General features: G+C 38.6%; 6 protein-coding genes and 2 long non-coding RNA genes across 21 annotated transcripts; 3 read left to right on the forward strand and 5 right to left on the reverse strand.

Annotated features, from left to right (window-relative positions):
- Positions 1-2,102: 2,102 nt before the first annotated feature.
- LOC102088214 (uncharacterized) lies at positions 2,103-34,265 on the reverse strand. Of its 4 annotated transcripts, XR_010472262.1 has the most exons (9): positions 34,140-34,265; positions 32,174-32,266; positions 24,712-24,759; positions 19,566-19,668; positions 10,730-10,815; positions 9,942-10,026; positions 8,877-9,001; positions 6,361-7,381; positions 2,103-4,519 (listed from the first exon to the last, which is right to left on the reverse strand). It is a non-coding gene; the product is annotated as an uncharacterized LOC102088214 (long non-coding RNA). The 4 variants fall into 4 exon arrangements; XR_010472261.1 differs by lacking the exon at positions 2,103-4,519 and having other exon boundaries at positions 4,541-7,381; positions 19,566-24,264; XR_010472260.1 differs by lacking the exons at positions 2,103-4,519; positions 34,140-34,265 and adding an exon at positions 32,681-33,541 and having other exon boundaries at positions 4,541-7,381.
- Positions 33,656-36,132, forward strand: HAND2 (heart and neural crest derivatives expressed 2). The gene is made up of 2 exons (XM_005510909.3): positions 33,656-34,244; positions 35,286-36,132. Exons 1-2 carry the CDS (start codon positions 33,690-33,692, stop codon positions 35,382-35,384), a joined length of 654 nt encoding a protein of 217 aa, XP_005510966.2. The 5' UTR covers positions 33,656-33,689; the 3' UTR covers positions 35,385-36,132.
- Positions 36,133-116,751: 80,619 nt separating this feature from the next.
- Positions 116,752-124,773, forward strand: SCRG1 (stimulator of chondrogenesis 1). 2 transcript variants are annotated; one of them, XM_005510907.3, is made up of 3 exons: positions 116,752-116,953; positions 121,602-121,852; positions 123,349-124,773. In XM_005510907.3, exons 2-3 carry the CDS (start codon positions 121,617-121,619, stop codon positions 123,401-123,403), a joined length of 291 nt encoding a protein of 96 aa, XP_005510964.1. In that variant the 5' UTR covers positions 116,752-116,953; positions 121,602-121,616; the 3' UTR covers positions 123,404-124,773. The 2 variants fall into 2 exon arrangements, with proteins under 2 accessions (XP_005510964.1, XP_064917410.1); XM_065061338.1 differs by lacking the exon at positions 116,752-116,953 and adding an exon at positions 120,981-121,329.
- Positions 124,774-126,794: 2,021 nt separating this feature from the next.
- SAP30 (Sin3A associated protein 30) lies at positions 126,795-134,162 on the reverse strand. Its single transcript, XM_065061336.1, has 4 exons — positions 133,481-134,162; positions 131,939-132,061; positions 129,195-129,293; positions 126,795-127,129 (listed from the first exon to the last, which is right to left on the reverse strand). The coding sequence occupies exons 1-4, from the start codon at positions 133,787-133,789 to the stop codon at positions 127,007-127,009; spliced, it is 654 nt and encodes a 217-aa protein (XP_064917408.1). The 5' UTR covers positions 133,790-134,162; the 3' UTR covers positions 126,795-127,006.
- Positions 134,163-148,502: 14,340 nt separating this feature from the next.
- On the forward strand, positions 148,503-150,882 carry HMGB2 (high mobility group box 2). The gene is made up of 5 exons (XM_065061337.1): positions 148,503-148,706; positions 149,179-149,349; positions 149,492-149,637; positions 149,718-149,892; positions 150,351-150,882. The coding sequence occupies exons 2-5, from the start codon at positions 149,200-149,202 to the stop codon at positions 150,501-150,503; spliced, it is 624 nt and encodes a 207-aa protein (XP_064917409.1). The 5' UTR covers positions 148,503-148,706; positions 149,179-149,199; the 3' UTR covers positions 150,504-150,882.
- Positions 150,883-160,138: 9,256 nt separating this feature from the next.
- Positions 160,139-244,594, reverse strand: GALNT7 (polypeptide N-acetylgalactosaminyltransferase 7). 4 transcript variants are annotated; one of them, XM_065061333.1, is made up of 13 exons: positions 243,015-244,594; positions 242,753-242,884; positions 200,240-200,697; positions 184,520-184,686; positions 178,416-178,546; positions 178,061-178,140; positions 176,169-176,351; positions 173,057-173,174; positions 170,998-171,120; positions 168,763-168,981; positions 166,481-166,579; positions 165,024-165,152; positions 160,139-162,376 (listed from the first exon to the last, which is right to left on the reverse strand). In XM_065061333.1, the coding sequence occupies exons 3-13, from the start codon at positions 200,671-200,673 to the stop codon at positions 162,239-162,241; spliced, it is 1,821 nt and encodes a 606-aa protein (XP_064917405.1). In that variant the 5' UTR covers positions 200,674-200,697; positions 242,753-242,884; positions 243,015-244,594; the 3' UTR covers positions 160,139-162,238. The 4 variants fall into 4 exon arrangements, with proteins under 4 accessions (XP_064917405.1, XP_064917404.1, XP_064917403.1 ...); XM_065061332.1 differs by lacking the exons at positions 242,753-242,884; positions 243,015-244,594 and adding exons at positions 225,554-225,735; positions 231,732-232,198; XM_065061331.1 differs by lacking the exons at positions 176,169-176,351; positions 242,753-242,884; positions 243,015-244,594 and adding exons at positions 176,520-176,702; positions 231,732-232,204.
- A 9,375-nt stretch (positions 244,595-253,969) lies between these two features.
- On the reverse strand, positions 253,970-711,656 carry GALNTL6 (polypeptide N-acetylgalactosaminyltransferase like 6). Of its 2 annotated transcripts, XM_065061334.1 has the most exons (12): positions 710,887-711,656; positions 549,558-549,666; positions 524,279-524,417; positions 508,124-508,290; positions 345,895-346,080; positions 340,513-340,696; positions 307,484-307,601; positions 297,569-297,676; positions 285,823-286,044; positions 278,049-278,165; positions 270,751-270,900; positions 253,970-264,833 (listed from the first exon to the last, which is right to left on the reverse strand). In XM_065061334.1, the coding sequence occupies exons 1-12, from the start codon at positions 711,022-711,024 to the stop codon at positions 264,666-264,668; spliced, it is 1,806 nt and encodes a 601-aa protein (XP_064917406.1). In that variant the 5' UTR covers positions 711,025-711,656; the 3' UTR covers positions 253,970-264,665. The 2 variants fall into 2 exon arrangements, with proteins under 2 accessions (XP_064917406.1, XP_064917407.1); XM_065061335.1 differs by lacking the exon at positions 345,895-346,080.
- A 69,590-nt stretch (positions 711,657-781,246) lies between these two features.
- Positions 781,247-1,091,619, reverse strand: LOC110365038 (uncharacterized). 6 transcript variants are annotated; one of them, XR_010472266.1, is made up of 11 exons: positions 1,091,454-1,091,619; positions 980,269-980,361; positions 843,060-843,142; positions 840,084-840,129; positions 837,901-837,974; positions 836,209-836,284; positions 834,834-835,045; positions 801,808-801,947; positions 800,960-801,083; positions 784,894-800,872; positions 781,247-783,599 (listed from the first exon to the last, which is right to left on the reverse strand). It is a non-coding gene; the product is annotated as an uncharacterized LOC110365038 (long non-coding RNA). The 6 variants fall into 6 exon arrangements; XR_010472265.1 differs by lacking the exon at positions 781,247-783,599 and adding an exon at positions 1,085,709-1,085,831 and having other exon boundaries at positions 792,006-800,872; positions 1,091,454-1,091,611; XR_010472268.1 differs by lacking the exon at positions 784,894-800,872 and having other exon boundaries at positions 1,091,454-1,091,610.
- Between the last annotated feature and the right edge of the window lie 61,814 nt (positions 1,091,620-1,153,433).

Below are 1,153,433 nucleotides of genomic sequence, written 5' to 3' on the forward strand. Positions count from 1 at the left end.
TCTCCTCAGATGTGGGTTCCCCACTCAAATGCCCCCTAACTTAAGCTAACGATGGCTGTTTGCCCTCTGCCTGCTCTTCTGGACAAAGCAACCAGAGACGGCTACTCAAGAACCAGACATCAGCCTTTCCCCCTGTCTAGGAGACACCAGCATATGTATGATACAGGAGGGGAAGAGACATCTGAATGAGATCAATAGCTGTGAGCACCTCTTCTCCTTCCCATTCTGATATCCCTGTCCTGCTTTAGACTTTCAGGTTTGGTAATGCTGCTGGGACTGTGCTGTTGTCCCCTGAGCCCTGTACTCTTGCAGTAGTGACAAGGTTAATCCCCCAGTCTGGCAAAGACACAGAAATATCCTAGATGGAGTGGAGATGAGTCTGCATGCACCCAAAAAGAATGAAGTCAGACAGGCTGCTATGCGGCTGTTGGAGAGACAACAGGAGCTGATAGAAGGCAGGACTCGTACATGGGAACAGGATTAACATGAGTGCCAGAGGACACCCCTGCCTTGCTTCTGAAGACTAAAGGTGCACAAAAGTAAACATGTTTCATCTCTACATTCTCCCCTCTGCTTTGTAATTTTTCTTGATTATTCCATTACATTCCCAGTTATTTGTCATTCCTGGTATTCTTTCTCCTACATGGCTTTCTTGGACAAATCCTAACCTGAAACTCAGATCCAATCTCTCCATCTTTCCTTGTGAGTGCTTAAAGCTTTCTCCAAAACTCCTGACCTTATCTCCCTCCATACAGTAATTCACACTGAAAATTATTGTGGTTACCCTGTCTAGTCACCAGCTCTTCTAAATTGGACAGGATCATCTGTAAAGTATTTTCTAGGTTAGGTTTCCAGCATCAGGGGGAGTTGGAATAGATGACCTTTAAATGTCCCTTCCAACCCAAAATATTCTATGATTTGACAGCATCCAGCCATGGCTTAGAACACAGTTTCTTGACAACAGCCTGCTAATAACCCACCTCCGCTCTTGACTTAAAAAGTTAAGATTCAGTTGTTAAGATTTCTTCTCTGCACACTTAAGGATTAATTATTGCCAATGGGCTATAAAAATATTAGCCACAGAGGAGGTATTCTAAATTGTTTGCTTTTGATGTCAGTTAATGATTTAATTTTTTCAAGGGTTTATGAGAAATGGACTGCTTATTCTGGAACAAGTATATAAAGTGATTTGCCTCTATGTGGAACACACAGAAAGAAAAGGCTTTTCACATAGCCCAAGTACAAACATGCCTAACCTACATTTGGTGCCTCTCTTGCTTGTTCTTCCTGTGTAAGACTTTGTGTGGTGTTACCTACTCTTATTTTTAATATTTTAAATTTTTTTTTTAAGAAAAGCAACTGAGGAACGTAGACACATTCACAACTAAAACAACCTCTTTTTATTCTCGACTGTTTTAACCCTGTCCTCTGAAAACAGCCCCTTGAGCCAAAGTTTATAGTCAATCACCAAAAAAAGTGGGGGGTCCATTACCTTCCCCTTCTAATTGTAGGGCAGAGGCCTTTAACTTTCCATGAGGCTTTAGTAAGAATTTCTTCTGGGCAGAATTTCCTTGAACCTGGTAATCAAGACCACAGGATATGTGTTAATTGTCTTTGACATGGAGAATTATCTGCATTTACCCAAGCTAATAACATCACCCCAGACACACTGGTTTTTAAACACATGGTTTGAAATCATCTACAAATTAAATTACTGTTCAAATAATGTGAAGATTGACAAACACTAGAAAAGCTAAAAGAAGTGAAGAGAAATATGCAACTTTGTCCTTAATTCACCCTGTTTGAATTCTATTCCCTGCAAGGCTAACATGGCTTGGGAAATCACTTGTGTTTATAGTTCCTGTTCTACTAAGGCACAATTGCACTGATTAAACATCAAGTTGCAGTCTTAATTTTGAATGGCTTGCTTCTCTCAACTACAGTCAATAACTTTAATGATATGTACAGAATTTTCATTTCCCTGAACACATGTTTTCTCAGTGTCTAGCTGTATAAAATGCTAAAAGAAAAAGAATAGAAAAGAAACATCTTGTGAAAAAGTAAGGGTAGAAATGACTGGGTATAGTCATCATACAGTCATGGTTCTGAACCAAAGTATCTGTAAGCATTTTTAGAGCTTTAACATTTTTAAGTGTTTGTATAACTTCTACTATGAAAAAATGTCATAGTTGGGAAATGTTAACTAGAAATTAGTAAGTAATAGGTAAAACAATTTTACAAAGTTTCATTTAATTTTCTCTTTATAATTTATCCACAAAACAATATGAGATTGATTTAAACAATATTCATTGCTCAGAATTACTTAATTCATATTTTCTTAAAATTCATAACTGATTTTCTTTACCCATTACTTAGCAGGTTTTCTGCATGTAGCATTTAAAAGACAAAATTGGAAGCTGGTGTAGTTAGGCATCAATCATATTTCCATGACTAAGCTATATAATTTGATAATAATAACACCTTTTAGTTTTCTAATTTATTCTATTTATTTAATAAGGACATCTATTTGTCTTTGCTCCATCTCCTCATTCCTATCCAAATCTTAAATCTTATCTTACACTATTCTTATAGTGCATATGTATGAATGTTCCATATTTTATACTGTAATAAAGGCTTCACTTAGTAGCACTATGTTTTATTTGTTAAGTAGTAATAATACATCCTGATAAGGTGATTAAGATTCTCAAACTTAGTTTGCCCTGACCTAATTTTCACATTCAGATCTCAAAAGTTGTGAACATGAAATAATTCTCACTTTAAAAAGCTGTCTTTCAGCAAATGTTCTTGTTCTTTATTATATTATCAGTGTGGAGACTCTGTAATTGGTCTGTGTATCTCTATAGTCACAGATTGCATCCAGAGTTAATTGAAGGAGAGTTAAAAGGCTTTATATTTATTCTTGCAAATATCAAAGCAAATAATCAAGGAAGAAAATTGCAATAATAGTTAGACCTTGCTAATAATTATGGTGTTGCGTTGCCCGTCTCTTTTCCTCTGCTCTAAAACAACGGGAGGAAGGTCAGTACACATTGTTGTATCTTCCTTCCTACAGTAATTCTGTGTCTACTACAGAGTTGTATCATTTCACTGTGAATGGTGGCAGCTGAAAGCCTAATGAGCAGACATCAAATGCATATTGCAGATGCCAGTATGAAGATAACAGACCAACATGAAGCTGAAAACAACAGGACAGTGAATTCAAGGAGAGAGGTTTAGAAGTGAAGTAATACTTCTGAGGGATGTTTTTTAATCAGCAAGTACTGCTATGACCAAAAATAAGTTGATCGTAAGGTAAGAATGTAAGATTTTTTTAGGCACAAATTTGGAGTGTAAATAGGAAAGCATGTAAATGCCTCTTAAACTACATCAGGCTCTGCTGGGTTCCTGCACTTGGGATAATCAGCCCCACCAGGTGCTGGCTTGCCTGGAGACCCCTAAGCCCTGGCAGGGATGGGTCCGTCCTGCCCCAAGAGCTCTCCAGCTGTAGCTGAGGTCCGTGTTCTGCTGCTTCCTCATGTTTAATTCATATCAAAAGCAGACAGACAGCCCTGATATGCCTGCCGGGGTCATTGGTAGAGCTGGCTGGGAAAGGTGGTGGCAGCACCCACTTGAGAGAAGGAAGGGCAGGGGGAACAAAAACAGACTAACACACTTTGCCTTCAGTCGCCTTCTTCCCCCGCTTTTTTCTTCCCCTCTCATGATGGAGCTCCCTGACCTGACAGCTCCTCGCTTCGTTGCCTTCAGATGTCTCTAAACTTTCCTTTGAAGCTGTGAGAATCGTGCCATGAATCACAGGAGTGATGAGGCACGAGTGCAGACCGACAGAACAAGAAGTCAGGCTGCCAGGCCTGAGCAACAAAAGGCTCTCCGAGGTCAAAGAGGTGGGTATGCTTTTCAGCAAGGTAAAACTAATGGGTGAAACCTTCAATTAAAAGCAGAGATAGTCGTCTGGATCGCAGTGCTTAGGGTAGTAATCATCTCTCACATTATTGACCCCTGTGCCTTCAAGACTTTTAGGCTTTGGTGCCTGAAGTGACCCCAGTAGAAGGTGACACAGTCTTCACCCCCTGCCAGAAGACCAGGCATTATGGGTTTTGTTTGGCCAGCTTCCCATTCAGCCATAATCCTGGCTTTATTTATTATACTTCCTTGAATCTGGTAGATGCAAATAAGATATTATTTTAGAAATGGTCCCAGATCCATCTACATCTTGCAGCTTTCGCTATTTCAGCACATAGCCTTGAAAGGTATGGGGGCTCTACCTGTTCATTTTTATGTACAGTAGTGCATGACTGTGCACTGTGGTGACGGTAGTTATAACTTGAGAACTAAATATCTTGAAGACAGTGGAAGCACTTAAGAGGCACAGTGAGTGGCACCAAGCGAACAAGCATCTGCAGAGAAGATCCTTATGTGTAAAGTTGTGAGAACACACTTCAGACTTCCATTAACAATTAGATCTCTTCATTTGTATCATCAAAGTTGAAGGATAAAGCAACTGAAACAAAAACAAGCAATGTTTACATTTTACCAGTGTTTTATATTCAATTAAACATCTTTGCTGCTATTTACATAGTTGAATGGCACTACATTTACACCATGCAATTTCATGTTATTTCTATGTAAATATTTATTTAAAGCCAGATGTAAGTTCAAATTAGTTGTGAAAGAAACACTAAAATAAAATAAACTTCCATTTGGGGGTGATCACAAATTACTCTAAAACTGAAGAGCAAGCTTGTTAAAATACAAAGTGAAAAGCAAACAATGTTAAATCAAGCTGAATAAACGAGGAAAAATAACACAGAAGGATGCCTTTAAAAAGGTTTACCTTATTGCAGTAGATTCTGAAGATTACAGGTAAATTAAAATTAAATGGGAGTTTTAATTTAAGCAGCCTGAAGTGACACAGCGGTTTAAAATAAAAGCTTGTTGCACATATATGAGTTCTAAAATTCCTGTAGTGCAACTGAAAGCAGAATTTACCCCTTCTTCCTCTAATTCTAGTTAAATCGTAAACAGTAATTTCATTCTTCCATCCTGTTTCCTCCTTGAAATTCACTGCCAAAGCACACACTCCCTCAAATGCTGCCAAATTCGACATCAATTAAAAGTAAACTTTAGCAGAAAGAATGGAAAAGCGCTATCTCAAAACAACTAGCTCATAGGGTTTCTTCACTCTTGTTTGTCTGACATCATGCTTCTCTCTCAGATGCAATCTTGTCCCTAATTTAGACTGAAAAATCCTTAGTAGTAATCACATTTTTATTCTTTCTACATTTTTTCCATTCCACAGATGATGTTATGTACAAATAATTAGCCAATCTTTAAAACTGTACATTTCCAAGTTCCACACAAGTCTTGGGGAGCTGCAGGTGTCGAGGAACAAAATCTGAGCATAAAAAAGATCTTCAGTTCGAGCTTTTTAGGGGGTATATTTTCAAACCACTTTATTTGGAAGATTTTATTAATTACATGGTAGCTGGATGTTCATTTCCATGTGTCCCTGACTTTCAGAATTCCTGTGGTTGGATAACAGTACCCACAAAATAGTTATCAATAGCTTGTTTTGCAAACAGAAAGGTAGATCAGTTGGAGTTCTGAGAGATCTATCCAGGGACTGATTCTTGTCAATGTCTACATGAATGATCCAAATCATATGCTATAGAATATACATAAATTTCGTGCATAAATTTTATATATAAAAGACAACATCAAGCTAGCAAGAATTCCATGTAGGTGGAAGGGAAAGCCTGGAAATCAAATTTATCTCAATAAAATGGAGAAATGGGTAAGTGGAAAACAGAGACTTATTGCACTTTCTGGAGTAATGTACTGCAAAATAAAACTGAGACATCCCAGCTTGGGTTAACTATTTGGTGGTAAAATTATCATTTGAAAAAAACAAAAACAAAAAAAACACCACACACACGCCAGCTAGCAGGAGATATTAACAGACATACAGGCTATAAGTGAGGTAAGCCTTCAATTCCACTCAACGCAGGAGAAGTCTAGTTTTCCTACTGTGTCCAGTCTTAGCCACACAATTTCAATAAAGGTACAGCTGAATTAAAGAGACAGCAAGACACATTAAACATTTAAGAAATACACTACATATTAAAAAAAAAAAAAAAGTTTTCTGGTGTAGAGAAAAGAATGCTGAAGAGGAAAATACTAACTAAATATGTAGAAGTCAGCTACAAAGAAGAAAAGAATAAACCACACTCCATGTTGACAGTATCTGTAAGATGCACTGAGCTTCAGTAGCAGTGGCAGAAGAGTTGGCAAAGATTCAGGAACAACTTTTGTCAGTGAGAAAGAAATACTGAAATAAATCACCTGGAGAAGAAAGGAACCTTCTCTGGAAATCTGTGAAAACACAAACTTCTGCCAGGTATGCTTGTCTTGACAGATGATCACACCTTGCAGCAAAAGGTGAAATATATGCCTCTTCAGATACCATCCAGCCTTCTGTTTTCTCTGGCTTCTTTTAGTCTTTACAGTGTAAGCTGGGAAATCTTGACAAATTAACTTTAATATTGACAGCCTTGGAGTCTAATCTTTCTGAAAACACTTTGGCTTTGTTTATTTGAAAATAGGAGGGCTGTTTTGTCATGTCAACAGCCTACTCATTATATTCATACTGAAGAAAAATAAGTTAGTGGTCGTTTTCTGTTTATGCAACCATCCATCCAACACAATTCTTTGGCTACCTTTCAGTCCCTTTATTAGGATGAATTTTGACCAGGCCCTCTGCACAGGGTCAGCCCCTGCTCAGATGAATGTTCTCCAGCAAGGCAAGTTACTTGATTTCATTTTATTATTAGGGTGCACTCTCCCGAAGGTGAGGGGTTAATGATGGGCACCAAATTATACAGAAATTTCTTCAAGGAAGAGATTCATCTTAAACCCACAGCTACAGAAAAGAACGACAATGATTGATCTTCTCACAACTAAGCAGCGTCGGCAAAGTTACAAACATATATTGTTTTTACTCTTCTGGGAGTTATTTATTGAGCAAAGGGAGGGTGGATAGCACTTCCTTTGAAGTCAAACATCTTGCTTGGATAAGGAGATATGTTGCATGAAATGAAAGTAATAAAAGGACAAAATGCTTTATTAAATCTTCTTTATCACAATATTGTGTTCCAATAGCATGATCTAATTAAAGACGTATATGAACTTCTTTTCATCTGAGGATTAGTTCAGAGGCCTTCATTTATTCTGAAACAAGCACACTGCTGAAAACTTTCCAAGATTTCCAGTGATGTATTCTTTCCATTTTCTCTAATAGGTGTTGATGCTTTAACTACCTCTTCAGGATTTGTTGTGGAGAGAAAAAAAATAAAGACGGCACCTACTGAAAGGAAGAGACAAATTATTTCTTTATTATCAAAGTAACAAGAATATATTGGTTAGTCATTTAATATAACAAAACTTCATAAATTCTATAGACATAACACTGGAGAGCTCTTAGAGTGTATCTTATTGCTTACAAGTAGTTCAATTCCGTTCTTTTCTTCACATACAAGAGGTGTAATATCAGATGTTTTAAAGAAACTTTACACCAAATATCTTTAGGAAAATCGAGTTCCCATGCATTTTCCTTAAGGTTACCATGACTCCCAAATAAGGCGGGTAGAGGGTGTTACTAATTTTCCTTAGGATGGTGCTAGAGGAAAACCTTTTGTGGGCTACAGCCACTACCTTTCTCCTGAAACACTCCACTAATTTTCCCCCAATACTTGCAGTTGACTTAGTCGTGCAATAATATTTACATTGAAAAGATATTGGTTTACTTATGAGATCTATTTCAACAAAGTTTGTTTCCATATCCTGTTAAATGTGGTTCTGCCATGTTTGGTATAAAATCAAACAAATAAATCTGGTATCTCTTATTCAGTAAAAGTTAATTGTATAAACAAACACATTTGTTTGTTTAGGTGTACTGCATTTCATACCTCTGATATTAAAAACAGGATGACAAATAAAACCAGCCATTACTACCTACATCTCAGTATCTTTTCTGCAATGTAACTGTAAGGCTTGCATGAGAATCATGAGTATGTATTTTAAGGTTTGAAGAGTTTTTGCAAAATGTTTTGTATTACTCAGAATTTAATTGAACTAGACCTAGAGGAGATTGCTCCCAGTCTGGAAACTAACATTGAATCAAAGGGGTATTTCTCTTTTTTCTTCATTTATTTTATTCTTAAATTATTGTCTTCCATATCATGCACGTAGTTCCTTCCTTCTTAATTCGTAACTGCTTTTGCCTTGGTTGCTGTATTCAACAGTCTATTTATCTGTATTCAACACTATTTATCCATATGAAGATTCTTCATTGAGAACATAACTTGAGTGCGGTTTTTGTTTACTTATGCTCTCAAATATACTCCCAATTCCCCTTGTAGCCCTTACCACCTGTCATCAATCCTGCCTTAAATCCTTTATTCTTCCTTTGTAATCATGTTATGAAGCGACTGTAATTTTAAAAACTTTGCCATACACAAGTACTTTTGTTCTTATTGATATTAAATATCCAAGACCTCTGTTCCTCCTGCTAAGCCCTTTCAGTGGATTCCTTATGACTGTATATTGTACTCCTTCTTACAGTCAAACAGAGCTCAGATTTGACAAATTTAGGACCTCATCCAGGACCATCTGTTTCATCATGCCTTTTATCAACCCTTATTAAGCCATTATTTTAAAACAGAAAATGAGGATGCATTATTAACTTCTGTAGTCTGGAGGAAGACAAAGCCATTTTCTGCTTGAAGTGGTATAACATACCCATGTTCTCAGACAATTTGAGCCATTACAAATAGCTTTTAAACAATGCAAATTAAGCTTACCTACAGAATATGTAAAGCAAAACAACTTGGAGGAAAAACAGATGAAACAGGCTGTTGAAGTCAAAGGAGGGGATACATTTTTTGGGACTCCTGTTGTACCTAATTTTATATAGTTCTTCTGATAACTGAAAAAAAAAAAAAAAAGTCCAGCAATATTTAGATTAACACTGAAATGAACTGGCAGATTTAACCAATCATAGAGCAGAAAGTTACAGCATTAGCAGTTCCACACTGTTAACTCCTAAGCAGGTGAAATTCCAATAAGTCACAGTAAGAACTATTGCAAAAATCAAGTTCACTGCCATTTTTGCCAAACAACCGGAAGCTCCAATATCTTTCTTTTAGACACAGAATCACATCTTGTATCCACATTAAAGTTACATTTTTATGTTTCATTTCTTTTCCTGTGCCTATTATCCTATGTATGTTCTTGATTTAAACATACACTCTTGTTCTTAATTAATCTCTCAGTGGTTCCTGAAGCATATACCAAGGTCCCTCTGTGAACTTCTGCAGAAGGCCACTTCCAAGTATTACATATATAAATGGATTTTTGGCCATCCAGACGGATCATGCAATCAGACATTGAAGGATACTGTACTATGTACAGCAATCCTGTCTGTGCCACATCCTACCAAGCTGCTATGCCCTAATCCAACTGGCCTGATGACCCATCTAGATTTCAACAGAATTGTCTATGTATTTAGTTCTGCAAGCATTTAACTGTCTTCAAATATTAAAAAACTGTAAGCCTCAGTCGGTGAAATGTTTAACAGTTACTAACAGATAAAGAGTTCCCAATTAGTACTGATATCCATCAGAATAGCAGGTTCAAAGACACTGAATAACCTTGGTACATTTGAACTGTAATATGAGAACAGCTGTTCCAGGAAAAACATGGCATGTCTTGCCAGTAGAACTGCTCATCATACATTTATTACAGCCAGTACCAAATTTACATTGCACTTCACAGATATATGAAGAAAAGCAGTTAATGTCCCAACTATTCCAACTGTTGAGAAGTGGAAAAATATCTTTTGTTGGGGAAGAAGCAAATAAACTCACCCACTTCTGATGATGGTATAATGAAAGACATAAAAGCAGCAATAGATTGAGCAGCACATTCGCAAGTCCTGAGCTAAGATCAATGCTGGAGAACAGACCAAAAAGAGATACCTTTGAGGACATTGATAACATTAGCAGCATCTACAACAAACCAGAGTAACTCAGACAGTGATTAAAGCTCAGGAAAAGAAAATAACCAATGTTTCTAGTTGCTAGTACACTGGCATTGGATCTTCATCCTTGGGTGTACAAGAGATGAAGGAGAGAGTAGTCAAGCTCATAGCTAGTCTAGAAGTAAACATATGCATTTGCACATGTTCTTGCACAATCCGCTCTCAACACATACCTGGAATACCACTTATTATATATATGGCAAAAGTAAGAAATCTGTATAGATGGAAATATATCACATTTCTAAAGCTGGAGTATATTTTTTCATCAGGCCACCTGAAAAAGACAATGCAGGTTCTCCAAGATCTTAAACTGTTTTGAGGAAAAGAGTTCCCCTATGGTCTAAGCAGTGTTCATTTCTCTTTCAATGAAAGGAAGGTAGGCTAGCTTGCCCAGAAACAGGCTAATCCTGTAGTATGCCTTAGACCTGAATACATTTTCTTCCTCCCTGGATGCTTTTGTTTTTCCAGGAGAAAAGTGTTGGCCATTATGGCACTACCAAGCTTTTGAATTGCCCTCCATCTTCCTTGTATGCTCTCCTCCCAAGAAACTAGTAGCCAAGAAAGTGGAAAAGCAGGGCAGCTCCCCAGCATTCAGCAAAGAAAAGGGAAAACAACCTTGAATTTCCAGGGGACCCTGTTCAAAAGGCTTGGTGCACATCACCTTCTGGTCATCAGTGGCTGTTGAAGCAGGTTCACAATGCCTAAGAAATTAAGGTGAAACACTATGACACTGTATTATTCTATTTTGGACAAACAGAATTCTATTTCTACAAAAATAAATGTTTAATTTAGACCATCCTTTACAGAAAAAAAAAAAAAAAAGTCCTATTACAAATGAAGTCTCTTCCCATTTTAAAACCAACCTTCATATTAACAAATGAGTTTTTGCTTCACAGAAATTTTCCTTTTAAAGTTGTTTTATCCTGCATCATTTATTGTGTTCTTTGATCTTGGGCTGTAACTTTAAATCTATGTCATCTTCCTTGTGCTGTTTAGATAAGCATGGCCTAATAACTTCACAGTTTTATCTTTAGTAACACAGATAACTATCGCACATTCAGCTTGCTGTTCAGTTTTGAATAACCACAAGACACTATTTTTAAAACTTCATAAAAGCCCTGCAAATACCTGAAAGCACTTAAAGGATAATACTAGTGCCTATCACTATGACTATAAAAAAGGCCTATAAACTAATGTGATACATCTTTTGGTTTATTATTTCAAAAACAGATATCAAAGAAAATATCATTACTTCATCAGGTCGCAGCTATTAAATAATTCTGCATTTCTCATGCATACAAATCTCAGATTTTATTAGTCAGACTTTTAGTGACAAATTAGGTCCCTCCAGTGTTCATACATATTACTTCTAAAAACATTTTGACTTGTAAATCTCTTTACAGACAGTAACAAAAATATGAGCAGGACAACTAATATACAGCAAGGTAATTTTAAAATAATGAAGTATTAAGAAGACTTGAATGCTTTATAGAAATTAAGTTAGAGAGGTTATGAGTAAACTACTGAATGAAGATGAAGCACCAGTAGACTTATTACTACAGGCTTCTAAAGACACAAGATTTCACACAGAGGGGAATTGTTGGTGGTTTTAATACCTAAGGTTTTCTGACACTAATGCACTTCATTAATGCCTAAGAATTAAAAAAAAAAAAAAAAAAAAAAGATTAATCAAGGGTTAGGTTCTAAATTATAGGTTGGAAGATTTTGCAGAATGGGGTTTCCACACTTTCATGCCCTACTCTAAAAATGTATAATGCATAAGCTCTTATATATATTTTAAAAACACTCCATGGCACAAAGGAAGAAAAAATTTGTTATATTATCAGTTAGAATCTTTTGTTCTGAGCTTTTTCAAAGAAGCTTCTGTGAATGAACTGATTCAGTTAGTTCAAATAAAATATGGTTAAGTTCATATTTTCCCTAGCATCATTAATCATTCTTCCTGTTGCAAGTGATCAAAAATATAGTGTGAATAGTTAGATATCATGTCTCTCTGTAATTCTTTCTTTTAATAGGGCCCAATATACCAATTCTGATATACATTTGCTCAGGTGACAGCTTAGCTTGAGGAATATATTGTGTAAAATTGAGATAACACCACAGCAAGTTGAACTGGGAATAATTCACTGCTTGCTTTCACAGTGAAGGAAATGTTCTGTTGTAATAAATTACCTTTCTACTAGCAGTAAGGCAGATAAAATGTGAACATATATACAACACTCATAACACTTTGAGAGTTACCCATTTTCTTATGTTATAAGAATTGAAAAGCTGGTACAATGGAAATGAATACCTTTGTTTAAACCTCAGTCCCAGCCTTCATTTGACAAACTGAACAATAATGGTGTTTTCTGGTACCCGCTAAGTTGTTACATGATGCAAAGTCTGTGCAGTCTCTGTTCTCTAGAGTTTTCAGGACCCAACTAGACAAAGCCCTGAGCATCCTGTTCTGGCCCCTTAACTCACCCTTTTTTGAGACAGAATTTGGGCTAGAGGCCTCCAGAAGTTTCTTCAGCCTTGATCATTCAGTGATTGCAGATGACTGCAGATAGTAGTAATCAATGACAGCTCAGATTTTCAGTGATCATGAAGAAATTTCGAGTTGTTTCATACAATTTTGAAATTAAGAGTATGGACCATTCACTGATGTGGAAAGCTGTGAGACAGGTCACTTGTTTCACAGTTTTTTCCATCTCATGCCAGAAGCTCACTTGTATGTGAAGGAAGACACTATAAAACTCTGGAAAAGATTAGCCTTGCAAGTATCTGTCTGTCTTTCGGCTTACTATGACCCAACACTCTACAATTTTTTACTTTCACACCGTGGTAGGACACTGAAGTTCCCATTTTTAAACTATAAACTATAGACTGGCTTTGTAGAACTGTTGTGTGATTTTGGAGCGGAGAATAACCGAGGAATGAGAGAAGACCAGTTAGCAATTAATTTTTATTGTTGTTACTGATAAATATTTGGCTGCAAAAGCACATACCACATGATGAAAAAATCTTACAGAAGGTAAGATTATTTGGATCTGTCAATCTGTAGCTAAGTGGTTTTCTCAATTCTTTTAGCCTCAGATTTATAGTTAACATTGTGTCATACTATTTCTGTGTACAAGACTGCATCAAAACTATTGGCATGTTTTTCATATCAATGACAGAAAAAATGAGTAAATAGAAACATTTCTTTAGTTAGTCAAATATGGATTTTAAATTTTGCTCAGCTTCCACTAAGATTAAGAAATGCTGCTCGACCGTATTTTGAGGAAGCTCACTCGAAAAAAAAAAGCATAACAGAAATGTACCATAATAAAAACATATATTAACCCATTATTATCCACTTGCACACACACATGTGCACACACTTTCCATAATTTTACCATAATCTTGATTATTTCCCTGTGTTTTAACTAAGCTATGTTTGTTGTAATGAAAGGTGATATATTCATACAAGATGCAGGCCCTTGGTTATGGTTTGCATAACACACAAGAGCAGAAAAGCATGGTTTTCAAAACACTCATAACAAGTCAGAAATCTAGTCTTCTCTGAGAGTCACTGAGGCCTGGGACACTTAGAATCTTCTGATAACTTCACTCTATATGTGCTTAGACATCCAGAAAGGCAACAGGACTAACAGCTAAAATTACCCTCTTTTAATTTTTCTTTTGCACCTAAATCTGTATCTAGGGATTTTCACACACACACGCACACGCACACACACAATTACATGTAGAAATGAATTAAAATATATGTTTGAATAGACTCATTTTCCTCACTTACATTGAAATACCACTGTGGTTATTTGACAGCTTTCAGGAAAGCCACATATATCTAGTGTCCACATAGCAATTAATATATTTGCCTTTCCTCCCAGTGTTACTGATTGTTCCTTGGGCTTAACCTTAGACAGTGACTTAGTTAAACGCTATATTGAATTTCACCATTTCCATTTGAACTACCTTTCTGGTAGTTCACTGAAGGGTTTATAGTTATCATGAGTGACCAAAGTACTTGGATGTGTGTACTTAGGTCAGCGTACAGGCCTATACATGTGGGATGGGGGTGAAATCTTTTAAAATAAAACAGCTGCAGAAGAAATGGTCAAGCCATTGAAGGCAATATGATAGCTGCTATTAAATCCCACTTTGAGAAGCTTCCTTTAGCTTTGATGATTTTTTTTTGTCTCAAAAGTTGCTATCAATTTTTCGCTGACCTCAGCTCAACCTCACAAAATCAACCTAACTTCTAGTCTGTTCACATTTTTCTTGTGTGAGGACAAAAAAAAAAGAGAATAAAAATAGTGAATTGCATTAAAACAGAAAGTGACCAAAAGTTGGGATGCTTTGGGTTTAACAAAATTCTGTGAATTTGTTTTGCTTTTGCAAAGCCACTACCCGGAGGTGGCTCAGATCAGGATCTCTTTTTGTCTGAAGTTCAGGGAGGTATGAATAAGTAGTTTGAGACTTCGTCTTTAATTGTAACCAAATGAGAGACTGAAGATTGCCATAAAGCTGTTCTCAGCTTTTCAGGGGCTGTTGCTGTCCTTGGAATAAAAATTATTTACATAGTGCCTACTCAACATAAAGTCTGAATGGCTCATATATTTATTTATGTTAATAGCATCTTTATTGGGCATCTTTGTTATTGTTAATTTATATATCCCTATCTAGGTGGGAAATGAAGGCATAGAACGGTACAGAGCAAGATGAGCTCTGCATTGTCTGGATTTGCAACGCCTGTCTGATAGTGGAACCTGGCAGCATGAATCAGAAACTGAACATCTTTTTCTCAGTGTGTGTAGCACCTTGCAATGAGCTCAGCAGAATCACCATGCCAAGCAGCAAATTTATTGTGACCCTCATGCCAAACACATCTTAAAATATCACCCCTCCTCAAGACTTAAGCATTTGGCCATTACAGAGCTCCCATATTTCAGCCTGGGAAATCTGTGCAGCGTATGTGCACTCCGCCCCACACTTCAGGAAGCAACACGTCCTGCTGCACATGCAGCATTTCATTGCTCTGCATATTCACAATAAATTTAACTTACAGAACCTTTACTGTGCATGTTCCCAGTGGCTGGGCAGCACATGGGCAATAGGCCCATTAGACAATTCCCAGAAGAGTAAACCTTACCGCGTAGGCATGTGGTGACTTTGTCACATGTGCACAATAAATATGATGTTCTCTAAAAGTGTTGGCCTGAGTATGAGGGTTCATGCAGTCTTGTGGTTACCACCAGGCTGTATACAACCTGCTTGTAGAGCAGCCTGAGTAGAGAATCTGACCTGCCACAGCTCCCAAACAGCCTGAAATCTTAACAAATACATAGATTTTTCAGTGGCTGCCCAAACAATGCTTCTAGGCTGAAAAAGATAATGTGTTCAGGAAATACAGCTGTTTGGTAGCCTTAAGTCTATGAAGTCTAAGTTTATGAAGGTATCCCTGAAGCTCATGGTCTCATTTTGAATGTCAGCACCTGCACCTCTTTCCTCATCCTGGAAGAAGTAACACTTTCCTTTCCATGGTCCAAACCCCACCACAGGTACTGAAGGAGCCTGTTTCTTTCCTAGCCTGTGTGACGTTTCTGAAAAATATGTGACTTTATGAAGTTAGGGGAGGGATTGGCAACCATTGCATTGAAATCAATATCTATGATACTTGCCCAGAGCTCTGAAAACTTACAAACTAAGAACAATTTCGAAGTTGATTACTACATGGAATACCTGGCTTGAGGACTTAGGCACATGTATTTTGGCTTGTCCAAAATAACACACCTTGCCTAAAATGACAGAGACCCTCTAGAGCAGAACTGGAGTGCCCCAGCCTACTAATGTTGTTGTCCCATCATGAATGCAACAGGTGACTCATGATTTTCTAGTCAAGCCTATCAACACAGTCAGAGTGACAGGGGTGTTCTCAGGAACACTGCTTTCCAGCCTGCTCTCTTCTCAGAGGCACACAGCCCACAGCACCACATGCAGCAGCGTGCAATATTGAGCGATGGGATATAGTCAGTGACTTGGTGTCTATGTCATCCTGTCTCCTGTGTGCATTAAACTGTTTGGTGGCTAGGAGATTTTTAATACTATTTTTGTTTCTAAAATGGCCTCTGTCTCTTTCACAGAATAACTTTCTCATGGTGACAGAAATTAGCATCCCAGGGGAAGGACTGGACTTGCCAGTCAGGCTGCCTGTTCTAGAGTTAGAATCAATGTTTTTATGTGCCATTGAATATCCCAATGAGACTTTGTGCCACTCCACAGGAAGCCAGTAGAGACTGTGCAAGGTGGGTAGGAAGTACTGTTGCCTGGTGAGGAAACCTGCTACGGTGCTTGGTTACCGGTCTGAAGCTCCTTACACGTTCACATCTCCCTGCCTAGCTGCATGGTATTGTTTTGGTTTGTATGGCAAATAGCAAAGATGTGTATAGTAGAAGTTGGACCACTCTAAATCAATGTGAGGCAACTGCAAGGACTATGAGATGCTATTACATGCTGTTACAGCTATATGAAAGCGTCAAGGAAAAGACAAAAATGTTAATAGCACATCTTCATATTTTATTTTATTTTTCATTGTAATCTATTATTTATTTTTTTTAGTTCCAGTTCTTTAACAAAGCCTTCCAAAAATATGTAGTCCCTAATTTCATCACAATACAATTTTGTGTTACATGCATGTTTTTGACAAATTTTTTTGAGTAGCTCTGCATACTACACCATTGTACAAAATCTCCAGCAGAGAACAGAAGAAATGAGCTAATGTGAGGCCAGGTTCTGTTCTCAAATACACTCTGGCTCCATCTGAGTTTGGTGGTATTTAAGAATGTGACATGAGGGTAAAACAAAACACCTATGAGCAAGCTTTCTGATTAGCCATATTAGTTTATGAGGCACCGGCAAGTTTCCAGGGTTGTCATGCCAATTTTTATGACAAATTTTTCACTGAAGGTCTTCAGTAGGAAGACATCTTACATGAGCACTCATTTTTATGGCTCTGGGACCCCTCAGAGCCCCCAGCAGCAAGCCCCCAGGATTGCAGAGAGGGATCACAAGAAAAGTAGCAGTGGTGACCTTGTGATTCTGTCATTGATCTGACTTTAGGTCATCATCAAAAAACAGAAGCCAGACTCTGCATGCATGGTTCTCAGGTTAGGAATGGTCTGCGGTGTCACAGAAGGTCGTAAGTGACCTTATTAAAGCAATCATAGGATTGACTTAGTTTACAGCCAGGACCAACCAGACATTGAATAGGAAATGCCACAAAGTGTCTTCCACTCAGCCAGAACACGAATAATCATGGGAGGGCATAGAAGAGTGACTCAGCACCCCATGAGCAGGCATGAGCAGGTTTGCCCTGTACAATCATACTGGGCATCTCCTATGGCAAGAGCTGCTTGAGCCTTACCTTTCAGCTCTTCAGTCACTTATCTTACTTCTGCCAGTTTTTACACTATGTCCTCTTCTCCTAATCCAGAAATTATCCTCTTTTTTTTGCCCTTTTCCTGTAATACTTTTACCTCTATTTTCTTCATTTTGCTCTTCTTTTTTCGCTCGTCTCTCTCTATTCTTACTTCCCTGTTCAATTTTTGACTCGGTTTCTTTCTCTGACTCTCCCTTCAAAGTCTGTAATCTTGTAATCTCACTCCCACTCTCTTTTTTTTTGTTCTTTTTAGGTCACTCTTTCATTATAAGTTTGTTTTTCACCAAATTCTTTAATTTCTCTTCTATATCTTTAGCTCACATTCCTTTAAATCCTAAACCATTGCACTCTGCACAGTTCCAAATGTAACCTCCTTCTTTACTGTCATGGTATCCACTCATCTGATGCTGTCTCATAACCTGCTCTGCTTCTCCATCCCCTCCGTTCTTAAAGTAAAGCAAGTGGCATACCATGACAAATTTCCATACAAAACTTCAAAGTTGCTACCCAATCCTCTGTAGTTTTCTTCTTAACCCCCCTCATCAGGAAAAATTTATCTGTTGCCTACATCTTCTCACCAGCTGGACAAAGACTCTTATTTCTCAAGAGGGCTAAGATGAAAACAGTTTTGGTTCTGACAATTCATCAGGAGCTCTATCCCTTCTCCAGGTTTTTGATTACCACATATATTCTCCATCAGAAATTTATTCATGCTGGAATAATCATTCTGTTGCAGTATCAACTCTAGTTATAGAACAGGGAATATCAATACAGTTCTGACGAGATTATATAAGTTCAGGAAAACACAATTTTGGAGAACAAATCAGCTTGCAAGAAATGGTCTGTGAACTTATTCCATATCTGTAGCTTTTCAACTGCATATATTTCCATCGACGATAAGAAAAACACCTGTTCATCCACCTAGTGTTTTGGAGTCCATCCCTCAATGAAATTGTGTAAAGTGTTGGTTCTTATTCTTAAAACTTTCTACAGCTAGCAATGTGATATGAATCCACGGAACTGTTGCAAGAACCCAAGTAGCTGACTCTGTCCTGACAGATTTTCAATCGCAATCCTTACTTCTTAAAAACTTTCTGTATATTTGATGTGTTTGGTAGTCTCCCTCAAAAGCTTTCAAGAACATTCTACTGTGTTTTGTAGCTGAATATTGTTTACCTAACTGTACCACTTTCAACCACAAAACTTTTCCCTGCATCTCTTCAAGTATCAAATAATCACCTTGAACTTCCTTACATCTTCTGTAAAGCTAGCAATATGGACACAAATTACTCATCTTTCCTAGACTTCTTGTAATCTGCCAAGAAATTATTAGATGTGAAAGGAAGCCCTTGTTCCTTGCACAACTATTGGTTGATCATTTTTCTGGGAGAGAGCACTCCAGCAGAGTGCAATCTCTGTACTTCTCTCAGATCAAAACCTGATCAAGAATGAAACTCCGCAGTCCTTTTTGCAAAGAATGACCATTTTGTACACTTAGACTGCTTGTTAGAAACATGAGGAGAAGCTTCTCCCAGATAGAAGATACACCTGCTTACAGTTGGATGTTAATTTTGTGTTTATGCTGCATAAAAATGTGAAGATGAGTAATACAAACACACATGAATTATACTTTTCTTCCTCTACTATGAAGAAGGTTAAAGTGTAATTGGATAATGATGTCATAGTGACCATAAAGATGATGTAAGGCATGTTTTGTGTCTAAAGATATATGTCATTAATAACTGCAGAAATTGCTTCCAGTAGGAGGATTAAGTACATGCTAGACTATCAAGGAGGCAGTTACCTAGCTGCAGATCAAAAATTGGTCTTGAGTTACAAATAACAGTTTTCCACTTTCAAATTTATATCTTCTCTTTAGTACACACACACACACACACCCACACACACACACCCATGCAATGGCAGACAAATTGTGCACAGGGAATAACAAGACTGTGAAATTTGGGGGAAAACAGGGAGAGGCCAGTACTAGGCTGGGATGCCTACCTGGGTCTCCTGTTGTTTGCTGGCCAGATTTCTCAGAGCAGGTGCTTCAGCAGAGAGGAAGACTGGACTCATTGGCAAAGGCTTTGTTCCCTGCTGAAGAAGCCTGTACACATTTCATTATAGTAAATCCACCCAATAGACTTAAGATAAGTTGGTAGGGACTTGGACTGCTAACATAAAAATGAAAGGCTCCATTCTCTATTCATGGTCTCATAAACTATTAACTCCCACTTAATTTGCTCCATTAGATTCCCACTGTAAGGTCGTCGGTTTCCTTTTCTTCACTTTATTCTGTTGTTTGTGCAGGATACCATTTCAGATGTGTAGTATTTTAAGCTGAAAAGTCTCTTCCACTGGAAATTTAAGTAGATTTGACTGCATGAAAATATCTTACAGCATGCATGTCTTGCCTGATACAAGGGAGTGCAGTTTCTGTCTGAGTCCAAGCTATTAATAATGATTTGTATGGAGACTAAGTAACAGAAAAAATATTTAGGAAAAGATTTCTTAGTTCTTATAAGATTGATTTTTTGGTAGGCAACTTTCTTAGTTTATGAAGTAATTTAGAAAGTACTATGCTGTAAATTACAAAGTACGGTACATAGCACTCAGGCTAAGGGCAGTTTTGTTATTATGACTGCCTGAGATCTGATAAACTATTATATCTGCCTTTATAAACACTTTATTAAATATCACACTATCACAAACCCAAGAATGTTGTATAAAAGAAACTTGAGCAATTCAACATCCACTTTTTGTTATAAAAAAAGAAATATTCTCTTGATTAGTTTCTATGAAGCATAATATCTGTAAAATAAACAAGATAATCCTTGTGTAAACAGCACAGGGTATGTAGAGCACAGAAATGGATAGAGGCATAAAGAACATTCTTGGCTCTAAAACTTGAAAGCAAATTTCCGCTTCATTTAATCTAGTTTAATAATAGTTTTAATTGCAGTGATTTAAAGTCACCAAAAAACCCCACTTTTTTCTAGCTTTTTTTTTTTTTTTTTTCTTTTATTGTATCTGTACTCCCAGGTAGCATCCACTGGACTCTAATGAGTCTTTGTGTTCATGTGCCCCTTCAGACCTATCTCTAGATTTCAATAGTGGAATTCTGCCTGGCAACTATCGTTCTGTTCTTCATATATCAAGGAAACAAAATGTGGTTCATCTGTCCTCAAACTAAGAGTCTAACCTATAGTCCACTGGCAACACTCCTTTCCCCATACAAGAAAAGCAACTGGTGTTTCATGGCCATGACCATAAGAAATACAGATTTGTCTCATAATCATCTGTTTCCCTTCTATAAGCATTTCCTTCAAGTCAGATGTAATGAATGGACTTTATTTTTCTCATTATTTTAATCCCCAGTTTTGAAGGCACAAATAGTTTACATTTCTACAGTGACCGACGTCTGAAGCACTCCATGTGAACATTACTTAGTGAAACTCCATGTGGCCAGCTGGAATAAAGACACCTGCTTTCACAAAGACTATGATCCATGAGAATCCCAAGGAAGGAGAATCAGACATTTTGCAAGAGTTGGATAGATCTCAAATATTACTAATCCAGCCAGATCCCAATGTTTCTTTTGAACTGCAACACCGGTTAACATGGTTAAGATGCAAATACTGAAAGGAATTGCTAACACTTATTTTTTTCAAATTCCTATGTATATGTATACATATATGTGTATGTGCATGTGCATATGTGTGTTTATCAACCTTTACAGGATATAAACAATATTAGAATTTAAAGTCTAATTTGTCTAATTTATAACTCCATGGCATCCATCCCACAAAGAGTAAATTTCCGTTTGACAGCAACTCTGGGAAGCTGTGGCTACAATCAGTACTTAAAATGGCCTGGAGGTCTTCCAGACCACTGGAAGAGAACCTGTCTCCAAACTCCTCTACCTACAATCCAAAGAAAGGACCAATTCTTTCCAGTAAAGTGTTTGAACATATTATTGATATCCTCTTAGGCATCAAGGTGGGGGTTTTTTACTTAATTTGCACTACAGTCATGTTTCGTCTATGTTTCCATTTATACATCTTTTCTGAAACTACCATATTTACCTAGTGTCAGATTTATAAGGAGTCAGAATATAAAAAGGACTTTAACTTCCATTATTTACTTATGGGTACCACCATACATGCTCCTAGGTCATGTAATGCTTTCTTAGTCATGTGCCATCTCCACATAGTTTAGGGCAATGTCCTCCCATGGATTATCTTCCATTTTTCTTTATTCCCATGTCAGCAGGATCAATATTTCCCATTTGCAACTTTTTTTTCTATTTAGAGTCAGCCTGACAGGCAAAATAACAAAATGTCCCATGGACATACCACAGTGTTCAGTGCAACTCCACCTTTCGTATTGATTGCGCTTATGTCATTGGCACAGCAATCAATGTTTGATATGGTAGTCAATACATGTAATTACTCCAACAGGCACACACAACTTAGCTCGAATATAAGAGAAAGTAAAACGAGTATTGAAGTTTTTCCTGAAGGATTTTTAAGGGGTGCTCAAAAGGGAGAAGATTTCTATCTCCTGAATTTGCAGAGGTGTTTCTAACCCACGATGCCTTTAAACAGGATAAGAGTATAGTATCTGAAATGCAGGCAGCTGGGACTCCATTCACCTCAGCTGCAGTACTGTGTCAGTGAGCTGATAACAGACAGACATTAAAAAGCCCATCGCAATCACAAACTCATCTCTTTGGGAGCTGTCTTGGTGAGATGAGGGTGATGCCTGGTATGCAGGGCCTAATGGTCAGAGCGCAGCACACAATAGGAATTCCATTACCTACAAGGTATTAGAAAAGTGTTCCCAGCTGAAAGCCTTTATCCAGTTCCAATTGTTGGTTGAACAACAACAACATTAAGGGTAGCATTGTTACATTTGCTACTGTGTCAAACAATGCAATGACTGTTCAGAATCACAATTTGTTTCTCGAGTAGCTGAATTTACTGTGGGAGTAGAGCAGCATTTTACATCTAGAAATCTGCATTCCTTAAAGCAGATGTTTTTAATTTTAATAACATCAGCCTATAGAAGTGAGTATCTGAAATATTCTGATTGCTGTGTGCATGTTGCTGTTTAGGAGTAACACTCCGTCTTGGTGGGTTTGCAGAAAAATTCAGGAGCCACCAGGAGAAATAAGCTGCTACTAACGGTGCTACCAAGAATAATGTTGCTTTTTTTTTCCTTTGAAAATCACTTTAGAATGCCCTCCTGTGCAGAAGTATGTCATTTTCTGCACTGTAGATACACCACATTATAGACCCGTAGACCCATACTTGGAAAATTGCACATGTAAAATTGTCTGTGGTGTGTGCCTTTACGTTTCCACACATGCAGCCCAGATGTGTTGCATGCACATATCATGCAAAATGGGCATGTACTGTTTTTGCAAGTGAGGACATATCTTTATGAATAGTACATGAACAGAGTCAAGGGAAGCCCTGCACAGGCTCTGGTGTATGCAGGGCAGAGTTCCAGGTCTCCAGGTAAGCAAAGATGTATGTATATCCAGCACTTTGCCCACTAGTCTCTCCGTACTGCAGACTGTAGTGTTGAGGTCCTTGAATTGGCTGTAAAACAGTGCTTGCAGTGCCTTACTGCAATAGCATAGAGCTCAGCAAAGGCTCCTTTGCTCAGTGAGAAACAGTAAAACCAGCCTGCACTGTGCTCTGCCTTCCCATGCAAGACTGCTAATGATCTATGAGCTAGCTCAAGTATGTACAAACTGTTTCCACTAACAGTGGGCACAAGTAAAACTTGAATTCATACAAATAGGTGCCACTCCGATGAGCAGTCTTGTTGGCTTAAATAGCACAACTTGTACTGATGAGGTCTGTGTCTGTGAAGTTTTGTGATCTTTCTTTTTCCCATGGATGTATTTTGTAGATGTGGTTCAATACATTATTAGGACTGACATAGTTGAACTGTAGATCATTCTACAAACTTTCTTAATAAAACTAAGGCTCTGAAATCACTTACCTGTTCTATTCTAAAAATTAAAAATAAAATAAAATAAAATAAAATAAAAATAAAAAAACATGGGAGAAAGGCAACGTGCCTTTCATCTAGCAATATATATAAGACAATTTTTAACTGAAAGGTCTTTTATTTGGAAGAATATTTTTAGCTGCATACGCTACCTCTGCTTTCTGATTTTATAGCTGCTAGACAGACTTCCCAGTGACCAGTCGCTTAAAAAGCCATGCTGCATGTGTGTGTGCTGAGATAGGAAAAGTACTGCACTGCAAGATTATGTGCGAAGCAACTTTTTCATGCCCTGGACTTCCAAATCACTGCAGCCCAGCAGCAAACCACTGGACCTACCAGCTATTCCCTGCTCTCTAGGTGACCTAAACCCAGATTTGGGCACTCAGGGTAAGCAATATCAGAACTTGATAATAAGAAAGAACCAAAACAAGGCATGGAGACAGATAACAAAACATTCTTAGCACGTTAGATGCAAACATTCTTGCATTGAATAAAACAGTTGTAGGATGTGTGAATGCTGGTTTACAATGCCTCATGACTCTGAAAAAAAAAAAAAAAAAAAACAAACCACATATTTGCCATGAATCAGATTTTTTTAAGTATTGAGATGTAGAGCTGTGTATTTTCGTTTCCAAAAGAATCCGGGGTTTAAATCCTCAAAGAGATTTATGTGATGAACCTGCAATTATTTCAAGGAGCATTAGACCCTTTGCCACTATGAAATCCTTCCCTCAAAGCAGCTATCTTTATTTTAGTATGCGAAAATCTCCAAAAAAATGGCCCTGTGAAGCTAAAGTCGTAATTTAGCTCCACGGGTAGTTGGACAATCTTAAACGTTAATAATTTTGGAGTAACTAGAAAGAAAATAGCCTAATGTGCTCATTATGGAAGGTGGAGCATTACTTCTGACAAAGTTTTGCATATCAGTAAACTGTAAGAGGGTAGTGCCAGTGGCATCACAAATAATTGAAGCATATTCTTGTAGTGGTCAGATGTGAATTCTCCCATGGAAGTCACAGGAGTTTCATCATTCACCTGCGGAGGACAGAGCTGGGTCCCACCGATCCAGGAGGGCTGGGAGGTGGGATGAGGGTATTTTTTTCTATGTAGGTATCTTTAAATGTACCTGTGAAATAGCTGAGTCGTAAACCCGTTGTATCCTTGTGTTTTGCTGCTGGAGAGAAACGATAAAAAGAGATTTATTGTCATATTCCCCTTTTGTGTTGTACTGTTCCCCTCTATCATAAAATATTCTCGCCGGTTTACAGCAAAGCAAATATAGCAGTTTAGTTCATAAGCGCCAAAATTTCCTTCTGTTACACCCCGGCTTTCAAACGTAATTGAATTAGTTCCTATTTTCTTTGATACTAGCGAGCGGATTGCTGCCCCGAGCCGCAGTAACGAGGCTTATCGAGACCTGATGTGTGCAGAGGGGTCGTTATCCAGAGACCGAAATGGACCCGCACCAGCCCGCAAGTCTGTAGGAACCCGTCCAAGCGGTTTTAACTTTTATTCTTCCTGCCGAGGGTTTAAAGCGGCTTTGTACAACAGTCAAACAAGAATAAGCAGCTGTGGAAAATATAACAAATCATAAGAGCGGTTTAACAGAGAGAGGGGGAGCGAAGCTGGCGAAGAGAACCCAGGCGCTTTCAGAGCCTTGCGTGGGGACAGGCGTCACGTCTGTCTGATTCCTGACCCCGGTTTAAGAAACAAGGGGGGAACTCGGGAGAAGTCTCCTGTGCTGGAAAACTCGTGTTTTCAGAGCACGGTTGCAAAAGAAAAAAAAAAAAAAAAAAAGACTCAGGTAGCATTTGGGACTGGGTGATGCTGCTTTTGATTTCTTTTTTTTTTTTTTTTTTTTCCCGAAAGTCACTTGCTAAGTGATTCTTCCTGGCGGTCCCGCTCAACCCCCGGGCCCGGCAAAGGTGTCTGCGGGGCTGCTCGGGGAGAAGAGGGAGGACACAGGGGGAGCTGGCCCCAGTGGGCAGGTAGCCACCAACCAGGCCGTAATTACAAAGCAAACAAGGGTGAAATATTGGATCGGCCTTTGCCGTGACAAGATCTGCGCTTTTTGCCGCCAATTTGTTTGTGGAGCTGTATTTAAAGGCGCTTGATTGAGGAAACGTTGAAAATAGCAGTTAGGGTTTCCCTAATGAGACCTCTAGAGGAAAGCAGTGGCATTCAGGGGGCTCCAGGAGGAGGAGGGGAAGCGTTTAACCCTTTCCAGCCGCCCCCAGCCCGGCGGGGATCCTGCCGGGCGCGGCACCGGCCGCAGGGCGCCCCCGGGACCGCTGGGAGGATCGGGGCCGCCCTTCCCTGGGAGACGCGGGGCGCAGCGGGGGCCGGCCCGCCTTCTCCTCCTCGGCCTGTAGCATTTCGACCCCCGGCCAGCGGGAGGGGTGGCGGCGGGCCTCACAGTGCCGGGGCAGGGGCGAGCATCCCTGGCCTCTCCCGACGGGGGCGGCTGGTGTCTCTGGGCGTGCGCCCCGACGGGACCACGGCGTCGGGGCTCTGCCTCCCCGCCGCCCCTTGGTCTACTGGGTCGAATCGCCGGGTGGCTACGGGCTAATGCTCCAACACAGCAAGTGAAAGGCGGACGGGAAAAAAAAAAAAAAAGGCCCTTAGAAATGCTGAAAAGATCGAGAATGTAGTGAACAAGTAACAAGATGTGTCACCTTAATACGCCCTGCGCTGGGGCCTTGCGACACTCCCTCCCATGTATTCCTTGCTCCGTTTTCTCTTCCTGTGTGAGCCTGCCCCGACACTCATTCTCGCAACCTCACATAACGCTCGAGTGCTCAATTAGCACCTGTCTGAATCCCATATTAAATGTAAATGAGATCTTTGGTAAGACGCATGTTGGTAATATTTTGAAAGGTGCTAATGCCCATAAGGGAGTGCGGATTGCAGTCCTCTTTCAGGTTCCTCGAAGCACCAGCACTTGAACGGTATTGAAATCCCCCCGCTCTCGGTTTTATAAATCAACTTTAGTTCCGAAAACCGGGGCTCACTTTCGCAATGAACTGCTTGCAGACTGGAGGGCCCTCGGATCTTACCTACGGCATGTCTGCTCGCTGCTCTCCCTGACCACCTCACCATCCTCTGCACACACAACACCGTCAGCGCTCTTGAACATGTATGTGTATAGGTATAAGTATGTATATACCTGGTCGGAGATCAAACAAATCTTTTGGGGAATACCTAATAAAAATGGATAATTGTCTCTTCTTAGAGGGAAGAAAAATAAAAAGCAGAAAAACAAAGTGTTGATTTAGTAAAATATGTTCTGCACGGTGATGTAAAATATTTATTTTTGTTGTCTCATTTACATCCAACATTTTGGCCACGGATCCATTTTTCTGCAGCTCTGAGGAGGTACAAGACACTAAGTTCTCAATTTCCAGGCTCCTTCTGTTAGTTTCCTGAAAAGACTTTTTTTTCTTCTTCTTCTTTTCAGCTAAAGTAAAGCAAATAAGAATTTTGCATATCCAGGGATCAGTTGTATCATTTGTAAGAATAAATTACAGTACAGTCGCATTTCTAGTAAAGCCTCCTGCCTTCTGTTTATGTTATGCCATTTCTGTTTGTAATTATTTTTATTTTAATTTTATGTCATTTTTAACAGAAGCCAGACCGGTTTTCCCTCCGTGTTTTGTACACAATGCTCTCTTTCTCGATAAGATGTTCTTTCCTATCTTTTCGTTTTTTCTTTTAAAAATGTTTATAGTTCCCCACGAGTAATTCTCCAATATTTCTCTCTTGTATTTTAAGGACTTGTCCCTGTCTTGCTTTATTTGTTTGTGTGAAATTTAGTTTGAAAGGAGATCAGAGAGAGCAGGAGTGGTTTGTAATAAGAGAATGACCAAGTGACCTAAAGGCTGATTATATGTCATTAACTGGAGACTTGGTGTATCCAAATTACCAAAAAGACCTCACTCAGCCAGATCAATTACACCGAGATACGCATATAGGAATTGCGGTCCAGGCTGATGCTTCTAACAAGTGTGCAGCCGACATTTCCAGGAGTCAGCTGCTGAGTTTTGAGATGAACCCATGTGCTTCGGCCGGTCCCGGGCAAGCGGGGTGCGGTGCAGCAGGTAGACGGCGCGGGGGCACCGACAGGACGACACCCACATTTTGGGGCTTGCAGTTAGGGCAAAATTGCACTTAATTGTCACTGATCCAGAGGGACTTTTTTTTTTTTTTTAAGCCAAGTGAAGTTGCCTTTGATCTGTGAACGCTGCTTAAACCCTAGCCTTGTTAAACGGAGACTTTCCATTAAGAATGACAACAGAACTGTTGATTTTTGTTAGCCTAAACCCAAAACGATGCCAGCCTAACCACTGCTTCCTCCAACGGCTGAATATCAGATGCTGGAGGACAAAATATTTATTAATGGAGGCAATTACATTCGCGAGCTATTTCATCACCACCGACCTCAAGAGCGGTTTAAGACGCTCTTTCCAAGGAAGGTAAAGAACATTACATGAAACAAACAAATACATGTCTGTATACATACATGTGCGTGTTTATATATATATATATATATCGGATAATATATGACAAATCAAATAAAGAGAGACACATTCTGAGCTCACTGGAGAATTTTATACGGTCTTTATTGTTGTTCTTCGGAAAAATAAGGGGTCTTGGTTGGAGTTCGTTGTGTTTTTTCTTTTATTTCTATGATTCCTGTCTAGGGTCTAAATGAAACTCTGGAACCTCAGTCACAAATACAACCAATCCTCGAATAATTGCTTACACATGCAGTGGTAAAATGCGAGAGTCCCGCACTTACCGCCAATCATTGCGACTTAAAAAAAAAAAAAAAAAGGTCAGTGTCTTGGTTTTTTCTCGTCCCTGCTCTTTTATTTTCTTCCTTTTTTTTTTTTTTTTTTTTTGTATAGACAACGGCTGCGAGGTTATCGTGCCCTGAAATATGTGGGCGTTCATTACTGATAACAGTAACGTAAACCAGGGTTCCTCCACCTCCAATGGCAGCAATTAATTCGGGCCTGCTGGGCCCGATTCTGCCCTCTGCCCTGGACGTTGAAATCCAAATTGTGTGAGCGTAACGGAGAGTATAAGTAGGCCCATTAGGCACAAGTCCTTTTCATTAACCCGCACTGACAGGTTGACCTTCAAATGATATTTCTACGGTGCCTCTTTACAAAATACCGTTTTCTTGCGGGTTTACGTTCCTCTGCGAACTCCTAAGCGACGGCCCAGGGACAGGATGCGTCACGTCCCTGGGAGACGGGATGCTTCGGTGTCCCCAAATCCCTCCGAGAAAGATACCCCCTTCTGATACGTTTGGTCCCGGGTCAGTGACATCATGCACTCTATAAATTCAAACGCTTCTCGACTTTTCAAGCCGTGCACCAGGCGTTTGAGCGACGTGGTAGGCAGGCGGGTGGTAGGAGAAAGGAGAGGCACCCTGCAGACCTGACCCCCGGCAGTTTGGGAGTTGTCGGAGAGGAAAGCCGTCGGGGGAGTATGTCTTGCCAGAGCTGCGCCTCAGATGCAGGGGACGGGGTGTTCTTGGGGTGATTTTGTGGGTCTGACTGTTTCCTTTAATGAAAACTATAAAGTTGAAGAGAGGATCCGGCGCTGCTGCGAGAACCGGGGAACGCGTACCGGGCTCGGTACCGGGCACCGCAGCGCTGGTGCGGGGCCCGCCGCTCCCTCCGCTCCCCTGCCCAGGGCAGCTTCGTGACCCCTAAAATCGCCCCGCCGATATCAGGCGCTCCTCGACAAGAAGGTGCAGAAAAGGAGCAGAAAAGGAGCAAACGAATAAGAGACTCGCCGACGCGCTTTTATGCCCCTGGCCTGCTCATTAAAACGGCCGGCCCGGTGTGCCTGCGGCTCTCCCAGGCAGCTAGCCCGAGAGTCCCCAGCAGATGTGGCTTTCCGACCACCCAGCGTCGGCAATGTCTTTTCCGTTTCCATACGGTTTCGTCTGATTCGGATAAATTAGCTTAATTTGCAGTTTACCTTAATTCACACAAACCCGTGCTGGGAAAGGGAGGGAGGTAGGAGCACGGCTCTATTGTTTTGTTATCCCACCCTACCCTTAGCCCGGAGGAGAGAAGTGACCTGGCGATAAGCGGTCCGGCTGCGGCTGAGCGCCGGGACAGGGCAGCGGGTGGCCCCAGCGGCGCGCCCGCGACTGGCCCCGCTGAGCGGGCGCCCTGCCCGCCCCACCCCCGCTGCCTCCCGCCGCCACCCCGCTCCTTGGGCTCCAAAGACAGCCCCTTCCTCCTGCTCAGCGCCGTGGAGGGCTATCGTGCTGGAGAGGCAAAAACTGCGAGGCAAAAACAACGATATAGCCCCTCGCACGCGCCCCCCAACAAAATAAAATTTAAGAAAAAAAAAAAAGTTGGAGGTTGAGGTAGAAAGGGAAAACCAGCCTCGGCAATGTCGCCAACAAAATTTCTTAATTACAGCGAGCTAGGAAAGTCCTGTCTGGCAGCAGAGCCCAGATAAGTCGCCACCTAACATGCAACCATTTTGGCAAGGAACTAAGTGACATAAGGTTGTAGCTTTTTTCCTTCATTTCTGTTACTTTTTTTTTTCTCTTTTAAGCAAATGATTTGTGCACCAAAAAAAAAAAAAATCTAATCAAATCAACAACTGGAAGATGAGAGAAAACCTAGTGCATTTTAGCGAACTCTAAGCCTCCTCTTAGGAAAGGTACTTTGAGCTGCAGCGGTTTCCAACACATTGATCAAACAGAAAAGACTAGCCCCTGGCTGGCAGCCTAAGTAGTTAAAAGCTGAGGGAGGACACAAGAGCTGTATTTTCACTAAAATTCGCTTTATAAAACACATAAACAGCTGCTGGGGGACAGGAGGAAAAAAATATATATAAGATCCTGCTAGGTGCTTTATCTAGAGACCCTCTTTCTCCAAAGCTAATTAAGCAATAATGATGCTAGCTTTGGAGACTGGTGTTCTGATCGATATCTCCTGTATCTTTTATTACTTTTTCTCTGCCTTATGTTTTCCGTTTCCTTCATCATTGGAGATGTTATCGGAGTGACCATAGTGGCTTGCCACAGCGACTGTCACAGTTGCAGTCCAGCCTGCAGTATATTGGAAAGCTCAAATAAGGAGCGTGCAAAGAAACAGAACCCTGTTTGCAAGCCAATATACCTTTCCGGCCTTGACAATGCTCGCTTCTTCTTCATATCAAGGACAATATAGCAGCAAAATAAAACAGGAGAACAGCCGCAAAAACTGGATATATGTCCACCCTGCGTCCTGCAGACATTGCGTCCCGAGCGGCAGGGGCACACTGCCCGGCCGCTGCAGGGCTCTGCCCGCATTGTGTGCCCACGGCGTTTCTTAGATTTAAAATTCCTCACTGGAGACCCGTTATTTCCTTTGGTTAATACAATATGTACGTGTGTGCGTGTGCATATGTAGATACAGATATCCATCAGTCATTTTAGTTACAAGCATGTGTGTGTATGTATAAGATGTACGTGTATAGACATCAGTTCTACATCTGGACTAGCTTTTCACTTTCGTACTCAGTTTACACCCAGAAGCACACACATATGCGTATATGCTTATATAAATATGCGTCTGCGTTCCCGTTCTCTGTGTACGTCCCCTCGCCGGATCCAGTTCTGCACTCCCCGTCCTGCCGGGACGCGGGGCCGGCGTCCAGCTTCGGCTTCGGTATTTCCCCACCGAGGCCAGCTCCCCGGTACCTCAGTGAACTGTTCCTTGGCGGGCGGCCTCATCCGCGCAGACGGACACTTCCCTGCAGAGCTTTCCCTGCCGAGAGCCCGCAGACCCACCCGCTAAGCGCCCGGGCCCCAGCGACCCTCCGTCTCCCGGCGGCACCTTCCGGGGTGAGCGGGGCAGCAATCCCTTCTTCGCAGCGGGACCGCTCGGGCTCAGCTCGCCTCCTCTCCGCAGGCGCTGAGTTGATTCTCCTCAGAGCGGCATTTTCGTCCTCTTTCCCCCCCAACCCTTCCTCCCAAGGCATCCCCACCGGCTCTTCAGTGTGTCCGGAGAGCGCTTGAGCTGCTGCAGAAATTAAACTTGCGGTTCTTCCTGCCTCAATTCACAGACTCCTCCGTCTCTATCTTTCTCTTAATTTATGACCTCTCAGCTCCTGTTGACACAGTTTTCCACACTGCCTATATTGTAGGACTGCATTGTAATATACGCCGAATCAGCCTAGCCATCAGCCAGCACGCATAAGGGTGGGTATTTGATATTTCGCAGCTATTTAGTAATGCTCGGCTCCATTTGAAGATGACGACAATTCGTCTCGCCTCCAAGTTATCTATGAATTACAACCTGAGATACATTTACCCTTTGCAATGTCTTCAAGCTTACCAAAGCAAAACACCTAAATAGCGACGGGAGATTTCCTCCTGGCCTGGCCGTTAAAACAAACATTTAACTATTCCCTTTCGATAACTAAACCTGCTTTCCGCAGATGCTGATACTTTTTTGTTGTTGTTTTGTTTTTATTGCAGAAGCAGGAATGCAGAGAAATATTTATATATTTGTTAGTAAAAGCTAGAAAATAAGCTCTGAACATGCTGTAAAAAATATTCGGTTACTTACCGATCAGACCAGTTAAACAAGCATGAAACTGATTTCAGGAGCATAACTGAGTCGAGTGAATACTGGTCGAGGTGCGTAGGCGCAGGCAGCAAGCTGGAAGAGAATCAGTTAGAGTCGGGTTTATTGTTAGTGTTTCAAAGCAACTCTTTCTGGAAGAAAATACCGTCCCTGGTCAAACCTTGAGCTCTCGGGTCCCTCGGCAAGTCAGCAGCGGCGAAGCCGGAGCCAGCCTAACTGGGATCGCAAGCCCGGTGATAAACAAGGCAGAAAAACTTCGTCTCCATCCTCATGGAAACTAGTGATCTCTTTGTGTATATTAAAACAGCAATAAAAGTATAAGCCGGAGCGCTGCTGGGGCATGTCTGTCGCACCGGGCAAGCGGTAAAGTGCCCTCCGAATTTTGTTCCTCTATCGCACCGGCATAAAGCACTTTGTAAAAGCAACCTCGGAGGGTATCAAGCTCTCACATAGATTTTTGCCAAGAAATTCCTTGGATCCATACTGTACCTGGTTTGAGATTATCCGATATTTAAGTTTTAATGAGATTGTTGGATTTTTGTTTGTTAGGTTTTTTTTTTTTTTTTAATGCAGATTTTACAGTGAGGCATCTGCTAAACACTTGCATTAACCTCTGCCTCCATGATAATTTTTCCCCCCTTGTTTTAATTACATTATGGATGCGGAGGGACAGCCAATCCTAAAAGAGGAGCTCGGCAATTAGCAAGGCGAACATCAAAAAGTTTTACTGCGGAGGGCGGCGGACCCCGCCCCCGCCGCCAGCCATTGGCGGCCGCCGCTTCTGACGACATATATTAACCCGAGCGGCCCTAAACATGTAGCTGTACATGGAGATCGTGCCGGGGAGCCCTGCCAGTGCCCCGCACCGCGCCGAGCCCCACCGCCGCCTGCCGCCGCCTGCCGCCGCTCCTGGCCGAGCGGCGCGGATGCCCCAGAGGAAAGCCGGGGCGCTGACCCCCGTGGCGCGGCGGGCAGGGATGCTTGCGCCCTCCCAGCACTGACGGCCCCCGCCGCGCAGGGCAGAGGGGAGCGCCACCCGCCCGCCCCGAGCCGGGGCCGCATGGAGGGGGGCCGCGTGTAAGTACCACCCGTCCGGGCCGCGGCGGACTTGGCGAGAGCGGAGGGAAGCAAGAGACGAGGAAGATCCCGGGCTGAGAAGCCAAGCCATTTTGTTTTGGTCGACTGCTCTCCATAGCGGTTTTTTTTTTCCTGTGCGCGCTTCCTCGAAGACCCGGCCCCGGGCGAGGAGGAGGAGGAGGTGGAGGCACAACGCATGAGCGGCGGCTGCGGCGGCTGGGGAGGGGGGATCTCTCGGGCACCCGCGGGGACTCTGCAGCAGCGCCCTATGGAGATGCAGAGGGCAGCGGGGCACTGCTGAGGGGTGAGCCGTGGGGAGAATCTCCCGCCGGTGCGGCGGGGGGTGGGGGCGGGTGGGGAGGGGAAACCGTTGTTTTGGGGCTCGGGGGGCGGGGGGGGGGGGGTGCGCTAGGGAGCGGGGATGAGTCTAGTGGGCGGCTTTCCCCACCACCCGGTGGTGCACCATGAGGGCTACCCTTTCGCCGCCGCCGCCGCTGCCGCCGCCGCTGCCGCCACCCGCTGCGGCCACGAGGAGAACCCCTACTTCCACGGCTGGCTCATCAGCAGCCACCCGGAGATGTCCCCCCCCGACTACAGCATGGCTCTGTCCTACAGCCCCGAGTACGCCAACGGGGCGCCGGGTATGGACCACTCCCATTACGGGGGGGTGCCGCCCGGGAACGGCCCGCCCGGGCTCGGGGGACCCCGGCCGGTGAAGCGCAGGGGCACGGCGAACCGCAAGGAGCGGCGCAGGACTCAGAGCATCAACAGCGCCTTCGCGGAGTTGCGGGAATGCATCCCCAACGTTCCCGCCGACACCAAGCTCTCCAAGATCAAAACCCTCCGCCTGGCCACCAGCTACATCGCCTACCTCATGGACCTGCTGGCGAAGGATGACCAGAACGGGGAGGCGGAGGCCTTCAAGGCAGAGATCAAGAAGACAGACGTGAAGGAGGAGAAGAGGAAGAAAGAGCTGGTCAGTGCTCCGGGAAGCGACGGGACGGGGCGGGACGGGACAGGACAGGGCGGAGGGGGCCACAGAGGGGAGGCTGCTCGGCCGCCCGCCTGCGCCCCATCCCCGCACACCCGGCGCTCGGCTGGGTCGGGTCGCCGGCTGATGGCCACAGGGGACATCTCGGTCCCACCCGTCCTTGGACATACCTGAGGGCCGAGAGTGGGACAGGGTACAGCCCCAGGCAGTAGACGCAGCGTGCCCGGATCCGGCCAGGCGGCTGCGAGCAGTCGCGGGGGAAACGCCGTGACAGTAGGGCCCCCGCGGGGGTCCGTTCCCGGGCTTGGGGTTGTCTCGGATCGCAGACTGTGATCCCGCCAGAAACAAGCCTCGCCTCTTTTAATTAAGGGTAAAGGCGCGGTTACCTGCTAAACCCAGCCGGGCTTTAAACCATCGGCAATTAATAGGTTCGCAGCGCGGGACTTTCCTGCCCGTGCGCTCTGCGCTTGAACTTTTTTGACTTTTAACGGGAAGAGTCAGCTTTGACGAGGCAGCGCAAGCCCAAATTCGTGTAGGCCTCTTCGACGCTCTTCAGGCGATATTGTCGCTGATTTCGGTGGCCGCAGGCCCGATGTTTTGGCCCCGTACGTGCCTGTGCCCATCTCCTTCCCGGAGCCCGGGAGGGGATGGCTTAGCGCGGATCTTATGATAATCCCTATCTCCCCTTAGATGGCTGGCGCCGCTCGGCCTCCAGCCCGCTCCCCGTGCCTCTGAGCCCCGGGTCCGGTTGTGGAAGGGCAGCGATGGTGGTGCGGAGCGGGGGTCGGTACAACTCTCACGGGCGGCGGCTTCGCCCGCGGCGAGAACCCGCGGAGGCCGCCCCGCTTTGTCTCCTGCAGCCCGGAGGCCTCGGCAGGAGCCCATGTCTCCTCGTAGTTTTCGGTCTCACAGGGAAGGGCAGAGGCGACCTACAAAGGCGAGGAATATCTCTAATGTTTTTTTTTCCTCCCCTCCCTTGTTTTTTTTCTATCTCTTTTTCTGTCCTTTCTCATTCTGCCTCTTCAGAACGAAATCTTGAAAAGCACAGTTAGCGGCAACGATAAGAAAACCAAAGGGAGGACTGGCTGGCCGCAGCATGTCTGGGCTTTGGAGCTCAAGCAATGAGCACGGCAGGACTGGAGGAGCCGTCCTCTTAGTCTCGGTAGCGAGCTCTCCTCTGAGGACTCATTGTATTTGGAATCGTCCAGTTTATTTATGTGCAATTTCTTCCCCAACCCCCCAAAATGTGGATATTTGAAGGAGAGGGAAAAAGCATTCCATATATGAAGAGGAAACTCCAGCTTGGTAAGGGGTAATGTCTCTAATAGTTTCGTGAATGTTATTTGCTATGTATAAAACACACGGGGAAAACAGAACCATAGAAAAGGAAAAGAAAAAAAAAATCCCTCCCTGGCATTAGTGTGTATGTGAAGTGTATCTTTAATACTTGGCCTTTTGGATATAAATATTCATGGGATTATAAAGTTATATTTCAACAGAAGCAGTTGCACCAATGTTTCGGTTGACTCGGTATTTAGTGTCGTAATTTCGTTGTGGTCGTTCAGTATTTGAAGATGTTTTCAACAGTTATTGGTTATGTGCACTTCCGTCCGTAAGGGAAAAAGTGGAATCGAATTAATATTGAAGGTGTAAACGTTGTAAGTACTCAATAAACCACTGTGTGTGTTTTTTACAAAACAAAAGAAAACGGAAAAAAAAAAACAAACAGAAAAAAATGAAAAAAAAAAAAGAAAAAGAAAACCTAAATCTTTTTATGTTTTATACCTCAAAATGTTTTGAATAACAGCGTTGTTTATGGCTTTTTTTCATAATATTTAAAATATTCGGAAGTAAACTAAATTATAAAGATGGCTCCTAAGTTTATTTTTAAACAAGTGACTGAGCGAAAGGAGGGGTAGAGGGAGGGATCTCGCCAGCCCCGTGAGTGTTGAACAGAAACCAGGAGTTCAGCTGAATAGGAATTCCTTGTGGTGGTGTTCTCCATGTAGGAGACCGACTGCTAATGGGAAACGGACAAGGGTGCAAACCCCGAGTGGATCAGAAATCGTAGGGATGCGCGGTTTTCTTGCCGCCGAAGCCCGGGCGGTAGCGGTGCCAGGCGCTGGCGGGAGCCGAACCCGGAGCGGGGCCGGGCGGCGGGGGTGGCCCTGCGAGGGCAGCTTCCCTGGAGGGATGCTGGAGGCAGGCGAGGGAGGCCGGAGAGCTTTGCTCGGAGTGATTATGTAGCAGGTAATTTTACGTCAAGGAATAAAGAGCGAACAAGGAAAGGGATTTGCGGGGCGTGGGGGATATGCAAGATTTACAATGAGCTATGGTGAACTCAATATTAACTTTGTGGTTCCCAAAACTCTCCTGGGTTGCACGTTTCCAGTCCTCCACAGCCAGCATTATTTTTTTAAAAACTTTTTTTTTTTTTTTCCAACTGCAGAATGCACCAGCCCGAGCTCTGAGTCTTCTTAATACGTTCATCTGCTTCCCCAGTATGGTCTCTCTTTCCTTATATCTGCGCAGTTATCTCTCGCTCCGTCTGCCGACTCCTTTACCAGGGTCCCGGTGCCAGACCGGTGGCTTTTTTGCTCCCTGGTGACGGGGCGAGCTGCAGACATTAAGCACTGGGAAATCCATGGCATCCCTCTATATCGTAGGCAGACAAGGGAAAAAAAAATCAAGCTTTTTACATAAAGAATCTGCTCCACGTATTTTTGGCAAATACCGGTTAAGCGCAAGGTTTTCCACATTTTCCATAACAAAACTCTGGCTCATATTTTAAACCCTTATTTAAATAATATAAACTTAAACCAAGCTGGGTCTCTCTCCAGGTGTAGAGCTGCATACCTGCTTACCTTCCCCTGCCGCCGCGCCTGAGGAAGTGGCTCCCGACGAGACCCGGCACTAAGCGTAGGTAGATGTGCAATTGCCCATAAAAAGATAAGGGTGCCCCTACGACGTTTCGCCGCCCCCGCTGACAGTGGGGAGGTTGCAGGGTTACAACAACCAGACAAAAGTGGTGTGCCCTCCCTCCAGTCGGGTCAGGCAGCCCTGCTCTGCTCTCCGGCGTGGGTCTGTGTTTACAGACACTTGCCTTTGTTTATAACACTAGAAGTATCTCTCCCCTTGTTTGCTTTTCCTTGCCTGCTTGCCCAGCTGATAAACTGGAGCATCTCGCACTCCCTCCCCGCCCAAACTTTTTTTTTTTTTTTAAGGGACGGAAAAAAAAAAGGGGAGGGGGGGCGGACACGAGCAATGGCTGTAAGGGCTGCGATCCCGGGAAGTCTCCGTGCAGATGTTGTGTCTTCCCTTGACCAAGTCGCTGGGCTGCAGCTCCCCCGGGGGATGCGCGGTGGAGCCGGGGTGCGGAGCCAGCCTCCGGTCCCTGGCCCCGCCGCCTGGAGAATCGCCTCTCCGATATTTCCCCATCAATAATTTTTCTTTTTTGAAACGTTAGTTTCTTAGAATCGTGAGTTCCTCTGAATCCGCTAAGGATGATCTCTTTTAATTGCTCGCTAATGAGGATGTTGCTGTTTTCTCAGCAGCAGTCATTCCCACAGCTAAATCACAAGAACCCTAGACAGGCCGGAGCCGACAAAAATGTAGGTTTTGACGTTAAAAGCTAAATGGGGAAGCAGAAGGTAAATTGATGGTAGACGGGGATGTCAGCGCCTTGGCCCCAGCTCTCCGCCAGCAGAGCCGAGGCCTGATAACAGCGGAGCGCTGCGCCAGCGCCCTGCCCGCAGCCGGGGGCATCACCGCCCCGGTGTCCTGCCCGGTAATTTCTCGAGGCCAAAGCATTTTGGGGAGCTTTTTTTTCAGAGGCGAAAGGCACATAGGAGGAGGAATGGCAGCCTGTCACCTCTGTCTGTAGCATTTCTCTGCGCTGTGCGAGTGAGAGGAAGAAGGAGAGGAGAGCACAGGGGGCCGGTGTAGTGCTGCCTGGTAGTTGAAGCCATGTCCCCACAGACGGACTCATGACCCAAATTTACTAATATTTTAGCCTGTCCCCTTTTTTCATGGCGTGGAGAGTGAGACTCTCTGCGCTGCCTCAAGAGAAAATAACATTTTTTTTTCTTCTCCTTGAAGAGAAACAGCAACTCCTCCGGGTGACACTCTGTCTCCCCTGCCCTCTCAGGAAGTGTCCCCTCGGCTCCCCAGGGTGCAGGCCCGGCTGCATGCCCGAAACACGGCAGCCGCTCCCCCGCAGAGAAGTAGGCAAGGACCTCCCCGGCTGCGGCGTGTCCCCCGAGGGTGCCCGGTTTAGGCAAAACCAATGTGGTATTTTAGAGCTCGTCGCGGTTTTGGGGACCTCGGAGGCAGTGAGGAGCCGCCGGCGGTGAGACCAGGCAGCCGCTAGCAGTGTTAGATTTTGGGGGGCTCCCTGCAACGTGAAGGACCCCGGCGGAATCCCCAGTCCTGCTCTTGGGGTTGTTTTACAGGCCGTCGTTGCTGTCGGACGTGCATGGCATGCCTGCATTCCTGCAAGCAGAGAAGATAGACCGTGGTAGGGCTTTTTTGTTCGTTTTGGTTTGTGATACGGGCTTCTTTTCACCCCCTCATTCCCAGGAGCTCTTCTCTGCATCAAAAGATTATGGCAATAATTAGTGCTAATTTGCTATCGTTGTCAAAGACGTGTAACAGGGCCTCTCCGTCCAATCCGCAGACACCCCTAGAACAAGAGCCGATACATCCGCGGGCAACTGTAAGGATATAAACACGGCCACGGGATGCCATGGAGACAACGTGAGCTTGAAAGGTGGGCGGGGAGCGGGCGGAGAAGGTTAATAATAAAACCTCTAAGCAAAATATACTCCTTTTGCGCTTGGAAACCTAACCTTAATCCTCCCTTTTCACACATACTCGCCTAGCGACTCACAAATACACCCAGAAGAAACCTCCAAGTAGCGATGGGAAGGAAATGCATTCCGTCTGCCTGCAGACATAATCCCCTCTGCTGTAACGAGGGGCTTATCAATGTTTTATACTCTTTTAATTTGGGATTATATATTTTTTTTTTGCGGGCCCTGAAATATATGCCTTTGCCAGGGACCTCCGATCTTTTCTATTTCTAATTGGCCAATTACTGTTCAGCTGTTTCAACTCGTCCCATACAATGGAGATTAAAGCAGAGTTGTTATCTGAATTATACATTCACATAAATTCTAGCAAAGCCGGGCTATGCGCCTCTCTGGGAATCTTTGTGGCCTCCTCTCCCCCTTACAAACCAGCGTGGTGTGTGTCTCCCTCTTCCCCAGCTTCCCCCCGAACACCCAGTTTCCTCTAGAAATGTTGCTTTGATGATCCGATTGTAGAGCATTGATTACAAATTTATTCTCAGACACTATATAAGTCTTTATATCTGCTATTAGAGACATCTGGGAATGATTAGAGCTCTCCCTCCCCCGGCTCTGCTCCCTCTATCTTGCAGCGAGGAGCTAGAGACATGTTGACGTCAGATCAGACGGCTAGGAGCCATCCTGCTCTCTACTTGGGTGTAATCACGGCGGCGCTTTCCAAGCTCCGGCCGCGGCCGCCAGCTGGGATGCGGGTGCAGCGGGACGCGGCGCTCCCGCCTCCGGGCTCCTCGGCACCGCTCGGTTTCGAGCCCCTGGAGCCTCCGGCTCTTCTGGAGTTTGCCGCCGAGGCTGTTTGTTTATTTGTCTGTTTGTGACTTGGAGAAAGAAAAAGCGGTGTGTTCCGCTGGAGGTGCTTCTCCCCACAGCCCTCGCCCAGCCCCCGGCCCAGCACTTGCCTTATCAGCCCGATTTCTCCCGGCACATTCTCTCACGGCGCTGTCTTCCAAAATAAATACCGAGCCAGGCAGATTTCCACCTTATGTCTTGGCATGGAGAAATTAGCCAAGCAAAGTGCAAGTTTTACGTGCGGGCAATGGCAGGCGCGCTGACACCCCGCTATCCAAAGTAGTAGTCAGGTTTACAACGAGCCGGGAGAGCTGGAGGTTGCTGAGAAAACAAGACGATTCTCTACCCAAACGGCAGTGCTGCTGGCGAGGAGGTGGCTGTGCACCTGCTATTAAACCCTAATGAATCGCCTCTAATCGAGAGCTGGGGCTGACTGACGGTAACGCTGAACAGCCAGCATGGTAGCTGTGGCTCTGCAGGATCCAAAACTACGTTTTCCAGGCTTATTTTCGCAAACATTTTACTTTATGAATTTGTACGCTCCGTACCACTCCTTTTCTTTTCTTTTCTTTTCTTTTCTTTTCTTTTCTTTTCTTTTCTTTTCTTTTCTTTTCTTTTCTTTTCTTTTCTTTTCTTTCCTTTTCTTTCCTTTTCTTTCCTTTTCTTTCCTTTTCTTTCCTTTTCTTTTCTTTCCCAAGGAGATTAAAAAAAATAATTGAATAAATACAACTTGAGCCTCTGCTAGCTGTTCGCAGTCTTGGGCGGCTGACACTTGTCCAGCTGTACGTTGCAATCAGTGCTACCACCAGGAAGCGGGGGGGATGGATGAGAAAACAGTTGATCTCGTCTCCAGAGGAAGAACATAATGTTAGCTTATTTGTCTGAAGGATTAAATTTTTGGGGCTAAATATGCTTGCCAGGTGGAGGAAAAAATAAAATAGCTCCGCGTGACCCTAAAAATATATTTTAAAATGCGCTAAAAACAACCGCTTCCATTTCTTTGTTTCAGTAGAATAAAATAAACGCTCTAAGGTGCCGCAACGCTCCGCTGTCTCTGTCTGTAGCCTCGAAAGAAAAAGAAACATTTCCTTTCTGAATCAGTGGAAACGGTGTGCTGTGTGCTCGGCTTCCCAGCACAGCCACCGACCCCTGGTCTCGGGTAGGGGGGTGGGAGTGAAGAACAAATAAAGGAAAAGTAAAGGGGGGGGGGGGGGGGAGAAAGGCACACAAAAATAACAAAAAACAAACTAAAAAAATTATCACTGCTCGTGAAACAAACTGGAACAGAAAAAAAAAAAAAACTAGCAAATGCCATCCCTGGGCTTTATGGGAGAGCTCTGACTGGTGAGTGACTGCTCTTTTGCAGGCCTGAGGTTGTCGCCCGGGCACCTCTCCCGCGGGGAGCTCCCGGCCCTGAAGCTGGAGCCACCTCCCCGGGGGAGGAGGCCGATCGGCCCTCGTAGCGGCTGGACCGAGGAGCGGGCCGCATCCGTCGGCCCTGCCCGGGGAAGGCGCAGGGGTCTGCAGCCCCGCCGGCCTGGGGGCTAGGTACGGCTGCAGCCCTGAGCGAGGCTTTGGGAACAGCAGTAATGTATTAGTGAAACAATGGAGATGAGCGCGCCCGCATCTCGGAAACGTTTGTTTGCTAACCGTGAGGCTTTTCAAAGTAGGAACGAGCCCCTGCGTTGCCCAAAGTACTGGGGAAGAAAATGTAAGATTATATTTTAATGTGTAGCAGTAGAGTCGTTTTCCCGGCCACGTATATTGAACAAACATGTGGGGATAATAGAGAGTACGATTCTCCTATAGGGGTCTCTATTTGCATGCCATACGTGGCTATAGGCTGAAACAGCTGTGTATAATGAACTTTTTAAAAAGCTAAATAGGCATTCAAAGCCGTAGCAGTTTTCTAAAACCGGCCTAAAATACAATGAAGTATCCTGCCAGAAAATACAGCAGGCTAAATATTATAATAATAATAATAATAATAATAATAATAATAATAATAATAATAATAATAATAATAATAATAATAATAATAATAATAATAATAATAATAATAATAATAATAATAATAATACCAGCTTCCTCCCTCACCCCAGTCAAGCTGCAATCCTCCGCGGGTTTTCTGGGACCCTTCCCCGCAGGAAGACCCCGGCAGCTGGTGGGGGTGTGGGGGTACGAGGATGCTCGGGGGTCGGGCAGCGGCGCAGGGTCGGACCCAGAGAGCTAGCAGGGGCGATCCCAGGCGCACGGTCCGGCCTTGACTGCCTCTCTCACAAATCTGGTTTTCATAGAGCCTAGCAGTAATTACCTAAAGCCATAACTGTCTCCGAAATTATTCATTAAAGTCATTCTCGGGAATCTCGCATCGCTAGCGCTTACATTTATGGCCTTTGCGCCATCCTAGCATGACATCGCCTCTCTCCCTGCTTCCTCGGCGGCCGTGCGATTCACGCTGCGGCAGAGAAGGGGGAGAGGGGGAGAGTGCTTTCTCTTGCCGTCCCCTCGGTGTGTTTGTTTGCTGGGGATTCAGGTTGCTTTCCCCCTTTTGGCGACAGAGCGCGATGCAACCCGGCAGACACCCTGGGAGCGAGGAGGGTATTTTGGGGAGTTGCAGTGTTGTGCGGAAGATCATGTCTGTGCCCTGTGGTGCTGTCAGCGGTGACAGATCCCAGATGCAGCCGCTACTGTATGGCAGATTGAGTTTCTCAGTAGAAAACTCTCTCCCTCCCTCCCAAACGTCTTCAAAAACCTTCTCCAGATACTGCGGGTCACTTCGGCTCAAACGGGGAGAGAAAGGAGGGGAAAAAAAGGCTTTCCTTCTCCCCCTCCCTCTCTCTTCCTCCCGCCGAATCTCTCTGGGGTGCGGTGGGGGCCATGACCGGGCCCTTCCCCACCCAGGGGACCCAGGTCTTCCCTCTCGCCCCCGGCCCCCTGCGAACAAGCCGCCGAGCACGGAGAGCCTGGTCCAGGTAAGCGGGGGGCGGCGGGGAGCGGGACCGGGGCTGTCCCCGGAGCCCGTCCCCCTTCCCCGGTCGGGTCTCGCTGCCTGGAGGGGGTTGCCTGGAGTTGGGCGGCAAAAGGTTCCCCTTACCCCAGGCTGGGGGGGCGAAGGGGAATGTGAGGACGAAGTGGCCTCGCCCTGTCCGCAGCAAGAGGCAGCACCCGGAACCGGGCCGGTCCAAAGTCCGGCCGGGCTCGGGCTACTAGAGCCAACAGAGTGGAGGTGAATTCGGGGGCTTTAAAGGGAGACGGGGACGAGAAGGCGAGCGGGCGGAGAAGGTGAAGGGCAGCCGGCGGGCGCTGAACGCACACCCGGCTGGGCCTCCGGGAGCGGGGAAAACGGGGCGGTTGCGGACCTGGGGGCTCTGCTCCCATCACTGGCACCGGAATGTGGCGGAGATCAGGAGCTCCCCCCACACCCCTCCCCCCAGCTCTTCCTCAGCCCTGCAAGTAAACGGCAAGAGAGACGGAGTTTAACAGCGTCGGGAAACTCATCCCCCTCTTCGAGACATACAACGTGTATCGACACTCCTGTCCTTCCTCCACCACCCCCGGGAAATATTTGCGCCCCTCGAATCAGAGGCCAAGGGGCTGAGCTGTCTCCTCCTGGAGCCCTTCTCCCCCCTCGGCTCAAGTGGGTGATGCTCAAGGGTTTGTTGCGTGCTGTGGCTGTTTTGCCTTCTCTTCCCCTCCTTAGAGAAGCAATGCACAAGTAATCTGCCTAGCGCCAGCGAGGTCTCCCACCAGCGGATGAGCCTCACAAACCCTTAGCACGGCTCCGTGGGAGCTGCTGCTCCCGACGGGTGGTTCGGCGTGACAGCCCTGGGGGGGGGGGGGGTGACCCTCGTGAGGAGCGCCCCGAATCTCACCTTCCATCACTTCCCTCTGAATGGATACAACCTGATTTTGCTTATGCCTCTTGGAAACGGTTCCTACTAACCCCGCTCTCGGTCTTTCCTTCCCCAGATGAATTGAAAGGCTTTAATTCAACCGCTCGCCCAGCCCCCTCCCCCCTCTCTCTCTTTTTTTTTTTTTTTTTTTTTTTTTTAAGGCAGCTCTTGCCTTTAGCAGAAGTATAATTGTGACCCTGCCTGATCCACAGAGCCTCCTGTTGGGAGCAGTTAGCTGTGGTTGCATTAGGCCAAAGGACCTCCCAAGTGGCGGTGGCCTGGGTGTCATAGGAAGGGACTCTGCACATTGTCCATTCTTTGCCATCAAAGTCCCAGGCACCGTGGAGCCAACAGTTTGGTGGAGCAGGAAAATAGTAAACAACACTCCCCACTTCTTTCCCAATCCAGCAGCCCCGCGATCTTCCTGGGACGCAGAAAATGGAACAAACTTTTTCATAACTTCAGCTCTACGGTGTGATTTACATTTCCGGCTGCCCTGTCAGATGGCCAGTAGTTTACAGCCTGATAAAAAACACTTCTACAACACCAGAACATGTTTTAGTGGTGTCTTACTATGCAAAAATATTTTAAAATAGGAAAAAGGCAAGAAAATAAGTTCCATTCTCTGTCTTTTTCCACCATGGCTTTCTGAAGAAACAAATGGGTTGAAATTGCAGCGTAGGCAAAAGCAAAAAAAAAAAAAAAAAAAGATACAGGCTGAAGAAAACTGGAGTGAAATCAATCCTTGACTTTTGTTTATATGAGGTATATTGTATGTCCACGTTTCTCCTATTTCTTCAAGGCTTTCACTTAATGGATACTTCTACTTTCATGCTTTCGGGCCAAATGCTGCTTGTCTTGCCCCGGGGAATGCTTTCATTTCGGCATGTATCTATTGTGTTTAAACAACTTTTTATTCAACAAATCATTTCTTCTCCGGAGCCTAAAATCGAATAGGTCTGGTAGCGTTTATGAAAGAGGAAGCATCTTTTATTCAGTTCTAATTTCTCTAATATGATATGGAAAACTTTTCAAAATACCGGAGTAATAGCGTTATCCTTTCTTGAGAAGCATCCAGTTTGTTCCAGCCAGGCTTCTCCGCTGGAGCATGGCAGGACGGGTCTGGAAAATAATGTACAACATCCCCATCCTGGTAGAGATTATAAAGTTCACTAAATTACAAATATGTGATTTTGGCAAATGGTTAGGTAGTAAAATGGTCAAACAATTAAAAAAAAGAAAAATAAATAAACTACATGTAGCAATTGCTGCTTTCATGACTTCGGTAATTATTTACACCTGAATCATAGTTTACTTCAGCCACCGTTTCAAAAGTAAACCTTTAAAGAATTTAATTATTTCCAGTTTGCTGCAATAGAGATAAAAAAAAAAAAAATGTTTAGTGAGCAAATGCTGTCTCCCGAGCTCTCATAAAAGCCTTTGCGTGTATGTCCATCCCGGAGATACAAGCAGCCCCTACGCGTCCACCCCGCCACACATGGGCGTGCACCGTCATCTGTACGTGCATTTACAACCTCATGAGAGGGTGCTGAGGGTGCTCACATGGGAGGATCCCGCTGCATGTATATATGTATATATATATGTATATATATATGTATACATATATGCGCCTGTGCGTGTGTTCAGTGGAAACACAATGTTGAAGTATTTGTGTGATGTGTGGATTCCCTGCCTCCTTCCTTCAGCTCTATAATAGCTCTGTTATTTTTACTAAACGATCAGGATGGCTCTGCGTGACCTCTCGTCATTTAAAACCATTTTCTATCATTGCACGTGTGCCGGGGGGTGGAGGTGGGGAGGGGGGAGGAATCGACAAGTCATTGAGAATAACCGGGAAAGCCTGTGATGTATAGCACGTTTTATCTTTATTTAGGCAACATGTCGTTCGCAGGATGGCCTGGGTTTCCATGCGCAGTAGGGGCATGAAGCACATCCATCCTCTGGAGAAGCACAGGGTCGGGGAGCTCCTGCGGCTGGAGGGAAGCAGGGCAGGCGCAGGGCAACCTCTCCTTCCCCTTCTGCCATTTTCTGCCTGTCAATTCGGCACTTGCTGGGGAAAAAAAAGAGTCGCCGCTACAGGAGCTCCCCGGTGGGCGTAGGGAGCACCCCCGTGTCCCTGCCGGAGCCCGCCTTGCCGTGGGCACTGCAGTGCGCTGCAAGCGGCAAGTTCTTCCAGTATTTCATTGCTCCCTCTCCTTAAATCGCCCTCAGCCCTTGCGCCGGATCTACCTCGGCATCCTTTGAGCAGCACCCTTGTGTGGGCTGTATACCGGGGTCGGGCTGGGATTTAAATGGCTCTGAAACAGCCGGTTTGGCTTCAGGAAACGGGCTCGGGCTTGACTCGGGAGGAGGGGGGGCGTGGGTGGGTGTGGAGAGAGAAGAGAAGAGAAGAGAAGAGAAGAGAAGAGAAGAGAAGAGAAGAGAAGAGAAGAGAAGAGAAGAGAAGAGAAGAGAAGAGAAGAGAAGAGAAGAGAAGAGAAGAGAAGAGAAGAGAAGAGAAGAGAAGAGAAGAGAAGAGAAGAGAAGAGAAGAGAAGAGAAGAGAAGAGAAGAGAAGAGCAGTGATTTGATTTGGGCAGTAGCCTTCCGCATGCAGGGTGTGCACCCTCGCTGAGCACCGTGGACGGCCCGCGCATTCTCCGCGGACCCCTTGGCCCCAGCGGAGGGAAGGGGTGGCTGGAGAGCCCGGGTCTGCCAGCCTCGGGTCACCCTTTTCTCTGCCCAGCCGGTGCCTGGCGCGACGGGCGTCTGCGCTCGCCGAGCGGGGGAGTGCCAAAGAAAAAAGAAAAAAATATCCTCAGACATATCTTTTTTTTTTTTTTTTTTTTTAACTTTCTGGATCTTATTTAAACCTACCAGTAACCTAAAATCACTAGATCTGTAAGGGTTTTATACGCACCCCCTCTCCATGACCCTTAGTAACACCTCACTGGTGCGTTAGGCGCTAGCTATAGGAATATTTGGATATATGAATGTATGTGGGGGCATGGATAAGAAATCTTCATTGCCTTGGGTTAGGGGCTCAGTCCTCAGGGTTTTTTAGTCACTGGCTCCCGCTCTGTGAAACAGCTGTTAGAAATAACGTTTCCTGACGGACAATGATGTCGGAGGTTTTTTATCTCTTTCCCCTCTCCCTTGGCTGAGGGAAGAGAATATCATGCTGGGTACACAGAGGCGAGGAGGCACATTAACTGTAACTCATTTTCTAGAGGTAAATCACCTCAAGAGTGTGCTTAGCCACACTTCAGTTCTGATGGCCGATCGTCGCAATAGGTGTCTATACTGTTATATTTATTACGTCATTTAAAATGCCATTACTCACGCGCCTTTCTTATTTTTTAAAACAAAGGTATATTTTTGATCTGTCGAGCCATAAGAGGACAAATACTAACGTAATATTAAAAGAGTATAGTTCATTAAAGACGGTCAGCAATAGTTCCCACTACAGCGCCTCACTAAAAGCTACAAGAAAAGAGAGAATGAAACATAATAAGGTCATATACTATATTCTGAATTAATCGAAGCCGTATAAGCACAGACAGTGTTTAAAACTTCAACATTTCTCTGTTATTTCTTTTGCACGTGTATGGCTTAAAATAGACAAAGTGGTCATTTAGTTTGATTGTACATATATAGAGTCATACGTATATACCATTCTCCTCAAAGAGATCTTTGGCACCTGTTGTAAGCTTCAAAACAGGAGATCACACTGTAAATGCTTTCTGCATATTTTTTAATGATAAACAGACAAAATAGCTACAGGAAAGCTTTACTAAGGAAACGCCCTACGAAGATACCCTCGAGGTTGAATTATTCTTCAGTTGGGATGAAAAAGGTGTCGGATTCGCCCCATGTTTCCTAAGCGGACACTTCCGAGCAGACCTCTGGCAATTTTTGCATTATTTACTTAAATTCAGTGGAGACTAGTTTACTGCTTGCCGTTATTTTTACTTGCAGAATAGCAGGACAGAAAGATCGGGGCAAAGCGTGGTAAAATTAGAAGGATTTGCAGGGAGAGTCAGGAAAATATCGTTTTCTCTTTCGCCAAAGCAAAGACTACTTGGGGGTTTCTTTCCTCGGGTTATGTGCATGCACCCCACGAAGCCCCTGCCTGGTGCTCAGCAGGGCTGCCCCCGCAGCCGGTGCCCGGTGCCGGCGGAGCCCCCGCACACCACCCGAGTGCAGGGGCGGCGCGTCCCCCCCAGACCCCGGCCGGCGGCGCGTAATGGACGGGGGGGACGAAGCAGGCGTAATTGTTTTCTCGACAGATGTTGTCCTGGTATTTAAAGGACTAAATCCCAACTTCCAGGCACACAGCTGGGGTATGTTGTATCCTATCAATTAATAACAAGGAGGCATTCTGGAAAGACTCATAAGGATATTTATTTTAAAATGTGTGCTGAAAAGATATATGCCGGGGGAAAGGGGGACAGGGTTGGGCGTCTCGAGTTTTGTTTCTAAGCCAAAATGGCACAATTCGAGCTGTGAACAAATGGTTTCCAGAGAATAGTTCTTTTCTCTTTCTTTTCCCTGCAAGAAGTTTGTTTGAAGTTCCCGAAGTTTTAAATGTTAAATAATATTAATACAAAAAAAACCAAAAAAATACTTCGGGGCTTCTTCTTGTAATTTTGAAGAGCTGGCATGTGTGGTTTATTTCTCTTTTTTTCTTTCTCCCTTTCTCTCTTTCCTTTTCTCTCCCTTTCTCTTTTTCTTGCACTCTCATTTTTCCTTATTTCTCTCTTTGTCCCTTTCTTTCTTGTTTTTGGAAACTCCTTTCAAATGGACTGTGTTCGGGATAAGGTTGTGCGTAAAATAAATAACACAATAAATAAAGCAGGCTCCTGTTATGACAAGTTCCAAGCCAGGAAAAAAAAAAAAAATACGAGTGCAAAAAAAAAAAAAAAAAGCCCTAGAGGGAGGAAAAAAAAAAAAAAAAGGTTTAATAACAGAAACTGTCAGTTGTGGAGGAGTGGGGCAGCGGCGCAGGTCTCACCTCTCCACCAGCACCACCGCGGCGGAGTTGCCGGCGCCCCAGGCACGCCGGAGGACGGGGTGGAAGCGGCTCCCGGGAAGGAGGGCTTGCGGGATCACCCTGCAGGGTTTGTCACCGTCAAAGCCTCTGGAGAGACGGCAGCACTGGGAATCGGCATCTCGGCAGGGTGGTACTGTTGCCTTCCCGTCGCTTTTCTTACTTTCATCTCTGCCAGCGCCTTAAACTGTTGCGAAAACAACGAGGGATCTCGTCAGCTTTCTGTGAGGGCTGGACGCTTCCTGGCACCTTTAACTGGGAGTTCTCCAGGCTCCGGGGTGTGTGCCTGCGGCTCCTGCCCGCCTGGGGCTGGTCTCTGCCTGGCGCCCTCGTTACCCCCGGCCAGCATCTCTCTCTAACCAAAGAACAACGCCATCCTGCTTTTTTTCTGGGCGTATTTTTCTCCAGAAATCGAGAGGGGAAAAAGAAAAAAAGTGGTGGTGGGCAATTGTGCAGAGTCCAAGTCTGAAGACGGTTTGTTTCTCCGCAGAACCTGGGAGGGGTTTAACTCCGGCCCGTGGGGGAGAGAGGATCGCCAGCTGAGAGTGGGGCAGCTCGGCCTCCCTGGGGAGGGCCGGGGGCAGGCCCAGCAGCCCCTCCGGGGAGCCGGGCTGGCAGCAGTTCCCCCGGTCGGCGGGAGCCCCCCGCTCCCCTAATCGCTTGCATGTGGCTGCGCCCCGAGCAGCCCCGCTCCGAGCCGTGGCAAATACCGTAACAACTCGCGTGTCGTAAATTACAGAGACCTCACCCTGGCAGGGAGATGCCGGGGAGGCGTCCAGTTTGTCTGCAGCCCTGGAAAGCACGGGAGGAACCGGGTTTGCTGCTTCCCTGATTTCCCTTTACCCTGTCTCCCTCTCAGCCGCCTCCTCCACGGAGGGTGATATTGCGAAGACTGACACGTTTCGGTGGAAGGGAGCCTTTTTGTCTTCCTTCCTCCCCCGTTGTTTTTTTATTTTTAAGCTGTTAACTCCCGTTTATGATCGAAACGTTACTCTGTGCGTTTTGTTTCGTTCTGGCTGCCATTGGTTGGCCTGGGTTTAATCAGAGGGAAAAAATGCTCGCCACAAATGTAGCTATTGTTTGGCTGGAGGGACGGGGACAGGAGGAGGAAAGCAGAGATGACTGGAGACGGTGGCTGACAGTGACGGTGGGACCAGCCACCCGCCTCCCGGATCCCTGGTTCTGTGTTCAAGCTTTTCCCAAAACCGAGCTCCCTCTTTCCCCAGCCTACTTACAGTGATGTGCAAGGGAGCTGGGGGCATGTTATCTCAGGAACATAACACTAATAAATGTGCTTATATGTTGGACATTCCCTCTGCCTGTTTTATAGGGTTTCGCTGGTGATGCTTAATGGGCTGGGTCACCGAGACTGATGCTAGCGAGGTTATTTGGATTAAGTAACCTAATGAATCGTGTGGCCATTAACGGGCTTTGAAAGAGGGTAGTTTTCCCTGTAACCTGGTCTTCTGCCTCTTAACACAGGCAATTATTTTTAACTGTTCTTCAAATCACAGGTCGGAGGGGGGGCTTTGAAAGAAAAAAAAAAGGCGCACTCTCTGATTATCAGAAATGGATTTATTCACAGGAGGACCTTGTCTTTTTGATCTCGGGTTCCTCGGAACAGCTGGTCCAGCCTGACACAGTGTCTGCTGCCGCCCTGCCCGGCTGGTGAGAGCGCAGCGGTCGGCTGAGGAGCCGCCGCCCGTGCCTTTCCCGCCGCTTGTCGCGGGCACAGCTCGGGGCGCGGCTCCGTGAGTACTCGAGGATTTTTATTTTTCCCCAGAGGAGTGTTTTCTCTTTGTGCTTTTTTCCCAAGCCAGGTAAGCGATGCGACGCTCTAGCTGCCAACCCCGCACCGCTCCCCCACCCTCGAGGCGCACCGGGAAGACTTTGGAGTCTCCTTTCTGGCTTCTCCGCCCCGCACTCCAGCACCGCCACCGGGCCCGATGCGACACGACCCGGGGGCGGCGCTGGGAGGACGTTCAGGCCGGTCAGGCGGCACTGGAGCTTGCCCGCTCACCCCGGGGCAGCCGTGCACAGGAGGAGGGCAGGTTGGCAGGAGCGAGCTCTTGCGCCATCCACCGTCCTCTCCGACGGGGAGAAACCAAATGTTTTCTTTCTTTCCTTCTTTCCTTTTTTTTTTTTTTTTTCCCCCCCAGGCTTTAATATTACGCCGGGGGATATTTTTGTAAACCCAGTTGCTTGCCCCGTCTGGGGAGAAGGAAGCATCTGAATGTGGCCACAGTTTACAGATCATAATGCTTCCTGGGGGAAGCCGTGCCAGCGGTGTGAATCCCTTCTTCAATTAGAATAAGTGTGAACGGCCGATTTAATTTGATCACATCTGAAATATTTGTCCTATGTTTATTTTTCGGACCGTTCACACTTAAAAAAAAAAAAAAAAAAAAAAAGCGGCAAGAGGGTGTTGGGAAAAGAGACCGCAAACTTCTGGCCAGGTGCCTCTGGGAGCACGACGGTGCCTCCGCCGCGCAGCTGTCTGGGAGGGGGTCCCCGGGAAGGACCAGAGCTGCAGGGCCGCAGCAGCTGGAGGCAGAGCAAGGCCCGATCTCCGCAAAATAAGCTGGGAAGCCCCGTCCCGGCGGGGCCAAGGCCCCTTCGTCAGAGCTGTCACCGAGCTATTTGACGCTGGCAGGGTGACAGGGCGAGCGAGCTGGTGGCAAAACGCGATGCCGTGTTTTCTAGCTATAAAAGTTCATGATCAAACGGAGAGAGAAACCGCACCTGTCGGGCTGCCTGACCTGCGGCTGCCGGGAAGGGTCTGCTCCTCGGGGGGGCCCGGCGGCGGGAGCAGCGCAAGGTGTTCGTCTGCAGAGGGAAGGAAAGCTCCATCCCGCCTGACTTGGAAAGCCTCCACTTTCCCACAGCTTTTTCAATCCCAAATACTTTTCACACCCTGTTAAGAGTTAATACCACCGAAACCGCTAAACGCTTCCATGCCTGTAGGTACGCGCCGCCGGGGCCTGCGCCTGCCGGCCGCCAGTCCCCGGGGACAGGCCGGACCGCAGCGGCAGGGAGAGCCGCCAGATCCACGGAAAGGGCTCGTTTCCCTGGTGGAAATTCCTTAGATGCTTCCTTCTTAGGCTAACACATCGGGCCTGTTTTCTTTTCAGGGACTTTGGAGTGCAGGGGAAGGGAAGGATTCCCGGGATACCTTTTCGGGAAAAGCTGGGGGATACTTGCCAGAGCCGCTCCAGCTTCCTGGGTAATGTTTGAGATGCCAGTCCCTCGACGTGGAGAGTGAGCTCGGGGTCAGCTATGCGCTCCGGGCTCTGCAGCCGGCACCGCCGGGCGGCAGAGAAGGCTCTTGGGGGAGGGAGAGATAAAAAGCAGGCAAGATCTTGCCTGTAGCAGGCAGATTTTTTATTTTAGGTGGGGGGTGTTTTCGGGTTGAGCTTCGCACCTTTCAGCCAGCTGTCGCCGGCAGCCGATACCTCTCTGCCCCGGTACCGAGCCGGCCGCCGGTGTCGTTACGGCAGGCCGGGGCAAGCAGCCACTCTGCCCCGGCACAGCAAAAATGCAACCAGGCCAGGACCTGACCTCGCCTTTGATTTGTCCCCAGCGACGCCACTCTCTCCGCAAGGCCAAGGGTAGGGAGAGGACTCCTCTTTCCCGAGGCTCCCAGAGACGGTGCCCGTGTCACAAAGAAGAACCGATCAGGGAAGCATTTTCTGTCCTCTTTTCCACTGAAGTAATCTCTAGGAAATTCAGGGTGACATTTCTTGCCACTCCATTCCAAACCTGCAAACACCGACCTCAGCAAAACCGACCGACTGGGGTCTCCCCGTCTTGCAGCAAGAGCACTCATCTCCAAGAAGCACAAAATTAATCCAGAAGGCCTGATCCTGCAATATCTGATGGGCCGGCCATCTGTGCTCAGCCTTTGAGGCACTGGGACTTGTAGGTTTGCCTTCAGAGCAGGTGTGGCCCCCTCAAAACAAGGGACCTGACTCTGGAGCAAAGCAAGCGCATCTCCGGAGCCCAGCTCTGCCGTGCTCCCTTCCAGCCCTCTCTGCCCCGCGGGTACACACAGCGATGAGTCTCCCCTTGCACCCCGCAGCTCGCCAGCAGTCCTTTTGCAGTAACTCCGGGGAAGGCCGAAACACCAGGTCGGTGGGCATTAAGTGTGAGGGATGCAGCTTTAGGTACTCTGTCCCCACTCACCCAGTGACTGCTCTTAGCTTTGTAAACGTTTCAGCGTCCTTGTTTTCTCCCCGTTCGAAACCCTTTAAAACCTTGTGACGAGGAAGAGAAATCCGTCAGTAACATGCATTATCTCGGATGCCCTATTGCCCCGATGTGTCTTTTCCCGTCGCAGTCGAGAAATGCACCGTGGGCCGGGTGTGATGTTGTGCCGCACGGAGGGAAACTGCAGGTGCCGAGGACCAGGCTGCGGAGATCTCCGAGAGAGGCTTGTTCCCAGGCAGGGGACGCAGACGTGTCCCCGGCTGCCTTGTCCCTGCCCGAGGCGCACACAGACCCCGCGCAGGCCCAGGTTGACTGCAGTGTCTCCCTGCCGTTCCTGGGGGCCAGCCCGGCGGCGCTGTCCTAGCCCGGCCCGGCCTCACCCGGGTTACATCCCACGGGCCGGGCCCTCAAAGCGACACGCGAATCTCTGTGTATGGCCGGGGGGGCACATCGATTGTGTCCGGGACTTGTCGACAACTATAACTTTCCATTGAATTTGCAAGCACTCAGGTCGCGTTTCCCCAGCCGGATGTCCCACGATCGGGGCTCTCGCCCAGCCCGGAGGGCAGACGCATTTGTTGAGAGGGTAACCTCCTCCCGCACCCTCCCCAGGCGTCATCAGGACCCTAAAGCCTGCCCAAAGTGAGGGACTTGTGCTGAGGGTGCTACACCAACCAGGCAGAGGTCCTCACTGCTCAGTTATAACTACGGAGGGTCTCCTCTCCCATCCAGGTGCAGGCAGGAGCCCTGAGAGTAGGTGTAAACCCTGTGCGCATTTCACCTCGGTGATATAATTTATTCAAATGGACTTTTAAGTCGAGAGCCAGCAGAATCTTCATGGAAAGGATGGTCTCGTCAGACACCAGGTGAGGGTGAGGAAACATGGACCTGAGCATGAGAAACCACCACTGCAGATGGGTAGGCAAGGCGGGCCCTTACAAACAGGTATGATCAATGGAGAGCTGTCACTGCTTATTGCCCGCAGCCGCAAACTCTCCGTCTTCCGCCGGGCAGATAGCAGGCGGCAACAGCGAGCTGCAGCTGTTTGCAGGCCTCAGTACCTCGGTTTCCTCACTACACCGCCGGGTTGCCCCCGCGCCTCCCCGCAGCCGTGCACCCCAGTTTCACAGGAGGAAAATACTAAAACCGTGGCGTTCGCAAAGGTAGCTTTAGGTGTTTGAGGGGGGTTGTTGTTGTTGGGACTGTGTGTTTTTGGTTTTGTTGTTTTGGTGTGCTGCCACTCGTATTGCCGCGGTGCAGGCGGCGGGGGAATCACCCAGCCCTAGGGGATGCTCGAGTTGAAACCCAAATATCGGTCCCTCCCCACAGGTCTGAGAAGAGCAGGGGTGGGATCAAACATCCACAAACCCCCTCACCCCAGGTGCTTCCGCGGGTGGCGCAGCTGCGCGGCTGCTCCCGCGTGTGCGCGGCGGGTCGGTGTGGGCTTGGCGCGGCGTGAGGAGGCATCAAGTCTGACTGGGGAACCTCAGCCCGTGCTGGACACGCCGAAGCACACAGGTGCGTGTATCTGCATAAACATCTATGCCTACGTGTGTATAAACACATGCGCATGTATTATTAATATGTAAAATGAATACAATCGAAATATGTTATATTATTTTGGTTACCTTAGTAAATAATAGTTAGTCCCGTTGTTTCTCTTTTGTTTCATGCATTTGAAGAAATAAAAACTGAAGAATATGTGAATATCCATTTTACATATTAAATATGTATTATACAAGCATACTATATATAACATATCAACATGAATGCATAAACGCACATGTGAATTTTACTGAAATGCTCTGGCTCGACGATACGGTAGGATGGCATATGTGATATGATCCAGTGTCCCTTTGGATATAAAGTTCCCGGCCGGGTTTGGCAGGATCTGCTTCCTAGGAGTAGCAGCGGTAGCAAGCCCCTCGCTTCCGCCCCATCCCCGTGGGCTCTGGCCGCCGCGTCCCCAGCTCGATCCGGATGCGGCCCGTGAGAAAGCGACGTGATTTTCCCGCCGTTGCCCTGTGCTGGGGCGAGGTGGAGCAGTGAGACTTAAGTGCCTTATCTGATAGCGAAGTATCTCCGGCTGTTCCCTGCAGAAATGAGTCTTATTTATCAGAGGAGGCAAGGAGTGCCTGGAGTTAGCAGCAGATATCCTCCCTCCTACCCCCCACCAAGAAGGAAAAAAAAAAAAAAAGTTAGAAGGAGAGATATCACTGCTGGCAGTAAGCAAACGGGATTAAATATATTCTTGGAGAACTGTGTGGAGACGAGGCTGGTTTTCGTTTGTGCTTCTTTTCGCAAAGGTTTCCCAAATGCCTCAAGTTGTACGATGGCAGCTCAAAACTGCCCTTCGAAAAATTCACGTGGCACAGACCAGAGCTTTTAAACACCTCCTTATGAAATAGCAGGCATTTCCCCAACTTCTCGTTATTTTATATTTTATTTTTTTAATTCCTACTATAACTTCAGGCCGCGTGGTACATGGAAGACGGATAAATGCATGCATCCGTCCCTCCTCTAATAATCTCCAAGTCACCGTGTAACATTTCAGAACAGTGATTTCAGACCTGAATCCGTCACTTAGCTAAAAGAAAGAAAAATAAACAGAGCACCGCTACTAATAATAACAACGAAAGGAAAAAGGGAAAGAGAAAGCTCTCACCGTTTTGGTTAATGTTTTTCCCATCGGTTTCTTGCACGAAGAGCCGAGAGCGGGCACAGAGCAAGGCAGAGAGAGCTGCTGAGCTCCTGAAGCCAGGGAGCTACAAGCTACAAGCTCCCAGCCGTGACTGAAGGAGCTCGTCTTTCCTGCGGAGGAGGTGGGGGTTGCTTTTCAGGGCAGGTACGCGGCCAGGCAGGCGGCCAGATCGGTTCCCCGCAGGGCACGGCTGCCGGCCCCTCCGCGGGGCAGCGCCTCGGGCAGGCCCTGGGCTGCGCCTCTCGGCAGAGCAGGAGTTTCGGGCGGGGGAGGAAACCCGCGCTTGCAGCGGGGAAGACGGAAAGCTCCTAGTTAATAATAATAAAATTAAAAAAAAAAAAAAAAAAAAAGAGAGAGAGAGAGGAAAAAAAGGAAAAGGTAAATTAGAAAAGGAAAGAAAAAGAAAAATTAAAAATAAGATGAAGACAAAAAGAAAATTATAGAAGGAAGAAAATTAAAAAGAAGAAAGAAAAAGAAAAAAAAAAAGAGCAAGAAAAAGAGTAAGGAATGAAAGAAAAAGGGAAAAATGAAAAAAATGCCATGTGTGCTTGGGGTTGCAGGAGCAGCGCTGGAGCCAGGGCCAAGGCTGGATCCTCACCCAGGGATGGGTAACGCCAGCCCCGCACATTCAAGCTGCACTATGCGGTGAGACTTGTTGTGTGGGGCTGGCACCGTCCACCCCAGGGTGAAGATCTGGCCTCACGCCTTCTCATGAACCAAACCTGACATCAAAGGACATGTGATAGACAATGTGGAGCACACATGGGAGGTTTGCAAGACATTTTCTGTCAAAATGTGTTTCCTGGTGTTTTTCTGTCCTACTAGACCTAGCCCCCTGCATCCTCGCAGGACAATAGAGAAGCAGCAGCGAGCTATGGACTTGTAGATATCGGTTGTGCATACATGTGACTTCTCGAAGCTAGCCCGGGGAGCTGCTAGTTTCCTTTCTTCCTTTGTGGTATGCAGTGAATTGCAACAAGTTAATAGCCATTGTCATCCAGGGGTGTTTTTAATTATCTTTTTGGGCCTTTGCAGATTTAACTCATCTTCTGCCATTTTGCTGTACAAGCTGGGCACAAATCCAACATCCATGCTCAAGCTTAGCCCTCACAATCAATATCTCACCTGCTTTGCATCTACCCCACTAGCCAACTCCTAGTTCAGCCAAATACAGCAACTGTCTCTACCTCAAGTTCAAGGACTTGATGGATATTCCTTTACCCCTGCTTAGCAAGAGCATATGGCCTCACATGATCTGCTAGGGTCTGGAGGCATAGCAGTACCCAAAATGGGTTGTAATGGGAAATGGAGGAGGATTTTAGGGTTCTGGACTGGTGAGGAGATGGGAAATGAAATTAAGACCATTTGGCTCTGCATGAGTATTCAAGAAAACACTCTTTTAAACATCTTAGGTAGTGATTTAAATAAAGTTGGAATTTGGGATGGAACCAGGAATTTGTAGCACATTGTAATGATGATTTGTTTCTGCTGTTTTTAGTTTGTTTTTTGTTTTGGTTTGTTTTCATACATTCACCTTGTGGTGTTTTGAGAGGTTATAAAAAAAGAGCAATAGGTGTGTGTGTATCAATTAATATACTACTGTATGCTACATATTTATATGTGTACTCATTTCTCATTGCCATAACGTATTTAGAGAATTCAGAGTTTTTGCAGAGATTCCATAACACAGCATATAGAGTCACTGCAATACTACATACCATCTGCACCTAGGAAGCTCCTATTACTTAACTGGGATGCAAGTCCAGCTCATGAACAGACCAACATTTGGGGTTAGGTGGAAATCTGGTGTTTAAATGCAGACTATCTTTTTCATATCATCATGTCTCTTCCAAGTAACTGCCCTGACATCAGGGAAGCCTTTGAGATGTCTGAAGTTCTGCTCCGCACATGCACTGAAACCTTTCAGTCTTGACAGGGCTAAATCCATATCTCGCACCTAATCCCATCCGGATTTGCAGAAAAAGCATTATCCCTTCCTGGAGGAGCCTGCCCTGGTAGTGCACATGTAGTACACACTCACACAAACGGGGTCTGTGTGAAAAACGGTGGCACCAGAGCATGGCAGGGAAATGCCAGCAGTGAGACAGTGCAGTCAGCAGTATGGAGCTCACAGAATATCAGGCACTCAAAAGACAGGGAGCAGACAGATCCTTATTTCCCTTGAAGCTGTGTTAGTCTGCATGGCACAAATAATGATTCATTCCCTCTTCCCTTCTCCCTTGCTTGTGCCAACACAGGAACAGTTTCTACCCAGACACCGGTGTACTGTTACAGAGGGTAAGAAGTAGAAGTTTAACCTGGGTAAGGAACTGAATTGATGTTCCCTGAGCCTCTGGGAATGTTCTACTAACCATCAGCCACCGATTTCTATAAAAAAATAATGGATTTTTTGGTTTCTGATAGAAAATATTTATTCTCCACCCCTACAATGGAGGAGAGGACTAGAAGCCAGGTCCCTGGCAGATATAGGCAGTGCTGATCTGCTCACGGGGAGGTGCTAGGAGATTTTGTTCCCTTGGGAAAAAGGGTGTGAGGGTTTTTCTTTCTCTGATATGTATGTCTGTCTTGAAGTTGTCAGTGAAGGGGCTTTGGAAAATGTCCAAACCAGACTGCCCTGTTGAAGTTGTGTGAAATGGCAATGGACTTTTTGATGCTGCGTAAAGACAGTGAGTAGCTGTGCCCATGTGGCTGGAAAGCAAGAAACACGTCTTCAAAGGCACCAGCACAGGATGCTACTGGTGTGGGGCATCGCTGGCATGAGCCAGCTGCAGCTGGAGTCTGCAGGAGTGCACACACTCCAGACACCCATTCTTCTTGAAGACAGATGCTGCATGTTGTGTGCAGCCACCTCCTCCACTACCCACCTGTGCTGCCATGCCCTCGCTGGGGCTCCTTGCCACTTGTTCAGAGCTCACTTTGCCCTTAGTATCTGAAAAATGAAGCCGTTGAAGTTCCGCTTGGCCTCACACACAGATTTTGTGCAGCCAGGCCAAATCACCACAGGTGAGGGGACCTTTACATGCACATCTGTGTTGGTTAATGTAAAAGAACAGAAAGGTCCAACCTACTAATTGTTGAGGCTGCTTGAATAAGGAGTAGAGCATAGGGTCCAAAAAGCACAACTTTTGAGAGATCTGAACCAAGTCTTCCTTCTGTACATGTCAGTAGAGCCTGTCAAAGAGATTTGTTCCAATAATATTTTAAGAGCCCAGGGATGGTGTTGAAATGGAAAACCTAGCTACCTACGCTAGCAGTCAAATCAATGTTTCCTAGAACTCTTACAACTGATCAAGACAGCAGGTTTTGAGGAGGTACAATTTCTGGTAAAGAAAGGAAGTGAGGAAGTATGGTTCATGTGCCCAAGGCCTTAACCTCCCCCTATCCCACACCCATAAAATTAACCACATAATTTATAATCATTCATGGGAGTTGGAATTGTCTTGACTTTTAAGAGACTTTTCTCATTAGACAACCCTTTATTCATTGTAAAGCATATTATTGATCTTAATACACAGAAAATGACATAGCTAGCAACTCAGAATGTCTGTGCCATTTTTGCTAAACAATGAGAACTGATGAGGTTTGGCAGGACATTAAAATATTTAACACTATAGCTTTGAGAAAGCTTTTATGTGTCTGTACTAATAGGAAAACCTTTTAACATGAAAAATGTTTTTCTCTGCTCCGCTAAAATCTCCAGTAACGGCTGATTCTATTTGCATTAAACCCGATGGGAGGTTTGTTACTGACTTCAAAGTCAATTCCAAGAGGAATTTCAGTTTGGAAAATCATCACTAGAAAAGAAGTCTCAGCCTTTTAGTCGCATGGCTAGTGCCATTTAAATTAGCATTTCATTACACACCCTGACACTTCAGAAAGCATCTGGGGAAAGCGCATTTGGCTTTGCCTAGAGAAGTTGCACATTAATGGCCTGAACGTGGTGGAAATGCCAACTTCTATATCATCATGTTGTCTGAAGCATGTGAGATGGACCAGGTACTGCTCCTAGCAGAGCCACAGGCCCTGTAAGAGTCTACTTTTGAGACACTTTAAAATTTTTTTTCTTTTATTTTAACTGCCCAGATCTATGTTCTCACTATCCAAACATGACTTGCAGGGCTGAGTTCTGGTACCTTGGCTGAGTCTCTGTCTTTGTAGTGTCACACGCAGGGTGCAGAGCTCGAGGGAAGTAGTACAGGAGGCAGCAGAAACCAGACCATTGCTACACAGAGCATCACAAGATAGGCAACAGGTAGCCATGGCAGGGAAAGCATATCTGGTTAGATTCCTTGACTCAGCAAGGAGTATTTGCTAGCTGGCTAATCTGCTGATTTCCCTTGTGAGCTGCTTAAGGGCTGCACCAGCATCCTGGCAAACTGGGGCCATTGGCACATTAGGGCTGCAAGGACATCTCCAGGCACTCCTCCATCCCGTGAGCCTGAGCGCTGCCTGGGGCTGGTGCACACCAGCCCTGAGCCCTGCAGCGTGTGTTTCCTCTGGCTATGCATCTTCACATTTAAGATGGAGGGAAATAAGTTAACTTGGTAACCTAAAAGAAGTTTGTGATGAAAATGAGGTTGTAAAGTTAATGCTTGTCTTCGTTCTTTCAGTATTGAGCTCACGTGAGGGCACTCTGATCCTTTAGGCACCTGGAACACAAAGGTCCTTCATGCCTGTGTTTCTCAGAAGAGCTCTAAGGGCAGAGATCAAGGGCCCATTGAGGCCCCTTGGACCTTTTTTAACATTGGACAAAGGCTTGTACACTTTATTTTAACTATGGAGTTCCTCCCCAGATTTTCTTGAGGTAGGCAATTTAATCATGAGCATCACATTATTTATGAAGATCAGATTTGCTTTATCATTTGCAGTCTTCCTGTTACCTCCAGAAGGACAGCACCTCTATAAATGCCAGCAGGAAAAGAACAAAATGTAAAATTGGTATCCTATAATCATATTATTTATGAATCAATTTATTCCTATACACAACAAGCTCAAATGCTGGGATCTTTTAATAGCTTTTTCCATCCTTTGTTTGGATGTGGTTTTCCTGATGTATCCTAGTAACATGTTTAGTTAATTTATATTGTGTGTATGTGTAGACAGATATACAGACATCCATATGTATGCACACACATAGTCCTCATTAAATAAGTGTTAAACCTCCCACAGCAGAGTTGGGTTTGGAGGGCAGTAGGGCTGCAGACTAGAAGTCTGTTCCCTTTGCAGAGGGGTACCGCAGACACTGCTCCAAAGAGGCACACACAGTCTCCGGTGGGGACCTGGAGCCCCTGTGCCTCTTGTGTGAAGGTTGCTCTGATGTGTGCATCCCAGGCAGGACTAAAATCCCAGTTTCTCACTCTGAGCGAAGCACCATGCTCACAAACCCTGCAGAGGGGATGGGTTTGTCACCCCGCGGCTCACTTGCACATGCAGAGTCTGGAGCATTCAACCAGTCCCCTGATAGCAGAGGGGTTGCTTACACGTATATCAATGGTGTGAGGACTTGATCCTGCAGTTGTTAAGAGTATCTCAGCTGTTGCAAGACAAACTCCAAACCCAGGAACATTTGGTGGATGATGAAGAAAGGAGTGATTTCACATATCGCACAGTAAACCACAAATACAATCTACTTGTCTGCTGCTAGAAGACTCTCTCTTGAAGGGCTCAATCCTGGCCATGTCTGTCTTTATTTAAAAAAGCAAGAGCTGGCTCCTAGGCTACAATACGCAGTCTTGGAAAAGCCACACTCTCCTTATATATTTTTTTTTTTTTTTTTTTTTTTTTTTTCTCAGGCCCACAAGTGATTTGAATGAATTTTGCATTGTTGTATCTACTCTATAGCAAAAAGTCTCTTTGAGGAGGATTCTGCAGACCTAAGGACTGAGAAATCAGGACTGGGAGCTAAGGAAAGGACATGAATAATTTCCTTTGTAGCCGGTTTAGAAAAAGCCAGCTGCTTTCTACAGTCATGCCAGAACTAAGAGGAGATGTTCTGAGGTTAAGACACACACGGGATAATTTTCATACCAAATGTGAAAAATGATAAATTGTTTCAACATATAGTAACTTGCCATAAAAATGTGATATGTGTTCCCTTCCAGCCTTAAAAGGAGACTTTATAAACTCTACCATCTTTGATTTGTTAAGACAACTTTATATTTATTTTTTTTAATTCATAACTTTGTAAGAAAACATAATGAAACCCTTGATGTTTTTACGATCTTGATTAGCACTTCATTGTATAAGTATTTGGTTATTGAAACATACACTAAATATTACACTGTAAAATCTGTTGGGACTTATTAAATATCTTTTGAAATTAATAGATAAAAAAGACAGGATTGCAAAAATGGTATTGATTTTTATTTTATTTCATTTAATAAAAAAGTCACTTAACTGCACAGTTCTTTTCTTTGTTTTCTCACTTATTGTGTATATATTTGAAGAAAAATATCTGTTACATATAAACTATCTAACACCAAAAAGTGATGTCGTTATTAATAAGTTACCGAGAAAAATAAACCAGATTGTACTTCAACTTCCATCACTCCTGGTGAGTGATTCTTCTGCAATAAACATAGCTCTAACACATGTAAACAACACAGGAAATTAATAACAAAATTATTTGGATTTATTTCAGATGCTGCATACTTCATGTAAATATATGTGGCTTTCAATTTCAATGATTTTCCAGTAAGTAATAAACTTTGCTCATTAACCTCATCTTAAACTAAACATTTATTACTTTATAAGTGTTATTTCAACTAAATCAAGTGAATGTTCTTGATAAATTAATGCAACAGATCTGTTCAACCAGAGTAGCAGGATGGCTCCTTTTAAGTTAGGAAAACTCTCAGTTTCTACTTAAACTTCAAGGGAATAAGATTTTTAATGTGAAAAATGTTGATAATATCTTTTTAAAAGTAATTTACCTTTGCCTCATAAGCTCAATGGTAAAACATGGGAAAAATACCATCAGTTGGATAAAGTAACATATATCTGCTCCATTAACCTTGGGTTAGTATTTTTTCACAGAACTGGCTTGGTGGGGTTTGGTTTTGTTTTGTTTTTTCTCAACCAGCCATGATTAATCAATATTTTCCTGGAGTGATGAGTGGTAAATAGAATTCTTTTAAGTGTACAATTTTAAGAATACAAGGACAAAAAATATTTTGCATTTTCTGTACCAACAGGAAAAACGTATATTAAGAAACATTCTGCTCTCGTGATTGTCAGGATACATGTTTGATTTCTAAAAAGTTGTTGGCACTGGCCCCTGTGGAGACTTTGGACCCTTAGAAAACCCACTCCGAGAGGTATGTGTGTGCAGCTCGCGATGTATAAAAAGCCCTGCCATGATGTAAAGGTTTGGTGTGGGACACAACAGCAGCTTCGTCATCCTTCCTTACTTGAGAAACCACAAGTAAACTCCTGGGGGTCAACCAGGGGAACCAGCCTCATCTCAACCCAAACTTCTCATGTTGGAGCTGAATTTGGAGAAGTCCACTGAGCCACTGCTGCATGTCCTTGGAGCTGATGTCATCTTCCTTTCCACCCAAGAGCCAGGAGGAGGTGGGCAGTGATGGTGGCATGGCATGGACTTCTCTGCATTTCGGGAGCTGCCAGTACACACGGGGTTTGCTGGCTCTGGGGTCCATGGGAGATCTCTTGTTGCTCTGACTTTGTCAGATATCAGCACACAGCTTAGCATTTAACATGACTTCTAGGCTCCTGGATTTTCTCTCTTAATGAGGCACAGGCTTTCCTTGGGGGACAGTGAATCATCACATTTCTCTAGCACAAGCTCGCAACCAGCAGCACTTATTTTAGGGACTGCATTGGCCCAGAGTCTGTGTGAGGCAACTTTAGCTCTGATTACAGGATATAAGCAGTACAATCTATTAACTCAGATATAAGTATTTTGAGGTTTTATTTTATTTTATTTTGTTTGGTTCAATTGGATTTGCTTCAGACGTGACTCATTGCCACTTCCTGCATCTCTATGATGGTTCCTGCAGGACCCTCAGACGTGGAGCACGGCTTGCACCCACTTCAAACACAATGCAAATGCTCATGTATATTTTTCATACTGAGACTTCATCTAAATCAAACATGGCATGCCAGAGGGTATGCAGTACACATCCTTGGTTCCTCTAGTACACTGAAAAGAAAACTACAAAGGGAAATAAAAAAAAAAAAAGAGAGGAAGAAAAAACCTCTGGATATATAAAGGAAGAAGTCAAATTCCAAAAGCTCACAGGAAGGTAAATTTTCCAGGCACAAGAAAAGCGACATTATCCAAACCTTAACACAGCATGGAAATGTGATGAAGAGTGGGGCTGTTATTTTCAGTGAGGCCATAGACATATATGTAAATACAATCAAATTGGGAACACATTCTAGGGATTAAAGAGATCTGCGTAGCACTAGAAGAAAGAAGCTGCAGATGTAACTGCTAACAACAAAAGAAAGGAGTTCTGGCCAAAGTTCAAGATTTTCTTGCACCCAAGCTCATTGTTGCAAACGAATCTGGACACAGTAAATAATTTGTAGTGACTTGTAGATCCAACTTCTTTTTGTTGTTGTTCATGAACTAGCTACCATGTACCAACATGCTGACTTTTACAAATCAGTTCCTTCAGAGCCATTCAGCAAACACATAAGGCAGATGTATTTCCATCTAGGCAGTGTCACTGGTTTATTAAACCATGCTGCTACAGTGGCTGTAATATGGGCAATGACTGAAAAGTGGTCATGACAGAAGATGACCTAAAAGTTCAGAGCCCTGATCAGCAGATTTCCAGCAGCACAGAGGCACAAACTCCCATGAAGCTGATCTTCAAGCTTCAAAGAGGTCCCAGGCATCATGATGAGCCTCTCTTGAGGAAGAAGAGGGACCAGATGGAGAAGATGCCTTGGTGGCGCAGTGGCCTGGGAAACAAGACCCATCAGGATAGTCCAATACTTATTTTAATTTTTTGGTGTCTGCAGCCAGAGCTCACTGGCTATCTTAGCAGCAGGTGTTAAACAAAACATTAAAACTAGGCTGCATAATTAGGAAATTCTGCTGGGTCAAGACAAGCACTGAACCAATGATAAATAAGTCACCCCATGTTCCGCACATAGTTGAGAGCATCCCAAACACATGAGAAGAGTGCCCAGCCAAAATTAACCTGTAAATAAGACCCGTCTTGATAAGTCTCTCACTGATCACCTGAGAAATATCAAAAGTATTTTCAACTTTATAAATGAAACATTTATAATGAAACATTCTTGTCTGTATGTTGTGAAGACCAGGAAGCCTAATGGATTAAGGAAGCACATAGAAATATTGTATTCAGTGTCCAGACAAACTTCACAGGTCTCCACAGCAAATGCTGCACTTTCACAGCTTAAAACTGCTAAAAAATAAGAACGCCGATGAAGATGAAAGTCCTCTATATTACTGCCTGCAACAAGGAGGTCTGTGTCTCATGTTATTCAGTGATCCTGAAGGACAGAAAGAGCTACCATATAATCTCAGTGGGAGACAGAGGAACAAGTATCTTCTGTCCATCATTATTTTTAAGCGACTAGCAGCAGCAGACCTTCTAGATCTGTGAGAAAATGAGCTATGGAGTGGTGAGAAAGTGGAATTTCTCATTCTCAATATCATTTTCTGTGCTGATGCCACAGCCAAGCAAGGCCATGTGGGGGGCCTGCCCTGTGCCAGTCAGTCACCCTGAGAGCCTGGCCATGAGTTGTTGCTTCAGCCCTAAGAGGTCACCACAGCTGAGACCTGGGTCTGCAAAACCACTGCCCCATGGACCCAGGTAACTGCTCTGCTCTCTCTTGTTCTCTGCAAGCCACTGTGTCATCTCAGATTGAGCCCAAACCACAAGCCCAAGCTCTCATCTCCTTTATGCTGGGGATGGTAGTGGGTTAAACAATGGAAAAGTAGGATTATTTATTCTATTTATTACTCACTTCCCACTTTGGCACACAATACTTTTATTTTTGTAAGATCCTGTTCTGTCGAACAAAAAAGGGGCAGACAAAGGAATCAATTTTATATGTAGATTTGCATCATCCTTTTTAATCTTAAAGTATACATTCAAGTATTTCTATTAATGATCCAGGATGTTAAATGGTTTTTAATATCTTATTATAAAAGCTTTTCAGTTTGCTTTTAACAAAAGGAAAAGTTGGTTTAACATCTGAAGCCTGAAAAACTGCCAACTCTAAAAGAACATCACTCCTTTTTTTTTTTTTTAATTAGTTGAAATGCTTCTGAATTCCCAACATAGCTATTGGGATCCAAGGTTATGATCTAACAGAAAAGATATGTTCATTTAATTAAAGTAGCCTTTTACGTTTTTTAGAGAAAGTTGCATTTAAATCATTCATATTGCTGTTTATGAGCTTTGGGAGGACAAGAGGCTCTGGGGATTGCTAATGACATACAGATAGCCATATATTCCTCTCACCTCTGTTGTTTTCCCTGGGACTGATTCTTCATTGTTTGTTCCATATGCAAAGTAATAATAATGTATGTCTCTTTTATGGAGCTTTTAAGTGTTAGATTGAAAAGCATTTAATGTTTATGCTGCAGATGGGAAATGAAGGCACAGGAGATGAGCTGATTTGCCCCATGGGGTCACAATGCAGATTAGTGGCAAAGGTTGTCCCTGAGCAGCACCCTCCTGAGTGACCCATGCCGGGTGTAAAACACAACCATCTGAAACTGCTGACCCCTCTGCAGCCCATTGCTGCTGCAGATGCAAAGGAGAAACACATCCCTTGATTTCAGTGATTTATACCTCATTGAGAAGCAAGTCCCAGAGCACTGTCAACTTGACTGAAAAAGAGCAATGAGAGATCATCATCTAATTGATATTTAATAAGAGATCAGTTTGGAAGTTTCATCCCAACCTCAGGCTGACAAATGTCTTCAGAGCAACGCTCTGGTCATCTTTGAGAACTGTATATTTCAGCCCCAGCATGCTGGCCAGCCACGCAGCCCTATAAGCACCCATTGCTCTTACGTGGGGCTCATTTTTTGCATACTATGTTCTCAAAGTAAATGGAAATCTGAATAGAAAAGCCAAAGCTACACAACAACATGAAGAAATTCATACAAAGAGATCTTTGGCTCTCATCCGACAAATGGTGAAACAGTTTGATTTTCTTCTCTTCCTCAAAAGTTAAACCATGCTGACCTCCCTCAGAGCCACAGATGTACTTACGAGGTCTAGCTCCGTGACTAATTACCAGAATGTTGTCCATGACGGAGCCTATTTTTAAATAACTTCCCTTCCATCTTTGAAATCAAAGAGAGAGTGTGTGATGTAAAGAACAGCATAGGTCCAGATAAAGTTTTAAAACTATAAGAGAGGAAGTAAAGAACAAGTAAAGGAAGAGAAGGATGGTTGAGTGGCCAAGATAAGGCTCATAAATTCCCCATGTTTAAGGGCACAGAAGTCTCATCAGAGCATCAACTCCACACATATCACAGGCCTCTAAATTTTACCCAGTCAGGCCTGCAATGAACTCAGATTGGCTAAAGCATAATTGGTATTGGCGCCTGCTTTATTTTGTCATAGCCTCAGTGAAAGGCTAACCAAATCCTCACTGCAATGAAAGAAAACTTTCAGGAATGGGGGTGGAAACACAAAACAAAAAATGGTTTCATTGGAACTGTCTGGGATGAAGAACACGTCAGGGTCAAAGCTGGAAGATCAAAGGTTGTGTCTATAGTATCTTGTTCACTAAAGGCTTGAGCCAACCTCACTGATGACACGGTGGTGGGACCACTGGAGAAACCTTATCTTCTGTACTGATGCAGGTAGCCCAGCTCAGCTGGCCCATGGAGGCAGCACGGATGCATCTGATGCAAATCTCCTGTGCAGGGGGACCAAAGTTCGGGCTGTGCACAGCACCCACAGGAACTGAACTCCCTGTCCTCCTCCTGCCTGAGCTGCCCTACCACCCCCGGGAAGCATCACTCCTCAAAAAAGACTGGGTTTGTTACAGAACTATCTTTTTTTTTGTCTGTGGGGCAGCCCAAATGTCACATCTTCAAACGGCAGTAGTTCTTTTTGTGTTTCCATGCCCTGGTAAAGTACAGTGTTGAGAAGAAAAAACAAACCCAAGGCAGAAGCCTCCCTACACCCATTGTTCCTCTCCTCAACTGATACCACTGCAAGTTTGCAGGAACGAAGCAAGGAATGTATGAGATGGAGACAAAATGGCAAGAGAAGACTGCAAAATAAGACACCTCTTGATCATAAGCAGGTTTGCTTTCTCTTGACAGGCTCTCCTTCTAGTCTAAATACAGCACCTGGTGCAAGCCTGGCGTGCAGATGGCCCCGCCGTGGTGTGCACAGCCCTCCAAATCTGGCAAGCAGCTGTTTTGCTTTCTTTTTGCCAGGCTGCCAACTCAGGATTGTTTTTACTTTTCTTTCCCCTTTTCTGCTCCCTCTGTACTCAGCATTACCCTCCGCGATGTAAATTGGAAGAGCAGATGTATAATCTGGGAAATTTTCCACATCCATCTTTTAAAGAGGAAAGTGGATAAGCTAACTCAGCTATTTAAGGCCCCAGTTCGGAAAAAGCACTTTAAGCACATGCTTAAGTCCTGTTGATTTAGGAAAGGGAAAAAAGGCTAGTGATTTCATAGGTCTTAAACACATGCTTATGTGTCCTTCCTGAAGAGCAATACGCACCTGAACAGTGGCCTAATTATGCCAGTAGAGAAGGCACAAAAATGAGTGTTCACTGTAAAACACACAAGCCGAGTAATGCCCCAGTTCAGCTTTTTACAATGACCAGTTTCATTGATTTTAAAGGTCAAAGAAATGTGCTGACTCTAAAGTCCCATTAGGATCAGGGCGCTCAAATCATGGCAAATATTTAAATACTAGTCGCTCCTAAATCCTCCAAGCTCCTCCACTACCAGTAAACTGCTGCAGCCCTTATTCCTCAACAAAAAACATTGACAGCATTACCTGAACAGCCACATTTGGATTTTAGGAAGGAGAAAGTGAAAACAGCTAACTCTTGCTCTCTAAGAATGGTTTCCACCAGATATTGAGGTTACATGTTTTCACCGGCTGCTGCAATATCACAGAGCAATATGGTAGAGCATAGGCTATACTGCTGGTCAGTTAATCACGCCTGGACATGAGCCTCAAATCAGTGTGAGCTGCTCCCTGGCACGACCAAGGAAGCTGTGTGCAAGGCCATGGTTGTACCTCTCACACATGGGTTTTGCACTTTGTTTTCTGCTGCTCTCTCCCTCCCAGCACCTACATACAGCTTTGCCCACTCCTCGCCCTTAACTCCTTCCCACATCAAAACCTGTTGTTATTGCTTCTCTGCCGAGATGGAGAACACAGAAAAGGGGAGGGACCCTTTTGGGCCACAGTCCTCCAGAGGGCACCCCAAGGAGCTAGGCTGGCCTTTCTGTCCCTGGATGTCGGTGGTCATGGCTTATCTCATCTCGTCTCGTCTCGTCTCGTCTCGTCTCATCTCATCTCATCTCATCTCATCTCATCTCATCTCATCTCATCTCATCTCATCTCATCTCATCTCATCTCATCTCATCTCATCTCAATCTCATCTCATCATCATCTTGTCCTGCTCAACAAACTTATTTTCGTTCTATGACAAGGCTACCCATCTAGCTGACTAAGGGAAGCCTGTTGATGTGATCTTTTTGGATTTCAGTAAAACCTTTGATACTGTCTCTCACAGTACCCTCCTGGACAAGATGTCCAGCATACAGGTGGGTAAACACACAATGCAGAGAGTGAGCAACTGGCTGATGGGCCAGGCTCAAAGGGTTCTAATAAACAGGGTGATGTCGGACTGGTGACCAGTCACTAGTGGGATTCCGCGAGGATCCATCTTTGGACCAGAACTCTTCAATGTCTTCATAAATTACTTAGACTCAGGACTGGAGGGACTAGTTAGTCAGTTTGGTGATAACACAAAATTGGGAGGAGCTGTCAACACACTTGAGGGCAGAGAGGCCCTGCAGAGAGATCTAGACAAATTGGAGAACTGGGCAATCACAAAGCACAAGAAATTCAACAAGACCAAGTGCCGGATTTTGCATCTGGGACACGGCAACCCTGGCTGTACATACAGACTGGGGGACAAGATGTTGGAAAGCAGCTCTGCGGAGAAGGATCTGGGGGTTGACAGTAAGTTGAACATGAGCCAGCAGTGTGCCCTGGCAGCAAAGAGGGACAACCATGTCCTGTGGTGTATCAAGCACAACATTGCCAGCCGGGTGAGGGAGGTGATTGTCCCGCTCTGCTCTGCACTGGTGTGGCCTCACCTGCAGCACTGTGAAGGGTAGACACTGATCTCTTCTCTGTGGCGACCAATGGCATAACCTGAGGGAATCGAAGGTGTAGGTTGGACATTAGGAAAAGTTTCTTCACCTGGAGGGTGCTGGATCACTGAACAGGCTTCCCAGGGAGGTGTCACAGCCCCAGGCTTGACAGTGTTCAAGAACAGACTGGACAATGCCCTCAAACACATGGTGTGAACTGTGGGATTGTCATATGCAGGGACAGGAGTTGGACTCGATGATTCTTGTGGGTCCATTCCAACTCAGGACGTTCTATGATTCTGTGATCAATGATTAAAAGCCCTTTGCAGGTTATCTTGCCTGGAAATACCTTCCAGTGCCCCAGTGTGAATGAAAAGTGAATAAACTTCCCCAATCCAAGGACCTGCCATTGTTGTTACTACATCCCTGTCACTGGTTGTCCCCTTTGGTCCCCATATCTTTTGCGACCTGAGCTCCAAGGCCCAATCTCCCCATGACACAACATGAGCCTGGCATCTGCACCAGCTGCTTTTAATGAAACAGGCAGAAGTCTCATCTGGGTGCTGTTGACATGGTCTTCCAAAATGCCTGACAAGCAAAGAAAAAAAGTGAAGCATAGATAGCTCCTGGGGCTAATGAGCAGTCATCACAGCCATCTTCAGAGTTGTTCTTCTAGGGTAGAAGACTTCCAGCCTTTACAACTGCCATGCCACAGGTCAACAAGTACAGAGACACAAATATAGAAATTTGGCTTTTCTCAGAAGCCTGCTAGCCCATGATTTCTGCCAAATGGTTGCTGTGCAGGTCTCTGACTTTGGACTTGCTTTATACTGTCTTTCAGAAAGATCTGAGGAGACAGGATAGCTGGAGGGCTGAGGCTTGCCTCCGCACTCTTAGTGCACGGAAGTTAGATATCAACAGGCACAAGTCAGACCAAGGAAGGAATAAGAAATTGGGCTGGAGAAATTAATGAGGAAGCAGTTTTACTTGTCTTTTCCTTTAATCATGGCTTGTAGCAGATTAGTAGTGATCAGCTTTTGTTGCAGCTGCCTATACTGTACTTGACCTATGCAGAAAAAAATAATTTGGTCCCCAAGCCTGGAATTCAGGCACTCTTGCCTAGTTCTGATTTCTCCTAAATAATTTTAATTAAACAAGGAAAAAAAAGTGAACTGACAGTTATGAATAATGAAGTGAAAATGGGCTATGAATACAATAAGAACTAATTAAACAGTGAGGGTAAGACCATGTTGATTTATTTCCCCCTTTTTCTTTCTTTTTTTTTTTTTTTGACAGACTTTTAAATGAAATACATGTGCATTAGGCCTAAGGAGGGATTTAAATCTGCTGCACACACTTTCCTTCAGAGCACAACGCATGACAGATGTTAGTCACATCGCTCGATGCACTGCTGCACTAGGCTTTAGGCACTAGTGAACAGAGCAGTGTGGGAACCCGTGTGGGAGAGCATAGGAAATGATGCTGTAAAAGGACATTTTACCTTCTGTTATCAATGTGCTTGCACAAGTGTACACTGAACCTGTGGCACAGCAGGTACTGTAAAGCCAAATCATTCCCAAATGCTAAGATGCATCAGCCTGTTCTAATAAAAGTATCTGTATTTCCCCAGCATGTTACTACTGAAGATGTGCAAATAACAATAGCAATATATTGCACCACAATGAAAATTAAATCACCAGTAAGGGACCATCCCACAGACCACCTGCAGATTATATATCATCTTGTTTCGGCAAAGCTGGAGCAGGGGGGAAAGAGGTTTATTTTATTCCACAGAAATTGACTGCAGCAAGCTGTAAATGATACAGGCAATATTCACTCCCTGCTCCCACAGAGAGGAGCAAGGGCCAGCTACAGAAAATTAGAAGGCTTTACTGAAGACCTTCCTGGCTGAATTCCTCCACAGGCTCCTTACTGCTGGTTTTGAGGTAAAGAACAGCCGAAGCGCTGAAAAAGGTGGCCCATACAGTTGCTGACCAAGTAGCCTCTGCCTACCCTTGCACTGCACCGTCCATCCCGTCCTTTCATTAGCATTCATAGACTCCTACCCACAGGGAAATGGGTGGCTGAAGATTCCCAAAATATTATGGAGAACTGGCTGCCTGCCTCGCAGCTTGAGCCCAACTCCAGGTTTCCCAGGTTCTGTAAAACCCCTCCAATTCACTTGCCCTGCATTTGCTCCTTGTCCACTCTGTCTTTGACTTCATTATCTCCAACAGAAAACATCACTGAGCTGGCAGGTCTGTTAGCACCCAAACAAACCATATTTTTCCAATTGTCTTACAGAGCAGATTGCGTGATGCACTTGCTGTGGAGACTGTCAGAGCCACAGCAGTATATCTGAGAAGGAATCACTTCATACATTCCTTGCTTCTTACACATTTCCCTAAACAAGCGCCAGGGAGAGTGGAGACAGAGGTAGGTGGGTCTTTGACCTGAGCCACCATGGCAAGACCAGGGGGCTACATCTGATGCCTGGGAAACCCCTTTGAGCCTGTGCCCTAGTGTTCTTGCCCTGCCTTTTGCTTACAGGGACTCACGTCCACGCACAAGCCTTTGAAGACTCTTTAATGACCTGTGTTCAGAGACCTGCAAACCAGTTTGGCACATCTATGCAAAAAATATGGTTTTCCTCAAAATGGAAAGGCTGTATTTTCACAGAGCTCACTTACACGTAGAAAGTCTCATTTATGAATCTACTACAGGCATTGAAAATGTGCCCTTCTTGTGAATAAAGTCCCAACTGTCTACTAACAGTGCTAACACACTGACATCATTCTGCAAACATTTTCACGTAATACAGTCTCTGACAAGCTTTGTTTCCACCCGGGTCAAATTACTTGGAAAAATCACACTTTTCGCATTAAAGAATCATTTTGTCTTTAGGCAGTTTCCAAGGTACTCCACCCCACCAGCTTCCAGTTGGAGCTGGCTCACTTGGCCAGATCTGACGTCCAGAACACAGGCAGTCCTCAGTGCTGGGGGTAGGTGGGAGCTGGGCAGATGCACTCAGTACAGATACTAACCAAGACTAAGTAGTTTCAGCTCTGACTGTAGTCTCCAGCCAACAGAGCTTAGAAAGCTCTGTGCCTCGATGGACAACTAATTTGTGGTGATTTACAAAGCAACACTTTTACTCCCTTCATTTACTCAGAGATTTAAATTCAGGTGAGTTTTGCACAGGGGTCATTTGAATAACTAAAAGAATCCTAAGCTACCAAATAAGGTCCATATTTGCTAATACAGTCTGGATGCTTTGTATTTTCTAATAGCACAAATCCAGTTTGCAGAGGCCACAAATAAACTGGGAGGAACAATATTTCCTACAGAAAAAAGTGTCACAAATCTCAGTGGACTAGCAGCAGAGATTTGCTGAGTGCTTTGAAGATGAAGAGTGAAGTAATTGCTAACTGTTGTCATGTTAATCATCCTCAGGCATATTTTCAGAAAGGGTGAAACCTTTCTTCGGTGGTTGTGGGTCAGACTGCAGATTAGCCTGCAAAATGGAGCTACAAGAACAAATCAGTTTATTTGTGTATATGCCTACTTGACAGTAGCTGGAAATTCATAGGTGGAAATTAAGGCCCAATTTTCATTTTCACCAAGTCTATGCAAATTTTGGGAAGGAAACTAAAACAAAAACACAAAAAAACCACACAAAATAATCCCTATGACTAAGAAATTAGTCCTTGCACGTTATCTTCTACATAGGAAAAAAACTGGTTTTAAGAATTCTGGCTTGATTATTTTTAGTATGGGTAATGACCTCAATGCCACTTCCTCTACAAAATTTGTACTCTGGCACCTTTCTACTTGATTCACTTCCTGAATTACTGAATGACACTAAAGTGTTTTGTAAGTGAAAAGGCAAAGTTCAAGTACTATTCATGTGCAAACTTGTGACTTTCAAAAAAGCTATAAATGTTGACTCTTCAGACTCACTGAAATGTATTTTGCTCCTGGAAATAATTTGCTTCTGTTAGCTGTTATCATCTCAATGGTTGTGTTTTGTGTGGGGTTTTTTGTTTGTCTGTTTTAAACTCTGAAAAATAATTAGTATTTTTCTAGTGGTTTTGCCAGTTTTAAAAAAATAATTTATTTTTATTGAAAACAGGTAGTTTTGTTATCCCCGTTCTACAGGTGAGGAAAATATAGCACAGATAGAGTGAAGTGGTTGTGCATGGGACTGATAGTAAGGCAAGGACAGCACCTACAGCTTCAGAGGCTCAGTACAGTGTTTCAATATAAACTGAGCAAAGTTATTATGCCAAATATTTTTATAGGCTAGATGACAAAGTGAAGGAAGTTGCGATCCCTCATAAAGTTATTTCTTTAGTCCATACATCCTATGAAATGTGGAAGAAATGCCAGCTCAATATTAATTTCTTCAAACAAGAAAAATATTACTGCCATGATACTGTATGCAATTTAATATTTTTTTTTTCATTGTCTCCATTTCTTTCTGCACATTATTTGTATTTGCGTCCCTGCTAGTATACTCATCATCTAAATATCCTCCTGGGGGATAGGTATGTACTTTTTCCTTTGATGGTACCAATGTTTAGAAGTGAGAATATTCACATGCTCCTCTGTCTAATAAATTATCATTCAAAGGTAGTTTCATTAACTACTATAACAAAACTTGCTGAATTTCATTAAAACTTGCCTTTGAAGATGGTTGCAGTGGTTGCTGCACAAACACATAACACAAACGTTTTCTATCCTACTTGTCTTAAAGAGAACCAGAAGTCACAAGGAAGGGATGAACAAAATAGATACTGCATAGAAATACAGGGGGAAGGACCAGAACCATTCTTAATTTATTTGTAATGAAAATTCAAGATATTGTTTTAAATTGTTTGGGTTACATAGAGGCAGGCAGGTGGGAAGAGGAGGAGAGCGGGAGGTGAGAGAGAAGAAGGAAGGAAGGTCAGAAGTGAGGAAAGAGAGAAGGAGGAAGGAAGGAAAAGGGAGAGAGAAAGGGAAGGAGGGAATAGTTAAAGGTTAGCCCTTAAGTCTGATCAAAGGACTGTCTTTCTAGGCACTGAAGCAGAGATCTAAAGAGGCCTGAGGAATGTGAATTTGCTGTTGTGTTAAATGGCTTCCAGAACTGACCCTTGTCCAGCAGCTTCAAGCATGGGCAGAGCAGGTGTGCAACTCCCTGTACACATCTATGGAAACGGGACCTAAGAACTTTATGTTTAAAGTGAAAAGGCTAGGGAAAAGTACCTTTGGGCTGTCTAGCTCTCTTGCTGTTGATGGGCACTCAGTCTTGCATTTTCAGTCTATATCCAGTCTTGCACTGAATAATCACATTGCTTTATAGACAATCACAGATATTCACATGGAGATTTGCTAGCATACATTGGAAAAAGTCTTCAGCTAAATTCTGTTCAGTCTGAGCAACTGTTTCAGGCTTCAGTTCCCCCAGGACTTCACACCCCTCAGAGTTATCATAAGCATTTATGTTCAGCACAGTGAGCCAGGAAAAAAAATTGTATCTAGATAACTGATTAAGGTAATCCATTAAGGGTCCTTCTAAACTTCTTTGGGTGGAAATCTGTGTGGTCTATTTCGTATGGCTGCTTTTGGGTGAAATTAGTCACCCCTTAAAAGTGCTTATTTCATTCCAATTGCTCTAAAGGGACTCTAAAAGAGTAAGTCAGATTTAGAAATTTACATTATAAATGTCTATGGCTGAATCATGGTCTCAACATAGGTACCAAAGGTTGTGCTGGTAATATATTTTCTTGACAAAGGTGAGGAGATGGTAGTCTCTTGGAGGTCCTGAGCACTTATGCTCACCCTGAGCACACTTATCATCCACTGAAATCAGTGAGTTTGGCTCAGAAACGGCCAGGAGTAGTCACAGCAGCTTGCTTTTTCCTAACTCCCCATCAGAGCACTTAGTCTGGAACTGGATGATGCAGTGCCTGGTCCACCTGCAACCTGAGAGGGCTGACCCTCTTACAAGGATACCCAAAACACCAGGCTAACAGGACATTCCCATCCAACTCTCAGCTGAAGCTCGGCTGTTCTACAGTTAGAGACACAAAACTCCTTCCACAAACAGACAGGAGTGTGCTGGCATCAGCAGGTTGATGGTAACCAAGGGGAAACAGAGGAGTCCCTCTTTCTCAGTCAGGTGCCTATCTAATGTCAAATTAATCCCTATTCACTGTCACAGGGGCAAGGGATAAGGGGTAAATTCCGAGTCTTCCTTATTTCAGTCAGTCCCGGATTACACCATGCTTGGTAAGATGAACCTTGCCTGAGTGTGCCCTCAGAAGACACTAGAACTTACTTGGCAGGTAAAGGCATCTCCTCACATCTCTACTACAATCCTTCCACTGTTTTAAAAAGAAACAGAAATCCTTTCCCAATAAAGAGCCACAGAACGGTGTGCAACATGATGTGGTCCCGTGTGAGCAGGATTTCCTGCCTGAGATCTGAACATTGCTCAAGAATTATTTAGCCTAATTTTCCTTCTAGCATGTAATGTGAAATTTTCCAGTTGTTATTACTTACAAATAAGTATCATGACTAACTTGACAAATAATTCCAGATTTGAATACCTCTGCTGGAATCTTCATTTAAAGACTACATCATTCTGGACTAGTTGTTGTGCAAAGCAAAGGAGAACAGCTTCTTTGGCAACAGACAGAAAGAAGCTCTTAGTTCTCATTAAGAAACAAAACATATTTCTTCTATACCTGTGGTCTCAAATTCTGTTACATACATGGATGAAAATTTACTCTCGCAGAGATCACTGGGAATTCCAGTTGCCAATGTCAGCGGGCTGAGAATTAATATAAGGTGAAAATTAAATCTAAATTATCAGTGGTGTGAAGCAAGTCTGAGATTTCTCTTTGAACAGAGAATTTCCTGAAGAGAATTCTCTTAATCTTCATTTAACTATGTATATCAATAATGGATATGAGACTAGCAGACTGGTCCCATGATACTGAATAAATTACTACCCACTGGATCATAAATCAAGTGTTTGCATAATATGGCTCTTTACAAATCAAGTCTCAGTCCAGAAACTGTTTTCTGCCAATTCAGTCCTCGCAGTTAAGCGAATACTTGGAAAACACACAAGATTTCATCTATTAATCAGTTTCTTTTAAAACAGCTGTTTGTATCTGTAGTAGAAAGAAAGATGCAAAATGTTCTTGGAATGTATCCAAAATATGAAAATTATCATGGTAACAGTGGGAACAGCATAAAATCTCATGGAGGGGATCCAGCTTCCTTTTCATTTGCTCTCAGGACAGGGATGCCAATGAAACAGAGTCTCCCAGAAAGACATTTTGATAGCTCAAGGCAGGAGCACCTTTTCAAGGCCAAGGGATGGCTGCACAGGGAGCAGCCAGCACACCTGGTGACTCATTCCCAGCTCTGTTCCCACATCTGAACAGAGTCCCGTGAGTCGGTCTCCCTTTCTAGACGGGCACAAGTAACATGTGCTGGCTCCCTCAAATGCTGGTTTAATGGAAGGATTTGCTGTGAAGAGAAGGTCTGTGCTCAGAGACTTAAGCTCCTAATATTCATACTCCTGAGGCAGGTTGCACCAGTGCTTACTCCAAAGACAGCACCAACCTGACCTTACCCAAGTGTACCCATCAGGAGATAGGGGGTGACTCTGGAGAGTTTCCATCTTTCCTTACACACAGCACAGGAGTTTCACCCTGCTGAGATAAACGACTATGGGCCAGAGTCTGCCTGAAGTTACGGCAGGACAAGCCCCGGTGTCATGCAGCAGGCAGCTCACCCCCGTGTCACGGGGAACTCTGGCTTGAAGGTCCAAGCCTGGTGCTGTTACAGCTGAACATCACATACTGGCTCCTTCACCTACTCCACTCCAACCTGAGGCAAGGGGATGCACAACCCTAGCCAGAGTGTTGGAGCACGCAGCATTTTCACCCATGTAAATGGCACTGTAAGGACCAAACAAAAGAGTCAGCTCACTTGGAAGCTGTGCCTCTGACCTCACTCCAAACAGATATGTAGAACCATAATATTATACTTAGAAATAGATTTGCGTTTCCGCAGTTAATTTTAGCAGCAATAAACTGAGAGGCATGAAAGCTGGAATCGACCACCATTCGCATTTCCAAAAGAAACATCTTAAAATACATTATGATCAAAATAAAGCAGACAAAGTTACTAGTAAGGTTTCCAAGAGTAGGTGGCTTATTTTGAAGTTCTGTTCATGTTTTTAATTTTGTTTTGATGCCAGCCTGTGAAGCAAAAATATTCCAAGAGATATCATAAAGGTACATACTCAAAGGAAGAATAAATCCATTATTCATCTATTGCAATGCATTTGGCCACAAGGAAGCAACAGCAACGGAGAACAGAAAGTTGTTGACGTGTGTGGAAGATGGAGATCGTTTTGTGGAACATAGTGCAAAGTTTAGTGCTCTCTAAAAAAAAAAAAAGAAAGAAAGAGTGCTGGGTTGTGGGAGAAGAAAACTAGCTACCCAGAAGACAGAGGAAGCCCCACAGTCACAGCAACATTAGCCTGTGTTAACCCATTCAAGTTAACCAGTGTGCCATCATGTATATGGGCAGGAGGCACAAGATATTTACTTCTAACACCTGCAAAACTCTTTCCTTCTCCTCTGTAACAACCATTACAAAAAAAAAAACAAAACCAAAAAACCCCACAAACAACAAAAAGAAAAACACAAAACAAACAAAAAATAACAAATAAATAAACCCTGCAACTATAAGGTACTAGAGGAAGAGAATATTCTTAATTTTTTTATTCTCTTCACCAGCAGGTGATCATCACATACAAGTCCCAGAGCAGCCCAGGAAGTGACCCACACCTTGCACTAGCATCAGCCATCCCTGTCAGTATAACTCAGGAGAAAAAAAGAGCTGCAAAGCTAAGGCTAAAAACAAAACACACAAGCAGGTTACAGGAGTCCTGTTGAGAAACATTCAATATCACAAGGCTCTTGGGAAAAGAGCAACTGCCAATACTTGAATAATACTGTTACTATTTGCAATTCTTACATCTCAGCTATGTTTTTAGTTTTAAGAATAAAGAATTAATCTGCTTAAGTAGGAATTTAAATCCAGGATTGCTGGATTATTGACCTCCATTTTTATAAGCTTTCACAAAAATAAAAGGAATGTCCAGGTCCTTGGAGTCTAATGAGGGCAAAAACATAGAGAAGTGAAAGTTCACATTTTGTTGAATGGCTATATCTTGTTTGTCTTATTTTTTTATATATGTATATAAATTTAATAAATTACATATATGTGTGATTTGTCTACAGTTACGTCAACATATTTTATAGCAACATTTAAGAAAATAGTTATGTTATATCCATAAAACTTTCTTATATACAATTTGTTGGTTGTAATTCAAGGCCACGTTCAATAATTATGTCAGTCCTGCATGAATGTCACCCTGCAAAACAAACTCTACTTTTCTGGCTCACACATATGGTACTTCAGACACAATGAACTAACAAATGAGCTAACAAAATTTGTCCAAATCTGATTCTGCTGTTCCTGTTTTAGATACCACTGATCTCCAACAGCAGCTCTAGCAGAATGACATGACAGCAGGAGATCTGTAGGAGAGCACAGATGCTCAGTCTCTGTTGGGGAAGCACCTCCGGCTCCCAGCAGAGGTGCTGGTAGGCTCTTGCTGCCAGCTGAGAACAGCCAGATTGCCGAGGGAGTCCTTCTACCCACATATCCTGGAGGGAGTACCTGGGTCGAAACAACAGGAGGGTTCAAGAAGGTGTGGGGGGTTCTGACCCCTACACTGAAATGAGTATGTGCAAACCTTTCTGCAGATACCAAGCCTCAAGCTGTGGCCAGCTATAACAAAGTCCCTCCAGGCTGAAGGCTTGTGCTTTTGGGAAAGCAAAGAGTGTTCCAGTGCAGATACAACACCTCCCATGGTGCATACTTGCACCACTGATCCCAACACAGAGCTCTCCAAAGACCTTCCTTCCCCGAAATGTAGTTCAAGATGACCCATTTCAGCTGTGCCCTGACAGTGATCAAGTGCATACATCTAAAACCACTGAACATCAGGTGTCAAAAAGAGCTTTAATTTCTGAAATAGTTATTGATTAAATTTAATACGGGGTTGATAAAATTATTATGTTGACACAACATTTGACCACTATCTGACTCTTCAGGTTGCAACTCATCAACTGCGTCTCAAGACCATGTGGTGGCAGCTCCAATCCATCAAGTTTTCTATAGCTTTGGAGCGGCAGTTCCGGAGCCTGGGGCTAGCATCACAGGTATTAGGTGATGTTTTCCTGCTGCAGCCTTACTGCAGGAGTCATCTTAACATTCTGGGAAGCAGGTCTAAAAGGATTGTTTTACAGGCACGGGGGAAAGGACTGCAGTAGAAGTGACAGAGGGACTTTCAGAGGTTGTTCTGGAGCTGGGAAAGTGCATAAAAGGGTCCAAACCTGTCACTTAGGAATTAGAATAACTCCTTTGCTCTCCAGTGCCCTGGATGGATCAGCATTTGTTTGTCCAGCGTGCCTGCCAAATGGGCATCTGAATTAGTTAACCGAAGAATTGTAGTAGTAATACTGATGTTAAAATGATCACTGAAAGTTCATTTCCAGGAGTGTTTTTTGAGGTGGATCAGTTTCTGACTTCCAATGCATTGTGATATAAATCTCAATACTCAGCTGTGTTGTTGCCAATCTACATTAGTGTAACAGAGCAAGATTTGGTCTGGTTATAGCCTGATGAGCAGTAATCACAACCTTCTGCTCCCAAACCACAGGCCTCTTACCACTTGAGCTAAACAAAAATTTTCACTCATTTTGATTAATGTAGGGTTCTTGTTCAGGGCTAATTTAGACCATGCAAAGCTGAGAAGCTTCTAACCTAACCTTTCAAACACACCTGGGGGAGGACTTTTGGAGGGCAGTCATCCAGTTTACTTCTAGTTACCATAATTCCATAGAAATTTTATGTCCTTTCACATACAGAAAATGAAGAATTGCAAAAATTAGGTTATAGAGGTATTTATCCTAGCAAAATAAAAAATAAATCCTTCAGCATTTCAAGTTTTCTGCTTGAATAGGAATGGCAGGTTTTGGTGGTTTTTTTTTCTTGGTTGGTGTGTTGGAGTTTTTTAATGACAGTTCATATGTGCCATGCATTTGAGTTTTGGAAAGCAGGGCACTATGTTTCAGACTTGAACCACATTTTTTTCTCCAGTAATTGTCAATCTTCGGTAAACCTGAGTCCAAATTTCAAGCTCATTAAAAAAAGCTGAACCTAAGTGGAGTTTTGTCTGGCTTTACGTTTCATCATAAAAACATGGCACATCGTTACTGAGAAGTACTTGGTGAACCAGCTATTAGAAGGTAAAGTTTTTTCTAGTGGTCACAGAAGTAATGTTCTGCTCAGCAGGGATTAAAACTGTACTGTTTTCTTCTTAAAAATATTTGTTCTTAGAAAACTTCAAATTACCAATATTTATTGTCAAAAATCTGTATTTTTTTTCTAGTCCTAGTATCTGAGGATATGGCCTTTTCTAAGCTGATACTTGCCGTACAGGTTTCCTCCATCACTTTCAAGATCACACATCCAACTGATAGGCAGGATTCGAATGCCTGTCTCCTCTGACCTGCATCTGGCATCTCTGGATGGGCATGGCAGTGCCTCTGCAGCAATAGCTGCATTTTCCAAATTCTCTCAAGATCAAGATCTTGCTATTTGTATCTGGCACCCTTAGATTCTTCCTAATGAAAATTGCCAGAAATGTGCTCTGGCATGAATTAGGACATTAACACCCTCCCGAGCCACAAATATTTTATTTTTCTCACTTCTGCACAAAAATTAAGTATTTGTTTTTCTGGTTTGCATTCAAATTTTTTTTTTTTTTGTATTTGAAAGGCCAAGGGAGATTTTTCAAAATATTTTAGGATGTCAAGACAAACAATTCCCTTAATTAATCCAATTTATTCAGATCAGTGAAAGGTGTAGAAATCAAATATTTGACAAGCTTTGGAGTCACACGTGTCCCTCTTCAGTACCAGTAAGACAGTACAAACACATCAAAGGGTAATCAGACCATATCACTGAAGAAGCAGCCATCTGTGAAGAGAAAGGATGCATCCTGCACCTTACACGCACATTTATAAAGTCCTCCATAAGGGACATGAAAAAAAGAGTGGGTTTAAGCCTTCCTATCCCCGTTAACATGCATTAACACTGCTACAAAAGTGGAATATATCTTTGTCAAAGGGAATAACACTGACATTTGCCTTGTAAGACTGAAGGAGAGAGATCACTAACTCTTTTCCAAGTAATTTTCCTTAAGAATGGTTACCCAAGACCAAGCTCTTGCAGGATTGACTTTTGCAGCACTTCCTAGGCTGTGGTATAGCTATACCTCATCCATACCACAGGCCAGTCCATAATGTGGCCTGTGCTACAGCTCCTGGGCTGGAGGGGGAGGCAAAGATACTAGAACACAGAGATAGGGGAAGCAGGACTGTACATGGTCCCCATTTAAGTCCATGAACCAAGGTCCATGCCATGCTGCTTGGGCATGCAATCAGACCCCACAGCCTTGCATGTTTACCCTTTGGTGCCTGAAACAGTCCTGAAACAGCCCAGTGTGTCACCCTCAAACTAAATTCACAAATTCACTATTTTAAGTTACTCTCCTCACACTTACACCTCTCCTTGTGGGGATCATGGGGGAGGCAAGTGGCTTCTGAACACTTGCTAAATGTGACTTGGTGTTTGGACACAAATCAGCCGTGGCTGACTCCGGTCTATATGACACAATTATCTACAGTTTGCAATAGTGTCAGATAGAAACCTCCTGTGGTTCTGCAGGAACATAAACCACTTCTGTTTCTTCCTCCTCTTTTCATCACAAGTACTATAAAATACAACTAAATGACTGAAATAACAAAATCACTCTACTTGTTTTTTATTCCTAGAATATAGAAAATTTATTTCTAAGTAAGAGCATTATTTGGTTACTGCTGATGCTCTAAACCTGGCATCCCAGAAACAGAAACCTTAGTCTTGTTCTGGTTTAAAGTTGGTTTCTGGGACTTGTTTACTAGTTCCTCAGGCTGTGGTGTGTGACTTTTCATCAAGAAGATGAAGATGTCATCCATAGAGCGTCTGCACTGTTGGTATAGTAATAAGTTTGCTTAAAGAACATTACATTCTGCATTGGTCATAAAGATTTAATCAGCTAATGAAAGAAATGGGGCTATAACTGCAGCCTAGGTAAACTGATTAATGTTCTGCCCATTTTGCTGGGCCTGTGTAGCAGGGAAGTGTTGCACAGAGGACACTTCCAACTATTCCCTCTGTACTTTAATAATAAATGAAATAATTCAGGACAATGTCAACATAAAATCATATTCATAAAAAAAAATAGTGTTGAAAAAAAATGTGTTGTGCTGTGATTGTCCAACTAAAAAGTACACGATTTAACAAAAGAAGGTCAGTCTACCAAGGCAATTGTTATAGCTTCTATTATTTACATAAATATTTATTTCCCTCCCTAGTGACCTAAGCAAAAGCCTCTTCTAGTCTCCAGAGCACAAGATATGTCTCAAAAAAAACCCCAAAACTGTTACTGCAATGGAGAAGTAGAAGTTAGAAAAACAGTACAGACCGAATTTGTGATTTGTACCACGGTAGTGAGAATGAAGAATGGGACCAAGAAGTCCCATATAAAAGGGGAGGTTAAATTAGATGTCCCAAGTTATCTCTTCAACATGCTGCTCACCACCTCATAAATATGTAACCCAGTTTCCATAGTGCATTCCATGTGTACCCAATGTTAGTACCTCCTGGGCCTTCTTATTTTTCTGCGTTGAAGGCTGAGGTTGTGTAAGAAAAGAAGGCAATGCTGCCCAACAAGTTCTTCACTCATATTATTGATAATGCCACTTTCTACCTTAAGTCTCCAAGTGGTAGCCTACTAGCCCAGTTTATTTAAAGCAGAAAATTCAAGGTGCTCTGGTTTTTGCACCTTGGTCTGAGCTTCCTTACGCAGCTTCCTTAAGGCAGCTAAATGCTTCCTTCCTTAAGGCAGCTAACTGGCTCCACCATCCCCTCACAGGTAGCATCAAGCTGTCACATCAGAAGGCAAGGAGAAAAACGGGAAATCCTACTGACATTTCAATTTCATCAGCTTTTGCCAGCACTGATCCTGGATAAGAAGCAAATCCATGCTTCACAGCCCTTTATAACAAGGTTACAGAAATTCTGTGACCTCCTGAAAGCAACTCATTCTCCATGTTGTGCCTGCCCAGAGCACATGGAAATTTTGCAACAGTGATGAAAGAAAGAAATGAACCATCATGCATAAATAATGCTACACCTACCTTCTAAAGTCACTATGGCTCCTGAATCTCTGAAGTTCTAAAGTTCCGTCACTTTATAAAAGATTGAGGCAAACTTAACCACAATTTCATTTTTAATTTCTCCCTTTTGTACTGTTTACCAAAGAAAAATATTTAAATCTTATGGGTCTGATATCGGTCTTTAGCTCAGATTTATTTGGCCATTGTTCTTGATTTCCATGTCAGACTGCTGAAATCTGGTTTGAGGGGAAGAGAAGAGGAGACAAAGCACGGCAGAAAACCTGACAGGCATAAATTTTGCTTTCCAGCATGTCTGTACTTGCAATCAGCAGCCCAAAACGTTCTGCTATGATCATCAAGAGATGATTCCTATCAATCAGTTTTTAAACACTGCCTGTTAGGTTCTCTTGTTGAGGATGTAACTGAATCTACAATTCCCTGAAGGCTATTTTTATTCCATTTTGCAGCCAAAGGAGAAATAAGGGAAGTTCTTTTGCTTTCCAATACATTAAATGGTGTGGATCAAAGGGATTATTACCACGGCCTAAAAAGTGTTGTGTTTTTTGTTGGGTTTTTTTTTTTTTTTTAGAGCTATAATAGAATTTATACTGCTTTTTTTTCCATGGAATTATTTAAGACATAAATCAAGTCATATAGTATTGATTGTAGAATATAATTGTAGATGTCACCCCTTGGAATAAAGAGACTTGATTTTGAAGTGTTTTATCTTCTGATGCTGTAGGATTTCATACATTCAATAGAACATATGAGAAATGCATTATATTATTATCTGAGTCCAGATTTTTTCCAGACGACAGGCGCTACTTTTATGATGCCCTGAATGGAATGACAAGGTAAATTGCCCTGATTTATACCCCATTACAACCAGTGATACTGCTGTCACGACCGCTGCTCTTTCTCATTACACAACATCATGCACTCCCTTGCCCAGCAATGAAATAAGTTGCAGCGTTCCCAAATACCAGCAACACAGGTTGATTCCCATCATGTGTCTTGCTCGCTCACCCTGGGAACTTTTCCATTTTAGACTTCAGTCTACAGCTCCTCTTACGGATGGTTTCCATTCCGTTGCCTTATCTAGGGTATACATGGTATCCCATTCTTCATTTTAGATGTACTGTTTGGAAACAAGCACCAAAACAATAAATCATGGGTCTAGGTTATTTTTAGGCCACATTTCTGAATTGACATTGAGACTATTTCTGAAGAACCTGCACAAGGAACTTATTGTGTGCATACACAAATAAATGACACAATTCAATGGTTTAATACTATCTGCCAAGTTAAACTACTGCAGAGCAGCTGTGTACATTTAAAATGATCCCTGGCACTTCTGAAGCATTCATAAATCAGCAGTAACATACTTTCTTCCAATTAGGAGGGTTAAAGGAAAAAAATCAGAAATTAATGTGTCTAGGACATAAATGACATCTCTATACACTTATGAATGTGAATCTGAAAAATAAAAGAAAGAAATGCTCTTTACATTATTAGGATTGTAATAATTCTTAAATGCCCATTTTTGTAAGTGTTTCAGTTGTTGTCCAAAGTATTGTTGTAAGGAGTCTTGCTTGAAGCCAGTCAGTGATGCTAACTCAAATCCACTGAAGAAATGAAAGACAGTCATCAATCAGACTACAAAAGTACCTCACCGATTCCTCAGACTACGGCTCCCTCCACTAAGAGTAACATGAGATGTAGACCCCATATGGGTAGTCACAAATAATCTTCTAGAACTCACTCTGAAAGCAAGTATTTTAGCTGATTATCACTCTAAAGAACCGCATTGCATAGTTTCACTATCTAATCAACAGGAACCACCACGCTATTGCTCAATGACTGTGAGCCCTTGGTTCTTGCGCTCTGCTACAACAAACATGGTACAAAGGAGATAACAGGTATCACTGTCGTTACCATCTATGGCAGTCTCTTCTGTTTGTGCATCTTCTCCCTTGCAACTTCTTGCCATCTCATCATGTTCCACTTTCCTACATCTTTTCATAATAGAGTTAGTTACTCTCTTGCTGTAGCTGAATCTTCATCCCAACCATATCCATATTTGGCATAGTTTGTTTGTCCCTGTGAATAAATACATTAAAAAGTATGTTTTCCTCTAGTTTAGATTAGTGCATTGATTTTTTTTTTTTTTTTTAAAGCTCACCAGGACAACAGTTTTGTACAGGAATCAACACCCACCTGACCAAGTCACTTCCCTTTGTTCTCCAGCAGATTTCTCAACTATACTTCAGAAAGCTCTACCCAATGCAACTTTGTTTTGTTCCTTTCTTCATTGAATGGTGTCTTAACCAGCTTCCGATGGTGCCAGTGCTGCAGGACACACACAGTTTTTGCATGTGAATTTGAGAAACACGTAGGTTGGAAGGGACCTCAGGCAGTCACCTAGAGCACCCTCCTGCTCAAAGAAGGTTGTTAGAGCAGTCAGCAACTTGTCTGGTCACATTTTCAGTATGTTCAAAGATGGGGATTGCACAACCTCTCTGGACAATCTGCTCCAGGTTCTGATGAGTCTCAGTGAGAAAAAGCTTTTTTCCTTATAGGGAGTTGGGATTTCCCTTTTTCCAGCCTGCGCCTATTGCCTGTTGTCCTTCGGCTGCACACACCTGAGAAGATGGCTTAATCTTCTCTTTGCCTTCCCATTAGGAAGCGATTCCTAGTAGTGGTCAGTACAAGAATGTATTTCATTGTTGTCATTTATTTACTCATAAACTACTATTTCCATTTGATACTTCCTAAGGTCTCTAACTGGTGCTCTCCACACTCCAGAAGAGTGATACCTCTTTTCACTCTGTGCTCTCACAGACTGAAGGACTAACGTGCGCCTAATTGCCAGTGTGTCTGGAGCACGCTTGAATCTGCTTCTTGTTAACTAGACCATCATTGCACATTTGAAAGACAGAAGCTATGTTAAAGTGTGTCCTCTTGTTTTAAGCTTATAGTAATCCATGCCATTTTTGTGGTAAACCAAGTGTGGAATGGATAAGATTTGGACGACTGGGAGACAAGTGTGAGTCAATGCCGCTGTATATTGACATAATGAGTTCATAACATCATTTAGCTGTAACTCTTAAACTAGCGCATAAAAGTTTCAGCATGGTATGATGTTAATTTAATTAGAAATAAAAGGCTGGCTTTAATGCAGATTTGTGAAATGTTTTGCAAAAATGCCATATCACTTGATTCTTCCATGGAGTTATTTCCTTTGCCAGCTGTTTCTGGTGACAACGATCTGTTTGACAATTCAAACAAGGACACTTTAGGCCTGGAGAACTCCAGGAACTGAACGAGGAGACATGGAGACATTTCCAACTAATGGTGTAACCTTTCTGGAAGGTTGACAAGCATTCGGGAGTGCTATAATGTGCTTTGCAGGTTCTTCACAGCTCACACTCATTTGACAACAAAGATGAGGAGTTCCTGTTCTTCAGGTGAAAGGTGATTTATATATACAAAGTGTGGGCAAACAGGCATTATAAGCACACTCTCCAGGGGGTGAGTCAGGTATGTCACACCAGCCAGCTGGGAATAGGGCTAACAGACCTAGGGGTTGAGATGTGTCCCTCAGGGCTTCTGTGTGGAGGATGCTGCATGTTAAAGGAAACAGTTTTCCATGACTAAGGCTTTCCCACATTGGTGTCCTAAAAAGCCTCTGCAGGAGAAGCCAGAGGATCTCTTTCTTCCATGGCTATGGGGAAAACCCAGTCATCGCCTGACCTGATAACTGATGTGAAAATGGTCACCATCATCTTTCCTTGATTTTTCCACTCCCCTTGGAGCTACTAAGGAGAACTGATCTGTTTTCCAGGGGACGCATCCTGTGACCAACACTCCAAACCAGATAGTGATGGGAAAGATAAGGTGGTTTGTAAATTCCCAGTGACAGAAAATTAAGTAGACCAAGCGTACCGCTATTACATAAATGTTGGAGAGTCCTGGGCCAAGAATTGGACTTAGACACCTCAGTTGCCATTGCTATGTTCCCTTCTCAGCTGCTGCTTGCCCAGAAGCAAGTATAATGCATCAGCACCTCCATAATTTACTAGGCCAGGTCTGGACAGCACTGAACTGTTTTGCTTTGCCATGGATAAACAGGTCTTTACAAAACTGATCCCATCTCTTGCTGAGTTCTCGCCAAAATATCACTGAGAAAGCAGACCAGTTCAGGAAATGGCAGGCAAAACAGAGTTCAGCTGATACATTGCTGCGTAAGTCCAAAACTGTGATTCTGCAACCTTTACTCAGCTGAGTCCTGCAGCATCAAGCTCAACTGTCTCCTTGCTTTTATTTTTATTTTAACAATTGCCTGGCAGCTACATCTGCCGGGATTGCAAAAGAGCTCAGCTCACCCACTAACCAGAGGGAGAAACTAGCATGCCTACCCAGAGTGCCTGGAGGAGATGCTGCAGGAGTTTCCCCACAAATACACCTCATCCCATTGCCAGGCTCTGATTCCTCACATGCAGCAGTGAAAACCGCCCCAATGGTGCTTTCAGTTACCTACCAGAAGAGTGCTCTTTGGTGTTTTGGGAGGAAAAGAGACTCTTCACCCTTCTTGTTGGAGATGTCCCTTGAACCACACATAGATGTCACACAGAGATGGGCCTCCCCCATGTCCTGCAGAGATGACCAGATTTAACATAACCAGTGCCCTTTACCTGTCACAGAGCAGGGTTGCTCTGCACAATTTTGGTGGCAGGGGCTTCCTTCTGGGGGAATCCTGGTTTTCTCTGCACAATCTGGGAAGACAGAGAGGCTGGCAGAGAGTTCCAGAGACCAGGCACTTAAACACCCATCAGCCAGGTCCTCTTCTGGCCCTAACACTCAGGAATCAAATTCCCTCTTGTGAACAAAGAAAACTCAGTTTAATGTGATGAAATGTTTTATACTTTCCAGTAACTAAATGAGTCGGAAATTGAATATTTTCCATTCTGGGAAGTTAAGGAATTGTTATTAGTAAATGCAAGTAATGCTGCAGAGTTCAAATTTCTGAGGAAGTCTGTGTTTATTTTAGGGAAGATAGTAGGGCTGATCTGTTTTCTAGATTTTCATGCCCCTGATGAAGTAATATTTTGCAAATGTTGTTTACAGTTTCAGTCTTACAAAGCTATATTATGTATATATGTATCTGTGTGTATACATATATCTCCTTAACTAGACATTCTAGACGTTATATAAGGATGCCATATTGCATGTGAAGTTTAAAATGCTTTTGCAGAATATACATCTTACTTTGCCTGTAAATATCTGACAGAAATAAGAGATTTGTATGATTATTTTTATTATTATTCTTTACTGTCACATCTAGCAGGTTTAAATGCCAGAGTTTCAGTTAAAGCACAAAATATGTAGAAACTCCCACCTAAAGCGTAATATGATGAACTTGAAATGCTTTCAAACAATCATAATCCACCCACTTAAAAAAATATGCACTTCATAGCTGTAGAGTACACATCTAGATGGAAGGAAAATTCCACTGAGTATTTTATCAGCTGGCTGCCATTCTCTGTACGTGAGCCAATAAAAATGGAGAATTTTATTGGGAAGCAATAGTTTCCTCTATATCAACTCTTGCAAGCACTATTGCATCAAATCCCAAGTGTGTTCACAGAAACAAAACACCCTTTTAAATGTTTTCCCAAGATATGATGCAGCCATTCTGTCTATCATGTGGACTCCACTATTTTAACCAAAAAAGTTCAAATCAGATTGTCAGAGGCTTGAGGTGCAGATAGCACAGCCATGCAAAGGGTCTACAGGCTTGGTAAGGTTTTACTTCATAATTTTGGGGGTTTTTAATTTCGAGAGGTCAAAATAGGGGGCTATCTTGACTGTGATGTAACACAGCTCTAAAAGGTAATGGCAGGAAGACCAAAATTTTATTGAACAGCTCTGGTTACAGAGGGCAGGGATGTGAAAAGCCTTTTCAACACAGGAAGCCGTAGTCACTCCCTTGACCAGAGGCAACACTTTAAACCAAATTAAACAGAAGTCAGGTGACTAGAAGAGCACCTGCATATTCCCAAGACCGTTCAGCTATTGGTCTCTGGGACCTGACCATCTGAACCAAAATGTAAGTCAAACTGTTCTTTACAACCTTAGAAAGCATTAGAACTACCCCCCCCCCACCATTTATACCTTACTGCAAAGCTTTGCTGATATGCTGAATTTAAATAATCTCTCATTTTGTAGCTGGCTGAGATGGGTAACAGGCCATCTCTTCAACTTCAGTCTCAACCTGGCTACAATGAATAAATTCATGCTTTGTTTATATTTTTTCATTCATACAAAACTGTGCCATCTGTGTAGCAACCCAAAGCCTTAGGGAACCTTTAATAATATTTAAAAGCAAACATTCTTTTGCCATCAGCGTCGGTCTATGTTACTACTTTTTGTTCAGCTGGTTAGTCAGAACTGAAGGTGAGCCAAGAGATAAAAATCAGGGATAATACCTTAACAATGCCCCCAAATATTTCAGCTTTAGATAAAATGACAGATAATTGGAGCACATGGGAGAAACTTGTTCCCCTCTGGTGGCTGGCAGTACATCGGCTCCATTAGCTCTCAGGGGCCCTAAAATAAATGTGCATCCCAACATAGAGGTAACGTTTGTACCTGGAAACAAATGGGTGGTAGCCATGTGGGAAGTGTGCCATACTTTCTGGATCTCCTCCTTCTAGCTCTGAAACCAGGAGTCTGGTGGAGGACAAAACCTCTGCTGACTGAAGCTGATCAAACCCATGGAAACCATGGAATCACTCCAATCAGTTGCCACACAAATGTCAGATTATCTCACCTGAAATTCAGCTCTTGCTACTGCTCTAACTACAGACCACCAAATTGTCCATCAGAAAACAAACCAAAACCTTGACCTGGTTACTGAGCTACATGTCAGTGCTCATTTGCGGACGTGGTAGAAAGGCATACTACATTCTAACAGGAACACGGAAAAATAGGCTCCCAGACCCAGGCATTTGCACTTGCTTTGAGTAACCTTCCTAAACTCCAGTTAGCATTCTTTCTTGAAAGTCCATAGAGACAATGACATAAACTTTTTATAATATCCACGGCCAAATATCCATGTCCATCAGAGACAAACTCAAAAACCAGGAAAATGCACAGCAGGAAAACAGGTCCTTCTTTGCCTTTTGATCAAAAGCTTTTAATCCAACTCAGCTGAGCATCAATAAGTGAACACTGATCATATCGGGAAAAAAGAAACAGCTGTTGACACCAATAGCAACACTCCTGCTGTGTCATCTCACTTAATGATTCTCTATTTTTGCACTGGATATTTACCTCCTTGAAGTGGAGTCCCATCCACCAGTGGTATATCTTCCTTCTTCCCTCTTGCAGACTCAATATATACCATAGTACTCATTAATCAAAGCAAAGCTTTCTCCCTTTTGTCTGCAGCTGGCATTTCTGCATAACATAAAATGAAATAAATCATACAGCGGCCCCAAAATCAAGATCCCAGCAGTGAATACTTAGTTTTCTCAAGGGTACCTAGCCTGACACTGGAGACAGGGAGATGGAGTCCTGTCACTGAACCTCTGATCTGTCTTTACAGCAAAGGTCCCCAGTCCATCTCAAAGGTGATTTCAAGAATGGTGGCTCCGGCTTAGCTTGGTGGACTTTGAGGCTCTATTTCATGGTGAAATAGGTCATCAGGAGCACAGGGAGCCACAGTACTGTCTCTGCATCGATGACTGTAGGTCACTGCAGTGCCTGGTAGGACGGATCGAACAGTGGGTGATGTGCTTGAGAAAAGAGGGAGGAAGAAGAGGCGATGCTATGAACGCTGCGTTCGGGTATTGCTTTCTCTTGCTTTCATTAAGCTGAACCAAATTTAGAAACAGAGTGTTCTGGGGGAAAAAAGAAAAAAAAAAGGTTTCTGTAGAAAAATGCTGAAACGATATATTCTGACTTTTCAAGTTTTCCCTTCATGTTCTTGACTGACAATGTTGCTGTGAATTTAACCTGAAGTCCAAGACAGTTTCAGTCAATTCAAACCTACATTTCAGGCAACTGAGATACCTAACACATGACAATGCAAGACTGCTGACCATTTTTCCCACCAGAATAGTGGGAGCTCTCATATGTCACTGAGAGCTTAGAGTATAACAAATTTCTTTTTGTTTTATGCAATTTCCTTTAGTGCTCAGTGAATTACCCTGTCACACATTCAGTAACTTGTTTTCACATTGCTACGAGCAATTTTGCTGGATGAAATTAATGTTGTAAAGTGTATTCTCAGTTTTTATTGAGCTCTCTTGGCCGAAGAAAGATCAATATTTAATAGGAAGACAAGAGAGGGAATGCAACCAGAAAGGTTTCTCTTTTCTGTCTAGTATCTGAAAAAAAATTAAAATATTTCATGAACAACAGACCAGCTGGCTGCTGGTACCCGTTGCAGTCTCAAAAGTACCAAGCTTCTGATGCTTTGAAGTCAACAGAGCTGTGCACAGGCAGTACTATAAAAAGAAGAAAACAACCAGAAAGAAATTTAAAGGCCACGTATACTGTTTAATTGACATGACTTTGGAGACGCCTATGTAAGCAAAGTAATTAAAATCCAGGCAGCAGGGAGAACAGGAAGAAAACTGAGAAGCAGTAATTAATTAAAAATATTATTAAGTTTCTCTCTGCAAATTCTGTAATTTTCAGAACACAGCAGAAGCTAAAAGTAACATCTTTCACCTTCAAGATGCTGATCTCTGCAGGATATAGACATGTACCCAATACAGTATGTATAATAGATGAATAAAAGAAACAATTGTTTTGGCTTCAGCGTGGTGGTGAACTTTGATGGCATCCTAGTAAAACACATAACATTTATTGCCATGATAAACTGCTCTTGAGGGAGCGATTTCCCTGCCCTCCCAGCTGGAGCTGTCGTACTGCAATGACAGAGTGGGTAAGGAAGGGACGGAACAATAGCAAAGTCAAGGAGCTGGAGCCTGACCTTAACAGAGTGGGTGGTATTTGCTGCAGTCCAGAAAAGCAAATAACTCACTCAAAGGTGATAGATTTTACTGGGGAGTGGAAATAACAAAGCTGAGAAATAAAGTGGAGCAAACATGGTATGAAAGCATATTAAAGTAACTGAAGGAGGGGATTTACTTGTCAATAGATTCAGCTATTAAGGAAAACAAGAGAGAGGGAGGAAAAAGCAAAAGAGGGGTGAGAGAAGAGAAGAGAGAGGGATAGGAAAAGAAAAAATAAAGAAGAAAAAGGAAAGAATATAGAGGAAACAGAAAATAATAAAAAAAGAAAAATTAAGAAGACAGAGAAAAAAGAGAAAATATAAAGGAAAAAATAAAAGGAGAAAACAGAAGAAAGGAAAAAGTGAAAAGGAAAAAGAAAAAAGAAAAAGAAAAGAGAAAAAATAAGAAAGGAAAAAGTAAAAAAGGGAAAGGAAAAAAGAAAAAATAAGAAAAATAAAAGAGAACACAGAAAAAATCAAAATGCAAAAAGGAAAAAGCAAAAAGCAAACAAAAAAAAGAAAAAAAGAAAAAAGAAAAAAAAAAGGAAAAAGGAAAAGGAAAAGGAAGAAAAAAGCAAGCCTCACAACTGTGAGGTGTTCATGATTAAATGCATCACTCAGTGACATGTCCAAAACACACCAATCCACTTCATGGAACACCTCACCTGATGGCAAGGGTGTAATTGAGTAGCTGGTACTGAAAAATTTGTTTCTGTGTTCTCTTTTTGAGACCAGGGACTGCGGAGACCTACAGGCAGGAGAAATGTCCTTCTTGGTCACTATCCCTTGTCATGAACTAGCAGAAGAAAAGCCCACCTTTCCAAAACAGATGGAACTTTTAACTCTGTGTGTGTGTGCGTGTGTGTACATTTTAACCTTTCTTGCCCATTGCGCTACTTTCTGTAAAGCCTGAGAATGAGAAAGGCCAGAGACCTACTCACTGGTCTAAAAAATTAGGAGTTGCTTTGGTACCAGTGACTTTAATCCAGTTGCATTTGCTGTGTGCAGACAAAACATGACACCATTCACGGTATGTATGTTGGGAACTTGAAAAGGGTTGGTTTCCAAAGCTGAAATAAATCAATGGTGTGACTGACTAAAAGTGGTATTGTATAAGGAAATTTTATTTACTCAGCAAAACACCACAGATCAGTAGGAAGTGTTCTAGCTGAAAGGAGACACATAAACTGCAATAAACTAAAGATATGCACACAGAATGAAAGAAAAGGTGAAAAAAAATCAGTGTATTCAAGTGACAAGTTTCTATGTCTCTCAGCTGATTTAAAAAGGAGAGTAAAGAAAATTATTAAATATCCATTGTGTCTTCTGCAGGTGCTTTTTTCCAAAATGTATAATAAAAGACTCTCAGTCTGAGGTGCTTTTATGGCTCCTGTTCATGTTGCATTAAAGTGCTTCAAAACAGTAAGGTATTTAATTTTACAGTGTACTTTTGAGAAGCAGATGTCTCTTTTGCCTTCATGTTACAGACGCAAAACAGGTACAGAAATATTTCAAGTCAATGTCAGATGGTATACATACAGAGCAGAGCAAGATGAATCTGGAAAATTCTGAGTGAAAGTGTGAGTTGTTGGTCACCCTTTCTCCAAGAATTATGCCCACTGCCCCTTTGAAACCATAGGATAAAAAGAACAGCATTATTATCGTTATTTTCATTATTATTATTACTGCTACTAATACTGTTTTATGAAGCTGTTGCAGGAGACTACAAACATCCCAAAGACTTTACAGACTATCAGATAGGAAAGATCTGCTGAATAAGACATCGGCAAGGCAAGGTAATTTATAATTTCTTCATGTACTGTGGTACAGGTCAAAAGTAAAGTGGGGTTTGACTGGAGAACATTAGAAGTAGTGTTATACACTGTGACTGGCAAACTGGCAGCATGGCATCATCTTCAGACTGTTCCTTACTTGGGGTGATGGAAACCGAGAGCTGTGCTGATGGTCACTGGAGGGATCGTCAGATTAGATGTCTCTAAGCACGTCGAGGAGTTTTTACTTCTTTCTTTTCTAGGTGGAGAGGTAGAACAGGATAATTACTCTTAAAGTCACACTAAATTATAAGTGAATGGACAGCTCTATTGTATAACAATGCCATGACTATTATTTTGCTTTCCTTAAAGCATTGTCTCTCAAAAAGCCCAGTGGCAGCCAGCATCTCTCTCATCCCATGTCCTGCTTCACGGCCTCCTCTTCCTCTTCAGGCCCCAAAGCACAGAGGAAGATCTTAGCTGCCAGGATGTCCCAGAGGGGGCTGCAGCATCACCATCACCAGCCTCTGCTGCTGGTTTCTGGAGCTGGTCTCCACTTCCCCTCCAGCAGACCTGACCCAAATTCCTTGTCCTCTAAGAGGAAAAGGTTGCTGGTGTTTGTGACGGGGGTAGAGGATTTGGGGAAGCCCAGTGGAGGCCAAGGTAAGCACACCTGATAGGTGCTGCTCCCCAGGATGCCAGGAGACTCGTGGCAAGACTGTTTCTCACACCCCCATCCTCATCCTCCTTTTCCCTTGCCTGCCAGCTTCAAGAATCACACTTCTCAGAGTATCATCCTTTATTTTTAATGAAATTACCCTGCTGGTCAGCAGCAGGCTACTCATCCTCCACTTGAAAACATAGTAGGGTATAAACAACCTCTTACAGAGAAGGAAAAAGAGGAGAGATTGGTAGAAAAGTACAAAGAAGTAGGTGGCATGATCAGCTTTTTGCACATCTAAGAGGAGCATGATTTCCAGCTGCAGTGAGACAGCAGCTTCTTTGCATCTCTAGGTCATGTTACTGCAACTCACACTGCAGAAGCTATGCTAGCGGGCTGTCCACTTGTACAAAATAGACACCCACCAGGCACAGAGCTCCTGGAAGAGCTCTTCCCCTTTGATCCCAGCCCCAAATTGTATGTTGCACTACACAACACAGCTCTGTAAACCCTGTTACTCAAATCAGCAGTTTTTCTGTCCAATTTACTAACTGCATTGGTTTTTCCTGCTTTATTTTAAATATATGTATGTGTATATATATATATATATATATATATATTTACCTGAGTGGCCTTCATTAATTCATTAATTCATTCATTAATGAATACTTTATGTCTTGCAACTCCCGCAGGGTTGACAATTTGCAAGAAAAATAACAGTCAAAGTATCCCATGGAATACTTCAAAGTTATTTGCAAAACTGTGAGTGTGCCAATTGTTCAAACTGAGCTTTTCTAATCCTTTCATCTGTGGTGAAACCAAACCTATGGCCAGCTTGAGTCATGCTGTGTAGCTGTGACTGCTTAGGCAAGTCATATAATACCATCTTCCCCAGCAAGAAAGCACTTCCCTTTGGAAGAGAGACATAAATCTCGCTGGAGAATGGATTTCAGACCTCTGGGCTGCTGGATCGCCTGGATGTTTGCTGAAAGCAGACGTTAAGTGAAGAGCCTGCATTTAGGAACAGTACGGCAGGCTGTGGCACTTCTTCCTCCCCTCCCGCTCAGCTCACTCCAGGTATTGCCCAGACTGGGTGACACTGACTGTCTCAGGGAGCTTGTCCCCTCTGACCTGGGTCAGCGGAGATGCTGCAGGCTGCTGGTCCCTCAGCAGGACACCCTGGAGCAGAGGGTCCCATGGAGGTGTCCCAAAGACACAGTCCCTCTTCCCCTTGCAGCAAACAACCCATCTTGCAGGGGAAGGTTAGGTTAAGCAAGAGAGTTTTCCCTTCCCAGTGAAGGTACTAGGGAGGGACACCTGAGAGCTGTATATATTTTTCTGTCAGAACCACTATGCTGCAGCCAGTTTACTTTTAATATTATTTGCTTGCACGTATTCAATATGTTATTGCAAGTGCCACAGTGAGACTGTGATAGAAGGTATGTATAAACCAAAATACATAAAATAAGTAATTATTCATAATTCAATATGACATCCTTCCTTTAATTTAAACCTAATCAGGGAATAAGAAACTAAAACCAGCTGTAAGCTTTCACATTATATCTCTCTGGGGAAACGTACATAAAGTTAGGATTTGTTTTCACCCAACGGAAATTTTGAAATTTCACACAGCCACTTGTTTTGTTCAAGCTCCTTCTTTGTTATATTTTCCATAACAGAATTCACAATCTCAACAAAATACAAAGCAATTCCACTGCATTTTCCTTGGGCAACTCTGTTGCCCTACCTTTTCCTGCTCAAAACATGAAAAGATTAAACACGTAAGTGTTTCTAGTAATCTGGCTATCTCAGCCATAAATTCAACAGGCAGGAAGGATTTTTTTTTATCAGTAAAATATGCCTGGAAACTGCACGCAGCCCAGCAAGATGAGCACGTTTCATTTTTTTACCATTCATATGGTAAATAAGCTTTTAGCAAACCACATCCAAAGGCCTTTTAAAGCTCTCTTCTCGGTATATATTAATCCTGGCCAAGAGCATAGAACTAAAATGCACGGTGAGCTCAGAGGCGAATACTTCCAACGATTAAAATGTTCCACTGAGCATTCCAGTATGGAGATGCCGGTGGAGGGCACGAGGGAACGCGAGCACAAAAGGACATGGCCCCTGGACCGTGGCTGTTCAACAAAACCTCAGCTATTAAAGGGAGCGGGGACAGACCCAATGACAAGCAGAAGCCTGTATTCTCTGCATCCAGCAGGAACAAAATAATCCGATTATGGCCTTCAGTCTCTCTGAAAGTTGGTCGCTAATTAAAGTTTTGAGAAAAATGCTCTGCTGCTGAAGCTCGCTCAAATAAAACACACAGTATTTGTGAACAGAGATGTCTTATGAGTCCAAAGTTAATGCTAGCAACTGCCCCTTAATCTGTACTTAATAATCATCTGGCAGAGTGAAAGACTGACCCAAGGCAAAGTTTAACAATCAAACTGGCAATTAGAGCCACTGGTAACAATTCATTTTTTTCTGCAAATGTGATTTCTATGATGGGAAGTGCTACTATTAAATTTCCAGACATTTATCACTACATTTAAAAAAATGAGACATTATCAACCATAAATACCATGTGAGACTGTATCCAGTGTTAAATCAGGAACATTGTCAAGATCTTGCAGAAAAAGGAAATAAATACTGTGGCATTTGGCTATGGTCACAGCCGTGAGTGCTTTCCTCTTCACATATAGGAGGAACTTAAGGAAAAAAACACTGTAAATTTTCCCTCACAGCAAAAGACTTTGAGCTTGCCATTGTAGAGGAAAAAAACCCCACAACGCTACTGACAAACATCTCCTCTTGAGAGCCCTTTGCCTTCAGTGGCGCTGCCCAGAGGACAGAAACTGGTCTTGCCAGCCTAATTCCCCAAAGTGTGTGAGCACTTGCCTAAATTGAAACAAGCGGTTTCAGTGGGACTATTCACAGCACATAAAACAGGTACCAAGTGTCGTTCTCCGTGGTGTGGAAGCCCAGGAGTGTGACATCTAACACCTTCAGCGCTATCAAAATTGTTGTCTCTCAAGGCAGGGGGAACTCTGCAGACAGTGACTTTCAGGGGTGCCCCAAACAAGGCTGCTTGCTGTGCCTCCATAGGCAATAGCTGTTCAGAGTTGCAGCTGGATTATACCAAGCCTTTCCACTTCTGACACACTCAGGAGAGAGAGCAAGGGATGGAGATGTCCCTCATGCCTGATGGGGCTCACAGCAGTGCCACAGGCAGCCCCCATCCCTCTATGTGATTGTGATGAAATCCTCCCGTAAGCCACTGGAGCAGCATCATGTACCTCTTATTATAAACCTGTAATGGTAATGTTGGAATTAAAGTGTTGACGTGCTTTTTATGAGGACAAAATTGTGCTTGCTGGTACAAGAGAGCTGTGGAAAACAGAGGGAAAAAGGCAATAAAAGGAAAACAAGAGAAATAAGACAGCTTTTAACAATTTCCCCAGTCAATATTGTAAGTTTTAAACATGTGCATCATAAAACTGGCAAATTTTTCTTTCACATTTTTGGAACCTCCTATGGATTTTTTTTTCAGCAATTACATGTTTAATTTCAAAGGAAAAGGAAAAGGAAAAGGAAAGGGAGAAACGTCAAAAGTAGACACTCTAAAGCATATTTTAACAGACCATTAATATATGCCTCAGTTACTTAGAGAACCCTTGAACTTGAGGCAAGAATTAATAACCTACTAAAATGCACATTGTCATGTCTTAAAGATATAATCTTCAATAATTATTTTGCTAGTTAGCAAAGACAAAGGCACTTAGCAAATACAGAGTATAAATGCATTTCTTATATGGTAGTGCATATGTTGAAAAATAGTTCTAGCCTATATAAACAAAATAAATTATGATTAAATTAATTTGATGGCCTCTCTAGGTTCCAGACTTGCTTTTAAGAAAAATACACACACATATACAGCTACATATACATTTCTTAAGACAAGCATAATCTTGTGTACAATACACTAACATTTATAAGACTTTTAAAATCATAATTGACAAACAGAGATAGTTGTCCTTACAAATCCTAAAATTCATGTACCTAATGTTTAAATCAGGACAAGCGAAATATGGTTCAAGAACAAATACAGGTCCATGTAATTCTTAAAATTACTTTTATCTGTTATCCTGACATTCCCTCTTGTGTGGGCGATTATTTTGTTTGTGTTTGTGTTTTCTTTTTTTGCCTTTTTTTTTAAAGCCTGGAAACTGCCACAGAAAAGTCTGGCAGTTATAACCTCCAGCTAACTACTAGCAAATGCTAACATGCTGTAAAGTGGAACATTTATACAAGATCCATCTGGTGCATACAAGTAGGAATCCAAGATTTAAAGCCATTACACTGTGCATGTGCATTTACACCTTCACCAAAGTTGGCAAAAAGAGTAGCTTTTACCCCATGACTCCAGTAGTAAAAGGAAGGGTGTGAAACGTGTGCTGACCTATGCTCCTCCGTCCAATTGTAGTTATTATATACTGCACTTTGGCATGTTACATCCCAGGCTTCATGCCAGGAGTAAATTAGTCCAGTCCTGAACTTGCCTATCAGAAATTAAACAGTACAAGAGTGAAACATGCCTATAAAGTATTAGAGTAGCTGAGCATTTTCTTTTGATCAATCTTACAGCTTTAAAAGGGCACTCCACCGGGTCTGGTAAAACAAGCAATACTCCCATCAAACGGATGTCTCAGCTGACTCTTTTTGCCATAACTGAACAGTAAGGACAGAAAAATAATTTTGAGCTTTTTCATCATTCTTCATGAAGTTTAGGCTTGCTTAACCATACACCTAATGTTTTTGTGTTCTTCTGGTTGATACATTCCCATCACCTCAGGCAGAGTGAACCTGGTTTGTCAGCAAGACTTTATTAACATACAGGAGGCACCTGTGGAAATACGTCGATATGAAAACAAGACATGCACGAACTAATGACAAGCATACTGCTCATTATGATTAAAAACAAAAACAAAAACAAAACAAAACAAAACACCAAAAAAAAAGGTAAAGGGTATATTTACACTACCAGTCAAATTCAGATTTTTGCTAGGAAGCAAATCCCGGTGCTTAAGCCTTAAGGCATTCATCAATGCCCTCTGCCGTCCGTCTTGAGGAATTTCAGTGAATATTGGCTGCTTCTCCCTAAAAGAACCACCACCTCAGAAAGCCGTTTAGGAAAACTCAGATTTCTCGTTTCGTGTGCACTTCCCCACTCGCAAGACCCAGCAAAGCTGTAGCTCTGGCTTTTAGGATCAGGGGATGATTTCTGGCTGTACCCCAAAAATACGAGCCCGTTTCTCCGCCAGCACGGTTCCTTCCTCAGGCTGGTCATTTAGACACCAGGTGGCACCAAATAACAAGTTTCAATAGAGTTGTGGCCTTTATTAGGAAAAAAAAAATGGTGAAAAGGTCTTGTAGAAATGTATGATGATGATGTGAAAAACAAAACCAAAAACCAACCAACCAACCAACCAGAAAAATACAATACAGAGATCAGCATGAATCTGGGGTGAGTTCGCCAAGGTGATGCCTCCACCTAGACAGAGATGGGAAGAGGCAGCGGGGCAGCCCAGGCTTTACCTGACCCTGCAGATGCTCACCCTGGAACCCGACAGCAGCAACTATCTCAGTAACTTCCAAGAAACGCGTATCTGAAGGGGACAAGCACTTTGGGAAATGGTAACAGACCAGCCATTAGCCCCTCTAATTAACTGCTATGAAGTCACCAGGGTTTTGAGTGGGGCTCTCCTTGTTACCAACATTGGTTAATGCTGCTCAATCTGATAGTAACACACCAGTGAGAGCAAAGGCAGTACTTTGGGGGAGGAGATAATATGTTTTTAGACTATGTAAGCACAGATGGGACATGCTACACAACCAACGGACACGGTATCTAGCTATGCATTTTGTTCAGCCTGCTTTGCAATGGCCTAACTGCCAAATCTTGCATGCTCAGCACAAAACTTCATCGTATGTTACTGTGCTGGGATGAGATAGAAACGGTAGTGCTTTTTTCCTGCAGAATATTGCTCAGACCAACAGCACAAAATCAAATAACACGCCAGTATAAAGGAGGATGAACTAGCTGGTTTGCTTTTATCAGTGTTTCCATACTCTATTATAATTTTGAAAGTGTTCTAACTGTACCTGGTATGAAGACATTGCACCATAGTGTTTCACAGGATCAAAAAATTATTGAAACTGGTTTTTGGAAGTCACAGACTGCAGTTGTCCTGCTCAAAACAGGACTACCTTAAGCTAGACCTGGCAGTTCACTGTCTTTTCCTGTGACAATTTAGAAAACTCTAAGGTGAAAATCCCAGAGTATCTCTGGCCAGTGTGTTCCAGTTCTCAGACACTCCCATAATGAAGAATATTTTCTTTATATGCAGTCAGTTTTGCTTGTTGCAACTTGCCATGCACTTTTTACTACACACTTCTGGGAAGACCATGGCTCTATCTCCTTGATGTTCCTCCCCACCTCTGCGGGGTTCCCCCAAAGCCTTCTCCTCCTGATGCTGAGCAAACCCAGCCTCTCCTCACACATCACCTGCTCCAGCCCCCAAACCACCCTAGCTGCTCCTCAGTGGCCTCTCTCCAGTTTGCTACCTTTTCCATGGACTGTGGAGCCCAAATCTAGGTGTAGTACTCCAGGTGCAGCCTCACAAGCACTAGGAAGGGAATAATCTCTTGCTCCTGTAGCTCAGCAGGTGTCAGGCCTTCACCAGCACCGGGGCACAGACCATCCAACGTGGTCTGGCAGCACCCATGTGTTCTCTGCTGCTAAGCTGCCTGGGACTGATCTGTCCTCAGCCTCCTCTGGTGTGTGATGTTACTCCAGCTTGGAGGTCACATTGAACAGCTGTTCATGTCTCCGGTGGATCACCTGGACCCTCAGAAAACGTTTCTGGTTTGACAAAATAAAAAGTAACTGGATTAGGAAAAAAATCAAACAACTAGGATAAATGCAGAACAGTTCTACCTATTAGGTAGCCATAAATATCTATATTGATTGCAGTGAAGTTATTTCAAATTTTCATTGCTATAGCCACAGTATCACAGTATGTTTGGGATTGGAAGGGACCTCAGAAGGTCATCTAGTCCAATCCCCCTGCCAGAGCAGGAACGCCTAGATGAGGTCACACAGAAACATGTCCAGATGGGTTTGGAATGTCTCCAGGGAAGGAGACTCCACAACCTCCCTGGGCAGCCTGTTCCAGTGCTCTGTCACCCTCACTGAGAAGAAGTTTCTTCTCAAATTTAAGCGGAACCTCTTGTGTTCCAGCTTGATCCCATTACCCCTTCTCCTATCATTGTTTGCCACCAAGAAGAGCCTGGCTCCATCCTCATGGCACTCACATTTTATATACTTATAGACACTAATAAGATCCCCCCTTAGTCTCCTCTTCTCCAAACTAAAGAGACCCAGCTCCCTCAGCCTTTCTTCATGAGGGAGATGCTCCACTCCCTTAATCATCTTTGTTGCCCTACGCTGGACTCTCTCCAGCAGTTCCCTGTCCTTCTTGAACTGAGGGGTAACGAAGTTTTTCTTATTGGAATTTTTGGTGTGTGCGAGAGCACACCTGAAGACCACCATGTAAGTGATTGATAAGCTGCAGTACTGCTTTAAGCGGATTTCCAAAGTAAGTGAAAAAGAATCCTAATTACACAAAGTTAATACAGTTATTTGAATAATTGTCTTTTACATGCCACAGGTGTTCAGTCTGATGCCAATTATTTAATTTTGTTTCCTTTCTGGGATACGAAGAGGAGTGATCAGAATTTATATATTTATAACTTGCTAATGGAAATAGGCTGCTCCTAAACTCACAAGCAGAAACTTGATCCCGAAGCTTCCTCAGATTTTGACCATAAAATAAGTTCAAGCCGTTATTAAAGATTGTCTACCAGATACCCCAGCTAGAGGGTCCCTCCCTGTCGGGGGGTAGATGCCACCCATGGGTACCAGGTCTCACAGGCTGCACAACCCCAGAGCCTCGGGGCAGAGCAACAGGACACACCAAAGTTCTCCGCAGCTGCACAACGAGAGGCTGGATAAAACATACCATATTATCCACAAAAATACATATGTTTGCACTGTATACGCACGGTGTAATACCTAGAAAACTAACCCTAGAGACAGGCTCACAACTATCACAATGTAATTTCTCCATTGAACAGCACATTTGGGGGTGTGATTAACACAGAATAAGCAAAAAAACCAGCACAAAGCCACAGACATCTCCCCCTGTGTGATCAGCTAGAAGAGCTGTACACAAGTTGGGCTTTAACTAATAAAAATAATTTTAGAGGAGAATTCATTTTGGAAAAAGGAATATAGCCTGCTCAAGAATTATCAAGAAGAAAAGCCACTTCTGCATTTTAATACTTACCACTGCGTTTTGGAGCTGAAGTTGTCCAAAGTTAATTATATAAACATCACTGCTTTCTGATACTGTAACGAGCTGCATTTTCCGTGCAACGTGTTTCATGCAATGCCTCTTCTTTCTGATTTACACTGCTGGGGTACCATTCAAATCGGAGGTGGAGACTGTGTCTGTCAGATTCTCTGTATGCTAAACATCTTCAGACCTTCAACTGGCCCATGAACCTTTTAAAATATCTGCTATCATAATGAGTAATCAGGCTGATGTCTTGAATTTTGTGTTCTTAAATGGCAGAACTAGTGTCTTTCCTAAATTCAGTAGCATTAGGGGTGCTGTCTCTCTCCACCGCTGAAGAGATAAAGTGTGTTGCTGAAACTTCCTTCCTCTAAGTAGAGGTTTGGGAAAGACAGAAGGGGTGATGTAATTTTGCAAACTTCAGACTCAATTTCTGCATGTGAGGATTACTGTTCAGGGTGATGATGGCTATAAGGAACTGACTACCAGTTTCAGTAAATTATAACTTTTACATTTTCTTCTGTGCTAGTTGTGTTGTTCGCTGAAAAAGGTTTAAATGATCTCTTATATTTTTAAGAATTCCTTATTAGCCAAATCTCCCACTTACGTGTTCTGAAACTGACTGTGTCACCAACAAATTCTGCTCTTCTTCCATCCACACATAGTTCCATAAAGACAAATTAAAATAAGCAAAAATTACTTAAGTGAGTAAAATGTTTTAAGATTGGACACCAGTTGCACAATATGGAGAACTGGGAAGCAGAGTCCTCTGTTAAAATGTCTAGACCATATTCCTACAAAGCATTTCTCATTCAAGAAAGTCATATAAAGAACTTTTCTTAGAGAACTACTCACATGAACAATGTGATAAGACCACGTTCTTGTGTATTATGTGAACTTAGATACTTTCAGAGTTATAAATCCCATGACAATGACACAGTGTTTGCCTGCTAGAATTATAAATTATTTTTAAAAATATATACTTTCAATTCTACAGAATTTTGTAATAATTTCTCATTTTTCTTTTTAACCAAAGCTTCCTATTTTTCAAAAGAGATTGATGCTTAATAATGTATGCATTAAACTAGAAGGTTGTATGCCTGAAAAAAATACATCAGAGCTTTTGTGGCACCATTTTATCATTAGAATATAAGTTGCAAATTTAAGCAATAATGAGCCAGAATTACAAAGGCACTTTATCAATCTGAAATGATGATCCAAAACTTGCTTTATCTGAAGCCCGGCATTTCTCCCAGTGCTCATCCTCAGGGCTCAGTCCAGCTGGCGTCCTCCAGAACACCAAACAAAATGCAGGCAGTGGCAAGAGGAACAGCATTTTCATGCAACAGCTCACCCACAGTGACCACAAAGATCAACCTGGGTGGTTGAGATGTCCAACTGAGATGTCCAAACTGTAGTAATAGAGACAAGTTTTTCTCTCCTCTTTCCCTTCCACAGAAAAGTAATTACGCAAAATAGAACAGCTGCCAATCATCCTACGCAAACTATAGCCTACTGCTTAGAGTACAGCCTTAAGCTACAGAGAAGGAAATTGCCTCTCTTATCGTGGTAAAGTTGGCTAACTGTTGGACTACTTTATGTTTCCCTCCCAGCTCAAGGAAAGAGAGGAGCAGATTCTTGCTTTCTTTCCAAGTGAGAGAATTTAGGTATCTGCCTCCAAAAAATACTGGTTTACAAGAACTCTTAAAAGCCCTGGCACATTGAATTTGTAAAGTCTCACATAATTGATACAGCCACAGACTTTAGATCTTCCCAAATGGTATTGTATTTCTCTGCTTGTCTTCTTTATCTGTCTTTTAATCTCGTGCAGGAAAGCCTTCCCCATCCATCTGGAAATAACATTACCCATTATGAGTTAATCTTTCTGCACAAAACCTTTGTGTTAAAAATCTTATTTGTCAGGGAAAGTCATCAAGGAAAAAAGTTCCTAGCGGATCCTGTCTCCTCCTCCCATACAAGTCTTGCATACTTTTAAGGATGCTTATAAGCCAAGGACAGATTTGCCAGGGAGCTGGTACAGGAAACTTTATCTCACTCCTCTGTTAGCCACCCTGAGCAGAACCAAACCTTAAGGTTTAAGTTTAAGAAGAATCCCAGTCATCAAGCAGACAGTGCCAAAGCGATCTATAAATGACATGTACCCTCTTCAAGGCATAAACTGGGAAAATAAAAACCTAAAGCAATATGTGATGCCTATCAAAGTGACCTTTTAAAGAAAAAAAACATTACCTACCTAGTTATAAAACGTGACTAGTCAGAGATAAATTGTGGTCATGGGAAGGCTGATTTATTTCACTTCAGAGTCCACCTTTGCTTTGTTGCTATGGTGTGCTGTCAACAGCATTCATGCTTTTACAGTTTAAATGCTTTGCGGGTGGTGGTGGTGTCTGAGCTTTACATGTGATAGGACAGTGACAGAAATGGAATAGTAAAAAAATAAGAAAAAGAAGCAAATCAGTTTTCACATCAAATTAGGCTCATTGTCAAGTAATGTTAGAGCAGAAATGAGTCGTATCCAAAAGGAGAATTTACCAAGTCATTAATTACAGGAGATGTACAATGGAGAAGGGAAGCAAAGAAAAGGACATTACAGTAAACACTGCAGGAGCATTCAAACCAAAAGAGTGTCTTCACACTTTTCAGTAAATCCAGCTTTATAGTATACAATTAACAATGAATTGTATTCTTATTGGATAACCAAAAGCACTCAAGAACTGGCAGAATGAGGACTAGGATTAAAGTAAGCCTTCCTATGTTTATTCAGTTGGTGAGAAAGCAAACCCAAGATATTTAATGCAAACAGCTTTCAAGCATGAAACTCTTGAACTCTTCATGACGAATTTGTAAATGGTGAATATTCACCACCTAGAAGTCAATTTGCTGCTTTGCATGCCAGTTATTTCCAAGCACAGATTTGTCAAACTGTACAAACTCTTTTAGTGACTGTGCTCAGGCAGTTCATCATGTTTCAGTGCATAAAGATCATCCCTGAATTGTGTATGCTAGTGTGCTGGTACTGACAAGACCAATCTGGTAAAACTGACTCAGAATTAATGAAGTTCAACAGTGAGTAACAGCATTGGCAAGAGAGGTTAAATGTAATTACAACTCAAGGAACCATTATTACTTTAGTTGTGAATCCCAGGGAGACAGTCCCACTACAGAACAACAGAAGAGACAAAACTATGTAGGAAACACAGAACTGGTTAACCTTTTGAACCAGTTAACCAGCTCTCTCTCTTTAAAGAGCATGACTCAAGAAATGTGAAGAATGTGCACACTTTTGTTGTCACCTTACCAGACAGAAAGGTTTGTCTACAAGTGTTTCCAAACTATTAAAAAAGAAACCATAAACCAAGAAAGTCCCACAGAATATTAATCATTGAGTGGGAACTCTGTTGTAAACGTATGTCATACAGGCAATTACACTTTTACGCTGTGATATATAAACAAAAGCCCAGATGGAACAGTTTCTACATCTTACTCCCATGAAGCTGAATATCTTGCATATATGGTGATGAAATTTCTTAAGGAGAAAGACATGTCCTGATTAATTTGGTGGTGACAGGCATAGGGCAATATATATATAATATTAATTTTATATAAACATTTACATAAATATACACAGCATTCTCTGGTCAAATTATTTTTGTATTTTCCATGTGTTGGGTATATCTTAAGCTTAATGAGTGTCAGGGTTGCTGAAGACAGCAGTAAATTGCTTCACAGCTTTTGCTTTATGTAAAATTCTCCTTTTTCTTCAGATACTTACTGTCAAAACACGTTGAACTCTGCTAGATCTAAATTGAAGAGTTGCATATTGTTTACCTAACACTCAACTGCAGGTCTTGCTAATACAATCAGGGGTCTGTGCAAAGATTATAAAGTAATAATTCAGTTCCGGGTACTCTGAACATTAAGCTTTTAGTCTCCATTATAGCAGGGGAAGTCTAGAAAGTGTATTTTTGACTATCCTTTGGATGAAGTTCTCAGTCATTCCAACGATCCAAGGAAGACTATATAAGAAGTAGTTGAAGGCCTACAGATACACACATATACCTCATAAAAGATACCTTGTAAAGATGTACTGTGTTCTTATCAAACCTTGGAAATCAGAGATACACTGTAAGACTTGACATATTCAATTTAAATGCAAACGTAAAAGGTCTGGAAACTGTTTACAGTAATGACAATAAGCCTACAATGATGAAGTAGTCACCTAAGTACCCTTGAAGGAGTCACCAAAACTGTTTCTCACAGAAAATAGAAGTACAAATATACTCTTTATTGACTTAAGGATCACCAAAAAAGGCATATGAAGACATCAGTGTATGAATCGGGTTTTTTTCAGTTTAACTAGAGTTTACAAATATTGAAGAAATAAAATAGTATCAGAAAAGTAGTGGTCTTGACCGTAGTGACCTGGGAGAACAATGTGAATGGTATTAATTGTATTATAAGTTGTATATCTCAGCAAGAGAATAATCATCATCCCTGCTCAACTTCTATTCAGCAATAAAGATTGATAAGCTGAGTTCCACATTTCCACAAATAACATTCTTTTATGGATTTTTCCAGGTTATGATGATATTCAACAAAAACAGTAAATGGTCTTCCTTTGTAGTTAAGGCTGATTAAAAATTAGCTGCACTGACCTGTGTTACAAATAAGAGCATATTATTCATATCTCGTGAGTGCCAAGACTAACACCCTTCAAAAAAAAAAAGGTTTCAGCTGTGATTTGTAGTTTTGCTACCCAAAAGTCTAGGGAGCAGTCTTTCTAAATGGCAGTTATATGACTGCAATCTGTAGCCTGTACACATAAGACACTGATGTTTTGACTTGACATTTTGAGTCCTGAATAAAAGTCTGGATTCAAAGGCAATTTTAGTAAAATTCCCCTTTATTCCTTATGGTAGAGGAGCCCAGACAGTATTTTGTCTAGGACCTTCAGCATATTTAAGACATCAGGAAAGCTTTGCATAGAGAAGGCCCGAGATGGAATGTGGAGATCTTCCTCTCTCCATCCTCTAATAGAGCCACATCTGCTTAAGAGCCAAGGATCTATCTTTTTTAGGTATATTTCAGTGGGCTTCTGTATGTATGTATCCATCTGCAGAATGCAGTATCCTGCCAATAGCAGTAATGTTTGGTTGAAACTTCTGTAAATGCCTTATGTGGGGCTTCATTTGGGGTACATATGTGAGTGTAGCTAACAAGTCTCAAGAGTCTTCATCTCAGAAAATATGAAATAATCTAAGCACACAGCTATGAGCACCATTAGCTCCATTAACACTGGTGGATTTGCTAGCCATTTTGTGTTATCACTAAAGCTGGTGACATGTGGTATCAGCAGCTGCAGGAATCATAAAGACCTGATACAGACAGTAGCAGTTCTGCTCGGGAGTTACAAGCCTTTACAGATACAAAACCTTTGTAGATTAACTTGAAATTACCAAAGGACCATGTAATAGATGCTGAAGGTAGCGGTTCCTTTGATGAGAGAGTCTGAATGGATAACTTTGCAAAAATGGGATGAGTACTTAAGAACTGTAACCATTAATCTGTGTTACGTATTACAAAAACAAATCCTTTCCCTCTCAATAAGCATCTAAAATGACCTCATTATTGTCAACCAACACATGAAAAGGCAATGGCAAAAGCCCTTTCAGCTTTTATATGCCCAAAACTATTTCTGGGAGGTAAGGCCTGAGGAAGAACACCACTGTGAGATGAACTGTGACTAAGTGGATGAGGGTGATTCAGCTTCTATCACAGCACTTTAGCTTCCAGGAGGTTTTTGGACAAAAAAATTCCCTCATTAGAGGCTGTTAAAGAAACTAAGTTGTCCATTCATATTTGAAGTTCAGAAACAGCAGTCACTTGCCACCAGGCAGGGAGGTTGCTCTTCTCACAGGGCGTCTGGGCTGTGGCCTGACAAAGAGTGACAGGGACCGATGAGAAGTCTACAAACAAAAGATTTGCTTTGTCAAACCACAATTACATAAACTTAGTCATAACAGCACATTCAGTAGAGGCGATTACAGTTCTGGAGCTTATGCTGAACTTTTAACTGACTTCCACTTGAGCAGTGGGCTGAAATCACAGAGCAGCTGAGGGTGGAAGGCACCTCTGCAGACTACCCAAGTCCAAACCACCTGCTCAAGCAAGGTCAGCTATAGCAGGTTGCCCAGGACCGCATTCAGCTGGATATTTAACATTTCTAAGGAGATCTCCACAGCTTCTGTGGCCACTGCATGTTAAACTTTGACCTTTCTCACAGGTAAAAAGGTTATTTGAATTTTGAAATGGAATCTCCTGTGTTCCAGATGGTGCCCATTGCCTCTTGTCCTGTCACTGGGCACCACTGAGAAGAGGCTGAATCCATCCTCTTTACCCAGTCCTCACCAGGTATGATAGATAGATAAATGATAGATAGATAAATGATGATAGATAGATAGATAGATAGATAGATAGATAGATAGATAGATAGATAAAGATCTCCTCTGAGTCTTCCTTCTCCAGGCTGAAGAGCCACAACTCTCCCAGTTTCTCCTTGTCCAGTTCCTTAATCACCTTTGTGGCTCTTCTCTGAACTCACTCCGGTTTGTTCGCATTTCTCTTGTACTTGATCACTCAGACCTAGATATAGCCCTCCAGGTGTGTCTCACCAGTGAAAAGCAGAGGGGAAGAATCACCTTCCTCAACTTGCTGGCAACACTCTTTCCAATGCAGGCCAGGATGCTGTTGGTCTTCCTTGCTGCCGGAGTACATTGCTATCTCATGTTCAACCTGGTGGCCACCAAGATCCTCAAGTCCTACTCTCCAAAGCTGCTTTCCAACCAGCTGGTCCCCAGCCTGTCCTAGCACATCGGTTGTTCTTCAGGAGGTGCAGGACTTTGCATTTACTTTTGTTGAATGTCATGGTATTCCTGACAACCTGTTCCTCTGGGACCTTTGAGTAGCAGCCTAACCATTAGGTGAATGGTCCCCTCCCTCCACTCCTGCTTCATTTGCAAGCTTCCTGAGGTTGCCACCACTTCCTCACTCAACTGTGGGTTGCCACCTCCCTCTTCTGTTGTTCCTTGTTTAAAGCTCTCCTCACTAGGTTGGCCAGCCTGCTGACAAAGATGCTTTTGCCCTGCACAGTCACACTTAGAATCATAGAACCGTTTTAGTTGGAAGAGATCCTCAAGATCGAGTCCATCCATTAACCTAACACTGGCACTAAACCATGTCCCTGAGAACCTCATCTACATGTCTTTTAAGCACCTCCAGGGATCATGACTCAAACACTTCCCTGGGCAGCCTGTTCCAATGCCTGACAAGCCTTTCCATTAAAATTTTTTTCCTAATACCCAATCTCAACCTCCCCTGGTGCAACTTAAGCAATAGAACGAGAGGAAATGGCCTCGTTACTTGGGAGAAGAGACCAATACCCTCCATGCTACAACCTCCTTTCAGGTAGTTGTAGAGAGCGATATGGTCTCCCCTTAGCCTCCTTTTCTCCAGGCTAAACAGCCCCAGCTCCCTCAGCCTCCCCTTATAATACCTGTGCTACCAGACCGTTCACCAACCTCATTACCCTTCTCTGAGGGCAACTTGCTACTTTCCGTGTCTCTGCTGGTTGTATTGTTGGTGACCACATGGGTGAGCAGCAGGGGTAAAAGTCTGAGGGTGGGTCAGGCCTTCACAGTCTCTCTGCAATGCTCCAGATCTGAGCCCCCAGCAAGCAGCCTTGTCAGAGCTGTCCTGTTACAGGCAAAAGGCAGTGGCATGGTCAAAAACAGTGCAGTATCTGCAATGCTTTTAGTGGTGATGATTAAGGAAAACTAAGTCAGACCTTATAATTAGCATAAGTTTGTGGAGGTTTTTGTTTTGCCTTTTCATATTTTTTCTTTAACTACAGAGAAATTACCACAGGTGATAGACACAAAGGTATCCCTTGGTTTCTCTATTGGACTCCTGGCACCAACCAGCTTCAGCAGCTGCAGAATGCTCCACACCCTGAAGGCTGGGTGCCTTTGAGTATCAACAGCTAATTCCTAGCAAAATATAAAAAAGCCCAACCAAAGAAAAACACAAAACCAAACACAAACAAACAAGACTAAAACCACAACACCAAAACATTTTGAATCAACAAAGAATCGAATCAGGCATGTACTTCTAGGTATCAGGCAAGCAGTATCTGTGATGGCTGGTAACTTGGAATAGTTTCCCACCTTAGAGTAATTTTTCAATAAGACATTCACATTGCCAGCCTGAGACACCAGATTTCATACATACACACATACAACATTAACTCATTTGAACTGCCTGGAATTGACAGTTCATAGCATCAGCAAGTTCTGAATATTTTGCATCCTCTCTGCCTTCACAGAAAAGTAGCAACAGCCTGAGTATGCCAATAGATCATTGATCTGAGGAAATATACTAAAAGATTATTTTGATTAGCCCAGCACTTTTTTGTCATATATTTTAACAAAGCAGAGATTGCAGCCTGCAAACAAAGTTGAGAGAACTAACTGCAAAACCAGGAAACAAAAAATCAGACAGAGAGAGAGAGAGGGGAAGCAGAGGGGCTCTGGGGCTCCACAGAGAACAGTCACTGGACGTAAATCAGCACCCAACAACAATGGGAAAAACAAAAAAACAAACAAATACAACAACAAAATAAATGTTGCATGAACAAGAACTACTGCACCCACAATTTCTTCAGAAGAAACAATGAACAGTGTTCCAGAGAACTCAGATGAATCCCCCAGGCTAATGCAGGTACAAGGTACAAAGCAAATCATCAGATGCGGGAATTGCAAAGGCAATTGTAGAGTATTTAACAGTACAGACATTTTCTAAAAACACTCATCAACAGAAAAAGGGACAAAAAATTATAATTTCGCAAAGTAAAAGCACAAAAGACTGCTTTCAAATACTTTTTCTGACTGACATTATAGCAAATGTTGAGTGATAGAAAGCATGACATAAGGGGTGCAATGCAAGTTATATTTGTTTTGCACGTGCAAATATTTTTTAAATGAGCATGTGAGATTTTTATCTTCATTTAAAAATGCATTGTGCTGAAAACTGACTACAAGGCACCCTACCTACTGTGAGCCTGTAACAAATGATGACAGCAGCTAATGTCTTAGTTGTGCTGGCACTGTCATTATTACTAGCATTAAGTCTCCAAAGTCTTTATGTATCCCTACAATACTTAACATTCCTTTACAGTCTTCAAGTGTAGGTTTTGGATTGCATCATCTGCCAAAATGATGTTTTCAGTTTCCTTATAGATCTCCTCATATAAGCTGTTATGTATTAATGAGCTGGCATACTTACAGGCTGAGTGGTATCTTTTAAGATCTAATCTGAGTGGAGGTATTTCTCACTGTCAGCCTGCTAAGAGCTCAATGTTAATATCAAGGATACAATAAGATGCAAATCTATTTTTATTTACAGAAAAAAAAAAAATAAACCTTTTTGTTAAACCTGTGTGGGTCATTCTAAAAATGCAAAGCACAGTTAAAATGTTGAGTATGTTAAAAAAAAAAAAAGTTATTTTTCCAGGGTATGTTACACAAATATAGTGTAGAGTAATGCCGTATGCCAGAGGCAGCCATGCTTCTGCAGTGGAATTTCAGTGCTGCCTTTTTTTCTTCCTTCTCACCCTACCATGAGCCATTCTCCTTTGAAAACTACTTCTCTCCTATGGATTACTGCTGCTACCTTGTCACTACCACCTCCTGTCTCCATCTGCCACTGACTCCTCATGGGCCATCACTTCTTGTCAGCTCCAACAGCTCCAGCCTGAGGGGGGAAAATAAAAGTCTAAAGCAGATCTACCTAATACTACCATACCTCTTCAGACAGGAACAGGAATACTTACACATCTAAAAAACAGTCTCTAAATATAAGGAATTGAACGCGATTCATGATTACCAGATCTACACAGATGAAGCAGAATGAAAAAGCAAGATTTCCATATAGTTCTCCTGCAGCACCCAGATGCCATGGTGGAGAACAAAAAGCCCCTGCAATTCTCAGCACCCCTCTGTGAGGGCTGGCACCCCACCAGCCTGTGCCAGACACCGGCTGCCGAGCTCGCTGGGGACACAGCGCTGGAGGAAAGAGACACAAGGAAACCAAAAATAAAGAAAGGGCCACTGGGGCTGGAGACAGAGGGTGAGGTAGAGTCAGTATAGAAAGGGATATTCAGTATAGAAAGAGATATTGAGGGCAAGAGGCTAGGGGCAGAGTAGAGAAAGGGGAAAGGAAGTAAGATGTGGAATTGCTGCTTCGCACTTTGCTTTCTCACATTGCAGGCACTCCTGCCCTTCAATGCATTTTCCTATAAACTCCCTCGCTTTTCACACCTTAAAGACATGTTCCTACAGCAGCCTTCTCCTACCTCCTCTTGAATTGCATTTCCCTATCAAAATTCCTTAAAACTTTTGATTCCTTCAAGTCCCAGTTTGCTTCCCAGTCTCTACTCTGAATCAGCATCATGAAGGAGAAAATTTCCTCCTGTTCCTGAATGTTTCCAGTGACTGAAAACATAATACATGAAGTTATGGAGGGAGAGGAAAAAAAAATCACCAGCAACACACCAGCATTGTTAGAACTGGCTTTTCTCAAATTGCAGCAGGACATTTGCTGAAGAAAACTATCCCTCACACATTTCACTTCATAAACAAAACTGTCACTTCACTATACTACCGTCCAAACAGGGCTCTCCCAATATGTTCTGGAAACACAGGTACTCCCTGGAGAATACAAGAGAACCTAAATGGGCAGCAAGGGAATAAACCTACTACACTTTTATTATATCTTCTGATTAAACCTTCAAATTATTCATACCAAAACTTATTTGCTGTTAACTGAAAAAGGATCCAAATTCAGAGCATCAGCACAATATGATCTCATTCCCTCCTCTAAGTTTTATCCCTGCTTACAGCCAGGATCCTTCTGATTTCCATGCGCACCAGGCTCCCAGTCTCCTCCCGCAGCAGAGTGCTGCCCTGGAATGCTGAGTTACCCCAGAGGCATTAGGATAATCTTGTTTAAGGCACAGACTGCTGTGGCAAGGATCCACGCTGGAAAATAATTTCTGTAGAAGAGCAGAGCCTGTGCCAGGCATTTTGTCACCCTGAAAAGGCAAGGATGTCCTGTTCTGACAGCAGCTGCCTGTAGCTACGTCCTCCCTCCCCTTTTAAGTTGCCATGCCCATAACAGCAGCAGGAAAAAAAAACATCCTGCCTGACTTTTCTAATCTGAAACAGAGGTAGAGGTACAACTGTGCATCCTGCTCTCTGCTGCCCCAGCTGCCCTTTTCCAGGAGAGAGGGGGGGCTACCCTGCTGGATAGGGCCATCATGAGTATGTAGGTGAGCTCAGTTTCAAGAGGTTTGCTTATAAGCATCTGTGCCCCCTGCCTACTCTCCTTGCTGAGGCAGCAGAAGATGTGACATGCACCTCTTCAGACACCTAAGTTTACTTCTGGTATATTGGCCTGAATGATAAATCAAACCGGACAAGCACCAAGACACCCAACTGCAAATTGAGGCAAATGAGCAGAGGCACTTTTTTGCACTCCTAACAAACCTCTGTACTGTAATAGAAGCACCCCAACAGATAAATACTTACAAAGCAACACCAGAATCAAAACCATACAGACCAGCAAGCGTAAAAATTGCAGTTCAACAGCTAAGATGCAACCATATTTCTCTATCCAATTAGCAAAATAGAATGGCCATAACAGAATGAGGTCACACGCTTTACCCCCACAACTATTTACTCATTAATATATAATACTTCAATTCAATTTAAGAACCCCATTATGTGTTTTTGTGATACCCAATCATTTTATTAGCTGTATTAGTCTAAAATAACTTCATCTGAAATACTGTCCAATGTAGTGCTTTAGGTCTTGATTAAATGTTTGGTCACTAAGGAACACAATGCATGGCATCATTGTATGCTGTATTAGCAGTTGGTTAAAAGTAATTACAGTTTCTTTATTATTTTTGTTTAAAAAAAAAAATGGAAGAATCCCAAAATCAGGAATTAAAGGATTGCAGGAAATTTTTGGTAAGGTCTGTTCTTCCCATACAAAGCAGAATAAGGCATCTGTCCAGCAACCACGTTCTTCTGCCTGTGCAACACTGTCGGCTCACTCCTTCCCACTCCCCACAGCCTGCTCATGCTCTGCAGCAAGACAGAGTTATTCCACGGCGTGTTTCCTCTTCCTCCATTCTGGATGTTATGCTTTGCTCTCTGAGGTTGTTCTCCTCACTGAATCCTGGATGAACTTATCATTTCCTGCTGAAAAGATGGGCTCATTTTTTCTGCCCTGGTCTAGGTTGGCAGTGACTGAAAGAGACAGCTCTAGAAGCCCATCCTCTGGCCCCTCACTGGAGAAGAGAGCAGTCAGTCACAGGCAGAAGTCAGGACAAACAAAGGGCTGTTTGTAGAGCACCTCCCGTCATCCCTCCCTCTTTCTTGTCCCAGCAAGCTCTCACTCTCTCTGGGTACATCTAAAAAGGCAGAGCTGTCAAGAAAGTGAAAGGGAGCGAAGCAGAAGAGAAAGGTATGTCTTGCTCTGGAAATTATCCTTGCACACTTGTTCTGTTGATGCTAGTTACAGAGTATAGAATTAGAAATATATACGGGATTGTGCAGGACAAGATTTGGAAGATGCAGATACATCACATGCAAGTGACCTTATTCAAGACATACACTCACACCATCCAGCTAAAGATAATCATTTTACTATCTTGCTCTTCGTCAACGTTGGATGCTACATATTAACATCTGAAGTCACTAAACATACTATATATTGCCTTCCAGTGCTTGATAATATCACAAAATTGGAAAGAAGTGTGTTCACAATTAATTGCTGTCTTCAAGAAAACCAAATAGGTCTTAATGAGAACTCAGTTTCTGGGAAGAATCATGGTATTGATGGTAATTACAAAGCAGTTAATTCACTGAACTCATTCTCAGTGGACTAGCTGCTGTCCTTACAATACACCAACTGTTCAGGCAAAATAGATTTGAATGGATTTTTTTTTTTGTATGGAAAAAACCTTATTCGTAATAATATCAGTTATGCAGCTCTTGTGTAATGATTTCTTATGAATGCACTGATAAACCTAACTATTACACACTAACACAACTAAGCATTCTACAGGTGTTTCCAAAACAGAAACTTGACAAACAAACAATAAAATACATTTTATTTTGAATAGTTCTTGAACTCAATGCGTATTAAGCAGCAAATATATATCAAACTTGTTTCCTTTTAAGTGCAACTTAACCCAGCACATGCCACTGGGACAGAAAGCAAAAGATCATACAACCAAAGTGTATCATTTAATGTATTCCTTGTTTTCAAGATTAGGCAATTGGACATGAGGCCTGCTTAATTACCCTGAATGATGTATTAAATGGTTGATAGACCAAATTGTAAATATTTAATCTTTTCCCAAACATGCAGGATCTCTAGAGGTGCTGAAATACACATTTCATGCAATTTCTCAGTTTTCTCTATTTCTATCCCCTATTTCTAACACCTGAACTTCTACTAATATCACGTGACCTTTAAAGGGCATCACTTCTCATGAAATATTACCCTGTTGTTCTCCGTCAACGAGACTGAAATTTGGAGTTTTCTTTTTGGTCTTTTCTGACTGCCTCTGCATTTAGCAGATCCAAAGACTATATGGTGCCAAATTGCCTGGCAGGATAGTTGAAAAACCCTCAGCTGAATGAGCAGGGACAGCACTGACCCCAGACTCACTGTGCATATTCCCAAACCAACCATTTTCCTTTACATAGAACTCCAGATTATTTCAAAGCATTTGTTATGCCAGCTCCACTTGGTCTCAAACTTTACTTATATCATGTCAAAGAAGCCACAGTGATTCATTGAAAAAACACCATGCAAATGCAAAAAGCTCATTTAAACTATTTTTAGATGAGTTTAGTCCCGCTAGAATTTGAAATTATATGATTTCTATAGAGCAACCTGGTCAGACTTAGCATGGTTGGCATTGTTACCTTTTTAGAAGGTTTTATAAAATAATGTAAGAGGGTGCTTATTCACAATGGGTTGAGTCACCTTAGTGATCAGAAAAATTAATCACATTTCCCTGATTTGTTTTATGAGAAAAGACTCTTTCATTAGTATGTAAAAGCAAAGAAGGTCTTTGACATGTATTTTGAAATAAACATGCATATACTAGGCTCTGTTCTTTACCTAGGCAATCAGTGACACACCATCATCTGTGCAACCTTATTCAGGAAAAGAAGTTGCAGCAGTTTGTCAGAAAAAGACACTGTATCTGAGAGGTTTACTGAATTGATCAGCATCAATACTGTACAGGGAGCTGATGAGACACTTCAGGTCCTTGGCAATCTTTCATCTGCAAATAGGGAACATCCTCTCACAGGAAAGGAATAACCTTTTGAAGAAAGGTCTTTTGACCAAAAGTTTCCTTTTGGTTACGATCTAGGGAAAAAACAACCACCACCACCACCACCACCACCACACAAACAAGCAAAAAAATTCCAACAAAAAACCCAAAATATTTAAGCAGAAATAAAATTATAGTAAAATAAATATTTTTCTTACTGAATAATAACAATGCTGAGCATTGTAAGATGCATAACTGACCTGTCAGTGAAGCTGTCTATGCATAGTTCATCAGCATATTGACTTTGCTAATATTGATTTTGGCAGTCGTCTACGTAAGGCTTCTCAATTATGCATTATAGCAATATCCTGCTACATTTCAAGGCAAGTAGTGAGTTAGTTACCTCAAATAGTAGGTTGCAACTTTTGAATCCAGCAGTTTGACAGTCTATAGAGAATCTGCCCTTTCTCAGGACAGAATTAGTTCCTATGAATTTTGAGCAGACAGGCAGCTGGCAACAGATTCAAATGAGCATTCTGGCTGAAGTCCAGGTATGGAAAGATCACACAAATTATTAGGAATTTAAAAAAAAGTACACAAGAGTAAGATATGATGAATGCCCGATCCTCACAGGCAGAAATTACAGAATAATCCAGTCACAGGAAACAAAGGCATAAAGCCCCTGTTTCCTAAATGTCTCTTTCATGGAAATTTTCTTCCATTAAATACACAAATAATTAAGCTTAATTATATGAACAAAAGAATGTTAAATTGTATTTCTTGACATTGGTATTTATCAAGGTATGGTATAAACAAACCTGTTCTCTTTGAGCATTAGACTTCTCTGAGCAGAACCCTCATAACTGCAGCGTTTATACTCCTACAAAATAAAGCCATTATTATAATAACACAGATTCTTTACTTTAGTCTAAAAAACAACAGCGGGTAAAGTTGGAACAATGTTTGCTTCATTTGAGAAGTAGTTCTGAGGTGTAAAACGAATGAAGACAGTATGTTATTCAATATTGCACTCTAAGGTAATTAAAAAATAGATCCCCAAGGCTCCATTACTAGTAGTTTATATGAGTCTCCTGCTCAAAAGTTCACATACAAGTTCATTGAAAATAAGAGGAATCATTCAATGAATTTTCCATCTCCAATAGGAGTTTAAAAATACACAAGAGCTTATTTTCACTTCAGTCATGTTCTTTGATATAATGTCCACATTTTAATAGTTTATTTAGCTACTGGTATTCAAAAAACAAATTTGCACTAAATCTTATAGAAAAATATAATCAAAGAGCATCAATATGTAGTACTTTACCCCTAATATGGATCCAAATCCCCAGATTTTCTTATAGTCTCTGGTATGTCATTCATTGGTTGAAAAAATGGAAAATCAGAAAGATAGCTATGGTGGTGACATAACTATCCAGGAAAAATTACTACAAAATACAGTAAACTTATACATTTAGTAGCTTACTGTTCATTTCTCAATGGTGACCTCAAGAGTTTTACAAAGTAATCCAAGTAGGACTCTATTAGTTGGCTTCCATAGCTGGCATGCTGTTTTTGGTGTTTTTTTTTTTTTCTTATCGAGGTAATAGCTCTGCCACCCAAACGTGGCTTTGATCAGACATTGCCTTATGCCTAGTTAATTTTGGGTTAGTCTAGAGCCCTCTATTCTGGAGCCGCACAAGACTAGAACCAGCCCATGGCAATGTGGTGTCAGGAGACTGAATCTAAAGTGCTAACACGATGAAGGGCAGCAAAGTCTTCCTCAAGAGGCACTCAGGAAGAGCTCACTGGGTAGAGCTGGCCATTGCTTTAAGTTAGTTTTCAGTGCAGAATTCCTATTTAAATTCAATAAGGTATCAGACCCCCTCCATTCAAGCATGAGAAAGGTGAAAAACACTCTCTCACCTAATATCAATAAAGTCTAGGTTGAAATATTGTTCAAAATGCTAATTTAAAAGTAAATGCAAGTTCAAGGGTCTTATCCAAAGTTTTGTGGCATGGTCAGTCACTGTGCAAAGCAGCGCCGAATAGCAGAGCTAGCATCAAATGCAGATGACAGAAAGCCTAGTTACCAGTGGCAGAGGCTTGCAAGGATTTGTCCCATATTTTAGAAAGCAGCATCAATTAAACCATAATGACCTCCTGTAGCAAGACTAGGCTAAGCAGTCTGCAGTTCTAAAAAAAAAAAATTAGAAAAGAGAAAATTGTTAGCAGTGCTGTATTGCAGTATCACACCAGAGCCGGCTCTCCTGACAGGGGCACCTGGCAGCACCGCTGAGAGCTGCAGCCTCCTTTGCTGTTTAATGCTTCAGTTTCTCGAGCACTCCATTACAGAGGATTCAATCAGCAGTTTTTCCACAACTTCGATGGGAAAAAATACTATTAATTTTGTGTGACTCCTGTTTTGACAGGCAAAATGGCCAGGAAGGCAAGGAAACACACCTGGACATTCTGCCCCGGTTTGGTAGCAATCGATACATTCACTTACACCACAGAGAGAACATTGCCAGCTCAAAGCAATTTTCTCAAGGTGAGAGGCCAAAGAAACAACTAAATTGCCAGCAACAGAAGCCTCAATTCGCACTGAAAGGATTCCCAAGGTTGTGCAGAAAGTAATGAATATAAATTCTGCTACAATATTATTTACCTCCTAGGAGAAAACACTCTTCAGCACTCAGGCTCAAACCTCCAAAAGTTCACAGGAAAGAAAAATGCAAGCCAGAAAGAAAATTGAGGAAAAAGATCTGTTGAATGGCTATAGCTGTGTCACGTACCTCATTCTTCTTTAAAACTCTGCTGCAGGAAGCTTCGCAAAAAATGAAGATGGTCTCGGTGCTGCTTCTGCTGAGCACCCTCCTGGGTGCCCCCGCGATGCCTTCCCGGCGTCCCTCATGTTACAAGAGGGCCCTCAAAGGCCACAACTGTCACAACATCCCTGAAGGCACCGAGAACCTTCGACTAATCGATGAAGGTTTGCAAGACCACTTTTGGGAAGGGAAGGGCTGCGAGGTGATCTGTTACTGCAGCTGGAATGAATTGCTCTGCTGCCCCAAGTAAGACCTGCTCCTTTCATACACACTTGTACACTTCTGTACGAGCATCCATTATAGTTCCATTGTTTTACAGTTTCCACTGCAGGAAATAAGCTATCATTTTAAAATAAATGCATCACTTCAGATGGTTTGAAACTATATCGAGATATAGCAGATTACCTGATCTGCTGCCAGTTTTCAGCTTTTGTTTTTCAGGGACTCACCTAGGACATGCACAGCATGTTTTGCAAACCTGCATATCCTATTACAGGGGAATTCAGCATTTAAATCACCCAACTTTTAATTTAGATTAAGTGTGAGAACTACATCAAATCCTTATTCACAGCAATGAAGATGTTTTCAGGACCATAAAAAAACCCATTTGATTTCTGTTCCACAGTAAAGAACCGTATTGCTATTCTAAGGCATACGCAAATATGTCAGTTGAATAAATGATTCTGTAAAAACAGCTGTTTAAAGTAGGAAAGTAAACGGGAGAAACAGAGTTCACAAACGCCTGCAAGGGAGGGAAAAGATTTAGCCCTAGAATACTGACACATCTCTAGCTCGCTGGCACTGCTGACAAAGCTGAACAGTGAAGTTCTCACTGAACATCATTTTTTTTGTTTTGTTGTTTTACAGAAAGAATGTACATACCAACAAAATTAATACTGAGTTACTAAACCCTACAAGTCCATATGGATTTGAAGTAATAAAATGTATTAAGAGGTACTATTTAATTCAGCTTTCCAGTGAAATCTTTAATTCAGGAAATTTAGATTAAAAATATCAACATTTCAAAACTTACTAATACTTCAGGGACACCAAAATGTCATGGTATTATGCAGGCAAGCAAAACCGACTTTTTATGCATCCTTGTCTTACCACCCAGGTTTCTCAAGCCACCTAAAATCCAATAAAAGGCAACTTTTTGTAATCCCCATAGGGCACTAGATTTGAACCAAGTGGGAATGACTTCTAAAGCTAGAAACCTCACATTCAAACTGAGAGCAGGGTTTAAATAGGTGATATTTCACTCTCCCTAAAACCAGATACGATATACTCACCCCGAAGCACACTTTGGGTTTCCAGCTTCAACCTCTCAGCAGCCTAAGAAAGCCTCCTTGATACAAATACGTAAGGAGGTCTTCCTGTAACTGTCTTCAGGTACAGAAGACCAACTTTGCAGGTCTGCTCTCAGGACGAATTGCACTAAACAGTGCCAGGCACATACCGAAGCTCTTTATTTTTAAAAGATGATGTATTTGGTAAGTTTACTTTCTCCAAGCTAAAATAGGGGAGTGAAGTCCTAGCACTTCAGTCAGAGGCAGAAATGCAGTATCTTCATCCAGACCTGCTGTTGCATTTGAATTGCTGGAAAGGCACCCCTCAAACACAGTAATCCCACATTTATCCCACCATAAGCTAAAAAAAATGCACAATTGGAAATGCATGCCATGATAAAGTTCTGATAAACCAATGATCTAATTATTTGAATATCTGGTTGTATCTTTCAGGGATATTTTCTTTGGACCAAAGATATCTTTTGTGATCTCCTGCAACAGTCAGTGATGGACAGCAAGTCTGTGAAGACAACAGACATCATTTTACAATAATGTAATAATACTTTCAAGGAAGAAAACAAAACCACTACCAACTGAAAATCCCACCTTCCTTTCTGACCACAATACAGTGCCTCTTTTTATAATGTAGAAAAAAAATTCCTTTCTGTATGTTTTTAGTCTCGAATATGTGAGTTCTCCTTTCAAATTTGGTAGCTGACTTAATTTGCATAATGGTGTAAAAGACTGTACAAGCTTTTGATGCATCTCCCAGCAAAAAGCCTAACCCTTGCTACTCAGCACATTCTCAGCTAGTTTGGACAAAGAAACTTCAAGCCTAAGCCTTCACATCATTAGGAATGTGACTCTCTTAGCAAACTACCACTGTGCAGCTTCTTATTGCTCTATTGCCATCACACAGTTAATGCTGTTTAGAGCTGAAGCTACTCAGTCCCTGGCACTCCTGCTGACAGGCTCCCACATTAAGATGCCCGTAGGCATCTTAAAATACATGCACATGCAAAAGGCAAACTCCCATCATTTGTATTTTAAAATCTACCGGAAAAAGTCAAAACTCCCATTAGTACTAACACACACTTAAGTCTTAATTATGTCTAACTGGTCATCTGTATTAACTATGGAATTTGTAAAAACCTTAAATTGCTTAACACTGAACATTTAAAACACTAGAACAGATACAATAGTGTATATATATATTAGGGAAGACATCTAAAGAGGATGCGACTGATGCCAGGTCTGTTAAGGCAACATAAAAATCTGCACATAGGCAGCTTTTTCATCAAGCCTTGTTGGAAATACAGTACCCCAGAATGAAGTCAAAATGTTGGGATTATTTTTAGGCTAGCTCTGTAAGGAAATAGCTAGTGAAGTAAAGACAAAGAGGTATCTCAAAATATTAGAAGTAATCATCTTAATGTTTAAGACTTATCATGATCTAGGCTATATATATACACAGGCACCTCTCAATACTGATTGCAGTACAACAACAACAAAAAAAAAGCCAAAAATATATATGTCCCTTTGTAAGTTAAAGAAAAGTCATCTAACAAACCAGGCTTACAAACAGTAAGCCTGGCTTATTGCCTTACTTTTAAAGACTCTTTTAGCTAGCAAGTCAGTCACATGGAAGGTGTGTAGTACCGAAGCAACTATTTAGTCTTCCACTCAGAAATTGTCCTGTTCATCTAATTATCTTAACACCATTACATCACAAAAATTGCTACCACCAGCTTCCCAGACGTTTCACAGGCAGTACAAAATATCACCATAATTGTTTTTCTTCCTCTGTTAGTAATTGAGGGTTGGCTACTGGGGGAAAGGGGTGATTATACATAGCTAATAATAAATGTTTCAAGTAAATCTGTGTGTACTATTTTTGCCAAGTAATTCTTAGGCTACTGACTGTTAAACAAACAATTTGTGTCACCAGGCTTTTTAAGCCTGGTTTGTGTAATTATTCCTGAGTCATTCGGGCTTCCTACCAAATCACCAATTAAGGGTAAAAAAACTCCATAAATCTGGCAACCCACAGTCAAAATATCCAAAGTCAGCACTCTGCTAAGAAAACATATGGTATCAGCTCTGGTGCAAAATCTTCTATAAGCTTCTTGCAGTAACAAGGGCACATAACTTCTGTTAGTTATGCCATCCAGTTTCTACATGAATCATGGTGCATTTGCCTGGCATTCACAGCTTTCCAAAACAGCAGTAGCAACAAATTTAAGGTGGATGCAAATTTGGGTAGTAAAGTTAGTAGGTGGTTTTCAGTTATGTTCCTTCTACCACTCCTGGCTAAGAAAAATCTATAACACACTAGAGAAAAACTTTGCCACTTTCCACATGCAGCAGGACAGGGTCATTTAGGCTACTACTTTAAGACTGATTTCCCATAGAAACTTGCTTGTGTTTCTCTCCCTGCTCTCCTCCTCTCCCAAAGCTGCTTCTGCAGGTCCTACCAGGCCTCGATGAGAACATTCAGCCCAGCCACACACTCAAGAGACAAAAACTTTATCCTTTGGATGCCCTATCCACAGCCAGGTTCCCTGGCTGAATTTGTGCAAAGGATACTTAGCAAACAACTAGGCACTAACATTCTCTTCAAAGGAACACCCATTTAGCTGCCACTAGCTAGATATCACTGACTGTCTTGAACTCAGGCCAACGCCACAGGACTTTATTGCAGAAATACATCAGACACTGCAAGTGAGAGAAATCAGGCCACTGATTGCTACTGGGGAGGCAGCCAGTTTAAGGTTAGAGTTTATCATCATTCAGTTCTATGAAAGTATCACAGATCAAAAAAGCAAAGCGGAGCATCTTTGTTGCAGTGATACCAGCGAAGTAGCAGCCTTCAAAAAAATTTCACAAGATTAACATTGAGTAGATTAGACCACAGAAATACGGCCTTCTCATTTTTCCCAAATTAAGAAAAACCTTTTAAACATCTGATAAGGTTAGGAGTTGTAACAGATGCTAACTGAACAAGCTGAAGTCATGTCCCCCTCTGCTTTAAGATGAGAACTCCTCTTCTCTCTCCACCTTTTCTTCAGCTGACACGCACAGCTTAACGCGGAAAGAACTCATATTTCGTACACCACAACATTTAGACTGGAACAACAGTTAAACAACAGTACGCAAAGTCATTCATAATATTATCTTAATCAAACTTTACTAAGACATTCAATTAAAAGCAAAAGTATTGCTGGATATTTTTCTCATATGTTACCACAAGGTTTGGTTTGGTTGTTCTATTTATTTATTTTTAAACAGGCCTGAGCTAAGGCATGCAATGAAAAAAACCCAGTATGCCTATGAGGAGATACCATACTGACCCAGCACAGACTCTGGCTTCTATACCCCAATTAATTCCTTAGCCACAGTCTATGCAGATGAATGGAAAACTCAGCAGCTAAAGGATTTCTCACCGAGTGGAAGGATTTCTCAGCACAGTAAGCTGCAGCAGTCCTTTCATCTCTACTTATAGCTTTGAAATTAGAGAGCTGCATTTTTTTTTTTTGCCATTTTAATATAGAAGCAAGAAGGCCTCAGTGCTTCTCGGTACTTGGAAGCACATATCCCAGCAATGACAAGATGAGTAAACAAATCAGAAAAGCCCCCATCAATTCTTGTCTCTGAAAGGGAGTAAGAAAATGTTTTTCAGCCACTTCTGCCCAACTAACTGGAACTGTCATGTAGAGCCTTTTACCTTAGGAAAAAGAACCTATTGCCAAGTCTGCTGTCATAATGACAACTTGATGTACATTCATAAATATATCCTTGGCACACTTTAACTGAAAAATATTTTAATAATATTACATAATTAGTCAAAGTTTAGCTATTAGGTACAAGTAACTCACTAAATAAGTTACAGACACAGCCACTTAAGCAACAATATTAGTGATATTTATTTAAAATAATTTTGCTGAGGAAATTTGTTTTGTAAGAGATGGTTTTCAAACAAATCAGCAAGATTATGAAAAATAAAAGAGACAAACTCTCTGGGGAAAAAAATTACAAAGAAAGCTTTTGCATATCAACAAAAACCCTCAGTCTTTTGATTTGCAGCCTGAGCCTCAGTCCCAAACTTTTCAGTCTAATGAACCCCACTATCCATCTTTAGGTCTGGTTTGTTCTTGTCGTTCTTCACCGAGTAGATGAAATATGTTAAGGTGTCCTTCTCATTCACTGGAATTGTCCTAAAATGGCAGCCAATTATCTATAATGGAAGAATACAAGGAAATTATATAACCACTCTTATATGCAAAAACTAAGATTCAGATTTAAACTGACCACATTAAACAAACTTTAGAAGCTTGATCAAGAAGCTTACAAAAGAAACTAAAACCCACCCCTCTTCAAAAGTCTTTCATAGTCATAAAGAAGGGTAGAACAAGAACCATTTTATTGAGAACTATGAAGCAAATACAGCGGATTGTACCCTAATTTCCTAAATAAAAAGCCTAGAAAATTTTCAGGGGGACAAGGGGAAGAGTTCTCAAAACAAGCATAGGTGTATTGTTACACCTGTGTGGTCACAGCCTGACTATAAGGCAATGACTATAGAACATCAACAGAGCAACAGCGCAGAAATGAGAGGCTACTGCTCATCATTCAGGTTGGGGGGGAATGTGTATCTGTATCAAATCACATACAGAAACATTTAAGACAATACAAGATTCTTCAAGAATTATAACTGAACGTTCAGCTCTTTGAAACAGAGCTATCAATGATGAAAATTCACCATGCTGTAACCACTAAAATACAACAATCTCTAAACATTTCTTGAGTCACTTGGGTCATTCTGGAAGTCTTTTCCTTCATCAAAATAAACACCAACTTTAAAAGAAAGCACTCAAAATATTTTACCTGCCCAAGCCTATTCTCTGACTTTTTGCAGAATACTTTGGTAGTTTAAAATTAGGAAGAGGAAGAAAAATAGGACTGCTCATTTTACTGCTACAGAGTATAAATGTTTAGCATAATTAGCAAGTTAGAAAGCTTTCAAAACCCATCCTTGAAAAATTCACAGAGAAACAGTTTGACAGAATCCTTTAAAGTAGACTTCTAAGTAACAGCAAGAAGAATGTCTCTTGTACATTAGGACAGGTTACTAGGAATCACATCTGCTGTAAACTAAGTTCTGCAGCACTGGCTCACAAATACCTGCAGGTCAAACCAAGCATGTGACAGAAGCTTTGCCTATTCACATCAAGCAGCATTAAGAAGCATAGTGCAAACAGCTCCTGAGATGTACCTAAAATACTAATTTTGCAGAAAACAAAAAAACAAACAAACAAAAAGCTTGTGCTTTTTCAAATCACAGTCCTGCTAATTCAAGAGCTGGCTCCACCTCACCTCACATACACAAAACAGAAAACTGATTTTAAATTCTTACTCATAGCGGCAGCAGCACTATTCTTTTATAGCTGAGCCTTGAAACTCCCACACATTTAAAAGCCTTGCCTTTAATCCACACAGATTGAGAGACCAACAAAATGTCTGCACCAAAGTACAACTGAGCATTATCACTGCACAAAAGTGAAAAACCAGTAGCTGTATCTCCCTGTTAAGAGATCACCGGTTCTCCCACATATTTACATCAGCACGTTCTAACTGCATCTTTGCAGTGCAGAATAATTCCTTTAAAATCACACTCATGTGAAGCAAAGATGCTTACACACTGCTGTTCTCACACACAGCTTCAGCACTTTTAGAAATACTGATGAGAAAAAAAACCCTAATTTCATTAAGAAGTTTGATTTTTCTGGTGGCAGATCCCAGTAGTTTTACTGAACAGAACTAATTATCAACAGAAGCCTGTTTTGCATGTTCCCATACTTTACATATACAGAAGCATATCCTTTACAACAACTAGCTTTTTAAAGCACAGTCTCAACCTTGCTACAAGTACACCACGACCTTTCAGTTTCTAGTTCTTTTTAGCACGACACTTAGGGTGGGACTGATGTGGAGACTATAAATCCATGATTCTACGATATTCAGGGACACACAGATCATCTTACTGTTCCAGATCAACGCTTTGTATTTTTAAGCAGCATATACTCCTTTCAGAATTTGAGTCCCTCCTGTGGAAAGAACTTTTACTTTTGATTTACTTGGCTCAGGAGCTGAGGCCAATGAAGGAAGCTAGATAAGCAGTTCCCTTTTGTTCTCCTAAAATCCACATTACATATGCTCTTTATGCAAGGATCACATTGTACAGAAAACTACACACCATAGCAAGTTGCATTTTCTATTATGGAACAAATACTCATACTTACTTCAACAAGTTGTGCTTTGTTAAGTCCTGGTCTGGTTTGTAGCTTGAAGTGTCTTTTGTACCTTCGAAGTGTGTTTACTTGTAACTGATACAAATCAACCTAGAAGAAAGGAGGGAAAATGGAAGGAAAACAATCTAATGTAACTAAAAAGGATTCCATGTAACTAGAAAGGATTCAGTCTTCACTAGTTTACCTCTCAAAAACGTTTTGGAATATCAGAGTGTAAACCATCAGCTCAGCAGATCTCATTTTGACAAAAAAAAAACTCTACCTTGCACCTTCCAGCAGAAAGGAAAACAACTTGGCTCAGTTTAAGAGCACTTAATTGTTATCGAGCACAGCTCTGCCTCCCTTTAGTTGTGGACAATATCTGGAACTCATTATTGTACTTTAATCATTTCTGGGTTGTTTGTTCCTCAGTTCAAGCATGATAACACAAAGCCCAGTAACAACTTTCATAGAATATCTATGAAGATGCAGATTCAAAGAGGCCCCTATATTGTGATTTCGGTCAAATTTTACACAAGTTACAAGCAACATAGAGCACATCTGCAGCGCAAGAGAGCACATAGTAAAACCAGGAAAAAGTCTAGAGTGCAAAGCCTTCTTGGCTTGAGGAGAGAGAAGGAAACAGCTGCCCTTGTTCTCCAAACACATCCCTGCTACATAAGCACAGTGCAGGAGTTACGTGCACAGGCTAGTTGTCCAAAACTATTTTTCAGGGCGGGCTGACAGTTTAGAGAATTGCACAAGGTCTTCTGAGGGACAGAGATACACAACCATAACCCTGTACTCCCTCAGTTCTGAGTACCATGAACTCTGATCAATAGTGACTTCTCCCAGCAACAGCTTGCCCTCCCACCCTCCCTGACAATGTCAAAGAGCTGAATCAGACAACTGAGTGGGAAAGCAAGCTGAGAAAGCAGGCTGAATGAGAAATTCTGCTAGATCAGTTGCAATTACAGCAGTATTCTCCAAACTCACTGCATTGAAGATTGATTAAGGCATTCACTTCCACTTTAAATTCATTTAGTGGCCTCAGCTATAGAATATTTAAATGTCAGTGCTACTGCACACTTGGTAACTTGGCCAAACCTGATGTGCTGTCACCTTGCATGATAGAGGCTGGGTATTCTTTAGTACTCTGAAGTGTACAAAGCACAAATCCAAATTCCCAAGTCACAGTGGAGACTCTACACCCTAGATCATCATGTAGAGGAGTAGCAGTAGCTTTCCAGCAAGTCCCAGAAGCTACCAGTACTGCAGAAGCCTCTTCTCCTCCCATAGGAATCACTTCTGACAGGTAATAATGGTTATGACTGAGATGGAAAGAGGAGGGCCTTGCAAGTCTTCAGAAGAAGGATTTTTTTTTTTCCTTAGTAAACTGGATAGCTATTGAAAATAAAGAAGGTCAAGGGCCAACAGGTATCTAAGATATATAGTAATCACATGGGATGAACATATCACCATTGTCCAAATGGCCAGCCGAAACTCCTGAAAACTACTTCCCAGACAGTTTTCTTTCCTGTAGTAGTACCATTGAAAAAAAGCTTGCTTTCTTGTTCTAGAGATATCCATTGATTGTGACATATTTTATAAGTTTTTGCATAAGAAAACAGAACAGTCTTGCAGAAGAGCTGCAATTACCACTGTGCCAGGCAGCTACCTGAAGCCACGCAGGAAATGAGCTTTAGACAGAACCTTCAAATAAGTGATCCCAGATATTTAACAAACAACACAGCCCAGCAAACTACTCCAAATCCTCTAAAATCCTCTTAGCTAGAGCCTTCCGACCAGAGCCACGTGCCTTTAGGCACAGATTCTCATATGAAGTTTCATCACTTATGCTGCTGATATCTGCAGATGCTGGCCATAAGGATGTCACTAAATTAACACAGAGCAGTTTCTGAGGAACGCTTTAAAAATCCCTCTTAAGGGGGAGATCAGGCAGGCATGACAGCCTCTGCTCAAAATTAACACATTGAACAGCACCTGCTAAGCCAGGCTGTAGCAGAAATAACCAACAGCAGGAATAAAAGAGAGCCTCAAGTGCAGTCTCTCCCACTATACTATGAAAAAGGTTGAAAGCTGTAGTTCACTTTTACAATGGATGAGGTTTCACTCGTCTGCAGTGGAGAAAACAGGCTGGAAAAACACCATCCTTCTCCACTCTTTCCAGTACAGGTCCCTGAAAGTCTCTACCCCCGACAAAGGGTAAAAACAAAGAGCTACTATCATTAAACTTTCTGTGTTTAATGTGACTAAGGCAATGAAGTAACTGCAAGAGCACACATTTCACACAGAAGGAAAGGATTGGAAGGATGGGGCAGTGAAGCATTTATATCCCAAGCCCCCTGTGCAATTTCTTTCAACTTGGCAACTCCTGCAGAAAACAGATTTTGCTGATAGGTAGCAATATACCACTTCTAGCAGAACACTGGAAAGGAAGCACTAAGAAGGAGAAAGTTGAAAATAGCAGTTTTCTGAGAGAACTAGCAGACACTTAAAAATTATCTAGAGAGTTTTGTTCATTGTACTCTGCACAATTAATCCAGAAAATACACCACAAAATTCAATTAGTTTTTGTTAAGAACTGAGTGAATCAGAACCCTTCCCTTTCGCACATACCCCAAAATACTGAGAGCTGTAAGAGTGGGAAAGTGGTATGTGTGCAGCCTGGGCAGTCATTAACAACAAGCTTAGCACAACAATTAGAAAAAAAAAAAACAAAACAAACCAGCTACCTCTGGAGTGTCGATGTCTTGCACTGGTGAGTCACCATCATCATCGCTGCCTTTCCTCTTTCTTCTATTTCTCACACTCTGAATTAGGTTTTTGTGGAAGTCACAAATATATAGATGTCTTGCCTAGAAGAATAATACTGTGTCTTTCAATCAAATCCATGCAAGTATCTAGCAGACTTTATAAATGCACGTACAGAGACAACCCCCCCTGCAGCCACATTAACCGAGTTGAGGAAGCTTTTCTGCCAGATTTCTTCTAAATAAAGAATGCGTTGTGCTACAGATCACTGCCACCGGCTCGGCGCAGAGGACGCTTCAGTGCTGCGATCGACCGATTCAGTAGTAACAGGCTACAGAGACACACGAGTCCAACCCTCCCTCCAGCCGTTCGGAGATCGGAAAACAATCTTTCAGTTGTTCTTTCGAGGGCAAAAAGATGGCCCTCATTTCCCAGATATATCCCCACCCCCGCCCCCTTGGTTTATTCCACTACCTAGGCGAGGCCAAGCAACACACTTTTATCTTTCTTTTTAAAAAAGTTTCCCTTTGTACGAGCTGCACGCTTTGGCAGAACTCTTCGGCACGTACCAACCCCGATTTTCAGAGCTACGTGCTTTAAGGACAACGAAAGCAGGGAGCCGCATTTAGGGACCACGCCTGCAGGGGGAAGGGACCCCCGGGCCGGGGAATGTGGGGGTTCCCTGGGGGCACCCGGGGCTCCGGCCGAGGCGCGGAGCATTTCAAGCGCATTTTAAGCTGCTTTGCCCCCACGCTGGGAAATTTTCACGCAGTACCGGGCAAGAGCAAGCACTCCTCCGAAACGCTCGGGCGTTTCATCCAGCGAGAAGGCGTCCGAAGGGGAACCGGCAGCCGCCCCATTCGCCGGGGCTCCACTCCCCCTGCCCGGCCGTGCCGAGCCGAGCAGCGCGGCGCCTGATGGCTGCCGGGCGGATGGCGAGGGGAGACGTGCAACATTGCAACACGAGGCGGAGCAGCCGAGCGCTGCCCTCGCCAGGAACACACAAACTAGCGCGCCGGGAGCCATCCAAGCTCCGCTCCGGGAGAAGCGGCGCTTCCCCGCCACACGTCTTCCCCCTCCAGCAACACGGGGGGACACGCAGCTGCCGCTCCCGGCTCTTGGTGGGGTGAAAGGGAACCCCAGATGGAGGCAGGAGAGGCGTGTGCTTCCCCTCCACCCTCTCCCGCAGAGGGAAAGCGCTTTCAGGCCGTGCTGCTGCAGCGGCAGCCAAACTCCACCGTGCTACTGAGAAAGGGGGGTAAGGGGGAAACAACACTTCCTCGACTCAAAATAAAAACCCAAACCGCCCCCCCCAACCAACAAACCAAAACTTTATTAAAAGCCCCAGAACCAACCAAGCCATTGGGACAACCGGCTCGCAGCGAGCAGGGCTGGGGCCGAACACGCCGCCGCTGCCCAGGCACGCACCGCCGGGACCCGCCGGCCGCTTTGTCTGCCCGCCCCGCCAGCGGCGGTGGGGGGTGGCGGTGGCCCCGTGTGTGTCCTCCCCTCCCCGGACTTACGCTCTTGTCCAGCTCGATCTTCACCTTCTTCTGCGAGATGCTCTTCTGGATGCGCTTGCTGAAGCTGGCGTTGCCGGCGGCGCGGCCGCACCGCTCCCCCTCCTCCCGCAGGCAGCACAGCTGCCCAGCCCCGGGGCCGCCCGCACCCCCGGCAGCCACCGAGCCAGCGGCGGAGGCCAGAGCCAGCCCTGGCGGCGCTGGCGGCGGCGGCACCTCCACGGCGGAGCCCGCATTGCTCACCACCGCGGCGGTGGCGGCGGCCGGGTCCGCCCCGCGCTGGGTCACCTCCTCGGGGGCGAAGCCGTTCATGCCCGGCACCACCTCCGCGGGTGGCGGGGAGCCCGGGGGAGGGCGGCGGGATCCCGCCACGCACCAAACTTCCCCAGCGAGACGCCGCGGCCCGGCGGGGCGCTCCCCTGCTCCCTGCCCGCCTCCTCGCCGCGGCGGCACCGGGACGCAAGCCCGCGCTCAAGGGCGGCCAGCCCGCCCGCTGCGGGAAGGACTGTCCCCGCCGGCTGCGGCTGCCCGAACCCCGCGGCTACCGGAGCAGCAGCAGCGCCCCGCGGATCGCCCCACTTCCTCCTTCCCCCCCTGTCATGTGGAGACTCTTCAGCTGTTTCCTATGTAACAACAGCAACCAACCTGCCCGCCGCCCCGCCCCGCCCGGCCGCGCATGCCAGCTCCCCCGCCGCGGGGCGCCACGGGAAATGCGGTTCCTCCGCCGCCCACCCCTTCCCGGCCGGCGCGGCGGGAAAACTACAGCTCCCGAGGTGCAGCGCGGCGGCGGGAGCGCGGGCGGGGTTCGGTGTGCGGCTTTGCGGTGCACCGGCGGCCATGCTGTCCCGCCGTGGCGGCGGGAGCAGGCCCTGCTCTGTTCCGCCGCCGGGACGAGCGGGCCGCCCTGCGCTGCGCTCCGTTTTCCCCGCCGCCGGGAGGCCGGGCCCGCACACTTTTAAAAGGCCCCGTTCACTCCCCTCCCGGTTCCCTCTCGTCGCTCCTCCCCGGCGGCTCCCACGCTGCCTCCTACCCGCCCGCCTGCCCGCCGTGTTAATCCTCCCCCGCCCTGTACTTTTCTCGCTGTACTGTTCCAGCCTGAGACGCACGTCTCGGGCTACTCGTTTAAGATTTTCTACTAGTTGTTTGTTTCCCCCCCACCCCCTTCTGTATTCTGCTCCGGTCCTGCCCCTCGCAGCTTCCCTTCTCTCCCGCTCTTCCTCAGCCGTGGCTAGAGAGCGAGGGCGGTCGCTGTCCCGGGCGGCGAGACGGCGCTCCCCGGGTGCTACAGCGCTGCCTCCGGCTGCGGATCTCCGGACCGAGAACAACCGAAGCTCCGTCCTTTGTTAAAGCTGCTTTTAAAACACACTTATCAGCGGGTCGTCCTGCGTTCTTTTAGTAAAGGTCTTTGAAGACAAAGACGCCTTGCAGTGCTAGTTTCCAGTTTTGTTATTTAAAAGGGCTTGTTAAGGAAGGAGACTTGAACAACAAAAAAGACCGAGAGTGCAGAACTATATTCGCTAGTGGTTATCCGAGATCTTGCTGTGCACATGACTAGCTAAAGTAGATACTGTGAAAATACTTGATAAAAGCAAGTACTTTTAGTTCTGAGACTACAAAACTACGTAAGAGCTGCATTGGCATTAAACCATTTAACAATTCAGCCCTTGACAGCAGAGCGGCAGAAACAGAAAGCTCTGACCTACTATTTTCCTTTAACCACATTCAAAGCACGTGCAATGAAGGGTGAGGTTTTTGCTTTCGTTTTGAACTGCCGCGAATATTCCTTTAAATCTCAGAAACAGCATCCGAGTCGACCGTACTCAAAGCATAATGTGTTAACCACTGAAATATTTGACCGTATCGCTTGCCGTGCATTTCCAGCTTGCAGAAGGAGAGGAGTATCAGGGAGGCTGGTGAATGATTCGAGGAGACACATCCTGCGTAAGCCAAAGTTCTGCATAAGCCAGGGAACATGATTATAGCGCAGTTCGGTTTGCGCTGCAGATGGCTTTTTAATCGGATTGCATAACCTGGTATTAGAGAATAAGGGTCAGTCCCACTTCACGCTCCCTACAGCCGCAGTTGAATGAAGGATGCAGTAACTGAAGCTAGACTGAACGTAAAGTCACGGACTGCAGTTACCTAGAAAGCACGTTTCAGTGATTAGAGGGGTGAACTGGATAAGAGTTGGGAAAAAATACCAAACCCTGCATTGTTATCAGCCAAGCTGAAGACTGTGTGGAATGCCTGGGTTTAATTCTACGCTCTGCTGCTGTGCAATCTCAGACAACAGATGTTTAACTCACTTTTTGAGTTTCTTGCGATTTCACACTTTCAAAATAATGTTAAAGTAAAACAAACAAAACCACAATGATAGCAGGCCTTAAAGAAGAACATGGGAAGCACAAGTGGAAAAAAGTGGGATGAGGGTGAGTTCCAGGAATTCTTCAGTGGAAATCTGGGTCACAAATAGCATTTTCTAGACTCTTAGGCTATGTATTTTGAGGTCCCTTTTATTTCTTCAGATGGCTTTGGCCTGACTGTGAGCATAAAATTTATGAATCTGGGTCCAGCTGCTGTGATTTGGTACAATGGAAAGATCTTTTGTACATTTTAAATATGTTTCTGATCCTCTTTGTACAGATCGTGAGCTGTTAAAAGCCCGATTATGTTACCCAGCCATGCTTGCCAATATGTTAATTTCTAAGCAGAATTTCAAGTAGAGTAGTATCATAGTTTCATGATTAGATCATGATAAGACAGTATTGGGGCTGAGAAAGACAGTTCTGCTGCTGTCATAAGCTGCTCATTTTCACACCTGTGCCCTGTCCTTCTTTGCGCCTGTGAAAGCATTTCTGTGGCTGCATGGCAAACAGGATGGGGTTACAACTAGACCAATGACAAGAAAATCAGTGAAGTTTAACCCTGATTTGCTTTACCAGTCAGCTGTGTGATGTTCCAGCACACAGGAAGGTCCAGTGGAAGGGCAGGACCGTGTGACCAGTGCAGGGGGATGACCACCTGGTTTGGTATGAACACCTGCTCATAGCAACAAAGAAATCATGTCACTTTTAATCTTGTATCATATGTGAGATAAAAAAAATACAAAGCACTGCAGCTACACGGGCTTTTCAGGCGGTATGAAGCTTACTGCAAGATGGATTTGCAAACTTTCACAAAGCTTGGGACCTAGGAAATAAAAAACAACAACAACAAAAACTCATTGTAGAGGGATTCTGCTAGATGGTATGTCATCTAAAATTATGATTTTATAGCATAAGCTTCAGTAGTGGTTAGTAGAAGTATTCACATATAACTAAAGCAGATTTTAACAGAAAAACAGATGGTATTGCAACAATATACTGATCGGAGTAAAACTTCAGAAATTAAATCAGTTCAAAGGAAAAGTCAGCTCCAAACCAGTAACTCTTTGCATGAGACTTCGCCAGCACTTATGGGCCATGCACACAAGCAGATCTGAATTATTTGGAAGGCAGCAGTAATCTACATCCATCACGGGTGCCAAAAGCACAGCATGGGTGACTGGTAAGTGGCACGCAGAAGGAGCAGGAGCTACAGCATCTTGACAAGTGTGCCTGAATTCGCAGCTCCTGGGCTCTGCAATCAGCGGGACTCAGTGGCCTCTCCCAGTGCAGGTGGGAGCTGAGCAGCTTGTGCCTCTCTGAGATGCCGTATGTCCCAGCTCCCATTAGCTTTTGACTGATGTGTTTTGTAATTTGAGGGAAAAAAAAAGATAACTGGATGCATCACCTTGGTTATATTGCAAGCATACTGTAAATGTGTTATTAGTAGTTAATCCTAGAAAGAAAATGTGGCTTGTAACTGTGTATATATTTTCATGTGATGAGGTTCAACTGGGCATAATTATTCTCTTCCCCAACAGGTACCATTCACCTGAAGTGTACATGTACATTAGTGCACTTGTGTGCAGTACCTGAAATGATCCTGCTGGCCAATGGAACAATAAGGAAAACTATGGGTATGCATTTTTCACAGGAAATACACATTTTCTTTGTTTTGGATTGCAACTATTTACATGAAAAGTAGATTAAAACACTTTAAAAATTCCACAAATTCCAGCACATGCCTTGGTTGTTTTGATAAGAGAAACCTACTCAATAGGCATTCACTGGCTATGACACAGAACAGTGACCAAATCTCTCCTTCCTTATCAGAAACAAGCTCCATTCTTTTAATTGCTCTCTCTCTGATTTTTTAATCTCTGATTTTCCCTTCCCATTCCAACACCAACTAACTGTGCTACTGCCTCTTGCTCTGCCTCCAGTTTATTGTCCAAACGTGTTAAAGCATAGAGTCCAAAGCACAGGAATACTGGGAGTTACCTACAAACTGTATGTATGTATGTATGTATGTATTTATTTATTTATTTATTACTTCTTTATATGTTTACATTAAGATAGTTAAGTAACTTTGGATAGTTAATTGTATGACAAACCTCAATTTCTATTAGCACACATAGAGCTTATTGTATATGATTCAAATAATACAGTAAGATAAAAAGTCATACCTTTAACCAAAATAGTGATATTGGTGCAAAACGGGTATTTCCAGGTCTTTGAGTAATCCAGCTGAGGCCAAGGTTCCCTTTTTAAGTGTTCTGCCTCGTACAGTGGAAACTCAGGGTGTATGAAAGAGCTTATGTAACACAGGCTTTTATTAAAAAAGATTTAAAGCGGTAAACAGTGTCCAAAAATAAACATTGTATTTTAAGAATAATCTAGGTGTTACAGGATTAAAACTGATAAGCCTGTGTACTGTAAAAGCTTTAAAGATTTGTAATACATGCCCCTTCATGGTTTGTGCCAATTCACTTTCGTAATAAGCCATTAGTTAAAGGAGGCATCAAAGGACCTTCTGTTAGAGGGCTTCATTCGTACGTGCAAAAATCCAGAAATGTTGGTACAGAAACTGTAGATGCCCTTGTTGAATGTACGTGACTAATTGTTGGAGGATTTAAACAATGAAGTACGATACCGACTCATGGTTGATAAAGCAACAGTAAATGCAGTGTAAGGGAGATACCTCAAACACGACAACTGCATGGAAGCGAACAGAGAAGCCAATCTCCAGCTTTGCACTGAGGTGCTATTGCGGTGTAACCCCAGCCTGCAATCACAGCCACGACGGCCACTCGTTCACCTCCCCCATCTCCAAGTAGAGGAGAGAATTGAAAGGGAAGGGAGAAAGTTCTGGGCTGAGATAAAAACAGTTTAAAATAACAAAATCATACTAATGTACTACTACTAATACATATAAAATGGAAAACAAACAAACAAACATGATATTCAGTGCAGTTCCTCACGAACTCCGTCTGCACTGAGCAGCCAGTCCTGGGAAGAGAAAGAGCACCCTGGTCCCAATCTCCCTGATCCCGGGGAGAGAGCGAAAAATACCCAAAAGGCAGAAAGGCCCAAAGAAAACTGCAAAAAGGCAGAATGGCGAAAGGTCGAAATAACTCCCCAAAGGAACTCAAATGAAACAGAGCAGAACCAGAACAGATCTGCTGAGCTGGAAAATCCAACTCTTATTAAATACAAAGTATGACACTAATGGTATGGAATATTCTTATGGATCAGCCTGTATGTCAGTCAAGGTCTGTCTGCCCAGAAAGACCTCAGTCTCCCAGACAATGGCTATGATATCAGCAAGTTCTTACATTCTCTTCATTCCAACTCAAAACCACTGGGAAGTTAGTTGAAGAAAAACATTGTCCTGGGGTGTTATATTATTCTTCTCCTAGATGTCATCCTTGTGGGTCCCCTCCAACTCAGGACATTCTTTGATTCTCAAACGAAATCCAAATGACGACTGTACTAGCTGCAAAAAAAGGAATTTCCAACTGCATGACAAAAATTAACTCAATTTCAGTTAAACCAGCACAGGTGCCGAGTAGGTTTCAACGCCACTTCTCCTCACAAGACCCCATTCAGCCACATTAGAGTCGCACATCCATCTGCTTGCTTCAGAGTCACTGCTTCACCAATCATTTCTCCATCCAAGTTGCCTGGATTAATATTTTGTCTCATATTCTATTAGATCTCACCATCAGAAAGAGACCAAACAAAATCACCATTAGTGCTTTTCTGAAATGTAATGCAACTATCTGGAGCATACAGTGAAAAAGTATCACCCCCAGAGGTTTTGTTTAATAACGCAATACAAATTTAGTTGTAGTGTATTGCTTAAGAGTTACTTTTTAATCTCTCAAAAAGAAACAAAAAGCTTGCTCAGCTATTTTATTTTATTTTATTTTACTATTATTAGTAAGAGAAACATTGTCATATCTTTTCAGCAAATTTTGCTGGTCTCAAATGCACTCTTCATGCCACCAAAAGCACTGTATACTCTTTGCTACAGTCCTAGATCTTGTGAACCACTGTTTTCTGCTTATAGGAATACAGATTTGACACTGTATTTAACCCCTTGCTTTTTTGCGTACTACACCATCTTTGCAGTTTTGTCAGAGGATTCGACAAACTACAGTGCTCCTTTACACCATCATGTCCTCTTCTGATATAGATTCATTTTACAGAAAGAAAAATGGGAAACGTCTGTAGCTCAGACACCTCTTTCAGTGCCCCTGTCTTTGCAGGACAGTTACAAGCATCTCGAGGTCTGACTTTGCTCTTGTTGAAGTTAACAGCAGGTTTTAAGTGCCCCTTAGGAGAGAATGAACGCTTATCCTCCAGCGAACTCAAGTATAATGATAGTTTTGAACTGCAGTTGGTTTTTGCGCATGTTACTTGACAGTAAACCCTTACATGTGAAATACTATGGAAAAAGGATCAGATAAAATGTTTTGCAATTTTTTTTCCAAAAATGGCCATCAGCCAGAATGTACCAGGTTTCCTACTTTTGGATAGTACCTACTGCTATCATTCATTCAATATAAAGCAGCAGATCAAAAGCATTGCTTCTTCATTAGCTATTGGAATTCATCTTTAATGCTCCTCAAACCTCAACTCCCTCACTTGAAAGATATCGTTAGAGTCTCAGCCTTCATACTGATAAAGCTTCTAGCCTTTCCAGTCCTAAAGGTAAGTTTGAAATCCAGTCAATAACATATCCTAAAGCACAGAACACAAAAAGAGACCCCCACCCTCCAGTTTCAACATTATGGTTTTTAAACAGATATGATTTTAGAAGTTTTTTTAATCCAAGTGTTTGGTTGTTAATATTTGTTAATATTATAAACACCTCAGATGAGACCTGATTCTGCTATTAGAGCTATCTACAGGCACTACAAGATCTTTACCTCTCTCCAGAAGTGACTGCTGGAGCAGGATTTTACATGATCTTGTAAATTATTTCAGAATTAGGAAAATAATCGTACAGATCTTTCACCTCTTAAACAACTTTAACTTCTTTGATTATTTGTGTTTCTAGTTATATCATGAAAGTCTGTTCCAAAATTAAGTATATCTTTACAAATAATTTTTTAACTACTGGAAAAGGAGAATGGGAGTTTTATGCTTTTAATATCTGTACATATTACAACAATTTAACAACACATACATAATCATAATTAGTATAAAATGTAGTGACATAAAAATCACACAGCATGATACAGCCTACAAACTAGCGTGCATTCATCAAGATGATCTCTCTCTTAAAGGTTCATGTTGGAGTTTACAGGCTTTAAGGTTTCTCTTTTCCAGCTTCTAAAAACTGGCAAAGACATGCTTTGGGCTGCACTTTAGTTTCCCGTTAGCTTTGAATAAACCGGCCTTTCTTTGACATGGAGCAACTTCACTTAAGATTTCATTGTTTGTTTCTTCAAATGCATGACTCTGCTGCTCCCCATTTCTTTTTCATTGTAGTAGGCATTTATCACTGCCAGTGCTTAGGGAGAATTTCTACTTAACTTCACACATAGTCACACTAAAAGATGAGGATTCATCATAGGCCCAAGGGTTTATCATCAAACTTCCTTAAGATTTTTTTTTTCCCACACAAGATTTGGGTCCATGGAGTAGAAGAATTAGCTTATGACTGGTATTATAGACAGACAAAATTTCTAATAGCATAAGGTCCCTGAAACAACCTTCCTTGTTACTGTAAAACATGTAACAATATAGAGTAAGGTATACAATAGGATCCTCTAGAGAAACTGTACATTTATATGATCAGTTGCTGGAAAATCCCACAGGACCCATGACTAAAAATGAGACTGATGAACCAACAGTTTCAAAATTTCCTGAGTATTTTCTTTCTAGTCTCAGATTACCTGTGTATGATAATCTCTGCGACACATATGACAGCACTATTTGCCAGAAAGAAGAGGAGAAATTAATTATTCTGCTAGGACAACATCTACATTAGCAACAGCACAGGGTATACTCCATGTAACCAAAACCTGAGACCCATTTAAGTTTAATAAGATCCACTGAAATTACTTTAAGTTTTTCCACTACCTGGACCCAAAGCCAATGTGTTTATGAGTGTGATGGTGCTTATGAGGAACCAGGCTGGTATCAGCCAAACATGCTGCTCTCTCCTGGCTGTGAGAGACAGGAGGGTATGATTCCTCCTTCCTCTTGCAGCCCATGGCACGCAGCCTTGTCAATTCACCCGATTCTTTCTCTTTCCTAAAAGACTTCAGAGCTGCAATTGCATAGGAAACAGTTTCGACTGCCAGGCTCAGCTTGTTTTTAAATTTCTAGCCCACACGACCGCAAAGAAAACAGTCCCTCAGAACGCACAAGGTACGAACGGAACGTTCTGGTTTGTTCTGTAGAAGTTTAAACATGTGTAAGTCAACATGGGTTGACACGTACTTCATTTTGCAGCAGGGAGCACCAGCAGCTAACTTCACACAGGGGCTTGGGCAATTCGGGAGATGGGCAGTGACCACAGCGTCCTTCACATCTGCTCTGTGGATGTCACACCTCCAGGGCCACCCACAGTCCCACCCTTTGTGTTACTGCTTAGAAGAAGAAGGAAAAAAAAAAATCTTGGGACTATGTTCTCCAGTTGCCAAATGATGCAATGTTTTTGTTAGTGATTAGATTTTATTTCTTAAGAGTAAGTTGTGTATACATTTCAGATGAAGTACCGATGTTTAGCAAGGCTGGAAGAGTCTGGAGGGGCAAAGGAACAGAAACTTTTCTTACCCTTTTAAACCAATTTTGTAGTGTAAATTACAGCTATCCAAATTTTAAAGCCCGCTGTCAAGGGTTTTGATTGCGGGGTGACAATAAAACCATGGCAGATGTATTGTTAACCCCCTCTCCCCCCCTCTTCCCCATTTATCCCCTCCCTCCCCACTTCCCACCAAGGACAGGCGATCAGGAGGGAAAGAAGGACAGAGAGAGTTGGAAAAATTAAAAATGTTTTAATAATGCTACTAATAAGAATAGAGAAAATAATACAAAATATACAAAACCAATCTTGAAAGTCTCAGCTACTGCAGAGCTGGCATTCGAAATCCTGGATTGGACTCTGCAGCCAAACGGAGCTGGATTCAGTCTGTCACTAGGCCTCAGTTCGCAGGGACGACTAGCAAGGTCCTCTCCTAATGTCGACCATAAGCAAAAGGGAAAAAGGGCTGAGATCCTCGTGATCTCCCACTTTTATATGAAGTATTCATGTGAATGGGACGTTATACTCAGTTGGTCAGTTTCTTGGTCACCTGTTTCTCGTTGCCCCTCTCACAAGATGCGAATCTGTCCTTATCAATAACCTCGCATTCCATTGCTATGTTTACCAGGAAAATGCAGCTAATATGAAGCCTTTAGCTGACAGGCAGATTCACTAAAAGAGAAACCTGTTTTTAACAAAACCAGGACACCGCCCTACACTGCCTGTGAAACTATACAATGATGAACAAAGGCGAATTACTGCTTTCTTTTCATACCTGTTAAAAAGGGATTAATGATATAGCAAAACATAAAGGAAGTCTATTAAGATTCCTAGGGGAAAACTGCTACTTGAGTATTACTTTGAACATAAAATAGAAAATGAAAGTGACGTCCTGGAATAGAAAAGTAAAAATATATTTAATCCAAAAAAGAGCTTGTAAACCCAATGTAAGCAAAGGTCTTGTCAAATTAAGACTGAAAAAGTTCAGTTAATAGTTGTTATGACCAGGACGAGCTGGTGTTCCTAATACTATCTGCATTGGTACCACAAGAGATTTGTTGTACTTATTTCCTATAATATGACTGCTGCAGTTCAGCCTCTGCTTCACAGCTGTCCTAGGTAGTGCCTAACGTACCCTGCCTTTGTTTTAGGTATTTGGTACACCGCACAAAGTCAAAACCAGTTCCTTAGCTTTCAGACTACACCAGCCCACTGTAACATGGCTGTTGTTTGCCTATGAGCTGCTTAACTGGTTATGCAGGCTTTACAATAGCACATATAGTAAAACTGTGATGTTTAAAGGATAACTAATATTTAATTTTTATAAAATACACATTATTTTCATGTTATACAACAACAGAAAAAAATGGGAAAAGCTCTACTATATTATCTTAAATGCAATTCTTTAAGATATTGACAGAAATATCAGTTTTGTGAACTTTCGGGCAGCTGCAGTTCTATACGTTTTCATCAAATTATAAAGTTACTGCTTATAACTGGAACACAACAGTAAAATAAGTTTTGTTTTGAATTAGGTAAGCAGTAGTATAGGTAGTTCTGGTTTTTGCTTTTCATCCTAAAGGTCCTACCATATATCTATTATGAGATGCTCACATGAAATAGGCCAAAAACCAGAGCTGCTGTCTGTAGACTTCATAACTCTCATTAAAATGAGTTTTAAAACAGTGACCCATTTAAATCCCTTTTGTGTATTGGAGTAAAAGCTAAATTTGCTTTTTCATTCAACGTCTTACATTACTGTTAGTGAGGTTAGGTGACATTAAAATCGAGAGCATCTGTAACTCACTTTTGTTATTCATCCAGTAATCACTGACTTCTCAGGCCCATAATGGAGACCTTTTCAGTACTAATCAATCAAGAACAGTCACTTTCCAAAGCAGAATTTTATTGCCATTAAGGCTACATTAAAACATATTCTGTACAGGAATTTGGGTAGTAGTAGAGTCTCTGGGGAGAGACAGTAGAGCTTCTTCATCCATCTGACTGAATTAAAACCAACAGTATCACGACATAACGCACAGCTAGAATGAAAGTTTGGTCAGAGTTAAGGGCATCCAACTGTAGCTTGCAATTTCCTCAGCAGAACAGTATCTGCTGCAATGGATCTGTTGATGGGAACATTAATTAAAGTGAAAGATCTTTGTTACTTTCTTCCCTTGCTTTGTCCACACTGACACCAATATCCAGAAAAGCTGCAGAAGCTGCCCACAGAATCTGGGAGATACAGTATGACATAAAGTGTTATCACTCCGATCACACATTTTTGTTGTCTGTAACACACTTTTCTTTAAATCCATTTATCATCTTTGTAACCTGGTCTCACCCACCTGGTCTTTTCCTTTTATCCGGTGTTTCCAGTCACTACATTGCTTATATCTCCTCCACATGCAGTTTACTGAAGATTAAGTGAAGTTAACAATAGCACCCAAAATTGTAATTGTGAGGCAGATTAGAAACTCAAAAGGGCCTGAAGCCAGGGAGCTGTAAAACTTCACAGTAATTTAATGAGCCCAATTATTCAAGCAGAAGTAAGCTTCAAGTCCTGGAGTTTGTGCTTCTTCCCCACAACTGTCATCCACATGTGGTTAATAAATTAACCATGCAGACCCACCAAAGTCAATACTGCATACATCACTGCTTTAGAAGAGTAACAGTGACTGAATCTCTTGAGACAGAATTTGTGGTTTTGTCTGAAAAGGAAGAGTGTGATGTAATGAAAGAACAGTGACAGCTTATTGTGGAACCAGGCGTGCAGGGAAGTGCTTTTCCAGGCGCGGGGGTGCTGGGAGGAAGGCACGGCTTTGGGACTGACAAGTTTCTAACATCAGCATTCTTGCATGGAGCTTTCGGCATCGGCACTGCTGTGGAAAGCTTCCAGGATCATGTTCAAGCGTGGAAAATTTTCAATACTGCCTTCCTTGTTGGAGGACACGCAGATGTTAAAGACTACAACTGTTTGGTTTCTTATGCTGCCGTATGTTGCATGACATAACCCTGTATGTATCTATTTAATTGTACAAAACCTTTCTTTTTCAGAGAAGAGAATCTAGAAAAGGATTATCTTTAAAATAACAAAGAACCTGATTTCTTTCTAAAAACATTTGATTAAATCATTTGAAAAGCAGGTCTCATTTTTTCCCATAGCAGTAATTACACTTTCTCACCCTACCTGCTTTTCCACACTAATTTTCTTCATATTCTTAGAGCAGATATGAAAACAGCAGAGGAAGCCTCTCTCCAATTGTATCCCATAATTTCCAAAGACTGTTCCAAAGTAAGTTTTTCCATGAACTCACTATATTAATGTTAAAAGGAAGAGTAAAAATGTTAATAATAAACTTATATAAAGCATGTGCGGGGATTTTGTGGGTTTCTTTGTTTTGTTTGTTTGGGTTTATATTTTTTGTTTGTTTGTTTTACCCTCAAGAGCTGACAGAGAAGGGATTTGGAAGAGTAAAATGAGCAAAATTCTTCTGTCCTTTCACCTGTTACAAATTTCTGGTGCCTGTAGCAATCCTGATAACTCTTCAGTGGCAAATTCCCAGAGGTCAAGACTTGCTATTTTAGAAGCTCTAACATTGAGAAAACTCTGTTTCCCGAAAACTAGTGGACCATTTAATTGTTCTTTCACCTGCACTGGTGAGGATTCAGAAGTAAAACTGATTTTGATGAAGTTAGCCTACCATTTTTATATGCTGTCAACAATGCAGAAGGTATCTATGAATCTGTTCTTGTTTGAATGGTGCGATATTAAAAGCTCTAGATAAGTCTGGTGGACAAAGAATGGTTTTACACCAGAGATACTAATGGCTGTACTATGATTTGTACACTACAAACGAGTATTCTGAGATTCCACCATCTGTTACAGAACTACTTTATCAACTAGAAAACACTCTGCAAGAAACTGTCATATTATACAGATGGGTTACCACAAAGTGCCCATCTGGAAGCTTGATTCACCAAACAAAATAGTGCTTTCCAGCTAATACTTCGGGTAAAGGCATTTTCAAAGCTACAGAACTCACAAAGTTGCTCGGCCTTCACACAATTCAGTACCACAAAAGGGAGAACATTAATTTGCTACGAAGCAGTGGAACAGTTTATAGTAATAAATACTGGAACACGTGATACCCCTGTGCAAATGTTTATTTTACAAGATAAGTGTAAGCTTTGTTTGCAGGTTAAACACTATCAAAAGGAATAACCACAGAAGTTAGCCAATGTAAGAACTCAAATAACTGGCCTCTGACAGGTATTGACATCTGCAAAGGGAATACATACCTCTGCATCAGTGTCAATTTACCTCCCAATTACCCTCTCTTCAAAGAAGATTTTGAATAACTTTTTCCAGTTTACATTATGTCTTTTAGGGCAACAGTTTGAGCAAACATGTAAAGCTTAATATGAAACAGGAATGAAGGAGGCATTTTCTCCCCATATTAGTGAACTGTTCAGCGTGAGTAAGTTGCTGTTGGAAGGAAAAAAAAATAATCAAATGAGCTTGAAGGACTGGACCTGGTAAGTGCTGCTTATTAAATGGTCCTTACACTGAGCAGATCTGGAATGGGAGAGACTCTGGAGATCAAGATATTACCCCCACCTCACACCTGCAATGTCCATACTTTCAGAGAGTTTAGGGATTCTTGCTGCTGTTTTTTTAAGGCTTGCTTTTTTTTTTCTTTTAATTAACCATTGAGCGGGGTTGACATGATTAGAACTCTGCTGAGGGCACGGCATGTTCAGTAAACAAAGTTATAACGTTATAACTTGCTTTTCACCACTGCTATAAGCTACACCTGAAAAAAACGAGTGTTAGAAACTGCCTAGATTAGTAATAATTACCTGAACTATTGTTTATGAGAGAACTGGATGAAAGTGATTAGAAGAAAAACCATCATCAACAAAACCCACATCGTGTAGACTTGGGGCAAATCATAATAAAAGAGACTAAATGACTGTATGGAAACTCCGGGTTTATCCCCAGACCAAAAGGGTCAGATTCACCACTGCTGGTTCACTCGAAAGCATTGACGCCAACCACAGGCGTCACATTTTGGACTGAGTTTTGCCCCCGCGTTTCCCACTGCTGCGGTTTTCACTTTGCAGAGAGAAAAAAAACCCGCAGAGAGGCGACACTTTCCCTTCCCAGCGCCGGTGTTTTTACTGCGGCGTCAGAGGAAAACCAGCCACAGGCTTTCCCTTCGAACCCTGCCAGCCCGAGGAGGAACTAGCCGCTCCCCCCAGGCCCAGCCCGTCAGCGGCGCCCCGGGCCGTCCCCCGCGGTGCAGGAACCAGGCCGTTAGCCCGCAGATCCCCAGGAGCGGGCCGCGCCCGGGCGGCGAACCGGAGTTAAGGCCCAGCTTTACAGCCGGCGTTAGCCCGCCGCCCCCACAGGCAGGGAGGAACGGTCGCGCTCACCGCCGCGGCCCAGCCCTGGCTGCTCCCCCGGGCAGGAGGGAGGTAGCGCCGAGGGGGCGCCCCGCGCGCGCACACACACGTTCCAGCAGCCGCGACCGCGGCAGCTGCCTTCCCTTGCAAGGCCGCCACCATCACTCTCCCGCAGCTCCCCTCATTTTGCCCACCCCATCACTTTCCTGGCTCCCTTTGTATTTTTAAACCACGCTACAGCATCCCGCTCCGCCCAATCAAAACGCGCGCAGTCCTCGGCGGCCAATGGCGGGCATCCCCGCGGTTTTTTAAACCGTCCCTCTCGTCCAATGGCCGCCCGGCGCGCTTAGTTCCGCCCTCTCCACTATCCTCACCCCAACCGGTTCCAACGAGTATGAGCGCTAACGACCCCCTCACGCTCGACCTAGCCGAGGAGCGGCTCGGCCACTGACGTAGAACCGCAGCTAGCGAATCCGCGGCGACAACGGCCCTAGGGGGCAGGGCTGCAGGCAGTTTGAACGGGCGCGGCGACCAATCCGCTACGGCGGGGGGCGGGCCCCCGGGCGCCGCGGGTCAAGTTGCTGTGGCGGGTAGGGCTGTGGAAAACAAGAGGCTGTAAGTGCGCCGCCGGGAAACCATTTGGCAGCAGCCGCGGAGGGAGCAGAGCCCCGCGCCGCCGCCCGCTCCACTCAGCCAGGCAAGCGCCCGCGCAGCCTCCGCGCCGGAGGCCGCAGGGTAGCGGGAGGGCGCCGAGGGGGTGGGAGAGCGGGGAGGAGCGGGCGCCGCCGCCGGCGGTCCTGGGCGCGCAGGGAGCGCGCGGGGTTCCCGGGGCGGGCGTGCGGCGCGCCCAGGGCTGAGGGGGAACTCCCGCCGGGCGGGTGGGGCCGCCCGCGGGGGGAGGGCGGCGGGCGGCCCCGCCACGGAGGGCTGGGGCGCGGGTGGCGGCGCTGCACCGGTCGGCGGCCGCGGCGGGCGAGTGGAGGCGCCTGGCGGCGGGAGGTGCCGCGGGGCGAGGGAGGGGCCGGTGGCCGCGGGGGGGCGTGTTCGGGCGGGAAGGCGCCAGCGAGCGAGAGGCGGGAGCGGCCTGAGGCGCGGCCCCGCCCGGCCCTGGCTCCGCTCCGCGCTGCGGGCCCCGCCCTCACGCCGCGTCCCACCGCCCCCCCGCGCAGGGACCCGCCGCCGACCTCACCATGGGCAAAGGCGACCCCAACAAGCCGCGGGGCAAGATGTCCTCGTACGCATACTTCGTGCAGACCTGCCGCGAGGAGCACAAGAAGAAGCACCCGGACTCGTCCGTCAACTTCGCGGAGTTCTCGCGGAAGTGCTCGGAGCGGTGGAAGGTGAGCGGGGCCGGGCCGTGCTGAGCTGAGCTGAGCCCCGCCGGGCCGGCCCCCACCTGCGAGCTGCTGCTGAGACGTTAGTGGGTCACCGGCCGCTTTGTCTGATCCAGACCCTTCTCCTTTCTCCTCCGTGTGTCTGCAGACAATGTCTAGCAAGGAGAAAGGGAAGTTTGAAGAAATGGCTAAAGGAGACAAAGCTCGTTATGACAGGGAGATGAAAAACTATGTTCCTCCTAAAGGCGAGAAGAAGGGGAAGAAGAAGGACCCCAATGCTCCTAAAAGACCACCGTAAGTGTTCCTGTGACCAAAAAAAAAGCATTGGTTCCAACAGTCTGACACTTAAGTTTAATCACTATCTCTCATTTTAGATCTGCATTCTTCCTTTTCTGTTCTGAACACCGTCCAAAAATAAAAAATGATCATCCTGGCTTGTCTATTGGAGATACAGCAAAGAAATTAGGAGAAATGTGGTCTGAACAGTCGGCCAAAGATAAACAGCCATATGAACAGAAGGCTGCAAAACTAAAGGAGAAATACGAAAAGGTACAGTGAGAGTGATGAAATGGCTAAAGTTGTAGAGGTCACTGTAAACATGTGACTTCTGTTCTGCACCTAAACCACAGATGGTTCATAATTCTTTGTCAGGCTTCAGAATGCATGGGAAAATGTGGTGTGGGAGGTATCTGGAACCCTACAGGGAAATGAATGCAGTTTTTACACATCTAGAGGTTTTACCAGTAAGATGCTTTAGTTCCAGAAAGTGGGTCACCTGCTTGCAAAAATACAGAGTCATACTCCACAGCACTGCAGTCATAAAACTCTTAAAACTAGATCATGTGTTCTCTTGCCAAAAGGTGTAAGCATGGAAGTCTCAAGGCTGAAACTCTGCTTTTCCGCACACATTGTATTTGGTCTGCACATTATAGTATGAAGTTATTGAAGCAGTACAAATTTGTCTTCTGAGTTACATTGCTAGAAACTAAGCATCATTTTTCTTGCAGGATATTGCAGCATATCGTGCCAAGAGCAAGAGTGATGCAGGAAAAAAGGGCCCAGGTAGGCCTGCAGGATCTAAGAAGAAAGCAGAACCAGAAGAGGAAGAGGAGGAGGAAGAAGATGAGGAAGAGGAGGAAGAAGATGAGGATGAGGAATAAGTGAATGTCCTACTGTAAAGATTTACGCTCAAGACCCAATGTTTTGCTAAGAATGTGAACTCAAGTGCAGCTCATTGTTAGCTTCAGTATAAAAATCTGTACAGAATTGTGTATAGGTAATGTGGTTCTATGTAGGGAGACCTCTATTTTTAATGTAAGTAGTAGCTGATGGCTGCTACAGTTTGGTTTAAAAAGAAGAAAAAGTTGTGGAATGTTTCTTCGTATTTAATGGTTTTGTTGAAATTCAGTGACTGATAGCCAGGTGTTTCTTTATAGCTAAGTAAAACAAAGGAGGTAGCTTAATAGCTGATCTTATATTTTGTAGTATATTGCATTGTATTACTTTTTTAACAGTTTTGTAATAAAATGTTGTACATGATTCTTGTTGTATTGTTGATGTTTCTGAGAGGCTGTGAGTACTCATGGAACGCTGAAGCCCTATGCAGGATAAGGCTTTGCATTGTTCTTGGGCTACTGCTGTTGCCCCAGAACTGACAGGTCTTGAGGTGTTAACTCCTGAAGTTTATATTAGATTTGAAACTTTTTTTTTCTCTTTAACCATAATTTTATGTCCCACACACACTACCCTCAGGGGTAATTGATATCAGTTTTCTTTGCGTCACCTTCTGAGTGAAAAAAGTATCTCTATAATTAAAGTACCTGACTTACTGCTATTCCTGGATTGTTTTCCTGCTCCAGCTGAACTACTGAACAGAGGTCTTAAAAGTTTTGTCTTGGTATATTAGCTGATAATGAGTGAACCTTAGGAACTCGGTCTCTCAGAGCTCCGGGTCACTGGCCTTTTCTGCTGTCTGTATCAGGACAGGAAAGTTGGCTATAAGACAGATGTTAGAGGTATGTCTTCCCAGATGTTCCCTACTCCTTCCCTCCCCTCCTGGCCCCACTTTAGTGCCTTCTCATAAAACACACAGCTTGCAGAACAGCATGAAAAACGTTGGAATGTTATCTCCACACGTGCCAATAGATTGCTGTAGAAGAGAGGCATTTGTGAAGAACATGTGCTCCTGAGACGTTCTTGTTCATGATGGTAACAGTATCACCAGTTGCACTATTTCTTGGTTTTCATTTTTTTACTCAACCATTAGTATATTTTCAAGTCTAAATCTGGATAGCTAACAATATTTGCAAGGGGGAAATTTGAAATGTTACAGCTAAACTAATAGCTTGTTTCATTTGTTGAGATAAATACTAGGCAATAGCTTTTACAAGTCTTTGAAAAGCCAGCACTGAAAAACACTTCTTAATGTCAAAAATATTAAGTATTATAAAGTGCAGGCTTCCAACTTCATTTTTAAACTCCTCCTATTGTCCACCAACTTCTGAAATACATTTGCGTACAGACATTGTATATGTGTAAGATAAAGAGTGATTTCAGCACTGTAATCATGGTAAGTGTCACTGTGGTGCACTTTCTGAAAAAAGTCTTAAAAAAACCTCTCTATGTTCCTGAAAGTATGGAAATAAGGTAGCCGTAAATACAATTCAAACATTTGCAGATTAGCTGGTACTAATCTTTGAAGGCCTTAGAAACACAAAATTGTTTTTTCCTCCCCATGCTGCCCGAGATACACCAGGACCAGAAGGATTAGCTGCTGTTTGACGTGTTGGACCTGCGGGAGATACTCAGCACTGGTGGATCCATGGCTCCGTTCTGCAAGCTCAGGTTTTGGGAAGCTGCAGGTGGAAACTGGAAGTGAGAGCCAATTGTTCTCTGGCACATCCAGTGCTCAAGAACATTTTATCTGGTAGAGAGTTTGGAGTCCTAGAGCACCTTTGTCCTTAACTCAAAAACTCCGCCAACTGGAGGCAGCTCCCTGTCATGGTGTGCAGTCGAGACGATGCTGATCTCACTCATTTCCAGCATATTCTGTTCAGATTTATCTGTAGAAACGCACTACCACCTCCCCTCAAGTTCTCAGACTCTCCCTGAACAGAACTGTGATGCTTCAAGAAGTCTCTCTGATTAGACTGAAATAATCTGCAATGGAGCAGTAGCATCAGAGTAAATTGACTAGTTTGATTATTTGAAATGTTTTTGACTTCTGCTCAAGTGCTTTTAAATTGAAATGAAATATAATCCTTCAGGTGTCCTAGAAAGCTGCATGGGTTACAGAATATCAAATATTGTGTTAGAATAAGGGCGCATCTTGAGGTAATTAAGAATAAAGGAGCTCTTCCAATATTTTCCTTAGTGAAGTAAAATGGCTTTTGGGTGTCTATTTCATTTAGCATTAATTGGCTAATTTAGCTTCAGCCCAACTTCTGCACAAATCAGTGCAGAACTACCTAATGTTGCCACTTTGTTGTTCCATGTCCTAACAATGCTCTATAAAGTCACCTGTAGGTTACTTTTGTTTATGAGCTCATTTACAAAAAATACCCTGACTGCTGGAGAGATCTTTATTGCAAAAATAGTCTGTTGTGCGGCTCTACTGGCCTGACCCACATCATTATAGAGATCATTTTGTGTGCATACCCTGTCAGCATGAGCTGCAGCCAGCCCCGGCAAAGCTCCACATCAGGCTGATCTATCAGCTGAGAATGATGTCATGACTAAAGATAATTAGTAATCTTTTTAAATAATATTTTGTCCTTTCGATAAGAAGGACGTCGAATATAGATTAAAGGCAAATGGAAAGAAGCATGTGGAAATTACTACTTTCAAATTAAGATTTAAAAACTATGGTATGTCAGGTCAGGGGTTCAGATAATGCCCATATGTGAGCCCTGAAAGAAGCTGCGCTGGAAAGGACTAGTAAGTGATCAAAGTCTAACGGGAACGTTCAGAAAAGATAAGGCTGCAGAAGAAAAGCCAAATTAGTTTTTCACATCCGTGTTCAAGATGGACAATCTTATGAAATGACTCACTGGAAACTTTTCACTGGAGGTGAACTGGGAGGTCTGTCTCAAATCAAAGCTAAAAGGGATGCCCCAAATGGTTGCAGGCACCAGGGAGGCTGCTCACATTGCACTAGAGGTCCAGCACGAAGGCATACCACCCACTAAAGCAGGCCAAAAGACCACCAAAAATAAGGCTGAGGTGGACAAAGAGCAGGTATGAGAGAACAGCAAATGTAGGAAAGCAGTCTTTAAAAAGTTATTTCTAAACCAGTAAACCAGAAGAAACCTGCACCTTGACAGGCCAGACACAGCAATGTGTGGCAGGTAAAAAGAGCATCAGAATAACTTGAAAAAACAGATGGATTAATAACAACTTTCAAACACATCAGAACCAGAAGGCCTGCCAAGCTGTCCTAGGGACAGTAGATTCTCAAGATATAGTAGCAATGACTAGAGAAGATTTCAGGAAAATAAAATGTCAGGGGTTTTTTTGTTTTTTTTTTTTTTTTTAAACCTTGTAGAAGAGCTCTACGAAGTTTTCATGACAGAACTTTTTAATGGGAGAGGCATGGTGGAGCATCTGTCTCAAATCCAAGTGTAAAAGGTTTTGAAACAAAATGACAGGACAGATGGTATTCATCCAAGAGTTCTAAGGAAACTCAAGGATGAAATGGCTGAACTATGAACCGTACTTTAAATTTTTTCACTTAAAATTGCCTTAGTGCTAGAGGAATGGAAGGTCACCAATATGATGCTAATTTTTAGAAAGCATTCTGTGGAGACAGAGGAAACTTCAGACCAGTAATGTCCATATGGCAAGCTGGTAGGAGCTACAGTACAGCCAAGAGTTGCTGGACAAATGGCTAAATAGGACTCGTGATTTCACAAGAGGAAATCCTGTTCCACAGACCCGTAAATATTCTTTGAAGAAATGAGTGAACATGATGGTAAAGGACATCAGGCAGTTCTGATCTACTTGAGTTTGGTCTGGTTTACTTCTCATAAAAGAAAAAAGTCCTCATTGAAGACCTTGCATGAATCAATAGCTGGTTAACAATACAGGAACAAAATACGAGTTAGTCATCAGTGTCACCAGTGGAGGAAAATCACCTATGAAAACCAACACATTACATTTGGAGATGGGATTAAGGACTACTGGTTGTTCAATATATACATAAGTGACCTGGAAAAAAGTGGTACTGCAAAAAAGATGAGAGCTAAGAGCGAAGAATTGCAAAGCCAGTCTGCCACCCGAAGTGACAGGATAATTAAACCAGCAGGTGAAATACAGCATTAATACAAAGTGTATTACGTGTTAATATTTGCTCACCCAACACATGTGAAGGGGAAAAAGCAGGCCTACCATTTATGTCATGGGTAATGTGAGTGGACAATAAACTACATTACATTAGTCGGGAGGAGATACTGGAGCTATAACAGATAATTCTGTGAAGATGCAATAGATGTTTGCTAGTAAAGCAAATAACATGTAGGCATTATTATGTAAAGAGTTAAGAACAAAGCAAATATTTAGTATTAATATTTCTTTACTGTCTTCCTAAAGGAATATGAAGTTTCCTTTTTCTTAGATCAACTTTGAACCAAGCCTGTTCACAAAGCTGGTCTTATCCCAAGCAAAACCTATGGGCTGAAGAGCTGTAAATATGCCTCTTTTGTGTGGTGTTTGTTTTTTGCATGTTTTCAAAAGGAAAACCTAGATTACAACAGGTACAGACCTGGGAACTGACTGCAGTATATACAGGCTTTAGAATTCAAATTACACAAAAAAAATTGCAAACGGGTGTGGAGAGAAAACCAGAAAAAGTTGAATAGGAGTTTTATCTTTGATTAGCTAATGATCTGTTGAACTGTTTCTTACCAGTATATCACAGACATCTGGTATATAACACTGCTACATAATCGAGTACATATTGCTCAGTGATGGATTATTTGCTGTGGTGGTGGCTGTCACTGATCCTGCATCGCTTGCCTTACCATCCCTAGCATGTATTTATTTTTCTGTTTGTTTTCTCATTTTGGCTTGTATTTCTTTCCACATCTTGAAATATATAAGTGTTTTGCCAGCAATGCCTGTATTTCCAAAATTGCTGGGCCTCTCGTGTGAGCTGCATCACAGCCCCGGCTGCTTTTCCGTGATCCCATTGAATCCAATGTCAAGAATCCCGTAACGGAGCCCAGATGTTGAGCTCGCTGCTCTATTCTCCAACGCACGCAGCCCTTGAGGGACACATTAACTGTGCTAACTGCACGATGTGCACAAGATTCAGACCTTCCCAGTAAAAAAGCTGACCACCCATGCGAATTTCTCTTCATCAGTGCAATTAAGTAATTGTCACAGGCCAGTACCAATTAGTGAGTGAACCTGCACGCTGCTCCAGCTACCCTGGTATCAACTCTTCCCTCTAGCCTCAGTGTTGGAGAGGCTTTTGATGTTCCAAAACTGGAGTCAACCACCAGAAAAATCTTTACAGCCAATAAATCCAGTGCTCCACCTATTTTCAATGTTTCCCGGCCTAAACATCTAACAGTGAAGTTTGTACCCATAAATCAGTTCTCCAGCAGAGCTGAAGGGATGATGTTTGTGTGGGCGAGACCACATGCTTCTAAAAGGTCCTCTGAAAAATGTGTTGTGATTATGTTATTGTCAATGCTGGCACCTCGAAGCCAGCTCCTGGCTGGCTGGACCCAGCACTGACCTAGCACTAACTACTCCTTCATTAATTAAGACCTTTAACAAGCCTTCGTAATTCCCCTATATGCAACTGATTAGTCTCAGCAGAAGAGTGAACTGCAGAGCCAGCGTGCCTCTTCAGAAACCTTGAAACTTTTTGTGTTATCAGATGTGACTGGAGACCAAAGTCTGTCTAGATTCAAACAGTGGTTGCACAAATTCTGGACTATTAAGTAGAAAACAGAGTCTCTAGCTCAGTAAGTGCTTGAAGCAGGGACAATATTAGACAAGTGGAAGATGTGCCAGGGGAGGTTTAGGTTGGACATTAGGAAAAGGTTCTTCCCCCAGAGGGTGGTGGAGCACTGGAACAGGCTCCCCAGGGAGGTGTCACGGCCCCAAGCCTGACAGTGTTCAAGAAAAGACTGGACAACACCCTTGGACACATGGTGTGAACTGTGGGGTTGTCATATGCAGGGACAGGAGCTGGACTTAATGATCCTTGTGGGTCCTTTCCAACTCATGACATTCTATGATTCTAAGTATCCTTGCCCCATCCTTTCACTTTGCCCTGTGGCTCCCTTATGACATTGATCCTACTGATCACAGAGGGAGACAGGCTATTCTGCTAGCTGGACTTTTAGTCTCATCTTGCACACATTTTTTAAGTTCTTATGTTAAGCTCAATTCTTATCCTAAGTCAGAATATTTTTCAACTTTGTCCATCAGAGACAAAGGGTTCTGGTACTTCTGAAGCATGGACTCCATTCCTCTCATGATTATCACATGGAAGATAACGAGATACCGTAACTGGAAAAAAAAAAGGCAAAAAAAAAACCAAAAAAAAAAGCAGGAGTGGTTCCTGTCTCCAGTCAAACATTATCCCCAATAGCTTAGTATCAACTGGTAACCAGACCACACTTTGCTATAGAGCTACAGAACTGTTTTCCTCAGCAAAACCCCACACCATCTTACCTTCACTCGTGGGTAGCAGGACAGGCAGCTTTCCCTTCCATCACCAGGTCGATTAGCTGTGTCTTTGGAGATTACTTGGCATCCTCAGGACAGATAGGACTTCACGGCATTCCTCAGTGCAACTGAAAGAAAAGTATGACTTGAAGCGCTTCCAGAGCTTGGCGTGATTTTCTCCTGGTCAGCTCTCCCCAAATCTCCCTCCTTATGAGCCCACAAGAATCCTCCAGAAGGCCTCTACTTTCATCCAGTTCTACTTTTGTTCATAGTTTCTGCTGCCTCAGAAATAAAAATAAGAAAATTGCAATTGTATCTGCCTGTTGGACAACCACGATGGCCTCGAAAACTCTGGCAAGAAGAGGGTGTAGCTGTCCTGCAAGCTCAGGCTAGCGAGGGGTCCATTGCCAGGTAGGGCTTGGGGTCTCCTGAACGTACCGCAGAATAACATGGCGCTTCTGCAGTGGGCTTTGGGGATGACATCCCTGGCTGTGTGGAAGCATGCTGCCTTCCTGACTGAGACACACTGCCACCAGCAGCCCTTTCCAGGAAACTATATATCTCCATTCATTTTCTCTTCTCCTTTCAGGACTCCCAGAATGCTCGGCCAGAGGTCTGCTGTTGCCATCATGGGCATCTCAACCATTAGAGTTTGTTTCGTTTTGAGTATGAGTCAGTGCTATGCTCCTCCTCCTGCTTTTCTGCCCCTTTTCTTGTGCAGGAGATGCACAAGAACCATCACCGAGCTGTTTAACTGGCAGCCCACCAGAGGCAGTTCTGCTTCCACATGGAATTATGGCATTCACGAGAAACCCACCAGGCCCTCAGCCCCACTCTACCTGCACTCCAGCTGGGGCATGGTTCTTGTCCCTAAAGCAACTGCGTTTCTTTCCAGCGAAGTATGTTAGTGAGAAAAAGAAGGGATCTAACATCCAACTATACCTTTTCTTCTTGATGTCTGAACAGCTCTAACTCCTCCTTACAGGCTTTGACCATTGTCACCTTCATCAACCTGTTAACTGAAGAAACATGCATTTTTCATCAGTCAGTTAAGATCCATCAGACATGCTGCTACCCTCCTGAAGAAGCACCATCCACACTGCTGTTCAGAACAGCCACAGAACCGTGCAACACAATTGTGCAGACAGATATTTGTTCCATTTACCGGGACCCACATTATACGGTAACGAATAATATTTATTTCTCAGTATAAAGAACAGACTATGTTTTTAAGATTTAAAAAACCAAGGTCACTAACAATTAACTGGGTTACTGAGATACATAATCCACACAAACCTCTTCCCACTTTTGCTGTGCTCTGTACCAGTTACCGCAGCCGAGGGCGTGATGAGCGAGGCAGCACACACCAGTGCACACACTTGGGCCAGCAGCCTGTAAACGAAGACGACCAGAGGCTCCCTGCGGTGGAAGGAGGGAAAAAAAGGCTTCAGGGGCCACTCACATGTAGTTTTTTTTTTTTCCAAGCCCAAAGGGAGGCAAACTCACCTTAATTGTTCGATAGTCTAACACTTTTTCACCCTAGACTCATTCTACATAAGAGTTCTCCTATACAGTGCCAGCCAAGCTACACAACTTACTGCTTCAACACTACAGGAGTTCAGAGGAGGCTTGTAAGAGAAGTCAAGTCAACGACCAGCAGACTAAATGCTGGCAACCACTTCTGATGTTCCCAGAAAGTAAATATTACCCTGGAAGATAACCACTGACACTTTTCAAAGATTACTCTCATAAATGTAAGCAAGATACAATTTCAGAACACAGCAAGACCTAGTATTTCCATGCCTTTTATAGCAAGGTGAACAACAACCAGCAACAGAAACATCACTAATTTGTTTTTCCTCAGATGTTTCTTTTCACCTATTAGAGTCAATGGATCTAAGCTCACCAGCAGGGAACAAACAATAAATGCTTTTACAAAAAATAGTTTGTGTTCAATGGTGTAGATAATTTCTTCTGCATGCTCTGAAATTCCCCTCCTTATTCCTGTGCCTCCATGGATCTCACACAATTTGATCTTTTTTAACCTAAAAGGAAAATCATGTTTGATATACAGCAAAATCTACCACAGCATCTTTTGTGTTTTTATAGACAGTGGTGTGTTTTCCCTTTTCTTGTGGAAAGTCTCACAGATCAGAAATAAGCATAACATTTTTACATCCATGGAATAATGTAATAAATAGTTCTCAGGCTTCTTGGTCTAGTTTCAGACCAGTAAGTCATTAACTTTTGCCTTTAGGGACTGCAATTTGAAGGCAGATGGTATGGAAGAAGCAGATAGTAGTAAAGGAGATTGACTGGCATTAGGGAAAGAGAATGAACTGATCCTAGGATGACACCAATGGGGGCAGCGTCTTTGGTACAGCCCAAAGGGTACTGTTGGTTCTCCTGGTGCTAGGATCTCTGATGATGAAGCAATATGTCCCCCCTCCTTCCCATCAGTCCCCGTTTCTGTACATAAAAGGGAATTCCCTGCATGAACTGGCTGCTGCTTTACCCCCAGGGTTTCGCCACAGGAGCCCCTCGAAATCTGAATACACAAAAGTGCACTGACAGATACGGCTGGGAAACAAGAATCCCATCTGTAAAAAAGTGCTGTAGATTTCAGCACTCCGGTTTGCTCTTAGGCCAGAACTTGTGTCTTCCATGTCCCAATTTAATTGCATACTCTTTTGCTATGAAACCATCTCAGGGAAAACAAAATAACAACAAAAGTTTGACTGAAATATTTTTGTCGCTGGAAACGAACAGACTAAGATAAAATATACAGTCAAACCACCACCAACTAGTCCCGACCTTTAGTTCTACTTTAGAAATCCTTCTCAAGTTAAATTTCTGTGAGCATATTAGATCTACCTAATTAGATCAATGCAGGTAATACAAAAATCCACGTGTCCACGTGGCAACTCTCCGTGGGAACTGCATTTTTCATTTCACTAGAAATAACCTGAGTCCCCACAGATGGCAACAAAAGGTATCTAGATAAAAAGTAAAATAAAACACTCTTAATATTTGTGAGTCTGTAACATTTAGGTTGTCTAGATTTTGAGATAGGGTGTTTCTATAAAGATAATAATTCATTTTTACTCTGTAAAAGTATAGTAAACCCAAAAATTCAAATATTTTATTTATTTCACCTAAAAAACAAGCAACCCATAAGTATGATATACATAGGTTTCCCAGATTTATCCCTAATAAATTTTTTAAAAGATTTATACAATTTCTACAGAAACATACAGTGTATCAAAATCTGCATAAATCAAATTTATAAAATATGTAGAAATGCATAGTGATATTATCATCAACTTACAAAGCAAGAATATGGGAATTATTCTTTTTCAAGCTGGCTATAGTAGGAAAAAGTCATTACAGCAACAGCTTCTTACGATCTCATGTTTTGTAAGGTTTCAGTCTCACATACAGATTCATATTCACATACAGCATCAGCTTTCAATGAATTGCACAGAATACCCATTTAGAATGCACACCCACACAATTTATGTGCCACCATTCTTTCTCTTATGCATAGTCATATGATTAAATTAATCTACCCAACACACAAAAATGGAGTCAGTTTTCGTACACACAAGGAACAAGTACCAGCACACACCCTTATTTTCCTTTTTTTTTCCAGTTTCTCCCTCCTTTATTTTCAATTTTTCATATCTCTGAAAGAACAGAGGAGTTTAAAGAAACTAGGAAAGATCTTAAACTAAAGAACGGTGCCCACAGCCCTATAAAGATCAAATTCTGTCACCAAACATGATACATAACCCTCGTTAATATAAATGGAAGCTGCATGCAATGCTATTCTAGATTTCTGGGAAGTATTTAGTCATATTTAATAGTGTGACATGTTATAGGCATAACTCCTATGAAATCAATACACTGATGTCAACATTTAACAGTCACAAAATCCGGAATAATGAAGTGAGGATACGTCATTTCTCCTCCACCTCTCTGATCATTCAGAATAAATATTTTATTTATACTCCTAAGGGAGTTTGCATCAACTCTTTTCCAGAACATTTTTAGAAACTACTTCTTCACATTCTATTCTGTACACTATAGCACCAAGCAGTTGCATTTTGTGTTTGTAATCCATCAGGAAAAGTTTCCAATGACAAAAATAGGAAGAAAATTAGTATGAATAAATGTGGTTTCAGGGTTTCCACTTCTCTTTTCAAATCTAAATCTGGGATCCAAACTAGTTGACAGATGTCCTTGTAAAGAATTACACAGATGTGTTGAGTCTGGATATTTTTCCTAATTAGAAGTTTTAGTCCACCTCTAAGTGATTTCCATTTAAAATAACAATATAAATGAAGCATTGGATTCTTCGTCAGTTTTACATAATTGTGCAGCTTTATTTATTTATTTATTTATATTATTTTAATGTAAGGCATGGTTTAAACACGCAAGTTAGCGCTTATAAATTCTTAACTGGAATCGCGAGGACGCGTACTTCCCAAATGTACCACATGAGCACGGAACTCGATGCTACGCTCTTCCTCGCACCATATGAAGCGTCCAGTTGAAGTAGAGCAGCCAAAGTGGCAATAGAAATTTGTCTTCGGTAACACAATAATTACACAGGGTGTTACGGTTGGTCCCTACCCCTGGTGACAGCGCAGAAAAATCCACTGTATGATTTCCAACAAGTGATTTTCTTGTGAAAGAGAGAAATGAAAGAGGCACTAAATATGTTGAAATTCACCTTCCAAAAAAGCAGCATGACTGTGAGAGAAGGCCACCCTGGCTAATAACCTGTGGCAGTGCTTAGTAAGATGTAAAATTAAATAAAAATATACAACAGGTTGATAATCACCAAGTTCTATGAAAATCTGGTTACTCCAACCTTTTCAAGTGTGTGTAAAAAAACTGCCTTCAGACCCCTGAGTGTAATCCCAAAGAAGACGACAACGCTTCTAACTATGTTCCTATGAAACATAGCTAACAGCACATTAATTTATCAACATCTTAAAACAAAAAGATGTAAACATCTACAGAGTTTAAGGTAAAGCAGTTTTGTAAACATTAACTGCAGATGATAATGTTATTGGAATAATCACAGTTCCTCTCTGTCCTTCATCCAAGCCAGGAGGCTCGCAGCTGTACAAAGTTAATAATTGCAGCAGTTTTCAGGCTATTTTCAGTCCTGTACAAATTAATGTGTCAGTAGGTATGTTTTGTCTGTCTACACACTAAGGATGTTGTTCATTTCCCATTTTTGCGTTGCTTTACTGGAGTCACACTCTGAAATGAAAACTTGATGGAGGACTTCGGAGCGATCCAAGCACTTCCCTGATGGAATGTGAGTAAATCTGTGCAGGTTCTGGAAAACAAAACCATCAGGAACATGTTTTTGGTTTTTTTTAACATTTTCTTCACAACTGCAATATAGTTATTTATAAAACCACGTTTCAGGGTCCCAGAACAGATCAGTTCTATACGCATTTTACTATCTGTTAAACCTAGACTTTCACAGCCTTCATAAAATATGAAACGTTTGATACATGTAGGTCCACTTGAGATGCCTCCTCTTTCTCTTAGGCAACAAACTCCTAAGAAAATGAGCAAAACTATGTCTAAAATGCTTCCAGCCTTTTCACCCATCCTGTAACCAAACCAAAAGATTAGCTCTTGAGGAAAGCTCTATGAGAACTGACTTCACTGGCAGATGTTCCTTTGGTTAGCTCTCACATAAAGCAACTGTACAATACCAACATCAACCACACTGGGCAAAGTAAAGCACTAACTTTGCTCCCTGTTTGGCTGGTAGAAGGAAGACAGTACACGAGCAAGTCTGGCCTCTGGAGCAACAGGAGGTTGCCTGAGAAACTGCAGACCTATTTTGCCTCACACATTCAGGCCAAGACTCGCACATTTGGCTCCTTCCACACCCCATGTGCTGCCATGCCCAAGCCTCACGCATTCCCAAAGCGGCCCGTGGCTCCCCTCCTGCATGCTGAACGCCTGCATCAGATGCAGCCCTGACTCGCTGACCAGTTGCATCTACCATGGTGAACCTGCCGGGCTCCACAGCCCGGCCCCACGTGCCCAGCTCCCTCCGGCACAGGGACCCTCTCCATCACCCTGTCACTCCCACACCTGTGTGCACATCCAAATACTGGTTCAGCTCGGTACCTGCTCCTGCCCTCCGGCCAGACAAACAGGTCCTCTACTTGGAGAGGTAAATGGATGCCTGTACAAAACTGATAAGCAGACCACCGCCAGCCCCATTCTCCATGGTGCTTATGGGCACCAAAGCCCTACTGCTGCTCAAGGCTTCAGCAGCACAGATGTTATGTGCACCAAACTGGCACAGAAATGTTAATTCCAAAAACAATCAGCCAACCAAACAGATAAAATCTCCTGGAAGCTTTCATTCACGAGGCCACAACATTTTTCAACAGTTCATAAGCATTTCTTTCCCTACACCCTCCTTGTTAGAAGGAACGGCCATACCCTCTGCACTGCACAGGAAAGTGTGCCAAATTCCTACTATCTGCTCAATTACACATCCTTGGTGGTCCTTTCACTCTTACCCCTCCTTTGTGTTTTACTTCTGGAAGCCAGTCAGTGTTTTGTTCTACAGCCCAGACTGTGCCTACTGAGCTTCCTTATAACTTGCAGTAATAAGCAAACAATTACACAACTTGGTACCACTGTGGAGGAAATGGATCTTGCGTAAAAGAAATGCTTCACAAACAGCCAAGGAACATGCTGGGACATACTAGAATGGCTGGAGAGTTAGCAAGTGCTATATATTATTCCAATGTTAAAACAGAAGTCAGCAGGCACTGAAACACTGCTTAGTGATTTTTAAATTTCAGGTTTAAAGACTTGTCTGTCTACATGACGCAAGAAAGCTGAGTGGAAACAGCACTGTGGTGCCTGAGATTTCCTAGCCCCATGCAAATACCAGAAAAAGTGGGGTGGCTTAAAGGAAAACACATTTCACTGCGCTCAACAGTGTCTACATCTTTCAGACAAACAAGATCCAGATAACCAGCTGACGAATTAATAAATATGCCATACGCTGGACAGACTGAAGAAAAATCGACACAGAAGAGTTTCTTAGACACAGAACCAAGTAATGTGTGGCTATATCCAAGGAAAACGTCACCTTTAGACTGTTCAGTCTCAATTTTTAAGAGACAAACAGAAATATAACCTTAGACATTTAAAAAAATAACACTTTCAGAACCAGAATTAATAGAGGACTTACAGATGTAGTGACTAAACATACATGTGAGGGCTGCTACAGTCTATCAGCCAACATTCCAAGGCCTCATTAAAAATTCATAAATTTTGCAAGAGCATTATAATGGTGCCACACCCAGGACTGACAACCGAGCACGTCATTAGAGAACAGCTAATGAACGGGAAAAAGACATACTGACGAAGACAACACAAAAATGCAAAGGGTAATGATATGTTCATCTATTCCTATGTAGTCTTACAAAGATCTGTCTTTAAACAGAGTGATACTTCAATTTGGACCTTCCAAAATAAGATATAATATTAACCCTAGCTGCTAAATGCACCCCAGCATTAAGTAATCTTCTCACAGTGTACATTAGATAAAGAAACTTTGGTAGAAAGCATACAAGCAGAGAGGGTGATGGCACTAAAAGCTTTTAGAAGCTCTGTCACTGGTAGCAGACATCCTGTTTGCATCCCCCGAGACAAGTGCTGACTCCTAACACACCTGTGGCAGCATGTGCAGCCTCATGAGATTCTGCTTAAAGATTCTGCTCCAGAAGACAGCAACTAGAACTGCTAGCAAAAGCATCCTTCCCTAGAGGAAATTTGCCCAGCAAGCACGGATTTCCAAGAATGTGCAATTACCAACTTACTCTGTTCAGTCACCTTGTCATAGATCTTTATTTTCAGATACACATAAAATAATCTTTAAAAGGTGCCAAAAACCAGGATGCAAATTATAATTTCTTTTCTGCTGTATGTTTGTTGCATACCTTGAAGTATTGCCAATCCTTGTATTCATTCTGATTACAGTGTGTAATCATTATTTTGGATCCATCTGGTCCTTTAGTCAAGCACTGATCATACTGCATGAGTTGATTAGCTTCATTGATTCGGAAAAGCTAGCAGAAAAAAAAAAGCCACCTTTTTAACAGTTGACTCAAAATAACTACGATTTTAGAAACATTGAAATTACCAATGAAAATGCATAATTCAAAATGTTCTCTGGTGTTATTACACCTATCTTTCAGGGAGGCTCTTTATTTTACATGATCCAACACATTCTTAATAGCACAACTCTCAATTTCATGGATAACTTTACTGTAGGATTTAGAAGGCCAAGGAACATAGCTAGTAAGACAAAAAAAAAAAAAAAAAAGTAAAATAAAGGGATCTCTATTTGGGAGACTTCTGAAAATGTCTGATTAAAGCCTTTGTATGATTTGATGGCCAAATAATCCCTTGTCTTTCTAAAGGCAAGCCCTTGGTCCTGGACAGTAAATTCATGAGAAGACAATAAAACTTCAACATTTTACCCATGGAGAAAATCAAACTAATGTATCTAGATACAAAACAATTATCCTAGGTACTTCTTATGAAATAAGTGTTACAGGGTTTTGGGGGGTAACACATACAGAAAGAGTAGTTCGGGGAACTTTTTCATCAAATATAAAACTAAAAGAAACATTTCCACAGGTTACTAAGAGCTAACCCAAATATGATATTTAAAAACATCATCCTGCATGTGATTTCATGGCTGCCATGACAAAAATTGACTGGTTCAAGTCTACATCAGCAGAATAAGGACTTTAAATGATGAAAGTTTTCCAATCAAAAAAGGAGATGTAAATACAGAACAGCATGTTTGTGTGGTAGTGTGGGTAGGTTTGTGAAGATACAGGTTAAACACAATTGCAGCTTGGATTGCAACAATCTATTAGTAATTATGTTCTGCCAATTATTCTGTAAATGAAGCAGAGACAAATTTGTATTCAATTTCTTGTTTCCTGTGGTGGAAGATAAGTTACTGCACAAAAGTGTTTTATACTTCCATTAGAGCAAAACAACTTTGGTAAATAATTGAGCCAAAGTGAGTAAGGGGGTTGTTTCCAGAACAATTAATTATTAAGAAAAATGATTAATCAGCAGCAATGCAAAGTGCTGCAGTTGTTCCAATGCAGCGATATGGTCACTTTAAGACACAGTTCTTGCTTCCTCATGTACCTGCTTCACTGAAGACGTGATTATGAATTTACCTTCAATTTTGTATCATTTGTATTTGAATTCATATTTTCAGGTTCCCATATTTTAGCAATGCTTAGGGAAAATCCCTGCCTCTTATCTTTGTAGCTGGCACCTAAGTGATTTTACATACAGGCTTAACAGAAAACCAGCCTGTTATCACCCACAGCAAGCAATTCTCCTTCAGAGTTGCCTGCAAGCTCCTTACCTGATTTCCTCCCATTCTGTGGCATGGCCCAAGCTCAACGAAACCACCATTGGTGTGTCCCATGCTGTCGATGCAGTAAGAGGTTTCAAAGCCTCTAATCTGGAAAAGTGGTTTTGCACTCTAAGTTAGTCTCAAGGAAAAGATATGCATGAAGGAGTTCAGAAAATTCCCACTTACCTTTCAAAACCAGAAACAAATATCTGACAGAGAGATATGAGACAAACCTGCATATGAAATTTAAATACTGATATTAACTGTTCTGGGAAATGAAGCTTCAAGCTGCCCATGCTAATTTGAGGGCTCATACCTGAGTTAGAGAACACTGATAAAGCTAGAGTTGCAAAGCTCAGTTCCAAATTAATGACACTGAAATGTAGGACTTTCAAGTATTTTAATTTATTCAATCTACTACCAAAGCACGTTCAGTCTCTCATGTCTGCATAAATAAAGCAGGAGCTCAGCTAAGTTGCTCTCATCCTGTGGATGAGAGAAGCGGCATGCAGAGCAGTTTCATGCAGCTGCTGTTCACTGCAGCCAGGCACAGCCCTCCAAACCAGCTGCCCAGCACCACCTTCTGCAGCAGCAATTACACAGAACAAATGAGAGCTACAATTGATGAGGGGCAGGCACAGGGATAAGGAACAGAAGTCCTGTCGGAAAGCATGTCTCAACTGCTGATTATCCCATTCCTGTCTCCAAAGGGCCAGAAAACAGCTTTACAAAGACTATGACACAAATAACATTCTTTCCAGACCTATTTTCTTTGCCAGAGTCTTTTTCTTCTTCGTGATGGTAGAAGAAAGTTGGAGGACTAAGCTTAGACCTGGCTTCCTGAGAGAGTGTTAAGGAAGATGAATCCCACAGTCATTCCTGCCAGCTTGGAAATGCAATTAGTGTGGTGTTACAAATAGGTGGGGAAAAAATTTCTCAGATGCAGGATAACTAGCAGCCAGTGAAGAAGAACTGACAAAACTTCAGAGAAGTCTCTGAACTTCCAACTTTCCTGTTGCTTCACCTGAGCCACTCACTTTTATCAGGGATGCTTTCCCACAAGGTGGCCATTATTATTTTATTACCTTCAGATACTTTCACATCAGTGAATAGTGATACACAACGTGCCTTCCTAATCCTTTATGTGGATTCAAAAGGAAGTCTAAGGCTAATGTAGTAACTGATGCTTTGTGCTAGCTTTTAGATAAGAACATATATGTAGCATTGTTTACCTGGTCGCTCAGATACAAGCCTACTTGTAACCCCTTTTACCATGCGCACACTCTATATCACTAATGCCTCAGAGAAGTTACAGATTACATTTTCTTGGCCATAGGAATCAGCACAGATCTGTACTTTCTAAGGCTCTTTTGAAGTCAGAAAAATGGGTCCATCATATTTTGGGACAAAAGGTTGTTAAATTTGGTGGGACACAGGAGTTCTCTGTTGCTAGCAAGATGATTTTCTGAGATTCTGCCTCCACAATCTGCGAAAGTGAAATTAATAGGAGCAGTAGGGCAAGGCTGTTACTAATGGAAAGAGCCAAAACCAAAAAAACCCGAACCAAAACAAAAAGGCAGGCAGGAGACCTGCAGTAAGAGCTCCTCAAGGTGTGGGCTCAATGGAAGAGTGAAACAGGCAGGGTTCAGAGAAGTGTCCTGTGCCTGCCTGGTGACATGCTGTCTGTCTCTGTCAACTGTGCAGAAACACTGAATTTGTAACCACAGTCTTAGGTTAGCAAAGTCATATTCATATACACTTAACTCTGGAAATGACCCTTAAGGAATCATATAAAATTATTACATGCAGATAACGAATCTACTGAGGCTGTAACTGCATAAGAGCATCCCAGGCTAGCAAACGTAGGCAGAATATACTCCACCCAGAGTTCATGATCTATTCTGTAGGCCTTCACAGAAGATTTTCACCTATTAATCTTCACCAATACTTCTACGCACATAGGGTTCACATTTTTCTTTTAAAAAACCTCTAAATTCCAATTATGGAAAAAAGAGCTGTATACAGATCTGAAGACAGGGCTAGAGATAAAATAATCCTTAAAAGAACTACAGAGCTAATTTAAAAAAATAAATGCACCTCTTAAAGAATATATAATTTTTTTCCTAGGGGTATATCTCTTTAGCTCTCTGGCTAGAATCGTGTAACTTAGTACAGCAGTAATCAAAGAGCCTGTTCTCAGATTGATGTCAAGAAACAAACTCTTCCTTTCAAATTGCCATTTTTTTTAAAAAAAGCTCCTAAAATAAATACAGGTTATGTGTTGTACTTACCTCTCCCCAGTCCACGTTTTTAGGTGGTAAAGGATAATATGAAGTTATATCATATGCTATCTCTTCCATAAACCACTTAAAGCTTTTGCAGTTGTGATCTTCACGGAATTTTTTCAGCTCAGATATATCTCCATAGGGTAGCGCTTTTGTCTCTGGGCGACTGGCATAAAAATAATCTTTGTATTCATCCCACCACACTTCTACAACTCTGACATAGTTCTGTGAAGAACAAGGAAATTGCTGCCACCTCAAAGTACACACAACAGGTCAGACACAACTGCATGTTAATTCCAGAAATTTAAAGGATTTCTCATCTCAAAATCTCACAGCATGAAATTATTATATAGCGCTAATAGTTTGCCACCTTCAGCAGATTACAGAAGACACACGCATACTATTTTCAAATGACAGTTTAGGACTGAAGCCAGTAAAATAAACTGGCTTGCTTAATGAGAATACAAAGTCTTTTTATAAGTTTAGAGAACGTTTATTTAAAAATAAAGACTCTTCAGTTACGGGTGCAATAAAGCATTGCAATCATTTGCTGCATACCAGAATTGCAATTCAGAGTTTGTATTCACGTTCTACAGTTTTAATACAGAGAACGATATGCATTAATCCACTATGGGTGAAATAATTAAGTCTTAGATAGGTCAGATATGACACACCAAGGAGATTTTATCTTCTTAAGTAAAGGAGTTTGCTGCTGCTTGGAGAAGGGGAAAAAATGGATAACTCGTCTGGTAAACAAGCCTCTCCCTCAAATCTTTCTTCTTAGTCTCTGTGATGGCTCTTATCTCTATATTACCTGTACATGTTCTAGGTGCATACCTTGCTTTGCACAATTCTTCTAGCATTCATGACCTGGTGTTAAAACAGTCTTAGTAGATCTGACTTAAGGCACAAATTACTGTTTCACTTTAATCAACATCCAGCATAAATTGAACAAAGTTCTAATAAAAGCACATTTACTATGGGGAAAGGAAGGTGCTTGAAGAGGGAGAAAGCTATTCTGCCTCCTACCTTGCACAGAGAAGCAACTTAATATTTACGAACACTCAGTAGTGTTTTGATGTATTCAGTAACCAGACTAGCAGGGTCACCTAAGGTGTTCAGATATACAGTAAATATTTTTGATCAGCTTTTCAGAAAAGTGAAATGGTTTTTATAATTTCAGACAAGGCAAACAGCTTGCCCGCACTGAGCCATGGAGCTACCATTTGCTATCCTGTCCCCGCTCCCAACTATGCCCATTTTCCCCTACCCTCCCTTGTACTAGTCCTAGTGTTTGTTTGATCAAAATGTTAATCAATTCATATTACTAATAGAGGACTTGGTGTTTTTTGAGGTGACAGGTTAGTTTTGCACCTTCAAGCTAGGCTGAGAGATTCCCTTTTCAATAGAACCAGCTGCTAGCTTGGCTCAGGCTATACTCTGTCACCCTACTGGTAGTCATTGTCACAGGTAACATCTAGAAAGATGGCTCTGGGATCGGAATTTACAAAGAACTGGGTCTTAGGGAACGGCATTTACCAATGCCAAAACAATGCACAAGAGGAAGCTTAAATCAGGAAATAGGAAACTTTAACAGGAGGGTTGTCTCTCTTCCTGCTGGTAGGTGAAAATTAACATGAAATGGTTTTGCTGGATTCAAATTGTCTCTTCAGATGTATAGAGCTGGCTTACGCTTTTCTTAATGTGAGGTGTACTTTCAATATCATGGCTTGGGCAACGCTTCTGAGCCTGCAAGGTGCATGTAGAGTTACCAGCCTTCCCAATGATGTGCAGCCTACACCATTTTCCCAGGCGTCATTCACTGCTCCTTAATTAACAAAAGCAGACACGAAAATCTGGGAGATGACAGCAGTTACTAACTCAGCCTGGGATCACACCCTACCAAGACAAAGTGGGCTTTCAGACCCATTATTGTACTTCAGTTGGGCACAGCACAGCAAAAGCTTAAGGTGCTGAGAGTAAGTAATAGGAAATGCGATTTGTACCTCAAAGATGAAGAGGGGTGTAGCAAGAAGACAGGTTCCAGGAATCTCTACTTACAGTAACAGTGGGATTGGCACAAAGATTTCCCTCCTGTGGGGATGATGACCTTAGCTTTAGACACTAGACAGCTTTGGATGAAGTGCTCTCTAAATTGCTACTGATAATTTAAACAGACTTATCTGAAACTGTTGTTTTCTAAAATAAAAAACCACCTTCAAGGTTGCAGCAAAACGGTACCTTTAAAGTAGGAGAAGACCCCACGTACACAGGGGGTGGATTTCCTTGCCAACCCTGGAGACGATAGATGTGCCCCACACGAGAACAGGGAACAAACAACAGTTTCCCCCCACACTGCCAAATCTGCAAGTTCAATCAGAGATGCAGATATTAATATATACACACAGGAATTTAAGACACACAAACAGATAATACATTATGGAAGAAACGTCAACTAATTTTCTTACTATATCAACTGTGTGATATACTTAAATATTTTTGCTTCAGCTGTAAGCATAAACATAATAGGTCTCTGAAATGAAAGGCTGCATTGAGTATATCTTCAACTCAGCCATGAAATTACTCAACTAAATTACTTTTTTAAAAAGCTTTTTTGAAAGTTTTCCATCTCATTCCATTGCTATTTTAAAGCAACAGTTAATGAATGAGTGCACAAAATCTGGAACTGGGTAGTTTTGATAATGACAGAATTAATAAGATTTTGATTTTATTAAAGCAATTCACATACCATCACTAAGATGGGTTTTGGTTAGATGCCCATCACATTTAAGTTTTTCTTAATAAAGACTAGCAGGAGATAAGGATGTCTTTGGTAACCCATTGCTCCAAGTACAAACAGATTTTTCTTCAACTACAGTAGCTGAAAATAAAAAATGGGTAAAACATATTACCATTCTGAAATTCCCTCCCTCCCACACGTGCTTGGATAATCCATTTATGGGGAAAAGAAAACATATGTAAATAATGCTAATTTAGTTGCTTATGGTTTTGATAAGTTTGAAATGTAGCATCAAATCGAAATTCAAACTAACTCCATGGATGCTGCAAACTGGTCCAAATTCCAGATTAAAAATACGACTTAACAGTATTAGGAAAAATAGGCAGAATAGTTTATTTCCTCCATTTCATCATATTAATTTTCTTATGTTTAATCAAAAACCTCCTCAGATATGCAAGGCCATTATATTTGTTATCTCAGAGTCAGCATGCAAGACTGATAAACGTTATCTAGTTGTTCCAAACGCTGGTTGTGATCTACCTAAAACCAATCTAGAGGTGTCTACATAATCAGCACTTCAGTTACAAAACTACTGTATGTAATTTCAATCATGATTTAGCTCTACACAAGCTGGAGAATTAGAAGGATAAAGACCCTGTATGTGTAACATCCTCAAAAACTACCTTTTGCATATGGATTTACAGCTGAGCAAGTGCATGCAGAGCTTTCCTCAAAGCCTTAAAGAGCAAGAGTAGCTGGGGAGCTCTGAATGTGCTTTTAGTAAAATTCAGCTACAATTTCACAGATCACAACTAAGGATATTAGATGTCTCCAGTTTTGTTTGAAAACTGGGACAGATTCCTGCTGTCTGCCACTTGTGCCGTTGCAAATACTGAAGCTACAAGAAGCTAATGATTATCATCCTATGTTTCCTGCTAACTGAAGGGCATACATATGCCTAGGAGTGAAAATAAAAATCTTCTGCAGTGATTATGAACTCTGCAGTTAGCATTTCAATTATGAAGATTTTTCCTGTACAGAAGTTCTCAAAATTCTGAAAAATATATGAGAACATTTTTCACCCATAAAAATGGTAGGGAGGAGGAAGCCAGGACAGATTACTTTGTGTTGCAGCATTATATACTTTACATGCATCTATACATAAACTGAGTGGTACTTGTGCTCTATAATCACTTTCATTAAAAACAACATTTTTCTATATTCACCATGGGAGCACTCAGTTGTCCCCATCGAATTTGCCAGTCTGGTTTCAGATGAGATATTTAGGGTTGCGTGTGATCCCAAACCATTAAGAAAGAACAGATTACTCAGCATTTGGGTCTCAGCACTAAGTCACTTCTCTGAACACTTTTGCCCTGAAGCTCACAAGGAAACACGGAGGAAACCCGCCTCTGTCATGTTCCTCACAAGAAAACCTACTGGGCTTGGCGAGGCAGAGGTGGTGCAAATCAGAGGTAAGTCTGCCTGAACTTCAAACAGAAGTATTTTCAGAAAAAAAAGATCTACTAAACTGAATTAGTTTTCAATTTTTGGTGTTACCTTGTAAGAAATTTCAAAATTTTCACCACCCCAAATTTGAAGCCCAGGGTCATAGAGACCTAGTTCAAAGAAGAAATCGCGTTCAATGGCAAACAATCCACCAGCCATTGCAGGGGACCTGAAAGAGGAAAACAGTGTAACTCCTTCTGCCAAAAGGATATAACAACACTTGGAGAAAGCATTATTTAAGGAAGCAATTCGCTGTTAACATACCATAAAGATTAGATAAATGGCAATACACTGAAAAATTATCAAGCTTTGTCATCAGCTTCCAGTGATTTTCTGTAATGGCATTGGTGCAATCTCTAGTGAAGCCACAGATTATTTGTTTTTAATTATACAAAATTTTGGTTGGAATTATACATTCAGCCAGCCAGTGTGCTTCTATTAAAATAAAAAAGGTAAGAATCACTGTGGAAGATATTTCCCTCTTGAAAGTCATTCAAGTTTCTGAGATAACAGATAAGACTGTATAGCAGACTTAAAGCTCACGCTCTGAGGAGCTGCCACATTGAAACTTACTGTCCATTACACAAGCAATGTTTTTTTTTTTTTCAGCTAAACAATACCTTTCTATCTTCTCCCTCTGGGTCTTTTTCTACCACTGCCACGTGAGACACTTTTCATTACTCTCAGTGAAATTTTTAAGAGGGCCTGGATTGAGTTGTACAAGGTTTCCATTTTCGGTTTAGCTTATTTTTTAATGGCTTTGTAAATCCCTCCATGTACGCCAGGGTTCAATTAGCAAGTTTTAATGTGCCTAAAAGACATTGTGGTTTGGATTAGAGCATTTTTGCTGAATGGCTCTAACCAAAATTCTTTGGTTGCTTGCTCACACTGAAATAGACAGTAGGACATGTTACGCCACTTCCAGCGCATTTAACAAGCATTTTCTCACCTGACAATCAATAAATATATAAAAATCTTAATGGATAAAAGCTGGAGTCCCCACTACATTGGTAATTTTTTAAAAAGCTGGTAAGGAAAAACTGAATTCTTTTTGACTTTAGATGATCTGCAGCACTGAAAGGAGGAGGATCCAAAAGTCCAGATTACTCTGTTGAGCCAAGTAAAACACAAATAAAATAATCCTTCGTGACCAAATTATTGAGAGATGGGTCATTCCTAGCACTATTCAGTCTCTTCATTCCATTAGATTTTTACCTTAGTGGCGCTCCTTTTAACAGCAATGATTACACATTTCCCTTCTGCTTAAGAAAAAGCAACCCGCCGGGTTTATCAGCTGAGTTATGTATAATGGTTATCAGGTTAGTTGCTCTCCAGATCACCTCATCAGATGCTGAGTTACTGCTAAACATCCCCTTCTGCTTGTCTGCCTGCCGTATTTTCCTCCAACACTGCTTTCGTATCACAGGGGCTCAAAGGGTAGGGAGGCAGCGAGCAGGGCAGGGAGAGGCGTGTTGCACAGCACAAGCCCTGGGGCTTTCCTGCGTTTTTCGTTTTCCTCAGCACCGTAAAGCCTTGGCAAGTGCTGAGGCCTCAGATGCTGAAGTTGCAGTCTTGGCCTCCAGTATGCTGTCAAGTGTGTTAAAGAACACAGTAAAACGCACATAAGCTCAAGCAGTGTATTTTATAGGACATGAAGAAGTAAGCATGATACTCCTGAAAGAAGGATTCAGTCCTGAGGCAATTCTCATGTTACAAAAAGTTTGTTTCTGCGCTTTAAGCTGTTGAGGGTTTTTTTTGTTTGTTTGTTTTCTTTTTAAACTAGGCAATCCTGGCTATGGTGTCAGCAAGACTTTTACTTGGTCGTACTTGCCTTGGTATTGCTGCAGAATACTTACAGTCTGGACATAAACAGACGCAGAGAACGTCTCTTTTTAGAATAAGCGCTGTAACTCTGAAAGTATTATTAAAAATAAAGTCATCTTTTAAACCATTCCGAGAACATGTGTTCTGTATTTCTGGGAACGGTCTGAAGGATTTTAAGACCTGTTTGGATGGTAAACACAGAACACATCAGTGCTGGTCGAAAGAGTTTATCCCCCTCTAAGCGAATATTAAAGTTTCAATGTGGACAGCCTTGTCAGAAAATACTATTATTTATACTGTATACAAAACAGATCAAAGCTTCATAACTTCCTTGCATGTGTTGCCATTTTAGCAGAGAACAATCATGGGTGAGGACAGGGAATTACCAACATCAGTTCTTACAATGTTTAAATCATATATACAAGCAATAGAAGACATTAGATTCTGAAGGTGTGAGGATTGTTTTCAAATGTAGTAACACAATTAGTTAAGTGTGAAGGGAAAAGTAATAAAAAACCAGCAGAACCACAGTCTCCCAGTCTTGAAAAGCCATCCCGAAACCCTAGTTTCCAAGCTAGGGTTTCCAGCCAGTTTCTGTTTGCTGGGAAAAAAAAAAACATATCCCCCTACAAAGTGTAAGAAAAAGGTGGGACTTCTGTGAAAGTTATTGGAGTTTTCCCAGAAAATAAGGTTGTAGGATTTTTTTTCTCTCTTTTTTTTTTTTTTTTTGTGTGTGTTAACATTATTTGTACTAAGTGAAAATCCCCGAACATACCCAGACCTTAGGAAATATCTAGCCAACAGTCTTAAAGTGTATGCTTCTTTGTCAGATGTGATCTATTACGAAGTGAGTGGGAGAAATATGACAAAAAGGATTTTTTTGATGCACATGCATAATCCACGAGCTGTATGCATGCATCAAGCCATGACAGCAGGCTACAGATTTTATGCATTACCAGCTATTTTATAAATAATCACGTCATGCTCGTTATTTCAAATCAAACAGTTAAAAAAGCACTCTTGTTTCCAACCACTTTTTAAAAAATATCATAGCTAAATAAAGTTTTCCCAGGAAACAAAGTCATAGAACATTTTGCCAAATGAAACCCCGTCATTCTAATGTGCACCCTATTAACCACACAGAGCAGGAATGGAGAGGCAACACAAAGTAGCAAAGGTATTTTGAGCAAATAGTCAGCTGTAGCAAACAGCTCTGACTGAACAAAGCAGCTGGCGTGGTTAGAGATAGGAAGATTTTCAGGCTAGAAGTACATGCAAGTCTTAGTGGATCAATAGTGACTCCAGAAGAAAAGAAACGGGTAAGTGATTTAGTGATTACCGATACGGTTCAGTTTTTGTCTTTCTGCTTTCCTTCTCTCGCTTGGTCAAGGGAACCCTCTTCCATAGCATACTCCAATCCCACGCGCCTCTAGCAAACCCATCTTCGTCACCACCCCCTTGCGGCACAATCTTATAAGTGTTGCCATCTATGACATCTATAAGCGGCACAGTGCATGTGGTTCTGCGGGGCGGCGGGTGGATGGTGGCGGGGAAGATGCGGTTATGGGCACGGACCCGCGTGGCACACGTGCACCGATCGTAGTTCATGGGAAAACAGGGAGGAGGGAAAAAGGAGAGGGTTTAGACAATTATTCATTATGATTCACAGTATGTAAACAGCTCTCTTTACCGATAAGGCTCAGTTTTATGTTTTCGTTTGGACTTTTCCTTCTGGCTTAACGGAATTCGTTTCCATAGCAAACTCCAGTCCCAGGCCCCTCTGGCAAAACCATCTTCATCCCCACCTTGCTGTGGCTCAATGGAATAATCACTCCCATCTATGTAATCTATTAGAGGTACAGTACATGTGGTTCTGAAACATTTATAGAAGGGAAAGAAAGAGCAAAATATAATTTGAGAAAAGTAATCTGTCTAATCTGAAATTTACACCATTAATCATTAATCTTATAGAGCAGCTTATACCAAAAGTCACTTGTAAATATATTAAAAAATGAAACCTCAGTAGAAGAAAAAAGAGATAGTCCTTTGTGTTGTATTAACATGTTCTGAAAACTGAAAAGTTAGGTCTAAAATGCTAATATATCAGTTAATTTATCAATAATTTTTCCTTTCTGTATGTTTATTGACATCAATATTCTAATAAAACACTGCTGGAAGCAACAGAGGAGCCTTTAACAGTCTAGGGATTTCACAGTATCATTATTTCCCTTGATTTCTATTCGTGTCAGATCTCAGCTGTCAACAAGTATGATAAGCTCTTACACTTTTACTAGTGTAAACATGAATTTTTCACTATTCTGCCCCATTCAACTGCCTTGCAGATCCAGCCTCACAGGGTAAAAAAACAAAGCCAAAACACTGGTGCTCCTAGCAGCAGCCTTCAACAGAATTTTTCCTTTTTGATTTGCAACGTGCCCCTCATTGTGAGCTACTGCATAGAACATCCGCTAAGGAAGACATTATCTTGCTGTTCCCCTTGAATTTTTCAAATAAACTTTACAGTGACCAAACCTGGAGTGCTTTCAACTCTTTAAGTTAGATTCTATGAGACAGATCAACAAGTTGGGGGTGGTGGGGGGAAAGAACCGCTAAGGCTGTTCTCTTCTGCAGACGGTGCTGGAGGATGCCCCTGAAGCTGCCTCCTCTCACCTGCCCTTCTTGTGTGAAACAGTAACACACACGCAATGGAAGCACACAAGCATTTCCACCTTCTGCCTAGTATCCTGGCCCAAATACAGCCTTGAAGCTGAGTTACAGCCTTTAAAATACACAAAACCACCTCTTCAAGAAAGTTCTGCTAGCACGACAGGTTAACAAATAGTTTTTAGGATTAAGCAGTTATTTTATGGGATTAAAGAGTTTGAACAAACACATAGTTTCCTAAAGACACACACCCCCCTGACCACACAAGCTAAGAGCGGGGTAGCACACAGCAACAACAGCATTTCAACGGCTGGAAGAAACGAAGCAAAATATTCACTATGTCTATTAAAACAAACTATCTAGAGATTTATTTGCCTGACTATTTTTCTTCCTCCTTACATAGCTTTTATGTTGGGAGATAATAAAATCATGATACAGCAAATATTGATATAGATACATATAGATGTAGATATAAAACATACTGACTACGGTTTGAAAAATGGAGATTGTTACTGTGACTTTTTCTTCTTAAGAGGCCAGACACTGAAAATAACAGGAGAACATTACCTGTCCTTAGCTATAGGAGCTATAAGTGGCGCATACCAATTAATTCCCACCTCACAATGGGCATCAAGGTAAACCAAGACCTTCAAAAGAAAAAAGTGAAGTCATTTGTATTTCGGTATACAAGATCATAATGATTTAATTGTGCTTATTGACACTGAAATACTTTCATACTATAAACAATAAATGAAGCTTAAATAAATTTTATAGATATATACATATATATATATATATATAAAATACATCAAACAATAATACAATACTACAAAGCTATGTGTCTCTTTGAACACAGATCCACCACCATCTCTCCCCCCCCAAAAAAAAACAAAGACAGACTTGTGTGTGAACTGGCTCCTACCTGCCCAAGTTTAGCCTTCTGGGCTCCGATGCTCCTGGCTTGGATTAAACCTTCTCTCCTCTCATTTCGAAACACCTTTACAAGGCCGTTCCACTGCTTAATATACTCATCCAGCCTCTCTTTCAAGTGTGCTATCAAATGACAAAGAAAAAAAAATATTTTGGTGAGATTTAATAATAACCTTTTTTGTACTCTCAATACAACCCAAATCCAACTCTACTTGAAAATATCTACAGATATTTAAGAGAATCTTGAATCCAACTGCTCATACTATGGCTCACAAACACTAAACCTGAAGAGATGAAGACTTGGAGCTCTCAGACGTCATGGCACCGGTTTGCCTCTGGCACATATTCAGAAAAAGCAGCTGCAGTGGTTGGCCACACCACAGGGGAGCTGGGTGGGCAATTCCCAGTCACTTTGGTATATCGCGTAGCAGCTCTCAGGTCTTCACCTGTATTTCAACAGGGCAGAGAAGTTTCTACACTTCAGCACATGGTCTTTCCTCATCAGACCATGCCACATGTACAGTCAAAGGCATCACTTTTCAGCTAAACATTTCTCTTCACTTGCTTTCTGCCTCACAAAATCTGCTGTAAGTCTATTAAATCTGGAAACCTGAGACAGAAATCCATCATACTCAAATTATTGCCCTCCCTCATCGACACCTGCTCCTTCTGGGGGCTGGGGTGGTCTTATGCTAACATTCTAGTAAAATTTATAATAAGAATAACTGGAGGGCCAGAAGTGCAGTGAATGAGCTGTGGGTCATCATAATGATGAGACAGGAAACCTCTAGCCAAAGGGACTATTCAGCAAATGGACAACCAACCACATTAAAATTAAGATGGCCTGTGATTAAATGGTTACAGATTTGTATTTGCACACTGGTCTTTGCCAAACTGATCTGGAAACCACATTCCTACCACACAGTTTGAAAAAAGGATCCTAGCGTTGCATAATATTTTTGCAGAGATGATTCTGTTGAGAAAACTCAGAAAGGCAGAAAGGTGGCAGTCAGGTGCTTGCCATTTGAGCTTATGCTGATTTAATCACCGGTGTTCATTTAAAATCTATTTTTGTACTGAAAGGCTCAAAAGAATTGCTTACAGCTACAGTTTCTCTCAGCTGGAAATCAAAATAAACCACCTAAGCTACAGCCGAGCGCATCCAGGCACCGGTTTGCACCAGCTCCGAGGGGCTGCTAGATGCCATCCACGCCTGTGCTAACCTCATGGGACAGGGGACGTGTGGAGGTGGAAGGAGAAGGATGCCCCTTTCAGCAGCAACAAGCCATCAGGTTGCTTCAGCAGCAATGATTTCTGCATCCTCAATGAAAATGATTGAAGTCTGAAGCTTGTCGCAACTTAGGTTTCAGTATGTTTTATATTCTTGTCAACAATATTAAAAAAAATTTTCTAGTTGAAGTAAAAGCTACATATAAATAACTGAAATGAAAATGGTGTTTTTTGGAAGTGACGTTTGCAAATTTGAAAATTCAGCAATTCTACCACAGACCAATCTTCTGAAACCACTCTTCTAATACTCTTTCTATTCCCTCTCTTCACGTTTATAAAATAATAGTTTTTCCTCAGCTAGAAGTTTTATGTATCCTCTTCCCCTTTCCCACACATTTACAATTTCTTTTGCAAATCGTTGTGCATTAGGAAAACTTCAAGGATACATAAATATCAAACTGAAGAAAGAACAACTTTATCACATATGCTATATAGAATAATGTGCCATGTAATATATATAGAATATATGGTATGATAGCTGTGATATAAATTTTTATAGGATAAAATCAACCAAGTTAGGAGGTCGTACTGAAGTGGCGCTAAGACAACCTTTATAGCACACCATTATTCATTCTGTGAATTCCAAGTATATGTTACTGAAGGACTGTCAGGAATGTTTGAAAGATTTAAAACCTGAAATTATTTCCAGCTCTCCTGCCTATGGAGCCAAATGTTTTAGTTATCAAATGCTCAACTATGTAGAGCTCACAGTGAGCTGCAAAAACCTGTCATAGTGATTGTGTAAAGCTTTTCTACAGTACAAGTCCCAGGACTTTGCAGTACATTATCTGAAACCATGCCAGGGTTAGCAGCAAGTTCTGATTCCCATAGGAAAACTGAATTTTCCCTCCTTCCCACACTACAAAGCCTGCATGACAGTAGTGTATAAAATCCTGATACTTTTACAGTTAGAAATACTGTTTGGCCAGCATTAAATTCTGTTCACCTAGAAAGTGTATTTATGGTATCTGTCAACAGCCTTACAGTATTCTGGGTTTCTTTTTAAAAAAATGTGTATTTTACCTTTCAAAATATTATAACCATCAATCTGGTCTTCTTTTGTCTGGGTTCTTCGTTCATGTCTCAGTGCATAATTAAAGCATGAACCAATGTTTTTTAAAAACATGTCCTTTCCCCAGTGGACCTTACGCATTGCAGAACACAAGGTGGGGGAGGAAGAGGAAAACAGTTTTTTCCCCTTGACTCGTGGTTGTCAGTTTGAGAACTAGAAAAATGGTATTAGAAGTCCACCCAACAGCAGCTGCCTCTGAGTCCCCTTTACTATAACACCACTAGCATGGGGCACTCAGCTCTAACACAAGCACTGATTAAAGCTTTGGTGTCCCCACTGCAAGCACTGTCAAACAAGTTAATAAAAATACTGTTACCTGCCTATGCTCATTGCTTCCTCCCTGGTTATCTTATGGGATGCTGTATCAGGGGGAAATATAGATAGCGATAAAGAAAAAAATAAGTAAATGCAAAAAGTAGACAAACCTTTGAATACTACTGTGAACACTGGTATTTACCTCGCAGTCACTCTTTGCAAGTGCATGGGCTACAGATGTGAACTGCACCAGCTGAGACACTGACCTCTGTGCTTCAAAAAGAAATAAAGCTGGTACCTAAATCCATAACAAGTAGTCATTGAAAACCTATATACACAACTGTAATTGTAGGGACCTTCAGAAAATCTAGTGTTATGAATGCTCATCACCCTTACAGAATGGCTGGATCCTCCCTACAGCTAGTACTTACAGTAAAATAAACTGTTTTACCAAGACACACAAGAAAAACTGGGAATCCCCCCCTCCACATGCAGCAGCGTGCCCCACTGACACTGTAGTAGATGCTGCTGCAACACTTCTTGGACTCAAACAGGCATTAATACAGAGGTCTCCATTGAAAATATTGGAACTAGGATCATTCAACCAGCTTAGTGTCATGTTCTTGTTTACTGTTCCCTTTGTGCTTTGACAAAGGAAAAAAATGCCTGAGGAGAATTCAGCACATCTCCCCACACAGTTCTGCACAGTCAAACCTGCTGTTTGCAGAAGAGATTAAGGAAGGAAGAGTGTTATTCAGCAAAAAAGAGTGCTCCCAACTGACTTTATACAAAGAAGTAAAATGACAATAACATCTTCCAAGCACTGTAACTGTTCCTCCCTGTAAGGCATAACATATATAAGCTTCTCTGCAGCTGTAACCCCCTTCTGATGAAAGAGGATTTCCGTAAAGAAGGACAAGCAGGGCTCTTTTTGAGCCAGTTTGCAACTGCTACGCTGTATTTTAATTTCATATTGCTGGAGAAGGCTGCAGCTAAGAAAAAAGGACAGCCACGCCAAGCATGAGCAAACATCTACTTAGCCCAGCATGTCTGTCCCTTAACACTGGTCTCAAAGAGCGTAGATGCTCTTTGCCAGATGGAAAGGCAGATACGAAGCATGCAGTCTGAAAGCTGGTGGTCAAGGAGAAAAATCGTGTATCTGTGCTGTCAGCACCACTTCTCTTCTGGCTGAAAAAGCAAGAAGCCACCAGCAGCTATGCTATGATTAAGAGTGTATGTGTTTTGCAGCTCTCCTGACAACTGGAGATCTCTTCAGGTGGCTTTGCACACTCTGCAGCCCCTACCAGTTCATACCTCTCTCTGGGGAGAAAAAGGTGGAGCAAGATTCTTCTCTCTCTGACATTTTTCATCTAGAATGCAATTTGAATTATTGAAATTAAGTTAATTATCTTTACCAAGTAATAGCCTAAAGCATTTTGAAGAATTATTATAGCCAAAAAGTACACTTGCAGCAAGGTGCTCAGAGCCATTCCAGTCTGTGCTTGTTTTCCAGTCGTATACATGTGAAAACTGGGTCTTGAGCTTGCTTTACTGAATTTTCTGATTCGTGAAAGTTATTTGGGAAGATGAAGTATGGGAAATATAGAGACAAAGGTCTGCTGGATGTTAGGTCCAGACTAGCTGTATCTGCTAACCATCCATATACGGGCAGAGAGCATAAGTGAAGTTCTGTATTTCAAAACAGATTTCTTGAAAAATAGTGCCTTTATTTAACAATGGTCGTACACTGAAAAACTGTAGTATGAGTTGTTATGCCAGACAAATTCATTCCATTCATTAAATATACATAGCATAGAGTCACCTACAACTCATATGAAACCCAAGTACTGAGTCCAGTCACTAGTAAAAGAAATTGGTAGTTTTTTCTAGAGACCATCAGTGTTATAGTGATTTTATACAGCTAACTCAGTCCTTGAATAGCTCTGAAGGAAAACTGTGATCTCAGCTGAAAAGGAAAAGCACAGCACGTTGTCTGCTGACCGAATTATTAATACTATATCCCGCAGGAGAGAAGATATTTTTGTTTTATAGCATGTGTGCATATCTAAGCCAAATTCTCAAAAGCTGTAAAAGGATACAGGAGACTATAATGCAGTATTCAGAATTTTTATTAGACTAAACCAGATGTAGTCAAGTTTACAATGCAAGTAACTTTTCCTATCCTGTAAAAACAAAGAGAAAATGATACCTGCCTACTGGTATGATGTAAAAATTAACATACAATGATTACTTTAAGTAGTGACTTAAAAAGGCAACCTTGACTATGTGATGAGTTTGACTGAAAATTTTGTAGTGGGTATACCTGCAGAAAACAACTCCTGAGAGGCTGGAACTGGGAGAAGCCCAGATCACTTGAAATGGAGAGTTTCAGAACAGAGTCATCTGCTTTCCATGCCACTACCCAACTCAGCTATTATAAAAACATGAGGAGGGTAAAGTGAATGTATCCTATGCTGCTGACTACTGACTAGTTCAAACTTGCCCAGGCTCCTAAAAGCCACCATTGTCGCCATCTAGAAGAGACTGTCATCCTGCACGCTCAAAGTTATGTTTCTATTTATGTGTCTACTGTTTTTCTCTGTCAACTTCTATTCAAAAACTATACTGCAATAAAATATCGCAGAACTTGCAGCTTTGATGCATTATTTTGAAATTTGTTTAAAGTTTAAAACAAGACGGATTTCCTCTATATCAGTCATATTGTATCTCTGGCATACCACTTTCAGTTCTTCTCTGTATTCAGCCTTGATTTGCACTAACATGGAAGACACCACCATTAAAGGGAAAAAGTCGGTGTATGTTTCTAAAAATCACACCTAAGTACACACATCCTGATTATAAATCAGGATGCAAATGTATATTACAAAGGAAGAGGAAAAACTCTGGACTTCTGAAAATGTTGATATGCAGGACTCAAAGACAGGCAGAAATTAGAACACACTTAAATTCTCCCACCACTAAGAAACAATGAACACCTTCAAGTGACATTTAATTAAAAAAGAATATTGGAAATGAAAAAGAGATTGAAAATTAATCAGAATAATTCCATAGCCTTAGATATATATTTTATTATAGTGGGAAAAAATAAAAAAGAAAGGAATGTGGATTCCTATAAAGAATAAAGAAAAATTATTCCTAAAAGGCTTAACTCAAACTCCTTTCTCTTAAAAATACTCATTTACACAAGAGCTAAGAGAGATAGGAGCCATCCCTGCTTTCTACTATATACTACTCCATAAGTGCGGACAAGAGCTGATCACAAATCCTGTTATTCCAAACAGCTGAATACACATAAGGATTGCCTCCTTTACGAAAGCAATTAATTGGAAAAGAGCTTTCCATTCACTGAAAACTAAAGGACTGTGAAGAAGCAACTTACTTTTCTTGCAGAGTCAACTGTTTTTAAAACAAATGAAGTTTCCTTTTCTACAAGTAGTGCGTTAATATTCCAAATATACCTTTGTTGCTAAAATCATCAATCAGCACAATTTCTGCCAAGTATTTCCTCGGTGTTCTCTTAATGACACTGTGGACTGTCCTCATGAGCGTGGACCATCCTTCATTATGGAAGACAATGACAACACTGGAGGTGAGCAGGTTTTCATCATAATGCCAGTATTTGCATCTGTAAAAAGATTTGATTTTATTAGTTTTCACATTATGATTTACGGAACTGCTTAACAATATCTTTGCGCAAATGAAATGTTCACTGGTGGCTATTGTTCAGATTAAAGAGAAACAGGATATAAAGTGTAGTATAGAGCTTCAGTGCATCCCTGAGGTATGGGGCCCAAAGAGCAGCTCGCTTGCAGACAGTGAGCCCCTTCTCATCCTGAAAGAGAGAGCATGAAGCTGGTGACTGACGACTCCTGCCTCAAGAGACAGAAACTTTTTCCCACACAGGCAGACTGCATCGCACAGACCCCACTGAGAGACATCCCTGCCACTACCACCCTGCTGTTTGTATGGCCAGTAGAGAACTGGGGAAGAAGAGCCCCAAACAGCATCTGCCAAGATGAGGGTCCTCTCCAAACCATCAGATATCATGGTATGGGATGGACTGTGCATTTGGCTAATCTACTACAGTTATTTTTTTTTTTTCTTAAGCCTCTTTAAATCAGATTTACCCCGTAGAAGGGCTGTCTGTGAAGTGTTTCTGTTGGCTTACACAGTCCACATACAGAAACTGCGTAATTAGCAAACTTTAAAACACAGTTGTGACAAGGCAACGTTTGTTAATTTCTGCCCTTTGACAACAAAATATATTTAAACATAATAATTTGCTAGAAGTACAGCAGCACCATGTGAAATGCCCATGCCAGCTGCTTTGCATAAAATTGTCTCCATTTGCAAAAACTGACAGAAAAGCATAGCTACTCATGGGGAAAACGTAATCCCATGGCAAACAAGATGTGATCTTTACTATTTATTATTCAAGGTTAAACTTCCAGGTGTAACACGCTAACGTAGCTAAAAAAAAAAGTCACCAAACCCATTCAGGGTTTCATCTTGGCATGGCACGAAAAGCACTCCTGTATCCATTTAAAACATTTTGCGTTTCAATTTCACTGCAGACGTGGACTTGGGTCTTTTTTCCTGAGGGATTACAGATGATTTAGAAACAAGCAATATGAGTAATCCAGTCCACATTTACCAATATTTATTCATCACATTTATCAACAATGCATTTCATTTGCAACTGTAAAGTCCATTCCCCAACAGCATCCCTAAATGAGACTGTTCACAGTCTCTCTAATTACAACCAGTTCAGGTATTTCCTGGAAGTCTCCCTACCATACCACTAGCCCCTTTTCCAACTATAATAATGCAATTCCTATCACCAAACCCAGAGACACAGCACTTTTAATATAAACAGGCAAAAGTCTTCCCTTTTTCATTTTTTGGCAAGTAAAGTCTCTACTAGAGAGAATGTGACTTTTCAAAGACAACTATCACGTATTAAGAAATTGTGCTTGACAAATATAAACTTTTAAACTTGGGGACAAACAAACTTCCACAGTTATATTCCTCTATATAAAATAAAAGGCTCAAATGCACAGAAGCATTCCTGTGTTTGAAAAGAAACTTCCTTAATAATCAGAAATCACCAGAGTTTCTGAAACTAAATTGAGTTAAACATGGAAAGAATTCTCATAACAGATCTAACAGGTATTTAAAGAGTATTACTTTGGTGAGGAAGGACGTATTTCACTTATTTTCAGGGAACAGTATCAATATATATTTCTCACCCACCAGAAAAAAAGAAATAAAATGGTAGAAGCATAGTATTAATTTTAGTCCTGTGGGAAAAGCAAATTACAGAATCAAAGCAGCCTGTAACTAAGTCTGATCTAATAAGGCATGTCTTCTCTTAGGCATAGTAAGTAACCTCTGAAACAGCACGATCTCTATGAGTACGGTTTACTGACTAAAATCCTCCAGCTTGATTATTTTCATGCCCGAAGTAGCTGCAGCTAATAATATTTATAAGCTACGAATACACAAGTGCTAGACCGACTGTTCAAAGTGCACAGCTCAGGCCGATGCCTTCCTTCTACAGATCCCTCTCAAAAGACTTCAGCTGATTACAGGTTGCAATAACTCCATTTGTAGCATAAGCTTTTAAGCTGTCGACAACTTATTTAGCCATTGCAGAGATAAAATGGATATGCTAAAATGGATGTGCATTAAGATTAATAACAGAACTGTGTTGCTTTACACATGCATTCACACGGATTAATTCTGGTGATAGTTGCGTTAAAATCGAGGAAAATGAGGTGTTAAACATTCAAAATTGGCGTGCCAGCTGAATGCCATTCAAGAGCTTCAAGTAAAAAAGGCAGTGGAAATTACTAGCACCTTTTGCCTCAGTTTCTGACACAGGCTGCGCTGTGCCGCTGATCCGTAACTTCGGCAGTTTGCCTAGGAAACTTTTTTGCTCTCCAATTAAAAAGACAGACAGCTACAACATTCCAGACTGCCTTCAAGGACAAACGAAACAAAGCAAACACTGCAAAACCCCTAAAAATATTTTGGTCGCTTATTTCTCCCACTTCCTGCAGTACAGGTAAGTCATATTTAGGAAGAAAATGGTGAAGAGCCTAAAAATGAAACACAGTAAGTAATTTAACACAATTTTTAAAAGCCAAAGCTATTATAAGAGCCTGAATTGAACAACACATCTGTGAGCAATTTATAAGCATTTTTTGATCTGTATTTAATACATTTTAAAAATATAAACCCAGAGGTCTAGACAGGCTTTTTGCTACCTATCCAGCTTAATCTCCTGAAATCTGTCATCACATTTTACTTTTTAAACTTGAAAAATTATGTGTTGCTAAATGTGCCATTTGCAAGCCATAAAAGCATTACATTTATACTCCTAGTAAGATCATACTTTTAGATTTTCCAGAGGCTTTATTTCACTTATTGGACAGTCCACAGACTGAGTCATCAAGCCCATAAAGCTGCAACAGACTGCAGTACCTCCAATGCACAATCTTGTCTCTCATCCTGCATTTAGAACTAGAGGTTTGAAACATGGTAGGTTTTTAGATGCAAAAAACCTAAGAAATATTTTAACCTCTGCAGCAGTTTTATTTTTTCCAAGAAATGCAAATGTTGCTCAAGTATTTGAGCGACGGAACTCTCGTTTCCTTGCATCCACAGGGAAGGAAGCAAGACGAGCCTTTCTTCAGTGGAGCAGCACTGACATCCAGTGGTGGGCAACCCAAATACCAGGAAATCATAAACGCATTTTCCTTGTGTTTGAAGCTGGATTTTACGGCACTAGTTTCCCTGTAAATTTTGGGCACCAGCAAAAGAAAATAAAAAGCCTGAATTTCCAGATTCGTGCTTCAGTTTTAGAAGATAGGGTCAAGTAGATGTGGGTGTCCAGGAAAAGCTGCACTCTGTTGAAAACTGGCATGGGCGGATTCAAAATACAGATGGGTCTGTGATAAAGAGGACTAACATACATTTCAACCTCCAGCTGCCAGCCCTAGGTGCTGTCCTGCCCACATACAGTAGCACAGTGAGCAGCTGTGCTCATATGCTGTGAACCAAATTAAGTAAACAAACTCAAAAAAAATTTATTCTTATTGGCAGAGCTGAGAAGATGGCACATTGCAGCAGATACACGGGAATGTGAAGGTAGCATCCTTGCCTCTAGAGACTTCACATCACTTTTCCTGAGCCCTGTGAAGATTTACTATCCATGGCAAGAAGGAGCAGGTGAGCACAGCTCTGAAGGGCTAGGTGAAAGGAAGAAACACCTTCAGGTCAGTCCATGAATAAAAACCTCCCATCCCCAAATCAGCACCGGTAATACTAAGCAAAACCATGGACTGACTCAACACTAGAGCAAGAACAAACCTTTTGAAAAATAAAGTAGTGATCTGATGGAGAAACAGTTTCTTCTGTTAGCCTGCATACTTAAGATGCGATTTAGTCCTACTCCCTCTCCACCCCTGGGAGGGAACAGCACTGATGGAGACTGTGCCACACCAAGACCACTGTCCCTCCATCACAAAGCTGTGCATCAGCCACAGCAAGCGAGCAACATTTTACAGGTGACCCTTCTGCACCACAAGCTAGACATCCGGGCTGGAACACTCCTTGGCTTGAGGAAGTTTCTGCTCTTACAGCTTTGTATGCTATTTGTTGGCTTGCTCTTACTCGTGTCCCCTAGCTCCACAAATGTGATGGTGGATGCATGCTCCAAGGACTGGGTGACCCCACAGCCTCCCTGTTACCCACCACCACTGCTGCAGACACAGTCATATGTCCTCAGGCTGAAAAAAGTCCAGACTAGAGGCTGCTTCTCCTGGAAGAGTAATCCAGCCATCAGGCCAAAACACAAGTGAACAAGGAGAGCACCTGAACAGCAATTTAAGGGTGAGCCCCAATCACATAGATACTTAAGAGGGCAACTTGAGATCTTGAGCCAACAGAACTGCTTCTTGTGTCATCCTGAACTCCCAACATCCCTATCACACCAGCACCTAAGCTTCAGAGAAAAATAAGAGATATCATGGCTGGAATCAACTCCCTGTCCTGATACTATCTTCCTCAGGTCAACTATCTAACTAGCACCTGCGCTTACCAAAGGCACACAAGTCCCCGCCCTGGATTTTAAAGCACTGTACTTGTGTGCTCAGACCAAAAATGTAGCAGCAGAGTTCTCTGAGCAGGCAGCTGCAATCACATCCCAGCTCCTGAAAACCTTGGGTCAGCTGTTCCAAGCTGAGAGCCCTGAATCAATATAAAGCTGAAAGTCTCAATTTAGCATTTATCTGGAAATTGTAATTGGCATTAAAAAGTGGAATCCCTCTTCCCCCTTAATATAAAACTGTTCACAATTTTTAATTGTATTTTAAGTTTTATTTAATGTTTAAAGTGGTATGAGATTCATAGTGATATAAATTATCATCTACTGATAACTGATTTATAATGCATCTATTTTTTCCTCACTCTTTGAGAGGGTCTAGCATGAGCAGAGCCCAGGAAGAAGTTAGGAGCTCTGTTGTCATTTGCAGCTTCCTTTTCTTGTAAGCCCTGTTTCTTATCTTTTAAGGAGACAGTCATTCAGCAGACAGCACGCTGTTTACATACTTTAATTCTGAATTCAGGGCTGCTTTAAATCATCAGCTTATTATGACTACCACAGTAAACTGCATCAACCTCCTAGGAAGATGGATTAGAGGTTTTTTTTTCACAAAAGACTTTCAAATAGTTTGCTCATGTGTACAGTTGACACCAACCACCAGGGTCCCAGCTGAGACCGACTGCTTGATGCCTGCAAGTCAGAGTGATCATTGCCTAAATCTAAGGGAGACGGAGACAGAATACAGAGCTAGGCATTGCTTTGTTAAGATACAACTAAGTAAATCTGATGTTAATACTGGATTTGTTACCTGTGAAGCCTTACAGGGTATTTTTACGCATCATCAACATCAATATAAGATTATAGTGGTCAACTTACAAAACAGGTGTTCTGGAAGAGAAGTAAACGGATAACCCCCAAGAAGGACAGTTTGTTCAGCTAAGACTGTGGGTTTTTTGTTTGTTTTTTTGTTTGGTTTGGTTACTTCCTCCTTCAGCAGACAGCAGCAAAACCCCTACCACACAATACCTAACAGCTTATACCTACACTGAAACAGAATTTTCAACTACAATAGCTACATGCTTTACTGATTTCCATTCCTGAAGGAGCCTGCAAAGCTATGTGACTAAATTTCGTTAATGCTCCCAGAAGCACAAGCTACATATCCTACCATACCTCTAAAAGTGCCATGACATAAATTCAGGGCAAGATTTGTACAGAGACCCAACATTAGAGCTAACAGGAAAATTAAAGAAATAAACTTTGCATTTTTTTTAAACACAAGATTCTTGTCTGTATGTTTGTAAGAAGTTAGAATTCGCTGTATATGGCAATTCTCATAATTTCTCCATCAAGGTGGGCACTATTTTGGGAAGTTGGGGCTCGATGCATTTGCCTATGTACAGCTCAAAAGAGTCCACCTGTATATAATTTTAGATTTATTAAATGCTGATAGGTTTTACCTAATATAATAAACAAAATACTAGAAAGAAGCTTGGGGCAGTGGGCTCAGTCACACAGAAATGCTTTATTTCCACTATGCCTCCCTTGCTCATCAGATAATATACCTTGAACTTCCTGCCCATGCTCAGTTGGACTGAATCAGAATTTACATCATGCAAGTTTATTTAAATGCTCTACCACAGTAAGTTCTGGTTAGCAGGAACAAGACAAAGCATAAGAAGTTACTTTAATTTGTAGCAGAAGTTAATTTAATCTACATTCAGATTGCAATTTATTTGACAGAACACCTCCTCCACTTGTCCCAAAATTTCTAGGATGAAGACGGCACCTGTGGGGTTACACAGGCAGCTGCATGAAACCTCTCAGGCTCTTCTCTGCCCCCTCCTCTACAAGTCAGGGTTTAAGAATTTAAATATACTCCAGGCACTGCACTACACATCTTTGTCGAATCAGAGGTCCTGTTAAGAGCTTGGTCTTCTCATTTCAGATGAACACACACAGGTAAGTAAATCCCAACTACAGATAACACATCTGATGCCTCTGTCAACTTCTTTGCACTCTCCAGGTGAACTGTGATATTTGTCTGTTGAAACTTAAAATTCAAAATGCTAGCAGCCAACGCTAAAGAGACACAGGATCCATCTTCACTGTAGTTTTCAATATTGGGACCTGAAATGTTAGCAGAAAATGCTTTGTTTTGCTTTAAGTATAAGGCCTGGAATTCAAATCTTTCCTGACCACAAGGAGATGCTCTGTGAATACATGGCTAATTACATTTTAAATGCTTTTTTTCCTCCAGGAGTCTTGCCAGCAGTAAGGCAGCTGATAACCTGCAGTGGTAAGCCAGCCCTCCCCATTATATTTGACCACTGTAATTCACCCGATTCTCAACCCCAGCTCTCAGTGAGGCACACAAAGATCTATGTGCATACTATAAAATTAGTTTTCTTGGTTACAGAACAGTTCCAGTGTACTATGTGGCAGCTGAATAAAAGATTTTCCCAAGGTACCATGTGAAATGAAACCAAGTCCCTAAAGCTCCATTTCCAATGACACAGATACTAACAGTAATTACTGAAAGCTTATTTTGTGTAACAGTATCAAATATGTAATTTGCACAGTGCTATAATTAAGAAACTAATCACATTCCTGAAGAAAGCAGGCTCCACTCCAGAGCTTTTCTATTCAATCTCCTTGGCTACTGGACAGCTAACTATTTACTGTAAGAGAACAAATTAAACTAATGTTATTTGCCCAGAGTAAAAAGACCATCCATTTCTAATGTGCAGCCAAGATTCATCAACCTTATTTCATACATTGAATAATTGTTTATAACTGAAGATTTTGGTATTTTTTTCAACTCAAGCCCAGCACTAAAAGATTTCTGTACAGTTTGACACTTTTAACAGCATTTGGACCAACTGAAGGGTTCAAGTTGTCACCATCAACTATGACAGGAAAAATATCTCTACTAACATCTCTGCTTTACTAACACACAGCTCTCCGTGTTTGCATTCTTAACTAAAGTCAGAAATCTTTATTTTTGGCAAGAATTGTTTCCTCTGCTTGTACTAAAAATAACAAAAAAATAGAACAAACGCCCTTCAAAACTACATGTATGATTTTTTAAAACAAGCCAATTGTCATTTCCTTTTGATTTGTTTTATAAAATGTCATGAGCTGCAAAAACAGTTATCCAGAAATACATTTCTGTACACAAGGAGCATTGTACTCAGGCAAGGAAGAGTTACTTTCTCAGGTTTTTCAACAAAAGCTTGTTGCCAGTTGTTCTGCTTGAAGTAAAAAAAAGTAACCCCTGACAACAGATCCAATTATTCAAGTACAAATTTGTTGGCCCAGGGGGCATGCTCTGTAACAGTAATAACGTCATGAAAAAGGACAAGTCAAACTACATAATCCACGGAAGGAAAAAACACTTAAAAATATTTATTTTGCCATGATCAGACTGACAGATGTGTGTGGGTGATGCAGCTGAAATTCTGGCTCATGCTGGTGAACAGACAGCAGTTATCTATTGTCATATTGAAAAAAACAATCCAGCAATAGATTAATTTGTCTTGTGCCATAAACATTCACAAAGAGTCATGATGCTTCCTCTCCCAGTCAAACTACTCAGGATAAAATTCCTGCAACATTTATCAAAAGAAGCTGTCAAAAAAAAAAAAATCTATCTTAAATAGAGTCATAAGACTAAAACCCTCTGGGTCAGTAAGAATAATTTGTAAGCAAGTCTTCCATGGGTTGGATAACAACAGCATATCAAGCCTGAGCAAAGCATGTTGAGCACTGATCCTTTCTTACAGCCAACACAATTAATTACCCTGGCACGAAATCTGATCAACAGTATGAACATCCCTGGCTTAAGGGCTCTGCAGTAATATACATTAGTTAATAGGACACACAGGGAATTTCACAGAACACTTATAATATACTTTAAAAGAATGCTTCTTGCATAAATTTCAACCCAAAGTGCAATAAATATGACCCAAACCCAGCAAAATAAAACAATGGAAACAGCAGATATAGATGCGAATGTTCTACTGTGAAAGTCAGCTTCATGAAGAAAAACTTGCATTGCTTCTTATCATTTTTGAGATAAACTACAAAGAGACTGCTGCAACTAATGCGTTGTAGATATGTATTTTTTTAGAAACACTGAATAAAGATTCTTTGGAACAACTCACATTGCCTTGGTCTTGTATAACCAGGTGCAGCTCTTGGAATGAACCATACACCAGACAGCCACAGTTCTCAGAGCGCCACACCTGCACTCATCAGTGGTTTTGACCATTGGGCAGTTTTCTCCTCCTTTTTGACTCTTCCATAAAGAAACCATCATGTAAATGTTTCCTAACATCTGCCATGAGAAGTTCACGATTTCAGGTGTTACAACTTTGCCACAAAGAGACCAAGAATGGCTTCTTTCAGGACAAGCTCCCCAAGACACAGGAACAGCCCATTCCCACGTGCAGGAAGTCAAAGAGACATGGCAGAAAGCCCACCCGGCTGTATCAGGAACTCCTGATGGAGCTCCAATGCAGAAAGGAAGAGTAGGTAAGGCAAATGCATGGATGGCTACCTAGGAGTACAGAAATACTGCCTGAGCACATGCAGAGAATTAAATTATGTGCCATGCCTGGAAATGTTCAAGGCCAGACTGAACATGGCTCTGAGCAACCTGATCTAGTTGCAGATGTCCCTGCTCATTGCAGGGGGCTGGACTAGGTGACATTTGAAGGTCCCTTCCAAGGTCCCAGCATGGTTTGAATTCAGTAGTACCCCATTACATTTTTGGAATAGATTAACTTTCTCTAAAATAATCCAGAACTAGATTACTAGAGCTTAAATGTGCCAGGGATCTTCTAGCATGAAGACAAGGGAAAGCCATCGATCCAGCCATGCAGAAGCACCAGCTGTCCAAGCAGGACTTGGACAGAACCACATGTATGGAGGCACATGTATGGAGGAATTGGAGCACCTGAGAGGACAGGAGACTTCCACTGCCTCAGGGGACACAGTAAATACAAACTGTGCTCCACAGACTGCCACTTCAGGCATCACTAGTCAGTTTCTAGCAGGCAGGACATCAGAGAACCCACCAGAGATGCAGCACGTTGTGAGTCCTCAGCACGATGTGGAGCTCAGCTGAAGACATACCTGTGTAGGAGCCACGCTTTAATTGTGGCCACAAAACACTGAAGTTCTAATGCCAAAGGAATGGTGTCCTAGTAACACCTCCCTTTGAAAAGGGGACTTATAAATGAGTTGGCTTATTGAAAAGATAAACTAAGGGTAAAAAGCCTTCAGGTAGCACAGAGCTTTTTCAAAGACACCATATTAGGAGCTGAGAGTGTTTATTGTTAATCATAAAAAAAGCCTAGAGAGAAACTAGGGAAAACCAGCATGATTAAAAAACAAATGCTATTAGCAGTAAGGCAGACATTCTTTGAATGCACAGGATGGTGTCCGAACAAGGAAAACAGAAATGAGCACTAATGTAGGCAAACTGAATGTAAACAGTAAGACTGGTTTAAATAAATAAACAAATAAATAAATAAATAAATAAATAAATAAATAAATTGAGAAATAGCTTACTGAAGCATAAAAGCTGCTATTGAAATATTTTTTTCAAACACCACAAATAGGATTCCTGCCAGAAAGTCTGTTGGGCTGACAGACGATCAAAATGAAAAGAGACCACTTCAGAAGCAGGAAAGCTAAATTAAGTATTTCCGTTGAACTCTCAAGCAGTGACCAACGCCAGACACCCAGGGAACAGAACAAAACCAGAGCAAGGACACAGAGATGCCTCCCACTACATGTTCCTACCTCCAGCTACGTAGAGCTTAGGGTCTTTGTAATTCAGAGATAATAGATTTCTACATTATAGCTTCTACTGGATTTTTCTACCATGAATAGCCTAATTGCTTTTTTCTTTTTTCTTTTTTTTTTTTAAAGCCCAATACTTACAAGAGAATGCAATGTAAATTGACATACTAGTGTGATGTACAACTGTTACTGACACCAGCCTTGTTATCAAACAAACAGGAGGAAAACACGACAGCAATTTTTATAAAAGGGCCCCAGGGAGCTAAAGAATTGCTGACCACCAAGTATGACCTCTGTGTTGAAAAGAAGCTAGTAATAAATAATAAAATTAGTAAACCACAGACACAGCTTTTCCAGAAAAAAGCCATGTTGCAGAAACATCATCTTTTGAAGAAATAAACTGTGTGGCTGCGGGTGAGCCCATTAATAGAGTAACTGAATTCTGAAAGCCTTTGATGAGGTTCTTTGCTTTCTTTACTGTAAAAAGTTCCTCATCAAAGTATGGCAGGCTAAGACGGAAGATCTCTCAGACTAATAACTGCTACAGCGTAAAAACTGTCTTTACGTTCCCATTTTTTTAAGGGAGTTTGTGACTGCAGCATTCTAAGTATCTGTGCTGGGAGCCAAGCCGTCCACCTCCTCTCCCAGGTCATGACTGAACAATAAAAATTTTATTGGTAGTTGCAATTAAAATGACTATAAAGAGCTGCAGAATAATTCAAGGACACTACTGAGGAAATGAGCTGGCAGGAGAGCTCACTGCAAATGCAAATGAATTTATATGGAGTGTTAGACCACTCTTAGCAGGTCTACGCAGTGATAGACCCTAAATCTCACATTACCACTCAAAAAAAAAAAAAATCTTGGAATCAAACATGGATAGCTTTTTGAGTCTTTTATCTCAGAGTTAACAAAAGGGCAAACAGAATGGCAGGAATAACAAGAAAGTAATTTGAAACATTTATATAGCAGGTTGATGTAGGTATCTCTGATATTGCCGTATTGCAGGATGGCAGAGTAACAGAGATACTTGACAGCATCCGGGAGGATGTTCTTCAGCCTGGAAAAAGTCACTGATTCAGGATGTCATTAATTCAAAGAGTATAAATGCATTTAGAAGACAAGCCTGTGCACAGAATAAGGTCTATGAAGCATGACAATCCTGTTGCAATTTTTGGCTCACATGTCCCAGCCCACTGGTTGCCAGGAATGAAACTTAGTCCCTCCTTGTATGTTTTCTCCCAAGCACGTGTTACTGAGCTAGAGCTAAGACTGTCAAGAAAAATGATCTGTGGTCAGACCCAGTATAGCTGTACTTTTAAAATTTCATTTCTTTTTAAAATACTCTGGACAAGTGGCTCACTATGCTGGAAAAACAACCCAGTTCTTGCTCTCCCTAGCAGCAAGTCTCTTCAGTTATGACTTTATGACTTTTTCTTAAGAGGACACACCTTGTTGCCTGACAGCATTCATCCTCAAACTTAGGTCAATTTTTCATTTCCCTAGCGTGGCGTGTTTATCTTGAATCCAAGATCATCCAGAAGCCTTATAAGTCTATACATACTTCGGCCCTACCTCTGTGCAGACTCTTGATCGCAAAAAAGGGAAATAAGAAAATTGAGGGAGCAATCATATTAATATCCTTCCCTAAAGCTAACATTAGTTTTATCGTGGGTCTGCTAGGAGGCAAACAACATGTAAAATTCAATATAAATAACTGCCCTTAAAAGTAAAAGGCTGACACTATCAGGACAATTAAAAAACATCAAAAAATTATAAAAATCACCCAAGTTTTAAGAAAAAATTTTCTTCCATCAGTTGTACAGAGGTTTTGGGCAGGGCCTGCTATACCTACTGTATTTCTTTAACTAGAAATGTGGTGGAAAGCAGGTGTTGCTCCATTTAAACCCAGGTTATGTCTCCCTTGACTGTCCTGCAGAGTCCTGAAAGGCTGTAGTGAGATGATGGCATCTTTGAAATTTTTTTACACTGATTTTTACGTATCTCCATACATTCCTGATTTTCTTTAGCCAAACCTATGACTTGCTGTATGCCAACAGAAGTGCTTGGCTTCAATCTTGAAACAGATTGGGTAAAATCCATGAGGTGAGAGTATCCAGTACTGGCAAAACCAAAATAATCTGATGTACCTAACAAACAATTTCAGCATGCCATCCAACACTATTCCTCTCTACAGGGTGCAGCAAGAGTTAAGGCTTTTTACGGCAGCTGAGACTGCCCAGAATCACCAGCAAATTTCCTACTGACTCAATAAGGGCAGCTGGTAAATCATTTTCGAAACATGTTCGGCTCCAAAGTCAAAACTAAACATAGCAGAATTTAATCCCCCTTTATTAGCATTTCTTCCCTCTTCCCGCTCCAGCAGGGACAAGTCCTAAGGCTATGTGGCTTTTAAGCTGAGGGAGACAGTTTTTGCAGCACTACTCCACTCCCGCTAGCACTGCCTGGGAAAGCATTTTGGCATCTTTCACTGAACAAACCTCACTCCTTAGGGTGATACTTAAAAATTTTGATGCCTAAAGGAGAAGGCTGAAGTGAGGACTACCTGGATTTGAATGTCTATGAATGAGTAATCCAGTTTTTGCCTGACAGATCTTCGATTATCAATGCCGAGATACCATTAACCAAAAAAATAATTAAAAAAAATTATAATGCACTTTGGTAGGATTAAACTGGATGTCGACCAGCCTTAGCAACCAAAATGGCTTCTGGACTTATAAAACAGATCAGTGGGAGGAAATTAAGGAAAATAAACAGTGTATCCACAACAGGCTATCTGCTACCTTTTGCTGCATTTCTCACCAGTATTGGGGGATGAGCAGAAAAGTGCGTATGTTGATACCTGAAAACACAGCAATATCAGCCAATTTTACATTGCTTCCCCTCTCTTCTGCCATTCCCAGGAGACACATGGAAGCTATAAACCTTTAACTTATTTAGAGCAATTGTATGCACCCTAAGTATTTGCTACATTAAAAAATTGGTATAGAGTTGTCTGAAAGATGCCTTTTGTTCACATTGCGTTTCATGCTGTTTTGTTTGCTTGCTCAGAATATATTAAATAATAAAACCTAACTTTGATATGGGCTGCCAGTTTTGAGCTCCACGGAAGATTTATCTGCAAGTGTGCTTGCAGGCAACTGTTTCTAAAATTAATCTTTTCTGCTCTGATCATGGCTGTCCCTCCTATTCCTCAAAGTATGCCAAGTATTTAATTCTTCCTTGGCAATTTCTATTTATTACTTCTGTTCTGAAGGAGAGTACAGACAAACTCTGAGATCATGCCGGAAACACTTCAGGAAGCTGTAGGTGTGGAACTCTGTAGCAGACAGGTATGTTCCCTGGTGCCCTCCACCTTGGGGAAAAATAGAGGGGAGGGAGTAGTCGAGCTCTGCTGCCAAAGATATGACTGGTAGCCTGGGCAGAAGCAGCCCAGTCCCACCTTCAGCTGATGTGCTGCCATTTCTGCTTCGCTGTCCTTGCAGAGCGAGGAGAGAAGGGTGCTTCCACCTCCTTCCCTCACATCTCCTCAGGGAGAGCAGAGCTCTGCTAACATGAACTCCTGCCATCGGCTCCCCTCTGCTCAGTTCATCACAGCATGGGGAAATGCTTTTTTCCTCTGTGTTTCCTTAGTCCTGTTGCCTCCTACAAAGGGGGCCCCAGTGGCTGCAAATGCCTCAGCAGAAGCAGCAGTGCCTAGGAAATAACCTCCCTAAAAGAAAACGCCGACCTACACAAGTTACCCAGATCGTTTCTTCCCCTTCAGAAAGATCTCCTCAGCACAGAGATCCAACTGCTGACCTCAGCGAAGAAAGAAAACTCAAGTGAACCCCAGGACGGGCGGTGCTTCCTCATCACCGGCAGTGGATGGGCACGGCACTCTCCTCTGACTGCCGGCAAGTGGAAACCTTCAGTAAATCACCCAAAGAACACGGCACAAAGGAAGGGAAACACTGCACTCTGTGCACTTCATCCGCTTTCAGTGAGCACACACCAGGTAGTAAATCCAAGCAGCTGTACAGCTCATGCAGAGGCATGAGTCAGAGTCACAGCTGGCCAGTTCTCTCCTGCCTTACAAAATGGAAAAACACCCACTATAAAAGGCCACAGCAGAGCCCCAGTAACCAGCCAGTGACCAAACAGATCAGCTGCCACAGCTGGAAACATAAAATCCAGAGGCTGGCACCTCATCCAGGTATTAGCATAGCTCCATTGCTAGGGATGAAGGAGAAAACAGGCAAGTACTTCATATTGTCACATTTAAATTCAAGTACTCTGCCTTGCAAACGCAAAAACAACAACAAAAAACCCCCAACAACAGCAACAAAGTAACACAACCAAAAAAAACCCTACCGATCAGTCAGTTTGCTCAGAAATTCATCCTTCACTGTTATTCAACAAGGAAAATTATATCAAATGCAGATTAGCCTGAGGGTAAATTTGGCTCCATATTTGCCAAAGGTCAGAAGAGACTGTGTAAACCTGGTAGTAATCACTGAGTAAACGTTCATAACTTCTCAGAACGTCCCCACACCAAAGCAAACATTTTCCCAGCAAGGAAAAAAAAAAAAAAAAAAAAAAAAAAAGGAGTTGGTCTGTTTTCTTTTGTTTGTTTTGTTTTTTCCTAAGACTGCTTCCTTCTTTATAAGAAATGTGGTGAGGAACTGTTACAAGACTACTCTTCTATTAGCTCCAAACCCCAGACAACATTATGGCAGATCTATACTTCACGCAGGTGATTAAGTAGAATTGTTTAAAGCCAACAATATTGCTTTGTTTCTGTTCTCCTTTTTTTTTTTTTTTAAAGATTTTTAAAGCATTAGAGTGAAACCAAACCAGAATAAACTAGCTGTAGTATAGGAGCTTCTGCATGACATGATAAAGAAAATAATTCTTTCTTAAAAACAAATATTAGTAAGTTATGTATTAAGAAAATTTGACTATGAACACTGTGGCTGAACACCGAACATGCCAGTACATGCAATTAGACACTAAAATGGATGACTTCAGAGATAAACCAATATAGACTAAATATTCATGGAAGAAATAACCGGAACAGCATTAAGAATAATACAGAGAAACATTTAGCATAGTGCAACACTCTTGCCTGTCAGGACATGAAGCCTTAATTATTTGGCCTAATTAATAATAATATTTTAAGCATTGATTAGGATATATGGAAAGAAAATAATTAAATCCTGTAAAAAAAAAGCTAAAAGAAAACAAAAAGTTTGCTTACTCTTCTTGACGCAAGTCATTAACGCTCCGATCTAGTGAGATCATATCACTTGCCACCATATTAAACCCAAACTCTTTAATGCTGGCTTGAATGGATTCTTTGTAATCTGGTCCTAAAACATATGGTTTCGCTTCCTCTCCAGGGCCACCAACAACTCCATGAGGCTCAGGCTCTTTGGGTTCAAAATTACCAAGGACTCCAGGTCGTAAAACGGGATCTCGGTATACAAATGTCTGAGGCTTAAATGTGAGATACTGCCTCTGGATGATGTTTTGCTGTTTGTTATCACCACCACCATGATGATTTAGTTCATTTTTGGCCTTATTTTTCCTTCGAATGGATTCCAAGTCTACTTCCACACCTTCAACATGAGGCCAAGGTACCACAGGTTTGAACTTCTCATTTCCTAGTCCATGGTCTCCTTTGTTTGGCATGGGTCTGTTGGCTTCCTTGTCATCCTATATGTACACACAGAGAAACAGCAGGAGATAAATTGATGACCCTTTATTTATTTGAATCTAGTACTTTAACGCATTGAGAGGTGGTACTAAATATATGTTAAGCAAGAAGGGAGAAGTCTCTGTTAGGGGGCTGAATCAACACATTTTACTAAAACAACTGGCTGCTGGAGGACATCACCAGTTGGCATCCACACTTACCTTGGTGAATGGGTCCTGGAAATGGCCTAACGCCCAAAGCATCCCCAAAGACCAAATAGCCACATAGGACACGTTAACTTGCACATAGCTCAAGCTAAATACCAAACCAACGTGCCCCAGTAGAGAGCACTGACAGAGCATTTTAGGCAGGAGAGGGTGGTATAGAGGCAGAGGATGCTGTGCTCTGTAGCACAATGTTGTCTGCCTCCATACCAATCCACATCTAATCCTCAGCCTTCACCCCTCCCAGACTTGCTCTCACCAAGTATTGCTCCGTGTGCTGCAACAGCAGCTCTGTTTTTAGGGCCATAAGGTAAGTCGAAGGCATCTCAAAAATGAGATGCAGCCTTGATCTGAACTGCTGCATGGCCAGACAGGCCTGGGGAAGCAGTGCTGGAGCAGAATAGAGCTGTCACAGTCACTGGCACCAGTACCTCCTGCATCCTTCTTCAAAACAACTTTACCATTTTACAGCACTCCTCCCGGCCTCCCCACCAAAGAGATGTGAAGTTCTCACTGAGAAGAAAGGCTGGGATTTTGAAACTGTTTGGTATTTTCAGTGATCAGCGAGGTTGGTGGGGTTAGAGCAAGGCTGGGTGATTTTGGAAGAAACTGGACAGAAAGGCTCTGAAGTGTCTGAGTGTGAAGCCTGCAGAGCACAACAGCCCCACCCATGAATGCTCCTCAAAACACACAGTCACTGCTTTTTCCAATACTACTATCCAAGAGAACAACAGAGAAACATTGTGGAAGATTAGACTTTCTTCTAAAATTATCTATTTGTAAACAAGACATATGTTTAGACCTCATTGAAATCTGCAGAGAACACCACACACATTAGCCATATCTTGCTATCTATTCATAAATACAGAAACAAACAGCTGAGATCAGAAGGATGTCACATCTTAAAACTTGCTGGAGGCAGGGATAGCTTCACAGTTAGACCAGGTTTCTCAGAGGCTTGTCCTGTCACACCCTAAAAACATCCGGCTTCTCTGGACAACCTGTTCCAGGTGCCTGACCAATCTTACATTAGAGGTATTTTTCTTCATACCTCAGTAGAAGGTTTTTTGTTTGTTGTTGTTTTCATTGTTTTTTTGGTTGTGTTTTTTTTTTTTTTTTTTCCCAGTGTGCACCCCGAGAAGATTTTATTTCCATTTTCTCTGTAACCTCACTTTTTGAGGGTATAAAGAGGCAACTAAATTCCCCACTAGACTTCTCTCCAGCCAAACCAAGCTGAGCTCCTCTACCTTTTCCATGACTCTGTCATGTGCTGTAGCCCTCTAACCTCCTTAGCAGGTCTTTGCTAGGTCCTCTCCATCTGTTCACATCTCTCCTGTGCTGGGCAGCACAGGAGGACAAACCAGACATGGTGCTCCAGACACAGGCTTGTTAATGCCACGTGTCGGGAAACAAACTACATCCCTTTGCTAAGCTCCTCCTAGTCTAACCCAGTATGCAGTTCGCCTTTACTGCAGCAGGGGCACAATGCTGACTCACATCCATGTTTAACTATACAGCACAATTCTTACTACTACATTAGAGCATTTTTCTCACGTATCATTCTGCATAATAAAACTTCAGATATTAAGAAAAATCCAGCATAAAAATAGGCATAAGTTAATGTAACAACAGGAGTCAGACTGGTTCCAATTCATAATAGAGTTTATTCAGTAAACTTTCTAAACTCCCTGCTTGCTTGAGTTTAAACAGGGAAGACGTACAAAATGCAGAAGCATTATGTTATTCTGTTTTTCCATCACTGTTTTCTGAGGAACTCAAAAGCCAATGTGAGAAAGGGAAGGATAAGGGCATGTGAAAATGCACATTTCATAAGGAGGCAGAGGGCTGCCATGATCTAAATAAAGGCCTGAGAGGACCTTTGAGAAGAGCATCATCTTACACGCACCCTAGAAATCAAACGGAAGGCTCTGCCACTCGATTGTCAGAACACTGCTGAGCACTCAGCTCTTACCAACTTGCATCTAATTCCTGCTCAAAGTGTGTAGGCAGCTATAAAAGCCAAGAAAATGCTGTGCATCATCAGGAAGGATGCTTAAAGAGAGCATCATTTTCACTGCATAAAATGTTAAGGCATTACTTCTGGTCTCCACATCTCAAAAGGAGATAGAGAAAATACAGAGTAGGGCAACCAGAACAAAGGAGGAGGTAGACAGGTGCCTTGAGATGAAAAACCAGAAAGGCTGGTCTTTTGATCTTAAGAATCTGCAGTTTGGAGATCTGACAGCTGAGGGGCATACAAATGAAGTTTAGAATATCATGAAGGTGATGGATGAATTGAATGGAAAACTATGGTTTACCCTAAGTACAAGAACTGGAGGCATTTGGCAAAATCGATAGGAGATAAATGTTCTTTGCGCAGTGATCTCCCGGAATATGCTGCACAGGAGGCTGTGGAGAGAGATAGTACCAACAGCTGAACAATGTATGAGACAATGTGATGGAGGAGAGGTCCATAAGGGGACCATAAAAAGGGCTGGGCAAGGAGGCACTTTCTAAAAACTCTGATTCAACAGCTGTGGATGCTGGCGGAGTCCAAATGGAAAGGAACACAGAAAGCAGACAGGTTTAGATGCACGTCCTGCTGCCACTTCCAGACACCATCCTGGATAACTAGTCCCAGGCAGGAATTTCTTATGCACCAGTCCGTATGAAATTAAACATCCTTTCATCCCATTTCCACCATCTAAGCTTTCACTAAGCCAGTTCTCCAACAGAAACATAACACTCGTCAAAGTAATTCATTTATTTTGCTGTTGTCAGAGCTATGACTTATCTTGTATTACATTTAGCCTCATTTTAACTGTTACGCACAATCTGCATTATAATGCATTTATTTACTGTTCCCTTCCAGACACTAAATGTATTCCATTTTTGCAGGCCTGCAAAAACATTAGATAAAAGAAGAAAATGATTCAAACACACAGACACACTCATTAACCTCTTCCCTCCAATTTCTCTGTACCTAGGACAAATATGAGGGAAGGCATCTGCCGTGGGTTAAACCCTGCAGGCATCTCAGCCCCACGCAGCTGCTCGCTCCTCCCTCCCCACCCAAGTCACAAATCTAATGCGCAGGATCATATGGGATGCTATGAAGAAAATTAGCTCTGTCTCAGCACTTTACAGGCATTTAAAAAAAAAAAAAAAAAAAAGCAACTAACAGTGTTTAAGTGTGTGGTACAGTCCACAGCTCCTCGAGGTTATTCACTTCTCCAGATATAACAGAGTCAAAGGTTTTCCAAATACTGTCTGGAAAAAAGCAAAGTCAAACCACAATCACAGAACTATTTTGGTCATCACATAAGCCACGGCACCTTAGTTAGGAACTTCTAGCACTTCTTTTATGAATGATGACTTCCCTTCTCCTTTTTAAAAAGTTATTTAGTGACACATTAAAAACATTAAACTAAAATTTTAATCAGTGTGCCTCACTGGTAAAAATTTTGGCTCAGGTAAAAATGTAAAACCAAACTTCTGAAAGATTCATACAACAGTCAAACTGAAAGGTGTATATATATATATATATATATATAAAAGAAGGTTGTTGTTGTTTGTTTTTTAAGTGGAAAAATAATATTGTCCTAAAATTACTTGAAAAAGCTTTGAGAGAGTCCAAATCAAGGGAAGGCAAGGAGAAGGGAGGGCTCGGAGGAAGTGAGCATGACATACATCTAAAAATGAGGGAAGAAAATAGAAAGTCTGAATTCTCTCACATCTGAAGACAAACAACAAAATCTCATTACATCTTTATAAAGGACGTATACTAAGATGTTTACATACAGTAATATAGAAAAATGTTTATTCCACAGATCATTGTTTTTTTTCTATAGTGCTAAATCTAGGATCTCCTGCCAGCTTTTCCAGCTCCAGCTCAGCGCATACTGCTTCATTTTTTACATATTCTTTTCACTCCTTAGGGGAATATGTATGAGTCACTGCAATGGGTGTTTCGGAAACAGTGGTATGATATAAATACAGTCAATCCATGACTTCTATTAAAAAAATGAGGTATTTGGTGTAAGGGCTTTTGTTTTTGCAAATTAAGTTCTTCCTTTTTGCAAAAGAGAGGAATGCAATTGAAGGTATAGGGAACAACTGTGTCCCTTTGGAAACACGCTTCTAAATTATACAATATAAAATGAAAAACTGGGAGAGGTCTTTGTAGGGCTGCAAGACTGGTCAACTGGCAGGAGGGCTGGAGTTGTAGCTGGTAATAAAAATGAAATTTCAAAGTTGCATAATTTGCTTTTCCTCAGTCAACCAGTTCAAGACTGGCAACTCCCTATGAAATAATGTCTGAAACACAAAATGATGTTGAAAAAGTGGATTTGCTTCATTTCCAGAATGGAATATGATCATACTGAAAAAAGATTATTAATTCAAAGCAACATCTATAAAAGCAACTTCCTCATCTAGGCAAAAATCAGTGATGCACAAAAAATTAAGAAGGGAACAATTAAGTAGAATCCAGTAGTATTTTCATTATCCAAGGACGCAAAAGGAAATTAAGAAAAAAAACTTACACTCTCACAATATCCATGTACATACCTAGTTGATACCAAGCATTGCAATATTCTGGCATTCCTCATGAGAAAAACTATAAAAGCTGATACAGTTTAATATTTTAGTAACCTAGAAGGCCAATCCCTATGTACTTCTATTTTCTCCAGTCCAGCTTTTACCTTCCTTAAATCTTGGCTGCACTCACCATGAAAGGCAAATACAACAGATGTTCTTCTGCCATAAGGAAGGGCTCAAGGACTTTTAACTGAGGACCAATCAATACCTCTCAGAGCTCCCCTGATGCAAGTTCCTCCTCTATGCAAAAAAGCAGCGTTTTGGCTAGAGCCACTGTTGCAGATACTCTGACAGAGACCACACAACTATCAGTTTAGCAAGGATTTCAACATATTTAAAGTGTTTTTCTTTGTTTACCTTAATGCAGTCACAATCTGAGTTTATCTGAGAAAAAAAGTCACTCAAGAGAAATTACATAGACCCTACCATTTTCAACTGAATAAACAGGATTGGGCTGTTTTAATTTATTTGGTTACTTTTTTTCCCTAACAAAAACAAACAAACAAAACCCACAAAAAAAAAAAAGGCAAAACAAAAAAAAGGACTACAAGCTGGACTATACTCATGCTGCGGAGATACAAATTAATGCCTTTCCTCAGCCAAGCTTCTAGCACAATTTTGCTCTACCAGCAAATAAGAGAGGAAAAAAAACACTCACCACTGCGTATTTTGGTTTGCTTTGAATCATTATGTCTGGGTCTTTCTTACTAGCTTACAGTTCAGGGCATAGACGGAAAAAATAAAGTTCAACATTGAATCACTTGGTCCTACAACTATTTTTGTGCCACATGATAGAAAAAGACTTCACAAGACTCTTATGACCAAAAAAGTTGCAGACTTTTCAGTGTACAGGACAAAAGGAAAATCAACACATCCAACAACATATTTCTGAATGGATTTCCCTCTGAATACCCACAGACTTCAGAATAAATAAAATACGGAATGATTCCCACAACACAGTTGGCTGACTGTCAAAGGGACCCCATGAGACTGTACACCTTCCATTTCCACCATCCACGTTAAGTTCCATCCAAGCAACCAGAAGTTCTACCTACTGCGTGACTAGCTGCAGAGGGAAAAATAAAACCAAAAGCACACACAACGGAAAAACACAGCTTCTCAAACAAGGATAAACAGCTATGGCACAACTGCCATCACTTTGGAAAAATCAATAAATAATAAAAAAGCGCTTTGTAATCATCACTATTTTTTGCACAAAACCCATCTGTTTTAAGCACCACACGCAGCACTGCCTTCAAGTCATATTTTGCAAAACTTTCCATCAAACAATTTCATCACACGGCAACCACATTGACTCAAATTAGGGCAGAAGTTGGACCAGAATAATTCTTTTGTTGACTATGAGCAGTGACACTCAAGTCACCTGGCTTGGAAAGGGCTTTTGCTGTCACAGTGCCTGGGCAAAACTGGCTCTTTTGCTTTGGCATCTCCTCGTGGTGCATTTCAGGGCCACTCCAAAGGTGATGAAGTGCACACTCCATCCAGTGCTCAGTAGCTTCTACAGTGACTTTTAAAATTTGTGTAAACTTAGAACAGAGCAGTTAGGAGAATCGTAGAAACACAGAAATACAATTTTACGCTAAATCAGATAAAGCTTTTGAAGTCTAAAAATATATGCTAGTAAAAATAACATTGCTAAATCACTGTAATTGCATGCTTTGTGCAACTCTAGTGAAAAAACCCATACTGTTGATGGCAGCACTTCCAGGAAAATATAAGTCCGTAAGTTATGTTCTTATGTCCATAGTTGCCACCAGTTTTCACAGATATACTGAAAACATGAAAGTCCATTTTGCAACCAGTGCCATCTCTCCACAGTAGATTTTTGCCTCATTAAGTAGTCTAGGGGAAACAAAGTGTACTTACACAAGACCTATATCATACCTATTGGTGCTAGAACTGTGTTAGTTATGTTATACCAACATGGAATAAGTTTTGGTATACAGAACTTGCTGGACTACAGTTTTGTATTACAAATGCTTTACTGTGACAGCATCTCCAAAGAGCAAGTAATTGTGCCAGAGAACAACCCCCTTGGTCAACTTTTTGTAGCGTTCTACATAAGACTTGGTCAGAAGCCGCTTATGAGCCACAAAGAAAACTCCCAAAAAAGTTTAAGAAAACCTTGATGATATTAAAAAAATCATTACATTATAAGCATATTTTTAATATATGTTCTATTAATTAAAAGAAATATGGAACTCTGAAGTGTAACTGAGGCGCAAGGCCCACAGCAGCTTTGGAGAAATGTGTATTCAGCAACAGTTTTATACTATTGTGTATTGTACTCCCACCTGCATCCAAAGAATGAAAAATAAAATGGCTTTTAAAAAAATTATTTTTTTTAAAGAGCAAAGACATTTCCCCCTTCACCTGCTTCTTAGATTTCACAGCTTTTATCAAGCTGATTGATACATGATGCATTAGTCCCTGCCCTGCAGCATCTTCTATCCAGCTTTTACCCCCTGTCTCTCAATTCCCAAGGAGCTCCTTGAGAAGGAACTGTTTTGCCAAGGATTAATACTTGGAATAAAACTGCTGGTCAGCAGCATTGAGGAAAATCCCTTTTTCCACTCAATTCCTTATGACTTATCTGCTGCAGTAGAACAGGACAATCACTAGTATTAATACTTCCACAGTTACAGAATTACCTATTCATTTTTAATAGATACCAGCAGACTACAGTAATTAATATTGACTCGGGCCACTGAAAAAAAAAATAATAATGAAGTAGCAGTATCTTTGAGCCTCAAAACTACCTGAGTTAGCTGAGGCAAAACAACTTAAGGGAGTAAAATCAACAATTTTCTCCTCTCTTATGGCTGACATTCCTGGTGTTTGAGAGCATTGCTTATGGAAAAGCAAGCAGCATGTTCAAAAATAAAAAGGGCACATAATAAAGGAGAGGAATTGTTAGTAAAAATGTGAATTTGGCAAAAGTTCTATGTTCTGCTATTGTGAAGGAGTTTACAGAATTTAGCGTTTGAGTTCTGAGTGACTTGTATTAATCTGTATCACCGATTCCAAAAAAAAAGGTAAAAATTTTTTGTTACCTAGTAATGAGTCTAAAAACTAACAATATTCACAAACATCAGAGGTCATCTCTGTAGGTGTTAGAACCTGTGAGTGGAAGAAAGGGCTCAGTTTCTCAACTATTTTTCAAATGGTTGCTGTAAGAGTTCCCTGGGCAAAAAGACCAACTAGCTCTTCCTGTCTCCTTGGATTTTTGTGAAGACACTGTCTACTTTCTCACAGCAGAAGCACACATCTAGGACAGTGACTTAAGGCTATTGCTTGAATATTGCCATGGTTTAAAGTCAACATCAAGGTCACTGCATGTAAAGTCACATTAAGCTGTGGAATCCCTCAGGTAACAAATCATACGGACATTGCCTCTGTCCTCTTTTTTTTGTGTGGTATATCTGTAAATGTAAGTAACTCTGAGATTCAAATTCCTGACAATGAAAGAATACTTATTTTCAGTTGAAATAACTTGATTGCCCAGCTATTTGTCTAACAGGGTGGAACACCATAAATCCTGAGTTTTACCTGTTTACCTGCAGAGTACCTTGTTTAAAGATCTATATCTGCATTTAGATAAGTCAGTAAGATACCCATCTAAGCATTCCATTTAAATGAAATGGTTCTGCTGCAATACTAAATTCCCCTTGCAAGTGAAAGCTAATGATGCTGCTGTCATCCCCTTTGGTCGTGCACCTACACTCCTTTTTCTGATGTCCCTGCTCCCCTACAACCTCCTGCTGTACCCGTCCCTCCTCTTAGAGGAGTCTGGATTTTCTGTAAATGTAATGGTCACACTCATATACATCTGGTCCAGACTAAGTGACTTCTTTACTTAGCATCGTTCAGCCACCTTCATCAAAAACAGAGACTATCAGGAGACCTGGCGAGAGCACTTAATCCCAGACACATTCTCTTTTTGGGGATGCCACTGGCCACCCAAAACTTGCAAATTTCTCTCTGTCTCTCTCACCTTCAGTGAGATTTAAGAGTACAAAAAGGACAGTGAGAACATGGCCTGTGCTTGACCTGTCTCACATGGTGCCTCCTTAGGAGAGATGCTGTACCTGAATTCCTGTGCAACAGGCAGTTTCACAATTAGGCTCTGCCTGACAGAAAGCAAATAAAAATAAAGAAACTGAGTGCTTCACAACACATTACTGTCAAAAATAGCAGTCTTCTATTGTCCTTGCTTTTACTGGTCCTCTGTGTATGGGGAATACCAAACCAGCTGTTAAACCTTCCAACTTGCCTTCCTTGTTGCCTGAGATTCAACTCACACTCAGCTTTTACACATCACATCCTTCCATTCCTGGTAGTGTCATAGTCTGTTGTCCCATACTGTCCCTGATCCTATCTGTAGTTCAATAGTCACGCTGTGTTGAAGAAATCTTCCCAGAGATCCACTTTCTCTCAAAGCCTCCACTTAAAGAGATGCCCGAGAGCTTTGTGGAGATAACAACAAGCAATGCACCTTTCCTTGCAGCTCCGTAGAGTAAGTACCATGTAATCTGGGATAGCAGCTAAGCAGATCTAAAATAGAAAGACTCAGATAAATACCTGAATAAACAGGTATTATAGAAATCTCTGCTTAACTTTGTATCGTAAGACTAGTTTTAAAGCAAGCCAAACAGCCTCTTAACCTTAAGATTATAATCATTTTCAAGCAACACAAATATTCTTAAACTGAATCATAAATGAAGCTCCTGTATTACCTAAGGTGATGTTGTATTTTAGTCATCCATGTTCTAGAAATGGAAAGATGTGGGCACTGGTAGCCTGTGTAATGAAAAAACACAGCCCACATTTGTAGCTGCTTACTGCAGAGTCATAAAGTTGTTAGAGGACACTGGATAAGACAAAAGTATGATCCAGAGGCTCCTAGATCCTCTCCCTTAAAGAGAGCACATCAAAGATGACAGAAAGGCTTTTAAACAGAAGAGCAAGAATCTATTACAAGTTCATTCGAACTAGAATAATGAACATTTTCAGTAGAAGAAAGACAAAGTGATCGAGTGGGACAAAACAGAAATCAAAGAGCATAAAAGCAAGTATCTCCCTACATACTGCATCTTATCAGGTATGGTGTTGCTTCTTGTTAATTAACTGGCTTTCTCTGTTGCATCAAACTGCAATTTCTCCGGTTTCTGGGGACCAGAGACCAGAAGAGACCACACATTTTCCCTGCCTGCCAAAAAGGTTGCCTGCACTGATCCTGCCCCACTCTTCTTAATGGAATGTCAGACAAACTGACAAAACACCAATACGGTATATCATACAAAGTAAGATAGTTTAGGTTAAGTACTTAAGGCTGGTGTAATCAACCAGCTGACCTAGAGACTGACTATGCTTCAGCTCTAGGAGTCTGCTATCAACTGCTTTTCAAATGCCCATAAACTTCCTTCTTTCTCTCCACAACGGACAATTTTCTATGTACTGCAGCCTACATTATCATTAGCATGTATTTAGCATATTTCAACTGCAAACTTCTGTAGAGCATCATCCACAGTAATTCATTCTCAAACAGAGACTGCAGTGACTCAGACCTTCAAACCAACAAAGAAGCACCTGTTCAGTATGTTTACCCTCGAATACACCATACGGGTTGCTATACCATAGATGAGACTCCCCACAAATTAAAAATAAGTAAGTTTGTATGGTGGTTGACTCACTCCATGCTAAATTCATCCATTTTAAATATTTTATTGTAATTTATTCAGAATACTGTTATGATAACAGCCGAGCCCCATGAAGAGGCTGAAGAGCAAGGAGAGCACCAAGCCCTGGGGCACAGTTATCATTCTGCAGCTATCATTCTGTAGCATATCATGCTACAGCACCAGGCAGAACAACTGTCCCAGGTAAGCAAAGCCCACCAGACACTGACCCCCGTCTTTCCATAACAAAGTCTAGTTTCTTGTCTTCAGAGTGGAGACTTCAAGGACACAACTGATTTTGGTTTACGTTCTGTTCCTGAAGCAACTCTCCACCTGAAGTCTTAGGACACGGGTGTCAAACTGTAACTACTCCTACATTTATACAGTCCTAAAATCACATTCAGCCCTTTGAAGAAAACCACGAGGCTGATGTGGCCCCTGGTGAAAATGAGTTTGACATCCGTCTTAGGAGATATCAAGTTGCATCCACTCACAGGGAGGACACCACTTGTTGTCCAGAAAGTTACACCTTGATTTCTCTTGAGAAACTTAATAAAAATAATTCTTTTTCAGCTTTGTAGCCTTGAGGCAAACCATGGGGTACCTTGCTGTGTGAGAGGTTCAGCAAGGTGACTTGTTCCTTAAGCAAATGTGCCAGCTGCTCTAGGTGTCACAGGAGGAGCAAAACAATAGATGAACTAACGCATTTCTAAACAAAAAGTGCAACAAACTGGCTTCTAGGGACACAGCCAACCCCAGAAAAATGTTTAAGCAGATGAAGGCTGCGGGAAGTCTCCAAATGCTCAGAATTCTGGCTGGCTATAATCAATATTATCATCTCTAATTTCTGTAAACACAGGGCTTTATGTATTTTGTTCAAATGCAACCTTCTGTTCTCCTTTTAATGTCTCTCAAATCTCCAGTTTCGCTTACAGCACTTCGATTAAGATGGTGCCATTGCTTACCCTATTGTAGAGGGGCAGAAGGCAGAGGCAAAAATTTTTTCCAGCTCTTTCTTCTAGACAAAAGCTGAGTACCAGGAAACCCCTTTCAAAAAATGGATTGTAGGAAAGGATAGCAGAAAATACAAGATTTTTTTCCCCTGTCTCCCTCCTCCAAGTGACTACGAGTACCACATTTGCACATGGTTACATGGTTTGAAGCAATGCTACACATTCAATTAGATCTTGAAAACAGTGCTGAATGGTTCACACCACACATCTAGAAAACAGTAAAATCATCAACAAAAAAAACCAAAACATAACTCTGCTGTTCACCTTGCACACAAGGACTTCAAAGTACTAGATGCTTTTCTTCATCTTCCCTAAGGTTTTCCTAAAAGACAAGCATTTGGATCATGTAAGTCAAAACCAGCAAATGAGAATGAAGATAAAGGCATTTATTATCCCACATTTACAATAAAATTAATCAGAAGCACACTTGGGCTATAATAAATTGCTTCATAATAATTTGGATAACCAACACCTTGCTGGCCTATGAAGTTTTTCCACAGGGTATAAAGAAAAAGAGGAGCATACCATAGACAACTGTCTGCAATTTTTCCTCTCTGGAGGCATTTTATAAATGCTTGACTGGAAGAATTATGAGTATTAAGAACAAAATGGACAATTGCTTATGACATCATCTCCATCAGAGCTGACTGCAAGTTGCAAAAGGACCTCCCTCCAGATAGCAGGTTTTTATCTATGACTCTTGGACCATTTCTTCCCTTTTTCAGAAGAAAAAAAAAAGCATTGATTTTTCACCTGCACTTTACTATCTTTCTCTGTATTGCCAATTAGAGGAGAGTAGAATAGCAGATATTTTGTTAGTGAAGTAGATGAGTAAAACAGTATTCACACAGGAAAGCAGGTCCCATTTCTCAGCTTAAATGACCTCCTTCCCTTACAGATTTGAGACTATGCAACTTTAACAATTAATAAAAATTAAGAACAAATGATTCTGAATACCTGAAAACATAGTAGTTTATTGATGTCTTGTCAATTTAGTATATGCTAATCCATGTATTTCAACTATTTCTACAGTAATATTCTACTGCTGTCACAGGCACAAGCTTTCAAGTGCTTGGCAAACAATTCCAACAGCTTTTGCAATCAAATAGATGACAAAAACAATCATAGGAATTAATTATTCCAGTGCAATATTGCCATAATCCAGAACAGTATCATTTCTATCACTAAGACCTCTCCGGTACTTTCTCATTACACTCCTGCACTCCGCAATCTTCAGCTGCACTTTCTTGTCATCCATGCCCAGCTGCTGGTCTCATCCCATCCTACACCAACACTGAAGGCCCCACTACAATTGCTAGATCTTTCTTCTACAGCTGTCAACGGTTCAGCAATGACAAGCCATCTCTTTCCCACCCAGAAAACCTATTTCATCCCCCCCACTCTAAGAAAATTGTGACCTCTAAGGTGAAAGCCTGAAAACACAGCATCGCTCAAGAGGGTCACTACAAGATTTGTTCTCGTCACTACATTTCAACATTATATGAAGCTCATGACCTTTCTATTGAGTCACTGCTCCTTCCATATTCTGTCTCACTCCAGGAATATCCTTCGTTTTTTGCATATGTTTGAGCAAGATCTTAAAAATAGAGCTCATGTTTATTCATGTGGACATTAGAGATTCTTAAGGACTTCTTAGATGTCCTCTGTCCAGCTTAATTTCCTTCCACAATGGAGGGATTATTCTCCTTTTCTTATGTAGTAATGTTACACAGTAGACTACAAGGGGCCAAGGTTTTTCATTTTGTGAAGACCAAGACCCTTTCAAATGTTCTCTGTAGGCTGAAAAAAATAGATGAAGCTGTTTCTTTTGGACTTAAACAACCAAAATTTAAGTAATGACATTTTAAGCTACAGAAATAAGCAGGTACAAAAAGCACATATGCTTGAATTTAAAAAGACACTGAAGTGTTAGAATTTATAAGCCGTAACTTTTCTATAATATCCAACTTCTATGATTTCTCTCTCCAGAGGGAAAAGGCCTCAGAAAGAAACACAAGCTACCATCAATCCTCATGTTCTAAGCGGCTGAGGACAGCTTTTCTGGCCCTCCAGACATCAGCTATAACACTGCAGTGGTTAAAACCCACAGAGGAACTTCATCCTCATTTCTCAATCACCTGAGTCAGATGGATATTTAAAAATCATGCATTTTTTGGTTTATATACCTCAGTGAGTAAACGACATTTACAATACAATAAATCCATCACTGATGGACACGCTTGATCAAGGGATGAAGGTTGCTGTGCTATATCTTGTCTGCCTCAATTTTTAAAGACACATATGTCAACCTCATTTCATATTTCTTGCTATTAAGAAGCAAAATGCATTATTAGATTTTCATTTATCTTGAAATAGTTACCATTCTCAATCTTTACAACAGCCTATTTATGGTTTTTTTTTAAAATTGCATTTCACAATTTGATCAACCCTACCATTCTGAAAGCTTTTTCAAAGAAAAAGCTTTGGCCAGCTGAAGTCAAAAGCTGCATTGTATGAAAATTACGCATACAGTCTAAAATCAGTTTCTGAAAGTTTCATCTGAACTCCCAAATGATTTCAGGAATTCAAAGTGTTCACGTAATTGCCTTGTATACTGCTTGACCAGATAAGCGAAGGGAAATTACTCATTATGATCAACTGTGTTCTCAGTCTCATCTTTCCTTGACCCTTCATTCCCATGTTTTTCCTATGTAGGATATTGAAGATAATCTGTATGGTATTTGTCAATAAATTATATTCTAGTGAATTGTTGAGGTAAACTAAGTGCTTATCTATACTAAATACTTAAATAAATAAATGGATCAACACAATACATGCATTTAAAGCATAAGGAGGACAAACGATCTGCAACAATACTAAATTAGTAAGAACCAATTTGTTGCACAAACAAATCAATCTTGGTAAAATTGACTGTTCTTTTTTTAGACAAACACAGCTAATGACATTGCTTATTTTGCTGTGAAGTAAACACAATGAATATCAAAACCTATGTCATAGCTCTGCTTTAGAAGCCACATCATGCACAACGTGCACAGGCAGGTTCTTTGCATCCTTTAGACAGCAAGAATATAAACCACAAACTTCTTCAGACAGACTCCACTGAACCTGTCTGCTTTCCACTATCCTTCCAACCTTGCACTTCACTCTGTACTCTCCATGCAATATCTTTTATTTCAACTATGGAAGTCACCACAGTCACACTGAGACCACAAGACCGAGGAAAGATGCAGACATGCTGCACCAGGGCTTCAAGAAATGGACTGCCTTCACATTTATTTTGTTAATGCAGATGACCCAGGGTGGTGCCAGCAATCTAAACCTGAAGCTGCACAAGACTAGCATTTGAAACATTACTCTCAAAGCTGACTTTGGAAACCAACATCCTACTTTCTCTTAACAAGGCACCAAGGATCAGCCTGTAGCCCTGAACAACTTTCAAGGGACCCATCTACATCTGTAGATTCATAAAGAGAGTTTTCACATGACCTTTGTATTTCCAGCTCAGGTGCACTCTGGCCAGCATTTCTGACCACACATCCACAGAAGATGCAATGAACATCATCCTCACATGTGCACTGATTCCTTCACAATCGGACTGCAGCATTCTACTGTTTAAATTACTTGTCACACAGCACACACAAAGAAAGATGCACAAAGATCCTTCTTGCTCGCAAGGGATGGAAGTCAGTGCCCTCAACACCACGTCTAACAGCAGGATACTCCCCATCCAAACAGCACAGCGAGAGGCATTTGTCTGAGGCACCGTAATCTTTTTAATAAATATTTGCTCTTGCTACACATTTTTGTTATAAAATCAGAAGTCTTGACAATTCAGACTCTCCGTGTAAATAACCAGAATGGAATTTTGGTTAAAAACTGACCTCAAAACAACAGCAAGCCTTTCCTCATATTATACTCACCCCAGTAATTCCCAGCTAGAGCTGCTTCCACAAGCACAAAGCATATGCGGGCCTGGTAGGCTTCAAACAGGGCTGCTAATAGCTACATTTATGAAAACTGTGCCCTTTGCTTACTGCATCTAAGGCAGAAAAGATATTAGCAAAGCACACTTGTGATCTATCCAGTTCATTAAATGGGTGTTTAAATCAGAACACAATTCGCTGAATCAAGACCTTTGTGTGCTAGCCTTGCACTTTAACTTCTAACAAAGACAATTTTGTCAAAGCCTGTCAGAAAACTAATTTCAAAAGCCCTTTGCATTCCCCGAGAAAGAGAGTCTGTTGCCTCTAACAGGGCAAAATCCAGCCAGCAGCTGGAGAGGCAAGAGCAGTCAGGCTGTTCATACTTGTGTCTGAGTGGGGAGAGACAGTGCCTCCCAAGAGGAAGAACTGCAAGAGAAGAAAGATATCAGTATTTCAACCTGATAGAAGGAGAAGCTGCACGCATGAGCCACCAAATACCAAAGAAGGATCAACTGACAGATGTACGAGGACAGGACAGTAAACAATATACACTCTTTTTTACTGTATATCAGAACAGAATCAGCAAAACAAACCCAGAAATCTCTAAGGAAGATACTCTAATCAAAATACAAAAGAAATAAAATGCACTGTGTTTTGCAGGTTATTGAAAAGGTAGCAAAACTATTATATCGAAAGTGGTACAGAAAAGCAAGATAGAAGAGCCTTTTCTGTAAGAGACAATACATTCATATTGGTTGTCAACCAAGACAATATTATTGCCGTCATTAATCAGCCACCTTTTGGGATAAGATGCTTTCATTTTCAAAAGTTTTGCACACAAGTGACAACAGCACAAAATAAAAAGGTATACGCTCCGTTTAAAACTGTCGTATGTGAGTTACTCAAATCAACATTTTCTTAATACATTACTTTATCATATAATGGAGTCTTGGACAGACCTTTTATGTTAAGATAGAGAAAAACAGACTAAGTCACTAGCCCACTAAACAGTTCCAGTAAAACAAAACAAACAACAAAAATACACAACCACACAAAAACCAATCCAAAAGCCCACATTTTTTTTTTCTTAAATTACAGTTAAACAGTTTTACAGTTTAATGTGTCATGACGAAACTGATGGAATATCCAACTGGCTATAAAAAAAACCAAAACAACTTGCACCACGAGGACAGCCAAACAATGGGACAAGTTAGGCAGCGCGGTTGTACCATCTCCCCCTTTGGAGGTTTTCAAGGCCCAACTGCACAAAGCCCCAGGCAGTCTGTCTGATCCCATAGCTGAACCTGCTCTGAGCAGGAGGGTGGACTAGGGAGCTCCTGAGGTCCCTTCCAGCTTGAATTATGCTACAATCTTATGCAAAAAAATTCAGATAGCCCTTCTGACATCATTAAAGCTGGAATTTTTCACTTTTCAACTCACTTTATTTAAAAAATATAAAAGCTTAAAAATAAGCTACTATTCAGCTTTCCATTTTTAGTAATTTCAACAGAACATGAACAGCAGAAACTCCATGCATTTCTTTAGCAAATAGTAGCTGAAAGCTACAACCAACAAAAGTCACTTCAGACATAATATTTTACCTGGAAACAGAATGTTTTCCTTTTTTTGGTATATCAGTTTCAGTTCTGTAATTCTTGACAGTATGACACAACTGTAGATTTGTAAGGGAAGTCAGATTTATATAAGATGTGGCAAAACCCGATCATCACTTGCCTACTTTTCCTACTGAGTAAAGGGACTCAAGTCTGACTTCCCTGTTTTATTTAAAAAGCAAAGTTTGGAAGACTTCTGAATGTCAACACTATGATGCACTACATTGACATTTATCTTCCCAAGATTGCAGATATACAGTAAAACCTGAGGGTGCTATTTTTCATCTCTGCCACAAGGTGAACTGCGGAATACCAAGAATACAAACCAAGATGCACCTAGCTCTTGCAGAACAAATTAATGAAAACTATCTTTTTTAGCTGATGCAGACGAGCTGCCTTTATGGTTTCGTTTTTGCTCATCTGCTGTGGATTTAAAACTCTGTTTGACAGGTGCTGGATTTTTCAGGCTGCTGTTCCAGAGTAGGATGGATACATTTCTACAATCATTTTACTTTTCCACTACACATTTTTCTCCTGCCTGTGTGCCAACACAGGCACCTTTACACCCACACGCTGAGCTGGATATCAAGGACTCCCTGAAGCAGGCTGTGCGGACAAGCCAACAAATCTGGCATCCGTAAGCCAGGTGAACACCAGTGCTGAGCTATTTCAGAGCAGGAGTGTGGAAGAAAAAAAAATAAGTAAATTAAAAAAGCAAGCTGCTGGAAGCAAGGGGTAGCTGAGAAGCAGAGGAGAACGCCCTGGTAGCAACACACAGAGAATATAGCTGCCTCCTCAGACTGTTAAAACCATTGCTTGTGAACAGGCACACACAGGAGAGAGAGAACAAGTACCTGCAGGCTGGTGGGGAAGCAGCTGCCTGGCTCAGAAGAGGGTTTGTTCCTCTTGTGTCTTTAAAACATAACAACCCAAGCAAACAAACAAAAAAACTCATCAGCAACAAAAAGCTCAAAAGGCTCTAAACCTTTCTTCTTCCTTGGAGGAGACCCACTTGCTGTGCTGAGAAAGCAGAGGCATAGAGGCAGCACACTTATATCCCTCTGGAATTTAGGGCCAGATACGATGCGCTAAGAGCACCAGAAAAATATGCAGGCATGCCCCGTCGTGTGGTCTTCTGAGTCATCACACCCAGACCCCATCTCAGAAGTAATCAAAGTGTTTCAGTGCAGGGAATGCCTGTAACAGTAAGCCAGGCTTAGTTTTGGACGGTTGGGGCAAGGGTTGCTTTTCCCCCTCCCAGGACACCCCAGAGTGCTCTTCCAGTGTTTTCCATGGTAAATGGTAATGCGGGAACACTGTTGTGCTCTAAACAAAACCATATTTATGTTAAAAATTCTTAGAAGTGTCAATCTCCCTTTATTCTTCTAAATCAAAACAGAGATACAAAAAAAAAAAATAAAAATAAAAGAAAATATCCCTTACTACAGATTAAGGAGATAGCTGCACGTTCTTAAATTCTGGGAGGAGAGGGAAGATGTGCATAACCAGAAGTTGCCCTGCACAAGGTTAGGGCACTTTTCCCTTTTCAGGAAAGCTCCAAGCCTCAATAGAGCTTCCATCAAAAATATATATAAATGGTGATTTTTTTCACAGCATGATGATTTGAACACTATTTCTAGATCTCCAGTACTACCCCTTCCTTAGAAAAGGCACCCAAATGTCAGGCAGAACTCCCTTCCACATAAGTATTTTCTCATTCTTATATCCAATCTTTTATGTCACTACAGCTAGATAAGAAAGGGTATTAGAGAATGTGCTAGTCTACTGCTGGCCACATTTCTTCAGTCTACAGACAAAACAGATGAAAATAAGAAACTGAAACTTTAAAACAAAAATGTATGAAGGGAAAGGAACATCACAGAGGTTAACATGCATTGGCATAAAACCAGCACTGTTTATAAAATATTTGAGCTGCCATAATTGGTCTTTCCCACTATTTGAACTTTCTTTGAGTCCTATAGCTGATACACTATGAAAACAGTTAAGCAACATTAAGGCCTGACAAAATGAACAAAGATTTACATGTGGGGGAGAAAATGGACTTCCCACAGGGAAGTTGTTGGGTTTTGGTGCTAAGACCATGAATAGATCTAAGTATACACTGCTGGAAGGTTTCAATCTGTAATGCCAAAGTGACTTACAGAAAGTCAGCTACATACAGCTACATTTAATGGGTTTCGCTATGAAACACTGATACTGTATCTGAAACCTTAACTTCCTCATCACTAAAACTCTGCTTCAAAATAAATGCCTATGCATTTTAGTAAATATGTAAAAAGTATATTGCTCTGGACCTTTGAATTCTCAGGTTTGAGAAAGAAAAAAGATGATAAAATACAATTTCTGATATGTAAAAGCATTCTCACTTATGAACATTTTAAGGCAGAGTCAAGATTATTCAGTTAAGCTATTAAAATATATTTTTAAAGCACCAGGCTAAAAAGAATAATGAATTCTGCTTGCAACATTATGCCATTGGTAACACTAAGTAGTACATCACGGTTGTTACATAAACCAAATTAATAGATAAAAGTTCTGCCTGTTCCTTAGAAATTAACAGCTGTGAACCATTCCTGAAAATCAGGATTGCTAGGATTAGACTACAAACTGTATTTTGACAAGTTATCAGTACAGACTAAATTCTTGCAAATATCGTGCAAGATAAAACTGGTTCAAAAACCTGTTCAAGCTGCCTCCTCTTTGCATCAACGCTAACTGGCCAAGTCTATCAGTGAAAACTTTGGTGCTTAGTGTTTAAGGCTGCGAAGACTTATTTAATCATAGACATGAACCGTAAAATTTAAAATGAAACAGGTTTTTTTTCCCATAAAATCCTTACCGTTTTATATCCTGTAACAAACCTGTTGGAGGATAAATTGCCCAACCTATTACAGAGGATAAAGTCAAAGATGAAGTCTGATCATTTATCTTTCCTTACTCCCAGATATCCATTTCACTTAATATCTTACTGCAACACAAGAAAATTCTTAAGCTGTTGAACAGTGGGGTCATGGGAATAAGCCTAATTAACTCCCCAAATTCCCATAAAGAATGAACAAGGAAAAAAACTGACTGGGGGAAAAAAAAATAATTAAGTGAGGTATTCATCCTTCAGAAGAGGATGAGATTGGAATAGGAAGCCAGAATAATAAACACCAATGCATCTCCTTACACAAACACAGACTTCTGCTGGCTGCAGTCAATGATCAAGTCTTCATCTAAGGATCCAATCGTACCTTTGTCACCTGATGCAAACATACAGGACTCTTTTAAAGAGTCAATTTTTAAAAGAAAAAGATAGTTTCTACATATTAAGATCAGAAAATCAGTGTCTTGCATGCCTAGCTGTAAACCTGGTAGCCTCTCTGTTCTCAGCTTAACAGCAAAAACATAACGAGGTACCTCTGATCACCTGCAGTCCCTGTGCAGATTTCACCACACACATGTATTCAAGTCAGCTTGGGTTTAGAAGTTACACACCCCTGGGAAATATTGTGAAAACAAACACCTCCAAAAGAGGCACAAAGCATCTCTCACGTCTCTCAACCACAAGATCTATGCATACAGGAGTCAGAGAAAGGAGACACAGGACAGATGAAACATGCTCAAGGACAGCAGATTTCAGAGAATTCTAATTATTTTTAAAGTAGGCCAACCCCCAGGACATATCCATTTCATCCAGAAAAATTAATCCAGCCTGCTCCCTGCCATCCTCTTTTCCCAAGGCCCCTCAGGCATACACAAAGATTAAAGGCTACATGAACTATCCTGGCAGTCTGCTCCCTTTTATCGCAATAGCTTGACAACTCCCCTGTCATCACCAGCCTTGGTAGAAGATAATAACAGGAGCAAAGCTTGGTAACTCCCCAAGAGGTGACTGACGTGACTATTCATAGAAAAGGCAAGTCTGCTCTCTAATACTGTGTATCTCATAGAGACTCCACAGCTTTTGTTTATCTATCATGATGGTATCCACAGGTTGAATTCCTTCTCACTGCTCAGTACATACTCAGGGCTCTCAGCATACTTTGCCAAAGCTGGACCAGAGTAACTATTTGGCCCAGGTTTGACATTGAAGTCTTCTCCTAGCCTTGATTCCAGCGCCACGGATATCTGCACTCCTGCAGGATGTTTTTTCTGCTGGTGACCCTGATGGAAGAACCCACGCCTGGACCTGCTCAAATTGCTTCACAGCCTCACCATCAAGTCAACACTTCTTGGCCTTCCTTAGCCCAATATTTCTTGTACTGTTAACATAACTAAAAAATAACCAAGCCTTCAAGATACACACTTTAGATCAGTATTAGAAAACACAGAGAGGGACACAAGACACAAGGAGTCTTCAACTCTTAGACGCCAAGATCACACAAATGCATCCCAGAAACTAATCTGCAGTCTTACTTGAGGGTTCAAATACCTCCAGAGAGAGTACTCAAAACCACTTTACACGCTCAGTAAATCTCATGCCATAGGAGTACTTTACATTGAGCAGAATATCAGCATTTGGAGCTAAGGATCTCAAAAAAGTGATACGAGAGGCAGCAGGAGATTCTTCTCCATCACCAGCAGGATCTGAGGCACAGGAAACCCACACACTGTCCTTCTGGCCTTGAGAGCTGCTGAATAAAAACTCTGATCAGAGGCAGATGAGACACTAAAAGCTCATCTTCTATCAAAAGAAGCAAACAACATAAAACACCACCTCCCACCCGTTTCCACCTCTGCAGATTACAGAGATATTGTTTTTAATATAATCACTAGTGAAGGTCTTGGTTCTGTGCAGGAAGAAGATACTTCATAGATGGGAGGTAAAAAGGGCAAAAAAATGTGGAAGCGAGAAAAAACCCCATATTTCATTGCTGCTGTTTAAAGCTTCTGAGAGGCTTTGGCATGTTAGAATAACACTGTGTGAGATGGATTAGCAGAGTCAGGACAGGTGAAGCAGTCTAAGGTGCCTGATAAATGCATGGCTTACAGAAGACATATATTACCAGTCTGAAAGAGCTGACTTCAAGGCCTCATTTAAGCAAGGGTGTAGCAAATCTTGATTCAAGACTAAAGCACACAGAGAACAACTCATTTCCCCTGAAGAACACCTTATCTCTATATTGTCTTTCTTGGTCTTCCTTCCTCAACAGGAGAAACAGAAAACTCAGGACAATACCATCCATGATGCTTTCAAGAGGTAGTTTGGTTACTTTTTTGGTTTTGCTTCAAAATGTTATTAAAGATGAGGCATTTTCTACAGCCAGCTTAAAACAATAAATATCTCTTCCTTTGACATATCTGGAATGCTTATTAACTATCTCAAAACAAAGACATTGCTTAAATAGCTCAGCTCCATAAAGGCAGGGGTTCAGAAACAAAATGTGGTGTTGCTGTGCTTCAGCTCTACTGAAATGCTACTCATCCTTAAACGGGAAATCTTTTACTACAGATTAAAAACAAACCAAATTTTAATCCCCAACTGTAGCAAAAATGTTCAAATATGAAAAAAACTATATTTAATTTCATTTAAAAATCTCATATTTTCTCTAAAGTATGTTATTTGACTTAATACTTTCTGTCTTATTAAAAAGATCAACTATATTCACTCAAGTCAGAACAGTTCTTTCTGAGCCATTTTCATTGCCAGTTTTTTAGAAGACAACAAAATAAGTAAGAAACTCTGTGGGCTGAGCACCATCTGCTTACGCTTTTATTTCATTAACAGTTATATTTTGAGACCTTCAACTGTAAAGAAAGTTTTCCAAGTGTAAACAGCATGTAAACTCATATACTGTTTTTACCTTACACATTCCTACAATTCTATGCTGCTGTTGAGGGGTTTACTGCACACCAGTGCCGACTGCTGCTATTTGCAACTGAGCATTCCACAAGGAAATTGAAAGAAAGCAAATGGTAGCTTAGGAAAGCCAGAGCAGTAGTAACAAACATTACTGGAGTCAGCAGAATGAAGGATGCAAGAAGAGGTGGTGAGAAACTTAAGAGAAATACAGACCACCGTGGAACAACAAACAATTAGCATTTATAATACGGAAAAAAAGAAAAGACAACTTGTTCTGCAAGTTGCAAGAGGCATGCTTAGCTCCTGCTTCATACAGTCCTTTTTTAAAGCATCATCACTATGAGAAGTAGCCATTTTTATTTTAGGAGTAACATACGTACGTAGCCTGGTAAGAAAAACACTTTTATTCCCACATGAGAAGTCAATGGGTTTTCAGAAAATAGGACTTCTGTGCTAGAAAATGCATCCCTAGGAAAGCACCAACCTATTTCAATAAAAAAAGAACTCATTAGGTTCTTGGTTTGTTTTTTAAATTTCAGAGCTACCAAGTAAAATGATACATCCAATGAATAAGCAAGCATGTCAAACCTGTTTATTCCCCAGCAGCAGGAACTAAATAAGAATGTTTATTTGAAAAACAAAGACAGATTATAAGTGTTACCCTTCTCTTCCATATCTTCTTAAAATGATTAATAACAAAACACCCCTTTTCCACAAAAGCACATACTTTCCCAGCAAGCTCCTTCAAGGAGGAGACTACAATTAAACTGATAAATGGCAATCTAGAAATCTGCTATAAAACACAAGCTTAAGCTTTTGTTTAAGTTTACAGAAATCTACACTTTTTTTTTTTTTTCCCCAGCACCTGTATTAGTTGAAAGGCCAAAACGCCCAAAAATCCAAGCCTGAACAGCATCACAGGTTGCAAAGATACACATGGTGCTGGCTGCTTATTTCTCCTCTTTGTTGGACCACTCTGGCAACATGTTTCTTTCTGAACACATAACCCCGGCATTCCGATAAGTCATGGGGGGAAAACCTCACTCATCCAAACAGCATCTAAATCTAGAGCACTGCAGGGCGGAGGTGGACTGCTACAGGCAGATTTGAGCAAGATAAGTTCTCTTTAATTCACAAAAAGATTAAAGAAAACTGATGGAGGAGGCAGCCTTTTAAGCAGCATGTTGCTATTTTTAAACTAATAGTTCGCAGTAGATGTTTGTTTTCCATATTACAGAGGAAATTTAGTAATTAAATGTAACTGTTACCAGACTTGGAATCCTTCTCTCAGATTATATGGCCTAGTTTCTGTAAAAAGCATTCTCTCTCCACCCCCGAAGGTAGAAGTCAAACCTATTAATGTAACAGCTTATCCTGCCCTATTTCCACTTGGCAGTCTCCTGTAATGCTGATTTAATATCTGACAAAAATAGGACAAAGATACTGTCATTTTTCATTAGGGAACGTCAGCTCAATAAAAGCAATTTTAATTCTGCAGAGCTTGGGTTAGGGAAGGTGCACGCTGCTTGGCCATGTGGCAAAAAAATAATGTATGTATTTCTGGATATGCTGTGCCTCCTCTCAAGGGTGGCATCCTGATCACCCACTGAGCCTTTTCCAATAACTAAATTTACTAGCACCTGAACTTCTACTACTTCAGCTTAGCCATCATCTCTTAATTCACCACTTTTAAAATAGAGAGTTAACTATTACCTCGATTTTTATTTTAAATAGAACTTTATTACATGCTATTTTTAATGCCCCATTGTTTGGCCACTAAGCAGTACAAATTACCACATCTGTTACTTTTTTTTTTAAACAAATGACAACCTAACAGACCCATTGTGTTGATCCTTCCTGATTTTTGTGGTCTTACTCATGGTTTCTCCATTAGGTACTGCAACAGGGGAAGAGTTTTACCTGTGCAATCTCCAAAACAGACACAATTACCAAAATTTTTATTGCATAATCTTACCTGAGAGTGCAGAGTCACCTTTCATCCTATGCTGAGGATCCTGCCAAAGGTTCTCTGGATGCCCTATATGCCTTTCTCCTGGAATGGGATTCTTGAAAAGCAAACGCCAGCCTCAACTTAAGATCTTTGATTTTTCAGCTGTTCAGTTCTTTTACATTACTCATGAATGGTAACACTCGGGGCTAGAATAAGACACAAGGAGTCTTGTCACATAAATATAAAACAGTGTGAAACTGCTCTCTCTAGAGGAGTAGACATTTACATAATTAACAGTCTTGAGACAATAATGAGTTGTTTACCTAATTTATTACAAGGGATTTTAATGACAAAAGAGTTCAAGAAAGTTTTAACACCATCTACGTATGTACACAAAAATTGTAGGAATTTTGTATGGTGGGTTTTTTTTTTTCCTTTTTTTCCTCATTTCTTCACATTATTTGCTTTGTGGTCATTTATTCTGCAGTATATCTGGAAGCATTTGTCAAAAGATATCACTTTTCATACGACGGGGATTGGGGTTTTTACACTCTCCCAAGGGTGACAGATTTTTACAAGCTTTTTCAAAGCCAGTTTAGATGAAAGCCCACATTAAAAGAAATTAGCATTTAATATCTCAAAACATTTTGCCTATTACTGTCACTATCAACACTAAAGATTACTGTAATAAACAGAGGGGAAAAAAAATAAAGTGATGCTTACTTCCTACAACAGCAATACTTCAGCTACAGCAAGCTCATTGCCTCGCTGTGCACAGATTTCAAACCAAACTTGTTGAACTTGAAAAATTTGCCAAGGTGTTAATTTCTGCTGACTGTCACACAAGAAGCAGTGACTTATGACAGCTTTGACTATAGAAGGCAGCATGCCTGTGCTTAACTCTGCACCTATAGGGAGCTTTTCAGACCCAGATGACGAATGATTGCATTGAGCTTTCAGGTAATGTCAGAGTGTCAGAACTGATGTGGCACTCGAGTTAGGTCTCACCCAATTATAGAACGGCAAACCAGTAAAAAAGTGACCAACATATAGATAACTACACAAAGCAACTGCAGAGTGAGAGAGATGGAGATTATTTTGCTGTTTGATCACCTGTGCACCACAATGAGTCACATTTTTACCAAACTCAGCCAACTTCAATCCCTTTGCTACTGAACACGACCCTCCCTGTTACATCAGATTTATCACCTTATTTCAACTCCCGCCTTTCCTCCAGTGAAGAAAAACTCTCAGTTTCTCTCCTAAGCACATTTGCTGTTTCTCCTTAAGAGAAAGTGGAGGATTTCCAATGGGACTTCCACCACAAAGAAGCTAATTTAAACCACAATAACATTTCAAGTTCAGTCTGCAACTTGTCATTAAGTTCTCAGTGACAGTCCAGCCAAGGCATACAGGACATTTGTGGTCCTTCAAGTGGGGAAAGAGGGGTGTCACCAGAAAGCTCAGAAAAATGTCCATTCAGCTTTGTTTTCTTTTTTTCCTCTACCACCTCCAGCTCCACATCATAAATTCTCTACCCTGCAGTGACCAGGTGGGAACCGTAACATCTAAACTTGGTGGCTGGCAGGGGCCCACAGCCCCAGGTGCAATCCCATCACCTGGTTTCCTAAATCAGAGGGATGTGCCAGAATCACCACCTGCACCAGGGCCCTCAGCAGTCTCCCCCCTTCCGGACCCGAGGGGAACTGCTCCAACCTCACCGTGGCTCAGCTGCTGTGGCATCTGGCAGCAAGGACAGGTAACTGTCCTGGCAGGGTGATGAGGCTGTGAGTGTCTAAGGGTGGGAGACTGTGACCTGAAAAGCTTTTGTTAAGTTACAGTGCACCAAGAGGATATATGGTGTAGGTGATGTGCACGCTTTTAGGGGTAGTAGGAGGAAGGGGACAGTTGTCCAATTATTTATACACACGAAAAAACACCTGGGAGCCCAGTCCAGAAAGTCTGAGAACTTTTGATAGATACTTCCTAAACAAAAGCTGACTTAAGAACATATCACTTACGGACACAGAAAATTAAACGCCTTCAGTAAGTGACAAGTTAAAGGCAGCCCATCGGTGGCTCAGGTCTGGTGGCTATGCCTTAGCTAAAGGTGGGAAATACCACAAGTATTGCAACGCTTCAAATCTGAAGCAGCAGGTTCCCAAGGAGCCTATCCCAAGATTTCAGAAAGTTATCCTCACTGCAAATGAGAAGAGGGAAGAACGGGGAATTTATTTTGTGGATTTTGCAATCATCTCACCACCACAATTCTGACCCATGCAAGGTCAGCCACACACTTCCAGAAAATGTTTTACCACCTTCCTAGGCTCCAGAAGGGGAAAAGTAACATGCTGGACACTTTTTTTTTTTTTTTGTCTTTTATATGGATAAATGAATACAGTCATTTTTATCAGCTTCTCAGAATGCTACAGTGAAGGTTAGAGGAACTATGAGACCACTGATCATACTACTACCATACAGTCTATGAGCATGTAAAGTCGTACTTTGAGCTTTGCCTCAGGCAGCCGAAACAGGTCTTTCAAAAAAGAAACAAACCCCCAAAATATCAACCTCAATTATACCTAACTTTCAAAGCTTATGAATACTGATGTGGTCACTTCAAAACTTTGATCAATTCGATTAGATTTGGAAAGTTAAAGGTGACCTATACTACATTTACTCCTCCAAATACACTGTTTTCAGCTTTTCAGTAATGAATCTTTCTTTACTGTTTCAGTCCATTGGCTCTGCCTGCTATACTACCCACTCCTCAATGACACCAGCTTTTAAGGCTGTACCTCTGAGGCTGATCATTAGCAACACATCTAGCAGGAGACCAACAAGTACCATAGCTGGGATCCTTACAGCAATCTTCTGACAATGAATAGCCAGCTCATTTCCTTCTAGCTGCAAAACTGATCTCTTGATCCATAAGAACTGAAGTTATTGGAAAACACTCAAAATACCGCACAAAATCAAATATTTTTATTGTTTCTATTTGGTTTAGATTGGAAACTAAAAGGTCTTTAGGATAAGGATTATTTTGTTCTGTTGGATATTTCTGGTAATGCAGAAAAATAAACACTTTACTTCTCCCTCTGGATCCTACAAGCACTTTTTCCTCAAATGGTGTCTCACAGAATCAAGGCTCCACAGTCAGGTTACATGGGGAAGAGCTTTGTCCCCCCAACTTCTGAATATGCTTTCAGCAAACAAACATATCTGTAGTAGTCTTCTATAAGAGAGAAATGTCTTATCTCCAACTGTCTGTATTACTGTTATTACCACTGTGTTCTCTCATTTCCTTCCTAAACAGCCACTTCTTCACATTCACTTTTTCTTTGAAAACTCTCTGTACATTAATCATCCTGCCTCTCAAAAAGATCTCTGAAATCTTTTAAAATCAGTAGAAAAATCATATTCTCTCTTCAAATACTGTGTTATATTTTCTTATAAAGGTACATAGTCATAACACTACTACAAGATCTTCAGTATTATCTATTCTTGTCTGCTGCTGTAAGCATGGAAAGATTCAAGGTTATAAACATAAAAAGAACAATAAAGCAGAACTTTTAATCTTTGCTTCTTTAATGCCTCAGTGTTATTAAAAAGTGCCCAGGGTTACAGTGCAGAGAGAGAAAGGGTACTGCCTGAGATCAGCTATAAAAAGTTAAATTCTATTTTAAGCTAGTACTATCTGAGGAGGAATTTTACATTTGTTGGCTAGAGTTTTTGGCATAAGCAAAGGGACAAGGCTGCTGTATAAGAAGAAGAATTACTCTGTTAGCTTAGTGTTTAGCTTAACAAACTTTCCGGCAGCTAACAGAGCAAACATACACTTCTGTATGACTGAACAAAGTGCGCACCAGTGCATTCCAGAGAAGTGGTTATGATTAAAGTCCTAGTTCCAACATGCCAAAACTGTACTGAGGCACAGCCTGTTTGCAGGTGTGGCAGGGAGCATGCCCCGAGACAGAAGCCCACCTCACAGGGTCAGCGTTATCTCACTCAGTAGGAGAAAGGACACGCAGGCCCTCACCTTCAGATGAATTCCCGGGCACTGCCAGCTCTCCAGAAGCACACCAGAGCACTGCTGTAGCAAGTCTGCTCACTAGTTTCCATCACCCGAGCAGCTTCTGAGGAGGAAAGCAGTCCAACCCAAAGCAGAAGTTTAATAATAACAGTATCGTTTCCCAGAAAGCGATGAAGAAGCATGTGTTATCCACTCTCATATATATATCACAATAAACAAACAGCTGATCTAGCTAATGAACCAGATACTCTGTTTAGATTTAATCTTTGACAGTGTTTACTCAATATAATTCTATTTGTTCCCAACAAAGACAGAATTATTTCCTGAAGTGGCTGTTATGGATATTTCTTCCTCCAGACAAGGCAGGGGTAATCTAGACAGAATGCTGCTTTATCAGGGGCTGGACTGTAAAAACCTGACTCCTTTTATCGCCATGCACACCAGCTAGAAACCATTTCCAAATTGGACCTCGCATGCAACTGCAGGTGGATACAAGGGTTCAGCTCACAAGTCTCCAAGGGAAAGACTTCAGGCTTGTGAGAACAAATAGTGTGATTCATTACAACACCTGCATAAACTGGTAGAGCACACACACTGTAGGACTGCAATATTTCAGTTGTCACCCCAGAATAATCAGCTGAAGATTGTCACTGCCCTGCACACCAATACAACCATAACTGGTTTTTATTTTGAAGGATGTCACTTTACAGGTACGTTACCCTTTCCTAAGCAGGAAGGGTTCAACTGGTTTTGACTTACTGCCTGATGTTTTCTCGGGAGGTATGCAAATAAAGCTCCTAAAGACTTTTCTGCACACAGAAAAGCCCACGTTGTGTCCAAAAAAAACCAGATTACACAAACTTGACTGCTTAATAAAGTGCATATCTCAAAAAGAACTGTTATGGCCTATTATCTCAGCAGTAACTGCCAAGATACAGGAAGCTGTAACAGCTTCAGAAGACGGAGCATCTGCTGAAGGAGTCTAAAGTAATTTCTAGTTTTCAAAAGCAAGAATTTCGTCAGCTCACTTGCCTTCCACAAGTATTCAAAGCAGCCCACTAGAGAGGACCAAGATCATTAGTGAACACATCATGAAAGATCACTTTTTAAGATAATCACTGTAAAATGTTATGACTTTACCAAGATTAAAATAATCCTGACTAATCTTACTTCAAGCAGATCCCCTTAAGTCCAGTTACATTCCACAGCTCTAAAACATCTGGGCAAAAGGGAAAAAGCACTTTCACTCCTTCTGAGACCTTGGTGTCAATGAATCAGATTAGTCTCACCTGATGTGTCTAATGTAAGGCCATGGCAAGGCTCACTCCCCAGATTTTTTTGCCCGACCTCTCAAAGCATTTCTAAAGGTTATTGTTGCTTTCAGCCCAAGCACTGCCAACCCCATGCTCCTCAGGTAACCTCACCATCTTGGGGTGAGAAATCTGCACCACCTGCATGATCACTCCAATGTCTTTTGGCTTCCCATGTTGCTCTTCTTAAATTACCTGATCCGCTGCCTCTCCTTGGCAAAACCTGCCGTTTGGGTAGAAAAACGTCAGGAAGCTGATGCACAGCAGTGGGGTGAGTGGGAGAGGGGAACACCTGCACCCTTAGTTGAAGCACTGGGGGAGACCTTTACAGGATACTTACGCAGATTACACCTGGGTCATTATTTTAAGGATGGAAAAGCCCTCAAAGAAGACACTGATATACGCGGTCCGGGTACCCAGGGCATCGGCCTCGGCGGGGCACCACACGCCCCACTGCGCCAGAGGCGGCCACCGGCGGAGCGCTGCCGGCCCGACCCCGGCGGGCGGGCCAGGGGGTTGTGGCGGCCCCGCACCGGGTGGGGCGGACCGGACACCCTCCGGGCTCAGCCACCGGGGCCCAGCGGAGCGCGGCGTACCGGGGCCCTGCCGCGGTCGGGGCTGCCCCACAGCGGGCCACGGCGCGGCGCCGCTCGGGCAGGAACGCCGGATCCGGGGGACGGCCGTGGACGGCCCCGCCGCTCCGAGCTCCCCTCTCAGGCCTGCAGGCGCCGCAGGCCGCAGCCCGGGCAGCCGCCCCCTGCCCGCCCGCCCGCAGCCGCCGCCGGTCACATCCCGGGCGGCGGCCCCGCCACCCGCTCCGTCCCGCCCGCTCCGCCGCCCAGCGCGGCCGCACACTCACCCACGTCCGTCCCGGGGGAGCCGGCTCCTCGGCGCGGGGCGACAGCGAGGACCAGAGCAGCAGCAGCCCCAAGAAGCTGCCCGCCAGCAGCACAGCGCGCAGCAGGAAGCCCAGCTTCAGCCGCATCCTCCCGCCGCCGCGCACGCAGCGCCCGGCCCCGCGCACCGGCGGGCTTCCGCCCCCCGCCCGGCGCGGCACGGCACGGCACGGCACGGCCCCGCCGCCGCCGCCTCCTCCTCCTCTCCCCCTCCTCCCCCGGCCGCCGCTGCTCTCCGGCAGCCGCCCGCCTGCGGAGGCTTTCCTGCCGCTGCACGCACAAACTTTCTTTCTCTTTTTTTTTCTTTTCCCTTTTTCTTATTTTCCTCCCCCGTAGGCTCCCCCGCCGCGGGCTGCCGCGCCCGCCTGCCTCCCCGCCGGGGTGATGCGGAGCAGGAAGTAGCCGCCGCGGGAGCCGCCGTTCCACGTGGCCACCCCGCACCGGGGCGGCGGCGCCTCGCACCGGGCGGGGGCTCCCGCTGCACCTGCTCCAGCTCCGGGTGCGGCTGGGGTTCAGCGCGGCCGCAGCCCGCCTGGGAAACGGGAGGGAATGGAATGACTGGAGTAGGGATTTGGCTTTTCTCAGCTGGGTGGGCAGCTCCGCTCGGGGCACCGACTTGTGAAAACGAAGGTGCAAGTGCCTAACTTCAGTGATTGCCGTAGGAGTAGGGTAACACAGGCCTATTAATTATTGTATGCAGCCTGGGCAGAGTAATGCTGAAAAGTCAACAGATTTTTCCTGAGGATAGCAGATTAAGTATGAGATTACAGAGATGTTATCAGCCCTTATCTTGCATGTATTTTGTTACTAATTTTCTGCACTAAAAGTTAGGCATCCTATTTCCTCCTTTGAAGGAGACTCACACATGCACTCACACACAAACCTGATTACGTGAGCTCCTCACAAAGCAGAGTGATGCAAGAACAATAATTCCAATGTAATACTTTTGCGTTTGTGGTGTACTCAGTACTATCCGCTTGCTCTGACATTTTTTCAGTTCTATTTCTTGTGTGCACTGGGAGGATATCAGGTGCAAGGATCCTGAACATTAACTTTCAATGATAAACACTGTAGAAATGAAACAGGATATTACACTGTGACCAGGATCACTTTGGAGGAAAAGAAAACCCCACACCTAAGTGACCTTTGCAGTTGGACACACCTAGACACAGCAGGCTTTATTTATTCACATAACTCATACAAGAGCTCCAGCACCATGTGATTTTTTTCCCCTCATTCTCTAAGATCATGGTATGAGACACAGACAAATACAACATTTGAAGTGTGGGCAGCAGCTCTCATCCTTAGAAGTGTTTGCACAGCCCTGTGCCTTCCACGGGTCCCCAGGAGTGTTTTCTCCTAAGCCCCCTCCCTGTTTGCAGTTGCAGTAACCACACAAACATCCCAACACAAAGGTTTATGTGATTGTTTTCAGGTAGATAATGGCACCTGCACAGGGCTGGAAGGGATTTGGGTTTTTTTGCTGGGAAAGGCACATAGCTGAGGTGCCTGAGTTGAATAGATCTCTTGGCTCACTGAACCCAGTAGGAAAAGGCAGGTTGGGGGCTACAAACTGTTATGCTTTGTCGGCTGTCAGAGGTACAGAAATGTTCCCCCCAACTCTTCTTTTACTGCTTTCCAGAGACTTTACTGCAGCCAAAGGTGCTCTTTTCTCATGTTGTTTTATGTTCCATTTTTGGGATCCCTTTTTACTGTTCTGTGCTGGTGCTCTGAGCATACTCAAGAAGAGTCAAAACAAAAAAAGTGTCACTCTCAGCACTGCAGGGAGGGTACTGTAAAACTGGCCACAGACTTGTGATATGATACTACTCTGCTGCTGCTTGTCAAAGCTGTGAATGACAGGGACACAGCCCTCTCCATGCCAGTCAATAATACATGAGTTCTCATTTGTAAGGCTGTCTCCCAAAACTTTTTTTTTTTTTCATGGAGGCTTGCGATCTGCAAACACTCATGGGTGCACGATGATTGTCACAGACAGCTGCACACTTTAAAGTGACCACAAGTTTTGTTGTGTTTTGTGTTTAGAAAACCAGAAGTCTCACCGTCAGTCAATTCCCCCATTAGCTGTCCGAGTACAGCGGCGTCTGTACTGGGCATCTTATGATAAAAACGCTGCCTTTCCCCCTGAAAGAGACGTTGTTGATGCCCACTGGGAGGCACTGCGGGCCAATGGACAGGGTGTTCGTGCCAGTCAGCCCCTTTCTCCCCTGGAACTGCCATTGACAGGAGATTGGAGATGGCATCACGTTTCTGTTTTACTATTACACCTGCTTGCCCTGGTCCCTCCACGGCAGGGAGCATCATCCACCTTTTTTCCTCATGCACAGGCCATACAGTCTGATTCCAGAAGTATCAGGTTAATACTGACCTTGGAAGTAGGGTTTTTTTCCAGTTTTATCCTCATTAAGGACACACTGAAGTTTCAAATTATGCACTTACAGTTTTTCCTATGTAGTAAAGTGCCTAAAAATACCTGCAGAACATATTTTCACTCTTGCTGAATTTGTACTGGCTAAAACAGAAACTTCAAATTAAAGTTGGCTTTGGATTGTCTCCAGTAACATTCAAAACCACTTCAAAAAGTCTTTTATGACCTGGAAATGGATAAAGAGAGAGTTAAACACATTTTTTCAGCTCTCTCATTTACAAAATACCATATAAACCCTTACGCTTTTATTACCCAGCCAGTACTAAAGCAAGACACAATCCTGATGGTTATTAGGGAGTTAATCAACCTCTGTTAGACTGATATTCTGTCATTCAAGCATTTCTAGCAGACTGGCAACTGTCATAATGTTTGTGGATGTGTCTGCTGCTTGCTGCACCGAAATAATATGTTCACTTCTCCATATGCCTCCAAATAAATATCTGATGGTGTTTAAGTCATTACAAAACCTTGCCACTCTTGAACCAGAGACCTACAATGACCTGGAGGTGAAGTATCCGATTACCAATCCCCTAAGCCATGCAGTTGCCTTATTGCTGGGGATTTGGGATGGCATCTGGAGCAGGGTCACTAGCCAACATCAAACTCTCATGCAGTTGCTCGTATTGGAGAAGCATCAGGATCTGGATATGTCTCTCAACTCTTGTCCTGAATATCTGGCCACAATAAAACACTCTGCTTGTTCATTAACAGAGTGTTTGAAAGGAAATACATATAAACTTTTGTACTTATAAAGATGAAAACCATGTGGTACAAAGTTCTATAATACAAAAAGCAGCTGTAAAGGCTTTGCTGCAACTAAAGACCCCCCATTTTGATCATCTGTGGGTTTTTTTCCAACAACACACAGGTCTCCTTTGTATAATCTGCAAGTCAGAGACCAACTTCCCTTTCTGCTGAGTGCAGTGAGCACAGTGTTTTGTTTTGATGTAAATAGGTTCTTTGAAATTAGCAATGGATTGTAGACACCAAACAATTTCACTTTCCTTAGAAGTCTCTGAAATTAACTACCAACACTTCACTTAGTGCAGTTTTTCACTATATGATATATTCTGTGCTTCATGTAAGAGCAAACTTGGTTGTGCTTTGATTAAAGAAGGAAGTGCTGGATCATGCCAGCTGGTGGACAGTACCTTTCTTTACTAAACTGTATGCCCTCAACACAAGAAATTCTTCTGCTCCAGCAAAAACTTCCAGCTTGATGCAATACTTTTTCCCATCCCTTCTGACCTTCCCTACGCCGCTGTCAGCATTTCTCAGGTTATTTGCATTTAAGTGGGTAGCTCTGAACAAAGCTTATGAAGTTTTCCATATTGCTACTTTGGATTGAAGGTGAGCTGGCCATTGACATTTATGGAAGACTCAGGTAGTGTATTAGCACTACAGCAGATCTGTTAGTGCTGCAGACTGAAATCCTTGGCTGTCTAGGGGGGAATCCAAGACACTCCATCCAGTGTTTTGCATCTGAGAATGTAGAAGTTGAAGGTGTGGCTGGAGAAGCCTGGCCAGATCTACGTTAACTTCTGTTAAACATGGTCATACTTCCTCCTGACGCTGCCCTCAGTGGTGAGGGAGTTGCGGAGACATTCTGGATTAATGAGGTGGTCGCTGCTTGGAATAATCCAGAAGGGCAGAATTTGGCATAAAATACAACGGAGGTCAAGCTATACACTAAACATCTATAATTATGTATATTTAACCTCAGAGCTGCTAAAAAGGAACTGAAGTACAGGTTTTTACATTATTCTTAATTTCTGTGATTGCTTTAGATGTGCTTTAAACATACTTTAGACAAAGAAGTGGCTCTCAGTAATACTTAGCACATGCTTTTGCAAATGAGACTGAGATGTGCTTTATCTTCATTGTTTCATGTTCATGATCTCTAGTCTTTAGTACCATTCTTCCTGTCGTTCTCATTTATCCTTCTTTTTTTTTTTTCTTTCTTTTTTTTTTTTTTTTTTTTAAGCCAGAGGTTTAGCAATGCATGTCCTACCGAAAATTATCCTTCGGTATTTCAGTATTTGAACGCATGCTTTTGGTAGAGTGCAGTTCGCCTCCTTTGCTTTTCCTGTCACTTTTATGAAGAACATGTTATGAAGTTCCTGTCATTCTGTTTAGCCCCCGTACTCCTGTCATGCCTACTCAGTTTTCTTCCTCCAATATCACCTCTATCTCCTCTTTTCCCACACAACAACAGTAAGCGGGCTCATTATTTTGTACTGGTTCTGGATTCTACCTATGTCCTGAAAACTGAAATGTAAAAAAACCCACCAAAACCAACTATTATTTTTCAGCTGCAGTTCCTGGTATTGAGTAGCAATCAATGTTTATGAATGATGTTGTATTATTATTACTGCTTTTTTTCTAAAGAAATTTAACCTCTTTCAGATTTGCAAGTCCTCAAAATACCCACACTATGATGAGTGTTGACAATCCTTGACAGATTTAGATCTCATTAAAATAGTGGATGGGATGGTCTGTTACATGGGTGTTTCATTTCAAAAAGAATCGGAATGATTCTAACCATGGTTTTGCCATTTTAAAAGTAAAAGCAATATATATAAATTCTAAATGGCGCTTTTTTTTTTTTTTTTTTCCTTTTTAAAGAAACTCTCACCTGTATTTTGAGCCAGATGTAAATGAAAATAGTCGGATATCTAAGATCCGGAAAAAGATCCTTTTCCAAAGTGTCATATTTCTGAGCACTTTAAACAGACATTAACTCACATCATTTCCTGAATCTAGGGCAGGGAAAATTGAAACAGGTTCCTGCAGTTTCTGTTATGCTGAAAAAATGGTGTAAACACCCACATTTCAGATGCTGATTTACTTTTCAAAAAAAACTTTAAAAACATAGGAAATTAGAGGAGTTAATTCAATGAAATTGTCAGTATGAACAAGATCCACAGTGCATTTGAAGTACAAAATGAAACATGTTACAACTATAAATTAATTAGATTTTCATATTTCTGTGGCCTTACTATTTAGTGATAAACTGTTGATAAACTAACAAATAACTGGTAACTTGGATATTATTGATTCAGTGTCATACCTGAATCATCAGCTGTAAATCTTCACGAAGTTTTACAGCTTTTTCTTCAGGATGTACTCTGTTATGTTGTTCAAAATTAAACAAAACGTAACCACTGAAGATACTAAACATTTATAAAGCATTGGGTAAGCTAAAGGAAGTCAACATGTCAAATCAGAACAAGATAAAGCCCTTGGAAACTTCATAGACAAATTCAAAAGTTTAAAAAAAAAAAAAAAACAAAAAAAGACAATTTAAAGTTCTTCTGTAGAAAAGCATGGAGGTGCAACTGTTACTAGTCCCTGAAACAAGTGTCTTTTGTTGTTCCTTAATTTAGTCACAGAGTAAGTGAGCAAAGGACTATTTCAGAAAGTGTAGTGTGTCTCATTTTACATAAATATGTAAAATATGTAAATAATTACTGTAAAAGTAGATAGGGTTTATACATTAATGTTGAGATAATAGAAACTGAGTAACATCACAGAGATAAGTTAGACTCTGATTTTCAGACTGGGGTCCCTGGATGCCTGGGGAACAGGGAAGGTCTCTGCCACAAAAAAATGACAGCAAGACTATTGCCATTAGTCATGCAAAGTTTGTGGTACAGAGCCTGCATCACAAACTGGTAACTGGAAGGTGAGAGTCTTAGTAGCAATGAATTGCAAAAGCAGTGCTAGACAGCTCTGAGCTTTCTGGCTTCTTTGCAGATTCTGCAAGCTGTAGGTTTGATATTAGCAGCGGTTGAGAACAAACGCCAGGGTGCTGAGCAGCCTCTTTTCTTACCAAGCTGCTGTTTGGAGAGACATTCTTAAACAGTAGATTATTCTATTATGTATCATCTGACACCAAGTTGTATTGATTAGTAATTGAATGAAATGATTCTGTTATAAAAGGCATTTTTTGTGGAAATTGCTGTGGAATTGCAGGCAATAGTAGCTGTTGGATCATAACACTGCACACATTCAAGTCTATATTTACTAAATATAACCATAATCAAATAGATTTCGTAAGAGCTTTAGTACAACATACAGATGCATCATTTTGTGGAAGTTTCTCCCTTTTCTTATGTCCAAGGTTACATATAGATATCCTTACTTGATACAAATTAAACAATTTCCAATTTATCCAGTTTTAGCTCAGGTATCAATATAGATAATACTTTCTTTTTTTTTTTTTTTTTTGAGTATGTTTTCCATTCTTTTCCCAAACTGAAAGCTAAACAGAACAAAACAAAAAAACCACAACAAAACAAACCAAACATAAAAACTGCACAACCAACTTGAGAGAAAAAAATCCTAGACCTGTCAAAAAGGCTTTGAAATAAAGGTGAACTATAATAAAGTCATAATCTTGGCAAGCTGAACGCCATTGCTTTTTAGTCACCTGTGACAAGTAATAGTGACAATGGCAGGAACTCATCCATCTTCAAACACTGCGGTTTTCCGTATCTCTCAATTCACTGCCATTCAACCCCCCTTTTTAATGTATAACTGCAATGGCTTAAAAACTAGCTGGCTGAGTATTCCAATCAAACCAAAAATTTGCTAAAATTCCCAGGTGCATGCAATTAGCACGAAGATGATCTCTAGATTGCACTTTTATTTTAATGCTGGCTTAACTAAATATTTGTTCTGAGTAGTCTGATCAACTCAGGGACATCCTGTAGAAGTCAGTTGGAGTTTACAGAGGAAGTAGGAAAAGACTAGAGTTCTGTCCTCTAAAAAAAAAAAAATCAATTTATTTCACTAGTTGCAAGTTGAAAAGCATACTTACAGAGCAGAAGACTCTTTCAATTAACGTTATTTCAAATTAAACTGAAAAATCACTCATTTATTTTTATTCATATTCACTGACCCTTTGAGGAATGAAAGCTGCTCCTGCAAGCCTTAGGCCAAAGTGAAGTTTATTCCATTCCCCATTTACTATCAACAACTTTGACATATTTGTATATAACTAAAAATGAACACGGCATCTGTGTAATTAATTGATTTTTCCTGCCCTTCCCCCCCTTAAATGGTGCTTTGGGACAAAGTAGAAGTGACATATTCCGTTAAAGCATAGTGATCCACAGCCAGGCTTTTGTAGACTCTTAGCTAAACTGCTTGAAAAATCTGGTTAACTTCTTACTAACCTACAAGATAAAACATGTTTTCAATACATTTCAGATTTAAACAAGCAGACTTATAATATGAATAAAAATTAACAGTTTGCCTTTGTTTCAGGCTTACAACCAAACACGCTCATCCAACCTGCCCTGCTAAGCCTTTGGTGTCAGGGTTGATTAACAGAAAGAAGGAGACATGGGCACTGTTCCTCACAACATTTAGGTCAGCTCTTATATTCCTGGCCTGTATCTAGGCCATGTCTAATTAATCCCAGAATATTCCATTGCTGCTGGATTACTCCTGTCAGCTTCTCCCACAGAAACCTGGCAGCAAAGATTTTTACCTTAGGTGAGGAATTTCCTTTTTCTAAAGGCAAAGGGGAGTGGTTTTTTCATAGTCTAACTATATAATGTTTATGCAACAATGTATAGATCCCTTAGGATATAAAGTATTTAGTAGGGGTGAATACCTTCACTTGAAATTAGTAAAATGTTGCCACTGATTTAAATAGAGCCAAGATTTCAACCTTGATTGTTTCTATGATAAAATTTCCCAGCCATGGCCTTTTCAACTCTAAATTTGATGCCACTATTCAAAAGAATCACATATTTTTTTTCTTTTTTACTAAGCCAAATGTGAATATGAGGAGTTTTATTAAACTAAGATCAGAAAATACAGGACATCTGAGAAGAGAAACAAAATAAGAATTCCACCTAAAACCCTGTTGCAGATCAGGAGAAGTTAAGCGCCTAAATTTTATCTGTGCACTTTAAACTGCAGTCTACAGTCTTCTGTGGTCCTTGCTAGAATTATTATACAGAAACAGTCTGCAAAAACACCCATCAGCTTGGGGAGGTTCTTAAATCAAGACAAGCTGCCAGTGTCGAGCAATAGATAAACAACTGGTGATCACTAAAAAATATCCCAACACACTTACTGAACTAAGGGTACACTGCATCCATGTCCTGTGTGTCACAACAATGACGCAAAGAATCACAGTACTGAAAATAGAGCATTAATTAGCAATGCTAAATTCATCTGCAGTTATGCAAGGTGCTGAGTGTCTCAAGCAGTACCATGTCTGCATCCTGAGGGCAAAGTATTGTGACTTTTAAAATCAATGCTATATAAACATGCACTCTTCTAGTATGCACAAAGCCAGAAGATTTTTTTTTTTCTTTTTCTTTTTTTTTACCTGACGATAAAGTACTGGAAGAAAAGACAACTTACTACTTGCAGGACAAGATATACCTGTTATTTGAGATCTATTAAAATGCACTTAAAACACAGACCAAGAACAGCACAAACATTTTTGTAGTGGGTGAGGTATGGTTTTTAATCCCACCCTCAGTTTTTCAAATTATGTCCTTACAATCTCCTTTAATTAAACATCAAAAGGATTTTCACTGTGTCTGGTTCAGCACAAACCTCATTTAAATGCTCCTACTGATACCTTCAGCATTATATAATATTACAAATGCAAATAAGATGCAGATTTTTCACATACTTGTTTTCCTTTCCTATGTGAGTTGATTACTAGAGCAAGAAATGCTATTCATAAATGCTTGATACCAACACATTAAAAAATCCATATTGAAAAACTTCTAATTTCATTTGAGCAATAGTCAAATCAGTATCAACCATGAGTTTTGCCTGAATTAAGATTTACCTGCCCTTCAAATGTGTGGTTGTAGGTCAGCTGATCCTTGCATTGACATGCCTCGCATCTACATAGTGTTTGACAAGTCATCTTATGTTTTAGCTCACATTAGAAGCAGAAAGGCAGATTTTCTCAGGTGTATGATGAGTGCACCTGCAGCAGAAGTACATATAGATGTATTGTATTTCACTGCTAATGCTGTGAAAGGGCCAAATCACACTATCCTGTTACATTTGGTAATAAAATTGCATAATTTTGACATCGATAAAAAATGCACACAGGCTGGTGATGTGCTATTAATAATGTTCTAAGTTAGTATAAGCCATCACAATTCACATTATTCTTCCACCAAGGTCCCCTACTGTGATACTGGACTTCACCACGGGAGAGAGACTCTCACCTTTTTCATCATGGCCCACGTTTCTGGCTGTATCTTAGAGTCCTACATGCACATGTGGCAATGGTGTGCACTAAGGCAGGTGGGCTCTGCCTGGATTTAGGTCATGCAGCTCAGTCCAGAGCTGACAGATGAACTAGACTTGTACAAGTGTTCCTGACAGTGATGGGCTTCCTGATGCTATGCATTAAGATACCAAAATAGGCTTGATGGTGTGGAACAGAGTACAGTTACTGAGGGATTGCAGCATATTTGCCCTTGTGCTTTAGGGATGTTACCCCTTCTCATGCTTCATCATTCAGTTCAAACAGTGTACAGACTGTGGTTTGGTGGCAGGAGCAATATGAAAACAGCAAAACGCCCTCTAACCTTGTCATTCCCCATCATGCACAATGCCCAGCAGGCTACTAAATTTTCACCACTTTTTTCTGACCAGCCTGTCAAATTCATCAGCCTCAACTGAGCAGGTTGTAGACTATTAGTGAAAGTTGCAGCTGTTGGAGTTATCTATAGTCTTCACGATATCAGCGTGATGAGAGAGAGGTAGGTGGGCACTGGAGATGGGAGTTGTGTGGGTTATACAGGCTCTAAACTTTGCGTATTATTGCCCTGTACACAGCAGAAAAACACAAAGTTGTTATTAAGACTTAAGTTTAATAGTCACATTAACTTGAAAATTCCCTACATTTGAGAATCTGGATTTTAGACTCTGTTAGGCATAATTTTATTTGTAATACCTACAGAAGCTAATTAAACAAGTAGTTATGGCTTTACAATCTGGATAGAGATGCACTATTGACTTAGGCAGGAGTGATCAAATAACTTTGCACTCCCTGAAAGAGTAAGTGCATATAGTACAAGTGAAATGCATGCAATTTTCTTAAAAAGGGCTCTTGAATTTTTATGAGTGGCTGCATAACTCCAATTGTCATTGAAAAATTTAAATAGTTCATTGTATGCCTCCCAGAAATTGCTTCATCTGATAACGGTATCCTCTCTGATCATCCAAAGATTTCACCAAATCCTTTCTTTCCTGCTACTGCCCTTTTGTTAGTCTGTCATTCTCCCCCCTCCCTCAAAAAAAAAAATAAAAAGGAAAGAAAAAAAAAGTTTCATAGGGTATAAGTTCCTCATCAGGCTCCAACCTTGACAGCAGGATTTCCGGTTTCCTGGTCAATTATCTGAGTACAGTTAAAGGATTCTCTCAATTCAATTATCCACAATAATCTCCATTATGAAGGCAAGTGTTTCACCCCACCCCCACGGTCCATGGAGAGGACCATCAGCATCTATGTTCACTACATAGACTGAGAAAAAAACAGACCTTTTTGAAGCTTCTGGTGTTGCAGCTTTCTCCCTGCTACTTGCAGGTGTGGAAGAAGCTTCTCTCACAGTGATCAAACAAGCCTCCAGCACTTTGGGGTAACATCAATCTGCCGCTGATGAATCCTGAGACCTGACATAAAAGGCAGAAAATAGGCTGATGCATTCAGAGAATGGCTCTCACGGTTCAAGAACTTCTGACATGAAAAGTCCTTAGCAAATACTTGCACCCTGCCCAAGTTTATGACTTTGAGGTTCCTTACCTCTGCACAACAGCACATGCCTTCATTACAACAGTCCTTGTATTAAACGTGCCGCACCTGGACTCTTAAGAAGTGGCAGAAATCAAGCTGACAAATTTTCACGTAGTTGTCTGAACACACCCAACTTTCCACTATGTACAGGCTCAGTGGTTCTGGAGGTGATCATCCTGATGAGTTTTGTACCAAGATAGAAAAGATGGTGTTTGTTTTGTTTCTTTTGACATCATAAATATCTGGTGTCCATTGCTTTTTATCCCAGATCTGAAGTACTGTCCTATCTGACTTTCTAAATAAAGTTAGATTGCTAAGGAACAGCATTATGTAGATGGATCTGTCCAGAAATGCTTAGCAGATGCATCTGGTTTTCTTCATTCTCCTGTGATGTCATATTTCAAATTCAATATATTATTTTATGTATCCTGCTGACAGTGTTTATTTTTATGACCATGAAACTCTCAGTTCTTGTCTATTCTTCCTCAAATCTGACAGTGCCCTGAACATGGCACTGGGTCACTGAAGCAATGAAAATGAAATAAGAGTCATCTTAGAAATGAGTCTGCTTAATGTCAGGACAAATATTTTGTTGTCTTCTGCGTTTTAGATTTCAGTATGGAAAATGTGAAAAGATCTTAGGAGCTCTGCAGCATAGCAAGGGAGTACAAAGTTTGGGTACTGTTGTGCTGACTTGGTTAAGCTCTTTATTTACCTTTCTCTGCTGGCTTTTTGCTTTGCTTTGTGCACTGTGTGTTGTGTATCTTTGTCCCATGTTTGCTCGGTGCTGAGCACAGATTTGTTCGTAGAATGCCTACAGGATGGTGCACATACTTACAGTCTCTTAATCCTGGAAAAAGTTGGGACCTCCAGTGCACACACATTCACATACAACCTGCTTACCTGAGAGTTTCAGTATGTTTTCAATACATACAAAAACCTTGCAGGAATTTCAAAATGTGTATCTGCCCTAATTAGAGTCAGTATCATTTGCGTGCCAGAGCTTTCCTCATCACCTTCAACTGCCTCTCTTTCTCAGTTTTAACCTTCACATCATCCTGCTTCTTTAAGGACACTTTTGAAAATGAACTTCACGCTCACTTTCCATCTCTGAAGCAGTAATGAATCCTGTGACAATTTTTGGTTTCAACAAACCAGCTTGCGTAGCAAGTCACAGCTTCCATTACTGTTAAATTGCTTAATTCCCTAAGACTCCTTAGGCTGAAATACCTTCATCTCTGAAAATATAAGTACCTTTTGTGCATCAAATACTATATACTATTTTTTCCTAGTTGTATTTTAATAAGCTTGCATGACTACTTTTACCCAATCATTCCTAAGATTTGCAGGCCAAGATGCTGAATATGTATAAATCATGCAGCTCCAAATACATCAAAGAAACTATATTGTCCCAGGATTTGGCTTCCTCCTTCCCGTTTTACTAGACTTTTCTTCAGCTAATCTTGCAAATGCCTTCACCACATCCACTTCCTACTGTACCCCTCTCAATCCCTTTCAATTACCTCCTTCTTAACATATAACCCCTCTGTAATTCTTTCCTTTTAAATCCTTTTAAATCCTATTTTTTCCTTCTTCTTCTTTTTTTTTTTTTTTCTTTTAAATTAGCTAATTGTTAGAAGCATCTATAACTCCTTGAAATTATACTTCTGAATGCATTGTGGTATGTTGACTCTAAGGGCTAAAGTTCCTAAGCAGCTTTCAGAATAATGAGATTTGTGTGCATGACTCCCTTGCACTGTTTTTAAAGACTTACTCTTTAGAGTTAAAAGTTTTTTTAAAAAATCAGTTTCTTTGTGTTGCTGCATTGTAAATACAATGTTCTGAGCATGCATCCTTTACAGCACAGTTACTCTTTTCAAAGACACTTGCTGTGCTTGAAGAGCTTGTGAACATCTACCCTTAACATGCAACCTTATAACCTAGGGGTGTGTCATCGGTGAGAGCAGCCGATACTCTCTGCAGTTTTTGTCCAGTTTGCCTCAAGTCTGCACTTAGCATTTGTATATATATGATATTTGCACTAGGCATGCCTTTAACAGGTAATGCAGTCTCTTGGTTTGCATGACCAACATTTCCACTGATAAGTGGAAGCAACTTGTAGATACCTTTTGTAAAGCGTGAGTGGCTGTAACTTGGAGATACGCAGAGTTTCAGTCAAATCCAAACTGGTAGAATCACATGCCACATCTTTCAAGTCAGCAGTGCCTCAAGTGTTAATCTAAAACACCTGTGTTTTGCAGGCTGGCTTGGTTGCCACAATTGTTCCCAACACGTCACAGTCTGTTAGACTTTGTATTATTATTTCACATCAAGCTTCATGACAAGGAAGGCTGCCTAGCATCTAATTATTGCCTGCAGTATGCTTGACCTGGTAATTCGGGTTGAGGTTGCTGAGCCGGAGCCTGGATGCCTTTGTTCACTTCCCCACTGCTGCTGCAGCACACGTGTCTGAGCTGGCTGTGCCAGACAAGGTGGGCTGGCCTCACTCGTCGTGCTGGTTGCTCCTGGAGTATTTGCATTGTCTGAGGTTACCCCGGCATACCTGCTGCTGTGGGTGCTCTCCCTGCGTGCTATGGCTGACCATCAATCTGAAACCCAAGGTCACTCTCCAGTGTGAATGAGGATGTTGTATTGTTGCTTTTTTTTGTCCTTCACCCACATCCCCCAGCACAACTAAACCAACTCTCATCTTGCTATTTTCCTCAGAGGTAATAAAAGTAGGTGCTGAAGCCTTTTGCATCCCAAAAAAGCACGTAATTCTACCCCTTCCTCCACAAACCACATTTTAAATTCCAACTTTTTGCCTTATTGGAAGTTTTTTAGTTAACCAGCTGAGTCTGTTACCAATGAGCTACATGAAACAAATAACTGGAGAATAGGAACGCTATGCAAGTCTCCTGTGAGGGAAGAAAAACTATCTAGTACACATCTATGTTTTCACACACGGCCTTAATTGCCCTCCCCTTTCCTCAGGGATGATGGCATAGTGACTTTATGATGACCCTGTTTTCACAAAGTTACACACATACCTAAACCATCATTGGAGAACCAAGGTACTGAGGCATGTGCTAGGTCTGTGCTTTATGTGTTTTCACATTGCCTGAAGCTGTGTAAGTGTATTGGCTTTTCCATAATTAAGATGGCAATAACCACTGTCGGGATTTAACTGTTCCCTGAAGAAAAAATATTAAACTATTAGCTGCAGACTTCTTAAAGATCCTGGAAAATGCTAAGGTTACGAGAGTAACATGCACTACAGATAGACATGAAAAGCTGAATGACAGGTAGGAAGACAAAGCATAAAGTTAAGACTGTTGAGTATTTCCACATGTTAAGGTGTTTAGAAGGCTTCATTCTTGCTCTATTTCTTCCTTGTAACAACTGCATTTTTATAATTATTTTTAATCTTTAAATTCTTAGTAATACAACTTCAACACCAGGTGTGTTCTGTAGGTATTTTAAAGTGCTTTTGTTTTTAAGAAAAGGTTTCCTGCATTCAGAATCACCTACATGCTTAGCATGCACTAGAAGTAAAGGAGGCTGCAGTGCTGAGGATGTGGCTGAATCCGCAATACACATTCCCATCCAGCACCTTGTAGTTTATCCTCTTTAAATACAGAAGGATGGGGAGGTGTCTTTTTTTTTCCCTTCATTTTGCTGCCCAGTGAGGTTACTTGGCATAGGATCTTTAGGAGAGGCAAAAGAAAGGAAACCAGAGCAAGGCTTTTGTTCCTAGGCTAATGCAGCATTTCAGGTCAGTGAGCCAGGCTGCGCTTGCTGCTCTGCATTCAGCCTCTTCTCTGTATTAACCCCAGCATTCTTATTCACCTTTGAGGGGAAAAATGCTTTTCTTTCAAAATATTTATTATTGGACATTCAATTATAGTTAATACAGGTTTAAGGAAGCATTACACAAAAACTTTAGCAGTCAAGAGTGAACTCTGGAAGTCATATACAGCCTTAAGCATGACAGGGTGCATCAAAAATTGTAATTCTTTAAAAAGCTTGCCAACCATAGGATGATCCTGCCTGGATCCAGTAAATGGACGCAACAGTTCCCACAAATTCAGCCTGCCATAATCAGTAGAACTAAACTGTCTCTGACAACCCCAGACATGGTACTGTAACCAGAACCCCCAAAAGCAGCGTTTTACATCTGCTCTGCCAAGTGCTGGAGGGAGAGAGTGCAGAAAAGAAGCCAAAGGAAAGAGATTTTTCTCCTTTTTGATGCCAATTCTTGCAACTCTGAGGCTTTTTCCATAAGGCCTAAGTACCTGCAGCTTTATGAATAACTTCTAGCCATGACAACTAAAGAAAAATGCAACCTTCCCACACTTGCTCCCCGAGCTGTATCACCCTCCTCTCCCCACAAAACCCACTGAGAGCTCAAGTACCCCTAAAGTCAATGCAAATACATTAAGAATATGAGGTGAGCTGGTGGATTTTGGATGCTTGCCAGTGGCAAACTGTTTTGTCCTTCCAGCTTCAGAGTTGTGCCTCTTCCTCTTTCTTTGAGGATAAAACTTCCCAGGCTTTCTAAAGGTCTCTGGTGACCTTTTCTGGACTCAGCTGGCTTTGCTCAGCAGGAGGATTTCTGTTGCTATGGCAGTGGGAGACAGGGCCCCTGCTCCAGTAAGAAGGTTTGGGGCATTTCTTCTAAGTTATCACCACCACATGTAAGACAGCAATTAAGTGAAGCCTTCAGGTATCACAAGGATTTATATGTGCTGCCTAGGTTATCTGACATGGCATTTTTCACTTGCAGACAGGTAGCTAGGTGGTTCAGGGAACAAATAACTTTTTTTTTTGTGAATTTGATAACTCGAAGGTCCATTTTAGGAGCTCTTCAGTGCTTAATTAACTTGATTGTGTCCTGAGAGCGCATGCTTCAGCATGGTGGGTGATGGTGTACGCTGCAAGGGGAGTCACAACAGCCTTCCCACTGGGGAGGTGGGGACATTCTCCTGCTCCGGCCATCTCCAGAGCAGACACCACACCTCTGGGAAGCCTTGGCACCTGAACTTGAGTTTCAGTCAGCTCCCACTTTGCTTCTCTGCTGGGCTGATGCGGTATCTCGTGGCCCTTCCAAAAGCAGTGGGTGTTAACATTTCCTTCCCTGTTACGCACATCATGTTCTTCATTTTTGAAAGACAGGAGAAATCCTTAATTATTTAAAACCACCTAGGAAACTTTACCTTTTAGGAAAGTTGCCTGTGCAGGCAGCAAGGTCCCCCTTGCCTCAGCCGTTCAGTCAAAATAACATTTTTCTGCTTGCACAAACCAAACATTACTGTCACTTTTTTTGTTTGTGTGACACCAAACCATGTAACACTTCTTCTCATTCTCCACCAGCTCCATCCTGTTGGAGAGAAGTAAGCCCCAATAGGTAGTCTCCTTGTATACGGTATTTCTTTATGAACTAGTGACCTCCTTGCCCCTACCACGTGAGCAGCTGCAGATTCATAAACCATCCAGCACTACAGAGCCCAAGTGCCTCTGCTGGAGTTTGGCTTTGCTTACAAGAATGTCTCCATGTGAGTAAGCTTGTATTTGGACCTCATGCACAGCTGTTGCCATTACAATCAATAAAGCTTCAAGAGAGGCTTGCAATAAAGTTTTGGGACCAGATGCACTCTAAGGACAGCAGGACCAAAGTCTCTTGCACAACTTCACTCTGCTCATACAACATGGAGAGACCACAGGACTGCAGGCACCTGCCCAAGGGCTCTTCCCCTCCATTCTTACACACCGTCACTACCATCCCTCACTTGTCATTGCCTCTACGTGATATTCAGAAAAACAGATAGCATGGAGAGGTTTATTCCTCCAGCTGCTCAATGAGAACCTCTTTTTGAGAGCCAGGGAGAAACAGAAGCACTGAAATCCATTCTCAGTGAAAATGTTCCAAAACCACTAAACTATCAAAGGCAAAGAGGTTAGATTTTCTACCTTGCTTAAAAAGCAGAACACTTATGAGCTTATGTTAACCCTCTCCAGAAAAGCAAATAAAGACTATGATCTGTTTAAGAAAATCTAAAAAAATCCACAAGAAGCTAAACATGCCTTACACGCCACATGCTATAAAAACTCAGATGTAAATAGCTAATGCTTTTGGAAGACTATAAATTCAAAGATAGCAGCCAAATCTAGTCCTTTTACTTAAAGAAAATTACTTAGCACACAAATGAAAACCTTAGTGAAAAACAAAGCTGTAAGCTTTAAATGTATACACATACTGAAAAGAAAAAGTCTTAAACTGTTGTTAAATTGTCTGTAAATTGCTGCTTTTCTGGGTAAATATTTTGTGATATACTGTTGTCTCTTCATCTAAAATGCAAACTGTTTTCTTTATTACTGATATAACACTCACACTTTTTTTTAAAAAAATGAGCTGCAAACATTTCGCAAACACTGTGCTCAGATACCAAGTAAAGACTACTGTAGCAGGTAAATAATAGAAAAGATATTAGTTCATCTTGCTTCAAAGATGCACTTTAAAAGGGAAATATTTTACTCTAAATTTACCTTGATGGAAACTCTGAGGGGGTCTGAAAATGTTATAGACCTTATTAATGGCTAGACTTTCCTTAATTTCACCACATATGCATTGACAAGCCTATTCTAAGAATCACCACAGCTTCCACCTTTTGGGAGTAAGCTAGGTGAAGATTATCTCAGTAATGGGTCAGACGAAAGACTCGCGAAAGTGAAAGATTTTTTGCAAGAAACAGAAGTTCAGCAACATCCCCTTTACCAAAAGTAGCTGGCACAAAGGACATGAAATTTTTGGGTTTTGCTTTTCATTTACAGGAAGTTGGAATGTTGTAGCTCCTAAGCCAACATGTGCTCTTCTATACTTTGCATTTCTTAATCAAAAAGCTATGTCAGAAAGAAGGAAGAGGCAGAACTTCGTACTCAAAGCTTTTAACAAAGTACTGAACTCTCTTCTAATTACACACACAAAAATAAAGTTACATAAGTAATGTTTGCTAACCTGCCACACGGCATCACATTTCACTAGATATGCTGCCAGGTAATACACATAAAGCTACCTTTTTTCCATCCTTAGCTCTCCTAGGCCATGCCATGTCACCTGTCAGCCTAAGGGACTGCTGATATTACCTATACAGAAAAAAATATATAAAAAAAATACAAATAGAGTCTTCATAGCAGAAATGGCAATGAGCACAGTAGGGACACAAACAGCACTGGGACGGCTGGCAGACAGGTGGGACGGGATGCAATGATGTTTTGCCTTTGCTCAGCAAGGTGCACAGTGCACTATCAGCCTTGCCAAATGGCCGGTGTGCAGATATGGCAGGCTGTAATTTATTGAGCTAGAGCCTTGAAAAGCAGGTTAGAGCTCCTAGAAGGTCAGGGCCACAGATCTTAGTTTTGGAGCATGCTGTTGAAAAGAAATAAACTAAAACTAGCAAATGTAGCCTGTAATGTATTTTTATAGTCCTGTGTCTACGGTTATTCAAGACTCGCATACCAATCATCTAGTGTCCTTTGTTGGTAACACATTCCTAAGCTTTTAGCAGCAAAGAAATCCACATTCTCACTGAATTACATTGCAATTTTGTCTTCCAACTCACCCCTATCTCCCAACCTTTTCCTCTTCATCCCAGCTGCTATTTCAGAAACAGTTAAAATAGAGAGTTCTTGCTCTCAAGTCTAAGCAACAACTGCAACTGACTTTGTAAACTCCCTTATGGTATGGACACTTGACTTGCCAACATCAAATAGTTCAGTTACTGACCTGATTTTAGGTTGGCATGGTCTCCTTTCAGTTGTGTCCCCAAGTGCTTGGAGAGTCAGGTTCATATCTTCTCACAAGGCTGCAAATGCAGGTTTCTTGGCATGAAAATGGTGGAACCACAGCTGGTCACTAATCACAAGGTACAAACAGGTGCTCCTGAAGCAAAATAGCTCAAAAAAACCCCTGAGTGTGAACCTGTAAAGGCTTTATGTACTCTTTGGTATGGTCTGTTGCTGTGTGGGATTGGTGAGGAGCTAAAAGAAACAGGATTGTGCAGGTGACAGCAGTTCTCCCTAACGAAAGCCTCCTGTCCTGGTAGTGCTGCTGCTGCCAGCATGGACCCTCCTGGGTCACCTGAAGGGTGTGAGGTAGCCTAAGGAGGTACTCAGGGGGGATGCCCACCAGTCACTGGCTTCCTGCTCTCAATTTGGGTTCTGGAAAGCACTGAGGAGATGAGGATAACCAAGTAATTCAGATATAGCATCTATCTGCTCATAGTTTAGGCAGTAGCTACTGAGCCAACCCCTTGGCAAATGGCTGTGAGTTGCTGGCTTGAAGAAACCACTGCTGTGGCTAGTCTCCTGGCTGTGCTTCCTCAGCTATTCCTACTTGTCTGTCTGTTGGCAGCTACTTTTTCTTCTACCCGTCAGTTTTACTTCCCCCTGCCAGAATGAAAGTTTACCCTGGCATTTCCTTGAAGTAGAAGCTTATTAGTTCTAAATCAGGAGACATATTTAACAGTGGTGAAGGTCACTTAAGAATCACTTAGGCAGAGAAAATAAAGAAAAATACTGATTTTTTTTCCCCACTTGTCTCAAAACAAAAAAAGAGCCTACCTAGATTAAGCCAAATACAAACACCCCACTCACACCCTCTTCTACTTCCCAAGGCCTCCAGCTGAAGAGGTCACCACAGTCCCCGTTCAAAACCAAGGATGCTACCCTGCCACTGAGCAGGAGTGCACAGCTGGATCACCTTCCCATCCAGCTGCAGAGCTCATAGCATCTCCAATTGTGCAGACTGGTGACATCTCCAACTGGCACAGGGGGAGAAGCAGGGATATAAATGCCACCATCAAGCTGACAGGGAGCTACTCCATGGAGTTGCTGCACAAGCTGGTAGCATCACCCGCTTTTCATGGTAAAAATTCAGGCTGTGGGCAGCTGCACTCTGCAAGTGCTTCTGAGGGACTGCTGCTAACACGAGGCTGCATCTGAAGGCTGAGATCTTGTAGCTGCCGCTGACCTCCCCTGTGGGAACAGCCTCCCTCCTGCACAAGGGGCTGCCCAGCCAAGAGATCACAAACTGCCTTTCCCCATCTGTAGGCATCACAGTGCACCGAGGGAGGCGAGGAGGTGGGATCCATGCTCTTCTCCTTCCAGGCTAGCAGGAATATGCATGGCAACATCTCAGACTTGAAGTAACAGAATAGTCAAAGCAGAAGCCTACTCAGCCTCCTCATCCCTCTTCCCATGCTGAAATGCTGCATTCTGGGCTGATAAACATGCACCAGTAACTGCTGTATAACTCCTGTCCACTTGTCCCTGCAAACAGGGACAAGCCACTCATTTCAGAAGAAGATAAAGTCCTTTCTTTTCTCCCTGCTTCAAGTCTTATTACTCTCCTGATCTGTCCTTAACTGCAAAAGCTCTTTAAAGCTTTTTCCTGAAGGTTTGCACCTGTTGTTATCAGAGTTAATTAGATAATTGATATACAATTCACATAAGGCTCTGGTTTCCTCAGGCTGTGAACTTTAGATGCTGCAAACGGCAGAATCCTCTTTTTTTTTTTAAAAAAAAACAAACCAACAACTGTGTTTAACTTTAGGTTGAATTAAAACTAATGCCTAATTGTTTTTGATGTATCTAAATCACTTTATTGTTCTTTCAATAATAATTTTTCTTCGTTCCTAGTTGTTCCCTTGTTAAGGGTAGTGCCTGTAACACTAACAACTCCAGCCTCATTAGGGATTTAATAGAAGGTTTTGTTATTAATAAAATCCCCTTCACTTGTATTTTGTTTTGTTGTTGTAATCACCATTTCAGTTTGTCATCATTCTGGAATGATATTTACCAAGGTTGCTCAGTAGAACTGACTGTAAGGAATCAGTCCCAAACACTGTGTGTGGAAAGTTTAGGTCACAAATAACAGTTTATATATTTTTCTTTTTCCTTTTTTTCATTTAGGGATGCCTTCAGCTTGCATTTGACACAGCACAATTTTAAGCTTTCTAGATGAGGAACAGTCATGTGTTTTTAGTACGTGCTTATAGTTTTCTTATTTTTACTATTTTTAAGGTTCAAAGGTCTTCAGAAACAATGTTCACTTTAACCATTCCCTCAGAAAGCTGCCTGGATAAATAAAAATTAGACTGTGTCCAGTTAAATCCTACCACAACTCTGCCACATGCAGTGGATGTCAGGGATGAATTTAACCAACTAATTTAGATTAGAAAGCTTTATGGTAGAGGTACAGACTAAAAGCTAAAGCATATGGGTATACATAAAATTCAGTTACAGGGCTTAAAGAGATGCAAGTCAAAAATAGAAAAATAATTCCTTTAAAGATAAATAAAATAATAGGTAATAAGGACCTCTTCCTTCTCTAGTCTTTGAAGACGATTGATTGGCTATTGCCAATAACTCCTGCATTGCAGCTACCCACTTTCAGTAGGCTAATCCTGCTTAGGAAGATGATGTATTGTATAATACATGTTATCAACTGTAGATGGAAGAACCATCAGTGGTGCTGGGAATTTCTAGGTCATTTGGTTGACTAGGGTATTTTGGTGTGGAAGGGGACAAATAATCTCTGCTTACATGGCTTTTTACTAGAATCAAGTCCTTACTGACTTTTTCGATGCTTCTTTACCACTTGAGGACTCATGTGTGTACAACTGTTTGTCCTCACTTCTGTATTTGCCTCTTATTTAAGTGGCCATTAGAGAGATGAGCTTTGATATTGCCAGAGCTAACAGTTCTCTGTGTTAGAGAAGACGACTTTGGTTTCTCCTTCTGTTGCTACGACACAGCCGGTGTGGCCGGGGGCTGTGGGGACTGTGAGCAGCCGTATGGCCCGGGGCAGCCCTGCAGCTGGCTGGGCTTGTCTGTCCTTTACCCACTCAACACAGCGAGTTATTTTAGCGGCAGTAGATGTACAACAAATTGAAACATTAATGTGATAGCTTCTGAGAGGTATTTATTCATTCAGATCATGGTATTTTTTTTTTAAATTGTACTTCAGCAATCTTTTACTTTGTATTCTGTCACGTAATACATCCAAATATAAATAGGACAGGTGTACAATTTTTATTCCATAGATCAGCTTCTTAATTACAGTCTAGTAATTTACAGGCATGTGCTCTCTGTAAAACCTTTAAGCATGTCTTGAAAACATTATTTTAATGCATCAGTAAGTTGGTCAAAGCTTCTACAGCTGTTGTTTAATAAGATCTAAGCCAACTATCTCAGACTAGTCAGCACAGAAGTGTATGTTTTCCTTTTACTTATTAGAATGTATGTATTACTAATTATAATCTATTGTATAATACTTCAAATGCACACATCTGAAAATATTTTCCCCATTTTTTCAGAGAGCTATATTTACTAAATTACAATAACCAAAGAATTTGACCTTAACACTCAGAAAATTAGACAACTCCATCTAACTTGTTCATTGAGTTTTACTGGCCACCTACCAGCCCAGCTCATCAGTGGCTGCCTTGCCTACTAGCACATTGGATGGGAATTACACAAAGTTGTCTCCAGCCCTCCTTGGCCCTTTAAAAATAGTTTATAATAGCTGAATTGCCAGGGAATGTTTTGCCCTGAACGTTGTTTAACAGCGATTGAAGGCTGTAATTCCAGACTCTCAGAAAAGTGAGAGAAATGGATATTTTGCAGGATACCCGCAGGAAAGGGTGTTTATTCACAGAGATGCCTGGAAAACACTCTGACCATCAGAAAGGCTAGTTGATAAACAGAAGCATCTCAGTGGCTCAGAAGGGACCACAAATTTCTTTTTGCCACCTGATGCTTGGCAAATCGTGTGTTTATGCGGGCTGAACTGCTGTGAAGCGTTAAGAGATGTGCAACGGACCAGATCATCTGAAGACCTGATCAGTACCGAGCTGCTTTGGCCAACAGAGTTTGAGGTGGAAAACTACAGGTCAGGCCAAAGTCAGAAGGCATGTGCCCCTTGTAGGGATAGCAACTGTGGAGAAAACCTCCCAACCATGAAGATGAGGTTTGTATAGCCACAGGGCAGACTTGTGTGGAAAACTGGCATCAGAGTCCTGATGAAGAATGATTATCCTTCCAGGTGTGGATTACCATGATACATTTAGACGTAGAGCAGTACCTGCAATTTGGAGACTGATATGACAGTAATAAAAGAAAAAAAACTTTTTTTGGGGTCTTATTTTTCTTCTATATGAAATCCTTCTTCCTTGGTTGGCAATCTTTTTAATGGTGCATTTGTATGACCTTCACACTGGTACTCTGATTTCCTAGGAACCTGTTTAGTGGAGGGACAGAGTGCAGTTTCTATCCATGTGTTCTGGTTACAAGCAAATTACTCCAGAGGTGTATAAAAACTAATAGGAAACAAATGAAAGGGTTCTCTGCTAACAGGAAAGAAAAGGTGATGTTTTACTGCCATCTCTGCAAATGCAGCTTTGACAATGAGAATCATGGGGACATCTTTTTATAGCTATTAACTTTGCTGACAGATTGTAGAATAAACTGGAGCCCTGTGCAGCTGAAAGCAAAAGCTGCTGCAAGTTGGACAATTTATTTTTTTGGGGATTTTGCAAAGAAATTCCTTCTGACTCTCTGCAGCTTGACTAGAAGTTAACCTGCATCATGCATTTATCAAAGCCTATACATCCATTTCAGAATTGAAACAATGCCTTCAGTTAAAGTTGTTATAATCCCTTGGTTGCTTATACAAACCACATTTTAATGTAATTCTAACTAAGTTTCCTGTATCTACATTAGCTCAATAATGATAATCACAAGTTAAAACCTGCTTATCAAGGTGAAGTTCATTTGCTTCTAAACATTTGTAAGAAGTGTATCCACTGAATAAGATGCTTCTGTTCATAGACATTCCCCTCTCTGGGTAGCACTGGATTTTGAAGATGGGTGAGAAAGTACATCAACAATGACATTTTCTCCATCAAAGATGTTTGTCTATCTGTACTATGAGCTATAACTCTTCCACAGACAAAACTTGTAGTGAGACTGACCCACAAGGACAGAACTTCTCCTTTCTCCTCAGGTGCCTTTCTCCTCCCTACCCCTCTGCTAGCACAAGCTGCAGCAAGCAAAGGGCTTGTGGTTTTGCCAAGTGAAGATTAAAGCAGCTTCAGTCACTCATATCTTGAGGATGGGATCTGCAACAGCAGAAACACCTCTCAGCACAAACCAGAAGAGAGGGAAGAGAAAGGACCAGTGTTCTGGCAGGATCCTGCAGATAGGAAGCCAGCAGAAGGGAAGAAAGGCCAAACTGGAAAAAAGGATAAAGAAAATAACCGAAATGCATAAAAAGAGGTGAACGCTGAAAGGAATCAAGAAGGCAGAGCTATGATGCTCTTTTTTTAAGAGCTGTATTTGCTGTTGGAAGATAAACACACATTGTCTTGATCCTCATAGGGAGCAGGCAGAGCTACTTTCTACTGATCTGGATTGACATTTCCTGGAAAATTTAGGTGAACACTTCTCCTCTTTCAAAAAGCCTGAGGTACAGGGAAATATTAATCTGAGGTAAAATAGCAACTATAATGTTTTGCTTCTACACACTATCCACGAAGTATTCTCAGGAACATAGCTTTGCTGGAAAACTCAGCGCTGGCTTGGTGTCCAGCAAAGCTTTGCTCTAATTACACTCACAATCAATACATTTCAGATTATGCAGTTCTCTTTATTCTAAATTTAAGTGCTTTGCAGGAGAGGGTGGAACTGATTGCCTCTCAATTCCTGAGTAATTGTGATGGAAATAAACATGCAAACCCTGGTATAAAGAGGTATCCAAAATTATCAGTGGCTGACCTTTGTAGGTCATGCTTCCTTCATATCCAGAAATAAACCTGATTCCTGCCCCTTCCCTTTTCCCACCTATTTCCTCCTTTCTTTCTCAATTAAACTGCCATCTCCTAATCTCACCATTTGGCCTTTCACCTCTGTGAAAGCTCATGACTCCTGATCTTCTTAATCTAGGATCATTACCATCAATCACTTTTAGGCAAGGAAAACCTTTTTTCACAGAGAGATGCCAGGGGCCTACTGATCTTTTAGGCTGATAATATTGGTTTAGTTTTGGTGCCAGTTGAGCTTTTTGACTAAACTATGCCTAGTGGTGTTTTGTGCCAATTAGATGCTCCAAGCTGATCAACAGAAATTTGCTTGGGCTGCAATTCCTTCCAGCTTGAGTCATTAAACTGGGAGAGGTGAAGGATTAACTTAATTAAATCAACTAATACTTTGACAAAGCATTAGGGATATTGCGAAGGTTAATACAGGCTAAGGTTAATGAGGACCATTTTCCTTTTCTATGTCTTAATGTCTTTTAGATACCATCACTCACCAGACTTCCTTGCTGCAGCTCCCCTCACCTCCCTTATGCTCTCTGTGATATGTCTCAATGCCCCATGCATCTGCTTCTCAAAAATGGGTCATCGTCACTTTTTCTGCATTTTCTGTGGAGTACGCAGTCCTGATTATTCCCTGGAGCTGGGCATCTACCACAATGGCCACACAAAAGAAGGAGGTTTCTCTTAGTGTATAATTAATCTGCTTGACAGTGCTGTGGACAACTTTAGGTAACCACAAGTTCTTGCTGTTTTAACCCATGTCCTCTTTGTTCCCTTGTTGTCTGCACTGTCTTCTTAATGACCACTGAAGCACCTACCGCACTACCAGTTCCTGTAAAAAAAAAAAAGGCAAAAATAACAGGAACTTTATAAATAGCTAAGACTCTTAAGGCATGACTACAATGTTTGAGTGCAATTTTTTCAGGAACTGTTCTTAGAAAGTGATGTGATTTTTTTTTCTGGCACCATGCTGTCCACCCACTGTGCCAAATGATAGCACATCATTTTCAGAAGTCCTGCTTCAGGGGTAGTACCACTGATATTAATCATACCGAAAGAACAGAAAGCCACTGCACACAGCAAATGTATTTTCTGAATGCTGTTGAAGCCTTCAGGAAATGTGATGCATTTTTTTATCATCTCTAGCTAAACAATCTCACTGTTTGTTTTTACACGTTTCTTAGATTTTTTTTGAGGCTTTTTTTTTCCTCTCTGTTTAGATTTTCTTCAGTCCAGTGCATTCAGAATTACAACAAGGAAATACAAGATTTCAGGAGACCTCAAAACAGATTCATGTATTACCTGTGGTTAAAAAAACCCTCATCAGCAACTAACTGTACAAATTCACTAAAATTTGATTTTTTTAAAGAGTAAGAATCTTATCTAGAAAGCACTACGCAATAAAGATTTACTAAACCATATTACTTATTAATGCAAAATTTTCTGGGCAATGGATACTATTTTAGGACAAGAAGTTTAACAAAATCTCTTAGAACACTAGACACAATAGCCAGTTTTTGGTTTGAGGATTTTTGTTACCTTTTGGCTTATTCCTGATCACTTTTTAGAGGTCTTTCAAAATTTTACTTCAGACTTATCTTATGTAAAAGCTCTTTTGGACCCTTGTGTTGTTGCTAAGAGGATATATAGACCAGATTTGGAAGGGAGTTTAATTAATTAATGAACTTTCTATGCCTAATAGCAGTTATAAAAATCTACTTCTGATCAGCTTTTTTGTTTTCAAGGGTTTTGAAATGGTTTCCCTAACAACCTTGTGAATTAAAAAACAAAAATAAATCCATTATCATACTATTTTTTTAATGTACATCTTGTGTTCTCTTGAAAAATGCTGGGCTAACAGCATTAAAGATTGATGCTCTTTAAACAGAAAATGGATCCATGGCTGGCGACAGCCACACTGAAAGCCTCCCAGTACTGCCTGCTGAAAATGTGCCATCTCCAATCTGTCTGGGTAGGTTAAAAAGGTCCCACTCACTCAGTCCCTTGCAGAAGTTATCAGTAAAAATGTAAATGAATTCTGAGGATGATTTTTTTTTTTTTTTTAACAAAAGTGACATCTTACAGAGGTGCAAACTATCAAATCAATTTGGTTAAGCTATTTATATATGTTTCTTCTATGATCATCTGTGGCATCTGATTTCACTGAGGTCATGGAGACGTGGATGCCTGGCAAACTGCCAGTAACTGGAGATTGTTAAGTGCTTGTCAGCTTCCTTTCCAGCTTAGTCTAACTTTATCACAAAGAAGACCTAGGTTCAGCAGCTACAGACCATTTATTCATAAACTGATAACACCCAGGAAGTATGCATTAAAATATCCATAATGTTGCAGAAACATTTGTTCTAAAGCAATCTCATTTTTCTGAAATAAGACTGTGCCCAATGAAAAGTGAAGCCTTGCCATGCCTCTGCAACAAGGCTGTTCCTTTCACATGTGAAATGCTTTGTTTCCCAGCTTCCCCTCCCTCCTTTAAGACCTCTCCCCCAGGTCTTCTCTTTAGTTTAGATTTTGGAATATATGCAGGGAAACTCATACGATTTTAGTGTTTTAATTGCACTAGGTGTTGATTCCGGGTTTTCCAGATGCTCCCTCCTGTGGCAGTAGTTTGCTGGTCACTAAGAAGAGTCAGACAACCTTAAATGGAATAGGTTTAGGGTAGGTGCTGATAAACTCTCTTAAGATACAAAAATCTCGTTTTCAGGCATGCTGATTAAAGCCCACTGAGCCATAAAATAACTAATTGGAAAAACCTGAAGCAAGTCATCAGTTGGGACACATTAACATAGCTCCACTGAAATGATAAGTCCACATCTGTTAATGCTACCTGTGTACTAGATTCAAAATATGTTCAGAACTACCTGGTATTTAAAAAAAAAAAAAATCTGTGAGGAAACTTCATAGCCTTTTAGAGAAATGTATATTCAAGCTAAGTGCTCCTGGTGAAATATAAGAGGAAGCTCCACCTGTCCATCCTACCAAGTTTTTCAGGTGTTTCTTGGCTGGAAAAGATATGGTTGTAGGAAGACTTAAAGAAGTTTCAAATGTTAAATTAGTCATGGAATACTGTTATCAGTGGAAAGCTTTGGAGAACACCCAAGACAGAATTCAATTTAGAGGTAGGGATGATCATTTATTATTAATGAAACTTTCTGTTGAAGGAGTCCTGTGCTTAGCAAGTCAAAACCATTTTGTGAATCCATCATCTCAAACACTACAGGTGCAGAGCTCTGAACTACACTGTCCCTAGGGCCACCCTATATCCATAGTAGCAGGACTGCAGTTGGCTGTGGGGAAGTTGCATGGTAGCTTTTTGTCTCAGTTTTTAAAAAAAGATAAAATTGCTTAAGCTGAAAACAGTGAGATAATAATCTTCACCATCAGTCTAATGTGTCCTATTTTTTTTTTCTGTGCAGTTCTGGTTATACTAAATATTTGTAAGATCAGTCCATTCAGTGAAAACAAACCTCTCTCCTCCATCTACCTCTTTCCACTGGTCACATGTACATATGTACACACACACAGATATGCATACGTGTGTATTTCTATGCTGCATTCTGGCAAGTTCTTATTAAACTTTCCTCAAGATATGGACTTTCATTTAACCTTTATATTTCCAGATTGATCCAACAGTTGCTCACTGTTGACCCACAACAAACTAGAATACATTTTTCCTATGTTTTACCTATAAAACGCTCTCCATCATCTTTGCCAAGTCTTGGGAAACGGGGGAGGTGCCTGAGGATTGGAGGAAAGCAAATGCCACTCCAGTCTTCAAAAAGGGCAAGAAGGAGGACCCGGGTAATTATAGACCGGTCAGCCTCACCTCTGTCCCTGGGAAAGTAATGGAACAGCTTATCCTTGGTGCCATCTCAAGGCATATCAAGGATAAGAGGGTTATTAGGGGCAGTCAGCATGGCTTTACCAAGGGTAAGTCATGCTTGACCAACCTCATAGCCTTTTATGAGAATGTAACAAGGTGGATGGATGATGGCAGAGCGGTGGATGTGGTCTACCTTGACTTCAGCAAAGCCTTTGACACAGTCTCCCACAGCATCCTCACAGCTAAGTTGAGGAGGTGTGGTCTAGACAATAGAGTAGTGAGGTGGGTTGCAAACTGGCTTAAGGAGAGAAGCCAGAGAGTGGTAGTCAATGGTGCGGAGTCTAGCTGGAGGCCAGTATCTAGTGGAGTACCTCAGGGGTCAGTACTGGGGCCAATATTATTCAATATATTCATTAACGATTTGGACGAGGGAATTGAGTGTACTATCAGCAAGTTTGCTGATGACACTAAGCTGGGAGGTGTGGCTGACACGCCAGAAGGCTGTGCTGCCATCCAGCGGGACCTGGACAGGCTGGAGAGTTGGGCGGGGAATAACCTAATGAAATTTAACAAGGGAAAGTGTAGAGTCCTGCATCTGGGCAGGAACAACCCCAGGTTCCAGTATAGGTTGGGAGACTACATATTAGAGAGCAGTGTAGAGGAAAGGGACCTGGGGGTCCTGGTGGACAACAGGATGATCATAAGCCAGCACTGTGCCCTTGTGGCCAGGAAGGCCAATGGCATCCTGGGGTGTATTACAAGGGGGGTGGTTAGTAGATCGAGAGGTCCTCCTTCCCCTCTACTCTGCTCTGGTGAGACCACATCTGGAATATTGTGTCCAGTTCTGGGCCCCTCAGTTCAAGAAGGACAGGGAACTGCTGGAGAGGGTCCAGCGTAGGGCAACGAAGATGATTAAGAGAGTGGAGCACCTCCCTTATGAAGAAAGGCTGAGGGAGCTGGGTCTCTTCAGTTTGGAGAAGAGGAGACTAAGGGGGGACCTCATTAATGTTTATAAATATATAAAGGGTGAGTGCCATGAGGATGGAGCCAGGCTCTTCTCAGTGGCAAACAATGATAGGACAAGGGGTAATGGGATCAAGCTGGAACACAAGAGGTTCCGCTTAAATTTGAGAAAAAACTTCTTCTCAGTGAGGGTGACAGAGCACTGGAACAGGCTGCCCAGGGAGGTTGTGGAGTCTTCTTCTCTGGAGACATTCAAAACCCGCCTGGACATGTTCCTGTGCGACCTCACCTAGGCGTTCCTGCTCCAGCAGGGGGATTGGACTAGATGATCTTTTGAGGTCCCTTCCAATCCCAAACATACTGTGATACTGTGAAAACCTAAAAACATTAGGTAGATTGTATTTTTTCCTAGAACATCTGAATATTAGTTATGTGGATTGTTTTCTGACAAGGACTGCTAGATCTTACAATTAGTGTCCAGCTATGAATAAGGAGGTTTCCCTTGGCAGTGTAAGATGCTGTACAGCATTTCACAATGAGGGATATAAAAGGCATAGAAGTTCTTTGCCTTAACAGCAGCCTGCTTCCCATTAGCCATTGCAAAATGAGACCACTGAGATGCAGTCAAACACTGAAGGATATAACCCTACCAATATGTGCATAACATAAAATGCTTAGCTAGTTTAGCAGTTCTCCTTTGCCTCTAGTTTGGGCGTGCAGTGTTGCTTCCAGGACTTTGACAGTTGGGGGCCACTTACAATCAGCATCTTGAGGGCTGCATTTACATTTTAGGCAGCCATTTTCTTCTTTTTTTCAAATCCTCTTTCCTCATGTTCAGGCTGCAAATAAATGATGCTACAAGCACTGCACCTGGGAAGGCTGACAGTCTGCAGTGCCTGCTCTGGTTCTATGTACTGGCAGCTAAAAAAATCTGAAGTATCCTCATGCAGTAGCCTTACTGCATCTGTTCCTGAGCGCACCATATCTTCAAATTAAATTTAAACAATACCTAAACCAGCTCACTTAATTTAATACCATAGAAGGAGAAGCCTAACTCTACTGTTACAATTCTTTCAGATTATTTGAAAGATCTCTTTACTAACTTGCAGCAATTTTTCAATGTACGGATGCATTTCACAATTTTCCAAGTGCATGCATTCTGAATGCTACAGGATCTTATTTCCCTCCTAAAAAGTTCCTATGACCTTACAATTTTAGATCTTAATCTACAACTACAAGGTTCTGCCATAAAACAGCACATAGTTACGGGTACTAGAACCATCCTCTGGATGCAATCAATGCTCTTTGTGCATAAACACAGCCTAAGGAGGAATAAACAAAACACAGCCACCCTACTCCCTCAAAACAGGGTAGATTGCACATCATGATTTTGGTTAGTCAGCCACCTCTCCAGCAATCAGAATAAGCAACTTAATTACATATGATATTTTGGGAACCTGAAAGTACTGTTACAGCCACTGCTTAGAGGATATGATCTATCTGCATCTATGGTGCTTTCATCTGTCAATTCATCTTTCAATTAAAAGCAGGCCACATGTTTACTTGATACAAACTTCTACTTGCTCTTACCTTGAAAAAAATCTCAAAACGGTAGGTTCTGTTCCACACGAGTATTAACTGATTTCTGCTAAGAAGAACCATAGGCCCCCTGAACAAGTTTGAGAGGCCTCTCATGACAGCAGCATGATGGGTCTGAGGGACACCATGGGTTGCAACAATCATTAGCACGAATTGTGCCTGTGCCTAAAGTACCAAAATATTGTAATATTTAACTTGTTTGCACTTCTTGTTTCGTCTGTCACGAGATCTACAATGCCATTCACTTGCTAATTTTGGAAAGTTCTAGTGATTTCCATCACAGATTTCAAAAACTTCAAAACCACCCAACTATTTTCATGTCAATTTTTCTCTCCACTCTTATCTGTCAAGAGCACTGCAAGATCTTTTAAGCTGCACTGCAGGGAGTCAACACACTTTTAGGTGATGACAGTGTACGTTAATTTGACTAACCTAGTTCAGCGTGCAGTATGCAATTATTTCCTACTCTCCTGATTTTTTTTTTCTCTCCAGCCTACATTTAATTTATACTTTGGTAAGGATTCTACCTTTAGAAAAGATAGCTAGTCCACAAGCCCTACATTATGCTGCAGCTGCCGCTATTATATTTGTCACTGAAAAAAGAAATCTCACCTTGTGTGACAATGGGATTTGAATCACAATTACTAAATATATATCAGATATAGAAATTTGATTGCTTTTCTTTTTTTCCTGAAGGGGGGAAATGTGAGAGCAAAACCTTACAGTTTATTTCATGCTTCACTACAGTGTAATTCTAGACCCTAAGATTTCTACCATTTCTACTTCGGTAATGAATGGAATGCAAAAGGGAGGTATTTAAAATTAATTGCAGCAGTTCTGAGGGTTAAACCTGCTTAACCCAACCTTTTATTAAAAGAATGTCAACAGAGCATATATCTTGTCTAGGGAGTGCTGGGACATCATTATTCTTCTACCAGCATGTTTAGTTCTTAAACCTGGGATTTCTTCAGGTTCCTGTAGCCATCATGCACACCATATACCCATCCCAAATTATAGTGTCTGTTCTGAGCTACTCACTACAGCAGGATTTGACCTGAGAAACTCTAGAGTTTTGTTTTTCTTTATTAACTTAGAGTACTTTTTAAACAGTTTTTAAACATGTTTTTTTTTTTCCCTTGACCGGCAAGGGAATTTTCAGCCTGAAGTTCTCAGCAACATTCGGTGAGGCTCTTGGCCAAATTCTTCAGATGCTGTACATCCACAAGGACAGCCTGCTGGCTCTTGCTGTGGCATTTTCTTAATCCTCAGAACAGAATTCCTGGATCTAGGAAATTTAATTCCTGACTCCTTCGACCCAGATGCTGACCAAAATGTGTTCTGCAGTCTGTATGTAATTGGGTGTGTTAATTTTTTTTTTTCTTTCTAGGAACTGGCCTTGCTGTTAAATTTTTCTAAAACAGTCATATTAGTATGTTCAAAAATCCACTGTTGAGTTTCAGATAAAGGATCACATCTGTTCATGAAAATCTTCTTCTCGGCTGGGTTGCAATCTATGCAGCTGCCGCTTACTGGATGGAACAAAGTTTTGTCCTACAGGAATGAGAAAAAAATAGAATTAAGTAGCGAATGCCAAGTCATCAGAAGTGTTCTTATTTTATAGAGTATGGATTAACACAGCCCTGTCTGAGAAGATTTTGTGGTCTCTGTGCACTAACCTTGTGTAATAACCACAGCTATTATAAGGAAGCTGTAGAGAATTGAGTGATTTTTTTTTCCCCTTGGGTTATTATCCTTCATGAAATTAGGAATTCAAGAAAGAATGAGGTGACATCTTCTGGTCTTTAACTACAGCCACGTAATATAATAAATAATACAAATATATAAGCATAATGATATATCATAAACATAATACAATAAATAGAATAATACAATATAATAAAATATAATTTAAAAGATAATGTCTTTTAATAACCTCTGCACCTCATGTGCTTGCCTGGACCCCATCTATATGTCTGAACCTGAGAAGTGTTGGTTTTGGTTTGGTTTGGCATTTTTTGGATTTGTTTTTGATAGCTTCTATCGTGCTTCTAGGCAGGAGGATCTGCAACAATCTGGCTGGAAAAAGGATACTCTTAAACTTGAGAAAGATGTTAAAAATGAATCATTAACTGAAGTGGTGGGATGGACAGATCAAGCCAGGACTGATTATGTCAGTTCTCACCCCATGAAATGCAGACTTAGCCTATGGCTTTGGCTCTCTCCTAATAAGAAGGAAACCCTAACACTGTTTTATCTCCCTAAGGAGATTTTGGGAGGATAAGCATTGATTAAGTTTCTTTAAAAAGGTTATTTATTATTATTAGTTTTATTAATTTTTGCTTTGCAAAACTGGAGTGAATTGAAAGTAACCTGTGAATCTTTGTAAAGCAGAAACTACCCAGACGAGCAACTGGTATTTGTGGGTTGAATAGTTTCAATGTATGTAGTTCATGTAGGTGAGTGTTGGAGAGACAGATGTGGGAGTGATTAGATGGTCTGAAAGTTTCCAGGGACTATACGCTTACTGTGTCTGTTGAAATAAATTTCAGATTGCTCCTGGTAAACCACATTCAGGCTTTTCTCCTCTGTGTCAAACGTGCCCTGCCAGTATTTTAATACTAATCCAGGATAAGCCTCCTTGCCCAGTTTGTGAGAGGGGAAAAAAACCCCAACAAACTACTTGTCAAATTGCAATTGATTAAAAACCCAGAAAAGTGCTCTGGGTGCTGAGCAACAATCATACAGAAACTTCAAATAAAAATACCCCACATTTGAAAAATGTTTGAAGACAAACCCAAATATAATATAATAAAGAATCAATAGCTTTTTAAAAGCACTTTTGAAAAAGAAATCATGTGCCTTGGCTGAGGGTGATGGTGTTACACCTGCCTTTCACAAACCAGGTTTTCACCTCCAGCAACTGTCCTTTCCCCAAAACAGCGGGTAAACACACCCACACACAAGACTGTAATTCAGAGAGATGCCATCAAAACCAACAGTGCTAAACCACATGGGCTGAGGTATTCTTGCTCTATGAGGTGAGCAAGCTGGATAACTCATCTTGCAAGAAGGGTCTAACTGTACCTTGTACAAAGGGCTGTCATGGCCTTGCTAGGAGGTGGGCTTGCAAGAACTCCCAAGCACCCTACAAGGTGGTAGAGGCACCCATTTGCAACTTGCCAGCTCCTCCTGTCCTTCTGTGAGAGACTGATGGAACGGCACTGCCTGAAATCAGGACACAGTGACTGTGCCATGGCCACCCCGCCTGCTGTGGGACCTTGAAGGAAGGTGGCATCTGGCTTCACTTCTGTCATAGTGGGGCATGAGGGTCAGCCAAGCTACTAGGAAGCTGAAGCTGGAGTATAAGAAGCTTTAATAGGATAGCTGGTACCAGAAGAAAGGAAACTGCTTCAGTACAAAAAGCGTACTATGAAAAACACTCCAGCCTTTCCAATGAAAGCTGACAGTCTTTCTTCTCACAGAAATATCCAGGGGATGCAATTTTTGAGTGAAGCATTGTTAGTGCTTTCTTTTAGAAAGTCTAGTTATTAGGAAAGAAGAGTGCCTTTTAAGAACAGGGACATAGTGTCGCTCTGGAAAAACTTCTGGCTGACTTAACCATACACAAAGGCCTATTAACTTATCTTCTCAAGCTTACACTGACCTAAGGTCAAAGCCTGCTGCTCTTATGGATTTCAATGGAAACAGGCTCAGGACTTTAAGCAGTAACGGTTCTGTGCATCCCAGAGAAGAACTTTCCAAAAGAAATATATAAATTCCTCTTTACACAGATATTAAAAAGCCACAAGAGCTCTTGTAGAGACTTGTCTAACATCTGAAAACAGCAGACCAATTCCTCTTCTTCTGTATGAAGGCAAGTCTGAAGATTATTTGCAGAAGGAGAAACTTCTCCATAAGATAATGGGCCTCAACAGTTCAGGGGGTTGGTAATGAGACACAGAGTCTTTCATTTCTTCTAGGTCACTGCTGTAACTATGGCCAAGGTCAATAGCAACTGGAAGTCATTATCAGCTGGTGGCTGCAGTAGTTTATCTGAAATTAGTTGGTAGCCCCAGTGCAGTTTCAGCAGGACAGATGTCCATATGATAAAAGCTGCTATCACAATGACACGTCTTCGCTTGTCTGAGGAAATAATCTATGTACCTATTGTGTGAAGAGTGAACTTACTCTTATAGTTTGTCCCCGAAGCTGTCAGGAGAGTCTGAGCAAACCACGCTGTTCTGGGCATGGTTTTTAACGTTGTCAGTCTAGCACCTATCATAATCACTAGGCTCAGGGTAGAATTATAGTATAATGAAATCAATTTTGCACAATTGTTTCTTTCTAAAGACCTACTAAATCAGACCCCTCTTGGATACTTGTGCTCTACAAATAGCACTAATGGGACTAGAGCACATAAACTGAATCATACTTTATCAGAACCAATGTATTACCTACTAAGCCAGCATGATGCTACGTTGAAAACCAGAGGTGTATTTCTTCACCAGGAGGAATGGAAAACTGTAGGCACTGTTAATTTTTAGCTCTGGCATGCTCAGGAATCTAGGAGTCAACGAAATGGCTTTATCTTAGGAAGTCGCTATTCTCCAAAATCTCTAATAATTTGAGATTACTTACATTTATCTATGCCATTTCTCACATTGCTCCTGTCATTGATGTCATAGCCCCATTAAGGTGTCAGGATTAGTTTTTTTCCAGTATTTAACTCACTTTATTCTTTTTCTAACCCACAGTAGTGTTTATGGTATTACTTGGATTCATTCTACTCCACTACTTCTTACAGAGATTTCTCAAAGTTATACTTGGCTGGTTTGGATTGGTTCTAAAAAAAATTCAATTATTTATTATCACAGACTTAATAGTCTTTCAAATAGTTGCTCAGATGTATAATAGTTTAACATGTAGCCATATATGTGAGTAGTGGTATGGAGATAAGAATAGTTCTTTGACAGATGTTTATTAGTTATAGTTTTGGTTTCATTCATCTGAAAATAATCCAGTTTGCATGCACCGACACTGCACTCAAATAAGAAAAAGTGCAGGTAATGGGGATAAGCTAGAAATCGTTTCAGAAGGGCACTCCTTGCCCAGTGTAAAATATTCATGTATTCTACTTGCCACTAACATATTTAAGCTGTTTTTATTTGCCAGTATCCAAATACTGTTTTTTAGGGTTTCTATGCTATAAGAATACGGAATTTAAAACAGTGCCTGGCTTCAAACTGTATTTGCAGCACTTCACAGCCCTACTTCTTACCAGTGACTTGAGGATGCAAATTATCATGAGAAGAGACTCACCCATAAAAGCATAAAAACCACTTATCTTCTAGTTTTATAAGAACAGTATGACAGCATGCTAAGAAACACTTCATATTAAGCATCTTATAAGATACTGACAAACAAGGTCATTTTTCCTAAAACATGCGGAGAATTATTGGCAGGATGCATACGTGACCATTAGGAAACTTCAGCATCTCTAAGTGGTGCAGAGAACAGAACAGAGTTGCTGACCTGCTCTCTGTTTTTTAAAAGGAGGCATTTCTTGCTTAACCAGACTATTACTCTGATTTATTTTGGGTGCAATTTTAGTAGCATATCATCCTCTACGTAAAAGGCTCTAGTACAGATGGAGTTAAACCGATGTAACGTACTTTTCTTGTACATTTTTTTCTGGCGCGGTGGGGGAACACTATAATACCTACTGCCAAGATGCTTTCAAAAATACATAAGGATTATATAATTAGGATTTTGGAGGTATAGCTGTACCTCCAAAAATCTCTAAGGTAAGTCTGCCCTGTATCTGAAAAAACAGACTGTGTGAAACAATAAAAAACTATTTACTGTGTAGCCAAATTAAAGCTAAGCCTCAAGAAAAACATGTATACATAATTCTATTATTTCAATGCAGTTTCTTGATTTGAAGGTTTATGCAAACTATTCGGTTTGCTGTCAGGTTGGTATTATAGTTAAGGCTTTGTCAGTACTTCCATCATAACAAAATTTTGTGGTGTTTCTTGCTGAGATGAAAACGCCTGCCTTGCATTGAGAATTTTTATACAAGCCCTGTCAGCCTTCCAGAAATGAAAAATGAAGCTGTGCAGCAGATTTAATAGAACTCGCACTTTTTTTCAGTTATCTGCTGTATTCTCTCCACATCAAAGGTGATGAGCCTTATACAGGGCAGCTCCAGAACTGCATTTTGTCTTATGAACTGGCTACATTAAGCACCAACGAAGTGCTAAAGGTATGAACGCTTCTTTCTTGCAGCAAGAGTAGGCAAAAAGATAAATCAGAAGAGTTTTGAAGCAAGAAGGTATTATTATGGCATCATAAAGCCAGATAGGCAGCAATACAGCCTGACAATTCATGTCCCCTAAATATCTGGTCCACACAATCTAATTTTTATTACAGGTAATACCTCAGCTTCAAGGGGATTACAGTTCAGAAAAACCATGTGGTGGATCTCCAGTTGCAATATAAGTAGGCAAAAAAGGCACAGGGTAATAAGTAGGCACTCAGGAAAAAGGGTCAGGGCAAATCTATTTTTAATGGTTCTGAATTAGTTTTCTGCTATATATAATTTCAAACTAAAAAGCAGTATTGAGGTTTATCTGTTGAAGTCAAATTCCTGGCACTTTTGCCTCATCTTAAGCAAGGTGGTGGGCAGGGCACAGTGGTCACAGAAAAGTGAAGGATGCGTGAGAGGAAGCCTCAGCACTTCAGAGATAGATATGTGCCTATCCTGCATGGAATACATATTTTATTAGTGAAATCTTTGATCAAGGCAACTTGCTGATTAACCTTTTAAAAAATCTAACAACAACAACTTGGTAGCATTACCAAAACTTTCTGCCCTACATGAGGCTCTGACGGTTTCTATTAATAGCTTGACCTCCTGTTTTCAGTGATTTATAAAAATAGGCTAAAACTTAGCTGATCAAAGTACTGTCCAAGCTGCTTATGTTTAGTTTATATACTCCTGCCTTCTTTGGGCCTACGGCAGTGCTTTTAATGTTAGTGAGGTTTGGTTTTTGTTTGTTTGTTTTTAGGGAGATTTTTCTGCCAGTTGTAATCTTTGAAGTACAGTAAAATAACAGTATTTAATTCAGGAGCAACATTTCTTGCTGCTGTCACATTGCATGAAAGTATTTCCAACAGTGCCTCTGTTAAAATGACACAAGCATCTTGAAGTGCCAGAATGGTAAAACACCTTTCAGGGAACAGATCCAACACAGACACTCTCTGAGCTGGATCAGATCCATTTTCATTTAAATTTGACCTAAATAGCTGAACACTCAAAAGGAACATACTCTAGAGAGATTACCACAACGTTACATTAGAATAAGGCGGGATAAAACTTCTCTGATGGGAAAACACAAGCTGGCACTAAATTGAATAGAGGTTCAAGACAAAGTGGACCTCTGAGATGCCCCAGAGTGACTCCAACCTTCCTATAGCTCCAGTGCTGGTTTCCCTTCATCCCATGACAGTCGTACAGCGTGACAGGGCTGCTGTGGGAAATGGCATCGAAGCAGAACTTCCTGGTGTGAAGTGGCTCCCCGGGGCGGATGTCTTCTCTCCAACCAAAGGTGAAGAGCTAGGAAAACAATCAGGCAATAAAATGATGCATTACTAGTGGAAAACATTTAAAACCACACACAAAGCTTGACGCATGTTTCCCTACTCTACACATCCCAGCTGCTGGTTAAACAAGATCCTGCATGTGTACAATTCAGTGATGCCAACTGCCTTAATTAAAGTGCATCACCAGCGATGTGGAACACACCCTGGGAAAGCACAATCCCTATGGCAGGGAAGAAAAACATCTCTGGCGACACAGTTCTGCAGAGAGGACAGGGGATGCACTGTCCTAAAGCCTTCAGTTACCCCAGTTAAAGCAGCACTTGTATGCACTAGGACTACGGCTACGTAGGGCTCAGAAATCCTCTGCTAGTCACTTTTCTCTAGCTCTCATTCGGGTCTGCAGAAGCTAGCGAGAGAGATCTTCCCATCACAGTATCTTTCCCATGTTTAATGAACAGTTTCCTTCTGTTTATATGTGACACTGTTAGCATATCCTCTCTCAACTGTCTTTTTTTTCCCCACAGACAACACACATGAAACAATCTTCATCTTTCTACTGCAAAATCTGTGAGCAGCTTGTTAAAGGCCTTTTTCTTACTGTCTGAGAGGAACTGTGGATGCTCACAGTTAACAGAGAAATCCTTCTCAATCAGGCACCAGCTGCCTGAAATGATGCTGTGACACTGCAGTCTTTCAGTCATCAGATCAAGGTGGCAGGTCTGACAGCACCAAATTTAAAGACGCAGAGTGCATTTTCCTTTCCCATGGACCAATCCTTGCAGAAACAGGTTGCAGGTTGTAAATTGCTACCCAGAAGCCCTGCTGAAAGCTGTGACGATTTATTTATTTATTTTTTTTCCCAGTGTCAGTGCTATTCTTTGGCTTTCTCCATGACTTTTCATTTTCCACAGTGTAAATAGAAACATAACACTGAGGAAGTGAAGCACTCTTTAAATGAGAAAACTTTGCTAGTGGCAACTGTTTACCTGTGACAGACAGTTCATGGGGAACTGCACTCAGGCTGCTTAATGGGAGCAGCAGCTCCAAATGCCGTGCTCTGATCACCTCCAGCACCGCAGCCACCTCATCTTGGGGTCATTTTGGTCCTACCACCCTACTCCCCATGGTGAGAACATTCCCTGATAGAACCAGTACCTACAAAGATAAACTGAAGCTTGGTGGTGTATGGGTCTGATCCTGAATACTTCGGTTGCATTTCCCAGATTTTAACCTTTTCATTGCAATAGCTATTTTCTTTCCATGATCTTCAGAAGAGATACAACTTTTAAAAACACTCATCTTCAATGCTGTACCAGCCTCCAAATGCCACATTTGAGAGGTGCTACTGTTTCCCTCGGCCTGCAGGCACAAAATACAAGCATGTATCTGAATATTTGCCTTTTTTTTTTTTTTCTGTGTCTCGCTGTAAGCCCTTGTTTCTCTCTGTTAGCTGCTGTCACTCCCTATTTACTTCTGTATTACAGCATTTTCTCAGTCTGCCCCTGTGTCCTGATTATTTCTTCTTTTCCCGAGAGTGCACTTTTCATTTATCTGCAGTAAAATGCAGTGGACAGCTTTAACTTTATTTTCAAACCATTTCCTGCTTTTTAAAAGGTTAAGTCTTTTTCCACTCTTTTTCATGTTTCTTGGAAACAGAACCATGGACTTCCTACAAAGATAACATCATTTCAAAAGCAACATGAGAAGTAAGATTTGGTACAGAAAAAAGTTATGCTGCTGCTTTTTTAGAAAAAGAGAAGCCTGAGATTATTTTCTTTTAAGGAAAATACCAACAAAAGCCATTTTCTTTCTCTTACCCTTACCTATCTCCAGCTGAGCAATAAAGCTAGAGCTCAAAGTGATGAATAACAAATATGTAGAAGAACGGCGTGGAACAGTGGCTCTGTGATATTCTCACTCTCATCACTGCTACAAGAGAGAGATCCTCTTGCAGGACCTTCCTCATCTTTCCCAGTGGGTGGGTCTCCAAATTTCTCATTCCTTGCATGACTGGTGAGCGAAGGGGCCAATTCCTGCTGCTCGCTGGACCTTAGCCTAAGGACTCCTGCCCCACTGAATGCATCAGTACACCAAAAAGAGCGCAAGATGGCTTTTAAATCAGATAATACTGATCCAGGGAATCCCTTTGCCCTTTCCATTCCTGTGTGGCTTCTGAAGATGGCCAGGGCTGTGTCCTGTTTGACATTCAAGATGTGGTTACAGATGGATGATTTTATTCTCTTTCACCGAAAACCAGGATCTGTGTAATACTAGATCTCGACATTTAGACTAGCACAGCTTCTTTTTCCTCCTTCTTAGCCTCCAGTTTTGTAAAACAGTTTCATTTTTAAGCCAACAAATACATCTTTGCCCTAGTGATACCATTGTAAAATCAACCTGTTGGTTCAGAAGCACAGTTTTAGGACTAGGAGTGAAAACAGAATAAAATTGTTCAGAAAAAAGGTTATACTTCTCTATACACCCAATTAATATTAAAATCTGGTACTTACAGATAAAATTTGAAGGCCTACAGTCCTACTAATCTCATTGTTATATGCTATCCTCCATTGTATAGCACATTCTTTCTAGTTAACATTAAATCTGGCCAATGTAAAAATTCTGTCCTCTGCATAATGTGCAACAATGCTACATGCTATTAGAATTCCTGAGTACATAATGCTTCCAGATACAAGATTAAACAAACAGCAGGCTGGTTCTTCACCTACAACCTGTGGGGCTGCTGTTCCTTGCTGGACCCAAGAAACCCTCTGTCCTGGCTCAGCAGATGCTCATTCTCCTCCTCTACCTTCTCTCATAGCACAAAGCCCATAAAACATGGTCCTGTCTCCTGCATTTGCAACCAAGCAACCCCTCAGCCCTCATGCTTTACCTTTCCATGCAGCCTAGCCCTGTCATGCAGTAACTGGGGAAAATAAATTTTTCTACCTTCATTTCTAATTAGTCTGAAAAATGATTTCCTGGTACAGCCATTGGGTTGGGACCATCTACAGGACAAAGGCCTTTTTGACATCATTAATGCTTTCCAGCCTGACCATGTTGTTCAGTTACTCACTGCCAGGCTGGGGTCTGTCAGCTGGCATTGTGCTTTGATTACAGCATCAGACTTGAGTGGACACGTGCCCCACACAGAGATGAAATGTCACATTCAGAAGTGGGATCTGACTTGAACTATACCTCCAAGTTGAGAAGAAAGAGCTGGGCAGGCTGAATGGCTATTTGCTGGGCTGTGTTAGGGATGATGCCTGTCCACCTACTGCCTGCCCAGGCTGGGCGGAGTTGAAAAGAGGGAGTGGATGGCTGTCATTTTGCTTTGCTGCCAGTTGATCAGCCCAGCAGAGTCCCAGTTTCCCCAGAAGCCAGAAGTTAGCTCTGGAAAGACAGAGGCGGAAGAACACCATGCTGCGACATCCTCCTGCCCCTTTCTTTCCCCCTCTCTTTTTTAATTCTGGGGAAGTTTCCAGAAACCACAGCAACATTCATCCTCACTTCCCACCCTTCTCCTGTTCACCGGAAAGCCTGCAACTGCCCCATGAACCTTTTGTCTGCTGCTTGACCACGGGGACTTGTACAGCCCTGGGCTGGAAAGTCTCCTTCTTCTCCTGGGGGCTGCTAAACAGCTGTGCACCCCCAGCACGGCTGCTGAGACTGTCAGCTTTTAATTTCTGCCCTTGTAATGTGACATGAATCAAGTGGCACAAAGGATTATATCTCTTACCTAGCACCAGCACTGACATCTGCTGTACTGAGCACATCAAGCTACTATGTTTTGCCACTGAACTCCCGGTAAATTCATACCAGAATTTACAAGACCATCTCCAGTGTCAATCCACGCTATTTGAATTATTATAATAAAATGTTTAGCGTTTTCATTAATACTGATAGTTTCTAGTAGCATATGTTGAAATCATGTAGGCAAAAAACTCAAGAAGATATAAACAATAAAGAGGAGCTCTCTAAGGGTTGGTCAGGTTTCAGCAGTTGTTCCCAAACAGTCTTTAACAAAGTTAATCTTCACAGCCTACCATGCTGTAAGTGGATGATCACATCCCTTCTCCTTGGGAGATGTTTCATTAGACTGTGGTCTTACATGTGCTACAGATAATGTTCCTGACAGGGCAGCCTTTGGGATTGAGTGGAGAGAGTGGTTTGAGTGGAGAGAATGGCTTGCTCTCCAAGCGAGACAACGAATTTCCATCAAAATATACCAACCTAAAACATGGTTTTGTGGGATTTTTTTTTTTTTTCACTTCTAGAAACTGCCACTGACATAAAGAAGGATTTTGCTTGCCGAACTGGAACTTCTTCCTGGGAGGCTACAGGTGTTGGCTATGGCTGGAGTAGTGGAAGCCCAGGTGCCAACACAGTGTACATGGTGCCTCCACTGCAAGCAGAGGGAAATCTCAACAAAAAGGGGGAGAAGGATGCTATCATGTTTCTGAAAAAATCACCCAAGCCATGAATCACCAAAATGTTTTGACCTTCTAAAATTAAATTTTTTCAGAATTTCTTTTCTAGAGGATAACTGAAAGTTCTCCTCTGGATGAAATATCTTGCATATACCATAATTTCCTATGGGATAGAAATTCTGAGTTTAAGCCAGGACTACTACCTCATTTGTTTAATCTTTTAGTTTATAAGATACTGTAATTCTGTCAAATGGTATTTTCAAAAATCTGTACCTTGCACAAACACACCCTTGAAATCTACCATCCAGATGAATGTGTCTCATACCAGGAGTCTGAATACTTGAGTAAAATTACTTTCTCTTTGTTTCTAACCTATTTCAGAAACCTACAGGGCATTACCACTACTAAAATTATGCAAATGAAAAGTTGCCCAGTAATACAGCAGTAGACATTAGGCCAGGTCCCTATCTGGTAAGGTAAGACACAAAAACCACCTTTCCTCTAAAAAGAGGTTTTAGAAAATGAAGTTCCTTTCTAGGAGAATATGAAGTTACATTTATTTATTACAATACCTGCTTATAATAATAAATGTAATTATATTACATATATTATTTAGATATAAAAAGAAATTAGAATTTTATTCATTACCCTATCATCTAAAGATTATTTAACATTTCTCGCATGATTTCTAGGATTTTGATTGACAGGTGGATAAACCATCGGTAACTGTGCTCCTACCAGTGGGAAGAACAACGTTTGAATGCAGTGCTGGCTCCCGGGAACACCTCCTCCCCCAAATAAACAAACAACAAACGAATGGAAACAAAAGGAACACGTTGCTCTGGGGGTTAAGTATCGCGATAGTCGCCGGCTGACGCAGCTGCGGCCGGGGCACCGCGCGCTCCGCCGGTGCAGCGCTGCCCCCTGCTGGCCGCCTTTCCCCCCCGCGGCAGCCGCAGGAGCGAGGCCCGGCAAGGAGCACCATTCATTCCCACCAGCCCTGAGAAATCCCTGAGCTGTTCGGCAAACCGGCGGAAAGGGCTTGGCTGGGGTCTCGGCTGAGCTCGCCCAGAGCCACCGCTCCGCTCCGGTGGGAGCGGGGGTTCCCGGACTGTGCTTCCCGGGCGTTCCTACAGGGACAAGGGGCGCGCTTTCCCCACCAGCCCGGCAGAAGGAACTCACGCTTGTCCCTGGAGCACACGTTGAGCATGGACGTGCTTTAGGCTTCCTGGTTCTGCGCCCTGAGGAGCTGGCTGGTTGAACTCCTTTTGTGCTAGCTTAACCATGCTGTAATTAAGTCCCTTTTCATCATTAATGCAGAATGAGACCTTTAGATCGGGTCTGATCCCAAACATTGCAATGCACGGGAGTGCACTGAAACATGGATTCCTCCCCAACCTCCCTCTCCCGTTATGTCACTTCACCCTCCTCACAAGAACTTACTCCTTTTTTAAGCCTCTTTTTTTTTTTTTTTCTTTTTTTCTGCTTTGCCTGCCTTTTTTTTTTCTTCTCTCACCTTTTAATCAAGTTTTTCCCCCCTCCTTTCTTTTTCCTCATCTGTGACAGCTTCAGGACTCCCTTCCTTCTAAAGAAAGGTTTGGAGCTTTTCAAGGCTGCAGATTTTAAAGCCAGAGAGACCACTGTGATGATCCGGTCTGGACCACATAACCTCTTTCACTTACTGGATGTCTTTCATAAACAAAACCTGATGATATTTATCTAGTTTTGGCATCCTATCACTGTGCTTCATGTTTGGTAGCTATGTGAATAAGCTTTCTTTCAGCAACTTTCTTTTTCCCATGTTGGCATTTACCTAGATTGTGATCATCCTTCAGTTTCTCCCTTTCATTCACTTGCACCTCTCTCCCTGCATTTCTCAGTATCCTTAGAGAATGATTTTTGACCTCAGCACTTCAAATACCCCTCAGAACTCCTGTCTCCTGAGCATTTAAGCTTTTACAAAATGCCATGTTCAACTGCCAGGTCAATTTTTCTCCTCAGCTTTGGGGATTTTTTCTAATCTGGGACCTTGCCCTATGAAAGGCACATTCACCAAAATTGCTAATAAATGGTTAGGTTGCACTTGTCATCTGGATTCTCTTTGCTCATGCTGGCCAGACCCACAGCCTGTGGGTCATGATCCCTTTTCCTAAGGCATTCACAGCCACAATGAGTACAAATCAGAGCGCTTTTCCTCTGTACTCCCAAGAGCTCATATTTTTCTACCTCACCAACCTAGATAAAAGCTTTTTTTTGTGTCTTTATCATCCCTTGTCTTTGTGAAACTCTTTCTTTCTAGCTTTTACCTACTTGTCTTGTGTATACTTCATATTATTTTAAAATATAACAGCTTACTGAGATGGAAGCACAGAAGCAGACAACCACTAGAGCTTTACAAACTCAAGTACTATATTTAAAATATTTTCAGGTAACGGAACCAAAATCAACATATTTTCATGACACAGCAGGGTATAATGGGGCACTCAAAACCTCTTTTGTCAATACAATACCTTTTGGAAATTAAGAAGAATATACAGTCCAGGGGGTGGCTGGAATTTCTAAGATTACATTAAAGAGCACTTTGTAAAAGCCATTAAGGTCAGCAGTCACCCACAAATTATTTCTACACCCTGCTTTGTCTTAGGGAAAGGAGAAGCATTCAGAGAAATATTTAGAAACTGGAAAAGAGAGGCAACAAGTCTACACTGCATTTCTCTTTCCATCGATAAAATACCTGTTCGTGTGACCATGTCCGTTCCGAGCCGTCCTTCACGCAGATGTCCAGCCTCAGCTCAGTCCCCGTGGCTCCGTGTTTACTGTCCACACAGAGGTTGGCTGCCACATTTCGGATCTGCAAAAGCGAGCAGCAACGCTTCATGCTAAACCAAGCTGCAGAATAGAGCTTCCAACTTCAGGGGCTTAGAAGTTTAGCTCTCTAAGTCAGAAACTGAAAGGCTTGAGATTGACCATTAGTTACACAAAACTGGTAGAACTTACTTTTTACAGGATAGAGAGCCATGTCCTGCAGTGAATTATTCTTTCTGTGAGAAACTTTAGAAGCAGCAAAGTTTGAAATATTCTATTTAACAAATGAAAGGCAGATCTGTATGAAATATATTCACACAAAGAAACTAAAAGGAAAAAAGTCTGAGAAGTTCAAAGCTTGGTCTGACTGCTTCCCTCCCACTAGAGCAAGAGATCAACTGTATTAAGACAAAATTATTTCCGTATCAGTCTCTCACAGGCGTTGGAGCAATATTTCTTGAAAACTCAGGCACACCCTGTTCCACTTTGTTCTTACTTTGACACAATAACACTGTTGTGGAGCAGGTCATACACTATGGCTCAAAGTGCATAAATGAAAAAGCACTTAACAAATTTGTACTGAAACTGTGCTTACCCATGGAGGTTCCTTGTGCTGTCTGCATGCCTTCTGCAAACACTCTGCAGTGTAACTTACTCTTAAAAGGAAAATCTAATTTTTGAGACTAAAGCAACTAAGTAATAATTAATCTGTGTGTGTGATGTACCACTGCTGCCATGTATATTTTTCTGGAAGATTAGATTGAAAAGGACTAAGTTGCCCACTGCCACCAAACCCAGGAAAATACCAAATTTATTTTGCAAATACATGCACAGTTCCCCTTGAATACCTTAGTTTGGCTACTTAAAAATCCTTTAGATACCTCCAGAATGAGGAGGATTTGGGTAATCAAAGTCTACATACGTGCATGGAGATGAGCACAAATTCTATAACACCTAGAAAGCATGAGCACGTTTTGACATTCTGGCCACTACTTTTATCCATATTTTTTAAAAAAAGAAAAGCTACATGTCAAATGGAAATACAGTCGACGTCCCCCCCAGCCCCTGGCCCCGGCAAATATTTTAGAAATCACTAATGCACAAAAACAAAGGCTGGAAAACTTGTCATCACAGAACAAAACATCATAAGGGGAGGCAATCCTCATGCTTGTAAGGCACATGGGAGAGCTACTCCACTCTTTTTCTCATTCTGGAGGACTGATATTGAGTCTATTCACCATGTTTTAAGAAAGATTTAGACAGATGAAGAAAATGCAAAGAATGTCACCTTCATGAAAGGTTTTAGGAGCTGAATTTTTCAGCCAATAAAAGAGCAGATTGGGCAAATAATGGGAGCATTGGTTTGAGTGATTGGCTCCAAGAACCTTTGAGCCTTTGCTGGTGCTCAGAGAAGTATTCTTCTAAAACTTGGACAAGCCCAGTTCTAGGGTACTTTTTTCTTATTTCAATACAGTAAAAATTGCTATAGATGAGGTAAAATATTAGCATTTATTCATATAGATAACCAGATGCAGAAACCCAGCGCTGAGCCCCACAGTAGAAAGGATCACCCAGCAAAAGAGAGAGGAAAGAATGAGGGGAGTAGTTTTTAATTTTATATTTTTAAAGTTTCCTGTGAAATACCTACTTCAGATATAATTTTTTTGAGAGTGTTCAATCATTTCTCAGTGCACTTAAATTCACATTGTATAAATAAAGATTACTGGCCTAATAGAAAATTAAATGTTACATCAGTTCTGTTCTTAGAGCACCCGAGCTAATTAAAATGAAGCTTCTAACAACTGGAATTAATAATTGGGGTATATTTATGCGGTTCAGAATTATAAAATGACAGTGAATACACCCCACATCTAATGAATGCTTATTGGATTGAAGGGCTTTCATAATTTTGTCTTGATGACATCGCTCCATCCTGTTCTCAGTCATTTGAACTATGCATTTCTGGGAAAGATTTGAGCTGAAGCTACATTCAGTTCCTTCACTGCTGGAATCTGCCTCCCTTGATTTTTATTTCCTCTCCCCTCTGCTCCCGAAATGTTTCCTTGAGGTAGTTTTTCCTCTGATTTGCTGCAGCTTACATGTTAGCTCATCCTTTTTTTGTTGTTGTTTTGTTTTATCCTTCCTTTCAACTGCAGAGGGGTCGTGGTTTGTTTTTCATTTTCTTTTTGTAATACAGGCATTTCCGTCAAGTCTATGCTTTTGTTTTCTGGTGTTGCTGTGTGGCCTTGGCAGTTGCTGGAAATTGAGCTGAGCCATTGTGCTGCAGCCAGAACCATGGGGAATGTTCTGCTGAGCACCAGCACCATGCAGCCTGCAAATCTCCTCAGATGCTTTCATAGAAGAAGAAGGAAAACAGAAGCACAGCAAGGAGAGGCTTTTTTTCTCATTTATACATCAATATGCATTTGAACTGCCTTGTCTCTAGTCACTCACACAAAGGATTTTGAATTTTTAATGTTATGATGTACAACTAGCAAAGAAATAGCTGGTACTCCTAACACGCTCACATTTCCAACATTTGTATTTGTGCAATTGTAGAGACTGGTGATGGACAGGAGACAGATTTTATCACCCATGCAGGTAGGGTATTGATTGCTACACACAATGATTTTTTGCTCAAGCTTAAATGCTGTCATTTGTAGAAACAGATAAGCATATGTGAAAAACACGCTTTCAGGGACTAACAAGTATGGACTAACAAGAATGGTTAGCAGTGACCTTGAAGGCTGGTTTAGTGTTCAAGAAATTCCAAAAAATATCACGGGACACTACATATAAGTCATTATGCATATTTAACTCTTGAAATGCCATCCTAACATGTTGGGATGTAGATACTAAGACTGTGGACCTTGTAGCCTGTAACAGAGAGCGGATACGGCATAAAAGCACAGAGAACACAAACTCTAAGGGGTCTGTTTTCTCCCTGTTCTACACTAAAGGTGTCCAAGCAAGGACATGCAGGCTTCTCAGTGCTGCAGCAACGCTTGCGAACAAAAACATGTCACCTGAGAGGGATTTCTGCTGGTGTAGTGTCTAACTTCTGTGCTTTAAATGAGGCAGCAAGCCATAAGGAGAAATCACTGGGTAAGCCAAGACACAGTAATCCTTGAGTTTTACAAAAAGCAGTTAACTTATGTTAAAACTACAGCTTGCTTCCTTTAAGTTAGCCAGCCCGTGTTAAAAAGGCTTTACTCCAGAGCAGGCCAGACCTTGAGAAAGAAGTAGCTTAGCTTCCAGCTAACTTGACCTCTGGCTAAATTAATGTTGGAGTTTTGGAGAAATCCAGCAGTTACATGATTCAATAGGCTCTCCATTGGAGAGGCAGATTGAGATACTGTAGCACTACAATCTCAAAAGTATCTTATTTGTCATTAGTACACAAGCATGGAATGGAAACCGGAAAGCAACGGATGTGTTCATTACCATGATAACCTTCTGAGGAAAACAAAGGGTTGCAGGCCATTGATACAGCCTGCTAGGATGAATTTTGAGATTTTTGAACATTGTGGTGGGAGCTGTGTAATGACATACTTGCATGCTCCATGCTAAATGGAAAAAAGTGAAGACCATGTCCCCCCACACTCCTACATTTCAGGCTGAACAATAATTACAGAGGAGAATTAGAGCTTCCCAGGGTCCGGTGGTTATCTTGATCGATTGTCTTAGATAATTCTAAAACTCTCCAACTTTGTTCAAAGGCAAATGAGTTCCAGCGAGATTTGCTGTTGAGGTAGTGGGCGATGTCCTGGCTCCAGCAGCCTTGCCCTGCCTGCGCCAGAGCCAGGTTGTCACCCAGGGTCACTTCAGCCTGCCTGGGGCGGAGGGGGTCAGAGAGGGAGAGACACCCCAGGGGTCCTGGGAGCTGCCCTGCTTGCTCATCACAGCACGAAACTGTCCACACCAAAAGACAACTTTATGTTCATTATGGTCATCTGCTAGAAAAATGAATGTGAGGAGAGTGCTGGGACAATCCTGAGGGTGCTCCAGTAGAGCAAGAAGAGAGGCATCTTGGTGCTACCAGTTTATATAACACTTTCCATACATCTGATTTAATGCCTCAAATAAGAAAGTGGCTCTAGCTCTTAGAAGGTATTAACAATGTCCCTTTATGTCGCTTTTTTCATTTGAGCAGTACTAAAACTAAGCTTCAGTGCACTGCTTACATTCTCAGATAACCCTGGGGCCATCAACGTCTTACAGATCAAATATGGAAAAATGAGCCACCTTTTCTGTCAACTGATACATAGTAATTTATAAGTATTTATCCTTTGTGTGAGCCATGAAAAGGAAAAGCTGAAGTTAAAAGAAGTCAAGCGCTGCCAAAGACCTCACTGCAGAAACAGGGGACTCTGTCATTCAGTATGGCACTGATCCTGATGAAAGAACTTTAACAGCCCAGCTGTGCAGCGATTGGTCTGTGCAGGGTAGGGAATAGCTGGTTATATCGCTCTTGTACAACAGACGTGTGACACTTGGTGGGCTGAGATTGAGTCATTAAGAGTATGAGAATGAAACTTAAAAAAATAAGTAATCAAAAGAGAAGTTAGTGAGTTCTTAGGCTTTAATCCTTTTTCAAATATGCTGCTTGCCTTCATGGATGACATTTTCATGTCAATGCAGTAAAACAATTCTGTAAAATCCATGAGTTGGGGACTGAGAAAGAAGTATTTTCAGGTCCTACAGCTTAGCATTACTGTAGTGACTGAGAGACTTGCTGTGTATTAAATCACTGAATAAGTTCATGTAACAGCAAAGGAAACCAAGCTTAAATATTTCCATTTTGAGTAAACCAATTTTTTTTTTTTCATATCACCATGACTATAGGATTAATGAAGTCTTAACTAAGTGACAATGGCTGACATTATATGATTGATTTACTGTAAAATGTGTTTTCAAAGATATTGGTGGAGATGCGATATCTGCATAATATATTAATACTGGATCACAACTTGTAGATTCATGAGGACTTCCTAAGTAAACATCTGGTGTCCAAATTTCATCTAATGTAGCTATTGTTTTAACTTCCTTCAGCATGATGTCAAATACACATTATAAATAAATTATTCCATCTTAAAAAGAGAATGAGATGGGTATTACTGTTTTTCAACTGCTAGCATACTTTCCAATATATTTAGAGGGATAAGAACAAAGGCTAATTGAAAACTTTCCTTTTTTTCCATGGTGGCAGAAGAAAGAGTACAGTTATCTCACCCAGACACAGAACCGACAGTTTCAGTACCTGAATCTGTCGGGATTTGTTGTTACATTGCTTTACTGCACATATTTCAGATGGTACAAGGCAGAAGAGAATATCAAGCGGATGTCCTACAAAGGACAAAAGGCACAAACAAGAAGAGGAGATACAGCCATGACAAGTGTAGCAAAGAATATTGGTTTTTGTTTTGCAAATTTCCTTCTTTTCCATCATGAACGGATTTTGTCAAGAAATCTAAGAGTCTGATTTTAAATAAATGTGTTTGTAAAAAAAATGAGGAGTTGTGCAGAGGCTGTTTATGAGATGTCTGCTTTCATACCACATGCTTTTACTCGCTAGATATCAAAATACGTGAGCCAAAAATTGCCTGAGTACCTCTTTGTTTATTCATTCTCAGACTGCCGTAGACAAGCAGATGAAAAGTCTTTCCAAGTGGAAGTAGAGAGGGTACGAAGTGACAGACAGTCTTGGCACAGGCTTTTGGTGTGTATAATCAGCAAGGTTTCTAGAGCTGCTTGATTCTTACAAAGCAATAACACACAGCCTGTTTTCCTCTTTCAGCTTCTAATTATGACAGCCACTGACCTTCAAGTTTGTTCAAGTTCTTTGCAAGTGCCAACAAATTAATTAAAACTTCACAGGAGTATGACAGTCTCAGGAAGAAACAGAGTAGTAGGGCTGAAACTTCTCTTGCTATTCTAGAGAAAGTGCATTTTAGAGCAAATGGAAAGCCTTTGGTCTTCACACCTTTCCTAAGAACTTAATAAGTGCATTTGAGGTACAGATTCGATACCACTGCTATTACTATTTGATTTACTTTTAAAAATTCTTGCTTTTATGCAATGAGTATATTAATATTGTTGTGAAAAGAATGAATACCTTAATCACAATCTCATCCGTTTAGAACGTCTGATTGAGTTAAGGATTGTTCAGGTTGCCAGAGCAGTTACACATCCCATGAGCACAGTCCTCCAAGGATGTGATGTATACACGTGGAAGATGATGAAGAAAGACCACACCAGCAGTCAACAGCACCCCAGTCCAGCCTGACTCCTACTGATAAACTCTTTACCTCTTGGTATACATTAATCCCTTAAAATGTGAGCAGCAGTATCAAAGATAAAGGAAACATTAACAAAGGAATTAAGTATTGCCAAGAAGTAGCAAAGAGTATGACACATATAAATTGAAGTTCCTTTGAACATCTGTAACTGGTAGCTTACAAAGAAGAATTAAGGACTGTTAGTACCACACAAAGTTATTTTTAAATTTTTGCAATGAGGTAATTTGCCTTTTCAAAAAGAAATTCTGGAGAATAGTAGAGGTACTTCTGTTTAGCAATCCCCTGCATGGTCCTGCCTTGACCACTGGGGATATGCAGAGGTGTGAATAAAACATTTGGTAAGACTTCTCAAAGTTTCAACTTCATCCTTTGGTTTCAAATATAAAAGGTATTGTCTGAGAGCCCCAAGAACATCTCCAGCAAAATCAGAGGCAGCCAGAACTCACAGTACAGATATTCCTATGTTTTTTTAAAAAGTAGCACAACACACTGAAAGAGCAAAGCCTTCTTTATAAATCTTACTAAATTGAGAGGAAAAAGCCCTGTGTGTGCCACCTTTCGATGGAGTGAATCCGCTGTAGTTCCCAGAGGTAAAAGGCTACTGCAATTTTTCAGTTCAGCTACAGAAGTAATTTCCTGTCTCTGCACTCTTTGTGTTTTCATTTCTTCTACACAAAACTGTCAAAGCAAGGTGTGCTACAGCTCTGTTCTTCAGAGAGGTCTGAAGGCAGAACATCTTTGATCACAGGTGGAGAGTTTCAGCAGGCTGTTTGCTTGCCCCCTGCTCTGGAATGCTGCTCAGATACTGGGGCTTCTCTTTGGCAGCCTCTCTCTCCGCTCACCCCCCAAATGAGAAATTGCCATTGTCTGCTGCTGGCACTTGGTCATGAGAGCACTTTCAGAGTGCAAACCACAAGCTGAGCAAAACCAGTCTTTCAAAAAGAAAAGCATCCAGGCTTTGCTTGTCACACTTCCACATGTGAGCAAACCAGAGCAAACTTAACTCCACCTCCATTTAAGAATAGAAGGAGGTATGCCTATATAAAAATAGCAGTGTTGACTTCAGATCTCCTTTTTACTAAGGTGATTCTCAGCATTTAAAATCATCTTGTGACATGCAATAACGAGTGATACCTACTCTTTTCCACATTCTTGTCCTCATTGTGCATGCATCTTATGGCCCATACACACAAAATCATAATGAATTATAAAAGGAACAGCAATAGTTCTAAGCCATTATGGTTTCTCATTTTAATGGCTAGTCCAAGGATTGTTCCAATCACTGTGAATGTCTTTAATAACACCACTTATCATAGGAGCTAAATCTCATTTCATAATTTTAATTTCCTGTAATGCTAAAATGTTAGACTAATGTAAATTTAATCTCATTTGTGTATTCCTCACCTCTCCCCAGGCAGCAGGTGGAGGCTCCACAGGGGGGTAATATTTGGGGACATCCCAAGCCACTGCAGCCATGAACCACTTGAAATCTTTACATTTAAGGTGCTTGCGAAGTTCCTTCTGGGCAGAAATATCACCAGTTGAAAGATGTCTGTATTCAGGCCGTCGCTGGTAAATGTACTCTGCAAACTCATCCATCCATGTCTCTGCCACGCGCTTCAGGTTCTGTGCAGCAGAAAAAAGCAAACATGAATTTCTTCATTCTTTGAGTGAATGATGTTTCTAATGGGGAGAATTAAACAAACAAGCAAAAAAAATCAGCAGTCCACAGAACTTATAAGCTTAGCTATCTAATTTCTTAGTCCTAAAACATGGAAAAATACCAGTAAATGTATGCTATCTTCTTTACAGCGTTGAGCAATCACTAGAGTATTAAGTACTCTGCTTTCCTGCTGACTCTCTAAGATACGGTCTTCTATATCTCTTGAATACTTTACTTTCCTTCATGTTCTTTATGCATCTTGACATGGGTTTTTGATTAATGATGGGATGTTGAACAGAAACTTTTTTCAGCTGCTCACATTGGTACCTGTGGTTTTTTCCTGTTATTATAGTTCAGAACCTACTAACATGCATGAATGGTTCAAATTATTCCTTCTGATGTATTTCACCTTGCATTTGAAAGGCATCTGAATTTTCAGCTGTCATCATACTGCTTAGTCACCTAGCAATTCCTACCTAAATCTTAGGGTCAAGTCTTACACGAGAATGTATGGGGCAAACAATCTTGACCTTGCTCTACACCATGTCACAGATGGTTTTGCACCAGCTTTGGACTGGAAGCTCTGCTGCGATGGTGTGCTGGTAAGTCTGTGCAAAAACACAGCACATAAAGCTGAAGTGGGGCTGAGCTGAGGCAGAGCAGCTCATGGGGTAGGGATGGCAATTTGTGGCTTTCTGCACTCATCCTATAGACACATCTAAGACTATTTCTGTTCCATGAAACCCAGTTCTGGCTTATGTCCCACAAAGTTGATTTTTGTTGGCATTTTACAGGAAACAGAATTACCTATTTTGTTGCACAATAATTTATTCACATTATTGTTAATTAATTAAATCAGTTGACTCAAATTATAAAATAAAAAAAGACTTGTAAGGAAAAATCCAAAGTAGATGAGACTGAAGAGTTGTATTTTATTGTTATTTAGTTTCATGGAGTCTAAGTAGTCAAGAAGCAAATTTTTCTGTATTTTTGTTTGTTTTTAAAATTCCTTCTGCAACTTAATTTGCACAAATTTATATGCAGATGTCATAGTGGATGACATCTTAGGCTTAGCCTATTCTGCATTATCCACAGCTGCCCAATAACCTCTTATCCCATGAACAAAGCAACATCTCACTGGATGACACTGAGACACTAGGGTGTTCTTAGTGCTTTCTTTGTAAAAACAAGATCATCAAGTTTTGTAACAGTCTTTTTATAGAACACTAACTGCAAAATGCTGATATTTCCCCTGTAATAAGCTGGAGGACAATATACATGTGATTATCATCAACATAAGGTAATGTAACATTCTCTGCATCTAAGTAAGCCTGATTCATACTCTGATTTGCTTTCACGATTCATTTGAAAATTCCTTTCCTGAATTTTATTAATCCATGCCAACTAAATGTCTCTGAACTAATAAGGCTTATCTGAATACAAAGGAAGCAAGACAAAGAACAAAGTACTTTTAGCTGACACTGCAAGATAAGTTTCTATGTGCAAGATAAGACACTGCAATATAAATTTCTCTCTGTGAAGAAAATATGTTTAAACCTGCAGGTATAAAGCAAGTAAATTTAAAGCAGTATAAGAAGTCACAAAACTTATACCCCTATTCAAAACTGGCTTGTGCTCCACGTAAGATTGACTTTTGTTGTAATAGTCTGAAAACTTAAACTACTTTACAAGAAATAAGAACTCAGAAATACAGGAACTGGGTAGGACAAGGAAAACCAGAACAAATTCAAGAACAACATCTAAATGACAATCCCACCTTTCTGGCAGAAACCCTGTAACACAGATATCTCCTGAAAAGTAAAAATACTGTGTGATGAGACTTTGTAGATAAGGCAAAAATATGACTAAGCACATTAAATAATGAAAACAGGTGTGATCTTTCTAGCATATCTTCCACTGTAATGCTGTACACCTCACTTAAGACAACGCAAATGCAATTTAAGACTCTTCTAGAAAATATCATACTATTTTTTTACAATCACTTTATCTGATAGTGCTATTTTCATATTTAAAAAACGTACTGTAAAAATAAGCATACAGTGAAAGTACCATAAAAAAATTATCTTAGGAAAGTAAAATTCAGAGTAACTCTAGCAGTGACTTATCCCATCAATATAAGGAGTAGGCTCTGCTGGAGTTTTCTCTTTAGTTATCTGGCTGTATTAAGAGAACTGCATTCTGCTTTTGATGATTATAACTGAATAAAACAGTAATCCAACAAAAATACTGATACTATACATGGTCACTAGCTCAATCATCAGCTAAAAATTCTTTTATTTTTTTTTTTTTCCCAATAAGTTCTTTATCACTGTTTGGGTTTTGTGTGCACATGTGCATGTAAACTCACTAAAACACTGCATTAAAATAAAAAATCAGTTCTTCCTACCATTCCTCAAGTACCAAGTAAGACACTTTAGACAAATCTATTTAAAAGTTTGTTCTCCAGTTCTTCCAAGACCATTCTCTCCACCATATACTAAAAAATCATCCTAAACCTTGCCAGATCCTGTAATAAAACTCTATATTATCTTTGCTGTCATAAAACTGAACCCTTATGAGGCAGCCCCCTGAATTTCAGTAAGTTCTTGTTTAAAAATATAAACTCTTGATTTGCTAGCTCTAAATCTCCAGACCTTTTATGAACATGACTGCAAGGAACCCTGTCCTGGCGTAGTGGGAAGCTCTTTCTGAAGTGGCCTGTTACTAGAACAAGCCCTCAGCATCCAAACACTTTAGTTTTAAAGAGGTTGTTGACTTTAGTTGGCATGAGTTTCTTATCCTTATTGTCACTATGCAAGCTCAATATCCACAACACTTCCTTTTAACATAAACGTGTCCAGGCTAGTAGTAAAACTTCAATTGCAGTTAATCCCCCTACTTGAATTGAATGCATTCAGTTAGGGCTGATGTTCTGAAAGCTAGCCTGGTGCAACCTCAAACAATAAAGGCATGCAGCATTTGCATTCCTATTTTGAACACGCTAACCTAACACGTTCCTGGAGCAAAAGTTCAGGCTGTCCAAGATCAGTGAGGTCAGGTAAGCCGAAGATCCCAGTCCTGTGGCTGTCCAATGTCACGAGAAGTTGCCCTATCTGAAGAACCTCCTAGGAACATAACTCTTCTCTGCAAATTATGTCAGTGAGCTGCTGCTCTTTTAGTCACCTTGTCACAACAGAAATGTAGATGAGCACAACCACAATGAGAGCACTCACCTTTAAACACTTTAAGGCCTACTGATCAAGCAACTTACTGTGAGGTGAGGATGTGATTGCAAGTCCTTTATGAGTCTCCAAGAGTTGCCCTTCCCACAATCTAGGTGAACGTCTGACATGGTGGAGAAGGGAGTACAGTCACTCCCTCCTTGCCTGAGCCTTAGGCAAGGCTAGACACAAACTGGGCATGCAAGATATTAAGCCTCATTACTGGGAATGATTACGAATAGCTATCAAATCTTGACAGACCCTAACTATAAAACAGGTGCTAAGCGGTTCAATTTGTTGGGACTTTACTGTGTGTGTATGTACTGCCACAGAATTTACAGGTTAAAGAAGTTTAAGAGCCTACTAGATTAGGTGTCATTTTGTGAACATCTTATAGCATAATTTAAGCACTCCAGTCTCACAGTGAAGCTAAACTACAAAGAATTTAGAACAAACAAAATAAGAGTTAGATTTGAATCTTCTTGATTTCTATCTCTGCTACTCTTTATGCAATCTTGTAAAGAATACTCCTTTAAATCCCAGTTTCTCTAATGACATAAAATATTTTTATCAATAAGAAGAATCAGTTTTGGGATAACTTTGTTGTAGATCACACTTGCTTGGATTCAATCTAACCATCTAATCTAAATGCAAACGGAAAGGAAAAATGAAACGTGTTTCCACAACTGAGAACTGCTGTAGCTTAGCTTGGTTGTCAAATTCATTGCAAGGTTACATATGTCCACATTGGTTAAGCTAGTATTTTAATAGGAAAAAAAGGAAAAAAATAAATAAGAGCAATTAAATGAAGATCAATTCAATTAATCAGTTACATGAACTGACACATAAAGTAAGGAAGTCACAGGGACTCTAGATGGACATTTGAGGAGTTTCTCAGGACCTATCCATGACAGTTCAATGATAGTTTGTTCTCTCTTGTCATTTGCAGTAAAAAAAAGTTCTATACGATAATAAATAAGGCCCAATGATATTTCAGTAGATGCGTATTTCTATATGTAAGGTGACAGCTGTCACCAAGCTTGTGACAGCTGTCACCAAGAAGCTGTGAGATACGTACAAAAGTGATGGCAACTGCTCTAAGACTGACTCATCAGCCGCCATCGGTTGCCCACCTACACATTCTTGATGTAATTAAGTTTTGTGTAACAGTTACAATTTTACTCTCAGGTAAATCCTTTACTGTTGGGCTTTGGACAAGTTTTCTTTACGTTTGTATGAACTCACACATTTAAGACTATGACTGTGTTCTGTATTTTCACTCAGCAATAGTTTACAAGACACTAAGTTACAATGTCACTGATACCTACACTTCAAGAAAGAGTTTAAATCAACTTAACTGGAGAAAGAGAGAGATAAATGAGGACTTCTCCATTTGAAAAAAAAAGAAATTTTTCATGGACCATTTTGTCCTTTTCACTTTCTTCAGTGAGTGGCTAAGATATATCTTTCTAGTCAAATGACTGTTCCTTCTTTTTAAGTGTGTAAGATCATCTGTCTTTTTCAAGAGATGTGATATTACTCAAATAAATGCAGTGAGAAGAAAGTAGATGCTGGCCATGAGAATGGAAAAGTGGAGTAAAGCAGGGACACGTGAAAGGACAGATTCATAAATATGCCCTCTAGGCAAGGTTTAACTAGATTTGCCCCTAATAGGAGATGGGTAGTTCCACATTTCATGCCTGCGGCTGGTGTGCTGGCTTGCAATGCCAGCACTGATCAGAGGGCAACCTTGCTGCAGCTGTTTCTCGCTGCAAACCCGCACAACTCCATCCTCTGGTTGCATCTCATATAAAAATGTAATTACTGTTTTCAGTTTCTCCAGATGTTCTAAAGTGCATTTTTGTTATCCGGTGGCACTAAAGCAGAACAATGGTTTTATTATTTGTTTCATTTCACCTGCATAACCTTTTTTCTTTTTCTTTTCCCCTGCTTTTGTGCCTGTCTCAGTGTTTGCATGAAACCAACCCTGACCCCAACCCACAGACTTTACTTTTGTGAATATTAAACTACTATTGGAACATTTGGATTCTGTAATGAGTTCCTGTTGTCCTACATCTAACCTGAACATTTTAAGGAGCTGGATGTCACCAGCTAGTGTAGCCTTATTTGTCATGATAGTAATCAAAAATCACTTTCAATTACACCAATGAAATACAAATCACCACAGCATGTCTGAGGCCTGACTGTATTTCAGTTGTGAAATGTTAAGAGAGAATATGACTGTTTATTTGCTAAAAATAACAGAATAGTCTCTGAACAACTGACATATTAATCTCTTTTCCTTCCTAGAAAAATTCCAGTAGGTTTATTTTCACTCCACCTACATCATCTTCCTAACTTAAATGCTTTTTATTATTTGTTTTGTGAAGCACACTGTTGTTGCTACTTCAGAAGGGGTGCCCTGTTTACTTCTGGAAGCAGCTGTATTTCATTTGGCTGGAAATAATATAATATATAGTTTGGTTTACATAAAATGCATTTAAAAAAATGCATTGGGATCCATCCAGCCAAGACAACTAAACTTTATGTTCCTCTGGAATATGGGTAGCATAATGACACAATAAATCATCACAGAAGAGAACAAAGTGTGACTGGAGGAGCCTGTCCCACAAGTACAGATTAATATGACAGAGCCAGCAAGGTACAATCCTCCAAAGCACTCACAAGGAGAAAAATGGCACCCTCAGTTTTATGCAAAGGTCCTTCCATCAGTGTTAGAACACAATCATTTCTCAGTTCTGTGTATTTCTACAGTGAAAGCATGGTAAAACATTTCCTGGACATTAATTACAGCTTTGTGATGTTCAGATCTCAATATTTAACCTGCCCACAAATCCAAGTGGGGGGTTTCATCCCTTTCCACTTCTTGCCTACCTCCCTTTTAACTTAGGCAGTGCTAGTGTTTGTCAATCTTTCCCCCTCTTGGGTATCTTTTTTTGATCATTTAACTGTGTTTAAAACTTAACCGTGTTTCATTCCAGCAATGGTTTGCATTTGTGTAAAAAACCCCGACCAAATAAAGAGATGTCTGCAGGCATAAAATAAATGCTTCTCCATGGAAGACAGTATGCTAACTACGTGACAGAGCTGGTGCTGTATATAAATAACTCTCATGAGAGCTAGCACAGCTGGCAGACAAGCAAGAGACTATTTATTCTCATCCTGCAGCCTGCAAATACCTAGAACTGAAATTCCACAGATGTCATCTGAAAACAGCCAGGGATTTAATTCTCGCTATAAAGGTTTGCATCTCCATCGCAAAAAAAAAATATTAAGATCTACACATTGGAAAAAAATGAAAAAAAGCACCAAAACTCCATCCCACTGAGTAAAGGCTGCATCTCCCCTCAGCGGCTCTCTCGGGGGCAGCGCTGGGCAGGGTGCCTGTGAGGATGCTGCCCGCCCCAGCTCTGAGGCTGCAGGTCCCTGTAGGGAGGCTGTTGGGAGCTGCCGAAAGCTGAGTGACAGAGGAAAGACATTTCTGCAGGTATGCTGACTGCCACTGTGCTCACCTGACAGACCCACACAGACCACAGCCCATCCCTGCAGCCAAGCCTGAGAGAGAGTTCAGAGGTTTGATTCCAAATACATTTCTTTAGCCATGTAACTTGGGTTCTGGTGCTAGTCTACTGAACAAATCCTGGAAAGTAGCTACCACCACTTTGATGCTGTTATTTTCCAGAAACATCTAGCTCTCCACCTCATTTATATTCCTTTCAGATAGTTAAGCTGCCTGTCCTGCTGCATTTATTAACGTAAAAGCAAAATGTTTACTCAGATTGGAGAAAATACAAAAAAATAGCATTTTAAAAATTTACTTTGACTTTCTTGTATTCAAGGATTAGAAGATATTAAAATTTTTATTTGGTAAGAGCTTTGTTTGAGACCTTGCTTTAATTAATTTTCATGATGAATTTATAAATCTGTCAAATGCAAAAAAGTTAGAAAGAAAACTTAAAAGCTGTATTGTATAATCATCATCATTATCACACATTATAGCTGTGCTGTTGCAAGAAGGTGATTCTTCTTGCTTGATTCCTAATAATTTGCTTATTCTAAGCTGATGTTTTAGCTGCTTACTGTGTCTACTGAATCAGGACTGACATTGTGCTGCTGTCTTTTGCTACAGAGGTGATTGCACAAGTGCCAGCAGTGCTCCCTTGGTAGCATGGCACACCTATCAGTTTGCATTCCAGTCATGAGAAAACACAGCATCACCTAACTGATAGAACCATAGAATAGTTTGGGTTAGTAGGGACCTTCAAAGGTCATTCAGTCCAACCTCCCTGCAATGAACAGGGGCAACTTCAACTAGATCAGGTTGCTCAGAGCCCCGTCCAGTCTGGCCTTGAATGTCTACAGGGATGGGGCATCTACCACCTCTTTGGGTAACCTGTGCCAGTGTTTCACCACCCTCGTTGTAAAAAATTTCTTCCTCATGTCTAGCCTGAATCTCCCTTCTTTTACTTTAAGGTCATTCCCTCTTGTTTAAAACCATTACCCTTTATGATTCTTCTTGGTTATTTAACTTGCCTGGAAACTGAAAACATTCATGGGCTGCTTTAAGAAAGCCCCAAACATTATTTGCAGCTGGTGAAAAAAAAAAAGTCATAATATTAAAGGAAGCTCTGTCAAAAATGCAAACATGGTCATACCACCAGAGGTATTACTACAGAAATATTCTTTAAAGATCCCTTTTCAAAGCCACACAAAAAGGCTGAGCAAATGGTTCAGGTGGGAATCTGAACCCACCTTTATCAGCTGAACTCCTGACCCCAAACTCGTGCAAGTTCCAATTCAGCAACACTGTGTAATGAGGCAAATGTCATCGTGCTCGTGCCTGCTGGCTCAGAGGATCACTGTGCTCTGGGATCCCTTGTCCTGGCGTGCAACTTAGGGGTAGGATTCACCACGCTGCTGGGTTAGCATCCAAACTGGAACTTCAGTGGGATTTCCCTTCCCTTCAGAAGGCCTAATGCTCTAATGTTCTGGAGTTAGTGCTAAAAAGCTGAGTAAAATACCTGTAAATGAAAAAAATTTCTGTAGATATGCTTTGAAATTCTGAGTTTATCTCTGCATATCCTATGGAAAACTGAGCTTCTATTGATACATTTCTTATGTCTTTTAGAGAATCATGAATAGAAAAAAAATCCCTCTAATAGGAAGCTAAATAAACTGGGATACAACTATAAGAAATTGCAAATAATATTTTAAAATCTTATTTCAAAGGCAACTGGCTAAAAGAAAATGGGTTAGCTAGAACTGTTAAAAATGATACAGTAGCCAAGAATACCACAAAGCAACTAAAATAATCCAGTAAAACAATTCAGAAGTTTTTAACAGGGAAACATCTTGCATAGGTTTGGGGATTCGCTCTCTATATGCTTTACCTGTAACAAACAGGCAAAATTAGTGATTAGTCACTAGTTTTGCACAGAGATTAATAGGTTTTGAATGAATAAGTAATTATGTGGTGCTTCCACATTATAATGTAGAATCAGTGTTGACATCTGTATGCCCATTAATCTTGCTTTACGTGCAATTACCTGTAAATTGGGACACTGAAAGCATCTGGCAAGCAGCAACATCTTAAGACATCTCCAAATAAAAATATTCAGCTTTTTAGCTGCATTTGTTCATCAAAGTCTGTTTTACGAATCTACTATGCATGTTTACAGCTTGCTTTACTTTTGTTCTGTACCACCAAACAGTTTTACTGACAGAACATTTCATATGTGGATGCTTTTCAATTTATGAGGTGTGTGTCAGCAAAAATATGCAGAGACTTTGCAGGTCTTGAGTGACAGATAAGAAGGGCAAAGAAAATTTATGTCATGACACATACTGTTGTGTGGTACACTAATGGTTATTTAGTGATGGGGATGCAGGATAGAGTTTTTGACAAGTCTCTGGTTTAATAAAGCATATGTGATCCTCACGACAGGTCACAGCTCTCTAAAAAGATACCTAGACTGGCCAGGCATTACATTGCTGACATTGTCTGTGGAAACTTGCTGCTAAAAGACAGAGAGGTGAAATGACTTTAAGCATTATTTGTTCAGGGCAAACATAAGCTGAACAAGCTCAAAAGGAAACCCATGGCAGGGTCTGCGTTACACCTGAGTTTGTCTAGAAGCTCCATTCTCTTCCTAACTCAGATCCCATATGCCTTGTGCTGCTGCTGTGGGGTAGCATTGGAAAATTTGTCATTCTTGAAACACACAAGAGGAAGTTCTCCCTTGATTAATGAAGGGGCTCTTGCAACCACTTACACAATCCCAGTTGGGCTTCCTAGGGCTTATTCGTTTGTGAACTGTATCTCCAGCATCCTCCTTTACATAGCAGAAGATGGAAAAGTTTTTAGTAAAAACCTTAGTGGAAACTACTTAGTAGTGAAAAGTACTGGCTTTTGGCGCAGGGGTCATAATACTTCCAGATATTCTTGAGTGTGTTATTCATTATATTATCGAACTAGAGGAAAGTTTTGGATAAAATGCTATAATCTTCGCATGATATAGTATATTATTTGGATGATCATGCAAAAACAGCTGAAATATTCAGGCCACTTCTGTGCATACTCCCCTAGTATTATCTCGGCTAACAGCTCCATTTGGGGCAGTTTATTTGGAAACACAAGCGGTCTGTATCAAAGATGATACACACTGAAGATTAGTATCTCCTTGCTTTTCCTTTTCTGGCTTGGATGAAAGAGAATATTTTTAGGCTTAAAATTACACACAATTTGACAGGTCAGGGACCAAACTCTCTTCCTTGGCTAGTTATTGAGATAGCCCTAAACACTAAAATGTACAGAAGATCTTGTGCTCTTGGCAGCCTTGATGCAACATATCCTAACATCAATGTTTGGATTTAGAATATTGTACTGGAAAGAAGCTAGGAACCTGAGAATTCAAGTTTTCTTTCAGTGATATGCCAGAAATTTACCTAAATTTACCTGTTTTGGACTCCCCACAACACAGAAGAAACGATCCATCATTTGAATAGGAAGGATGAGACCCACCCTAACAGCACATTAGATCTTTTCCCACAAAATACAGGGCACTCAGTCTGTGCATGGGGATAGAGTTTGTTTTTATAACTGGGAATGTTTTTTTGGTAGTATTTAATGAGCAGTTTATAAATTAAGCCGTTTATTTCAGCCAGTGCAAAAATCTGGATGGGGAAACTCTGAGACTACATATTGGGGGAAGATTTTAATCTCACAATTTAGTCAATACACTTCTTGTCACCACCACTAACCCCATTGCTGTATTTTGTGTCTCACTGTCTGCACAGATGATCTTTTAAGGCAAATCTTTCTTTCTGTCTAGCCAGCTGTCGGGCAGACAGCACAGGCGGCCTCTTTCCTCTGCTGCAGTTGCTACAGCAAGCCTTGTCCTGCGGTGCTGAAACCAAGAATATCTCCCCCTTAGAGCAAGAAATTTATTCTTTTATTCATACCACATTTTCATTATTAAGAAAAAATATGGTTCATAAAATACTACCCTATGGCAACACGCAGACTTTAATATTAATACCATTTTATTAAAAAAGTCATCTGAAACAGAAAAGATTAAACTCAAGCATGAATAAATACTAGTATTTGCCTGGAAGCTACATCTGTGCCCTTTGTCTCCCATCTTTTGACATCACACGAACACCTCCAGAAAAGTGACAGAACGCTTTGTCTTGAGCAAAAAGCCCCTCATGGATATGGATGTGTTCAGCAGTCTTCAAGAAATGTCTAGAGGTCTTGTAATTTCTCACTCACGCAGCTCCAGGCTGGCTGCATTCCACAACTAGGTTTTACACAATAATTAGACAGTCACTCAAACCATTGTTGCTCAGTCCTTTGCCTCAGAAAACGTTCCGTTCGTGAGATTCTGCCTGTACTGCTGACTGATAAGAAAACGTGTATTCAAATCGGTCCTGCTTGTAAAAACTATGACTGACAGCCCTGTGCAATTCAAGAACCATAAGCCTTAGGTTATTCCTAGGTTCTTTTGAATCATCATGAAACACTCTTCTGTGCTGAAATGTACAATTCTGTATTTATAAACTTTCATTTTATTCTTGTCAATCTTATCTCTGGAAGGCAGCATAACTGCAGAAATTGCACATCTCATTTCAGAAAAATAAAGAAACATTCATGCTCCATTTTAATGGTTTACTGAAAACTAGTTCACAGGGAATTAAGAGACTGATGATGAACAAAAATGAAAAACAGGAAGACCCAATTACTCACCCGTGCTAGGCTTGTCCCAGATGGAACTTTATACGGGACGTACTTCCTATAGATATGCCCAACTCGAGAGCATGGAACATCAAACATGCCCCCTCCGCACATCCACACCTGAAAAGAGGACACAAAGCAAATAAAAGAATGATTCCTGGGAACAAAGGGGGCAAATACGGCATTTTAAGTAATGAGCATGTGAAAATGACATAAGTAATATGGCAGACTGTCCTCCCCCAAATTTCATCATGCAAAAGCAGAGTACGTTCAAAATAAAACAATAAAACATATTTAGAATAACAACTAATGATCATCCTGCAACACAATCAAAAGATATTCTTGTGTCTGTTGTTTAAAACATGTGGAACCAAAGTTTCAAAGAAAGGTTCGGTGAGTAAAGTAAGCCATCAATTGGAAGTAAAAAAATATTTTTTTCCAAAACACCTGGCTTTTATTTTTTTTTTGAACAGTGAACAGTGAATAGTGAGCTCAGATACTAAGATGCTCTTCATTTTGTAATGAAAAAGTAACAAAAAATCAATTTCCTTCTAGTTAAATTTATGTCGGCAGAGAATAAACACCATGCTGCTACATTACATCATTAATATTTTAATACTGAAGCAGATGAAACAACCTGGAGTACACAGGTTTGATGCTTCAGGTCTCAGCAACCAAAATTCAGTCAAAACTGATGGGAGCAGCGAGTACTTCATGGCTCTAAAAAAATCAAGCTATATCCTGATGTGCAGCAAACAAGGAATTCTTCACAATTCTTCGCTGATCATGACTGAGTTTTACCAAGTGTACGTGAGACCAAGGTTGTGTGCCATGTCAGAAGAACTATGGCAATCATGCCCACCTGTGGGCATTATTTTCTATGCTCTGTCAGTGCAGAGCCACTGAGCTCCATCATGGCTATTAGATGACTTATGTAGCATAGTGACAACTCTCATAACCTTCTGATTTCAAAAAAAAAGCAATTTGACTTTGCAAATCAGGAAAATGAAAAACAAAACCAAAACCACCCGGCCCCTAAGTAGAACTCTTTAAGTATCCTAACACCAATCACACAGCAAGAGTTTAAAACTGAAAACATCAGTATTATAAAATTATTTCCTAATCCCGGCAAAACAATATTTTGCTCCCCACAAATTTGGAACAGAGTGGCTGTTATTCCACATAAGAGACACTTGTGGTCTCAGATTTCAGCCTTTAGACAGAAAACAAAACAAAAAACACGCAACCTGCTCCCACCTAATTTGAAAGAAAACCATACCAAAGCTGATAAAGAGAGAGGGCTTGTCCTTTCCATGTCTCTTTAGGTGCACATACATGAAGATGTTTCATGAAACACCTCTATGCATCTGGATAAGGATTTAGGTCCATGCATTACATATACAAAACAATTTTATCTGTGTTCGATATGGTCTGGAACAAAATGTCGTGAAATAAATTTGCGATTGAGGCTAAAACAGAGAAGAACATAGAAAACTGAGAGCTTCACCAACAATTGCCATACAGAGAGGAATTAATCCAAATGCTGATATGCTCTGAATTAAAATAAGAGTAACCAGACCCTTAAAAAAAAAAAAAAAAGTATTGGAAAATATTATGTGAACACATATACTTGACATTCTGTACAGAGCCTGCAAAGAACAATGTGCATCTCTACACTTTTACCATACATTTCTCATTCCATCGCTTTTGTCCTGCCCACCAGCTGGCTGTAACTACTGGCTTTTTGAAATCACAGGAAAACAAACAAATTAATTCCATTCATTTGAAACTATAGTCAAAATGGGCAAGAGTTTGGCCTTTTTTGTTCCACTTGCCTGATTGTGTTACAGTGGGTATATCTGCCTGGTCCTGGCAGCGTGGCTGTGAGCTAGGGACTAAATTTTAGTAATCCAAACATGCCCATGCTAAACGATGCAATATGGGATAATTGAGTGTGACTTAAAGCACTTGCTGGGGGTAGCTCACTGGAATTCAGCCCCTAAGACTGACTGCAATTCATACCACGAATTCAGAAACAGGGGTTAGAGTGAAGGCTTGAGCTGCAAAGTGATTTAGGAAGCTGCTTCTTATGGGTCTTTTTGTGTATCAGCCCTTACCGTCCCCTGGCTGTCAGCCATGGCATCCAGCTGAGACCTGGTAATCAAATGTTCAAGGATCTACACCTCATTGCAGAACAAGCCTAAACATGCTGGTGTGTTTAAGGAGGGTTTGAAACCACTGAAAATGGGGCAAGATCACGTGCTCGGCTCTGTCCTGAAATTCCTCGGACACCCTTGTGCGTTCCGGTACAGCTGAGAGCTGCTTGAGAAGCTGCTACTTCCCACCTCCCATCACAGAGCCACCTGACGTGCAGGAGCTCTGGGTAGGTGCTCCTGGTGCACAGCAGCACCTCAGAAGAGGAGACAAATTTTCAAGTTAGTGGCGCAGGGTAATAAAGGCAGCTGTCCTGCTCATCACTCTGCCAAACGGAAGCACATATGTTGATGGAATCAAGAGTATTTCAGTATCTATTTCTGTGGTGAGGATATCCCAACTAGTCTCCTAGTGAGTACAGCCCTTCTCAGGGATGAAATTTACTGGTGAGTTGGAAATGGACACCCAAATGAATGCCTTGCCTCCAAGTAAAAGTAGCTCATTACTGCCCAGAGCAGTCTTGCAATGTCATGTAGACATGACCATTATTTTCTTTTCAAAAGCATTTTGTAAAATTTGATTCTTAAAGAAAACCTTGAAATCATGACCTAATTCACTGGAAAACATATTAATAAACATAATAAAAATTCATAAAAATAAGTTGGGTAATGCTGTTGTTTAAAAAATATTATTCACCTTTCTACCAATACTTCATTTGTATGTTATATCACTTGTACCTTTTTTAGCAGGAACCTCCTCTCTGTGGCTGTCTTCAAATGACCCAGTGCACCAATGCAAGTGCAGACCTAGATTTACTGTTTTTATTTTTTTAAATTTTAAATTAAGGTGTTATTTCAAAGACTAGACAAGGTATTAGAGCAATTAATCAAGGTTTCTTATCCTTTGAAGAATGGGCAGCATAGCAGTTTGACTCAGATGAAGGTCAGCCATAGAACAAATTTATAATTGAAGAAAGCAGAAATATATACATATAGACCAGTGTTACTTTAACTCACACAATGTGAGCTGAAGTACACGTATATTGTACTTCCTCTGAAGCAGCAGGATATAAGTAAAATAAAATAAGAAAAGGAGAAAAGGAATTAAAAAAAAACCCTGTCAGATATGCTGAGGCAATAAAAAGTGGGAGGAAGCACCACTTTGTGTTAGGCTTATGTTTGACAGATATAAAACTTGAAAATGCTGTGCTGCACCTGAGCTGCACTGTGCAGGGTAATTGAAATGAATCTTGGTCTGCCTTGAAGGACATTTAGCAGCTGTTTCTGTTTATGTTTTAGCTTCAGAATGATTTTAAAAGCATTTTTTATGTTGTCTGGGAAGATCAATTCTGGCAACTTTGTCTTTAAAATGTACATTTTTATGTCACCTGTGCTAAATGCAAGGAACTGAAGAAATGACTTCTGTGTTAAATATCGCAGACTTCCAGTGTATCTTTAAAGGAATTCAGGTGGTGTGGGACATTTGGCAAAATGATACCACAGCACCAATGCCTCTCTCTTTATCTAAGGAGTAAGCAATGAAACTCAGGATCACTAATGACTCCTTCTTACAAAAGCAACGAATCTGGTCTGCAGCTGAGGTATAAAAAACAAAGACAAAATGAAAACAATGCAATTTTGGATTGGAAAGATCAAAAGAAGAGCAGCCTCTGTGTTAACTATATAGTACATCACAATTTATATTTATATAGCTCCTTCCAACAGAACGTTGCAAAACACTTTATAGGGATGTCTGAAAGCTAATGGCAAGCAGCAGCACAAGCTTTAAAAGAGATTAAGCTGTGGTTACATGGCTTTGTTCCTGATTGGAGCTTAGATGTCACAGATGCATTTTTTGGCTCTGTTCTACAGCTCTTAGGGGATTTTGAGTGAATCACCCTCTTTTCACATCACTTCTTTGTCTTTAAAATTGAATTCTGCTTGCTCTTGTGGTTTTTTATCCCTGTCTTATCTATCTAGTTTATGAGTGATCCAGCTTGGGGACTATCTGGAAAATGTAAATACTGTGCACGCGAGAATGAGACTCCAATCCATATGCTACACTGTAATCATAATTACTGCAGTAAGAGACTCATGATTTTTGAGCAGTGGAAGATGTGTTGCTGTGGAACAGGAACATACACATACAGCAAATTATGTAAAAGACTGAGGGGAGATTGAATGGATTTTGGATCAGGCTTCAAAACTAATTGAGAAACATACTGCTGCTGAGAGTCAGTAAAAAGACAACAGCGAGAGACACTGAAATGGATGGAAAACAAACAAACAAACAGTAAACTGGTGGAAGAAGAATATAAACTATGACAAGCAAAGCTGTCAGCTTGGTGCTCTGAGCATTGTGCGAGAAGTACAGGCTACAAACCGGAGAAATGTATTACCACAATGGGGCTGAAAAGGTTGTAGAAAATAAGAATATAAAAGCTTTACAGCATTTTCCAGCCATTTTTCCTGAAATACAAGCCCAAACAACAGATTTAGCAGCTGTAGAAAAGGAGAAAGAACACCTTCATGTGAACTTTTCCATGTAGTGAGAACATTCAGTTAAACACAAGAAAGAATAGGATTTTGCAGTCAGCGGGTTCACAAACAGCAAAAACATTTACTTGTGGGATTTCCTGTCAGGGATATTAAAACTGTACTGTGTAAACTGGGAATTGATGACTGTGGGTATTTCAACAATACTCACTGACACCTCCAAAATGATGAGGAAAGCAGCAATATTCCACATTAGTCAGTTCTTCATATAGATTACAACTGCATTCACAAGTGGTAATGCTTCCTTGCCCTCCATCTCCTGCCAAGATTGTGAGCAGTGGAGGGAATTAATAATGATGATGATAATGACGATAAAGAAAGGGATTAATGAGCTTGGGGGGTGTGTTGGAAAACTGGGATGAAGAGAATCTGGACGATGTGTTGGCACATATAAGGACAAAATAACTCTAGATATAGGTGACTGGCTTCAAAGAGGCTAGCGTATCACCATCAGCATTTTTGTTAAAGTATGATTTACGATGCCTAAGGAACAGCCAGTGTAAAGGCTGTCCAGCAAACACAGGAAATTAACATCTTTCACTACTCTATATTTTGGAGATTACTGCATAAACCGTGCCTTTCTAACAGATTTAAGATTTCCTAAATAGTGGTTTCCCTGCTTATTGAGAAGAGACTCTATTAATCAGGTCAGTTGCAGCACTTTGCCTGCTTTGACAAGTCTAGCACACGCTGAACAGTACTGTCAGCAAGATATCATACATCTTTTTAATTAAAAGATTGATCCTGAGGTTATGCTGCTAAAAAATTAAAATGCTGCACTTTATTTCTTATATAAAAATTAATCTATGAAACTATTTAATGAAGAGGTCATATTTTGAGACAGGGGTTGTGGCTGCCATCCATTGACTCTGCATGCATGTGCTCTGATTTGGAAGCAGCAGTTAATCACCACAGCATCCAGCGCTACGCTTGCTGCTGCCCTCTGCAGCAATGTTAGCAAGCAGGAAAATAACAGAAGAGAAATATGTTTGTTTTTGTAGTTGAGGAAATAAAGGTCAAGCAAATTTTTAAGCAGCAGCTGCTTTTTTTTTTTTTTTTAAACCAGTCTCTCTGTGTTCCTGACAACTCAGTGCCTGGAACAGCCATGCCTGAAATTTGAGGAAGTTTCCTTTCCTGCTATGGCACAATACCAGATGTCACAGAAACATCATAAAGCATCCTGTACTTTGGAGAAACTTATTAAATTACACTGGAATAGATTTAGATTCACTGCAGACTCACGCTCCATAGTATCCTTCTATTCCCATTGAATGCTCTTCCCCCCCACGACAGTAAAGTGTATTTTTTTCTCACACCTCCACCTTCTGTCCCTATAGAATGAGACAATACAATTTTCCCACCCCAGAAAAATACTTTCCTTTAGGACTCTGTTCTGCACTGAAGACTGGTGTTTGTCACCCCAGGCCACATTTAGTGAAACAGCCAGAAAGAAACATCAAAATTGACACTTTCCCTCCAAGCTTCCCAGTCTGAGCACCTTTTCTAAATCTGGTTCAAGACCTTCTTGTCAGGAACTGCTGCCTGACTCCCCAGGCAACCACTTGTCCTGCTCATCTAAATTTTAATCAGTCCTTGAACTCTGTCTTAGCATTTTGAACTCATAAAGCAATACGGCTTTGCTATTATTAGTGATTTCTTTGAGCTTGCATGATGGTCCTTAATCCAGCACCAGACTTCAATTCATGGCATGTCTGTGGTTTGCAAGTACAGCAGCAGATTACGGTGAGCAGAGCAGAAGAGTTGATATCAAGTTCAAGATAAGGAAGCTGATAATTCCTTAAGTCAGAGGACTTTGGACAAACTATTTTATTGAGTCTTGACTAGCACAGATTTAGTCATTATGCTTTTCTGAAAAATCCAATTTCTCTGACTTTCTAAGCCTACACTTTGCACTCACGGGTTTCTACTCGCTTTGCAGCAAACACTCTTGTAACCTGAGTTCTGGGGTGTGACTGTGGATGTCTCTGGTACAGTAATGCAGAGGCTTCTGGTTGAGAAGATGCTTTTCCTTAATAGGATTTTGATTATTAAGTGACCTTTTCCCTGCATAATGTGTGAATGTATCTGTGGAGTGATGTTTCATTCCAACATCCAGGAAATTCTTCTCTGAATAAAATTAGTCCAGAGAGTACCCAATATAATACTGTTTTTAAATGTTATTCCACGTTTGGCACCTGTGAATTTGGACATGTAAACATGACATTTGACACACAAATTTTCGAAAAATCTTCCTGAACATACCCGTAAGCTTTCTTTTGCATCAAAACATTAGTGGTGTTAATTAAAGACATGCCAGAGCGTACTTGGATTCTATAGTACCTGGACCTACTGTTAAAATATTAAGCAGAAGGGTTACAGTAGTCTGTTGATCCTTAGAGTTTAAAATGCATCACCAAGGGACCAGAAATGATCTGCCAACACTCCTCGCACTCCAGCTCACAGACCCAAACAAGCAGTTCAAGATGCACCAGACACCATTTCAGCGAATGCACGACAGCTTTTGCTCTGGCCTGAACCCCTCTATAACTACATAATTGTATTTGAATTAACCACAAGAATCCCCAGTCTGACACTGGTAAGGTTGTGTCATCAGTGTGGTCTCCATTTACAGTAGATAGATTTTTCACTTATTTACCCTTATATTGCAGCTTTTGTACAAATGAATCTCAAAGTTAAAACCAAGATGTATGAAGGACATAAAAGGAACACCGTGTCTGTCCCTGAGGTTAAAGATCAGCCATTAATACATCTCTGTCACGAAACTGTATCAAGCCATTGAAAAACATTGTGTGTAGAGGCTATGTTAAAGAGTAGCCTGAAACAGTCCCCTAAATACAAACTTCCAACACATATGGGACATCTCAAATTGGCTTCTTTTCGCAATTTCTTAATGAAAACCACTCATATTTTTACAAAATAATAAGAATTAGTTGAATCAAAGAAGAAATGTGTGAGAAAAGCTAACTATCCAGTAGTTAGAGATGTTCTTGAGGCAGGATACTCCAAATAATTATTTACCATGAAAAACAGCATTAATGTAAGACATGGTATCAACACAGGGTACCTACCCTATGACACTTCCACAGGCCATAGATTTGGACACTCTAAGGAGAGGTAAGACACAGTTTCAGACCCACTCAAGCAGCCAATGAAACTGAACCAGGCTGGTCGTCTGGCTTTTTCATTGACTTTGTGAATAACAGCAAGACAGCAAGTCCACCACCTTCCCAATTTTTGTAAATAAAGCTCGTAAATTAAACTGTACGGCTAACTTGTCCTTATTTAAATAAGTTTCAAGATGATTGAATCTATATCTACAGTAGAAATTTTTGAAACAGAAACCTTTCCCAAGCTGGTATTAGTGATTCTGCTACAATAAGAAACACTGCCTTCTGTTTCTCCTTCTGCCTCCATGATTTTTCTCACATTTTTTTGTCATTCCAAACCTAACAGTAGTCTTCTTTTTAAAACTTATATTTGTTAAGTTCTCCCAATAGAAAGTTGTTTCTATTTGGCAACAATTTCTCAAGAGTATTTTTTATTCTTTTAACACTAATAACAAGGGACAGCGACCCTAAGGTCAGTATATACTAATGAGATGAATCAGGAGATATGATTGAAATGAGACCCAGTGTGAAACAGCTGCCTCAAAAAAATAAAATCTATCACTTGAGCAAAATACACTGGGACAATCTAGCATCTCAATTTCCAGTGCTGTTACCATGGTTTCTCTATAAAGACTTGGAAAGCATTACAAATACATTACTTGAGAGGATGAACACAAGGAATATTTGAATTGATAATAAAATCTTGGGTGACCTGTTGCAGACTGTTCTGACAGCTGCTAGTGACTACTTATATTTGCCTCTGAAAAAAACTAGATGGACAGAAGCTAAATCAATATATTCTAAATACACTGTCTAGCCATTGGGTTTCCCCTTCCTGTTTTATTCTGCTAAGGTATAAAAATGATTTGGAGAAACACCAGAGTGGCACAGTTAATACAAACCATTTTGCTGTTCTTGATAACTCCTGTAAAGACAGCCTAGCAGTGCAATGTCAGGTCATGCTGTATATTTCATTCAGCAGAATGGCCTCAGCTCTGTTGTTTTAATTGCTGTTCAAACTCAGATTCAGCAAGATGTATGTTATTAGTCATGGCTAACATACTACATTTATTTACTGAGCTTGACACTGTCAGAGTTTGGAAGTAGGTTGGAAAGACCCTGAAGCTAAATGTGAATTCTAATTTCAGTTCCAAGCTTTATCCAAATATGCTTGACTTAATTAATCTATGTCATGAAATTCTATCAAGCCATTGAAAATTTTTGTGTGTAAAGGCTATGAGGTAAAGTTTTTATGTCTTTGGGTACACCGAAACATAACGGTTTTCAAAATTAGACATGTTAGCCCTCATCAAGCTAATGCAAATACCTAGTTTACATTTGGAAAGTAACAAGACTTCCAACTCAGAATGTAAAAGCCAAATAACTGATTTGAACACGTATCTCCATGTAGAGGACATGATGATGTATCATAGCTGGTTGGTTGTACATAACCTAAGCACTTGAAAACTCTACATATATTTTGTCATTATAATTACTCAAATGCAAAAAATTATCTCATTTTGAAAACCTAGCCTATAGATAACAGCTCACAGCAGCTGAGCTGATCTTGTTATTCACTGCTGCTGAAAGGGCCCTTCTTCCTGCAACTTTCTCTTTCCATTTCTACCCATTTCCCTGAGCTGCCTCCAGGGAAGCCGACTCCCAGAGATAATTAAACCTGCTGATCTGGACAGAAAATTATGCCTTCTTTCCGCCCCCCCCCTCCCCGGATTAATTCTCTGTTGGCTTATTGAGCTGAGCTGAACACTTGAGCGTGAAGTAAATGCAGTGTCAGAGAGAAGGTGAGTGGAAGACTTGAGAAAAGGAACAACGTAGAACTTCATTCTCTGATAGTGGTAAGCTACCACCTTTTCAGAGGGAACCGCACCCACTGTGATTTTTGTATGGCTTCTAGAGCATTTGTTTATGGCATAACTCTTTGTGAAATTAGTGGGAATTCCTAAAGAAAAAAGTAATATTTTACTAAATTAATTTTAGTTAAAAGCCAGTATGAGTGAAGGCATCATGATCACATAAGTCTCGTACCAAACAAGTAACGAAGTATCATATAAGGTGACTTGATGACTTACCTTAAAGGAGATTTCATACTGCTCTCCTCCCCATATTTCTAATCCTGGGTCATAGCCTCCCAGCTCCCAAAACCACTGCCGGTTAACAGCAAATAGACCTCCAGCCATCACAGGAGACCTGAAGGAAGAATAAAACAATACAAACCATAAAGAACATGTTTGGACTATGTGTGTGTGTGTGAATGTAGGTGGTCTGGCTTCCACTACTGCAAAGCTATGGAAGGTGTAGACAAAGGTTACTGTAAACAAACAATATTTACCTTTATTCATCTCAAAATACTCTCTAGATGAAAAACAGGCAACATGATAGACATGTAGTTAGATATAGAGCACTGTAATCAGTTATGTACAAACTAATTTTTTCTAAAAAAACCCAAATTCTGTACATTACTAAATAAACTGATAGAAAAAGCAAGGGACTCTGGAAAACTGCCAAAGTGTTTAATGTAATCCTAGTACTCTTTGTGAAGTAACCCACATCTGAAAGTTAGCAAAATTTTTCAATTTATTTTGTTCTCATAGATGCTGGCTAGAGAAAGACAGAAAGGTGAGAGTGGATGGCTACACAGCAGCTGCTGGGAGTTAAACATCTGCTTTTCTACAGCAACATTTAAAACTCCTAAACTTTGTCTCACAGTGGTAATTTAACTCACAGGCAAATAATTTGCTATATTTCCCACATTTGCATTTATTCCCTGAACAAACACGTGGAATTTATTTGAATTAACTCAGCCTTTTCCATAGATAATATAGAAAACAAATGGAGTATTTAAAGTTAGTGTGAGAGAATATTCTTGGAAAGTGCATTTTAAATTTATAAGCAGGAATGCTGTACTGGAGACTAAGGAGTTGTGTGTGTGTGTGTGTGTGTGTGAGAGTGTGTGTGGTTTGTTATTTTTGTTTGCTAGTTTGTTTTTGTTTTGTGTTTTTTTTCGCCCCCCCCTTTTTGTTTTTTCCCCACTACCAAGAAGACCATATTTCTAATGCAGTAAATACATTGACAGCTCTCAAGATTTAAATGTTGCTCACGGATTCCTTGAAGCTGTGGTGGCAGGGGGACACAAAGGGATCTGCACTGAACAGGAAGGAGAGAACAGAAATGTCCAGCCCGACTGTTCAATTCAATCAATGCAGGTCAACACTTGCCTTATGAGTTTTAGAGCAAGCGGCTAGAAGGAACACATTCTTGTTGATGGCTGGTCAGCAAGAGAAAAGACACACAATGCAAGAGAGACCTTGGTGGCTTCCAGGCAGTGTCCTTATCGGAGAACGATCACAAAACTGGATCCAATGCTATGTGCTTTGTAACGATGCAGCCCCGAGGGAAAATTGTCCCCTCTAGGGGTAATTTTGTTCTGAATTACTGCCGGTGGTTCGTTTGGGGCTATAGAAGCAGATGGAACCTCCACTGAAGAACTGACTGGAAAATAAAAACTTCCTCCTTTGCCACTGATTTAGTACTTAGCAGTGAACTCAGGACTGGCGGGTATCACAGAAATCTGTGCCTAAGTTAGAAGTTTATTAAAGAGGATATCAAGTTAATGTAACAACATTCTTCCATATTTTCTCTGTTTTAACACTTTTTATATTGCTGTCTTATATCCAAGTCAGTGGAGAAGATAAAATAGCAAGCAGACAGCTGAGTGGCCTCTGCCACCGTTAGGATACCAGAGAATCCCCACACGCGTGAATGTCAGAAAATGATCCTCTCCTCTGCATTCATGGTAATGAAAACATTACGGATACTTTACCTTTCATTTCTAGAAGGTAGTTTGAAAAAAAAAAAAATATATATATGTGTATATATATATATATATTTTAGATTATATCTTACATTAAACTACCCATTTTCACAACTAGGGAGCTCTGTTTTTAAGAGACTAATTCTGTTTTCCTTTAGAAATTATATTTTTAAAAGCACACAGAAGCTTTGTGAAACAAAGCTGCAATATTCTCACCGGCAAGGCCATGCACTATAACATACACTGAATACTAATACTTTTTTACTTTTATTGACATTTCATACCTCAAATATTGACTGTTCTTTCCACATATGAATAAATTTAACGGAGATTTTATTAGAAATCTTACCCTGGGGATTCTGACTACTACAATACACTTTCAATTCCTACTGAAGTAAATCTGATTACAACACGTCCTTTGTGACTTCAGGTTCTAAATAATCAAAACACAATGTCCTTTTATAAGGATGGACTTGCATGGAAAATGCTTATAACCTAAATTGTTACTGGCAGAAGCAATGAAGTCCCAGAAAAGACTGAGGAAATGCAGGACTTCTCTAATTCCCTTAGGTACAATATCTTTCATAAGTATTTCTCTTGAAGCAGTGACTGGCCTATGAAAAAGGCAATCCCTGCACGTGAATCAGATGGAAGATGAAAAAGCAGGGACTCTGAATTCCAAAATAGCTCGCAGGTACTGACAAATGATACTTTATAACTCATCTGTAGATTTTGCAGTGACAATACTGAATAAAGAAACCCCTTGTTATTTAGATGTGAAAGTTCAGAACATTTATTACAATTAGCAAAACTACCAAACAACGACTGGAACAGCAGCAATTTTGTAGCTCTTGAACTTCGTTAAAAAAAAAGGAAGGAAAAAAGAAACTGCATGTAAAGTTCCTCCATTCATTCTTATTCCACAGCATGCTCTGACATTTGTTGTGTGGGAAGAGCAATGGAGAGGGCAAACAGGTCAGCCTTTTGGTTTTCACTGCAGTGGGATGAGCAGTGAGCTGTGTGAACCCAACCACTTAGCAGAGGATACGTGTTCCACTCCGTCCCACAAGCAGCTGCTGCTGAACAGGCCTTAAATTATCTCCAAAATATGAACACAAGAGTCCAGTCCTACAATCATGTCTGATATGAAAAGTCCTTTTGTAGTCAATAGGATCACTCATACAGATAAGAAGTGCACTGAGCCCAAAGGAGAAGAATTAATCTCTTGTTTAATGGCTTCTGTTTAGAAATGTCAAGTACAAAGCTGTGTTTGTAGAAGTCATTTTTCATGAACTGTGCTACTCAGACTTAAACAATCAGACTTGATCTACTGTAGCATAACATTATGTGAGTAATTACAGTGGGAAGCTGTAAAATACTTATAGTCAAAAACTTAAAAGCATAGTGACTCCCAAAACATCAGAAAAGCTGGAAGGCCAAGGTTGCTAAACTTCAAAAGTAAGAACCTTCCACGTGAGAAATACTGCACAGACTCACTGGCTATACCCGCAAGAACAATATTGCAAGTAAAAGCCAGCTAATCCAAACATGGCCCAAGAGGTCACAGATTCCTATGCTGAGGCACAAAAGGAGTTTGATTTAACTCAACTGGAAAAAACCCCACCCCAACACAATTATTTTTTGCAAAAAAAGATAGACTGAGAAAAAAGCAGGCAAATGTTTAACGTGAAAGGATGGCTCCTAAAAAAATGTTAAAAGTGCACTTAGAGAAGTGTAGCAGTAGCTTAACTACAGCCAGCGAAGAATTTTCTAACTTCTCATAATTTACATGCAGAGGAGGAAAAGATAGAATCTCAGCTATTAATTTTCAAGGTAAAAGAAAGAATGACACAGACTTAAAAGGAGCATGAAGTTACCTGCATTAGAAACAAATGTGGTATATTGCAAACAAATGAACTGCATAGCAGAATTTGGAATTATTACATTGCAAGAGTGATATATACAGTGGAATTAAAGAATTTGTGAAAAGGAAAGAGGAGCTTTGGCAGCATACAGAAAGACAGGCAATGAAAACGTGAAAGCACCTGCGCTAGATGATATGTGCAGTATGCTGATGTTGAGACTAAAGATGCCCGATGTATGACACATCTATTTAGTGTCAGATAACATCAGTAGCTAAATGTAGGTTTGTGTGATCTATTATTCAATACAGAGAAAATATGACACTGTGCATTGATCATCGCTGAACTGAGATGATGATGCTGCATACTGGGGCACTTTGGAAAGGACTGATAGGAATCACCTACCTGAAACAGCTGAAATTTGGCCATTATAATCATATCCAGTGAATGGCACATTGCACCATGCATCTCTTTGTATAATCTAGGCTGATTAAAGGTGCTGTACTGAACTACTGAACAGAAATAGATAAATGCTGGAAAGAGGCATCTATCTCATGCAGGATATGTTAGACATACTGATCTTCAGTGCCAACGATCTGGCACGCAGTACAAAAGCTGGGGTAGCTGTCAGTCTGGATCAGGAGTCAGTGCTGGGTCCTGCTGACCTTGATAAGTCAGGGATGTGACAGAGGGGGAGGAAGGGGCTGCATTGCTGTTGGCACAGGGACAGTCCCAGAAATGACTGCTGACCTATTGAGCTGGCCTTGTGCACTTTTTATAGTGAATTTCAGTACCTTGTTAATCAAGGAGTGTGCCCCTGCACCCTAGCAATAACACAGGAAGGCACCTCAAAAAAGTGAATAATTTCAAATGCCTTATTTCAGTGATTATTGCTGCTGGTGCTCTCTGCAGATATTCCTGAAACTGCACCAAAGCTTCTTAAAGCAAACAGCAGAAGCTGATACTAATCCTACATAATAAAAGGTTCTAATAAAAATAAAAATTAAAATCTCTGTATGTGTAATGTAAGAGACAGACTTGGCCACTCACATGAAATGAACTGAATAAAGAAATAAAATAAACTGAAATGAAGGTGATGAGTTTGTCAAATGACTGGGTAGAGATATGGATTAATAAAATAAATGGCAAAGATATTAACTCAGAAGCTGCTTTAGCTAAAGATAAATTGAGGGACAATTTCTATACTGTGCACAGAAAAAGATGTTGATGTAATCAGGATGAATGTGGATCAGACTATGACATCACAATGAATTTTCCAAGAAGTAAAACAAAAAGAGGCATCTTTTATATCCTTAACCCTTCAACCACATGTATTAAAAATACCTTTATATGCACTGACTTTTTTACATCGGATATATCTGCAAGACACTGTTTCATTTTATCATTTTAACATCCACTCTAACAACATGGGCAATCTCACTGTTTATAAAATCAGCAACATTTTAAAAGTAAAACCTGTATCTGTGACATTAACCTATGGGATTTATGCTGTCTTTCTCCCCAAGAACAAAAGTCCAGTCTTCTGAGCAACTTTTTCCTTCATTTGATGAATTTGCACCCTTGCCTGTACCAAATGACCATACAGGTTTTGCAAAGCGTTGTATCCCTGATGTCCACATCATTATCTCCTTACAGAGTCTAGAAACAGTGTCTTAAAATACACAGCAGATCAACTAAGGTAAAGGTCTGTCTTAAAGCTGATTTGTTCCAAATAAAAACTGCCTCTACCCTGGCACTTCATTCACTGTACATTCAAAGCTGTCACCACAGTACACTGTAATTTCACAAAGCAAACTGAAGCTACTCTCACACAAATTCTACTTGTAGAGCTGTATCCCACTGTGCAGTCTCTTTCTATATATTCCATCTGGTTTCAGAAATCTTTATTCTCTTATTAAACTGCCGTATAATTTTATCGTCACTCTTAAGCAGTTGGGATATTATGTTAATTTTCCTTCACTATATCCTTCTAACAAGTTGTTTGCAAAATTCATAATATATTGATAGATTTAATACATATGCATACTGTCTCCATTTTGCCTACAATAAATACCTGCATATACACATGCATGTTTCATACATTTCTACTCACTGGCATCCAGTGAACTATTTTACAAGTGATCATTAAATTGTGAGATACCTGTCCTTTAAGAGGCATAGCACCAAAATTTCTCCCACAATTATTCCTGTGCTACATGCTCTCCTGATTTTTTTTTCACAAAACAGTCTTTAAAATATTTAGTCTGTAAGAGTACTCACACATAGGCCAGCACAAAATGCCTGACTTTGCAATGATAAATATCTTGCTTTTTCACAGAATCACACAGAATCACAGAATCGACTGGGTTGGAAAAGACCTCAGAGATCATCAAGTCCAATCCTTGGTCCAACTCCAGTCCATTTACTAGATCACGGCACTAAGTGCCATGTCCAATCTCAGTTTAAAAACCTCCAGGAATGGTGAGTCCACCACCTCCCTGGGCAGGCTATTCCAAGGACTGACCACTCTCTCTGGAAAGAATTTCTTTCTAATATCCACCCTAAATTTCCCCTGGCAGAGTTTAAGCCCATGCCCCCTTGTCCTATTGCTAACTGCCTGGGAGAAGAGACCAACCCCCACCTGGCTATAACTTCCCTTCAGGTAGTTATAGAGAGTGATGAGGTCACCTCTAAGCCTCCTCTTCTCTAGACTAAACAACCCCAGCTCCCTCAGCCTCTCCCCATAGGTCTTGTGCTCAATTCCCTTCACCAGCCGTGTTGCTCTTCTCTGGACCCGCTCCAGCACTTCAATATCTTTCCTGAACTGAGGGGCCCAGAACTGAACACAATAAGCAGCTCCATTCAAATTCTAGTAAACGTTGACAACAAAATCATTCCCTTTTCCACAGCAGAGTTGCATTCGAATTTAGCGGAGTTCCAGTATGTTTTAACTATAAATAACATACTTCCTGGGCAACTCAAACTTGTGAAATGCTAATGTGGCAGGAGAGTGGATATGTACCCAGCAGTACCCACTAGGGACACGAGCTGCCTGGGACAAAGTCACACAAGCTTTCCCTAATTCTGCTACTTCCCAGTGCAGAAGGCAGTGTCATGCAGGATGGCAAACAGGGCCAATTTGCTTTGGCTCATACTTCTGTGACCTGCAACTCCACCTAATCAACAGTCTCCCTACTAAAATTGCAGCGAGGCCTTATTTTGATGTCAAATGTGGCAAATTTCTCATGAGCAGCAGAGTTCAAAAAGCTTTGATAAAAAATTGCATTATTATGTAGTGGCTGTTGTTGGAGATTATGGAAGTGCTACACAATCATCAGCTAGTTTCACTACATGAAACTTGTGTAAATGGCAGTATACCTATCTTTCTTTAAAACGATAATTTTTATGGTATTTATGCAAATATTTTTACAAGTATGAAAAAAAGAGAAAAAGGCATCAGCCTTAGTTTTTACATAAGTTAGCAGTTCAAATCATAGTAAAATAAATCATTCTGCAGAAACACATAGCAGCCAAATTGTATTACTTAAAATTACCTCACAAGACCCTATATAATTACATTCCATTTTTGGGGGGCAAATATTAAGATAAAACCCCATTCTTCTCCAACGGTCAACCAGAAAGTCAGTTGCAGAGAGTCAGCTACAAAGAAAGCTCTAAACACGTTTGAGGTTCCGTTTATAAAAATTTGCACTACAACTTCTTCACATGGCTTCTTTGCATATTTTGCATATTTTTCTTAACACATTGCTAAACTCCATTGAAAAAATCATATTGTGAAAGAGTGATGAGCCCTTACATGGGTAATGATGCTGAGGCCTATCTAGTTTTCCCTCCCATATTTAGAAAATTAATGAAGCTGTAGAAGAGGAGAGTCAGTTGAGTAGAGATGGAAGGCTCTGAAGAGAAGCATTCCCCTTCTCATAATTACCTCCCATAATTCAAGGGAAACCTATCTGAATTATTGCTAGAGAAGATCTACATGACTCGAACTAAGGAGGTGGGTCAGCAGAAATGAGCATCCTGAAGCAAAAAGTAAATGAAATCTGGAAATTTCCTACCGGCAGAGGTGTTCAAAAGGATAAAACTGAGGAGCAAAAGAACAGCTGAAATATTATGCTACAACTCATGCTTCAGAAATGGCTCCAATACATGAGCAGTCTTATAAGATTGAGACCTGAGTGCTGTAAAAGCAAGAAAGAGGAGCTGAGAGCTGCACTTTGGCTGAGTCACATTCATGTCATGAGCAGGCACAGACCTTGGACATGCAGAGCTTAACTGTGGTAAGAAAACCTTCAGCCTACTAGTAGGAAGTAAGAACTGCTGGGGAAAACAAAACAAAAAACAACTAAGCAGGATTTGACACAACTCTCTAAATTTACAATACCTTTCCATATTGAAAAGTATTGTTTGTATTCAGGGTTGTCCCTCAAAACCATAATCTTTGAAAAGTAAGTGTAAAAATCAAGATCAATCAGAGGCAAAATATTACCTACTGTCCCTAAAATAGGAACCAACTTTAGGCTTGTTGGCTTTTGGTAAGGTTCAGTTAGAAGCATATCTAAAGCTAAACACAAAAAAGATCAATTTTTCTTTTTATGAAAGGACATACCTCACTTGTCTAGACTCTCAACTATAGTAGATTCTGCATTTAAAACTAACCCAAGGTCAGAATTCAAACAGACAAGCAGTGTTTCAAACAGACTCCTCAGAAGTAGACGAAGTCACCCTGTTCCTGGTTCTTGTGAATGTCCAATTATTTTGGTTATTGAGAGCACAATGAACCTCCTACTATCATCTTTCCCCTCTGAGTTATTATGAAACATGAGGTTGGAATTTTAAGGCTAATGCCAATACTCTAACTTGAGTGTGCATCTTTTAAACAGGAAAAATCTGTTCAAGCTAACAAGGAAATATGTGTCTGTGGAAAGTAGGACTTGGGTAAACTGACGTATCATTTGAGATTAAACTTCTATTTTCAATTAAGGAATGAGGCTAGCAGCATCTCTTTAGATTATCCATCCTAGTTGCACAGTAACTCCATCATCACATCCCAAGCATTAGAGAATAATAAGAGCTCATTAAATCCCATCCCTACCTTCAAGGATGTTCTCTTAGAATATATGGGAGCAGTAGCTGAACAGAATTACTATCCAATTACAATGCTATCTTCCCCTCTTTAGATGTAGAGGTATAAACCAGTTAGAAGTATCTTCCTTTTCCAGTGCTTATTTTTGCTTTATTGGTTTACTTAAGCCCAGAATAGCATCATAAGTGAAGTTTAAACTCAAGGAGAAATTTTAAAATTTTGTAAAGACAACAAAGGATTCCTCTTAAAAGACAGCAACTGCCATGAACATAGGTTCTTATTTCCAAAATAGTGCTCTAACTCAGACCTTGTCCTCCCAAGCGAGATTCCAAGATAAATAATGATAACAAATCTAAGCAGTTAGCAGTCTGCTATTAAAAGTTACAGGTGATTCTGATTAAGTTATTAGGATTACTATAACTCTTATGACTCTGATTTCTGTAACTCTAAAACATTATGTACTTATTCCAGATTCAAGTAGATTTAAAGGCACCACAGCCCAGAAAAAATGCTTTGTACTTAACATGCAAAAGTGACTCCACATCAGGGATTACGAACTGCCCCAGGAACAGCCTTTTTTGTACCGCTCACACCTTCCAGCAGAACCTCAGCAGCAGATCCAGCCCACTGGTCACCAGCGGGAACCAGTGTGGTCTTTTTGTGGATGCCAGGTGAGGAAAAGAGGTCAAGTCACTGTGCTACACGTTGCTGTGTACCACCACGTGCATATTTGCAACAGTTAGGAAACTGAAAAAAACACAAAATAGGCAGTGGAATTACAATCACCACCATCACCATAAACTCCACAAAAAAACAGAAGCTTTTTTTTTTCCTCTGTCCCTCCTGCAGTATTTCAGACTGCAGCTTTACTTGCACAAGGTGGGCAAATGTGAAGAATTAGTACAGAAGCATTGCAAGGAAATGGCAACAGGATCTTCAGTGGGCTTTCTTTTTTGTTTATCCCACCTTTCACATGCCACATCAGAATGAATAGTTAGTGAAGGCCATTACCAGAACATTTCTAAGTTGCAAAGACTTTAAGTAAGTGGGAATATAGTTACAACAACCTGCTCCTGATTTTTTAGCCAAGTCTTTTAAAATACTACTGCCTAGCACACTGATGAAATCAGCTTTTCTTCAGGGTCCCACAAACAACCCCAAGCAACTCTGATTCAAGCAGACAGAGCCCTCACATTGGGCTAAATGAATGAGACACACAGTTAATGATATGGCTTGTGATCTGCCATGCAGCTGAGGATGTGGATGCAGATTATTCCTTTGATCAGATCTTCAGCAGCACCATCAGCAACTGTCCCCACTCCATCCTTAGTGCACATTCTGCTTCAAACACAGGCAGGAAATGGGGACAAAAGGTAATTTTAATATTTCATTTATGTCCCTTTGGGGGTTAATGCAGAAGCCTGACATGATTACACGCTGACAGGGAGGGAGACTGGAGCCTCTGTAGTCATGCCATTGCTACAAAAAGCAGGTCATCCATTTGCCAGTGGTCAAAGCTTTCAAGAACATTAAGTTTTAAGAAGGCAAAAAAATGATGCCTGAAGAGGCAAATATGCAGCCAAAGGTATTCTGGGATCCTGGAAATGTGCTCCTAGATGCATAATTGCTATTTATTAAAGCTCTATAATTTGGTGTGTAACCCTATTATGGAGGCTAATGGAGAGGCAGGCACTTAACTACAATGAAATTAGATGTCTTCCTGTCTGCACCAGAGGCACAACAATATTTTCTTGTAAAAACTGTGAAACAGTGAAATCAGTTTTTCAAATGGAACTGACAGAAAAACACTGGAAAGCACTTCACAATGAAGGATGAAGGAGCTGAAAACTGATGAGGTTGAGCACTTCATTGTCCCATGACAGCATCTGCTTTTAATTTGACGTTGTAAAGATGGGCAGGCAGGGCTGTGGAAACCCAGGGAAATGAACCTTCCTGTTTTATCATCATAGTAAATCACATTAAAAAAAAAGATCTCCACTTCATAATAAAAATAAAATGAAAGTCTGGTCTAGGGATAGCTCTCACATTTGCATAAGCTCATTCACTCTGTACTAAAAGTGCATGGAAATGTGCCTTAGCAATAATGAGCTAGAGAGAGAATATCTACAGTGTGATCTATGGGAGATTAATATTTTTGAGGTTTTCAACGCAAGGCTGTCAGGAATTGCAAAAAATTTCCAATAGCTTATTTTATTTCTTCAGAAAAGAGTTATATCTAGCATTTCACTTCCAGAGTTTGGAAATGAACTGGTTGTTTTCAAAAATAGAGTATAGATAATTTTCATTAACTGTTAGTAAAATGCTCTGATGGCAAGAGTTGCTGACTGCTGTTATGAATACTCACTTCTGTTAGAAACTCCTTCAGCTATGTGGATATTTTGATATGCAGCTGAGAGGAAAATGGCCTATCCCAGTTGAAATATCACATTTTTCTTTTATTTTAAATAGAAGTGCATATTTACATAAGTGTCACATGTACACTTATTATGCTGTTTACTGATAAACAGTCATATCTAGAGGTGAAGCACTAGAAATCTGTATGGCTGAATACATGATTTTGTTTCCTACCAATATGTCTTGTAAACCTGCAGCTGGGTCTTTAGATGGTTTAAGTGTATGAAGAATACACTGCCAGCAAAATTACGCTGTTGTACGTGAACTCTGGATCTGACCCCGAAGGCAAATAAGGGTAATGAATTTGCTATAGAGTTCTGCTAATTTGTAGAGGCTATAGTGCAAACTATTTTGAGCAAACCACATTGATCGCAGAGCTGCAAATAAGAAACCCTGCGTAGTGTACCTGCCCCCACACAGAGAAGTACCTCCACCCGGCAAGACAGCCAACCACCCTGACCCAGGGAGCTGCATGCTAAAATTTTCATATAGCTGGAAGGTACAACATATATTTCTGATAACAGCAAGCCACAGTGGACCTCTGGCAGTAATTCAAAGGCAGGATAATGGCATTTCCCAGAAGTAAGGCACCCTCTGTGGGATAGGGCTGTGCTGGGTACCCGTCTGGCTTCTGGGTGACTCGTCGATAAGAGACCACAGCTGCCTTGCAGGCTTCCCCCTCACACTGCCCAGCCACCCTCGTGCCAGCATCCTCCCTCCACCTGCCAAAAGACACCTCAAGGATCAAGAGGGGTCAGCCCAATCTATACATATCTATAATGAAAACACTCCAAGAAAAAACGGAGAACTGAAAACAGTAACATCTAAGCATTGCAACTGTATTAACTCAAATCCCAAGACTCCTGTCTACACTTGCTTCCAGGAAATAATATTCTTTCCCGTTTGTCTAGACTTATATGGATAAAATAAATGATATAGTTATTGCAGGAAAGATCAGAAGAGCTGGAGAAATTTGGGGCAATCAGTCATCCCTGACTCATTTCCAAAAATTCACTAGTGAAAACCCTACCGCTTCAGAATTAAGTTAGAAAGCACACCAAAAGCATATCAAATCCTGTACTGGCAGGAAGGTAATCTGGACTGTAATGGGTCTGCAACTGACCTGTAAAGGCTTTATTGTCAAGAGCTTGCAGAAAAGAAAAAAAAAAAAAAAAAAAAAAAAGAAGAAAAAAAAAAGAAAAACAGAAAAAGCAAATTCTTCACAAACAATCTTCATTAGAAACAGCAGCTACCAGCCCCAATGAAACTGTCATTTCATCTGATCTCCTCCATCATGGTCACATTCGCCACTGTGAATAAATGGGCTTTTTATTTGTCTAGATGGTTGCTGACAGTCTCATTAAGTAGATGGTATTCATAGGAGGGGACTGGTCATACTATTATCATTTTACAGACTACACAAAGAGTTCTCAGTGCTTCTGATCAAACAGGTTTCTTAGCTCCTCATGGAAATACTTCAAACGCAGATTCAAAGAGGACTGTTGGTGGCTTCTTTAGGACCCTGAGGCCACACACTTTGAGGTATTTCCACCCTTCCCCAGCTTCTTGGCCTCAAATGCAGAGGCTGCCCTTGGAAGTGAGACCCAAATCTTGGTCAGAGATTGAGGAGCTGCTGTGAACCGTGCTCAGTGTTAGCATACAGACTGGCTTCACACCTCAAATCATTTGTTTTCCCCAAGGAGTCAAAGTACTTCATCTGCTCAGAAATTACTCACCATGGGACATCACTTTAGCCATGCAGGCCCTTACATCGCCTCTGTACTGCTCAGTAATCTACCTGGAGTCTTTGAGATTATCGCCTGGTATTTAGTGGCAATGGCCAGAGTCAGCACAGATTCTGCTAACTTGAACAGAAGCTGTAGGCTTCTGAAGGATGGAAGTTCTCTGATGAGAGGACCACTTGTATCTATGCTCTCACCGTAACCTCCTTTCTTTTTGATTTCTTGACCCAAGTCCCCTGATTACCTGCTCTGACCCCATCCTGGCTCGTTCCGCAACTCTTCCCAGGAAGCTCCACCAGCTCCCCTGAAATGGGGCAGCTCTCTGGGGATGCTTCTCGCTGTGCTGGTGCGATCCAGGCAGCATGGCTCTACCAGCAGGTCTCACTCCCTCCACTTAGGGCAGTCCTTCCTTTATGTTCATAAGTAAAAATATTCCCTCACTAACAGAAATGGGAATTATGATGCCATAAACAGCAGGATAATAAATCTGAATACCTTGCTAACAAAGACATTTTCAAAACACTCATCTCCAGCTAGCAGAAGAGAGCCCAGAGAAACTGCAGAGAACAACCGTAATTAGGTCAATCTGACATTTGTTGTCCTATGTCTGTGAAAATATTTTCCTGAAAACTTCAGTTATACAACAACACATAACCAAACTTAATAAATACAGTAAATTGTTGGCTGTCATTATCAGTAATAAGAGAGAAGAGTTATAGTTGCGAAGCAGCTGCTGTAGCATTCAGCCACATCCTGCTGGCAGGAAAATAAAACTAATGAAAGATTTAAAGGAAGAATGTTTTGCAAAAGCCTTCTCAGAGACGCAATTAAATACAAATTGAAAAACACAAATAAGTACATCATAAAACACAGAATTTCAGGTCAAAGATTGAAATTATTAGCATTGACAGAATCACTTCTATAGCTTTCCTTCTGGAGCTATACACAGGATGCTATTCTTATAAATGCTACGCTTATAAATAAAGATAAAATGAAACAGAACACTGCAAATATTTTCCCCTCAGAGCTATACTTTAAAAGCAGAACCATGCCTCCACTGTAATTACAGAAGATGCTATTCCATTAACAACTAATATTAGGAGTGAGTGGGAAAGCAAACAAGCCAAAGGGAAAAAATCTGTTCCCAAGTACTGCTACAAGAATCCCATTCATAATTGAGTTTGCTGTTTAGTGATGAGGCTTAATCTCTCGATGGAGGCAGAAAAGCAATACAGTCACAACTAAGCTGTGTTTTGGGGTCAGGTGAAGTGGATTCCTGACAATATCTTTCAATCACTTGCAGATGCAACTATTCCTGGAGGCCAAAACCTGCTGTAGCTGGAAATACGATTTCTTGACAAAGAGTAATAGCAAGAAAGAAAGACTGAGTACATTTTCTTAGAAGAAGAATGAGCTTCACAGAGGTCAGCATTTTGTCTTTGTTTCTTCTCTTTCCAGAGCAGAAACAGCAGCTTCAAGCAAATCTGACACAGTGTGCTCTGCATTAGTGGTTTTCTTCTTTCATACATCACCCTGTCTGTACCAATACCCTTTAGATACATTCCCATTAATCTGGGAGTGGTTCATACACCTGCATTTCCCAAGGAGAAAACTCAGCATAGTCCAGCTCCACATAAAACGCACCTTTCCCTCTGTGCATCACAGGGGAGGAATTCACCTTGAGACTCGATTTCACTTCCTGCAGGATTTATTAAATTAGAGAGCAGTGAAGCAAGTGATGCACCGTCTGTTTGCGGTTCTGTTTTTAAAGATGACTGCTCTAGGACACAGACTCTTATTACCAACTATACAGGTACCATCTGAAGTAATGACTAAGAAAATTAAGGAAGGGTGAAAAAAGTCTTCCTACTTTTGCTTCTAGAACTTGAAGGACTCTGAAAGTACACAGTGGATGCCAGAAAAAGATCCATGTATGCACTCCTGGTAGTTCTTCAAGATAAATGCACTATTTGCCATGTACTAACAATAAAGACGGGTTTCAGGCAAAACTCCAAATTAATAATATCAGCCTCCACAAACTCCTGTTGCCATAAGCAATGGTGCCCACATGATAAACACTACACAACCAAGCCAGTGTTCCTACAATAGATCTTCACATCTCTGTGGAATAATGAAGTTCACTCCACTGTCAAGATAGGTTCAGAGCATGTGTGTATGGATTTCATTATCAAGACAAAAGTCAACAGTCAAGTATTCAGCAAGAAACATGTATAATGTTCTTGACAAACAGTGTAAGTAATAAAAAGCTCCTATTTCAGAGAAAGGAATATAGACTAGAACATTTTTCTCCTTGGATGAAAGATTTTTAGTTTAGTTTTCCAGCTAAAGAATTTTATTGATGAAACACAGCTAATTTGCACTCTAGGTGGAGATTAATGTAAGATCTTTTAAATATATTTTCTAATAAGAAGTCAGCATGCAATCTATTGCAGTAAGTACCAACCAGAAAAGTAATCCATTTTTAGGAAGTGCATGGCTTGTCTGCTGAGGTAAATAATCCTTTGAAATATCAATTCTTGCAAAAGGGTGTTTGTTTAGAAACTGATACAGGAGGAGGGCTCTCCTTAGTCACCAAACTGTTCTAGCTGTGCCTGTCTCCTACAGCCTCAGTGCAATTAGACATCCTGCATTCATGCCAGCCTAGTTAGCTGCTGAAAAGAGCTTATTTTAAGAAAATTTTAAGTTTTAAGACTTAAAATACTGACCTAGAATACAAAACATAATGTTCTCATGGCTACCATGCAGGAAGCTACGTTTTAAAAATCCTTTGAAATACGATTTCACACATGCCCCTAATGTTAACTTTGAATATATTGTTCGAATTTTTGCTTGGATTACTTTTCAGTACTATACATCTTAATCTGTAAAATAAAACTTTAAAGTTAAACACTTCATCTTATTGTAAGCCTCAGAAACTGATTTTATCACAAAAGATTTAAGTAATATGTTATATTCCCCTCTTAGGAGACAAACACATAAGTGAAGTACTTCAGTGGATTAAAAATGCTCCTTCTCCCATCTCACTTACTAAATTAAGCCCCTTGATGGAGCTGAAGAGTTCAACAAATCACTAAGCACTGTACTTTGTCCACGGAAACACAGTTTTCATAGCAAAACAAATAGTTGTGCACAAGTAAACCACCACCATTGAAGTTTTATATAGCACTCAAAATATGAAGCACTGATAAACCTTATTGTCTTCTTGATCACTTCACACACCGTCTTTGCCGGAAGCAAACTTTAGTAAATAGACACAGGAGAGGACAAAGCTACAACTTTTTCAGAATTGCTCCAGCCTCCATGGAAACAATCACTATCCCCTTTTTAATGATTTTCACATTTCAGAAAACAGATATTATGTCCTCCCTCTCTGTCCTCTCTGTTTTAGACTAAACAACTTAAGTCTGCAAATGACCACTCTGTGGTTGCCAGGTATGGTGACCAAATCTGGACACAGCATAGAGTTACTTGCAGCTTCCTACGATGCTGACACATTGCACAATGAAACTTGAACTTTGCTGTTTATTTATTATAACTCTCTCATAGTTTCCTGCCACAGTGTTGACTTACTGGCTATTTGCATTTATGCTTTTAATTTCTTGGCATTTGGGGAACTCAATGCTTTTTCTTACCTAATGTCACTTAATTTTCTTCTGACCATTTCTTAAATTTGGCAGGACCAGCTTGCATTTTGACTCTGTCTTCCTAATGACTTGTAACCCCCGCCAATGCCAGCTTGCTTGGTTTTGGAAGATTTACTACCTATTTATTGTTCAGGTAATTACCAAAGACACTGAACAGAACTAGGTACGTGAAGTTCTGCAGAGACATTTGCCTCAGGGACCTGCATCTATATCTGATACAATCTCACAGTTTAACATCAAACCACTCACATTCTTTGACAGCATTTTCTTCTCAACTTGTGTTGCCAGCTGATGAAAACTGAAGATGTACCCACATTCTGTCAGCTTTATAAGAAAGCAATGTTGGCAACACCAAAAGCCTTGCAAGGAAGACCACATTTACTGCCTCACTATCCTTCTAAGTAGCTAAGTTCCTAATATTGCTTAACACATCTAAGGACTTGCTGCTACCAAAGGGGAATTAATTCCCTGCTCACTCCTTTAATCCTCCCCACTGTAGCTTGCAGGTGTGTGGTCTCCTCCCCAGGGAACAGCTTTGTCCTCTTCAGATTGCTTCATTCACTCAAATGCTAGAAACGGGACATTTTTTCCCTGTGTGTTGTGTAGGGTTTTTTGCCATTTCAGTGAGTTTACACGGCTCCTGGAGATGGGTCCTGTAAAGCACAGGAGGCAGCACTGAGCCAGCATTGTGACAGACTGCCCTGCAGCAGAAGCATCCTTTCCCCAGCCGGATGGCACAAAGCTGGTCATGCTCTCCCTCTGTCTCATGGCACCACATCCTCTATCAAAGAGGGAAACTAAAGTTCTATGAAACAGTTAGTTCCTGTGAAGCCCATATTAATAATTATATTATCTTTCAGATAATAGCAAGTGGATTATTTTTTCTAATGTTTGATCCATGCTCAAAGAGAGCCTTATTCACTTCTTTCTGTTTAGGTGGTTTATAAGAGCCTCCAAACACAGACTAAGTATTCTATAATATCTACCATAATCCTTTTCCCCTCATCCAGAGTCATTCAACAAATCTGCCTCTTGCCTGTCCCAAAATTTAATAGCAAGTATACATAATATTGTATACCACACAAATCTTCCTCCTCACCACTCTCTAGATCAGATTTGCAAATCACTGGGGAAATCCCTTTATCTGCAGTACCTGATGGAGCACTTCTGGGAGCATTCTGAATTTTAGGCTGCTTCTGAGACCCAGAACAGTATGTCCACCCTTTCCAGTTATATTGCACGCAGCATTTGTACCTGTAATGATGCCCCAAATCTGCAGGTTTCTGGGTGCTTGAAATCAGAATCACAGAATCACTCCAGTTTTGGAAGAACCTGGAGAAGCCACAGCCAGCACAACCTCCATCTCAAACAACTATTCCCTGGCTCATCTCTTCTCCTTCTTGTTGATATTATCAGAGTGCATTGACCTAACCTTTGGGACAGGACAGTGTGTCCGCAAGGTGCTCTCAGATTTATGACATCCAGCATTTCCCTTGGAGAACACCAGCTGGAGTGTCCCTGCAGCCAACTCTGACACCGCTCCTGCAGGTGAGGACAGGTGGCTAATTTGGCTTTAAGCCTGTCCTCCAGGATGTTCTGCTGAGTAATTAAGCTTACTTCTGATAATGACAAAAACATAACAATTCTAACAAAACATTTGGTTTTACATCAGCATTTCTGGTTTTTCTCATTGATTTTCCATAACACTGACAATTGCATTCAGAAATCTCAGATTCGAAACATTTTCAAAATACCTGCAGCACAATTTTCTCTGAGTATCTTTGTCACTCAAAATTGTTCCATTAATAATATTTTGAAATTTATCTTCATGGATCAGAAGTCCCATTTTCTGAGCTGCATTTGTTGTGACCAGTCAACCAAGTCACCTGGTATAATACTGCTCTCTCCTTGCTTCACTGTAAATATACAGCTGCCCATTTGCTTTCCAGGAAGGCTTGTACACAGAGAGCTGAAATTTAATTTCCATGCAGTTTTGAGATAATAAAGCTATGTATGCACCAACAGCAGACAAACTGAAAGAGGTTGTAGCTGACACTAAATATCGGTGGAATTTATTATTGTGTTATTTCCTTAAATTTATACACATGACAGCTAAGTGTCTAAAAATATTTTAGGAAATGCCAGCGACCATCTGACAAAAATATTTAGTCTCCAAAGGAAAACCCAAGTAGGTTCAACTTGGCAAGGCACCAAGGCACCAGCAGCAAAGCCTGTTTCTCCCATATACATCAGTCACAGCAAAGACAGAGGTTATGTATTCTGTACACCTAATAGTACATTTTGCCATAGATTAGAGATGCATTGCTAAGAAGAATAATATTTTTTTAAGCTAAACCAGCCTATTTATACTGAAAGAAAACCAACTGGGAATACTCTGACTTACCATGAGACAAATATTAAAGCACTTGGATACCTTATCAAAAGCTTACCAAGCTCCCAATCCTGAAATGTCATAGCTTTCTTTTAGCAAAACAGCTCAAGCAATAAAAGCAGTAGATCAAACACTACCTAAATATTCTCATTGTTATCTTGGTGAGAACTAAATTAATTTCAATTTCCAAAAAAGGTGAGACATAGAAGAAGAACAAAGCATTTAACACACGGGGTAAGGGGATTGTCCTTCCATTTCTCTTAACAGTGAGACAGAGGTAGGATAGATCACATTTCAGCATTAGTTTAAGTCTACCTGTTTTTGCGTATCTTGAGAGGTTTAACTTTTGCCTTGTTTTATATAATAGGAGTTTTGTTATTAACTTGACTGAGATCAGGATTATATTTTCCAGAGTTTCCCAGCCCTGCCTTGCAGGTTCCTGTGAACTACAGTTGGTATTTCAAAGTGCTACTCAAGTATTCACAAAGCAATGAACATATTATAATCAGGACATTTCATTTTTCCTGTTTTTAACTATTGCTTAGCTAATGATGCTCCAGAGACACTATGTGACTTAGCAGCAGCAATGCGGAATAATTCAGAAATAAGGAATATCAAATGTGCAGAAAGGAAAGCTGTCATGAAAATCCCCAGGGGTCTGTTTTAGGTAACAAATTTGACAGCACGCCAGTCCCCAGCCCTGCCTCTGGCACTGCAGTGAGCTACTGGTGCTCCAGCTATTGTTATCAAATACAGATTTTTTAAGTCACAACAAGAGAATCTCCAAAACAGTACATTCTTCAGACTGAAATACCTAAACTTTGATAAAGAGATTACGGACACCAAAGTTTACTTCATCCATTACTATCATATCTCTGGAAGGATGTGTATACTGTTAACATTACTCTTACAGGGCCAGAAACCGGAGAGACAAAAAAAAAAAGGCTCAGAAAGGCAGAATTCTCCAAAGTAAATATTAACAGACTCTGACCCACCAGGTAACACCAAGTTTATTTAAACAGATAGCAAATATACAAGACACCAGAAGTTTCAAGGTGTATTCTGAATATCAAAATCCTAGTCATCCCTGTCACACTTCCAGCTGCCTAAATTTACTTACTAAACTCTCGCCCACCAGTAATGTATACTCATCTATTGTTTTCAGAAATTTCAGAGTAATTAACTGCTATATTTTTTCCCTTTAAAATGTGCTGGTTTTTCCATGCTATTACACATACAAATCACAATAAGAAAATTAAATCACAAGAAGAAAATTAATGTGTTTACTTGAGATTTTTAATAAAACAACATCTGTGTCTAGGTAAAGTGATGCTACCAAAGAATTTAGAGTCAAAATAGCTTTTAACTTAGATTCACATGGATTGTCTCCCCCCAGAAACAAATAGCAGTTTAAATGTAGAGATATTAGATGCTAGTTATAGCAGGAAGGATGAAATAACTTAGAACACTCCTCCTCCCAACATACAGGACCTATTCAAAATACTTTTACCTTCTGACTCCAGCTTTCTGAGAACTATTCCCAGTGCCATGCTATTACTATAAACAATGTTGTTGCAAACAAGAAAGTAAACAAAAAAAGCTGTGTTAATTTCAGGCTTCATTAGAAATGGAAGTGAAAAAACATCAACCCTTATTGAACAAAAATGGACTTGAGTATTGGAAAATCAACATCAAAGTTGTCAGAGAATCTTTCAAATGCATCTCACCTTGCTGCTCTCCCACACGTCTTGTGCCTATTCCCTCATCAGAACCAAGACTGGGTCATTTGAACTTTTGCAAGAATAGCTGTTCCAAATATCTGAGGTATGCAAGGTCAGATAGTTCAGGAATGGATGAAACAAGTATCAGATAAGCTTTGGAAAGGGCAAATGCAACTTTAAGATCCATTAGTCGAGCTCTTTCCAGCAGATATAGATCAATAGCACTGCTGAGGATTGCATGCAGTATGATGCTGCATACAAATCTGGCCTGCTATTTAAAAAAAAAAAGGATAAATGAAACTGAACATAGAGCTGGTGCCAGAACAATCAGAAGAATTGTGGATCTGGTATCTTATGAGAAGAGGCTGAAACAGGCCATTGAAGTGAAGACTGAAACAGGATGTAATTTTTCTTTAGCAACAGACCAGAATGTATCTGACAGATCAAATATTTTTAAACCACCTGGCTGGTTAGGTGTGTTCAATTCACTTCCAGAAAGACCAGCATTTTCAAGAGATCTGAGGCACGATCTCTGCTGCTGCCAATCTGCAGGAAGCCCTCTAGTCCTGCTGGTGTTGCAGCTATATTGTTTGAATGCCACGTCCTTCTGCTTCATTTCTGCACTTGGGGTATTTTGGATTCTCTCATGTCCAAAATGTCACAACATGCAGAAATCTACAATTTCATTTAATAAAGTTTCATAATTAACTTTCTCCATCTGAGTCAAATGAAACCATTCAAATATCAGCTATCTTGACAACTACAGCTATTGTCTCACTAGGTAATTAATGTTTCGGCTGATGCCTATTGTTTACAGATACAGAGCAAAGTGCCTTTCAAGCTTCTTTCAGTTATCTTCTATGTCTCTGGAAAATTTATTTTCCAGCTGGGAAACAGTTGTTTTTCCATGCAGGGAATGCTCCTATTTTGTGTTATTTCTGTAACTATTTGAAGAAATTGCTCAGATTAAAAAAAAAAAAGTAGAAGAAACCTACTTCATTTAACATCTGAATTCCAGCAATGTTTAACATGGGCTTCTGTAGAAAACGATACTTAGTTCTAAGTGTCTTGTATGACTTTTTTGTAGATGCATCTAATGGGGTATCTGATCTAAACTGAATTTCTGTAAAACTAACTGTGTGTGTGTGTAAGATCTACTATTATTCAGCCCAAGGACCATGAGAAGTGCCCAAGCATTTCTAGTTTCACCATGCACTGTACTGTACTTTTTCTTTCTATGATTACTAGGGAGATTGTGTGCTTAACATTCCTCACAATAGTTAAGACTTTATCAGTGCTCTCTTGAGTAGGAAGCATCCTGAAGCCAGAAACTTGCTAATTAAGCAGAAATGAAGGAGATTCAGTAGAAATGCCAGTCAAAAGATTTTAAGGTACAGGTAGAGAGGATGTGACATCCACTCCAATAGATGAATGACCCATCAAAAAGAATGAGAAAGCAACATCTCTGGAGAAAATTCAAGTATAAAAGAGCACCCAGTGATGTAATTTTGTGTCTATTATTCTGTGTTTTCCTCTTCTCCCTCAGGAAATGAGGGAAAGGTGTAAAAAGACAACAGAATCATGACAGATTCCATCTGAGGCTGAGAAGATATTATATCCTGACTTGCGAGGAAAAGGAGTAGGGGACAGCTGAGATTCTGAAATACTCCATAACCACAAAGGGTTTTGCTACAGCAAAATAAAACTGTGTTTTTTGTTGTTGTTTTTTTCCTCCTGGCAGCACTGATAATCACCCTATGGTCAGCCGTCCAAGTTCTTTGCTATAACAGATTTTTCTGTTTCTTTCTAAAGAAACAATTTCTCTAGTGACATCATTCTTGTTATGCTATTAAGCCTTATTGAGTTACATATGAATAATCTTCTACAGGTCTACTGTGTACTTGGCTCTTGGATGTGCTTATGCATTCCCACTGAAAGTGTCTATGGGGGGGGGTTAAATACATCTTTTTCTGATTTAAAAATCTAGTCTTATTTTCTTTATTAAGATCTAGACTGCTATGCATAGCTCAACGAGTTTGACGTCAGTGGCTTCATTATACATGTGGGAAAAAAAACTCTGAACAAACATATCCTGAAAATCGTGGCTGTAAATGATTTTTACTATCATCAGAAAAGCTTTTACAAGCAAACCACTTGGATTTCACCTAAACTAGCATTCGAATGGGACTTTGCTCATCAGCCAGTAGGTGGAGATGTAAGTCCAGTAATTACTGCAGAAAGCCGCTATTTGGCAGTCCCTGGTACAATTGAAGGTTTGTATAATACAATTTAACTGAGGTTAGATTTCTTAATAAGCATTAGATGAGACAGATGAAATCTGTCTGCAGTTAAGGCCCATCTATCAGCCTTCCTTGCCACAGACATTCTTAAAGCCTACAGTCAGCTGTGCCCACAGAGCTTAGGAAACTTTCATATCCAAAAAACTATTAATTAAAGTAAGAACGCAGAAGGTTAAACAGGTGATCAAAAGACATAATTTTCTAATACCTGACCATGTGTTATCATACACTTTTAAAAAGCTTGATCATTATTTTGTTATACCACTTAAAAAAAATTATATAAAAATGTAGTCTCAGTCATCCCAATACCCACATTTTGAAAAGTTTTGAGTCCTTTCATGCCTATGTAAATTATCAGCATGTTATTACCTTCCAGTAGATATATGAATGTTCTTAAATTATTACCAATTCCATTGAGACAGTCACAATACTCTGTTTTGTTGTTAAACATTTATGATTCTATTAAATTATCATTATAGGAACTCATACTGGAAATTGGTTGCAATAGTGATAATACCTTGTGATTTACAAAAATTGTAATCATGTCTCTTAACATGTCTCTTATAGAATAATAATACTATTCCTATTTAGCAGAAATGGAAATGCAAACAATTACAGTAGTATAAAATAAAGTGTAAAAAATAAGGAAATATATTTGGACATATAGAAAAATTTCTTTATTTTGTGCTGCTTGATTTAAGGTCAAATGAGAACACCCCTGAAATAATAGGACCCATACGATTAAGCAATAGCAGCTAATTACATATATTGTAACTACAACTGTGGAGACAGGCAACCTATAACAGAAGTCTCTTCTTTCCTGAATGCCCTTTAAACAAGTCAGGAGCAAACAAAGATTGTGCTTTGAACAGTTTTGCTGTTTAAACTGTCATTCTGTCAAAAAAGATCAGCACCAAATGGGCTAGGCATTAAAACCTACTGCAAAGCAGCCAACTGGGGACCTGAAACATTTCCAGTGGGCTGAGAACTTCGGGGGTTTGATTTTCCTTTGGTGCTTTCTCAGAGTCTCTTCAAAACCACTACCCTGAGGTCCCCAGACAGCAGTCTGAAAACACTGCTTCAAACTACTGCCTTCCCTGCTGTTTACCTTTTCCTCGGCTACTCCAAGAAGTCCTTTGCACGTTTGCAGTGCTTCAAAAGGGAAAAATGTTGTTACTGTTCTCTCACTGTGCTCCTGGCTTAGAACCATCCCTTCCACCTCTAATGTGCTGCACATCCACAGGTCATTTGTACTCACGGGAAAACAGGACGGTTATTTGCCCTAGCACAAAAAAAGCCAGGGAAGTTCTGCAGAATCAGCTAAACCTTCTGCTGGAGAACCAGGAGAGCACATGGAGTGAGTCTCCTGTCTCCTTGCATGCACCTCATTCTCTGTAGGGGGCAAATGGACTCGTGTAATTTGATGCCTGCAGTGCCTCTCCAGCACTGAAATAACCCTGACACACCAGCTTAACAACAGAAGACATCAGAGGGGTTGATTTTCCAAATAATTCACTTGAAGAGATAGTTATATGCTGTTTTCCCACGAAGGAAATATGCATCTTTAGAAATTAGCAAAGCTAATTTACAAATCCTGTTTCCTAACGCAGGACACTGTCTTGGCAGATTATGGAAAACAAATGCCAACCGTTTTGAGTCTCATTTGCTCCTGGTCTCTCAAAAGATATGGATAGTGTTTTATAAGTAAAATAACACAGCAAAATTCAGAGTGTTTATCATAATTTTCACCTCACAGGCTGCTGGAAGCACTTGCCTTTGCCTCATGAAAAAGTTATCTTCCAGCTAGAATAACCATATTTCGGTTACTTACATAAAAAGAAAACAGATGCTAGTGTGTCTGGGGTTAATTCAAATGTGATCTTATTTCCAAGGTCCTCATCATATCAATACGTATACTGAACTCTCCTACTGTTTTAAACAGAATTTGTATTAACTGTCTTTTCCTCACTTGAGTCTCTGACAAAAGCTCTGATCCATAGATAACTGCCAGGGCTCACAAGTACAGAAATGTGGACAAGACACAATAATTGTCAGAGAGATGCCAAAAGTTCTGATAGCAATTACTAAAAAGCAACCACCTATAACTCAGCATCAAGATGGTAATTGTACTGAGAAAGTATCTGCAAACATTGTCTGGCATCTGATTCAGTTCAGTGTTGCATTAAAAACCTGCATGGTGCAATTCAGCAACCCTACTTCATGGAGCTTTAAACAGGGCTTTGTGCATAACTGTATCAGTTTGGAACATGTGCCCATGAGGTCCTAGATATTGATCTCAGATCTGGAAAGGCACCTGCCATTGTGCTGTAAATCTGGTGTCATCTAAAGCGTGAGGAGGAAGACCATTGTATAAAGGCTTGCTTGGCAGGAAGCATGGCTTCCAAATCCAACACGCATTTTCCAGGGCCACAGAAGTGGTACATGCTGCATTTTTGGCTGGGAAAATGCAGGAACCACTGGATATAGTGCTGGAAAGCCAGAAAAATTGTGTATTTTGATTACTGGCACGAGTTGAACAGACATTCTTAAAATCAGGATTTAGAAGAGAGTGTGCCATTTGCACAAACGACAAATAGAGTCCAAATAAGATTGCAATAGGCTGTAAACTAATTGAAGAGTAAATCAGAATTCAAAATATTGGAAAATTTGAGAAGTGAAGTAAACAAAGGCAAAAAAGATGCAATTCAAAATATTAAAGTACGAAGTATCACACTGAACTCTGGATAATGAAGATGCATCACCTCTTTGGGCATGGCACTTTAAATAGATATGAAGATAAATGCCTTGCCTTCAAAAAGGTAAAATCTGAATTACAAGAGGAGGATGATGAACACTTGACTAGACACCAGTTCTGTGGAAAATTGTATGAAGGTTACACCAGAGCACAAGCCTGGCATGAATCAACAATGTCGAGGAAATATAAACAGGAACACAGACTCCAAGACAGGCAAAGTCACCTGCTTCTCCTACTAGGCAATGAAAAGGCTTTGGGTGGTCCAGTGTCTGCTCTCAGTGTGGAAAAATCCAGAGGAGAGCAAAGATAATAATCAGAGATCTAGAAAACATGACTTACTAAGAGAGATGGAAAAAAAATAAGATAATTTTTTTAAAAGCAGTGAACTACTCTGACATAAGTCCCCAGGTACTTAAAAGGTCTCCTTTAAGTGCACAGTGTCCATGAAAAAATATAAAGATGTTCAAGCTGTGGCAAGAAAGTTTCCGGTTAGATATTACAAATAAGGATAGTCCTGAAACACTGTCTATACATAAGTTTCTTCCTGGCCTCTTCATGCCTTGAGCACATACTGCATTGGCAGCTTAATTTTTTCAGAGTGGAAGTCAGAAAAATCTCTTCACCTCTTGGCAAACAGGGTCCAATGCCAAGATAGCTGGATAGTCAGAATATAGACAAATAAATCAGGTGGTATGTATCGGCAGGTAAAGATGCTTCTGTGCTATGTGTAGCTGACCGCTGGTTCTGCAAAAAGTACCACAGGCATCGCAGGGGAAAGGAAGAGAAGCATCATGATACTGTGGAGTATCTGGCAGACCCTGCAGAGTACGTTGGAAATGACCTGCACACCTCCTCCAACCCCAACTGCAAATACTGAACAGATGCTGAAGGGTACTATTTACACTTGAGCCAATAAGCACTTATGGAACTTGTATCAATGTACAGATTTGGAAACTGCTTGGCACACTGAGGGGTCTGACAAAATTAGTAATTGGTTTTAGTCTTCTTTGTCTCTTCTGTTGGAAGCAACTGTAGCACAAATAAGGGCTTTAGATAGCCATAGGTCATTCTTCAAAAAAAAAAAAACAACAACAAACAGAAATGGAAGAAGATGCACAGGTCACTCCCAACTTTATGCTGGTAAACACTATAAAATGTAAGAGAAGGTTTTCTGTTTCTCAGTACCAATAGGTGTCACCAAATTCTGCAAGAAAGTTCTAGAGAAAATGGCTTGAAGATATAGAATTTAAAATAGAAATAATTATTTTTAAAGGGTGATTTTGTTTTCTTCATGGAAAATCGTTCAGATATGATTTTATAATTTTGAAAGCCAAGTCATCTGTATCAGTAGCATGTTGATAGTGTTAAATAGCCCACTTGTATGCAATGAACAACATATCTCTGCCTTCTTCTCAGCCAGCATTTCATTTATTTTTTATGTGAAGAAATATTAATGTCCAGAAACTACTTAGTTTTCTAATTACTGATAGTTTTGGTGACCTACTCTATAAAAATCTACCCCAGCATATAGCCATATAGCCTGTCCAGCTCTGAAGTTAATACCTGTATGGGGTAGCAGGCTAACAGCTCTAGAAACATTAGTGTCATTTCATTGAAAAAAATCAGAAATTTTTGTGGGGCCATGGGTGGATGGCAGTTTGTAAAAGCTACTGTAATCTCCACTATTGTTATCTCCACTAACAGTCTTCTACAGACCATAGCTTGTCAAAACAATACATCAAGACCTTAAATTACACAAACTCACAGTGGTTGGAGAGTGCTTCTCTGTAGAATAATGCCTTTGCATCAAACATTCCTGTAGCATGGTTCAAAACAGTAGATTATAGTCAGGTTTCAAAAAAAATAGACAATTGTTTCTGGTTGTGAGAGGTTTTATGAATATGTTTATAGGCAGAAATGAGCCATAAAAGACACACACTATAAAGCACTGGCAGCTATAGAACAGAAGTCATTGTCCAAAGCACTTTCTAAACTTCAGAAAATGATCATAAAATTGTAAAAGTACTTGTCAGATTTGAAATGCAGTCTTAGCGAAGACTTTCTTTGCACCAACATGTTGTAAAAAGGCTGTATAAATACTAAAAGTAAGGAGCTGCAGAAAAAGCGAGTATTTCTGAGAGTATGTCAGATTCAAATAACAGCATGCTAATAACAGTTTGCATAATAATAATAATATGATTCTAGATATGCAAATCAATAGAAAGTGCCAGGTAATCTTCCAATCTAACACACAATTGGCTACATCAAGGTCATATATTACATCAAATTTTGAGATTCTGTGATGCAAGGGAAGAGAAAAATGTACCGACCACCTAATTTAATCCCTTGAGCATGTCCAAAATTCTACCAAAAAGTACATTCATAAGTCACAAGTGGCCTGTTTTACTGTGAGACCTCAATCCTAATATAATCCTAACCTTCACCAGACTCACACCCAAAGTAGCCTTGTGATGGTGGAGTGATTCTATTTCTATTTTATAAATAGAAAGCTGAGTATAAGAACTAAAATGCCTTGACTAGATGATCTTTTGAGGTCCCTTCCAATCCCTCACATTCTGTGATCCTGTGATCAGATGTTACAAAGTTGCTTCTACTTCCTTGTCTATTACAGTATTTGCCAAAGTATTGTTCTGGTCCTTTGCTGGAATTACATGATTCTTCAGCTTCATCTCCCTTCAGGCATGTCTGGAGATGACAGGTCTGTTATATAATACAAAGGAAGTCTTGGAGAATTAGGAGTGGTCATATACCAAAAACCGACTAACTTTCTCAGATAGGTGCTAGAAGTTGTGGCATTCAGTAAGAGGCACAAGACTTCTCTCATCGGTTAGGATTTCCATCTAGAGTTGTAACCCAATAGCAATGCTGTCAGGTCTCAGACACACCTTTCCCTCCCTCCTGTATCATGAAGTTATACCACCATAAAACTTCTCTGAGGAGCTGTGCAGCCCTTTCCTACCCAAATTGATCTGTGCTATATTAACCCTCTCAATTAGTTTTTGGCTTTTCTAAATAGTTTTTTTGAGTTGAATTGTTGATGTCTTCTTGTCTGGTTAAAAATACGTTGCTGTTGGCTTGAATGGATGCTGATGCCTGTTTTCAGATCAGGCATGTGATAACATGAATTGATGTAATGTAAGCACTGCCAGGAAACAAAAAAACAGCCATTCTTAGCAGGCTCAAGCATATCAAACCTCTGCTTTAAACTTCCACAGAGCTTTTAGCCCAGACAGGTCATTAAATCATATAAACTGACACACTGTATATCACAGTCCATTATAGTAACAAGGTTACCCTATTAGTTTAAGTGGCAATTGCTCGGGTTAGGCGAACTCCTCCAGAGAGTAGAGTACTTGTACCACAGAAAGAAACAGCCACACAAGAGCAAGCTCTTTATGTCCCAAACCCGTATGTCCCATCAGGGCATGCTCCCAAAACTCTGCCATGACAGAGAAACAAACCAGGGAGAGATAATAAGCCAGCCAAGGTGATCCTTACCACAAAGCAGGTAAACATCTCTCATCCTGCTTGCTTATAGGCTAGAAGAAAATTTCCCAAGTTATCTCAAATTCTGCTGAATGATCATTGACTCTGTGATCAAGGCAATGAGCATCATCATGACATGATGGTGATTTCATGATTGTCTGACAATGTCCCACAATACATCAGAACACCAATCTGCTCTGTATCATCTACACAACTCTGAATGCATCAAAGAAAAATAGCATGAAGCCCCACTCAAAATATGTTGGAGTAGTTATACATGAATCACAAGAGTAAAATCACTACAGCTAACTATGGTGAGCTGCAAGTGTGACAGATCAGTTGAATGTGACATAAAACTTCTGTTGCTTTTGTGGCACATGAAAAAGGGAAATCAACACAGAGTTCAGAGATTTAGTCTCTGGATGGCAATATTACTAGGGGTGAAGTCCAATTTCCATGCCTTTAAGGTTTCAATGTATCTTGAGAAAAAGCAACATAGATATTTCAGAAAAATAGCTATTCTTAAAGGTTACCTGAAATCCATTTATGGAATAGTTGTTTAAATTTCTTAAACACTACAACGAGCACAGAGCAACATCTAATAATTCACATAGGAACTTTGATTGAAAATACGTTTTATATGGCTATAGTTCGGTTCAGTGAAACGTATGGGAAACTTGGTGTGGTGAGTGACAAACTACATGTGAAAGAAAATGATAAATTTTGTAGATCAATGCAGTCTGATCCAAAAGCAGTTATAAATTTGTCATATGACTCCCAGGTTGGTGCTTGTATATCATCTATACCTGAATGTGACACTGAGAGTGTTATATGTTCAGTCCTAAAGTCATAAACTTCAAGTCAAATCTTGGCGTAAAGCTACTCCTGAACAACTGCAGAAGGCCTGAGAATGGGTATGGGTGTACATCAGCAAGAGCTGAGGTATGGAGTGAAGCTCCAAGCTCAGTCACAGCAAAGGGTGGAGATGTTGCCTGAGCGGCACTGCAGCTGTGTGAACAATAAACCATGCCCACACTCACAGCGCAAATAGATGAGAATGTTCAGACTCTTCACAAGAAGGGTTTTGAACTGAAAGACTGTATCCAGATACACGGTGTCCAACAGGAGAGTGCCTGTCAAACACCGGCCATTGTAGACTATGGTTCAAAAAAAAAAAAAAAAAAAAAGAAAGAAGGGAGAAAATCAATTCAAAAAACCACTAGCTCAGCTGGCATTGGAGATCAGTAAGCTCTGTGCTACTGTCACACCAAAAGCTTACCTGACAACACTTCAGTTTGTTGTGTAAACGCAAACACTCTGCTGATGTCTGCTGCAGCAGTATTTTGATCATGTGCAGATGGAAAGCAAATGTATCATTCAGATAATACAATGACTGCTCTTAGACTTTCTGTCATTTGATCTGTTTTTCTGTACATTACTTCCTAAGCTGATGTGACCTTTTCTGCTTAACACACATACTGAGCTGGCATTTCAAGTGAGGGGGAAAAAACTCATCAGTGCAATTTTTGGATCACGTACCCATTATTTGCTAGTGTTTTGCTAAAAACGCTGGCAATTTTCCAGTTCATTTAAGATCAGCTTAGATCTGATGCTGTTGGCAAGAAATAAAGCTATTAAGATATCAATAGCAAAATATTTAACCTAAAAAAAAACACCCCAATCAATTCAACCTTACTTCTTACTAAATAATAACATAATTATTATGGTACTGGCTGAAGTAATCTCTAGTTTTAGTGTATTTGCATCTAACGGAAAACTGTTCTGTCTCTTTAATTCTACAGAAGCTGTCTTGGTCCATTAAGTTACTGATATCTAAAATAGTTTGTAACCTTTACCATACTTGATGTAAGCAAGGTACTGCAAGCTCAAGGTGTCAACAGAGAAGGCCCTAGGAGAAAAGCAGTACTGACTTTGAAATAGAAAATAATTCCTCACCTAAGCTAAATCATACTGATCATATAAAATACTTGTACACTCTCCCCATTCTAGGCAGAAGATACTTTTGAGCAAAGATACTGTCCTGGCTCAGCCAGCCTTCAATTCTGCTGCTGTGTCTGGGTACAGACATGGTGGTCCCATGGACAATGCTGCTTTTCCACCTGCATTGCTCTGATGTGGATCCCATGATGGGGGAAACAAAGGAAGACTCTCACCGATTTGTGTAGGAACTGGGAAACCTTTCCACCTTTCTGAGGAGACAACTCAAATTACAAGAGATTTACAGGTCACGTTGTCCCAGATGTTGTTCCTTGCAAATCCATTTATCTGTGTGCCCTACATATGCAGGCAGGGCAAGGTGGGTATCAGCTGCTGCCATGCTGATCATAACAACAGTTCATGCAAAACTGCCACATCTGTTCTCTACTGCACAAAGTCTCATCTGTTCTAGAAAGTTTCCTACACGTACCTGCTCCTCAGGCCTCTCTTGTCTTTGAGATGCAAACTACAAACTGCAAACATGTGCAACGGCTGATAAGCAACCCTGAGCTACACTCATAACATAAATTTTACTTACACCAACTTCGAATGCTGAACCAAGTTATACAATGTGCTAGGTGACTTCCAGTAAGTGGCAAGAAATCACATCTGCTCAGAGAACCAGAAAGACTTGTGGAAGAGCAATGGAGGCTATAGCAGCTCCATAGTGCTGTGATTGCATTAGCTGCATCTATGTTGTGAAGTGGTCACACTGGCAGCTGATGGAGAGTACTTCATCAGCACTTACACCAAAGCAAGGTAAAGACTGATGGGCCTAGATGGAGATAAGTAAAAAGGAACAATCAGAGTAATGAAAATAAGCCCAATGAATGCTGCAATTACCCACTTCTGCCTGTGCAGAGCTGGTCATTCCCTGGATTTAAGGGTCAATTTCTGCATGAATCAGATCTGTTGCTTCAAAAGAGTGCAGAGTCTGGGCCAGGGAGACAGGTTTTCTGTTGCTATTATTTCCAGGTTTTGTTTTGGGGAGGGGAAAATGCCGAGTTTTTAAACTGCCAAAATCTGCAGCCAGGGCTACCTGAAGCATCAGTCTCACTACCAGCCCTGCTGGGATACACACTGCCTGAGAGATCTGCAGCCTTCGCCACCTTGAACCCTGTCTGCCTGCCTGTCATCCCTCGGCTGCTGAGGATTAATCCCAGCCGATCCTTACATGAGAATAATTAAAAGTAAAGAAAACAAGTATTTTCCTTTCTGAAGAATAGATAATTCCTGTGATTGAGTTGGCCTATATAAAACTGGGATAGGATGCTCGTTTATTGAAAATTATTTACAAATCGGCTTGGCACTGTTCAGGTTTGACAGCCCTGTATTTAAGTTACAGCAATACATATACAGCAGTAATATCACCAGTCATAAACAAAGCATCTGCTGGCAGAATGTGGACTCAGCTATTGATGCATGTATTGAATCAAGCTCCAGCAAAAAAAACATTAAAGTCTGTTCAGGAAGTGTTTGGTGGAACTAACAGAATAACTCCAGTCGCATTCAGTCCTTGTCCAATGCCAATACTTTCTCTTAACTGTAAGTATGTGCCTATTTCTTTATGCACAACCACTAAGACAGAAATGATGGGGCACGTTTGTTTTTTCAGGCATAGCTTGTGAATTCTGCAACTTGTTGCCCTGATGTTTTTGCTAGTTTGGAAGTTTTATAATCCTGTACAGGAGCTTATTTTACTACCTCTCATTATTATGAAGTGGCCCACATGGAAATTTCTGGGCTTGGATTCTTCTGCCACAGTTACCTTCTTTGTTTGTTCTGCTTTATGTTCCCACTCTTCCCCCTTCATTGCTACTTACTCAAAGGGGTCGCTGGGATCAGCCCTCTGGAGCTCTGGAGGAATTGGTATTCTTTTGTAGTACATTTCCCAGTCAAAAGCTCCTCGCATGGCATCCCCCGCCTGTGCCTCGTAGCCAAAGTGATTGTGGTCAATGACATCGATCATAGGACACACGATGGTTTTGTGGTTTAGTGCAATCTGGTCTGAAAAATGAAAGCAGAAAATAGGAAACGGCATGTCTAGTCAAGCCATCTATCATATTACTGCAAAGCAAATCCCTCAGGTTTTCTGATGTTTGAAGATTGCTCGCCTTGTTCCCTATGGCCCCCAAATAATTTCATTTTTCAAATCTGTATCAAACCTTTATCGAAAGTAGACTTAATGCAGTTGGGCAATGATTAGAAGCATTTACAGTTCTTTAAAGGGAGGCATATCCCTGTGAGACCCATAGGAGTCCAGTCATCTATGTCTTTGTCACTTTGCTACTCTCTCCCCAATCTGTCAGCTACAGAACAAGCCAGCAAGCAAAATGTAAAAATACTCCTTTAGCTGTGGGGAGTGTGTATGGCAAGCTACTGTGAGAGATTTGTGTTCCCAAATGTGAATCTCAGCCCCTGCTCCTGCAGCTCTAGTGTGCATCAGCTTTGAGATCAAATGCTACAAATTACAGGCAAACTCCGACATGAGAAACAAAACAGGGCTTGTGTGCTTTCTTGTACCAATCTTTGAGATATAAAAAAGGCCCCACAGTGTTATTCTTGCTCACCTGTTTTCTAAAGAAACAAGTTGTTGTTTTTTTGTGTTTGGATTTTTTTTCTTTTTTTTTTTTTTTCTTGTTTTGTTTTTCATTTAGAACTGTGACGCTAAATCAAGTTCCTGTCTCTAATATATGAGCAGGGTGTCCCCAAGTCTTTTTTGGTGAATTCTACTGCTTAATCCCACAGAGCTCCTCACAAAACAACCCAAAACAAACAAACAAAAAAACCTTCAGCTGCAAGAATTAGGCAAAAGATTGATGGATTTAAATGACCTGTGTTGTCATGAAATGACTGAAAAACTATGTATGAACCCTTGAAAAACAAAACAAAATCGCAAAATTCCAAGTATAATCACACTTTTTCTCCAAAGGTTAGTCTAGATTCTTTACAAAATTCAGTACATTGTAGAGCCTATATGGAAAAGTTGTTTTTTGTTTTTAAGGATTATATTTCACTGGTGCTTGATAATACCCTACAAAAAATGAGAGGGCTGAGTGTGGAATGAACACTTAGATAGGAAAGCTGGTAATACTGGTGTAGTGATTAGTAATACAGATTCTGCTTCCTTGCTTCTGAAGGACTGAAATTAAGGAAAAAGATTATGTTAGCAAAACATCTGTAGTTTTCATATTATTCTCAGTTGTTGCTTAGAGACTGTCAAAATGGGGGAACAATGCTGACTGCTAGTAAGAAACTACTGTGCCTGGAAGTTCAGCAGGTTTTTACATCCTTATCCTTTAATAGTGAAGTAAATTTAAAGCACAGCCTCCACAAAATTCTAGGAAACTCATCTCAGACATAATGGCTGCATTACTGTTGCTATTGCCAAATATAATTACATTCACTGGTACTGTGTAGTGTTATCTGTAATCATTATGTAAAGTCATTTTTACATAATCTTTTTCTTGTGATGGTCCTGCTAATAGTTATAGAGCTTATAATAATCTATCTCTGATCCTCCCCTTTGAAATTGATTGGAGAAGAGAAACTAAATGGGATCGATCTGGATGGAGCAGGTCAAAGGTAGACTCATAGTACATTAGCATCTTTCTCGTGATCCTTAAAAGCCACTGCCTTTACAGAGACTGAAGGATTGGAAATCTCCAAGTCACATGCAGAGACAGCCAGAGAGAATATTATTTGAGCAATACCCAAACTCATTCCCAGTCTTCCTTCCTACGACTCTGCAAGATTTTTGCAAATAAGATGATGCTTACTTGTCTGTTCTTGTGTATCTGCAGAACTTACTTCTCAGCCCCAAGAATGTTTCAGACATGATGAGGAATGACAGGAAGATCTTGACTTTTGAAGAAACCAGGGTGTTTGTAGTTGTGTAAACCAAAAGGCAGAGTAATTAAACTTGCAGCCTCAGTGTTTCTTTCAATATGCCTAAAATAATTAATTTTGCATACATACTTAGGCTCAAAAGTAGTCCCAATACAAATGTAAGAAATGGAAAAAAGAGCTGAAGGTCTAGCTTACATTTCACAGGAGTACTAATATCATAGCTTTACAGATGCGAACATGCTGCTGCCTTTGTCCCACCTGCTCCTAATGCAACTGTCTGAAAGTCACAGCTGAAATGCTTTACAGTTTCTTTTCTATTGCCTTTACTCGTCATCCTCTCACAAATTCTTATGGTCTGAAAATTTCCATGTGCTATTTCAATGCACACATGCTGCAGATAAAAGGAAGAACAGACAGATAAGTATCATTGTACATGTAAAAATGTTGCAGATTTGAGGGAAAGCAAGGGATCAAGAGAGAATACTGCTCAGAGCTTTCTCCTTAGCAATTTTAAGCAATATATCCATATATATTTGAATTCAGCACTTTTACTATCAAGCATAGTGTGCACATGTGACAATAAATAGAAGTTTTAAATATAAATCACTATCTCAAAAATGGAGGTTTTCTCTTTCTGATAAAGATGGACTCCTTTAATTCAAGTGCTTGTTTCAAATTGGCCTGGTTAAAGTAACAACGCTACATGGCAAATACTCTTCTTCTCCTACTTAAATATGTGATTGCAAATGGTGACAACATATGAGCCACTCAGCAAGTTATCTCTTGTTAACTGAGTTGTCATAAGTACTTGTACTCTCAGTCTCTGCCCTGGCAAATAATGCATTGTACAGATGTTGTGCAGATGGACAGCTATAGCTATCAGGTGTCTTGATAACTTGCTAAGCATGATCTATTAATGACATAGTTTTAAGTCTTGGTCAGGAAAAGGTCTCTTTAGACAAACCTATTTCTGGTAGCCTATGGCACTACTGATCTACTGTCCATCTCCCCTCATACCACTCCCACAGCAACATCAGCAAAAGGAAAGATGTGCCTGCACCTTTTAGCTGGTTTGCCACTCAGTTTCTTACCTGCAATAACTGCGATTTCATGCTACACCAGACTCGCATCTACAGCAGCTGGAATTCAAGTCACATCTTTCCTTCTGCTGACTTTATTCTACTGAGGAATTATAACAAACAGCTGTGTTTGCCAACATTTTTACATGACTACAGCTGCCTGCTCAATGAACATCAGGCAAAACTCTGAGATCTGAGAGTGACTTATCTCAGTTTAGAAACCCATTTAAACTAAAGAAATAAACTAAATAAAGCTTAAAGAAAAGAAAGAAAAAACAATTTTGCACCTGTTTTTAAGAGAACAAAACAAAGTACTGTAACTAAAAACAACTATGTCTCAGCTCCATAAAGCTATTTAAATACCTAACAAGCACTGAAACAACTCCGTCCTCCTTTGGTCTAAAAAAGTGACAGTCACTTCTGAAAACTGAAGTTAGATGCCTACATAACGTTGAGAACCATATTTAAGCAATTGCTCTTGGTTCTCCCCCAGCTTGCAAGGTCTCATTTTGAACACAAACCAAAACAAAACAACTGATTTGAAACGGCAGAAAGGACTGCCCCTCTCAGCAAAGACTGGCAGTCTTCATTCCAGAGCAGGGCTGAACTGGGCTCTTGTTAGGGATTTTTCACTACACATGGCACATACAATCAGAGCTAAAATAAGGCAGACTCGAAGCAATAAATAACCAATCTATCACCTGGTTTGGTTTCCTTGAATGGCATTCAGTCACATGCAGTGTTGAGTGAATCGCAAGACAGATTTTTAGATAAATACTTGCAAAAATCTATTACGAATAGTTAGGTGTCATCTGATTTGAGTACAGTAAGTATGTGCCACCTAATGCTTATGAGAAGTTCTCTTATCTCTTTTGGAAAACAGGGCACATGACATCCTTAAATATATTAGCTGTGTATTCACTCTGTATTTGTCCCTCTTCATGTATTGCTCTACTTTTTTTTTTCAAAAGAAAGCTTACTGATCCTGGGCTCCAGTGTTCCTCAAAGTTAACCTCTAGGTTCTCTGGCTGGTTAGCTAAGCGCATTTCTTCTACAGGAAGAACAAGAAAGATCTGATTTGCTCGAGGACTAAGGAAAGCTGGGACTTGGTCCCTGATGAAGCTTTTTCTCACCTTTCCAGTTTCTGGCTTGATGCTGAGGGTTCAATACCCAAATACAACTTAACTACAATTATGCATCCTTTGCGACCATTCTATTTATTTTCCAGTTTTTATAAGGTGAAACCCAGCTAGATCTATTTTATTTTCAGACAAGAAAGCAAGAAAAAGAACTGGCTTTGCAACTTGCAATTTCCCCATGTCTGACTTAGCAAAACAGAAGGGTTACATCTCATATGCAGTAACTTAGCGAAAGATTTCAGAGGACAAGAGTGAGAATCTCTTTGAGACTTTTTCAGTAGTGGCAATGTATTATGTATAGTGGGACAAAACCAGAAAGCAGAGGAAGGGTGGCTGTAGAATACATTAGAGTGTTTAATGGCTACTTGTCAGGGCTGCCTGTGCAAAGCTTTTATAGGTGAAACCCCATCCTTCCACTTACTTACAACACGCTATTATATTTAAACAAATTTCTTTAATAGTAAATTAAGAATTTTCTTTGGTTTTGCTAGCAAAAAAGCACTCGTTTTGCAAAGCACGTACACTTTGCACGCAGTCAGGTAGAAAAGGGGACATTTGTAGAAAAGGGGACGTTGTTTCCTGAAGTCAAATCCTAGACTACAACAATTGATTCTTTCCATTCCTTTGACTAATGGATCTTTGCCAGCTGCAGCTGGAATCCAGCAAAGAAGTCAATAGCAAATAATTCTTTCTGAGATTCCTATTGTGAATGTAGTTGTTACTGGATTTAACTCTGAGGTCGGTCTTAGACACATTTACAGCAAAAGCTGTTTTAATGGAATGTGGAGGACTAGGAAGGAGTACAATACCTGCATAACAAAAGTTTTCAGGTGTATAGTAAGGGCATAGCATAATACTAGATTTAGTGGTATACTTAGTCGTAGTTATAATAAAATAAATCATAACTCTAATAGGCCAAAGTGCTACTTCAAAATTCTACCAGTTCTTCAGTCACAAGAACCACAAAACGGAGCTGCTCGCATTTTCGCCAGTTCTCTCTCATAATGACTCTTCAGACACGGCAGCTCAAAACACTTCTATACAGTGTATGTACTGCTTATTGTGGGACATGACTTTGATTGCTTAAGCTATGCTGTAAGCTCTAATTTTAATGACTGGTCAACACTCACACACTTACTAAGCAAGGGAGGCAGCCAATTCACGTTGACTTCACAATGGGAATCCAGAAATGTCAAGACTTCTCCTCTAGCCAGCGAAGCTCCTAGCAGTCTGGTCCGAATGAGCCCTTCTCGTTTCTTGGTACGTACAATCCTCACTTTGGCAAAACGGACCATGTATTCCTCCAGCTTCTCTTTTAAATGTTCTAGAAAGAAGGGCAAAAAAAGCGTCAGTGGTGCCAGGCCTGGAGGAGCCAACAGAAGGACAGGTTGGCATACAACCTGCCAGCAACTTATCTACTTCCATTTCCTGTCACTTTCAAGTCCTCCAAAATCTGCCACAAATCCTCTCTGAGACAGTTCTGAAAGTGCAAATGTTCTCTGTTTTATCACACAGAGGAAGACACTAATACTCTGGACCTTTTACTGCAGTTGCTACTGGCAACCTGCCATCCACAATATAATCATGGCCAAAACAACTGCAGGATACTCATCTATCCTCTGGTTCCTGCAGCCCAAGGCCAGATAAACATTCTGGCATGCCATTTTATAAACATTGTCCTTGCCAAGTGGGTTTCCTATATCAACTAATTATGAAGAACTATGCATAGAAAGCAATTTTTAAAAAGTGTTAAACTAGCATGATTAGATTGTTTTTGTAATGGGAAGGGAAACATACATGAAGGAAGATCTTAATAGTTGTATACCAGTGTGAAGCAAATGGACAGCTGACTTCCTAATAAAATAAAGCTGCAAAAGTAGAGCAGTTTATAGATTCTCTTATCTGCATAACCTGGCTCTATTTGTATCCCAAACCAGCACCTTTGCAAATTTTTTTTATGACTAGAAACATACACTAAGAATCTTAAAAACCCCAACAACAAAAAACACCCTACGGTTTTGCCTCTTCCTAAATACATCTATAACAGAAATACCGATCTCTTTGACATAACACCTCAGCTTGTCAGACTCCTTACTTTGGAAAAATCTGATAATTTCATTTGGCAGGGAAAGAGGGAGAGAAAAATTTAGTCTCCAATAATTAAAACTGGTGATAAACCACATTTAGTGATGCCAGGGGTTGCAAGCTCAGCCTCACCCATATGGGTTTGCCAGGTTATGCTTGCTTCTTGTAGCGTCATTCTTTGGGCTTGTGTGGTCAGCAAAGGCCTTGATCCAGACCTTGCATCATGAGAGATTGCAAGAAGTTTGCTATGGACTACCCAAAAGAAATACCATTTAGCAGTACCTTGGAATGTATAAGGCTGACACAGATTAAAGGCAATAAGCAAACACGTCACAGTGCAGAGTACAGAACCTTGTGTTAAAATAAGATCAAGCCCCACTGAAATAGAGCTTCCTGCACATGTACTTTCTTGTCTCTGCTCCTTTCCTTCCTGGCTGATCAACACACAAGACTTTCCAAATCTACCTTCAGATTAGGAAGGAGTAGAAGCATTACTTTGTAGTTATACGTATTTAGTGGGAGAGTATTGCATGGGATGCTTCTCTGCACTGAGGAATTCTGATGTACGTTGACACAGAAGAGAGAGCAGCCTGAGACCAGGGAACATCAGCTTGCAAGGATTTCAGAACAGGCTGGGGGTTTTCAAAGAAAGAAACTGAATGCTTTGGAGGGCTGCTGAATCAAAAGCATGGCTTGTGTTCATAGTTCTACCCAGGAGAAGTATTAGATCAAGTGAGAAAGGCCAAGTCTGAGACCAAAAAAAAAGAAACAAAGAGATATACATCAATTTTTGTCTTTTACTCTGTCATTGATTGTAGAATACACAGATTTAAATTCTGAAACACAGTTAATCTTCAGCTGGACTCTAATTTTAAAGGTCTTCTCCAGACTCAATGATTATATGAAACAAGAAGAAAAGCAGCATCCCTTTTTTCATCCCATTTTGCTATTTACGAACTCAATAAAAACCAACACAATACCCCAACATTCACAAGGACAGAAGATATATTATGCCTTTGAATGATGATCTTTGTGTGACCAACCATATTCACAGGACAAGGGCTGTGTGCCACTGGCTCATTTTAGGTACCAGCTACAATTCAGTACCATGACTGAACTGATCTTAAATCAAGCCTTAGATCAGTTTGTGCCCATGTGCAAGACTGTCTAAAGCATATATTTATTGAACTGTTTTCCTGTTTTTATGAGCTCCATTAAGGCTATTCTTGTAGTACAGGAATGTAGAAGAAGGGAAATAGACCTTAAAAACAAAGATACAAAGACCTTGCAGGTAATATAAGAAAGTCTGTTAGGGCTGTCAATCTGGATTTTTTCTATGTTGTATATTGTATCATCTTGTAGCCATGAAAAATGAAGCAAAGTGACAGGATATTACCTATTTCCATAGTAAATCAAACTTCATCTGCTACGTATTGCTTCTGAAAGTCCTCAGACACCATGGAAGGTCATCTAACACTTTGCCCTCTGATCTCATCCACCCACAAGTCCTAAATTTGTTTGCACTGAATAGTGCACAGGAACCCAGCACCACGAGCAAGACCACATTGCTGCACACTGTACAGACAAACTGATAAGAAGATTCAAGCAAGCACTTAACACCTTGGCTATCGTGCAAACCTTCCATCTTCACCCGCCTCCTCTTGGAGGTAGGTTAACTAATGAGACCGGATGATCAGAAGATCCTACTATGCAGCTCTGAATCTGGTTGTCTATCAGACATACTGCTTTACTATTCCCTGTGAGCTCGTTCTAGGCAGTTTCCCTCTTTGTATGTAAAGGCAGATACCAAGGAAGCACTTAATCTATCTGATGGAGAGAAGCAGGAACCTTAATTGGACAACCTAAGCTGTACATGGTGTCAGTAGGCTCCCTGTTGCTTGTACAGAAAATTCAAGGCACACCTGAACTGGATCTTCACTAGCTGGGTGTCACAACTGGTGAAGTAAGGCTCTTGCAATAGACAGTTTGAATATGGCCACCACTGATGTTCGAACGAACTAATATAAATGCCCTCTTTCAATGCATTCTGATTGTTATCACTTGTCTTGGGGCGGGGGCTGGGGGGAGAAGAAAAAAAAAATCAGTGAAATTCAGTCTCATACAAAGGACTTAATTTCATTTTCCTTTCACACCTTGCAGTGAGCAAATTCTGAAAGCTGAGTACCTATCTCTTCAGGAAAATACTTGAGGAAAAAATCATGTAAACTGTCATATTATGATACATTCTCTTCTGTTCTTATAGCAATTACTAAATAACAAAAGAGCTGAATAATATAATTTGATTGTCATCAGTTGTAGTTGGGCTTGAACTCTACGAAATCAACGGTAGTTTGTACTGTTCTTTCATGGCTTCAGGTTCCTTGCAAACTCATGAAAAGAGGTCTATCAAATTTTAAATATTTTAGTCATTTTGGACAGAATAATACCTGAAATTCTATGGAACAAACAAGAGTTCTCTATACCACCTTCCTCCCTCTCTCTCAGATAGTTTTTCACACATTCAGACAGCATGTCATCTGATTTGTGAAGAACTGCATTAAAACATCAAGCACATCTTTTGATGCCAGAATCACATATCCCAAAATTGTTTTCATCTATTCAATTAGTCCTATGATTGAATAATTTTGTCATTTTCTCCTTGTCATTTGAAGAACAACTTGCAAAAAAAGAGAAGTATACAAACAAAATTTGCTGGCTTGTTCACACAGAAATCTAAATAGAACATCATTTAGATGTATATGGAAGTAATCAGGAAGAAAACAAAATTAATAAGTTTTGATTTTATACAGCTTAGGTAGACGACTGACATAGAAAGATTAGTTACCCATGCAAATCAAAGTATATGGATCAGTACATACACATAAGGTATCCAGATTTGTTAAAACAGCTACATTTTAGTAAGTTCCTAACAATAAGTCATGAAACAGTCAAACAGATGCCAGTAACAATACCTACCACATCTTCAGTTTTGAGATTTGGCCAAGATGAGATTCTGGGAATTTATTTGGGAAAAATTCTCAGGAACTACAAAAACATCTGTTTAAGTTCAATGACGAGCTCCAATATGGTCATGATAACAAAAATATCTTAAAGTGGAGGAAAAAAAAAAAACACACAACTTTTCAATCCATAAGTAATGATTTTTTTACCTTAAATAAATATGAAAGGTGCCTTGTATTTACCCCTGCAATGTCTTCTGGCACTATGTTTCAAATCTTACTAATCTTTAAAAGCATAAACAAATACAGAGTAACAGCCAGAGACAGCAGAACAGCAGTAGCTTTCAAGAAAAATGTAGTATTTTCTAGTGTTTACAGAAGTAGTAAAAACCTATCTTTCATGTTGAACCACTCATTAAAGCCACTCCCTCATTCCTCAATACACTGGTATTATCATAGGCGACACTCTTGAAAGCAAACTGGCAATTCTGCAGGACCTGCGGTCAGCAGCTGCCTCTAAAGGCTTGTTACTTAATAAAAGAACCCACGTTTGAGCCAGAGGTCATGAAGACACAGATGCTCTGACAAAGACAATACTTGGGAATCTCACAGCTGAAGTGTTGCTTAAAACAGACCAGACGAGACTTCAGAATTCTCTGTATAGGAATAATTTTGATTAACAAACGATGTAGGTGTTCACGATTACAATTTTTTTTTTTTTTAACATTATATTTTCCCAAAAGTATCAAAATAAACTGCCCAGAGCAGTTCACAGAACTTCATAAATTTCCTTCATAGAAGATAAAACCAATTTATATTTTATTTCCTAGAGCACAATTGCATTTTGTCACAGTTCCCAATTACCGTGTTGCTAACATTCTCCAGAAGAAGAATCTCACACACAAACCCCATACGCATTTAGAAGTGAGTGAGCTCAAGTGCCCAAGTAAACATGTATCAATCAATGCCAGAGTAAAATTATAACATGAAAGAAATTATAATGTAGTATTTATTAATAAAACAGAAAGCAACCTGTAATAAAAAGGCCTTTAAATGTCCAGGGGACAATGCGTTCTTTCCATTTATTACCAAAGAAAACAGCTCAAGCTAGCTTGCCATGACACTAAAACAGGGATGTAGGATGGTTTCATTTATATGCTGTACTGTTACATAAATTTCACTTTCAGAGATAGGCATGAGAGAGAAGCCAGTATTTAAATTCTACAGTGAGCTATAAATGGTGCACTTTGGATATAAAGAAGCCAAAGCCCCTGTCACTAGATATGGGGAGTAAATGTCTAATTTGTAATTTAAAAGAAAATACATCATTCTCTTCTTCACAGTGTTGATCAAATGAACCCATGAATCATATGTTTGATACATGCCAGGCACCTGACAGGGCAAGAGTTGGCACAGGCAGTGACAAATAAAGAATAATGCACAGGCAGGAGGCTTACAGGCTGTCACTGCTATGACAAGTGATGATAAAGGGAAGCATTATGCCTCTTCTAGCGACAGTCTGTAAACAAATTCTCCATTGTAAATGTTTTGCGTGGGCCTTCTCTGTCTTCGTATAAAGTCTAGAGAAGTCTTCCTGAAAGAATAGCAGAGACAATTACCTGCTCATAGTAATTATAGATCTACTCAAGCAGAGTGCCCAGTTACTTAATTTGGCATCCAGAAAGAAATCTGAGATCAAGGTTCTGCCTTTGTCAGGAAAAAAAAAATGATCCTAGCAGTAAAAAGCAGAACCGCTACTCTTCTCTCCTGTTGGGACACATACAGGGAATATTTCATTATCACACTGCAACCTCCTGGCAACATGTGCTATGTGACAAACAATCTTCCTCCAAGGCTACTGAGAAGGTGTTAAGAGAGACTTAAAAGATTATGTGAAAGCTTGAGCTGGTCTTCAGTTGTTTGACTGCAGTGTGGACCATGAAATAGGAAGCAAGACAAAGAAAAGGAAGTATTTTGTTAAGCATCTCTTCTGGACAGCCAGGCAGGTCCATTCCAAATCCATGCCTGTAACACAGCTTACCCCCTGCACCTCTGTAGCACCTCCAATTTCTACCCCAAAACACTGGCAACCTCTGCTACAGTATCACTGACCTATAAATTATCAAATAATTTACAACAGCAACAGTGTGCTAAACGCCCTGATAAATAAGCTGAACTAAATCTGCTTCTTTTTAGCTTTAATTGACTGAGCAGTATGTAATTTGAGCTGTCCTGCTATTCCTAACATGAACCATATAAAAATAGTTCAAAAAAACCTCCTTACAGTAGTAGAAAACATATGCTGGCCTCTCCTATTACCTCAGCACAGGTTGTGGTTTAATCTGAGCTAGTAATACAGTCACGAGAGCCACTCCCTTCCTCCCTCCCCTGCCTCCTGCCCAGTAGGGGAGAGAATCAAAAGGGAAGGGAGAAACCTGGATTGAGATAAACACAGTTCAATAAAATAACAAAATACTAATATACTATTAGTAAATATATATATAAAATAGAAATAAAATATACTCAAGGCAATTCCCCACAAACTCCATCCACACTGAGCAGCCAGTCCTAGGAAGCAACACCCGGTCCCAACAGCTGATCCCAAAGAGAGAAGAAAGATGAAAAAGGCAGAAAGGCCCAAAGGCCTCTGCAAAACAGCAAAAAAGCTCAACTAAACATTCCAAACCAAACTCCCCCAGCTCTGACAAAAATAACAAAAAAGCAGGAGCAGGGATGTTCAAGAGAGAGAAACCAGAAGGCCCCAACTCCTTAAATATGAAGGATAATGCTCATGGGATGGAATACTCTTATGGATCAGTCTGGATGTCAGACAAGCTCTGCCACATTCAGGCTGCCTTTCCTCAATGCCTCACACCTGTAGGCAGAGTGCTCAGAGTGTCCTTGGCTCTCAGACCAGAGCAATTAAAAACTGTGTGCTGGGGTGTTATCTGCTTTTTCTCAATCTAAGTCCAAATAACGACTGTGCTAGCTATGAAAAAGAAAGGTTTCTAACTGCATGAAGAAAATTAACTCATTTTCAGTCAAACCAGCATACAGGTATATGGGAGGATGCAACATAGCCAAAATCATAGTAGTCTGTCATCTTAGATCACTAAAATAATCTGCAACTGACTATTTCTGTTGGTGAAAACTAAAGGAGTCAAAAGGCTGTTTTGACACGCAACAATAATGAGGCCAGCTCAAGAAGATTTTTTTTCCATCTTTTTTCTCTCTGTTAAGCAGGAGAGAGCTTTGTGCCCAATATGCACAGAAAAACCTGCAAGGACATTTATGCGACAACCATTGTGAAAAGCAGCTCCATCACTTTATGTCCTTTTCTGCAAGACAGGAGCATCTTCCCATGTAAAATTAGCAAGGACGCCCTCCATTCTTTTCCTGAGGCCTTAAACATACGTGTTTCCGGAATACCTCAGCTTAATCTTTTGATGACTGAAACGCTTCTGTCTGGGTTAAGTCTTAAACTTGGCAGCAAATACATAAAGGAAACTTACCGATCTATGATTATTCAGTTACTGTTTTCTGCTGCAATTGACAAAATAGCCTTTGCCAGTGCAGTAGTTATTTTTACTTTTGCTGCCTGTACATATACTACCATGAAACCAATCGGTCTGAAGAGACAATACATGGTGAGCACATGAGTTTGGGTACATCATCTTTCTTTCTTCCAGTTTCCCTTCAAGTTTCTTACCTGCAGAAGGTTGGTTGGAAATGCTGGCTGGACACAGAAATGTTGCAAAGGCTGTACCAGGTCAGCTGCCACTTTTTCCAGCCAAGTCAAAGACTCCAAGAAGGACAATTCCCCTGGTTACACCTCTGGGTAAGCTAATCCACTGCCACACTATCCTTCTTGTGAATAACCTTTTCCTAAAGTCCAAAGTGAATCTTCCAAGCAGCATCTTGGGGCTGTTGCCTCCTCTAGTACCATCTGCCAGTACCAGGAGGAATTCAGTTCTGCCATCTGTGCAATTCCCATTCAAGCTGCTGTGGGCAGCTCTTAATAATAGATCACCACTTAGCTGCTTCTCTACCAAACTAAACAAGCTCAGATTCCTCAGCTTCTTCTCTAAGGTCACATACTTTTGGCCCATAACAGTCTTGCTAGTCATCTGCTGAACTGACTCCAGCTTTTATTGTCCTTTTTGAACTGCATATGCCAAAACTGGATGTGGAATTACAGGTATATGCAGCACCAACATCATAAAAAACATAATTTCATTTTATCTGCTCACTCTATCCTAGCATAGCCCAATCAAGTCTGTCTTTCTGGTGATTAAAGACCACCACTTTCTCCTGTTCATGTGGTATCAACCATGACCTTTATAGGTCCTTCATGGCACACCAGCTAGCCAATGAGCATTTTTACTGGTACATGAAGTTATTCACCTAGCTGCAGAATTTAGCACTCCTGTAGAACTTAATGAGATTTATTTTGCCAAATTGTAGAGGTTCTCTGGACTGATGCGACTGATGTGTCAACCACTTTCTCCATTTTAGTATAATCCACAGATTTGCTGAGGATACACTATCTCATCATTCAGGTTATTGGTGAAGATATTGACTAACATTGCCTTCAATACTTACCTAAGATATTCTGTCAAATAGACATCAAGCTATTGATTAAATACCCTTTGAGTGCATTCACCCCACCCATCTAAGAGTCTTTTTGTGCAGCACATGCTTCTTCTGTCTACCACTGAGAATGTTACAGGGACTGAAACTTCTAAAATTTAAGGCAAGTTACATTTATCACCCTTCCCTGGACCACCATAATCATAAAAAGCAATCAGACTGTTTAAACATGATTTGCAGTTGGTAAATCTGTGATGAACACCCTATATTATATTTGCAGATGGCAAGGCACCACCCAACAAGATGTGCTTCACGCTTCCAAGCAGTGAGCTGAGGCTTGTTGATCTGCAGTTACTGGATCCACGTCTTTCTCCTCCTCAAAGATATAAGTAGCACCTTTTTCTAGTTAGTCACCTGTTCTAGTCCACTGCCATTTCCAACGGTTGCCCAGTCTTTTGATTATCTTCCACTGTGTCTTCACTTTTCACATATAACAATGTGATAGCATTCTCCCTTCAGACACCCAGATCCAAAGACTTTTACTCCTAATTGGTCCTGAGTAATCCTGGAGGAAGGATGGGCAAGTTTTCTGCTAGAGAGATTTGAGCACCTGATCCATAGCCATGCCAGATGAAAACAAGTTCCAGAAGTAGACAGGTACTGTGAAAAATGTTGGACGTGGTAAATCTGACACAGACTGATAAATAAGAGCAAAATTTATAACAGTCTGGTATATAGCAATTGCCTAACAGGAATCTCATCTGGGCACTATAACCCATTCTTTCCAAACAGTTTTGCACACTGAAGAATAAGATCACTTGAGAAAAGGTATGTAGACACTCATCTGGGAGTAGCACTGCTTAGAGAGACATTTGTGCCAATCACTTGGAAACTTGTTCTCCTGGCTGTGATGACTGGGTTAGCTGGCTCAGGGCAAGCTAAAATGCAGTCTCTTTTCCTGATATTAATAATCAGCTTAAGTCATTGGATGATATGCTACAATGCTGTGGAGAGTATCATGAATGTGCAATAGTTCAGTTCATCACTTACACATCAATGACTATAAACTTCCAGATAGCACCTTCATTTTGATGTTGAGTTTCAACTACAGCCTGTTAAAGCTGAAAGAATCTCCAAACTCAACAGTAAATGCACATTCCTTTGCTAGAGCCTCAAACAGTCAGCATTACTGAGAGCAGGAGGCTGAACAGAGGAGATCAATACGCAGCTTAGCTTGATTTTATTCGTTATAGACTTCTCCGAACAAATACATTTTGCAGTGTATGAGCTTTCATGTAAGTCATGAAAGGAGTGGTTGGAACTGCAGAATCTGTGAGGCTATCTAGATTTGCTGAGATGTTCTCAGACTACAGCTTCAGTCAACAGAGACACGCAGAGATCCTGGTATCTCTTTGTTCCACTTCCCTGAGCCCATGTAATTGTGACTGTTATCACAGTCATTCTGTCACCAGCACAGAAGCACCTCAGACCTCTGTCAACAAGATGAGTGTTCAGGTAATTGAATACACACAGAAGGTTACTCAGATAGAAGGTGTGGTGACTTCTTACACAGATGCCACAGAAGCATCATTAAACTCTTGAGGTACTTTCCCATTCCAGGTTTTGTGAACAGAAAAGGGAGCAAAGCACTTCATTTTCACGTTGCAGTAATTTAGTGTAGTAAATTAGATCACCCCATGAGCAGTTAGGGCTGGCTTGCTGGTTTGTTGGTAGTGCTGGAATGGATCCAAATATTCCCTTTTCACAAGGAATGAAAGATGTGATTTTTTTTTTTTTTTTTTTTTTTTGTTTTTTGTTTTTAATTAAATTATTCCAGCCACCAGTTGTACAAGATAGTTATTGATACTCTTACCGGTGTTGTAGTATGATAACTCATGTCTTTTCCACAGCTGAGAGCAGATTCCTTCACTTGCTATGTTTGCATCACTCTAGCTCTGAGAAAGGGGTCTGCAGCTGGGAGAAAGGCGGAGCTACCTTTTACCCAAAGACTAAACGATCTAATAATTATTTATCTCCTGAAAGCTTCCAAAGGAACAAAATTACCAAAATCATATTTTACATGTCACAGTTAAACCCTTCCAGGAATTAGTCAATGTTCAATATATTTTATGCCTTAATATTGAGGCAAAAAGAACTTAAGCACTTACTCCTTATTAATTTATCTTATATACTTAATACACAAACAAATTTAAAAAAAACCTTGTATCCACCTCTGCTTTTTAGCCTGTCTTTTGCAGCTATTACAATTAAATATATCCCCACAAAAGATTTTTTTAGCTATAATATTTAAAATAAAGACAGTTACCATTTCTTTGTATTTTTTTGCGTGTCTAATTTTAAAGCAATTATCTTTTACATATTAAGGCTGTTCACACCTATTTAGTGTCCATGTTCAGAAAAGGGGTTTGGAAGAAGCCAGAAGCACGACTATGGCTTGCTTCTTCATATAGGTGCCTGTACCCATTTCTGACTATTTCCCCAGTATTGTATTTCCTACGCAAAAAGCTTTGAAAAAGGAGTGAGGAAATATGTTGGTTTTATAGCTCTGTTCCTCTGATTGTATCCAATTGGCTTGCTAGTTATAATATGCCCAGGAACAATTTTGTTCACCAAAGGAATGACACATTATAAAATGCAACCCCCTTATTGCTGAATGAGGGAGTTGGTTAAGAATACACGGTGAAGCAGTCTTAAACAGGAAGTAAAACTTAATTATCAGGAAATTATTTTTGCTTCAAGGTAAACATAATAATCTCCTGAACTGGAATGTGATCAAGAAGCTGAACCCAATTAATGACACAGCAAATTAAATGGCAGAGAATTCTTAGCGCACAAACAGGAAACGAAAGCTGTGCTCCTCTCTGCTTGTCCTCCTGCCAGCTGTGTGGCTTGAGAGCACTAAAAGTGCCTGACCTGAACAGTGAGAAGAAACCACACAATTCATGTTGAATGGCACTTAGCAGTTTCACTCCCTGGCACAACTTTACTGCTGCAGCAGCATGGCTCATGGAACAAAGTTCAACCAAACTGGGAAGAATTTCTTCCCTGTACCACCCTTGTAGTCCTGAACCTCATGTGACCCACACCAGCATTCTCAGAAGCACACTGCCCGCTCGGGTGATGAGAAGTAAGGCACAACAGGTTACAAAAGCTTTGTTTTATGGACTTTTTTTACAACAAAGACTTTACCGTGGATGGACGCCCTTGCTTTGGCACTTGCTTAACACTGCTACTTCAACAAATGTAACTGTGGCTACAGCTCAAACAAGGGTCTGGGCAGCCGGATGAGTTATCAGGGAAACTATGATGAATATATGGTAACAGAGAAACATACAAATGCCTTCACAGATCATTTTATGATGCAATTATGTAGTACAGGACTGTCAAACTGCTGACCTTGCTGCATTAAAGTTTGATTCTCTTTAAAAGGTCTGTTTACTACACATATATTTATAGAGTAACTCGTCCCCAAGGAAAGGTTGTGAGGTTTCTTCCAAGTTGCAAGACCAATTAGAAGCAGATCATTTTGAAGTGAATGCAGGAAAGCCTAACTTTCCTTGAGATCAACACACTGCTTGCAGATACCATCCTCCTGTTTTCAGAGTCACACTTTTGCATTCTGACAATATTATTTGTTAAAAATTGTAAATAATGACCTGTCATGCCAGACTTTTTTTTGTTTTAAATATATATTTCTAACACTGTAAACTGTCTTGCAGATTTTGAGATCTGTCTTTACACTGACTTTTTCTATGTTTCCTTGCAACTATCTCACATATTTTTAGTTCTTCCTGCAAAACAGATTACCGACTTTTACAGTAGGTGCTGTCTTCAAGGAACAGTTTTCTCTCATATTGCCCTTTTTAACCTCTCAAATGCTTAACAGCATTTCTCAAGAAGGGGGAAAATGGAAGTCATACAACTCATGTAATTACTTTTTAAGTAGAATCAAATTCTGGTACAGCTGCCTGCACTGAACCCTTTTATCTCCCAGAATTCTACTGACATTATAACTCGTTGCAAACCTTAGGCTCTACTATCCTAAAGATAGTGGAATATGACCATCTCTTAGCAGAGTATTTGAATAACTTTCTGCTTAACTGAAGATGCTACACTTCTGTAGTTCTTGTCCATTCTACATGCTAACCATCCCAGGTAAAACATCAGGTCCTAAACACAGCTTGCAATTAGTCCTTTTCCTCAATAATTCAGTGGGTGCTTTTTGCTAGTGCATGGGTTCATTCTTGTACGTAAGAAAGGCCCTTGAAACACGCTTTGAAACCAAGATTTCAAAATACAAAAGAGAGTTTTGGAAATATCTTATTCTCCTTGAAGTTTGATATTATATCAAGAAGCTACTACTGTCTTCCAACCTTAGTATCAACATTTGGCTTTTTAAAAAAGGCCTTCTCTGACGTAGGAATTTGACTTCTGAGACAATAAGTCTTTACTATGGAGTGATGAATTTACTCAAGCTCTACATCCTGCAGCAGGATAAAAGATGAAGATAATCTATGTGGTTTCTCTAACCTTCTGAAAGATGCCTTAAATTCCTATCAGTGCAAATGCTAGAACTAAGTATGTAGCCATGCACTTTTAACTATCCTTTGTATCTCCTGAATTTTACTTCCTACAACACAGCACCTGGCATTACTAGCAAAGCTGGAATGCAGGCCTTTAGAAACTTCACAACCACTTTTTGCTAAAGGAAGTATCCAGTTCCTTCTCTTGATTGCTGCAAGCCACCATCCAAATAGTTAGTTTTCTTAGTCGTTATTTCAAGAGTTTTCTCTTTTTCAGCTTTGTCTAGAGTGGAAATACATCCGTTCTTCTGAAACATCAATACTAAAACTGTCTTTACTAAGCCAAAACTGTAGTTCTCAAAATGGCTTCAATTTCTTTTTTTTTTTTAAAGTTTTTATCTGCAGAAGTTAGCCATGTTCTTGACATAACCTTTGCAGTCATTGCTGTGTTAAGGAGTGAAGTGAAAGATGACGGAGTTAATATTGCTGAAGAGGTTTTCAGAAAGCTGCAGTCCATGGGAATTCTCTGACAATCTACTGGAAAGAAAAGCAATCTCTCTGAGCCATGTTTTTGAGATTAGGTCAGACATCTTTTTTCTTTCTCTTTAATTATTTGCATCAAAGAGTTTGCTTCCAAAATTACGTGTACAAAAAATATTATAGTGAAAGAACTAGGCTGCTGCTTGGGTTACATATTTCAAAGCATGATAATTAATTATCAAAGAGGAAACCTTTCTCTGTTCATCGACTAATCTGCTATGATGATGTTCCTCTACATAATGAGGCAAATATTGATGCATAATTAGGTATCTCCTAATATCAGTATGAGCTATTAATCAAACAATAACACCATATTTTTTTCATGGATAGATGACTGGCTTTTCACTTTTTATTTAAAAAAAGAAAAAGAACAAATAAATAAGCCGCTGCATAAATCAAGTTTTGGAAGAGCAGACATCAAGTTCTTTCTTTTCTTTGTTATCTTTTTTTCCTCCCTTTGTTTTACACATCGAACCAACCTGTCTCTTCCTATCTCTCGGCTGTCACAACCATTCTGCAGTACCTCTGAAGCTCTTCACATCCTCTCCTTAGTCTGGCAGGCTCCCTCATTAAGGATGTGGATTTAAGAAACAGAAAGACATACTGAATATTAAATGAACAGCTAAGATCCAAAGTTTAAATAAATAAATAAATGAATATTATATTGACTATTAAGTAAAAGATATCATTTTGCTCCTAGCAGCTTTCATATGATGACAATGGAATTAGGCTCACACTATACTGATACATTTCTATACAGCTTATTTCACACACTTCTCCAACACTTTCCCTCCCCCAAACTACTGTCTGTCTTGCAATGTCAGAATACAGAGGATGTGACAGAGGATACAAACCAGTATTTTTCACTTTATATGTCGCAAAAGTTTACACTAACGCAATCATCTCTGGATACAAGGAATAAGGTTGGAACGGACTATCCTAAATCCCTTTGGAAAGCTGAGCCTTAGGCTCATTCCATTTCTATCAGGACAGCCATGCGACTTGGATGAACACAACCTCTTCCTAGGAATCTTTTCAAATCTTTTGTAAGTAGAGGATTAACAGATCAGCAGTTATTAAGTGAAAAATAAATCATTGCCATGAACATGTCTTATTGTTCTTGGAAAGTTTAAAGATATTTCAAAACCACACTGGTCTTATCTGCTTTACAGCATTTCAGTGATCCTTAAAGACAGACAAAATGCTGTACTTCTGAACACAACTCTCATACCTTTATTACTGTTAAAACCACAGATTATAGATTAAATAGAGCAAATGACCTTTGTATTTTGGATTTCCTTAACATATGAAAAATAACCTTGTCAAAAACTACATTTAAACCTACAACAGAAATGTGTGAATTTAAGAAATATATGAACAGAAACAAACAAACAAACAAAAAATGTGTTATTTTCATTTTAAATCACTTTTTACTTAAAGTGTTCAGGATTGTCAATATCTTGGCTGATCCAAGAAACCCCACTGGTCCTGACCAGAACTATATGCATCTTCCCCTCACCACATTTTCTCTGAACTGGAAATGTTGTGGTTCACACATTGGGTGCCACTTACACTTTCCCCCAGTTTTGTGCTGGTGTGAGGTTTCCCACCTTTAGCACAGAAAGTCTTTTAAAAAAAGGTGTAATAAAAAGAGTGAGAAAAGTTGTTGCCATTCACTGCAAACATTTAATATTTTTAATCAATGCATAAAATAGGAAAATAATATTTGTCTCTGCACTCTAAGCTGAAAACCAGCCATTTCATTTAAAGATCTAGTGTGGTAAGCACGCAAGTGCAATGCCAGGATAAAAAAAATCAAGGCAGAAAATATTGTCCCCAGGAAAACTTTTCATTGTGTGAGTCACTTATCAGGGGATGTACTGTATTACAGATAATCTTCTCCAACTACTCAGAACCACATGGGCCCCTTTCAATAGTCAACTCACTAAACTTCATGGCCGTTCCAGCAATGGTTTGCCTGGAAAAAAAATCCAAGAAAAATATTTTTGCATTTTATGTGTAGTTTGACCTATAAAGTTGGCAGTTTTTCCATAGAAAAGATGTAATAATTTCTTTCCTTTTTGTTGTTTGTTTGGTTTTTTTTTAAAAAAAAAAAAAACTTATCCCCCCCCATGCCTCTTTTTTTTTCCTGTTTTTGTTTGTTTGTTTGTTTGTTTTCCTCTCTTTCTTTAAGGGCTTAACTTCGGCCCAAGCAAAACAGGTAGAAATCACACAGAACAGGTACAGCTAAAAGCAAGCACAATCAAACAGAGAAGCAATGCCACCAGTGACTCAGACACCAGTTTTGTAACTGTTCTAATTTGGCGGATTTACTTTCAGAAATGAAAAAAAAAAAAAAAAAAAAAAAATCCAAAACAATTAAATTTGACTCAGTTTCCTGTTTAACAAAGACATTTCTAGGTTTGTTTATCATTAGATGGAGTGGTTAGATGGCTTGGCAGGCTCTGGAAAGCAAACCATGACGGCATTTATAGGTCAAGAACATGTTTAGATTAATGTTGAAGCTACCTTATAGCAAGAGCTCTGAACTATTTTCTAGAGTTATGTTTCTGTGTTCATATTTTCTCAGAAGCAGCTGAAAGGAAATAAGAGCAACAGAAAAATGACAGGAGAGTAAATAAAAACTAGTATGGGTAAAGCTGAATACAGGAAAACAATAAAAACCGAAACAGTTAAGAGTGCTATAGTAAAAGGTAACATAGAAGTAACTACAATATTCTGAAATGAATATGACTTCTATTCATACCAGGCCATTATTCTGCTGAAAAAAATCTTAGGCTTTTAGTTCTGCTGTAAAGGGCAGACTGCATCTTAGCAATGCATCTGGTAATTTGGTTCACTTTGTGGCTTCCAGTGAAAGGGAGAAAACTTAAAACTCACAGACAAATGAAGTACAAATGAACCCGATTTTCAAACAAACAGCTGGAGGAAATAACATGCTACCTGGTTTCTTTCACTGATAGGCACTTCACTTTGCTCAGAGGAAATTCTCTCAAGGATAAGAGACTCTCTTAACAGGAAATTTCTCTTGCTAAAAAGGTAATATGCTCCATTTATTAAGATTACCAGCCAATTATTTAAAACGAGAGCTTTACACAAGTGTAAATTTCATTTTCAAGAGAATTAAGGATTGCTGTGCTCATTCATATTGTAGCTCTTTGGACCATTCAGTTTGGCATTGCCAAGTGCTTGCTAGTAATGGGCCTCAGTTTTTATTAAAAAAAATTAAACACATCGTTTGCTGCAACTGTAAAAATGCATAGGAAATACAGGCCATACCTGCAACTTGCTTAAAGATCTGATTATTATTGTCTAGCTTGCCCTAGCTGTAACACCAGAATTACTGGTGGTAAATTGTCTGCTACATATCCTGTGTTTCTCAGCTTTAGTTACAGTATTTGTTTTTCTTTGCACGTCACTTAGTTTCATATGGTTGCATGGTTCTTCCTCTAAAAGAAAATCAGTCTCTACCAAAAAGGATTAAAAAACTGAAGTGACTAACCCTGAGAGGAGGAAACTGACAACTTCATACTCCTGCTGGCAAAGAACTCAACATGTGACTCATTGGTAGCATAACTCCAGAGATAAGGATAGATACTAGGATGCTGGCTTACAACTATTTTAATTGTATTATTAATAAGAACAAGGAACAATCAGAGAATTTGCATAAGTTTAAATACAATTTAAATTACACTAAATTAACTGATTGTGGTATTTTGATTAGGCAATTAAAACATTAGATTAACAATACATTCTAACTCTTGGATACAAAGGTGTATTCTTTAGTTTTCCATGACTAAATGATACATACATCAGTACACTTATATTATGCTTTTGGAAGAAAATTTTGAGAAAATAAAAAACACTTCAGCTTCCTTTGAACATGTCTCAGCGACTTTTTGTAATTTCTTGTTTCAATAACCCTACTCTGTGTTTTTCTTTGGCAACTACTCCAGCAAAACTCTGCAGAATACTTTGAAAGCAACAAAATCAGCAAGGCAGTATTTAATCTATTCTTCAATGTCAATATTGTTTTTACTTTTAAGACCGTTTGCAGGCTCTGAACACCAGAGCTATCTGTTTCATCAGACAGCGGTTTACCATAGGACTTTGGGCTTGTTAGTGTAATGATTTAGTATCTGCCAAAAGACTGAGGCAGCTTTACACACACAAGTCAATAGCTTTAAACATCTAGAGTGTTTATGAAAATGTACTTTGTTTTAAACAAAGATCTTCTGAAAAAGACTTTCATATAACACAGATAATTTGTGAACCATACAGGGAAAACTACAGCATACACAGAAGAACAGGAGGTAGAATTTATAATGCCATCTTCTTATTTGACGGCTCAGACAAGCACGAGCATCACTAAACCTCAGCCAGGTACAATCTCTCCAAGAGCTGCTGTTCACCAGAGCTGCTGAGGCACTGCGGGATCCTACTTCAATTCTTGTCTCATTTAATTTTTTTCCAAGCCTCATTTCTGGGAAGCGTGAATGGCTCAAGCGTCACCACCAAGAGAAGCCTTAAGAGCTGTTGAGGAGGCAGGGAAATTTCTGATTCCAATGTTTCAGTGTAGTCTGAGGAGTGCAGAAGGTAGCACCAGGTCTTTCAGCCAACGCCCCCTAATAATAATCCAAAACACTCCACCTATGTAATGTACACACATGAAGAGGTGACAGTGGATAGGAAATCCACTCTCTGTGAAGCTCCCGTCTCACTCCAGTGACTGGTTAGACCTCAAAAAGGAATGAATTACTATCTCAGTCAAGTGGCTAAAACCGAAAACAAGTCATTCTACCCAAACTTAATGTTATTTATTTTATGAAATGTTTTCATCAGCAGGAACCAATAAAGGCAAATGTATGCTTGAGAGGCCTTATTCTAAGTCACATCCCTGGAGTCCCTGAATGTAATCGGCACCTGGGGATCCACCTGTCAAAATGAACTAGGTGGCTTAGCCAAAACTATTTGCCACAGGGAAAAACTACACATGCACCAAAATGTCTTCACAAAGTAACCTCGAAAATAGTATTAAATGAGAAAAAGGTACATAAAAATAGTAAAACCCTTTGAAAAAGAAATTATGCTCACTGAGGAAATAATTCACCATTAATTAATAAGTTAGGTGTTAATACAAGTAAGACTTGGCAAAATAGGACTTATTTTAATACCACAACTGATCTTTTCTAAGTATTTCTGCTACACTTCGGTATTTTCACCAAAATAATTTTCAGGCTGCAGAAACTTCTTTTTTTTTTTTTTTCCATTGAAACCCTGTTTGTCTGTTTCTTCAAAACTGTACCTATGTTCTTTTCCATACATTACACATCTTTATATCATCTCTTCCTGGACACAAATGGATGCGTTGCAAATGAAATGGAGACAGATTTTTAAAGTCAGTCAATTATGTGTTAATAAATTTTCTCATGATCTTCATTATTGTCCTCACAGCTACAGTTACATGAGACTAAAGAATAAAACTAGACTGTAGGCACAATTTGAGGGGAAAAAGACAGACATCACTTACTATTTTTCATTATTAAAAGCTACAGTTAATCCCACTTTTATATTTTTGAGTGAGAAAGGCAATTGCCTAAATAAAAATGGAGAATGGTTGGTACTGGTAACTTAGTGAAACATTCCTACTTATTCAGCACTGGAATCACATAATGTATTTCATGTTGTGAAAACTTGTGAAAGTGCCTAATCTAAAAAGACTCCACAGGACCAAATTTTATAGTAATCTTACATGCACTTTTAAAAACCCAATAAGCTTTTATGAATGTTCTGAATTTTTCTGAAAACAAACTCAGGGTGAATATATGTGTGTTTAAAAAACTAGTTACCTTGCACTAAATTTCTTCTGGAAAACTTCAGCTAAATAAGAATGCAGAAATAGCTGCATATAGTCACCTGATCCACAGTAGGACTTCACTCAGATTTTTCTGTCATCAGTCTGGAAAATCTTATGTAATGACTTTCTTTCCTTCCTTCCCTGTACCTCTTAATTTCAAACAATGCAGCATTTGACCCACCAAAAAGACACAAATCTAGACTTTGCTGAAATGTATATTTTTTTTTCCTAAATCACTGTAGTCTATATTTCCTCTTTTTTCATAACATCTAAATGACTTGCCTTGTACCTGGTTGCTCTGTTTTCCCCTTTATTTGCCACATTAACACCTGCTCTTGAATCTGAATCATCTGCTGGACAGTGTGGAGTTGAAAATGCCAACTGCTGTTATCACAGATCAATACTTACAGGAAGTATGAAAGGATACATCCTGCAGCAGCAATTAAATTACTGTCTTGTGGAACTGAAAATTTCTCCCCAAGTGTAATCTAGATCCTATAACGTTCTTGCTGAAGCCAATCCGCAAAGACTGTTTTCAAAAAAAGACCTCACTGACAGATTCCTGTTATTTTTACTTTGAAAAATTCATCCCTGCAAGGACAACGCATGAATATGCTCTGTAGCAACAATTCCTCACATTAACAACTTCAGACAGTTATGAATTGCACACATCAGGCTAGAAGATTTTTCTATGTAATCTAAAATTTCACAGTTCAGCCATATGTTGCAGAGCATTAGGAAAAGAGATGCCATTTATTTAATCTCTGAAAATCACTTTGCTTCTTTATCTGAAGTGAGAGGAATTAATGGTAGTCAGTCAGGTGCTTTTAGAAAAGTTTCCTTGCCTACATTTGGAAGTTCTCATTAAATGATATAGCTAAAATCCTTTAACAAGCAATCACCATGTCAGATAAGCTAATTGGTAAGTCATGGCGGCCAGAATGCTAAAAGTCTTCAAGCACTGAGTGGTCCTTGATAAAAATGAGAGATAAGTACCTAAATCCTTTAAAAACTCTCTTCAATAATGAAAAAGCTTAATAGGTAAAAATATTCTGACCTCACTTTGTGCTTCACTTTCTGCTATTTTTCCTCAGCAATCTCATTTGCAAAAAGCTCCCTGAAAAATGGAATTGAATATAAGTAGTGAGCAATAATTATCACTGTACAACAACTTAAAAGCAATGCACAAGTGCTTACTAATCCAACCACTGTAACTCAGATGAGGAGAGTTGTGAGCAAAAACAGAATTTTGAGTATTGCTATTAGTTTAACTGATTGGATTACTATATTACAAATTATCAAAGCTTTACAACTGTCTTCCTTTGTGAACAAAACTTTTTGAACATCGGTAGTTACTAAAAACCTCTTGTTCCTTCCACACACTAACTGCTTTGCCATGGGCACACTGCATGTGTTATTATTATAATTCTGATTTACACTGTGAAATGTTTCTCTGGAACTGTTCACAAATTGTTAAGATACCAACCATTTGACTGTATTTTGTCGGTATTTATTCAGTAGAAAAAACAGGGAAAGAAAGGTGGAAAAGTAAAATAAATATGTTCCTTTTTCTCTAACTTGACATAACCAAGTTGTGGTGAACAAAACTGTTCCACAGGTTTGGAAACAAAGATGGACAAAATGATACACAGCTACTTTTCATATGCTACAGAAAGGTTCTTTTTATACCCTCTGATATTTACAGTATAGGACTATACATTTTACCTCTGCTTTAACACATCCTATTATTAAACTAAAATTAAATATACACACTGAAGAAATTCTTTAGTCAGAAGTTAGTGTATTGTAAGCAAAGTTTTCTGAGTATCTGCACAACAATTCAACAGCTTTAACTCTGATAAAATTCCTATTGATGTACCTAATGTAGTACAAGGCAAGTTAAGTAGCAAAATCACTTTTGGTCATTAGGCATTATCAGACTTGTCAAAAAGTAAGTTCTTTTGTCCAATTTAGCCTTTGTTAAGTAATGACCATGCTATATGAGCACCTGTGGCTCACTGATGGCTGGGTTGTTTGTGGAGAATGCCTAAAGTTCTGGTTCACACTACCCCCCCTTCTCCATTTTGAGACAGTTTTCTGTGGCTCCTGTCTATGTGAGTCCAGTGGAAAGCAGAGCCCAGGGAGCGGTAAGTACACATCCAAATACTAAAATCAGGATGAAGCCACTCATGCACTCATGTCTCTGAGCCCAGAGATGCCTGGAACTCTGCAGTCTGCTCAGAAGTGAACTGACCCTGGCTGCCTCTGAAGGCTCAACCTAAGATCATATCGACTCTAGAAAACAAAGCCAGTTTTAATGAATAAAAATTCTAGTGGTTATTTTTGCTGAACTTTGGACTACGAAGGCTCTCAATATCAATATGCGTTAGCATTTTTCATTTTTTGTTCTACTGGGAAAAACAATGAAACAAATAAATTAGCATTCCAGGTCTGAACTAGTCTAACCCTAAGTAGAATCTGGATCCCCATCCGCCATTTTAGACTGGTTCCCCAAATGACTGATGTGCATTGAAGAAAACCTGTGAGTCTACTTAATGATTTCTGGCATAGTCTTCATTATCATATTATGCCTTACACATTAGAAAAACAGTTTCCCAAAGAAGGGCTAGAATAAGAAAAAAATGTTAATAGAAGCATTTTTCCATTAAAAATTCAATCATGCTGTAGTTACTTAAGCACTGATGACAGGTTCTTATCCATGCCATGATCCCAAACACTGATTATCTCACATTTGAGCGTGTAAAAACCTCCATTGCTATGCAAGGCTTTTCTTCTGGAAAACACGTTGGAGCTTATCACAGCATAATAGTGCAACACCTACAGATACCCACTCTTTTTTTTTTCTTTTTTTTTTCTCCTTTACTTCAAATAAATTCAGTTTCACAGAGAAATATTTCCCTTTCCACATAGTTCATTGAACAAATGGAGTTGAAAACTTCAGTCATGATACGGATGTAGGAACAGAAGATTTCGATCCCACAGGAAAGAGATCCATGATGTTTAAACTGAATATAGGAAAATTATGATAATGATGAGCATATAGGACAATAATGATGACAGTGGCATTTATCATGGGCATAAATCTTTATGCACTCAATAATAATAGTACAAGATATTAACCACTTCAGGGAATTTTATATTTATCCTAGCATCAATCGCTAATTGCATTATGAGCCAAGATGCCAGACATATATCCTTCAAAGTTTGAAGAATTTCTTAAGTATCTTGTATATATCATATGTGGCAGATACAAAACACACGATAGTGTGAACTAGAAGTTTAGTAACACATTATCTTGGGATTCACAGAAAATCTGGTGGTTTTCTCTTGCTAATTTAAACCTTTACACTTTACCACATCACCATATTTGCACTCTGTACTGTAGATCACAGTATGTTTGGGATTGGAAGGGACCTCAAAAGATCATCTAGTCCAATTCCCCTGCTGGAGCAGGAACGCCTAGGTGAGGTCACACAGGAACATGTCCAGGCGGGTTTTGAATGTCTCCAGAGCAGGAGACTCCACAATCTCCCTGGGCAGCCTGTTCCAGTGCTCTGTCACCCTCACTGAGAAGAAGTTTTTTCTCAAATTTAAGTGGAACCTTTTGTGTTCCAGCTTGATCCCATTACCCCTTGTCCTATCATTGTTTGCCACCGAGAAGAGCCCGGCTCCATCCTCGTGGCACTCACCCTTTACATATTTATAAGCATTAATAAGGTCACCCTCAGTCTCCTCTTCTCCAAACTAAAGAGACTCAGCTCCCTCAGCCTTTCTTCATAAGGGAGATGCTCCACTCCCTTAATCATCTTTGTTGCCCTCACATTAATATCTACATGCTCACTTGTGTGCTAGAACATTACAAATTATTTCCAACTACACCTAACAATAACTTACCAGATATGAATAAAATGTTAATTTATAAGAAAGACAGATTTTATTAAATAATTTCCACTAACACAATACATAGAAAATGTGGTGTGATCTCACAGGAGACCAAAAGAGGCTCATCTATTTTGAGACAAACATAAAAAGACTTAATGCTGGAGATTTTTGTGTTCAATCTTTGCTTCAAGAACCTCGATAGTCTCATTGAGGCAAATGGAACTTTATGATTTAAAGGTAAAATGCTTTTTATAAGCTTGCAGAGTCAGTACTAAAACCAAGAAAATAGGCAAAATGAAACAGCTTTCAGAGATGTCTTTAAAATATTCTTACTCAGTGGAAGAATTTCATAGTCTGCTGCTCAGGTGAGTGATTAGAGAACAGGGTGATGGGCACTGAGTCAGATATGGATTGAACATCATGACAAATCAATTCTAAGAAGCTCCTTCAGTATGTCTATACAAGAATTGGTAATTTAAAACATGCAGCACACACACAATGTCAGGAATTATTAATGCTACTCTGAAAGAGCAGAGATCCAGTTTAGTTTCTAATGTATAAGGAGAAGACTCCTGAGGAGCTGAAAGCAAGTTTCACCAACTTATTACTACCATTTATTTTATACTAAGGCAGAAGTCTGAAGATACGAGACACAAAAGACGCAAGGTAAAATCCAGAAGGGAGAAAAAGGAAGAAAATGTTTGGAGCTTTTGTTGATCACAGTATCACAGTATGTTTGGGACTGGAAGGGACCTCAAAAGACAATCTAGTCCAATCCCCCTGCTGGAGCAGGAACGCCTAGGTGAGGTCGCACAGGAACATGTCCAGGCGGGTTTTGAATGTCTCCAGAGAAGGAGACTCCACAACCTCCCTGGGCAGCCTGTTCCAGTGCTCTGTCACCCTCACTGAGAAGAAGTTTTTTCTCAAATTTAAGTGGAACCTCTTGTCTTCCAGCTTGATCCCATTACCCTTTGTCCTATCATTGTTTGCCACTGAGAAGAGCCTGGCTCCATTCTCATGTCACTCACCCTTTATATATTTATAAACATTAATAAGGTCACACCTCAGTCTCCTCTTCTCCAAACTAAAGAGACCCAGCTCCCTCAGCCTTTCTTCATAATGGAGATGCTCCACTCCCTTAATCATCTTTGTTGCCCTACGCTGGACCCTCTCCAGCAGTTCCCTGTCCTTCTTGAACTGAGGGGCCCAGAACTGGACACAACATTCCAGATGTGGTCTCACCAGGGCAGAGTAGAGGGGAAGGAGGACCTCTCTCGATCTACTAACCACCCCCCGTGTAATACACCCCAGGATGCCACTGGTCTTCCTGGCCACAAGGGCACAGTGCTGGCTCATGGTCATCCTGTTGTCCACCAGGACCCCCAGGTCCCTTTCCCCTACACTGCTCTCTAATATGTAATTTCCCAACCTATACTGGAACCTGGGGTTGTTCCTGCCCAGATGCAGGACTCTACACTTTCCCTTGTTAAATTTCATCAGGTTATTCCCTGCCCAACTCTCCAGCCTGTCCAGGTCGCGCTGGATGGCAGCACAGCCTTCTGGCGTGTCAGCCACTCCTCCCAGCTTGGTGTCATCAGCAAACTTGCTGATAGTACACTCTATTCCCTCGTCTAAATTGTTAATGAATATATTGAATAACATTGGCCCCAGTACTGACCCCTGAGGCACTCCACTAGATACTGGCCTCCAACTAGGTAGTCTTGTATCTTGATGGTAGTCTTGTATCTTTTAGCTCTCTTCATGTAAATTTTTCTAAACAGGTTATGTAGTTATCTAATGCCACTTATGACAAGAGACTCCCTAATGCTTTAGGAAAATTATGTGTGCATGAGAATTATTGACATCAGTATTACGTAGCTGCAACAGATTGAGAGTATAGGGGAAATGAGAGTTTGCAGTACAGATCAAATCTTTAATTAAATGAGGTGATATAATGAATAGAGCTGTTTTTCCATTAGGTCATCAGGTCTAATAGAAAGTGTTATATAAATAAAATAAATGTTAATAAAAAGTAATCTCACTTTAAAAAAGTGAGTTGGATGAATTCAGGTTAGCAGTCTAATTTGAAGTGATATGTGTCCAAGGCATTTAGCAACACATACTTGCAAAAAACCACAGAAGTTTCAAAAGATTCAAAATAACGTATTTTTAATTTCTCAGGTAACATGGCCCTAAAGTGATCTGTGGAGGACAATTATTCTGTTATTAAAACAATGTAATACTTTCCTTACATGTTGAAAAAAATAATAACGAAGAGAAATTCAAAGCTTTCTGAATCACCATAGCTCAAACATTTATAGACGTGAAAGACTTTGTATGAATATTGCTGTGAAATAATTTAAACAGTCTAGAAAAAATTCAAGGAGTGAATACAGACCTATTAGATGAAATGATCTTTTGCTACCAATGTTAGCAGTGAATATTCTATCCTTGAGTAAGTTAAAATAAACATAAATACAAATGTGGAGTAAGAACAAAACCAGTCTTTGAATAGATGGGTTGACAACCCAGGGTTATGAATAGTAATCTGCAATAGATATTGGGGTAGTGTTATTTCACAGACAGAATAAGTTATGTGCAAATCTGTTTCAAGGATGATCAAGGAATTTTTCATCTGTTTAAAGATTTCTATCAGGTTGAGCAGTATTTTTCCTGTATTATTTGTGACAGTGTCCTTTGATTACAGAAAAGACCGATGAAATGTCTGATTAGCATATTCCTATCACCTTAGGATGAGCCTTACACTATTCCTTGATATAAGCATAAACAATACAGTCACTGCTCAATACTGTCAGCTCCCAAAAGGGAACTCACACAAAAATTGATGTCCCTTCTTCCATGCCTTTGAAACAGCGCATCTCAGCTTTCTCTGTGCTTGCCATTTTAACAGCATTTTCACAGATTTTCAGTTACTCCACCTCCCAACTGACTGGAAATAAAAGAAATTCAGCATCTTGCTACACAAACCATGTCTGGCATGAGCGCTTACACACTTGGTGTAAGCTACTGAAATCACTACTTAAATCCAGTCCTCACAGCATATATCAAAGTAACATGACAAAACACTATAAAATACCATATAAGGAAAAAAAAAATAGAGAGAAATTTGCCTCAAAGCCTAGAGTAATTTGATCTTTTCAGATGTACTTCAAATGCAAATACATTTGAAACCAAATGAGAAGGTGACTTTTGGGATTCACTTTGAGTGCTTAAAATTTACCCAGGTGTGAAACTGTGAACTTTAATCATCCAGAAATGGACCTCTCAGTGAAAACATGAAGTTCCAACAATTTAGTTAAAGGACCATAACGTTTTACAATCAATGATTTTTCTATAGAACTGAAATATCATGAAAATTTAATCACAACTGAATTATTGGGAAGGCAGGAAGCCCTGGAATACACTGAAAATCCCTTTTCTACAAAAATATTTTTCCCCTTTCTTCAGTAGCAATAGTTTCTCTGTAACAATTATTTTGACTGACCTTTAGCAAAGAGTAAACATTTCAAATCTTTTACTCCAGGCACTAACAATCTGGGCTTCCCAGAACTGCTGAAGGAACTCAGCACCTTTGAAATGTTTTGCCTTTTACTGAAAGGCGGTTAAAATTCAAAATCAATACCACCTATACTTTCCTGTCATAATTAATGCAAGGCATCTCGGAAGACCATAATCTAAAGTGTGTTTGGTTTTTATTGATTTTTTTTTTGTACTATGAATAATTATTGAAAGATTATTAGAAAGAACATGGAAAGTAAATAATTTTGTTTAAAATAATATCACAAATAATTACAATTCAAAAGCTAATTGTTTAAAAATAATTCACAACTTACATTCACATTTCTAGTGTACTTCAACACAAGCTTTATTAGTCAATAGCGTTCAGAAAAAGTGAATGTTCCTCTCAAAATAATCACTGTTATTAGAATTATTAGACTATTATTAGACTACTTGGTGACTAGATTACCGTGTTTTCTGATGGTCATAACTCCATTATTAAAAGTAGTACTTCTACTCTTTGCCAGCCACACTAATAAGTGCAATAAGTTGTTATTACTGAGAGTGAAACAACTTTAAAATATCTTACACTAAGCTACTCTGGGATGAGACAGGAAATGATTTATACATTTAGTAGACAAATTCAGAAAAACTGCAGATACTGAAAATTACCTCCAGACTGGTCATTTATAATGGAAAAGCTCAAAAATACCACTTTTTTAGTGGTATTTCAAGTAACATATTAATTTCTTTTTGGATGCAATTCATAACAGCCACTACAAGCCTTTCACAATGCTATTTAAGCCTGGGAAATTGTCTGAAACTCTCAAATCTCAGGGGAAGTCATCTCACTGACCTCAACCGCAAACCTCCTACACATCAAGACAAAGGTTTTGGTCTCCCTATGTATAGTTTGGATCTCCTACAGGAACACACCCTGCACTGATTCTTATGGGCTAAGGGGTACAGGTTCTGTGGTGCCCATGGCCATCCCATAGCTACACAAGTCAGGAATACAGTTCAGAGATCGACTTGGCCTCTTAAGGCCAAAGCTATAGAAAAATACACACGTAAGCTCATATGCAAAATGGGATAGTATTATTCCAAAAAAGATTATGCTTATTGTTTTTATTCTATGCAAACGAGTACTGCCAGCTCTACTCTGTTACTAAACACTGTGGTGGGTTCTTCTCACTGAAACTGGTGCTAAGATCCAGCAGCACATTTCTGAGTTTCTCACTGGGCCCAGGTTAACAAACCTGCCCCGTCAAACAAATAAAGTAAAAGAAGAATCCACTGGCCTAAAGCTGCAAACTCATGTGGCTACTCTGCACACAGCGTGAGGGACCCAAGGACAAATCCAGGTGTTCTCACTGTGCATGAGATGTTCCCATGGCACAGAAAGCTAAGTGTGTTCGTGTCTACTTGCTATATCATGCTCCGAAGTCCTCTCTTGCCACCACTCACACTACTTAGCCTCTCGCCTAGCCTAACAAAATACCAATAAAGGTTTTAAAACCGTACTTGGGGTTCTCTACAGGGAAGAAAAAAATCATTCCATATATATATCATTTAAAACTATTTTGCCCTCAAGCCAATTAATGTTTGGCACTTAGTTTAGGATCTTAATTAATGAATATATATAAATACCATTTCAAGCCAAGTGGTTTTTCCATTTGCTCATTTCTGCAAATTCAAAACCTAAACGTGGTGTCTTGTCAAAACTGAGCAGCAACTTTAATCATGACCTATAAATGTGCAGAATATGAATACGTGACTAAAAATTACATTTTTTTAACACAATCTATTTGTGATATTTTTGTTACTAAGCAACAAAACGAACAAAATTCTTCTGTTATCCAAAACACTTGCATTATTGCCAGGGTTGCCTTAATACAACTTTATTATTCTCAGTTGCTTCACTTGCTGAGCATGTGGAGCCGCAGATTAGGGATAATTAGACAAAGAATGAATGAAACTCCAGTGCAGTCACATCCTGAGACACAAATGAAGTATTAATTTTGATGATTCTACTAACAGCCATTTAATATGCGTAGCTACAAAACATTTGAATTGGTATGACTTCACACTCAGTATATTGTCACATGTAGTCTGGTTTCTGTCTCAGCAAACAACGTTCAACCTTTATGACACTGCATACCAGTCACGGTTATCAAACACAATCAAACAATGTGCAAAAAGTGTGAAGGCTAAAGAAAAGCTCACCAGAGCAGCTTTACACTTGTCCTGGTTTCTGAGGCAGGATGGAAGGGAGAAAATGAGGGAAGACGCATTTCCAATATATACACCCACCTGTGGGATGTAGCAGTTCTCAGGTTGTTTTATAGCATAAATCACATATACGTTACAATGTTGGGGAACAAAATAGGGTCCGAGCCAGGGAAAATCTGAGATGTCCAAGCATTCTATAACGTGATTAGTGATTTACGTACTAACAACTGTATATAAAATAGTGTTTTGAGAAGGTTAAAATTGGCTTTCAAAAATGTTTTTATAGAAGTGGAAATTTTGCCTCTGGTTATATCATGACAAATACAGGCAACAGAAACTAGTGGACTTAACCTGAATTTATGTTCTTGTAGCTCAGGGTTGCATTTTGTTCTTAAACCACACAGGAATTTCTTCTCAGGATTAAAAACTGGTGCTTTCAAGCAGCTTAAGAAATGTTTCACAGCACATTACTCAATGGGCATGTACAGAGGAGAAAGGGAAGACTACTATGCATAACTGAGAGCACAGACATTATTTTTATAAAAAAAATGAGTGAACTCAGATATCCCCAAGATATTAAGGCTAATACTCATCATTTTATGACTCTTAAATAAAACAGATCAGATTTTCATATACTGTACTCCAACATAAATCTAGATCAACCACACTGCCCGCAAGTCCTGCAGTCAAGTAACTTCTTTGGATTCAAGCCAGAAGTTAGAGCAGTATAAATGAGATCATATCCCATTCTCTTGAGTGGTCAAGACCCCATTGCTCATTCAAAAGTCTCAAGGGCAAAGACAAGAAAAAAAACGCACTGAGAATCCACAGCAGTGTGCCTGGTGCATCCTCATTCTAGTTGATAGACTTCAAGACCTGATCCTGGAAATCAATCTGGGAGCCTAAAAATACAGTGTCTTTTTATGCTGAGAATCACTCATAAGGTGCATGTGTCTACTTGGGAGATTTTGTGCATGTTTGCTCAGGCCACACTGCAAACAGACCTGACAATATCCAGTTGCAAAATGGGCACAATTTCTGCACAACTGAGTCACGCTTGTTTGGACTTGATGCTATAACTACAATTACTGTATGGCTTTTGGTTCACACTGTTTGGTATCTGGCCTGTCTGAAACACAACTGTTATGTTGCTGGGAAGACAGGAAAAAACAAACTCTTCTTGTGAGGATGCTTCCCATGGGAGATGGCCAACACAGCCATGCAGGTAAGGCTGCAGCTTCCCAACTAGGGGAGCTCAGTTATGAACAGAAACACAGATCCCTCAAAAATTCAGCTGCTGATAACTAGCTGATACTTGAGATGTGATCCCAAGAGCCAAGAAGCAGGGTTTCAAAAAGGAAACAAAGCTTCAAAAAGTTCAGCTGCCCTCTGGGTCGTGGAAAGATTTGGGGTTTGGTGCTCCTGACTTCATGCACAGCAGTGAGATGATCTTCATCAGCACTAGCTACAAGCTTCAGACTAACACCTTGCGAAGCATGAAGTCTCCTTCCCATAAATAAAAATACAAATATAAACTGTTGGAAACCATAGACAACAATATTTTGGCTATAAACTAATGTAATATCTAATTCTTTAGTCCAATAAATCGAATTTATTTAGCTTTCAAAGCTGTAAACCATGCTTGGCTGTAAGTTATATTTATATAGCGTTCAAGAAATTCAGCAGACTCATGCCAAGAGGCCTTTCAAAGAGAGAAATATTGGCTTATATCCATTTTGATGCTGTGAGAGTAGCATTTCTGAAAAAATTGCAAGTGTTTTAATGTATTGCTTTTACGATAGCGATGTGAATTTTAAAATGATTTAACAGCATAGAAATCATTCTTAAAAAGTACTTATTGACAAGTAAATTAATTTTGAGAGTTGGGCCAAAATATTGTTTGAAAATGATAGACTGGGTGGTAGAATTAGAAAGTTATATCCATTCCTGTCAGATTAAAGAACACTGAATATATGGATGCTTTTCAAATATTTCTGTGAACAACATATGAACAGTTAATCAAACAAACTACAAGCACTTTTAGACAACTGACACATAAAGAAATCTTTGGTCCTGACTTATTACAATAAATATTAAGAAGAGACCCACAAAATCCACTACAAAACGTATATATGTCTCTGTCTACGACTGCAGTCATTGGAATCCATCTAAGCTTTGCAGCAGGTCAGTAGTCAGTAATCCATTCTTCAAGGCCCCCAGCAGTGTGCATGTGTGTAAGCCTTGTACATGCATATATCCACCTATAGGGAAATATCCACTTTGCCTGATACAGGGTAGCTATTTCACACTGTGTTGCCCATGTTGCATAAAATATCCATTGAATAAATACTAAACAGTCTGTGGAATAAAAACTTCCATAAGGAAACTATGCTACACAATGATAACTCTCTAACTCTCCCATCTTCTGGCAAGTATATTTGGCATCATTTTTACTCCCACATTTACCATACTTTAAAATAATGCTCTCAGCCTTTCCTGTTACTTGGAAGGAAGTACGTAACTCCATGAGACATGTCAGTGCAGTTCTTGCTAAAGGTATGCAAACAGGCACTCATAGCCTGCCCAAGATAATGAAGGGATGTCACACAAATCTTTCAAATCAAAATTTCCTACCAGAAGCAATGGACAGTGTGCATGTTCCTTTGAATGCCACTTAGCAGCAGCAATCCCTAACTGTGCAGACACGCATATGCATAAACATTAGAGTCATTAAATGCCTCAGTCAGGACCGGGGAAGCACTCTCCAAACACCGAAAAAGAATGCTTTCTGTCCCCATCTCTGTTCTAGGGCATTACTCTCAGGAGGGATAATTCAGCCATAGAGCATCTTTAAAAAATATCACACCCCCCAAGGGATCATATCTTACCATCAGGATAACCTTACATTTTCATCCTTGTTTATACTCTCAAAAATGTAGTATTTATTAATGAATTCTGCAGATACGAGCCAAAGTATCTCTACTAACTTATTCATTGGGTTGGCTTTATTTCAAGAAACAATTCCACTGACTTGTTAACACTGTTCAATCACTCATAGCTGCCTTGGCTTTTCAAGGTTAGGAAGAGTGAATAGATGAAATCATCAGCTATGTGACCACACACAAGAAGCCACTCTTACAGTTCTGTTTTAGATTACAATGACATTTTTTCTAACATCTTACGTGGCACTGAATAGACTACACTGTCACAAGAAATAACAGTGCAATACAGAAAAATCTAGTTATTCTAGCAGCTTCATTTGCTCATTGCTCTATTAAGTCCATGTTTCACACCAGTGATTAAAAGTTTGTCATGATGTTTTCAACACTTTGAGTTGTAAACAAATTAATAGTTAACTTGGCCAATGTTTCTGGTAGCCTTTCATATCTTATTTTACTGCTTGCTATTTATCTCTTCTCTAAAATCCTGACTTCTTTTTGGCAACAGTAGCTTTGTGCTTTTATCAAAATTTATGATGTAAGAGGAACACTGCAGAGGCTACTGAGTCGCAGTAGCTCAGGTTCTCAGCATAAAGACAACAGCAAGTACTGAATCAGCTCACGGTTTATATAAAGTTTTATTTTGCTTGCCATTCACTTTAGTTCATCTTTTTCATCTGCGATAGAAAGCCCTGCAAACAAGAAAGTACTTTGTGCTATTGATGCAAGATCAGCAATATAGAACAAAAAGGAATAACAAAACGATAGTTACGTATTACTGTCAAACACAATTTCTGGACTACATTGTATTAAAATAGTCTTGCTGATTCTTATCTGCTCCTACACAACATACAGACACAAAACCGGCTTGAAGTTCCTATTAAAGGAATGGGCTATGCAAATTCCTACAAAAACTAACAGCACAGACAACCTGACATGAACCCTATGAAGTATATGCAAATAAATCCAAATCCAGGAGAAAGTCACCTGCTTTGGCTTACAACTCTTATCTGGAATCTTTAAACAAACTTTAATGAAGTTCATTTATAGATCGATAGACACCTGAGACCTGATAACTTTGAAATCTGAGTTTTAAATTTTATACTCTCCCTTTAAATTCCAGTGCTCAGACCCTTAGAGTCTGAAAGACTACAATGAAAAAATAATCTGTGATGAAGTTTCTCATAACTCCAAGAAGATTAAATCCCTCTTTTCAGACTACAATATAGCACTACTAAGCCTGAGTAATAAGCAGATATTCAGGTTCAGGCCAGAGAGATGTGAAGTGCCTAACACAAAAGTCACTTTGGTAGAACATGAGCATTTGCTTGTTTTGCCTGTAATAACCTGGCAATTTTAGGGTAAAGAACACTGATGAATTACGTGATGGCACAATACAATGCAGAAATGCTAACTATATCTCAGAAGTGAGACAGCAAGCGTGGCCAATGGCAAGGAACATCTTGTATTACATCTTAACCATTACCCACCATCTCGCGGTGAAACTGATGCCCAAGCGCATGAGCGCTCATCCTCCACCGTGTCTTCAGGTCAGACAGATTAATTCACACCATGCGGGGGAAGAAACTGTACCAGCTTCTAAGTCAAGAGGAATGAGAGAAGGATCAGTTACAGCAGGCTCACAGGTAAGGGGGCATCTTAAAATGCTTTTCCTTACACGCATTTTTGGCCCAGTTTATGCTGGTTTTACCCACAATTCATCCGCACGGCAATCACAGGAAAGACCAAAGGTAGGAAAGTGTTTGAAACTGTCTGCTGTCCTGCAAAGAGTTTTGAGACCTATTCCCAAGGCCACCATTGTCTGGGAACAGGGTCTTCTCCACTGCGGGCACCTGTGCAACTTAGGCAACATTATCACAGACCTAGTTTTCTTCCAAAGTACTTCACATCCATCCAAAGATTTTAATAGCCTAAATACATCCATAAGCTAGAAAAACTGATTATGTACTCTTCAACTTCCTTCCAATATGTTAGCGGACATCAGGCTCAGGCTGCAGTATCTGATTGCCCAAGAAATGGAAAATACTTTAAATTCTACGGATTTCTGTAGATGTTTCATATGGCACAAGTTTTACATTATGAAAACAATTTTCTTCCCTTTCAAAAAGTGGTGACCCTTATCACAGTGTTGTAAACATGACCTACAAAAAGACACATACTGACATCAGGATTTAGATACAGAGGACCATCCGCTGTGATAATGTTGAAGGTTGAACTTGACAGGTTAGGATATATTTAGCTATACATAGCTGTATTAGAAATGTCTCGCCACAAGAGGTGTAGCACCTTTAGCATGAGTGACAGTAGATCATCTTTTAATTAAGTATGCCCTGCTCAACTATTTGGATACAAATGTTTTTATAAACTCTCGAATGACATATTGTCTCATATTTGCAGAGTACACTGCTGGCAGACCTAATTATGACAGAGATACATTCAGTGTGTAGCAGCATATGCATTTTTTTATTTTTCTTTTATGTCTATGCAGGTTTCACTTTAGTTTTGTTCTCTTTTTAACCCTTGAATTTGCATTTCGCCTTATATGTTTTTGTTTTAATTCGGCTTTTTTTTTCTAGTATACATTTCATCTACAGCAAAACTGATACCCTCCTTCCTAATATTGTTCTGGTCATGTATAAGAAGGCTTCTCATGCTCCTGCTCCATGCAGCTTTGACATTGAGTAAACAGACAGTTTAAGCTGACACGTCTTTAATCTCATGTGAAAAGACATACTTCTTCATGAACAAAAATCTTTCCCTGAAGTCAAGAGTAAAACAATATCACAGTAACAGAAGATAAAAAGCATCGAAGAGCTCCCAGAGCCACCATCAGTTGAAGCCAATTGTCATGCTTATGTAAGTAATTCTTACAACAGAACTGAACCAAGAAAATCTAGCTAAGTCACAAACTGTTATCCGTGGGTGGTATGTGGGAGTGGGGACACAGGCAGCATGCCAGGGGCTTCATAGTGAGGATTCACATTTGCAGTATTAATGAAAAATGTCAGAAGTAGTAACTTATAGCATACTACATCATACCAAGGCATACTGCAGAAGACTGTCTGGCTTTACTTCTGCTGTCACCTATGTGTCTTTTTACAGGACTTACTGCCAAGAATTTTCTGTTTTCCAAGCAGAACTTTTCTCAAATTATGGCAGTAAAGTGGAAACTGGGTGCTAAAATTCAGTTAAAAAAAAAATAAAAAAAAAATAATCTTTTCCCCCAAAATTATTTGCCCTGCCCTCAAAAAAAAAGCTTAAAAAATGTTTCATATTAAGGTAAGCCTGCAAACTGCTTTACAAATACCACCACCCCTTGAAAGTGCCACCAGTCTTTAGAAGTATCTTTTCCCATACATACAATTTCTAGGTAGGTTAACTGCAGCAAACATGGATTGGCAGCATTTTGAGTTCTGTTCATTTTGTTGGTATAAATTACAAATTCAACGTCAATTTTTAATACAGCTCACTTTCCTCTGATGCATATTACAGTACAAGCAGTTCTCAAATCAAAGCAAAATTTCAGTGCAAAGCAGTCAGGTAAATTTTACAGAAGCCTGACCCAAAAAAAATCTCCCAAAGACGTGCTTATTAAAGGAACAGGGAAAGGGAAGCATTCTGAGTGCATGCAATGCTGTGCAGTGCACAGGTTATTTTTCTATCAGTTTTTCTTCCCCATGTGTCCCTCTTTTTTTTAGGGTATTATCTTCAGCTTGCAAGTTGTAGTTGTGTGAGGATGAAATTTGAGGCTCACAGACTACTGTCAGCTCTGCCCTGACTAGTTCTGTCATATGTACAGCTGTTTCCATTCTTTCTTGAGCTTTTCATAACAACTCCTTGTTACTTGAAGAGTAAAGACTTTTCACTGTTGTTGCAGTGAACTGAACGCTTGTGCCTCTATTTTGCAACTTTGCAAAAACACACAGAGCAAGCCTTAATAGCAGTGCAATATTAGGAAAGAACCATTTCTGTTTCCACAGAACATAGAAGAGAGGCTTATTTGTTCTGATTTGTGCTCAAATGAAATAAAGAAATTGCCATTAGTGCTTCTGTAGCACATTTGCTTTTAGTTCTTTCTTCTCATCTATGTCTCAAATCCAGGCAAGGAGTCTTCAGAGTAATTTAACACTGAAAGTCCTTCAGTACTACAATAAGATGGATTTATTATCATTCAGAACTTCAACACTGTTGGATGAAAATCAAGTGAGATCTTGTAAAATCTCATACATCAGAGGAGAAATGAGCTATACCTCTGGTTGGGAAGGGATTATATTGATGCAGGAGATTTTTCTTTGGCAATATTTTAAAATATTTTATTCTCCTTAAAATTTAATGTTTCACAGCCATATTTTCCCAGATGAATTCTTTCTGGAAAAGGGCTGATAATTCCACAGATGCTAAAGTTGAAAATCATCTTCTCAACAGATATTGGCCTGGGATAGGAGAGTGTGCTCACACCTAGAAAATATTGAGATTCAGCATCTCATACGTGCCAGTCACTTTATAGTTCAATAGATCATAAAAGAAGTGATGCAAGGGCTATTTGAATGGAAGGATTTATCACTCATAGGTACACCCTGATAGTGTGAGTGAAAAGTGAAGCACTGAGGAAAGCTGACATCAATCATGAAAACATGTCAGTCAGGATGTCTGGCTGTTACCATACTGCCCATTTACCTTGAAACAACACAATAAGGAAGTGTCAAAAAAACCTGGAATAATTCACAGTTTATGATTCTTTTAGATATTGTACTAAGCCTACAGGTCATCTGTCCTAGTGCACTGCAGGGTACGGAAAAACGCTCTCTCAAGTAATATCATTTAGCTAGGAAAAATTTGTTCTAAAGCAGAACAGCATGCTCAGAGGAACTGTTTGCTGGACACCAGACCTGTGGACCTGACCAAAACCCAATACATTGTTGGACATTAATTACCATGCTTTCAAAGCATGTATTTCAACTCAGGATACGACCAGCATCACAGTATGAAACATACCAAATAAGCCAGATCTTGAGCAAGGGGAGTTACCCTGAACTGCAAGTGAGTGATGGGCAATCTGCAGTTTCCAGGCATGGCTGAGCAGCAGCAGACACACGCCAACTCGGAACAGTCCGACACAGATGATTTTCAAACAGGCTGCATGTCTGCTTCTGGCAGCCCTGAACAACCGGGGTTCAGCCAGACAGGACACAGAGTTTGGCTCACACAACCTTATACCCAGTTGGCCCCTGTATGTAGCAAATCCCAGCTGCAAACTCAGACATTGCTGTGCCATCCTGTGCTCATTCATACAGTCTGCACAGTCGGTGTGCGACACTTAGCAAAACAAGGATATGATAAATACATATAAAACTGTCTGTGACAGCTTGAGAATTGATCTTGCATAGCTTACAAAGATAATAAAAGACATCTGCTTGTTCAAGATCTGTATTCCTTCTTGGTAGAACATTTTTTCAAGTGACATTGATAAGGCTAAGCATTCCGAGCTTGATATACGGCTTGTACATTCGTGTACCCCAACCACTTTAATATTTGTAATAAACTGTTCATTTTATGGTGGGTATATTTCTACAACACTGCATACAGTACGCTTCCAATAGAAACAGATTTAAGAATTAGTTCTGAGAGCTCCCCATTGCAATCACTGAGAAAGCACTTAGATTTTAAGTTTATATTACATTGAAAAGCTACTAAAACTATGGTGAAATATTGATCTAAGCGGACTCAAAATATTTCAGTCACTAAAGCTTTCTAAATAGCTAACTTGTGCATAGATATCCTCAATTCTAGGATGTCATTATGTTATTTTATTACTTCCAAAGTAGTTTCCAATAACATTCTATATATCTATGGGCTACTTCACATAGAAAAGCCCCAAATTTTATGAAGTCATATTAATAAATAAAAATGTATTTAAGTTTTTCTACTTTTTACACATTGTCTGAAAGTCTGCATTTTACAAGATTTCAAATGAGTTATTTCATAAAAATAAAATTAAAAAAAAATCAAAATACCTCAGATCAATGAATCAGCTGCTGTCATCCACAGCAAATCCTGTTAGCAAAATTTGTCTCTCAATGTATCCAATAACTAAAGATGTTACATTTCAAAGAGCAAGCCATAGGCTGAGCTTTCAAGAGTTGTAGCTTAGTGTTAGAAAGCTTTTAGCAGAAATACAAGCTAGCCCCCTGCCTCGCCCAAACAAACAATAAACATGTGGGGAAGCTAGAAAAGAAGCTTATGTAAAAGATCAGTCTTAGAGCATAGAAAAATTGTGAGTTTGAAGTCTAGAAAGACTTAGATAATGCTTTTTGACTTCACCTTGTCCTTTATACTTACACTTAGGTGACTTTAAGAAGATAATAAGAAATAAAGAGAGCATCTGCAATCAACAGATAATATTTAAAACTAAGTGATGATTGTATTATATCATGAAATGGTCTACCACAAAAACTAACATTATTTTAATATACATATTCTTTACATAGATTAGATAATTATAACTATCATATCTATTAGCTGTAACACATTCCTTTCCCGAGCTGATAAACATAGAAATCCTGTTTGATGGATAAGGGATTGTTGATCTGACTATTAATATAAAGATTCAGTAACCTATGACTCATTTGTTCCGGAACGCTCTTATATTTATTGGAAAAACATATTTTATCTCTATTACTTCCTATTTTTCTCAGTTATTTTTTTTAATAATAATTTACTTCATGAGAATTAGATCGCTATGTACATTAGAACAGACACTAGATTTAAAAATAAAACCAAAATCCAAACAACTTCCTTCCTCTTCCCCTGCAACTGTCTTGAAGCACACTAACAATGAAACTCTTCTAGATTCATACAAATATATGACTGTGCTTTCCTACTTTCTTTCTCCTGCTTTGCTCCTTCCCAAAAGGAACAGAACTGGCTTCCTATTGCTATGCTTAAGATAGCTGTGAAAAAAAAATCCAGCTCTTCCAGCATAAATGTGGAGCTATTTTCTGGTCTAACTTGCTAATAGTCTGTACATCAGTTAATTCCTGCTTGAGTATTTTTGTTCTGTCTTTAAAGAAGAATATTTAAATCAAGTTTGGATATTGCCAGGGAGGCAATTCCAGCAGAGTCCTTGTTATGCTCAATTTCCAGCTGTTGGATTATATCCTTGCTTCACAGATCTAAGGTTGTAGTATCACATTTCTATTTTTGCATGGACATTTATAGACAACTAAAATTTGCATTGTTAATTTACATAGACTGTGCTTCTATATAATGCATGTTTTTATGGCTTCCCTCTAAACTCTTTCACTTTTTGTTGCTGCGCTTCTTGAATGACAAACTCCAGAATCAGACACTCTATTTCAGCAGCTGTGCACTAGGATCAAGTATCTAAGTAAGTTATTTCAGCTTTCAAGATTACAAGTGTCTCCCTACTACCCAAGGTGGCATACCTATGTGGATATAATACCTGATGTATTTAGTCTAATCTGGTTTTACAAATAAAGATGTCTCCACTTTCTCTAACCATCTATTCCAATGCTTTATGTCTCCTACAGTGAGGATGTTTTTGCTACAGTCTACTGCTAATGCACTTTGCTGTGGGCAGTTAGGCTCATTTTGTCCTATTCTGTCCACTATGAATTTGAGATGGTCTTTTCCTCTACAAGGAGGCTTTTTATGTAATGGAAGACTTGTCACACATCTAAGACATCTCATGACCTCTTAAAACAATCTCTACATGTATGAAAATCTACCAGATTCTGGAAGGACTTCTAGCTCAAGTCTTGGAAGCCTGTTGTTGATGACCAGTGGACAACTTCTCACGCAGTGATTTACTTTGTGCTTGGCCAGCCTCAAAAAATATCTGTAAAGATTTACAGATTTAAGATTTAAAGCTGCTTATCTTCCCAGAAGTCTGTGGGAAACTGCAGTGGGTCTGTGGAATCCTTGACAGAAAATATGAGAGTAGAAATCAGCCTTGAGATATTAAGATTTACCCTTGAGAAGGATGGGAGTAAAGGAGTATCCAGAGAGAGGAGAGATGTACCCGCGAGAGAGAAGGGGATAGAAGAATAACATGGATGATAGAAAAATTAACCAATGAGATGTTAGTTCTGTAACTTGTAACCAATAGTGAAAAGACACATTAACTGGTAGAATTGTATAAAAATACACTTGTAGCAATAAATGGCATCTATTACTTTCATCTTGAAAGAACTTGGTCCATGTCGTTTGTCCATCTCAACCGCAACAGAAGTCTGAATAAGAGATTTCATAATTGCTGTAATTTGATCTGACTGAAAGCAAAAAGCAAACCTTTCTAAGTCACTGGAGAAAAAACAGCTCCAAGCTTCTTCCCATGTACAGTGGAAAAAAACTGTGGGCATCAAGTGGTGATTCAGGAGCTGCTACATGCTCTTTTCATGTGCTCAGTGGGACAGAACAAACTCCTTGGTCTGCAACTTCCTGATTCTTTCCTGTTCTAGCAGACCTCTCATTGAGCAAGCTTCTGCATCAGGAAACTCTAATTTGCAGACCAGAACAGCGTTCTTCTGCATTCACATGAGCCATTGAGAGAAACCCAAGTCCTACCTGCTGTACACAAGTCCTCAGTGGCTGCTCTGCAGCTGGGGAAGCCGTGCAGCTTCCTCTGGCACACCTGCTGACCCCACACCACCAAACTTACACGGGATCCCTCCACATCTGACTGTTTGCCAGGGAAAGTATCAAGGTGCAGGGGAAACAACAGCAAGATATTCTGTGCTAGAGAGTGCTATTCTGTAATTCTCTCTACATATAAAGATCAAAAGGCATTTTAACTACTATTTTTAATGCTGATTTTTTACGGCTTCCCCAACCAGATACATGCTAAAGACAGCAATCAGATAAAGCTCCTGGTGAGCGTACTCACAGCTTTATTTATGGGTATGAAAATACACTGTTGCTGTCTTTACAGAGAAACTAAGGGATTTCAATATTTATGAGGCTGTGAATATGTGACAGAATTTGTTGTCCTCAGATGCTTTCACACAGCCTAAGGAAAGGAATTAAATCTGATATTCTGTGGTATCTTGCAGCCAAAGAAAAAAGTACTGTCTTCACATCCCCACTCTCTCAAGCAGTTTGTCCAGTCTGAAGGAGGAATTATGGAAATCAGATTTGAACAAGTCTATCAGAGGATGACCAAACTGCTGTGTGCTTGGCACAGATTGAACAGGTAATGCAGCACATAATCAGCCTTCATCATTAACGCAGTCTTGCACTAAAGGAACAAATACCTTAGGAGTTTGCTTTTTGTGACATTAAAACCCACAATGAGTTTATTTTTCCTCTTGTTCAACCTAGTATCATTTGCTTGTTTTTAATATGAGAAATTTACAAGGCGTTTCTTTGACTGTAAACAATTCCTGAATAGTGCTGGAATATACTAAGAGTAACTGAAGAAAAACTGATTAACAGAGGAGATCAGATTTTCAATTACACTAACAGAACTGTACCTTCTATTCTATTCAAGCTCCGTTGTGTATCTTCAGGGTTTCCAGATTACTTGATGGTATGTACACGGTTCCTGATACCAGTGAAAGATGTCACACTACCTCCCTATTTTTCCTGTTTTCAATGTGCTCCCTTCTATAGCCTAAAATCAGGCCTCAGAAAGGAAACGGGATGAAATGTTAAAAAATAAATTGTCTTCCTGTCAGGGAAGGACAACAAGCTCAAGCTATATACAAACACTTAACTAACACAACATGAATTTTAGAGCCGCATACTCATCATTCATTCCTATCACACACTTCAAATTCATACAGAACATTTTGTTTAAGCTAAAGGAGGTTAAATGAGTTGAACTCGAAGCACGTAGCTTTTACTCATTTTGCACACTTTTTTGTTTCAGCCATCGAAAATTAGAGTATAACTTCAATTATTTTTTTCTTCACTGTCAATCATTAGCTTTATATAGAGAAAGAGGTATCCTATGTGGTTTTGCAACAATCTGTCCTGAATTTGCTCTGTTTTTTCCATTAATGATCTGGAAAATAGTTTCTCAGTTAAGTTTCCACATAACAGGGAGCTGAAAAATGATAAAAGTTAAGAGATTAAGGGACTAGAATTCAAAATGATCTGGTCAAACTTGAGAGATGAACTTACAAAAAGTGATTTCATTCAATAAAGGTAAGTTCCTAACATTCAGGGACAAATAAGCAGCTGTACAAAGGCTGGATGTGAAACAGCTTCCTTCATCTAGTAGTTCCTCAAAAGAGCTCTCTGATTTATAGTAGATCAGAAACTCAATAAGAGTCAGTCATGTCAAGATACTGTGAAGAAGGCAAACATTATACTGGAAAGAAAAGTAAAAACATGTAAGACTGAGTCTTCAATATAGAGAGAAGAAATACATAAGCTGCCTTCAACATTGACACAACTGGGTAACACCCATCATGATCAATTTCTGCCAACTGGAGTGGCTCCAGAAAACATCAGTGGGAATGGTCAGGGGCCTAGAAAACCTGAGGAAGGATTGAAGAAATTTGAACTAATACTGGAAGAGAATGATCTTTCTTTTTACTCACAGCATGTAAGGAAAGAAGTGATAGGTTTGATCTGCAACACAGGAGATTCAGTCTAGAAAAATGAATTAAATGGGAAGTGAGCAGAGGAATAAGCAAACCTATGTGATTCTGAGGGCACCACAATGGCAAGTTAGACAAACATCTGTCCGCAGGGAGAAGCACACAGAGATCCTATCTTGAAGTGGGAGACAGACAAGATGGTTTCATGAGGATCCTTCCAATCCTGCTATCCATGACTAGCAAAGGGTTAATGCCTGAGAGTCTGAAGGAACAGACATACTGGTGTATTTGACTGCAAGGAACCATCACACCAAATATATAATAAGAAAGAACAGTGACATCTGTATTTGTCACTGCTGCAAAAAGTTCAGCTAAATTAAGTTACCAGGGGAACAGCTGCAATCTTACTAAATATTAGCAATCCTTCAGGACTAGAAAATTGATTTATAATATATGTGTGTCTGTATATTTGTGTACGGCACCTCCCAGTAGTGTGTGCTGCATTCTGCTTTTGATTTTGCTACAGATTCTCTCACTTTCAGTAAATCATGTGATCTCTGTTGCTTAATTCCTGCTCTTGAAACCTAAAATGTTTATATTTAATAATTCTAATTTGATTAAGAGACTGTGTGAATGCATTGATTGGTAACTGTTAGATGTTCCAACATCATAGTGAAGGGACTGCAGAAAAGCTCACATTCAGATAAATAAAAATGGTAGTTTTAGGACCAGAAGAGATGGTTCCTACTGTTTAACAAGACTCTTTGCATAATATAGAACATAGAATTTTACTCTTTGACATCCAAAATGGTAGGAATGTCCACTTCCAGGGCAAACTGAACTTGGATATTAGGATGTCACTATATGCTATTATGCATATGATCAGAATTAAGCTATAATTGTTATGCTATTCAGCAGTGAATCTGCATTTGAATCTAAGGCAATGGACTGACAGAGCTGACAAAGAACAAGGTGGAGTCATGGAAGTTTATATGTATTCCTCCCAACTAATGCACAGACTATGGCTAATATATCTCCTGTTAAGGTTTTTCCCTGATCTTTGTTCTCTGGTTTTTGGTTACCCACAGAGGTATTCTGACTCTTATGCTGCAGAAATCTGGAATAGGAAGCTAGCCCGAGCTGACTGTATAAGCGGGGTGGTTCAAAGTCAAGACCAGATCCACATCTGCCGTCACTTCAAGTTGAAAGCATGGCTGCAGGTAGAGCTTCAGGCACCTGAGGATGTCTGTTGGTGTAAGACAGTACTGCCATGGTGTAAAGGAGTTCAGCCAGCAGGGCAGCATAGCCTGGGAGCCTCCAAAGTGAGCATCAGCATGACACAGAGATCACAGAGTGAATCTGTACCAACGAAACATCTGCTGCCAAAGTTTGCCCTCAGGCCAGCTCATGACTGGTAACAACCACTTTATTAATCTCCCTGCCTCCAAAACAACCACACCAATACCCACCTCATGCAACAGGAATAGTCCTAGTCCCTGCTATCACCCAAACCATGCCTGGAAACTGTTTTGTATGGTTGATTGGCCCAGGCTTAAGTGGTACTAGGAACCCTTCTATAAATTTGAAATGCTTAGCTATCTACATCACAGAGTTTAAGTATTCATACATGTGCCTGGCATAGTTTAGCTTACAACTACAGACCTTGCCAGAAATATTTCAGGTATCACTTTGTAAGACAAATGAAAATAGCCCTCTACACCAACAGACCTTTTCCTGTTCTTCCCAGTCATGTTGGGTTTTCTGCCCTGCTTACTACAAAATGGTGTCAATTCCACAATTTATATGAGAAAAATAAATTTTCCCACATGTAATCACGTTTAGATCACATGTAATCAAACTTACAACTAGTAAACAGAAAACACTATTAGCTTCACACGATCCTGTAAAAATCTTTCTTGATCTTCTGAACATATCTATACATAAACAAAAATAAGAAGCATAAACCATTGTATTTATTCCCATTCTCTTTTAAGATCCTAATATCTTAGCATGAAGCTAGTTACAGCTTCTTGAGCTGTGACATATGGGTATAGAATTAGATTGATTTTTTTCTATTAAGGGAGAGTGTAATTACTTTTCCAATAACTACCTACAAAAGTAGACACAATTTCCCCTCCAAAACATTAAGAAAAGCAAGACTAGTTTTCAGTTTCCATGAAAGACAATACTGCACCTATTCTGTACAAAATAGTATAGAAAAAGCAATGTATCTTAATAATATTGTCTGGAAGCAGAGCCAACAGCTATTATGCATCTTTATAACTCCCATTTCAGCACACAGAAATACTGAATACTTCAGAGAGCTTTCGTAAACCATGCCAGTGTGTAAACATTACAGTGCTAAGTACTAATATGCCTTGTTGGACCACATTCAGGACCTCTGCAGAATTCTGAGGCAGATAAGGCATGAGCGTCTGAGCTCACATCCAGCCTTCCTGTGCAGCTCTTAAGCGTGGAAATCTGGATTCCTGCCTGACAGATGTCCTTAGCCCCTCTCGGTTTGGCTGCTATTACGGCATGAACAACACACAGTAAATGTCTTAATTGCAACAACAGTAGTTCTTCTTAAACTGCTGAAAATAAATTTTGCCACACCTTGGCACACTGGAGAGGGACGGTCAAGCTAAAAGACAATTCTCCTGGCAATACCTGTGGAAGAAGATTGAGCACCAGAAGGATTTCACTCGGATAATTTTAGAAGACAAACCTCCATTCCATTTTGACTAAACTGACAGAAAGAAAAGAAAGGGCACATTTGCAGAAGCAATTCAATGTGCAGAATTGAATTAATTGACGGAGAAACACTAGTTAAATTAACTTTTAAATTCTATCTAATTAAATGCCTTTTGTAGTGTTTGTCTCTTCTAAATCATGCATGTTTTACTACAAGAAATTTACTGTAGTGTTTAGGTGATTTTTCTAGTGACTAGACCATTATTACACTATTGTTTTTAAAAAGTATTGTAGGCTCTCAATAAAGTGACAGAGTTACAGAATTAATTCCACCAAACCAACCCTACCTGGAAAAAGTGTTGTTTTCAGAAAAGGGTGAGGAATGGGGACAAGTCAGACCATCTGAAGCAGTTACCTAAAAATCACAGGAAAGCTTTATCCCATTATTTATCAAGATATGTAAATCTTATACTTGACTACCAGTGTTGTTTCTGTCAAAGCAGTTTTTCATGGATCTTGACCACACAGATTGTGGAATCTCCACTACTACAAATATTCAGAATTGAACTAGAAAAGATCCTAAGCAACCTGCTCAACCTCTGAAGTCAGTCCCTTCTCTTCCAACCTCAATTACTTGTGTGGAGTTTGTACACTATTAAGCACTTTTAAGCTTGAGTTTTATAGTTGTGATGGGGAACAGCTTAGGCAATTATATGTTTTCAGGTGAGTTAAAATGTTGCTTGGTTTGAAGTCACGGTGAGCCTTCCCTTCTAACTTTAGCAGGAACTGGTCATGTATGATTAAAACAGGCTATAACACCTCTTTGTGTATTCAAGGGCACTAAGATCCATTAAAGGTGTTGTTTCATGAACATTTTCAGCTGGTAGTTCCAAAAGAAGCAATTTGGCCACCCTTTCACCCCGCCACTTGATCTTGTTCCTTTTATGCTGGCACAAGCATTTATGCAGCTGTGCTGTAAAATCAGATTAGGGAAATCCAGGTCAAAATAGTTTTGTTTATTTATTTATTTTTGGGTCATTTTGCTTTTATAGGCATTAGTGAATTACTCCTGACAGCATGGCTGGAGATTAGAGAAGCTGACTATATTTTAGATGATATACAGATATACAGATAACCAGAAATGTGCCAAAATTAGGCATGAAAGCTGTTAAAGTCAAGAATTTAACTAAGATGACCAAAGTTCCTCACTTTGAACAGTATTTTCTTCACAGGAAAGTGTAATTAATTCAGTTACTCACCAATGCAGTTATTTTATTTACGGAACTTAAAATGTTTTCTCTGCTTAAGAAGCACCATATTTTATTAAATAAGTTGTACTAAGCAATTTCCAGAAGGACATATTAATACCTAAAACCAATAAAAAATTGCTTTACTCTATCTTAATAACTAAAAATGAAAAGCAGTTTTTTTTCTCTGCACACGGGACAGCTTTTCTCTTTACAAATATTTAGTTAAGCCTGAGGGATAATGCACAATTAGACTGATCTGGTTTAATATTTTAAACTCAAAGCAGTAAGCCCACCTGACAGTGGCAAGAAACTGGCAAGATACAGTAAGCAGATATGTGATATATACTGCTAGTGAGTTCTGCACTTAATTCTGCTCCAGAAAAAAAAAAAACACCTTACAATTCTAAAGTATTTGAAGAAATTTTGTCAAAGTTCATCTATTTTTCCCTTCCACACAAAATCAATAAATTTCTTTGCAACCTATAAATGAAAGTGTCCCAAGAAAAACAAGAAAAAAATCTGTAACATGACTACTGAATCCCAGTATTTAATAGCTGGGATCACAAAATCCATGAGATTTTCCTCTGACTAGTGCCTTCAATGTAGAGGCTTTGTATCCAAATGATGTTCATCCATGACTACACATGTGCATACAAAAAAACCTGTTTATTTGCATGGAGGACAGATCTTTTTGAAGTCTTGAAAGCTTATTTTCAATGCCTTCCAGAGTCTCACTCAAGCCCAGTTTATTTAGTGGACTTATCTCCAGGATAGTATGATATTACAAACTAAACACTTCCCTAAGTAATCATTAAGTTTACCTTGAGTTAATGGAAAGCTCACGAAGAAACATTTGAAGTGCCGATTACAGACTCCTCTCTGGCATTTGCCTGTGCTCTCTGTGCACCTATCACACTTAACAAACGTTCCTGAGAACCTTCAATTAATTATTTGATTATAAAGCCATTTTTATGCACTTTGTTTAATTTAAGTGTATTGGATCATCACATAATTTTAGTTTTGAATGAACCTGCTGGACGAAGGCTAATTAATGTAACTTCTGGGTCAAAGCATACACATTGCCACTAAAGACATTATTTAAAAGGGCACACAGTCTAACATGCTCTTACAGACTGAAGAAAAAAATATATGCACAATACTGCTATTTATCAGAAGAGAGTCAAAGCATGCTGTGCTCTGTCTGCCCAAAGGACAGGAGTTCATTGTAATTCATTCTGTGAAAACAGAGTGAAAAGCTGGCATGCTACAGAAATACGTTTGCTAACGCTTCACATTGATTTTGCAAAGGTGTACAGGATTAAACGAGGCCCAGGAACATGCAGACTTGAGTCTGTTGTCTCCGTCTTTGCTTTTCTTCCACTTGAGTCAACACATCTATGTCAGAATGGAGAGTGACTGTCTCCTTGCATTTCCTCCACTTCCTCTCCATACCCCAACCAAAGGGAACACAGAGGACACAGTAGTAACATACTAACATATAGTAACATACTATTACAGAAAACTAAACCAAACTAAAATATTTTTCCTCTAAAAATGTGAGGTTAACAATAGAAACCTTTTAGTTTTAGACTTACCAGGCCATTCCTGCCAAATGAAGGAAAAAAGTGTCAGTTCTGAGTAACACCCAACATGCTGAAATGTACAGTCAAACCCGTTTTCAAATGAAACACTTCCACTTTCTGACTTAATAATTCGTTTCAATTTCACACCACAATTTCACTAAAAGTTGAAAAATATTAAAAAAATCTCATAACGTCTCGTCTTGATCAAAAGGTTTAATTCAATCCAAACCAGTTATTTTCAATATTTTAGTTAATAAACATTTTACTTGATAAAAAAGTAATGAAACAATCTGATATGATGCTTCCAAAATAATTGCTAATGTTTCAAAAGGATCTACTATCCTTTTTCTGCTAAGGCCAAAGAGAAGGATAAAGCTCTAAGTTGTGATAGCATTGACCAGTGGAAATTTACGGTATTTATGAAGACATCTGTTAAGGGTTATGCAGCTGGAATTTTGATACAACTTGAAAACTGTATACATATGCCTCCCCCCACTTCACCATTTTGTAGGTTTTCAGTAAGAAATTTCATGAAGTATTAGTTTTTAATATCTTTTGCCTTTTTTTATTTGACATTTGTTTGCTTTCATAGATTTTTAGTAGTGATTGAAATAGAGTGACATCTGAACTTATATTTGGCGCTACACATTTCTGCTTACTGGTGTCTTTTAGAAAAGTGTTTTCTGTCTAAATAAACATTATTTTTCCAGAGACTCATTTTACCATTTCAACATTTTGACTCGTCCATCTGGGGGTGTCATATGCAACCATGACTCCGCCTCTGTATCATCTCCCAAGAAACTAGCACACATCCTGAATATACTTCTACTGTCCCCAGAGTAACATCCAAAGATATGTCAAATTGCTGTAAAACGTTGATAAGCATGAAACTAATATGGCATAAACATGAATATCACTGTCAGAAATGCCCCCGAATAGTCATGCAAGGTGTGGAAAACATTAGCTGTTCTTTCTTCCCTGAAGCACTTCTTTATTCTGGAAATAAAATGCTCTTTCCGAGTTTGCTGCTGAAACAGTTGTTGCCCAATTCTCCTTTACGAAAAAATGAAAACTAACATCCTGTCAATTTCTACTGAGCTGGACTGTGCTATCACTACTTAAAAGTCTGGAAATTATGTACTCTAGCTGGAAGAAACACGGAAGGCAGGAAGCAGATCTAATGGCCCTTTCCTAACCTTTGATCTCTACCTCACTCTTCCTAAATTCTTAGGAATTGACTTAAAGATCAGAAGCTAGCTCTTAACCAACTCCCAGCTTTTCTCCCTCACCAAGTTGCAGGCTCAAGTCCTAGAAACTCTCTAGGGTAAGGAAAAGAAGTAGTAATACGTTCAGTTTTCAGCTCTGTCTATCTGCAAAAGCTATTCATCATCACGTTCTTCCTACAACTAATATGCCGCTACTTTTGCTAACCCTAAGCATGAAGAAAATTCCTATTTTTTCCCTCCTGCAATGCAGTTCTCAGAAACATATGGTATTTCTACCTTGCAATCCTTCAGTGGTCCCAGAAGCTGTTCTGTTCAAGCCTGTTTTCTTTAGATCAGACTCAAAATCATTCTGTTTACTCCCTTTTAGCTGTCCCCACCACACTGTCCCCTCACACTGTTACTGAAGCTTTTAACCCCCCCTTAAAAGCGTACACATCGCAGGTACCTCACCTTGGAAACCAGATGTCAACACAAATGTCTCTTACTGGACACATGTAACTCCATCTCTCCATACCTCATTGCTGCACCCGCTTGCCAGTCCCCTTCTGCCCCTCAGACAACTCTCTAGCTCCAAGCCCCTTCTCACTTATTACCTTTTCCTCTTTTTATACATCTATAAAGCCAGTATTCACATCTTGCAACAGTGAAGAAATTATGGAAATGCCTATTAATAAAAACCATACTATAAACAGAATTGTCAAAGCTAAGTGTATCACAAGGTAGGATAGTACTGATTTACAACATATACAGCAGGGGGAAAAAAAAAAAACACAAGAAAATGATAGAGCGTATCTTTAAAAACTGCCACTGTGTACATAACTAGTGAAAAATACTATGCAGGGGATGCAATGGGTATTAGACCTTTCCCCTGCACCTGAAGAACAACTAATTTCTGACGGCAACGACTTTAAGAGCAAATGAGATTTTTGTTCCTATTTATTATTTTAGACTGATCTCTTCTTTGTGCAGAATAGATTCTTTAGAACTTTTAGTGCAGTGGTAGGCAGCACTTCAGTGACTTAGGAGAAATATTAAGAATTTTTGGGTCTCAGACAGGATATATATTGGTAAACAATAAATATTTTACCTGATATTATGAGGCATTAATAACTCAATCTGTACCTCTAACCTTTATGTTGGGTCTTACCATACAAATTTTACCTCATACAAAACACAATGCTACTGAATCTTGTCAGATATTACAAATCTTATTCTAACAGTGCAGCCAAAATAGTTGTTTGGTAGTCTCAAAACACTTTAAGGTTGTTGTCTTTATTATAGTTTAATGATACCGCTATGCCGATTCATACATTTTTAACCTCAACATTTCATTAGTGCCACTCTGCTTGCCAGTTTACGGTTTACCAACTGCAATTAATGTAGCTGTATGAAGGTCAGCCTTCTGCAGTTCAAATCCCACTGCTACACTGCTGTCTGTGATAGAGTCACCTCTTGGCACCTGCTCAAGTACTGAATTATATGCCAGTAACTTTACAGCGCAACCAGATGAAGGGGCGGGAAACAATCATCAAGGGCAGTATTTTTACCCCTCAAACTATGGCAATTATTTCAACTTTTTTTGCCCAACAAGCAAGGACAGCATTACCTGTAGATATGTTTAGAGCACACATAGAAATTCAAAAGAAGTTTTAATAAACTGTAAAACTCTTATTGATGCAAACCAGAGAACTTCTGACACATGTACCAAACTTGTGCTGCTTCTAAAGGTATTTGCTATAATTCATGTTGTGATACGCACCCATCTCCTTGCTCTGGCTTCTAAAACAGAACAAAAAATAGGATTATTTCAATACTTGAGAGCCACTACTATTATTATTATTATTATTATTTGTCTTCTGATGCTCCTAATGACCTAAATGAGGAAACAAGCCAAGGTGTAGACACAAGTGAAAAGGAGAGATGCCCTTTTTCGATAGCTACAGGTGAAGGAGAGGAAAAATGCAAAAGGAAGGAACACGGAGTATAGTAGTTGCAAGTCATGTAAGATCTCCATGTTTTACACAATATTTTTACAGCCTATTTCAGCTTTGCCAACCCTCCTTCTTACAGATAGTTTTGCCTTAATTAAAAAGCATCTTGGCTCTTGCAACTTTTAAATCTGTCCTTAGAGCAAAACTGCTTGTGATATCATTGAACGCTCTTCAGTCATCTTTTTACTTCTGCAAATTGATTTTTATAATAGATTTAATACTATTTTTCATGGTCTTAAAAAAAGATTGAAGTCAGTACATATGACAGTACTACTTTATTACTAATCTATCTCAATTTTATGTGTAGAGACAAGAAAATAATCTAACCATATTATCTAATTCTCATTAAAAACAACAATAAAAAAAAGATGTGTTTTTTTCCTCTCTATTTTTTCTTTCTCTCACTTTGTTTTGTTTTTGTTATGTTTTGGTTTTCTTAAAGTCTGCCAGTAACTGAATCCAGACCACTGGGCTAGGCTTGTTTGACATTACTTATAGGAAGTATTACGACAATTTTGATGATCTTTTAATAAGTATCTGGGCTATTTTAATTGCACGAGAACACTGACATGCTGCAAAACCCATATCGAAAATCTTTTTGTTGTAAAAGAAAAATATATTTTATGAGATGATAGCAATACTTTAGACGTAGGTAAATTATTAATTCATATTAAAAAGGTACAAAAATGTGATAACTACACGATGAGTTGATCTTGGGCAGCAAATTGTACTCTTGCCCTCAGTATATTTAACATTATAATGCAATCGTGAAGGGATGTGAACAGATCAGGAAACGGTGACATGGAAGAGAACAGGCAGTAGTGGCTCTAAATGAGCTATTAAATAAAGCTGGTTTGGCTGAGAAGTTGTGATGAGTAACTGAGAAGTAAGAACAAATTGCTGGGAGAGAAAATGACCTCGTTTCTTCATTGAATTCTTTCTGTGAAGTTCAGGAGCGAGGGAAGAAAACCAGCAGAGAACCTACCTCACTTCGCACTACTGAAAAGAACTGTTTGTTCACGTACAGACTTCCATTACATGTGATGAGACAACTATGTGCACCACTTTAATTTTCGACATTGAAAGTTCTGCTTTTTACAATCAAGCCCAGATGCTTGTGGTTTCTCTCTCCTCATTGGAGCAAATACTGATTTCACTTTCCTGTTTGCTCCTGTACATTCTCACAGACTGAGCTTCCTCCTAACTGAATAGTGCTTTTGATCTGATTAAGCTCTCAGGCTAAATCTTAGATCCTCACTTTTCTATTAAAAGAGTAAAACAGGCATCCTTTTCTAATCTTTCCTCCTCTTGATGACAGATCTTTTTTTAAGGTCTTTTCCATGCTAAATTACTTATACAGAAAGGAGGGAAGTTCTACCATTTTTGCCTAGGATGCCTAAAAACCAGCAAAATCAGGAAAACTTTTTATTTTTAAAACTGTCAAAGATGAGGGTAATCTTGCCCCACTTTATAGACTGCAACACAAACACTGAGAGGAAAGCAATTTCCCCAACATCACACAGCAGCTGCACAAAAGTCCAGAAGAAAAATTTTACCCAGTGTCCTCTGAATTTTTGCTGCTTTCTCATCATCAGACAATAATATCACTAAAAAGCCCCCAGTTCCTCAAAGTACATACTATTTAATATACAATAGGCCAGTTTTACAGAACTCTAGCAAATAAACAACAAGCATTTCAAGTATCCAGAACCTGAGAAAAAAAAGGCTTGAGAATGGTTGTAACAGCAAGGTAAAGCAGTGCCCCAGAAAGCAAATGAAGTTCTGGTATAACATGTTGAGATTATGAAAGATTTCACTGGAACAGAAAAGACAGAGGATGAAAGAAAACTCTGGCAGAATTGTATAGTTATCACTCAAAATAGACAGGTAGATCCATACATTGTGTTAACTCCGGGGATTTACACAATAATGAAACAATGAACTCATTGTATTGCATTCAGTGGAATACACAACACAAAATATGTATGTTTAAAAATTGTCTAGGAAGTATGTGAAGCAGACTAGATGCTCCTTGTAAATTACACAATGTTAATAAATAATGTGTCTGCATGGCAAGTTTTGTCCAGAAACACTACTGAGAAGCTGTTTTTATGTAAAATATATATCAAAATATATTAAACAGAAATGAAATGGTCCTTAAGAGGTAGATAGTCCATCTCTCTACTTTGAGGCAAGAGAAACCATAACTTCATTTTAATGGCAGATACTTATGTATATTTAAAAGTGCTCAGTGGTGGAAATGTCACCAGTGAGAGAACACTATAAGTCTTCCTTGATGTCAGTAGACAAAGCAAACACCTCCCATTCCAGGAGAAAAGGATGGTGTCATTAAGTACTCGCTGTATACATGATACATGTATACGTGATACAGTCAGAAGTCACCTGCTCAAGTCACCAGGCTGGCAGGCAAGGCTTATTTAAGGTATATTTGGAGACAAGGTTCAAGTTTCACTGGATATAATAGATGTACTACACCTCTGGGTTTAAAGGATGTAAGCAGCCATGGGACTTTCAAAGAAGCAGAGATCATATTCTCATTGATAAGACAGCCATAATGAGCCGCACTAAACTTCCATCTTGCTCAATATCCTATTGCTATCAGACAGACACTGACTTTTAAAACACCTCTAAAACTCAGTTTAACCTTTTTTTCTTTTAGTGTTCCTTTTTACAGACTGTGGCTTTTTAAAAATTATTATTAATTTATTTTTTATTTTTCTTTAATGAAAAATAAAACAAAGATTGATCTTTTGCACTGGATTTCTCTTAGGCTAGCTTTGGATGAAGCAATTCCTTGGGAAGAAAAAAGGAACAGAATCCTTTCTTATCTGCCTTTTGTCACAAAACTCATTCAGGTAGAAACAAGCATAGACTGCAATAGTGAAATCATTGTTGCCTGCCCTTATCAGTTACCAGGCCAAATTTCCTTCTGATGTGTTCGCTAAGTTAATAACTGCTCTGCAAGTGCTTCCATGTCTGCATCCTGCGCTATAACATTCAGATGCAGCAATGCACTCATGTGGGATCCTGGACTAAATGCATAAAACTGAGTAGCTCTGAGAGTGGCCATTACAGGTGAGGCATATCTTCTTGTAGGACTATCTTCAAACACCATGAGTGAGGGTAACCCCTATCAGCTGATACCACTAACCAGTGCTGAATATGGGAGAGAGTAAAAGAATAATTATCAGCAAGGGTGGAGAAAGCCTGCAAGGGAGATGAAACTTTGCAGTAAACCAAAAATCAATGAGAAGAAACTGACAACATTTTAAAAGAGAAACTGTGAGATGCCAGGGGGCAAAAATGAATGCCAGCTTGCTTCCCCCGCTTTTTTTTTTTTTTCCTTCTGAATCTCCATAAACCTTTATTATTGCAGCTAAGTACAACCTGTTCTCCCTGTCTACATCCAAGGCTGAGGGATCCTATCATTACAGAAATATTGGGCTACAATATCTGCGGGAGCAATGCTGCCTTAGCCAGTGGTAGGCAAGTTCAGGGAACAAGCCACAAAGAACTGCAAGCTTTCTGATGGTTTTCATACAATAACCTACAGGCAAGATACTGAATCCTTAGAAGGAAGAACATTTTCAGTGAATCTGAGTGGAGATGCCTTAACAGAACATCAGTCATCTCCAGATACACTGCCAAAGTGTTACAGCAAATATTCATGTTACTTTCAGGCATCTTCTAGTCCTCCTACAGAGATATGTCTTTCATGAGTATAGCAGCAAGACCGTCCACCCTTGTGCAGACTTCTCCCCCAACATGGTGCCAAAAGTAATATATCCAGTTTCTAATTTATCGAGTATCTAACTCCTCTTACTATGTACTAGCTGGAAGCATAAAACAAACACACAACCAGCCACCTAAGAAAAAGTGAAATCTTCAAATATGCATTTTTTCCACTGAGCTATTATTATCACTTCCATGGACAATTTCATCAAACCCTACAGAAGGCAAAATAGTAAGATTGATTAGTAAACAAGAGCTATCAGCTATGGGCTCATTATTCTTTACGCTCCAACCCTGAACTGGCCTTTAGAAGACAAATTTCTGCTCTACTGTGTAGTTTTGTGCACCATGGCCCCACGATTAATTATCAGCCGCCACATGCAAAATCCACCATGATGGATTGTCTGCCTGCATCAGCATAATTACTAACCACAGTCATTGACAGTCCTTGTTACTGGAGCAACCAACCAGTAGGATTGAGAGCTGAATGAAAATACTTTGTAAGACAGGGCAAAGAAATGCAATTACAAAGAGGAAGACCTATCAAAGCAGTCAGCATAGTCCCTTAGCTATAGGGACCAACAGATAGCTGGCAGCAGAGTAAATAATTCACAACAAATCCTTTAGGAAATGTGGCAACTTTAGATGCTGAGACTACAGACTCTATAGTACCCAACACTTAGAATTTGAGTGTCTTGCTTAATCATTTCTAAAAATCACATCAGTCTTTCTGTTCCTTGATAGAATGAACCATGGTTTTAATCGTAAAAGGACTTGAAAACTTCAAAACCTTTGTACTGATCGTGGCTTTCTTCTTAAGATGATGAAATAAACCTGGATTCTGAACTATGACAACTTGCAAAACTTCTGAGCAGTACTTCATATTTAGGCTGAAGCTTTATTCTTAGAATTTAAAACTAAAGTCAGCAGGTCAACAGAAGGACACATATTGATGGGGCTAAACATTACCTACTATTTCACCCTTCAGCAGCCTGTGGCAAATTCAGTCCCACACAAAGTGGGATTCTCATAAGTCTGACACGTAAAGGCTGCTTTTCAGACTTCTGTTTGCACTCTTTACTCATCTTTGGTGGCCTTCTTGAAGAATTTGAAGAGACTTGCCTTCTGAGCCTACCTCTTTCTTTACATTGCCTTCTATGTCAAAGGCAAGTAGATAGAGGCAACAAGCATCTCAAGAAGTAAATAATTTGGCTGTTCAGGAAGTGTTGCTCCTGTTCATGTCGCTGGAAGATTCAATTCTGTTAAAAACAGACACATATGCTGAATGGAAGAGAGGCATGGGCACTCAGCTCTACTGGTCAGCTACCACCAGAAAACACAGGTAGACATATTTTTTTTCTCCTAATGAATTTGCCCTCTAAAGCATAACCTTTTAGTCTTCTGTACTCCTAAAATAAATTTTTTTAACAGAAATGTAACTAGTGAGTTGAGCTCTTAATTATGGTGAAGTGAGGATCGTGGAGACAGAGAAGAAAAATCCTGTTGCAGGAAAAGCTGTGTATGCATGCTCTTTTGTGATACAGGATGACAATGACAAGCATAGATAGGTTGCATGCCACTGAGTTCTACATTGAAACAACTGCATGAGCATGGCAGGCCAAAATGAGACAGGTTTTAAGGAAAAAAAAAACAAAAAACAATGATACCTCCAGGTAGTTTTCTGGTAACATTAAGAACAACTTGTACTTGGTTTCAAAACAGACCTGCCATTCAACAACCCAACTGCTTTCACATCTGGGCCAATCAGGAGTAAACAACTCTAAGTACTCCCTACTTATAACATCATAAGCAATATCTTCAGTAGCTATAATATATCCTTGTACTTTTTCACTAATAACTGCAGATGCAAATTCATGAAATGAGATTATAGATTCAGAAATTTGTACTGTCTCCTCTAAGGAATATAGCTACACTCTAATTAACTGGGTAAGAAATAAACAAAAAGGGATTTTTCTATTGCTGTTGCTGTTTTTAAAACTAAGGGTGTTTTATTGAAGAGTTTTCCATTTTTATAAAATAAATGACAGCACTGTCTGATATAGGTGGTGCATCAGCATGGTAAGGCATGAAGACAGCGGCAGCTTGCAATTGCTCAGAACTGTTCTGAATATTGCATTGCAAAAAGCATACATCTGATTATTTTTTAATAAGATTACAATGATAAATTTTATTCAGAACCCCCACCTTTTGTCTATTAATATCGACTCAGTAAGCATGTCCTCAGCCAAGAAAAAATGGCAGTTACTGTACTAACAGTAAAGATGATGACATTATATTGTAGAACTCATTATAATTAGGGATCAACAACCAAGGATTAGGACTTGTGAAAACACTGTAGCATGACAAGACAATAAACAGCCCATAGAAAACATCCCAAACTGTAGGCAAAGTTAATGCATGAAAGCTTAGCCTATCCATGAAAATGAGAAATATCTGATTATCTCAAATATCACAGGTTTATTAAATATTAGACAGGATTAGGCAATAGACGTTCCATCACTTAGGGACTGTATTTCACTAGGTAAGGAAATACATATTCCCTTATTCCACCACAGTGTTTCTATGGAACTTCTTTCTGTCAGGAAGCATTGTGCCTTTCATATATGGCAACAAAGCACATTTTAAAACAGTACCAGGTTGTGCAAGTTTTAAGCCAGATGGCTACACTCTGACAGAAACACACCAGTGTTTCAGTGAAACAAGAAACCTGTGGAATGAGGCCTCTCTTATCAATCATGGTTCATCTCACAAGAAATGGTAAGCCTTGGTAATTAAATAAGCTTTTGTTTTCCAGTTTGAAACTCCTCTGTTATTAATACATCTTTGTCAAAACTTCTCTTGTGTAAGTAATTTGACATGTGTTTTACCACGGAGATCTTTGACTTTTAGAGGAGGACCGAATCTCACGTAATTTTCAAATTCAGTTTCACTCTCATCAGGCATTGGAGGACGAATCCCAGAGAAATATGAAACCACCTTAGAGAAGGGAGCAGGTTGTATGCATGTTCTGCCATAAATTGAACCAGTCCACAAACCTGCTGTTTAAGAAAGAGATGCTATAAATATAGGCTGGACACAGTTCTAAGCAATCCGATTTAGTTGAAGATGTCCCTGTCCATTGCAGGGGGTGGAACTAGATGATCTTTAAGGTCCCTTCCAACCCAAACCATTATATGATTCTGTGATAAATTGTAGTGCCTAAGTTACCATGTTCAAATTACAAGTTGAATGGCTATGATGCTCTACAGGCTTTATCTGAAGTACTGTGACTTTCTACATAAAAAGGTACATGCATTCAGCACTGACACACTGTCTTAAAATAATTTTTTAAGGTAATGTCTTGGAAACCATGCCTTCACTTGGGCTCAGAAGAGAAACATGCAACCCAGTAGCTGAATTTCTATTATCCACTATTTAAAAAAAAGCTCCTATGCCTGCAACCACCTGGAAACACTTCTCCTTGTAAATCTTTTCAAGAGACATTTAAGAACAAAGTGCCTTATGATGGACAGCCCAGAATAAACAGGAGGTTTTAAGGTGACTCCAGCAGCTGACTCCAGGGAGAACAGTGGAGAAGCTGTTGGTTCCTGGGCTGGAAGAGCTACCCAGCAGTTCCATAACCTACCATAAGTTTAGCTGTGCAAAATATTTTAACAACAATAATAAAATCTTCTAATTTGACATCTAAAACGATTACCTAATGATCAGAAATAATTTCCCTTTCAATCATACTAATAAAATTTGTATTTGCGCACTAAAGGAAAGCATTATAGGGCTTAGAGTATTCCTTAATTTCAAACCATGTACTTTTTAAATGGTTAAACGTATATATATATATATATATTTTTTTTTTTGTCATGGCAGATAACATAGATCTGCTCAGAACAGTAAAGCATATGATCCTCATGACCTTCTACATTTGCAGCATACCTAGGAATTAAACCCCATGGCTTCATTAGTGTGCCCAATTCTTGAACTTATATGTAAAAGCTGCACAGTACGAAATTCCTCAATTTAGTTCAACTAATTACTGGTTTTGTAATACAGATAGTTGTTTGATTAGTACCATAAAACTAGATGCATCAGATCTTTTTGAAGTGTACAGGAAATTAGTGTGTTTTTTTCCCCCTCTCATTTGGTATTTTATCCAAAGTCAATCTACAGATAATAAAAAGTTAAATAAATGTGTCAGTGCAGACACGCTGGATTATTATGAGCGGGAGAATGCATGGAGATGGTGCTTGATTTAAAAATGATTACACTTGTTTATATTCAGTTTTTTATTTCAGGTGAAACAACACCACGAAGTCTATTTAGAAAATATATCTAAGAGGTTGTAACTTGTGAGAGAGCCACCACTTTTTGCCAGTCATTATAAGCTCTGATGAAGTTCCAGCATGCTATCCCCTTGATCTTTTATTCTCTTTATCATTATTTCCATTGATCAATAATTTTGCTTATTATCTTTTTTCACAGAAAAAGGAATAACAGAAATCCGAAGGACTGTGTGTTCCAGATTCCTTTGCTGTTAGTGAAGAAGCAGGTCAGCAAACACAAGGATAAAATAAATACTTCTACAGTAAAGCGGCTGGGAAGAAGTTCGTATTTTCTGCTATCGATCCTGAGATTATACTGCCTGCAAAATAATAATTTAAAATATTCAAAGTCTCCAAACAGCAAAGAAACAGAGACATCCAAGTAATAAAAAAAAAAGCATAATGGAAAACACTCAAACACAGAACTTATCAATGCTACTGATTTCTTGCTGTTCCATTTCATACTGCTTTCCCAGAAAGGAGTGATAAAGCAAAGTCTGAAATACAAATTGTGAAATAGCTTGTAGGGGCTTATTTCACTATGGGGGTAGGAAAGTGCACATAGCTAAATAGGTACAGATTCTTCACCACAAATTTTTTTGAATGTTAGGGTTCTCAATAGGGATGGTCAAATAAAATGAAACAAAAGAATGGCTGCCCAAGAAAGATTCTAGGAGTGCAGATGGTGTGCATGGTTGAAAGCAATTTGCCAGCTAGCATTTCATCTACAGTACAGAAGCACCAGATTGAGAGAAGGCTAAGAAGCAGCAAGAATAGGAAAAAATATAGATAAAGGATGGCACAAAAGATGTCTCTTGAGGTCTTCTGCACGATATGCAGTGACTGATTTGCACTGCTGCTCTACCATGGGGGTTTTTTGGGCAATGAAAAAACCACAAACAAACAACAACAACAGAAATAAGCCCACAAAGCAAAAATCCTTCACAAAGAGCAACCATCTATTGCTACAGGACCTTTTGTTTAAAACTTTTACTTCAAAACTTGTGTATTAAAACCATATTAATATATTTGTTTTGTGGTTTTTCAGAATTATCAGATGGCAAGAGATATTAAGCTTGTTATAATTTCCTAAGTAAAAGATGTAAAAGAATGATTAGATAACAAGGGCAAATGAGTATGTTTGCTTCCAATTTATTTTTAAAGAGATCTTAATACATATTTTATTAGTCTGACTTGGATGGCATTCACAAAAGCAGTTACTCCATATTGTTTCCTTAAAAATACACACACAAATAAATATATATATATATATATATATATATGTTTTATAATTCATAAAATCTTCCTGTGATTACAAGATAGGGATTCAGGAAAACAAAACAGAAGCTCAGCACTGCCATATTTAAAGTTTGTTTAAATACTTTAGAAGTAACAGATATTATAGACAGTTCCCTTCTTTTTACACCATTGGATTGACATTATTATTATATAGCAACCAAAATCGTGGTAAAGAGGACTACTGCAGTTTGCATGGAGTAGATGATAAATGTGGATAATGAGAGTGATGTGCTTCACAATTAGGTACCATGAAGAGCTATTATTTATGGTAACACTCTATCTATGACATCTTCACTTGACAATAAAGTGGTATAAAGAATTTAACAATCAGAGGCAGCACATTCCATTTGAGTAGTAAATGGAAAAGACAAAGTAGTAGAAACAGCACAAGCAAGACCCTAAATGAAACTTGGCTCTCTCTGATGGAGCAGATATTTTTCCTGTGGTCCCTAATTTCCAGGCTCTTGAAGGCTCTCACATTTAGCTTGTCTATTTGCATGGGTCAGTGTTTCAGAACCCAACATAATAAAAAAAAGTCCTTTTTTGTGTATGTATGAAAACATGGAAAGAAAAATCTTTGTCCATGTTAAAACAACTTAGATGGAAGTTTAAACAAATATGCACATTCAAATGTAAATGCATAGCCACAAATATATACTTTTTGTATAGGTATAGTTACATATTCTATAAAACACATTTATAATCCACATGTAGTTATATAATATGCATGTATATATATACATACATATATAAGTCTACATAATTACACATAGAAGCTGCAGTAAAATTAATCAATGCTTACACATATGTAACCACAAAAGGGGGAACTCAAGGATTTATTACATTTTTTACTGAAAAGACCTATTCCTTGACCCATTAGTGCCCTCAGACCAGCCACAGCACTATGAGCTCTGCTCGTAATGAAAGCTGTGTGCTTTCTATGGAAGTGGAACAGAAGGGCTTTTAAAGTCTGCCAGTCCTTAAACTCTCTTATTAAGGTACCAATCTTCAGAGAAGGTTTCAAAGACTATCTTGGGGATTACAGGCTTCGGTAACAAATTATGAGAAGGTATAACTGAAGGACACCTCACCAAGATAAGTACAGGAAAAAAAGTCAGCATGGCTCCTGCAAAAGCCAAACCTGCCCTGCCAAACTTCCAGACTTCTTGCACAGAGATAAGGATGGTCTAGCTGATATTGTCCACCTGGATTTCCATGAAGTTTTCAACAAATTTGATAATTTAATTTTTACCTGATGTGTATAAATATACCCCCTATGCCATATATTTCAATCAGTGTAAAATTAAATGGTTAGTTCTTACAGGAGACTGCCAGTGAAGTTTTGCTATAGCCTGTACTAGGACATAAACCATTCAATAATTAAAAAAATTACCTGCAAAGCTACGTGTGAACCTCAGGGTGGTCAGTTTGCTGGTGATACAAAGGGGTATTTAATACAATAAAGACAATGGCCAACTGTGAACACCCACAGAAGAACCTTTAAGAGGAGCCTGGGCAATACTTAGGCCTGATTAACCAGCGCCTGCCTCTGCTGCAGCTAAGGTCTGAAAACTACTGTTACATTACACGTTTGAAAAACATTGTTTCTGTCATAAAAAGCTTGTACGAGAAAGATGCCATCCTTTCTCCTGTAACATTATTTTCCCGTTAATTTAAATGCGCTTTTGCTGAGGTGGCAGTTCGAAAACAGCCCCTTGGCTAAGTGAATGGGAGATTTTCCTTCATCATTATTTTGTTCCATGTGATTCTCCAGGTATAAAACCAAGAACAAAACTTAAAAGTGATGGGTTGCTGAAGTTTATAACAACTTAGATATGATGTAAAATGTAACCTAGTAATACAATAGTGGGCTGAAAACCAAAGATCTTTCCATTTGCATTAGATCAAGGCCTCATGGCCACCTATTATATTTAGTATTTTCTTCCTTTGGTGGCACTCAGAATCTGCATTCTCGTTTTGTAAATCTGACTGTACAATGACTCAATGTCTGAACCGATCAGCATTTTAAAACGTAACATATGAGCATAACATCTGAAGAGCCCTGAGAAAATTCGTATCAACTGAATGAAACCCCTACTAGGCCTTAAACAGTTCCTGGCACATCTTTCTTTATTGATGTGACTGTGTTTAAGAGACAGTACATTGTTGTTTTTGTGTCAGAAACGGCAGATGGAGTTGGAAACAGAAGATTTGGCGAAGTCTGAAAATGAAACAGTTGCGGTAAACATATAGAATTACACTGAATTTCATTTGTACCTAATGAAAATTAAACTAATTTCTTTAGATGACAACCAAGACAGTTCCAAGAAGATGATATCTCAGTAACAAATTCTTCTTATTAAAGACACTGGTCCAGATCTTTAAGTTATGAGGAAGCATATGCTGAGTAATACAGACTCTGAAAAGGCGAAAACCCAGTAAGCTTTATTCTGTTGTTAAAACATTTTATGTAACTGTCAAATTTTTGTTATAAAAATTGCATTAAAAAGGCAAAACTACCTATTCAAACAAGACAAATCCACACCTATGGATGCTAACAAACAAAATAAGACTCATGTTATTAATTAGGAGAATGATACCTATGTTTCAGATTAAGATCCAGCTAGTGCAAACCTGCTATCCCTGTTGGCAACGTATTTTAGGAAAGCAGTAACTTAGAAGCTGAAAAGGATGTTATAATATGGAAATTAAGTCATACCTCCAGGGACTCATTGTTATCATCCAGAAAGTAAGAGTTATGGATTGGATTTACAAGACACAGACACTGTTGGTATAGATCATGAAACTAGTTGTGAATAGCACCAAAATAAGTACAATGCAACTCATTGCTTTCATCTCATGGGGAACTAAGTAGCCAGAAAGAGCATCTTTAGGCTGTAAAACATTCTTAATTTTCACAAATCAGTGGACCTGAAGAAAACAGGACCAATAGAAAAAAAAAAAAAACCAAAGCAACTGATAAACTATAGTGTTACTCAAGTGTCTATGTCATTTCTACTTTTCATCATTGCTTGAAATAAGTGATGTGCTTGATAAATTTTGGAAGAGAAAGGACTAAGGAGGAAGCAGAGTAGAAAAAGATGGAGATCACTAATTGTTAAAATATGTTTCCATTTTCACTCTTTCTATGCCACCGTAACATCATCTGTAACAGGTACCCAATAGCTCCATCTCTGGCACAGATAAATACATGCACATAGATAACGGAATGCGAATTAGCTAAATTGTCTTCTGTATGAAATCATGCAGGTGCAAAATAAAGTCTACATCATCATCTTCAGAGGAAAAAAGGGACATCATAAACACGTGCATTTCTCTGTCTAATTTTAAGTTACAAGAATCTGCACAGCATTTTTAATACACTAGTTCCTTAGAACTGTCTTTTGAATTTATTATACCTTAACATGCATACTAGTAGTACATACTTTAACATAATGTTTTTAAATAGTGTAGTATAGTATAAAGCTTTATTTCTAGGCAAAACAAAACTCTAGCTCTTTCAGGTTATCACTATGAAAAAACACAGTTAAATTAATCAGGATCAAGAGAGAAGGTACTTTCCCTTATTCATAATTTGGAAAGTGGAAATTCCCTTTAGAATACATATTTTTCATAATTTCAGATCACGCTTGACCTCACCTCTTTTATTTAACCAAGCCTATTAATCAAATACATCCCAGAGGTGGCTAATGATCTTCCAGAATTCTAATAGAAGCAGAAAGTCAAGGACGGCACAAATTGATCCACATCACTTACCTTATTAAGCTCACAATGCTGACAATGCTTCCCTAGTTTTACTCAGAATTGCATCCTGTCTGGTTATTTTAAGACTACTGTGTAAGAGATAAAACAATTTGACATACTAACTCCCAAAGGACTATAAAACAGATTTTTGCCTCAGTACAACGCATCCCTTAAAATCTCTGTTGTAGGTTCTTTCCTTCAGATACAAAGTGAAGCAGCAGCCAAAGTTACTTTTATAAACATCCCTAAACCATGTAAGCACCCTCACATTGAACGACCATTGCTGACTGTAATTTTGTTATCTGAACATATTTTTTAGAAATAGCGTATATCAACTTTTCTGTATAGTTTTGTTCTCAATTTTGCCTTATTTTCTTAGCTGACATCCCATTCGGTTTTCCTCCTTCATATGTCTAAGTAGGATGTTGTGCTCATACGACCAACGCATTGAAAAGACATACTGAAAAGTGCGTCTAAAAAAAAAAAAATCAGGACATAGCAGCAAACAATACTTCCGTCCTTCATGGGCCTCACACACACACAAAAAATATATATTTTAAAAAAAGATAAAAATTGGAAATAATACTGTTATAGTTGAACTGTTTTTTTGTAAGCTGTATTCGGTTTTGTAAACTATGTCCAAGATTCTTACCTCATCTTGAAGCTTTGCAGGTTGTATTCAGGTTTTTATCTTAGTTTGAGAATAGAGAGCTGAAAGTTAGTCCTTATCTTATCTTGAAAATGTAGGATGTGCATCCAAGAATCTCACAGGATTCTATAATGAGCATATGGATAGTGCACATGTGCTGTGACAAGAGGTGAAAAGGACACGAGTGAAGGAGGCTACTTACTTCATCCTAAAGGCCACCTAAACGACCACCAGAGGACACCGCGCATGCTTAGAGTAGTTCCAAAGATGTCGTAATTGATATTGCGAAATAGTTGTGGAATCTAATGAATATGCAATACATATGTTGTAAACCTAACGAATATGTATGTGACCAAATTGTATAAATGTAGTGGAGTTCAAATCAGTGGTTGAAACCAGCTTTGGGTGCGAACCCCTGGTTTCCCAGCGCTGAAATAAAAGCACCGTATATAACTACGTCCATGGTTATGTGTTTTCGTTTGCTAACAATACTTCCCATGCTGCCTTTACACAGCAAGCTCGGTAACAAGGAAATCAGAAATCCATTGCTGCAACAGTTATTCATATGGGCAGGATGAGTTTTACCTTATGCTTTGCATATTTCTGATAAAGAGGATTGGAACACCTTTTGTTGGCAAAGATGTTGAAAACTGAACCTACCAACTCAGTTCCCACCCCACGCAAACTGCGAGGGGTGATGGTAGTTCCAGCCTGGGGCATCACTGCTTAAAGAATATCCTGCTATCCCATAGCAGGAACTTGAAGCAGAAAGAGGAAATATTGCCCTTCTGTGTCTAGGGATGAATGCCTATGATATCACAGAGATTAATTAATGAATTAGAGACTAATTGTGGTGTTAGTCATCACACATACTACATTTTTACCCTAAAAAGGCAGAGATTTGAGGAAAAGTTAGGCCAGAAATGAGAGGTGATCTGCTATTAGAATGTATATTTTTTTTCCTCTTTTTTTTTTTTTTTTAACTGAGCACCACACTGGTCATACATAAAACACAATTTCCTGATTCAGTAATTTATGTGCATATCTGCTATTAAGAATTGTGTCATGTCTGGTAGAAAGAGAATGCTAGGAACATAAAAAAATGAAGGACTCAGTTCAATAGGTGCTGAAAACTCAGTGTAGTGAAAGATCCATCATTATTCATGTTTTAGATAGGAAACAGAAAAATGGAGAGGCAATAAACCACAAACCCCTAAAATCCTGTGCTTTTTCAGAAAAGGAAGGGAAACAGATGACAGAACAATAAGATATTTACTGTATGCTTTACTAGCTGTGTGGAAAGAACTTATTAACAAAGCACAGAAACTTACAAATAGAACATGAAAAAAGAGTGAGGATAATATTGTTTAAAGAAAATTACTTTGAAATTATCTCTTTACTTAAACTGAAGACACAAAATGTAAGATGAAAGAACACCTCAAGAACACTATGACTGCACCAAAGCTTACAAGCGAGAGAAGAGCTTCATTGAGAGCCCCATTAACCAAAAGCTTCTGATGGCATGGTTAGAATCATCTTCCTAGTTCCACATTACTTCAGGGAAGGGACTTAATGCCCTACGTATAGCACATACTGCCATATTTGAGATGAAAAAGACTGCTTTGCTAAATGCTTAACAGATCGCTGCAGTTCTGCTCGCTGCCCTCCCTCTGCTTAACTTGAAACTGGAACATCAGAGAGTATTCTTACCCATCTTTCAAAAGCTAAACAAAATGTATTAAACCTTTGTCTATCAAGTAGTTTTATTAATGAGTGTCTTGTGGATGCATTTTTCAAATAGAAATGCTCTCTTTAAAACCACTGGCTTGGTTTTTAAAAACAGGACTGTGTGACAAGAAAGTCTGAAAACTGTCAATCAAGCACTCAGAAGTTACTAGAACTCTGAGTTGTGAGAGGACTTGAATTACTCGTGATTTTACTAGAAGAAAAACTAAAATGACAATTCCTCTAATTACATCAGTACTATAAAGACATTTGAAAGCTGTTATGACAGAAAAAATTGTTGAAATAATACATAAAATTTTATCAAATAATTGGATGTAACAGACTATGATTTGAAGGATCATTGTGCTCATCTTGACGATTATGCATTCTATTCTCTCCTGTCTTATGATGGAAAAATGAATATCATTACAGGATTTTTGGATGGGCAGATTTCTCTGCCACCTACTCCCACACCTCCAAGAAAACACAGACTGTTTACTTTGCTATTCAGAACACAGACTTAAAGAACAGATCAAGTCTGGTGTGCATGTAAGGGCTTTGAATTCCCTAGAAATCAAGTACTTCATAAAGGCGACTTAAATTAAAAATTATATAACAAAACCTAAGTACAAAAAAAGAGGTGGAACTTGCACAGCAACCAAACAGTAGTTCCCATATAATAAAATGATCCTTTTAATGGGAATGCCATAATCTTCAGGCTGCAGTGATATAATTTCTGTTTTTCCTGCGACTGTAGAGAACATATTTTTAGGACATTATTTTATACAGAAGATTTTTTTTTTTTCCATAGAATTGGCTATTTTTCTAGGTTTTTTGCTTTATATACTTTTATTTTGTTGCCCTCTGTCCCCCATTTTTTCCCCACAATGATCAGCTAATTGGAGTCACCACCATTGAAGATACTTAAAAGTTGCCTGACATAGGCTTGGGCAACTGACTCTGGTTGCTCTAGTCATTCCTGCTTGAGCAGGAACCTCCAGAGGATCTTTCCAACCTCCACCGTTCCATGAGTCTGTGACAGCCTTGCAGAGCAACCAGGCTGCAAGAAAAGGTGAGCTCAGTCCTGAAACGCTTCACAATGTGAGTCAAAGCACAGTCAAGTGGGATGACCGGGAGGTTTTCTTTAAAAGCACATCCCTGCTGCCGAGTTAAACAATATTGAAGTGGTATCCACTATGGGTAAGATATAGAAACAGGGCTGAGGTTTGGTGAGTCAAGGCTCATATCTTTCTGAATTCCTTATAAAAGTTACATTTTGTACTACCCTGTGAACTGCTGAATTCTCCACCTGCATTGAACAGAAAGTTTTTTATCCTAAATATAGGAGAAAATCTAAAGAGCCAGGGCAGAGAGAACTAAACACTGTGGTGTGAAAAATCTAATACAGGATCAAAGGTGGAGTTAAGTAGTTTTCATAACTATATTCACCATACTTATAACATGGCTAGGGGGGGGACCTACCTCAGGACACTGTGAAGAACAACACAGAGACGACTAGATAACAAGCCAAACAAACAGCTCAAACAGTTCTTAATATAGAACCAATCACCATGCAAGCAATGTTAATATGCCCTAAAACGTTCCAAGTGGACCTGGTTGAAAATCATTCTCTTCTCCTTCTGCCTTTATGAAAGCAAGTTATTCCTGTCATGGTGGGAAAGCTTTATTGATAAAAGGCAACGGAAAATACCTTCCACGTGAACAGACTGTAGAATGCATACATCGGTCTCTGTAAAAGGCTTTTTTTTATAACCAATACTCCTCAGCCAAGACCACTTTATCTCTGACTGTCACATCCTTGGCCTCGTGAGCTGTACCTGCCTCCCATGACATCAACTGGTTTGGACGGTCACAGGCAACATTGCGGTTGCTGATGTGCTTTGGCACTGTAACTGCTGAACAGACTTTGCAAAAAGCAGGGGGAGCCCAGTAAGGTGACATTTGTGTTGTGTGATGGCACGGGGACATCTAAATAAGTAGCACTGCTGAAGCAGTTTATGTTAGCATTTAAGTAACAGTCACTGAGGCTGAAGTAAAATCCCATCTACTAAAGGTTTTACTATGCTTGAAGACCTTAAGAAATATTGAGCACTTTGACCTGAAAGCGCTGTATACATCTATCTTTGTTATCATTAAAATAAAATAAATCCTGCAGCAAACTCAGAGCTGATCAAATTAAGGTATACAAATAATCAAATCATTAAATGTTATTATGATTATTTCCATGTTGGTGGTAAGTGGAAATCTGCAAGCTAAATAAAATTATCTATTGAAAAATATCTTCCACAATTTTAAGTATTGACATCTAGCTCCTCCAGCATGATTATACCGTTCTCTGTCTATTACTCAAAGCACAAATAACTCATATTTAGCAATACTAAGACAATGCTGAGCTATTGGTGATTCCTGAAACATTCCTCCAGGGACTACTGAAATACAGCATGATTAATGATTCAAATTAACCCAAGTATAGTGATAACAAGTATTTTAATTTTTGAGGAAACCATATCGGAAGCTATGCTATGGTAATTTGATAAAATGCAATTTATAGAATTGAATGAAAAGTAATCAAGTTACAATAAAGACAACTGAATAGGAATGTGCACAGAACTAAAGTAGTGCTACTCCCAATTAATGTCCCCTGGGAGCAAATCTATTAGTTTCACAACTGGGATCAAGTAGGATGCAAATAAATAGGGCACTGTGGCCATTCATTACATATGGCCATATTTAGATAACTAATATTTTCATTTATACTACTGAACAAAGTTTCATTAGCAATTGAATTTGGAACTTTTACCAAAGCCTGTAGTGGAAGTCTTAAGCAACTTCAGGTACATGTCATCAGTAAAAATTCACAAAATATAATGAAACTAACACAAAGAATTTACATGTCCTCAGCACCACAGGCTGTCTTCATAAGATATTCCAATCTGTTGACAATGACCACCTTATCACTACCAAGCAGCAAACTCAGGCCTGGTGGTGTTGTCCCCACTAGCTAACAATCTGCATGTTTACTATGAAAGCTAACTGAAGTAATCTGAATTTTCTCCTGAAGCTATTTTTTAACTTTTACATACCTGTATATTCTCTATCTCTAATGAAATTCAATCTGAACACAAAAACCAGTATTTTTTTTTTTTTTACTGGGAATTTGGCCAAACACTGGGAGAGGTTGTCCAGAGAAGAGACGTTGTGGAGTCTCCATCTGTGGAGATACTCAAAACCTGACTGGACATGGTCCTGGGCAACCTAGTCTAGCTGACTCTGCCTGAGCAGGGGTATTGGATCTTGAGAGATTCCTTCAAACATCAACTATTTTGTGATTCTATAATCACAACTTTTCTGTAATAACAGAATAACATGAATGAAGGATGAGACAAGCTTTGTGTTAAGTGCTTGTTCAAACAAGTCACTCTGCAGGGATCAGGCCCATCAGTATTGCAGACTGCAAATTTAGGCAAGTATGTCCCCAGGCTGTTTCTGTACAGACTTCTGTGACATGTTACTGACCTTCTGCAATCTTTTTCAGGATGAAAATGAATCTTGATATCAAAGGCTCATGAAACAATAACAGTATGACTGTTTCTTGGTTATTTCAATGGTATGCTGTCAACAGCAGGGTTTATGAGCCTGATAAATGTGCGATCATGCAGAATAGAGAAAAGGCCACATTTGCATTGAAATTCAATTTTTAATTGTCTTTATTCTTTATTGATGCTTGGTGAATCAAATCTATAAAGAACCATTTTTAAGCAGAATGAAATTTGACAAATAGTATAGCTGCGTAAACAATTTCTGTAATTATGACAGCAATTATTCTCTATTCTGTCTCTTGGTAGCTTTAAAAAGGGGAGAAAGTGACAAGAGACTGGCTTTAGAAATCCTGCGGGGATCACAGCATCATAAAACTCAAGAGAAGCCAGATAACAATAATCTATGCAACATAGGTTTAGCACAATAAGATAAACATTGCCCCTATCCTGAGTTTCAAAGGGAAAAACCTTTCTTACTCAGAGAAATCAATAAACTCCAATTAATTAAATATGTAGAAAAAACGCTACTCAGAAAAAAACTTTAAACAAGACCATACAAAGTTGTGCAGGCACTAAATATCATACACCACATTATTTATACAGCTACTAGAAATCATATTGGCGTTATTCTCTCTTCAAGCTCTGTTAGAGAAAAGAAAAAATCGATCATTGCTCAGGATGACAACAGGGACACACCAGCAGCCAGAGATTAACTTTTCAGATAAGTTTTGCTGTCTTCCCCAGAGGCCTGGTTACACAGCAGGTCTTTTACTCTGAAATCATTGCCACTGTCAGCACAGGCGGAGAGGAAATGCATTGTAGCTGCATGGGCAATGCTGAGAGTATGGTCTCTAAAAAACCACAGATATACTGTATACACTATACAAGAGAGATCTGATTATGATAATATTCCTTTCTAGACCTAAACCTCATTAATCATCTAGTATCCAAAGTGTAATAACTCTGTCCCAACAGAGCACTACTTGCCAGTTTCTCATTTCGTACTAACTACAAGCAGGGCCACTGGGAGTATTGTCATACACTGACTATGGAAAACAGAGTCCTGAGCATGTCAGGGAATTCCACCTCAGATGAGAAAGTTTTGAAACCAGTTAGAAAGATAACAAAATAACAACCATTTACTTTAGAAGCTTAAAATACAATGCAGAAGACACACGGAGAAAAATGTAGACAATAAACCAATAAAATGAAACTTTCAAGGAGAAAAGAAGTCTATAAATTCAGAAAAAAAAATGTTTTAACAGATGAATAGAAAGAATTTTGCAATTTTCTTGTCCTACAGCTCTTTGTTTTTCCAACACTCAGGAATACTTAGAAAATGCAGAGAAATGAGAAAAAAATCTTATTATCTGGCCATTAAGAAGATTCAGAGAACTACTAGATATAGAGAATGGTACATATGGTACATCCTGCCGAGCCAATCAAACCTAAACAATTAAATTAATTTTTAAACTAAAGGTAAAGCAGTTTTGCCTACTTTATTTTTCCACTGCTTGTAGTCTAGTACTACAAGTAGTGGAAAGTTATGTGGCACACAACCAAATCTACTGCTTTGCAAACATGTAAGTAACTTGCCAAAAACTAAAAGACTCCTAAGACTGCCAGGCAGCTGACAACTCAGCTGTATATGCTGGTGACCCATTTTTTTCCTTTTCTAAAAATCGAGAGCACAGCAGCCTTGGTCTCACTTCGTGGACCAAGAGCTTCCTCTGAGAGAGGTACCTGTCATTGCTGCCGTCAATCCGTCAGCAGGGGCTGCCTGTAATACAGCTGTTCCCTCTGCCCTCAGCACCCAACTACACCCCCTTCTGCATATACAGCTCAGGGAACAGTTTACTTTTGTATGTCAATATTATTATTAATTACCTGTCTGGATTAGCAGTGAAGATGTGTTTAATCAGGTCATACAAGTATGGACTACAGCATGACTAAAATATTAATTAATCTCTAAAAACCTTGGAGAATTGATGTATAGGGTAGTCTAATGGTAGAAAATAAAACTTAATGAAGCACAGTTAGGCATATGAGAATGCTATTATTATAACAGAATAACAAACAGATTGCAATATTAAGAACAGGAGTCTAATTACTATGATCTTGCATTTTTAATATCAATTATATATTTAATCCTAGCCCTCCCCTTTTAACATTAACTATAAATATGTGCATGGAGGATTTTTAAACATGTTTTTCTTCTTCAAAGGCCTTGTTAATATAAACACTGTTATTTCAAAAGGCTCTAATTGTTACGTATGCTAGTGGCCACAGCCAAGAAAAGAACCACAAGCACTGAAGCCTGTCAGTCTTGCTGAAAGAAAATCATTGCTACATCGTGGTACTGTCTCCAACTAAAAATATTACATGAGAAATAAAGGTTCATGTCTAAAACCCCCTACAGAAGCATTCAGAGACATGCAGAAGGAGATGAAAACACAGCTAACCCTGTAGCTAGAATATCTTACATTGCAAGAAATAAAATCTGATAAGACACCCTAAAACCTAGTATTGGTGAACACTTTCAAAAATAGCTGTAGATATTAAGGACAAAAATGGCATTGTTAATGTTCTCTATATAAAAATATTTACGAGTAAACATTTAACTTTTTTATTTCATACAGCACAAAATATGACTCCCCACTCTCCTACATCTTTCAAAATATCCACCTAAATCTGAAAAAAATCACTTACAATGGAAACAAAGGAAAAAAAGGAGCAGTCCAGCCCTAAGTTTTTCAATTAGCCTCCAGAGACAGAAAGCATCTGAACATCATCTTGACTGAAGAGAGAACTTGGTTATACTACCTCATTGCACAGTTCTCTAAAAAATGAGGTAATGTGATGTTCTGGTCTGAACACAAGTATTGAAAACCAGAAGGGAGCACAATTTCAGAAGGTTTCTCTCAAATTTTTTAAGACAGTCCATGGAGATACATTAAACCTGGCACAAACACTTCTACCAAGTCCTGTAGCTCTTTGCTGGTATGAAGAATGCATTAGCCAAGGGTGATTACAGTAAGTAGTTTCACTACGAAAAATTTAGAACCCTGACTGAAATAAAACAGACTTCCTGAAGAACTATCAAGATCCTGCACCTCTTCAAATCTACACAGGATTCATAATTTTGCATGCCTCTCCTAACACTTGAGCACAGTCCAGTTCAGCTCCTGCTACAAAGTGGAAAAGGTGCTTTTGTGCATAATCTTCAGGGCTAACAACACACATTTTTGTTATGCAGTAGCTTTCTTTTTATCAGAGCAAATATTCAGAGATTCATCTTCTTTTCCCTTCTAAAGCAATAAAGCTGTCCAGTCTTTCTATGACTGATTTACTTCACTATGTTAAAAAATATGTTCCAGTCTACCTTCTTATATTTATTTGGATTATTTGATGGGGGGGCATCCATGTGCAGTGCACAGAGATGAAAGAATCCTTGTCTTTACAGGGTCAGAGCATTTGTGAGACCTTGAGGATCATTAATCTTGTTGATCCTGACTATCATATTTTCAGAAGTAAGTCATACCTACACTGCTGGAGATCCTAATTTAAGTGGTTAGTATAAAAATAATTTTGACACACTTGGTTTATTTTGTACATTATTTATAATTACAATATTTTTTTCTGTTATCTAGTCTACCCACTAAGTAAATACTGGAAAACAATTAATAAAATAAAAACTTTAATATGATACACTATATAGTTGGAAGGGTCTCATTTTTAGTATCTGAGATATATTCTAATTTTAACTCCATAAAAATTTAACTTTGTAAGGTACAGACCAAAGAAAAAGGCACTTCAAAACATTATATTCCACAAAATGATTGGAATGTTACTAATTTTTACTTTTCTAATCTGCAAACTTATGAGATACATATCAAGGCATTTCTTAGGAACCCATGAGAAAAGAGTCACTAGAGGAGAACTGTGGTTAATGGGAACAATAATACCTGCACTAAAAATTCCTTTGCCTTTCAAAAGGAAGATCAAAGGAAAACATTAATCAAAATGAAAAGGATTTTTTCTGTTCTTTTAAAAGTATCATGATCCAGTGCTTCAGTTAGGTATTTTCATCTAAGGTTAAAGTAGTTCATGAATACAATAATTCCATACAGTTACTTTGAACAAATTTAAATATTTTAAAATTCTTTTTCTCTCCCCTGTGATATTAGAGAATATATGCTGCTGTCTACTAGCTTTCTAATTAGAATGAAAAATAGTACCAATAAAAACTTATTTTCAAATGTAAAATAAGACAAGTATATATGAACTGTCATGAAAAACTAATAGTCAAGAAACTCGATTCTTTGTTTAATGTATCATCATGACTGTAAAGGTAAGTCAATGGAAGATAAATTGAAAAATTTCAACCCTTCTACTGGCTATTTTATAAAATCCTCTGTTGATAATTCACCAAATTCTGTATTTCACAGGTTATCTACCTTTAAGAAGAAAATGGTATGATACTAATCCATAATGAGTTTAATCAATTACTATTAAAAAGTGGTCAGTACATAGTGCAGGTGCTTGCTCATTTTTTATATAGAGGAAATCAAACATTATTTACTAATAATGTTTCTTAACATTTTCAGTATGTCAACCTTAGCAAAATTTAATGAACAGTGCTGAAATTTTTCATGTTATGGACTTAATGAAGATTTATTTTCTTTTTTTTTTTTTTTTTTTTTAATCAGAGTAACTTCAAAAAATGCTTAAATAGCTTATGACTAACTAGAAAAAAACACAAAAACATACATTATTTCTTTGAGAAAAACAATTCTCAGTATCTTTGCTTTGTGAAAAAAAAAAAAAAAAAGGAAAAAATCCTCTTGAGAACCTCTGCTTCACAATAATTGAAATTTGACAGATCTGAATGAAGCTTGTGTCAGAGGTTTCTTTTTTGCCATTCCTATGGCAATCTTTTAATGTAGTTTGTGTATGTTCCCTAGAGGTGGGTATTTTAGCAGCTAACTCTTTGGAGCTTCCCTTCACACTTTTTACTTGATATTCCTTGTGACTGCAGCTTTAGCAAACATTCAGAAAATCCCTTCTCAAGAAAAGCATTTTACAAATCCAGTATGTAGCAAGATACACCATACCATTACACGGTTAATAAAACAACTTATATTATTTGAATTAACCTGAATAGGACGCCACAATTATGTGATTGCAGTGTCAGCTGTGCTCATCCTCAAGAACTTCTAAAGTGAAAGTTCAAACTACTAGTAGCACTCAAATGGATCAGGGATTTCTCAAGGTGCCAGACAGAAGATGCTGCACTTGCCACACATATATATAAATATATGGTCTCCATGCCTTTCAGTTACAGGCCATGACTTCAAAAGGAAGTTTTTGACAGCTACATATATATATATATGTATATATATATAACTACAGTTTTACTGCCCCACCACACATATAAATGCTGTCTTTACATGCACACACATTCGAGAAAGAAAATGTGAACAGTAGAAGTAAAAGGGGGAATACATCAATAACCTTGCATAATTGCAAGTAGTTGAAAAAGTTTTGATAAATGTAAGTAATCTTCCAGTGAAGGTAACACTTCACTTGAAAACCTGTATCTACCTTTACCTTAGATACTGGCAACACAAAAATTAATGTTATATTTAATGCTTTTTTTTTTTCTTATTTTACACATTGTTTTATAAAATAATAGTCCTTAAATTTAAAACTCTTCTAAATAAATACTTTCTTTCTACTTTTGCACATGCACATAACAGTGCAGGACTACATTTGAGCACTATCAATATCAATTATTTATAATCATTGCAATGCTTTTCAGATACAAACACAACCGAGAACATATTATGCTAATGCAGAGGTAAGGGTGAACAGCTAGAAAAGGTCAGTTACTGAGATTGTTCTCCCAAAGACTACTATAATTTCATGTAAATATTTGCACTGCTGTGATGTAAAAATAAACAATACATGAGTCATCCTACTTTCAAATCCTTTGTTATCATCATAACGTCATTCTGTGGCAACACTCAAGGACAGATGGAGAAACATATGACATGCATTACCAGATCTCTATACTGCTGGTAGGAGCCATTCATTTAAGCCATCATTGAACAATCTTATTATTTTGCACTTTTATAAAAGTCTGGGGTCACATTATGAACTATCTTTTCTCAGGAAGAAAGAATATACAAGTGAGAACTAAGCACACATCTGTATGAAACAAAGTCTTCAGCTCCAATTCCTGACTGCTCCAGTCCGAACCACGAAAAGAATGATGGCTTATAATGTATTCTCCATGTATATTTTTATTCTATGCATTCTGCACCCTTGGGGCATGCAGAAAATACTAGTTAAATTCCTAGGACCTTTATGAGTTATATATAAATTTCAAATGAATTCATATGTGTAGCTGATACTGAATCATATTAGCGAAATTAATAAGCTTAAGCTATGACTTCTTATATAACACTGAATGTGAATTTGCATAATTCATGTTCAGATACTCAGTTGCAATTTGCACTTTGAAAAAATAATAAACAGTAAATTAATCATATAATTTTAGAACCAACTGAAATGTAAAACTGCAATTTACGGTATAAAAGTGAATATTTTAGCAGTACAAAAATACACGAATTGGCAACTTCAGTAAAACTAATTTTTACTAGAGTTAAAGAGATGATAAACTTTCATGAACTGAATTGAGCTGTACATCAGCTACAAAAGCCCAGCAACTCTATAATATTAAATGCTTTAGACTCTCGGCAAAATATGATTTCCACAGAGGATGTAGTATAGTTCAAAAGCTAATGAATGCAACATTAATTTTGAGGTTGCGTTGAAAGCATCCATCTATTTCAAAGCTCTTCCTCACATTGACTTCACAAGATAGTAGATTCTAAAATTACAAGAGATTTAAGCTAGCTGGCATGTATTTGGACCTGTAATGAAATACTTTCCTATTCTAACTCTTGTTTAGATCATGCCCACAGATGAACGCTTGTGAGATAAGATAAAAGAATCTTTTGAACACAGATGCATCAACCAACATTAGCAAAGTAAATCAGCTCAAAATGCCACTCTCTTGCATCCCAGTCTAAACCCCACTATCGTCCTCGAAAGAAATAACATCATGGTAAAATTTCTTAAATAAAAAAGAAAGAGTAAAAGGCTACCATGCCAGAGTCAAGAACACGCAGATGCTCATCTGTTCAAAGTAATTTTAAAGGTCCCTCTCTCCACGTAATTCTGCTTTGGTGCAGAGCTCCCCGTGGAGCTGCTTTCCACAAGAATAAGGTTGAATTCATTTCTTTATGTTGGCATAACACATGAGTTTATATTTACTAAAATATAAGATACTATTCTGAGACAGACTTTCTTCAACACAGCAGAGTGGAGGGCAATATATTAATACAATCAGTGCTATGGAAAAAACCTTCCAACCGAAAAGCCCACCCCACATCTTATGCAGAAACTGGCACACTCCTTTTAGTAGCAGAACATACAGAAAAACATTAATGAATTTTTACACTCAGGTCTTACATTCCTTAACACAGGTATATGATGTGAAGAAAAAAATAAGTCTGCTTCAATCCTAAGAGTCACCTTGCTGTAGTATTAATCTACTTCAGACCACAAGTTCCTAAAACTGCCTTTTCAGCGAGTATTGAAATGCCATTAACCATGAGTACTCTAAGTGAATGGAAATCTAAATATAATTTTCTAGCAGGCTCCATTTATAGAATAAAATTTACCATGTTACATTAAGTTACGTTATTGCTTTTAAAATGCCACCATTCATACAGGAAAGGTCTAGGGACAATCCATTCCAAGGGGTTTCAGCTATTATATATTTTCTAGATAGCATCTGACATTACCATATCACTTGGCGCCAAAGCTGTAAAATCAGAGCTAAAGAAAACACATACAAAAATTATGTTTGCTGGGCCTTCCAGAGAGGATGTCAGAGTACAAGCTGAAGCTCAGTGCTTTCTGTAACTCAGACTCTGTGAATCCACATTGCCACCTGCAAAGTACTGCCCATTCGGGACCAGCATGCCTGCGTGGCCCAAGGCCCATCCTGCCACCACCTGTCCAGCCACACGTGAGCAGCGGAGACAGAGGGTGATGACACGGAGCAAGCACCTCAGTGTCTTCCACTGCTCACCCCATTTAGATGGGAGCTCCAGCCTGAGAAGGAACCCTACACACCTCTAGTCCGAAAACAACCCCATGAACACCACAATAAAGATGATTAGCTGAGCACCATTAACCATTGTAGTTAAGTAGCAGTTCAAAAAGACTGAATGTGAAATGTGAAAGTGCAACAGAGGATGCGTTCTGGTTTCAGGAAAAACCTTTTCAGCCATTCTCACTCCTTTCTAGCAGTTAACATGTCACCAACCATTATCCTTTGTCACTTTCCTTCAGTATAAAAACTGTAATAAGAATATTTATGAAACCAGATTTAAAACCTTGTTGAGACAATCCCAATTTATTATGTTATCAGGTATGCTAATGCAATAGGATTCAAAATAGAGAAAGTAAAGGAATTTTTGTGTCTAAGCCTGTCATCTTTAAACAGTCACAACTATCTGACTTCGATTAGTGAGATTGTTTGCTTTTAAGAAAAATGGGTGGTTTGGGAAAGAAAATATTTTATTTGTTTTGTCATGTTTTTAATCCAGTGTTGGGAAAAAAGAGGATTTAGATTCTCTTTTATTAAACACATCTTACTTTAAAAATCAGAAATGTAGCTTCCAAGCACCTGGTAATTCATGTGTGAAATTTGTAACTTCTTGTAGAGTGGACACCATCCCTTTTCTCTTTTACATTCATGTAATAACAGCAATTAAGTACTGATTCTTGCCAGTACTTTCTGAATTAATGCAATTAAGTGCGAGTCTAAAACTCTAGTCACACAGACACAATACAATTGCCTCCTTATAAAACTGTAATGAATAAAATCAAACAGCAGGAATTCCACTGGAAACAATGAATAGTAGCAATCTACTTTATCTTATATTACACTGACTGCTTCATATAATTTCATTTCTACATAAAATAAAGAATTCTATTGTCTGCTCTACTGCCATTTCTCTTGATATTTGAAATATATTTAATTATACAAGGTCACATCTGAAGAGATAAAGCTCTCTAGAGAGAAAGAAATTGAACTTTTCCATATCAGATCACTTCTCTCTCCAGAAATGAATTCTTTATTACCCCGAAATTACATGGTATTATCCTGAAATGACATGATATGTCTTATTTCTCACCTAGCACATTCCTGGAATTAGGCTCGAATATAAAAGAAAACTAATGGTTCTGAGAATTGGCTGTTCCAAAGGCTTCAATCTTTCGTTACTCACTCGTGATAATTGGCAGTCCACAGAAGGAGAAGTAGAAAGAAAGATGCCAGTTGCATTTAGAGATGGGAGTTACGGCCTTTTCTTTATGATGTTGCATAAAAAATTATGGCAAATTATAACAGCTGTTACGGATGCGTTAAACCTGCCAAAGGTCTGCTTGTGCTAAAAGATGTTTTTTTCCAAATGCTAAATTTAGAGTCCTTCAGTCCTTCAAAGGCCTAAAAACAGTGTTTGCAACAGGATGGTGCAAATGGAAAAAGACTAATTAATGGGAAGACAAATATCACTGAAGATAAAAAGAGATTCAAAAATTTCTGAAATTTCCTTTTCATCCCTATGCAGGGGTGTCAAACTCATTTCCACCGGCAGCCACATCAGCCTTGTGGTTGCCTTCAAAGGGCCGAATGTAATTGCATTTATACGATCCTAAAATTACATTCAGCCCTTTGAAGGCAACCGTGAGACTGATGTGGGCCCCAGTGAAAAAGAGTTTGACACCCCTGCCATACTGAGCACACTTGAAAAAACAGACACATTTCATAGCTGTATATTTTAGTCATCAATGCATTTCATGAAATGTTACGCTTTTTGGATTATATTTAATACCCACAAAATGTGTAAATATAATAAAATATGTATTCCATTTTTTCTCTAGAAGTTTTTTAAATCTACTTACTATGGTTTTATAAGGAAGTAACTGCATTACAAGGATTTTTAAATTTCTTTTTTAATGACAGCTATTTGAAGTACAGAAAAAGAAACCACAATAATAATCTATGCATAATATAACTGCTTATGATAGGAAAATGGGCAAAATAAATTTGGAAAACAGTAGCAAAGATAGGAGACAAAGAGTTCCAATACAGGAAGTGCTCTGAAAAAGCACAAAATCTTATCTATAAAGACGTATTAATACAAATCTTGTGAAGTGGATCCTGGAACCTGCTCTAGTAACTACTCTACCAGGTTAACCCACCGTTACAAGAATGACCCACTTCCAAAGCTGTTCAAACAGAACATTTCTATATTACAAAGGCTGTTCAAATCTTAACAGGCAGTTTAAATTGAAAAATATGTCAGTTTGTACCTGACTGCCTGAGACACTTACAAACTCAATTTTCTGGATAAAATCAGTGTTCATCTTGTTTGTACAAGCAAGTGGTAAACAAGCTGCAAAATCTGCATTTTGGAAAGCAGTAAAAGAAAGAGACTTTCCAGTTTTCAGTGTCCTGGCGATGTGTGGTCCATATGCTTCTCATGCTGCCCTAGAGAGATTTAGCACCAGGGAAGCTATAGAGATGCTGGGGTTTGATCCCATGTGGGCCAGTTTTGACTCAGCCCATGACTTGATGATTTTACACCCTTTTAGGAGCCACTCTTAGGACAACCTACAGTAATCTTCATAGGGTATTGTTTCTGTTGGTGTTGTTAATGGTTCAAACACTTCTATAATCTGCTATGGTTTTAAAATTAGCCATTAACAAGGAGTAGCAGCTGCAGCAAAAACACATTTGCAGATCCAAGGTGCTGCAAATATATTGAAAGTACAAAGGAAATAAGCAACGGCAACTAAAGGGAGAACAGGTTTTTTCAGCCTGGGCACTAGACTCCAGTGCTTTCAAATTTCTCCTGCTTTCTAAAGATATGCAAAACTAGCAAAATCAAAATAAAGTTTTCTGCAAGCCACAGATGTGAACTATAAAGGCCCACGTTCTGCCAATTAATTCACAATAGCATGGACTGCCACAGCACAACTCTGTTATATTATTAATATTTTCTACATTCATTAAAATTTGATTAGACTTTATTTAAACTTTCATTAGACTTTAATAAATAGTTGGAAATTCTGTTTCCATTAATATACTGTTCAAAAAACAGATTTCCCAAGTCTTAAAATGGAACAACTGGGCTATTCTTTGATATGTCTTTGTTACAAAGCTTTCAAGACATTATGCTGTGTACAAGTTTGTGTTCAAATGCTTCATAATTTATCAGTGTTTCTTCTTTATATTTGCTTATTTAGCAAAGCTAAGCAAAACAACAAGAAAAAAAGAAAGGTAAAAGAGAAAGGAGATGCAGGGATAATTGCATACAGACTTATTTGAACAGCTTCAAAACTGTTCAGCAAAACTAAAAAGTTTACGTATATGCAAACCTAAAATCTAAGAAGGGTTCAGAATTGTTTTCATTTTCAAGAATAAACTATGATGCAAGGTAAAGTGAAAATGGCTTAGAAATCACTTCTCATTTTTTTTAATTTTTTGTATTATTACACTGCTGAAGTGTTTCAATGAAAAGGATGATTCTTCACAAAAGAAATGACTGACTTTCAGAAAAACTTCTTTTCCAAAGGGGAAACATTTCAATAAAAAAAAGTATGAAGACTATACTATTCTCACAGCATGAATTATTTTCCTTCTCTTGGCTAACAAATGTCAAAATTAAATTAACAGCTTTGTCATGGAATCTGTAAATGTCAGTCAAAAATATCATCTGAAGAGAAAAAGAAAACTCCTGAGGCAAGAGTAATCTTCCCGGTTTTATAAGGAATAATATGTGGTATATACAACTACAGTATGAATCAAAAAAGTAGCAATAAATAAATGACAATTGGTCTCAACATTTTGTTTTGGTATTACGGAGATGCGGGATTTTTTAATTTAAAGTTTCAAATTCTCAACAGTTTTCACAACTAGTACTAGATGCACATATTACAATCATATACAGAGAAAACTATAAAAATATTGATGTAGTAATTTATATTTTGATAATTAGAAAGTAATTATGAAGTTTTATCTAATGTTTCTTTATAGTTTTTCTACTACTCCTTTACTGGCTTTCAATACACCATGAGCTCAGCTTCCTTTATGTCCAGTCTAACTCCACTCCCGGGCAGATAATTTTGGTTTATATTCTTTGAAGTTGCTAAGCCTACACCTCCAGCTGTACTTGCTTTCTCAAAGTGTTATTCCTTTGCAGTAGATCCCAGAACAAAAGGAAAAATGACAAATGAAAGTCAATACTTTCATTTCACAGAAGTGAAAAACCATCCTACATTTCATGGAACTGGAAAGGGATCAGACTTTTGAAGACTAACTTGTCTACAATTTCTCTTGTGACAAAGAAAGGAAGAAGGCAGTGAAAGACTGATAAAACACACTACATGTGAACTTTTATTTACCTTTTAAAGATCAGGTTCATTTTTTATTACTTGGATAGTCCAAAATTCTCTTTTGGATTAGGTAATCAACCTCTCTTTATCAAGAAAAAAGAAGCTCAAAACCAGACCTTAATTATCTTGGAGTAAACCTGCAAGAATTTGAGACAAGCCTCCAGATTTCTATTTGTGAGCAACAGAAATTCAGCTCCGATTCATTAAATTTTATACATTCCCTAAAACTCTAGGCACTGTGCATGGAATTAATTTTAGTCAGTGTAGCTCCATCTTTTAGTCAGCAAAACATCAGAGGGCATTTTTAAATTGCTATCTATTTTCTGCAACCAGTTCATTTTTAATACCACATTGTCTCTCTTTGAAGAAGTCACCAACATGAGAGATGACAAAGAGGATTCCTCAGATCTTTGACTATTGTACAGTGTCGGTTTCTCAGATAACAATTCTCATTCCCTCCCCTTTGAGAAAGAGTTATGAAACTTTTCAAACTATTGTAGAAATGTACTGAGCTAATCAACCATTATTTTCCCTTTAGGAAACCTTGGATTTCTGGAATTGTCAGCAAATCTTATACAATTGACATAGTTGAAATTATTTCCCTTGATCACTGCTGATACAGCTTAAGGTGTGACACCATTCACATTACCCAGACAACAGTAACTGTCCTGTCCTTTCATCCTCCAGTGCCTGAGATACTACATCGCTTGAGAAAGTATCATAACCCTCCAGCTGATCTCCAGTTCATTTTTCTGTTAATGAATTTTGCACATCAACTTCTATGAACTCCCAGAACTCAGACACTTAAGGCATTTTCTATAAAAAAGACCTGCCTCCTCTTGATAAACTTTCCTCTCTTAATGAGTAATACAGGCACATATTCATTCATCAGGCCATGGGAATTTACCAGCTCTCCAAATTAAAATCAAACCAAAACACAACACCTTTTCATCTTGAAGGTCTCATAATCCCTGGCTGTTCTGAAGACAAAGAAATTCTATTGTCTGCATGGCTGCTGAAAAAAATCTAGTTACTTCCATCATCATATATGGTTGTGCAGTGCGCCTAGTCACCAGAGCTGGAATTGATAAATAATTTCAGCTTCTGTAATTTAAAGTCAAAGTCCACCTCAGATACTCTCACTTTCCACCAACAGACCAGAAATTTCCATACAGATGACCGTGTAGATAGGCATGATTCACACAGGAATCTGCAATTTCACTCAAAAATAAATACTTCTTTTTTTTTTTTTGTGTAATGTTCAGCATTTGTTCTAAATACACAGTTCATAACACACTCAACTGTTTATTAAGAAGTACGAAACAAACTACTTGGTCTTGCTCTGGTTGCTCTGAGTGTAAGAGAAAACACCTATTAACATCCAACATCAAAAGAACCTCTTGCATATGATTCAATATATTCATCAGTGACTTGGATGAGGGACTAGAGTGCACTGGCAGCAAGTCTGTTGATGACACCAAACTGGGAGGAGTGGCTGACACGCCAGAAGGCTGTCCTGCGATCCAGTGAGACCTGGACAGTCTGGAGGGTTGGGCAGGGAAAAAATTGATGAAATATAAAAAGAGCAAGTGTAGAGTCTTGCATCTGGGCAGGAACAACTCCAGGTTCCAGTATAAGTTGGGGAACAACCTATTCGAGAGCAGTGTAGGGGAAAGGGACCTGAGGGTCCTGGTGGACAGCAGGATGACCATGAGCCAGCACTGTGCCCCTGTGGCCAGGAAGGCCAATGGCATTCTGGGGTGTATTAGAAGGGGGGTGGTTAGTAGGTCGAGAGAGGTTCTCTTCCCCCTCTATTCTGCCCTGGTGAGACCACATCTGGAATACTGTGTTCAGTTCTGGGCCCCTCAGTTCAAGAAGGACAGGGAAATGCTTGAGAGAGTCCAACGCAGAGCCACAAAGATGATTAAGGGAGTGGAGCACCTCCCTTATGAGGAAAGGCTGAGGGAGCTGGGTCTCTTTAGCTTGGAGAAGACGAGACTGAGGGGCGACCTCATCAATGTTTGTAAACAGTGAATGTCACGAGGATGGAGCCAGGCTCTTCTCGGTGACAACCAATGATAAGACAAGGGGCAATAGGTATAAGCTGGAACACAGGAGGTTCCATTTACATTTGAAAAGAAACTTCTTCATGGTGAGGGTGACGGAGCACTGGAACAGGCTGCCCAGGGAGATTGTGGAGTCTCCTTCTCTGGAGACATTCAAAACCTACCTGGACACATTCCTGTGGAACCTCATCTAGGTGTTCCTGCTCCAGCAGGGGGATTGGACTAGATGATCTTCGAGGTCCCTTCCAAACCCTAACATTCTGTCATTTTGTGTGATTCTGTGATATGCTCCATGTAACAGAATCAGCATACACTCAGATGTGCATGGGTACCTGCAGGAAACAAGCAGTGCGCTGTTTCTCATGCTATCTCCAGAATGAGCTTCTTAGGAGAAACCATTAAGCAGGTGCTATTGCCTCTCAGAAGCTTAGAGGGATTGAACTTTTATGAATGAGCACATTTCTACTGAAGGAGGTTATTGAAGGGAAGATAGCACAACCTTCTTAACCTATTGATTATAGTTGTAATAATGGTGCATAGCTACCTTATAGACTAAGTTTTCTTTCTAGTCTATTGACTTAGACCAGACTGTGATATTTGACCAAACAGAACTTAGTCACAAAGATATCCCTTAACACAGTAATTCTGCATCGACACTTTATATCTGCCTATGGCTACAACAAAAAGTAAATAAAAAATGAAAGCTGCAAGTCTGTGATGCCCTTTTTGAATCAACTGGTACAGTGATATATAGTGCGACCATCACCACCATCACCAAGAGACAAAAAAGATGAAATGGAGCAAACAACAGCAAAGAGCCTGAAGGGAAAGTGTAGAGGGGGGCAGATCAAAGCTGAAAGTAGTGACTGGCAGTAGAAATGCACGGGTGTGTGCCCCAGGAAAACCCTGCCAGAGATATCTCAGCCTCAATTACACATTTAATAAAGTAAGGAAATTCCACATTGAATAGCCATGAAAAGGAGAAGGAGAAAAATACTCTGAATGCTAAAAGATCATGTTCTATCTCTACTAGGACTTAATGCTCCTGGAACCTGTCCACTACCAGTGGGATATGAGTTGGCATTTACTGAAAGGTATCGGGTATTGCTGGGTAGTAAATGCCTAAGCTTTGCAACAGAAGCCAGTATTAGCTCACAGGAGCCAAAAAGAACTACTGCCACACTGTGGTAAACTACAAAAAAAGGTAATTTCTTTTCCTTATCAAAGTAGCCTGCAGGATATCTCTGGTCAAAGAGAAGTTTTTCCTTTGTAATGAGTCTACTTTAGTACAATGTGGAAAATATGGAAAGAACTATGCAATTGCTTCGAACCTCACAATTCACCTCCTGGGAAATGGCTGAGAAGTCACCATGCAGTAAGGGATGAATCAGACAAAGGATCTAGTTTGCTGGAAAGATGACAGTTTTTGACTAAACATCTTTTGACGAACAATCAGCAGAAGGAGAGAGAAAAAAAAAAAAAAGAAAGCAGGTTATTTAATAGATATTTACATAAAACACTGTGTTTTGTAAATATTGCAAGAATATGGAGTACAATCCTATATATGCTACATATGGCAGCTGAAACACTTGTTTCTTCTTTAAAGATGCTAAAACAGCTTTAAAAGGTTAAACAAACACTAAAAAAATGTAAAACTATAGCATATTTTGGAATAGTTATTTTTTCATTAACAAGTCACTGAAAATACTTTCCAATCAGCATTTAGAATATAGCATAGCAAATGATGCTCTGAAAAACAAAGAAGAATATTCTTAATTTTACAACTATTACAAAAAGATGGAAATAAATGTATCTAAAACTGTGATTTATATGTATATATACATACATACAGAGGCAATTTTACTCAAAAATTCTTCCAGCATGCATAACAACAACAACAAAAAAAAGCAGCAACATATGCAGTTCTTTTGGAAAAAAAAAAAAAAAAGGAAAGAAAAAAGGCAACTATTTTGATTAGTAGTTAGAGACGGCCTTTGGGTTTTAAGCTTTTACCATTAGAGATTGCTCAAAAGTACTCCTAAAAGACCCAGCCAGTTAAGAGAGAGATTTGAAAATGTGATCTGTTTGAAATGTGTATAGATGTGTTGAATGAGAGGAAAAATACCAGAGGAAACAAGTTTTTAATATTTCATGAAACTTTCAAAGGAAGTGTCCAGCACTAAAGCTGTAAGGAGATGAAAATCTGGGTCTTAACAGCCCTGCTTATCACTACAGGCTACTGAGAAAGCAAATTCTCCATAGGCTGAGACCCAGAACATGAAGCCAGCATCTTTCAACTTACTGGAACATGCTAAAGTGTGTTTTCCTCAAAAAAAACCCTACTTGTAAAGATGAATTCTTCTGGTATCTATACCTACTTTCCTCATATAGGTCCAATACAGAAGTTGTTCAATTCACAACTCAAGAAGTACTTTTTCTCATTTTCAATGCTATAAAGTCCAGAACTTCTATCAATTTACATTTGTTCTTTTTCTACTTCTTCTAAAAAATGATTTGCTTTTGTAAATTAGCAGTTCTATCAGTTGAGTAAAATACAACTTTACACAAAAGAAGGTTTATAAGCTATGATTTTCTCTTAAATGCATTTCAATTATCCAGAAACTGAGAGACAACAAAAGAATCAAATGAGACAAATTAGGATACGAATTACATTTGATTGATAATCAGATTCTCAAGTATATCTGATAATAAAATGAGTACATTAAGTTGCTAGATGAATAAAAGCTCATTTAAAATTGGGCATAGGCAAAACTTATATCTTTTATACTCAGCTACTGTGTAAAGCTAGTGTAAGCTAGTTCTCACAGATGGAACAGCATGGTGCAGAGACAGCTACTAAGATGACATGCTAAACCAGGTAGCATTTTGTCTCCCATCCCCAGGAACTGTAATGGCATAGTAAAAATTCAGTCATAAGTGAAAACAAAGGCATTCAAAATGAATGTGCTGTATCTTTGTATCTTTTTTCTTTGTACTTTTATTTTGATGGGTGCATTTCCATTCCCACAGGTAGCTGAATACAGTCCAACAGCCCTTATTGCAAGAGATGTAACTATATTATAACAAAGAGCGGAAGGATTCGTTCCAGCAGCTTAGGAGAGCTGTGACTGCGAAAGAATAAGCTGCACCTTTGTGCCTGGAGGGATCAAGCATGCCATAGCACTGACTATCTTTACAGACTTCTCATTTTATGGACTTACTAAGCTAAGCCCACAGAGCTTTCATCTTGCCGTAAAGATGCTCAGAAGAAAGGTGGCACATTCAGCTGCAACTCCTCAGGCCAACCAACAGATAAGGAAAGGAAATGTCTCCGGTACAATCCTCCCTGAGAGGGGACAGTAAGTCCCCGTGTGCAGATGGCCAGAAACAAGCAGCTCCCTCCTCCTGGCCTGACTTAAGCCAGTGATCTGCACAGAAATTGATAGTGAACAACTTATGGGGACCATATGCATTGTTTCTATATTCTTTCATACAACCACAAAAGCAGAAATGCTACTAAGCTGCTTTCTTGCTTTGTAGCAGCATCACTGGAGATTGCAGGCTCAAAAGTTGTGTTATGGAGACAATGTTCTGAACCATACACTTATGTGCTCTAAGGGGCTTAGTTTCAGGTACCTGCATGTTCTGGGAGGGTATCAGAAGTGATCAAGAGATTCTGTCTCCACAAAAAGTTTTGATTGTCTGATTTTCAAGTCTCCAGTTTTCTTCGTTGAAAAAACCGCATAAGCCAACAACATGTGCACACCCCAAATTTCCTCCTCACTTTTTTTTCCCCCCCCTCATATCAAAAGCTATCATAACTGACTTTGCAATGACTTTGTTGGTCCTTTCATTTTTTCCTGAATCATCTTAGACATTCTGGTCAGTTCATAATTGTTTCTATAGCTCAGGTGTCAATCATTACTGGACGCTCAGGACTAAGGGCTGAAGACCAGACAGAAAAAAAAATATTGGAGACTGACCTGTGCTCCTTAAGCTACATTTGTAATAGAAGCATGAATTTAACAAGATTTTTTTTTTTTTTGAGGTGACACCTGCAAGCCTTCTGTCTTTTTTCACCAGTTTTCCGTACCCTGCTCCAACACTTACCATAATTCATTTCCCTTGCTACTTTGCCTACCTCTGTGCACGCTGAATCCTTTTTCATTCCTACTGCTGTGACCAACCAAACCTTCTCCTTGTCGTTTAAACTTCCACAGCAAACTTGGAGGCATGAAGTTTAACATTGACCACTTTTAAGTTTTGAGGTCAGTAACCTTCTTGATACTGTTTTCACAAAGGAGCTGTGCCACAGTGCATTGACTATGACCAAAGGATGATCACGTACCACTAACTCACACTAGATACGATATTCATGAATGAAACAGGAGACTGGAAAGAAAAAACAGGGAATAAAAGAGACATGTTGAATGACTTTTTCAAACATCATGAGAAATAGACTACCAGCCCTAGACAGAAATGAGGCACATGAACAACTTGAGACGATTTAGATAATGATACATGTTTTAGATCAGTCAAAGCCAAGGGACTATTTTAATCTCTTTAAAGTGCAACTTGAGCTTTGCTATATCAGCCAGGTTCCATTTAGCCTGATACTTAGTCCAGACAAAGACTCCTCTTTTCCCTTTATACTATATGGGTAGTTTCTCATGCAGAAAGCAGGATAATTTACATACTTTCAATATGGTTTGATATGCAATCTGGCACAACTACACTGATTTTTGTCGTAGCTTTAGCATGCCATTGCATGCCAATATTATCTAACTAATAACACAGAACTTTCTGTTCTCTTGGAGGGTAAGCTGCATTTGTTTGTCTGAAGCTCTGAATACCAAATTGATCAATGTTATTGCAACATATAGACTGCATATACATTCTGATCCTTTTCTCCTAGCACTGTCAGTCTTCTGCTACCTGATAAACCTGCAAATGCTTCAGGTGCATATTCAGCTGAATAATGCTGAAGTTGGTAGGTGTACTTGCCTCATGAAGATTACTACCACAATTAAAAATTCAAGGGACTGAGCTTCCAGATTTACCCAAGCTATCTGGCAGGTAGTTTTAAACTAAACCAAGCATAGCACCAATGCAGTGCTGACACTGTTTGTTTCGTTTGTGTGGTTGTTTGTTCTTTTGTTTTGTTTGTTTGTTAAAAAAAATAAAGAAAGAAAAATAAAAAGAAAGAAAGAAGCTACACTCCCATTCATTTTCTTCTGCTTAGGTCTCAATAGTGTTCTCCAGCTAATGTATTCTACAGCTCTGGAGTGCTCACTCAGTGAATTTCCAATTGCAGCTGTATTGCAATGAACCAGTAGAGAAAGATTTCTGTTATAATTAAGCAAAAGACATAAAATTCTTCTCAGATCAAAGTATCTCCATCCAGATATTTTAATTTCCTTTTCAAATGTGCTTTGCTTTCAAGCAAACTGGAACAGAAGACAATGGTTAGGAATTTGAAGGGATATCATGAGTTGAAAGAGGGTTTTGAATAGCACTGGCTATGCCATTTTGCAATCTGTTTCTAGTTGTGAAAAGCACAGTGCATAAACCCAGAGCCAGACACAATGATAGGTAAGATAAAATCTGATTACGGTTTGAGTACCATAATGCTGAACCTGTGTTATAAAATGAATGATACACATATCAAAGATCATTTCCACCACTTCTGTAAAAGGAAATTTAGTATGCTAGTTCTTAGAGTAATTGAATAAGCCTTATCGCATTTTCTCAAGGCTTTCAAATAGATGTGTTCCAAAGTTAGGAAAAGCAAGATACCAAAACGATAAAGGAAAAAAAAAAAAATCAGAATTCATGTAACTAATATACTACTTTTGACTTCCTATGTAAAAGCAAAATTGCTTCATTTTAAATCCTGTGCTGTTATTTCATTTTCAGTTCAACTCCTAAAAGGCTTATTTCCTTCTCATACTGCTCCAGTTGCTCTCTGTGGGAAACTATAGAGTTTATATATTATTCATCCAACTAAAAACCCTGAGGCAGGACCCCTATGGAGCCTCTTCAGTAATTGGTCTCCAGATGCTGGTGAAATGCAGTGCTCTAAAAGTCCTTAAACATCCTGAGAACACAATTCCATCTGCTTTTCAAGCTGCATATGTTTAAAGGAACAACACCGACTGCTCACCCGCATTTTCACCCAGCTCTACAGTACCTAATTATTCAGGAACTCGTATGCATTGAACTACAATTTATGTGGCTAATACAAGAGTATAAAAATTTGCAAATGAAACAATTACTGTATTATATTATAAATGTGACATAGCTGAGCAAACTATATAAAAAGTAGTGTACATTGACAGAAAAATTATCGATGGCTTTTATTTTTCCAGAATACACATAAGCAGGAGGCTGAGAGCAAAAAGTTGAGCAGGAACAATTCTTTATTAAGGTATCCTGACAAGATGCAGGTATGCACAATGAAAGTTCATTCAGCATTTGCATTTATGTCCCAAAACAGTAAATGTCCTGGTTTTGTTAAAAACAAGACCAGTCTCTCTTTTAGTGAATTTTCCTTTCAACTAAGTTCTTATAAGTAACTGCACTTTTCTGAAGTTGGCTACATGTTTTTGTAAGCAGAAGCAATGGGCGCTGATAAAAAAAATACACATCCCATAAGTGAGAAGGGCGTATTTGCAAGGAGGGGTGAGCAGAACAGGTGACTAAAATTGACCAACTAAGTATTCCACCCCATCCATGTCATACACTATATAAAAGTGGGAGATCATGAGAGTCTTGCTCTCCTCAGCCATGGCCGGCACCTGAAGATGACACTGGCTGTCACCCCTGTGAACTAAGGCCCTGGTTCCAGTGAATCCTGAATCCAGTTTCGGTTTGCTTCAGAGTCCAGCCCAGGACTTCTGGGTGCCTGCCCTGCACTGCTGAAGCAGTGCAGAGCCTGGAAATTCAAGATTGGTTTTGTGTACTTTGTATTATTTTCTCTATTTTATTAGTAGCATTAGTAAAACAACTTAATTTTTTTCCAACTTGCACGTTTTCTCTCTCTTTTCTTCCTATTGCCTTCCCTTGGTGGGGAGGACTGGGGGGAAGAGGGGGTTAACAGAGAGCATCTGCCACGGTTTATTGTCACCCTGCAATTAAACGGTGACAAACAATAATAACATTTAAATTTTATTTCAGTATGACTGTAACATGGGCATTTATGCAATTCACTGAAACAGAGCCTTGAAGCAGGACTGAAATTATTTTATTCTATACTTGAATGGTCAATCTCTGTATTTCCTTGAACTCCCCTAAACTGTAAAAAATAAGAATTTTAATACTTCTTTTTCCAAGAACACCATAATCCAAAATCTACTAGTTTTCAGGACATCTCGCTTGTGAGCATTGTTTAAATGCTAACAATGGAAGTTATAAATGATAAGTTAATTTGGATTTGCAAGGCATGCTGACAAATCAACCACTCATTCTGACAGCACTTTCTCCTTTCTGTCTCACTTAGACCTATCTCCAGGGTTCTCTGCTACAGCCTGTGCAGTATCACCATTCTTTTTTCTAAGTTTCCTCCAATTCCTACTGTTTCCCTGAACTGCCGTATTGTAGAGAGACTTGACAGGCAGCAGTTCAAGGCTGACAAACTAACTAAATTCACTTAGCCTAGAGCTGCTGTTTGCCATCAAGGTCAGTGAGAAGCAAATGATACAATTTGTACTCTAGTGCCATAAAGGAGGCACATCTAAGTGGTGAAAGAAGAACTACTTGACATGAACTGAGATGCTACACACACCAGAAGCAGCAAGGACTAGCAACTATGGTTGATATAAAGACATGACTCCTCAAAGTAGGGTAAAAATAAAGGTAAAGTGGGTATGTGATGCTGCACATAAAATGAATATGCTAAGTAACAAAAAGGAGTAAGATAGATAAATCACAACCTTCTTAGGTTGAACCCAAATTTGGTCATGAAACTATGAAAGAGGTTCTCATCAGTGGAAGATCAGAACTCAGGTACAGGTCTTCAGGAGGAGACAGAAGGTTCTCCTCCAGTGGGAGACCAAAGGAACAACTGTGGCTTACTGATTGAAAGAGTCAACAGACTTCTCACTGCTATCATTGAGCCAGTAAGAGGTCAAGACATTTTGGATGCAAAGTTTTGACCAACTATAATAAAAGCTGTCGAGGCAGTATCCTCAGAATAACCAGATATGACCAATAAAATAAAATAAAAATTAGGACAGTGGCTCAGAGAACATATAACATCCTTTTCCCTGTCTGTAGTAAAGCAACCTTGAAACATACATAGCGATGGTCTTGCGGTGCTTATTTAAGCAAATTCTTATACCTGTAATGAAGATGTTCTCTGAATCTCAGTAGCCAAGGGCAAATGTACAAGAATAAATCTGTAAAGTGCCCTAGACTGGAGAACCAACCTAACCTAATTTGCAGTTATCATTGGGACAGTCTGCTCCAAAACAAAAAATCATTTACACAGCACTTACCTTTGGTCATAGGTGTACTGCTACTCATTTTAGTACTATACTTGATAAGTGTTAAATAATGCATGGGAAGTTACAAAATTCAGCAGAGCTCTAACCTTGTATAATGCTTTTCCTCATCACTGGTATGTAAGAGATAGTAACTCAACTGTTGTAAACTGGTACCACTTCAGTGAAGTGGAATTTTGCCAATATAAAAAGCTGGTATGTTTTCTAAGTTATCAGAGAAGCAAGTATTCTCTGTAGAGATGAGACAATGGAAACACTAATAAATCCCTGCGGTGTTCAGAAGACCATGAAAATGTAGTATATCTATTAATGAAATATTCTCAAGAACTCTCTCACAGTAAACTTACAAGTGATGACAAATTTCACTGAAAACAGAAACATCATAGAGACCGCTACGGGGAAAAGGTATTTATGACCCTCGTCAGTAGCATAACATTGCCTTAATTTACAATGATAATTAAGTTTTTATAACATCCTTTGGAAAGTCTAAGGTAAGGTTGGCTTAATAGATTATTGAGTTCTATTTACCTTTATTGAATTTCACTTTTTAATGAAGTCTGGCTGTTTGTTTTTACTGCACAACAAGCTACTAAGAACCACCTTTAATCCAGACCCTCTCACTTACTGCAGCTATCAGTCTGCTTTTCCCTGGAGAGAATCTCAACCTTCCAGTGCTCACCAAAAAAGGCAGAGGTTTCTCTTAGAAGAGGTACTACATCTGACAGAGGAAATATGGATACAGTAAAGAAGCTCATCTGAATACAGAAACAGTATGACAGATGAAAAAGGAATCTTCTGGTGTTGTTTAGAAATAGTAAAATAAATTCATGAGACATGCACACTTGCAGCATTACAGAAATTAAAGAATACATGTTTACACAGGCAATGTGTTCCAAAGCAATGTGTGTTATGTATGCATTTATATCTCGCCCCCCAGGCCAAAGGTACATACTGAAATAATGTTGTGATAATAGAGGAAAACTAACATAGGCAATTCTTGCAGTCCTAAGCACACATTATGAAGTTTTAAAATGCTTTCAAGTAACCCCACCATTTTATAAATCAAACCATCGCAAATAATAATTGGAGAATAATTTTCTTGAGCATGAACATATTTATATACAGTTTGAAGTATCACAGATACCTAACAAGAAACTGTAGAAATGTAACGCTTGCAGTCATTAGTATATACGTGCCTATGACAGGGCTTATGACCATCAGAACCTTGAAAAATTCAAGATAAATAGAAATCAGTATAGTAACTTGTTTCCTTATTTTTTTTCCCTTAAATATCTAACACGGTACAGCTTTACAGCTGTTACATTACACTAAAATCACTGTCTTACAAAGCTCATAGATTCTCCTAAAGGTATTTTCACTACAGAGAGGTGTATGCTCCATGAAATGCAAGTGATAACATAGAACTCTTGCCTTTTCCTCTCCGTAGCCTCCCTCCCTCTTCTAGCAGAATAGCTTACATGAGATAGAAAAGAGGAAACCCACCTTAGGAAGGGTTAAAGAACAGAGTGCCCCTTCACTGAACAGCAGAAAACCTAATTTCTTCTCACAGAATATCTCAGATCAACATAGATGTATACCACTCCTCATCCTTAACACCTCTGATTTGGAAGAAAACTTTTGGGTCACAGTCCTTGCTGTCACAGGCAGTCTTAAAGTACGAGCTGGTAATGTGGCCTCTATACAGCAACTAAAATCTTCACCCATATGATAAGTGATACTTCTTTTCTTCTACTCCATAAAAACAAGCAAATATTTTGTGTATTTTTGAGTTTCTCTTCCTAGAGAACACACACTCTTCTGAACCTCCTCCATTTCAGATCTGGAGGGAACAAATGCATTGCTTTTCTAGCTAAGTGGAGTATTTTTTTGTCAATTCACTTTTGGAGACAAAATTCAAGAAAACACAATCCTGTATAGATTTATTACCTTAACCGTCTTCAAAAAGTGTAGAGTCACAAGGGATGACAACAAGGTGATGAGAATTCAGTGCCTCCTATTATCAATAGTATTCACCCTTTGACATCTCTGTTCTCACATCTACATGTTAACTCTCTTTTTTTATTAAATTCATTTAAAGATGCTTAGACTCCATCCAAGAAAAATGATTCAATTTTTCTGTATAGGTATGCAGAAAGACATGTGGCCCGTATAGACACAAAGCATATACATATGTGTCCATGTCCATGTGTGCATTTACCATTTGTAAGAAGTCTCCTCCTTTACACATTTTTTTCCCCTCTGGAAATCATGATTCAGAGGTTTTTACAGAGATTTAGTTAAAGAAAGTTCCCCATCACTGTGACGAAACACCTGACTGCATATAAATTTTAAATAATCTAATTAAAGAATTGAGACAAACAGCATAATTCTAAGAAACACAATATTTGAAGCAACTACAAACTGATATTGAGGCAATTGCTATTTGAAGCATTTTAATGGCATTCCATTAAGTATCTGATGAGGTACATAGAGAAAAAAAGAGTTTGTTTGTTTGTTTGGTTGGTTGGTTTTTTTTTGTCCTGCTGTTTGTCTTTTGTACTTAAAGGTACACAACACAGCACTATTATTCATTAGATTTTTAACATTCGGCATATTCTCAATGCATTAGATCTCTCTTATGAATACTTTTCCTACATCTTCATAATTGGATTTTATGGTCCAAAAAGCTACCCACAAAGTTACTGAGTTTATATTCATGAGTTTGTATTAGCAGATTACTTAGTTCTGAACCTGTTTGACAGATAACACCTCACACTGAGGATAGGATTTTAAGTTTAAAATACAAAGGTGCTGTTTGAATGTTTCTCATAAATGGGGTGGCATTTTGTGACTGTTGTACTGCAAGTCCATTTGCACTTACTATTACTGTATGCCATCAATCCACTGGGAAAATGACACTTTGCTACAAGATGACTTCCACATGGAGCAGCTAGGGAAATGCATTTATTATACTACGCTTGGAAAGTTAAACAGCAGTTGAGAGAATTACGGCTCACAGCTGAGTTTTGAAGTTATTATATTAATTTTCTTAGAGTAAATCACTGTAGTAGAATAATCAAATGCACAACTAAGAGAAATGCATAAGCAAAATAATCTTGGGAGGACTGGGAACATGAAACAGAGTAAAAGGCAACTTTCTGTATTTCTGCTGTACAGTAGTTCTGTTCCAAACCCTGTGAATGAAGGCTATTTCTGAACATGCTTGTCAAAGGAAAACTGAAACAAAGCAAACAACATCAAAGTACATGGACTAAATACATGGCATATCACATTTTTATGTGTAGTTGATTAAAAATACAGTAATCTGGAACGGATTTTCACATGGACTTAGCACGCATTTGGGAGACAAGACTACAGCATTTCTTTCCATAATTAAAAAAAAATACCTGGAAATCAACACCACAGTAAAACAACAAAAATTGCATTAATCTGCTAAATAACATGGGCTAACACCTGTAAACGTTCACATCCGTCCTAAGTTACTTTAAAGGATAAAAATTAAGCAGCAGTTGTTACATTATTTTGAATTCAGAATCAAGAATGTATTCTATAATTTACAGTTGGTTTGCCTGATGTAAAAGATCCTGACTTAAATCACTGTAATAGCATTATATGTTACAGTAAGTGAGTTTGTATAGTTTAATGTACTATTCATTATGGAGACTAAATACAGTTACACAATATTGATGTCTTTCAATTTGGAAAAATATTTACGAAAGATGCCAGCAGAATTACAAAGGGAATTAATGGTCTTCCTAAACAGAGAGTCAAAGAAAAATAGTAGAAAGGCTGCGCTGATTAAATGCTTTCTCTGTATTCTGTAGGAATTTTAGAACTGAGTTCATTCCTTCAGCGTATTAAGATGATATTAATGTCTTGAAGGCGGCATGACTTTAGCATCAACATGCTGCCTTTGCCTCTCTTTGAGGCCTTCTTGTTTCATTTAAAACAAAGATCAGACTATGTTTTTCTTCCTAATGCACACAGAAAAGAGTCTTCTGCACTCTAATATATACTAGAAAATATTAATTTCATCAGTAACAATTGTACCTTAATTTAGTGGGGGAGGGGCATAGGGGTGGAGAGGAAAGCACAGTAAAAACATTCTGAAGACCTATTAGAACACATCTGGAGTTTGTAAGAGCATTGTAATGTTATTGCTAAAGAGTTGAGAAAATAATCTATTTTGTGTCTATTATGTGTAAAACACCATGTACACTGAAGTTGCCTTTGCAAAGATGCAGTGGAGATACAGACAAAATGCAAGATAGGAAATTATTCCCTTAAAATCCATACATCATCTCTTAAAAGCAGTACAGAATCATTTAATGACAAAAATACATTCAACTACATGCTTAACCTCTCTAAACACCAAATGGATTAGTCAAGGATGTCTTGCTAGAGTGTAATCCTTTTATCTCAACTCCTTGAAATTCAGAAGATTAAGTCTAGTATTACCCAAGCAGACAGATCACCTATACCATAAAAATGGTTCCTGTTAAGGAGACTTCAGTTGCATCTGTCCCATAGCAAATGCATGATTTTGGGTAGGAATAGGTGTCACAAAACTGACTTTATAGTTGGGTGGTTCCAAGCCATTCTGTCTGTAAAGCCCCAGAGGTGCCTGGCTGCGGTGCTGAGAGGTCACGGCTGGTGCCTCAGACAGATGTGGCCACCTGCCAAGGACCAGATCTGGCTTGCAGCCATCCAAATTTCACTGAAGGCAAAACTTCTACAAGCCAGGACCAGAGGAAAGCACAGGGGTGCACGGTCCCTCTTCTGACATTGCTCAGTAGCAAAGAGTAAGAAGGAAACAGCTGGGTACAGAGTGATCCCTTCATAGAAATGCTTCTCTAGCCACCAATGTGAGGAAATATAGACTAAGTTGTTGCATCTGGACCATCAAACAAATCTGGTTTGTATAACTTGACCTGATGAATTTTTGTACACCCAGTTACACACACAGTATTCATGGTGCCCTGAAAGAATGGGTTCCATGTTGTAGTTATACTTTATAGAATAAATAGCATTTTTTTCCTTTTATGTACTCAGCCTAATAATTTCTTGACTATCTCTCCATTGTTACATCAAGACAATGAGAAATAACATCAACATTTTGCTCACTGTCTTCTTTTGTACATACTTGTGTAGACCAGAATTAGTTAGGTAATATCACTACAACGCACTAAATCTTTCACTAAGATTCTCAGCATCCTACAGATATATTTAATCTACGCAACCATGCTTAGCATTTACTGTCTTTTTTTTTTTTACTCTACTATTTAGTCTAAGCTCATGAATAACACTGCAAAAGAAAACTGCTTTCCCGATTTTCTTTTTGACAACACCAAGTTATCCTAGTTAGAGCTTATTATTTTAGTTTAAGTAACAGCAAAAGTAAAACAAAAATATACACATGCTACAATGAAGGAAATCCATAGCTAAAAACATATAAGCAACCACTTCAACTGCTTAACTCATGGTTTAAAAAAAATCAGGGTAATTTTATTTGACAAATCAATGGATAAAACAGTCTCTGTTCACTGAAGACCAGTTAGAAACATAAAAAAAACCCCAAACAAGACCAACAAAAACCAAAACAAAACACAAAACAAACAGACAAGCAAAACCAAATCTTTCTCTGTAAGATGTTGTTGTTGGCTTTCAGTTTAAAAAAAGGTGCAAACCATTTCTTTCTCATCTGCTTGCCAAAGCTGAAAACAGTGTACCATAATCAAATGGGATTCAATGGCAATGACAATGAAAGACTTTTGGTTCTGGAAGTAATTCTGTTTTTTGGATGTCAATAGCCAAGGAATGAAACAAAATATTCTGGTTGGGATTTGACATTTCTCAGTTTCTATCCCAAATAAAGTCTACAATGTAAGAAAGGCTTTCTTCAGGCATACAAGGAAGCATAATAAAAAAGAAACACACTTTTTCAGAAAATAGCACTAGAATGAAACCCACTGGGAGCAGATCAGAGCCATTCTTGCTCTCACTCTGCCTTGTGGCCACAAGGAGTGTTGCAGTCTCAGGAGGGAAAGTAACAGCAGGGCACTGAACCTTGAACAACCTGCAGTTTGATGATTTGTAACCCCTTTTAATTAAATAAAATATGTAGGTCACATCACTGTCATACAGAGGTAGAAATCTCTGAAACTTTGGGTGAGCATTCAACTCCCCAAACCAGCAAGTTACAAAGCCACCCCTTGGAGGAGGACTGAAACAAAGGCACTACCTGTTGTTCAGCTCATTATTTGTATAAACTAACTACTTAGCAGGAAACAAACTGTAAGACATTAACTAGAACTAGATGCAGAAGTAGCCAAAATCAGAAATAACTTCAAATTACTCTCCTGATAGTCTCCACTTACTATGCTTTAGTACACATCGTGGAATAGGCTCAGAGAAAGCAAACTGGATTGCTTTTGGACAGTATTAAATCAGAAGATGCTCTCCAGAAGCAAATCCAATATTCTTTTATTGCTAATGTATATTCAAGCAATGGGATGAGAGCAAAACTAGTCCAAAGTAACTTGTTCTAATAATAACAGTGCAGATTTTGGCTCCTCAGCACCTACTGTTTCCTTCTGCAAAGGATCTTCTGGGGCACTGCATTACTTCCGCTCAGATCCCTCCGTTATGTGGGAATTCATTCAAATATCACTAGAGGCAAACACACAGCACTGGAGCATCAAGAGAAACATCATGGTATGGAGTTTTACAAAATAGGGTTGCTGAGAAAACCTCAGATTTTAAGCAAAGGTGAAAGTTGTTACAAAGGTACGTTAAATGCTTTCCTGAAAAACTAACCTGATGTGGCAGAAAGACACTGTGATGTAAGGGACATAATGTCATTGCTTTAAGGAGATCTTCATGAGTCAAGAGGACTTGAATGAAAAAGGAATATTCAGAAGAACAGTAAATTATGTATAGCTACTCAACAAGATTAATCTTAATGACAGAAGGCCCAGCCCAGACCACAGCACATGATGAAACTCACTCCAGAGTGACTAAGGAAGCACCTGAAGCACTCTCTACACCACTACTGTGAACTTATGGAGGACAAGCATCCTACCACAAGTTTCTCCATACAAAAGTATTATAAACAATTCTATCTTCATTTCAAATAGGTTAACTGCCAACTGGATGAGACACCGTAGAAATGCACTGCATCTTGGCTTTTAGCATGCTTATTTGACATGATGTCCTAGGACTTTCTTGTAACGAGCATTGCCCAATATCCACAGACTTTTCAGAATGTTAAAATCTTATAAGCAAGTAACTTCAGTTCTTGCTTTTCTTATATATGAAGGGACATAGATATATTTTTTAAAGTCAAAATCAAGCACACAGATTTAACAACACAGGGATTGAGATTCACTCACAATCAAGGAAGACACAGCACTTAGTCTACAGCTGCTCATGGGAAAAAGCACCATAAGATTAACAGTTAGCAAAGACAGATTTCAAAACAATCATGAAGCACAATGCAGGGTATCCCAGATTCGACTGACAAAAACTGAGATTCTGAAGCAAGGAACAGGCTAGGATAAAGCCTGAATATGAAAATCAATAAAACAGCCATGAGTGAGACTTTTGTTGAGGGTGAAAACAAGAAACAACAAAAATAAGAAATACACAACCACAAGAAAACCACGTTCTGAGAAACTACTCAATATTGTATGTCAATGCTTTTAAATGATTGCACAGGCCCTTTTAAATAGACATAGATAATCTGGTTAAGGGGCCATGTTTGTGAACTCAGTTTTGGTACACAGAACATGGTATCTGTCACAAATGGTAGTTACATGTTTGCAAGTACACGTAGGACAACATCAAATAAGCAAACATGCCTTAAGGCTGACTCACATTAATCCTTACAGATTTTATACTCTTGTAGCACTCACTTTACTAACTTTTGTTTTCACAAATGTCAAGACTCACAAGAGCAGCTTCATGAAAGAAAACAGTTATGGTGAAGACTGGGATACTAAAAATACAGGAGGGAAAAGGCTTGGATTATCACATAAGAGGGATGAAGAACTCATGAAAATGAAAAAATCCAAAAAGGATGCAATATCTTCAAAGTAAGTAGAGGAGAAGAAAACTCGTAAAAGGCATCAGGACCTCCCCCCCCTGGCACACACAAATGCTACAACAAATCCACAACAGATGTAAAAGGGACTTGATGAGAAAAATGATGAAGATACTTCAATGAGGTATTCAAAAAATCTTGGGTTTCTCCTGCTTTGGTGGCTAACCTTTCAAGATTTATACAAAGTATTGATGAAGAATAGTTTAGAGATTGGTGGAAAAGAAAAAAGGGCTAAAGCTGTCCTCTTTCAGCCTTACAGGAAGATGAAGCAGTAACGAGCCGCAGGCTCTTGAAAGTGAAAACCACAGCCCATTAAGTGAAATGGGGAACATCACCTCCTGGAGCGTTACGCTTGTGAAGATGGGGATCCCATGGGAAAGGTGCTGCTGAGAACAGAGCACCTGCTCTCACAGTAGGCAGTGTTTGTCTGAACAGAACATCATCAGAAACAAAGACGACGTAGGGCATTACGGTAATAGACTCCCAGTGGGAGAGCCAAGTGTCTGTTCTGCTTTAGGAGGACACACATGTTCACTCTGGAGAGGAGACAGCATGGGCAAACAGCAGGACTGGCTGTTGGCTCTGACTCCAGTGGGTCACAGGAGGATCTTCTGCTTGAGAGAATGTGTGGTGCTTTCGTGTTTTCTGTAACAGAAACTGAAAACAGCCTGCCCTTGATGGCCTATGGGAAAATGCAACCTATATGCAATCTGACATGGATGCTTATTTGTGGTTTTTTACTTTTCCCTTGCTATTGCCAAATTTTCAGATACTCAAGGCTTGCTTCAGGGAAAAGGAAAAAGCAAAAAGCCCTGGTCTGGGACATGTAGCAGCCTGTGGAACAGCACTCAAATCCTTTAAGTAAAAGATAGGAGCAAATAAGTATTCTTATTCTAAACAGAAAACAGTTCTTATTCTCAACTGTAAGGTCCTACTAGTGCTTTTCATTACTGTTTTACGATTTTGCCTGTTAGAAGCACACTAACATGCAAGTCAGAACTTTAGGTGTGTGGTGTTTTTTTTTGTTTGTGTGTGCAGTTGTTGGGGGTTTTTTGTTTGTTTTTTGTTTGTTTGTTTGTGTTTTTTTTGACTTTCTTTCAATCACCTATGCTAATTCGGAATATTTGAAAAATATTTGTTGCTTTTTTTTTTTTTGTGGCTACAAATCTTCCATGAGTTATTTGAAAAGCCTCCTTTCACAGCTGGCATGGATTTCTAGATTGTTTCCAAACTTCTTATCCCAAGAAACAGCAGGTGAACTCCATTCTCACAGGATTGCCTTGCAATCTCTTAAGCAACAGTAGTAGAACAGCATTTCACTTATTTTTTTTTCAGCTACTTATGGAGAGAAAGCACATTGATAAAAACATTAAAATATGTCACTTAGTATTTTCATGCCATAAGTTGCACTATTAGCAGTGGTGACTTTCCAGACAGAGCTTTTCTGCTGCCTCTTTCTGTTTGGCTGGTTGTGAAACTCCGGCCACGGACCAGCCGCTGAGAGAGGCACCAAACAAGCACCGCACAAGTGCAAAACATGGAAGACTCTCTCATTCACACACATTGGAAAACACATATTTCACATGGATTAACATCTCACCTTTCTGAGTGTAAGACTGATTTCCTCCCACCTACTTCCCCCACAGGTGGCTTTCTTGGGACCTATCCCTACCATCTGCTTACTAGCAGCAAGGCAAAGGTAATGAGGCAAATGCAACAAATAATATATCTTTCAAAGGTGCTTTACTTTTTAATTCATCAAATTTAGTTTAATATTTATATTCAAAAGTTCTTGCCTCTTTCACTGACCTCCTTTTATTTATTTTTTAAGACTTTTCTAATTGTACAACCATGCAGAATTAACATATTATAAGTGTTTCAAAAACTGAAGGAACCGGTGGTTCATAAACACTGAGAAACTGAAAAATATAGTAAATTTGATGTTCTTAATTGACAGAAGTAAGCCTTACTCAGGAACACTGAGGATTATCCAACACTTGGAGATATTTAGTATTTTCATTTGAGTCGCTATAGAATTAATGTACCCTATACAGCATGTGACATATTCAAGTTTTCACTACTGTAATATAACACTAGGTACAGATTTCAGTGCTTGGAAGACTTTGGTGGGATTCTTAGTTTCCCCAAATACAAAACTAATGACTGGTGGCCAGTGACAGATCCTTTGAAACTCTTCTGAGGAACAGTGAAGGAAATCACAGCATTCCAGACAAATTCCAGTTAACTATAGTTCAATTACAGAAAGCTTCCTTACCCTTCCCAGGAGTGTTTGTCATGCCGAATCCCAGACTATGCTAGACTGCTGTTCTTAGACATGACATGAGAACAAATACTTATCAATAAGGAGAAATAATTAGATGTTTACAAAAGATTTTTGCCATCATAATTATCTTGGATACAACAGGGCCAGCAGTTAGTCCTAGTTTCTCTCCTCTGCAAGTATAACATCTTATACTCTCATTTCATTGTTTGAGTAAAAATCTAATCTCGAAATACAACCTAAACCAGTACATTTCTGGTCTTTGAGATTTATTAATTTTTATTTTCCTTACTCTTTGATGTATAAGAATGCATTTACTGCTTTTATACTCAAAGACTGAAATGTCTTCGTTAAATTCATTAGTATCTAGGGTCTGTTCTGAAATTCCTCAGCAGAAAGGACTCTCTATCCCACTTTTTCCTATGTAGTATGAATTCCTACACGTCAATATCTTAATTAACATGAATTTGCTTTCTTGTGTGTGTTAAAATTACTTCAGTAAGAGAACAGAAAGGAAATGTTGAACTTTGACTGTAAGACCTCCTGAAATACTGTATTTTTTTATTGAATCTCAGTGCATAAAAGTCAAGTTAGTTCACCCAGAGTTACTGGAGGATTGGTACAATAACTTCTGCTCAGACATCCTCAATAATGAGGCTGAATTCTGTTTTCAGCTGTAATAAAATAAATCCACATAAACATCAATGATGAAATAATAATAATAAAAAAGATGATGATACATCACAAGAGGCTTCACACTTGGAGTAGAGGAAGATAAAAATTCAAGGCAGACATAATCAGCAAATTATATGAAAGCGAATCCTTATTCCCAACTTTGCTTTAAAACTTCTGTGGACTTCCTGGGTATTCAAAAAGTAACACCTGAAGTATACCTTTTATACTAAATTGTAAAAGAAACAAACAAACAACCCCCAAAACACACAAACAAACAAAGCCTCTCTGAAACCCAAACAAACCCAACCTGTAAACATTTTAAATTGTGATTCTATATTGGCTAGCCAGAAGAAAGATACATAGAAAAATGGTACCCATTCTCAGGAACATATGATCTATTGATATTCTATAGCTTGTTTATATAACAGCTGCTATACAGATTTTGCTGTAGTTCCACCGTCTTGCTAGAATCAACAAGTACATCAGGTGAGGACCTGCTCTTAAAAGCGCTGAATATGTGGCCATGTTGGGTGAAAGTTAATCCAGAAAGCAAAAGTAATTGAGAATTCAGTGGTAAGAATTTAGTTGATATATTAAAAAAAAAAAAAAAAAAAGTACAGACATACATATGCACACACATACAGACAGACTTGTCAAAATAAAATGCTGACAATCTTCTCACAGGATGCATTCATTGCATGTTTCCTATTGCTTTGCACATGGACATGTATACTGCCTGTAGCAACATATCAGTTTATACATTGTGTGTAAACATTTTCATATATAAATGTGAATTGCAAAAGGCGCACTAAGTACTGTCTGAACTGTACTGGTTTTCATCAAGTTCTGCATATCAGCAGTAGTACCAACAGAGTAAGAACATGTCAGAAGTAGGGAATTGGCAGTATGTGCTCTTTTCCACTATTTTTCTCTCCTTAGTTCCTGTCTTAGACTGCATAGACATAGAAAGACAGAAATTTCAATTCATGACTTCATAACTGAACAAGTTGATGCATGAGGAAAAATTGGAGCCACATTTGCCTCTCACCTCTTAAGAATAATTTCTATGTCCATTCTTTTCTTTATATCAGCACACATTGCATTGGCTAGGCCTTACGTTTACTGCAAACATGCATGGAGAATGCTCAGATACTGCAGTTTAAATGGAGTGAAATGACAGTGCATATGTGAAAGAAAATTCTCATATTGTCTCTTTAATATATAACAGATCACATAAACAAAAATTCTGAAACTGTGAAAAGGCATTTACAATGGCCCATTTCCTTGTTGAAATGTCATAATTTTAGTCCTTTAGTCCACCAAGTCTAGTTAACTCAGCGCATCCTCGTAGACCTATGCTGCACCGCAGCCTGGGCAAAGGCACTCACCTCCTGATGCCAGATTGCGAATGTGCTAAAGCACCTGATATAGAAACAAAGCAACTGCAGGTTGTGTCTAGTGTGACAGATGTGTCAGGTACCATCTGGCTACTTGCTCTGATCAAACAGAAGAACCACCACAATTCCTCCAGTCGCAAGTTACTTTCCCTTGACAAGTGTATACACTATGCAGAATTTAATTAGCACTTGTATAGATATTCACTAGGAACCACTAACTTCACCGAGGTTATCTTCTACTTGACAATACAGTTAACATATGTAACTTGATACAGGATGCTGACCCAAGAGTTTTCACTGTCATCTAAATCAAGCTTAGCAGGTGTGAAGGAAAGAAAAGTTGAAAAAAACAAGAACCTGGTTGTGACCATGCTGGAAAGTTCTCTCAGAAGTCTGATGATGCAAAGAAGCACTGAACAGACTTGATCATGACACAGGTGTCTGAAGAAGTGGCTGAGTGTTGCCAAGTAACTGCTATACCCCTACTCCCCTACTGATTCAAATCGCCAGGCTGGAATCAGGAGGCTGAATCTTGCCTGCATCCATCCCGAGACACACCATGGGCTGACAAATCTGAGAGGTAACTAATTCAAAGGAGCAAGAAAGACAAGATTGAATGGCGACCATTCTTTACATAGTCAAAGCTACTGGGATTACTGTCACCTTGCTGTTTAAGAGCTACGGAACTACAGATGTTGAAGGTGACATAAATGCTTCAACAGTACTTTTCTCTTCATTTAACTGGAAACTCATTCAGGTTAAAACCAAAAGATCTTGCTTGAATTATTTTAATTAATTACATTAATTACATTATATGAGTTGCATTAATTATTACTTACATTAGAAGTTAGAACAGCATTTCTACTGTTCTGTGGCACATAGGCTGAATCGTTACCCCAGCAGAAAAGAAAAAAGCAAACAAACAACAGAGAATCCCAGCTATTAAGGAAAAAAGAACAGCAAATAAATTTGGAAAGAGAAATCGAAGGGAAAAAATAAAACAAGAAAATTTATCAAAAAGAGGAATTTACTACTTCAGTTCATTCTCTGCTTCACATTTTTGTGTATCTTTGAATAGAAAATATTTACTGATTTTTTTTTTTTTTTTTTTCCTACAGGGAACCACACGCAGTAAAACAGAAAATGCACAGCATCTCAAATATTACCTCACCGGAGATAAAGGAAGAAGAACAGCCTACCTCTTCAGACAGTTCTATTAGCATAGAGATTCTGATAGTGTCATTTCTTCTAGCTGCTTTCACACAAATTATTAAAGCAAGTGCCTTTCACAGTTCCTCCCCCCCTCACAATTAAGTCGAAGCCAAAAACATTTAACAGTGGTATTATCTGTGCTACTAACTGTATTAAGAACTGCAAAGCAGCTTTTGCTCAGGACAATCCATCAATTATTCTGCTGGCCATTTCTCACTGAAGAGCAGTTTCAATAGTGAGCTGCCTCTCCGCACTTCAGCATGCCAGGTGAAGGACTCCAGTAAATACAGTTTTTACTCCAATGAGATAATATTACTAACAGCTTTGGAAACATTGCCATGAGCAGGATCCATGTGGTCCTGATCCTGCCAGCATCATTACACTGAGAACAACAGAATCTTTGTTCTGATCGCTAGGATGTTTGTGCATTACCCATGTAACCAACAACAGATGAACAGTCTCAGTGCAAAAGGGAGATGCCTGTGCATTAAGCCAGTGAACACTTTCCATCCTCACTGCCAGGTGAGAATAGCTTCCAATTTTTTAGGAGACACAGAAGTTAAAATTTAGTACATTTAACAGGAAGAAAAATCCTTCAAATTCTGAATGCTCACTGCATCGTTCTCTGTATCTCATATTCTCCTGTGCAGCACAGTTTAAAGGTTTTAGAGTTTTAAGGAAGAAAACATGACTTCCAATGGGAATGAAGAGGGCTAAGAGGGATGCACTTAATTGGAAGACTAAATTTACTCAAAGGGTCTGTGCACATCTGCCAGATTCTTCTCAGTAACACTCACTGCAATCTTGAAGAAATTAAAAAATAAATAAATAAATAAAACCCTGCAAACCTCCCAAAACCTAACTGCAACACACTGGCATTTAATATACAAAAATAAATTAGTAAAATGAAAAGTAAATTCAAAAGACGGCAAAGACAGAATGTCATTACATTTTAAGTATGTTTTGTGAAAAAAAAAAAAAATTAGTTTCCAAATTACTTTTATGAAACCATCACTGTGGTAACGGAAAGCGTGCTTTTATGAAAGCACAAGAAGCAGAAGAACAGATTTGAAAAATTCTGCTGTCTCTGAATAGCAGAATTTCAGAGTCTGCAGGCTGGCCAGCTAATCATTTAGTCATTCCAGCCTATTGCTATAAATTACATTGTTCAGACTATTCAAACTGAGCAATGAAAAGAAGACATTACTTGCATATAAAAGTAATAAGTGAAAATTTCTCCTTACTTCAAACATCATTCTGCCTTATTAGTCTCTCACAGAAAAACCGAAAAGCTGATAAAAGTATTGATGATTATGGTGCATAGACCTACATCCATATTGACAAAAAAAAAAAAAAGGAAGCTGATGGAGTTTCTAAAAGAAAACTTTTTTCAGTATTAACTTAAGCTTCAGTCTTCTCCATTACAGCCCTATGCAGTAAGAGCATAGTGTATATTTCACACGCATCAAAACACCAGAATATAGGCAAATACAACAAGGAACTGGCTCCAAACACACATACTTCTAAACACAGTCTGGGATATTTACATAAATATATAAAGCTGTTGGCACCAAAGTTTTCAGTAATATTTCATTCACAATACTCAAACAAGGAATAGAGTACATTCACTACACACCAGGATGGAGTCACACTCATACCCAAGAGTGCTTATCACAAAACCAGATCAGACTTCCATGCAGATGTGGGACTGGGACAAGTTTTGGTGACACTCTCAGCAGTCACTCAGACCCACTGCTCTGTCTACCCTTTTGTCATAATGGAGAAAGAAAACAATGAAAGCACAATGATATCAAGGCACAAAAAGCTAACGAGTGTACATAGACATAAATCCAAATGACTTATGGGGAGGCTTAACTCTACAGGGTTAGGTTTCTCCTTCCCACTGGGCACTGGGAAATCCCAGTGCCTCACAGAGCACAAGCTCCACTTAGACCAGGGCTGCCCATCAGACTGGGTCTGCGCCCAATGCTTTTCCCTCGCAGAGCAATGCTTCAGCTGGAGAGGCAATGAAGATCTACCAGAGATGTCATCTCTCCAGTGAACCAGGGTGGCAGAGGCACTAAAGAAGATGGCTACTCTCATTCTTTAAGGTTAATATTTGCTGCTGATATCTGAACCAAAAGAAACTACCCAGAAAATAGCTATTTTGGCCTTGCAAGAAAGCAACAATTCTCAACAGCAAATTCCCTTTTCCAACACATATATGCGATGGAAGACTTAGAACTCTTCTCCTTCCTCCCTCAAAAAGAGGGAGTAACAATTTAAAGAAATACTGGAATAAATAGCATGAAAATTCAGGTCACCTGCATTTCACACAACGTAATGTTTGTATTTTAGAATTAGTAGATGTGTAAGTTTTATTATTTTTTTTCTGACCCTTGTACATTCAGTAGTCTGGTAATTTCAGAAAGAAGGTTTTCATTGTTATTAATTTCTTTAAAAGCAGAACTTGATGGACACGGACAAGTATTTTTACTTGCACTACAAGCTTCTTCTCAAAGTAGATTTTTATAACTTTTCATCATCTACAACTCCATTATTAGTTTCAGTAAAATGATTTACATGGAATTCTAGTGAACAGAGGGTAAGATGAGGAAAAAAAATAACAATGACCCAATTGCTTATATCTTTGATAATTTCCTTGACCCAGAAATCCTTTAAGCACAGGTGTAATTTCAGGCACATGTATAGTACTATGACTCCAATGGAAATTACTCCTGTAAGACTACAAGGCTTTCTCTAGAATAAAGACTTCAAACCACAAGCGCCAAGCAGACAGCAAGAATTTCACAAATTTTAAGTAAAAAGAAGTCCTGATTTATTTTCTCATGTACTTCTTTGCACAATTTATAAGTACTTTTTTTAGCTGATGCAATTCTACAACAGGGACTCTGGAGTTCTTAACTTGCACTTAGAATCATTGGATTGAAGACTAAAATTCCTACTGCTGCAAAGCTTTATACCAATTGGGGATTTAAGCATCCAACTGAGTGTAAGTAAACAAGATGTTAATTTGTGTCTGGCCTAAGATTAAAGTCCCTTCAAGACTGGAAAAATAACCAAAATCCAAAACCCAAACTCTGTAACTTTCCTTCAATTTGTAGTGGAACTGATACTCACATTAGGTTGCTGTAGTTCGTTTGAAAATGAAAAACATGATTGCACAAAGATACAAGTTGACTGTCCTTTCATTTGCTCCCTGCTCTTGCCTTTTGAGGTGGAGGTCAAATAAAGTTGCCACACTAACACCTTCATTCAGGCGCATTTAGAAATTTAAATCTTCAGTAGTTAATATATTTTTAAAGTTTATAACGAAGTTTAAGATGGGTGACTGCTTATGTAAAATAAAAAGGAAAAATTTTACTAACTGAATGAAAACTGAATCGAATGCTCACCTTGAGAATCCACCTGTCAGCATTTTAAAATAAAATTCACCCTTTAACCTGCTCACAGGAAAAGGACAACTGTGAAATGAATAAAAGCCTTCACATGTTAGTGGACTCCTGTAATTTTTAGAATTCTGGCCATTCAGTCATAATTGAAACACACCTCACATGTTGAGCAGGCATTAACCCACATCAAGTAATGTGCTCTTTTTAAATTTTAATAATGAAAAATGTATACAGTTACAATATGACCTCCAAGGCTCAAGAATTTGCCCTGCATAGAACCTTCAGTCTTGTAATTTATTAATTAGTCTAAAATCCATTTTGTATACTACTACTGACTTCATAAAACTATCATTTACATTTATTAGCTTTAATAGAACACATACATTATAATTAATGGCATATCCTAACATAGTTAAACCGGAACAATAGTTCAGATTTCATTCTTAGGCTCATTACACTACTAATCTCAAAGACCAAGGATGACAGCAGTTAATTCTTATGTTTTGATATCTTTTAATATTTGTCTTGTCAAAAAAACCCCACCTCTCCTCAAAAATTTAATGTGCTTTAAAAATTACTCATAGTTTCCTGTTTCTTTACACAGTTATTAAAACTTGAATCAAACCCTGGTTCTTTACTATCGAAGCAATCATCTAATTAGTGAATTATTCACACCTTGCAACACAGAATGCTTATTCCCCAAAATGTGGACATAATATTAGATGTTATTTATTTAATAAAACAAGAAATGCTTTCTCAGCTATGAGCACTTCATATTACTACGTAAGATTGTAGCTTATATTTTCCTAAAGCCTAAACTGATTTGAATGTAGAGAATCTAGGACAAATACAGCTGTCTTTGGTTTTGCAGCAAACATCACCACATTTAAAAAGAAGGGCACGAAAGTCAAGATTCAAAAACACATTCAAAAATATGTTGCCAGGTACAATAACAGAATTTTAAATAACCCACGGCATGTATTTATTGAATACATTGTGTAAATTACACATAGGGGAAGAATAATAATCTTAGCATGAGTAGAGAAGAAAACTATTTCACTTCCATTTCAGATATACACTAAGAGACAGATGACAGAAGGCAAGAAAGTGATCTCCTTTTAAACTATAAAAAGGATGTAATTTGTTGGGGGTGAAAAACAACCAAGGAAGGGGCTATTCATATAATAATGATTATATATGTATATATAAAACCAATAAAATATTGTATAAAACATCCTTCATTGTGTTTCCTTGCATGTATCTTAGGATGAAGCAACGCCATATGTGGACTATGTTTCTATGCCCTACAACATATACTCTTACATCTGATAAGCTACCTACTGCAGGATGGCTTTTCTCTAAGAGTGACGTCACAAAAGAAAAATCATAACTTCCAGTCCAGCATCACTATTCCTAAAAGCAAGGAAAAGGCTCTTTGAGAACATAACCTTTATATTACTTTCATTAGGAACCATAACAACACAACTTGCTACAGTCAGGTGCTTTATTTTAGCAAATACCAGTAGATATTTTCAAAATTAAAAAAAAAAAAAAAGAAAAAAATCTGTTTTTTTGTTGTTTTTTTTTTTTTTAATACTGAGTTGTGAATACCCATATATATTTGTCATCCACTTTATTTGATAAGCTTCAAATATCCAGGCAGGCAGCCAAATAAGTTTTTAATCTTATAGACCTTGGTTCACAAGTGCAGAATTCATTTTGGACAGGCTGTTTATTTCAAAAGCACTCTGACAAAAACCAGTCAGAAATTATGCTGCAGAATTAATGCCTCAGCACTTGCATCAGTTTATTGTGCATTTTTAGGCAGAGCAAGATACAGTAAATTTCTCTATGAAATCTTGAAAGGTCATGAGACTTTTAACAATACCATTCTTAGATCCTTGACTCCAGGCTTTGAACTTCATTGGATTTTTTCTCTTCACTCCAACTAAAAAAATAAAAAAAAATTGTTTTGTTTGTTTGTTCTTGTTTTGTTTTTTTCTTTGTGTGTGTGTGTGCATGTGTTTTGTTTTCTTTTTTTTAATAATGACATTTAGCTCATGCTCCAGATTTAGGAAACTAGGAAGGGCTAAAGTGAAGGTAAATTTAGTTAGCTTATTTATATCTGTATGTTTTGTATTTGTATGGTATTTGTGATAAGGTAGAAACTCAATGTATTTAGCTGAAGCTTATTCTGCCTGGTGGCCACACTACAAGACATGATTTTACTGTCTATCTGGGTGCCTGCCAAGTCTGTGGCAATAAGGAACAAGATGGAGAACACTTCCATCTAAAAGTAGAAAAGATACGTACAGAATTGTTTCATTACTGTCTGTAAGTATGTATGAACATGTCAAGTGAGAGCACTAGAATATGAGGAAAAATCATTTAGCTGTACCAGTGTTTTGAAAGCATTTCTCTGCTGTAGGATAACCAGAGGTGGCAAACAGCATTTTCTTTTGTGAGAAGTTAGCCTTCCCAGCTGTGGGCAGGTTTTTGACTTAGATCACGCATGAAAAGAAAAGTGCTTGAACAGAGAAGGGTTGGCACCTATCACCTAAAGATTTCACAGAAGGAACAGGAACAGGCACACTAGAAAAATGTTTCATTCTTATATGATTTTGTTACTGTGAATAAATAAAATCTTTCTTGATTCATTCAATGTATAACCACTGTGTCAAGTAGTACACCTACTGATCTTTCATGGTGATGCTAATAACACTGTTGGCACAAACCAGGTTTCCACGCACAGGCTGTCGGTTGCATCTATTGTTGACAACTGCAGAATTTTATGGTATTCACAAGTAACTACAATAATTAGTTTTACTCTGTTTCTCATATAAAAATCTATCAAAAAGTCATTTTTGGAAATGCTCCGAGACCTTTGAATAGAGATCTCTGGTACAAATATTCATTACAAAGAGATCCACTGAACTGTGTAACAGCTCTTTCTGTAAGTGCCAGCAGAAACGTATAGAAATCTGCAACAGGTACATGCTGGGCTTATTCTCTCATAGTCTCCGCAGATTAACAGGCATGGGGAGGAATTATTTGTAGGAAGATGCTCAAACTGTGGCCAAGTGCTCAGCTGTTAAGGGCTGTGTGAAGACAGTGGGGAACCTTCAATTTCACACGTGAAAGGATGAAAAGATAATTCGTGTGCCAAACCTAGACCTCAAATTAAGAGTCTGGTGCATCTCTAATTCTATTTGACATGAAACACTCTCTCAGAAGGGTTAGAGTGAATATTCAACAGAGCTTTATTAACTAGAATTTTATTCAGAAGAAACTGGAGGGACAGACCCAGTAGAAAAATACATTTTCTTTATTCGCCAAGGACTGGGAAAGAATTTCTAGAATTTAGCGCTCAGGAAACCTGATTCAAATGGACCGGTTAGTTGTTAGCAGATAAGCACAGATCCAAAGCAAAAGACACAGAGGTCAGCATGTCAAAATAAAGGTGCATCATATTTTTAGTTCAGAATCTGGCCTCCTGCTACCAAACCAATTAAACATCATTTGTTAAATACAGTGCTCAGCTATTAATAGCACACAAAGGTAATCCTGTAAATCTCTCTGCTGTCTGACCAGTTGACTAACAAGTAGTGAAACAAGGCACACCATATCTGAGAAAGTTTTCATTAAATCACTCCAGTAGAGAAGCCCTCAGCATGGAAAAAATAAAGCAGCACAATACATACTATATTAAATACTGGCTACATAATTTTCCACTAAAAAATAAGGAAATCCTCACTGTTTGACAAGACCACAACTATTCCCTAGTCAAATATTCTGGAAGTTCTGCTTATTTTCAGACTTGTGTTTAGAAAAGTATCAAAGTTTTCAAATAACACCTCCAAAGTTTGCCTTTACATGACAGTGAGTTGTCATGCCGACCACGTGCTCAAGAATGTGCATTCTACATTTATAGACATCCATAAAACCTTTACATCTGAAGGATTCATCTATGTGGCAGAAAACCACAGAAAATCTTGATATGCTAACTGTTGGGCTATTTGCCTAGCTGCTTCTACATTGCAAGTGTAAATCAGCAGGGCAGAGTGAGATCTCCCATAATTTTTCTCCATTTGCCCAGGGAGTGCAAAACTACCAGTATGTAGGATGAAACCTAACAATATCAATTCACATAAATAATCAACTAATCAAAGCAGACATACATAAAGACAACTTGTTGGCATTGCAAAGCCTCACAAAGGAGAAAAACGAAACAACCCAAGATTTTTATTATTTTTTTTTTTTTTAAACTTTAGACTTGCTCCCTGTAGGAACTACTTCCTGCCAAACTTCTGAGCTGTCTAAGGCTGGCAGGTTTCTTTGGATGAATCAGCAAATGCTGTCATGTAGATCTCCTACTTAATGCATTTAGAGAGGCAACTTAGCAGCTTCTAGTTGCAATTTGTTACCAACAGCGAGATAGTAATAGCTGAGGCTTCCCAGCCACCAGACATCTTCTGAAAGTCATTACATGGTTGACTGACACAGCAAAGGGTCACGCAAATGCTCACATCTATAGATTTACTACAAGCAATGAACTATTATACCCTTTTCTCTCTGGAATGTTCTTTTGTCCCCTCTCCCCCCAACTCGTCACAACCCAGCAATTTCTGTCACTTTCTCTTATGAGCCACGCACCATCCAGCAGACTCTGAAATGCAGAAGCAGACCAAGCTTTTAACTCTACTTGTGCCCTGCTAGTTGTGCTATTCTCTATCCCAGACTTAGATACTGCAACATTAAAAGAGGCAAAGCCTTTTTCTACCATAGCAATAAAAGGCAAAGCAACCCCACCCTGACTCTGAGCTGCAGAGACAGCCTTGAGCACATTGCCCTCCCGAGAAGAGGGAGGGTACCTTCCTCTGCCTCCTGGCCCTTCCCTTGGGCTGCATGGGCTCTCCAAGAAGCTCCTGCAGCACATTAGAAGGTGCCACAGCAAATCACCAAGTGATGAAGCTACTACCTCCTTCCTACCAGGGAACATTCGGATAATGTGCAGTTATTGATTTCTTTCTAAACTTTATTTTTTTCCTATTTCGTTTTAAATCTGTGACAGAAAAAGCTCCTTAAAGAACGACTCAAGTTCAACAAAAGCAGTAGGGACATTACAAGCTGCAACAGCAACATAAGCAACAAGAGACATTTTAGAGCAGGTTTTGTTAAAAAAAAAGACCCTACCCAAGGCTAATGATAAAATCACTTCTCAAAAAGCACACTTATGATACTCAAAGGCAGGTTCTTGCAATTCATTGCTGACTCTAAAATGCCAGATAGAAGCATTAAATGAAATTGTTTATGAGAAGGCTGAATTTTAAGTAGTATATTATAGCTGTAAATATAGTCCAATGACTCTTGCCATGTAATCCACTACAAATCTGCTAGGCAATCAAAATTCAATTAGATTTAATCCACTAATGTTCAACAGACATGTCAAAATAATGTTTATAACAAGTAGTTAGAAATCACTATCCTTTGTCTACCAACGAAGATACTTATTCATGGCAGAGTTATCGAAACCAAGAATCCATTGTCCAAATTACACAATTATTTTGACTAATTCAAGTACGCAATTTCAATATCTGAAAACCCTTTCATTATTTTTCATTTAGCACCGGCAACATTTCTGATTAGGATGCTTTATAAATGATGGCTGTTCATTAGTCACTGGTATAATTACAACTCACATAATTGTTCAAGGGAGATTTGAACAGTGCTATTTTAAGAAAGCTTAAACCTGTTATGTTAGTAAAGACGCATGCGATACAACTGCAAAGAAAGCACTTATGTGGTATGATCACTCTGTCTTCCATGTCACGTTTTCAATTAATGTTTAAAAATGAAGAAAAAAAAATCTATAAATACCTATAAACTGTATGCAAGTTTGTTGGTATCAACCAAAAACATTGAAGAAATCTGAAAGCCTTCAATAAGAATAGCTCACTATGTTCAACAAAGAAAACATTACAGAAATCATTAAAGATATAGGCAAGCAAAGTGGGGGGAGGGGAGGCAAGGGGAAGGAAAAAAAAATAGTAAAATAGTTAACACCTAATAACTACTTTGAGCTTACACAAGGGAACATGATACACGGGCCCAGGTTTAGAAAGTATCTTTCTATACCACTGCCAGTGAGAACAGGTTCTGCACAGATAATCTTTCACTACTTTAAACAATGAACAGAGAAAGCCCGGTCAGTTGTCTACACCGAAGTTCAGACTGGGTCAGCACAACACAAATAGTATCCCTGACATTTATTGATGCTGTTGCTGAAAAACTGTTAAATAGCCTACTAATAGAAATGTACAGGTATATATAATCTCTCCACATCCTGTCTTCATCTGAAATACATTTTGTATTAGAATTCACTGCATAAATACAAAATTATTTTTGGCCTTTGGAACGTGACAAACATAGGTGTTGATCTTCAAAAGGGATTTCATATGGCCTCAAATTTCAGTGCAGGCCATGCAACTGCCTTCTAGGATTACTGTCAACTCCTTTGCTTTGCAGGTATTTGGGACCATGATTTGGGCAGACGAAAGAGGTAATATGATGCAGGTTATGTGCAAACAGAGAAACGAGGAAATTAACAAAATCTAGCAATGTCAGTGACATCACTGACTACACCAGTGATGCACTTCATTGGCAGGCCTGCCTCAAGCAGCTAGAAGGCCAGAAAACCAAATGTACATCTAAGATTTTAGAATCATACATATTACAAGTTCAACACACTGGATTAAGTATATACACAGTAAACCAGGACACTAAATCCCATGCGCATTAGCCTCTGCCCTTTGGATTTACACTTATTTTGTTCTCAACAGATCCACATACAAATTTTGTTCAAGAGCATCTCTAGGTCTGACAAAAGAAGACTCACATCTACTAGACACAAGCAGCTTGTCAGTCCTACAGCCTGGATATGTCTACATGTTAAAGATTTTGACCTATAGCCTTATTTCTAAGTGTAGTCCATAATTAAGTGATGTAACATGAAGAATGACTCTTCATATGGGAAAGAGTATGTTTAAAAAGGTTTTACACCTCAATTTTTAATTTTTCCAGAGACAGTTTTTGTCCTTAAATTTATTTTTGCTCACAGTCAACTGAAGGCACAGCTAACAATTTAAACAGAAGTAACAAGTTAAGCGGGTATATCCAATAATTTGCTACTGTAATTACACATTTAAAGTTAGAAGCAACCCTCCCAAAGGAAATATTATTAATAGAGTAGCTGGCATAGTCAGGAGACAATAATGATTTATGGTATGTCAAAATTGTGATGAGAGAAATACGAACAATTTTTATACTTCTGATCTGTACCTTTATTTTTGGTAAAGAACTTCATGTTGCCAAACTGTGAAACAGACAAATAAATGTATAGCCTGTAATATGACAACGGTACATCATTAATTCTTTCTATTTTTCCATGTACATATATCAGATGGCAGCTGTTAACTTATTAACACTCATAAATAAACCAGACTCAATATTATATCTCAGCAAAATTTTAAAAATAAATAATTTGCTGAGCAAAGCATTTTGGAGTCAAACAGTTGCACGGAAGTTCATGTTAAACATAGTAAATTATTCTGATTAAAAATCAGAATTTTCATTTAAAATGTTTTAAATGCAACTGTTATCTGGCTTTGGGAGTTTATTTTTGTTCATTTTAAGCTTAAAAGGGACTATTTTGCTTCCAGTGAAATGTTTTATATCAAGAAGCAAATTTATGTAATGTTTTACTCATGTTTTCAAGCTGTTTTTCCAGCTCCCTGATTGACTAAAAAATCACCTACAAAATGCAACTTTCCATTCAGCTTTACTCATCATAAGAACTCTTTCAATATAATTCAAGTTGTAAGATTTGAAAAAAGGCAAGTTAAACAGAAAGAAAGTAATTTGCTACTTAACAGTCATAGAAATTGTTCTTCTCTACTACAAGTAGACTTAGCTAAAAGTAAACCATCTCTGAGTTCAGGTTTATATTAAAAATGACTGCTGCACACATACATACATATATCTGCATATGCATGAATGAAAAAAAGTAATATCTGCTACAGGTTTTTTGTGAAATTGTACCTCACTCGTTTAGCAATCAAAAATACTTTCACATTTTCTTTAAATCTCTTTGCTAGGTAAGATCAAATCTGTTAAGTTTTTTTACCATAATGTGAAGAAATGAATGGTAGGAAAGAGTTTACCTTTTGTCTTTTGATAAATTGGCTTACTAACTTTAAATCAAACATTTCTCCAGTAACTGAGGCCATCAGATCACAAATGATCTATCTTTAGGTAATGCACCATGAAACATTTGCCTGAAATGATTCTCTTAACAGGTTCCTACTGAAAAATTTTAAGTTTTTTTAAGGCATTAAGTAGGTATTGCAAGATAAAAGCCTTCCTCACTATAATCTAATACACTTGATTCTGATCTTGAATCTCTTTTAAAATGATCAAAACAGCACTTAAAATGATATCTATTTCTTAACCATTTTACATTGCAAGAAAATATTACCACTACTTTTAAAAGGCTAGAAAATGATCAAATGCTTCCTTTCACCACAGCTTCCAGAAGAATGTATCATTCTGCCAGCAAGCACCCAAAGAGGATTAAAATTTCTCTTCAAATTAACTTAGATTTGTATTACTCAGGAGTATTTTCTTTTCCTGATATCTATACCAGTTTTTTCACAAGACTCATTGTACTGATTAAGCCTGAACACACTTTACAACTACAATGACATTGGAAATGTGCAGATGTATGTTGTTGGAAACTCATGGACAAGAAAACACAAAACACATCATTGTACAATGACAAACTAAAATTTTTTACACACTATTCTTTGATGGACTGAAAGGAGTGTCTGCCATTCTCTATCATACTCTACCTAAACAAATTGTATTTAAATTAAAGGTCAAGTTGCATAGTCAAAACCTATATGCTTCAGTAGACAGTCAGGAATAATCTTCTAGACTCCATTGAAAGTTTAGACAAATAAAATTCAGATATATACTACACACTAGGGCTATAGTATATCCCCAATATGTATAACAAGAACCTTGACTTTCTAATCAGCTTCCTTTTAAACATTTCCATTCAGATCAAAACCAAATATTGAACTTCTATAAGTTGGGGCTTTTTTTGGTGTGCAGTACTGGACCAAGCAACCACTTGATTCAACTGCCCTGTCTCCAAAAGCCATAAAGAGATGTTCAGGGAAAAGTAATGAAAAAATGTACACAGGACTTCTCCTAGTGCTCTTCAAGACTCTAACCATTTTTTTAAAGGTACTTTTGGAGCCACCTGCCTTCTATGAATGGATTTTCCAGTCTTGCCTTGAACCTACCTACACTGTTAGCATGCACAAAATTGCCTGCTAAATTCCACAGCTGCATGATTTGCATGTCATAAAAAAACTGCATTTCCTCTGAATTACTTAGAAACCAGCTTCTACAAGATTCAACTGATATTCTCTGGCTACTGTACAACATAAATTATGTTTATTAAATAACAGGTGCTACACGTATTGCTATCATGTTCACGAGTATGCTTAACTACCAGCAGGCAAACCAGGCTTTGCAATATCTATTTAGCATCCAGATATGCTTATGACAATAAATTTGAAAAAAAAAAAAAAGTCAAACTATATTTCAGTATATTGAAAAAATGCATAAGAAATTAGAGGAAACTGGTTACAATAAAGGATAGTATGGTAGTTAATCTAAAGGAGGATTCTATGCAAACACATCAGCCTGAAATGCAACACATACTTTAAAAGCTAAAGTGATTTGAAAAGTTAAAATAAAAATCAAGACCAATGGATATGATTTTGAACATATTATTAGCATAAAATTAAAAATTCTTGCTGCTGTTGAAAAATGTCTCATCACTTCCTTAAAATAATGCTGCAGGAAGACAACCTTACAAGGCTGAAGGCCAAGTCTGTACTGTAATCATAAATCTGTGATTGCAGGTTTACCACAACAGCTATATCCCTTGTACTGCATGCTTGGTCAATAAAATTGATAATGAAGAGTAAAACTTCAAAGAAGAAAATAAAAATAAATCCCAGTAACTCACTTTATACTGAAAAACCATATATATGTTTACGTACATATAATAAAAATATTTACACTGTAAAGCATTTTATTTTCCTTTTGCATTAATTTAACTTGCATAGCTGTGAACTGATACCATTAAATTATCTACCTCTAAAGTTCATAGTTATAATTTGGCTGGTTCTTTTGGCATACATGACTGTTACATAATTATGAGGGGGATGTCTGGCCAGCTCCACTGTCCAAGAGATATGCTACTGAACTGCCAGGGAAATGTGCCATTGAAAGTGAGACAGAAATAAAATACTTCAGAAAATTCAGCCAAAATACCCCCAAAAAACCCTTAACATGCAGTAGCTTTCCTTTTAAAAAAATTAGAACAGATATATAACTGCTTAAATACACCTTACACATTATATGCTATACATCTTTGGCAGTTACAGCTTAAACAATGCAAGTCAATTTGTAAACTATACAACTTGAGCTTTTTTTTGTAAAGTTTCATTTATGCTAGAAAATCAGTGAGATAAAATGTCTTCCTTATGGTTTTCCTTTTGAAAAGAAAGAACAAACAAAACCACTAGTGCTGCAACACATAAGGATATAAAAAAAGACTGGCAGATTTTCTAATGCTTTTGGCTGTACTGATGCATGTAGAGGAATATGTTTTTATTATAGTTTAACTGTTAGAACTGAAAGACCAGTGATGCCATCAACTTTTGGTACACATGTTGTGTTTTATTCTTTGGAAGGAAATTGACCTTTTTTTTTTTTTTTTTTTTAACAGATGAAAAATCTTTGTTGCTGATGACTTCTACTGTCAAGTACATGATCTCAGAAGATGCATTCTGATGCAAAGTTCATAAAACACAACTTCTTTCAATGAGAAATATTTCCATTATGAAAATATCTTCCAAACTTATTTCACTTTAAGGAAAAAGAATTAAGCAATAACTCAGGATAATAATAACCAGGATTCAGTGTCACTAGTTACAAGGTTGCTAATGCTTCTTGGGAAAGCCTGAAAAACATGTGGAAGTTACGCTGATTTGTCATATTTTGTCCATGTCTCTTCTCTGACCTTTATTACTTCTGGTACAGACGCTAGTATCTCAGTGAAGTTTGTGAGTACTACCATAATATAGTATAAAACGGAAAAAAAAATCATGAAAATTAAGTCTATTTCTTCTGAATGTATGAACTCTTATGAACAGATTCTTCCCTGTTTTATTAAAAGAAATATTTTCACAGTTGAATAGTAACTGCACAGAAAATACATCAGGGAAGTAAGCTTTGCATTGGTGTAACATGCTTCAGAACAGATCTTATTTTTAGTATTTGGGAGAAAAATAGAACAGTTTGATCTCATACAAAGGAAGGTAGCAAGCAGAAAAAAGGGATCAACATTTATATCCCTTAGAGCAAACATACATGCTCATTCCATTCCTAAACCCATTTGTTAGGCCTAATATTGCAACACTACTGCACTATTGAGAGTAAGAAACAATAGCCCTGCCACTGGATATGCTGTTGACTTATACTATTTATGTAGTAGGACATATATAGAGAATGACCTGTTTTTCCACAGGTAACCCTGAATTTTCTGAAAAATTATGTTTGCCTAAAATAACAATTTGAAACTTCAGTGTATTTGACACATACAAATTTCTGATAACTTGCTGTTTGCTTGGTGTTGGTTTTTTTCCCTCAGATATTCTATTTGTAGCAAAGTTATTCACTTCTGGTTCAAGCATTTACCTTCCTGTTATTGCCAGCACATTTACACAGGCAAACAACTTACTTGCTCTTCCAAAATTATCCAAATGAAAACTACAACCTTGAAGAAGGAGTAAAAGTGAAGAAAAGGAGAGGCCAGACAGCAAAAGAGCTCTGTAGGCTGACACCAGTTAACATTTCACTTAAAACAAAACAAAAACACCAAACCAAACCATGACCTTCTTTTTAGCTCATCCCCGTCTTAGCATATTGTCTTGTCAGAGCGTGAAGTGCAGATGATCTGTATCCCTATGAAATTTGCATGTGATGAATACATGTTCAGAAATACTGCAGATCTGTAAGACTGATGTCATTTTTACTATTTTAATAATAATAACTCAATTTTATTGACTTGTGAATAAACTAATTAAGTTTTAAATGTAGCATCTCATTGAGGAACAAAATGAGTTACAGATTGAGAAAACACTACAATTCAGAGTTCCCGAGCATGATGGAGTGGTGGTGAAATTAATGAAAGTGAAGGTAAACAGCAGCAACATTTAGTGAAATTTGGCTTTAATTCTGATCACATACTTAAGAGACTCTCAAAGCCTACACCTCAATCCTAGGAGTAACTAGTCCTTTTTAGGAAGGATAAACTTTTTTTTTCTTAAAATTCCTAGACTGAAGACATTCACAGAATGTGAATAGAGCTACAGGGCAACATATTATTAACATTCTAAAGAAAGAAAATCAAGTTTAAATGTCAGTTTCCATCATGTTTCTTTCATTACATATTTAGTAGCATCTAAAAAATTAATTACACTGATACCACATATTACTAAAAATTTATTTTTTTAATATATATATATATAAAAATATATATATAAATATATAAATGAAAGGCTATTTCCAACTTGCACATTAAATTCTCCGAATTTAAATCCTTGAATTATGTGGTACCAATGGTTGAGAGTAAACTTATTTTGGGGGATAAGGGGACAAGAAGGGCCTATTATAGTAACATGTCAGATAGAGCTCATCATGTCTGAGAATGTGTTATCCCAGCCACTGCACAGAATAACAATCCTTGCCCTGTAATATACTATTTCATCAGAAAAGGGCTTATTGAAGATATAAAATTCTAAGTTACCGAAGTCTGCACAGCAGGATCAGTGGCAAAGGCAACAACTGCCCAGAGGTGCCTGAACGCAAGCCCAGCGCTGTGTGCAAGGACACCCTTCTGGCACATCCAGTACTGCTGCAAGTGGAGGTCCACAACAAGTCCACATCTTAGGCTTGTTTTACGCTTCTATGTTTCACCAGCAACTACAACCTCTCTGCTGGTCACTGGCCTTCTCTGAAGCAAATTTGCTCCAATTCTACTTGCTGTATTCAAGTAATAACTAAGGGCAAATAAAACAATAATTTTGTATTCATTACTGAGGACAATACCTTAACTCCAGCTGCATGCCAATGCAGAGATACTCTCTTATAGTTCTTCATACTCCACAGATGGTACAGATTATGCCCTTACAGTTTATGACATTAGTAGTACTGATTATATTGCACCATAACCATGTCCTCAGCTGAAAAATAAGAGCAGATCTTGCAGCACCGGTACAAATACCTTCCAGCTATGAAAAGACAACTTGGGATCACAGTTCACCAGCACAGTCAAGGCTGAAACTTTCACAAATAATGAATCAGTTCATTCATTTTCATATTGTAAATTTACACAACCCCAAACCAAACCATGTTGGAAAAGATATCACACATTTTTTCTGTCCAAAATAAATTAATTTTTATCTTCACTTTCATTCAGATTTATGAATAAATTGTATTTGAATTATTCTACCAGTCCCATCCTTTTGTGAGTTAGGTTAGATAAGTTATGTTAGATAAATTAACCCTTTCTACTGGTACTTCAGCCATGTGAAAACTGCACATATGCAGTGGGGAGTAGCATGACTAAGATAATTATTTATGTTTTGATTACCTTTGTGTTATGCCACTGATTCTTCTCAGAAATCTTATGTTCTTTTACAATGTGGGCTGGGGGGGTGGTGTGTGGTGTGTTGGAAGAAAGAAATAAACTGCTGGAGCTCAACAGCTCAACTTAAGACTGATGATGTTTAGATGTTTATGTTGTGCAGAGGAGCAATTGGTTCATACAGTACTCTTTAGAGTAACTTCACCTAAGTTCACTTCTGGGTAAAAAACATGCCTGAATTTTTATTAAGATTCTAAAGGGGGGATTACTGTGAAATAATTTCTGCTGAGTTCTGAAATGAAAAAATATGGTTGAAGATATATATATAAGACTGCTCAAAACCACACTATTTCTTCATATAAGCAAAATTTCCAGATACTAACCACCTACAGTATGTTTTGGCCTGTTTAAAATAAAAAAATTTAAAAAAAAATATATATATTTAAGGTACAAAATTCCTTCAAAGGCTTTTGTATTATGATAAATTGTTTTAAATACAACCTGTAAGTTGGTACACTGAACTGTGCTGAAAATTACAGCAGATAATAATTTACAAGTTATTCCTTCAGAAATACTAAAAGGCAGGCAGGCATTTAAAGGAAAAAAAGAAAGTGATAACAAAAGACAAAGTAGAAAGTTTTACTTAATTAATTAACTTTATCAATTAGATATTTTCCAAAGGTTATAACTTTTCTGAGCTGAATTAAGAGTCTAATTAAGCTGGCTGTAATAAAGATGTCTAAGCTTCATGACAAATGGCAAGTCTGTAATGTCCCTTTTCATCTAACCACAATGACAAAACCAAAAGATGACAATGTGTGGGAGGTAGTACTTACTGTTTTCATTACCAGTCACCAATTTCTTTGAAAAGCTGGAAATCTGTGCCCTATTCTTTAATTTACTAATGCACTATGGAGTTAGATTAATAATACAGAATTGCTACAGGACTTTAGCATTCCAGTTTTCTGGCAAATTCTGTTATTCAAGGTCACTCCTCTGATTATATTTTCCTTGTGGGCAGGCACAGGTGCCTACTTTCACTGTTAAGAAAAATCCTCTTTCTCTGGTGTTAAGTGTCAACAAACATCAGGAAGTGTAAAGAGATGCTCAGCAAAACTATCACAACGTATGACCTTTCTGTAGCTGAGATAGCATTAGCAGTGTTGCACAAGATTCCCATCTAAAAACATGTTTATTTGGCACCTATTAGAAATGGGCTACTTGCCATCTTCACAGATGGCTGTAAGTGTTCATCACTAAACTATCATGTAGCTTAAGAAATGTGCGAGTCAAGGGCAGGGTTTCTTATATGAGAACATTCACATGTTGTCATTTTAAAGTAATCTGCCATTGTAATTCTTCCATGAGCTAAATTAACCTCCAAAGCATGAAACTAAAATTTTGCAGACAGGTAAAGGAATACTTCACTTGCTAGAGTGACCTATGAGGAAGGAACATGAATTCAAATGCCTTGAGTATTTTTGTGCATACAGCTCATCTGGTTTCCAAGGGTTTTAAAAGTAAATACTATCCTACTTTATAGATGAGAAAACCAAGTTGAATGGTATTTCTGAACAGGTAATGCAATCTAATGTGAATCCTGGAACCAGAAATCAGGAGATATTGACACATGATAACTTGTTACCTCCTGTTCTAGAGGCAGTGATTTATCTCAGTCTCCAGCTGACTGGTGTGCAAGCTGCATGCTGCAAATGATTGAGACTCTTCATGTTACCAACAGCTGCTTGTCAAACCAAGTCTGTTTGCAGAAAACAGTCCACATTAATACTTCCTAGGACTTTTAGACGTGATTTTACTAAGGCTCCCATGAACAGAGCTTCATGCTGACAGGCACCGAGTATGACTGGCAACATGGGAAAACACCCTGCCTAGTTTAGTTAAATTAAAATAATGCAGCATTTGAGTTTACCCTGATATAAAGGTCAATTTAATTTCTCAGACTAAAAAAGTATTTACTGTAAAAATGGATAACAAGTATTCTAAGCCAGTAAATTGACATGAGAATATATCAAATAAGACAATTTTGTAAACAGCACTCAACTCTTTTTGTTTCAAGAACTGCCTTAAAAAACAAAAACAAACAGAAATCAGCCTTCTATTTCTTCTCCTGTTACTAATACATTTAATCATCTCAGAGAAATTGTGTTTGTGCCTCCCTGTCCCTGTCTGCAGAATTAACACAGTAATGCTGGCCACCCAAGTAAAGTATTTCTCACCAGTAGTTTGACATGCCCTGTGTCAGAGTCAAGTATTACAAACATATGAAAAGTGTGTCTACACACGTAAAACAGTACTGGGGAACTCTTTGACCAATACCACTGCCAAACAAGAGAAAACGAGAAAATCAGTTTCTATTTCAGCAGCTTATACCACACTAGCTTCTTTAAAATAAACATTGAGATTTTTATATATGCCACCAAACTTTATGATAAAAATCTTCTGAAAGGTTGTAACTAATAGTTTGTAATTTCCTCCAGCCTGTTCATGCATTATTTGTGAACTCATCAAGATTCACATGTATGAACTTTTTATGAAAATGGGCCAATTAATTTACACAATTAATTGCTGCTTGGTAACAAGTTCACTGAAATACTCAAAGTCAATACTCAAGCAGAAATAACAAGCTTCATATCTGTAATGGTGTGAGAGCAGCTTTTAGTTTCCCAAGAATTATAGCTTAAGATGCTTTTAAGAACAGAAATCAAGCAATATTTTTAAAGACACTCAATTTTTTATGACTATTTTCATCAGAAACTAATTTACTAGAAAATTCATTAAAAGTATGGTCAAAATATATTTTGTATAATTCAGATAGTGTCTTATGTAAGCTTAAATATGTTTTAGTAATAGCCTGGAGTCAGCATTGAAAATATTGTAATAGCAAAAATATACAGAGTCACAATTCCGTGTTCTTATATGAGTATCACCTTATTAACACATGAACCCAGCTGTTCATCTTACCAGCTACAAGTTCTTGATCCAAATCCTTTAATAAATTGCCATTTCATTTAAGAAAGCAAAACAACACGTTCTAGTTAATATTTTACTATAAGTATACCATAATTTATGTTGCAATTTATATACCCTGAGAGAAAGTGATAATTCGATAACAACTTTGTCTTGTTTTCCCCTCAGAGAAGAATCTGATATATATGAGACATGTGGACATGACTACATCATTTCACTCTCATTTCCAAAAAGCAATGTATTTATATGTCACTGCTCTAACTGGATTTTTTTCAAAGCTTACCTGAAAATCATGTACAGAATGTCTCATTTGGTTACTTTAAAATTTTGTGTATACTTATTTGTAATCAACTAGTACATTGATTTTCAGCTTTAGTTCCTAAAGGGTGAACTGGCAGCTCACCCAAAAAGTTCTGGGCCCTTTTACCACAAAGTCTACCCTCATGATACTGATAACATAATATCTTTCTGCTATCTGAATAACACCATAAAAACTTGGGAGTGACACTCCTACAGACTGGAAAGTGTTTCTGAGACTACTTGCATCCTGCTTCTTATTACCTGATTTCCTAGGGAACCTTCATCTCATTTCAACAGAAACGCAAAAGGATACTGAAAAAGCTAATTTCCTCTCTCTTCTCTCTCCTTTCTTCTCTTTAGCAAAATAAATTTAGCCAATACTAGTTTTCATAACTAGTGAAAAACTAAACCTAATTTCCTAAACTGTAACAACTGGACACTTTCAGATTGCTGCTACTAATCTCAGTGATGGTTTTCAGCTGAGGTATCTTGATGTGAGTGATCCATTCCCATTTCTGGAATGGCAACAAAGCTTTAATACAACTAGTAGTATTTATTATGCGGAAAATGCTACCCCAAATGATTATCAGGATAGCAAAGCTCAAGCAATGGGTTTGCTCTTTGGAGTCTACATATGACCTTTATACTTAAAGCTGAAGAAATCACAAAATCCCCTCTTTTTCTACCTTAGGAAGAAAACATTTTTTAATGTTGTTTTAAGGCAGCAAAAAAGCACTGATGATCAATGTTTCTATCATGTTCAACCAGAAATTGGGACAAATACAAATAATTTCATTTCTAAGAGGCTGTATGAACATATTTTCATTGATAATTATTAATATTCACCTATAATTTGTTCTAGACAGAGAAAATATATGAGCCTTCTTAAAGAAATGAAGATGAGAAACAGCCAGTTGTCAGACTATTGGCAGTATTTGTGAAAAATGGGGTGTGTGGAGCAGAGTCCAGTCAATGTTCCTTTTGAAGATGGCAATTTGAACTGAGTGACAAGCTATTAGAACTTCAGTAGCACCAAAAGATGTGCTAATAGCATATTTGCAATATTGTAAAAAAGTCTCCAAGTAAAGCAAGCGTACTACTGCCTAAGTGTAATACATGGCTACAAGACACTTAGCTTAATCAGGATACCCTGAATTGGGCCTGCCATCTTATTAAGAAGTCTCAGGAAACTGATTTAGCTAACAATACAGAATAGCAGTAAATGTTACCAAAACAGGACACTATTAGCATGAAATCAGTGTAATGGGGACAATTTTGAATAGCATTAAATGTTGTTTAATGAAGCAATAAACAGAAATCAATTGTTATCCCGTATCCTTTAATACACAAGCTGTCAAATGCACAAGAAAATGAGTGATGCTCAAGTACAGCTGGTTGCAGAAGACCTCCAACCAAACAGTTCCACAAAAGGATCACAAGGGCAAGATTTCAGACAGAATGATTAGCAACCTTTGTAACAAAGGGAGAAACTCTTCTACCAGGCAAGTTTTCTGTCTAAATGAAAGCACTAAACAAGATATCTACTTAATATTGTACAGTTGTGACTTCATGGAGTTGTACAACCCAGAATATGAGGAGTACAAACCAATGTATCATGCATGCATAACATACATGTTCACACGCAAACTTTATTCAAATGTGCAAACTTCTACAATTAAAGTAGAAAGTCATATCTTCAATTTTTTGTGCCTCACATACACTTCAAACACCCCTTGCAAATATATATATTTTTTTAAAAAAAGTAAAGTAATTCTCTGAAAGTTAACATTAGATATAACTGAATTAGTGAAGTGCAGAAAAAAATAGTACTAGCATTCCTAAAGAAACTCTATCATTATCTATAACCTGCATTAATAGTTTTCAACGGTTTTGTTGCCACAGAAACATGCATGAATAATCCTGTAGTTTACAACCGTTCATCACCTCCAGTCAACTGAGTCGCTACGACTTTGGAGCAAATGAAGCCCGCTCTGTGGGCCAAATTATTAATCCATCTTGCCGTGTCATTCCCTTGTTTCTTCAGTAGCAAATCAAACTCTAGACACACATTTTGTGAAGTGCACCCAAGAGGGCATCACAAGCATGGAAATTAAAAACAATATAAGTAATACAAAATAGAAAAAGTAAACATGGTACAGATACAGCATTATGACTTCCAATAATATTCTCATGCTAATTTTTGGTAGATCAGTTTATCAGGGCTGACTCACATAAGGGTTTCACAAATAAAGCCTTTTTGATCCTCCCACCCCCCCGAATCCCATCTCATCCCAACCAGTGGTTTGGTAAACAGGTCTAAGAATTACAAGTTTGTATCTGAATTTGTTTTACATTTGCTCTATACTAAAAGCAGCTTTTTATCAACTTAAAAAAAAAAAAAAGTTTAGGATGCCCTATAAAGAGATATTTGTACATTTTAGTTTCCAGAAACAACCAAAAAACCAGGTCCTTTCCTGAGAGGAACCATGGTCTAGATGTCATATAGGACAATAACACGTGATCCATGCAAATACCAAAGGGGAAAAAAGTGTCAATACTGGTGCTCATGAGAAACTAGACAAAAATTCATGCAGATACATCTGGTATTAGCCCATCTTGAGATGGTTTGCTCCCTCGTTCCATTCTCCCACCCCTCCTGAAGGAACAATTCGTTTTGAACTCACCTTTAAATTCAGATTAATGGGAAATCAAAGTAAGAGAATAATTTGTTAAAGGTCTATATCTAACAGAAACCTTGGGTAGGAAGATCAAGGGAAGAAGCAGATGAATGGTGTTCTTTGAAAGCATGAATAAGGAGACTAGCTTGCAAATCCAAGATCAAAAGAGAAAGCCAGGAGCCACCTCTAAGTTAAACACCAGCCTACATCGAAAGAGCAAACTTTCCTGAATATGACAGGGTTCTGTTAAAATTATTTTGGAGTCAACTGAAATTACTGAACTCTAACCCTGCACATTAAGAGGAAGACCACTTATAAATTGGAAAGAAATACTTCAGTACAGTACAATAACCATTTAGTTATCTACTGACAGTACTCTTCTGTCAGGTAGAAACGGAGAAGAGAAACAAATGTAGTTACCTACAGAATTTCTCTAGAATAGTACGGTTAACATAATATGTTAATATGTTAATACATAACATGCACATTGGGGTAATATACAACCATAGTACCTTTCCCTTCTGTCTAATGTCTAATCTGAAAACAGGGAGAATAACTTTGATAAGTATTTTCTGCTGTGCCTTTGCAACATCCCCTTCTCACATTTTTCCAGAGAAAAAAGAAACAATTAAGGAACTATAAAAATAACTACAAAATTCTCTACTGCAATATGTTGGCTGTGTCTCACGAAACATAAAACTATGGTTCCTCTGACAGTCTTATCAGCACTTATTAGTTTATTAGTTTTGGAGCAGATCTGTTTAGTGAGAACAATTTTATATTAGAATATGGTGCTAAAATCAAAAGCATCTATAATCTCTCATTGAGAATGTATACTTCAAAAGACTGAGGCAAGACATTTTGTAAATAACGATTTTTTAAAAAAAATGGTGTTCCCCATGCCTAACAATGTATAATTAGATGAAATTTGCATGTATTAATTTCCTCTCTGGAATTTCAAAATAACATTGCACATATATGCCTTCTGTTGAAGGCTACATGAAATGACAGCCCAGATAGAGTCAAGAACTACCAGTGACAACTATATTCTTCCTAGTAACCTTTTTGTATTCTTTCTCCAAGAATTCTCTACTGACCACAGGTGCTGATCCATAAATTTGGCCTGGACTACCTTCATGCTATATACAAGCTCCTGAACCAGTCAAAACTCAAAGATACCAGAGGAAACAGCCCCTTTAGAGCTTGTGGGGGAAATCCCCACTACTTTGTTGGAGTTAAATATAATAATTTTTCAAAGAAGGCTGCTTCATAAAAGTTCAAGTCCATTGCAGTTGATCCAATGAATATGTATTTCTGTAGTTGGGGTGGCTGTCTAAATCAGACCATTCATCAAGGGTCACCTGTCACTGAGCAGGATTAGAGAGGAAATAATAAGAAGCTGCAGCTTCATTATTCCATGTTACAGGAGAAAGAAAGCAGGATGGAGATATACAGGAAGAAATTTATGCGGTGCTATTGTGCCAAGAGAGAAAGTGTATCAGGCAATTTCATAGGAAATCAGTCCCAGTGCACCATTTAATAGATTAGAAGCCTTTGTATAAAATAGCATTCAATCTACTGTGGGTGTCAGGCTTAAAATCGAACAGGCAATTACACACATCTATTCAGAAATAAATTACTCTGATTGCTTGAAAGTATCTATAAGAAAGTATGCTTCATGGAACTCAAATAAATTAATAAAAACCAGAAGATTAGTGGAAACTTCAGAAAAACTATAGAACTTATCCTATGCTATGAATTTGTATAGTGACCAGTTCATCTTTCTGGTTTAGTTGGTTGATCTGACAGTAAACATAATTTAGAATTAAATAACAGAAGCTGCATCAGGTCACCACCAATTACAACTTAAGCAGAAAAATACATTAAAATGTAGAAGTCTAAAGCTCTTTTAATCAGCACAGGGCTGACACAAACATAATTCTATCAGAAATCCTCTTTTAGCCTTGCGGCTGGCAAGATAACCCTTGACTCCATACAGTGAAGGTACAATGGGAAAAAAGGAATCACAGAAGGATGTACCAGACCTCCAGTTGTCACAAATGGTGAAGGCTTGGAGGCAAACAACACTTTCAAAGCCCACCTCCTCTAAATGCTGGGAAGAATGCTTTCCAGGTCATTCCATCTTATGGTGGGCTTCCCTAGAAGTACTATTTAGTTATTTATTTCCTTCCAAGAAGTAGACAAAAGTAGTTGTTTCTCATGGATGTGTGCTGGTTTTTTAAAGAACAGTTGCTGTGCTTTGGGCAGAGTTCCACTGTTACTTTTGTAAATGTACTAATGAGCCATTGTCATATCAGTGCCAACCTGGCATTAGCAGTCACCATAAATTTACTGCAAGAACACTGCTGTTTGTAATTAGCTCTTCATTACACAATCAGGCTGATTTAGAGAAGCTCTCATATGATTTGCTCAGCAAATGAAGCAATATAATTAGCCCTCACTTGAAATCAACAAATTAGACTGCTGTTTGCAATTGGCTGTATTATGTGCTGTTAGCATTCTAGCAATTGCAGGCCTGCTGCGGCCTTTAGCACTTAAATAAAGTAAGCATAATTAAAGTACTGAATATTTCTGAATTTGCAAGATCAGCTACATAATAGTCACAATTCCTTGCAATTAAAAAAAGGAGTCAAGATTTATACACCACAAACTCTCCATAAGCTTAAGTCACCGTGATAATAATACCAAACTATACACACATATATCAGCTAAAAATTGCAGTGAGGAAATAGTAAAAAGGGCCAATATTTGCTTCACTGTGATTTATTGTCCAGTAGGCACTGAAGACTTAATCCTATTCAGATCAAGAGGAGTAGAGAAGTGTTAGCTACGTCTTTGTTTTTGCACATCCTCAATAAAAGTAAGCATAACAATCTTCACGTTTTACATTTTATAAAACATTCCTGAAATGTCTCTCTTTTCCAGGTATAGGGTTTCATGTCAATCTCTTGGACAAGTAAGAGCAACAGGGAACTAATTCAACTGTTTGAATGTCATGAAGAAGCTTAAATGGAAGCGGTTAAGCAACAGGAGTTTTTCTCTTATGTGATCACTTGGGGCCAGGTTGTAACAGGGCGCTGGAAAACTCAGTGCTGGGTGTACATCCAACTATTTGTTATAAAGGAACATAAATAGAAATATACAACAGATGTTAGAAACAGGAGACAGATGAAATTGTGCAAAAAACCCCTTCATGAACAGTCTGCTTAAGAGAAACATTCAGTTATAACCAATTACCTTACGCTCCCTTTAATGGATCAGAGAGAAACTTGAATGTCTTGGAGATACTATATCAGCTGACACTGAAGAGGCAAATACTGTAGCAAGTCCAATATTTGCTATTATAAGCCAGCCTGATAAATTCACAATAGTGGTTTTGGCAGGACTTTGCCAGTTATCCTCCTTTACATAGCAGGGCTACTAAATCCTGCAGGTTTGGGACTCTATTGGCTTGCCAGAAGAGATGCCAAGATGCTAAATACTACAAGACCATATGCATATAGATCCTATTTTAAAAAACATCCCCAAGCAAATCATAGAGACTGACAGTCATTCAAGTTGCTGAGCAGCACTTAACCATTTGTTTTTCATTAAGATTAAAGAAAAGACTGTGGTAAGTCACCTATCAACATAACCAGAAAACTCCAGTTCTCTCAGAATCTGGCAGTCTAGCATCCAACAGTGAAAATTTCCTGTTGTACCGACATTTGTGTGGGTTTATTCTATTTTATATTTTTATTGGCAGAGAATTTAAAAAGGGGGTCCATGGTTCCATTACTAGAATAATCTTGTGCTCTCTGATAGGGATTGTTTCCAAAAAAATCTCATTTTATGGGACTCAGATATGATTAAGCATATAAATGCTTCTGTACAAATAACAGGGCCCAAAGGTTGATGAGATGTAACTACTGGCTGGTCTTAAAGAAGCACAGGCACATCAGGAAGTTGGCAGAAGAAAGTCACAGGGACTCCCAACGACTGCTTCACCTGTGAATGTCCATCTGGTAAAGGAATAGTTCTATATGTTAAGACGACACTTGTAATAGACAATTGCATCAAATATAGAATAACATGGACTGATATTTCAGGTATAATCAGGGAAAAATAGTACTGTGCTACAAATTAAATGACAGCCAGGATTCTATCAGTGTGATAAGCTAACAGACATTAGAGAAAGTTTTGTGGGTAGGAAACAATACACAATCAGCAATGACATCATTACCTATGCAGTTTATGTAAATTTAGAGTCAGGACACACCTTTTCTTGTTTTGGTTTGGTTTTTGTTTGTTTTTCATGTCATGAATAAGCACCATATGTTAGTACATGGTGAAAATACTACATAAAGATGAAATTTTCCACTTGATCCTGAGCAATACTCAAGATATGGTATGAGTAATTTAACACAAATTCCACGCAGATTTTTAAATTATGTATATTATACATTTTTGCAGACAAAAAAGATATTCGAAGAAGAATTACATCAAAACAAGAAAGTTCAGTAAAATAATGTTAATGGGAGCCCTGAAAGGGTAAAAGTCACTTCCAAAGCATTGAGGAAATTTTGGTTTTGGTAGTCTTTTTTCTGTTTGAAACAAACTACACCTCAGTCTCAGAGCAATTAAAGTAAAACAAATTTTAAAAAAAGAGGGAGTAAGAGGGATAAGTTCTCCAGGTCAAAGAGCAAGGCATCAAAGCCTGTTTAAAATGAAGTTATACTTTACGTCAAATCCAAATGATTAAAATCCTCATGGCTGGAAAACTGAGTGTTCTACCTTCAGCAATGTAGTACAAAAAAAGACAAAATGTTGAGGAACAGCTTGCAAAGATGTATGTGACTAATAATAAATTACTTTCCAATGAGAAGAGCTTGCTGTAAAGTAAGACTACTGTATAAAAACAATCAGGACAACAGAAGAAGTGTATGCAAGTTATGTGGCACCTGTATCCAGAGTTTGTAGTGATTTTCACATTACAACTTCTACTTATCACAGATATGGTGGAAGATCTGTCTCAAAATCAATCATTAGGAGAAGCAGCTGTAAAACAAGTTTATAATACAATCAGTATCAGGCTTTCAAAAGCAGAGGCTATTCCACTTGGAGTTTAAGGGAACCCAAGCATGAAATGGCTGAATTGCAACTGCAGCACATTAACCCAACACTTAGTATTTTGACATAAGAGAAACAGTAGCTGGCAAATACAGCCTCAGTATTTAAGAAGAGTCTGTTTGCAGGATCTGGGAAACTATGGGTCCTAAAGTCTGATACCAGTATCAAGAAAACTGATAGAAAGTGCAAGAAACTACAGAATTTATGCACATCTGGATAACAGATCATCCTACAGAATATGTTGTTTTTACCAAACATAGAAAGAGAAAACAACTAAATGCTAGGGAGGGAAAACTCCTTTTCATGAAAGGATTAATGTCTAATCACGAGATTAATGTTAGGCAAATTGCTAGTTTTCACCACAGAGGGAAGCCAACACTGGAATTCCGCAAAGACCTTTTTTAGGGACTGTTTTTCAACTTATTCATATATGATTCAGTGACGAGTTAATAGTGAAATGACAATTTTTTTGCAGACAACGTGCACTTCCAGACTAGTAAGAAAGTTTATAAAGTGTTTTATCAATAACTGCATTTCAATGTAGAAAAACAAAGTAACTCACATGGGAAAGAAAACACTAACTTCAAATATATGTGATAGACTCTGAGCTGACAACTATTACTATGCAGAAAAAAATATTGATACCATATATAAATAGACATCTCAGTGGAAATGACATCTCAGTGTTCACTGCTAATCAAAATAAGAAATTCAACACAAAGAAAATATAAAACCTCTTTAAGCTACTCAAACCTGTGCCTGGATCTTTAGTATTATCTACAGCTTGCGCCCTCTGCCATCACCCAAGATAGAGGATAGGTAGAAACAGCAAAAGAAAGAGCAAAAGAGATGGGAGAAACAACATTTCCAAACAAGGCATGATATGAATTGTAGATTGACTAAGACTCTTCAGTGCAGAAAAGGGGTGACTGAGGACTGGTAGCAACTGCAACATGAATGATGATGGAAAAGTAGAGAGAACTCTGCTTTGGTTTACTGATTTTTCTAATACAAGAACTGACAACATACCAAAGCAAATGAAAGTGAACTAAACAGGCACTTGTTCTGCACTATATGCGTTTCAAAACAGAACTCAGTGCCACAATGTATTGTTCAAATGAATCACACAAATTTCTGGAAGGAAAAGCCACCAAGTTCTAAAAATAAAATAGTACTTCTTCCCTTAAAGAGTTAATAACTTTTCATCAGCCTGTGGCTTATTTCATGTAATCAACACTACTTTTTTTGACCTGTGTATGTGTTTTTGACCTGAAGTACGTGTTTTCAGCCTCACAGGGACAGGATATGAAGCATTGCCCTGAACCTGCATAGTAACTCTTATATTACACTGGAATGACAAATTTAACAGTGTCCCTGATATCTGATACCACTTTAAAGAAAGATAACCCTAATTTTTGGTCAATGGTATCCAGTCAGCTCAACAGGGAAAACAGAACAAGAAATTGTATGAAGATTGCTGATTTTCTCTGGATATTCAAAAGGGGCCGTGTAGATTTTGTTAGTTTTTCAGATACTTCAGAATAACTGGAAGATCAATAGCAAGTAACGATACTTTCTTGCTACCTATAAATCTGGTTAGTACTCCTGTCTTTATATATTTTATAGATTTCAGATTAGTAGATTACAGTAAAGCTAAATTGAACACTGCAACTAGCACTGAAAAGAGCTTAATTTATAATAATGTTTTACTGTGAAGAATACAAGCAAGTAGAAAAGTGAATTCAGTGATTGTTTTAATGTGTTTAAGGTCTGAGGTGTCAGACAATCTATTTTGTGCAAAATTCAAGTTTTGACTATGCTGTCCAGATTGGTACGAAATATATGGAATTGCTGGCCTTAGTGGGATATAAAGGGGAAAAACAATTTACAAAAGTAAGGAAGAATTCTGTAATGATGATTATGACATAAGCTTATAATGTTAGTATTACACTGGCTGGTGGTTATTACATAATGTTTATTGAGAAACTCTCTATTCTTTTCATCTCATTAGCATTTAGACATTCTATTCTAAACAGTTTTGAATATACACATATTACTTCACTAGGTTATTTATACTTTTTAGAAATCAGTATTTGTATTTGTTATTTTTCTGTGATGAAGCAAATAAACCAGTTCTTGATAAATTCACTTAACTACAATGAATTTGCTATTACATTCCCCAAATAAAAAGCAAATATCCCAGAACGTCTTAAAATCCCAATATGAAAAATAATCAACTTAATATCTCTGTAAAAGTATACTTGCTTTAAATCCCATCTGTCTGCAGTGGAAAACATTCAGCTGTGATAAGGCAATCCAGCCAGATCCTGGGATATGTTAAATTTGCATGTTTGAGAATCACAAAAGATACAAAAAATTGCAATGGGAGTGGCAGAGCCGTTGTTATTGCTTTCAACTAGAACTCAATGTACACAGATTATCAGAGATGATAAAGTACTTCAAAATCAACACAGCTAAAATATTAATAATAGGCTTGTTTAATATATACATAGACATATATAAACAGATACATAAATAAAAACGTTATGAAGACCAATAAAGATATTGCTACTTTCTTAACCTAAAATAGTTTTTTAAACAGTAAAAAACATTTGTCAGGATGGAATCCTGATGTAGCTATTTAAAGAAAACAGTTTGCTACCCACAGATTTTGTTTAAGCCTCAATAAATGAGGAGGGCAAATGGAAACACAAATACTTCAAAGTATACCTGGGGAAGTGAAAAGGATAAAAAAAAATGTTACAGAGATAAGAGGTATATTTTAAAAAGAAGGAAAAAAAAAAAAGAAAACATACTGCATGCGTATTATGTACTTACCACGAAAATACTGTGTGTACAAGGATAAGTGTAGAAGTAGCAGAACAAAAATATATAAACACACAACCTTAAAATAAATTCTGTTTTTACTTTCCACTGTATATCAAATAAGAGGGATATATATTATAATTTTATTTCAAAGCAGCTTTCTTTAAACGCAAGTGTAGTTCTGTTTTGCAGAAAGCTCCTTGCTTCTTTCCAATTTTTACTTTCTGGGTAAGTTCAAACAGAAGGTTTAAGGTGGTTTTGTTTTTCAAACACACTGAAGCTTCTCCAAGTTCTTTTTGCAAAATGTCACCAATTTGCTACTCTGTTTCCATTCCTTCTCTCTCCCCATTTCATGTCAGAAATAATATAATTCTCTCCTACTATCATAAAGAAAGTCATTTACATTAACCCTTTGGCTGCCACCTTCACAGTGCAAACAAAATCAACAACTAGGGAGGGAGATGATAGGATGCTTTAATATACACTACTGGCTTTCATTTCCAAAAATTAAGTTTGACTTGTGTTTCATAACTAGAATAAATTTATTTGCCTGGGTTGTGACAGTTAATCGTAGGAAACAACATGACAAAACGAGCATCATTCACTGATCTAAGGAGTCTGGGAATTGAAGTCTGCACATAGCTAAAGTAGGAACTAATTGAAATTAAATTAAATTTCCAAACCGTGATACAATTCTAAACAATGTGCTTTAAGAAGTACTGAGACTGATGTACACATCGACATTGATGCTCTAGAATGAAACATTAAGAACAGAGCTCAGAGCATGGGGTCAACAGTGCACGCTAGCACAAAACACGAATGGTTATCCACTTTAAATGATCATTTAGTACTTGAAACACCACAGTTTTCAGAATACATAGCGTTAGAAAATTTTGGAAGCCAGTTCCATTGAAAAGTACATGCATTTCCAAGAAGGTACCACCTGTCACACAAAATGAGAAAGAAATGAAATAATTCATGAACAGAACAGCATAACTGCCTCACATGCCTCGTGAGCTTCCTTCAACACTAAGGCATGCTTTAACACTTGAGCCACTGCTATTAGTAACCTTTAAAAGACACAATTAATATTAATTGTTTGTAGAGGCAACCCATTTCTTTACATTTTTATGTGCTTTGCAGTAATTCCTACATGCATCAGTTGATGCCGGGACCACGCTGTCTTTGTCTCTGTAGATACACACACCCCAAATCTAGTTTTTGCTTCAGAGAGCCTGCAGCTGACTGCAGAATTGTACAACAGGATAAAGTGATAATTGAAGAAACTTAGCCCTAAAGGGGTCATTGGCATTTCTCTCTGTTGCACTACTTGCACGATAGTTCTGTGCATTTAAAAACTTGGTTGAGAAGTATAAAAACAGTCTCAAGGATAGTTTAACAGGACATTTCTTTAAAAAAAAAAAATAAAAATCCTTTATATTGTCATTTCTGCCATTATTGAAAGAATTTTGCTGCTGTTATTAATGGGCAGTTGGGAACCACCTAGAACATAAAACATCTCCAAAAATATAAAGTGAATACAAATGCTGTGCTGTAAGTTATAGTAGATAATTTCTTAAGAAACATTAGAATCCAAATTTGAGTTAATTCCTAGAATAACAATCACTTCTGAGAGATGAGAGCAATTAGGCTTAGCTAAGTCAGATGGCAGCCACACAATTGTGCCCATATACATGCTGAATTCAGACTCCCAAGAAGATTATCTATTTTAATTTCTCCTACGTTCCCTGCTTGGCTGTCACAACATCTATGCAAATGCACACAAGTTGAAGACTGTCTTTTAAACTTGTAGCATTATTGTAAAAGTGTTAAGGAATAGACAGGAGTGGAAAGGAATAAAACCTGCATTTTATTCAAAAGTCCACTTTCTCCTGTGTAACTTGGTCAAGTCAGAAGCCCTCAGCATTTCATTTTCACATGTAGCACTGTAACATCATTACAGATTTTAGATTAAAAATAAAACAAAACCAAAACACAACAACAAAAAGAAAACCCATGCCAACACAAACAAACCCCCCAAAAAAAGGCAAAAAAACCCCAAAAAACAAAACAACCACCAAACTCAGAAAAAAAAAAAACAAAAAACAAAAAAACAAAAAAAAACCCACAACACCAAAACAACCCCACCACCCACACACAAAAAACCCCCACCACAATCACTAAAATGAAGAGATCCTTGGATAAAAGTACAAAGCTTTTGAAACTGCACAGAGAACATAACCTGTTTTCACCTCCTTTCTTGAAAGTTAACAGCACAAGTTTCCAGTGTCTGAACAGTTTAAATCAACATTCACTTCACAAGACCAATGGATTGTTTATGGTGACCCGTCTAGCAGCAGACTCCAGACACGTGGCCACATTTTAATGCAGAAATTATACTTGATCTGCAGCCTACAGATCTGGTAGATGCTGAATGGATAAGAAATGCATGTAAAGTTTCTTGCTGTGTTTAAAACAGCAATACAATACAATTTATTGTACACTTTATGCAACATCATATGCTAAATATAATTTTGTGTTATGAAACAATATGCTTTAAAAGTTAAGATGATGTTTTAAGTAACCATAATGGTCTGAGAGTTAAGCACTGATGGTGTCAAGAATGTGTTATGCCTTTTCGTCCTTTACTTTTTCACTGCCTTTTCTCCCTTCGGTCATGACCTACAGTCAGCTTAAATCGCACCTGACAACACTGCAGAAAGGCTGTAAAAGTGGCAATTAGGAACACTGAAAATACCCAAATAATTTATTGTCACCCTAGGAGCAACTTGTGTCTCTTACTAGAAAAAAAATAAAAAAATGTTAGAGTCTGTCTCATCACAAGACAGTTCCAGACCAAGATGTCTCAACATCAAGAAAGAAAACCAGGAAAGCGCTGCGAAGGAGGGGAGAAGTGAACAGAGCCTGTGGAGTAGCCTTTGTTGAGCCATCAGGAAACAGGGAGTGTTGAGAGTAGCTGGTGCCCTTCTTCCTATCACAGAGAACTTTCTGTCCATCTCTACCATCCTCTCTTTACATTCTGCCTGCAATGCACAACTTCTCAGAAAAAATTCAAGCAGAGTTAAATACAATTCTATAATGAGTAAGGAAACATTGAATTGTCACTCTTTTCTAACACTTACTTTATGGAAAAACTAGTTGAATAATTTATTCCATTAAAATCTATTTCAGTGCTCAGCTATAGTTCTATGACCAAATAATTTATCATTTTAACCCTTTGGTCATAATCTACTATTTTAATAATTTATCAAATTCTTTTCAAGCCTGACTTTTATGCTGAGGCTAGACATAATCTGAAATTGCAAATCATTAACATAATGCCAATATGATTAGCCAAAGTATGGCATCAACTTGTTCTACGTGACTGCTGACCTTCCATTTCCATGTAGGGTCAACAAGCTTAACATGATTCAACTCAGTGTTTATCCTGTATTAAACAATTAAGGAAACCCCTCAGGAAGATTGTATCACTTCAGTGTGTGCAAGTTTTATTAGTATAAAAGCATTTATGCTGTTAACTTCTTTCCAATACATGATACTTACGTAAGTTGCTGTAACAGTAGTACAGCAACACTTACGGTATTATAAACTACAGGGAAAATACCAACCCTAGATGTCTCATACTGCTGAATCTGGGCTTCACAGAAATGTATGCCGTGCCTCAGTTCCTCCTGTGACCTACCTGAGGCATGTCCACCCAAAACAATTTTCTTAAGATTTGCAGCCTCCACAGAACCAAGATTAAACCAGAAGCTAAAACTTGCAGTGGCCATTAAAACAAAAGGAATGCAGAAATACGTTGTCATCAGTGTAACAGCCATACTCCCACAATGGAGGGTATTTCACATAGTAAAACAGGCATAAGGGGAAGACACTAACCTTCTTCAACAAATTGTGCCAAAACAATTTAAACTTTCCTTATTATTCATTGTTTGTGTTGTGCCACTAGAGCACACCAGCTTTACATACATTTTGTTTTCACTGCATCCCACAGCCAATAAACATTTGTCTCATTGTTCAAACATTGGAAGTCATTAACGTGTGCTTTGGGGCACCACAAACTGAACGTTTCCAATTGCTATGTGATAATCTGCTGGCAAGGCAAGAGATCTGATCAGAGCACTAGGGAACTGTGTAGAAGTTTCAAACACAGACCAAGCTTAAATGTATGCAAATCTTGAGGCTCACCTGAGAACATTCCCACAGCAAATCTCTTTTTCCCTGCTCATATTATGTTAACAACAACAAGATGTTAACATAAGATGTTCTGTGCCTGTGGACTATTACTGGATACCAATAACAGTGATACCCATTCAGCATGTAGCTTCTCAAATGCATAATCTTATCAGCATTCCAGCTGGCTAGAGTTACTTCTGGGCAAAGAAATGAATGAGATGCTTTCCCTGGTATGAGACCATCATACAAAGCAAGAGGAAATTTAAGGAGGCTAAGTTCATTCTGCTCAATTAGATAAGATGTGGGTTTCCCTGTTGAAAAAATGATTGGAAAAAGACAAAAATAAAATTAGATTATGACACTAGCAAAGCAAGTTTACTGCAAAATATCAAAATACCCAGGAGACAGGACAGACTTCAGAGTTAAATATACTCACTGATGTCCAACATCAAAGAAAGTAATTCAAGACAAATCTTAAAGACAATTTCAAAAGCTGAAAAGAGGATTATGGTAAAAATCCCTCTAAGGCATCCTTCAATTAAAAATCAGTTTCTGATACCAGATTGCTCAACTGAAAGGGGGCAACTTGAATTGTCCAAGAGAAATTATTAATATCTGTTTCCCATAAATTAATTATATTTAATTGTCTTATACTTTAATTTTTGTTCAGCTCTTGAGTCTGAAGTTTCCATTCATATCCAACTTCTTCTATTCCCTAAACCAGCAAAAGTCACAGTGCTTAGGTGCGCTGATCAGAGAGCAAATACAATTTATCAAAAGCACCCATCACTCACCAGCTTTCAGCATAAAATTAGACAGCTTTATAAACCAGAAGTCCCATTGATTACATTATTTCTTCTTGTTTACGTCAAAGTAAGATTCAAAATGTATTATTGCCTAATTCTTTCTCTATAAACAAAGTTGTTATGTGTTGGTTCTCCCTCCCCCCTAATAAATTCTGGACAACAGCCATCTCGCACTAAAAACTCAAAGGCATAAAGCAAAAATCAGGATGCTGCATTAGACAGCCTTGCATATACACAGGATATTATCCATGTAAATTCTGAAGTTAGTATTAAAATGGTACTTTTCATTAAAGAGATACACAATAAGAAAGCAACAATACCATCTGAATGCTTTTTGAAACTCTTCTGTCTAGGCACTATCACATCAAATATTGTGCCCTACAAAGTTGTCCAACACTGAAGGGATAAACATTAGAAGGGTACATTTGTAGTTGGAAACACACATTCCTGTTGCAATGAATACAGAGACAGCTTATTTCTTGTTTGCACACAATAAATTTTTGACCTATGTTTCACCCTAAGGTTGTTTTTCATCATCATCATCACTTGCATAGATTTTTTTTGTTCAATTTTAAAAGGAGACTGTCTAGATGAATACTGTACTCTCTTGACTAATTCTTCTAGCTGACTCTTCCTCATACATAATCAATCTTCTCGAAGCCTTTCCTTGTAAAACAGGTGATATACCAAGGAACAACACGCCTTCTGGGACAAAGATTACATCACTGTCTTTTTACCTTAACACATCAATCACTCTACTTCAATTCTCCTTGACACTACTAGTCCCCTAAAGCCATGCAGAAAAACAACAAAGAATGACATTTTATATCACCCTGGAGCTGCTTCATCAGAGATGCAGAAATGAGCCGTTTTGCACCTATTTGATTTCTCATTACTTAATCTAAGTATTTTAATTAGCCCCTGCACTTTCTCAGTCTTATGCAAAGAAGGAAAATCAGATTTGCAGATCATTATTATCAGTCAGGTTAATCCATTTCCCGCTGCATTGGTTTTGCTTGGCCAGGTCTGCGCGCCAGGCGACCAAGCAGCCCTCTCACCAGAGAGGGAGAGTCAGCTATACCTCCTGGTCAGAGGTACTGACCTCAGTTCTGAAGCAACTTAGTTTCTTTCATAAATATGAAAGAAAACAAAATGCCCATTTCACCACTTTCCAGTAATACTACTTAGGAAGCTGGGTAAAAGCAAGTGTGCTGCTCATAAAAGCCTTAATGCATTTCTTCACTCAGTGCATTTCTGTAACTAATTTGAAGAAGAGAATTAGTATGCCATAGAAGAGGCATACTCATTTTGGTAATTTTAGAACAACTTATTCTTTCGAAAAACATACATACTAAACAACTTTCTTATTTTATACATTGACAAACCAATAAAAGAGTAATTGAATTCAAGAACAATTTCCATAAATCTAATATTACTGGTTTTCCTGTGCAATATTTCTAAAAGCAACGGTTAAAATATATATTTGGCAGCAATCCGCAAAGTTGTATCTGAACATTCAACGAGAATCTTTTTACAGCAAGATGCTCTTTGAATGATTTAGAAAGCCTTATATAGCACTTTTTGCAACATGGCTTTGAATAAAACAGTCAATTAAAGAAATGAGCGTGCTACTGTCAAACCACCAAAATTACTCATAGTTCTGGACTTTTTTTTCTTTTTTTAAATATGCCTGCGATTGGGAATACTAAATATACTGAGATCATTTGTATTTACATCTAATAGTTAAATAATTAAATTTACAAATATGTTAGACATATTGTACCAATGAGATTTATATATCATATACTAATCAGAAACGCTATTATAAACTTACCATTCCAAAGCTCTATCCAGCTATCTAAAGCAGACAGGAAGAACTGCAGTTATATATCATATTTGTATATAAATATCACAAAAAACCTGCTTTTACCTTAATAGCAAATGAGAACTTTGAGATATCTGATTGATACCTGAATAATCCTCTAAGAAATAAAGAGAAATACTGCTGATTCATCTGAAAATGCAACCTCAGGCAGAAAGATAACACTAAAAACGCAAATACAATTATTTTAAACTTCAAGATGCATCAGAACTATGTTTCTGGTCCGACTTGAGTTTTTCTACCAGTCACCTCTTTTTACTATGATTTCTCTTCTTCATTTCCTCCAAAACAGATTCTCATTCTTGTCCTTCATCTCTCTCCAGGTTCTACTGATCAATTTCCCCTTCAATACATATTTTTTCAAGAATGACTTCACCACCATCCCTTTTCCTTGGCATCAACTGCTGAAACCTGGAATCACCCAGGTTCCCTGGGAAATTGTGGCCAATTCCACAGCTATGAAGGGGTTTCAGCATCAGGGACACACTTTTTCACACAAAAATAAGCAAGAAAAACTGTTTCCTGTGATGCTAAAGAGAACAGTCTGAAGGACAAGATTGAAGACAGGAATCATAGAGACAATTTCTGTTTCTCCTCCACTATTTATCCCATGTACGCATGTGGGGATGTAACTGTTTGCAGTGTTCTGCTACTTCATTCTTGTTTCCCTTTATATGACAAGAAGTCATACACATTTAAGTGTCTTTACAGAAACATTCTGCAAGGATGTGTTGCAAAAACCCATGAATGCACCTGCAATATTATTTACAATAGCAAGAGAGGCTAGACTAGCAGTTACAAATTATTTTGTACAGACTTGCATGCAGTTATATCACTGTACCTCTGACTTGCCCCACAGCTCCTGCTGCTGCTTGTGTAATGCCAAAGTGCCATGTGACTTAACAATTTTCACATCACAGAGACTGTGAGGCAGCCAATATGTTGGAATAGAAGGGGACTTTATCCTGCCGGTCTTAGGCAGTTGCAATAAAATATCATCTGTCTAAAGGGAAAACTGTTTGCAAAAGAGACTGAAAACAAGATGACTATGCCCCATTTCTTTAAAGACTTCATAACATTGCACACAGTCTTGGGGTGGTTTGTTTTTTGGGGTTTGTTTTTTGTTGTTTTTGTTAGTGTTTTTTGTGGGTTTGTTTGGCTTTTCTTGGTGTTTTGTTTGTTTGTTTTGTTTGTTTGGTGGCGGGGGGTATAGCTTTTGGGCATGATTGGTTTAATTTTTTTCTGACCTAAAGCAGGTTGCTAAAATTCAGCCCAGTATGTGCCGGCTTATTAGGCATCGTACAAGTGATACAAGCCATTTCATCACAGATCTTTTTTCAGTCAACATAATTGTTTGATATTAGGACAAGCCTATCTCTTCTACTGGACTTTACATAAATTCTGAAACTACCCAAAGATGACAAACAAAAACCACTACAGCACAGCAGAATCCAAGTGACTGTCCATATCAAAAAGGAAGACTTAACACCATGACCAAAAAGTGGACTCAATTAGATTACTATTTGATATTTGCATACAGTTTATAGAATTTCGTAGCTCCCTGAAGGGCTCCCAAACTCTATCCCACTGAAATAATGGAAACTTGCTTTTAGTTGTGAGGATATGAGAACAGGGAAGTAGGAATTAGCTCAGGGTTCTTGTTGAAGTTCTAAATTAATTTATAATCACCTCAACTAGCAAAACTTACAAGACTCTGCAGAAATAAACCATTCAGTTCAAAAGTAATAATCACCAATTCCCTTCAAAATTTAGTCAGCAGTACTACAAAAGTATACATTAAAAATTAAAAATAAAGAACTGCAGTGTACTAGGCACTGTCAATTTGTTTTACATTTAGAGCCCTTACACTTACGGCTGGCATCCAGATTGTCACTCGCTGCATTAAGAGCATTAAAAGCTCTTAACTTTCTTCCAAAGGAAAAAAACAGGGAGTATGTTAAAAGAGGGTATTTAAGGTCCTGTTAATAACACTCTGCCTAGATACACAATTTTGATTTGTCTTGTAGTATGCTTTGATACCATACTCATGTATTGTTACAATTTGTAGCACAAAATGTATTCCCTATTATTAATATCAAACTGCCAACAGAAAGCCAGAAGATTGAGGTTTGCAGATAAAAAGCAAGCCCTTCAATCAGTGTTTTGAAATACATTCAAGGACAGCAATGGTTTTAAACTCAAATTTTAGCTTGAATTATCTTCATTTTCCCATTTATTAGCATAATCTATCACTGCTTTCTTCAGTATAAAATTGTAGTAGGTAAACCACTCAAAGAAGGACAAGACTAACATCTGTTCCAAATTATTTTGCAGTACTAAAGGATACCAATTTCAATATAATTACATTTGTTCGTACATTTCTTTTACACACCTGGAATGACTTTATGGAACAGACTATGGTACTAAGATATTTGAGTCATTTTTTCTTTTTCATTCTCATCTAAATGAATCAGTCACACTTGAAACATGCTTTAAAGCACTATCACTTACCATGAGAACTGCATAACATTTTTAAAAAGAAACTTTGTGAAATTAAAATATTTAGAAATCCTTCTTAAACATGAGCAGCTTTCCTTTGTGAGTAGGAATACTGCACCACAAATACAGAAAATGCTGCAAAAGGGCAAAGGAAAGTTGCTTATAGCTACTTTGAGAAGCTGCAGCAGAAACAACTGTTACTCATATACATCAGTGGAAGCTAGAAATCTGATGCCTTATTAATTCTCCTCTAACTCACCTTCCCCATCAATACAAATTTTCAATCTGAAGAATGATGCATTATGTGGCTTTTAAAATGGATGACATATACAGTTTCATTTTTTCAGGAAGAAAATTTTAACTGTATTTTGGCCTTTAAGATTACTGGATACATATGATACGCAGAAAGGTTCCCCATGCTTATAAAACACCCCCTTCTCACACAGCCATTGTAAAGCCTTCATTCCTCACAGCAATGATAATTAATTGGCTGATGAGAATATTTTGAAATCCTTAAAGAAAAAGAACCAGCAATCAAATTCTACACTTCTTGTAATAAAATACCGGACTGAACAGGAAACAACTTTACTCAGCATAGCCAGAGAACATCAGAAAAATCCAGGAGGCATGGGAGGGTTCTCTTCAAAAGACTTCCACACCTGCAAACATCTAAAGGTAAATAATTTAGGTCTCTTCTGCGACTAAAGGAGGCAGAAGTGGAGGAAGACAACAAACTCATGTCTATCCTGTTCAATCTAAAGCCAGAAGTTTGCTATTTTGATATCTGTGCACTTTTACAAAGAACGTCAACTCTGTCTCCTAAATTAGATGTGTTTCCATTCAAGCGAAGGGGAAAAAAGAGACCTTGGCCAGACAACCTCTTCCAGACTTGTTGAAAGACTTCTATCTATGAAAGATTATTAGGCTCCTTGTAAAGGATCAACATTTTGTCTGTAAATTAATATTCTACATCCCCTCTGATTATTTTTTTCAGAGCTAGAAAATATAGTGCTAGGTCAGAATACTTTTCCATTAACAGAAATTAGCTGATGTCTTAAAAAAAAAAAAAAAAAACAGAACAAATGAGAACCAAACCAAACCCATCCAAAACCCCCCAACACCTTTCTGACAATACCAACACTCAGTCAAGCTTCCAAAGCCAGAAATCATCAGAGACTGGAAAAGCCACATCCCTGAATGCCATGTACATATTTGCAGTACATTTTACAACTGTAATTAGAAGTGTACTCTCCATCACATAAAAGCAAAACCCCCAACAATTACCTGTTCTAAATGGTTGGTTTGAATTTTCCACATTGTGTTGTGCACTCTGCTTTGCCAAAACACTGCAGGAGTCTGGCCTTTCTCAGTATTGCGTGGTCTGGTCACTTCTCCAGCCAGTGTTACATTATGGAATAATGGAGATACTACCTTCAAACAAGCTTTACATTACATACTAGCTTTTCATAAACATTTTTCACTTTTTTTTTTTTTTGCCTTATTTTTTGTCAGATGCATGAATTTTGTTTTCATTATTAGCTTCACTTCAGGTTTGAAGCATTTGTCCTAATGCCGATTTCTTGAATTCTTGAATTTCTGCAGATGTGGGGGTTCCTACAGTAAGCGAACAATGGTTGCTAAATCACTGACCATAAATGAAATCAACAGATTTGCTCGCCTCTGTGTGCTCTCTCTGTCTCAGTGGAATTATGCAGCCACCCTGTGAAGCGTGTACTTTCACAATGCATAAGCATACAACAGGATTAAAAGGAAGCAAATGAAAATAAAATTAATCACTATCCCAGGTAAAAATCTGTAACTTGGTAAGGCAGAGAGGAATTCTCAAAAGCTCATGGCATATACCAAATTTTGCTTCTGGCACTCCGCAGCAAAATCTTGCACTGTATCTGGAACTTATTCTAATTTAAAAAGCCTGATTTGATCCAGTCTTATTAAAATAAATCCTTTATAATTACTAGATACAAGTTTGTAATGTTTTGTTTGCAAATCAGTTAACATGTAAAAAACAAACTGTGCATGACAGATCCATTAAAGCATTCAGCCATTCATAAACTTCATAAAATTGTCCATCTGCCTGAAAGATTCATGAGCTCAATTTGGGAAAACAGCACATACAGAAAAGCCCCCCCAAGTTGACTGAAATGTCTGGATAGTCATTTCCGAGAATAACAAAATATTCCTTTTCAGGCTAATCAAAATTATAATTGTATTTTTATACAAGAAGATTTGTAACTAGACAATTCCATACATCATTAATGCCCCCTGTGAGACATCCAAGATGCACAGAGCAATGAACAAACACACATAAGTACACTTGTGATTTCTGACTGCACAAAATAAAAAACTGCATAAACACAACACTAAACAAAATAGATGCTTTTGGCAACAGGGCCTTCATTTATGCAGGATAAATAAATTAGATACATACACAGATGATGGCAGAACTGCTTGCCATTAGCCAGGAAAGAATCATCAGAAACAAATGCTGTCAAATTATGTATTGTGTTATCTCAACAGAGAAGCATCAAGATTAAATGAATACAAATGAATTGCAGCTCTTTTAATACTCATAGAAAATATTCTGTAGGCTTTTTTTGTTTGTTTTGACAGAAATAAAATATACCAGAGCTTTAATGGAAACTGAAATTATTTTCTGTTTTACTTTATGTCTGAAGCAAGGTCAGAATAGCTATTAGAGCTCTTTAAACATTTCTGATTTTGTCAGGGTTACCAAATTAATAGGACAGGACAAACCTTTGTTCCTCACACACAAAGCTTTGAAGGCATTCATTTGCTAAAGTCATTATAGGATTTTTCTTTCCCTAGGCCATGTTAAGATTTTAAAATTAAACACTCACTAGGAATCCTACATATAATAAGCTGTCTAGAAATTACACCAGCACTTAGTTTGGAAAAGATGCATATAGTTAGCAACCACATCAACATTCTCCCAGCCATCTCCCAAAGAAGTTATTAGAAGTTATCTACATCCAGTATCTGACTGTAAGGGCTTTTGTTTAGCTGCCAGAACTCTGGGTTGAAAGTTCTCTTTGATTTGTCGATCATAATTTCCTGCTTGGGTCATCTCATTGTTTTCCTTATACTATATCCCCTTATTTCTTACCTGAAAGCCAAGTTTGGTACCAGCAAATGAACAAGAAAATAACAGCTCATTTATACTATTGGTAATATATTTGGAATAATGTTAGTAGATCTCAGGCTTGCTTATGATTTGCAAAGTTGGAAGAAGAAAGGACAAAACAAACCACTAAACATTTTCAATATAGTAAGATAATGTAAAAGGGTCTCAAGTTATTTTCTTTAAGTTGCATAAAATGTAACTCATGGCATACACAATGCTGTTGCCAGTTCTCTTAAGGATGTTACTATTTTGCTAGGTGATTATAAGCCTACTTTAAAGTCTGCATTCAGGAAAGGAGAAAGATAATTTTTTAGTCTACTTAGGTGAACTCAAATGTTGCAATTAAGACAACCCTGACTGTAACAAACTACCATCTTTGGAAAGACTATTACCATGTTAATTCAAAAGCTTGTCACACCTTATTAGAATGCATTTAACTTTGAAAACTGAAAGCTGCTAGCCCTTTCTGTGTACAACAAAAAGATAATGAGTTACTTAAAGTAAGGCTAACACTGAAACAACAGTCAGGTCCGAAACAGATCATCACAGAATCACAGATTCACAGGATGGTTGAGGTCAGAAGGGACCTTCAGAGGTCATCTGGTCCAACCCACCTGCTCAAACAGAACCACCCACAGCCAGATGTTCAGGACCATATCCAGACACTATTCCAGGAGAGAGAGTCCACAGCCTCCACAGACAACCTGTGCCAATGCTCACATTCAAAGAACAAAAAAAAGCAGCATTTTCCGATGTTCAGACAGAACCTCCTGTGTTTCAGTGTGTGCTCATTTTTCCTCTTGTCCTGTCACTGGGCACCAGTGAAAAGAGTCTACCCCCATCCTCTTTTCATCTTCCCTTCAGGTACGTATATAAATAAATGAGATCCCCCCTTCTCCAGGCTGAAAAATGCCAGGTCTTATGCCTTCCTCACATGAAAGATACTACAGTCCCTTAATCATCCTTTTGTCCCTTTACTGGGCTCGGCCTAGAATGTCCCTGTTCTCTTGTGCTGAGGAACTGAGAATCATTCTTATTTATAACCATTTTCTCATCTGTGTTAGCAGGCTGAATACGCATGTACTACAGTCACAGCAGTAATAGATTTGTGAGTCTTCTCACAAGTTCACAGAATCACAGAATGTTAGGGATTGGAAGGGACCTCAAAAGATCTGATTTTAAATTAAAATAAAGCTTCTAAACAACAAACAACTAATGTTTGGCAAGAACCCTTTATGTTGATACTAGGGCATAACCTAGTTGACTAGTTCACAAAAAGGCTCTCAGGCCTGTACTCCTGACACCTAATAAAAAATAACCACTCAGAAAATTACTTCAGTTTAGATGGACTGTTTGCAAGAGGTCCAAAGCAATGAACTTCTACTGCTATTCTACATCATCTGACCACAGGTTTTCAAACTAAATACTTTATTCAGGAGACATATCATCCAAAGATGTAAAAGTTAACACCTCCATTACACTACTCACTGAAGTTGTGGAAGTCAGACATTTGGACTACTAACTGCTAATAAGAATTGCTAAATGCCAATTGAATCCCCAACATCACCTAATTCATAGCATCAAATTTGACATTACAAGAAAAGATAATTTAAAAATTCTTGAAACTTATAACACTAAAGAGAGGAGGAAATGTAGGGAAATGTGTAAGGACTATATCTTTTTCAATTTTTCAGGTACTAATGTGCATCTTTTCAATAGTTCACTAATTATCACAGCTGAAGAAGGTAACCATGAGCTAATTTTTCAAGTCTCTTGTCAAGTTGTTTAATGTATCACTACAATAAAATAATGTTTTTTCGAGTGGAAAGTAAACAGTTGATGTTTGAGAGAAAAGCCAATGTAGAAACCAATGTTTGCTCAGGTTTAGAAATTTTCTTTCATATTTATGAGACCAAATTTGGGCATTCCACATGAAGAATTTTATAGTAATTTAATTTCAGACATAATTCAATTTAGCCTTAAAGAAATTTAAATCAAAACAGACATGCACAGTAGAAAATATTAAAAACCCCACCAAACTATAATGCACTTAATTTACTACATAAATAAATGTACTTCTAGTACTTCAAGATTCCTCACAGTGCACTTACTAATTTATTTCAGAAGCTACTTCAGACACCTCATGAAAAACACTCCATAAAAGTATGGCATAAACATTTTCAGAAGTTGACACAATCTTGCTGAGAAAAGGCTGCCCACTGCTACCACCTTGCCTCCATCTTAAAAATTCTTCACAAGTTCACACAAGAAAGGGATGGATGCAGCCTACAGCCATCAGTTTAGTGCACACCCAGTGACCATTTCATAGATTGGGCAAGCCAAGAAAGATTGACCAATACAAAGCTTGTGGAAACATAATCTTTGTATTCTGACTACACAAGTACTCAAAAGTAAAATTGCTTATCTATTATAACCAATTCAAGAAACTATGTGAAAAGTAAAAATTTGTTTTCATATTAATATTGCATGACTGGAGTTTTCACTTTTACAGCTGAGTTGTATTTGAGTTGCCTGAGTGCAGGCAGCGTTGGGGGGTGGGAGGGCTCCTCACTTTCACCCACAGCAGCCACACTCCCAGTCAATTCCATCTAGGTGAAGTGTACAATTTCAATTACTTGAAGTTCTTCCCACCTCTCTCATCACAACATGGCAATATTATTTCACTCCAGCAAATGAAAAGAATTTTGAGATAGGCTGCAGATGCCTTCAAGATGACAATTTTTTTTTTTCTGAGCTCAACTCTCCTCAACCTCAGGGCAGCCACCTATTTTCCCATTGGTAAAGCCATTTTGTCTGGTCAGAACGCCTTCAGTAATGAAACTGCTATTTCAAGTTACATCAAGGAGCTAAAGGCAAAAGCCTGTACTCTGCAATTTCTGAATAAAAACCCCATAGTAGAAATCATAATATTAAATAATCAAAACTGAGAACAGACAGAGAAGAACAGAAAACTTGGTATTACAGATTCAAAAAAAGTTTATTTCAATGTATGCTTGGTTATCTTTTAAATTGTAATTGTTACACTGAAAGTACTTTATTTTGACCAGAAGCATGTCCAAGTTAAATAAAATTCAAGTAACATCTGTGTGAGCGTATTAGAGAGGAAATGAAACAGGCATTTTTTATATATTTATGTATTTTTTCCCCTCCTCCAGTATAGTGATGTATTGTTTTATTAACTTTGGATAAAAAGACAACTTTCAACCCTATAGTGTGGTCAGCCTCATAAGAAATATAGTTTGCTTAAGAACACTCAGATTTTGCTGCTGGTATAGCAATAACATTGGCCATCTCTCAAAGTTTTTGTCAATGGGATACACAAAATGTAGTGATGAAAAAGATAATGCTCATGCCTTCTATTAGAGGAAATGTGCTTCAAATTCAGTGTTCACTGCTTAGTTATATTTTCATTCTCAGCTGTTTCAAAATGAAGCAGATCTCTCTAGACTATACCAAATGACTAGTGTTCTCCAGAGGACTGTTGTATATTTAAGTCAGCTTGATTTAAGTGCACTGGTGTAAATATTGATGTTCACGCACTACAGCACTAACAAACTGTTTTCATCTGTAAAGCTAGAACAGGATTAGCCTTAATTTTCAACTGAATTATTTCAGTTTAGGACTCAGTCGAGGTGACAGATTTTTGTGCACCTTTATCCCATTCTTTTTTAACTCTCAACAGTTGTTACAGTCTGTCCTACTGTGCAGAGGGTGGAAGTTTATACAACAGGAAAAACTTCTAACCATGAGACATCTTATGCAGGTAGCAGAAAGCTGCAGCAGTGCAGGTCTCCTATGACAGATATTTCTGCTGCACACCATACTGTCAGAGAGACAGTCAAGCTAGTCTCAGTTCCAAAAGCAGCCCAATCTCATAAGCACAGCATTTCTCCCCAGCTCGTTAACCTTACTCATCAGCAGTTGGACACTTGGAACACCCATTTTAAGTATAGCAACACGTGTAGAAGCAGGGATGCTTATGGCTCTGCCTTTCTTCTCCCACTACTTTTTGTCCCTTCTGTCACCGAAGGGTATTTTAATCACATAAGCAATGCCCAGTATCTCATATCATCGCGGCATGGAGAGCAACAACAAAAAAAAACAAAACAAAAGCCCTTAGACCATCAATTACAAATCCAGCAATTTGTCACAAAGTATTGCCATAAAATTACTTGCAAATAATTATTTTTCTATATTTATAAAAGCTTGTTTCTCAGCTTTCTGAAAAGCCATACATATTCAGGCAGCTGTTAACTTGCCCTCAAGAGCAACCATGGTTCTTGGCCCCTCCACTTGCCACCACTGCTGCCTCCACACATACCACAGATGGCAGTTAAGGTTCCACTCACACTTCCAACATGTCTTATCCAGGTTCTGACTTACGTTCCCACCAAATACTTTTTAGTTATACCCTTTCTATTCAAAGAAAAGGCACATCATAGAACATTTTCCTGGCTGCAGCCAGTTTGGGAATGTACAGCACCAGGAGGCAATCCCGGACACCTTCCCATTAGCAATTAATAACACTTCATTCCTTGTTCTACTGTAGCTCCAGGAGGACCATTAAAGAGCCGTGCCTATGTGCTCCTTTGGACGTGTTCAGCATGGACCTTGTTGGAAGTGCTCTCTTTGGTGCCCTAATCTCCACAGGCACATAATTTTTTGAGAAGGGTGGTTAGTTTTCAGGAATAAGCAGACATCAGTTAAAAAGTATAGTCTCTGGTATATAAAGATGAAGAACTATTAACATTTAATAAAACAAAATTACTAGTGTAATTTAAAGAGCTCCTGTTAAAAGGCATTGAACAATTACATACCATCCTGAAAAACAGGCCACTAAACATAAGGAAAGGGACAGAATTAAAAGCATTTTCTTTGGTTGAGATTGCCTTTCACAATATTACAACATCCTCTTCCAATTTTCATTGTTAAATGTTGTATATTTTGACAACAATGGCAATTTCTGAAGTGAGCTTTAACTATATCAGAGAATTGCTGTCTATAACAGAGGCTTCCTATGACAAGATAGTCATTCACACAATAAAACCTTCACTTTCGTTTCATCAGAAAAGTTATATCCAGCCATGATCTGAAGCCAAGCATCCATAAATTGGAATCACAAGTGACATGTTACATAAACTATCTGTCTGCAAGTAAAATACAGGGAATTTAATCTTCATGCAACTAACAGCACGTATTTCTTGAGTGAGAAGTTGTGCAATCCAATACTCTGATAGAGCTGATTTGCTTTTAGCACAAACTCCACTACCTTACCATTATTGTTAGATATCACTAATATCATTCACAGAACTACGGTTTTAAAAAAAGTAAAACAAAAATTAGACAACCTCTATAAGGCCAAAAGGGGTTTGGTAGGCTGTTAGCGTAATTGAGCCACAGAGCAGATCTTCCTACATGTTCACACAAAACCAAGCACATCACTGGCATTGCAATTCACTGATCAACTGAAACAAGCCCTAATCAAGTAGTCACAGGTTGGTTTTGTAGACTGACCCACGCGTTATTAATCTGGGCTATTAACAGAACAGAGATTTGGCATGAAGCCTATGGTATCAGGTACAGGACAGTATGATATTCAGAGAAGCAAATGAGTAGTGTTGCAGAAAACTGAGTGAAACCAGGGGACAGAGAATGGAGAACGTAATAGATGACAAAATCAGAAGAGACTGGCTCATACACGGGAATGAAAATTTCTCAGATTGTCATTTTCCACCAAAACACCAGTTCATTGGCAGTGACAGAAACTAGTTCTGTCCTACAAGCAGATGTTTGGTGCTACTTTTTTTTTTCTTGGCAAATCCAACCAATTTTTTTGCAAACTAAAAAACTGCTTGAAAATTGTTACTGCTGATCAATTCACTGTCGCAGTTGAATTGCTCATTTTTTTGTTTCTTATAATAGATGTGTCACGGAGGCATCCTGAGGTTAGTTTAAGGGACAACAGGGTCCAAAACAACTTTTATTAAACCAGTGAGAAATAGGGTTTTAGCACTCCAAAGCAACTTGAATACAGGTTCGGATATCAGTTGAGGAAATTATTAAGGAGCAGCAACTAATACAACAGGAGGTCCACAGTGTGCATGCATGCGGCTTCACCAAAAACAATGCCAGAGCTGTCTCTGAGTCAGGGAGGAGTACATGCTTGCCTGAACACGGTGTGGGATTATTTTAAAGGGATACACGTACTTATATTGAGTACGGAAAGTGTACGCTCGCGATTCTGCGAGGGTAAATTTGTAATACACTTGCAATCCTGCGAGGAGAAGTACACGTGCAAATATGCACGGAATATTACACATGCTTATTGTGGGAGCACAGGAGGAAAATACACTCGTGATTATGCTCGTATTGAGCACGGAAAGTACGCGTGCAAATGTGCACGGAAAATATAAATACACGTGCAAATGTGCACGGAAAGTAGATGCACTCGCAATCTTGTGAAGCTTAATTTTACTCACACACGTGGTGGCAAGGCAAGCGGAGTGTCTGTCCCGGGGAGGGCGGGAAGTGGCTCCTGGCGGCAGCAGCTCAGCTTGTTAACTCCAAGAGGATCGCGCAACGGGCGGTCCTCGATGAGAATCCCGTTTTTACAGCCTGATCAGATCTGACTGTAGGCATTCCAGAAGCTTCTCTGCACCCCCCCTGAAGCTTCCAAACATCCCCCACACTGGCCGTGGGCACCCAGCGGCTCCCTGGTGCCTCTGCGCTCCCTTCTCCTCTCTCTTAAGGACCCTGGCCAGCGGGCTCTGGAGTCAAACAAAAGAAGCTGTTAGCCTCAAGCAGCAGAGAGAAAAGGAGATATGTCTATGCCTTCCATATTGACGGAAGGGAGGGGGAGAGAGGGGGGTTTGTATTCTGCCACAAGATGCTATAACAGAAAATCATGAAGTAAAAATGCTTGGTAAGTCAATTTTACATGCAGAAGCACATGCTGTGTTAGTTCACAGGCCTGACTATGGTAATAAAGTCATTAACACACAACAGGAATAAAGGTTGACATACAAACTTATCACGTGTTTGCAACCCACATTAAATGTTTAACTAATTAATTATGAAAATCTATGTTGCCCGAAAGTTTTAAAGTTTTAATTAGAATTTTTAGTATTCCTTTGTAAATGCAAGCTGTTCCATAATGGAATAAATGAAAACTTGCTTCCTTTTTCATTTTGTCCTTTCCTCCAAAACTGTTGCCCACATTCTGTTTCTTGCTATGTTTTCAGAGATCTGTCTATCAGACCATAACTTCAGAGCAAACCATGGCAACAATAAACAGCGCATCCCCAAAACAAACCTGCAATCCAGCCCCCGCATTTCACAACTCCCTTGCGCAAAAAGACTCAGAATAAGAAAAAAAAAAAAAAATGAGCCCCACCACTTTCCACAAGCCTCATGTATTCAGAAACCAGGCACATAACACCAGAGGTGCACACAAAGCCACTGCAGATATACCTGACACAGAGGTGTGTTGGTACCTCCACCATAAAGGTATTAATTTTTCTATGGTAGACGACACTTAATGAAATGGATAGGTCTTTAATTTACACAGAGTTTGCAATACAGAGCTTGTGTGAATCAGGTATTGGAACTGCAACCCAAACTCCACCACAATATCAGAAAAATTCTGCACATCTTAGTGTGCAAAGGTATGTGTATCATTAAACTTCCATGAAAAAGCTTTGGTACTTGGACGTACAATCCAGTTATTCAGTGGAAGTCTCTAGTGAGGAACTGACAATCAGTTGGGATGAGTAAAAACATTCTTAAATTTCAGTGTCTGCCAGGATAATCAGTTCCCTTTTAATAGCTTTCTAAGGCAAAGTAAATAGAAGTCTAATACTTGCCTCTCTTTCACAGAGCTTGTTAAGTGACAATGTAATACTTTTATGTCTAGTAAAACTGTAAACTCAAGATTCAGTTCCCTTTCATCACCTTCATTCGGTCACTTCTGTTTACAATGTAATCAAAAATGTTACTTCTGTTGAAACAAAGAGTTCCACCAATTTGATCAATTTTCTTCGTCCTATTCCTTCATCATTTTAAAGTATACAAACTCTCTATATATTATAAAGGTATTTTTGCAACTTCAGGCACCTATATTTAAATCTACATTTCCCTCTGGATGTCACAGAGGGCTTTTTATATTAATGTATTTTTTTATGTTAAATTTGTCCATAATCAAATATTGCACTTCCAAATTTCATAACATTTGCTTACCTCTCTCTTAATACCACGTCTCTAGTTTGCATTATATTGATATTTAAAAAGGTCCAGCTGTCCTTTTATTTTTGTAACATCTAAATGTCATAATTTATGGTGACTATTATACATTAATTATCTAAAGTTTTCGATCACAAACACTGAAGAAGTGAATACAAATAAAATGAAGGCACACAAGTAATTTTGCAAACAAACCAGCAAACTGCAGGGTACCTGGCTGTGCACTATAATATTTTTTTATAATCTATTATCAAAGGTTCTTTATGTGCATTTCATTATTTGTATCTGCATTTGTTAAGAAAACAAAAAAGGCTCCAGCATTTTTACCCATCTTTTACACAGCTTTCAAGATACTACTTTTTCTCATCTAGTCTATTTCTAACAGGGACTGGCTTTTTGTAACAACTTCTTAGACTTCCGTAAAAAAGAAATGTTTGATTAATAGAAAAGCCTAGAGAAAAAACACCTGTCATATTATCACTACTTTTAAAATAACAGTGCTACTGAAATATCCCATTCTCACTTTCATCTACAAATATTTAGGTTCCTAGCAGAAAACCCTGTCTTTATAATACAAAGTTGTGAAACAAATATAACACACACAATCTCACTTAAATGGTACATAACTGACTAGGCAAAATAAAGTATTAGCCATTTGCCAGCTATTTGACATATGCAGCTTTGTGTAGAAATTATTTAATGATAAAAGGGGATACCAATTTATCACTAACCGCTATACTGCTGCAATACTGTAGTAAACTTTGCTTGATTCTATCAGTTTTGACAACAGAACACACATTAAATTTTTGACCTAATCTGTCTTCAATGTCTTCCACACTGCTTTACTACTCTCACGAGGCTAAGAAAAAACAACTAAAGGGTGAAGGACTAATAAGAGTAAACAAGTCATCTATTCAATCACTTCAAATAAAGAACAACTGGGAGGCGTAGGGGATAGATTTCTGTCAGCATTTTTTCAACATAAAATAAACCAACTTTAGTTTGTGCAGCCACTTCATGAAAAAGAAAAAAAGAGCAGAAGAAAACATAATATAGCCTCAGTTATGTACAGTTTAGAGTATTACAAATATAAAAAATAAACACGTATCAGATGCATCAAAATGATTCACCTGACTTGAAATTCAGTGTTACTCAATTCAGAATAGAGATGCCACCACTTTTTCCTTCTGTGTTTGCTCTTCTTATAACATACAGTACCAAATATGCTCTAGTTCGAAACTGGCAACCACTCAAAACCACATTTCTAATCTTTATTTTAATAATACTAAAAGGCAGATAAGTAAATCTTCCTAATGGTACAACAGTTCTAGGCCCAGATCCATACAAACCTTCTGAACAGGTTTCTTTCACATTTTCAAACCAAATATATACGTTAAGCATTTCTATCCTACATGAACCACTTCTTCCAGCTGAAAACTGTTCCACTGAAAAGTCACATAGGTTTATATAACTGGAAATTAAGACCATTTGGGAGATTTTTATAGCGTTTCAGGAATTAGTATTACAGGCAAAATTTACTCCCAAAATATTTTCAGCCGGCAGCAGAACCTAAGTTACAGCAGGAAAGCAAAGAGCAGCTGAAGTTACAGTACTCCTGTTTACTGGTATTATTTCCTTTTCTAATAACTGGAAAGCAGATAAGCTTTCTAAAACATAAACACATTTAAAAGTATAGCAACAATAGTCAGTAAAATGTTACAATATCCCTATTTTGAGCTAGCATAGCCACAATAGCTGCTCTCTTGATATAAGGAGCATTTTTCCTTGTCAGACACCTTCTACAAGCAACTCATAGACTTCCCTGTAAGTTGATTACTACTAGGGAATTGTTAGCCTGCAGAAAAATTGTTGTGCTACTTCACACTTCTTGTTTTGAAAACTTTCATCCATGGTTTGGATTTTATAAACATAGAACCGCCAGAACTGTATTCACTTCACAATTTCACTTAAATTGCATTACAGATAGAGAGGCAGTTCATCAAAGGACATATTGCAACTAAACCGGCAGATATGAGAGGGTAAGATAGATGTGCGCAGCATTAATCTTTCTAACCCCTGAAATATCAAGTTAAAAATCTTAGAAAAATGATTCCACTGCAGCACTCTACTAATATTCCTCTCATTCACCCAGGGCCTTCTCACAATAGTAGGTCAGATATCTGCCCCTGTAAGTTTCTTGCTGAGACAAAGGTTTTACCTAAAACATAAGCAAAGAACGCGATTCTCTCTTTCGCTATCAATCACCCCAGAACAAGGCTCACCTGTATCCTAACAACTGATGTTTCAACAAAAACAACTAGAAAAACTCCAAGCACCAAAGAAAAGTCAAAGCTCTTCATGCTCAATGGCCTAAAAGATGCACAGAAATTTGGAAGAAAAAGCATTTCCCTGTTCTTCATCGTTGTGGACAAATTTTACCTAAGAAATACTAAACGTCATTTAAGGAAGCAAAACATTCATTTGTGTTGCATTCAAGAAGTAATGATAACAAAGTTCATTAAGTAGCTGCAGGTTTCTTAATTTTACTATACATAGATGATGTAAACTTTGATTAACTATTTTAAGCAGTTTTTCACATTGCATTCAAGAGAGCTTAATTGTTCTGTATGGCTACTTTGTATCACTATATGAAGCTGTCAAACTCAATAAAAATTCAGCATTAAATCTTGAGTTGCATCCAAATTGGCCCAAGTTAATAGGTTTTCTCAGTGAAAGCAAAGCCTAAGGAAAAGATGTTGAAACACTTAAATTTGCAGTACTTCAGAAATAGTATATTCAAAATAGTATAATAATGAAGGTCAATGAACAGTTCACAATTTCTTCCCATGGACATGAATTCCGGTATTCATGCAAGTAAAACAAAAGCCACTTGCACACGCTTATTTCAGCTAGCAACCAAACTGAAGACAATCAGTCCAGCAGCTACTGTCTCCTCACTTCTTGTTACCCTTTAGTTCCTATAGGGACCATGCTGTGTTATAAATATTCAAGTTAAAACAAAATCAGTTGCACCTTACCTCTGTCACTGAAGTCATCTACAAGAATAATTTCTGCTATCAAGCTGTCTGGAGTGCGGTTGATAATACTGTGTATTGTTCGCAAGAGTGAAGTCCAGCCTTCATTATGAAATGGGATAATTATGCTTGTATTGGGTAGTTTTTCCAAGTACACCTTGTGCTTACAGCTGAAAAGAGAAGAAAATAATTCTATAAGCATATCTAAAAGTCTGAGCTGACATATGCTGCCATCCATTTTGACCATTCAGCCATCATGGATTCTGGTATAAAATCCAACAGCATAATCAAGGCATACTTTCATATAAAAATAACTAGTTAATTTAAATATTTATATTGCTTATAGCATGCAATAAATCTGAGTAACAAAACCAAAATTGAACCACATTGGTTGGAATTAGATTATTTTCCTTCACTAGAAACTTTTTCCTGTGAAACAACAGAGGACATATATTCTATGATATTATATCCAGAACACAAGTCCTATTATCAGAAAGATTTCTGAAGTATAATATGAAGGAAAAGAAAATCTGAAAAATCTTTAAAAATTAAAAATGAACTTGCAGTTCGGTTTCTTCTAATAGCTGAGAACCTTTAATGAATAAAGTTACAGATATTGAAACCGATAGGATCACATCTTTCACGTTTTGTTAAAAAAGTGGAAAAAGGGACACATTCCTCTGTCACTAACATGGCATTTGCATTCCCCAAGAGAAAGTCACACGCTGATAAAGGTATTGCTAAGAGCAGAAACATGTCAGCTTTCCAATAAATAAACAAAACCAACAACACAAACCAAAATAAGTTTAGATCTACAACTTCTAGGTACAAAACCGTACTTTGCTTCTTTTCAGAAAGAATAACTATGAATATCAAACACTGCTGTAGGTAATAATGTTGATTTACATACATTTGCAGCTTTGTTTGCATTTCCTCTTTATAAATGTCACTTAAAGATCAATATTTACCAATTTACTGTGCAGCTACCAGTGTTCCAAAGAAATAATAAGAACTCACAGCTACTACAGCTGTATTTGCAAAATATTAATTGTTATGTAGTTGTGAGTAAAGAAACTAGTTTTCCTAAAATGCTTTCCTAAAAAATAGCATTTACTTTTGTAATTTAGTGATTTCTTCCTAAACCATGGTGACAATGAATTTAACGACAATCAACTTGCATAAATAATACTTTTTGAAACTTTTTAATAAGTAGTTTGCTGATGGAACATACATGCATACTAGAGAAATTATACAGGAAATTATACATTTGCAAGGATATTCTGAAGAAAACAACTCATTGCCTAATGACAGGAAAGGCTAAGTATATATTCTAACACTTCGAGAGGGGGGGAAAAAAAACACTGCAACAATAGAATTAAGTAAAAATTCTTTTTTTCTTATCTGTAGAAAAAAGTAAAATAAAGGAAGCCCATTGTTAGTATGTAGCTGTTTCAGCTGGCAAATTAAGAAAGCCACCCACCAAAACCACCACCTACTGTTGGCCAGCTGCTTGCCAACAGTAATGCTTCTTGGACCAGAACAAATCAACTACTTACTACACATGCATGTAATTCTTATGCTATTCCTGAAAGCAAGTTTTTTCCTTTAACATTTTTAACTCCCAGCATGATTTTAAAACTAATAAGTTCTCCATCTCCATAAAACCCCAAGCCAACAAACACAACCCCAAAATACCACATAAACACAAGAGAAAGACATCATAGAATAGTTTGGGTTGGAAGTGACCTTCAAAGTTCATCTAGTCCAATCCCCTGCAATGAGCAGACTGTAATGTCTAAAGCATAAAGGACAAGGAAACAATACCCAAAACACCCAAATATATCAGAATTTTTTTTTGTTTGTTTGTTTTTTTTTAAATAAGAATGTTGCTCCAGCTTAAATAGCTTCCTGTGTAACAATTAGCCTCCTGTATAACTTCTTTTGAAAGAGGTTGCACTGAAATTTGTGTATTTGTATAGTTCAATATTGTAACCTTAAGTGTATATGGATGAGAAAGGTCATTGGATTTGGATATTCTCATTGATGGTTTCAGAATAATTTCACGATGAGGAGAAGCAGCATCGATGGAGTCAGTTTCAAACCATTTCATTCTTCCTGCAGAACAGATTACTCCATTAACCTTAAATGCGAGCCATAGTTAAAAAAAAGAGGAAAATACCTTACATTTTCTTAATATGTCTTCACAATTCCACTTAAACCTCTAGTCCCCATTTATATTTACTTTTACTTTCATAGTCATTGCAAAGTTACCTTGCGAAATATGAATTGATTTCTGATAAGAGCTACAAACCACAAAAATACTCCTCTGAGAAAGATGGTCAAATTCTCAAATTCACAGAAATGAAACCTTAAATTTCAACTGTTTCTTTTGTTAAGACAGTCTGCTAGGTTTCATAGCAGTGGCCCACTTGCCTTTCTTCAGCAAGTTTAATTCTGCTCATTTTTAGCCCCTTGCTCTCTGACATGAGACTTACAGAACATCACTATAAAGCCCTTTTATTTGAAATTCTATTCAGCATTATGGATAGCATAGTATAGCTGGCCCTATGCTGTGATGGGCTGCAGGACAGACCTGATGGGATCATTGTAACATTCAGGAGAAGGCCATGAACTGTTATAAAGATGCAGTTTGACAGCCACTGCTGAGACATTGGATTTGCCAAGAGAATAATCACATATGCACACAGCATTTGCTCAAAATCCATTAGCATGGTTCTTTGTATTCTGCATTTTAGAAGTGATGCCACATACCCTGGCTGCAAAAAGACTACTTGAAGCACAGACATTGCTTCTTGTCAGCCATTGCCAGTCTTCGAAATAACAATTGGGTCTTTCTGCACGGAACAAAGGAGAAGTTATCACTACGTCAAAGTGAAGTCCACAGATGAGACTTCATTAACTATTATCATATTTAAATTTATCAATGGTGCCTACAACATAGAATAAACCAGTCTAGGTAGCTGTATGATTCATGTATGAAGCAGAAAAAGACAACTGTTCTTCTGTGCAACAATAACCTACATAAATCTTGACATACGTAGATTTATCTTATCTACTAGTTCAGCTCATCTATGTGTTACTAAAGGGAACCAAGAAGCATCAGCGAAGTTCAGATATGCTACTAGAAAGATACTTTTACTACTAACTGCAAAAATTTTACATCAGCAAAGATTTTCAGATGTGTTCTTTCAATGCTAGTCCATTATCAAAAATTCTGTAGAATGCATTTGGAGCACAAACACTGCTTTATTATTTATGTTGGTTCCATGGTTCTAACATACCTTTTAATAAATTTTAATAAATTTTTAATAAAATACTCTATTTTTCAGCCACCATAAAGTACTTTCAAGACTACATGCTTTTTGTTCTCACCAAAATAATCCTAACACAATAACAGTGTTTTAAGCATTCCCAAGCAAAACACAGACTCTGATTTCAAGATGTCTACTCTCTGAAATTAATACCATTAACAGATTAACGACTCAGTGGAATTACTGTTTTAAAAAGTGAGATTTTTTTATTCTCCAAAGAAATGAGAAATTACGATTCAAGTATTTCATATTTCCTGAAGAATGCAATCTTAAAAAGTAAGTTTACCATAAAAAAGAAAAATGCTGTGTAAAAGAGATCACCATTATCATCCAATTTTAACAGTTTTTAAATTAGCACTAATGTTTATCAGGTAAAACTTTTTAAATTATAGTATATATGTTAACTGAAAATGAACTGACTTCCTATAGAAATATTTCAAATACTGCTGAGCAAAGTAATTTATTTTCCAGAGTTTCACAATTTCAGTGGAAAATTTTGTCAAACATGTATTGATTTAGAAAATGACAGTACTTGCACACATCAACTCCAGTTGTCAGCCTCCCCCAAAGACACTGCACCTATCTGCATACTTTAAATGAAAGCAGCCACTATGTGGACAGTAAGTGTATTTTTCAGGTAGTTTGAATGGCAGAATAAAGTGTCCAAAGAACACATTGACTTTCATTAAAGACTGGAATACTAGGAAATCCAGAAAGACCTGGAAATTAATCCTAAAATCCATATTAAAAAATTTTAGTAGATTTAAGACAGACAGATATGCAGTTCCACCACTTTCAGTCAAGTAAGGATTTTCTCCAAGATCTAACTCAAAGACAACACTGTAACATAGTTGATATCAATCAACATTATGTTATCCTTTTAATTATCACAGAATCATAGAAAAACTGCTAAAGGTAAATGTATTACTGCAGAGTGTTAGTATCAGATCATATTCTGATTAAGGAATTAAAACTCACAACAACAATCAGTGGGAAACTAAAAAAAAAAAGGGTGCAACTACTGGGTCTTTTTAAAACAAAGGTGTTACTTGCAATTTGCAGTTTGTTTCCATCAGGACCATTTTTTGCCCTTATGGTATTTTATAAAATAACTGATGTGAATTTTGCAGTAACAAGATAGATTTGAATGGTAAATTAAGACAGGTCATTTGACTTAGATAACTCAGTTCTGTGTACATTGTAAAATGGCTTGCTTGAAAAGTTTGTTAGTATAAACATATGCAGTCCTAGAAGAAAAACCTTCCAAGAAGGTTGACAGTTTTGCCTATGGGATTGAGGGCAGAAAACTAAAACAGCCTACCTAAAATTACTGTGCCAGATTTATTTTTCCCTTTGGCTTTGATCACATTAATTTCCATGAAAGTGTTATATGGTTATGTATATTCAACATCATGCACGTACTGATAAGAGGATAAATATTTAAGGATGCTAAGAGCACATTATTTGAATAGTTTTCCACTCTTTTCATTATATTTTTCCTCACTTTCATCCTTACCTCCATACTTGTGTTTCCTCAGATAACCAAATAACACAGTAGGATTTTTAATGTTTAATGTTTGAGGAAGCATTCATTCACTTTGCTTAGAAACACATTGAGTAGTACTTGAGGTACAGCTGCCTATAAATTCAATTGCTCTAGTTATGAAACCTCATGCTACCTCCTTCTTCCTCAGCTTCCCTTGTTCAGTTACCTGACTGATGTAGCCTCCTCATCAATGGCTGGTGAGTGACCATTTACAGAACTGGAGGCTTAAATGTTCAGTGTTTGATGCTGTATTCCCCAAAGTTTTCTGAGAGATCCTGATCAGTTTTCTTAGCTCAGATACATGCTCGTATCTCTAGGTATGTGCCAGGCTACATCGTCAGCATGTGGTGCAGTGTAACTGCAGGCACCTGCACATCCTGTCACACATCCTAACCAAACAAATCCAGGTCTTCAAGGTCCTTCAGAGGGCAGATATGGGATTATTCCTGGCTTTAGAGACTGACAAGACGAGGGTGGTGAATTCAAGCAGCTTGCCCATTTCACAGCCAGGACCAGAATCCAGAAATAGATGGGAATGTTGTCCCTCTTGTTCTTACACTACGCATTCTCAACATACTTGTGCAACATGCCAACCCTTCTCTTAAGAGCTTTAAAAGACAGTGGCTTTCAGTGATTAGGACTATTCTGCCTATATTACTAATCTTCTTTAGTCAATCTCACAGGACCTCTTCCCAATACTTTCTTGGAGGCAGACACTTCATCTCACTACTGACTTCCACAGTGACACCATTTTGATCTTGGTTATGGTTTCTAGCTACAATGTAATAATTGCAGGAGTATCTGAATCAGACGTACACGCTGTACTGATACACCCATTCTCTTCCCTCCTAATAAGTCTGAGGATATAATTAATACACAAGTAACTTGTAAGGATACCTCCTTCACCCCTAAGCATACACAATGCCACAAGTAACCACTTGCAATCAGTCAGAAAAGCTCACACAGAACAAGGGAAAAGCCTAGCTTACCATTACTCATATGGCAAGTGAAATATTAAACCAAAATCAATCGCTTCTGCAGTATAATCCTCTTTCATTCTTCTACCATTATAAAGGCAAACTGGGAAGTTGAAGTCCATTGTGTTCTCCAGGTGGACTTTTTTTTTTTTTTAAAGTGTGTAATTAACATTTTTTATTTTTAAATCATGTACTTGCCATAAACACTTAAAAACGCAGAACTTTTCAGAGTTCAGTCAAGTTCAGTCTTCTGGTTTAATTTTTCAGAATGAATAATTGGCTGCCGTCAAAAGAGATTATTTTAAGATCTTGGAAAGCAAGGTCATTTATTTCAAAAGTGCAGTATTCAAATGCCTGAATCAACAAGTTGGGAGGGGGCAAAGGGGTGAAGAAACAACTGTACATATCTAGGACTCACGGCAGGAATATTACTTAAGGGGAAGAAGAACATAATTGAAACTTGAAAGGCACTCCTACTCAGCATAAGCATTTTCTGCTTAACCTTCATAGAACAGTACAGATTGACCTTCAGAAAAAGTATTACAGATGCTTTCCTAAAGGTGTATCTTTTCTTGCATTTAAAGATTACATACTTAGGTGAAGCACACCAGCACTTTTTTATGGAACAATGCTAATAATAGGTTCAGTAGCTGAGGTTATGAGAATAACAATTTCTTAGCGTAAATGTTAATAGATTACTGAAAACCCATTGTTTAGTAAACAAATCTCAGAACAATTTCTGTGCTAATTCTGAAAATGATATACAAACGTTTTGGTAGAAATAACTAGGAAGAAAATAATCATGATAAGCAACTACCAGAAAAATATTTTATAGGCAGATTTGTGTATGCCTGAAAAAACTGGCATCAAATGATGAATTTGCTGATGAATCAGATACAATGATATTTTCAAGACTATCACTATGAATCAAAAGTTATGAACCTTGAATTATGCTTTCAAATCTTTGATCAATCTCATCTTCCTATGATACTTCAGAACTTAATATCTAATATTTCTTATTAAAGAATAATACTACATCATTAAATGTGTCCCATAGAGACTTTCAGATTAGATTTTTAAAAACAGAGGACTTCTCTACCAAGGCATTAGTTGTTTCTAAATTAATTTTCAAAGCAGTAAGTACCTTTCCACTATCTCTGGCCAAAAAAATCTCCTTTGTTTCTCTCTTCCATTATTAGATACATTACTCAGCACTAATGATATCTGTGATCCAAGTATGTAGCTTATTACTGTTCTGGAAAACTGGAAAAAAAAAAAAAAATCCCCAGAAAACGGCTACCATGAAATCAAAACTTCTTTACAAAAAAGGTAAGGTACATTTTTTGTAATGATTTGTATAGTGAAAAATGTTAAATACACATAAATGACAAAGCAGAAGTTTCTATGAGCTTTGTATTTGGCATGCTGTTCCTACAATTTGCTATCATATCCAGACATTTGGCTCCAGGAGTCCAAGACCTACAAAAATGATACACTGTCACACCCTTTAACTGGCTTTAAAACACTTAATACTGATATAGTTATTCCTTTGAGATACAGAATTCTTCTGCTGTGTTGAAGCAAGACTCAAACCCAAGTTTCTGAATAAAACAATTTTAGAGTCAAAGTTGCAGGGAAACTCTTAGAAGGTTAAAAGAATAGCAAGAGCTTCTTCTATTCCTGAAATACTGACCTGTCCAAGGAAAAACAAACAAACAAAAAAATTGACACAGAAACACCTGGAAGCTAATAAAATGTAACTTGAAAAGAGGACCGCTCATAAAAAGGAGTTACAATTACCCTTTGTTTTCACAACTGAGAATCCTAAAACTATTAGGATTTCTTTCATGTTTTAAGTCTCTAGCAGGTAGAAAGAAAGAAATAGCATCCTTTTACTTCAAGGTATAGGGATAGCTCTGTTTAACTCCTTGATGAGTTTTTAAGTAGGAAAAAAAGTCCTAAAACATTGTACACTATCTTAAGGAAAGATGCAGAACTGCAAAATTCTCTCTCTTCACAGCTTCTCTGTTAACAGGAACATGTAGAAATCTACTGCCTCTGTAGAAGAGCAAATGAAAGAAAATGGGCTTCTGAAATGATAAGAAAGGAGAGCGGGGCTGGCACCATTTCAGCCGCTTTACAGCAAAAGCTGATTCATAAAAGCAGCAATTTGTTTGACCCTGTGGATATGACAACAACAATATTTTATGCACATTAAGGGATGCCAATAGCAATGCCTTGGCCAGTTACCAGGCTCTGTGCCTTCTAGACACATCAACAACCTTGTAAACTGCCCTTTCTGATGGATAATAGCACAGGAGGAGTTAAAGGTCTTGCAGACATCCCTTTGCTGCATTTACGAAGCAAGGCAGCAGCCTACTACAGCAGTTACTGCATCATAAAGGTAGCCCATCTCCAATTTTCTCCCCTTACAAGTAGTACCAGAGAAAGAGCACAACAGAAAGATTTTCAACCTTTTTTTCCTCACTGACTGTGCCAGCATACACTCTCATAGCTTGAGCTGCCTTTTCAGATATGACCTTTTCTTTCCCTTTCTAAAGGAACTACAGCACCCACTGGGCTCCCAGCTACTGACAAGCCCTCTACAAAGCTACCAGGACAAAACATTTTCCAGTGAGGATTTACATAGTAATTGTCTTAGCATGTCAAAGTATTCAATTCACAGCAACAAGTTTCAGTCACACTGTGTTTCTGTTCCCATCTATCCTTGTCAACTGAGCCTGATAAAGTAGTGATAACTAGTAATTTCTGCTGCCATTTGACAAGGCTATAAAATTAGCTTGGGTGTGAGCTGATGGAGGGGAAAGCAATCTTTATTTTCACAGTGGCTCACAGCTGGGAAGCAAGTAGACATTACTGAGTACAGTCCTCAATAAATATCACAACACTTCTCCCTACTAGAACAAATAAACCTTCTCTGAAACATTATTGCTGATTTTGTGAAAAAGAAAGATTAAATTGTACAGTAGAAATAGTTTGCATTATTGCTATTAAATGCATGAACAAACATCTTGGAAACTAAACAGGTAAAGCCTTGTGTTCTTTATGTTGCCTTCCCTCAGTACGAGCTTCATCACAGCTGATAGAGCTGAAATAGGTGCTTGTTACTTTATGTCAAATTGCATCATTTGGTCTGTCACGGACAATCTCTCCAGTAGCAGGGCATATCTTCAGAGAAATCAAAGTCAGTGAGTTTGCCTCACTTAATCCTTCAAACCGAAAGGTTTCTCTAACCCAGTGAAGAAAATAAGAGGCAGATAAGTCCTATGACACAAAGCACGTTTATATTAGCAAAGCAAGTTAGCATCAGCAGGCATCCTAGTACTGTAATAATATTCCAGCTTAATCATTGCACTTTATTATCTATGAATTCCAAAATAGCAGCAGCAGCTCAGTTTATATAATATATACACATATACGCATACATACCTCCCCAACCACTGTTTTTTGAAAGAGATTACAGAAATATAAACGTACTCAAAATTAATTCACTAACACCAAGCACGCTAATTTGACTGTCTCTCAAAAGTCAGGATGACCTTAACATGATCAATAAAAAGCCTCTATTTTGATTCTAGGTTTGTTTTCCTGGCTAAAGGAAAAGAAACAGGATTAGAATCTCAGTCTTTGTCATCTCAAAGTGTGTTTTCAGCATGCTACTTCAGGAATAAACCAGCCCATGATGTTCAACTACCCTTTAATTTCTGTTTCAGAAATCCTAATTATCCTTTTATCACTGGGCCTTACATTCCAAAGCTATCTCACAGGCTTCTAGGAACCCTCTGGCATATGAACCAGTTCTGTGCCAGTTGTCAGACACCTCTCCCAATTGCCACGACGATTCAAAGATAACTGAGAGTGGCCTCAGAAGGACATCAGTTCCTTCAGTACACTCCATCAGGGCCCAGGGACTTACTACGTTCAATTTGTTTAAGATACTTCTGTGACCTACCTGTCTTCTCCACCTCCTTTCACATCAATATGTGACCATGCTCACACCTCTCTCAACATCATCTCCCAAAGACAATATATGAGATAAAATAACGGGTGCCACATCTAGGTCTGACCAGTGTCTGTAACACCAAAGCCAGGGCTGTTAGACGTGGGAGCAAACACTGTGAAAGCACTGCTGTCCGGCCTCATGGACCTCAGGTGCCAGCACGACACCACATCTGTGCCTGATATCACATCTCACAGCCAGCACAGCCTTTGGAAAACTAGAACTTGACAAGGTTATTCACAATTAAACCATGCAAAAGAGAAAGAAGTTGCTTTTTCATTCCAGCCTTGTTGCACATTTGCTGTCCTTATTACAGGAAGTATAACAGCTAATTTTGTTGCCAGTGAGAATGTATTGTGGGCACTTGCCCTGTTTTGTTAATGTAAGAGCTGAAATTTTATTTGCTTAGAAGCATCCAGTCTTATGCAATTCCCTTTAGATACATGCCTAATTGTATATATAGAGAAAAAAAAAAAACACACTTGGAAAGGAAGCAAGAATGGACATATAAGAAAAAGGAAGGTATACTGAGGCTTTAAAAAAACTATTAAATTAACAATGTACAGCATAATCACTCTCACCTGTGACCTACAAAGGTACAGATATCTAGAATGTTCCACATTTCTCACAGATCTTAGTGAAGTTACTTGTTACTTTCCACTTTTCGTACTGTATTATTTGAGAGTTGAAAGTTCTGACTTACACCATCGCCAAACGCGAAGAGACTTGGCTATCCCAGATGCACAGAACTGGCTGGTGGGTAAATATCTTTTAGTATTCCTGTCCCTATTAAGCGTAGATTTCACAGTTATGTTTACTGCAGCTTGCTGTTTTCTCAGCAGCATGGGAGGCTTTACTGGATTCTAGGTAACATACAAGGCATCTAAACACACAAGAACTACTTTCCTTCACTTGGATAAACAGCTTCCTTCTCTTATCAAACTCTTTTCAGTAAACAGAAATAGAACCATGAGGCTTGGACTCTCCTCACTGGCAGCTTGTTCCCCACCAAAGGGCAGAAGGAGACGCATAAAAAAAAGACACACAAACCACCCAGAAAGCACTTGGGAATTATTCCATGTTATTTGTTACTATCAATACATATCTTGCAGAGGAACTGACAGCAGGTATGACAGAGACAAAAGGCCACAAGTCTTCTTGAGGATAAAATATTACTGATCCTGCTTTGAGGAGCTGCGCTTTGAACTAGATGCCATGAAGCAACTGCAGAGAACAATCTGGGGAGGCTGAGAAACAGGGATTTTGCCTACCCTGTTTTGGACCACATGATTTTCCACTTTCACAACAATACTAACTACACAAAACACTTTGAAAAGCAGTCAAAATTAGAACCTCCACTTTCCTCACTACCCTACCTAAATCAAAATTTGAGTTTAACCAATTGTTCTGTGGCCAGATGAGGTTAAGGTAATATTATTAAAGAGCAGTACAAAGGAATGCAGCATGTACATGTGTATAAAGATATTGCTGATTTCCCAAAGTGAAAGAGAACCAGAAAAACTTTTTACTTTCTTAGCTAATAATAATAATAATAATAATAATAATAATAATAAAATCAATCCAAGCAACTAAATACTTCCATGGCCCTTATTAAATATTGTGAAGTTCAGCCACTTAAATTATATTAAAGAATTTTTCTTTTAGTGTCTTGAAGCAGGACATCCAAAGACCATCTTTAAGAACACAGAATGCTGAGGGAAATTATCAGACTCTATCTTGGAGTACTGAATTAAAGATGGGGTTTTAAATTGTATTTTTAAGGACAATAGACATAGCTTAAATTGTGACAAATGCTCCCTATTTATAAATATAAAGTAATTAAATACATTAAATGCAATAACTAAAAATTTTTAGAGGATTCAGATATGAACTACTGCATGATTGTATACCTATAACATTCATATAATATACCCCTTTTCCATATGAATCTAGTAATTCTAGTCTTCCTGCAAAGTTTGCTAAAACACACTTAAGGATTAACAGTAACTCTGCAACTATTCCAAAGACACAGACAAAAAAATCCCAAACAAATCCCTCTAAGGAAACCCATCGCATATTCATTTTAGCCTCTTTTAAAAATAAAAGGGACAGCACAACCACACTGAATTCAAATATTTTGAGAAAGAACCATTCAGGCATTCTCTCAGCTTCTGCTACTGATAAGGAGGGAGAGTTGGAGAATTTCATTTATGCAGAACAGGTAGAGTGAAATTTGCTTTTTTTATTATTAAAAAGAAAATCTCAGTAGTGTTCAGGACAAAGATGATCTCGCAGCCTTTAGCTAAACACCTGTATTCCATTGAATATGAAAATGCATTTCTTCTGAGGCCTTTGAAAAATTTAACATATGAGAAAAACGAGCAGGGCTCAGACTTCTGAAAAGGAAGCTGCTGGGAGTGACAGTGAAAGGCCACCACTTCACACTGCAATGGCAAGACCAACAGTCAACACTTGGAACCACCGACTCCAGCCCATAAGGGCTAAAAACCACACACCACAAAAATCAAGTTGAGCGTCCAATGTAAGCATTAAGAATTTCAGCACAAAATGAATCTATGTTGTATTGCAGCATACAGAAAGCGGCATGGGGTGGGCGAAAATTAAAAATAAACACACTATTCTTGTAGGTTTTGAAATAATTTTTTGTATTGGTATAAAACTTCTAATTTGTAAATAGTAATTCCATTGCCAGCTCTCAATACTACCTAAAACTCATAATGTTGCCTTAGACTTCATGTGACCAGAACTCTTGTTTTTACTAAATCAGTCCTGAAACTCCATGAACTGAGATGATAATCCTATTTCAGATTTTTACTTGGAATTAAAGTTGGTTTTTTGTTTGGTTAGGTATTTTGGTTGGTTGGTTGGTTTGGTTTTTAATCTTGAAGATAGGGGGTGATTATAGGCAAAGAACAGAGGATTAGCTAATATCACTTGGCAAGAGCACCCACTGTGAGAAGAATTTTGCGTAAGAGTGAAACAGAAACAAAACATCAGAGACATCTCAGAAATAAAAAAACATATTCTTCAAGTGTAGCTATGACAGACAGAATACAACATAGGAGATAGAGGAACACAACAGAAACATATTTAAGACACAGGGAAGTTGTTAAGTCAGCCTTAAAACAGAAGATAACTGTTTCATTTCTCTGGGGATTTTTACAGCACATACATTTTAATGTCTTAAAAAGGAAAGAAGCATCAATCTGAATACATCTTGCTGAAGTGCTTTTAAGATATCACACTTAAAGGAAAAACAAGAATATTTAAAAAAAAGAAAGAAAACCTGAATTTCTCATAGCTTAATCATCTAAACATTTTTTTAGTTGCACCCAGTTCCTTCCCAGAAGATATATTTTGCAAATCCTGAGCCCAATTTCCAAAGAGACCAAGGAGAAACTTCATTTGGATCAAAAAGAGCAAGCTTTGGTTATCTGCTATCTTTGCATACTTCCCAGAAAGCCAAATGCTTAGAATTGGGACTCAAAATTTCTTCAATCTAAGACTTTAGAATAAAGTATTTTCAATGAAGCTATTTCAGAGAACTATAGAAATTTTGTTTGTTGTATTTGAAGGTTCTTTTTGTGATTTTTTTTCTACTGATGGATATAAAACTATTCTATTTGGTTCTTTAAAACAAAACCTAGACAAGAGTTTTGCAAGAATAGTCTTCAGCACAGACAAGCCCCTGTGCAAATAGTATAGACTAAACAGAGACAGAAGAACAAAACTTCAAAGTCTTTAACAATAGTATCCCGCACAAACATGCAAAAGAAGAGAATTAAAAGCTGAAGGGCAGCTAGACGCTCCAGAGCAAAAGCCCTCTGTAACACTCAGAAGCTGACCAAAGTAGATCTTGCCTCCTATACATCACTTGAATTACCTACTCTCACTTTATTTCAGTAAGAACCCTGTCTTCTGGCACAGAAGTTATACAGTTTTCTCTGAAAGCAACCTTATGGGGTATGAGCTACTCCACATTTCACACATGCTTCTGAAGAGAGGAGACATGGCCCAAGTGAGGTGCAGTCTGAGACTGGCCTGCATTCTTTTCAACACACAGCAGCCAAGAGATGGGTTTGTTTCAGCCAGTACGTCAGAACACACTGTCAGACTTCTGGGCATCCTGGAAGTTCAAGACTTAGACTTGCTCCAAGATGTAACCACCAGAAGTACAGAGCCCAGCTTTGTTACTTTTATCAGTGCACTACTTAGTACACAAATTTAGCGCAAGAACATATTTTATCTTTACATTTGGAAGTGACACAGTCAATTAACTAATGGACTACTTGCCCTACAAGTGTTTAACATAAGGAAGGTTGGAAGGATATGATGGAAGTCAGTTTACTCAGGACACTACTAAAACATCAACTATACAAGATTTCACTGGCCAGCACAAGAACCCAGCTGGATTGGAACATGAAAATGATGCAGATACCTAAGGATTCAAGTTTCCCTAACAACACACTTAGGGGAAAGTCACTAATGTATTTGTGCAGGGGGAAAGGGGCAGAGAAAGGCTGGTGTAACACTGACTTGTTCCCGATATGTCATTTCTGACAGCACATCGCTCACATTGCTTCTGGGGACACGCATGGAAATGTCATCAACTGTGCGGACAGTAGCAAGTGAGAAACAAACTGTCAGAAGAACAACTTGCAAAAATACAAAGGAAGGATCACCATTTCAGCATTTTTTTTTTGTACTTAGTAACTGTCCCCTGCAGTTTTGCTAATAGAGAAGGCTGCTTGATGAGCATACTTATAATGTCAACAACATAATTTATCACAGCTTTGATGCTGTACAGCTGTGCATTAGATTTCAAACTTCTTGTAAGCACTATTTCTATAAATAATTTCAGGTACTTTGGCAAAGTACGAGGCAAAGCAGATGAAACATACAGCTTATTTTTAAAAAGTTTCTTCTTTTGACTTAATTCTATGCAAACAACGCTAATGTATACAAATTAACAGATAAACAGTGATTTCTCACAACAATACAAAATGGCAATTAAATAAGTTACATCTCCAACTAAAGATTTTTTTGTTAATTCAGCCACTGTGAATTATATTTTCTTAATCTTACTATGCAAATATTTATACACTGTTCATTCTTTGAAAAGGACAGTTCTACATTTGATAGAATAAGGCATTAGTTGCCATGATATTTCTTTTTCTCTGCACCCAGAACTTCTGTCAAGCTCTCAAGTTCTGTTTAGTTCTCTGAAGAATTTCAAACTAATTCACACAGCAAAATTGTATAGGTTAAGAAATAAGCAGATATCTTAACTTGAAACACCACATAATACAGGGAATTGTATCTGAAGGAAAATACACACCTAGTCACGGAGACAATTAGTTTTGTCACAAACCTGTACCTTACCCCATATACTAACTGCTTAACACCCAATTAAAAGAGAGAAAAAACACCATGTAAAGAGACAAACTAAATCATCCCTCCCTTTAGAACTCAGAATGACTATAAAGGTCTAGATTCTGAAGCCTAGAATGACATACATGCCCTTTCCTGTTACAGATAGGAAGCTTTACTCTTCCTATAACGGAACCAAAACCTACACAACATGGAAAGACAGTTATGTTTGCTGAGAACCGCATCATAATTCTTAGCTAAGTGATTATTTTCCAGAATAACCTTTATCCTATTTCTCTGTAGGATATTACTGCTATTAAGAAACAACACCAGCATTCAATCCCGCCCAAAAATTCTGCATATACATTTCATCATTGCTCATTCTGTTTTCACCTAATTCTACACTGCATAAATCAGCTGTAGTTCCAGCACCTGATAAGCTGCAGCTCTTGGATTGTTTTCACTTCCCACGGAACAAAACCAAAATAAAATTTTTGAAGACACTGATCCAAATATTTAGCCAAATTTTTTATGGAACTTGTCACCCTGTCCTCCAGCCCAAAGATCTGCAACTATTACCCAATGAGAATCTGAAAAACTATGTGAAATGTGATTTATCACTGCCTAACAAATCACTGCCCAGAAATGCCATGAAAATCATTCTGTAATTAAGACACCTTTTATCGTCTAAATACGCTACTAAGATAAGAGGTTAGTTTAAAAGACAATGGAGCAAATGATTTAACAACAGTGATAAATTTTCCATTTGAAATGGTCACTTATTTTTTTGGTTGAGGGCTCAATATTTGACCTTTGAAGAAAACAGATTCTTCAGAAGTATACAAAGACAAAAACTTAAAATCAAGTAGTCCAGGAAAAAAAAATACATACTTTGGATGTCGGATGTCTGGCAGGGATCGCTCCAGTGCTATGTTGTTGCTAACAAATATATTGAAGCCATTTTCCCTATAAGCAGAATCATCATGGTCTTCCTCAGTAAGAGGGTACGGCTTTCCATGTTCACCTTTCCCTACAACGAAACAAAACAATTATTTTCCTCAAACTGATAGCACAGAGTGGACCACAAAGGCAAAAAGAACAGTTTGACTAGAGTTCAGTTGGTACATTGGGTCTGGAACATCTCTGAAGAATTTTTGGCAATGTTTTTAGCGACACTCTTGTTACTTTTAATACAAAAATAACAAAGTAGGTACAAAGAATGGGACTCAGAAGTCCCTCTGAATTCACCTGGTCCATCTAGCCTTCCTTCTGGAGACACAATCAGCTTAAAGCCTTTTATACATAAAGATGTGTATCGTAAATTAAGCTAAGACCTTTTTGCATCAGAATCAAGCTTTCATGGCAAAACCAAGAACAAATGGATCAGTTCCAGCAATACTCCTTTTGATTGATACAAGGAACCTGATTACTCAGTTACTCTACATTTGAGCAAGCAGAGCACTCCTCCCCACTCACCATTAAGAACAAATAAACAAACAAAAAAACCCCACAACAAACCACAACAGAACTTTAGCATCGAAGTTTACAGTGCCCAGCATTCCAGAACACATGGTAAGGAAACCAAATGTTTTGCTCAGGGCTCCTTGAGCACCCTTGCACTCCAAGTCACCAGCCAGATACAGTCAGTGTTTCTAATGTCTCAGCACTACTGACTTGGTTTCAGAAACTGGAGACTTTCATTCTCTAAAGAAATCATCTGCTTGTTCCCTGGCAAAGCACAGACTTTCTATTCCAACTTTTTATTCCCAAGTTAGTTCTCATCGTCAGTACTTGGCTTGCTTAGTACCTACCTCAGGCAACTATACCTCTATCTCTTCCAGTCAGAGAGCAGAGAACAAACAAAAACACTTCAAAGAAAATGAGAACATAAATCCTTCACTTCTTCTCAACTGTTTTTAATCCTTCTCATTCTCGCAAAGGGTGAACTCTTCAGAGTTTCTAAGCACTTCTCACCTACTCAAGTTCTCAAGAAGATACACTTTTCTCTACATCTAATTGATCAGTTTACAACCTCTCTGTCCCTCTCCCTCAGAGCCCACTCATAAGAAAATACCTCATTTTACCTGAGCTCTTTTAGAGAAATTAACCAACTTTCCAGCTGGATTTGATAAGTGACCAAGGCCACCTGATCCTCAGCTAATCATGAACAGCTGCAGGAGAGGATGAACAGGAAAGCAACTGCAAGCTGAAACATCCAGCGGTATCCTTAGAGCCTCTATCAATGCTCTATGTCATATTGCACACACACACAAAACATTAAAAGCATAGAATATGCAATTAAAAATGCCATAGTTATTCAATTTTAGAAGTTTTTAGAAATAAAATATTTTTTATTTCAAACTTTGTGCATATAATTATAATTTCATTTAAATTCTTAATTTAAATAATTAATGTTACTTACAAGGGAAAAAAGTATTATGAAGCACTCTTTGTTTATGCCTCATTACTAACAGGTATCTTGTAATTTTTATTTTCAAACAGATGTACATAACACACAAATATGCTACAAAATCTGAGACTAAGTTTTTATGTGAATCTTTATGATTTCATACTACATATGGGAATTATATTATTAAAGGAGCAGCTGATGAGTCAGAGTACTACTTAAAATTCAATAGTACAATTGTATCAAATCTGTTTCATGATACAGTGACAATAAGCTACTGTCATTCAACCTCCAAGACATAGAAATTTTAGCCTCTCTCACACATATTCTAAGTAGACCCAAAGTAACTAATTTGCTTTAATTAAGAGAGATTTATCCAGGTAGTTACTAATATAATGGAAATTCCAGAATAAATGACCTATATGATAACATATTGCTACTTGATGTTTTTACAACATAGTTTTCTGTATATTCCAGCTATTCACCCTGTAAAAAGAAAGGCGGATTCTTTCCCTTGTTTTTCTTAAAAGAGATTAATATTTTTTGTAGGACTACAGTTTCTCCATATTGTCCCTTGCTAGTGAAACTGAAGATAAGTACTTTTAAAATAGTCTTCTGTTCCTCCACGCTGACTATGGAGCACTCTCACTGTGCATAAGCCAAGATAATAGATACTATGGCTATTATCTAGAGTGACTCAGGAACACGCTGAACTTTCTCATATTGTGCTACAGAAGTACTTGACCAATTGCAGTATATAAATTGCTTTTGCACTTACACAGTAAGTTGGGCCATGAAGTGCACACTAGTTGTGAAGCACAACTCTTTCCTAACACTGTACTAAAATAAACAGAACATTAACAAAAGCTTGTAGGCTTTAAAATAAAATGGATGTTTCTCCCAGCTTTCTTGTTTGTGTGCTCTCTCTCACCCTGAAGCTTCTCCTGATTAGCTAGGAATGAGGTGGACATCTACCAGACCCAGCTGAAAACAATTGGTTAATTTGTCTGAAGGAGCTCAGGTCATAAGAGACCATATGGGTGACTGTGAGAAGACAGAGAGCTTAGAAGAAAACTATTTAAAAAAAGAGATACAATACTTCTGGATGATCAGTAGGCCTGGAGGGTTCTCTGTACAGAAAATTGCTGTGTATGAGTCTCCTCAGCATTACGTATTATCATAAGCACATTAAAACACTCCCCTGCTACTGCTTTTCTTTCCTAGATAGCTGACAGTAATTGCCATCACTCCAGGCTGGTTTGGAGCTGGACTATCCAGAAGTTTACCTAAAATGCCAGGGTGACAAGGGGGAAATTTCACAATGCAAGAGGAGAAAAATTCTGGTGCAAAAGAGCATGAAGGAGTTTAATGTCCCATTACTGGCTACAGAAGGCTACTTTAAACCTATCAATAGACAGATATAAGACCTCCTATACTGTTTGTTCTACCTGAGGGCAAAAGAGCCATTCAGAAAGTGTGTCAGGGCTATAAAGTATTGTAGAGAACAGAGAGAGTGAAAAAGCCAGATGGTGAATTTTTTGTCTCTTTGGGCTTAAAAGGGGGCTCACCCAAATGCGATACGTGACACCAACCTAGAACTAAGACTTGATACTAACTCTCTCTGAGGCTGGTTAACAATTGCAGCGTAAATGACCCCAGAAACTAAGAAAAATTGTGTTTTAGTTCAGTTACCTGAATTTTTATTTTTCAAGGAGGGAGCAAAGGAGGGGAAGAACCCAGAAGTATGAGAATGACATAAATATATTCAACCTGAGGCTCAAAAATCCCATCAGAGTGCTCCACTGGATAGGAATCCTAACAGTACTGTTTAATTCATACAGTGCTGTCAAACCTTTGTGATTACAGAGTTATTACACTGATTTTTAACTCAGTACTCAATGTAAGCAACATCTTGAAAATATCTTAGTAATATCTTAGTTTTTTTTTTTTTTTCTTAAAACACTATGATGATTTTGGAGTTAACATCTCTACATTGCTTAGTGTTATGTTATTGTAAGGGTTTTAACATACAATCTCAAAATGCTTCTACATACATACTCAGCTAAAAAGTCAGTAAAGAAAGATATTACAGACATCCAGCTAAAGTACTGGCTTGGCCAAATATCAGATGCTCTGTAAGGTTTTTTAGCCCCACTCAAGGATGTTACTGTTTCCTAGGAAACAAAACACTCTATACCTAACCCTAAAGGTCTTAAGTTTTATGCCTGACAACTTAAGATACTTCAAGGACACCTCAGTTAAAGCACCTTCTGCTTATATTAAATACAGATACAGCAAGCAGAAAGAGAATAAACCCTCTTGTTCGGTAGATGGCATGAAGAGGATTAGGGTGAGACAAATAAAAAAATATTTTGTCTGCCCAGTACAAGTGTGTAACAGCAGAATAATGGCTCTGGATCAGCCATGTTGATACAGTTGACAGGTATGATAAAGACAACAGGGGTATTGTTGGCAAAATATATCAGCTGTAAAATAATTTGAACATGCAACAGGAGTTTTGCACCATTTCTGCATGCAATGGATAGGGGACCTTGCTTAAAACAACAAAACACATTGCAATAGGGTTTCTCGGGTTTTGTTTTGGGGGGCTGTTTTTATAATTCAGATGAACATTATTTATAATTCAATAGGCATGGTAAAAAAGACTGGCTTTGCCATATAAGTTAAAGGAAGTTAAGCAATTGCTTAACTGCTTAACGCAGGAAATTAAGCAGATGAAGAACATAAGCCACTCAGTGTCTGTGGGCAAGAACTGTGTCCAAATCTGAATTATTTACTATTTATACTCACTGCTATTAGTTTACTCAGGCAAGAATTCACAGCCACAGCAAGTCAAAACTATAATTCATAAAAATGTTTAAGCACACTCTTTAATTCAAGCTTTCAAGCGTCCCTTAATCCAATAACATTTGTATTAGGGAATAAGAATGCTTTATGTGCTAAATGCTTTACTAAATAAAAGTTTATTTTAATACATGACCCTACAAATAAGTAAGTCTTCTTACTTACAGTGCATCTTATTATTTTGGATAAGATAATTCTGCCTTTTTTTTTTCCAGTATATTAGGAATTCTGTCTACTACCCCTAAATATTCCATCCAGAATCCAGTACAACATTGTCTGTGTACATCGCACAAACTCAGAGTCCATCCTCTCTCATGAAAGTTGTGACGGGGAGAACAGATATCTAACTTTATCCTAGAGCAATATTTCAATGCAGAATGGAAGTCCCATGGGGGGAGTGTGACTGTATTTCTTAGCAAGGGTAGACAGGAATACGAATTCAAAATTAATGTAGTCACACATCATCTTAAAAAAAAACAAAAGGTAAGAAGTTAAAGGGGAAATAAAGATCATCAGCTGAATAAAAACATTGAGTCAGACATCATCTTCCACTTTCTTGCCACATACATTTCTAAACAATTATCTTTTATACTCCCTGATAAGGGAGTGCAACGGGAAAGTCAGTAAGTAAAAACTATTTAAAACAACCTGCACTATCTTTTACATAATTTCTGAATTTTCTTAATGCACAACTGTATACAAGTTTGCCTTCTTGTGCTGTGGAGATGGACTTAATTTATTTTAATTAATAAGTGTAACAGCTTATCAGTTCAGACTGCTATCATATTCTGCTTTTTTGGGAAGTAAATTTCCATTTGAATACAAACAAGATAATTTTCTTCCTCAACATTCCTTATCCTCACAGACAGGAGACTGGGGTGCAGCACATCTGCTAAAATACTGGTCAAGTTTTCTTGAACAGAGCAGTGATTTGATAAATGCACAAAATAGGGTTTTTTAAATTTTTTTTCTTTTTTTTTTTTTTTTTTTGACAGTAGATGTTTCAGCTTCTCTTGAAGCTTGGTGTAGTTTTCATCCTGTCTGTAAATTTTGTATTTCAAAACCTTCAGAAGACATTTAGGTGAACATTTTTAATTTGAAATCAGTTCAAGAGTCAGGTCAGGGACTAGTACAAACTGGTTCTTGGGAAAACAGAGGAGGGTTGTTTTATCAAATAATTTTTTTCTTTCATACTAGGAAAGGAATTGCTTGCTTTGAACAAACGCTTTTTTGGGTTTTGAATGTTTATATTACTTTCACCTAAAAAGTATGAAAACTTTAATTCAGTAAATGCATGAAGGCATTTTCTTTGCTGATTTGTTATAGAGAGAGAAAATCAAAACTGCACATGACTTACATAAAAGTAATTGCCTTTACATCAAATAGGGATATTCAAATAGCACAAAATATATATATACATATATATAATATGTTATGGATTTTCAGATAGAAAATAAGAACATTTTTCTAATGGTATGAGTAGTGAAACAATGAGATAGGCAATCCAGGGAACTGTGTAATCCATACACAGTCAAGAAAGAAATGATACTGTGCCTCAGAGACATGTTCAATACAACTTTGGTCATCTATTGAGGTTGATCCCAATCTTAAATTTCTATGAACTATATAAGAAATAAGAGGAGGACTGGGGTTAAGTTGCTGGAATTATATTTTTTCCTCAGAGTGAAGCAAACTTGCATCAGAAACCAAAATATTTTTATCATGAGTCTCTTCTATTGTTCCCAGACTTCTCACAGTATCCCACTACTTTTACATCATAAGCCTAATTTATAGGAAAGCAACTTACTTGATTTTACATCAATGGAAACAGGATCAAAAATTCCGCCCCCCGCCCCTCTTTTTTTCCTAATTGCTACTCTATCAACTAACAGCTTGGAAAGCCATTGCAGTAACATTTACAATGCTTTTAATTATTTATTACATAACTCTGACAAGGTCTGAGGCAATAAAAAAGGCTTTTCCTTAGCATTACAGACACAGCTATAATCAAATCCTATTTATGCAATTGGGAAAAATAAAAACTCTGTCGAGGAAATCCTGAACAACACATTTGCAAGCAAGAATAAATAATTTCTTTGTAAATACATAACAGAATTTTTAATCATGCTAATATCAAACTAATACAGAAAATAAACAAACCAAAATTCACTTTTCTGGAGGAAAATATTTAAATGTCTTATTAACCTTTGGAATCCAGTAGCATATACAGCATTTCTTTTCAAGGACCATGTAGTCCTCTGTAAGTTGTCTAGAAATGTTATTGGGAGTGAATATGAGGCCTTGTCTTTTCCAGATTGCTGCTACAGTAACATGATGGTTGGCAGGAGAAATATGAACCAAATTGCTTCTCTCTTCAGGAATGACTTTATACAAATAGCATAGATTGGCAGAAAAAGGGAGAAAAAGATATAACTTTAAATTTTGTTATTTGACTCCCTGCTCATATCCAGAACTGAAAAAAAAACAAAAACCAAACTCCAACAACAACAACAACAAAAACCAGACAAGAGAGAAGAATATGGTCCTTAAAATTTTTAAAAGGGTATATTCATATTGTACTATAATTGGATATTTAGAATATTGTTTGCTTATAATTCACAAGAGATAAAAATGAAAGGAAATTGTTGCTAAGATGGAAATGTGATCCATGCTTATAGTGGCAATGCATTTCCCTAACGCTCAACAAAAAGAAATCCCATCCTGGGTAGGAGGTAGATAAAGGAAGAGTATTACCTAGACAGGAGAGAAGAGGGACAAATGGGAACCTCTAAAATGTACTTATTTTACATATGTGGTTCAAGAAACATTGATATGCATTTCTTTTTACAAAAAAAGTGAAAAATAATAACTGTAAAATTCAACTTCTAAACTGCATTAGACATAATTTCCAGATTTCAACAGACTGACTAGGCCTGGACTGACTCTTCATGTTACTCTAAGATCATAACTTCTGTGTCAGACTGCAAGGAAAAAAATGGCATGAGATTTGAAGAGTTCGTGAAGTGGGAGAAGCTGATTATCAGCAGTCCGTGTACACTCAGGGCATGATAGGCCTTCACACGCTCTTCCTAAAATGCGGAATCAACAACATCTGCTCCAAAAGACACAGTGGAGAGCCAGGGCAGCTAAAAGATCATAGAATCATTTTGGTTGGAAGAGACCCTTAAGATCATCAAGTCCAGCCATAACCTAACTCTTTCACTAAACCATGTCCCTAAGAACCTCATCTACATGTCTTTTAAAACAGACCAGGGATGGTGACTCAACCACTTCCCTGGGCAGCCTGTTCCAGTGCTTCACAACCCTTTCGATGAATAAATTTTTCCTAATATCCAATCTGATAAGCAGTAACAGTGATGAGCAGAAGAACCAAGCAGCATAACAAGTGGGGCAAGAAACAGCAATGGCTGGCAGAGTGCCAGAAGCCCCAAGTGGCAACACCAAAGCTCTGGTAACCTGAACTGGGCCTTGTTGCATCGCAGGACTCCACAGTTCCCAAAAGTAAGGGAGGTTTTAGTTCAGGAGTGGGGGAACAATCAGCTGGCCTAGCTGTTGCCCTGCCAGAGAGGACTACAAAATAATTATTGTCATACTTACGGAATTAGCCTTTTTATGTTATTTATCTTTTAAAAAAATATTTTTTGCTGAGCCAACTAACTTGCAAGAAGAAAAAAAAAATGAGCTCAATGCTCTTCGGATTAATTCTTACAGGTATCTAGGCCTTTTACAAGACATAATTTTAAATGTCATCACGGGCCTTACTGTTGGCAGTTGTGTCTTAGAAGAAAGTGCATTATACAGCTACCAGTTGGAACAATTCACCTCTGCTTATGGGAACTTTTACACCACTCATTTAATTTTGACTATTTTAAATCAAGACACTGTGCTTTATCTCAAATATGTGCATTTTCTCAATCAATAATTAATTCCTAAATCTTATAGCCTGTGCTGTATGGAACATTGGAGTAGTATATTTCTCACCTTTTGCATCCATTTGAAACAGTAAAAATACAACCTCTGAACTTCCACTGTATGCATTGCAAAGTAAAAATACAGTGCATGTGGGGGAAGTGATTGCTTAAAAATACATCTTGAGGTTAACCAGTGGCATTGTTGTGTTTCAGCAGAAGGATGACTGTGTAGGAACTCTGAATAGTAAATTGTCTGAAGGCTTGAACAAACGCTTCATAAAAATAAATATTTCAAAAAACTCTATGGCTTTTAACACTTGTTGCAAGCACTACAATGGGCTGGTGGATAGAAAGACTCATTCTACCCACTTCTCCACTGTAATACACCTGGAGAACAAAAAGGAATGAAAAAAACCATCCATACTATTTGGTATGTCCAGTATATTTAAGAATGCTGCAGTGTACAATGAAAGATAAGCAGCAACACATGCTGATTTGATATGAGTTGCTCTATCACTACAGCAGAGCAGCAATATCCTCAGTAGCATTTTACAGGCTGAGCTGAATCTAATCAAAACTCTGTAGCCAAGGGATGCTCAGTACATCTATTTAGCCTAACTGCTTATCACCAGCGCCACAGCCATCAGAATGTTTTTTTCATGTAACATTAGAACAGACTGGTCGTAGACCATTAATCAACTGAATGAACAAGCATGTGGGAAACCAAAAGGCTTCACAGTGTGTTTTAGTTACTTAACTACCTGTCAGGATAAAAAGGACCAAAATGGAACAAGATTACCTGAAAAAAAATCTAATAATAGTGTTAAGGTGTTTGTATTGGTGCTTAAACAGATTAATTCACACAAACTGCATCAAGAACACTATTCTAATAGTCTCTAGTACCAGTGGGTCTTCTATAATTAAAGCCTGAGTCTAAGGTCACCTCAGAAAAACTCAAACTAAAGTGTTACTAACATGGTATATAAAGGAACTAAACAGCTCCACAAAGTTAATGCAAAATTACAGTTGCATAGGTATAGTTTTAGAAAACCCAGAAATACAAAATGATAGAGTTCTAAAAGCTGTAATTAACATGAGACTTTTCCCTCCCCCTCTTTTTTTATTCACTATAAGATGTATTATGGCCACGTGTCATCTCCCATATATCATCACAGGAAAATAAACAGAAAGTTCCACGGAACAAATTTATTGATAGGAGCTCTTTAATTTTTTTTCTTTCATGAATTCAACCTAAACTAGCTCTAGAAGCTGGATTTGTGGCTGTTACACAAAGAAGATGGAACAAAGCGTAAAAACTAATTTAGTTATGTATGAGTCAACTGTGTGCAATTGCATAGTCACTCTTGCACTAAAAGCGCTACTCCATGATGTGTATCCTATAGAGAAAGAATACATGAGCTATCACAGCTCCCAGCAAATTTAGATTTAGCCTGTAAGACCCCCTACCAGAAACAAATAAATAAACTCTTACATATGGAGACATTAAATATTCACAGTTAAAGTCTGAGGCAGATCCAGGAATGAGAACTATGCCACTGGATTTCCAACACAGTGACTCAGTGACAAGGCCACCCTTCTTCCTTCTGTAAAGCTGAGAAAACTGCTGATAAGCAAGCAGAGTTCGCACACCCAGGGCCAAGAAGGTAACTTCCTCAGTATACATATATTTTATTGCTTTTTCAGGTCCACTTGTATCTATGCATTATAAAATACAGCATCATATTTCTCAGACGACAATTAGTTTCTTAGACGACAATGAGACTGAAGCCAAGTATGCATATAATTACCTGGCTTAATGGTTTAATAAAAAAACAGGCACCCCCACAAATTCAGAGATGCTAGAACTATCCTTGAGACAAGCAGGAACTGTACCAAATTGTTAAGATATAGCAAGGTGCAATTATGGAAACAAACAACTGAACCTCAAGGTATGTCACGTTCTTGGCATGGGTCTACTGAAGTCTTTCTGCTTTACTTAAAACATAATACATTTTTTTCTACCACACCCAAAGCAACACTTTGAATCTCAAGACTCTTCTCCTTTCCACGTTTTCTTTTGGCAAATCAGACACATTACTCTTCAGAAACTGCATCAATACTACGTATACTGCTGCAGACACTGCTGCTGCACTTCCTAGTGACTGCCTTTCCCTCTTCTTAAAAGAGACCACTAATGGTGCAATCACTAATACTGCCTTCTATAATTAATTTTGTGGTTTAAAGCACATTGTTGATTTGAAAGAGCCTTCCAACTAACTGACATTCTTGTGGTAAGAACTAAACTTATTGTTTGACCTTCTCTGAGCACAGTTCTACACAGCCCTTGCTATTGATTCACCTGTTTCTGAATAGCAGGAGTCTCATTAATGCCAACTATTTTTCAAATGCCTGACACAAATTTGATTAAATTTCCTGTACTAAAGCCGACCAAAATTTCTAGCCAATAGGTGCTGTGGAATCAAGCAGAGGCAGATGTGGAGACTCAAAACAACACCTTCACCCATTAAAATGAACAGTTTTTCAACTAATTAGTTTAATATATTTTCTGTTCAAAAGGACAACTCATCACCTGTGGAACTAAATATTCATCCCTAGACCCACATTTGTGCATAATTGAGCAGAGACCTGCAATAAGCCTATTGTGAACTTTCTAAAAAAAGTTAATTTGCTGAAAACTGATGTTTGGATTCAGCCAAAAAATATCTTAATTTCTTTCATTTTGTTGATGTTTGGATTAAAAGAAGCAAACCATAAATATATTCAGTTAATTAAACTTAAAATTACAATATCTGTTTTTCAAAATAATATATAAATGACAAAACTTAACTAACATTATCAAAGGACATCCAAGTGAACTAAAACAATACTTTCTGATTTTATCACACACAGAAGAAAGTTTCAAGTATCAAACCAAGAATTCTTGCATGCACACAGCTTTAACTTTGAAATGTATATGAAGCAACTCCCTGAAATTGTTTTCTCACTGAGAATGCACAAAAAGGCTAAATTCTGTTAAGCAGATTCATGACATATTCACACAGCACACAGTAATTCACAGTTCTACTTTTGTCTGTATGATTAAAAGCCCCTCAATAAATCCAATCTTTGAGAAGAAGGAAGGGATCTTTAGCTCACATGCTAAGGGAGCAAGCATCCACTCCATGCTAGCTTTCCATAAGCCCAGGTAGCTGAAGAACAGGACATAAAGGAGAAATTAATGTCAATTGTAGGCTATGTTCTAGAAGCATTGCCAGAAATTACACCTTTTAATTTGTGAAGTATATTTGAAACTAGAAAAGCAGAAAGAAATTATTGTTTCTCAGATTTTAAAAACAAACAAAAAAACCCCACTTGGCTTGTCTATTTCACTGCCATTAATTCATCTCTGCATTCACTTTATATGCTTTAACTTACAGAAAGTGTTTCTGCACATGTTCAATTAAATTTCTCATGTACTTTTTAAATTGATAAACCTACATCTTCAAAGTAGATAAAAGCCTCACTGTATATTGTTACAATTTAGAGAAATGATGACAGAGGTCTTGGACTAGATTAAGAATTGACACTTCACACAGAGGAAGACTTTCTATACAAGGTTACGTTTTTGATATATCAAGATACATTCATTCTAATTATCAAGTTTTTCTCTTGTTTTAGTTATATTTTTAGAATACATTTTCCAAATTCACTATTAATCAGCTCACTACCTTTACAATATTCATCATCCACAGATGTTCAGTGAAAATGCATGAAATACACTCAAGCTTGTGGAAAGAATCTACTCTTCAATATGCCTCTAATGCCTTTAAAAGTCTTTGCTAAAAATAAATGAATTAAAAAATACAGGTACATTCAGGTATTACACTAAGCAATGAGCAATCTTCTCATCCATTTCTTCCCTTCTCAATTTCCCCTTTCATTTGTATAATTTGACCAAGAAATATTTGAAAACATGAACTGTTCTCCATTAAGGAGCTCAGTGAGACAGATACCCTCAAAGATCATCACTAAAGGGCTTTCTCGAAACAGGAATTTAGCTCCTGAACTAAGTTTTTACAACTATGAGATTAAGTTTCCCTCAAATGCTATGTCTGTTCTGAGCTATACCAGCAGGCTAAAATTGTAGCCAAGAATCTGTCCTTTTGTCACTATCTTTATTAGTGTTTTTGAGATGTTTAATTATTATCCACTAAATAGAACAGATACAAAATGAAAAAATGTTACTTAAGTATATGATATTGCCAAGAAATGCTCAGGGTCTCATAACGTCCATGTAAAACTTCAGACTCCTCAGGAAAAACAAACCAAACAAAAAACCAACCAAACAAAAAATGGGGGATGGGGGGGATGGGAGGGGGGAATGGGACATGACAAACAAATAACCAACACCAGATCAAGACATGGTCTGTAAAAGTTGACGGTTGTATAAAATGGGGGAAAAAAAAAGTCATTGCAATACCATACTGAAGTGGCAGTATGTTAGTAACTTGCTTAACTTACTAATTAATAGCAGTTAATTAAAAGGTCAGCCCTCTAGAACTTTAACAGCTCACAGCTCTAACTCTTCTTTCTGAACCATTGGAGGTTTGGATTTCTTCCCAGTAAAACTGCTTTAGTAAAAGATGAGAACAAAATATATTGAAAAAAACAAATAAACTAACATGTTATTTATTTAGAGGTTTCTCTTAACTTTTGCGTGATGATATTAAAACTAGATTAGTCTCTCAACTAAAAAAATCCCTGACGTGACTTGAAGTATTCAACAAATAGAACAGCCTTTCCTTCAAAAGAGCAGGAAAGCAGACCTGGGAGCACAAGGGAACTGGCATCTTTTTAGTGTCTCCTGTCCTGTTCTCTGGAGACTATTCCTTCCCCCATTTATACATGAGTACCTACTGTGCTTCAGGATCGATCTCACCTCCTGTAAGCTGCCATGGAACAACAATGCAAGGAACGACCAACTAGAAGTATCAGTAGCCTCATATACATTGACCAAAGTTTCCAAAACACATAAATGCTACCCAGTTAATCAGCACATAAAACAGAAGTAATCAACAGGGTAACCTGAAATTATTTTAGCTATCATTTAAAAATATAAACCTCTTTTAAGAGTAAATTAACTGACAAATACCAAAAGTGGGACTGTGTCCATGTTTTAAGAATACTGATAATGCAATTTAAAATATCTTGCTTTTTTGTTGTTGTTGTTTTGTTTGGTTTTTTTTGTCGTTGTTTTGTTGTGGTTTTTTTTGTTGTTTTTTTTTTGTTTGTTTGTTTGTTTTTGTGGGTTTTTTTGTTTAGTTGTGGTTTTGTTTTTTAAACTGAGAATTAAAGTTACTTTGTTTCCCAATGAATTTCCTGGCGAGTCTTAGTAATCACATTTCAATCTACAGGCCTCTTAGATTGCCTAAAAAGAGTTTGTTTCAAGCTTGTTGCCAGCAGAACTTTCACACCGGTTGGCAGAACAAAATGCCACTCCTAGAAATGTGGTACCTTTTTTCACTTCCTTGTTGTTAGAAGGAGGATAGATAGATTCTCCCAGATACTACTCTACTGCAAGTGGATGACTTTGCATCACGTAACAATAGCCAAAAGGTAGTGGTGTTTCTTGAGAAGCAGTGATTATTGAGCATCACTTAATAAGCTAGTGTCTATAAGGCAAATTATAGCAAAACAATCATATATCTCTGCCTTTTCACACATATTGATTGGATGTCAGACAAATTGTTTCACCAGTTCAATAGTTTTTCTCTGTCAGCTTGTTCGATGAAAACAGGAAGAAAGGAAAGTCACCTTACACATATAAGTCATAAACTGCATTGAGACAACTATACTAGACCTTTGTAATTCCAAACTTAATTATTACCCTCAAAAGAAAAATCTATTACAGGAAAGTAAGCACAATTTATTCGGTTTTTTGGTTTGTTTGTTTGGTGTGTTTTTTGCTTTTTAGGAATGATTGTTAAATCCAAAATCATCTTCTTGGTCTTTGAAGACCAAGAGGCTAAAAAAACGAATACATGAAAAAACTAAGTTTACAACATGAAGTCAAATAGAAGCACAAAGATAGTCTCATATAGCAACATATTATATATCATCTTTGAAGAACCTTAATAATTGCAATGTTAAGGAAAGCAACTGATGAATTTTGGAGTGTAAAGAGCTTTCCAGTTTCTTTGGAATGGCATGCTTGTGATTACCATTGTGATTATTCTAAATGAAGATGTCCGCAACACACAAGGTTACTGACTCGTGTGCAGGTAACATGTGGCACTGGCTACAGCAAATTCCCTCAAGCATTATGTAGACTAGACCAAAAAAGGAGCCTAAGTCATTCATCTGGCAAACCTTTTAAACTGAAGTTCCTCTTATGGGTCTTTTGACCTGGATTCAGGTTAAAGGAATGACTTCCTTAAATCTTTAAAATAAATAGTCTTTAAATCTAGTTGACAGCAGCTTAATCTATGTTTTAAACCTAAAAGATGACATAAAAGTAGTAAGGAAAAATTCCCTTTTGCCATTTCTTCTGAATTGAAACGTAGGGTGTTGATATGCTCTAATTGCTGTCAAGCACTTGCTCCAGCTCTTTTGCCACAGTTCAGTCATGATTCATTTCCCCCTTCTTTGAACTGGGACATTTGCAGCAAAACAAGCAACAACTGGAAACTGAAATACAAAAGAAAACAATGTTTCTTTGTGCCACTGAATCAAGCAGTAATTGCCCTGAACTGACAAATCTGATCATTTTAACACCTACCACAAGGAACAACCAACTCAGTTCAGATGGTCTATAGAGTTCTTCCCATCCTGCACAAAGAGAAGTCCAGTCTGAAGGTCCCTCGGCTGTTTGTTCATTTCAAACTCTCTCTGCAATGAGCCACATGTTGTAGAAAAATATCCAGACAAAATTTCTTTTCCAGAATTACTATAAAATATATTCCTATTTAGAAAAGCAAACAAACAAACAAATAACCCCACACAAACAAAGAAAGCCCACCACAACAATGAAAAACCAACTAGTATTTACGGGTTAACTCCTATTAAATTTCATTTAGATGGTCCTGAAAAAGTTTAAGCAAAATGAGAAAGATAATCACATGCTAACAGTGCCCCAAACCAAAACACCCTCCTAGACTGCAAGTGACAAATTAAAAGACAGGTTTGAGCTGAGACCTCCTCTCACATGCTCCCTACTCTTCTTTCCCCCCAAAAAAAGAACAAAATCCCAAACTTCTAAAGTCAAGTTTCCTTTCTTTTTCACTCACTTCCAGGCATCAACTCTAATAAACCCCCAAGTATTACATATTAATACATCTACCAACATCAGCACTTCATCACTAATGCTGATGTGAATCCACTGACAAATCTTAACCACCGTACAGAAGGGCTAATAATATACTTAGGACTATCGCAAGTTAATGGGCAGATGGCGTCTGCTTCTTGGTGTTTTCTTCAAATATTATTTTTGCCTTGGCTTGTTTGTTTCTCTCTTTTGCTTTACAGTTCTGTAAGCATTGAGATCAATATTCAAATACAAGGGGACAGCGTACTAGAGAGGAAAGTTTGGTCTGTTAAGGATTTGACGCCATGCTTCCCCCCTCATATGAAAATATAGAGAAAGATTAAAGACTAGCAACTTTAGTAATTTTTGTAACAGAGCGCTTCTTGAAATTTGGACATTCTTTTCAAGCTAGGATGTGTATAATTGCTTTACAGCATAGACATTTCTTGCCAAGTTACTGGAAATAATATTTTCTTTCTGCCTGTCATCATAAAAGCAGCAAGCCAATACAGAACGGTAGACTGAAGTGCAGTTTCAGTGCTCTAATTAGTACAAGTCAAAGGAAAAGTATTGTGAACTCTGTTCCCCCTTCCTTCACCTCTCTGGTAGTCCTCAAAAAACATCTTACCAATCGCATTTAAGTGGTATCACTGACGACTTTTCAAAGGTGAGGGAAGGCAGGGAAGAATAGAGAAAGAATCGAGTTAACTTCAACCACAAGAGGCACCTCAAATCTTTGCTGTGAGTACTGAGACCAGAGTCATTGTGCTTTAAAAAGGAAGCTTGACCCTCAATTACAGCCACACATAAACTCCTTTTTACATACAGATTCAAGAGACAAGAGTTAGTTCTTTCACATGCACCCTTTTCTGACAGAGACAAATGCTCCACAGTTACAGCCTTACAGTTCCTGGATTTGTCTGCAGAAATGTAATACTAGGTTGTAACTTGAGATCCAGTGGGGGGGTGTACTAGCCCCAAATCACCAATTAAATAATACTGTAAGATGCCATTTCACAATTAGAGGGAGCAAATTTGTAGTAATCCAGGGAAAAACTCAAACACTTGTGAGGGCGGGGGGCAAGGGGGGAACAAAAAACAAACCCACCACATTTTCTAGACATCAGGGCTTACACTTCTGGAGTAGGCATCACTGGAAAATCTCTTTCCAAATGAATATTTGAGAGTATAATACCCTTATATGTGCTTGCATCTGGCTCCAAACTGATCTCACTCTTTTCAATAGAATATCCAGACCACTGAGGCTGAGTAAGAGTGGTAGAATCAGATCATAGTCTACAGTGCATTATATACACAGAACAAATGTGGTTTAATATGTGAAAACCTTTATGTAACTGCAGTAGATTATAACCATCTCTTTCATATTATACAACCTTTATATGCCACCTCCCTGACAAGCAATGATTAACATAACATTTTTGAATTTTTAATCATAACAGATTTGCATTAAGATAAACTGATTAATATTTTCCCCTTTTACAAAAAATACATTGTAAAATCCACAAAGAATATTCGTTATTAATGCTATAAATAATAAGGTTATGACTGTTTATTGAGACCTTGGCTACCACTACGATTCCAATTTTACTGTAAGATCTCAAATTCTTTCTAACAGAATAGCAAGTTCAGAGACCTAAATTAAATTTAGTAAATTTGTTTAATATATAATGCAGACACAATTCCCAGTGTGTAATCCCATCTGAAATACGGGATAAGTAAATCAATATTTTAGTATATGCTTCCTTCCCTGCACAGCTTTGATTATATTTATCTATATAAGTATCACAGAACTGATTTTTTCATAACCAATAGGGAATTACATTTAATGTTGCTATCTGTATGATACTGCCTCATATCTTCCAGAGGCAGTCTGGCACTAGGCTCTGCTTTTACAAGTTCTTCTGAATTTAGGAATGGGCACTGTTCAAAATGCTAAGAATTAACCACAGAAGTTTGAGGGAATTATTCTACTGCACTTTATTATCAAAAATTATTGAACAGAAGTGATGGAAAAAAAAATCACCAGTATGCAATTCCCTTAGGTCACACAGAAGTCAAATCTCAGGTGTTCACTGCTTTTTATTGCTGTACAAAAGCACTCTTGATTCTTTTGCCTCTTAAAATTCCACCCTGAGAATACAGAGTTTCATTCTGTTTCCATTTTCATCACAAACATAGACAGTTCACTTCTCTTTCAACATCTCTGTTTAGTTTGTTTATAGAACTAACCTGTATGAATGTTTGTTTGTATAAACAAACAGACAGTAAGTTCTCTAGTTCTACAACTAATCTTTATAATATGCCCACACTGAGGGAGGCAAAGGTCAAGATCTTTAAAATCCCCTTCTCCCGGTCAAGACGACATTTTGAAGAAGCAAAAAAGACTACACTGAATATAGGAAAGAATTAAAAACCTTCATTCCTTGCCTCTATATAAGGCCTCCACATGCTATTTAAATACAGAAATAGGAGGAACAAAGACTGTGCAAATCGCTTGATAACTGATGGGATAACCATTGGGTGATATGATACATTCTAAAAGTTTTTTCCTCTGAGATCTTATTAGCAGACAGGAGCAAAAAAGCTCAACAGTCAAACACAAAAGTATTGATGCCTTAAAAGTCACTTTATCTATTCCTTAATCAACTGGTTTTGAAGACAATGGCATTTACAAATTAATATTTAGTGCTATAACAGCTTACCTGTTAACATTTGCTCAGAAATTTGCTCTCAATTACACTGAATTTTCAATGCCCCTCAGAAAACATAATCATTTCAGCATACACATGCAAGCAGTCAAAAATATATCCAAAACCATTATAAACAAATAAACACAGTATTTAAAGAACAGAAACTGAAAACAAAAAAAAACACTACACAATTTGCAGTATGCAAGCTTTCTACACCACTTTATGGACTGTTAATTTCATTAATAGAGTTGATAAATTTTTTTTCAGAAATTAAACCTTATTTTTTGTTTTCTATCAGTTCTGCTCACCTGAAAAGTTCTCATTTTTCTATTTGTCCAATTCCTCTTTTGCAGTAAATTGCAACAAGATATCTATCACTTGTAGTTAGAAATAGATTCTCATGACCAGAAATAGCACTATATTTAAATATAAACATTCCATCTGAACTTCTTAAAAAGCCCAAGAATTACATATTTTAATCTTTCCTATTATCTGAGAAAGGATGTAATTCATCATTAGTGATATTACTTGGAATTCATGAGCACATACAGCTGAGAATTTCTTGAGGGAAACAGATATAAAAACTTTCAGAAATGTAGTAACAATGACATTGATTGATTCTCTAGGACTCTCAGTCTCACTGCACAGGACAAAAAGACAGAGGTGGAATCAAGAGAATTTCTTCTCGTGGATGGATTTGAATTACTACCTCAGGTCTTCATGACTCCCTCCTGTGAATCTCATTCCTCACGGGAGCATTCAGGGATCTCAGACTCCTAGTTCTGCACAGACAGGCTGGAAAATCAGTGGCCATTGGTGCTACAGCAGTCGCCACACTCCTGAAATGAACATCTTGACAGATGTGTCCTCAGAGTCTTCCCCAGACAACCGAAAGGAAGCAGGGAAAACTGATTAAACAAAGAAACTTGCCAAGTTGGTAGCTCATAAATGGCAACACCAGGGGTTTCAGCATCCAGGATCTCTATCCAGAGACATGCGCAGACTCACACTGCCTTGACAGACTTGTGGTTGCTGTAGCTGGACTGATACACATACTGGTGGCTACCCAGGTTATCATTATGCAAGCTGCATTCACATAGGGTGCACTCACAACTCTGAACTGCGACGCAAGAACTCTCTTCTGATATATACATAAGACATTGTTTACTACTTACTGAAACAAAAATTATGACAGATGTAAGATTTGCATTTGTTTATAGTTCTCATATTTTTTAGATGCAAATGAAGCATATTCTTCATCAAGGCATGTCATCGGTTGTATTCCCAGAGGAAAATAAATTAATAGAAAGAGCTCTTATTTTAAATGCTGATTTCTTGTCAGAAAGATGGCATGACACACCAGCTCCAATAAAGTCAGTTTCTCTAATTAGCTCATGCTGTTCCCTCACCCTCCATTGTAATACCTTACTTCAGAAAATGGAAACAATTAAACTTCTGTTTATTTTTATTCTTCCTAAAACATCTATCACAACTGTTTAGTTGGGAATTAGTTTGTTGGGTATTTTTTCTTTTTTCTTTTTTTTAAGGTATACTTTTGCATTCCTTTTCCTATATTTCAATCACTAGTTTTGAGGTAATGACACAGTAACATTCAGAGAAAAATGGAAGTGATTGGATGGACTGAATGAAATAATTTTCATTTCACTACATCTATCCTGTACTGATGAGCAGTTTATTTAACATAAATCATTAAATGCTCTTTTCTGCCTTTGAGTAAATCAGGGCTAGGATAACTGGCAACTAATTGGCTATCTTCTCTGTTCTACTAACAGTATAGCAATTAGCACTTCTGCAACTAAACAGCACAGTCTCTCTATTGGCTTTTCACATTCTTGCATTAAAACCAACTAAAATTCTTAGAACTGTTTTGGAAGTCTTATTTCCACTCAGAGACTGGAAATATTGAGACTGCATCAGAAATTTGGGAAAGAGAAATAAGCTGCAACTACAACAGCAAATTAGCTGGTATTAGAGAAGTAGTTCCAGTGCTTTTCCTAAGTCATATTAAAAAAGCAAGAGTAAACATGATAGTATACAAAATATATATAATTAATCCATCAAAATCATTCTATCACAGCAGTCAAAGAACTACCAAGATTCCAGACAAAATGAGAAATTTTTGGAATGGAATACCTATAGTGACAATGGGTAGAGGATTAAAAATTCGTCTGTATAAAATGTTATTGATCAAAGGATCTGAAAAGGGCAAGAACTGCGTTTCCTAAAAGAACACTGTAACAAGGTGCAGTCTTTCCTTCCAACAACAGATGGAACAGACATTGATTAGTTTGTTTATATGAACATTTAAAATAGGGGTGCTCCTTAGTCAGTCTTTTAAGGAAAATAAACCAAAGCATAATAGCCAGCACAAATATCTTTTATACTGTGTCTCAGTGTGGTTGTGTGGTTTTTGTTTGTTTTTTTTTGTTGGGGTGGGGGTTTTGTTTGTTTGTTTGTTCTGCTTAAAGAACAACCTTCAGCAATACAAATAAGTACGGGAAAAACTTCTCAAACATAAAAGACTCATCTCGCAATCACTTGGACCGATATCATTCCTGTGTCTCATCTGGCTGCCCTGTACAGGTAAGATAAACAACAGGAATACATTAATAAATTACTTCCTATTTCATAGATAAAGAAACAAATCAACTTGGGGGATTTATCCATAACTCCTAAAAAAAAATAAATTAAAAAAACCACTACTTTGTTTTGGGGATTTTAAAATAACCAAGATTCAAGAAAAAAGCACAATACTGAAATTAAAAAAATCTTATGTCTTATTTGAGAGACATCAACACTAAAGATCACGATGCTTTACATGTAATGTTCTCTAGAATGGCTGGGCATATACAAATAATACTTTTACTAGTATAATGTAAATTAATTTAATTCCATATTTATCTAGGACCACTTTGGACTTTTTATTGACAGCAGAAAATATTTCACAAGTAACCTGTGGATCCCCAAGTTATTTCTTCTTTACAAGAAAATGACCCAGTCGGGATGGCATGAATTATCTGTTTCAAAGACCTCGCACTTGACTACTAAGAAATCATTTATTAAATTGTAACCATTTGTGCCAGTATTGCACCATCATTTCTGAAGATTAAAGAATCACTCACATGGAACTGTATCTGCAGGTCTGTTAGTAGGGAATTTTAACCCGTTAGCGTATCCAGTTAATTTCAGAAAATGCAAGTTGCTGATTCTAGGGTAGTTTGTTTTTGTTTTTGCTGTTTTTTCTAAATCAAAATGGCACATGGTTTGAAGGCAGAGAGGAAAATCCAAGCAGACTGGATGATAGTTTCCTTTCAGTGGTACAGTAGGTATCCTGTTACACAAGACACAGCTGGATTTAGGTGTAGGAGCTAATTGCTATTTTGTGCAACTCTGCAACAGTATCAGTAGCATCATGGCCATATCTCAGAGAAATCTACATGTAGCCCACTGGACTTTGCTATGTTAAGCAAAGCTGATGGCAGTGCAGTCCTACATCACATGCTAATTTACAGATTTTTACTAGCGTACAGAAAAAATATGGCTGTTGAACTAATTAACTATTAAGGAATTATGACTCCAAAGACGGCTTTCAATTTTCTCCACTAGAGAGAAACAATATCCTACAACATTCTTAATAGAGTCAGAAAGTGTTAGCTAATTCCAATAAATCAAGTCACAGAGAAAATGAAACATGTGAGAAAACTGGATACTATAGTTAAATTTATAGACTTACAGACTGCTGCCTTAATCACAGGCTATATCACCTGTGATATCTTCCATTGGTGTGCCTACTGGAGGAGCTTATCTCTCTCTATAACATCATTATCAGTGGAGTAGAATATATATATATATATCTCCACATACAAACACATACGTATACATCCAGTAAAAGTACATTGCTTCTGCATTGAGAATAGAATAACAATCCACAAGGGCACTAAAAGAAGATCATCTGATGTCTAAGTCTAGATGTAATCTTACACACATTTGAAGAGGCTTGTCTGGACTTGGCTATGTGAAACAGCTTCAGATGTGCTTCTCCTATTCTTAACATATGAGACATTTTTCGAAAAGTAAGCACCTCATCCCATATCACAGGTCTTTAGATTACACGTGTAGCTACTAGTTAATATGTCTTCTGCTGTAAAACTGATATCCTATAGCATGGAACTCTAAGCTGTTAAAGAACATTAAACAAAAATTATGTGCGGCAGAAGTGGACACCAGGACACCAGACAGATTCAGATCTTCACTGATGGAACCGTGACAGCCAGCAGCAGCTATGGTGTGACTGAATCTGTACCACCCTTTGTCTTCTCAGGTGGGAAGCCCCCAAGTGTGTTATCCACTCAAAAGCACTCCAGCAAATAATTCCAGCTGAAGGTAACTGACCTTGGAAGGATCTATACTACGAGCAAATTCCATATAAGTGAGAAGCTGAACAAGCAGTATCAGTGATTGGAGCCTCTGACTCTGTAAGTCTTCAAATATTAATTGCATTTTGGCTACACGTAAAGTCTTGCCACTCCATTATTCACCTCAGTCCTTCTGAAGTACCACCAGCATGCTAACAAAATGTGAACTAATGGTAGAAGCACCATAAACATGCATTAGAACTTCAGGTGGTCCAACAAAGTCCCACAAAAACAAAAGTAACATGAGCTCACTTCAGCATTTATATGTAAGATCATTTGTAATTTTAGAGACAAAGAAAATGACCTGGAACATTTGAAATAAATAGAAATAGTACCATTTTTCTGCATGTCTTGAAAATTGCTTTCTCTTTAGCTTTATAATAACTGAATGATTTGCATTGAGGAGAGACCCCTCAAATTCAGGAACATCAGTTTTAATTTGGTGGAATAAAAGGAGATCAAAATATTTGGCCTTGAAACAGAAGAATTAGCCATGGAGAAACTAGCACCTCTCCATAATTAGATTTATGAAATTCACAATCCCAGTGCTTAGGAAATTGTAAGCTTTAGAGATAAACAGCTAAACGGAATTCAAAAAAGTCTTCACTCCTTTCTTCTGTGTAATGAGCACTGACTGCCTTTCCTGAAATGTCCTCAGAAGCCCTTTCACTGGTGTTACTTCATGCCTTCAGATTGATTTTTAACTAAAAGTTGATTTCAGCTATATTTTGGTTTGTTATTAGGGACTCATATGTCCCCAAAGAGTGCACTTTGATACTCCAGCTTTGCATTTCTATTACTATGTTGTGATTTTCAAAGAAAAAAAAACAAGCTGAAAGTTAATTTAATCTAATGAATAATAATGACAGATAGAAATCATTAAAAAGGAGTTCTTAAATGGTCAGACTCAGTAAACACTTTCACAAGGAAGCAAAAAATCCCACAAATAAATCAGAATATTTTAAGTATAATTATTATTACCAAGAACAGAAAAATGGAAAAAATATTCACATAGTAGAGCATCCTGCTCCAGTTATAATGTTAGGACTAGAACTTGGAATTACAAAGATACATAACATGCTTTGCTAATTTCTTAGTTGACTCCATGCAATGGCTTATATTACATTGGTAATGCTATATATAGCTATCCGTCAGACAATCATGCATATTACTGTTTATTTTCCAAAACATCTGGGGTCCACATAACATATTTAGGAATCAAAAGTATATGGCTAAATCACCAGTGCATATGCTGCAAAAATGTCCATTGTAACCAGATAACATGTGACATTCCCTACATGTGTGTACATTTCTAAATATATGCTGGTACTCTTTTGTACATTCTCTCTTAGATACTTATCATTTTGCACTTAGCAATTTGCAACACAATTAACACTGACCTGACAACTTCTAAGATATGTAGAATAACTTCACCCCCATCCCCATCTTTTTTCCTCCTAAGCACATGTGGAAGGGACAGATAATTTTTTCAGTTAGTGAGCAAAAAGATTTAAAAGAGAAAAGGAAAAGATGTTTATAAAATTAACCTACACTTGAAATGTTTTAATCATGCAGGCCCCTGCAAAAATAATTACTTATCGAGTCTTCTGAATCTGTCAGCTGGATTCAGTTATAGAGATATTTGGGGGGAACGTGCTGCTTGTCTTCTGACATTGGGATCGGGACAGCATAATTTATCTTATAATAATAGATTGGCCTTTGTAAAATATGACTTTCAGACACTGATTAAGATGCAATTCAATTGCTGTTTCCCTTCCTTTTAATTTGATTCATCATATGTTGAATAGTTGTAAATTATATTATGAAAGAAAGATTCAAATCTGAACATGCTCTGATGACAGAAAGAGGAACAGAAACCTTTCTTTGCCCATATGGCATACAGTATTAAAATTACATTACTCACTTTAACAAAGTGTCCTTCAGTGTATCTGCAAATACAATTTGCTCCTATTTTCAAATAATTTTAGATTGTCAGAATGAAGTGAAGTAGCTTTAGCAAGACTAAGGATTTACCGTTGTCAAACTCTAAAGGATTAGAGTTTGACAACGGTAAAAGGGTCAAAGTTTCTTTCTAACATAACCTCGGATGTTCTTGACAGTTATAGGTACTACACCCAGGTTTTATCCACTGATTTAAGGACAAATCAGCTTTAATTGTAACATGTCCCTTTGGAAACAAACACTTTTGCTTATATTTCGTCACAGTAAAACAACTGACTTCAACATGAAAAAATGTTCTTAATAATATTTTTCCCATTTCGTTGTACAATCATTATATAGCTATTAGGATGAAACACATTATTTTCACTTGGCTATTTTCAGACATATGGTATCTGTGCTTGGCCTGACCCCTCAGTTCAGAACATTACATCCTTGGGACATGCTACAATCACAAACAGCTGTTTGGAATGCTTTCTGCTGACTCAGAAGAAAAGATAACCATATGGAGAAAGAATGAATTAAATACTTAAATCTTCTTCTGAATTTCTGTATACCTGAACGCATAGCATCTTTTTGAATGCTTTCATAATCATGCCAGTCCTTCCTTTTCAAGCCATCAGTCCAGGTAAAGAACTGTCTGTCTCCCAGCCCCAATGGAAGTGTCTGTGAAAACAGTAAACAAACAAACAAATAAATATATATATACATATATGGTTTGTATTATTACAGAAGAACATTTATAAAATGACACAGGCAAATAAAACATTTTGTTTAGCCAATGCAAATATTGAAACTTCACTGTGGCAAATAAAGCTATTTTTCTTAGTGTGAGAAAACCATGAATTTAGTTCCTGGCATATAATTAATCGAAGTATGTCAAACAACTTGTGCTTAACATTTTTCTTTCCAGCAGTGTCCTGCTGTGACTGTTTGGTAAGACACTCATGAAATGTAAATGGACAGTTAAAACTGAACAGGCTTCAAAAATGCCTCATCCTTCAACTCATGAAGTACCTTGATTTTTTTCCTTAAACTATCACTTGTGCAAAACTGGAGTTATAGTTACTGAGCACCTTTCAATGTTTCTCTTTAATGTGAGGGTTTGGCGAACTTTGAAATCCTGTACGTTTTTCTTCATGGTAAGTGATAAGGGGGAAAAACAAACAAACACCTCTCCCCCCAGCAAATACCCAGCAAAAAAGCCCCGCACAACATGCAGTTGGTGGGTTGAGTCCCCCTTTCCAAACTGCATATTCTTGAGTAAAGCTTAGAACTGCTTTTTGCTTCTAAGCAAATTTGTCTTTCTACAGCCTTTCCTTCTTTACCATTCTTTCTGCAAAATGCTGGCATTTTATAAAAAAATAAAATAGAAAAGTACCATTAGAAGTACACAAAATTTAGATCTGTAGAAAGCAGTACAAAGGTGCAGAAGCTTTCAAATAAAGGTAACCTTTTGCTAAATGTTTAATTTACAAAAATGTGGTAAAAGCAGTGGAGAAGATTATGATAAGCAAATAAGACGAACTACCAGATCTGTGCTGAAGTGAGGAAGCAATTCATTGCTGCTCAGGAGCAACATGAAAACAGTAGTTCTGTTAAGCCTAGGTTTGAAACAGCAAGTTGTCCAGAATGGAGGGTATACATATAACGCATGTGACAAATGTTGTTATCACAGGGTGAGTGAAAACACGCTTGAAAAGCACTTCCATGGAAGCAACGTTTCATCAGTCTTCCACTAGGAAATACTGCAAGCTCTGCAAAAACCTTATGCATATGTAAGAGTGATGCTCTGAACTTCATGTATAAAGTATGAAGTATGAAAACCCAGGGAACATTGGACTCACCCATCTTCTCTTCTTACTGATTTTACACTACTGGCAGCACGGAACTGGACGACACTCAGTGGCTCCAAGTGAAGTTGTACCAGCAGTTTCAGTTAGGGTTTCTCTTTATAGGACTGGCAAATGGTTGCCAGGCTACATGATGTGGATCTAGTAGCTAAGCCACCCTTAAAACTGGGGTTCAAAGGCTTTCAGAGTTGTAAGGAAGAAGTGAAGGACGCCAGGCATGGCTGGCTACCCTTAAGCAAAGGATGCTAGAAATCCTGACTGAAAAAGACCCATGCAGAAAATATCTGCTTTGGGTCAGCTGATATTTCTGAAAATGTTAGATATTCGGGGCAAAGTGTTGTGAGCTCAATGCTCTCCAATAAATCCCTGAGTTACTGAGAAAAATCCATCACATTCTGCTACAGTGACCTACTTTTTTAGTTTGAATATTAAAGGTAACTTATGTTACACATCAACAAAATGCAATGCAGCCTGTGTTTTTTCTTCTGTTACATCTTTTGCAGACATATTTCAAGAAAACACTCTCTTCTCCTTTTTTAATATAGTACAAGGCAGAGGTTCACACGTGGAGGAACTGAAGATATCCTTCCTGATAAAACTACTTCGTATTATCAAAATATTTAACCTGTCATGTCCTTGAAATGAACTCATTATTTTCAATAATTCCTAAGTTCAAATAATGCTAATATTCTAATAGTAATGTGAAATAGCTTGTTTCTTAAAGTCAGAAGCATAAGGTAGAACACAGGCTGCAACAGTGTCAACCATGATTCTTGAGCCCAAATTCCTAAAATCATCCATTTTGAAGCACTAACTGGGTCTTTAAAAGTCAGGCCCAGACAGATTGCCTTCAATTAAACTTCTATCCCTTGTCAATATTGGTACAGCTAGTGTCAACCACTTGGTCCGAAAAATTCAAGACTATCAAAAGTAACAAAAGCAAGATAAACTTTACTTTCGCGAACTTTTATTCCTGTGCTGGCTTCTTTCCCTAAAAATAGTGATTTAAATGGCAAGTTTGCAGCATACTGAAAGAAAGCTGAGTAGCAGAGCTTACAGCTGGTTACCTGTTGCCTATTTGTATTTTGATACCATGACTTTCAAAAAATACTAATTACTTCTAGCTACTTTACCTGATAACAATTACAAGTCTAATGCACCAGGGGGCCCTCTTGCAAGCATAATATAGTTAAATAAATACATTGATGAAAATTAATCTAGCAAAAGGACAAATATAAATCCAAATGTCATGTGATACACAAAAACCTCACTGAAGTCTTGCTGTGGCTCTTATTTCAGAAGGGATACATTGCCCTAAAAGCAAATAGGAAACAAATCCAAAATCATAGTGTTGGTGCCATCATAAGTCCCTGTTGAAAGACTGAGGGTTTTGTTTGAATGGTTGGGGGTATTTTTGTTTTGTTTGGGTTTGGATTTTTTTCTTTTAATAATAAATTCTTTAACTCTTTCCCATCAAAATACATACTGTTAAGAGAAAGCAATATCATGATGATTTTTCAGCTGTAACATCCTTTCAGTGTAGGGGTGAATGAAATACAATGCCCTCAGAAGTGGCTTCCTGAGAGTGGCATTCAGATACTCTCAATGGGGAGTGAACATTGTGGCCCTTAGAGGGACTGGACCTTACTAATTTCAGCCTGTGTACACACTAGTTTTACCTATGCAGTGAGCATGGAACAGAGTTTTGGAAGGGATGTAGAGTTTCACAGCCAGGCTCTCTGTAAAGAGCAAGAGCTTTGCAGTGAAAATTCTATAGCTCCAAAGAAATCATAACTGTCTTCACCCCCTCAACTAAATATCTCCTTTGTCAGCAACTGAAGGATATTTTTTTTCTTCCTTTTTTTTTTTTTTTTTTTTTTTTTTTTTATGTTGCTATATTGCTTAACAAGATACAAAAGCACTTGGGAAAACTTCCTCCATTTCACTTCTGCCTAAGGGTAAACAAATTACAGTTTGAAAGACCTTAAAATACAGTTTCTGTAATGTTTTAAAACTGCTAAAAGGCTCCGTTATAAAACTCTGCCTAAGTATGCTCACACGCCTCCTTCTTCCAGATAACAATGACTGTAAGATCCACCATTTCTAAAGCATCTCTAGCTGGCAAGTAAGCAATGGAAGGAAAAGAAAAAAGCCAACCAATCAAAAAAAAAAAAAAAAAAGTAGTCTTATTCTAACCTTGTCTTCACCCCAAATACTCTTCTTTCTCTTTCTCTTTGGATAAATTGACTATTTACACTTTTGTGCAACAAACTAGAGCAAACTGGTTTTGTTTTACACAGGCTATAATGATCTGGTCTAATGGCTAGATAATAACCAAAAATGACCAATGTGGTGTAATGGCTAGCTATTAACCAATAACAGCCAAGATATATTGCTACTTGTAGAGTACACACAAGAAAGCCCAGAAACTACATCCCAACTTCTACAGTCAATCTCAGAAAGATACGTTATGAGTAGGTGATTATGAAGTCACTTAATGAGTTCAAATGTGCTAATAGATACCGATTCTGAATTTTCGCTGAGCACACATTTAATCATAAACTGATGGGCTAAACTGAAATAACCACACTATAGAAGCAGAAATGCTACAGAAGGAAACAAAAGGAATTCTTCATTTTAGGGGTAACATATGAGCAGCCAGGCCAAAAAGGATTAAATTAATGCTACAAAATATCTTATGACTTCAGCATAAAATTGGGTTTAGACATTTAAACAAATAATCAAATAAGCTTGGCGTCCAGCACATAAAATTTAAAAATTTAAAATTTATCAAGGATTATTTATTTGTGGCTAAGCAAATTACTGAGCCATAGATGATGGGAGACAATGTCTTCTGGAGAATACGTGTTTGTTACTTGCACATTCTGGGTTCTCATAAATAATGGTAACACTGCACAATTGGTGTGAAGTCTTAGGTCTGCATGTCTCTGTAACTGCAAGAGCAACAATACTCTTTTGTATACATGAGGGCTAAGAAATGAGAAGCAGAACTGGAGAACATCGTGGTTCCTTCCATCACAGGCAGTAGGGCCTCCTTCCAGTGGAAAACAAGGTATGAGAAAGGAGAAGGCCCAGGTGCCCCCGCTTTCCCTCCAGTACCTCACTCCAACATAGAAGCCATGCTTATATAAATTCTTTAATGACAAATCAATATATAGCAATGAAAAAACAGCACAGATGATTAGCTGAAATATACTCAGGGTTTTCCCCTCTAAAACATTTCTGTAAGTCACCCACAAATAATGCAGTCTGCCTCTTAAAGTCCTATGCCTCTTGAACTCAAGAACTATTTTTATCATTGCAGCACTATTATAATAGCAAATATCACTCTGCATACAAAGAGCTGGATTTTGACTGGATGTCAAAAAAATCCTACAACAATTTATCATCAAACCATTTGTTATATGTAGTATGCAGCTGTGAGTTTCACATTTTTAAGTGTTTCAGTCCAAAAGGGATTACCCACCTACAGTAACATTACATACAGCATCTGCCTTACTATTTCATTTTCACATTAACCTCAAACCTTTTGGGATGCAAGACTGATGCAGTACTACATAGACTCAGAAGATTCTTCTCCTCTAGAGAAGACTCAACATCTGGTTCAATTACAGAGAATATGATAAGCCCAAAAAATAGCACAATTATCAAAAACTCAGAGACTATTAGATCCCTCAGAGAGGGAAAAAAGCTTCTCTGCTGTGACATTTGAAAGCTCCAACTCAGAAACAAGTGCCTTCATCGAATAACTCATTTATTTTTAATTTTACTCTGCGGAGGCAGACAATTAGAGGGGACTCAGGCAAAGGAAGATGATACATCAATGGAAATGCACCTTTCTAAAATAAAGAAGAGATAATTACAGATTCTCTTCGAGCCGGAGGATTTGCTCACTAGCTTGAGGGTTATTTTACTAAACACCAACATACAATCAAATACTGCATTAACAAAACATCATATGCTGATCAGCACAACCATTTCCAATTGTTTAATGAATTTTAGGAAATCATCTTCCCTAGAACATAAGCACTTGTTCCTGCTCAGGAAAAGATGCACATGGGAATGTAAGGCAGTAAAGAAGTGCTGAGATTAGACACCTTCAGGGATGTTTCAACAGAAGCATAAAAACAATCTCTGACTCCCCTTTGTTCTTGAAATAAAAGATTTTGTATAGTGTTTATAAACAGTGTTGTGTAAAACAGATTATTCACTGGGGTTTTTTTTCCATCCTCCTGACTCAAATAACTCTCAGGACTCAAAGCTCTGACCAACTACTCTGACCGAACAAGACAAAAATAAAAAAATCAGAACCCAGTGAGCAATTAAAATAATTCCTTTATGAGAATAAAGGATAACTTTTTAAAGAGTGGTGTCATTGGATATACTGCCATAACCCTATGTTTACTATAAATCAGCTGCAAAATCGCAACATGTCTGTTTGCCAAATTCCTGTTCTGGTATTATTATAAGTACAGGAAGACAGACATTCTCCTGAAGCTTCTTCCCAAGAGTTCAAATGGTTATGAAAATTACTCGTTCTGAAAGATTTCCCCCTTTTCTGTTTATGTTAAATTCTAGCACAAGACCATCAAAGTGAAATATTAGCACTACAGCACCCAAATCTGAAGTCAAGAGCTCTCCCACTTACACATATAAGCAAAATCCTTTCTGGTGCAGTGCCTGGCTGAGGATATTAGAGATGAAAAGCAAAATATTATTTCCCCTAATGATGTGCTTGATATAAAGCAGCCTGATCTATAGAATAGGTATAAAATCCAAAGATCACACTATCTCAACTCTATGCCTTTCTGCTTAAGCTCTGAATATTGTCCATGTGGCTCTCCTTTCCTGTGCCTGACTAAAAACCAGAAAAGGTCTTACATTTGGACTTGCGACATATCACTGAGATCTATGTATAAGTATTATGCAGAACAAACACATGCAATACAGTCCTAAAGCATCTATGAACTTCCCAGATACAACAGAATACAACAGAACGGAAGTATTGCACCTAGTAACTTGGATCCACCAGGATATTTCCTAAAGATACCAGGAGCAAGCATCGCACAGTCTGAAGATATCAGTTTTGAACCCCCAGGCTACATGTTCCTCAGGGTCCTTCTGCCGGATACTGTCCCCCTGGGAGGGGAAGCAGGTGGCTGTGGCACCCACCCTGCCCACTGGGGCACCCAACACTCAAAGCCACTTACAGATGGTTCCGGTCATTCCTGCACCGCTGGCCAGCCATGGCCTGCCAAAGCCGCTTCCACTTCAGGGACACATGAGAGATGTCCAGGGAGAAAGGGAGAGCGGAGCTAGCCAGAGGGATATTTGGGGGACCTTATGCCACAGCACCGCCCCTCCCACATACTTCAAATAACTGACTGCTGTAGATCTACATATACTTAGTAGGTTGAAAGACCCTGAGGAGGAAGCAAAGTTTGTTCAGTAAAATGCAGAGAATTACTATTTGCTATCAAGAGAAGGTGGAAAAGGCTCCAAAGCTCAGAATCTTTCAAAAAGGAGAATGCAGAATACATTCAGATATACTTACTGCCTTTTAATTTTATTTTTACTTTATTTTTAACTACTTTCAAAACTTTTCTAAAAATAGAAGCCTGAATTGTTTTCTAAACCCTTGACTTGATGCAATATATTAGAGAGTTGAGGACATGATTAATTTCTTCATATGCTCAGATTTCCTATGCCACAGCAAATAAGTGCTCATGCACTGACATTTACATTAGTAGAAATAATTAGCCCAGCACATCAAAAAAAGGGCAGCACTTGATTTAGTCTACGACGTCTGAATGACTCAAAGCTATTTCATTTTTGAAACACTTATATCAGACTTGCTGCGCTTTTAGTTTCTAGAATATCATGGACAACCTAGTAGCATCATGCCATCAATTCCAAATTAAAGCTGTTAATAATGTTATTTATAAAATGCCAAGCTCCCCAAGCATTTCATTACTGTGATTTTTATAGACAGGTATAAAAGCTGTTATTGCTGCGCTATGGTTATATTGTTAAAGTCAAAAAACTGCAGAAAAAGAACAGTTAAAACATGAGTTTTAAAAACATCACAATCTCCTACTGACCCAGTATATGAGTGCTTAAGCACAGGGTGAATGAAAACTCTACAAGGATGTATTTGCATGCTGGGAAGTTGGGATTTATCATGTCAAATTATGGAAGATTACAGGAGTTTAATAATACACTTTGGTATGAGAAGACTAACAGCTTCTTTAGCACAGATACTGTCTTGCATCCATCATTCACGGATTAAGATCTTGCTGGATGCACTGCCACTCAGGATATAGAATTTTAAACACACATATTTTACAAGTTATCAGGGAAAGGCTTCATGGACTCCTACTATGTTGACTGTATTAGGTGTTACCCCAAGGAAAGTTCTGAGCTTCGCAACTCTGATGTATGTTGATACTATCCTCAAAAAAATTATTTCTCATTTCTTTTAACATCTCAATTTTCCAAAACATGCATTATCACCTCAGTGAAAGGACCATGGCAATTCAGTTAATTTGTTATAACCACAAGTTACATGGTATCTCTTATTGCTATAACACAGAAGCAACCAGAAGGTTGACATTTGCATTTCCTGAATGCTATGAATGACTCAGGTAACAGAAGCAAAAGAATTCTAAATTCCCAAAAGAATACAGCCAAGTGGGATAGAATAATGCCAAGTAGCTATCCTGGGCACATCACAGTGTGTCTGAACAGATTTTTCAGTATTTCAGTTAAGTGTCCATTGCCTTTTGCACTCTCCCTCCGCACCACTGAGAAAGGTTTGGCTCTGTCTTTGCCCCTTGCAGTCAGGTATTTATACCCACTGGTAAGAGGGGTATAAACACCTCATCTTGTTAAGGTTGAACAGACCCGGCTCCCTCAGTTTCTCTCCACACAACAGATGCACCAGTCTCTCTGGGTGGGGTTGAAGACATCACCAGTTCCACAGACAGGGAATAAAATGCACTGAACTCTGAAGGAGCTTGGACTCTGCATCTGTTGAACACCATAAACTGCCAGAGGTGACTACCAAAGTCTGGCTTCCTAAATGACACAATTTTAACTGACTGTAGAACAGGAGGTAGGGTCTATACTGAAGGGATAATAAAAAATGATTCTTCAGACTTTAGCAACCCACACCTCTTTTTGCCTGCTGGTCTAATCTGCTGACAGCTATGCTCTATAACTAAAACACCTAAACCAATCTTTTCTTAATGTTTTATTTTCACTTGTCTCAATTCCAACTTGGTGAAAAGAAACACAACTCAAGTAACATAGGTGTCTTTGATAGATCTAAATGAACTAAAGCACACACTGAAACTGTGCTGCTTTATCCAGGTCTCCTCCTTCAACTCAAAAGTGCTTTGCCAACACAACAGCGTAAGATTCTGCATCCATACTTGACTATTCATTTTCAGCAAGTGTAAAAATCATACCTGATGTTGTGTTAATGCTGCATATTTTTAATGACTGCCTCTTTCAGAAGTCATTTTTTACATTAAAAAACATGAAAAAAAAACAAACAAGAAAAGAGTTTGAGGTGACTCAGTAGGAATTTTGCCAGCACAGCTGTTGGTCAGTTTTTGAACCAGCAAAGGTCTCTATGAGACCCTTCTGATGAGCAACAGAAACAATGATTTTGAGTGACTCCTGAAAGAATTCATCATATGACAGCTTTTAGGGTTTTTTTTTAAGCACGGGAAATTATAAGTATGTTATTTTATATAAACAGCCTTTCTCTTCTCCTTAAAAACAAACAAAACCAACAAACAAAACACAAACAAAAAAACAAACACCAACCAAACAAACACAAAGCCCCCAAACCTAAACTAAACCCTATGTCCAAGGCAAAGAATCCTACTGCTAGTAATTCTGTTAATTTTTAAAATGTATTTTTTTTAAAAAAAAGAAACAAATATAAATCTATTTACAGTTTGGGGACTGATTAATTTTTTTACTACCTGCAGTTTGAAATATTGCAAGGATTAATACTAAAGATATGGTAGCACTTACTGTTAACAGACTTTTCAGATACACATATTTTTCCACATGTTTAGAATAATGGTGCGTAAGACAACAACAATTTCAGAGAGTTTTTATTTTTTTTTTCTCCTTTGGTGCACCTTGTACTCATCAAAAATTTCACTTTATTCACAAGTGTTCCATTCTTCAAATCTCAGTGGTACAGCTGGTAACAGTTTGCAACAAATCTGATACCACTGACCCAGCAATATCAGAAAAAAATAGCTACCATTTATTATTGCTTTTTTATAAATAACTCAAGCTGAAAATTTTTTTCAATAGAAATGGATTTTTTTTGGCCTAGTCTGTTGCAATAGAAACGTTGCAAAAAAAAATGTCAGATGCAGAAACTAACTTTATTCAAACTTGCAACCTGGCATGTTTTAAGGCTAAATAAAAAGTTTACTATAAAAAATGCGTTTCTGCAGCAATGAAATAGCATATTCCATATTTTTTACTTCAGTATAAAGTCAAACTTAATTTGGTCTCCCAGAGTATTTGTAAAAGCCAATAGCCTTCTATGAGTACTTTTTTTAACTGTTACAATAGAAGAGTAGTAGATATTTTAATGAGCTTTAAATTCTAATCTCTATAAATAAATTACAAGTGAAATACAGTAATTGTTTTACACTAGTGTCTGAACATTTTCCTAAAAAGAAGAAGGAAAAGAGTATTTTTGAAGTTGTTTGCTGATCCACACCACAACAGAATTCATGATCCAAGGCCACTTATTTGCAGAATACTTAAGTTTCTGGCAATACCCATACAGAGGAGGAAGAAAACACTATGTTGTATTGCTGAGTGTCACACAGTGTTAAATGTGTTTACAAATACTCCAGACTACCTATATTAAAGAGTAAACTTTCATGCAATAACTTGCAGAAATTAATGCTGTTCCTATTAGAAGTCTCCTTCTTCCTGCAAAATCATCCATCAGTTCAAGAAATGGTATTAAAACACACCAATGACATGTGTCATTAATACCTGATTTTGGAATTTGCAGTTTAGGTTACACTGGATTAAAAAAGAAAAAAAAAAAAGGTAAATGAAACCATGACGGAAAAGAATTATTATCTTGCACTTAAAGGAGACCTTGAACGAAACTCATCTGCTCAAATGCAAGTGCCAACTCTTATCAGCAGGCTTCTGATGCTGCAGCATATATATCATTACTCAATCTCTTGAAGAATTATTTCCATTGGAAAATAATTTCCATTGTCTAAGAGATTTTCAAACAAACTGCACAGACTGCTGCAGAAAGAAAGCCAATTAAACATAACTGACAGGTTTACATTCTTGTTCAGCCTTCTTAAGACAATACAGAGCTGATAAGGAGACCTCTTTCAAGGTCTTCGGAAGCACGACAATTGCTGTGCTTTGTGTGAACTCAATGCGGATTTACTGAGGTCAATGGGAGTCTTGCTAGTGCTCCCAGCGTAATGAAGTTTGGAACTAAAAGAACTAAAATTTTCAGTCATTGCAGATGTTCACAGATGATCATGCGAGAAGGATAAGAGTCACGTACTTTTTAAAAAAACAGTTCCTAAGCTATGAGCTACAGACTCTGTTTCACTTCCCTGTGTAAAGTTAGATGACATTTAGATGACATTTTTTCCAGCTTGCACCCTTCTTCCTGCTATTTTCTTTTTTATTTGGGGGCGTGGGGGTGAGGGAAACAGAAGGCTTTCTGAATCTGACTTAACTCCACGCTCATTCCATTCTCAACCTCATATTCATTCCCACAATGATTTCCTTTCCTTCCTTCTAAGTGTTTTTAAGTCAAGCTATTCCCATGCAAATACCTTTTTATAGGTAACTCTCTAAAAATAAATAGAGGAGATCTGACAAAATAACATTGTTTAGTACACTCCTTTCATGTGAGAAAAAGGTTTTCAATCTCTTTCTGCCAGCTAAACAATAGCACAAGAATATTGTGAAATTGTGAATACCTTTAACATACCAAACCAGAATAGATTTTGCTCTCCTTTACCCAAATCCAATTAATTGCCAGAACAGGTCAATTAACACTGAAGATGTTCTGAAGCATCTTAGTACTAAGACATTATGGCAGCTCCTGGTGTTTCCTTGTCATGCACATTGTTATTGAAAGCCCAAAACTGGATTCACTACTACAGAAAGTTTTAAGCCATGTTTTGCTGTGTGAAATACAACAATCAGCCACAGAATCACAAAAATGTATCTGGAACATTTTTGAGACATAATCTCGCCCCACCTCAAATCAGGACCAGGTATGCCTAAATCACTTCACTAAAGTATCTAACTAATCTGCCCTTGCAGAACTCCAACAGCACTGCACAATCTCTCATGGCAACCTACTTCAATACTTCATTATTCTTGCAATTAGAAAACTTCCCCTTTCATCTAACCTGCATTACTTGCCATAATTTAAGCCTTTTCTTTGTTCTTTTCACCAGGGACACGAATAAAGTATTTCCTTTCCAGTAGCTAAATTTCATGGACATGAAAATAATTCTCTCCTCTAGACTAAATGCTCTTATTTTTTCAGCTTCTTCTCAGCTCTTGTTGCTGACCCTGGGAGTATAAGAAACTTGGAAAAGAACAGCATTACTTTGTTAGTAATTGGATAAGACTAAGGATAGCAAGTGTAAACTGCTTATTAAAAAACCCAAACAAGCCAACAAGAAATATTAATACTAACTAGACCAAAGAACTAAAACAAGTACCTGGAGGTGACAATTTCTTGAAAATAAGAAAGATTAAATTATTTATGGTAACATGCTTTTTCCCTCTGACTGACAATAAAGTAACCTAATATACCCACATTGTGCATTCATATACTTCATACTTCCAACCCAATCCAAATGTATTTTATGAAGCATTAATTAAAAGTGGAGAAATTATTGAAATGCTCATAGATATTTAAGGCAGTCAGGACAGAACTATGTCACAAATCTGAAAAGATACTGAAGTTAAACGGGATTAATATACTTAAAATTACCGAACTACTAGCAATGATATCTACCAGGTCTTGTACTTCTCCTGCTTGTGCCTGAACAAATGCTGATTTTTCCTCTAGCAGTGACAGCATATTTAAAGAATTCAGAGATGCACGAAAACTCTTCCCCAGGTGGGAGAATAGGAACAGGAGTGGAAGAAGGGAAGACTTATGAGAGGTTTTAATGAACTATTTCAAATTCAAACAATTACCTCATTTTTTCCTCTGAACCAAAAACTTTGAAATTGGACAAACAGATTATCCTCTCTGTCAAATGCCATTTAAGCTGACCTTTCCATTTTATGCCAATAGTTTTCAATTATAGAACCAATCACAGTATATTTCACTGAACAGAGTACTGTGATTAATTAAATCTAATTTTATCAACAGCCAGAATGTGAATAGCATATTAAAGTAAGGTGAAATAACAGCTTTGATTGATACGCTGAGTTTTAATTTCTAATTCCTTGTCTCCCACTCATTTGGTAGGAATTAAAGGTTACACATCACTGAACACGGCAAGCTACTGTAACTCAAGCACAGCTTCCAAGATTTGACCTTCAGTTTTCCTCAGACTGTTTTTCCCTTGTAGTATATAAACACTAAACTCTGATAGCACTGGAGCTATGTGCAAAGTTGTGGGGTTTTTGTGGTCCAGCACCTGTCCCTGCAAATGACAACCCCACAGTTCACGCCATGTGTCTGAGGGTGTTGTCCAGTCTCTTCTTGAACACTGTCAGGCTCGAGGCCGTGACACCTCCCTGGGGAGCCTGTTCCAGTGCTGCACCACCCTTTGGGTGCAGAACCTTTTCCTAATGTCTAACCTAAACCTTCCTTTCTAACATGGGTTCATTACTTGAGTTAAAGACAACCTTCAGTCTTCTAAGAACCAGAACCCATGCTATGTATTTAAATTTGCTTTTGCTTATTAATATAAACAGCCTAATTTTCATAGGCACCCACAGCTTCTATTGATGTCAGCACTTAAGTCTGAAAATGTTAGTGTTAATTACTACATCTAAGCATCCTGCACTTGAGAGCCTCCTGTGACATTGCACCAAGGAACTGATGGAAAGACTGTGCTCAAGAGCCATCTAAGTTCTGAAAAAGCATGGCAGACAGAGAAATGGTACTGAACTTCCCAAAGCCCTCATCCCTGAGAAAAGGTGCTGCAACATGGTCGTACAGATTGCTTCCATAACCTCCTCTTTCGAGGGCAATTTTTCCAGTAAACTCAAGATAACAGACCCTCCAGCCAGCCTCCTGCTGGGTCACAGCTGTGATGCCGGTTAACCTCGGCCTTCGCAGAGGCTTTCATCTCAGCAGGCTCACGGCTTCTGCAGGTTGGCTCTCCCCAGGCCTCCTGGCTGAGAGCTTCTGCCTTTGCTAAGTCTCTGTGCATAAACATAAAACACTCTTATTCCCTCCGTGCTACCTCGGCTGAACTCAGTATCCTTATATTCCCCAACAGATCCGATATCCAGCTACGCTTCAGTGGCTCTCAGGCAAACTCCAGGGCTGCCTTAAAGGCCAATTCTCTCTACAATCAGGACCATTACTACCATGCAGGCACAGAGGAAAAATGATATTATTTCAGCTAGCACCATGAGTAGCTGTTCTTTAAAAATTGTCTTTTTACTGATGACTGTTACAATTACAGGGATTAATATTATTAGTCCCCTTTTTCTCTTAGCTGGATATTTCAGTGCTCAAAAAACCTGAACTGTAAAATGTCTGGGGAGGAGTCAAGAAGGAAATGCATTAAATTGTCAGTTTAATATATATTAGAATCCATGGAGACATTAAATTTCACTTTTTGTCTATGAATATTGAACATTAGTGAGGTCTCAGGTATGAAGACATTCAAGTGAAATATCAGAGATATTATTATGCTCATATATAAAGAAAGTTCACAAGGGAAGCTAACAAAGGTCACAACCACAGAACTACCATAAAACTAGAACATTGAACAGATGAAAAAGAGAGGTGCAAGTAAACGTGATTTTAAAAGGTCTATTAAGAAACATATGTGTTTCCACAAGCAGAAATTTCATGTAAAAAACCAAAGATTGAAAGTAATTAAGTACATAGTCCTATTCATGTATGTATTCCTAACAAAGTAACATGCAGACTGAGAGCCCAGAGACATCACTTGGGTGACCTGAGAACAATTTTGGAGGAAGCTGACAAGCCTTAAAATGAAGAATTTGTAAGCACAAACAAAATCATAGTACTAGCTGCATCCTTACATCCCTTGTTCCTCCCATGTCTCCAGTTCTGGAGACTACAATGCCTACAGCTATAAACATAATAATTTAAAAATCCCAAACACACAGTGATTATATGAAAATACAATAAGGTTGCATGAACTATTTGCATCTCAGCATACCCAAAACATAAGGAAAAAAAAAAAAAAGGGATAAACAGGAAAGCAAAAGATCACAGACCAAGAAAGTGACAGCTTATTTTTTGTACATTTGTAATTTATAGTTTTCTTCCTCTACCATTTTATTCATACACATAACTCTTCCCTACGGATATAAAACCAGATATTCCTTTCTTCAAGCCCTGAAGGCAAAAAATTCTAGTTACACGAAAACCAACCTGGGAGAGATTCAGTATTTGGAGGCACAATCTAAGCACATTTGACAGAAACATAGTGAGGTAAAATTCAATACTAGATGTTCCATAGATAAAATGCAGCACTGAAAGTCACAGATCTCCCCAACTCTATGCAGAAACCAGAATTGTGTATCCAGGTTGTATTTGAAGATGTAATTCTGTAATACCAGAGTTACTGGCATATGATGGCTAGCACAGCATATTCCTGATGCTTATTATCCATTTAACTCCAAAGGTTTCACTTCTAAATGTTACATTATCACTCTGGTATAAAATGTCTTGGTACACATACAATACAATGAAATATTAACAGTTCAACAGTGATTTGTAAAATATCTCAGAAATATATTTAAAGATATAGAGATATACAGTAAGGTCCTTTCATTATATTATAGTGTCTATCACCACATTAATTTTAACATTCACCAATACATGTGACTACAGAAGAACAACACAAATATCTGTACCCCCAGATCTCACATAAAGCTGTTTGAAAAAGCCCATCACTTAGTAAAGCCGATAGCTCACCACAAACCCTAAATGAAGCAAACCTCTGACAGTCTTTTACTCCCAAGCCATTTTCCAAGCAGCAAAAGCTGAATCCCCAGAAACACCTGTGCACAGTCTTGTACACCCCTGAGCTCACACAGGTGAAGCCTGTTATTTTCTAATTGCAGGTGAATTATCAAACCCAGTCAGAGTGAAGAAGAAAAAACCTGAATTTCTGCTCTTAGATGTGCTCAGCATGAACGATGTTAACAGAAGTAAAACAAAAGGACATGTTTTTTGATTAAATTGAACACGCACACCTCTGCATTCATGCTCACTGAAAATCTATTGAATACAAGATTTATTTTTTTTTAATTTAATGGAATTTCAGAGTGCAAATAAATCTTATTAGGCTTATCCCCATGGACACATTTTCAGCATCAGCCCTAAATTTTCAATTTGCTTTCAAACAAGGTATCACACACTATCCTTAAATCAGAAGTAACACTTTAGCTCCCTAATTTTTCTTATAATTAGTCTGGAAATTTTATAAGATACTATTTTCTTCATACACACCCTTGTATATTAAACATACCTGTTGGGTTTTACACAGTCAACTAGACCTGTGCACTCCTGCGGCCCAGTATGTACTTCTTTATCTCATTCACACAGGTATGGCACTGATGACATTGGTGGTGATGCCAAATTGCACAAATAGCACTATCAGTAAAGGCCTCATGTAATTCTGCTCTTCCTGTAGAATATGTGCATGATATACAGTGCTTTGTCAGGTCATGAGTGCACTCATTACCTGAATCAAGCCCACACTGCATATAAAAACCCTACAGAAAGGGCATCACTTGGGTATTGCAACATCTCCCCCATGATATGTCCTGACTTGGAGAAGTCCTCCATCACACGTCCTGGCATGCAAATTCACACCTGTCATATGCCCACAGTTTCATTTTCATTGGGTGCTCTGTATTTACCACCATTCAGTACTGATTCAGGACCCGTGTAAGTCAGTACCTGTCATTAATCTATGCTCAGGTATTTGTCAGATGGTTTGTATTCAGCACCATATAGAAATGGTTTAAGAACGGTTTCTTTTAATGTTGCTGCCACCCAATTTAACATACAATTCTCACAATGCAATGAGTAAGAACAGTTCTCCTTAAGCTGACCTGAAGAGGAATAAGAGCTTCAAGAGTAGCTATAACTTAGTCCTTCTCATACCAGAGGGGGGAAAAAACCCTTCAGTTATTATTAATAGTCTCTTCTGAGATGAAAAATATAATAATTTCCTCTCTATATCTAATATCAATATCTATATCTATATCTAATATCAATAGCAAGTGAAATTTAAGCAATTCATTCAACAAGCAATTCAACTAAAGCAATTCATTCAACTCAAGACTCATTCAATTTCTGCAGCAACTTGCTGTACCTTCTTTTGAATTCATTAACGTTTTCTACATCTCTTTAAAGAATGGGATCATCCTTTGAATCAGTGCTTGATTAATCACCAGGTGCCTAGGGCTAATGCATATGTGGAAAGGGAAATCTCATTGTGGAAAAATCTTCTGGAAGACTTTGACTTGGATTTGTGTGCACATATATATATAAACATTTATAAATAGCTTATTGTTTCTCTCAATGAATTAAAACTATCTGAAAAAATGTGATTCTCAAAACAGAATTTAGATAATGTAATAATTATAAATGTTATTCTAGTATATTTTCCACAAATACTCAATTGCTAAAGTGTAACTTGATAGCAAATAGTTAAACTATGGTTGTTCTCACTGATGGCCCAGCCTGGTCAGATCACCAGGCTCCCAAGCAGTGGGCTGACCTGCCCGCTTGGTCCTTGCTGCTCCCCCCCAAGTCATACACTGAAAATATTCATCACTTTCCCAAATTCAAAAGGCCTGAAAAACAGTTTTAAGTAAAAAATACACAGCTCACCAGAGAGTTGGAGATATGTTATCTAGAGAAATATAAATCAGTAAGTGGGGCATTATATAATGTGAATTAATACTTAATAGTGATCTAAGTAATTAATCATTAAATAATGTGAAGTAAAACCAGCATAAAGTCAGCTAAAATGTCAACAACAGCAGCCACAAAACCACCACTATAGGACCAGACTTGTGAACTGGAAACTAAGAAAAGGTCACAACTTAAAGAGAGTTTTCTCCAGAAAGATGTTCTTGAGGCGTGAGACCATCCATTCACATGGTGATCTGCAAGACAAAACACAAAACCCAGCACCATCCAGAGCAGAATATCTGCTCAAGTTGCTTATTAAACATTACCCAAGAAATATGGTAAGTCTGCAGTAAACTAAATCTGGGGAACAACAGATGGAGGTCAATTTTCTGTGGTTCACGGTGAACCTGAGTTTATAGTGGCCCAGAGCCTTCCTCAAAGTGTCTCTGGCGCAACCAGGCAGCCGGGTGACTTCTGGACTGGACACGAATCATTTACAAGAAAAACACCATACTGCTAAGGCCATAATGTGGTCAATTAAATTAACGTACCTGAAAACAAATGCTACACATCACAGAATATACTTGCCATAAAACATCTCTAGTCATAAAAAGGGGAATGTAAGGTAAAATAAAACCAACAATGGAAGGGAAAATCAGAAAGAAAAAATGTTTGCACTGTCTGTAAGTCAAATCAGTACTGAAAATCCTGTCATTTATTAAAAAGGTCTTGATAATGGAGATATTACTAAACGAGCCACTACATGAAAGCACTGATAACTGATGTAATTTGTTGCTTTAAAAAGGGTAATATCCTAACAGGGCAGAATGCAGCCTATTAAAGGCAACAGGCTGTATCTGTACTAATACATTGAGAAGTGCCTGGGAGTAATTTTGGGAAAGGGAACATGGCTCTTCATAACTGTAAACTGTTAGAACAATCTCTGTCACCTTTCCATCCTTTGCCGAACAGCCACACGCATTTCTGCAGTGATCGTATTCCAAGCAGCAATTTCCACCAGATGTTTTTCATCGAGACACCCTCGTCTAGATACCAGGTGCTGCACAGTACAGATGCTGACCACGCTCTGATTATTGGCCACCATTCACAGCAAAGTTAAAAATTTGGGCTATTACATAGAAGAAAAGCACTGCTTGGGCAGAGAATTAATGCAACACAGTCAAACAGCAGCTGCCACATCACATAATCCAATCTCTCTCTCCTAACATTTACATTTTACAAATGTGAAAAATATTAGTAAACATTTTCATACCTGCAAAGTACAGTTAACTGACTTCATGACAAAAATTTATAAACATGAGCGCTGCAACACTCCTAACTCGTTTTTCATCTCAGTAAAATCAAATCCTCATAATACCTGCTGAAAAGACTAGAGGCATTACTTGTCGTGGTAACAGAGTACTGAGGAGCATGAAAAATTTTCATTAGTGCAGTTATTCACAAGGTTTTCATGATCAGTTGCTACATTTCAATTCAGGCACATGAGAGATACAGTAATATTATCTAAGACTGTAAAAAAAGACCATCTATAAAACTACTTGCAGACAGCAATAAAACCTGTAGTTACATTGTTTATCATGTATTCATAACCACTATAGCTTGGATGTTTATTAACTGAAAGTAGAGATAATTATTAAAGTGCCAAAGTTGTTTCCTGTACTTTCCAGTTACTTACTGTCAATAATACCAGCATACAAATGGTGCATGACAATAATTTAAACACAAATACTAAAGTATTACAGCTACTGTACATTCAAAAACGTATGCAAACAAAATAAAAATCTTCATGGTCTCTAATCTCATTGTCAGCTAATTGTTTTCTGCTTAGTCCTCACAGTTTAGTATAACAAACATGTCTGTACACATCTGCATCAAAGTTGTGACCTGCATTTGACATTATAACTGCCTTTGGAAAAGTGCAACCTATGTTTCAAGAATGTATTTCGACTGTGAGCAGCTGCCACAGGTAAGCTGCTGACAAGTTACTGGAATGCCTGTCACCTTCTTGGATGGCTTACACAAGTGTCGCCGGTGGTGACTGCCATCACAACGTAAGGACTTCACTCTTAAAAGAAGCTTTTGCTAAAGAGCATGGCTGAAGTGAAGCTGAGTAGTGGGTGACATAAGAACAGAAACTTTGTGTAATAGAAGGTCTCTTGCCCATAGGTGCAAGAAAGGGCCTGCCTGAAAAAACAATCTAACAAGTAAGGATGGACACGCACAGGAGAGCTTGCTGTGTTTTGTCACTCTTCCTGAAGATCTAAAACCTTCATACACCCTGGGCCACTGACTCTTTGCATGTCACGCAAAGCCCATGTTGCTTATTTTATTTGGTATGTTGCTCACAAGGGGCTATACTACAGAGTAATTGCTCATGGGCAAGGAATTGGGGTGGTGGGGACATATGTTATAGTTCTTGTGCAGTCTAGCATCCTAGAATGTTGTGCCAGGAGGAAATATATTAGCCCATATGAATGAAATAACTCCAATACAGTGTATGTATGTATGTACCTTTGTATGGGGAGGACCCAGGAGATGCCCATATGAGCACAGCACCCTTTCCTACAGGGTGAAAATGTAGGAAAATGCAAATATAGCCTGGACTACAGTCCCAGAGTACACCAGTCCTAAACATGGTTATCAGAAACAAAGGTGGAGGGTGCAATAGGAGCTTAATTCAAGCAGTGTTGAAGAAGTATTTTTATATAACATTGTAAAGCACCAAAGAAAGTATCTGCATTTTAATTGGGTGTCATGTAAGCAGCACTATTTTTAAATTATTCTCATCTTTGTGCCTGTCTGGTTTTCTGCAAAGCTGCCTCTTAGAATTTTTATCAGCTTTTTAAAATTTCCAGGTAGATACTATTCTCAAAAATGTTGGCATATGTTTGTTTGTCCAGTTACAGTTCTTACTGAAGTACTAAAAAAAAAAACCTAACATTCTTGAAGTGTCAAAAGACAATGATTCCAGAGAAAAATTAGTATTTTTTTTTAAAGGAGAGGAAAAAGTGTTCATAATTATGCAAAAGAAGGCCTGATCCACCAACTTGTAGCATTTCCAACTTGCAAGCAATCTGGATGACCTCAGCAATGATGCATCAGTTAGCAAAGGCTTTGTCAACTTACAGAGGTCCCCAATCTCTCTTTCCTGAGGATAACATAAGGTCCTTTATGTACTATGACTGTACTACCTGTTGGACTGAATATTTTCTGGCAAACTGGTGAATGTAAAGGAATATCGTTTCCACACAAGGTTATCTTATGTGTTTACAGCAGCGAGGTATAAACTGCAGATATAAACTACATCTACGTTGAACCTATTTGTTTTGTCCATTAACTTAGTCGATTCCCATCACAGAAAAATTAAAAAGGCTATACTTTGGAATTCAATGCCTATTTTATTTATATTATTTTTCCATATTATGAAATTTTGCTATTTGCAAACTCATTAAGATAGATTTCAATTTCCATAATACATGCAATACATTATTTTCACCATTCCCAAAAGAAAAATAAATCCATCTGTGCTAAAAGGTGGAAGTTTTATACCACTAGTAAAATAAATGCATTTTTTTCTACAAAAAATAAGATATTTTTGTTAATGCTTTACATTTAACATAATATTTAACCTAAACCCAGAAGACATAGAAGTTTATCTTAAAATAATTTCATAGTTGTAAAAAGAAAGTCTAAGTCTTCTCTACACAGCTGTAGTATTGGAACATAGCTCCTGATGATTTATATACTCTTGAAAATATTTTTCTCATGTTTCCTTTGTGGCTGCTCTAAATAGCAAATCTCAATCAAGTCTCATGGTAAACTCAAAGAATCTCATAGTAAACTCTCACAGAAACTTTAACTTCACCAAAGGGATTAATATTATATCTGTGATATTTTACCTACACTATCCTTATGCATTCGTTTCTGCACCTTTTAAAATCTATCTTTGTTTAACAAGCGGAAAAATACTCTTTTGATCATAAATTTCTCGTGAAACTAATTTCTGTATGGTGAATACAGTGCTTCCTGGGACTGCAAACACTTTGAAAGTCAAATTAGAACAGGTGGATTTTTCATTTTTAGAAAAGTTTGTTGCCTTTTTACGTCTTGTTTGTCTGTTTCCCCTTCCAAGATGATACATAATTAAAAAGCACAGCTAAAGAAAATTACAAGCACACACATAGGTATGCATATAGCATTAAGGTAGATATTCTTAAAATTTAAATCCACCCAGAAACAGAAATTCTGGTGGGCAGAATGAAGTCTGGTTGAATAGTACTCTGAACACTACTTTTTTACATGCTGAGTATCTAGTAAGCTCGCATAATAGTAATTCCTATATTATACTGCAGAAGAGTGCCTCACTCAAAGAATGTGAGTAATCCAGGATGGGGAGCCCACAGCACAACAAAGTTCAGCCACTGACTCCATCTGTTCCGTGGTGCAATACATTTACTTTGCACAGATGGGATGAGTGGGACTAGGGAAAGGGAGTTGAATTTCCCAGACGAACTTGTAGAAATAAAGAAGATTATTTTTAAAGAAAGAGGATGTTTTTTACTGACACCATATGTCACGTATTGATGTAATATATTGGAGAACAAAGGGCAAAGGTGCCCTCTCTGCTCAATCAAAAGGCTCAGCTTGAACTATAAGGGCATTTTTAAAATATCTTTCTCTGAGTGCTTTTAAAATTGGCTATTGCTATAAAATTTGTCTGCTGTGCCTACACTGTTTCCTATCTAGTGTATCCACAGATGGGTTAGACTTGATGTCTAAGTACCATGAGAAGCTGAGGGAATATATACGTCAGTGAACATGGGGTAGACACATGGGAGACCTGAGACACCAAAGGAAGGATGTCGTACCAGAGTCCAAAGACTACAGGAGTGGCCAGAAACCCTGAATGGAAACAAATTATGTTCCTCAGCATAGGCTGAGGATTTCAGAACACTTCAGACCAACAGCACTGTGACCACATGGAGTGGTTGTAGGTCAGGCAGTAACATCTATGGACATGTACTGAATGATGAACTTCAAATCACCAGTTCACAGAATCACAGAATGTTAGGGATTGGAAGGGACCTCAAAAGATCATCTAGTCCAATCCCCCTAATAGAGCAGGTACACCTAGAGCAGATCACACAGGAATGTGTCCAGGTGGGTTTTGAATGTCTCCAGAGAAGGAGACTCCACAGCCCCCCTGGGCAGCCTGTTTCAGTGCTCACCCTCACTGTGAAGAAGTTTCTTCTCATATTTAAATGGAATCTCCTGGGTTCCAGTTTGCACCCACTTCCCCTTGTCCTATCACTGGTTGTCACCAATAAGAGCTTGGCTCCATCCTCTGATACTCACCCTTTATATATTTATAAACATTAATGAGGTCACCCCTCAGTCTCTTCCAAGCTAAAGAGACCCAGCTCCCTCAGCCTTTCCTCATAAGGGAGATGTTCCACTCCCTTAATCATATTTGTTGCCCTGCGCTGGACTCCCTCCAGCAGCTCCCTGTCTTTCTTGAACTGAGGGGCCCAGAACTGGCCACAATATTCCAGATGCGGTCTCACCAGGGCAGAGTAAATGGGGAGGAGAACTTCTTTCAATCTAGTAACCACACCCCTTCTAATACACCCCAGGAGGCCATTAGTCTACTTGGCCACAAGGGCACAGTGCTGGCTCATGGTCATTCTGCTGTCCACCAGGACCACCAGGTCCCTGTCCCCTACACTGCTCACTAACAGGTCATTCCCCAGCTTATACTGGAACCTGGGGTTGTTCTTGCCCAGATGCAAGACTCAGCACTTGCCCTTGTTATATTTCATTAATTTTTTCCCTGCCCAACTCTCCAGCCTGCCCAGGTCTCACTGGATGTCAGCACAGCCTTCTGGCGTGTCAGCCACTCCTCCCAGCTTGGTGTCACCAGCAAACTTGCTGACAGTGCACTCTGTTCCCTCATCCAAGCCAATGATGAACATATTGAATAGTGCTGGTCCCAGTACTGACCCCTGAGGCACTCAACTAGATACAGGCCTACAACTTGACTCTGCCTCATTGACCACGACTCTCTGGCTTTTTTCCTTCAGCCAGTTCACAGTCCACCTCACTATCCAATTGTCAAGACCACACTCACACAGTTTAGCAGCGAGGATGCTGTGAGAGATGGTGTCAAATGCTTTACTGAAATAAAGACAGACCACATCCATCGCTCTGCCATCATCTCTCCACCTGGTTATGTCCTCATAAAAGGCAATGAGGTTGGTTAAGCATGACTTCCACTTGGTGAATCCATGTTGACTGCTCCTAATGACCCTCTTATCCTTTATATGTCTTGAGATGTTGTTGCTGCTTCCCTCACATAGCCTCTGGAGCTCTGGTCAAAGTTTGATTTTTATCCCTTTATCCCTCCTCTAGTGAGGTTAAATTTTGGCTATAGACGTTTCTTTTAGTTAGAACTGTAAAACACTACCTCAGGTCATATTGTTAAAACCACTCGTTCTGTTTGAATTAACTTACAATCAGAAGAGTTTACTTATATTTACTTTTTAGACCTGCCAAACAAGTCATTAAGGAATATGGAAGGTGGGTATAGGGCTTTTAAACAGGAGCCATATAAACAGCTTAGCTGCTGTAATACCACTCTGGGCTGTGACAACACTAATTAGCAGATCTCATCCTCTCCACCTGTTCTTCCTCCAAATTGTCTTGAACACCTGTGAGAGTCTAAGACTTACAGCAGCACAACTTTCCTGTGCAGATATCAGGACAAATAAACACGTGGTCTTGATTGCACAGGATTTAGTAATATGTAAAGACAAAGGGCAGATTTCAGCAGATGCACACTGAAGCATGATGGTTATAGTCAAAAGCTGTAACTGACAAGACCACTGTATTTTTTTTCTGAAAACACCTTGCATTTAAAAAAATTGTATTAATTACATAACAGACCTACATTACCCTAATGTAACAAATTATTTCAGACAGTTGTTTTAATATATTACACACATCTATAATATGTATAGCATGTAGTATGTATGTGGTCCATAATAATGACTTTCAAGTTTTGTCTTACCTTTATTTATGATAGTTACTTGTTATCACAAAGTGACTTGTTGAATCTTGGTAGATTTTGCTACAGGGCTACATAATAAATTTTAAACTAACAAAAATATATGCATGGTCAATGTTTATGGAACTATAAAATACACATTCTAGTTCTGCTTGAATAGATGATGAGCCATTGCATTTTTAAGCTGAAGCACAAGAGCTTTCTTGTGTTATTAATAATCTCATGCGCTGTGAGAAGTATGTGACCTTTTAAAAATAAAAGTGTGAATATTGATGATGAAAATAATCTGTATTTCTGTGATAGCAAGTATAAATATCATCATTTGACTGTAATCCATATTAATTGCATTACCAGTTTGTATTACATGCACATATTTCATTTCTGTTTATGTGCTTTTGTTTAAACAAACAGGCTAAATAACGTATTCCTTCATCATGTCATAGATTTTTAAGTTTAAATTGCTATAGTGTAAACAGAGCGCAGTGAATGATTAATACAAGTACAGTAAAATTAAGATTACTCACAGGCACCTCCTGTATATTGCAGAAAAGATGAAAGAAACGCATGCAGCAGAATGCAATTCACTGGACAAGCTCAGGGCTCAGAGCTGATGGTCTGTCTAGCTCTCTAGCAACTGACTGTGGGACAGAAAGTGAGGGGGCACATTCAGCAAGTCCCCAGCTGCTCACAGGCACTGTTCATGCCGGTAGTGATAACACTGGTAACAGCAGTGAGCCCATCAGGTTCCAGACTGGAGTCCAAGGGCAGTGGATGCCCCAGAAACCAAGGGGGGAAAAAAGAGGAAGAGAGAAACATGCTGTACACATGCTGACAGTACAGAAGACGAGAGAACATAGAAAAATATTATTTCCAATTGAGATCTTTCTGTCATTGACCTAGAAGCTGTTATCGCTTCTTCTGCCATCATTACTAGGAATACTCCACCTCATATGGTGTGAAAATACAGATGACTATGCATGCAGACATGGCAATCAGATGCGTAAAGAAATTCCAGACTGCCTGGAATGAAAAGAAAACAAACAAACAAAAAACAACAAACAAAACCATTTGAGGTCAGAGGTACCAAAATGAACCATTTTAACTTTTGAAAAACAAATTTTCTTGAGCCCTAATTGTGGTGCTATGCAATCATCCTACTTATGTTGGAATCTGAAAAAATAAAACTAAAATGTATCTATAGTCAATGGAATTCTAGATTTAAAACAGTCATTCAAAATGTCTTAATTTAATTCATCTCACAGATGAGACTTGGATGTCATGATCCTATCTGAGGTTGACTAAATTTCCATGGGCTTATAACAACAGAAGAAAATCATGTCTGGCTGATAGAATTTGTCTTGACTGAAACAATGTCTAGTATCTTTTAAACAAAAAACTTACCAGCTTCATATGCCACAATATTTATATAATTATTTGTACGTACATTAGTATTAATTACATGCACTAGCAGTTGTAATAAGAATTGTAGATAGAGGAAATACAAATACTGAGTTATTAGTGACAGAGAAGCAATTTTTTATTTTTTTACTGTCTTAACAAATAAGTGCATAATTTCACTGGAGAAGATAAAACTTGCTTCAGTTTTTTTGGCTTAGGTGTTTTGGCCATAGTCATTGTACCAGAAACTGTTGAGACTGAAGCATATAATACAGAGGGCATCCATGGTCCTTCTAAAAAAGTTCCTGAAAGACACAGAGCTGTACAGGCTGTACAGCAGACAGGTCAGCCTCTCAATAATGAGTTCAGCTGCTTTAGTGACTGTTGAGATAGATTAGAAAAACTTTTTCCACGGGCTTAAAATCATCAGATATACTATTTTCTTTATCGGAATTCTGCAGATGCTTTATTTCATTCTCTGATAGCATCACTACAGTCTCATGAGAAAATACTGCTGCCCTCAGCTGTCACATTCCTGAGTGATCCACAGCTTTCTAGCTAATGCAGATTTTATGTAATGAAAATAAATTATGCCCTTCTGTAAGTATTGTGGAACCTCTACATTTTGAATCTCAGAGCCTTTTGATTTAAAAGATTTAGTTGTTTAGTCTCGAGGTGTTTTTTTATGATAATTGGGATGTTTTTTACATTTCTATCTAAAAACTTTACATGAAAAATTCAGGCTACTCTCAAAAGTTACCATTTGTTTAAACTCTTATCCTTAATGCCTATTATCATTAGTATACAAGATGTTTCAGTATATCAAAATGAGAAAAAAAAAAAGAAAGACTGAGTAATTTTAAGGGAATATCTACCTAATAAAACTTAAGACTGTCATACCATGAAAATGGACACTTAACTGGGTTTTCAGTGGGGCACAAGTTTCAACCATTTCCTTGATTGTAAACCTGTCACAGGGATTACTGGTGCAATTATTTAGATCTTTCAAAATCAGGCTCAACTCATTAAAAATTTTCTGAGTTAAAATGACAGTTTTTTACAACAAATTATAGCTTTTGGATTAGAGCCCTGCTTGCTTACTTCAATGGTGATAATTATAATTATCAAGTTTTATTAAGAATACTATTTGCAGGGTCTTCTGAGCAATAAAGTATGTTCCATTATATTACTTTTTCTGCAGCAACAACAAAATTTCTTAAAATCAGTTATCAATGCCCTGATCAACAACTGAGAATCAATATAAACATTTAATCCCAGAAGACACAATGATGGAAATATGATAACAGGAAAGCTACAAAGTGAGGATGATACAAAAGGAAGTAAGAGATGTTCTTGGAACCTTATCCTGCCTATGACAGAGAAATACATTTCAAGACTGGGACTTCTGGGCACTACGGCAATCTTGAAATAGAAAATTAAAATCACAAAATATGACAGGAATACTTTGCCAATGGCAAATATTTAACTGAGTTCCATAATCTTAATTTCTCGTACACCAAGAAAGAAGCACTATTTTCAAGGGAGGTTTCAAGATGCGCTGTCTTAGGTTATGAATTTGATCATAATACATGAGGGTTATTTATGATCGAAACCCTCTCTGCAAATTACAGTACCCATCTTGTATCAGAAGCTTGACAGGTAGCAGACGTTCTCTGTCTCGGAAGCTGCAACAGAAGAATCAAGAGCTTCCAGGACTTAAGAGCTTTCCTGTAATGGAATAATACGCTTCCTACCAACATGTCCACTAAATCTGAATTTCCATTTACTCAGGGTCTGATGACAGGGAACTGGATAAATTTCAGCAGCAGAGCAACAACAGGGACACTTCCCATTCTCTTTTTTCAAATGTTGTGTTTCTTTGCAGAACAGAGTCCGAATGGACCGCCACAAGCAAAACAAGACCAAGAAGGCCAGAAGATCCCTCCACAAATGACTGAGCGCAAACAAAGACTGAGGTGTAGAGAGATGAGCCAGCTGTAATGGTAAAGTCTGACATTCAAGAGCTGGATTTCAAGGTGCTTGAATGACAACATCTGTAGACAATGAGAATCCCGAGCACCTCTAAGAAGCAGAGCTGCAACTTCTATTTTCAGCGTTCCTATTTCCGTACAAAAAAATACAGTTTCCAACACCATAAAGTGCTTCTTAGTAGAATATTCCATTGCTATGTGCTCTGCTTTGCATTATTAATGCGGAGACTTTCAAGAATGCAAGTAGTTCAGAGCCATGAAGATACAGGATAAAAATACAGATATTAGGAAGACAGCACTGATTCCAGTGACAAATTGATTCACTTGTGAAATGCTACTGCCTATGATCTCTGTCAAATGTGTGAATCCACAAAGGGGTCAGCTTGAAAGGCAGATGAGAAATAGTTATGATGAAAACACAAAAAAGATACCAGGCACTTAATAGGAGAACTGCTTTCACATCAGCTCTGGTAACTGTTTAGAGCCAAAATGGTCCTCATATTTTGTTGCACATTTTACTGTCTTATTCTAGTGTTAATTTTAAATTAGACAATTACATTATCATATCAATGAAAAGCCACATACTGCTAGGCAAAAGCTTGTTTTAAAGCTAATTTTATCCTTCAGATTTACTTTTCACTTTACACTATTTTCATATTTACAGCTTGGCAGTTATACATAAAATAACGTGTGACACAGCTCCACTGTGGTTGTGTGTACATAAAAATAATACAAACAGAAGTTTATCACAGAGCTGCTTCTCTGTCTCCCACAGCCTGATCCCCATAGTGTAATCTGCATCTCTGAATTGTAATTTTGCTATTATTCATCCTCACCCTATTTCCACCAAGACAAAACCTCTCCTGCTTTTCAATCCCTCCCACCCTGGCCTGCCCTCCACGCTTCTGACATTGATTTGGAGAGGACTGAATGTGTGAGCTTCCTTAAGTGCATGTTTTATGTCTAAAAATGTGTTAACTACTTTATCTTAATTATGTACTCTTGCCTACCATTGATAGAGAAAATTTATTTAAAATTATATAATTATTTATAATATATATATAATATTGTTTAGAATATATCATAATTTATTATATAAATTATTTTAAATTATTATATCTATAAAATTATATCTTCAAACTCAATATTAGAGCAATAATAAAATAATTAAAACTATATGGAGTGGCTTTAGCTTCAATGTCCTTTTTATAAGAATTTTTTTTTTTCACTTTACTAGAGTATTAAGGAAGCTTACCTGGGGAACATATTCGCAACTAGCAAGTCCCAGAGATTCCTGTATCCTAGTTAGACAAGGAAGCCACAGTGCAAGAGTTTTTTGCAAAGACCTTTTAGCTCTTCATTCTGCATGTCACTGGCTTTCAGACTCTTTCCAAAGCTGAACAGTTGCAAGACTCTCTCACACATTCAGGACTTGAATGAAAAGCCTTATCTTTCAAAAAAAATTAACAATCTCTTGAAGAAACTGAAGAGCACCGTACCTATTTTCAGATCCACAATGACTGAGTCACAAATATAAAATATGAGCTGCATCGCATCTCATAAAAAATATAAATCTTTCTGGGTAGTCTGTCTTGATGCTTTAAATAATACTTATTTTACTCCTACACACTATATTGAAAATCTAGATAACCATGTAACTGGATAATAGCAGTCAGGAGACAGAGTACTACACGGGCAAGTGGATTAATGTTTCTTGCTGTGTTGTTACAGACTTGGAATGCAATAATTTATTTGAGCTCTGTGAATAAAGGCTTATATGTTTTGGCAGGTGTGTATGACTTCTTCCTTCTATCCCAAAAATGGTTTTTGCATCACAGTGAGTATATTTACTACAGATATGAAGGCAAGTTTTTATTGGCACAAAATGGAATGGTATGGATGTTCGGAAAAATCAAATCACTGCGCTGGCTGTTATAGGACTTCGGGTCACAAATTAGACGCACACAGTTTAATGACAATTGTATCATAAAAGGAAGTGGTTGAAGCAATGTTTTTCAACTGTCTGCTTCTAGACAAGCCTGAATCAACTTGACAGAGAAACTTTATCAGCTCACACAGATCATCAAAGAATTAGTTAGTAGAAAGTGAGTAGAAAACAGGATAGAAAATGAATTGCAACTGCTGAGTGCAAGACCATGTCAATTTAAGGTCTATCTAAGATCTTTGAGGATCAAGAACAGAAAAAAAAAAGACATGGGACAGGTCAGGGAATGAGGCGTAATATTAACATAGAGGATGAGGAGATAGATTTAATGGAGGAGCTTCCCCTGGCCCTTGAAATTCTTTTTCTGCACAGTCCAAAACAATGCAAACAGTTGTTTTGTTTGGACAGTATATGTTTGTGGAAACAGCAGCACAGAGTTTAAAAATATCTCATACTTTTCATACACAAGAGAAGAATGACTTTGCTTGTACTTTGCTGTTACTTAACTACATTCTGAAAAGTCTCAGGATAAGTTGCAATTACCAATGACTTTAACTGACTATATATTGCAGTGAAGCCCCTCCATCAAATAAAGAATTTATTATATCTGCCTGGAAAAAGCTTATGACTCCTAATGACATCTTTATATTATTGTTTCTTAAGATATGAAGATAAGATGAGGACTGCAAAAAACACAGCAGAGTTGTCCAAACTAGGATGAAAGTATTAGCTTAAGAACACAACAAAGATCTCAATGGCTTCATCAAATGCCAAGGAATAAAGTGGCAGGTGATAGCAAGCATGTATGATTACAGAAGAAGAAGGTTAAATATACTATGTGGGGAGCAGAAGAAATCATCTCATGTTTTTTAATGAGCTTTTAAACCTCATTTTTCAGATTCACAGACGTCGAGGTTTTTAATCTCTTACCTGGAATGAACTGAAATGCAAAATGAGTTTAATTTTTCATAAGCATTTAGTATAAAAACCTCTTTCTTCATATGCTTATGCTGCTATCCAAAATAACAATTATCTATGCATAACTTGTCAATTATATTCTTTCATTGCTATAAGTGTTTAAAAAAATGTCACAGTTTTATTGTCTAGAATGGTTGGCAGCAGGAAAGCAGCACGAGCTGGTACTTCAGACCCTGGCGTGCCAAAATTAACTCTGCTGCTTCTCTGTTGAAGATGGGCTGGGAGAAGTCTGGTTTGTTCCAGTGAGTTACCACAGTTATGCCTCACATCAGCCTTCATAGTATATATTGTGAAAAAAAAAATCTAGCTTCTAAGCAATACAGGCTTAACAGCTGTTTATCACAGATTCATAGAATGGCAGAGGCTGGAAGGGGCCTCTGGAGGTCACCAGGTCCATCTCCCTGCTCAAGCAGGCCCACCTAGAGCAGGTCACCCAGGACCATGTCCAGATGGCTTTTCAATATCTCCAGGGGCTTCAAAGCCTCCCTAGGCAACCTGTGCTAATGCTCAGTGCTTTGGAATAGTGGTGCAGTTTTCTTTTAAATACTCAAGTTTTCCATCCTCAGTGTAAATTTTCCTTAAATTGTTTTGCAGGACCTGAGTTAATGCCACTGATATGTTGTTCCATCTTCATTGATTTTGAATGAACAAATTACTTTCATCTTATTTTTTTAAAAAACCCTACATCTTGTTAAAAAATTGCTAGTGTTTATGTCAAATATTAAATGCTTCCTTCACATTAAAAAAAATCCAGCTAATTTTCAAAAACTTATTTATAAAAGCATCTAGTTTTCAGGGCTCAAAAATAATGCAAAAAAGGGCAATCTGTCTAATGCTAACTAAAGCAACATTGTTACATTGCCTAGTTATTGACAAAGTAATTACAATTTAGCATGATATCGTAATTTATGTTTACAATAGGCCTTACATTATATTAAACAATGCAAAATGCAGCAATTTTGGCCTAATTTTCAACCTGCGCAAAATTAATATCTTCCAGAGACTCACAGCTGACAGAAACAATTCCTACCTTTTCTACGGAAAAGGAAACATTTTCCACATTTCTCAACTAAGAAACAAGACCATACACTAAACATCTGAAGAAGGTAACCTAAGCGGTTGTGATGTCTAGGCAGGAAACACATTTAGGGTATTGAATCAAGTCAATAATGCTAATTATCATAATGTACACGGTTAAAGCCTCCTCATTAGCAACTAGATTTTTATGAGAATATATTGAGTATTTTTCTTTTTACAAAATAAGGTTCTACGAGTTCAGAAGATATAACATTTGAAATGTACAAACTGTATCAAGTATGGCTTCAGACACGTAAGAAGTAAAAAATAATGACTTTACCACTCAGGCTTGAGGGAAGAGGGAAGGAGATGGGAAGTGTCCCAACTACCACACGTCTCTTCAGAGCAAGGAAATGTGCAGTTTTGCTTCCAGGTGACGGCAGTATCGATTTACCAAGGTGTTGCTCACACTCTATCAGGTAAAACTCACGAGAATGAGCATTCCCAAATGAAGACAAAAGATGAACTCACCGACTCCCTAGATCCTATATTTCAAGGAAATCTTAAGGAACCGTATTTGTTAAGCTTGAAATCTGTAGATCTGATGTATCATTTTCAAAGTACTCAGTACATTTAAAGACAATGAATACTTATTATTGATGGACACTGTATTTTACTGGAACTTACCCCTGAAACTAGACAAGAAAACGAGACAGTTGCCTCCTCCGGGAAATCGTAAATACACAGAGATGTTATTTCCCATTTTAAACTGTTTTGAGATTCCCACAGCATTAACATTCCAAATAATCAATTTCAAGCGTGTATTTCTACTCCTAAATCAAATGAGAAAACAGACATCTCTACCAAATTAAAATTCAAGCTGGAAGAGCTACACCTTGTTGCCATATCTGTCATACGAGTAAGTTTACAGCCTCATCTGCAATCAAATAAGCCATCAGCCAGTAAGGTACCATCCACACATTTGAATACATACCTAATATTAACAGTTCCTAACTGCTCCAGAGACAAGGGCAGGACCAGCGGGACTCATGATAAATTTCATCAAGTTAAAATGATTTCTCTTCTATCTTTTCCTTTCCATGTCTACTGTGGCCCCACTTAGGAAACAACTTTATTCTGAAACTTAAAACAGATTCCTTGGTACCATCCAGAATACAAATAATCTTCAGTGCTTAATGGCTGCTTGTGAATCAGATCTTGTAACATGGAGAAAAGGGAATTAATTAAAAATACCTCCCAAATCTAATTTCCAGTAACATAGATGAAATCAAGACTCCACAAAGTGATTGGCCTCTTTAAGTATCTCAAATTCATGAGACTTTCACTGCCCTGTTTCCAAAATACCTCACCTATCCCAGTGCTAGCATCATCAGATCAAATTATACAGATTTTCTTCCCACTCTTAACTTCCCTTTTTTGTGGTGTCTTTCCATTGTAAATCCTATCCTAATTGCTTTTCCCCAAAACCTGTTTTCTAATCTTATCTGATTCTATGACCACTTTTTTTCCTTCCTTTTCCCATGTAACTTATGACACAGATCTTATGTGACACATTTTCAATTGTAATCTTCTCTTAGAAGACACCATGAGATGTTGCTCTCAATCTCTCCCACCTACTAGCCCATAGGATTCTGCTCTGATGCTCCATGGAATGATCAAGGTTAATGGTGCTAAGTGACAAAAAGGTCTTTGAAGATCTAGCTGCCTAGGAAGAAGCGAAATATTTTCACTGGGAATGCAAAAAGTGGTATTATTAAAAGTCTTGAAACTTGTCCAAATCTGGGCCTACAAAGCAGACAATAAGCACAGATTTGGTAAAATCCTCTTCTTCATGTAATTTCTCCTCCTTGCTTCAAAGCAGGAGGACAGTAAGAATATTTAAAGTAAAATAATACGTATAAATAAGCAAAACATTGTTTTTCCACTTGAGGTTTCTGAAATACGCATTTTGCCTACAAATCTCCCCCTAAATATTCAACCTGATGCAGATATCTCACATTAGGAATTCCAACCATTACGCTTTATGCTCAATAGTGTAATAAACCACTTAAAATTGAAAATTATATTGAGAAATATTGATCAAACTTAATAGATATTTCATCAGGTCTACTTACAGTAATTGAGTGAAAAATTCTACAATGTATTAGAGTATAAACTGTTTGAGCTAAATCATAGAAGTCCCTAGACTGCTCTATTACAATATTAATTGTTAAAGCTCACAAAAGGAACCTCCTGTCAAAAATATTAAAAATCAATTAAAGATTTAAAAGTATTTGGCACAAGAACTGCAATTATTTTTACAAAGCAGCACACACTTATGCCATACAAATCACTTGCAATTATAATTTCTTCACTGAACTAATTTGCTGGTTTTAATGATAGGGAAGATTATATCGAGAGCTCTTTTTTATGTAGTATTTCAAAACTTGAAGCTTATATTTTAAAAAAGTGTAATTTTTCTTTAAATCTAACCTATTGCAAAATTAACCCCTATTTTTAGATGAGGCTACAAATTTTTGTATTGATATATCTGACCATGACACTTTCATGATCCATGAGGAGAACCAGGCGTTTATGAAAGGAGTTTACCACGGTCAGCACATGGAGCAGAGGGCTCAGTCACCACAAAAAGCTGACAAGAAAGCCAAGTCCTTTCCCTCCCACAGGCTCAGGCAGCTCCCTTCTGGTGGAGAAAGGCATTTATCCCCTGATTTGTAACTCCGAAACTTTGCGAAACACAGTCCTGAGCTTCCTTCTAAAAACTAAGCAGCATCAATTCTTTGCAAACACTTTTGACTGAGCTGCTGGTTTAATTGGTTGCTCACCGGTTACAATGCGCACACAAGATAACAAAAACACAGGTTCGAAACCCCTTCAACTCACGGGCATCTGAATATTTGCTTTCCACTTTCAGAAGAGTGCCACAGCCCGCTCGTGATAACAGACTCTGTGTTCATCTTCGTACCTGCATAGCGTGCCTCCTGGCACCACCAGGAATCCTGAGATACCCCCTGGATCACAGCAAATGCATAGGAATTGCAACAGCTCCATGATTAGGGTATTCACTTGGGAGGAGGAAGGGAGGACTGAGTTCAAGTCCCTACTCTAATGAATGCTTAATTTAGAATACTGAAATGTTCATTGTCGTGGAATCTGAAAGCCTGATTTCCCATCCCAAAGGGCTGCCTTAATCACTAGGTTACAGAGTTCTCTCTGGCTTAAAAGATATTTAAGTACTTAATTCTAAGTAGAACAGCTCCATCATGAAAGTCTCTGAAAAGACTAGCCAACTGGTTAGCACAAAAACCTGAACCCAAATCCCCTAGAAAAGGGAGGAAGTGTGACCCCAGTCTCTCCGATATTTCAGCAATTTTTTTAAAGTGAAACCATTTTACACCATCTTTTCTGGCAGCTCTTTTCTCATCAGCTTGTATAAGGACATCCTCTGCATATCACCACGGAACAGGGGGCATGAGCATCCCCGCTGCACATACATTGTTTTCACGAAAAAGGCAAATTATTCAAACAGGTTCCTTCCAGCTCAGCTCACTGGTCACATTTTGTAAGCCATGCAAATGCTGAGAAGGAGCAAATTATCAGCTATAAAACTTGAAACTTAAAATCCAAAGGAGTTTTATTCTGTGTACTTGACAGGTGAGATATGAATACATTGACATTTAAATGCTTGATTTAGATGCCTGCAGGGACATTTAGGCACCAGCATCCCTCTTGTAAACTTGTCTTTTAAACACTTTGAGATTTACAGACAAATAATACTTGTAATAATGAATTTGGAGAGTTTAATAATAACGTCATCAACTAATCTGTGTAAATTATCTAAATTTCTTCAGCTAACCTAAATTAAAATGTTTCAAAGAAGCACAATTATGCCTATTTTGCATTGGTAAAACGTAGAAAACACAAGTTAGAAATCTGGTAAAGATTGCTAAAAAACCGAATTGTTCCTCGTTTCATTCAGAAAATTACAATACTTAAAGAAAGGAATAAAATAATTAGCTAAATCTATCATGTCAAACACTGCTTATGTACAATAAACATAAATACAATTTTACAAATTATAAATTATTGGGGTTTTTGTCACGGGTAAGATTTAACAGCTTCCATTTCATCCTTGTGTTGTATAATTCATAATGTAGCAGCATCCCGTGAGCAGGTATGGCTTAGATGTAGAAAACTAAAAAACTTCACAGAAGAAAAAGAGCTGAACAGAAGCCAGCACCTAAGATGTTCTGACGGAGTTCAGGACAATTTCTGGTTGAGTCAGTGGGCAAACTGCAAAGGTTCTGATCCAGCAGCTTCTAATACTTCCTGCTAATGCTCTGCATGTAGAGTTGCAATAGAACTGCTTTACTGACGACCTGTATCATATCCTTCATGGATTTGTAAGAACAAATAGGATCCCACTGAATTTAAGTGCAATAATCTACTTTTCAGTCCGAGATAAACGGGTGAGTTTTAAGAGTGGTAATGTAACTAAAAACTTCTGCTTCTACCGAACACAGTGGTATCCCACAAGCTGGGAGTCAAAAGTCACTTTTATCTACAGCTTCCCTAATAAGAGACAACAAATAGCACCCTGCTATTTTTGGAAGGTTAAACTTTTGACCGTGCTAATGACTGTGCCTTTCTAAGGCTTATTCTCTTCTCTGTGAGGGGAGTGCTACATGCACATTCTCGTGCATCCAGGCCCTCATAAAAATCTGTTTGTTTCAAACAAGGATTTCTCTTCTATTGTTAAATTACTTTTAAGTAGACTTTATATTACAAAAAAACATACGCGAACATTCCCAATTACTGCGTGTATCTTCCTTTACTTCTAAAAATAATTATGTGTCTCTCTTATTCAGTACACTCCAAATCACAATTAATTGTCCTCGAGTAAAAGAGAGTAAGAAAAATGAATGTGTTTCTGAGCAAGCAAATTGTATAGTAAACATAGAAAACCCTCCCTAGTTTAAGAACATCTCAAAATGCTGATGTGGAACTAAATAAAGTGTGTTTTATACTGTAAAATATTTTACTATTACTTATATTACAAGTAAAGCCCAACTTCATGAAATCTTTAGTTTAGATGCCATGCTTGGAACTCCAAATTCTTATGAAAAACAAACAAACAAACAAAAAAAGGTCTGCTGATGAGGAATTTCTTTATAAATTTGTGAGATAGTTGGCTGACTACAGCATTAAAGAATAAAGCTCGCTCTTGAAGATTTTCACTACTTAAATTGTGTAACATTTTGTCAAGGTTTAATAGAGTTAAGTAATCAATTCTTTAGGACTGCATTTCTTCACTCCAAAAACTAACATAAGGTTTTCCATGCTGTAAGCATTTTCACAAATGTATGTGGCAATAAACAGCTTAACTGTTCTATGCCTGCTCATGATAAATGCGATTTTTGAAGAACAGAGACACCACTAAAAGGCTTGAAAATTCCTATACATTCTTCGCACCGTGGATTTTATATGAATCTTTGATTTACTTTCTATGGTAAATATGATCTAATCATACAGATGGGAAGTTATAAACATAAAAACAAATCAGAAGGTGTAGGAGTTTTGATTATAAGAACCTTACTCCCAACACTGGGCACTCCCTGACACTGAATAGGCACCAATATCTTTGGGTTTCAGCAAACTGAGTTAGACAAGGAAATGGCAATTAGGATCGCTATGTTAGGCAACTATTAATAAACACTTAAATCAAAAAAATCCAGTAAGCATGAGATGGAATTTCGTGGAAGGGAAAATATAAGAAAATATGCCTAAAGCATATGGGGTATAAATCAGCCATTACCTGATATATCTACATATCCTATATAATTACTTTTCTTATATACTTGTTTATCAGTTATTCATTATTCATATTTCTAAAGTAAATAGCTATAAATGGAAAATAATAACATGGTGCAGAAGATAAATCTTTTATATAGGTTTAAGCACAATCAGCCTAGGGAAGCAGAGAACTTCTATGAAATTATTGTAAGAAATAATTAAAAGTATAACGTAATTTAAAGAAATTGGACAGGACATAGAAAGGCACTTCATAACAATGAAGTTAATGAAATCGTAATATATTTTTCCAAAGGAAGTGATTATATTTCATTAAAATACCAAGGGAGGAAAGGAAAATGCAGCTTATGTGTACACCTACATAGTAGTCTTCCTCTGCTTGGGCTCCTAGGCTACATCTATACAGGGTTTTGTAGAGAGACAGGAACTAACTGCCCAGGCGCACACAACTGAGCTTTTCCAGATCTTCTACTGGCTAACAGCCAGCGAGCGCTCAGTTCATGGGACCATTCTAGGGGTAGTCCAGAATGAACTCATCTGGACCAGACGTAAAATAGACATTGGGTCCTCAGCAGCAACTAATGTGCTATCAGCACTACTTATTGATATAAACTTCGCCACCTATGGCCACCCACCAAAGTCAAAACTAAAATCCAGCATACGTCAGCTTGCAATCTGCACTGTGCAAACACAACCAAATAGCTTCCAGTTACTCTCAGGAGCAAACTCATTTGCACCAGCCTAAACTAGCGACAGAGTCAGCTCACAGCAGTCTGCAAAAGGTTATGTGGATTTTCCATCAGTAGAGTTTAGGCTCTTGGCTTCACAGGCTGCTGGAGCCGCATGAGTGACCCAGCTGCAGCGGGCTTCTCCAGTCGTGCTGCCGCATCCCCTGACAGATTTCCCTGGCTGTGATGCTGCGGCATGACACGGCACCTCAAAGAGACACTGAACCGAAAGCAGACCCAGCCTCAAAGCGGTTCAGTCTATCAAGACTGCCTGGCAAGCTCAGGTGGCCTCCACGTTTCTATCTTATGCAATTTATGGAAATCTGCAGTGGCAGCTGTGAACACAGTCACGCTGCAAAGCAATATTGCAGCACTTGAAATAAGAAGATTACTTAAGTTTTAAACTCAGCATTCATAACAATAAACTTTACCAGAATATAAAGAACAGAATACCCTGAAAAATAAGAATTTCTCATCATTCCGATACACTCACCAGCTGCCTATCCTTCATGCTACTTTACTATACTCACATCTATTTCAAAGCAGTTTGGAGGGAATCCAAAAAGCTACCAGATGCTGTTTGCGGTTCCCCAAAGAGAACCACAGATTATGTCATAATAACAGACTACAAATCAGGATTAAAAGTGATATATAATAAATCCCTTTTTAGGGTTCCATTCTGTGGTTTCAGGTTTCTAAATACGATTTTCTCTTTTTTAGTATCTGCTCGTATTTTCTTTTGTTTTCCACAGCTGGTTTCTTTGGCTACAATTCATGCTGCCCAAATTGCAGACAGAATATTCTTCCTCATATTGACCTTTGCAGCGCTGCTTGTCGAGGGCATATTTAATTTAGATTTCCCATACTGAAACGGAGAAGTGTACAAGACTGCTTGCATTCACATCAGTGGAAGGTGCCAATAAGCACACAGGAGATGTGACATTAGACACATCCAGGTGCAGTACAAGTCAAAATGAAGATAATTAAACTCAGTCCCACCCCAAAAGAGGCGCTTCCTATAGGGAGTAATGAACATCTCCATCTGATCTCTAGGCAGTAGTGTTTTGAGTAGGGCGAAGTATTCTGAAAATTCTAAGTAGTACGAGATCCACCTAGACATCTACTAACACCACAAAGTAACAGTTTGTAGTATTGTACTGGAAATATTTTTCCGTTCATCATATATTTTCTCATAAATGGAAAATTAAAACAGAAATATAATACAAACATTGCAAATTCCTGTCTACTTGTAGGTAGAGGACCAGACTCCTTGAGTGCTGAGATCATTGTCTCTATAGTATTCACAACTCAAACCAGTCTTTCCTCTCAATTTCTCCTCAATATGCTTCCAATGTCAGTATACAGAAATACTGAAATCATATTCAACACCACCCTATCCAACACACACATGACACAGTGCTTTTGAAGCAGACATCTTTGAAAAGCATCCAGAAGGACCTAGGAAGCTACTGCTTCATTTTGCCTCCTCTCTGAATCAACAGAAATAATGTTCTTCATCCTAAAAGGAAAATTTATCTAAAAATTTCAAGAAGAGATCCCTTTTGCTGCTTGAATTGTGACACACTGTTCTCCTGAAAATATGATACAGGTAGTCAACACCTTTTTATCACTTCTGGTCTTATTCAGTATCTGTTCATAGAAGAAAAAGTACATAATTACCACAAGCACAACTTCTGCACCTCACACATCAGGAGGGCTGTGATGTTCTGCTCCTGCCACCATTTCATGTACCAGTTTCTGTGAGGCTGATGCGATAATAACACACTTTCAATTCACCAACAGTTAGAGAAGCACTGAATTCTTTGTACAATATAATCACAAATGAAACAAAGGAAAACTATGAATGTATTAAGATTAGCAAAGCCTCACATTCAACTTAAATGTCATAGAATTTTTTCTTAAATGTTAATACACGACAATACTTCACAATAGGTGTTCTGCCACCCACAGAGTAAATGCAGATAAATTGGACAAGTACTGAACTTTTTAAAAACCAGCCCATTAAGTACTCAAGGAACTCTTGCACATTTACACTGGAACTTTCTTTCTTCTTTCTTTGCATCAGAGAACACATGAAAGACCTTTTAATTTACTTGCTAAATACAAAGCTGACACAAAAACAAAAAGGCACAAAAATTCTTTGAAGTCACTAGTGCCATAATCCATTCCCTTTCCTGCAACTGCCAAAGCTGTGTACGTAGCTTTTCCTGCTTTCTCTCCTCCTCCCTAGTCTTTATAACTAAGGTTCTAATCTTGAATCAATTCAAGATGACAATTCCAAAAATTCCTTTCCTATTTTATTTTATTATTATTTTACTGCTATTTCCTGGTGCGTTATACCCGTGCCCTACATAACATCTCCATCACCTTCCATATAAAAACTTTTGGCCTTCGTATTCCAAATTTTCCATGACATCAAATCTGGCTGCATCTCTGATTAACTCTTACTGTGAAATCTCCCTAAAATCCTACTGTTAGTGCTTCACAATGCCTTTCTATCTTGTTTTGGGGAGGCAGGGTTGGTTTTGGGGTGTTTTCTTGTGTTTTCTTTCTTTTTTTTTTCTTTTTTTTTTTTTTTTTCCCAGGGGTGTGAAGGGGTGTCTCTTCCATCCTATTACTGTCATTTTACACTTTGTCATATGTACTTCCTTAAAGGAAACATGCCCCTCTACCACAAATAGTTCTGTAATTAGTTTGCCAATTCAAGTGAAACATACAGATTTCTCACAAGTCCACTAACCTATCTGTCAGTTCCAAACTATAAGGATGTGTTTCTTCCAAAATGTTATATTTTGTGATTGAACTAATGATTCATAACTAATTAAATGTCCCTTTTGCATAAGTGCATCATACATTTCTGAAAAACTAGTCCGATCTGGGATTAAGACAGAGGAAGAATAGTAATATAAAACTAACATGTAAAAGGATTAGCAATAGGGTGACACATTAGCTTTTTATAAAAATTAATTTAAGCTAATCTTTGCTATCTGAAATTTCTATAGTATGCTAGAAAAATCACAGCAAAAATCCTTTTGCTTTATCACAAATGCAATAATATTGTGACAGGAAAAGTCTATGGCACATCTCTAGCAAAAATAACCCACTAGCTCCTTCTGGTTGCTTACTTTTTTGAGCCTTTTCCTTCAAATATGTCATTATGGCTGCTAGTTGTCATGACATATTATTTATGAGGCATATGTCTTTTGTTAAGCACTGTTCTTTTTATCGATTTTTTTGACAGGTGTTATGTACTGCCAGATAATATACTAGAACATTTTACTGGCATTAGTCATGTTAGGACTGTAAATAAAAGCATCTTGATAGGGAACTGGAGCTTACTAACTTAAAATATAACCATTGGAGAACAGGAAACTTGTGATATTTGATTAATTGAGAAAATAAAAATATCTGTATTACAAAACATAGCTGACTGTTTGAGACAACACATGCCAGAATAATCACGTCAAAATGATCCATCTGCCTCACGAAGAGTATCTCCTCATAAAACAATGAAAGATAGCACTAAGTACATCATTATTAGACAATTTTTTGTTTCATTGCTCCCAATACTTCAACTTTAAGCTCATTTACTTAACAGGACATTAAGAACTTACATTAGCCTATAGATACAAAAGAGGAAAATTTTATTTAATCTTTTCTGCTTTAATCATCTACACTGACAAGCAGAGTAATATAAACCCAGGTGGAGTATTGTGTTAGCTGCTAACATGCAGCTGTATGCAATTATCTTGTGCCATCTGAAAATACTGCTCTACCAGGGTAAGATAGCTTGAGTATCTCCGCTCCGTTGTGTTATGCAAACCTAAACAAATGTTATTCAACAAGCATCTCATTTTTCAGAGACTGAACAGGACATGCTATTAACACATTAAACATCTGTTAGAAATTTCTACATCAAATCAACATACCAATAATTCACCAGTGGGGGTTTTATCTAATTACTTCACTGATACATGACTGTGATACATGAATATGAACAGCAATAGCAGTGAACACACACAAATTAATATGCAAGGTCTAGTAAAGACAGTGTAATGCACATAGAAATCTGTGCAACCATGACATCACTGATGATTCATGTCAACTAGATTAAAGGCAGAACAGGTATGACCACCTATTAATAATCTGCTCATCATATATTCTGACTGTAATACAGACATACCCACAGCAGTCAAGAAAACCTACATATTTTAGATGTTTTCATAAAGATATTCCTCTCCCTCCATTTACTCGATTTACTTTTTCCTTTTTTTAAAAAAAAATGTATTTTTGAGTCAGGTGGATACAATTAGGCCAGAATTAATTAGATGTTAAGAACTGAAGGGATAATAAATCTCTTCACAGTTCCAACACAATTACTCCAATTTAGGAAACAGTCTAAGCAGAATGCTGAGCTAGCTCAAATTCAGTGTATTTTAGGAGGTCCTACAAGGCCATAAACTGGCTCAATCTCAAGACATTTATTCTGGCTTTTGGAAGCTCAGTACTGCTCAAAAGGTTTTCCTAGCCTGGAGACTGAATTCACTTCAGAGGTTTTCTTGATGAGCTCATGCACTTATGTAAATATATGTTCAGCAAACAAACACCTACTAAGCAGAAAATGACCTACAAGTATGACATCAATCTAAAGACTTTAAGAAAGTACTGAATTTCAATTAACATAACCATCATGCAATTTTAAGGCAAAGCAACAAAACCCCCACTCCAGCACGAGAGCTTCTGGTAGCTACAAGGCAATGGCTGCAAAACTCCTGAGCTGAGTTCTCCGGCTCTAACTCAGCAGTTGCTGTTTATGGGTCTCAGGAAAGACACCTTCGGGAAGGTAATATTTATGAGTGTTCTGTTACCTCTGCATCACTTGCAAAGACTGTCTTTGAAAGACTATTCAGGCTTTATAAGACATGGAATCTTAGTAATATGCAGGAATTTGTAGATTGATGAGTTCCTTCAAACAGCCTCTTTCAATCTACTTCTGGTCTTCCGTCACATGTTTAGCCCAACACCAATGTGAAGCTCTTGTGATTTTCTGATATGAGGGCTGTTTCAATATCTTATGTTTTGGTAAATGCTATTCTAAGCCTTTTTCCCTGTTCCTCCACAGGAAGTCTGGAACTATAGAAATAAGAGTCCAAAGTGAGCCATTTAGCCTAAAATTACAGAATCTCCCAAACTGCCATAACTAGGTCAACATTTCATACACATTTCAATTTCCTTTTTGGATATCTACCTTAGTATGCTGATAAATAATTAGTAATTATTATCCAAGCTCCTGGCTTATTCAAAGGAGACCAATAAACTTCTCCAGAGGACAATTCAGAGCCTTAAATTAGGCTTCTCCTCAAGAATTACTCTCTGGAGAAGCCATGTTCTCTCATATACTTTGAAGAGATCCTAGGGAGATTAGTCAGGTAATTTAGCCTGCTAAATTAGATACTAACAGTCATGCCATACTGATTTCTTCTCCTAAGCTTGAATATAGTACAACTCCACTTACATATTTCAAGTGCGAGTTTGTTGTGCTACTCATCTACATTTAAACTGTTCTCCAAGGCAAATAAAACTGTACACACATTACCTTTACATGGACATCTTGTTAAAAATAATGATTATCATTAATATCTCTTACAGCATTAGTACTTTTAAAATGGCTCATAGCTCCATAATAATCTTATATATCATGTTTGGTGATGCGCCCAATGATTCAAGTTTTCCTAGGACTGAAAGAAAACAATAAAGAACTGAATAAAGCTTCTTATTTAATACTAATTTGACTGATTCACAGCTAGGGAGGTTATTACAGCTCCACAATTAAAGTCAGGTAAGACTTGTCTCCAAAACTGAAAGAACTCAAGTTAGAAGTTTCTTAAAGCAAAAACTTTGGTTGCTTCTGATAAAAATACCTGAATCTATAGATGATCTGTAATGTCATTAACGATCCAAACCTCATTTACCTAATCCCAAAGGGGCAGAGGAAAGAGAGTGTCAACAATTGAGCAAGAAAGAAACCACTTGAACAGTCAAAGGCGTAAAAACCAGTTGTATAATTAGTCTCAAAATATTTCTTATCAACTGCCCATGGCTTCCTGGTAAACTCTAAGTCTGTAATTTACTTATTATTATTATTATTATTATTATTATTATTATTATTATTATTAATCCTAAAACCTACATGTAAGAGATTTGACCCCTGGATTACATTTACCCTGTCCAAAACAAGAACAGAACCTCTGGCAATAAACTGAAGGCACGTTCTGAGGCCTCACTCCTGCAACGTCAAAAATCATGAGAGGAGCACAGGTGCAATTACCTCAGAAAATGAGGCTGCCTTTTTATCCTTGGCCATCTCTATCCCTGCTGCAGCTGTATCATTATTTGTAAAATGGCATGTCATTTTTTCAATTTACATCCTGATCTTGGCCATAAAAATGTTTCAAAGCCAATCTAAGGATGCATGTGATTTATTGCCCTACCGTAATGTAAGTCATATTAAATTAAGTAGTAATATAATCCATTATTTTCTCAAGACTAAATACTCCTTCATATATTACTCTATTGTAAATAACAGGCATAACTGAATCCTTGACATAACTCCATGAGAAACATGAATATGGGGATTCCTCATCTAAATTCCTTACACCTAGAAAACTATGGACCAAATCTTATTATATTTATTTTCTGTTATGTATAGCATGTGAAACATCATATAACCATTAAAGGAAAGCTGTTCCTTTCTCAACCTCCAAAGGAGAAAAAAACATCAATAAAAGCATCAGTTAGAAACCAATTAGACATTGATAACACAATATAGTAACATATTGTTTTATTTTTATTCAGAAAATAAACTAAATATTCTGAAGTTTTTCAATAGCCTACCATTTCTTCTTAAAGTTCCTATTTCACACTGCAGTATCATAACTGTCAATTAATGCTCCAAGAAAAATAATATCTCCTACAACAGTACAGAAACTGGGTCCTCTGCATATCGCCTCATGTTGTTTGACAACACAACGGAGCTGTTATTGGTGTAGTCTTATGCCGTATTCAGAGTTTTCTATGCCTGAAGCACAAGCCTGCTGTCTAGCTGATTTCAAATGGGATAGATTGGGTTCTTCACAGTTGCTTAAACAACTGTTACAGAAACTCTATGTTTGCCTTGCTAAGGCTAAAAAAAAAAATCAAGAATTGAATGTGTGTACTTGTATAGTACTTCCTCCCATGATTCTCACCTAGTAAAGATACCATAGCTGCAGAAGCTAAATAGCCTTATGATTATGTTAATGGACTGCCATTTCCTCCATAAGAAGTTAAACAACTCTGTTTCTACTGCATTTACAATTGAAATGTGTCACTGATTACTAGCAAGAGAGCCCAAATGGTACTCTTGAACAAGACTCAAGAGCTCTCTTAAACTGAACTGAAGAGCTGCTGAAGAACAAACCAAGTAACACAAAACAGGTGGCAACACTGCCATGCATCCAATCCAGCTCAAATTCACAGTGCAGCTGAAGAGCACACAGAAGGCAGCACCGATTCAACCTCAAGTGTCAAAGGGGAGTGGAAGCAGGAGCTCTTAAACATTCAGCCCGCAAAATTACCATTGTTTAGAACATCCCTGCATGTGCTGCTAACAGCCTCACCCTAGAAGGCTGAATACTTCACGATGTCAACATCTGCATTGCTTCCTTTCCCCTCTGCAGCATGCATTTCTATTAATAGGGAGGTTTTAAAAGGTATTACAATAGATAAAAACTGTGTAAATCCATACCCTGTACTCCATGTCTTACCAAGACCGTAAGAACTGCTCACCTTATCAAAAACAGACACAGAAATTAACAACTATGGCTACGTTTCTGGTAATACCCTGCAGCCCTGAACACAAGAAGCATCGCACAACCACAGAAAGTGGCAATCCCTGAATTTCAGGTGCAATCCCTACATTTCAAAAATAGTACGAAACAGCATCTGAAAGATGCACAGCATGAATACAAAGGTGATGAAAAAGCAAGATTATGTCTTAACCAGTGCTCTGTCAAATAGAAATGAGGTGGGGTAAGCAAGGATAAGGTAAAATCGCAATGTTTTCAATAATTAGGAGGAGAAAACATAGTCTAAACTTCATTTTTAGTTAAAGATACAAAGTGGTTAACGTGTTAACTAAAGATATAATATTACTGGATATGACAATCATTTGACTGAGACTTCAGCAAGATACACTTGGAGAGGAAATGTTCTAAGGGACAAATATAAACCACAGAAAATACTGACTAGGGAACAGTACTGCAGGAAAATATATGAGGAATAGAATAGAATATACTGAACATTAACAGAATTACAAAATTAGCACTATATACTAGAGATTGTACATAGAGAGGCTGTACAGACAGCACTAGCGAGGCCATTACTTCTCTTTTTGATGTATGGATACAGCTAAACACAGAACACTGTAAATATGCTGCTAACCCGTATACTCAGAATAGTGATAGCAAAAATGCAGAACACTAAAGAGATATTCTGTAATGCAAGAGCAATAAGTGTGATAAAAACTAGGAGGCATACTGCATAAAACAGGTAGGAGAAATGAGTTAATATACACTAGAGGAAAAAGGTACTATTGAAAGAGTATGGTAACTCTTTATAAATACATAAGGAGAGCTAATGAAAACAATGAAAAGGCATATATAAAGTAGTTACTGTCAGAACATGAAGAAATGGCCCTCAAAGTATGAAAAGAAAAATAAGCCTAAACAAACGCAAGCATATTTAGTGAGGCTAATTGGGTTGTTTTGCTCTAAGAAAGGCAACAGGGTCACTATCTTGGAAAGTGTTCACAAAAGAACTGGAGAGAGGCAGAGGGGGAGTCTAATGAGTATTCTGTAGAAAGTCATAAATAACTCCAAAGCTGTTGGAAAGGAGTCATTGAACCAGATTCTCCTTCCAACCCCATCATCCACAAATGCAGGTATTGAATTACAAAAGATGCAACTATTAAGGAAAAAAGGTCTCTCCAAAGATACGTGAAGTTGTCAGAAATTTACAGGAAAACAATACAAGTAAACGAACAAAAGACAGTATATTATTCAGGGTCAGTCCTGGCTCTACTGAACACAGTAATATTACAAAATGATAGGCAGTAAATGAGAAAAAGAGCACAATAACATTCATCATGAAACTGTTCTCATTAGCAGGAAATCAAGTAACTAGTTCATCCAGAAATAAATGTAAATATCCACATTGATTCTTTCAAATGAATTATAGTAATACCCACAGCCAAATGTCTGTGACAATTTTTTTGTTTGTTTTGGGGGCGTTTTTTGGTTGTGTTTTTTTGTTGTTGGTGGTGGTGGTGGTGGTGGTTTTGGGGTTTTTTTTTTGAATACTTTTACAACCCATGCGCCACAAGAATTTTCCATAATACTAAGTCAGGTCATAAAAAGATAATCACTTTACAGAGATATATGTTATCTATGAAAAACTAAGTTTAAATCACACACAGCCCCCGGAACCTCAGCCACTTTTCTTTAAAAAAAACAGTACTGCATACAGTACAACAAACGAAGAGATTGAAATTACTCCTGAAAGCATCTCAGAAGCACAGCTAGAAATTTAAATAATTAAATGCACAAGTAATATTCTTAGTAATAATTGTATTTTAATTCTCGCCAAGGTTCTATTGAAAAAAAAAGGATTTTTTAAAAATCATATATTTGTGACAGAACGCCATGCCTCTAGTATTTTATTGGATATCATTCATTTTGATACTTACATATTTATACTTATTGATATTTATTTGTTACTCTTCTGAGTAATTAATTAATGTTTTACTTGTTTTTCTGATAAAAATAGTACCTTACATATAAGGTGCTTAAATATTTAACTGGAAGAAGATATTTACGTATTCATTTATCCAGATTCCAATTGGCTGTGAATTTTCTCTCAGTTTTCAAAATTATAATCAATTACTTGTGCTCTGAGTTTTGGTGTTGTGGGGTTTTTGTGGCTTTTTTCGTTCATTTTGTTTTGTTGTTTGGGTCTTGGTTGTTTTTCTTTTGTTGGGGTTTGTTTGGTTGGTTGGTTTGGGATTGGTTTTGGTTTTATTTTTAGGTAGTCTAACTTGATGTCAGCAACACTAAATCTTGCCACCAGTTTTCAAGGAATCTTGAAAAGGTACAAAGGTATTTATCATGTTGATGAGCTCAGCATCTTTGAGTTCTGCACAAACGAAATAAAAATTAATGTCTCCTTAAATCTGCTGCAAGTGCATAACTGGGAAATATACTTTTCCAAACTAATGGAATTTATCTTTCTCTGTTTCTCATGTGTAAGTGTTTAAATGCTTATGCTATGACAAAGAATGATATCTTGTAATCTATGCTTAAAAAGGAAAAAAAAAATGTAAAACTTACGTGACTGGAAAGAGACTGAGTTTAGGAAGTATGTAAGAAATACCGAATACAGCTGAATTAGTGATTTTTTTTTTTAGTATATCTAAGTTATTCAATGTATAATTCATTCTGAAACCTGACATTTGCACAAGACCAGCAGATAACTGAATTCGCAAACCAGAAATGAAAAAAAAAGTTTTATAAAAAGCAGTACTGCTGACACTACAAATTAAAAAGTAATTATCTTCCTCCCTTCTTTCCATCACAAATATGGGAAAGAAATATAACTTTCTGAAACAAACAAACAAACAAAAATCCATTAATGTTTTCTTTACATTCTAAATACTATTTCAAATGAATACTTTTGTCTTTGTTGATCACAGGTTTTGTCTGTTCCTCTTGGTAAGCTCCAAACAAGCATTCATGAGTGGGGCCAGGAGAACGCCTTTCCCTCTCTCCCACTTTACTCCAGGCAAGCAATAAAGCATTTCGACAGTAGTAAAAGAGCTGCCAGAACCAGAATTATTATCACTTTGGAGAAATACTCACAAAAGATGATTTCTGTTGGAACGATGGGACAATAATTAGCAGAAATTACAACTCTAGTCCCCAGTGCCTGTTGAGTAGTAAAGAAAGACACAGAACAAATGCTGGCTCTTTATTTCCAAAGATGAACTAAAAGATGCAAAGAAATACAAAACCAGAACAGAACACAATAGAAAGAATAGTTTTTCTTGTGTGTAAGAGAGAATTTTTGACAGAAATTAGGCCTTCTTCAGATTGATACAATTCCTCTGTCTACAGCTCTTTTTTGCGTAGTGGATATGTCAATGGCATGCAAAATGGCTTCATCTAATCATTACAGAGTGAGAGATTTTAAATTATTTACAGAGATTTTAAAGAGAGACAATAGTTTCTGATTTCCCAAAGCAGAAAAAGTAAGAAAGAAAAGCAATTGTAATAATTGCTTTATTACAAAAAAGAATATAAACTTGATTTTGGATTCCTCTTCCTTCTCCTTATTCTAAAGGGTTATTTTTTTTAAGGGGGTTGTATAAAGGATGAAGGTTGGAAATTTTAAATGGAGATTTTCTGCTTTCTTTTTCCAACATTATCAGCATTCAAAACAACAAAAGTTGAAAACTTGCTCAAAAGCTGCATGTCTTACCTTAGGTTCCGGGCAAGCAAATAAAAGTACAGAGGAGGATACCAAAGACATGATTAATATATTGGCCTTAGCTCCTAGCAATGAATGTGGGTAGAAAGCACTATTTCTTACATTCTGTATTTATAATATGCATGAATATTTCCGTCTCCGTAGTGTCAGATGTCAGTGCCTCCACTCGACACTCACTTAGTGAGGTATAAAGTACTGCATCAAAATGTCAGAAAGACTTTAATTTGGGGATGAGAGATGAATCGTCCTCTTTCTTCCTCAGACTTCTAAATCTTACAGTCAAGCCAACAGCTCAGCTGTCAGATGTACCAAGGAAATAGTAACAGAGCAGAGCATAAATACCAGCTCTGTTCTACCTTTGGGGAAAAAAATAAGTGAGGGCCATCAATGACAATTATTTACTACAGCATTGACAAATGTTATAGGTACATAAATTTCTAAACTATCATGCAATGTAGTAGGTAAATAAAGCATATTAGTTCCTGAATTCTAAAAATTATATTCTTCTAATGTGCAGGTTTGCTCTGATCAGTGACAAGCACACATATTTTTCTCCTCGATGCTTTCACCAGTCTGCTTACCCTTTTTCTTCTATTAAGAGACATCATCTTTACTAACTCCTTTGTACTAATTGCATTGTATTAATACAATATAACTTAATTCAAAGTAATACATTAAATAATTTGATTGTGCAATTAAAGTATTTCTAAGTTGGTTTAGACTTTCTAGTATTTAAAATATTCAATGTCATAACACCCAGTCTGAAACATTTTCAAAAGGAGTTGCCATTGATGTCATTAGCAATGAAGCATCTAGTGCTCTAGGGGATCTGCATCTAAATTTCCTAAGTCTTCAGAAGAAAACCAGGTTATGATTGATAGTTTTCTCTTTTAGAATTAGCCAATGGGGACAAGTGTTCAATTCAGACTAAGGATAGAGTATAAGGAGATTTCAGTTTGGAAGTTCAATCAAGAATGATCTATGAATGAGCTTTTCTCCTGCCAGTAACAGAGAAGGTACATTGTAGGTACAGTTGCCAAGTGACAGGGACTCACCGGGGGCCCTGGCTGCACTTCAGAACTTCCACAATTCCTTGCCTTGGAGTCAATACAGAACTGTACAGACATACTCCAGAAGGTGACACTCAAGAGAAAACATGTAATACAAGCTCAACTTGGGGCTTTAAAAACAGGAAGAATGTTCTTTTCACTTCATGAAAAACACATCAAGGTGAGAATATGAAGGATGTTTTAAACTAAGTACTCTCCTCAATGTAATGACTTGAGAATGCTGTGAGAAGCATGTAGTAAGAAATTAATACAAAGAAATGTTCCTTAGCACTAATTATCCTCTAATTTTCAGAATATAATTATAGCAAAAAAGATTATAGTGCTTATAATTACATATTTTGGAGCCAGAACAAATTTAAACCCAACTAATTTTTTCATATTCATTTCACACTTACACTTACCACACTGAACTTCCTTCTAGCTTTGAGCTGTACACGCTTCAGACATCAGAAGACACTGGGTTTTTTGTTCTGTTGAACTAATAATACAAAAATGTCCATCCAATTTTTCAATATTTTCATATGTTGTGCAGGGAAGCACTACTCCAATCAAAAATTCAGTAGGCAATGAAGAATCTTATAATGTTTAATCCAAATCTTTAATCTCTAGAGGAGTTACTTAAAAATCACCCCACATAAAAGAAGCAACTTTGTGCATTACTGTTTGCAGAATAAGTTTTCTGAAATAAAAATCTGATGTCCAAGCTTCTTGCTCTTACTGTCCGCATAGTACACAGACGTAGCTTAGTGCTGCTCTGCATTAATTGTTTTCCAAGAGGTTGATTAAAAACCAAGAGCTTGTAATCCTGTCAGGGAAACAAGAGGCTCAGGAGAGTCTCAGCAACAGTCCAGGAGTTGACTGTTACAGATAGGATGCTAATATATACAAGATAGATTGTATCTCCATTTCCAGCTGACAGCAGTGGGTTATGCAGCAGCTGGAGGGCAGGATCAGAACTCTCCCTTCCAGCAGCAAAGAGGATGAAAGAAGATTGCCTTCTGTCATCCTAATTCTTTTGGGTTTTGATTTTTACCTTCAACATATTCAGAAATAATACTCTTGAGAAAAACAGATGGGGCTGAAATTCACTGATATGAAACTAAGACAGTATTTATTGTAGCATCATTATCCCAGGCCACAGCTAACTCACCTGTCGCAGTGTGTAAGACTGCCTTACCACGCAGTCCAGGGACCAGTAACGGTGTGTCCTGGTTTCAACTGGGATAGAGTTAATTTTCTTCCTACTAACTTGTATAGTGCTGTGTTTTGGATTTAGAGTGAAAATACTGTTGATAATACAGTGATATTTTAGTTGTTGCTAAGTAGACAAGGACTGTTCAGCTTCCCACAGGGTGTCAGATGCACAAGAAGCTGGGAGGGGGCACAGCCAGGACAGCTGACCCCAACTGGCCAATGGGATATTCTGTACTATTTGATGTCATGCTCAGTGTGTATTTTAGGGGAAACTGGTTGAGGGAACCACTGCTTGGGGATGGGCTGAGCATCGATCACTGGGTGGTGAGCAACTGCACCGTGCATCACTCGTTTTGTATATTCTTTTATCATTATTATTATTATGATTATTGCTGTCATTGTTTTATCTTTCTTTGCTGTCCTATTAATCTCTCTTTATCTCAACCTTTTTTTTTTTTTTCCATTCTCCCTCCCATCCCACCAAAGGGGCCACGGGAGCAAGCGGCTGCGTGGTCCTTCTTCGCCAGCTGGGGTTAAACCACAACAGGGTATCAAAGAACAAAAAGGGAAAGCACAGTCGGTACATTTGGGGAGACTGAACTGGTAAGAACTCCCAGGACTGGAACTTATACCAGCCAGGGAGTCTGAACCACCAAACTCCAGCCTGCCAGTGAACTGGTATTTAATTTCACTGAATATCCCATGCTGACCACACACACACAGGCTCTGAACATGCAGTAACATAGTATATTGGCTTAGCTAACAAGCCTTTAAAATCTCAAGGGAGAATCTTTTGACAGAGTCAACTGTGCCTCGGAGAAGGCCTGGTACAGCACTGTGCGCTAAGTGCCTTATAACTGGCTGTGGTTTTTGTGCATTTTTATACCAATATGCAGAATCATAGAATCATTTCAGTTGGAAGAGACCCTCAGGTTCATCAAGTCCAACCATAACCTAACTCTAGCACCAAAGTATGTCCCTAAGAACCTCGCCTAAATGCCTTTTAAACACCTCCAGGGATGGTGACTCCACCACTTCCCTTGCCAGCCTGTTCCAATGCCTGACAACCTTTTCCATGAAGAATTTTTTCCTAATACCCAATCTAAACCTCCCCTGGCACAACTTAAGGTCATTTCCTCTCATCCTGTCACTTGCCACCTGGGAGAAGAGACCAACACCCTCCATGCTACAACCTCCTTTCAGGTAGTTGTAGAGAGCGATAAGGTCTCCTCAGCCTGCAATGTTCTAATTATTCTCCATATTGTAGTATAGGTTTGTGTAGGTAATGATAATGTAACTCAATCTTTATGAAACAGGATAAAGAGAAAAGGTACGGAAATAGTTTTAAAATATCACAGTCTCTACTAAGGGTTATGCCCATTCGCAAGATCTCATGTGACTTCAGTCATGCAACAAGTGAGGAAGCAGAAGATCTTAAACTCCGAAGTTGAAAAGTATAGTTTAGATGTCACAATTTAGAACATTCACACAAAATACAGATATCAATGAGTTAAAATTACTTGATTCTCATTTGAGGTTCATGAGTAAAGTTTATGTAAAGGAGCAGAACTACCTGTGACCTCAGTGTTTCTTCTAAACTAATCCAAGATACACTATTCCATTTTAAAAAAAAGGGGGGGGGGGCGGGGAAAGGACAACCATTACCTGTTAGTATTCTACTTCCCTGTCTCCTTCCAATCTACTACAATTTATATTAGTATGACATTTTACTTTTTTTTTTTTTTTTTTAAATCAAATAATAACTCATAGCTGGCAGTGCACAACTGTAAATGGATATAATGTACCAGGAATTGTTATGGCTCAAATCACTCTCTCAGTGCCAATAGGACAATTTTGTCATATGCTCTTATATCAAACGAAAACTCTCGGCTAGCCTCCATCCCCCTTTTCAAGCAGATAAACAAATTGCTGGGTTCTGTTCTGTTCATTTATTTGAAAATATGATATTTGGTATTTAGTTTTAGAGTTTCAGATAAAGTGATTATTTGGGGTTTTATGCTTGAGAAAGGCAGAATCGTTTGACAGGCTTCATGCACTTGTGGCCTTGAAACAACCAAATGTTTTACATACAGCTACCGCACTAACGTTGGATTAGTATTTGTTTTTATTTGCAATTATACTACTACTGCATCCCATATACACATGGAAAACTCAGCCCTGGTGTCAAAAAATATTTTTGTAGGCAGATCTAAAAGACACGCACAGTGCACATCAGTTGTCAGTAGCAATGCAACGCTGCCACAATTCTGCTGCTCTTTTTCACACTGTGCTCTCTCTCAATGCCTCTGCTAAACCTAATTGAATGTGTCCTGATTTAATTTAATCTGGGTTGCCCTCTATCAGTAACTTACTTCACCGCTCAGCCTCTCTATTGATCTAAAGGCCTAGATACACAACTGATTTTATACCAGCAGATAAGCTGTAATGCTGGTTTGAGAGGTCAGGTGTTCCAGCCCTGACTAGAATAAAGTGTGAGATGGCAGAGGGAGGTTTTCCACAGGAGACAGATTTTGAGTTTTCCAAATTCTTAGCATTTTGGAAAAATTGGACACGTAGACAGATAAGGACAAAATCTTCTATGCATACAAGCTGGGTGTGTCTAAACATGAATGCCCTCTGGATTTAAGTGAGCAGTGATACTGCATTTGCAAACTGAGATAATTACAGAACAAAAGTTAGACACACACTTTTCCATTCCATGTAGAGCTGAAAGGAGGTGAATCACTCCACTAATAAAACAAAAATCTAACTGTTCAAAATGCTTTTATTTTCTGAAAATATATTACTCATTTTCACAAAAAGAAAGGTAATACAGTCTAGAACTTCCTTTACCAAGGAATTTACAAATTATAAAAAACCATGGGGCTTTTTTCTTGTGAAATCAACATATACTTTTTTCTGTAATGTATTCACCAAATCAGTCTCCATCTCAGCTACTTTCTTAACCAGTGTTTTGAGATTTGGAGTTTCTTTTCCAGGTTACAGTGTAAGAAAAAAACTAAATAAAATACCACTAATACATATTTTTTGTCATATTTGTTATTTAGCCAGTGGTGTGCAGCTTCCTATTGCCAATATAAGAAATGTTTACTGTATTTCAATGTTAATGAATGTTTCAGGCTAGTATAACTGTTTAATATAGTCCTACAGTATATATCAATTTCAAGAGAAGACCACAGATGTGTCTGTTTAAACATACAACTTTAAATGAATCAGAAGCAAACAACAACAAAAATCCCCTAAATTCAAGTGCAGCTGTCTCAGTGAACTTTTTAACCAGCAAATCAATAGAGAGCTGCAGGGGACACAGCAATTGAAGAACAGCAGCTGACAGGTCAGTCAATTAAGTAGCGACAGTGAGTAGAAGAGGACGAAAGCAGGTACCCTTTCCATGCTTAAGCTCAGTGTAATGATGTTGAGAAACACTGTCCCTGGTAAAGTTTTTACAATCACACAAAAAATTGTGGTTCATCTCCCCCTCCAAAATTCCCAGAGTACACTTACTGTTGGAAATCTTAAAATGATGGCCTGCCTGTCGCCACTTCAGAAAAACAACAGGCCCAGACAGACACTAAGAGACCATAATATTGGAGACTAATTTAGTATGCACCTGAGTGAAGTCCTGACATTTAATAGCACATCTGGTGAGCCAAAGAGAATACTAAAGTATTGACCTTTACATTTAAATCTTCAGCATAAAGACAGGATCTGGCCTTTATGATAAATTTCTAAATTACACCTCTACTCCTAATTTCTTCCCTGCATGTCTCTTTGTTTATTACTTAATTGTTTAACTTTTGCCCTGTACAACCACTTCATAATCATGTATAGTCAGCTGAATTAACTGGAAATACACAGATACAAACAGTTAAGTAGGCAGGAACAGTTGTTTTTGAGGATTTACTAGTCTCCTTATTATGAAACTGTCTACAAAATTAGGATACAACTTGAAAGAAATAAATGAAGTCAGAATGTACTAAAAACATTTGCATAGTGAAGGAATTAAAAAAAAATAGTCACGCAGGTCTGGTAAGAAAGGAGAGATGGTGTAAGAAAACAGCTTATTGGGTATTTTTCTTTGTTGGTTGTTTTGTTTTGGGTTTTTGGGGGAACTCAGGTCAGAAAAGAGGAGAAAACTAGCAGACTGTTTTGGATGACTGTGCCAGACACCCAGAGCAATCAGTGGACATTGAAAAGCAATGAATAATGAAGGGTGAGCAGGGCCTCAAGAGGCCCAGAATTAAGGGAGGACACAGGAGGGTTGTGCAATGGGAACCAAAGATGGCTGAGGTGGAGAGATGGACCGCAGAGCTGGTGAAATAAGCTCCAAGAGATCACAGGGTCATAGAATTATTTTGGTTGGAAAAGACCTTTAAGATCAAGCCCAACCGTTAACACTGTCAAATCCGCCTCTAAACTATGTCCCTAGGAACCTAAGATGTGGCTTTGAGGAGTCCATCAAGACCGAGAACTTCAATAAACTACTGAAATTGTATAATACTTTACTGACAGCACACATTAATCACATCGTTCTGAAAAAGGACAGGCATATGTTCCAGATGTGGGGAAATTACAACTTAAGTGAAGTATATTGTACAGAGGGTTATAATTATTATTATTTAAACTCCAAGTTTAGAATTAGAAGTTCTCTGATGAGTCTTCAGCACAACCTTCTCAAACATCATATATTGAAAACTCATTATTTTCTTGTTTTTCTCCTGCATTTGCCAACATTAAATTTAGCAGATTTAGCAGATTACATCTTTACCCCACTTCCCAAAGTTCACCTTCTCCTCTTCATTGACTTCAGAACTGCTAACACCTTAGATACTTGCCGAGAACCCTTCCTGATGCTGCCAGGGAATATAGAAAGAAAACATGAAAAGTGCAGTTGTTTCTTCTGAACCTGCATTCTCACGTCCATCCAGTTTTAAAAATCCCATCATTATACAAAAGGTCAGAAACTGCCACTGGCAAAGACTGTAACTGGTGACTTGTCTTACTGTAATGTTAGTGCTCCATCTACTACCATGACAAATTATCTATCAGTGCTTGCTAATATTAAAATTAATACATTTAAACAAATGTCTTTTTCTTAATAATATGGAAGATTAAAAAATCCACCTATTGTATATGTTCCTAATTTTTCATGTTACCTGCATGTTTTATTGTTCTGTTCTTACTAAAACTAGGATCATAACGTATTCACACTTGTATAAAACAACACGAGAATGATCCAAGAATATCTACCCTTGAATTCAACTGCCATTGAAAAAAATAAATCTCCTCCTTTCCTGAGGAGAAAATGAGGAAAATAAGCTAAAATTTAGGACCTGTTTAAAATACTATAATATCAAACTTGAACATGTCTACAATGCAATATTATGAATATAGACAGAAGGTTGATGGAAAATAATAGTGATGTGGGAAATGTACATTACTGAAAATGTTACTATTCTAAGAAACTGCTCTGAAAGTACAGCTTTTTATATTTTCGTTGTACTGGTGCACCCTTCTTTCCCCTCAATTCATTATTATTGTAACCAATCCTAGGTACACTGGAATTTGTTTATAGTTAATTGAAAATAAGCAGAAGTCCAGAATGTTTCACACCACTTTCATGTGGTTTTAGTGTATAAATCACATCACAGGAGATAGTTCCATCTCTCCTCCACTCACTTCTGTGCTGTTTTCTGAACATGTAAGTACTATATGCCATGGAACGTGCCATGTTACACTTCAAAGTTCAAGAGTTTCCACCGTAGTCTACTACTTCTTTTACAAAATTACTTGTAAAGACATGAAGAACACCCACACTTTGCTAAACTTTATTCATATGAGAAGTAAATAAGATGGGTCCCATCAGGGACAACACATTTGAACAGTACGCAGACTTTATTTCAGCATGTTATTCATAATTTATATTTAACATCCTCCTCTGAGGGGAAAAAAAAGTTATCATAACTAAAGGCCAGAAGTGAAATAATCTGTGGCTCAATCAATAAATACAATAAAGGATTTACTGACTGACATCTGGGGAAAGGTAGCTTTAGTGCTATAACTGACATGTTGATGGCAGATTTACTAGCTGTGCAGGATTACAATAAATTTGACTTCAGCTCTGGGCAAATCATATTAAGAAATACTGCCATGTCAAAGAATTTCTCAGAGATGTCGCTGTTGTATAATGGCATGTCACCTGAGAACATTATATTCTCTAGTGACCTATTCCTCATCCAGATGAGGAAAGAGCCTGATTAGTATTTTTTATTTAAAAGTGCCACAGCACTGAAAAATGTCTTGATCCTCTCATATCAGACAATAGTAACTACAGAATTCCGCTTTTTTTTTTTTTTAAGTTTAATACATAATTCTGGAATATATTACTCATGTAACACAATGCTGTGTTACGTGAAAGAGGCAGGGAATTACTTGCCTCTTTGGGATCCCAAGACAAAGTTACTTCAGTATCTTCATAACCTCCTTGACTTCTCATCTTTATATGGCAAAGATGATCTTGAATACTGATTAACTAAATGCAAATCTTGATAATCATCAAATCTAAAAACTTAAAAGGAAAAAAATCAGCTGATATAAATCACTTCAGTTTCAGCAAAAGCTACGGTTTTATTTCAACCAATTCCAGGCGGATGTTAATTCTCTGTTTTTTAGCTAGAATATTAACAATCTAAAATGCCACTTCTGCAAAGCTTATGCATATATAATTTTATGAGAACTCTTCTTGAAGTTAATGGACGTTCATTTGAATTTATATACACAGGCACAAAAGTGTTCAGAAGATCAGTGTCTTAAGGCCAGAAATAACAATAATTATTGATGAATGGAAACAGTAAGCCAGTATAGTAACATTTTGTGGCTACTATCATCATTATTTATGAATATGCGTGTTAATTTCTTAATAAAAACAATTAATTCTCTGCTGTCCCTCTCCCTCAAGGTTTAATTATCTGTGGCACTGACCACAATGAATACGTTCAGTAAATGTTCTGTTGTGGTAAAATATATGCCTACAACAAGTCAAATGTCATTCTTCAGAAAGTCAGTTTTACAGGGAATAAGCATAACTGAAAAAGCAATACATTTCTAGAAGCTAGAAAAACATGTATTAGAATCTTAAAGTAAATAAAATCCAAACAAAAAATTGTGAAGCCTGGAGATAAACCTGAATTACTGTAAGGGCAGATTAATGACGACTGCCACTGACTTCTCAGCTGACATAATCAAAAGATTAGATGCTTTTGCAGATTTTGCAATTGAAGACAAAGTTCAGGATTGATCCTCCTTCATATCAGGTCTAAACCTTGTGTTCAGAATTTAATACTTAATCCACATACCATGCCTTTTCACTGAATACTAATGAAATTAGGTATGTATTTCAAACAAGTTTTGAAGTGCTTCCCTAACTGCAGGTGGATTGAAGAAAATGTTTATTCATTTTTCTGAAATGGATCTTGCACTAATTTAGCTCTACAGAGCTACTCTCTCGGCTATGTGACTACTCAGTGTAGCAAAGTGCTTACTCGTCAACATTAATATCTCCGTTGCTCAGGATCTACAATGCCATAGCAATATTTACACAACAGCAAAAGATAAGACATTATTAAGAACCCTATATATAATTAATTTACCTTCAGATTTCAGGAACTAAAGTGATATGCTCTACAACTACTACTACTACTTAACTGTTAGGATAGTGTAACAACTGATTTTAGACTATGGAAATTTCATTGTAAATTTAGTTTGAAAAACATTTCTGGTCAAGAGCTGGTAAGAATGTCTCATCTTGCGATTTGCCCACAGTGTACAGCATCTGCAGTTTACATAACAGGTGATTTCACAGAACTCCGTAAAAACTCTACCAGAAGTGCTATGAGGACCAAATCAAGCACTGAATAAACTGCAGAGAATAAACACCTCTGCAGAACCACAATACAGTCAGAGCTGGTAAAATGGAATCAAAACTTAGGCTGAAAAAAACTTTAAAATGTATTTATTTATTTATTTACTTCTGCAATCTGGATCACAACATCTTCACTTGGCCTTGGTATTTTATTTCTTGTTGAGATCTAAAATCAAAAAGCCCTCTTTTTGTTACAGTTCAGATACAGAGAAGAAATTCCATTGATTGCAACAGTATTTAGCTACTTCTTTGAGCTGGAGGCACAGTGTAATTAATGAAGTTCTAGTGATGCAGATCTAAATCCTGTTCATGTTTGAATTTAACACGTTAATTAAAATTAGATTAAAATCTAACTGTAAAAAAAAAAAAAATAAAAATTCCAGTTTGCTTTAAATTTTCATAGAACCAGAGCTCAAATCGCAACAAAAATTCATATAGAATTCAAATACAGAGTTTTTCACTTCATCAAAGGTAAAGTTAAAATAATAAGAGACTGCACTCTTTCCTCTCTGGCTGTATTGCTTCTTACTAAAGCTGTATGTGAGACCCTACAGGCTTGTCTTTTAACCTACACACCAGAACTACAGAGGAAACTTCCTGCCTGTTTTTTATATGGTAATTTATAAAATACGTTATACATGACTTTAAAGCATGTGTATATTTTATATTTAAAGTTGCTTAGCTTGTTAGCTTCCTACATTTTCATGTCTGATTTATGACAAGGACCTTTGATGTGGTCCAAACAACAGACTTTCTTCAAAGCACATGCTCAAATTCTGATCATCACTATATTTTTAATGAGTACTGCATGAACTGGAAGGAGTTGATATCAGACACACTCTCTGGGTTTTCATACTAATAATCTCTTTCTTATTCTTTAAAGTCTACGAGAAGTTATAAAAACCCCAAACTGCACAGGGCTTCATCCACTAGGAAAATTATTATATTCTACTGTTTCCTCCTCTCAGAACAACACATTCTGACACTACCTTCGATCTTTGCTACAGACTAGCCCAATTACTTTCCAAAGCTTTTGTTAGCTTATCCTCTCCTGCTGTTAATAATTCAGTATGAACGTGATCCCCATCTGAACCTTTGTTTTTTCACAACAGTTTGACTTCCTCTTCAATCTCTTCAAAACTGTTCCTTAAACAAATAATTCAGCTGTCTGTAAAATGGTTGCCTGTAGTTCAGTTTTATATTTGTCTCTTTAATAACATAAGTTAATATTCATGCTATTTTAATCACATTGACAATTTTAAGTTATTAGTTTCAGTGCTGATCAGGATTTCCCCCCCCCCCCGGATTCTAACAGATTTTCCATTAAGGTACCATTCTGGTAATTTTAATAAATGAAAATGCATTTTAAATGAACATAGTCAAGTGTAATGGGAAAAGAACGCTCTCACTCATGAATTATTTTTTCTGTAGAAGACAAACGTCGAGATATATGTTGCATGTTTGTGTATGTGGCTGAGTCAGATTCCTTCTAATTAAGCCATTTTTCTAGGTGACAAGTGTCAAAGACATCCTAGAAACCCATGAATATTAAAGTGCTGTTCACTGGCACATTTGGCATTTTGAAGCTGGGCAAATAGAAGTCATGAAATATGAAAGGAGTGCCCCATGTCATTTTGTAGAAAATGTTGCCATTAAGATGATGTATGGGAAAATTCACACCTTCATCTTCTGGGAGTACTATACTATATTTTCTGTATTACTTTGCTTCAAAAGCATTACTAGCGGCTGACATTCTTCCTTTTTTGGTTGAAAGAAATTTATGAAACATATTACAGTCGAGATTTTAAATGCCTGTTAATATTGATATATATACTTATCTGAAACAAGTGCATGTTTTTATTTATTATGAAATACTCTTCTGAGAAAGCACATTCTAATGCAGCTCTTTTTTCATATCTACTAACAGCAACAAAACAGCAACAAAACAGCAACAAAAAGTTATTGGATTAGTTATGAAAAAAATCTACAATTTTTTTACAATTAAAATCCACCACAGAATCCAACAATAGGAAGGGAATTTTTTTACTTTAAAGTTCAGACTCAACTTTATCTATGTTTTGTTTCTCCAACTTGTTATGAGCAAAATTCTCAGAAAATTTAAGATCGCATCATACAACATACTTCCTGTTGGCCAACCAGCAAAGTGTTTCAGAAATACAAGACCTTTCCCCAAATTTTAAGGATATAAAAATCATAAGAATCAAGCCTGCCTGGGTTGGCTGTTCCAAAACATCTCAGACCTTGCCACCAAGGGCCTGAGAGAAGACTTCAATATACCATCTCTAATCTTTGTCGCCATCTTTCTGCTACTATTCATTATTTTCAATAACTTCATCATTTATTCTCCCCTCCAAACTAACACTGTCATATACAAGTAAGAGCAGAGCTGCAACTCAGAGTAATTTGAAAATATGAAAGGAGAAACATATCTTTGATGAGCAGGTCAAGAAGAAATGGCCTCACGCTGCTGCAAGAGGCATGATTAGCGAAAAAAATGTTCTAACGAAGCTCTGGAATAGACTACATGTTGTTGCAAGCTCAGTAGTTAAGCAGTGAACTTCAGTGTACTTGGACTCCTTACGAAGAGGGGCTACTAAGCTAATACTGTATGAGAAACTAAGGTTCACTAATGTTCCTTTGTTTTTTTCCCTCAGCAAACCAGCATTTTCATTTTTTCATCCAACACTGTGTAGTGTCCTCATTAAATAATAGGATTCACAGGAAGCCTGTAACAACTGTAAAAACTAAAATATCAAACAATTGCTAAAATCTAACTTAAAACACTATAGATGCATAAAATAATTATCATCTCTTTTCAATGTATGTATTGTAATATGTGTCATTTCAGTCCTTTTTCTAGGTCCAAATAAATTTATTTTCCTGATTCTTCTCAGAGGAAGGTACGGAATAACTTAAATCATGTTTATCCAGAATAGGGTTTAGTAGCTTATCTGGCCAATGCTTAATTAGGCTTTCAGATTAAAAAAAAAAAAAAAAAAAATCTAAAGTTATTATATTAAATGTAAGTATCTGTTTACAGCACCTTACATATAAATTATCAACTTGAAAAGAAAGAAAAATGAGATAGCTGCTTCTTCCAGGAAAAAAACAAATCAAAACAAAAACCAAACACCACCAATATTTGCTTTCCTTTGTAGCAGTATCCCAGAGAAAAGAGCTTCAATTTCACACTGACAAAGTGAAAAGAAACTTCCTAAGCTACCCAAATACTGAGAGTGAAGATAATTTCGAAAAAGGAACTGAACATGTGTGAGCCACTGCAACGTTTTTGAACTCGAGCCCTACTCTGACAGAAAGAAGCAAAGCATAACTCTGCCCTACCAGCTGCTGTACTGCTAAGTACTATTAGTATTTTAATACTCTTTATTCAAAGATATTTCCAAAGACGAAACACACATTCTCACTTGCAATCCACGTATTGATCCAAGCATTAAATTTCAGACAGCCAAATAAAGCTGGTAATGTTGGCACAAAAATTCTCTAAACTTAATTTGCCGTTTTACAAGAGTAGACCTTGGTCATATCTTTCTCTGCAAGGTCATATCATTGGTGCATCCTTGTATGCAAATCGCCTGTGAGTAGTTATACAATTAATTGTTTTGCTCATACAATAAGTTTAAAACATTTCTGATGTGACACTCAAAAAAAGTACACAAAAAATATGTTTTGGGAAACATTTGCATCCATAACCTGATAACAAGGACTGACTAACAAAAATGCCATCTAATTGTGGAACTGATGACATTCAACCAATGAAGTACAAAGACTAGATAGGAATACCATAAATACAAAATATAAACAAACATATTTATTTATATTTTCCTCTACATGTTAATTTAAAACTCTCAGCCTTAGGCCAACTGAGCATATTCGATGGGTGCACAAAGAAAAGATGTAGTTAGCACTTGTACTCATTTACCTTCTGACTCTTCAAACTCTAAGAAACAGAAAGACTAACAGTAGCAACAGTCGTGATGGCTGTGTCACCATTTCTCCACACTTAACCTGGATGAATCAATTCATCTCTGTGGTACCATCCCATTTGGGAACTTTCTGAAGGAACCTGCCTTCCCTTTGCTGCACAACTACTTATACTGAGCCTAATTCTGAAGAACCTGAGGCTGAAAAGCAAATATGCATCTTCAGACATCCACAAAACAAGCTATAATTTCATAGGAAACCCTGTTAGTCAATCTCACATGGTAGTGTCCCATTCCAAATAGCCATGGACACTGGATGCACCAACTGGGAATCTCCAGTAAAAGGAATTCTGGAAATTTACTGGAAATTCCTAATTGGTGCATCTTAGTACAGCATCCAACATATTAATGTATACCTTTCCCAGACAAATCCCACCCATCTGCTCAGCCACTTGGGCATGGCTCATGAAGCGGTCATACTTCAACCTGTCTGAGAACTTCTTCAATATATATATTTATCTGTCACTTAAATGATTTATTTATTAAAACTGCTTATTGTACTTTTTTTTTTTTCTTCTGGCCTTGGTTCAACTAATTAAACCCAACAGAAAGGGAGTGATGAGCTTTGGGGGAAAGTAATATTACTATTCAATTTTCACTTTGTTTTAAAGAAGTATTTTTAGTATTGTCATCTGAGCCTAAAACCCCAAATTCCTGGCACGTCTGTGAGCTATAAATCAATACATCACTTCACCAGGAATGAGGATTTAATTAAGATAAAAAGGCAAACAAGTATTTGTTTCTTTATCTAAGAGCTAGCCCCTAGGAGTTTGTGATGACATCCTCTATGCTTCCAAAAATACATAGAAATAGAACAGAGAGCTGCTTAAATATGCAGGGAGATATAAGATGACATAGCTTGCATGCATTGGAATAAAGGACCCTGAAGATACCTTTGTGAATAAAGACTCAAGTATTTAGCAGCTGGTTTGTCAAATCCTTATTCCTTAAATACTTCATTGATTTTAAGCTGACTTACTCTAAAAGCACAAAGTTACAGGCCTACTGTAAATGCAGACAGGAAAAACACCCATTTTTCTGTAGTCTGTACCAAATGACTCCTACCCTTTTGGCTTGATAAAATGATCTGCAATAAATACTTCTCATGTTCCTATATCTTTAATAATTCACTTTGAAAAGCCAACAATAGCTGTAGGCACAGTATATTATGATTAATGGCAGACGCAGTGGCCTTTGTGTAACAAAGCTCTACTGGTTCTAGAAGTTTTCAAGGTCACAACTTCATCCAGAAAAGTTCTACTTATAAATATTCTTTAAATATTACCAAATTTTCATGCCAAGTAGATGTGTATTATCTCACATGAAGGACAATACAGAAGTTTATCATGAAGCTTCAGATTAATAAAATTCACATGACCTTCAAGGCAAAAGGCAGTGGTAAAGTTTTTGTCATTATATGGTGGAAGTACAAACCACAACTCAGATAATTTTGCCACTTCATCATTGTTTCACTACACTAATGATCTCCACATTATGCTGAAGCTACATAAACTACCTTTAGCATGGTCTGTTAAGAAAATGAAATACTGATTAAAAAAAAAATCACACTGTGAAATGTCAGTTTAAAGAAAGTCTTATTTTCTATGCTGCCTTTACAAATAGCTGTACCAGAAGAGAATGACAGCTCTTGATGCGAAAGTTTTGCTCTTAGCCTTTATAACACCTGAGAGATTTATCACTGAGCAATTGCCACCACTTCCGTACTGAAACATTCATCATGCAGTGTGAAAGATAATTATCACCAAACTTTCCACTAGAAATATATGTTCCTGGTTCTTTATGTTCCTATATTATTCTTAATAGCCATTGCCATACATTAAAACAATTTACTACACTTAACAGGATGTCTTCACCATCTTAAAGAAGACAATAAAATTTCATACAATATTACATATCTCACAGAGAGCATATGCTAAAATACTTCACAAAATCAAAGTTTATAGCAGTGGTAAAACGAATATAAAGAAAAGTAGACCATATAACAGATAAAAACATTTCTATAGTAAGATGATGAATAAAAATATGAATACACATAAATAGCTAAAGTTTAAGCTTAAAACAGAATGAAAACTGTTCCAAATAAAAGGAGCTTCATGCAGACTCCATTAGAAGTGATGGAAAATGTTAGTGAGTGAGGAAATGGTATAGAAAATTACTAAAATTTTAAGTAGTCTTACTTCCAAAGAACAATGTTCTGTTAAGCTTTGGCTCCCAGAATCACACAATTGTATGAAAACGGTACCTTAGATTTAGCTAAATATATCTATCTACAGTTTCTTGAAGGGGGGATGGGGGGGGGGGGGCAGAAAAAAAGGCACAAAATTGTGATCCATGGAAACATAAAAAGCCTAAAAGTTTTAAAACCAACCATGTAGTTGGACACCAGCTCAAGAAACAGTGAGAAAAGGATGCTCAGAGTCACATAGAACAAGTTGCAAACAACAAAAAATAATGCAAATTTAAGTAACTTGCAGACAATAGAGGATTTACAGCTGTATTTGGAATTACTAAACTCTTTTGGGAAAACAAACAAACAAACAAAACCCAAACAGATTTGCGTGACATTTTGAGCAGTATAATACACAAACTGCCTCAGAATAGGAGGGGTTAGGGCAGGAAATGGGGCAGATGCAGGATTGCCTGTGCGGGTAGTGCAAATTCTACACTAGCTGGTACTTATGGAGGGACAGCACTATGCTAGTTTGCCAAATAAATCTTTGTCTATTTAGTTTATGGTTACTAAAGAAACCCACAGAAACCTCTGCTTAGAAAAAAGTATTAGTAAATCGGCAATATTTTTGTCAGTACATCTATGACACGCATCCACATGAAATTTGTTTTCTTCCAATGATTAAAAAACTTATTACTATGTATTGCTTGCAGTACTGTTATGGGTCTAGATGATGGAGAAACTCACCAAGATTATTCATCATCAGGAGAACTGATAAGTTAATTGCAGTCTTTAGTGCTATTGATGTCTCTGCCAGGAGAACTTACGCTGATTTTCTGTTTTTTTTTTTTTTTTAGGAATTCTGTGCACAAGAGTTAACATAAAACTAACAGACAAAAAACATAAAACTCTTCAAAAATAGTGCCTGTAAAAATATATTTACAATCAAATAAAAAGAAAGAAACAAGTGGAAAACTACCATTATAAAAATCAAACACAACACTGTAAAAAGATATTTTTAATCAAGTGTAACAGAACCAGATGCTTGTTTAAGCACCTCAAGATACACAAGATTGAGACAAACAAGCAAACAAACATTTGAAGCACTGGAAACTAAGACAGAATTAAAAAGTTGAAAATTATAAAAGAAAAACTGATTTTGTACTCTTACAGTGAGATTACTGAAGGGCAACGAAGCTGCCAAAGAGTCTGGAGCACAAGTCTTGGAGGAGCAGCTGAGGGAACTGGGGCTGGAGAAAAGGAGGCTGAGGGGAGACCTTATTGCTGTCTACAGCTACCTGAAAGGAGGTTGTAGCATGGAGGCGGTTGGTCTCTTCTCCCAAGTAACAAGTGACAGGATGAGAGGAAATGGTCTCAAGTTGCACCAGGGGAAGTTTAGATTGGGTATTAGGAAAAATTCTTCACAAAAAGGGTTGTCAGGTATTGGAACAGGCTGCCCGGGAAAGTGGTGGAGTCACCATCCCTGGAGGTGTTTAGAAGATGTATAAATGAGTTGCTTAGGGACATGGTTTAGTGGTGGACATGGCAGTGCTAGGTTAAGTGGTAGGACTCAATGATCTTAAAGGTCTTTTCCAACCGAAACCATTCTACGATTATGTTTAAATTTCAGATTTTAGTCACAGTTAAAACGTGGAATCACAAAATCACAACATTCAGAGGCAGGAAAAAAAAAAAAGTGAAGGGGATAAATGCACATTTTAAAGCAGTATAAATAAACTCCAGCTAGCAGAACCAAGCCTGTCTCATGATCTGGTCTAGTAAATCACAGAGTACATTATTTTGCATTAGTGTAGAAAGCTGCAGAATACAGTCCTTGTCTTATAGTTGAGTGTTATAAAATAAATTGTGAAGCAGCACATAATGACAGGGTGCAATATAAAGGTCTACAAGTGAAATAAAAATGGACATATAACAGCTGACTATGATTGCTTAAGAGAAACAAGGCGTCTAAAAGTGTTCAAGGGTGAGCATATCCAGAAGACATATTGATAGACAAGAGGATGTAAAATGTTCCAAAGCACATGACAACCAATTTAATCACATTTCAAGTATATTTTAGTACATTAAAATGACATATACTATGGGCAATATTTAGGTAGGACATCAAATCATAATATCAACTACCCTGAAGTATGAAATCTATCATGGCATAGATACATTATATACTCTGTAGGACAACTACTGCGTGCACTGTGTATGTACATACAGGGACTGTTTATAATGCAGATCTTCACAAAAATTTTACACCCCTATGGACTTTTGTTTTTAAAAAGTACTCATTAGCTCTCTGGCTGCATATTCTGACATCTATTGTACTTGATATACAACTGCAATGTGAGAAAGGAGAACTCTGAATGTTAAGCTTGCTTTCGTAGACTGAAGGATGGAGGCCTCTAGTCCCCAAAGACTCATTTGGTAATATTTTAATTTGTTCACAGTAAATATTTAATGTGACCTTCCCTACGTGAGTTACTAAGATACCACATCATGCATGTTCTCCATTTTTAAAAGTCCAAACTAAAAAGTCAGTTTAATGAATAACTTAATATTAAAAAAGTACCTAACACTGCTCAAATTATTTATCATCTAGCATAAGTCCTCACAGATACCAGTTGGTGCTTTCAGAGCTTTGTAAAACAGTTCAAGCCTGTTTTCAATAAAAAGGAAAATCAGTGCTTCCTTGTGTCAGCAAAGGGAGTTGTAAAACTGACGCAGTGTAAACTGCCTTATTTCTCTTTAATACAACATGCTATGTGTGGAGTGACAGGGAGGAACAGAGTTTCTCTGTGCAGAGGAGCTGTGCATTCTGTCAGCTTCAAGAGATACAGGGGCAGATGGTGCACTGAACTTGATCGTCTATTCGTACTACTGATTCAGTGATTTTTCCAAGTAATTTAATAACTGTTACACTGGGCCCATGTAGCCCAATATCCTACTGGCGACCACTGCCAAAAGCAGAACCTTCATACTGGTTTCACTGGCATAAAAGGACACTTAAAGATGATCCTGAGCCCAAGCTTACCAAATGTTCTTTTCTTCTGCCAGACAAATGTTGATAAGCAGGGCCTATTGGAAATATTTCAGCAAATGCATACAGAGGAAGATTTTCTGAAATTTACTCAAGGGAAAAGCATAGAGACTGTTCAAAGTTTTGTAATATATTTCATAGGGGTAAACACTTATGTTAACTAGCTGCTATTAGTTTGGATGCCTCATTTCTGCTTGACGTGTTGGTGCTTGTCCTAGTGCCAAGGGACACCTAGGAAATTATTAAGATCAAGTTATCAAGTTCCCCTCTTCCCAGCCACGACAACTGGTGATAATGCTGATAACCTGCTGTTATGAGAAATTTGTACTCAGCAACAGGGAAATACTTGGTCATTGTCACAGATGCTTGAGTGTGCCAAGAGAATGCAGAGGCAGGGAGGATGGTAATTCATTCATATTAGGTCCCCCACTATCTTAATTATGTCAGCAGCAAGACAGGATTGCCAACATACTATTTTATTTTATATTCTGTATTTTTCTCCTCCATTTTCTATGCTCAAGACATGAAAGCATTCAAGGAATATTAAGTTTCAAAGTTTCCTTTTATATTCCATTTTTTTTTCAACCTTTGCTAGCACAAATATGGGGAGATGGAAGAGGAAGTTTTACAAACCTCTGCAGAAGTTTAAAAAAAGTGGTTTATTTCAAATTAAAAACCAATCAGACAAAACCACAGTAGCTGACTAAGGTATATTGCTTAAACAGTACAATATCCTATTTAAAATCAATCCTGTTACATTTTTCAAAAATCTAGATGACTGAACTGAGTCTTAACAGCATTTTGCAGAGTCAAAATCGTAATCCGGTAAAACAGAAGTTCCATACACAAGAGAGAGAACTCAGTCAAGGACTGAGGTGTCTCTTTCATATAACAAAAGGAGAAACCACAGCAGCAACAATATTTGGAACACAATTAACAAAAACTGGTAACTACCTCTCAGTGCTCTTCCTTATCAGAGGAAAAGGAAAGAAAATGGATAACAAAGACTGTAGGTGAGTAAAAGAACAGCCCTCAACAGCTAAAAATTTGAGGAGGAGCAGACAAAGGCCTGAGTGCCCTTTGCCAGAAAATACCTCTGTATTAAGGCATAAGGATAACACCACCAGTAAAAATCTTCTTAAAATAAAAGGAACACCAGCGTTCTTATCTTGTGGGAAATGTAGTTAATAAGATAATTTGATAATCTATATTTAAAACACCTAGAATAAAGGTTTCCCTAGGTCAATACTTCATTGGCATTTTAATTAAATAATTGTTTTAAATCCTAAACTGGCAAGCAAAATGATGATCTTATTGAAAGAGAATACTTAAGGTCATCAAATGACTTTTAATTAAATTGTTAATTGATTTTTCTTCAATTCTTTCAGATGATTGATGGCAGCACACTTAGTTGCTGAGTTTGTTAATTACCATCATGAGTCAATTCCATGCAGTGCACTTTGGTAGGGCTGCTCTACTATCTCCCTATTAAAAAAAAAATAAAATCATAGCTTTCCTACACCATTTAGCACTAGTGATGCACGCTTCCTGATGCAGTTCACTTTAAAAGAATTGGTAAGGGAGATCAATCATTGCCATTGGATGTAGTTTACAAAATTAATCTGCTAGTGAATCAGTAGCCCAGTCATATTTTCCGGCAAATCTTGCTCCAATTGGCTTAATAATCTTTCTTACGATTGTCAGAAAGAATGTTCATTTCATTTTTTGAAAATTATGCAAGACACGCTACCTTAAACTTCCTTTAACAGTTGGTGTCGAGATGACAATTTTTTTTGGCATGTTCTCTAGCTTCATTTACAGAGTTCTGTAATCTCCTGACAACAGACCTTCTGTGATTATGCACTGAATAAAGACCTGGAGAAATGACAGCTTGGTTTCATGCCTAACTACTGCTATCTGTCCTTAGCTTGTTGAAGGCATAATTCCTATTACCACCAGCAGTGCAAAAGTAGTGTAACTGTTTCACCTGTGAATGTAAGCTCTGGATTTAAACTTTTTACTTTAGGTTAGGATACACAATTATTACAGCTCAAAACACTCCTTGAAAAAGAAAAATAAGAAGAAAAGGAAAAGGAAAAACAGACAAAAGAAAAAATAATTAATCACTGCTTTTTTCTTAAACAAATTCTACATTCAAGAGAGTATTGCTAGCAAGATCTGAGCTTCCATGAAGCCTATCTAAACAGTTTACCAGCAGTAGTCTTTCTCATATTTATAAATTCTTTTTTGAAAAAATAAATAAATAAAAGAAAAATGACTAGTCGAAGGTTTTCTGAAACAGCTGTCTCAGCAAATCTCACTATCTCAGGAAAAGAAACATCATTTCCCCACCTCATCACCATCAGGGATGGTAGAGCATCACAATTTGTATTTTTGACCTACACTAATAGAAAATTTGCAGAGAGTGCATGGAGAGCAGCATGTCTAGACTACCACCTTTCTGGTAATGTGTTTTACCACGAAATACTCAAGAGTCTAATAAAAATTGCGGGACCGCTTTTATTATCCTACTTGTAATTAATGTGCCAGGAATAAATCTTTCCCCCTCACCATCATGCAGGAAACACTATATTGTCAGAAGACATGTATCTACTAGGCTATAAATTTAAAAATATATTTTTTTAAAGTAGTGATAAATTTACATGTGAAAAACACTATGCGGACACCATTAAAACAAAATAAACAAACACATCACAAGTAAACGCATAGGAAGTTTATTTCCTGTAGAGTTCATTTTGACCACAATTACTTTCTTATTGATTTCTTTGGTGTTTTTTGCTGAAATGTAGAAAGTTTCTGTTCTCTTATCAAGTGATTATTAACACTCTGATGAAGTCCAGTGTTTTTCTGGAGTCCCCATTTGTGCAGAATCGGAGAGCAGACTTAGGAATAGAGAAGTATGTATCTAGTAATTTTTTTTCCAGTTCATCCACTATGTTTGAGGAGAAGAATGGTTAGTTAGTACCTGTCTCTACTTTGGACTTAATTTGTATATTAAGGTTTGCTAAACCAAATTGCTTGAATGAGTTGGAGTTTTAAACGAGGAATTCCATGTGCAGCAGGTATAATTTTAGATTTTTTTTAATAAATAGAAGTGTTTACTGTTGTTCCAGCAAATCCAGGAAATTCTTAAATCAGGAAAGAATTGATCAAAAAGAACAGTTGTGGAAAAGATGAAAAATGAGAAGATTCAGGGTAGTAACTAATGCAAGCAAAAGAGTTTGTTCGTTTTGAACTTTAACCTGAACACAGATATCTGCACAGCTTTATTACTTCATCAAAACAAGAAAGGAGAAGAACTGGAAAACCTTGGAATTAGTTGCTGGGTGCAAACAAGCCTTCAGGAGCCAGCAGAGAGAGCATAGAGCCCATTCAAAATTTTATCTGAGAGAAAAACATCATAGGTCAAAGGAATGGGAGAAGAAGCTGAATAAGGGAAGGAGATTTAGTTTACTGGATTTAAAATTCTGACTTTATGGATTTTTTTTTTCTTCCAGTTTTAAACATATTTCATCAGCCTTCTAGTATGTCTGATTATGAAGGGGGTGGCAACTTTTCCACCAAGTAGCACTTTTTAAGAACTGAAAAAAAGCCAGCCTTTATCAAGATGACTTCAAGACATACATTTCATATTTGTGTTAGCGAACTAGGACCTCTTCCATGACTTTCTGCAGTAGTATTCCACTAACAGAGGAACTAATGGAGGACACCCAGTTTGTCTGTCTTTGATGATTTTCAGCTTTACTTTACAATGTACTGGCTTACCCTTGTTTAGCAAGATGCTGTAAATTCTTACACGGGATAGCAAAGACAGACTCCCCTCTCCCCCCCTTTTTTTTTCCTCTTTTGGGACAGGTAAGTTTGGAGGTTAGCATGGACAGGATAGCACCCATGGCCCTAGCATTTATACAAATGTATAGACTTGATTTCATTTTTTCTCTTTCCTGGTTAAACTTATAAAAAGGACAAGGCAATGCAAGCACATCACAGCTTACAGGCAGAGGTCAGGTAATCATGTAGGGCACCTAGAAACAAGGAAAATACTACATAGTGGTTGGCACAGAACATCCACAATCCTTCAGGTGGTTGTGGTTTTGTTCAGATTTTTTCCTTCCAGTTCTTTCTTTTTTCCTCTACTTGTATTGCATTACCCAAACACAAAATATAAACCCAAACATACAAAATCCTGACATCTACCACCCGAGGAGACTTTGAAGTACGAACTGTGAATTGCAGGGTTTTTTCTCAGTTTGCATTCCTGCTAAGCCAGAGGCAGCAATTAACCCTTACAAGCTGTTTTACAACATGGGCCATGTCTTCCTGTTTTATATCATGTTGTCAGCACTCAACAAATTATCCTAATAGCCATGTTTATCATCACTGCAGTGTGCAATTCAGACACACACCAAGTTTTGACCCTTCAAGTGCAACATATGACTCTGGATATTTTAAATTCTATTTATAAAATTGTATTTAATCTCAACAAGATAAGATTGAATAGATGGATTCATAAGATGAAAATCCTTATATTTTCATAACAATCAAAAGGAAATAGAAAACTATGAAGATCGCTGCAGGTGAAAGTTGAGGAAATAATGCCTGGGAAGGATGCAAATGAATTAGTGTACTTTGCCTACAGAATTAAATTTAAAAACCAGTGTCATACTCCAGGATCTTATCCCTACGCTCTCTACTTTGTCTCTCCTATTTTAATTCAATGAGTAATTTATTTGTGGTATATTATGGGACGATCATTATACAACGTATCAGTATTCCACAAGAAAAATTCGTATTTCTAGATTTTGGTGTCAATATTATTTAGGATTTTCTGTTACTGAAACACTGTCCTTGACAAAAGTATTCTTGGCTCAAAATAACTGCAAAATCAAATGCCATCTACTTCTGTTAAATGAAGGTAAAGGAAAAATACTAAGAAACTCCTTTTGCTAACTGCTCCTTGCACACCATCTATGCTAATGGACTCTGTACTCAGGTCATCTGTTCAAATTAAAGAAACTGCCTTCACAGTAAGAAATCTGCATAGATTGTCAATTGTTCTAGTTCATTACCTGTTAGCAAATGTGAAGAGCCAAAGCCAATTCTGACATCTATGTATAATGAATTCATTACAATGTCTGGCACATTTAGCTGTGGGAGAAGAAACAAAGGACAATAAAAAGGAACAAAGCAGATTAGACTTTTATTAAGAACATTTGTTGAAAGCTGGAATAAATTCTCAAAAGCATATTTCAGTCTTTTCTGAAGTCTCATTTTTTACTAGTTTATTACATAATTTGTTGTTCCAACTTTTATATATATATTTTATATATATATATATAATATTTATAGAAAAGAGGATTAAGTAATGAAATATGGGCTTATCATCAAACCAACAGTCATATAGCTTTCCATTTAACAGATCAGACTAAAGCAGGGCTTCTGATCTGCCTGGATTTCAGGAAACAACTGTGTTAGTTGAGCTTCTCCACTACAATACAGAGATACACTTTTCATATAAACTATCACAAGGAAATAAAAAAGTGTTCAAATTAGATAAAAGCTCTATTCAGGGATAATTTCTAGCGTAAGGCTGGATGTTTTTGAAATGTTTCTGTATTTACTCTCCAGATGGAATATTTTTTTAAGTATACAGCATTTTAATTACTATATTTTCAACAAACTAACATTTTAAAAAATACATAATCTCCAAAGACCATACCAATTTGAAGCGCAACTGTCAGAAAAATAAGCTTTGCCTCCCCTACAGATATACTACATGTTTGTTCTTTCTATCAAGGCTATTTAGTTGGTCATATATAAGTACATACATACGATTTATAATAAATTTCTATTATGGATCATCAAACAAGGTAGTATAGGTGAGAACTTCTTTTGAAACAATTAAAGAAAAGCATCCAAAATCCCAGACTCAGTGCAAATGATAAGGACATACCCAAAAATAGTTGCACAACAAGTTGTGTGTTGGAAACCAAGCATTTCAGTCAAAACAAGTGGGGAAATAAATAAATAAACGAATGAATGAATGAATGAACGAATGAATGAATGAATATTAGTGCATATTTTTCCATTTTCTACAGTTGCAAGAAACAGAAATTTAATCAGGTGATAAAAAGTTAACAAAATCCCTACAGAAAAACTACAGTCACTGACTAATTGATTTTCACTTTTGTTTAACTATATCATTTTGATAGGCTTTTACCCCACAGTAAAGCTAAAATGATGCTGCTGTTCTTATCATTGCAGTTGATCAATCTTCCCTGTTTCTGCGGGGAAATCCTGTAGGCCTTCTCCTTTCGGCACATCCATCAGGCAGACAAAACAAAAGGTAAACCTGGCAAACACTGCTTGCTCAAGGTAAGCATTAATCCTAATAGCTGGCTGTAATTAGGAACAAGATGTATGAACAGACAAAAAGCAATAAATAACTTTAAACCAGATATACAGTAAGATTTAAAGGCAAAGACTGCACTTGGGTTTAATCCAGTTTAGTCACTTTGCTGGTATTTCTCTCTGTAGCAGCATTTAAGTTAAAATAATTGTAGAACGATTAATATACAGAGCTTTAGTATTTTTGCTTATCAGCTGCTGAGAAATCAGCTCAGGATTTCACAACTCCAGTGCATGTTGACCCTACTCATTCACTAAGTCATCTCTGGACCTTCGAGTTCCATCCACCACCTACAAAGGTCCAGAGTAACACCTGAAATTCCTGTTTGGGAATCCTGCTGACCATGCCGAGTTCCTCTCTTTACCCTTCCTTTCCAACACCCTTGCTTATAATGAGGACTTCCACCACATTTAAAATAGCTCCTGTGCTTAAAGTATCTTATTCACTACCAATTCCAGAATCAAGTAGACCATTGCCTAAACGCCTTGAAAATGTACGTTGGTATAGAAAATGCACACAGGAAAAAAAGCAAAACTGATCTGAACATTTCCTCTTTGTTTGTTAAAAGGTGACTGCATCATAGATACCAACAAGCCTAAGACACCATGAGATTCACTAAAAGCCAAACTAGATACTTTCAGAGAACTTTTTAGAATCAATAGAATACCAAAAGAAGAAAGTTTCTTCCTAACCTTAAAAAAAAAAAAAAAGGAAAAAAAAAAAGTTAAAAAAATCCAGAAACTGATGGCAATTAGGGGGAAAAAAAAAGTAATTACAACAAAAGTGTATGAAAGACAGAAAATGAAGTCAAAACACTGTAAAGAGTTTTGAGTGAAGCATGTTTAATCCAAAAGCAAACAATCCCATATCCCTATTTTTTATTTTTTCAAGTCAAACAACTGAAACAGTGGCCTTTCTATTTCCTACACACTAACAACAACTGTAAGAAGAGGTTCAACTCTGGTTTTGGTAGTTGAAGATATGATCAAAGAACAAGGTGCTGAACAGTTAATGTTCAGTTGACTGAACATACTTCACCTTCTTTCCACCCTCACTTAATTGTCATGATATATTTGTCATAATTAACAGAACGAGTTTTAAAAAGGCCAGTTCCTATATGACACGAAACACTGGCAACTGGCAGTGGCTAGGTATCTATTAGTAGCACCATGCAAAGTTAAAGACACAAAACTGCTGCCAAAACAAACAGTAAAGCTCTGTGCTGTTTCCCAGATATTATGGAAATGGGGGTTAATGTTCTTTCTTTTGGACCACCCCCACTGATCAAGAAGGAAAAGAGAGAGAAAGCAATTTTCATCTGGTGTTTTTCAGCGATATACCAGCATAGGCACCAGTTTGAAAGATCCACTGCAGTATGACTACTGCCATGCTCTTGTATCACCGTGTCCAGGTTTTCCTCAGTCAGGAGGCAAAGTGACCTCATTCCAAAACATGGAAGTCCATTTCCCTCTCTGACAGATAATAAATAGCATTAGTAGCATATAAAGGCTTCTCAGATTTACCACATTCAGTGTTTAACTCAAAAATCAATTTCCTGAAAGCACAATGCCCTAAGACGAAGTATTTACTTATGATATATGTTTTTGAAGCACCAGTGACCACATTCTGCTGCCAGCTAATGGAATCAAAACGGTATAAGTAAAAACAGAATTTGTTGTTACATTTTAAAGCTATTCTATAACAGAAAATTAACTTAAGAAAAAGCTTAATTAAAACATATTTTAGAAGTTCACTGTTAAAGAGAAAAAACCCTTCTTTTGACAGTGTGCTGTTGCTTAGCTATAAATATTAGTTAGGTTTTAGAGTTTAAAAACAAGTATCTCTCACATATTCGCAACACAGTTCCAAACAATTATTACAGAACAGTTGTGAGCACAGCTTATGTAAAAGTTCAAAAAGTTTTTCCAGCTTGCAAGGCTTAAGACTTTAGTGATTTCTATTGCATAGGCAATTCTATAACCTGTATGAAAGCCTTCCTTACAAACTCAAGAATGAACTCCTTAACCAGCATTACTGCAAAGTAACAGACGACATATAGGATTTTTGTTGTTTGTTTGTTTTCCTAGGAAAAATGTTGTCATAGAATTACAGAAAAAAAAAAAACACCCACACAGTTTAAACAATATATTTATTTAATATGGCTTCTTTATTGATTTTAAATAAATGTAATATAAAGAGAATGTCAACAAAATAATTCAGCTACTGCTTATGCTATGAAAAAACAGAGCAGAACTAAACACTGACAGCTGCAGCATACTCTAACAACACAATTTACATTTATTCTTTAAAATAACTCAAGTATTGTAAGCAAAGCATAACAGAAATGGTTCTTTGTCTTTGGGTAGTGCAGTAATAATGTCAAATGCAATGGCTGTCATAAGAGGCTAAGAACACTATACATCCTCATTGTGTATTTTTTTTTTAAAGTAGAGGCAAAGATTTTCAGTTTTGCAGTCTTTTTCCACAATTGTCATGCTTTTATGTCAGTTGAGATATTACAGATATCCACAATCTCACACAACCAAAACTAGGACAGATAACTTTGTTAATACTGGAATCTGGCCCTAATAAACAAGTCTAGATTTAAAAACTCCCAGAATCTCAGATCAGCCTTGAAACCTTTTAGCAATTCAGAGACTTTTTGGGTCCTTGCTTACTTACCTTCTGGTCTCACTATCGTTAAATATTTTACAGGCAAGCTGTAATCCCCAAACCCCAAATTCAATGTTAATCCAGCAACTAAAATACATATTAAAGAAATACCAAAGTAATGACATCAGTATATAACTTCTTAAATGCAGTCACCTTTCTAAGGAAATACCAAGTTAGAGCAGATTCACATACTTAAACCAAACATCCCAATTCTGCATGAAACAGGGTTCTCAGGATCTGAGAGTTGAATGGAAACGCAGCAACTTACAGGACTGGAGCTCATTTGGGTCTGAATATACAGGAGACTTCTTGGGGTAACTCAGGCCCAGAAAAGAGGTGAACAATAATAGCATGGCAAAGCTACTATATCAAAATGAGCAGGAGAAATAATTAGAGATTAGTTTTCATCAGCAAGGTATCAGCTTACCTAAAACTGAGGTTTAATGGAAGTATTCTAAGTGAGAACTTAAAAAATCATATACCATTCATTGGCAGCCAACTCATGGCCTTCTATTGGATAGCTATCTGAAAAATGAATTGCAATGAAAATTTGCCTTCAGACAAGGGGTGTCTTATTGTTATTGTTTAGCCCTTGGCTGGTGGTTAAACAGTAGACAGTTGCCCTCTCTTGTCTTTCCTTCCCCAGGTGGGGGAAAGGGAAAAGGAGGAGAGATTCATGGGTTGAAATGGAAAGAGATTTAATAGAATAGTTGTGAAAGAAGAGTGATACAGAGCAATACATAGCTGCTGGAATGTCTGCTCCAAGCAGTGAATGCCAGAGGGTGGACAATGTGAGCACAGCAAGTCTAGTGAAATGCAGAGATCACAGCAGGTGCAGGGAAGCCACAGGATCCCATACCAGGAGCAGGAACAGGAGCCCTCACAGATGGTGGCCACTGAAGAAGGGCCATCCCCAGCAACCTACCACTTACATATGGAGCGTGACGTTCATGCTGTGGAGTACTTCACTGATCAACCTGGATGTCAATCTAGGTGCTGTGCTGTCCCGTCCGTGACCCCCTCCTATCAATTGACACCTGCAGCTGGGCGGTTGAAGAAGTCCTTGTGAATTCTTACACTCTCTTCATGCCGACTTCAAAACACAGCTAGATACTGAAAGAAAACTTCAATTCTATCCCAGAGTGTCACACATTATTCTTATACTAAATGCAAAACAAAAGACTGTGCTAGCTACTAAGAAGAAAATATTCTAACTGCATGGAAAATTACCTCGATTTCAGCTAACCCAGCACACTATGTAAAAAGCTAAAAGACCAAAATTTACACTCAAAATGTCTCATTTAAGGAGAAAAACACACTTTGTCATTACTCTTAGGCAGAATCTTCAATTACTTAATAGATACTTATACTCAAACATGATAATGGATTTTTAATGGACTTGTTTTTCCTCCCTTGTTATCTTCCAAAGTAAGAAAGGAACCCTAGTTTTTCTTCCTTCTGCCATTTCCTCCTCTATACACTTACAGCATGACTGCTGTGTTTGTCGACTCATAAACCTCATGGAATTTAAAAGAAAGCCCCTAAAACAGCTGCCAAAACCCTTTATAGGAAAGAAAACCAGGGATTTTGATCAGCAACTAATTCGATTGACAGGCAATCAGACTCCTTGAGAACTCAAAAACATAGTGCTCCTCCACCAAGGAGAATGTTCTTTTACAGAAACTAAAACTTCTTTATAGGATACCTTTCATCAAGGCTCTAAGGAAAAAGAAATAAAAATACTAAAAAATAATAAAAGTAATAAAAAACCACAACATCCTAAGGTTGTCGACAAAGAGCTATTTATTATTTTATTATTTTCTTGTCCAAGCCTTTTGATACTATTTTTGTGAAATACACTGGTTAATTGCGAAAAATGTAGTTAATACAGTTTCAACACTCTGAAAGAAGCATCTACTGCAGGGATTTTTTTTCTGAAAAGTACTAGAATATTGCAATCCTCTTCTTCTTAAGGAAATTTATCTTGAGCATTGTTTCAGCCCTTGTAAGTATTAAGATGATGTAATCTACCCAACTTGAACGTGCTTACTGTAAAGAACAGATGCAAATCTAAAAATGGGAAGCTGTGCACCCACACAGCCGTGGCCACCACATGCTGTGTCATGGGCACTCTACTGTGTCAAGTACAAGTCAATTTTCTGTAAATATGAAGTCTACAAAGAATTTAGGAGTTCCTGTTTCCTGAACTCATAAACATAACCACAGTTCCAGAATCGAGTACTCTTTCCCGTGACAGATAACCTACTGTGACAAAACACCATTCCAATCACCAGGAAAACTCATTAGATGAAGTTACAGATCAGAAAGAAAGGTTCCTGATACTCGTTTGGGCTTTATTATATTTATGTTCAGTGGAGTACACCTACCAAAGTCACTCTCAGGGGAGGAAGAAATATTTGCTATGATGGACAAATACAGCTGCTCGATTGAAGTGGAGATAAGAGTGAACACGTGCTTAGGGTCACAGACAAGAATCACAATTATCTTGAGAAGAGCACACATTACCTGCAGGCTGTAAATAAAACCTCTTTTCATCTATTCTAAATAATTCAAAATTATTTTCTAACTTCCCATGAGTCAGAACACCTTGGACACAGGAGGAGGAAGATACACTGGTTGAACTTGCATATGCAATGCTGAAGACCAGAGAAATTTTCTTGACACCTTCAGTACATAGAGTGTCAGGCATCGTGGATCTCTACACTCAGCAAGGAGTAGTTTTCAGTACAGAGACAAGTAACAGCAACTGTACAGGATGCAGAACTGCTTCATCATGGCCAAACTGAATAAAGAAACACAGTAAAAGTGCCGTCACTTTCATTCTTATGTGCGCAAAACCCTCTAAAACAAAACAGCATTCAGAAAATATTTTCTATCATTTGGAAAGGCATGAAAACCTAAATAGTTTGTTATTAAGTTTATTTTGCCCATATAGTGATGCTGCTCTAGCAAACTATTATATTTACATTTAAACATAAATAACGTTTCCTCATTTTAATAATGAAATGAAAAGAACATTAGTTGGATGGTGCTGTTTGCACATTGAAAGCTACAGAAATTTGAAGAGTAGCACAATTAGCTAAATGCAACAAATGCTTCCCTTACCAGTAATTCTATTATACACTACATGGAATAAAATATGCTTAGTGTAGTAATCAAAAATTATATTGGTATTTTATAGGTGGGAGAATAAAACTTCATGTAAAAACACTTCAGTGTACCTATTTTTACCTAAGTAAAAGAATTTTTACCTAAGCTACTTCTCCCAAGTTTTTTTTTTTTTTAATGTTTTTACACTTAATAATAATAATATTTAAACATTTAGTGATTGATTACTATCAAGAATAATGAATTAAATCTGGTATTCCACATATGGAAAGAGAATATAGAACTACCTGGTTTTGGTTATGCAATGCAGGATATTTTTCTTAGACATGAAAAAAGAAAAATCTGCATTTAAACTTAAAACCAGGTATCAGCAGCTTCAAGAGACACTAAAAGTTTATTCAATTGCCAAAACTGGTCAAATGACAATGCCATTATTACATTACTAAGAATACTCTAAATAAAATGAAAGCTCATCTTGTATTTCAAGAAATTATCTTAAAACATACACAACTGCATGGAAGACCAGCACTTTACTTTGACTTTGATAAGCAGTAAATAGGATTCTGATGCCTAACAGAGTGGAAAATTTCTTCTTGGGATATGAATCTCATGCCGTTTTCCAACCTGAGGTTATTTGTTTACTGTACTGTCAGAGATGCACATCTTTCAGAGATACAAGAAAAGACAGTCCTACTTTTAAGGAGAGATAAAAAATTCAGGAAGAGCAATAATAAACAGATGCTCCATTAGATAAATATAACCTGAATTCATGGAATATCTCTGTCCCTATGTATGGGTCGGCAACAAGGATGTTGTTTATAGGCTAAAAAGAAATGACAAGATCAGAGACAGTCAAAAAAAACAAGGTGGCAAAGCAAAGACATAATTCATAGGACATTGTTTTACACCAGGAAAAAAACCCACACGTGTAAATATACGTATTTATGTACGTACACCTATAAATCACAATTATGCATGTGCACAGGAAGGCAGCTGCTCAGAGAATGTGAAGCACAGCAGATGGGGTCCGATGAACATATTCAACCAAAAATATGATCCCATCAGTGAACAAGAATTTAGAATGTACATTTCTATGTATTCAAAGAAAAGCAATACTCACTGAGAAGCCAAAGAGGGCTGTGCTTCTGTGACAAATGAATAGACCTTCCCCTTCAGCAAAGAATGAGAATTAGAAGAGAATGAAGAGACTGAATACCTGACTTCACCAGCACTGGGTAAGCACCGAATTGGAAAGAAAGGTGACAAATATGTCTAGAAAAGAAGCCCAGCATCGAGTAATGATAAATACAGGCAGGTGCTATCAAATCAAGGTTACAGTTAAATAACAAAGAATTAGTTTGACTTATTCTTATCTTTGCAGTATTCAATGCTGAGTGAGCAGGCCAGCCATTTCAGAAATGTAATTCCAGTAACACAAGCTCCATGGTTGAAAACTGAGATGGGAATGCACATGCTGTTACCTTACCTGAGACATCAGTGTGGAACATAAATTTATAGGAAACAGAACATCGCCAGGACAAAAAGCAGACAGTCTTTTCAGTAAGGTACATAGAGGTGAACAACCGCAGAGAAGGAGGACCAATATGTATTTGATGCCCCTGTACAGATATTGTCTCAGAAATCAGTAAAGTGAGTCACATAAGCACTTCTACCAATGGAGGACACCTCTACAGGACAGTGATGACCAACGAGATGCATCGTACTCATAAATACAGTAAATTTATCTCCCTATAGTGTGTGCAGACCATAGAACTACTGTGCTATTTTCTTAGTGGAACAGCAAACTTTACTACTTACCACCTAGGCATTCTAGTTTTTAAGACCTATCGGAAAATGCAACTGATCCAAGACAAGGTCCTGAGAAAATGCCTGCTCCTCAGGAAAGCAGAGTCACTGCAAACTGCTCTTGTTCAAGGGACTGCAACAATCACCTCTGCCCATTCCACTAAACATTTGGATAGCCAATCTTGGAAAAAAAAGATATATCCAGAATCTGACTTTACATATCTTCAATTTTGCCAACTGGATCATTAAGATAATTAACAAATTAGTTGCTGAGATATATAGACTGTATTTCACAATATAGTGATATAACACTTTATATGGTGGTTGTAAAAGTGAGTCAACAGGATCAGGAGACTAAAATATTTCACTGCTGGGGAAGAAAAGCTAAAGCTCCATTTTCCATTTCAGAACTTCATCTTTTTAATGCATCAAAAGTCACTGAATGTCATCTATGCATTTACTGAATCTCACTTTACTTTTAAAGACCCTGCAAACTTCTGAGAGGCTGACACTTGAAAAGATGGAAAAGGAATCACACATTGAAAGCAACCCACCCAACAGGCACAACAATCAGCAACAAGACACTACAACTGCAGCAACAGACTTGCTGCTGGTTTCAAGTGTGTAAGCCTTCAGCAAGGTCCTTAGTGCTGCAGGCTTATATTACCATTTCTAAAACAGAAGTGCTGATGACACGCTAAGTTTTAAGCATAAAATGCCCCAGTCTCCTCTGGAGGCAGAGTACATGGTATTGATCTTAGCACTCCTGATACAGATAGCAAGCTGAGACTGATAAAAAGCGTTGTTGTTCTTAAATGCTCTTGAGGAGACTAAGAAAGCAGATGCAAGGTGACAGAAATTAGAAGGGATTGAGAGCTGCTGGTACATTTTGAGGTAGTTGGCTCAATAACTAGAAAACAATTTTGAACAGCATTCCCTGATTCTTGCCTCATTCACTTGCTTCTAAGAGGCAAAACCACACAATTGCCTAGATACCCATTAGAGAATCTTAACTCCTAAACTATGCATCACAAACACTCGGTTCCACTGGCTATCAAAAATCCACTGCGGTTAAATATGAAAACAGATTATTTTCCTGCAGCAGCCAGCTGTGGACTGGAGAGGTCAGCGGACTTTTTGCTATCATGCGATTATACATAATAAAGATTCAGTAATGCAAAATGGGCTCTAAGCGTGAGCTGCTTTTGCTGAAGCCTTACAGACCTAACTCGTTAGTTGTGGGTAAGCCATTCTGCACTAGAATTCAGCTAACTCAGCTGATGATGTATTATGGTTTTAAACTGTGCTAGAATAAGCAAACAACAAAACAAAAATCATCACTAGATGTAATGAAATGCACAAACCCAGCAACTATTCAGCACCTGGGTATCATTTTTATACATGTTTTCTACAGCTATGTTGAGGCAAAGAACACTGTATTTCATTAAGCACGGATCAGGCTACCCAAGGGTAAGGATAACTTGTTTCTCTTGCCCCAGCCTTCAGTCCTTTTATTTGGACAGGGAGAGAGAGAAGTTTTGTGGTGTTTTTGGAGGAAAGAATCTAGCATGCATCAGATGATAATCAGAATTTAATTTCTGCATAACAGAAAGACATGAAAAAATATGAGCAAACACTTGTTTGCTGTTCTTTTAGCATTTAAAAAAAGCTCTTTGAGTCGCATCACCTTATGTTCAGCAAATTCCCACTCTTTAAGCTCTTTAAAAATAATTGATGCCAAATATACTCAAGAGCTTGGGAAAATTAACAAAATGTGGCTTTTTTCCTGATATGAGAGAGAGGAGAAAAAAGCAAATGGAGCTGCCTGCCTCTGTCATAATTTCATATTCCTACAACCTCAAGAGAACATAATTTTTAGGAGGAAGACATTATTTGATTTTTCAGTTCATTGATTTGTTTCATTCAAAACTTCCAAAGATTCTTACAGTATTTTATGCACAAAAGTCATTACCAAAAAAATTGCAGTATTATTGATGTTTGACAAGCCAGCAGATAAATTCCTTCTCAATACACATTAGATTATCCAAATACCAACATTCATCAAACCTCTTGAAAGACATGATCCCGCTTCTAAAAACCTTCAAAGAAAATATCATCATCTGAGTCTTCTAACAGTGAAGTGGTAGATGAAGTTAAAATACGTTGTAGGGAATCGAAAATGTAAGACCTAAGTTTAGGTTTTATTTTCTTTACAGGCACATGTGAAAATATTTTTCACTTCAATCTTTATAGGAATGTATGAAATGGCCTCAAGTTGCACCAGGGAAGGTTCCGATTGGATGTTAGGAAAAATTTCTTCATGGAAAGCGTTGTGAAGCACTGGAACAGGCTGCCCAGGGAGGTGGGTGAGTTTAAAAGACGTATAGATGAGGTTCTTAGGGACATGGCTTAGTGCTAGAGTTAGGTTATGGTTTGAGTTGACAATTTGCAAGGTCTCTTCTGACCAAAATGATTCTATGATTCTATTAATATTCTCAGCTTGCAAACTAAATAGAAGTGTATAGGTAAATGTGGAAGACAACATAACACTCTATTTGTGCTTTACATTTTAACATTTTGGGGGCATAAAGTTAGTGCAAGCAGAGGGCACAATCTTGAATGGTGGTACAGCATCTTTTATGTTTAGAACTGCACAACAAATGTTACCTCTATTTACCTCTTAACAGTACCTGAGCACTATGTTCTTTAGTCTCCACCAGTTTCACAAAAAGAACTCCCCCAATTTAAGTGTGTCATCTGAGAATGTACTTAGCAGTCTATCCAATGGCAAGATACAGAGATTGAATGTAGTTATGAGGAAAGATTAAATCATCAGAGAAGTCAGTAACAGCATCCATGCACTTAAAATCAATAAGTTTGTGGTGCCTTGAGGTCCTAAGGCACAGACACTAAGGGAACAATTCTAATATATTATGTCACTAACATTGATATACAACATTGTTGTCCTCTTTGAATACTACAATCATATAATTCACCAAAAGAGTAGATGAAAATTATCTAAATACAGATTGAAAACAACTCAAAGAACAGAGATTAAATCTCCCACCTCTCAAACATTTAGAACCCCACACTAGAAATCCTCTGAATCCCATCCAGCTCACTGCAGAAATCTGCTATCTAGGTGAAACAGCTGGGTTTTAACCGGAGAAGGACAAAATTATATGATAACACAAAGAAGTAACAGTATCGCTCACTTTATATATGACCATTGATTTTCTGTATTACAGGGATCTTTTGGATAGGGAAGGAGCAAATACTTTACATCTTCTTTTCTCTATACCTGCAGGTTTATTAATCACAAATCAGCTTCTAGCTGTGTCAGACAACTTTTGGACTGTTTCAACACATGTCTCTTACGAAGTACTCCCTCTGTGAACTGGCTAGACATGCTTGGTGAGACCACATCTCAGGCTTAAAGTCCTGTGTTCCTTCAACACCTCACAACACCCCTCAGAAACAATCAGCCAACCTCATGGCCTGCTCTGAAGCAGTTTCACTGAACTTTACACAAGAAGGACTAACCGACATTTTATAAAGTTGTAAAGTTGTTTGCACAAATGAGCTGTATAGAAGGAAAACCCTAAGGATTATCAAGGTCTCATCCAATCTGGTAGAGTTTGCCCCAAAACGTGCCCCAAAAGCAATGACTCGTATAGTATGGGAAATTTATAAATTCCAGATATAGATCTTATTTTGCCAACAGCTGGGGTGAGATGGTACTTAACAATCACCTTTTGGTCACTAGCCTTAGTAATCAAGCTCTAAATGCCCAGGCACAAGGTCCAGATATAGCTATACATACATACTTTTCCCATGTCTTTTTCACATTTTTTGTTGTGTTGTGGGTTTTTTTTGTTTTGTTTTGTTTGTTGTTTTTGTTTGTTTGTTTTTAGTTACAAATAGATGAGCAGTATATCAGAAGGCACCCTTTATTGTTAGCCCGAGCAACACATCTTTGAGGTTCCTTACATCTCTTTTACAGTTGATCAAAGGTCAGATGCACCTGAAAGGTCTGCAATTCATCTATATAATCCTGAGGGTAATATTTTGACTTTTGCTGTGTTTTTGACCATCAAGATTTTGCCACTTCACCTGAGGGTTAAAGGCTACAAAACTGTGCAAAGTCTTGAACAATATCATTAAAAAAGGTAAACAGTATGATAACACAGCTCTGGAGATGCGCACACCTCGTAATGACCTTTAAAGATCTTTGAATGCCTCTGAAAACAGATACATCAAGGAAGAGAGGCCATTGACATTGACTTCGACTTTGCTGGATGACAGGAAATATTCTAACATCCTGGTTCTGCTACTCAAATACTGATTTCAAACAAACAATAACACGTTCAATATTTAGGTAACAAAAATGGCACAAAAATACTTCAGTCTTTGTGGCTGCTTTTTTTCTTTAATAATAATCTTTGTAGTTGCTCTGTAAAAGATACCACCTAGGGATACATAACTATGAAACTACTGTATATCATATAAAATAAAACTCTCTAGGAAGATTATAGGTCATCCTTCCAAGCATGATGCATTTGAGTCAGTTTTCATATATACAAAAGTTATCAACAACACAGATGTTCATGCCATAAATCTCCAAAACCTGAATAAAAAGGTTTGTAATCTTGATGCTTTTTTAATATTATGTAAATGATTTATCCATTTACTTTATTAATAAAACATCATTGTATTACATAGAGACACATTTTGCACTTCTGTTTTTGAGTTATTTTTAAATTAGGTTAGATTTGACAAGGGACTATTTGTGGTAATGTGGTAATTAAGATTTGAACAGATGTCAGCATTAATAAAGGACTCAAATGAGGTGTAGGGAGATAAATGTATTCTTTTAGCTGCTCTGGCACACCAGGCGTCATTGAGAGGAAAAGGCAGCATGGCTTCAGCAGTTTTTTTTTCAGGAAAACTTCTGGAAAATTATCTAGTAACTCAAGCTTTCTGATATTTTTCAGTCATTTTGCATGATCTTTCAGACTGTCTTATTCTTAAGTTACTGTTCTATCAGTATTTATCATAGAATTTGATCAATACCTTATAATAGCATCATGCTCAAAACAAAAATTATTATCTTTTGTTTACGGATCATCACTTTAAAAAAGATTATATACCTAGATTTTATTGTCTGTGTTACTATAGGGTGTGTAAGTACTTAAATCTGTGAGCAATAATTTTCAGAAGTTACAAGTTAAATTCACAGACAGGTCCAAGTCCTGGCCAAGAGTTTTAAATTCAGCTCAAAGAAACCAGTATTTACATTGTGTGAACTACCCTGGAACAAGTACCTAAGGGTCACCATTAGCTAACAAAGATGAACAAAAATGAGTTGGTTACTGGGTTTTTAAAAATCTCTTTCACAGAAAACACTATCTTGTTCTCTTTTTGTTCAGTTTCTTATGACGCATTTCACAGTAACATTCTTCTAGTACCTTACTAAGAACCTCTTCCAATTAGATTTTTTTTCATGTCTCATTACAAACTCAGAAAGAAAAAGATCCATGAATTTGACCCATAATAGTTTATGCAAATATATTTCTATCTATCAAGTGTTCATTATACTTTTAAAATAGAAAAACACAATCACAAATTGCCTCATTACCATGCAAAAACTGGTATGTGTCTAAGGAACATCATCTCTGCCAACCAAAACAATTTATACTTTTGACCCTGATAACATTTATACTCAGAATATATGTCAAGAAGTCCTATTATGTGGTAGGTTGACCCTGGCTGGACGCCAGTTGTCCACCAAGCTGCTCTCTCACCCCTCCTCAGCTGAACCGGGGAGAGAAAATATAACAAAAGGCTCATGGGTTGAGATAAGGGCAGGGAAAGATCACTGAGCAATTACCATCACAGGCAAAACAGACTCATCTTGGGGGAATTAGTTTATTATCAATCAAATCAGAGTAGAAGAATGAAAAAAAATCAAACCCTAAAAACACTTGGACTGAGCGACAGAACAAAATTCAACTAAACAACAATTCTGTCATATCAAGAAAAAAAATACATGTTTCAAAAAAAGTTATTACTACTGCTAAACAATAGTTCAGATGAAACAGATGAAAATCCAGCACTGCAGCACATTCAGGTTGAGTTTTAGCATCTGCAAGTTACTTACTTTGAAGCCTAGGTCTCCAGGCTTCAAATAATAATGGAATAATAATGAAGTAATTCCTAAGAAAAATTTTAAGTTGTTTTAAGTTTCTGAAACGTAAGTTAGTTGTCCTAGTTACAGAGAACCAAAAGCTCAAATACGCAACTGGAAAAAACAAAACAAAACAAACAAAACTTCACAGTAAACATATGCCTTACAAACAATCTGCATGGTTGTGGGTTGTTTTTTTTTTCCTTTCCTGTGGTCTAGAGTATCACACATTGCTATGCCACATAATGAATCGAGTTCACATGTTGACACTCAGCACAGCATTCTCTATTTGGGTCATTTAGATAAACTAGCAGCTCACTATCAAATTGAAATACACTTTGTACAAAAGGTATTATTCCAATAAATTTTGACAACACTTGAGAGAGGAACTCAGAAATCTGTGTGTAGTTCTGTAGTGAGTGCTGTAATACATGTAGAGTTTTTTCTCAATCATTTCCAATGGATTATTTGCTCACACTCTTAGAGTTTCTGGACTCCCAACAGATTATGGCTGTAACATCTGTCTCCTCTGCGTTCATTTCACTGCCCTTTTACTGGGGTATTATTCTACCAATCACTCTATTTTCAGCAAGGTAAATGACTGTTTTAGATAATTCTTGTTTCTCTGGCCTCCATTATGCACAGACAAGCTATCTCACATGGCAAAGGTGATACCTATACGCATTTATATATTTTTATTCTCTTTCACATTCTCAGTTCAATTCAGGCATCAGGATTTCCATCTTGCAGCATTTGGGCTGGCATAAACTACAAGAACATTATATCCCATGCTAATCCTCTTGTCTTGCTTCCTCCATGTGTTTACTCTGTCACACTGTTTTATTTACTGCTAATTATTAGTAGCAAGTGTACTGATTTCCCTTTTGCTCTTCTTCCAAGCCTCCTCAAATATCAAATATTATGCACAGTATTGTAGCTTCTTCTGAAGAGGAAAATGAAAAAATATACAATCAGCCCCACTACTTCTGCATCAGCATGTAAAGCACAGGTATTTAAAATGTCAAGACATCTGGTAATGTCAAGCTATCCTTAGTGCAGAACTTCATTTCTCATATCGTATCATGTCAGCCAGAAATACAAAACTACTTTCTGGATTATCCAAACTATGCACACAGGCATCAAAAAAAAAAAAAAAAAAAAAAGGAACCATAGTCATCACAATTCCTACCCCCTCAAGGTTTTGAAAAATGATCATTTAAAAAAAGGTCTTCTGGATTTTCTTACCCTCTTGCCACACATTTATTGTAACACTTTGGAAAACTTTGGAAAATTAATTTAACTCAGTCCTGTGATTTTGAGGAACTTTGCTGACCGCAGTGACTTAGTCACACACAAAATGTTACTACTGCAACATCTCTTAGAAATATAAAGAAACTCACCTTGCTTTCCAAAAATTGTTTGGGATCTTCTCATCATTCCCAATTACAGCATTATTCTCTGTGACCTCAAGATGTCTGTTGTAATGCCTGAATTTCCATACACATGACAGTGACGTGAACCTGGAGTTTTCCAGGATTATCATCAGAGGTATTTTCTGATTCATCAGGCAGCACCAAAGATCCTGAAGCACCATCCAGGCAATGTGGGCTGGAAGGAGCTTCTTCCTGGGTTATAACTTTACTGTATCCCTCTGTACATCCCCTGGTAGCATTTGACGTAACATAACCTAACTCATACAATGAGCAACAAAAAATTGAAAGCTCTGCATGAACACCTGAGTACACTGCACAGGAGTTCATTAAGTTAAAGGATTTCCAGCTGGCAATGTTTATACATTGGATATAGTTTGCTAAGACTCTTGTAACATTTATTGAAGTAAGCCAAAAGCGAAAGTTATGAAGACAGCACATACTCTTAGCAGTGAAAAATGCTGAACCAGAACAAGAGCACTAAAAAGTCTGTGATTTTAGTTACACAACATGATGTTGCTTATAAAAAACAGAAATTCAGCGTCTATGCAACATGCCCACAGCCTGAGCTTTAACAACTCTATATACGATGGCTACAGAAAGATATTCCAGAATGAGCGATATTGTTATGAATTAAAAGATTAAAGATGAGTCTCACAAATTCTGGCAAACAGAAAATTTCTCCACTTTGTCCTCTTGCATGGGAGGCACAGTGTTTCACCCTCTCTCCTGCTATAACCATCTGAATGACTTTGTAAGGCTGCTTTAAGCTGCTATTCAGCTTACAGTACAGAGTCTGGCTATATTTTTGGCTGAATGTGGCCTTAAGTGATTAAGATATCAGACCATCTGTATGTAAAACACCCTCTCACAAACACATCACAGAGGATTATTTTTTTCTGATTTACATATTTATAGTATCCAGAATAATGATTTAAAAGATATATTTCCAGATATATCCATTAAATGGTCTTTCCTATGAAGCTGCCCTTAGCAGTAGAACTCCAGGTAATGCAGAGATGCAGTGAAGCAGGAAATACACCTGCTTTACATTATATGCATGCTTGCTGCTAAAGAATAGTAATGAGCTACAGAAATTGTAAGATTAGAGTTATGGCCTTAGTCACACCTGCTTACAGCTTCTATTTACCCATCAAAGCATAAATACAGCATGGAGACAGGAGAAAACTATGCTGAGCACCTTGGATGGGGAGAGATAAAAAGATTTTAGAAAAATTATTGTATCACTATTTACTAGCAAAGAAGAAATATAGAAGGTGTTTTCTTGTTACAGAATGAAGAGAATCTACAGTTTTCAATTATTCACAGCATTACTTTAATGTCAATTAGAAAGAGATATTAATGTTTGATTAGGTTAAAGAAGCTTATTCCTGCAGATAACTCTAAGTATGAACCTGGAAATTTCTTATTTACATTCTGTTAAAGTGTTTGCATTGTTTAAAATAGCTTTTATTTACCATTCACACTCTTTTACATTCTGTGTTCCAGCTGTAGGGTTTTGTTGTAATGACTGGTTATAATCACTGGCCTTTTACACCCAGTAACCTAAAAAACATATAGCCCCAACTGAGGGATTACTCTGAGAGCCTATTTGTCCTCGTTAAACTGTTGCAGTTTGGCATGATTATATTGGTATTGACATAATTCATGGGAGACACTGATGTAATAAGAGACCTCACTGCAGCATTTATCTGGAATTGTCAAGTCATAATGTTGGTTCTTGGCCTTGTTAGGCAAATACATGGCCAGCAGACAGAAGCTTCTATGAAGAGGACATACAGTACCATCTTTATTAATCATTATCCTGTATGTGTTTTATGTAGCACCATAAAACAATTCATTATATACCTTCCATGCAAAATCACTGACTTAAAGGACTCATTAAAGGTAAATTTCATCCACCAGAAAAGCACTTCAGATGGTATGCCATGTCTTAGTGTATAGTATTGGCTTGAAGAAAGTTGTATTTCACAAATGTATTTGGATTCTTAAAAGTCAATTAGTATGGAAAGAAAAGGCTGGTCTTACTGCCTACCTGAATTCCCAAAATGCTTTCACATTTTTTCAAAATTTCTTAAAGAAACTAACTTTTCATAGAATAAAATCAAAACCATTCTTGTGGAAGATAATATATTAAACATGTGAAAACAAAGAGAAGAACCTTTCCACAGTATGCAGTATTTACAAGTTTTACAATATCTGTGTTGAGCTCTGTCTTTTTCAGTATGTTCAACAAATTATTTGGAAGAGCAAATGAATAATGTTATATCAAAGTACAATGATGATTTGAAATTAATCAGAACAATGAAAAGCAAAGCTAAATGGAAAAGAAGTGCAAGCTGATAAAACAATAAATGAAACTGAGTGTTGATAACAAAGCTGATAAAAATGATATTGAATGTTGATAAAAAAGTCACTCATGATAATTTTTATGAGAACTTCTAAAGTTGTTGTTATCTCTTAGGAAAAAACAGAAATTGGAATCTCTTTTGAGTAGAAGCCAGAAGGATAACAAAAGTTTTGGAATTATCATACAGGAATAGGGATTAAATTATTAGGCCACTCAGCACATAACTCCATAATGCTTAAGCACCTTGAGTACTACACAATATTCACCCTACCTCAAAAACATTTGACTAAACTAAAACTAAGATGAAAACCTTGTACAAAGAAAGGCAACAAAGGTGATCAAACAAGCATGAAAAGCTTCCAAGAACGGCTCCAAGATTCTTCAGTTTAGTCAGTTATAGAAATCAATAACAGGATAAAGAAACTGAATAAGGAAACTTTGTTTTTCATAATGCAAGCTGTAAGGGAGCACCCTTAGAAGTAATGGGAATAAAAAACCCACCTCAAAACCAAAACAAAAACAAATACTTTGTCAGACATCACATGAACTGTGAAATGCATTATATTTTGTAGATTCAAAGTGTTTCTGGAAATCTCAGCAGAAGTAAAACTGAACAAACATTTATCAGACATTACAGTTAAAGGACTACTCAGTAAAGCAGCAGAATATTAATTCATTTTTTTGCCCCTGAGCTGAAGACTTGCCTCTGAGCTAAAAGGATGGTGCCTTTTCTTAAAAAGGTTATTTTGGAAGAAAGATTCCCAGGAAGACCCTCTTCCAAGACATGCCATACATCAAAGACAGTTTATATTCCAACCAGCCAATATAGGATGCTGTGGAAGCCAGATGTATTAAAGGGTTATTAAAGACTGGGCAGTGGTAAAAATTCATTGGAAGTCAGAAATCTTACATTCTGCAGAAACTTCTGTTTTTCCAGATATTCTAAAAAAACAAACAAAGCTTTCAGGTTACAGAAGGTAATTCTAAGGAAAAAAATTCCTTCCAGGTACAACAGTCCCACACAAGAAATTTGACTATACTTTTTACTTACAAGTGTTTCTGCCAGGTTGTTTGTTTTTCTGGTGTTTGTTTTTTATTTTTCATGAAAAATGAACAAGCTCTCATAAACTTTTTTCTACTTTTTATGTGCATCAATGTTTAGAGGACAAAAGAAAAAAAACAGTGAAGTGAGTAGAAGTGAATGCAGAAAAATCTCAATGTTAAATTGGAAAAAGAAAGTTTAACTCTTCACCAATTAAAAAAAAATCCCATAAATTAAGTTAATTTATCCATTCAAGTTAGCAGTTCTTCACTTCAGGGTGAAAAAAAACCAACATATTTACAACTACTTTTTGTAAATAAGAAGTCAACTGTAAATCATCAATGTCATCTTGTATGGCATATTTTAGTTCGGACCATAACTGAATTACTGCTGCTCTGCTGCCACAGTTTGCTAAAACAGAAAAAAAAGGAAAAAACAAAACAAAACAAAAAACAAAACAACAACAACAAAAAAACCCCACACAACAACAAAAAAAAGGTAATTGGGCCATGATAAAGATACTATGAAAATCCTGAAAATTTCTGTCTCCAAACTGAATATTGCTTTGACAAGGGGTTAATTCAAGCCACCAAGTAACCAATACTGTTTGACAATATGTTGAAAAAGGTGTACATTTTAATCACAACAAGGGTGGCATCAAATCAGCTGAGTCTGAAGAAGAAAATTTTGACCTACAGCCTTGCATACTTCCATTACTAAGAGAGATCTCAAAACTGCAGCCTCTACAGCAAGACTTGACACTGATGTGGAGAGTTCTGCTCCACTGTACCTCTGCGAACAAAACACAACAGTAACAAAGCATTTAGAGTTCTTTTATTTGTAAAAGAAAAAGGAAAATTATTGGTTTTCTATGAAGAAAGTTACATTCTGTCACATACAAACTAGAGTAAAAATTTCCTTAGAATTGGCAGAGTATTCATCATTTTAAATACCAGCACACAAGTATACAGTAGCTAAATTATCTAGGATATGGAATATAACATACATTTATAGTACTTACAAAAGTCAGTAAGAAAGAACATACTGTAAGATAACATGAACAAACCTTGAAATCTTGATTCAGAGTTCACAATCGAATTTATTCTTGGAAGGACAGCGATAACAATTTGCTTTATTGATGTTGTCTTCATTATATGTTTTTAAAGACATTATGATGCTTTAGATCTCAAAAAGCTTTCCCTATAATATAAATAATGGTAATATAAAATACATATATGTATGACTTCTGTCTATGACATGCCAATGATATTAAATCAGAGTGTGCCTATCTTTGAAGAAAATACATTTTGGTAAGAAACAGATACAACTTTCAAATATCCAACGTCCACAGAAGTAGTAAAAAAAAGTCACTTAAAAAAAAATAAATCTTCTGAGCAAATCTTAACTTCATTAAACTCTTTGCCCTCTCACAGCTAGAGCAAACAGAGAACTCCAAGGATCCATCATGCCTACAACCCAAATACTTGCAGGGGCTCTGAGTGCCCCTGCTTCCTAAAATCTAAGGACTAACCTTATGTTACAGACCTGGGTTCCTCTCTTCTTTTATCACCTGGCACAGTGACCTATTTGGCAAATCCTCCATTTTAAGTGCAAAATTATTCCCAAGTCTGCATTTGAAAATAAGGATGCGTTTGGATAGTCAACTGAACCTGGGATAGCATCAAGTGCCATAGAAGTGGCAGACTGCTGAAAAGCAAACATTCACACCAGCCCTGGCACTTGGGGAAGGACCATCTCTTTGCACAGCAGTTCTGGCACTAGCAGCAACTCACAACAAAGCAAAGCCTTCAAAGTGAAAAGCAGTTTACAGAGAAGTCAAACCAGTTTCTTCTGCAAGCGTGGAACAGAATAACTGCTGCTCCAGAGACACGTTTTGAAATTAGCTATGTTCACAAATTGGATAACTGCTCCCTAGATGCAAAGGAACGTGCACACACACACACAGCCCCCCGCATGCTTTAGATAGGGGGTGTCAAACTCATTTTCATCGGGGGTCACCTCAGTGTCATGGTTGCCTTCAAAGGGCCAAATGTCATTTTAGGACTGTATAAACACAGTCCTGTATTTATATACACATAAATATATTTATATAATATATAAATGTATTTATATACCTATAAATACAGTCCTAAAATGACATTCAACCCTTTGAAGGCAATCACGAGACCCCCAGTGAAAATAAGTGTGACATCCCTGCTTTAGATGATTACCATTACTACACTGAGGTAAGAACATTTAGAAATTGAGTGTGTTTTAAAAAACATGCATTCTGAAATGAATACACTTCACTCTTTCATGCAAATGAGAAACTTGTGCATTCTGAATGAATATTCACAGTAAATTTAAATGAATGGGCATCTTTTACAACTACTTTCTTCAAAGAAAAAAAATTGTGTATGTTCCCAAACTTGTTAAAGAATCTAACCATCGCTAAATATACCATACATTTTCTGACCTCAGTCATAATTTTTCAGTACTTCAATACTGAAGTCACTATCATACATACATTACTATATATGCTACTTACTTTAGTTTCAAATTGAATAATTCTGTAATGTCAAAACAAATAAAAAGACTTTTATGCAAAAGTTTTATTTCATAAGACAAGTACCACGGGCTGATTCAAAGCAACATTTCCTTTTTTGTTTATGTCTCCTACTGGTTCAAAAGAAATAAACAAAATCTCTTTCCCATTTGCTGTCACTTCCACAGGAAATTACATTTTATTTTTAACCTTACTTTCCTTGTAATGCTTTCACAAACAAGATGAGAAAAAGGGAATATGTTTTTATTATTTCTTACCCATGGAGAAACTTCTCTCCACAACTTCACAGAAAACTCCCCAAATACACACAAAACCAAACAAAAAACCCCAACAACTGCACTACCCACCCCAGCCAACCACATACACAAGAAAAGAAAAAAACAGTGGTACTTAAAAATTGATACAAATGACAAGGCTCAAGTCTAGCTACACAGCTTCATGGCGATTTCAGAGATGTTGGTTTTTAATTGTTCACTAGGTTTCTGCATTTGTACTGGCCATATCTAGATCAAAACCTCTACAAACACTAAGAATGGTCGGAGCATTGGTTTTGATTTAGTATAAAAGGAACTGAACTACCAATCTATTGAGCTGTGTTGTAGTAATGGCCACCACCACCAAAAATAAAAATAAATTGTAAGTTTCGCTTGGACCTTTCCCTGCCCTACAACAGATATATGTTTTATCTTGACATTGAAATACAGACCTTTTGGGAGACAGTAGAAGCTGGGTGGTGAAAGCTCTACCTCCTCCAATAGCAACTGTGGGTTGTACTCTGCTGTCAGCTGGGACAGACTGGTACCCACAAAAAGAGAGGAGGAGGGGAAACAGGAATAGTATTCTTTGTCATTTCTGGAGACCTTTCCATGGCATAAGTGGCAAGAAAGGTGCTAAAACCCAAATGGCACTACTTCTGAAAGAAGAGAAGAGGGATGTACCTCGTTAGGGTCATCAGAAAGAACCAGACCTTTGATATCCAACCAGCAGCCACAGAAGCGAACAAAGGTCAAGAATGAAAATCAACAGGAATGAGATGATGAAACCTGGTTTGCAGCCACAAATTGATGCTAACAATGAAAAATACTGTTAGTTGTCATTTGGAAGCTACATGCCACAGAATCCTGGGGCATGGGTGTGCAAAGTAAGGGAAACTGATTTAATTTGCCCTCAAAATATTTACAAGAAAGCATTTTCAGTTATTCAGTAGCTAGGTACGCAGTTTTAGGCACTTGCAGATAATATTTTTTCTTAATTATCGGTAAGAATACACTTCCAATGTAGCCTTTGTTCTGTTAATGATAACTGGATTTCCAGACATGTCACATGAAAAAGGTAGCACTCTTGAGACGATTTACTAATGTGAGAATAAAGCTGTCAGATTGAAGTCAATAAAATTTTTAAAGAGTATTCACACTTCACACCCAGTGATTTCATGAGGCACAGTGTGCAGCAGTCACTAATGCTTAGGTAATCAATACAGAATTACGAGGCTGGTATTTTTCTTTTATGGATAACTCTGTAATCAGTTCCCTGCCTCTGCACAATGCTTTAGAGGAAAAACTCTTTACAGAGTGATTAAAGGAAAACACACCTACTTGCTCCTATTTATGCAACTCTGGAAAATTGTTCTGCTGGAGAATTATCAGATTGCACGGGGAAAAAACATTTAAAGCAAAATGTCACATCTTTGGTGTTCACAATAGGGAACAGAGCAATTAGTGACCAGCTCTACTACTTTTTCAAAAGTTGTGCAAGTTTGTTTTTGTTTTGTTTTTTTTTTTTTTTTTTTTTTTTGTTTTTGTTTTTTTTGTTTGTTTGTTTGTTTTTTAATTTGGCAAATTAATGCAAAAAAAAAATTGGCATAGCTTAAATGCAGGTTGAAATCTGCACGTGTTGTGGTTTATACAACGCTTACAAGGTTTTCCACTGTAATGTTTGTAGCATGTGCAGATGGCAGTGTAGTTTGTAGGTTACTTGTTTCTAAATCACTTTCTAAAGTATACATAAGACACTTATGAATACACACACACTTTCTTTTAACTCCAAGCTGGGATTTGTTAACACAGCTCAGCATCACATAGGAGTCTTTTTCCTTTCTCTATCTTGTCTGCCAGATGAGATCACATAACCAAGATGAAAGTAGATTTTCTTAATATGTAGGGACTTACAGTTGCTATAATGACTCTGCTTCACCTTGTGCAACCTGTTTTGCAATAAAGAACTACTGCTAGTGATAAAAAACCACTGTGATTTGGAAACCAGAACACTAAAAGGCCTTAGAGAAAAGAAAAAAGCATCATTTATATCCCTGAAGATTATCGTCTTTGTCAAATGCATAGCAGGAATAACAACAAATTCACAACTTGATTTTTTTTTTTCCAATAAATTAGTTACACAATAATATTTCAAGGAATCTCCTGAATAGAGAATGAGATGCTATAGCCTAGGACGTATATGTGTTGAACAACATAGCTTTTATACGTGAGGATTAAAAAAATAAAATAGAGGAAATGAAGTAATCTTTACATATTTCCACACCATAATCATAGATTGACAGCACAGAAATACATGTGAGTTGGGGAAAGAGTAAGCCCTAATCATCCATAAAATACCAAGTACAGCTTAATGTTTTAAAGAACATAGCTTACACATGCACAAAACTTAGCCAAACTTACACCAAACAACAAACTTCCTTCCAAAAACTATGCAATTAAAAATGCAACCTCAAAAATTTACAGACATTCCATGGAAAAATTAATACATTTAAATTTTAAAGTTATTAAGGTATTAAATTTAATTAAATTCCACCTCAGTTACCAAGAATATTTTAGGTAACTACAGTGAACATCTCTGATCATATTAAAAACTTCCTGGGTAAGAAGCTCAAGGTATGTAGATACGTAAAAGTTTCCGAACATAATAGCTTTTAATAGGATTTTTTGTGTTCAGGCAGACAGGTAAAAATCTATTCATAGATGTAACACATTTATTGATTTAGTGCTGTACATAAATAAATTGCTTAAAAGCTTTTCCTTAAAAAAAAAAAAAAAATCCTGCAGTGAATGTACATAAATTGTGTCAGTATATGTGTTTATAATACACAGTACTTTTTACACACAAGCCTTTCTTCTAAGGATTTTGACGTTTGCTTGCTTAATGATTTGCAGATAAAGGTAAAAAAGCCAGCTGTGGGAAGAGAAACATATTGAGAGGATATATATTTGCATATGCAGTTACACAAGAACAAAAAGGTACTTAGCCTAAGCTGTTCTGCACAACTTCTATTCTGATACAGTCCATTTTGATAACAGTTCTATATCCATCTGCTTTATTACTGCTAAACATGGCATGTTCATTTGTATTAAAAAGTCTGTTGGAGCTGCCCAAGACCAAACAAACTCAACAAAACCTCTAAATCACTGTGAGCCCCATCCTCATCTATTTTGCTTCAAGGATGCAAACTCCTTCTAGAGAGGGACATTGATCTCATAGCTGTTCTTTGTTCAGATTCTCACCAACACCAAAGGACGTTTATTGCATGGAAAAAAAAACACACGTCATTTCAAAGAGCAGAAATAATATAATTGAGGAAATATAATTGAGAAATTACTTTACAGCTTGTGAGGTTACAAAGAAGGTATGTATTTACAGCGCTGGACACACGGGGTATAGCTCCACCCAAGATGCATGTAAATTTCCAGCAGCTGCGAGCTTGGTTAAATGCTGTAAAGTATTACATATTCACAAAAGTTCTAGGAAAGCCTATACATATCCATAACCCGTCCCTGAGAAGGCGGTTCTTATTACAATGAGTTCCAGAAAATCATTTCCATAGTCTCCACCTCCGGCCCCTCCTGGTTGTGCCTGGGCAGTGGTGGTGGGCTGGGGTCTTCTTCCCTGTACACTTTTACCTCTGGTCTGGTATGCTGAGTTGGCTGGGACTCAAACTGATGAGTTGGTTAGAACTGGTGTATCTCCTGTCCTGTGCTCAAGACTCTGTCATCTAGTTCACCCAAGGATGCAGCTAGAGTTTTATCTTTGCAAGGCCTGTGAAGTCGTCAGCGAATTCCTGTTTCTCATACAATTAGTTACACAATACTCTAAGATAGGCTATGTGGGTTAAGGGTTAGCTCTTTAAGTGTTAGCTCCTTAAGTGTTAGTTCTTTAAGTGTTAGTTAGTTCCCTGTATCACCATGACTTGGCTAACCAACAGGTGACAAGCTAAAATTGAGGCTAATATTGAAAATATCAAATAATTTTATTCAAAATACAATCACTGAATATATTCAGTTATGCAATACATTTATTTAGTGTTCTGTTTTCCCATTGAAATGGCATATTATAGTAATCACCCTGTCCTGGTTTTGTTAAAAACAAGACCGGTTCTCTTTCAGTGATTTTTACTTTCAGCTAAGTTCTTCTAGGTGGCTGTACTTTTCCGAGTCTTAGCCTGCATATTTTTCCTAGGATGCTGTACTCAGTGCTAACAAGAGACCAACGGAATGCTGAAGAAGCTCATGTTTAGATTTATTACTATGGTAGCCAAGAAAGACTGATAAGTTTTCCCACGTTCCGTTGTGAGAGGGGTGTGTTTGAGGAGGGGTGGATGGAACAGGTGACTAGATGGACCAACTGAGGATCAACGGAAGTATTCCATCCCATAATCGTCATACCCCCTATATAAGAGGGTGATCGCGAGGGTCAAGCTCTCTTCAGCCATGGCCGGCATCTGAAGGGAACGCTGTCTGTCTGCCTGTGATCTACAGGCCTCAGGCCCTGCATCCCTGCAACCAGGTTCCGGTTTGCTGTGCAGTCCCGCCCATGACTTCCGGGGGCCTGAGCTGCAGCTGCTGGAGCCGCCAGCTCCGCACACCCAGCTCTGCTGCTGGAGTGACGCCAACTCCACATCGAGCATTCGAGATTGGTTTTGTATATTTTGTATATATTCTCTATTTATTAGTAGCATTAGTAAAACCCTTTAAAACCCTCCAACTTGAAGTCTAAGTCTCTCTTCCTTTCCTCTTATCTTTCTTATCATCTTTCCCATCTAAAGGAAAGGGGTGGCGGGAAGTGAGGGGATAACAGTGAGCGTCTGCCAGAGTTTCTTGCCACCTTGCCTTAAACTGTAACACATCCATATGGTTGACATCTGTCATGGAAGTATTTTGAAGATAAGTGGAAAGATATTTTGCTCCCCTATCACCAGTATGGATTGCAGCTTCTTATCCTAAAAAACCCTGTCTGATATTTTATTATATAATGAGCTTTTCTGGTTTCCTTGGGGAGCCAACAGTCCTCAAATGTGCAATAATCACACTATTGCACATTGTATAGCCTATACCCTTCATCTTTCTCTGTATTTACTATTATGTTTATAATTATGGTGGGATGGGAACTGTAGAGCTATGAGACAATATACCTCACTAATACTGAAGTATTTCTATAACAAACATGATTAATTCAATCATTTTAAAATATCTATGCTTTATTACACATTAGACTTAAGAAACATTAAATGATATTTCACACATTACTGCTATCTCATATTAATATAATATTCCATAAGTCTCATTTCTTTTTAATTTTAATTTCATTTTCTCCAGCCTTTCATGAGCATTAACTCATAAATAGTGCTGAAAAACCCTCCACAACCATTCTGCCTCCAAAGCATTTCTCTTTCTTTGAAGAGCTGTGCGACAGGAGACCTCCATACAAACAAGACATCCCATCTACCAGCTGTTTCCCATCCAGCACAGATTTTGCCTTTGAAAGGTTTTAGCAAGCCCGCTGGCTTTGGGCTGCTGTGTTCAGCTGCGCTCCATTGATCATGAACCTTCCCGGGGCTCTGTCTACCTGTTACTAGTTATTGTGGGATTGCCACACCGAGAGAAATGCAAATCCTCTTGTAAAAGCTCCAATTATATGAGTCTTAGCCGGAGCTTCTTTATGAACGCTGTCACCAGCTGAGAGCACAGAGCATGCATCTTTTTGTGAAATAAAAATCACTGGAACAACATTAACAAAATACGTGAATTTCAAATTCCATTGTTCCTGTTTCTTTTTTCTTTAACTATAACCCTAGCCAGTGACTACGATGAGAGAGATCAGATCTTATATGCAAGCCAATGAAGAAATACTTGCTTATTTGTATGGATTTCATCTGCATTATGACAGGTCTAATAGAAGAGAAAGCAACTGGAAGATCTAAATGAAAACACCAAATGCCTAGATTATAAATGTTCATTCTGTTCAGAAAAATACTCATGTAAATCTCACAAAGGCTAGAAAACTCCATCTTCAGAGCAACCAACAGTCTCTATTTAGTGATAATAGCAGCTGCTGATTCATAGTGATTGTCTTTCTGCAGCGGATTGGTTTGGAAACAAGTATTCAATAGCAAAATAAAAGCATATGACTGATTTTCAACTCTATTCTCTGAGGATGTATTAATGTTCCTTTATTGTTGGACATACCACAAGGTAAAGACAATCCATTATAACAGTAGAAAAGATAACTGAAGATTAATAAAGTACACTTATCATCATTCACTTTCCATTTATAATTAATCATCCAACCATATTAAAAAGCTTAGATTTTCTACCTTGCTATATCATTAATATTGAAGTATAAGGAAAACAAGATTTAAGTTTTAAGAAGTTGAGTACAAAGAGTGACTAAGCAATTTCTAAGTAACAGAGCATTCTAGGCCTATGTTTTAAAACAATTCAAATTTGTTCCTATTATCTGTCTTTGCTTCCCTGATGTCAATCCATTACATTTCTCTTTGTATAATTTGCATGTATAATTTCTGTACTCCTGTCCTTTTCTGATCTTACAGAAAGATTACACAGGTACTGTGCATAAAACTGTCTTTTATTTCTACTTGAGGAATAAAGATCTTTACTGGGGATTTTCAGGAAAAAGCCCCGATGCACCTTTGAAAGCTAAGGCATGTTTCCCTGTTTACCCTCTATGAACCTGCATGTCACCTCCTCATAGTACCCACTACACATATACCTAGAGTTACACATTATTGCTTGTAAAAAATACAGTAACTAATTTTCATAAGCACTTTACTTTCCCACTGTAGTAGAGTAAGATTCTGTAAGACACAGTGGTAGATAAAATGGTTTTCTAGTTTTATTATTACTCTTTTTAGAGCTCTTTATTCTTAAAAATAACTAGGTATGAAAACCTTTCATTGATGGGAATCTCTGGGAGAGATTCTGGCATACTTTCTCACAATTGATATATGATACCAAAAGACATTTCTTTAATTTCAGAGACTTGTATGCAGATAAAGGCAGCATTTCCTGCAAGCTTATGAAGAGAAAAAGAAAAAAAAAAAAGTTTTTTTTCCTTAAGTCAAGAAACATCTGTTGCCATCCACTACAACATGAAGAGACATTAAATACTAGGAGTGATTTCTGCTTGGCTCTCCTGTAAGGATGCAAAAGGAGAGGCAGGGAAGTATTCAATTTTTCCTTTTTCATCTGTCAGGTGATATAAGAAATCACCATCATTTCTTTTTCAAAGGTTATTCAGTATTCTCATTTCCACTAACTGAGCCTGTAGACTCAGATAAAGTACTGAAATGATGAGACAGACACACAGACTGTGCAGGAAAAAAAAAATAAATATATATATATTGCTTGGAGTTTTGTTCTACAAAGGTATGGAGAGGGGGAAAAGAGGGGGGGGAAGCAGAAATGATGAGTGCACCTCCATTCAGTTGGCCTAGTCATTTCTTCTTTCCACCTGTTCCAGTCTCTAAACTTTGTTGCTGCAGAATTCTGAATGCAAGAAATGGTTTCCAGAAAAAAAGATTTAAGAAAGAGACTACTTTCAGCCTCCTTCATGCAAGATTAAATGAGATCAAAGCAAAGCTGGAACATTTCTAGCTTTTCCAGATCATCCTGTGAAAGGTAACAAAACAAGCATCTAGTGTAGTATCTCGAGAGGAAGAGAGGAAGAGAGGAGTTATGTGAGCCATCAGTTTTAATTGACTGATTAGGTAAAAGGCATGCAGAAAACTCTACCTGTTCTGTGGTTTTGGGGTTTCTTTTGTCATAAAAATTGTGACGGGCAAAATAATAAAAAAGGATTCTATTGCAATTAAACATTGAATTTATAAGGACTTTGCAACTAGTATGGTGTTCATCTCTCTGCACTGTTTCATTCTACATTACATTATCCATCAAGGCCAAAAAGTCTTTTTCATTTGTCCAATGAGAGATGACAGAATTCTATTCAATAAAACTTTTTTTAAGCTTTGTTTTTTTTCCCTTAAACAGTTTTCTCCCAATGCAAAAGTGAAAGACTAAACTCCTTTCAAAAGATCACTAGAAGATAAAGTGTAAAACAGAAAAACATCTCCTCTCCTCTGTTATTCTCAAGAGGGAATTCACAGACATGATGACTCAAAATGAATACACGTTTTAAGCAGGTTATCACAAATTTCACCACCAAAAAAAATACAAAAAGGAGTTATGAAAGTGATGAGTAGATAGAGTAGATATCCCAAACCTCTCTATTAAATGTGTTCCATCTGTTTTGTGTACAGCTTCTGTTTTCTCTCTGTGTTGTCTATTTATTTACTAAAAAAAGAGTCACATGAGACTAGATAAAAGCAGAATTTTCCCTACTTACTAGAAGTTTAGCATTGAGCTTTTTAAAGAAAACTCAAAACTTCAGGATGAAACCCCCTCTTTTATGAACTGCATATACTAATGCATTTTTAAAGGGTAAAATTCACTTGTATATGGAACACCAGTAAAGGACACAAACACCAATGCTATGAATCTCATTTTATCATGAAGACAAAAACTCAGGTCCAGATACTCTGAATTCTATTTATGTTCCTGAGACCTTTAGTTTTGGAGGTTTACAGGCAGTTAATAAAAAAACAAAGATGAAGCGGGGACCTGGGTGGAATTCAGGTAATCTGTATTTACATTTAAAATCCCAGTTCTGCAAGCTGCTGTGAGACACCTTGATGACTTTGAGAGCTCTGAATGAAAGGAACAAGCCCAAGGACAAGGCTGTTTCAGCTACGTGTAGATAAGTGATCCACCACAGAAATGACATTTTCCCCAAACAAATACTTCGCATTAGTCTATGGAGAGAACACTTGACTGTGTGATAAGGTTACTTTCAACACACTGCTTACTTATCTTCACCATCAATACCTCTTGAAGATTACTCAATGCCATAACCATACAGTATCTAAAAAATCCACAACAATTTGTACACAGCTTTGCCAAGAATCCTGTTAATTTTTTAAAGTCTCTGTTTTCAGTATAATTTATAAATTATGCTTTTAAACTCGGGGATTATACCATGTTTCATTTTTTTTTTTTTAATTGTACAATCCAATTCTGGTCACTTCAAACTGTAAAAAAATATATATATATTTACACAATATTATTTTTTGTATGCTAAAATACACTTAAAACAAAGGGATCCATTCCAAGAACTTCAGATTTTTTTTTCACAGCTAGGAAATTATATAAACCTAACTTATTCCATTTAAATTACTCACGAAAAAATACCAATCTGTGGAAGTATGTCCAGTTCCTTTTCCTCACTAAATCCTCACTAAATCCTTTTCCTCACTAAATCTGGTATGCCTCTCCTATCTGGTATGCCTCTCCTTTCAGCCTAGTGCCTACAGCAATTACTAATGTCATAACAAATACTTTTAACCCTAAATAAAAGTGTAATTTTAGGGAAATAAATTCCATATTTAAGAAAGGAAACTTTATTGATAGATTTATTCATGCATTTATGTTTAAGCAGAGTTACTGCCCGGCACTGATTTAATTGGTCAGGACACTAGTATGGTCTTGATGGAAATAATTCTTCAAATATTGGGCAAGGAAGGAGACCAAAAGAAAACAAATTTATTGTGTGACAGTGTAATATATTAACCATTTAACCAACAAACACCACACAAAGGGCAAGTCACAGATGCATATTCACATAGATGGGCAAGTGTGCTTGGTAGTGGTCAGAAAATGCTGGAGCAGGCAGACAGGGGCTTGGGGTCTTCCTGTTAAGTGTGAGGCTTCAAAAGAGAGTTGATCTCAGCTCAGCTGTGCTTCAAAAGGAAAAGCAATAAGGCACATCTCCTTTGAAGCTACAAACGACCTTAACAGAACAGGGTCAGCATGGTGTTCCTCTGAATCCCTCCAAGCACTTGGAAAGCTACAAGGGTGGTCTTCAATGTCTCTTTGGTCACTTCCAACCAGATGAAAGAAACTCTCTGAAGTAATCCTGAAATAGCTAAAGTTCTGTTTATTTGTCAAATTCTTCTAGAGATGTCACAGTATAACTTCTTCAGGCTAGAGAGTTCTGTTTAGCAAGTCATCAGCCAAGTCAGGAAGAGATCCTGATGTTTCAATCCTATGTTCGCTCATATTTTCCATTTGTGAATTAGAAAGGCATGTTTTAAAATAAAGAGAAAGAAATAACTTCTGATGTCAGAAACAGCCACATTTTCTGTCCTTTTCAGAAACAGAGCGATACAGTTGTTGAGCTCCAGGGAATACCATGCGAGGATACACAGCACAACTACAGATACACTATGTCTAGCCCAAGTTATTCCCCTGCTACAATACCCCTCAGAGATGACATTTACATTTAAAAGACTGTATAATCCAAAAAATCTTCCAGTCACTGTCAACTCTGATTACAACTTGACTTTTTTTAAGGATACACATTTTTTATGTAGTACAGTGATGCTGATTAGTGTTATCAGATGACTAATGAGATCATGTCAATTGCACTATTTAAATGAAATTAAATAGAGAGCCCAACTTTATGAAAAGATTAACTATTTATGAATGAACATCAGAAATTCCTATCCAGATTTACCAGTTCCACAGTCAGCTCCCACTGAACTCACTAATGGGGGGAAGAAAAAAAAGAAATTACCCACGTGTTTCTTTTTCTTTTCTCTGACATCTGGATAGGCCCAAAGACGTATGTCTCCCCTGCAGCTGTTTCTATATTCCACCCCACAGGCAAATTATGGTTTGCCACATTCTCCTCTTTCACTGTTACACTGATGACACTAAGCTGTCTCACTCTCATGATCATTTCCTTGCAAATATATTCCTGGTTCTAGAAAACTAAAATATCTGTGCCCATTAATTCTTTATGTATTAATGCTTGGCACACATTAAAATATCCCTATGCATAAACCTTTCAAAAGATTGTTTTGTTATGCCTTTTTTTGTTATGCAGTCTACCTGGAAATAAAATTACACATAAATTTAGAGTCAGCATGAGAAACATTTTCCTCTTATGGGAAAAGTATTCAGTGTCCTGGATTGCCAACTAATTCTTGGAGTCATAAAACAACACATTCAACTATATTTTGACATGAGTGAGGACTGAAAAAGTTGGGAATTTTGTTTTGAAAGGAGAAGTTTGCAACAAGCCTTCTCAGCTTTCCTTTGATAGTCTACAAATGCCAGCTCATTTCTTCAACAAAGGAGCATTTTGCTCACAATACGGAAAACATATGCACCTATTCAAAGGGTTTGAAGTCAGAACAGTGATATGCAGTCCTCTTTATCTCCCCTCAGAAATCTGTCCAGAGTAAAGAAGATAAAACCACAACTTATAGAAACATAAGCACAGGACTAGCTGTGTGAGACAGTGAGTCCAACATAATCCACAATGACTTTACTGTGCAGGTTAAACTGACACCTGAATTTTGAATCCAGCACCATCACAGCTCCTCAGACTCGCCAGGCTTAACCTGCAAACCCAAACCATGCTGAATTAGCAACTATGTGCCAACACACTCACAAAAAGCCAGAAGCAACAGGCTCACCATACAAATGCTGCACTGATTAGAAATGTGAGTATCATAGGCTATATTAATAAAGACATGAAAGCCAAAGGGCATGGCTGAGATTAAAGCAGACTCACACTTCAACAGAGCAAATTTCCACCATGCTTGTTAAATCGTTCAAGGAGTAAAAGCCCCATCCCTGCTCGCTCCTCAGTTTTCATCTCACACTACTTAATGTAAGTTTAAAGTTCTTGAGTAGTCTTGCATCAAGTATCAAATATAAGTATTCGCTAGATCCACTGGCAATGGATCATTAGCAATACTCCTATGGAAGTCACTTAGATAAAGCAAAGACTGCTTCTTGGACTCCCCAAGCTTAAGTATAGTCTTGAAAATACAATCTCATTTAATCTGAAGTCAAAGGGCACTTCACTAATCAGATAGTGTATGACTAGAGAGAGCCTGTCTTTGCTGAGAACTAAAAGCTACAAAAATATACTTCAAAACAGTAGAAAAGACTATTTCTTTACACAAAAATTCTGAGTTCATCACCTCACAAACACCTCCAACAACATCTTTGCTTGGTAACCGACAATATGCAATAGCCCAGTCTCCTAAATGGAAAATACTTATACATCATTGTGCTCAACCCAACTAATGAAGAGTACCGCACCATCTCCTATATGGACACGCAACTTGATCAGTCACAGGTGGCTTTAAAGCAATAAGTTGGTGACCTTTTGCTCCACTACTACTATCCCAGCACTTCACATCTCTGTATTTTTTTGCTTCAGGAGCCTCCACTACACCATATCCATGTTGCTATTATGCTGCCAAGCTGCAATTTCATTCTCTTGGACTTCACTGGAACTGCAGTCTGAAGATGCAAAACTTATTTTGGGCCTGAGAATATTTTGTTCCCATTAACTGCTATGTGTTCTTTTTTCATCAGGCAGCAGAAGAGGTAACAGCTACAGTTGTATCAGCTAAAAGTAAGGAGCAATTTACTACCAGTATCAAATCAACGGTTAAATTATTTCAGGAGCTACCATCTGTGTAATAATCATAAAATAAATATTATAATAAAATGTAAAATGTAAAGTGTACAACATAATAAAATCTGTAGTTACTGTAACTCACAAACCATCATTTTCATTACCATATTTTCCTATGCTGGATATCTGTTATACTGAATTATGTTTTTATGAAAATAATGTACTATCAACCATACTGTGGGGGTAGTACAGTGACAGATCAATAAGGAAAGAATTTACATCTATGTATATGCAAGTATGCGAGCATTATACATTATACCTAAACAGCATGTGTACATACATACATCTCATACACATAATCATTTACACATATCCACATTACAAATAACTAAAATGGCCCCTTTTTCTCACCTGATAATTACTACCATTCCTTCTTAAATAATAAATCTTACCTGCATATAAGATATTAACCACACCAATCTTGTGCAAGTGAAAAAGTTGGCAGCAGTATGAAACCTTTATCGCAGTTATTTTGCTGCTTATTCAATATGAATACAATAGGCACATTTGGAAACTCTCCAATTTTAATGTTGTTCTGCTTGCAATATTCCTTTAAAATAATGGGACTGGGCCATATCAAGAAGTTTAAATGCAGACTAAAACAAACTAAACTTACAAGGAGGAGAGTCAGGACTCTGAAAAAACAGCTGTTTCAAGTGGCATTTAAGACTCCTATGAAATTCATTGCAAGAACCCAGCGATTTGAGAAAATTAGAAATGTAAGAAATAAACAGCTATAAAGAATCACTTTCGTAATGATTGGTAATCAACTGTTAGAATTAATAATTTGAATTTTCATGCTGAAAACTGCACAGCACAGTTTCACACAGCTAGCAGAGAATGATGAGATCTTTTAATGTACTTTATTAACCATTTATTAACAAGATATGACTTTACAAGTTATGATTTCAGATTTGCAAAGCTTTCATTGTTTATGAGCTACCAAGCCAACTCAATCTTTCATGAAATTTTGAGAAGATAAAAACAAATTTCCATTATTTATATAAAATACATTAAATGCATATTTACTTATAAAATATTTAAATATTTAAATTATGTATTTACTTATAAAAAGTAGTTTTCGTGCTACTGTGTAACAGCTGGAAACCATCCAGAACAACAGACTTCATTTATATTAAAGTTGCACAAAAACTAAAAAGGTTAATCTAGCAAGAATGATACACACCTTTCTTGCAGGGTAGCTGTTTTATTTAGGTATTTTTAATTTATTTAGCCTCTCCTGGGAAAGCAGGGTGAAACCTGGCCCTACAAGATTGTGAGGACAGTGAAGAATTACCAACACCTCATATGTACTTTCAAGTTCTTTAGAATTATGAAAATAAAAAAAAAAGTACTTTTCAGAAAAGGAAACATTTAAAATTATAAGTCCTACTAGTTTATGCAAGACCTTGTTTTCCACTGTTCAGATCCTTGTAGGAGTTAGGTTCCTAAATTAAATTTCAAAATCAATATTTAGTTCTCCAAGAATGTGGAATTTATGTGTTTAAATAACCTCTGAATAAGGGATGTAAGTTACTTTTATTTAACCACAGGTAGCCTTTTTAAAATGTGACCTTATTGTGCCCAAAAACAATAGCTTCGTGCACTACCTGCTCTTAATTCCAGTTTCAGAAGAGGTTCGAAAACACCCAACATTTTTTACCACTGAAGGTACATACTGAAATATATGCATACATAGAATTAGAGTGATTCATAAAAACTTAAAAAACATTTCCCAAGTCGTGTTTTTTCAGCCCATAGTTTATAATATAAAAGAAGCATTATGAATAATTTTAAAGGCTACATTAGAAAGGACTGTAAAGATTCATACTTTATACATAAACCTGTCCTTCATATTTCAATGCTGATGTTCTTGAAGCTTCAGACATTTTAGAAAGATGGCTGATATGCATCAGTTTACAAAAAAATGTTAAAGTCTATTAAAGTTCCACAGTTATAAATGTGACAGATCTGAGAAATGACAGAAACTATTCTATCCTATATCAAGAGAGGGGGTGATTTTCTTTAGATGAAAAGTCGTTTTAATAAATACAGCATATTCTGTTTGAAGGGAGAATTTTAACTGTAGTACTAGGCATTCACTAATAATTAATGTGATTTCTCCACAACATATTTTTTCCCGTTAAGCTGAATTAAATAAATTTATTAAATTAATTCAATATACTTTCAACTAACTCAATTAATTAAACACTTAAACAATGGTTAAAAACGGTGGAGCAAAGACTTCCAGAGTTTACTCCTGAACTCAATAAGGCTGTGATTGTACTTTCTTCTTAGAGGTCTGCATTTTGCACTTTTTATTTACACAGTATGGTCATGAAACAAACATCTCTGAGGACATGACACACCTCTCTGCTGAAGGTTGCTACCTACAGAGTAAACAGCTGGGAGCATAACCACTGGCTGTTTGGCATGCAGACACATTATAACATCAAAGAAATCAGACCGATACCGAAAAGTTCATGAGAAGTTGTCTTTATAGTTCTAAAATCTTACTAGGTAACTGTGCTGTGCACAGAGTTCCTTTTTAAATTATACATAAGTGTCCTGGTTTTGTTAAAAACAAGTTTCTCTTTCAGTGAATTTTCCTTACAGCTAAAGTCTTCTTACTAACTGCACTTTTCTGAAAGCTAGATACATGTTTTGGTAGACATTGCAATGGAATGCAAGGTCGCTGATAAGGAAGAGGGGAGGGGGGGTGGGATAAAGGGGGAAAAGCCAGGGTGGGGCGGAGAGGGGGTTAACAATACATCTGCCATGGTTTATTGTCACCCTGCAATCAAACCTTGACATTAAGCTAGTAACACATCTGGAGTAGATTGGCTCTTGTCAGACAAAATGCCTTACACCATCTATTACTTTGTCTGGTTAGATCAGATTTTACCAAAAAACTTTTTAACAGACTTTGCATAATCATGCTTTTCTTTCTTTCAAAGTACACCTATACCAGGGAAATTTCGCTATGCATCTGGATTTTAATATAGTTTGAATCCCAGTGTAACCAGTGCCTCACTATGCAGAATGTCTATGTTATGCTTTTCTCTCTCTCTTGAAAATATGCCAATGATTATTTCTTTTCTTTCTGGTTCACTGTTTCTCAGACTTCAAAAACCTTCATCAGTAGATGTCCAGTTTGGACAAATATTTTTTCAGAAAAAAAACCCAACAACCCTTCTGTTAAGTATTTGATATGCAAACTCTTCCATACCTTAATAACTTCATTCTTCTGTTTATCTCCATTGACTTGAATGAAAAAAGCATATTAATGGTCACTTCAGAGTAGCTGGGTACACTCTTGGCAGGCTAACTTAATTAAGATACAAAGACAGGAAATTCATTCACAAAAAATGTCCATCACACTCAGTGGTACTCAGCAAGTGTTTCCACTATCACAGATTTTATACAATGGTGCTCTCTCCAACTGCCTTGGAAGACATACAGAGAATACGCATCCTGCTATAAAATCACAGGTTACAGTCACGATGCCTCATGCAGTTATTCAGCGCTGTGCCTGGAACGGTGCTTTTTTTTCCTTAAGGTCAGATAATCACAATCCTGTGTCTGGGGAAGATTTTGGTCTTTGCTAAGCCCACCCAGGTGAGGTTTACCCAATACAGTCCTGAAATACAAGATTTAGAGCTAAGTGATCTGGTGACTCCCAATGACACCACAAAGAAGCAGAGTGGATTCAGTTTCAAACCCAGAAGCAGTAAGCAGTTGATGTTAAACATCATTACTAATCTCTATTCATCACTATTGATGTCAGTTACATTTAGTTACCGGGGCAGAATAAACTTAAGTATCTCTGACATTTTAGGTGGGTTGCTGAGGTGAAAAATTCATACCTTAATCAAGCAGACCACTGCCCTGAACTTGAAGTTGTAACGCTCCTGTGCCCCAGATTCACCCTTATGACCAGGCTAAAACAAAAACATGGGAGAAGGACTGCGGCATTTTACAAAGAACATGCAAAAGTTTCTGTTTCCATTTCAATACAGAAAAAATACAACTTCGGATCCTTCTCAGCTGCAGCAAGGGTGCAGTGATCACCTCTGCACCAATGCTCTGAAAAGATCCACTTTCAGAATCTTAATGCTGGATAAATTTATTATTTTTTCTTTTTTTAAAAAAACTTGAAATTTCTCAGGCCTCATTTTATCAAAAGTGACACATTTTCTCACTTTGAAATCACCTGGTTAAAATCCTATGCTTAGAGATAAGTAAGGTTTTTAAATGCTACATCAGATATGAAGCTCAAAGAGCTCTTGCTTCCAAATGGCACACACAGGGACCGGTTACATATCAGTGGAGGTCATTGGGATTTTCCAAGTGAAAAAAGTATGACCATCTATAGAAGCTTATTATGAAAGAAAAATGTGTTGTTACTAGTCCAAGTCTCTGCAGTTATTAAGAAAAGTTAAAGATGTAGCATTTGTAATTATGACAACAAATATGAACTCCTTTAAAACACTACTTCTGACAAAACTTCTTCAGATGTTCCTTGCTGTTTTTAACAATCGCTCTGGCTACAGCTTCTCTTTTTGAAGTCCCCTTCTGAAGTATTCAGGAAAGAGCAGAGGCTTCCATTACAATTTGGTTGAAGATAAACTGCTGATGACCAGAAGATAAGCAGTGTGTCACATTCGTTCGTCCTTAATGCACAGAAAACATGCTTTTTCAAATATAAAATGTGGTATTTAATTAACAAATTTAGATAAGCCCAAAATGTGGAATGTACTTCAATACTGCTGGAGATCACTGTACAGATAGTGTTGGATTAGCACGCCTAGTTAATGTATTCACAGAATACAAAACTCTTACACTCCTCTGGGATATAGATTACGGTTTGCAGAGATTTTATTTTCCCCCCTCTCTCCAAACATGAAGGTTATATCTTCAGTTTTTATTGAAAGCACTGTGGAATTGTGTCCCTGCTGCTTTTCTCTAAAAACTTATAAAATAGAAATAAGGATCTCAATTCTTATTGGGATTCCCATCCAAGTCTCTTACTGACCCTCAAACCAAATTAGAAGTTTCAAGATATTTTTGACAATAAGCAGATCAAATTTATGGATTACAGTTTCATAACTCTATTCATTTGCTACAAACATGTAGCATATCTTCTGGCTTCGGGTTTGTTTTTTTTTATTTGCTTGTTTTTGCAATCTGTGCAAGTAAAAAAAACAAAGCAGCATTACAGGTATCTCTAATTCAAACAAGCTCATATTGCCACAGAACTATCACAGCACCTCTATGCAGAAAAAAGCAGAGGCTCGTGTGTCTGTGTATGAATGAGCCTTCTAAAAGAGGTATAGAAAGCAAAGACCAATTCAAACTGAAAAAAAATACACTTACAAAAAAAAAAAAGTAACCTTTACTAACTGAACAGGCTTCAGTGAAGTATTTCCACACAGGGTGGAGGGTGGCCAGTGCAGAAAAAGGAAATCAGATGGCAAAAATACCTAAATATTACGTATTAGCTTATAACCTTTCAATATTTGTATCTTTGCTAATGATGGTTTTATTACAGCAGGTGCCTGTCTCCCTCACTCAGACCTCTACTCCCTGAAAGAAGTAACACGACCATGAAAAGATCAAGAGAGAGAAGACAGAATGCTATGAATTGCACAAAACTGCAGGGATGATATTAAAAATAAAACTGTTGAGGCATCCCAGCTGATATCTTCATAAAAGCCAGAACTAAACCCTTACTCATTGTCCCTAAGAGCAGCAAATGCAGCCCCAATTAAAAGTCCTACATCTGTGGCAATTTTTAAAAGCTGTTTTTTGCCATTCTCTCCCCTTCAGAACTCATTAATGCACTGCCGTTACTCCTCTCCTGCAGATCATCTTTTATTATCACAGCAGCCAAAATAACTGTCTTATCTGCAAAGTTATTTCATTTTTTTTCCTTCTTTTGACAAATTTTTTATATACTTCTACAGTTCACGAGGTTTTATGAAGAGTACTATAGATTCTCTTCTAAGTGCCTATAAAGAACATACTTATTTCTTCACTGGAGTTTCTACAATAATCCAGATTACAAATCACGAATGCATTAATCTGCTTGTTTCTTTCTTTCATCTGCTGAATATCAGACTTAAACCTTCTTAGGATAAATTAAATCACTCTAAAGGTTCTAAAGACTATAAAAAAGACAAAATTGTATGAAGACCTCTTCCTGTAGACACACAAACTTTTTAGTTTATGCCAAACCTTTTATTTTAGTTTTTCTACCTGTAATTTTTTTTCTTTTTCTATAAAAGCAAAAATCTTTATTCTTATTGATATAGTCCTCTTTCCAGCCTGAAAGTTCTACATATTTCACCGACCTTTTTCATGTCCCTACTTTGTTTACCGAGTCTGCTACACACAACACCTTCTATCACACAGAGCTACTCGTTAATGTGAGAAAACATCATCTCACTGGCTCTGCTGGAAGGATTCACACAAAATATCCCAATGCTACAAACAGATGTGCAAATAGATGTCCAATGACTCTCCAGTAGTTACATCTTTGGAAGGCAGTAATCAGCACCACATATGTCACTTACTTAAAACTGAGGGAACAGAAAGATAATTTCTATAATGGTATTCATGCTAATTATTTGCTTCAATGACAGGACTAACAACCATAGCTTTTTTATAAGATGTATCAAAAAACATATTGCAACAGCAGATAAATCATTAAAGAAGCTGCTACTGAAAGACCAAACATTGAAGAATTTCTTCTCCTAAGAAGATTCGCCAACTGTTCAGTGTCTCCTTAATCAGTTTCTGAAGTCCTTCTGAGTTTTAAAACAGAATGCTTCTTCCATTATATAAACTGCACTAATAAACATTTTTGCTCATGAACAGGATGTCAAACTTCAATTAGTGTAATCTTTCATTAGATTTTCTACCCCCCCTACAGTTTTTGCATTTTCTTTCAGGTTTGTGGAATTTAACAGCAATTTTCCCTAAGCTCAGCTACTGTGATAAATTATTAAACATTCAAAGTGAGGAATGGTTTCTCAACACATTAGAATTAATTCTGAAGTCAGTAAAATTACAGCACTTTATACCACTTAAAATCAGGTACAGGTGTTTTAAGTGTTTACTTGCAATTTTGTAGGTCTTTGGTTTTTGTTTTTTTTTTTAATTGAAAGTGAATAGGATAATACTGTTAAGGCTGTCGTAATTTTTTTAAATGGCTTGAACCTGCAGTTCTGTAACCAACCTACAACTAGTAGATTATTGGAGTAAGTTAAAAAAATAAGAATTTGAGATCAGATAGTTTTAGGCCATGCTTCCTACTACTACTGCTCTCTCTCAGCTAACATAAAACATATTTATAAACAAAATAATTACTAGATTTAGAAATACTGAACATTAATATCTGTCACAGACAATCTATATATTAGATGTTTCTGTGTTCTGGGTTTCAGTTCCACAACAGCTAGAACCATCCCTGACTCATTCCTCCTCTCTGCCATTAAATATTATGGACTCTTTCGTTTGGAATGTCATGCTCAGTGCTGAACAGTACTTAGTACATAAATACAAAACCTACCATGGTTTTCCCCAGAAAGATAAACAGACTAAATGGAAATTGAGAAAGGGGATGGAAAAGGGAATGAAAGACTGCAGTTACTTCTCTTAACTGGCATATGCTGAGATTTCACATACATTATTAGAATCTAAAAAAACCCAATAAATTTTATACAATTAGAAAGAATGCCAGTAAAAAAACGTGATTTCGACTGCATAACAAATGCAATTCTGAATCTTGATAATACACAATATCAATCCTTCACACATGCAAACATTTTTCCATATGTTATTACTTGTAGTTAGTTTCTCAGTAAGAGGTCTCCCTGAATGCACACTTGTATACATTTATATTTTGCTACAAAAAAATTACTCTTATTTTTCTATACATCAGCCTGAGAGTTATCTCCTTGTGGCAAAATAGCAAAGCCACAGGTAGCATTTTCAAACGTCAGTTAAGCCCACAGTCATACAAAGACTGATCTCTACTTCATGGGCACGAAAGCTTCCTCTGACACTTTGGATGGAGCTAAACACCTTCTATGAGAAACAGGGAGAAGACCCCCAGAGAACCACTAGTGAGAAACAGCTGAGCTGGGCAGCACCCTCAGCAGGTGGCCTCCCAGCAGAGATCAGTGTCTGCCTCTTTCAGTTCTTCTCTGCTCTACAAAATGTCAAATTGCTTTAATTTACGCTGTCTGCAGCACTCTTCTGAGCTGGATGGAAGCAGATGAAAATGCTCATCCAGACTGACACTGCCATCAGCTGAGAGACAGCAGACATTTCACTTGGTCTCTGCTGTGCTGGTCGTTTCCACCTCCATGCTGAATACCAGCTGTGGGAACAATTCTCCTCCGTTCTGCTTCAGAGTAAAATCAAATAGCTTACATCACAGATCTAGCTTGTTGCATGTTTTCAAACTCAGCAACAATCTCTGGTACTCAAATTAAGTGGCTTCTGAGGCCTAAGCGGCTCACCTGCACGCACCTCACAGAAGGACCTTCATGGCATGGTACTGGGCCTCAGCTGGGAGCCTTATATGGCCCAAGATTTTGTGTTTCTCAATTCAATGTACTTGAAGCAATGGGAAAGCTGTGGTGCAACTTGTCAGTGCATTTATAGCAGCACTGAGAACTGCAACTACATGGCATAAGGGTATGTGGCGAAATTTTAGGACAGAATATGCTTTCTTGGATAAGATTGAAACACCAGGACATAGAAAGAAACTGGTGCATTTGAGAGTACAGAAGCACTATTTCACCCCACTTAACACCAACTTCTTAGTTAAACAATTTATCCCAATATCAAGTTTTTATTTCCTCCAAATCAGGGCTGCTATGCTGTTTCCAAGACCTACGAGAATACAAACATTAATAACATAAACCCTTTATTTCTTTCGTGTCTGTGCACTGCACAAACTTAATGCCTTCAAATTCCCTGTCATTAACTGCATATGAAACAGCTTTAAGGATATATAATTACATAAAGCAACAAGGTATTCATAGCATGTCTTTTGTAACTAAAGCCCCTATCATATGCAAACAGTATTGCAAATGTTCCTGTGGTTTAAGAATTCTATAACCATTTTTAGGTAAGAATGTGCACTCTGGTTTGCTTGAGCTGATGTTAAGTAAAAATTATCTATGTGTGATACATTCAATTAAAAAGAAAGTTAAACTGGCTTGGAAATTATACTTGCTTTAAAAGATTTTTAATTGATTCTTAAATGTCTCTTTCCTGTATCACCTTTCCAAATCGCTGGTGTGGAAGAAACATATCACAGAAACTTGTCCCTTGATGTTTGTAGTTCATAACAATACTTGTAACAGTGCAATTAGTATATTTAGTCTGTATTTTAAAACATGCAAATAGAAACAAGCCAAGCCATCATGAGGGAAAACTGCTTCACCTTCCATTTGATTCCTCTTCCTTCTTTGTCCATGTCTTGTGATGAAGGTCTTGTAACCTCCTTTGTGCAGAAAAATCAAAAGCATTGTGATTTTCCTTCTTTTACACTCTATCAGCCCCAGGGACCTTGGGCTTTCCATTGGTAATAAAGACGTTTTCTTTTCTTAGGAAGGATTGTTTCCTGCTCTTGCCACATCACCCTTCTCCTGAAGTCTGCTGCCCTACCATTTTTACTTTTATTCCTTTTTCCCATTGCCTCTCTTCTGTTTCTAGTCCACCCAAACTGCACCAGAAAAGAATTTAAACTCAAAATAAATCATGCTAGGTAAACCGATTATGTCATATATATACACCTGTAAACCACACGTGGTCTTACGGAAAGTATGAAGCCCAGATCCAAGCATTTAATTCTTACTAAATGCCACACAGTTCCCAGATCTTTGGAAAAAAGGCAGGAATAAAGTGATGGAGACACCAGTTTCAGCCTCAAGCTAGTTATTTTAAAGTAGATGCTCTCTTATTATTTCCTAGTTGGTTTGTTTGTTTTAATTGGTACAGTGTTAAATGTAAGGTCCTCCAATGCCTCTGTCACACACACATAAAAGATAAATAAATCAGTCCCTCCTCTCAGCATGGTTTGCTAGCAGCTCCTCGATTCACTATTTAAGACATTCTACAATATGTTCCTTTTCTGTCTATTTATTGTTACCCGTATTCTGCTTTTTTTTTCTGGTCTTAGCACTGTAAAGATATCATCAGGTACCCTGAAAAAAAAAATCACATACATTCAGGTAACATCCCTTACATAATCTTACATTGGACAATAACATAGATGTATTTCATGTGTAAATCAATAGCAAAATACAATCACTTTACACAAACATAAGAGAGGTTTTCTGTAATGCTGACCTATGCCATGGAGAGAAATGAAGGAGGGTACAAGTCAAGATGAGTGCAAGTTACCAAGGAGAACACAGTACAAATAACCCTATCTTATTAATCTAAGCTCAGAAAATCCAAAAGTCTGGCTACCTTGCAAGTCAAATTTATAAAAATCAGCAATATCAAACTTGGCTCCTATGCTCTCAGCAGTATTTCATAACTTTTGAGAGGAGGACGTATCTACTTTTTTCTTAAAAGAAAATATATCTTTCTAATACTGGGAAAAAACAGGCATTGGTCCACCCAGATTTGCAGTATGAAGCTCTGTCTTCACGAAGCTGACCACACGTCTGGACTTATACCTCTATTACTGTAACTGGATCACCCAGGAAAAAAGGTACCAAAGGGGCAAAGTATCTTTTCAATGTATTAGATCATCAACATCCAAAGAAGAATCCTATGAGAATTCAAAGGAGGGAAAATTAAAATAAATAAATAAATGAACTGCCCACAACCTTTTGAAAATTAGTAACTTCCAAGAGTTACAACATGTGCACAAGATGAATGCTGTTCTTGTTGGACAGGTCACAGAAGTGCTTTCCTTCTTCACTGTGACCGAGTGCATGGCTCTCCTAACAAAAACTTATCAGTATATAAATAACACCTCTTGCTCCAGTCTTACCACTGTTCTGCTCCCTGACTTTTGCACAGGCATAACCAAAGACGACTGAACCCACAGCTCTGAAGTCAATCCCATTATTGACTTCACTGACAGCAGGAGCAGGAACAGAAGGAAATTTCCTCAAGAAGGAAAATTCACATTATAATATTTTCATTTCTTTCTTGCAGTGTTCTGGAGCAGACTACACCAAGGCACACCTCCTCACCTTCTGCATGAAAAGTACTCAAGCCTGAGAAATCAGGAAACCAAGGTGCTACACCTGAGCTTCACCAATAACATCATCTTGCCACCATACTTCCTCTGGAATGCAAAATATTTGTCTAATAAGATCTTCTATAATGAGCCCCAGCTAAGAATTCATTATTTAGGGCTGAATTAGTATTCCTTTGGGAAAAACTTAATGTATTTTGTTGCAAATTTAGTCAATTTGTTTTGTGCTCTTTAAGGACACTTTATTAAGGTAGTAAGACTACAGCAGATGAATGAGAACAGCAGTAACATGATGGGGAAACTAGCTTTTGTAAGCCGTGAAAAACACCGCCTTCCTTGCAAGCTCAAGAGGTTGTTACCTTACAGTAAGAAGGTCACGGCATCCCCTGCAGAGCTTGAACTTACTGGTTTGTACCTGATGTCGTGTATTTGTGCATAAATATCCATTGTGACATTTCACTGTGAGAGGCAGTTAATTTGTTTAGAATGTGGAAGTGGCATCACCTTTTTTAAATAGTCTCCAACTGTTTGGATCAGATTGATTCGCTGTCAGTTTTTCATCGTGTTTCTTGAAAAGGATCTAAAGGGAGCTGGGGAGAGAAATCCCTGTACCACAGGGTATTCTCCCACCCTTCATGAAGCAAAATCAAGATTACCTGCAGAAAAGCAAAGAAACAAAAGAAAAGCAAAGAAACCTGCCTTGTTTTCAAGAAACTCACCTGAATATAGCAGAATGTAATTCACATAGTAGATATAAGGCAAAGGTGCAGATCTCAGTCTGTACCACCTTAAAAAAGTTTCTACCCATAGGCTTTTCAGCACCTCCTCCAGGAGTGCTAATCAGGACACATCTTTCCAAATTTTATTATGCAACATCTTGGCTACATAGAGAAATACACTGCCAATTCACTGACAGTATACACACTTCATAAGGTCTGTAATTTTTCAATTACCTGGCAAACCATTAAAATATGCCAGGGTCATACCATCTTACCTAAGAACTGTGTATATGTAATCATAATAATGCTATTATTTTCTACAGCAAGACATAGTCTCTTGTATAAAAGACTACTGCTAAACCCACTCTAAGGCCCACACAAATGCTTAACATGCTACCTACATACACATACAATTCTTCCTTCCTACAATACCAGCTCTGTCCAATTGACAATTTTATGGCAGTGCAAAATTAAAACAAACAAACAAACAAACAAAAAAAAAACAACAAAAAACCAACAACAACCAAAAAAAAAAAAAAAAACAAAACCAACAATCTCTTAAATTATATTTTTCTTCTAGATTTCCAACAAGAAGTATTTGTAAAACAAAATGTTTAGCTGATTTTAAGGACTGCGAAGCTTGTTCTTTAACAAAACAGCCATGGATGGACTCGTAACTTTTTATGACACTTTTGCTCCTTGTTTTTCCTTTTGTCCTTTAGCTACAGGCAGCTAAACAGCAACGAAGAACTGAGCTGTTAGTGAACTAATGAATGCCATTCGCTTCAACAGTTGCTTTCCTGAATATCTTGCACTTCCAGCAATTTTTTGACTGCTGAACGATGTGTCCATAAAATGTAGATAATTAACAACTGCATTTGCTCCCCTTTTTTTTTTTTACATGAAGGAAAAACTGTGGATTAGAGGATTGAAGGTTATGAATATCTCACAGTAACAGAGGTTTCTTCCCACTGCAGGAACAGTCTTTGCTTAACCACTTCTAGTGACTGCAACTACCAAGTCATCCCATGGGCCAAAAGAACACTTCTCATATCACCAGGACACCAAAAAGTTCATTCTGCTACTTCCAGTTACCAGAGCAGAGCAAGTGCAGATGGAACAAACTGGTAAATCTCACTCCATCACGGTTGGTAGAGTTTCCCTAGAAACAGCTAACTATAGCTAATTAGGAGAACGAATGACTCATTTAGCTCATTGTATGAGAATCTTTTCCCCTCAACAAAACTCTCATCAGTATCGTAGTTTCACACTTACTTTCTGTAATATTATTGTACTCACTGGAAAGAAGACAAGAAAAAAAAAACTATCCAAAACTAACACTGAATGATATCCCAAAATACTAATATAGTGAAAATTTTATATTAGTGATTATACTTAAGGGACTGTATTTTTTTTAAATCCAACAGTAATAGCGTTTCACCTACCCTTGGTGAGTTTTATTAAAAACATTTAACCCGACTACTTTGTGGTTTTCATATTCTGACATTCCAAACTCCCAGTTTTAGTCAACGACTAAGTAAAATATAAAATAACTAGATTAATCTTCCTTTCTTACCACAAGAAATAAAAAAACAAAACACACACAAAAAACCAAAAACACTTCAGGTATCATACTAAGTTTTGTTTTATAAAAACACCAAGCTATCAATCACTGTGTCTGACCCGAGTATTATTTCTGTCTAGAAAGTTTTGCTATTCTATTGCTTAATATTTTGGAAAACAAACAAAATATATGAATCATTGTTTCAGTACCAGGCAGCAACTATCTTTCAATCCTTGCTAAAACACAGGAAATGAATTCATTCTTTACTGAAAGCACTGTCTTACTCCACAGGGGCTGTTTGTCAGATCCTCTAGAGTGACACTAAATCAGGTTGCAAAGCACTGCAATGTAAATCACAACCTAATTGACTTGTCAGTGTGTTGTGACACTTGGTTAAAAATGCTTTTTAATTGCAAGGATAAATTATACACTAACAATTCTTAGTGGCAGTTTTAATACTACATCAGATTATTTCACTCTGGAGAAAGGAGCTGAACAACCACTGCCACAAGCTATGACAGAATATTTTTAAATCGTTGTGCTGTCCAGATTGATGGTGTTGGTAGTGTTGTGATGATGAGTTCTGTCCCCCACAAAAACAAAAGACATAATCAGTCTTTTATATTCAGTAACTCATAAAGAAAAAGTACTCTCTTTTCTTGAACCTTTCAGATCACTCCAGCTTCTCGCTTGCAAATTATTAGTCAGACTCCCTAAAGTAATATGAACTGGTTCTCAGTCATGCTGAAAAATAAGCCTCTCTCTCCTCAATAACGTAGGACAGGAAAATGATTGAAGATAGAACAAACTATGTTTAAAAAAAAAAAAAAAGTTGAGTAATTTTCAGTGATTCTGAACATCTCCACCTCTGGGATTGCAGAGATTTTGTCTGTTGGAAGCTGGACTGGATCCCACACCTCCTGCGGCTAGTGCCCAGCAAGCAACAACCAGTACTGAATTGGAGCTGTGACCTACAGGTAAAGGGCTCCATGACAGAATTTCTAGTATTAGACCAGAACAAAGCACTTTGCAGAAGTGCCTACGGCTTACCTGTGTATTGCATTTTGTATATGCTATTCCTTAGCTACACATTTCTCATAGCTCACCATACTACTATAGTATACTGGTATACCTACTAAAGTCTACTATAGTGTAGGTTGCTCTAAGAGATGGAGCTATGCCCCATATAATCTGTTAGTCTGCCGTACAGGGCTTGATGTAAACAAAAAACTGCCAACCACAACTCAGAAATTACCAGCTAAGGACATTCTGTCAGTAAGGTGTAACACAGATGTATTATGGACGTTATGCAAACTAGATGATCTTTCGAGGTCCCTTCCAATCCCTAACATTCAGTGATGATACTATCAATAATGAGATATGAAATTACACATTCATTTTAACACCACAGAAGAAATTCTGGGTTTGGTTTTGGAGTTTTTTTGGGGTTCAGATATTCTGATTCCATTGAGCTGATGGTCACCTCAACTTGGATGGTCTCAACCTTCAAGGACAAAGCAAACAGACTCAAGAGAGCTCATATGGGAGTGGAATCAGAATGAAAAAGAGGATCGCCCCCTGCCACATTTGGGATCTTGTCTTTGTCTTGACTTTGCAGACAACTGCCACCCCTTGACCTGCAGCACCTGTCACAAGGTGCATGCCAGTTGTTTCTTTTCCCAGGCCACAGCAGCTGCCTCATCCTGTTCCTTATCTGTTTTCCTTTAAACCGGACTAACCCCAGATCTTCATCTTCAGGCTGCCCTTCTCATCACCCACCACTGGGGCACAATGGGGTCTGGTCTGTGCTTGCAGCCTGTGCCCATGGTTCCAGGGCCTCTGCTGCTACCCCTGCCCCAAGGCCCTACAACATGGCAGCACCCAGCAACACAACCCTGTCTGCACATAATTAGTTGATACGCACATTAGCATAACGCCTCTTCACATGAGGCACAGAGAGCTTACTGTTGTTAGCAATGACAATATTATTTTCACTGGATACAAAAACACTTCAGCCTTTATGCTGAGGATCAAGCAGGCCTCTGCTTGCATTGCAGTACTCATTGAAGTCCCATTACTGATGGCTCCACACCTGTGGGGCAATGCCCACACCTGAAGCAGGTGTCCCCAGCTGCTGCTGAAGTTGTCGCGGAGCAGCTGTAATCAGCTTCTCTTTCCACGCAAAACAGAAACATTCTGCTTTGGAGGCTTTCTGGCACTATATAAGAGACCTAAAACTTGTTCTAAGTGTCCTTCCATATAATTCAGATGGAAATATCTTAATGAGGTATTTCTGTCAGAATGGCATTGTTAGCCTCAGAAAATACACACAGAGCCCAAGTTGATACTTTTATCATAAAAATAACTTAGCCTACTTTTTATAAATTATTTTTTGTAATTTATACTGCTAGGAAGCTGCCCACCTCTTTTCTGACTTTTTTTTTAATGACGTTGAATAGATTTAAAACCCAAGAGGCAGATTTCCTACAATAACTATGTATCTAAATAGCATGGAGGAACTTAGAAGACTTCTTAAAAAGTACATAACTGTCACCGAAATATGTGAGTGTTGACACCTAATTCACTAATTGTGTCCTGAAACACAGTCGGTTGGTATTAGGTTGTAAATTATTGTTCCTGGTACACACAGTAAATCTGCTTATTAAAATTACCTTTCTGAATATTTATGCCAAGTCTGCAACCCCCTATGCATAAGAGACCTGTATTATCACAGAGTAACTTGGCAGTTTCAAAGAAACCTAACGTAATTAAATCAAACCAAATCAGAAAGTACAACTGTGTGGCGGGCTGACACCCTGTACTTTAACAAAACTGTGGTGTTAGAAGCATCCAGCATATTACAAAACCAAGCTTCAAAATGCTGATTTATAAAGTCTTTTAAAAAACACAACTCTTGTCTACATTTTTAATTACATTGTCGAGTTACAATCTTTAATATTAAACAGATTAGCCCTTCAGAATTTCTGTGGCATCTCCACTTCATGGAGTACATTTTGAGTTTGTCTTCAATACAGTTTAGTAGGGTAGAAGGAGCAAGGGAACCCCCAAGATGCTGACTCCAGCTGCCTACTACCTCAAAAATTACTTCATCCAATTCAAAAATTACTTAATCTACTTCATAAACTAGTCAAATATAGTCTTCAAGGATTCTTTAGCCTTTTATTACTGCTCTGACAGACTATTTCTGCATGGTTTTTACATTTAAGAACCTCCTTCACAGTTTTTTGGGCTCTGTTTCTGCAGTTGCCCTGGATGTTTGACGGTGTGGGGAGTTTTTTTGTTGTTTGTTTTGTGGGGGTTTGTTTTGTTTTTGGGTTTGTTTATTTGTTTGGGGGGTTTGTTTGTTTTTCTTTTTTACTTTTCTGATTGGTAAAACAAGAGGATCTTTTAATGTCCTGCATGCTCCCTCTCCTCTCCTGTGATTACCAAAGAGCTCTCTCTGCATGTATTTACATTCATCGCTCAGGAAGAGGGGGACCAGGGGACAGTACTGCCAGTGATATGCGGGCTTGCGCTAGTGTTTCCTTTACTCTTTCCTCATAAAATTACAGTCAGATGCATCTTTTTCTTGCTAAAATTGCAGATGGCAATTATTTAATGATCTGATGAGACTAGGTGTTTTTATTCACCTGTCACTTCCAGGTGATGAGCTCCCTTTTTAGAGAATAAATTCTTAAGCTCTAGTTAAAATGCATTATGTATTTTTGTATATGATTTCATTTCAATTCCTAGCCTCTTACTTCAAGAAAATTCAGTTCTTTGTAGTGATGAACCATCTAAATTTTGCAATGAAACGATGAGTGTAATAGAGATTTGGTGTCTTATCAGTATCATGAGTAAAAAAAATGCGCCTATAATATTCAGATGTACTTTCATATTATCAATTTTGCAAACATTTGTGATTGCAATGTACAGATGCTATGGAGCTTGAGTTGTGAGACTGAAGGGAAAAAAAATGTGGAAAATCAGAGCAATATTTGTAGAAATCAGGTAACTCTACCTCCTCACAACAATTCTGAGGTCAAGAAAGTTACAGTAGAAGCTGTAGATGAGTTCTCTACAAAACTCAAATCTCTCTATACCCATCTGACGGTATTAAAGGAGTTTGTAAATAGCTGCATATCCATATCATTAATTGTTTCATAAACCTTTACAATAGAAAAAAAAAGTAGAAAAATTTTATTTCATTGGGAATTTTCAAAATGTTTTCCCGACAGCTGATTTTTCTCCCTTTCAGGAAATTTTCAGGTAGATGATGTAGAAAGTAGAAAATTTAAAATTGTTTTCATAAGAGTTGTTTTGAACTCTTCGTATTTTAGATCACCAAACAACCTGAAGCATTTTGTTGGAAGGCATAGCAACTTTAGTCTGTTTCTCGAAAGTCTGGCAGTATTGCCAGATGCCATATTCCATTAGATGATGCTTTAAACTCACTTTTTTTGAATTCCCTTTATTTGGAATGCAAAAAGTATCATTTTTTCCCCCCATATAAAATTCGTGAAAATTTTGTTAAGTACTTTGTTAAGTATTGTTGATGAGCTGCTGCCACTTTCTTTTTCTGCCTTTTTTTTTAACTGTGAAAGGAAGCTTAATTTCTCAAGGGCATATGCAAATTTCTGTATACAGTAATTCCAGTGTTCTGGTAAGAATTTAGCAAGAATTTATAACACAGCTCTCCATCTTTACTTGAAAATATCTATTTCTGCATATATTTGGTATATTATTTACAAATATATTCTGACAGTTTTAAGTTTGCAAAATAAAAAACGTGTAATTTGGGTAAAATACTGCAGTCAGATTGATGTAACTGAATGTAATGAGAGACCAAGGGATATATCCTTACCAGACATATATGTGTGTGTGTGTGTCTCTTAAGAAACATAACCAAAGTATTTGAATTTGATGCCTAAAGTGCCTAAATACTGTTTTTATTCTGAAGTGCTCATCGCATCTACAATTCCCACTGAAAATGTTTCACTTGTTTAGTACAGTGAATTAGCTCACGCTGTTCTTATTCCTGGCTGCTGAAATGCAATATTTACTCAGCCTGTGTTGATGTACTTTTAAAAACTAAGGAGTTTCTCAATGTAAACCTTTATAGCTCCCTTGGCTTGAAATTACAAATTACAGTAACTGACCATCAGTCACAGCACGTTTTTTGCCTTTTGGCAAACAAAATTCAACAAAATTCCTTTGACATTATTGATATACCAGTAGTTCAATGGGAGTTTATGTTGTTAAATCACAAAAATTTGGAATATTCTAAAAATTGAGTTTTCCAGAGTTGACAGCCATTATTGCAGAGAAAGTTAAATATTGGTCCCCTTGTACCATACAGCCAGTGCCTGCTGGCCTTAAATGAGTGCCATCTGAGTTGAGATTTGAAGTTCCTAACATAGAGAGAACTTCTGTGGTTTTGCATATATTGATTCATACTATCTACCATTAAAAAAGCAGAGGTCTGTAAGGACCCACCTGACACTGAAGCAAAGGTAAATCTTTCTGCCCATGCTGCCCAGAGTAGGGTCAGGCCACAAGGATCCTGAAGTCGACTATATGTGAATTCCTGACTGCACTTCTGAGCCATCCAGCTCCTCCCAGGATTTTCCTCTGAGAAGTACCTGGTTCTGATTCAGAGTGAGAAAAGAAAAATTGCTCCAGACCTGCTGCGAAAAGCAGAAAATTAGAATGGGAAGGTGAGAAAATCTCAAGCTGCCTTGGCTCATGCTAATCACGTTTGTGTTACCACCACTTGTCATCTCCTACTGCATCAGCTCTGTGGTATTGTATACTCACAACTTACACAGAATGCAAGTTTTAAGGATAGACTGTTTTGAATACACAGTGACAAAGATTAATACTGTACAAGAAAAAAAAAAAAAAAAGGCAGAAGGAGGTGTGGTGTTAGTGATAGCCTATGTTAGTAAAGTTCAAAGTTTAGAACTGGCCTGACACATCAGTCCTCTAAATACTCCCATCACAGTGATCTCCAGTTCCTCAGGTGATACATATACTTAAACTCAGGTACACCAGTCTATTAATTACATTATTTTCCCCTAATTCCATGGTTTGCATTTTCGCCTACCTGACACATCTCTACAGTTACCAGCCAGAATTACAAATCATATATGCTAGGGAAAAATAAACTACGTTCTAGAGACAATGCTGAGCAGACATGCAAGATTGCAGTCAAAATGCCAAGAATTATTAGAAAGATAATAAAAGAACATCACTGTGCAGCTGTGCATCAAGGTGTATCAACATTTCAAGATGCATTAAGTTTTGGTCCTTCCTAATTTAAGAAGCTTTAGTAGCACTGGGAATGGATGATCACAAGTACAGAACCAGCCTTCTTACAAGGCAAGATCAAATAGTCTGGGATTTGGCAGTTTAGGAAGATGACGACTGAAGAGAAAACAAGACAGATGTCTGAAAATCTCTAAAAATCATTAATGATATGGAAAAGAAGAAGTGTTAATGATTATTCACTACATATTTTAAAACTTTTTTTCAATTTTTACTTTTTCAGTTATTGGCAAACTGGAAAAAGAACATTCTCTGCACAGCAAATTTCAGTAAACTAGATCAATCTCACCAACTAAGAGAAATCAAGAGAACTGAAAAGTCATCGCATTGTTGTATGGTAAACAGGGATCCAGAGTGAAAGTGGCTCTAAAAAGCACAAATTAAGATCAGTTTTATATTTAAAAAGGCAAGCACAAGAAATAATGATAGTATAGGCCAGAGACAGCACATGATCAGCTTATCAAGAAACAGTACCATCAAGATTTACTCACATGACTCATTTGTGCTGCCATAAATATCTGTTCCTGTAGTTCCAGAGCATCCTGGAGAGAAGAGGATGGACAGCAGGAAGAAGAGTAGCTGCAACAAGGTCAGAGTGCACACAGGGAACCAGAAGCATAGAAACAACCCAAGAACAATCAGGAGCAAGACAGAGACAGCATTTGCAATGTCACTTCAGCTCACAGAGAAGGAGCTGATGCTTTTGGGGGCAGGAGGAGGAAGAGAGACACAACAGTAGTTCAGACTGGGAAAAGGGAAAACAAAGTTGCCCTAGGGAAGGGAAAGAAGAGAGAATTTCCCCATGATTCAGAGAAATGCCACGGAAGCACTGAAATTGGTAAAGCACATAACAAGGGCATGTAAGCAAGTGGTAAGTTCAGCAGAGGAGGAGACCCTGAGCTGTCAGGCACAGGGGACTGGGGACAACAGGAAAGGAAAACATAGGAAAGGGAAGAAAAATAAATAAACCGCAATTATATTGTAAATTCTTTATTTAAGCTGGAGGTGGAGGTGGAATGAATCAGAGCCCTCTTGAAAGAAACAACCTTAAACCCAGCCTCCCTACAGCTTCAGTTCTCACAGGGAGAACCAGGACAAAGAAGGAAATTCAATGAGAAGTAAATTTGAAAAAAAAAATAAAACACAAGATGTGCAAACTCTCATACAGAACCACTGCCAAAAAAAAGGGAAATGAAAGTATGGACCCTCATCTGTTTTTTGTTATCTTGCAGTAATGACCAGCAATGCTTGTTTCCTTCCTTTGTTAAGTGTTCAGGTGGCTTTCTTTCCAAATCTCCACTTCTAATCCAAACACTACATATTTCAAATGGGCACACAGCCTTAAGTTTAGTTCTTAATTAGAAAACACAATGATTCTGCCTCATCCCTAAATGAACAGGAACACCTATTAATCAGATGATCAAATTTAGACAGGTTAATTAAATCTGTTCAAATGCACCTCACCCTTTACACTACAATGAGAAAAAAAAAAAAAAGTCATATTTCTGAGTCATAGGAGTTAAATGAGTTCATTAGTCAGGCTTTAAGTCAAATTCTCACTTGATGTCAAACAGCACAGGTCTGTTGAAGTCAATGGTACGGCTACCATCTACACGATCCAGGAACTGACTCATTATTATACCTTAACTGCATTTGCATCTTCAAATTAGACCGTGTTATTCTATTGTCAATGATCGAATTACCATTCTCCAGCAGGTTGAGGGATACAGCAATGATGAGCTCTTAAGCAGTGATGGAGAAACACAGCAAAGAAAATCCCAAGGGTCCAGTTAAGACAATTTAAAAATTACTTTGTCTTGCCAGGAGGATTCCAAGCAATACAGTTAAAGACCTAGTCCACAATGTTGAGTAATTTCAAGGAAAAAGCTTCTGTTTAAAATGTAAACGTGCAGTGACAGCATGTCAATAACTACGCAAAATGCATTCATTGCTGTCAGACTTAGAATAGGAGAAACCTGTACAAAGTGTCAAGAACAACTGCAAATTTAACCCACTCAATACACTGTTCATTTAATGAAACACTTCTATACAAATAAACATTGCCTTTCAACAGAAATGTACTTATGGACTAACTCAGGCTCTTGCATTTCAGAAAATGATTTTGGTTTATTTGAAATGGATTTGACATATCACCAAGTGCCTGCATTGGTGCCTTTTGGCAATCCACAACTTGCTGATTATTCAAGTTGGTTTTGATATGTCATACCCGATTTAAATGACCTTCATTGGTCTGTGTGTGCATAACTTCAGATGTTTCCCTTGCATAGCACACCATCAACATAGTCCAAACAGCTACATGGATAGCATCAAGCACAGATCCTCCTTTCTACCAGATGTGCATGGCTGGCGGCACTTCTTAACACCTCCCTTCCACATCACCTCAACCAGACAGTGCGGTATAACGAGGAGGACACAAGACACACGCTCCCTCTGTATTTCCCAGGATCTGGACAACAGCCATTCATGAGTTATTCACTCACCACATTCTCACCAAAGCTATGTTCCTGACAGCTGACTTGCTGCCCGTAAAACACGCTTTCTGTCTTCAGTACAGCCCATAGCTACAGTCTTGACTTAGGCTTTCACTGAAACATTGTCAGCACAACTATTTGCACTAGGACAGTATAGAAAATTATCCACAGAAATATACCATCCTTCGTCCTTTCCCACAAAACCAGCATTACAGTGCTGTGCAACTCTTTAGTGTAGACTGACAAAACAGGGCTCTGGTTGATTTGGTTCCTGTTATTTAAAAGGTGAACTGGAACATGCCCATTTCTCACGGCCAAGTGCTGTGTTTCCAACAGGGTGCTGCAGGCAGGTGCCACTGGCACTGCCACTTCAGTGACAGGTCTGTCCTGCACACAACCCCTCCTCTCCCACAGCTTGCAAACAACACTGTTTTCATTCCTAAACTGAGCCACAATTATGTTAACATTCTGCTAATGGTGTAATGCCTTGAATTGTTTCTTTCAGTGTACAAAATTGAAGTACAGAAGAAAAAAACACAAACCTAATATTCAGAAATCTCAGTGATTGCATGAGTTGTCAGACACCAAGCAGATTAATTCATTCCCATCTAAACACTAGAAACCCAGAGTATTAAATCTAGGATTCAACACTGGTGAGTCATTTTGCTGAAACACAGATAGATAGAAAAAGAACAGGAGGGATCCATCTGTGCAGATCCTATGTAACTCATTTCTTTTCTCACAAACTCAGCATAACATCACCACTGAAAACAAAAAATTTGTATAGATTATATAAATTGATTTATTCAGTTAGTCATTATACATCAGCACCATCTTAATTCCAGTTATTTTCCAAAGTAACGGAACTCTAAACTACAAATACAACAATGGCTCTGTAACCTCACAAAGATAATCAGTAAACCCCCCCAAAATCTGCAATACAGGATAAGGAAACTGTAGTTCGCATGGGTTAATTTCAAATTGCCCTATCGAGACCTTTCCCAAAGGCTTTTCATGTTTCATGGAGCTTTAATGACCAGTGAGCCAAGCTGAGCACACAGATCTCAAGTTCAGAAATTTGGGCTACACTGAAGGGAGGGAGAGACAGACCTCTTAATTGCTTTTTTATTATTATTAGTTTAAACTCTGAGGACATGTGAAACAAAATGGCTCTGAACAGTTGTGTTGGAATTGACTTTCAGCAAGGTTTACGGGTCTTTATACTCCTTTTGAGCAATTTTTCATTCAAGTCACAGATTCAGCACAAGAAGTCCTTTAGGCTGATCATAAGGAAATTCATGCATATGGTTAAGTGTTTGTCCAGAGCCACTGAACTCCCATTTTCAATAATAATTGAAGCATACATTTCTGAGGCCAAAGTCAAAGGAGCAGAGGATGAACAGCTGTGATGCTGACCACTCTTTCTCTCACTGTAGCGTGCCACTGCATTAAAACAAACAAACAGATCTTTGAAATATTACTATAATTACATATTCCAAGAAAGGACATCGAATACACTGAAAGACAAATAAGTTCATGTTTTAGAATGACAGAAGATCTGCAAGAGAAAATACTTTTTGTGTCTCAACTAATCTAGAGTTGTTGAAATAAAGGACACTAAATTCTTCAAGTACTACACAGTAAAAATAATACTAATAATGTAAAAACAGAGATTAAAGGAACTCTAAAAGACACAAAACACATGTGAACCTTGTGTGCTAAATAATGGTGTACCTTTCATTAAAGGTGCCAAGTTCATTACAAAATTAGAAGACAGAAGTACAGAAGATCAGTAAGGGCAAGCAAAACTTTAGTTACTAACTCTAGTTGCATATATTCTGACTTCGTATTCAAATATGAAGTTATACATAAGTGAAACTAAGATGTGGGGTTTTTATTTAATATCACATCCAGCTGAACAAAAATTGGCTTATTTTTTAGATGAGAATCCAGTCTAATAAGCTGCTTTGGAAACGCAGAATTACGTGAGAAAATATATTCCAAAAAAGTGAGTGTAGGTCTCAGACTTTCCTCAGTATTATTTTGATTAATTTTTTGTCTTGCATTGCATGGTGATACAAAAAGCCTAAAATATTGAGGTTTCTGTATCCTTCACACTATTTCTAGTCAATCAGCAATAGCGACAAAGTGAATTCACTCAGGTGTACTGAAATATGTGAATTTTGTTTAAGATTTCTACAAGTCGGGGACTTGCATATAGGCTCAGATGCTGCCCTCCAAAGCAAAAACAGATTATTATATTTTGTTCTAACTCTATGTGAAGGAGGTCTGTGTGATCACACTTTTTTTTAACAAGGAGTATGTTTGGCTGTAGACACAGAGATGGCATTCTTCCCCATACCTCCCCCCCTTAAAAAACACCAACATGGTAGGGACAAAAATTAAAATCTACCAAAAGGCTCATCTACTGATGTCTGCTCTTAGCAATCACCTCCCCTTCTGTACTCTTCCAACAATTTTCTACTCCTCCTGCTCTTCTCCACAGAAGAGGCTTCTTTATCAGGTACGGTTTGTTGGGGTTTTTTTTGGTTTTTTGTTTGTTTGTTTGTTTTTCCCTTTCATTTAACATTCATTTGTGAATTCCACTTAATCCAACTTGCTATTTTGTTTCTTTTCCGCATCAATACCTGAATAACCACTTACTTCTGCACAGATGGGCGTAGAGGGATTACTGCCACAAAAAGGTGACAGACACCAAAGCTGAAAAGCCATGGACTCGCCAAATCTGTCTGAAAGCAAGAGGTACAATACCTCAATCTGGCCAGAGACTGTCACAGCCTGTAGGAAAGAAGAAAATACCAGCTGCTGTCTTCCAAAAGGTAACACCTTGAGAAACACGAGAGGGTTAGTCTAAATAGATAGCTGGATGCTACAAGAAGAAAGTATGATTACAATCCACCCATGCTATCCTTACAAGAGAATTAAAAAAATTAAAAGTAATACTATCGCAATCTGAACCCAAATAGTTAGGGTTCAGATTGCAATGTCTGAATCAAAATCCTCCAATTTGATAAAATCACTGGGTGTTCAGTCTATACATTAGTTTTGATCTCCATGAAATAAACATTTATCATTAATAGCTCTGGTTTTGTTAGCACACAGTGCAACTAGACAATCTGTCCATATATCAGATCATGGCATAAAGATGAAGAGCCAGTTAATATTGTGTGTACTTCTACATCATGTTTATTTTGTTACAAGAACAAACAAAAACTATGCTTAGATCAGACTACATCTTATAAGTATATGAACTAACATGTGAGGAAAAGCAGAGGCTTGTCTTAACATTTGCCACTTTAGCTATAAACAAGTAAAGATTTATGTGGCAACAACCCACAGCAGCAAATAAACAAAAAGTATTTTAGGTTCCTTTATTTTCCATTAAAAAAGAAAAAAAAAAAAAAAGAAAAATTCTGGTCAAGAATGAAGAATAAGAGCATGACATGTTCTGTGTGTTAACATTTATACCTTTTGAATCAGGTGCAAAGCAAATGTGAAACACTGCTGCTCTGTTTTGATAGCATTTTATTCCCACTCTAAAAGCACAGAGGTGACAACATAAGATTTAAAAACCAAAGTACAACAAAATCCAAACACCACATAGGAAAATTGGTCCCCTATGTTTAAAACGTGGATTAAACCAAAAATGAAACACCACCACTCAGAAAAACCCACAACACAGCAATACTGAGTCCTTTATTCCTTGAAAAATAGGTAGAGAACTTTCAATAATGTAAAATCACAATGAAAACAGAACTTGGAAGCACTAAAAACAAACAAACAAACCCAAACAAAAAAAAAAAAACCAAACCACCAAAACCGAATCAATCACCTTTTCTGCAATACATTTACCTCCATTTGCTGGATGAATCTCATATTTCATTGTTTTACACTATTTTCCAAACAACTCCATTGCTTTATCGCATGTTATTCAGATGCTGAGCAAAAAATAGTAAACTTAAACAGTAACCTTGATTAGACATTAGCTTTCTATGCTAGGTCTGAAACTTTATTACATTTCAGCATATGTATTTGTACCAATTACAACACTTTACGGTTGTTCCCTCAAGTACTACCAAAATGGTTATGTAGAAGATACAAATCATGCTATTCCATTGCCGAAAATATTCACATTGTAGGTTAATGATTTAAGCATAGCAACTGAAGCACAGGGTACTGCCTAGAGATTAATTTGCCTCTGAGCAGAGTCAGCAGCCTTCACTACAGTCAAGAGTCTTGCAACTCTGCAGGTGGTCACCAGCCTATCACTTATTACTTGGGAAAAAGAGACTGATATCCACCTTGCTACAACCCCCTTCCAGGTAGCTGTAGACAGTGATAAGGTCTCCCCTCAGCCTCCTTTTCTCCAGGCTAAACAGCCCCAGTTCCCTCAGACGCTCCTCATCAGACTTGTTCTCTAGAACCTTCACCAGCTTCGTTGCCCTGCCCTGAACTCACTCCAGCACATCAATGTCTTTCTTCTAGTGAGGGGTCCAAAACAGAACAAAGTATTCGAGGTGTGGCCTTACCAGTGCCCTTTTAATTTTCTCCCTGCATAACCTCATGACAATCTCCATGGGGTTCCAGTTACCTGGGCCTTAGGGGTCACCAAGGTCCAGTGACAGGACCTTGCACCAGCTCCAAGGGAAGAAAGCTCACACAACCAAGAGACAGTAAACTCAACATAGTTCAGACAATATCTCATCTTGCAGAAGCAGTGTTATTTCCTGGGAACATTGAAAACAGCAGAGTTATAGCACTAGATACTCTAAAGTGCCCTACGCCATCATGCTTTTTCCCTTTTTAAGGGGTTTTACACGTATAAAATACCAAACTCTGAGGTTTAAAGAATTCTTCTAGCCCTAAAAACATCAGTTTTAATTTTCATAGAACAACTCTGGACGTACAAATAGTTCAACTTGTCTTCCTTTAACACAGCTGCCTATTGACTTAAGGAAATAATTTTTCTTTGTACCTCTAAAATGTCTGTCCATAAAAAAAATAGAAGTCCTATATTGATACAAATTTGTCTAATAACTTGACACCAGAACCCAGCTCTCCCCTGTCCCTTGTAAGCATTTTCAGGTATTTCTAACCTAATAAACCACATTTTTACAGTTTCCAACCTTCAATGTTAGTGACAGATCTATACGCTGAAAAAGCCCAAAACCCCAAGTTAATTATCCCCAGTAAGTCTTATCAGTGCAGCACATGAGTTCTGCCAGTTGTCATGTCATCAGGAAAAAAAATGCACAGCATTGCAAATTTTCCATCTCAACTGCCACATCCTTAAATCAACCGAAAACCCCACAACTGTTTAAAATTTACATACTCTTTAATGACAAAAGAAAAAAAAATGCCATTACAGTTTTCTGCATATGACTTCTGGTTTTACATATTCTGGCTCAAGTTATTCTTAACTACAGCTGTGTGCATGTGTTAGCACCAGTGGGAATTACACAGATGAAACAAAGACCCTAAATTTGGCTGGCAGAACATATTAGACTACCACATTGACTGACTAATCTTCAAATAACTTAATAATTACTAAATGTATTCCTTTTCTAAACTATGATGAGGAGGTTTGACAAGGCCACTTTGTTTATGGATTAATCTCAAAAAATCTGACAAAATACACTGCAGTAAGAGAATGAACCAGGAACTCTGACACAATTGAGATGTCTCAGTAGGACACAGAGAGGGTGTTTTAAGATGGGCTTTGTTAATACCTACTCTTTCACAAAACCCTGAAAGGAGGCTCATTTTTTGTTGCCAAACTAAGCTAAGAGATTTAATACCATATTTCCACAATTCAGGCTGAATAGGCTGACCTCATCTGCGGGCTCACCTGGTTCAGAAATTCACACACCTCTCTACTACTCAGTAGCTAACCCAGCTGCATTGAACCTCTCACTCCAAGCACAGTGTAGAGGTTGCCCAGTATCCCCTATTTCTTCAACCAGTTAGGCACTGTGGATACTGAGTACACATGGAAGTTAAGTCAACTGAGAGACTGACACAGAAATAATATTATTTCCCTATACAGTAACCAATAAGTGTTAAATTCTCTTCAGGTATATCTATAGCAGGGAGCAAGAGGAGCATTCTTGTCTTAAAATTGCCTGAAAATTGATAATTTGTTTCTTCAGAGAGATGAAAACTGACCCTAAGCTTGCTTCAGGCAAAGAAGGGAACTGAGCCCGGGTCTACACGTGTTCTCATTACTATCTTAAAGCCTGAGAGAAAAATGCTGAGGAAGAAACCATCACTGCATCGCCTTTACAGAAAGGATGTTAGAGTACAGCTCCAGAGGCACTATAAATGACAGCTGTCTACATCTCTCCTCACCTTGGCTTCTTAAGAAGGATGAAGTGAAGAAATCACACTTTGAGCAGTATTTTTTCCTGGCTACTTCCATGCAGGCCCATTCACACTGTCCTTAAGTTAAGAAGGATGCAAGTAAGCATATGATCAAGTCACAGAATCTTCTGGATCAAACATACTTCTGGATCATTTTGCAGCTGTCTCAAGTGTTAAGTGTGGAAAAGCTCAACACTCCTAACACCCAGGCCTCTTTTCAGACCTAACCTTAAGTCAATGAAGTAAAAGCACACACTCACAAATTCTAAATGCGGATTTCTGTGACTTTACTAGGGCTGAGACACTACCCTAGGACTGGTTAAAACCCATGAACAGCTTTCTCAGCTGATTTCTGTATCATTAAGTCCCAAGACAAGTCCTAGACTGGAAATTCAACTTGAGAAATAATTAGAATACTCTACTCAGTGTCCCTACTTATCTGCTGAGATTTTGAGGGCATAAAAAACCCCAAACCAAACATAATAAAGAGCATAAGCAAAATCACATTTTTTTGATACGCTTCTCCTAGTAACTCTTCTAGAGAGAAACCCAAGTGTTCTCTATATCTACAAGGGTACTATTACAGACATTAGTGTATCCTTTCACCACAGGTTACTACAACATACTTTATGGAGCTTGGATGCAGAATAAAATAAGGAAAGAGAGGGGGAAAAAAAAAAATCTAGACAGACAATTACAAGGAAATTAGAGACCTGACATGTCTAAAAAAACCTGATGGTTTAAAATATCCAGGGGAGGGGAGAGTGGGGGGGCAGATGAGAAGAGCCAGGAGGCCAGAACCACTACTTTTTCCATTAAATCATCATTTTGCAACACGTTTCCTTTTCTTAGCACTTATGAACACCATTTTTCAAGGCATGTTTTTAAACTCTTACCCAATTTCTGACAACAATCTAAAATTACTATGCCCAAAGTCAGGAAACTGACTTTGCACTGAATTATCTTTACTTCTTCATTGACAAATTCCATGTTTTTAATAGGTGTTAATCACAACTTCATCAGTATGCGGAGTGCCTTCTATTGTGTGGATGCTGATTACAGGTAATTTGGCAGCTGTTATAATGTGTTAGCTGCTTCAGCAATGTAGAATATATAATGACAGCTTTACTTTCTGAATTTTTATTTAGTCACGAATCTCTTTCTCCCTACATTCAGTTCAGGTGAAAGCAAGCCATGATGCTCTGGTATTATTGGAGAAGAGGAGAAGCATGGCGTGTTTTACAGGTGAATAGCATGATGTAGTCTGGATCACCTGACCAAACATTAGTCTTGAGGGCTGAAATTAGTTTGCAAAAGTGGTTTGAAGTCACAGCCCCTGGAAACCAAGATCTTGTAGTCCATTTGATATTAACTGTATGAGGTAAACCCACAAGGTACCTAAAAGGAGAAAAAAGGCCTCTGCAGTAACTAGTATTTTAGTCCCACACAATAACTAGGAACTAAAACATGGAGGCAGACAAAGAAAACAAGGCAAACAAAAAAATGTATGGCTTTCCCTGAATCTGTTTACCAATTTGTGAAACATAGGAAATTTGTAGTTTTACAATTTGTCTGGTCAAATAATTTACTTTTCCTGCATATTTAAATATGTTCTAACTGAAACTAGTTGTATTTTAGATTGGGTTGATGCTAAACCAAAAATAATTTGTCATTTCCTTATTGATTTACATTATATTCATTAGGAAGGCAATGGAAACATATTCCAATACACTTATGATCACCATTTAGCTCTGAAAGGATATTTTGCCCTTCCAGTCTTAGGATTATAGAACACATTAGTTTTGTATAAGCTCTGTATATAAGCAGGACACCGAGTAGCAGAGTAGGTCAGTTCTGGGGAAAAAAAAAAGTAAACTACATGAAACTAGTTTGCTTTTTTCAGCACTTAAAAAGAAATTATTACAATAAGCATAGGTGCTGAAGGTTGCATTATAAATGTCATTACATTCTTAATAAAAGTTGCACAGGTTTTCAATCTGTGTGCCCTAGAGCAGCCTGTGATTCTCCTTATGTTGTTTGTTTTCTTCCCTGGCAAAGACAAACTTGTTTTTAAGAGATTTTTCATGAGCTAGCCCCTTATTATAACAGAGAGATGCAACGTCTTGCTTTTGTAAATTTAAGTTTTGTGTGAAAGCATTATTGCTTTCCTCAAGTTGCAGAGCAGGTTTAAAGAGAACAATAGTCTCTAAAAATAAACATAATATATAACAGTCTCTCAGGCAATGTCAAATGCAATGGAAAAAGAGTGATGAGAGTTCTCCAACATGAGTTTTAATGAACCTTTTTTCTCTCTTGTGTCAGTGCAAGTATCATTTATTTTTAAAGCAATTGGTCACAGCTTTCTGTTAGAATGATGGACTCTTGACTGATTTTGTTGAAGCACAGAACAATAAGGAATAATAATATTCCCAAGCTGGAAATCGGTAGCGAACAAAATTTGAAGTCAGCTAAAACGACGCACTGTATGAACTTACCTCTAAAGTATATGGAATATAGGTCTTCAGAGTACAGGACATCAGCCAACCAGTAACTGACAAAGATTAGGAAGAAATAATTTTCCCTGTGGGCATGGTATTCCATACTCATCCATCCATCACAGGAACTCAAAAAAATCCTAAACCCAAAACAACACCAACCAAAAAAACTCCACCAACCACCACATCTGTAACATCTCTTACTAGCCAGGACTGGAGAGGGACTGATGAAACTTATGTATGAACAGATTTATCCAACACAGAAGTTCATATTTTGTAAATATATTGTGATTACTCATTGTAAGTGAAAAAGGCAAATAGTTACAACAAAAGCTAACAGCTACAAACAAAAGGCAAAAAGTAACAAACAAAATTCAATCAATGTTTATTAAAAAAAAGTTTACATAGTAAAATTAAGCAGTGGAACTTTTACCTAGTTCCTAATAATGCCCCGATTTTTAAAGTGACTTTTTTATAAAAAGTGGGGAACTTCCCTTGGGAAACCACTGCTTCAGAGGAATTTTAAGGCATGGGCACATCACTAAGCTATCTGAAGCACCTCAGACCAGGTACCCTCAGAGGACTTAAGTAAGAAACAGAAGCACAAGGGGTTCACTAGAGCGTCTTACCTAATTGCAAAATCCTTTTTCTCTAGATAAGATCCCCCATTATTAAATGCCTTGTCTTTTTACAATTCCCTGATGACTCCATGTATAATTGATCATCCTATCCTAGAAGGTGTTTGAAAATAGCTGCTTTTGCAGAAAAACAAGACTGATTTCACAGCTTGTAACAGCTCAGGGCCTGGTCTAAAAAAATAAAAAAGCTGGAATTATGCCCATGAATAAATAAAGGGAAAGCCCCAGTACTGACAAAATACACTTCAAGAAATCACTCAAAGCAGAGACATCCAACAAAGTCTGTAGCAATAACAATTTTTTCTGGTGCTTATGAAAAACTCCCATGTATTGCTCTATTACGGTTTTAAGCAGTATCTTAATTGTATACAATTCACTGCCTAGAAAGAAAACCTGGTCATTTATGTGATCTTTCTATATAGGTTATGACATCTCAAGCTTACTGGCCACTAGAGTGAGGACTGGCACCATCCTGCAGAATTTGACTGGGGAGAGGGAAGCAGTCAGGTGACAACAGAGCAGTGGTTGTTCCTCAGACTTCAATTTTTTTGCCCCATTTCAACCTAGAGTGCTTGAAATAAATCAGCAAAATCCCAAGATACACAGAAAGAAAAGCCAAATTAGGAGCTGCCAGAGCTTTGCCTTGAAAAAGTATGAGATTGGTAAACTATCAGAGCTGCTGAAAACTGACGTAACTAGAGCCAGATTCCTCATCCTTGCTCCCACCTATTGTTGTTCAACAGAAAGACGCCACAAATTAATGTGGCGGCAAAGTTCAAATGATACTTTATTTTTTTTTTTTTTTTCATATTTATTTGGCTGCTTAGGAAGGAAAAGAGAAATGAGGGAAATTAACAGTTTTCCACAACAGAAATAGTTCAGACTGGTTGCTTAAGGAACCTTGAAGATTTAATGTAAGACTGAAAAAAACCTTTAAGTGTGTCACTAACTTCTCTAACTTTTTTGTCAGACAAATTTCTTCATTTTCCTGCCAAGGAGGAACAATACAAGAATAACACCATAGAGCTAGAGGTGTCAGATAATCACAACTACCTTACCCTAGGAAAAGAAGCACATAAGTAGCCAGCTGCCTGCAGCATCTACCAGAGAGCAAACAGCCTTCAAGAAACCATTGTAAGGTAAAGCTGAGCAGTTACATCAGTTGCACAATCATTATTAGCTGTCTGGTTCTTAGGTGTCACTCTCTTTATCTGCAATTGAAAGCTTCTTTCCAGAGGAAGAATTCCTAGCCAGTCTTAAAAATAAGGGAAGCTAATGGCAGAGAGATAAAGTGATAAGTTACGCAGTACAGAGGGACTGAAGAGTCATTAATAGAGCCTCAGTCACACAGGGACAGGCCAGTACTTAGCCATTCACACCACTTTTCAGCAAGAAATGGATCTGATATTTGAAAAAAGACACGTTGTCTTATGCCAACTTAGCTTCTCAGGAATAATATTGCTTTCAAGACACTGAAAACCCAAAAGTATCTACAGATATTATATGCCAATTTTTGATCATTCTGCAACGTAGACATAGTTTTCCAAAACAGTGTTCTACTACCAATTTTTATGCAAAATAACAATGAGCAAATACACCAGGGTAAGGTGTTGGCAAGCCTTGATTCTGTAAAATCTCTATTTCAATTTTCTGTTACACAATTGTCTGTTGCCACATTTTTTAACCTTTGAAATAAGCATGACTTTTCATACTAGATAACATTTTCCTTTGAGAATGAATACAATACGAACACAGTAATTGGTTTGTTTCTACCTGTAGGCTATCAACTCACAATGTGAGAGTTTAGGGGTGTTTTTTAATACATACACTAAAAAAAGCCTATTGCTATAATAATTACTGCTTTTCCTGTCTCTTTGAAACTCTGGTTGGATTGTGAACTATAAACAAGAGTTCACTCAAATTTTGTTTGGAAAAACTGCATCCATGAAACCACTTGGAAGAAAGGCTGTGGTTCAGACACATAAAAATCTCCTCCATGCATGAGTTACAGTGAATACATCTGAATTATATTTAACTCATTAAACTACATGCTAACTACTGATCTTTATTTCATTAAGAAGATGCATCCCTTTTTAAGCTTATCTTGGTTTCACTTTTTTTAAAAAAAAGATTTTTTTTTTAAAAAAGTTACGTATTCATTCTTTCTAGTACATTCTTATGTTTTGTTTTCTCTTTCAAACTGGAAGGATTTGGGTTCACAATTTTCATTCTATTTGCTTATAAAGTGCCAAATAAATTGTTGGCATTTAACTTTAACTATGTCAAGGTGAAAACACTGCATGCAGGACTGGTAGCAACCACCAGCTCAAAACTACAGTTTTTTTTAAGCCTTCATAAATACGGCTTTATTGGGTAAAAGCCTTTAAAAAAAAGTTATACTCTTAGACTAATGCTACTTAATCCTATTTTTAAACCTCTAAGAGCTGATACTTTTGTAAGCTATTATTAGGTTGACTGCCATACTAACCGATTTCTTTTATCCACAGCAAAAACTGAAACTAATCAGTCACCGCTTTGAAATATCACTTGTAGGGATGAGAAAAGGGTTTGGGGTCAACACCTTCCAAGCCTTGGCCCCCTAACAGATTTTCTTCAGACGACTGTGATGCTGCCTAGGGTTTGGTAATAGCTATTATTGCTAGGGTACTTCATTGTGCACACCAGGGTTCAAAACGTATTTTGAAAACAGCAGGGAGAATGAAGATTTGAGAGGTTGCTTGGAGCACAAAAGAGGACATGAAAGAAAATACAAAGGTTGATGCTGGAAACAAGTCAAAAGAAACAGCCTGACAGATGGCATCCCAGAAAGGCAGGACTCTATGGTAAGATTCAGATATGAAAGAGAAAGTCAGTCCAGATGGTGACTGACAGCACTGATTACAAGACTCAGTTCCCATTGAAGGCAATGGGAGCTTTACTCTTGTAATGTGGATGACGGCAAATGAAGAGTATTTTTTTCTTTTAAATCCTGTTGTTTTGCTATGAAATACACTGGTAGCACTTGTGTAATTCTAAAATTCAAGCCCTGACACCTTGTCAACAGCATAGTGTATAGTATCACACTGCAACTTGTATATACAAGCTAGGACTACATAGCAGGCATGTATTCAGGAAAGAGAGAAATAAAACAAATTTCTACATGATATGTAAAAGTGCAGTGCAGAAGCAGGTTTTAACCAGTAAGTATGCAATGGTCCAGGAAGACCTTACTGAGGCCTTTCAATATATAAAGTAGGCTTACAAGAAAGATGGCAAGAAACTTTTTATCAGGGTCTATAGTGGCAGGACAAGGGGCAACAGTTTTAAACTGAAAAAGGGTAGATTAAGATTGGACATAAGGAGGATTTTTTATTTATTTATTTATTTATGACGAGGGGTATTGAGATACTGGAATAAGTTGTCCAGTGAAGTTTTGGGTGCCCCATGAAGTGTTCAAGGTCAGAATGGACAGGGCCTTGAGCAACCTGACCTAATGAAAGGTGCCCCTGCCCACAGGAAGGGGCCAGACTAGAAGATCTTTAAGGTCTCTTCCAGTCCAACCCATTCTATGATTCTAAAACTAAATTCCAGAAGAGTCCTTTCAAAACACCTTTCCCATCTTAGATGCACTGTCTTGCATTAACAACTTCATATTACGCAACTCAGTAAAAAACAAGGAAAAAGATAAATGAACTTTTATCTTCACCAGTTACTGTCAGCAAACTCTTAAATGGTGTTCTGGTAAGCACCTGACAAATCCCTGACCAGCACAGCCTACAGAATCCTAATGAACTTCCTGCAAGTAACCTCTATTGAGACAGGGTGGAAAGAAAATATATTTTCTGTGTTCCTATATGGTTAAGATACACATTCCTGTGGTAGATTCTATTCATATTGAAATCCAAAACACAGTCATGCTATCAAACAGAGTTCAATACCAGGAAAATGGGAATCATTTGGGAATAGCAATACATTACATTCATATCTACATGTACTCAAGAGTTCAAGTTACAGGGGAATGCATGTGCCGCTCTGCAGCTATTCCACAGAGTAATTTGAATATTTTAAGGCCATAATCTCCTCTTTCTATGCAAAGTATCAATGTAGGCAAATATTTCCTTTCAGTATTAAAAAAAAAAAACAAACAAAAACACAACCCCCGCAAGCTGTTCCACATATACTGACACAATACCACCATCTCAGACTTAAGATGTTCCTTATGACGCTCCACCATATTCAACATGTCCTTGTTTTATCTTGAGAAGGAAAAATGTTACACTATTTAGGAGAGAGAAAAATATAAAATGTTGCATAAAAATTTAAAGCAAACTAAGAGCGCAGAAGACTCTGGGATCCTATCGCTAGCACCTAACAGAGGATGGAGATGATGGGGATCACCGTCCCGTTAAGTATCAATTACAGTTTAGAATCCTAAAATTGTGTCTCTACTCTCCCTCGAGTATTAACTGATGCCCCATGCATTTATAATAGGAAAACGCATACTGTAACAGTTACACTTAGTCTAAGGTGTGTGCTTTCTCAGCATGCCACACCTCAAATTCATTGTGGAAATGCAACACTGAACCTGTCTGGCATTTATTATACTTCCTGGCGTACCCAAACACTCTCCAACATTGAGTAACTCATTCAAAATCTCGTCCTATTTCACAACTTGATCTCCTATCAGCAGCCACTATGGATGACTTTAACTTACACATTATTAGTTTAAGAATGACTTTTGTAAGTCATACAAAAAGGTCCATCTAGTCAACTATCTGTTTCTGACAGTGATCAACAGCAAATCCTAAAGACAGACAGAAAAACATGGCAAACAAACAACTTCACTTCCTTGCAAAACCCCTCCAGCAACTGGTGTTCCAAGGATTTCACAGCCAGAGGCACTGATTTAGCCCTAATGGATTTTTCTTCTATTAATATATTCAATTGTTTCCTGAAGCCATATAAGCTTTTAATATCCACAATCTCTGGTTCAGAAAGCTCCACAGCTTAATAACCTATTGTGTGAAGAACGGTACCTGTCATTAGTTTTGAATCTGGTACAGTATTCAATTTGATAGTATTATTTCTATTGAAAGCAAGAGTTAATAAAGTGATCCCTGCATATTTTTCCATGTTACTCTCTTCTCACATATCTCTATCGTATTCGCAGTCCTCTCATCAGTCGCTCAGCAATTAAGCCTTTACTTAATTCAGTCACCCTTGATAGGTATCTTTTCTACCTCATCTGTGATGACTGCGATTGCATGACAATTGCATAAAGTATTTGAGAGTACGCAATGAATTTACACAGTAGTCATAACCATTATATCCTCTTTAAAATGAAAGCTAACATTTTCATAAAACTAATATAAGCATCAAGAGCTCCTTCTTGAGTACCAATTACTGTGTCAAAAGTTATTGCAGTATATGTAAAACTAGAATTATTTACTTCCCCATATACATTATTTTATATTTATCTACATTTTACTTCAGAGGGCTAGATAAAGAAAGACAGAAGATTATATGGAGAGATCTTCAGCTATAGCAGTAAAACTCTGCCTGTATCCTACCCCAAATTTCCCATTTTTAATTTTATCTCCCTCCTGTTATATAAACCCTGTCCATCACAATGAATCTTCCAAACACCGCCTATTGATTCCAGAGATCATTTGCTCATGCTCCTGTTTCCTAGACATGGATCATCTTTTCAAGAACCTCAGATGTACCTCAGATTAACAACTAATAAGCTCAAAACATAGAAGGGTTTTTATTTTCCATCCCAGGATTCTTCTGAAGCAACTGGAATTAATTTTTCTGGTCTTGTTTTACATTTTGTTTCCCCTCTTAAGTGGGCTGATGTTCAAAATCTCTGCTGATCTCTTGAGCATCTCAGTCACTGCCAAACAACTGTTCTCCCACGCAAGGCAGAAATCTTAATTTTAAACACTGTTTTTATCCCTCTTACGTAGTTAACAGACGTCTAAACTAGTAGAAAACATGGCGGGGGGGGGGGGGGGGGGGGGAGGCAGGGGCAGCACATATTCTGTTTATATTAAGCAAATTTCTACAAGATAAATTTAACAAAAAACTACAACCACAGCCTAAAGTTACTGGTGAAACTTAATGAGTCACTCAAGCTTCCAAAGTACTGCTAAACCTGTGACGTTCAATGTCTTTGAAGGGTGGGCAGTGCCAGTTTTGTTGAGATGAGACTGCATTACTGAACCGTTATTGAACTGATTTTTTTTTTTTATTTTTGTGACATAAGCTGCCCTTAGTGTTAGAATCTGATGGAGAAACTAGAGTACTCTTTTACGTAGAAAAGCAGACTGGTCTGAAACATGGATGGGATGTGAAACGTATTTGCGATGTGAAAAAACACATCCTTGCATTTTGAAAAATATGCAGTTAAATCCTTATTCCAGCTCAATTCTAAATCAGAACACAGCAAGTAACACTTTACACTTCTAAAAGTGAAAAGAAATATAAAGTTACCTGTGCAATAATTAAGAATGTTAATTTACAAAAAAATAAATGCACCGCTTTTACAAACAAAGCTTTGGGAAATAAACTGTAATAAACTCTCCCACACTGCAACACAAAGAATAGTAATTTCCCATTAGTGTACCAAAGTGGCGGGTAAAACTCACTTCCTTATTACAATTTTCAGCCTGTGTACCTCACAGATCACCCCAACAGCTCCATCACTGCCCATGTGCACACTGCTCTGCCCAGTCATAGCAAACATGAGTCAGGGAGGCCACCCCAATCAACACATTACCAGGTGCCTACACTGTTTTTGTCCACAGCACCCTGGGGAAACTGAGGCCCGGCTGTTTCCCAGACACCCTCCGCAAAGCCTGCCTCTGGTTACGGACAGCAAAACTACCACAGAACACTGGGAAGCAAAGTAAAGCAGCCCCACAAAGAATCTCCGCTTGGAGCTCAAAGAGTATCAACCAAGCTACAGCTCCCACACCAAAACATCCCAAACTACTCAGTCCTTCTGATCTTCAGGCTGCAAAGGAAGAGAGAACCTGTTTTGCCCAAGTGCAGGTGTAGTAGCACGAGTCTGTTAAGCTGGGAGGATACAGAAGGTGTGCGTGCACAGACACCTCACATACCACAAGCAGCACCGACACCTCGCTGACTTTTCCCCTTATTTCAAAAGGCAAGCCTGCTTTCTCAGAGCACTAGTACAAAAAGGCAACCAGGTGCACAACAGAAGAAAATAAGCTTATAGAGTCTCCTCTTGAGAAGTATCCTCAGTTTGCTACGTAAGAACATGAAGCATGCCTTATTCATACATTTTCAATTCACTACAACACTAAAAGCCCATGGGTCATGTTTGTATTATGCAGTTAACATAAAACTAAGAGCTTACAGCAATCAAAATAAAATATTCCTAACTGGCACTACTTCAATAATTGACCTAGTCTGGGGTCATTTTAAAACAGTTTAAAATGCATCATTAATCCAGGGTATACTAAAGCAGCTTTACTAATATGCTATAATAAATTAGAACGGAGAAGCAAGGTTGCAGTTAGCATGCATTTAAAAAAATAATAATGTGATAATAATATAAGCCAGAGATGCAAATTAGAGCAACATGAAAGCACAGGAAACATGATAACAACGTGACTTAGAATTTCCAGAAATATATTTGATGGAATATATTTTCCTTATTCTTCTCCTGGCTATACATTTTCTTTTCTTTACTTTTCCCATTTCCTTCCTGTCACTTCCATCCTAACACTCTGGCAGCTTCTCACTCTCCATTATCATTAAAAGAGAGAAGTCGGTCTCTCTCTAACAACCAGATCAGTAAACCGGAGGTTAATCTACAATATGAAGAAGGTTACTAAAGACAAAGTCAGTTGTTTGATCATTGTAAATCACACATGTCAGGAGAAAAGCAGGTCAGCACAGTATATTGTCAAAACAGTAGCCTTGCACAAGTATTTTTTTAACAAACCTGTGTATGGTGTCCTAAAGGAATGGATATGAGAGCCCATTGTCTCAAGAGTCAAAATAACTACCATGAAAGGCGGGAAAGAATCAAGGGAATAAATGAAACAAGCCAGCATCTTTATTGCCTATATATTTCAAGACTTATAAGAGGAAAAAAAAGTTCAGTAGATCATCTAAAGTTATCAGTGTTCAAGAAGTGAACATGAAGCCAGCCCACATACAATCTGCGCACAAGAAGGGAGGGGAGACAAAAACAAACAAAAATGTCCACATTTATTAGAAAAAAAAATGCCCAAGACACTGTAGTTTGTACTGAATTTATACACTTAAACATACACTTTCCCACACATCTGCGTGGTGTCTTGCAGAAAATCATTCCATCCTTTGTAGGACTGTTAGGGCATGTTACATTAAGAAAAACAAACTCCCTCTCCCTGCAGGAAGCAAAGATTATCTCTTCACCTCCTCCTGCCCATAAACAAACATACATGTGTACATATATATATATATACACCAAATACAAGGAAAAACTCAAAGTCCACACTAATAAACACTTCTGAAGAAACTAGGCTACTAACAATTTCTTTAAAATGCATTTCAGAGTCTCAATTCACTGAATTTTAAATTCAATTTGTTAAGATTTGACTCTCATAAGTCACAGAACAAATGTTACTTCAACAGAAGAAAAAGGCAAGTTTTTCCAAGACCTCTGTCTGAAGGGGTTACAATGTGCACAGAGGCAGTAAATCCACATGTCCAGAGCTTGATCTCCTGTTCATTTGTCATGCGTGTCCATTCCAGATGCAGAAGCAGGTTGCTGCTTAGCACGATGTCGTCTCCATTTCCCTTCTCCCAACATAAGACACAATTTTTCTTCATTGCTTCTGAAGGAGACATCTGTTGTTCGTCTTGAGCATTTGAAGAAAAATTTCTCTCTCACTTGTTCATTTTGAAGTTGCTTCAATGAAAACACCTTTATCTTCAGTGACTGCACTATTACTCTGTGCAGGGTTTGCACACAAACTGCAGCTCTTGAGTGTGATTTGCTGAGAGACCACCTAATTTTTATGGAAAGTCTCATGTTAATAGCAACTCTTTGTCAAGCAGTTTCTCTCTATGCTTGGTGTATGGATGGTTTAAACAACATCTCAGCATCTTTACTGCTCTTGGTGCATCCTCTCCTCATGAAGCAAGGAGACAGGGAAGATGGAGAAAGACCACTTAAGGTAGTGGACTGTGTTTACACTCAGATTTATTTACCACCCCTCTGCAGCTTTGCTGCTTTCCCTGACAGAGCTCCAGATGCTCCCTGCCCTCTGCAGCCTTTCCTGTACACACGGCATGTCTGTTTGCAGTGCTGAAGATGGTAACTTTCAATTTTGTTTTTAAATTCCATTAGTATAGGCAGTTGGTGGAGGTGAATGGAATTTCACTTTCACGTTAGCAAAGCGCAGGCTCATATATATATATGTTCTGGCTGGGCTTTCATTGCGCTTGTGTCTCTTAAATGGATTGCTTTAGGGAAAATTGAGAGATAAAACCACTCTTCTCTCAGACTGCTATAGAGATCAAGAAGTAATATAGATCAAAATAAAATCTGACCATCATTAGGGAGGAGTGTCTTCGTATACTTGGAAAAATTCCCATCACTTCACCATCATTGGGAATTATGTCAAGGATGCCCTTATGCTGAAAAAGATTTAATCTGATGTGAGACACAGGTTAAATCTACTACAGGAATATTTTGCTCTGAGGCTTCTGCAAGTCATTTTTTAGTTTTCTGATGATTTTTACAGCCATCCCAAGTAATTTTTATTACCATGTATGCTGTGTCTCTAATGTTTTTGTAGCTTTAGTGGAGAATTCGTTATTTCATGTCATAAAAGTTCTGGATTTACATTTTTATACTGGTGTTATAATTGCAAAATTTGATCAGCAATTTGACTGTCACTTTATTTTATGTTGAGCAATTCTGGAAAAACAACATCCATTCAAGCCTGTCATTCATTTTGTATCCATATCAAATGCAACTTAAAATGTAGTCATTTATCGGAGCCTGAAAAATAGCAATATATTTCTTGTAGGATGGCATTAATGTGTCTTTTCCATGCATTCCCCATGCTAATGTGAAACTACCACTCTGTAGAAAAAGCAATCTAAAAAATTCCAAGATTCAAGCAATCCAATATAATAATGTCATGGTTTAACCCCAGCCAGCAACTAAGCAGCACAGAGCCACCCACTCTCTCTACTCCCCGCCCAGTGGAATGGGGAAGAGAACTGGAAGAGTAAAAATGAGAAAACTTGTGGACTGAGATAAAGGTAGTTTAACAGGCAAAAAGAAAGCCTCACAAGCAAGCAAAGCAAAACAAGGGACTCACTGACTACTTCCCATGGGCAGGCAGATGTTCAGCCATCCCCATGAACACTGGGCTCTGTCATGTGTAACGGTTACTCGGGAAGACAAACTCCATCACCCCATATGTCCCCCCTTCCTCCTCCTTCCCCCAGCTTTATATACTGAGCATGTTGTCATATGGTATGGAATATCCCTGTGGTCAGTTGGGGTCAGGTGTCCTGGCTGTGCTCCCACCCAGCCTGTTGTGCTCTCCCCACCTTCTCATCAGCAGGCCAGCATGAAAAGCTGAAAAGTGCTTGAGTGTTTAGCAACAACTAAAACATAAGTGTGTTGTCAACATTTTTATCGTACTAAATCCAAAACACAGCACTATACCAGCTACTAGGACAAAAATTATGCCAGCTGAAAGCAGGATAAAGAATTTACCCAGCAATCAAATGAGACATAAAAAAATGTTTAAGAAACTGAAATCTGTTGTTCCCCAAAAAAAAGGAATCAAAAAGGAGAGAAAGAAGCAAGAAACAGTTTTGTTGCTATGTTAAAAATAAGAGAGCTTTCCCCACTGAAGAGCCACAAGATGGGTGGGTTTTTTTAATAAGAGAGGCAAATACTTGTAAGTGAACTATTGCGTTAAACCATGTGTTACATTCTGTGCAAGACAGATGACTCAGAGGTGGTGAACCACCGGAGGATACTCGTTCAGCACAAAATTTGATACCATTTACAGCCTCTTGTCAAGTTATCTAGCTCTGGCTCACTACTGCTGCATCTATGCAGGCTTTGCCAGGGACTGGCAAAATTTTGCCAAGGGTGTAGTTAATCTGTGCAGAAGAGAGATTTCTGTTGCAGCTAAGTGTTGTAGGTAGGGATATCTCAAACCTCCCAAGTATATATGCATTCATGTGACTCTGCCTTCTCTGATAGAACCATGTAAAGCTTCAGGAGCATTACCCAAATATTACAAGCACAGCTTTTATCCCAGGGACTGGATGACAAAACAAAAAGACAAACTGCCTGTAATAGACAATTATGTTATCTAATGCAAAACTAGGAGATTTTAATCACAGTGAGGCAAAAACAGATGGGATAAAATACTTATCTTGCACTACCAAAGCTGTTAACATGCAGGAATATGTGTGCAGGTCTGACATTCCGCAGACATCAGCTCTGAAGAGAGACACAGGGAGCCCTTGCTCTTCCTCATCTTCATATATGAGCAGAACTTGCCAGAGTCTGGCTATAAAACATTCTTGCTTGTCCTAAACATTTGTTTGCACTCTTCTAGTACTTAATTTATAGAAAACTATTTTCAGAGAGCAACAACAAGTAAATAGGCTAAAATTTTCTAAATAAACTCATCTGTTATTCTATTTTCAGTGCAAGTATGAAAAATTATGCTTTAAGCAAATGAGCACCTTAGGTTAGTCTGATAAATCTACACTTACACACTTCAGTGAACAATCCAATTTCTAAAGCACCCTGTATTAACACTGGTGTCCTGACCAAATTCTAGTTCAGATAATTACTCTGCCTAGCTAAATCTCTTAGTAGTATCGCATCCTGTCATAAACCACTGTATAGCACAGAAGTAAACTGTTAAAACGCCATTGCATCTTAAGCACCAAATCAATGGCTCATCACTGATCAATAAAACATCTAAGTTGTATGGGCCAGATTTTCTAGTCTACTATGACCAATCGCACCATACATTTGGCATTAAAAAAAAGAACACACCACCACACACCACAACTGGCAAAGTGTAGGAAACTGCACTGGACATGGCAACGCTTAGCTGGCACAAACCTAACAGAAGTTTCAGGGCACTGCACGTTCATGGCACTGCCAGATGTCACCAACCTCCAAACTCCTTGTCACTGCAGCTCTCACAGGGGTTAGTGCCCACATGGCTCTGAAGAAGACATGCAAATATTCTTCAGCTACTTCAGGGAAAAGTCTGGCAGATAGGCTTAAACTGTTGCGGAGGTAGTGTCAGATGATTCAATGAAGCATCTGTCAAATGCCGTTGTGTCCTTTCACCAAAGATTCGGCTGAAATATTCAGGCATTGGATGGCAACCAACAGCTGGAGGTGACACAGGGAAAGGGATGCTTTAGTTATCTGTTAAATCCTCAAACAGCTAGATGAAAGCTTGGTATTTCAGCTAGTGACTGACTCCTGAAGTGAGGGCAAAGGTCTTCAATAAACAGGATCTAACCAGGAGAAAGAGGGGATAGGAAATTCCTTCAACAAGATCCACCAAGAGATCTTAAAATGGCAGCATAAAATAACATTGTCCATGTGAAACACTACCCTGAACAGGAACATGGCAGCTCTGACCCTGCAGAAAACAAACATCCAGAAAAGAGTGGGATACTATAGCCTATATATTTCTATGTCAGCTGCACCTACACCTCATCATTTTTATTCCTACAACTCTGTTAATATATTGCTATCAGCTTGGTGATTAAATAGCTGACTTGAATCACCAGGTGTTCACATAGACTTGGAGTCACATCACCTTCTCTATGAAGAAAAATGTGTGAAAATTATGGAAATGAAGGTGAAGAATTTGGAAGAGAAGCATGAAATCCTGTTAAATTCCTGCAATAGATTTTCTTCCTCTCCTTTACCTCTTGAGCAAGCCTCCTTGAGTAGGTCTCTTCTATAGTCTTTTTTCATAAACAGGGAAAGGAGTTCTCTGTTGAAGACATATTTTGAGAAAGATTACCCAGCCAAGCCCATCACCCTGTGAAACTCCTCCGAATGTGACAATTGTCAAAACCAGTTTGAAACCAATGAATCACAATAGAGCTTGACCTTAAAAAACAGTTTACACTGGAATTCTCAGAAAGGAGTTGGTTCAGCAGGTTGACATCCTCTAATAAAGCCTTTTCATATTTTAAAGAAACATTAAAAAACTGGGACTGCTATTTCTTTCAGTCAGTGTAATTTGGTCTCTTGACAGCAAGGAACATTTACAATAGGTGTAGGACTTTTAGCTTGGGATTCCTGAGCTGCATTGTATTTAACTTGTCAACCTCTGCGCTAATTTTTTTCAGTCTGATTTAAAGTAACCAAAGATGTCTGCTCCTGGCCCAAATCCATCGAAATACTTAGCATACACTCAGTTTTGCTCAAGTCAATTGCTATAAATGTGTGCATCAGCGTATTGCTAGACAAAGACCATAAGTTACCTGTCTGAGCATAAAATAAAAAAAAAAAAGAAGAAGAAAAGAAAAAGAAAAAAAACTGAATTGTTCTTTCCTCTATATGGGAACAGACACCTGCCTACACACAACGCAGTCTGGCTCCCAACCAGGGGGTACCACCGCAGTTCCCCAGACCCAAACACAAGAGCTACATTCCCTGCACAGGGACACAAGAAAGTTTAGGAACCAAGTGAGCATCATGTCCCAGTAAGGAGACAAAGCACAGCTTGAGTAGGCCCCCCAATCACTAAAACCATCTTGCATCCCACTGCTCTGATACAGCCACGGAGTGCCTTTCATCACAGTGGTCTCTCCACAAACCCCACTGCTGGCATGCACAGAGGTTTCTCGACCTTGTGTTTTGAGTTGGAATAATCTGAAATGACTGTGCTTAAAAAAAAAAAGTTAACTACAGACAATAATATTAGCTGAAATGCATTACTAATGTCGAGTTAAATTGAAAGAAAACTAAATATAGAAAACAGTCCATTTTATCCTGCAAGATAGCTTGTTTAGTAACATTGCTGAAAATTGATAGGTATTAAATTAACCACAGGAGGGCTCCCTCTAGTATACTGAATACAACAGAAACATACTGTTAATTGCCAAAAATAATATTGTATCTTAAAAGTAACAAAGGTTTCAGACTTCAAATGATATTTTCCTCAGTAGGATCCAATATACATAGGGGAATACAATTATACATGAACAATTCAGATAAAGAAGTGAATTACAGAAGTGTTAACTGTATGACTGTTAAACGGCAAACACAGATTGCCAATGCACTGCTTTTTAAGACTCTGAGTTCTGATTTGCAATGAGATACGTAGGGGCTCTTGGAGCTGACACACCGGCACAGCAATGAACTGGGCTGTAGAATAAAAGAGGATTGAATGCACCAGGTACCAGCTGCTGCTCTGGGGAGAGAAATGAGGATTTGCTTGGAAGAGCACAGACACAGAAACTGAGAAACTGAGCATGGAAAGTGAGGCTTCATTTTATCAGTATTTCTTATAGTCATCCATGCACTGTCCCAAAATAGTACAAATTAATGACTGCAACAGTCAAGCAGCTACTTTTGTAGACTTAGGTCTGTTTGTCATTCTGTACTTCATTTACTCTTCTGTTAAAGAGAAACAAAGCTTTCCCACCTCACAAGTTTGTGGTGAAAGCAAAGGTAAGCAACTGAGACAGTGGAACTAAACAGACAAGTAACTGACAGTGTCCCCACCGTGCACTCATAGGAAACACGTGTCCATTTGTATCCTATCCAAACCATACTTAGTACATGATTTTGTAGCTGTTGAAGTCAACTGGAAAAAGCAAGAGAAATAGAGCTAAGCAGTGGGGGGGAAAGAAGTTTCACTTTCAAGATGCAGCTTTTATGCAGCTCCAGAAACAGAATTCATCAACCCAAACTTTGTTCACTAACTATTGATGCCAGTGAAGTACAGAGTTAAATGTCCTGGAATAATTATGATTATCAGAACCTGTGTACTAAACAGTAGGAAACACTGCATTTTGTGGTAAACTTCAATTTTTCACCTCTTTCATGGACTTCAGAAACTAATGACTCTTTGCAAGACACATTTCAGGCTGGAACCCCGTCCTGGATTAAGGAGGCAAAGTTAGTACTTTAATAGCCACCAGGCTATTTTTAACACCGAAATGTGTCTCTATCCCATGGAACAACACCTTTTCCTGACAGCACAGCTGTATTTCGGTCTTTGCTCTGGGCACCGTGCATGCACCAAAATAAAAAGGGCCAACACCACTGAGACCTCCTCCCACAGAAGTGCCCTAAATCAGAAGGCTGAAGTAGCATGCCTCACTGTGCCAAAGCATAAGTGAAATGAAGCCAGAAATCTACTTTCTTTCCTTACTTTACACATCATAAAGCATTTTGGTAATATACCTAGGAATAAGTCTTACAGAGAATCTGTGACTAAGAGATGCTGCTGTTCAATCCAATTTCAAGTGAGAAGATTTGACACCAGGAAGCAGGGAGATGACAACTGAATGAAAAAAAAGTACCAAATGAAGTTGAAATGCATTAGGGGTTACTTCACTACACTGCCCTCCTTTCAGTCAACCACACTGGCATCCCATAAAAAACAGAAATAAACATCTCTCACAACACTTTTCACCAAATACACATATTACTGAAGCTGGAAAGCTGCTCCAGGAAATTTCATTCTTTTACATGAGGTTATTTTTCATATATATTGAAAGCATATAAACAGACAAGGATAAAGCTTTACTGTAGCCAAATACAGTAGCACTAACTTGAGATAGCCTCAGACAACGAGGTTTGGACTAGGATTACATCCTGCTGGTTGTACTGAATTGTTGCATTTCCTCCAAAGAAAACAAAACTGAAATTAAAACTTTTATCAGCATAACTTAGTATCCAAACACCTTGCCTTCAGCTTTTGTCAGAAGAAAAGATCAGACCGGATACTTATATCACATACATGGTATTTCCATGACACACAAGAAAAGAGACATAGTTAAACTAACTAATCAAAACTCAAGGACACCATAAGGTGTTAAGAAATTAATAGGATTATTTTAAAAAAGAAAAATATCCTATTCAGTTTCCGTTATTCCCATAGTATGGCAAGGAAGACTGACTTAAATTAACCAGAAACTGATCATATTTTTTTTTCTCACATGTACCGCTTTATTGTCAAACTATATTTTATGGAGAGCTTGTTGCTCCATGTAACTCAGAACATTAAAATCTGTACTTTTACCCTTGAAGGTCCACTTGTGATAAACCAAATGAAAATAACAATTATCAAAATGTAAAGACTAAGTCTATCAAGTTCACAAGTGAAAACCTTAGGAAAATATGATAGGTTAAAAAAGTTTGTATTAAATGCTTAGAGATTCATAATGCTTACAGAATTAATGTACAGTGATCAAAATCACTAATGCTGTCTGAAATCAGGGTTGTCAATACCATGTTCTCACCTTCTAATCTTTGGGAAAGAAGGGCTTCTCTACTCAGAAACAGAATTTGCATGATGACAAAAAACACTCTTATGTAACTTCCTGCAGCACTCTTTTAAAGAATAAAAAAGTCAACTTACTTTGTCATATTAGGATTTCTAGATAGCATTGAAGAGCACAAGTGCTCTCTTCTAGTCACTGGGAATGACACAGTCCCCAGGGGACACTGTTCTATCATTGACAGAAATGGACTATTTTTGCATTGTGGACTGATTTTGAACAGCTTCTCTGTTACTACTGTCAGGATATCGATGCCTCCTCCATCAGCCTGCTATCTCTCCTTTGGTCCACTGCTGTGCCAAGCAACTTAGGTGGTGGGAGAGGTTGACAGAACCCCCATTCACAGAGAAGTTTGAGAATGTCAGCTTTAGCAATGAAATGGAAAATTTAATTTATAACTAGTCAGAAAAATCAGAATTTCACGACACCATCTTCTCAAAAACACCTGATGATCAATAACATTAATTTAATTGTTCTTAAAACAAGATGGAATATTTATAAACATTACTGCCAACATCAGAATACATCTAGACACACATTTTACCCATAAGAGCAAAACAAGTTCAGCCTATGTCTAACTTACTGAAGTCATTGACAGCTCTGCCTGTCCTCCATGGCCAGGAGTTACCATAGCAGTCTGACTGTACATCACTGTCATGTACTGACTCTACACACACACCCCTACGTAACCTAACACAACTTCAGAATATGTAAGAAAAGTCTGCTGCAGTTTCAGTAGGACTGACCTTTAAACTTGCGTAAAGTCACATTCAGTATTGAGTAACTGAACATCTTAGGGGCAAAAAATAACTTTGAGTGTCAAAATTCTTACATCTCCTACTAACACAATAGGCAGAAAAAGTTATATTTCTACTATGATACTATTTCACTATTTCTAATGCAGTCTTTTATAGTATGACCTGATTTCTAGCTTAGTCTCAACAAAATACACTGACCATCTTCTTACAATTCTCTTTATATTTAAACGAGCTGAACTCAAAACTTGTATTTCAACCCTTGTTCCTTGTATGCATTTTGGGTTATAAAGTGCACATCAGAAGGCACAAGTATTTTAATTGCATTACTCACCTCTACTTCAACCTGCTATCCTCACTGGGTAATGACATTGCCAACATGACTTCAATTCTGACAGTGATAACGGAATTACATTAGAGTCAGCTGTAAGGTTCAAAGTTTCATTGCTGATTTTTATTGTTTTCCCATTAAACAGCTCCACTAGTGCTCAATTAGTATTCAGGTGGGGAGAGGGGAGGGGAAAAAAAAAAGGCAGCTAGTAAAAAGCCCCTTTCAGATAACTTAGGTTTCAAAATTTGCTGGGGTCTCATTAGCAAGTCTCATTAGCCCTTCATATATGCTCAGCTGGTGATCTTCAAGGTTTTCTTCCACCATTTTTTTAAAGTTATTTCCCTTTGAGTGCTATCAAGTCTTGAACATCAGCAATTCCATCTTCTGTCATGGCATGTGTCTTTTAAAGACCCATGCAAAAAACATGGAATCATTATTTGCACTGAATAACTTAGCTCTCCTAAATCACAAAGTAAATTAGAAACTGCAAAAACTACTGTATGCACCTTGTAAACTAATGACAGATACGATAGTGTATAATTTTCTTTCAGCAGAAATTACTTCCAACTAAAAATCTAGCACCTGACACCTACTGCATTTTAAAATCCTTGGAAAGATAAAGTAAGCTCCAGATTAGGTAGCTATCCTTAACTTCGTCCTTAGTAAGAAAGTATCCTCCATTCAGCATGTTTCATGAACCAAAGTTACAATACTTTGGAGGAGTAACTTCAGTAATGGATAGCTACAATAGCAAAAAATCAAATATGTGCATTACACACATGGGTGACGACCCTTGAAATTTAGACTACTAATGCACCAAAATGATACATGATGCTGTCTAATACACTAACACAAAGGCTATGCAAGTGGTCAACAAGGTAAAAGATCGAACAATCACATAACTTCAAACTAAAGATCTATGAAATATTTACGTAATATTTAAATTACACTGACAATTACAGTGCAGGACATAGCACTGTTGAACAAAATAAATATAAGTTTTGGCAAATTACGGGCAGAGTTTTAAAGCACTATGTTAAAACAATCCCTAAAATCAAACTTCATATAATGAGGGTCATCTTGTGATTTATGATCCAGACATAAACCCAGCAAGCTGAAGAACAACTTAAAAAAACAAAACAAAACAAACAACCAGTTTATATCAACTGCTGTTTTAATAACGGTGAAACTGTAAATATTTGAAAGTTGGCTGTGTCATCAGACAAGCAGTTACACACAGCATAGCTGTATCAAGTCATGTTAGTAACATTCAGAAGAGAAAAAGACTGTCAGTCACTTCTGTCGAGTTTTCCACAGAAAGGAAGAGAAAATAGAAAACCTAGGTGGTCGGTTACCTAGATGGATCCCGAGCAATTGTAGCGGGTGTACAACCACACATCGGTTCAAGCAGCATTACAGACAGGCAGCCAAATAAAAGTTGAGGTAAAAACTCCACTTCTCGTAATGAAAATTAGAGCCCAGCATCGCCTTTGGCTAACGGACGAAGCATGCAAAAATCCCACGTCCTCCTAATTTCACGGCCACCTTCTGTGACTGCTCACCCTTGCCCTTCCCTGGGAAACCCACCCTGCCGGGCTCATCCGCTCACCCACAACTTTCCCTCTCCAGCGCGGAGGTAGGACAAGCACATGTGCTGCTGCCCCCCCGCTCCGCGCCGACGGCCGCCGCGCCCCAGACCCCTCCAGCGGCGGCGGGTCCCGCTCAGTCCCGGAGGGGGCAACGCCGGGGCCGCGCCCCGAGAGGAGACAGCCCGCCGCCCGCCCGGGGCAGCGGGACACCGCGGAGCGCCGCGGAACACGGCGAGGCAGCGCTCCCGGGCGGCTTCGCACCTACCTGCGGCTCGGCAGGCTCGGCGGGCTTCACCAGGTGCTTCTCTTTGTAGAGAGACCAGAGGCCAATGTCGGGCAGGAAAATCAGAGCCGCGGTGAAAAGCAGCGTCATTTGCAGAACCCTCTTCTGTTTCCTCTTCATGGCCAAAACCGGGCTGCTCTGGTGACAGCGCCAGCAGCAGCAGCTATCCCAGCACCGCGGGACCAGGTCCTTCCCTCCCTCCCTACTGTCCTTCGGAGGGGCCCGGCGCCGCGGAGAAACTTCGCCCGCCCGCCTCACAGCCGCCCGCCCCGCGCCCGGGCGGGGCCGCCCCCCGCGGCAGCAGCGAAGCTGGCGGCCGCCCCCCCCGCCCCGGCGCGGCGCTGCGCGGCGGCGGCGCCGCTCCCGGGGGAGCTCATGGACCCACCTGCGCACGGAGCGGCGAACAGCTCAATGCACGGCCGGGGCGAAGGTACAGGAAAATTGAAAAATATTTAAAAAAACAACTAAAAACCCCACAACCCAGCTCCAATGAACAGCGTCGGCCCGGCAGAGCGCCTCCTCCCGCCGGCTCCCGGGCACGGCGGCAGCGCTAGCGCGGCGTGTAACCCCCGCGGCTCCCCGCGCCCGCCCGCCTCACGTCCCCCTGCCCGCTCGGGGCGGGGGCGCGCGGCATCATGAGCTCATCAAGCGCAATCTGCTAAGCAAGAGTTTAAACGACAAATAATAAGAAAGGAGCTCAGAAGCCGGCGCGCGACACAGCGCGCCCCTCCGCGCCGGAGAGGCGGCCAAGGAGGGGGTGGCCCCCGCGCCCCCCGCCACCACGTGCGGCGGCCGGGCCGGGGGCGGGCAGCGCCGAGCCCGCCCCGCCCCACCGCGCCCCCTCATCCCGGCCGACCCATGTGTGCCAGCTGCCGGCGCCGGGCCTTTCCGCGCGGAGACCCCGGGCTGCAGTCGGATGTCGTCGTCGCTGCTGCCGCTGCTGCTGCCGCCGCGCACCGGGGACGGGGCTTGCAATTCCCGTTCCGGTCCGTCCTCCACGGCGCTACGTGAAACGCGGGGTCTCTCAGTGCGGGAGCACGGCCCGCCGCACCAGGCAGTGGTTGGGCGCTCACCTGCCGGGCGCTCACCTGCCGGGGAGCTCCCCGGGCTCTCCTCCGCAGCGCCGCCTTCCCGAGCCCGCCCGGCCAGCAGCTCTACATGCCTTCCCCGCACCACGGGGGCTGAGGTCACATCCCGCTTTGGGAGAAGCACCGAGGGACGGGGATGTTCAAAGCGATGCCGCCCTGGTTGTAGGCTCTACACTGCTGGTTGCATCAGACCCGTTTGCGTTTCTGGTCCGAGTTCAACTGCTCGCTCTGACTATGCAGTGCGATTACCCTTTTTTCTCAAACTAACTCCTCTCAGCAAAACAGGACATTTAGGTTAAGCTTACAAAGACCTAGTGACCTTTCAGCTTTGTCACATCAAACACTGGGAAAATGGGTACCAGACTCGTAATGTTAATGTGTCTAGAATGAATATTGAAAAATAAAGGTATATCTAACTTCCTTTTTTTCCTGCCTTCTATATATTAAAAAAAAAAAAACAAACAAACAAACAAAAACACACACACACAAAAAAACCACAACCAACCAACCAATTATCACTTCAGTTACAGTCCATATTTCTACTGGTGGCTGAAATATTTCTGAATGAGAAAGTCTAAATCCTGCAGTGAGAAACCTCTTTCTGTAACAAAAGTGCATCTCTACAAATGGCAAGAAGTAGTCCTGTCCTTTGTCATAGGTGAGATCCATTATGTCCATCTGCAGAACTGTCTTGTGCAGAAAGTCTTTCCTACACATACATAAAATTGTAAAAGAGGCAGTTAAAGGTTATTTTTAGGAGAGTAGCTGGAGATAAAGGAAAGGTTGTGGGAGGAACAGAAGAACTCTGAACGCTGAAGGTGGGGTGGGAGGAAACGACATAATGCTTTTCACATGAAAGTAGGACTGGGAGGGACCTTGCAAGGTCAGCTTCTTCATGGCTCTGCCCCAAGGCACTATCAGCTACATCTATGTCGCTCTTGACAAGTGTTTGTCTAACCCATTCTGAAGTCCTCCAGCGATTACACCACTACAGCCTCCTCAGGCAATCTGTTCTGACTTACAGTTACAAACTTTTCCTTAATGTTTAACCTGAGTCTTCCTTGCTGTGATTTGAGAGTATTACATTAACCACCAAAGAGACAGCAAGCAGAGTATTCATTCCCCTCAGTCTTTACATAGTTAAAACCCACTTCCACATACTGTTCCACAGGCACTCCAGGACATCTCGACAGCTGATGTCTCTTAGTGCTATCATCAGGACTGTCTTCAACTGACTTGTATCTTTCTGGAAGTGCAATGTCCAAATCTGTATGGAATATGCTACTTGGGAACTTGTGTTTATAAGAAAAGAACAATAATTGTGCATGCATCTCAGTGAAAACTCTTCTCCCATGCTTCCATGTGGAAAGCAAACTTTGGTCATAACAGCAGTAGGTTCTTAAGTAATGGCCATTTTGTGATACAATTTAAGCTCTGGTTGGTTTAATTTCCTTCAAATTAACTACCAGTTAATTAATTGTTCCTATCTCTATCTCTATGGCTGAATACTTCTCCCTTTTGCAGTGCCTTCATTGAATATCACCAGTTTTTTCCAGAATATTTATCCAGTCTGCCCAAATCACTTCCAGTTCAAGCCTAATCTTCCACTGTCATATACAAATTTAATAAACAATTTCTATTCTGAAATGTAGACTGTTAGCAAGAACTTCAGCGTGTTCAGATTCAGGACAGATCCTTGCAGAGCTCTACAAAATGTATCCTCCCACACCTGAGACTAAGTTGTTGATACCTTACTCTCTCTGGAGTTTCCAGACAATTTTGCACTCACCCTAATTAGTTGCAAGACCTATGCAAACTAGTCTTACTTAGAAGAGTGTCATGTGCAAGGCTTTGGTCTATCATCTTAGTAAGAAAGGCTATGCAAGCAGATACACTTTTTGATTGCTGCAGCTAACCAAAGAAGGTATTCAGTTCAACCAAATTTAAAAACTTGGGGTTTGTATTCAAGAGCTGAATCCATCAAAAGGCTAGAAGTATTCACAAAACCAAAGGGCATTGATCTTCTTGTTAGAAATTCCACTTTTTTAGCTTGTCATCCAGGGTTAGGCAACTTAGCCAGCACAGAGATTTTGATTCAGCTGCCTTTTTGTCTGAAGGGATTCTGCCCTCATGTTCTTCCACTCAGTGCAAGATGTATAATAGCTAGAACCATGCTAAGTATATAAATGATTGCTGTGAGATCATATAATAATTGTATGGAAAAAGTAGGGCTACTGGCAGGAAAGATTTAGGAGATGTTGCATACTGGAATTCCACGGCATGCCAGTTAAGTCCCTCTCTGGAGGCTGAAGTGAATGCAGACATTCACTCTCAGGAGATGAAATTCAATTTAATTTCCTGAATCCTGAAAATGATTCTGTAGTAGGGGTCATAGTACACAACTAGAAAATTCAGGTCTGCTTTGTAAAGAATAAAGGCACATTTTTCAGCAAATAATGTTTTCACACAGTCATAAGCCACCTAGCCCTAATAAGAATCACTGAATTTTTAAGATGCTAAGCTAGTTTAAAGGAAGGAAAAAGAAAGAAAACAGTGTCACTGTTCTGTGAATTAAAAACTGCAAACATAGCTTAAGGCATGTGGCAATAACCTATGCTTACCCTAGAAGAACTTGGAGAATATATTGTTTCTTCAGTGGGAATACATTCAAAACTTCGAAGTATTTGCTGTTTGAATTCTCAAGCCATACATGAAAAATAATGAAAGAGGTGCATTCTGAAACTGTGTATACCTTGGGACCACAGTTGAGTGTATTTGGGCCATATTTTTGCTTTCACTGTATGTCTTCCTAAGCCCAAAGTTCCACCAAGACTTCTGATACAACCTAGGACAGAAAATCAGAGCAGAGCTACTAAGAAAGGTGACTGTGAGAAGCTTGTTCCGCCATGCATTTCAAACCTAGAGGCTGAACTCAGGCAGCCTGCAAGGTAAATTTATTGACATCACAGCTTTACATATAGAATTACTCAAAAGAGACTCCAGCTCACGTCTAATCAATACTCTTTGTACAGGAAAGCCACTGTTCAGTGCTTGTATTGCATGAGCCAAACTCTGCACTCACATGAAAGAGAAAGTACCCATCTTCTTGTTCACTTATGAACAGCAGAGGTTGATGTGCTCTAAACAGAGAATGAATCTAGTAAGATGATGGTTAACCACCTGTAATATTGCCATATAAAAGAGTGAATAAAGGTTATGGAATGGGAGTTTGCTTTCATTACAGTATTCACCTCCAGGTAACTCAGGATGTAAAATGGCCAGGTCTGTTTCCATGTTTTGTTTCAGTCTGCTTAGCTAGAGACAACACGTAGTGTTGCAAACCACTCTTGAAAGCAGGGAGGGGTCTGGTCTTCCACTAGCATACTAGAAATGGAAAGTACTCTTTTACAAAAGTTCAAAATCCAAGATCCTCCAAACTCCCACAGAAGATATATATTTTCAATGTATTCTGCAGAAAAAAGTTTCAACATACCTCAAAAACCGAAATGCTCATTTATATATAGACTCTGGCTATAAGTAACAATACACGTAAGAGTTTTTTATTGACCTTCTGTTTCTAAGTCATTTTGGCCTCGTCTGTCTCCAGTTTTGTCATCAAGTTTCAAAATCGTCACCACATATTTGTACTGCTGCTGTGAAAATATTTTTTTGTAAATCTCATAAGTGAGGTTTTTCTTAGAATCAAACTCTTGTTCTCAAAGTTAACTGAGAATTTCAGCTGAAAGGGAAAGCTAGGAGTCCTCCTACTCATACAGAAATGCAGTCCCCAGAAAGGAACTCAAGAGAAGCTCCTTTCATCAAGATTTTTGGATGCTGATGTGTATTTTTTTTAAGTTATTATGTTTGGCAATATTGCATAGAGCCAGAAAATTTACTTGAGAAGTTTAGTACAAACATTTATTAAAACTGAAGGAGTTATAAATTTGAAGACCACTTCTTTTCAGACGGTGAAGATTTTTTAGTCATAGTACAGTTAAAGGTCCATTACCTTAAATAAAAAGTTTAATAGCAATGAAAATAACTACATTTTATGAAAATATTATTGGGCAAGTCCCCCTAGAAATCTTTGATATTCAGAAAATAATGTCATTCCTATTCCAAAATTACAAAGTTTGGTTTAAATTCCAAAGAAAAGCTATTTCTCCAGTAAAAGTCACATAGAACTTAAATGAGTAATGCTAATGCCACGAATTATTTCCACTTCCAAATCTTGATTCTGTTTGACTAGCTGGATGATGGATGATTGCTTCTTCATTGTTGCTGTGCCACTACAAACTTGAGAAAGCAAACAAAAATGCTGATGGATCAGACGTTTTGCCAGTTACCTAACAATCTGCAGATTCACTACTGCACAAAAGAAATCACTGAGATGTAAGGGTAATCAGGAAAGTTTATTTTGAGAGAGAAAATCAGTACAATGTCAAATATTTCTAAATAGCGCAGTAATCATAAAACACTGATGTCAGGAAAAATAGTTTCTCATTCTTCCTTTCACAAAAATCCACAGTAATTTGGACCTAAATATGGTGCAGGAACATGGCATTTGCAGGAAGTTGGATGAAATAAAGTTGTCTTCTTTTAGATCATCTTTTTCAACAAAGAGAAGATATATATTAGCTTTATAATCTCAGCTCTGTGTTAGCTATTGAAATCATTCATCTTTTTTGAAGATCAGCTTTCCTTTTAGATCTTCTCTCTGGTGCATTTCAGAAAGCTTGCTATACAACTTCCAAGTATCTGGTAAGGCCACACATCAACATTACTCTTTTTACATCCAAGAGTTTCCTTTGATAACTCATAGGGCCTTTGCACTCTCGTCACATAACCTGATCCAGGTTGGATCTCAAGTAATGTTATATTACTGGAAATAAAGCAGTACATTTTGCAAAGCTTCCTTAGCAAGATTGAAAGTCTCATCTCACCAATTTTGTAAAATGTGTAGAATATATCAAAAGGTAGCAGATGTCACCTTCAGTTCCGATTTCTCACTAGAAGCATCGCCAACACACTTTGGAGATGTCTACACCGATAAATAGGAGAGGAGAATGGGCTAGAGGAAGCTCCACATTGCTTGTTTGTTCATTTGCATCCAGTTTTGTTTTGGGCTGCTCCAAACAGTTCATTCCAAAAGACTAAGCCCAGGTCCAGTGCTGGGAGTCATTTATTGCAGTTAAACATGAATGGATGAGGTGGCACCAAGCTGTATCTCTGTCATCCTCCATGCACTCCCAGGCAGCTGAGCACCAGATGCCCCACACCCTCACCATGCCCTCTGCCATTTCCTCGGGTATGTTACACATCCTTGAGGTCTGAAGAAAGTCACTCTAGTGGCTTCTACAGACACCTCATGTGAACCACAAATGATGTAATGGCCTGCACCTTTTCTTCTCCCCATTGTGTCAGAGATCAAGATATCAGCTTGAAAAGTGGGCAAATTAAAATGGTGGTTTGCTACTAACAGTTGAATGCTAATAACATGTAGTGTTTCCCTAACTCACCAACAGTCGACTATCAACTTCTTTGAAGGATACCTAGGACAACAAATGCTATATAAATACTTTCTTCAAATTTGAAGATGAGGAAACTGTCAAAGAGAATTTAAATGAAGATCATAACGCTGACAGCTCCAGTTCCATCAGTGCAAATTTCTTGTATAAATGTATATAAAAACATGAAGAAGAAGCACATTTATATTCCATTAATGCGCTGAATTCCATCGTGTACTGTAGAAAGGCATCACGGATGACATAGAAAGCAAGACGATAGTTTTATATATTCTGGGTGTAACCCAGCAATTACATAACCTGGATTCTAATGACTACATATTGCTCCATCATTAAAGAGAAAATGTCATTTTATTTAAAATTATAATTACCAAATCCAGTGATTTCTGATGAGCTATGTGAATGTGATTTGCAATATTGATTCCACCTTATTCAAGTAAGAAGATAGATGCTGAAAGAAACAAGGCTTAAGAAAAATACTTTATATTAGAAAGTATTTTTTCTAAGGGATATTAGTGTGAGCTTTTTATCCTTCTAAGTGATTAATATATTTGACATTTTACATGCAAATTTTGAAGACCAGAGATAAGCCAACCAAAGGTAAAATATAAAGGACTAGAATGCCACTTAGAAAAATGCCTACTAGTTTCTTCATAACCAATAGTTACTGACAGATTGATCTACAGTCCTACTAACCAGATAGCTGGTATTTTCCATTGAAGTTGTTACCCATCTTTCAAAATAATTGCCATGAGAACTGGAAGATGTTTTTGACTATTACAATTCAGACATCATAAGTTGTATTTTCAGTCTCGGACTTCATTCAGGCTCATAGGATTTTTACCAGTAGCAGAACTCAGAATACATTAGAAGATCAAACATAAAAAATACAGACATCACCAAATATTATGAAGGAAATATAGATAAAACAACCAAATAGTTTCATCAAAAGCTTATTGAAAATTCTGAAATAAAACCTTTCATTTCAATTACTTCCATATTAGCATAAAGGTGATAAAATAAAGTGGCCCTGAATGTAGAGAAGCTGAGGGTTTTTTCATTTTTTTAGGGGTTTATTTGGTTTGCTTGGTTTAGTGTTTGTGGGTTTGTGGCTTGTGTTTTTGTTTGTTTGCTTGTTTTTTTGTCCTCCTCATACTCTGAAAAAAGGATAAAATAATAACTACCAAGAAACTGTGGGGAGAGACAATTTTAAGAAATGTGTGGACATCTCCACAAGCACATGCTTATTCCTATTATGAATATTCATGAGAACTGGCAATTTCTGGAGTTAAAATATCCAGAAAACAATTGTTTTGAAATACTCAGATTACTGTATGTTTCTAAATCTTGTTTTACCTCCAAATAGCCAGGTGCTGGAACTGCCGTAACTTAACTTGAGAGCTGATAGTCCTTAGACAACACTGAAATGTACCTGGGGAAAGCCAATAACATCCTGTGCTGCTGTAATGTGAATCAATAAGCATTCTGTCCTGTCCTGTCACTTCAGAGTTAGAGTTCTTGAACACATGTGTCTGGCTTGAAGTTCTTCCTTAAAGTGAGAACAAGAACAGCTTCATTTTAGCTACAGCAATGTGGAGTAAATGAGAGGTGAACCAGGCCACCGGCAATAAAAGAGTACTCATTCGTGTGGCTTGACAAACACATTTTTTAAAAAGCTAACATTCTGAAACAGAAATGTAGTTCCATGGTAATGCCTAATCTTTGCAAATATAGCTTAGAATTCTTTCCCTCTGCTCATTATTTAGAAGAAACATTTTTTTATAGCTGGGTATAAAGGGCCTTCCACACCTTAGGGAGCTAATTTTAGTCACTTAATATGATATCAAAAGGATCATTCCATGTTCAAGGATAAAAAATGGCTAAGAATAGAGCCAAATGGATTTTCAAAAAACTTTCATCACTGAAGTTAATGATAAATTTAAGAATAGCTAGTGTTAGGAGCTCTTTATGAAGTGATTAATGAAGTCTGTCAAGTAGTAAATTCCAAATCCTCTAGAACTTTTTCCAGGTACATGCATCTTCAATTTTCTCTATACTAGATGAGGGAGGAAAAAATAGGAAAAAGCTTTCTGCTGTAATTATAGATTTTACCCAATGAAAAAAAAAAATCAGAATTCACATTGATGTAGAAGCAAATGGATTGGTTAAAAAGTAAACAACCAAAAAAACCCAACCAACCAACCAAAACAAAACCCACCAAAACCTAACAGCTACAAAAAGTAAAATGTGAACACTATAAGGAAACTTTTAAAATTTCAGATAGCAAAAAAACCACTTAGATCTTTTTAACCAAAGTTCAATCAGTGTCTGTGAGGGCTTTTTTTTTTTTAGCTCAAAATAAATTTTCTTTTTCATTTTTCCTTTCATCCATGAGAAAGGCCATCAGCCTCCTTCCCTTCCTACCTGTGTTCCCTCCCCCCCGCATATTTAGTTGAGAAGTGGTTTTAACTTATATCCTTCCTGTGCTTTAAATGACCTTGCGTTAAGGACACCAGCACATCATGAATATAGATGTATAATATTAGGGCTAATTACTCTGATACAGGTGCCCAACTGAAAAAAGCATACAATGGAAATGGAAAAACATATCATATCAAACACTTACCAAGACAAAGAGTCACTACAATTTGAACACCTCAGAAATAGGTAGGGATTTTGAAGTTTCTTATAAAATCTTAAAGCTCATGTTCTCAAGCTATCATACCTGATTGAAATGCTTTCCAGTCTTTGGGAAGCCAACAGAGCAGTTCATTGGCATTCATAGTATTATGTCTAATTTATATGCTTCAAGCTTTTAAAGACCATTTGTCTTATAAGGACAGGGATGAAGACAGTATCAGCCTAAATACATAGGATTTAGTATCTTGGCATCTCAGGCTACTTCACAATGAAATGCCTCTTTTCAGATGACGTTTATTTACAAGAAGAAGTTAAATCATCATCTTTTCTTTCTTTCAGGTCTCATATCATAGCATTCAGCTAGCAGAGAACTTCCTCGCCAAGGTAGCGGTCTCCATCTGTCATTCACTCTTCATGTTTCTCAGCGGAGTTAAAAAGCCTGACAGTTTCCATGAATAACAATGACACATACTCTTATATCTTGTGAAGACACACAAATCTTACTGATGAAAAAGGGGGGAAAAAAGCCCCACAGAGCTTAAAGAGTTTTCTGAGGACTGCTTATATCTGGTTTTGAATGAAGATGGAACTGCCATTGCGCGTGAGGCAACCACCCTGCTTATATCCACTATCATGTAACTGCTGACTTAGGTCACTGCGACTAAGGATCTGTCTTCGCTATGAACACATATCTGGTTTGCAACCAACTCTTCCTGCTTTTATGAGACAGATTCTTCTGTATTTCACATTAGTCCTTGCTTAGCTGGAGTTCCAACAGCTTTTAATACACAGTTATTGACTGTGTTTATGCATCTGAGCTTGAAAAGCTGTTTAAGCGTATTTGTTTGAACACTTTCTTGAAAAGTATTCTAAAATCATAGCAGAGAAGCATGTTTTGGAGGAAATGCCCACAGGCAGCATGTAGAAAACGTGCTTTTACTGCTGTGAGTGGTTTTCATGGTAGGTTTAGCAAACATAATTGCATAAATATAGTTATAGGGGCATATCTGTACTACCTAATTTTCAGAAGGCTTGCACTTATGTATTTGGTAATAGGTTTATTTTGTCAGTGCGGAAGACAATGAGAAAAAAATCTCAAGAAAGGAAAGGGCCTCAGCCAAGCTTAATCAGTTTCAGTGATTAATAACGCAGTATTACATCAGCCTTCGGTCAGCTTTGTGTCAGTCAAAACATTATTCCTAGCATAAGGTAATTCAAATTTCAGTCTGAAAAATTTCTCCTGGTCTCTTGAGGTTCTTTACAGGAAAAAAAAAGTTAACCCATATTCCATATTAACTCTTATTATGAAAGGGAAGCCATCTGCATACAGATCTGTATTTAGAAGCACTTTTCATTATCAGCATAACTTATTTGGTACTTTGTTTTTCCTTCAACTCCATTCTTGAACTTCTGACTGTACTCAATCAAACTGACTGAGAAATATACTTATGTCTTTAGGGGATATGTACTATTTCAGATTATGATTAGATATACATTCCTTTTTTTGTTTGTTTAAATAAGTCTATTTTCACTGTGTAAAATTCAGCTCTTGTAGAGGCTGATCAAGCATCAGTCTTGGGGAAAAATGCCATTGAATATTATTCTAGTGATCCTGGCACAAAAGTAGGTATATGTTAATGACATTTGAAGAATCATCAGCAATAAAGGAGAAGATTAGAATAGGAAGACATAGATGACCTTGAGGGCTAGAATAATAAAAGTGAAACTGAGTTTAGTATGGTATGGGACAAGATCATATACAGAATGTCTAGGAAAATATATCATGGAAATTAGAAACAAAATTTTAGCTAGTAGACTAAAATTCCATGAAGTATTAGGAAAAAGCAACTTAATTTGCTTTAGAAGAACCTTACTAACCTTATGATTAGGAAAACGCACTGTGCCTAGATGCAGCAGTAGGGACCTCGTTTAACAGATCCCAGGGTCCATTCCAGCCTGAGAGGCTCAACTGACTTGTTTAACCCATTTGACTAATGCTATTCCTACCTTTCTTAATGAATGTTACGAAAAAGTCTGAAAGTCTCAAAATTGTGTATTGCTCTCGTACTCAAGGGCTGGGAGCATTACCTTACCTAGTTTTCTGATTGTCTACTTCTTTCAAGAATTAGTATTTCAAATTTGGATCCTTTTGAAAATGCTTCCAATTCAAACTGCTGAAGGCTTAGTCACCTTGACAAATCAGCTGCTAAAGAACAGAAGATGAAACAGGCAAAGTATAGAAAGAGAAATATTGTTTCTGCCCAACAGAAACCTTATTGAAACCAAGCTGGAATTGGGTCGGAGTACCTTTTAAGGGAAGCAATAAAGCTGCTTCTGTGTATTGGGTCACCCGCTATGTACTGAGTCACACAAGCCTACCATTTTTTCTCCAGCTGATTCAGAGCAAAGGTTCAAAACCAGAAGACAAAATAGATCTCAAGATTTTGTTTGTTTGTTTATTTTCGAAGGGGACAAGCTGTGTACACAGCCTGAGTTGTTTTGTTCCATGTGTCTGTATAAGGACATTGATGATAAGTTATCATCACAGTATACATCATGATAAATTTAAACATTTGAAAATTCTGATTTTTGGGGGGAATCCACTCCATAAAGTTCCTGGCTTAACAAGGTCTCAAATGCTCATTTTTTCCCAGCTGGAATGCCAGGTATTTTGCACGGCCAAAGCTCCAAGCAAGTTCAGCAGAACTTTACGTGCCAGTAAGTTTCAGAAAATTACCCATTGGAGAGTCTACTTTATAAAGAGGATGCCTGAAGTAAGCTGAAATTAGACCTTGTGCACATTTATGTTATCAATGTGGCACAGTCACAGAATGCTTAAAATTCTGCAAAATGAAAATTCATAAAATGACTCATTAGTAAGTTGCCAATATTTTGGAACAGAAGAACTTATTTCTAAATATGATGACCCTGGGCAGGTTTGGTTAGTCATCTTCCTTGATTAGCCCACACACAGCAAACTGTATCAGATAGAAGGATTGATGAATCTTCCCAGTACACATAGAGCATGTCCTAAAACTAGCAACTGTCATTTCAACTCTCTGTGTCTAAAACACAATGAATCCAACGATGTGAACTGTGTTATGTCCTTATTTGATAGAATACTAGGAGGTGAGTATTATGTGACATGTCAGTATGTGTGATCATTTTGTTATTTTTCAAACTGCAGGGAATGTGAGGAAGGAGCTATCCCCTTTCTGGAAGACAGGAATAGAATTTATGAGCCAAGGCTACTGTGGAAACGGCACAGTAGAAAACACAAAGTAAATGGTATATAACAGTTCTCAAGACAGAAAAAACATCCAAAAACTTCATGAAAGCAGATCAAAGTTCTGCAGCTTTGAGATATGTACTGAGATAGCTCAGTAAGAAAACACGTTTTTATGACTACCATAGTTCATAAGCATAGGAAAATTATTATGAAGTTAAACAACTTCAGAAAGTTGAAGAGTTGTTTGATGAACAGGAATATACTATACCAGCTTCTTCGCTGAGAATTTGATTTATTTTTCGTCACATTTGTATTTCTAAATAAAGTCTCAAAAATGCATTAACTTGAAAACTATAATTATTACTTTTGACAGCTTAGAAATCTTTCTGCTCTTCCTAACTATTTCTTGATAAAACATTATATGCCTTTAAATGTCTTATGACTATCTGAAGTTATACTACAAATGGGTAGGCTAGAGACAGTAAGTTAAAGACATTTAAGTTTAGGATGCAAGTAGTATGATGAGTGAGTATCAACAGTGCAGTTGCAGTTACAATTGGTAGCTCCACGGTGGAGCCAAAGGCATGAGCTTTACACTTACAGCTGACAGAATGAGAGCTGGAATGTAAGCGTGAGAGCATCCAGCTTCCTAAAGGAACGCTTTCTTCCAGCACATCCTACACCACAGTGATTTCTTAGACCTAACTGGAATTGAAGAAGTGTTTCAAGAAGTCTATTTCATTAACTGAAACAGCTACTTGTTTATGTACAGTGCCAGCCATTAAGTTTCATTGCTGCTGAATGTAGATTGTATCAAAGGTATACCACAGCAAGGGGGAAATTCCCATTTCAGAAAGGAAATAATACAAAGGCATTCCACAAAGATTTCAGACTATAATCAAGTGTCCTGGGAACTGTCAGCATCTTGTATTTTAGATAAATACTTTTATATGCCAATGAAAAGTATTCAGTATACAGTATCTTAAAAGAGATGAAGTACATAAATCCTTCCTTTGTTAAAGTATCATTCCAAAATTAAGTTCATAAAGCTGACTGTTCTTCCCTATTCACAGGCATATTTTAAAATACAGAGCACCATATACATCAGTTTTTAATGAAGCCTTAATTTAATTTCCAAAACTGAAAGCTACTCTGCTCTTCAAAATTATTTTTTAAGTATTATAAATGTTAATGCTCAGATATACATTAAAATAACATGAGTAAAAAATAATTATGTAAAATAAGAGCAATTCTAGCGTATTTTGTGCTAGCTACGTACTGCCCTTTCATTAAAGGAAAAAAAAATCAAAATTGAAGTAATGAGTGAAGCTCGATGCTGCTCCCCATGTCGTGTCAGGCTGGATTATTCTCAGAACGAAGGAGAATTGGTGCTTCCCGATAAGTCTCGTCTTGTCACACTGGGGATACTCAAAAGAAAAAACCCTACTAGTTGACTACTTTGCTTGTGAATTTGTGGAAAGAGAGTTCAAATGCCAAGTTACTACTCTGGATGAACCACTGAGTGTCACAGAGAGTCCAGCTATTTGATGCAGGCATAGGATGACAGTCTTCTGAACCAATTAAGAGCTATATGTTTGAGAGAGGGGGCTTCGTGTTGTTGCATGTGGCAGTATAATGCTATGGGTTTTTGAATCTTTGCTTTGAAACCTTCTAAAAATCATGTTATCAGAAGAATTTGCTTGTGTCTAATTACAGTGGGTTGTTTATTGTCCTAAAGCAAACAAAGAGAATTCTTTGAGGTGAGGAGCCCTGGTTTCAGTTCCTAGTTACAGCTGGAGAAGATTACTTGGACATTGCCCAAGTTTTGCCTGGCTAATGTAAAGAGTTAACAGCATCCTCCCAGGTTCCACAGTGTCTTCACTGGTAACTAACACTCTAGGAATGAAATTTCTTCCTCGTTTAAGAACAGTGACATGATGTCACTTCTGGAAATTTCTGGAGATATAATATTCAGGGCTGTGTCCTTTAAAAATATTTATAAAGGCAAATGAGCTACAAAAGTGTGTTAAGTGTTCATTTGTATGTAGGAGAGTCATTCAGTATATTACCAATTAGCGGAACTATCAGATTTTAGGTTCCATGTGCAACTGGCATGCACATCTTGTACTCGTTTGGAAGGGGTACTTCCTGTTCAGAGGTAGATACAGAATGCTAACAGAGCACATTTTCATACAGAGCTGTTGGCCTATCGTACTCAATCCACCTCCTTTCATTTAAACCATTCATTTAAACATGAGGGAAAACTAGCTATTGAAATGTACATTGCGAATAAGTAGTGAATTTCCATTTGTCTTAGTGTTAGAGGTTAAGTAAGCTCTGAAGTAAGAATCAATCCTGAGAAGTACTGTTTGAACTAAAATATAGCTTTCTAATTTGTAAGCTCTTCAGTTAAGAGATGTATTAATATCTACTTACACAGTATTTCAGAGACTGGAGAGAAAGAGCTAGAAGCATTACTACAGCTAAGGTGAGAATGAGGGCTCTTAGTATTAAGTACCTTATTGATATTGTACCAACTGCCTAGAGCAAAAGTAAAAATGCAACTGTAAATTGCATGTACTTACAAAATTATATGCTGCCTTTAATGACACAATTTGCCGTCAGAGACCTGCTTCAATAGCAGAAGATTTCAGGATACCAGCACCTTCTAAAGGTATTCTTGCAGCACAATTTGTTATTGTGAGTGCTGCAGATGTACTACTACTCGCATAGCTAGAGCAAAGTGGAAGATTTGTTTTTGCAAAATAGCATACAATGTCCCCATAAGGGAGGAGGCTACACAATGAGAACAGGCTGTATCTCCACTGGTGATGATAATGAGCTAATGATCTCAGAGACTAGCTGGACATCAAGGAGGCTGTTGCATTAGCAACAGGGAGAAAAGGGTGCTGAGATGACAACTGTCGTGCAAACTCCTACTCAGCATACTGCAAACAAGTTCAGCTGAGCTGACAAAGAATGTAAAACGGCTTATATAACCAACGCCAGTTGTTTTGCTAAGGAAAAGAATTGTTATGACTCATGAGAAGAGCAGAGAAATTGCCTAAAACCTGGCAGAACAAGTCAGATAATTGCAGTGTTAAAAAGTAACCAATAAGCTGCTTACCAAGACAAAGAAGGTAAAAAAAAAGTTAAAGGAAAAAATGATGGAATCACTCTATACTAGACAAATCTGTAACAAAATCAAGTACTGATAATGCAGAACTGTAATGCATGTGAATGTAATAAATAAATTAAAACAACAACATATTTAGGAAACTGTGGTATGAAAGATCATACAAATATATGAAAACAGTTATTTAAAAAATATTACCAGGACAAGGTATTTTTCTAACATGCACATAAAAAACCCTGGATTTTGATTTTTGATTGAAGTATATAAGATACCAAATAGCAGAATAATAGCAACGCTAAATGGAAAAGATAACTTCCAAGCTCAAAAGACACCGCTTTTAATTGCAATTCTAATTTAATTTGGAGATCATTATGCTGAATAAAGAATAATCAATAACAGAAATGGACATTGCTTTGGAACCTACAGGCCAATAGCAATAATGCATCTGCCCACCAATTTCTCCAAAAGGAAAAAGAATATAGTTCCAGCCAGTAAAAACTGTGTTAGTACATAAATTTCCAAAGGAGTCATTTTCTCCAAACTGAAGGCCATCATAAGCAAGACAGGTTAGAAAAGAATATTTAAAGAGAAAGATGTCAAAAGAAATTTGGAAATTCTTTAAAAATAAGATGGCTACTAGAGAGCAATAATCATGCGGTAACAATTCTGTTATCAAGATAAGAATTTCATTCAAAAGTGCATTCCGGTTCAGGACAATGTGAAGACAGTACTTAACAGTATAAGAAAACAGCAAGAAGAAAACAGAAAATAAAACAATATAAACTTAAATCAACTTAAATCTTACAGGATATAGAAATCTGATAAAGGAAGTTAAAGGCATTGTGGAAAACGCATTTTAGAATGGACCTACAGAATGTTAGAATATTTAACCTTTACAAGGTCAAGTGTGTTTATAGGTAATTAGATGCATCTTCTGATGGACACGGCACAGTAACTACTGACAGTGAGAGACCTTGCAAACTGCTGGTATTTCTTCTGCCCCCATCACCAGCAGTGGTAATTCAAGTAGTGCCCAAGTACCTTCACAGGGAGAAAGCACTGCATGACACGTAAAAAGGACAAGGTTAAGAAACACGCACTGAAATCACATCAACTTGTATGAGCAAATGGATGCAATTTCAGCAAGAGTGGGATTAACTACTGCAATGCCCTATTAATAGGACGGGTTGACTCACCTGCTGCTTTTCTGGAAAAGGTGCTTTATCCAGGAATAATTCTGGATTCAGTACAGGCTATCTTGGCAAAAGATAAAGTCCAGTTACTACAGAGGTCAGGCTAAATGCTCCAATAACACCTGCATTCAGTGAAACTTTGAATAATACCATTACAGTAGCCTCTTCTCATGTCTTGCTTACTAGAGGAGATAAATTCCTGGCCATATGCCCCATATTGTTAATCATTTTGTAATTTCCCATAGAGAATATATTGAATAGATAGCTTCAGTCTCAGAATATTCCTTTTCACTTTTATATTTCTATGAAGCATCTATAGCTTTTCTCTGTTCTGGGAAAAGAAAATAACTTTTCTTCTTTTGATATTTCAATGTTCCTGGTGTCTTTCAGTTTTCTCAAATCTGAAGTTGCAGACATATCCTTTGGAGAGAAACTCCAAATTTGTAGCAGGCTTTTAAAATCCTTCCTCTACAGCAAATGGGAAGCTGCTTTCCAGAAATTTCTAGTTTTTGGCAATCCTTTTTCTTTCTTCAGCTCTAACTGCACTTTGGAAAAGGCTCTTTCTATGAAAAATAATTTAAAAATGAAGTTTATTTTAACTTACATATCTCTCTATGCTAAGTGCCTCATCAGCCCTTCTAGTTTAATCGGTTGAATGAAAAAAAAAATACTTTTTTTCCATGCAGTTTTATCTGTGCTGCTGAATATAGAAAAAGTCAAGAAACAAAATAATATTAAAAAATCACAGTTAGTGCCTAAACCAAGACATTTATGTCTGGAAAAAATACCATGTCATGAGCTGATGAAATTAAACTAAAGGATAATTCTTAGTAAAGATCACCAACAACAAAAAGCCTAAAGCAGCAATGAAATAATTTGCTGATAATCTGGGGTGAAACTGGGACAACCAGACCCAGTTTAAGAAAGCCATGATTATGGGGGAGTCTATGGGTCACCTGCCTTAATATAATCTGAATTTCAAAGCACATGCTTTGATGCTCTTTCCAAATGTGGAAGCTATACCAAGAATTTCTACACAAAGGATCAAGGCAGAAATGAAATTAAAGTGGAAATTACAACAATAGTACAAGTAATAATAACTCTTCCTTATTATAAATTTCCTATTATAAATCTATTTGTTAAGACTGGTATCCAGAACCAATTGGGACTCTTACGAACAGTGACCACAAAGGGTACTCACAGGAAAGGTCACATCACTGGGCGTCCAAAGTGCCTCTTTTTACTGCCAGAACCGTAAAAACAAACAAACAAACAAACAAACAAACAAACAAACAAACAAATGTCCAGATTACTGGGAGTCTCTGTGTCACTTAGGCAAAAGACTAACCCATAAAATTATGTAAACCATATACAAATGTATGTTAGTTACTACTTTATGCAATATATACAATTGTTTTTCTATCTAGTACTTCAAGGCACAAAACATTTGTTTTATTTTTCTTTGGACTTTGCTCAAATTTAAACTCTCCTTCAGGGCTATCAGATGAGCTGTCCAGAAGCAGCTCAATGGAGCTTGAAATACAGCAGGTGCTGAATGGATGTTCTCCCTTGCCAGTAACTGTAGCATGTAGCAAACTTGCCTTTATTGGCTTCTCAGGCAGTGAATGTGTCCTGTTTTTTCATCACAGCCTCAGGCATGCTGCTGATCATTTAGATTTAAGCTTACTGGAAGTCGTAAATGCGTCTTGCTGCAGCTACCTGTAGCTTTTCAAAAAGACGCAACTGTCAACTCAGAAATCGGCCTCAAACTTAATGTCATAAATTGCACTTAATCCGTCTACTGTTTGATACAAAAGACCTTTGTTAAAAACACATCCACAGACTTTGGTTCAGAATATGGATGAATGATTGACCAGACTCAGCAGCTCTTGCAAAAAAATATTGATTTTCTGTAAATAACAGAGCATCTAGACATTTAGTGTATATTACCATTTTAAATACCCTTAGAAAATAAGGGGCTACATCGTCAGCATTCCAGTAAAGAAATGTAGTCTCTGGCTGTTTAAGTATTTCTCTTAAAAGTATTTCTGGTTTTGTCCTTTCTCAGGGTGCTCTAGAGATATATAATACTTCTTTGTGAGGGAGATAGATAAACTGGCTACTGTAAAATGCATCCAGTCACTTTCTTTTTGTTTTACACACATGGATATTTTAAAAATAATACAGATAATAATATTTTACAATGGCCATTCCTGTTTGCCCTAGATGCCGTCCGCTGCAAGTATAGAGTAAAAATTTCTCTTAAATTGCCTTAAACATTAGTGTATTTGTTCTCAATGGAAAAGCAAGCAAAACCAAACACTCCTAGAAACTAATTATTAAAATCACCTATTCGTTTATACATATTTGGAAAAATAATCCAAAGGATAACCAAGATAAAGATTTGGAATTTAAAAATTGCAGACTTGACCTAAATTACAGTATAATTTGCTGTTAAAAGTGTTGATTTGGCAAATATTTGGTGTAGATGTGAACAGCTTAACGTATGATTATATATGTATCTAATTTTCATGACTGACAGGATTATTCCTAGGAGCAAGCTTTAATTATAACTAAGTATAATAAAATTTATCCACAACCTGGATAGGTTGTTTCATGGCACTGTGAAAAAAAGAAAAGCAAAATGGTGATATCACACCTGTAAAAAAAGAGATCAAATTAGTCCAATACAGAAAGATTCAACCAATTTTACACAAGCCAATCTAGAATTTAGAAAAGAAAATATTTAGTATTCAGTAGTCTCAGGCTCAGCAAATTTGGGACAAGTTTGAACTTTTTTACTTACAGAAATACTTTCAGTGGTGGAATTTACACTCCTTTAATTCCGTAACTGAATGTGCCAGTGTGCTGATGTGCCGAAGGGAGCATCTGCAATATAAAACTGGTAAAGACCAGATAGGCTTCAGAAGCAAGCTTAGTCCATCTTACTGACAGAGGTCATTTCCATTAATATCATATTTTAATAACTATGCCCTCAGACTGGCGCAGAGCATTGCGCATCTGCTTTTCTCAAGAACTCTAGGATTGAAAGTTGTTTATAAAAAGGACAAAAACATGACACATGGTTAGAAAGAGGCATGCTGCATGTATTAAGATTGATCTTTTAGTTCAGTATACATACTTCTAAGACATCCCTATTGGTTTAGGCTGAAGGTGAGAAAGAATTATATCTTGAAGACAAAATTCACGACAAAAATATTTTTAAAATATTTCTAGAGCAGCTCCCTCTGGTGGATAATGATCAAGAGAAGAGTACATGAAGGATCAGACACCATCAACTCTCACTGCTCTGCCCTTGTACTGTAATGACCAGAGCAAAAAGGGTTAGGCCGACCTGAAACCCCGCTGCTCCTGAAGCCATGGCTGTTCAGCTGTAATGCCTACACCACCTTATAGGTACTAGGACTCAGACAAAGACATTAGCTGGTCTGTGCCCATGGCCACATCCCACACCTACAGAGTACACTACGCTTTATGGTTAACACCTCTTTGCTTGCAAGAAGAAAATGTATTTTCCGCATCAGATTCAGCCTAACAGAGGAACCGATCAAAATTCAGATTTTTAAAAACTATAGAATGTTACATTAACCTAGTGCATTTCACAGCTGAAGGAGGTGAAGGGAGCCTTCACTGTCAGTTACTGAGTGATAACTTGCTTGGCCTTAGTCATTTTGTTCCTTTTATCATCTACTCTTACCCGAAGGATCTTCACTGTAGTTTTTACTGCTCTAACAGTCTATATTGCACAAAGCTTCTAAATGGTGAGAACTACCTTCTATCCCTCTTTCTTGCTTAGAAAAGGAAAAAATGGTTGCGGATAGGAAATGTATTTCTCCTTCATCCCTTACCTAGCTCCTTCCCCCATGCAGGTTCTTTGCAGAATGAGGATTTTCCTGTTGTGAATTTCCATCTGTACAGACTATGAGCTGTTTGACCTTTCCAAACCTCAAAATTATTTCTACGTCAAGAATGAAAAATTGTTCAGCTTAACTATGTGAATACAAGTTTCAGAAGAAAGAAAAAAAAGAGTTCCAATTTACACGAAAAATCTGAATGTTACTAGATATAAACAGTGTTATAAAAGCTTTTTTAGTCTGTTGTTAACTGCTGCTGAGCAAGTGTCAGACTAGTTTCACTGTCATCTAGAGCAGCACTTTAAAGCACAGAAAGCATAACTGGGAAAAGATGGCTGAGAGGCTGAGATGTATCACTGACTAAGCAGTGTGATACCTATAGCATTCATAAGGAGTAATTTCCCTTATCAAATTGTGATTGCCTGTCATAGGGACATGAGAAAGTCATCACCAACAAACCGAATGAATCTTGAAGATCTGGAGGAGCACTGAGACAGAAAATGACAAGCACTAGGATGCGCATTCACACCAAGGGGCTGTGGTCGCAGAGGGGCATTCTGACCTTACATAGCGGCTTCCCTGTCCCCCATAGATTAGCAAGTGGACATCTGGGCCAAAAGGGACATCTTCTCTCCAAGGTGCTTGCTTCACTGACAGGGGTTTGCTGGTCTGTGAAAGCAGCCACAACGTGCAAAACCAAATGTGCGATCCTGCCCCAAATCCTGTTGTAGCCTTGTCGCATCTTGCCATACAGGTCCACGCTGTCCCTTTCGAGAAGAGAAAACAAAGCACTGTGTACAGTTTTCAAAAGAAGGGGATAGCACAGTTTTGGAGAGCAGCAGAATGACTTTTTCTGTTTGGTCCTCAATTTGATGTTGTTTGCTTTTTTAGAACGCTGTACATTGAAATGCTGCTTTCTTAGAAAATATTTATTTTAACGTGGACAGCTTCATCTGCTGCAGTCCCATAATCACATCCCTGAATAATAATAGTCAGCTCAGAACTCATCGTTGCATACATAAAGTATTCAAGTATTTTCCTCCTATTCCTATACATTACATTATTTTCATCATCAGTTTTATCACCCCGTCACTCAGTAGTTTTTTTGTCCTTTTACGATTACTCACAGTTTGTCCTTTTCTTTATTACAGCCTCATAATTTTGGTTTAAAAGCAAACCAGTTTCTCTCACTTATTAAATTCCTGTTCCAGAGTATTTAAGAATACATTAAACAACATGGGTTCAAACAGAGATTCCTGTGGGACTCCAGTGCTGACCTCCTTCCACAGAAGACCTATGATTTATTTCTAGCTAGTAGATGGATATTTTAGTAATAAAGAACATAGAAATAACACTAATATTTATAGCAGCAAAGCGCCCTCTGTGACAAGAGAATCACCATATATTTATCAAGATTTTCACACAAGTATCAGCAAGTCATACTTTTTAGGTGGTACTCATAGCATGCATACCTGTAGGTTGTACAATAATAATTTATATGTCATACTAAAAAAGAAATCCTAAACAGGTTCCAGGGAGCAACTTGTATTTTGCTTCCATGACTGTTAGAAATTGTATCATAATTACAATTCACTTTAGTTATCTCTCCTGACAGTGAGGAACAGTTAAGTATAATACAACTGACTATTAGTCCAGAAAATGCTGACCTGTTTAACTTGCATTAAGAATCCTGGTGACTTCATCTGGTTCCTGTTGCACAACTGAATGCCAAATGGGCTCATCAGGCATGTGATTAAAGATGCATATTTGGCTTTCAGTCCTGCAACAGGAAACTAATGAAGTCATTTGGATTATTAATCTAAATTAAGCATTACACTATAGTGGCACTGCTAGGGTAAGTAAGGAGTAATACACAACCTGTTTGTAAAATCAGGAGAGGAATAAGTTCTACAACTTAAGCTTTAACCTAGCTTTAAAATGAAGAAAGTTTTTGAAAATAAAAGGAAATAAAATGCTGAACACCAAAAGGAGATATTTTTATGTGAAAATTGACACATCTGTTTTATTTTGCTTGTAGAAGAGTGACAGAAATAGTGGAGAAAAACACTCAGATGGTGGAGAACGAATTCACGGAGATTAAATAAGAGCACAGCATGCCAGTGCTAAAAGAAATGTTTCATTTTATCTGGCATTATATTTGGAAGTCCTAATTTCTTCCATATTTTTTTATATTTGTAGGGAATGTTGCTATTTCAAGAATAATTGAGCATCTTTGCCTTAGCTCTGATCCTGTAAAGTAGGTCAAGACATTTTGGATTCTCAAATCCTTCTGTATGTCAAAGCTTAAAATAGATCCATTTGTTCCAGTTTTCACCTGTTTAATTTCTTCTACTGCAGTTAGCTCTTGTTACAATGTCTTGTAAAACTTCTGATGGGAAAACAACAGCAAAATTTACTTTGAGTATGCCCAGCTTATTTGATCTTGTACCTAGGTGTCTCAGCAATTATTTCGGTAGACTATGAGCCATACATCTGAGAAATATTTCTCATTCCTCCTAATTGTGTGATAATGATGTTAAGCATGAAAATCATCCTACTGCTTTCCAAATACATTTCTCTCATGAACTCGGAAGCGATTTTTGAGTAAGGCAATGATGAGCTGGTTGCCCTCAGCATCTATAATACTGTTTAAATGGCAACTTTTGAATCAAGGCCTGACATCATAAAGTCTTGTGTATAAACAATTATACTATAAATGTTTTTAAAATGCATATTTTTAAACAAGACAACTTCACTTAGAAACTACGGAAAAAATCCTACTTTTGTTGTTATGTGAAATTAATGGAATATGATTCATTTAAAACAGTTACTCGTTTATTCTGCTCTGCAGCAAATCACTTGGGAGTGTTTGCTGCTTTTAATTTGCCAGGGTTTTTCTCTTCTATGAATCAAATTAGTAACCAAGTCTCTTGTTAGGCAGAATTATAAAGAAACTGGAGTTCATGGGCAGTTAGGCAGAGATGCCCTAAGCTTTTGTTTCTGCTGGAGTTTGCTGCTTGCTAACAAGATGCTGTCAGAGGACAAGAAGAGCGCCTAAGGCTTCTGATGTGACACAAGTGAGAATTATTGGGGCTACAAAGCTCACTGAGCATCCAAACACTGTGCTTTATGAGCATATTTGAATCTCAGCCATGTAGTTTTATTCTTTTGACTGTTTCTTGTTATGCAGCTGTACTAAAATATCAGCAAGACCAAAATCTTTCTTTGATATGGATCATAAAGCACCCATATTAGTCTTTCTATATTAAGATACTGTCATAATTTCTGAAGACAAAACTTGGTGTTTTTTTCTTTCTCACAATGATCCTGTAAATTCTTTGTAATTCACTGTAAACAGTGACTAAGTGACTGTCCTCAGTGACTAAGGCTGACTGGTATATACAGACAGGAGCGGTAAGATCTGATGCCAGCTTTGCAAGAGACCACTTCTCTAAGTGGACTCAGCTTGGCTGTATTCTTTGGAGGGGTGGGATTATGGTATGCATGTGTTACATAGTGACGTCACCTTTAGTGGGGCATCAAGAGCGTTCTTAGGTAGAAGTACATCAACATGAAAGAAAACCTTCGAAGTAACCACTCCACTTATGCAGAGTTCTCACAGAGAGGTCATTATTTTTTTTTCATGTAAAACATGCATTTATACTGTGTAGTAAATCAGAATGGCATGAAAAAAGGTCCATTTCTTCCCTATTCAATTATGCCATGCTATTCCCCAGACTTTATTCATTCTAGGATTGTGGGATAGAGAGGGAGGCTATGTAGTCTGAACATATACAGGAACATCATTTTCTTGAACAGTCTTGGAGATCTGGGTTACAAGGATTAGATGCTGAAGACTTTTCTTCACCTGAGGCATTAGGAAATTTGCCCAGAGTGAGCAAACACAACTGTAGAGCTCAGCTGACTTGTGCAGAGCTGCATTCATTGAGATGCAGCAAAAAAACTTTAACATGACACAGTCTGTTTCCTTTTATGGATTATTAAAAGTAATTTACAGATTGTGTGGACAGGCAATTCATAGCTAGTACTTCAGTTTAGCATTTCATTTACAATGACATTTGTATGAAGTGCCATGGGCATGTTTGCCATTTCAGAGAAGGAATACAGAACAAACCCAGTGTACAGACAGTGCACAGACCAAGCACAATAGAGACACACCTCAGTAATTTGGGGAAAAACTTATTTCTTCAATTTATCTTGAAACCTCGTCACATCAAATTACACCTGAAACAAGTGACAAAGGTCTAAATTAAAGCACAATTTCCAACTTGTCTTTCTCCATATAAGAGCAATTTGCCATTATGCAGGTATTTTTTGTTTTTTATGGGTTTTGAGGGGGAAGGGGCTTTTGAGAGTTATTGTTTGGGTCTTGTATAACTCAGTAATCATTAAATTTTACAGCATTCTCTTTTATTCTCTGTAGGCAACTATATTTCACTCTTCTAGAGCCCCACAGTTCCTCTCTATATCTATATCTTCTCTTTGGAGAAATTTGCTTTGACCTTTAAACATCTCTTTATATCAGCTTCTTCAGCTTATGGAAGACCTTCTTTCCTTATTCCTTCCCAGTTTACATAGTGCTGTCTTTTCATTCTGAATCTGTGGACTAGATTTCCCATGGCCCTTTTGAAATTTTAGTTCCCAAAGTAATTCTGAGATCCATTTTAATAGTAAATACAGTTTACTATATATGAGTAAATAAGATCAGAAGTTTGACTGAGATATTTTCAGGTCAGAAAAAAGACTCAATTAAATAGATTTAATAATATTTTGTTCCAAGAGTGGTCAATAAAGCCATAAATGAGAACATAGCACTGGATAAATGGCAGATGGTATATAATGCAAAGTATAGATATTTTTATATCATTTATCACTGCTACTCAAAGCAAATCACTGCAGAAGTCACAAAAAGAGAAAAAAAATACTGATTTAGTTCTGAACAAAGGCAGGATTTGGTTCAAAATACCTCAATCAAATAGTGACTTTGTAACAGTGACCTATATCCTCACAGAAGAGGTACAGTATTAACAATTCATAATCCTATTGCTTACCTTCCGTTAGCAGCAGTATATAAAAATGTGAAGCTTGTAAAAAAAAAACAACAAAGGAAATGAAAAATAGCTGCTGAAAGGTTAAAATACAGCATGGGAAATAGCTAGAGACACTGTACTAGCCAATCAGAATTTAAAAGAAAACCCACCGCATCAAAAGCACATCTTAAAGGCCTCCGTTCTGAAAAAAGGGTCATCTTACTTATAGCATGTACCATAATGAATGAAACAGGAGGCCCTTATGGCAAAAATACATTAAAGACATGGAAGTTAGGAGTAAATCAGATCAGGAAAAGCATTACATCTCATAACGTAAATGTGAAGCCATTAATGATGCAAGACAAATACAATATTTTAGGAATGTAAATACTCCAAAGCTATGACTAATTTTACAGACTCATTGTAGGCGTGGAATTTGGCAAACAGCTGTATGGCCTTCCAATCCTGTGCCAAAGATCTGCGATTTCAGGGTCAATAGATCCTGTAGGTACATAAAGGATGCTGTGGGAAGAAAAAGCCATCACAGAAAATTTGAGCATCCCAATGCCTTGATGTTCATAGCACAGAAGCCTAGGAAAAACAGATACCGCAGCCTTTCTTTATAGGAGCCTGAGGAATCATTTCAGTAAGACATGCTAATAGATCATTTTCAAAATCAGATCAATAAATTGAATATTAATAAATCACACAGATCACGTGATATTTGTTCGATATTTCAATGTGAAATTGCCAACACATAAAGTATATTAGTTAACCTTTAAATCAGCTTTATGGCCAGAGAAAAGGAAGATTGCTGATGGAATTTCAGCTTCCTAGAGAAATCTAGATTATTCTGAAACAATGTGCAAAGGAAATTGATAAATTCTGTAATACAGTCTTGAAATAGTATTTTCAAAAAGAACTAGAGATAGAGAAAAGGGTAATGAGGCTAACCATTGAGTGGCTTCTGTATAAAAACTGTTATTTATGTATATATTATCATATTATCTAGCTAGAAAAAGGGTTGGTTCAGAGAGAACAGAGAGCTATAGGCTTGTGAAGGCTTTTAATCAAATGAAAATAAAAATTCTGTTCACTTTTTCTTACCGAAACACCTGAACTAGGTGACATGTGCTTTAATTATCAACAGATTTAAAACAAACAAAATATAATAACAGTTGTGAAACTACATACCTTTGCTATGGCATTTAGCAGTAGTTAAAATAGGTTAAGAAATAATTAAAGAAGTAATAAAAGAAAATCTATAAAATGCTAGTGCATATGATGTGTGAGAAAATAATACAACAAAATATAAATTATTTTAAAACCCCATACAAACGTGGAGGAAATATTTAACTCCAGCTGCATCTACTTTATTTTCAATATGATTTCCCAGTGCTCCTGAGACTGGCCACCATCAGAGATGGGATATAGCAGTGACAGAATGGCTCTTTGATCAGTAGGATCATTCCAATGCAACTGCTATCGCTACATTTCTGATGCTATAGCGCTTTGGCAGAAGAGGATGCTAAAGCAATAAAATCATGTTCAGTTAAACCAGGATGGTTAAATGTTCTTATCATATACTTGTAGCTAAATTTTGAAGTTGCGAAGTGTTTGTCCATAACTGAAATAATTCTGTTAGCATTTTAAATAAATCCAGTCTTTGCTACCATTATTAAAGGGTGGGAGGTGTGAGTTTTTTGGGGGGAGGGCATTGTTTTTCTTTTAAACAAGACAACCCTTATTCACACCTTTTAATTTTAGATGTTCGCATTTATTTTATCATGTTACACATTAAAACTTGGAGTAGTGCAAACAGTTGGGCAAAATCTGTGGGAAAGATTATATAACATTCAGACAAGCTACAGGGTTCATGACATAGTTATTCTACAATATCATTCAGATATTAACTTGCACATGATAATCATTATTTGTTTTGACATTTGCCAGTGCCATGCCTGACTGTTACTTACTCAGAAGGCTAGTTTTATGTAATTCTGATTCTCATCATGTATTTCTTCTTACATTCCTTTGCCTTCAGACAGTCTTGATGTTATATATTTCAGTATTATAATCATAGAGCATTCAAACAGTATTTAAAACATGCTGCAATATTATATTATAGTATGTGTGCATATGATTATCAAATTTTATTTTTAAATGAGATGTTTTATTAATTCTTTAATATGAATGACCTTATCTATCACTTAAAATAGATTATAAATTTGATTTCACTTAGGTGTGAATACATGTGCATATGTGCATAAACAAATGTGTACACCTGTGTATATGAGAGATCTATGTGTAGCTTTACCAAAAAGAAAAGTAATACAAAAGATAATACTATGCTTTCTCAAGTCTTTTGAACGTTTAACAGAGGTGCACCTAACGTAGAGTTATACAGGATCATTAAAAATAGGGAAAAGAGACATGTTCCCGTACGTTCAGTGAGCAGACTTCTAGAATTGACAGTATGGTGCTATTTCATAAACAACTCATTAAACAGGTGCAGTCATTCTGTCCAGCAGCTCCTGCCCTAGAGACATGAGCCTGAAGAGGCCCATGCACACGTGCAGGGCCAGAGGGAGCCTGGCTGGTCACCGACTGTGCAGGGGTTACGTTGTTCCCCTCAGCTTCACTCTCCTCTTTTCTGTCATTCACATCTTTATTCAAAATATCAATATTTATCAAAAGTAGCTGCTGCAATGTTAACGCAGAAGCATTTGAAGGAGTGTAAGGAGACTCCAAGTGTCTCAAATTCTGTATAATTGTGATAAAAGGCACAAAGGAAAGCAATAAAATACCAGATGTTATTTTCTATGAGATACATTCTTTAATTGCTTATATGCTTGCTCTAGCGGGACTGGAGGAGCATAGTGAGGTCAGCTGAAACTTATCACAGGTCTTATATGCCACCATAAATCACTAAGTTGTACAGAAAAGTATTGGTCTTCTATCTATCTTTAAAAAATATTGCTCCCGACCTTTACACGTAAGAGCCTAAATTCTCCCTTCAGAAATACATTTTGAAGAAAAAAAAAGAGACTGAAATGAAATATTTTCTGTAATGTGCTGTTACTGCATCTGCTGAATATGACATCTATAATTAAAGTTGCAAATGATACTTCTAATACTTATCTGTGTCCCTTCCTTTAATGGGAAAAGAAATATTTTTTATTTAGGCAAAGAAGCTGCAGAATTTCTTCTCTTAACTGTTTAAGTTCTTCATAGTAGCAGATACACATTCGGACAGTTTTTAAAGACATACAACCAACTGTGTGTGGCATTTTGTCTGAATGCCACAACACCCCATTGAAAATCACATACCTTCTAAAACTGTTGCAATGCAAACGTATTACCTCAGCAATGGAGACTGCTGCCCTTTAAGGAAACAGTTTTCTGCCTTTGATAGTATTTTGCGCCATGTCCTGCTGCTGTTCCCTTCAACTTACTTTCCTGGTGACCTCCTGCAGAGGGATGCTTCCGTCCCCCTGACTCATGCAGCACGGAGCAGGTCAGGCTCTGACGAGTTTCCTTAATATTTGGTTGAAGGTCAGTCCTGCCATCCAAAAGAGAACAAACACATAACTTTATGCTGTGCTACGCTTGCAGAAATAATTAAATAAATAATTAAAAGAAAGGAAGAAAGAAGCAAAGAAAGGAAGAAATGAACCAGCCACTTTCGCAGTATGATGGTGTTAATTTGTAACCCTGGGATGTGATAACCTGTGCTGCTGGAGGCTTGCCAACAGTAACAGCTGGATGCTCAGGCATGCATATTTCACTTATTTCACAAACCAGTAGAAAGCAGAGGCAGACAAGTCATATGTGAAGAAAAGGCTTTTTTTTTTTTTTTTTCCCTGCTGCTGACAGCGTGTAATTGAATTACAGGGCAGTGGTTTGGTGTGAAGTCTCGATCCCATTGAACAACAGCAAAACTCCAGTTGTTATCACTTCATCCCAGAAAATTCATGTGGAGCTTCTTGGAATAAATTATAGAGACCTAGAGTCCCAAAAAGCGAAGCCTCTCCTGCCCTTCGGTTCTCCTCCTCTTTACGCCAAAAGTCAGCGTGTGGGTTAAAACCACTACTTTAGGCAGATAATTGGAGATCCAGAAATAAACGTGGCAGGACTTCAGTGCCACCAGTTACCTAGAACAAACATCCATGCATATGCACACAACAGACTCGTTATTTGCTTAGAAACACTTTAGAAATTGTTCTAAGAAAACAGAAAATTTGACAAAGCTATGCTATAACCTCTGGATAGTTTCAAACAGCTACAGTGTTTTTAATAAAACAGGGTTCTTTGCTTTCACACATGGAATTTTTCCTCCAAGATTCATTCCTAAACCAGCAACATTTAACTTTGCATTAGAGAAATATTTGGCACATAATGCTTCACTGAGTCCCCAATAATAGGAATCCAAGAAGTGCAAGTTCCCAAAAGCACAGGAGGCCTCTATTTTATAACCTATAAAGTGACAGCGAGACTTTGGATTATGACAGTAAGACTGAAGCTTTTTTTAGATAATTGCATAAGTTTCTAAAATATGTTCATTATATATTCCTCCCAGCACACTACATATTCCATCTTTATGCACAAGTATTGGTGTTGATCACAAACAGTAGTAGCAAAAATAATTAGGAAGTAAATATTTTCTAGACACCTTTTTATGTAAAACCTGTAACAACCATGGAACATGCATTGCCAAATGGTTTCTTGACCACAATGGGAAGACTTCTTGTTTTTAAGGTGATTCTGAAAGTTGCTCTTATTTGAGCTATGAAAGTCTTCATTGAATGTCACCACGTCGCTGTTTCATTTGCATTATGTACTTGTGTCTTCGTTTTGTGCAAACCATTATTCCAGGATTTTCTACCTTCATTTGATTTTCTTAGGCTCTGCAGCTGAATACATTTTTCATTTTATTCAAATGATAAAGTGTTTTCAGAGATTTCTCAGGCTCACAAGCCACTGTTACCTATCTTCATATCTTGCAACCAATGAAGATCAACACAGCAATAAAGTAGGGAAAAGTTCTCATTCTTATTTACTACATGGAAAACAGAGAAACCACACTACTACAGCATGAAACAAAGAAGCACTAGATGGGCACTTCAGTTTTCAAAGCTTCCTTTCTGTGATTAGTTTTCCAGTGGTATATTTCCATTTCTGCCTCAAGTTGCATAGATTGAGCTTGTGGTTGTCTGTCCAAGCAAGTAGACATAGTACTAGAAACAGATTATGCATAAAAGTACATTTTGATTCACTTTAGATTAGTTTCTGCCTTAATCACAATTATATATGCAACAAATACATATATTAACCTAACAAGTATTCTTTGGCTGTAATTTAAATGTTAACAAAAGACAACTTAATTGCTTTAAGAAATTTACTGCTACTGTATTTTCTGTGACTTATCAGGCAAATACTATTTACATCAATCACTGTTTTATTGTAAAAAAAATTGCAATTACAAGAATAACTCACTTTTTAATAATGCTAAATGCTGTTTCACTACGTAGGAGTCCATTGTCAAGATGCATAATATTCAGATTTCCTTTCAATTTAATAGCAGAACCAATGAAGAGAAAAAAAAGAGAAATATAACTTTAGTACCATCATATTTTCATTTCCGTTAAATATCACACTGAGTATGGTTCACATTTATCAATTTGAGTATGCAGCAGTTATGGGCTATGCTTTTGTGTATGTAATTTCTTTTATTAATTTTCCCACAAATCAAATAATATGGAAAGAAAAAGGGGAAATAAAGATAATAGTTTCATAAATATCTTAAGGTCAAATCATAAATTGTATCACGAATCATCACTATATTGTTCTTTTTCTCTGTCTTTTAGCTGGAGAAAGAGGAATCAGAAATTCTCATATAACTTTAGTTTTCTTCTCATAATAAATCATACAGTGATTTAAATGGCTTCCAGCCTTCTTTCCATATGCTTCTCTGCTGCTTTACATAGGCACTAAAAATTACAGCTTTTTTATTTTTTTTAGGTGAAGTCAGGTGCATGTATTTCAAAAGCACATGCAATGACAAAAGCATTCACAAAACCAAACTCCTATCTTTAGAAGCAGTCATCCTTCCTTTGACAATTAAAATATTCATTTGCATATGTTTCTTTTCATTGTTGTTGTTTTCAGTTTCCCAAGTCGCTCTGACCTGATTCTTCTTTTCCTTTCGAAATACCACTAACAGGTCTTTTTGCTGACAGAAGTCAGAGAATCTTACAAAATAATGTAGGCTGTGCCCCCTGAGTAAGAGGGGCTGTTCTGGCAGCTGGGCACCACAGAGACTGGGAGGGGTGCAAGGTGGAAACCTGCACCGTGTTGTGCTGGTATATGACACTGAAGCTCAGTGGGGTGGGGCATGGTCAGGAATAGTGTTTTTAGGCCCAGAAGCTGCACACCCAAGATTCAGTCTGACCGACATGTACATCACATCCCTCAGAGAGCTTAAGAGAAGCTCTCCCAGGAAAGAGCTGTACTTAACCACAGGGGTTTCCTCAGCAGTTACCTGCTGCCTTCACTGGTCCCTAAGTCAGCCTGCACAGCTCCTCCTGGTTTACTTAATCCTGTATTTGGGGATCTGGATTAGCTTTGCACAAGCCAACCCCACCTGGCAGTGATGATCTAACCCCAGCGAGTCCCGTGCTGTGCATTGCTCCAACGCTGAATGTCAGCATCTTCTCCAGCTCTGCGTTTGCGTACCACCTCTGTACGGTAAGGCTGTATCAGCAGCTATGCTTTGTGTGTCTTCAGCTAGGCAATGTCCAGTGAGATGTTAAGCCCAAGTATAAAAAGAGGTTGAGAAGAATGAGCTTGCCAGATGTCATGTTTCATAGGTTTTTAAATGTAGGGAGCTCAAGTGTAATGACAGAAAGGAGGGCTGTTGTACACATCTGAGCACTGGTACCCAATGTCTTTTCACTTCACACTGTGCTGGGAAACTACTGGTACAAGATAAATTAATTTCATCTTGACTGCTTTGTCAATCAGCATAAGAAGATATTAAATCACAATAGAAAAGACATCGTAATATAGTGATTATTCTCCAGGGCTATCCTAAAGCCTGAAGAGCAGCCAAGAGTTTCATATAGTACAGGACAGTAATTATCTCATGACAAGTATGCTCCCTGGAGATCACTTTAGAGCTATTTTAAAGATATTGTGGAGAGAAGCATGTATATATATTGTACTAGAAGAAGACAAAGATGGCACTTTACAGTCACAAAAATGAGTTTTAGCTGACTGTGAGGTACACACTGATTAATTTAAAGTGTTAACAGTCAATTGAACACCTCTTCAGTTGAAGCATATTTATAACAGAGTGTAACAACCTGTTAATCACACTTTGAAGCTGTAGCACAAAGATGAGGTTGGAAAACAACACCTTTTTTTTCCCATCTTTTTAGCATGATATAAAACACCTCCTTTGTGTTACTTTGTGTTACACTTCTTAATACTTTCCTGGATACTTTTAAAAATGCAAGACCATTCTTCTTCTTAAAAAAACCCCTGTTATTTGACACAAATGCAGAACATTGCTGAAGAAGGACTGTTGAAGTTATGGTTTGAGTTCCGGGGAATGTCAGTGACTGACCTAAATTGAAATCAGTTTACAACTCCATATGCCTCGTTCCCATCTTGCAGTACACATTTGCTTACACAGTTCTAACATATGACTATTTTAATTGCCCTGGAAAACGACATATGGTTGGTGTTTCTCCTCTTCACACAAGGACAACAACTGAAGTATTTTTTCTTTAGCCTAAAAATTTCCCTTACACCCAATATACCTGATCTCTTTTTCATAACAAACTATGACATACAGATAGCACATGTACTTGAGTGTATGTGCTTGTGTGCATGTAGGATTTTTTTTTCCTGAACTGTTTATGCTTTCCTTGAAAAAGTGACCTTCATGAAGTATACAGAAAATTGAATTGCTCTATGCATAAATATTTGCTTACAAACTTTTTGTGTTGTCCTGGTTTTGTTAAAAACAAGTTTCTCTTTTAGTGAATTTGCCTGTCAGCTAAAGCTTCATATTAGCTGCATTTTCCTGGAGAACCAGACACATGTTTTGGTAAACCTAGCAACGGAATGCAAACTTATTGATAAGCATAGATGGACATCTCGCGAGAGGGGCAACGAGAAACCGGTGACCAAGAAACTGACCAACTGTGTATAGCATTCCATTCATGTGAATACTTCATATAAAAGTGGGAGATCACAAGGATCTCGTCCCTTTGCCCCTTTTGCCTTTGCTTTTTCTCTTCTGCTTATGGCCGACATTAGGAGAGGACCTTGCTAGTTGTCCCTGCGAACTGAGGCCTAGTGACAGACTGAATCCAGCTCCGGTTGGCTGCAGAGTCCAATCCAGGACTTTGGTTGCCCGCTCTGCAGTTGCTGAGACTTTCAAGATTGGTTTTGTATATTTTGTATTATTTTCTCTATTCTTATTAGCAGCATTAGTAAAACATTGTCAATTTTTCCAACTCTCTTCTCTCTGTCCTTCTTTCCCTCCCAATCGCCTGTCCTGAGTGGGAAGGGGGGAGAGGGAGGGGCAAGAGAGGGGGAAGTGTGGGGGAAAGAGGGGGTTAACAATACATCTGCCAGGGTTTTATTGTCACCCCGCAATCTTAACCCTCGACATGTGTAAAAAAAAAAAATCTTCAAAAATTATCATGCTAGTTGAAAAAACAGCAAATCAGTTATAAACCACAAGTACTAATGGGTCAGTGCTGAATAGGCTTCAAAAGTAAATTCTGAAATTTGATATTTAGAAAAATATTAGTGCAAAATATTATACATCCACATCTGCAGTTTAAGATAGGATATCATCCTTATTTTTTATCAAGAATCATATGAAGCCCAGGTTAGTAGCCAACACCCATGGATGCAATATGCACTCTTTATGTGTAATAAAGTCAGGGAGATCAAAAAACTATACTGCTGCAATATCAATTACTCTTTTGCATAGCATGGAAATGAAAAAATGGTAATAACATATTTACACTTTTTGTAATGTCCCCTTAAGGCACATGCTGCTACTGAAACAGGACAAGGGAAAAAAAAAAAAAAAGTACACAATTTTAGGGATGTGATTTACAAATAGGTATTATGAAGTGCCAGTCTATTTGTTTTTCCATCTTTTTCTTTTTCCCTCATCTATCTCACTATAAGAATGGAAAGACATTACTTCATTATTAATATTCTTCTCACATTCTTTAATAAAGGACTAAAATATATATTAATTTTAAAGAGCTCAAGGACTCCTTAACAGAAATAGAAGAACTCTCAGAAAGGAAGAAGAGAAATCAGAAATTCATGCAGAAAAAGGTGAAATTCATCCTTGGAAAATGGCCAGCACATATCCCATGTCCCATTTAGGTTTTAATTTGACAACTTCATTGACTCTCATGCAATCCTATGCCTAATGTCTGCTCCCAGGATTAATTTCACACACAGAATAATGGAATACAGAAAAAAGGCCAAAGGTGGCATTAAGAGCTGTAGTGTTTACATGACATAAATACAGACATAAGCAAATTCTGAAGTGGCATTAGGAAATGCAGCTATGGGTTAAGGATCCAAATGAACTACCAGTGGCTGATTTTTTTTTTTTTGGTTTCCTAAACTTAACTGAAGAGGGACTTGCTGTGCCCTGTGCTATTCTCTTAATACTTATTTCCTCTTCAGTATTCTGTTCTTCAGCTCTCCTGTACAACACATCAGGCGTTATACCCTATCTCCCCTATGACATGTCCCCTGTGTCCTTGCAAAATAAAGCTCTGCTTACAAAAGGCTAAAGATCACCTCCAACAGACAACTTGGGATCACCAGGGTTTCAACTGCTATGCAGCTTAACCTTTAGTTAAAGACCAATCTCTGAAAAGAGGCATAACTTTGTTTTTTTTTTCAAATCCCTTGGGTAGTTTCTGAAGGCAAATTCCTCTGTTCATGAATAAGTAGAAAGCAAAAACCAGAAAATGCTAGTTTTAGGAAACAAAATATTTTCTAACACAATTGAAGCTATTTAAAAAGCAACACACAAAAAAGGCGTGTGTGTTAATAAAACTGGTATGTTCACAAACCAGGTTTTTGTTTTGTTTTTGTAGCTGAGTGGTATGAAGCTTTTAAAAGCCTCCTTAGCTTTACCAGTGGTGGTGGTTCATTTTACCACTGTTTGTAATTATGTGTTTACACTAACATAACAAATGTGGTGCCTCCAGCAGAAAGCTAAAGGTTGATGAGAAACAGAATGAAAAAGCACCTAAATGTTAAACCAGTCAGCAAGATTTTCAAGTCTGTTGCAATTAATACAAGCTATCATTAGACTTCTCTACAGTTCAGTGCTTCATAAATAGGAAAACCAAAGCAGCAATGCTTTTTGTACCTTTTAGCTTGATTTTTATGTTGTTTTTATCTTCTTTTAACAAATCAGGATACAGAACGGCTCATAAAGCTTCCAGTATAAACTAGCAATACAATAATTGGCTACATGCATCCCAAGCCAGTTACAACTTGAATGCATCCGGGATGATTGAAAAATATATTCTAATTACAGGAAAAACAACAACCAAGAACAAAGAATTATCTCTCTCTGTGCTCTAGGATGAAGTTGGGCAGTTTGCCTGCTTCATTCACTGACCAAATTGTCTTCTCAGAGGAAAATAAAAAAAGATTGGTCCAATTCTGTCTGCTGAGCCCGACATGCCATGAAGAGCAGTAGGTCTTATTTCTGATTGGTGGTCATGGCTTTCTAAAATGAAATAAAATATCAAAGTATGTATTTATAATTTATGTACCAAAATGCACTAAAAATTGCTTCAGAATGAGTACTGAGGCTGCTTCGGAAAATGAATCAGTGGGAGAATCAGTGCCAATTAATTTCAAAATTTGCCATATTAATTCAAAACTAATGAGTGCATTACTTACTCTATTATTTTATCAGAATAGAAGTTGTTAATTCCCACGGTGCTCTAAGTCACAACCTTGACCACTTGCAGTGAAGTTTTCCAGGTGTGTTAAACAATTAGAAGTCTTAGAATACCAAAGTGGCTGAAAGAGTTATTTGGTAGAACACTGAGGTATTCAAACATTATGTAGGAAACATTTGCAATTCTGCAGGATGAATTTATTCAGAGAATCACAGGGCAGTTCTTAATTAAGGTTCTATGCAGGAAGGCATGCATCTCTTACTCAGACACCTGCAGTACAACCACACATGTTATAACACTAATAAATATTTGACTCACTTGGCTCACAAAAATAGGTAAAAATAATGTAGAAAATTAAGTGAGATTAAGCATCTGGCTGCAATTTCAGTGGCAGTTGTAAAGTGTGTCTTTTTAGGTAACCAATATCAAGAACTATCAAAAGGCCCTGGTCCAACAACTGTTTAAGAGAGGGAAAAGATTTGGCTGTTAATTTAGATGCTTTAACAATGCAAGGGTATAACAGACAATGAAACATATAAACAAAACAGCATAAAAATGGCTATAGTATTTTTAATTTTCACGTGATGTTTGCAATATTTAGTGTGCGGACATTTGGACTTTGTTTTTAATAAAAGGTGTTATATTCTAGAACAAAGCAAGAAAGATGGTATTTTTTTCTGACGTGCTACAAGAAGTAGCTGTAAGAATGAATATCATCGCCTTTTTGTACATAAAATGAAACATTTACAAGGATAAAATGCATCAGGATCAATCCAAAATGACTTTTTTTTCAACTGTAATTTGAGAACTGCCATGTAAATCAACAGGATTTCTCTGCTCAGGAGCTGCAACACTAGGTCATTAATTTTACTGTGTTAATTGATTATTTCAAAGCCACTGTTTCCAAAAAGTGTAAATTAAAAGAAATGTTCTTTCTTTTCTCTCAAGTATGAAGGGTACGTCAGAGGAATGTACGTTAGCCTATCTCTACCTGTGTTTTACAAGCTTGCAATGTATGAAATAGTATCTAATATTTCTCTTTCTGTGGAGAAAGATCAATAGGTACCATTGTCCAAGGCTTTTCTGACTTGAATCTTTCTCTCTTTTTCCATTTTCTACAAGAGACATGCCTCATGCATTTATTTTCATCACTGCAAATATTCAGAGAGCATCTGGAAACAGACAATCTCAGAAAAGCAGAGGTGTCAAATGGGGTAACCAAGGTCCAGAGAATTGTTCCCTGTTGGTAGATGATTCATGCTGAAGTGGTCAGTGACTCAAGATTTGTATGACCTTTTGCTCAGCAGTGTGGTAAAACATGTTGTGTTGTTATGATGTAACCATTCATCAAGGAGGAAATGCACAAATTCATGAAATATCAACGGAATGGAATCTAAATTTAAAAACAGGTTATAAGAATTGTGAGACATTCAGCAATTCTGTTAGCATATTCCTATAAAGGTTTGCACTTCTCTGACAACAAGCACGCCTGAGTGTCAGGGGTGCAACCTGCAAGAAAAAGTCCTGCCTTCATGGCTGAAGATGAGGGTAGGGCCAGTGGGTTTACCTTCTTGCTCAGTTCAGGCTTACTAGTATGGAATTCTTTCTTCTCCAGCCTGTAGAACAAAGATAAGCAGCAGATGGAAAGATACGAGTTACAAAGGTTAACGGTGAAACAAAAAAATAATGAAGAATAAAGTATGCTATTTTCATTATAATGAAGTCCAATTGGTTTCAGCTTTAGAAGAAAGTTATTTCAGGCTCTCTAGTGATGCAAGGGTTTAACAGACAATGGAATACATATAAAGACCTGAACACAAATATTGCGTAAAAATGGCCATAATATTTCATCAACATGCTTTAACCTTGGTCAGTATTCTGGAGAGATTCACAATCTAAATTTAATATCACATTGGCTTACAGACCCTCTGAATTTTCATTCAGTATAAGCAATTTTAAAAAAACCCAATCACTCCCAACTTTCCTGATTTTATATCAAAATGGAACTGGAAACCTCGACTTGATCTCAAACTGTCTCATCACTGATCTCTTCACCGCTGCTGCTCCCTGACACCCTGGCTGGGGGATCGGCCTCCTGCCACCGAGGTCCCACCCGTGCCAGGGGTGCCCATCTCCTGTGCAAGCAGAACAAGGTGAAAACCCCAGCCAGGCATCAGTCCCATCTGTCTGGCAACAACCCCTGACAAACTCTGCTTTTGTTTTGACAGGATGCCAAAGTTGGTATGAAAAAGTGCCCCCGTGATGGTTTGAAGGTTAAAGAAGCTGGAACATTTCTCCCAGCACAGAAATAACAAACACCTCGTGGAGGTGAATGCAGGGGTTGACAGGAGATTTTGCAGAGTGCCAACACATCGAACTGTCAGGCGCTGGCTTTGTTGGCAAATCTGTAAGTCTGTAAGAACACTACAGGCAAAAATCCTTCCCCTGTGGTGCATCTCCAAAACCCCCTTCTCAGAAGCTTTAAAACCTAGGCTTTACTGTCTTTTTTCATCATTTTTTTATAGTAGGCAGGCATGGAGAATTCTGTTTGTCTACCTTGTCACTGCCCAGTAAATGAAATTCATAGATAAAATGTCACAGAGCCCAAACCCCCTGAACAACAAAGTGTTGCAATCTATCTCTCTTTTATTTGGGAAGATGGGGTTATCTGTGAATAAAGACCTCACATCCCCAGTAGCGATCAGTTCCACAAAATATTTGTTTTTGTGTTTTGCTGAATTTGAGTACTCTGTAAATTTAGGACAAAACGCTGCCTCAAGTGACATCAATATAGTTTTAATGAATCTGACCCTCTAATTCTCAGCTCTCAAAACCACCAGCACCGGTGTAATGAACTGACACATTGTTTAGCATACATTTTTTATATCTCATTTAATTTTATAGTAGGTTTTCTGTCTTAAAACCTTACAATTTTATTGAGCAATTAAACTGTGTTCTCAGTCAGGGGGAAGAAATGTTCATAAAACAGCAATAAGATAAGCAGTAATTTCTAGACAGAAGCTGCATTTTTATTTCCTCCATCATAATAGGAAAAAAGTATTTGTTTTGTAAAATAAGATGCAGAGTCTTCTAAAAAGCTGAAAATGACAATTGATTTTTTTTTTTTCCTTTGTCTCTTTCCCCTTAAGTGAGATTAAGTTTAGAGTGCTTGGAATAACAAACTGCTTCTGCTGTACTGGCCTTATCAGATCAATCAGTCAAATGAAATGAGGAATAGTTGGTAGAATCTTTTTCTACAACCATTTTGCTGACTGATGGCTGCTTTCAAAGCATCACATACTGAATTTGTTTCCAGAAAGCATCTTTGCCTTAACATGAGCATTTTAAAGGTAACCTTGCTGCTGCCAACAAGGTAGTGAAATCCTGTATCTGTTGTAAACAGTTCTGACTTTCAAGGAAGATGACTGGAGGCCTCTTTGTGATGGTGAAAAGGCTACCAATGAATTTTAAAGATGATGTTTAAAAGTGTAAACCACTATGTACAGTACCCAAGTATACCTTCAAGTATAATAATCACAAAATTTGGTTTTAACAAATGGGAATTTGAAAGACACTGCTATTTTTAAGACAATATCAATGTTTTTTATTTCACTTACCACCTCCATTACTAAGTTGATCTGGTTGATTCTGAAGTATATTTCTATCCACCATGAGTAAGGAAGGAAAAAATGTACATTTAATAACACAAAGCTGCATAAAATATTAAAAAAAAAACAAAAACAAAAACCAAACCACCAATATGTATTCAGTTTGAAGGACGTATTAAACCACAAAACTATACACTGCTAATCTATGGAGAAATTGTACTGTCTTTTTCCACTACTAATTAAATGCCATTGAAAGAATAAAAGAATTCAACAATGTGTCTACTAGAAAATGCCGTGTTGAAGTATCTCTATTTATATATATAGATACCTACCTACTTAGTCACTTCTGCTTTTAGTCCATACAAATACCTTAAAAATAATTTGGATAGCAACAACATAGTTTAATCTGCATATTAGATATTAAAATGTTAAATTATAAAAGTTACACAGCCTCATAAAAAGGAAAAATAAGCTGCTTTTTCTCTTCGTCCACACGGCAGCACAGGAGACAGAAGCATATGAAAAGCTGTTTTAAGACTCAATAAAAACCAACGGGTTTATGAACATAATTAAAAGCTGGCTAAGGCTGGGATGCTAGCAGACATGTGGCTCAGTATTCAGAAGAATCCTGGCACTAATAACTCAATAATAATAATAACAGTAGGCCAAACTCTTTAATCTTTATGTAGATGTTAAGAAAATTAATTATTATTTTAATAATGCAAGTTTCTATGGTATTATAATCTTAGTCCTTTCTAAAGTAAAAAGCTTACTGATTTCAGTCCGTATCTGAAAAGCAAAGGCACCTGAAGATGCTGTACTATTTGAAAGACATTCCTACATAGAAATACAATCGGTCTTCTGAAGCGTGATGAGCAAAAGTGACAAGGAGGCTACCCTCTAGTTTACAGCTGACTGAAAACTTTCCAAGCACCCTAAACAGGTTCTGTCACTGGATGCTGATTTTATTAGATCAAAACATATGAGCAAAATTTATCAACATAACTGATATTTAGGAAAAAAAAGCTCTCAAGAAGTTTCTTTGCAATAAAATCATGTTCTTAATTGTGAATACTACATTCAATCATTAAATCAAAATATTTTACTATACTGTACTCAAAAGGAATGTAATGTAGTTGCAACAACGCATTCATTTAAAGTGCTCCAGTTACATCAAAACTAACCACTTAAATCTCAAAATCAGTTTGTTTCCAGGATGTACTAAAAATACTATGCAATAATACTTTTGGAAGGATCTTTTTAAATATCTTTCCTAAGATATTTTGGCTGCACATTCCAACTTAGGGGAGAAAATAATTTCAAAATAATTATACTTTTTTCTGATGAAACAGACATTCCAAACTTTGACCAGTCTCGACTGGAGGCACGCTCCAGTTCATGCTTCATCTCTTTTACAGTGCACTGTACTGCACTGTGTGGAAAACGGAAGAGTTATAACACTGAACTCTAATGGCTCTTAGATCAATAAAGCACTGTGACATGCTGTACTCTCAGGTGAAAGGAAAATTGAGCTGGCAATTGACATCTCGGATCTGCCAGTTCTTTACATTCACAGAGACATTATTATTTAGTCTGGTTGAAAGCAATATTCTAATATAACCAAAGGTCAGGGTTGAATAATAAATCTGAAGCTAGAGTCAGTTTATCATAATACTGCCATGTAAAAGTCACAATGTGTGAGTAAAGGTCAATTTTAGCAAGTCATATTCAAGTGTTTTTCCTTTGGGCTATAGTAAAAAAGCACCTTCTGTGTTCTGTGATAAGTAAATACTGACAGGTATAGCAATCACTAAATATCATATTACAAATTATTTTATCTAATTTTAATCCCGCTATGTATCAGATTCTTAGAGACTGCAGCATCATTCCAGCCTGGTCTTTCGATTTCTCAGCGCACCACCAAGTTAACCTCAGCATACATTCTCCTTAACTAATAAACTGAAAGATTACTAGGTCATTGTACGGGTATTTCCATGGACTTCCAAAGTTTCATTATGTGTCAGCAAAGGCACTGAGAGATTATCATACCTTTTAGGAAGATTTTAACTTAGTAAGGATGCTGAAGCAACCTGAATCAGCCTGCCTTGTCACAATTCTTTCTTGTAGACTTTTAAATTGATGTAAACTTTACCTTTCTGTCAGCAAAGACTAATGATCTGAAAGCGCTCCACCAGTCAAATAGCTGAAATACAAAAGCGTTCATATGCCATTCCCCCTTAAAACAGCACATTTCAGCTGAAAACATGCTCCATGAATTGGGAATTGCTACACAAACCTACAGTCTTGAGAAAACAACATAAAAGTGTGAGCTGTTTCACACTGAGAAAATAGCCTGAATGTTACTGTTTAAATATCGCATCTTGCTGAGAATGCAAAATAATGTCCTGTAACAAGGAGTAGCACAATATAGCCTCACTCTGTGTAATATGATGCAAATGAATCGCAGTTGCTGGGTCAAGAAGCTACACTATGAATTCAGGAAACATGCAAGATACGCAAGTAATTCTTGTGTGAAAAGCACTAATGATGGCTGCTAAAAAAAAAAAAAAAAAAAAAAAAGCCCTGTAAAACACAGATTATAGTCAATGTCCATTAAATTGGCCTGAAGTTTCCAGACAGAAACCATAATCTAGCAGAGTCATGGAGGGAATATACCTTCTCCAGGGAGTAGCAACTATGCAGTGCAATTTTCTGGACTTCTTGCTAATTGTGTTTATTATCAGAGATCCATTGAGATTTTCAGTTTCTGCAGACATTTATATCACAATTACCATTATAAAAGCCTCTTCGAAGTCTTCCCCAATATTATTAGTATAGTGGTTACTATAGAGATGCTAGACATCAACAGGTATTCAATTTGTGAGACTATGTCCACTCTAATCTCTTATTTCAGGAGTAGAAGAAGCCAGGCAAAATTTGTTTCTTTATCATGGCACATTTCCTTACAGAGAAGAAAGCTCCTGAACTCTGCCTTTTAATTTTCATTAACCTAACCATAGCAGTATTTGCTCTTATTCCTAATATAATCAGACATGATAACCTTTACACTACTTATAATTATTTAACTGGAGCTGCCTACAGCTACCAAGATCCCTAATTTTTTTGTGTGACATCCATTAGGGGCACACTTAAAAAACCCAGCTATAGTAAATACCATCTGTTGCCTTTACTTCCTTCCCCTCCCTGACATCAGGTATTCATACACATGGATAAACCTGAGCTTTCTTTTCTCCAGGCTGAACAGTCCCAGCTCTCTCAGCCTTTCCTCATACGAAATGTGCTCCAAACCCTTAATCATCTTTGTGGCCTTCGGCTGGACTGGCTCCAGTATGCCCATGTCTCCCTTGTAGTGAGGAGCCCAGAACTAGACACTCCAGATGTGTCTTACCAGTGCTGAGTAAAGGGGACAAGAATACCCTATGTCTTCAGGATTATAAGTTTACCCACATAAAGTAAGAAAACCTTTTATAAAAGGAGGGTTGTGTTGTTTTTTCTTTTTTTTTTTTTAAATCTTCCCAATATCTTTATATTAATGTATAACATACTATTTTGTAATTTGTGGCAGTTTACTCAAGATACATTATTAAAGAATTGTTACTTAGAAATACACTAGTTTCCCTCAGAATTTCTGGAACTAGCTAAGAATTGTCTCTGCATGTTTATCAAGCCCAAATTTCTAGTAACTATAATTTGTGTAGAGATCTTGTTCTCCTATGATAACTGTGTGCTTTACTTGCTGTATCCTAGTTTTACACATGACAGTTCCCCCTTCTTTTTTTCCCCACATAAATGTGCTGCTCTGAAATCTGTTACACAAACTATTTTTCACAATGTTAGAATTACTTACTTATCACTAAAACAGTCTCAGAGATGAAAAACTACAAAAAGAAAAAAAGATTAGTACAAGTTTCATAACAAATTGTTATAACCAACATTTCAATTACATCTCTTGGATGGAATATGGTAAACTTCTACATACCATACCATACCACACCATACACACATAACACAGCATATTTGTATTCCTTTACGGTTCCTGGTTTCAAACATGAGCAGAGCCAGTGTAGATATATTCATAGTCTTAGTGGGGAAAAAGAAAGCATTAATGGGGAAATAAAACACATGTCCCACACTAATCAAACAAAATACAAAGATAATGAAAAGTTATGGTTGCCCTTGATGGTCTCTCGTGCGTTTGTGTTGTGTATTGGTTATGGTTAAACAAGAAACAGCTATTCAGACACCTCTGAATACACTGTGCAGTAATCTTAGAATTTATAGCTACCTGCTGGTTACAGTTCCATACTATTAATATTTTGAATATAACAGCTTAGCTTTAGCTTATTGCCATGCTAACCATTGCAGGCTCCATTACCTTGCAAGCACCCATCGTAAATGCTGCCATTACCCATAGCCTTCCTTTTGTGATACTGTTCCTAATTCTTCCAGACCCAACAATTGTATCACTGCTCTCCATAATTTGACCTCTATCTTATCTGATGAAAAGGTGCCTTTGTTTCTAACTATATGAAGCTAATTTTGGTCTTGCTTTCATTCTACTTCATTGTAGGCTCTGTAACAAAATTGCTTTTGATTCATATTAGAACAGAGCTAGAATGCCAAATTTTGTATTATTTTAGATTTCTAAATGTAGTGCACTGAATCAGGTTAAATGTGGGAATACAGGCTTCTTAATTATATATGTTACTGCTTTGCAGAACCATGAATCTTTTAAAAACAACGCATTTGTGCTTCAGAAGGCACTGAATGGGATGTTGGTTCTGCTGTTATCTAAATAGAAAACATGAGCAGCAATGCAAATGCACAATTGCTGTTGTGGGGGAACTTTGGAACAATTTGGACCTCAAGCGTTCTCATTTGTGAGCAAGCCTCAGCTACTGCTGCTGAAGAGCATGAAATTGAGCTGTCGTTACTTATATTTTACTGTGCTAGGAATCATTAGGAATCAAGGATGTGAGAGTCAGGAGAAATGGGGAGGTTATTTGTATAAAGTTCTTACTATTATGCTTCCCTCTCCAACTTAGTATTATCCAAGGTTCTTCAAAAATTTCAAGAGTATTTTATCATGAATTTTTCCTTGTGTATCAACACTACAAAGGTAACTCTCATTCCCTTTTCACAATGACTCCACCTCTAAGGCATTCCTTAAAACTACAAACTAATTTGTCTCTGATTCTTTACAAGCATTTTAAGACTTTTCATCTTTTCCAAATATCCTCTGCCTTCAGAAATCGAAGGCAAGCTCATGTTGTTTGAGATTAACCCCTCAAAGGGTTGCTTTAAATGACTGAAGGTCCTCTATATAACTATTACGCATTTAGCAGTTCTCCTCCATAATTTTCACTTCAGATAATCTTTATTTAGCCACTGATGGGCACTGTTACATGGGAAACAGAATTTATTTCCTTCTGGCTTGGCTTATTTGTTTTCATATTATAAAACAAGTGTGACAGTAACAGGAACAACTCTTCCATTTAGACTGCCATAAGACTCACGGAACTGATAGATGATTCGTTTTATTATTTACAACAGTCCTATGTTTTTATTTCTAAAATATCATTAAAGTATAATCTACCTGCTACCCCTAATTTGTCCTTGGTGATGGGAATATTATAATATGCAAGTGCTCAAGCTATTAGTTTAATGTTGCAATCAGTTTTTTCAGAGAACTGAAACAAAATGTGTTCAGACTTATGTAAATCTTTCATTTCAGAGCACACACAAAAAATCTATGGTAGCTAAATTAATAAAAAAAATATAGTTTATCTAAGTTGCATGAAGCTTGTCTCACTAGAGAAGTTATTGGTAGATATTTTACCACCTGATCTCCTGACTGACAAAAGCTATATGATATTGTTATAGCTCCATTTGGATTATTGCTAATAGGTGGACAAAAAAAAAGGCTGTAAAGCTATGGTTCTGTCTCATGACAGCAAAAATATCTGCAGGGAAACCAGATACATGATGTTCTAAATTTCCAGCTAGTCCCACCTGTGCTAACATTAAAGAAAATCATGAAAAGAACAGGCCTAGACATTGCTGAATTTTGAATGAAAAGTGGCATATGCTCATCTTAACTAGGTTTCAGATTACTAGAATTTCACTCTTACAGTTCAGTACACAAAATTAATTCCATGCTGTTAAAACCTGAGATTTCAATACCCTTCAGCAGAAGAAGGAGGAGAAATCAGCATAATGTCTATTTGACTAAATCATATGTAGTTTTGTCACCAAACCCCCAAGACTATCACAACTATAACATTTTCTAATGTGATGAGATATATTCTTTTGTTCCACAGACCACACGGATGAGTGGTAGGTCTTTCTGGGGAGACTGGAACCAGCTATTGCCTTCACACTACTGATCCTGATACTGAGGTTCAAACACTAATGGACCATGTTCTTAAATTCACAAGTCTGAGTAGAACGTTATGGCACTAAATTTAGGCACTTAATTTAGAACTTATTTTGGTGCAACCACTTGGTTTTATTTGTAGAAAAATCCTATAATTAACTATGAAGCCAAACATGATTACATATCTTTCCCTTCACACTTAAAAGAATGTAAAGAATGGCTAATCATACAGACTACTGATAAGGAGGCTTTTCATTAAAACCTGTGAATGGGCATGATAAGAGAGCAAAACAAGACCTAAAAAAAATTCTTGACTGTATTTAGAAAGTGCATAACAAAGTGGAAAAAAACAAAAAAAACAAAACAACAACAACAACAACCAAAAAACCAGTTCTTCAGACTGACCCTGAAAATACAAACTTACTCTTAATGTGCCCATTTGACAAGAACTGCATGACAAGGACTCTTCTGGCAGTCTTACAGAATGCTTACAAATGAAGAGGGGGGTGGGGCTGGAAAGAAAGCTCATTAATTAGCAGTTTTAGCATCTCAGATGCAAAGTAGAGCACAGACTTGCAAACAGCATTATTATGATATCTCTAGTGCAAAACAAGAGGCAGGAGGAGAACAGGGGAAATGCAGAAGAGTCCTTCTGTAAAAACCTTGTTAAGGAAATAAACACATGACAGCACATGAAGATCAAGCCCATCTCCTTTCTCTCATGAATGTTCACTTCACCTATTAAGCTCTCAGTCCCCATGTTCCCCGGGCCTCTCTAACATTACAATTTCAGAGTGATGCGTGTTAAGCAGCAGGTTACAGTACAGCCTTTTCCCTAACCCCTGCTCAAGGCACCTGTATTAGTAGCTGAATGGCATCTGGGTTTGCACAGAGCAGCCACTTGGCTCTAACCTGAGCACAGGCTGACTTACAGATCTTACTGGCCTTTGCAAACACAGTCCTGGAACCCTTCCATGCTCCCAGACTTTTTCTGCATGACATTGGTCATTTGACATTGTGGCAGGGGCAGAAGAAATATACAGTGGCTTGGGTTGGACATACCTCCACTTGGTTTCTGCAAGCAGGAGTGCTTTTAGGCTCCTGCAACCAAATTTCCACCCACAGCATCGTAAGCACAGTCTTGTACTCTAACACCTCATGCACAAGACATAATTTGAGTAAAACAGTTCTGGACAGACTTAATGGTAGTATCAAATTTTGATCTCGTAGAGGTGACATCATTTTTCCCATTATTAAGAACTAGGATAAAGGAAAACCAGAGTTAAATCCAAATTATTTTTTGTTCTTGAAAGAACTCCCTCCGTCTTTCTAATAACAAAAACTAAATATTTCCAGAGATGAGTAACTGTCACTGAATAAAATCCTGGCCATTTCAAGGCATAAAAATACTTTACTGATATACACTATTTAAACCCTTGTTGAATGTAGTATACCTTCTAATGCAAACATTAAACCAAAGACTTAATACCTTCCCTACATAATAACAACTTATCAGAAAAGCTATTAGAAGAACTACTGTTGAACTTTTGCTCTCAACATGTAGAAGATAAATTTTCACATTATTAAAACGAAGACCTATCAGGGTAATCGCTTCAGAGCCTCTATGTTGCAACCATAAATTTGAGACTGCAGTACTGCTCCTGCAGTTTATCTATGGTATTATACAGAAATAGAACATTATATAGACAACAGTAGTGTATGTGCACAAAAAAATCGCTAGAGATTTATAACTAATAATGTGTTATGCACACATACAATCAGTGTTTATACAATATATATACCCTTGTAGAGATAAATATTAGGAATAAAAATGGTAGCACACCTACTTATAATCAGTGAATCATTTTGGTTGGAAAAGACCTTTAAAATCGTCAAGTCCAAACGTTAGACTAACACTACCAATTCCACCCCTAAACCATGTCCCTAAGAACCTCATCTAAGTGTCTTAAACACCTCCAGGGATGGTGATCCACCACTTCCCTGGGGAGCCTGTTCCAATGCCTGACAACCCTCTCCGTGAAGACATTTTTCCTAATATCCAATCTGAACCTCCCCGACGCAACTTGAGGCCATGTCGTCTTGTCCTGTCACTTACTACTTGGGAGAAGAGACCAAGCCCCTCCATGCTACAACCTCCTTCCAGGTAGCTGTAGACAGCAATAAGGTCTCCTCTCAGCCTCCTTTTCTCCAGGCTAAACAGCCCCAGTTCCCTCCAAGACTTGTGCTCCAGACCCCTCACCAGCTTCATTGCCCTTCTCTGAACTCACTCCAGCAACTCAATATCTAGTACTCTTTCTCTTTAAGACATATTTATATAGTGTCAAGATAGACAGTAATGAGAAATGAGATAATGATGGTAGGATGAAAATGAAAAATAGTGAAAAGCAGTACTAAAAGTAATTTTGGTGTTTTATTGTTGCAATTGCTGAAAGTGTGATTATGTTTTAAAAGGCTGTTCAGTATGAAAAAAATCCACAAAATGCCAAATGTGTGAACAGAAAATAACTGAATATAATTTGGAAATTCTTCATAGCATATATGCCTCATAGACCTTCTTTCTAAAAAATGAACACTCTTCTAGATTCTGAAATTATGGCATTAAAATGCATAAAAATATAACCTCCAGCATTGTTAGCATTGTTACATATGCATAGGTCAACACATTCATAATTACAGAAGTGTAAAATTGCTTAAATGAAGAGTGTCTGATTAGTGATTTTGGTCTTCTACACAAAATCCAATGAAAAACGTTTCATATGAACAAGAAATAAGTGAACTAGCTTAGTGGCTTCATTATGGAGGATATAACTTTGGCTGTGCTGAAGCAGAAAGTGTCATCTGAAAAGATGCTCAGTACCAGAAAACTTCAATATTGAGATACTGCACTTGTTGAGCACTTTTTATGTCTGGACAAAGATATTCTAGAGTGTCTATGTGATGTCACAGAGAAAAATTCACATTCATCAACGCCTAGTACAACTGCAGAAACTATATCACTAACACTATGCTGACATCTGGATCGGGACTTAGCTGGGGTTTTCCAGCAGCCCAAGCACAAAATTGCAAGCACTAAAATCTACTCAAATTCCATCTTATAACACAGTTTAATTAGGCTGTCTCCTAAAGAAGTTTTTGATCTTAGAGTTTCTTACATATGTCCTAGTTCTGGAAAAAAAATATTTCAATGCTCAGCATTTATGTTCAGCCTGCTTAAAAACCACAAAACACACATTATTCCAGTAAATCCCCCAAAGAGCTCAATTCGAGGTTCTTAAATTTTGAATTTTGCTTTTTATATTTTAAAGGATGAGACTTGGAACAAAAGGAACTGGTAGCAATCTCTTGTTTTTGGAACAGTCATAATGCTATTGCTAAACCATCTTGCACAGAGCCTGCACACTATGGTGTCACTTACAAAATGGGGGGAAACATTAATTTCTACACTACACATCTTCAACTCCCAGGACAGCACCTTCAAAGCATGTTGTCCTCAGGCAGGACACACTGCGGGGCAGGGGAAAAGATGATTCTGACAGTAGATATCATCATTACAATCAGGCCTGATTAAATTCAAATGTCTAACTCGCACTATCAACCACCTAATCCAATTTTTGTAAACAAACGTTAGGATTCTGATAGAGACCAATGCTGATGTCTGTTTTTTTTTTTTTTTTTTTTTTTTTTTTTTTTTTTTTTTTTTTTTTTAATATCTTGCTTAAGAGTAGCATCTCTCCAAAAACTTCAGTTCTATTGTTTCAGGTGATTGTTTTTAAAGCAACAGCTTGCTCTAGAGAACTTAACATTCAACTTCTTTGATTCCTTTGCTCCATCTCTCTTCAGAATACAGTACTGGGGATTGACTGTCTTCTGTCATTGGAGACCCAGAGTAAGAGCTGGGAAACAGCTTCTCATTATACAGCAAAAGTAAGATGACATTCCACAAAAGGAAACAAAAAAAAACAAAAACAAAACTGCAAAGGGAGAAATAAACAGAAGCTAGTAGAAAAATATAATATCCTTACAATATATTGTTTTGGGGGCAGAAGAAAAGATTCATTTTACAGAAAACTTAGGCATTTCTTTAATAACCTACAGTAGGCTGCATAAGAAAGGGAAAACTATTCATATTATATAAATGATACAATACATGTAATAATAAATCTATATCATTTATAGAATTACATTTACATATTACTATTTTGCTATATTTATTATGCATATATTATTACTTTTGTTTGAAACAGAAGGCATTTCCTAAAAACCTGCATTATCTTAGTTTTTTTGACCCTCAGGTTCTTGCACATATAAATAGAAACGATCAGCTTTGAAGTAACTAATGACCTTGTAAATGTGAGAAGAGAAACATGTGAGAAGCAAAGATAAGCTTTAAAAAAAATTATTTTATCTTTTCTATTTTTCATAAGCCAATGAATTAAGAGGGTAAAAAAATATGTGTAGAGGAATAGTAAAGAGCAAGATCAGTTATTTCTGAAGAGAAGCTTTTTGACTTTTTCTAAATTAAAACCAAACCTCAGTTTTCTAAAAGTTATCTCTTGTGTATACTGTCCTGTGAAACACCTTCCAGAAAATATTTTTAAATAACTTTAATTTTGAAGGTCAATATGCTTATAAAAATATTCTGTGTACAAAAATGCTGTGTTTCATAATAAAAGAATATTACTATAGCGACAATTCAAGTTGTTATGGTAACTGGGTCTGTAAAAAGGGTAAATGATCTTAGAAAATGTTCAGGTATTTTTCCCTGCAGAAGTTCATATAAAGTTTTTTCTATCAAAATTCTTTAGAAATAATTCAGAGGATAAAGTATGGAAGAAAAGTACTACAAAGATTTATATGGAGCCATTATTATTGTTCTGAAATACACACCTATTATGTTCACACTCTATATATTAATGGGTGTGTAACATTTGTATACTCTGAAAGAAAAGGGAGAACAAGGTCAGTGAGATCCTATTTCCCATTTCGTTCAAATTCTAAATTCGCCAACAAAAAAAAAAAAAAAAAAAAAAGAGAAGAGGGAAAAAATTAGTCACATTCAGCATTCAGGCAATTTGAATAGCGATTTGATCAGCAGCGTAATTTAGGGCTCACCAGAATTAGCAACTTGGTTGAATCATGTTGTTCTGCAGGCTAAATGTAGCTGTTGTGCACACACAGGAGACAAGCGTAGATGTTGGGACAAAGGGAGTTACCATCTGCCCAACACAACCATCACATCTCAGGCTCCCTGCCCAGGTTTCCCTATGGAGAGCCTGGGGTGGAATCATGCCTGGAGGGGCCACCAGTAAAGCGTGGAACTGGGTGCTACAGGGCTTGAGCGGGATGGGGAAGTTGTGGACTTCTCGACCGTATGGGCAGGAGTCTCAGAGCAGCACCACACCTTCCCAAGAAGCCTTGTCCTTTGTCATTGTCTCAAAGAGAGTTGGATTGGAAGACGACACATTGGTACTTTTGAGCCACTGTTGGCTTCCTGCTCCCAGCCAGATCTCTTGGGCTGGTGACTGAAGTGAAACAGGCCTTATTACTGCTGAATACGCAGTGCTCTGCCACAAACAGCAACTCTATTCCTTATTCTGTTGGTTCTCAGAAACAGTTAATTGAGTTTTCAAGCTTCCTAGGAAAAAATTTCCATGCTGAGAGCCAATCTGCTGAATACCAGGTGAAAATAAAACATACTTATAAAACCACAACAACGAAATCCTCTGAGTGTCAAAAAAAACCAAAACAAACAAAAAAACCCACAACAAAACAAAACAAAAAACCAAACCACATCACACCCCAGGAGAAAAGGAAAGAGAAATAGTGGAAATATCTAGAATTGTATACCTCTTTTGCATACTGGAGATATTCAACTGGTGGTCACTGATTTTGACCTAAGATCATATCTGATCCTGACTAATAATATAATGAAACCAATCTGGAGGACTTTCAGCATGGGGGAATTTAACTGAAAGATGGAAGAATAATAGAAAGTTTTGCTAAAGATACATATTATATTTTCCATCTTATATTATTTTGATGTTTTTTAAAAAAAATCAGTTTTCTAATTTCATTTCTAATTCAAACATCCCAGAGAAACACGCAATCACTTAATTGTTGGGCTATGGGTAAAGATTCAGGATATTTTTATATACTTAATTTATACTGGAAGAAATAGCTACTTCTGAAAACTGAGGTTTTGATCATTGAGAGTCAAAAAACTGGACCTGAGCTTATTGGCAAACCTGGAGAAAGCTACAAACGTATTTTGGCACCTTATTCAAAGTTAAAGTAATTATGGATTGAATGTACTCCTTATGAAAACCCAGGACCTTACCTCAATAAAGAAGCATTTTCATTTGGAAACAGAGAATACCGTGAGATAACAGAACTTATTAAACAATTATCTGTAGTTAGTACAGTATTCGAAGTATTACCTAGCAAAGTCTTGAACTACACCAGACACCTCCACTGGCAGGTCATCAGTAAACAGTAAAAGTTATTTTAATTTGGGGAAAATACCAGAAAAACAGACATCAAGCAATTTCTAGACACGCAAAGAGGGAGTTTGGCAGACACACAGAGATTCCAGTGTTGCCGCATCTACAACAGGTGTCACCAGTGAGAAGTAATCCCAGCACTTGAAATACCGAAGTCATTTAGAACTAGGGAAAACAAACAAACAAAAAAAGCATACTGCATTATTTTTATTTTTTTTTTTTTTTTACAAAACAAGTAACAAGTTTTGTATTAACAAAGGATAACTAAAAAAACAACCAAACCCAAACCTCTACCACTGTATGTTTTTCCATCTCTACTATTAATGATTCTATGCAGCTCCTATCTGAAGTGCTTGAATAGTAAACTTTATTTAAACATTAAAAAGTCAAATAATTATTCAGTGTGTAAGGCTAATTTTAGAGAATAGTGTCATTATGTAATTTCAGCTGTTGTGGGTTTCACTGTATGTGGCAAGAAATATTGCTGCTTAGAAAACCTGGAGAAATACTTAATATCATAACTAATACCATAACCAATTTTACTTTTATGTTTGTGAAGTGTCTGCAGGTTGGAATGTCTGCAGACACAGAATCTTATAACTTTATTTATAGCCTTCTGTAAACTAGAATAGTCCCAGAAAACAAATATCTGTTATTACTGTATTAATTTTTGAAAAATTGGGCGGAACATCTGGAGAGCAGTAGGAACATCACTAATGCAGTGAAAAACAAGCGCATTCTACATTTATTGATCTGAACTTTCTCTGGTTTAATACCAGAATATTCCTGCAGATAAATTTGCTGTTTACGTAGGATTTACTGGAACAGTGTCAGAGGTGAAACAATTTTCAACTGGCCCAGAATGGTTTGGTTAATACCCTTACAACATCATTCTCTTTTTCAGGATGGCTGTAACAATTATTCCTTTACTGCGGTGAAGCTGCCCCAGCGCAGATAAAGCTTTTAAGTCCATTTTTCATAATCCAACACTCATTGTTCTCAGTGGAAAACATTTGGATACCTGGTAAAGAGACTCAAACTTTTTAAAAAGTTTGGAGAGTATGATGCTGTATGATGCTGGAACAGCACATGTTATCTTATATGACACAGAGACAACACAAGTATTTTGTCTAAGAAGAATCATGGCGATAGTCATTACAAAACTGTTTCCTAGATAAGCAGAAACATGAAATTAAATGCAGAGATTTTCTTAGACATATATTAATTTGTTTTGTTATTTATTGACCAAATTAAATACAAATTCTACAAAAAAAATAATATGGAGTGGGATTCTAAAATAACAATTCAATTATTAACATTATTTTTCTATGGTAAATCGTACTTTTGTAAATTATTATTCATCACTTTCTCACATTGTATATTATCTTCCATCCACTAGGCCATTACAATCTGTTCTGTAAATTGCATATTCCACTGATTAAAATTCACTACACTTCAATGAAGTCACAGTTACGATGTAGCTCTCCTAATACAATTACATTTATTTGGAAATAAGGCAAAGGCCCTGTCTCCATATGTATCAAAAGCTTCTTATTTAAAGAAAAAAAGTCAGATCTCAGTAATAGTATATTTAATTTTCTTCAGTCAATGACATAATCTATGAAATAGTCCACTATACACTGCAGCTAAATATTCAGATTATTTAGAATCTCTATTGTTCCCTTTCTGGTCTATTTTTATGTATACACAGAGTACTTTGGCTCAAAAATGCAAATATATGCACTGCTATTTTACTGTTCTGAAACCTCTGTTTATATATTCCAAGTTATCTGGAACATTTTCAAGAACCTTCATTATCCTACACATTTTGAGAATATTTTGAAAGCTTGAATAAATTGCCTAACCACCAAATGCCTAAGGCAGCTAGGCAGTGTCTCAAGACTTAGTGAATTGAGTGACTCTTAAATTAGACATTTGCATGGTTATTTTTAATTAATCACCATATAAAATATAATTAGCATGCACCACTTATCATTTGAATAGTAGTTGGCAATTTTTTTTATTTTGTAAATTTTTCTTACAGCACACGGTTCAGGAGGAGAGAGAGAATCCCAGAGGCTGATGTCAGGAATAATCAGAGGTGATTTAGTTGGCTGTTGCTCAGGATATAACATGTGGTTTATTTCACTTTCTATTGGTTGGGATTTTTTTAACTTAGACATATACAACCATCCATGCTCATCACATCTCCCCACCATTTTGGAGCAATAATGTGCTCAATAAAAAAATAACTGTAAGACTTGCTCAGAACCTCATTTTCAAGTGCCATGTGGTTACTTTGTGATGCTGACTTTAAAGGCAGTGGGATGTAGCACAGGTGCGGAGCTCCCACTGCTTCAGTGAATACGTGTTTGTGCTGGTATGAATGAAAATTCCTAATACTGCTTTAAAGTGGATTGAAGATCACACGAGAAGAGCTGTAAGGTAGGCAGCACGCCTAGAGGAACACTGGGAAGCCAATTTCTTCCTGTCTGGAGGCAGGCAGCTCTTAGCTGGGATTCAGAGGTACAGATCCCTCCTAACAAACAGAGTCGTTGGTATCAAAAGCTGCTGCACACCCCCAGCATCTCCAAAGACTGCGATTCTCACAGCCCCGGTGCCCAGAACAAGTAAAGACATTCTAAATCATACAGATGCACTTTTAAAGACCGCACAGAGGAGAGAATCTGTGTTTGCTTGGACAAGCCCATTCCCTATGCTTACACAAGATGGAAGGCAGGTCCTGCAGCATACCAAGTGTCTGGAGACATTAACATCAATTCCTGATGACATGTCTCATATTTGTTCTAGAACTAGTAAAGTCTGGAATAACACAAACATTTCTGACGGTGTTCCCATCCTAACTGCTTCTGTAAACACACAGATAAGGCAACGTTTTACATCTACAGGCTCAGTCTTAAGCTCTGGCCAAGACAGATGACTACAGCAGAGAAAAGTGGAAAATGCCATAGGGTTTTGTTTTCTTTCAGCTAAGTACCCAAATCTGTTAAAGGTGTCTTGGGTGTTAATTTTTTGAGTTGATCATGTTTCCAGAAGAACAACTACAGCAAATGAACTCAAATTGAAGAAGCAGGATAGGCTGACAGCATCCCCTTTCACTGAGGACATTCTCCCCTGTGAGTCACACAGCAGCATATGGGCTGCGTCCTTCATGCCATGCATCACCAAACAGTGTGCACTGCACTCAGGAGGGTGGTCCTGAAATTTCATTTGCCATAGAAAGAATGCTACCTAGAAAAAAAAAAAATTAAAAAAAATCACCTCATTTGAGGATGAGTTAATTACTACATTGCATTTGAACACTGGCCAAATTCTAGAAATAAGCTGAAAAAACTTTCTGGAAGCCTTTTTTAACCCAGCTTTCAGTCTTCCTTAAGATAAAGGCTGTGAGACTGTGAGAAGGGTGGGGAGAAAAAAAACGAATCTGATTCTGCTCTTCTTCAGTGCACCTGAGCAATATAGAACTATTACTCTTTTGGGTTTATACCACTCCTACCGAAGCTTTAGTAGCCCGAGTTTTAAATATGGTTTCAGCATCTGAACACAACTTAGACAGAAGAGAGACAGTAAGTCAGAATATATAGTTCTGGAAATCCTTGTTCATCTACCTCAACACACTTAAAACACTTCAAATTGTCATTTTTGCCTCGACTTCTTTATCCTAATAGCTTTCTTCAGTTTATTTCCACATACACCTCAGTACTGACAGAGCTGAGCAGACAGACCATACCATCTCCCACCTTTTTTTATTTTTTTTTCTGTGATTCTTACTGCTTTAAAGTGTTTGTAGAATGCCTTTAAAATAAAGTTATGCATAAAGTCATAATAGCAGCCTCTTAATTCTTCTAAACATTGCATGGGAAAAATATTATCAACCCCTTTTATGCAGTAACTCAGTTGTTAGACCATATAAAAAGAGAACAAAAAGAAAACATGTACCATTATGAAAGAAAAAAAAATAACTTACCTACAAATGGAAGCACCAGGTACCAGGGCTATTCATATATTTTCGTGAAACATTAACTGGATAAGATATACAAAATATTACAGACAAGACTTCTGATAGTAATCAGTTACCATTGACATCACAGAAATGCAACTACTGAGTTGTTTGGCCCTCCCCTCCCTTTTTCCCTTTCTTTAACGTTTCTTTTTAAAGGAGAACTGTCGGCAAATCTCTCCACACCAGAGTTCCAATGTAGATAAAATTCAAACTTTGTGCTTCTGGCAGGTAGGTCACCTACGCTCTAGAGAGGGAATATATTTAAGATATATCTCCACTTTGAACAGCTCCTGTCAGGTTTTGGATTCCGGTCAGGAGATAATCACCTAAAAGTAAGGTACTAGCAGTATTTTGTAGCAATATATAATTCTCCTTTTTGACTTAGTTTTAGCTGCTTAAAAATGTTTTGTTACACTGAAAACCATTCAAATCAAAACTGAAATCCCTCCATAACAATATCCATCCAAATCAAATACAATAAAGCAGCAACCTATCCCTGAGAACTCCTTGCTCCTACTCACCCTTGAGCAGGATTTTCCCCAGGAGTCCCAGCTACACAAAGCAGCAAGCTCCAAGCAGGAGAGTGACTAATGCCTCACCCAAAGGTTGCTGCTCTCCCATCCTGCACCCTTCCAGCTGGTGATTGTTTCAGGCTAATTTTTTCCTCTTTGCTTTTTCTGGCAAGTGGGGCATGTTTTCCATTTTTTTTTTTTTTTTCCTATCAAATGCTCCTCAGCTTTTCCCAAGCTGGGCATTAGAGAGTACAGCATAGATATTATTCTAATGAATATGTCATTTTTTACTACCTCAGTATCTGGTAATAAAACTTGTTTCCCTATTGAGACCTTTTAAACATACTATTTGTTTTAAACTGCCTATATGCTTGTAAACATGTAGATTGCTGTAAATTGATCCATCTGACATCCTTCGTTCTGGTGTGGATAATCAGGATACAGAGAGGGCCAGGTTAATTACAAAGAAGATGTGTTAATTACCTAATTAACACATCACACTTCTCTGTAGGAGGTAGAAAGGAAGGGAAGATGACTGGGGAATTGAGTGAAATAATAGTAGAGAATGGGTTTTGCAGCACAAAGAGCAGGGACTAATTTCGATGAGACTACAGCTGTGTGTAATGCACTCTGTGAAAACCTGAATCTCTAGTAATCTGCATGGATTAGCTCAGATGTTCATTTTCTTCTTGTGAATGCAAGGAATACAAGCCATACCATCTTAGTTGGGAGTTAGCCCAAGTTTCTACAGACCTGCTTAAGTCTTCCTCAACGGTACAGTGGAAGAGCCTCACTAGGGTCCACACAGAACAAAGTGCTACTTGAAATCCTCACAGTCTACCTTTTACAGCGGGGAGGAAAGCAAGAAGAATATTATCCTTAAAGAAATTCAGTTAATCATATCCAGAGAGATGAATTATATTGCTGATATCAAAAGCCCTAGCTTATGGGTTTATTTGCTTTTATTATGGTTTAGTAAGGACATGTATCTCATGAGTTCTGTCTCTGAGTACAAAATCAGTTTGGACCCAATGTATTTGTAAGAAATGCACCTTTTACCTGATGATCAGTTTGACCCATATGTACCAAGTAGTCTGTGAGCTGCTTCTGCAGTTTCAAGCTCACACTCCCTAAACCAACCAAGATACCAGGACAGATCAAACCAGCATAAAATATGAGGTTTACATGAAATAAAGGCTTTTAGGGCACTTGTTGAAAATGGCACATAAGTTTTAATTTCACGTTTAGCTTTTCCAGCCAAGGAAGACAACAACAATTTGCAGAACTCTGCTGTGTAGTTCCAAATATTTGTAATTTATCCGCTGACTGAATTTATTAATGCCATTTAACCTCTGAAATGCATAGAACTGTCTGTCACTCAAACTTACTGCTGTCAAGAGATGCACAATCACTGTCAGGCAGTGCTGTGAGGGTCTCAGCTGTCTTACAAGGCATATGATACTCCTGTTCAGAAATACTGACCTTTTCTAAAATAGGGAGGGGAAACAAAAGCTGCATATTAAAATCCCTTTCCAAAATGATACTGTTTGTCTTTCGGTAAGTCATTCACCCTTTAATTGCCAGCCTTCCATGTAAGTGACTTGAGATTCAACACACTGTTTTTTCCCTATTTTAAGAGTGACTTGGATTATCAATTTCAAAGCAACAACTTTGTGATATACTCCTACCAAAAAAATCCGTCATAGTTAGGCGTTGTGTCATTTTGATTAAGCAATAGTGATTTCAGGGATTTTTTTTCTTCTCCAGTCTTATTCTAAGACTGCATATGTCCGTGATTTCTCAGTTTCTCTAATGTCAGTATCTATTAAAGACATTGAAATTTTCAGTGTCCTATAGAAATTTCTGTAAGCACTGAAACATGTTTTACTGCTGCTACCCTATAAATTAGCAATGTCAAAGTCAACTCTATATGATTCTACAACTTTGTTTAATCTCTGCTTTGTAATCTTCAATCTTTTTTCATTCTTAGGTTGTGATAGTAGAACTAAATGATTAAGATCGTGTTTATCTGCAAACCGTGTAATCTCATGCCCACTAAACTACATTCTCAGTTTAACATTCCATTATGAACTTTACCTATGAAACCAGTACTAGTGCAGAATTTTTAAGTTCTGAAATATAAAAAGTATTTTATTTATATGTGCAGTGCCATACTTCTCCAACTTTTGTAGCATATGTTTATAGTAGGTCTCTTTTGTGTGATTTAAATAAAAATGTTATGTATACCTAGCATGCAAAAAAACTGCTGTTGGTTTCTTGGAGTTAAGTAGCATACTTTTCACCTGTGCTATTTTTTTTAAGATATGCTGTAGTTTATGTTTATTCTTCCCTATTTTTTCGATTTTACCTCTTATGGTTTCTTTTTTCCCTATTCTTTCACTCAAGTTATTTTCTTAGTGTCTTCATACTGCTATTTCTGTGTCACGCGTAGGAATCACTGTGTATCTTCTTTATTTCAGCAAAGTAGTTTCAATGCCTGTGTAAAACAACATGGATTTATACGGTGCTCCTTTTCAGATCCTAAAACTCTGAAGATAAAGCTATCAGAGTTTCAGTTTTCTATTTTGCAGCTCTAAACAAAGTCATTGTTCTAGACCTACATCGATGGGTTGTAAATTTGTGGTCATGTTTTGTATTTGTATTTGAAGCCTGACTTCCCTACACAAATATATTAAATGGTAAACTCAGCAACAAGATTAATTATCCTTCCACGTTGGCCTTGATGAATATTACCTTCATTTAGCTGTTTAAAATGTACATCTACTTTTTTAGTTTTATGTCTAGTTTATATCTAGTATTCATGATCATACTTTTTCCAAAACAAAAAGTATGGGTCATCTTTGATACTGTTCAGCAGCTACAGCAAAAATTAAACCCACAGATTGCTCACAGCCTCACGTCAATCTGAATGCCTCCTTAGTACCAAGGAACAGCAAGCTATTACCTACTGTTTTGCTTTACAGTTTTTAGATTTTACTATCTAACTATATGATAGTGTTTGTTAGCCTAGTTTTAAGTTTTCAGTGCCTTTATTATTGATGATACAGACAACATATAGGTATGGAAGTAGAGCCTCCAAGCTCTACAATTGAGTAACACTCAGATAATTAGACTAGATAAAGAACAATTGCTTTATGTAAATTATGCCAAAAAAATTCCAGCATTGTGATTTTATCATGATCTATTCATATTGTAAATATTAATTAAGATACATCCATGATAAATATTCATACAGCACAAGACAGTGTATCAATTGTTAATCCAAATTAACACAAAATATTTCAATAGAAACCTAGCAAAAAAAAGCAACAGAAGAAAGCTGAAAGGAGGTGAGAAACAGCAGCAGAAAAACTGAGTAGGACAGAAAAGAGGTCATAGAAGAGTAGAAATAAGTGGAAGCAATCAAAGTATGGCATTTTGTAAAAGATCCCAGGTGAAACAAAATTGGTCCAAGTTGTCATATTGAGCTGACATTCTTTTCTCTAAGTACCATATAATTTTTTTTTTTTTTTCTATATTTACTGATTGGTAGAGGCTCAAAATTCTTCCAAAGAATAGATGAGTTTTAAAAATGAGATACAGCCTTAATTGTAGGCTTTATGAAGTAGATGGGAATAGCTGAATCCACATCCAGCCTCAGGAGACACATATTAACTACAGAAAATATGAGAAATAATATGTTAAATGGAGGACAGTTTGCAAGAAGACAAAGCAGGTGAAAGAAGCTCTGGAAAACTGGAATCAGTGCTGTTCAATGCTTTTAAGAATTGGTTTGCAATTTTCATTTCATTTTAGGATAGTCTTTAAAATTTTGTTTGTAACTGGCAAAAAGATAGATTACATTTAAAATAATATTGAACCATTTTGTTACCCACTTTTTACTAAAACAGCATTGACATCACAACAACTGACAAGAATACATTCTAAATTTCACAATGGTTATCTGGTATTTTCTATATTTACATAGAGACTCAGATTCTTTTGGAAGACTATTTTGTGACATTTCTTGCAACATTTTTTGTAGACACTGACTCCCCTCTGAAAACAAAGTATTTCATATTTCTTAAAATAAGTTTGGTTGTGCGACTAAGTTCCAATACACGTGTTCAAGTACAGAAGCTTGAACCGATAATCTCACTGTAAATGTATATATGTTTTATTTGTATTTTTACATAAGATAAGCAAAGAATGGAAGAAAGAAAATAATACTGTTCTAATTTTGCAGGGAAAACCACTGAAGTGCACTCTAGGTCCAAGGCCTCCAAATATTTATCCCTTATTAGTGAAAGGTATTCCTCATAAATGAACACCAAAATATATTCATGGTGACAGAACTTTGGCACCTTGCTATGGAAACTGTCCCAGTGCATTAAAAAGAACCTCACTGCTCCACACGTTCTTTTTGTGTTTTGGTTTGTTTTTCTAAATAAGCAGTGACCTAGTACTGTGGAGTAGATGTAGCATAGACTGACCAAAAAAACCCCAGGCAATGATAAAGGAATTGTTCAAAATACATCACGCTTTAGCTGTACAGCCATTTCAAAATTTCTTTTTAAAACTGAAGTGACTACCTCATTTCTTTTATATGTTACTAGCTTTCCAGACAGCAATCAGAAGCCCAAGGAAAAAATCTCAAGGTACAGATACACAATGTCTGGTTATTGAAATTCTGATGGCATTGTTGCAGGATCTTTTAAAATCTAGAATTATAAACTGTAGTTTTTCTGTTAACTGGTATTGCTGTAGTTAAAATACATACTTTCTGAAGTGATGCAATAGGCACAATCCTGCTTTCATTGAATTTAGAGGTAGGTCCTCTCTTATACCATCTTTCCACCATGTACTGCTCTGAAACATGATAAAAATGTAGAAAAAGCAGAGACGTGAATGCGCTATGAAATATGTCCTTTAAGCTGTGATGCCTGAGACTTGTTTGGCCTGCATGTCAAGCGTGTCTCCGTCTGGCAAAGCTGGTTATCCTGTGCAGAACGTTCCCTTCTGTGCTTCAAACTCAACACTTGCAAATAGGTCTGCTTTTTGACAGCTCAGTGATGTTAATGTTCCTGCTTTCTCTAGCCTCATTGAACAGAAATGACATAATGGGTTTCATTCAGGCTTGTACAAATGATCGTGCACACACTCAAAGTGAAAGCCACGTCCCACATTTTGAGAGGTTTGTTTAGCTTGTCTCAGGTCATTTGTGATGCATGTTTTCTGCGATGAACTGGCAGTAGTTGGATCACCAAAAAATAGTGAAAAATAAGCTTTTGTTGATGCTTCTGTAGAAAAACACGTGGTTTGATAGGTGTTTGAAATCTGGCTTAAATAAAATCATTAATGTGACATGTAATTGCCACCCTAAGAATAGCAAAACCCCAAGTTAACTACGGGTGTAAACTGCATTGACTTCTTAACATGTAGATTTATAGACACATTTATTTACCATGCAGTTAAAAGGTGTAATAATACACTAACTATCAACTGCCATTTCAGTTCCACCTAAGGATACAATTTTGTCATGATAAAACTGTGGGGGAATCACTGAAATGGTAATAAATCAAATTGCTTTGTATATTAGGAAAACTATACATAAAGCCAAGTTAAGAATAAACATTCTTACATGCAAACACTTTTCACTCAGGTATGCATGTTCTTATAAGGTAGCTTTCAGAGTTTTCCCTACTGTATTACTCATTTGTAACAACAACAACGACAAAAAGGAATGTTCAGTAACTGTATTTGAAGGATGATAAAGACAGAACAAATAAAACATTCAAAGCCATCAGAGAGATGGCAGCTCAAAGCCATAATTCATGGTAACATACATTCTGTATATACAATCACATAAAACCATCTGGGAAAAAAATTACAAATCAGTGTATAAGTGATAATTATTCTCTTGATGAGATAGTTTGGTATACAATATTACACTGATCTTGTCTTATCTAATACAAAAGCAAATACTTATGATGTATTTGACCAGTATAACAAATGGCTGCTTTTGATCTGGATGCTTAAAGCCTTTCAGGACCTCTGTCAGTGCTGTCATTGGCTATCACACAGATCTCCAGTTTATTTTGGGACATTAGTAATTTAGAAACTCTGTTTTTTAGAGCTTTCATTTTTGTTTTATTGTTCAAAGGATTCCAAGTGTGAGATTTAAAAAACACAAACAAACAAACCCAAATATAAATAAATCAAGATGTTCCTTCATCCCTTTAAAGACTGTATAAAACATGTTTATCTCTTGGGAAGAATATGAAACGATATATGAAGCTAGAAGAAAACCTCAGTGACTAGTTATTTCCCACAGGATTCCAACAGTATTTTGCAAAACTGGCAAGAACCATTCCCCCAGGACTCTTTTTTATCCAAGTCAGTCATGTTTAGTTCACCAAATTTGTGGTAATTTTAATTCCTTTGATGAATACTGGAATGTATGTTATCAGAGAACGAGTAAAGCTATTTGGTAGTATTAATGGCTAGTCAGTGAGTTGAGAAAGAAGTCACTAAAATATTCAGCTTTTAAGCATTAAAAGAGATGGATTTTTTAAAAATATGCGCAAAATAGTTGTGATAATGTAAATATATTTCTATTTATTATTATTATGCTAAAATATCAGAAGTGATTTTCACTCTATTAACAGGAATTGTAATAACAATGAAGATCTTGTAGCCTTGCCTCTGTACTGGAATTATCTATTTTCTAACAGTAAACTGAATGTTTGTATGAGAAAACACAGCTGAATTTAGAATTTATAACAGATTTTAGTGCTTTGCGATTGTTGCCTTCTCCTCAAGGTATGCATTGCACCTGTATGCTATCGAGCACAACACTAAATACTGGATTAACACGAGATTTTTCGAAGACATTTCTAAACTTTATGTTCCAAAATGAAGTCTTCCTGACAGGATTTCCAATCCTAGCCTAAGTGACCAGCCTTCCCAAGAAGACGTGAAGAATTTTCAGCTTAGTGACAGAGTACCTGAACTACATGGGAGTGAAACGTAGAGGAAAAGATCGAGTTTGGGTACCATCAAGACTATGTGCACTGGATGGTATATGTGGGGGTTTATCTCAGGCTCCCAATCCTCTGGATGTCATCCTGGGTGACAGTGGAGTCATACTTCAGGACTGCTTTCTCACAGCAAGCAGAATTCCGTAAGGCAGATATGGAGTCACACATGTGCCACCACCAAGAGGAAGTGGGACACAGCTGAGGGGTCACCTGCACCAGAGAGCCTGTAGGTTGGAAATGGTTCTCCTCCTGTTCACAGGTGGCTGACCTGGGCTGAGAGAGGTTCTTCCCCTTCCTGAAATACGATGCTTAAATAAGGTTTCAGTGTTAGACAAGGAATACAGAAAAATCACCTGTATTAAAAAAAAAAAACAGAGCCTTCAGGAACTAAGCTTCCCTTATCCTGTGCTCTCTCTTTACAAAGATGCTCTTTGATGAGGTGGATACATGTGTTCATTTGTGTATACATCCACCATTGCTGGCAGACTGGAATAAAAGCGTGGAGCTGGGCCTTGAGTTCATGCCCTAACCTGGCATTAGGTGTGTCCTAACATAAGAAGGACCTGGATTTACATAACGAACGGTGGCCTTTAGCTGAACTCTTCATAGCATACATATGTAAAATAAAGACACAACCCTGTACCAGACATACAGACTGGCAGTATAACAGCAGATGATGAAAGGAGTTGGTCCGATTGTCACTGCTCCCAGTGACTGCTTCTGAATTTCTTCAAGAAAAATGTTACATAGCTTCCTGTATCCTTGCTTGAAGTTAATGTTTTCTCTGCCTTGATGGATTTACTGACATCTGCAGTTTCTGCCATTTTCAATGATTCTGCAGCTTGTGGTGACATGAACCCTGTCAGCTTCCAAGAGACACAGCTGGTAGGGATTCAGCTTACTTATTGGAGAAGTTTTGCTAGCCGAGATTTTTTTTTTTCCCCTCCATTTTGCTTATTGTTTCATTTTAGCACAGTACAGATGATGTGGGGCTTGCTCTTGAAGGCAGTAAATTCAGCAGATCTGTTCTTATGATCTGTTTGAGCTCTGCCTGGGTTCTGGTCAGCTGTAATTTCCATAGCTTAATTAATGGTAACTTTTCACTTATGTGACCTGCCCTACACTGTTATGTTTCTTAAGTACTGCCTCTAAAATTGTGGGAACACCTGCCTTTGAAACCTGTTGTTGTTGTTTTGTTTATTTGTTTGTTTCTTTTGGTTTGTTGTTGTTGTTGTTTGTGGGTTTTCCTTATTTTTTTTAAATCTAAATAACTGTATTTCTTTCTTTTTCTGTCAGAAGTAAATATACTTCAGCTTAGTCAGAGAAATGGTCTCAGGTTCCCCATAGAACTGATGGAAGAGTTGATCAATTTTTACATAATTAATACTTCATAGAAAAGTTATTTTTCAAACAGGAGACATCTGGCGTAGCTTCTAAGGTTGTGGACCCCTAAATAACACACAGACTGACTGACAACAAGCTCACTTGTCTAAGTTAGCTTTCCTAGCATCCTTAGAAGGAGTTTAAAGATTATAGTTTGAACATCACTACATAGGTCATTTTCCATAATTTGATTCGATAGAGTAGAATGCCATGTTAAAAGCACAAGTGATAGAGTGGAAGGAAGAATCTTATGCTCTTCCATTATTTTAAAGTCTGCTAGAAAAGTGATGAAAATGACATTTCTGTAATAATTCAAGTATAACATAAAACCAAGAGGTTTCACATTTTGATACCAAGATACAAGTAACCAGTATGAACACTACTTTATAAATAAATGGTTTACTCTATTTCTTATCGTGTTGCAATAAAATAACATAAACATTAACACTATTTGTTACATACTGGATGTATGCACTGGCAATATAATTACTGCAGGATGTCCCCGCTAATTGTTTTTTATCTCATTATTTCATATATGAAAATGAAGAATTGCTTGGCAAGATATCCCTATTATCACAGAATCATAGAATCAGAGAATCACAGAATGGAATTGGGGTTGGAAGGGACCTCAAAAGATCATCTAGTCCAATCCCCCTGCTAGGGGAACACCTAGATGAGGCTACACAGGAAGGCATCTAGGCGGGTTTCGAATGTCTCCAGAGTAGGAGACTCCACAACCCCCCTGGGCAGCCTGTTCCAGTGTTCTGTTACCCTCACTGAGAAGAAGTTTCTTCTCAAATGTAAATGGAACCTCTTGAGTTGCGGTTTGAATCCATTACCCCCTGTCCTACCGTTGGCTGTCACCGAGAAGAGCCTGTCTCCACCCTCATGACACTCACCCTTTAGAAATTTATAAACATCAATGAGGTCAGCCCTCAGTCTCCTCCAAACTAAAGAGACCCAGCTCCTCAGCCTTTCCTCACAAGGGAGATGCTCCAGTCCCTTAATCATCTTTGTTGCCCTGCGCTGGACTCTCTCCAGCAGTCCCCTGTCCTCCTTGAATGGAGGGGCCCAGAACTGGACACAGTATTCCAGATGTGAACTGAGTGTCAACCGAGGACAAACTGCGTGAAAAATCTGACAACCGATTCAAAAAGCTGTTCCACGAAATCAAAGCACTTGGAGAGGACAGGTTCCATTCCCCACCTGACCAACCGACGTTTCCGCTATTAGGCGAAGGCGTTTCCGATCTCAAGAGAGAGGACAGAAGAAGTACCCAAGGAGAGGCATGCTGTGGCTTCTCCTCGGTGATCATGGAGAAGACCTGAGGAGGTGGGATGGAAATCCCACCTCGGCACTTCAGGAACGAGTATGTGAATTTAAAGGAAAACCTCCTAGGACAATGGGTGCTCCAGTTTCCAGAAAGGCTAGAAGAGATTCTGATCCTCTTGAAGGAAATTCTGATTCCTACCCACGGAATGTGCCTAACACAAATCAGAGGGGCCCTGCCTCCAGCCTGCCGCCGGAAAGGGACAACAGAGGTTACTGGACTGTGCAGATCCGATGGCCTGGTACAACAGGCCCCCAGGAGCAGAGAGCTTTGGAGGACACCGGTGCTCAGTGCACAGTAATCCCATCAAACCATAATGGAACAAAATCCATCAGTATTTCTGGAGTGGCTGCGGGATCCCAGAAGCTGGCTGCAGGAGAGGCCGAAATGAGCCAAACTGGGAAAGACGGGCAAAAGCGTCCCACTGCGACTGCTCCACGTGCTCCGTGCATCCTCGGCACACACTGTCCCAGGAGAGGGTGTTTTGAGGCCCCAAACGGGTATAGGTGGGCATTTGGCAGAGCGGCTGTGGACACGGAGAACATTCATCCACTGTCGACTCTGCCTGGTCTCTCAGAGCAGAGGGCCCTTCTGCTGTAGGACTGCTGAGGGTTGACAAGCAGCAGGTGCCAATCGCTCTCACGATGGTCTGTCGCCGGCAATATCGCACCAGTCGAGACTCTCTCATTCCTGTCCAGAAGCTGATTCGTCAACTGGAGAGTCAGGGTGTGATCAGCAAGACTCGTTCACCTTTTAACAGCCCCACTAGGCCAGTGCGTAAGTCTAGTGAAGAGTGGAGACTAAGAGTAGACTATCGTGGCCTGAAATAAGTTACAGCACCCTTGAGTGCTGCTGTGCCAGACACTCTAGAGCTGCAGCTTGAACTGGAGTCAAAGGCAGCTCGGCGGTGAGCCACAACCCACATTGCAAAAGTGTTTTTCTCTCTTCCTTTAAGCAGCAGAGTGCAGACCGCAGTTTGCATTCACCTGGAGGGCCATCCAGTACACGTGGAATGCTTGCCCCAGGGCTGGAAACACAGCCCTACCATGTGCCGTGGACCGATCTAAACCACGCTGGAACAAAGAAAAGCTCCAGAACACTTGCAATATCTAGATGACATCATCGTATGGGACGGAACAGCAAAAAAAGCTTTCTAGAAAGGTGCGAGAGTAATTCAGATTCTTTGGAATGCCAGTTTTGCTATCAAAAAGAAGCAAGGTCAAGGCACCTGCACGAGAGAACCACTTTTCACTAATAAAATGGCAAGATGGACGTCATCAGACCCCAATGGATGTGATCAACAAAACTGCAACCGTGTCTCCACCTCCTACTACAAGAACTGCTGCTTAGTGCAGATGGAGTTGACGAGGAATTGCAATGAGTATCTTTTGTTTTATATTCCATTTCTATTTTATATATATATATAAAATAGTAATGCGTTAGTATTTTGTGATTTTATTGAACTGTGTTTATCTCATTCCAAGTTTCTCCCTTCCCTTTCAATTCTCTCCCCTGTCTGGGGAGCGGGTGGGGGACTGAGTGAGTGGCTATCCCGGTTCTATTGCTAGTTCAGCTTAAACCACGACCAGCACGGGTGAGGCCAGCCCTGGAGCCCCCTGCCAGGTGGGCTTTGCGTCACAGGGCATGTGTGAGGCTGGGGAGCTCCTGGGTGTGTCCCCGGGTGTGCCCCCGAGAGCCCTGTGATGTCACAGTCAGCCCATGACGTCACTAGCGGCGGGTGGCTATAAACGCCAGCGTCACGTGCTGCCAGCGGCACACGAGACGTCGAGTCCTGTGGGCAGCACCCGAGCCATCGAGTCCTGCCAGCGGCACCAGACGTTGTGACCTGCCAGAGTTCGAGCGGCCAGCAAGTCCTGCCAGCGGAACCCGAGCCTTGGCGTTGCACCAGCAGCAGCCATCGAGTCCTGCCAGCCGCAGAGACACCAGGTGCCTCCAGCTCCGAGAGGACATCAAGTCCCAGCGGCGGCCAAGAGGACATCAAGTCCCAGCAGCAGCTGAGGACAGCAAGTCCCACCGGAAGCCGAGAGGAAACCAAGTCCCAGCAACTGACAGGACACTAAGTCCCAGCGGCAGCCATGGAGGTGTCCAGGGATGAGCCAGCGGTGCCACCAGCTGCCAGGAGGTGCCGGCGGGGGGACAGGTGCCCCATCTGCTTGGCTCCCCTGGAAGACCCCGCTGCAGTGGACCCGTGCTGGCATGCGTTCTGCCATGCCTGCATCCGGCGCTGGGCTGCCAGCGCCGAGGATGCCACTTGCCCGCTCTGCCGAGGCCCCATCGCGGCCATCCGCCGCCTGCGGCTGGAGGATGACGGTCGCCGTGGCCGCTTGCATCCCTATGCAAGGCGGGGGCCGTGGTGGCAGAGGCAGCAGCGGCAGCAGCAGCAGCAGCAGAGCCGCAGCCGTTCCAGGCGCCGCGCACGCTCCGCTGAGAGGGGAGAGCGCCGCCGCCGTGGTCCCCAGCAGCGTGCCCAGAGCCCACCCGGGCAGAGGGACCCAGATGGACACGGCCAGCTCCTCGACATGCCAGAGAGTGACGACGATGTGTCGTGGCTGCGCAGGGTCCAGGAGGACGAGCCGGGCTCAGGGGACCATGCGCAGCGTCTCCCCTGGCTCCGCGTCTGAGCGGGGCGGCCGGGCCTCCTGGGGCCCCTCTGGAATAAAAGCACTGCGCCACTGAGAGGCACCGGGCCTGGTTTCTGCTGTGTTGTTTTCTTGTTGGTCTCTCTCCAGCAGTTCCCTGTCCTTCTTGAACTGGGTTCCAGAACTGGACACAATATTCCAGGTGTGGTCTCACCTGGACAGAGGGGAAGGAGAACCTCTCTTGACCTACTAACCACCCCTCTTGTAATACAGCCCGTGATGCCATAGGCCTTCCTGGCCTCAAGGGCTCAGTACTGGCTCATGGTCATCCTGCTGTCCACCAGGACCACCAGGTCCCTTTTCCCTATACTGCTCTTTTATAGTTCGTTCCCCAACTTATACTAGAATCTGGGGTTGTTCCTGCCCAGATGCAATACTCTACACTTGCCCATGTTACATTTCATTAAATTTTTCTCCACCCAACTCTCCAGCCTGTCCAGGTCTCGCTGGATGGCAGCACAGCCTTCTGGTGTGTCAGCCACTCCTCCCAGTATGGTGTCACCAGCAAACTTGCTGCTAGCACACTCTATTCCCTCATCCAAATAATTGATGAATATATTGAATAATATAGGCCCCAGTACTGACCCTTGCGGCACTCCACTAGATACAGGCCTCCAACTAGACTCTGCCCCACTGACCACAATTCTCTGGCTTCTTTCCTTTAGCCAGTTCACAGTCCACCTCCCTACCTGATCATCTAGACCATGCTCCCTGGGTTTAGCTGTAAGGATGCTGTGGGAGTCTATGTCAAATTCTTTACTGAAATCAAGATAGACCACATCCACCGCTCTGCCACCTTTTTATGTCCTCAAAAAAGGCAGTGAGGTTGGTCAAGCGTGACTTCCCCTTGGTGAAGCCATGTTGACTGCCCCTAATGACCCTCTTATGCTTGATATGCCTTGAGATGGCACCAAGGCTAAGTTGTTCCATCACTTTCCCAGGGATAGAGGTGAGGCTGACTGGTCTGTAGTTACCTGGGTCCTCCTTCTTGCCCTTTTTGAAGACTGGAGTGACATTTGCTTTCCTCCAGTCCTCAGGCACCTCTCCCATTTCCCAAGACTTAGCAAAGATGATGGTGAGTGGCCTAGCAATGACCTCAGCCAGCTCCTTCAGCACCCACAGGTGCATCTGATCTGGACCCATGGATTTATGGATGTACAGATTGCTTAACTGCTCTGTAACCCAGTCGTCATCAACCAAGGCACACTCCTCCATTGTCCTGACTTCCTCTGGGGCCACAGCAGTACAGGGCTCCTCAGGACAGCCTCCGGCAGAATAGGCAGAGACAAAGAAGGCATTCAGTAACTCTGCCTTCTCTGTATCTTCTGCCACCAGGGCACCCACCTTGTTCATCAGTGGGCCTACATTGCCTCTGGTGTTAGTTTTATCTGCCATGTATTTGAAAAAGCTCTTTCTGTTGTCCTTTACCCTTCTTGCCAGGTTTAATTCTAAGGAGGCCTTAGCTTTCCTAGTTGTCTCCCTACACCCTCTGACAACAGCCTTATATTCTACCCAAGTGGCCAGTCCCTCCTTCCATGATCTGTAATCTCTCCTCTTCCACTTGAGCTTACCGAGCAGTTCCCTGTTAAACCACGCAGCTCTCCTGGCTCCCTTCCTTGACTTCATACATGTCGGGATGTTTTGAGCTTGAGCTTAGTAGGAGTCCCTGAATGCTAACCAATGATCTCGGGCCCCTTTACCTTCAAGCAATCTTGCCCATGGGATTTCCCCTAGCTTTCATCAAATATATTATATAACAGAACTATGGGTACGTACATGTTTCTGAATAAAAGTCCATGCTAGAGACAATATTAAGACAGCTTTAATAGAATTCTCATTTTCAATAGTTATAGGAGTAAAATGAGCAGCTTCAGCACTTTACTTTCATGACCCATTAAATGATTACCCAAATTTAGTCCTCAGCTATAAAAATCAAAGAATGTATACTAGCCAGACTTCATTTTATACAAATATCTCATCTACTTTATTTGAAAATATTTATATTTTTAAAATTATATTTGTTTAAAATTCATCTTACAACACAGATACAGTCCTCATTTTCAAAGTAAAATTAATGACTTCGAAGTGTTGTTAATCTGTCACACTTATCGCAAAGGCCATAACTGGAAAGACTGCTAAAAGGACCAATGATAAATATGCAATCATCAAAATCAGGTTAGTGAGAAATCACAGATAATGTATTCGCTATATTTCAGTTTTTGGAACTCTTTCATGAATTATGTGCAAAGACTCTCATTTTGTACATGTTTATTATTTTAATTACTTATAAGAGTTTCTGAATGATGCAAGCATGCTGAAGATAGTTGGAGGCTTTCTACTGATACAATTTAACTATTAATATATTTACGTAACTTGGCTTATGTCTTAATATTAAGTTTATAATTTACCTGAGCTATTATTCTGGAAAAGTAGAACTTGATTTTGGCACTGGTGCTAATTACTTTCAGTCGTTCCTTCATCAGTATGTGATCTCATGGTCGAGGTTACTGACTCTATAAAAGAGAGAGAAAGAAATCTGAGATTTCAGGGTGACCATATTTACATTTTCTCACCTATTTATGGTGTCTTCCAATATCTGAGAGCATACACATGCTGTACTATATATGAATTTACATTCATACTCTGGGCTCTTTAACTCCGACTATTTTAGTGGACAGTGAATTATTAATTTTTGAGCTGGCAAGTGAAAGAAGACAGATGACTACAGATCCAGATAAGGAATTTTGTCTTCTTAAAGCTTAAAAATATATAAAATTATAATAATACTGGAAAAAAATAAAGAAAGGTAAAGAGAAGACATTTACTTTTTCAAGATTAGGATTGTAGAAAATTGGGAAGAAATTTACAATAAGAAAAAAACAATATATTTCAATTGCTGTCCTGAGCTACTTTCTGCATGTTAGAGACATCATTCAACTCAGCCAGGTGCTGTCAGAAAAGTATCAAACCCACACATCTTACTACTAAGAAATTACTTTTTTACTTTTTTTTTTTTTTTCCTGGTGTTACATTGGTTACATTGGATTATTTATATGCTGCACTTTTCTTTGAGCATTATCTGAAACCAAAGGAAAATGTCAGTTTTCCATGTGGTCTGCGTCCAAGACTTTAAATGTATTTGAGAATTATAAACTATTTTTTGAATTTAGGAAAGTTACTGAGGAATTGTTCCAAGTTTTGATTACAAAGAAATGGTGGAAATGTCTACTAAAATGTTTATGATTTTCTAAACTGAAGGTCCACCCTGAAACATGACTATAGAAAAGCACTGGCACTGTAAGAACTCTCGGGTAGTTGTCACGGAGGCACCCAAAATTAGTTTTAGGTAGACAAACAAGGCCCAAAACAGACTTTTATTCTGGCCAAAAAAAGTACAGCAAATCAACCAATAATAAACAGGTTTTATACAATCAGTTAGCACTCTGGTAACATAAAATACAAGTTTGGATATCAGTTGAGGAAATTATTGGGGTACAGCAAATAAGAATAATGGAGATCCACAGTGTGCATACCCGCACTCACAAAAAACAACCCCAGGGCTGTCCCTGACTCCAGGATACTGCACTCACTTGTCTAGAGAGGAAAACACTTCCCTGAGTCCAGCAAGGAAAATACACTTGCCTGTCTCCAGCAAGCAATTATTACTACACTCGCTTATTCAGCAAGGAAATACACTTGCTTATCCCAGCAAGGAAAATACACTTGCCTGATTTCGGCAAGGAATTATTAATAAGCTATCACTCACCCACATGCGGAGGTGAGGTGGTCCCAGTCCTGGGAGTTTACCTTAGATGGTGTCCCAGTCTAAGAGGAGGGCTCTTGACTTCGGCAGACCCATGGCTCCGAGAGGACCACACGAAGGGGATCCTTGGTGGGCACCCCATTTTTATAGTCTTGTCAGATCTTGCTGTGGGCATTCCAGAAGCTTCTTGGCTTCTCTGCACCCCCCAACTCTGGCTATGGGCACCCAGAAACTTCCCGACTTCTCAGCGCCTCTCTCCTCTCCTGGCTAACAGCAAACAAAAGGAGCTACTAACTGCCCCACAGAAGGAGAGAGGGGATGTGTTGAGGGAGAGGGGGATGTGGGTGCACCTTCCACATCGAAGGAAAGGTGGTGGGGGGGAAATGTGCAACTCCAACTATGCTGTAAATTGCAGGTAACTGCTGGTGGTTCTTATTTAGGAAACATCTGAAAAACAGAGAAATTAAGGTAGCTCTGTTATTCAAAAGGATAGCACCTATCTAACGTGGAATTTGCAAGGGTAATAAAACCCAACAAATTTCACTGATATGGTGTGTGATTTTTAAGTTACATTTTCCATCAAGTAATTTTTAGCCCTCTGGATGTATTTATGAGATTACAGTTTTAAAACACAATGTAGAGGAAGATTCTAGTCTTCTTCGTGTAGCACAGTATCAAATGCTACTTTTTTTTGCAGTAATACAAGATCAATAGCAGAATAAAGCACTAGCTATTGTATTAGAACTGGACCCTTTGCCTGTTGCTCAGTAGATTTAATTTAGAATTAATGAAAATTAATAAGGACAGAGAACCCACACATCAAGTCTGAGTTCTTTGATCTCAGTAAATGACAATTTTGGGAAGATTTTTTGCCTTAACATACTATTACCTAACCACCAAAAATCATGAAGCCATGAGAGTTACAGACTCAATTATTTTATTCCAGAATTCCTCATCTATCTCAAAATTATCACAAATGGCCGTGAAGGAGCTGATGATAAAACATATTTGTGGTAACACTGCTTCTCACATGATGGATTACTGAGGCTTAGAAATTGACAGAGACTCATGAATTTGCAATGTAAAAAGGAGCAGCCATATATTTTTACACACTGGAATTGAAGATTTAAACCTAAACTAGAAGGTACACTTAACTAGTCATCAGCCCACATTCCATGAATCCTTCATGGGGAAAAATAGATCAACTAACACCTCTTCACAAAGACCTCAGCTAAGCAAAGCAAATGCAGCCTTTCCTTGAGGAGAAACTAGTTGGGAGAGTGACTCTATTGCTTAAGTTCCACAAAAAATGCACTAGAAATGTGGTTTTCAGCTGCCGAACATCTGTCTGCATGTGCCAAACTTTCAACACTGCAGTATAACAAAACTTACTTGAATTAATCTTAGCTTGTTATTACAGCAAATGACCCCATGCCAGGTCATTGCAAATAAAAAAAAGCTTGCCTGGTCTTAACATAGAAAACTATAAAATACGTCAAATGTATGTCTCTCAAGTGTGTGATAAAAATGCATCTTCACTGCCTCTAGCAGTATTATATCTGACCTCAGAGATTTAGAGAAGAGAGACCCTATTGAATGCTTTCATTTCCACATAAAATGCTGATCATGATAGTTCAGACATGCCAGATGGCAGTAGTAGTGATAAATGGTGTTGATGCCTCAGGAGAAAAGAGCTAGTAAAGTTATATTACATTCAGTTGGGATTTTAAACATGTAATATAGTTAAAACTGTTATTTTCCCACAAAATCATACACCTCATATTTCAGTGCTGTGTCATATATGGGGAGGAAAATATCCTGCCATCATATGTTACTATGAAAAGATTTTCTATGTCACAACAAAACACCACTGCACACAGTATACATAGATATATTTTTTTTGGTGTATGCATGTATATATATGCATGAAATGGTGTACCACCTTTAAATGAAAATCCAACAATGTTATTTATCTTTTATTCCTTATGGTTGTCTTTAATTCTGAGTTTGATCTGGCTAACTGCAACTGAAAGATGCTTTAAGACATTTTACTGATCTAGACAAAATTTGTTTCTTCTCCAGATAAGAAATTTTCCCTTTCAGGGGCTGAGGATTTTAGAGGGAGAAGGTAGATGCTCTGTATTCTGTAAGCAGAAGTTGATCTATTCCCACAAAACCCAAGGACTCAGGAGGCTGGAGATAAGTTGCAAAAACATTCTGTCCTCTAGTTGTATTCCTAAGACTTAGAGCACTTTACTGGTGATCTGTCCGCCTTCATTCCCTTTTACTAGATTCTCTTGATCTTCCAGCATACAAGGAAGCACCAGAGAAAAGAAGTTAGAAATGGCAAAGTTGTTAGGAGAGTTATTTTCCAGCTGTTAATTTTAGAGCAGTGGTCAGAAACCCCTTTTCCTTTTGTTCATAACTGGAGCTACCTTTTTTTGTGTGTGTGTGTGTGTATGTCTGGGTCAAGAACATGCTACAAAAGTGTAAGACAAATTGTTCTTGGAGCAGCAGTGGAGTGGTTATAAGGGAGGCTTTTATACCCAAGTCAGCGAGGACCAACCACACCATACTAGAAATCATAGTGAGTTGACAGAAAGGCTGAACTACACTCAGCAAATATATTTTGTTAATAATACCATGCATACTTGCTATACATACTAAAGAAGAAAGAAAATAAGGGATGTTACCACCTGTATTGTCTGTAAATCCTTAAAGAACAGAGATGCAACAGGAACTCTATTTGTCACACTTTTTGTGCATATTACTCAAGCTCTTTGTCCTTCAGCAACTTGGAATTTAATTTCCTTTGTCTAACTTTTCTTATTTAAGTTTATTAATTAGAAGGCAGCCAAATTTAGAAGAAGAAATATTACAGAGGTATATAAGAAATAAGACAGTGGAAAAGTCTATCATGCAAAGATTAATTTGTCCAATTTCAAAATGTATATTGCAATATTTTATAGCTGACAGGTGATCATGGGCAGATGGTCATTACAATTTATCACAGCAGGAAGCTGTTAAAATGACAATATGGGCAGGTATAAAATTATATGAAGGAGAAGTGATAGAAGATAATTTTGAAACTCTAGCAACTTGTCCTTTTAAAGTTTCAATCACCAGAAGAACATAATCCAAAATCTAATTATAATTTTAAAAGACAGAGTTGGAAAAAAATAGCCTGTTGAAGGGGAAAAAATTTATGCAGGCAAATTTCCATCATTGCTTCCTCCTATTAATCAAAATTTATGCTTTGCTACACAGGAATTGTGTAAAAGTTTTTTACCTCACCTTTTTTTGTTTTGAATTTATTGACTGATATTCCAAGAAACAGAGAATGGGTGTCCAATCCCAATTTATGACTTTGAAAATCTCTCTCTCTCCACTTTTGCAACCCTATCATTTACAAACAGCAGCCACATGTTATCTTTTAAGTGGAAAAGGAATGTTCTTTGGCACCGATCAGCCTTGAGTGAAGTTTTATAGCAGTCTTATAAATTTCTCAATAGCAGGGTTTATAATGAAATTGCTTAAAGTACTCTGACTCTAGTCTGCAAGCTGGCACACTAGACACTGCTGAATGGATCCTTGCTATAAACTCACAAAAGGAGCTTGAAATTTTTCCCTATTGCTGCTGGTACTGCTTGTTGCTTTTACAATTTGACAATCAAAGGTTCATAAGTTTGGCTATTATGGGCTGTTCTTCAGGAGTTTTTGTGCTCCATTGGTTACTGGCATCCATTACCAGACTAGAACTTTAAGATCATAAGCTCTTGGATTAGTATGATTGTGTTGTACTATAGGGTGCACAGAGGAATCACTGATCAAACATGCTCTAGAGATGCTGTTGTAATAGAAATACTAACAGATGGTTAAAGTGAGGTACACTTTATGATATGCAGAGTGTGCAGGGGTATCAAGATCTTTCTGAGATTTCCCCCCCAGCCTGCTTCCTTTCAAAACTGAAAAGATCTGTCCTAAAGGGTGGGTTTTCACAGAAGCTTGCTTCTGGCAGGAGTAGATTAATAGTGAAATACTAAAAGGAGGGAAAAAGTAGAACAAGTATTCCAAACTTTCCTTAAGTTTATTGGCAGAATTATCTTCACTATCTACAACTTTGTAGCTATACCAACTATATGATACTGGTTCTCAGCCAACCAATATGTAATAAGCAAATACGGTTTCTAATAATTTGTTTATACTTTAACATTCCCAGAAAAATCTGTGTAATCATTACAGAGGCCCTTCTAATCCTTACTGAAATACAAGTCAGGTGAACTGAGGCATGACTACTGGCCATGCCATAAAGCATTTTGTTAAGTTCAAGCATCCTCATCTCTATCTCTGGCTAGGAAAAAGACTCACAGCAAAGCACAGTTCATTGTTCAGAAAGCCACAATCTGATTGTATTCAGCTGAGCTTTCAAATCAGCCTGCTAGAGGAGACTGTTGCATGCTTCCTATGCAGAAATACAAAACACAGCCTTTTCAATTGTAAACCAACTTGCCTTAAGACCATACATTTTTTCAGTTAAAAAGTATTAATACTTTACACGCACCTTAAATCAAACCCTTTTTTACACATACATTGATGTTTCTTTGCATTTCTACTCAGGTGCCAGCCAGTCCGTACTGCTGAGATTCACACTAACCAGCACCTCTGATGTAAAAACCACACGAGGCACAAGACAGGGATCCCTGTGGATACAGGATACAGGTGGGAACACTCAGCCAGGTAAGGGAAGCTCGGCTGAAGCTATAAAAAGAAGAAAGTCCATCTGTCTTTGAAATGGATTCCAAAACACAGTCACAGCATTTTAAAATTCCTGTTACTTGAATATTTTTGCTGAATCCTTCTAAAAAATGAATTTAGTTCCTGGGACCCAGAATGTCATAACGGTGTTTAATACTGAGTGTGTGAAATTTATTTGAGTACAGATCTGGAGAAACTTCTCTAATTCCTTATAAGAAGTACCCTATTGAGAAAATAAATGAAATCTCTACAATACTTTGCACTTTATGGGGAAAAAATCCAGTTTCTGCTGAAGCCAATGGCAAACCCCTTTTTTCTTTCAATGAAGCAGGTACCTTACCATTGAGATAAAATAGAGAGTGACTTTGCAAACCCTTAAGCAAGGATCAATTAAATTTAGAGTCCTTTATCATCTTTGCACAATTAATAGATTTAGTCTTTTTTTTTTTTCCTCCATTTTCTGAAAACCCCATATTTCACGCACTAATAGTGACATATACCAGGAGTACAAATATTTTTAAAATTTTTAATTGCTGAGCAAGGTTGAAATGCTTCTTTTCTTGTTTTATTTGTTTGTTTTGTTTTCTTATTGTACAGAGCTAAGGAAGATTTTAAGAACCATTTTAACTCAGTTGTTAAACATTACTATTATAAGAATGTGCCTTTTATAAGTGAACACTTTGTCACTTGTATCATTCACACAGTCACAAAGTCTAAATATACAGTGAAACATAAAATACCATGTGAAATAAGCAAGATACATTGGTTTTATTTACTGTTAATATATCTCACCCACCACTGTTCTGGTTCCACAAAATATAAGAAGGGAAACATTTTTCATGTCATTCATCCAATTATAACGCATTGCAAAAGCATAATTACCGTTCAGAAATATCCAATCTTGTCTGCACAAAATCGAATGTTCCTTATAACAATATAGACTTGTAGTCATGTAGGAGGTCTTGGCTTATTCATATGTTGTTATATGTAACAGATTTTTTAATTGACTACATAGGACCATGGTCATAGGCAGGCAATGAAAATCATGGGTATCTAGTCCAGAGGCAGAAGACACCTGGATGCATATTCATGAACTTACATGAAATTCCTGTTAATATTCAATTCTATTGCTTTATTAATAGTATGTACTTATATTTAAAGTACTTCTGAGAACAACATCAAATGCTATTATCCAAGAAAGATGATTAAGTAGTTTTTTATGTCCAGAATGTTCATGCATGACTGTCACATCCATTTGTATAAGTTTAATACATTTCCTCCTGTCATTTTCATACATTATTGAACTGAACAAAATTCAATAAAATACAGACTCCATAGTTCACTTGTCAACATCAACTATAGTTTGCACAGGCTTTTTCAGCTAATCCATCTGAATGTAGCCCTCCTGTGCATTTCTTGAGTCAATTCATTGCATATCAGTTTACCTGAATAGGCCAAAAAGTTTGAACACGAAAACCAAGAAATTCACATTTGTTAATTCAGTGTCTATTGCTCACAAGACCTAATGGCCTGAAATAAATCCTGCTCCATATGTCCATTCCTATCTGCTCAGTGCAGTACTGTCTGTCCTTTCTACCTCTCCAAGACCCATGAGAAAGTATTTTCTGCTCTTGCTGTCTTAAATAATGAAGGGAAATGAGGGATTGTGTAGTGCAGAACTAAGTAGGTTAATGAGTAAACTGAACAGCAAAGAATCCCCCTAAAAGTCTCATGTCTGTTCTCACAGAAGGCACAGGGTGCCCCCAAGCTGAATCCTGTTTCTCAGAGCAGTATTGCTCCCTGGAAGCCTGTGCAAAACTCAAAAGCCAGAGTCAGGCTGCCAGAACTGAAACATGAAAAGCACATCAAGGACTTCAGCTGCTTAAATATTTAATTCCAAAAATCTGGTTTCATGTCACTGAATAGCTTTTCTGTTTGATTAAAGATAACATCAATAAAATATGCCAAGGAGCAAATTCTGAGTATGAAGAAGAGTTTCTCCATGTAGTCACACTACAAAATGACAGTATTTATATATGATCATTTTTGGAGTTCAGAGAAGGCTAAAGACAATCCAGCTGTGTGGTCCCACACAGTATTGCACACTGCTCAGCCTCTCTTTTGAAAACACAGTATATCTTGCAAAATGACATGGAGATATGAAGAAACAAGAAGGGAAAATGCCTACTTGGCCATCTATTATACACCTTCATACCTTTTGAAAAAAATAAAAGAGAAACCTTAAGTTACTCTGAGCAACTGATAATTGGCTTTTCTGATGGCAATGTGTAAACATATAACAGACAGCAATACATATTTTAATGTGAAATGAAAAAAAGAAACAAATCTATAGGCCTTGGGTTTTTTTGCTTTGTTTTTGTTTTGGTGTTTTTTGTTGGTGTTTTTTGTTTTGTTTTGATAGCTTTACTAGTTAGCCTGTTTTCTCCCACTGCCTTTAGTGCAGAACAGATATGACTGCCCTGATTGCTTAGGGGTTTAATTTTTCCAGCTTAGTGAGGAGAAATGTAATTGTGAGCCCCACCGCAGGTATTTAAATGCCTGATCGAAACATTCAACAATAGATGTAATTAAGCAGGCTCTAATTTTCCTTATGTGACTCAACATAAAGAGAGGAGCTCCATTACTTAAGTGTTTACGTCATTCCTTGGAGAAATGACCTTAATTTATCGTAATTTCCACTTGGAAGATTACCAAATTGGTTTTGAACTTAAGTAGCCCTGTGGGTGCACAGTCAATTACTGCTAGATTACATGAAGTACACAGATTACTTCCAATTATAAAAGACCTGTCTTTTCTTAATCAATAAGCTTACCTTTATTACTAAATAGATACTACAGTTAAACTTTTCTAACTATTAGAATCACCTTGCATTCAGGCAGTTATCTTTCACCAAATAGTTAATTAAAGTATCTTCACAGAAGGAAAAGCATTGTTTTGTGTAGCACATGAATTAAGCAAAAGAGAAATAGTTTTGGGTGGCTGAGCTGAATTTTACACAAGGCAACTAGGTTTATGCAGCTGATCTTGAGAGAAATTTTACAAAATGTTCAATGGCAATATGTTAACAAAAGTTTGGTTTTATAACTAGTGACTATAACGAACACAGTCCAACTGGCACTCCAAACCATCAGCAACTGTTTCCCAGTTCAAATTTTCATTAATTTTTTTTAACTTCAGTAGAACCTCCTGGTTACAAACAGCTATTGCATGAGGACAAGCTATTACACACAAGGAAAAAGCCACAAAGTATTTAAAATTACAGTGAAGAAACAACAGTGGTTTAAAATAAGAGCTCTAATTCAGACTGAAGCGAGTGGATATTTTCACAAAATATAAAAATTAAAACAACAAAAAAATATTAATGGAGAATCTCAGCAAGGTAGGTACGCGTACTAAAAGAAATGGAAAGTGTGCTCAGATCAAGGACTTTTTAAGGCCACAATCACTAATTGTAAGTCTTAGGAATGCCTTATTATATCAATTTGAGAGCTTTAACATGTCAATTATGTCATATATAATGCCTCACACAAAACAATTATCTTGAACTTAAGTGCAAAATGTATTTCTGTTCTCTTTGCACTACCTCCTCATTTCTCTGGAAAGCTCTACAGGCAATCACCATTCTTTAGCTGTAAGAAGACTGGGCTACCTACATTTGAGACCTGACGAAAAAACTCCTAATTTTCTATCTGCACTTTCTGTGAAAGAACGTTCTCTGTCAGCAAGTATTTTCACTTTTCACTTTGTTAAACCGGACTCAGGGTTTTCAGACTACACCTGCTCGATCCATCCTACAGAGACTGTACAGTAATCACTTTCTAGGAGCACCTGATCAAACACAGTATCAGTCAGGTCTCCCATTAAGAGTTTGTACCAGAGAGAGTCCAAAAACAGTGAAGAACTTTGCACCGGAGAAAGGAGGGTTGTGGGTGCACATGTGTGTTTCCATGTGTTTACAGGAAAGAAGCCTTTTCCCACAGGAACTTTAATTGGATGCTTTTCCTTCTTTCTGGTCTTTCAATTTCTTTATTAAAATGCTGATGTCTCATGTATTTTTCATAATGAACAGGGTTAGGAGATTAGAAATCCAGAGGCAATGCCTGGAAAGGGATCTTTAACATTCAGATAGGATTCCTGCTCAAACCGGAGCATTTGTCATGCTTATTGTGGTGATATCATAATCTGTGCACAAAATAACTAAATCTCATTCAGGAATGAGTGCAGTGCACTCCTACTGAACTAAATGTGGTTCAAAACCAGATTAAACTTCCCCCATGGCCTGAATGCCTATTATGCTTCTTGTCACTTCTGTGTTTTTATATAAAATACCTACAAGAAATTAATATTTGTCACAAATAATCACATCCTTATCCATCACCGGAGAAAACTGAAACCAACACAACCCCAGATTAAAGCAGTATGGATTCCTTCCTTGTGTATACAAAGGAAAGATTAAATGTTCCTTTAGGATAATTTATTTCTTCCATTGATAATGTGATTTATTTATTTTTTCCACGTTACCAGAAATATCTGCACTGAAAGAGTCATTTTCCTCTCTGAAAAAATCTGATGTCTGAATAACATTCTTTACTTGTTTAGCATTTTAGAAATATTACAGTATTTAATAAAGTTTACTGAAACTGAATACATTAAAGTAACTTGATTATCAGCTATTAATTTGGGATCTAAAATGTGCTGAATACTTGTATGACAATTCCAGGATCTCCAGTGCTCCTTCTCCATCTGTAAACTTCATTCTCCTTCCTCAGTACTGAAACCATGTTTTCTTTCACCATTTTCAGAACATCAAATATATACGAGGCATTACCAATAAATGGGGTTCAGAGTAAAATTCTGAGTGAAGTGGAGTTGAGCCTGCCTAGGTGCCATCAATTTGGATGCCTTAAAAACACTCTGAAAAGACACGAGACAGTAAAGTCTGGAACAAAAGGTGAAGCAGACACAGGGTAGGAAGAATCACGGAGAGAAGTTTAAACTTTGCCCTACTCATTGCAGGTTCACAGAGCACAGAGCCGGGTCATCGGGGACTATAATCTTACATGAAGAACTGAAAACACCTTTTATGTCCCTAGGCAGATGCTGAACTGGTCAAGCTCTGGAGTTCCTATTTCCTAAGAGCTGCATGATCTTGGATTCTCCTCCAGGCACTTCCATAAGAGCACACATGTCACTTGCTGCGTTTTCCAGGGAAAATGGTTGTCTGACTACCAGAAGCATTTTCTGAGACTGTGTGTTAGAGCCATTACTTTCCTGATCCAAAGTTACAGAAGAAAAGCAGAAGCTCTAGTTCATCAAAACAGACTCCTCTGATTTTCCACAGATAAATATACTTCACTTTAACCTTTGGCAGCTGATGTGCTTGGTTTTCAAGAAACGTCAGTTAAATTTGTTTGACTGCCTTGATGCCAGTCTGCTAAACGGCATCCTCTAAAAATGTAAAATGACTAATAACAACTACTTCAACTTTATAGAACAAACAATCTTTCACAAAACCAGGCGTTTACCACAGCGCATTTTTAGGTCTACCCATCTGCTAAAATCCATTCTTATGAGAAAGATAATACGAGGTAAGTATCTGGGTCTATGTGCTGATTCTCATTGGTGATATTTTAAACAAAAGTTAATGTACACAGCAGTTAGCATGGAAGCTTTATTGTGAAATTGATAGCATATCCTTTTTCAGTAAAATTACAGGCATAATTTCTGATGCTCATACTGAACTAAGGACTGAAAAGAGTATGTGACATGTGCAAGAGAATTTCGAGAAACGTTTGCACATCAGGCACAACATATCCTCAGGCATCTTAGCACACAGCACTCGGTATGTAGACATCATCATCATTTATAGCTCAAATTTTAATGCAAGGCATCACAAGAAAATCCAGTCTTATCTGAAAGCAAATGAAAAAATAAATACATTTCACTCAGCCCTACCTGAATACTTCAAACAAAAGAGAGTCTGAGACAGCTAGATAGCAAGTGAAGGGAAAGGCAGCCTTTCTGAAGGGTGAAGCCTTTCTATAGAGGGAAAAAAATATGAGAGAAGTTTTGTGTGTTGTATGCAGAGCTGAAAAAGAAAAGTCAGAAGCCAGAAGCTGTTTGGAAGATTTTTCTCAGACACTCTGGGGGAAACTTCAAAAAATACTGCAGAAACAAAGGCCTACATTTTTACTGAAAAAAAAAAAACACCCCCAAAACCCAAACCGAAAATAAACTCCAGCTTTCCCCACACCTGAAGTTTTACAGGACAGCAGAAACACCGTAGGACTCCTGAAATATTGAAGAATTTTTTTAATTAGAGTGCAAGTGAAATAGGAGGCTTACTGAAAGCCTGAGAGCAAAAGGACTGAGCCCAGACAAGAAATAAATTCTCTAAAAGAAATGAAGCTGGGGAAGAAATGCATAAGAATGCAGACCTAAGCTGTGGTATATCAACCAGGAAATTATACCAGTCAAACTTAAATTTAACCAGTGCTGTAAGAAACATCATACCCAGAAGCAGCCTGTGACCTCCTCATTCCTCATTTTCTTTTCATGCCAGCTGTGTGTGCACAGACACATAGTCTCAATACTGATCCTAAGACATCCTCTAACCTATTTACTATTAGCCATCTAGGTAGAGGCCATTTGTATTCATAAATTGAATTCTGCCAGAAAGGATAGTCACAATCTAGCCTAAAATATTCCTTGCCCATACTAAAAGGACTTGATGAATGTTTGCAAATCCTTCAAGCACTGTTTTATAGTAAGATTAAATGCCTCTTATTTAGATGCTTACTCTTTTTGACAGTCATATCTGCTCACACTTAACAAAATTATTCCTGTCAAGTCCAAGAGCTCCATTTTCTGTTGGACTTGTTTGATCTCATCAGCACCTTCTAAGCAAGGGGCACTTCTTTGTGTTTTCATGCACTCAAAAAACTCATTTCCAAAATTACTTCCTTATGCATAACTATTCATTAGGACTTCTGAATCACTTACAGTAATCCACATTTTAGGAGTAAAAGTATTTACCTAGTAGAGAGTCATTTATTAGCACCGTATGCAGTAGGAGACAATTATAAAATTCACCACAATGTAACATCATAAAGGGTCCAGAACACTCTCTGTAAGGGGTGCTTTCTCAGAGATTTAAAAAAAACTGGTGCCTCTGAATCCTACAAAATCATTCCTTCTCATCAATGGGTCTTGGCTTTGGCCTGAAGTTAAATGCAAATGGAAATACCCCTTAACAAGAAAAAAATAATAAAAGCCCTTATCAATAACAAATAACAAGGAAGTAAAAACAAATATTATTTCATTTCACAGGGTTGTCATCTGTTCCTGAAACATATATATTTATACAGAGCACACAGGTGAAAAAAAATCCATCCTTCTTCAAAACAAAAAAGCTCAGGAACAACTGTGGTTGCTGTGCTTGGAGACTATTTTTCATGTCTTGCCTCTCATCTATAGAGAGAACTGGCTCCACGTACTTATTGGAATGGCCTTTATCTCACTCCTGCTCAAACAGGAGATCAGAGGTATGGCCATGACCCTCGGACCCTTGTCCATGCCCTGTTTAATGCCTTGAAATCTCTTGCAGAACCAGCTTAGAGCAGTGCCCACCTGCCACAAACAACTGCATCCTTTTTTGTGAGTGTTAGGCTGGAGTTGGATACGTGCTTTGGAAACTTTGCTGAGAAGTCTCTGGAATGGAAATTTCGACTAAAAAAGAGCTGTCATTGTTCCTGAACCACTATTTTCATCAATATTCATATTTCACCATGACAGAAAGCACATCTTTACTACTGAGGAAACTTCAGGGTTAAATCACGCTTAGAAGTTTGGGACTAACAGTAATTATGGCAGAAATAATTACCTCTTACCTAGATTACCATAAGAAAAATCAAACTTGAATCTGTACTTCACCCTTTTAAAAAGGTTCAGAGTATTTGGAATAAACATTTCAGTTCAGGGCCATCTCTATTTTAGTCACCAATTTGTGCAAATATATATAATAATGCTGAATATAATTGTAAATAAAATTAGATAAATTGTATTGTTCTGATAATTCTAATGGCAAAGCTCTATGCGTGTCGTAAACTGAAAATATGAACAAAAAAGAAACAACATGGCTCTGCAGTAGTCTGGAAACCTTTCTGAAATTTGTCAGACGTGCACAAAATGATTGATCCTTTCTCAAAGGTGTCCTTGAGTACTGAACGTAGCAAGCAGGAAAAGCAGATATATATTATGCCATCTGAATGCACTGCACACACTTGAAGTGCAAGAGCATCCTTAGATTGCAGCAAATTACAGTATTTTGCTAAAGCAAACTTGGGTCTAACAAGAAAGGCTACAGCCACATGCCTTTTAAAAACTTCTAAACATTTCATTGACCTGACTCTACTTCCCTTATTAGCCTAGCAACAAGCTCTCTTACTGGATGTGTACTACTTGACACACAACCTTTGGTGCAATACTGAATTTCTTCTTCTTCATTTAAAGTTAGTATTTCCCATAAGCTACATATCAGAAGTCTCCAAGGATGGACACCTAGAGCAGAACAGCTGAGTATCCGTTATAGTAATTTGTTGTCCTGATGAATTTTGATCATGTAACAAGTTAATTTCCATTTCGTTCAAGAGGTGTAAATACTCCAAATAACCTGGAAGGGTTTCAATACCAAATCTAATCTGTTACAGGAGAACTAGAGTAGAGCAGAAATATTGCAAGGCCAGTGACATCCAGAAGATATAGCTTTCTAGAAGGCAGCATATCTAAAAACTGCTGAAGCACGTGGTACTAAAAGGAATGAAAAGTGCATGCAGTTTCCTGTATTTCACATCCTATCATTTGATGAAATACTGCATAGGAATTTTTAATGTCCTATAGTCATATTAGCAAGATTTTCTAATTATCAGTAGATCTTAAATCCATCTCTGGACAGGGTAAACAATATTTTTTCCTATGAACAAGTTCACATTTAATTGGTTTATTGCAAGTGTTCACTTTATTTTTCTGTATATTTAATCCTGTACTTATTTTTTTTTTATATCAGCACATTTCAGTGTGAAGATGCTATTTATAATGACCCTGAATTATGCCTTGATTTGGTTTCTTCAATTTATATGTGCCCTCCATATTAAAAAATAACTTTATGGTCATTTGAATTTTTGTTCTAATTTCAGGCACAACTCCAAACCAACAATTTATAAAACACTAAATGAATTACATATTTTGAACTTAGGCAAATGATACTAAGGAAATATAATTATGTGCACTAAGTGTCCATTTGCTCACATAAAAAATCCATTACATCATTCTTTGCTACTGGAAATGCGTCTTCCAGAGAAAAGTCCTGCCTGTACTTGAAGCCGGTGGTAGACTTCAGTGTGTGCAGAAAATAGCAATTTCTGAAAGGCAGTTCTCCATCTCCTGCACAAGAGCGATGCTGAAGATCACGTTTGAAATTTCTTAGCACAGTTGTCTATGCACTTGGATTCCGCAGGTAAATCCTCTACAAAGCTAATAGAATAGCTAGCACTTAGCATTTCACACTGACAAATTCAGTGTGAGGTTTTCCAATTCGCCTCCTAGAAAATACTTGCCCTCTAATTCAGAAGTTGGTCTGACAGCATGTCATGTTTTTTTTTTTTTTTTAATGACAGTATGGCAAGCATGTTAAAGGGATGAACAGGAATTCTGTGGCACAGCCAGGTAGAAAAGAGGGACAAGAAGTTCAAATATACTGACCTACATCTCAAAATGTGTAGTTCCTATGTTATGCACTATATTTGCAGCAACATGCAAAAATACTTACTCGATGTTTTCCTTGCTCAACTGAAGTCAATGAAAGTTTTGTCCTTAAATATGCTGGAATCAGAATCCTTTTTCATCGATTATTATTCCAGATCTTACACTCAGCACAAAGCAGGCATTTAAAATAACATCACCAAACTTTATACAAGAATCTGATGACTGCATGAACACTAGATAGTCATCATCCATTCCTGCTCTGGCTTCTGCAGCTTCAGCTTCAACCACTTTGACTTGCAGTGTGTGAAGGTCCTTCAGCTGCCTTTGCTTATTCTGTATGTGACAAACCCCAATGTTCTTAAAGCTTCTTCTTAAATCTGAATTCAATAGCCTTGACAGATCCTTAATTTTCTTAGAAGTATAATTATTAATATTAGACATAAATTTATAGGGAGCTGCCATCTAAGAACTATCATTTATATTTACTTGAATTATTTTCTTGCTCACACTAAATACAAGATAACCACCAGTTATTCTTAACGCCACATTTACAAAACCTCTCTTGCACACTGCCAGTGAAGCCTGTGGTTAAGTCAGCCTGTTGTACACCAGTGATCAGTTCCTTTTGTCATTCTGAAACACTACTGCAATGCTGAAAGCAGATAATTTGAATTTATATATGGGTAAAATCTCTAAGGTTTGAATAGGCTTAGATGTGCTCTTCCCAGATGTCTTCTTTACTGGCTTAGAAAGAGCTTTTGTGATTCTGAATCATAAATCATAGTCTTGTTCAAAGACATACTATTTTGGGGGAGTACAATAACACTCTGACTGACATGCTAATAGATGGTTTTACATTTTGGCTCCATTGTCCACTATTTAAGATAAGGCAAATCACACTGAGATTTTTTTTTTGTTCTCAGCAGATTATAAATAAACGCAGAATGAATGCAAATGCTAAAAGGAATATGCTTGTACCATTTAGTTTTGAAATGAAGAAGTAAACACAGGGAATTTAGATTTTAGAAAACCTTCACTAGAACTGTTTTGTCAACAATGAAGATACCATGAAAACCAAGAAGTTTGATAGTAATTTCTGACATTAATATAATCAAACCTTAAGTCATTTTGTAATACGTTAAAAGACAAACATCAACAGAAAACTCTATGCTTAATCTTATTGTAATTTAGAGTTTTATTGTCCTATGTGATAGGAAACTTGGACAGAGCAGTGGGCATATCCATACAAAAGGACAGGTAAAAGGAAAGTTATTTGCCTTTCCTGAGTGATCCGTGGTGGCTGCTCTAATCCAATGGACAGGTAATTATCCATTTCTTGTCATGAGCTGAGGAGGAAGACTTTTGAAGTCTATTACGATGGTTCATTTCCCTGCATGCTGATGTGCCAATAAGACCACACATTTGGTGCAGATTTACTATGGAAGATGAAGGCAAAGACAGCAGAAGCCTCCTGGAGAGTTCTACCTAGTATGGAACATCCGTCCACTTGTGGGATGAGATTTCAGTGCCTCAGCCCTTCCCCTCCAACCACCCTCTGCTCCCAGTTCTCACCTTTCACACAAGGTACATAACCTTTGAAAGTTTCTGGTCCTCCTTTCTGTGGCCAGGATCCCCCCCAGCTGCAACCAAGACAAGCAGTATTTTCCTCTGCTTAGACCAGATGGTGCTTTGATATCTAAAGAAAATAAGGATAGATAAACTTTAACATGGAGGAAAGCTACATCTTTGTATTGTATGGCTGTCAAGCCACCCACAGACAATAGGAAAGATGTACTGGTCAATGATACATTGTGTCTAAGGGTTATCTGTAAATAACAAGTCTGGCCAACTTGCTATCAGGTTTTCTGAAGAGATATCGATACTTCTGTATGTAATTAATTCAAAAATTTATTTCAATTAATTAATTTAAATGGGAGACTTACCTGATATGAAAGTCCTCAGGTCCATATATTACAAAGACAAGGAGAGTGAGATACATATATTATTTCTTTATTAGTTTTTAAATTCCCTGCTAGATTTGCCAAAGGATTTCACTGTCATTAGCACCGACACTAATTTCACTAAATATTCTTCTAGTGCAAAGCTACATGATAAGCAACTTATTTGCAATAACTCACTGATCTTTATTATGGTTGTCAGGTTCTGCCAAAATTATAGCAGCACCAGAGAAAGACATTGCCAGAAGTATCCGAGTCTGATATTTTAACTCCTAATATATAAGATACATACACTTTGAGCCCACCACGGCATAATTTTTTTTAAAGCTTGGAAAGAATTTTGACTATTAGTCTTATTCCACTATAGATGATGGAGTGAGCAATTCAGATTCTCTGCTAAATTGTTCTGTTTGGCCTTCAGCCAGAAATGACAGCAGCCCTGTGATTTGCACACCCTTTTACCTGTCTGCCATGAAAGACACAGTTTTAGAAACCTTCAAAGTCATCTTTCTTCTGAGCATCCAAGCAGCCATAATAGTTCAGAGGATCTCATCACTACACCAGTGAGCAGCTGAAGTGATTACATGGTGCCTTGTGTTTGCCTGTTGAAATATAACATAGTTAATGTGGCATAACCTTTTGTAATACAGCCATGCTATACATCAGTTGGAGTTTGAATCAGCTGAGCAAGGTGGAAAATTAGTATCTCAGGGCTCAGACTTAGGGAGAATAAATTCAATCACATTCTCTTAACATTTCTGGTAGTCTAGGCATCCTAGAAGGACAAGGTGTATTAACAAACAAGATATACACTTAGATGGAGTACCATACGTTTCACAGCAAGAGTATTTACTATTCTGATTCCTATTCTCTTTCTACTCTATTCCCTCCCCCCCCCCCACCAAACAGTAAACCAACAAAAAACCCCAACCCTAAAGCTCACAATCACAGGAAATTAGAAAAGAAGAAACAGGAGCTGTTTGGCTGGATAAGATCAGACAGAAGTGTCTCCAAGTTTCCCTGTTCCACACTGCCAGACAGTTCCTGTCATTAGGAATCATGACAGAAAGGAACAACTAGATCAGTTTAAGTAAGAAAGGGAAAAATATCAAATATTTACAGAAGTATGGTGGCTAAGAGTTGGATGATTATATACTACTGAAGCTACCCTGCAATACTTGTTGTCAATCAGCAATCACACTGCATTAAAGTGCAATGAGGGTCTAATTATTCACTGTTTGAGTTCTGAGTGACCTGTGCATTGTGTAAAATTAGTGTTTGCAACCACTCCCAAAGCTATTGCCAAGAGCTACCACAATGTTCACAAAATAGAATTTTTCTATATTTGAAACATTTACTGTATGTTCTGAGTGTTTGTGTTGTAATTATGAAGGTGGAGACATGCTCATATAAACGTTCTTACAAGTATAATCTTTGACAAAATGATAGGTGTAAAAAGGCTTAAAATATACCAGTAAGACTGACTGATACAGGAAAACATTATTCTTAGATTTTTCTCTGCTATGTTGAACTTCAATTTTTGACATTACTAAATGACATTAATTTGTTTGGATAAGAATGAATCATCTGTAACTGAATTACTGATATTTCTCTAAGGTCACATAACAAAAATAACCAGAGTTTTTGTTGACAGACTATTTAAAGAATGTGATAATGTCAAAAAAGCAACTGAATATAGAAAATACCTTGTATGCACTGTACTGGCCATACCCAGTAATGGTAATCACAGACTTGTTGCTAAAATTGATGAGGTGGTACTGGGAAACACAGCAGTGATGAAACATGTAAGGTATTGTTTTTGTAAATATACTACTAAACCACAGACCACGTACTAATATGAAGAGATTGCTACTCTGAAGATTCTTTTTAGGCTATAACATTGTATTAATGTACTGTTAAATAAAAATTAAAAAAAAAAAAAATCCCTCTATGTGTTCCATTCCCATTTAAGTCCTCTCTCAAAGGATTAAAGAAAACATATTTTTAACTCTGAGTGTGAATATTTTATTACATTTGTTAATTCAAACCACAAGATTTCTGTCAAAAATAACCATTTCTAATTAAGCTCTGGAAGCAATTTCTGCAGAAGCTACATTTATCTGCTGTAATGTTATGGATATTTATTTTATGGTTCTTGGGTTCCTCTGGGCTATCAATTTATATAAATGAGTTGCACTTTCTTCCAAGTGATCACTGCTAACTGTTGTTCCTGTATGACATAATGTTTTTGCAACGATAAAATCTCAAAGTTTAATGTATTTTAAAAACATATAGTTCTGTGAAAATATGCAATTGAATACAAAATGAAAAAAGCAAAGTATAATTTGTTTTCTCACCTTCATTTTTAAACACTGAATTTGTAAAAAAAAAAAATAAAAATTAAAAGCGAAAATAAGGCAAGTATATTGTAATCTTGAACAATATTTTTTCTTCTAATGCAAGATTTCTTAAAACCAAAAAACAGAAAAACAGCCACTTGCTTGACTTGTTACTAGATCCTCAAAGACCTTTCAAACCCCAGCCTAATAAAATTGAAGCTTTGCCCTGTAGTCAATAACTGAAAAGAAACTGAGCTGCATATTTTTATATTTATTATACTAGTATAATCAAAGTGAGTTATTTGCTATTATATTTAAAGTTTGCCATCACAAAACTTGTATTATATCATAAACAGTGTTGAAGAGACATTTGGACAAAATTCTGAAGCTTCCCATTCTCAAAGAATTATGAAAAGATAAATTTTTGCTTGATTTACCAGTTTAAAAATGCTTGTTAAGAAGCAGAGCTAAAAATGTTTGAATTACTTCAATAGTTTCATTTGATGATTGAGAATCTTGTGTTATACATTTTCACTAAGGGTTAGTAAAATTTATACAGGCATGGCAATTCTCATATAACCCGAAAAATCTTAATACTTTATTGATCAAAACCACTGTATTTTGAAAAATAACATTTTTCACTGGAAAAAAGTCCTATGTAAATTTTTTACTGTAATCACTTTTTAAAATAGAAATGCTCTATTTTGTCAGTGGAAAAACAGAAAAATCACTTATTTTTGTCAGAAAGTTTAAGCTGAAAATATTACCTATCAAAACAAATCAGAGATAATTAGTTTTGCTCTTCTAGACTCAGGGTTTTTTTTAAGATCCTTTATGTTATTCAGAGACTTCTTACAGATACCTAACACTGGACAAGAAACTATACTAACCTGCCAGTGAGAAAAAAACAAGCATCTCTGTCATAAAATGAAAAGACTAGATAGCCCTATTCTACCACTTGCAAAATTCAGTGTGTGTGGTGTGTCAGCATACATTAACATGACATTAATGTCTTGGCTATATATACATTTGGATCCAGATATAAGCAAATCGCATGGTTGCTCTTCTGCCTGATCCACGGAGCCAGGGAGACGAGCACAGAGGAGCCAAAGGGCTGCCAGTACCGCTGAACACTGTGATCAGCAGATCACGCACCTGATGCACAGAAATACTCCACGTCACTTCCACATTCTCTTCCCTGTTCACCTCTGCTGCTGCTACAAACTACCACTATGAACTTCTAATGGACAGCAGTATTTTATACTTGATTGCTTAAACCAATTAAGACAATTTGTTTGCATGCTGAGCTTCAAGTGCTTGGTTATTACGAAACTCAGAAACCTTTTCACTTACAGAATAGACACTATTCATATCTCAGCTACTAGAAGCTGAGGTATGATGTCAGCTTGATAAAAGTCTATACATATGCCATTACTTCCAGGCTATGCAATTGTTGGAGGGAAGTTTATTATTATTTTATCTTTTTAGGAACCTGCTAGCAGCATCAGGCAGAAAAAACACACAAATGGTGTTTGTGGCCCAGCATGAAACGTTCAAACAGTCATCAAAAACTCCCAAGGCCGTGTATTAAATTACTGGTAACTCTTTTGTGGCACCTTCTTTGCATGAGGTTTCTGATTCCATGAACGGGCCCATTCCAGGTGTTTACTAGAACACTGTGGCAGAAAAGCCCGCACTCTTCCTTTCTCTGTGTTACACCCCAGATGAGCTAATGCTGTTGTCATCTTTAGAGATGTTACCTGCTTGCTGGTGAGTTTGCTCTTTCAAACAGTGAAAAAGATGGTAATTTCTTTCTATCACTCCAAGAAAAATCAAGGCAAGGTGATGGTTAAGACTTTAAAATAAATATGGCAAACATACATATACAGCGATGACTGCTTTCCCAAAATAAGACTGTATTTTTTTTGAAATATGACAAACTAAACTTCTATTTGATGTATATGATAATAATGTAAGATATAAAGATAAATTATATTTCCTGAAGTATACAATATATCTCAAAGTGCAGTAAATTTCAATAAATTGCAACATATCTGTACACATTCTTTTTTTCCAGCATGTCATGAAATCCTATATTTTTTCAACTTGGTTCAATTTTCTCTTGGTTGCTACCAATAAAATTATTAAATAAACACCTATGCTGTAAATAAAATAGTGCTACTATATTCATTGTTGTTCTTTGATGGAAAACAATTTGTTTTACTTTCATTTCCCCACCCCCAGATCAGTATGCAACACAATATTTAGGCTGTCAGTACAAAATCAGTGAAGTATAGTTTAAACAGTTTTCAGTGTAATCTCAGATCGACAGATACACTTTTTGTTAGACTTTACACAAGTTTTCAATGACTGAATTAACTGTATTAGTGAAATATGAACAACTTTATTTAAACATGATCTCTCTTCCTGAAACTATAAACAAAACTCAGCTTTTTTCCACATTACACTAAACAATAACAGCATGTTGTATTTACTGTGTAAGGCCATCTTTAATGTTTATACGGCTTTTAATCCTGACTGGAGCCTCTAAATGCTACTCAATAGAAAAAAAAACAAAACAAAACCAAACAGAATTATAATGACTATATTAATTTTCCTTTTTTGTAATTCATGGATGCAATAACTCAACCAGAACAGCTGGCATTCTTCCTTCACTTATCAGCAAAAACTAGAAGAAGCAGACTGTTATAATGAGATCTCATGATATTAAAACATCATTAAAGTTATGGCAGCTACTGTTATGGGTATCATGTAGAATAAAACATTTCAGAAACAAATTCTGAACTAAACAATGCTCCATAAGATCACAGAGTAGAGTACTTTCTGTGACACGTTGATCACGTAATAGTTATTTGACTTTGAGGCCAGGAATCATTCTGCCATAGAGGGCATCTGAGACAACTTTAAAGACTCCACAGCTTTTGGCATCTCTTTTCCCTTTTCCACATGCTAAGGTTACAGATGACTTGCCTCCACAAGATGAGGGCATTTTTCTCGCTTTTATTGCTGGAATATGAACAGCCGGTGTGACTTTACCACACTGCTCCCCCGATGCTGGGGAACATTGTGGCCTTGGTATATCATTATACAGTCTTTCACAGAGAATTTTAATATCAGCCATACTTATTCTGCATGCTTCTATGTGATTTCTCATTGGTATTTTTTCAAAAGACCCTTTGTAGGCCTGTTGCTCCTCACATTTTTAGTGGGAAGATTTTTGCATCCAAAAGCCTTTCTGTTTTAAAGGTCTAGGAGGTAGCTGCCTTCAGATGGCGAACAGATCGTTTCACATCAGCCTATGGTTTTCTTTCTCTTCTTATCTGGTCATCGAAGGCCAAGCAATGCCCTAATGGAGCATTACTGTTAATGCAACCTAAATATTTCAAGTGGAGTAAATAAGATAGTGTTGGATACTAAATCAATACTATTTTGCCCATGGTCAAACTTTTCCACTGTTCCCCAAAGAGAGGATATGACTCTTTTGCCTGGAAATACTTATAAGCTTCAGAATTAAGATATTTACATATAAACACAGAGAAACAGAAAACAAAAAGTGCTGAAAGGGAAAAAGAAGTATTTTGATGAATAAAACTTTCTTCCAATGACCTCAACAACCCTTAACACTATAATGCCCTCAGCATCTACATTAAAGCTTCTTCCTCCTTCATCTAATAATGAATTAGACTGAAGCTCACTATTTAATCATAAGCCAGGGTAACTGGGAGGCAGAAAGGTTTAGATTGGGGAAGAACAAATGGGCAGGCTGCTATTTTCTAAAACTGCCGTGGTATAATTTCCAGAGACCTCCTCTTAAGCAGAAAGAGAATGCATTTGTGATTAAATTTAGGGCTTTGGTCACATGGCAAAAGGAGTCTTAAAACTGTAGGAAAGATTATATTTTTTTCCATCTTTAATTGCTCTCTCTTTGGGTTAATCCAACATTTCACTGGGTTTCTGGATATACCAAATACTTCCTGGTGATAAAAGAATGATGGCTTAGTACATAAGATTAAAGATCCGTCTACCAGACAAGAAAGTTGGTATCTTACTAGACGTTGTACAGGATAAGTTATAAACAGTTTTTCTTCTCTCTTAAAAACCCCAAAACCTTCTTCCAGTACAAATTTGCTCTACATAAGAATGGAAATATTTTGTGTTCCTACAGATCTGTCTGTTCTATTATTTTATTTCACAATTACACTACAAAACTATACTGTATGTATTATTTTTACAAACAATACATTTCTGAGCATAAGTCTCACACATAATTCTTGCTGAACCATGACTATATGGAGTGAAATAGGGATTTTCTTTACCTTAAACCATAGAATATCTGTAGTAAATGCTGAGCACCAGCTTTCTCAAAAGACCTTGGAGCCATAAAAGCTCCAGATCACCTGACATCTCTTTTGAAGCATAATGTGTATTTTGGAATATAATCCTGGGTCTTCCTCTTTGCTCATGCCAAACAGCACAGGTGGATAACAGGTCTGGGTAGAAGCACTGCAGTACATATCCTGGGACACAGCATGACACCAAAGAAAATACAGGACAACAACATTTTCTGCCCCTAGCTACATGAAAGCATCCAGCGATTGGAAGGATTCTGGAGGTTCTGCCTGTACTCACATTCCAGGTAGGAAAGGAATCTGGCAAATACAGCAATTCTGCATGTTTTGATTAAGTAAGAGCACATTGTTAGCTTTACAATCCAGTGTGTGTCAAGGTATTAGAGCTTTACTTTATTCTTTTGTCAAAAAAAGGATAGGGTACCGCTTCTTATTGAAAAGGTTGGGAGCAAAACAGCTGTCTCCTTTCAACCTGGCTGGAAGCCTTGGCTGTATAAAAAGAGAGAACTCTCTGTTTCTTTCTTTCATGTTTTAAGTATGCATCACAATACGTTTTTATTCTTTGGTTTTAAGCTTCCTTTTAAGATTTAGAGTATACACACCAAAACCACTGCTATGACACTGACCAGCACTGCCTCCTGGCCTTCCACTTCCTCTGTGCAAACATCTCTACCTTGTCAGTCCTATGGAGTGTACTTCTGTTCTGTGTTTATAGAGTACTCCCCCACATACCAATGTCTTATACCAGTAGAAATAAACAACAATATGGATATTATGATAGGGCCCACTATTTTCTCACAGCACCAGAAACTGAATCCTGGGTGAGCTGGCATTAGTAAAACATTTGTCTCTCGTGGGTGACAGAAAAGAACCTAACTACTTTGCTCTTTTAACACCAGAGGACCAATAAATATCAGGTAAAATGTATATAAGAAATAATCTGAAGACAAACCAGTAAGACCATCATTATGAACTAGAAATATTAATATAAAAATACTTTCCATGTTGTGAAGTTTAACTCATACACATAAACCTAAATTCTGACAAATTGTTCTAAATTATGCAACTAGTCTCACTAAACAAAAACAGGCTATATATAAAAATTGAGAGATCATACATATAAGCAAAGTTTTTCAGTAACTAATTTGTATAGCCCTTTTAATCTGCAGCATCAGCACCAACAGATTAATAATGATTCTTTTTAGTTGGCTTCTCTGGCCCTTGTCTGAAATCCAATATGCATTTCCCATGGCCAGAATAGAATCAACCAATGTACGGTGTCACAGGGAAGTCCCATTACATTCTTCTGGGTTTTTTGAAGGACAGGTTTTTGCATAGAAATTCTGTTGCAGTGACTGAATGGCATCTATTCCCTGGTCTCACTCAAGGCAGAAGCTGACTACTAATGCTCTGTGAGCCTTGCTTCATGACCATTAATTTGACACAGCACTCCTCTGAGTTCTATTCCAATTCAAAACTTTTACTAGGGAAGTTTGTGCTCGGTGAAGTGAGGATCACAGTTAATTTTAGATTATTTGTATCATACCCACTGAAAAACATATTAACAGCATTAGTTTGTTTCAGTCACAATTTTTTATTTTTCTCCAGAAGCAGATTCTGTTTCAATTTTAAGAGGTTTAACAAAAATTAGACTGACACATTTATACAAGGAGCATTGAATGTCACAGCATCCCTGATTAAACATTTAGGGTGGCATGTCAAATTCTTGGCAAAGTCTAGAATCGCTCCAATTTTCCAGAAGGGATTGACATATACATAATGTCATTATTTATCACAAAGCTGCTGAGCTGCATTTTTAATGAAATAGAAATTTTTTACGCTGCTCATTCTACACTCTGTCTACATAATATTTAAAGAAAGACTAAATTTTGAGGTGAACCATAAATCAATCAATTGACAAAAGTGTATGTCCAAAGTCCTACTTCGCATTAAATTCAATGTGCTAATCCTATAAAATAAAGATCTCAGAAACAAAAAAGCAGCTTACCATTTATAGATCCCAGAACTAATGATCAAAATGCCTTTCATAGATTTTTCTTTATGACTACGTAAGCAAAAATAGTGACAACCAGAGTAGAAGTAGTGTAATTTCTTACATTCAAACCTTGACATCACCAATAACCTTCCAAAATTTTTCCCTCATGGGATCATGTTTTCACACACACACACAAAATCAGAAACCAGCTTGAGAAAAAACAGACAAGCAAAAGTAAAAACATTAATGGTATTTAAAAAAAAATCTTCAGAATATTTACTCACACAATCAGTGAAGTGATTTGACTATAAAAATAAATAGTTGGCAGAGAAATATTATTCACTAAATCAAAATACTTAAATTGCTGGTTCAAACAAGTATTACAGCAATTTGGGTAGGTAAGTTATAGCCAGGTGGGGATTGGTCTCTTCTCCCAGGCAGTTAGCAATGGGACAAGGGGGCATGGGCTTAAACTCTGCCAGGGGAAATTTAGGCTGGATATTAGAAAGAAATTCTTTCCAGAGAGAGTGGTCAGTCCTTGGAATGGCCTGCCCAGGGAGGTAGTGGACTCGCTGTCCCTGGAGGTTTTTAAACTGAGATTTGACATGGCACTTAGTGCCATGATCTAGTAAACGGACTAGAGTTGGACCAAGGGTTGGACTTGATGATCTCTGAGGTCTTTTCCAACCCAGCTGATTCTGTGATTCTGTGATTAGAATTCCCTAATTTATGGAATTTATATAAATAGTGCTTTGGAAGACAGCAGTAGAGTATACAGGCATATCTCTCTTGCATGCAGCTCTATGGTTGATCCAATCTGTCTTCAAAATTGTGTGTCTTCCAACTATTTGTTCACCACTCAATTTCATGTTAGCTTAGCATGTCTTACTTTATGCCTATATCATGAATACATATAAGCAATGTCCTTTACATGCTGCTTTCTGTCTTTTTCTGTCTGTTTTGCTATAGTCACAGCATACCTAGAGCTATACTATGCCATACTTTTGCATAGATTAGGTAAAAGTAACAGGTAAAAGGAAAAACAAAACATGTCTATCATTTTTACACTGAATCAAGCATCAGAAATGCGCAAGTTCAGTGGAAGATACCTAGATGGCAACATGCATCCATTGCACAGACAAGCTGATCTGTAGGACCAGCTCTGTAACACTTCAGTATCTAAGTTTCCAGCTTGTCCCTGGAAATTGCCAGAGAAGATAGCATCTCTTAATTTGCTTGAACATTTTGCTAATAGAACATAGATATTTCTGCTAATGACAAACAATCTTAGGCTTACTTATCAGAAATAAACATAATGGATGAGTTTCAAACATCTGATATTTCATTGTAGTGTTGGGAATACACTTATGTGAGCTAATAAGAGGAGTACTTGTATAAACCTAAAGAAGAAATAAAAATAATACTTGAAACTCACTTAAAACAGCATCCTGTAGACTTTATCTGGTTCCAGAGCTGATGTTTCAGCTGTTAATGCGGGAATTTATCTCAGAAAAGCCTCCCATTCATTTCCCTTGTACTCCTTTCTGTCTGTCATCTTTGTTCACTTTTTCCCCACAGTGTATGCTGTTTGCATCATCTATAAATGCATGCTACCAAGCCAAGACTCAAGCAAGGTGCATTTGTTCCACTGCTAACCATCTCAAAGGAAGGACTTCCTAGTATCATAAAAGACATAAGAATAATAGTATTAAAAAACCTCTCAGTTCAAATGGTCTGTTCTGCTTTAAGTACTTTGACGACTACGGGAATGACTGTATACACTTTGGACACACAGCCTGGAAATATAGTCTCAATGGGGAGAAAAAGTTCCCTTCTAAAGGAGTTTCTAGTTGAGACAATTCTTTAATGGAGCTTGAAATCTGGATGTTTTTTGGAATACCGACGGGGTTGTGGCAAGCAGAGTTTGTCCTACACAAAAAAGTGAAATTTTCTTCCATCTAGAGTCACACTGATACGAGCCTTCATAAAACCCTCTTGTCCTTGTGGCTGAAGTTTCCATATCTGGAAAGCTTTAGGTTATAGATTTGGGACAAGACATAGGCAGACTTAAGTTCAGAGTTAAGTATCCAAGAAGAGAAGGGAAATAAGGACAAACAGTGAAAAAGAACACAAAAGTTTTTTGCTAAATTAAATGGTCAAACAGCCGAAGTAGTAATAAAGATGGAAAACAAATCCTTTCCTTACTCAGGTACCATAAGCTATTGCAAATATTCAGATCACCCCTTTCCAAAGAGGCTGTTACTGCAGTTTAGTTTCCTTCTGACAGTAAATGCTAAATCCCAAACTGACGCACTCTGTGTTAACTGTGTAATGCCACAATGGCTCTAGATTTGATCTGCACCACGGCAAAGCAGTTATAGCTACCAGTAGCCACATGTTGTAATATAGAAGTAGGAATTATCCCTGACTATATAATATACAGCATGCAGTGTTACCTGACAACTCAGAGGGTGCAGAGCTAACAGCATGGATGTCTCTTCTTCCTTCCTACCAGCTATCTGGAGGTATTCCCAATGGAATGTGAGTAAAGTAATCCTACTGGATTTATTTCTCTTGTATGAGCAATTTGACATCTAAGGAGGAAAAAAAGGCGTAAAAAAAAAAAAAGAAAACAGTACAAAACCACCTGAGTATAAATCCACCAAATTAATAAGCTAGGGATCTGCACTACATATACCAGTCAGCAGGTATTAATACCTGTGTTCCTTTGAGCTACTGGGGTGTCTCTTGAGAAATGATCCAGGTGTTTCACATTCTCTGATTTTCTCTAGGGTTTAGGTTGGTAAGATGTGAGATGGCATCGCAGAGTCTCCCCACTTACTGAACTATTGCAGTGCTTTAAGTCAGATCTTCTTGGAGCATGAAAGATAGATTAGCTGGGACTGAGTGATCTCACTGAAAGTGGTGGAATAAAATTCTTAAAGAATGCAGGTTAAATATGAAGCAAACCCACACAAATATTTCAACTGGAAAATCTGGTGTTTGTTCAACAATAGACTTGTATAATTGAATTTTCAAGGTGTGCTGATTTGACTGAAAATGAGTTCATTTTCTTCATGCAGTTAGAAACCTTTCTTTTCATAGCTATCATGGTCATTATTTGGACTTAGCTTGAGAACAAGAGCTAACACCCCAGCACAGAGTTAATGTTTTAATTGCTCTGGTCTGAGAGCCAAGGGCACTCTGAGCACTCTGCCCACAGGTGCAAGGCGTTGAGGAAGGGGGCATGAATGGGGCAGAGCTTGACTGACATACAGACTGATCAATAAGACTATTCCATCCCATTAGCATCATGCTAATTATTTAAGGAGCCTTCTGTTTTTGGCTGTCTAGGATGTTCTTGCTCGCTCTAGGGTACAGTTTGGTTTGGCTTTTAGCCACTTTGCAGAGGTCTCCTGCCTTTTTCCTTTTTTTTGGGACTGGGATGTGTCTTATTGGGACTGGCTGCTCAGTGTGTTCATAAGGAATTGCCTTGAGTATCTTTTATTTCTGTTTTATATATATATATTTCTATTTTATATATATATTTACTAGTAGTGTATTAGTATTTTATTATTGTAGTTTATTAAACTGTGTTTATCTCAGTCCAAGTTTCTCCCTTCCCTTTTGATTATCTCCCCTTTTGGGGCATGGGGTGGAGAACGGCGCGAGTGAGCAGTTATCGTGGTTGTATTACTAACTTGGGTTAAACCACAACACAAGGTTGAAACTAACAGCAATGTTTACAATTCCCTGAGAAAGGAAAGTCTCAAACTTTAACTCACTTAAAAATCACATTTGCAAATTTGATGTTTAATAGAGTAACTTTGGTTCAAGCATACTGAAAGCAAACCGTTTAATTCCCGAATAATATTTTACCACCACTCCCCAAGAAACCTCCACTGTCAAAACTAGGAAGACTCCTATCAGCTATTCCATCCTGATCGTAATTTCCCTCCCAACAATTTCATGTTATAGTATGCACAGAGGAATGAGGCTCTGTTGTGCAATATACCAGACAAAGAAATGATGGCTAATGCAGTTGTTCTGCCATAGAAATATTTCCAGTAATTTATCCATCAAAAGTAAAAACCATGTTTAATTATATTGTTGTACAGCTGCTGAAGGAATAGTTTATTCATCAGAAATGACATGCACAATGATGGCCTAGTGGAGTTAAATACTATTAAAAAGAAAATAGTTCATAGCAGAAAGTTCATGAATTTTCATTTTCTCTTTTAAAAAGCCTGCAGTAGAAAAAGCCAAAACCTATGCTATGAAATAATTCATTTTCAGCAGTATTAATTCAATTTACTCTGGCATGAATACTTATGCTTTGCAGAGCACACCATATCTAAGACTAGCCATTTCAAGGGTGAAGATGGGAGTGATTCCATTTATTTGATTTCTCCTGTTTCCTTTAATATCTCTTTTGGTAGAAAAGATCATTTAGGCTTTGTTTCAGATCAGGGCTTTTTACTCTTAATCTTCATTACTGGTTAAAATCTAGAGACCAACAGCATATTAATTTAATATACTATAGAATAATTCATGCCTGAAAAAGTAAAATGAAAAAAAAAAAAAAGAAAAAGCAAGCCTTCCTACTAAATGGGGACGTTAGTAATTTCTCTCTGTCAATTTTTGGCAGCTGATGTTATATGTTTTGTAAGTGATTACACCTAAAACAGCTGAAGCTGTAAAACTAATGTAGCAGGTCAGGGTAAACAACCAAAATAGGGTCAGCGGATCTGAACCAGTTCAGTCACTCTTGTGTCACATCACTTACTCTTTGCTGTAGCATGATAATTTATCAATATCACTGCTAATAAGAAATATTATCCTCCCCTAGCTTTCAGAGACTTTTGCTGTAGAAATAAAAGAACTGGAAGTTTTGGAAACAAAATGAGAACAGTGTTTTCTCGAAGTAAGTATTTTTAGAAAGACTTTGTAATAAGAGGACATAATAGTATGACTGTTCACGTCACAGGAAGCAAGAAGATTAGCAACAAAAATGAAAATAGTAATGTGAAGCAAGACAAGATAAAGGGCAAGAGGCAGTTATGAGTTTAGACATATGAGGAGAGACCCTTTATTAAAAAACATGGAAAAGGGCTTGAATTTGATTCTGTAAGAGATATGAAAGCAAAAACCCAGAGTTGAACAGAATGGATAACTGTGGGAGAAGAAGACATATCAAGAATTCAAATTTCAGATACAAAGGAAGAAGGGACAAATTGTCCACAAGGATATGAACAGAAAGGTGGAAATGATGGATTTTGATGACAGAATGGAAAGGAGGCTTACTGAGCTGCAAAAGAGAATAGAGAGGAGTCAAGAATGACACTGAGTGGATTAGCCAAAGCAAAGACAACAATGAGGCTCATGAATAAAAATATTAGTCATTGAACTAGTCTTACTGTGCACCTTTTGCCATCTTTCAACCACAACATCAGCACTGCCATGGTGTTACTTTCAAATACAAAATTGCTACCATTGATTTCTTGAATTTGCACCAGCATGTACTGAAAAAGGTGTTGCTCACACAGTCTAAAAGCATTTTAGAGAATACAAACTTAACATTTTCTATACTAGTAACTAAGGACTGATGTAGGCAATCAAATTTTTATGGAATGATCTGCATCTTACCCGCACAAAAATAGTACTTAACAAAGATATATTCATTTCTCCAAACATACAGAATATTTATCCACAAACCTCAGAATCAAATACAGATATTTCTTGAGTAGTCTTATCATGTATCTCTTTCTGTGATTCATTGGTTTTGACTGGAATGCATTGGCTGGTCTTAAACCTAGTACAGAATGAAAGGAAAATGCCACCCTAAAGGTCAAATATCCAAACTAAAATTAAGATTTTTAGAGATAAGGAAGCTTTGCACTGCACTCAAAGTTCTAAGGGATTTATTTATCAAGATATGAAAAAATAACATTAGAGTAGGAAAGAGTCTTCCAAAAGCATAACAGAATTAGAATATGTTTTCTTAAAAGCTGGACTAATATAATCATCAAAGCTGCATCTTCTTCCTGGAAGCCATGTCTGTAAGTGTACCTGATAGACATTTCCTTTAACAGTTTGTGTCCTATCAGCCTGTCATATAATTGACATGCTTCTTTACCTTTAAATTAAACCAATTTTATTTGGTTATGTAAAAGCCTCCCAGTTTTCTCTCAATATATTTCTGCATACAAGAATAGTGAAGCTAAGAGTTTTCCTATCTGGGCAGCTACTATACAGTGACAGTTCATTTCTTGAACACAGAAATCTAAACCAGAAATATTTTGGTTTATTTCGGTTTGTATTTATATATGTGTGTGTGCACACCATACGTAGGTGTGTACACCAAAACATTTATTCATACATATATATATACACATATATATACACACATACACATATTCACCTTTTCTCTCAAAGGAACAGTGGAGAACTCAACTGAATGATCAAAGTTTCAAATATTGTGATATGAGGCTTCCAACAACTCATCTGCTGAGACAGGTATAAAGAAACTTAACTGGCCAATTGCCTCAATAATACTATAAAAACTACATAAAAGAACTGAACTGATGGACAAGATGCTTTGGAATAAAAAGAAACAATTACAAATGTAATTTTGGCAAAACTCTTTCTCACTGTATCCTACAGAGAATGAAAATTGCCTGTTCTGATAAGAAATTCTGTAAAAATTATTTTTTTACTTCATTATGGACTTTGTTTAAAGGCCATTTACAACCACTAACAGGTCTTCAGCTCACTTCAGGGGTTTCAGATCACACTGTGTTTTGTCGAAAGAGAAGCGATACAAAAAACTCCTCTTTCAGTTTCTGTCACTATATATTAGAACTGTGGAACTGTAAATATTACTTTTGGTGTTTCCTAGTATTTGCTTATTATGGCAATGGTTTAAATTATCTGTAATTTCGACAAAATAGAATCATTAAGGCTGAAATTTTCCATGTAAGATTAATTTGGTTTGTCTTGATTTCAGCAACAACAGTTTAGAGAAAGTGTGTTGTTCCCTAATATTAAAAGAAATTCTTATTGATTATTTGCTCTCATCAGCTATGAAATGGAAAGCTCTAGGAATACTCTGCTTTCAAAGCAGGCAGCTAAAATATAACAGGGAATGTTCTTATAGGAAGCATGAGCTAGCCATACCTGTGGAAGTCTGACAAAATTATCTGCTTTTAATAATAAAAACTTTATGTGCTTGGAAAAGACAGCTTTACTGTAACTGATACACTCAATTTGTTGTAAGAAATCTTCAGGATGAGGCCACCAAGTATTTTTCTGGCAGCATGTAAGATCCATGTCAGTTTATTAACAGTGATAATAGGAGCCCTTCTCCTCTTTCTCGGTTCTTTTTTCTTCCTCCCCTGACCTCAGCTTCCCTAGTATAAACCTGGGGTTATATCAACAACACAAAAACAATCTCACAATTAAAGCAGCTGAATGCAAATCCATAGGATTAAACCATGTTCTTTCTTTAGCTACTGAATTCCTATGTGCTAACAAAACGGACATTTAAAATAGACTTTTCATGGATGGCCATTAAATAAGGACACATAATTGGTGATCACCTGATTTCTGACCTATGATCCTGTTACGCAGACATACTGAATAGCAATATCTGCAATAGAAGTCAGCAGGAGCTTTGCTTTAAACTACTGTACCACTGAGCTATTTGTAATGCTAAATAGTCTGGAGAGGAGGTCATGAGTAGCTCACTTTGTCAACCAAACTGAATGGTATTTTGACCTTAATCTTCATGTATGACAGTATATGACAGTATGTGACCTTCTCATCTTGCAAGGTGATTTGAAAACTAATTTTTGAAACAAATAAAGCAGGGATGTTTGCCATAGAAAAGCTAAGAAAGACATTGTTGGAAATTCTGGACTTGGAATAGGTTTATACAATTCAAATGGAAGTTAAAAGAAATTCACTACTTGAATCCAATCCTATTTTAAGCCTTTAAATCTCTTTCAGAAAAGTAAGTAAAAAACAAACAAACAAACCAGCCAACAAAAAACAGCAGCAACAATAACACCACTACCACACCCTGAGCATTATTATAATGTGAAGGTGGACTGAATGATTCACAATCTAGATGTTATTTCCTTCCTGAAGTTCACAAACAAACAGACAGAAAATATATCCTAATCCAACTCTGTCTTCTAAGATGGATTTCTAATATATAGAAAGAGAACTAACTTTTATCCTCCTACCTGCTCTTCAGAGCATAATAGCTGGAAGATCTTTGATCTTTATTTAACTGCTGCTTATTCACCCATATTTTAACATAGTATGAACAACTAATGCAAATATGGGAATTTTGTTAACTTTGTTACTTTGTTAACTAATATTGCTTATAGTTATGACTGTTTGAAATTAAATATGCAGCAGATTCAATATGTCACTTAAAATGACATTTTCACTCCTGCAGTAATGAAAGTGAATTAAATATATTTTTTCCTCTGTAGTAATTCTGCTCATCTTTTAAATCTGGATACAGATAAAGTTTTGTGCATATCTGTCACTATAAACAGCTTTCCTTCTCTTCAAAAGAAATAAGTGTTCTCTCAGTTTTGTTTCTTCTGTTGCTTTTACCTTCTCTTGCTGCTACACTCACAATTGCCATCATGATACTCAAGATCCTTCTTTTTAGGGAGCTGGGAAATACAGACTGTCATTAAATGTTATTTCATGATCCAGTTTATCGAGTTAAAGTTACCCACTATGCTTCATGTGGCAGCTTTTGGAACTGCAAGAACCCGAGCAGGATTATTCTTGCTCACTGCTTTGAGCTTCAAAAGCTTCAAATATCTTCAGGCTCAATGTGAAGTTTGGCTAAAATCAACAAATGTTGCCCATTCATGTCAACAAATCTAAGCTATTAATTGCTTTTCAAGGCTTTTGACAGAGCAGATTAATCTAAACTGAAATCAGCAAGGAAATCTCTTGAAGTGGATACAATACTGCATTTCAAAAGAATGAGATAAGAAACACTCTAGTCAAGGCAGATGATGGCATTTCTGTGATGTGTGCAAACCACTTCTCACTGCTCATACTGTGAGTTTGCTTCAAAACCAGTTGTATAAAAGGAAAATACATAATTGACAAAGCTGCAAATCAAAATTAGTCAGGTCATTAGTTCAGAAACCCAAAGGAGAACTCAATTAGATATGAATTATCTAATAATTGTGAGTATCTCTGATGTACATTTGTTTGGACATCTATTACTAAGGGTCCCTTATCACTGTTCTAACCTTACAGCTAACTTCAGGAACAACACTTTGAGTCCTGTATTGGCTGCCAGCCATCTACATATAGTATTAAAATTCCTAGCTGTTAATGTAAATGTCAACAGAGCTGAGTTGTTTGTAAAAAATTCTGGGAAATGTTTAGTAGTTGTATTTCTTGCTTGATATGTTTGGTTTTACTGAGTTTGACCCTATATTTTTAGATGTTCTGCAATCTCAGGTACTCACTCTTGTCCCTGATTATATTGGCTAAGACCAACACCTTTTCATTCTGACACCAGACAAAAAGTTTGACTCTTTCTATGCCTATGATAAATATTCCCAGGCATAGACAAGTTTCACCTTCCATTTAGCTTTTCACCAACACTTCTCTGTCTGACATAAAACGTAACTTCAAAACTAGAACATTGTCAAATTTCAACACAGTACATATGAATAGAAAACTATAACTGTAATTACACTTTATAATTAGATTATCATTTACCTTATCCAGGATCCAAACATATGAGTACAAGGAATAATTCACAAATTATCCCTCTAGGAAGAGTAAGCAATAGATGCAAGCTATGCATTTAGATTTAAAAATTACTTGGATAAGTAAAGGTAGAAATCTACCCCCGTATTTATGGTGCATACCTAAATAAATGCCTGATTTTCAGCTCTCAAAATTGCTACGTGGGGAAAACATGCTTGTGTTACTCACAAATACTATCAAATATGAATTTCTGAACTAAACCGAACATTTGAAAATATTCAATGCAGTATTTTTTTCCAACAGGTACCAAGAAGTATCATTCAGTTTTTCTCAAAAGAAATATTTATTAATAGATTAGACAAGCACTTTATAGCAGGTAGGCATAAAAGACAACAACCAATTTATCTGTTTCTGACTCCACATAGATCTTAAACTGAAATTTTAGCTTCTTTTTCATCTTCAGGACTGTTACTGTATTGTGATGAAGTAATTACCTCAAAAAATGGTGCTTGAGCAGAAAGTTTCTTATGGTATGTGTTGCACTGTGAGTCAAATGCCTGTGTAACTTATAATCAACTGCACTGAAAATTAAAAGGAGAAAATGTAAGGCTGAAAAGAAAAAAAATAGCATACTTTCTATTAAACTCAGATGAGACGCTATGAAGAAATAATAAAACTTGAACTTATTTAAACTTCTCTGTCTAAATCAATACAGGAGTAGTCTGTCTTTACAGTGATAAGACAGGAAGATTCAGCCTTTCTATTGGACTCAAGGCAGAAGTCACAGGTTGAAGTGTAATAAAAAATTATCCCCTAGCTCTTTTTTTTTTCCTTTTCCCTCCTAGAGATGAAGCTTCAATCGATGGTCTCAGGGCTTCAGATTATCTGTCAGACAGAGAAAAGCTGTCTCAAGCACTGAGGACTTCTAATCAAATATTGACAGATGAGATGTTCTGGGTGATAAAAATAGATTCAAAATCCAAAGCGACATTTTTTGATTAGAATCATAGCCTAACTGTTAAAGTCATGATGTAAGATAAATTATGCAGCCTAAGCTTTCCAATAAATTCATTACTTTTCCTAAATATAATGAATATGAGTTTCCTACTTAAGCCAAGGTCAAACCCCCACAAATTAACCTAAATAGCTCCACATTTTCCTCTAGATTGATAAAAAGACATCTCTTCATGATATAAACAACTTCTACTTGATTCGAAAAGGTACAAGCTTGAAAGATATATGCAGAGAATAGCAAATACTGGTAGAAATGGTCATAACGCTACAACATTTAACTAGCATAGCATTCTAAATGAATCCACAGTAAAAGTTTAGTATTTAACACCTAAAGAGATCCCTATAACTAGAAAATATTGATCAGCTTCAAAACTCAGTTAAAACTTCAGTTAAATTAATGTAGCAAATTATACATTCCATAGGAGTATATTAGGTAGCAGAGAAGACACTACAACTAAACTAGAAAAAAACCTGCCACCAACTAACCACAAAAAAATTCAATAAAAATGAAAATAATTCTATCCACTCATAATTAGACAGCTTTAATATAAGTCCAGTGTGAACTGATAGGCACACAATTCATGGGTCATAGCACAGACTTACTAAAAGATGTAAACCGTTCTACACAAAGTGTTGTCAGGCATTGGAAGAGGCTGCTCAGGGAAGTGGTGGAGTCACAATCCCTAGAGGTGTTTAAAAGGCATTTAGACAAGGTTCTTAGGGACATGGTTTAGTACTAGAGTTAGGTTAGGTTATGGTTGGACTCGATGATCCTAAGGGTCTCTTCCAAATGAAATGATTCTATGATTAGTGGAGGGTTAAAGGGAGAAACATGCCTTCAAACAGACCCTCATGTATAACTTCAGTATTGAATCCAAGTGGTTTAAAATAATACAAAAATGTTACCCTTAACATGGCAATGATAACCTTGAAGCAGCTTTATTATAAGAACATTTAAACCTGTGCATTAATTGATTTCCTAAAAGCAGAGGGCACTCTAAAAAGAAGGGGAAAAAAGGAAAAAAATATATTAATTTTTCCCAGTTTTGGGTTTGGGTTCCTGAAGACCACAGCCTCTATCAGAGAGGAGCTCACGAAATCTGCTGCAGAGCAGGAATCAAGGAAAGATGGAGAAGGAAGATGACAGGCTATCAGTTTTGTACAGGTACATCACAGAACTGCACACAGTGTTTTGGCCCTGGAAACATCCTTCCCAGCAGGACAATGACAGGCAATCATCATCTGAATGATGCAAGACCAGCCAAGGTTAACATAAAGCGGCATATCAGAAAAAGAGGGAGTGTGGAAGAAAGGAGACAGTTTATGCCTGGAATGGAAACACCGTCAACTGTGTTGTGCAGGGAGCCCAAACAGTAATAAGTGGAGGATGTACGATAGACATGTAGTAATGACAACCAATCAGGAGGTGCGTGACACAACATACATCCCATAGTATCTTGCTTGCTATTTGATGAACATCTCAAATACTGGTATAGTAGGGAACTGAGAACTTTTGTGACTGACTTTGTAAGTATTGCTAGAAGAAAGGAGAGTAACAAGAAGGAACTTCAGGGTAGGACAAATAGTTGAGGAAGCTGTGCTCTGGAGTCATGGACTAAAGTCAATGCAGATAGGTATCTTGAAGCTACACTTATCTGGTCAATACTAAGACAAAATCCAACTATGATTCGGTACAGCTATTCTAAAATGTTTTGGTTTTATAGGCTGAATGTATTATAGAACACATGGAAATTTAAAGTGGAACTTTATTTTGGATTGATGAACTATTTTCAAAGCACTGCAGTCATGTAACCTAATTCACATGAGAAAACTCAATAGTAGACTATTTTTTCTTTAAACTGTTAAAATTATGAGCAAAAGAGATATCTACATATTCATGTGAAGATGTGCTCAGACTCTATATCTGTTAACCTAATACATGACAGAATAAACTTGACGTTTTGGTATAAATATTGTGCAAGCACTCAACAAATCTAATGTTCTGAGCAAATATTAGATAGTTTAAATCAAATGTATATACCCGTTGCATTTGTAGAAAAACACACAAAAAATGAGGTCACAACTATATAAGCAGTAATTTAAATGAAAGATTCCTTCATTTATTAAAGTACAATCCAGAGAGTATGATGAAGATCAAACATAAACTAATAACAGTAATACCAATAATAATAACAACAACAGTAATAGTACTATTATGGGATGCTAGGGCAGTACGAGCATTTAAGAATCCTAGGAGAAATATATTCTCCTTACATCAGCCTCCTTACATCTCCAAATAACAACTTAATGAGAGAAAGCAAGCTTTCTAACACCGCCACAGAAGACAATTACCTCTTTTTACTGTCATTCTTCAAGAAGAATTTTTTTTAAAGTATCAAAATAATTCTGGCAAGGCATGACTTGCAATTTAGTGCACATCTAAAATTGAACTAAACTAAATTTGGTCTGTAATTTCTCCCTTGCAATACTCACAAATACGTTATCTGCTTTGGTTGTTTATAGGTTTTGTTATTACAAGAACCTCATGGTCCTTATAAGCAAAACATACCAATTAATTAACTCTCACAGCATCCATTTTAAGCAGAAAAATGACATCCTGTTTACAGATCAGGAACTTCATGAGTTCTCTGAAGTCAAATCGAGGTTATATGTAGTCAGCTGTAGAACTGCCACTGAGTTCCAGATTAATCTCAAGCTACAACAAAGCTCACGTTAAATTGAGAAGAGTCTTCAGTCTCCAGATTTGCAGTGCTGGGCACTAACTTCTAGCTACAAGGTTTCTGAATTAACACTGGCTTCGTCTTGTTATTTCTCCCTTTGTTGGTTGCCAACACTGCTCAGTTTGAGAAATAAACTGGTAACTGTAAAGGAATTAAGAGAAAAAATTAGTAACACAGGGGTTACTGCTCTTATTCTTATCAGAGAGATTGCAGAGTGTGGTTGCTCTGACAACTGTGTACATTGCACAGAGATTTATTTTACTACATTTCATCTGCATCACCCCCAGACTTATTCTGTGATTTTTTTCCCCAGTGTAAACTAGTTTACATTAAGAGCAAATAAGGCAGAAACCTGTCACTTGGCTGATTTTTTCCTATCCAAGGTTCAAAGGACTAGTGCTACAGAAACAAATATTTTAAACAGTTCTGAGCAACTAAATCATATATTTTTGAATCTTTTTACCTCAATGAGGGAAGACACTAATTTTCACACTTCTATTATGCACGCAACATATCACGTGGCTGTGCAAAGGTATTTCTGCAAATCTCCCCTTTGCTCTTTTACTAGTCTACAGCTAGTAAAGAAATAAAGATCAAGTTGTGTTTGTGCTTCTGGTTGTTGTTCATTTTTCTTTTTTTTTTTTTTTTTGTTTTGTACTTAAAACATGCATTCTAAGCCTGCATTTGTTTTTTTCCTGCATGTACATTTAGAGAAACATACAGTGAAAATTTGCTTTCTAATTTCCACATTCTTTCAAACTTCATTTGTTTTTCAGACCAGCTATACCCAAAGCATCAGGTTAATGAGTAGATACCTGCTCCAGGTCTCTCTACAAAGCAATGAACTCTCAAATAAACCGCATAATTACTACTTCCTGACCTTAGTGCTATTATTCTGTAGTTCTATTTTTTATAGTTTTCCTTCAACACATTAAATTTACAGTGTAAGCTACACCATTCATAAAACAGGATGTCATATAAGCAGGTATGTGCTTTATGTTCACCTGAATGCATATACATGTTTTTCACATACATTAAAATTCCAAAGGCATTTCTATCACTGACTAAAATTCACTCAACTTTTTTGATATTTTACTCAAAATTTGCCTTGATTAGAGATACTAACAATTGATTTTCTGCAGCATTATTTTGTAATTCTTCCCAAAGCATGTAAGTTAGCTGTTTATTTAGCAGGGTGCGTTTACTAAGGCTTGTATCTTCAGGTGAATCCTAACAATGTGAATTCCTCTAATGTGTAGAAATTGTCCATACACTGAGGAAAAACTCATATTTTATATATGGAAAGCTTTGTAAGGTTTTAAAATGCGAGGAATTTGCAATGCTCTTTAGTAATAACCCCACACAGGCAGATTTATTTAGTCCCACAACAATACTGTGTTCACTGTCTCCCAATCTCACTTTATTACTGGGCCCTGCATACTTCTAAGCTCCTACATTTCATTACACTGACTTGCATGACACACCTTGGCTTGTCACCACACAGTGTGATTGACAGCCAAGTCTGACACCTGTCGTAACACTGGATGACTATCCACGGCTTATTGACATTATCTGAATCCTCACCAGCGGATTTCAGATGGAAGACAGTGCTTAGATGCTTGTATGCCCTTTTAAATAGGTGAGCAAACTAAGACCTAGCTGCTTTGTGTGGATGATGAGGTTGAAGTGAGTTATAGCTCATGTAAAGTGTCTAGTTAATTGTGCAGTGAAAACATGCTACTAAATGTCAGTAGCAATTTGAAAGCCACTTGCAAACACTAGCTGAATTTTTCTCGGTGCAGCAAAAGGAACTGGAGATGTTTTAACTTAGGTGCTGACAAAGAGTGGAGTGGAGTAAGGTAAACAAGTAAAAGCAGGTTTTTAGCTTTCTTTTAAAAACAAACCAGAAAACACAGCCTTTTCATACCTTCATGTCTCCCCGTCAAAATATTTATTAAAGTGATATTTAAATTGACATAGATAAACAGTGCAAAAGATTACGAGGACATCTACTTAATTAAAAATGAAGCTTATTTTATAAACCAGATTTCAATTCAGCTTAAGTGAATACAAACCAATTTGAATTGGTATATTTCCTATATTTATATAAGGATCTCAATGCATCTGAAAAGCTTCTTACTTATGATCTCTGTGTAAAGCTATTGGCCAAATTGCTTCTAGAAATTTTGAGCAGAACACTCCATTGGCCATTATGAAATGATCCATTAAGGAAAAATATGGTGCCATATGACTGATGATTGTACCTTTCAAGAAGGCTTGGACATAGTTATTTATTTATTTATTCTCATTGGGCAACCCAAATATGTACGATATCTTTGGTGTAAGTTTAGCAATACTTGCTACACAGCGCTATTTTTTGTTTCACCTTCAGAGAGAACTCATTTGCAGTCAACAAAAAACATCTGAATGGTGGCACAGTTTAAACTTTCATAAGTTAATACAGCTCATGGATTAATTTTTTCCTTGTGTAAGTAAAGCTGTACAATGGCACTATACATCTATGAGCAACTTAAACTATTTTCCTTTATGCTAGCAACCAAGTGGTGGTGTGTTTTGTTTCTGTTTTTCTGTTGTGTTTTTTTTTTTTTTCTTGTAAGAATAATGTTATGATGACAGAAGTCAAAATTAAGTTTAACAAAGATAATAGTAAAAGGAACTTGTCCCATAGTTTTTTAACGTTTGGAAATGCTGTTCTCACAAATACAGCATGTGTCAAAACACCAGGGTACCCAGAGCTCCGACTGGCTTCCACTGATTTATTAGAAGCAATAACTCGGCATTCCTAGTAGTTGCTGGGGCAAGGCTGTGCTTGGGGCCTGTGCACATACATATTGGAATTAATGGAGCAGCAGCTCATGCTGCTGCAAACAGCTGGGGGTGCTTAACTTGTTTTTCTCCACAGAATTTTTGGATTTCATTTGTTTCTGGCAATTATGGAATGCAATAAAAGAGAATGGTGAATGAAGAGAAATGGAGATACGTAAAGCAGGAAAATCTGGACAACAAAATATGCCGGTCAATTAAATATGTTCCTCTGATAATGTAGATAATTTATTTTTATATTTGACACTGTTTTACCTGTTATTACCTGCCCCTAAATGCTTCATTTGATGTCAGTAAGATTAAAGATAGCTACAGGCATGTCTGCAAAATACACTTGGCAGCATGATACAGACCTTCAACCTCTTGCTGATGAAGTCTGCCTCAAAAACAGAAGGAAAAAACCAAGGTTTTTATCCGGGACACTGTATTGCTAATGTGGTCCTATTGTTTCTAGACCTGTGCTATTACTACCTCCAGGGCTCTTAAAATATGGCACAGTGCTAGGCTGTGAGGATACACCAGCCCTGGTTTGCACCTCCTCTGGGATATTTTTTCCTTCTGAAACCACTTAAATTGTACTCAAAACAGAAATTTATTTGTGATTGTCACTGCACACAGCTCTACAGCTCCAGCATATTGCTAGGGCAACTGGCATGTTTTCACTTTTTAAGTTCTTTGCAAAATAAAATAAAAGAAAAAAAGGAGCAGTAAATGTAAGACAGTGCACTTAAGAACAGATTCCATTGGCACTGCACCCGATTGCTGCAGAACATGCAAACAGTTCTGAGCCACTGTTGGGGAGTTCATTAGAATCAGAACGAGGGAGGCGAAGGTGGGTGTTTCAGCAGCTGAAGAGAGGCTGAAGGGCAGCTGCGGAAACTGGAACGTATGTGATGTCTCACGCAGAGACTGCAGGTTGTGCAGCTGCGTAATTCCCCATCAAATGTCCCTTTTCTCATGAATATTCCTGTATTCACTGTATCTCCTCCAAAGGGGTTGGCAACGCCACATCACAGGATCCTGTCTAGTACTCTTCAGGGTCTAACTTGCTATGGCTTTTTAAGTCAGCTGAAGCTCTGAAATGATTGCCTGTTGCTGGGGCATGTTTTGATTGCTCTCCTGTCTTCCTTAGGCTATTCAAATGAAGGCAGCAGCTGCATTTTGCCATTCACAGTCATTTATGCCTAAAGGCTCATGTTTCCTGTCAAAAGCTGGAACCAGTGATTGTATATGATTTTTGTTCTTTAGTTTAATCATACATCACCAATATGTTTTCATAGCATTTTCCATCTAGTAATGACTTTATTGATCCATTCTTCAGTCTTTCGTATTTCCATGCATCTAAGCACATTGTAACAAACTTCAGCTGATCATTTTGTACCTTAAATTGCACATAAATATGTATTATAGACCTATTCAATAATCACTCAATATCAGCAGGCTTACTATACAAGGGCCCAAGAAAGAGCCAGACATCCTTAGCTGTCACTGGAAATAATAACAACTAAAAATGAACACAACTAGGTTGCTACTATCTCCCATTGCAGAATCAAAACAAAAAGAAAGAAATGAAAAAAAAATAGGAAAACATGAAAGAAAAAAATGAGCCTATGACCACAACAGCAAACAGTAAAAATCAATTTCTTTCTTTTTTCTTAACAAGACTATTAATTCAAGTGCAATGATTTTAACCTCTAATTTTCTTCAAAACATATTGTTTGACAATTCAGAACTTTATGGTTTTACATTATAGACATCCTCATCAAGTTAAACTGAAATACCAAAATATACTTACTTCCCTCTGATATACCATCCTCTTTTTCTCTGATGTTTTTCCAAAGAATCAAAGTTATTTCTGTTGAAATGAAAGCTCCTTTTACCGCATCCATGCTTTCAGTTTCTATCACATTCTACTGCTATGCAGCCCACAGTGCTGGATTTCTAATATTGCTAATATCACTTCCATAGCAACACACTAAGATATCATAAACTTGGCATTATGGCTTTATTCCTAGATTAGGTCTAAGGAGGAGCTGATTTCAAAAGGCAGCTCTTATTAAAACATACATACACATAATACTCAAAAGTAATAGCCAGTGGGAGATGGATAACGGCTTTCAGAGGACTCTAAATCAGTCTTGTAAAGAAGTTGTCCCTCTTTAAATGTGACCAAGAACAAAGAACTTGTTTTATTAGTGATGTTTAGAACATATTTTCCCAGGCATCCTTGAAGAGGGTAGCATATAATCACAGGTATTCAGTTTCTAAGAAAGATTACATTACTTGATTTTTGTTGTTGTTTTTTCACATGCTGGATTCAGTCCATTACATACTGTGTTCAACACAGTGTAAAATGAGGGCTAAATCTGGGTCCATCCTTTGAGCTGCAAATATTAAGAATCCACAAAAAAGAGAATGAATAGATGACAAGGAATTCAACTTGAAAAGATAATTTTATCAATAAATCTTTTTACTTTTAAGCAGAAAATGTAATACATTAAGTAGAACACATATCATTCTGGCCAGCATTCTGGCATATCTTATGATATATAATGATCAAGGGTCATTATATATCTTGTGATATATAATGACTAAGGCTCCACTTGTGACTTCCTGGCTGGATGCCCAAATAAAATTTTAAAAGGAGGATAATGCAAGCAACTATACACAGGCTGTACTGCGTCATTCATGGCTAAATATCTCAGAAATAAAAGATGTTATTTTAAGAATAACTAAATTTACATTAATTTTACTCTGTACACTTTTCATCAGCAGCAGTCATGATCCCAGAGGAAAATACTTCTCTTCTGTTGGTTTCAAGACAGGCTTTCATTGGGGTTCATCAGGAAAAAGAACGACCAGATTTCTCAAACATGGAATAGCATGAAGCAAAGGAAGAACTACTGTCTATTTCTAAGGCATTTAAGAAGGTTCCTCTTCCAGCTCTAGATTAAAAGGGAAGGTTCCACTAGAATGAATTCAAGGTCAAAAAGACACAAAAAAGAACGAGTAGCTCTCAGCAGAGAATACTTCAGGATCTGTACTAGTACCTGCTTTTTTCAACGTCTGGGAAGGTGAAGAATTAAGTTTCACTGTATAAGGTTATTTAGGATGGTGAGAACAGGAGTCAACAGTGAACAAATTCAGGAAAGAAAAAAAAGAAGGACTGAGCAATTGTACCACAAAATGGCAGATAATTAGGTGTAGAAAGTAAGTTATACAGAGATGCATATGGAAAAAAAGAATCTGAATTGCACATACAAAAAAAATAGACTCTATGCTTACTCAGGAGTGGTGTCTTGCAGTTTTTGCTACATCAGCTCAAAGCTCAGCGGCAGTGAAAAAAGTGAATCAAATGTAAGAAACAATAATGAAAATAACAAAATGAAAAACATTGCCATGCTGTCATGGAAAAGCATGATGCACTGGTGTCTTGAATATTGTATGCAGTCTGATTACAACTCAGTAATTTTATGGAAGAACTGGGAAAAGTCCAGAGAAAAGTAACTGGTATGACTTAAGACTGGGATTCTTCAGTCTGGAAAAGAGACAGTTGAGTGGAAAAAAGATGGGCATTTATGTATTATAAAAAACGTAGGAGGGGCAAGAGAAAAACAATATGTAAAGGTCTTTTCCAAAAAGCATGGAAGATCAAGTCAAAGAATTCAGATAGAAAACAAATGTGGTTTGTTTGTTTGTTTTTAACTGCACAGTCACAAGTTTAATTAATCAATGCAACTTGTCACTGTAAGATGGGGATACTAAAATCTCATGTGGGTTAAAAAAAGAGAAGCCACACTTGAACCACACCAAGACTTTTAAAAAGCTGAGAAAATATCTTGGCCTAATGACTACCTGAGGCACAATTTGTTGTGGACTAGAAGAAGTATGATTGGGAGTTCAGGACAGCCTCCTGCCTTTGCCAGGGCATCCTCATCTCTACCAGAGGTGGAATGTTTGGCTAGAGAGTCTCTCCTGGACTGACATTATGTAGCCACTCTGTGGTTATGACAGTCTGTCTTTTCCCTCCAGAATGTACCATTCCTCTTCCATCACAGCAGGATTGGAAGTGTTTAGCATGTTCTGAGAGAACAGAAAGCCCCTGACCTGGCCATACAACATTACCGGCTTGGGCAGGGTAGGTTATCCTCTTGCCTTAGCACAGCATGAACAAGATGATCATCTGTTACATGTAATTAAATGTTTTGAGATCAGGGTCTCACCTCTTCACTCACTTGTTTTCAATCCTATATTGTTTCTTCTGGGATTTAAATAATCATACCATTGTTGAACCAGCGACACTGAGTAATTCAGATGAAAGAGGGGTAGGAGCAGAGGGTACTTGTTGGGAGGAATGGATGTAGTTTCATGGACTACAAGACCCAATGGCCAAACCCACAGTAAAATCTCTTATAATGAGTTATAGCTTTTATAATAAAATGTACTGTCAGTGGTCAGTGTGGATGGCATTTCCAAAGGGATCTAATATATTTTCTTATATGACACTGGATGTCTCTATAGGCTTCTGTGAAACTTTTAAATGCAGCAGTCTACAGCTGCCTCACCAGGGGAGGAGGGGCAGGCACCAAACTCTTCTCTTTAGTGACCAATGGCAGAACCTGAGGGAATGGCAGGAAGATGTGCCAGGGGAGGTTTAGGTTGGACATTAGGAAAAGGTTCTTCCCCCAGAGGGTGGTGGAGCACTGGAACAGGCTCCCCAGGGAGGTGTCACAGCCCCAAGCCTGACAGTGTTCAGGAAGGGACTGGACAACACCCTCAGACATATGGTGTGAACTGTGGGGTTGTCATATGCAGGGACAGGAGTTGGACTCAATGATCCTTGTGGGTCCCTTCCAACTCAGGACCTTCTGTGATTCTATGATATGTCCTGATCCTTTTTTTTTTTTTTTTTTTTTTTAATAGGGATCCACCCCTCTACAGTCTTAGAGCTCCTTGTGCCAAGCCTGCACTATTGCCAAAGGTACAGTGCCAAGCAAATACAGAACTGGATAAATACTATACCTTAATACTATACTTTAATACTATACTTTAAATACTACACTGGATAAATACTATAATTTGTGTGTCCTGTACTGCAGTCGCAGAGGAAGTATGTTGAGGCAGCATGTTGCGTGGAAAGTGGCATCTTGTATGCAAGATCTAAATTTCAAGTTCTGCCTTACAAATTGGAAGCAGAGGAATAGTTCAGTAGGTGAGACAGAACTAAGCCCCAAGTTTACGTTTATCTAGTCTATGATTTGTCCTCCTTTGTTCAGCAATGAAGGCACTGTCAGGAACAGCATATTAGTTAACCATTTAGTAAAACCTGACAAATAAGTTTTATAACAGTTAGAAACCTTTGATTTAATATCTGAAACGCATCAGATGGACTTGTCATTTGAAACTCACTGAAACAAAGTATAACCTAGAAAATGCCTTGGAAAAAGGAATTTCCACTTATACATGATATTAACCTTAATTGTTTTGGATTGCAGTTAGTGTTTTCTGTGAGGAAATAAAAAGTGTTGCTTCCCCCTTCCTTTTTTTTTTCCCCTCAGTGTTCTGTTAAAATAAATATTTTTGCATGATGAAGTGAGAACATGAATCAATAAGCAGGGTAAATAATTTATTTCTCCCAGTCCCTTATTTCTGTATCCTCTTAGCTCTTTGTGATATTTTTTAGGTTTTGTGTGTGTGTTTCTGTATTTATAATTTAATATGCCTGTTATAGTTTAAATATACCTTTACATATGTGCAAATCTTTGAGTGGCATGGTAAATGTGGTCTTTCTTTGAATTTTGAATGCTACATGACAAACACCTTACAGTTCATTACATTCTACACATTTAGATGTATTGTAAACGTGACAGATCAATTTGAAATACCATTTATTTCTGAAAAGTGCTGTTACTTAGAAAACGTACAAGTGCATATTAACGTTCTCTTTTCTTTTCAAAATTAAATCTTTAAATACTTATTTTTTTCTATATACATACTCACAAACACATGGATTAACTTGTTTCTCCAACTGAAAGTAGGAAAGTATTCTGACTAGATGACAAATAAGCAGCTCTGGGGCTGAACTTCATCCTTCCCTGAGACACTATGCCTGGTCTCAGAGGATAAAGTTCCAATAAAGTTCTTTTACTTCCTTGGGAACCACATCAAGATCTGAACTTGATGTACACAGAGTACACTGATTTACCCAACTACTCAAGAATCACATCACTCCAATTTAAGGACAAGATCATGTTTCTCAATACGAAAAAAGTCCAGAATTAGATAGAAAATGAATCTGCAAAGGCACTCAGGAAGGTGCTGAGCATCCAAAACTGACACCAAATGCTCAAAGGCTTGTCACTAGTTACCAGTTCCAACAAGCACTCAGTAAAGTTACACTCCTTGGCATTAATTCAACAGGAGTGAAAAAAATACCAGTTATGTAACTTTGGTTTTATGGTTCATTCACTAGAATGAATGGCTCGTAATGGACTATACCAATTTTGAGATAACACAGTCATTGTACTTATGCTATATGCTTCATTTACCATGAGGTCAATCCTATTCCAAAATATGTGGGTTTTTTGTTTTAAACCAAACAAAAAGGGAAGAAAATCACTGCATGTACTTCTTAAGCTCTTCTATTTCACACTCAGTACAGCTCTTTTCCTGCTTAAGCAGGAAAATACTGGCTCTAGTTGGACACAACTCCTTAAGCATATTTTGAGTAGTTTTGTGGACAAAACTGTTTTACTTTTGCAGTTAAAAACATGGTTTGGCTATGTGGCTGAGAGAAATTTGGAAAACAAAATTATTTGTACTACATTTTTTTTTGCATGGCTCTCTTACGTGCACCCTCAAATGCACAAACCCAGGACTCTCCCTCCTGAATTTCACCTAATTCTGTTAGCCGTTGTCTCTTGCCCTCCATTAGAAGTTACTTACTGCAGGAGAGCAATAGCCTCAATGCTACACAAATTACCATTTCATATTCCACTAAAAATATTGTTTTCTCAGCAAAAATAGTTTAACACAACGCAGAAAGTTAGAAACATTTTTTTTAAACTTTCTTAAACTAGTATGTATTCTCAGTGACATTTATCAGTAAACCATGAGACTGTTTTTTTATTTTCCATTAATCTTTACTAGTTATTTGTTGCTTCTGCAATACCAAAGTGATAAAAGTCTGTTTCCTGTATTAACTTCCATTATTTCACCTAAAATGGTCATGACACTGCTTTCCTTCGCAGTTGAAAAGTCCCCTACAATAACTCATTTATCATGGTATTTGCCACTGATACCAAGACAGTATCATAAAATCTGATGCATTTGCAGCTTTCCTTCTTTTTCCAGAAGAGGTGATTTCCCCCTCAAATAGCTCAATACCTATTTCCCCTCAGTAACAAAATGAACAAGAAGACAGGTGAGTAGCTGAAATAAAACATCCTGCGGATGAAGAATATCCTGACAGAACAGCTTATTTAAAAACCACAAGCAGATTTCAAAGCATTAGATTTAAAAATAGACCCAAACAGGATGAATGAGCTAGATATTTCAACTCCTGCAATTTATATTTAAATATTTTGACACAGTTTTCAGTTCAGAATGATTTTTCTCTATTTCTATGATAATGGAAATTGTAATGTAATACTTTATCTACCTTAGTGAGAAGACTCATCTTGTCTGACTGGCTTTTGATAAATAGTAAGAACACAGACTTGAAAAAAAAATAAATAACTAATAGATAAACTTACTTATAGCTAGAACCTTGTATCAATCTTGGAACTAGAAACTCTTATTGATATAGTTCTCACAGAAAAAGTTTCTCCAGTTTTCTTTTGCTCAGAACACTCGTTTTTCACTATCTCATAAGAATTTTTTGGCATGTTAACATAGTCATCCCATACACCCAAATTCCAAGCCCAAATTCCAATGATATTTTCTAAGTCAGGTACAGAATCAACAGCTGAAGAGAAACTGCTCTCCTAGATGAATCTAAACTTATTTTCTTCCTAATATTTGGCTATAAAAGACACCTCTTGCCATGCAGGATAAAAATATCTTTCAGATATACCTATTGCAGTCAATAAAGTACTTTTGCATATTGCTGACATAGTAATCCTTAGTAAGACAGTAATACATTTTAGAGGTAGCATCACTCACACACCTGTGTGCGATATGCATATCTTAAAATGCCTCTCACTTAGCTTTCTTCAGTGGTTTACATTTTTGTAATAAATATATTATTTCTACTAAGCATATTTTATGTGCTGTTTATTCTGTGATTCTGTGAACTGTTACTAAAACTGTGACAAGACTGTAACTAAGCCTATTTGATGGTAAAAATGTATCTGTTGATGAATGAAAGAAAGCAGGTAATGAAAAAGATAAATAATGAAACAGCCAGCAGTGCTTCATGACTACTCACTTTTTTTCTTTTTTTTCTTTTTTTTTTTTTTTTTTTTTTAGCTGAGGTTCACTTTCCAGTATTAAGGTCTGCTCTGTACTTGATCTACATGTGGAGTGAACTGGTTCGGTGCCACGTTGACAGAGGACAGCAACTGGGGATGCTTATTGTAGATGAAGGAGTTGCACTTGTGCTGCCACTCTCCAAGCCTTACTGGCCTGTTGTCACAACAGCTGGAAACATGGAAACATGGAGGGGTCATTTTCTAAAAAGATATGACTAAGCAAGGAAAATACAAATAATTTGCCTTATTTTCTAAAATATATGATATTAACATCTGTATACCTTATCAGAAATGGAATTTTAAATAAAGTAATTTTTCTTTTTAATTAAAGTCATAAATACAAAGTAACTGTTCTGTCTGCTGTACTACATTGTATATTAACATGTCATAATCTGAACATGGTTCTGTTGGGGTTTTCAAAACAATTTTGCACCGATCTGTGCTACTTCTACCTTCATTACTGACCCACATGAAATAGGTATGGCTCAGACTGGAATAATTCTGGAAATTCTATGATTAGTCTGAAAAAACAATAGTCTTTCTAATGAAGCTCTTATTCTCCTAAACACAGGGGTGTATATGTAGAAAACATTAGTTTTGATACATATTCTATTTTTAGTTGTAAAAATACACAGGTTGTTCAATTTTCTTTAAAAATTCTTGTATCATCATAAACCAAGGCCAAAGTAATACTGGGAAACTGTTGTAAATGAACTTGTAACATATCTTTTGAAAGAACCACCAAAAAGCCCACTAACAGGATAAAAATAAAAGTAGCTAAATGAAATTCCTCACATTATATTAAAATAAGCACTGAAGACATAGTAAAAATGGCTAATATAATATGAAAATTATATCTACTGCTCTTCTCAAGTAATTTTCTAAGTTTTCAATATAGCTATATAAATGAAAGAAACTTAAAATTCAGTGCTATATATAAGATATGGCATATGATTGGGTATATATCTTTGATATGATTATTTTAATAACTTTGTTTTCAGCTTCATTCATTCATCTCCCTGATGAAAAATTCTGGATGCTATAATTTACAGTCTGTCAAGAAGATTCATGGATTAAACTATATTTGTGGAAATTGCCTGTCTCCTGTTTAGCATAAAAAAATTACTCTCATGAGAAAACCTTGTGGCTACTTTACAAATTAGTCATAGCTGGTTATCTTCTACACAGAAAAGATGCTATATGTACTTTGTACTACATTCAGAATTTTATTAAATGTCACTAGTAGCGAATAGTAAACACATAGTTAGCTCTGAATTATTTAGTTTTATTTATTTATTTACTTATATTTTTCAATAGCTGGAATGTACTCACCTCTTTAAGATTTGAAGTCCATGACCTTTAGGGACACTCCAGAATTCATAGGAAGAAGAGAGAGAGTTACCTATTGCTGACAGAGAATCATAGAATCATTTCTGTTGGAAGAGACCCTCAGGATCATCAAGTCAACCATAGCCTAACCTAACTCTAGTACTAAACCATGTCCCTAAGAACCTTGTCTAAATGCCTAAACACCTCCAGGGATGGTGACTCCACCTCTTCCCTGGGCAGGAGATTCCAATGCCTGACAACCCTTTCCATGAAGAATGTTTTCCTAATAACCAATCTAGACATCCCCCGATGCAACTTGAGGCCATTTCGTCTTGTCCTATTGCTTGTTACTTGAGAACTAACCCCCTCCATACTACAACCTCCTTTCAGGTAGTTGTAGACAGCAACAAGGTCTCCCCTCAGGCTCCTTTTCTCCAGTCTAAACAGCCCCAGTTCCCTCAGCTGCTTCGGATCAGACTTGTGCTCCAGGCCCCTCACCAGCCTCATCTCCCTCCTCTGCACTCTCTCCAGCACCTCAATGTCCTTCTTATGATGAGGGGTCCAAAACTGAACACAGGATTCGAGGTGCGGCCTCACCAGTGCCGAGTACAGTGGCACAATCACTTCTGCAGTCCTGCTGGCCATGCTATTACTGATACAAGCCAGGATGCTGTTGGCCTTTTTGGCCACCTGGGCACACTGCTGGCTCATGTTCAGCCAGCTGTCAACCAACACCCCCAGATCCTTTTCTGCCAGGCAGCTTTCCAGCCACTGTTCCCTGAGCTTGTAACGCTGCCTGGGGTTCTTGTGACCCAAGTGCAAGACCCAGCACTTGGCCTTGTTAAACCTCACACAATTGGTCTCAGCCCAACGATTCAGCCAGTCCAGATCCCTCTGTATGGCCTTCCTACCCTCCAGCAGATCAACACTCCCACCGAATTGGGTGTCATCTGCAAATTTACCAAGGGTGCACTCAATCCCCTCATTCAGATCATTGATGAAGAGATTAAACAGTACTGGCCCCAATACCTAGCCCTGGGGAACACCACTCATGACCGACCATCAACTGGATTTGACTCTGTTCACCACAATTCTTTGGGTCTGGCCCTCCAGCCAGTTCTTTATTCATTGCAGAGTATACCCATCCAGGCCATGAGCTGCCAGCTTCCCCAGGAGAATGCTGTGGGATATGGTGTCAAAGGCTTTACTGAAGCCTAAGTACACAACATCCACAGCCTTTCCCTCATCTACTAGGTGGGTCACTTTGTCATAGAAGAAGATCAGGCTGGTCAAATAGGACCTGCCTTTCATAAACCCATGTTGACTGGGCCTGCTCATATGGTTCTCTTGTGCCATGTGATGTTACTCAAGATCATCTGCTCCACGACCTTGCCCAGCACCGAGGTTAGACTGACAGGTCTGTATTTCCCCATATCCTCCTGCCAGCTCTTCTTGTAGAAGAGCGTGATACAGCATGCCTTTGTGGAAAAAGTAATTATTTGGGCTTCATCATTTGTGGGTACTTCTACACATTAAGTCCAGTAACGACCAAGAGAAAAGCGGAAAGCATAAGGTGGATTCTCTAGCCTCAACACACAAAAACTTTGATTGACTCCCATACACATTTTCATGTGTCACTGCATTTCTTCACTTAGAAAACCGGAGCAATAAAATACTAAAAGAGGTTGTACTCACCGTACTTTTCATTTGGGCAGAAAAAACTTGCAATGATTGGTCACCAGAACACACATTCCTGTATAACTTCTGTACTAGTATGGCAAGGTAAACAGGTTCATAATGTTAATGTCAGAGAACCACCAGGGTGCTGGTAGCTTTACATAAAATAAATTGTAAAAAGGAGGGACTTAGGACATTGCAAAGCACAAGTAACAAATCTGCATGGCTATGATTCAGTTCAGTAAATACTCTATAGCACTATGTTTAGAAATGGGAACATTTACCATGATATTTCCCTGAGTGAAGCTAAAAGCTATATAGCCAATATCTCCTATTGAGAGTTTCAGCTATGTGTGCATGACCATGCAGTTGGTGCCTAGTAAAAATAGAAATATTTTGGCTATGAAGCAGAGAATACATTTTTTACCAGAAGAATGTGATCCACTAAAGAAAAAAGAAATGAACTAGTGAAAATAAACCCATATATTAACTCTAAAATTTCAAATATAAAGCCATCTATCTTGATAAAATACAACAAAAAATTGCCGTCAACAGAATTATTTGTATTATTATTAATGTGAATCTAAGCAAAATGTCTTTGTTACACAAGTTCTTAAATATTTAAAGAAGTTGAAGTGCTCCCTTCTGACCCAAAGTTTTAGCTAAAATACCATGTGTTCTAGAGAACGTGTAGATATGAGTGACTGTGAAGAATAACATACTAAGCTCAGTGATGTAATAACACAACTTTTTTCATGATTAATTGATCACTGATGAGCTTGAAAACCTCCTGATCAACGACATGAAATCCTAATTTAGAATTATTCTAAGGAGAATAATTCTAAAATTGATCTCTCTGAACTACAGTGGATAATGACATTTTTGGTTACTGAATCTAGTTCCAAAATAACCAAAACAAGCTTAAAAAAAAGCTTTGTATTTAAATTGGATTTGATTAAACTGACACAGTGATCAGAGTACTGTGACAGACCTCAATACAATCTATGCTCAGTTGCATACCCATGCAGAAAATATAGCTTATATAAAGTACACTAATATGGAAACTTGAAATGTATAGCAAATCCTGTATATCTGCTTGTCCACTGAGGTTTAATGTTAGGACAATGGAAGGTCTTTCAGGCTATCATAGCATGAGTCCTACCCTGTTTTATCACCCATGAACAATTCCAGGAGAAGTTTTGCGATATACCTGATTAAATGCCCATCTATTTCTCCTTTTTTCTCTTTTCAAGTATCTTCTTGATATAGTTCATAATACCTATTTCCCTACCAATTTCTCTGTCAAATATGTCCTTCTTCTAGAACTAGGGAAGACTTGGCTCCGTTTTATTCTTGAATGACATGTCATCAATACTACTTGCATGGTCCCGATTTAATAAGTGGGGTCACATCAAGTACATTATATTCCCCAGGCAGAAAAAATGTAACAGCTCCATAAATGTGTCAAGATGACAAAAACCTCATAAAGTTGATATAAATTTAATATGAATGACCACTATTCTAGATTTTCCTGCAGGTATCACTAAAATTACCTTTTTTTTTTTTTTTCCTAACAGCTTCCTGAGTAACCACACAGAAGCACACCAAATATAGTACAGTGCATTCCAATTTATTTTAGAAAACATTTTAAATAAATTGATATCCATATCCTATAAAAAATGCTGTTGGCAGTCTTATTTGTTTTGTTCAGTAACTAAGGTATAAATTTAAAATAATCAGAGTAATTTTTGCATAGGAAATGATTTAAAAAGTAAGGTTATTTAGTTATTGAAAACAAACAATAAAAAAACATTACCTTTCACAGCTTTGATGTTGACTATTCAAACTTATCCCAAAAGAAAAGGACTTAAGACCGGTAAATGAAAGGAGTATGACAGAACACTCATTAAATTAAAATTGAATTGAATTCATAAGTCCTTGTGTTCACAGGAAATGATAACGTGACAAAGATAAAAGCTTGGTTACTTTCTACATTTCTGTTGAAGTTCCTGTTACGAATTTTATAGATTACTGCTAAAAGGGAAATTGGATAGCCTGAAAACACTGCAGAAAATGAGATGTCCAAACAACAGTCCAAGAAGATTCTTATTAAAATCAAGAAATAGTATGGTATGCAGCACTTCCTTCAGTTCCATATCAACTCACAGACTAAATAAACAACATCATAAAAAGGCACTCACATTTAGTTTTTTTTCTGTGTCTTTCTTCTTTTTCTTGAATTATGTCCTATGTGGTAAAGAATTGGGGCAGTAGTAAAGAATTTTAGTATTTTTGTTCTCTCAGCATCTTCTTTCTAAAATCAAGACAATCTAATAGCATTATCATCCCCCACATAAGGTGTCTGTGTTCTCCATAAAACGTTAACCTAATGAACAAGCAGTTATATAAATCATGTCACGACTGATCTGACTTGGGTGAACAATTGGTCTTATTTTTATTATATGTTTACTTGTCATTGCAATGGGTTACGATTAGAAAGTTACCTTATGCTTTCTGAATGGCAGTAAATTCTTCAAATTTTTATAGATAATGTGACTGCTTGCAATACTAAAAGTAGGCTTTTATGCATATACAAAATACTATGCGTGTGTTATGCAAATTAGTTTCAGTAACTAAAGTGATTGAAGTTATTAACTTCCATTGATATGAGAAATTAACTAAATATGGACTATGATACTCTAATTATAGTAATATTTTGCTAACGTTTATAATTACAGTAAAAGTGCACAGAGCCATGGTTTGCAAAAAATCTAAACCCCAACAAATTCATTAAGGTCCTCCATTAACTCTGAAAGACATTCAAGTTATCAGGAAATAGTATCATCACATAACTCAGAATTGACATGGGTCCCGACATGAGAGATCAGCTTGAATAAGTACTAAGAACTAAATCATGTACCTAGTTATTAAGAATATCTCATTTAAATCATTGGAGAAGAATGCCTAAAGCTAAAATAAATACTCGTTAATTATTTCATGTTAGTAATCTAATTAAAATGGTAGTAATAAAAAAGGTAGCAGAAATCAGTATTTGTTTTTTTTTAAGTAAGATTCTGAATTCTACCCATCCCAGAAAGCAGGTAATCTAAACTCATGTATAGTGACATTTAAAATATTTTTCAATACTTTTCCTTTGCAGTCTTGTAATTTGCTTGCTTGTTTTTAAACCTTCAGCCTCTCACTTTCTTCCTGAAGTGTCTCTTACTATGAAATGTATAAGCAATCACTCTTCAATTACAATAATCCATTTAAAAGAATTAGTTAAATAAAATGCTTCCAGTTTTAGCATCTAAAGAGATAACAAAAGGTAGGGATATTACATCATGAGTGACAATTTCAAGAGATGCTTCCAAGTAAGTGGAAGGATAGAGCTAAACTGAATACTTGCATCTCTTAAGCTGACTTTAGATGGTGTGTTAACTCAGCATTTGAATGCTAAATTACCCTGCAGTAGCAATAAAATACCAAGAATTGTATATGCAGTGGTAATGGGCACAATCCAAAACAGCTTTAAATGTAAGATTCCATTTTAAAGAATGGGAAACCTTTCTCCTGGCATATTCAAGTATATGGCTAAGAATTTTGGAATCTACTAATACTCACTTCTTGTTAACTATATACTGCAGCTGGTTAATCAGCCTCTCAATCAACCTATACCCTTGTGCCTTTAAGTTGGTAAAATAAATCAATATAAATGGTTCATGTTCAAATCTTGTAAAAAACCTGCTGGGCCAGTCACTCAGGTTCACTCAGCTCCTGTAAGCAACTCCTACCCCAAATCCCTGGAATTCCGTTGTCCTCTAGCTCCTCATTAGATGAAAGCACCTCAAAAGGTTTTTATTAAAAGCACTAGCAGGACTGAAACATCCACGTGTTTTCTTCGTTTCCCTCAACAACACACCATCAAGGGACAACACAAGAAATACGATAAAAAAGACAATGTCAGGTTCCATATGGAAACTGATGCTGATATGAGTGTTCATCTGATAAATAAACAAACTCATTTACATTAAGCACGTGTGCTTATCAGCTCTTCGGAGAGCAGCAGCCTGTTCAAGCTAAGGAAACCTCTTCCAGTCTGGTTCCGCTGACCGTGACTGCAAAGGCCATGAAGCTCAGCATAATAATGCAGTCCTACCAGGGAGGCTTTTCTACCATATGTAACACTTAGAAAACAAAGATAATGAAGTGCGACTGCAAGAGGCACTTTCAGTAGAGCTTCCGTATTCTTGACTCTAAACTTAAATGCAAGAATGTATGGAATTTGGCTCATATGATCAGTACACTTATCACCATATTATTATCAGAAGTGCATGAAATATCAAACCACCAGTAATAAAATCAAGAATGAAAATGAGTAACTTTTTATATAGACCAAATGTTTTCCTAAATAACTGTTAGTACACTGATGGGAATATTTAAACACTGTATCACAGCAAGTGAAATGAAAGAAGACAATTTTAAATAATAACAACAAGAAGAAAGCAATGCAAGACACAAGCTGAGAATAAGGAAGCATTTGAGAGACAATATAACTACTTATCATATTGGATTTGTAATTATCCATAGCAGTGTATTGAGCTATTTCATTGGAAATTTTTAATTCGTTTGTGAAAAGACTTGTCAGAAATAAAGAGCACTTGTTTTGCAAGTAAAAAAATACATACAAGAACATCAAAATAAATCTCGTTGAATTTTCAGATCTTGTAAGAGGTTAAAAAAAGAGAGAATGGCATCTGAAGAGCTTTATCGGTTTTGCATGAGCTGAGAATATGAAAATTGAAAAACAATTACTTGCACAGAATGATTGATCAACAAGGATAAAAGAGTTCTGTAACACTGCTGAGATTCAAGTAGTAACTACAGCAAACACATACGCAGTTTCTAACAAATGAATTAATGAAATACGTTAACTTAGTTTGTAGAATCAAACTTCTTTATCTGCATGATTCACAAACTTCATTCACCCATCTAAACTTCTTTTTAAGGTCTGAATCTAAAACTCCATTTCTGAGTTAGACATCTCTATATCCTGAAACAAACTCACAATTTTTTATGAGATTCTCTTTTTCTAAAGCATTGTTTGAGTTTTGCAAGTTACTTTCTGGTAGTGAGTTACACTCCAATCACATTCAATTAAACACTTCAAGACTTACCTGGTCAGTTACGTCTACCAGATGGCCCTCAGCACTTAGCTTGGAATGAGTTACAGCACATGCTGTTTGTACATCAGCAGGAGCTGGAAAAAATAGAAGAAAGAGAATGATGCTGTGCAGAGTGAGGGGGAGCTAGATGTATTGCAGCGGTGATGGAAGCAGAAAGGACACAGAACTGCAGGAAACCAGAACTCATTAGCTTCTCTGCTCAGGGAGCAGCTTTTCAGCCATTGAAGTTCCTAAGCTGGTATCCTGGTCTTGTCAATAAGCTAGGCAGGAGGAGGATTTTTTTAAAAAAGAAAAGCAAAATAAAGCCAGACACTATGCAAATGTATAGAGAAGTGAAGCATCCATTTAATTTAAAAGGTATTCATTAGTAATGTTAAATCCTAAACAACTCACTTTGCCTGCATTCACAATGTGTAAATTCAGTTTGCCTAAGCCTCAAAAAAAAGTAGAAGGCAGAAACACTAATTACAAACATCTTCCCTGCCATAATTACAAAAACCCCAGCTCTCACTGGGGCAGAGAACAATTTATTTTCTAACATGGATGCAGAAGTTCAATATTCAATAAAAACTGGGAAAACTTTCACAAGGTGAATTTCCTGTCCTGTAACATTCAGCAAATAACTATGTGCTCTTGAGTTTGGTTATTCCTGGTTTCCATTAACATAACAGAGATGAGGACCAGTATTTGCAATATGTACTGTGCATCTAGTTCACTTTTTTAATGAAAACATAGTAACAGTAATAATAGTAATTATAGTAGACTACAGTGATAGCAGATGATAATACCACCATCTTTCAAGCACAGAAACAAAAATTTAAAAGGTCACATCAGTGGGTTTCCATTACAATTTGCAGAGTTGGGGCAATGTAAGAACCTCCAATGATCTTATACATATTTTTAAGTCATAAAATCTTTTCCCAGTGCAAAATACCATAGAAAGCTTTTTGTCTGTCTTCAGTCTATTTTCCTCTTTCCTTGAATATACTACAACAGAGTAAGGTCTGCACCTTCTGTTATTGAGACAAGCTCAGCTATATCTCCTTTCATCTACAAATACATCATTTAATTCACTGTAACCAATGCAATTAATTACACCAATGTTAAACTGATGTGAACTGAGTAAAATGAGACCCATGCCTTGTACTAAGGGAAAAATGCAGACACGGTAAGTTTCAAAAATACTTTAGACTATTTTTGCAAAAATAAAACCCATGCAGTTACAACAATTACATCTAAATAACAAAATAAAACAAAACAACAACAGCCTGGATCCATTTCAACATATGCTTTTATTATTATTAGAATGGATTCAACTAGTAGGACACGTGCTGTACAACATAGCTGTTGAAAAGCTTTCTCCTTTAGTGAGTATTTTTCCTCTTTTGGTACGTAACTAAATAATTATGAAATAACTAAAGTTTGCTCTGTAGGTTTTTTACTTTCTGCATAGTCTAACACACCACAGAGGCACAAAATACCAGGAGACTCCAAACAGGAACTATATGAGGCCAGTACTTAATTGACTGTAACTCAGAAACTAATTAACAGATTTGCATGAGACTTCACAGAAAAATCAAGCTTTAATAAAAGACTGTTTACTTGAAAAATAGGGGAAGGCATTTTTTCCACATGAAACAAGGAAAATGAGTTTCTATTTCAGTGTAAGGGAAAATAGAAACTTCTACATCTATACAGAGGTCAGTTCTAGTCAACAATACTTAACACAATGGCACCAAACTATATAGGCAAATATACATTCAATAATTGCAATTAATTATACATAATTTATGGAACAAGAAATGTGGCATTCTGTGTACAAAAACTCTGTGATCCGCAAGCCTGCTCTGTTTTCCATCTTAGTTTTCAGGATCAAGCCAAGTTCTAACTTCAGCTTAATAACTCTGTCTAAAAAACCTATCAGCTTTGAATTCTACTTATGGTCTATCTTGGAATTCATACACATGTATGTATGATGCATATTCATCTATGTGAAATCAGCAAGGACACTTTTCACAGTAATATCTAGATTATTTGGATCTGACAGAATTCCAGTTTTCCTCAATCTCCCGTGACACAAGCATTTGTCTACCAACAGTTCTCATGTGCAAGTGCTTTACAAAGCATGAATGCTATGGAAAGGGAAAAAATGCTGCTCAAAACTCACTTGACCACCATTTGCAAACGTTCACTTCAGCTACTTCTGAAGCAGTAGCATGTCTAGAAATAACTGATGGCTACAGACGTAAGATGTGGCGAGGGTAAAAATTATCAGCTGCATGTCTGGGTTATTTTAAAAGTTTACGAAGCAAGGAGTCATGTATTTAAAACTGTAGAACCTTTTCTAAGAAAAAGGTTGCAAAGAACTTCAAGGCCAAGAGGAATTTAAAGCAAACGAATAAGGAAATAACCTGAGGAGGAAGAAAGGAGCCTTTGGAAATGAATGTTTCTTGTACCACTGAATTAATGATAAAAAAAAAGAAGCACTCGCTTTTATGGGTATTCTCCACTGGAAGAAAAGGATGTAAGATAAGATTAGGATGGAAATTAAATTTGTGGCTGACAATAACTATTGACTATTCATTAAAATCCTTGACAAAATGTTGTGGGTATTTTTTTTTTGGGGGGTTGTCAGACCCATATTTGCATGTTTTTATTAAGCAAGATTCTGTAAGAAGAAAAGAGCAACTAGCAAAACCTTTAATGTAATTTAAATATTACCAGTATTAAATTTAATCTGAAAATCTATAGCTAGGAAAACTAATTTAAATGATAGTACAGTTAGGACTTTCAGATATGATAAACTCAAATATTCTTTCAACTAACCATCCAAGTGAAAGAGAAGTGCTATGACTTGGTGTTTGAAATAAATTAATGGAAAACATGTTTACTGCTGAAAAATATTTCCAAATGTTCTACTGTATTTTTTTTTACTTTTTAAAAATTTCAATATATTAATACATTTACTTGACACTGCAATTACACTGACATGTAAGGAAAGATGCAGCAAGGAAGCAAGGTGATATGCAGCTATAAAGCACTGATTCTGCTCAAAACCAAGAACTGACCCTATTTTTTCATTAATTTTATTACAAATAAAAACACTGCAGAACAGATCACATTTAAACTGAGTGCATTCTTTAGTCTTTTTAAAAAACAGATCTGTTTCAGCAGTATTATCTAGAAATTATATATGCGTAGATGTTATGCTACAAACTTCAAGACAATCAAATGAATGTTTCCAAGAAATTTAAATTATGTTCTACAAATGTCTTTCAATATTTTTATCAGATATTCTGCTTGAAAATAAACCAGAATTTAACAGATGTGCATTGAGAACCATCACTGGTGACTTTATGAATGTATTGCATTTATGAAGAGTCATTACCTCCTACATTGAGTTTTACGCCTGCAACGATTAGTATCTAGGTGACCAAAATAATCTGTCAGGCAGTGCTACTGTTTGAATATTCCTCCATATATTCAATGAATCTCACTCGCATTTCCACCAAAACGCCTTGACACCATTCTGTGAGTGGTTATACAGAACCCATTTAAAGCACCTATATAATTCCACCAGGTCATGTCACAAGGCATCAAAGGACGTGAAGAAGCTTCTTACCCAGAGAATACATTAATATTTGCAATAAGCACAAAGAAAAATTCCCAAGCAACAACTTGAGTTACAGACAATATGTACACTTTCCATATGGGAGAAAAAATGTAAGCCCAAACTCTGATTGGTGTCTGTACCAGAAAATAGTATAGGGAAAAATATTTAAGGAGTCAGTCTCCCCTACCTCTTTCCTGATTAGAAAACAGTCACAATGCCTGCAAAGAAAATTCCCCTGTGCAAGTACTCCTTTCAAGTTAGAGTGGTTAAGGAAAATGGGGTCTCCTTTTCCACTGTATTTGATTATCAGTTTCCTGGATTATAATTTGCTGTGATTCTTTGAGCCAACCCATGATTTACAGTCATAACTAGACTTCTAGAGCACAAAACCAAGACAGCCTTTTATTAAAATCTCCATAGCATGTGTGTTCTGTTGTACAGTTAACCGCTTTGTTTCAGGAAAAAATAAGGAAGAATAATTCTTAAAACCTCCATCCTTCATAAAAAAAGGTACGAGATTCAGAAAAACAGTCCATCGCAAAGGCTGACCAAAACTTTGGCAGTGCTTTAACTACATTAGCTGTCTAGTATGAGGTGTTTCCGCTTACTATTCATCACAGGTCTCCTCTTTGTCAAAATTACAAATCTTCTTGCATTTTTGCAACACTAAATTCTGAAAGTGCTTTAATGAATTTTAATTGATCTTCAGCATAAGTAATCCAAGGCAGGTAGGCATTATTCTTAAGTTACAAATGACAGAGACAGCATACAGAGAAGTGACCTTGCACAAGTTTGTGCAGAAAAGAATCTGAACAGAAGGCAGATTTACATCTCAGGCATTTCTTTCATAGTCTACCAGCCATACTTCATATTTTCATTTCTTGCTTATGTTCTCCAAACTCAGTAGCTGCTTATGCTAATCTAGTTGCAAAGCTGCTTTCAAATTCTGGCTAAGCAGACACAGACCTTACTACTCCATACTCAGTGAAAGCTGATCAGCCTGTATTTCCACCTCATCCCTCTGAAGAGATAAATATTTATTTTCCTAACTGTTTCTACAGATCCCCTGAGCATTTGCGTTAAGGACAATATCAGATTGTGTTTTCTGCTAACTGCTGAAGCCATTTTGCTGTGCTGGGGCTTACCCATGGAAGCTGTTGGTGCACATTGCCTTCCGAACAACTGAGTTCAGGAATTGCTCCAATACACCTAATACGTTAACTTGCTGACACAAGATCAACTTCGATTGCTTCATTCTGCAGTGAAAGCTTCATAGGCATGTCAGTAGCTTTTAAGCTAATTTTGAGACAAGAATACATTTCTCCTTCTAATGTAATGGTCTCTTCGCCACTACTGATTCAGTAGTCAGTACACTTTTCAGAATTACATTCTGTGTTGTGACACCCACCTTGCCTTCTGTCTCCTCCATGGACCCCTGTTTCTGAAAACCTGAGATTTAAAAATGTGCTGATAACACAAGTAGGGAAAATATTAATCCTAGGCAAATTCCATCACGTTCTGAGATACATTTCAGTTACATTAGTTTTAAAGATGGATTCATGACCATTCAGCTACCCAATTTTTGAAATTCCATTCTTCTATCAGCACTAGAGCCAAGTGATCTCTTTTTTATCACAGGCTAAAGCATAGGAGGTTCTATCTAAACATGAGGAGAAACTTCTCTACTTTGAGGGTGCCAGAGCACCTCAGAAAGGCTGTGGAGTCTCCTTCTCTGGAGACATTCAAAACCCGCCTGGACACATTCCTGTGCGATCTACTCTAGGTGAACCTGCTTTAGCGGGTGGGTTGGACTAGATGATCTCCAGAGGTCCCTTCCAACTCCAATCATTCTGGAATTCTGCTGTTGCCACCGTGGGTAAAGCAGGAACAATGACCCTGAAAGAGAGCATATGTGTTACCAGATCCAGTGGCCCAGAAATGAACTAATGTTGTAATTCCAAAAGTGTTTAGTCAAGGTCTACCTCAAGGGCTATAAAGTAGATTCTGACACATTGGAACAATCAATTTATTCAAAGGACCAAAAAGGTGAAAAAATTCCCCTAAATAATAACGTGGCAATCCCACTGCTGTTATTATATGGAAGAGTAACTCACTTCCAATATTCAGCAAAATCTTCATGTGTTTGTGCTGTAAGTGTGGACATTATTGCACTGTCTGCTGTAACAATGTGCTGTTTATCAACAGTTGTCACTTACACCACTTAGGATGCATCACACTGGACCATCTTCTCCAGGCTTTGGAACTCATGTGTGGAAATGCATGCATATACATAAGTAATGCTTTAATATAAGCCTTTCATAAATCAAGCAGTTTTTTTCTTGCCTTTGTAAAAGTTGTTAGTGCTGATTTTGGTTTTGTGTTTTATTATAATACAAAACACTAAAATAAGTCATTTTTCAAAGGCAATTCTTTGTGAAGAAGGTATTTCATGCAATAATGATGTTACTTATTCAACCCAGAATGAAATAGTAATAAGGTGTGTAAAGTGAGAATATTTAGCTACTTTGTTGGCAAGGGAATCACGCCTATTCTCAGCTGTGAGAAAAAAGCAAACTTCTGTTTAAATTAAAATAAGCCATGCTTTGACAATGGAAGCAGTGTCAGGCAAATAAACTAAACATACTTGTTTTGAGGCCCTTAATCTAAAAGTTTCTTAAGCACCTTCCAAATGGGAAGCATATAAAGCTCACCAAAACCTTTAGGATGACTCTGACTTGTGAGCACGTTTTTTAAAATAAGTCTATACTTAAAAAAAAAAAAAAAAAAAATCAATAAAATATTTCTCTTACCTGTGTCAGAGTATATGTCTTCAGCAGATATCATATTTTAAAACCTACAGTAGCTGACCATGTTCAGCTCAATTCTGTAATTAATTTCCTCAAGCATCCTGATAATACTCAAGTTAGTCTATAACCAAATTCTAATTTCATCCTGCCGTCAGCAATACAGGAGAAGTCAAAGCAGACTGCTGAAGGCCTTAAGTTGTCTTTGGGCCTACCTGCACAACTTCTTTTGTCATTCTGCCCAGACCAGAGAAGTCTGAAACATGTATCTGTTGTAATTCAAGGTGACCTCCATCACTGCACTATGTTATTTCCCACTCGTGTAAAAATTAGATGTTGCATTCCCATCTTCATGTCATAAGTATTGCCTATGATTATTATACCAATCTGAAAAATTCCACTGATTCCAAGGGGAGAAGTATGGACACCAACATTCTTGTCAACAAGATTATTGGATTTTAAATCTACTAAACACTGAACAGATATCTCAAGCAGATTGGTTTTGCCTTTGGTTTGTATTCTGGTCATGGAGGTAAATTTTTTTTAATGCCTTGCATTTGATTACTGCAATACCTCTTAAAATATGTAGCATAAATAAATAAAAAAAAAGATCTGAAGTTGCTCAAACATCCAGTTCACATCACCATATTAATCTAAATACAACTTTTGGGTGCTCAGGATTTACTTCATAGTTTAAGATGCTGAAGTGATCTAAGATTATGTTTTTACTATAGGCAGTGGCATAACTGCAATCTTTGTAGACATACCCAAGCTAGTCTAAAATTAGTTGACTCCTGTACCACTACCATTGTTGCCATAGCAGCCTAGAGCTCAGTATTTATTCTCAATGCCCTGACACAATTTTGCAGCCACAGGGAGCCTTATGCACGTAAACTGTATGTACGCTGAGTATTTTGAAGTTAGGGTTGGCTATGTCCCATATGTAAATGCAATTTTATCATTCCTAAAGGGTTCAGGATAATTCCTAACTGAATTCCTGTCTGGATTCAGTTCTTCTCACAGTGACATGGCATACTAATTTTATGAATTATTCCAAATACCAGATCATGATTTTACAAAATACTTTTAGTCCCCATTCTGCCATTTTGCTTCTTTTCAAGGCTGACTGTTACTATAGAAGATGACTTAGGCATAGTTCATAGTCTAAACCTACTCCTCCAGACACAAAAAGCTTTACTGATTTAGGCACAAGTAAAAGTAGTGGAACTGAGCTACATTAATTCTAATTATAGATAAATAGCTGAGTCTAGCAGTAGTAGACCAAGGGAGCAGAACTACTTAATTTTTATTACTTATTTATTTTCATTTCCCAGTTTCCAAGAGTCAATACTCTTGGGATAACTTGGTTTGCTTTGCCTAGAAATTCTACGAGCCTTATCTGTAACCAATACTACATTACAAGAAGTCTCCAATCCTATGCCCTTCATCAAAACATGGTATATATTTTTTTGGTTTCATTCCACATGACGAAAATCCAATACAACCTTGTTGAATAAAGAGAGGTGAAATAAAATATGTAAAAGCACTTTCTTTTTTAAAAATATTCTTAGTAATATGAAATCAGGAATATGTAAGTGAGACTTCAAATATTTGCTGATAATATCAGTAAGTACCTAATGCTGCCATTCAAATTTCAAAACGCCATTTTGGGAGAAAACGCCATAAATGATTTTCAGTAAGCAGAGAAAGATGAATTTCTGATATAGCAATTAAAGGGCATTGCCCTGAAGAAATAACTTCTGTGTCTTCTCCCCTTAACCCTGATTACTGCTATTTGCATAGTAAACTTGGTAGCAATAAAGCTTTATAAAATTTTGAAGCATATGGCAAGAATAATAAATGTTAAAGAGTAATAAAACTACATCTACCACATGTCAGAATGCATCACAGTCTCAAACAGGTCTAGCAAGACATTTTGAAGCATGAAATTATCTAAAAATTTCACAGATTCTTGAAGAATAAATTTGCACATAGTAGGACTCCCCAAGGAAACTTGAAACTTGCTCCCACATTCTTCTTTGCAGATCTATTTCCTCTGAATTTTAATCTGAAATAGTCACCTCTCCCTGAAAAGAAAGACTACTTTGATTTCTCATCTAGCAATAGAGCATTTCACACAAAGGCACTACCCTTCACATCGCAAGTGAAAAAACTAGTAGAATTGCAGAGACAAAAATTGACATGGAGTAGAAAAAAAAAAAAAAATATATAGTCTCTTTATTTCAAGAGTTTCCTCCTCTATTACAGACAAAAGAATGGACTATGGCAGAATCTAAGCAGCCCTACAAGACAAAAGCTTTTCCCTGTGCCCTCTGCTGTCTAACTGTACCAGAGGTTAAAGAATTGATGGAAAGACTTCACAAACACAAAGAAGCAACAGAGATGGAGAACCTGAAGGAGTCTGGCACACTAAAAACAGAAAAAGCCTGTTTGATACACTTATTAGCTCAAAACTATATTGTAGTTTTTTTTTTCTTTTATAAAATTTGTTTTTAAAGTTTTAAGTTACATCACTAAATGAGTTTCATTGATAGGATATGAAATACCTGTTTTATCACTCCTTCATTTCCTGTTTTCTCCAGGGTAGGGCATCTTCTCTCATATATTGCAATAATCATTTATTTCTATCAGGTATTCTATCAGATATTCTTTTATTCCTATGGCTTTATCATGGTATTAATCATCTGGCTTCCTTTGCTTTGGATTAAAAGTGTTCCCTGACAAGTTTTTATTGTGTTTTCATTCACACGTCTTTAGATTAGAAGAACATGTTTTAAAATAAATTCCAGTTTGAGTCACCTTTAGACTCTGCCGAACACTTGACTTCTGTTTATTAAAGAAAGGCTTTATACAATAAATACCTTACACAAATCAACAATGTTGAACCAATTAAATAGGGATGAAAGTTGAGCATGATAATTTTTACCAGATTAGGTTTTGGTTTGAGTTCTTTTACTTTTAACTGCATGTTCCTTTCCATTAAAAAAAAAAAAAAAAAGGAAAATTCAGGCTTTTAAGCAGCAGGAAATGCACTCCTTTTGCTGTATATAGCACAATCCTTTTTCTTTCTGTCAAACTGCAGCACCAAATCTCCCTCCCTTGACAAAAGTTTTCCTTTCAGGGAGTAAGAAGGTCTAGAACCTATATTAATATATGGATTATTTTACTGTATGGCATCAACTTCTTTTTTTGAATACTTTCTTATGTTTTATTTTGAATATAGGTAAGACATGAGAGTTTGATTTAGAGATTTTTTTTTTTTTTTTTTTAATACAACATAGAGAAGCCATTAAGTTTCACTATGAGACAGATATACAATGGTTGTGGTACCACAATATACTCCAGCAATCTGTAACAGTAATAGTCTGGGGTGGTTTGCCTTTTATATCAGTGTGATTTTGTTCTGGTGAACAAAATGCTGAACAAGGATGCTGAAATTCCCAACAGCTTTTCAAGGATGCCAACATTCTCCATCTATTTCTTTAAATCATGCTTACTATCTATACAATGAGCATCCACTTTATATGTACTGTGAGAACCAACAGAATGCAATGTATTATTTCACATTATATTTTTTTAAAATGGAATCATCAGTAAAGCTGGAAAGGAAACAGAGTTCTAATACACTCACTGGCATAACATACTTGTCCTGTCTCACAAGTATCAAGTATGGCAGCGCCACACTCAGTTGTAGTAATACCATCACCCAAAGTATCTAGAGACTTAATTTATGTTTGCATACATTAATTTTTATGATAGCAATAACTCTGAGATGGATTTTAATGGAAGAAAAAGTGTCTTCATTCCACATTTATGTGAATGGCAATAATATGAAAAAGAAAATGGTGAAGAGCCCTTCTTTGATAAGGCTTCTATTTTTATGGAAGGCAATCTCTAAAATTGTGTATATAAAGAGGGTTTTATGAATTTTTCCATCTCCAGCTCTAATGCAGTTCCTCCAGTGAAGTGGTTATCCCAGCAATACAGACTTGGTGTGTAGCATCTTACTAGACTAGTGTCGGTGACATCGAATGCCTGTGAGATTAAAGCTACTCTAGTGTAGGATTCTATCTTCCATGTCAGCCTGAGAACTTGAACAGTATATGAGCACAGTAAATATTAATATTAAAAGATATTTGCGCAGCTGCCCATGTGATGCTTAGGTTACCAGAAGTAATGTTTCTTGCATCTTGTCATTTTATATAAAGATTTTCAATTATTTATATGTGCTTAGACAACCTTATGCACCATCAGAAACAGGACTTCTCATTTGAAGCCTTAGGAACAGGTGATATTAACACAATTCTAGGTGTCTATTACAACTGTTTACTTTCCATTTTTTAACCTAACCAGTAGCTATGTGTTGTCATCTATTCAATCATATTCATTTATGATTCATTTGCAGATTTCTAAAAAAAAAAAGACTGCTGAAAATGATGCTGAATGTTTTGATTGTTTTTGTTTGGTTTGTTTTTTATTCTTTGTCTAATAAAACTTTTGTTTTCAAGTGGAGGAAAGCAACAAGATTTGGAAATGGGAAGTCTGAAAACCTCAAGTCTAACCAATTACGGGATCTAGTAAGGCAGTTTTCAGGAGGTTTCATCTTGATTGAAGTTCCCGAGTGGCAGCTGACATCAAAATAAGATATTCTGTCAACTGATCATCTTGTCTTGGGCTCAGAAGGGAACCAACTGCTAAAAGCTTTCTGTGAAGAAGGGGATATTTTCCATGTGCAGTTTTACCTGCTTTCCTGGTAAAGATTAGTGACAATCTTTGTGTAGCTGAAACTACCATTTCAAATACTATTTGCAATGATGACTGAGATCTCAATGGCAGAGATTTTGTAATCCCCTTTACCTTCCCTCACACATACTAAGGATGCAGGCAAGGGCCCTTGGCAGTGAGTTTTAAGACCGCCTTCAAATTATTTCAGATGTTGTTGAGCAATACTCGTCCAAGTGAAATATTCTGTTTGGCTCCCTTTCAATTAAAAACACATATAGCGTTCTGCTCTGCTAGTTCCCAGGTTCCAGCTACTTGCTTTCCTGGCTTAACACTGGTAACACCTCTAGGTGATTAAGGAAATGGATGTTCATAGTAAACATATGGGATACACATCAGGATCCCCTGAGAGTTGTATGGGAGGCCAAATGGCAGGTAGTACATTCTGTTTCAAGTAAGAACATGTATTTGTTTTTCTTTTGCATCACAAACTCTGGCCTAATTATACTCAGGCATAAACACAGTAAAAGCAGAAGGTGAAGTTCCTTTCTTCATCTGAACTTTTTAGAAGGCAACCTTCTCCAAGAAAAGATACCTCAAACAAAACATATAAAGGCTTAAATTTTACTACGGTCAGACTAGAGAGAGGAGAAAACAATGCAATAAGAGATTTTGCTGTCTGACAAAATGGACTTGTACCTGCAGAATAAAAATAGGCTAACTACTGTGCAGACAGCTCAGACATGCCAGTTTGGTCAGCATGATGCATCCTAAGCACTCAGGCAAACAGCAGGGGACGCATGAATTTTCACTTTCTTCCCAAAGTGCTCAGCTCAGCTGGACTATTATCATCATAGAATCATAGAACGGTTTGGGTTAGAAGGGACCTTAAAGATCATCTAGTTCCAACACCCCTGCCATGGGCAGGGACATCTTCCAGTAAAACAGGTTGCTCAGAGCCTTGTCTAGCCTGACTCCAAATGTTTCCAGGGATGGGCATCTCTCATCTCTCTGAGTGGCCTGTTACAGTGTTTTACCACCCTCATTATGAAAAATTTCTTCCTCATGTCTAGCCCAAATCTCCTCTCTTTTAATTTAAAACCATTACCCCTTGTCCTATCACAACAGGCCCTGCTAAAACGTCTGTGTCCATTTTTCTTACAGGCCCCTTTTAAGTATCGAAAGGTCAAAATAAGGTCTCCCTGGACCCTTCTCTATGCTGAACAACCCCAACTCTGTCAGCCTGTTTTCATAGGAGGGGTGTTGCATCTTTCTGAATCACTTTTGTGGCCCTCCTCTGGACCCTCTCCAACAGGTCCATGTCCTTCTTATGTTGGGGGCCCCAGAGCTGGACACAGCACTCCAGGTGGGGTCTCATGAGAGTGGAGTAGAGAGGCAGAATCACCTCCCTCAAACGATTCTTTTGATGCAGCCCAGGATATGGTTGGTCTTCTGGGCTGCCAGTGCACATTGCCAGCTCATGTTGAGCTTCTCATCAATTAACACCCTCAAGCCCTTCTCCTCAGGGCTGCTCTCATTCCAGTCTCCAACCAGCCTACATTTGTGCTTGGGATTGCCCTGACTCATGTGCAGAACCTTGCACTTGGCCTTGTTGAACTTCGTGAGGCCCATCTTTCCAGCATGTCAAAGTGCCTCTGGATGGCATCCCTTCCCTCCAGTGTGTGAAATGCACCACACAGTTTGGTGTTATTGGCAAGCTTACTGAGGGTGTGCTTGATCCCACTGTCCATTTCACTGGCAAAGATGTGGTGGACCTGCTGGAAAGCAGCATTGCAGAGAAGGATTTGGGAGTTCTGGTTGACAACAGGTTAACCATGAGTCAGCAATGTGCCCTTGTGGTCAAGAAGGCCAACAGTATCCTGGGGTGACCTGTGACCAGCAGGTCAAGGGAGGTTGTCCTTGCCCTCTACTCTGCCCTGGTGAGGCCACATCTGGAGTATTGCATCCAGTTCTGGGGTCCCCAGTTTAAGAAGGACAAGGTATTACTGGAGGGAGTCCAGTGGTGGCCTACAAAGGTGATTTGGGGTCTGAAGCATCTTTCTTATGAGGAAAGACTGAGAGATCTGGGTCTGTTCAGCCTGGAGAAGGCTGAGAGGGGATCTTATCAATGTTTGTAAATAAGTCAAGGGTGGATGTCAAGAAAATGGGACCAGACTCCTTTAAGTGGTGCCCAACGATAGGATAAGGGCAACAGATACAGACTGAAGCACAGGAGGTTCCATCTGAATATGGTTCTTTGCTTTGAGGGTGCCAGAGCACTGGAACAGGCTTTCCAGAGAGGTTGTGGAGTCTCCTTCTCTAGAGACATTCAAGACCCGCCTGGACACATTCCTGTGCAATCTGCTCTAGGTCAACCTGCTTTAGCAGGTGAGTTGGACTAGATGATCTCCAGAAGTCCCTTCCAACCCCAACCATTCCGTGTTTCTGTGATTCTATGTTAAAAAGTGCTGATCCCAATACCAATTAAGCATTTTCATCTATCCACCCACTTACCACCACCTGCAAGTTCACGTGCAAGATGCACATGAACTAAATGTAACACTGCACTTTGCAAGGAGAACTGATTCTGTCAGCTCACATTTTCCAACACAAGATATTTCCCAGTGTTGGTCTACATGGGTCTAATTCTAAACATGTGCTAGCAGAAAACGAATATACGGTGAGAGAACAATAAGGTGCTAAATATTCAGTAAGAGTTTAAATCATGTAGCAACATAAGACTCTAATTTATTCTTAGAATACCATATTATTATTTTAACACTTGAAAAGTAGTCACCTCAATGTAAATGCATAAATTTTCTCATTCCCAATGTATTGTTTATGTGTTCTGGGTTTAAACATTGATCTCATCGGAGCATATCTCAGGAGCAATTTCTCCCTGAGCTCCTGGAATTGATAGATTACAATGTCAGTGAGATCTTGTGCAAAGTTTATTATGATCTTAGAGAAGCAAAATACAACTTTGGTAAACAAAACAATCTTAGTTCCACCTAGCCCACTGCCTGGCTGTCTGGGAGAGACCAGAACACTGAAAATTACACCCCCACATGTACAAACCTATGTCAAAGATGCTAAACAGAGCATCCAAATAAAAAATGGAGATTGCCTCTCATCAATCAAACTCACTAGTTTCCACTCCTCTGTCCATCTAGCTCTGCTTTTTCTCCATTTGCCCGTTCTCTGTTCCCTCTTTCCTTCTCCAACTTCTGTCCCCTTCTGACCCAGCTTTTTCTCTCCCTGGGTTTCCAAAGCCACAGCCTACTTCTTTCTCTCTGACTAAAAGCCATCCAAGGTGGATGATTTTCTGCTGCCTCAGTATTAGCAGAGAGGCAGACCTCCAGCTGCACTCCTGTCTGTTTTCTCTGTGCTAACAGAGCATTGTCTTGTCTGCAGTGGAAGCTGCAAGAGCACTAAAGCAGTTGCTCCCTGCCATTAACAGGGTCCCTCAAAGCTTTTAGCTTCTAGACAAAGCATATAGGATTTTTCAATTTTTTTTTGGCTTTTGAGTAGATTCCACACAAGTCAAAAGGCATTTCCTCACACAAATAATTTCCCCGTCAAATTTGAAATTCTCACTACAAAAACACAGGCATTAGAATTACACTGCATGTAACAACAGGAAATAATGTACTACCAATAAAAAATATTTTTATAAAATATGAAATAATAAACACAGCTTTAGAACTATCTCCTTACTATTGCAACAGAAGATATTTGCAACCTGGCCTTACTTTCATACCTAGATGGGCCACATGGGGTTAAATATTTATGAAATAGTTAAACCTTAGGGTAGGTACATGACATGGAAGACATCAACCCAAACGTTCAACATTTGGCAAAGTTACAAGAAACAAAAAACCCACAGTCTTATTACAGGAAATTAATGCTAATGGTGGAATGCAGAGCCCACCCTTCCAGTAACACTGAGGTGGCTTTTATTCCTTGTAATAATTCCTGATTTACTTTAAAGGTTTGGGAAATATTTATGTGTGAATTTCTGTCACGTTGGCTGCTACTCATCAGTAAGTGTCAAAAGATCACACAGAGGTTATGTTTGCAACTATGATTTCACCTGTCATGATGTGAAGCTACTAGATAAATGAGGGACCTCATTCTCTGGAGCTGTACACACAAAATTCTCCTTAAACTAATAATAATAATTAATGAATAAGTTACTATAAAATTACTATAATTGTATTAGATTATCTGACTGATATTATTTGAAGCATAAGATGGCAATGTGTGTACCAAATAATGAGGAATTGTATGCAATAAAATAGAGCCTGCCCACAAAGTGTTGTCAGTACTTGGCTGCAAACTGATTTCATATATGACAAGACCAATAATATTTAAAACGTATTATTTTTTCTGCAAGTGAAAGTTATATACATGATATGTCAGATAATTATGCAATTATGTAACTAATCATTTGTAACCATCATATCAGAAGTCTTTCTAAACTGTGATTTAAAAAAGGGGAGAGATCATTTCAAGAATGTAATCACTTCCCTTTTTCCAGCTCCCACCATATCCCTGTGGACAAGGAAAAGGTGAAGAGATGATGAAGGAATAACAAGAAAACAGTTGCAAAACAGAGAGATTGCAAGTATAACAAAACACAATAGGGAGCGGGAGATGGAAAGTCAAGTAAATTATATATAAGGAGATAATTAAATTAATTACTTTGAAGTTGAGAATTGATGTTACAAAGCTGGTATGATAAAGAAAATGAACTGGCAAAGGGACTGAAAGGGGTGATGAAAGAAAATTCTCACAAGCAGTATGGACTCTGAAGAACTGCTGAGTGATGGGAGGGCACAGAGGACTAAAACAGAAAAAAAAAGCAAGCACATAATCCCCCCTGCACTGGATGTTCATACTAAATGGAAATTATATTTCAGAACTGCTGGGAATTGCCTTGAAAATGTATGTACAGCATATCCTTATCTTTGTATGTGCCTATAAATGTACTGGATTAATATCTGTACTGTAAATACAGGGTTATAAACTCTCTCTATAGATAATTATGATAGTAACCCTCCCTGCACCTATCTGAAATCTCAAACTATATTTATTCTCAGCATTCTCATTATCTGAACCCTAAACATAGGCAGTAAGAGGTGAAGGTATTTCACAGAATTAGCCGTCTATACTGTATTTCGTACTGCATGTAAAACTACTGGCCTGAATCCTGAGTAGGAGAAGTATTCTTATGAAGGCTAAACAGATAGGAATTTTCTTTTGGCACCCATCATTGGGGAAATACATTGAATAGACCAAGGAGCAGAATAGATGGGTTCTAAAAGTCAAAAAGGGTAATTAATCTATTCAGAGTCTCATGTTTGTGAGAGATATTTCAATTTGAAAACTGTTTGTTGCATGCCAATGCACTCTTTGCAAAATAACTGATACAAAACAAAGTCTGTAGTGACATGTGGCTCAGAAAACCAAACCAAACCGGTTTTGCTGAGACCTGTCAACTTTGCAGTGTAATAATGACTGATTTAAGCAAAGCAGTATATCGATAGTTTACTATGTAGTGACACCAAAGGGTGTAATTTAAATTTCCACATTCAGGAAGAAATATACTTGTTTCTGGTTGAAAAATATCTTATTGTTAAACCCTTCTAAAAGCACAGTAGTTAAAACCTTGACCACTGTTTTGTTTCCATCACTTAATTCTACACAGAAGAATTACATAAATAGATTACAATATGTTGTCTTGCATGGATTAACACTGCTTCACAAGAAGTCAGGTTATTTTGAATCATAAAGGGTCACAAAAAAATTGTTTCCTGAAATTATAGATTTTGTAAGTAATTGATTTTAGCTGTTAATATGTCTGTATCATTCTTCTTTTCAATAACGTCTTGCACACCAACACTATTTTTGCTTACTGTCAGGGCCTGAAGCTTCCTCCCTGTCTCCCAGGAATGTGGCTGCCTGTGCTCAAGGCATCTTATTTCACACTTCTGTGGAGGAAGAGCTGTTCAAGGAAGAGCCTTAAAAGACTTGTGGGCGGACACCTGCCTCTGCTTCATTTGGAAGCTAAGTCAGGCCATCCGCATGGTCCTTGCTTCTGTGGCTTGTCTGTGCCTGGCCACATAACTTCCTAATCCAGAGCTTGATACTGGACCTGCCCTGGCACTACAGCCGTGGTGGGCAACCACTGGGCTTTGTCTGACCCCGGTCACCATCACTAGACCTGCAATGCAGATGCACCCAAGGAATCAGCCGCAACATATAAACTGCATACAGAACAGATAAACAGTTACTGCACATTTCTAAGCGTTATCTCTACCAACTCACCTGCAAACTAAATGTAAGCTTCTCTGCACCCCTTTTTATCTGATGCCCTGTTCCTTGCACCACCTTTGCCTGCCTGCTTCCTTCAAACAGAAGCTGCTACAGAGAAATGACAATGGCCAATTCTCCTTTCTTTTCCTGACAAACAGGCAGTGACATTCTTCCCCCACAGCACCTCAGAACACCTCTGGGGTGTCCTTCTGGGCCATTGGAGAACACAACCTGGTGAGGAGAGACTAAAACACTGAGAGATGGTGAGAACGAGAGAGACAGTCTGTGCAATTATCTCAGCAACTAATCAAAAACAAAGTCCTCCACAAGGGAGGGAATAAGAGGGCAAACTGAAGTGTTCTGTGAAATCTGGATATTTACTAGAGCTGGAAATATCAGACTGACAAAAGCCTCAAAGGATGTGCTTTACTATCCCTGTTTGTACTGACACCAGAGTCACAGGAATACCACATTTGACATTAGTTTTACATTGTGTGTTGTACCATACACACACACAAACAAAACAGATATGAGATTTTAAAGGTGGTATTAGAACTACAATTTTTGTACTTTCTTTCAGTAAAAATGGTGCCCTTTATTCCCTTTTCTTCTGCCTTAGCAACTAATTATCAATGATATGAAAGACAATGGTTAGTCAGGCAATTGGATCTTTGCAATGCTGGAGTAGGAGCAGAGTAGAACAAGACATGAAAACTGATAGTAATTTGATGAATTTTTAACATGGAATTGAAGTAATTTTTAAAAAATGATATATATATAGAAGCTATGCACAAGATTAAATAATACAGCAAAGGCTAATCTAACAATAGTAACACTATAAAGTAAAATAAGAACTCAAGGGTGAGAATTCATTAAAATCAAATTTATGGAGATAAGTAAATGCTGCTAAGTTGATACTGCTCCTCAATAACTACTTTTTTCCAAATGTACCCAGCCCAATTATTAACAACATGCTGTACAAACAGTAATCTCAGCACACTGAGGAAGAAGGAAAAGAGACATCTAAACTGTAAAGAATATAACAGTGTCCTGTCAAGTTTCAAATAAACAAAAAAATAAATAAGAGAACTTACATTGCCCTTTGCAGGCATTCTACTTCATTCATACAATCATAGAATGTCCTGAGTTGGAAGGGACCCACAAGGATCACTGAATCCACCTCCTGTCCCTGCACGTGACAATCCCACAGTTCACACCATGTGTCTGAGGGTGTTGTCCAGTCCCTTCCTGAACACTGTCAGGCTTGGGGCCGTGACACCTCCCTGGGGAGCCTGTTCCAGTGCTCCACCACCCTCTGGGGGAAGAACCTTTTCCTAATGTCCAACCTAAACTTCCCCTGGCACATCTTCCTGCCATTCCCTCAGGTTTTGCCATTGGTCACTAGAGAGAAGAGACTGGCGCCTGCCCTTCCTCCTTCACCACCTCCTGTGGTGACATTCAGTGCTACCACATTTCTTTTGCCTTGCTCTGGGAGCCAAACTGAGCTTTCTAACTCTGTGACCATCCAGATGCATTGCATCTGCCAGGGAACAGCAGAGATACTATAATGCAACGGGAGGAGTATCCACTGTCTGGAGCTCTAGGCTCACAGGTACAGTAGATGAGATTACGCCACTGATCCCTCCAGGCCACTCCCTCCAGCAGTGACCATAAGCTTCCATGAGAGAAGTGGGAAGAATGGGGCATGCACATCTGGTACTGCCTCTTAATTACCTCTCAGGCTCCAAGCAGTTCAGGGTCTTCCTGAGACAGATATATCTTTTAAAGTAATTAACCACCATTAGTCCTTATCTCTTCCAAAAACTTGTCCTGTCTTCCCTTGAACCCATGTGAGCTTTTAGCACTTCCAGCAAACTCAGGCTAGAGCAAACTCTTCAGGCCCATGTAAACCACCACCTCATCTGGGGAAGCCAGTGCTTCCCAAATTCCCACTCCTTCCCCAAGGAAAAAGGTGTCAAGACAAGAAAACTGAAAACTCAGTCAAATAAAAAGTCTGATACTCAGGAAAGAGAACAAGAAGTATACTTTGATTTCTGATTATTTTTAAAGGAGGGCACAAATGCTCCTTCAATTTTTTTGTCCTCCAAGTTTTACAACCCACTAGAGAAAAAAAAAAAATGCTGATTCTATTTTATTGTTAATGGTATGCTTAACAACCCTTCTTAGTCACAGATGTGCACCTTACCTAATCCTGTAAACAATATAAATGTTTCTGTTTTCTCTGTAGAACAAAACAATATAGGTCACTATCTGAAGTGGTAAGAATTGTCAGTAGAACTTGTATGAAGCTCCTCTGAGAAGTGAAATGGGAAAATTACATGTAAGTTCTGGTAAGTTTAACATAGTGAAAGCTAGTGATCAACTAGATAATTTTAAGTAGCTAGATATCATGGAAATAACTACAAAGTGTGGCTGTAAGGGTTCTTGGAAGATGATTCAAACCATTTCTCCACCCCAAGCAAGATCAGCAATGCTCCAAACATTTCTAGCAGATGTATAGCTTATAAACTTCCAATTGTCCTAACCCAGTTCATTCCAGTGTGTCATTGTCCACAGCATCAGAAAGGTTACTTTTCTTCTTCTAACTTCTAAATCTAACTTCTGCACTTAAATGTTTTCCTCATTGATGACTTTGCTTAACTGATTTTCTCATTCATATCCTAGTTCCCAAGTGTGGCAGAATGCAAACCCCCCTCCCTCCTTCAGTATGGCACATTTCCCCCTTTTCTCTGCTACTTGAGGCTAACAGCTTCTTTTGTTTGGCCCGGAGCACCCTGGCTCCTGGGACACTGGGAGAGGGGAGTGCCGAGCCGCTGGGTGCCAGCGGCCAGGGTAAGGCTTCAGGGGCACCCACAGCCAGTGTGGGGGGTGCAGAGAAGCTTCTAGAGTGCCTACAGTCAGATCTGATCAGATAAAAACGGGACTCTCGTCGAGACCCAGCCCCATTTTTGTGTGGGGGTCTCTCGGAGTACGAGCTTAGCCACTGCCGCCAGGAGAGAGCCCCCCCCACCCCGGATGGAGACTCCGCTTGCCTTACCGCCACGGATGTAAGTAAAACTTCTCGCAGGATTGCGAGTATACTTATACTTTCCGTGCACATATGCACGTATAACTTTCCGTGCTCCATTTGAGCGCGTATAAATTTACCCTCGCTGAATCGCGGGTGTATTTTCCTCCCGTGCACATATGCACGAGTACCTTTCCGTGCACATTTGCATACATACTTTATCTCTTTAAAATAATCCTGCACCGTGTTAGGCAAGTGTGTACTTCTCCGGGACTCAGGGCCAGCTCCGGCATTTTTTGAGTGAAGCCACGTGTATGCACGCTGTGGACCGCCTGTTGGTTGTATCAGTTGGTGCCCCTCAAATAATTTTCCTCAGCTGATATCCGAACCTTTATTTAAGTCACTTTGGAGTGCTAAAACCCTGTTCCTCGCCGGTTTAATAAAAGTTGTTTTGGACTCTGTTGTCCCTTAAATGAACCTGCGAGGACTCTCCGTGACACCAAGTCAGGATTCCTCTTTTTAGGGATAAACAATCCTGATGTATTGAGTATGTTTTTTCTCCTCCGATACTGGTAATTTAATGTATTCTATGTTCCTCTAGCTCTCTTACAGAAATTTCATAAGACAGGAAAGCATATTTAATAGAGTAAAGGGATAAAACGTCTACTGCATCTGTCCTATTTACAAGATCATTCACTTTGATATCGGAAAAAAATTAGTTTGGTGGCACAAGAATTTCTTAGTGAACTGATGTTAGACCTATCTCATTTTCTTTCAGACATACGGATAGTTCAGTAGTTGATTATTACTCCAGAACTTATCTAGGAAGGTAAACTGGCTGCTATGCATTTCTTGTTTATCTTTTTATGGGCAGACACTAGTTTTTCATTTTTCTAGACTCCTCTATTTCTTTATATTCCCAAGAATAACCATTCAAAATTCTGAGGTTACCTGAGCCAGTCCTTTGAGAGTCAAAGAATAATTATAATGAAGTAGCAATCATAAAGTTTTTTAAATGAACTGTAGTTGTTATTTTTTGACAGGTTTTCCATTCTATTAATTTGTAAATCTACCCCTTCCTTAGTCTTACTCTTAACAGTAGGAGGAATAACTGTAATATTTTCTTTTTTCCCTTCATAATCTTTTGCCACAAGTATTGTATTTTCTATCTTGACACTTCTGATTTTCCGCCTGTGCTTTTATACTATTTTTAATGTCCTTAATAGTTTGATGTATTTTCCACATTCTGTTCATGCCCTTTTGTTTGAGATCATTGAAGATTTCATTACATTATCAAATTCATCCCTGCTTATAGTTTCTAGTCCTTCTCTGTCCTAGGATAAATGGATGCATGTCTTTAACTTAGTCTGTTTAAAGAGAAGGAAGTGCTCTGAACTGTCCTTCTACTTCAACTTGCTTCCTATCCCATTTTCCTACCAGTTCTGTGAATTTGTTTAAGTCTGCTTTCTTGAACTTAATTTCTTTATTTGGTAGGATTTTTTTTATTGTATAAGGACTGCAAACCTTCTCTTTTCACAGTCATTCTCACCCAGGCTTTTTGCTACTTTCACATTTTCTGCCATTTCTCCACAATGTTTAGAACTGCATATCTATTTTTCTTTTTAGTTTCCTTTTTTTCTCCCTCCATTCTCCAAAATATGCTGGAAATTCTGTGTCTTGTTGTATCTACTTTGCCTTTTTTTTTTTTTTTTTCTCTAGAAAATGTCTTATTTCCCCCAAGATTCAAATCTTAACTGGTGGTTCACAGCTAATTTTACCATTTTATCCTTATCCAGAAAATATGTGTCATCTCTTTATGGATCTACTTGCCATGCAAAGCAATACATTATCTCATTTTCCTCCCTTGCAGATGTTTCTGGTGTAAATTATACCCACTAATATTCTAATCAGGTGAATTATCCCACTGAGTGTCTCATATGCCAATTGAGTAACTGTTGTGATCATTAATTAAGATTTCAGCTCTTCCTGTTTATTTCTCCTACTTCTCAAATTAGTACAGAAACAATTAAAATATTTGGTGGATTAACATACTACTGTTCTACTTGTCCTTCTTAGGACCTTCTTAAAATCAGCCCTAAACAGAGTAATTTTTAGGTTCTTTTCCTAGTCGTTATTGTTTATATCTATGTATGAATATTTGAAATAAATTTTGAGCCTAGTTTACAGATTTTGCCATTACTGAGTGACCAAGATTCCATGTCATGATGTTGTTCACAACAGCAATACCACATTTTAAGGATCAATGTTTATAAAGAAATTACCATGTGTCACAGAACTATTCCACTGCTTAAAATAAATAAAAAAATCAAGTTACTGTATTACTGAGCTTCCTCCTCTCTCCTACTCATGCACAGGCAAGTACAAATGCAGGATGTCCAGTCCAAAGCAGAAAAAACATTCCTCTCAAACTTTCTCTCATATCCATGAAGAGTTCAGTACAAAACTACAAGTAAACTGTTCATTCTGGAAGCTTTCCTGTATAAAAAATCACTTAATTCTTAGGAATTAGGAATCAAATGTTAGGAACTCCCTCCACTTACTCACAACCCCATGAGCAGTTATCCTGTCATTGAATTCAGCCCAAGCTGACACGTTCAACTTAACTGTGTTGCTGTGCATGTTATTAGTTCTCAACTGGGCACCTGACAACTTTTGAAGTGTTACACCGCTACTAATGAAGCTAAGAACCTGTAAACACATTCCTCTATGAAGAAAGTTAGAAAATCAACAGCAAAAGCCACCTGAAAAGGCCTGGGGGTTGAGAATATTTAAATAAGACAAGCAGGAGCCATCCCAATTCAACACCACATACAGGCCCACTGGAATAGGTCTTGCTTTGTGCAACACACGGCACCTTTCATCACAGTGAAAAAGGCAGAAAAAGATTGGAACCTAAGGTTCTGATTAAAGCTCAAATTGTTACACAAACACAGAGAGCCCGAGAAAAATGCCGAGTACTCTTTGGGGTGACCAATAGCAGCAAGTGATGCTGAAAGAACTAACATACATCAAGACTTACTACTAGATTAATACACTTGAATAAGCATTTTCACAACAATGTTAATAATAGACTAATTTCAGATACGCTTTCAGTAAAAAATCTATTTCTTAGCAAAAAGCTCTTTCCTGTATTTCTTCACACATGCCTTCAAACATCAAACATTAGGTGGCAGGTAGCAATTTCATTCAATTTGCTTCAAAAATTGTCTCCACCCAAGATCAAATACCTCAATTATTCACAGTCTTCGGTAATACTTGTGTAATTCTAAAGACTTTTAACCAGCATAATGAAAAGCAACCATATGATAATTTGTCCTTTAGGTACACTGTCACCTCAGTCATCTACAAGGTGAACTGCATTGACTCTAACTAATTATTTGTAAATTTTGTCCTCTCTCTCATGCAAGCATTACAGTGTTCCCTTCACATATGTCTTACTTCTGAAATTCATAACAAGCTATTGCAATTCTCGGGTTTATTAACAAATATGAAGGAGAATCAAAGCAGTCTGCTCTTCAGCAAATTCCGGGGCTGCCTGAAGACTCCAGTGTCTTCAGTGCTCTCTACCTGTGTTCAATGTGAAGGAAAGTAGCTACAAGAATGAATTTACACAGCATTTGCTGTTAATGCTATAACTGCTAACCATAGAAAAAGGGATCTTCTAAAGCAAGAACAACATAGTCTAAATGGCATCCATCTCCCATCTTATAGCAAATTATAGAGTAAAACAATCTGCTACATCTAGCACCAGTAATTAGAGTTGCAAGAAGTAAATCAAAATTACTTCATTTTCCATTATCATATTTTTTTTTAATAAATATTGACTTAAGAAGAGAAAGCATTATCTGACATATTAACCAGTACTGAAAACAAATCAATGTTTGTATTTGTGTAATTTCACTAGAGCCTATGTGTTGGAAACTAAGCAGAGGTCAGGGTGGGAGCTGGAAGTTAATTCTGCATAGACTATACCGGGACAAAACACACTGTTTAAATCTAGCCAACATTTATTATTGGATATTTACTATAATTTAATTATTAAAAATAAATATTAAATATATCCAAATGTAAGTTAATTAAATATAAAGCACAAACCCCATAGAAATTAAATAATTAAATGATTGTTAGCAATTATTAATGATTTGGTACTTATTATAATTTATTATTAAATATCAGCTCCTAAAGCAAGATCAACACGAGAGAATTTTCAGATTTACCTTTTTTTTTTTTCCTCCTTATTTAAAGGATGACACAGGGACTAAGCACTGCCACTCTATGTTAAAACTGAAAGAGATTACTAATTGCAAAGAAAAGCTCCAAAACATGATCTTGGGTATTTAAAAATGATCAGAAGGCAATTTAAAAAAAAAAAAAAAAATTATAAAAGTATTTACATACTCTATGAGCAATTAATCTTTTGTTCAACACAACTTCTGGATGTTAGTGACCAGCCATAACACCATCTCTTTTATTTTATCTTGAAGTGTCATATTTCTTTAATACCTGTTCATCATAATTACCTGTTCTGTGCATCACATCTGAATTCAGCCAGAGACTAATTCTGCAAGGTGTTGAATTCCTTGCAGAAAATGCTGAGTGTCTTCAGAGCTTATGAGTGGAACCAAGAGCCCTTAATGTACTGAAGAACTAGGACCAAATTCAAACCTCGTTTCACTATCAGCACCACAGAGTCTGAGCCTGTTCACACAGGCTGTAGTGGCTGCTGTGCTAGTCAGGTCTGGTTCTCCCAGAGCAGTTTTGAGAATTGGAGCTATAAGGCAGGAAACGTCAGTATTTTAGAGGGAGGTAGCAACTTGCTGTGAAGATGCAAAGGTGCCCTTTACCCTCCAGTAATAAAAACAAATACTTTTCTTACTGAGCTTGTGCCTGGTATCATCAATCCAGAGAGCGTGTCTGTGCTAATCCACACAGAAGATGCCTGGAAGGTCACACAAAACACCATTTCCTTCTGTGGAGAGCTGCCATCATTCTCAATGTTCTCAGAACTGCCAAGTGTTTGATCTATAAAACTGTATCTATGGCAATAGTTCACACTCATACTAAAAATCTGCAAACCATTCTGCCCAGCAGTCTTCAGTACATTAATTTGCAACACAGTTGGCAGAGCATATAGTAAACAGAGTGGTCATCCAGCTTCCTCCAAAGTTTGCTTTACAGAGGATGAGCATGCTCTTTGCTTTATCTCCAAAAGCTTGTATAAACGTGTACTTTACAAGGTGATGACATTTTACTCTGTTCCCAGAATTGAAAATGAATATACAAAAAAAGCAATAGCAATTGTTTTCTGTTACTACATGCAGAATTTTCCAACAGAAGAGCAGAGGGTTTTTTTCTCCCTTAATGTTGGCCATTTTCCTATTTCTAAACAAAGCTTATTTCTTGATTACATCACTAACAACTCTGAAAGTTATGGCTAAAGGATGTATTAAAACCAAATGGATACCATGTACCTCTTTCAAGAATTCAGCAAAATTGCTACAAATTGTTTAAAGTGAATGTTTTGAGAAGTATTTTCAAGGAGTATTTTCACAAGAACATACTAATACACAACTTAGTGTAAGACATGGAATGGGCAAATATTTCTAGCAACATCTTGTCTAGACTCTTCACCTTCCTCTGCTTCCATCTTCCTTTGAATATGTGGTGGTCCCAGCAAGGTCTCTAATCACACAAGTATTTGATCTTCTGAGAGTTTTAACTAAGAGGACAGCAAGCCTCAGGTTTGTGTAGAAAGTCCTTGAAGTAGCCCAAAACTAGTAAACAAGGCTGAAAGAACTCCAGGAAATTTAGGGCATTTGGGCAACAGACCAAGAAGATGAGGAATGTAGAAAAATGTTCTCAGCTGAGAAACAAAAGCCTCCCAATAAGTAGTGAACATGAAAGAATAAACTGAGATGACAGATGCTGGGTCCAGGTTACCAAGGACTGCAAGTGGGGTGATACAAAGCCTAGAAAGCACTGGAAGACCACTGAGTTTCAAGTCAAGGAACTGGAAACTGCAAACTATTACTTCTGGCTTTTGTTGTGCATGCCACAGTAAGTCAGCTTCCAGAGAAAAGACTGAGAGAAATCTCTGTGAGGGCAGAAGGACAGCAGGCAGAGGTCACCAGCTTCGGAAGCACTACTAATTGTGTGTTGCCATTATGCCAGCAAATGGATTGACAGTTGATTGACTGTTCTTCTGCAGGACTTAAACTAAAATCAGTTTCAAACATAATGGGTTTAATGCTGTCTTTGTCATAATCACAGACGGGGGAAACCACATCAAGCCACATGCAGGTTTATTTCTGGGAATATCATGACCATCTAGTGCCCCTCATTCTTCTGAATAATACAACAAATGTATTTATTTTTATGGAGGTGTTCATCACAACCTTGTATTTTCAGTCCCCAGGAAGGTATAGCATATTAAGTTCAGAGAAAGGTAACAGGAAAGGAATAACATTTGAATAATTTGAAAAATACTGCAGTCAATAAATTGTACTTTTGTTCTTTCCTAGTGAATTTCTCACACCTTGGCATACTTGACAAATATGTATTAGTTTAAAATTCCAATTTGTAAAACTGGCAGGTTGAAAAAAATTCTAAAACATGCTTGTTTACTTGGGTTGAATGTCTGAAGTGAATGCCCCACACTCTCAGCAGAAGTGACTTCTGGAAGGAGGCTGAACTGTGACCTTGTCATATAATTTCTGCTGAAATCAGTGAGATGTGCATTTACTATCAAGCAAAGAAATCAGTTCAGACATAGCATTCTTATCTGATATTGGAATTAAAATAGCAGCATCAAATCTTAAATATCCACTATATTTTTATCTGTCTTATGTTGTCCTTGATACTTCTGTAGCTCAATGGAGCTGAGATCACTGGATCTAAAAATGCTTGTTTTTCTTCAGAGGCTGTGTGTCCCTTTATAGATCCTCTCCAAGTCACATAAAGAAGAAACATTCCCCCTGTTGCTGAAGCAGCAGAAAGTACAATTGAAGAAGGATGAACATAGAATATATCTAATTTAGCAAGTACCATGGCACAACAGGAGTGAAATTTGTAGAGCAAATCATTCACTGCAGAGGACCAGTAGTCCATGTTACATATGTTTGAAAGTGTTAGAGCTGACTATCTCCAGTTTGATCTTGTGAGCTAATGTCCATTAGTGGTCAGAGCTCATTAATTGTGCTCTTACAGGACAGCACCTCATACCAATTCAGAGTCATCAGGAAAGCACTGAATTAGAGCACTCTGAAAATAGTCTGAGGTGAGCTAATGCATGACTGTAGAGACTCCTTATGCCATACAGAACACTAAAGTGGACACACTTGTAGCTGCCCTCAACATTCTTGCTTGAGATGTCACTGATAAATCATATTCTATTTCTGAAATTCACAATAGCAGCACGTGACAGCAGGAGGACCTTAGGGCAGCTGGGCAACAAAACAAACAAAAAACCAATGGGATAATCCACTGATGGGACAGTGTCATGACTGAAACAAAACCCTGTGAGATTACCATTTGTATTCTTCGTAGAATACAAATCTAAAATCTCCAAAAGTTGAAACCATTCAAAACTATATTACACAGCTACACTTATTGGTAACTTTCTTCAGATCTGTAGAGATACAATTAGTGTTTTTCCCTCTGTTTCTGCATGAAAGGAAATGGCATAAATACAGCGTAATTTGTTGTTCGAATGTAACTATTATCTTATATATTTGAATGGCACACAGATTCTGGCATGGCCTTATCCTGACTGGAATTTAGGATACAGTGTTCTGCTCATTTTGCTTCAGAAAATTTTTGCCTTTTATCATTCCAGTCAGCTTTTAGCGTACTGCGACCCTCTCTTTTGTTTATTTGCTGTTTGTAGAATTTGAGGCTTCACTATATGCAGCACATGCCAATTAATACAGAAAAACATTGTTTGATCTGCCACTATGTTACATATATGTGTAAAAACCTTATGGGATGTAGGAATATTAAAGTCAGTTATTACTGAAATGGTAAAACCTTGACTGCAAAAATTATTGAAAAAAAATGAGCTATAAAAGCCATGCTAATCCCATCTGGTAAAATCAAAGCTGATGATTCATACTAGTTTAATTTGAAATACCTAGCTTCCCTTCTCACAGAGATAAAAACAAGATCCTCTGAAAAAATCAATAATCTGAACAAATTAATCAATATTTATTTTCATATGGGAAGACATCTCAGAAAAAATAGAAACACTTATGTACAATTTATTGGTAGTACTAGTCCCTCTCCCACACCACAATGCACTTCACTTAAACTGAATCTGGGAGGCTGATTATACCCCAGCTTGTTCATAGCAAGAATGGTAAATGAGTTTGGGTTAAACTGTCAGGAGAAGGGGCGGGGGAGGAGGGAAAGAAAAACAAAGTGGTCTGCAGCTCAAATAGTAACTGAATAAAATAATGAGCAAATTTTTTTTTTTAAATAACATCTCAATAATAATGTCTAATAACATTACACATTATTCACGTTTATCTCTTTTATAATGGTATGAAGTATAGAAAAATGTTAATTTGATGTTGATGAGATTTCTGGAAAATTTCTGCAACATCAATAGGAAGAAGTTACTTCCATATAAACCAACCTATGAGCTAAGAGGCTGTGTATGAGTACATTAGAAGACAGCGTGGTAGCATAGAGGTAGTACGGACATTAGAAGGCAGCACGGAATGCACCCGGAGGACAAAACACCACAGGCTAAGGACCTGACATCTACGTTATAAGAATTTCAGTGTGTTTTATTTTGGCATAGCTCTAGTCTGGTCTCAACAGACTGAATAACCATTAGTGTTTAGATCACATCAGGCATGCTCCTACAGTATGTTTTCTCTTTTACTTTCATATAAAGAAAATCCACATTGTGTACTGTAGGATTGCTAGGCAATATACCAGGCTGGCAAATTAGGGTGATCAGAATATTTGCTTTGAAAGTGAATTTCTGATCTGACGTAAAATGTTAACACCGAAGAACCCACAGACTAGAGAAAGTGGTTTAAGTTGTTTTATACATGTGTCACTGACTGACAGGTTGGATACATGATACACATGGTATTGTTCATCTATTATATATCATATTTCGACTCATCAAAGTCAAATCAATCTGCAGTTTCACATGTCCTTACTGTGGTTTAATAGTGTCTGCACTGGGTATTTGGAGCTAACTTGCCAACTGTGCAGCACTTGCCTCCCACAGAGTCCTGGGGTTCCCTGGTCGCTTCTGAAAGAGAAGTAGAAAAAAAGGAAAATGGACAAAAAGAACATCCATGTCAAAACTCTGCCATGAAGCAGGTGAAGCAGGGACTTGAATCAGGCAATTTCATATTCCTGAAGAGAGATGCAACATGGGGCATGGAATGTCACCCCAAAGCTCAGGTCTGAATCTAATGGAAGCACTGAACAATTGTATTTACTTCCCCTGATGAAATGACCGTGAGTCTGAGTCTTAAAAAATTCACAGCATTATCATACTCCAGGTCAAACCAAATCCAGAATGCTTGGATGATAAAGTGAAAGGGATGAGGGGGACAGAGACACGTGTTTTTAACAATACTGAATAATCTTTCAGCACGCTGTCCTAGGAGACTTTTGATCAAAGGCTGCAGACTAAGTTTAGATACAGATAAGAATCTAGGTTTCTGTATCTATTCTGAGTTATACTCATTCAATGTATTGCATGATGAAAAACCAAACATACCTAAAACTACATTCATTAAAAGTGTTCATATCACAAACTGTTGTAAGATTTGCTTCATTTTTATTACATATTTAAGTGATATATCCTCCACTTTGAATAAATAAACCTAAACAAAAAAACAGAAAGGCACAATAGCTGGAAGAATGAAATATTTTACAAAGTCACCATTTAATACATCTATGAACTGTTATTTTTTTGAGTTATATGAAATAATTTCTGACTAAGCAGATAAATTAACACAAAATACCAAAAAAAAAAAAGGGCAATTTTTAATTTATTTCCATTCTATGTGGTTACAAGCATGTTACTAGCCTCTATCTCTTTCTCTTCTCTCATTCTCTTCCTCCTCATCCTTATCCAATCATTCAGTGCTGAAGAAGCTACAAACGCTGGGATACTCTTCAGATAGAAATTTCCATTGAGCAGAGTCAACTCAGCCTCTTGTCCGCTGGACAAGATTAGCAGCCAGGAGAGTTCTGATCAGCCCTGAAGCTTCTGTGATTTGTATCTCAGGCAGGGAAGATCCCTGCCAGGCACAGCATCTGTTTGGTATTAAAGCCGCAGGACCCAAAACCTAGAATTACTTCCCATGCCTGCTGAGGTTAAGCCATCCTGAAAAAAATTAGCTCTTTTTCCTGAGTAATTACACTAACAATTCTACTACAAGGTTCAGCCACCTTCCAGATAAAGATTTCTGTTAGGCTCTATCTCTGTGAGGATGGTACATGTAAATCAGTACTTGAGTTCCCTGAAGCATGGCTGTACCACAATCAAGAACAAGATCACTTTTTATTTGAGATGATTCAGGGTGACATTCCCAAGAAAAAGGGCTGTGTCAAAGGAGGAGAATCCCCAAAACAACACGCTGCTCCTAAATGCAGCAAATTTAGTCTAGAGGGTCCTTGTTGCCCTTCTCCTCCAGTGACTCATGCTGATATCTTCTGAGAGCAATTAGAAGCAAGATTTGTCCCCAGGAAAGAAAAACTGCAAATAGCTGAGAATTAAGAAAGGACTAAAGTCAGTACCTTCAGCACTAAGAGTTCCTTTAACAATGGGGCTAAAATAGCAAAGAATTCTAAAAAAAATAGTGCTCAGTATCCACTAGATCGCACATAAAATACTGCATGCAGTTTTGAGACTTCCGACACCAGAAAGACACTGATCAATGGGCATAAGTTGAAACAAGAGAGGAATGGACTGCTTTCTACCATAAGAACAGCCAAGTGGTGGAATGGGTTGGACACAGAAGCTGTACAGTCTCCATCCTTGGAGGTTTCAAGACCCAACTGGATAAACCCCCGAACAACCTCATCTAACCATGCAGACCTTACTTTCAGTGGCAGGCTGGACTGAAGACCTTCAGAAATCCCTTCTGAAGGGAATTGTCTTATGATCGTATGAGGCAATTTAATAACAGGTTCAAGATGGACAGCATCTGAAGCTCAAATTTCTTGAAAGATTCCAAAAATTGTTCTACAACAGTAAATGACAGTAAGAAAAAGCATTTATTGGATTAAAGTAAGCATACTGAACTACTCTGTGCTGTATAGATATTTGTTTCTTCTTTTTGTTGTTTCTTTTCTTTGTTAAAACAATGAGAAAAAAGAAATAATACTATTATACTTGGAATAACCTCTTCAACAGCATTTGAGCAGAAGCTGCATTCATGACAGGATGATTAATTTTCTCATTCCCAAAATTCTTATTCTATACAATGAAACTGGCACAAAGATGCAAATCTGATGCAAATCAGGAGTTGACTTGATGATCCTTTGGGTCCCTTCCAATTGAGGACATTCTATGATTCTGTAAATATATGCTGCTGGCATAGTGATGCTGACATAAGTCGGCCAGGTATTTAGATCGACTACGAATACACTTCAGAAGTGACCTCTAAACTACTATTAGAGAGTCTGTATTACTGTTACTGTGGAACTTGGGCAGGTTCAACCTAGAACATCGTAAGTCCTTTCTACTGGTAGTTTTTCAGGAGTGAAAATGTAACTGCTGATTTCTCTACTATCAAATCCAAGTAAAACTTGTACAGATCAATTTTCATAACAAGAAAAATGAGAGTAAAATACATGCAGACATACTGATGCTCCCATGAGTTTCCGAATTAAAACTCAGACAGTTGATTTATTTTTCTAATGTTGATTCCCACAATAAAATCTGTCAAAATTTCCCAGATTTATTGCAAGAAAACAGCATGAATTTCAGTTGTAGCCAAATTCCCTATTAATGATGTACGTAAGTATTAATAAAATTCATGGATAATATTAGCAGGCCAGAATACAGATATCTACAAAAGGGATATAGGATGCATTAGAAACACGGGTAAAGCAAATTAATATTAAGCTAAGAAAATATATACATTGATAAAGATATGAAAGAATCTTGAACACAAGTTTTGCAGAAGAGCAGAAACTAGGACAGCAGGCTTCAGTTGCTGGAAATGAAGAGAAAATCAGATGCAAATTGGCAGGCATGGAAACAAAGAGATCTACTATGCCATCAAACAAGCCTGAACCACATGACACTGGTGAAACTGCGCTATGAACATGCTTCTCTATTTCAGTCCCTTCTTACCAGAAAATGAATGAGAACATGTAGAAAATAACTGTTGTAATAGAATAAGAAAGGCCTTTTTTAAAGAAAAAAAAAATACTGTATGAAACATAGGAGCGAATTTGGCTCAACTATACACCTGGAAAAGGAGATGTCATCTGTAATGAAATAAAAGGGATGACCTGTAGTATCTCAAAAGCTTTCAGCTAGTACAACTTGTTAGACTGAGAAGCTATCCTATAGTCTTCAAATTACTTGGGACAGATGAGAAGAAAACAGAGAAAAATAAAGTATACACCAGGGATAAGTTCTGTATTGATAAAAAAAGAGACCAGAAAGAAGATTTTGTTTCCATCAGTAAAAACTGAATACAAACCCGGTGGTTTTGGCTGGCTGACTATCTACAGAGCACCTGGGAAAATAATTTTCAATCATGTATACATATTTTAGGTCCATATATACAAAATCCAGGTAAAGTGGTTAACAGGATGAAGTGGTTAACGGTGTTGGCACTTAAGCAACCTGAACAGGAATTCTGATCAAATTCAATAGCTCAGAAAAACTGCAGGAGGGAGGATCACCCTTGTGGCAGCTTGTTTGGCAGCTCATTCATTACTAGGTCATACACAATGTGCTACACCCAATTTCTGCTGAAAGATAAGTCACAACTATATGACAATAAAAATGGTGGAAAAATCTTTGCAAAGCTGGAAAGAAACTCAGTTTTGCTGTGCTTGCAGTGCTCCACTCTCCTTGTTGATAAGTGAAGAGACTTCCAAGCAAATACCATCTAACATACATATCTCTAATTGCCATTTTCTCTGATAACATGTTTAGCTTGTCTTATCTGCCAGCTACATCTCATTATTATTTGAGAAAAATGCTGATTTTTGCAAAAAACGAAACAAAACAAACAAAAAAAACAACTGACAAGATTTCAAAGGATAGAATTTAGTCATTGAACATCATTTCATAGTACGTCATGTCTCAGTATGCAGGGATTTTTTTTTTAAAGACATTTTTCATTTTGCACTTATACATAAATTAAGATTTCTTTCCTCCATATACACATTGGAGTGTTTCTAATCAGTTTTTTTTTTTTTTTTTTTTAATTTGGACAAGAAAGGCATATACTGTCATTATTAATTTGATTTTCTTTTTCTTTGGCAGCTACAATTCCGAGATGCCTAAAAAGTTGTCATGTCTGCAAAAACAATCACTGAAAGATGCTTATTAATCATGATTTGGAAAGCTTACTGAAGTGTCATATAAATTGTCTATTTTAAGAGTTCAAACTTTATTGTACTATGTAATTTTGCCTTCATGTTTTATTACTTCCTGTATGGTATACAACATCAGTCTGACATTTGAAAGATTGTATGACTCTATATTAGTGTAGTCATGATTTTAAAAGAATGTATTAATTTGTTGTTCAGATTATGTTCTTAGATATCTATTGCATATTGATAGAAAAGTGGATTTGTTTTTACATTATTACAAATTTCACTTTATTAAAACACAATATTAGCAACTATTTATTTTAACCTTCTTTTTTTACTACATGGATTTTAGGGTCAAACACCAGAAATTAGGAAAAGGAAGAATCAAGGTAGCCCTCTGCATGCACACAATTGGTAGTAGAAACCTTAGTGGTGTTATCTGATTAAATTTTCTCCACAGAATCCTGAAGGGTAAATGAACAACAGTTCATCAGAATCTGGGGTCCCATCTTAACCCTTTCTATCCCTTTTACCTGGCTATGCCACTCCTATGATTCCCCATCATATACAGAAGTCTTCACAAATCTTACAGTGCTTTTCCACCTCCTACCCTTTCCTCCTGTCTCCACTGAATACCACTAATGCAACCCCTCCCTTGCTGCAGCATGCTTTATATACCACAGCTGGCTGTGAGAGCTGTCACATAAAAAGTCTGGAATAACTGCTATGAGAGATTTGTCCCAGTTTCTCCTCTACCCAGCCTTTAAACAGGCAACTCTTTTACATAGTTATGAAGTGCATAATCCTGTCAGCCAAATAATTAACATTGTTAAACCAAAGGCTGCTCCCGTTCTTCAGATTGTGTTTAAGCATCAAGATATCTACAACATTCCTCTTCCTTTTGTTACACTCCTTTTTGGTTGTGCTTGATACTGTAAACGGCACAGAGCTGCTCAGATAGAACAGCTAAAGAACGGATCATTATCTGCATTCAGCTGCTCTACACAAATCAGTTCAAGCCTTGTGCTTGCGTTTGCTTCTCATCTTTCAGCATCGTCCTAGTGAATCTCTTTTTAATGTTATTGACACATAATGTATATGCATTCCCTCTTCACCTACTGTCGTCTGAGAATAACTCTTCATTTCTTCTCTCTGGAGAAGTCATCTTTTACTTTCCTGTACCTTGGAAGGCACATGCGTCTCTGTTCTCTACCTCCTTAATGGCAAGCCTCCTGAATTACAATGCATTCTGCTACTAAACACACTAAATTTACTTCTTCTACTTTGATCATCTGAGAAATTTTAATGAGAGCCATAACCAATAGTTAAAGTGGGAGATTAAAAGATTACATTGCTGTAGTCCATGCTGTTGCCCCTAATGCAGTATGATAAAAAACTTAGAAAAATTAATTCAATTGAAATGCACTTCTGAGTAGATTTCAGGCAATTCTCCAATGTACTGATTTAAGTATAAATAAAATCTAATTTCAGCACCATTAAAGACTGGAAATATTTACATGCTAGAAAGAACATGTGGGGTTTTTTTGAAGGAAAAAAAAATAAAAAACAAGCAAACAAAAAAACTTAAGAAAAACATTCACTCTGGCTGTTCCAAACCCAGCTGAACACTTATTATTCAGCATGCTATAGTCAAATTTCCTACATAAGTAATTAAATGACTTTTTCATTAGTAATTCTGGAAACCATGGTAGACTTTCACTATGGTTTTCACTGTACTGTATTTACCAAAGTGCATTCTTTACCTGAACTTATTTATAGAGCACTAAGCAATGTTCAGTACCATAAATAAACTGTACAGACCCAAGATTCATTTCTGGGTTTGTGGTTAGTTACTTTATGTAGGAGGAGGACAAACATATTTGAAGGGAATACATAAGTCATCCCTCTAACCTCATTCCCAGCAGGTCAATGAGAGTGGTTTATGCACCTCCTTATAGTAATATTTGTGTACTACTCACATAGTATTGCACATTATGTGACCCCAGCTCTGCCCACACCAAAAAGATTGCTCAAGCTGTCTCCCCTCAGTCTACCTGGTTTTCTTCTTCAGTAGCAATTCTATTCCCTACTCCAACCTTCTTTTAGCCTTCCCTGTAGTCCTGACTTGCTTTAGTTTTTGCTATTTTGGACCCAGCTAATAACCCAGCCATCTTAATGCAGATCAGTGAATTGCTCTCCATCCATTTTGAGTGACATTTTACTTATTTATCTACTGCAGAGAAAGAACGCTAGCACAGTGAATTCAACCTTACACCTGCCGTGACACTAAAATGTCTCACCAAATTACTTCATATCTCTATATACAGGTATTTATTTTCTGTGCAAAACTGCAAGGACAGAGAGAGCAGCAGTAGAAAAGCCAGTGTGAGAGAGGACACAACCACTGGAGATGACACAAGACAACCAAGTAGAAAGGCTAGCACAGCAGCTTTCACAACCATGCTCATCATAAATCTATTACTTCACATTGGAAAGTCCACAAAGCCAATAAAAGAGAATGAGGGAAAAAAATCTATAGATAATTTCTATAGATCAAGATCCAACAGAATTAAACATTTCCCACAAAAGTGTGCCTGAAAATGGAGTAAAGAAAAACTGTCTCAAATATTATTGTAAGAACAGAACTGGTCAGAGCTCAGATTTTTACCCTGTAGTTTTTACATATCAGCAGCTCCCTTTATTTATCAGAATTGCACACTAGTATCTAATTTGGAGTGGAACTTCCTTTAATCTGCACTAAAGACTAAGTAAACTCTTGTCACTTTATTGTTAGCTACTCAGCTGCCCAAGATATTCAGGTAATCGTGACCAAAATAGCTGTTCTTTTTGGGTTTTGATTTAGAGACAGAAGCCGCCACTTCTTTAAGTGTGGTCCCCATCACAAATCGACCACATCTTCATCAGTTTGACAGCAGCTAGAATGCATGGTAACAAAAACTACCTATTGAAGCCACTTGGAAGTGGAAGCCAGAGAATTAAAAAAAAAAAAAACAACAAACCAACACTAGGTTTGAAAAAACCCACAAAACACATAGCTTTATACACAGACCACAATTTCTACAAAATACGTCAATCTTGGAACTGATTCTGCTCCTTAGAGCCACAGTAGCATCACAAAGAACTGTCCAGCCTGGGATCATTAGAGCTCTGACCGCTGAGTATATGAGAGAAAGAATTACAAAACCCAGATGGAGAAACATATTTTGTGATTGTAATTTGGCTATCGGGAGTTTTTTAAAGGATACTCAATTTCTTTTTCGGCACATATGATTGGAAAAGAAAACACAAAAATACTATTAAAACAGCCAGATAAGGACTTATACACATTTTCCAGACCAACATCTAGTTCTCAGTATTGTTTCTTTCAATGCAGAGGGAACAGAGCAGAAAGTTCTTCAGATTTGTTAATAAAGGGGCCAACCACAGTACATAAAATATCCTGTCACATGGTTCTTACAACTTTTCTTTCCCCTCATTTACTGTAACAGAAAAATTATATATATTCTCAGTTATTTACACAAGCATTGCTTATGTTGGGAGTCAAGGACAAATGCAATGGCAAGAACTGATTTATCAGAAGAAAAAAAAAATCCTTCAAGTAGAAAACAATCAATACATTCTTTTTAGACTTCTGCACAGAGCACTATGGGGTTTTCTGTTTGTTTGTTGTGTTGTGAGTGTGTTTTGGTTTTTTTACATCAATGAAGTTTAGCAGTGGGTTAGCATTCTTGAGACAAGTTTTTCTGCATCATGAGACAGTGCTCATTTAAGACGGTGCATAAGTAATATTTTGCCTGTTCCATTTAGAAAATACCTTGTGAGAAAATTAAGCACTAGTATCTTTCTCAAAACACTTATCTGAAAGGACATACAAACCAGAATTTCCAATTCTCTAAGAAATTTCCTTTTCATTCTAAACATTAATACAAATAAAACCATCTGTATGTAAATGCACATTACTCTTGACTAATTTTCACTTTTTCATGGTTAAATGAGAAAGATACAATCAAGAAGGCAGAAATTCTCCTTTGGTTTGGTAGCATCCTTAAGTACAGTATATCATAAGTCTTCTTTGAAATAACCGGTAAATTACTCTTTGGAAAAGACAATTTAGTAACAAGAAGACAAAACACACAAAAAACATTAGGGAAGGGAATGACTCTTCTAGCAGCTGAAGCATCCAGGTCTATTTCTCTTCCAAATGACCACTGGCTTTCCTATTTTCTGCACAAATAGTCTACACAATAGTTTGTTTCATGAAATGTGCCATCACAGGCCTTCCCCAGAAACAGAATGGCCACAGCTGTATTTCCTGAGGAGAAAGACCTTGTCTGTGTTTAAGAGGTGTAATAATTGTGTCTGTAGAAAAATTTAAGCGGACTGTCATCTGGTTACTGCAGTCTGCTAGCAATTAAGCAATACTAGAACTACTTTCCATACAAAGAGACATATTTAAACTAACCAAGAAGGCATCTAAATATATTAAAATTGCCCAGAGCCATGACATCAATAAGTTTACGATTTTTGAATAACAGTTTTGGACTTTAATGTCTAAAACAGATTTTAAAGCACCTAAATTCTTTACTAACTCTAGCTTTCAATCGCACCCATTGCCAATGAAATTTAGATGAAGTAGTCAAACTCTGAAGAGCTGAATAAACACCTTGAAGAATAAGGGCCTATGCAACTTTTTAATAAGCAATAAATATGCAGTAGAGTACACATAAGGTGCTTCTTCTCTAATATTATATATATTGCCATCCTCTTCACCATTTCACTGACCTCACTGCTCTGTCTGGGTCTGACCATTTTTAACTGGAAAGCTTTATCTCATTCATTCATCATTTTATCAACACAGGTTTTATTTTAAAACAATCAAAACCAGAAAAATAGTGCATGTGGAATGGTAGTTCACATACAACAAATTGTGTTTCTATTAATTTCTTTCCAATGCTGCAAACTATTGTATTTAATCTCATTATTATCACAGTAGTTTAATTCAGTCCATTCACCATTTAGACCACATCTTCCTTTTGCATGATCCCAAATGGGAAAGTATTTACTTTCATCATAAATATATGGGCATACCCTGTTCAAAACAGCATGGCAGGCTCTTCACACAGTGCATTGAGCTAGAAATGCACTAGAAACTTCCCCAAAACGAAATTCCAACATTTGGAAGTGGTACCTGTCAGAGTTAATGTGGGTCATCATTATCTTTCCTAAGTAGCCTCTGCAGATTTAGTAAGGACAATTATATGTATCCTCTGTCATTTTTCCTTCCCCATTTACAGAGTAGTTTTGACAGAACTTCCAAGACAGGTCAAATTAAGTGCTTAAATGGAGTCCAAGGAATTTTCACTATCTCTGTTCATATATACAGTGGAGGAGATTTAGTACTCAACTATTTTTTTTCCTTGATGACAGCATAAGTCACAAGAGCAATGGAAAAAGATACATACAGCAGTACTTGAGGAAAGGTAATTATTCCAAAACCTGTCTCAGACTCACAGGCTGGATAATTTTTGATTTGATTCTCATGATATTTTATTTCACCTTATGGTTCCTGATGAGTTCAGCAGGGGATAAATAAAGCCAGCTCCACAAATCCACACACTGAAGTCTGATTCCTTTATATTCAAAGGTGTCACTAGGAGAAGGTAACATCCAATCTCAGTTCACATGTCTAATGTTCATCTGCTGAGGCTCTTGTTTACATCTTCACAGTCGATTTCAAAATACCACACCAAAAATACTTAGTCTTGATTTTCTTATTTTTGTAGAATAATGCTGCTGTAGAAGTAAAACTGAATTTAAATTAAGTAAAAGGTAAAGTTAGTCTAGCCAAAAAAAAAAATAAATAAAATGTGAAAGGAAACGTTACAGATCAAACTCTAAACTCTACAGATCAAATTTACCAAGGGAGCAAACAGTCCTTGAATGATATGATATTGATGGCTAACATGGACCACATTTGGAAAATGTCTTGTGAGACCACAAAAAAACAAATCAGTAAAATATTAAGTCACACTTTTCCTGCCTTCTAAGGACCACTGAAAGGTCCTTGGCAAAAAAGTACTCTGCTATTAATAAATTGAAATTCTGTCTGTGACTTTGAGTGAAATGCTAATTCTCAGATCATTTTCTAAGAATGCACAAACCATGCCCAAAGAAGAAAATACAGGATGATTGTGAGAAAGAAAATATTCTCCTGATCAGGTCTGGTCTAGGTTCCCAAGAACACTGACAGAAACTCTGTCTTTTTCTGCCATTTAAAACTAGCCTAATAAAACAACAGTAAATGTTCTCTAGGAAACAAATCCACAGCTGCAGATGTGACTTTATGCAACTTTCTCATAAATAAAAAGGTGAGTTGTTTGTATGCACAATTACTGTCTGTATTAACAAATGTAGTACTTCCTTGTGTAGCCCAACAGACAGACAAAAGCATGAAAAAATGATTAAACAAGACACTGTCATCAATCATTATGTAAAGTAATTGAGAGCAATTTAATTATCTTTCATAAAAGGAATATAAAAAATACAGTGCAAATAAAGGCAGGCAACAAGGCCAGTAAACACTATGAAATAACTCAATAAAGAATGAAGTTCATTGAAAGAAGGCACTACAACAGAGACCTGATCTTAACAGTCACACCTAACTTTAATACTATCTTCAAGAGACTCTCTGAAAAAAAGATCTTTCCAGAATTTTTAAGCTTTCCAACTCATATACTGTTTGAACTCCTAGTCCCTTGTTCTTTTTTACTGTGGCTGTTTTTCCTTTTTGAGTTCTGTTCTTATATATTTCACCTCAGGTTAGTCTTGTGATAATCTCTGGATTGACTGAGACTATCTTTTAGATCACACAACAGTTTGGGGTAACAAAAGAAAAACAACCTCAAAGGGATACAGATTAGGAAGAAAAGGCCAAAGTATTTTCTACTGCTCCTTCTCCACCCCCACCATTCACAGACTGCCATGTATGAGATGCAGGTTCAATAAAAGATCTTATTCAGTAACTTTACCATAAAACATGTTCTTCAGCAGAAGCTGCGTTGCCCCAAATGAAGATAACTGCAGACACCAAAGGAATCACCAATTTGTAGCTAGTGCAGAAGCTGGGAATTTGTTCAGTGCTTTGGTGACTGCATGAGTGTTTGAGACCAAATCATGGGAACAGACACACTCAAATGTTGCTCTGACTTCTGAATATAAATATTTTAGTCACCCTTAATATAGACCATTCATGTTTTTCTCATTATACTAACAACTGAGATTCTTTTCCTCCCCTTTTCACCATTCTGTCAAAAAAACCCACGTGTTTTTGCCTCTCTTTCATATCTTCAGATATTCTGCATAGTGGTGCAGTAGCTGTCAGGCTTGGGGAGTTACAATGAAAGACATCAAAAAGCTGGTGCTATCAGAAGACCCACCTCCTTGTGAGAAGTCTGGAGAACAGTGACTCCTGCAGGATCTCAGTGACTCGTCTTGGATTGCCATCAGATCCCAAAGGGTACATACATATAGTGCTTCAAGCTTGGGCCTCAAATGATTTTAACCCCGACCTAGCATATTCTCCTTCAACAGCCCTTGCTACTCGTACAAGAAGTGAAAAAACAGATTTACAGGACCAAAATGCTACATACAGTCCCATTTTATGCAATAGTATCTTTTTACTCAAAGTACACTTAGTGACTGAGACCTTCATGAAACATTAGCATGTTTCCTTTTTACAATTTTATGAAATATACATTTATTTTAATGGCAGAACCTTTCAGTTATTTTCATTTGCTGTGTTAGTTACTGTAAATTTGTATTAATCTCATTGACAGCTCTTTCATGTACCTCCCTAGAGAGTATACAAAACTCCCTGTGAAGGAAGAATAGTCTTGGCTACTAGAAAGTTTTATTCCTCTTTACTTTTACAGGATGATTCTAGGAAACAAAACACTTTGTACTCGTGTTGTCATCTTTAATAAGACTGTAATTTCATTTGTTCGCATTTTACTTCCACAACTACTTAGTGCTAAAAATCTTTATGAACACATACACTCTCTTTCTTCTTAAAACTTATAATGCCACTAAAGATGAATGTCAGCAGTCATTATTTCAGTTGTGAGCAACAGATGAAGTACACTTCAATGCTTACTTGTTCTTCAGACAAAATAAAGACAACAAATCTAAATTATGAAGCACCACCTGCAGTGTAGTTGAATATTTATGTCCAATGTTTTGCTTACCTGAGTATTACAGAAGGATATTATATGACTGATGTAACAGTTTAAATAACCTCTGAGTTTTCAATTCTATAAAAACTTATTCTGTCTCTACATATATAAATTACATGAATTAATGCTGAATCCATGGGACAACAAGCTTTTCAGGTCACTCCACTCATAATTACAACTAATTAAAATGTGCCAAAGAAAGGACAGAAATTTATCACTGCTCATTAAACCTGTAAAGACTCTCTTAATTGGATGTCAGACTCAGTAATTCACATGAATGTTTGCTGCCAGTCTAAATTTAGTGAAAAAATAAAAGCATTTATCACCACTGCTGCAAGAAAAGAGATAGGTACTGTTGAATTAAAAGGGTTAAAAGGTTTCTATCCTACAAATCTCATTCTTTACCTATATCCTTTTTAATCTTGAAAACAGCGTGCATGAGTTGTTACTATTTTTCCCCCAAACTTAAATATCCAATTGATGAAAAGGAAATGTAATGCCACATCGTAATTTTTATATCATCTTATTTTCGATATACATATACATGCATTACTACACATTTATTTGAGAGAGTTAATTAAAAGTCAATATGCTCTAGCAGTTACCACTCTATTATATCATGTGTTCTTACTCAAGAACATGATATTCATATTTTTTTATCAACCACAGCAATTAGAAATTCGTTCCACTGTATTCCCCCAAATTTACAACTGAGCCTCCAGTGCATCAGCTGAGTCTTCTCACAGGACATCTCATAGAGGTCAAATGATTTTAGTATGAGACGCTATATATTTTGAGTAATTTGAAAGTGACTCATCAATTCAAGACATAATTGGTAAGTTAGAACGTAACAACATAAATCGTGTTCCTTAAAGATTAGCTGCATGTTCAGGTTATAAATACAACTTTACTAGACTTTTCCTTGGGCCTTTCATCATGCAGAAAAGGAATGTAAGGTGATACTGATTGAGAATTTTCATTTGTGTGTTTCTAAAAGTAGAAGAAAAAAAAAAAGTGCTGAGGTGTCTGTAATACCAATATTGTAAAGCTGTTATGTTTCAAACAGAGAGTAATATCGAAGTTGTACATTTTCAGCACTGAAGTTCCAAATGGTATTGATGCTTTCTGAGATTTATTCATTGAAATCCTTTTGAACAGACCTTATCAAAAAACCAAGAGACTTTGTCTGTGGAAGGAGTCAGGAATTTGTTCACCTGTGTTTATTGCTTTGAAACCTGACTCAGAGTGCTACCACACACCTCCAACTACTGCCACTGCTTTAGGCTCTCGGATAGCTTTTAGGCCAGACCTGCACAATACCTGCTAGATCTACATTTTCCATAAGGCCTTCCATCTGCTTCACTTCAATTTAAGTATTTGTCTTAAAGGCAATTTAGTCTCTGCACATGTTCTTTTTCCTCCTACTGTGAGGAATTTCAAGTTAGGAACACAAAACAGAAGAAATGAGACCTCATTTCAGTTCTTTCTCATCTGAATAGATAAACTGCACCAATGGGGCTGTTTGGATAAGCAGATCAGGACCTAGGTAACTTGGTGTCCTGGTTTCAGCTGGAATAGTTATTTTTCTTCCTAGTAGCTGGTATAGTGCTGTGTTTTGGATTTAGTAAGAGAAGAATGTTGACGACACACTGATGTTTTAGTTGTTGCTAAGTAGTGCTTACACCAAGTCAAGGATTTTTCAGCCTCTCTTACTAGCCTTTCAACAAGAGGGTGAGGAGTGCACGAAAGTCTGGGAGCAGACACAGCCCGGACAGCTGCTAACTCAGCCAGCCTTGCTCCCATCTCCTCCCTGTTACTAAGGCCAACAAACAGGGGCATGCACAGAGGCTTGCAGAGGGTCTTGAGGTCACCCAGCAGACAAGAGACCCTTGAACATGAGGCAGTGCAGGTGCAGACAAGTTCTGACAAGCAAAGCAGGGACTTTTTGGGCCTGCGCAGTTAAGTCTGGATTGCGAAACAAAGGCAGAGATTGGCCTCAATCCATGGGAGAGAGAGGGGGGTGAAGAAGCATAAAAGATGGTTCCTGACTGAACATCGAAGAGATCTCCCCACCAAAGGATCACGGATCACGATGGAGGACCAGCAGGACGCTGTTTCGGGACATGGCACCATAGGGACACCTTTGGACCTGTAGTGGAAGCTAATCCTCTTTCCCCCTATTTTTCTTTCCTTTTTTCTCCACTTTCTCTATCACGTGCTGCTTTACAGGCAAAATAATAAAGTTAACACTGTTTGATTGAATTATAACCCCTTGGCATTTTGGTCACCTTGATTTTGCGCTTTGAGATCAAAGTAAACAAACCATCACTAGTCCATCACCGAATGGACCTTGACAGCACACATGGCTTTTTCTTTACTTACTAAAATGTTTTTTTCTCAGCCCAGGAGTTTTCTCACTTTTACTCTTCCCATTCTGTCCCCTGTCCCATCGAGGGGGTGGGGGAGTGAGCCAGCAGCTCACTGCATGGTGTTTAGTTGCCAGCTGGGGTCAAACCATGACAGACCTTTTTGGTGCCAAACACGGGGCTCAAAGGGTTTGATATAATGACAGATTTGATCAAAATGTGCTAGATCAAATTTATAGCTGTTATTGCTGTTTATCTATTAATTGGCAGGCTTTTGTGCATGCCATGGGGCTTCCCTGCCTTACTGTAAATTAGAGTCTCGTCCTTGTTAGTGGCTGCTTTTTGCTTTTGCTGCTCGCTGTGCTGCTTATAATTTCACTCTGCTGGGCCTGGGAACATTTTGATAACAGCTATGGTCATGCTCCTGGGCTGACAGGTGGCCAGGGCATCACTGCTGTTTCTGTGGTGCTGTATTGGACAGGCTGGAACTCCAATGTGAACTTGGGTCAAAACAGCCCTGCAGATACCAAGGGCAGTGAAAAAGGAGAAGGAGGAGGTTCTCCAGACACCTGAGCAGTGTTTCCCCTGCAGCCTGTGGTGCAGGCCACTGTGAGGCCAGCTGTCCTCCTGCAGCCCATGGAGATCCACAGCTGGGCAGAGATCCACCTGCAGCCTATGGACTCCACATGGGAGCAGGTGGATGCCCAAAGGAGGGTTGTGACCCACACTGAAGAAGTCTGTTCCTGAAGGATTTCACCCTGCGGAAGGGACCCACATTTGAGTGGTTTGTGAAGATCTGTAGCCTGTGATAGAAACTCAGTTTGTAGAAGTTTGTGGAGAACTGTTTCCTATGGGCTGGAGCAATGGAAGAGTGTGAGGAGTCCTCCCTCTGAGGAGAAAGAAGTGGCAGAAACCATGTGTGATGAACTGACTGCAACTCCCACTCTCCAGCATCGCTCAAAGGAGGAGGAGGTAGAGTAATCAGGAGTAAAGCTAAACCCAAGATAGGAGTTCCATGTTATAGGAATTACTATAGCAGGAACCCCTTGTTGCTAGCCAGTCTAGGAGCAAGGGGAGGAGTTCATTGCAGTGACCTGGCCCAAAGGGAACAAAGGTGGGGATTGTACTGGAAATACCTTTAAATTGTTGTAACCATTGATTCGAGTTGCATATGATAGGAATTAATGTAACAGGAACCACTCAAACCAATGGAGAACAAGCATGACAAGAAACAGTGCAAAGGCAGCAATGACCTGATCTGAGTTGTTTTAGTGACCAATAACTACATGCAACACACCACTTCTCCTGTCCTTAGTGACTACCATAACAGATGAAGCCCAAAGTGATGGGCTAAATTAACTCAATGGACCTTTTGCGGACATTTTACAGACATTTCACAGGGGCAGTCCATAGACTAAGGGAATAATATCTGCTTATGGGTGTATTTCTTTATTTTCTTTCTTCAGTTTCTTTGGCTTGAGCAAGAAGAACCAGCTAGCAGAACAGTATCTACTCAATATCAGAACTCTAAATGTTACAAATTAATACATTTAGAAAGCAACAAAGCTTTTTGTTTGTGGGGCTTGTTTGTTTGTTTGTTGTGGGTTTTTTTTGTGCATGTGTGTTTGTCTTTTTTTGAGGGAGGGAAGAGGGCAAAGAGAGCAGGTTTTTGTTGTTTGCTTGTTAAGTGTATTCACCAGCATTCCTTCAATATTTTTGTCTAGTTAAGGGTCCAATTAATATCCCCAAAACACTGTTCTCATCCTGAAAAGAGCTGATTTATTTACCTCCTTCCCCCCTGAACCCCGCACCCAAGCAAAAAAATCTAAAACATTGTGGGTTACTTGGAATGATAAACAATTGCTATAATATTTGTAAATACAGATTGCACATAAAACTGTGAAGTAATTTTGTTGTCAAGTTTAAAAAATGTATATTCTGTCCCCCTGCCCCCACTAATATACTGTCTTATTTCTTCCCATCCTTTCCTTGCTCATTTAAACAGATCTGTGACCCACAACTCCTCTACTAGATCTGTGCTGTGACAGTGACAGATGTTTTTTTTGAGTGGATTTTAGCTGATTGGTTGTGAGAGGCAAAGCACCCACAGATGTCAGCTGCTGTTCTATCAGACTTACTGAGACAATCAGATAAATTTGGAACAGACTGGGGAAATTACTCCAAGAATACTTTTAGAACAAGGCTAGAAATAGTACAAAACTATTGTTTCCGATGTGAATGCACAAGGTTCCATCACAACAAAAACAAAATCACATCGCCAGACAGATAGATGGACAGCTGTCATTCTGTCTGGCATGGTTTCAGCATTTTTAAATTGAATGACTGTTTATACCAAAAACTCAACCTCATCAACATTGCTACACTGCGAAAGTCAATGGAAGTAGCCCTTGGTTTAATGATCACCACTCAGAGCTCTCAAGAGCTGAAAAGTGTTAGTCAGACATACACCTTCCACCGCTTGACTGTGCAGAGGCACTGATGATGATACACACGATTTCTCACGGAGTTTTCTCTCAAATGCCATGTGCCTTATGGAAATGAAAAACAACAGCAATCATATTATTTCTGATGCTTTCCTCTACATCTGAACCAGACAGAATTTTCAGGTCCATGTCAAATTGTTACGTAATGTAAAGGCACGTCTTTTTAGTATTTTTTAGGTTGTAAAACTAATCCTCTACCAACTGACACTATAGTATTGCAAGTATCATAACCACAGAAAGCATGAGGACCTTGTAAAAATGTATCACACTAACATTAATAGTACACACCATCCTGGCCAACACGAGCACTGGAAAACAAACAGAAAAACAGATGGGCCGTAAGAGCAGAATAACATGCCAATGTTGAGGCATGCACTTGACCTAGGAAAGGCAGATTAAAAAAAATAATAATAAATATATATGAACTATATTATGACCAAATTGTTTTAACACCTGTGAGATATTCTGATATTCTAAAGTATTTTATAAAATTATATGTAGCAAGTTAAATACTGGATGACATGGTTCGATCTGGGTATCAAAATACTATAAATCCTTATCTGCTCAGGCCTGATACAGGCAGGATAAAAGGGCTGGCCCAAAGATAATTCTATACACAAGGGGAAAAGAATAGGGCAGGGATATCCAACATAAAAGGAGAAGTGGAGATAAAAATGCTAAGGGCATAGAATACTCTAGATTTGTTTCTTCACTGCAAACCAGAAAACACCGCAAGGAACTGACTGCTAGTGTGCTCCTCTTTTCAGAAGGGCAACAGGAGGAGACATTCCTGGCAAAATACTTTTATCTTGAAAGGCGATTGATCCAAATCCCAAATAGTACTTCCTGGGGGCATGGCTTTGTAAGACCTGTGTGCTTCTGTTAACCCAAATTGCAGTGTACTTGTTTTTAAATCTTCAGCAAACTCTAAATGTTATTTAGTTCAGATAATTTGTGTCACTGAAATGATGATCTGTAAACTGGCGTACTCTGGAGATGTGGAAAAAGCTTAGACACAAGCAGCTTGCAAATACTTAGGTGAACCGATGCATGAGGAAATCACCATGCAGAGCTTAGAACAACTGGATTGCTAAACTTAATGAAAATCAAATGTATATCAGAGGAGTTAAGGATAAAAAAGAAGTCAATAATCCCCAGGATGTCTAAAAATATTGAACTTTTTTCTTCAAATAATTTGCCTATCACAACCTTCTTCCCCTCCCCCCAGTCTCTCTCCTTTTTCTTTCAAAAGCCTTCAAAACCTCTGAGTTGGTGGAATTTGAGAAAAACAGTTGATTTTCAGGTTTTGTCTTTTTAGTCAGTCTCAAAACAGTGAAAAATACTTTTAAAACCTTGCACTTTATCGAAAGTACTTCTTTCAGGAGAAACCTCCTGATACTTCTTGCTTGCACCTGTTTGTGGTGTCTTGGCTTTTTAATTTAGTACTTTATTACACAAGCATGCAAGGAGAACTAGAATCACCTTGCTCAGCCTTCTTGTAAAAGAATGTGCCATGATCTTTAGTACATCACTTTTTGTAATGCTGCTTCTATATGCAAAAACATGCCCCATACAAAAGGTAACTGAAGTATGACATTCCAGCCAATCCTCTGCACAGCATGTACTCCCACTACCAACAATTGGAGGGAAAGACTAATGAACTGACATTAAAGCCATAAACAAATAAACATAACTACAATCAAGCTCTGGTCCTGGGAAATGAGATGTGCAGATGTTGCTTCAAACCTTAAAACTGCTTGTAATACTACATTATCTTTTGTTTTTGTAAAACTGATCCAATAAATCATTTTGTTTTCTCAGTACAAGGTGTATAATCCTTTGTTCAGCTTAGTAAGAACAATAAATTTTCATTATCTCGTGATAATACTTGAAGTTTATAAAGTGATTTTTCATTATGTTCCCAAGTTGAGAGATTTAAGTACAAAGCCATTTTGCAGTTAATACTTGCTTTTACTCATATTGTTCATCTAATGCAAGATAGTGGACTGTACTACAAAAAAAAAAAACACCCAAAACGAAACCAAAATCCACACTAAAGGAAGTCAGTGTGAATATATGTAGAAAATATACGTTATATGTCCAGACAGAGATATGACACTGTGCGTATCTTTCTGTAACTGATGCATGGGAAGTTCCTGCAGAACATCTGGGATCAGGCTCTGCCTCTATCAGGTCTCCTTACACCAAGGTTCAGTTTGGAAGCCAACACACGAACCTAGTGTCATCTGAGGTGCTAAAGGGGATCCTGCCTACTTTCTCACCACCTTTTCTATGAAGCCCTGAGTCACCCATGACTGAAGCCTCACACATTCCAGCCCCATGCAGATGTTTCTGGAACTATGAATACTGGCTCCCACCACATTTTGTCTGGAAATGACAGCCACGTGGTCAGCAGAGAGTGCACAGCCCGGCAAGGAGGCCCAGTCTGCTTTGCATGTACTGGGTGGTTGCTCTGCAAATGCAGTGTACGTGGCATTGTTGGGATAAAGCAGATTTAATGGCTTCATGCTTTGCATATATCATTGTCACGGAGGCACCCCGAGGTTAGTTTAAGGGACAACAGGGTCCAAAACAACTTTTATTAAACCGGTGACAAGGTTTTAGCACTCCAAAAGTGACTTGAATACAGGTTCAGATATCAGTTGAGGGAAATTATTAAGGGGCAGCCACTAATACAACAGGTGGTCCACAGGGTGCATGTACATGGCTTCACCCAAAACAATGTCAAAGTCGCCCGAGTCCGGGAAGAGTACACTCTTTCCTGAACACGGTGTGGGATTATTTTAAAGGGATACACGTACTCGTATTGAGTACGGAAAGTGTACACTCGCGATTCTGTGAGGGTGAATTTATAATACACTCGCAATCTTGCGAGGAGAAATACCCATGCAAATGTGCACGGAATATTACACGTGCTTATGTGGAAGCATGGGAGGAAAATGCGCTTGCGATTATGCGAGGGTTAATGGAAAGTACACATGCAAATGTGCATGGAAAGTAGATACACTTGCAATCCTGCAAGGGTTAATTTTACACATGCTTGTATTAAGCACGGCTAGTACGCGTGCAAATGTGCACGTAAAGTTATACGTGCTTATGTGGAAGTACGGGAGGAAAATACACCCGCGATTATGCTAGGATTAATTTTACAGGTGCTCATATTGAGCACGGAAAGTTACATGTGCAAATGTGCACAGAAAGTAAATACACTTGCAATCCTGCGAGGAGAAATTTTACTCACACCTGTGGCAGCGAGGCAAGCGGAGTCTCCATCCCGGGGGGGCTCTTGGCAGCAGCATCTCACTGGTGCTCTGAGAGACCCGTGACAATGGGCGGAGTCTCGACGACAGTCCTGGTTTTTATTGGCTGATCAGATCTGACTGTAGGCATTCCAGAAGCTTCTCTGCACCCCCACCCTGGCTGTGGGTGCCCCTGAAGCCTCCAAACATCCCCCACACTGGCCGCGGGCGCCCAGCGGCTCCCTGGCGCCTCGGTACTCCCTTGTCCTAACAGCCCTGGCCAGGGTGCTCTGGGGCCAAACAAAAGAAGCTGTTAGCCTCAAACAGCAGAGAGAGGGAGATGCGTCTACTCCTTCCATGGTGAAGGAGGGAGCAGGAGACGGGGGGGTTTGCATCCTGCCACAATCATCTAACTACATGCACATGTAGTTCATCTGATATTTTCTAAAATAATCCACCTTATTACATATGGCTTTACTAGACATGGCCATAATATACAGCACTGCCAGATAAGCCATATCCTGCCTGATGCCACGAAGTCTATTAAGACTACCAGATATCACAGAATCAAAGAATGTTAGGGATTGGAAGGGACCCCAAAAGATCATCTAGTCCAATCCCCCTGCTGGAGCAGGAACACCTTGATGAGGCTACACAGAAATGTGTCCAGGCACGTTTGGAATGTCTCCAGCGTAGGAGACTCCGCAATCTCCCTGGGCAGCCTGTTCCAGTGCTCTGTTACCCTCACTGAGAAGAAGTTTCTTCTCAAATTTTAATGTGTTCCAGTTTGTATCCATTGCCCCTTGTCTTGTCATTGGTTGTAATTGAGAAGGGCCTGGCTCTATCCTTGTGACACTCACCCTTTATAAATTTATAAACATTAATGAGTCACCCCTCAGTCTCCTCCAAACTAAAGAGACCCAGCTTCCTCAGCCTTTCCTCATACAGAAGATGCTCCACTCCCTTAATCATCTTTGTTGCTGCGCTGGACTCTCTCCAGCAGTTCCCTGTCCTTCTTGAACTGAGGGGCCCAGAACTGGACACAGTATTCCAGATGTGGTCTCACCAGGGCAGAGTAGAGAGGAAGGAGAACCTCTTTGACCTACTAACCACCCCCCTTCTAATACACCCCAGGATGCCATTGGCCTTCCTGGCCACAAGGGCACAATGCTGGCTCATGGTCATTCTGCTGTCCACCAGGATCCCCAGTTCTCTTTCCCCTACCCTGCTCTCTAATAGGTCATTTCCCAACTTATACTGGAACCAGGGGGTTCTTCCTGCCCAGATGCAAGACTCTACACTTGCCCTTGTTATATTTCATTAAATTTTTCCCCGCCCAGCTCTCCAGCCTGTCCAGGTCCCGCTGGATGGCAGCACAGCCTCCTGGTGTGTCAGCCACTCCTCCCAGTATGGTGGCACCAGCAAACTTGCTGACAGTGCATTCTATTCCCTCAAAATCCCAGATGAATGTAAATCTTTCAAGTACTTCAGGAAAGTATTTTTAGGTAGAAAAAAGAGAGACCGTCCACAAAAATTGTATAATGCAGCCCAGATACCTGGGGTCAGACAAATGGGGTGGGAAGCCATTTTAATTGGGTATGTTTTTCCAAGTACTTGACAGAACGACAAAATGCAGCTGTTTTAAACCTTCTTCCTAAACCACATCTCTTCTAGAAATAGATTATTTAAGACGAAGAGATTAAGCTTTACCTCACTGAAATAGTGACACTTGTGCTTAAGGATACAATCAAATACCAAATGCTACTCTGCACTAAAGATTAGAAAGCCCCTGCAAGATAGATGAAGGCTGCAGATATTTACTAGAGGTCAAGGAGCAGAAAGAGGTTTTCATATATTTTTTTAAGTACATGATATCTTGCTTCCAAGATCTGTCTGATTCTGTCAGACACAGCCCTACACCTTCACAAAATGTTCTGCCTTTATTGCATTGCACTGATGATGAAGACGACATAAAAAGGGAGCCCAGAAATCATATAAAAACTAACTGGACACTGCACTATTACCCATACCTGTTTTATACATGGCATAAAACTGTAGGTAGTGTTCCCGTCTTTAACTTAAAAGAGAAAAATATGCCAAGATCTACAAAAAAAGCTTTGCTATTTGTAATTTATCATAAACTAAAGCAAATAAATATTTATATAGACTTGAAAGCTATTTGGTTTTGTGAGCCTCCTACAGTACAATCTCATTTCACAACTGAATCATGGATTGTAAATATTTAACAAATATTCCAAATGAATAAAGCAGCCTGGGAAAATATTGCTTGTATTTCCTAAGAAACAAAGAGGTCAACTTTCAAAATAACAATGCTGCTTATTTTTCGAGTTACGTGGTTTCTTTCCCTTATTATTGTTTTTGGATACAATAAGTGCATTGAACAAAACAGCAATTAGTAATAATGTCATATAGTTAAAGCCAAATCATAAAATACACAATTGTAGAATTTCATGAAGTATGCATTTTCATAAAATTCTGGTCTCCATTCATTTTTTTTTGTTGAAACCATAAATATATATAACATGCTTTCACAATCAAGTGGGCTCATTATTATGTAAAAAAATATTGTTTGACTATTTTTTCTGTACATCTCTTAAAAAACTATATTGATAGTACTGTACAAGAGTTAGGTATCACCACTGACAATTGTTCAATTAAGTCAAGCCTATAGCACAGAAATATAATTTGAAAAATCCTACCTAGCCAGGATTATATGTATGGTAACATTTAAAACCAAAAAGATTGTTGTCCTTTCAATATGCATTAACAAAAGCTAAGAGAAATATGGTATTTCTAAACTACATCTGCAGTAAGAATAAAACTGTATTGTTTCTTTATTTCTAATAATTTGTGTGACTACTCATATCAGGAAAACAAAATTTAATACTATGACCATGGTAACAAGCCTTTAGATTTGCAAAAACTGCATGTGTGTTTCACTGAATGATTCAAATTATGCTAGCACAGTGAAAAAAAGGCAATTGTATACTTAACAGTAATAGAAAATAGGCCCTTCTGAAGTATTGTCTTATTTTCCACATTTGATAGTCTGCTTTGGTTTTCTGACTAAGGAAACATATATACGAGTTAAGAGTGCCATCATCTATTTCAAAACAAAGATACTATTCTGAACCAGGCCCAAGTTTTGGTTGGATCTGTGTTTTAGAGGTTATTTATCATTTTCAGTGTTTTCTTAAAAAGTAAGCTTGAAGAATGCTACACCCTGAAGAGCCTGTATACAATTTTTATTCTACACATTAAATGGTTTCTCTAATTATACATTTGGAATGTAAGATAATTGCCCACAAGAGGAAAAATGAACATCCTTTGTAAGGCTGATGTTTTAAGTCAGTAGTAGGGGAAAGGATATTCATTGATCTGACTGTATTCCAATATAAATCCTCATATCCATATGGATAAGAACAAATACATGGTATGAGCCAAAATATACAGTTAGCCCAAACACCATTCCCAGAAAAGTATGTAAAGTTAGGCTACTGGCATCTTCATGTTATTTTGTCTATTAGGGAGTTGCACTGTATTTTCCATCACTCATTTGGAGTCAAATTGCTCATGTACACATCCATGAAAAAATCTGAGGCATTGAGCGGGTGGAAAGACACAACCCAGCTGAGCAATCTATGAGCATGGAACCTCAAAGAGCTCATGTTTTGGATAAAATTGTAATGCATGCATAACTCATCTATGCCAGTTTTGGGTCACATGTATCATCCACTTAAAAGTGGAACTTTGAGAATGCATCAGTTTCAAAATCAGTAACAGCACGCTATTTTAAGTTAAGCCCCAGAAAGAGAACGGGCTATTCAGTTTAAAACCTATGTTAAAGAACTGGCTATTTTCTAGTATTTCTCATTGCACAAGATCCAAACCCACCTATGGATCTACAGACAAAACAGTATCTTTATGGGCTGTTGTTCAAGCCGGTGTGCTCAATACAATACTTTTAATGAAGATGAGATGTCAAACCTAAATAATGTATATGGTCTGTGTTTTTCTCCACTGAACAATTCATCTTGATTTTGGAATGGATAATCTTCCCAAAGAAATAAAAAAATACCACTTTCCAACTCTTCTATGAATTAAGAAATAGACTATATGCAGCAGTAGCTGTTAAGCCTGATCTTGATTAAATAATATTATTCCCAGAATGGATACTGCTGACTTGCACCCTTACAGGATAACTGGGAAGATAATACAAGTTCATTACAGAGAAGAATCTGTAGAATGAAATTGCTTACTATTGCTTTCTAACAGGTGTACACTTACCAGAACAGGTGGACAACAATCCTGCAAGAATCTAATTTGTGCTTTCATTAAGAAAAATTTTCATTACTTCTAGCATTATTCTGAAGACACAAACCTCACCACACCAAACAAAAGACTAAGCAGTCACCATTTATCTTAATTAAAGTTCATCTTAATCAAGGTACCGACAGTGAGATATATGCTACTTAAAACCAACATTCTTAACATAGTTGCATGGTTCCCAGGGGGAACATCTATCAAGAATGAATGTATAACTATAGCTTAGTCCTGCTAAAAAGGTAAAGAAAAAAACCAAGCAAAGCAACAATTAATGAAAGTGAACATGTCTAGTCTCTTACCTGTTGTTTAAATCATTCAAAGACCAACTACAATACATTTTAGAGTCAATTATTTTCTATTTCAAATTTTAAATTATATTTTTGCCTTCATTCCAGAAACTAATTTAAACTTCAGTACAGCTACAAATACATCCTTTTCAATGAAGCAGGTAACTCAGTCCATAGGGAAGTGCCCTTCTTGGCTGCATGAGTAATCACTGAAGTCAGTTCAGGGACGCAATGGCTACTGCACGTATATAATGTACACTCTTCAGCACTGCTCCTTTAAGTAGCTTATCCTTCCAAACTCAGGAAAAACGAAGATGAGATTTCAGAGAGCATTCTTCCTAGGAAGATCAATAGTTGGTAATTCACCAATGAAGAGCTCACCAAATAGCCTGACTGATTCCCAGAGTTAAAACTAAAATAAGCTGAGGAGAAGGCTACAGCAAGTCAACACCCACAGAGGTTAAAAGGTTAAAAGAAAAAGAAAATAAGATAATCAGTTCAATGCTGTGTATCCATAAGCAGTGGATGTCAGCAGAAAGAAGCACCTGTATCTCCAATAGAATATTTTAATGTTCCCACTGCGTTTTACATTTTCCATTAATTATGAATTGGAAATCAATCATAAAACTATTACCAAAACATAAGCAGCATGACGCTTTCTGTGCAGGTGAAGGTGCAGGTATGAAATGAAATTGTTAAAAAAAGTGGAGATTACCTTCCATAAATAAATAAGTAAGCAAAAGAAAAGCAACAGTTCTGCGTTTGGAGAAGCAACAGTCTTTCATTTGGGGAAAAATAACAGGAAAGGTTAATAGGAGCTCATATTGTGGTTACAATATAGAATTCAAAAATAAAAGAAAAAGCTGGCAAACAGATTACTGGTGTGTGTACAATCACCCTGGATAATTATAGTTTAACCAGAAAAGGAACCTTCTCCTTGAGAAGAAGCTCTAGGCGTAAGCAAAGCTTATAAAAACAGTTCTCTGGTACCACAAATGTTACTGCAAATGCAAAATGCCAAAATGAAAGGAGACCTAAAGCTGAAAGAAACAGAGAGTACAAAGACAGATTAAAATCAACCCGTTCAGCTACACATGTGGAATAAGGAGTGGAAGCTTGTTCTGAACATTGGCCTGTGGCCTCCTGTCAGTACTAGAGTGTAGTGTTCTCCATTTTCTCTGCGATTTTCACTATGTTCCTGGCATGGGGATACAACAGCAAGCAAAGAACAATCATGTAAATCAACCCTAAGTTAGCCTATTTTCTTTCTAAAACTTTCCCTCTTTGAACAATGCACATGTCTGGATCTACATTTAGATTTCTTAGCATTTACTCAGATTTGGTCCCTGGTTTCCAGAAAGCAGCTGAGACACAATGATGATCACTTCAGCAATTACAAGATGTAGCACTCATTATTATTTCCCATTACTTCCAGCACACACTGCTGCAGACATGAAACCAGCTCAGTATTCATTTGAGAGCTGCTAAAGATTATTTCTAAACCACTCACATTCCTGTACTACTTTTTTTTTTTTTTTCTTTTATTTCTTTCTTTCATTTAGACTTCACAGACACAGCAGTGAAACTAGTGCCTCCTATTGAATCGGCTGCTGTTTTAAAGTGTTGGAAAGAAAAGAAGGTAAGGAGAGTAGCCACCGCCAATTAAGGACCAGAAGAGAGATATCAATGCTCATTTTATAGCACTAGAAAAATTAATACAGGGATTACTATTCCATGGGCTTTTATATCAAGAAGAAAAGAAAAAGACTCAGAGGACTGAATATATTAGGATAAACGTGTGTGTTGTACTGACGTGTGACCATAGCTTTATTCTACAGGTCTGCATAATAGAGATTTTTTTTTAAATGGAAAGGGCGAAAAGAGGTCATATTTTCTTACTTGTTTATGAAGTAAACCCCAAATTCACAGAATTATGACTTGTAGCATGAAAATTATGTCAGCAAATTAATAACATATTGTGGCAAAAGTCTCAGCAAACCTTCTGAATCAGTTGTGCCAAGGATGAAACTACATAGACACTTTTCTGCCCTTCATTATGTATTTAAATAAATCACATTTTTTCAGTGCAGTTGATTCCCATTTAAAAGACAACATCATCAGCTTTCCTTCATGAATTCTTAAAGGTTATTTTGTCCAGTGAAAATATTCATTCAGAATTTAACTATAAATGTAGTAGCAGTAGTAATTTAAAATTAACTATCTTCTTTAAACTTAAAAAAAAAAAAAAAATTACTTGAAGCTAGCCAAGTAGCTTAACTTGATTTCATCACACTGGAGTGGGATGTGAGCCTATGGATGTAACTCAATAACCTTGAGGCTCCAGAAAGTTGGCAGAACCTGGATTTGTCACGGGAAGGGCATGGTTGGTGTTCAGCTCTGTGACATGGGGTTAATTTTTACAGCAGGTAAGTGCTGCTACTGCTATGGGAAAATATAAATAAAAGAGCTTACAAGTTCCGTGACTTGTAATTCTTCTGAGGTCCCCACAAATATTGAAATAGAGCCAGATTTCAGCTTTTTGCTTGTTGGATCTGTTACAGACTAACCAGTCCTATAATTACTTCAGCAACTTTCCCCACAGAGGAGATCATCCACTCTCTTATTCAGTCTGACCCTTACTACCTCATCACTATAATTGTACTTTTATATGTAGCCTGTTGCTAGGACAGGGTCTCATGAAGAACTTAAAGAGCTAGAAGCTAAGGATTTTTTTTCATGTTTAACAAAGGCATCACTACACAGTAACAGCCAAGAGCAATACAAATCATTATATCTAAAAATGAGAGTTTAACAGGCATATTCAGCAAATCCTCGCCTCCTTTAGATTAACTTTACCTTGCAGTACAATTTGCACCCATCAAACTACTGGCTGGTCCTTCATTCTTAGTAGCCTAGATCAGAGGCAATAATATGGACTAGTGAATAGGATTTCTCTCCTGTTTTGGGCACTCTGGCATTCTGCTAACATAAAGCAGTTCTAAGGCAACGGCACCTAAGCTTCCCTTTGCAAGGTAGAGCCTGGCAAGTGATAAAATATCACCCTATCAGTCTCATTGGCTGTAAGTAAAAATGATTTGCTGGATTAAAGGATAGTGGAAGGACGCTGGAGTCAGCAATTCCTAGGAACTGTTTTTTGCAATCAATCTCTTTGCTGACTGGAGAACAAAAGTGGCCTGATATATTTAATGCACTTCCATACAGTTATGTTTTTGTTTACACACCTGTGCAAATATACAAACATGCAAGCACACAAAAATCCCATAGTGCCCAGAAGCCAGGACAACAAAATACAGTTTTCTCAAAACTATATTTCTTAAATTTCTTCAATTTTAAAGTTTAATCATAAAAATATTTTATGTCTACCAAACTTCTTATCTCTTGTTAAAACAGAGAGCAATCAGGTTTTCATGGTAGTTCTTTTATGAATAAAACTGTAGTTTATGCTTATATTTCCTTCTCAGATGTTTCTTAACATGTAAAGAGTCTCTAACTCTACTTCAGTATTTTTTCCCAACTTTTCCAGCAGCAGAAGCAAGCCATACAGAGCATTAAATTCTAACCTTGTCTCTAAGCTCTGCCTTTCATTCACCAGCCTTCAACAAATCCATTAATCCTTGCCCCCACTTTTCTTGTATCAAAAGCACAATTCTTACCATAGAAAGGCTTTAATTAGACATCCTCTCTAAGTGCTACAATCAATTTTTTTTATTGTATACAAAAAGATAGCACACCAACCAGTAATCAAAATTTAAAATAACTGCACTCAGGCCTTTGCCCAAGCTTCACTTCAAGCAGTATACAAGTGCTGTAGAGAAGTTCTGGTTTGGTTTCACAGGTACTTTTCTGTAAACAGGTAAAATACTTGGTGATATGCAGCAGGCTTGCAATTGTCAGTCCCAAGGACTAAAAATCATGACTCCGTTTCTACAAAAACAAACAAGCAAACAGAAAAAGCAAATTAAAACTCAGATCACCTCCCTTCTGGCTTTATAAAAGCTCTTTTTGTGTTGCAGTTTAGCCTGTTCATGAACTCAAAAAAATGCCTTTAAACTTTTCCATGCAATATATTAAGGCTGAGCTTTCTTTTAATACAAAATTGAATGCCAAGGCTTTTTGTACAGCTTCACTTCAGCACCTGGAACACAACACTTTTTAACATGAATATTGATGAAATTTGCTCACTAGCTGGCTGAAGTGGATCTATGCCAGTTCTAAAAACTTTGAAGTGTTTCAAAAGCCACTGGAGTCATGACTGCAGCACCACAATGCCCTGGGTGCCACATGGCAATTGCAGACTTAATTGCAGTTACAGGTTATAGATCTAGACTCAAATATCAGGAAACACAAAACAGCATCCAGGCAGCTGTGACTGAACTCCAGCTACACTGTGGCAAATTTTTGCCAGTGATCTGGGCACGGTGGAGTTTCTTAGGACCTTGCACGAGTGTTTTCCATAACTTAAATTACTGCCCAAGACACAGAAAGGCAGCAATGCCTCTGACTAAAGAAAACTGAGAGCTTAGGTGGATGAAGAACAAAGAGAATGCATCTGGGAACAGATATGACATGCAACTGTGCAAAAACTGAAACTAAGTTTTAAAATTCTATAAAAAAATACTCTACTTTGAAAATACAGCAGAAAATGAGCATGAATCTATTATTATAATAAACCTTGGAAACATTTAATTGAAGTGACAGACGTTATTGTGAATCATAATGCATTAAAAAGAAGCAATAAAACATTAGCAGATGATAAAAATGCAATTACAGACAAACTTTTTATGAAAGATTATTTAATGTTATGAAAGGGCATGATAATATTTTTAAGCTTTAAAAAAATACATTTCAGGAATCCTAAATGTCTTTTCTTCCAAAATGTACAGCAAGCTATTTAATCCTAGTTATTAAAATGTATCTAAGATAACTTCTATGTTGAAAGTTTCATATTTTTATATACATAGTAGATGGCATACCTAAGAATTAGAAAAGAAGTGTTATGCAAATTTGGAAAAATCTGGGAAACCAGAGACTCAGAGAACCCTAATCACACTCCCAACATATCTATGTCTTTTCTGAGTCTATCATAAACTGGATGAACAATAAAATAAAGCCATCATGCTCTATTCACAATTTTGAAGTCATATCAAAAGCTTTTTTTTGTTTGTTTGGTTGGGGTTTTTTGTTGGTTTCTTTGCTTGGGGTTTTTTTTGGTTTGTTTTGTTGTTTGGTGTTTTTGTTTGTTTGTTTGTTTTGTAAGGAAAGCACAAATTTTAGATTAAGATGCAGACAGATGTTCCAAATTTATTAAGTTAACCCACCTGAAAGTTAATTTTATAAGGAGGAAAAAGGTGAGGAGAAAGAAGAGAGGCAAGGAGAGGACAGGACTCTAAAGTGTAAAAAACATTCCTAACTCCAGGTCAGACCCACTTCAGCAATATTGACTCTAGTGTACTGTGCTGGGAACATAAAAATGACAACGGGGTATTTACAGATTGATTTATTACTGAAAATAAGCACCATCCTTAGCTTTCAGACTCAATCGATCTGAGACTGTTCATGGGAATATTTCTGTCTGCCCATCTCAAATTTTGATATTTAGTTCATTTTGATCGATTTTGAAAGGACGCAATGGGCCGACACACGCAACATATTTCATAATGCGTTAGAGAAGGCTTAATTTTGTGTTGCCCAGTATGACCTAAGTTCAATAGTTTTCTATTCTCCTGACCTTTTAGTTAGCCCATCATAACATGCCAATTAGACAACATGTATTTTCAAGTTAGCCACAGCACTTGTGAAAGATGGAGTTAAGTTTGCTGAGTAGGTGTACATGGAGACAAAGGACAAAGTATCAAAAATCTGGTTTAATCAGAATACTGTACAGACCAATGGCAACAGTACAGTATCTATTCCAACTTCGCTTCGGAATTGTTTCAGTTCACCTTACTTCAGAAGGATTTATATCTTCAACAGAAAATAGGAGAAATACTAGCTTCCTTTATAATCTACCATAAATTCTGCTGATTCTCAAAAAGTCATACCCTACGAAATGGTCATTCTCCACCTCTGATTTTATTTAAGCTTGACATTCTTCATCCACACCCAGTCACACAGGATTAGAACTAAGCTTTTCAGACATGTAGCAAGAGAGGGGCTTTGCTGTGAAGCTCGCCACTTCTGTCTACCTCCAGAATGTCACATCTGCCATTTTATGATAATATTTCCTCCTATTTGTGCCACAATAGATTCAGGTTGAAATCCAGAACAAAATGCAGTCATTATGACTTAAAGGACAGATGTTTAATAGAGCTGGCTTCCACAATCAAATGCATCTTTTGATAAAAATTAAAGGAATCTGAAGGTCTCCAGCAATAACCATCACCCACCTAATATGATATGATTTTAAGAAAATTTACTGCAACATACTCTGTGAAAACAAGCAGCTTTACATACCTTGCATTCCCTTCTCTTTCCCTTGTGTATGTGACACAGGTTGCAAAGCTATAATACTTTTACACTAATATATTTAATGTGCTCAGGCGTATCCTCAGGCACTAAAGCTTTCTGGGCATTAAATGGCTTTTTCTGTAAATTCTTTTAGGCTCATAAAGAGTAGGTGACTACGACCAAACTGCTTTTTGAAACCAGCCCCTACACATGCAACGCCCCCCGGTGGCCCCTGAGAACCATTGCAAGCTTGAGGGTCAAAAGAGGCAAAACTTTTCCAAGAATTTATCAACATGACAATCAAGTTCCAGTGCCTGGAACATTTCAATGTTCAATTTCCTCTTGTTTATGTAGCCTAAATTTTAAGCAGCCTGGCTCACGTCCACATTCTTCTACAAAAACACATTTAATTACCAAGATGTTATGTTCAACTGTTAAACAAATACCTTTAGAAATTCCTTAAACAAATAAACTTGATGATAGCAGAAATGTCACAAATCCATTTTAAGTAAAAATCAACATACAAAGAAGAAATCTTTCATGTTGTCTTTTTATTTCCTCGGACTGCCTTAGACTGATGCACTATAATTTCATGAGAATAGATTTCTTTAACTGGGGCCCTCCTCTGTAGGCCTCATCGTACACATGATATTGTATTGTTCAATGCTCTTCACACAAAACCCACAGAACAAATAGGTGTCATGGTATGGGAGGCAAGAGCAGTCTTTCATGCTTCACTGCCCCGTTTCACAATGAAAAACTACCATGCAGCACACCTATACTGCCAATGCCAAGGATGAAGAATACATCATTATTTTACACAGTAATAATATGCAAGAATATATACAGGAAAATATACAGCACCATTTGTAGCAAAAGTAGTGGTCTTTCCAAATATGAATTCTTAAAATATTTGCAGGTAAAAGAGACTGTAAGACATCACCTTCATTTTAGAAGCTTATCAATATAAATAGCCACTCTTGAATACACTGTTGTAATGAAATTACAAAATAATTTCAAGACCAGATACTGCATTGACAAGTGCCAATTTAGTTTTTAAAATTCCGTACAGAAAGTCTAGGAAATGAGTAGTCTCTTTATTAACCCTAATTTTCCTACAGCTGGTTAGCCCGCCAGCTTTAGAAAGTTGGAACAAAGAGGTGGCAAGGGTTAAAAAATGTGCAAGGGTTAAACTAGACTGTTTGATAATCAAGAAACTGATTTCCTATAAAATAGAAAAAATGGAAAACTGATCACTTAGGTGCTTTCCTCACTGTGTTTAGGAAAACAAAAAAACTGAAAAAAACCCCTAATTAATCACCATTCCATTTAAAAACAATATTTTAAGGCTCTCAGAAATCTTAAATTTAAAATAATTTAATTATATAATTAACAAATTAATTTTATCCTGGAGAAAACAGAAAGGTTCATTTCCAAAACAGGAAAATGTTTAAGACCTTAAAGGAAAAAACCATTTCAGTAATTTTATATTTTTTAGTGAAGAAACCTTAATTTATGAAAAATTGTTAGAATGCAGGTTCTAAGTAATCAATATTGTTAATATAGCAGATGTTATGTATCAATAGAGCCATAAAATATATATTTTATGGATATATAAAGATTCAAAGAACATACTTTATGTTTTTACATAATGTAATGAATAGCAGAAAAGGACACAATATGTGATTGCATCCATGACTGCAAAGCTGCATAGGAATAAAATACGCAAAAGTGTGCAGTGCTTACAAATATACAACTTACATCTCCCATAAATACTAACACTCATCCAAAGCGATGTCATACACACAACACAACCTGAATTTTCTAGATAATAATGTAGAGAAGTATTCTAATTAGCAAACAGTATATTCCACCAGAAATCTTCTAAGAGTAGTTAGTCTCATCACACTCCCCAAATGTGCAACTTTTTTATATCTTTATTTCTAGTGGTATTGGCTTACCTCTATACAAACTCCTTATAGTCTTTTTTCATAGGTAATCGACATTCACCTCATTAAATGCAAATTCTATTCATTCTTACTCAAGGTGTGGAACAATTTTTAACTGAAATCAATCAAATTCATTCAGGGTGCAAAGTGGAACAATCGTTTTTTTTCTTGATTTTGGCAAAGTCTAAATCAATCTTTTTGTCTCAACCAATCTTGCCACTGATTTAAGATAAGATTTTTCCAGGGTGTCTTACATTTCCATTTGCTTATGTTTCCTTAACTTTAGAAATAAAAATATAGATTTACCTTTCTGTTATGTACAGTGCAAGACATCCAGTAGATGCAGAGGTCTGCTTGGCTTTTATCAACTATTTGTATGTTTAAATTATTTTGTGAATTCATTTTCCCAATACACAAATCTCAACCATGCAACATTCTATTCTTTTAGAGCAAATCACATAATGTCTTTCTTTGGTATAGAAGAATATACCACATAAGGGTAAAAGCTGCAACAATTTACATTACCAAAACACCCTCCTACTCCCCCCAAAAAAAAACAAACCAAAAACCAACCAACCCAAAAAACCCACCACCAAACAACCAACCCACAAAGAAAACATGAAATCGAACCAACCAACTAAACTAATATCCCAAAATCAAAGTTAGGTTTAAAAATCTGCAAATGATCCTATGTCTTCACATCTGTAAATGCAGCGTTGTGGGTAATAAAGTCATGATCACAGCTTAACATTAGATATAAATTCCTACTTGGTGACCTTTTCTCATGTTAAATTTAGTGTCTACTTTATGTCATCTAATAGATAAGGAAAAGAATAAAAGAAAAAGAAAATCAAACCTGAAGGTAAAAGGAGCAGTATTAAAAAATACATCATCTTAATTTCATTTACATAGATATGGAAGCAAGAGAAATGAAATTACTTTAAAATGCATTCAAATCTGCTAAAATATCACTTATAAATATAATAAATAAATACACTACAGAACCAGCCTCTTTGTCTTAAAAAGAAAAAAAAAAAACACAACAACAAAACATACACAGAACACACATAAAAAACACCACCAAAACCAACATCAACAAAACAAAAAAAACACTCCACAATTAAGGCCATCAAATTTTGAGCTCTTAAAGTATTAAAGCAAATATTTTGCATGTAGGCAGTTTTTGCACCCTGCTTTCATTTTACTTCAAGACCAAAACCTAAATTCTAGACTACTTTGAAAATTGGAACTGTGGAAAAGTATCCAGTCTGTATCACAAAAACTTCTTATTTGTGCTTACCGCAAGCTTACTATTTTGTTTCTTTTTTATGGATATTACCACCAGGGAGTCCAAAATAGATTTCAGAAACATTCCTGTAGAAAATGTTTGTCCTGGTTTCAGCTGGGGTACTGTTAATTTTCTTCCTACTGGCTAGTATAGTGCTGTGGTTTGGTTTTAGCCTGAGAAGAGTTTTGGTAATACACCGATGTTTTCAGTTGTTGATAAGCAATGCTTATAGAAAGTCAAGGACTTTTCAGCTTCTCGTGTCCTCCAGCAAGGAGGCTGGAGATGCACAAGAAGCTGAGAGGTGGCACAGTATCACAGTATGTTTGGGATTGGAAGGGACCTCAAAAGATCATCTAGTCCAATCCCCCTGCTGGAGCAGGAACGCCTAGATGAGGTTGCACAGGAACATGTCCAGGCGAGTTTTGAATGTCTCCAGCGAAGGAGACTCCACAACCCCCCTGGGCAGCCTGTTCCAGTGCTCTGATACCCTCACTGAGAAAAAGTTTTTCTCAAATATAAGTGGAACCTCTTGTGTTCCAGCTTGATCCCATTACCCCTTGTCCTATCATTGTTTGCCAACGAGAAGAGCCTGGCTCCATCCTCGTGGCACGCACCCTTTATATATTTATAGATATTAATAAGGTCACTCCTCAGTCTCCTCCAAACTAAAGAGACACAGCTCCCTCAGCCTTTCTTCATAAAGGATGTGCTCCACTCCCTTAATCATCTTTGTTGCCCTACGCTGGACCCTTTCCAGCAGTTCCCTGTCCTTCTTGAACTGAGGGGCCCAGAACTGGACACAATATTCTAGATGAGGTCTCATCAGGGCGGAGTAGTGGGGAAGGAGGACCTCTCTCAACCTACTAACCACCCCCCTTCTAATACACGCCAGGATGCCATTGGGCTTCCTGGCCACAAGGGCACAGTGCTGGCTCATGGTCATCCTGTTGTCCACCAAGACCCCCAGGTCCTTTTCCCCTACACAGCCAGGACAGCTGACTCAAACTGGCAAAAGGCACATTCCATAGTATATGATGTTATTCTCAGTCTACAAACTAGGGAAAAATTATCAAGTGGAAGCTGGTCAGGAACTTGCTGGATATTAATTGGGGGATGGTGAGCAATTGCATTGTGTTTCACTTGTTTTATAAAGTCTTTTATGATTGTTATTTAATTTAATTATTAAACTGTTCTTATCTCAGCCCAGGAGTTTTCTCATTTTACTTTTCCAATTGTCTCCCCCATCCCACCAGGGGGAGAGGAATGAGCATGAAGCCGTGTGGTGCTTATTTGCCCACCAGGGTTTAATGACTACAGCTGTCAAAATTCTATGCCTGCAGTACATTTCCACTTTACCAAAAACTATACCTTTATGGTTAAACATTTAATCAAATATGTTTGAGGTGGTTTCTAGTAATTTTCAAATATGCCATTTCAAAGATGCCATTCTATGAACTTTTTATATGCAACACCTGTATTCCATGAGATTTGGAGACATAGCTGATTTCATTACTGACAATAAACTAGCTATAACTACAGCTAGGAATGCAGAGACTCTATCTATCTTACCATAAACAGAATCATCAACCAGGTTCTGATTGCAGAATCCTTTATCACCAGCAATAATGACAGATACAACTGTGAGGCAGCACTAGCTAAATTTGATAAGCAAGAAAAAAAACTCTTCAGATCTGAAATTTGAGAAAAAAATGTTGGACAGTATTTAGTTTCCCCCACATACTATTGACATAGAAACTCTTCATAGACAGAAATCATAAAGTGATGCTACCACGAGTCAGCACAGACTTGAAGACAATTCCAAAGCTGACATGAAAAAAATGCATAGAATTAATTTAGAACTTTTATTTTCTAAGACATCCTGTATGTAATTTCTGTTACAAGTTTAGACTGCACTAAGTAAGTAGAACAAGGTGTATAGAAATGTAAGTTAATGCAAATCCTTCAGAAATTATTATTGTTTCAACAATCTTTCTTGCTGTGAAGCCTCTTTGACACCAGTTCAGATTTCCTTCTCACATCAATAAGTAGAAACACTGGAAACCTGAATATACTGTATCTACTGAGTACAATCTGACATGTTTCCATTGACTTAGGAATGGTCATATCAGTGCCACCTTCTCTTGTTTAACATGAGATTTATAGAAGTCAGAGTTCTACAGCAAGAATTCTGCCATTAAACCAGTTGAAAGATAGTAAGACTGTCCTTTTTAAGAGCTTTTTATCATCTGGGAATGTCTTAAATACCGTAACATAAGTTTAAAGCCAATGGTTACAGTTATTTCAACTGAAGTCATGACCATATTCCACTCTCCTGAAACAGCATAGTTGAGAGAATCCCAAATTACTGTTATATGACTGTGCCCTTGAAAAACATTATATACTTAAGTGTAAAAATGCACTAGTATGACCGTATCACTTTCAGGACCCAGACTGGTATGTCCCTGTTGCACTGTGCTGTGTGTAACGGAACGCCAGACCCTGGTCTCTGCGTTATGCCCGAGGCAGAATATTGCTTATTCTCTAAGGACTAGAACTTTCAGTTAGCTTTATGTTCCCAAATGATTATGCTGCTGTGCAAAATGAAACACAGGTGGTTCTGAAATTTTTCCTCCACTTTTTTGAACCATGATTTCAAGAGTGACCCAGAATCAGACATAGCACAAGTAATGCTTCCTCTACTTGTTCTAGCTTCTAATAGCTCGCCAATAGAAAAATATTAATCACTTTCAGAGGGATTCCAGAAGCCCAGCTTTAATGTTTGTTTATGTCTTTGGGGGATCAGCGTGTATAGTCCTTGCTTTGTGTTTGACTCATAACTGTAGCTTCTTGTTGGCATTGTGAATCAAGGCGTTCTCCTTGTTCATTTGTTATGGGGTTTTTTTGGCTATTCCTAATAGAAATATGGTCCTTTTCTGCAGTAATAAACAGATCATAATCACTCTTATCTACGAAATGTACCCTGAAATTGACCTTTTACCCTAGGTTTCAGGACCAGATTAAGCTTTTGCTTCCCTTTTATAATATTTTATACCTCTTTCACAAAGGCAAGAACTACTGTTTCTTAATTATTGGGTGGCTCCTTTCTCACAGATAGAAAGACTCAGAGAAAAGATTCCTCCATTCCTGTAAACATAATTACTGAAAGAATCCCTGAGCACACTGAGAAACCCTCTGAGATATATGAAACAGTATATCAGGAAAATGAGTAGTGAGTATAAGGTATATATTAACCAAAGGAGGATGAAAATTCTTCATGTAGTCTTTAATCTTATTAGTATCATCTATTTTAGGATCAAAAGGGATGGCTACAGAATTGTGTAAGGTCTTTCTCATCTGTACTTGTTCTGCAAAGCACAGGGAGGAGCATGATTCTGACAATGAAATGAAATTTCAAAATATTTCTTGTTAGAATTGTATAGTGAAGGAGACAAGCTTTTAGTCAAAAGCATTGCAGCCCTGTGGTTAAATAAAAACAATCAGTTCTGCAGCAGCTGTGAAATATTAAGAATTTGCTTTTCTTTCTTAGTAGATCTGGACTATACTGATATGTCCACCTCTACATAACAAAAAAAAATAAAACCCCAACAACCTCTTTTGCAGTAAGCTCTCCTATTCCTCTCTTAAGAGTTCATCGAGGGCCTCAGAAGCATTCTTATGGAAAATTGTGCCAAAGCTGATATGCTAATACTTCAGCTCAGATAAAATACTTCCTTCACCCACCCCTCCAAAGGTGTTACCCAAAATGTTTGTGCAGTTGTGCTCAAAAAATCTTACATCAGTTAAGCATGTAAGACTAAATATTCAAGGAGGAGTATAATTGTCATGTACATTTAAAGTAAATCAGAAAAAACATATGTATAACTGACAAGTTTCACTGACAGATGGATATACTACTATGCAAGAAATTTGCAGTTTGTCATATGATTCCACATATGCTTCAGCCTAAGCTTAGGCTAACTAAACATGCACGGTTTATATTTGCAGCCTCAACCATACGTTATTACCGAGGCTAGAAGCTTACAGTGGTTGAAAAAATATATTGGACAGATGAAGCACAGTCTCTTCAATAGAAAGAAACTACCTTTGGTTCAATAACAGCTAAGCTACAAGTATCTGGATGTTGGGAGAGTAGTGTAGGGCAGTATCATGACATACTTGTTCTGATCTTCTACATTTCCCTAGGTATCTACTATTAGCCAAAAGATACAGGCTAAATAATGGTATGTCTGACTTGGAACTGTTGATCTTGTGTTATTTCCTGAGTTTTGCTTCCTGAACGCTCAGCCATAAGCCAGGTCCTTAGAGTCTATGTATGACATTCTTCAAATAGAAACTGTGCCAGGAAGTATAGTCTGGAAGCCAGAAAATCCACATAACTTTCCTTGTTTTCATAACTTAAAGCATTCAGATCACATGTTCACTGTTCAACTCTTCTTTTGATTCCATATGTATTAATACCAACCTTTAGACAGTCTTTTATTGTGAGATGGAAAATGCTGTATAATGCCCAGGCCATAGACATGGCTATGTTAGGAAGATGGGAAAGCTATTCAGTGTACGAGTTGCTTTTTTTGATGTTGCTCTAGCTTTCACCTAGAGAACCTAGCATTGGTTATAACTATAGGGAAGGAAAGCATTCCTTATTCTGTTTTACATAAATGATGTTGAGAGGAGGAATCTAAGAATTCAAATTACTACAACTCTGCATATTTGACTGGCTTCAGCTAGATGCTTGAAGCTACGGGGGGTGATATACTCAAATATAAAGAACAGCTAAAAAATACACTGAAGGAATCATTAGGGTTCCTTCAGACATGGCAGAAAACCATTGGCGATCAGAGGTGTATATGTATAAAGACCAAACACAAACCGAATGTAAAATACTACTGTATATTTCTGTCATCAAATTTGTAAAATACTACAGTAAGTATTCTCCAGTCAATGAAGACAAACGCCTGGAAATCATGGAATATTGGTGCTGTGGCAAAGGCAATCAGGAAAAGTATTAAACAACCGATGGAGAAAAAGAATTATTTTCCTACCGATGCAGAATTCATCCATAATATTTGACAGAACCAAGAACTCACCTCCAGAAGGTTCAAGAAAAACAAACAAAAATGCCAAATGCATTCACTTCCCCTTCTAACACTAAAACTGTATTTCACAATTTTCCATCACATCTTTTCAGTACATATTTTTTGAGCACAGAAATCTCTCTTCCTTCTTTTCACCCCATGCAAAGCTACTTAAGCACATTTCACTGAAATTGACAAAAAATCCTGTGGGGAAGAAAATGACATTTTCTGTCAGTTCCTGAATGCTGCAAGAAGTAAATATCATTAGTGAGACTGAGGAGGGAAATGCTGCACACAGTGGAAGTATCTTTCAGAAAAATAAAACTGAATATCATCTCTTAAAGGAGGCAAGAAATGCACTGACTTCCTGAAAGTTTGCCCTGTTATGCCCTGTTTGGCAAAAGCATTAAAACAAAAACCTCACAAGCTCAATTAGTTCTCAGACTCAGTGACACACATAATAATCTCAGAGTGTTCCCTGCACTAACACCTCAACCACAGGTTTTTAATTGTTTCAGCTGACATTTTGAATAAACTTTCTTCTTAAGTACTTCCTTTTAAAAAGGAGGAAAGTCAAGCTTGTTGACGTGATGTGAAATGACAGAGAGATATAAAAACTGGCTGTGTATGGCTGCTCTGGACCTGTATCAGGGACATTACATACAACTGCAGCACATGAATCTGCCTGGTTGTGTAAGTGCCAATTGCAACAATACACTTTTTAGACAAATGCAAATATATACGAGTATGGATAAACAAAAGGAAACAGTAACTTGGAACTAAACATATAGACAAAAAACATACTACAACACTATGCTACAGAAGCAGTAAGCATTGAAACTTGTGTCAGAAGCACAACAGGAATGAACTTGGAGAAAACACTCAGGCAGCAGTGTGCCCTATTCTGATCTCCGCTAAACCCAGTTACATGCAGAATAACAACTCCTTTAACCAGTTTTCTCTAGATTCCCACAAAACTATCATATCTCAGTCACTCTGCATTGGACTTACACAGGTGATCCTTGTGTCATGTTCACATGTGGCCCTACATGTATTGAGCCCCTATATGCATCATGATCCAACACATTCAAGGTATACACTCTGTTCTATTCTCCAGACCAGTTGTTTCTGAGGTGCAGAATTTTCATAGGAATAAGGATGATAAATACTATTTATAAAAAATAATAATAATAAAAAAATAATCCCACACCTTGAGATGGCATAATACAGCCCTGCATTGTTAAAATATTCCTATAGCAATAAGAACAACATATGAACATTTCTGAAAAATTTTTATGTAACCAGGTAAAAGTATCTCCAATCATAGACCATATTCTCCTTAATGTATTTGCTCTTTACATTCACTTGCTATGAGGTTAACATAAAGGTATATTCTTGGTTTCAGACATCATGCTTTCATACTACTTATTTTGACTCTGTCCTTGACCTTTCTGCTAATTTTTCCTTGACTTTTTTTTTAGAAGACAAAGAAAGAGAAAGCTTGATCACAGTTCCCTAACCCCTCTCCCCTTGGCTATAACAGTCACTAGGAGATTGTTTTATGTGTGACATAGCTCTTGTTTATCTCTGCATGTTGGAGAGCAGCATTAGGTACTGCTCTCTACAGTTTGATCTCTTAAATGCAAGAGCACTCAACACTGGCATAAAAGAGAAGATACACTGCTCACTCGTTTCAGTAAATTTAGCATTAAGCTATAACAATAATGTGCCTAGGACATTAGAGTGGAATAGAGATGGGGGAGCAAGGCATTTAACTGGATAAAATTATCCAAACAGAAGACATGTCGCCCACAAACGCTATTACTCCTTTTTCAAAAAATGGTATAAACTATCCAGTATCTCTAAGTTATCAGGGTCTAAGCACACCAGTTCATTTCTTTCTCATGATGAAACATAATACACTGAAATAATAGTACTACCACTTCAGACATCAATTTTCCTCGGATGTTTCTCATCCAAGAGCCAACTGTGGCCACTGTGAATAGATGGCAGCATTCAATGAAATGCTACTGCTGAAGGCACTTAGCAGCTTTCTCTTTTCATCTACATTTTATTTTGATACAGGAAGCAAAAACAAAGGGATTATATATTTAAAGAAATAGAAAGACAACCTTCAGATATACTGAGTCAGAAAGTCTCTAACAAAACCTAGTGGAATTCATTTTGCTTTCAATTTCACCAGAATGCAATGTAAACAACCATAGGAACCACACAGCCAACTTTTAAATTAAATCCCACAATGAATAATTTATATTTTCAAACAAGGATTAGAAGTCCCATTCAATTGCAGAGTTTCAGAGGTGGCTTTAATAATTTACATGCTTTCCAAAGGTGAATAAAACACCCTCCAGAACAAATATCAAAACAATCCAAATATTTTCTTTGTTAAAATCACATGGTGATTGACAAAGTAAAGGGCCACTCTTGTGAAGTTGAATGCATGTGCTATGGGAGATAGGCAGGGGAACTCAATATTTTTAAAAGCAGAAGTTTCTGTGAGCAATTTCTACCATGTACCAAAGGGAATAAGGAAAAATGAAACACGTTATCAACATCAGAATCTGCATAATATATAATTTTTGCCCTTTACTGAAAGGCTAGGTATTGTATTGTAATTTATTTTTTTATTTTTTTTTATTTTTTTTTGTGCACAAGACCGCATCAATTCTTTCCCAGCACCTGGAAAAGAACTCCAGGCCAAATATTCTCAGTATTACCAGGGCTATCTCTGACCTTGCAAGAAGTCAAATGCACAAGATAAACACTCTGCGAAGCACTATCACCTGGCTACAGGGAACATATATTGGCTTTAGGTGACCTGTTTAAACTATAGCTGCCTCACTGGAGTTTTTGTAGACAAAGCGGCTGCCTTTGCTGTAATTCACAGCCTCTGTTCTTCGCAGTCCTAATAAATATTTTTCCAATATCTTTATCCTGAACATGTGTATACTCTGAAAAAGGGCAAGGAATATTGTGCCTGTTGAAATAGAATCCACTGCTCTGGAAAACTCAGTGCAATCATAGCAAGAGTGATCTATATCTTAAATGGGCAGGCAGTATTAAGGTAAAATTTAACACAAGACATATGACCTGTGCTGCAGACATAGTTCATAAATTAATTACACATTCTGCATTGATTTTTCACTTCCTTATGAAGAAATAGTACAGAAAACAGCTGCTTCCTTCCAACATAGAATAACACAGTCCATTAGACCATTTGCAGAAAATTATTCTGGACCTGACAATGGTTTGCAATTTTGGTAATCAGCATGACAGGTTTAAGAACAGTCATTATTCTTAATAAATCTCTGCTCACTGTAGTACTGACACTAGTTAGATCCCACATGTCATCTGAAGCAATAAATGAAAGAAAAATATTTTTCATCTAAACAACATAGTTTATTGTAACAGGAAAAAATAATTGCAGGTAGAAACAAAAAATAATTCAAAAAAATTAGGTGATCACAGTAAGGATGAAAATGACTCCAAACCCAAATCCCAGTCAAAGGAAGACTGCTGGCAAACATTTTTGAGAACAATAGTCATCTCCAACTCAACTCTAAACAGACAAGAATGATGAAGTATAATTTTACAAATGGAAAATGAAAGACTGAGAGCACCAGCACCAGCAAGCGAACACAGCTCTACTGAGTCTTAGTCTACTTCTTCATAAACTAGACCAGGTAACTACTCCTACATTTAGAGTCCTAAAATTACATTCAGCCCTTTGAAGACCACCACAAGGCTGATGTGGCCCCCAGTGAAAAAGAGTTTGACACCTTGACCTAAGTGACCCTGCCATGAGTCAGGAATTATTCTATTCACCTATGTGGAATGCTCAGGCATAAAGACACTGCCTTCAAGAGAAGTAACAGGCATAAAGTTGTCTGCTGCATTTTCACAGCCAGGGAAAATGTTCTTCAAATTCTGAATGCAATGCTAAAGTGAAAAGTAAGTCTTTGCAGGTTCAATTCAACAGTGTTACGGAACACCAAGTCCAGCAGAAGAAATACATGTATGTTTTTTAAAGACCATGCTTGATCACAGTATCACAGTATGTTTGGGATTGGAAGGGACCTCAAAAGATCATCTAGTCCGATTCTCCTGCTGGAGCAGGAACGCCTAGGTGAGGTCACACAGGAACATGTCCAGGCAGATCTTCAATGTCTCCAGGGAAGGAGACTCCATAACCTCCCTGGGCAGCCTGTTCCAGTGTTCTGTCACCCTCACTGAGAAGAAGTTTTACTCAAATTTAAGTGGAACCTCTTGTGTTCCAGCTTGATCCCATTACCCCTTGTCCTATCATTGTTTGCCACCGAGAAGAGCCTGGCTCCGTCCTCGTGGCACTCACCCTTTATATATTTATAAACATTAATAAGGTCACTCCTCAGTCTCCTCTTTTCCAAACTAAAGAGACACAGCTCCCTCAGCCTTTCTTCATAAGGGAGGTGCTCCACTCCCTTAATCATCTTCGTTGCCCTACGCTGGATCCTCTCCAGCAGTTCCCTGTCCTTCTGGAACTGAGGGGCCCAGAACTGGACACAATATTCCAGATGTGGTCTCACCAGGGTGGAGTAGAGGGGAAGGAGGACCTCTCTCGATCTACTAACCACCCTGCTTCTAATACACGTCAGGATGCCATTGGCCTTCCTGGCCACAAGGGCACAGTGCTGGCTCATGGTCATCCTGTTGTCCACCAGGACCCCCAGGTCCCTTTCCTTACACTGCTCTCTAATATGTAATTTCCCAACCTATACTGGAACCTGAGATTGTTCCTGCCCAAACTCTACACTTTCGCTTGTTAAATTTCATCAGGTTATTCCCTGCCCAACTCTCCAGCCTGTCCAGGTCCCGCTGGATGGCTGCACAGACTTCTGGCGTGTCAGCCACTCCTCCCAGCTTAGTGTCATCAGCAAACTTGCTGATAGTACACTCAATTCCCTCGTCTAAATCGTTAATGAATATATTGAATAATAGTGGCCCCAGTACTGGCCTCTGAGGTACTCCACTAGATACTGGCCTCCAACTAGACTCCGCACCATTGACTATCACTCTCTGGCTTCTCTCCTTAAGCCAGTTTGCAACCCACCTCACTACTCTATTGTCTAGACCACACCTCCTCAACTTAGCTGTGAGGATGCTGTGGGAGACTGTGTCAAAGGCTTTGCTGAAGTCAAGGTAGACCACATCCACTGCTCTGCCATCATCCATCCACCTTGTTACATTCTCATAAAAGGCTATGAGGTTGGTCAAGCATGACTTACCCTTGGTAAAGCCGTGCTGCCTGCCCCTAATAACCCTCTTATCCTTGATATGCCTTGAGATGGCACCAAGGATAAGCTGTTCCATCATTTCCCAGGGACAGAGGTGAGTCTGACCGGTCTATAATTACCCAGGTCCTCCCTCCTGCCCTTTTTGAAGACCGGATCTTTCTACAGTTTGAATCCATCAGTAAACTACTGATAACTAACTTGGGAGAGTTTGTTGGTTTTGGCTGGGATGGGGTGGGGAAAGAATCATAGGATAGTTTGGGTTAGAAGGGACCTTCAAAGGTCACCTAGCTCAGAGCTCCATTCAACTTGACTTTGTTTTCTTTACGGATAAGCCATCTACCGCCTCTCTGGGAAACCTCTTCTAGTGTTTCACCATCCTCATTGTTAAAGAGACAGGAAGATCTTTATGGCCTTTGGACAGAAATACAAGGCCACAATCTTCCTATTTTTTTCACTGTCTTTCAATTTTGCTTGACTGTTTTTCAAACAAGACTTCAGAAGGGTCCTTGCTAAATTAGCTGCCAAATTCTTGATGAACTAAGTCATTCTGAAATGCTGTAGGCACCTGCAATTTTGCTTAGGCATCTAAATAGTCAGTACTTCTGTGTACTGAGACACTTTATTCCCACTCTTCTTTACCAAACTGCAACAAACTTTACAACAAACAGAGGCAAAACGTAATTCTCATATTCCCACACATAGCTTTGCCTGAACCCTAAAATGACGAACCAGCATTATGAGCACTAATGAAGATGTTCAAGGGTAAAGATCAGGAAAACAAAAATCCTGCAGAGACCACATATGCACTGAGTGACACAGGCAAGAAGGAAACCTCCACCTTCTTGATGTGGAGATGGCTGGAGTTTCCTATTTAGGCAAAAGGTGTCTGCACCAATGCCAAGAAAGTAAATTACAGCAGGATCCAAAATTTCAGTTATAGACACGAAAGAAGATAAACATCCTGCACAGAACTATTAGACATTTCATTTTGTATGAGTGTATGCAAGTTACAATCTTCCTCGAATGACAATACATCCTTATTCACTGTCCTTTTTCACAAAATGGTTCTGTTTTATTCAATACTGTATGGATCAGACTACACTGCTCTGCCCATTACATTAGTATCTTATTTCATGATGAGGAATTAGCAGATTGCTGCTTTTTTTGTATGCTCTCACTTTTTCACCTCATTTCAAGACCCTGGTGTATTAATTACCACAAGTGTTTGTGAAGACAGCTTAACCTTAGCATTTTTATAAAGAGCAAGAAATTTATTAATACACAGGTTGTAACTCATCATGACCAACTGCAGTTTTTAAGATGCAATGGAAGGTATCCTCTGCTATTCTTGAAACCTTGAGGAAATTTCCTGGCTCTTGTGAATCACAGAACAACATCCAGGGCAGCGGAACAACAGTAATTTACATCTACTGAGGTTATAGCAAATACTTATAATAGAAAAAAATAAAATACAAAAGCATCCCAGGGCCAACCAACCAATCAACCAAAAAACCCAAGAACAAAAACAACAACAACAAAAAACCCACATAAAAAAAGCAAATCCCACAAACAAAAACCAAACCAACCTGTTTTTTGTTTCTCTTTCAAGTAGCAGAGTCCATTGCATCTTAAATGTACCAAGAAATCTTAGCATTCCATGGTCTAACCATGATATACTTCTGGCTGACAAGAATTCTTAAACCATAGCAATATTCTATGAGAACAATGATATTACAGTGGTTTTCAAATGAACAAGAAGGATCAAGCTGTTTTTAGAAGTAATATGTTTTCTGGTTTAAAAATGCTAGATGAGGGTGGTCAGACTGAGGGCAGACAGATTGCTTAATTCAGGATGCTCTGCTACATGGGCAGGGCAGAGCACCAGCACCAAGTCTTCTAACTATAGTAATTTCATCATGGAAAAATCGACTACTGTCCTGAAAATGGAAAAATAGGAGGGAGATAAAGCTCAAAAGCTTCCACCCAGTCCAAAATTTTGTTGAAAAATTTAATTAAACATATCGTACTGGACTATAATTACTTTGAGCAGTCTCCTCTCTGGATTGTTTCCAGTTCAATATATATGGCATCCACCTAAGTAAAAACCGCTCATTTGTCAAAGGAAAGTATTTCTGTTTCAAATTCTAAGACTTTTTATTATTATTTTTAATAGAATATCATCACCAGCTTTTTTAAAAATTGTATTAATATACATAGGCTATTAAAAGAAAATGGAGGGGAAAAGCTATCCATGCAAAGGTCACTCACTCCAGGGAAAGCTAAAGAAAATTGTAGAAGATAAAATATCCTTCCAAGAATATTGTCACAAGGGGTTTTGACAACTTTCCCTCAGCATTGAGCTGTGGCGAAACACAGGCAAGGCTCTAGTGGGACAAGCCATACATTCTCTCAGCTTAAAAGGAGTGCTGAGCTCTAGCAGAAACCCTGTCATGCAAATTCACCATCTTTATTGAATGGTGATATTAAAAAGTAAATTTCAATTTTATGTTTTTATATGTAATGCCATTTCTAGTTCTAAAATATTATTTTGAGCCAATCAGAAAAGAAGGTGCACAATGGTATCCATTTGTCAGATTTTATCAAATGGATACACATGAAAAACTGCTCACAGACAAATTACAGCCAATAAATCAAACAAAACTATAAATTAATCATTTTGAGTTACAAACTCCTGCTACATTGTTCAAGCTGTTGAAGGTTATCACATATAAATCGTTATGGCCACAAGGACAGGGAAGGCATTTATTCTTGGACTGGGCAAGTACCAAGCATGTGCCCCTGAGAATTTGCAACAGAGAGGAAATAGCAGCATTGAACATTTCTTCATTTGTAAAGAACTGTCAACAAACAAGGAACTCAGTGCTTATAAAGGGAGATGTGCTTGTTAGTCTCAAATTTGCCAGGGAAGTGAACCATCACTGACACCATCCACTTCCTTTTTTGTTGTTTTACTCTTGCCTTTCACCCCCCAGGAGATTAATGAACATGAGGCTAAATACTGCCATAAGATGCATGGGTATACAAAGAAAGAATACAGTATGTTAAGTTACAGAAGAGGATGCAAAGGAAGGTACTTGGAGTAGATACCACTTTATAATGCCAGACCACACTGGCATCTGTAACTAAGTCTTGTAACATACTACTACAGGCATACTCACTACAGCACAATTAGTTGTCCTTAATACATGGTAAAGCAGTGACCTAGCCAACAAAGAATGAACAGAGCATCAGCACAAAGCTGCATTCCTGATAAAGTCATCACTCACCGCAGCCTGCACAGCCAGGTGAGGGGAAAGATCTCCAGCAGTTCTGATTACAGTGTGCAAACTTGTGCCAAACTCTGTTGAATGTTTTCTGCCTACAAGTGTCTGTATCTGGAGCTTACCTCATCTTTTCTTCCCTGTATTTTAATCATCATTTGGCTTTTTTTTTTTTCCCAAGAAGAAAACAAAAAGAATACTTAGGGCATTCTCCATCTTCAGCTTCTATCAAAGCCATGCAAAAAAGAACTGGAACAAGAGTTAAATCCAAGCACCTCAAGCACTCTTAAGAGGAATTTCAGTCTATCTTGCATGTAACAGACATGAAAATCAACTTGAAGAGCAGGAGTAATCAACATACCTACTTATGCTTTTTGTTTCACTCTCATTCACCATCAGTTTTCAAATGCAAATGCTTAAAATACCTGAACACTGGAAGGCAAATTTGGAAATACAAAGCAACTTCGTGCATGTTGAGGGTTTTGATTGTGGGGTGACAATAAAACCATGGCAGATGTATTGTTAGCCCCGTCTCCCCCCACCTCCCTCTTTGGCCTCTCCCTCTCCCCGCTTCCCAAGCAGGACAGGCGATCGGGAGGGAAAGAAGGGAGAGAGAAGAGAGCTGGAAAAATTAAAAATGTTTTACTAATGCTACTAATAAGAATAGAGAAAATAATACAAAATATACAAAACCAATCTTGAAAGCCCCAGCAACTGCAGAGCTGGCACCCAAAGTCCTGGATTGGACTCTGCAGCCAACCGGAGCTGGATTCAGTCTGTCACTAGGCCTCAGTTCACAGGGATGACTAGCAAGGTCCTCTCCTAATGTCAGCCATAAGCAAAAGGAAAGAAGGAAAAGGGATGAGATCCTTGTGATCACCCACTTTTATATGAAGTATTAACATGAATGTGAATCCCAGTTTTTAAAGGTTCCACCACCCAGTGCCTTTCATGTAGTTTTTAACAAACCACTGTACCTTTCAATTTTCCCAGAGGCTGGTGCATGATATGGAATATGATATACCCACTCAATACCATGTTCTTTGGCCCAATTGTCTATAATACTGTTTTTGAAATGAGTACCATTGTCTGATTCAATTCTTTCTGGTGTACTGTGTCACCAAAGGACTTGCTTTTCAAGGCCCAAGATAGTATTTTGGGCTGTAGCATGAGGTACGGCATATGTTTCCAAACATCTGGTGGTTGCTTCCACCATTGTAAGAACATAACGCTTACCTTGACGTGTTTGTGGAAGTGTAATATAATCAACCTGCCAAGCTTTTCCACACTTACACTTTAACCATCACCCCCCACACCATACAGGCTTTAACCGTTTAGCTTGTTTGATTTCGGTGCAAGTTTCACATTCATGAATAACCTCTGAAATAGTGTCCATAATTAGGTCCACCCCTCGATCGCGAGCCCATTTATACGTTACATCTCTACCTTGATGCCCTGAAGCATCGTGGGCCCACCAAGCTAGGAAAAGTTCACCTTTATGTTGCCAGTCCAAGTCCACCTCAGCTACTTTAATCTTAGCAGCTTGATCTGCTTGTTGGTTGTTTCGATGTTCCTCGGTGGCTCGACTTTTAGGTACAGAGCATCTACACGACAAACTTTCACAGGCAGGCTCTCCAGCCGAGCAGCAATGTCTTGCCACAGTGTGGCAGCCCAAATGGGTTTACCTCTGCACTGCCAGTTGCTTTTTTTCCATTGCTGTAGCCACACCTACAAGGCATTTGCTACCATCCATGAGTCAGTATAGAGATAAAATACTGGCCACTTTTCTTATTCAGCAATGTCCAAAACCAGCTGGGTGGCTTTCACTTACACAAATTGACTAGATTCACCTTGTCCTTCGGTGGCTTCTGTAACTTGTCATGTGGGACTCCACACAGCAGCTTTCCACCTTCGATGTTTTCCTACAAGGCGACAGGATCCATCTGTGAACAGTGCATACTGCGTATCAGTCTCTGAAAGTGTATTATACGGTGGTGCTTCTTCAGCACATGTTACTTCCTCCTCATCTGGAGACATCCTAAAGTCTTTGCTTTCTGGCCAGTCTGTAATCACTTCTAAGATCCCTGGGTGATTGGGACTTCCAATCCGAGCTTGTTGCATGATTAATGCAATCCATTTACTCCACATAACATCAGCTGCATGATGTGTAGAGGGAACCATCCCTTTGAACATCCAGCTCAGCACCGGCAGTCGAGGTGCTAGGAGGAGCTGTGCTTCAGTACCGATCACTTCTGAAGCAGCTCAGACTCCTTCATATGCTGCTAGTATCTCTTTTTCAGTTGGAATATAGTTGGCCTCAGGTCCTTTGTATCCTCGACTCCAAAAACCTAAGGGTCGACCTCAGGTTTCTCCTGGTGCGTTTTGCCATAGGCTCCAGGTGACTCCATTATCTCTGGTTGCGGCATAGAGCACATTTTTAACATCTAGTCCAGTCCGAATTTGTCCAAGGGCCACCGCATGAGTTATCTCACGCTTAATTTGTTCAAAGGCTTGTTGTTGTTCATGGCCCCACTCAAATTGGTTCTTTTTACGAGTCACTCGATACAGAGGGCTCACAATCTGGCTGTAGTCAGGAATATGCATTCTCCAAAAACCTACAACACCCAAGAACGTCTGTGTCTCCTTTTTATTAGTAGGTGGAGACATAGCAGCAATTTAGTTGATCACATCCATTGGGATCTGATCACACCCATCTTGCCATTTTATTCCTAAAAACTGGATCTCTTGTGCAGGTCCCTTGACCCTGCTTCGTTTTATGGCAAAACTAGCATCCAAAAGAATCTGAATTATTCTCTCACCTTTCTCAAAGACTTCTTTCGCTGTGTCGCCCCATGCAATGATGTCGTCAATATATTGCAAGTGTTCTGGAGCTTTACCTTGCTCCAGTGTGGTCTGGATCAGTCCATGGCAGATGGTAGGACTGTGTTTCCAGCTCTGGGGCAAGCAATTCCACGTGTACTGGATGCCCCTCTAGGTGAAAGCAAACTGCGGCCTGCACTCTGCTGCTAAAGGAAGAGAGAAAAATGCATTAACAATGTCAATTATAGCATACCACTTAACTGCCTTTGACACCAGTTCAAATTGCAGTTCTAGCATGTCAGGCACAGCAGCACTCAGTGGTGGCGTAACTTCATTCAGGCCACGATAGTCTACAGTTAGTTTCCACTCGTCACTAGACTTATGCACTGGCCTAGTGGGGCTGTTAAAAGGTCAACGAGTCTTACTGATCACACCCTGACTTTCAAATTGACGGATCAACTTCTGGATAGGAATCAAAGAGTCTCGGTTGGTGAGATATTGCTGGCAATGTACCATCATAGTAGCAATTGGCACCTGCTGATCGTCAACCATCAGCAGTCCTACGACAGAAGGGTCATCTGAAAGACCAGGCACATCAGACAGCTGTTCAATTTTCTCAGTGTCCACAGCTGCTATACCAAATGCCCACCTATACCCTTTTGGGTCCTTAAAATACCCTCTCCTGAGGTAGTCTATGCCAAGGATGCACGGAGCATCTGGACCAGTCACAATGGGATGCTTTTGCCAGTTTTTTCTAGTTAGGCTCATTTCAGCCTCTACAACAGTCAGTTCCTGGGATCCCCAATCACTCCAACAATATTGATGGATTGCGTTCCTTTATCATTAGAAGGAATTATTGTGCACTGAGCACCAGTGTCCACTAAAGCTTTGTGCTCCTGGGGGTGTGTTGTACCAGGCCATCGTATTTGTACAGTCCAATAAACTCTGTTATCCCTGTCTTCCACCTGGTTGGAGGCAGGGCAGCCCTAATTTCTGTTCTGAACAGTCTCTGAGTGTGAACTAGAAGTTTCTTCAAGAGCATCAGAATCTCTTCTGCCCCTTTTGTAAACTGGAGCAGACATTTTCCTAGGAGTTTTTCCTTTTTTCTTATGCACTCCTTCTTGAAGTTCTGAGGTAGGTCTTCCATGCCACTTATTCATGTTTTCTCCCTGCTCATGTAGGATGAACCACAGTGAACCTCTTTTTGTGGACTGCCTCTGTCCTCTCTCTTGAGGTTGGAAACACCTTCTCCTAATAGCTGAAACAGGTTCTTACGAGTCGTGAATGGTAGGTGTCTTCTCTGAATTCTTTGATTTCTTGCAACAGCTTTTTAAACTGGTCATCAGATTTTTCACACAGTTTCTCCACAGCAGAGACACAAGCCCATAGAGAACCAGCAAGGCTGTCCTCTAAGTTCCAGAGCTGCTCAATCACTTCAGTAATATTTTGTACACCTCCAGCTGACCAGACCATTGATGCCAATGACTTAGCATATGCAGGTGGTGCACTTTGTACAAATCTGCACCACAGAGGTTGTGTATAATTGATTCTATCTGGGTCCATCCCCTCTTGGCTGTTTGGTGCAAAATAGATGATCTCTCACACAGCTAATTCTCTCAGGAACTGGATACCTCTCTCCATAGTATTCGATTTCCCTAATGTGCATATACAATCTTCCTTGTAGGGAGATCTTACTTTCAGAGCTGTCAGGAGTCAGATCCAGAGGGTAGTGGCGTTAGGGTCTCTTGAAATTGCCCTATCAATGGTGGAATCTTTTGACAGAGATCTCAGGTGCCTGGCTTCACCACCTTCCAATTCGATTGTTTCTGCCCCATTGTCCCAGCATCGGAGCAGCCAGATTAAAATATTCTCGCCTTCATGACGACTAAAGTCTTTTCACAGATCTCTCAGCTCACCTGGAGAAAAGGACCGAGTGGTGGTCACTTCATCTCCTCCCTGTGCTGATGATGCCCCTTGGGTTGATGTTGGCCCTGTGCCATAACCTGCTGCACGAGTAGTCTTTCTAGTGACTTTCTTACAACCAGCAACTGATGCTGATATGGGTTCACCATCATTTGATTCATTTCCAGAGTCTGAATGACTGTCACAGTGATTGCTGTGGTTACAGAAGCGACAGTGCCCAGTGTGTGAAGAAGGGGGGGCTGCCTTGTCAGCCTTTGAGGCTGGAGAAGTAATGTTATCTGCAGCGACCTTGGCAGAGGAACTCTGCGGAGGAGCTGTAGCTTCAGCCTGTGAAGCCGCGGTTGGGGGGGCAGTGGCTGCAGCGTCAGCTTCCGCTTTTTGCTTTTTCTCGAGCAGCTAGGAGTGCTTTTTGCTAAAGCTTCCGAAGACGCACCGCAAAACTCAGGACTAAAAAGAGACGCAAACGTCCTATTGAACCTCATTTCTCTTAACAGTAACACCAACTGACACACATTCAGTAAACCAAATAGCACCATCATGGTTCTATCAAAGCTCCAAGGATATTCAAAGCTCTATAAAACATTTGCAAACTGTCCTAGCAAAAAAGCAAAAGTATTGTTAGTCAGCCTTTCTAAAGATTCTCTCGAACAATTAGCAAACACATAGCCATATTGGTCTCTTATCTCTCCCAGAGGTTTTTCAAGGTAAAGCAGAAACGAGCAGAAATTCATTAGCAGCTGCAATATAATGAAACCAGTGCCAAACCGCACAGTATCATCATAACCATCGTCCAGTTTCTTGTTGTTATATAATGAATACCTTGATTCAGAAACAAGGCCCAGCACAGGTATGGGATCACCAAGCACAATGTAGAAAATAACTGATACAACTCATGCCACAACATCTTTAAACCAATGTAATTCACTTTGCCTTAATACCACTAAATAATGTTTGAAGCAAACAGACCCGCAAATATCACAACTCTATGAGCTGGCACCATGCCAAGAACATTGAAAGGTACATCAGAGCAGTAGCAAAGCAGAAAATCTCCAAATCTACCCCTTTTCAGTGCCAAATTTTAACCCTTTCTCTGCCCCATGTTGGGTGCCAATTATCCGTCAAGAGTTTTGATTGTGGGGTGACAATAAAACCATGGCAGATGTATTGTTAGCCCCTCTCTCTCCCCACTTCTCCCTTCAGCCCCTCACTCTCCCCGCTTCCCACTCAGGACAGACGATCGGGAGGGAAAGAAGGACAGAGAGAAGAGAGTTGGAAAAATTAACAATGTTTTACTAATGCTACTAATAAGAATAGAGAAAATAGTACAAAATATACAAAACCAATCTTGAAAGTCCCAGCAACTGCAGAGCTGGCACCCAAAGTCCTGGATTGGACTCTGCAGCCAACCGGAGCTGGATTCAGTCTGTCACTAGGCCTCAGTTCACAGGGACGACTAGCAAGGTCCTCTCCTAATGTCGTCCATAAGCAAAGAAGGGACAAGATCCTCAGGATCTCCCACTTTTATATGAAGTATCCACGTGAATGGGATGTTATCTTCAGTTGGTCAGTTCCTTAGTCACCTGTTTCTCGTTGCCCCTCTCACTAGATGAGTATCAATTGTTATCATAACTTTGCATTCCATTGCTATGTTTACCAAAACATGTATCTGGTTTTGCAGGAAAATGCAGCTAATATGAAGGCTTTAGCTGACAGGCAAATTCACTAAAAGAGAAACTTGTTTTTTAACAAAACCAGGACAGTGCACATTAGTGGAGCTAAGAACTTTCAAATTTGATCACACTTGACAATGTAATGGGAAAAATACAGAAAGCAATTTGAAAAGCAAAAAATATACAAAATTTATATCTGAATCAGGGACTTTTTTTTCCTGGGTGCTATTTTGAGGACCATGATGGCATTCAGATTTTTCCATAAAACATTAATGAAACCTCATTGTTTACAGACTTTGCTAAAGACCAAATTCCCAAAAGCCTGTACTGCTACTGATCTCAATTATTCATCATCATAATAACCATGCAAGATGATTTAGTAAAAATGCTAGAATCTGGCCCTTGCGGTTTAGTGATAAGTGCAATTTTTATCTCAAGCTAATTTACATGAGAACAATTTGCAAACAAATATTACACATATCATCAAGTATTCAGCAGTCAAATGCATACGACGATCTCACTTCAGGGCTGCCATCGTTACAAGTTGAGGCTGCTCCACTGCAAAAAATAGTTTGACAACGTCCTAAGAACATGGCAAACACCCAGTTGCTTATCTTTCATATTACAAGGAGAATTCTTAATGAACGCATCCCAGGCTCTTGCAAAAAGGAAAAAAGAAGAACTAATTCTCCTTTGGGATGCACGTTAGGAGACAGAACAGGAAAAAAGACTGCTAGAGAGCTACTACCATTTGATTCACATTAACATATGTGACTAAAAAGCATGGTCAGTTTTCACTACACACACAGGAGCCACCAGATTCTGGTGCTCCGTGGCTAATTCACAATGTTGGAGGTATGGCCATCATTTTAGTTCTTTCAACTCTCTATAAATTAAATTCAATAATGTAAATGAAAAAGGACTTTCAAAGTGGTTGCCAACTAGTACATTTTAAAGGGTATTATGCATAGGCATGGGTTGCTCATGCAGAGGTTCACAAGGAAAAAATTCCTTTGGAGCATTGCTTTACTCTTAGTGCTTTACTCTTAGTGCTTCAGAGGTGAAGTGAAAGGGAAAACTTTGTAAATTTTAATTTATCACAAGCTGAACCCTTTAATCTTGTGGCAACCCAGATCTCTCCTAGGCCCTCATCTTACACAAACCTCATCAGCCTTTACCAGTGTTTAAAATATCTTAACTTTTAGAAACCCTGAGACGAGATTTATGATAAGAATCTTCCAATAAAGTATTTCAATTTTCATATAATTTGTTATCAAATGTTCCTGCTGAGGAGTAGATGTAAAGACCACTACACCTGCTTATAGCACTTCCCCAAGACCCCAGAAGTTCCAACATCACTTGAAGCAAAAAGCACTTTATATTTCTCACTCACGAAATCTTATTATCCCTTTTGATCTCCCAGGGAGGTCAAGTCACCAATTTCAGGACACTTATCTGAAAATAAAATTGTATGTTGCTGATTTGTTTATTATCTGTAAATTTTCTCCCCCAAGTCAATCACTCTGAAAGTATTTATTTCTCTTGACAGTTGCTTTTGGAAAGGCATTTGACATCAACATGCATCTGAAATCCTCTAGGCAAAGGCTAATGTAATAAGGAAAATTCATGGATCAAGGAAGGAAACATATGTGCCAACTATGTTGTACACTGGTTACTCTAGAGATCAAATCTCTTTGGTACTAAACTGGCATAATGGAAATGTAACTCAATGAAGCTACACATGATTTAAACCAGAGCATGAGAGAGTCCCAAAGGGGAAGAAATAAGAAATAGTTCCAGTTACTTAAAAATACAGCTGCATTTTTTCTTTTTTTTAAAATTTTATTTCTAGTCATGAACATCCAGTCCATAACTCTGTTTGCTTACACCAGAGGTTACTACTAACATTAAGAGTTGGCTAGAACTGGTGTTTCTGATTATGGACTAATTCTTCATTATTCCACAAAATTCTATGATCTAAAGTCTGTACTATTTAGGCAATACAAATTTACTCTTTTTATCTGACATTTCGAAACTTGCTTGAGTTAACCTGAATAAAGCTTAAGAACAGACTTAAGGGTTGTAGTTACTGAATGTGTTCTACTTTTATTTTAAATAGCATAGAAAAGTTTCAATGAAAATATGGCTATGAAAAAATTTTCAAAAAGACTTCTAAAAACATTTATTCCAGTCCTAAAATTTTACATTTTTAAAAAGCAAATGTAGGTTAAGGAGGCAGCCACAATGACAGACTCAAGACAAGTTCTACATTTAATATAGCTTTGTTTGTACAATTGCTTGTGACTTCTATAACAGTGTATTGTCCTGCTAGTCTTCAGTATATCAAACAATTGCCAAACTCCGTCTTTTTGCCAAAACATTGTACCACTGATATTGGATTCCTGAATACAGTGTGTGTAATGAAAGCAGAAAAATAAGAGCACCAAGCTCTCCTGGTCAGAAACTGCCTGGACAAAGGGCTAAACCCTGGCATGCTACACACCAATGAACAACCCACAAATGTCTGCACTGCTTCAAACTTTTGTTTGACCTGGAGACAAAAGTGCTGCTGTGCTCCAAACAGCATGTTCTCAGCAACTTATTGGAGTTGTTCCAAATTGTTCCAGTTAATCGCTGTCTGAATCAAATCTGATTTTCTGAAATTCATGGCTGTATGACAGCAATAAAATAAAAGAAACAGTAGAAATGAGAATAAATAAGTAAACCCCACGGACGGCCTGTTAAGGTGGATACCATGGGTACATAATTCCTTTACTCCTGCCATAACATACATTTATATACTTACAGTATATAAAAGCACAAGCTGTAGCTGTATCTGGCTTCCAGAAATGCCATCATGGGCACCCTAGCACCTAACTCAACTTGCAATAGGATGTCCTCAGACCTGATAGTGCAATATGATTGCTCACTGGGAACAGTTTCAGTATTATTGTATGGGAACAAGATACGGAACCATTGTTTTCCTGTAAATTTGAAGTCTTTGGAGGTAATTTATTTTTCTAAGCAACAATGAATGCCAAAGACCCAGTTTTAGCAATTTCTCTATAGTAACATTCCTGTAGTCAGGTGCAATATGCAAAAATAGTTTTGTGACACAGTATATTTTTCTCTCATATAAATTTTTCTCTCAAATTTCCAAACTTTTATTTTAAGGCTTGACAGAAGACAGGTATTATCCACAGTTACATTATGAATGACTGATTATGTTTTCACCAATATTCTTTTAAGAAAACCCAACCATTTCCTGAGAGCTCAGTCAAATTTACCTGAGCTGTCCTCTCAAGTTATGAAAAATAAATGTTTCTCAAAAAATGTACCCTGCAAAAGACATCAGAGCAACACTACACAGCTGCTGGTTTTGTTTGTTCTTTTAATAACCAAACTACTGCCATATTATAAAGATTTTTTTATTTTAATCCCAAGCCTGGTATGCATCCACTTAGCTGATGCATCGATGACTCTATTGTGCAATATGCTTATGTTCTAGAATTTAAAAGCTACAGTCTAACAAGATGAAAGTTTCCCATCATAGATGGATTGCACAGGTGGATTTCCACTGAAGTGGAGACTCTAAATGTTTCACCAGTTTGGGTTTAGTGTTGTCTCTCTTTCCATTCCTAAGTGTGCTGTGGGAAAAGGAAACTAAAGTAGCTCAGGAGCGGTACAACCTCCAGACTGTATTACCTTAAACAACTTCCAAACCGAAGAGCAGAAGGGACTGCGTTGATAAACTTTCATCCAGCCCCCCAGCACACTATCAGAGCTACACTGCCTGTTGCAAGTCTAGGTCACACAAAATAAAATAATTGATGCACAGAAATTATAACATATACAGCGATGAAAATGCTAAACATAGATTTCACAAAGGAACTGCAATTTTCTTCTAAATTTTGCCTAGAGAAATACAATCACACTTCTTCCAGAATGGGACATTGGTGAAGCCCCACTAGAAGAGGGTTCAGCGTGAGCAACTAATACAGAAATTGGGAAAATTACTAACTAGCGAGTGGGAATATGGATATTATAGATGTCTACTAGAGTGGCGAGATGAATACTAGCAGACAATAAAAAACTGCAGTCAACATTTACGTAAGAGGAGATGAAAGAAGTTGAGTATCCAAAAGATAGCTTCAAAACTGTTTTGTATAGTAATCTAAATAAATTTGCTCTGCCTCTCAGGAAGACAATTGAGAGATTACTTTAGTAAACAGTATTTATACAGCTTCACAGGGAAACAACAGTGAAGAAACAAAAGTTCTTTTAAAAAAAGTATAGGAAACGGGAACCGACAGCTGGATGCTAAAAATTTAAAAGTTTAAATGGAAATGGTATGTATCAGGGAAGTTCAGACTGGACACTAGGAAAAGGTTCTTATCTGAGAGGGTGGTCAGTCACTGGAACAGGCTCCCCAGGGAAGTGTTCATAGCACCAAGCGTGTCAAAGTTTAAGAAGCATCTGGTTGATGCTCTTAGCCATATGGTTTAGTTTTAGGTAGTCTTACAAGAAGCACAAGTTGCACTCAGTAGTCTTTATGGCTCCCTTCCGGCTCAAGATATTCATGATTCTATGAAATTAGGCAAGTATTTTTCTACAAGGATGATTAGATTCTGGAATGAAATGTCGGTGGCAGTATAACGAGTTCTGTGTCCCCTGATTTAGATCAGACACGTCTGTAGAGAAGCTCTGATTCATGTACAATTAGTCAACAAAAAAATGTCAGCATGAAGACAGAGTTAAGCAGTGATTCTGTCAGCTTTAAAAGGTCTGTATTTTTTAAAAATGTCTCACTCACAGTAATGTAATTTTTATATACTCATGGCTCAGACACTGCACAATTTTTTAAATTTCTCTTCTCAGGTTTATAGATGACGTGACTGTCCTCTGGTTTTATTACTTTCTACATCTGAGAAAAATCATCAGAAATTCATCACTTGTGTTCTTGACTGTCTTGGGTTTGAAATTGTTCAAAATAGCAAGGAAGATAGAGAGTATTTTATGATACTGCTCTAAAGGAAATTAATTCTTTCAAACCGCATTCTCAAAGTTAGTGCTTATAAATTTTATATGATTGCTATCAGTTGGTTATATAAAGGAAGAACACACAAATGAAATCTTGTAACTAAACAGAAATTTGTGTTACTATTTATTTACATAAGATCAACAGCATGTTCAATTTTCCAGCAGCTCTGAGCATATGGAAGAACAGTAACCATTTATACCTTCAAGGCAACAGTCTGTGTTAAATACTACTGAAACCATAGATTGATCTGTCTTGTTTAAGTTAATCCACTTCTCAAAAATGTACAAAATGTGAGGAAGAAGCTGCCAATCCTTCCCATTCTTGGTCTGTAGATCAGCAGTTAGAATATACAGAGAGTGGTTTAATTCCCTCTTCCTCCTTACTGACTGCCACAGCTTCCCACCCCTGGACACTTCCTTAACTTCACCACCCATTAATCCGCAGTAACACATTCACAGTCCTTTCCACTGAAATTGCTCGAGTCTCCATGGAAGACCTGAGGATTACGTGAGGATTATCTGAATTGGAGCAAGTACAGAAGGCTAAAAAAGTCTGACCACCTCCTCTGCTAGTTGATCAGACATACATGTGCAGAGAGGAGGTCCAAGGTATCTGTGTCAGAGACAATTTACTTATTAAGCTCTGTTCAGAAATGAATTCCTGAAGAGTTTTCTTCTCCAAGACAGTGTGCTAACTAGCACAAAGTTTACTGTTATCTTTTGAGACAGACAGCTGTTCTCAAATTTGTCTCAAGAGTTTTTCACACATTCCACCTAATGTATACAATGCCACTGCTGGTAATAGCTCTGTATAAAAGGAGGCAGCCTAACTCCTTGACTAATGGTAAGTAAAGGAACAATTTGCTAGGAGGTTTTCAATCTGGTATCAATACAGTACTTTCAGTCTGTTCCCATAGGTAGACTCATCTTCCTTTACCCACAAAACTAGTATGCATAAGACTGTAATAAAAAGACCGATGTGTACTATTGTTTTTGAACTAATTATTCTAGAAAGATTAGATCAAATTGTAACTTTTTACAATTATCTGTATTTGAGTTTGTGTATAATGCAATCAGAATTTTGCCTGGTGTTCAACATGTGACATTGATTTCAACTTGATAGACCTACTTTTTTAGAACTCTCTTTTTTTATGAGAAATGTGTTTCTGAAGGTAAAAATCTCTTCCCACCATATTTGAATAGCAATCTATACTGATTAGCATTTATGCTGTAGTAGCATTTATGCTGTAGGTCCCTATTATTTTGTCACACAAAAATTATACTTTTCAGCACTACTGTCATTATAAAGCTCTCTATTTTTTCTACTTATTTTTCTTAAGAAAATATGAATCCTTTTATCAGAATTCCTGTTTCTTAGAATACCAATGAAGAATATTAAAACTATAGAGAAAACAACATATATTTTTAAAAATTACTCCTTTGGTACTGATGTTCTTGCTGCCATTTCTAACTTAGACTAGTTAAACTTCATGTTGCATTCTCCAGTGAAATTTGTTTGTTTTAATTTTGTTTCATTTTATTAAACCAAAGTATTGTAGTAAGTATTATGCCATCTGGAAATCATCTTGAAGACAATAAGGAAAATGGCTGCAAATGAGCTGCAGACTTTAATAGACTATAGGGACAGAGCACCTGCAAGAGAAAAACTGTAATAGAGAGATAATATAATAGTACATATTTTTCATATAGTCATTATATGTATGGGTTTCTGCCCCCGCCCCTCCCACCCCCCGCCTCATACTATATACCTATGTCAGCTTGTGTTTTACAAAGTATGTGAGCCTACATACCAATATATATACCCTACACCAGACGAACCTTACTTCCACTCATATAGGAGGCAAAGAAGGTACTTCAGAGTCAACAAAGTTATATCAGAGATTAATTTTAACTATATTCTGAGCAGCTATTCATTTTCACCTGACTGTTAAAAAAAAAAGAAGACACAGTCATCTGAAAATAAATTAAAAACTAAAGAAGGTAGATGTCACTCAAAAAAACGTTTAATGGCTGTGCAATTTTCACATGGGTGAAATATTTAAGGAGCCTTCACTGGAACTTAATCAAAATGTATGATATTGTGCATTTCCCTTTCAGAAGCATAACTTTTACCCTAACCTCCTTTATTTGAAATCTAACACATACTGTTTCTCAGAAGCCATGTTTGTGTATGTTTGTAGAAGAGAGAGAGACTGAAAACGTTAATTTCTAACAGACTCAGTGATCAATCTGATGGAACAAAAAATTTAAACCAAAGAATTACAGCCATGGTCCATAAAACTCAGAAGTTAAACAGCTGCATAGAGAAGCCAACATCAACCAACTCCAAATTCTCACTAGTATTCATTAATGGGTTTTATATATTTTTTTTCCAAAACACCACCAATACATATTCAGAAACAATAACTGATTACTAACTGAATGACATCTCCAGTGAATTCCATACCAGATGTCTGCCTGCAAGGAAACAGTGTCTACCACATTCATAATTTCTATTTAGTTCATCTCAGCCTCTTCTGTGAGTATCTAACCATGATGTTTTTGTACATAATTACTTCTACAAATGTCAGATTTTTTTTTTTTTTTTTTTTTTTTTTTTTTATTGCAAACTCTGAAGAACAAGATCAGTATCTAACAGTTACCAGCATACTCTCCAGTGATCAGTGCTGATTACTGACATTTCAGCCCAGGCAACCCCTGTTTTAAAACAGGTCCAAGACTAGTAAGAACTGATTATCTTACTAGGAAAGGACACACCATTCCACATAAACTGCATGTTCTAAGCTACTTGGCCCTAATGCCCCGTAAAATTACTCAGTTTCTTTTCTAAGCTTCAGAGATTTCTCTTCATGTTTAAAATTCTTTTACCCATTTTCCATAAAGCTTTCACCATTTTTACCATTAGTCATTACACAGAAACAAGTTTATGTATCAGATCAGTGTGATAATCACGCACTTCTTCACTAAGATTATCAATTTATTGAACATGGACAGTATACACAGTTTTTTCAGTCTTCTAATGTTTGGATATTTTTAATCAGACCTGATGCTCTATCCTGCTGTTGCTTGACTAGTCATCCATCATGAATATTTGCTTTTAACATTTCAATAACAGAGGATATTATGATAATATGGAAAAGTTAATATAAACATTTTCTGTATATTTTTCTTTTCATATATTTCATTTGTGTTCTTCAAGAGGTACAGGCACATACTGACAATAATATTTTTTTACCATTTCAGTAGAATACTAATACAGATGCTGACACATATTTTAAGTATTCAGACGACATTAACAACCTGTAATTTCTACTGACTTAAGAGCTTTGAATGCAGTGTTATCTTGTCTCAAGAAGGGAAGATAACATCTTATATACCTCTATGACTTCATATGATTCACATGAATACCGGTCAGTTACCTCTTTGCTTGAGAGACAACTAAGGCATATGTAGCCTAGAACAAGCTTTCTAGCAGAAAACTTCCATGTTTAAACCACTGACTACAAGAGAAGGGGACATTATTATATCTTTTTCATTCACATACTGAAAAGAAAAAATTGCACTATCTTAGACTTTTTCTAAAGTTAACAATATAAAACTGTGAGATTTCCATTGTCTATTGCTATCCTACATAAGAATATTTAGGAATGGCTGGAACTAATATTTTTGAAGTACCAGAAACCTGACAAATTCAGCCCAATGCCTGCTGAACACCTGGGTATCGTGCTCATAGTTCTGTCCAGCAAGCCAGCCAAGTGACTAAGGTGACTCTTGTCTCCTACCTCTTTGACAAGCAAAGATTTTCAGCCAGGAAGCATCTCAAAAACTGGATTTGAAAGAGTGCCTGCCACAAGAGGAAAACTGCAGCATTTGAAAACTTGCAAGTATCGCTTAAATTAAAAAGTCCTAGCACAAAAAGGTAGTCACCACGAGAGAAAAATGACTAGGATGAAGCAAAGGAATAAACATAATAGAAGGTATGAAGTAATGCACAAAAATTAGAGAACACCTGATGTGAAATTGCCAGGTTCTGCAGATGTGGTCTGTGTGTGGGGAGGGGGGAGAGGAGCACACCAACAGAGGGCAGAGTGTGTATTTTATATTTTTCACATGTATTAGTTCCTTAGGTTATTTTCCTTACGTTTTTCAGTTTTATTTTAAAGGTTTGTTTGTAGGGCTTTGGGTACCTTCGTTTCTATTGATAAAAAAATATCTTTCATACACTGCAGAGGAAATGTATCAGGAGCAGGACACTCAGCCATAAAGCAGAATTTTCAAAAAGCCTTTTGAAAATTGGCTCAGGTACAAAGAATTTAATACTTGTTGATCAGTATTACCTTCTGCCTGCCTTTACTCTGTTTGTTTTCTCTTCTAAACAATCAGCATACTAATTAATGCAATCAGAAGCATGTGAGTCTGAAGTTCCATTTTCTGCATATAACATGTACCTTTATACATTCTTGTCATTTTAGCATCTATTTTACACAGTATATTTAGAGTAACCTGAGAAAAAGACAAAATAAGATAACTAAAACCACAGCACAATTGCTGAAGTCAGTCTCACACAGGAAAGATATTAAGAAAGAGCAGATTTATAGGTATTCACAGCTTTCAAAGTGAGCTAAAGTGTAACTGTGTGTGGGTCATGAAAACATCACTTCGATGCACAACAGTCAGAAAACAAAGAAGGTGTCAGGTTGCATAAATATGAGAATAATACTAAACGCATTGAAATGCCACCATAAAAATTAGTAAAACGGAACCTCTCTGAAAATTCCATTCAGCTGGGCTACCTGATCTCTAACTGGTAAAAGCAGAAATACAACAGTTCCGAAGAGGATAAATTGGAGCACAGAGGAGGTGCGGGCAGTGCTGCCAGTGTGTGCTGCGGCCCACCTTTGCTCTGGGGGCTGTGATGCAGGGAAGCGCCTGGCTTCTGGCAACAGGAGAAAGACTCCAGCTGCACCCACAGAGCGGCAGCTCCAGGTATGTTTAGTGTCCTGTGCAGTGGTGAGAACGAGACTTATTAGGATTCATCAGGACCAGCTTAGCCCAAACCTTATATTGGCACAACAGGGAAGAGATGAGTGATGATCGATGAACAGACTAGAAGGGATTCTATTGGATCTACTACTCACAAACAAGAACTTCTGTTTAGGTCAAGGTCAAGGGCAGCCTTGGCTTCAGAGAAGACTCTGAAGTTTAAGATCCTAATAGTAGTGAGAAAGATTAACAACAGAATTACAAACTCGGACTTAAAAAGAGCAAATCTAGATTTGCAGAAAGCTAAGTGGCTGTTGAAGAAGACTAGTATTGATGACCATGAAGCTCCTGACTTGACACACAGGAGAGCAAATCAGGCGAGCAAAAGCATGCTCAAGGGCAGGGTTGCTATTCAGAAAGGCCTACGAAAGTCAGAGAAATGAGCTGACCAGAACCTCACAAAATTCGACAAGAGCAATTGTGAAGTTCTGCATCTGGGCTGGAATAACCTGATGTGTGGGAAGCAGCTCTTTCTAGAAAAGTTGAGATGGGGTGGGGAGGTTCCTGGTGGACAAGTTGAATGTGGGACTGTTATCAGTGATGGTCAGCAGAGACCTGTGGAAGTGATCCTTCCCCTCTGCTTGTCACTTGTGAGACAGTATCTGGGGTGGTGTGTCCAGTCTGCTGCTTCCCAGTACAAAAAGGGTATTGACATTCTGGAGTGAGTCCAGCAGAGGAGCTCAGTCAGGGGAACATGACATTCAAGGAGAAACTGAGAGAACTGGGTCTGTTCAGGTTGGAAAAGGGAAGGCTCAGAGGGAACCTCATTGCTGTCTACAACTACCTGACAGAAAAATACAGAAAAGATGGAATTAGGCTCTTCTCAGAGGGGCACAGTGAGGAGAGACAACAGACACAAGCTGAAACATTTGAACTTGAGAGTTCGGTAACTACTGCAACAGGAACCAAGAGAGGCTGCAGAATCTCTGTCCTTGGAGGTGTTCCAGACTTGACTCAACATGCCCCTGAGCAATTCCATCTAATTAAGAGTTGTTTTGAGCAGGTGGTTGGACTAGATGATCTCCAGAGGTTTCTTCTGACCTAAATTATGATTCTGTAGCTTCCAGAAAGGCTTGCAGTCACTGACTTACTACTACTGTGACCAAATCCCAACACCTTTCCTTTCTGAGTCCTTAAATACAATAAATAGTAGATACGCAAAAGAAATCTGGTAAATCACCAATCTATAGTGTACGGACACAGAAGCTTCCAGTTTGTCCAGCTCATGGGTCTTGGTAAAAGAGGACAGCCCAAAGTAAATTATGGTCTAGAGACCAAAACAGAATTTCAGTTTCAGTTTGCCTTCCAGGTTTGGTTGTTTGATTGCATTTCATTAGCTGACTACAGGTTACGGACACAATACTTGAAAATACACCTACCTAAGTTTTGTAGCCTATGTGTTTCTTACTCTTTGAGCTCTATGTTTTTATTTTCTGTCTTTGCCTGACAACAAAGTACATTTTTATATACTTACAAAGTTTTGTGTGTTTTTTTTCTTTGTTGTTTTAACCCCATAAATTCTATAAGTATGAGTAACTCGCATATTCTAAGTTTGCTAAAGCACACAGAAGGTTGACAGCTGCCAGAATTACTAAATAGATTTTCATTACTGGTAAGTGAACTATTCCATGGGTCTGCTATTACAGTCAGTCTGATCCAATAACCTACAACTTCCTTGGAGATCATTATTCCTCTACTACTTTTTAACTGGATATGTACCAAAAGAAAAATCAAAGGTACATGATTACAGAATAGGAACAAAACAACCAGCAGCAGATATATTATTATGTATGTATTTTTAAACTGATACTGATATTTTTTTGTTCTTTGGTCTTCTCATAAGCATTATTTAGCTTAAACTAGTGTTCACCTACATGTATGCAATCCACCTAGGAGATCAGAAGCTGACTGTCTTTTAACCTTGAAAAAACCTTGTGGTTTTGTAAAACTGAGTAAGAATATTAGAAGCTCTCTCTTCCTTTCCTAGCCCTAGATTGTGCATGTAAGCACTCTGATCCCACTGGAAAAAATTCTGCATTGAGAAAAATTAAAAGACCTTTTTTGTCTAATTTTCCAGCACTGAAACTGAACAGCAAAAAAGACTCTGAAAAATTATGACCATCACTCCCTTATTTTTTTTCTCCTGTTCAATGTCAAAACTGTTTCCTATTGTGAATACAGTGCTATTCAAAACATTAATAATCTACACCAATTTCAAGTATGTTCATTTATAATAGTTAACAAAAACTACTTGACAGCCATTGCTGTATAAAGTCCTCTTGATTGTCTATACCTTTCTACAGACCTGGGAGCCATTCCACTCAACATTAGGCTCAACTCAAATTCTGAAAGAAATCAAATGGAATTTATCCATCTGACCCCCTTCGTTTCAAAACTCATCTGATTAGAGATAAATTAGGTAGCACCATATATGAAGACTGAAAAGTTTTGAGGAAACCACTATATTAATTCAGTACAGCACAATGTATACAGTTTAGACCACCACCACACGCAGGTAGATTTTAACACGTTTAGTTGCAACACAATCCTTATCATATCACAGTTCACCAGAAGCAGGTAAGAGCTCAGGGAACTGTATTATGTTCAGTCAATTCCTTCCCCCAGCATAGGGAAGGATCCTGGTCTTTCCTTTTTCCCGGCCAACATGGCAACTACTTGCTGCATCCTCTTCCCTAAAGAGGAAATCCCATTCTCACTCCTCCTCCTTCCAATACATTTCCCCCTTCAAATTATAATACGGATATCTACAGTCCATTGTTGCTTGCACCTCACTGCTTTGGAGGGTGTATGAGAACAGAATAGAGTTTAGAAAGAATATTCTTGCACACAGTACAGATCAGATCAGTGGGCCACATCTTTCAGTCATTAGGGGAAGATCAGCCTTTGGAGGTATAAGGTAAACTACACCAATCAGACTGGATATTCTGCTGTAAACCAGTCTAATCTGTATTAAAAAAGGTCACAGGCATTTCGCATGTTATTACCTGTACTGATCTACATGTGACCATCCCCTAAACTGCATTTATCATCTGATTTTCTAGTCTGATGATATTAGTCTCCTAATATTTTATGATGCTAATACATGACAATATATCTGAAAACAGGGACAGCCATGGGAAAAATGCTGACTTAGTCTAATTAAGTTTATTTTATATCATTTATCATTATACACTATTCATTCAGAGCCATTTATGCTGTCCTTTAGGTAGTATTTCATACACAGAACAATACCTTATTACTGAGCTTCACGCTCCTGCTATTACATCAACTTGTTTCAAATGTCGAAGTGTGAAAGCCCCTTTCCATATGTAAGATGGCAATCAAAAAAATTCAGTGTAATGTTAGTACATAAAAAAGAATGGTACAGCCTGAGAGAGGGAGAAGCTGAGAAATATGCAGTAACAGTAGGAGCACAAAAATAGATGTATTCCAATAATTATTTGTAGCAACTGTAGCAATAAACAAATACAAAAACCAAGGGAATACTAAAGCAGTTTGTGCTTTATTGCTGATGACCATGAATACTTTCTCTACAAAAAAAGTCCCTTACTCCCTTTTTAAATTAAGTTTGTACATGTATGAAAATATATTCTGATATAACTTTTTCATAGTATCAAGTATGGAAAATTCACCATGGAATTAAGTATTATTACTGTTCTAAAATGATATTTGAAATACCTTTGTTTTCTTTACTGATTAGCAGTTTTACAGGAATTTTCTAATTGAGCAAACCATAGCAGAAATTTAAAAGTGCCCATTTCATAGTTTTTTTCATGGTAATTTCACATTACTAAGAGCTTGACAGGAGAAATGATCCATGAATAATTAGTAAGTATCAACATTTCTATCATGTTATTCCTTTAAGAACATTTTGATTCCTGCAAAGAGGGGACAGAAAAATAAGAATGAGTCAGTATTACAATTCAGTTTGATATATGAGCATACTGCTCTGGTTTAATCCTTCATCTTACCAGCATACCAATTCAATTTCTGTACTTCTCTTTCTTTTCATTCCTGATATTAATTTCATGCCTAAGTTCCTAAATGTCCTTAAATTCATCAGTCTTTTAAAAGCAGTAGCTGGAAAAAGACATTCAGCAGTAAGAGTGAAAAGGAAGTAAGATTCATGGAACAAAACATGCTTTTGAAAACGGGATATTCCTTCAAATGGTGAAATCGTGGTATCTGACAGTTAAGACTAGGTCTAAATATTGATCTGTGTTAGACTGCTTTTAGAGAGGTCACAATTTGAAAGTTATTTTTCTACATTTGTTAGATAGTCCCATTGCAGCTGAACAAAATCCATTTTCATTAAGGACGCCACCATTGATTTGGTGCTTTTAAATTCATTACAATTTATCACCAACATTTCCCTCCAACTTAAATAGACTTTCTCAGTAGGACACCCTATCCGAATTGTAGCCTGCTAGAGTCCTGTGTCTGAGCAACCACTGTGCCTCCTAAATCACTCAAAATAAACTGGGAATAATCTGTCCAGTTCCATAGATTTAGAGGAAAGAGGACCATGGTCCTAGAAGTCCCCAAAGTAACCAAAACCATGCTCTTATTCTTGTTTCTATTATTTTCTAAGGTAGACGTATCTGAGTGCTAATTTAAAAAAAAAAATAAATAAATAAAGTCAGGAATGAAATCCTTCCTACTCCTCATCATTTTCCTTCTAGATGACCTCTCTGTTGATTCCTCTCTAAATGCAATCTGTATCACACCAAAAACTGACCTCGTATAGTAAACCACAGCACCTGCGTCTGAGGATCTTCTAGTTTGCAGTCAATTCGGTAAAAGTTATTTTTCTGAAGATAAACAATTTGAAAAAGGTCTTGGAATAAAAATTCTGATTCTTGTCAAAATATAAATATATAAAATTATTTTCCCTGCAAGAGCTGGTTGTGAAGAAAACGACAGAAAAACCTGACTCCAACTGGAGATATGGGTAGTACAAGGTAGTCTAGCTACACAGTTTTCTGATTTCAGACTTCTCAAATTCCTCTAAGCACAGATAGGAACAGTAAGCAGATAAGAATTTTAAGGAAGTCTTTATTTATATGGAATACAACTCCTTTCATACAGAAGAGCATTAACTGTCTCTCTTGCATAACTTCAGATTTTCTATTTTGCCATTGATAGACCACCAAAAAATGATAGTACTTGCTTTGGGAAGTTGCTTGAAAACAACAAACAGCAAAATTCTTGCAGAATTGCTCAAGGAATTTTTTCCTAACAAAACAAAATGTAGCTGCATGTTATAGCAGAAGTTGGTAACACGGTAAATAAGCAAAGGAAGCTCACCTTTTTAATGGACAGGAAAAGTGGGTAAATACAGATCTGCTTTTTCAAACCTTGATATAGCCATCAATTTTCTATAAACCTATTTAATATACCTTCCCAAACATAAAAAGACTGGATTTTAACCCCAGAGGGACCAGGAAAAGCCAAGACTCCAAATAAAATACATTTGTAGATTCCTAATAGAAAAATCAAGCAGTACGAGAACAATCATCCCACCACTCCTCAGACAGTTAAAAGAGAACAAAAACCTTCCCAGGCTTGTGTCACTAGTTCTCAAAAACAGCCATTGAAAAAGCAGGTCAGCATATTTCTTGATTTAGTATGAAGAGATAGCAATATATTAGAGGCATCTCACATAACATCTACTTGAGGTTTGCTTAGAAGGAATCTTTAAATGAAAGAAAAATTAGGAATTAAAGTGACAAGGTGAAAATCAAAAATGTAAGAGTACATAGATGTATATCCATAACAAATCTAATAGGAAGTGATATTCTAAAAAGAATCAAAATCATGTTAATATTTTTTGCAAAGTAATAATTTTTTATTGTTATTAATTTCTAACGCTAGTAGAGGAACAGAATCATAAAATACTCAAGTCAATTAAAACAAATTGTAATTTCTTTCATAATGTTCCTGGTATTTGAAGAAAATAGCAATGATTTTCCCTGGAAATCCTAGTGATCCCAAATGCTCCATTCCTGTAGAGCTTGGTGTTGGTCAAACTCCACACTAATAAATCTTAAGTTTGCTCTAGTCAAAGAGTGGTTTTTTTAGAAAACAAGAAGAACACATGCGAGGACACAGCATAGCTGATATAAATGTAATTAGTAATAATGTTACTGAGTGTGAAAGCAAACATACATATTAAAGTCAATTGTAAATTGCAGATTATACAGAAGAGCAATGTTCTGTAAGCACATGTCCCACCTGAATAATGTTACGTTTATGAGGTCTATGAAGAAGCTATCTTCTCTACCTCTGACTAATGCATAGAATTAAAAGCTTATTTCAATATAAAATACCTTTAACTGCTCTCTGGAAATTTTAATTCCCATTTGGCCATCTCTTCAGTCAGATAATAATATAAGATGTGATGATTTGAGCAATGAGGGAGAAGGAAGCAGCTAGTGATACAGACAGTAAGCAAGGCCAACAGATGTCTTTCTTTTCTTATTGTAATCATTCAGATGCAGCTGGCTTATTTATCTGTTCTTGTTCACCTATTTAATTTCTGTGTTCCTTTTGGTATCATTTGTGTTACTTGTACATCACCACTCTGATCTTGTATTTTATTTCCCAGCCTCTTGATCACACTTTTAGGCTATTCCAATGAGTTCTTAATTTACCCTCACTTCTAGTTCTGTTTGAATGGTTAATGCATTTGTCATGTAAACATTTTGTTTTCTGAGTTTTTCTTACCATACTGAATTCTTTAATTCTGGACAGTATTTGAGATAAAGTTTATAGAAGAAGTGAAGTAATCAAATCTGCTTTGCAGAGTAATTTTAATCTAGTTAAGTGTAAAATTACATCTAGAGTAAAGCCAAAGCACAGAAATGAAGATACTGGGTTTCAGAATAACAGAGTTTAGGGGGTAAAAAAAAAAAAAAAAAAAAATCAGCGAGGAGAGTGCAATCGACTGTAATAAAATAGCAGAGAGGAAACAGCAGAGAGAAACTGAAACGTGTATAATGAGATTAAAGCATGCCCAAAGGATACGGAATGCATAACGTACAGCAATAAAAACAGGAGTTTAAAAAGCCAAAACAGCCAAAGGAGGGAAAATGGGGAGGGTAAGGGGAAGCAAAAACAAACAAACAAAGCCACATACACAACAAAAAGCCAAAACCACACCACACAGTAAGGAAAAGCACAACCTAAGGCTTACTGAAATTAGATATTGTAAGATTTGTGTGGTCATCTTGACCAAGTAGAGAGAAAGACTTGAAGCAATACAGTGAGAAGCTGTGAATATTAAAACAAATTAAAAACCAATCCTGCAGTGTAAGACAACTGTTCAGAAAATAGGATAAGCAAAACTATTTCAAGGGACTGATGCAAGAAATTGGAAGGACCTTTATTTTTCCTGCCTACACATGTTCCTATTGTATTTTAAACAACAGAAGCTAAGAAATTACATTCAGGCCAAAGGCATACAATGCAGGAGGCCTTGGTTTTGAATTAGAAATGGGGAAAAAAATATTCAGAGCACAATGGTAATCTCTGACATTAATTTTTTTTTTTTTTTTTTTTTTTAACCCCTCTGATTTGGAGTGACATAGGTAAGCACTAATTTTGAGTGTATTTTCACAAGAGGGATAATTCCAGTTAGGATATTTCATTTTAACTTTGTAGATTTAAAGAAGGGGCAATGTTCAAATGCTTCATTCATTAACAGATAAGAAATGTTTTGGTTTTAATTTCCTCATCATCAAATACTACTTTCTCCACCATAACCTACTGCATTATAGAGAAAGTTATAGATTTCATCTGCACCATCCAATGGATCAGTCCTTTTGTGGGTATTATGTGGATGAGGAATTGCTGAGGAAAGCAATTTTCTTTTAAGGTAGCTAATTCTACTCTCCACCAGCTCTTACAGAGACTGACAGTTCAAGTAAGATTTGAAACTGCATTTTCCCAGACCTTTCAAATTTGTCTAATGAATTTTTTTTTTTTTTTTTTTATTTAGGCTAACAGAAATCAGCACAATTTATTTTTATTTCACTTACAGAAAGTCAAAGATTTTTCTGGGAAAAAAAAGAACTTTGATTTCTGTTATAAGTCAATTCTGAAATATTAACTTTGCAAAAACTATCACAATTAAAAAAAAAAAAATCAGCTGTTTCCATCTGAAAACTACAAAGAACAATCTGTCCACTACACTATCACTGCCTTCCTCTCCATTTTTCTCTTCCCCCTGCTTCTTACTCTCTCTGCATTTAAGTTCAAGTTCTTCTACCACATGAGTGACTCACACAGATATTCTCATCACAAAAACTAAAGGCCTATTTTTGCTGACACTTGAGCCAGTAGCCTTTATAAGTAATGGGGAGGTGGAGTGGGGGGGATTCCTGCAAAACATAGTTCAGAAAATGTAAGTTGTGATCCTTCCGTGAATCACCTTCTAAGAACCTTACTGTTTATGAGTCTAGAGGGAGCCTAAGGAGACGAGATGAGTAAGTCAGATTCATGAAGTTGAGCAGGTTAATGATGTTTTATTTTCCTTAAGCAGCTATACCTCAGAATACCAGCTTTGCAGTAAACTTCCAGGGACAAATATTTTATGCTAGAAGAGACATACCAAGTCACTAATTTAGTTGTGAGTTCTGTGTAAAAACAGGTTTTGACATGATTTAGTTGTTTTGTTGTTGTGGTTTTTTTTTTCCAAATAAATAATCAAGTACAGAACCAAGCTATGATAAAATGTAAAAACAGATTAAATACAGCAGAATAATTATATGACCATTCATATCACTAACTCTTCTTTTCCAGGTAACTGTCTATCTATGCCAAATGTAATCTCTTGATTAACACACAGACTTCTGTTTCCATGTAGAAGCTCATCACTTTCATGGAAACGGAAGGGCAGACAATTCCCCATGACTTTGTACCAAGCAATTTTTGTCTTTTGTTTTTTTTTTTTCCTCTTGGCATAATTATCCTGGGTTGTTTCCTCTTTCATTTGTTTAAAGCTTAATATCTCTGTATCCCAGTGCTTGATATTGAGAATATAACTTAGTTCTAACCACAGTTTAAAAGAAAGGTCTTTTATTGCGCCAGCTGCCAAGTGCTGAAGAGCCTCAGCATGAGCACAGGACAAGCATGGGGCATAGCTGTCCTCTTTTTTCCATGGATTCATGGCATTTTAAAAGTTGGGTTTTATCTTCAGTAGCTGGAATACGTGTCCTCCATTCACATACATATACAAAACCCAGAACTTTTGCATTACAACTAGTACATCCCTTGCTGTCATAATATCTTGAAAAAGTCATGGAAAAGGTTTGCCTAAAAGCTTTCTATGCTTTTCTTTCTGTTTGTTTTAAGAATACTTCACTCGCTATATAGTTTGCATCGGGTAAAAGTACTCCCCTTAATACTGTAAAGATATGCCATAGCTTTCATTCCAAAATCCTTTAAACTCACATTCTCATTCCAGTTCCGGCTTCAGGATCCATCCTTATATACTTCTCAGAATAATTCACTATAGAAGCATGCTTTCCACTGGAGTATTTGAATTTTATCATTAAATTCTAAGTCTATATTTATTGCCCTCTAAAAGAGTTGTAAACCAAACACTTTCCCAAAATATGTTTTGTTTTTACAGCAGAATGAATTTCCACTATAAATGTAAAACTTTGCCTATTGACATGAGCATGCTGGAAAAATTAGCAATACACAGTTGTTATTTTCTTGTCAAAAGAAGAGATATGCCTTTTTTACTTAGTTTAAGAAGTAGGGTCCAGTTCTTTTCTCAGTACGCAAGCATGGAGTTACATGAAATTCCACACCGAAGTAAGTAGTTGTAGATCAGGAGTCTTGAATCCTCAACTATTTAATCTATGATACTTTAATACCTTATTGTGTATAAGGAATCTCAGCTATTTGCAATGTTTTGAGAGTGATTAATATATTTATTTAGGTTAATAATGAGTCAAATCAAGTATTTTTTCCATGCTTACATATAATAAATGGAAAACATCCCATACATTCATATTTCAGTTCTTACTATTTACCTTAAGCAGTAAAATTTGTTCATTGTCTTTTACCTTCTGACAATAAAGTATCCTGTGTTTTCATGTGGTGTCCACAATGTACACAACAGCAAAAGCATTTTAGGAGTTTTACAGAGTAAAGGGGGAGAGGGGGCATGTTTTATAGGCACATTCGGCATTACAGTCTTGAAGATACTGCACGTTGCTTCTCAAGGTTTGTATGTCAATGAGCTGAAATCAGAAGTGTTAGCTATTGGTATGACTTAGATGACAAACCGTATTTATGCTTTCTGAAGATATTGCTATCTATAGATTTGGTGTATATATATTTTAATGTATATACAAATAACATATAGCTGAAATAAAAATTATTTATATCTATATAAAAGTAATTTTCACTGACAAGCGTCTTATTGGTGAGAATTGTGATTTTTTTATCAAGACTATTCTATGTAATGACAATCATGAACAGTTATGATGCAGTATGTTGCATAAAATAAGAGTAGCTTTTGACCACTAAATAAGGACTATAGTTTCTGTTCAATGTTAAACCAAAGAGCACATGACATCCATTTGTAATACATTACAAGTCAACTAGTGTAGTACTAGTATTTTCCAAACAGCATAATTCTCCCCTCATTTTAATTGATGTGTTCTTAACAACCTTGAACACACTATTATTATCAAGTTTTTGGCTGATATAAAATTCCAACTCGCACATGATTGCACATGCTTGCACACTTTAATGTCTTGTAAATGAATACGAGCTGTTTGATTTGACAGTAACAGATAGGATTGGATTTCAGAAACTTAAGAAGAGTTTTGGTTGTGGGACAAAAATGTTTCCTAACTCCTTTTGTCCATACATTAACAAAAAACATTAAAAGACAACAGTCCTTGAACCTGGCATAGAAACTTCATATCACAAGGGCTGGACTCCATCTGAATATGCAAAGCGCTCTGGAATAGTCTTTGCCTGACTAAAATCCATTTCACCCTCTGTGCTGCAGAAAAGCTGTCAAACATCGTCAATTAAATTGTTAACGTATTTAGGGACAAGACCCCCCCCCCAATCTCGGTAGAGGTTTGAAGTGGATCAAACAAAACATTTTCATTACAGCAAGCACCCCAAAAAGACAAGGTTCTTCAAAGAGAAAAGTCAACTTCTATCACACTATGAAGCTTCAATTCTTAAAAACAAAAAAAAAAAAAAAAAAAAGAAAAGAGTAGTAACTAGGAAGATCAGTACAGAAAAAAGAGGTCTTTAAAAATATCTCTCTCTCTCTCTTTTCTCTCTCCCCTTCTCCCTCTCTCTCACTGATGTCCTGAAAACTCCCAGAAGAGCCTATTACTTTATTAACCTTAGATGTGAACTGTGCCTGGGTTCTAGCTTTCTTATTCCATTGAGTAAAGTGAGCTATTGCTGAGTCAAATGCAGAGTACAAGAATAACTGTCTTCAGGTATAATCAGAAGAGACTTATCCACTATATGTTTTGCATGTACTTCAGTACTCAAAAAACTATAAAAATGTTTTTCATTGCAACTTGATTTGAGAAGATTATTTTCTTCCTACTGATTTTTCAAGTGCTTCAAGAAGAATTCCCACAAAGGGAATTTTTTCATATCACTTACGACTGTTACCCAAGTTCCTCTCCAACCTCCTCATTTCCCAGCTAATCCTCCCTTCTAGACATTTGGGCACAAATTTCTATGAAGCAGAATAACTGAAAGCAAGTTTGCAGGAAATGACCACATACTTTGTCTTCTTACTTTTATGCTGCGAAGTAGGTCACCAGACTGGCAAGTCGATCAGTATTAATTTTCTTACCTCCCAAAGACTAGTGTCATTTTCATTATTTAGACCTTCAACTATTTGATCCTTTAGGATTTTGTATCATAAAGGAGCACAGAGAGACAGTCTAAGCTGAAAATTGTCCATTTTAAAGGAAAAATGAGAAGCTGGGTAGCTAAGTGATAAGTGCATCACTTACTTATTACACACTGGCAGATAATATTCAGAGTACAATTTACCATAGCAAAAGGCAGCAATGAGCAAAGAAAGGTTCAGCAGTCAGACTCTTACATAAGATGCCCACACTAACCAAATTATCTAATAGTAACCCAGTATCAAACATATTATTGTAGTGAACAAAAGTGTGGTAGATGAAATACATTAGTAACACTAAGGAGCTACCATAAACATTGCCTCTTTTAAGTACATCAGCACCTTTTAAGTAACATCAACAGTTAGATTATCTTTCAGTCCTGCCTTTCACTAATGGAAGTACAGACACTTTTAAACACAGAAGATCCAACTTTGGATCTGACTTAGTGGCTGCCCTTTCATTTAGTGCACCAGGATACAGAGGAAACCTTTCACGTTCTTGGAAGTAGTCATAGTCTGTAGTTTTGCCTTTAAAGTCCATAGGCTACTTTCACACATCCAGAAACTTTCCCATTACACAATCTGAGGCATTTCTAACACTATTAATTCTGAGGAGCTTCACTTTCCCACAGGTTTCTACCTGCATTCAGAACAAAACTATGCTCGCCAAAACATGAGTTCATTGCTATTAGCAATCCAGATTTTTGAGGTGCATTGGAGACTGGCTTTGACACATGCTAACTGGATGGGCCAACAGGAGAGGTGCTCTGCTGCACCCACTATTTGTGAAAAAGGAGAAACTGTTTGAGGATGGGTAGTGGCTGGCAGCCTTGGGTGCCACAATCATGCAAGGGCATAGTTTAAGAGACAGTGGAAGTGAGGAAGGAAAGCTGTAGGAGGGTGACTCTGTGCTTCACAACACACTGGTTTGCTTCAGGAATTGATGAGATCCTTGAGAATCAAAGGAGTGAAGGAGAGATGATTGATCTCCAAGGTCAAGCACATCAGTAGAGCTTTTTTTTGTTTTTCCCTTGTGTTTTGTCAGGGCACAGTGGGACTTAGGCAGCTGCTGCTGTTTATTGTGGGTCTGAATGAGCATCTGTCTGAGCATCAAAGAAAATAAAGCAATGCTTTAAATCCTTTTAACCCTTAAAGTAGGGGCCTAAACTCCAAATAACTAACTCCAAATAGCTGTAATCCCAAGTCTGCAATGCTCTATGGTAAAACTAAGTCCAGAAAGTTAAACTGGTCTTGTTTGAAAAGTAAATATTCCCCCTGCCCATCTAAGGACTACTATGGTTGTGCAGAATGAGAGACAAAGGTAAAGCAGACATCTGGTGTCTTCCGTCAAGGATGACTTTGGAGTTTAAAAGGAAAGACTCCTACAAATTCTGCCTCAAAAAGTGAGGTCGCAGGAGCATTAACTGCATCCCTCCCTGCAGGAAGGACTGGGCAGAATCACAGCTCCTCTGCAGACCCTGAAAACACTGAGAGATAGTTAATCCCCATGAAGTCTGAAATCACTCCTGTTGGCATTCTTCACACTCAGGGGTGTTAGCAGGTAATTTGAGCTGGTATGTGGAAACTTCAGGTAACGAAGTCTAGAACATAGCTCACATTTAGTTGCACATCAGTCTGAAGGGCACCAAGTGACTGCTGGAGACTTAAGCCTTCTCCTGTGCCAAACGTTTCTGTCAAAGTTACTATTCTTAAAGCACGTAAGAACATGACTGTAGGTTTTGAAGGTTTCTCCAGAAGCTCTTCAGAAGAGGAATGTAACAAACAAAAAAATCCCCAGAGAAGTTTACTGTGAATGTTTGAACTGTATTTTGAATTTTATTTTGTTATTAGCACAGGATGAGATTACTCAAGGTCCAAGACTCACTCAGGATCTGGGAGCTGTCAGAGCAGCCTAGCTGTTTGCTCTGCTGCAGATCCTAGACATACTGAAGGCAATGGGAGAAATATGCCCAAAGTACAGACGTTACTGTCCCTGCTACATTATTCCCTTACTACTGAGTCTTTCATTAGTTCAGTGATAGTCTGGTACAGAATGAAATATACTCAGAAGTCACTCTCTATTATTTTGAAGGTTCAAAGTCATGACTGTTACTCTGACCCTTTACACCCAAAAAGAGCTGTGGTGTTTTGCTCTCACAAACAAAAGACATTCTGGAAACAAGAACTACTGGGAAAAAAAAAAAAAAAAAAAAAAAAAAAAAGACATTCCAAAAATTTCTTCTTAAAGAAATTGATGATGAAAACAAAACAAAGTGATTTTTAGTACTGTCAAGTCACATATGTTCTTTTCCATTTTACTAGCTTCTGCTTCTATCTGAGTTTACAGAACTTCACTTATACATCTGCCAGAGGTATTGCTATTGCAAGATTATCTAGAAGGTACCATGCTGTATTCTAGTTGCCTGTCTTAAACATTGAATTCATTAATCGTGTTGCCTTAAGTAGAACATAGAGCTGATCACTGAATGGCAAAGAACAAAACCCACCTTTTCTCTCTGATCCTTAGTTACAAATGTCACATCCTCAACTTTTGTTTTTGTGTTCTCCAACTTAGAGACGAAACTACACTGATGTCCAAATGCTTGTATTAGTTTAGCACGAGAAACTGGAAGCACTGAAACAAGAGAAAGCCTGTGAGACAAGGAGGTATATTGCTTCCATTTTATCGACAAACAAGAGATTCATGACCCAATATTTATGTCCTTTTACTGAAGTCTGATAGCAGGTGCAAAGCAAAAGTGAAAATAGGCACCAGAAGTCCAAAATTATTATTTTTCAATGATTATTTTGTTACAGTTTAATTTATCACCTTAAAATGTTCATGCTAGAAAGGAGCATGGACCAAAACCCAAGCTCTAGCCTTCTCAAAGAGCTCACTGAAGAACTCAGGACTTTGTTCTCATGACTTAACTAATTATCCTCAATGGGGAGTGGCAAGTCCTATGTTCATACCCAATATATTTCATTTTTGTAAGTAACTTTTTTTTCCCCCATAAAAGGAGTTGGGCTACAGGGAGTGGCATATACTTGATCATTACTTATTCCTCACTAATTCACAGCACTGTCAATTCTTTGTTCAAGGCCTCTTCCCTGTTCCCTCTGACTCCACAGGCAGCTTGCTCCATTCAGTTTTGGTGATGGCACCAAGACATTAAAAAGAAAACAATTGACAGCAATACATCAACCTGCTGCCTGTTAAGCAAATGTCACAGGAATAGAGTTTGGCAAGACTTGGAAGTTTTAAATAAAATATCTATTTCTAAATTACATAAATCAAACAAACAAACTAGGACAAAGGCCCCATTGTGGCTGAAAGGGCTTTTCAATATTCAATAATTAAGAAATTAATGAGACATAGCTGAATTAGGGTGCGTGAAGGAGGAGGGAGAAATTTGGGTGACGATGAGAAAAAGAAGCAGGATATGGAAGGCATTTCACACAGCATCTGTCTGGCATCAAGAAGGATATTCTTCAAATAGTAAAGTTCTCTGGTTGACTTCATACACATGCCTTAGAGCTTTAAGTCACCCTTTCAACGAATCCGGTAATTTCAAAATTGATTACAATATCTTCTACTTTCAAAGTTTAATTTTGAGTATCTGACATAGAAGTGTGTCCTTGAGAAAAACAATTTTTCTAAATCTTTAGGTTTCTTGAATTACTCAAATTCCTCTACCTAACTCTCCGGAAAGAAAACATTTTCTTAAGAATCATCCCATTTGATTTATATATATTTTTTAAAAATTATTTTCCCATTTATTCATAAGTAAATTTAAGCCTAAGAAATGTAATGATTTTGAAGGGTAGGAAAAAAAAAATCTTGTTTCATTTACAGTGAAGAGATGTGAAAATGATCCTGAAACTCTGAACTGGTTCCATGCTAAGGCTACCTAGTCTTCCACTTCTACTATATCAGAGAACTTTTCTTTTCCCCCGAGAGCCAGTCACAACAATTTTGTACTTTTTTTTTAATCCTCTATTATGCACTAACACAATTCCGTTGACTCTTGTAGTGAACGCTGAGAACTTGAACAACAGTCAATACGTTGCGAGAACCAACACAGAGGTTCATGGAGTTTCTCCCAGCCCTCATATCCAGGGAAAGATTATTACAATTCTCCAAATCCAGCTCTGGATGGACCAAGATAGTCAAGTTGCATAAATGTAGTGGTAGTATTTGACATGCTGGAATATATCTGAAACATCTGCATGTACCTGGAAGATCAAACACAGGGCCTATGGAAAGCTTATCCTGAAGTAGTAGGAGCTGAGGTGAAAAAAGGCTTTGAAAGAATCACTGGAATGATTTCTCTTTTTGGTTTTGTGATTTATGGGTGAAATTAAATTATCTTATTATTAGGAATTAAACAACTATGAATCTGCCAGGCAAAGAACAATTTAGTTTACATAATTTTGTTTAAAAAGCTTATATTTTGCTGAACCAGGACTGCGTTTACCATTCTATCAGGGTTACCAGAGAATGCAAAGATGACTTGTGGACTGGAAGACAAGGGAGAGCGAGAAGTGCGATATTTTCATTTACCTGGAGCCATGCAATCATGTTCAGTTATAAATCTGTTGTCAGTTCCACTGATCAATAACTGTTAGCAATAAGCACCACTAGTCACCAGGTTGACACTGATGAATGGTAGAACCAAGAATGGGAGAAATCTCTTGATAATGGCATCTAGACTCAAAGAAGTCATCCATCCTCCTCTTTCTTTCTGCCATCCTTTATCTCAAAGAGTTATTACTCTAAGAACCACTCCCTTTTTCCATGTCTCAAGTCATGTTTAGTAATAACTTTGCTGTAGTACTGTCTTGCATACATGCACCTTCCTATGCGACTCACTAATTTATCCATTCTTAGATAGCAATTTCTAAAACAGAAGCAAGAATTATCTATCTACCACATTTAAAAATAAAGACTTTTGTTGACTCTCTCTTCAGTTTCAAAGGTAATACACTTATTCTTAGTTCTCATCTCTCTGCATTTTACGAAGTTGCTCCACAGAAAGAGGAACCCTGACATTGGAAAAGATTAATTCTCTACAATTTCACCTAAGATAAAACTTAAATTATTCTTTCATTTATTCGAAAGGTTGTAAGCCACATATTAAATACAGCATTTTCCTGGGATTTTCAGAATTTTATTTTAATCTCTGTGTTTGAATGCAGACATTTTTCTATTCAAATGCAATTTTGTGTAAACAAATGCCTTCTGTAGCTAAAAGGTTCAGGTGAGGTCTCCATAAAACTGAAGACCCTATTCCTATCTGTGAAAACATATTAACATGGAACACACTACTTTGGTTCTCACTCTGGTTTGGGGTTGATTTTCTTTTTATTTGATCTCAATAGCATTTTTTTCTAAGAGCATAGAACCATTTTCAGATAATTTATTATGAAGTTAGTAAAAAACCAAAAAGTGTCAAAATACACTGATGTGCAAACACAGAATTTTCTTCAAATCTGATGGGCTGGAAAACTCTGTTCTCCAGATCATGCCTTACAAGGAATACAAAAGACAATCATATCATTTGTGAGAAAATATTACAAGCATTAGCTTGGAAATATTAGCTCTATCCTTTTATTGCTCACTTCTTAAGAATTTGAGCCATGTAGATACAGATCCATTTCATGCCATCTCATCTGATACTGCAATGTCACCCTACAATTTATCTTCCATTTGGTGGACACACAGCAAACCTTCTCAATGACAGTCTCTGAGATTTCCTTTGATCATTGTTGTGCTCAGGTGTTCCTCTAAAGAAGAATTATTGCAATCACAAATGGGCCTTATAGGAAAGGGTTAAATGCAATATATAGGACAAGTCATGCCAGAATACCCTGTTACTATGGCTAACACCTGCATAAATAACGCTTCGAGAAAGGACACTATTACATCATCTCATCAGATTTAAAATAAACAATCGTGCCCTATATGAGCGTACCTAATTTTAACAGAGCAGTACACGTTAGTGCCCTTAAGAGATATACCAAGAAACCCTTGAAGTCTTCAGCTATGTACCATTCATACACAGAGATTTTTTACAGCCAACCTACATTTTATACTAAATTCCTTAGCTTTGCATTCCAGTGCTTGTCCCTTCACTACATGCTGGGTGGGCACACTATTCTGTATAGAATTCCATCTGAGGACAAAGCACTGACTGTCCAATCAGGATCTGTACTGTAGATTACCAAAAGAGTTCCAAATTTGTACTGTACTGTGAATTACCAGAAAAAGTTCTAAACTTGTACTGTACATCTGCAGCAGTACTTGTTCCTTTCTTCTCTTGTTTTCTGCCTTGCGGACAAGGGTAGCTTTATCGTCAGGTTGCAGCATTGTCAAGAGGCAAGAAAGCATCGCAGCAGGAAAAATGTTCTGTTAATAACACAGTAATCCCACCCCCATCCCTCCTCTATACTAAAAGATGCATTTTCTCAGCTTTTACTCTTAATACAAATAAAAACATAACACCTGTACTATCTAGTAATAACGATCTAGTAACTTTCATACTGCTTTTTCTCACATGATAAACATTTTTGCCAGTCAAACAACAAGCTCCAGATTTAGACAATACTATTATGTCAACAGTCTATGGCATGGGCATTGCAGCAGAAACCAAACTGAATTTCACCTTCTAGGAAGAACAGCAGTTAAATAATCAATAGGTCCAATTTATATTTTTACTGAATGAACATAAAGATATGGCAGGACTTAAATTATTTCCTGTATTTCTTTCACAACAGAATAAAGATATTTCTTTGCATAACATTGTCACACTCAGAATGTCATTTTTAATCACTCTTCTAGCCTATGTAAAACAAAAAAGTTGAAGCTTGAACAGAATTGTTTGGCATACTGTCTATTTGCTAGAATTCGCAATTTTGTGTTTGGGGTTTTGTTGGTTGGTTTTCTTTGTTGTATTTTTGTTGTTGTGTTTGTGCTTTATTTTGTTTTGTTTTGGGGTTTATTTTGAGTCACCCATACAAAAAATTACAAACAGATTCTTTTTTACGACCATTAATTAGCAGTAGGTTCACCCCCCTCCCCACCTCAAGCATATCTTCTATCTGCTTGCATTACTGATTTCTAACTTATTTATTCAGTCTAAGGGTAGTTTACAGCAGGCATGCAAATGACAAACTAATGGCACACTTGTTAGTGCCTTCTGTCATGCGTGTTCAATTTCATAATCTTTTACGAATCAGTCAGCTGCAGAACATGTACAAACTGCAGATCTAATGCAGCTGAGGCAACAAGCTAGATGAACTAATGAGTAAATCCTTGGGAGAAAAAAAAAGATTAATAAAAACACCACAAGATTAATATTTCTACAGTGTGACAGCGAAATTTAAAATAAGAAGCATTTTAAAGTGGTTACCATCTGATAGTCTACGTGAAACAAATAAAACCTCTGTCAGGTTACCTGTGCACTGCTATTCTCACATCTAACAACAAACCAAGATAATGGGGTCTTTAATCAGAGACCAAAATGGACAAGGGGTGGGAAAGGGACTGGGGCACGCAGCAAGCGAGTTGAAATTTTAGCTTTTTAAAACTCCTTCCTGGGAGTGACCTGTCAGGTGTTTGCACTCATGTTGCACTAAATTCAGGGAGCTCCAAGAGTTACCTCTTTACAATCATCCTCCTTCTGTCTGGCTCCAATTTAGTACAAGGATCTTTAGTTCAGGTCAATAGCAACGAACTACTATGAAACACCACCAGTAGGCAAGCAGTACAGCCAGCTTATTTCCAAGGATTTAGTTTTCACTTTTGCCGAGATTCTGAAAGGACACCAAGCCCTACTATTCACTTATTCTTATTTCTTCATTTTGCTCTCCTAACTACATTCTCATTTATCTTAGCTGTTTGTAGTTCAGACCCTACTTGTAATTTCACATCTAACTTTTAGATCAAGAGTAAAATAAACCAAAAAAACAAAAACACACCAAGAAAAACCAAACCTCAAACAAACAAACAAAACCCCCACATGTATGCTGTCGCATAAGGATTTAGATTTCACACTAAAGAATTATTTCCTTTTAGCTTGGGGGATCACAGCTGCCTGCCTCTCTTTTCCACTGTACTAGTTAACCACAAAGATTAGACTCCTCAGGGCAGCCACCTGCACATTCACTTCAAGAAAAACAAATGGAAATTGTCCTGTACTTTGAGCACAGCATATTTAACTACCAGATATTTAGGAAAAGCAAACAACTGATTAAAGGGCATGGCAGTATAAAGTGCTTTTTTTTGGTAGAAATTTGTGTACTTTATGAAATATACTAGCATCATTTTAAGTACAGTCCTCAGATATTCCATTGTATGTACTTGTTCTTAATTTCAAGGAAAAGAATAAATGATAAATAAAACAAGAAAATAGTTGAGGTAAATAAGACAAAAATTATCCTGAGCTGAAACGCTGTACATATATATATATATATATATATATATTTATTTTTTTTGTTGACAGCACCATTGTTTCTTCCTTAAACTTTTCTCTTCAGCCAGAATTAAAATGGGATGTCCCAGAGCATTATAAGACAGACTATGGTGCTCAGAAAGGGAAGGTCTGCTCCAGTATTCAAGCCCCCTCCCTCTTTCAACATCCTTTCGAAGTCCGAAATGCAGTTTTAATGAACCTTCATTTCTTCCCAGAGAGAAGCTGTAGAAGAAACCACAGTCACACTAACACATGTAAATGTATGCCATCTTGCTACAGCACAGCCAAATCTAGTTACTATAAAAAATTTTTTTTAGGTACACACGCACGTTTAATCTGAAGTGAAAGAAAACTAATAATAAGGACTAAGTACTTCTTTATTATATAAAGAGAAATATTTTGTCCAAGTCAGAATTCCCTTTTGCCTGTGGATTCCTTTTGAGTTCTGAAATGGACTATTCTATTAGGTGAAGAAAAAAAAAAATAAAACACACACTGCAAATATTTCCTGAACAGGTAAAATATTGCTAATAATAGAGTAATAAAATTACCGCACAGCCAAGTTATTCCACTGATCTTTCAGCCATTATTACAGCAACAATTTTCAGGAGAATAAAAGGGATGAGCCAGGTAGAAAGACTTTTGATTTTACTTTTTCTTTTAAGGAAGAAGAAAAAGCCATCAACCAAAAGCTCTACCATTAGACTAATAATTTTTAAAAAATAAAAGTAATAGAGTGATTTAGAAGGCAACATACAAATCAGGTCCAGATGTCTCTTACAGAATTCATTAGTAGACAAGAAATAGGCTGAAGGCCAGTCTTAACAAAATGATGCTGTGAAAGTCACATATTTCTATATCTGACACAAATGAAGATCCGTATTTTTATGCTTTTCTACATCAATATCTCTAAAAGCTCTCTTTTGTCTGTCTAGTCCCATTTGGCAAGTCCTTCATATTTCATAAGCCATTGTGGTGCACAAATGGGATCTTTGAAAAGTGAACACCTATTCTGGCACTTGCTCACAAGCACACAAATCTTAAACATGGAGCCAAAACCCATGGGATTAGTCCATCATTCCGTTCAAATAATCTAGCAATAATGCCTTCTATCTTGACTGACAGCTTAAACCAGGCTACCTAATAATAACAACATCTGTTGGTTTCAAAATATTTTTAAATACTAAAAGCAGCTACTTTGGTTTTGTTAATTATATAACATCATGTAGAATTATGATAATGCACTTACTATAGTCTACCAAAACAGAAAAACATTTAGTTATGTGTTAAGAATTAAGATTCCTAAAAAGTGTTAAAATGCACATTAAAGTAATTTCTTACTTCTGGCTTAAGGATTCCTCTGAAGAGGGGAATATTACACTTGACAGTTTACATATATTAAAAGTTCATTCAATATAAATCAATCATGGAAAAAATCAGTTGTTTTTGAAAAGCTACAATGTGGATCATTAAAAAATAATATTTATCATTTAAAAAGTAAACTAAATGCACAGCACACATCAAGTTAATGACACATAACTGTCTTGGGTCTTTGGAAACTTTCACGAAGATCAAACCATGGACTTATTTTAAAATGCATTCCTAGACATAGGCTGACAAGAAAAAATTCATAATGGATGAAAAAGCCAAAGTCTTTAAAAAGACAGAAACAAACAAAAAGACAGAAAGGAGGTCGGCCAAATGTCACAGAAGAAGATTCATTAACTTATTCCTATGCAAGTCAAAGCAACATCTGGTTCAATGTTGCAAGATCAATTCTTAGTTAAAGACTGATAACAGCAGAAGCAATAGGTGTTCTTCAAGACTTCAGCTGATACAGCATTACGTGTAGCTTCCCACATCTCTCAGGTAAGTAACTGTAGATGGCCGAACCTGTAGACTCATAAAAAAGCCCATATTCTTCTGTTTTGCTTATATTGCCTTACTCTCACAGCAAGCATTATAGAAAAATTCCTGAGGGTTACTTGTACATACACAGCTTTTAGTACCTAGCAAATAAATTATTGTGACAAAGAAATCACTGCTAGACAAATACAACCAGAAAGCTATTTCATTATACCAGTTGGAAGTTTGTCAGTTATCATACAAACAGGACATGCTGTGCACTCAAAATCAAGCTTTCCTCAGCCATTCCTAAGTTTCTAAAAGCACAGCACCTAGGCATCTGCCACCTAATTATTTAATCAAGCAATTACACACAGTCATCGTCCACAACATCAATCAATTGCAGGAGTAGACTGGACATGTAACTGGAGAGAACCAAGGTAAAAATAAGATTGAGACAGAGAGTACAGTTCTAATTCCCAGTTTTGTATAAAACATAATTATAGGAAAAATCCCATATCTCAGAACAGGAGCTGTTGAATGTTCAGTTAAGTTACTGCCAATAGTCACGATGGCAATGAAAATTGCAAAGGCGGCAGTAAACCAGTGCAAAAATACATGCGTGTTTACCTTTTGTTGTATTTTTGGCCTCTTCCCTACCTTACCTTTCCATATGAGAATTCAAAGTACTAAATATCAAATCTATAACCCTCCTTCAACCCAACCTGGAAAAGTGAATTAATTTGCTAGCAGCAAACTTCTCAGTAATCATGGTGCTGGAATGAAATCATGCTTTCTAAATCCATTTTTAAAACCATGTCACACTTTCCCACCTTCCTCTAGTCTTTTATACAGTGTTCTAGTGCATTAGCATTTATTTCTCTAGCTTTCTCATCTTTATTTTCAATGTCTCAGGAGGGTAATATTCTTTTCCCCTGGACAGTCAGAGAACAACACTGGAAAAAGCAACATTCCTGCCTGCATTTTTTCTTACTGTAACATTCAAATTATATAAGCACCTTGATATATGGTTAGATGTACTTGCTGTTTAATGTGCTAGAAGCAAGATGATTAGTAACAAGAGAAAGTATATTATGTATCATGCAAAGGAATACATCAGTAGTATCTTAATTACTCTACAAAGATGAGGAAAAATTCAGTGACACTCTAAATGTCATTTAAAAAAACCCCTCTTATTCCAAATTATTTGTAATAATGACATTGTATTCATTCTTTCAAAATGGTCCCATTTATATTCTCTGGGATGTTTTTGCTTATTATGTATTCAAGATTTCTGACAACTTTTGAAACCTAATATTTAATCTATATTAAAAAGCTAATATAGCTAGCTTTCTCAGCATACAGTATCAGCGAAGTTACATAACACAGAATGCAACAGGAGCAAGGCATTAAGAAAAAAAAATCATAAAAATACCAAAAGTTGTCCCTTAAATACTGATTTTTGGTTTAGCTGTGTCAGTTTATGGTCCAAGGAGGTGCAATTACTACCTTCTGTTGCTAGTTGAATGAATCAGAGTCTTGGATCTTAGATTAATACAGGTAAAGCTCATCAGGTAAGAATTTTTGTTAATTGAGTAGAATTTAGCCTTGAATAAATGGGTCATACTGTCTTCTTAATTAGCCATTTCTTGAGAGCAGTAAGTACAGATAACATTCAATAAGCCTGATGTCTCCAAAAATGATTAAAACTGCAATTATGCTACAGAACAAAAGAATTTTATTAAATACAAATCAGTTGAATTTTATCAATAATGAGGCTTCCACCTTCATTAGGCTCTTAATACTGTCACAAACACAGGTGTAAGTATGTTCCTCATTCATTTTGTCTTTCATTAACAATATTAAATTTTTCATTACATGGAACAACAAGGGAAAGGAGAGGAAGAAAAAAAAAAAGAATCAGTCACCATATTTTCATTCAATTGAAGTTATGAGGAAGGACAGACTATTTATCTTAATTAATGTTCATCTGAAACTAAATCCTGGCTCCTGAAAGTAATACCAAGGCTCTCCAACTTGAAGAAAAATTGTTTTGCTAAATAATACAAGTGATAGGAGACAACTATATATTTGATTAGCCATACAATCCTTGACGTACAGTTCTCAGACTCAGCTATGAGTTAGAGGGTAAAAAAAAATAAAAGCCCACACCAGAAGCAAACAAAACCCAAAAAAATCCACCACCCCCAAAAAAGCCAAAGAAAATCGCATGTTGATGTTACAGAAGTTTTGGAACTAACCCCAAAGTGAGAGATGAAGGCAGAAGTGGACATATTGCCATTCTGAAAGCAAGTGAAGGATCTGCATTTAGCAATGAGCACAAAGGGTTTTGACTCAATGGAGACTTTGGAAGGTATGAAGCCCAAAGCAATCTTAACACTGCAGCACAGGAGCTCTCACAGACATTGAGAGACATGTTTATATCAGAACCGGGAAGGGGGGAAAGAGACTTGGGCCTCAGACTTGACCAGCCCTGCAGCTGCCTCCCAGCTGATGACCAAGCTGAAGCTGAAGAGCAATGGTCTCTGAGAACTCTCCAGAGAAAGACAACTCTTTCTGTAGAATGCCAAGTTTTTGGAAACTGAAGATGGTGCAGAGGTCATGATTTCCCTGCCGTCTTAAGATGCAAATAATATCCAGTGATTAAAAAACAAACAAACAAACACAAAAAAACCACCACACCAAACTGAGATTTTCTCCAAGTTCTTCCCTTCCACTGTTTTCTGGTAAGGGGAAGAGAATCCCAGCTTGCCTTACCAGAGAGTGGCAATTTTAGCACTAGACTAGAATACAAGAGAGAAGTCAGTGCTCTTCATCCCAACCATGGCTGAAGCAAGGAGTTCTGACTTTCTAACATCTCATGCCTTTTCTATCAGTTTAAAAGAAATCAATCACAAAGTACTTCTCTGTTTCTATAAAAGTGTTCCAAGTACTTAACATTTCCTCTACAATAATTGGTTTTAAAAAAAGCAAAATATCTGGTAAAGTAGAGCCTTGCACCTTAGTATCTTCATGTATCTGCATAGATGCATTTTGTGACAAACTGGAGCCCGGCCTTTATATTTTACCGCATTATCAAATACTGTTTATGATCTTCAGGCTAGCCACAGAGGATTAAGCTTGCTGATTAGTCCAACCCCTCACCTGCCCTTCAGCCAATTTAGAACAGTATGCTTAAGAAAAATCAACATTAAAATGTATCATTAATCTGGTATCATTAATCTTTACTGAAAAAGAATAAGGAAGTAAGTTCTTCAGTAGTGCATTCTTTTCTGTAATAGGGTAGGAAATGAGTAGAAATAAGCTCAAGATATTACATACAACCTATAGGAATTTTTTATGTACATTTTGGCTTAAACTCAAGTTGCTGTTGCCTTAGTTGCATATCTTCATCACACACATTCAGGCTATTCTGCTACCAATTCCTGTATAACCTTTCAACAGCTAAGAGAATTCATATCCTCTTGTAGCCTTTAAGCTCTGGAAGTTGTCTATTTTATTCAGGCTTACACTTTTAGTGTAGCAGTGTAGAGTCTGGCCTCAGAGAGGGCATTTTGTAATGCTGCTATACCTTTACCATTGTGTCTTTTTGCTTTCTGTTACATTGGCAACCATACAGAGAAATCAAAAGGAAGTTAGGGGTTCAATTACTGTGTGAAGTGGTCTCCAGAAGTCCCCGATATGGCTGAAATGACCCCTTTACTGTTTGTTGTCTTCTTGCTGCTCTATCACTTGTCAAAAAAACCCTCATTTTCCCATTTTGCGTGCCAGTTTCCCACATCACAGTAAGACTGACAATGAAATTGATGTTGTACATGAAATATTTATTCATGATACTTCAGAAATCTTAAGGAATTCTGAAGTAATTTGATAACTACTGTGAAGCAGCAGGTGAGCTTGCTGGCAACCTCTGAAGAGGCAAAGTGCCATATTTTATGAATCATACTGTGTGGTATGCTAAAGCAGATCAGTTTTTTTACATGTAGTCTGAGAAACAAGGAACAAGAGGTTCAAATTCACTCTGCTTCTGGGGTATCTAAACATAGACTTTCAGTGTGGTCTCAAACCATAAATATTTTTCATTAGTTTGTCTGAGATTCCACTTTTCTCTCCAGATTGAAAAAAAAAAAAAAAAAAAAAAAAAAGGCAAAAAAACCCAAACCAAAACATGAAGACTAACAGGAGAAAACACATCAATGTCTCCCCTCAAATGATTTCATGGTGAGAGGACACATTGGAATCAGAGTTCCAGGGATTGTGAACATTTCACAAAAAGGAAATGGATGTTTTTCATTAGAAAGTTTCTAATGTACCCCATTATCACAGTGGTTAAAATTCAAAGCAGTTCAGATTATATTCCATCCAATGTACTTGTCAGATGTATTTCTTGGGTATGTAATTTACTTGACAAGCACAGTTTAAATGCTTTAAAATAAACTATTGTACTGGGAGCAGATGCAGTCTAGTAACACAACTTTAAGTTTTATTAGGCTTTTAAATGCAACCAATTTGTTAGGGTGAAATCTTTAGAAATGACCCCTAAAACCTGTAAGTGGAAGAAACCATTTGGATTGCCTTTTTTCCCCTCATTGAACCACTCAAACCTTTTGCATTATTCATATGTAGAGCCTCCTGTAATGTATTTTCTGTACTGTAGAAGACTCGCCCTGCTACTGTGACTATAGCACCTATTGCTAATGTAACTCATGGATGAGCACTGATGAAAACTAGAGTCAGTGAAAGGTTCTGCTAAATATTTCAAAAATCAAAGAGGATTAAAACATTACACTGTCCTTCGATACCTGCCTGTTCCATCCTTCACTGGTTTTTGTACATGAGGTAATAATAATGCTTATGTTGGGGGAGGGGGCATTTTGTTGTTGTTTTATTTTTTTGTTTGTGTTTTTGTTGTTTGGTTTTTAGGAGGTTACTTTAAATCTAACACTGCATCTTTCAAACGCTGGCTTAAACACAAATTATATAAATACACTCTTAAAAAATATTGGCAAGTGGGCACTAGTCAAACATGAGATTGATAAATTGGCTACTCTAGACACTAATGCAGCTACATATCCTTAAATTTTGTTCCTAATGCATTATCAGTCTACTAATCTCAGGCTGAAAATGGCAAATTCTATTCCACAATTAAAATATTCCAACAGGATGAGTTATGTGAAACAGGTGATGATTGAAAAAAACATATTAAAGCACATTAATTATGAAAGTACAAGTACCAAATAGAAAGGGAAAATACAGTCAATGTGCTGAAATCAAAACTTTCCATAACCATTTAATTATCTCCCAGAGATACACAAGCAATGAGGTAAAACTTCATCCTAAACTTCACAAGTCTGGATATCAACTGTACAAAACCATTGCAGTATTGATTAAATCTTAGATTTCTCTAAAATATGCTCCATGATCTAAGACTGTTTCCTTCTCTTTCTTGAGTAGCTGAGAAAAGTTTTGCAATTCCTTTCTGTTTGTATTTCAGTTGAGTTGACTTAGTGAATTGTCAAGGTTACCTATTCCTCTTCTATTGATTAACCACTCAATTTTATCGATAGATGAAGTTGCAGTTCTTTAACATTAGAATACTTATAGACAATCTTTCTTGAAAGCCTATGTAAGGTCTAAAAACCTAAACTAAATAGTAACAGCATGAAACAAACCAACAGTATCAAGTACCATGGAATAAATTATGAGGGGAAATTCAACTATTAATTCGTAACACAAACACATGTAAGTAATACAGAAATGAGCAAACAAAACTGATTATATGCAAAGGTTTCTGCTTTCTTGTGGGCCAGTCTCTGGACTAAAGTAAAAGACCTTGGAGCTAGACCTTGAATGGATAAAGTGAACATGTTGGCCAGTTCTCAACTTTGATCCAAATAAGACATGGGCGTTCTGCGTAACCTTCTTGTACTGTATGGAAACACTAACATTTAACTCTAGCAGTCACAGTGTGAGAAGTACACAGTTTGACAAATACGTTGAAAATATTGACAAGGAAGAAATCATTACACAGAAAGAACAAGATGATGGCATTGTAAACTAATTAAGGTTCAAAGTAAAGTCATGATCTTAGTATAGAAGTCTTTGATTGTAAATGTACTTTCTTATGGTAAAAGTTGTCAAACCTATTGTGAACTCTGGTTCTAAGAGCAGTTAAGTATTCTTCATCAAAGCAATCAACCCTTCAGTCTGCAAGCTATAGAAATCATCTGGCAATCATTAAGAAAGGGCACTTGGTCTGGCAGACATTTACAGCTTAAGCACAGACAAACCAAACTGTACTATAGTCTCTCTGTTTTTGCTTCCAGAAGCTGGCAAGAGCAACACAGAACTGACAAAACCTCATAGTTTGCTGCTTAGAAGTAAGAATGACAACTTGAATACAAATACATGCTAGGTATGCAGGGGGAAAAAAACACAACACCCTAAAAACCCCCAAAGATCAAGTGGAAAGTTCTGCTAGCAAGCAAAGCTGTGTGCATGTGATGGGGGAGCCGGAGGACTTGAAATTCTAAGATTTACATTGGCCAATAATACACAGCAAACATGGCCAAAGACAGCAGTCAACAAGAACTGAGCATAAGCCATCCCTTTCCTATATAGCAAGGGGTGACCAGTGTTGAATGAAAAAGTAAATACATTGAATTTAAATAAACTGTTTCCATTGGCTCCCATAGACTTTAGATCAGGACCTGATGAAGGAAAATAAAGACCTTTTGGTAGAGGATTCAACAACTACAATAGTTTTAATGGAGTTATCTGTGCAATAGAAGTCGGGACTATGAGTTGCTTCTAATAGTACTTTTGACTGTTCTTTTTTTAAAAAAAAAATATTTTCAAGCAAACTTCTCATTGTTCAGCAAGTTCCAGCGTAAAAATTAATCTGTACAATCTAAAACAATAATTGACCTCCTGTCTAAGAAAATAAAATCAAAGAAATACTTAATTTCTATACCCGTTTTGTGGAAAAATGTACCATTTCCAAGAACATCCTGTGAAATCCAAAATTCTCTGTCCTGGAGAAACAGTTTTCTGTGTCCTCACTGAAGTCAGTAAACATACCAGCATACAGGAATTAACTTATTTCCAGTTCAGTGTACAAAATCCTGTATGAAATTTAAGCCTCTGAACTCATGATCATATTGAGCCAGTGATTTAATGAACCCTAATACTGGCCCCCTAATGCCTGACTCATGCAGTACTAAGAGCTCACACTTCTTTTGGTGATCCAGTCTAGCAAGTCTTTCTAGCATTAAGAAGGTACCAGGGTGCAAATACGTGTTATACATTGTACTTCACACTTTTTCTTCCTTTGTCTCATGCACCCGTATCTGAAGAACTCTGCAATTTCTTAGTGATCTCAAGACGCTATCACACATTTCTTTATCTCATGTTAAGCTCCATAAGGTACTTTTTAATAACAGACATGTTCAAACACAAATATTTAAACCTAGTAATGTGTATGGAAAAACTGTTGCTTTTTAGATACACACTTAAGAAGGATGCTTTAGTGAACACAGTGTTTTATGGGAGGTGTAATAAACTTGAAAACAACCACCTCAGTTTCAAAACAGAATGAGATGAAACAACTGATAGGGTTTGTTTGTTTGTTTTTTGAGGTGATAGTGGTATACAAGAGCCAAGCTTATGTATCATTTACGTAAAGGAAAGGGAAGCCACATCTGTGTCTTTGGCAGGTGCAAAAGTTTTGAGATTAACATGCTACACAGATTTCTTTCAAGACTTTATCATTATACTCTACTCTTCCATTACTCTTCTTTAGAAGTATGTAGTACTAAGCACATCTTCAAATAAGAAATAATCAAATATCAAAAAACCCCACCGTGAACAAACAAACAAATATAAAAGAACCACAGGAAGAGTCAATAATGTTTCATTTGAGGGAATTACAGTTTTATCACCAGAGTTCAAATTTCTACAGAACTGATATATCAAAACCAGTTGTTAAGATGTGCCAGCAAGACAAATGCATGTCTGTGCAGTCACTCTTTGCCTTATGGGGCTATGTAACAATGAAGTAAAATGCAGGAATCCCCCAAACTACTACCAGGCATAGGAACACCTGACTTCCATCCCGTAGTAGTCTGAAATACGAATGCGTGCTTTCAAAACTATTTCTAGGCTTTTAACTTAGGATATATATGTACTTCTATGTATCTATATTACATATCTATATGTGGTCTATCTGTACAGATATCCATCACCTTCCATCAGAGGACTTGAAGGCAACCAAACTAAATCTGTCAAAGTACGTTAGTGAGAAAAATATTGGTAGATTCTGAATTCACCGCTATGCATTTAGTTAGCTTTGCAAACTGTGTAATTTTCTATCTTGAGAAAGCACATCTCCTAGTCCACACCTTCAGTGTTACAAGTTCCAAAAATGGTATCCATAATCTCAAGGGAATGAGACATTTAGCACAGAGCCTAAACTTGATCCTAACATAACACTACATAAAAGGGTACCAGTTTAATTGGTTGGAGTTTTTCCTCCTTCCCCCACCATCCCCTCCCGCCTCACCCTCCAGAGAAAGGCATTGGTTTATGCCACACCAGCTGGAGAGCAAAATGTTTTACCCATCTTTAAATAAATTTAGAAATCCTGTAGTATATTTTTGTTCCCTTCTCACCTCTTCCTCTCAATGATCAAGTTCAGTCAAAAAAACCCCAAACAGTTCAAATTACGAATTAGATTGGTTGCTCTCTCACAGTTCATCAAACCAATCAAGTACTGGAGAACATGCACCTTTGATTGATAATAAGATTTTTAACAAGCAAGGAAATGAATAATTCATTCTCAATGTGATCTCTGGACTGGTGTCCCCTGGTTCTTCTCAAATTCACTACTTCAGAAGAATTACTCTGAAGAGATTTCACATGACACAAAGATTCCTTTGTACTTGTCAGAGTCAAGGTGGCCTCTCATCAACAATATGGCTTCAGGTTGATTTTCTTTCTCCTTTTCAGAGTCCATTTCCCTCCTCTGAATACTGATTAGTACCGATATCTGCTGTGTTCCTTTCTATGACTTTCAGTCTTTCTATTTTAACTGAGTCAAACAAATTCAACTTTGTGAAGACAGTGATTAGAAACTGTTTGAGGCAGGACTACGTGAGATCTCTAAGATTGAAAGGATTGTCCACTCCCCCCGCACATTCTTACTGCACTATCCCTCAAACTCATGCAACTAAGATGCATTTCCTTCCTTCTCTGGAACATTTTGTATGCAGTGTGACAGCTGAAAAGAACAGCCTGATATTGACTTTTTTTATTACAAACCTCTTTTCTTATAATCGCAATAGAAGCGGAACACATAGTTCAAAATATATTATGGAGGATAAACTATAGATATGAAATACTTTAAAAATAATGAAATCTCAAAATGTGCACTTGACATATTTCTATATTGTTCTTATGTGATCATCAACTCTTTCCCTTCATAACAAATCAACTTTTGCTAGTATTTTCTGCTTATTAATATACAGAAAAATATACATATCTGATCTTGACCTCATAGCTTGTTTTCAGAACATTAACAAGGTCATCAAAGAATCCAGAATTGTTTTCTTATTAACTGTGCAGTCTCTAGCATTTCTCGCTATCACAATTATAATATTTAGAGAGGCTAGAAAATCAGGAGGAATAGCAGGCTTGTTTTTAATACACCATTATGTGCAAAAGGTTTCCAATATTCCCATCACATGGCACAACATAAGGAGGGAAGGAACACAGATTTTTTTATTTTTTTTTTTTCTTTTCCTTCAGCACTGATTTAAGGTATTTGCCTAGCGTATCAAAGCAAATATATGGTAGGAAAGATTTAACTGAGAAAGTACCCATTTCTCCTAGAATGAGTCTTATTCTTTAAAAGTGTTATTAAGTAGGAATGTTCTTAAATCTTGGGAAAAAAGTGGGCTCACAGACATTAAATGTGAGATGGTTTTGTATTTAATACCTATTAGCATATCTGGCTGGGGAAAGTGTCATGAATCTCTTTGTACAACAGGCAGCTTCCTTCATTATGAGCTCTTCGTATCAGAGGGAGCCCACACTGAAAAGCTAGCTACCGAAGGTGAACAAAAACTATTGAGACTTAACAGACCAAGCTTCATTGGTATTCTTCTGTATTAGGCAGGATATCAGGATTGTTAAGCAAGTACAAGCCTACACTGAAGCAAGACAGAACCCACATTAGTCAAACCTTTAAGGATAGTTTGGAGCAAATAAAAACAAAATATCTTTACTCCCACAGAAATTTCATACAAGACCTTGGAATGAAAATAATTAAGAAACCATAACAGCAAGTATTGCTTATGCTATAAGTCACTATATAAATTGACAGTACATTTTAATACAAAGCTGAATGCTTCCAGAGGTGAAGGAAGATCACATTCATTCTACAAGTACAAAATTTAGCATAAATATTTTCAGAGATTTTCAATTCTCTCAACAGAAACAAAGCTTCAGTTCTGATACAGTCAAATTCTTCCAAGTTATCTGACCAAAGAGCAATTTATACAGGTAATCACTTCTATCTCAAACTCTAATGGTATTTAGGATTAGCAATATGATACTGAATTAGAAATATCCTTCCAATCCATTTCTAGATTTATATAGAGAAGAGGAGACCAAAAGATAAATAGGGAGGTAACAGAGAAATTGAGGGATTCATTATTTCAGACATAATGAGATAAGGTAAGGGAATGTTTAACTGTATATAGGTAAATAAGTATCAGTACAACAAACTCACCTTTAAAGATTTGGATACAGTCATAGAAAAATGTGACTACCAGGAATCTGTGTCTCCATAAGACTAACAAAACCTGTAATCACGCTATTTCTCTGTCTTGCCACCCTCCGCAAAAATGAACGCTCCCCTTTACCTTAACAAATTCTGTAGTGGTGACAGTGAGGTGAGAAGCAGGATCTGCAAATTCTCCTTCAGTCAGTCTGTGCGTATGTTCTTTACCACATAATAGATTTTCCTATTTATTTTTAAGCCTACTAAATTGCATAAGGATTAAAGTAAAAACCCACAAAGTTTTTTAAATACTACATATAAACTAAACACACTGAGCAGCAATTTGAACATATAGGCGTTTCTCTCCCATTCAATTTTTTTGAAAGGTGATCAAAAGAAATTTATTCAGATTTGTAATTTTCACAGAAGCCTTCCATGTAACAGTACAAAACAAACTCTCCAGCATCTTCTACACTTCTTCAACTAACACATCTCTTATCTGAGTGGGAACACATATCAAGGTCTGAAATTCAATTGGTTAGACAGTATATGTTCCTCTACTCCCTAAAGGGCTACAGACCTATTTCCACATCAGTAAATTCAGTGGGAGCTTTCTTGCTGACACAAAAAACTCAAACCAGGACACTAGCAGGCACACTCTAAGCTACAGTGTGATCTTAGGCACAGTTAAGAGATACAGATAGTATATCAACTATTTCTAGTACCATTGAAGAGATTTTAATAGCAGGAGTCACTATAGTCCAGAAAGACATGTCAGTCACATTTATTCTCTCCTATTTCCTTTTTCTGAGGGTATACTTGTTTGTTTTATGAAGGACCCTTGGTAATTTACTATTCACTCCATTCAACCTCAAGCCAATCTGGCCAGGAAGCAGGACTGGAAGCAGAGTTAAGATCCCATTCATTCTTGATTAGTTCCCAGCTGTGAGAAAAAAGTTATTTCAAGAGGCTTGGACATGGCTTATCTCGAAGAGCAAGATAGGCAACCAGGGCATCTGGTCTTCCCCTCCCTCCTATAGTCCTGTTCACAGAATAGTTGAGGTAGGAAGGGATCTCTGGAGATCACCCAGTCAAACCGCCTGCTCAAAGAAGGATCACCTAGAGTAGGTTACACTGTGCATCCCCTTTCTAATTGAGCATGCTCCTTCTCCACAGTAGATAACCAGGTGGCTAATGAAACACTTAAATAGTGTTATCTGCATTGTACCAGACTGAAGTACATAGAATCTAATGTGACAGGCACTACACAAGCATAAGACACTTATGTCCTACTGAGATACAATTTTTTACAATTATTAAATTACTTTAGAAAGCTAAGGAAATATACACTGGGTGGGGAGGAAGGTGTCAGAAAGAGATTGTATATGTATATGGAAATATTAAGAATTATTAATAAAAGCTATATAGGGAAAAACATGTTGATAATTGAGATAATGTTTGAAGGAGACTGAAAAACACAAGCAAAAGAACGAGGGCTTCTTGTTCTCTATGTGCTGACCATGGCAGAATGCTGAGCAGAGCTAACAGGAAGAATACACAAGATTCCCCTCTATGTGCTTGCAAAATAGGAAGCGGATCTGATCTACATCTAGGTAAATGGAGCAGAATGTCAGAGAAGAGTTGCCTTCTGAGTACAATGGCAGGAATGCATCTATGCAACAGAAATCTCTTCTAGAAGAAAATGAAGCAGGCACAGGGGAATGAAGTCACTGAAGCAAAAACTCCTGGAAGACAAAATTGAGGTGGTGGCACACCAGCTTTTACATTCCTCTGCACTTAGAAAAAGCAAAATGCATGGAAGCTATTATTATATAAACAAAAAAAAAAGTCTTAAAATGCAACATATACAAGGGTTTCTTTTTCTTAACACTGAACAGCGTTAGTCATTTTAATTGCTTTGAGTATATACACAAAAATAATTTTAGCTTTAAGGGAAAGAAAGTCTACTACAAATAATTATTTTTTCTTTATTCCAGATGGTCTGAGTAAACAGTTTTTGCTCAAACAATTAACTAAACTTCATCACAAACAGAAGTATTAAGACCAACTGACTGTTTTGATCTCTCCTCAGACAGTTCAGATTTAGTCTCCGATGATGCAATTCTTAACAAGCCCGATTTCTTTTTTCTATTCATGGAACATTAATGGCAGATGAGAAAACATCTCATAACAAAGTAATAAGTACCTCTTAAAAAGTAATGTTCAGAAGAACAAAACCAAAGAGTTCACAGCTTTGTATTAGGGAAACATAAACAAGACTGAACCATGAAGAAAGCAGACACAGCTTTAACAAAACAACCACATCTGAGATCACTTCTCCACTGACTTGCATCTTTCATGATCAGGGATTTTCAGTAAAAAGGAATGGAGGCTTTCTCCTCTTCTCCCTTCCCCCATATCTGCACTTTGCACAGGTATAGATTACTAAAGCAGGCAAAGAGCAATGATAAATCAAGTTCAGCAGAAATCCAGACATATTTCCATCTGAATGGAACTTTTATGGCTTCTCCTTGCAATCACTTTCAAAAAGAATATCATTGCTGAAGAAAAAGCACTCCATCATTGAGGTATATCAGAACTTTGCTGCTTTTTCAGTGTCACTACAATGGCGTGAATTTCCAAGTTACTTTGAGAAGTCTGTGAGAGTTCACCTTGAATGTGGTTTTTGAAACAAAACCCAGGATTCACTTTTTAGCATTTAGCTTTTGCACCTAACAAACAATAAATATGAAAATAGTAACTGCACTGCTCTGAATATGTTTTTTTTTCTTCAATGTACCTTAAAACCCACAACTCTCTGCATAATGGCTTTTACCACTTTTATTCTGAGTCACCTTTCAGTACTTTCAAGTAATACAGGCTGACTTATGATCTTTGCTATATGGTCTTTCCATCACCATTAAGAGACAGTAGATGGATAGTCACCAAGTAGTCAAAGCTTTGAGAAGAGTAATACAAGTACTAACAGCATGAGTGAGGGAAGGACCTCCATGAGAATTCTTTACCATTTGTTTTCAGATAAATAAACAATAGGACAGATACTCCACACTATTATACCATAGTAAATCAAGAACTCCACTACAAAGCAGAGCGTAATACACTTCTAAAATTCCCCAATGTGGTTTCCTGTATTTTTATTGATGTTAATAAGTTATACTCCAGGAAAAGTATAGAGTTATTGTCTGATTGATCAGGGATAGGGTTAGCAAAGTCAAGACTGATTGCGAGTTAAATCTGGCAAGGTGTGCAAATGGCAGCACAAAAGGATTCTACAAACACAAACAGCAAAAGGAAGGGCATGGAAAAGGCTGAGGTACTCCATGCCTTATTTGCCTGTCTCTACTAGTAAAACCAGCCTTCAGGAATCCCAAGTTCCCAAGACTAGAGGGAAAAGTCTGGAACAAGAGAGACTTGCCCCCAGTGGAAGAGGATCAGGTTAGGAAGCACCTAAACAGTATGTATGTGCGTGGGTGGGACCTGATGGATTGTACCCACATGGGCAGAGGGAGGTGGTTCATGTCTGTGAGGCCACTCTCAGTTACCCTTGAATAGTCATGGTGACTGGGAGAAATTCCTGAGACAGGAAGAAGAAAGCAAATATCACCCCTATCTTCAAGATGGGTAAGGAGGAAGATCTGATCACACAGAACTGGGAGGAGTCACTGAAACAAGGCAGTTGTACTGCCATTCACAGAAGTCTGTCTCAGACTGAAGAACTGGACAGAAAGGGAACTTCATGCAGCTCAACAAGGGGAAAGACATCAGTACATAGTGGGGGCTGACCAGCTGGAGAGCAGATTTGGATGTTACCTTATGGTCCTGTTGAACAACAGCTGACCATGAGCAATGAATGTACCCTCATGGTAGGAAGACAAACAGTATCCTGGGATGCATTAAGAAGATCTTGGCCAACAGTGCAAGACACCTGAACCTTTCTCTCCTCACTGCTGAAGCTGTATCTGGAGTGCTCAGTCCAGCAAACACATGAATTTACTGAGTGGGTCCAGCACAGGACCAGAAAGGTGATTAAGGAATTATCATTCACATGAGTAGAGGCTGAAATACTCGGGACTGTTTAACCTAGAAGAATGAAGGCTCTGGAGGATGTGATCCATGAATGGAAATACCTGATTTGAGGAAATGAAGAGGATGGAGCTAGACTCTTCTCAGCAGTCAAACACAGGGACAGGTTTGCCAAAAAAAGGTTGTGTAGTCTCTATCTGTGGACACATTCAAAATCCAACAGGACTGAGTCCTGGACAACCCACTATAGCTGACCCTGCTTGGGCAGGGAGGTTGGAAGACATGATTCCAGAAGCCCCTTCCAACCTCAACCAGCCTGTGATTCTGAACAAAGACCTCATTAAAAATATTACACTGTATGATTCTTTACATTACAAGAATAATATTTATGGACTAAATGGATTAGTTTCTGTGAATGTAATTTATCCCCATAGTAGAGAAAAATATCCTAAAATATTGTGTGTAAAGTAATTTTAAAAACTTAGTACCAATTTGTTTTCATTTTAGTTATTTTGAAAAAGTGACATTTAATGCCTCATATTACTCTTAATTATTTAATCACATAATTTAAACATTAAAAGTTTTCTATTTGTTGCATTAATATTCATGAGTCAGTAAAAGAATCTTTTTTATCAGTAGAAAAAATATAAGGCTCTTCGGGTGTAAATTAGAGGTTAAAAGAAGGAAGACACATTTTATTAGAATCAGTCATATTTAAATTAAGTAAATTGGAAACTGCAAAAACAGAAATATGAATGACTGAGGTCACTACTGGAGGTACCACCCTCTCAATGCCACTGAAAAGCAGACAGAGAATGCTCAAGAAACTTCTCTACAGACCTCAGTTAACCTGTAAGACTTTACTATTTGATGTATTTTAGGATAAGTTCCTGAAAAGCAGTAACACTCAAAAAAGGGTTAGAGATTTTTTATGTATAAACGTATAAACATCTATAGCTTCAAGTTAAGATATAAGGCCTAAAATCATAATATTAATATGTCCTGGTTTTGTTAAAAACAAGTTTCTCTTTCAGTGAATTTTTCCTGTCAGCTAAAGCCTTCATATTAACTGCATTTGCCTGGAGAACCAGACACATGTTTTGGTAAACCTAGCAATGGAATGCAAACTTATTGATAAGCACAAATGGACATCTCACAAGAAGGGTGACGAGAAACAAGAGACCAAGAAACTGACCAACTGTGTATAACATTCCGTTCACGTGAATACTTCATATTGTTAACTGTAGCAGTTAACACTTCTGTTTACATTCCCACTTAGAGATATCTGATCTGAAATATGAAACAAAGATCCAGAAGTTAGAAGCTTGCATATAACATTTTCTCTCAAGTCTTTCTATACCAATAATGGAGAAAATAAAACATGGGTAAGTGCATATTCAACATTTATTTTTTAGTTTTCCCTTTATTTCTTCAGATGGAATCAACCACAATAGTCAGAGTCTATTTTGTTAAAGGGAATCCAAGAAGTTGTACTTGTTATCGGAAATATCAAAACACTTAATGGAAGGTACTCAGCTTGAAGTTATTGCAGGGCACTGGCTTGGACAGGCTGGACTTGCTGGTCGTTTCTGAAAAAGGGAGACCCGCCCAGAAACGACACGAACTCTTAAGATTTTCAGCTGAAAAGTGTTTGTGCAATTCTGATTGACAGAAACAATGAAAAGCATTATTTTCATTCTGCAATGGAATGAAAACTAATGTGAAGACCTTGAATGTTGAAATGGCCACACTTACTGTCCTCAACTAGTCACACAAAAACCAAAGCCTGGAAAAGTTTGAACCCTTGCCTCCCACATCCTTCTCTCTCTGGTTCTGAAAGAAGAATGGGAGAAATCCCCTATAGGAAAACACTGATAATATCTTATTTGGAGTGTGTTTAAGAAAAAAAAAGCCCACAGTTGTTAATTTAAGTTCATAAATGAAGAATAAACTAGAATAAACTATAAGTACAGAAAATCAAAGATGCATGACCAGCTTTAGCTAATAGCTGAGAAACGTTAATGAGATTTATTTTTTCCTTAAAGTATGCTGTAAATAAGCAGTATCATTCTCATAGCTGACAGAAGAATTAGGTATGAATTATGTATACTGTCTGGAATACATTTAGATTCTTTCAGACATTCTGTGAGTTTTGCAGTCAAGATGCAATCTCTCAATAATTCAGATGTCATCAGAAAAGAAAAAGAAGTCTTGTTTGGAAACATCATAGTAAACAAGTTTAAAGTGTTGAAAATATACAGTGCAAGGACAAAGCAAAGTTATTGTTTAGTTGGCATTTGAATTGTTTATATTATTAGGTTGACTATGAGCTACCAAATAATTTGTTTTAAAACCATGTCATCCTCTGGAGAAGTAGGACGAACTAGAAACATTTATAAGTGGCAAGCAGAGGTGTTCTGAAGGTAAATGTAAATACTGAAAAAAAGAATAAAACCAAGGAATATTACTTAATTTATGCAGATCACATTTAGCAACAGACTTTAACCTAGATGTTGTTTTTTAAAGTTTAGGAAGGTTAAATATTTAATGGTAACTATAAAGCCTGAGCATATAAAATTATTCACAGATTTTATCCAATAAATAGTAATAATTTTTGCCAACTTGTTAATTCCTCATCATATTTTCCTGTTTCCATGATGACTCATAACGTTACAGAAAGAGTGACCTGGAACAAGTTCTCCATAAAAAAAGAACATGAGAACTCATTGATGAAACAGATAAAGATGTCCTCTCTGACCAATGTTGCATGGGACACTTTCCTCCAGTTTTATTTTCCAGCGTGGAAATTTTTAGTGGCTTTCTTGGTTGACTTCTGAGCCCTCTTGAATCCTTATAGAAGTTTAATTTCTTGTGCCCTGTAGCAGCTTAGCTTCAGGTTGGCCAGAAGCCAGTTTCTGTGCCCGCACTGCTCCTGCAGCTCCCGGCTCCCTCAGCCCCACGCTTTGGGGCCCTCAGCTAAGGGCCTCCAAGAAACCCATAGTCGAACTAGGAAAAAAAGCAGCAGCATTCCTTCTAAAGGCTACTTTTGAATAACAAGAACAGTACAGTACATACCTAGTAGCCTGCTGAAGAAACTAATCAGTCACCCATTTACCACAAAGACATGTACTTTTATAATCACATTTAACAACAGCTGACCTCTATATAATTTTGTAGTCTTTATTATTTAAAAGCCAGCATATGTATATGTCCCTATGTATTGTAGTGAGAACTTTGGCAAAAACCAAGTTGCACTGGAAGCTGCACAGGAAGAACAGGCATCACCCTCCATCCTCCCAGTTAGGATTGGTGGCTTTGTGATGGACCCAGCATCCAAATGGATCATTGCTGAAAGGATGGCCAAGATGGTATTTTCCCCTTAAAAATGCACAGGACAGAAAAGGAAAGTTTGCCCTATGTTTTTACTCCATTTATACTCAACCTAAATAAGATCTATGTCTCCACCACTCTCGTACTTTATTTAGGTGGTTGATGCTGTAAAAACTCACCAGTCTCAGTGATAATGCAGCACTTCCAAGTGGGAGACACACAGCAGGCTCATTACAGGGGCTGTTTTCATTTCTGCCCCAGGCATCATTAACAGGAGTAGAAATCTGCTGGGTTCTAGAAATAGCTATTCTTAAAAGTCCCTGTTTCTCCCAAGAGTACAGAATGTCTAAGGGGGTTTTAGTGAGTTTCAGCTGACAGCACCAGTTAGAGCAAAGTGTTTTATCTGATCAGAGATCCTTGATTTCTGTACTGCTGTGTTGTAAGAGGTGGGAAGAAGATCAGACTCAAAACCAGCCTGTGAACAGAGCTGGTAAAACTTAACCTCCAAGTAATCAGTTCCCCCACACAAACACATTCACAAATAAAGGATGGAAAACACAGTCAACGCTCCATCTAAACTGGTAGTTAGCCCATTTACCTTGGCTGGGAATATGTTTCAGCAAGTCCAGAGTTTAAGGACTCGGAGCGCACCACAGAGCTGAACATACACACAAGTGGATTAAAATGCAGCACTGAGAAGTAACCATGCCTGGAGTTAGACAGGTTTGCTTGGAGTTGTCTTTCTGCCACTGCACACCAGGGTAATTTTAGATGCACATATGTTAACACACAGATTTAAACCTATTTTTCCTCCTAGAATAAACTGGCTTTCACTGCTGTAACTATGATAAGAGCAAAATCTATACAGCATGTAGAAATTTCACCCAACAGTTTTTTGGTTTGGGGTGTGTGGTTAACTCCCACCCCCTTTACTGAACAAAACTGAACTGAAATATTGTAAAAGAAAAAAAAAAAAATTATCACACAGCCCTCAAGTATACAGAGTGTTAAATGGGAACATTAACTGAGTACTGACAGCTTTAGCAAATATTCATTATATGGTGTCACAACAGTTTCTGTGGAACACCAGTGGAGAGATACACACTAGTAGTATCTTAAGACACTTGTAGCCTCCTGCTGATGTGGCAAATTGGGTGATCAGGTGTGGAGAGCAGTTATTAGGAGCCTACACTTTAAGATGGAAATTACGGTGAAGGACATTGCTTTTCTTCAGGAAAGAAAATGGGTTTAGAAGTCTGGAGAAAACAAAACAAAAAACCCCCAAACAGAGAAAAAAAAAGGCACACATGTGAATTCTTCCTTAGTTATGGAGTAGTTATTTCACAAGTTTTCTCCAGAGACAGCAGTTTCTTTCAACACCAAAAGTTTCCTAAGAAAAAATAATGCAATCTGAGGAACACATGCAGTGCTTCTGTGCTTCACTGTCTGCTCTTGTGTTGATATATCTCACTCCTCTAAATGAATAAACTTCAATGCAGTCAAGTACTTAAAGGTATCTTCCTACATCACAAAGTCATCTGGATCTTGCTTAAAATACGGGGCTGCTCAAAAAGAGTGTATCACACAACAAACTTTTAAGACAATAACTCTCTTAGATATTGCAAAAACCTGAAGTTCTTAAACCTTATCACCTCCTCTGGCTGAGGATAATTCTACATTTTTTCTGCTGCTACACGTGACACGTTGGACTCTATGATCTTAAAGGTCTTTTCCAACTTAAATGATTCTGTGATTCTAAGTCTGTTTTGCCAAAATCTTCCCATTTTATTGCTTTTAAGTAATTTTCTCACCTTAAACCGAAAATGAACTGGAACTTTTTCTGGATTAGGCACTCCTCCACAAATATGAATGTTGAAGTATTCAGTGTTTGACATCTGTGGTTCCTTAAAAAAAAAAAAATAAATAAATAAATTGGCAGACATTTTATTTCCGTCTCTGCTGCTGTTACGACTTGTGCTTTTTTCTTCATTGTTTCTGTGTGCACAAGATATTTACAGAAAGGACAGAACCATGTTGAATAATATGGACAATTGGCAAGTGGGTGAAAGGCTTCCAGAAGCACATTTGCTTTAGCATTAGCAATTCTTCTAACCCCTGCAATAATTAATGCTGGTTACTTCCGAGTCCAATTTCATAAAAGGCTAGGCACCATTTAATCCATTTTTATTTCCTCTAAAGGATGAGAGTAGGAAGGAAGTGGGGAAAAGAAAAAGACATGTAACAGAAGGTAATAATGAAAACCAAGAGTAAGAGCTTGAGTTCTGTCAGTAATTCACTGGTTAATTAAAACACTCTAATTAAACAGAACAAGTTTTCAGGTCTTGGTATATGCCCAAGTGTGTAATTTTTATTGACAAACACTGAACTTCAAGGTAAGGCCTGTTAGATTTTTTGTTTGTTTGTTTGAAGGGCTCTTCAAAATGCTGAAATGAACATTAAATAACTGAGTGTTGCAAGTGCAAACAGAGGAATTTCTGTAGCACTCGCCGTAAATACTTGCCCATATGCTCATCAAAAGTATGACTACTGTTGCCAAAGGCCTTACTGAGACTCTCTAGGAAGTTACTCCATTTTTAACGAAACTTGCTATGACAAGCATTTTTTTAGTTCTTATTTTTGTTATGTTGAATATTTACATTGAAACAAGTTATTTTCCTTAGAACCTTTGTTCTTTATCTGGAGCCATAACACCTCCACTGAAAAATTACAATTATGTCACTTAGGCAAATCAAAAGAGGATATTCTGTTTAAAAACTTTCAACGTTTGTGGGGTTGTTCTAATAAGGAAGGACAGTGGGTATCCCAATGATTAGTTCAGAATGGCGTTTCTCATGTATTAGCAGCCAATACAAAACAACTTAATCACATTTTCCTTCTCTGTGTGTTTCATGGGCACATCTCATAGTTCTTTCCAGTAATTTGGTGGACCAAAAAAACCACCTTCAGTTTCAGTCTCTCTTAACAACCATCTAGGAAGCAACACTAATGTAACCTCCTGGGTGGTTGTAATTAATCACAAGGAAACACGCCATGTCGCTGGGCATCGTTCTGGTTGAACTTAAGGACCCTGTCACAAGTCTTCCTTCTAAAACACATTGTGTTCTCCCTGAAATGCTAGAAGTTTTTCCTTTGCTACATATACATGCCTTACCTTCAGTGTCAGCCTCTCTGTAGCCTCTGCCATTTATCAAGCAGTGAAGCGTATAAACTCCCTGTTAACCACGTTGCTGCAAGTACCCATCCCAAATATGACTTGAAGACCTTTTTGTAAGGGCAGCAGAGACTGCAACAGCTAATTACCATTTCTTCAAGGTTAATCAAGAGAATTGCCAACTGAGCCATGAGCAAAGAGCAACATACCCACCAATGCCATGTAAATAAAGCCAAAGACTGAGACTAAACAGTAATAGTCGTAAAAAATAGCATAAAGGCAAATCACAAAGGGACAAGGAAGACAAAATCATATTGCTGGACTTTTGAAATCCCATTTCTTTAAAACTATTTTGTAAGTCCAGATTTCTGAGGGGACCATTAGAATCAGTAGGAATTTGCTTAAAGTCAGATGGTTTAATGATTTTTTTTAAATATTCTTTTTACAGTCTCCAAAGCAGCAGAGAACAGTTGCAGTAGCTATGTTTAAGAGGGCTAGGATAAGAACTAGTGGATAAAGGAGAGAGAAACTGGTGAAAACTGTTACATCAATAAGATTGCAATGATGTATTTTTAGAACAGAGAAGGCTGAAAGAACCATGCATACAACCTCCATAGCACAAGAGTTTTTGTCTAGGCCAGCAGAAGAAAGAAAGAAAACTTCAGGATTTAAAAAGGTGTTGTAGAATCACTGAGGTCTAAGTTGTAATCTGTACTTTTATTCCAGAAAAGTAGCACTGTGAGGTTCTAATTAAGAGTTCCACTTATGAACAAAACCTAGAAATTAAGTCGTTTTCTTTTAAACTTAGTACACCACAACAACAGGTTAATAAAGGTATCTTGAAGGTAGTAACGTGAACAATTTGGCAAATACGGCAAAAACTGGGAACTAAGCTTATTTTGGAGTCTGCTGATTTGTTTAAATCAAAGATGTGTCTTGGCATAGTCATAATCCCAGAACAAAATTATGTCCATAGGATACTAGAATATTCAAATCAGGTTATTCCTACAGCTATCTGGAAATATGCAGAGTAAATAAAACCTTAGCAGGATAATCTTACAGGAAAAATACATAATTTCTTCTGAAAAAGTCTTTTTGGAGTGTTTCAAGATTATGTTCTCCCCACCCATCCCCCCCCCAACTTTTTTTTTTTTTTTTTACTTCTTCACATTCTTACAACAAGCTGTAGCCATAATGACAATCAAACCAAGAATTTAAAGCATCAGGTACCTATGAGACCCTTCTCCAATACAGCAAAGCTATATTCAGCCTTCTTTCACAAATTATTATCGTCCCTGTATCATCTAGAGGTGTTTCTTTCATCTTCCTTCTAACAAGAATGCAGAAGAGAAGTATGATAGCTTAGCTTTATGAAGGACTACGTCCATATATACGAGTGGAAAAATCTACTAAGCAGCTTTATAAGAGAAGGTGGTGAAAACATCACTTTAGTGTTTCTCACTGTACTGCAAGTTGTGCGACGTGGATAAGTAAGAGCTAAATGGGATATGAGTCTCATTTCCCACACTGCAGGGAAGTTTGCAGGCAGCATGCAATACATTGCTCCAGTCATAGGTCATCTCTGATGTTTATAGAGCACTTCCCTGGTGAATGATCCCAGAGCAAGTCATGAATGTTATAAACAAATTACACTAACATTACAGAGCGGCTTGTACTTGCCAGAAATACCAATAACAGGAATTCTAAATGCAAATGACACATACTACAGTTTCTTGGCTAAATAAGAATTTTGCTTTCATAGACTGAAAAATTACTTCGCAAAAACGGAACTGACCTATATTTAATCCTTTCCTCCCATCTCAAACAGCAGTTAGTATTAGTTCAAAGAAGTCCCCGGCTCTTGGCCAAAAGTCATTGTTTCTTTCCTTCCCTTCCCACCCTTCAGTAGAAGATTGCTGTGTACCTTAATCACTAGACACAAATTTTAAATTACTAGTGTTCTTTCAACACCCTGATAATTCATATTGGAATTTTTGGCCAGTTACTACAAGCAAGTTGTTTATCATGTTTTGGTTCTTCCTCTGGATTTGTTCCCCCCCAGCCCTGGCAAATTCTCATTCCACTGTTTCATCATTCAGACTTCATTATGCAACCTGAAGAACTGACCACCTAAGTTGCGTGAACTTCTAGCATAAGACTGTCAGATGGATGAAAATATTAACCTGCTGGGGTGTGAGAGGGCCGGTATAGGGTATAAGGCTCATTTCATGAATGAAATATGTTTCCTTTCTACCCAAACTCTTCTGCAAAAAATAAATTCTACAGTCTTAGAATCACACTACCGGGTTCTGATCAAGAGCAAAGAAGCAACTGTAGCCCAGGTTCAGTGGACACTCTTGTAATTCCCACTGTCCTCTTTCGTGCATTCCTACAAACTCAGCCATGACAACTGAAGCTGTATTCTGACTCATCCAGTTTCCTGGCAGGTTGGTGGATCAATTACTCAGTCTGCATTTTCAAGCACAGACCAACAAAGCTGGCAAGTGATGATTCAAGCCAATAGGTTTTATATTTTTACATCCAACATACATTCAGTGCCTTTGTGTCTACCTACACCTGTTATCCTTTTCGTATCCCTAGTAAAGGGATGCTTTCAAGATTCAAGATGCTTTACAGATCACTTGACCATTTACAGGCATGCATACACATCCATTAATGAAGTTCTACATTTCCTAAAATAAAAGCAGGTTCATCAGTTACATGTGGCAGCTCAGATAACATGAATCTGTTTTAGTGTAGGACATGGTAATTAAAAGAGATGTCACCATCACAAGAAAATTGTTAGATGAACTACTTTCAGAGAATAAAGCTTTGAATTGAAATCTTGTAATGCCCAACACACTTCCGTAGTTTGTTGTGCAATCATACAACACAAGGGAAAATGCAAGTTTCAGATGTTCTCCTATCATGCCATTCCTGTCAGATGTATAAAGGAAACTCCCTTGCTCTCAACAGGCCTTATATTATGCTAAGATAGCATTAAATGTCCTTGTCCAAAAATGGCAAAAATCTGTTTTAACAGATTTTGATCAAATGTAATGCTTTGAGTCTATTCTTGCTTAGAGAGAGAAAACAAAACACCACTAACAACAAAAAATATACACCACGCCTAGGGACAGAGGGAATATTAAAAAAAAAAAAAAAAAAAAAAAAGCAGTTTCTGTTGCTGCTTTTTGCCTTAAATTACAGAACATGCATTTCAAGTTTAACATGATTAAAAGAGTAATTTTACCTCTTTCTTTATGGAAGTTTTGGGTTCTCATATACTATGACAAAAGCATCTTGCATTGCATTTCCATGTGCCTGGCCATAAGGAATGTCAGAGAAGGGGGAAGGAACTTGATATAGCACTGTTATTACTACCTTAAATTGTTAATTTCCTATAGAAAACCTGCCCACTCATTAGCACAAAACAAACAAAAAAGCCTCTGTACTCTTAGCATTACATAGTACTCAAAACCTAAGAAAAATAAACTTTCTTAAAATTTCCATTGCAAATAATTTTACTCAACATCTGCTTTTAAATTTTCAGCATAATATTTCAGTGAAAATGAGGAACTACCACCTGCTATGAGGTAAGCTCTTGTCCAAGCACAGCACTGTCTTTATCATCTTAGAACTAGATTATATGCACATATTAGAAAAAAAAAAAAAAAGTATCTGCTAATGTTAAAGAAGTCAAAAATATACATTGCTCAAAAGAACTTCTGGTATTATAGCTATTTTCCTGACATTTGTTGCAAATAAAACAGAAATTGGTTTTCCCATTTCTCAAATGAAGCGCAAGTACTTCTGGGTCCCTATTGCTAGTTAGTGTCACTCACGAAAGGGAAACTACTCCCAGTTAATGTAGTAAATATCTTTGAAGATGAGACTTCTCCAAAATGCCAATTAGTTGCACCACATAGCAATACCAACAGCAACATTTTCCAGTTTTAATAGATTTTAACTCTAACAGTATGTTTGTCTTATGCTATTGCACGTCAACTTCTCCCCACAGATTCAGTTGTAGAAAAAAATACAGAAATTGATTCTAAAATCAACAGCTGAACAAAAATATCTCTATTCCCAAACTGAAATTGATCAATTGTACTTGTCATGACAGCCTAAGGTGATATTATGGCCACTAAGAAAACTTCGTGAAGGACACATTACCTAAAGTTACATCTCCAGCAAGAAAATAAAGTGATCTAACGTCAACACACAGGTGGCAGATCAACATAATGGGCAAAACATATGGAGGGAGGAAACAAAGTCCATTTCTGAAGAAGAACTTACAGCCATCAAAAATAAAAGATATACATTCAAAATGCTATCTAAATTCTGTAGTTAACAGAAGCACTTTTAAAAGCTCCAGTTATTATTTAACCAAACGTCACCAGAAGCTTGCTACTAAATTATATTCCCATCCTTGGAGGAAACACGCTGAACTCAAAAAAGGTGATTATTTTAATGTAGACTAAAAGACTAATCCCCAAACCCCATACTAAGTCAAGTACATACTTTCTCCACTTCTTCAGATGCCTATGGTAACAAAAGTAAATGGCTGGAAGGCCCTATGAAAGCATTTCAAAAAACAATCAGGTTTTATACAACGAATATAAAAATAAATATGCAAGCACTCAATAAACCAACATAAGATGAAGTAAAAACAGAGTTTAAAAAAAAAGGCAGTCTTTGGACAAGGTAGGAAATATATAAGCATACACTAAACAAAACAGTAGATGCCTTTGGTTTCCATTTCCTACCTTTCTTAATCATTCTAAGGATGCATTCCACAGTTCTCCTGACCTTTGTGCTCCGATTTCTTCTCCAAATCACAAATGCACTCACAGTAGTTTTAAACCACTCTCTAGTTCCTTATCTATTTTTTCTTTCCTGAAAGCAAAATAAATTCTTATTGCTAAGTGTTTTAAGTGATTCATAACTGATTAAAAACTCCTTTCAAGTTATCAAAACTTTGAACTTCAAATATTTAAAAACAAACCACCCTAGGACTTAGCATTTCATGTTGCATACGCAAAATATCTCCTTAAATAGGACACACAAAGTTTAAGGAGCTTACTAGCATCTCATCAGGCACAACAAATCCAGCCCCTCACTTCTCCAGATCTTACCCCAGTAAAAAGGCTAAGGGAAACAGGAAGCCTTTCTTAATTACATAGGCACATGAATCTAATTAGGTTCAAATACAACCACTTGAAGAAGCACAAAACAGTTTCAGTAAGGAAAAGGGCATTTTAAGCAGTGGGCAACTGAAAAATGCTGTGCAAATTCTCAAATGCTTTATGGTTGCTGTACCAGTGCTGAGGACAACCTGGCAGCTGAACTCCATTTGGGGCTATCAGAAGTTATCAGGACAGCTGGTCAGCAGGGAGGATAGGAGGCTGGTGCTAATAATCCAGAGATCAATGAATCACTCATTTGAGACCGAAGCAATTGCTTTATCCCACCAATCTGGTGGATAAAGGTCCTGAAAGTTTGTTTAATTTTAACAAGGATCCAGAAACAGCCCTACACTGACTTTTCTTAAGTATTTTAGGATGCTTCAGTAAAAACTGAATTTGTTCTTGGTAGCAACAATTCCCTTTACATCCCCGTCTTTCTAGTAATAACAAACAGAACAGAGATCTTGAAGTGAAATTCAGCAAAACAGGATAGGCAATTAATATACTTTACCTCTATGAATCAGATTGCTACATGGCCTCAGATGCTCTTCTCTAAGTATTTTAGATTAACAGTAAGCAAATAAGATGCATTATCTACTTAGGATTTTTTAAATCCACTTTGCATAGTGGTTTTTGAACACTAGAAAACTAGAAGTAACATGGATAACGCCTAAATAACAGTGTCCCAAATTTCCCATGTAGCTTACTGGGAGAGGTTTTAAGGCCTTATTTCTCCACTGGGCATATCACAGTTTTACCCTATAAACCATGGGCTGTTACTAAAAATGTCACTATCAAAAGAAAGACTTTCTGTAGTATGATAAGCTATGATATTCACAGCTTTCCTGTAGGAAACTATCTATCAAGCACAAGAGAACAGAAATGCATATGCTGATATAAATGCATTACAACTTCTGTAAAAAACCACCATATTCTTTCTTCCCTGCCTCTGCCAAAATTCCTAATAGAGTAATTAAGAGCAGAGGAAAAGACAGTGCAGAAATCAGTCTATCTAAGCATCTCAAAAAAAAGAAAAAAGTCTTTGAAAAGGAGAGTGAGCCAAAACAAAATAAATTTTGTAAAAAGACTTAATTTTAATTCATATGACTAGAAGTACCTGAAAATCCAATATGATAGTTGAAAATGTCAACCACACAGCTTATTAATTAAAAAACATCAGATAAAAACTAGCTAAACAGGTAATGCTATTTGCCATCTGTTTTTTAAACAAGTAAAATCTCAGCATATATTAAGAACAGGTTTACGTCTACTCAGAAATTAATATACAGACAGAGAAACTCATGCTTCTAGAGCAGTACATAAAGAACACAACAATATTTTTTTTTTTACGTATGATTTTGAGAAAAAGGGATGCAAACTGCAGTGAAGTGGATCTTTTTTCAGCCTGATCTACAGCTGCTTGGATTTGAAATCTTTCTAACACTCTGCTTGAAATAGGGAAGAAAAATAGTCTAGCCGAAGGGGTTTTTTTCATACTTTGGTGGTATACAGCTATTTAAATTACTTTAAAATCTTATATCCTTTTTTCTAATACAGATATATTAATTAGAAATGACAATATGCCTCTCCTTGAAATCAGACACATGTTTACGACTTAGTCCTCTACTGCTTTCTTGGGGAATGGAGATTAATACAAGAGCAGTTTGTCCAGAAGTAACAGCACAGGGCTCTTTGAAACATTTTAAATGTAGTTGATAGTCAAGGACAGGATAAACTTCTGCTGATAAAAGAAAAACTTGTATCTGTTAATGTTACTGTAATATTTACTTTGACCTCTGATGATGTCAAATGCATAATAATCAAACCTGTAAGGATCCGATAATGAAAGCGAGAAGGCTGGTGTTCTTTTCTGATTATGTTTTTTTTCTTCTGGTACCTCAAAACCATAGCGTGACCTATGAAATTCCTGCTTTTTATTTTCATTGTGGGCAGTATACAGGTGCCTTCTCCTATGTAGTCTCAGAGTCTAATCCATAAGCATTTGAAGAGTTTAGTGACTTTAAGACCTATTAGTGTCTTTAATATAAAGTGTCATCAACCCATTGTCTCTCCTGTCCTTTTGGGCTGAGTTTTATTCACGTGAGAAGGAATTGCCTTTCTCAATACGTGTCAGAAACTTCATCTCTCTCTCCGTCTCCCTCTCACTATATACACACATAAACCTAATCGGATTTCAATCCCAGGAGAACATTTCTGACAAAACTCCAGCCTTTGAGGGAGTTCTTCCACAGAACTCTCATTACATGATTGTAAAGTGATAAAAAAGACAACCTGAAGTGAAAAGCAGACCCCAAACCCAGTTTCATTCCGGATCTTTATGTACAGTTTTGTGGAGGCAGGACAGGAGCCTTGGAGAACTGGTTACATAATGCAGGAGCATTTGGAAGTATCCAGAAATAAGAGAAATGGAGAGAAACATACAACAATGACTCCTAACATTCACAAGAACAGTAATTTTCATTAATGGATAGAGACCTTTATGAAGTAAAAAAACCCCAAACATACAGCTAACTGGGAAGAATTAGCTTTTTGTGAAAAAGAATAAGTTATTGCTTTCAATGGAAAGTTACCCAGAAATTGTAAAAAAAAAAAGAAAAAAAAATCACACACACATCCTAGAATATACTATGCAAAATCTAACCTCAGAAAACACTACCTTCTTTTCATAGCATTCTTGATATTCCTCGGAGGGCAATCTAATCATTAAAACTACAGAGAAGTACTCCACAGCATCACTTGTCAGACATGCTGGCTATGTGAGCACATTTACCTGTGCTAAGCATCTGTGGAGGAGTAGTATGCTTTAATTTCTATGGTATTTCTCATCAGAAGATGTGTTTATGTGTAACAGTTTGGAGGATGATGAGGTTCAGAGAGGAGAAAAGTATCGAAAAAGCTAAAGGCTACATAAGATTACCTGAATGTTTTATCCCTTTTTAGTTAATATGTAATTGCAGTTATTGACTGGAAACCATTGAGTTTCCACTAGGGTTATTGAAACTGGTGAAACTAGTGCCAATGGGTTGCCACAGAGTGGGAAGAAGCCACACACCAATTCTGGTTCTATTCTGAAAGCCTTTTACTTTCTTGTGGCTCTGAAAACCAGTTTTGCATCTAGTAGATTATTACAAATATTTGCTTTTGTTAATTAAAACCAGATCTATCATTCAAAAATGCAAGACTATATAAGCAGGCCTAAAATTACATTCGGCCCTTTGAAGGCAACCACGAGGCTGATGTGGCCCCTGGTGAAAATGAGTTTGACACCCCTGCAGTAGGAGAATTTTCCAGGGAGCTGGGCTAGGATCTATACTGTCCAACACATTCATAAATGTTCTGGGAAAGAAGCAGAGGAAGGAGACGTGGTGGGGGTAGAGAAAAAAAAAAAAAGGCAATAGATTGGCAAAGTGTTCTGAAGAAAATTGGTGCTAAGTTATGAAAGAAATGAAGTATTCAGTATAGTAAAGGATGAATCACCTACAAAGAGTCTTTTCTGAAGACCTCACCAGACTGAGTGAACGAGCGATAAAAAGATAGATGAAATATCATGTAGATACATATGGAGTGAAATATATGACTGAAAAAAATTCACAATCATTGCTTCACTCATGAAATGAGCTGAGCTTACCTTCCATTACTACGGGGAGTAAGATCTTGGGTTCTCGATAGATCATAGAATAGTTTGGGTTGGAAGGCAACTTTAAAAGTCATCGAGTCCAACCCCCCTGCAATGAGCTTGGACATTTTCAACTAGATCAGGTTGCACAGAGTCCCATCCAGCCCGGCCTTGAATGTTTCCAGGGATGTTTATCAACCTCTCTGGGCAACCTGTGCCAGTGTTTCACCATCATCACTGCAAGAAGTTCTTAAATCTGATCTGAATCTTCCCTCTTTTACTTCAAAACCATTACCCTTTGTCCTGTGGCTACAGCTCCTGCTAAAAAGTCTGTCCCTGTCTTTCTTCTACATCCCTTTTAAGTACTGAAAGGCCCCAACAAGATCTCCCTGAAGCCTCCTCTTCTGCAGAATAGTCTTGTAATGAGGGGCCCAAAACTGAACACAGGATTCGAGGTGCAGCCTCACCAGTGCCGAATACAGTGGCATAATCACTGCCCTAGTCGGGCTGGCCACACTATTCCTGATACAAACCAGTATGCTGTTGGCCTTTTGGGCCACCTGGGCACAATGCTGGCTCATTTTCAGCCAGCCATTGAACAACATCACCAGATCCTTTCCTGCCTGGCAGCTTTCCAGACACTCTTCCCTGAGCCGGTAGCACTGCCTGGGGTTGTTGTGACGCACGTGCAGGAGGTGGCACTCGGCCTTGTTAAACCTCATACAATTGGCCTCAGCCCAATGATTCAGCTGGTCCAGATCCCTCTGTATGGCCATCCTACCCTCCAGTAGATCAACACTCCCACCCAGCTTGGTGTCATCCCCAAACTTACTGAGGGTGCACTTGATCCACTCATCCAGATAATGGATAAAGAGATTAAACAGAAGTGGCATCCTCCACATGCGCAAGGGAGACGTGTAGGACCAGAGCCACCTGCTTCATTGCATTGGTTTTATGCAGGTAGCTCGAGGCGATGAGCCCAAGCCCGCATTACTGGCACTCTGCTCTCTTCCATGCTGCGCTGGACTGATGAGATCCACTATTCACTGCAGACCAGGAAAAGGAGAAAGCACAGCAGACAGAAACTACCCTCAATGGCAAAATAGCAGCACTTGCGTAGAAAGCCACCCATGTTAATTAAAATATACTGAAGGAACTGCAGTTGATACTTCTGGTTGTTACAGATGCAGCAAAGCAGCGCATCCTCTCCCTTACATTCCACCTTCATGGTAGGTGACACATGGCAGCACCTTCCCCCCTTGGTTGCTGCACTAGCAATAAGCAGTGTCCCCCATTACACAGTTCTCACCGCCAACACCTTCCCACCAAGACAAGGACTGTGGCACATTTCTCCAACAGTTGTGCCTTGCGCCAGCTTCACACCTCTGTCAATAACTTTGTGTCCACCCGACCTGAGAGACCCAAAAGCTCAGGACAGGAGAATAGTCAGTGCAGGGTGTCAGTGCACACAAACCTCGAGTAGTGGCTGTGGTCCTGCTCTGCCATTGCTGTGCAGAACACTGAGCATCCAGCCTGGCTGACACACGGGGGCCATCTCCAGGTGAAAGTGTCATAGTCTTACTTGTCATCCATACATTTCAATCCATGCTAGATATTTTCTTCACTGAAGTTAAGCTGTGATTTGCAAGTAACCTTAGATAATTTCAAAGTTCACTGAAGTCAACAGGGAGGTTCCTGTTCATTCCAGTGAGTTTTGTTTCAGGCGGTTCACTGGCCTAAATACTCTTCATTCATCAGACCAACAAATGAGGAAAGATGAAGGAGTATTTTTAGCTAAAACCAGATTAAGCTGAAACATCTGCTACATTCAGTTGCAGAGTTTATTGATCCTTGTAAACGGGAACGACCTTCAGATTTAACCTTGAAGCATCAGGTGTTTCATGCAAAAATAACCATGAATACTTTTTAAAAAATCAATCTCAAAAAAGCCTTAGGTATATTTTCTTATCATTTTACTGAATACACAGTCAGGACCTACAGCTTCCTCAGTGAACCTCAGTTTTACTTAAAAGGCAACTTATTTTTTCAATATTTATGTTCTAGACACACTTCCCTGTGATTCTGAGGGAGAATCCAAGCACATGAAAGATGTGAAGAATAAGCTTCATTAACAGCTTACTATAATTGTTTTATGTACTGGACTTTATAACATTCAAATATTTTGAAGACACCTGGGAAAATATTTTAAGATATATTTTTGTTACCTAGTGCTTTTTAGATATCATTGCTTTACCTAGAGATCTGTCAGCAAATTGACTGATGTATCCATTTGCGTGTTATCTAATCCTTTGATGGGTGATAACCTGTTTTGTTGTGTTGAAATACTACAAGAGCAATTTGACAAGAGCAACGCATTTTTGCCGTTTTAAGAAAATCTGTGTTCACCTTTATTTTCAAAAAGGGGGACAAAACTGCCATCATAAAATAATGAAAATATCAACTTCTCTAAGATATTAAGAATAGCAACAGTCAGAAGTTAGGAAATTAAATTGTTAGAAGTTTTAGAGTAAAAGCCTTAGGTACGCTGAGCACAAGTCTAATTTTAGCAATTTTGAGCACAGTCAGCAGTGGAGGTCCTCCTTCCACAAACCATTCCTCCACTGTCCCAGAAGGAGTTGTTCTTTATGTTCCTTTACTTTTAAAGACAAGCTTTAAACAGAAAAGGTTTTAGGGCACATGCTTAAAGGAGAACAACAAGAAGAGAGAAAACTGTCCTTGTGTTTGTATCAGTCTTTTGTCATTGGATAATCACAGTTTTTAACCACTTCCAGGTACGTAAACATATGTGAAAAAACGCATGCATGTGATGTTCTTTTCCTGAGCTGTTCAGGTATGGATGTGCCGCAGTAACAATGATGTACTTTGAGCTGTTTTCTTTTAGAAAACTAAAAATGAAGAATAAAAATTGACTCAAATTACCAGCTGCACATCTGCAAAGTTTAAGAGAGTAGCTCTATGAGACAGAAAAGAAGAGACAGCTGGGGACTGCACTGTAGTCCGACCCCCATTAACACAAAAATGAGGTCCCATTACTATGGCAATCACCTTTGACTACAGGTGGAGGTAGTTGACATTTTTCCTCTTTCTGTAGTCTCCCTACAGGCCACATGAGAACCCAGGAAAATACATCATTTCTGGAGGTAGAGATTTTTGTTTCAAAACACACAGAGGAATTTTATCCATCGTGCAGCATTGTTATCTCTGACTAGAAACACAGGAATTACACAATGTCCACCTGTGCAGCTGGCAGGATCCCACCTGATCCAGAGGACTCACGTTCCTTTGTATGGACTGTGAATTTCAGCCCGTCTCTGGTGTTATTGCAAATCAGAGGATATACACTGAATCCATAAGCTTACGTTAATTTCTTCCTGTAATGTCTTTTAAAAGCCTTCTTTCAGTATGGAATAGTGCGAGTACGTGGCTGAAGAAAGCATGCAGGCCGACTCAATGTGAGTGATAAAGCATGATTCAACTTTATTGCCCGAGATAGCGTGCATTTATACCAAATACCATAATTATGCATACTTGTCTCTATCTAATAGGCTAAGCACTAAAAGGTTACATTTACCTACTCTACCTACTTGGGTTTAGCTAGCTATGTGCATCCCGCATTCTTCTGACTCTTATCTCTTCAAGGATATCCTGACCCTGCCTTATTTAGTACTTTTCCGTTCCCCCCTTTCCCACGGCCTAATAGACAAGCTAACTAAGGCCTACTTATGTCAACTAAAATGGGCTCTGCTCGTACAGTTGCTCGATGGACTTATGTCCACGCTCCTTGAGCCAATCCCTGACAGAATAGGCCATAACTCCCCTTTGCACACACACCACCCACCCCCCAGACTTCATGAAAGGGACACAATACCAGTAAAATATTATAGGTGATAAACACTTTCCTGCAACACAGACGCATGCAGAGGCACCCATCTAGCTGTTTGTCCTTTCTTGAACAGAGCTAAATGCCCTGTGAGTTATACTGGCATTATCATTGTGAAAATGGGCTTATTGGCTTCTTATCTAGAACAGTAAGAATAGCTTACTTTATTAGGGAAGTTACTAGTATGTGATTTATTAACTTCTCTCACTTAAATGCATTCAGAGCCCAGAAACCAAGCTTGGCAAATGACATAAATTTTCACAGAAAACAGAGGACCCTGCAATATAGTCATATTTCTGAACATAGTCAGCTTTTATTATTAAGTAAAGCTGATTTTAAATGCAACTGCTGGTTTAGCACTTATACAATACAAGGGCTAATGAACTTCAGATTCCCTATATTTAACATGTATACATTTCCTCAAAGTAGCTTCATTGCTCAGTAGAAAATGTCTTCTGCATGATGCAGACTAAAGCCTGGAAAAACAGTGCTTTAAGTTTTCATTAATAATATAACATTCCAGTTAACTACTATGTATTTCAGGAAGCCACTTGTAACAAAAGTTAACAGTTCTCCAAGGAAAAATGAGTTTAACCTTAGCAATAGTACTCACTGCCAAATAAAATACAAAACTGTCTCCATTAAAAACATTTTTTAATTTGGTGTCAAAGTGCAAGAGTAGATTTTTGTTTAAAATTTCTATTAGTATTTAAGTATTTCAGACGCATAAGACTTCCAAATATAAGACCTAATTCCTTCATTCTTTAGTTGGTCCAGGATGCTAGACAGCTTAATATAACGTTGTAATCTGCAGGGTTTTCTCCATTGTTTTTCATTTGGCAATTTGTCTTTTTTAATGGTCATAAAGGTAACAGTCTGTAAAATCTGTTTCAGGTTTTCTTGCTCAGTTGTACTAATCTTGGTATCTTTTTATAAGAGGCTGGTGTCTTTTTTCAATTAGAATTCTCTCAATGATTCTTCATGATGCGGAAAGTCTTCATCTCTTCAAGGAATCTGACTCTGTTAGCCTAAAGTGACCTCAATTTTATACACAATAGAAATAATTTGTTTTCTTTACCTCTACTTTTTAACACAGTCACGCTTAGATGATCTTTTCTGGTAACCTCAGTAAGAACTTAAAAAGAGGATTTAGGTAAAACATTATAGGAACAGAAAAGCTAATTGAAATTTCAATAAAAAATTAATTGCCACATCCCACTACAATAAAAAGGTCAAACCATTCTCTTATGCTCATAGTGCACATTGTCAGAAATAAACTGATGCAGAAAAAAGACCACTAATGGTACCATTGATCTTGCATTCATTTGCAATTGTGAGAAGGATAAACCAAAACATTTATTAACCCTGTTCTCATCACAGCACAGTGAGCATACCCAGAGGGATAGGAAATGTCCAGATGTATGCTATCAGATTCACACTACTTTGCATACATTTATATAGTCATATAAAAGGTAATCCTGGACTGTTGATGAATTTCTATAAACTATCTCAAGAATGCACAGGAAAATTCCCTGGAAGTTTTTCCTGTATTTCCACAGCTTTTAGACACAGTGTGATGGGTGCTTCCTTCCTGGATGTGCTTTCTCCCACTAAAATACATTTGTTCACTGCAGAGGATCTTTTTGGGAATATCTACCCACTCCTTATTCTTTTCTTGACCCAAACTAATCCCAAATGCATATTAGCTTCATACCCTTGAAACACTTAGATCGCTCCCATGTTTTCACCCCAGCAGCACTGTTGGCTGCTGCTGTTAGGATTTCTGATGGACATTGATATATTCTTCTTATATAGCAACTACAGTAGTGATGGAAATACAGTGTGATCTGTCCATAATACTAATGGTCTACTTCTACTATACCATGAATATAAAACATCCGTGTCATATCTCCCTTAATTGGACCACTTATCTTTTTATTTTGTGCTAATAACAGAATTATATCTTGCATCCTTGCATATTCTGCTTACAATACACAGAGGAACAACTCTGTAATCAGTAATTTTTCACTCAAGAATAGAATTTAATCACATCAAATTTGCTGACAGTAGATACAGTTCTCATGAAAACAGTTTTTGTTAAGGTCTTTTCTATCCAATCTTGATATCTGGATAGAACTACAAGTATATTAATACATTTTCCCAAAATGTTATAAGAATCTTTGCCTACAGACTTGCACTTCACCTAGGTGGTCTCTGTCCACTGTTATCTAAACTCCAGCTTATTGTTAAAACGAAAAGAAGAAAACAAATTCTAAAATGATGCTCAAATTCTTATACTTTCTCTGAAGAAGTGCTCTGATATATCATACTGGGATTAAAAAAGAAGCCCTCAAAACACTGAGTTCAATAACATACCAACTTTATTCTAAACCATTATTTTATTGTTTTTACATCGCTTCCTTTTTTTATTTTTGTGTGAAAACACTGTATTTGTATAAGTTTTGTTTTGAATTAGCTCCATTTTTTTGAATTAGCACCCATTTTCTTTTTTTTTTTTCATTGTATGTAAATTAGTATGTAATGTTTCTCTAGACATTTTTGTTCCATGCTGTTTGAAAGCATTTAAAGATTGCAGCATCTGTAATTGTTTCTTGCAGGGAATGTTAGAGAGCACTGTCCAGTCGCAGATACCAGGAACACATCATTGAGTGCAGTTTCATGTCCTTGCACTAACTATTTCAATTTCCTTTCAGAATCGTAAGGAACTGGCAAATACAAATCTCGTGCACAAAGAAACTTGATCTGAATCAGTAAGGTAACGGAAAATTGATCTGAATTATAACTACTTCTGAAGATTACACCAAGTATTTGCCTATATTTTTAGTGAATTATAAATTTTGCTTAAGTGCCTTTAGAAGCTGGGCTGTTTCTAGACTGTGTCGTAAATAAAAGATGGTGTAGAAATGTCCTCTTGAAAATTATTATACATCTTTTTGCATGCGCAGGTTTATTAAGCCTGAGTACTTTCAAACTCTATTATTCTGAGAGTCAATATTCACGTGATATATGGAAAATCACACAAAGTCCCTAAACCAAAGAGAAAAGATCAGGGGTCAAAGAGAGGACTCATTTCACAAGTCAAGAAGAGCTAATTAAGAAAAAAAATATAATTCTTTTTTCTTTTCCAGGCAAGTCTTAAAAGATTTGAAAACTCATGGGTTGAACTAAATAGCATTGAACACTGAGTTAAATTATATTGAAACTGGCATGTCATTCCCAGCTTGACATTCAAGACTGAATCAACAGCTAATTTCCCACTATACCAACATCAGATGGGGAGGGCAATGCCGTGCTTTGTGGCTAAGAAGTTTCCCAGAGCCAAATAGCAAAGGCAGAAGGCTCACTCTTGGGATTAGCAAGTGTTAATAACAAAGGGAATAGGGAATAACATGGTGATTTTGGTGCAACCACTGGCAACACTCTTTCCTGCTCATTTCTCGGCCCCTGCCTTCCCTCTCAACAAAACTTGAAGACAAATCTTTTCACCTCAGTCTGTATCGAAAAACAGCATGGAGTGCTGAAAAGGTAATGGCTCTCACTGCATTTCTTCATGTTTAGGTTAAAAGTATTTAAAATAATTTAATAAAAAGTTGTAATCAGACTCAGCATTGGTTTCTCTCGCTAATTTGAACAAAGTGCAAATTTGGATAACCTTCAGTTATTTTAAGTGTTAAGCCCCCATATCTTCCACAGCTAATAAACTCATTTTGAGGAAAGAGATGTGGAATTAGACTTAGACTTTAATTACACTGCCCCAGGAGGAAAATCTGCCTTCAGCATATAGAGTATGTTAATATCACTACTAACCTATAAGAAAGGAGTTAATGGATTTCTGTATACTGAGTGTATGAATACTAGGCGATTGCTGATTTCAGCAGGAGACACAATAGAGCAAGGGAGAAAATTATACTTAAAATTTAAAATCGAGAGAATCAGAGAAGCAATGAATAAACCACGTTGGAGAAGATAGAGAAGGTGAGGAAACTAGAAACTATTAGACAACTCACTTTAATTGTACCACTAACGAACTTAAACCTGGCTGTGATCACAGAATGTCATGAATCAAGAATGGCTTTAATGAAGTTAATGTTATACTACACTTTTTGAATTTGTCTAAGGCTAAATGATGTCCTAAGTATTATAACTTCTACGGCTACAGAAGAAAAAAAATCTATGTTTTTATTGATCATGTAGCCAGGGACGGCTGGTAGCTATCCAGTTGTAAGCATTATTGCAAGCAATGTTATTCACCACTCAAATTACAGTGAACTGGTTCACTTTTCTTTTGACTGATCACATTTAGAAAGCCAAGGGAGTTTTAAACAATTGCTTTATTTATACTTCTTATACATTCTTCAGAACTGTCCCACATGCCAACACTTACCATTAGAGAAGTCACATTATAGGTAAGGAGACAAAGTGAGAGTATGAAATAGATTTCCAGTTCCTTTCTATTAAAAACATAACCAGTTTTTGCAAGTATCTCTGCCAGTTCAATGGAACAGTAGCATAATACACTATCAAGTGCAATAAATGATATTTGCTGACACGAACATTTTAATTATGCATTACAGAAATGTAGTCAATTTTGGAGGATCTTCATACTTGTATCCTCAATTCATAATTATTTCAACAGTTCCATATGTCATCACTTGATCAACGGAATAGCACGGGAAGCCCTTATGTATACATTACAATGATACAATATCTGTAATAAAAGTGCAGCACACAGCAATCTTCCTCACCACCACCTGCAATATAGTTTAGTCTGTGATATTAGAACTGATGCTATGCACCTAGTGATACTGGCAGGCCTTGCTATCATTCCCTTGCAAGGGCTAACTGAACATAATGACCTAGAAATAAAACTGTAAGATGTCTGGAAGTGTCAGTGGACTTCAAAAAAGCTGTGCCCGCACTGAAATAATTTCCTCATTAGCACAGGACTTTGATTTCCACAAAGGAACCCTGAAATCAGCGCTGTTTTCCACAGTCACACAGACAAAAGGTCTGCCCATTTGACTCTGTTCAACTCGCAGTTGCCAAACTGGCATCATCTGTAGCTCAACCGAGCTTTGACTACATAATCTGCAGCTCCTTCCATAGCAAAAAGAAAACTGTCATTGCTCAGGCAGCACTGACTGTATGTTTAACATCAAAAGGGATGCAGAAAAGGTAATCTGCCACTCAAATCACATTTCACTAGAGCTGTGCACGGCTCTGGAGCATAAACATGAGTTTGCCAGTTTGAATTTGAGTTGGCAGCAGCACAGCAGCGACAGAAAGCAGACTGACAGCGAAAGGTCAAGTGTGATGAGTAGATCTAGAAAGTGTCAGTTCAGGGGTGGTATTTAGCGACACCATCTGTAAATGGAACCAGATGAGGTGGCCTGAGGACAATCTGTAGGAGACAGAGGAAGGAGAATGAATCTCAGAGCTCTAATAGAAACTGAAAGTAGATACAAGCTGTAAAGAAGCACGGTTTTGATTATAAGAATAGAAAAGAAGCTAGCACGGTATACAACACTAGTCTATATAAAAAGGACTGACAGATCATAGGATTTCTGAGAAAGGCTAAGGTTATGAAGCCTGAGAAATACTCCCAACATTGTACTGCTATCTTCATGTATACTGACAATATTTCTTAGGCGGGGAAAAAAAGTCTGCTTAAAAGAAAATTGAAAAATCATAATGGAATCTAGCTTTTCCAATTGGTCAGATAAATTACTATTTATGCACAGGAAAAAAAACCCCACACCACCCATCTTTGCATGGCACTTCCCTCCTCAGTCAAGACCAAGTTGAAATGGGCCAGCATATTATATATCAGATCCCTGATATTTTACTAGCAATATTTAGCATGTGTAACCACTAATTCATTAACAGAATTAATGTAAACTTCATTGTCTCACACTTGAATTAGGATTCTACATTGCCTGTCCAGGTCAGTGTTACAAGAGAATGGATATTGCCTCAAGCTTTCTCTGATCGGTGGATCTTGAACTTTCTTGTCCAAACTGGGATCTTTCACAAAATAAATCATATCCTGGACACAATATATGAGCCCTTTAATTAGGGTATTCTTCCAGAAGACAAAGGATGTGGATTTGGACCCATCTCTGAAATGGAGGTATTAAACTTTTCTCCCCCCTATTATAGGCAAATGCACCAACTACCAAGTTATTGTGAAAGAGTAAGACTACTTTTGGGAAGGGACAAGCTGAAAGAAACAGTTTTGAAAGAAATCACCCAAGAAAGAAATCCAACTAATGAAGATCAAATAAAGAGTATGTTTAATCTTGAATAAGGTACATAAACCTCAGGAAAGAAGAGAATGAAAGATATATCCATGTAGACTTGTGCATTTCTTCTCCCCCTAAATGAGAGAGCAGTTAAATGATGCAGCCCTGTACACTAATGTACAAAGCGCTTTTCAGTCCAACACAAGACATCTGGGTTTTTCTGTTGCTGTATTTTAAATTGCAAGGTAACATAAGAATCCAATCAAACAAAAGAGAAAGTGAATTCTGTATTATCTTTTAAACTGGTTCTTCAGAGTGTCAACAATTACTGTAAATTCAGATAATCTATTAGATCTAACAAGCCTTTATTCCTACTTTTTACCTAAAAATGTTTGACCGGAACTTACAAACATAAAAAGGGGTATTGATATGTTTGTTACTTCCAGCATACATGTAAAAATTTTGCTTACTTGTTCTACCAGAAACACTGATGAAAATTAACAGCTCCAGGTGCTTTCGTAGTTTGTTCTTAGAATTACTAACATGGAAAAGAAAAAGAAACCACAGAAAATGCAACACTGCCCTAAGTATTGCAAGCCAGGGTGGTGGGTTTATTTTTCCTTTGAAAAAAATACGACTTCATCCTTGTCATAGAACTGTTACCTCCATACTTTCAGTTCACTAATATCTTGATATGGAAGACCTACAGCAGGAGCTAAAATTAAAATGTATGGTTATTTATTTGATGGAGAAAGAAAGTCAAATTTAAAATATCTTATATTTACCAATGATTACTGTCTTGCACAGTAAAAGAAGATTATGACTGCTATTTTTAGCTAAAGATATGTTAACAAATATCACTGTCACTGAAATGATAAAATAAACTACAGCACTGTATATAAATATCTAGTAATGACTAAGTCTTAAGAGGCTTTGTTAAGCATTGAGATGCTCATAAAACTTCTTGCAAATAATTTTGATTCAGATACTAGAATGAAACTATTCTTCTTCTAAAATAGAATTTTCCAACTTTGCCTGGAGGTTGTGGGACAGAAAAAGACATATGAAATCAAAGCTTGGCAAATTCATGTTGCTATTAAATTATCTTCTGATTTAATAATAAATAATCTTTTTATTCTTCTTAAAATTTCATCCTTAACATCTTTGGCATTGTAGAAATTATTAAAACTAACTTTTCAAATCTAAGGAAATGTAGGGCACTGTTTTATCCTGCTGCAAAGCTATTTTACTTTTTTTTTAAACTTTACCCGAAAATCTTAAGACTGTTCTGTAAGAACAAGATCCCAGAAGATGCTTTCATATTGCTCCTTGGCAGTCTTTTTAACAGTCAAGTTATCCATCCAGCAATGGATAACTGTCTTGCAGTTACTGTAGTTATGATTATTTTTTGTTTGTTTTCATTGTGGTTTTGTTTGTTTTGTTGGTTGTTTTTGTTTTTTGGTGGGTGTTTTTTTGTTTCGATTTTTTTTTTGTTTTGTTTTTTTGTTGTTTTTTTTTGTCATGGTGAGACTCTAAGGAAAGGAGGATAACAATAAAAATGCTAAAATACTATTGGAATACATCAGAAAGAGTAACATAAGGCATCAGATGTGCTGGGGCAACTATGGAAGGTCATTCACATGCAGTTGTGACACACTTTTAAGACAGAGTTCAAATACAAGCGAGCTCTACACCAAACCCATGTATTCCTGCAGAAGAAGCAACATTTTATGAAAGATGAATCAGAGCACAAGCCATCACATAAACAGAATTAATGATCCAGACTCAGATGGAAGCAATCCAAGTTCAAATTTCATTAAGACCCCAAGTAAGGTGATAGAAAAGATACATCATAGGAAATTTAATGGTACTGTTTGCATAGCAATGCGTTACTCATTACCAAAGGATTCAGAACATACCTCTTGGGAAATGACCCTTATTGATGCAGAAATAATGTAAATTTTATTATATTGAAGATCACCCCACCTTCCAGACCTGATTTTGAGGAATTAATTAAATTTTGCTCTTGAGAGAAGATCTTAAGAGACTCTCATATTGAACAGACACTATGTAGGAAACCACCTATGCAGGAAGACAAGCACAATCTAAGAATTTGCACAGAGAGGTGCAAATACAAATCTGACTGATAAAGAGTCTGAACAAGACAGTCTCAAGCAAACTTTTTGAAGTACAGATCCTTACATTTCTCAAAAAAATCAGATTTAACTTAACTGGCAAGCTGCCACTTAAGAGCACCAGAGAAAAACAAGTTGAGGGGAAAAATGTGTCCTTCTCCAGTTAAATATTGTTTTCTTCCTGTCATAACTGCTCAAAAAGGATGAAGGCTGCTTCTGGTTTGACACTGACTGACATGTTTGCAGTTATGTACTGGAAGTGAAAGTCCTACTTATTTTCCTTTTCTGCTCTTCTTCCATCCCCCCAACATATCCCCTTGAACTTCTTGCCACTAATTGCAGGTTGCCTTCAAATTCTTTGTACTCTGTGATTCCTAGCATAAAAAATAAGTCAGTGTCAGGGAAAAAGGAATGGCATTCAGTTGCCATTTAAAAAATCACATTTAAATTCCCCAGCTCAGCCTGCAAGTAAAGCAAAGGTCTATGTTCTGTTCCATCACATCACGCTTCATCCCTCAGGTTTGGTCCCTTTCAGATCCTGCCTTTGCTCAGTTTCTCTCCCCAGCTCTTAGGATGGCACAAGCTCCTGCTCCCCATTAAACAGGCTCCTACCTTCTTCCTTGAAAAAGTTGTTTCAGATAGCTATTCTCCTGGAGAGTAATACATTTTCTCTGTAACTTGCCACTGAGTTTCAGCTGTATACACAGAGAGTCGCTGACATCTCCTGCATCTTCCTAAGCAATTTTGTCCATCATTTAGCCCAGAAGCTTCCTAGGGTAAATACCTCCATTCTGCTTATACTTGAACTATGAATTCTCTGGAAATCTTTCATTCGCACATGCTACCACGTCTACCGGTAGGAGCATTTTCCAGTAAACCAAAGTGCATTTATATATGGTTGGTTAGTCAGTAGAAAAAAAAATGAAATCTCCAGATTTAGAGCTTGTCTTTGCATTGCTCTACACAAGTAGACAGCAGTAGTCACCAAGCAGCACCACAGAGCACTGACTGTAAAGCAGTGTGCTTTGAATTGGCCAGAAAGATTTTTTTACTCAGCATTTAGATCTTTCTCAAGTGGAAAAAGTCAGTAACTGACACTAACCATTCAGATACAGCAAAAAGTAAATAAAAGCACTCTGTGTATTTACATACATGTATACATACATAAATACATATATATGGGAGAGAGGTATCTAGGTACACTACCTGTTCATTGTTAAAAAAAATCATCACCTCCATCACTCATCATCTTCATTGTTTCCACCTGCTGTACTGGAGAGTGCCCCAGAGGCTGGCTAACAGAGGGAGTTTTCCCTTTCCCTTTTCTTTGTCTTTCTGCTTTGCTTTCATCCTACCTCAAATCCACCTTTCACTGTTCCAACATACGCCATCAGCTACAGATCCCACTATGAAATTTTTTCTCATGTGAACCTGCCTCAATATCCTTTGTGCAACAGCAATACTGACAAATAGATACTACAGTCTTTATTCAGTTGGTGCATTTTATTTCGTGCGGTTTTTATCAGCCTAATCTGAAATAAGACAGTAATAATGGCAATGTGTCATTGCTGTACCTGTCTGCACGTAAGCTGAATATAAACTCAAATATTTTCAATGTGGTGTGACTTCCAAGCAGTAGGAGGCTTCTTTTAGCTGCCCCCTGCCACCTGCTAGCTGCCATAACAATAATTTTGGTATGTCTCTGGTTTCCTTATGATAACAGGAGAAGCTGAGTCTACCCTAAGGCACAAGCCTGTCTTTGAAGCAGCAATCCATGCTGGACACATACACACACACACTCTCCAGTACTCCAGTGATTGCTGTTTTAAAAGCAAGATATAATAAAATCAATTCCCCTTTCCCTAACGTGGTCTACTCTATATAGCATTGAACCATATCTAATGATGAACCAAGTTACCAGAAATGTCAGTTTCTGAGGTGGAGTGAGGGGGTCTTGTTTTCTGTTGTTGTCTGGAATTGTCAAGTTGCAGATGCCTCTGTTGTAACATCAGTGGTCTGTGCATCATGTAGCATGCCTAAAAATCTCCAGTTAACAGAAACTATAACATTTCACAACTCCTGAGTTGATCTGATGCACCAATAATACAAAGAGCTTTGGATTTCTTTTGGTGCCAGATTTATTTTAAAACCATCAAAGTTAAATCCATGATGTGAAAAAAAAATTAATGCTACTCAACAAAGTCGGAAGCAGACATCACTTAGCACTATATGCAGCATAGGCATGCTGATTATCATGCCTTTGTCTGATTTTGCTACCACTTTATAGTCTGCTACCGATACCCTGATAGGCTCCAGCTTCCATAATCATTGTCAGATCTTTACGCCACCTGTTGGGAGTAATATTGCCAGACTCTTAGGGCTGTAACAGCTGTTTACTCATTTTTATATCAGGCAGAGAGAGAGACATTTTATGCAAGTCAGGCTTACAGTTACTTCCTTTTAAAAGAAGAAAAAAAAGAGAGAAGCTGTATGTGAGCTTGAAAAGAAAGACAGTGTAATAAAACCTTACCTTTCTGTTGTTCAATTTCAATTTACTGTTCCAGTTTAGCTCGATCAGAATTAGAGAAGTGCCCCTACTTCAAGGGCCAAAAATTCAAAATATAATTCAAATCTCACCACAAAATATTAATAAACAGTGATGCCTCTTCATTATCCTTATATTTCCTTGAATTTATTTTCTCACTTCTCTGTTCCATATATCATATCACTTTGCACCTCACCCTCCCTTCCCTTAGATTTTAAATCCATTTAAAGGTTTTTGTAATGTCTTGTACAAATTTCTAAAAGAAATAGTGATGTGAGTTTTGATGCCATCTACTTGTTAAGAGTAAGAAATACACTAAATGATAAAGCATGAATAGACAAAGGACAAAAAAAAATATTTATAAGTTTTATGTAGAGAGTTTCCAGGAGAGCATGTTTGTTTGTTTGTTTGTTATAATAAAAGGATGTAACTTGTCACGGTTGACGGACAAACGACATAGACCAAGTTCTTAAGTACAAACAGCAGTCTCCATTTATTGCCACAAATTACTTTTTATACAGTCTTTACCGGCCCAAGTGTCTTTTTGCTATTGGTTACAAGTTCCAGTAGTATCACCTCACTGGCTAATTTTGCTATCATCAATTTTATTCTTTTACTCCCTTCTCACGGGTATTCTTTAATGTCTCTTGATACTCCTTAACTCCCATCTTTCTCATGGGTAGACCTTAATATCTTCAAGGCTAATTTCTGTTCCCATGCCCTCCATCAGGGAAGCCACGGACCCACCGCAGTCTCCCACAGTCACTATTTCCATCATTGCCTTAATTTCTAACATTTGCGTCTGTTTCAATTTTGTCATTTCTCAAAGACTTTGTTTATATATATGTAAGTAGTAAAGAAACTTTATTCCTGCTTCAAAATGTCATAAGCTAGGAACAAACACTCAAATATTTGCTGACTTACTAGTTAGAACTTCAGTCTCTGCTACTGCTTGTTTCCCAGTCCACATTTCCAGTATTCTTCATTATGCATTGATCAATGCACTGAATTGTGCAACAGTTTGCACACAAACTAATTTCACATTTAAATTACAAAACAGAAAGAGACCTGCCTGGTAGCTGAATAACTAGCATTCATAAAACATTTCTGATCCACATGCATTTTCACAGACTTCACACTGATGACTGACATCATGCAAGTAAAAACAATACAAACCAAGAAAGCAGGATGACAGTGAATGACAGGTTTATTTTACCATAATTTAGCCTGCTCAATGTTGAAGTTTTCCATATAAGCAAATTGTGAGCAGGCAGAAGACTAAACACTGATAGCAAATTTACATGGTTCATTTCAAACACCTACTTCAATGATTGTGTTCATCTTTATGGTCATTTAATTTCTTAAACATCTACTCCAAAAAGCCAAAATAACCTTTAAAATTTGCAAATATTGAAAACTTAAGCACAAACCAAATACAAATACCAAATACATTAAAAACCCCACCTGACTAGGAAGCAACTCCAAAGACAAGCAACAGCTTCTCCTGATCCAGAACTTTGCTTTTCCTTTCTAAATTATAAAGGTTTTAACATCTCTTAGAATTTAAACCAGAACTTTTCTTGTATAAAACCCATGCTCACACATACTACTACTATTAATACTACTGAAACCAATATTGAACAACCTAGTCTGTACTCATTTTTGAGTTCTCAGAAAATGGTTGTATTTTCAGACCCTATAGCAGATTGTCAATAAATAAGGTAGAAATGAATAGTTGTAGGAAAAATTAAGAAAGTTATGTTCTTTCATATTTTCTTTCTCTTATAAAACTGGTTTTTGTCACAAGCACAGAACTGTGAATGAAATATGATGACTTACACTCCTCTTTTCTGCCAAAAACCCAGGTGTTGTCCTCTAAGTGAAAGATCACCGTAACTATTGAAGGCTTTGGATCCATTCCTGTGTATGTGAATGGCCTGCTTCTTTCTATGGAAAAACATAGCCTCTCAATCTCAGGTAAAAATTAGTCTGTTTCAATGTAGCAGTGAAGCTCAACAGGCAGCAATGTCACTCAGTATGAGCAATCACTTTTTTCATCACTACGTAGTAGAAAAATTGAGACACCATAAGAATCAGACCTACAATACCTTACAGAATGCCATCTAATTTTTGTTAAGGTTTGTGATTTTATGTACTGCTTACTCATTATTCCTACTATATTTTTAAGTACATCAGACTAAGTCAGGAATGGATCCAGCTTACTGGCAAGACATCCATAAAAATTCATTAAGAAATAAATCAGGACATCTATTTGTAATGTCTTCAAGATTCATTAGGGTGATTAGATGTTAAAAATACAAAGACAACCATTAAAGTGAAAAGTGTGGCATTAGTCCATATCTCTACTGTCTGAGTAAAATTTTAATAGTCAACTACTGACTAATGAAATATCTTTCCCCACCGTTTACTCCCATGCTTGCTAAAAAATACATGACCAGCAAAGGCTGAAATTCCTTGTTTTCAACAGTAGTCTGAATCCTAAAATTAAGCCTTAAGTGTATTCCAAACAAAAGAAAACTCCTAGTCCAGGAACAGATTTTACCTCTGTGTTGGTAAAAGAGGTCACCAGCCACCATTTTGGTATTCCTACTATACAGAGCTCTGAGAGAGGCGATCCTGTAAGAGGTCCAACATCTCTCTCAGGAAAATCTGACTAGTTTAAATTAAAAATGTTTTCACCAAGATTTAATGAATTTTCTTTTAACTCATCTGGTATGATCCTCTCCTTTAAAAGACCTTTGGAACAGTAACCTCTGGCATGCAAATCTACCCTGTAGTCTTAAGGGGATTTTTAAGCCTTAAGATCTTAGATGGTATAGGACTGGACTAAGAAAAGAGAGATATAAGTGTTTCAGTGAATACAACTAATGGAGCTCTAAGCAACACAGACCTAATTTCACAATAGTTATGCTAAGCTGGTCTAACAAGAATAACCTACTCTGTAAAAAGCACTGGAAATAAAATATATCAATGCATTACATGAGCTGTGATTATTTAATAACAGTATCAGAAAAACTCGCTTAACTGCAGATAGGTGTTCCTGTTTCTGTTCATTACACAAAGAAGTTGTTAGTTTAAATAGGCGAAAAAATAATAAAACAGGGACTTCAGACTATGACAGTGTTTTTCCTGTACTCTACTCATGTTCACACAGAAGTACCCATTTGCAAGTACAAAGAAACCCCTCTAAAATGTAGGAAACTGAGAAAGATTTTTTTTTTCCCAAAGATGGCCCAGTTGTTAGTAATTTGTAATGGAGTTTTTATAAGGCAGAAAGGTGGTCATACAAAAACCCAGTCATTTCCAAACAGAGCATCTGTCTACCATCTTGTCACAGAGGCAGCCCGAGGTTAGCACTCCAAAATGACTTGAATACAGGTTCGGGTATCAGTTGAGGAAAATTATTAAGGGGCAGCAATTGATACAACAGGCGGTCCACAGAGTGCATGCACATGGCTACACCCAAAACAATGCCGGAGCCTTCTCTGAGTCAGGGAGGAGTACACACTTGCCTGAACACGGTGTAGGATTATTTTAAAGAGATACACGTACTCGTATCGAGTACGGGAAGTGTACACTCGCAATCCTGTGAGGGTAAATTTATAATACACTCGCAATCCTGCGAGGAGAAATACACGTGCAAATGTGCATGGAATATTACACGTGTTTATGTGGAAGCATGGGAGGAAAATACACTCGCGATTGTGCAAGAAAATAATTTATACACGTGCTCGTATTGAGCATGGAAAATACACGTGCAAATGTGCACGGGAAGTTACACTTGCTTATGTGGAAGCACGGGAGGAAAATACACCCACGATTATGCTAGGATTAATTTTACACGTGCTCATACTGAGCACGGAAAGTTACACGTGCAAATGTGCACAGAAAGTAAATACACTCGCAATCCTGCGAGGAGAAATTTTACTCACACCTGTGGCGACGAGGCAAGCGGAGTCTCCATCCCGGGGGGGCTCTTGGCAGCAGCATCTCACTGGTGCTCCGAGAGACCCGCGACAATGGGCGGAGTCTTGACAACAGTCCCATTTTTTTATTGGCTGATCAGATCTGACTGTAGGCATTCCAGAAGCTTCTCTGCACCCCCACCCTGGCTGTGGGTGCCCCTGAAGTCTCCAAACATCCCCCACACTGGCCACAGGCGCCCAGCGGCTCCCTGGTGCCTCGGTACTCCCTTGTCCTAACAGCCCTGGCCAGGGTGCTCTGGGGCCAAACAAAAGAAGCTGTTAGCCTCAAACAGCAGAGAGAGGGAGATGCGTCTACTCCTTCCATGGTGAAGGAGGGAGGGGGAAATAGGGGGGTTTGCATCCTGCCACACATCTACAAAAGTCACTTTCTGAAGCTTCCATTATTAATGAGACTTTTTTTGTTTGTTAGCTGTTCCTGTAAGATTTAGATGTGTTGGTGTCAAACAGCATGTAAACATCACATGGACACTATTTAATGCAATGAACAACTTTGCTCTTTCTAAGCACAGGTGCTGCTTCCAGTTCTCTCCAGCATTGCTCCTGAAGATTTTATTCAGTTAAAGGTTTGTATCAAAATGTTCAGTTTCATCAGATGTTGAAATGTGAGGGATCAAAGAGGAGAATATGATCAGATCTTAAACTGTTAAAAGAAAAACCACCACCCTAAGACAGTCAAAAATTGGTATTTCAGAAAATCAAAAGTGCTGCTTCTTATAAGTAAAAATTCCTGACAAGTGCATGGCATGTACCATGTATTTACAGTATATTCACAGCTCCTCTTCAGTCTGGGACATATAGTAGGTTATTTGTAACTGTGGACCAAACCTTTAGAGATTTTAAGCATCTGCCCAAGAGTTGTTAACAGCAGTAGGCAGTGTAAAATCTCAGAACACCTGTAACACTTTGAATGAAAAGCTAGTACTGTAGTTTATAATTTTATTGTAGTATGTCATTTTGTAGCTTAGTATTTTCTTGTGTATTCTTTTACCTTTTGCTGATACATTTTGTGTACCATTTTATTTTTATTTAAACTTTTCCACCAAATATTACATCATGTCAAAAAACTATCGTGCATGGAAAAAGGAGAGGAAATTAATAATATGAAACACAATCAGGATGCTGACAGGCAAATACCCATCAACTTTCTTGTCTTTATATCCAAGTTCTCAGTTACTTCATTACTAAAAGCTATAGCACTATAACTTTGGGGGATTTCTACTACAGATAATACTTGAGAACAACATTCCTAAAAAGGAGCACCTAAGTGAATAGATAAGGAACTTAGTCATGCATCAGAGCTCAGTCCACATACTGAAATTAATGACTGGTACAGCCACCTGATACCTTTTGCAAAGGCCTTCGTACGCCCTAACTTAAGATCTTCTGGGAAACACCATTCTACTTATCACTTTACTGTGAGGAAATATGTTGATTATGAAATGCCTATATAATTTTGTCTAATTTTGTTTGCATTTCCCTAATATCTCTACTTGTTTGTTTTATTGATAAAATTTCAAGCAGGAACTACCTTTTAGCATTTGATAAAATACTATTCACACAGGAATTTTGCAGAAAATGTCATGCAATGAGATCAATCCATTTTTAAAAGTCTAATTAAAGACATCAGAAAGAAATGACCTGAGGGTAGGAAGAGAAGTTAATGGATGCTTCTTGTCAGAAGTTGTGAAGTGTGTTTTACCAAAGAGATTAAGGATATCTATTGAATCCATCATATGATACAAACATTTATTATTTGCCACTTCAGCCTATGTGGAGGAGAAATATTTCCCCATTACTCGTAGTTAGGAAGCTGCTGCACCTATTGTGATACACAACCATAAGCCCTTCTAAACTAGGAGAGGACAGTTTTATGTATCCCTAATGCCTTCTCTTTGCTTACTCTCAGCCTTCCTAGGAAACCTCTTGGACTTCCTTGTTGCCCCAGAAAGAAAAAGAGGATGAAGAACCTTTATTGGTGACGAGGTGCTGTAGTCACCTGCTGCATACGCCTGCCACGCTATACCAGGAGCCTGGAAGATGACTTGGTCCCCTGACTGAGGAAGGCACTAAACCACTTGGTATCCATGACTTGTCTTATCATGAGTGTTTCAAGTAGAAGGCAGTATTTAAAAAGGTGGGTTTGTTACCATCACATTTTAGAAGAGAAGAACTACTCAGTGGTTGCTTCCAAAAAAAAATACTTCAGATCTATATATATTAAACACAGAACGTTCCTCAAAGTCCTGAGTTACAATCTGGTGCTCAGTAGTAAGTTTTGGATAATATATAAATAATTGTATTTTCATACTGGCTGCTCCTCTTCAGCTGTCAAGGTTTTAGACTCATTGTGAGGTACTTTCCTCTGCTTGCACATGACGTAGGACACTGGGCTGCGTTCTGGGTTGAGTTCTGGGAGACAGAGCCCAGAGACAGAGCAATTCCCACCCTAATACTGTTGCTATCAGCAAGTTGCATCATTTGACGCTGAGAACATTTAATGGTTGCATATCACAACAGGACTGCCCTCAGAAGTGGCAGGAGGGTGAGCTCCTCAGAAAACAGCTTGATGGAATGAAGTAGAAGGACCCAGAGAGGACCTCATGGGGCTCCTGGTTTCTCATGCTATGAGCAGTGAGATATGAGAACAGTGGAGGCCAAGCTCATGTACCCACTGAGGGATGGCAAAGCAGCACTGAGCAATGTGTATTTCATGACTCTTGAGGTTGTCAAGACAATTCTGAATAAATATGAGTGCATTTAAAGCTAAAGCAGAAATGGAAGTTCCGCAAAATGGAAACACTAAAGTGATAATAATTCAAGTATTTAAATAATAATCTGAGTCTCATGAGGAAACTTCATGTTTAATTTTATGTATGATGTGGAGACTAAGTTTATTACTGGGTATCTATTAATCTTTCTGCAAGATTTGTTAATATTTTTGCAATGCCCAGTGGACAGTGATAAATCATTGCAATTAAGACTGGGCTAAATTAATCTTGCGGCTTCATTTTACATCTGTTCTATCTCACTTGGTTTTCATGATCAGCTTTTAAATTTGGGGTGATGGTAGCGAATAGGTAATGTCACAGCACAGCTAGAAGTGCTGTATAATTACATATTGCTTTTAATGTCATTAGCGATGTGTGAATTCACTATGTTTCATTTCTGTTGCCTGCTCTTTATGGAGTCAGCATCTCTTGCTGGCTGATTCACCCCAAAAAGCTACCTGCAGGCATAGCAGAGATTTCTGAAACTTCAGGACACTGATTTACAACTGCTCTCTAGGAACCACTGGCATCCAAGGAATAGTAACCAAGCAATTCAGGGAGAGCTGATTATCCACACTCGCCATGGCGTTACTCCAGAATAAGTTTCTAGTCTTTTCCAGGGATTGGATTCACACAATCATTTCCCCTCCTGGAGTTCAAATCAAAACTGAGGCTTTGCAGCCAGCAGCAATGGTAACTTCAGTCTACAGCCAGTTAAAGGGTATCATGGCAAAGTTGCCTGTCCAAAGACCTTTTTCACTCAAGTGTGCAGTTTCTTACAGTTTCTAGACTCTGCTGGCTCTCCTCTCCAGCAAGCGTGTACTACGACCTGATCCTTACGCCCACTTTCAAAGGTGTCACTGGCACCTCAGAGGCTGCTTATCTGTTTAAACTATGACTGGTTTTTGATAGACTACAGAAAGCCATTAACAGTTTATCAGCCATGATCTATTTATCAGCTCCCGCTAGTAGCTTGACAAAAATTAGGCATAGTCTTTTTCAGCCTGCACTGTACCACTTTTTAGTTAAAATCCTTGTTTCTTATTTGCTTGTACGGTATTGAAAAAAAGACATAATGAGGACAAGCCTGGTTTTGTTTTGCTTGTTCTGACACATAAGCAGAAGTTCCAGGTTTGTAAAAGCTGGCATTGGCAGGTCATCTCCTGACTGAGCTCTCAAGAAAGCTTGCTTCACCTGAGAATAAAAATCAAAAACCAGCCCCTGCCTATTTCCTTATTTTGCATCTCTTTTTGTCTAGTCAGTTGTTTTTGTGTTGCATCTTCTTAATAATTCCAAACAGTAGATACGTATCAGCAAAGAATATATATCATTTGGAATTACAAGCAAATACTCCCAAGCAACATTACAGTTGAAAAATAGTCCAAGGTAAGAATAATAGATTACATATCCAGAACACATTGTTATCCATTTTCTTTGCAATGCACCATACTTTGTTCGTGTGTAATACCTGCTTGTGGATAGATAACACTTCCAAGTTAGAAACAATATTAGAACACAAATAGTATTAAACTTAAAACAAAAGGGAAAAAAAAATGCAGCAAATCTGTCTTGCTCGGGGTCCATTAAGACCAATTCCTTCCTGTCTTGATGGTTAGAAACAAAACGCTCTCTCCAAATCTCTCTTCAGTGAACTCTTCAGTGAACTTTCAATACATATGGGGTCGAAATCTTGCATACCTATTGCTGATGTTCTGATGCAGATGTTACACATCTACAGAGCAGTAAGACCAATAAACGAGTTTTAGGAAAGGCTGATAACGTAAGTCCTGAAAAAGCAAGACTGGGCATAAAATAACATGAAAAAGTGGAGGGTTTTTTTCAGATTCTGAAGTGTTTCAGATTCGTTTCAGATTACCTATTAACAATTTTTTTTAAAGGGTGTATGACTAAATTTACACACAAAATCAAAGTCCAGCACGCACATCAGTACGAGCAGGCAACCCAGACCCAAGTGGTATGGATAGGCAAAACTGATGAGTGGTTGTACATATGTTACAGCCTTTTGAAGACAGAAAATGATAAATGAGTAATAACATGCTAAATAATACATGGGCCAGCATATGGCTTAGTGATTTTGTAGCTTCTGGTGTATGTGTGTTTATGCATGCGTATACATACACATATTTGCTGCTATTTTAGTTTTGCTAATATAGGCAATATTATCTTGAGAGCTTATTAGCAGCGGGTTAAATGCCTTTGCCTTCCCAAATGTCATTATTTGACATTTAATAAATGCCAGGAAATCTCACCAGATGTCAAGTGTGCTGCTGGCTGACTTTGAACTGGCTCTTTAACCCATAACCCTTACTCTGTGGTAACTCTATCCTTGTCTAACCAACATGTCATCTATTTTTGATAAATTAAGAGAATAGTAGTAAAACATCAGAAATTAGTGATATGTCTAGACCACTCCAATACTATGCAATAGGTTACTACTTTATTGAATATTTTTCTACTGACTGAGAAAGCTTAAATTCTTGACTAAATCAGCTGGCTGTTTAAAGACAAGTTTTCGTAAGATGGACTCCTAACTTCTCAGTAATGTGCAACAAACACTGACTCTGTTAAACATAGGACCTAAAGAACTAAGCTTCATCCATTAGTAGTCTTACTATTTCAACAAAAATACAGTAGGAGAACTCAGGTATGCTCCTGTAAAAACACACACACAGAAACAAAAATCAAAACCAAACCAACTAACAAAAAACCCACAAAACAAACAAACAAAACCCACAAAAAAACCCCAACCCACTGAGTGCTAATTACAGGCAATTTTATTGGAATGCCCAGTGAGTGAAAGGTAGTAGAATTTGATTTTCATTTTGTCTCATTAGCTGGAAAGTTTGGTCTTGCCTAGTAGAATACTGAAGTATCAGAGACTGGTGAGAGTGCTCACGGAAGTACTCACTCTCGTAAGTTCATGTGGTTATATCATATGGTTATAAACATTTTTAAGAGCTCACAAGAGTTATTTTCCAAAATCAGGAAAAAAATGCATAATTTTTTTCTTAAATTATTGCTCCTCACAACAATAATGAAAAAACAAATCTACGAAATACTAGATAACATTTTGGTATATTGTAGGTTTTGATTTGGTTTACTCTGTTAGGAATTGAAAAGAAATACAAAGCCTAAGAAATGAGAAAGGGATTGATTAACCAGCCTGATTTATTTACTATTGAGCAAGATGCCATTTTCATTTGCATCTTAGTTAGAAAAAGGGATGTATTTGCTTAGTGTACTCTGAGGAAATCTCAGCTCATTCAAGGCAATTACATTTATATTTGTTTAAATTATGTGAGCATTAAAAATGCTGTTTTACTTGCCAGTTTTGTAAAATAACATGTAACAGATGCTTCAGAACTGATTGTTCTGTTTATTTGAAAAAGAAAAGTATATTTTAATTTTATGTATTTACAAGAGTGAACAAACACAGGAGGTACATTCTGTGAGTGTTTCCTCATATATTTCTCAAGTTGCCTAGGTTACATCTGGACTACTAGGATGATCTTTTTTTTTTCTTTTAATTGCTGCATTGGTTACAGTAGGAAGAAGATTCCTGATAACAAATTTTGGGCTGGAACCTGCAGTGAGAGGGCTCGGATTGTCTTCCATGTCTTCTCTGAGGATTTTGTTGCTCTGAAGTTCATTTTCAAAGTTTGGTGGGGCAGTTTTTGACAACTTACATGTGTCAGATATTAGTATTGGCCAAATACTGAAGACCGAATCACTTAAATATGGACAGGAGTTCCCACGTTTAGAATCTTTGCCAGCAATTGTGATACATATTTTTCTATCTAATATAACTGGGACAACTCATGTTCCTTGGCTATTGTTCCTTATTTCAAAGGAGATTTATTAACATACATTAATCTCTTACATCTCTTCTGCAGCGCTTAGCTGCAGCTGTATCTCCTAATATGTTTTTATTACCTGCTTTATTTATACAAGATGAAATATTGTGTTTGTGGTGTCCCCTCCTAGAATATTAATTGCTTCCTATATTTTAGGCACTTATGCTTTTGAGTAACTTAAAATAACTAAGAAGGAAGGGTATTTTCTTTGTTGGCTGCTTCATCATGTACAGGAGGATGCTTTGTGTTGAGCTGAGGCAAAAACGTAAGATCATTCACACTCCAAGGTGACTCTTGGAGGCAGAAAACAAGCCAGGAGAGGAAAAGATCTAGAAAATCTTCTCCCGTGGTCTCTGGACATTGATTAACCCAATGCCAGAGAGACATAATTTATGATAATCTGAGTGCAAACAGAAGGTGATCTATGAATGCCATGCTATTAGCCTTATTTGTCTTCATTATTAATGAGAATAATATTAACCTCTCCCATCAGCAGGGTTAAATCTTACCACCTATACACATATACCACTGCAACTCGTAATAACTTTTCTCTTATTCCCACTTCAGATAGGCACTTCTCATTAAATTTTAAATTCTGTTTCATTCTACCAGGGAAATTAACATTTATATAGCTGACGCGCACTTTTGATACATTTTAAACTATACAGTCAATGAATAACAAATCTATAAAAATTATTTTATGCCACTGTAAAATTTAACCAACCAAATAGAAGTTTGTTTCAAATGAGTGTTTCTGTCTTTGCTTAAAGAAACTTCGCACTGCTTTCCTTCTACTGTCCCTAGTGAAAGTCACAGTATCACAGTATGTTTGGGACTGGAAGGGACCTCAAAAGATCATCTAGTCCAATCCCCCTGCTGGAGCAGGAACACCTAGGTGAGGTCGCACAGGAACATGTCCAGGCAGGTTTTGAATGTCTCCAGAGAAGGAGACTCTACAACCTCCCTGGGCAGCCTGTTCCAGTGCTCTGTCACCCTTACTGAGAAGAAGTTTTTTCTCAAATTTAAGCCAATTAAATTGGAATAACATCCTTTAACAGAGGCTACTGGGGCTAAGAGACCTTGTTCCATAATGAATAATTCCATGTGGAAATTTTTTTTTCCTAACAAATTCCTATCACACAGAATAAAGAGCCCTTGTTTAAGTGGATCCAGACTGGTTACTTATATATTATGCACAAAGAGCAGAACTGACATCAAAGGAAACCCTTTCTCCACTTTCCTAGGTTTGGATAACTATGGAAAACAGGTGGAATGCCACTACTAGATTACAAGGAAAGATATACTAGATGCCTGTCTAATGACTTTATACTGATAGATGCTGTTTCACTGTGAGAATTTTAATTGTATGGGTTGATAAAATTTGAAATTATGAGGAATAATAGTAGGAGCTGCTTTTCAAAATGGATTTGGGGTTTTCTTTCTAACCCTGCTGCAGATCATATTGATAATAGTAATTTACCCTTTCTATTTCAGTATTACATGCAGCCTTTAATTAATATTCTTGGGTATTAATTCAGCTACTACATGGAATTCTGCTCCTGCATGGGAGGAATGAGGAGAATAACTTTTTCTCACATAGAATGAATTTAACTACGAGAGGAATAAGGGAGTTCCATGCAATTTTACCCTTTCACAGAATCACAGAATGGTTTGGGTTGGAAGTGACCTGTGGAGGTCATCTAGTCCAACTCACCTGCTAAAGCAGGTTCACCCTGAGCAGATTGCACAGGAATGTGTCCATGTGGGTCTTGAATGTCTCCAGAGAAGGAGACTCCACAACCTCTCTGGGCAGCCTGTTCCAGTGCTCTGGCACCCTCAAGGTAAAGAAGTTCCTCCTCATATTCAGAAGGAACCTCCTATCACAGAATCATAGAATGTTAGGGATTGGAAGGGACCTCAAAAGATCATCTAGTTCAATCCCCCTGACAGAGCAGTAACACTTAGATGAGGCTACACAGGAAGGTGTCCAGGCGGGATTTGAATGTCTCCTATACTTCAGTCTGTGCCCATTGCGCCTCATTCTGTTGCTGAGCACCACTGAAGAGTCTGGTCCCACCCTCTTGACACCCATCCTTGAGATATTTACGAATGTCGATGAGATCCTCTTTCAGGCTTCTCTTCTGCAGGCTGAACAGACCCAGCTCTCTCAGTCTCTTCTCATAAGAAAGGAGCTCTAGGCCCCTATTCATCTCCATAGCTCACTGCTGGACTCCCTCCAGTAATTTCTTGTCCTTCTTAAACTGGGGAGCCCAGAACTGGATGCAATACTCCAGATGCGGCCTCACCAGAGCAGAGTAGAGGGGGAGAACAACCTCCCTCGACCTGCTGGTCACACCTTTCCCTGGAGCCTTCCTAATATTTTCCATGGAAGGGACCTACGTGAATCAGTATCTCCTTTTTCACTTTTCCTTTATATCATATAATCGTCATTTCTCAAGGTCAAAAGTGATGTGAGAGTCCCTGTGCGAGTTTCCACTCCTCGTTTGGGAGAAGTAGTGAGCGCTGAAGCAGCTTTGTGGCTACTGGCGTGGCACAGAGAGTGGACTCAGCAGTGTCGGGACAGATGCAGAATGGATGTTGCCTAAGGCAACAGCCTGCCATGAGACAGCAGCCAGAGGTGCCTTTCTTGCTGTGTTGATGGTGAGCTGACAATGAATGAATGATATGGACACAAGCTGTCAAGAGGGGTGCAAATAGACAGGGTACTCATTAAATAAAGTAATGGTGATACTGATAGCACCCTGCAGTGAGTCGTCATACAGATAAATGACCAGATACGGAGGCTGACAGATGGTGAATGACACTCATATAATTGAAAAGTACATTTGAAGCCTGCTGAGAATGTTCCAGCAGCAATTTTATGATTTCATTCAGTTTTGAGGAACAATGAATGATGATTTTTTTCATAAATTTCACATTTGTCTTTGTGTTTTTCACATGAATGTTATGGATGTTACTGTGTGTAATTTGCAGTTGTTAATTCTTTATAAAATAATTTTCTTATTCTGTAAAGGCAACTATCAATTGCATTTTTTTAAAAACTTCATCACTGTATTCTGTATAAGTATAAATCTTTGCAATGATCATAGTTCTAAACATAACATCAAAATAAAGTAAAACAAATTTAAATTAATGCTGCAATTCACAAAAGATAATTCATTGTCTATTTCCTCCAAACATTCTGTCAACCATTTAAAAAATAAAGCGAGCAGAGCAAGAGCATTTACTAATCAACAACAAGAGAAATTATACTATCCATTTTGCTTAGGGCAGTTGAAAAAAATCAATATCACTTTATCAAAGATGCTTGGATCTAACAGCCTTCTAGATTAAATGTATTATAAATATTAAAATGTTTGCTTAAATAAACTCTTAAAATTATGCTTCAGCTTTTTCACTAAGAAATTATATATGCGATTACAGTATGCAAGTAAAATGCATATTATGGAATCAGGAGGGATTTGATGTGAACAAAGAAACAGAAAATGGCTCATAATATTCAAGGCTGCTGGAGGACTTCTTTTAAAGAAACAATCAATGTGCTTTCAACATATGAGCAGAGAAAGAGAACCTAGTGTTCAGCTTGAAATGGAGGGTTTGCACAAGGATAACACAGTGACCAGGGTCAGAATAACTCTGAGAGCTGTTTTTATAATACTTTGGTAGTTTGCATTTTTTTGTGACAATCGTGTCTCATTTATTCTTGGATCTTTGGTCTGTGCAGACCTGATCTATCTGCCAAGAGTCTTTCTATTGCTTTGCATGTGTTTTGGAACTACAGTGTTTATTCCCTTTCTCATTCAGCAGGAAAAATGTCCCTAAAATAGCCCAGAATTGGTGCTACTCCTCTTCCCAGCTCATTCATCTACACAGTTGTTTTTCTCATGAATAGCTTAGCAGGCTCAAAACCTATGGGTGTTTTTTGTAAGACTGGTTTAGAAAATATTGGACTTTAACATGTAAATAAAACTTTCATCCACTCTTTTAACTGTTGAGTGTATCTTTCCATCTTTGTCTAGTGAGAGGTGGATTTTGTTCTCTCCAGGATTTACTTAGTTACTGTGCCTTGTTTGTGAATTTCTAGATAATGTTGCAAATCTTACATGCCAGACTTCACTAAGAATGGAATGACTACAGTATCAGAAACACCACTTTAAACTGTATGTTATGCCTAAAGCAGTGAGTTGGGAGTACAGTCAACTGAGGGTCGCGCCCTGGCAAAGGAGGTCAGGATTTTCCTCCTTGTGAAAGAAGGAGAAAAGAGCAATTCAATAAATAATAAAATAAATAAGCTGATAACCTGATAACTAAATACATAGAGAGGCCAAAGAGCCACAATTTAAACAGAATGATACAGTAGGAAAGCACTTTTTAAAAACAGTGATGATTTTTATGGTGGTATTTCAATTAGACTGAGTGGAGTGCAGTGACAAAGAAGAATAAAAACCTAAACACAAGAAGCATTACATAGGGCAGACTGTGCTTCCAGGAGATACATGAAGGGGATATCTGATTTATCATCAGAGTTCTATACTCTGTCAAGCAGTAAAATATTATTCAATTGAATTATATAGTTGGAAACTGAGAAAAAAATTAATTATGAGGTGATGTATTAGCAAGCATCTGATACAAGAAATAATTGTTCACATGTGTGGCCATTTAGAGAGTATTCACACACTTCTGTCCATGCATCGGAGAATCAGAGTGTATGGAAAGGCATAGGGATACAGTTGTGCTAACAAGAGAAACCCATTTGCCATCAGATAAGCAAGACCACTGAATGAGTTACTGGGTTATTGATACTTGAGGTGTCTGCTTACTTGCCTCATCACATTGTGCCAGTTTCTTCTCTATGATGGGATGACAATCATTTTAGGAATGAAAAAAAAAAGAACAGCATATGTCAGACAGGACAATGTATTCTCTATAGATTTCCAGTGAGCAATGTTTTATGGCTGGTAATTCATGAACATGCAGTAATCAATTAATACTTTGTGATCTGCCAATATCTGTCCAAATTCTCATAAATAACCATATCAGTTTTACTGACCCAAACTCAATGTTTCTGTTCTTGAATGCAGTAAAAAGATAGATGGTGATCTGGTCAGTTTGTGGATTATTTCCTAGAACTCAATCAGCTGTGCTTGGGAAGAACAGCAAAAGAAGAAAAGCAGTGCAATACGTAATGACGTAAACAATGAATGCACCTGGCTGGCGAGTGACAAATGCAGACAAATGTAGACTAATGATTTTGCTTCAAAGAAAAAGACACAATAGCTGCTAAATGGAAAATTAACATCAGGGCATTGACCTAAAAAGAGATGTGTGAACTATTACAGACAAATCCTTAACTCTGTGGCCCACTATCCTTAACTCTGTGGCCCACGAGGTAGCTAAACAGAAAAATATAAACGAGATACTGGGATGAAGCTAAAACTTCACAATATAAATCAAAGTATGAACTTATTTTAACTAATGAAGCTTCATTCACAACATTAAATAAACTAATTATCAGTACGAGACAGGATCCTGAATCAACCCTTAGACAGGACAACCTTTAAAGATGGGGCACAACAATTGGTTTTCTGAATCTGTATTTAGATTAAAGGGCAAGAGATTGGATATCAAGAGTGATGAGCACTTGGCAGCTTCCATTCAAGTAACCTCCGATGCCTAATCCTATACACTGTACAGACAACACACAAACACACTGTGTCCTCCAGTCTTTCCAGATAGAGATCCAGATTTCACGGTGAAGTGGTTCAGTGCAGATTTGGAATAATCACCATGGCTACACTTCACATGAAATACAGCAGATTTTCTAGAGGTGACAGTGGGCAAGGGAAACTCTTCACATATTACTGTTCTTCTGCAATGTTGCTTTACTGTTGCTGCGTATCACCTCAAATTGGTTTTCAGCATAACTGCCCACCAGTTATGCTGTGCTAGGTGTTTTACATAGGTATTTGTTTATATATATATGCACACACAGAGTAGATAGATAGATAGATACACACAGAGTGTATCTATATCTATATATCTATATCTATACCTATATATCTATATATCTATATATCTATATCTGCACATACAGAGTACATGCTATACCATACAAAAATATACGCATATGCTATATTGTATTAAAAAAAATATGAGTTTAGAACAATGATTTTGCTGAAAGGTGTTCCTTTTTTCAATGTTTATATTCACCAAATATTTTCAGCAAACCATTTTTCAGAACAGAACTGTTTGTGTGCATAAACTAACTACTTTTGACATGTAACAAGCCTTTGTTATATTTTTACTCTAATGTTTTAATATTATAACATTTCTTAACAAAATTGATAACAAGTGAGGAAAATACCAGGATATTGTTATGAGCAACTAAAAAGTGAATGTGTCTTTATTTCAGTCAATAAACTCTTACATTACAAACCTGACAGAACTTCCATAAATATTAGTAGTAAAAAAGATAAATCAAATTACTGTAGAGAGTACCTTCCTCCCTAAGCACGTCACAAAAACAAACCTTTCTTCCTAGCATGGGGGTCAGAGCACTCACAGGAAAGACAACGAGGACTTTCCACCAGAAAATTGCTGAACCTCACCTGATGAGTGCCTGTTAGTCTCACGAATGTAGCTTTACCCAAGCCCAGTCCAAAGAGGAATTTCTCCAGCTGAACCAATCCCTGCTCTATGCATATTTTTTTCCCAAAGGGACAGACTCCTAAATTCCCAAGTCCAACATGCATCTTACCTTCTTGGCTCCGTAGCATTCTTTTCAAAGAGAGAGGGATGCCTTCACCAAGCTGCCTCTGCCTTTCACTTTTGAACTCTGTATTCTATTATACTTATGTCAGCCACCTCACTTATCCTCTTTGAATCTCATATCTGAGAAGGTATGGTCCTCAGTTAACTACCTCACTGTCTGCCACTAAGCTGGGTATGTGAAATCATCTGTTTGGAGAAGATCTCCAGCTTTTTCAACCAAACAACACTTCTGAGCTCACTGATCTTCTGTCTCAGTTAATATAATTGACTAACATTTTGCCTAATCCCCCAAAAGAACTCATTTTCTCAAAGTAGCCAGAGTCCACGTCTATCATTCTGTATGGCCATGGTAGAAATGTTAATTTCTCCTTACATGGGAGAAAAATATTTGCCTTCCAACTTGTAAGTCTTCATTTGGGAACTGGAGGCTTCCAGCACACCATGGTTCCATTTAAGGGTAATGCAAGAGGTGTATAAATAACTTGAATGTTATTCAGAAGACTAGTGAGAGGAAGCAGGATATTGTCTAGATGGAAACCACTATGTTAAAAAACAAGATAGATTTTAAATATTTCTATGTCATCATAAAAGTTTGCCAAATTGATAGAATGCCATTTACATCTGCATATAGTTAGTGTAAAAGCTGCATGTATATGAAGATATATACAGATAGATGCATATCCCAAATTACCAGATAGTATCCTCTAACATAGAATCAGCTTCGGTTCCCATCCATCTATAGATGTCACAGTATATTAATCATTGAGATGGAAAATAGCTATCATATCTCTAATGGGACATCTGGCATAATAGGCAGGCAGGCATATTTTCATTCAGTCACTGAGGCCTCAGCAAATTACATCTGAAGCTTTGGATTTTGAAAGTACTTTTGTTTAAATGCAGCCCTTTTTGGTAATGATTATATGCTAAAGCATAATAAAGGAATGTCTTTATAGTTCCAACAGGGAAGTGAAGTACACTATGTAGAAACATTAAAAGTATTCATCTCCAAATGTCACTCAGCTACAAAGCTTGACAATTGCACAGGCTAGCCCAAACAGCAATGTAGGGAGCAATACAAAATCCTGATATTGGACAGATTTTGAAAGGCAGCTAGGGACCACAAAACCACATTGCAACTATTATCTGACTCTCACCACATAGTAACCAGAGAGCTCTGTGGGACAGAAAAAAAAAAAAAAAAAAAAAAAAAATAAAATAAAAAAAAAAATATATATATATATATATATATATATATATATAATGTATTTTGCCCCTCCAAAATATGAACATCTTTGCAAATCCACAGTCACCTGCAGAAAAAGCTAAAGCTTTAGAAGGACATTTGCAGAAAATATATGTGTAGTTACATACTGTGTATGCTTTAACTGGCCAAGCAAACTTATTTATACACGTTCTCATCTTTACACTTGAATAAACCATCAATTGACTTCCATTGACTTTACTCATACAGATGAAGAATACACAGAGATACTTTCTTGGATTTTTTATTCAAGTCCTCTTCCTTAACATAGGCCTCTTTATGTAACTGCCATTTTAAAAAATTGGATTTAAAACAGGCAACTAATGTAGCAAAGCAACAGCCTCATCAATATTGCTGCCATTATTATCAATGGAGAAATTATTTCTCCCATTTTTCATATAAATGTCTCCTTGAATAGCAATATTCCATGATCATGTATTATGGAGGTTTAATGTGAGTTCTGCTATTGATTTCATCAGGGGAAGACCCATGGTGAGAAAGGAAAACAAAAAGGAGTAGACTGTTCTGTAGGTACTGGACCAAATTTCATACTGAAATCAATGAGGTTATGTGTGATATAAAGCCAATAAAGAAATAAGACTGTATAATTTTGAGTAATTAGAAGTACCCAGATTTGCATGGTATCAGTCTACTATTGATTTTGTCATTGCCTTGCGTTGTGTGTTTTAATACCAATTATATTTCCTGGCAAGCTTTCTTTTTTCTCTTTCAGCATCTGAATTGTTGCTTCTTGATTAGTCAACAGGAAAAATCAATACTCTATACGTTGCACTTCCAAGCTTTAATTCAATTACCATCTGTGAACTCATCAAACATTGATCTAGCTATGTCAGTAAGAAGAAGGCAATTTTTTTGTACCACTATCTTTCCTTGTCATTAAAGGTTAAATTTTATTTCATTCACCACAAGTCTAAATCTTTACTGCAGCTGAAAAAAAAAAAAAAAAAAAAATCCCCTTTCAACTTTAATTTTATTTAATTAGAAACTCGTAAGACCTTTCACATCCTTTTGCCTACTTTCTGCCATTCATGCTCTGCTAGTGTAGGAGTATTTTCTACACAATACTCTAAAGTGACTTTTCCAGTGTTATTTTAATAGACTGAAACAACAAAGAACAATTCCTTTTTCCTTGTCGTCAGAAATTACCTTCCATCATTCCAACTCTATTGGCATAGACTTCCTCCTCACTTAATAGCTGTTCTGCCCATCCAACTAAGGCAAAGGGTTCTAAGGTTTTTTTAAATGAGTAAATCCCTAGTAAGGTCTTTTTTATTTTCCATGAGCTTTCGTGTCATTGATTATAGCAATTGTGCTTACTATGTAGCTGTTGCTAAATGTCAAATTATTTTATCTTAAAACCAGCTACTCACAGTTTTGAGAAAAGTTGGGGTTAAACTCTGATTTGCTGTCTCTGTGGAAGCAATTACCAAGTGGTAACCTCACTGTTTTTATTACCTTTGCCCAGTCTAAGGGCTATTATGGTTGAAACAAAATAATCCCAACAATCAACATTAGTACTATTACTATTATTATATTAGAAAGAGAAAATTTAAGCAAAATATACAACAGAAAACAAAACTGCAGAGCTCTTTCATACATTGGATTAAAAAACACAGGAGTGCCTGTCCTGGGCAGGGGGTGGGACCTGACTATCTTGCCTCCTATATAAATGATCACTAAAGATATCTAAAGCAAGAAATAAATAGGTAAACATTTTTTATGTTGGTTAACTCTGGCTTACACAGACTAGATACACTGAATATCTTATAACAGGACTCAGGGCTGTAACCTATAAATAATTTCTACAAAAACAAACATGGTAGTTAAGTCAGTTAACTAGAAAAGGTACATAACAAGTTGCCTTGAAATAAGCAACTCATTGAACAACAAGAGTCTTGAGTCTGAATTAAATTGCCCTTCTCCTTTCTTTTCAACAAATCTCAGCTTTTGCCTCCCCTGTGAGAACATGTGAGCACTGAAGAACTTGGTGTTTCACAGGAATTGGTTTCTGTATTATACCACAAATTCAGTAATCCACATCAGTTTTACCTAGATGTTTTAAAATCAGTCTTTTGGAGTGATTTAAACTTTTCTCTCCAAATTCCAGGTACATTTTAAATAGTACCTGTAATTTTTTTTTCTTTTACTAATTTTCTACATAAACTTTTACATGTTTTTTGCCTTAATAAGTGCTTATTTTTCTTCTATTTCAAGAAAAAAATAATTGGATTCTGATAAAAATCCTCTCAACTTCTGAAACAGTATTACCATCCTCTGGAAAGTGTGCTCTGAGTTTGCTGGGCTTAGAAGGAATTTGCTTAAGTGTTGCCAGGTAATTACTTTCTCCAGTCGGTATCAATATTCTTATACTAATCACCAGTTCTATTTTCAAATGACCTCAATATATTTTTCATGAATCATGTAATTATTCATCTATGAGAGTATTAAGAAATTATTACATGAAGGTTATATAAAGATACACAGCATTTACAACACATCTTAAAAGACTCTTGTCGTCTTAGCCATAAAGAAGAACCAAGATGTATTACACTGAAAGGAAATATGAGTCAAATAAAAACCAACCAATGGTTTTACTATATTTTTTTAATTGAAAATACTTCTCTATTAATCAGAGTTCTTTACTTATGAAAGGAACAGAAGCAAATTCTATGTCAGTAATTGGGATCTCAGTACCATTATGTTTGTTCATTCCTCGGTAGAATATCCTTACATTGTTCTGCACTAAGGATATTTCAAAATCAATCTCAGTGTCAGGTTTTTTGATTAAAAATAATTCCAATATTCCAATTCAAATACTCCCAAGTGATCCAGTTTCTGAGAAGACACGCTTTATTAGATAGCTTCTGAGGTTTTGTGTGTTTATGACTTGCAATTACAGAAAAATCCTAGTAATCAATATTTATTCTTCAACAGAACATAAAATAAATTGAGAATTAAAGTGGCATGTAAATTATGTAAATCTGCATTTTGGGTCTGAACACAGTCTGGTGTTCTATGATCTTGAATTATTCCTTCTCTGTCGTTGCTTTAGCCATATACTAGGACTCCAGGAACCCACTGGCATTCTCTAAACCAGTAATGTATTGCGATAACACGAACAGCTAAAGAATAAAAATCTGCAACAGTGTATCTGCATATAACCTCCAGATACTAAGAGTATACTATGTCACTTTTAAATATTAAAAAGGCTCAGAGAAGGTTGCAATGACCCAATTTCACAATAAATACTAGCCATTTTATTAAAAATCTATTTCCATACTTCAAAATAGCTCTGTGCTGTGAAATTCTGAGTATCTTCAAAAAACTGAGATTCCAGTACCTTTCTGGGTCACCTTGTTCAATACTTCACCACTCTTATCATGAAAAATATCTTTCTTACGTAAAAGTACATTTTTTTTCTTGCTGCATCTTGTGACTGTGGTCTCTATTTGTTTCACTGTACTCCCCTGGAAAACCTGGTAGCCCAAAACTGAACAGGATGTGTGGGGTGTAATCTAAAGAAAATCAAGCAGAAGGGAATATTCATGGCACGTCAGCTGCTGGCTACTGTCTCACAGAATCATAGAATCATTTCAGTTGGAAGAGACCCTCAGGATCATCGAGTCCAACCATAACCTAACCTAACTCCAGCATTAAACTATGTCCCTAAGAACCTCGCCTAAGCACCTTTTAAACACCTCCAGGGATGGTGACTCCACCATGTCCCTGGGCAGCCTGTTCCAATGCCCGACAACCCTTTCCATGAAGAATTTTTTCCTAATATCCAATCTAAACCTTTCCCAGCTTGCTAATACAGCACAGCTGAGCTTAGCCCTCCTCCACCCCAAAGGAGCATTGATGACTACATTTTACACCTTCATCCCCAAAAAACCCTGCCTGAAGTAGTCTGTAGAATAAAGGGAGCACAAGAGAGAACTTACACAGGTGGAGTTACTAAGCTCAAAGGTTAGTGCATGCTGAAGTGCTGCTTTGAGTGGGACTGGATTTAAACACTAGTATACATGTCTTCCTGAGCAGGTAACCCCAAAAATTAACAGTCAAGGCAGGTTCAATTAAATAATAACTTAACTGACCCTCTGTTCAAAAGACCTGAGCATCCAGTTTTTATACTCGAAAAAAGTTTTGTGAACATCGTTTCCCCATTTAGGAAGGTGATAAAATTCAATATACGGCTTCTTCTCCCAGGTCTGTCTGACTGGCTGTGTGATGGGACTTGAGCAGCACTGCCACTGACTGGAGCTGAATCCTGCATTTGCTGCTCAGGAAAACCCCATTAAAGGTGATGGTGCAGGATGAAACACAGCATGACCATTTCACCACACAATTTTTCGTACATATATTTAAAAGGAATTCCTGTAGAACTTGCAGTGATATAGCTTTCTGTGTTAGGTTTCTCAGTATTTGCTTTGAGTTCTGATTTTCTTTGTATTTCTGTGGAATCAGCAAAAATTACTCAAATAAACCTTATGTAAGTATTTTTATGACTTTTCCAGAGCATACAATGGTGCACTTATATTTTATTTTATTTTTTGGCTAATATGATCAATTACTTTAGACTCTGTTTTGTCGACTCACTGGGCAATGCTGTTTTTAGTTCTTGCGCTTTGAATTTTAATACCCAGTGCTGACCTCTGTGCTTAGTCAGTTATTCATAAAGCACATTTTGTGAGATAAACTCATAGACCCCCTTTCATCCCAGATGCAAATAATGAGATTCTTCCTGTTGTAATTTTTGTAATAGTGCAACACACTCACCTCCCACCAGGCAGCTTACACAAATTACTACAAACATAATGGTAAATGTTATTTTAACACTCATTTTGGACTCCAACATAGAACTATATTACATATTTTATTAGCTCATTTACCACCTATGAAGCTATACTATTAGCTAATTCATTGAATATTATATGTGTTAGGTAGATTTCGCTACCACTTTAAAGAGACTCTTATCTGAGTCTGGTTTGTGTTTGTGTGAATCCAAAGTTAGTCCATCTGAGGTTTTATACTCAGAAAGGTAGGAAAGCATGAAATCAAATGGTAAGATCTGCCTCCGTCTCTCTCACATACAATTATAACAAGTAATTGATTTCTCATTGCCATTGTTCAATAGCTCCGATTCACAGCCCATTAAGGTTAATGGAAGCAAAAGACCCATGAGTGAAACCTGAACTTCATTTAAGTCCTTGTTAACACTCACACTGACTATGGAACAGAGATTTTGGTAAATATCAAAGTGGCAGAATCTAACTCAGACAAATCCCTTTGATCTTGAATTTCCATGGGACACACTGTCCAAAATTCCCAATTTATTTTGATGAACCTCATAATAAAGAAAACATCAAATAATACTTTTAATAGCCTAGTGTTACTGAGAATTAATGGTAAATCCGTGTGCTTGTGTAAGTCTGCTTCAGTTCAGGTTGTCAGCAATAACCAAGTCGTGCATTCTTCTGTTAAATACATAGATATTTTAGAGACTGTCATCTCCGACAGCTGTTTCTGTCTTAATAAAGCTTGAGCTTGCATTATTGAAGAGCATCACATCTTTTTATGTCATGTGAAAAGAATTGGGGAGAAGGGGTTTGCTATATCCTAGATAAAGTTTTTATAATTCCATATAGCTTTTCCCATAATATCTGGCAAATATGTTTTTAATAGCAGCTCTGAACTCTTTGAAGGGTAGCACAAACACATCAGACACTTCCATGGCACTGAACAGGCTTAAGAAATCCCCCAAGTATCTTAATACTGTTAAGAATGAGCAGCAAATAGATGTGGTGACTGGTCTGAGAATGGAAAATGAGGAGCATTAGTTAGGGTAGGAAAGAACAAAAAATATGTATCAGAGAGAGAAAGGCTGTAATAGCCACCATCAAGCACAAGCATTCTGTGGTTTTACAGTAAGAGGTAAAGCCATGCAATAAGAGGGAGTCACCTTAAAGAACCAAAACAAGAGAAAAGAATAAATATAAGCAGAAGTCCAAATAAAATGAAAGCAACATGCTGAGGAAACAAACTGTGACAAAGTCCCACAGTAGCTACTAAGTGGGGAATTTGTTGATAAAATGGGAAGAGAAGCTGAAGAGGTGATAAATAAAAAGCAGTGACAAGAAAGAAGAAGGATCATACCTCTGAATGCATGAAGTGCCTTTTACTGTAGGCACTTCTAAGGAATGAAGAAGCAAAAGAATGAGAATCACATTTAGATCAGGGCCAGAAGGGAAGAAATGTGCAAACAGAAAAAACTGGTAGGAAACACAAGAATGAACTGAAAGGAGTGAGAGGCAGAACCCACCAATATTCCTCACCATGGCTTAGAGAAAGAGACAAATCCTTTTGTGGCCTGTGTGATTACAGTACCATGTGGCAACATCCTGACTCATATCTTAAAATAAATGCAGTTTCTATAATTGCCTACTATTGTGGCCATGTTGCTGTGCATTAGGATGTTACAAAGTGAGAATTACAGAGGGACACATACAATATTTGTGTCTGCCGATCATAGTCTTAACTCTTGTGTGTCTTACAGAGAAGGGTATATCTGTGGCTATTGGAGTTTTCAGTGCCACTCCAGCGAAACACTGTTACAAGAACATTTACAAAACATGGAAATGAAGCAGCAGAAACGCTGCTGTTCTTGCTAGATGTACACCTGGGCAGACAAAGCAGTATAAATAAACAAAAAAAAGTGTACTGTTGGTAAAGCTGTGCAAGTGTAATATCTGGTTTGTGTTCCCAGCTTTTTAGGTCTCTGCTTGCAAAAGGATCCCAGAGCTCTGAAGCAGATCTGCCTAGCTATTTTCATGGTAGACAGCAAAGGGTTTTTTAAAAGAAGACTCTATGTATAATAATAATAATAATTTTTAAATATATAAAAATAAATATATATTTATATATTAATGTAATGTAATATAATACAATATCATATCATATATATTATAATAGAAAATAAATATTTAAAATATATAATATAATATAATATAATATAATATAATATAATATAATATAATATAATATAATATAATATAATATAATATAAATATTTAAAATATATAAAACAATTTTCCTTTTGCCCACCTTCTTGCAGATGTGGACTTGCCTTGGTGTCAGGATACTCAGTGCCAAAACCCCTCCTGGTGTCTAGGAAGTGTGTCTGTCAGTGTGGAGCCCAAAGGGCCACCTGCACCCCGCTGCTCCCTGCAGCCTTCCAGCCTCACTATCTCCTGGTGCACACCTGTGATCACTTGCTCTCCTGCTCGCCCCAAACTCCAGCTATTAAACTTCCCTTCACAGGCATCCTCAGATGCTCTGCTCCTGCCAGAAGGTCCCACCTAACCCAATCGCTCCTTTTTTTGAAGTAATGAGACCTGAAAAACAAAACTGAGAAAAGCAAAGAAATCCTGTCTATGATTCTGTCTCTCACTGGCATGTCTGAGCATGTGCCATCTGGAGAACTGAAACTAAGCTTAGGAACTTCAGATAAATTCCTGTGTGACACAGCAGCATCCTTCTCTCTTTCAAGCACAGAGAATTAATAGACCGTTAGTATATTCACCTCTGCTATGAGTTTAGCAAAGGGTTGGTGGAAAGCAGAGTCCCGTGGAGATGATTTTTCTCTAGTAACAATCTTAAGCACTATTTAAGGAAAACAGGGAAACATTCAAGGAGATAACTTAGCCCTCGAGCACAACCAGCTATACTCAAAAGGTGGCCAGTTGTAGCTAGTGGAATAAAATCTGCTTCCAAAGATGTGCTGTAATGTGGTTGACAGCCTTAAGCTTCTCAAGATAATGCTGCTGTCATGGCTATCCTGCACGTTAGGATTTTAACAAGTCAGTGTTGCAGACGGAGACACTCAGGGAGTTTTATCTGTAAGACAGACTCTAATATTTCCAATATTGCCCCCAAAAGGTAAAGGTTTGCCAACTGTGCTGCTCAAAAATTCTTAGTAGTGAGTTTCTTCAGTCTCCAGCATAGGCTTTGGCTATGAGAAACCCAAATTCTTCATGGTGGGCATTCAATGGAATCACTTGAAATTATGAAAAAGGACTGGACTAACCTTTCCTTAATTAGCAGCTTATGTTAAATCAGTCACAGTAATAGTATAATCATCACATTAGAGTCACCTGATGGTTACTTAGATGGTTTTTGTTCACCTAACGCTATTTCTCTTTCCACTGCCTTTTTTTCTCACCAGACTGGGTCAGGGGTAGGGACTGATGGAGCCAAGGTGTGCATTTCCAAGTTTTCTCTATTCAAAAGAGTTTGTTCCCCCATTTAATTACCATGTTCCTGTTTGTTTTGTGGGACACAGAAGAGTGTATTAGTGTGATCTGTTATCCTATCAGTGCCAAGAGAGCTTTACTTTTCTTTTTGGCCTCTCCTCAGTATGTAATCAAGGCCAATTGCCTTTTTGCCTGGTAGCTTTTTCTACAGAGATGAAAGTGAAGCCTTACTGATGCACACGGGATGGCAGTGTGATCACCAAAATAGCTTGAATCTATTGGTACAGGCATGATTAGGCTTTTCTCCTGTCATTTCCCTTAATGCATGCCAATTTGGCCTTGTCAGTCATTTTATCGAGTCTGACAGGAGCTTTCATCCAAATAACATCTCCAGAAGCAATCCAAAAGCACTGAGTAGAGCTGGGCTGGAAATACTCTTCCTGTACTGAGAGCTTCTTTTGTTCAATTAAAAAAATTTAGCATTCTCCATTACTGAATTGTAAAATCAGTTTCAAATTTTGTATGTGGTCAGAATGTTCACAGTACAGTAAAAATTAAAAAATGAATTTAGAAAAAAAAAGTCAGTGTCAGAATTAGTCCCCTAGTCTTAGAAAGGAACATACATTTCCCCTAATGCTTTTGGGTGAAAGAAAAAAACTATTTGGTCTTTTGGCTGACAAGTTGATCAGAAGTGTTCTTCTTCCTTCTACAACAGCCAGTCCCTGGCCATGTTCTCTGTAGTGCAGCACAATATGTCTGTCAAGTATTTTTTCCCATGTGGTTACCTGGTCTTCAGTGCACCCTGCTGGCTGTCGCTTTAGTAAAGGTATAACTTGATTGCTATACCATCAGGCAAAGTATCTTCAAGTCTGTCCCTTCACCAAAGCTTTATATTTAGAGGGAAAATTTATAGTAAGGAAAACCACCACAAAGACTAACAGTTAAGAATAAGAGCATTTGGGGTGTCAATTTTCCTGATGTTTAACATTTCACAGCCAATCTGCAAAAAATTTGTCCTTTTGTCATTCATTTTCACGTGTCTTGAGTTAACTGGAAGATTCTGCAATCTACTTGCCCATTCATCCAAATGTTTTCCTTCTGTGAAGGAGAGCTGCGAGAGTCCAGGATATCAAGCATCATCAAATCCTGGCTTACCTTCCTTCCAGAGGGGAAATGCCCTTAGTGGTGCTTTAATTTTTTTTATTTTTTTTTTTAATTTTAATCCAATAGGATTAGTAAGAGTGATGAAAACTCGTAAGGTTATCTCATATTGGGATCTCATATTTCCACAAATACCCACTTCCCTCTTTTCTGTATAAAAATGAGAAATTATTGAAAGGCTAAGTATTTTGCCTGAAGCTGGTCACAGTCTCCTCATGTTTTCTTACTGTAATTTGTCTTGCAGCTTAGGGCATAGGCTGAAGACTTGCAGAGGCATTCAGTTGCCTAGACCTGTTGCACTACACAATGAACCTAAAAAACCACTTCAGGCTTAAGGAGTTACTCTATTTGAAAAAGAAAGTAAAACAACTCATGGATCAGAAAGTGACTCCTTCAGAGAACAACACGTGTTGGACGGTAGGTATCTTTTTTCGTCGTTTTTTTTTTTTAATTTTCCAGGGTGAACAGCATTTCCAAGCCACCCCTGGGATTTTGAACGAAAAACAGAGGGCAATGAAAGATAGCTGAGGCAAAGAATGAGTCATAACTGAGTCCATTGTGGAGGACTAGCAAGAAGAGAAAGCAAGTGAAGAAAAACTAGTATTTTCTTGCAGGCTATGAAACATTCACTCATAATAGCATACATTTACTTAGTTCTCTAATCCCTGTGACATACTTGGGAATAAATAAGGCTGAAAATGCTGACAGCATGTCCTTCCTTTTGTGCTTATGGATAAGCAGACTTATTATGCTTACTAAGCTTACAAAGGAAATAAAATGCGGAAAAGTACAGGAATGATCCCTCCTATTTTTAACATAGAAAGGAAAATACTGTAACAAGCTTACTTTGGAAAGGAACCTGAAACTTTAAATCTTTTGCTCAGTGTCATACACATGGCTATGGCTAAGAAGATCACTTTCAATATCTGAATCTTTCCATTATCTCTAATTAAGCTACTACTACACTAAGCATACTGTACTTTCTAAGCTGTTTTTTTCGTAAACTGGCAAGCAAGTCCAACAACACAGACAAGTACTGATGTGCCTTCCAGAACTGAGTGGCAGACATTGTATTTAACCTTGGTTTTGGTTCTTTGGTATGCTTTGCCAGCTGAGCTTTCTAATAGGAAAACTCTTTTTGGCTGGTACCATCTGTCAGTTATAGAATTAATTTTTCTACTGTCTCCTTCCTGGGCTAAGTATTCTTGCAAATTTTACAGTTCTTCCCTCCTTTAACAAGCCCAAATTAGATGAAAACATATTTGACCAGATTTAAGCATTTGTGATTCTTCTTTACAAAAGCTTGTGGCCAGAGTAAAACAAAGTATTATTTATGCTTCAGTAAAAGAGAATACTTAGGGGGAAAAAAAGACTGTAAAACAAGAAATGTATACATCTGTCTTGCCATTCCCAGTGGTTACCTATGCAAGACTAGATAAGGTTTTTTCCTGTCAGTGTTGCAACACATGTCTACAGAGTAGATGATTTAAGCACAACACTACTGCTGGAAAGTAAGATAAGAAAGCATCTGTGCTGGTTTGACAATGAGCCAGCTGGGGTCCAAAGGATTGCTGCTGTACACAGATAGAAAAGCAGACATGCTGGTGAAGTCCTCCCAGCAGAGTTCATAAACATGGGGCTACTGCATGCAGCTGTGATCTAACTGTACTCTGCCCCAAAGCTGTCACACCCATGAGGCGCTGCAGCGTACAGCACATCCTGCAGATATCTGCAACAATTACCCACCTCTTTGGAGAATGTCCTCCCTTCTAAACCTACTGTAGTTCCTTTGATGCTCCAAGGGGACTTCCATTGGCTGCTTGTGACTTGTACCTTACCACATCTTAAGCACTCACTGAGAGATTTTCCACTAAAATATCGAAGCCACACTAAATACACTCCTACAATAAAGAGCCATTCTACAGGTAGCACCCATTATATTGCTATGGGACAGCTCCAGATCTTCTCACCACCTACTACTTTAGCTCTCCTATAGGGGAGCCTCACAGGCTTTTTGGATCTCTCAAAAACAGAGCTGGCTGTCCATAGATTAAAATGGACCATATACCCTAAACAGCCTCTCCAAGGGTTTCTGGTGTCTGGGACTTGGCACCTGTCAACATTCCACATAGCAAAGTCTTTTTTTCCTTCAAGACACCATTATTAATGAAGAAAACTATTAAGACCTTTTTCTGCCTTTAAAGTATCAACAATCAATTCCACAGATTAAAAACTGCTTCCACTGAAGCAGCTTCACTGCTGGCACAGTTTTAAACGGCGCTATGGCTGATAAGGAAACGTGCATATCTATTTACTCTGTCTTCTGGATACTCTTACTATGTCTGCTAGCTAATTTGCTCAAAATGCTAAAGGAATTATAACAAAATAGAGTTACAGTAACATTTCCAGGCAGACAAGGGTTTTCATGAAGATGAGAGGAAAAATAATTTGTTTGGCTTTGATCAAATTTGCAAAGCTTTGACTCTGTAATGGATATGCAATAAAGCAGATATTGTGTGTAGCATAAATTCAAAAAAGATGAATGGTCACATTAAACTTTTGAAAAAAAACAATAAAACAGATTTACTCTTTTGCAATTGGTGTGATAAAGTAATAAAAATATGGTAAGCTAGACCAGAATTCATGTCTTTTTTCTTTGTTCAATGCTCTGACCATCAAATAAACAAGTAAAATAATCAACAATGTACAGCATGAATAAATGCATATAATAAAACCTTACATGACATTTCATCCAAGCAATGGAGAAGCACAATTAGAGAGATTATAATAAGATGTTCTAAAAGTGCTTGAAAATTGTTCCAAAAGTAATTTCAGCATCAGAAACATTGTTACCATTCCCTTCTACAAAATTTAAATGCATAGAGACATCCAGATCAATCCCTTGGAAGGTACTAAATTGAGGAACATTTTTTACCATGTTAGTAATAGCCTTTCATGCTGGCACTATCTACATAAAATCAAAGTAAGCTATCATGTGAAAAATTGACCAGAAATAAAAAGAAAAAAAGCATAGTCAACATAGTCATGAATATTTTTGCCTATGACATTGTCATAGAAGTTAATGCTTAGCTGTAGTGTTGATCTCATGATCTTTAAAACATTGTCATCTATTTTCTAGGCAAATATCATGATTCCTGCCAACTTAAAAACATCCATTTTCTTTCTGGTGTAAGGACCTTGGAGAAAAATAAAATTTGTCAAATACTGTACATAAATCAGACTCCTTGAAAAAATTATGCCAGCACAATACCTGAAACTCAAAATAATCACCTCATCAATATCATGTAAAAAACACATGCTTAGAAAATGTGAAATTGGAAAGTAAAAGAAAAAAAAATTACATGTCCTTCTTAAGTTGTGTGTGCATTGCTACCGAACCCAAATGATGTCTCTGTGAGACAAACTCTAAAACAGCACAGCCAGGAGATCAGCTGTGTGGTCTGTGCACCTTCACCTACGCTCCATACTCACACTCACTTCCCTTGGACGTGACACCTTCAAGCTGGAGAACTCAAACTTTTAAACAAATCTCCTCTTCTCAAAGACCACACAGAAAGGACCAACTTTGAGAGTAAAAGTCTGAAAAGCCGTGAGAACGCAAGTTACGCACTGTGCCTGGGAGCCATTTCATCAAACTTTAGATGACTGAAAGTCAAAGGTTCAGTTCAGGGTGCCCATCTTGGATGTTCCACAACAAATTAAAAACATAAGCACCTAGAAAAGGTGACTTGCCACTTCAGATCAAATCCTATCCTAACTGTCAATAGACAGGAATGCATGTGAAGGACAGTCAATGATATTGATGATGATGTTGATTCACAAAAGTAGCATGAAGTCTTATTGCTGATATTTATATCCTCTCTGCCCCCAAGTGATAACTAAATTAAAGAATACAGAGTTCAAAACAGCAACAGTACTGTATGATATACAGGACATACTTTTATCAATCTATTAACAAGGAACAGGCTGCCTTGAAACTGAAATCTTAAAGGCAAAATTAAAACCACGTCACCAAAAAGAGTGTTTACAGTGTAATATATGTAGATGGTTGGAATTAACATAACATTGTTTTGTGTGTGTTTGTTTTAAGGAAATACTAGTCCTTTAAAATTAATTAAAAATTGCAAAGCAAAACCCAAATAAAATGTTTCATGTAGCAAAATAGTTCAACAAAATTGTTAAACAAAATTGACATCTAGTATCAACTCAATACAATCACCTGACAGTTATATTCATGTGTTACTGTTTCTCTGAATTTAATTTGTAGAACTGTAGAGGGTCTGGAGCAGAGCAAAACTGATTTTTCTTTGTAACCTTACCAGTTGTTGCAGTGGAACTCCAGACTGCTGAGTGAAATAATCTTACCTCTGCTTCTTGCAGAAACACACACTGTGTAGCAGTTCACATGTAAAACATCAGTGCTGCATTCTGCTACCTCTCCGGTGATTGACTTTCACAGAAAGAAGCTGTAAACATCTGGGGACAGACATCTATTTTTTTTTCCCCATCATTATCTTCTTTATTAGGCTTCTAAAAATAGTGTGTAAATATGTGAAGCCATATAGACACGGGCCTTCTGTTACTATGTGGTGTGAGGTGATGAAAACGAGACGAAACAGACTTTACAGAAGTGCCTATTGGGAATATTTCCCACAGTGCTTGCTCCTTTTCTGTGCTCTAAGAAAACCTCTTCTCAAATTTCCAAAAGCTCCTACAGGTACCTTTTACGTATTTTACAGACTAGTCTAAAGCACCTTCTTTCTTATGTAGCTTTGAGGTAAAAAGCAGGTACTGTAAAAAGCAATATGCTTCTAAAACACGTAAGAAACTTCAGATGCTCATAAACTTCATAAACTCGGAGCATCACCTAAATATATTCAATACACTATTTTATAACATCAGGGACTATCTCTAGTTCCTTTCTACTGATGAGGTTGTTGCTAAAATGTGCATTAGTATCGATCAGTTATTCTACCATGAATTTCTTGCAGATAAGTCAGCAGAAAGACAGACCAGAGTGAAATCTAACTTTTTCTAAGAACATCACATATAAAAAGGTAACAACTGTTCATGTAACAGATTGTATGTAAAACGTCATAAATACTTCCTAGCTGTTGGAATAAATTAATATATTATATATTCACATTACTATATGTATATTCCTTATACAGATAATGAATAGCAATTTGTTATATATGGCTTTAAAATCACTGTCACAATGGTTATATATTCCAGAAAAAAAATCAGGGTTGTATATTGGGTGCATTCAGTTTATGTCAACTATGATTAGTTTTAGTATTTTAATTAAATTATCTCTAAATCAAAGTAGTTCACAAGTCCCTCTTTCACTGAGACAATGTCTGTCCCTAACTCTAGTTTTAACTAGATATTTACACATACATTATAACACAGTCATTCTCTCAGTGATTATTCAGGTGGTTGAAAAGCTAAGGTCTTTCCTTAGAAAAAAAGGCAGAAAAGAATAAATTAATACCATCAGAACAGGATCAACGGAAATCATAAGAAATTTAGGAAAGGCTTGTCAAGGAAAGAGAAGAAAAAAAAAAACAAATACAGGCTGGTTTTGCTTCAAGCAGAATTCTTGGCAGGTACGTAATGCACGCAGGAAATGATAAATCTGACAAAACCAGTAGTGGCCTAAAAATGGCACAACTCCTGTACACATGGGCTTCAAAGGCATCCAGTTGACTAACTTCTGTCACAGATGAATGAAAATTTGATATAATTCTTTGAAGAAAAGCACTGCATTGAAAATTTCCATAAAATCTCCACAGTAGCTAACTTCCCACTAAGACTTTTTAAATGATACTGGCATTTTAAAGTATTTTAAAGGACTTTATGACTACCTGAAGCAAACACCTGCTGTCTAATCCCAGCTGCATCCATTATAGGCAGCACGTAAGTATCTGAAACAGATTAAGGAAATAATTTAGCTACTGCATAAAATATAAGGCAAAGATTTCTTCCTGCACCAAGCACAATTTGCCAGAAATGCATTGCCCTTCTATTCCTCTGTAACAAGTCCTTTAGTGAGTTTCTGCATTTCATTTTGCAGATGGAGAAGGAGAGACAGGAGGAAGGGACCTCTAACATAGCAATAAACAACCTTTTGTCCTAAAAAGAGCACAGAAAATTACAAACGAGAGACACACTCACATAAGCTGCTGTCAAATACAGTGCATTTTAAGTACTTCCGTCAGTGATGACTGTATTTGGTAGTTACATTAATACTTTACACTATATGGCTACTGATTAATAAGAATACTTGGCTCTCTCAAGTAAGATCACTAAAGTGTAAAAAAAAAAATGTGTTGGAAACATTCACACTGCATTAACCCCTCTGGGTGCTGTCCAAATTAATTCTGTTTAACTATTATGCCTAAGATTATTTCAATTACATGAAACCATCTTAATTGCTATTGTGCTATCACAGATTTTTCTGCACAAGTTACAGTTGGTGAATTAGTTGGCGAAGAGGTCAAGAATCCTGGTGAATGAAAGGAGATTTTTCTACCTGCACTATCATTCTTATTTAAAAATACATAAAACCAGCCATTTGATCATCCCTGCATCTTGAGCCAATGGCTCAGATTGTCATCTGTTACATAAATGAGTGGGACACTTCCTAGGACTAAAAGGATTAAGAAAAAATATAGGATATTAAAAGAAAGGTGCAAATAATGTACTTCGGACCAAAGGAAAAGCATAATTTGAAGACTGAAAATTTATCAGAATGCAAACTTTCTGTATACAAATATAATATCTAAGTTGAAGGGTTTTTCTAAGACATAGCATTAGATTTGTGACAAACAGTAGAGAATGAAATAGTTTCTGTGCATCTCCAAGGAGGGAGGAAAGTGCCAGAAAACCCAGTGAGCTTAAAGATCCATAGGGTATTGGGCATTGCTGGCACATCTCCTGGAACATCCATATCATAGCCAGAGCTGGGTCCCTGGTGTCTGCACGGTGAACCTTATCTCCCTGCTCCCCCTGTGGTTGCCTAATCCTCTTCTCTAATCCATAAAATGGAACAGAAGGCACAGAGCAGAAGCTAATGCTATTATGAACAGTATAAGCTTCCACTCATTTTTCCACTGGGTATCCAAAAAAACCTGCTTCATTCTCTCTACACATTGGCATTTTGTAGCATCACTGCAGAACTGCCCAGTATTTGGAGATGTTTAGCTTTTCTTTCCTGTCCCTTGGATCACAAAATTCAGGGAGCATACAGCAAACACTGTGAAATGTTTATTAACCATTTTGAGTAATATTTAGAAAGCTGATATGCGGACAGACTCTCTGTATTGCCAAGGAACATTTAGAGGAAGAGCCAGGAGATGTGAGGCAGGTTAAAAGTAGGAATTTGCTAAGGATTTGGAGAGGTTGCATAGGTAGAAGAATAGGGATTTTGAAGCAAATAGAGAGGAAGGGAGGACAAAGAATAAAGAGAAGTTAATTTTCAAGTAGTTACATGGTCAGGTATATTTTTATCAGCCAGTTCTAATAAAATAATCCAAATAACCTTGAATAACATGGAAAGACCTCAGTTTTAACAAAGACCTTGAATAACTATTGAGCTTTTTTCTTCAAAGAAAGCCAAAAAATGCAATATAAGAGAAACAGCTCACATTTACCACTGATGTATATAGCTGCTTTTATATGAATACTTTTTGGAAAAACAATTATGCACATGAATGCACCTTCATATTTTTGAACAATGTTCCTTTGAAATAATTGCCAACTGTTTTTTTCACTTTTCCACCCATTTCTTCTTTTTTTATATTAAAAGTCAGGTGCTTATAAATCAGGTGAGTTTTGTTTTTGTTTTTGTTTTTTTTTTTCCACAAGTGTACTGCTCCCTGTCTGTAAAGTGAGAAGAGAGGTTGATGTTTAAGTGGTTAAACATGATTTGTGCTTCCTGCCTTTGAGGTTCAGCCATAGATCATACTGTGTTATTTATTTTGCTTACTCCAGCTTTTTGTGATGAATTATTTAAATACGCCTGGAAGCATGGAGCCATTTCGAAGAAGGGTCTTACTGGAGAGTAGAACAGATAAAAGCACTGAGATAAAACAAGCAACCCTGTCACCAGCAGATGCAAGCAATACTGCAGAGAAGAAAAAAACAATTTTATCGGTCAAATTCTGCTTACAGCCACAGTAGTGAAACCTCATTGACTTCACTGAATATAGTAGGCTGCTTAAATTCATCAGCTGCTTAGAAAACAGAATAGTGACTATCCAAAGGCAAAACAGCCACATGAAGCATGGAAATGTAATTTACACTGTTAGTATACCTGCAGCTAGACTGCAAGATGACTGAAAAAAGAGATTAGTGCAGTTGGGTGGGGGAAGGGGAGAAAAGAAAAGGAAAACAAGAGAAAAAGAAAAAAGACACTACAGGATGTTATATTAGCTGTGAAGCTTGGTTTCTTGTAAATGAATAACTGCTGGCTAGATTCTCCTGCATCCAGAGCTCCTCTGTAAATGAGTCTTAGTTTCTTTTTGATCTCAAGAGAGGTAAACTACTACAAGAATTTTCTCTCAGTGGAAGCACTAACATGGTCCTGTCATTATCTTGGGTGAAACTATGCCTGGCTTTTAAGGTAATCAGGAAAGAATTTCCCTGCCAAGGATTGCTACGTCAAAGTTTACAATTATCTCATTTTAATTCTTTTTCATGTAGCTACAACTAATTTTGGCAAAACTTTAAACAACCACATCAAGTTGTATGTCCCAGATTAATTTTTTTAGACAATTTTCAGGGGGGAAAAAAAAAAAAAAGGCTCAACCATTTCTAATAACAAATCCAGAAAGAAATATGTTTTTATGTCCTGTTAAACTCTTAGAGCCACTTCACACAGAAGTCCCAAAGTCTGCAGCAGAACACAACGCTTGAAGACTGACAAGTCAGAGATCTGCCTTTTCCAAAGTTCCTAAAGGTCATCCTGTATTATAACGTTATGAAAATTAAGTTTGGATATGCTGAAGTAATGTTGGCCAGAATCTAGCAGTTAAATTCTGCAAAGACTTGCCTTCCCTGACTACACTCATGTTCTGTGCAAGGCATGCACAACCATTGCATAATGATTCACTGTATTCATTGAACTCCACGAGGAAGTTAAAGACTGAGTTGCGTTATGACTTCTGCTAAGGGCAGGGAGGTGTTTTTTCTCCCCTAGATTTTCTGAGTCACCTCTGGACTCCATCTACACACAGAAGTAAGATATAATTTGATGACTACCCACAACTGTAACATTCCTAGAGAGGGAGAACTGAGGCAGGACTCAGAGTATGAAGGATCACAGACAAGAGCAGATCATCAGACTGGAAAAAGCAAATGTAGAGTCAAGCAGTAGGGCGCAGCTTGGCGGGTGGGAAGTGAAAAAAGGTGGGAAAAGAACTGAGAAAATTACATGGAGTTGGGAGTTTTTGTTGGTGTGTTTTGTTGTGGTTTTTTTGGTTGGTTGGTTTTTCTGGGGGGGGGGATTGTTTGTTTTTTCATCAACTAAGAAAATTAGAAACAATGTCACTTTGTCAAAATAAGGATTTTGTTTGACTGAATACAGGATATTTTAGATCAGTTTGGACTAAAGCCTCCATGTTAAGCATTATGTGTTTTAATATTAACTAATCTTCCTTTTAAGAGGAAAAAAAGCCCCTAATCTACTTTAATACATGAAAAAAAATAAAAAAAATCTTTCCAAAATATTTTCTCCTCTATCTGTGAGACCAAAACATATTCTGAATTCAATATAATTCTATGGGAACTTTTATTCAGCCCTGAAATGTATTTTTAGTAGATATAGTACTTGACTAAAAACAGAATGCAAGCACTAGAAAAAACTGAGATGAAATAGAACTATTTGGAATGGAAGTGAAGAGCAATAATTATTTTCTGTAAGGAAAAAAATGTGAATCACAAAGTGATTAGGAAATCATAAGCAGGTAACACCAAGACATACATGTTTCGAGGTTGTGAGATTAACATATGCGAAAAGTCAGAGTTATCTTTGTACTTTAACACTTTACATCTGCTGTGCATAAGCATTAACTATGTGATCCCATTCCACTCTATGGGAGTCCCCTCCTATCAGAGTCTAAGATGAATGATCTCCAAGATCCATGGAGATGCATTTGGCTGTAACACCCCGTCATGGTTTAACCCCAGCCAGCAATCAAAACCACGACAGCTCACTCCACTCCCCAAGTACAGGAGAAAATTGAAAGGGAGGGGATAAAATGGTGTGTTGAAACAAAAAGAGTTTAATAAGATAACAAAATAATACCAATATATAAATATAATACTGATAATATATAAAGTGAAAATATAATATAAAATAAGTGATAGTCAGTGCCATTTCTCACGAAGTCCGTCTGTGTTGAGCAGCCAGTCCCAGGGAAGAGAAAGAGCACCCTGGTCCCAAACAGCCGATGCAGGTGGAGAGCAAACAGGTCAGAAAGACAGCAAGGCCCAAAGACAACTGCAAAATGGCAGAACGGCAAAAGGCTGAACTAACAAAACCAACCGAACTAACAGAACTCCCAAATGGAACTGAACCAGAACGGAGCTGAACTGGAATGAATCCAATGAGGTGGAAAAGCGGACTCCAATTAAATACAAAGCATGACACTAATGATATGGAATATCCTCACTGATGTCAGTGAAGGTCTGTCCTACCTATGACTGATGTCAGTCAAGGTCTGTCCTACCTATGCCCCCCTTCCTAACTGCCTCACAACTGCAGAGCACAGGAAGACCTTGGTCTCCCAGACAATGGCTATGATATCAGCAAGTTATTATACTCTCTTCGTTCCAACTCAAAACTACTGGAAAGTTACTTGACAAAACCATTAACTCTGTCCCAGGATGCCACCTTATCATTCTCAAACTAAATCCAAACAAATACCATGCTAGCTACAAAAAAATAGAAGTTTCTAACTGCATGAAGAAAATTAATGTGATTTCAGTCAAACCAGCACACACTCCTGTAATAATAAAGAGTATTAACGAGGGCTTGGTATCACCTTTCAAATGTGAGGATGATCAGATTCTGTGCTGAAAAACTGGGTTCTCACCTGGCTGCTTCTCTCCAGCAATCCAGCAGTTTCAACGCTCCTGACAGGCAGCCAGAATCCAAAGGTCTGAGCTATTAAAGCACAGACAATTCACAGTTACAGCTGAAATCAGTGGGAGCTGTAGTTTTCTTCTCCCTTTGTAGGGTGTAAATCAAATACATCACTTAAAGGACTTCAGCAACATAAATTCATCAAATCTTGCTCATGAAGTACTCAGGTGCCACACTGCAGAGGAGCCCAGAAAAGGTTAAGAAGAAATTAATATTTTGTGTTTAGAGCAAGATATGTATGATTTATAAGTCAAAAGCTCAAACCACACATTTCAAGATGAAACCAAACTAAAATAATGACCTTTGCCTTTTTTTGATTTAAAGAGTCCTGATCAACTGATATCTTGAATAATAAAAAAAATATTCTGGAAGAAAAAAAAAGTGATTATATAATTAACTATAAAATGTATATTGCATTTAACACAAGCTGAAGTAATTACGATGTGCTTGTTTTGGGGTGCCTTGCTTTGATAGTTTTTATTCTTGCACGTGCCGAAGGTTTTTTAAAACTAAGGTAACACCAAAGTAAACTAAAATTAGTAGGAAAGATTATAATACAAAGCTGAAATCTGCAGCACTGGTGACTTAACTTCTCTTTCTTGCACTTAATAGACACAGTCATGAAGAAAAAAAAAATCAACAAAACTCAATGGCAGTGAAACTGAGAATCATTTAGGTTGGAAAAGAACTTTAAGATCATAAAGTCCAATTGTTAACCTAGTACTGCCATGTCCACCACTAAACCACATCCCTAAGCACCTCATCTCCAGAAACACAACTGGGAATGGTGACTCTGCCAATTCCCCAGGTAGCCTGTTCCAGTGCCTGAAAACCCTTTCCATGTATACATTCTATATTATTATATATTTTTATAATAACCAATCTAAACCCCCCCCGGGACAACCTGTGGCCATTTCCTCTTGTCCTATCATTTGCTGCTTGGGAGAAGAGACCAACACCCTCCATACTACAACCTCCTTTCAGGTAGCTGTAGAGAGTGATAAGGTCTCCCCTCAGCCTCCTTTTCTCCTGACTAAACAGCCCCAGCTCCCTCAGCTGCTCCTCATCAGACTTGTGCTCCAGGCCCCTCACCAGCTTCGTTGCCCTTCTCTGAACTCTCTTCAGCACCTCAATGTCTTTCTTGTATTGAGGGGCCCAAAACTGAACACAGGATTCAAAGTGCAGCCTCACCAGTGCCAAGTACAGTGGCATAATCACTTCTGCAGTCCTGCTGGCCACACTATTCCTGATACAAGCCAAGATGCTGTTGGCCTTTTTGGCCACCTGGGCACACTACCGGTTCATATTTAGCCAACAGTCAACCAACACCCCCAGGTCCTTTCCCACCAGGCAGCATTCCAGCCACTCTTCCCCCAGCCTGTAGCACTGTCTGGGCTTGTTGTGACCCAAGTGCAGGGCCCAGCACTTCGCCTTATTAAACCTCACACAATTGGCCTCAGCCCCGCGATCCAACCAGTCCAGATCCCTCTGTATGGCCTTCCTACCCTCCAGCAGATCAACACTCCACCCATCTTGGTGTCATCTGCAAACTTACTAAAGGTGTACTCAATATCCTTATCTAGATCATTGGTAAAGAGATTAAACAGAACTGGTCCCAATACTGAGCCCTGGGGAACACCACTCATAACGGGCTGCCAACTGGATTTAACCCTATTCACTACAATTCTTTGCGCTAGGCCATACAGCCAGTTTTTTATCCAGTGAAGAGTGTGCCCATCCAAGCCAAGAGGATGTGAAATCTCCTTTCTCTCGAGTGCATTCCATAACAGCAAAAGGAAAGAAGGAGATTTCAAAACTGAATGTTGACCACTACTGCATTTTACAGGCAACGTAGTTCTACGTATGTCTGAGAAGCACAGTCAGGTGTTTTTCCTTACTGAGTCATCAGAAGACTTTAGTTGACAAAATTTTCTTAAGACCAGCTGGTCCTAAACATGAGCTGGACATGAAGACACATACTACTGTCAAGATGCAAAGGGTTTTTCCTTGAGATTGAAATTAGGGTCCTTTCACAGTTTAGATCCCTTTGTGATGAGGTAATAGATCATCAGGGTTTGCAGGACCACAGTTTCACATTTAACTGCCTAAATGTTCTTCTAATGACAATTTTGATATCTGCAATCTTTTCTGCAGTCTAGCCCGAGAAACCTTCTCCATTCAAATGCTCCACAGACCTGATAAAATGACAAAAGCCATCAAATCCTGAGTGTGAGTCATAGTAGAGCATGTAGAAATGTAGAAAGGCAGGACAGAATTGTCTTTAGAGAAGATTTTAGAAAATCTTCAAAATCCAACCAAAGTAATTTTTCTTTTCAATAATAGAATGTGAATAGGGGAATTATTTTTGTGGTAGTACCTTAAGACTCCTCTCTGCTTTTTCTCATATGAGATGTACCTTCTGTGATGTGCTGTAAGGCATGTAGTGTGTTATAGAGATTTCTAGCTTAGTGAATCATAAATATGAGTCTTCTGTCAAAGGTAATAGAAAACTAGACAACTAATTCTTTAGAAACTCTGCTAATGCCTTAGTGCACAACCACACATACTACAGGTTTTAGATACATTGAGGCAGCTGTATGAAAATATTTAATCACCTTATGAATTCACAAATGCTCCTTAAGTGTCTCTTTACAACACCAGCTTGTGAGGTGTGCAGCTGTATCTTGTTTGCAATGCAAAGCAAAAGAGAAAAGGGACAGGTAAATGAAATGCACGCAGACGTATAACAGAGACAATAACATATTGTTTATAATGTGGCTTTCAGAATCCATACAGAAACTTAGAGGTGCTCTTGCTAAACTAATGTGTCACAAGTGAAATGTCCTGTAAATCAATAAACTGCATTCCAAATTTTGCAGTAAATTAGAAGCAAGTCACCTAGCATAGATATTTAGTTTAATTAATGAGCTAAATTCTACAATTTGGAAGTACAGACAAAAATTCTAGGTGTAATTTTTCCAAAAGGTTCACTGCTGAAGTACTAATAATGGAAGCTAAGCAATAGTATTTTTTAGCAAGCGAGCTCATGTGAGAAAGTTGTCCGAATGGAGCACTTCATGACTTTGGTAATGGAGATCTGAGGATTACCTTTGCTAAACTGGAAAATCATTAACAGCCCAAAAAGGCCCACCTGCCAACAGATGCCATCCTTGATTTAGTCAGTTTTTACACTGCTCTTTTGCCTGAAGGAATTAGTGGGGGTGGGGGGAAGTAGAAAGAGAAGAGGAGCACAAGAAAATTGTATCTCAGAGGACTGGACAGAAAAACTAATACATACTTTGCCAATAGATGCTCTCTCTGACAAGGACAATGCAAAATACAGGATATGATGCGAGTAAGCAGGTTCTCATAAGAAAATTAGGCCAGGATCCCCAAGTGATGGGAGAAACTACTATCAAGTAATCTTGAATAGCTAGTTTAAACTTGGTTTCTTTTCTTTCCTTGGTGGTGTTTTTACAGACATTTGTAACTACACTGCCTGCACTGGGAAATGTAAATGATACTTCTCACAGCATCTTTCCTTAGCTCAGGCCCCTGCAGATAATTCAAGATGTTCCTCTTCCAAACATATTGAGAGACTAAAAATAGCAGTCCTGGAGCTCAGTGCCACAGCTTTCTGACATACATGTCCAGCATATAAAAAAGACTAAAATGTTTTCATATCAAAGAGAACAGGAAAGAAGTGGGGTCAGTCACTGTCACACAAGTTTCCTGACATACAGTTAAATGTTTGAACCCTGAACGTTCAAAGAAAGTTTTGTGGAGAAGCATCTAGCTTAAAACAAACAGTTTCTGAATGCTTTATGTGTTAATATTTACTGAAAGATAACCTGGAGCTCTTGGTTGATCTTATATTTCAACTTTTCAGGACTTTTTTTTTTTCTACACTGCTTTATGGCAGGGAAAAAAGCATTCAAACAAGCAATATGTAATTCAGTCACTTTCTGCAAAAAGATCATTTGATGATATTTACATGACCGAGTGAATAATTATCTGTTTATATTCTTCTGTTGAACATCAGAGGACACGAGCAGAGCAAAGCTGTAAAGTTAGTCTCTCTTGCCTGCCATGAAAATGTTTTGTTTGAAAGACTGTAACAGTTATCTGATCACTTTCTATACACTTCTAACACTTGGAATATTTAAACTGCTCTTTTGTATTAACGAATGCATAATTTTATACATTATCAGTCGCACTTCTACACCTTATTATTTGCATAAATGATGCAGTTGGAAGGGGGTTTGGGTTTTTGGTGATGGTGACTTCTGGGTTTTTTTTGTTGTCTGTTTGTTTTTGTTTGGTTGAGTTTTTTTTTAATCTTCTGTACTGCCAAAGATAAATTTCAAATTATAAATATTTTCATCACCCAATAACAGGATCCTGACCTTGCTGGAAGCAGGAATGTTTCTTCTGGAAATCCATAACCATTGTTTCAGTATTATTCCCTCTGGATGTTGTTAACTCTCAGTGTACTTTATTTGCAAGTAGCTGGACTTACAACACAGAATAATATAAAGAAAAATAACTGGCAAATCCCACCAGGCACTCTTCTTTTTTCTTCTTTTCCTTTTCCTTCAAAGGACAGCTTGCATCTCAGAAAATCTCTTTACAAGTTACATGTCTGTATTTTAATTTTCTAATTTGAAAACAAATGACCATAACTCTGACTGAAGAGAACATGAGAACATTCTGAGCAAACATTTCCAGGTATATTGTGGATATATTTTTCATTGAAAGTCATGGTTCTTCCAAGGGAGTGAGGGGGAAGAAAAAAAAAAAAAAACAAAAAACAAGGAAAAAAAAAATAATAAAGAGGATCAAGGGATCAAGCCAAGCATTTTAATAACAAGTCTTACAGAATACAGTTGTCCTACCAAGCAATAAGCTTAGTTGCTGTACAAGTTATGTGTAAACATATTTCTTGCAGACAACTCGATCAAACAAATAGGATTTCCTCTGCAAGCAACTGAACTGGTTTATATTAGACCAGTTATGATGAAAGACCAAGGTTTTTATCCTCTTCTTGAGAAGGAGCACTTGGCTCTACTGAATCTTCATTCGATGGCTTCTGTGACCCTACTGCAATGTAACTGTTTCAACTCAAGTAGAACAAGGATTGGTGGTATCTACATTGGCTTGTGAAACAGGAAACTGCTCAGCTTTTAAAGAAAGTTCAGGCCCCATTAATTCATTTCTTCACAGAACCACAGGTAACTTAGTGCTGGTGTTTTGCCCAGCTCTGATGGGATATTTCATTTCTGAGTTTGCTGATGCAGCAGCAGTCAATAGTTAAATGTTATTAAAAACTTGATTGATTGAAGTACATACAGGCTCAGAGTAAGGACATAACTAGGAGAAACGGTCTTCAGCCCACCTACCTTCCCCAAAACAACCTATTTTTCCTACATACAGTTCCAACTACATTAATCCCCCTGTGCTAATCTTCTCCAGAGCCCAGATATAATGAAAGTTCAATGTTCAGATGCTCCTAACCATTGATACTGCCATCGCTCTAAGGATGCAACCAAAAAAAAAAAAAAAAGGAAAAATAAACCACACTAGCTTGAGTACCTTTCATGAGAAATACCTCCATATTTTCAAATGCTATGTCCGTTCATCTTTAAACATTCACAATACTTCAGAAACAAAAAGCAAAGGATAATAAAACAGCACTGTTGGAAATCATCACAGTCAACAATAATGATGTTACAGATGGTCTCTCAGAGTATATCCATAACAGAAAAATCCTGGTCATTCTCCTACCGCTTTGAGCAGATGCCAGGGTAATCAGATGGTTAGACAGCAATCAGTTAATTATGCAGGCCTGAAGGACTCCAGGTGTTGGGGGCTTCTGGAGATCTCTTCCAGCACAAACAAGCACAGGCCATTCCCCTACAAGTATTCCCCGACAAGGATGCAATAGTGCCATAGCCTCAATAGTTGAGGAAGAGCAGCCCCAGCTGCTCCATCATGATTTGACTGATTGCCACTTGCACTGCACCCTCAGAGGAAGCAGTGTCACACGAGATCCCAAATCCACAACTAAAGGAGATCTTCCCCCCACCATCTCAGTCCAAGGCTCTTTGATACTATCATAGTATAGGGAGTGACTGTTAAGAATAATCCTTACACTGATAAGAATAATCCCTAATAGGACTGGTAGACAACTGTCCCTGTCAATACAATTTCCAGTAAATATTATATTCAACTCAACTTCATATCACTTCAAATCATGTAAGAACATGTTTGCAAATAAGGCTTTCAGATCCAGTTGCTTCTCTCTGCTTGCCTAGAGATGCCATCAAGAGTATCCTCCAAAGAACTTAACTTTTTATAACTATACTGGTTTTATTACTTTGTTATTACACCATGGAAATATACTTATGCATGAGTCTCAATAAATCAATTACAAACTTCGCTAAGCATAAAATAACCTCAGACAGCAAAAAAAGATTTCTTTATCCTTAAATCCTACTCATACATTTCCAAGACATTCCACAATTAATTGACGGCTCAAATTATAAGGAATACATCAATGGAACTGAATAACAGGTAAACAGCTAGTCCTTTTCTCCTTTCAGTTCTCCCTCTCCAGAAAACAAACAAACAAACAAAACCTAGTTTTTATTGGTAAGAAACAGGAAAAAAGCAATCTTGGGGGACTGAGCAAAACAGATTGTACTTATTGGAATGACAGGACCAAATATTATGTGGTGTTTGAACATTTGCTACTGCTAGGGCTGAAATACAGGTATTTGGCTTCCTGAATAACTTTGCTACCCACTCACTACTAATAGGCACTCACTACTAATTTTCTTCATGATCTCTCTCATCTACTGGGTATTTCAGCATTTTTACAGATATGAAATGTTTCATTCAACCTGAAATAGCATCTAAAAAACTGCTTTTTCCAGAAAAATATGAAAAAATTTCTTCTATGTGCACACATGTTCATATATGTAAATTTCTTCCAATAAGTACCTGTGCCATAAAGCTGAGCCAGGCTTTACATAGCAGGAGTTAAAACATTTTTCTAAATAAATCCTTGTTCGATGGTGATTTTTGACAGAAGGTTTACTAGTGCTAAGCTACATGCTAAAGTTTACAACCGTATGCCCCATTGATTTCACTAGAGAATCCTCGCCTCTCACAGAAAACTGCCCAGTGCAGAGAGGCAGCAAGAGGCAGGTCGTAGCTGTAACAAATGGCTGAACTATCCATGGTACAAATAGATTTGGACGCTGGACCTTAGTTGGAAACTTCTGCCTCAGTCAGCTTAAAAACAGAGATCATCAGAGAACTGCTGAGACTGCACATTAAAAAGAATAAAAGCATAATATGTCACTACTAAAAAAGTCTCCACAGCATTCTGGGTACATTTAAGAGGGTACATAAGCCGTTCTGTATGAAAGGACACAAGTTCAGTGGAAACCAAAATAAATATTTTTAAAACATTTCACTAAAGTTATAAATGAAATCTAGATCCATAACAAGAATGTGTGGTTCGGAACTCCATCTTTTGATGCAACACACATCTTTTGATGGCACACCTTAAGAAATGGTTTCTCTGCTTGATCACAGTAGAAATTATTTGTTTCTTTTTTATCACTGCTGACTTTTTTTTCCCCATTCCATTAAGAAAGCTTCATTCCAGCTTGGGCCATTTTTTTTTTCCCTTAGTATCTTTAAGCTGCAGTCGTAACTGAATCAACAGAAGTACTATCTAATCATATTGTTCTGCTATTTATGAAGCCTTATAAATCTCTCTGGAAGTAAATTAGTGTCATATCAAGCTGCTGAGTCTGAATTTTGCTGGCAGAGACAGATGTAGGGCACTTTCCTTTAGCATGCAATGGCAGATCCTGTTATAGAAATAACTCCCCCCTGGCTCCCTCAAACTACATAATCTAGTGTATTCAGGAAAAGGACTCTTATGTGGGTCAACTACAAATAAGATGAAGCCATCTAAGCTGCAGCTTTCACAAAGTATGTGTCGCCTATTCATTCTAACATGTTCATTATTGCTAATGTTACCGTTTTTACTGTAACATTTCAACTCCTACTAAAAAAATTACATTAAATCTTATTGTTTTTCTCAAAATAAAAAAAATTAACTACTTCTGTAAAAAAGCAGCTTCAGTGAAAGAGTATTTTGTGGTGACATAATAGGAAATCAAGTTTTTTTTCTATTTAGTGCAGTCCATAGATAAATGTGCAACCCCAGTTTACAAAAAATCATTTAGCCATCTCAAATGAGATCTAATCTCATTTTCACCCCTTAAAAAATATCAATTATCTGTCACATTGAAAATATTTAGCAAAATGATGCCTTCTCACAACTTTCCAACACTTACTTGCTTATCATGCATTTGGTTATCAACGTTGAAACTGATGTCTATTGACTTTAAGGACCATGGACTTAATATAATTTGATTTTATATGTCAAAACATTTTACATCATCTTTTAGATTGCATTTTTCTTTGGTATATAACATTGAGATTTATCAAAAAATGCTTCAAAGGGAGACAAAGTATAAAGATGCTGTTTATCTGAGAAAGCACATTGTATAATGATTATGCAATAATTTACATCTTCAATTAAAAAAAAAACCTGAAATATATATAAGACCTATATAACTGACCTTTTTAATGAGATTTTGCGTATCAGAAAAAAAAAAATAAAGAAAATAAAATCCAGTTTTACATACCAGATTTGCAGCATAAATAAATCACAGTACTGAACTTTAACGAGACAAGTTAATTTACTGCACTTAAGTATCTGATGCTCTAGACCAGGGGTGTCAAACTCATTTTCACCGGGGGCCACATCAGCCTCACGCGTGCCTTCAAGGGCAGAACATAATTTTAGGACTGTATAAATGTAACTACTCCTACATTTACAGAGTCCTAAAATTGTGTTCCGGCCTTTGAAGGCACCCACGAGGCTGATGTGGCGCCCGGTGAAAATGAGTTTGACACCCCTGCTTTAGACAGACAAACACACTTTACAGCATGCCCAACCTTTTCAAACAAGACTATGTCTACAAGTAGCCTCTGGAATAAAGCTAGTAATCACCTACCAACAGTAACGATGAGAAATCAACAGCTCTGGATATCAGGCCACTCTTATTTAAACAGTTAAAGGCGTATTGTATGAGTAATGCTAAAGAAAATGAGTTTGAAACATTGTCTTTATCCATTTTGATATGAGTAAGACATACATCTATTCTTAATTAGTTCTTTCAATTTGAGATTTACACATAAGAATTCAATATTGGCTGTCCAAACCTCTCCAAACCAAATCCTAGGACATTCATTTTTATGTGGGATATGCAGTCAGACAACTAACTCTAAAATAACATACTCTCAGCCATGCAATACGTAGACACACTAGTCACTCCAAGTTACTTTCAGGCATGCTAAATGGACTGGACTTGCAAAGAATTAATATTTGAAGTCTAAGTTTGATTTTAGTTTTCAGTGTCTTTGTTTTTGTTTGCTTGCTTTGTTTTTTAAATGTCTGCCAATGTTCTGGTCTGCTTTGAGCTGTTCATTTATATATCAAGCTACAGAAACACTTCTGGAAATACTTTGCCAGCCTTTACGTGATTTTTATTTGTAATCACATTTCATTGCTTGCACTGTAGTAATAGGCCAGCGCTGTTTTATCTGGCTACAGAAATACCTTGAAACTGCTGCTGTTTTACAGGACACTCGAGAATTGGTCAGAGTACTCAGCTCCCCCGACATTAAACTTCCTTATGGAAGCTGAGCATCTCTCAATATATGACCAAGACTGAGTAGTCAGAATAGGAATATTTACAACTACTTCAAAATAGGAGCTAGAGAAGAAATACAATTTTAAGAGACTGGATTTGCAGTGCTGAACAGAGTTTAGTAAATTGTGGTTAATTCCCTTCTGGAAGAAGAAAAAACTCTGTTAAAAGTACTTGGAATGATTCTTAAATTCTAATAGAAAGATTACCATTTCTCTCTAGAACACAGTGTAAAACTCAAGCCCAGACCTGAATAAATTACAGATAAATCTGCCTGAGGCCTAATTCTGTTGACAAGGTTTACTAATAAATAAAATGCTTCTTTTGCTCCAATAACTGTATTTACACAAAAAGTTATTTTAAGTGGTGTACTATGCTAATCAATCACAATAATAGTCCAAAGATTTTCTTTCAAGTAATTCCTGTTGACAATAAATTTTCTCCTAGCATTTGTCTTCTGGCATGCTGCATACTCCATTTATTTCTTTTGTGTTACTCAAAAATATTAAAGTATTCCAGTTATTCCAGGGGGAATTTTCTATTTTCAAACACATCTTTTTACATATACACTAGTACTTATACACATCTGTACAGACTAATTTATACGTTTGTTTTGTTGTTTTTTTTTTAATTGTGTACCATCATTTTCTTCTCATCATCAAGCACCTTACTAACATATCAATAATCTTAACTTGTTTTATAGCTAATCTCAGCCTTTTTTAAATCTAAGTTAAAACTTCCGCATTAACAAAGCATCCTGATCTGTTCTTCCTTCATTCTGAGCTGAACCGGGCTATCAAATGAGAGAGTTAATGAAAACCTTGCCATTGACTTAAGCAGAACCAGGCTTCACATATTTGAAATGAAGCAAAAAAACGTCTCACAACACTCCTAATTACACCCTGGGGAAAACTGCTGCTGAAATCTATAGGGAAAGAATTCTTCTTTATATTATAATCATTAATGTTATGCTGATTAATAAAAAATAAAATAGAAAATGTTTGAATCCTGCTATAATAAACTTCAGTATTTCAATTACTTCCCTCCTATCTAAGTGTATTTATGTGAAAAATACGTAATAGGTACGTTTGTTATTGTTCTGCTTGATATTGGTATGTTAGTCTCTTCTTAGATCCCTTAGGAGGATTTCAAGTTTTCAGGTAACAAACTTCACCCCCTGTGTCTGCCACCGACCACAGTTGGTGAGAGGTAATTTTATATGCTACATTTACCCTAACAATAATGAAGTCTTAATAACACAAAAATGTATTCTATTTAGGGGATAGGGCAATGATATGTTAAACCAATCCATTAAAAGTTTATAACTCTATAAAGCAAAATTATTCCTTCAGAATACAGGTCCTAAAACATATTGCTTTTTAAAAGAGTACACTGTCTGTTTGTCCCACCTGTAAAAGGGAACAGCCCTGCTCAAAAGCCTTCAGCTGTGTTGGTCCTGCAGGCAAGACATGATTTCAAAAATAACTCTGAGCAAAGAACTTTTATCAGAAGAAGTTTTCTCTTGAAAACCATTGGGTCTGGAATTATTTGGGTACTTCTGAGGCACTACACCCAAAGCCTACTTTTTGTAGCAAGGCCATCAAATACAAAGAAGGAAAGAATACTATAGGTTTCCATACACTCAGGGCAAACATACAGTCAGGCATAACGGAACCAGCCCTCCCACTCAAAACCCAGAGTGGCTTCACTGATAATGAGGAAAAACAACAGTGAAGTATCCAACTACCTGACAACCCTAAGCATTACAGTTACCAACAGTGAGAAATGAATTGCTAAGAGCAGGTGCAGAAGAGCTGATCATCCAAAAGTACAGAATAACGTAAATAAAGGAGAAAGAACAAGGAGTAGAGCTCATATGAAAGACTGGGAATGAAGGTAACTAAGCAGGGAACCCAGCAATAAAGCTGCAGATGACCCAAGCTACCAGAAATGATGTGTAACTAGCTTCATTAATGAAAAGAATAATGAAAAGAGTAATGACTCTGGTGAAGTCTCTTTCTCTAGAGCAATAACTATATCACACTGAGCAAAAACCTGGGAAATGAAATAATCCCTTCATAGCAATCTGCCTGTCAGCTGTACTCTTCTTTGATTATGCAACTGTAGAACAGAGTGGGGAGAGCACGGGAAGCAGTGGTCACCTTTTCCAGCAAGTCCTGTAAGCCTGAGGAGCAGGATGGTCAAGCCAAGTGCTACTTTGCGGGATAATGGGGAAGGAGGAAGGTGGAAAATGAGCTGCACTTTCATCTTTCAGGAACTACTTTGTTGAATGAATGAATTCCATAATCATACTAGAATGCTCAGATATTTTCTAAAATGTGTAAGGTCAGAATATTCAATTTATTTGTGACAATGTAGTATCAGTCCCTTTCTCAAGTTTCTGGGTGGGTTCTAAGACAGCTGTTACTCAGGTTTCGATGTTGCCAGCCTGTCCTGGTTTCTGCTGGGATAGAGTTAATTTTCTTCCAAGTAGCTGGAATAGTCCTGTGGTTTGGATTTAGTTTGAGAAGAATGTTGATAACACATTGATGTTTTAGTTGTTGCTAAGCCACGTTATACCAAGTCAAGAACTCTTCAGGGAGAAGGCTGCAGGTGCACAAGAAGCTGGGAGGCAGCAAAGCCAGGGCAGCTGACCCAAGCTGCCCAAAGGGCTATTCCTTACCATATGATGTCATGCTCAGTATGTAAACTGGAGTTGACAGGAGGTCAAATACTGCTGCTCTGAAACCGACAGGCTACCGGTGTCACAGGCAGTGAGCAACTGCGTTGTGCATCACTTGTTTGCATATTCCACTGTTGTTATTATTTTATCTTCCTTTGTGGTCCTATTAAACTGTTCTTATTTCGATCCACTTGGTGTGGGGTTGCGCGAGTGGCTGCGTGGTCCTAGTTGCTGGATGAGGTTAAACCACGACAGGAGGAGCGACAAACCAAAGTGCCTTCTTCTGGAGTGTGTTCTTCATCTGTAAGAAGATGGTTGTGGAAGCCAGGGGACACTGTGATGCAGTGCAGGCTCACCTAATGGGTTAGGACAGCTATGGTGCTTCTGGTACCCAGCCTGCTACATGGCACAGCTTCCTTTTCCTCAAATGTTTTACCCAAGAGAAGGGTCACAGTGCAACTAAATAAAAAATGGTGATTCTCTTAGGAAAAACAGGAAATGACGTGTCTTGCTTGCCAATTTCACAAAGACTTGTTCCATACAGTAATGTATATTAGATTTCACCAACTTATGGGACCGCAACAGGAAAAGCACAGGTGCTAATTTGCAATACATATTGACTTAATGAAATTTTGCAAACATCGACCATCTTTCCAGATTTGCTTTGCATCACTTAATATTTTTGAAAGCCAAGTTTTTACAAACAAATTAAAGAATATGGCACTAAAACTTCATAACCTGGCTTGAATGTGAAAGAACAAACAAATAACAGATTGAGCATAAGGCACTAGAGCATTTTAAGTTTTAGACTGCTTTTTAAAAGAATGAAAACAGTAAAAAAGGAGTAACATACATTCCAACAAATTGTATTTCTGAAGCTTTTAGCACTGCAAAACATTAAAACCAGCACTTTATCTTGAACTTTACACACAGCGACAAAAATCTATGTTCATATACTAAATTATTCTTCATTCCTCCTTCTCATTCTCTAACATAAATAATAGGTTCAATAAGCCTAAACAAAATTACTGTCCTTTCAGTTTAATTTTATTATATCAAACCTTCATTATTTATTTGGTTATGGAAGTTTTATTTTACAAAATTTCTTTCAACTGCAACTGCAGAAGTAGTCCCAGAAACCTGCATTTCATTTCAGTCTCATTTTTCCTTTTATGAAGTAAACTTTTCTCAATATTTTCCATTTCTATTTACCTAATTCTCAAACTTGTCAAACTCGCATTTTTTGGCTTATTAAAAATAATCCCAGCATATCCAATCTGCAATTCGCTTGATTGAAAAGAATGTTCTGCCATTTTAAGTCTGATTAATGAATTAAAAGTAAAGAGGTAATCCTAAATCAGTTCTATATGTAACCTCATGGGTATATACAGCAACACCTTTCTGAAAACAGATACTATGTGCAAAACTGGGAACATATTAACTTGCTATAAATTGTCCCCTTTGTTGCCACTGGTGGCATTTATTGTTAATAAAATGAAGTCTACAGTAGAACTGTTTTAAAAAAGTCATTCAAATGTCTTTCTTTTGCAGGTGAAACAGACTTTAAATCATCTTTGCATAAGATTATGGGGTGTTCAGCTGCTGTAAGGGGCTGTGGATGATCAGAGCCTCCCAAGTCATTTATCTGTTCCGTGCTGATGCCAGGAGATACCAACTCAATCTGCATCTTCTTTTCCACGTTCATATGCCAAGATCTACAAGAGTGTCTCTAAGTCAGAGTAAAGTAATCCACCCTTGTATGTACTCAGGACATCAGTAAACAGTTTATATAGTATATTTGACCTTAAACTTATTCTGTTCTCTTGCTGCACAGAGGAGACCATAGCCACCCTCCTACTTCAAATGAAAAGTGGATTTGGGGGCTGGTTCTTTCTCTTACATAAATATGTAAATGTTACTCTATTATACTAAAAATCACATCTCTCGGTTAACCCAGTCTTTTAATAAGGTATAAAATTCTTGCCTCTCCCTTTGAAAACTATTTGCTGTTGCTCAAAGAGGGGTGTTTCTTTCACTGAAGTTTATTTTTTAAATCAACCTATATATTTAAATGTGCATAACTACACGAGCTATTTCTGTATAGCTTATTATTGCAGCCCAAACAGAGCAGCATACTACTGAGAAAACAAGTTGGGGGTAATGGATCCCTGCAATCTTCTTCTTAGGTAAACTGTAAGGGTTGAAAAAAAAAAAAACAAACCAGAAATGGGCACAAGATGGGGTAGAAGCATGCAAATTCAAATAATACCAACTTATTTTAAGATTTATAGATAATTGAGATTAAATTAAAAATCCTGCAGTAGCAACTACAGGATACAACTTTTAATAACCCAGTTTTACTCAAAAAGGATGCATGCACATAATTCCAAAGATGATAAATGGATCAGGTTGGATTCCCCTTTCATTTTATCTCAGCAAGGTCTGGAGTAAAATACCATTATCCCAGGAATCTCCAGTTACTTCAGTGGCAAGGATCCAAATGCAGAGTTTGGCCTACAATGCTCAAGTCTGTGTGTTGTCTTTCAGACTCACAATACACAAGTGACCTTGAAATTTACTGTATTTTCACTCATACTTTGAATATGATGGAAAAATATCAAGTTGTAGAATTTTTTAATGCTGAGGTAGAAATTAGTTTAATGTTTCCCACTTCTGTCAAAATGTTTCAGGAAGAAACTACTGCCGAGAGTGACAAATCCACTGATGTTGTGACACACGCTGGAAACTAAATCTGTAAATTTTGCTGTCCTTCAGCAGTTTCTAGGTGAAGATTGCTAATCTTGAAAATTTAAAAGTACTGTATTTGATGGAATGAACTGAATAGATATAGAACTGTCTCCTGACAGTTTCCTACATTCTCAGAGTTTAAAGCACAGTTATAATCTGTAGCATTCACACTTGCAGAGCACTCTATTTTGGTTCAGATAATCTCTTATCTTTAAGTATTTCAAAGCTTAACTGACTAACAATAATCTTATGGAACTTGGAATTCACTGTGAGTATAAGGAAGTGAACATACTCATGTCTTTTTTCAATGTGAAATGCCAAGCCAAAATCAACTGTCGTTGCAACTCCACTGACTTCCAGCTATGTATTCCATACACTAAAATGCCAGCGTGGGGCTATCTTTAAGTTCTCTTGTGATTTTTAAAGGTTTATTTGTTAATATACTTACTAAATTTTTTTACCTTTTTCCCCATTAGCCATATAATATGCCAAGGATCTCAAAGCATGAGTACTTTATGAAAACCATTATAAAGGAAGTTAAGATTACGTCAACTTCTTAAAGCAATAATTACTTTCAGGCTCAAGATTTCCCTTGCTGCAGTTCTAGGGAGAAGATGCTTTTAATTAATACCTTTTGCAATACCAATGGGCAGGATAAGTCAACACAGAGAAACTAGACTTGCCTTGTCAAGAAGAGGACCAGCTGTTGTCACAAATATGGGATACTGCTGAATATTGTATCTACTCTAACCTGGCAATCACATAAAGAAAGTTTAGTCACCCATATGGGCCCTGTGAGCATGATCCCGCAGTTCATATGACATTTAAATAAGTGTAAAGGTGGCACAAAGCAAAGGAAAAAGAGGTTATAAAATCAGACCGGCGGTATTTCTGCACTTTGCTCTTATAGTTATCACTGTTAGCATTTGCATACATAACAAAGTCCTAGTTTTAATTCAGTTGGCTTATTAAGTGCTTCCAGATGAACCTGCATCTAAAGCACACAGTCACTATCCCTGACAATGTTACAGCCATAACTGCTTCAGTGCAAGAGAAGAATTTAAAGCACTTCACAGAAACCTTAAAGAAAGGTCAAAAATTCTGTCAGAAACCTAGCTGAAAACAAGATAAGAATCCCATCTATGGAATTAAACTGAAACCTTCAGAAAATGTTACAGTAAAATGCCTTTAATTATTCTAAATATGTGGCAGTATCTTTTGATTTGCAGATGAATTACTTCTTTTCCTGTAGCTGAAGTTATATATTTGCACACCCAGAGTTTTGCTGGAAATGAGGGTACTGAAAAACGACCTATGTGACATTTTCAGTAGGAAACTCATTTACATACTTCAGGGTCCTTGAGATAAAACCTCACATTTTGAGGTGCTGAACAATATATTTCATTTGATCTTTTTAAGGAAATGAATTAAAGAAAAAAAAAAAATACATTAACTCCAGACAAGAGAGAGACTGAAGATGGACTGAAAAGAATGATGTGTAACCATGAATACAATGGAAAATAAAAGCAAAGTTGGAACATATGGCATCACAGAAATAGCAGCCAAGAGCTTTAATTTTGAAAAAAGGGGCTGTAGTCTGATCAGATGCCTTTCCTGATTTTTATACTGTGATATCACTACAAAATTTGCAAAAAGAACTGTCTTGACAATATTACAATTATGATTTTGAAACTTGCAAGAGCTCAACATGACATTAAAAGTCAGAACTCCAACACAAATTTTTCTCCCTGATTATATTATTGCGTTTTTAAAGGAAAACAAAAGCATCTTCTCTTGTAAAATAGCAATTAAAGTCTACTGGCCTATCTTGTTCTGCATCATACCCTGCTGGGCAGAACACAGAATATCCTAGTCAATCACATGTCACTTTAACCCTAGAGGAAACTTCTGTCTTTATGAATCAAAGGATTAGTGAAGCTGGTAAGGACACTGACAAACAGACAGACGTGAGGGGCAAAATGCAATTCTCAGTAGGCATAATCCACTCTTGATTCAGAACTTCAATCCGAGCTTTCAGTTCTTTCAGTGAATAAGATATATTTGACACTTCTATTATATTGTCAACTTTCGTACTGCATACATTAATGGAAATTTTTCTTGTTTTGAAAAATCTGTAAGGATAAGATGAATAAAGACTATAGACATTAAATAAAGCCTACATTTAGATATTTTAATTTGATTAATACTCTCATCACTCTATCAATGTCCAGGGCATTTTGAAGATATTAAATAGGACATGCATATCTCAGGAGTTTGAGATTGTAAAACACAAGATTTAAAACAAAAAGGGTAAATGTTTCTGCCTATTTTTCTAATTATAAAATCCCGCTGAGCCCTTAAAATTTGAGCTGACCTTCTTCAAAATATTTTTTCTATTTATTTATATCAGTCAGAATAAAGGCACATATTTTTCAGTCTTCCATTCCTTATCCATTTCCTAGCTCTTTTTCATTTTCCAATTTGCAATGAATATTTAGATTTCTCTCACTTTCCAATTCAGAAGTTATCCCATCCTCCTTGCTCATAACTAGACTCAACTGTAAAGTAACATTGACATGTTAAAGTAGCTAAGACTCATTGGCCAGAAATGCAGAAAAAGCTGCTACCTCAGGCCACGAATGTGACACTGCAATAAGCAGAGAATCACAGTAACTCCACACCATCAGTCACCTTAATTTCAACCAGTCACACCTATAGGCCACATTCTTTTTAATCAGGATTCAATTCATGCTAAAGCTCTGTTAATCTTGTATTTGCATTTTATGCCACTATCTAATGAATGTCACTTCTTGCTAAAAATGAAACTTTTTTTTTTTTTTTTAATTTATCTTGGGGGACAGTTTGCTAACCTATCCGATTTGAAGTCAACTTTCCCGTTATCATCTTTCCATCATATAGCTTTCATTCTTTTATCCAACAGAGTTACAATCAATTATTTGTACCTTGTTATTTGAAAAGTTATTGCTTAACTCCCAACGTAAATTCTCTCTCCTTCTCTCACATGCACAGATACATACATAAACATGCAATCAGAATGCGAACAATGTTAGAGATGTGACATGCATCCAAGACATTTTTAGGATCTTTTATGGAAAAGTCCTATGGAATACATAGATGAGCTCCAGGAGATTTTATATTCTTCCTTCGAAATCTGTAAGAAACTCATTAGGGAATTCCAAAACATAACCAGTATCAAAGTACACAGACCAATCCAGAAACTAAAACCAGGGAATGGATCATCAAGCCCACACAAGCAAGTACTGCCCCAAAAGGTCCACCGACTGTTTCTCACTCACAACAAAATCCCGCATCAAGTTTTAGACACAAAGTTACAATTTACTACAGTAAGGAAGTGGGAGAGACAGACCACCACAAGGGTCTCAGGTTTCTCAAACTGTTATTTTCTTTTACATTGTAAAGGTTTTCCCTCAAGGCTGATTTTTTATTTTTGGGTTTTTTTTTTAATTATTTTTGTATTGTATTTCCAAGCACATAAGGTCTTAGGCTGGGCATCTACATGATATGTTTCTTAGGGTTTCCCTCTGCATTTTCTTGAGCATTTCAAACATAAGCATAGTTAAAACTGTAAGCAAGGTGCTCCAGCAGCCCGGGTGGGAACAGGAGCAGTGACAAGGTGTGACAGGGCTGACAAAGGTGTGCAGGGTGTGTGACACATGAGAGCTCTTGCATCACCGCTAAGGAACAGGAAAGGAGACTACTGGAGGTGTGGGGGTTGGAAAGCATATCTGCAGTGAATAAAAATAATATACAATTGAGGGGAAGAAAGTGCACGAGACAGGAAGAAGGTTATCTGCCAAAGGAAACAGGAGAATGGGAAGGAGGAACATCACGACACAAAACAAGACACCAAAACTGGGGACTCTGTATTGTAAATAATTTTCCATCAATTAGGTTGCATTAGAAGCTTTGATTTGGATAACTCAGGAACCATACTCTCTGAATGCCATCTTCATAGTGTGTCATACTTTGCTAGACAAGTAAATTGAGGAATCAAATGACATCCCATAGAGGTTCACCTACTGCTGCTTATCTTAATATCTGTTTTGACAGCAGCAAACTAGCTAGTTTCATTAATTTGAAGTATTGTAAATGAATGAAAATATGAAATACAATTTCTTAAATAGCTACAAACTTTATTCACAGACATATTAAAAACTGCGAAAACCTTCTATCTGAAAAACAAAATACTGTGACTGATGAACAGATAGTGTTAATTTTGCACTCTGGAGTTCAGCAGGAAAGTCAGACATTCCAAACGTGATGCCCCTCCTTTTGTTGCATGTGGGATAGAAAAAAAGATATTCAGACAGAAGAAATAAGAGTTAATTATCCATCAATGACATCAGCAGTATGTTCAATTAATTTTAGTATTTGTCAAAAGAATTAAAATAGGATGGCGCATTTTCCAAAGCTGATGATATGAAAACTGCTATTGGATCTCCCTACCTGACTGTTCACCCAAGACACAAATACACTCTAAAAATACTTTTTCAAATATAAGTGGACCTTAATGAACAGGATGCAGTGACCTACAACATAGATGATAAAAATAAACACACACTATGCTTTATGCATTACTAAAAGAATGAACGTACTACAGTGATGTACGCTGGACCAAGTACATTATAACAAGAACAAAACAGAATATTCAACACAGTTCTGTTGTCCACAGAGTAATTTTTGTAGCCAACGGACCAATACATTTTGTATTAGTGACTTCTTCCTCTTATCTCCATCTGCTATTAAAAAGTTTTATTTACTTTAGTACTTGACTATAATTGCATAGGGAGTGATCTCAGCTGGAACTGAGATCTTTCTGCTAAGACAGGACCTACACTACTAAAGTTTTTTAAAACCACTTTTGTCAAAAGTGTGTAATACTATGGCAAGAATAAGACTCAAAGATTCCTGGCACATGACTCTATCTGTAGGTTGCTGTAAGCTATGAGCAACTGCAAGGTATTCTTTGCAAAATCATATCTTCACAGAAAGACTTGACAAATTTAAGAGCTTATGTTTGCTTAAGCCCTTACCTGTAAAAACGTATCACTTTTAAGAGATTTGCTGGCAAAATATGGGACTCTAAACTTCTTCCCAGTCAGTGCTGTCTTTAGATTGAATTACACATTTTCCTGTTTCCAGCAGTAAAATTGATGTGCAGTGAAAACGAAAGTAGACTTAATAGCACTAAGATGCCATTCTATAGTTGATCATGCTCAGATAATGTATTCCATAGAGAAAGGCTAAGACTAGAGAGAGATTTATATTTATTTCCTGACTGTCCCCCAGGAACAGGCATAGTAGACAAAAGATGATGAAATTTTATCAATTACAGAAAACTCTATAAGCCCACTTTATTCATACAAAAAAGGTTATTTTCAAGGAATTGTAACTTCGTTTTCTAACATACGAACTGAGATGAATAGGTATAATAATACACTGGACCTTGCTGAGATAGACTGCCTAACCTTTCTCATTTGAATTTTATCACATAAATATTTATCATTTTAACATGTGACTTGATATAACGCTTCTTAATAACTTACTTTTATATCCTGGATTACACTACACAAAGGTTTATCTGTTTGTTTATAGTAATGAAATATTTTACAATCTATTCCTTAGAATAATTCAGGCTGGACAGGCTTCTTAAAGCTTATCTCTTACATAAGGTTTGTCAAGGGGACTTGAGTTGTTGTTTAGTGGATTTCTGAGAACTTCCAAAATACTTTTTTTCCTACCAGGTCCTAGAGTTACTGGTAGAAATGCCAGCTGAAAGATGACAGCAGTGGTAAAATGTAAATTTCTTTCACTTGCTGAAAGGGCCAGCCTGCAGAGAAGTTAACACAATGTATGAAACTTTCACAGAATCATAGAATGGTTTGGGTTGGAAGGGACATAAAAATAATCTAGCTCTAGCCTCTTGCCATGGGCAGGGATACCTTCCACTAGACCAGGTTGCTCAAAGCCCCGTCCAGCCTGGCCTTGAACGTTTCCAGGGATGAGGCATCCACAGCTTCTCTGGGCAGCCCATTCCAGTGCCTCACCACCCTCATGGAGAAGAACTTCTTCCTTATATCGAATATTAATCTACCATGTTTCAGTTTAAAGCCATTACCCTTTGTCCTGTCACTGTGTGCTCCTATAAATAGTCCTCCTCCAGTTTTCACATAGGGTCCCTTCACGTACTGGAAGGCTGCTGCAAGGTTTCCCCAGAGCCTCCTCTCCTTCAGGCTGAACAGCCCCATCTCTCTCAGCCTGTCTTCATAGAAGAGGTGCTCCAGCCCTCTGATCATCTTTGCGGTCCTCTTCTGGACTCGCTCCAACAGGTCCTCGTCCTTCTTATGTTGGGGACCCCAGAGCTGGACACAGTACTCCAGGTGAGGTCTCACAAGACCAGAGTAGAGAGGGAGAATCACTTCCCTCAACCTGCTGGCCACACTTCTTTTGATACAGATGGCTTTCTGGGCTGCAAGCGCACAGTGAGCTTCCCATCAGCCAACAACTCCAAGTCCTTCTCCCCAAAGCTGCTATCATTCCATTCTCCACCCAGCCTGTATTTGTGCTTGAGATTGCCCTGACCCATGTGCAGGACTTTGCACTTGGCCTTGTTGAACTTCCTGATGTTCGCACAGGCCCAACTTTCCAGACTGTCAAGGTCCCCCTGGATGGCATCTTTTCCCTCCAGCATGTTGACCACACCACACACTTTGGTGTCGTTGGTACAACTGCTGAGGGTGCAATTGATCCCACTGTCCATGTCGCCAACAAGAATGTTAAACAGTGCCTGCCCCCATACTGACCCCGGAGGAACAGCACTTGTCACTGGTCTCCACTTGGACATCGAGCCATTGACTGCAACTCTAAGTACGACCACCCCATCAATCCCTTGTCCACTGAGTGGTCCATCTGTCAAATCCATTTTTCTCCAATTTAGAGACAAGGATGTCAAGTGGGGCAGCATCAAATGCTTTTCAGAGGTCATGTCACCTATATTCTCCTTTTTTAAGCTGCGTATTTTAATAAATGTCGGTAGAAACATATGAACAAGTGGCCCAGTAAAGACAGCAGTGCCTTCGCACTCAGGTAAATTATAAGCTTTTTAGTCCAAACAGATAGAGCTAGTAGAGATGAAAGTATTTAGAAAGTACATGAAAAGGGTATAGATGGGATTCTTGTTTCCACTAAAAGTCTCCAGGAAACTGGTTCTCCCCAAAAATAAAATGAATCAGTTGAACTACATGCTGAACTGAACCATCAAAAAGATCAGTTCACTCATCCTTATCTAAAGAGACTTGTTTGCAAGTGTTTGAATCTCTGGTGAACAGCTTGATGGAGTACTAATCAAAAGGTGCACAGCTTTCCTTAAGATGTGAAAGATGGAGTTTTTGCTGAAACTGTCTGATATTCATTACAGCCTCAAACTGTCAGTAATAGATTGCCACTAGCCAGTAAAAAGTTCACTATAAAGAATTATATGTCTTTTCTGTCCTTGGTCACAGCTACTGTGTTATCTACAGTAGGCAATTTTCTCATATGTTCTTCAGAAGGTCATTCAAAAGTTTTACTTGGCAAGATGACGGGATCTAAAAATATTATGATCTCCAGGCATTTAATGTTAGTTAAATTTCACAGTGTTCAAAATAAGATGAAAGTCAACAAAAAAGGTTAGATTCAAACAATCCATTGCTTATAATTTACATCATATGAAACCAGAGACCAATTTTGTGATTTTTTCAGGAATTTAAACTGTCATATTTAATAGAAGTACCAAGGATACTCAATATATACTAGCCACTCTTAGCATATTTGTGCCTTTTTAATATACAATTCTGACTTAAATACAAATATAAGTTTGTACCTTCTCACTTATTTTTCAGGAAGCAAAAAAAGGCCTGTGAAGTTGAGTATCCATATTTCATGCCTAAAAATATGCCCTAATTATGTACAAGTCATAATACTTCTGAAGTATACACAATAACATTGGAAGATTATATCCAGGAGAGTAACAAAAAACCTCCACTATTTATCAAAAAAGGCCTCATGCTGTGCAAAGTTGTAGGAGAGGTTTGGTGAGTTTTTGGGGGGTTAGGCTTGAATTATTTAAAAAAAAAAAAAAAAAAAAAGATATTGCAATGTATGTATGATACAAAATAAATAAATTCAACAGCTCACATTGTGGTTTAACCCAACAGGCGGCTAAACACCACATGCAGTTGTTCAGTCACCATCCTCCCCCAGCCAAGTGGGATGGGGGAGAAAATTAAAGAATTAAACATCATGGGTTATGATAAAGAAAGTTCAATAAGATAAAAAGGGAAACTAACAATAGCAATAATAGAATATATAAAACAGTCAATGCACCAACCAATACCCAACCGGCTCCCGAGCAGCAGTTCCCCAGCTGGATTTTCCCTAGTTGATATACTGAGCATGATGTCACATGGTAAGGAATAGCCCTTTGGCCAGCTTGGGTCAGCTGCCCTGGTTGTGCCTCCTCCCAGATTCTTGTGCATCTCCAGCTATCTTGTTGAAAGCAATAGCTCTGTACACAAGTTCCAAACTTACAGATGTGCTACCTCTTGTAGTACGACCATTAAAAACATACCAGGATTTTTAAGAAGACATTCTTCAACTAACAGGGACTAAATAGAAATGAGAAGGACAATTTGCATTTTTCCAGTCACCTGCTCCCTCCTCCCCCCCCCTTTTTTTTTTTTTTTTTACAATTGTTTGGCTCCAAATGCTCTTCTAGAGGAAGTTCTTAGGAAAATGAGCCACTTGTGTAGCTTATAGCTGGTATGAAAAATGTGAAGAAATATGAGGGAAGATAAAAAATTATATTAGAAGTAAAAAAAAAAAAAGTATCAGATATAGTTGTTACTCAGCTATTAACAACTATTACAAGCCCATCCTCTAATTTGGACTCATAGGTTGCTGTTAGTCTTTAATCTTCAGTTAATAAACGTCTGAAACTTGCCCGACTGGAGCTGTTAGAGTATTACTGGTCTATAACAGTGCTGGTTAGTTGCAGGCCAAGGTTTATTATCTATCTAATAGGTCCTCATAAAACATAAAACCTAGTAACCTCCTGAAGTTCATCAGATGAGAGGAATACAGTCTGAACCAATGTCTTTCCCGAAGCTGAAGAGCACTCTTACTTCCTATGATGAAAACTGTGCGTGGGTAGAGAATGGAGGACTGCCCATCCCTGTCATTTAAAAATGGACAAAAGGAGAGATTGGGCTACTCAAGGTGGTCATGAATTAACGCTGGCACAAAAAAGGAAGACGCTTGCAGTTTTTGATCAATTTATAAATCCTCTGGCAATATCAATCTTATTAAATATCACTGTCATGAAACTGAATGCCAGAATTGTCAAAATGCTGACATAAAACCAGTTAGTGCTGAAAATTTTAAAATACAATCTTCTTTTAAAGAATTCAGTTTTCAGTATAACAGCTTATTTTTTAAATAGCACATAGTGTAAAACATGACTGAAAATACTTCCTCTTCTCAGTCTATTTACTGTAAGTTAAAAAACAAAGGAAGAGTTAAGAAACAGGGAAGTTCCAAAAAACAGTCAAGTTGTTGCCCTCTGTAGCTGGATTTCTGAGTTAGATATTAGTAGGTTCCAACTCCCCAAGCAAGTATATCAAGCTGAAAAACATTCTGTTCCTAGACGAAATACACTCAGCTATGTCCAGAACAGACACCCCCCCCCCCCCCCCCCAAAAAAAAAATCCAAAACACAAACAACAAAACAACAACAAAAACAAACAAAAACAAACACACACACAAAAACAAGGGGGGGGGGGGAGGGGGGGGAGGGAAATGAGGTCATAGTGTGCAATGGGAAGGGAAAAGAAACCTGGTAACTGAGCATCATCTCCCTCTCTTCATTCGTCACCCATCTGTGAAGACATGAGGTTCTTCTCAAACTAATTACTAAGCCAAAGCAGCCTGATCCCTTCAAGTATTGATAAAATAAATCTGTTACAGAAGATCCCTGATGTCTTTCTTGTATTCTACTAAATAAATGACCACAATGAGCCACGCAATCGTCATACTCAGAAAGCATTACCATAGCTCACTTTATTTAGGGGCAGACTGTGAAAATAATAGGTAGAATCCTCCATCTGCATCTCATCCAGCTGCCCATTCCCTCACTGAGCCAAGCGACCATGAGCATGTTCCCCTGAGTGCCAGTCTTTCCATGAATTCTCAATGCTTTTCTATTCTCAATTCAAAGCCTTAATTCTCCAATTGATCCAGAGATCAGGTTTTCAGCTACTCAGTGACAGCCATTTCAATGAAGCCTTTAGTTTTGCAATCGATGACACAATATGACTTTTAGTTATAAATTTCGGATTAGGCATAATAATAAAAAGCAACAAGAATAAAGCGGTCTTCTCCCTTAAGGGGATGTGAAGTATTATGGTTCTTCCTAAGGAAATTAGGCTAAATGATATCATAGGAGAAACAATTTTGGCAAAAGCAGAGAGCTTTGTGTAAACTGTCAAGTATGAATTATCACAAGAAAGACAACAACAGTATGCCAAAATTCCAAGAAAAGAAATATAAACAAAACATCTTTGAAGAATATATTTTAAAAAGGATGCAAACAAAAGAAACCCAAACTGTTTTGAAAAAGAAATATCAAATATTATTACTTATTTTTTGGGGTTAGAGTAGATAAAAAAAAAAAAAAAAAAGGCTTTGATACAGGCTTTTTAAAAAGGCTGTAATCATAAAAATATCAAGTGTTTAAAGAAGTTCAAGCATTTCCCTAGTTGAGAAAGGTTTCAGTGAACCAAAAAGATATGAGGAAACTGAACAACACTTTCTTCTTCAAGACTAGCTTCACAATACTTAATAGCAAGACTACCAGTTATTTGTTGAAACATTTAATAAGAAGACTAAAGCTAGTTCAGGGGAAAAAAATAAAATAATTTTCTCAGATATGATTGTGAAAACAATGAATTATTTCATTCTCACCTATTTTCTATTGTCTCTACTTCAGCTGTATAGATGAGATAACTAAGAGAATAAATAAGAGGATTGCTAGTGTGTGCAATTAATGTTTAAATATCTCTATATATCACACTAAAATAATGAGGAAAACAGAAGATCTCAAAACTTGATCCTTGAAATATAAAAATCACTAAGACTATGATAAATGGTTTGTAGGTGGTGCCTCAAATGGCATTACACAGTTTCATACAAGAGATTTAAATTTTAAAATGCTGAATTTGAAAATTCATGGCGAATTGAGGGCCTAGGAGTATCAATAAGAATTTCTCCTGTAAGGAGTCATCTAAAACAAGCCCCATACTTTTTCTAGAAGGAAAGGATCTTTCTCTGCATTTTCCAGAGTACTGACATGTGCCTCCAGAAACATCAGCAGTATAGACTAGAGTGGGAAATAACTGGTGAGAGTATGATGACCCCTTAAGAAATACAGGGTGGAAGAGCCACTATTTTTCCAGCACATTACTCTCACAACAGCCTTCTAAACACTTCCCTTGAAACAAAACGCCATTATTTACGAGCTTTTGTTCAACATGCAGACCTTTGATGTTCTATCAAGTTCTCACAAGCCTCTGTTAGAGGTGGAAAATAAGTCCTTTGTGAAGGCTTCTTCCTGAGGGCTTTTAAAATTATTAAAACCACCATTCTTTTTCATTTTTATTCTTCAAGCTAAGACACAGGTCTTTTGAGGGTATTTGGTTAAAGTTATTAGTATTCAGGTATGGACATATTCACTACCCGAATCTTCATTATATTCTTCATACCTTCACCCTTCATACAAAACCTCAGGGTTTGTCAAGCTTTCATCAACTGAATTTCACACCTTTCCCTTGAGACACATGAGGAATTATGAAGCATATTACCACTTTGTAACAAAATAAAGATTATGAAAGCAGAAAGATATTCGATATAAGCAAGTTATACATGAACTACTGTTTCTAAAGATGACACAGCAAATGGAAGCACTGTTTCAGGCAAACAATCTACGCTGGCAAATACACAGGGCAAGATATCCCAGTGTCCAGAAAGCAGAGTCGGCAATAAGTTGACATTGAGGAGACACTTAGTTGAAGAGATGAGAGAATTCTGAGATGTGTCAGAATTTTAAGGTTACAGGAGCTATTCAGCAGGAAAGGGAGAAAGTGAAAGGAACAACTGGGGCAGTTATTAATATGGAAAAAAAGAGATGTTCAATTAAATCTAATAACTAGTAAGCAGAACCTTCATAATTTTGATGAAATTATGCAAGCTTATACACCTACAGTAAAACAATTGCCTATTTCAGGTTACTGTGTATTTCCCTTTGAACTGAAATCAGAAGCATGAGCACTGCTAAAAAGTCTTTTTATTTCATTCTCTGAAAGTGTATGTATCTCTAAGAAAACAAGCTTTCAATACCGTCTTCAATCTTTTGGTAACTACTTATTATGCATTTCATGATGGCAATGCTTCTATACCTAAGCACCTCAACTATTATACTATGCTGAAGTGCCTTCAAATACCCACAGTAGGATACATTTAAACTAATTTATAAATTGTTCATTTGCTAGCACATACACTTAGCTAAACTGCATTCAGAGGAACTCTTATTTGGGTTTCTAACTCTTATTGTTTCAAAACCCAGACTAACTTCCATTTTTAGTTTTAATGTCTGTACCAGTACAGATTCATAGAAAGGAACAGCCACCATTTTATATTAATCCTCCTTCTTCCTATATCAAAAGTTAATGTGATACAGCCATGACTGAAGGTTTACACTGGTTTATTAAAGTCTCTGAATCAGTTTATCTGTCATATGATGCAGAATGCTCGAGGAACAAAAAATTCCTCAACACAGCTTCCCAGATGTATTCTTAGAAACTCTGAGGACCTTAACTCTGACATTATTTATATTATTGCAACACAGCACCTAGTAAAACCATACGAAGGAAAAAAATAATTAGCTCCACAGGATTCACTTGAACTATATTAACACTGATTGTGTCCTGTAAGTATCTTTTTTTTTTTTTTCTTATTTACTGTGGTGACATGAGTCAATTTGCTCCTACATTTGGTGGACCTTAATGTGACAAGATACTCTAAATGATTTGCTTTATAGAAGTACTCCAAGGAATAGACAAGAAACACAGAAAGCAAAGAGGCTCTTACCAAGAAGATGACTTACAGAAGAATACAAAATAGTTCTGCTGCAATTGATCAGAAAAGTTCAGGAAGACCAAAAAGCATCTTATCAAACCCCAGTCACAAATAGTTCATCTACACAGACTGGGAACAAAGAAAATAAAATGCATCAAGTTTCATAACTACAGTTAATTCTGAATAACTGTAAAATTGTTCTGATTAAAAAAAAATCCCAAAGACTAAAACAAAAAAACCCACAGAGTTTCTTTCATAGCTTTAATAACAGATTATTTGTTATGCAGAGGCTCTACATGCTAATTAAAACCATAATTAAACATTTTGCAAAGTCTATAAAATTGCTGCTATAAAACAGGCAACACATTTTCTCAGAGTTATTAATAAGGTAATGTCAATGAAAATCAAGAAAACCCACACATTTTAGTGGTATAAGTGATACTAACTGAATATTTAAAACCAAAAATCAAGTAACGAAACAGCATGGCTCATCTTACTAAGTGACTCTACCACTGTAGGAATTAATCTTTTATTTTATTTCACTAGAAAAGACATTCAAATAACCTATGGGTTTCATTTCAAAGATGATACTTTCTATCTCAGTATCAATAAATTACAAATAATTCATCATAAATCAATGGAACAACAATGTCTCTAGTTCATTCTACTTGTAACTTCACTTACTTTAAAAGTGTCAAAGAAAGGATTTAAATCTATCATTGCTCATTAAATCCACAAAAGGCTGTGTTAATTGAATGCCACCTTTTCTAATCTACTTATATGTTTGTTTACAATAAAGACCATATGATTTAAGAGCAACTGATTCTAAAGACATTATTTACTGACTTCACTGAAGTTCATAGCCCGAAGCTGAAATGAGGGTGTTGAGGACTATCCCTTAGAAAGGAAAAGGATAAAAGAAACAATTATTTTAAATTAAAAACTGGAAAGAAAATGAACGTATAAAACATACATTAATACCTTCAGTATTTTTAAAGCCATAATTCAGTGTCAACACAAATAAGGATGATACATTATTTTGGTAAATCTCACTGTTACCACAAAGAAAATTCACACTGGAAGATACCGTTCTTTTTGACAGATTGAACACACCACTTTGCATAAGCTAAGTATGTACCAACTCATGTCTACCTAGAGAATCACAGTTTAACCCATATCTACTCTATCTACTACATCTGAAATAAACAGTAAAATGAAATAATCCTTTGGCTACTGGGATTTCTGTAAGAGAAATATAAGCATTCCTTTCTAGACATCTGAATCTCCTAAGTGTCATCTTTTTTGTTGCTTTAAAAACAGAATGCATTATTAATAAATTTATAATTGCCCTATTTAGTATCTGATCACTAAGACAAGAAAGGGGAAACATCAGAAGAAGGAAAGACAGAGGAAAGTAGCTCACTTTTGCTTTCGCCAGACCATAGTTCTTTTTCCTATTTCTGCATATGTGTTTAAGGACTGGTTCTTCATACTCACAAAAATACTAAAGACATGGACACAATTATTAAAATAGACCAGGCAATAACATCACAATTCAAATGGCCCTAAATTAAAATAATGTATTCCTAGAGAATAAGTGCTTTTTAGAAAGAATTCTTCATTATACTTGTCACAGACAATTTGGTATGAAAAGCAAGAATTTAGTTTTCCACCTGTAATTATACAACTCTTTTGCAATAAGCATATTTTGTCAAATTATTGATATGAGATGCTAGAAGATCTACAAATTAAATCAAACTATTTCTAATTCACTTTTGAAACCAAGTCATTGAAAATATTATTGATACATTCATTTTAGACAGTCCTGTTTTACACAGTTCATGTAAAACTCAGATTAAGATGTGCTGGGAACTTGACCAGAACATCTTCGGTCATTCAGCTGAGAGTGTGGCCAATGAAAGAAGAGTTTCCAGTGGGAGATGGATATTCAGAGATTATCCTGTATGCACTGCACTACAATACAATAGTCTATCACAGGCAGCTGGGATATGATGTGAGTGCATTGAAATTATCTGTGGATCTGAGTGACAGCTGGCTGAATCAAGTGGCAGGACAAAAATAGTATATACTATTTTGGGGTAAAGGGAATACAATAAAAGTAGAAGTGCAATTTTTTGCAGCTGCAAAGCCTTTTTGACATCAATTTGCTTCCAAGCACTTTCAAGTAACACATTAATAGGATAGTCAATGTTATTAAAATAATTTACTAGTCATCAGGAATAATAAATGAATAGAATAATTTACTATTCACACACATCTATTGCTAACGTAGCTACCTAAAACGTGGCACTCTGCATGCTAACATGTCAGATGTGGTATTGAAATCCACACCTTTGATAGGAAATAGTCCTGGAAAGATCAGTGACTGGAATAACTTCAATGGTATTTCTCAGCCATCTGCCAATGAATTTCTTCAACACGCTGCTCCTAAAATAATCTTTAGAATTACTAAATGAAGCCATGTGTTAACCTGATGTACCACAAGCATAATATGAAAGAGACAACCTGCCTATTGAAAGGAAAATACTTGTAGAAAAAGGAGAAAGGCTTAAATCCAATTTTTTGCCTTCCATGAACATTTAGTACAGGGCTGATGATGTCTCAGAGTACTCCTTAATCTGTTTTAGTAAATTAGTAGCGCATTTATTTTATACAGCAACAAAGTTTAGTCAGAGACCAAAGTCTGTGGCTGAAATACAGCTGCAGCCCAGTGTCTCCATCCTGTCACACCAGCTCCTTCATTCTGATGTGCATAGGGTGACCTCTGGTAGCAGCCTCTAAACCTGCTCAGCCCACGGGATGCTTGAATCCAGACTGCTGCCTTTTTCTGTGGGGGGAAAAATCAAACGACTGCTGAAGGAGCAAATGCTGTGGGGCTGTTGTGTGTCTCTGTGGGGCTGGTCACAAACCCCCTCACCGCCTCTGCTGCTGCTGCTGGGGCTGGTTCTCCAGCACCAGCTCCCACCACCCTGCTGGACACCAGCACCGGCAGCCACAGGCCATGCAAACCCACATGCAAACCCACTCTGGATTTAAAACTTCATCTGACCAGACAAACTGAGATTACTGTAAAGGAATCAGCTTGTCCCCAGTCCAATGAAGACAATACAGTTGCGTAATAATATGCACATACGTTTTAAAATAAAATCTGGCTAGATACAGTGCTGATCAGGGATGTTATAAACCCCCTCCAAGGGTGTCAAACTCATTTTCACTGGGGGGGCACATCAGCCTCGCAGTTGCCTTCAAAGGGCCGATGGTAATTTTAGGACTGTGTAAATGCAGGAGTAGTTGCATTTATATAGTCCTAAAATTACATTCTGCCCTTTGAAGTCAATGTCAAGGCTGATGTGGCCCCCAGTGAAAATGACTTTGACCCCCCTGCAGTAAAATCAGCATGGCTTTTGAGACTGGTAAAGAATCATTAGCATGCATCAAAATGGACATAAAACATGCAGGAGTTCAAAGCCTACAGTCTTCATCTACACTTTGCAAAGATCAGTGCAAAAACCAGTCACTGAATTCAAAGGACGGCTGATTTAATAAATGAAGTTTTAAAAGTTTGCAGGGACCTCTAGATTTTATTCTAACTTCTCAAAGGTTCTTTTTGCTTGCAACATGAAGAAATTATTGGCTGGGTCACTTTCTCATCGTCTTTTGTTTAAGCTTTAACTTTATTGAATTTATTATCTTAAGTGGAACTAAAATTAAAAAATATATAAGCAAAGCCAAAGAAGAAGACATTATGCCCAGTTTGTAAATGTCTCAATTTCAAAACATACTTTGAGTATCTTGATCTCCAATGGAATCTTGCCTGCCTATACTCTGAACGTAAAGTGAATATTTGACCCAACATTTAACTGCTTAGATGTACTTCTGATTATTCCAGGATCACATGAGTATCATGAAGCCGTATCACAGGAAGAGCACTGCTTGCAGAAACACTTATCCTGGCTCTGCATTTTATATTTCTCAGTTTATTCTGCATTTAGAGCAAACATGGAGTTTCTTCATATCTAAAGAATGCACTATAATGCACAGAAGTACTTTTTATGAACTGACAAGAAAAAACCCTATTTGTTAATTCTCAAGTGTAAGAAAATTAAAAAACAGCCTTTTAAACAAACTGACTAGATACAAAAATAGTATTTTCTGCACTCTGCATGCTAACATGTCAGATGTGGTATTGAAATCCACACCTTTGATAGGAAATAGTCCTGGAAAGATAAAAATTAGGAGAAAAACGATCACTGAGTGGATTTAGTTTTATATGTCATTTGCAATATAGGGTGGGGGGAGGCAGGTAAGTTTTTAATGATCATACCTAGCACTTCAGAAATTTCTCATTAAGTAGAGGCGAGAGTAATGTTCTCGGTTACATAAACTCCAGGAGAACTGCATAGTTCTGAAATGGCTTTACTCTCCTGTTCCTCAAAACAGTGGTGAGAGCACAATGAGGTCTTATATATACACATGCTGTGAATGTTCACCCATAATTTGTATAGGCTCCTTGTGCTCTTCGTACAATAGAACTGTAACCTCCTCTTTTCTCCTTCCTCCTTTGATTACTGACAGCTAAAACCCAACATTTTTCCTGAGTGCAAACCCAGATTCACCTACCAGGAATTAATGGAAGAAACAAGAATTTTTGTTGGTGCTGTCCTACTGCCCTCAGACACCAGAGCAACAGGTTCTGAGAGAATTGAGAGGAACAGCAGTTGTTCCTGTACCTTTTGAAGGAGATTTAACATTCCAACTTAAGAAGAAGTGTTTACAGCAATTCTAGACCTACTTTTAAGAATTATCTTCTACTACTCTTTTTAAGACTCCATAATACTTTTTCATAATAAACTTTTCACAGCGTTGACTAAGCTAAAATAGGTCTTAAAGTAGCTTTCATGTTGTGGTTGTTTTTAGCATGTTAGTTCCACATGTCCTTGTTGCATATATTTGGAATTCTTTAAATGTCAATCCTTGCTTAAATTTGGGAGGCGACACATACAGCATTTGCTATTATGATAATACAAACCATTTTCTAAGATTTTGAATACTAAATCAGTGCTATTCAGCTACAGCTCAGCCTTAATATGCTGCAATTCTAACAAAAATATCTTTCAAAAATATACCCATTCTATTGTAAAAACTCCAACTTCCATGTACAAAATACTAGTTAAATATTTTTTTCTTCTACATAACTTACCTAGTTATATTCCCAATATTGTGACAATGGCAAAAAAAAAAAAAAAATCTTTACAGTTTTGGGAACGGATAGTTTTTTGGAAATTGAAATAAATTCTAATTTTATGAACCATATGAAATGTTTATAATCTCACAAATACAGCTGCCAATGTCAGTGTTTCTTCCTATAAGTCATCCCAAAGAAGTGATGATACGGAGCAAAACAATAAGATGCGGTCTTTAATGATTTCGCCCAATAAGTTACCAAACGTAAACTAATGCTAGTCTCTATTTTTTCACCTAAAAAAGAGGGGTGAGGAAGGGAAACAACACAAAGAACAAAATTAAACTTGTTTGTGTGGGTTCATATTTAGGAAGCATGGCCACAGGTCTCAACTCACTTTTTTGGTTTTTTTCATTATTAAGAAGAGACTGAAGTGAAAACCAGATTTTCTTAGCCAACACAGGGGTCACTGTGCATAAAATAATAAAATAATTTTACTTCTCTATTTATAAATGAATATGTAGCACAGTTTTTGGTGGTGGTGCTTTTGGTGTGGGGTTTTTTTCTTTGGTTGGTTCGTTGGTTGTTTGTAATGCTAAGTGCATTTGAAGGGTAACTAAAAATTCTTAGAGGAATACTAGACACTTTTTAGTGACTGGTCAATGTTACTGCATGAGGTTTCACTATTATTTTTAATACAACCCTCAAACCAGATCAGTCTCAGTATATCTCTCTGATTAAAAGCCAGTATCACAATGAAATTAATTTTTGTCCTGCCAGTAATTCAGGTCATTCGTTTTTAAATTTTCGTGCTTTATTACTAATTGGAAGCCTTCAGTGTTTTAGAGATTTGCCACAGTACTTTTAATAAATGTCAGTTGATGTTGTTATAATCAGAATTAGGGAAAATAAAAATTCTACATTTAAGAAAAAAAAGAACAGTTTAAGCATCAAAGGCTAACTTAATCTGATTGGAAAGCTTTGCCTGTTTGCAAATTCCAAACACAGAAAACTAAAATGTGAAACATGTTCAGTTTATTATCTTGATAAATTCATCTAGAGCACTTAGAAGTATATAATACCTAAATTAAAATTAAAATATCAATTGGCTTAGAAATAAAAAGTATTGAGATTGGGACAGACATTGCTATATTTAACAGCAAAGTTTCATGTTAAAGAAATCTGTGACTGTGGACACACGATAAGTGTAAAATTCAATACAAGACTGATTATATCTGAATAACAGAAACTCAGGTCAGAGGCCAACATCACCAATTCATATTCTCGATACCTGCTATCTTTATTTCACAATTAGTATAGACAAGGGAAAGGTATGTGAGTGATTAAGTAAGTGCACTCAAATCCTCCCTTGTATAGACAATACTAATTTAATTAATTAAAGCATTAGTATGAGCACAAGATACATTCTTTGCAGGATCACAATGCTTTTAGATAATTATTTTATATTATGTCTGGCCACCACAGGTCTTGCCCTAAACTTCATAAACCTCAGAAACTCTGTGATACACAAGACAATTAAGCCTTGAGTCATTTGGCATACACAGGCGTGGAGCGTCATCTGAGATGCTCCAAGACACCATAGCCAACCTCCCCCTGTCAACTTCTGATGTCAACAGCTCTCCTAAGAGAACCATAGAATTCCAGGTTGGAACAGACCTCGAGGATCATCTGGTCTAAGCTTTCTTGGCAAAACCATGGTTTGGACAATATGACTCAGGAGCCTGTCCAGCTGCATCTTAAAAATGTAGGTCATACATTTTATCTGCCAGTTACATCTGGATGTCCTAGAGCACAACACAACACTACCACACACGTGAGGCTAATCCTCATCTTCTGTGACAAGAGGTCAATTGTCTCCATTGTCAGTTCGTGAAACACACGCTGACAGTGAAGCAGCTTAGGACTGCGTACGAAGGCTACCAGATGCAACAAGTATTGATCTCCTCGTTAAATTTTAGTTCAAATTGAGTGAATACAAGCTAGATGAGAGCATACAGTGAACTTCATATTAAATCTGTCACAGAGACACAAAAACATTCAATGTTCTAAATTCAGGTTTTCTGCAGGGAAGAAGGACCATGATGTGTCAGCAGGAATTACAGTTGAGCATACTATCGGTTGTGTATGAATATTCCAAGGTGAACAGTAAGCCTTAATGATGAAAACTCTTTTTTCATTCATTGTCCAAGGCCAGCAGGAACACAGACAAGGTAAATGGGTATATTCAGGGTACACAGCAAAGCCCCTGCCCCTCAAAATGCATTTTTCACCCTTTATCATATGCATGTGGCCAGGCAACTGGGACTGCTCAACTTTCGTCAGACTACATAGGGGATATAGTGAGAAACATCACAGAGAAATTAACAGATACAGAACTCATCAATGCTCTGCATGGTCCACAGAGTTTGCAGTCAAATCAAGGTCCCAGTTTTAAGCTGTACTACTTGCTGCAGCTCGATGTGTATTTCCCACAGCAGCTGAACATGCTCTTTATTCCAGTATCCTTTCAAGACAGAGTATCTCAAGTTATTACTGTCTATTCTTATGTCCACTCTCCTAGGATGTTTTGATCTTTCCAAACACTTTACAGATGTCATACAGCAGCGAAGTATTGCATCAGTTCTCTGATATACGAGGAACTACACCCAGAACAAAACTATTTAAAAGTCTGTTTAAAAACATTCCGTATTCACAAGTCAGATTCTGATCGGTTTGGAGACAAATATGATCTGCTGTGATAGAGGAAAACAGACTTTTAAAACTGTCTTGAACCTTAAGAGCAAAACCTTGGTTCCCTCAAGAAGCTGGACCTAATCAGATGCCGCAGAAATTTCCCAGACTAAAGTGTTTTTCCAGTCCCAATATTTTGAAGAATGAAAATTTCACATACAGTTTCTCAAAAAACTTGCAATAAAGAGCTAGCTACCGAGCTTCACTAGCAGCAAGGTACTAACGAGATCTTGCTCCCAAATCCTACCTATATGCAAGTTCTTCTTTTAGATTTTGACAGAAGAATCAATAGAATTACATCTGTTTGAAATGCGAGCATCACTTTAGAGATATCTACAAGATAACACTGCCTCTACAACACTGTTATTCACTATTCATAATAATAGGTACAAGACGATCCTACCACAGTAAAAACTACAGTTAAATACGTATAATTTTGTAATAGTGAATTCCAAAGTGACCATAACCCTGATTTGTTTTCTGATTTAGTTTTAAGTTACCTTACTTTCTATTTGAGTCCACACAAGTCAGTTTCTCACGTACAACCCCGAAACTGCCAATGAACCCACCCTGGAAGATCTGGCAAAGAACTAACCCACAAGATACATAAGAATGCGTTTTCCAACCAAACCTGAAATGGCTTTTGGTTGATTTTAGTGTACAGAAGCTTCTCACATCGATGGTTGATTTAGCTGCCTTTAAGAATGGTGTATTGACGTTCTCATCTACTGATGAGAACAAAAGAAAGCATCTGCTTGGGAGAGTAACCCCTAAATAACACAGAAGGAAGAAGGAAGCAAAGGCAAGACAAGGTCACAAACCAGATGACTGGAGAACTGCAAATGGAGGCCAAGTGGCCTGGCTTTACACATTCTAGGTCATGCCACTTCTGAGTCAATGAACAGATAAACCAATTTTAGTTGTTTCAGCATCCTGAATAATTAATTTAAGGAACCAGAACATAAAATCCATTTTTCTCTAAGTAGAAATGTCACATAAATGCCCTACTTTTTCCTCACTACTAGGTCACTGAAATATGCTGTGGCTTAAGACCCTGACGTTCCTTCCCTTACCAACTTAGAACAGGAACACCTTTCAGACTTAAGTATCCAGCTTCAGATACATTTCTTCCATTTAAAACATAAATTCAATCTAAATGTCATTCTATAAATGGACTGTTTCCTCAGAGTTGCTACCTGAATCCTCCTATCTCATGATTTATCACCTAATACCTTTGTATCTGCTATACTATGATTTGTTACTAAAATAAAAATGACTATCATCTCTGCATCAATAAGTATCTAAGAGCCATATTTTTTCATCACTTGGAAATGACAGGTTTATCAATCAATATTTTCCTTACAAATACATATCCTTTATTCACTATTTTTTCAAAACAAATATTGTAGGCGTCCATAGTTCTTGCAAAGATTTATTAGATTATCTTTCATAGGCTGTTTCTAGTATGATTAGTTTTGGTGTGGATGAGGATTAAACAGCAAACACATTTGTCCAAATATCTTTACAGAGCAAATCACCTCTCTCACATTATAGAGCAGCTTACATTATTTATATGTTAATGGTCAAGGCCACACTGCCAACATGTTTCTAAGTTCCTGCTCTCTCTAAAAAAAAAAAAACAACACAAAAAACAAAAACAAACAAACACAAAAACCACCAACAACAACAACCAAAAAACCCAAACAAACAAAAACCTTAAATAATTCAGGTATCATTGAAGAAAAATTGGAAGACTTGTTGGGCAAATATCAAATCAATCTAAAGCTGGTGTGCGTAGAAGACATACTGTGAAGTGACACAGGCACAGTTATTTTGGGAACACTTCTGCTTGCACTGCAAAGTTTAAGAGACCACTGACTGCGAAATGACATGCCCTCCACTTTTTTATCTTCCTTTTATTTTTTTGCAATCCTGAACTTTCCCCTAATGAATAAAGTTTATTAATTATTGCTTGACTTTACTAGCCTCTCAAGTGCAATTAAACAAAATTAATACAAATTCAAATAGATATATGTGCTCAAGCCAAATGCAAAAGCAAAAAAGTTTGGTGAGAACAAATTGTTCAACAGTGATAAACTTAACAAGCAGTCCATGCTTACTTGTAATACAGAACGACACAGTCGAAAATACAGTATTTAAAGTCTTAAAAAAGGCCAGGAGGGAAGACAGTAATACTGTAGGATAAAAGTTTTTGTTTTCAAAAGAGATTATTCTTTATGTTTTTAATGGCATCCTTATTAGCTGCAAGTTTAAATTCCCTTTATGGGGAAGCAGGGAGAATAAAAGAAAGCAAGCAATTGTTTGATTACACCTCTCAGTATAATGCTGAGCCTGACCTCTCCCTCAAGATAGACAGTCTCCTCTTCTACTTCATGTCATGTTGAGGGGTCCATGTGTTCCTTTGCCTTCACTGCAACCTTAACTGCAATGTCTTTGACTTTACCAATGCAAATAAGGGAGTAGTTCAGGATCTTCCACTTAGCCATTTTACTTTCCAGTTCAGTATCTTCACATTCAGCTTCCCTGAATGATTCAATCACTAGTTCCACAACCAAAGGCACTTAGAAGTCAACTTAGTTATTGGTTCAGGCTAATACAAGGCCTGGCTTTTAGATTCTCCACTGTTCAATGAGATTCACAAGCCAAAGTAAAGAACATGATCATCTTATTGCATAGAAAAGTTTAGGTACTATTAAGAAAAGTCACAAAACTTCACGATAAAATCACACACACATTTGCAGGAATAATTATTTCCTCTCCAGATACATCTCTTCTCAGGACTCACACCCAGGAATTCTGTTCTGTGTCTACATCATGTAAATAAAATTACTTTGGTAAAAAGGTAGTGGAATTGGAACATATCCTATCCTCCTAATACTATTATTCTGTATACCCCATATAAAATTTTTCATTAAGTATGAGGAATGCCAAGATTCAAACTCTTTTCTGGATTTAAGCCAAAAATTATTTTTTATTAACTACCCTAAACCTTAGATTAAAGGGGAACCTCACACGCTTCTCAGTTCTTCTGTGGAACGCATTGCCTATGCAAACAAGCCACAGGTTTTCACCAGCCCTGCCCAGCAGGCCAAAGAGATAAGCATGTCTGCCCTTTAGAGTCAGTCTGGCTTTTTTCCTTCCCCAGATGTAAGTTCACAGTTTAGCGCAAGATGACCTAAGTGTAAAGGGGAATAGCCAGCTCTCATAACCCCTGCAAGTTGCCTCAAGACACTAACAGAAAGGCCAGTTGGTGATCTTAAATGCCATGAGCTCAGTGAACCGTACATTTCAGGAAAACGCTTCACTGAAATTGATGATTTTCTTCTCCTAATGCTCAGAAAAGGAAATGTTAGAGGCCCTGTCTCACCAGTTTTGTAACAAAACTGCTTGGTTTGACAACATCTAGCCTTCCAAAAAGCTTCAAAAATAGCCTTCCCATGTTTCTTCTCCAATAGTAAATCAGGCAATAATATAATAAATATGGCTAGTTTGCTGTCCAGAAGCTTTTAAATCACAGTACTGCCTCAAAAAATGCTGAGTTAAGGAAACAAGATTCCCAGAATAAAGCGAGTCTCATTTTACAATCAAGTAACCATGGTTAGAATTCCCTTTCTTAATGTAGCAGAAGTCTAGCCTGCTATGGGTAACTAAAATAATAATAGATACTTACATCATCTCTCAAGAGGCCTTAATAATTCTTTTGTTTGCAGCAGGTCTTTGAAGATCATGCAGCATAAAAGAGAATAATAATGAATCTTTGCTTTGAAATAGCACTTCTTTGCAGTACAACTCGAAGCTTTTTATGAAATAACTAGTATCAGTATCATTCAGATGAGTAACACACAACAGGAATTTCTAGCCTGAGGACATGGGTCACGCTCAAGGCCATACTCAGTAGGCCACAGTGTTCCAAAAGGAATTTATTTCATGTCTTTTCTTTGTCATGACATTCTGTCAGTCATGGCTGACAATTTGTCAAACTACTGTGCTGCTTCTGTGATATGTGGAACTGGTGTATAATTTCCAATGCATGCTAAAATAACAGCTGTTAATAGAGGAATCAAACTCAAAGAGAGAATCAATTAATAGTAGATGGGTACTAGAACAGTAAAGGAGAGAAATGAAAGCAAGGTACTTGTTTCTCCAAAAGAGCCTCAGATCTGGGCTTAGTTCATCTTCTCAGCTGATCCCATATGATGGGAGGAAAAACCATATCCAAAAGTATTCATACTTACACGTAGGTTAACACATTGTACTTTTCACCTAATAAAAGAAACATATGAGGAGTGGGTATTTCAGATACCTCTCACTCCATATTTATTTTTAACCTTCAGGAACATAAACTTGATGCTGTATTCAGTTGGCAGGTGTATTCAGTTGGCAGGTAAGTTCATAAAGCTGTGCTCGTGCACGGTCTCACACCTCTAATCTGTCTTTCCATAACTGGCTCCCAGCCTTTGCACTGAATTTGTTACTTCAGCTTGAGGCCATCTCCCTGTTATTCTAGATACCACAAGTCCCAAAATCTTGGGGAGAAGACAAACTCATGTTTCCCCCTCAGAGTTACCATGCAATTACACCTGGTCACCATTCCTCTCCACCCAGTAAGTACTTCAGGCCTGGTGGTAACACCTCTTCCCACTAGTCTATTTAAGTTGAAGCAGAATGCCTGCAAAAGAAGAATCAATACCTTTCCAGATGATGCAAACTCATGTAAGTGCCACCAGACATCTCAACATCCTGACTGAAGTGTTTCCAGACACTTGCATCATGTCTCACGTCCCCTTCTCCTCTGCCACGTCCTTTTATTTCTCTGTGAGGAGAGGTGAAGACTTCACATCTTTGAAGATTTAATGATTCAACACAGATGTTTACAAATCACGTTTCACAGGCCTGACTTATACCACCTGTGAATTTCAGCATCCCTACCATCAGTTGGTAGAGTCACCTAGCATAATAACCCCTGAGACCTTCACCCCCTCCTTGTTCTCTCTGCTTCCCCGATACTGACTGACCATTTTCCTTTACAAAAGCATTAATATAAGAGATTTGTACATATTTAGGGAGTATTTTCCACCCTACATTCAGCACAGAGCTTAGTTCCAAATAAGTTCCGTATCAGCTTTAGGAGTAGCAATATTTAGAGTTCTCCCTGTTCAGTTTATAAAACTTTGAATCTTTTTATCAGTCCACAAATGTGCTGTCTTTCCAAAGGCAATGAAAATCCATAAAGAACCTCCTAAATGATGCACCACAGTATTCAAAGAAGATCACACGTTCCCTCTGAGCAGTAAAGGGTTTTCATCATTGCTGTATGATGGACCATGTAGCAGCTTTCATAAAATGAATCAGTATTTAACATGATGGAAAACCATGTTGATAAATCTGTGCTATAATACAGGAGAACCACTTATGAGTAAAATTAATTACTCTAATTTAAAATCAAAAAAGATCGCCAGCTAAGTTTAAGTATACAGAAAGGTAAATAGAGGGCTGGAGAAACATTAAGACTGTATTGTAATTTGGTACAGCTTTCTGTGTGTTATCTATGAATTTCCAATAATACTGCATATAGTAAAGATTGTTAACAACCGTTCATAAATTATGAAGTATTTAAAATCAAAAGTATATGTATTAGAAGTGTAATATCCTTTCTGTTCTCTGGTCATAATGATAGTTTCATTGCATCCTGACTTCCTAGATTAATTTTACTTTTTAATAAGGAACATGTCACTTTCTCTGTGGCATAGATATTGAAAAGAAGAGAAAGAGCAGTTCTGCTACTTATGGACCTAATCCTTACACAAGCAACACAAAGTGCATGGGACTTATCTTCTCATGCAAGAACCACCTCTCTGACTGGACAGCACATTCTGCGAACAAAACAAGGATCAAAATTTTGGAGGAGTTACTAATATTAATAAGGTCACAGAAGAGCATTATTTTACAGTCTCAGAAAGTAGCGGACAAAATGCAGATTGTTTCCTGAATGCTTTCCAATGTTTTGCTAAAAAGGAAAGTGATAGCACAGGAGAAAGCAGTCCACATTCCAGGCACAGGGTAAATGCTAACGTATAGTTTCTAATGAATCAAATAAAAATCTGTAAGAAACTGAGAAATTGCTACATAATTAAGGATTCTGGCTATGCTAACTGGCATTTTAATATATGTTTTGTGCCAACTGATTTAAGCCAGAAAAAATCAAAATAGACTACATATCTTATAAAAACAAACAAACCAAAACCAAACAAATAAAAATTTAAAAAGCACTAAGTATAAATATCTTCTTTCGGTTAAACCCTCTTAGGGTTTAAAAAGCGAGATTAAGTCCTTTTAATCACATCACTTGTTTCATATACATTAACAGATGTGGAAAATCATTTAGGGGTGTGAGGAAGTCTAGATCATGTTGGAAAGCTCACGCATGCAACATATTTGTTATTCCCTTGGTATAATATGCCACAGCATATGTCCATTCCAAGAGTTACCTAAGTTTGCACACCAGTATCTCCATTTCCCACCCATGAACGCAGCCAGTCAGTATGGTAAATTACACATCGATTGGTCAGGGTACATGCCAAGAAGAGGCCACAAAAATATATAAATTACCCCTTGCTCTAATTTGTACTTATGCCATCTAACAGCGTTTTGCTGCACTGCATAGATTATATCAGCTTTAACTCACTTGTTCAGTAACAGCAACTCATTTAGTAACATTAAGCACTATGAAGGCAGATTAATGCATTAATATTTCATGAAAACATGTGGTTAATTAGTAATTCATTGCTTTGGGGGATTTTTGGTTTCACCTCTGTGTGCAGGCTGTGAGCGGTGCTTCCTGGGAACCACGTGCAGTGTCATACACAGAGTGACACTGGATACTGGGACAGTTTTGACAGGTGCAGGTTAACTAGACCAAGCTCTGATGCGAATGTTCTCTCATCACAAGTAGCAATACACACACATATATGGACTACAGACGGATACAACACTTAAGCACCATAAAAGGTATGAGCTACGTAAAGCTGTCGCTCTCTTACATACAACTGACTACATTCTCATTCACCAAATTGCTCCCTGATGCCTCTCATAGGATAAGCCAAAAAAGCCCCAAACTGTGGGTACAGAACTCGCCTGTCACCTCAACCCTGGCAGAAATCACTGACTGTGCATGTCAAGGATGCTGGGCAGTAATGACAACCCTTTCCTTACCTGTGTTTGAACACAGCTCAGTCACTTCACTAAATAGTAACATTTGCTTCAGCAAAGAGCAGCTTTGAGCTGCAGCCAGGTCCATAAACCAGAAGTACCCAGGAGTTGTGCAGGACACTGTTACTCTGCTGTAACACAGGCTGCTGAATTCATTTAAGAATATTTTGCCTCTCTAAAACAAATAGATGCCTTAGCAGTTCTCTGGTTGTCTTTGTAAGATGTTTTCACTTGCTTATTCAGGCACTGTGTAAATCTGAGATCTCCACTAAAGCCATTATAAACAGCATGTTTGGCCTGATCCCATTAATGAGCTCTGCATTCACGTAAAGGATTGTTAAATGGTAGTGTTTTATCAGAAAGAAGAAAGAGGTGATTGCTCTAACGGTGCTACAATCCAGCACTAAAAAATGCTGTTTTTTCCCCAAAGTTAAACACTTAAAAAAAACAAACAACAACAAATGGCATTTCAGTGTTTGCGCATGTGTGTGTGTTTGTATGCAAGGGCAGTAGTAGGAAATACTCTCAGGCACTGAAATATGCATATCTAGAATGTATAACTTAATGTTATAGAGGTCTTGTGTACATGCCAGGAAAGATACAAGCAAGAAAGATGCCAGTAATATGTTTTATTTGATTAGTATTGGCATAAAACCAGCACATTACCATTTGTTTCCCTCATGAAACTCAAGATAAATGGAAATCTCTCTAACATGTTTACACACAAGGAAAGCAAATATTGAATTTAGCACTAAAAAAAAAAAAAAGTAAAAATAATTTCTTTATAATTTTTATTTTAACTTTGAAATGTCATTTGCAGTAATAATATTTGTAGGGGAAACTATTCCAAAATGGAAAATGTTGTGTCTGATGCAAAGCATTATTTTAATCTCATCATTTTAAGCAACATGCTTTAAAACTTATACTTGAAAAAGAAGTATACTGGAAACATTATTCTAATCATTTTTTTTCCTACCATGTGTACCATTACGATATTTGGATACATATTATATTATTTTAAGCACAACTAACATTTCATAGACAATTTTTATTAAATGCAATACAGAATAAATACATTCAAGTATGTTTACAACAATCAATGAGTATGCTCTGTTCGATTCATACCACAGGGTTTGGGTTTTGTCACTCAGATTTGACAGGAGAAATGGCTTCCCTGCACCGCAAAGCATCTATCCTTCAGGGATTATAGTACATACTGGTAGAAAGGAAAGTCTCAGACGGAAATACAACCAAGTTCCAACAAACAAAAGAAATATTCGTTTGAATGAGTTTACAGCTTTTTTTATTCCTCCCCCCTTTTAGAAAGCTGATAAGCAGACAGACTTGTGAAGCAGGTTTTTCCTTCAAGTATGTTCTGAAGACTGACCTTAAACAGCACATTAATATTCATAGCTCTGATATGCAGCATTCAATAGCTCACATCCCTGCTTCCTTTTAAAAGGCAAGACTGGGCCCTTGCTATCCTGCATAACACCTTGAAGCCACAATAACCTCCCTTCACTCACATGCCACCACTTCATGTGACCACTGAATTTTGTTTACTGACGCTTGTCTCCCATACACTGGGCAGCTTGTCGGCCCTGCTGCTCACCTTGCCAAAGGCTGCAAAAACTCACTGTCCACATGAGGAAAAAGCTGGCATCCAACACATTCCGAGTTATTCGGATAAAAGAGACACTTTTCCCCAGCGTCTTACTGTACCTCTTTGATCTGCAGTCTGCAAGCGCTACATGCCCCTGCACATTATTTTCAAGTGTTTCCTCCCTCCTGCCTTGAAGCAATTCTGTTTCTCTTGCATGAAGTATTTTTTCATGCAAGTTTGGCCTTATCAAGAGAGTTCAAGAAGTTCAGTAGAAATTTCCTTCCCTTCTTTGACACATGAAAGCATAAATAAAAATGCTTAATGCTTTAAAAACAACAACAAAAAAGAGTGTACATACTAAAAAAGATATTCTAGAATTTTAGACACATATTTTACACCTCTGCATTGTTGTTAATGAGAATTATCATGGAAAGGGAGAAAGCTCATATTTTTAGCCAATTAGCATCTGACAGATAACATTGTTGGAATTCAATTTGGAGCTCTAAATTGTAAAAAGAAAGCGCTTTTGACATCAATATCCCTGAAACAGGCCTCCAAGCAAAGTTAATTTTTAAGTATTGTTGAATCAGATGCTGATACAAAACACAGAGTATACCAGACATTGTATTTATTATTCTAATCAAGCTACTGTCCAGGCAAAAATCCTGGGTAGTAAACAAGTTTTATAGCTTAGAAATTCTAATTAAAAAAAATATATATAATATTTCTTGTTACTCAGTGTATTTTAAATTCCTTTCAGTTGTGCTTGATAATATGTACAGGACCCAGAATCAACAAATTATTTCTGCAGGTTGGATAACTCATTTACTCCTGGAAAAAACATGAAATGACAGGAGGGACTTAGAGTATTGACCTATATTGCTCACTTAAACAACACACCCTACAAATAATATAACATCACTTGCTTTTCTACACAGAATTACTCTGAAATAGTACCCTGAACTAAGAAGGAGAGAAAGCAGAATATCAAAACCTCAAGCATTTCAGTTTGAAGAGTGTAATTAGTTTACAGGATACTATAAGTAATCACAAATTCCTTACACACAGGCCTCACATACTAAAAACAAAAACCACCAAACATGCAAAACGTGATTACTATCCAAAATTAATTTGTTATTCAACATATCAAGCTCAGATACAAACTTTGATTTATATATCGTATCTTACTGATGGTTTCACCTACCAGGATCAGAAGCAGTATTTTCATTAGAAACTCAAGACTTTCTGTTTTCTAATTTACATGAACGTTCTTGAGTCCCTTCAAGTTAAATCCCTCCTTGGTGCCTACATTTACTCATTGAACAATATTCAGTTGGTCTGAATGAATATTTCTGGTTAAAGCCTCAATTGTTTTTACTTACATACAAAGCAAAACCAAAACAAGATAAAAGTTTGCATGTGCCATCAAAACAGTTCCAAGGAACATAGGCATAAGGAATATCTGCTAGCTCAGCTAGTCCATTTTTCATCCTCTTAGGCCTCTCCCTTCCTCTTACTGTTAATCAATAAACTACCTTCAGTTAGAACACTATTCCTGCAAAACAGAAATGCTAGAACTTTGAGCATCTATGATAAAAGTAATTGCATGTCACAACATCATACCTGAAAATGTAATTTTCAAGAGCTCTCAACTTGTTTTCTCAACATAGGGAAACCATTTCCATCCACTCTTATTCCTAACCACATTCTGAAGAAATACCCAACCTATCTGCAGCTCAGTTCCACCGCTAAGTTTCAGCAACACACAGTGTTGGTTTGTACCAGGAGTAAGATCATGTGTTTACACTTAACTGTGTAATTGGAAGCCCCACCCCTGTCAGGGAAGGGTGTTGGCTTGAGGGAGAGTTGTTACACAATTACTGAAGTCTGAAAACAAACATTTTGCTAGCTTGAGTGCACAAGACTTTTTAGAGCTGAATAACACAAAGGAATGTGGGAAGTCAGGATCACAGCTCCAGATTTATAGCCATCTCAGTTTATTACACTGTAAATAACACCCCTGCAGAAATGGTCAATGGTTTATTTGAATTGAGCAGCACTTCTCTGTGAGACATACATCAAAAAATATCATCCTTACTTCATTCAGCTTGTCTCTCAAGGGAGAAGCCGTTCTCGAGGAGATTTCAAAAGTACTTCCTTAGCAGCATATGCTCAAAGCAAAGTCATGAGGCTTGATGAGTACATTTAAACAAAAACTATAGGTGTTGTCATTGCTAAATTTTCACAGACATAATGCCCTATTCTATGGCGCTGTCAATATCCAAACTCACATCTTGACTTGGAAGCTAACAGTGTTCTGTTATGGATTCCATACCACTCTGCGCTTGGGAGGAATTATCCACTTCTGTTTTCCAGAAACTAAGGAGTACAGACACTGAGGAAAGCAGATCAAACTCTCCTTTCCTGCTAAATTTCCTTACTACCCGTTTACTCAAAGCACTTTTGGGGGATACTTAATAAATTTAGAAATGAATATTCTTGAAAGTCAACTGGATGGTTTGAATGTAGTATTATTTGGGAAACAGTTTATTTCCCTGAAATATCAGGTTACAAATTTAAGAACCAAACCTATAATCCTAATAATAATTCTAACCAAAACAAAGCAACAGAGAAAGTATGTGAAATAAAAACTAAAAGTCACAGTTCAGTATAATTTAATAGAAAATTCATGTAGTTTCTGAACACTTATGAAGAAAATAAAGACCCTGAGGTGGGACAAGCAAGAAAAGCAAAGACTTAGTCAAGAATATACGTTGCATCTTATACACACAGCAAACTTAAACTGGCTGATATAACAGCTTCTGCAAATTCCATTAATTTCATGTGCTTTCTATTGCTAAACAAAATAAAAGCATAAAAAAATATTTGCTGGCAAAGTTCATGTAGGCTACAGATAAAACTTTCTGCCTTCATTGTTGCAGTGCTAACTGGTGTCTATAGGATCTCCTGCTGTTGCTCTATGTGATGAATACAGTGACAAGAACAATGTTATATAGGCAATCTGATATGCACCTAGATTATTAAAACATTTAAATAATCCCCCCTTCCTTTAAGGTAGGAAAGGTTTTCTGAAAAGTTCTGCTACCTGTTTAGGTAACACCCATTTATGAAAACAATGGGCAAATGAATGACAAATATAGCTTATCAGCGGCCTGACTGAAGCAAATCTCTTCATCATCTGGGCTGACCTCAGGCCTGGGCACTGGAAAGCTCAAGAATATGATAACGAAATATAAGAGAAGGAGTTCTTCTACAGCAAACAGGGATGAAATCCACTGATGTTGAAGTTTCCACTTCCATTTTCAGTATTTGAATATTTTGTGGTCAAAGATCTTCTGTCTCCAAGACTTCTGAAATGACAAGCTTCACTTCCATTAAACTCTTTGAAAAACTGGAGAATTAATAGATCACCTAAATTATATTAATTTAATGGAGACATCAAAACACTTTAAAAAAGAGGTAAATAAGAAAGATTTTTACTTATTATTTCCACCTTTTGGAATTAAATGGCTGAATTTGTTTCCTTAAAACACATATTTTCATTTTACAGAGTATATTACATTTAGTGGTAAATGTCTATATATTGCCCCTTCCTTCTTGCCAATTCTGTGAAACTGTTCAAAGAAATATGCAATCTAAGCAAGATACATTAAATTTCACCTTGCCAGGCAGAGGCCTCACTCACAGGGATAGATGTATAGGCTGAAAGGAAGAAACAGGATTGTCTCAGCACTATTCCTTATCTCATGATGCCAGAGCTACAGCTAAGATGAATTTGGAAGTGGTTTTGCTCAAAAAAACCCCAAAAATTAAAAAAAAAAAAAAAAAAAAAAAAGAGTCTGAAATCAACTTTGTGGATTACTATCATTACTATAGGTTTGGGTTTTTTTCTCTTTACTGAATTGTTTTGCAAAATGCAACAACATAACACGCCTCAAGTTTTCATATCATGAGCCACTTAAAAGGTTTTATTTAAATACTTTTTTCTTCAAGGGGACAAAACTGATGTTGGGTAATGCTTGAGCGCCTGCTCGTAGTCAATAACTGCAGTGTCAATGTAGTACTAGCAATAGCAGCAGCTGGTTTCTCTGTAAGAAGCCACCAATGAGACAAAAGGGAGTAAGTCAAAGCCAAAAGATGACTAAAACTTTAATTCAACCTTTATGTGCCTCTAGTAATAGCACAAGTTCTCAAAAAGACATCCAAGTTCTAGGTGCATCAGTAGTCTGAAAGCACAAGATGCTCGGAGTGATAAGCTACTGGGCTGGGATAGCAAGAGGCTAGTCAGGGTAAGTCGTTCTTCCCCTCTGCTCAGAGGAGACGGAGCCAGATTCTTCTTGAAGGTACATGGTGGTAGGACAAGAGGCAATGGTGACACGGTGAAACGCATACTAGGTTTCTCGGAGAGGTTATGTGAGGTTATGTCTTATCTCTGTCAAAACTAGATGACCCTGAGAAGCCTAATCTGATGAGAACTGTGTTGGACTAGATGACCTCCAGAGGTTCTTTCCAACCTAAATTATAACTCTGCAGTGTACTAGCAAAAAACATAAAGACACACCAATGGGAATGGTGAAGCAAATCATTGTCTCATAAAGGGAAATCTAAGAGAAAGCAAAGATGGTTGATTTGGAACATGGAAAATATAGACATATTATCAAAGATTATGTTGGAAAAGCCAACATGATGTGAAACTAAGAGAAAGAATGGCAGTTACCACCAAAACAAGAATAGTATTAACAAACAGCTCAAAGAGAGTACTTATTGAATAGAGGCGTAGTTAACACTAGTTTAGTCGCCAATAGGGAGAAAATAAAATAGCTAATGTCAGCAGAAAAACGTACTTCAAAACTGCCTTCTGCCAGAGCCTTTTCAGAATTTTTTAATGTTCCTTCTGCTCCGTATGCAGAAGTCCCTGTTATTTTACTTCTGCAGTGTTACTGAAATATGGTTTACTGCTTATAACTAATCTGTGACCAAGCGTTGCTACAAGTTTTGACTTTTTACTGCTAAAAATGTATTTTATTTTCATTAGCATCTTTCCTTTAAACTTCTGTTTTTCCATACAATGACCTATGTTTTTCAATATGGGGCCAAATAAGACATTTTAAAATTCTTATGTTTCAAAATATTTTACATACTCATTTTCAGAATTTCTTATTTTTTTCCTTCATTTGCCATTGAGTAGAATAGAAGGAACACTGTGTCTCTACAGATACACTTGTTTCGCTTTCATTTTCTTTCTTTTTGCACTTTTCTTTTTGTCCATCTGTACCTCTTTCTAACTTACTGGGCTTTTTAAAATTAAAATAGTAACTGTCCTGGTTTTTAAACTGTAACAGTAACAATCAGACACAAAAATAGTCACAGGGAAAAGAAAATCAAAGAGGAAGAAAAAGGAATAAACCACAATAATAAAAATTATACATGTTTCTAAAGAATTTTTCATCTGCATATATTTGGTTTTCAAAAAGTTCTAATTTTTAACATTTTCCTTTTCTAATTCAGCTTCCTAAGAGAACAGCTTTTAATGTCATACTGTGTGTTTCTCTACTGATCCCTCCTGCACAGCATGTTTTAGATCTATCAGCAAATTTCAGCAATATTTGAAAAAAAAAAAAAAAAGGCATTTGGGGGTAGATTCCTACAACAACTCTACACAACATGTGACTCCATAGCCACATGAAGCTATCTGGCCTTGGCTTCTGAGAAAATAATACACAGTGTATTGTGCTAAGTGGCAGGCAAAGGGCAGGAGCCAGCCTGCCTGCCAGCACACTCACATAAATCAGTGAAGGCCCATTTATTTATTGCCTGCCAGCAATGGAAATGGAAGAGCCGAGGAACAAGATCTTGGCCTGGCTCCTGGTTTGGAAGTGAAATTTTGCTTCCTCTACTGTCAGTTATGAGCCTAAGTTCTCAAAATATATGCAAGTTGAATGGCTGCGGTATACCTTTTTTGTATGAACAGAAATCAGTATTAGGAGGCTGGCTGTCTTCCACATTCTGGGAAGAAAAATTACCAAAACAAAGGTCCATTCATAACCGTAATGTCTGCTGTCTATAGAAAACATATAATATGCAGTCTTATCATTCCTTAAGTTATGTACCTTGAGTCTTCGCATTCCCTGGACATATCAAACTGTGCTTATATTTTGGAGCAGCACTGCAAATGTGCTTCCTTTGCAATTGACTGTAGGGCTTTAACAGTGTTATCAGAAAATTTAAGTCTGCCTGGATTTCAGTTAGACTATATCTACTTCTGCAAATGTTATTACTAGGATGTATAAGATTATGCAATCAAGCCCATTATAATTACATTGGAGAATAATAGCTCTCTGCAGTTTCAATGCCAATAGCATTTCAAAAGCATCCATAATAAATTTCTAGACATAATCCAACTGATTTTCTCTCTTTGAAATAGGATTTTCGTCTTTTCTGAAGGTGGAAAACTTATTTCCATTTCCAAGGTTCAAAACTGAGTTAGACTCCATTTTTAACATGATTTGTTTTGTTAGTAAAATTAAAATAAATAACTATCTTTCAATAAATGCCTTAACAGTGCAAAATGAGAGATTCATTAACATTTTGTTATGCAGTTCAGTTTTCCCAGCCACCAGTTTTTTCCCCTTCTAAGGCATCTATGAGGAGAACATACTCAATTGCATTTTAAAAGGCCCTGAGGGCAGACATAAGTACTGGGGATCCTACTGATAAAAGCAGAAACTTTCTGTACAACCACTTATTTTGAGATTGTGTTTATTAAGTGACTCCAGTCCTACCGCATTATTTCCTTGTTGATTCCAGTCCGCTTTTGGCCCTATCCCCACTCCCATCTTTTTGAATTCTGGTCATTGTGGGCCAAGCATTTGCCCACATGAGTAGGCTTGCATATGGGGGATCGGGGAAAAAACCTTCAATCGCAACTTCCAGAGAGTTCCATAGATATATGTGTTCATTCATCTTAGTGATTTTTGCATTCAGTATTAATGCCAAGCATTTTAACATGATTTTATGTTTTGCGATTTGCAAGAAGCATTCTGGTTTCTGCAGCAGCAGACTTGGCATGTCTACCAAAATCCTTGATGTAAAATCATGTATAACTTTCCCACAGAAAAAAAGTCTACAAGGTTCAACCAGACTTAGCCAAGAACTTAAGAATACAAAAGACAAGTACAAAGACCCTCGATTTTCCAAAGTCTCATGTTGTCCAGGCACGATTTATAAGTTGCAAATGGACAGTATAGGCAATATTGTCTACCTGAAGAAGTCATTCTTTTACACAGTGAAACTGTCTGCCAACTATACCATATAAGTTCATCCTCAATATTGATCTAGGAAAACATAATAGGGCTTATTCTACTGAATGCACTCCTTCTGCTGATATTGACTTTTTAATGATTTCTGTCTGATTAATAATTAAAAGAAAAGCTTCACTATTTGTAACTACTAGTAACACTAAAATCCTCTTCTAAGCTACCAAGCTCTATACAGAGATCATTTCCACTGGCAAATCACTCTGATTCTCGAAGTACTTCATACAAAGTTTTTCATCAATTTTTGATGCACTTACATTGCATTGCTTTATGATTTGCAGTCTACAAACTCCTGCAGTAAAGATTAAAGGGTTCGTTAGGATCCTTGGGCATTACAACCGTGCAGTTCCATGATGTACCAGTGTACTGATCTCAAAAAGATCTCTTTTAAAAAACAAAACCAAAGAAAAATGCATTCTCTTTTGTAGAATATTAGCAAAAATAATAATAAAAAATATCTCTCCAGCAATTTTCACAGTTTTACCTGTCCTGACTTTAAAATGATCAAAGAACATTTAGATCAAAAGTTCCAGGACTGAAACTCCAAAGTGCCTTTGGATATCTGTCAGCATTCCTGACTCTGTGCTTCTGTGAAGCTTTAAATGGCTCACAATGCTACAAGGGGCTGAGCACGCTAAGGATCTCCTTCTCAGTGATAAACAATTCTGATAGTTTTAAATATTAATAAATAAATAGAGACAGTGTATTTCAATCTTTTAAGGCTACTTGCAGCATGCTTGAAGTTTTCATTTAGTGAACAAAGAAATCCAATTTCTGTGATAGGAAGTTTTATTCTGAGCCATTTCTTCTCTCTTAGTGGTCTGTAGTCTTTCACATTTGCTTTGCAATATGCAGATCAAGCATCCTCTCTCTTTTGTCTCTCCCTCCCAGACACGTGCCACACAACTACAGCTTATCACCATCATCTGCAATCACCTGCAATCACCAACAGGATTCTTACTGTGTCAGTCACTGTGTGACCAAGGAAGAATGTTTTACATAAGCACTAGAATTGGTCAAACTCAGAATAACCGTTAATAAGTGATTTACTCATGATTTTTTACAGCTCTTCTGAAAGTCAGAAGAGATATTGAAACACTAGAGTAATAGAAAGTTTTCACTTTGCCTCGATTCAACAATTTTTACACACTTCTACTTTTCCACAAAATTGTGTAGGACCTGTACAATGCTGTTCATCACATAAGACTCTTCTACAGAACAAACCCACAATGTGCTGGTTCTCCTGATGTATCCCACAGGTACCAAACAGCAGACTGTAGTGAAATGTGGAAGGAATTCTGCAAGACATGTTACCATTAGGGAGGAAAGGGGTGTTCTCCGTGATACCAGGAGGTATCATGGGAGCTCTTTAAGCACAAAAAATGCCAGTTTCTTAGTAAGTCATAGAACACAAAATCTTATTACTTCAATTTCTAACAGCATAAAATCAACAAATGTATTATTTTTCTTGCACAAAAGTGTATTTCCAAGCACTTAATCATTTGTTGAAAAATATTTTGAAGGCAACAAACCTTATGAGTAAGTGTATACTGTGGGACTATGCTTTATTGTAAGAAATAAAAGGGGGATGGCTTCTTTCAATGATGCTGAATGCAGGCAGCAACATATTCTCACTTCAAATTATCTGTTATTCAGAGCTATTTATGGGCTTCAATCAGAGTGCATTCACAGACTAAGCACATTACAATTGTAAGATTTTCTTCAATACTTAAAATTCTACACAGGGCCTACCAATTATTTACGTCAAAGGTAAATGATTCTCTTAATTTGCAAAACACTTTAGACTACTAGATTAAAACCACATCTAGTTCATATCTATCTAAAACCTACCCCAATTCACTTTTCTCCTTTCTAACAGCTACTATAATAGATTATGTGTTATATCATGTTCCTATCCTCTATTATTTTCAGCTGTAGAGTTGGGCATTGTTGTCAATATTTTACTTTTTAATTCAACTGCATAATTTGAGTGAGTTTCTCAGTACCCTTCATTTTACCTCTGAAAGCAAAAGGTATAAAAAGGGATTTTAGGAAGGGATTAAAGTATTTAGTCTTCCAGAGAACACTAAAGGTTATTTATCATCTTAAATCATGCGAAACTCAAACATCTATAAATCTCTTGCCATGTCCCAAAGCACTAATAGTGGCAGTAGGCAAAATTAAAAACCACCCAAACTACCACAGAACATTTGATATCAAAATATATGTGACAAAATGTCAAATGTCTCATTTAGTATGTTTACCACATCAGCAACTAACTTGACTAAAGCAGCACCAAAATTCAAAGACCTTTCAACATAGAACCTGACTCGCCAGCCAGTGCCAGGACTGCAAAACCAATTTTCTTCAAAATCCCATACACAGCGCATTACTATTATGATATATCTTTGTCTTTTTTTGGACAAAGTATGTAATTTTTGCTATCTAGCGAGCAGAACAGATAGGAAAAAATCATGTTGTGGTTTACTGGTTTGGCAGAGCTTATTCTGAATGCTTATCTTCCCCACGATTTCTATTTAATTTGAAATTTCAAAATTCATTCTTAGGAGTTACAGTGCAATTATTCTTGCAGGAACTATACTGCAACACATTTTTTGTGAATATCAAAACCTACACACTGAAATTAATTTTGTACATTCAGTGATGGCTATTCAGCACAAGTCTTTACGTAACATTATTTCCACTCCTGCCAAGGAACTTGTTCTCTTTATGCGTATTCAACACAAGCTACTGGAAGTAGAGCTGGTGAAGAAATTCTGAAAAATAGGCTGCTTAGCTGAAATCAGAGCATTTAATAAAACTGGATTATGTTGTAATTTAATGTCAAAAGAAAACTAGAAAATAAAGCCCTGACAAGATGCAAGCAGAAAACATCCTCAAAAAATTTATTGTCAAATCATTATTTGTTCAAAGTCACCAATTTGTGTAATAGTGTCATAAGAAGTGTAAATTTTAACAAATAACAGTTTGATTTTGTAAAGAAGATGCATTTTGATCTTAAAAAAAAAAATCTATATTTTCCTAGTAACAAATTTTAAAATGCTAGGGCTTGTTCATTGGGAGGAAAAAACAAACCAAACCAAATTTCAATGTCTTCAAGCTTTGCATAATTTCTCATCTCTTCATATATTTAACCTGTTTCACCAATACTCAGCTAAAGAAGTTATGTTAGGATTGAATTCAAGCAGTGTCTCGTGAAGAGAGTGAGAAGAAAATAAATAGAGTGGAAATGTAAGACAATTTGAGGAAGATCGACTAACATAGAATCATAGAGTCATAGAATGCTAGGGACTGGAAAGGACCTCAAAAGATCATCTAGTCCAATCCCCCTGCCAAAGCAGTAACACGTAGATGAGGTTACACAGGAACGTGTCCAGGTGGGTTTTGAATGTCTCCAGAGCAGGAGACTCCACAACCTCCCTGGGCAGCCTGTTCCAGTGCTCTGTCACCCTCACTGAGAAGAAGTTTCTTCTCAAGTTTAAGTGGAACCTCTTATGTTCCAGCTTAAACCCGATACCCCTTGTCCTATCATTGTTTGTCAATAAGAAGAGCCTGGCTCCATCCTCATGACACTCACCCTTTATATATTTGTAAACATTAATAAGGTCATCCCTCAGCCTCCTCTTCTCCAAACTAAAGAGACACAGCTCCCTCAATCTTTCCTCATAAGTGAGGTGGTCCACTACCTTAATCATCTTGGTTGCCCTATGCTGGACTATCTCCAGCAGTTCCCTGTCCTTCTTGAACTGAGGAGCCCAGAACTGGACACAATTTTCCAGATGTGGTCTCACCAGGGCAGAGTAGAGGAAGGAGAACCTCTCTCGACCTACTAACCACCCTCCTTCTAATACACCCCAGGATGCCATTGGCCCTCTTGGCCACAAGGGCACAGTGCTGGCTTATGGTCATCCTGCTGTCCACCAGGATCCCCGGGTCCCTTTCCCCTACACTGCTCTCTAATGGATCATTCCCCAACTTATACTGGAACCTGGGGTTGTTCCTGCCCAGATGCAATACTCTATATTTGCCCTTGTTATATTTCATTAAATTTTTCCCCGCCCAACTCTCCAGCCTGTCTAGCTCTTGCTGGATGGCAGCACAGCCTTCTGGTGTGTCAGCCTCTCCTCCCAGCTTGGTGTCATCAGAAAACTTGCTGATAGTACACTCTAGTCCCTCATCCAAGTCATTGATGAATATGTTGAACAGTACTGGCCCCAGCACCGACCCTTGAGGCACTCCACTAAATACAGGCCTCCAACTGGACTCTGCCCCATTGACCACGACTCTCTGGCTTCTTTCCTTCAGCCAGTTTGCAAGTCCACCTCATTACCCTGTCGTCCAGACCAGACTTCCTCAGTTTAGCTATGAGAATGCTGTGGGAGACTGTGTCAAATGCTTTACTGAAGTCAAGGTAGACCACATCCACCACCCTGCCATCATCTATCCTCCTCGTTACATCTCCATAAAAGGCTATGAGGTTGGTCAAGCAACCAGCCTGAGTTGGAAGGGACCCACAAGGATCATCAAGCCCAACTCCTGTCCCTGCATATGACAACCCTACAGTTTACACCATGTGTCTGAGGGCATTGTCTTGTCTCTTCTTGAACACTGTCAGGCTTGGGGCTGTGACACCTCCCTGGGAAGCCTGTTCCAGAGCTCCACCACCCTCTGGGAGAAGAACCTTTTCCTAATGTCCAACCTAAACCTCCCCTGGCACATCTTCCCGCCAGTCCCTCAGGTTCTGTCATTGGTTGCTAAAGAGAAGAGCTCAGTGCCTGCCCTTCCTCATGACAAACCATTTTTGAAACAAAAGCCAGAGTGAGGTGAGTTGTGCAAGACCCAAGTGTCACACTTCATTGTAGCTCAGCTTCTATTGTTCAAAGGCAGAACCACCTTGATTTCTTCTAAGTATCTCTTCTCTAGTCTCTCTGAATACCCTCTACATGTCCCAAAGAAAGAATTCTCTGTTGAGACACCAGCAGCTTCTTCTTCAGTCTGATCCATAAATGCCTTGGTCAAACTTTGTGGAACAAAGGCTTTCTGAGTCATCCTGGATGTGTTTAGAAACCAATGAGGGAAACGACAATATGAAACTTGCATGCAAACATGGCTTTTGGACATACACAGAGATCCAAGAAAAAAATGGAACTTGAAAAAAGAAAGGGTTTTTTTAAAGTGTTGTTGAAAAATAGGAAAAAGTAAAGATTTCAAACATTCACATAACATTGAAATTGCATTGAAAACTGTATTACTAACTTAAACCTGAATTAGCTCCTTCTTATATAAGCACAAGGAAGTTCTCCTCTCAGGGTTCTCTCTACTCCTTTATTTCCCAATATTTTTAAAGCAGTGGATGAAACTCAGCCATATATTTCAAAGCTCTGTGAGTAAGAGAGTGAGATATGCACTGACAGATAGATGCCCAAGCTGTAGCATTCACAGATTGTAAAACATGTGCTGGATACAGCTGAAAACAGGACTTGTACTGGAGCAAGACTGACTCCACAACTTTTTAAGGGCCCTTTCAGACTTATTTTTCTGTTATGAAAAATCGTCATGCAGAACGTGCGTAATTTTCACAAAACTTTCTTATATGAGACTCATTATGGCTTTCTGGGGGGCTGTAGCTGCTGAAGGGGTTTGAGGTAGTGATGTGTGTTGCTCTTAGACTGTTTGGTTTTCCTTCACTGCAGAGCCAGTTGGATGTCAGTTCCCTTTTCAGCCTCTGTCTTAATTCTGCCTAAGTCCTTGTTTGGTCTCTTTCTCTTTCCCCTTGCAAAAGCCTCCTTATGAACTTCGATAAAAAGCTTCATGAAGGAAACCACTGGCTGTGGAAAATATGTTATTTCAGTGTTACATGTTCTTTAGAAACAGCATTGCATGCAGACATATATTAGGCCTGCCATCTTACATTTCTTCTCCTGGAGAAACAGAACAATAAAAAGTAGAAATGAAAGAAATCCTGAGAGATTACCCAGTCCATTTCTGCATCCCAAGATGGAATCAGAAACACAGAAACCATCCTAGTCATGTAATTTCTTTCCTTGATGTTTTGGGTTATTCTCTTCTTTCTCATCAATTATGTACTCATCTCCATAATTAAGGCTTCTAGGTGGAAAATATCCTACATTATGGCACATGACACAGCTTTGCAGGCCAGAGATCATTAATCACATACGTCTTCATCCTTCAGGAGAGAAGACAGCGATATTATCCGTCCATATGGTTTCACTCTACTCTTGGGTAAAGCATCTGCGTGCTGCATCGAACATAGATTGCAAACTGTACACAGAAGTATAAAGAAAGCTGAAAGCTTGAAGTCCTCGGATTCACCAACACCAAATGAAATCCAAACCTTAAACCTGTTGTCTGTATCTCTGTAAATCTTAGAAAACCAACCTGTAAGACACTGCTGTGTGTTTATTGTAGCAGGTGAGTTGCTCAAGGGAACAGAAGATATTCCACCAGCTGCCTCTGGTACTTTAACACGTGAAGCACACAAAGGCTGTCATGAAAGAAATAGGGAGCCTTCCAGAGGAATTCTGAGACATTTGAATAGCAATCATCTAAGGGATTTTGCTTTCTTCTAAAGTTTCAGTCTTAAAGAGAAAGAGCACAGTTGGAACCACACAAGACCCCTTGGAAGGCTATTTCAAAATACTCCTGAAGACCTCATTGTGGTAGATTCAGAGTCTGCTATAAACCAATGTATTTTCAGAGTGCAAAGCTGCCAAGGTGCTTGTGACTCACTTCATCATGTCAGATGATGACTGCTCACATGAGCCAAGGTACACACCTGTTTAAATGCCTGCAGAATCACAGCTTAAAATTATAAAAATGTGACTAAATATCAGCAAAATAGAATTTATTTTGCTGATAATTAACTCGACATTTCTTCCAGCATGGAAAGAAGAGTGCCAGCCTTGCAGTAAAGGCAGCAGTCTCAGACACTTGGGTTTCATTGTTAAATGGAAGACAGGCTTCCCATGAGATCTTTGCTTAAGATTCATAAATCTAATAAAAAAGAGAGCTGCAGGACTCTCTCATTAAATTCACATATATTCCCTCTTTACAACCTCTTTTGCTTAGTGTCTAAGAAAAGCCCAATTGAAGTTAGGCAGTTCAGGTAGCAGGATACTGTACACTGCAGTCTAATGTATCTCACCAAATCCTGAAGTTTTGTTGCCTTTCATCCCTCATTTTATGCTTAGATTCTACATTCTTTGACGGGAGATCATTATTTGGTTTTCCTTGTTTAGTGTGTAGGAGAGTGGAATTCTAGTCTGTAATAGGTTCTTCTATACGCCAGGAAATTACAAATAATGAAACTAATACTATCTATGGTAGAGCTTTCTCTCAAGTAATTTTTTTCCACATAGTTCTTAGTAGTGCAATGCTCTTTAGCTTCTGAACGCTATACTATGTTTTATATTTTATTTTAAATATACTTCATTCAGAGATTAGTTATTTAACATCTGTATACATCCTTGAACAGCAAAACACAATGCAATTCCTAAGTATTATTCATAGTCTTTTATCATAACATTTCATGTTATTGTTCTAAATTCTGTAACGACTTGCACACTGCCAAGACACTAAATTTGGTCTTGGTTCTTTCTATATACCATCTGTGCTCAGTGGGATGTAGCTAAATCCATGAGTGCAAATATTAATATTTTCCCAAAAACTTCAGACAAAAAACAGGTCAGAAAAGGAAAGTATCTGTGGACACTATTCACATGCAAGCCCCAGACAAGGACTACCACTGTCTGTGATCCAAAGCCTGGTTTGGGGCAGCACAGCTGTGTGACCATTGGCCTGTCTGCTGAGATGACCAAAACGAAGTGAACCAAAACCCACATGAGGTAAGAAGCATAAAAACACAGAAATAGGTGTGGATATGGGGAGATTTTGCAGCAGAAGGATTCAAGGGGAAATATACTGACATGAAAAGCTTTAAAATGCTGGAAAAATGGAGAAGCAGAAGATAGAAACTCAACAACATCAAGCACCAGCTCAAACTAAGGAGTAAAATGGTTGACCCCTCCTCACCTGACTTAAAACCACCTGAGTAGCAAGCACTTGTCAGATGTCTCATCAGACTAGTTAGCTCAGTCTGGTAATATTCACTCTTACCTGTTAACTCACTAGTCCTAGCTATCCACACTGTGCTTACCCATAAATAATTGTGCTGTACGCTTCAGCTGTGTAAATGCTGTGCTTTGTCCTGACACTAAAGAGAGCAAAAGGAGTAAAAGTTGCCAAAGTGAATCAGAGAAAGAGGTTTACAAATGCCATTAAAAAAAAAGGCAGCTCCTTAGAATTAGGGGAAAAATAAGTGAATTATGGTTGCAGTACCACAAGCCTATTATGTTTGAAGGCATTTTCATAAACAACATACTGCCAGGAGCCCTTATATCCACACCAAAATGATTATTATGAAATATGCTGTTTCCTGGAGTCATTGTGCATTATACATTCCATATAGAATCCATGCATAGCAAGTTTTGCCTGCAAAACTTACATGAACATAAGCTTGACATGTGAATGGGTAAGAAAAAATAGGCTTTTCATAGAAAAAAAATAACACACTTGCAATCAAACTCAAAGAGTGGCCTGCACAGTACTGAGTGGAAGTTTTGCAATCAGCTTCAGTGGTAATGTCTAAATTGCCATAGACATGCCTAAATTCAGGCTTAAATTTATCAAGACAAGTGATCTACATCAGACATATCCATCCTGTAAGCTGCCTTTGCCCATAGGCTCAAGATGCCAGAACACACTGTACGAGACAGCCCCTCCAATGCGCAGTATAAAGGGCTCTCCCTGACTAACTCCTCTGTCGCGTTCCCACCACCAGATTCTCCAAACACATCCTCGTAGAGGAGGCTCCATCACATCATTACAGTGTATGTGCTGAAATTTGTTTGCACGAGCTTCCTACCACCTGCTGCTCTGATAGCAAGTGATCAGAAGCCCTTCATCAGAAAAAACCTCAAGCCTATTTCTTTCTCTATGCTGATGCCAAGTGCAACCAAAGTCTCTTATAACATCCTGGCAGAGGAAGGCACTGCATGCATTCCAGCTGAGGGGATGCCTATCCTTTAGTACGTTTTATGAAAGACAAAAGTGAGAACTACCTTCCTGCCTTCTGTGCAATGTCACCTATGAAATCTGCAACAATGGCACATAATGTTTAAAATCCTGCTCTAGCTTCCAAGAGGGCAGCCTCTACTCTTTTCAAACAGGCCCTGAGATTCTGCACGGGGGCAGAAACTTGCTTAGAATCTTGAGCATGCTTAGCTGGCTAATTGCACAGGAGTGAATTCCACACTATCACTTGGATACCAGAATCTTGACAGAAGATCATCACATTTTGCTCTAAGGTCATAAATTGTGCAGGAAATCCAACAAGCTCATTTATCACAGCTGAAGTGTCTAGTCCTCCCCTGGTTTTCAGCTGATGGATGGGAAGTACAATCTGAGATGCCTGGGTGGTACAGCTTCAGCACAATCTGTGGTCTGTAAGGGTAGGTGAGATGGTCTTCTCCCATCCACACCAGTTTGGAGATCTTTTGGTCATCCACTTTATTCCAGTTATGACTCATATGAAATACTAAACAATTTGTCTGCCTTTTTGGTGTTTTTGTCACTTGAATAAACTCACACTGGGCATATAACTTTTCCAGCAGATAATGTTCTGAAATGAATTTGCTGAATATGAAGGGAAATAAGATGCACAAAAACTTTTGTACAATCTCCCTAAGTTATTCATAAATTATACATAAAATATGGATTCAGAAACCACACTTTTTTCCTCTGGTAACAGGACAGCACAAATGTATTAATCTCTTTATTCAGAGAGCTAAAAGCAAATGCTTCATCTGAGAGAACTGTTTACATACCTAAATAATATACATTGTGAGCAACAGATGTAAAACTGGCCACATATAAATATCTAGTATTGACAAACTACCATCATGACACCACTGTCTTTGGCAGAGCTGGCAGTTCCAAGCAGTTTTCACGTGCTAAAATATCTGGGTTAATACAGTGAAAGAAAAGAACACCTGGGCTTAAAATTCATGTTAGTCCATTCTCAGCACCGCTGCAAATGTTTAGACTCCCAGCACCTCATACACATGCAAACAAATTCAGAATTAAAGCACTGCAATATGCATTCTGTGCAGCTGCTTAAATTGCTGCAGATTTTCTGAAAAGTGTCCAATACAGCCAAAAAGCGCTGGGAAAATGTGGAATAGACTTACCCATAGGTAAAACCTATCTCAATACGCATAGGGGGAAAAAAAACTTCTCTATCAAACAGAAGCCATTCATAATTAATATATTTTAAATTATATCATCATCTTTGGAAGTATTAATTATGAATCATAATATATAATTATAGAAATCAGTTGGCACTAATGTATCTATAAGAGGAAGCAGATGTTTTAGAATTAATATCTTCTACAAACTTTTACTTTCTATAAAAAATAAACTAAGTTTTCAACTTGCAAACTTTTTGATATATCTTGTAGGTCTTGGTTTGCAAAGATGTGTAATATACTATACATCCACAATGCATGTCTAATCCATGTTAATTAATTAAATATAAATAGATATAAGACCTAAAAGAACAATATTATGTGACAAAGAGCAATTGCTTTCATAGCTTTTTCACTTTAAAAAAAAGAAAAATAATTTGTAGTAATTTTACCTCTAAACATGAAGGAGCCAGTGTTATCATTCACCCCTGCTTGTTATTAACTATCAGACTGTAACAAAACAATCAAAATACTGCTGGTAGTCAAAAAAGGTAAGTTATCCACAGATACCCTAATTATCAAATAATCTCTATCATTAGAAATTGCAAAAATATTAAATTATTAACCGCTTTTGGGGATTTGACATTATCTTAGTGACTTTAAGATTCTAACTTAAGAAAAAAAAACCACACAGTTATGTCATTATGTCCACATCAACAGCTAGTGCTGTACTGTCACAAAGTTGTTTTCAGACCTTTTGCATTATGAATTCATTTTTCTATAGATGACAGTGCTGTTCTGAAGAGCAATTTCTAGCTTGTACCTAAGTGTTTTCTTGAGTGCAGATGAACTGACACAGATGTTCAGGTTATATAAATAAAAGGAAGCAAGAAAGAAAACCTTTAAGCTCATTTTGGGGCACAGAATAATAACTGCAGCTAAGCTGAATGCTCAAAAACATGGAAAAAACTCACAGAATGTCCCTCAACTTTCAAACTGGTAAGACAGAAGTTGCTCTTTAACATAGCTACAACTGGAAAACATTTTTCTCCCTGAAATATATTAAGGTTCTAGATATTTTGATCAACTCTCATTTATGCATTAGATATGAAATGCTACAACAAAGTAACCAAAGGAGGAAGCAGGAAAATATTATGTTATGTGCCTTCTGTAAACTAGTACCTGTTACCATTCAGTACCACTATATGTGACAGCTGTCCTGTTTCAAGATGTAGACAGGGGAAGGCAGATACTTCTAATGACAGAGCTCTGGAAATGCAAATGCCATTGCTGGATGGTCCAGAGTTGCGAGCTGGGCAGCACTGTTCCTCACAGAAGCAGGAACTTTCCTTCCCATCATTCCTTCAGGAGAAAAACAGCAGTAGGGAAACCTGGTCCCAGCCCTTCCCAAGGAAAGAGCATCCCAAAACTCCTGTCCTTCACCTCTGGGAGAGACATTCGTTGTTTGCTGTGTGGCGGACTTGCCTAGAGCCCTATCTAAGCAGGGGGGTCTCTTCCAGGTGGCTGATTTCTGACCTCTGCTAGTTAGAGACAGATAAAGGGACTGTTGAAGCTGACTGTTAGGAAGGGGAATGGAGTATCTAAACTTACCCTGGTTTGGCTGGGATAGAGTTAATTTTCTTCCTAGGAGCTGGTCTAGTGCTGTGTTTTGGAATCAATATGAGAATGTTGGTAATACACAGGTGTTTAAGTTGTTGATAAGCAATGTTTATACCAAGTAATGGACTTTTCAGCAAGGAGGTTGGCCATGCACAGGAAGCTGGTAGAGGACACAGCCAGGACAGCTGACCCAAAGGATTATTCCATACTATATTATGTCCTGCTCAGTGTATAAACCTGGGGGGTTGGCTGGGGAGAGAGTGGTCACTGCTCAGGGACAGGCTGGCCATCAGTCAGTCGATGGTGAGCGGTTGCATTGTGCACCACTTATTCATTATATTCTTTTATTATTATTATTCTATCTTCCTTTTCTATCCTATTAAAATGTCTTTATCTCAACCCAGAAGTTGTTTTGATTTTTTTATGACCTCCCCCATCTTGTTGGGAGCAGGAGCGGGGAGTGAGCAAGTGGCTGTGTGCTGCTTGGTTGTCGGCTGGGGTTAAACCACAGCAAAACTGTATAAAAAATAACCTCAAATCAAATTTGTAGCTAGCGCAAGAGAGGCATAACTAAACTTAGTGAAACTCTATAAATTTACATCATCCTAGAATAAGGTTCTTTGTACATCCAATAAAGATGAACAGAGTAATTTCCAAAGTTTTCCATCTTTGTTCAGTTGCTGTCAGCTTTCCAGAGTTTTTTTCAAAATGATGCACTGCTTACCTTTCAATTAGGAGTAAAATCTATTTTAATAGTTTCCATTCAATCAGGTTTTTTTAAATGAGTAAAACAGACGTCAGGATCTTGTTAAGCAGAATGGTAAGCAGATTTAATGCACTTTATTTATCAGATTCTACTTTCCAGCCCACAAGTCAATCCTGAATCTTCTGATCAAGCCAAACTTTTCAAGGTGAAACTGATGGAGTTTCAAAGACCCTCCACAGATGGGTCCCTCCCATCTGCCATCAGCCGGCTCTCCAATATGATATGCAACCCCTCTTCATTTGCAAGCCTGAAGGCATTTTGACTGTGATGGTACTTGGTAAGGTTTTAAGAAACCAGCTGGGACTGCAGAAATGGAACACATTAATTCCTGGCACATTTGCACATGCAATGGCTTTAAATGTAAAAGAGTCAAAGGCTTTTGACAGTCCATCTCCCCTGACTCAAAGCCTTAGGCAGATAATGTTTTATTGTAATATTAAAAAAGCACATCACTGGAAAAGAAGAGAGGTTGTAACATGAAACAAACTTTTCTTTTTCTTTGAAAACTATGGAGTGACACTTTGCCACATCATGCCAGAGGAGTGAGAGGAACACAAAACAAGACGGAACCCCCCACTTTCAGTGGGAAGGAGGGGGTCGATCTTGACATGGATGAGAAATGAAAGCAACCTTGCCCAAGCTTTCTTTTGCACTTGGCTCTGAGGATAGTGATATGGAGGACCCAGAGAGGAAAATAACTAAACTGCCACACTCTCTAGCTTGCTTGTCTCTGTTACAAGTTTTCAGACATAGAATCAGCTGTGATTGGCCTCCAAACTCACAGTATTAGATGGAGAAAAACACAAATACGTCATTTATTGTACTAGGACCAGTGACAGTTTTCACCACTAGCAAGAAGACTAGAAGTAGGCAAAAGGTTGTGAGGGAACACAACAGGGATAGCTGACTCAAACTGGTGAAAAGTACATTCCATACAACACAATGTCATGCTCAGCAGTAAAACCGTGGTTATGGGGGAAGAAGGGGACAGGCAGGGTGGCTTTTAAACTTGGCCATTGCTCAGTGATTGGCTGGACATTGCTCTGCTTTGGGGAGGCAGTGAGTGACTGCCTTTGCATCACTTAGTTGTTTTTTTTCTCCTCTTTCCTTCACTTATTAAGCTGCCTTTATCTCACCTCATGAGCTTTCTGAGTTTTGTTCTTCCTAGTCTGTCCCGTGTCCTGCTGGGGCAGGGCTGGGGTAAGTGAGCAGGCAGCTGTGTGGGTTATGAACGGGTCAACCCACCACACATACCCTTAAAAAAAAAAGTCCTTGCTACATTTTAAAATAATTGCAGACTTACATCAATTATAAGAAGATCCATTTCTTCCTATTGTGTTGAACAGCTGACTCCCATAGAAACTTTTGAAAAAAAAAAATTGATGGTATCTAAAAAATACTATATCAAGTAAAAAATTACATCACTGGGCAAAGAAGAAATCAACACTAGCTACTGCCTAGTGTGCCACAGGCCACAACTTCATTAAATAATGTAGCAAATAAGAATCCCCTTGTTTGTGGGAGATTACTTGTCCTCTGACTATATTTTTTTAATTACAAGTGAAATCAACATAGGCAAGTTGCATGTACTCCTATATTTATATAAATCACATTCTACTGATCAAATGGATCAATAAAAACTATTTAAGCACGTGATTTAGTGTGTGTGTGGTTTACTACCTAGTCATCATTCACAGCATAAGTATCTACCATGATCTAGAATCTCACTGATATTTGTTAAACACCTTTGTGTAACAGCAAATGTGGTTAAATTTTATTTCAATTTGCTGCAAATTAAAGTGGAAGATTTATAATAACTTCATATTCTTGCTTTGCCTCAAGCTTTTCCTTCTTCTCTTTTCAAGTCTGCAAAATTTCTGCCCAAAAGCTACCTGCTCTTGCAAGTTGCTCAGCTATGAGCAGTTAACAATTTTCCAGACTATGGACTGTAAAATGAGATAAAGATTATACTGCAAAAATAACCTAGCAGAAGAAGTCCAACTATCCCAGCCTAAACTGATTTCCTGTGTTTCAGCCAGTTATTCTGATGTAGAAGACTGAGTGTACTGAAGTCTAGATTTTAACCACTGTCTCATTTACTTAACAAAATCTATTCTGACCAGTTTCCACTGCTGATCCAGTTTTACAAATTCACTCTCAGTTTGTTTCCCGATCCTCCCAAGAAGGTCAAGGGAGATAAGGGCAGAAAAGCATATTGTCTGACAATATGCCTGTAAAATCCACATTCTCCCTTTTTATTGACTGTATGCCTTTTCACTGCTACCCGATGGTATCATTCATAGGGAGTCCTCTGATAAAAACCCTGACATCACATGAGCTTCTTCATGCAAGAAAATAGCCAACAAGTTAAGATCACTGCATAGACAATTGCATGCATTAAGCTACTTTTCCAAAATAAGTCATAATCAAACCAGTAGGTGAACATTCATTTTGCAATAAAAATACATACTTTCCCTAATTTAAAAAAGTCTAAATGTATGATAGAAATAATCAGAATTAGGAAAAAGCAGAACTAGCAAAGAGGGCCCCAAGCTTTTACATCCTTCAAACAAAATTCACAATATTTTAGTGGGTTTACTAATTTTTTTTCTCACATTCTGCCCTGAAAAGTAGTGAGCAATATTGCTTATGTAAATAAATAAACACAAGCTTCTTGCCTTTAACTGTTAATGGGATTTATATTTTTATTTTGTTTTGCTGCCATTTCTTTCTTCCTCCCAATGTAAAATGAACAATCAGTTGCCAAAATTATAATTAATATTGTTTTCAATTGTGCAATTCTACAACATGAAAAGCCCATGACAAAGTTTTCAATAAGATTTGTCTGCACTAGAAAGGCAGCAATGCTGCCCAGGAAATAAGCCAAATGTAAACAAACTCTTCATGGTAATTTGACAAGAATATATTATCAATCTCAATACATAAAGCAATACCATCTACTCGTCTAAAAATTCTTCATCTAAATGCATCTTATTTTCACAGTCATAATGGTTACTTACTACATTTTTCTACCAATTACTCTTTATAGGACTCGGGGGCAAGTACAGAAAAGGGCTAACCAAAAATGAGCCTTACTTTTAAGAGAATCTTAACTTTCCTGTAATGATGTTATCTTTAAAAATGCAGCTCAGACCTCCTTCCTGCTTTGGGCATTTCATGTCAGCTGCCCGCTGTCACATAGCAGCATGCCCAGACACAAAGCACTGGAGTGACTGACAGGAGCCATGACTCTTACAAACACTGATTCAAGACAGCAGGGAGGCACAAGGTAGGTCCAGATGGAAAGAAAAGTGTTGAAAAAGATACTTGATAAATATCCAGATTTTCACTGTTTGTGATGCTTGAAAATATAAATATTAATATTTTTGTTACTAGGTAACTCTCTGCAAAAAGACAATAACAATTAGGAAAAACAACAACACCACCACCCCCCCCAAACAAACAAACAAAACAAAACAAAACAAAACAAAAAAAACCACTTAAATCTATCTCCAGTTTGCCATCAGATATGTGTTTTTGAAAAGTCTGTCTGCAAAAGATTTAGTGCTCTAACAGTCTTATTAGAAACTCAGTGTTCATGAATCATGTGAGAAGTACAGAACAGGGAAATGAAGCTTAGTATCTTAAACTATTCCATCTACACCTGCCACAATTCACACACTTATGTGTATCTGAATTTCAGCCTGAAATTACAAGGATTTCCAAACCCTCTTCATCCTGACTTACTTGTTACCAAAGTTAACAGCAAATTTCACATTGCTTTTAATAGCTGTGGGTTTAACTCCATGCAAATGACTGAAAAATCCACTCTGCTTTCTGAAGGAAAAGTATTTATGAGAACTGTGCTGTAAATAAAATACCTGATGTGAATCAAGTAATTTGACATACACTTCATCATTGTTGTGAATATAAATAATTCTGGGTTTACTTATGTATTTTTCATTGAATCCTTTACTTAGATTTTAATGGCTGGATCCTTATTCCTCATGAAGTCAACTGGAATTTTGGCTGAGTTACTGTTTCAGTTACAACAATTAAAGCTCAGACAATCAACATACATGTCCCAAGGTCCTTTTAAAATGTAATTGTAAGGACTCGAGATTGTGGCTTAAGGACAATAAAAAAGCAATGGAAAAAAGGAATGCTCAGCTAATAGTATTATTTAAGCAGTAAAGAAAATAGTTACTGTAACTTTCCAGGAGTAGGAATCATTGCATGTGATTATATATACATTTGGCAAAAAAAGTGCTTCACAGAATTCAGCTTTAGTCCATACAGACAATTCAGTATAACATAATGAGCATTTAGTTTCTTTGTACATTAATTTAATTCCTCTAACTGTAAATTTATACTTTAAAAAATAAATTCAGTTGAGAGATCATCTGGTTTTGTCACATTCTAGTGAAACAGTGGAAAAGTCCATATATGCTAAATAAGCAGGCTTTTCTTGCTTCCTGCTTCAGTCTTCCCTCCTTCCCTAAAGATTTTTTAAATCTTTATTCACATTCTGTACATCCCCAATTGCTTTGCTTTATTGCTTCAGCAACTTCACAGACAAAACTGACAAAGCAGACACTTAAGTGATTTATTCGGCAGCAAATCCTTATCTATGCAGATTCCATGAGAAACCAAATCCTAGTCCTGAACATCCTTGAACTGAGAGAAAGTTTGGCTGCAACATTCTCCCAGGTCGATTTTGGAGAATATTACCAGGGGGAAAAGCGTGTTTCCTTTATTTAACTGAATTATTTATTAGCTTTACTTTACAAGTCTTCTGAAGTTTTCCAGTGCACAATGACACAATCTTGTTGGCTTGAAACATCCTGCAGTATTTTAAAACCACGAAGAACAAAATCAGTAAGGCACACACTCTACATCTTGATCAAAAACCCTCCTTCTCTCTTTTAATCCCTACCAAAACTGGTTCATTATCCAGAAAAGGTTACAATAATACAGTGGGAGATTCAGGCTCAAGCACCTGACCAGCTTCAGCCAATTCAAAGCCAGAAACAGAACATATTCATTCTGCCCAAGACACCAGGCTGCAGAGGTGCCCACGCTGGTGTCTCACCTGGCAATTGCTCAGGGCCATCAGTGTGGTGGAAGCACGAACGGAGTCTGACACCAGCCCCTTTGCTCACACTGTTCCACTCTGTTTAGCTCAGTCTGGCTGGAACTGGGATTTACTGGAGTACTAGAAGGTTATAACCTCAACCTATCTGTGGAGTAAGCTGAAAGAAGAGATGAATTAGCTCATTGCTGAATACTGTCAGCATTAGCTGGGACAAGAAGCTCTCCTCAAGGAGATATTCAGGTTTATGTCTTTGCTTTCGTTTAGGCAGAATAAGGACTTGACTGTCTCTTTCATTTCCCAGTTTACTAGTTATTCTGTAATGGCTTGCTATCTATGCTTTTGTTCACAGAAACTTTCTCATCAAAACATGTAGACTTCTATGCAGCAGTTTTGATATAACAGAGTTTCACCACAGCTTCCAGCATATAGCATCAGAACATTCGTACAGGGTAGGTAAAGCACAGTATGACATAAATATCAACATAAAACTTGCCAAACAGCCACTAGAAGTGTAAAAATTAATCATAATTCTGAGTGCTCAGCACTGGCAAGATCAATCCTCTGCAGAGACCATGAAAAAGCCCCTGCTCATTTGTTGCTTATGGTTTACACAGCAGTTATGGAGGAAAGCCAGAAAAAACTGCAATTATACATTGAGAGGAAAACTATTTTCAACCTGAAAGGTGAAAGTAAAAGGCTCAAAGACTAAAACACAACTATTGGGTAAGTAAATGGTTCCTATGTCAAATATCTATTAGCATAGTAAGGGTATTGGCCTTATAATAATTTAAATGAATTATTAATAATTATAACATTGTCTCACGTATTTGTACTTTACTAATTTTAAACATGTACAGTTTTACATCAGGTACACATGCTTATTGACACACATATTTACTGAGTATATATAAAATATATTTGGATGTATTTCACTATTTAAGCCACTCAACCATTTGTGATAAAAGTATTATACTAAAACAAAGCCAAACCATCATTTGATAGTGAGAGATTGATTAAACTACCAAGAACATCTCAATCAAGCATTTCTTTAATATTTTTATTGCCTTTGTTTCAAGTAACACTTTTGATGAATGATCTGTCATTAATAGCTGAGGTTAGACTTCTAACTCTCTGCTGATGAAAAAGAAACACGAGGTTTCGATTAACAGTAGGTGAGCCACTGCACTGGGGGTGGGCAGATCCACACACAGCGAGCGAGGCGAAGGAGACCTGCTACACAAACAGGCAGCAGCAGGCAGCTGCCTGTGGGGATGCTGAAAGCGCTGTTGGGGGCACAGACATTAATAAGCCTGCTATAAAAGCAGAGAAAGCAAAGCATAACAAAACCAACAAAAATATCAATCTGGCCAAACTTTCTCCTCTCCGTCTTCCTATCTACACACACACACACTCAGTAGGGGACACACAACAGTATCTCATTGTCTGCATCTGAAGATAGACTACAGTGTAATTTTTCTTTCTGGCATCTGGAAATTATTTCAGATAGCTCACTGACCATCGCAGTCCATTAACGTAGCTAATTAAGTGCAAAACTACTGTCAGAGCCCAGGAGAGTATGTTTTTTCAACAACCTTGGACAGAAATTTCCCAGCTTAAAATTTCCAAACTGAAACTTAATATTTCAAAACCTATGCAAGTTTCTAATCCAGTTTGTTAGAACTGTAAATCAGTGATATAGATTCTGTTTCCTCCTCAAATACATTAATTGCTTTTTGCATTTTGTCCAATATATTAAAGAAAAACTAGAGTTGTAGCAAAGAAATAAAAATCTAGGTGGGGGTAGGGGGAAGGATGGGGGTAGAGTTGACTTGGTTTGCTTACATTATTTTCAGTTTTGCTTATCTCATTAGAGGACAGCATGAGAACATATCACAGTTCCCCTGAGGTAAAATATGTTCCAGAAATGGGAATTCAGCATCTTTCAGTTTCAGGGTTTGGTGGAAACTGGCCATTCTGCATTATTTACAAGAAATGCATGGTCAGACCTTTGGCAGTTGTAATAAAACTCTTGATCTTCTTGTTAATAGCAGAGGTCAAATATTTGTAAAATATTAATAAAAATTAATTTTATTACATCACTGGCCAGCTCAGAGGATGATCAGATTCTGATGATGTAATTCTGCAGCAGAGGACAACATAGACATCATCACTTTTGCTGTGTTAATTTTAAATACAAGGTAATTGAGTAATAGGTAGAAATAAAAGTTAAAACATACTAAGACAGTTTTGTGAATATACTTCAACATAAACAAATATCAGAAGGAGTATACAATGAATTTATCTCTTGGTCTCTTATGGAAAGACGACAAGACCATTCCAGGAACCCATGGTCCTTTTAAATGGGAGAAAAGTGACATCAGTCTTTTGTACTAAATGCTAGTCTCAGCCATCTGTTCCTTGAGTCGCCTCTGTGACTGCACCATCAAACTCCATGGCCAGGGAGCTGTCAGATCAACTGGGCACCAACAGGTTTCAGATGGGGCTGTTGAAACCAGTATGAAGACTCTCAACAAGGAAAAGGGCATTTTGTGCAGTGATAAGGCAGAGGGACAGTGTAATTGGAACAGCAGATCCATAACAGGATCCATAAGAGGACACAGAAGCCCTGCAATATTTGAGGAAGATATCAATAGTGTATCTACTATGTTTTCTGCTATTTCAATGGAAAAATGTGAACTGCAAAAGTTCTGTCAAAGTTTAAAGTAGTACATACACAAGAAGAATGCAAAAACATTTGAATGTGAGTTGCAATTTGCAAAAAGGTGTTAAGTCCAGATTGAGACACATCCACAAATAAGTATTCGATATCATGGTTCCCCATCTTTGTTTCCCTTTCCAGTCTAGTCCAGTTCCTCTACTGCATTTCTTGCCCTATTTTCAGTGAAATACTTCAATAAAGACTCTCAGATCACTACTGCATAGTCAGACTTACATACATGGAGCACTGCATACTGTTCAGAGGGATCCCCAAAAATTACTGTTCATTTAGTGAGACTATTTCAATGGTGTTTAGGTCACTAAGTGGCCAGAAAACTATGCTTTTTTATATGCTTCCTAGTGGATCCAGTCCATGATTATTTAATTCATCTGTTCAATTCCCACTGAAACATGTGAGACATAAAGCTTCCCTTTAACTGGGATAAACATTGCTTATCTCCCCTTTAATATATGCTTTGTTGTTGACTGTGGGTGAAATAAAATTAAAGTGACTGCCTTATACATCACAGATACAGCTTAAAATTGTTTCATACTCTCAAAAGCTCAAAGAATCAAAAGTTACTCCATGTGTACAAAGTACAAATGGAGCAATATCTTTTTATATGTTGGTGTGGTCAGAGACAGTCTCTGCCTTGAAGTTTGTGTATGTCCCAAATGAACAGTGAATTGTGGTCATCAACCTGATTAGGACCTATTATTTGTAAAACAGGAAATTACCTAATGTTGATCATTTGCTGATACACCCAAATCACGTAAGGATATCAGGCAAACCACCAATTAGCCCAAGTAAACACAATACCACTCAAAAATCTGGTTTTGCCTAAGCAGCAATTTCCGCTGGAAAAAAAACATTCTATTGCAAAAACTTGTTTTCAAAATACATACAGAAATATGGAAGACTGTTCATTTACCATGCTCTGTTATTAAACACTGCCGACCATCTGTTCAAGGCTGTGAATCAGAACTCTCTTGATTCCTTCTTCTTTATCAAAATGGTAACATAAAAAATTAACATGGGGGTAACCAGTTTGAGTATCAGTTTTCCATCTTTGCAATAAGGTTGTATTTTCACCTGAAAAGCTAGAAATCTGCACTATTTAACAAAAGTAGAAATTCCAATGGAAACTGCCAGTTGCAGCACCTGGAGCTCTGAGAGCTGGCAACTAGAAGCTGAGATTTCTTTTTTTTGTTGTTTGTTACACAGCCTCAATCAATGACTAGTTAAATCTACTTTAAACAGTCATTCTGGTAACGGAAAACCAATAGGAAATAGTCAAGCAGAATAATAGCATATTTTTTTGTTTGCATTCATTTTTAGATTTTGAACAACAGATAACAGTACAGGTATCAAAAGTTTGAAGTCAGCTGCCTGTCAAACTAAAATAGATTGTTGGCACTTAATCGCTTATTTACAAAGAACAAACGTCAACAATTCATAAATACTGTGGGATGGAACCGGTTTGGGGGATTGTTTTGTTTTGTGGACCCTGAACACACACACACACATCAAAGAATTCATACAGGCAATTTTTCTCCTAACTTCCTTCCCTTTGGGTTAGAAATTATTTTTTATAAATATGGTATTGTATTTTACACAGCTTCCAGTGTAAAATAATCTTCTGATGGCAACTGCTGAGGAATACTGATGGACTTGACTTACAACGTATATTCTCGTAACTCTGCAAGATTTAGGGTAAGGTTGAGCTTTGTTCCACCCTGGAGGAGTCCTAAAGAGTAAACCTGTATTATGCTGATGAAAATCTCATTTAAAAAATCATAATCAAATCTCATTTCATAGCTGACTACTAATGAGTCAGGACAAACAAAATCAGAATAGGCTAAAAGAAAGCCTTGAAACTAATAGTTTCACTGGAGATTAGTTTCACAGTATCACATTATGTACCAAGTCGGGAAGGCCGCATTACTCGTGAAAAATAAAAAAGTGAAAGATTTCCATTCCCTGTACTATTATAACTATCTCATCTCTGTTCTAAGAATTATCCAAACTGATGAGTTGCCTTTATTCAGCTAGTGAAGGACAACTATTTCTGATGATAAAATAGACTTTTCAAAGGCTAAAAAAAAAAATAAAAAACAAACAAAAAAATGTCACTTTCATTTCCAGTTCTTCCTCTTTAAAGATATTCTAGGGAAAATATTTGGTGCAGAATCAACTCAGCACCAGATAAGTGTGTCAGAAAAGGGCTGCCAAAGACTTTGTTTTCATTTCCTCATTCCAGAATAAACCCAGGAACGGACCCTTCCCAACACATAATTGACAATTGACAATTCTACTAGGTTGCACTTGCTCTGGCAGTTCCTGGAGTGTTCATATTCCAGAGGCATTCCTGATTATTCCATTGTCCCCTTTCACCAACAAGAGATAAATAAATATTACCTCATTTGGAAACTGCCCATTTTTACAGAAGTTATGAATAAAAAAGTGTTTGGCTTTTTGACAAACTTCTCCAATTTTATTAAAGTATTAATTTGTAGAAAAATAACAGTGTTAGTTCTTACTTGGAATTGGCAGAAGACTTAATACAAGTAATGACACTAGGAAAATATTAGTTATCATCAAACCAGAATTCCGTAGAAAAGTTTGAATTCAGATTTTTGAAGGATGTTTAAGTATGTTGTTTTGCCTATTCAAATTACAGGGTTAGTAAAAGCATGACATAAAAACAGTCAAAAGGGGAAAGTGTTACAAGTTATCATTCTCCTGGTTACACCAAATTTTACTATATTGTAGTGATTTATTCTATCTAGTAATGCTAAAGTCTAAAAACTTAAGATGCTTCTACTATCTAAATGTTAAATCCATGCCACAGACTCTCAATGGGTGATTTACTAATTTCTAGAGTTCGCTGCAACATTCTTATAAATCAATGATACTCCAGTAGAGATTTAGATATATTCTTTAAATTATTTTATAACATCTGCAGAGCACAAGAAACCAATTCTTATTGAAAATCACTGGATATTAGGTACATAGCACAGATTTAAAAAACTACTTATTTCCAGACAAACTCTGTTCACATTCACAGACACAGAAATTTAAACTTTGGCTACAATTTAACCAATGTTCAATGCTCTTTAACATTCATAGTCCCTCTTTAAAATAAATGTTATTTATTTTATTAGATTAGATGTGCCTGAGATTAGAATTAAAAAATACAACATAAATATAGCAATGTATGAAATACAGGATTTACAATTTAATTAGAAATATTCTGGGCTTTTAGAATAAGCAAGCTTGAAACAGTTTTATTTATCTAGATGGAAAATATAAGAATTTACAAAAAAATGTTATGGAAATTTCCAAAACTCTCTGCAGATAAGCATTTATTTTCAGTAGAGTAGGCTTATTTTGGCAATATCTAAAGAAATGGACTAAGGGCAGAGTTAACAAAGGATTTGTGTTTAGCAGTACAGAGCAGCTCTGATTAAACACATATAAATTCAGATGACCAGTTGCGCACTAATCTTTACTAAAGCCCATGAAAAACTGTAATAACATTAAAATTTCTGTATCATTCTAGAAATAACTAATTTCATTGATTTAAATCTGAGTAAAAAGCAAGGTTTCTGCTTGTATAATTCAACAATTCAGACACATTAACACTAAGTGGGTTTATACAGACAAGCAGCTCCAGATCACGTGCACTGAAACACTGTGTGAAGTCCGTTTTCAACCTCTTTTGAGTTGTGTCTCAAATCTCAGATTGTGAAAGAATGAGGACAGATGTGCAATATACCTGTACTAGATTTCCAGAGCAGGCAATTTTTGTGATGAGTATTCCCCAGCTGTGTGCCCCAAACTGTGTGTTGCCTTTCCATCTAACCTATGACAGGTTGAAACTGAGCATTTTAAAGTTGCAGCTGAAGGACTTAGATCTTTATAAAAATATGTCTAACCCTTAGTTTAAATAATACAGAAGTTACAATAATAACAAAATAGTTTGCAATCTAAATGTTCAACGGTTTTCAGAGAAGATGATCATATTTTGTTCCTTCCACTTTCTGCAATAATACTATGCCACAGAAATTGCTGCACATGATAAATCTGCTGCATCCTATTCAGTACATTTCTTAAACTTGAATATAGAAATGATACAATTCTTTATGAGCAATGTGACTTTTTTCTTCTTGATTCAAAAACCAAAGAACAGTGTTCAATAAATTGGTTACTGCAATATGTCAACTCTCACATATGTACCAATAGGAAGAAAAAACATCAGTTTTGTACATCAGAATGTACATTTTATACATTCTTCTTTTCCTCCTCACTGATACATACTGAAATGTATTTTTAAAAATTAGGAAAAAGTTATTTGGGCCTAATTTGTAAGCAGAGTTGATGTGATGTATCCCAAAGATTTCTAATTCACTTTAAGTGGAATACGAAGTTATTCTGCAGCCTGCAGTATCCTCACATGTAGAAGAAACCATAGCATTTTCAAAGATACTTTTGGTGATTCATTTTATGGTTCATGTTGCTCTGTTAAAGGTTTGTGCTGTTTAAACAGACAAAGTTGATAACATTTCCTGACCTTGCAGGTAAACTCTGCAGAAACAGATTACTGTCTATAGTAAGAATTTCATTCACAGCTTCTACCTGGAGAAGATCAACTGAAATAATATGCTGCAATACTGAGGGTACTCTGAAAATTGAACTCCTTCTGCAAGGAAGGATTAAGTTGGGCAGTACAATTTCAGAGGCAGACATAAAGAAGGAGAATATTTTTAAAAAACCTTATTTTTTTCTTCTTAATCTTTCAGGGTTTCAATTTTAAGAGATGAGTCAAATAAATTCAAACAAGTGATGATTCATCTTTAATTGCAAAGCAGCTTATCCACCTGGCATGTTTCATGGACATCTTTGGCTCTGCTGGCTGAGAACAGCACGTATTAACTTCCTAGTATTGCAAAGAGAATTATTTTCCTCCAAAAATATGTCATATAATTTACAGGAGAATGAAAATGGTTATAAGCTACAAAAAGCTTATTTAAGGAGAAAATATTTTTGAATAATATTTTTCTTAAAGTCAGTCTAATAATCAATTCCTTCCAGAGAAGACCAATGGGGAGTTATCTTGAAAGCTACTACTTGGCAAAAGCCTGATGAGCTGCACTGCAAGAATCACACAGATGTACTAACCTTGCACATACCTTGGAAAAGAAAGACCTAATTTTTTTGAGGATCCTGCAGTAAGAAGTCTCCTAGTGGGCTAAAAAGCTAAAACACATCTAGAGCTGATTACAAAGAAAAGAGTAACATCTTTAAAGCTGCAGTCAGGAACAAATATTGGTTTAGGACATCAGTTTATGCTTGTTCAGTTCTTCATATTCTAGACATCTGTGAAACTCACTCTGTATCAGTTTCCCAATATGTAACTGAACCAAGAAGTCCTCATGGGTAAACCAGACAAATATTCAAGTACTGAAAAAATAATCTCTCTGTTAACACTATATTAGTGTCACGTGTGAATATAGCTTCACATAGACCAGCATGAAAATATCCCAGTAAGAGTGTTATCCCCACTTCTCTTGTGAAATTAATTGTATCCAAATAATAGATTAGCAACTTACAAACAGGAATTTTCTCTTGATAGTCCATCTGCAGTTCACATTTTCCTTAATTTCAACCCGTTAACTCTATTTATGACACCTCATTTATTCTAAAGGATTCTTCTTCCTTCTTGTCACTATTTATGGGTTATATTCATTCTTCCCAGAAACATTGTGGGAAGGCCACACAATTTGCCTTCAAAGTATGCAAGGTCAGAAAATGTAAACTGCACCACAGTGTCATGGAGCTATGCCATTGTTGTTTGGAACTGGCTAGATTTCTAAACAGAAGGACTAATTTTGATCCAATTTTTAATATTTTGTTCAATTACTCAGCACAGTATATAAATATTCTCCTGCCCTTTCTAAATGTCTACATTCAAGTGTGCTTTTTTTGGTGTTTGGGGGACTTGGGGGGAGAAATGTGTGGATATAACTCTCATTTGATATGTAACATTAGCGGACTTTTTTTCTGGTTTATAATGGATGTCTCTCATGCATTTTAATAAACTTTTAATGGCTATAAAGGAACAACTAAGCTACTTGCAGGAAAAAACAACCCACATGTTACATCAAGTGAGATTTGTGGTTCTTTTCACCTCTGCTTCCAGACTCTTGTTACACTAAACACTGTGAGCGATGATCAGCAGAAAAGCCTTTCTATACGTGAGCTTCTCAGAGATACTTACTCAAGAACATTTTTTTCCAGAACAACAGTCCCTGAATAATTCATCTGCAAATACTCTTGTTCCAGGACAGAAGTGCCACATCTGTTTTAACATGATCCATTTTGAAAACAGTTTGAGACAAACCATTGTGGCAACTCGGTACCTCATAAACACAGTTATTCTAGGATAATTATTCAAATCCTTTTGTAACTTAAATCCAAGTTATCCATCAAGAGAAAACAAGCTTTAAGTAGTCAATGTACTCTAAATATGCACAGAACAGAACAGTAAGCAATCTGGAGACCACTGAGTGAGAAAAGCAGAATGAACGTCACAGTAGCTAATCACTCTCCAAGCAACCCAGTCTTGAGTACAGAACAGAAGCACAACTGAGACAAAACCGAGGAGTATCAAATCCAGTTTATGAGTAACTGGAAAAATCCTGGAAAGCTTAGAAGATACACATGGAGGAATACTGCAGTAAACAGTACCACAGTTTAAGAAGGGAAATGCGCACTCTACTTTTCTGTAATATATTAGTTGTTAGAGCACTAACCAAGGAAGTTGTGATTTCAGCCTTACTTCTTCCCTTCAGGCTATCTTAACCACCATATTTATTGACTGAAACATGTAGGTAAGCAGTGCCTGCTTTTCGGATGCTTCCTCTGCCCTTAGGGGTCTAAGTGCAAACCTTTCACTTCAGTTATGCTGTGCAGAAGCCCCAAGGTCTCCCACCCAACAAGCAAGTGGGCACAGATCTTCTCTCAACCTGTGCATCAATGCATGAACTTCAAGACACCAAGGACTCATTTACTGCAGTGGAAAGCTGTAGCACTATGGATAACTTGCAAATGTTAGTATTTTTTTTAGCACATGAGCACATCTGGTTTTCTGCATTTTAGACTGATCACACAGAAGGAACCAGTGTATTAACACCCCCTTCATTGCTTCCCTGTCTGCTACCTGTGATGCTGTTATCGCTGTTCAAACTGAATATTCATGAGCCTCTTCACTTCCATTTTACTTCTCTGGTTATTTTATATCTTCCCTATTTAACATGTTAAGTCCAGAAACATGGAGCTGTTGTTACAAAGTTGCATTGCTTTTCTTAAATAAAATGGTTTCCCTGATTAACAACAACAACCACAATCAAAAAAGGCTTTTGTGGGGAGCTCACTGTGGTAGGTGGTTTTCTCTGGGCACTACGTTTGAGTTTTTCCTGATAACAAAAATCACTCCAGCTCAGTAGCCAAAGACAGGGCTTGGACTGTCCCCAAGTCGTTGGGGATGGCAGGCTGTAGAGAAGGAACAGCTTTTTGCAGGGAGATGTAGAGGGTGCTGGTGCACAGATCCTGATTCCAAGGGGAACATGAACTGTGCATGAAACTGCAGAACTGGGATGTTGCTGGGGAACTGCTGTTTAACCTTCACTGCCTTCCACTCCTAAGCCTTGTCTGGGAAGAGGTTTGAAAATATTTCAGGGTGTCAAAAAACCACCTTCAGTCAGAAGTGGATCCCTTAAGATTTGGGACTTCATCAAGATCAGTTCAAGACAGTACAGTCTGGAGAGGACAACATCGAGGGTTTTTATTTTATTTTAGGTAAATTTATGTCTTGGGAAGGCCCTCAATGTCATTCTGATTATGGGGGATGTGACAATCTCTTTGTGTTTAACTCAAACGCAGCTCATGCAGGAGTCAGCCTTTTCAACTCCAGTGTGAATCTAAAATGCCTTTATAGTCTTTTTATTGCTGTAACCACGAAGTCTGCTGAGCTGTAAGGCAGTACACATAGACTAAGAGCTCTCTAATAATCAGTATAAAATATGGTATAAACAATATAAAAGCAACATAAACAATATAAATTGTACCCATAAACAGTACAAAGCACAACAGTAGAAGAAAGTTATTTTAAAATCCGATGAAAGATATGATCTGTAATAGCAGATGTTTCCACTTGGACTGGGCTGCCACCAGTACATGCCCGTGCAGGTGTGTGCTGCTGGGAATGAGCAGTTGATGTGCACCGAGCAGTTGAATGTTTGCAACACAAGGTTTGCAGTCCCTGCCCATTTGTCTACAAGGGCTTGATCTGTATTATGAGGAACACGGCTTTTGAAAGCAGTTTTCCAAAGATGCCCAGGCTGGATTCTTGTAATGTGCAAAGTGTAAAAAGGCATCTTTACTGAAGTCTTTGGAGAAGAACTCAGATCCAAGTTATAGTGGCACAGCCTGTGAGCCCTTCTCATGAAATGTACAGTTACTTTGATAACAGAAGGGGCAAGCAGTTTCTTTTTAAGGGAAGAAAGTGCTATGGAAACAAATTTGGAGATGTTTGTCGGGAAAAAATTCTAGCAAAAAGAAAAGCTCTTTCATTTTTAAAAGAAAGGTTTGAAACAGCTCAGCATGTGTTTGAGGCACAGAGCAGATTCAAAGCTCCCCTATTATGGGAGATGCACAGTTCACCGAGCTGCACTGATGAAACGCTGGGTCTCATTTCTGAGTGACTGGTCTCTCAGCAGCTCTTTGGTTACTAGTCCAAGGTGGTTTTGGTTTGGAGAAACAAAAAAGGTTGCATGCTTTGAGGATCCAGAAGACTTATTAAAGAGGATGGTAGCACTAAGCTGGGAACAATGGTCTGGCATAGACACCTTGCACGGTTTGACAGGAAGTAATCCTGTAATACTGTCTAAATTTGAAGGGGCTTTTAATAGAAAAAAATTGATACAAACAGGGAGATAAAATGCTTTTATTGTCTTCTGGTGAGAAGGTATAATTTGTCATTTATGTAAGCCAAATACTGAGCTGGTAACCTGTAGGAAAGTTCTGGTAAATGCCTTGTGAAACTTCCCACTGCTCGTATTTTTTTCTTCTGGTGAAAGTGGCACAGGAAACTGGCAATGAGGCTCCTCCTGGCAGCAGGTGGGTTCAAGTGGGGCTGAACTCTGGCTCCCTGGGTCTGGACGGAGCTCAGAGGCCCAGCAGCGGCCCACCAAAACCTGAGCATGGGGTCTGGCACAGCAGGAGCTGACAGCCTGGAACACAGAGCCAGCAGATGGGCACTCACCCCGCTGGGGTGAGTGAACCCAATCCCATCCCACTCTTCACCCTGACCTAAAAAGAAATGGCAAAATAAATGAAACAGCTGTTAGACTTACCATCTGTTTAGGGGCTTGGTGGGCTTTATTGTGCATTACCTGAGTGTTAATCGAGAAGTCAGATACTACCTCTTTTATGTCTTTAGTACTAAAGCCGAAAGACAATAGAAGCCAAAAGAAATATAACCTAAAGCAACACTATTTAAGTTTAAATAAATTAAAATGTTAGTATCCTAAACATGTTTGCTGATAATGTGGGAGCTAGGCTTATAGCCCAAAGCTGAGCACTTTTTCTTGCTTCGTCAGCACAGGATGAGGTACTTTACTAACAGCTCCTCCATAGACTACTCAAAAATACAGGCAGCCTGATAAAATGCAGATAAAAAACTCATACTTGCCCTGCTCCTCAGCTCTGACTTGATTTTCTGTAATAATAGTTGCTAATCTATAGCTACAAATACTATTCAAAAAATATAAATAAATTGTGAAATCCAGCAGTTCTGACCTGAAAAATCCTTTTGAAGTCAATTAATTCATGAACTTTCATGTGCTTTTATCACTATGACCAGATACAAGTGGATTTTTTTTTAGTATTTGAAAGCTGTTGCTGACAGGTATTTATTTCTGCCATCATCCACTCTTAACATTTAGACTGTAAAAATTGACTCCAGCCTGTCAACCATTAAGCACCAATAATTATGTCTGAAGTTGTGAAAGTGAAGTGTGACAGCCATTTCATACCTAGTGCTATAACAGGTCTTATAACCTCCTGAAATACTTTTCTTCTCTACTTTCCATGCACCAGTCAAAAAGATGAGTGTGTTTAGGAAAAAAAAAAAAAAAAAAAAGAGAAAAAAAAAGGTGACGTTTTATTGCTCTATTTTGTGAGAAAGTATTATCACGCATAAGGTGGATGTTAAGGTGTAAATTCATCTGTGAATACACCAGTAACCAACATTTTTAGTTAGATACATTGGCATTGCAAAACAAGGTTTTGCTGCCACAATGAAGCGAAAGTAAGAAGACTTCGTATGTAGGTAAAAAGTTATACACTAATGGACATATTTTTGTGAACCGCAAATATCTACTAACGACACGACTTCAACCACAAGACCAATATAAATACATCACACAAGTTTTCTACAATATGAAGTGTGCCTCTTAAGCACCAGTTTACAATGCCTTTTTGAACTGGGATATCTAATAAATTGTAAAATTTCTTTGGTCTGCTTATAATTTGTCAATGCTTGTTCATCTTCCAGGGTTAATGCTCCTGTGGTACATACTTCTCATTTATTTTGTTTCTGGGCACTAGAAAGAAGGAGGGAGATAACACCTCAGACTCTCATTTGCTATGGTAGCTCGGGCCTGACAATGAAGCACTCCTTCAGGTAAATTCCTGGCAGGTACCTCTCAAAAACTGCAGCAAGATCCCCTCCTGCGGCAGCTCTATAGACCAGCCACTTGTTAACAGCTGTTATATAGCGTTCAGCCATACAACTGAATTCCCTTTAAACAGTCAAAAACTTATCAGTATAGAAGAATGAAAAGAATTCAAATGTTCACAATATGCTGCAAATTATTATGCAAAACCCAAACACATTTTCAGTTTGTTTGGTTTTGAATTATCTCAGACTAATACAGTTTATTTAGAATGACTAACTTATAATGGGAGCCTTGCTTAACATTTAAAATTCACTTCATTTTTAATGAATGAAATTATTTTCATAACTTCATATGTCTTGTAAAGTTCTGTGTTGACATAGTCATATATGTGCATCTTGTTTATGTTTCAAAAATTAAATGGCACAGAAGGACAGGAATATTACATGCATGTAAAACCAAATTTGGGCTGCCTGTTTATGTGGATGGCACCTTGACATATAGCTGAAAAGTCTTTAGAGACTACTTCTGTTGGAAGAAAAAATTCACAGTGTTTCAGCAGCAGGGGACTGATGTCTGAAAAGCATCTGATCAAAACCATAGACATGATGTCCATAATTTAGTATTCAGGAACAGTAAAAGGAAAAGGCAAGATTTTTCTCACCAATTCTACAGGAACATCCTTCAAACTTGAGTGTCCTATATTTTAGTAGAGAATCTACCACTCTAAATTTAGTCATCATCCTCACAGAGTCGCATATATTTGCCAGGAAAAAAAAAAATGACTGAATTAGTCTAGCCACTCATACCAGGTATTATCTTCTGAAGACTATGCACAAAGCAGGAAAATTGCACTACATTTATCTTTTGATCTGCTCATAGAGCAAGAAGAAGAAGAGGAAGAACAGCAAGAACAAGAACAAGAACAAGAACAAGAACAAGAACAAGAACAAGAACAAGAACAGGAGGACTTAGAAAACCTGTGTTCGGTCAGGAGATTATGATCTGGTGACAATTACAGAGAGATGGTGGGACAGCTAACATGACTGGAATGTGGTCATGGATGGCTATGTCCTTCTCAGGAAAGACAGACCAGCCAGGCATGGTGGTAGAGTCGCTCTTCACATGAGAGAGCAACTACAATGTATTGAGTACGGCCCAGGCGTGGATGAGGAGCGAGTTGAGAGTTTATGAGTGAGAGTTAAGGGGCAGGCTGGCAGGAGTGATACTGTTTTGGGTGTCTATTACAGACCACCAGATCAGGGTAAGGAGGTTGATGAGGCTTTCTACAGACAGATAAGAGCAGCCTCACAGTCACAGGCCCTGGTTGTTGTGGGGGATTTTAAATTCCCCAATGTTTGCTGGAAGGACCATTCAGCCAGCCAGCCACAGTCCAGAAGGTTCCTCCAGTGCATTGATGATAACTTTCTGATGCAAATGGTGGAGGAGCTGACTAGGAGAGGTGCACTGCTGGATCTCATCCTCACTAACAAGGAGGGTCTGGTTGAAACAGTAAAGGTTGAGGGCTGCCTGGGTTGCAGTGACAATGAAATGGTGGAGTTCAGGATCTCGTGTGGCAGGAACAAAATAGCAAGAAGAATTGCAACCCTGGACTTCAGCAGGGTGAACTTTGGCCTTTTCAGGCAATTGTTAGGGGAAATCCCATGGGCAAGGCTGCTTGAGGGTAAAGGGGCCCAAGATAGTTGGTTAGCGTTCAGGGATTGGTTCTACCAAGCTCAAGATCAGAGCATCCTGACACGTAGGAAGTCAAGGAAGAGAGCCAGGAGACCTGCGTGGTTAAACAGGGAACTGCTGGGTAAGCTCAAGTGGAATAGGAGAGTTTACAGATCATGGAAGGATAGGCTGGCCACCTGGGAAGAATATAAGGCTGTTTGTTGTCAGAGGATGTAGAGAGGCAACTAGGAAAGCTAAGGGCTCCTCAGAATTCAACCTGGTGAGAGGGGTCAAGGACAACAGAAAGAGCTTTTTCAAATACATGGCAGATAAAACTAACACCAGAGGCAATGTAGGCCCACTGATGAACGAGGTGAGTGCCTTGGTAACAGAAGACGCAGAGAAGGCAGTTACTGAATGCCTTCTTTGTCTCTGTCTACTCTGCTGGAAGCTGTCCTGAGGAGCCCTGTAGCTCCTGCTGCTGCCTTGCTGCCGGGGTGCAGGGGCCGAGGGCCCAACTCGTTGGCGTGTTCCTGGTCTGTGACGATCTTGGGGCCTGCAGGAGTGTGGGCCTGGCTCTGTGGGGCTGGGGAAGCTGAGAGCAGGGAGCGTTGTGAGGAGACGCTGCCGTCTGGCAGGGCTGAAGTAGCCCTGGAACCCAGCTGGCCTGCAAGGCCGCCCTTCTCTGGACGCAGAGCCGCAGGCAGTGCCAGCACCAGGGCTGGGGAGGGTTCAGGGGCCACGTCTCTCCCTGTCCCCACTTCCCAGGCCACATCTCTCTGTCTGGAGACCTTCTTCATCCTTCTCTCCATAGCCTTATCCCCCTTTCTGCACCAGTTCTATGGGCACCGTATCCCTCTTACCCACATCTCACAGCCGAATCCCTGTGTCGAACCATTTCCCACACCCATATCCCTCCCTCTCCCCAGATTGCTAGCAATAGCCATCCCTCCCTCTCCTTCTCGTTCCCACCAGCCATTTCCCTCCCTCTCCCCAAGTCCACAGGCACTCGGCCGCCTCTCCCCCAGTTCACAGGGCCACATCCCTCCCTCTCCTCCAGTTCCAACATCCACATTGCTCCCTCTCTACGGGTCCTCGAGCCATAACCCACCCTCTCCCCCACTTCCCACAGCCACATCTCTCCCACTGCCCAGTTCTGCAGCACCGAGCAAACAACACGGCAGAAACCAGGCCCGGTGCCTCTCAGTGGCGCAGTGCTTTTATTCCAGAGGGGCCCCGGGAGGCCCGGCCGCCCCGCTCAGACGCGGAGCCAGGGAAGACGCTGCGCATGGTCCCCTGAGCCCGGCTCGTCCTCCTGGACCCTGCGCAGCCACGACGGGTCTTCGTTGCGCTCTGGCCGGTGGAGGAGCTGGCCATGTCCATCTCCGTCCCTCTCGGTGGGCAGGCTCCGAGCACGCCGCTGAGGACTGGGGCGGCGGCGCTCTCCCCTCTCAGCGGAGCGTGCGCGGCGCCTGGAACGGCTGCGGCTCCGCTGCTGCTGCTGCTGCCGCCACTGTTGCCTCTGCCACCACGGCCCCCGCCTTGCGTAGGGATGCAAGCGGCCACGGCGACCGTCATCCTCCAGCCGCAGGCGGCGGATGGCCGCGATGGGGCCCCGGCAGAGCGGGCAAGTGGCATCCTCGGCGCTGGCAGCCCAGCGCCGGATGCAGGCATGGCAGAACGCATGCCAGCACGGGTCCACTGCAGCGGGGTCTTCCAGGGGAGCCAAGCAGATGGGGCACCTGTATCCCCGCCGGCACCTCCTGGCAGCTGGTGGCACCGCTGGCTCATCCCTGGACACCTCCATTGCTGCTGCTGGGACTCAGTGTCCTGTCAGTTGCTGGGACCTGGTTTCCTCTCGGCTTCCGGTGGGACTTGCTGTCCTCAGCTGCTGCTGGGACTTGATGTCCTCGTGGCCGCCGCTGGGACTTGATGTCCTCTCGGAGCTGGAGGCACCTGGTGTCTCTGCTGCTGGCAGGACTCGATGGCTGCTGCTGGTGCAACGCCAAGGCTCGGGTTCCGCTGGCAGGACTCGGTGGCCGCTCGAACGCTGGCAGGTCACAACGTCTGGTGCCGCTGGCAGGACTCGATGGCTCGGGTGCTGCCCACAGGACTCGACGTCTCGTGTGCCGCTGGCAGCACGTGACGCTGGCGTTTATAGCCGCCCGCCGCTAGTGACGTCACGGGCTGACTGTGACTCTGGTGACATCACAGGGCTCTCGGGGGCACACCCAGGGACACACCCAGGAGCTCCCCAGCCTCACACATGCCCTGTGACGCAAAGCCCACCTGGCAGGGGGCTCCAGGGGTGGCCTCACCCGTGCTGGTCATGGTTTTAAGCTGAACTAGCGATAGAACCGGGATAGCCACTCACTCAGTCCCCCACCCGCTCCCCAGACAGGGGAGAGAATTGAAAGGGAAGGGAGAAACTTGGAATGAGATAAACACAGTTCAATAAAATCACAAAATACTAGCGCACTACTAGTTGATATATATATAAAATAGAAATGGAATATAAAATAAAAGATACTCAATGCGATTCCTCATCAACTCCATCTGCACTCAGCAGCAGTCCTTGTAGTAGGAGGTGGAGACACGGTTGCAGTTTTGTTGATCACATCCATTGGGATCTGACGACGCCCATCTTGACGTTTTATTAGTGAAAAGTGGTTCTCTCGTGCAGGTGCCTTGACCTTGCTTCTTTTTGATGACAAAACTGGCATTCCAAGGAATCTGAATTACTTTCGCACCTTTCTAGAAAACTTATTTTGCTGTTCCATCCCATACAATTATGCCATCTAGATATTGCAAGTGTTCTGGAGCTTTTCTTTGTTCCAGCGTGGTTTAGATCGGTCCACGGCACATGGTAGGGCTGTGTTTCCAGCCCTGGGGCAAGCCATTCCACGTGTACTGGCTGCCCCTCCAGGTGAATGCAAACTGCGGTCTGCACTCTGCTGCTTAAAGGAAGAGAGAAAAACACTTTCGCAATGTGGGTTGTGGCTCAGCGCCGAGCTGCCTTTGACTCCAGTTCAAGCTGCAGCTCTAGAGTGTCTGGCACAGCAGCACTCAAGGGTGCTGTAACTTATTTCAGGCCACGATAGTCTACTCTTAGTCTCCACTCTTCACTAGACTTACGCACTGGCCTAGTGAGGTTGTTAAAAGGTGAGCGAGTCTTGCTGATCACACCCTGACTCTCCAGTTGACGAATCAGCTTCTGGACAGGAAGGAGAGAGTCTCGACTGGTGCGATACTGCCGGCGATGGACCATCGTGAGAGCGATTGGCACCTGCTGCTCGTCAACCCTCAGCAGTCCTACAGCAGAAGGGCCCTCTGCTCTGAGAGACCAGGCAGAGTCGACAGTTGATGAATGTTCTCCGTGTCCACGGCCGCTCTGCCAAATGCCCACCTATACCCGTTTGGGGCCTCAAAACACCCTCTCCCGGGGCAGTGTGTGCCGAGGATGCACGGAGCACATGGAGCAGTCGCAGTGGGACGCTTTTGCCCGTCTTTCCCAGTCTGGCTCATTTCGGCCTCTCCTACAGCCAGCTTCTGGGATCCCACAGCCGCTCCAGAAATACTGATGGATTTTGTTCCATTATGGTTTGATGGGATTACTGTGCACTGAGCACCGGTGTCCTCCAAAGCTCTCTGCTCCTGGGGGCCTGTTGTACCAGGCCATCGGATCCGCACAGTCCAGTAACCTCTGTTGTTCCTTCCCGGCGGCGGGCTGGAGGCAGGGCCCCTCTGATTTGTATTAGGCACATTCCGTGGGTAGGAATCAGAATTTCCTTCAAGAGGATCAGAATCTCTTCTAGCCCTTCTGGAAACTGGAGCACCCATTGTCCTAGAAGGTTTTCCTTTAAATTCACGTACTCGTTCCTGAAGTGCTGAGGTGGGATTTCCATCCCACCTCCTCAGGTCTTCTCCATGATCACCGAGGAGAAGCCACAGCGTGCCTCTCCTTGGGTACTTCTTCTGTCCTCTCTCTTGAGATTGGAAACGCCTTCGCCTGATAGCAGAAATGTCGGTTGGTCAGGTGGGGAATGGAACCTGTCCTCTCCGAGTGCTTTGATTTCGTGGAACAGCTTTTCGAAACGGTTGTCAGATTTTTCACGCAGTTGACACTCAGTTCACATCTGGAATACTGTGTCCAGTTCTGGGCCCCTCCATTCAAGGAGGACAGGGAACTGCTGGAGAGAGTCCAGCGCAGGGCAACAAAGATGATTAAGGGACTGGAGCATCTCCCTTGTGAGGAAAGGCTGAGGGAGCTGGGTCTCTTTAGTTTGGAGGAGACTGAGGGCTGACCTCATTGATGTTTATAAATTTCTAAAGGGTGAGTGTCATGAGGGTGGAGACAGGCTCTTCTCGGTGACAACCAACGGTAGGACAGGGGGTAATGGGTCCAAACTGGAACACAAGAGGTTCCACTTACATTTGAGAAGAAACTTCTTCTCAGTAAGGGTAACAGAACACTGGAACAGGCTGCCCAGGGGGGTTGTGGAGTCTCCTACTCTGCAGGCATTCGAAACCCGCCTAGATGCCTTCCTGTGTAGCCTCATCTAGGTGTTCCTGCTCCGGCAGGGGGGTTGGACTTTCTGAGGTCCGTTCCAATCCCTAACATTCTGTGATTCTCTGATTCCGTGTGACACACAAGCCCGCAGAGAGGTAGCGAGGCTGTCCTCGTAGTCCCGAAGCTGGTTCATCACTTCTGTCACATTTTGTTGAATGTAGCTGCCCAGGACATCGATGCCCATGACCCAGCATATGCCGGTGGTGCCCATTGGACAAACCTGCGTCCCATGGGTTGTGTACAAAGGATTCTCTCTGCATCTGTCCCTTCCGGACCATTTGGCTCACAATAGATTATCTCCCGCACAGCTAATCCTCTCAGGATCTGGATACCTGTCTCCATAGTATTCCATTCACCTGGATGACATACAGCAGCTTCCTTCCTTGAAGGGAAACCTTGCCTTTCCTGGCAGTCAGGAGTCACCTGCAGAGGCTGGAGAGGTCTTTCTCTCTTGCAATTGCCCTGTGGAGGGTGGCATCCCTTGACAGAGATCCCAGCTGCTTGGATTCCCTACCGTCCAGTTCCAGACAATCGGCTCCCTTGTCCCAGCATGGGAGCAGCCAGGTTACCACATCCTTGCCTTCCCGACAACCACCGCGGTGTCCCCTGGGCAGTGGCTCTGAGCGAGGCTGAAGCCCATCTCCCCGTGGCCAGGAGAGCCGGGGACAGGCCAGGCAAGTGGCGCCTGCGAGGATCTCCTCTCAGGGCGGACGGCTGGCAGCAGGGACAGGGACAGGGACAAGCCGTGCTTGCTCCCAAGGAGCTCTGTCCCGGGAGAGGTCGGCTCGGGGCCATGCTCCTGCTGCTGCCTTGCTGCCGGGGTGCAGGGGCCGAGGGCCCAACTCGTTGGCGTGTTCCTGGTCTGTGACGATCTTGGGGCCTGCAGGAGTGTGGGCCTGGCTCTGTGGGGCTGGGGAAGCTGAGAGCAGGGAGCGTTGTGAGGAGACGCTGCCGTCTGGCAGGGCTGAAGTAGCCCTGGAACCCAGCTGGCCTGCAAGGCCGCCCTTCTCTGGACGCAGAGCCGCAGGCAGTGCCAGCACCAGGGCTGGGGAGGGTTCAGGGGCCACGTCTCTCCCTGTCCCCACTTCCCAGGCCACATCTCTCTGTCTGGAGACCTTCTTCATCCTTCTCTCCATAGCCTTATCCCCCTTTCTGCACCAGTTCTATGGGCACCGTATCCCTCTTACCCACATCTCACAGCCGAATCCCTGTGTCGAACCATTTCCCACACCCATATCCCTCCCTCTCCCCAGATTGCTAGCAATAGCCATCCCTCCCTCTCCTTCTCGTTCCCACCAGCCATTTCCCTCCCTCTCCCCAAGTCCACAGGCACTCGGCCGCCTCTCCCCCAGTTCACAGGGCCACATCCCTCCCTCTCCTCCAGTTCCAACATCCACATTGCTCCCTCTCTACGGGTCCTCGAGCCATAACCCACCCTCTCCCCCACTTCCCACAGCCACATCTCTCCCACTGCCCAGTTCTGCAGCACCGAGCAAACAACAAGGCAGAAACCAGGCCCGGTGCCTCTCAGTGGCGCAGTGCTTTTATTCCAGAGGGGCCCCGGGAGGCCCGGCCGCCCCGCTCAGACGCGGAGCCAGGGGAGACGCTGCGCATGGTCCCCTGAGCCCGGCTCGTCCTCCTGGACCCTGCGCAGCCACGACAGGTCTTCGTTGCGCTCTGGCCGGTAGAGGAGCTGGCCATGTCCATCTCCGTCCCTCTCGGTGGGCAGGCTCCGAGCACGCCGCTGAGGACTGGGGCGGCGGCGCTCTCCCCTCTCAGCGGAGCGTGCGCGGCGCCTGGAACGGCTGCGGCTCCGCTGCTGCTGCTGCTGCCGCTGCTGCCTCTGCCACCACGGCCCCCGCCTTGCGTAGGGATGCAAGCGGCCACGGCGACCGTCATCCTCCAGCCGCAGGTGGCGGATGGCCGCGATGGGGCCCCGGCAGAGCGGGCAAGTGGCATCCTCGGCGCTGGCAGCCCAGCGCCGGATGCAGGCATGGCAGAACGCATGCCAGCACGGGTCCACTGCAGCGGGGTCTTCCAGGGGAGCCAAGCAGATGGGGCACCTGTATCCCCGCCGGCACCTCCTGGCAGCTGGTGGCACCGCTGGCTCATCCCTGGACACCTCCATTGCTGCTGCTGGGACTCAGTGTCCTGTCAGTTGCTGGGACCTGGTTTCCTCTCGGCTTCCGGTGGGACTTGCTGTTCTCAGCTGCTGCTGGGACTTGATGTCCTCGTGGCCGCCGCTGGGACTTGATGTCCTCTCGGAGCTGGAGGCACCTGGTGTCTCTGCTGCTGGCAGGACTCGATGGCTGCTGCTGACCCAACGCCAAGGCTCGGGTTCCGCTGGCAGGACTCGGTGGCCGCTCGAACGCTGGCAGGTCACAACGTCTGGTGCCGCTGGCAGGACTCGATGGCTCGGGTGCTGCCCACAGGACTCGACGTCTCGTGTGCCGCTGGCAGCACGTGACGCTGGCGTTTATAGCCGCCCGCCGCTAGTGACGTCACGGGCTGACTGTGACTCTGGTGACATCACAGGGCTCTCGGGGGCACACCCAGGGACACACCCAGGAGCTCCCCAGCCTCACACATGCCCTGTGACGCAAAGCCCACCTGGCAGGGGGCTCCAGGGCTGGCCTCACCCATGCTGGTCATGGTTTTAAGCTGAACTAGCGATAGAACCGGGATAGCCACTCACTCAGTCCCCCACCCGCTCCCCAGACAGGGGAGAGAATTGAAAGGGAAGGGAGAAACTTGGAATGAGATAAACACAGTTCAATAAAATCACAAAATACTAGCGCACTACTAGTTGATATATATATAAAATAGAAATGGAATATAAAATAAAAGATACTCAATGCGATTCCTCATCAACTCCATCTGCACTGTGCAGCAGTCCTTGTAGTAGGAGGTGGAGACACGGTTGCAGTTTTGTTGATCACATCCATTGGGATCTGACGACGCCCATCTTGCCGTTTTATTAGTGAAAAGTGGTTCTCTCGTGCAGGTGCCTTGACCTTGCTTCTTTTTGATGACAAAACTGGCATTCCAAGGAATCTGAATTACTTTCGCACCTTTCTAGAAAACTTATTTTGCTGTTCCATCCCATACAATTATGCCATCTAGATATTGCAAGTGTTCTGGAGCTTTTCTTTGTTCCAGCGTGGTTTAGATCGGTCCACGGCACATGGTAGGGCTGTGTTTCCAGCCCTGGGGCAAGCCATTCCACGTGTACTGGCTGCCCCTCCAGGTGAATGCAAACTGCGGTCTGCACTCTACTGCTTAAAGGAAGAGAGAAAAACACTTTCGCAATGTGGGTTGTGGCTCAGCGCCGAGCTGCCTTTGACTCCAGTTCAAGCTGCAGCTCTAGAGTGTCTGGCACAGCAGCACTCAAGGGTGCTGTAACTTATTTCAGGCCACGATAGTCTACTCTTAGTCTCCACTCTTCACTAGACTTACGCACTGGCCTAGTGAGGTTGTTAAAAGGTGAGCGAGTCTTGCTGATCACACCCTGACTCTCCAGTTGACGAATCAGCTTCTGGACAGGAATGAGAGAGTCTCGACTGGTGCGATATTGCCGGCGACGGACCATCGTGAGAGCGATTGGCACCTGCTGCTCGTCAACCCTCAGCAGTCCTACAGCAGAAGGGCCCTCTGCTCTGAGAGACCAGGCAGAGTCGACAGTTGATGAATGTTCTCCGTGTCCACAGCCGCTCTGCCAAATGCCCACCTATACCCGTCTGGGGCCTCAAAACACCCTCTCCCGGGGCAGTGTGTGCCGAGGATGCACGGAGCACGTGGAGCAGTCGCAGTGGGACGCTTTTGCCCGTCTTTCCCAGTCTGGCTCATTTCGGCCTCTCCTGCAGCCAGCTTCTGGGATCCCACAGCCGCTCCAGAAATACTGATGGATTTTGTTCCATTATGGTTTGATGGGATTACTGTGCACTGAGCACCGGTGTCCTCCAAAGCTCTCTGCTCCTGGGGGCCTGTTGTACCAGGCCATCGGATCCGCACAGTCCAGTAACCTCTGTTGTTCCTTCCCGGCGGCGGGCTGGAGGCAGGGCCCCTCTGATTTGTATTAGGCACATTCCGTGGGTAGGAATCAGAATTTCCTTCAAGAGGATCAGAATCTCTTCTAGCCCTTCTGGAAACTGGAGCACCCACTTTCCTAGAAGGTTTTCCTTTAAATTCACGTACTCGTTCCTGAAGTGCTGAGGTGGGATTTCCATCCCACCTCCTCAGGTCTTCTCCATGATCACCGAGGAGAAGCCACAGCGTGCCTCTCCTTGGGTACTTCTTCTGTCCTCTCTCTTGAGATTGGAAACGCCTTCGCCTAATAGCAGAAATGTCGGTTGGTCAGGTGGGGAATGGAACCTGTCCTCTCCGAGTGCTTTGATTTCGTGGAACAGCTTTTCGAACCGGTTGTCAGATTTTTCACGCAGTTGACACTCAGTTCACATCTGGAATACTGTGTCCAGTTCTGGGCCCCTCCATTCAAGGAGGACAGGGAACTGCTGGAGAGAGTCCAGCGCAGGGCAACAAAGATGATTAAGGGACTGGAGCATCTCCCTTGTGAGGAAAGGCTGAGGGAGCTGGGTCTCTTTAGTTTGGAGGAGACTGAGGGCTGACCTCATTGATGTTTATAAATTTCTAAAGGGTGAGTGTCATGAGGGTGGAGACAGGCTCTTCTCGGTGACAACCAACGGTAGGACAGGGGGTAATGGGTCCAAACTGGAACACAAGAGGTTCCACTTACATTTGAGAAGAAACTTCTTCTCAGTAAGGGTAACAGAACACTGGAACAGGCTGCCCAGGGGGGTTGTGGAGTCTCCTACTCTGCAGGCATTCGAAACCCGCCTAGATGCCTTCCTGTGTAGCCTCATCTAGGTGTTCCTGCTCCGGCAGGGGGGTTGGACTTTCTGAGGTCCGTTCCAATCCCTAACATTCTGTGATTCTCTGATTCCGTGTGACACACAAGTCCGCAGAGAGGTAGCGAGGCTGTCCTCGTAGTCCCGAAGCTGGTTCATCACTTCTGTCACATTTTGTTGAATGTAGCTGCCCAGGACATCGATGCCCATGACCCAGCATATGCCGGTGGTGCCCATTGGACAAACCTGCGTCCCATGGGTTGTGTACAAAGGATTCTCTCTGCATCTGTCCCTTCCGGACCATTTGGCTCACAATAGATTATCTCCCGCACAGCTAATCCTCTCAGGATCTGGATACCTGTCTCCATAGTATTCCATTCACCTGGATGACATACAGCAGCTTCCTTCCTTGAAGGGAAACCTTGCCTTTCCTGGCAGTCAGGAGTCACCTGCAGAGGCTGGAGAGGTCTTTCTCTCTTGCAATTGCCCTGTGGAGGGTGGCATCCCTTGACAGAGATCCCAGCTGCTTGGATTCCCTACCGTCCAGTTCCAGACAATCGGCTCCCTTGTCCCAGCATGGGAGCAGCCAGGTTACCACATCCTTGCCTTCCCGACAACCACCGCGGTGTCCCCTGGGCAGTGGCTCTGAGCGAGGCTGAAGCCCATCTCCCCGTGGCCAGGAGAGCCGGGGACAGGCCAGGCAAGTGGCGCCTGCGAGGATCTCCTCTCAGGGCGGACGGCTGGCAGCAGGGACAGGGACAGGGACAAGCCGTGCTTGCTCCCAAGGAGCTCTGTCCCGGGAGAGGTCGGCTCGGGGCCATGCTCCTGCTGCTGCCTTGCTGCCGGGGTGCAGGGGCCGAGGGCCCAACTCGTTGGCGTGTTCCTGGTCTGTGACGATCTTGGGGCCTGCAGGAGTGTGGGCCTGGCTCTGTGGGGCTGGGGAAGCTGAGAGCAGGGAGCGTTGTGAGGAGACGCTGCCGTCTGGCAGGGCTGAAGTAGCCCTGGAACCCAGCTGGCCTGCAAGGCCGCCCTTCTCTGGACGCAGAGCCGCAGGCAGTGCCAGCACCAGGGCTGGGGAGGGTTCAGGGGCCACGTCTCTCCCTGTCCCCACTTCCCAGGCCACATCTCTCTGTCTGGAGACCTTCTTCATCCTTCTCTCCATAGCCTTATCCCCCTTTCTGCACCAGTTCTATGGGCACCGTATCCCTCTTACCCACATCTCACAGCCGAATCCCTGTGTCGAACCATTTCCCACACCCATATCCCTCCCTCTCCCCAGATTGCTAGCAATAGCCATCCCTCCCTCTCCTTCTCGTTCCCACCAGCCATTTCCCTCCCTCTCCCCAAGTCCACAGGCACTCGGCCGCCTCTCCCCCAGTTCACAGGGCCACATCCCTCCCTCTCCTCCAGTTCCAACATCCACATTGCTCCCTCTCTACGGGTCCTCGAGCCATAATCCACCCTCTCCCCCACTTCCCACAGCCACATCTCTCCCACTGCCCAGTTCTGCAGCACCGAGCAAACAACACGGCAGAAACCAGGCCCGGTGCCTCTCAGTGGCGCAGTGCTTTTATTCCAGAGGGGCCCCGGGAGGCCCGGCCGCCCCGCTCAGACGCGGAGCCAGGGAAGACGCTGCGCATGGTCCCCTGAGCCCGGCTCGTCCTCCTGGACCCTGCGCAGCCACGACGGGTCTTCGTTGCGCTCTGGCCGGTGGAGGAGCTGGCCATGTCCATCTCCGTCCCTCTCGGTGGGCAGGCTCCGAGCACGCCGCTGAGGACTGGGGCGGCGGCGCTCTCCCCTCTCAGCGGAGCGTGCGCGGCGCCTGGAACGGCTGCGGCTCCGCTGCTGCTGCTGCTGCCGCCACTGTTGCCTCTGCCACCACGGCCCCCGCCGTGCGTAGGGATGCAAGCGGCCACGGCGACCGTCATCCTCCAGCCGCAGGCGGCGGATGGCCGCGATGGGGCCCCGGCAGAGCGGGCAAGTGGCATCCTCGGCGCTGGCAGCCCAGCGCCGGATGCAGGCATGGCAGAACGCATGCCAGCACGGGTCCACTGCAGCGGGGTCTTCCAGGGGAGCCAAGCAGATGGGGCACCTGTATCCCCGCCGGCACCTCCTGGCAGCTGGTGGCACCGCTGGCTCATCCCTGGACACCTCCATTGCTGCTGCTGGGACTCAGTGTCCTGTCAGTTGCTGGGACCTGGTTTCCTCTCGGCTTCCGGTGGGACTTGCTGTTCTCAGCTGCTGCTGGGACTTGATGTCCTCGTGGCCGCCGCTGGGACTTGATGTCCTCTCGGAGCTGGAGGCACCTGGTGTCTCTGCTGCTGGCAGGACTCGATGGCTGCTGCTGGTGCAACGCCAAGGCTCGGGTTCCGCTGGCAGGACTCGGTGGCCGCTCGAACGCTGGCAGGTCACAACGTCTGGTGCCGCTGGCAGGACTCGATGGCTCGGGTGCTGCCCACAGGACTCGACGTCTCGTGTGCCGCTGGCAGCACGTGACGCTGGCGTTTATAGCCGCCCGCCGCTAGTGACGTCACGGGCTGACTGTGACTCTGGTGACATCACAGGGCTCTCGGGGGCACACCCAGGGACACACCCAGGAGCTCCCCAGCCTCACACATGCCCTGTGACGCAAAGCCCACCTGGCAGGGGGCTCCAGGGGTGGCCTCACCCGTGCTGGTCATGGTTTTAAGCTGAACTAGCGATAGAACCGGGATAGCCACTCACTCAGTCCCCCACCCGCTCCCCAGACAGGGGAGAGAATTGAAAGGGAAGGGAGAAACTTGGAATGAGATAAACACAGTTCAATAAAATCACAAAATACTAGCGCACTACTAGTTGATATATATATAAAATAGAAATGGAATATAAAATAAAAGATACTCAATGCGATTCCTCATCAACTCCATCTGCACTCAGCAGCAGTCCTTGTAGTAGGAGGTGGAGACACGGTTGCAGTTTTGTTGATCACATCCATTGGGATCTGACGACGCCCATCTTGCCGTTTTATTAGTGAAAAGTGGTTCTCTCGTGCAGGTGCCTTGACCTTGCTTCTTTTTGATGACAAAACTGGCATTCCAAGGAATCTGAATTACTTTCGCACCTTTCTAGAAAACTTATTTTGCTGTTCCATCCCATACAATTATGCCATCTAGATATTGCAAGTGTTCTGGAGCTTTTCTTTGTTCCAGCGTGGTTTAGATCGGTCCACGGCACATGGTAGGGCTGTGTTTCCAGCCCTGGGGCAAGCCATTCCACGTGTACTGGCTGCCCCTCCAGGTGAATGCAAACTGCGGTCTGCACTCTGCTGCTTAAAGGAAGAGAGAAAAACACTTTCGCAATGTGGGTTGTGGCTCAGCGCCGAGCTGCCTTTGACTCCAGTTCAAGCTGCAGCTCTAGAGTGTCTGGCACAGCAGCACTCAAGGGTGCTGTAACTTATTTCAGGCCACGATAGTCTACTCTTAGTCTCCACTCTTCACTAGACTTACGCACTGGCCTAGTGAGGTTGTTAAAAGGTGAGCGAGTCTTGCTGATCACACCCTGACTCTCCAGTTGACGAATCAGCTTCTGGACAGGAATGAGAGAGTCTCGACTGGTGCGATATTGCCGGCGACGGACCATCGTGAGAGCGATTGGCACCTGCTGCTCGTCAACCCTCAGCAGTCCTACAGCAGAAGGGCCCTCTGCTCTGAGAGACCAGGCAGAGTCGACAGTTGATGAATGTTCTCCGTGTCCACAGCCGCTCTGCCAAATGCCCACCTATACCCGTCTGGGGCCTCAAAACACCCTCTCCCGGGGCAGTGTGTGCCGAGGATGCACGGAGCACGTGGAGCAGTCGCAGTGGGACGCTTTTGCCCGTCTTTCCCAGTCTGGCTCATTTCGGCCTCTCCTGCAGCCAGCTTCTGGGATCCCACAGCCGCTCCAGAAATACTGATGGATTTTGTTCCATTATGGTTTGATGGGATTACTGTGCACTGAGCACCGGTGTCCTCCAAAGCTCTCTGCTCCTGGGGGCCTGTTGTACCAGGCCATCGGATCCGCACAGTCCAGTAACCTCTGTTGTTCCTTCCCGGCGGCGGGCTGGAGGCAGGGCCCCTCTGATTTGTATTAGGCACATTCCGTGGGTAGGAATCAGAATTTCCTTCAAGAGGATCAGAATCTCTTCTAGCCCTTCTGGAAACTGGAGCACCCACTTTCCTAGAAGGTTTTCCTTTAAATTCACGTACTCGTTCCTGAAGTGCTGAGGTGGGATTTCCATCCCACCTCCTCAGGTCTTCTCCATGATCACCGAGGAGAAGCCACAGCGTGCCTCTCCTTGGGTACTTCTTCTGTCCTCTCTCTTGAGATTGGAAACGCCTTCGCCTAATAGCAGAAATGTCGGTTGGTCAGGTGGGGAATGGAACCTGTCCTCTCCGAGTGCTTTGATTTCGTGGAACAGCTTTTCGAAACGGTTGTCAGATTTTTCACGCAGTTTGTCCTCAGTTGACACTCAGTTCACATCTGGAATACTGTGTCCAGTTCCGGGCCCCTCCATTCAAGGAGGACAGGGAACTGCTGGAGAGAGTCCAGCGCAGGGCAACAAAGATGATTAAGGGACTGGAGCATCTCCCTTGTGAGGAAAGGCTGAGGGAGCTGGGTCTCTTTAGTTTGGAGGAGACTGAGGGCTGACCTCATTGATGTTTATAAATTTCTAAAGGGTGAGTGTCATGAGGGTGGAGACAGGCTCTTCTCGGTGACAACCAACGGTAGGACAGGGGGTAATGGGTCCAAACTGGAACACAAGAGGTTCCACTTACATTTGAGAAGAAACTTCTTCTCAGTAAGGGTAACAGAACACTGGAACAGGCTGCCCAGGGGGGTTGTGGAGTCTCCTACTCTGCAGGCATTCGAAACCCGCCTAGATGCCTTCCTGTGTAGCCTCATCTAGGTGTTCCTGCTCCGGCAGGGGGGTTGGACTTTCTGAGGTCCGTTCCAATCCCTAACATTCTGTGATTCTCTGATTCCGTGTGACACACAAGCCCGCAGAGAGGTAGCGAGGCTGTCCTCGTAGTCCCAAAGCTGGTTCATCACTTCTGTCACATTTTGTTGAATGTAGCTGCCCAGGACATCGATGCCCATATGCACCAGCATATGCCGGTGGTGCCCATTGGACAAACCTGCGTCCCATGGGTTGTGTACAAAGGATTCTCTCTGCATCTGTCCCTTCCGGACCATTTGGCTCACAATAGATTATCTCCCGCACAGCTAATCCTCTCAGGATCTGGATACCTGTCTCCATAGTATTCCATTCACCTGGATGACATACAGCAGCTTCCTTCCTTGAAGGGAAACCTTGCCTTTCCTGGCAGTCAGGAGTCACCTGCAGAGGCTGGAGAAGTCTTTCTCTCTTGCAATTGCCCTGTGGAGGGTGGCATCCCTTGACAGAGATCCCAGCTGCTTGGATTCGCTACCGTCCAGTTCCAGACAATCGGCTCCCTTGTCCCAGCATGGGAGCAGCCAGGTTACCACATCCTTGCCTTCCCGACAACCACCGCGGTGTGCCCTGGGCAGTGGCTCTGAGCGAGGCTGAAGCCCATCCCCCCGTGGCCAGGAGAGCCGGGGACAGGCCAGGCAAGTGGCGCCTGCGAGGATCTCCTCTCAGGGCGGACGGCTGGCAGCAGGGACAGGGACAGGGACAAGCCGTGCTTGCTCCCAAGGAGCTCTGTCCCGGGAGATATCGTCTCGGGGCCATGCTCCTGCTGCTGCCTTGCTGCCGGGGTGCAGGGGCCGAGGGCCCAACTCGTTGGCGTGTTCCTGGTCTGTGACGATCTTGGGGCCTGCAGGAGTGTGGGCCTGGCTCTGTGGGGCTGGGGAAGCTGAGAGCAGGGAGCGTTGTGAGGAGAGGCTGTTGTCTTGCAGGGCTGAAGTAGCCCTGGAACCCAGCTGGCCTGCAAGGCCGCCCTTCTCTGGACGCAGAGCCGCAGGCAGTGCCAGCACCAGGGCTGGGGAGGGTTCAGGGGCCACGTCTCTCCCTGTCCCCACTTCCCAGGCCACATCTCTCTGTCTGGAGACCTTCTTCATCCTTCTCTCCATAGCCTTATCCCCCTTTCTGCACCAGTTCTGTGGGCACCGTATCCCTCTTACCCACATCTCACAGCCGAATCCCTGTGTCGAACCATTTCCCACACCCATATCCCTCCCTCTCCCCAGATTGCTAGCAATAGCCATCCCTCCCTCTCCTTCTCGTTCCCACCAGCCATTTCCCTCCCTCTCCCCAAGTCCACAGGCACTCGGCCGCCTCTCCCCCAGTTCACAGGGCCACATCCCTCCCTCTCCTCCAGTTCCAACATCCACATTGCTCCCTCTCTACGGGTCCTCGAGCCATAACCCACCCTCTCCCCCACTTCCCACAGCCACATCTCTCCCACTGCCCAGTTCTGCAGCACCGAGCAAACAACACGGCAGAAACCAGGCCCGGTGCCTCTCAGTGGCGCAGTGCTTTTATTCCAGAGGGGCCCCGGGGGCCCAGGCCGCCCCGCTCAGACGCGGAGCCAGGGGAGACGCTGCGCATGGTCCCCTGAGCCCGGCTCGTCCTCCTGGACCCTGCGCAGCCACGACGGGTCTTCGTTGCGCTCTGGCCGGTAGAGGAGCTGGCCATGTCCATCTCCGTCCCTCTCGGTGGGCAGGCTCCGAGCACGCCGCTGGGGACTGGGGCGGCGGCGCTCTCCCCTCTCAGCGGAGCGTGCGCGGCGCCTGGAACGGCTGCGGCTCCGCTGCTGCTGCTGCTGCCGCTGCTGCCTCTGCCACCACGGCCCCCGCCTTGCGTAGGGATGCAAGCGGCCACGGCGACCGTCATCCTCCAGCCGCAGGCGGCGGATGGCCGCGATGGGGCCCCGGCAGAGCGGGCAAGTGGCATCCTCGGCGCTGGCAGCCCAGCGCCGGATGCAGGCATGGCAGAACGCATGCCAGCACGGGTCCACTGCAGCGGGGTCTTCCAGGGGAGCCAAGCAGATGGGGCACCTGTATCCCCGCCGGCACCTCCTGGCAGCTGGTGGCACCGCTGGCTCATCCCTGGACACCTCCATTGCTGCTGCTGGGACTCAGTGTCCTGTCAGTTGCTGGGACCTGGTTTCCTCTCGGCTTCCGGTGGGACTTGCTGTTCTCAGCTGCTGCTGGGACTTGATGTCCTCGTGGCCGCCGCTGGGACTTGATGTCCTCTCGGAGCTGGAGGCACCTGGTGTCTCTGCTGCTGGCAGGACTCGATGGCTGCTGCTGACCCAACGCCAAGGCTCGGGTTCCGCTGGCAGGACTCGGTGGCCGCTCGAATGCTGGCAGGTCACAACATCTGGTGCCGCTGGCAGGACTCGATGGCTCGGGTGCTGCCCACAGGACTCGACGTCTCGTGTGCCGCTGGCAGCACGTGACGCTGGCGTTTATAGCCGCCCGCCGCTAGTGACGTCACGGGCTGACTGTGACTCTGGTGACATCACAGGGCTCTCGGGGGCACACCCAGGGACACACCCAGGAGCTCCCCAGCCTCACACATGCCCTGTGACGCAAAGCCCACCTGGCAGGGGGCTCCAGGGGTGGCCTCACCCGTGCTGGTCATGGTTTTAAGCTGAACTAGCGATAGAACCGGGATAGCCACTCACTCAGTCCCCCACCCGCTCCCCAGACAGGGGAGAGAATTGAAAGGGAAGGGAGAAACTTGGAATGAGATAAACACAGTTCAATAAAATCACAAAATACTAGCGCACTACTAGTTGATATATATATAAAATAGAAATGGAATATAAAATAAAAGATACTCAATGCGATTCCTCATCAACTCCATCTGCACTCAGCAGCAGTCCTTGTAGTAGGAGGTGGAGACACGGTTGCAGTTTTGTTGATCACATCCATTGGGATCTGACGACGCCCATCTTGACGTTTTATTAGTGAAAAGTGGTTCTCTCGTGCAGGTGCCTTGACCTTGCTTCTTTTTGATGACAAAACTGGCATTCCAAGGAATCTGAATTACTTTCGCACCTTTCTAGAAAACTTATTTTGCTGTTCCATCCCATACAATTATGCCATCTAGATATTGCAAGTGTTCTGGAGCTTTTCTTTGTTCCAGCATGGTTTAGATCGGTCCACGGCACATGGTAGGGCTGTGTTTCCAGCCCTGGGGCAAGCCATTCCACGTGTACTGGCTGCCCCTCCAGGTGAATGCAAACTGCGGTCTGCACTCTGCTGCTTAAAGGAAGAGAGAAAAACACTTTCGCAATGTGGGTTGTGGCTCAGCGCCGAGCTGCCTTTGACTCCAGTTCAAGCTGCAGCTCTAGAGTGTCTGGCACAGCAGCACTCAAGGGTGCTGTAACTTATTTCAGGCCACGATAGTCTACTCTTAGTCTCCACTCTTCACTAGACTTACGCACTGGCCTAGTGAGGTTGTTAAAAGGTGAGCGAGTCTTGCTGATCACACCCTGACTCTCCAGTTGACGAATCAGCTTCTGGACAGGAAGGAGAGAGTCTCGACTGGTGCGATACTGCCGGCGATGGACCATCGTGAGAGCGATTGGCACCTGCTGCTCGTCAACCCTCAGCAGTCCTACAGCAGAAGGGCCCTCTGCTCTGAGAGACCAGGCAGAGTCGACAGTTGATGAATGTTCTCCGTGTCCACGGCCGCTCTGCCAAATGCCCACCTATACCCGTTTGGGGCCTCAAAACACCCTCTCCCGGGGCAGTGTGTGCCGAGGATGCACGGAGCACGTGGAGCAGTCGCAGTGGGACGCTTTTGCCCGTCTTTCCCAGTCTGGCTCATTTCGGCCTCTCCTACAGCCAGCTTCTGGGATCCCACAGCCGCTCCAGAAATACTGATGGATTTTGTTCCATTATGGTTTGATGGGATTACTGTGCACTGAGCACCGGTGTCCTCCAAAGCTCTCTGCTCCTGGGGGCCTGTTGTACCAGGCCATCGGATCCGCACAGTCCAGTAACCTCTGTTGTTCCTTCCCGGCGGCGGGCTGGAGGCAGGGCCCCTCTGATTTGTATTAGGCACATTCCGTGGGTAGGAATCAGAATTTCCTTCAAGAGGATCAGAATCTCTTCTAGCCCTTCTGGAAACTGGAGCACCCACTTTCCTAGAAGGTTTTCCTTTAAATTCACGTACTCGTTCCTGAAGTGCTGAGGTGGGATTTCCATCCCACCTCCTCAGGTCTTCTCCATGATCACCGAGGAGAAGCCACAGCGTGCCTCTCCTTGGGTACTTCTTCTGTCCTCTCTCTTGAGATTGGAAACGCCTTCGCCTGATAGCAGAAATGTCGGTTGGTCAGGTGGGGAATGGAACCTGTCCTCTCCGAGTGCTTTGATTTCGTGGAACAGCTTTTCGAAACGGTTGTCAGATTTTTCACGCAGTTGACACTCAGTTCACATCTGGAATACTGTGTCCAGTTCTGGGCCCCTCCATTCAAGGAGGACAGGGAACTGCTGGAGAGAGTCCAGCGCAGGGCAACAAAGATGATTAAGGGACTGGAGCATCTCCCTTGTGAGGAAAGGCTGAGGGAGCTGGGTCTCTTTAGTTTGGAGGAGACTGAGGGCTGACCTCATTGATGTTTATAAATTTCTAAAGGGTGAGTGTCATGAGGGTGGAGACAGGCTCTTCTCGGTGACAACCAACGGTAGGACAGGGGGTAATGGGTCCAAACTGGAACACAAGAGGTTCCACTCACATTTGAGAAGAAACTTCTTCTCAGTAAGGGTAACAGAACACTGGAACAGGCTGCCCAGGGGGGTTGTGGAGTCTCCTACTCTGCAGGCATTCGAAACCCGCCTAGATGCCTTCCTGTGTAGCCTCATCTAGGTGTTCCTGCTCCGGCAGGGGGGTTGGACTTTCTGAGGTCCGTTCCAATCCCTAACATTCTGTGATTCTCTGATTCCGTGTGACACACAAGCCTGCAGAGAGGTAGCGAGGCTGTCCTCGTAGTCCCGAAGCTGGTTCATCACTTCTGTCACATTTTGTTGAATGTAGCTGCCCAGGACATCGATGCCCATGACCCAGCATATGCCGGTGGTGCCCATTGGACAAACCTGCGTCCCATGGGTTGTGTACAAAGGATTCTCTCTGCATCTGTCCCTTCCGGACCATTTGGCTCACAATAGATTATCTCCCGCACAGCTAATCCTCTCAGGATCTGGATACCTGTCTCCATAGTATTCCATTCACCTGGATGACATACAGCAGCTTCCTTCCTTGAAGGGAAACCTTGCCTTTCCTGGCAGTCAGGAGTCACCTGCAGAGGCTGGAGAGGTCTTTCTCTCTTGCAATTGCCCTGTGGAGGGTGGCATCCCTTGACAGAGATCCCAGCTGCTTGGATTCGCTACCGTCCAGTTCCAGACAATCGGCTCCCTTGTCCCAGCATGGGAGCAGCCAGGTTACCACATCCTTGCCTTCCCGACAACCACCGCGGTGTCCCCTGGGCAGTGGCTCTGAGCGAGGCTGAAGCCCATCTCCCCGTGGCCAGGAGAGCCGGGGACAGGCCAGGCAAGTGGCGCCTGCGAGGATCTCCTCTCAGGGCGGACGGCTGGCAGCAGGGACAGGGACAGGGACAAGCCGTGCTTGCTCCCAAGGAGCTCTGTCCCGGGAGAGGTCGGCTCGGGGCCATGCTCCTGCTGCTGCCTTGCTGCCGGGGTGCAGGGGCCAAGGGCCCAACTCGTTGGCGTGTTCCTGGTCTGTGACGATCTTGGGGCCTGCAGGAGTGTGGGCCTGGCTCTGTGGGGCTGGGGAAGCTGAGAGCAGGGAGCGTTGTGAGGAGACGCTGCCGTCTGGCAGGGCTGAAGTAGCCCTGGAACCCAGCTGGCCTGCAAGGCCGCCCTTCCCTGGACGCAGAGCCGCAGGCAGTGCCAGCACCAGGGCTGGGGAGGGTTCAGGGGCCACGTCTCTCCCTGTCCCCACTTCCCAGGCCACATCTCTCTGTCTGGAGACCTTCTTCATCCTTCTCTCCATAGCCTTATCCCCCTTTCTGCACCAGTTCTGTGGGCACCGTATCCCTCTTACCCACATCTCACAGCCGAATCCCTGTGTCGAACCATTTCCCACACCCATATCCCTCCCTCTCCCCAGATTGCTAGCAATAGCCATCCCTCCCTCTCCTTCTCGTTCCCACCAGCCATTTCCCTCCCTCTCCCCAAGTCCACAGGCACTCGGCCGCCTCTCCCCCAGTTCACAGGGCCACATCCCTCCCTCTCCTCCAGTTCCAACATCCACATTGCTCCCTCTCTACGGGTCCTCGAGCCATAACCCACCCTCTCCCCCACTTCCCACAGCCACATCTCTCCCACTGCCCAGTTCTGCAGCACCGAGCAAACAACACGGCAGAAACCAGGCCCGGTGCCTCTCAGTGGCGCAGTGCTTTTATTCCAGAGGGGCCCCGGGGGGCCAGGCCGCCCCGCTCAGACGCGGAGCCAGGGGAGACGCTGCGCATGGTCCCCTGAGCCCGGCTCGTCCTCCTGGACCCTGCGCAGCCACGACGGGTCTTCGTTGCGCTCTGGCCGGTGGAGGAGCTGGCCATGTCCATCTCCGTCCCTCTCGGTGGGCAGGCTCCGAGCACGCCGCTGGGGACTGGGGCGGCGGCGCTCTCCCCTCTCAGCGGAGCGTGCGCGGCGCCTGGAACGGCTGCGGCTCCGCTGCTGCTGCTGCTGCCGCTGCTGCCTCTGCCACCACGGCCCCCGCCTTGCGTAGGGATGCAAGCGGCCACGGCGACCGTCATCCTCCAGCCGCAGGCGGCGGATGGCCGCGATGGGGCCCCGGCAGAGCGGGCAAGTGGCATCCTCGGCGCTGGCAGCCCAGCGCCGGATGCAGGCATGGCAGAACGCATGCCAGCACGGGTCCACTGCAGCGGGGTCTTCCAGGGGAGCCAAGCAGATGGGGCACCTGTATCCCCGCCGGCACCTCCTGGCAGCTGGTGGCACCGCTGGCTCATCCCTGGACACCTCCATGGCTGCTGCTGGGACTCAGTGTCCTGTCAGTTGCTGGGACCTGGTTTCCTCTCGGCTTCCGGTGGGACTTGCTGTTCTCAGCTGCTGCTGGGACTTGATGTCCTCGTGGCCGCCGCTGGGACTTGATGTCCTCTCGGAGCTGGAGGCACCTGGTGTCTCTGCTGCTGGCAGGACTCGATGGCTGCTGCTGGCCCAACGCCAAGGCTCGGGTTCCGCTGGCAGGACTCGGTGGCCGCTCGAACGCTGGCAGGTCACAACGTCTGGTGCCGCTGGCAGGACTCGATGGCTCGGGTGCTGCCCACAGGACTCGACGTCTCGTGTGCCGCTGGCAGCACGTGACGCTGGCGTTTATAGCCGCCCGCCGCTAGTGACGTCACGGGCTGACTGTGACTCTGGTGACATCACAGGGCTCTCGGGGGCACACCCAGGGACACACCCAGGAGCTCCCCAGCCTCACACATGCCCTGTGACGCAAAGCCCACCTGGCAGGGGGCTCCAGGGCTGGCCTCACCCGTGCTGGTCGTGGTTTTAAGCTGAACTAGCGATAGAACCGGGATAGCCACTCACTCAGTCCCCCACCCGCTCCCCAGACAGGGGAGAGAATTGAAAGGGAAGGGAGAAACTTGGAATGAGATAAACACAGTTCAATAAAATCACAAAATACTAGCGCACTACTAGTTGATATATATATAAAATAGAAATGGAATATAAAATAAAAGATACTCAATGCGATTCCTCATCAACTCCATCTGCACTCAGCAGCAGTCCTTGTAGTAGGAGGTGGAGACACGGTTGCAGTTTTGTTGATCACATCCATTGGGATCTGACGACGCCCATCTTGCCGTTTTATTAGTGAAAAGTGGTTCTCTCGTGCAGGTGCCTTGACCTTGCTTCTTTTTGATGACAAAACTGGCATTCCAAGGAATCTGAATTACTTTCGCACCTTTCTAGAAAACTCATTTTGCTGTTCCATCCCATACAATTATGCCATCTAGATATTGCAAGTGTTCTGGAGCTTATCTTTGTCGCAGTGTGGTTTGGATCGGTCCACGGCACATGGTTGGGCTGTGTTTCCAGCCCTGGGGCAAGCCATTCCACGTGTACTGGCTGCCCCTCCAGGTGAATGCAAACTGCGGTCTGCACTCTGCTGCTTAAAGGAAGAGAGAAAAACACTTTCGCAATGTGGGTTGTGGCTCAGCGCCGAGCTGCCTTTGACTCCAGTTCAAGCTGCAGCTCTAGAGTGTCTGGCACAGCAGCACTTAAGGGTGCTGTAACTTATTTCAGGCCACGATAGTCTACTCTTAGTCTCCACTCTTCACTAGACTTACGCACTGGCCTAGTGGGGCTGTTAAAAGGTGAACGAGTCTTGCTGATCACACCCTGACTCTCCAGTTGACGAATCAGCTTCTGGACAGGAATGAGAGAGTCTCGACTGGTGCGATATTGCCGGCGATGGACCATCGTGAGAGCGATTGGCACCTGCTGCTCGTCAACCCTCAGCAGTCCTACAGCAGAAGGGCCCTCTGCTCTGAGAGACCAGGCAGAGTCGACAGTTGATGAATGTTCTCCGTGTCCACGGCCGCTCTGCCAAATGCCCACCTATACCCGTCTGGGGCCTCAAAACACCCTCTCCCGGGGCAGTGTGTGCCGAGGATGCACGGAGCACGTGGAGCAGTCGCAGTGGGACGCTTTTGCCCGTCTTTCCCAGTCTGGCTCATTTCAGCCTCTCCTGCAGCCAGCTTCTGGGATCCCACAGCCACTCTAGAAATACTGATGGATTTTGTTCCATTATGGTTTGATGGGATTACTGTGCACTGAGCACCGGTGTCCTCCAAAGCTCTCTGCTCCTGGGGGCCTGTTGTACCAGGCCATCGGATCCGCACAGTCCAGTAACCTCTGTTGTCCCTTTCCGGCGGCGGGCTGGAGGCAGGGCCCCTCTGATTTGTATTAGGCACATTCCGTGGGTAGGAATCAGAATTT

Source organism: Columba livia, chromosome 4 (assembly GCF_036013475.1).
Source record: "Columba livia isolate bColLiv1 breed racing homer chromosome 4, bColLiv1.pat.W.v2, whole genome shotgun sequence".
Classification (NCBI taxonomy): domain Eukaryota; kingdom Metazoa; phylum Chordata; class Aves; order Columbiformes; family Columbidae; genus Columba; species Columba livia.

Excerpts from the sequence above, each read along its gene's own strand:
- HAND2 (XM_005510909.3), top strand. The coding sequence starts at position 33,690 with ATGAGTCTAGTGGGCGGCTTTCCCCACCACCCGGTGGTGCACCATGAG. Across the intron at positions 34,245-35,285 it reads AGAAGAGGAAGAAAGAGCTG|AACGAAATCTTGAAAAGCAC; the intron begins GTCAGTGCTCCG and ends CTGCCTCTTCAG.
- SCRG1 (XM_065061338.1), top strand. The coding sequence starts at position 121,216 with ATGGCCAGGAAGGCAAGGAAACACACCTGGACATTCTGCCCCGGTTTG. Across the intron at positions 121,330-121,601 it reads CTCAAAGCAATTTTCTCAAG|GAAGCTTCGCAAAAAATGAA; the intron begins GTGAGAGGCCAA and ends ACTCTGCTGCAG. Across the intron at positions 121,853-123,348 it reads GAATTGCTCTGCTGCCCCAA|GGATATTTTCTTTGGACCAA; the intron begins GTAAGACCTGCT and ends TGTATCTTTCAG.
- SAP30 (XM_065061336.1), bottom strand. The coding sequence starts at position 133,789 with ATGAACGGCTTCGCCCCCGAGGAGGTGACCCAGCGCGGGGCGGACCCG. Across the intron at positions 132,062-133,480 it reads AGATCGAGCTGGACAAGAGC|GCAAGACATCTATATATTTG; the intron begins GTAAGTCCGGGG and ends TTATTCTTCTAG. Across the intron at positions 129,294-131,938 it reads AAGACATCGACACTCCAGAG|GTTGATTTGTATCAGTTACA; the intron begins GTAGCTGGTTTG and ends CCTTTCTTCTAG.
- HMGB2 (XM_065061337.1), top strand. The coding sequence starts at position 149,200 with ATGGGCAAAGGCGACCCCAACAAGCCGCGGGGCAAGATGTCCTCGTAC. Across the intron at positions 149,638-149,717 it reads AATGCTCCTAAAAGACCACC|ATCTGCATTCTTCCTTTTCT; the intron begins GTAAGTGTTCCT and ends CTCTCATTTTAG. Across the intron at positions 149,893-150,350 it reads TAAAGGAGAAATACGAAAAG|GATATTGCAGCATATCGTGC; the intron begins GTACAGTGAGAG and ends TTTTTCTTGCAG.
- GALNT7 (XM_065061331.1), bottom strand. The coding sequence starts at position 231,857 with ATGCGGCTGAAGCTGGGCTTCCTGCTGCGCGCTGTGCTGCTGGCGGGC. Across the intron at positions 171,121-173,056 it reads ATTTTGAAATTTCTTACAAG|ATTTGGCAGTGTGGGGGGAA; the intron begins GTAACACCAAAA and ends TTGAACTTGCAG. Across the intron at positions 162,377-165,023 it reads AGGATTGGCAATACTTCAAG|AACCTGCACAGATTTACTCA; the intron begins GTATGCAACAAA and ends TTTGTTTTCCAG.
- GALNTL6 (XM_065061334.1), bottom strand. The coding sequence starts at position 711,024 with ATGAAGAGGAAACAGAAGAGGGTTCTGCAAATGACGCTGCTTTTCACC. Across the intron at positions 340,697-345,894 it reads TTGGCTGCCTCCCTTGCTTA|ACCAGATTGCACTAAACCAC; the intron begins GTAAGTGTGTGA and ends TTCATTTTTCAG. Across the intron at positions 270,901-278,048 it reads GGACATGGTCACACGAACAG|CTCTTCACCTTTGGTTGGAG; the intron begins GTATTTTATCGA and ends TTGTTTTCCTAG.